Here is a 1,153,433-nt window from a genome sequence, read left to right on the forward strand (position 1 = left end):
ACCTCTGGTCACAGGCCTCCAATCTGAAACTGACCCTCACCACCACCCTCTGGCTTCTTCCATCGTCAATTTGTATCCAATTGGCCAGACACCCTGAAACTGAACCAGCATCCCATGCAGAACCTTGACGAAGGCCTTGCTAAGTACATATAGACAACATCAATCCTCTTGGTCACCTCTTCAAAAATTATCAAATTTGTAAGATACGATTTCCCACACGTAAAGCTATTCTGACTATTCTTAATTAGTCCTTGCCTTTCCAAATCCTGTCTTTCAGAATTGACTCGAGTAACTTCTCCCCATCTCCCTACCATTGATATTAGGCTCAAGGTTCTGTGGTTTTTTTGACACGTCCTTGCAGCTTTTCTAAAATAAAGGGAGTATATTAGCCAGGTTTCTAATATAAATTTACAAAAATCTCTGCCAAAACTCTAGCAATTTCTTCCCTCGCTTTTCCTGACATCCGAGGATAGATTCAGTCAGGCCCCAGTTGATTTTCCCTGAATTAGGAGAAATCCCTTCCACAAAAAATTACAACCACTCAGAGAAAAAAAACATTTCACAGTCTCAGAAAGTGGCCCAGAAGAAAACTCCCCACATTCTCGTATTTCAAGTCAGAAGCAGTCTGGTCATGGAATGACTTGGAAACAAAAATGAAAATGAATAACAAACTTGAAGCATTAGTCAAGCAATAAAACATGTGGAGAGGCCCAGAGGCGAACACATTTCACTGCAAGTTAAGGCAAACCAGGTGTAGATCCTGGAAAACTAAATTAAAACATAAAATGCTGAAAAGAAGCTGGTCAGATAGCACTCATGGAAGGTAGAAGAGAGTCAACATTTTGGGCCATAAACCTACATCTGGCTATTGCCTTCCATGGATGGTGCCTGACCCAATGAGCTTCTCCAGCATTTTGTATGAATCACTAATTTACAGAGAATAAAATATGATAAAGGTGCAATGGCTGTCAAGGTAACAAAGGCATAGATTAGGGTTGCAGAAATAGACTGGTCAAGGCAAGGGTAGAATTCATTGATGTAACTGAGACCAGAGAAAATAAATGACCTCAGTTAAGGTACTCTCTTGATCAGGAACAAACTGATGCTATTAAATTTAAATTATTTTTTGTCTTACAACACGACAACAAGCCCTTTTGGCCCACCAGCCTATGCCACCCAATTGACCTACACCCCAGAGTACATTTTTCAATGGTGGGAGGATACCGGAGCACCTGGCAGAAACGGGGAGAATGTACAAACTCCTTCAGACGGCGTCGGAATCGAACCCCCGTCATTGGCGCTGTATCAGTGTTGCACTCACCGCTACGCTAACCGTGCAACCCTTCATGAGGAGAAAGTGGCTACTTTGAACAATTGTTAGCATTAAGGATTGAAACAGAAGACAGCGTCCTGGATATTGCAAGGGATCACAGCATTTTATGGGAGCTGCTCTGTTCAAGATCAGAAAGTAAATGAAGGCAGCTCAGAACATAACACGAATTTCCCTTTCCCTATCCAACTCGCACTGCCAAGGATGGACAGCCAAGATATTAATAGACCCATCACACCCCAAACACATTCTTTTCTCCCTCCTCCATTGGAGAGAAGTGTGGGTGCATGCACCAATGGGTTTAAAGAGTTTCTTCTCTGCTGCCATCAGTCTCCTGAAAGAACATGACAACAGTGCTCTCGTGCTGCCCTCACTTGGTGCTAATTGATCTTCCTTTTTATTGTGATCCTATACTGTGTAAATTGCTCTTTTTACAAGAGAGTAAAAATGTTAGCGATAACCTATTAGTCTGCTCCCTCCAGATCCTACCACTTACCCTCATACCAGGGGTCATTTACATTGGGCAATTAACCTGGAAACCAAACGTCTTTGGAATATGGGAGGAAAATATAGCACCGAAGGAAACCTACGTGGTGACAAGGAAAAAAGTGAAAACCTCGCATAGAAAGCTCCCAGCAGTTTTATTCACTATGCCACAATACTGACCCAAACTTAATATTGAAAATAGTATTGCTTAGCTGGAAATAGTGAAGATCCAAGTCAGTTTGGAGTCCATGGGGAAAAGTAATCAAAGTGTCAAGGACTGGCGCAGTAAATAATCAAAAGGGCTGTTGGTGCTCTTATAATCTTTAGATCTAAGAACTGGAATGAAAAGGGATATAAATTATACTGCAGCTACATAAACAATTGGATAATTAAAACTTTGAGTGCTTTGATCAATTTTGGGAATTGCAAGTTAGGAAGGAACCTAGAGACAGGACAATAATTTACCAGAATGACATCTAAATTACAAAAAAAAATATTCCATGGAACAAAAAAAATTAATGGGATGACGATCAATATTTTCAGAATGAAAAGTTGTTATTTCTGCCATATGGAATAATCCTGGTCAAGGACAAAGTCTAAGAATCAGAACTGGCCACCCACGTTAAAAAATGCTTCTGATGCAAGCTATTGAAAGCTCTTTCATAAATGCTAATCGATGCTAGGATCATTACCCATGGAAAATAACTCACTATTGTTGATTACCTCCAGTGTGGGTGGGTGTTAGAACAATGAGGCATGTGAGAAAGAATAGGTTACAGTGAAATAACTGGGAGAATGGAATTGACAGCATTGCTTTAGGCCTCAGTATGCTGACCGACCTAGTTTAGTTTTTAGGAGAAATATAAATCCTAATTTTAGATCAGTCTCTATTGCACCAATCCACATTTCCATATCCATATCAGCCATCTCTGAGTGAAATGAACAATTATTCTCTCATTTAGAAGTATATTTGTGCTGTGCCCTCAGGTTTCCTGAGAAGTAACCCAAGCTTACACTTTTCCACTTTCCAATACAAGTTCAGTGCTGCCAAAGATTGCGGCAGGTTCTTGATCAGCAAGTGGGCAGTGGAATGGTTGATGAAATTAAATGTACAGAAATTTGGACGGAAAATAACGGCATTGCTGGAGCCGCAGTCATGGCTGCGCTACTGCTGGTGTGGAAGAGCGGGGAGCGTGATCGGGAGATTATAGGGCTCCCACGGGGTCCTACTGTCCAGTCAACTACCATCAACTCTGCACAGGCTTTGAATGGCTCGTTAAAGGAGTAGATAGTAACTCTGTTTAAAATCCCACGAGTGCAGGGTCTGCGCCCAAGATGGCAATGCCTATATCAGCGGCAGCCACGAGGGATTTCAGACTCGAGGGGAGCAGAGGACGGGAACAGGGCACCAGAAAATGGGGAGACCATCCCACGTCTGAGAAGGAAAACCAGAGAAGACAACCCATGGTATGGTGACCATGGCGGCGGACCAGTGAGGGGGCTCTGGGGCGAAAGACCCAAGCATGCCGTGGGCTGCTGGCAACTGGAGGCGAACAACCCACAGAGGCTGTGGTCGGGAGACCTGCACAGGGCTGTGGACTGCAGGACACTGATTCAAAACTGGCTGAATGGGTAGCAGGAATCAGAAGCGGGATGCGAGGGGGTGCTGAAGGCATTGAGCAGTTCCTGACCATGTTAGAGGCCTGGATCTGGAGCTCGGGTTACCAGTGGTTTGGATTCGGATAGCTGCAGAAGGTGCTGGTGAAAATTCAGTGGTGACTCTAGGGCACACATGTCAAACTCTGGCCCGCGGGCCAAATTTGGCCCGCGTTATAATTATATTTAGCCCGCAAGATCATATCAAAAATGTATTAGAGGTGGCCCGCTGGCTGCCCCGCCAGTATAGCGCATGCACAGTAACCGCTGTGTCCCAGGGTGAGAGAGAGAGAGAAAAATCCTGGTCCTTGAAAAGTAGTGGTGGGTGGTTTTATAAACACGCTGTCGTGTCCCCCCCGCCCACCCCCCCCAACCGCAGCGCAGCCTGGCCGGTGTCAGGGGAAGCCAAGGCCGCTTCCCAGCGCCCGGAACCCCAGTGGCACAGCATTTCTTGGAGCTGCAGATGGAGTCGGGACGCCGGAGGGAAGAATGGGGCTACCCGCCGGGCGATGGGGGCGCCGGCCGCCGGCCGCCCTGCGCCTTCCCACCAGACCAGCGGCGGGTGCCCGGAGTACACGTGGAGAGCGAGGCTGGTCGGGCAGGTAGGGTGGAACCCCCCGCCAATCTTGGGTGTGGCGTGGGCTGGATCGGGATTAGCCGCGCTCACCTGCTCCTCCACCGCTGACCGGGATTCCAGCGCGGTCCTGAGTGCGGAGACTGCCCTGGAAAGGTCCTGGGACATCGGCACGGAAAGAAATGGGGGTCCGGGAGAAACTCAGCAGGTCAAGGGGGTCCAGGAGAAACTCAGCAGGTCAAGGGAGGTCCGGGAGAAACTCAGCAGGTCAAGGGGGGTCCGGGAGAAACTCAGCAGGTCAAGGGAGGTCCGGGAGAAACTCAGCAGGTCAAGGGGGGTCCGGGAGAAACTCAGCAGTCAAAGGGGGATCCGGGAGAAACTCAGCAGGTCAAAGGGGGATCCGGGAGAAACTCAGCAGGTCAAAGGGGGGTCCGAGAGAAACTCAGCAGGTCAAGGGAGGTCCGGGAGAAACTCAGCAGGTCAAGGGGGGTCCGGGAGTAACTCAGCAGTCAAAGGGGGATCCGGGAGAAACTCAGCAGGTCAAAGGGGGATCCGGGAGAAACTCAGCAGGTCAAGGGTGGTCTGGGAGAAACTCAGCAGGTCAAGGGAGGTCCGGGAGAAACTCAGCAGGTCAAGGGGGGTCCGGGAGAAACTCAGCAGTCAAAGGGGGATCTGGGAGAAACTCAGCAGTTCAAAGGGGGATCTGGGAGAAACTCAGCAGTTCAAAGGGGGATCCGGGAGAAACTCAGCAGGTCAAGGGAGGTCCGGGAGAAACTCAACAGGTCAAGGGGGGTCCGGCATAAACTCAGGGGGGCCTGACCTCGCCAGGACCGTTGCCCACTCCCCCTCCCTGCCGCAGGCCGACCCGCGACTCACGGTGACGGGGCCGCTGATCCGCCGAGATGCCGCCCTGCAGCGAGAGCCGATGCCTCCGCACTGTCGTTGTCCAACCCGATCGCCCGCAAACCCCGCCCTCCCGCACACAGGCCTGAGTAAGTATTATGAACTTTTATCTCAGGATAAAACGATCTTCCAATAGTTTCATGTCACAGTGATAAATATATTCCTGGTTAAAAATGGTCCTGCACCTTGATACAAGCTCATTAGGCATAAAACTTGAAAAGTGTGTCAATCAAAGGATATCTGTACCAATGGAAAAAGGGCATGGCAAATAACCCTGCTAGAGTTCATGCCCACAATTAGTCACCCATTGGATTGTTTCAGGAATCATGTTATTCTCCCACATTCTCAATAGCCCTCAGATTTTACTATTCGACAGCACACTAGCAACATTTGACAAATCCTCTATAGAGAAATATTATTTATTGAATATTTTATTTCTCATTTGTTAATGCTTCTGGAAAGAGTTTATCCAAAACTATTATTAAACATTTATTTTAATAAGAAAAAGTTTAACATTACATATGTTGAAAGAAGAGAAAACATGCAGATGTTGTTGAAAATTTTCAATAAATATTTAGTTCGGCCCTCGACTTAGTCCAAGTTTTTAATTTTGGCCCTCCGTGATTTTGAGTTTGACACCCCTGCTCTAGGGGGACTCTCCTTTGCTTTTCTTTCTCTGACTGTAAGAGGAGCTTCAGGCAATTTCTGTTGATGGTGAATCTGTCTGCCTTGCAGCAGGCAAAAACAATTTCATGTGATATGACTCCGTTTTATTACAGTGACAAAATATTGAATCTTGAATCTTGAGATGTTGCATCTGAAATGTAATCAGAATCAAAATTTATTGTCATGAACAAGTCATGAAATTCATTGTTTTGCAGCAGCATCTTAGTGGAAATATTCATATTATAACCACCTTACAACATTAATATAAAAAATATAAAAATAATAGAGCATGAAAAGTAAGGCAGTGCCTTTGGTTCATTGATTATTCAGGAATCTGATGTCAGCGGGGTAGATGCTATCCTTGTGTGATCATCTTTAGGTTCCTGTACCTTTTTCCAATGGTAGCAGAGTGAAGAGGACATGGCCTGGAAGGTGGGGGTCTTTGAGGATAGAGGTTGCTTTCTTAAGATACTGCCTCTTGTGGGTGTCCTTGATGGTGTAGGTCTGGTGCCTGTGATGTCGCAGGCCGAGTTAACAACCCTCTGGAGTTTATTCTTGTCCTGAGAGTTGGCGCCTTCATACCAGGCAGTGAAGCAATCAGCCAGAATGCTCTTCATGGTCACCTGTTGAATTTTACAAATGTCTTCGGTGACATACCAAATCTCTTCAGACACTTCACAAAATATAGCCACTGGTGAGCTTTCTTTGTGATTGCATCAACATGGAGGCTCCATGAAAGATCCTCGGAGATGTTGACATCCAGGAATTTGAAGTTCTTGACCCTCTCCACTACTGAACCCTTAATGAGCATTGGGTTGTGTTCCCCTGACTTCCTTCTGAAGTCCACAATCATCTCTTTGGTTTTGCTGATGTTGAGCGCAAGGTTGTTGTCATTACATCATTCAGTGAGTTGATTGATCTCCCTCCTCTATGCTTCCTCATTGCCGTTTGTGATTCTGCCAACAACTGTGGTATCATCGGCAAACTTGTAGATGGCATTGGAATTGCGCCTGACCACACAATCATGGGTGTAAAACGAGTAGAGCAGTGGGCTAAGCACACATCCTTGGGGTGCACCTGTTTTGATAATCAGTGAGGACAAGATGATGTTTCCAATTCATAGCGAATGTTGTCTTCAGATGAGAAAGTCAAGGATCCAGTCGCAGAGTAGGGTACAGAACCCTAGAGTTTGTAACCTCTTAACCAGCACTGAGGGAATAATAGTATTGATGGTGGGGTAAAAGTGGGAGGTCTAACAGGGTGATTAGTGGTGATCTGGGGAATGCTGAGGAGCAGAGGGATCTAGGTGCACAGGTGCATGCTGCCTTGGAAACTGGTATCAAAGGTCAATAGTGAGATCAAAAAGGCTTTCAGCACATTGGCCTTCAACAGTCAAAGCATGGAGTACAATAGGTGGGAGATCATGTTGCAATCAAATTAGATGTTGGTGAGGCACCATTTGAAGCTTGGTGTTTTGCTTTGGTCACAATGTCGCAGGAAGGATGGAGAGGGTGCAGAGAAGATTTATGAGGATGTTGCCTGGGCTCTGTTGCCTGCATTATCAGGACCGGGTGAGCAAACTAGGGCTTCATTCCTTAGGAGTGCAGGAGGATAAGGAGTGATCTCACAGAGGTGTAGAAAATCATGAGAAGAATAGATCCAATAAACAGAGAATCTTTTGGTCAGAGTAGGGGAATCGGTAACGGGAGTACATGCATTTAAGGTGAGGGGTGAGAGATTTAACAGGAACCTGAGGGGTTATGTTTTTATACAGAAGAAGCTGCTGGAATTATCTGCCAGAATTTACAGCACTTACTGCAGAATCCCACCACCAGGCACATTTTTCCTTCTCCTCCCCTCTCAGCCTTCCACAGGGACTGCTCTCTCTGTTATCCCTTTGTGCACTCAATCCTCCCCACCAATTGTACCGCTCCCCCCAACCCCCGGCATCTTCCCCTTTGCCCGCAGGAGGTGCAACACTTGCATCCACACCTCGTCCCTCACCACAGTCCAGGGCCCTACATAGGCCTTTCATGTGAAGCAACACTTCACATGTGCATCCAGAGGGCTTATTTACAGCATCTAGTGCTCCCTTTGTGGGATTCTCTACATCGGAGAGACCAATCATAGGTTGGTAGATCACTTCACTCTGCACTTCCACTACATTCGCCTCCACAGTGACCTCCCAGTGGCCAACTATTTCAATTACATCACACTCCCACACTCACATGTCTGTTCATGTTCTTATGTACTATCCCACCCAGACCACCCACAGATTGGAGGAACAACCCCTTATTTTCCATCTGGGCACCCTCCAGCCACATGGCATGAACATTGATTTTTATTGTTTTCCATTAAACCTGCTTGCCTTTTCTTTCCCCTCCCCTTTTTCCTGTCTTTACAGTTCTTCCACCCACTCAGCCATTCCCCCTCCCCCTCATTGCTGCTGTCCCCTCTCTTCTTTCTCCACCTATCATCTCCTGGCTTTGCCACCCCTCCCCAATCTTTCATTCAGATGGCTGCCAGCATTTTCTCATACTTTGATGAAGGGCTCTAGCCCGAAACATCAGTTCTGCATCTTTACCTTTGCAACATAAGGGACACTGACCTGCTGAGCTTCTCCAGCATTTTGTGTTTTTACTTGCTGCTGGAGGAGGTGGTGGAGGCAAGTATTGTTGCAGTGTTTCAGAAAAGGTTGGACAGATACATGGATAGAGCCAAAATAAATTCTCACCTTTCCTCTTATCATATCCAGACCTTTTGTCTGTTGGTCTGGACTCCTCCCCCTCCCATTATTTCCCCTTTTCCTTTCCACTCTTTAATCCGATAGTTGCCTGGTCTTTGCCTATACCTTGAAGAAGCACTCAGGCCCAAAACATCGGAACAACATCTTTTGGATGGACCCTGCAAGGCCGGCTGAGTTCCTCTGTATGTTTGTAGCTGCATGGATATGATAGGTTTAAAGAGATATGGGACAAGTGTGGGTGAAACATTTTGATCAGGGTGGATGTTAGGCCAAAGGGTCTGTTTGTGTATGATGTGACCCTCTGACTCTATAAATACAGTGCACAACATAATGTGTACCCCTTGGTCACCCAGCACGTCAAATGAAATTTCATATTCTGAATTTCAAATTGCCTTGTGCTACAATTTTTCCCCAATAGCATGACATCGTAACATCCAAGAGTGAATGATCGTAAAATCTACTCTCATTGTGCTCTGATGGACAGGTCCCAGAATGCTTTGTAATGAGGACTTCAGTGATGACTTTATTTTTCTCATTCAAGCTGCCAAGTGGAGCTGTGTTCCCAGGGTTTTGACACCTTGTAAAGTCATTTTACTGCATTCAGATACATTGAGACAGATGGTGTGAAGAGATGCAGAGGATGATAGAATAGGAACTTGCCAGATTTCGATTTGTGTTCACTACCTTGATGTTCCAGGAAAGAATACAGGAAATTATTTTTACAAGTCTGATTCAAATCTGTACACTGCAGGACACTGTCACCAACTCCAGTGAAAGAATTCTAGCCACGTATTAACACATTTAAAGACATTTTGCACAGAGCACAGCATTGTCTCATGAGAATTTGGCTGTGGGCACCAGTCCAATCATTAGCTGATCTGCACACTATTACCTTTTTATTTATATCTTTAATGCTGATCTCCATTGGTCACTGACCGTGACAGCTGTCACATTTCTCCCTGTGTCACTTTACAGCAGGCCATCATGTTCAGCTACACAGGTGCTTTACTTCACTTCTTAGTGTTTATTTAATAAATTTCAACATGAATGAACTAACCCCATATTATTGAGATGTGGCTAGAATGATTAATGTTACGTTTATACAAATATTTATATTTTTATGTGGTAAACTAGAAGTCAAAGGTTTTCTTCATAATTGGAGCAGAGAATGGGATTTGCAGATCACAGGAGTACCTTTCTTACCTATTGAGTTTTCAGATCTTCTGAAAGGTGTTAAGGTCAGATACAAATAGTTAGCCCCCATTTTCTCCACTCTATTCCCAAATATGGTCACTTCTACTTGCTTGGCCCAGATTTTTTGTTTAATCTCTTGATTGCGAAACTGACCTGATAAGTCTGATTTCTCTGTTCATCATCTATTCCAAACCTGAAAGCCACCTTCACTGGAATCGCATTCTGACTCCTGTTCCACATTCTACACCCTACAGTACCCCTTCATGAACACCTTTATGAGGGTCATTGAAGAAGTGTGGGGATCGGAGTGGTCAGGGGAAAGAGTGTTCAGAAGATGAGGAATGAACTCCAAGGGTTATGGGATTTGTCAGAAATGGGGATTGTACAGGCAGCATGGTTAATGTAACAGTTAGTGCACTGCTGTTTCAATCAGGACCAGGATTCAAATCAGTAGTTTGTACATTCTCCCTGTGTCTGTGTGAGTTTACTCTGGGTATTCTGGTTTCCTCCCATTGTTCAAAATGTACTGGGGGTTGTAGGTCATTTGGGTGTAATTGGGCGGCACAGAAGGGCTTGTTACCGTGCTGTATGTCTAAATTAAAATATACTGGGGGATGGTAGTTCTGGAATTTCCCCCCCCCCCCCCCCACCCCGGTACGTGGTCTTGAGATGTGTAGATGCACAAGTCTTACAGTATAGAATGGCCCTTATCTTCAGCTTCCCCAGTCTCATCTGTTCACCCACCCCTCTTATACTCCCATACAACTATTTCATCCACAGTTATCCCCTTTGTCCATATTTACCCAATATCAGGGCACTGTAAGTGAAAGATAAGAGAGCAAAACTATAGCAGACAAGGCAGGAGGCACAGAAATGTATAGGGAGACCAGATCACTGGCATGTTTCGCTTAATCTCATTTTACAAGAAACTGCCTCAATTCTGTGGAGAATCTCAGTCAAGATGTTTCTAATTTACCATTTAGAAATGAAGAAACGTTTAAATGTTACAACTTACCCTGCAATTCAGTTCACAGAAGAGTTGCTGCAGGGTAGGAGAAGAACTTTCTCTGCCCACAGCAACAATTTCTCTCTGGTTACTCGGAACTACGTGTGCATTCACGATTTTAAGTATTTCTGTCAAATCCACTTGCAGCTTTCTCTACTTTAGTGAGAACAGCCTCTATCCAGTCCATCCACATAATTAAAGTCTCTTTATTCCATATAATATTTCTCCTCTACACCTTTGTAAAGCCTTTACATTTTTCCCAAAGATTGACATGAGAATTGGTTATCGTACAGTCATTGTGGCTAAATCAAATATTCTGTATAATGTTCACCATGACTTCTTTACAGTTGTGCTCTATTACACCTGGCTTCCCGGATGCTTTTTAATCACTGTCTAGGCTTGGTCTGTCATGTTCAATGAATTATTCACCTATAACTCATGATCTCGTATTTCTTGTCCCTCCTTCAGAATTTCCCCCATCTGCTTTCAATTGCCTCTTCTCAGTCATTTAGCAGCACTAAATGCCACCAGCCTCTCTGTATCTCCTTTGTTATATATTCCTCATAGTTCACTGTGTTTCAAGTTTTGCATCAATTAATCAACTAGAGAGAGTGCAAGACTGGATTTCCTATTAGGGAACGAGACAGGACAGGTGACAGACGTATGTGGAGGGAAACATTTTGCGTTGAGTGATCATAATGCTATTAGTTTCAAGTTAATTATGGAGAAGGATAGGTCTGTTCCTTGCGTTGATATTGTAAACTGGAGAAAAGCCAATTTTGAGAAAATGAGAAAGATTCTAGAAAGTGTGGATTGGGGTGTTATTTTCTGGCAAGGATATTTTTGGTAAGTGGAAGGCATTCAAAGGCGAAATGTTGAGAGCACAGAGTTTATATGTTCCTGTTAAGAATAAAGGCAATGTTGACAGGAATAAAAAACTGTAGTTTTCGAGGGATATTGGCCATCTGATTCAGAAGAAGAGAGAGGTGTATAACTGGTATAAGCAACTCAGAGAAAATGAGTTACTGAACGCAAGAAAAGAATTAAGATGGAAATTAGGAGGGCCAAATTAAGAAATTAGGTTGCTTTGGCAGACAATGTGAAGGAAAAGCCAAAGTGTATTGACATGTTAGGAGCAAGAGAAAAGTATGGGACAAAATTGGTCCCTTTGAAAATCAGAATGATCAGCTATGCATGGAGGAGCCAGAAGAGATGGGAGAGATCTTAAACGGGTTTTTCACATCAGTATTTATTCAGGAAACTGACACAGGGTCTAGGGAAGTAAGAAAAACAAGCTGTGAGGTCATGGAACCCATACAGATTAAAGAAAAGGAAGTGCTTAAAGTCTTAAAGCAAATAAGGGTGGATAAATTCCAAGGGTCTGACAAGATATTCCCTCGGACCTTGAGGGAGGCTAGTGTAGAAATTGCAGAGGCCCCGCAGAAATATTTAAAATGTCCTTAGCCACAGGTGAGGTGCCAGAGGATTAGAGGGTAGCTCATTTTGTTCCGTTGTTTAATAAAGGTCCCAAAAGTAACCTAGGATATTATAGGCTGATGAGCCTGACGTCAAAAGAGATCAGAAAGCAAGTATTTGGATGGCCAAGGATTGATTACAGATAGTTGACATGGCCTTCTGCATGGTAGGTCAGGTTTATTCAAACTTACAGAGTTATCAGGAAAGGTTGTGAAGGAAATGCTGTGGATGGACTTTAGTAAAGCCTTTGACAAGGTTCCCTATGGGAGGTTAGTCAGGAAGTTCAGATGCTTAGAACTCCTGCTGAGGTGGTATACTCAATTCAACACTGGCATACAGAAGAAGCCAGAGAGTGGTAGTGGATGATTCCTTCTCTAACATAGAAACATAGAAGATAGGAGCAGGAGCAGGTCATTAGGCGCCTCGAGCCTGCTCCGCCATTCAATGAGATCATGGCTGATCTTAAAGTTCAGTACCCCATCCCCGCCCTCTCTCCGTAACCTCTAATTCCCTTATACTGAAGAAATATATCTAATTCCCTCTTAAATATATTCAATGAACCTGCCTCTACTGCCCTCTGTGGCAATGAATTCCACAGATTCACCTTTTGTAAATCCATGTTGACTCCGTCCGATCCCTTCTCTGCTAGTCATATGCTCCGCTATTACATCCTTAATAATGGATTCCATCATTTTACCCACTACTGATGTAAGGCTCACTGGCCTATAATTCCCCACTTTTTCTCTACCCCACTTTTTAAATAGTGGGGTAACATGAGCTACCCTCCAATCCATGGGTATTGATCCTGAGTCTATCAAGTTCTGGAAAATAATTCTTAAAGCATCTGCTATCTGAATGTCCACTTCTTTAAGTACCCTAGGATGTAGATTATCAGGCCCTTGGGATTTATCTGCCTTCAATCCCATCAATTTCCCCAAGACCATGTCCTTAGAGATACTGATTTCTTTCAGTTCCTCCCTTGCATTAGTCTCTATGTTTCCCAACATCCTTGGGAGGTTATTTGTATCCTCTCTTGTGAAAACAGAACTAAAGTAAGAATTTAGTTGGTCTGCCATTTCCTTATTCCCCATTATATATTCCCCTGATTCCAACTGCAAAGGACCTACTCTGGATTTCACCAAGCTTTTCCTCTTGACATATTTATAAAAGCTTTTGCAGTCGGTTTTTATATTTGCCGCAAGCTTACTTTCGTAATTTATTTTTGCTCTCTTGATTAATCCCTTTGTCCTCCTTTGCTGCATCTTGAACTGCTCCCAGTCTTCGGTTGTGGTACTTTTTTTGGCCAATTGATATGCTCTCTCTTTGGACCTAATGCCATCTCTAATTTCCCTTGTTATCCACGGTTAAGTCACCTTTTTTGGTTTATTTTTATGCCAAACCGGTATAAACGATTTCTGCAATTCTTCCATTAGATCTGTGAATGCTTTCCATTGTCTATCCGCTGTCAACCCCCCTCATAAACACCACCCAATCAATCTTACTCAAATCCCGTCTCATACCATCATAATTCCCTTTATTTAAATTCAGGACCTTAGACTCGGTTTTAATTTCATCACTCTCCATGTCGAGTGAGAATTCAATCATATTGTGATCGCTCCTACCCAAAGGGCCTCGTACAACAAGATTGCTGATTAGCCCCTTTTCATTGCATAATACCCAGTCTAAAATGGCCTGCTCCCCAGTTGGTTCCTCAACATATTGGTCTAGATAACCGTCCCGTAAACATTCAAGGAATTCCTCCTCCTCAGTATTTTTACTAATTGGCTAGTCCAATCTATATGTAAATTAAAGTCTCCCATGATGACAGCTGTTCCCTTATTGCATGCTCCTCTAATTTCTCTTTTTATGCCTTCCCTCACCTCTACATTACTATTTGGAGGCCTATATACCACCCCCACAAATGTTTTCCGCCCCTTGCTATTCCTCAGTTCTACCCATATAGTTTCCGCATCTTCCGAGTTAATATCCTTCCTGTCAATTGTGTCGGTTCCTTCTCTCATCATCAAAGCAACCCCACCCCCTTTTCTTTCTTGCTGATCCCTCCTGAATATTGCATAAACTGGAGGCCTGTGACAAGTAGTATGGCTCAGAGATCAGTGCTGGGACCATTGTTGTTTGTCATCAATCTCAATGATCTGTATGATAATCTGGTAAATTGGATCAGCAAGTTTACAGATGACACAAAGATTGGAGTTGTTGTGGGCAGCGAGGAGGGCTTTCAAAGCTTGCAGAGGGATCTGAATCAGATAGAAAAATAGACTGAAAAATGGCAGATGGATTTTAATGCAGACAAATGTGAGGTGTTGCCTTTTGGAAGGACAAACCAAGGAAGGACATACATAGTAAATGGTAGGGCACTGAAGTGTGCAGTGGAACAGAGATATCTGGGAATACAGATACATAATTCCCTGAAAGTGGTGTCACAGGTAGATAGGGTTGTAAGGAGAGTTTTTGGCATATTGGCCTTCGTAAATCAAAGTACTATGTAAATGAGTTGGGATGTTGTGATAAAGTTGTACAAAACATTGGTGAGGCCAAATATGGAGTATTGTGTGCAGTTTGAGTTATGTAATTACAGAAAAGATATCAATAAGATAGAAAAAGTGCAGAGGTTTACTAGGATGTTGCCAGGATTTCAGGAACTTGAGTTATAGGGAACATTTAAACAGGTTAGGACATTATTTCTTGGAGAGTAGAAGAATAAGGGGAGATTTGATAAAATTATAAGAGGTATGGACAGAATAAATGTAGGTAGACTTTTTTCCAGAGGGTAGGTGTGATAAAAAGCAGAGGACATGGATTAAGGGTGAACTTCTTCACACAGTGCATAGTCAGAGTGCGGAACGAGCTGCCAGCTGAAATGGTGAATGTGGGCTCAATTTTAACATTTAAGAAAAATTTGGATAGGTTCATGGATAGTAGGGGCAAAGAATGCTATCGACTGGGTGTAGGTCAATGGCACTAAGCAAAATAATAGTTCAGCACAGACTAGAAATGATGAAGGGCCTTTTTATATTTTTAAATTGTGTTCCGTGCACCTAACCCAAGCCCCTGTTAAGGAAAGCAGTGTTCCTAGCTCTGACAGCTAGGGATATTCATTGTATTCTCTCCAGTCAAAAAGGCAAACTTATATTCATCTAGATTTTCTTGTATAACTTTCATTCATGCTGATGGCTCAACATTGGGCTCACCAAGTGCTAGTTCTCACACTCCTATTAAAACACGAGATCACTGGTGTTCACCTGCTCCCATAAACACATTGGGGCTCTGGACCTGGTTCTCTATTCACACACATGATGTCCCTGGTCTCGGTCTCCCATTCACATGCACAAGGGTCATAGAGCCATAGAACAATCTACTTTTACAGTCTGTGCCAAACTTTTTTTTTTGCCTAGTCCCATTGACCTGCACCTAGTCCATAGCCCTCCAAACTCCTCCCATCCCTGTACCTGTACAAATTCTTCTTAAATATTAAAATTGAGCCTGCTTTCACAACTTTAGCTGGAAACTTGTTCCACACTCCCACCACTCTCTGTGTAAATAAGTTGCCCCTCATGTTCCCCTTAAACCTTTCCTCTTTCACTCTTAACCCATGTCTTCTGGCTTGTATCTCACCTACCTTTAGTGGAAAAACCCTATCTACATTTACTCTGTCTATCCCCCTCATAATTTTCATACTGTACCTCTATCAAAACTCCCCTCATTCTTCTATGCTCCAGGGAATAAAGTCCTAACCTGTTAAAACTTTTCCTTGTAACTCAGTTCCTGAAGTTCGGGCAACATCCTAGTAAATTTTCTCTCCACTCTTTCTAGCTTACTGATATCTTTCCTGTAGTTAGGACACCAAAACTGGATAATAATACTCCAAACCTGGCCTCACTAAAACCTTATACAACTTTACCATGACATTGCAACTCCTATATGCAATACTTTGATTTATGAAGGCCAATATGCTAAAAGTTCTCTTTACAACTTTATGAACCTGTGATGCCATTTTCAGGGAATTAGCTATATGTATTCCCAGATCCCTTTGTTCTTGGTTTGCACTTCCAAAATGCAACACCTCATATGTGTCTGCATTAAATTCCATCTGCCATCTTTCACCCCATTTTTTCAATTGGCCCAGATCCTCTGCAAGCTTTGAAAATCTTCTTCATTGTACACAACATCTCCAAACTTAGTGTCATCTGCAAACTTGCTGATCCAGGTTACCGCATAATCATCCAGATCATTGATATAGATCACAAATAATAATGGTCCCAGCACCAATCCCTGAGGCACACCACTAGTCACAAGCCCCCACTCTGAGAAGTAATCATCCACCACTAACTCTCTGGCTTCTCCCATCCAGCCATTGTCAAATCCAGTTCACTACTTCACCATGAATATCTAGTGTTTGAACCTTACTGACTAACCTCCCCTATGGAACCTTCTCAGAGGTCTTACTAAAGTCCATGTAGACAACATCCATAGCCTTTCCTTCATAAACTTTTCTGGTAACCTCTTCAAAAAACTCTTTCAGATTGGTTAAACTAACTTACCACTCCCTGGTTCCAGTACTCCCATTCACAAACATGAGGACCTTGGTCGCAGTACTTCCATTCACACATGCTAGGGTTCTGGTCCTGGTTCTCCCCTACCTGGTTCCCTCAATACTTTTAAACTTACTGTGGCCTTGTTTCCCACATTCTCTTGAAACTCGCCTGGTTCTGTTTCCAGCACTCCCTTGACATACATCAAGTGTCCATTTCCCATTAAACTTGCCAAGTTCACTGGAACATTTATTTTATTATAATGTAAGCAAAAAAAGGTGAAATAAATATGTGTTAATGAATAAACTGGAATAACATCCAATATTCTGGAAAATTTCCTTGTCCAGCAATGCAGAAGTCCTGAACATGACTGATTAACAGAGCTTTACTGAACTCTGTTGTCTGATACTTCACTAATTTTCTATCCATGTTATAACAGCCCCTTTGATTCTTTGGCCATCAGTCTTGATGAAAGGCTGAGTAAATGACACCTTATCAAATTGTTCTCTTTCATGATAACTTACACTCTGTTCTCCAGTCCAATTGTAATCTTCCCACAGATCAATTTACAAATGTGCTGGAGAAACTCAACAGGTCATGTAATCTATAGGAAATAAAGGATAAATGACGTTTTGGGCCTGAGAAAACCTGACGCAGATCCCAGGCCTGAAACATTGGTTATCCTTTACTTCATGTCGATGCAGCGTGGCCTGCTGAGTTTCTCCAGGATGTTTGTGTATTGCACTCAAGCCCAGAATCTGCAAATTTTCTTGTTTAACTTCTCACAGCTCTCAAGACTTTCATAGAAAGGGACTAGGATACAGTAGCCATTAATACTCAACTCCCTTTGCCACCAGCTGCATGGTTGAAATTCTGGCACAATTTACTTACCAACACTTAAAAAGATAAGAATTAAAGGTTGCATATAACAGTAAAACAACTTGTATCTCTCTTTTTCTTCAATGATCACTGCCATGTCAATATTAAGATTGTTGAAACAGCAAATGCTTCCTGTAACACACCTTCAACACACCTTCTTTCTATCACACATTTTTCTCACACTTTTCTATCACACTGCATTCATTGGCTCAAAATGAAACAAGAGTAAATTAAGTAGTAAATGTTCAAAATACAAACAGGAAAGCAGCTAAAAATTCCATTCAGCAATTCTAGAGAAAATATACCACCCAGAACAACCAAAGAAACCATGCCAGCTCAATTTTGAATGGCTCTGGTTCAAAAGTCAGGAAAGAAAAGAAAGGTGCAGAGGCATTTTTGGCTGAATGTCGACGTACTCAATGTTGCCAGGGATTCCTTTCAAGAGATGGAACATGGCATTCTGGACAGCACAGCCATGGGCAACAGATTCAACAATGAACGTGCATTCTCTCTCAAATCCTATTTTATTTTTGAATGATGCATTAAAGTAGCATAGGTTAGTTACAATCAAGGACAATAAGGGAAAGAAAATCCAGCAGTGGATGAATAATTGAAGCAGTGGAGGCTACCTCAGTAAATATATTTAAGACAAGTAAAAAACACAGAATACTGGAGAGCAGGTCAAACAGAGCCCTTTTTGTAGGAAAGGAGAAAATATATAACCGACATTTCAGGTTTGAGCCCTTCATCAAGGAATAAAAGAGTATTGGTGGGCATCCGAACCAAAGGATGGGGGTGGGTGGAAGGTGGGGGTGGAAAAGGCAGGAGATGATTGGTGGAGAAGGGAGGGAGGAGACAACAGCGATCAGGGGGGCGGAGGGATAGCTGGGTGGGCAGAGGGGGAAGGGATGGGAGAACTGGAAAAACTGAAAAGTGGAGGGGAAAGAAAAGGCAAGGTAGTTAGCAGAAAGCAGAGAAGCCGATGTTAATGCCATCTGGCTGGAGAGTGCCCAAACAGAAAATAAGATGTTGTTCCTCCAATCTATGGGTGGTCAGGGTGGGACAGTGCATAAGGCCATAGACAGGCATGTGAGTGTGGGAGTTTGACCCAGAATTGAAATGGTTGGCTACTGGGAGGTCTTTGTTGTGGTGGAGGGGGCAGAGGTGCTCAGCAAAGCGATCTGCAAATCTGTGACCATTCTCTTCGATGTAGAGAAGGCCACAAAGGGGGCACCAGATGCAGTAAATCAGTCCTGTGGTTACACAAGTGAAGTGTTGCTTCACTTGAAATGCCCATTTGGGGCCCTAGACCCTAGTGAGGGAGGGGGTGTGGGTGCAAATGTTGCATCTCCTGCGGACATAGGGGAAGGTGCTGGAGGTGGGGGGCGGGGGGTGGATGAGTGCATGAGAGAATCACAGAAAGAGTGGTTCCTGTGAAAGGCTGTGAGGGGAGGAGAAGGAAAAATGTGTCCGGTGGTGGGATCCTGTAGTAAGTGCCAGAAATTCTGATAGATAATGCGTTGGATGCAGAGGTTGGTGGGGTGGTAGGTGAAGATTAGTCTGGGGGCAGATTGGGCCAGGGCAGATGAGCAGAAAATGGAGGAGATATAGGTGAGGGCTGAGTTTATGGAGGTCGATGAGTTGAACTTTGATTATCTATTTTAACTTTGCTACATAGAGGTCATTATTTGACCAGATGAATTTCTCCAGCATTTTGAGCTTTTAATTCAACCACAGTGTCTACAGATTTTCATGATTTACTTATTTAAGACAAGGTTCCATAAATTTTGACATACTAGGGGTGTGATGCACTGCAGAGTGAACAAATAAGCTCAAACTACAAAGGCTGTACTGCATACAGGCTTTAATTCGCTTAAAACTTGCACACAAGGCTCAGTATCCCTTCTGGTTCCATGTGCTCTACTCCTACCCAAGCACCAGAGTGAGCCTTTATATGGGGCTAGTGATTGGCAGGGAGTAGGTGGAGCCAGTCTCCCAGGTTACCTCCTTGTAGGTACAGTGGGTTGCCCTGTGCAGTTGGCAGGCAGGAATGCAGACAGGCGCAGGCAGTCACAGACAGTCCAGTAGTTATATCACGACATTCACCCCCTGCCTAAAATGAGTCCCGGTGGGGAGAAAAACAATGTTCATCATTATCTTCATGCTGACTGTCCACTAAATACAGAGAATTTAGGGAGAGAAAAACATATTTACAGATTTACAAATTCAGGCAATCTGGTGGTTGCCTTTGCCTTGGGGACCATTGGAGGACAGGCTCCTGGTCAATGGTCGGTGGGGACAGGGCTGCCTGAAGGTTCCCTGGGTCAGGGGTAGTCAGGGTGGCCGTCGGTGTGGGCAGGGTGGTGCATGTCAGTGAGGGGGTGTAGTTTTGTGGTGGGTGCACGGGAAGCGGCGTCCTGTGGTTAATCATGGGCATGGGGAGGATATTGGCTCCGGGAAGGTTCTGGAGATGCCAGGGTACCTGGGATGGGCTCCCACCGGTGCCAGATCCCGTCAAGATGGTATCCTCATGCACATTGGGGTACACCACATAGGCATAATGTGGGTTGGCATGGAGGAGGTGCACCTGCTAGACCAGGGGGTTGCATTTGTGAGTCCTCGTGTGTCTATGGAGGAGGACTGGACCCAGAAATGTCAGCCATGCTGGCAGTGAGATTCCCGTTACCAATTTCCTGGGGAGGGAAAAGAGGCATTCATAAGGGGTCTGGTTGGTAGCTGTACATAAGAGCGACCATATGCCATGGAGGGCCTCAGGAAGGGCAACCATCCTTTCACCTAAGTGCCAGGAGGACTGCCTTCCAGTTAACCCCATTCTCACATTCTTCCTGCTCGTTGCTCCTGGGATTGTAGCTAGTCATGCGACTAGATGCATTGCCTTGTATCACCAGGTACTGGTGCAGTTCCTCATTCATGAAGCTAGACCCCCCTGCACTATGGATAAATGGAGGGTATCCAAACATGGTAAAAACCTGCACCAGTGCCTTGATAACAGAGGCAGTGAAGATATTAGGGCAAGGGATGGTTAACGGAAAATAGGAGTATTCATTTATAACGAAGAGAAAATAGACATTCTTGTCTGTCGAAGGTAGTGTCCGCTTAAAGTCGATGCTGAGCTGTTCGAAAGGCTGAGTGGCCTTTATTACTTGGGTCTGTGCTGAGAGGAAGAAGTTTGGTTTGCACTCCGCACAGACCCGGTAGGATTCAATCATTGTCTAGTCTTCCTGGACAGTTGAAGGGAGATTCTGGGATTTCATGAAATGGTACAGGCACGTGACGCCCAGGTGGCAAAGGATGTCGTGCAGTGCCTGATGTAGTCAGATCATCAACTGGTACACCCAGCTGAATGCCTACCACTATTCTGTATTGCCGACATGGTCAACAAGATAGTCCAATGCAGGGCTTTCTCCACCATTGACCTAAAGTTGACCTACCATCAGCTCCCCACCCATGCCCGGGATAAGCCCTATACCACCTTAGAAGGTGCCTTTACCAGTTCTGCTGGGTCCCTTTCGTGATCACAAATGGTGTCTCCATGTTCCACAGAGAGATGGATTGTATGTTAGACAGACGTAATCTGAGAGCGACCTTCCCATACCTGGACAATGTCACCATCTGCAGCCATGACTAGCAGGACCATGATACTAATCTGGAGAAGTTCCTCTGGATGGCAGAGGCACTAAATCTCACCAACAATGGGGAGAAGTGAATGTTCAGCACCACCTGTCTCACCATCCTTGGGTGCATCGAGTAACATGGTGTCATCGGTCCCGACCCTGAATGCATGCGCCCTCTGATGGAACTTCCCCTTCCCTACACACTCAAGGCCCTGCACAGGTGCCTTGGGCTGTTTTCCTACTATTCCCAGTGAGTCTCCAGGTTCTCAGATAAGGTCTGCCTACTGGCCCAAGCCACAACCTTTCCCCTCCCCATTGAGGCTCAAGTGGGCTTTGCCCACAGCAGAAAAAATATTGCCAATGCCACGATGAATACCGTTGACAAAAGCACCCCATTCCAGGTAGAGTGCATTGCCTCTAACGTTACCATCGCAGCCACCCTCATCCAAGAGGGCAGACCCATGGCCTTTTTCTCCCGAACCCTCCACGACTCAGGGCTTTGCCAATCCTCCATCGAAAAGGAGGCCCAGGCGATCGTGGAAGCAGTCTGCCACTGGTGCCATCACCTGGCAGGCAGGAAGTTCAGCCTCCTCACAGACCAGCACGCAGTGGCATTCATGTTCAGGCAAGATCAAAAACAAGATCGATGATCATCCTCACTTTACTGCCCCCTTTGATCACCAGGACCTGGGCTCATCAGGAGCAAGTGTTGGGTTCTATTACCCCTTCCGCCAAAAGCTGTTGCACCTCAGCTTTGATAAAGCCCCTGTCGGCTACAAAGTAACGCATGCTCATGGTCACAATAGGCTTACAGTCTGGCATCAGGTGGTTGAAGAGGGAAGGGAGGGGGTACCCAGTCTGACAGTTTGCAGGTGGGGCAGGAGCGCTCTCTAGGTTTGGCATTGTGGATGGTGAATAAGGGGTCTGGGCCACCGAAAGCTAGAGTGACACGAGATGGCACTGGAAATCTAGTCCCAGGATAACCGGGGCACAGAGCTCTGGCATGACCAGGAGCCTGATCCCTTTGTGCGTTTCACCTCCCATAATCAAATTTACAGAACAGCACCCCAGCGCTGTGATGGAGTGGTTCTGGGACAGAAAAGCAATGGAAAAGTTCGCTGGGTGTACTTTGAGCGACAGCGTACAGACCACATGTGAATGCACAAAGCTTTCAGTACTACCGCTATCGACAGACATTTTATTATTTTCCCGTTGATAGCGATGTCCATCATTGAGCACCTGAGTTAATAAGGTTGTTGTATGACAACATGGTGGACCTTAGGACCAACACTGGGTATGAATTGCTGCTCCAAGCTGACAATGGACAGTATGGCTAGTAGGTGCAGGAATCTTCTTCTGGTATGTAGCGTGTGCCAACATGGAGTGTAACGAGTGTGCTGTCCAGGGCTGTTTGTGCATGCACATGCTGATTGTGTTGTCGGGTCGGCAGGGTAGAAATGACGTGTTCGGAGCAGGCGTAAGATAGCGGCACCCATGTGGAGCACATGGCAGCAGCTTGGTTCGATGGCCGAGCCGGAAGTGACATCACCAGTGCGGGCAGAAGTGAAGGAAGGAGCAATGGTGCTGCCCGATAATCACACGTGGATGCACCTGAAGAGTCAAAGGGGGCTTCTGACTGGTCGCAGAGGGCCACAGTGCTCTCAGCGGGTTTGGAGATGCACGATTTGGCAAAGTGGCCTTTCCTACTGCATTGGGAGCAATGAGAGTTCCTCATGGGGCAGCTCTTTCAGGAGTGTCTGTGGACCCACACCAGATCCCGCAGTACTTACAGTGGCAGTATGCATCAGTGTCCACAATCGCTTCTCCACAGTTGGGCCCCTCAACAGTGGGAGTCGTCTGCATCAGCCAGGCCGGTGGAGGTGGCAGGCGAGCATCAAAGGCTTCTGCATGGTGGGCTGCAGCTTCCAGAGAATGGACCACATCAATGACCCTCGCAATGGAAGCTTTGCTTTCTTCCAGTAATCTCTGTTGGGTCACCCTCGATTGCAGGCCTCACACACACGCATCCCGGTTGCGTTGCACCACTTCACCAACAGTCACCCAATCTCGGTCATGCACGGACGTGCCAGTTCACCCAGTGCCCAAAGGTCTACTATCTCACCTGGTTGTTGTAGCCTGATGCTAAACAGGTACCTGGAGTAGAGTATGTTCATTGGAGGCTGGTAGATGTTTTCCAGGATGGCCATCGCTGGTTCATACTCAGTACAATCACAGATCGCCTGGAATGTGAATGGGCCCAATTTCGTGCACAGTACTGTGAGTCTCTTTTAGTCTGAGTTGATGATCTCAGCCTGAGTGCGGATGATTGCCCCGATCGCATGCTTCCAGATCTCAAAGTGGGCTAGAGCTTCTAGGCATTGGGGGTCGATATCCAGCTTTTCTATGCTGAGAAATTTCTCCATGGTTCTTTTAAATTTCAGCTAATTAAATTGTGATGCACTGTAGTGCAAACTAGGAATGCTGTACTACATACAGACTTTAATTAGCTTAAAACCTGCACACAAATGTCAGTATCCCTTCTGGCTCCATGTGCCCTACTCCTATCCAAGGGCCGGCGTGAACCTTTATATGGAGCCGGTGATTGGCAGGGAGTGGGTGGAGCCAGTCTCCCAGGTTACCTCCCTGTAGGTACAGTGGGTTCCCCCTTGCAGTAGGCAGGTAGGAATGCATACAAGCATAGGCAGTCACAGACAATCCAGTGGTTGTGCACCACAAGGGGAATTAAGGGACATGAGGAAAATTCAGATAGATGGAGATGAGCCATGATCATCAGACCAGCCATGATCTTATTGAATGGCGGAGCAGACTTGACAGGCTGGATGGTCTCCTCCTGCTCCTATTTCTTATGAATAATGAAATAAAGAAATGCATCAAATTAGAAGCTCAAATATTTAAAGCGGCCAAGAGTACTAGAAACTGGAAGATTGGGAAAAGTTTGAAAACTATGAAAACAAGAAAGAAAGAGAAAGTAGATTATGAAAGCAAACTAGCACAAAATATACAAAGAGGTAGTAAAAGCTTTCTAATTTTATCAAATGGAAAAGGTTGGCCAAGTGGATGTCGGTCCATTGGAAGATATGAAGGGTAATGTTGAAATGGTCAAGGCTGGAAGATATTTCAAACTTGCCCAACAGTGATAGGAGGTTCAAGTTCAAGTTTACGATCAAGTTATTTATCATCTGATTGTACAAGTACAACCCAATGAAGCAGCATTCTCGAGTTCTCGGTGCCACATACTGCAAACACATATACAGACATACGATATAAATGCACAGCACATATATAAAAATATTAAAATAAATGAACAGATATATACAGTTAAATAAATAAATGGATAGGTCAACAGATAAAATTAATGGATAGTTGAGTAATGGAGGGTTTGCATAAGCAGTCGATCAGTCGTCCAGAAGTCTCACTGCCTGTAGGAAGAACCTTGATGCATTGCTATCAAGAAAGAGGTGGGTTTAAAGGTAGCTAAGTCCCCTGATCCTGATGGAATGCATCCCAGGGTCTCAAATAAATTGCAGTTACAGTAGATACATTCACCAAAATTCCCTTGACTCTGAGCAGGTCCCAGTGGATTGGAAGGCAGCAAATGTCACTTGAACCTGAAAGGCCTGTACTTTTGTCTCCTTTGCTGTTTTGCAACTTAAAATTTTAACTCTATTTGTTTTTCCACAAATCTGACATGCTGAGTACCTCCAGCATTTTTTGTTTTTATTTTAGACTTCCCACACCTGCAGTTTGTTTTTTAAAACTTACATTTGCTTGTGCTTTTAGTGAACTTTCCACAACCTCAGGATATCCCACATCATTTTATTGTCAATTAGTCTTTTTTTAAAGTCGTCACCCTATACACTATAGCACTGAGGTTATTCTGCTTGCTGTATCTCTGGATGCCACTCAAATGAAGAATGTGGGTAAGAAGCAATAACAAAGGTGATAAAGGTCATTATTAAGGCCACCGTAGTTCTACTGTCATGTCAGAACTAGAACAGACCTCTGCCCAATGAATTCATAACATGCTTTATCCAATGATAATAGCACAGAGTGTGTTCTGTTAGTCTATCCACATAAGTCAATATAATGTACAGCTGCAAATATTCCAAGGGCAGATACCATATACTTGTATACTCGTGCAACAGTTGAGTTCTTTGGACCAATTTTTTGGGTGAAATATGAGACGGGGGTGTCGACCTTTACACGGGTCGTACTTTAGACCACAGTAAGTACCTACGTCACTCAAGGTGTCAAGAGCTCGGATGGCCGGAACCAGGTGTTAAGACCGCGTTTGGGGTGTTGGTAGCTCAGATGGGTGGGCAGCTGGGGCGAGTGTCTGCGGGCGTGGCAACAGGAGCTCGGATGGGCAGGCAGCTGGGGCGAGAATATGCGGACAGGGAATGGGAAGATGGTCGATGAGAGGGTTCATGGCTGGGCCATGGGGAGGTTGGATGGGCAGGCAGTCAGGACGTCGGATGGGAGGGCGGACAAGACCAAAAATAAAGGGGTCGGCATTTACATGAGTCATAAGAAAAATGTGTGATTTTTTTGGCCAAAATGGTAGAGGTTGACTATTACATGGGATCAACTATTACATGAGTATAAATGATTACAGCTTGTCAAGCCAATTATAACCTTACATGCTGAAGATTAGATCACTGATGCGAAAGAACTTTTGGGCAGGGATGCAGATGTAATAGACAACTCATCAAAAAATAACCTGATTCAGAACATAAGCCTTCATGTGCATTGTATCTCAAAATCATATTTCCTTTCTTTGCTGGTAATCTACTTTTTCTCTGCATGCATCATTGGGTTTTCTTATGTAGTATTTTCCTGGACAACAATAATAACCCTAACCCTAACCTTATCCTATGAATTCTAACAGACTTAAAAAGGGATAACTTCTCACCAGGAAATAATAAGATTAGTTACCTGGTGAGAAGTTATCCTACTGTACAGATTACTTCCTTTAATTGAGCGAATCTAGTAAGGGACCATGCACTTCCTCTCATAAGCGAGCAGTACCTGCATTAGAAAATGCCAGTGCCTTATTAATAGCGAGGAATTGAAATTCAGGTAAAGAATGTGTCAGGGATGCTGTTAACCATAAGAGAATGACACTTCCTTCATAGCACTGCCTCCACTTTATCATCTCTGTCATCTAAGTGCTGTAGTCAATCAGTTCCTTAGATCTTGTATTTCTCTGTTTCTTCATTTTGAGGAAATATTCTACCCACCATCCTCCTAGTTTGGACATCTTTATTGGGTGGCACAGCAAGGAGGCTGGTCTCTAGTGAGCTGAACAATATGCTTGTTCTTTCAAATGTCCAACCTAATCAGCAAGCACATTGATTCGGATTTTATTCTGGTGCTCTTCGATCCAATCTGTTGCCTTGGCAACTCGAAACATCGGCCAATATTGGAAAATGTAGCCAGGATCCTGGAAAAGCCATCCAATGTGCTTACTATCTACCCAGAACAGATCTTGAACATTGTAATTTTGGAATGTAAGGGCTGTGGCTCTCCCGGATTGAGTGTTATTCATGCTGACGGACCCAGAATGGCACATGTGGTGGACCTTGAACCCTTGGAAAGCAATCAACATTATAGGAGCTTTGTCGATGGGTTCTGTGTTGCTATGGCTTAGTGCCAGCTTTCCCATAGCAGGGTGTGTGCCTCCGCAGAGCCTTGCTGACGTGTTGGACACATCAGCGCTCCACAGGATGATTCACTCTTGTCATATTTCCCCTGGCAGTTTGGGAGGATCCTGAAGCGTGAAAAATGCAGATTTGTAGTTATTTTAAGAACCTCAGGCCGAGCTATCACAGAATGGGTTACCCTTCCAGCTGAGACACAATATGATGGCAACAACACAGTAACATTTTTTTCTGGGCCATCACGGGCATTGCATGCATTGGTCTGCATGTAGAAAACCTCTCTGAGCTACATACTTCTGAGTATGCATCTGCCATATACTTTCCTTTCTGTATATATGCAATAACGAAAGAAATATTTCCCATTTGAGGCCAGTTATCTGTCAATACCTTCGTGCTATTAGTAGGACTTGCCGTATGTAGGTCAGTTATTACATTCTTTAAAAACATAGAAACACAAATATACAGTCACTACAAAAGGAACTGTCTTTCAAATAGTTCAAAGAAGGCAAAATGATTTAGTGTGTCTAAAGGTGGCAAAATATATGAAATAAATCCATTTGTTTGTTTATCGTTTTCACTCTCAACTGCAATCCTATTATTTTTAGTTTTATTCAGAGAATGTTAGGTTGGAGTATAAATTAACAGATGGGATTGCTGATGGGCCAATATGGCAACAAATGAGCCTAATATTTGCATTAAAAATTCAATCCACCAAAAGATAATCTTCTTAAAGTTTGGAGTTAACAATAAAATGAACTTTATATAAATCTGCTTTGATCTAATTAAACACAGGTTTGAAGTAATGAAGAGTTTATTCCACTTCTCTTCAATGATGAGAATGTACAAAATAGGTACAGGGGGAAACCAATTGTGTCTCAAGTCTCTGACATCATTTAATAAGATCATGGCTTATTGTAATCTCAATTCCAAATTTTGCCATTCTTGTTAATTTTTTACCCCTCGGTTATCAAGAATCTATGGCTTCTGCCTTTAAAATATTCTGAAACTGCGACCACTGCCGCTTGGGGAAAAGAGTTCAAACACACACAAATTCTGGGTGAGTGAAAAAAAAATGCCTCACTTCTGTGCTGTGAGTGAATGGTGGAAATTCTAAGAGAGTATGATTCTCTGAATATTTTGTGTTGTCTAAGTTATCCTATTTACATAACAAACTTATCAGGCTTAAGAAGGGAATTTTAAAAACATTGACTGAGAAATATGAAAGTGGAGGAGCCTGAACTGAATGACTAGGACTAATTAGGATTTCATTCTCTTGGATGTTGGAGTGCAAAAGATATTGTGGTATCAAAAAAAATCTTCACTTGAAGTAAAAACAAAAATTCTAATCAAAATAAAAAGACATATATAGTTCAGAATTCTTTACCTGATCCATAATAGCTTTCTTTGGTTTGCATGAAATCCAAGTTGGAATGTAGAAATATCCCGATGGACTTCATTCACGGAGTATGTCTCAGCATCCTAGAAAAGGGTTGGTGTTATATTGGACAAATGTGTTTGCCAAAGCCTCTTTCTTGGAGATCTAGATGAAATAGTTGATGCTGATCGAGCATGTTAGAATGATAGAACAGGAGATGACCCTACAGGATGGTGACCATGGAAGCAATTCAGCAAGGGGCTCAGCAGCTGAGGGAACCACACAGACGGAAGGCAACTTTGTGGTCAGGGCACCCATGAGAGCTGTAGGGTGCTGGAGATTGGTTAACAGGGAACAGGTATCAGAACTGGGATTCAAGAGGATGTGAGGGCGAGAAGGTCTTCCAAAGGGACTCCGGCACTGAAGGCTTCCTGACCATGACAGCAGTTTGGATCTGGAGCTTGGTTGCTGATGGGTCGAACAGGATTCTGTGGGGTTGCAGAGGCTTCGGGAGCACTGGGGACAAGTCAACAAATGCTCGGTGAATCTGAAGGGACTCTCTTTTGCTTCCCTTTCCCTTTTACTGTAAGAGGTGCTGGGCAACACTAATGACGAACCTTTGCCTACCTTACAGCACGCAGAAGGTAATTTTATGTATTACATGGCAATAAAGGAATCTTGATACAATGTCTTGATTTTCCTCAAAATGCCTTTCTCCTTGGAGTAGGTATGGAGCTATGGACAGTATAAAATATGTTCATGAATCAAATCTGCCATAAAGTTATACAGCATATGGATTTCTCCTCACAAAACAAAGTACTTTTAAGACTGTCTCAAAGACTGCTCTGCCACATATACAGGAAGTCAAGAATTGATGGCTAACTCCTTCCTCTACTTTCCATTATCTCTGGTGGTTAGACATATAACAAACATGTTGATTGTAATTGATTGTAATGGTAATTTTCAGATTTAGTGGCTAAATGGCAATGACATGGAATAATCCCCCATGCATTACACAATTTATATATTTTTGTGCCATTAAAATCAACTGGAAAAAAGCCATAAAGTTTGGTGGGTGAACTGCTTTGCCAATGTTAATCCTTGTGGACCAGATAAGAAAATTACTCAGTTGCTTTGGCATAAAGATGAATCATTGAAATTTGTTTTCCAAAGCAATCAATACAGAACATGAACTGCAGCAGTGGGAATGACAAAACTCAGCCTAATCCTGTCACCGCTCATTTTCTTTCCAACGGGACTCTGTGGGAATAGAACTAAGTAATTCAGGATTCACGCTGCTAAAAGTAGTTATCGACTCTTGCTCAATGAAGCTGCAACCTGAATATACAGAAGCATGGGTAGTAGAGATGATTCCTTGTGGTTCTAATGAGCCAGTTCAATCCTGATTGATTTTGCATGTTCTCCCTGTGGCCATATAGGTTTTCCCTGGGTGCTCCAACTTCTTCCCACATGCGAAAGATGTATGTATTGGTAAGTTAATTAATTATGTAGATGAGTGGTAGAATCTGAGAGGAATTGATGGAAATGCGAGGACAATAAAATTAGACCAATTCCATGGGCCAAAGAGCTTGTTCCCGATCAGTATAACTCCATATCTTGTTGTTATTGAATTACAGTTGAACATTGTAACCAACATAGTGCTTCAGATCATTAAGAAACATTTGTTGTGCATTTGCTACACTGTTTTTCCCTAATTCAATCCGACTTTGCTGAGTGATGAGCGAATCTACAAATTCACACCTGACATCACCATCGATGTCTGTAACAATGACAAGTGCAGAAAGGAAATAGAGGGAGGGCTTGGTGCGATGACTGAAACCTTTCCCTCAATGTCAGTAAAACCACAAAGCTTGTTATAGACTTCTGGAAGAGGGGCAGAGCTCACTCCCAGGCTACATCAAGAGTGCTGAGGTGGAGATAGTAGACAGCTTTAAGTTTGTGGGTGTAAATATCTCCAGTGACTTGTCCTGGTTCATCCATGTCAAATCAATAGTCAAAGAAGTCCACCAGTGCCTCTATTTCCTCAGAGGCCAGAGGTAATTTGGGATGTCACCCGCAATCCTAAACAATTTCTACACGTGCACCATTGAAAGTATCCTGTCAGGGCACATCATTGCATGGTGTGGGAACAGCTCGATCCAGGACGATGAGAAACTGCAGAGAACTGTGAACGCAGTTCGGGCTATCACATATGCATCCTCCCCTCCATCAACTCCATCTGTACCTCCTGCTGCCTTGGAAAAGCAGCCAACATATTGAAAGACTCATCCCAGCCCAACCACACTCACTTCATCCCCTTCTGTCAGGAAGAATTCACAAGTGTGAGATCATGCAGGATCAGATTCAAGGACAACTTCTTTCGTGCCATTTCCAACTCCCGAATAAATCTCACAAGAGCAAAACTCTGTTGCATTTGCTCTATACCAGCTGATCGCACGTTGTAACTCTGCACTTCTGTCCCGCTGTACTATGTATGTTGTTCGTGAAATGTCTAGTTGGATTGCTCGCAAAATAAATTGTATCATGGCATCTTACTGCATGTAATAATAAACAAACATGGAGATCTAAAATGAGGCACATTAGAGTATCTGGAGTTAATAGTATAACTGTTATAGGCAAAGATTTATTCATTCACCAGATTGAATTTAATTTTTATAGTATATTTAAATAATTATGATTTGAATATGCATAATAAAAAATTCTCACAATCTTATTTTAAATGTAAATTGAGATGTATTTAATAAGAGTGTTCTGGGTTTTCTAATTGGATCATTTATTGTTATATTAATTTATTAGCAAATTGAATTATCTGCATAAACACATGGATATTGTTCTCTTTATTTTATTAATGGTAGGTTGTAAATTAATTCCATTGAACTTGGATATTTAATTAACTATCCAGAATGAAAAACTATTGAAAAGTACATAGCTAAGGTGATATTACTGCAGCCTTATCTACCAGTCCAAGGCATTTAGATTCAGTGTTTTAATAGGGCATATATATTCTGTAGGATACAGCAGATTTTTAGAGTAAAAATTACCATAGTAGTTTCTTAATTAATATGGAATTCTGAAGTTGTAAATTCACTTTCACATTGGGAGTTTTTTAGAATAGTATTCACTACCTTGGAACTCTGAAGACAACAAACCAAATGCAACTTCAAAGAAAATGGAAAAAGATCACTATAGGTGAATATGTGAAATATGAACAGCAATCGTCATTCAGATTTTTGGCTACTCCACAATTCAAAGATATCTGTTGTTTAACTATTTCTTATATCATTTCATTCCCTAAAATTCAAAGCCTGAATAAACATAGTAACTCAACTTCCACAACCTTCTTTAGTAGATAGTTCAAATTATGCACTGCCCTCTGGGTGAAGAAGTTTCTTCTCATCTCAGTCCCCGATCACCAATCTCTTATTTTGTATCAGCAACCTTTGATTTTACTCAGAAAAACTGGAGGAAATATTTTTGCATTTACCCTCAAAATCCATGAATTTCGCACATTTTGGTGAGATTATCTCTCATTCATCCATACTCCAGAGGGTTTAAGTCCAACCCACTTATTGCTTCGTTGAAGTTTATTCGCCATCCCAGGAATCAGTTTTGTTTCATTCTTTCGTTCATAGGTACATCATTTCTAAGGTAGTGAGACCAGATCCATGTGCAATATAGATCTATGTTTAGTTTTGCCAGGCTGTTGTGTCAATGGAACAGTGCAACTCTACTCTTGTAATTAAATTCTCTTGCATCCAATGTTAAAATATTGTTTGCTTTCCTCTGTGCTTGTTCTGCCTGCATAAGTTTCAAAGATTTGTGTTCAAGATCACCAGATCCCCCTCAGCACTTACACCTTTTAATCTCTCACGATTTACAAAATGCAAAAATCACCAACATCAACACGGTGGCACCTCAAGGCTATGGGGTTCAGTACCCTGAACTATTCCCTAAATAGTCATCACGGAATAGTGAAATTTGTTTCAAATGCAATCTATAAATTCACTGACAACACCACTGTTGTTGGCTAAATGACAGGAAGTCAGAATGCAGGATGGAGATCAAGAATCTGGCCAGGTCGTATCAGAATAACAATTTTGCTCTCAACGTTACTAAAGCAAAGAGCTCTTTATTGATTTTAGGAAGGGAAGCTGATGTGCTCATTTACATTGATGGGACAGAGGTGGAAAATGTTAATAACTTAAAGTTCCTGGAAGTCCACATATCTCTCTCCTGGAGACAGCACATCAAGCAAAAATGAAGAAGGCAACCAACACCTCTACTTCCTAAAAATGCTGAGGTAATTTGGCGTATCAAACCTCCGCAGGTGCACTGTGGAAAATATATTGGCTGCTTGCAGCACTGTCGGGTTTGGTAATTTCAGTGCGAACAAATGCAAAAGGCTGCAGAAGGTAGCAAAGTGATGGGAAATTTAATCAATCAAAAAGAAATGAGAGAGCAATAGCACAGGATGGCGAAAGGGTGAATGGAAATCAACAAGCAACCAAAAGAGCAGAAAATAACTTGAAGAAGAAATTGAATCTGAAGTCAGTAAAAAATGTGAAAAGTCAAAGCTTAAGGCTCCATATCTGAATACATACAAGATTTGTAATGAGATACGTGAGTTGGTGGCACAAATAGAATTAAATGAGTTTGATATAACAGGTACTGCGGGGAAGTGGTAGCAGGGAACTTGATATTTCAAGTTATTCAATGTTACAAAAGATTAGACAAAAAAGGGAAAGGAAATGGAGTGTCTTTATTAATCAAGAACGGGATCAATGTGGTGGTGAGTGTGTTGTAGATGTTGCATGTTGTGATCTGGAACTAGTTTGGATGGAGAATGCCAGGGGAACAAGGACACAGGTGGCAGTGGTCTATAGGTCCCTGAGAGCACTGTCACCATAGGACTGAGCATAAATGGGGAAATGTCAGAAGACTCTAAATATCATGGATAATTTAAATGTGTATATTTGATTGGATTATTTAAACTATTGTGGAATAGGAATTTGTGGAATACATCAGAGATTATTTCTTCGAGAAATATATTACAGAACCTAGCCAGGAACAGGCATTTTAGCTTAGGTCATGTATAATAAAGTACAACTAATAAGAGATTATTTCATTAAGGATCTTTTAGGGAATAGTGGGAAGTGGGAGATATGGTGGTGGTACACTTTTGGCTATGATAGGTTGTTGCAGCATGCAATGGACAAAGCCAATCTCATAACCAGCAGATCAGTTTGAAGCTTTGTATTCCTGCCACATCTGGTCATGAATGGTGGAGGACAATTAAATATTTAACTGTAGGAGGAGACTCCATGAACACCCCCACTTTCAACAATGGTGGAGCCCACCATGTGAATACTAAAAACAAGGCTGAAACATTTGCAATCTATGGATGATATGAGACCAGCTGAACTCCTCCAGCATATCTGCATTTTTACTATATTTGCAACCCAGTCCAGATAGATGCCAAATAAATAATTCATCTCAGCTTCCTCCAAAGATCTTCGACATCACCGAAGCTAGTCTTCAAGCAATTTGAATCTCTTCACATGATATTAGAAAATAGCTAAAAGCATTGTATATAGCAAAGACTGTTGGACTAGGAAAAACCACATGTAGCCATGAGACTACTGGCTATAGGAGCAGAAGTAGGCCATTTGGCCTATCGAGTCAACTCCGCCATTCCATCATGAGCTGATCCATTCTCCCACTCAGTTCCACGCCCCTGCCTCCTCCCCATAATTTTTCATATTCTGACTATACCTAACAATCTCATCCTTAAATACACCCAGGACTTGGCCTCCACAGAGTCCTGTGGCAGCAAATTCCAAAGGTTCAGCACTCTCTGGCTAAAGAAATTCCTCCACATCTCTGCATGGGTTTGTAAAGGGAAAGTCATGTTTGACAAAGCTTGTTGAATTTTTTGAGGAGGTGACAAAACTAGTGGGTGAAGGTAGGGCGGTTGATGTGATCTATTTGGATTTTAGTAAGGCTTTTGATAAGGTTCCACATGGAAGGTTAATAAGGAAGGTTCACTCACTAGGGATTAGTAGAGAGATGGTGACATGGGTTCAGAGATGATTGGAAGATAGATAGCAGAGAGTCATGGTGGACAGGTTGGAAGCCTGTGACAAGCGGGGTGCCTCAGGGATTGGTGCTGGGTCCCTTGTTGTTTATCATTTATATTAATGATTTGGAGGAGGGTGCAGTTAACTGGGTAAGCAAATATACAGATGATACGAAAATAGGGGGAGTGGTGGATAGTGAGGAAGGTTTTCTTGGATTACAGAAGGATTTGGTTTGTTTGGAAGAGTGGGCTGAAAGATGGCAGATGGAATTTAATGTAGACAAGTGTGAGGTGCTGAATTTCAGTAAACCTAACCAGAATAGGATATATGAAGTTAAGGGGAGGGCACAGAGGGACCTGGGGGTTATGGTACAGTGTTCATTGAAGGTGAATTCCCATGTCGACAGGGTGGTTAAGAAGGCTTATGTTATGCTGGACTTCATAAATCATAGTATAGAGTATAGGAGCTGGGAAGTGGTGCTGCGGCTGTTTAAGGCATTGGTGAGGCCAGGTTTGGAGTACTGTGCTCAGGTCTGGTCTCCAAATTATAGAAAGGATGTGGATAAGGTAGAGAGGGTGCAAAGAAGATTTACAAGGATGTTGCCTGGCTTACAGCATTTGGATTACAGGGAAAGATTAAGGAGACTGGGATTTTATTCATTGGAATGTGGATGGCTGAGAGGGGATTTGATAGAGGTATATAAAATTATGAAAGGAATAGATAGACTAGACGTAAATAGTCTCTTTCCCCGGAGGGCAGGGGAGGTTGGAACAAGAGGGCATGAGTTAAGGGTAAGGGGGCGAAACTTTAGGAGAAATATTAGAGGATACTTTTCCACTCAGCGAGTGGTGGCAGAATGGAATGATCTTTCAAAGGAGATAGTTGCGGCAGGGTCCCTTCTGTCATTTAAGAGAAGCTTTGATGTGGACATGGATGAGAGGGGGTTGGAGGGATATGGGTGGAGAGTGGGAGGGGGGAGCTAATGGCAATAAACTTGACTTGACTTGGGACGACTTCTGATCCAAATGTAATTAACAGGGAGTTGTTCGAGTGAACTGGCGCGGACTCGAAGAGCCGACATGGCCTGTTTACGCGCTGTAAACGGTTATATGATTATATGGTTATATGGTTAAGTGGGCACCTTTTAATCCTGAGATTGTCCCTTCTTGTCCTTCTTGTCCTTCTTGTCCTAGACACCCCCACCATGCCACTTCTACTCTGCCCAGGCCTTTCAACCTTTTGAAATGCTTCCATGAGATCCTTGCTCATTCTTCTGAATTCCAAGGAGTACAGTCCAAGTTCAGTGGCACTGAAGTCCTACTCTCCAGAATTAGCTGCAGTTCCAGGAAAATGTTTTAGTGTTACACAACACGAACCCCAACCAGGTGCAGAATTGCACAGACATAGACACAAAAAAGATGGAAATGACAAAATTCTTTCAAGTTTCATTAATTAACTCACCAATAACCTGTGCACTAGGATTACTTGGAAACAGATCTCATCATAATCTTTGATGACACTTAAATCTAAAGATGAATTCCAGAAAAAGAGATAAAAGTGACTGTCCTTGACATCATTTGACTGAATGTGGCATCAAGGAATGCTTCTGGCCAAGGATTTCTAGGAGTTAGGCCCAGTGAAAGACTCAGACAAAATTCAGGATTGAATCTGAGCAAAGTGGGAAATTATTATTGTCATATTTCATGATAGATATAATGAATTTTTACTTATGCACCATGAAAGGCAATTGCCATAGTTACCAATTGCAAGTTTAGCCTGATAACAGCAACCTATTGAAATATGAAACAAGAGTTTGGTCACCTGGATTTCTCCAGGTTTGTAAGATGCAAACATAAACGACTGTTTCCAGCTTTCAATGTGCGTAGATCCCAGGACATTGATTGCTTGCTGTATCACATTTAAAATTCCTTAATTTATGGCCTTGCTATTTCAAGATTTTAATGAATTATATTTTCTCCATATTCAATCCATAGTTTAAAAAAAAACACTTTTTTTCACCTCTAAACTGCCACCAGCAGAGCAGGTAACCATATAAAGTGAAATAATGAATGAACGATTTTGACAACTTCAGTAAAATTTGCACCAGGAAGTTTAATTTTGAAGTCAAATACAACATTAGCAAAAGGTTTCAGGTAATAAAAGGATTACTCAGCAATTTTATTTATGAATACCATTATTTAATTGGATTGGATGTGAATTTTATTATGCTTATCAAGATTAGACAATGCAGTGCTGGGAAATCAATTATTTAGTTTTTTCATTGTTACAAATGAAAGCAGCAGACAATTTTTAATCAGCTTTTGCCCACAGGTTAAGTTTAATAGAGGGCTTCCTCAGTGCAGCTCAACAGTAAGTCTTAACCCCCCAACCTAAGAAGAACATCTCTGACTACACATGTGTGACATTTCCATTTCCCACACCATCTGTCCTTATAGCATTTGCAGGTTAGATTGGCCAAATAGTGCTAATTTACGAGCAGATTGTGTTGTGGTCTTGCCACTACTGGGAACTGGAAAGACACTGTCCAAACTCATTTTTCACTTAGGACCCTTAACAGCAACTGGAAAGAGGAATCTTTGATCCCATCTGTTTGATTTGGACTAAAAGCCAAGTCCCAGAGGTGAAATGATGGTGTTCTAATAAATGTCACCATCTCTTTCAGTAACTCAACAGGATCCAATCCTTATGCTTAGATTTATAATTAGGACTGGAGCTCCATATCAAATTGATAAACCAAAATGCCCTGAGCTGAATGATCCAGTTTTCATTTGATAATAAATGAATTTAATGTAAGTCCAAAAAAATGAGATATTATGTTATAGATATATAGAATAGTTTTTGCTGTGTTTGTAGGTCAAGGGATAAAGACTGAAGGCTATATTATGGGCACAAAATAATTTGATTCAAAAGGGTTGAGGCCTAGATTCCCCTGATATTGAGTTTCAGGCTCCATTTCCATTATGTCAGGTAGAACTTGGAGACAAACTATGAGTCATAATTGTTAGACCCGTCACTCAGACCAAGTACAAGTGCGGAGCCTGATCTGCTGGACCATAGTATGAGATGATTTGTGACTGAAGGATAATGGCTAGGGAAAGTTGATGCCCATTAAACATTGAATTCATATGAAAGGGGAAAGTAGTGACCCAGGAAAATAAAGCCATAGGAAATCAAAGACAGGTAAGGAAAGAGGCTGAGCCAGAGAAAAGTAGAGCTTAAGAGGTGAATGATCTGGACAATCAAAGACAGGAGAAGAGGAACAGATGTGGCTCTATTTGTGTTAATTACATTTGGATCAGAAGTCGTTCCAAGTCAAGTCAAGTTTATTGTCATCTGGTTGTACCAGTGCAACCCAACAAAACAGCATTCTCCAGTCCTCAGTGCAAAAACATGCAGACATAACACACATACAAATAATACATATGCAGGACCAGTATTGTATCTATAAGAATAAATAAATAAATGTTTTATTTTGTACCGATGAGAATCTCGCATAGTTAGTGTGAGCAGTTCCTTTGGTCATTCAGCATTCTCACTGCCCATGGGAAGAGGCTGTTCCTCAGCCTGGTGGTGCTGGCTCTGATCCTCCTGTATCTCTTCCATGACAGGAGGAGCTGATAGATGCTGTGTAGAGGGTGGAAAGGGTCCACAATGATTTTGCCAGCCTTCTTCAGACAATGATCCCAGTAGATCACGCTGATGGGGAGGGGAGGGAGATTCCAGTGATCCTCTCTGCTGCTGTTATGGTCCTCAGGGTTGACCTCCAATTCATTTCTCTGCAGCAACCATACCACACTGTGATGCAGTCAGCCAGAACGCTCTCAGTAGAGCTCCTATACAAGGTTGATATAATGGTGGCCAGTAGCCTTGCTTACTTCAGTATTCTAAGGAAATGCAGTCGCTGTTGCACCTTCCTAACAAGTGATGAGATGTTGAGTGTCCTTGATAGGTCACTAGTTAAGTGAACTCCATTCTCTGTACTACAGAGTTGTTGATGTGTAATGGAGGCTGGTCATTCCTTGTCCTCCTGAAGCTCACGATCATCTCCTTCATCTTGTCCACATTGAATCTAAGGTTTTTACTCTCACACCATTTCACAAAACTTTCCACCACTTCTCTGTAGTTCAACTCATCATTGTTGATTGTAAAACTGCAGAACCGAACCCACTCTCTCTCTCTCTCTCTCTCTCTCTCTCTCTCTCTCTCTCTCTCTCTCTCTCTCTCTCTCTCTCTCTCGTTATCTGCAATATCTGCAAATTTGAAGGCATTGTTGGAGCTGTATCAGTCATTGTGATGCAGTCATTGGTCAATAGCATGAACAGGAGCACACAGCCCTGAGATGCACCAGGACTCAGTGTGACGGTGATCAGTATTCTACTACCGACACAGAGAGACTGTCGTCTTTCTGTTAGGAAGTTTAGGATCCAGTTACAGTGAAGGGTGTTGACTGCCTGCTAGGACAGCTTCTATGCCAGCCTCTGGGGAATTATTGTGTTAAATGCCGAGTTGAAGTTGATGAACATCATTCTCCAGGAGGGCAAGGATGGAGTTGAGTGACAAAGCTATAGCATCATCTGTGGAACAGTTTAAATGGATCCAGCATCCCTTGGAGGTGTACTTTGATGCATTTCATCACCATACGCTCGAAGCATTTCATAATGGTGGAGGTCAGTGATGCAGGGTGGTAGTCTTTGAACCTTGTTAATGTTGCCCTCTTGGGTACCAGGCTGATGGTGGCTGTCTTAAACCCTGTGGGAACAATGGACTGCTGCAGTGCGGTGTTGAAAATGTTTGTGAAGACCTCCATCAATTGGTTTGCGCAATCCTTCAGTAACTGACTAGGTATGTTGTCTGGTCCCGCCGCCTTGTGTGGGTTCACCCTGCATAGGGGTCTCCTCACCTCAGCCAAGGCAATGCAGGGGGGGGGGGGGGATGTGCCCATTCATCAGGAGGACACAAAGCTTTCTTTGGCATTATCCTGTTCTTCTCATCAAACCATGGATAGAAGGAGTTCAGTCTGTCTGGAATGGAAACATCGTTGTCCTTAATTCGCAAAGTTTGCCTATGATCCGTAATAATCTTGATCCCTTGCCATGTGCGCCCCGTGTCGTCAGTGTTGCACAGCTGTCTGTGGATCTTCTGTGTGTAACCTCGCTTTGCCTTCTGGATTGCATGGGAGAGTTCAGTCCTGGCTGATCTTAGTGCCATCCTACGCCTGGTCCTGAAGGCAGCATCACAAGCTCTGAGAAGGGTCCCAATCTTTGCATCCACCCATGGTTTCTGGTTAGCCCTGGTTGTGTAGCATTTGATCTAGGTGACATCCTCAATACACTTGCTGTTGTAGCCAGTCACTGAGCTCATGTACTCCTCTATGCTTACATGACCATTGTAGATGGCTGCCTCCCTGAAACAGCTCGATGATCAGATAAGAAAAAATGAAAGTCAGTTCATAAGTTCAGACAAAACCTGAAACAAAATGGAATTCAAAGTGAACCACTTGGTATTAACACCCAGGGTAAACCAATCATAACAATAAAAATATTTAAAACCAATATATAGGTCTGACATTGTTGCATACATTATGTTTATCACTATATTGAGTTATTACAAGTAACTAAGAATGTAGTTATGCTGTGACAGATTATGTTGTGTTTGCATTGTATATAGATATGTTTTTGGGAGATAAATTGAGGCAGATTTTTTTAGTGTAGGTCACATACAAACACTTTAAAACAGATCATATTTAAAATATTGGAGCTCTGCTCATGCTAGACATGTTGGTGCATGGTGCCTTTCCAAAAGCTTTGGAAAGTGCCCAAGAGACTTCACTAATGGATTGTTGTTTACAAAAAGGTAACAGATGAAATAACTTGTTGGAGCCACAGATTCACAGATTGTCTGGAGGGGAACTTGTGGTTTTGCAAGCAGAGAGGCTTTCTCTCTGAGTGAGAGAGAGAGAGAGAGAGAGAGAGAGAGAAAGAGAGAGAGAGAGAGAGAGAGAGAGAGAGAGAGAGAGAGAGGGGGGTTTGGTTCTGCAGTTTTACAGTCAGCAGCAGCAGCTGGGACTGGAACAGGACAAGCTGGCAAGCTTGTGGTAAAACCCCATTTGGAATATGGGTTGTGATTTCTTAGTTCAGCCTGGTCAAAGCCCTTGTGGTTCATACAAGAGGAGAGGACTGGCTGTCTAATGTTTCACTTGAAATAAGAGAAACAAGAATGAACTCTGTTATGACCTGAAAGAAAGTGGTTATCTGGCAAGACATTGAAGTGGCTGGTTAAAAAGGAATTAGTTGTGGGTGTCCAGCGAACAACAAATCTCTTTGTGAAAACCGAGAAGAACTTGTCTGAGCTGTAACCATTTACCTTTCAAGCACCAAAGCCTGGTGAACTTTATAAATGTTAAATTCTGTGCACAGTATAAAAATTTCCTACAACCAGTGAACTTAGAGGAGTGAGAAGTGAGATTGGACTGTGAACCAAAGAAATTTTCTGAACTTACACACACATTACATCCACGTGCGCTTAGAATTAGAAAGGGGATAAGTTACGTTAATTAAGTCAAGTTAAAGAGTGATTCTATTTTCATGTTTAAAGATAATTAAAAGCAACTTTTGATTAAATAACCATTTGTCTTGATGCATGTCTATTGCTGCTGCGTTTTGGGGTCCTCTGGGCTCGTAACAATGCATATTTTATTATTTACCTATTTTTCCGTGAATTTACTTGTATACAATTGACTTATTAATGTAATCGTCATTTATTATGTATGCTCAAATGTTAAACTCAATAAAAATATTTTAAAAGAAAGAATCATTGTGAAGATTTTCCTTTTATTTCAAACCTACAGGTTTTTTTTATTTTTAATCATGGTTGGGGTCTGAAAGAGGAGTAAAATGTATGCAATGACCCTGAAACCTCGTTTTAGAATGGGATTCCTTCTCCTTTACTCTCTACCTGTGTATTCTGCATCTTTTGCATTGGGGACTGAAGAATGTGGTTCCATTGGATTGCACGAGCAATCAGATGATAATAAACTTGACATGGCTTGATTTGACTTCACTTGATTATTACAGGACAATTTCCTGTTAACCATACTGCTCTATTGCTAAAAAAAGCCCACAAAAGTGCTTATGAATACTCATGACTTTGCTTTTTGTTGATTACTTAGCCTATGCAGTGTTTATTTTTTATTATTGTTATTCAGGAAGCCTTTATGTTGATTGCTACATTAGTGTGTTTTGTAGGAACCAGGAGATCAGCATCTTAACTTGCTCCAAAATTCAGCTAAAGATAAGCAGCCTTGAGCAAACCAGAGCAAGCTTCTGATTGAGTGAATGCAGAGAAGATTTACAAGGATGATGCGGAGATTTGATGAACTGAGTTTCCAGGAAAAGCTAAACATACTGGGACTTTATTCCCTGGAGTGTTGAAGAATGAGGGGAGATTTGAGGGAGGTAAATAAAATTATGAGGGGTATGGAGTAAATGGTAGGCTTTTTCCAGGTAGGTGAGAAACAAAGGACATGGGTTAAGAGTGAAAGGGGAAAAGTTTAGTGGGAACATAAGTGGGAACTTCTTCACATAGGGAGTGGTGGGTATGTGGAATGAGCTGCCATCTGAAGTCATAAATGTGGACTTGATTTTGACATTTAAGGAAAATTTGGATAGGTACATGGATGGGTGGAGTATAGAGGACTATGGTCCAGGTACAGGTCAATGGGACGAGGCAGAATAATAGTTCAGCATGGACAATATGGACAAGAGGCCTGTTTCTGTCCTGTAGTGCTCTAGGTTTTCAGCTTTAAAAAGGCAAGCATAGTAAAAGCCCAACAGGAAAGTCATAAGGATTTTTTTGCACTATTGAATCCTTGTGCCAAAATGTGGGATTTACATTTCCATTGCCTTTATATTTGGTTAAAATTTCCATCCCCAGTGAATGATGGCATGTTGTTTTTACCATATTTAACATGGTAGCAATGCCCCATTAAGGCAGATGCTCCTGCAGTCATTTTGGAAGGAATCAGAACACCATTGTGTCACACTGAATGTGGAGGAATCAAAGTATCAAGAGAACAGTGATGCCTCAGGATAACAAGGATGAAGCTCTGTAGTTGTCACAGCTTCACTTATGTATCAGTTCCACCTTGAGGAAAGGTATGATTTTTTTTTAGTCTGTCATACAGAAGCAATTTGATGTTGTTCAGGGAATAGCCAAGCAGATGACGTCAACAAATAAGAAAGAAGTTCAGCATATTTAAGAACCATCATGATAAAGAACACCTTTTCTAAATTTCCTTTTAACATTATTTGCCTCAGAGAATAACTTTTCCTGGCTTGCCACATGACTAAAATCATGCATTTTAAAATTAGGATTTAGCCTACTTCTGAATCTTCCTGTCAAGATCACATTCATTATAATTTACTATTTTAATATTTTCTCTATAATTGAAATCTGGTCTTACTATCAAACATCAAGGGAAGGATTAACCAAGTTATTTCATTGCCACCCTCAATTCAGGAGAAGAACTGTGACCCCTAATTTGCATCTCAAAAAAGAGATGTCATCAATTGAGTAGGAAGATGGCCAAAGCGGTGAACTACCACCATCAGGGGTTAAATGAAAATAAAATATAAACCTTAAAAAAAACTTATTTTAAATTTGATTCTATTCTACTAATATAAGGAGGAACAATATAATTTGAAAAAATTATTACAGTACTTCATAGAAGTTAATATTTAAAATAAACCACAAAATTAAATATCTGAGCAGACATGTTTAACCAACAACTTTTTTTGGAGGCCATTTCGTTGATGATTTCACTTTCATTGTCTTGGCCGAGATTAAATGGCCGGGATTTAAAAAAAAATATTATATATATATTTGTATACATCAGAAGCTTTTGGCTTCATCCAATGCAGCAACTGCATTATGTTTCCTAATTTTTCCAGACAACGTTTCGCGATGAATTGCTGCTCCGTGCAACAAAAAAAGTTATTCAGTACTCAAAGAGTTAAAATGAAATGCTACCTTGGACTTAAAAAGTGGATAACCTCCAACTGTTATAACAGCTGATAATTGTATTTCACCGACATTCTGAAGTGAAATATATGATTATGGGAGCTGAAAGATGGATATATACATTCATGAAGAAAATCAGGTTGAAAAAAAACATACAGCTGTTTCCATATTAGTTTTTTTTCAGATTCCTAACAGTGAATTCAGGAAATTTCACACAGTGCGAATAATGCACGATTACTTTCCCATGATTGATTAGCTGGAGCAAACCCAACATGGCTTCTGTTTTGTTTTTTGCCAAATACCTCTTGAGGCTAATGTAATGAGTATGAAAGCGCCAAGAAAATGTTATCCACACAAGTTGTTAGTTAAAGAAATATATTAAGGCTCTAAGATATTTAATTTAGATGCTGTTTTACTTTAACTTCAATGAATTAATGGAATTTTTTTAATAAGATTGAATCTCAGCATTTTATTAGCGGAATATTAACTGTTATAAAATCATTACTAGTTGAAAAATCCTTTGAGCATTTTGTCTCTACAAGTCAATTTTATTTATTTATTCATATAAAGTTTCAAGAAGCATCTGGCACAACTTAGGCAACACACATCAACATTTTCTTCAAAGCAGCATTCGTTTTTTTTATATCAAGAAGATTTTAGTTGAAAAAAAGACAGCTATTTCCTGTTGGCTTCTGCTAACCTTTAAGAAGAGGAGCTATGGATTTACAAGTACTGGCAATCTACAAAAATAAATCTTCCTAAACAACAGAAATTACACTCTAATTAATCTCAAGATCTGGCTAAACTTATTTGCAGTAATCAGTTATTACAAAGGAACACAACAACTAATCTTGGGAATAAGGTGAACAATAATATGTCATATTCACCATTGTGAGAGCACCTAACTATCTATCTTAGACATTCTAAAGTATTACCACAGATGAGAGCAAGATCCAGGGTGTCACCATTACCTAAAAATAGAGTCAAACAATCATACAGTACAGAAACAGGCTCTTCAGCCCATCGTGCTTTATCTATTAGGTCTTCAGTCGTCAATGCCTTGGCGATTCAAGTAGTTATCGACATGCTTTTGAAATTTATAAGCATCTGTCTCCATCAGGAACAGCTGTTACTCCTCCTCCATCAGACTCATCAACAGCAAACTCAATCAGGAACTTATTCAAGGACTCTTACTTTTGCATTTTATTGATTTTATTTTCTATCTCTGTATTGCACCATCAGTTTGTTTAAATTTCTTTATTTGTTTACATGTGTATGTTGAGTCAGTATTTTTTGCACTGCCAAGAAGTGGTAATCCTGCCTCGCCCACCAGAAAAAGAATCTCAGGGTTGTATGTGATGTCATGCATGTGCTCTGACAATAAATCTGAAAATCTGAAATCTGAATAATTTCCTCAGGCGGTGCATTCCAGACTCCAACCACAATCTTCTTGAAAAATAATCCTCTCAAGTTCCCTCTAAACATTTTACCTCTCACCTTGAATTCAACCGACCAACCACATAAATAAGGTGACTCAAAGACCATGTCAAAAACTGGGTATCCCGTGCTGAATTATTCATCTCTTGCTATCCACTTATCTAGATAAGTGCAGCTTCAACAACTCTCTAGAAGTTTGAAATTATTCAGGAAGAACAGTGCACTTGATTGGACTTTTGTTTCATTCTAAACATTCATTCCTTGACCAACTAGCACATATATCTGCAATGAGTAACATTTATGGTATGCACAGCAGTTACATTCCTGGACTACTCTGACAACACGTAATCCTTACCATCGAAAAACACAAGACTTTAAGTTCGTGAAAACACCACTATCTGCAGGTTCCCCTTAAAGTATTAAACCTTTCTGTCTTGGAAAGTATGACTGGTCCTCTGTAGGATGTAAATCCAGCTAACTTCTCCAAAAGCATTCTTGGATCACTTTCAGCGGAAGGACTTCAGCAATTCAAAATGGCAGCTCAGCAGCACCAGGGTAATGGTCATATAAAACAATGGGGCAGATATTCTGCTGAGCTGTGGCAGGGTTATTTGGGATTGCAGTTAAATTGCCAGCCCTGGACATTGGTAGGGGTAGGGGGTGCAGGTCAACATTGTAATCAGGAACTGAGCCCAAGGCAGGGTATCATAAACATGACTTCTCCCATGAAGTAAGGGATAAATCTTCTATATCTGTAGACTCTCCAAGATGCATACTGTTGAAAATATGGACATTCTAATCACACCCTTTCAGTTTGGCCATGGTGGTCATTAACCTGATGATAATTCCTATGATGCAGGTATTTAAACATGCTAATTACCTGGAACTTATTGCGATTAAACCCCCTTTCTCTCATTTTTAATGCTACCCGAACTAATATCGATCCATCTCTCACCATGCCCATTATGTGGCAGTTTATTTTGTTCTCCACACGGATGGTGAGAAGCTCACAGATCTTAGAATCACTCCAGTGGGCAGACATTGTGGTTGTTGGATGCTGTAAACTGACTCTTGGCTGTCCGATGCTGATAACTGAATGATTGTTTACTTCAAATGATCAAATATCGCACTGAAATGTTGCGCACATTACGCATCATCAAATGTAATCGCCACATCCAATTAATTAGCTGAATTGGTCCCAGAGTTCCAGGAATTTTACTAGGTAAAAAGACAGGACTGAAATGACACCCCTATTCCATTTCCATGCTTTTTACACGGCACATGTTCTGTAAAAAAGGAGTCTGGTTCTGTGGCTAAGAAGGGAAGGGAGGAGAAGTCGCAAACTATAGTGATAGGGGATTCCATAGTTGGGGGACAGATAAGAGGTTCTATGGAAGAGATTCTGTACCCCGAATGGTATATTGCCTCCCAGGTGCTAGGATCCAAGATATCTTAGATAGAGTTCACAGCATTCTCAGGATGCAGGGTGAGCAGCTAGATGTTATGGCCCAGGTACAGAAAATGATGTGAATAGGAAGGGTGAGAAGGTCCTGCAAGGAGAGTTCAGGGAATTAGATGCTAGGTTGAAGGACAGAACCTCCAGGATAGTGATCTCAGGATTGCTATCCAAGCCACGTGCTGGTGGGGTTAGAAATAAGAGGATAATACAGCTTTACACCTGGCTGAAGACATGGTGTAGATGGGAGGGCTTCAGGTTTCTGGATCATTGGGCTCTCTTCCAGGGAAGGTGGGGCCTGCTCTGACAGGCCAGTTTGCATCTGAACTGAAAGGGGACTAATATCCTTGTGGTGTTTACTAGTGCTGCTCCAGTGGGTTTAAACTAGATTTGCAGGGGGAGGGGAACCAGAGAGTCAGAGTAGATAGAGGAGTGGAAGAGGGAAAAGATGATGTGAAAATTTCATGCACCATTAGAAGCCAATGGGTTGAACATGGTGGAATTGTTCTCAGGTGCATCTATTTCAATGCAAGGAATATTGTAGGAAAAGCAGTTGCGCTTAGAGTGTGGATTGGCATCTGCAATTATGACATTGTGGCCATCAGCGCAACTTGGTTGTAGGAGGAGAAGGACTGGCAGCTCAATGATCCAGACTTCAATGACTTTAGACGCAATAGAACATGGTGGGGTGAAAGGGGAGGAAAGGCATTGCTCATCAAGGAAAATATCACAGTTGTGCTCAAGCAAAGACCAAAGGGCTCATCTACTGAGGCTATATGGGTGGAGCTGAGGAATGGAAAATGTATAACCACTCTCATGGGGTTATATTATAGTCCGTCCAATAGTCAATGAGATTTGGAAGAGCAAATCTGTAGAGAGAAAGTATACAGCTGCAGGAAACATAAAGTTGTGATAATAGAGATTTTAACTATCCACATATTGACTGGTACTGCCATACAATAAAAGGGTTGGATGGCTTGGAGTTTGTCAAATGCATTCAGGAAAGTTTTCTAAATCAATATATTGAGGTACCAACTAGAGAGAGTGCAGTACTAGATCTCATATTAGGGAACAAGACAGGACAGGTGACAGAAATATGTGTAGGGGAACATTTTGAGTTCATTGATCATGATCCCATTAGTTTCAAGTTTATTAATGAGGAGGATTGGTCTGGGCTTCAGATTGAGAATCTAAATTAGAGAAAGGCCAATTTTGAGGAAATGAGAAAGGATCTAGAATGCATGGATTGGAATATGTTATTTGCCTGCAAGGTAAGAGGAGGATTTTCAAATGTAAAATTTTGCGAATACAGAGTTTATATGCTCCTGTCAGGATCAAAGGCAAGGTTAGAGAGTATAGGGAACCTTGGTTTGTGAGGGATATTGGGGATCTGGTTCAGAAGAAGAGAGAGGTGAATAACAGGTATAGGCAACATGGAGCAAATGAGATACTTGAGGGGTATAAAAGACCTAAAGAAAGAGATTAGGAAGGCTGAAAAGAGACATGAGGTTACTTTGGCAGACAATGAGAAGGAAAATCTTATGGGTTTCTACAGGTACATTAAGAGCAAAAGGATAGTAAGGGGCAAAATTGGTTCCCTTGAAGATCAAAATGATCAGCTTTGTACAGAGCCAAAAAGATAGGTGAGATCTTAAATTTTCTTTTCATCAATATTCACTCAGGAAACAGGCACAGAGTTGTGGGAATTAAGGAAAACAAGTAGTGAGGTCATGGAACCTATGTGGATTAAAGAGGAGGAAAAGCTTACTGTCTTAAAGCATATAAGGGTAGATAAATCCCCAGGGCCTGATAAGATATTCCCTTGGATCTTGTGGGAGGCTAGTGTAGAAATTGCAGGGGCTCTGGCAGAAATATTTAAAATGTCCTTAGCCATGGATGTGATGCCAGAGGATTGGAGGGTAGCTCACATTGTTCCATTGTTTTAAAAAGGCTCCAAAAGTAATCCTGGAAATAATAGGCCGGTAAGCTTGACATCAGTGGTAGGTAAGTATAAAATCTTCGAAGCTTTATTGATTCACATGTTTTGGGAGTGCCCTAATTTAGAAGAATTTTAGAAAAATATTTTCCAAACTTTATCAGCGATTCTTAAGATCAGATTAGGACCATGCCCTTTAATAGCTTTATTTGGTTTTTCCCAAGAAGAGGTTATATCCTTGACTTCAACCCAAAAGAGAATCTTAGCCTTTACCTCGCTGATAGCGAGACGAGCAATTCTGATCAAATGGAAAGATAACTTTTCACCCACTCATATTCAATGGTTACATGATATCATGTCTTACCCAAGTTTGGAAATGTTTGAAATTGATAAGATGTGGGGCCCATTCATGGATTCTTATCACAACTTGTAGATTTTAAGGTGTATGGATGCTGGTATCTGGTATCTGAAAGTCATTATTCGATTCATATCTATATAATTTATACAAGTCAACCTGTTTAGAGGGAGGGTTTAGATTATTAGGGATTTTTTCTCTTTCCCTTTTATTTTTTTCTTTTTATTAGTAGAGTTGTAAAAAAGAACTTTTGGCATATTCACCTTCATAAATCAGGAGCGGGGGTGGGATGTTATGGTAAAGTTGTATAAGACATTGGTGAGGCCAAATTTGGAATACTGTGTGCAGTTATGATCACTTAACTACAGGAAAATTATCAATAAGATGGAAAGAGTGCGAAGAAGATTTACCAGGATATTCCCCGGATTTCAGTAATGGATTTACAGGGAAAGGTTAAACAGGTTAAGACTTTATTCCCTGGACCATAGGAGCTTTGATAGAGGTATTTAAAATTATGAGGGGAATAGAAAGAGTAAATGTAGGTAGGCTTTTTCCAGTGAGGGTGGGCGAGATATAAACCAGAGGACATGGGTTAAGGGTGAAAGGGGTAAAGTTTATGGGGAACATGAGGGGGAACTTCTTCACACAGAGAGTGGTGGGAATGTGGAACGAATTCCAACTGAAGTCATGAATCCAGGCTCAAATTTAACACTTAAAAACAATTTGGACAGGTACATGGATGGGAGAGGCATGGAGGGCTATGGGCTGGGTGTAGATCAGTGGGACTTGGAAATAAAATGGTTTGGCACAGACTAAAAGGGCCAAGGTGGCCTGTTTCTGTGCTGTAATTGTTCAATGGTTCTAACTCTTTAGGTCCAAAGTGATGCTGGGAAGTTGGCTGGGTTTCAATTGGTTCATACCTGCCATCTATTTTCTCTTCCTTGCATAAAATTTATGACGTTAAAGTCTTGGATTTCAGAAGAATCAGGATTTCAGAGATCGTCTGGGAAAGTGGACAAAGCCAATGGTTTTACAGAATGGTGTAAATAATTCTTGCAATGCATGGTTAATTTTTGCTCCTATTTCTTAAATTTTACCCACTTATCATAACATCACTAAATGAGTGCTGTCAGCTTTATTCATTGTTTTGCTTTGCTTTTTAATAACTGATCTTATGTTCTGATTGGGACCATATTTTGTGGGATATACAGACACATAGTTCTGTAGCATTTGCTCTGTATTGAATTCTCTGCTTAGATGATTTCTCACTGAGATCACAGAATTGTGTCATCACCTCTTTAACATTTTTAATATTGGCTGTTGACTGCTCCAGCGGTCCTGGCCTTCCATCTGGATTTCTCAATTTCTCAATTTAAAAAATAAATTACATGCTAAAGAATACATTCTTTAAAAAAAAAATCAAACCATTATTGGCAATATTGCAGAAGTCATTACCTTCTGCGCTGGGGATGATTAAAGCACAAAGCTATTGCTTTAATCATCTCCTTGCCCTCTACGCCAACATAGAACATGTTGGCTCCTACAATGTAGCTATAATTATGTCAAATTCCCAACATTGATTATTGAGTTAAAAAAAATCTAGTTAGCATTCATTTATTTCTTTACATTTTCCTTTCTTATATCTTCTTTCTTCTTTTACTGTTTTTGGATATAGTTTCAATTTCTGCAGTGAATTAACTGGCTCTTTCTTTTCTCAATGTTTTTGAATTTATATTTGCATTCATTTTTTTCATATATTGTTCCAATACCCTTATTCCTTTGTAATACAATATTATAATATAATTTAAATGAAATCAAATGGAATGAATTCTTCAGAAGTTTTCAAGAAAATTAGAACTGTTTAATAACAAGAAGTTTACCTTATTCATTATCTGGTCACCTACTCTCAGTTAGTCTTGGACTCTGGTTAAATTACAGGGATTATTTTACAAGGTTTCACCAGCCAGGAATTGCTTTCTTGCAATGTCAGTTTTCTACCCTTCAAACAAAAAATGTTAAAAGCCTCAGGGAGCACACGCCCAAATTCTGATAGTGAGCATTTGGCAGCCATGCAAATCTACAGTAGAATTTTGTGGTATTTGCTCATATATTAAATAAAATTGCAACAATCTTTTGCTTACATGGGTGCCTAGCTCGTAAGTCTGGATCCATTTTTGATTGCTGACTGGATGAGTGTGAATGATCCTTTTTTGTGCTTTTGCTTTATAGAGATCAATGTGAAATCTGTTAACATTGGGGATTGAACCATGTGGTATTTTTAACACACATTGTCAAGATCAATCAATGCAGCTGAGGTATAGTGGTTAGTTGTAGAATAAAGCTTTCTGTGTTCTCTGTCCTGACAATGTGCCTTAAGCCCAGCTTCAGAAAAATACAAGAGTAACAGAGACACATTTTTCAGTTTCAGAACCAGGCATCTCAAGATCCTTCTGAAGGGCTTTGAAAATATAATTGTAGTGAAGAGGAAGGTTTAATTGTCTATCAAGCATAAAAATGGAAACATGTTCCAGGTTTACAGCTAAGGAAACAGTTGTGCAAAGCTAATATTTTCAGCACCTTCAGGAATTAGTATTGAGAATTTATTGTCGTATACATAAGTACAATGTGCAGATGCACCAAAATGTTTCCTTGCTGCAGCCAAACAGGTGCATAAAATACACCAACGACAAAGGCATATATTAAATTAATATAATATGACAAGTGACAAGAGAGAAAAAGAGATAAAAGGAGAGATAGATAAATATTCACAGCTCCAATAAGTGCAAGAAATAAAAACAGATCTCTTGGTGGTCCCAGACTAGTTAGTTTATGGTTATGATTATGGTATTGGAAGGAGGTTCAAGAACCTGAGAGCTGTTGAATAATGTCTGTCCTTGAGCCAAGAGGTGCTGGAGTTCGTGCTTTTGTACTTTCTGCTTGAAGATGGCAGTGAGAAGAGATGGTGACCATGGAGAATGGGGGTCCTTTATGATCTAGGCTGTCTTTCTGATGCAATGTCTCATGAAGGCTTAATTTTAAATTTAGAATATCACATGGTCACAGACCCTTCGGCTCATGAGCCCACACTGCCCTGCCTTGTTATCAATCAACTTACTTACCCGTACATCTTTAGAACATGGAAGAAAACTGGAGCTTCCAGAGGAACCCAGGGGGATACTCCGTACATTATAACACGGATTTGAACCTGGATCGCTGGTGCTGGAATAACACTAGGCTATCCATGCCACCCTCAGCTGGATAAATAAGAGTTTTTGATCATTTCCTGTTCAAAATCATTGAATTGCAGGCATCAGGTGCAGACACGATTTACTGGAGGTGCCACTTGTGTTTGAAGGGCTTTCTATTTTGCACTGCCAAAGCTCACAGAGGAAGAATACATATTTCAGTCCAATTGAGGATCACGCAATTAGAGACAAGCATGAGTCAACAGTGTGGGAAGCAAGGAAGAAATGATAAAATCTAAGAAGGAAGAGCTTTTATTCCCACCATCATCAGAAAAACAGTGTTTGTTTGCATTTAATTTAGCACCTGTTTTAAATTCAAAGCTTAAGTTTTGGCATCACAATTACAAGTGCAAATCTGTAACCTGTACTAAAAATTGGTTTTAGACTCAATATATTAAAGGACACATCCATTCTGCTGACATTGTACTAACTCTATGAGAGAGGATCAATCCAACCAATACTGAAACGTCAGGGATTGTAATGCATAGTCCTATAAATCAGCATTTCCTTCTGCTTGAATGGACCACCCATTCATGCAAGATTATGCCTTGATTGTTTAGTTACAATACTCTGCATTTTTGTCTTATGTAATGCTATACCCTATTTTGTTGTTACATTGTGTTTCTATCCCTATCCTTGCATTATGATGTTGAGATTGACTTGTCTGGATAGCACATAAAAAAGTTATTTTACTATATCCCTGTTCACATACAATAACGAATTCAATTTAATTAATGGTATCATATAGTGGAGAAACCAACCTTCTGCCAACCATTGAGTACCAGATCTTGGCCATAGCTGTCTATGTGTTGGCAATTCTAGATTTGTTTTAAATGTTGTGAAAGTACCTGCCTTCATTGTCTAATCAGAAAGTGCACTCCAGGTACCAGCCACCTTCCGGGTGAAAATGTTTTTCCCCGGATCTTATCTAAATGCCTTATCCCTTGTCCTAAATCTATTCCTTCTTGTTTGAGAAACCTCCTCGATGAGAAAGTGTTATCTCCGCTCATCGTTGGTGGCTATCTCTTGAAATAATGTGGAAATTATGCTGGGACATTAAATCTCAGACTTCTGCACACGTTCTGTCAGACATTGAAGTCCAAAGCTCACTGAGTGTCAGATGGTGCTACATTTTTCAATAAATTCATTATTACACTAGGATACCACCTCTCTGATCCTGGCATATAATTGGAAATTTTTGATTTCAATGGGAATAGCACAACTGCTGATTTGGAGGGAAAAAAATATCTTATTTAAGATTATCTCCATTAATGCTTTATGTGTTTTTTTTATATATCAACTTGCAGATGCACTATCAAGAATATCTTGCCAGGGTACATCATTGTACAGGAGCTACTCTGCCCAAGGCCACAAGAATCTGTCACGTTCTGAAAACAGCTCAGACAATCAGCCAGACAACCCCTCACTCTTATCATCTAGATCTACACCTCCAGCTACCTCAGAAAAGCAGTCACATGACACATTCCACTCTGGTTACATACTCTTCTAAACAAACCTCACATCAAGGTTTCCCTTGTTCCATTCAAACGGCTCTCTCTCTCTCTCTCTCTCTCTCTCTCTCTCTCGCTCTCTCTCTCTCTCTCTCTCTCTCTCTGTAACTCTATATTATTATTCTACAGCACTTATTCATGAATAGTATGCAAAACAAAACCTCAGTATACATGACAACAAACATAAGATTAAAGCATAAACTTAATTCAATTGGAAGAGTTTTTTAAAGTCTCTGAAGTGGCAGAAGTCTCTGTCCCTGGACTGAGTGAGCATGACAGGCAGTGAACCTGGCCAACAACTTGAAGCAGTTGGTCAGCTGACCAAATCCAGCAAGGTTCTTTCCAATTAGAGAACCCTCTTGACTCAGCAAATTTGCCTTAGGATTCAAAAAATTACCATTGTCACTCCATTGTCTAAGATAGGTATGAAAGGTAATCATTGAAAATGAATCTTAAGTTTAGTTATGGGAAATAACCGCTGCAATCGTGTCTGCCTGTCCCGCATCGGACTTGTCAGCCACAAACGAGCCTGCAGCTGACGTGGACTTTTTTACCCCCTCCATAAATCTTCGTCCGCGAAGCCAAGCCAAAGAAAGAAAAATTACAAGAGAAAGAATATCAGAACTTTTAGGCAAATATTACCTGGTGAATGAGAGTTGGTGTTAACTTGTAAAGGATAAGGCATGTCTCAGACAACTGGTTGAATATTTAAAGGATGTAACAAACATGGGGTTTAGTAGGTGTTGTTCACACAAATTCCAGTAAGCATTTGGCAAGGTTCTACAAACTGTAAGTGTGCAAGGAACTAGAGATAAACTGCTCAGTTTAAGTGATTAAGTGCGGAGCAATGGCTTTCTGCTACAATTAATAGTAGACACGTTCTCATGTTACAATTACTTTTTTTATGCTGGGATCCCAGATTGTTTTCAGTATTTATAAACTTAGTGGTGTGCCATGCTAGAGGAGGATTCTTCTGAGAGATGGAGCAGAAAATATTCACCAGGACTGCACATCTTAAGTTATAAAGAGAGACGAGGTAACCTGAGTCTGCTTTCTCTAAAGAGAAGTCCGAGGGGTGACTTTATAGAGATTTATAAAATCTTTTCCCAGAGTAGGGAAATCTAAAATTAGAAGGAAAAGGTTTAAGGTGAGAGAGGAAAGAGAGGGGACCTGAGTGGCATTTTTGTTTTACGCAGACAATGGTGGATTTATGGAATGAGCTGTAAGAGGAACTGGTAGAGGTGGGTAAAATTACAAAGCCGAAAAGACATTTGGATAGCTACATGGAGAGGAAAGGCTTGAAGGAATATGGGGCAAATGGAACTAGTCCAGGAAGCCGCCTTGTACAAGATGAGCTGTAGGGTTGTATGACCCTATGAATCCTCACCATGGTTCTAATTCATGGATGATTTTGGAATATACTTCATCACACAAAGTAGGATGGAAATCTCAAACATTCTTCAAAGAACTCAGTGAATTGCTAAATATTCATTAGTCACGACTATTAAAGGTTATAGTTCTAGGGCAGGTTGATTGGGTTATGATATAAATCAAATGAGTAGGGCATACTGCTGTACTCGTGTTCTTAAATTTGTGGTTAGTTGATGGATATTTTGGCACCTGGAAGGAAAGTTATAGGTTGTTATTAAACTGTTTAATCCAAGGGTAAGGCTGCATATGGTATATATGATTGGCTTCGATGAAAGCTGTCAAAGACAGTCAATATGTGTGGGTGTGTGTTGGGATTTGTTCAGCAACATGATAAGTGGTGGCAACTATGGGGAGCCAAGACACCACAGGGGTGAAAAGAAGAGAATATAATATAAAATTAAATGAAACCTCGATTCAGGAGTCAAAAACAGAAGTATGGCTGCAGAGAAGATCAATATAATTGCACAAAGATGATCTGCCAGGGAAGGCAAATGGGTAAAATTGGTGGTATAATATGTCATTGGCTGGAAATAAAACAATGCCTGATCATTTTGAATGGTTAAAAGGAGACTCAAACTTCTTTCCCCAAAATGAATTCTCAGCACTACATTTACACTGAGTGTATAAAAATGTTTGAGAACTTAGGTTAAAATATAGTTAGTAATAAACAAGAAACATATGCAGCAAGGTTAGTAGAGTTGTTGAGGAATTGGCAACGGAAAAGAAAGCATGGATTAATAGACAACTAGGTGGGTTCCAGAGAGAAAGTATATATATCAAGAAGGTGGGTGGTGAATATTGTGGACCTGAGTTAGCTGTTTCCTCAGATTGTTTACATGGTGTTATGAAAATGAATTCCAAATCTACTACCAAGTTAGATAGTGAGAAAATCCACATGACAATGGAACAAAGGAATAAAGCAATTCATTGGTGATATTATTAAAATAGATGGAGTTGTGGCTCCCCCAATGGGTAGTTTTCCATATCGCTCAATTAATTTATCCAATGAGGAGCACTATTTTATGGGACAAAAAGTTTGAAGCTTTTACTTATGACAGATCTGGATCAACTAATCGGAAGCATACCATCAGTAGAAATATTACAATTAATTTATGTCTTCCCCTATTTAGAAAGGAATGTTAATATTTATTTCCTGACTACTTTCCAGTGATTTCTGCTGACTGATTAAGACATTTTTAAAATAATAATGTAATTAAATCAAAATTCGGACAAGATAGAGATGTAATATTATTACTGAATGATGCAGTGGTTCAAGAGTTTTGCTGCTTCCTCCCAGCTCCATGGATATGGATTTGATCCTGTCCTCACTTGCTATCTATGTGAAAGTGCATTCGCCCTGTGATTATGTGGATTTCTGCCAGATGCTTTGGTTTTTGTCCACATCCCAGAGATGAGCTGCTAGGTTAATTTGTTAAAAGTTATCCCTTATCAGAAGTAAGTGGCAGAATAATTAAAGAGGAGTTAAGTATGTGACAGTGGATAAATGCAAGGCTACAAAAAATGAGTAGAGGAGGAATGGAATTAGACCATAAAAAATAAGAGCAGAAGTAGGTCTTTCAGCTCGTCGATTCCACTCTGCCATTCCGTCATGATCTGATCCATTCTCCCACTCAGCCCCACTCCCCTGCCTTCTCCCCATATCCTTTGATACCCTGACTTATTCAGATACCTATCAATCTCTGCCTTAAATACACCTAACAGCCTGGCCTCCACAGACTCCCATGATAGCAAATCCCAGAGGTTCTCCACTCTCTGGCTAAAGAAATTCCTCCGGATCTCTATTTCAAATGGGCGCCCTTCAATTCTAAAGTTGTGCCCTCTTGTCCTTGACTCCCCAACCATGGGAAACTACTTTGCTACATCTAATCTGTCCAGGCCCTTCAATGTTTAAATGAGCTCCCCCCCCCCACCTCTCATTCTACTGAACTCAAAGAAGTAAAGACCAAGAGCTGTCAAACATTCCTCATATGTAAAATCCCTTCATTCCAGGAATCATTCTTGAGAATCTTCTCAGCACCCCCCTCCAGTGCCAACTCATCCTTTCTTAAATAAGGAGCAAAAATGTACTCCTTACGCCATGTGAGGCCTCACTAGTGCCTATCAGATCCCTGCTCTTGTGTCCTATTTCTCTAGAAATGAGCACCCACATTGCATTTGCCTTCTTCACCACTGAGTCAACATGGAGGTCCTTAGGGTACCCTGCATGAGAATTCCCAAGCCCCTTTGCCCCTCCAAATTTTGAATTTTCTCCCCATCCAAATAATAGTCTGCAATTTTGTTCCTTCTTTAAAAATGCTTGACCATACACTTTCCAACCATATATTACATTTGCCCCTTCTTTGTCCATTCTCCTAATCTGCCTAAGTCTCTCTTTAGTATGTCCATTTCCTCATCTCTACCTGCCCCTCCACCTATCTTTGTATCATCTACAAAGCTCAGCCACAAAATAATTTATTGTGCAATCCTAATAATTAAAATACAATGTAAAAAGAAATGGGCTTAACACTGGCCTCTGCAGAATGTCTCTGGAAACCATAAGCCAACCAGAATAGGATCCCTTTATTCCCACAGCTAATGCTCTACCAATGCTAGTATCTTTCCTGTAATTTCATGGGATTTCATTGTTTTTTTCAGCCTCATGTGTGGCCCCTTGTCGAAGGCTTTTTGAAAATCCAAATATATAATCTACTACATGTCCTTTGTCTAGCCTGGTTGTGGTTTCCTCAAAAAAATTCAGTCAGTTTATCAGGCAAGGTTTCCCCTTTAGGAAACCCTGCTGACTTTGGCCTTTCTTGTCATGCACCTCCAGGTACTCTGTAACCTTATCCTTGACAATTGATTCCAACACCTTCAATATCTTGTTTGATGGTTCTGCTAGGATGTGCTAGGCCAAATTGTCTCCTACAGTTTTGTAGAAAGACCTTTCCTGCATAAATTACTAATTTGCCATATGAAATGAGTAACCTTAATGTAGCATTCTTCAATTCACACTATTAATGCCCCTTATCTTTCTTGCAAAAGAAGAAGAAAGTATTTAAGGAATGATTTTAATGTCTATTATAAAAAATCTGGAATGAAAATGTAAGAATAACATTTTTAGAAAGACTGACAAGAATAAAAAAGGAAACATTTATTCAGCTTATTTCCAAGATTGAAACCATGCAGAGAAAATTTACAAGGATGTTCTCAGGACCTGAAGAGCTGAGTTATAGGGGAAAATTAAATAGGTTAGGACTTTATTCCCTGGAACATCGGAGAATGAGGGGAGATTTGATAGGTATTCAAAATTATGAGGGGTATAGATAGGGTAAATGCAAACGGGCTAACTGAGGTTGGGTGAGACAAGAACTAGTGGACAGGGGTTAAGGTTGAAAAGTGAAATGTTTAAGGGGAACATTGGGAGGAACCTCTTCATTCGGGGGTGGAATGAGCTACCAGCAGAGGTGGTGGAAGCCATTTTCAATTTCAGCATTTAAGAGAAGATTGGATAGGTACACTTGGAAGACTACACAAAAGAGTCTGGAAAAACAACCAACTGAAAAACCTCACAAAGATAAGCGTATACAGAGCCGTTGTCATACCCACACTCCTGTTCGGCTCCGAATCATGGGTCCTCTACCGGCACCACCTACGGCTCCTAGAACGCTTCCACCAGCGATGTCTCTGCTCCATCCTCAACATCCATTGGAGCGCTTACACCCCTAACGTCGAAGTACTCGAGATGGCAGAGGTCGACAGCATCGAGTCCACGCTGCTGAAGGTCCAGCTGCGCTGGATGGGTCACGTCTCCAGAATGGAGGACCATCGCCTTCCCAAGATCGTGTTATATGGCGAGCTCTCCACTGGCCACCGTGACAGAGGTGCACCAAAGAAAAGGTACAAGGACTGCCTAAAGAAATCTCTTGGTGCCTGCCACATTGACCACAGCCAGTGGGCTGATAACGCCTCAAACCGTGCATCTTGGCGCCTCACAGTTTGGCGGGCAGCAACCTCCTTTGAAGAAGACCGCAGAGCCCACCTCACTGACAAAAGGCAAAGGAGGAAAAACCGAACACCCAACCCCAACCCACCAATTTTCCCTTGCAACCGCTGCAATCGTGTCTGCCTGTCCCGCATCGGACTTGTCAGCCACAAACGAGCCTGCAGCTGACGTGGACTTTTTACCCCCTCCATAAATCTTCGTCCGCGAAGCTAAGCCAAAGAAGAAAGAAAGAAGAAGAAGGATAGGTACATGGATGGAAGGAGCATGAAGGGGTATTGTCTGGGTGCAGATCGATGGTTCTAGGCAGAATAAATAGTTCAGTATGAACTAGATGGGCCAAATGACCTGTTTCTGCACTGTTGTGTATGAAAGGAGCCATTTAAAGAAGAGCAAGAAAGATTGAGAAAAGGGCATTATGATGGATTGCTAGACATCTAAACAGACATTATTTTGTAAACTCAGGAAATTGTAGTTGGACAGATGAGATAGATCATGGAGAAAAGGATAGGAAATTGGAATAGTATAGATGAATACTTGATCATTAGCATGGACTGGATGGGCTGAAGAGACTGTTTCTGTGTTGTATGACACTAACATTTCAAAGTAATGAACCTAAATTGAATATCCCAAAAAGACATAAGATACAGGATGCAGAGTTGAGCGGAGAGTTTACAGATGGAGTTCAATCTGGATAAATGTGAAGTGATGCACATTGGAAGATCAATGTTAAAGGCAGAGTGTGTAGTTAATGGCAGCATTCTTAATGGTGTAGAGAAACAGAGAGATCTTGGGGTTCAAGTCAATAGATCCCAATGCGGACATTTACAGGAGGGAGATAGATCAGCTCGTTGAATGGTGTAACGATAACAACTTTGCGCTCAACATCAGCAAAACCAAGGAGACAATTGTGGACTTCAGGAGGAAGTCAGGGGAACATTAACCCTAACCCAGTCCTCATTGAGGGCTCAGTAGTGGAGAGGGTCAAAAACTTCAAATTTCAGGGTGTTAAAATCTCTGAGCATCTGTCCTGGAGACTCCATGTTGATGTAATCACAAAGAAGGTTCGCCAGCAGCTATACTTTGTGAGGTGTCTGAGGAGCTTCATTATGTCAACAAAAACTCCCGAAAACTTCTACAGGTATATCATGGAGAGCATTGTGGCTGGTTGCATCACTGCCTGGTATGGAGGCACCAATTCTCAGGAGAAGAATAAACTCCAGAGGGTTGTTAATTCGGCCTGTGACATCACAAGCACTAGATTTCATTCCATTGAGGACATCTACATGAGGCAGTGTCTAAAAAGAGCAGCCTCTATCCTCAAAGACCTCCACCAGCCAGGCCATGCCCTCTTCACTCTGCTACCATCGGGGAAAAGGTACAGAAACCTAAAGATGATCATTCAATGGCACAAGGGCAGCTTCTTCCCCACTTCCATCAGATTCCTGAATAATCAATGAACCAAAGACACTGCCTTACTTTTTGTGCACTATTTGTAAAGGTTAAAACCTTTTGTTTTTTGATTCTTAGTTAATTTTGTGCCTGTCTCTTTATGAGAACTATTGTTTTTAGAGTTATCTTAGTGACTATGTTGTAATATCCACCCAGACTAACAACTTGTTCATTATTCAACCAGATATGAAGGAAGCGTGAGAATGAGAAATGTTTCTTCGAATTTTTTTTTTGCATCTCTTTAAATACCTTTTTGTGTATCTCTTTAAAAGCTTTTTGTATACTTTTCATATCTTCATTATACAGTAAATACTTTGTTATTCATTGTTATGAAAGTCTTACTGCGAAGCTATGCAAATTGTTTATCTGTTTTATCAACGAATTAAAACTTCATAAAATAGCAGTCACAGAGTTGGATTTATTGGATTAAAGAGATTGAAATTCGGAATATTGTAGCTCACACCTTGGAAGATGATACCTTGAAATTAGGATATATTAGAATAAGGAAAGTGTTGTCTATACTACTATTTTAATTTTTTTATAGTAAATGTTGTAAGATGGTTATAATATGAAAGTTTTCACTATGATGCTGCAATAAAACATCGAATTTCATGATTTGTTCATGACAATAGATTCTGATTCTGATTCCTTAAGATGCTGCGCAAGTTGATAGGATGGTCTGCAGGCCTTGGGGAAATCTGTGATTTGTCCATGAAATTAGAAGGTGGTAGCCTAGTCACGAGTTGAGTCGATTCATGGACTCACAAGCTATCTGTGGCTTCAGTGGCTTGGTTGAGACTGTGCTTCAAGGAGATATGGAACTTGTAAGGGTGCAGCCCCTGCTCACATACTTGATGTTCTGATTTCAGCCCCATGCTCCTGATCTTTGGACACCCAGTACAGAGGAGGGAGGATCGATGAGGGTTGTCCTCGTTGGTCTGGTGCAAGGCATGACCAAGATGACCATACATGGGTCCAGGGACCGAAGAGTTGAGGGTTCAGCTCAGGCCGACTGTAGCGCTTCTGAGGACTCTTCTGTGTGTCTATGTATCGCTGAAGAAGGAGCATTCAATGCTTACAGGCAATTTGGAGGTTGTCCAGGAACAGTTGGCTCCCCAAGGGTTTGATGTTTAAATTTGTAACTTATGTTTTGCGTGAATAGCTTGAATTGTAGATTAATATAGTACTTGTAACCTTTGGATTAAGAATAATAAAGAGGAGGTATTTATTTACTGCCAAAAAGGCAAATAAAATGGTGTGCTGGCCTTCATCAGTCAGAGATTGAGTTCAAGAGCCATGAGGTAATGGCAAAAAATGACAGAGCTCCCATTGGCATAGACCCAAGAAGAGTGGAAACAGAGCGCATCTTTAATCGGCCAGTACGCGGTCCTAATGCTGACAACTCCGTACTGGCCGATTAAAGAAGCCAACCTTGTTTTATTTTAAAATCCTCCAACCTGTGCTTAAGATGGCAGTGCCTATACTCAGCAGCAGCCACAGGGAGGGTTGCAAACTCCAGGAGAGCAGTGGACTGGTACAGGACACCAGAAATGATCCCCCGTGCCCCTGTTCAAAAGAAGAAGCAGAGGAGATGACCCTACCCACTCTGGCTGCTGGCAACTTGTGGTTGAAGAGCCCACATAGATTGCTGGAGGCAAGCTCCCATGATTTGAGAGAGTTCTGAGTGTAAGAAAGGCTCCCAAAAGGCCTTGGGCACTGAAGTCTTCCAGATCTTATGAGATATGGAACTGGAGCTCGGGTTGCTGATGAATTGAACAGGTGTCTATGTGGCTGCAGAGGCTATGGGAGCAAATCCACAGTCACTTGGTGACTCTGAAGGGACTCTCTTTTGTTTCTCTTTCTCTCTTACTGTAGGAGCACTGAGCAACACTAATCGCAATTCTTCTGCCTTACAGCAGGCAGAGGCAATTTTGTGTAATATTATATGTTCTGTACCATTACATGACAATAAAGAATATTGAATCTTGAATCTTATTGCTCTATAAAACTGGTAAGACCACACTTGGAGTATCGTGTTCATCTCATTACAGCAAGGATGTAGACGTTTTAGAGAGAGTGCAGAGATATACCAAGATGTTTCGCAGATTAGAGAACATGTCTTATGAAGCAAGGTTGACAGAGCTATGGCTTTTCTCTTAGGAACAACGAAGAATGAGAGGTGACTTAATAGATGTATATAAGATTACGAAGGACATAGATAGGGTGACAATAGTAAATATCAGAGGACTTTTTTTTCCAAGTTCTATGGAGGAAATTTTAGTTGAGATCCCAGATGTAAGTTTTTTCCACAAAATCCAGTGGATGCCTGGTGGTGGAGGCTTGTACAATAGGGACATTTTAAAAACTCTCAGATAGGCACATGGATGCATGAAAAAGAAAGGGTTTAGGAGTGAGACAGAGAAGGATTAGATTGCTGTGGAGGAGGTTTACATAGGTCAGAACAACATCGTGGGCTGAAAGGCATGTTCTATGCTGTAATGTTCAATATACTCCATGGACATTGCAATTAATTAATTCAAAAGTTTCTTGGATGTTGCTGACAACTAGGCATCTTGATATTGGCTGATATGATAGCCAGGGAATCAGCTCTAACTGCACTTAGTTCACCATGCACTTTGGTCAGGACTCCCAAGGCAACACTTGTTGGAGCTATCATTGATGAGAATAAAAACAGGATTTAATTTAGGAATAGTGTAAATGGGTGGTCAATGTCAGCGTCCAAATCAACTCCCATATGGTAATGTTTTAAAGAAAGAATCCTACCATCAGTACTCTTCATGTGGTTAAAATAACAATGGTATGATGAAACTCTCTTGTGTTCAAATTCAATGTTTTTTTTCTCCAGAAACACATTTACTTGTCTGAATGCATTAATTCTCAGTAACCTCAGTTGGGAATTCATCCAATTATTTTTGTTTCATTCTTTAAACTGTTTGTTACCAATCTATAACTACCACTGAGCCCAAATGCATGGGGAAACATGGGCAGTAACTGAATTTTTTTTTAATTGTAATTGTTTAATGTACAGGTAAACAGTTCCATCTTATTTTTAAAGCTGTGATACCATTCTCTAAAGATATCTTGTTTACCCTGCTCCGAGGAATTTTTGTCTAAGTGCTTTAACCAGAGCATTCTCACATTATGTTCAACTATCGTCAGTTCAACTCCTTCAAATTATTTGGCTCATTTGTTGTTCCATGCCAGACACATTAAGTCAGTTCGACTAATTTTGTTAGTCAGCTAGGGAAGCACAAGCAGTTACAAATAATTTCCATCTTGAATGTCAAAACCTGTGTAGTCAACAACCCACCTCAGCCCAAAAATAATTTAGGAATAGAGCTTGATCAATAGTTGTCATTGTTTCTGACTGAGTTGATTGAGTTGATTAGTTATCACTTCCTCATTCTTCCTTAGAATGTGTGTTTTGGGATAATGCAAGGCTTTAAGAAAACTTTGCAAAAAGTGAATAGAAAACAAGTGTTATGGTGAATTATACATATTTTTTCAGAAATATTAATGTTATGACTTGGTCTTCAATATGAATGTTATTAAATGACTTCTGGAAATGGTTCAGACATTTCAAAGAAACATAGAAACATAGAAGATAGGAGCAGGAGTAGGTCATTCGACCCTTCGAGCCTGCTCCGCCATTCAACGAGATCATGGCTGATCTTAAAACTCAGTACCCCGTCCCCGCCTTCTCTCCGTAACCTTTAATACCCTTATACTGAAGAAATAGATCTAATTCCCTCTTAAATATATTTAATGAACCTGCCTCTACTGCCCTCTGTGGCAATGAATTCCACAGATTCACCACCCTCTGGGTAAAGAAATTCCTCTTCATCTCGGTCCTAAATGGTTTGCCTATTATCCTCAAACCATGGCCCCGGGTTCTGGATTTTCCCATCATTGGAAACATCCCATCTGCATCCACTCTGTCCAGTCCTGCCAAAATTTTATTCGTCTCTATGAGATCCCCTCTCAATCTTCTAAACTCCAGCGAGTACAATCCCAATTTGTGCAATCTTTCCTCATAAGTCATTCCTGCCATTCCAGGTATCAGCCTGGTGAATCGCCTCTGCACTCCCTCCATTGCAAGAACATCCTTCCTTAGATAAGGTGACCAAAACTGCACACAATACTCCAGGTAGGGTCTCACCAAGGCCCTGTACAGCTGCAGTAAGGTATCCTTGTTCCTATACTCAAACCCTCTTAATATGAAGGCCAACATACCATTTGCCTTTTTAACCGCCTGCTGTACCTGCATGCTTGCCTTCAGAGACTGGTGTACAAGTACCCCTAGGTCTCTCTGCACTTTCCCATCTCTTAATCTATTGCCATTCAAATAGTAATCTGCCCTCCGGTTTGTATTACCAAAGTGGATAACCTCACATTTATCCACATTGTAGTGCATTTGCCATGTATCTGCCCAGTTCCTCAATTTATCCAAATCACACTGGAGCTTCCTGACCCTCTCTTCCGTGCACACAACCCCTCCTAGCTTAGTGTCATCTGCAAATTTGGAAATATTACATCCAATCCCCTCATCCAGATCATTAATGTAAATTGTGAACAGCTGGGATCCCAGTACAGATCCCTGTGGCACCCCACTGGTCACCGCCTGCCACTCAGAAAATGAGCCATTTATCCCAACTCTCTGTCTTCTACCTGCCAGCCAGTTCTCAATCCACATCAATACTTTTCCCCCAATCCCATGAGCCTTGATTTTGGAAGCCAGTCGTTTATGCGGGACCTTATCGAAGGCCTTTTGGAAGTCCAGGTACACCACATCCACTGGCTCTCCCCCATCTATTTTACCTGTCACCATCTCAAAGAATTCCAATAGATTTGTCAAGCACGATTTACCTTTTGTAAATCCATGTTGACTCCGTCTGATCCCTTCTCTGATAGTCGTATGCTCCGCTATTACATCCTTAATAATGGATTCCATCATTTTGCCTACTACTGATGTAAGGCTCACCAGCTTATAATTCCCTGCCCCCCTTTTTAAATAGTGGGGTAACATTAGCTACCCTCCAATCCATGGGTACTGATCCTGAGTCTATCAAGTTCTGGAAAATAATTCTTAAAGCATCTGCTATCTGAATGGCCACTTCCTTACGTACCCTAGGATGTAGATTATCAGGCCCTTGGGATTTATCTGCCTTCAATCCCATCAATTTCCCCAAGACCATGTCCTTAGAGATACTGATTTCTTTCAGTTCCTCCCTTGCATTAGTCTCTATGTTTCCCAACATCCTTGGGAGGTTATTTGTATCCTCTCTTATAAAAACAGAACTAAAGTAAGAATTTAATTGGTCTGCCATTTCCTTATTCCTCATTATATATTCCCCTGATTCCGACTGCAAAGGATCTACTCTGGATTTCACCAATCTTTTCCTCTTTAGACACATCATGCACAGTTTGATTGCTTAAGGTTTCACGTCTTTTCTGCTTTTAAGGTCAAAATAAAATGAAAGGAAACACCAAATGACTGTAGATGTTGAATATCTGAAATAAAATCAGAAAATCCTGGATATATTGCCAGATAAAACAGCTCTTGGGGAGAGATGGGACAAGTGAGGGCTTCAGGACAGGCATGTGTTAATAAAGGACCAGTAAGATCTAAAATTAATTGAATTTGGGCTAATTTAAGACTGTTCAAATTGCAATCATCGCTCAGCATTAATTGGCAAAAATCAATCTTGTTATAAAAGGGAAACCTGGTCTCAGAAGTTGATAAAATTTACAGAGATGCAGTACCATACCAGTTATTCTGATTAGGGTTAAAAAAAAATCAGAACAGAGGTGAAGAAACATCTAATCTAAGCATAAAAGCAATGGTACAACTATTGCATCCATTATTGTTGTGGCTCCAATTATCAATTGGAGTGGAAAAAAATATTTTTTGCAAATCAAATACCTCATTGATATCCATGACTAAATGAGAAGTACAATCCCCTTTGAATCACATGAGAATAACATTTAACATTCAGAGAAGTCGGACAAAAATCATCTCAAACCCAAGACAATGGTGAAAGAGTTTCTCATCTTCAGCTGTCTTCCCTCCATCATCTCGTGAGAAAAGGAAATGTTCCCTTCACAACGCCTCAGAAAGTCAAATGGTATGCATCTGCAGGCAGCAACATGGTCAATCGGATGATAAAATGGTGAGTGATATACAAGTTCCAAGCAATGACCATTTCCAATAAGGTACAGCCCAACAACCTCCCTTTAATATTTAATGGCATTATAATTACCGTTGACAGCTTCTTCAGATTATCATTCAGAGTCTGAGTAACCTGAGGCAAGAGACTCAAAAACTACAAGAGTCTGAAGGGCTATTCTCCAAGAGTTTGGATGAAACCAGCTCCAATTACATTGTAGACACTCAAAACCAATTTGTTTGACTGTTACTCAATCCACTAACTGACATGCGCATTTTCTTTCACAGTACCACATATAAATCTTATATCACCATCTATAAAATGTAGTGTAATAACTCACCAAATTCCTCTCTTCTAACACCAGGAAGGAGAAAGTTTATAAGCGTTCTTCAAAGTTGCATACAATCCTCATGTAGAAATGTATCTTTTCATTGTGATTCTGTCTAAATCCTGGGTGTTTCTTCACCAGAAAGACTCCAGCACTTCAAGAAGACAGTTCACCACCACCTTTTCAAGGATACTCACATTCTGAATAATGAAATTAAGAAATAATTCACACTATCCATTTTCCAAAATTACTGGCTACTTTCTTCCTTCCTCATCAAACCCCCTGACTCAAACCTCCCAGTTATAAAATTTCACAAATAGCCTTGATCCCAAACCCTCTGATCCCTAATGATCTGTATATCTTTTGCATCCAGAGAAAACCTACAATTGACCGCTTGGTGAAGGGCTCAAGCCTGAAATGTTGGTTATGTATCTTTATCTTTGCTATATAAAGTACACTGTTTGTCTTGCTGAGCCTTGTGTTTTTACTTCATTCACAGTGTCTGCAGTCTTTCATATTTTAAAACCCATAATGTGACAATAAAATTGTTCAAACTCCACACTGAGAGCACAATGGTCAGGATTGAACCTGGGTTGCTAGAACTGTGAGGTAGCCATTCTACTCAATCTCCAGGTATGCAACTGACACACAACACCAGGAGCTTCCAGGTGAATCTCCACTCCAACCTTACAGTGGTGCAGCTACTTTATAGTTCCATAACCTAGGGTCAATCCTGACCATTGTTGCTGTCAGTGTGGATATTACATGTTCCTCTGGGTCCTCCAGTTTATTCCCACATGCAAAGGTTGTGCAGATTAATAGGCCTATGATGTTGTGCCAACCTATGAAAACCTATTCTACAACAAACTAATTTTTCCCGACCTCACACCTATAACTCTCTACTGGGGCAATATAAGCCAATGTAAACTGCCCATTGAATGCAGGTGAGTGTTGTGGAAGTAGTAGAATCTTGGAAAGTTGATGGAAAGTTAGAGAGAATAAAATGGGATTAGTGGCTTTATAAGGCACTGGTGAGGTCTCCCTTGGAATATGGGGTATAGTTTGGCTCCTTATTAATGTGCTGCCATTGGAGAGGGTTCAGAGAAGATTTACAAGAATATTTCTTGGAATGAAATGATTAGCGTATGAGACCATATGAAAGTTTGACAGCTCTTGGACTGTAGTCCTTGGAGTTCAGAAGAATGAGGTGGGAATCCCACAGAAACATTTCATATGTTAAAAGGCCGAGATAGAGTAGATGCAGCAAAGTTGATGAGTCAGGGACAAGAGGGGACAACTCGAGGACTGAAGGGCTCCGATTTAAAACAGAGATGCGGAGGAATTCCTTTAGCCGGAAAGTGGTGAATCTCTGGAATTGGCTGCCATGGGCAGCTGTGAAAATCAGTTCTTTGGTTATATTTAAAGAGAAGATTGATTGGTATCTGAATAGTCAGGGTATCAAAGGTTATGGGGATAAGGCAGGGGAGAGGGGCTGAGTGGGAGTCTGGAACCTTAGAACTATAGAACACTACAGCATAGAAACAGGCCCCTTCGCACTTCCAGTCTTTGCCAAACCATTTTTCTGCCTATTCCCACTGGCCTACACCCAGGCCATAGCCCTCCATGTCTCATCTATGTACCTGTCCAAATTGTTCTTAAATATTAAAATTGAGCCTGCTTTCATGACTTCAGCTGGCAGCTCATTTCACACTTTCACACTCCCACCACTCTCTGTATGTGAAGAAATTCCCCCCCTCATGTTTTCCCTAAACTTAAGCCTTTTCACTTTTAAACCGTTTCATCTGGTTTGTATCACCTACCCTCAGTGGAAAAAGCCTACCTACATTTATGTCAATCCCCCTCATAAATTTAAATACCTCTATCAAATCTCCCCTCATTCTTCTATGCTCAAGGGAAGAACCCTTTCCCTGTAACTCAGTTCCTGAAGTCCAGGCAACATCCTAGTAAATCTTCTCTGCACTTTCTAGCTTATTGATATTTTTCCTGTAGTTAGGTAATCAAAACTGAACACAATACTCCAATTTGGACTCACCAACTTCTTATACAATTTTACCATAACATCCTAACCCTGATACTCAATACTTTTATTTGTGAATGTCAATATGTAATGTCAATATTATATCCCAATCTACCTGTGATTCCACTTTCATGGAATTATGTATCAGTATTCCCATATCCCTCTGTTCTACCACACTCCTCAGTGTCCTACCATTAACCGTGTATGTTCTTTCTTCACTCTTGTCTGCATTCAATTCCATCTGCCATTTTGCAGCCCAGTTTTCTAGCTTATCCAGATCCCTCTGCAAGCTTTCAAAACCTTCTTTGCTGTCCACAATGTCTCCAATCAGTATCATCTGCAAACTTGCTGATCCAACTTATCACATTATTATCCGGATCATTAATATAGAGGACAAACAACAATGGTCCCAGCCCTGATCCATGAGGCACACCACTAGTCACAGGCCTCCAGGCTAAGAAACAATCATCCACTACCACTCTCTGGCTTCTCCCATCCAGCCATTGTCAAATCCAGTTCAGTACTTCACCATGAATACCAAACATCAGAACCTTCCTGACTAACCTCCCATGTGGAACCTTGGCAAAGGCTTTACTAAAGTTCATGTAGACAACATCCACAGCCTTTCCTTCATCAACCTTCCTGGCAACTTCCTCGAAAAACTCAGATTGTTGAAACAGTAGCTGCAGTAATTTATCCACCCTACTCGGTGTTTTTCTCAGTACTAAATGGAATCAAAGCTCTTTATTCCTCTCAGACACAACGCTGAATTCTTCATCCTACCAAATACCACCCAGCCAAACGCCTGTGACCTTTTCATTGGCTCTCTGCTACACAGGTGATCTCGACGTTCTCACTCTTCTCCTCTGAATCTGAAATCCATCATATTCAGTCCTCTGAACTAACCCATGCATGCACGCTATTACTCCTGCACATCAATTCAGTGAACTCAGATTCTCAAACTTGCCGGGCAGTTGGCATGGTGCCATATACCATCTCTGCCACTGAACACTTGTACTTGCAGTATGCATAAGGCTGGTGGTCTGTATAAATGGTGATAAATAAATATCCAATAGATATCTGTGATATCTGTCTCTGACGATAACGTCAGAACAAACTTCAACAGGGTAAACCCTCACAAGGCATCAGGCTGTGATGATGTATCTGGCAGGGAACTGAAAATCTGCACCAACCAATTAGCCGAATTGTTCACGGAAATTTTCAACCTCTCATTGCTGCAGTCAATGGTTCCCGAATGCTTTAAAAGGGCATCGATCATCCCGGTAACCAAGAAGAGCAGAGTGAGCTGCCTCAACATCTATCTCCCAGTAGCACTAACTTCTACTATGATGAAATGCTTTGAGAGGAAGATCATGGCCAGTATTAGCACATAACTAAGCAAAGGTCTGGGCCCACTGCAATTTGCCTATCATCACAATTGCTCCACAGCAGACGCAATATCCCTGGCTCACCATTCAACTCTGGATCACCTTGAAAATGGCAACTCATTGAATGCAGCTCAGACTTCAATGCCATTATTCCTTCAATGCTGGTCAAGAAGCTACAAACTCTGGACCTTTGCACCCCACTCTGCAACTGCTTAGCCCACTGCTCTTCTTGCAATAGATGCATGAGAGTGTGGCCAGGCATAATTCTAATGCTATCTACAAATTTGGCAATGACACTACAGTTGCTGGCAGAATCACAAATGGCAATGAGGAGGCGTACAGGAGGGAGATAACTCAGCTCATTGAGTGGTGTGACATCAACAACCTTGTGCAAAACCAAGGAGATGATTGTGAACTTCAGGAAGAAGTCAGGGGAACAGGACCCAGTCCTTATCAAGGGGTCAGTACTGGAGAGAGTCAAGAACTTCAAATTCCTGGGTGTCAACATCTCCGAGGATCTGTCCTGGAGCCTCCATGTTGATGCAATCACCAAGAAGCTTCACCAGCGACTATACTTTGGGAGGTGTTTGAGGAGATTCGGTATGTCACCGAAGACTCTTGAGAACTTCTATAGCAAGGAGAGCTTTCTGACTGGTTGCATCACTGCCTGGTATGGAGGCACCACATCTGAGGACAAGAAAAAATTCCAGAAAGTTGTTAACTCAGCCTGTGACATCACAGGCACCAGACTTCACTCATCGAGGACATCGACAAGAGTTGGTGTCTTGAAAAAAGCAGCCTCTATCTTCAAAGACCCCCACCACCCAGGCCATGCCCTCTTTACTCTGCTATCATCAAGGAAAGTGTACAGGTGCCTAAAGACAAGCCCACAGCAGCACATCAGATTCCTGAAAAATCAATGAACCAAAGACAATGCCTTACCGTGGTGCTACCACTATGTGTACTGTAAGGGCTGGTCCACCCCTGAACCTATGACTCCTCCCTCCCAGATATCCCCATAAAGTCTGTTATGCCTGAACCTTTCCCTCAGTACCTGCCTTAGAACCGGGCCAGCAACATGCAAGCTGTGTTGACGTTTTAAGGTGATTAAAGCCTATTAATCACAATTCTCTGTCTGATTGTGGTTGATTGGTAGTACAATTTAATCACCTTAATTTTAGACCATGGACAAATGGATAATACAGGTGGATAGATTAAACACTGACCCTAAGGATCCAGAGGCTTTGCCTAAATTTACCAGTGCACTGCCTCAACGCATTCATGAGGCACAATGCTGTGCAGAGTGAAGAAGACAAGGGGGAAGTGCTCTTTTCTCAGGTCGGCCACTGAGTTTTCCAAGCGATAAGAGACTTTGCTTCTTTCTCTGAAGAAAGCAGTACCAGGGCCCAGCGAACATCATATACTCATAATTCTGCCTGGGCAGCCGAAATCAAGTGCCGGGTGAGTCAATTGATGAATACATGTGAGCACTGTGGCAGTTGGGGTGAGCCTGCGACTTCTGAGAAGTCTCTGCGGCTTCCCACTGTAGAGCGTGTCGAAAGAACCAAAGACTTGTTGATCCAAACCAAGGCTTTTATTAACTAGCATATCACAAGTAGGTCGACCAATCCAGAATGACCTGGTCTGGCTAGGAGCAATTCTTTAAGACCTGCCAGTAGGTGTGGCTACGCTCTCAGCCAATCACAGTCATCCTACACTACCATCTGTACATATGTACATCTACACATTGGTGATAGAATCTGTACTATCACATTCACCCCTTCTTTGAAAACTGACCCCGGGGTGGATGAAGGTTAGGAGCTGTACTGGTCAGGGGGCCTGACCATCCGGCGTGACTGCTGTGGTGCCGGGATTGGGGTCGCTGGAGTCATGTCACCGGCAGGCTCGTAGGGTGCGGCCACTGCTTCGCTCAATTCCCCAACGGTGTTGTCGACAGTCTGGCCTGAGCTAGTGGGGTGGTGCTGGTCCCTCTGTTCAAGCACATGATCTGGGGGAGAAGGAATAGGGGAAGGTTGAGTTAAAGGCACGCTGCGCCTGATCCGGCTTGGGCTAGGTCCCTTACAGAGACTGTATCCTCCTGCCCATCCAGGTACTCAACGTAGTCATAATGTGGGATTGCGTGGAGCAGAGTCACTCGGTCAACCAAGGGGTCATTCTTTGAGTACTGGACGTGGCTTCGTAAGAGGACCGGACCGGGAATCATGAGCCACGGTGGAATGGTCATTCTCGATTCAGATTTCTTCGGGAAAGAGAACATCCTTTCATGGGGGGTGGCATTGGTCATGGTGCATAGGAGGGAGCAGATGGAGTGTAGGGCACTAGTGAGTACATCCTGCCAGCGAGAGGTGGGGAGACTTTTGGACCGGAGGGCAAGCGTAACCACTTTCCAGATGGTGGCATTCTCTCTTTCGACTTGCCCATTACCACGTGGGTTATAGCTGGTGGTCCTGCTTGAAGCAATATCACGCTCCAGAAGCTCAGCGCTCATAAACGAGGACCTCTTGTCACTGTGGATGTAACTGGGGTACCTGAAGATAGCGAAGATGCTGTGCAGGGCCTATATGACTGAGGAGGCAGTCATGTCCGAGCAGGGCACAGCAAACGGGAAGCGGGAGTACTCATCGATGGCCATAAGGATGTAGGTCTTACGGTTGGTCGATGGTAGGCGCCTCTTGAAGTCTATGCTGAGATGTTCAAAGGGGCGGGTGGCTTTGATGTCGTGGGTGTTCTCTGGACAGAAGAAGTGGGGCTTGCACTCAGCGCACACCAGGCAGGCTTGGGTCATGGAGTGAATCTCCTCGACCATGTTGGGCAGGTTGTGAGCTTTGACAAAGTGCGCAAGCCTAGTGACCCCTGGATGACAGAGCTCCTCGTTGAGTCTCTGCAGTCTGTCCAGTTGTAGGTTGGTGCAAGTCCCCCTGGAGAGCGCATCTGGCGGGTCGTTGAGTTTACCAGGCCGATACAGTATGTCATAATTAAAGGTGGAGAGCACGATGCTCCACCTGGCGATTTTGTCACTCTTGATCTTACCTCGCTGGGTACTGCTAAACATGAAGGAGACCCCACATTGGTTGGTCAGCAGTGTAAAGCACCTGCCAGTGAGGTAGTGTCTCCAACGACGTATTGCTTTGACTATGGCCTCAGCTTCCTTCTCGACAGAGGAGTGTCGGCTCTCCGGACCCTGAAGAGTTCTGGAGAAGAAGGCTACCGGCCGGACGGCCTGGTTCAAAGTGGCTGCCAGTGCAAAGCCAGACCTATCGCTCGCGACTTGGAATGGAATGGACTTGTCGATGGCGTGCAGCATTGCAGCAGCAATGTCTGATTTGATGTAGCTGAAGGCCGCTCTGGCTTCGGTTGACGGGGGAAGGAGGTGGTCATAATGAGTGGCTGTGCCTTGTCGGCATAGTGTGGAACCCATTGGGGATAGTAGGAGAAAAAACCCAGGCAGCATCTGAGTGCCTTCTGGGTGTGGGGTGGGGGGGGGGGGGGAAAGTCCATGAGGGGCCGCAAGCGGTCATGGTTCGGCATGACCACCCCGTTCTCCACCACACAACCTAGAATTGCGAGCCGAGTGGTCTGGAAGACATACTTGTCGAAATTGTAGGTCAGTTTCAGCCAAATTGCAGTGTGAAAAAATTTCTCAAGGTTGGCATCGTGATCCTCCGTGTCATGGCCACAGATGGTGATATTGTCCAGATACGGGAAAGTAGCAGTCAGCCCATTCTGGTCCACCATCCGATCCATTTCCTGCTGGAAGACCGCGACGCCATTTTTGACCCCAAAGGGTACCCTGAGGAATTGATACAGCCGTCCATTCGCTTTGAAGGCCATGAAAGGTCGGTCTTCTCGGCGGATCAGGAACTGATGATAGGCCGAACATGTTGGAAATGGCAATGGTGGAAAATACATGGTATTGGGCAATCTGATTCACCACATCCGTGATCCGTGGAAGGGGGTACACATCCAGAAGCATGAAGCGGTTGATTGTCTAGCTGTAGTCAACCACCATCCATGGCTCCTCCACGTTTTTAACAACCACCACCATGGTCCTCCAGGGACTCGAGCTAGGTTCGATAATGCCGTCGTCCAGCAGTCTGTGCACCTCGCTTGTGATAAATATCCTGTGTTCATAACTATATGTCGGCTTTTGGTGGCCACAGGCTTCCAGCCAGGGGTGAGGTTTGTGAAAAGCACTGGTGGAGGGTGGAGAGACTACAGGTGAGGACCCGGAGTGCGGGGGTGGGTGGCTCGGGCTGTCGCTGGCAGGAGGCTTCTGGGGTTGAGTGGTTACAGATAGAGAGTGGAGCGTGAGGCCCCCCAAAGTGCAGGGAAATGGTTTGAAACTGGTACTGAAATTCCAGTCCCACCAGTGCAGGGGTGCACAATTGGGGAAGGACTAATAGTTTGAAGTCTGTGAACGTGAAGCCCTGGACTTTCAGGGTGGCCACGCAATACCCCTTTACCCCAGCTGAGTGCGATCTGGTCGCCAATGAAATCCTCTGTGCAGTGGGGAGAATAGCCAGTCTGCAATGGTGGGCCAAGTCTGGACAGATAAAACTGTCAGTTGACCCCGAGTCAAATAAGCAATTGGTATAGTGTCCTTGCACTTTAATCAGTTCCATTGCTTTTGTGAGAGGTTGGGGGATGTTCTGGTCGAGGGTTACTGATGCAGAGACTTGTAGTGGGGACAGTGGAGTCCTGCGTGATGACGTCACGCAAACAGTTGGGCCTGAAGAGACAGCATCAAGGAATTGGTGATGCTGCCTACAGCCTGCTGGGGGTGTCGGTCAGCCAATGGTAAGTGTTGGGGGTTGCTGCTTGCTGTCGGTGGTGGGGCGGTCAGTCGGGCAGTCGGCTGTGGCGGGTCCCTGGTCGGCAGCATCGGGTCCCCGGTCGGCAGCGTCGGTGGGTACCGGGTCGGTAGTGTCGGTCACAGCTGCGGGTACCTGTTCAGCTGCCTTGGTGGTGGCGGGTCCCTGGTCGGCAGTGGTGGTGGGTCCCTGGTCGGCAACGGCGGCAGCCATTGAGGTCAAGTCTGGGGCCTGGTCGAATGTTGCTTCATGAGGGAGGGTGAACATCATTGCAGCGAGGGTGGGTTGTACCTTCCCCGCTCGGCGTCTGCCAAGTGACGTCAGGCACTGCTGCGCGGTGGAGTCCTCGCTCTCATTGGACAAGAGCTCTGAGGAAGAAGTGTTTGAATGGGAGGGTGGCGATTAGGCTTTACACAAGGCACTGTGTTTGATGGTGGCCATTTTGGATCTGCAGACTACAGCAAAGTGGTCCTTTTAAGGCACTTATGGCACCTGGCTTTTCTCACCAGGCACTAGGACCTGCTGTGCTTGTTCCTTCCGCAGAAATAACACTTTGGGGTTGCATCAGGCAGTGTAGCAGCAGCCGTCAGATCATCTGTGTGCCGGGGGTTAGTAGGGTAGAGGGAGGTCATCCTACTCACATCAGACTGTGGGATCCAGCCCTGAGAGTACACGTCCATACTTAAGACCGCAGCCTCCATCGTTTTCTCCCCTGTGCTCTAGTAGGCGCTGCCTCACCTCATTCGATCGAACCTCGGCCACATAGGCATCCTGAATTAGATCATCTGTGGTCTCCGCAGCAGTTCTGTCTGTGCAGGCACAGTCCCTGCCTATTGCCCTTAGTGCCTGAATAAAAGCTCTACAGGACTCACTGGGCTGTTGCCTCCTTGTTGCAAGTGTGTTCCCTGTTCAGCGGTCACTCGTAGAGCCCTTTCAGCACCATCATGGCTGCAGCATAAGTGGTCGCGTCCTGGACACTTTGGCAGATTCTCGGGGACACCACAGTCATCAATATTAGTAGTCGATAGCTGTCCTCTATCACGGCAGGGTCAGAGCTGTAAGTATGTTTCAAAGCATCTCACCCAGTGTTTAAAGAATTGGGTGAGAGGATAGCCACATCTACTGGAAGGTCTTAAAGGATTGCCCTTAGCCAGACCAGGTCATTCTGGACTGGTCGACCTACTTGTTGATCCAAACCAAGGCTTTTATTAACTAAAAGACTGGAGCATATCACAAGTAGGTCAACCAGTCCAGAATGACCTGGCCTGGCTAGGAGCAATCCTTTAAGACCTGCCAGTAGGTGTGGGTACGCTCTCAGCCAATTCTTTAAGCACACGGTGAGATTCTTCGAAACATACGTCGCCAGATTAGCTCTGACTACGTCAGACAGAGGTTCCTAGAAAAGGGCAATCGGAGCCTGCAGTGGACTTGGCTAAATCGTTGGAGACAGCGCAACAAAGCACTAAAGCATTCTCTTGGAGCAACATGGACGCTGCCATCTTGGGACGCAGGATCCCACTTCTCTGTCACTGCTATTGAGCACCAGAAGTGCTACTTCTGTGGGCATGGGAGCACCATGGAAGAGCTGCCCAGCCCTAAGTGCCACATGCTCCGCTTGCAGGAAGAGAGGGCACTACGCAAAAGTGTGCCGTTCCCAAACTTCCCCCAGCAGCACCGCGCGTGGCCGACAGTCGTTGCCATATTGGAACACCCCACTTCCAGCTCCACCACAGACATCACTTCCGGTGGCCGGGGATGGATCAATGGGGTCCTGGGGACGACAAGCTAGGGCAGCACCACTTTCAGTGACACTGGACAGCACCACATGCACGACATGGGGACGGCCATCTTGGTGAGCGCCCCCATACCAACACAGTAGCAACTCGGACAGTGACCACACGCTCCCCTCCATCATCCTCAATCAAAACAGCCTGCACCAACTGGCCAAAGCCATGATGAACATCAAGTTAAATGCCCACCCTGCCAACTGTTTATGTGACACCGAAAGCACCAAAAGCTTCGGCCACCTGGGTACTGGACATCAATACACCGTCATAGAATGTAAAGTCTCCTTAGCCTCCCAATCCCACTCAGCTGAGATCAGCTGCTACTGCACCATGACACTTACGGTACAGGGCACCGAGTACAGGAATTATAAACTCCTGATCGTGCCACACCTCTGCATACTGGGACTGGACTTCCAGTGTCAACTGCAGAGCATCCGCATGCAGTTCTACGACCCCCCCCCCCCCAACCACCCCTTATAGTGGTGCAACACCAAACCCCTGAACCTGCCAACTCCCCTGAACACAACATGTGGCTTCTCTACTCTACAGGTCCCACCACCACGCCTGTTCAAGAACCTTACCCCTGACTGCAAGCCGGTAGGAGCACTAGGAACAGACGATACAGCCCTGGGGACAGAACATTCATTAAAACTGTCAAATAACTCCAAGCAAAGGGGGCATAGAGCCCAGCACCAGCCCATGGAGAGCCCGAATAGTGGTGATAGATCAGAGAGAAACAACGCATGGTCATTGTCTACAGTCAGACCTAAAACCTACTAGATATAACCATATAATAATTACAGCACAGAAACAGGCCAATTTGGCCCTTCTAGTCTTCACTGACCCAGCACTTTGCCCATATCCCTCCATCCCCCTCCCATCCATATACCTAAATGATAAAATTGACCCTGCCTCCACCACCTTTTCCGGAAGCCCATTCCACACAGTAACCACTCTGAGTAAAGAAGTTCCCCTTTATGTTACTCCTAAACCTTTACCCATCAACTCACAACCCATGACCTCTTGTATCCATCTCTCCTACTCTCAATGGGAAAAGCCTTTCGACATCAACTCTATCTATCCCTCTCATTATCTTAAACACCTCTATCAAATCCCCTCTCAGCCTTCTACATTCCAAGGAATAAAGACCTAATTTGCTCAATCTCTCCTTGTATTCCAGATGCTGAAACCCAGGCAACATTTTTGTAAATCTTCTCTGCACTCTCTCTATCTTGTTAATATCCTCCTATAAATCGGTGACAAGAACTGCACACAGTACTCTAAATTTGGCCTCACCAATGCCTTGTACAGTTTCATCATTACTTCCCAACTCCTATATTCTAAGCACTGATTTATATAGGCAATCATACTAAAGGCCTTCTTCACCACCCTATCCACATGCACTCCTACCTTCAGGGAACAATGCACCGTTATTCCTAGATCTTTCTGCTGCACTGCATTCTTCAGTGCCCTCTCATTTACCACACATGTCTTGCTTTATTCTTTCCAAAATGAAGCACCTCACACTTATCAGCATTAAACTCCATCTGCCATCTTTCTGCCCACTCCTCTCAGCAGTTTAAATCCCTCTGCAATCTTTGAAAACCCTCTTCATCATCCACAGTTCCCCCTATTTTAGTATCATCTGCATATTTACTAATCCAATTTACCACCCCATCCTCCAGATCATTAATATATATGACAAACAGCAATGGTCCCAATACCGAACCCTGAGGTACACTGTTTGTCACCGGCCTCCATCCTGAGAAACAATTATCTACTATTACACTTTGGCACCTTCCTTCCAGCCACTTTTGAATCCATTTGACTATCTCCAAATTAATACCCAAGGACCTAGCCTTCTTAACTAGCCTCCCATGCGGAACCTTATCTAAGGCCTTACTGGAGTCCATATAGACAACATCCACTGCTCTACCCTTATCAACATTCTTAGTCACTTCTTCAAAAAATTCAACAAGATTGGTCAGATACGACCTTCCATGCACAAATCCATGTTGAGTATCCCTGATAAGACCCTGTCCCTCCGTAGACTTATATATAATACCTCTAAGAACGCTTTCCATCAATTTACAGTCATCAAACTTACAGGCCAATAATTGCTAGGCTTGCTCCTTGAACCCTTTTTAAACAAAAGAACCACATGCGCAATACGCCAGTCCTCTGGCACTATATCCGTCTCTAATGACATTTGAAAAATCACTGCCAGAGCCTCCGCTATTTCCTCACTAACTTCTCTCAAGGTCCTGGGGAAAATCTTGTCAGGATCTGGAGACTTATCCACCTTTATATGTTTTAAAAGCTCCAATACTACCTCCTTCTTAATCACTGTAGTCTCCATATTTACCCCCTTTGCTTCCTTTACCCTGCACAGTTCAATATCCTGTCCACTTCCCCACATCACCAAAATGGTCAACGAGATTGCCCAGTTCCAGGTTTTCATAACCATCATCTTCAAGACGGCTTACCTCCAGATACCTATATGGCCGGAGGACAGCCCATAAACTACCTATGAAGTGGATGGCTGCTCTGTCACTTCCTACCCATCCCTTTCAGAGTCTCTAATGGGGTCTCTGTCTTCCAGAGGGAGATAGACCACATAGTCGATGACTATGGACTCAAGGTCACATTCCCCTACCTGGACAACGTGACCATCTATGGCCACAACCAGCAGGACCATGACTCAATCTCCACAAGTTTTTCCAGGTGGCCAAAAGCCTCCACCTGGTCTTTAGCTCAGCACAGCTAGCCATCCTGGGCTGCATGGTGGTCAATGGCATCATCTGGCAAGACCCGGACCGTATGCGCTCCCTGTTGGAAATCCCAAGGCCCTGAAAAGGTACTTGGCTTCTTTTCCTATTATGCCTAGTGGGTCACCAATTATGCAGACAAAGCCCACCCCAAGGTGAAATCGGCCATACTCCCCCCATCAGCAGAAGCCCAAATGGCATTCACACGCATCAAGGGCGACATTGCCAAGGCAGCGATGCACGCTGTAGATGAATCCATCCTCTTCTATGTGGAGAGTGATGCATCTGACTTCACCCTGGCCACCACGCTCAACCAGGTGGGCAGGCCCGTGACATTCTTTTCCAGAATCCTCCAGGACCCTGAGCTCCAGCACTCAGCCATCGAGAAAGAGGTTCAAGCCATAGTGGAAGCTGTGTGCTATTGGAGGCACTACCGTGCTGGAAAACGATTCACCCTGCTGACTGACCAATGTGCAGTGGCTTTTATATTTAACGACAAACAGAGGGAAAATATTAAGAACAACAAGATCCTGAGGTGGGGAATTGAGCTATCCACCTACAACTACAAGATCAACAAGCCTCCCGATGCCCAGACCTCCCAGGGGACATGCACCAACATGCAGCTGTATCGCCTCCAAGTCCTCAACACAACCTCTACTACCTTTGGAATCACCAGGCTCTACCACTTTGTTAGAGCCTGCAACCTCCCCTACTCAATCAAGACATCAGGGAGTTCACACACAACTGTCCAGCCTGTGCCAAGTGCAAACTCCAGTTCTACCGACCGGACAAAACCCACCTTATCAAAGCCACCCGCCCCTTTGAGTGGCTGAGCATGGATTTTAAGGGACCTCTCCTGTCCACCAACAGGAATATATATTTTCTAAACATCGTGGACGAATACTTCCATTTCCTGTTTGCCATCCCCTGCTTGGAGAAGAACACGGCCACGGTTATAAAGGCGCTATACAGCATCTTCATTCTGTTTGGGTACCCCTGCTATAACCATAGCAACCAGGGGTCTTCCATTATGGGCATAGCCATGAGTAGGACCTTGGGCTATAAGACACGGGGGAACAGGCTGATAGAGAGGGAAAATGCCACCTTTTGGAGGGCAGTTCTCTTAGCCCTTATATTGAAAAGACTACCTACCTCCCAGTGGCAAGATGCTCTCCCTGATGTGCTGCATGCCACCAGGTCCCTTCTCTGTATGGCCACGAACGCAACACCGCATAAAAGACTCTTTTTCTTCCCCAGGAAATTGGCATCTGGAACTACACTATCATCCTGGCTGACAAACCCTGGGCCTGTGCTGCTCTGAAGGCACATCATACAGCACAAATCCTGTGGCTCCTCCCTCCCAGATATCCCCATAAATGCTGTTACACTCAAACCCCTCCGTCAGTACCTGCCTTGGAACCGGGCCAGCAACATGCAAGCTGTGCTGACAGTTTCAGGTGATTAAAGTCTATTAATCACGATTCTGTGTGATTGATTGGTAGTACACTTACTTTATCGTGCACTTTTAAAAAATTTATTGTTGTAAGGTGGTTTATATGAATGCGCTTTGATGCTGCCACAACACTCCAAATTTTGACAATAAATGACAATAAATTCTGATTCTGAAAAATCAAGATAGATGGCTAGATCTTTACCAAACATATTATATTTAGCTTGAACCAGTGACAGCTTGGCTGAAAAAAAGCCAGAGCTTCCAATTGCTCACAGGCTCGTTCTAACACTGCTCCCACAGCACTGACGGACGCATCTGTGCTAAGAGAGAGCGAGGCAATGGGCTTTTGATGGACAAGCTTTGTGGCATTTGCAACCACAGTCTTCACATAGTTGAAAGTACAAATGGCATCGTTTCCCAAACTCAATGGTCTTTTAGAAACATACTCGTCAGATCCTTTTAACTGTTCGGTAAAGAAACTGTGGCATTCGGCAGGAAACATGTAGAAATTCAGAAAAAAAACCATAACTGGCCAAATGTAGCAGGTGCAGGAAAATCTCTAATTTATTGCACTTTCTTTTCATTGGGCAAGATACCATGGTGCGTAACTTAATATCCCAAAAATATAAGATCAGCAGCCCTAAAACACATTTATTCTGATTGATCACAATGCCAAATTCATCAAGCCTCTGGAACAGTGATTTTAGATGGCGCTTGTACTGCTCTTCATCCACACTCGTGACAAGAATATCATCGATATAGACAAATACAAAATTGAGGCTGGAGGACACATGGTCCATAAACCGCTGGAATGTCTGAGCTGCATTGCGCAGACCAAATCGCATTCGCAGAAACCCAAGTGTGCCAAAGGGGGAAGTTACTGCTGTTTTGGCAACATCAGAAGGCTCTATTGCAATTGATATTAAACACAATATTGCTGTGGAAGTTCACTGAGAAGTCTTGTAAATTGGGAATGCTGTATCAGTCAGGCACAGAGGAATTGTTCAGGGCACAATAATAGCTACAAGGCTGCCAATCCCCTGGAGAATTTTCTTGGAACCATATGCAAAGAATGACACCCAGAAGCTGTCAGATCTGTAAACTCTTGCACGTGATTGAATTCCACTTTCGTGATTTTAAGACAGTCCAGTAGTAATAAACAAACCCGTGCTGGAACCGGAGGACCTCAAGTCTCTATTTAGTGGGTTACTGCATGTTTAATGTCTGTATGGCCAGGCGTGGCGGCGCGCTCCTGTAGTCCAGCTACTCGGAAGCTGAGGCTGTCGGATCGCTTAAGATCAGGAGTTCTAGACTGCTGCGGCCTGTGTTGAGCGGGTGTCCCTCACTCAGTTAGGCATCGATATGGTGACAGCTACAGGTCATCACCAACTTGTATAAAGAGGGCCGGCTTAAGCCAGATAAAAGCCCTGTGCCAACGAGACTGATGGTGTCCACAGATAGAGCTGCAGCGCTACCTGCTCAATACAGTGAGACTCGGTCTCTTTAAAAAAAAATTTTTTTTTAATTTAAATGTATGGTGATACAATGGGGTCACTAGGCCAGGTTGGAGGCTCATTAGATGGGTGACAACATTGGAAGGATGGCAAATCCAGCTCACTTGCATGCAAGTGCTGCAGTCCATGACACCACCGTTTTTTAATCCACCAGTAATGAAAACTTTAACAGGAAATCCACTCTCAAAATGGAAATTGCCACATTTGCAACCATGAAAACTCTCCGAAAAGGTTTGTTGAGGAATCCCATTGGGTGCTCAAAGCCTGGACCTGCGTAGTTAGTGTTCCCACTTGCTGCTCCAATTCAGTTATCTTCAGTTGATAAGGTGCTGGCGATTCACAAGATGCAGTAAGCAGTTGCTCCAGCTCCGTTTGCTTCTGCTGACTAGGGGAAGTAGCCATTGCTTCTAACTTCATTACAGAGGTCGTGGACATAACAAAGACAGCATGATCTGTCAACCCATTGAGGATGGATGATCAAAAGACACTCACTTAATGTCCTTGAACTCAACAAGTCACATAATAGCAGCCTTAAGGATTTCATATGGGAGCTTATCATCCCGAATCAATTCAAATATTCTCCAGTTCACAGGCTATCTGATCTAAAAGAAGAGCCACAAGTAAAGTGAATTTCGTCTTCTGACTTGTCACACTGAGGGCAGAGAAACGTGCCTCAAGGATCATAAACCATGCTGGTGCATTATTAATAAAAAGGAGGGGTACCTCTAGCTGACTTCGCTGACTGATCCTGTAAGGGGTTTCTCAACTCTTTCCATTTTAACCTCGAAGGTGCTATGAACCCATGGGGTCACCACTTAAAGAATACACTCACTCGGTTTTTTTTAATCACAAAATGGATTCGACGCTCTTTATTCCTCTCAAACACAACACTGAATTCTTCATCCCGCCAAACACCACCCACCCAAACCTCTCTGACTTTTTCATTGGCTCTCCACCTCATGGTGGTCTTGATGCTCTCCTCCTCCTGCATCTATGATCCATCTTACGGAAGCAGCACTCTGAACTAATCCGCACATGCACACTATTACTCCTGCGTGTCACCTTGGCTGCATCATCAGTGGTGACCAACACTGCTTCAGACATGTTAAGTACGCGACCGTAACAAAACACGACCTACCAAACACAAAGCCAAGGTGGCTATCCAGAAGTAAAATTAAGGAGATACAATTTAATTTCTTCATATTTATGTTTTAGGTGTCATAAGGATTTAGGTTCTTTTTTACATTCTACTTGGCTATGTGAAACAGTAAAACCTTTTTGGAATAGACTTAAGGAACTTTTGGAAGCTATTTTGAAAGTGAAATTTTCATTAGATCCTTTAGTATTTTTGTTGGGTAATATTAAGAGGTTAAGTTTAGAATTAGGATTAAATAGATTCCAAATTGCATTTTTGAGATTGGCATTAGCTGTAGCTAGAAAATGTTTGGCAATTACTTGGAAAAATTAGACTGATTTGAGTATTCAGAGATGACAGATGGAGTTGAGGTCTTGTATTCTGCTGGAGAAGATAACAGAAATTTTGCTTGATAATTTTTATTTAATCGTAAAACTTGGGGCCCTTATTTGGATTATATGGGTTTGACTTTTTGAACCCCTTGGCCCACAGTAGTGGTGTTACTCCAATCCATGGTAATTAATTGAATAGTTAATCGCCTCTTCTTTTTTTCCTTTTTCTTTGGGGTGGGTTAGTGGGGGGTGGGGGTTGGGTGGGTGGGATAAGCGGGTGGGGGTTGAAGGGGGTTAGTTTATTAGAAATATCATGTATGTATTTTAAAATAGCTTTTATGTTTTATTAATTAATTGTATATTTCAATATACACATCATGATTAATAAATAAAATATTCAAAAAAAGGATTAGATGCAGCTGAGAGCATTTCCACCACATACAACCCATTGATTTCTAATGTTCACATCATCTTTTCCCTCCTCCTCTCTTCTATCTGGTGCCCATCCCCCAGAGCAGCACTAGCAAACCTTCCCACAAGGATATTAGTCCTCCTCCATTTGACATGCAAACCATCCCATCAGAACAGGTCCCACCTTCCCTGGAAGAGAGCGTAATGATCCAGAAACCTGAAGCACTCCCTCCTGCACTAGTCTTTAGCCACGTTAAACTGCATTATCCTCCTATTTCTAACCTCACTAGCACATGGTATGGATTTCCCTGGATGTCCTATCCTTCAACCTAGCACCTAACTCCCTGAAATATCCTTGCAGGACCTACTCACCATTCCTACCCACATCATTGGTCCCTACATGGACCATGATCTGGCTGCTCATCCTCCCTCCTGAGAATACCATGAACTTGATCTGTGATATCGCCTGTTTCCATGCCATAAACTGTTATATGATTATAGGATGCTGAGAGTTTGACCTGGTTATTTTTGTCTCCAAAGATAACATTTCTGGCCCTTGATTGTATGAATAAGAATCAAAACCAAAATTTATTGTCATGAACAAGTCACAATTTCTTTTTGTGGCAGCAGCATTTATATAAACCACCTTATAAAAACAAATAAAAATAGTTCAGAAAAAGTCAAGGTAAGGCAGGGCCTTTGGTTCATTGATCGTTCAGGAATCCGATAGCAGCGGGGATGAAGCTCTCCTTGTGCCATTGAGTGCTCATCTTTAGGCTTTTGTACCTTTTTCCCAATGGTAGCAGAGTGAAGAGGACATAGCTTGGGTGGTAGAGGTCCTTGAGGATAGAGGCTACTTTTTTAAGACACTGCCTCTTTTGGGTGTCCTTGATAGAGTGCAGCATGGTGCCCACAATGTTGCAGGCTGAGCTAACAATCCTCTGGAGTTTTTTTATTGTCCTGAGCATCGGAACCTCCATACCAGACAGGATGATCTCCACGATACACCTGCAGAAGTTTTCAAGAGTCTTTTGTGACATACTGAATCTCCTCAAACACCTCACATTGGAGAGCCGTCTTCGTGATTGCAAATCGAGATCACTAATGTGACTGTATATATAAACTCTGAATTTAAAAGTCTATCTTAGTTTCTTTCTGTTTCCCAATGCTTACATTCCCCTCCATTTTTTGGGACTAATTAATTTCTAATATCTGGTTAATCTTGTTTAATTCTTAGAAATTCTTGACCAAAAATGCATGGGCAGATTAATTCTTCAATTGAATCATATGCACTCAATTTTGAACAGGGATTCATCAACAATTTTGTAATAGAATCATACTCTGTAATGCAGTTAAAGCTCTATATGTGTCCTGTATTAAAAAGAGGGGAAATTTATGAATTCATGAGCACAGCAAGAAGGCTCATCTACTGTAACACAAATCCTAAATTCTCATAAGTATTATCAGCATTAATCTAACTATGTGGTCACGTGAACCCTCATATTCCACCTTACTTATTTTTATTACTATGCTCCACATAAAGTCCTGTGAGTGACCAGGATGTTAAGTGGAATTTAGATTAGAAAATGGGTAGCTAATAGATACAATACCGTATACTGCAGCAAAAAAACAACTTGCTGGAGGGATCTGGCAGTTCGAGAAACAGCATCAGAGGGAAATGGAGAGTTCTCCTTCAAATCAAGACCCTTCATCAAGACTGACTGGCAAAGCCAGAAGAAAAGAGGGGGAGATGTGGTGAAACAGGGCCAGTAGATATTGAGGAGGAGTTAAGGATAATGGACAGAAGGAGCCAAGTGGAGAGACAGGCAGTGGAGTTTGGAGAAAGAAGCCAGTCAGTGATTGGTGGCAGTCAAACCGAGAGAGAAAAAAAGAGATGAGTAAAGCTATGAGGAAGGGAAGTGGTTTGGAAGGAAAGAGGTATTGGGACATAGGTAAGGTTACTGAAACTGGAAAATTTGATGTTCATACTATTGGGTTGTAGACTTCCAGGCAGAATCTGAGGTGCTGATCCTCAAGTCTGCATTGGGCCTCACTTAGCAGTGAAGAAAGCTGAGGATGGACAGGTTGATTTGGGAGTGGGGAGAGGAGCTGAAATGGCAGGCAAATGAGAGCACAGGATGCCAGTTGCAAAGAAAGTGCAGGCGCTCTGCAAGTCAATCATTTGGACACGCTTGGTCTTGTCAATGTAGAAGAGGATGGAGGAGATGAATGTGAACGTTTGCATCACCTGGAAGGGCTAGTTGGATTCCTGAATGGTGGTGAAATAGGTGAAAGAACAACCCCCTGCCAATATACAATATACAGTTACATCAAAGAGAAGCTGGAGGGATTCATTGGGTCAAGGAATATCCATGATGCTCCTATAGAAGCTGTTTGACCTGCTGAGGCCCTCCAGCTTCCCCTTGTCAAAATCAGAATTTATTGTCGTGAACACGTCATGAAATTCATTGCTTTGCAGCAGGATCAAAGTGCAAACATTTCTATAAACCACCTTACCAAATATATAAAAATAGTGCAAAAAGAAAAGCACTGTCTGTGGTTCAATGTTCATTCAGGAATCTGACAGCAGAGGGAAACTGTCCTTGTGTCACTGCTCAAGATTCCAGCTTCTGCAGTTTCTTTTTTGTCTCATTATACCATTGGCTCTCCCTCGATTACAACCAATTCACTTGATGTATTTATCTCCAGAGTGCACTTCAGGGATACTGAAACACCCTTTTTATGGAACTTAAATCAAGGGTGTTGCACATTATCCGTGCATGTCACAACTTTAATATCTTGATTAAAGAGAGCAAGGTATTTCCTGAATTTGCAGAAAGTTCTGATGAAAGGCTTTTGAGCTAAATCATTAACATTAACTCAATCAAGAATTTGTTCTCACAAAAGCAACATAATCTGCTTGCTAGAAATCTAAAACAAAATCAGAAAATGCTTTGAGTATTCAACATACCAAAAAACAGTTGAGGAGAGGGAAAAACGAAGTGAACAATTCAAATTGATGCCCTGTGTGGGCACGCCATTAGCAGGCGAACTGGCCCCGCATGTCATGCACGTGGTGGGGCAGCCAGCCAAAATGGCGTCATCGGGGTTTTTTTCCTGACATCGGCACCAGGCTTAGAAGCCCGTGCTCTGCAGCTCATGTGATGTCCTGACGGTGTCAGGGCCCACTGCGCGGTTCTCAGCCAGGTCCAGGCTGGGAGCATAAGAACAACAAGGCAGGCCTCAATAAATCAATTTTGCTCACTGAACTCAACCTGTTTGGTTGTGGAGTTATTCAGTTAGCAGAGTAGCCGTCGCTACATTGGTGACCCCGACAAGTTCAAACGCCTTTGAACCCAACATGAATGACTCTTCAATCAATGCTATAGCCATCAAGCTTCCTGACTTCAGGGTTCAGGAGCATGAGACCCTTGTTCAGCCACGCAGAGGCTCAGTTTCACCTCTGCCAGATTTCATCAGATACGACCAAGTTTTATCATGTGGTCGCCGCCCTGGACCAGGCCACCGCCAAACGAGTGCTGCACCTCATTCAGCACACTCCCGCAGAAGATAATTATGGGACCATCAAGCAGGTGCTCACTGACTCCCTCGGCCTCTCCAGGCATCAGCATGCAGCTTGGATGCTTCACCTCGACACCTTGGGAGACAGAACTCCAATCGCATTGATGGATGAGATGCTCGCACTCATAGGCGATCACACCAACTGCCCACTCTTCAAGCGCATCTTCCTCGACCATATGCCCGAAGACATCTGGTTGTTACTGTCCCAGGAGAGCTTTGATGATCCCAGGAAGGTCACTCAAAAAGCTATGGCTTGAACGATTCCCAGAGGGCTCAGCAGTCCAACTGGTTATGAATCCTGGGCATGACCACGCCAAGCCTTCCTCTAGTTCCTCTAGAGCTGTGGAAGAACACTCAGCCCCTGCAGGGGCCTCAAAGAGCATAGCCAGAAGCAAGCCATCCACTTCAGGCCTCTGCTTCTTCCACCAGCACTGGGGAGCCAAGGCTCGGAAATGCCGTTGGCCCTGCTCGTTCCAGGGAAACGATCAGGCCGGCTGCTGTTAATGGCTGCGGCAGCTGGCCAAGAACACAGCTTTCTCTACCTCCGAGATGCAATCAGCAGCTGATGCTTCTTCATTGACACCGGGGCCCAGATCAGCGTCATCCCGGATCCGGCCCCGAGGACCTCCACTCTGTGAAGCCAACTTAATGGAGATCCGAACATATGGTAACAAGACCGTCCACTTCCAGCTCGGCCAGCAGAAGTTCTTGTGGAGGTTCACCATTCCAACCCCCTGAACCTCCATCCTGGGTGCCGATTTTGCCCATGGGCTCCTGGTCGACCCCCGAGATAGATGACTTGTTGATGCCCGTACCTTCCAATCCGTTTGCCTCAATGCCTCCTGCACAGAGCAGCCGCAGATGGCCACGGTCAGCGCACCCAACGATGAGTTCCAGTGCATCCTGGATGAGTTCCCATTTCTCCTCAAGCCACAGTTCTCTGCCTCACCATGCCACAGGGTGTTTCATTATATTCCCACCCAAGGCCCGCCTGTCCATGCCAAGGCATGCCGGCTCCCGCCAGATAAGCTCCAGATAGTGAAAGAGGAGTTCTCACATCTGCAGGAGCTAGGGATCATTCGACGCTCCGGGCCTCACCACTCCACCTGGTCCCAAAATCTTCCAGTGGCTGGCACCTCTGTGGAGATTATCGACGGCTTAACAACACGACAGTACCTGACCATTACCCGATCCCTCACAGTCAGGACTTTATGGCCAACCTGCATGGCGCGAGGGTGTTCTCCAAGGTCGACCTGGTGCGCGGATATCATCAAATCTCGATGCACCCCGAGGACATCCCCAAAATGGCCATCATCACCCGCTTCAGCTTGTTCGAATTTCTATGAATGCCTTTTGGGCTCAAGAATGCAGTCCAGACCTTCCAGCACCTCATGGATACGGTGGGCAGAGATTTGAACTTTGTGTTCATTTATCTGGATGATATTCTTGATGCCAGCAGAGACCAGGCAACACACAAGTCTCACCTGCGCACCCTCTTTTCGCGACTGGCCGACCTCGGCCTAATGATCAACCCAGCCAAATGCCAGTTGGGGAAAGAGCCCATGAAGTTCCTGGGCCATACCATCACGGCCGAAGGAGCTACACCAGCTGCTACGAAGGTCACTGCAATTAGAGAGTTTCCATGCCCGGAGAGCCTCAAGGGGCTGCAAGAGTTTGTGGGTATGGTCAACTTCTACAACCGATTTATTCCAGGCAATGAACGCATTATGCAGCCGCTCTTCGCCCTCATCGCAGCCAAGGTCAAGACACTCGCCTGGACTCCAGAGGCCAACAGGGTATTCGAAGCCATGAAGGGTGCCCTCACGAAGGCTACCCTCATGAAGGCTACCCTGCTCATCCACCCACACACCGACTTTCATATGGCGCTCTCCGTCAATGTCTCCGCCACCGCTATCGGTACTGTTCTGGAGCAGCAGGTTAACGGACAGCAGAAACCACTGGCATTCTTCAGCCAACCTCTTCATCTACCAGAGTGCAAGTATAGTGCTTTTGACCATGAGTTGCTGGGCATGTATCTGGCAGTGTGTCATTTTCACTATTTCTTGGAGGGGAGGCCTTTCACCATTTTTACCGACCACCAACCCCTCACTCAGGCGCTCGCTATGGCTAGAGTTCCCTGGTCGGCCCGCCAACAGCGTCATCTTTCCTTTGTGTCGGAGTTCACCACCGACATTCGGGACAAGGCAGGGAAAGACAATGTGGTCGTCAACGCGCTCTCCCGACGGGCCATTTGTTTGCTGACACCCAGGTTAGACTATGACCAGCTTGACCAGGACCAGAAGTCTGACGAAGAGACACAGACCTTCGGGACCGCCATCACGGGCCTACAGTTCCAGGACCTCCTGACTCCTCTCGGTGACGATACCGTCCTGTGTTATGTCTCCATGGGTACCCCATAACCAGTGGTTCCCCAGCAGTGGCGCAGGCAAATCTTCCACCATATCCATGACTTTTCCAACCTTCCATCAGGTCCACAGTCCGTATGGTGGCAGAATGTTTTGTCTGACATGGGCTTCGAAAGCAGATTGCAGACTGGGCCAGGATCTGCACCTATTGCCAGCTTTCCAAGGTACACAAGCGCACCAGAGCACCCGTGCAGGATTTCGAACACGTCTGAGAATGGTTCAGCGACATACATGTGGACATTGTCGGCCCCTTACCCATTTCCCGAGGTAACCGTTACCTTTTCACAGTGGTAGACTGCACCACTCACTGGCCCGAGGTAATTTTGATGCCAGATGCCTCCACAGACTCCTGCACTCGAGCACTTTTGACCAGTTTGGGTTGCCCAGTTCGGTGTCCCAACCCACCTCACCAGCGACTGAGACACTTAGTTTTCCTCCACACTCTGAGCACAGCTTGCCAACAAGCTGGGAATCGAGCTGCTTCACACAACGGCCTATCACCCACAGGCCAATGGATTGGTCAAGTGATTGCACTGCCACCTTAAGTCGGCACTTATGGCCCGCCTCACCGGCCCCGACTGGGTGGATGAGCTGCCTTGGGTACTCCTGGGCATCCACTCAACATCCAAAGAAGATCTGCAGGCGTCATCAGCCGAGCTGATCTATGATGCACCGCTAGCCCTGCTCGGTGAGTTTATCAATGCACCTCACAGCCCTCAACAGTCACCACACAGTTTCCTTCCCCGCCTCAGGGCCCAGTTGGATTCCTTCACATCCCCACCACCGCCCAAACAAGGCACACGGGCTTCCTACATCACCAGCGAGCTGTATTCCGCAGAATATGTTTTTATCAGGCGAGGCCGTTCCACAGCACCTCTTCAAAAACTGTACGAAGGGCTGTACTGAGTCATCCAGCATTCAGGATCCACCTTCACACTGGATATCGGTGGTAAGAGGGAACCGTTTACTGTGGTCAGATTAAAGCAAGCACGCCTCGACCCCAATGAGCCAGTGGTCGTGGCCCAGCCCAGGAAGTGAGGCCGCCCAGAAAAGAAGGACATTGGTGCCAGTTCTGGGGGAGGGGGGCTGTGTGGCGGCACGCCATTAGGCAGCCGAACCGGCCCAACATGTCACGCACGTGGCGGGGCAGCTGGCCAAAATAGTCCCGACGGCACCAGGCTTAGAAGCCCGCATTCTACGGCCCACATGATGCCCTGACGGCGTCAGGGCCCATGGTGCGGTTCTCAGCCAGGTCCAGGCTGGGAGGATAAGTGCAGCCAGGTAGACCTCAATAAATCAGTTTTGCTCTCTGAACTCAACCAGATTGGTTGTGGAGTTATTCAGTAAGCAGAGTAGCCTTCACTACAGCCCTTCCATTGGATTTTTCTTTAGAGCACAACCTGCTGTCCTTTTTCAGTTATCAGAAGCTACACGAGCTTGAAAACACAAACTTCCAGATGCCAGGATAGTTTCTTGCCTGCTATCATCAGACACAAACACATCTCTTATTGATAGAGATTAATTGTATTTTTTTCTATACCCTTCATTTTGACTTTGTTACATAAAACCATAAGAACAGAAGAGCAAAATGAGGCCATTCACCCCATTGTCTGCTCTGCTATTCAAATCATGGTTAATCTATTTTTCTTCTCAATCCCATTCTCCTGACTTCTCCCCATATCTTTGACACCCTTACTAATCATGAACCTGGGTGAAGAAATCTCTCCTCACTTCTGTTCTAAAGGGACATCCATTTATTCCTCGACTCTCCCACTACTGGAAACATTTTCTCCATGTTACTCTATCTAGGTTTCAGTAAGATCATGAGACATAGGAGCAGAAATAGGGTGTTACTCCCATTGAGATGATCTATTTCCCCACTCAGCCCCACTCCTTCTCCTTATCCCCATAATCTTTGATGCCCTGGCTAGTCATGAACCTACTGCCTTAAATACACCCAGTGACCTGGCCTCCACAACCACCTGTGGCAATCTCCACAGATTGACCACCCTCTGGCTGAAGAAATTCCTATACATCTCCATTTTAAGCAGACACCCTTCAATCCTGAAGTTGAAATTCTAGACTCTCCCACCATGGGAAATAACTTTTCAACATCTACTCTGTCCACACCTTTCAACATTTGAATTGCTGCTGTGAGATCCACCTTCAAAACGAAATCCAACAAAATCAGGCCAAGAGCTGTCAAATGCTCCTCATATGAGAGCCCTTTCATTTTGGAATTAGCTTAGTGAACCTCTTTTGAACCCGCTCCAATGTCAACACATCCTTTCTGAAAGGAGGAGCCCAAAATTGATCACAATGTTCCAAGTGGGGTCTCACCAGTGCCTTACAAAGTCTCAACATCTCATCCCTGCTCTTATATTCTATTCCTCTTAAAATGGAGGCCAACATTGCATTTGCCTTCTTTACCACCAACTCAACATACAAGTTTACCTTAAGGATATCCTGCACGAGAACTCCCAGCCCCCTTTGCATCCAAGTATTTTCAATTTTCTCCCCATTTAAATATTAGTCTGCTCATTTATTTTTTTCTACTAAAGTGCACGACCGTACACATTCTCACATATTTCATTTGCCACTTCTTTAATCTGTATAAGTCCTTCTGCAGCCTCCACGTTTCCTCTACACTACTTGCTCCTCCACCTACCTCCCCCTCATCGTTTTAAACTCCAGCAAGTACAGGCCCAGGGTCATCAAGCACTCCTCATACATTAACTCTCTCATCCCCACATCATTATCATAAACATCCTCTAGATCCTTTCCAATGCCAACAAATCCTTTCTTACAAATAGGACCCAAAACTTCTCGCAAAGCTCCAAAAGTTGCCTGACCAACATATTATAAAGTCTCAGCATTGCATCCTTGCTTTTATATCCTGGTCCTCCCAAAGTGAATGCTAACCTTGCATTTGCCTTCCTTACTACCGACCGACTCAACCTGCAAGCTAATCCTTAGCAAATCCCAATACTCTATGCCTACCTTACTCTACATTAATTTACAGTAACAGTACACCTGACTCTTCTGTTTTAGGTTTGCACTACTTGCTGCACCAAAGTATGGGTGGATTTGTCTGGATAACTTGCAAAATAAAGCTTTTCATGGTACCTTAGTAAACATCAAAATGAACAATTCAATTCAATTAAACCCCATTCCCTGTTTATTACACTATTCACATCCTATACATATTATTTTCAACCCTGCTTTGTGACTGCAGTTAGAAAAATACTGTGCAGTTTATTCAAGCTACTCAGGTTTCCATGGTCAGTAAATTTAACACACTAAATTCAGATCTCCTGAATTCATGGCATCAGGTCAAATATTGGCATGGAAACCACATCTTGATCATCTTCAGCATCTTTCCATTTGTTGGTCAGAAATTATGGCATTTGCTAAATGAAACAACCTGTACTGGAGGAAGTGCAGCCTTGGAGCTGTGAGACAGACCCTGATGCTTTATGTGCAGATCCTGCAAAATTATAAGCCTCAAAATGAACTGTTTCCACACACCAATGGTTACCAGCAATATTTTGCATTAAAAATTATTTTGAAGAGTTGAGGTGCACATGTTGCACTCCTCACATGTTGCTCTGTAGTCCAGCTGTACAACCACAGCTGGATCCCTAACTCAACAACTGAAATAGTTATCTACCACTGTTTCCAGTGGTCCGCAGCTCTCCCAGTCACCTTCTGTGAAAAAGGAAGTGTAATTGGATAGGGTTGAGAGGATTAATGTGTGAAGAGCATTTGATGGCTCCTGGCTTGCACTCGCTAGAGTTTTGAAGGCTGAGGGAGGATCTCACTGAAACCCACTGAATATTGAAAGGACTAGATAGAGTGGATGAAGAAGATGCCTCTAGTAGTGAGAGAGTCTAGAACCAAAGGGCCCACCCTCAGAATAAAAGGACAGAAGGTGAAGAATCTGTGGAAGTCATGGTCATAGACAGCTGTGGAGGCCAGAAGGTGCAGAATCTGTGAAAGTCATTGTCATAGATGGCTGTGGAGGCCAAGTCATTGCGTATAATTAAAGCAGAGAGTGATAGATTCTTGATTAGTAAGCATGAAAAAAGGTTACAATGAGAAGGCAAGAGAATGGGGTTGAGAGGAAAAATTCATCAGCCATGGTTTGAATGGAAAATCAGATTTGATGAGCCAAATAGCCTAATTCTACTCCAACACTGAAGAGCCAGTTAATGAAGTAGACGAAGGTGGCATAATCAAACAATAATCATGGCTTTTATTAGCAGAAACTAATGGTACAATAATGAAAGACAATAGGTGCATACAGTTATACTCAAGGGGAGTGTCTTAAGTGGTAGAGATAATACACGTCCAATGTCAGTAAAGCAGAGCTAAACAGAGTGGGAGACTGACGGCTCAACATAGATTCACCACAGTCTCCCCCGGCAGAAGAAGGGTTAAAAACAAAGGGACAGCTGCCAAGTAGAATTCAAGCAGGCAAGCAAACAAATCTACTGCAAGCGTAATACAACAATAAAATAAATGGCATTGAGAATTCACTGACATAGCCAAAACAAGCCTAGTAACTAGCAGGGCCATCAGAATATAATGAGATGTTTATGAATACTGAAGCCTCTCGGGTTGTTTACGGATGCCTTGGGAACTGGCGGTGTTGATACGGTTCCCTGGTCTGTAGTGTGAGAAGGCCAGACTTCTGGATCCACTGCAGAATCACCAGCGTGAGGTAGTGGGGCCTCAGCATGGCCAACTGAATGCTTACTAGGGGTCACAGGCTGGGGTGCTGAGTCCAACCTCTCGGGATCACTCTGAGTAGGAGTGTGCAGAAGGGGTGAACCAGGCAGGGCCAGATCTCTTAGGGGTACAGTGTCCATGCTCCCATCTGGAAATTTAACATGGGCATAATTCACTGAAGAGGTAATGGGCTTCTCTTCCAGGAAAAACAAGGACTGGTTTGATGAAAACAACCAGGAAATCCAGGAGCTGCTGGCAAAGAAGTGATCTGCCCACCAGGCTCACATTGCAAAGCCTTCCTGGCCAGAGAAAAAACGAGCCTTCCGTCTCACATGCAGCCACCTTCAGCGCAAACTCCGGGAGATCCAAAATGAGTGGTGGACTAGCCTCGCCAAACGAACCCAGCTTAGCGCCGACATTGGCGACTTCAGGGGTTTTTATGAGACAATAAAGGTGGTGTACGGCCCCTCATCCCAAGTCCAAAGCCCTCTGCACAGCTCAGATGGTGAAGTCCTCCTCAGCGACAAGATCTCCATCCTCAATCGATGGTCAGAACACTTCCAATCCCTTTTCAGTGCCAACCGCTCAGTCCAAGAATCTGCCCTGCTCCAGCTCCCTCAACAACCCTTGAGGCTAGAGCTGGATGAGGTCCTTACCCGAAAAGAGACATATAAGGCAATTGAACAACTTAAAAGTGACAAAGCAGCAGGTATGGATGGAATCCCCCCCCCCCCCCAGAGGTCTGGAAGGCTGGCAGCAAAACTCTGCATACCAAACTGCATGAGTTTTTCATGCTCTGCTGGGACCAAGAAAAGCTGCCTCAGGACCTTCGTGATGCCATCATCATCACCCTGTACAAAAACAAAGTCGAGAAATCAGACTGCTCAAACTACAGGGGAATCACGCTCCTCTCCAATGCAGGCAAAATCTTCACTAGGATTCTGCTTAATAGACTAATGCCTAGTGTCGCCGAAAATGTCCTCCCAGAATCATAGTGTGGCTTTCGCGCAAACAGAGGAACTTCTGACATGGTCTTTGCCCTCAGACAGCTCCAAGAAAAGTGCAGAGAACAAAACAAAGGACTCTACATCACCTTTGTTGACCTCACCAAAGCCTTTGACACCGTGAGCAGGAAAGGGCTTTGGCAAATACTAGAGCACCTCGGATGCCCCCCCCAAGATCCTCAACATGGTTATCCAACTGCACGAAAACCAACAAGGTCGGGTCAGATACAGCAATGAGCTCTCCGAACCCTCCTCCATTGACAACGGTGTGAAGCAAGGCTGCGTCCTCGCACCAACCCTCTTTACTATCTTCTTCAGCATGATGCTGAAATAAGCCAATAAAGACCTCAACAATGAAGATGGCGTTTACATCCAGTACCGCACGGATGGCAATCTCTTCAATCTGAGGCGCCTGCAAGCTAACACCAAGACACAAGAGCAACTTGTCCGTGAACTACTCTTTGCAGACGATACCGCTTTAGTTGCCCATTCAGAACCAGCTCTCCAGCACGTGACGTCCTGTTTTGCAGAAACTGCCAAAATGTTTGGCCTGGAAGTCAGCCTGAAGAAAACTGAGGTCCTCCATCAGCCAGCTCCCCACCATGACCACCAGCCCCCCCACATCTCCATCGGGCACACTGAACTCAAAACAGTCAACCAGTTTACCTAACTCAGCTGCACCATTTCATCTGATGCAAGGATCAACAAAGAGATAGACAACAGACTCACCAAGGCAAATAGCGCCTTTGGAAGACTACACAAAAGAGTCTGGAAAAACAACCACCTGAAGAAACACACAAAGATCAGCGTGTACAGAGCCGTTGTCATACCCATGCTCCTGTTCGGCTCCGAATCATGGGTCCTCTACCGGCATCACCTACGGCTCCTAGAACACTTCCATCAGCGCTGTCTCCGCTCCATCCTCAACACCCAACCCCAACCAACCAATTTTCCCTTCCAACCGCTGCAACCGTGCCTGCCTGTCCTGCATCGGACTTGTCAGTCACCAACGAGCCTGCAGCAGACGTGGACATATCCCTCCATAAATCTTCGTCCGCGAAGCCAAGCCAAAGAATTGGGGTTAGTATACAATAGCTGGTCGAGAGGGTCCATTTTACACATCCGAGTGTGTCTCTTCAGCAGTATAGTTCCAGGCTCAGATAGACAAGCTGGCCAGTCCATCACAGTCCCTGATTTCCTTGAAAAAGTAACCATATATTCATGAGGTGTTTCATTTGTTGCAGTACACAGTAGAGACTGAATAGAATGTAACACCTTGTGCAGCACCTCCTGCCACCGAGTAATAGAGTAACCATGTGTCTTTAACGCGAGGTTAACAGTCTTCCAGACTGTGGCATTAGCCCTTTCAACCTGCCCATTGCCCTGGGGGTTGTAGCTCATGGTGCGGCTGGTGACAATCCCCTTGCGTAACAGCTCTGCGCTCATAAATGCTGAGCCTCTGTCTGTATGAATGTAAATGGGAAAAACAAAAACACTGAAAATACTGTCAAATACCTTAATGACAGACGCCGTTGTGACATCGGGGCAGGGTATCGCGAAGGGAAATCTTGAATATTCATCGATTACAGTAAGGAAAAATACATTTTTGTTGTTAGAAGGCCCTTTCAAATCTAAGCTGACCTAAGCCCTTAAAAGGTGTATGGGATTCTTTCAAGGTCGGGTTGCCTTGATGAGAGTGGCCTCTGGAGCTTTAAAATACTGCAATTTGCATTCTACGCAAACAGGACAGCTTTTAGTCATTTTTCTGACTTCTTCCAGGGAGTAAGGAAGGTTGTTAGCCCTTATGTAGTGGAAGAATATCGTGACTCCTGGGTGGCACAGTCTGCTATGGATCTCTTTTAGCCTCTCCAGCTGAGCACCAGCAGCAGATCGTGACAATGCGTCAGAGGGATCATTTAACTTGCCAGGTCTGTACAGGATCTCATAATTGTAAGCTGAGAGTTCTATTCGCCAGCGTGCTATCTTATCGTTTTTAATTTTACTTTTGTGTTTAGTACTAAACATGTAGGCTACAGATTTCTGATCAGTGATCAGGGTAAATTTTCTGTTAGCTAGAAAGTGTCTCCAGTAGCGAACAGCTTCAATGATAGCCTGGGCTTATTTTTCAATGGCCGGATATTTAAGTTCAGGTCCACGAAACGTGCGGGAGAAGAATGCCACAGGTCTGCCCCTTTGATTAAGGGTTCCTGCTAAAGCACAATCTGAGGCATCAGTTTCCACTTGGAATGGGACATCCTCATTAATGGACGAGAGTGCAGCTTTGGCAATATCAGCTTTAATTCTCTCAAAAGCTTTCAGAGCTGTTCGAGAGAGGGCGTGCTTTCGTAGCATAATCATGTATCCATTTGCAGTAGTAGGAAAAGAATCCCATACACCTTTTGAGGGGTTTTGCTGAGTCTGGGAGTGGGAACTTCTAAAGGGGAGCCATTTTTTCCAGATCGGGGTGGATTTCGCCCTCTCGAACAATGTAGCCCAGAATGGGTAGTTCTGTTGCATTGAAAACATATTTGCCCTCGTTGAATGTAAGGTTGAGTTCTTTAGCTGTTGCTAGGAATTTTTTAAAGTTGTTATCATGTTCAGTCTGGGTCTTCCCACAGATAATATTATCCAGATAAGGGAACGTACCCTGCAACTCATACATTCTAACTATCTTATCCATCTCCCTCTGAAATACTGACACACTGTTAGTGACTCCAGAAGATTCCCTTTTAAACTGGTATAACCCCCCCCACCATCAGCCTCAAAGGCCATATAGGGTCGTTCACTTTTTTTAAATGGGGATTTGGTGGTAAGCTGCCTTAAGGTTGATAGTCGAGTACACTCTGTATTGTTCTATCTGATTAACCATTTCATTGATGCGTGGCAGAGGGTAGGCTTCCAAGTTAGTATAACGGTTGATTGTCTGGCTGTAGTCAATAGCCAGTTGTTTCTTAGTGTGATTTTTCACAACTACCACCTGGGCTCACCACGGACTTCTGCTGGGCTCAATCACCCCCTCTTTAAGCAGTCTCCGGGTCTCAGTTAATAAACTCGCGATCCTCTTTGCTGTAAGAACGGCTCTTAGAGGCAATAGGTCGACACTTGAGAGACAGATTACTAAACAGGGAGGGAGCTTTGATCTTTAGTGTGGACAGACCGCAGTAACCAGTGCGGGGGATGGGAAGTGGGACATCCTCATTAATGGCAATATCAGCACCAAAGTTGTGGCCCATCGAAATTTAACACTACATTTTTCATTTGAGATTGAATATCCAACCCCAGTAACACAGGAGTGCAGAAATCAGGCATTACAAAGAGCCAAACATCAGCAAGACAATGTCCCTGCAAGTTCAAAGTAACTTTACAGTTATCCCGTACAGTTTTTTTAAGTTCACTACAAGCCATTGATATCTTTCGTTTCGCTGGATATCTCCGCAAATCTAAGGCTTTGGCGACCTTCTCGTGGATGTAGCTGTCAGTGCTTCCTGAGTCTATTAAGCAATCGACAGTTTCACCATTCACCTCCCCCTTCATAGTCGACTGTTCCAGTCTGTAACAAGCCCCCAGGCTTTACAGTCAATTGAGCTATGACAGGGAAACTTTGTGTTGATCTCACCTCACCGTCACTTGAAGTCGATTCAGCGGGCTCGTTCTGAATATTCCTCCCTTTCTTAATGCACCTTCAGGTGGCCAATTGCCCCACATGTAAAGCCGCATATTTTGGCAATATGCAGCTGTGGGGAGGCCACGTGAATGTGCAGGAGGTGCCCTTGAGGTGAGCTATGTAACCCTCCTCCAAGAGGGATAATCAGCGCAGCTCAGTGGCTCCCCCAGCCACCTGAATGCAGCTGGTTGAAAGCAGCTGTTAAAGGGTCAAGCTGCTGACGTGGCAGTGACGTCATCAGCCTGAGACACCTGGCGCGAATCTTGAAGCACATTGTGCAGGCAGGCTAGAGCAGATTCAGTCGATTTGTTTTAGCAGTGAAGGAAAACAATGCATTTGAGCAATGGCTTCAAAAAAGGCTTGTAACCAGTCTGATGAAGAGGTAAGACTGCTTCTAGACCATCTGACTCAGGAATCCTAGGAAAGGGAGCTCACTGGGACAGTTAGGGATGGTCCCACTTTTGAGTGGCTGTCCGGAGAGCTCGCAGCACAAGCGCAGTAAAAACCAGATGGTCACGAAGCTGAAGAGCATGAGGAAGAAATTCCATGCAGTCCTGGACTACAACAGGAGGAGTGGCAATGGGCTCAAGGAGTGGCAGTACTTCAACCAGTGCCACACTCTCTGGGGGGGCTACCTGCTCAGCTACTCCCTTGAATGTAGCCAGCGCTCTGGAGAGCCCTGATTCCCGAGAGCTCATCCCCGAGGGATCTCAGGGTTCACCCAGCGGCAATGGAGGAGGCATGCCGGTCCAGGAGGAGGAGGCCGCCATCGAGGACCCGGCAGCCACGGATTTGGATTCCCCCGAGAGAGGAAGCGCAGAGGTCACTGTCCCTGGAAGAGGTGAGGCGGCACTCTCAACAGAGAACACAAGTACAGTAGCATCTGAGGTTGTGTTTATGGAGAAGCACCCAAGTCCAATGCTGATGCACTTTTCCTGTTTCCACCCACAGCCTCTAGTCCCAGACGCAAGCACCAGCGACTGCCAAGGGTCAGGTTTTCGCGAAGGAGTTGCAGACGATGATGTTGGGACTTGACAGGGAGGACAATGGGAGAGACCACCAGCGTGCAGAGGAGATGCTGGATCATGAGAGAGTCATACTCGCCAACCTGAGGGAGGATGAGGAAGGAACGTGCTGCTCCAAAGTGGAGAAGCATGCCCAGTCGATGTCTGAGTTTGCAGCTTCCCTGCGGGGACTGAGCGCTGCAATGGACAGGCAGTCAGTCATCTGCAACAGATTGGTCACGTGATTAGAGGCCTCCCCATCAGCCTCATCTCATGTACCTGGCCCCTCCACCCACCATGCCATTTCATTCCACACCAGTGCATCACAGTAGTGGATGCTTTGGTATGACTGACATGCTGGGGTCCGGGACAGGTTCCTCATTTCCCACCCCCCCCCCCAACTCGTTCCTCTCAATGCTGGAATGAGGTTTGTGTCGGGCTAAACATCCTTAATGCTGCCAACTCACTGTTCACTTTTGTTGTTCATGAAGCCCCTCATAAGTGCAATGTTATGTGCAGGATATAAACATTCAACAGTGAGATGCTCTGGTGCCGGGTGGTGGTGTTTGTTGTATTTACTGTTTTAGTGTTGGTTCTGCGGTATTCAAGTGTGGAGTGGATTTGCACTGTTATTTGTCCATTCCAAGGTTTACTTCAAGTTAAAGTTAATGTTGCACGATCTACTTCAGATATTTATGAAACAGTGTGATTTCTCAAAGAACGTCTTTTATTAAATTTTTGACAAGTCCACGTCATGTTTCATTAATATGCACCCGTTCATTCGTGAGAGCACTTAACATGCCAGGCAGCAGGCTGATGTCACCGCATTGGGTGGGGACGGTGGAAGGGGGTACAAGTTGTGGTAAATGGGGTGCTGGGTAGCAGGGATATACCCTTACAGGATGATCATGATGGCAGAACGGATGGCCTGGTGCCTATGGGTCTGTGATCAGCACAATCTGCGCTACCATCTGCTTCAACCAATGTCCACTCTGAAGGGAAGTCTTCCTTGTTAATCTCACATATATTGTGCAGTACACAGCAGGCAAACACAACATCTGGGACTAAGGCAGTAGAAATATCTAAATGCTTGGACGGGCACCGCCAGCGGCCTTTTAGATGGCCAAATGCATGTTCCACCACTATCCTGGCTGAATTAAGGGCCTTGTTAAATCTTCACTGATCCGGATCCAGTACTCGGTGCTGTGTGAACCCCTTCATCAGCCAGCTTCGTAGGGGGTATGCTGCATCACCCACAAGATGCACTGGAACCTCCACTCCTTCAACATCCTTGGACACCTGCAGGTACAACAATGCAGAAATGTAGTTAATTCATGCACCTGAACGTTGATGCAACAAGCATGCATAACATATTGAAACACGGAGCTTTGAAGGGTGAACACTCACATCACGTGGGAAATGGTATCCGCCCTGGTCCTCTGCTTTTCTATACTGAGGAGAGTTGGCAAGCACTCGGGCATCATGCATGCAGCCCCAAACACAGCTGAGAAGCTATACCATAAATGGAAATTACAGTGAAGTTATAGTCATTTGAAATGTGATGTGATAAAGATCAATAGAGGCTTAACTCACCAGAATCTGTGGTCGACCACCACTTGCAGAACCACCGAATGCCACCCTTTGCGATTGTAGTAGGCTGCAGCATCTACACTGGGTGCGATAATGGGAATGTGTGATCCATCAATGGCACCAGCACACATTGGGTATCCCCTTTGCGCAAAGCCATCAATGGTCTCCTGGAGATGTGTTCCACTTGGCAGGGAGATGAAACATTTACCGAGGAACTTCCTCAAGGTGGCAGTCATCTCCTGCACCACCATGCACACGGTACTGACAGCTATTCCAAAGATGGTTCTGATGGATCGATACTCACAAGGGGTGGGCTACCACCACAAGGCCATGGCTAATTGAAGTCCGGGATCCAATGGTCGCTGCAAGTCTGGTCTAGGCACCTTCAGGTGAGGTTCTATGAGTTCCAGCACAAAGTGAAAGGTGCCACGCAACATACGAAAGCATCTGCTCCACTCAGCATCATCAAATTTAGTGAGGACATTTCTCCAGAACTCAGCACCCTGGGGTAATTTAAACCTCCAGAGAGACCGACGCGTCACCATAGCTAATTGACTGACCAGCAGCATTCGCCTTTGTCTGCGGCACTTATGCTCCAAGCGCCTTTCGACCACTAACTTCTTGCCCTCAACCTTTGCAGGAATCTTCTCCTGATTGCACTTATGCGATTTTCAGATCTCAAGGACGATCGAAGAGCTTCATCAGCACAAATAGCCTTAGCAAGGATCTGCCGTATCTCGTTCTGAACACTCAGAAATGCTGAAATCATCATCATTCTGTCTCCTGCCTGCACAGGGTCGGCCATTGTCCTGTGTTCCTTCTTGTTGTGCACAAAATGAAATCACATCAGTGGGCGGGATCACAGCTGACACTGGGCAGGAGCCGGAATGTGCTCAGAGCCACATCCGGAGCAGCTGTGTCCTTCAGGTGGCCAGCGTTGCGCTTTAAATGCTGCCACCTGAACGGCAATTCAAAGGGGCACATCTGCTTCTTCAGGTGCATTTTCAGTGTAGAATGCACCTGAAAAAGCCTATAGGTGTCTTCCATTCCTGCACCTCCAAGATGAATTTTCTTGGCGCTTCTCTTCTTCTTATCAATGGGAGTATTTTTCACTCTACATGCTCTAGCGAAGTGGCCATTTTTCCCACAGTAGCTGCAGGTAGCAAATCAAGCCGGGCACTTCTATCTGGGGTGCCAGCTCTTATCACAGAAGTAGCATTTGCCAGGGGTTTGCTCCTTTTTCCCCTTCGGGGTTCCAGCACTCCTAGATGTTTCCCTTTCGGTTTCCAGCATTTCACTGGACCGTATGGCTCTTCTCAGCATTTTGGCTAGAGTAACTGCCTGGTCATAGGTCAGGGATTCCATCTCTAGTAGCCTCTGACGGATGTAACTGCAGTCGATTCCGTTGACAAAAGCATCCAGCTTCAAGGCAATGTGGTGTTGTTGCACATTGACTGCCCTGACATCACATTCGCTTGCCAGTGAGTCGAGGGCCAGCGCATAGGCAGCATCACTTTCCCTGCGTTTCTGGCATCTAGTCAGCAACTGGTGTTGAGCAAGTACCACGTATCGAGGCGCCAGATAGTAAGCGGTCAGTTGTTCCTGGGCTATAGCCAGAGCTGTAGCACCTTGTGTTACAGCAAAAGGGACCTCACCCATTAGGGAATTCAGGTGGCCCCACCATATCACTTCATCGACCACGTTGTTTTGAACCATGTAGTAATTGAAACAAGCAATCCAGTGGTTGAAGATTTCTTTAGCCCTCGGGGCAGACGGGTCGATTATCAGCCGCTCTGGTTTGAATGCTGCATCCATTTCTGCTAATAAAATTGAAGTGCCAGTTAATGAAGTAGACAAAGGCGGCGTAGTCAAACAATAATCATGGGTTTTATTAGCAGAAACTAATGGTACAATAATGAAAGACAATGGGAAGGGTCTTAAGTGGTAGAGATAATACACATCCAATGTCAGAAAAGCAGAACTAGGCAGAGCTCAACATAGATTTACCACACACATCCTATGGTCTTATGGAACACTTAAAATTGAAAGTGTAAACTGTTGACTCCCACCTCTTGCTAGGCTCTATTTATACTGGCTTTTATCTCCTGATGCCAAAGTTACCTGCAAGCTCTTTCCTGGTCGCTGATGAGAAAGTCCCTGTACTAGGGTGTTCCTCCTGTACCCCTTAGCCCCCCCACCCCCTCCCTCTCTCTCTCTCTCTCTCTCTCTCTCTCTCTCTCTCTCTCTCTCTCTCTCTTTCCTGTAGAGTATCCAGTCTGTGTTCTTGCAGTCTGGATGTTTGTAGGGAGTGTTTACAGTGGTGCACAGCAATTTGTCAGTTCAACTGAACATAATCTCATCAGGAACCTCAGGCAGTGTTTTAGTATAAAACATGGTAACATTATTTCAAACATCTTTTTAGCCCAATGGTTCTCAAGATTATTCATTCCATTTACCTACCACTTTAAGTAATCCCTATGCCACCGGTGCTCTGTGATTAGTGAGGGATTGCTTAAGGTGGGATGTAAGTGGGAAGGGAACGTTGAGAATCACTGCTCTCGACCCAATTGTTACTGAAGTAATTCGCTTGAGAAAAATTGCCATTGGCCCATTTCCTTTGGAGTTATGAATCCGTGCACATAATGAGTCAATTGGGTACGATTAAAACAGTGGTTTACAACCTTTTTCTTTCCACCCACATCCCACCTTTAGCAATCCCTTACTAATCACAGAGCACCTATGGCATAGGGAATACTTAAAGTGGTATGTGAATGGAAAGAAAAAGGTTGAGAACCACTGTTTAGCCAGTGTCACCCAAATGCATAAAGTACAGTGATAGTTTAGTGCACCAGAAATACAAAAAGCTCTATTTCTAGCCATTAATTACTCCGATTTTTCAATTTTATTTAAAGTGGTAATAGTGAGTAATCAGTTTAATTATGTCTTAACAATGATTTGAAAGCAAAATCCATTTGTGAAAATTGCATCAGCACAGTCTGATATGGCAGCAGGTTCAGGATTTCCACAATTAACTGCGGAAGTGCAGATGGTAAAAGCTATACCCAGTGATAACAGGGAGTTCTGTCATAACCTCTGGTTTGTTTTCCACAGAAAATGTTAACTGTACTTTTCTTTCAGCTTTCACATTTCAAATTCCTAAAAAGAAAAGAAAAAGTCATCGTGAGGAAAGTATCCAAATTGACTTCCTGCGATTATTTCTCTCTGTTTCCGCCTCATAGGCATCAGAAACCAGAATCTCTTTCTCACAGATGTACATGATTAGCATTGACCTTTTCTTATTGTCAGGAAACCACAAGTGAGACAATTAGCTGACTACAAAATTAACTGGTGTGCGTTTGAAAATTGACATACAATTAAATAAAGAAAGGTTCTTCTCCTCCCTCTGCTTGACTATACCGAGTAATCACTTTTTAAAGTTTATAGAGTGCAAATCAAAGTCTAGAACAGGTGTGTAATCTAAATGCTTTCTCATTTTCACCACACTTCTCTCCTTTAATTTCTTTCTGACTTTTATACCACACTCTTACTGCTACAATTCTCTGCTTAAACACTTTTTTTGTGCTTTCACTCTTCCATGTGCACATGTGCATGCCCACAACACAATGACTGGTCAGCCACAAACGAGCCTGCAGCTGACGTGGACTTTTTACCCCCTCCATAAATCTTCGTCCGCGAAGCCAAGCCAAAGAAAGAAAAATTACATGCACAGGAATGCAAGGCATTGAGACACACACACACACACACACACACACACACACACACACACACACACACACACACACACACACACACACACACACACACACACACACACACACACACACACACACACACACACACACACACACACACACACAAATTATTCAAATCTCACACTACCAGAATTAATCTTCCTTGACTGAAGGAAAAGGTACTGTTAAAATTGTAACAGTGTATGCCATTGGTTGTAAATACTGTTGCAAAGGTATGTTGGTGGAGCAGATATATATTGAGCCACAAATAGAGGAAACGATCAATTAATCTGTTCTAGAAAGTTTCAATTTTTTTTATTTTTAGCTTCAGAATTTAACCTCATTCAAAGACAGTGTCAAGAGGCAGGGTTGTAAGTCACTCATTGTGAATTGCCTTTCACTGTCTGGTTATTATAACTACCTAACTCAGTGCAAAACTCTGGCCCTTCAAAATCTCCATGATGAATATCCATTTAATGAGGTTGGATTCAATTAGAATCACTGGAGGATTGTAAATGTGTTCAATAAGCCTTTACAATAAATAAAAAGAAAGAAAATTAAGAAATTATAAATTATTTGCACACAAAATGTAAAAGTGATATTGAGGTACTGTAATTGTTCTGAACAAGAATAATTTTCATAGTTAAATCCATATTTTAAATGGATGAAAGAAGGAAAACAAACTGATGAGTTTTGTCATGTAATTTATCTTTATTTTGATGATGTTCAGAGGAAAACTCACAAATTAGCGCTTATATCAGGTGCTGTTCCACATTCCAATCATTTTTACATGTTGCAGGTCAACCATAAATAGCAGAATGGGGTTGAAGGGCTGAATGGCTCCATTTTTGTAAGGTAACTTTGAAAAAGACTGATGTAGAATGTAGGAGAAAATATTAGTACTCTATTTGTTTCAACCACCGTCACATTTGGAAGTTACACACATTTACAGACAGCAATAAAATATCAAACCTAACAGTGCAAAACCTCAGATGTTTTCCCCTTTGTGTAAGGTACCCTTTGTTGCATGAATTGTGAGGAGTGAGCTTCAAAGTTTAATTTTTTTTGGAATCAGTGATGTGAGGCAACTTGCTAAGAATGTGATAGCTTTCCAATTGTATAATGGGGAGGGATTTATAACATTGTTCTTAAGAATGATTTCCACTCGTTGAAACCACAATTCAATGAGTGATAGAGGATAATCAAGATTAATTGTGTAGACACTGAATAAGCAAATGCTGCAAGGTAGACAGAGGTATGAACCAAAAGAAGGCTTTCATTGCACAAGTTACATATTTTGCTTCAGATTTTGTTTTAATGAGCTAAAATCCCCTGACTCTGTTTTTAAAGCCATTGCCGCCATGAAAAAGGCAGCTTTTCATTCCAGATACCCAAGTGACATGAATGATTAATGGTATAATCTTGTAGATTACAATAGTCCAAGGCAGTTAACTGCCATTTTGTAATCTCTGAGGGCTAGTATTTCTTAGATACAATACAACAGCTGCAGATCCAATAATACCATTACTATGCTTGCTGCACCAGTTGTGGTATTCATATGTGCAGCGTGTTTTAATTCCTCAATGATGCATTTAATTGGCTTCCCTACTTATGCCATACAAAGGATTTTGTACTACCATTAAAGGTCTCCCAAGATTTTACAATTCCCTGATTACAAAGGAGCTTTTTTTGATTTAAGAAAAACTGATAACGATTTTGTAATTCGCCGTTTTTGTGTTGGTGTGAAATTGAGGTAATAATGTTGAGGGTCATATGGAAAGCTCTTATATACTTGAATGTGATAATACTTGTAAAGCAAACATGAGATGGAGATACTCAGCTAACATTCCACATATGGAATTTAAATTCTTATTTTAGTGCTGTGTGGAGATAAACAAACAAATAATGTTGACATTTTTACATTATAATATCACAGGTTATTTTCAGTAATATATCCAGTCTCAGCAATCTTGAACTATAATGAGGAAAGATCCTAATTTTGAACACAACTCTGTGATTCCTGATAGAAAGTAAATATGATAATAATTTGCCCTAATGTTCCACAGTCCATATAAAAACACTGAAAAACATTTTTTTTTTCAAAAATTTGCTTCCTGAAAAAAAAATAGGGATTATTATAGACAACTTCAAGATGAACACAAAGATCATTTTAGATTTTCTGTATCACGTATGAATTTGGAGAAACATTAAATTAACTTTTATTGAATTTAGCATGTTTAGTGGCATAATGATGCTAACACATTGCATCAGCATTTGAGGTCTCTTGCTTCAGTATCCAATAATAATAAGCCTGCATTGATGGATTCCAATTGCTCTGATACCACTTTTCTATGGTCGCAATGTCCTGGTGAAACCTGTCACCATGTTTGTCATTGACTCCATCAAGTTCAGCAGGGAAAAAGTCCAAGAGCGAATGCAGAAAATCATTTTTCAATAACATGTTGCAGTTCAAAGTCTTGTATGCTTGTCACATGTTTGAAATCAACTGGATGTTGTTTGATGCTCTGTAGTTGCCAAGAAAATTCTCAACAACATCTTTAAATGCTTCATGTTTCTGGTGGCTTCAGATTCTGGTAAACTGTTGTCATGCAGCACTGGTCTCATGGCTGAAAGCAGATTGCGGAATTCAATAGATTTCTTATTTCTAGCAGAAAAAAAATACATCAATCAGACAGAAGTAACTCCATTATATGATCCCTCTGTTCTTGCCACATCATTGGTATTGTGAATGGCATTGACTTCTGAGTACCTCTGAGCCAAGCTCTCAGGTTGACTGTACATGTTGAACAACAAGTGTGAGGAGCCCAGGGTTTGTCAACAATTTTACAACCAAAGTAGAGCTCCTAGATTTTCTTCATAAGTGCAGTCATGCTGTGTCTTTGAGCCTTATACGTATACTCGCCACAAATGTAACATAATGTACTACAGCTGTTGAGACATTGATGAGATATTTCTGTTGCATTGAATGTTCCTGAAGACAATAAATGTTATTGTTAAATACACTGCAATTGTCTGTAGAAAAAATACATCAGCATGCATTCAATGTGTTTCAATGTAATGCACATCATCTGCATATGTGAGCTGCTTTTATATTTTGACTAAGCTTGCCCAGGTATAAGACAACATTTGCATAGCACCTGTACTGAGTGCTTGCCCAAGCATGCTTGGACTGACCAAAACTGCTTGCTTTGTAGGAAATATGCTGGTAGACAAAATATGACAGGGAATCACAAAAATATGTTCTATCTTTAAAAAGTATGTGATATGAATTTTTAAGGTGATTTTTGTGATCAGCAGCCCAATATCCATAAAATAAAATGCAGAGTGTTCAGGAAGCAAAATCTTTGTTGTCCAGTGAAATATTTCAAGTTGCTTTTGAAGGGTAAATAAAAAATGTGTTTGGTTCAGACCTGATGCTTGAACAATCTGAGTGTAAAAGGAGGAAATTCCAGAATAGGGCCTTGGGAACTGAAGGCTTATCAAACAATTATATGGTCAAAATTTGGGTATGGAAAGGAATGCCAGGATTGACGTATAGATTGCTCAGAGGACTGTGGAGATGAAGTAGATTACAGAAAAGAATGTTCATAGAAGATGCTTGATAAAGTTCATATTTACATTTGTACAATTCTATTTGATATAAACTGCTCAATAACATTGGCCGACTATTGTTTTTCATTTACAGTTGTAGCAAAAAAATGCCGGCATCTCATCAAATCTCTTGAATGTTAGAAATATTGCTGCTAGATTAAGCAAAATCCTATTCTCATTCAATAGAGTTGGATAGTCCATGAACAGTATGAGAAAATGTCATCTCAGAAATTTCAGGGATATAGATAGGTTAAGATCATGAATGAATTTGGATCAAGTGAGACAACAATAAAGTTTAGGAGCTGCTTAACTGCGAGCCAATATTGGTCACAAATGATGAATGAAAGAAACCAAAGAATCTTTAAATTATCTTTGATACAAATAAATTACCACTTTGCACATATCTCACACTTGCAATGTCAATCCAGTGTCACATTCATCCAAAGCTCTTGAATGAAGGAGAACCTTTCTAGAGCAGATGATTTATATCATTTGGCTCAAACACTACATGGGGTCTAAACATATCTAGTTGATCTTAGATTATTTGGTGCTGAGATCAGTCAGGTGCTTTTGAACAATTATTAACTCCATTTAAATGTTTAGTGAGCAGTAATTATTCCCTTCATAGTCTTTAAACATTTACATATGCAAATATTGGAAGAAAATTCTGAGTTTGTGTATGAATTGAATTGATATTATTGTCATGTTATCAAAATACAGCAATAAACTATATTTTGCATGCTATCCAGGCAAATCAATCCATACATAAGTGCATACTGAAATAAAAGTGTAAAGTATTGCAAACAGAGAAAATAAGTTTAAACAATGCAAAGTTCCAATGAGGTAGGTTTGCGAGATCAGGAGATAATCTTTTTTTTTTCAAATTAGATGCCATGCAAGAGTCTGATAACAATGGGAAAGAAGTTATCCTTGAATCTAGTGGTTTTGAAACTCTTATATTTTCTGCTCAATGGGAGAGGAGAGAAGAGAGTATGATTTGGTTTGTGATGGCCCCTTTCCTATGTTGGCTACTTTCACAAGCCAGCAAGTGCAGACAGTCATATCAGGATGTTAGTTGTGTGATTGCCTGAGCAGGGTTCACAATTCTTTGCAATTTCTTGCTTTCCTGGGCAGAGCAGTTCCCACAACAAGCTAGTAATGCATCCATATAACCATAACAATATAACAATTACAGCACAGAAACAGGCCATCTCTGCCCTTCTAGTCCACACCGAATTAAGTACTCTCCTCTAGTCCCACCTACCTGGACCCAGCCCATAACCCTCCATTCCTCTCCCATCCATATACCTATCCAATTTTTCCTTAAATGACAAAATGGGCCCTGCCTCCAATACTTCTCCCAGAAGCTCTTTCCATACACCCACTACTCTCTGAGTGAAGAAGTTCCCCCTCATGTTACTTTTTAACTTTTGCCCCTTAACTCTTAACATGACTTCTTGTTTCAATCTCTCCTACCTTCAAGGGAAAAAGCCTATCCACATCAACTCTATCTATCCCCCTCATAATCTTAAATACCTTATCAAATCCCCCCCTCAACCTTCTACATAGCAAGGAATAAATCCAGGTAACATTTTTGTAAATCTTCTCTGCACTCTCTCTACCTTGTTGATATCCTTCCTATAATTTGGTGACCAGAACTGCACACAGTATTCCAAATTTGGCCGCACCATTGCCTTGAACAGTCTCAACATCACCTCCCAATTCCTGTGTTCTATGCTTTGATTTAAAAGGCCAGTATACTAAAAGCCTTCTTCACCACCCTATCCACATGAGATTCTACCTTCAGGGAACAATGAATGATTATTCCTAGATCTTACTGCTCCACTGCATTCTTCAATGCCCTCCAATTTACTACATATGTTCTGTTTTGATTATTCCTTCCAAAATGAAGTACTTCACATTTCTCAGCATTAAGCTCCATCTGCCATCTTTCAGCCCACTCTTCTAAGCAGTGCAAATCCTTTTGCAATCTTTGAAAACCTTCATCATTATCCACAATTCCACCTATTTTAGTATCATCCACTTATTTACTTATCTAATTTACCACCCCATCATCCAGATCATTAATGTAAATGACAAACAACAAGGGACCCAATACAGAATCCTGAGGCACACTGCTTGTTACCAGCCACCAGCCTGACAAACAGTTATCCACTATGACTCTCTGGCACCTCCCTTTCAGCTACTGTTATATCCATTTGACTATCTCAAAGTTAATACCTAGCACTTGAATCTTCCAAACTCACCTTCCATACGGAACCTTATCGAAGGCCTTACTGAAGTTCCTATAGACAAGATCCACTGGTTTCCTTTCATCAACATTCCTAGTCACCTTTTCAGAACATTCAACAAAATTGGTCAAACATGACCTTCGACGCACAAACCTGTGTTGAGTATCAGATCCTATCTCTCCAGATATTATCTATGCTAATTTCTGAGAAATTAGCTGGTGCGCTTTCTTAACATGATGTCAATTTGGTTGGACCAAAACAAATTCTTGGTGATATCTACACTTAAGAACTGAAAACACTTGACCATCTTCTCCTCACCACCATTGTATTTAGCCCTGCTTTCTGGTCAATGACAAGCTCCTTCATTTTCCTGATTTTGAAGGAGAGATTTATGATGCGTCACCAGCCCACTAAGCTCTCCATTTTCTTCCTGTACTCCATTTCATCATTGTTTGAAATTCAGCCAGCCATGGTGGTGTCTTGTAAATGGAGTGAGAGCAGAATTTGGCCACACAGTCTTGAGTAGAAAAAGGAGTGTTTAAGTGGAGAATTAAATAGGCTTCCTGATAGACACATGAATTGAATATGTATAAGCATCAGAGATTTATGGCATCATGTTCAGAGCAGACATCATTGATCAAAGGGTCTGTTCCTGTCCTGTTCTATGTATGCAGTTGCAGAGGAGGATGCTGCGTCCTATAGGTTCAGCAGTTTGGTGATGAGTTTGGTTGGAGCAACAGTGTTAAAGGTGAAACCATAGTCAACATAGAGTGGTCTTAAATAGGAGTCCTTGTTATTCAGATGTTCCAAGCATGAATGTACGCCCAGGGAGATGGTATCTTCTAAGGACCTGTTGTGACAATAGTTAAATTGTAGTGGATTGAAGCTGACTGACCAATTGAAGTTAATTGAAGCACCTAATAAAGATGGATATCAGAGCCACCAGTAGCTGTAAGGTACTTTATCTTATTTCCCTTCAAACCAAACTGGGCCGTAATTTAAACATGGCTGGATCTTGAATTCCAGCTCATGGTTTTATCACAGTGGCCTCAGGGTAAAGGAATCCTTGGAGGTTGGCAGCCAAGCTGTTTTAAAGGAAATATGTAAGATAATAATGTATATGATATGTATAATAATATTATTGATGCAAATGCATCAAACTGTCTTGGTGGCTAGTGCTTTAGAATTATAAATAAATGAGATTTATTGAAGTTAATTTAGTTGGTGTTTGCTACCTAATTTGCAAACATAGTAAAAAGATTTCTTTTGATCGCAATTGTAAAATTGCAATCATGCTTTTCTGCTCTGCTTATAATGTTGCTAAGCAGAGAAAATCTTATCCAGTATTAGTCTGGCAATACTAGATTTGTTTTGGTTGATTAAATTGAGGAGTTTTGCCAAGATCATTAATTGGAATGATGTTTGGATTAAACCTCTACTCAGCATCAAGACATTGGATTAGGTATTTTCTTTCAAATTTCTTCCAACCTGTGATATTTTTGATATACAATATAAATGTGGCTTCTGCTGCTGTCGCAAATAGGGTTTCCATGGCACTTTAGTACTATTAGAATTGGGGAAGTAGCAGATCCAATATTTCTTTAAAAAGACCCTTTCTTGAATTTTGATAACAAAATCTAACATCTGGTCACCAATATTATTGATCTTAATAAAACTTTCAAGAGATATAAACCAAATGACATTTATTTGTCCTATTCTGTAAAGAAAATCTTTAACTTTTTGAGATGCTATTAAATAATTTTATGGGATACTATGAGCTCAGCAGAAATAAAATTGATGGCAAAGAAATTGCTTTGCATTCTTCTGAAAAGTTAGTGCCGTGCATTTGAAAGTAGCCCTTACCCAGGGGAGAGCAATATTATATACATTCCTTCAAGCCTTTGTACCCATCAGTTAATTGTTGCCAATTACTTTTCAACAGGATTTTCATTTGCCCTAGCACATTTTACCCAGCAAAACCTTTGTCAAGGGACTAACTCCAGCAGACAAATTAATTTTCATTTTTAACCTCAATGGTTTAAAAAATGGTGGTTCTTCTTTACTCATGGAACTACCAGTTTTTACTATGCTTCTCTTAAAACCGTGTGACAATAAGGATCAACAAAGAAACTGCACTCTTAACCTCCATTAAGATCCATCACCTACTGGAGCTTCATACGTACGCTCACAAGCATGACAATGATTTTGCCTGTGGAAATCAAGGTCACTGTTATTTTAAGCCCCCTGATATCAAGATCTTTCCAATTTGATGCTGCTAATCTCTACCATATCTCTTAGTTTGCTAAATTGGAGTGGTCACTTAAGCTCTGTCCGTCTCAAAGAACTTCATCCACAATCATGGATCCCAGAAATCACCGGGGTAGTATAATTTTTTTTTTGAATATTTGATTTTTGATTTTTCAAAGACTCATGCAAATCCAATAAACTGAGTTTCACATTCTTTCTGAGTAATATGATTTACAGAGTCCTTATTACCCCCTCCTTACACCCTCCCCTCCCTATCCCTTAAATTATACAAATCCCAAAATATAAAAGTACAAAAATACAGACATACAAAAACCACCAAAATATAGACAAAGAAAATTATCCTCCTCAAAGCTAGAGGACCTCGGATATGAAATAAAAACAGATAGGGGCAAAAACACATGTCATCTGCACCACATTCCTCATTTCATATCCTTAATCCTTTACCTGCTGGGATTAGGTAGTACTATTCTAACAGAGATCTCCCAGATGAGACAGGACAATGAAGATTTTTCTTCCTGAGCATTTTTGGGTATATTTTATGGATTTTGGATGGATGATCATGAAAATCGCCTTCGAATTTTCCTATCGTGTACCTTTTTTTCGTATTACATATTTTGTGATTTCCTGTCATATTTTAAGTCTACTAGTATATTACCCACAAAGCAAGCGGTTTTGTTCAGTCCAAGCATGCCTGAGCATGCACTCATTGTAGGTGCTATGCAAATAGCCTGGGCATGCTTAGTCAGTATAGAAGCATTCAGGCTATAAAAGCAGCTCACATATACAGATGCTGTGCATTACATTGATTATAGATTGAACACATATTGATACACATGTTCTTCAGTCAATAGCATAGTGAGTGCATTTAACAATAGCAGTTATTGTCTTCAGGAAGATTCAATACAGCAGAAATGTCTCATCAATGTCACAACAGCTGCAATACATTCTGTTACATTTGTGGCAAATATATGCTTAAAGTTTAAAGACACAACATGACTGCACTTATGAAGAAAGCCTATAAGCTCTACTTCGGTTGTAAAATTGGTGACCAAGACAACCCCTGGACTCCTTCACATTTGTTGTGGAACATGTGCAGTCAACCTGAGATCTTGCCTCCAAACCCCTGACATCCATGTACTTACCCAATCTCCTCTTAAATGACAGAATTTGCCTTGCTGCAACAAACTCTTCCGGGAGGTCATTCCACTCAGCCAGCACTCTCTTGAGTGAAGAAGCTTCCTCTCATGTTACTTGTAAAGTTTAGCTCCCTAAGCCTTAACTTATGACTCCTCATTCCAATCTCCCCTACCCTCAAGGGGAAGAGCCTATTCATATCTACTCTATCTATTCCCCTCATAATTTTATATACCTCTATCAAATCCCCTCTCAACCTTCTACGCTCCAATGAATAAAGACCCAGTCTGCTCAATCTTACTCTGTATTCTAGATACTGCAATTCAGGCAACATTTTAGTAAATCTTCTCTGTACCCTCTCTACCTCTCTGCACTCCTATAATTTGGAGACCAGAACTGCACACAATATTCCAAACTTGGCCTCACCAATGCCTTGAATGGTTTCAACATCACCTCCCAGCCCCTATATTCTATGCTATGATTTATAAAGGCCAGGATACCAAAAGTCTTCTTCACCACCCTATCTCCATGAGACTCCACCTTCAAAGAATGATGAACCATTATTCCAAGATCTCTCTGTTCCTCTGCATTCCTCAATGCCCTCCCCTTCACTGCATATATCCTGTTCAGATTATTCTTCCCAAAATGACGCACTTCACACTTATCTACACTAAACTCCATCTGCCACCTTTCAGCCCACTCTTCTAAACAGTCCAAATCCTTCTGCAGTCCATGAAAACCCTCCTCACTATCCACAACTCCCCCTATTTTTGTATCATCCACATATTTACTCACCCAATTTACCTCCCCATCATCCAAATCATTAATGTAAATGGTGAACAACAAAGGACCAAACACCGATCCTATGTGATACAGCATAGCTGAAATTATTTTTGTGTTCAGCTTGATGCTGTCTATAAAAATCCCCAATTTTTCTTTTCTGGAAGCAAACACTGACAATTATGAGGTATTGTACCTCGGTAAGTCATACCGTGTAGGACATATATAGTAAATGGCAGGGTCCTGGAGAGCACTGTAGAACAGACGGCCCAAGGAATACAGGTCAGAGTGCCCTAAAAATGGCAACTCAGATGGACAAGTGAAGAAGGCTTTTGGCATGCTTGTTTTCATTGGGTAAGATATTCAGTACTATGTGCATTTGGGATTTGAGATTCAGCTGAACAAGGCATTGGTGAAACCACTCTCGGTGTACAATGAGCAGCTCCAGACAGCCAGTCATAGGAAGGATAGAAATAAGTTGAAAGAGGTGCAGAGCAAATTCACCAGATGTCACTGGAATTATAGGAAGAGAGGCTTGATCTTTATTCCCTAGAATATGGGTACTGAGGTTCATAAAATTATGAGGAGCATGGAACGCAGTCTTTTTTCAGGAAAGAAAACTCTAAAATCAAAGGGCATTGGTTGAAGATGAGAGGGGTGAAATTTAAGAAAGGTCTGAGGGATAATGTTTCCTCCCAGAGAATGGTCTCTCCTTGAAAAAGTTGTCAGAGAAAGCTGTAGAACTGGGTACAACTTTGACATTCAAAAGGCATTTGGACTGACATAAGGAGAGGAAGGGTGGAGGATTTGAACCAAGCAGGAGCAAATGGGACTAGCCAGGAATACCAACTTAGTAGGCATGGAAAAGTTGAGCCAAAGAGTCTGTTCTGTGCTATACAATTACATGACTCTGCACTGTAATCATGTCTTCCCCAGGTAATGTCCTTTCATAAGTGCAATTTCTCTCATTTCTTGGTCATAATTTTTCATCATTTTCTGCTTCATCCATTTATTAAGCAAAAAGGCCCCTCAGTAGTTGCATGTCCTGTTTTGTTGTATGTCACGATTCCAGCAGCTGTAATAAGTTGAGTTACCTCACTGAATTCAACATACAAAAATACAGTAAAACCCCTGGTATCTAGAAGTCAAGAAATCGGCAGCCTCAAACAACTGCCAAAAAAAAAACCAGAGGAAAGTAAATAAAAATGTTTTTTTTAATGATAAAATAATAAGAAAAAAAATGCATTTAAAATTGTAAAAGTAAATGTTCTCTGAAGTAATACATAAACCTTTGGTGAAGATGGAAGCAAATATTCAGCCAGCGTTGTGCCTTGGTCATACTTTGCTCATAGCAGCAGTTTGAATACTGACTCTGGATCAGAAGGCTGAGTTTTTGCGAATCCCATTTGGTCTACAGATATTCCAGCGGTTTATGGACCACGTACTCGCTGGCCTCAATTATGTGTTTGTTTACATTAACGATATTCTGGTCGCAAGTGTGGATGAAGAGGAACACAAGCACCACCTTATCTCATTGTCTGAAGCTTGATAAGTTTGGCATTGTGATCAATTCCAGTGAATATGTTTTTGGTGCTGTCCATCTTATATTTTTGGGATATAGAGTCACGCAACGTGGCATTTTGCCGAAGAATCAAACTTGAGAGAGATTAGAAAATTTCCTTCACCTGTTATGTTTGGTCAGTTGTGATGTATTTTTAGGCATGATGAATTTTTAATTGCCAATTCCTGCCAAATGCTAAAACATCTTTATTACCCCTTACTGAACTACTAAAAGGATCCGATAAGTCCGTGTCGCAAAGACCATTAACTTTGGGAGTTGATGCTGTGCATCCTGTCAATTTTGTGAAGACTGAACTTGCGAATGCCACCATTTTATACATCAAAATCCCAGCGCTTTGCTCTCTCTCATACCACAGATGTATTTCTCAGTGCTGTGGGAGCAGTGTTAGAACAACAAACAATTGGAACCTCTTGCATTTCTTTCACCCAAGCTGTCACCAGCTCAGGCAAAGTAAAATACATTTGATCAAGAACGCTTGGCCATCTATCTCGCAGTGAAACATTTCCGCTTTTTATTGGAAGGTCATCCTTTCACCACTTATCCAGATAACCAGCCTCTTACACATACTGCGAGCACAAACACACATCTCTACTCACCCAGAGAGATTTGGCACTTGGACTTCATTTTACAATTTTCATCGGGCATATGGTCCATCCAAGGTAAAGTGAATGTTGTGGCCGACACCCTATCCACGTGCAACATTGACACCTTACATACAACAACTGCCATCGATTTCACCACCATAGCTCATTCTCTGCACACTGATCCCAATCTTATCCAGAATCGCCGGATCAACTCTGGTCTCCATCTTCAAGATGTGGCACTGAATGAATCGTAAAGCGGGTGAAACATTAGTCTGCAATTTTTCCACAGGAAGGCCTAGGCCTTTTGTGCTGGTGGCTATGAGGTGGGAGATTTTTGAGTCTCTTCACAATCTATTGGACAGAACATTTTACCTGGCCTTATGTTAAATGGGATGTTGGATTATGGGCAAGGACCTGCTTGTCGTGACATCGCTCTAAAGTCTCCAGACACACAAAATCCAAGCTGGGTGATTTTGTGGTTCCGGATTCCCATTTCCAGCTTGTGCACCGAGAATTGGTAGACCCACTTCTGCCATCTCAGGGATATACTTATCTGCTCACATGTGAAGACTGGACTACCAGGTGGCAGGAGGCCATTCCTAACACTGACATCTCTGCGGATTCCATCTTTCAGTTTTCTGGTCACTATTACAATGGATAGAGGGACTCATTTCGAGTCAGCGTTGATCCAAACTCTCACTGATCATTTGGGCACTACCCATATTTGCACTATGGCTTACCATCCACAGGCCGATGACCTCATTGAATGTTTCCATGGACAACTAAAGGCAGCATTAACAGCAGGTGGTGATTCATCTACATGGAACGAACGTTTTCCCATGGTTCTTGGAATGCATACGGCTGTTAAGGCAGATTTTGGATAATCAGCGGCAGGGCTAGTACATGGCACTGCGTTAACCTTGCCAGGCGAGTTTGTGAATCCAAGTACAAGCACAGTGCTCAATGATCCAGCTCATTAGATGATCGTCTTCAAGAAAACATAAGATTACTCTGACCTATTCCTACCTGGCAGGCATCATCTGCGGTGTATGTGCCAAATGATTTACAACACTGTACTCAAGTTCCTCCAGCATGATGCTGTTCACAAACCACTTCAGCCTGTTCACAATGGTCCTTCTCAGGTGTTACGATACCACCTGATGACTTTTGTGATCAACGGGAATGGAAAATCTGACGTGGCTTCCATTGATAGTTGAAGCCATGTCCTGCATCGGAGCCAGAGTCAAAGGACCAGTTGCATCACCTGTCATGCGCTATTGTACGAGGTGGGGGCGAACTGTCAGCCCCTAGACCATTATATAAAGGGACAGTTCCAATCAGTTGCCTCCTTGCATGGCTCGGAGGTTGAGTGGGGAACTGTCGCAGTCGTGTGCTTACTTCATTGGGGTGGTGCCAGCCACTGCTGATGACGTCAGCGATGCAATGCGGAGGAATAATAGTGCACATGTGTAGGTGTGTTAAGCATCAGTATACGGGTGATGAATCTCAGAGGCAGGAGGAGGAGAGTGAGAGTGTTAGGATCACCTGTGGCAGACAGCCAATGAGAAGATCAGGAGTTTAGTGGGGTGGAGTTTGGGGAGTTGAAGAATGCAATAATAAAAGAGTCAACTTCATGGTGGGCTGAAAGAAATGAGTGACTGTATTCTTTATTTGTTTGGAAGCTGCAATGAATCAGTCCAGTTACAGAATAAAGTTGTTTGAATAAAATGGCGTCACCGAGGATGAAGAGCTGGTTGAAGCTATTGGCCATTGGAGTGAGTCTCTTAAAGTGACCTCTTATCCCTGCTTAGTAAGAGTCGCTCCAATCAGAGGCTTTAGCTGTAAACTTGGGGGAGAGGGGTTAATTATTTATAATGGTATTGTTTGTATTTCGGGTGGTTCTGTGGAGGGAGAGAATCTGCAGATGCAGTGATGGTTAAATGTGACTAAAAATGTGACTGAAAATAAAGTATTTTAAGGTTTATATATTCATGCAAGTGAAATTTGTTCAGTGTAAGTACAGGATTGTACTTTTGTCTTTTAAACTGTTGATTTTTAAAACATGTGTAAAAGTTAAGCATTGTGAGCGTAAATCTCAAGCAATTGGAAAATACACTTATCCGGCATCTAGCAATCCCCATAGGTGTGGTATACTCGGGGTTTTATTGTATGACAATGCTATTCTGAGAATTTCAAATATAGGTCTTAATGTTGATGAAACTTTGAAAAGCAGCATTGAAAGATGATTGGTGCTGTTTATATTTCATTTAAAAATAGTGAAACAAATTTTGGAATTTTAGCTAAAATTAAAATATTTGTTACTTCAGGTTCCCATCAACATGAACAGTGTGAGTCTCAAAATAACAATGCATACATTGCAGATTAAATGTATTCCTTTAAGGCACAGAAATCCACAAGGAAAAGTAGACAATGGAAATGAAGAATCGTATTAAATCACAGGAAGGGGCTTATACATTTTAAGGTCAAGATGTAAAATGATAATAGATTATAAGAACCATGAAAGCAAACTGTAAGAACCTTCATAGGCGGTACACAAAGTGCTGGAGAAACTCAAGCAGGCAAACAGCATCCATGGAAAGTAAAAGGCAGTTGACATTTGGGGCCTAATTCTTCTTCAGGAGTGTCCAATATCAGTCAGATACCCAAATAAGAAGGCAGGGAGGAGGGGAAGGGGAGAAGCACAGACTAGAAAGTGATAGGTAGATACAGGTGGAAGGGGTGAAGAAGAAAAAGGAACCGAGGGAGAGGCGGCAGAGAACTGAGAAAAATGGCTCTGACAGGAGAAAGAAGGGAAAAGGTGGGGAGCTGGAGGGATGAGGGAGAGAGAGATTGGTGAGGGGTTAACAGAAATTGGACGTTAATGCTATCTGTTTGGAGAATGACGAGATGAAATACAATTTGTTGTTCCTCCAATTTACAAGGGTCCTCAATTTGGCAGTACAAAGCCATGGGCTGTCATGTCAGTATGGTAATGAGGTGTGGAAGTGAAGTGCTTAGCCATGGGAAGTATCTTGCTGTTGTAGCAGGCAAAGCAAACTAAGCGTTCCCCCAAACTTTCATTAGGGTCCCTCACAGCCAGAAGAAAAGACATGGGGATAAAGGAACTACTAGATGTATTAAAAAACTTGTTTATGACCATTAACATTACAAAGACCTCTCACATCAGCTGGATGTATTAGACTGCCAAGTACCAGAGAAGTTGGTGAGCTAGAAAATCAAAAAGGCAGCAGATGCTGAATATCTAAAATAAAATCAGACAATGCTGGAAATACTCAGCAAGTGACATTTTTCACGTGACATACAAGTGGGAAGAGAAACCAAGTTATTTCTGTTCCATTTCTAGATATTAAAGGATATGGTGATTGTGCTGGATATTTAGGAATGGCAGAGCACGTTCAAAGGGTCAGATAGACTATTTCTACTTCTAATTTCTATATTACGTAACACTGTTATCTACCCAACAAAAATTGCCCAGCTATGCCCTGCCCTCAAAAAGGACAAATGCGGTTTGGCTCATTATCAACCCATCAGTATATTTTCATCAAATGAATTGGTTCATAGAACATACTGTAGAAAATTACAGCACAGTGCAGGCCCTTTGGCACATGATGTTGTGCCAACCTATATATAGCTACCAAAAATAACCTAAACCCTCCCTAACTCATGACCTTCATTTTTTAATGTCACCCATGTGCCTGTCAAAGGATCTCCTAAATGCCCCTCTTGCTCTATCTTCTACTACCACCCCTGGAAATGCATTCCAGGCACCCACAACACTGTATAAAAAGCTTACTCGTGACGTCTTCCCATGCTTCCCTCCCTTCACTTTGTGCAGATGACCTCTGATTTTTGCTGCTCCTACTGGAAAAAGGAACTGGCTTTCTATCTTATCTAGGCCTCTCATATCTTGAATCACCTGTTACGAGCCCAAAGGACCCCAAAACCCAGCAGCAACAGACAAGTGGCTTTCAAAACAAAAGTTATTTTTAATCAACTTCAAACTTGAAAATCGAATCAAACATTAACTTAACTCTATACTTAACTAACCCAAATTAACCCCCTTCTAATTCTAAGCGCACGTGTATGCAATGTGTGTGTAAATTCAAGAAAAGTTCTTTGGTTTACAGTTCAATCTCACTTCTCCTTCTTCCAAGTTCTCTGGTTGCAGGCAATCACCATAAATTTAACATGTATAAAGTTCACCAGGCTTGGTGCTTGAAAGGTAAATGTAAATGTTTACCGCTCAGGAAGGTTCTTGTAGGGTTTGCAGAGAGAGATATTTGTTGCTCCAGGATTTCCACAACTGAGGTACCACCACTCGTCACCTCAGGGTCTCGCTGATGAAACTTGCCCCATCAGGGTCTTCTAGATGGTAACCTCTTTCTTCAAGCTACCACAGAGTTCCATTCCTTCCTCTATTTCAAGAGAAACATCAGACAGATAGCACTTCCAGCCATCTACTGCTCTGGAACTTGCTTTCAACAGTTTCAAACAGTTTTCCCTGGATTGTACTTTTCAGTTACTTGTCAGTGTCCCACACACTGACTGACGGGCTGAGCTGTTAAATCAACTCTCTCTCTCTTCCAACTGCAATTCCAAAGAGAGCATGTGACTCATGTTTTGCAAAACCCCCACCTTCTCCAGCGAACAGGAGTTCTTCCTTCTGCTCCCCTAGTACTGATAGACAGCAGGACTCCAGCAAGACAATGGTCAAGCATTTTATGACATCAGTTCAATTAACACCTATTTGTGCCTACATTCTCCAGAGATCCTGCAATGTGAATTCTTCAGTCTTTTAAATAAGATCTGTTTTACAATGTGTGTATATATGTGACCTACTCTAAATCTTATAAATTCTCCCCAAATATTAATATTGTTACACATCTCTCATTCCTCTCCATTCCAATGAGAAAACCCCTGGCTTTACCAACCTTGCTGATAGGCTCTATCAATAATTCCAAAGCCATAGACAATAGGCTTTATTATACTTTAGCTTGTAGCTGACCTGGTTCCATGGACATGACTGAGGTCAGGGAGAGGGAGGTCGACCTTTATTACAGGGTCACAAAGGGAGGAGTTACCAGAGAATGAGTCACCAGTGGGGGATGGGCCAGCTGCTCATTGACAGTCACATATTTGTATCACCATACTTGCCTTATTTTCCAATCCAGGCAATATCCTCTGCACTCTCTCCATAGCTTCCACATCCTCCCTGTAATAAGATGACTAGAACTGAACACAATATTCTGTGTGGACTCACCAGAGATTCATAGAGCTGCAACATTACCTCACGACTCCAGAACTCAATACCCTGATTAATGAAGCCCAGCATACCATAGGCCTTCTTAACTATAGTTTCAACCTGAGTGGCATCCTTGAGAAATCAATGGATTTGGTCCCCAAGGTCTTTCTGTTCATCCACACTGTTAAGTATCCTACCATTAATCATGTACTCTGCCTTTAATATTGACCTTCCAAAATGCATCACCTCACACTTAACCGGTTGAATTCTATGTGTCATTTTCCACGCAACTCTCCAGCCTGTCTTTTTCTTTGGCTTGGCTTTGCGGACAAAGATTTATGGAGGGGTAATGTCCACGTCAGCTGCAGGCTCGTTTGTGGCTGACAAGACCGATGCGGGACAGGCAGACACGGTTGCAGCGGTTGCAAGGGAAAATTGGTTGGTTGGGGTTGGGTGTTGGGTTTTTCCTCCTTTGTATTTTGACAGTGAGGTGGGCTCTGCGGTCTTCTTCAAAGGAGGTTGCTGCCCGCCGAACTGTGAGGCGCCAAGATGCATGGTTTGAGGCGTTATCAGCCCACTGGCGATGGTCAATGTGGCAGGCACCAAGAGCTTTATTTAGGCAGTCCTTGTACCTCTTCTTTGGTGTACCTCTGTCTTGGTGGCCAGTGGAGAGCTCGCCATATAACACGATCTTGGGAAGGCGATGGTCCTCCATTCTGGAGACGTGACCTACCCAGCGCAGTTTGATCTTCAGCAGCGTGGATTCGATGCAGCCTGTCTATATCCTGTTGTAACCTATAAAAACCTTCAACACAATAAACAACTCCTCCAACTTTTGTATCATCTGAAAACTTACTGACCCATCCCTCTACTTTTATGAGAATCACTAAGAACAGGGGTCCCAGAACAGGAGAACTCCACTAGCCAATGACCTCCAGACAGAATACTTCCAGTCCAGTACTACTCTCTGCTTTCTGCAGGCAAGCCAATTCTGAATTCACACAGCCAAGGTTCCATGGATCCCATGCCTCATGACTTTCTGAACGAGTCTCCCATGGGGAACTTTGTCAAATGCCTTATGAAAATCCATATACACCACATCTACCATCCTACCTTCATCAATTTCTTTTGGAACCTCCTGGAAAAAAAACTCCATTCAACTCATGAGGCACGATTTTTCTCTATAAAGCCATGCTGATTATCCCTGAGAAGACTTCTCTAAATGCTCATAAATATTGTCCTTAAGAATATTTTCCAATAGCTTGCCCACCACTTGATGGAAGACTCATCAAAGCTCAGGTCAACTTGTCTTCAAAGATCATCATAGACTTTTGTCCTGGTTTGAACAAAACCTTTGTACTGTATTCCAGAGGTCATGTGCTTACCCTCAATGTCAAGGCAGTGCTTGACTAAATGTGAAATCAAGGAGACAATAAAATTGGTCAATCCCAACAACCAGGGCAATGCTCCAGGAATTCCATAGTGTCTTATGGCCAAATATCTTCAGCTGCTAATATGATGTTAACATTAGAAGAGGAGGCGTTTACAGATGACTGAAAAGGTTCAGCTCCCGAGATAATAAAACATTTGTACCCTATCTGGTCAAGTACTAAAAATAGCATTTGACCTCACTGGCTTTTTGTCAAACTGAAAAAGAAATTCATTATGGTTAAAAAAAGTAATTATTTTTAATTACAACATTTGTGAGGTTTCCCTTGTATCTAAATAAAAATGTCAGTGACTGATCACAGAGCAATTCAATATTAGCCTGGCAGCATATGTGTGCCATTCTTGCTCGTATAAACCCAGAACCAGCAAGGGATCGCATACACATCAGTAATCCATTCTTGGCCATCTGTTATTTTATATAATATACATAGTACACTAACCCTTTCACGAAATGCAAAGGCTTTAGTGAGATGTCGTCTATGAATGGATTGTCATTTTAAGCACACTGCACAGGTGAGCAGATGGTGATGGTAATTTATAACAGAAAAAACGGATGATGTTGGAGAATGAAAACCGCAGGTTTAATCTATTGCAGATTCTGACAGTGGGTAAAGGTTTAGATTTTTTTTCTCTATAACGATATATAAGCCTACCACATTTATTATAGGCATTGTGCAATATGTAGTTTGCAACATTATAAAGATATAGTTTTGTTAGCTTTTCACACGGCTACATATATTATTTATTTTCTAGATGAACTTTTTAACATGATGATCAATTTATTTGAAACAACAGTAAAATAAAGAGTGTTAATTCCAAAGCAAATCCATTACCTTTGGATGAACGTTACCAATAATAAGTAAATGTACTGTTCCTTTTTAATTAAAAGTTCCCACCTGTAAAGAATCTCTGTTTCAACCTTCCACGGGAAGATAATTTATTGAGGTTGAATATGGTTGCATTAATTAAAAATAAGAAAATTTGACAAAAGAATAATAGAAATTGAAACTTGACCTTGGACACTCGCTTTAAAAATAGTGTAGTAGGGATTGAAAATTGCACTCAGTTTCCAAATTCAATGGAACAAACACCATAAACAAACACACTACACTGTTTTCTTTCAGAGTTTTACTGTAGAGTACTGGGTATAGGACTCCACTCTCCGGACAGTGGCATAAAGCACAAAAACTGGCACTTTAGCTCATCAAATCTATGCTGAACATCAATCAGAATCAGAATTTATTGTCATGAACAAGTCACAAAATTCGGTGCTACTACTGCACCAATGATCCCGGTTCGAATCCACCACTGTTTGAAAAAAAGTTTATCAATTTTCCCCATGACCTTTTCTTCTGGCTGCTCTGGTTTCATCCCAGGTTCCAAAGACATTCGGGGCTAGTAGGTTAATTGGTCACAGGGTTGTATTTGGGTGATGCAGTGTAAATGTTCATATTATAACCATCTTAAAACATTACTATATAAAAAAAATACAAAAAGTTAGGCAGTGTCTATGGTTCATTAGTTATTCAGGAATCTGATGGCAGCGGGGAAGAAGCTTTCCTTGTGCAGTTGATCACTCATCTTTATCCTCCTGTACCTTTTTCCCAATGGCAGCAGAGTGAAGAGGGCATGGCCTGCATGGTGAGGGTCTTGGAGGACAGAGGCTGAAAAACATCCACTTGCACTGATTCCTTTTTATGCTTCCCACGTTCACATTTACTCCTGTAATGGAGGATTAAAACCATGTACCCAGATGCTTTTTGCTTATGTGGAACTGACGACACTGGGTCCACACGCAGGTCACCTTACTTTCAGAACTAGCAGATGTGACTTATCTGAAGATACACTTTGAAATGGAATTCTACTGTGAGGCCCAGGGAAAGCAGTTGTCAAATGCAACACTGAAATTGACGAATTGGTCACAACCTGTCTTGCTCGAGAAGTTTTAATAAGTCTTTGTATCTACGAGATAAACCAGGAAATTATAACATCCTGGTTCCATAATAATTAATCTTCTAAATTGTAGAATGTAATGTTCAGTTTTGATTTTGACTGACAAATATTAGAAGGAGTAGGTGCATGATTAATTGTTTTTGGGGTATATAAGCCTGTGGTCCTGCTGCTGAAGTTTAGATTCTCCGAGGGGTGGGAACACCCCTTGTCAAGAAGGAAGAACAGCCAGAGTCCGAGCAACGTCCCGGTCGGGGGAGGTGGAGAGGCTGCTACCGGCGCCCTGACAACCTACTACAAGTGTGCAGTCGTTGCCTCGCTTCGGCAGTTGGGACCAGTCCAAGCGTTGATAAGTATAGTTGGGAAGGGCTTGCATATTGTAGTGTGAAATCAGCTTTTGAATTAGTAATAAACATTTGTATAAACTGAACTGCTCTCGGTGTGTGTGTCTATTTTCTTTCGGTAGCTCAAACACTGTGACCAATCTAAAATGAACAAAATGAGAGGTATAAGTTTACCCAAGACAATTGGCGCTGCGAGCAGGGTTGGTCTCAAGATGTTTCGCCGAAAGAAAGAGGTGAGCCCTGAGCAGTTCTTGATTCCTGGATGGACTTCCAAAGACGATGGGTTTGGCATGTTGGCCAATACCCTGTCTTTGTTGGGACCACCCATTAGTTGGGATGAGAAGTTAGACTCATCAAGTGCACCTCTGGGAGAGCGGGTTGCCACTCTCCTTCGAGAAAGTAAATTTCCTGATAAAAAGGGAACGCTGACGAATGGTTTTTGGTTGCTGGCCACAGCATTACGCCACTCCGTTCAGCGTGAAGCAGAATTAATTCAAAGAGAAGTAGAATCTCAGTACAAAAGAAAGCAATTAGAGGAGGAGCTAGAAGTCCTGCGACAATGCTGTTCCATGATGAGCGAGATTGTTCGCACCAGTCAGGACAGAGCCAAAGAATGGGAAGATAAGCATGTCCAAATGATTTGCCGTAATATTAAACTCCGGCAGCAGCTCTGTGAAGATAAGGAAAGGCATGGAGTAGAACCTGATCCATATCATATTCATGCCATGATAAGGAATGGTGACGATCCTGATGTAATTGAGGATTGGGATGGGAATATCTGGAATGACAATGGTAATAATGCAGATACTCCTCAGCATGTGTCTAACATACTACCCTCTCCATCTGCTGTTCATGCCCGCCCTATAAGGCAGCAGATTTCCCAAACAGACAGAAGGGGGGATGATGTAAGGGTAGAGATGGAAGGGATAGATATCCCGGTTTCCCATGTGGACCCAGGGGAAAATACCCAAACCCCTGCTTATGCTCTATGGCCTACTCCCTCTGTTGGATGGCCTCCACCTCCTCCCCTAGACTGGGTGGAGGACCCTGTGAGCCAAAGTGGGAACAGGGGTCGGAAGGAGTCAATGATCCGTGATTTCTCTGTAAAAGAGCTGGCTGCCATTGGAGATCGATTTAGGCAAAAAGCAGGGGAACATCATCCCCAGCTGCTGAGTCCTCCTGGCCCAGCTGTGCTTTCTGCTCCCACTGCTGCTTCTATCGAGCTGGCTTCTCCTGCTCCAGTTACTCATGATGAGGTAAAACAATGGGTTAAACAGGCTCTTAAAGATAACAATAGCATGTGGTCCTGGAAGCCCCCGAACCCTTCTGAAGCCTGATGGTGTGGGCAGGATTCCCGTGTCTACTCCATCGAGACACGGCGCACACACGGGGATCCGCGGCCCTACATACCGTTAACAATCCACTGGGGTGGGGGTAATGATCGCCAATACTTGGCTTTGGTCGACACCGGTGCAGAGCACTCGGTGATTCCTGGTAATCCCGACCTCTGGACTGGACCGGCCTTTCGAATAGAGGGGTTGGGAGGAGCGGTCACCCTGGCAAAGGAAATAAAAGTCTGTGCCATGGTGGGTGATGGCCCTTCCCCTGTCTGGTTACATGCCCTGGTGGCTGCTACTGACGAGTGTATCCTGGGTATTAATATGTTGGCCGGTACGGCCCTTAATACTAGCCAAGGGGGATTTGCATTTGGAATTCGGACTATTACAAAAAAACTAGTAGTGGGTCAGGCTAAGTGGGATCCTGTGATGGTGCCAGCCCCCATGAAACCAGTGTGCATTCCACAATATCGTCTCCCTGGGGGGCAGGAAGAGATTACTGCCACCATCGATGCTCTGCAAGAAGAAGGGGTAGTGAGGCCCGCAATGTCGCCCTTTAATAGCCCTGTTTGGCCGGTCCAGAAGCCGGACGGCTCCTGGAGAATGACAGTTGATTATCGATTTTTGAACAAACATGCCCCACCACTTGCCTCAGCAGTTCCGGACATCGTCGCCCTTATTGAAAACATTGCTAATGGGAACTCAGGAACATGGTATGCTGTCATTGATCTCGCTAACGCCTTCTTCAGTATTCTTATAGCTGAGGTCTCACAGGATCAGTTCGCCTTTACCTGGAAGGGGCGCCAGTATACCTTCACCCACCTTCCAGTATCGCCTTCCCTCTCAATTCACCATTATATTGATGATGTGGCCTCCTGGAGCCTCTGGCAGAAACAAGAGGGTCGCCGAGTCCCACTGGGATTCTGGTCACGTACCATGCCCGAGGCTGCCGCTCGTTATTCTGTTTTTGAACAACAGTTACGAGCCTGCTGGGCCCTGCTAGAGACTGAAAGAATGACAGGTGATGCAGATGTTCAATTGCGACCTGCACTAACTATAATGAATTGGGTCCTGGCTAATGATGCTAATCTAAAGATCGGGCGGGCTCAGCAGTCTTCTATTGTTAAACGGAAGTGGTATATTCAGAGTCGTGCGACCAGAGGGCCTGAAGGGGTGGGCCGCGTACACGAACAGGTGGCTTACCATCCCAGGTCAGAAACTCACTTATCGGAGGAGGGGGATGGTGGCTCCAGTCAGTATGCTGAGTTGAAGGCAGTCACTTTACCACTAGATCCCCATGATCACCCTCTTCGCCTGTTTACTGATTCCTGGGCTTTGGCTAATGGACTTGTGGTATGGATGCCTGATTTGCAAAAGAACAACTGGATGATACATGACCGCCCAGTATGGGGCAAAGAGTTGTGGCAGCTGTTGTGGGATGCTTCCCACCATCATGAGATAACCGTTTATCACGTTGATGCCCATACCAATATGGCGACTAACATGGCTCAACATAATGCAGTAGCAGATCAGCTTGCCACTATCAGCTGTGCTGATACCGTCCCCCTGGCTCGATGGGCACATGAACAGAGTGGTCATTTGGGGGAGAAGGGATCAGCTATGTGGTCCCGTACACATGCTTTATCCATCCATAAGGATGATGTCCGCATGGTCGTATGTACATGCCCAGAATGTCAGCTTGTGAAGTTCCATACCGTTCCACCTGGTCCGCATTGCCGAATAAAACGGGGTGCTCACTCAGCTGCAGTCTGGCAAATTGATTACATAGGCCCCATGCTAGACTGTATGGGTAAATATTACATCCTAGTAATGGTTGACACCTTTTCGGGCCTGGTTTTTACTTTTCCCACCAAGACGGCTGACCAATCTAGCACTATCCAAGGACTAAACCATTTGATTTATCGTTATGATGTTCCAGAGGAGATTCACTCTGATAATGGCTCGCACTTCTCCGGGAAAGCAATCTGTGATTGGGCAAATGACAACGGTATTTTATGGGTCCACCATATTCCTTATTACCCGCAGGCTGCCGGGTTAGTTGAACAAATGAACGGCTTACTGAAGGAACAAATTCGTTTGGAAACATCACTGGGGACCCAGAAGGGATGGTGCCATGTGCTGCAGCAGGCAGTCGACAATTTGAATCATCGCCCTTTAAAAGGAGGTACACCTTTCCACCGACTTCTTCACGCTCCTGAATTACAGCCTATTCCAGAGGAAAAACAGTCATTGCCCCCCATCCCCGAACTAGAGAATGTTGGACAAAAGGTGTGGGTGGCACCACCAGGTAGTGGCCCTCCTGTAAAAGGGGAAATAGTGACACCTGCCCAGGGTAACACTCAGTGGGTAGCTATTGAGGGACAGGATGATTTAGTCTGTTTAAACACTGAACGCTTATGGTATCGTGAGTGACATGTGTCAGGCTTCTTTGTTCCAGGTTCTCCATTTTACACTCCTGGTGATCTGGCTTAACAGCTGCTTTGATGCCAGCAATTGGATTTGTAATGTCGAGGACGTTCCAAGGGAGTTCCCCGTGGGAAACACGGTCCGATGCATTACACCAAGGAAGTCCTCGGTCACCAGCCTCAAGTGCAGCTTATATAAATGTTATTGTTCAGCATGTTTCAAAATCTGTTCGTGAGCTCCAGTACCTGGGTATTGTGGCCAACAAGGATAATTTGAGCCTTGGTTGGAATCCTTTCTCATGGCTAACTGCTACATTTGGGGGAGTGGGCCACACTATCCTCCGTTGGTTGCTCGCGTCATTGCTTATCTTTGTAATTGTTGTTTTGATTTCTCTTTTTTCGCTCCCTCTGTACTCAAATACTGGTTAGGCCTCGCAAATGACAGATTGTGACCAAGGGGTGGAATGTAATGGAGGATTAAAACCATGTACCCAGATGCTTTTTGCTTATGTGGAACTGACGACACTGGGTCCACACGCAGGTCACCTTACTTTCAGAACTAGCAGATGTGACTTATCTGAAGATACACTTTGAAATGGAATTCCACTGTGAGGCCCAGGGAAAGCAGTTGTCAAATGCAACACTCTGAAATTGACGAATTGGTCACAACCTGTCTTGCTCGAGAAGTTTTAATAAGTCTTTGTATCTACGAGATAAACCAGGAAATTATAACATCCTGGTTCCATAATAATTAATCTTCTAAATTGTAGAATGTAATGTTCAGTTTTGATTTTGACTGACAAATATTAGAAGGAGTAGGTGCATGATTAATTGTTTTTGGGGTATATAAGCCTGTGGTCCTGCTGCTGAAGTTTAGATTCTCCGAGGGGTGGGAACACCCCTTGTCAAGAAGGAAGAACAGCCAGAGTCCGAGCAACGTCCCGGTCGGGGGAGGTGGAGAGGCTGCTACCGGCGCCCTGACAACCTACTACAAGTGTGCAGTCGTTGCCTCGCTTCGGCAGTTGGGACCAGTCCAAGCGTTGATAAGTATAGTTGGGAAGGGCTTGCATATTGTAGTGTGAAATCAGCTTTTGAATTAGTAATAAACATTTGTATAAACTGAACTGCTCTCGGTGTGTGTGTCTATTTTCTTTCGGTAGCTCAAACACTGTGACCAATCTAAAATGAACAAAATGAGAGGTATAAGTTTACCCAAGACAACTCCCTTCATTTTTTATCCGGGAACCTATACTCTTCGACCCTCTAGATGACAGAACCATCTTTCGTCCACATTTAACCTGTAAATTTCATGAATAGGAGTAAATAAGTAATATTTTTGTAAAATATGAGATTGAGGGATACCAGATGTGAATAGAGAAGGTGATTTTAATTGTACCATCAATTGGTCTGATTTCAAATTTTTATTTTCATACGGCTACTTTTTCATATGCATGGATTCTATCTTTCTGGTAAAAATCTACTTATCCATCAGTAAAAGCAGTGTCCAAAGTAATTGTTAACTCTGCTTTGTACTGTAGTAATTGAAGACAGAGCAAAATAATGTGAATGCTGAAATATAAAAACAGGTATACCCTGCTTTACAAATACTCGCTTTACGAAAATTTCCTTTTACAAAGAAACCTGTGCTCACTATCCAAAAGAATTTGAATGGGTTTTCACTTTTACTAAACAGCCTTCAATAGTAGTGAATATATCTTCACTTTATGCCATTTCAGTTTACGAAAGGTTTCACAGGAACACTCTAGTTCCGTAAAGCGGTGTATACCTGTATACACAGACAATGCTAAAAGTCCTCACCAGTTGAGGCAGAACAGCAGAACAAAACAATGAGTTAACATTTTGGTGCAATGGCCTTTCCCCAGAACATAGAAAAAAATAGATGAAAATTTAAGGAAGCAAAAAGATGGAAATGGGAAGGTGGTGGGGGGGGGGGGGGGTAGTGGGATGAAGAGGGAAGGACAAAGGATGAAAGCAAAGGTATTTGAGACAGTGGAAGGTCAGCAAGATCAAGGGAAAAAGGGATATTGGAGCAAGGCTAAACTCCAGAGAGAATAAAAGTGGGAATAGCAAAAGTGCAAATAGTAGTTTTCCAGAAAAATAGGGTGGGTGCTTATCATCAGAAATTGCTGACCTTGAAAGTCTTACAAATGTCCAAGTGATGAGGTGTTGTACCAAAAATTTGGTGTTGCAATGTTTTCTTGCTCTTTGCATTTAAAGAATGCATGCTGACATCTGCTGGATCATTCAATAACTACAAATATAGTCGGAAGGATATTCAGCTCAAGTTTTTCACGCCAACAAAGATGCCCCCTAACACTAATCTCATTTGCCTACATTTTGGCTCATGTCCCATTAAACGTTGGTGAAGCAGTTGTGCAACGCTACTGCTGCACCAATGATCCCGGTTCGAATCCACCACTGTGAAAAAAGTTTATCAATTTTCCCCATGACCTTTTTTTCTGGCTGCTCTGGTTTCATCCCAGGTTCCAAAGACATTCGGGGCTAGTAGGTTAATTGGTCACAGGGTTGTTTTTGGGTGTTGCAGGCTCATGGGCTGTATCTCTACATTTTAAAAATTAAATCGTTCCTATCTAGGCATCTGTCTAAATGTTTTTAAAAATGTTGTAATTGTATTTGCCCCTGCCACTTATTCTTCAGCCTATATGTTTTAATTTTATTGTTTATAATGTAGCCTTGTGATGAATAAACAGATGGCAAGAAGAGAAATTTTAGGTTAAGTACTTATTCATGAATTAATCAAAAATCAGAATGAGTTCAATGGGCTAGTTGGGCTATTACTGTTCTATTTTTCTACTCCTAATGATGTGAAAATTAGTAACATAATTCACATTTACCATGCTAAAGTGTCTCAATTACCTAAGCATTTACAAAAATTACTGGAAGATTATTTTTCCACAAGCTGGAAAAATATTGCATAAGTTCAAGGCCTACAGAACAAACAAACACTAGGCTGAATTCAGCAGGAAGATAGAGGATTGAGAAGTTTTTAAAAACTTAAAAGAAGGTGAGTAAAAGCTCACAAGGAGGGAAAAGATTAAGTATGAAAGTAGACTAGCAAATAATATTAAAGAGGATTCAAGTATTTTTCTTTTCTTTGGCTTGGCTTCGCGGACGAAGATTTATGGAGGGGGTAAAAAAGTCCACGTCAGCTGCAGGCTCGTTTGTGGCTGACCAGTCCGATGCGGGACAGGCAGACACGATTGCAGCGGTTGCAAGGGAAAATTGGTTGGTTGGGGTTGGGTGTTGGGTTTTTCCTCCTTTGCCTTTTGTCAGTGAGGTGGGCTCTGCGGTCTTCTTCAAAGGAGGCTGCTGCCCGCCAAACTGTGAGGCGCCAAGATGCACGGTTTGAGGCGTTATCAGCCCACTGGCGGTGGTCAATGTGGCAGGCACCAAGAGATTTCTTTAGGCAGTCCTTGTACCTTTTCTTTGGTGCACCTCTGTCACGGTGGCCAGTGGAGAGCTCGCCATATAATACGATCTTGGGAAGGCAATGGTCCTCCATTCTGGAGACGTGACCCATCCAGCGCAGCTGGATCTTCAGCAGCGTGGACTCGATGCTGTCGACCTCTGCCATCTCGAGTACCTCGACGTTTATTATTAAAAGTGAGTTGAGAGGGGTGAAAGGATCACTAGAAAATGATGGCAGAGAAATAATAATTGGAGACAAAGAAACTGAAGAGAAACTAAATGAGTATTGTGGTAACCACTGTAATGTATAATTATCTGGTCAAGCATACCTATTGGCTGGTTGTACCTGTAGCCCCTCCCCACAGGCTCCTGTATAAAGCTAACTGTTCCACAGCCCCCTGCAACTCAGTGCAGGGCAACCGAACAGCAGGGATATGCTATTTTTTCAAGTGAATTAAAATCTATTGGTTTCTCCACAATAGTTCTCCTGAGTGATTGATGGTGCATCAAGTATTTTGCATCAATCTTCACTGTGGAAGATGCTAGCAGTGTGCCAGATGTTGAAGGGTGTCAGGGAGGGGAAGTGAGTGCAGTTACTATTTCAAGGGAGAAGGTGCTCAGAAAGCTGAATGGTCCAAGAATGGATAAAACTCCCAACCAGATGGATTGCACCCTTGGGTTGTGAAAGAGAGCTAGGAGTAGAAATTGTGGAGGCATAGTCCTGGAGGACTGGAAAATCACAAATGTCTCCCCACTATTCAAGAAGGGAGGAAGGCACCATAAAGGAAATTACAGACTGATTAGAGAGATATTAGAGTTGATTGTAAACGATGAGGTTACAGAATACTTGGAGGCACATGACTGGATAGGCCAAAGCCAGCATGATTTTGTGAAGGGAAAATCCTGCTTGACAAACCTATTGGAATTCTTTAAAGAAGTGACAAGTAGGCTGGAGAAGGGAGATGCACTGGATGCTGTGTATTTGGATTTTTAGTCGGCACTTGACAAAATGCCACCCATGAGGCTACTTACATACTAGCATGGGGAGAGCATTGGCTGATTGGCAGGAAGAGGGTTGGAATTCAAGGATCATATCTGATTGGCTGCCAGTTGCCGGTGGTGTTCTCAGGGGTTGGTCTCTTTTTGCATTGTGTATTAATGATTTGGATTATGGAATGAGTGGCTTTGTGGTCAAGTTTGCAGATGATGAAATGGCGGGTGGGGGAGAAGACAGTGTGGAGAAAACATGAAGGCCGCAGAAGGACTTCGATTAGTAGAATGGGCAAGAAGTGGGAAATGAAATATAATGTCAGAAAGTATACGGTCATGCACTTTGGTAGAAAAAAAAGCAATTTGGAAGACTATTTTTTTTAAATGGGGAGAAAATGGAAAATACTCAGATGCAAAGGTAACTGGGAGTCCTCATGTACAATAGCCTGAAGGTAAACTTGCACGTTGAGGCAGTGGTGAAGAAGTCAAATGCAATGCTGAAATTGAGGCTTTATAAGGCACTTGTAAGATCTCACTTGGAGTATTATGATCAGTTTTTGGCTTTAAATTTAAGGAAGGATGTGGTGACATTAGAGAGCATTCAGAGGAGGTTCACAAAGATGATTCCAGGAATAGGAGAATGAGGGAGTGGGTGGGGGGGGGGGGAGAGTGGAATTGAAACAATTCATATGTTGAAAGGTGTGGACAGAGTAGATGTAGTACTTTCCCATGGCAGAAGAGTCGAGGACAAGAGGGCACAACTTCAGGATTGAAGGGCATCCATTTAAAACAGAAATGTGTAGGAATTTCTTCAGCCAAAGGGTGATAAATCTGTGGACTTGTTGCCACAGGCGAACGAGGAGTCCAAGTCATTGGGGTGCATTAAAGAAAGAGGTTCTTGATAAGCCAGGTAATCAAAAGTTATGGGGAGAAGCCATTGGAGCAGAAATAGAGTATTTAGCCCCTCAGCAATGGGACTGAGTGTGGAAATGGATCAGCTCATGAATGAATGTAGGGTAGGCCCGAGGGGCTGAATAGTCTATTTCTGCTCCAATGTCTTGCGGATAGAAAATAAGTAAATCAAGAAGTTGTTGTCATGAGGAGTTAGAAATGAATCTGTAGCACTTTGTGTACCACGTAGCAGTATCAAATATTTGCACTCCAACTCTGAAATTCATTCCATTTTATTCAGGAGGCAGAATTCAAAGTGCTTAAATAGGTGCCCAAATGGAAATACTTTTCTCAGAACATAGAACCACAGAGTAATAGAGTCATACAGCATGGAAAAAGGGCTTTCAGCCTAACTTGCCCAGACCAACCAATACGCCTCAACCACCTCCTCCTGCAGTCCTTTTCAGATACTCACCAACTTTTGTGTAAAAAGGTCACACTTTTGGTTCCTGTTACATCTTATCCCACTCACCTTAAACACGTGTCCTCTGTGGGCTGATGCCCCTACTCTAGAAAAAGGCAAAGTTCACCCAATCAATTCCACTCATGATTTTGTATTCATCTCTGAATTCACTACTTGTCCTCCTGCACACCAAGAAATAAAGCCCTAACTTGCTCAACCTCTCCCTATTGCTCAGGCCAAATCCAGCCAACATCTGTGTAAATCTTCTCTGCACCCTCTCCAGCTTGACAATTTTCCTGCATTATTAACCCCATGCTCAACTCGCTTTACACCAACAACAGTGTGGCTCGGTATGACAATAATACCTTCTACAAATTTGCCGATAATACTACGGTAGTGGGTTGTAAAAAGAAAGTTGATGAGCCAGCATACAGGTGACAGATTGAAAACTTGGCTGAGTGGTGCTCCAACAACAACCTTGCACTCAGTGTCACCAAAACTAAGGAACTAATTGTTAACTTCAGAAAGGGAAAACCTGAGGTACACAATCCAGTGATTATCATGGGATCCGAGGTGGCGATGGTGAGAAGATTTAAGTTCTTGTGAGTCACTATCTTAGAGGATCTTTCCTCAACCCAACACACTAATGGCATTCCAAATAAAGCACATCAGGGCCTCTACTTCCTCAGGAGTTTACAGAGGTTTAGTATGACACCAGAAACCCTGGCAAATTTCTCCTGATGTGCAGTGGAAAGTGTATTGACCGGCTATATCAGGTCTGGTATGGTGACACCAACACCCAGGAATGTAAAGCCCTCCAAAAGGTATTGGACACAGTCCAGGAAATCATAGGAAAACCCCTCCACACTATCAAGAACATCTAGAGGGAACGCTGATGTCGGTGACGAGCAGTAATCATCATGGTCTGTTCTTGCTGCTACCATCAGGCTATAGCCATGCGAAGGAATTAGACAGACGTGTTTTGGTTGAGCTCACCATGAAGAGTACTAAATAGATGGTCAAAACTTGAAAAATCAATACAGGTACACAATCCTTTAGCCAGAACCCTTGGGGGACAGTGTGTTCCGAATTTCGGATTTTCCCATATTTCAGAAAGCCAGATTTAAGCCCACCTGAATTGTGCTGCCATATCCACCCCCATCTCCTTCCAGTCACACTGCCATCTCCCCCCCCCATGCTCGCCTGCCCAACTCGCGCTGTTGGTCTCTCCCGTCACCTGCCCAACTCGCGCTGCTGGTCTCTCACCCGCCCAACTCGCGCTGCCAGTGTCTCCCCCTCGCCCGCCCGACTCGCACTGCTGTCCCTCTCCCCACTTGCTGGATTTTGAAGCTTTCCAGAATTTAGATGTTCGGATAAAGGATTGTGTACCTGTATTTACTTCATCAAAAATGGATAAAAGTAGCATGAAGAAGCCTAGAAAGCCGAGAACAAAGATTGAAGAAGCTCCTATTCAACCGGGAATATCAGGTGAATGTTTGAAAGGGAGCAGTGCAAAAATTGGGAATGGGACTGGCAGAACCAGGTAAAACTGGGGAGTCAGGTCAAGAATTGAGCATCATTCTGGAAAAAATGGAGATTTTAAGTAACCAATTCAATGGTGATGAGAGATATGACAGAGAAAATGACCCAAATAAAAGAGATTGTTGAACACTTAATGGAGAGAATGGGTCAAGCAGAGCTTGAATTATCAAAAATGCATGAAAAACTCGAGACTTTAGGAAAAAAAAAGCCAAAGAATGGGAATCAGATAAACAAGGACTGCTTCACAAAATTGACCATATGGAGAACTTCAGTCAGTGAAATAATATCAGAATTATTGGACTAAAGGAAGGAATTGAGGGAAGAGACCTGGTGAACCTTTTTTTTTCAAAAATGGATCCCACAAGTGTTAGAAAACAAATTTGGAGAAAAACTGCATATCGAGAGAGCTCAACAAACACTCGGACCCAGAAGAACCAGTGATCAAAGACTGGTGAGACTTTTATGCTACCGAGAATGGTAGCATATGATTACTCTAAGCAGAATAATGGCCCGCCCGAGGTTGATCATGAAAAGGTACTATTTTTTTCAAGATTTCAGCCCGACCTTGACTAAACAAAGAAAAGAATTTGAAGATGTGAAAAGACAACTACATATTTAAAAACTTGAAATACTCAATAATATATCCCATGACCTTGCAGTTTGAAGTAGCAGAAGGGAATGGGTGATTTTTCAAGAATGAGGTGGAAGACATTCGGCATAGTTTATAAAGATAAAAGATCAAGGTTACCAAGGGAAAAGATTGTGAAAATATTTATAATGGAACTAGGTAAAGTTGTACTTTTTTAAATTTATACTAATCCATCTGCATTTATTGTTCAAAAGTAAAGTGTATAGAAATGCTCAAGGTGAGCTCAGTAAAAGGAAAAAAAATCTGAGAAAAGTGGTAGCAGGATAGAGACTCCCATCTAAGGGGGAAAATAGCACCTGGGGAGGAGTAGCAAAAAGAGATGGTGCTAAAGGGAGGGGTTCTTCTTCCTCAAGAGATTCCGTGGGCTTTTGGGGCTCTATGTATGCGTCAACATCGGGGCAGGGACATTGTGTGTTTTTCTTAAAGGGGAAGGATCACTATTATTTAAAGAATCAAAAAGATTTTATTGTTTAAAAAATATTGTTTTAAAGAGGAATATAGATAGAACAATAAAATTTATTAGTTTTAATGTTAATGAAGGGAAAATGGGTTTTGGCATACCTAAAAAATTAAAGGCAGATATAGTCTTTTTACAATAAACACATCTTACCAAATTGGAACATGTAAAATTAAAAAGAGGATGGGTGGGGAAAGTAACATTGTCTTCATTTTCATCAAAAACACGAGGTGTAGTGATTTAATTAATAAAAATATACCAATAATAATAGAAGAGACTTAAACCAATCAAGCTGGAAGATTTGTAATGGCACATTACAAAATTTATGCGGGGGAAGAAAAAAATATATTGATTGGAAGAAATTTCAGGTCCAATAACAACATTATCATTTCTGAAGGATTTAAATTTAATTAATATATGGAGGAAGCTCAACCCCTTAGAAAGAGACTACTCATTCTATTCAAGGATACATGATTTACATACAAGGATTGAATTATTTTTAATGTCTGTCCAGCTACAAAGTAGAGTGGTAAAAACAGAATGTTTTGCAAGACTTTTATCAGACTACTCATTGTTAATGTTAACTATTATGATAATGGAAAAGCAAGAAAGTGTGTATAGATGGCACCTTAATACTACATTATTAAAGAGGAAGGATTTTTGTGAATTTATTAAGAGGCAGATAGAAATATATTGTGAAAACAGTCTTCCTTCTACTTACAACAGTTTTCTAATATGGGATACTTTATCCGAGAATATAAATTATTTCCTAAACTAAAAATCTTAAGGGAGAATATGCAAGAGAAGGTCAAGAGAAGGATATAACAAAATTTGAAAAAGAATATCATGTACACAAGAAAAATATAGATTACAGAACAATGAGTTTAATATAATACAATATAAACATATAGAACAGAAAAAATTATATTAAAAACAAAACAAAAATATTATGAACTAGGAGAATGGGTGCATAAATCATTATCTTGACAGGTTAAAGCAGAGGAGTCATCCAGAATGATAAGTGCAATAGAAACAGAAACAAAAACTATAACATGCAATCAAAAAGAAATCAATAAAATGTTTAGACAATACTATATGAAACTATGTAAATCAGAATTAGTAGGAGATGAAAACAAAATGGAAGTATTTTTAACAAATGTTGAACTTCCTAAACTAGAAGAGAGAGAAAAAAAAATGTCTTAGATGCAACTTTTCCAAGGGAAGAAATAGAGAAAGCTCTGGGTACTTTACAAGCTAAGAAGTCCTGGGGGAGGATGGGTTCCCTCCTGTGTTCTATAGACAATTTAAAGATTTGTTGATGTCTCTGTTGATGAATGTGTTGGATCAGGTGGTGGAGACCCAAATCCTCCTGGAAACCTTTTCAAATGCTATAATTACAGTTCTACTGAAGAAAGGAAGAGACCCATTAGAAACTTAATCATACAGACCAATATCATTTCTAAATGCAGATTATAAAATTCTAACAAAGGAACTAATCAACAGATTGGGTGAGTATTTACTAAAATTAATACATCCACATCAGGCAGGACTTGTTAAAGGAAGACATTCTTCAAATAGTCTAAATAGATTATTCAATATAATACATATAGCAAATCAAGGTTGAATCCAAATATAACTATTTCTTTAGATGCAGAAAAGGCATTTCACCAACTAGTCTTTCTTATATAAAATATAGTGTAGCGGGGTTGCTACTGCTACAGCCAAGTTAATAGCTCACAGGGCTATACTCAAAACTTGCAGAGGAAAGAAGACACACACTCTGATAGAGTGTATTCATCACTGAGTTTATTCAGGGGTAGCTCTGCCTTTTATAGTGAGCTTGGCCGCGTCACCACCGGAACATGGCTTGAGAAGGCTGGCCACCAATTGTTCGGTTCCAGCATCCAGGCACTGATTGGGCTCCCTGCGATCTGCCGGTGGTGGTTGGCCAGTTTCACCATTCCATTGGCGGCCTATGGAAATGGACACCTCAGCCCATGCGAGGTCGTCGGTCACCGCATTTGACGACCATCTCCGGTGCTGGCCCAAGGTGCAGACAGCGGGCTGCTACATGACCCCCTCCCCCAGAACCAGTGATCAGGGCAGAGTTCTTAGGAGGCTGACCCCTAAGCCGTGGGGTCGGATGGGTGATGGGCTGGTCAGAGTCTAAGTAGGCCAGTTTCAACCAGTTGATGGTAAATGTCTCTTTTCTGCCACTAATATCCAGAACAAAGGTGGAGCCATTGTTTCTTATGAGACAGTATGGCCACCTCTGGAGAGGTGGCTGGTGTGCCCCGTGCCAAACAAATATGTATTAACAATTGGCCAAGTCATCAGGGATGTATGTACGTGCGGGGTTGGCCATGGAGTCTGGGTTTGGTGGGGGCCAGGGTGCCTAGGTGCTCACGAAACCAGGAGATTGTGGTCACGGTGGGGGGGCTCACTTAAGTCCTCAGAGGTCATTATAAATTTGCCCGGTATGACCAGGGGTGCACTGTAGACCAACTCAGTGGAGGATGGTTCGAGATCCTTCTTGGGTGTGGCTTGAATTCCCAACAGGACCCAGGGAAGCTCGTCAGCCCAGTTAGGTCCAGTCAGCCTTGCCATTAAAGACACCTTGAGGGGTCTGTGGAACATCTCCACCAACCCGTTGGCCTATGGGTGATATGCCATGCTGTGGTTGAGTTGGGTCCCCAGGACATAGGCTAAGGCAGTCTACAGACTAGAAGTGAATTGGGCTCCCCTGTCTGAAGTGAGGTGTTTTGGGGACCCCCAAATGCACTACCCAAGTGTTGAGTAGGGCCTCTGGGCATGCCTCTGTGGAAGCCCCCAATAGTGGCACCGCCTCAGGTCATCTGGTCACACAGTCGACCAGTGTGAGGAGGCAGCGTGCACCTTTGGACACAGGTAGGGGGCCCTACAATGTCCACATGTACATGGCTGAACCGACAAAGTGAGGGCTCAAATATCTGTGTGGGTCCTTGGTGTGGGTCTGAATTTTGGACAACTGGCAATGTACAAGTCCTGGCCCATGGCATGACCTCTTTGTGGAAGCCATGCCAGACGCATGGCTCACCACCATCTTAACAGTAGTCCTGATAGTGAACCAAGTTAAGGACAGAGTTGAACACTCACCTCCTCCATGCAACTGGAACAACAGGGCAAGGTTTACCCATTGAGGTGTCGCAGAACAGCATGCGATTGCCAGGAGTGATCTGGATGTCCTCCAGGTGTAAGCCGGTGAGAGCTGTCCTGTATGCTGAAATGTCAAGGTCTGCCTGCTGTGCTTCTGCCAGGGCCATATAGTCAATGCCAGGGTTAGGGTCATGCACTGCCAAGATAGCCGGCCAGGATAGGGTGTCGGCCACTACATTGGATTTGCCGGCTATATGTCTGTAGTAAATTCAGAGGTGCAGGATAGGTGCCGCTGTTGCCTGGCTGACCACAGGTCGGACACCATACGGAAGGCGAACACAAGGCTTTGTGGTCCGTGTGAATTTTGATCTTCCTGCCCTCCAGGAAGTATTGAAAGTGCCAAATTGCCAGGTATAAGGCACTGTACTTGAGCTCTGATGGCCTGAGATGTTTACTGAAAAAGGCCAGCGGTTGCCAACGTCCATCAACAAGCTGCCCAAGTATACCCCCGACCACTGTGCTGGAGATGTCTATGGTGAGGGCAGTTGAGGTGTCTGTCCTAGGGTGCACAAGGAAGGCGGCATTGGCTAGGGCATTCTTGGTGGCCTGGAAGGCCTCGGTGGCCTCTTGGGTCCATTGTAAGTCTTTATTGGGCCCTGCCATGAGGGGAAAGAGTGGCCTCATGATGCATGGTGCTGCAGGTATGAACTGGTAATAGAAGTTGGCCATACCTGCAAACTCCTGTAGCCCTTTCACTGTTGAAAGTGTGGAGAGCCTCCACGTTCACTGGCAATGGTTTGGTCCCTTGATAATCAATCCGACGGTACAGGAAGTCGATAGTCTCTTGGCTAATTGACACTTGTCCAGGTTGATTGTGAGGCCAAATTTGCTCAGCCTGGAGAACAGTTGCCGTAAGTGGGCGGCGTGCTCGGAACAAGTGTTGCTGGCAATTAGAATGTCATCGAGGTAGATGAATTCAAAGGGCAGATCCTGGACCACTGCATTCATCAACCTCTGCATAGGCTGAGCTGCGTTTTTTAACCTGAAGGGCATGCAGAGGAATTCAAACATTCCAAAGGGGTTTAATATGGCTATCTTTGGGATGTCACATGGATGAACCGGGATCTGGTGATATCCCCTGATGAGGTCCACCTTTGAGAATATCTGTGTCCCCTGTAAGTTCACAATAAAGTCTTGAATATGGGGCACAGGATATCTGTCTGGAATGGTGGCCTCATTGAGGCAGTAGTATTCACCGCATGGTCTCCAACCACCTGCTGACTTGTGGACCATGTGGAGGGGTGAAGCCCAGGGGCTATCAGAGTGCCACGTGATGCCCAGTTCCTCCATTTTTAAAAATTTGTCCCTAGCCAAATTAAGTTTTTTCAGGGGGGAGGTGGCACGTCTGGCATGGAGGGGAAGGCCCTCAGTCATGATCTGGTGCCTCACTCTATGTTTGGGTTCTGCCGAATAGAAGTGAAGCATGGTGATAGTGGAAAAATCTGTCAGGATCTTGATGAACGAACTTGTTGGTGGCAGTACTCACCGAGTGCAGATGGGGGTTGATGAGCTTGATGCCGTTCAGGGAAAGCGATTGGAATGTCCAGGTGTGTACCAGTTGACGCCCTTTGATGTCCACCAGGATAGAGTGGGCCCTCAGGAAGTCAGCAACCTAAAAGTGGTTGCTGAACGGCTGCCACGGTGAACTTCCAGGTGAACTGGTGGTCCCCACAGCGGAGGGGCATCAAACAGGTGCTGAAAGTTCAAATACTGGAGCCGTTTGCTGCTCGGAGTTCTCGGCCCAGAAGCAGGGCAGTTTCAACGCTACAGCATTGATTTCAGGTTGTTGCTCCATCATCGGGTCCAAAACACCAAAACATCATTGGATCGGTCACCATTGTAGTGGGGTCGCTACTGCTACAGCTAGGTTATAGCTCACGGTTATACCTCCTGGGCTGTAGCTCAAAACCTGGAAAGGAAAGAAGACACGCACACTGGTAGAGTGTATTTGACACTGAGTTTATTCGGGGCAGCCCTACCATTAATAGTGAGCTCGACCACGTCATCACTGGGGTGTGGCTTGAGCGGGCCGGCCACCAATTGGTCGGTTCCAGCATCCGGGCCCTAATTGGGCCCTCTGCGATCTGCTGGCGATGGTTGGCCAGTTTCATTGTTCCACTGGCAGCCCATGGAAACAGGCATCTCAGCCCATGTGAGGACTTGTCGGTTGCCATGTTCGATAGTTATTTCTGGAGTTGGCCCAAGGCGTGGGTTGTGGGCCTCTACAGTAGGAAAAATTTGGTATTGATAGAAAATTTATATATTGGATAAAAACCTTTTATAATAAGCTACAAGCTAAAATTATAAATAACAACCAAATGTCATCTTGTAGCAGCCCGCTAACTGGGATACAATTTGGAACACAAAATGGCTGGCAAATGTAGCAACCGAGCAGACCCTGCGGGGGCCAATGACCTTCATCCCTGTTAACAACCTGCATGGTGGGAAACAATGAATGATGGCGGGAACGCCAACCAATCCGAGGCCAGCGCTTCTGTCGTCAGCAGCAAGGAGAGAATGTAAGCAGAGCAGCCAGTGCAATAAATCAGTTTTTGACTTCGTCTTCTTGGATGCATGTCCTTTTTTCCACTCTTCGCAGTAGCGTGCACACAACAATCTATTTTTCTCTTGAGTAGATCAAGTAGACAGCAGTGTCCTCTATCTCCAACATTATTCATACTAGTTATTGAACCTCTGGCAGAAATGATAAGAAGAGATCCGAATATTAAGGGCTTCAAAGTTGGACAGGAAGAACATATAATTAGTTTATTTGCTGATTATGTGCTTATATATCTAACTCAGTTGAATCATTGATAAGATTACAAACAATATTAGAAAAATATGGAAGAATATCAGGTCATAAAATAAATATGGATAAATGTAAAATAATGCCATTGCAAAACTTTGATTATGGATGGTAGAAGATTTAAATGGAAGAAGGATGAAATTAAATAGCTATGAATAAAAACATGATAATTTACAAAATATATAAAATTTCAATTATCCCCCTCTATTAGAAAAAATGATTTACAGAAATGTAGAGATCTGCCGATTACATTAATGGAAAGGGTAAATTGTATGAAAATGAAGTGTAATGCCAAGACTACAGTATCTCTTTCAATTATTGCCTATTGCACTAACAAAAAAAAATTTGAATGATCACATTCAAATAAGGAAATTCCTATGGAATAACAAAGTACCAAGAATTGCACTGGAAAAGTTAACATGGGACTATAAATTGGGAGGACTTAGACTTACAGATTTTAAAAAGTATTACTATCAGCCCAAGCAAAATTTCTATCATCTTTCTTTGAAGAAAACAATGCCCCCTCATGGATTCAAATGGGACTGAATGCAATAAAAGAGGAGACAATGAAGGACTTTATTTATGTGGAAAGTTAAGTCAACAACAAAAAACCAGACAATCCTATGTTAATACACACAATTAGAATACGGCATGAAATAAATGCAAGTATCAAGGAAAAAGCAGGTATATGATGGAGGACACCATTATGTAAAAATGTATTCTTTCTTTCTCTTTTCTTTGGCTTGTCTTCGCAGATGAAGATTTATGGAGGGGTATGTCCACGTCTGCTGCAGGCTCGGTGACTGACAAGTCTGATGTGGGACAGGCAGGCACGGTTGCAGCGGTTGCAATGGAAAATTGGTTGGTTGGGGTTGGGTGTTGGGTTTTCCTCCTTTGTCTTTTGTCAGTGAGGTGGGCTCTGCAGTCTTCTTCAAAGGAGGTTGCTGTCCGCCGAACTGTGAGGCGCCAAGATGCACGGTTGGAGGTGATATCAGTCCACTGGCGGTGGTCAATGTGGCAGGCACCAAGAGATTTCTTTAAGCAGTCCTTGTACCTCTTCTTTGGTGCACCTCTGTCTCAGTGGCCAGTGGAGAGCTCGCCATAGAACATGATCTTGGGAAGGCGATGGCCATCCATTCTGGAGATGTGACCCACCCAGCGCAGTTGGGTCTTCAGCAGCATGGATTCGATGCTTGCAGACTCTGCCAGCTCGAGTACTTCAATGTTGGTGATGAAGTCATTCCAATGAATGTTGAGGATGGAGTGGAGACAGCGCTGATTGAAGCGTTCTAGGAGCTGGTAGAGGACCCATGATTCGGAGCCGAACAGGAGCGTGGGTATGACAACGGCTCTGTACACGCTGATCTTTGTGTGTTTCTTCAGGTGGTTGCTTTTCCAGACTCTTTTGTGAAGTCTTCCAAAGGCGCTATTTGCCTTGGCGAGTCTGTTGTCTATCTCTTTGTCGATCCTTGCATCAGATGAAATGGTGCAGCCGAGGTAGGTAAACTGGTTGACTGTTTTGAGTTCAGTGTACTACTGCCTATAAATCTGGGTAAGAAAATATTGAATTCATGGTATGACAAAGGAATAAGTTATGTTGATGATTGTTATCTCTTATGTCTTTTGAACAATTAAGAAATAAGTATGAAGTAGCTAATGGGACATACTTTTGCTTTCTCCAGTTTAGATCATTCTTAAGAGAAAGATGGGGACGAAACTTGGCCCCACCTGATATCAGTGAGATGGAACAAATGATTTGGCTGGGGAACACAGCTAAATTTATATCTAAGATGTATTTTGCTCTCCAAAATGAAAATGCAAAACCAGGTTTACAGAGATCAAGAGAGAGAGATGGGAGTCTGATTGAGGATTGGCAATAATGGGAAAATGCTGCTCTATTTGGATAACATGACCTCAATTATAAATGCAAGATATGGATTTGTACAATATAATTTTCTACACCAATTATACTTTACACCACAGAAATTACATAAATCAAATTGGAAATATCAGAGATGTGATTTCGATGTGGAATAGAAATAGAAACGCTTGTACCTGCTACGTGGTCATGTATGAAGGTGAGATCTTTTTGGCAGGATATTACTGAAATACTAACAAGGATAACAGGGGTGGCCTTCACAGATGACCCAGAGCTTCATCTTTTGGGAATTTTATTGAAATAAGTAATAAACTAACTAAATTCCAAATTTCATTTGTTAGGACTCGAAAGGCCAACATGGCCTGTTTCCGCTCCGTAAATGGTTATATGGTTATATGGTTAAAATAGCTTTAATTGTGGCTAAGAAATGTATTGCAATTACTTGGAAATCTGATTCCCCTCTACAGATAGCACAACGGAAGACAGAGATGAACAGTATACCTATGGAGAAAAAAAATCACATATAATCTAAAGAATAAATATGATGTATTTATGAAAATATGGCAACCATATTTGGACTATATAGGGGCCCAAGTATAATCATTAAAAAGGTACTACTATTATAAATATATAAGCGACTTCCCCAATGAAGAGTTTCAATTTTTTTTTAAACCCAACTGCAAGCCGTAATGGTGTATGGATTTATACTATGAAGGTGGTGGGAGAGAAGGGGTTTTTGTGTTTTTTGTAAGAAAAAGTTACATATTTATATCTTTATATCTTGAAAATGGAAAATTTGGTATGTATATTTATGGAAAAGAAACAAAAATAAAATATTCAAAAAAAATTGAAGAGTGATAGGCGCCACAAGACTCACACTATCTGGTTCAGGAATAGTTGCTACCTCTCCACCATCAGACTCTTCAATAATAACTCAATCAGGGACTCATTTAAGAACTCTTGTGCATTTTATTGATTTTTTAAATTCTCTCTGTATTGCACATTTAACATTTACCAGCTACCTGTCTTCTGGCGTCTCAAAAATTGCAGGTAGGGCATTTGTAATTTTTTCTCCAGCTTCCCTCAATCTCCTTGTATATCAGGTCCATGGGATTTATCAAATTTCATATGAATCAGGACCTTCAGTTCTTCCTCAATTGTCATACTGACTGTTCTCAAGACACTACCATTGACATATTTACTACAACATAGCGTCTGCAGAATTTCATGTTTCACTGCCATTGACTGCCCCAGTTCCCTAGTCCTCATGCCTTTCTCCACAGTTAAAACACAAAAGTACGTACTGAAGAACTTGCCCATCTCCTATGGCTGCACACAGAGTTGACTACATTGATTTTTGAGGGGACCCATTTTTAAAAAAATTGGTAACACTTTTTCCCTTCTGTACAAAAAAAATACTTGGGATTATCCATAATGTTATCTGCCTGAAGCATCCCTTGTCCACTATTTGCCCTCCTGATTTCCTTTTTCACCTTGCTTTTCAATTCTCCAAACTCCTCCATGTATACACTTGATCCCAGCTGCTTATATCTGCCCTATGTTTCCTTCTTACTCTTGACCTTTGCCTGAAATTCAGTCATAATCAAAGCTTCCTTAACCAGGCTTCCTTGTGCATGCAAGTCTGACCCTTCATTCCAACAGGAACGTTTTGGACTCTTGTCACCACACTTTTAAACATTCCATTTTCCTAACGATCCTCTTCCTTCAAACAACTATTAATTTAACTTTGAAGGTCTTATACCTTCAAAATTAGCCTTGCCCCAATACTGAATTTTAACTTGGGGTCCTGCTCTGTCTACCTCCATAACTATCTTAAAATTCATAGAATAATTGTCGTTGATCCACAAAAGCTCATCCATGAATACTTCATCCACTTGTGCTTCCCAATTTTTCAAGACTGGATTAAGCTTTCCCCTCTCCTTCAGGATCTCTGAGAGGAATTTCCTCAGGGAGTACAAAGTTTCTTTCGGGCCCATTTCCTTCCTCTATTATTCATCTTCTTTTTATCCAATATCATTTTATGCCTGTAAGGCCAAAAATGGTATGGAAGATGAGTGAGGGGTGGAATGGAGCTCCCTGTTGATTTTCTACATTTTCTCCTATACTCCTTCCATGATAAATATAAATAAATATAAATAAAATAGAAGGATCAAAGAGAAGAAAGAACATTTGTTTTGAACATCTTTGTGTATGTGAAAATACAAAAAACGAGGAAGAATTCACATTGAAACCTCCTTTTATATTCCAAAGCAGATCTGATCTCCAGAAGACATAATTATTAGTACAGTAAAAAGAAAAAAAGATAGATAGGCTTAGTATTTACTTTTAAAAAGAGCTTTCCTTTTTTTTGTGAAAAATTTGAATCACAGCATGAAAATTGATTGTTCTGGCAATGTTTGATTCAATATTTAGCTTGGCCATATCTACAAGAGGTTCCTCAGACATTTTAGACCTTAAATAAATCTTAATCAGCTTGAATTTGCTAAATTACCTCTCTGTAGAAGCCACTGTTGCTGGAATTGTTAATAGTATTCTTAAGCTAACACACACATTTTGAAACAGGTCACCAAGTCTGTTAACAAGTTCAACCAATCTAATGGCTTTTAACTGTGCATTTACAAAATTAGCTTTATGTACCGAGGGTAAATGTTGCATTTCATTTCCAAAATCATCACCGTTAAGGTCAGCAGGATATTTTTCTGATAAAGATAAAGCTTTTCTCTTCACATCACTTTCAGACATAGTGAGATATTTCCACAAGAAATCTTTTTTTCTGCCAACTGCTTAACAGCTTTGAAGTGGACAGTTAATCCTACTATAACACTATCTACCAAAACGTAAAACACACACTTTCTGAAGTAGGCCTCTTCTGGCATTTCTCGTGTCGTTCATTTCTTCCAAGTTAGCATCAGGTGTGCTGTCATCATGCGGCCTTATCCTCTTACGCCACATCTAGGGGAGAGTTTTATTTCTATCTTTAGGTTTGATGCAACAAATTTGGCTTCATTCCACAAGGATTTAGTCAGATCTGTAAGGAGAGTTTCTATGTTTGCTACTTCAGCATCCAGTGTGGCATCTCTAGCTTGGATGACCTTGTTGCAAATATCCATGCCAGTTAATATTTTGTACTATACAGCTGACATTAACACACAGGCAAATGATGTCATGTATAATAAAATTCCATGGACTTTATTTCTTGTTTTGGCCGTCAAATTTAGTTCAAAGAGGTCTTCCAGTGCTAATTTAATGCCAGGCAAGTGAGCCACAAAAGGGTTTATGCATTCAACATGATATGACCATCTTGTTTCAGATACACCATGAAGAGAGCAACCAATACGGTTTTGTAGCCATTTCCACAGCTTAGGACTGGAACTGAACAGGTGGTATACAGTTTGAATTGTTCTAAAATTATTGCTTCATGTATGCATTCAACAGCATTACTTCCACATAATTTGAGTGTGTGACAACCGCAAGGTGATAAAATTGCTGTTGAGGATTGTTCTTGTATTTTTGCTCGTGCGCCATTGTATTTTCCAACCATATTGCCCCACTGCAATCACTGAGAAGAATAATATGTTCTTTCAATGTATCAGTTATCAACTGAGCAATTTCTTCCCCTCTTTCGGTGCTACAATCTGCAAATGAGAAATCTTTCTTGAATTTTGTACTGTGTTTCTTTTAAAAGTACATATCTCAAAAGAAATGTTGTTTGTTCAATATGGGAGGAATCTGGTGTGAAATCTACTCTAACAGCAAAATACTTTGCAGATTGCCTCTCAAGCAAAATGTGTTGTTTCACAAGATTCGAACTTTCTGCAATAAATTCATTTTGTGAGTCAGGGGACAGGTAATGATCATGAAGCTGCTCATTCCTTTTCTGTGACTCCTCTACACTTAGCACATATTCCTGAAGGATGGGGGTCCCACCTGGAAAGCAATTCAATTAGTCCTAAAAAGTTTCCATTCTTTGAATCACCAAATCAATGGGATGAACCAGTAAATGCCAGACCACATTCTCCTAAGAATACAACATCGATGATGCACTTTAAAAGATTGTACCATTTCACAGCTTCAGTTTTGATTCATGCTTCTAAGAAGCTGTCAAATCCTATTCCAGATAGCAGACGCCTTTCTTGTTCTTGTCAAGCTACGTAACATTCTCTGTGACCATTGACTTTTTCACATTTTGGGATCCTGTAGAAAAGTTTTTGCAACTTCCCATTAGAATCCCAGCCTTCACCAGATACCAGTGCAGGCTTAGACACAGACATTCTAATCTCGTGTCAAAATAATCAACGTGGAAAGCAAAAAAGCTTGTTTCTATTGACTCCAGACAAGTCAGTCTCTTTCATGTAGTTTGACTTCACTGTTTTCTAAAAATTTCCATCTGGGCACCCTCCTGACAGATGGCATGAACATTGACTTCACTGCTTTCTAAAATCTCTATCACACCAAATGTAGTTCGCCATTGATGCTTTGAAATTTCAGTGTGCTTTCTGGGAAATCATGACTGCAAGTGTCTTTTAAGAATGTTTTAGGCAGAGGGATGTGACCATTGATAACAATTTTCTATTTCCTTTTGAGATGGAAACTCAGTTATGATACATCCAATGCCAGGGCCAACATTATAATTACTCCTCTCATCTTGCAAATTCACTTTCACGTGTGCTTGTATGTCTGTTTCTTTCTGTTTTTCATTTTCATTTTCTGCATCTGCCCCTTCTTCAAAATCCTGTGCAAATCAACTGCTCCTTGTTTGGGGATGAGGTTTCAATCAGTTTCTTCTTGCTCCAATTCTATAGGTGAGTTCAAATTTTTTTTTGAAGCTGCACTTAATCCAAATTGAAAGAGCATTTGTTGGCCCCTTTTTCCATTTTCCTCTCATTCTTTCTGGTATTTTCTTTTCTGGGCTCCTGATTTGTGATAATAGATTTTGGAAAATTTATATTTTTATGTCTGAAAAAAGGAAAAATAAAGACAAAAAATATATACTAATGATTTAGTAGTAGTGTTACAGAGTTTTGTGGTTTTGTGTTGAAAAGTGACCGTTTGCCTTAGAGAACCAAGATGAAGGTGGAATGCTGACAGAGTGGGAGACGGACTGAGCATGTGCAGAAAATGATCTAAAAATGTCTGGACTTGGACGATAAACCACCACTGGGTGGTGCTGTGGAGTGGAAGAAGTCCCAGAGCATGAATCATGGTCTGGAGGACAGTTTAGAATGTTGGGATTTCAAAAAGGATGAATATTCCGAAGACAGCCAGAAGGATCCGGACCACGCCAGTTGTTCCTCTCTCTGCAAGCAACACAAGACCACTTCGAATTTTGTGCTCTCTCTCTCTCAAAGATCTTTTGGCTTCAGTTTACCAAATCGAAGTTTTGTGTGTTTTGTGTTTGTTTTGTGTCTTAGTTTTTCTGTGGGCTGGTTGGAAATATAACTTAGACTTTAATTAAATATGTTATATTTAGGCTGGGGAATTTATTAGTTTTACACTGTTATAGAAATTTGCATAGTAACCAGTGGGCATTGTTATAAAGGGGGGGATTTTGAATTAAAGTTTGAAGGTGAATTTTTGTTAATTGTTCATCTTTACCACTGTGTGATATGCCTCTTTGTGGTTGCTGGTTTGATCTTGTAACAGTAGTGGTAGAAGTAATGGTAGCAGTGGTAGTGGACTAGTAGTGGTGCTATAGATAGACTACAATTCCCAGAAGTCTATCGAACCTGCACGGGACATCATAATGTCATAACGTGGCATTTTAAAAGAATATGCGTATGACTCAAGTAAATGAGTTCTAATTTACCTGCAACTGTGTGTGTGTGTGTGTGTGTGTGTGTGTGTGTGTGTGTGTGTGTGTGTGTGTGTGTGTGTGTGTGTGTGTGTGTGTGTGTGTGTGTGTGTGTGTGTGTGTGTGTGGTTATTTCGCATTCATCAGCCACTACAGCACTTTCAGTGGCTACGATTGGTGACCCCAATGGATCAAAAATGAGCTTTTGGACCATATGGATACTGTAGTCGTTGCTGTTAAGCTTCTGCCCTTCTGAATGGAGAAACCAGAGCTGTGGTTTTGACAAGCTGATGCACAATTTCACCTCAGGAAGATCGGGGTGGACGCGACTCAGTATTATCAACTCGTCAGTGCTTCGGACCAAGCTATTGCCAAGCAAGTCGGTGACATCCTGCGCGATCCACTAGAGCCTGGAGAGCGCATGTATGACACTCTAAAAGCACTCCTTCTATAAATTTATGGCATGTCCTGCAGAGAGAAGGCCGCCACACTGTTACACATGGAGGAGTTGGGTGAATGCACCCCATCCGAAGTAATGGACAACATGCTGTGCCTGGCATCTGGCCAATGGCCAGATATGTTATTCAACAGCTCTTCCTGAAGAGGGTGCCAGAAGACATTAGACTTATTATTGCAGAGTTATTTCAAAGACCCCAGGGCAGTAACTGCAGAAGCAGACATCCTGTGGCTGGCAAAAAAACACATCAAAAGGTCTTTGAACAATACCACTGCATCACAGCTGTCCGCACCCAGCTCCTCCATTGTTGACACAACCTCCCAAGCCAATGCTCTCAACACACCAGCTCCTATAATGAGACAACATCTCAAGTCAGACAGACAGCCTGTCGACACTTCCATCTGGTGTTTTACCACTGGTTTTGGGGCGTCCAAGCACGTAGGATACTGTGCATTCTCAGGAAAGACTGCTATTAACGGTGACTGAAAATCTACAAGCCTTCAGTATGTTTGGGATCACCTATCTCAATGCAAGTTTTTGATGAACACAGGATCAGAGGTTAGTGTTTTTACCAACCGGTTTTGATACATGTTATCCTACCCCTAACTTCCAACTCACAGTAGTCAATAGTTCCAACATACCCATGTATGGCACCAGAAAAATGTTCAGATCGAGGGGAACATTTATACATGGTCTTTTATTATAGTGGCAATGTCACAACTGCTACTCAGGGCAAATTTCCTTTGAGCTCATTCATTCATGGTAAATTTAAAAGCCCTGCGTAAGGCTGTTGATAATTTCTCCAGACTTCTAGAAGAGTTTCCCAAAATTACAACTGTAGTTTTTGTAGAGGTTAAAACCTTGTGTTTCCGATTTATGGTTGTTTTTTTTTGTACTTTCCCTTTAGCGATTAATTGTTTTGTAGAGTTACCATAGTTACTACGATTACATAGTAACTATGACCAGGAAGAGACGTGAGCTCTTGAGAAACATTTCTTTGAATTTATCATAATTATTAATCATTTCTTACTTTAATTCATTTATATTTGTTTGAAGTTGAGTATCGTTATCATTTACAATATGCTTTATTTTACTCATAGTTATGAAGTGCGAAGCTATGAAAATTTTTATTCGGTTTTATCAACGGAAAATTTGAACTATTTACAGGTACAGTTACAAAATTTGGTTAATTTGGATGAATAAGATACAATTCGGAATATCGAGACTGACTTCTCTTGGAAGGTGACTTATTCTGAGATTGGGAAATATTAGAAGCTGGGAAGTGTCACCTACAGTTTTCGACCCCCACCATGAAACATGGAGAAACTCACCATATTTCTGCCAAGGGTCCTCCAGAGAAATTGCAATTAGCTAAACAAGAATTCCACAAAATGGAAGAGCTGGGGATAATTCACACGTCCAACAGTCCATAGGCATCTCCAATACATATAGTCCAAAAACACACTGGAGGGTGGAGACCTGGTGGAGATTAGAGATGGCTCAGTGATGCCATTATACCGATTGCTACCCTATTCCCCATATTCAAGATTTTTCAGTGAATCTGCATGGAGCGAAAATCTTTTGAAAAGAGGACTTGGTGTGTGGATATCACCAGGTGCTAATGGAACCAGATGACATCCCGAAAACGGCAATAATTACCCCTTTTGGATTGTTTGATTTTTACGTATGGGTTAAAAAAAATGCAGCTCAGACCTTTCAGCAAGTTATGGATGCAGTAAGGCACGGCATGGCCAACGCCTTCATTTAACTAGATGACATATTAGTCGCCAGCAAAACTAAAGAAGAGCAGATTGAACATCTACGTACACTCCTTAGACGTCCGTGAGAATTTGGACATCCATCAGATCAACCTGCTCTTCAGACAGATCTGTTTGGCATGGTCTGAAGAAAGAAGTCATGCAAAATCTTGTGCAGCTTGTCAAAAAGTCAAACTCCATTGGCATACGAAAGCACCGCTACAACCCTTCTCACTGGTAACTCACCACTTCGACCATGTCCATGTGGACATTGTGGGTCCAATTCCAGTTTTGATCAATAGGTGATCAATAGGTTATGAGATGGCCTAAGGCCATGATAGTTGCTTCTATGGACTCTTGTATGAGCATTCCTTAATTCCTGGGTGGCTGGCTTTGGCCTACCAGTGCAAGTCACTTCTGACAGAGGACCTCAATTTACATCTTCATTATGGATGGCCTTATCTCAGCTGCTCAACTCTATGCTTCACCATACAAGTACCTATCACCCGCAGTCCAATAGGATAGTTGAATGATTCCATCGTCTCCTCAAATCAGCCTTAATAGCCTGTTTGGATGGTCCCAACTGGGCAGATGAATTACCATGGGTGTTGCTCGGCTATAGATAACTCCAAAAGATCTTCACACTTCATCTGCGGAGCTTATATACGGCGCCCTTTTGGTGGTCCAAGGGGAATTTGTTCCACATGGATCCAGTAAAGATGAAAATCCCAAAGAGCTGCTGAAGAGACTCAGGGATATCAAAGCACAAACCCCCTGTACCACCATCATCACATGGCAAGCATGTGTCTTTTGTACCACATGAACTGAAGGACTGTGAATACGTGTTCGTATGTAGAGAAACTCATGAACAGCCCTTGCACAGGATGATAAGATGAATGAGGTCAACCTGCATCTTGGACATTGCTGGGCAGCCTCTCTCATTCACAATTGACAGGCTCAAGTCTGCTCATGTTGACAAAACTGCCCCTATTCAACAGCCAGCAGTCTGACCCAGGGTTGACCTCGCAAAAATTCACCAGGTGATAGCGTCATTTCTGGGGGTGGGGGGGTGGGCGGGCGGATCAAACAGCGGTGCTATAGATAGACAACAACTTCTAGAAGCCTAGGGAACCGGCACGGGACGTCATAATGTCATGACATGGTTCAGTGTTTTAAAAGAATACGTGTATGGCTCCAGTAAATTAGTTCTGATTTACCTGCAACTGTGTGAATCATTATTTCGCGTTCATCAGCCACCACTGTGTTTTCAGTGGCTACACTGTTATAAAAATAATCTTTGCTCAGTTGACATATTGGTTATCAGTTATCCAATTAAAAGAACCAGTAAATTGTGGCCAATTATTTTGTATTAATCAAGAAATAAAAAGTTCAGTGGTGACATAAACAGCTCTTCTTTTGTTCTTCTGAACAATGAAAAACATATCAGCACTAACGTGGACTACATGAAGTGTGATGTAATGGAATAACTTTGTTAAGAATTGTGTGTGAGCTTTACATCTTCTTTATCAGATTCTCACCAACAGCTGCAGATTAGTTCTTGTGCTGGCATCAAGTGCCCCACTCATCACGACTTTGTGCTCCGCCGACATACTTCCCCTCATCGTGAATGCTCGGTCCAGCACTCTTGCATGCGCACAAACAGAAACATGGCCAGCTCTCTGAAATGAAAAGGCAAGTGCCTTTTCTCCCCCTTAATTTGTGCTCCATTTGGGGGTGTACGGCCTGCACCGCCCCAAATGGTGGACAAATTAATGTTCGGCTTGAGGTGGCACTGGATGGAGGACAGAGGGCTCAAAAGCCAAACTCTCGGGGCTAAAACAAGACATCTGGCATATGGGGACACTTTGGTTGGGGGTGGGGGGTGTAGGGGTTGATTTGCCCGAAACTTTGCACATATAAAAGCACAAATACCAAATTCTAATAAAAAGTATTTTTATTAATCAACAATACACAATTAGCACACAGCTGCAAGGCTCATAGATGTCCACAGCACTGGAGCGAGTTCTCAGCAAGGTACCCAGACCAGAAAAATCTACATTAGGCAGGGCCGGTGCCAGACTATTTTGCACTCTAGGCAAAACTTTTTGTTTTACACACCTTTAAGTCTATATTCCTTTTAAAGTTACTTGGCAGTCCCGTCATGTTAGGACAATAGTTTGCTCACAGTCAGAAAAATAAACAAAAAAAAAACATTCAAGCTGCTCATTAAGTATTTTTATAATCAGTGCTCCTTCTCTGAGAGCCATGCTGGTCAGGGTTTGTCTGGAATCCACACTGGTCAGGGTCTGGTTAGGAGCCACGCTGGTCAGGATCTGGTTGGGAGCCACGCTGGTCGAGATGTGGGATCCGCTCTGGTCAGGGTCTGGTTGGGAGCCACGCTGGTCAGGGTTTGTCTGGGAGCCACGCTGGTTGGGGTCTAGGATCCACACTGGTCAGCATCTGGTTGAGAGTCATGCTGGTCAGGGTCTGGTTGGAAGCCATGCTGGTCAGGGTCTGGGATCCATGCTGGTCAGAGTCTGGTTGAGAGCCATACTGGTCAAGGTCTGGTTGGGAGCCATGCTGGGCAGGGTCTGGTTGGGAGCCACGCTGGTCGAGGTCTGGGATCCGCTCTGGTCAGGGTCTGGTTGGGAGCCATGCTGGTCAGGGTTTGTCTGGGAGCCACGCTGGTCGGGGTCTAGGATCCACACTGGTCAGCGTCTGGTTGAGAGCCATGCTGGTCAGGGTCTGGTTGGGAGCCATGCTGGTCGGGGTCTGGGATCCACGCTGGTCAGAATCTGGTTGAGCGCCACGCTGGTCAGGGTCTGGTTGGGAGCCACGCTGGTCAGGGACTGGTTGGGTGCCACGCTGGTCAGGGTCTGGGATCCACGCTGGTCAGGGTCTGGTTGGGAGCCACGCTTCTACTGGTTGGTCTGACAATGTCTGCCACTACTCACCCCCCAACCCCCGACAGCGCTTGCTGCGTGGCGCCTTCTGCATGAGATCTCGCTCCCCCGGCCCTATTCTCAGATCTTGGCTATGGTACACCACTGGCTTCCCTCCCCCACCCCACCTCACCAACCCCCCCCCCCCGCACCTTCCTCCTGTTCTGGCCCTCCTCCCCTCCCCCCACCTTCCTCCTGTTCTGGCCCTCTCTCCCCTCTAATCTGGCCTACCTTCAAATTCCACTCCGCTGCCACACAGACAAAGCAGTACTCCAATCGATGCCAAGTCGATGACTGAAACATTGTACCCATTGTCATTCGCGCCAGAAGTAGGCGCCTGCACATTAGCTGCGCTAACTTTCTGGACCCACTGCACATGTGCCTGCTGGTTGGCCTGGGATACGGGGAGCAGGCTGCTGCTGTGAGGGAAAGAGGGAAGGTGAATCATTCAGGTCTCCGTCTTCCCAATTTTGCCCGAAATTTCCCCAGTCCCCTTTTGGACCCAGGACATGATGAAACCCCTGCAGCTCCCCTCTCATAGGTGCAGCTCTACCTTGTGGGACCCTCTACATATTTCCAGTGGAAACTTTCCTGAGCACATTTGACAAATTTGACCCTGTCCAACTGTTTCATTTTTGACTTTCCTAATCAATACTGTATTTGTAAAGTTAAAATACTGACTATGGCAACTTATTTGACCTACAGCTGGAGGCATCGCCTGGTACATTTGCTCCTCTAATTGCCATTGACTATTTAGGGGCGTGACTTAGCCATCCCTTTCTTATTCCTCTGCATTATCCATTTAGCCTCACCAGCCAACCTGTCTAACGAACCTCTGACTATTTCATTCACATCCAACTTAGCCAATAACTCAGCACTCCTTCCTCTTTTACCCCCACCTACCTTTCCTAAATCACATTTGGAATATTGAGCTGAGATAAGGTTGTAACTATGTACTTTTTCCTAAAAATGCATTTTGATAGAGGAAATAAACGGTCAGAGTAATATTTGGATGGGGAGAAAATTCAGAAGTACAAAGGGACTTGGGGGTCCTTGTGTTGGATAACCTGAAAGTCAACCATCAGGTTGGATCGGCGGTAAAGAAGGCAAATGTTGGCATTCAAAAGGGATTGTGTATAAGAATAAAGAGGTGCTGATGAGACTCTATGGGGCACTGGTGAGACCTCATTTTGAGTAGTGTGTGCAGTTTTGGGCCCCATTTCTTAGAAAGGATATAGCAAGGTTGGAGAGGGTACAGAGGAGGTCTACCAGAATGATTCAAGGAATGAGAATGATAACATATGAGGAGCGCTTAGCGGCTCTTGGACTCAATTCATTAGAATATAGAAGAATGAGAGGGGACCTCAGAAACATATTGAATAATGAATGGATTGGACAGAGTAGATGTAAATAAGATGTTTTCCCCTGTTGGGTGATTCCAGGACAAGAGGGCACAATCTTAGAATGAAAAAGTACTAATTTACAACAGAGATGAGGAGAAATTTCTTGAGCCAGAGGGTAGTGGATTTGTGGAATTCGTTGCCACATGCAGCTGTGGAGGCAGGATCTTTGGGGGAATTCAAAGGGGCAATTGATAGGAATCTAATTAGTCAGGTTGAGAGGGGACTTGATAGAAGTATTTAAGATTATGAAAGTGATAGACAGAGTGGATGTGGATAGACTATTTCCGTTAAGAGGAGGAAAGATTGAAACAAGAGGACATGAGTTAAGAATTAAGGGGCAGAGGTTTAGAGGTAACATGAGGGGGAACTTCTTTACTCAGAGAGTGGTAGCCGTGTGGAATGAGCTTCCGGGAGAAATAGTGGCGGCGAAGTCAATTGTATTATTTAAGAAAAGGTTGGGCAGGTATGTGGATGAGAAGAAGATGGAGGGTTATGGGCATTGTGCAGGGAGGTGGGACTAGAGAGAGGTGTTTGGTTCGGTGCGGATTAGAAGGGCCTAATGGCCTGTTTCCGTGCTGTAATTGTTATGTATCATGGGATATGGGGACAAGGCCGGAACTTGGAACTAGATGCGAGAACAGTTTAGCTCAAGGAGGTTTCACGGAGCAGACTCGATGGGCCAAATGGCCAGCTTCTGTTCCTTTTTCTTGTGATCGTGTGAAAAGTGGCATACCTCTTCCTTCAAAGTAGAGTAGCAGTTGGTTGCTAAATGAAAGTTTATGATTCCTATAAGCCTCAGTTGTGTTTATTTTATTTATATAACACATTTAAAACAACTCACGTTGACCAAAGTGCTGTACAAATCATAAATTATATGTTAACGATTTTAAATGGAGTATAAAACGGACACTCGAGGTTCAGAATTGTACATACAACGTGGTAGCAATCAACAATCACCTCAAAACACTTGCGAGTAACATTACAACTTCAACCTTGATTTAAAAGAATTAAAGGAAGGGGCTGATTTGATGGAGGGAGGAAGGCACGAAAGCACGATCTCTCCTGAGTTTGCGATTTGAGCGTGGAACAACCAAGTGCCCTAAATTGGCCGATTTGAGGGGTCTTGGAGTAGGGAGATAAGAGATCGGTGATGGAGGAGGGGGGCTGGTCCATTAATGACTTTGTAAACAAACTGGAGAACTTTAAAATCTATTCTGAGACGTACTGCCAGCCAGTGAAGGGAGGCAAGAATAGGGGTGATATGGTCCTTCTTCTTGGCTCCTGTCAGAAGCCTTCCTGCACCATTCTGCACAAGTTGCAGATGGGATAATAATGTCTGACTAATTCCCGTAAACAGAGTAGTCTAAAAAGGAAAAAAAATGAGGCCATGGATAACTTTCTCGAGGTCTTTCAGCAACAGGAATGATTTGATTTTGCAGAGCTGGGGGAAAAAAACTGGCTTTTACTGCTGCATTGACTTGTTCGTCAAACTTGAGTAGAATTTTGGTGGAGTTGGGGGTGGGGACCAGCGTGGATCCCAGATTTGCCTTCGTTTAGCTGCAAGAAGTTTCGCACCATCCAGCACTTTATGTCTTCAGATGGTCATAGAGGCTGGTTATCTTTGTTTAATCATTGGGCTTCAGGGGGAGATGGAGCCAAGTATCATCACTGTAGCAGTGGAAGGAGATGCCGTGCTTTTGGATGATATGGCTGAGAAGAGAATGGGGCCCAGAATAGACGCTTGTGGGACCCTGCAGGAAAGGGTAGCAGAGGAGGATGAAAATTTACCCATGTTGACTGAGAAAGTCTGATCATTAAGATAAGATTTAAACCAGTTCAGTGCCATTCCACTGACACTGACCCTCTGCCAGAGGTGATCCACTGTATCAAAGGTTGCGCTAAGGTCCAGGAGAATTAGAATGGCAAAGCTCCCTGAGTATGTGGCAAGGTCATTGTATACTCTTAGTAAGGCTGACTCTGTACTATGGTGGGCCTTATAACCTGACTGGAATCTTTTGGATATGTTATTTTCATATAGGTAGGGTAACAGTTGACTAAGAACAATTTTTTTCAAGGACCTTTGACAGGAGGTAGTGATGGCAGTGTTAAAAAAGATAAAGGTGGACAAATGTCTGGGTCCGGACAATGTATTCCCAAGGACACTCAGGGAGACTAGTGTACAGATAGTGGGGCCATTAACAGAGATATTTAGGATGTCACTGGTCACGGGGGTAGTGCCAGAGCATTGGAGGGTGGCTCATGTTGTTCCACTGTTTAAGAAAGGGTCCAAATGTAAGCCTGGAAATTATAGACCTGTGAGTCTGATGTTTGTGGTGGGTAAGTTGATGGAAAGTGTTCTGAGGGATGGCATTTACAAATATTTGGAAGAACAGGGATTGATAGGTAGTAGTCAGCATGGTTTTGTCAGGGGTAGATCATGCTAAACAAACCTTATAGAGTTTTTCGAGGGGGTTACAAAAAAGATTAATTAAGGGAAGGCCGTGGATGTTGTCTATTTAGACTTTAGTAAAGCTTTTGACAAAGTTCCCCACAGGAGGTTAGGAAAAAAGGTGGAGACATTAGGTATAAATAAGGAGGTAGTGAAATAGATTCAGCAATGGTTGGATGGGAGGTGTCAGAGAGTACTGGTAGAAAATTGTTTGTCCAATTGGAGGCCGGTGACTAGTGGATTTCCTCAGGGATCAGTCCTGGGTCCACTATTGTTTGTTATATATATTAACGATCTGGAAGAAGGGGTGGTAAACATAGAAACATAGAAGATAGGAGCAGGAGTAGGTCATTCGACCCTTCGAGCCTGCTCCGCCATTCAACGAGATCATGGCTGATCTTAAAGTTCAGTACCCCGTCCCCGCCTTCTCTCCATAACCTTTAATACCCTTATACTGAAGAAATATATCTAATTCCCTCTTAAATATATTTAATGAACCTGCCTCTACTGCCCTCTGTGGCAATAAATTCCACAGATTCATCACCCTCTGGGTAAAGAAAATCCTCCTCATCTCACTCCTAAATGGTTTGCCTATTATCCTCAAACCATGGCCCTGGGTTCTGGATTTTCCCATCATTGGAAACATCCCATCTGCATCCATTCTGTCCAGTCCTGCCAGAATTTTATAGATCTCTATGAGATCCCCTCTCAATCTTCTAAACTCCAGCGAGTACAATCCCAATTTGCGCAATATTTCCTCATAAGTCATTCCTGCCATTCCAGGTATCAGCCTGGTGAATCGCCTCTGCACTCCTTCCATTGCAAGAACATCCTTCCTTAGATAAGGTGACCAAAACTGCACACAATACTCCAGGTGTGGTCTCACCAAGGCCCTGTACAGCTGCAGTAAGGTATCCTTGTTCCTATACTCAAACCCTCTTGATATGAAGGACAACATACCATTTGCCTTTTTAACCGCCTGCTGTACCTGCATGCTCACCTTCAGAGACTGATGTACAAGTACCCCTAGGTCTCTCTGCACTTCCCCATCTCTTCATGCCATTCAAATAGTAATCTGCCCTCCGGTTTGTATTACCAAAGTGGATAACCTCACATTTATCCACATTGTAGTGCATTTGCCATGTATCTGCTCATTCCCTCAATTTATCCAAATCACACTGGAGCTTCCTGACCCCCTCTTCCGTGCACACAACCCTTCCTAGCTTAGTGTCATCTGCAAATTTGGAAATATTACATCCAATCCCCTCATCCAGATCATTAATGTAAATTGTGAACAGCTGGGGTCCCAGTACAGATTCCTGTGGCACCCCACTGGTCACCGCCTGCCATTCAGAAAACGAGCCATTTATCCCAACTCTCTGTCTTCTACCTGCCAGCCAGTTCTCAATCCACATCAATACTTTGTCCCCAATCCCATGAGCCTTGATTTTGGAAGCCAGTCGTTTATGCGGGACCTTATCGAAGGCCTTTTGGAAGTCCAGGTACACCACATCCACTGGCTCTCCCCCATCTATTTTACCTGTCACCATCTCAAAGAATTCCAATAGATTTGTCAAGCACGATTTACCTTTTGTATATCCATGTTGACTCCGTCCGATCCCTTCTCTGCTAGTCATATGCTCCGCTATTACATCCTTAATAATGGATTCCATCATTTTGCCCACTACTGATGTAAGGCTCACAGGCCGATAATTCCCCGCTTTTTCTCTACCCCCCTTTTTAAATAGTGGGGTAACATTAGCTACCCTCCAATCCATGGGTACTGATCCTGAGTCTATCGAGTTCTGGTAAATTGGATAAGTAAGTTTGCAGATGATACAAAGATTGGTGGTATTGTGGACAGTGAGGAAGATTACTGTAGCTTAAAAAGAGATAAAGGAAAGCTAGAGGAGTGAGTTGAGAAATGGCTGATGGAATTTAATACAGATAAGTGTGAAGCGTTGCATTTTGGAAAGGCAAATCTAAATATGTCATATACATTGAATGGTAGACAATTGAGGAGTGCAGAGCAACAAAGGGATTTAGGAGTTATGGTAAATAGTACCCTCAAAGTTGATACTCAGGTAGATAGAGTGGTGAAGAAGGCATTTGGAATGTTGGCCTTCATAAATCGAAGTACTGAATTCAAAAGTTGGGATGTTATGATGAAATTGTACAAAGCATTGGTGAGGCCAAGTTTGGAATACTGTGTGCAGTTTTGGTCACCGAATTATAGGAAGGATATAAACAAAATAGAGAGAGTGCAGAACAGGTTCACGAGAATGTTGACAGGATGTCAGGGTTTGAGTTACAGAGAAAGGTTGAGCAGCCTGGGGCTTTTTTCTCTGGAGCGTAGAAGATTGAGGGGGGATTTGATGGAGGTGTTCAAGATTTTAAAAGGGACAGAGAGAGTCAACATGGATAGGCTTTTTCAATTAAGAGTGGGGGATATTCAAAGCAGAGGCCACGCTTTGAGATTGCAGGGGGAAATTATAAGGGGAAAATGAGGGGAAATCTCTTCACGCAAAGGGTGGTTGGGATGTGGAATAAGCTTCCGGCAGAAGTGGTTGAAGCAAGCACGTTATTTACATTTAAGGAAAGACTGGGTAATTACATGCAGGGGAGAGGATTGGAGGGGTATGGACCAGGTGCTGGTCAGTGGGACTAAGAGAGTGGGAATTTGTTCCAGCATGGACTAGTAGGCCAAACTGGCCTGTTCTGTGCTGTATATGGTGATATGGTTATAAGTTTAGAAACAGGTCTGTAATTTTTGTGTGTGGTGGGGTCTAGGTTGGGTTTTATCAGGAGGGGCTGGACCACAGCATGCTTGAAACAAATTGAAACTGTCCCAGTGACCAAGGAAATGTTAATAATAGAAAAGATGCTAAGACCAGCTGAATCAGGAGGGGTGTAAGGATAATGTCAAGGGGGCAGGTTGTCAGCTTCATAGTGAACACAATCTTTCCAAGGGCAGGTGGTGTGAAACAGACCAACTTCAAAATGTAATTTGCTGTTATATTAATGACAAAATGGAATATTTGCTGTCATCAACAATTCTAGGCATGAAAACAGTCCCTGATATTCACCTTGTTATACAATGGAGAAAATATTTCAGATTTATTGTCAAAGAACATACATGGCATCACCTATAACCCTGAGATTATTTTTTTCCTGCGGGTGAGGCAGAATTACCACTTATTGGCACTGCAAATACTGTACACCACATATACATGTAAACAAATAAAGATGTGAAAACAATTTCTGTAATACAGAGAGAAAAAAATCAATAAAGTGCACAAGAATCCTTAAATGAATCCCTAATTGAGTTTATTATCAAGGAGTTTGCTGATGAAGGGGTAGCAGTTGTTCCTGAACCTGGTGGTGTGAATCTTGTGGTACCTATATCACTTTCCAGATGGCAACAACGAGAACAGGGCATGTGTTGGGTGATGTGGATCCTTGATGATGGCTGCTGATCTCCAACAGCACTATTCCAGATAGATGTTCTTGATGGTAGGGAATGTTTTATGTTATGTCCTGGGCTGTGTCCACTTCTTTTTGCAGTGCTTTACAGTCAAAGGTATTGGTTTCCCCATACAAGACCATAATGAAACTGATAAGGACACTTTCCACCACATATCTGTAGAAATTTGCCGGGGTTTCTGGTGTCGTACCAAACCTCTGCAAACTCCTGAGGAAGTTGAGGCACTGAATGTGCTTTCTTCATGATGCCATTACACGTTTCCTGGTGCAAATGATGACTGATTTGTGCCCCAGGCAATGAAAGAATTAGAAAATTAAACTGCTTTAATTTTCTTCTGCCAGCATTATTGGCTAAAATTATCTATTACAGTTCATCTACGCACCCAAGGCAGGTGTTCTAGTGATAAACAAACAAATAGAGTGAATTGTTAACATGCAGATGAAATAATAGTTTCTTTCTTTTGAAGCTAATTTATTTCTCATGTGATCATAGATTGGGAAACCCATTCTGTGAAAGGGCTAGATGGATTGGAGTTTATAAAACATGTGCAGGAGAGATTTCTTTACAGCAATACATAGATATACCAACTAGAGTTGGCAGTGTTGGATCAACTGTTGGAAATGAGATAGGTCAGTTGACGGAGGTATGTGTTGGGGAGCACTTTGGGTCCAGTGATCATAATGCCATTAGCTTCAATGTAATTATGGAAAGGGATAGGTCAGGGCCTAGGGTTGAGGTTATTGATTGGAGAAAAGCTAGATGTGAGGAGATGGAAAAGGATTTACAAGGAGTAGATTGGGACTATTTGTTTTGTGGGCAGGATGTAGTAGAGAAACTTATCTTTTAAAGGTAAGATTTTGGGGGTACAAAATTTTTATGTTCCTGTTAGGTTGAAAGGTAGGGTCAAAAGTTCGAAAGAGCCATGGTTTTCAAGGAATATTGGAAACTTGGTTTGAAAAAAGAAGGAGACCTACAATAAACAAGGAATAAAGGAGATGTTCAGAAAATAAATTGAATCTTAAGAAAGAAATTAGAAAAGCTAAAAGAAGGTATGAGGTGGCTATAGCAAAAAGGGTGAAAATAAATCCAAAGGGTTTTTACAAATAAGTTAATACAGGAACACAATCCTTTATCCGAACATCTAAAATCCAGAAAGTTCCAAAATCCGGCAAGCGGGAAGACACTGGCAGCGCGAGTCAGACGGGTGAAGGGGAGAGACCGGCAGAACGAGTTGGATGGGCGAGGAGGGGGAGACCGGCAGTGCGAGTTGGGCAGGCAAGGGGGAGGCAAGAGACCGGCAGACCGAGTCAGGAGTGCGAGAGACCAGCAGCGCAAGAGACCGGCAGCGCAAGTTGGGCAGATGGGAGACTGGCAGCATGAATTGGGTGGGCGGAGGACGGGCAGCACGAGTTGGGCAGGCGAGAGCAGGGGAGACGACAGCGTGACTGGAAGGGGGTGGGGATGGATATGGCAGCACAATTAGGGTGGGTTTAAATCTGTATTTCTGAAATCCGGAAAAATCTGAAATTCGGGACACACTGTCCCCCAAGGGTTCCGGATAAAGGATTGTGTACCTGCAGTAAAAGGAGAGAGAGGGATAAAATTGGTCCCTTAGAGAATCAGAATGGACAACTTTGTGTGGAGCCAAAAGAGATGAGGGAGATCTTGAACAATTTCTTTTCTTTGGGATTCACTAAGAAAAAGTGAATCTAAGTATATTGAACTGTGCAGGGTAAAGGAAGCAATGAGGGTAATTATGGAAATTGTAGTGATTAAGAAAGAGAAAGTTTTGGAGATTTTGAAGCATATAAAGGTGGGTAAATCTCCAGGTCCCAACGGGATTTTCCCCAGGACTTTGAGAGAAGTTAATGAGGAAATAGCAGAAGCACTGACAGTGATTTTTCAAATGTCATTAGAGATGAGTATAGTGCTGGAGGATTGGCGTGTTGCGCATGTGGTTCCTTTGTTTGAAAAGGGTTCGAGGAGCAAGCCTAGAAATTGTCGGCCTGTAGGTTTGACATCTGTGGTAGGTAAATTAATGGAAAGCGTTCTTAGTATATATAAGTTTCTGGAGAGACAGGGTCTGATCAGGAACACTCAACTCGGATTTGTGCGTGGAAGGTCGTGTTTGACCAATCTTGTTGAATTTTTTGAAGAGGTGACTAGGAATGTTGATGAGGGTTGTTACAGGGTATATTATATTTTATATTATGTATAAATGTTTTTAAAAGAGATAGCTTGTGGGAGGTTTAGTGTAGGTCACCACAAACAGAGTAACACTTCACATCTTAAGCCAGTCATGCAGGCACCAGTGGCTTTGCAAAAGACAATGGGACTGTTTGGAAAGGAATTTTCAAAAGCAGGTGCAAATGGAAGAGTATGGGCACAAGTGCTGATAAGATTGCATTTGGAGCCCTGCAAGGTGTTGTTTTTTTTATGGGGGTGGGGGGGAGAGGGGGAGAGAGAGAGAGAGAGAGAGAGAGAGAGAGAGAGAGAATTCAGTTGGAGAGTTCTGCAGTCATGGCAAGCTGACAGCTTGTTGAAACTCCATTTTGAAGACGGGTTATGAGTTCTGAGTTCAGCCTGTCGAAAAACCTTTGTGATCCTTACAAAAGGAAATGGCTGACGAGAGTGTTTCTCCTGAAAAAAGGGAAACGAGGAACTCTGTGGTGACCTGGAAGAAGAGGCTATCGCTTGGATAGTCTCTAATCCTTTCATTGCCTGGTGCACAAATCAGTCATCATTTGCACCAGGAAACGCGTAATGGCATCGTGAAGAAAGCACATCAGTGTCTCAACTTCCTCAGGAGTTTGCGGAGGTTTGATATGATTTTGGAAACCCTGATAAGGAAAGTTTCTTTGGAAAGTAGCTGATCTTAGGAAATCAGTTTGTGTGTGTCCAATGAGCAACAAATCTCTCTCTGAAACCAACAAGAACCTTCCTGAGTGGTAATCATTTACCTTGAAGCAGCAAAACCTGGTGAAAATTCATAAATGTTAAATTCTGTGCACAGTTTAAGAATTGCTGGATACCAGTGAATTGGACGAGTGAGAAATGAGATTGGATTGTGAATCAAAGAACTTTCCTGAACATATAGACATAACATATACGTGCGCTTAGAATGTCTATGGCATATCAATTTTAATAACAGACTCTCAATCATGGATTCTTCCCTGAAACCTGGAAGATTTGAGTTAGATCAAGACGCCACCCGAGCTGGAGAAACTTTTCTCCACTAGCTCCAGTGTTTAGAAGCATACATACGAGTGAGCAATGTTGTGCAGGATGCTGTGAAGATGGACCATCTTGTGGCTCTCCTTGGAGAAGTATCTCACTCCGTGGTTAGGGAGACAGGCATGTACCAGAATCCATTGAATCTCCTCAGAACCTATTATGATATGCCACAAAATACTTTGTTTGTAAGACATCAACTTCACACTCGAAGACAACAAGCCAGAGTGAGCGAAGATGCATTCATGCTTGCACTAAAAGGGCTATCCAGAGCCTGTGCCTGTGTTGCTGTCAAGGCCGAAACCCACTGAGAATCCTTAATGTTGGATGCTTTCATAAGTGGATTGGAGTCAGGGTACATCAGACAACGCTTACTAAAGACCCCAGGCCTAACCTAATGCCACTCTACAACAATTGAAGACCCTTAGGACTGCGCTACAAAGCACTAAAGTCCTTGAGAAGGAAAGAGGTGCTGAAGCGGCACCCCCAAAGCCCACCCACTGTGATGATCCACTGCTGAGCACCACAAAACTGCAGTGTAGAGGCCGTAACAGAAGTTGTTACTTCTGTGGATTGGTGCTGCATATACGCTCACAGTGCCCTGCTTGACGAGCCGATTGTCCCAACTGTGGAAAGCTAGGCCACTGGGCCAGAGCCTGCTGGGCATGAGAGTCCTCATTTAGCTCACGCCATGAGTTGAAGAGAGGGAAGAAGAAGCGCACAAGCGCTGCTAACAGTCACTGTGAGACTGCTGTTGTTTGGGAGAGCCAACGATTCATCTAACACTCTTCTTCCAAAATTGTGAATGGAACTGCCAGTGACGAGGCGAGCTCTGAGAGATCACCGCTGTGGGGAGACCCTGTTCTGCCGTCGATGACGATAAAACAAGATTATCCCCACAGGCTGAAGCATTCCACGATGAAGGTGAAGGTAAATGGGGAGCCCATTGACTGTTTGATTCGGGCAGTACCAACAGCTCCCTGAATATTAACCTGTATCCATCCAAGCACAAAATTTCTATGGCTTGTTCTGGACTAAAACGAGACATTAGAAATTGCTGCAGAATAATCTAGAAAGTACAGGGAAACCAATACAAAGATTTCAAATTACACGTGCTACCCAGTCTCTGCGCTCCAATGATATTAGGGCGAGATTTCCAGTGCCAAATGAAAAGTATTGTACTGGCATTTATCAGCGCACTACCATTGATCACGGTACCCCAGGGGGCTGTTGGTGTGTAGTCACCATTAAGATTAAACCTTCACGTCTTTTTTTACCAATTGTAAGCCTATAGCTATAAAGAGTAGGCACCATAGCAAAGAGGATAAACTATTAAGAATGAGGTTAGTCGTTTATTAAGAGAAAAAAATCAAACCCAGTAGAAGTCCTTGTAGTGCACAAGTAGCAGTCATCAAAAATGGTGAGAAACATAGAATGGTCATGGACTACAGCCAAACTATATACAGGTTTATGCAACTGGATGCTTATTCCCTGCCACGTATCTCAGACATGGTAAACCAGATTGCACAACACAAAATATACTCCACAATTGATTTGAAATCAGCCTACTATCAGGTGCTCATTCACAAGCAGCTTACTGCATTTGAGGCAGACAGCAAACTATTACAATTTAAAAGGGTCCCTTTTGGAGTTACCAATGATGTTTAAGTTTTCCAAAGAGAAATGGATTAGGTAGTAGATGCTCACAACTTTCAAGCTACCTCCCCTTATCTGGACTATGTGTGGCAAGGACTTAAATGTTCACAATCGTAACTTAGTGGCCAAGGATCAAAGTAGCCAAGGATCTGAACTTAACCCTTAACAATGACAATCCTGGCTATACAAGGATACATTGTGAGTAGAGGTGAAATAAACCCTGACCCAGAGAGAATGGAGCTGCCCCCACCTGCGACACAAAAGTCCCTCAAGCGCTGCCTGGGTTTTTTTCTCCTATTATGCTCATTGGGTGCCAAATTACACAGATCAAGCGCAGCCACTGTTTAAAACAACTAGTTTTTCCCTGTCTGAAGAAGCCTTCCATGCTTTTGAACACATCAAACAGGATATGGCCAAGACAGCAATGTCAACAATTGATGAGGATTTACCATTCCAAGTGGAATCTGACATGTCCGATTGGGCTTTAGCAGCAACACTAAATCAAGCTGGTAGACCTGTGGCCTTCTCTCGGACATTACGTGAGCCGGAGGTCAGACAATCCTCTATCAAAAAGGAAGCGCGAGTCATTGTAGAATCCATTCGCCATTGGAGACACTTTTTAGCTGGAAACAAATTCACATGACTGACTCATCAAAAATCTGTTGCCTATGTGTTCAACACTAAATTGAAGAGCAAGATTAAAAACAATAAGATCATGCATTGGCAAATTGAGCTTTCTACCTATGATTACAATAAACTATCGCCCGAGAAAGTTTAATGACCTTCCGGAAGCTCTTTCTCGCATGACCTGTGCAAGTCTGCAGCTGGACCATTTGAAAGGCCTTCATGATGAATTATGTCACCCAGGGGTCACTAGATTTTGTCATTATCTGCCATACTCACTAGAAGACATCAAAAAATTGATTAGCGAGTGTCCAGTCTCTGCGAAGTGTAAACCATGCTATTACAAACCTCCCACTTCTACGCTGATTAAGGCGTCTAGACCTTTCGAGCGCTTCAGCGTGGATTTTAAAGGACCACTACCTTCAAACAATAAGAATGTTTTCTTCCTTAACATCATTGATGAATTCTCTCATTTTCCCTTCGCTATACCACATGCTGATGTTTCTGTGAGTACTGTTACTAAATGTCTCGATATGATTTTCAGTATTTTCGGTTATCCTAACTTCATTCATAGTGACAGAGAGTCGGCTTTCATGAGTATAAAGCTCAGGCAATACCTTCTTGATAGGGGAATCGCTACTAGTCATACTACAAGCTATAACCCGCGAGCTAATGGTCAGGTGGAATGTGGTAATGATACAATCTGGAAAGCTATCACTCTTGCACTGAAGTCGAAAGGTCTCCCCACCAGCCGCTGGCCAGATGTTCTGCCAGGGGCATTACATTCCATTCGCACAATGCTTGTACAGCTACCAATGAAACTCCTCACCAGCATGTTTTTACTTTCCCTAGAAAATCAAAGATTGGATTGACTTTGCCAACTTGTCTATCTGATCCCGGAAAAGTTTTATTAGGAAAACAGGTCAGACTCAGAAAATCTGAGCATTTTGAACTGCTTCATGCTAACCCTAAGTATGCTCATGTTGATTTTCCTGATAGGAGAGTGGAGACCATTTCCCTTAGTGACCTGGCTTCTTCTGGTCGGTGGTCTGCAAGCCCTTCCATTATTCTAACACCCACACTCCCCTCCCCACCACAAGAAAATCAGTTACTTGATCCATTGCCGATGTGAAAAAAATGGCTGAAGATGATTAAACTAACACTGCTCTGCGAAGGGTGATGGAATGCAAAATATGTAGATTAGAGCTTGAAAATAGACAGCACTAACTAGTGGGCCCCTTTCTTATCAGAAACCTCAAGGATGAAGGAAACTGGTTCGGACTGGCACAGTGACCTAGGGTACCCCATAGTCACCATTGCGCTTGCTTAATAAAGATGTGAATATTAACTTAGACGCCCCTAAGGATGAGACTGCCTAATTAACATAACATGTGATGTATGATGAGGGAGGGACTGTGTGGTATCTGCAGGGATGGAAGGGAAAAGGGGAAGGTTGTAAGGTATTGAAATTCTAATTGAAGGTGTGGTGATGTTGAGTGTGGGAATGTACAAAAGAGTGATGATTCTGGACCTCTGGGGTGTCTTGGGACTAAGAGACACCTGGCTCTGCAGACCCCAAGTAAAGCTGAACCTGTTCTCCAAGACTTTGTCTCCAGAGTAGTGACTGTGAACACTTTATATTTCACTCAAGGAACAATACTCTCTGCTTGAGAATGTTGCCTCCCGCTCTCCACTCCCTTCCACAGCTGGTGCGAAAAGTCCTTTGTTAGGAGATAAAGTTCCGCTCCCACCAGTGCCTTTCCAAATTTGTTTGTATTTCTAAACCTCCCCAGAGACTGTGTTATGACCATTTCTAGTTGCAGACATAATTATGAAGGCTACTAACTGTTATCTCTGTAGCCCGTTTTCTGGTCTGTGTTCCAATTAATTCTGGTTTTCTGTTATCCTGCTGGAACCTTTTACCTCTGAAATTTTTTACCTGCTTGATTTTCCATCTTTTGCTTTGGTCAGTATAAGTTTTTATTAAAATTGGTCAATTGGTGAATGTGATGATGTAATGAGGGTGGTGTATTATACTGACTGCTTCTAATTTATGGAGTTGCTTGCTATTGGCTATGGCTATGAGCTGCTCCACCCAACTGGTATAACACATGGAGATGCTGACCAGTATAGAGCCTGTTAATAAAAGCCCTGTATAAAACTTGTCTTAGGCCCGAGTCAGGTTCTCCTTGCTTGAGCCAGGCCACAGCACAGCAGAATGCCACTAACGTTGGGTGTGTGGTAGGAGGGTCGGGTAAAGCTGACGGTCCTCTAGAGGAAGCGGACACAATAGAAGGGAATCTGGGGCTGAGCTAGGAAAGCTCCAATGGCATGGCCTGACCCAGAGGCGGGGTGTCTGTTCAAGGCAGGCATTCTGGCAGGCGGTAGGAAGCAAGATGTCGGAGACCAAATTGAGAGGCAAGAGGGGGTCCTCATCCAATTGCCAAGCCAGGACAGAGGTGGAGCTGGCAGCAGCAGTGAAAGTTCTGACCCCACCAGGTGGAGAGTCAGCACCAGGCCACGGAGGTTAGACCATTCCATACCCCAGCCTCCACTCCCAGCAGCTGCTCTCCCATCCTGTCAGCAATTGGGAAGAAGGGAGCAGAGGGTGGGACTGAGAGAAGCAGATAGGTGGGTCCTCTGGCCTCCCCTGCTGCAGGAGGCAGCTTTGCATTAGGTAGCTTTCAATATCGTGCACTCAGTTGTGGATATTGCAATGCAGCAACCTGCAGTGACAGCAACGTTCTCAAAGAGAAAACTTCAGAAACATGAGCAGGAGTCGTCCATCCGGCCCAAACCTGCTCCCAACTTTCAGTGAGATCACAGCTGATATCAATATGGACCCAGCTCCAGCTTTTCCCTGTAATTCTCCTACGATGCAAAAATCTATCTTAAATATATTTAATGAGGCAACCTCCACTACTTCCTTGAGCAGATATCCACAAAAAAAATCAGTCAGGATTTTGAAAATATCTGGGATATATCTATGAACTTTATTATTATTGAAACTAATACAAATTAGCAATTTTAAAAACTACATACATGAATATTATGTACATGTAGCGACTACTTCGGCAGAGCTACTAAATCAACATGCATACACAGAGTTAGTCAATGCAAGATTGTTTATTTGAGTTTGCCATGCTTCTTTTATATCCCTCCTGTCCCGGGCTCCACGGGATGGGAGGTGGTGACGTCACTATGTGTTTGCCCCAAATCCGCGGGGCTGGCAGGCTTAAAGTAAACACGGTGGGAAACCTGCGCCCTCTAGAAAGAAGAAGCATATCAATCCAGTGTGCCATTATTCGGCACGCATACGTGGTCCATTACCCAGGTAAGTGCATAGCGGTCCAGCCCACGGTTCCACGTGTTCACTGGTGAGCCATACTGGTGTTGGATTGCGATACCGTGCTGTGTGCCCACTCGGCCCGCTACACTACAACCCCCCACCCCCCCCCCCCTCCACAGAATCATCACCAGACACCAATGAACTAGCTGCATGCACTTTAGGCGGACTCCCTTGTCGTCTGGGCTGGGGGCAAAGAGTGGATGAAGTAGGATCCACATGTGCAGGCTTAAGTCTATCTACACTAAACAATTGAGAATGCCCCCCAATCTCCAAAGTATACACAACTCCGTCCCTCTTAATCATACGGTCATTGCAACAGTGTTCCTGGGACCTGTTTGTGCACAAACATAAAGTCAGCATCAAGGAGAGGTGGGGGCACATGTCAGTTAGGGGTTCAATCCCAGTTGTTTGGAATAGATTTGCTAACTGCGACACCACATTGAAGTTGCTGAAGGACGTCCACGTCAGAGTGAACATCCCCTGGAACCAGGAGGACTGAATTATAGACCATCTCCGAAAATGATGCAGGCATGCCTTCCTTGGGAGCGGTGCACACTCCCAGTAGAGCCCACGGTAACTCATCAATTCAATTGGACCTGATAAGTTAGGCTTTTAGTGCAGACTTGAGTTGTCGGTGGAAACGTTCCACAAAGCCATTGGACTGCGTGCAGTACGCTGTTGTGTACCACAAAAGCAAGGGCAGTCTATAATGCTTAAGTGAATTGTGCTCCGTGATCTGAAGTGATGTGTGTTAGGACACCACATCTCAAGATTCAATTAACAATGAATACTCTGGCATGTTTCAATGATGCTGGATGGCCACGGGATGGCCTCTGGCCAGTGTGTGAATTGATCTATGACCATCAGGATGTATCTCATGTTTTGAAATACTGTCAATGGTCCGACCAGGTCAACATGCACATGTTCCAAATGCCGGTGTACTGCCGGGAAAGTTTGGAGAGGTGCCTTTGTGTGCCGCTGTATTTTTGAATCTGGTAGGAGGTACAACATCTTTTTTAAGTCCATGCAATACGTACTTGCTCATCATGAGCTTGATGGTTGTTCTGATGGATGGATGAGATAAGCGTGAACTTGGTCAAAAAGACGTTGCCTCCAAGATGCCGGAATCACTGGTCTAGGGTAGCCTAAAGACATGTTGCAAAGTAGAATTGGACCACCTAGTTGTGGTGCCACCCGCTATACGTCCAGGTCAGTAATGGCAGTACTGTATGCCTGAACTTCGGGGTCCATGGCCTGTGCATTGGCCAATTCAGGAATACAATGTACTGTTGGTCTGGATAGCATGTCAACGAGACATGACACACATCCGTCTTGAATTCAGAAATGTATGACGAGTGAAGCTGAAGGCAAAATTCAGAAATGTATGACAAGTGATACTGAAGGCAAAAATGGGTGGCTTATGGTCCATAAAAGCAGTGAAATGCCAACCCTCCAAAACAGATCAGTAGTGTCTCGTGGCTAGATACAATGCCAATAGCTCTCAATCAAATGTGCTGTATTTTATCTCTGATGGCTGCAGGTGTCAGCTAAAGAAAGCCAGGGGTTGGCAATGGCCATTGACGTACTATTCAAAAACTGTGCTCACCGCTGTATCTGAGGTGTCAGTGGTGAGTGCCAGGGCAGCGCAGGGATTAGGATGTGTGAGCATTGCTGCATTGGCCAGTGTTTTTGGCAGTTGTAAGCGCAAGCTCGGCCTCTGTGGTCCAAAGAACTTCCTTGCACTTCATGGTGAGGAGCTGAAACAGTGGTTGAAGAATGTCAGCAGCTGCTGGAATGAACCGGTGATAGAAATTCTGCAACCCCCTAACTGTGGTAGGCTTTGGAAAAGCACTGACTGCGTCCACTTTGCTGGATAAGGGAAATGATCATGTTCCCCCATGAAATCGATGGTTGACTTGCCAAATTGTTATTTGCTAAGGTTGATGGTAAATCTGAATGCTTTCAGCTGTTGGAACGAGGCATAAGTGCAGGTGGTGATCTTGCTCATTTTGACTGGCGATGAGGATGCCATCTTAGTAGATGTCAGCGAACTCTAAATACCTGCCCAAGTGTCCATAAGCTGCTGGAATGTTTGTGCGGCATTCTTTAACCCAAATGGCATCCTAAGGAATTCAAATAGCCTGAAAGGAGTAATAATTGTTGTTTTGGGAATGTTATCCTCATGATGGAGATGGAGGAGGAGGAGGACGATGACAGTTCCTGAACAGCTTGTTGGAACTGAAACAGAAGCTCCAGAGTGGCGGATGGCTGGAAGTGCTATCTGTCTGATGTTTCTCTTGGAATAAGTGGAACAGAAAGGAACTCTGTGGTGACATGAAAGAATAGGGTTATCATCTGGAGAACTCTGATTGGGGCAAGTTCCATCAGCAAGACATTGAGGTGACTAATGGCAGTACCTAAGTTGTGGAAATCCTGGAACAACACATCTCTCTCTGCAAACCTACGAAGAACCTTCCTGAGCAGTAATCATTTACCTTTCAAGCACCAAAGCCTGGTGAGCTTTCTAAACATTAAATTCTGTGCACAGCTTGCAACCAATGAACTTGGAAGAATGAGGTGAGATTGAATTGTGAACCAAAGGACTTTTCTTAAATTTACCCACACATTACATACATGTGCACTTAGAATTAGAAAGGGTTTAAGTTGGGTAGTTAAGTTAATAGTGATAAGTTAAAGTTTGATTCTGTTTTCATGTTTAAAGATAATTAAAAACAATTTTTGTTTAAATAACTACTTGTCATGGTGAATATCTATTGCTGATAGGTTTTTAGGTTCTTTGGGCTCATAACAATACCAAAAAATATGTTTGGAAAGTGGTGGCATTAACTAATTTTCTCTGCTTCATGTCAACCAGAAAGTCATGGAATCTTAATAAATCTGCACCCAACATGGGCTGCACAATGGAAGCCAAAACACAATCCCAATGGAATGTTGCTTCTCCTATCCTAATTACAACACGTCGTGTGCCAAAGCTGGGAATAGAAGTCTCATTTGCAGCTTGAAGAGTAAGGTGTCGCTTATGTGTCTTCTCAAAATATGTCGGCAGGAGCAAGCTGACCTCTGTGCCTGTCTACGAGAAACACGGTTACCAGCGGTATCTTGAAGATACATGAGGCCAATACTTGTGCCAGCTGCTGAGGCAACTAATGGTAGCTGGCTCTGTCATTGCGTCCATAACTGTAGATTCAAGCTTTTGCTGAATCTTGTGGTCGGGATTACCAATTGTACCGACTACTTCGGCAGAGCTACTAAATCAACACGCGTACACAGGGCGAGTCAACCAAAGACTGTTTATTTGAGTTTGCTATGCTTCTCTTATATCCCTCCCATCCCAGGCTCTACGGGATGGGGTGGTGATGTCACTCTATGTTTGTCGTCAATCCATTACCCAGGTAAGTGCATAACAGTCTGACCCACAGCTCCACGTGTTAGCTAGTGAGCCGCACCAGTGACGATTCGTGATACCGCGCTGTGTGCCTGCTCAGCCCACTACAATAGCCACTGCATAGATATAATTAATATTTATTTTTTTAAATTATAAATTATGCATGTAAGAGTAAAAACATAATATTTTTGCATGTCTTGCAACTCTCAAACATCTGTTTAACAATATGTGGCTCTCAAATTAAGTAAGTTTGGCCACCCCTGCCATAGGGCTTTTTTTTTAATAAAAGGTTCATCTCATATATCTACTTCAGATTTATGCATAAAACACCCCCAATCCCAAAATACTCACTCCTGCACACAATATAATTTAGCCATATATTTCTGGAAAGAGAATGAAAGGCTATATCAACTACATCCAGCATTGAGCTTCATCAACTATATGAAGTTTCACCAGTCTGTTACTACGTCACTGTTTACACTTACAAATTTCTTGCAATCTTCAAACATGAAAATAAAGTTCTATTTCCCAAGCCCAACTCAATGCTGCACATCAAAAACACTATCCATCATACACTAAAATCAGGAAACCCCATTCTTCAATCCATCATTCTGCTTTGTTTCTTCATTAATTTCAATGATGCTGAGCTCAAGAGAAACGAGTCTTCTGCAAGACCTTTGTTGGCAGAGCAATGTGAAGATGTAGCTCATGTGAAAATCAACTCACTTAGAATCACTTGTTTTATTGAAAGCTCTGCACTCATTTCTGCAGACATCAAATTTTATGTGGATTTGTTTCTGCCAACCAGATATCAACATTGTTTTTTTATCCATATTATAGTATCCTACTATGGCTGGCCCCATGTTGAAACTATGAGATTAATTTGTAGCTACTTGACCAATTTATCAGCATCAGATTTATGCATCTGGAAATTTAACAGCTGTTTTAACATTAAACACCCATTTTCATCCACTGATGAACCCATCTGAAATTTGAACAAGATCAGAAGCAAAGTTGCTCACCATTGTCAATAATAAGATTTTATGGATTACAACTTCATCTAGTGGCAGCCAAGGTGCAGTTTATAAAATCTTACAACTTGCATTATGAGTGATGCACACCTTCCTTGGTGAAAAACAGGTAACATCTCAAGTCACCAGATTTACTGATAGTTTGGCATTACATACACAATTATGGTGCCCTCCATAATGTTGAGACAGACACTTTTTCCTTTATTTGCTCATGCTCCAGTTTTAAATTTGTAATCAAACAAATCACATGACATTAAAATGCACATTCCAGATTTTATTCAAGGTTATTTGTATACATTTTGATTTGACTATGCTGAAGTGGCAGCACTATATATTTTATAGTCCCCTCATTTCAGGGCACCATAACGTTTGGAATATTTGGCTTCATCGGTGTTTGTGAGTATTCAGGTTTGTTTAATTGCCTCATTGGTGCTGATACAAGAGAGCTAGGCTTGAATCTAAGCGTTTGTTCACCTTTGGAGCCTGTATTTGGCATTTTTGATCTAGAATTGTGTCAAAGAACCCATTGTGACTTCTTTGGTATTCCAAGGAAGATCTCCACTGCTGATGACTGAAGAATTCTAATTATGAAGAAAAATCCCAAACGCTTGACCGACAGATCAGAAACACTCTTCAGGAGGCAAGTTTGGATGTGTCAATGACCACTGTCCAAAGAAGACTTCATGAATAGAAATAGAGGCAACACTGCAAGATGCAAACCATGGCAAAGCCTTTAAGTTTTGGATCTTGTGCAGTTCTTTCACGTCTTCACACTTTGATTTTGCCATCACTCTGATACAGATTAATCTTGGTCTCATCTGTCCACAAGACTTTTTTTCCAGAATTCTGGAGGCACTTTTAAATACTTCTTGGCAAACATAATCTGGCCAACTAGTGGTTTGCATCTTGCAGTGTAGCCTCTGTATTTCGTTTCATAAAGTATTTGATGGACAGTAGCCATTGACATAATCCCACCTGCCTCTTGAAGAATGTTTCTAATGTGTCAGATAGGGAGCTTGGGGATTTTTCTTCATTATGATGAGAATGCAGGAGAATGGGGTTGAGAGGAAAATGAGACATTATACAAATTGCAGATTCGATAGACTAAATGGCCCAATTCTGTTCCTATGTCCTATGGTCTAATAGTAGTGTTAAGAGGCTTCTAAATATGAAGGGAAGAGGGATATGTATCATGTGCATCAGAGTTTTAGATTGACTTGGAATCATGCTCTCCATACAGACACATGGGTCAAAAGGAGAAATTTCTTTAACCAAGAAGTCTGTATGTTTTTGGATGCCCATCGAATATATGAGGTAGAAATCAAATTTTTTTTTGACAGAGATCACGTGATATGGAAATAGGCTAGTAGAGGTCAAGAGGTGTAGATAAAACCATGATCTTACTGAATGGCAAAATGTAACATCCAGGACTATACTCAAAATAATGGTCTATTCACAAAAATTAATGTTCACTGTATTCTGCCAGAAACAAGCGATCTAATTTGAAGTCTACTACAACTGTCCTAAAGTGATGCCATCTTTAAGTGAAAGCAACAATCAAGATTTATAAGGCCCTCTCCTTGTTGTTGTCTGGAGATTGGACTACTGGAATGACTCTTATATTTTGTTGGTTGACTGGGCATGGAAAGGATTGAATGGGAGAAGTACTACTTTGAAGTGAAATTTTGTGGCAAGAGAACCCATGAATTTTCAAAGAAAAAATATCCAGCATCTTTCAATGTCCTGAAATGCTTTACATTTAAAGAAGCAAATCTGAAAAATTGATATTAGAATTGGCAAGTGATTAAAAACAGTAATTGTAAGTAAATTGTCATGTTTTAAACATTAATAGTATATAATCCAGTGGAATACACTTCACCTTTAAATGTGAATTCACTTCCTCTAACAATGTAATTTTAAAATCTCATCTATATGCTTTGTCATTCCACACACTGTAACCTCTCCTGATCTACAACTCAAATGTTTGGATTTCCCCCCCCCCCCCCCCAATTTCTGCAACTTCAACACTCCCCATTTCCCTTGCCTTTAACTGATACCAATGTATTACACAACTAAATAACTTGAAACTTTATTAGTGATTGTAATCAAGTAATTTTCCATGGCACCAATTGCATCATTTTCACTCATGATATTGAGACTCCATCCAAATTGTAAAATCCCAAGTTGGGAGCTGCAAAACATTAAAAATTAACTGTTGAAATTGAAAAAAGTTTGGCACAGTAAGTCTTAATTGAAGGAATTTAAGTTTATGTAATGATTTGTTTTTACATGTGTTTTCATGAAACAAAACTTCAAATTCATTTTCATTGGGGCAAGTTAAAAGAAATTCAATATTTTGGACCACATAGAAGATTGTTTAAAGATGATTGCTTCAAGTCCTCAAGTTTTAGGACCACATTGACTCTTTGATGCAGTCCTCATTCACAATTGAAGGCAGACTGCTTGTTGTTCATGACATGGAAGTCAAATTCCTTTTTATTTTTTGTCTTCTAACAGTGTTTTCTTGCTGATAATGCATGCAGTTGTCTAAAATAATGTACTATTTTCCCTTTGGATTGACAGAAATTAATAACAGCTCCAAAATTTACTGTACAATTTAGTGAATTTGAACACATGAGGCTTCAATGCTTAGCAATGTGAATAATTATACAATCGGTGAGGTTGATTGAGGGTGAGATGTTGGACAAATTCCCCAGGCCTCTTAGAACAGAAGTAGCCATGACTTCATTATCAATACCACCCTTGACAACTTAGCATTCTCTCCAAACAAAACTGTCATGTAAGACGAGATCAGCGTCCTCAAGTCTCTCGCAAGAGCAAAGGTGGTCAGAATTGTCAATGTGCACGTTAGTGGCAAATCTGTGCATTTTAACATCTTTATGAAGAAATTCAAAGGCAAAGAGGCACTTAACAGTTTTATCAGAACAGAAGTTTTAGGGTAGCCAAATAAAAATTTGAACTGGACTTGGTGTAAAAGGTTATATAAATAAGATTTTCAATTAAGGTAACACCAATTTACAAAAATGTTGCCTGGGTTTCAGCATCTGGAATACAAGGAGAGGTTGAGCAAATTAGGTCTTTATTCCTTGGGACATAGAAGGCCGAGAGGGAATTTGATAGAGGTGTTTAAGATAATGTGAGATAGAGTTGATGTGGAAAGGCTTTTCCCATTGAGAGTAGGAGAGATGGATACAAGAGGTCATGGGTTGAGAGTTGACGGGTAAAGGTTTAGGAGTAACACGAGGGGGAACTTCTTTACTCAGAGAGTGGTTACTGTGTGGAATAGGCTTCCGGGAAAGGTGGTGGAGGCGGGGTCAATTTTGTCATTTAAGAAAGAGTAGGATAAGTATATGGATGGGAGGGGGATGGAGGGGTATGGGCAGAGTGCTGGTAAGTGGGATTAGAGGAGGGTACTTGGATCCATGTGGACGAGAAGGGCCAAATTGACCTGTTTCCGTGCTGTAATTGTTATTGTTAAATCCATCCTTAACACAGTTTCTGTTGATATTAAAAAAAAATCACAGTTGCCACTCTTAGGTAAACATTATTTTAATTATTCGACACTATTAGCATTAGAATTGACAGACAGCAAATGCAATCATTTTCATATTTTATAAATTTAGAGGATCACCAAAATTGGAATCCGTTTGAAGATCTGAAAAGTATCACCATATATAGGTTGGCTCATTACAACAAGGCTAAGTGCACAACTCTACCTTCCAGGTGAATTCCAAGGAGACTTCCAGGATCATTTTTTTCATTTGCCAGAAAATAATTAAACCAGTTCACTACATTCAAGAATAATCCACAAAATATTTGAACTGAACAATGATTTAATTGCATATCTGGAAAAGAACCAAGAGTCATGGTGTTGATGATATTGCAAGGATCCTGAAAATATAATGTTGGCCGAGTATGGTCCTATTAATGCATACCCAGTTTTTTTTTTTCTTTCATTCACTTAATGGCTTTCTCCTTTCTTTCCAGCAATCTAGAAAATAATTTAAAAAAAAAAGTGAAAATTGTGACCCAGCAATGTCATCAACAACTAAATGTTCAAGAGAAGTCACAAAAAAGTGAAAACGGAATTCTAATGAATCACAGAGTTGAAATGTAATTATTTTTTCTCAAATAGGTTGATAATTTTGTCATATTTTTCTGTCAAAATTTGCAAACCTGCACTAACCTAGGAGATTGAAGGAAGTGCTCATCAGCAGCTGGTTGTCACCTTTTATGATTTTTCACACTCACATTTGCCATATATTAAAATATCAACTTTCATCCATCATGTCTTATTTGGACTTCAGCAAGCCACTTGGTCACCTCTTCAAAACCCTTAAATTTGTGAGACATGGTCTCCCACACTCAAAGCCATGCTGACGATCCCTATTCATTTCTTGCCTTTCTAAATGCATGTAGATCCTGTCTCTCAGAATTACTTCCAGAAACCTAGCCACAAACTGATGTTAAGCTCACCAGCCCTTATTAAATAATGGAACAACATTGACAATCCTCCAGTAATGAGAGTTTGAGATTTACAGAATGCACAGTACTCACTTAAAATAGATAAAATTTCTGCCAGTTCTCCAACAATGCCTTAAGATACACATGGTAAAGTCCAGGAGATTTATCTACTTTTTTTGTACTCAAGAATGCCAACACTTCTCCTTCATAACATCTATATGCTTCAGGACATTTCTGTTCTCTTCCCTGAACTCACTTGCTTCCCTGTCCTTCTGCATGGCAAATACAGACAAGAGGTCTTTACAACCTTGCCCAAGTTCCATGGCTCTACACATTGATTACCTCTTCAAATCAGAATTACTAGATGAGAAAGAAATAGAAGAATTTTTGCTGAATGTGAAACTTCCAAAGCTGGAAGAGAGAAAGGATAGAATTAGATACTCCACAAAGGAAGAAATTGACAAGGCCCTGGGCACCCTACAAGCCAATAAATCTCCAGGAGAGGATTGATTTCCACCTGAGTTTTATAGACAATTCAAATAAATTATTAATGCCCCTTTTAATGGATGTCCTGGACCAAGCTGTGGAAACACAAATGCTCCCAGTCATTCTCAACCACAATTATTAGTGTTACCACAAAAATATGGACCAACAAAAAAACTTCATTATACAGTCTAACATCACTTAAATGTTGATTATAAGAATCTAGAAAAAGGAATGGCTAATATTACTTGCCAAAATTGATACATATGAACAAACCAGGATTTGTTAAAGAAAGGCATTCCTCAAATAGTCTGGGAAGATTATTTCATATAATACACAAAGCTAAATCTGAATAAAGTCCAAGTATTACAGTCTCCCTAGATGCAGAAAGAGCATTTGACAATTTGGAATGGCCCTTTTTATTTAAAACACTGGAAAAATTTGATAAAGGTAAAACATTCGCAAACTGGATAAAAATTTAATACCAAAAACCATAAGCTAAAATAATAAAAAATAATCAGATGATTCAGCAGTGTTTCACTTGAATAGATTGAGTAGACAGGGATGCCCCCCGTCCCCAACACTTTTTATTTTAACAATTTTGAACGGCTGGCAGAGATAATAAGAAGGGATTCGGATAAAGGGCTTCAAAGTTGGACAAGGAAAACACAAAATCAGTCTATTTGCTAATGACGTGCTATTGTACCTATCAGAATCAGCTAAATCTTTGAAAAAATTACAAGCAACTCTAGAAAAATGAGGCTATAAAATAAATATGGATAAAAGCGAGATAATGACATTAACCAATTTTGAATATGAAAGATAGCAAAAAGTAAATTTAAGTAGAAGACAGATGGAATAAAATATCTTAAAATAGCACCTGACAATAACTTGCAAAATCTGTACAAAATAAATCATCTTCCTCTTCTTAGGAAGATAGAAGGAGGGCTACAGAAATGGAGCAACTTACCGATTACTTTGATGGGAAGGGTTAACTATGTCAAAATGAAAGGGATGCCAAGATTGCAATACCTTTCTCAATCGATGCCTATTATATTACCTAAAAAACTTTAAGCTACTTAACAACCATATTAGACAGTTCCTATGGAATAATAAAGTACCAAGAATTGCATTCAAAAAACTGACATGGGACTATCGGCTGGGAGAATTTAAGACTTCCAGATTTTATTTATTTATTTATTTAAATTACCTAGCTAAGCAGGCTAGATTTCTCACAGCCTTCTTCAAATGTGAATGTACTCAATGGAGGGGCAAGCAAAGGACTTGGAGTTTCAAATCACTAAAGAAAAAGAAAGATAACCCCATTCTACTACACATGATTAGAACATGGCAAGAAACTTATGAATGTATAGAAAAAATGTAGAGATATTAATAAAAGCACCACTGTGTAAAAATGTGTTATTGCCTATGAACATAGGCTATAGAATATTAAATTCATGGGATGACAAAGGTACAAGATATATCAAGGACTGGAAGGAACTCATGTCCTTTTAACAATTAAAACATAAATAGGAGTGGCCAATGAGACCTTCTTCTGTTTTCTCCAACTTAGATCATTAAGAGAAAGATGGGGACTAACATTGACCCCACCTGAAATGTGCCCACCTACCCTCTCCCTTGTTAACCTTTTGCTTTGGATTTGAATAACTGTTTCATGCACACAATGAAATAAATGTTCTGTGCCCACATATTTTGAGATGGTCAGCCCCAAGTACTTTCAGCTTGATTTAGTTGAAAGGAGGCAACTGGCAGATGCAATCTTGTACATCAATCACCTGTTGCAGATGCTAAAATTGAAATATCTACCCATGCAACTTACCCGTCTGAAGTCCAACATATTTGTGGTTTGCACAGGGGTTCCGATAAATGCAAGATAGTTAATTCTTGTGGTGTCCTCATCGCCTTGGTTGGATTTGATAAAAAGCTACAAAACAGGGTAAAAGACAGCAGATTTAACTGTAGTGCACAAACAGTTCATCTTCTGCAGTATTTAGACACGCATTCATCTTCACATACTTAAATCACAATTCCTCTCAGTAGTTTCTGAACCATTTGTACAAGTAACCTATACTGATATTCAATTCCTGTTTAAAATCAGCACATCTCAGCATGCAATGGAATTTAATTTTAATTATCTTTTTTAGGAAAAAGGGCAAGGAAAAAAGATACAAGCATGGCAAGATACAACCAGCAACTTTTCTATAAAATTTCTAAAAATACAAAACTTACTCCGATTAACATACATTATGACACAAAAAGCCATTTGGGTCTTTAAGACTTTTCTGCCATTTATTAAGACTGTGGCTATTCTATCTAGTTTCCATTTTCTTTCACTATCTCCATATCCCTCAATTCCCTTGTTGTCGCTTACTCTATCAGTCTTGAGTGAATTCAATAAGTGATCTTCCATAATCCTCTGGTGGTACAAGGAGAGTGACAAATTCCAAAATTCATCTTTGTAAAGAAATTTCTCTCACAATCAGTCTTAAACATACAACCCTCTGTTTTGAGATTGTGACTCCCAGCCAAGAAATTTGGAAACGTCAATAAGATTACCTCTCATTCAAAATTCTAAACTCTAGAGCTTGACCTATTCAATTCTTCCTAAAATTGCTATCCCAGAAACCAGTTGAGTGAATCCTCATCATGTACCCTTTATAGAAACTATTCTTTCTAGGAAGAGATACCCAATGTGGTTTCATTAATGTCATATGTAATTGCAGTTAAAAAGCACCCTCTTAAATAACTGCTCCTTTCTCATGCCATGTCCGTGCCAGGTTCCTTGAGCACCAGCATTTCCCAATCTGTTGCTACTTTGAATATTGGTTTTTTTTTTTGTTTTATGTGTTGAAGGGAATGGTCATGTTACTTTTCACATTTAAATCTACATGACACATGCTTGCCATTGGGTTGTCTGCATTTCTTCGCACCCTACCAAAACAACACCCCCAAAGCCTTTTTACATCCAGCTCTGAATTCACAATTCTATCTAATTTTGTATCATCAACAAACTTGGAAATAAGTTATTGTGTTCCTTCAGCCAAATGATTTGAGACAGATTGTCCAGCTGGGTCCTCCCACTGCTCTTTGTTGTCCTTTTTATAGCCTGACGACATGAGCAAATCATATTTATTCCACTTTCTGATTTTTAACTTTTAAGCAAATCTCAATGTATGCCTGTATATTAACCCAATTCCAAGTACTCTCATGCCCTGTGTGGAATGACAGTGAGAGTCTCATGAAAATATAAATACATTATATTTGTTTTTCTCTCGTTATCTTTCTTACTAGTTAATGCTCAAACTAGCCAAAAGGTTCAGAGGTTTACAACTCTGCAGGATGCAAATTGCCAAAACTTAGTCATTAAGTTGCTGCACAGTTTACTTCATACATATAACAGCTCACTCAACTGATTTATAACCAACTTGCTGAATTCACATTTTCAGGCTGCCGCAGAGCACTAAGCACAGCAATCAATTCCTTGAAGAATATGATGCTAATCAAACTGTCTGCACAAAAACAATTTAAAATCAGAGCTTCTGGAGATTATTTTTAACTTCAAATTCTAGTTTTCCTCTCTGTCTCTCTCAATCCCGTATTCTGTGCAATTAATTGAAATCTGATTCATCTTCCTAATTCATTCAATGTTATTTGGATGAAGTCCAAGACATTGATCAACTCCACTTATTAAGATTGAGTGCACTTGCTATATTGTTCAAACTAACCAACTCTGGTTAAGATCTGGCCTACATTTTGTGATGCACACCATTTTATTCCTACTGGAATATTTAGAGCTCTGAACAATTGCCAAACGTGCATCAATTTTGGTCTTAAGAAAAAATATTGTTCAGTTAAAGTCATTAGAAACATCCTCTCATGGCGAGAGAATTAAGTGACTGCATTTTCAATGATAGACTAGAGGGTAAAGATGCACAGATCCATGAAAAAGATGACAAGGTATACAGACAGGGTGGTGAAAAAGGCATTTGAAAAAGGCCACTGGTTTGGGCCTTGAGTACAGGAGCATGGAGCACTCTTAAGATGTTAATGAAAGTGTGTTTGGGGATTGTGTGCCCATTTAGAAACCCAGCCATAAGAGAATTATTGTGCCGGAAAGGGTGCACTCATGAGCAATTTGCCAGAGCTCATGGGGATAAGGGGGCATGCTTGAATTGTAGGGAAAAAAATGGGACCAAAATAAGATTTATAAAGTCATAAGGGGCAGAGCCTTTTTCTCTCCCAGAGTACTGGTATCGAAAACTAGAGGGCATAGACTTGAGGTGAGAGGCAAAATTTAAAAAGGACTTTAAGGGTACCTTCATGACAAAGAGGGTGGGGGGGGGGATATATGGAACAAGTAGAGTAAGTGGCAGAGCCAGTGATAATTTAACACAAATAAAACACTTAGATAGGTACATCAATAGGAATGGTTTAAATGGATATGGGCCAAATGGAACTAGCTTGGCTGGCAAGGACGAGATGGGGTAAAGAGACTGTTTTCATGCTGTAGAACTTGAGGATTCAATGAATCAAAAATCTCCAATGTTAGAACTCACTGTTACACTGTTAATATTTTGAAATTTGACATAGCGCAGAGGAACAACTCCATCTTCTTTAACATCATCTGGTGTTAACTCCAAGGTTTGGGTTGGTTCACTTCTTTCCGCATCATCAAAATCAAACGAACGTGGCAGATTAGTGAATATTTTTACAAACCGTGGTCCACGGCCTGTGAACACAAAAATACCAAATGCTTATGTTATGACTAATTACTGGCATGAGGAAAGACTTATTTAAATTTTTTACAAATGTAAAATTGCTGGAGTTATTCAATGCTGAATGCATTGGGAAGAATGGGAAGTGTTCACTCAAGCTCATTCACCTTTGGAAACATGCAAATGGTATCAAAATGAAATCCAAAATACCAGAGTTCTAAGCCTCACAATTTGATTAAAATGAATGTTGTTGAATTGCTTTTAAAATATTAGTGACGAAGAAAATGTTTAATTGCTTCACCTCACGATAATTGGTTCAATTCCTCAATCCTTGAACCAATAGCCCAGATAACTGAATTCAGATGCAGAAAATGGTTTCATTCGTGCTTCTAGATTTCACGAAAAATTAATCTTATGTGAGAGAAATAACTTCAATCCAGAATTGAAGCTAACACAATCTTTTGGCACATGAAGAGATCAGTCACTCTTTTTGACAGTCAAGAGGTTTTTTTTTTAAAGTTGTGAATAAAAGCAAAACAGAGTTAGATGGGATAAAACACAAAAGTCTATAGATGCAGTGATTGAAGTAAAAAACAATGCTGTAGAAACTCAGCAGGTCAAACAATTTACTTTATATAGCAAAGATAAAGATATGTAACCAATGTTTTGAGCTTGAGCCCTTTATCAAGGTATCAACAAAATGTTATGGTCATTGAGCTTGAGAGCAGCAGGAATGACAGATGGAGAGCCGCGAGAAAGAAACCCACAGAATTCCCCTTGGAGAGCAGAGGTGAACTAGCAAAGATACATAAGCAATGGAGCCCTTCAATGTGGTATTCCAATGTCAAGGAATAATAACTATTTCAAGGCAGCTTTTTGAAATATTTCTGGTTTCAATACATTGTTATGAACAGGTCACACAATTATATTTTGCCACATTGATTCCCACATGAGAATAAATTCAGTTTGTAGGTGGAAGAATGTGACTTGAATGTTCTCTGCAACTGAATTAAAATGTCTTGGAGGTGCTTTTACCATTGTTATCAGACTTCCCTTTTCATCATCTCCAAAGTCCGCAAAGAGTTTATATACCAATGTCCTCAGGAGGCAAGTTTTAAAAGAAACAAAACCCAGCAGTTAATGGAAATCAGGTTAGTACAGCCCTTTATGTCTTCAGTGCTGGTAGAATATTTAACTTAATTCATTTTTGACAGTGTGCGCTTTTTTTTTTAAAGAGAGAAGGTGGTGTTCATCTGTAAACAGGCCCAAAACTGGATCAAGACTCCCATGCTGGGATTAAAAAAATAAATTTACTGAAGTTGTTGATTGAGGGAAGCACTTTTTTTTTTTTTTAAAAACATTGTTAATATTTCCTAATATTGCTGGAATTGCTGAGATGTGATCTGCAGGTCATCAGCACCATAATGGCAATGTTGCAAGTACCCATCACTTTCAATGTGCCAAGAGCAATCTGCCTCCTCAATGTCAAATGAAGTGAATTGAATGGGCATTGACAGTAATTACCAATGGAGCATCAAGAGATCACGATTCTAGAATGACTGAAACCAACAGCTTATCTGCATAAAGAAAAACAGAAGGGGAAAAAACAGAGCTGGATTCAATAAAGAACCAGATATTTTGGGGTGACAATATTGCTGAGGAAACTTTGAAAACAGCAAGTTTAGTGTTACCCCTGCATGCATACACATCACATCAAATCACAATAGCACAATTAAAAAGGAAATCAATAATAGAGGTCAGAATCTATACAATACAATAAGGGAACAATCTGAATATTATCACTCACCATTCTCAGGAGCTTGAAGCCTCATTGAATAAAGCTTGACTGGTTGGTTAAATGCTATTGTCACAAGAAGCTATTTTAAAAAAAAGTCATTTAATTGTGTGAGATTCCAAAATAGAAGCACTTTCAGCAAATTGCCTGCCAATATTTATCCCAATTGAGCCCCGACTATTTAACTATTCCCTCCCATCTCCCTCACATTCACCTGCCTGAATATTACCCCCATTTGCATGGTACATTAATATATTTAATCTGTACTATTGTAGTTGTTTTTTTAAATTAAGTACCTGTTTGGCAACAGCAAGTTAAGCACATTTGTGTACAAGGACAATAAACTTATAATTATTATGCATCTATCGCATTCACCTCAATCTGCTTCATAGAATTTTTATATTTAACCAGTCCGTGCATGCAAATCTTTCCTAAAATTGGGTTTTCATGGCCAAGTTAATTTTTTTTCGTCTCTAGTTGTGCAATATTAACTTAATCTTATAACACTAAAAGTTCTGATTTGTAATCCAAATGGTATTTAACTTTCAAATCACCTGTAAATTATTGCTCATCAATTTGAGTCTTAAGTAAGGCATTCAATGGCACCCCCTCCTTAAAAACCATATTCACCAATTACAATAATCATCACAGCTCTCTTGCACGCAAAAGGAATATGTAACCTTGCTCTTTTCGCCACTTACATTCCAAATATTTGCAAAGAACAGTATAAATTTTTTAAAAATCAGATCAGCAATTTGGCTAATTTAGGCTGACACCAGATCAGTCAATGGAGTGTTCTACTTTGGTGGGACTAACTCCACCATTAATTACATTTCTGGGCTCAATTCCAGATCGACTCCATCTCAGATGGTGTAAAATCCACCCCATGCAAACAAGCACAAAGCAGGCCAAATTTGCTCTGCAATGCATAAAAATTGTGCTCTTGGCTTATGATCATGATCACTTCTGGAAATGATCCCCCAAGAAAGGGCTAATGTACTGACAGATAGGCTGGTTATGATCCCTACATTCAGAAGTACCAATATTTGGAATACATAGACCAATCCAAACTGACATTTCCCAACAAATTTGGTTCACTATTTTTCTGGGAAAAACAGATCACCATTTCTTCAATAATCTGATCTTTATCATCAACCTGATAGAATTTGGATGTTTCTTCACAAATAAAAGTACAGATATGCACCGCTTAACATCTATGATACATTCTGTGAAATTTGGTGTTAAGTGGCATGGATGTTATACAAACACCATATATACTTAGCCAAGCTATATGGGATACTGTAGTGTACAGTACTTGTAAACTTTTTATTTGCAAGTAGGGATCAACGTGGGGACCAACACAGGGCTCTGGGGAGAGAGCGGGGAACAGACACGGTACTGTGGGGAGAGGGTAGGGCATTGGATCAGTGTGGGGACTGACACGGGGTTGTGGGGAAAGAGCGGGACAGTGGGATCAGTGTGGGGACTGACAAAGGGGTGTGGGGAGAGGGCAGGGCAGTGATTGCTCGCAGTAACTATATAATTATGAGACAACCATCGTGTATGCAGTCTGACGTTGCCTGAAAGGACATTAAGCAGTGCATTCCTGTACATTTAAAACAATTGCCTTTTCACAGAAAGGAGCAGGTTATATTTCTTTATGGAAAGTTTTCACAACAAAATTAAATCAAAAGTATACAAAATATGAATTTGAAATCTACACAAGACACCACAATCCAAGAATACAGTGTTAACTTTTTAATTATAAAATATTATAATAAAAATAATATTGAACTCCATACTTGTTCATCACAATCAGATTCCAAATACGATAGGTCTTTTTGCAGGCAGTTATCAAATCCATATTCATCACTTTCATTAAGACATTCACACCCAGCTTTATTTATAAATGGCATCAGGTCCATCTGAAAAGCAAAATATTTAAAAAAAGTCTATTTCACAAAGCAAATATTGCCAATTTATTTTATGAGGTAATGTTCATCACAATATCAAATGTACACAGGGAAAGTTAGATTGGTCAACAGGATGGCCAGGAGACACAGATGGGAAAAATGAAATAGGGCAAGATAGGATGGGAGTATTTTATTTAAAAAATAGACAGACAAATCATTCATTTATTTTCTCTTTGAAGTTTACCAAAATATATATTCATTCCAGACAGGAAGATGAGGAATCCAGAACAGAAAAATCTCATTAAATTTTAACAGCACAGTTAAACCTTGTACATGATTGATTCTAATCCAAGGATATCAAGGAAGGGAAGTGAGTGCAGTGGATAAGGTGCTCAAAAAGCTGAATGGTCTAACAGTAGATTAGCCTCCCATACCTGATGGATTGCACCCTCAGGTTTTGAAACAAGTTAACTGTAGATTGCAAAGACGCTGGCTATGATCTTTCAGGAATCAATAGATTCTGGCACGGTCCCAGAAGGCTGGAAAATCGTAAATTTCACTCCACCATTTAAGAAGGGAAGGAAGCAGCAGAAAGGAAATTATAGACCAGTTAGCCTGACATCAGTGGTCAGGAAGGTGTTGGAGTTGATTTTCAAGGATGAAATTACAGAGTACTTGGAGGCATATTACACGACAGGTCAAAGCCAGCATGATTTCCTGAAGGGAAAAATCTTGCTTGACAAACGTATTGGAATTCTTTGAAGTAACAAGCAGGTTAGATAAAAGAGCCAGTGGATGTTATTTCTTTTGAATTATCACAAGGTCTTTGACAAGGTGCTGCACACGAGGCTACTTAACAAGATAGCATGGTATTGCAAGGAACCTGCTTGCATGGGTAGAGCATTGATTAGCATGAAGTAGAGAGTCAGATACAGGGATCATCATTCTGGTTCAATGCCAGTTGCTAGTGGTGTTCCACAGGAGTCGATGTTAGGGGTGTTTCTTTTCTATTGTATATCAATGATTTAGATTATGGAATGAATGGCTTTGTGGCCAAGTTTGCAGTTGATATGAAGATAGTGTTGAGAAAACAGGGAGGCTGCAGAAGTAAGGAGACATTACCAAAATGGGCTGAGAAGTGGCAAATTTAAAAAGAAAATGTTGGAATGTGTACATTATGTACTTTGGTGGAAGAAATAAACAGGCAGACTTTTTTTTAAATGGAGAGAAAAATTAACATTCCCAGATGCGAAGTAACCTGGGAGTCCTCGTACAGAACACCCTGAAGGTAAACTTGAAGGTTGAGTCGGTGGTAAGAAGGCAAATGCAATACTGGCACTCATTTCAAGGGGAATGGAATACAAGATCAGGGATGTGTTGAGATTTTATAAGGCACTGGTGAGGCCTCACTTGGAGTATTGTGAGCAATTTTTGTTCTTCATTTAAGGAAAAATAATGTTGACATTAGAGAGGGCTTAAAGGAGTTCATCAGCAGGATTCAGGAATGGAACAGTTATCATGAGGAACATTTGACATTTAAGAGAAGATCTCATTGAAACATTTTGAATGTTAAAAGGCTTGGACAGAGTAGATATAGAAAAGTTGTTTCCCATGGTGGGAGAGTCCAGGACAAAAAAGCACAACTTCAGGATTGAAGGGTCCCCAGTTAGATCAGAGATGCAGAATAATTTCTCTAGCCAGAAGGTGGTGAATCTGTGGAATTTGTTGCTACAGGCAATTGTGGAGGCCAAGTCATTGGGTATATTGAAGGGAGAGATTGGTAGGTTCTTGATTAGCCAGGGCAAAGGCAATGGGGAGAAGGCTGGGCATTGGGGCTGAGTGGGAAGATGAATCAGCTCATAATTGAATGGTTGGGGCATACTTATTGGGCTGAACAGCCTATTTCTGCTCCTATGACATACGGTCTAACTAGAGGTGCTTGCCTCAATTCTGTGACAGCACTCTAAAATTGGAGAAACATTCGAGAGACTGAAGCAGATTGGTTCATGCAATGATAGAGCAAAGGAGGAAGGCATTTGGCCAATTGAGCCAATTACAAACTCAGTCAGTGTCTATGGCCCAGGTTTGGGAGACAACTGAATACTTTCCTGAACAAGCTCCTGAATTCATATGGAGAAAATAACATAATTGCATGATAATTATGACTTTTTTTTTAAATTAAGATGTGGTCGCCATATTTGAAATGTATGAGTTTAGTAATATTTTTAATTGTTGCATGTGTTTCTTATGATTTTTTTGTATGCTTCCCTTGCGGGGTTTGTGGAGGATGGGTGAAGGGGGGTGGTTTAGTTGTAGTTGTTCATTTTTATATTTATGGACTTTGTACAAGTTTTTTCTTGAAAAATTTAAATAAAGTTTAAAAAAACAAGCTCCTGAATTCAATAGCTGAAACTGACTAGTACATCAGGGATCCATAATGAGTTTAGGATCATGAAATCATACACAAAAGTAAACAATTCCTGTAAGAGTCAAACAATCAGTTCCACCTTTCTCTTTTCTCCATAAACTTTCATTTCCCCATATTACTTAAAAGAACAATACCAGCTTCTTTGTTCTCACATTGGTTATCAAACAGACTTGGGGATGATTTCCCAGAGCATGCACAATCGCCATCCTGAGCTCTCAGCTGCATTCCATTTCAACTTCCCTATCCTGATGTTTGTCCTGGGCCTTCTCCACTGTTGGAGGCCCAAAGCAAACAAAAGGATCATCTCATATTCAGTTGTGTCAACTGCAGCACAATGAACTAAATTTCAGGTCCCCTCTCTCCTTTCCTGTACCCTTTTCACTCTGTCCCCCCTCTCCCCCATCCTTTTACGTCCCTGTGCCAAACCCCACCTATTATCATGCCTCCTTCTCTTTGCTTCCACTACCCCCATCCCCATCTGCCCACTGGATTCTTCCACTCTTCTTCCTCTCCTGCAACCCCTCAATCCCACCCTCTCCCCCACCCCAACAGTGTCATTTGGTTTCTCTTGAAATTACCATTCTCACTTTCTCCATTTATTCAATTCCTACATTGCTTGCCTTTGTCATCCAATCCCCACTCCACCCTGAATGATTGGTCTTCCTCCATCCAATCCATTTGTTTTTCTCGTCTCTCTATCTGGTATCTGCCAGTCCTCTGCCTCTGTCAATTATTTTCCACCTTTGTCTGGTTTGTCAATGTACAGAACCCTAACCTCCCCCCACCACCATCATATATTTACACTAATTTCTATGCTAACTTTCCTCAGTCTTGAAGAGTTTCAGCTTGAAACATCAAACATTTTTTTCCTTCCACTCGACCCATTGAGTTAGTCCAACAAATTGTATTTAACTTCAGGCTCTAGCATCTGCAATCTCTTGGGTATCGGCAGTACATTGAGTATTGGAGCATAATGAAGAGGGAAGTAAGGAGGACTAAAATAGGTGGCTTTGGCAGACAGAGTAAGCAAGAATCCAAGCAGATCCTTAGACGGAATGTAATGATGGAGAGTACAGAGAAGATTTACCAGGATGATTCCTGGAACGTTTATCAGCTCTTGGACTGTATTCATTTAAGTACAGAAGAATGAGAGGGGATCTCATCGAAACATTTCAAATGCTGAAAGGACTGGAAAGAGTAGATTGAATAAGATGTTTCCCTTGGTGGGTGAATCCAGGACAAGAAGGTACCCATTTAAAATAGAAATTAGGAGAAATTTATTGAGCCAGAGGATCATGGATTTGTGGAATTTGTTGCCACATACAGCTGTGGAGGCCCGATCATTGGGGATGTTTAAGGAGATTGATAGATATTTAATTAGTCAGGGTATCAAGGGATATGGGGAAAAGGCCAGAAATTGGAACAAGATGGGAAAACTGTTTAGCTCAAGGTGGAGTTGTGGAGCAGACTCGATGGGCAAATGGCCTACTTCAGTTCCTTTATCTTGTATACTAAGAACAAGAAAATCACATTGGAAAGAATAGGTCCGTTAAGGATCACAAGGGCATCTATGTGTAGAGGCAGAAGAAATAGGTAAGCTCTAAAATGAATATTTTACGAATGCATTTATTGTTAAATAGGATAAACAGGAGTAGGAGAGAGAGTAAACTAAAGATAACCTAAGGAATGTCTGCATCAGTAATGAAGAGGCATTGGCAGCCTTAGATCATATCCAGTTTGATAATTCTCCAGACCTAGTCTAGGTATATCTCAGAACATTGTGGGAAGGCAAGATGAAAATTGTTAGGGTCTTGACTGACATTTTTAACTCCTCATTGAGGAGAGAAGTTCTAGAGCAGGGGTGTCAAACTCAAATTCACGGAGAGCCAAAATTAAAAACTTGGACTAAGTCGAGGACCGAACTAAATATTTATTGAAAATTTTCAACAACATCTGCATGTTTTCTCTTCTTTCAACATATGTAATGTTAAACTTTTTCTTATTAAAATAAATGTTTAATAATAGTTTTGGATAAACACTTTCATTGTCATTGTCATTGGCCCATTTCCTTTAGCGTTCTGAAACCGTGCACGTGACGAGTCAATGAGGGATGATTAAAGCAGTGGTCTTCAAACTTTTTCTTTCCACCCACAGACCACCTTAAGCAATCCCTTACTAATCACAGAGCACCAATGGCACAGGGACGCGAGTGGAAAGAAAAAGGTTGAGAACTGTTGTATTGTGGTAACTCCACATCTGATTAGGTTAATTGTTAGGCAAGTGGTCAGAGAAGGACCCCTCCCCACCCCAAGAAAGGCTTAAATCACAGGAACAAAATAAGCTTCCATCTCACTGCTCCCAATCTTACACACAGTCCTGATGTGTAATGTGGGGTGGCAGCTCCACGTTCACCCGAGTTCAGGTGCTGTCTGTGTGGAGTTTGTACGCTCTCCCCTTGTCTTGGACCAACAGGTCGGTCGCCTGACGAAGGCACACGAACCCCCCGTTGAAACGCCGGCATCCGGGGCGGTGGAGGAATTGGCTGAGAAGAGTGCGTTGCTCCCACCCCCCTCCCATGGTTGGAGAGGGATTAAACTGCGATCTCACGGCGCCGGGCTCATCTCCCACAAAAGGAGCGGGAGGCAGGGTCCGCCACGCACAGAGCGAGGGGGAAGGCATTGCCAACGAGACGTTCGGTCCGGCGTCGCCGCTGAAGCGCAGACCCAGCGAGGATGGTCCCCAACTCCAGCCGCGTCTGTGTGTCCGGGAGCCGGGCGGGCTGAGTGCGGCGCTCCGATCCCCGGGATTCGGGACTCTGAGATCCCTCCACACTTCCGGCGTCTTCATTTTCACCTTCAGTGTGCATGCGCTATACTGGCGCGGCGGCCAGCGGGCCAACTCTAATATATACTTAATATGATCTTGTGGGCCAAATATGATCTTGCGGGCCAGAGTTTGACATGTGTGTTCTAGAGGATGGCAAACATGTTTAAAAAGGATAACCTTGGTAACAAAGACCTGTTGATCTGACACTTGTGTTTGGAAAATTGCTGGAGAGGATTCTGAGATGAAATCAATCAACATTTGAAGGGCCAAGGGAAAATTCAGAAGAGCCAGTATGATTTGTGCACGGGAAATAGTGCCTCGAACTATAGAAAACTATTTCAAAGTGGTAACAAAGGTAGACGTTTGCAGAGAATTTAATGAAGTGTTTGATAAGGTCCCACATGGTAGATTGATAGGAAGGTTAGGCCACATAGGATCAGAAGCCAACTGGATTTAAAAAATTGTCTCAGTGATCAGAATGAGAGTGGTTTTAGAGAGCAGCTTTTTCAATCTGGAGAACAGTAACCAGAGGATAGCCTGAAACTGAAAGTTCAGTTCTTACACCCTTGCTTTTGTAACATACCTAAATAATTTGAACAAGGATGCTTGTGCACAAAAATACACGTTGCAGGGAACAGTTAAAATTACTTGGGCTTGCAAGGAGATCTAGATCAGATGGTAAATTGGGCTAAGGATTGGCAGATGCAGTTCAATTCTGAATGCTACATTTGGGTAAAATGACACAGGGCTGGACTTGCTGAGGAACCAAGGGGTTCAACTACATAGCTCTTTAAAGATAGCAGCACAAATATGGTAATGTACAGAAGAAATTGATGAAGCTGTTGCCAGAATGAGGGGAGTCATCATGAAAGATGATGTTTTCCATAGAGTGCAAGAAGTGGAAAGTGATCTTATTGACATCTGCAAATCAGAGACATCAGGTGATGACAATCTGTTTCTTAGAGTGGGAAAATCTAACACAAAAAGGCATGACAACAAGGCGAGGGGGAGGGATTTGAAAGGGCCATAGATACTACAGTATAAAAACAGGCCCTTCTAGTCTGTGCTGAACTATTATTCATAGTGACCTGCACCAAGTCCATACCCTCCATACACCTCCCATCCATGTACCTGTCCAACAATTTTGTTAAATGTGAAAATTGAGCCTGCATTCACCACTTCAGCTGGCAGCTCGTTCCACGCTCCTATTACTCTATGGGAATAAGTTTCCCCCAAGTTTTCACCCTAAACTTTTCCCTGTTCAACCTTAACCTGTCCCTTCTGCGTTATATTTCACATACTCTCAATGGAAAAAGCATACTTGCATTTACTCTATTTATACCTCCTAATTAAATCTCCCTATTAAATCTCCCCCATTCTTCTGTGCTTCAGGAAATAAAGTCCTAACCCAGTGGTTCTCAACCTTTTTCTTTCTACTCATATTTCTTTCTTTGGCTTGGCTTCGCGGACGAAGATTTATGGAGGGGGTAAATGTCCACGTCAGCTGCAGGCTCGTTTGTGGCTGACAAGTCCGATGCGGGACAGGCAGACACGGTTGCAGGGGAAAATTGGTGGGTTGGGGTTGGGTGTTGGGTTTTTCCTCCTTTGCCTTTTGTCAGTGAGGTGTGCTCTGCGGTCTTCTTCAAAGGAGGTTGCTGCCCGCCGAACCGTGAGGCGCCAAGATGCACGGTTTGAGGCGATATCAGCCCACTGGCGGTGGTCAATGTGGCAGGCACCAAGAGATTTCTTTAGGCAGTCCTTGTACCTTATCTTTGGTGCACCTCTGTCACGGTGGCCAGTGGAGAGCTCGCCATATAACACGATCTTGGGAAGGCGATGGTCCTCCATTCTGGAGACGTGACCCACCCAGCGCAGCTGGATCTTCAGCAGCGTGGACTCGATGCTGTCGACCTCTGCCATCTCGAGTACTTCGACGTTAGGGATGAAAGCGCTCCAATGAATGTTTAAGTATTCCCTATGCCATAGGTGCTGTGATTAGTAAGGCATTGCTTAAGGTGGTATGTGGGTGGAAAGGAAAGTTTGAAAACCACTGTTTTAATCGTATCTAATTGACTAATTATGTGCATGGTTTCATCACTCAAGAAAAGGGGCCAAAAAACAGTCTTTCTCAAGCAAAATATTTCAGTAACAATTGGGTCTAGAGCAGTGATTCTCAACCTTCTCTTCCCACTCATAAACCAGCTTAAGCAATCCCTTACTCACTTATGGCAAAGGGATTTCTTAAAGTGGAAAGAAAAAGGTTGAGAACCACTGTCCTAACCATTTAATATTTTCCTGTCACTCAATTCTTGAAGTCCCAGTAACATCCTAGTAAATCTACTTTGCATTCTTTCAATCTTATTGATACATTTCCTCCAGCTTGGTGAGCAAAACTGCACACATTCCAAATTTGGTCTCACCAATGTTTTATACAACTTTAACATAACATCCCAACTCCTATACTCAATACTTTGATTTATGAAGGCCAAAAGCTCTCTTTACAACCCTATCCACCTGTGACATCACTTTCAGGTCATTGTAAATCTTATTCCCATGTTCCTCTGTTCTACCACACTTCTCAGTGCCCTAGCATTCACTGTCTATGTCCTTCCAAAATGCAACATTTCACACTTATCTGCATTAAGTTCCATCTGCCATTTTACCAGGTGGTCTAATCCCTCTACAAGCTTTGAAAACCTTCTTTGCTGTCCGCAACACCTTCAATCTTAGGGTCATCTGCAAACTTGCTGATCCAATTTACCTCATTATCATCCAGATCATAGATTATAGATGACAAACGCCAATCCCTTAGGCACACCATTAATCACAGGCCTCTAGTCTGAGAAGCATCATCCACCACTACTCTCTGGCTTCTCCAGCCCAGCCATTGTCGAATCCAGTTCACTACTTCACCATCAATACCTAGCGTCTGAATCTTCCTGACTAACCTTCCATGAGGGACCTTGTCAAAGGCCTTATTAAAATCCATGAATAGAAATAATTGTGATTCTAATCTCTTAGAACACCTTCCAATAATTTACCTATTACAGACATCAGGCTCACTGGCTATAATTTCCACGGTTACTTTTGGAGCCTTGTCAAAGGTCTTACAAAAGTGCATGTAAACAACATCCACAGCCTTTCATTCATTGATATTCCTGGTAACCTGCTCAAAAAACTATGATCAGTTAAACATGTCCTACCATGCACAAAGTCATGTTGACTATCTATAAACAGTCCCTGGGTATCCAAATACAGTTTTATACACAGAGGGGAGTTTTTGCACTCAAGAGGATGGAACAAGCTGCCAGACAAGTTGAAGACAAATGTACATTAGCTTTCTTTAAAAAAAATTGGATAATTTCATTGATTTTGGTGGGGGGGGGGGGGGGGCGGGGGAAGGTGGGTGGAGATTGGAGAAGTATGGCTAAATGTGGGCCACAATGTTCAGCGTGGACAAACTGGGCCTATGGGGCTGTGTTTGTGCTACAGAACACTACGACTTATTTTGCATATGGGTAACACTTCTTGATATAGAAGTAGTAGATCTCGGTGACTGGGTGGGTATTCAATGGGTGCTTTAGCTCCCAAAAGGACATGCTGATCGGTAGGTTCATTGGCTACTACAAATTACCCCTACTGTAGAGGTGAGTGGTAGAATCTAAGGAGTATTAATGAGAATGCATGAAGAGCAAAAGAAACCATCTTTAATCTCACCAACACTTATTTAGACAAACTCCATATCCCACAATATCCTTAATATCCAAACATCTACTCATCTGTTTTAAAAAGACTACAAACGGGCACCCTCTGCTCTCTTGGATACAGAATTACAATGATTCACTATGTATTTAAAAAGTTATCTATTCTAAGATTGTGACCAATAGTTTTGAATAACCATAGCTGTGAGAAAAATCATCTGATCCTGTCACATTTGCAATAATTTAATAAGCAAACAGCATAGATCCAGTGTGTTTTCTATCTCCCAAATCGGTCATTTCCTTAATCAATGCGGTGAACTTTCATTATACTCCTATTGAAATTTAACCTTCCTCAGGTAGAGACAATTATTTTTAAACCTCAGTATTCACACACTTCATTTAAAGACAGCACATTTTTGCTTGTAACAAAGGTTTTTTTTTTAAATCTTTGACAGTTTTACAGGATTGAAAAGTTCTGAAGTGGCTTGGTCTGAACAAGAAATGTTCTTTAAAAAATTGAATAAAGTGAAATTAGATTTATCAGATAAATGTTTTAGATGTGAAGAGATAAGAACCTTTTTACACTCTAATTGGTAATGTTCTAAATAAGGTCATTTTGAGCGAACTTAGGAAGCTTTTTAGAACAAATTACTGGCATTGTATTTCCATAAAGTCCAGACATTTTTCTTGGGGAATATAGAAGGAACAAGACTCAAGTTAAAATCATAATTTTATCAAGTGAAATTTATCAAAATAGCATTAGTGGTGGCAAATAAATGTATTGCAGTGACTTGGAAATATGATGCACATTTAGGTATGGAAAGATGAAATGCAGAAATTCAAAGTTATATTCCTTTAGAGAAAATTATAATTTAAGAAATAAATTTCCTACCTTTTTACAAATTTGGAGCCCATATATGTAAATTTAGGGATGAATATTTAAAAATATTCTGGCTCTTAAGCCTTATATTAATCACTTTCCCCAAAAATGGTTGTACAAATAGTGAAGGACCCCAGTGATTGCCTCATGCAATCCAGCATTTTTTTTTTTAATTTTTCCATATTTTATAATTATATATCAGATTTGAGATCTTTAACTTTTAAACAATTAAAAAGACAAATAGAGTCTGCAAAGATTATATTATTTTGTATCAGTTAAAATTGTATTTAAAAAAGAAATTGGGAATAGATTTGAGGCTTCCAAAACAATAGGAACATAGGAAGTAGGAACAGGAGTAGGCCAAATATGGCCCATCGAGCCTGCTCCGCCATTCAATACGATCATGGCTGATCTAATTTATGTCCTAACTCCACCTACCTGCCTTCTCCCCATATCCCCTAATTCCTAAATGTCAATTTGAAGATAATAACAGATACATTTATAGTCAAGAAATTATTACTCGAATGTATATAAAATTACAGGAAACTACAAGGAAAGAAGATTTATACAAATCAATAATGCAATGGGAGAAAGATTTAAACAAACAAATTCAAGAGGAAATGTGGTGAAAATTGTGTCAAGAAAGTTTTACGAATACAGTTAATGCCAGATACTAAATAGTTCAATATACTTTTCTCCATCAATTATATTATAATCCACAAAAATTAAATGGACTTAATTCTAATGAGTATTTTCGATGTACAAATAGGGACCTTTTTAATATGCGATATGGTCTTGTGAAAAAGTGGAAAGGTTTTGGAACAATTGAATGTTTTAGTAGGACAAATTATGAAGATAAATATACAAAAGGATCCAGGAATATGTTTACTTGGGAGTCTATATGAAAAGAATATAAAGTTGAAATTGGATAAATGTCGAGAAATGTTTAAATATAGCAATAGCGACTGCGAAGAAATGTAGAGCAATAAGATGGAAAACTGAAAATGTAGTATCATTAAGTAGATGGCACAGTGAAATGCAAAATTAACAGTTTAAGGAATAGAGTTGAAAATTTTTTAAATATTTGGAAACCATTTATGGATTTTATGAATAAATTTCCTTCCACCTTACCCAACCCACTCAATTAGATGAGAATAACAATCAATTATGCTAACTATATATATGTAGTAAAAGATGTTCTTTCCTTTTCCTTCTTTCTTTTGGGAGGGGGCTGGGGAGAAAAAATTAAGTCCTTTTTATTGTTTCACTATGCATGACTAAACGATGAATGTTATATTATAACCTCAATGTTATATTGAATCATTTTCAAAAACTATATTACATTGATATCTTATTCTACTTTTTTTTCAGTGGGAGGGGATATAAGGAAGGAGGGAGAGGAGGGCAAGGATGGGGCAAAACCATAATGTAATCATTGTAATTTTAAATTTAAGTATAGGTATTGTCTTATCTATGTAAAAAAAATTATTAGTGACATGTATGGAAAATTTTTAATTAAAAATATTCACAAAAAAGAAATGTTCTTTAATTTCTCCACATAATTGAGTTACCATCCACTCTACCTTTCCAAAGATCAGAGAATGCATTCCAGATGATGACCAAACTATCAGCAGACAAAAGATCCAATGGCAATCTTTCAAAGGGCAAGCCAATTATCCACAGTGCCCAACCTAATATTTATCCTTTAGTTAATACAAGGAAAAATATTTTTTGGATGATTATACAATTCCTTGAGAGAGCTCATTGTGAATAACTTACAGCCACACAGCAGTGAGTGTACTTTAAAAGTAATTAAAGTACTTGTTCACCCATACAGGTGGTCTTGGTATTACAGCTGTTCACGTTATTGAAATCTACCCTTACAAAAGTCACAAACTGCTTCCTACAAATTCAAGATGTGGAATAAAATTCGCTCATGGAAGGTATATGAAAAAAGTCAACAAAATTGTTTTCCACTGGTGTTTCTTGATGTACATGCAGCTGGGTACAGCTTGATGTGATTTAAAAAAAAATCACAAGAAATCAAAAACTCAAACCTCCATCTGGTCCCCAAAATGTAAGGGATCACCTGACAAACACTTCAGAATGCTACGAAGCTACACAAACTGAATGCAAATATAAATCTGTCTTCTAAATAATGCATATTTTACTGCTGAATAGATTTTACATACATATCCTCTTGGAATGTCCAAATCTTCAATTCCAGGATCATTTTCTAGATGTTGCTTAATTTTCTCTTCTAATCCATTGGCATCTGCTCCATGAAGTTGATCAATTTTCACTTTATTTCGGAAGAACAAAAAAGATGGTGTTGCTGTGATGTTATTGGCTGCTGCGGTTTGCTGAAATATTAAATTTTAAGACCAGTTAAAATAATGTGCAATGCACCAAATTTAAGAATCAATTTTTGAGACTAAAACTAAAATTTGTACTGCAGGAGAAATGAGGGTCAGTGGGACAGGACTTTAATGTTGAAGAAATAAGAAAACTTTAACGAATCAAAATAATTTGATACTCAAATTTCTAACTCCAACTGGATTTCCATGTTCTGGAATATACAGTAGTTTTGCACACCTCAAACACCACCATCACTTCTGGAACTTTCAAAGCATGATGTTTCTAACAGTTCTGTCAATTGAGCTCCACCCAAACCACTCATTTCAGTACTCAGAGGTCATTAAAAATATACAATTATGCATACTTACATGAACCACATAAGGCACTATGTCACATTGAACCAAGTTTCTCCACTGTTTTCTCCAACTTCAACAACACACACACACCTCAGATCTTTAACAATAAATTTAAAATGGTCTTAATTGTACAAGAGATTGGTGAGGCCAAAGTTGGAGTATTCGGTGCAGCTTTGCTCACTTAACAACAGGAAAGATAGCAATAAAATTGAAAGAGTGCAGATAAGATACTCTTGGTTGCTGTTGGGAACTTGAGTAACTGAGTTACAGGGAAAGATTAGAGTGAAAGATGAAAGTCTGCAGACACTGATTGGAGTAAAACCACTAATGCTGCAGAACTCAGCGGGTGTCACAACATTCATAGGAGGTAAAGATATACAGACACTTTTCCTTTATTTACCCATGTGTTCCAGTTTTAAATTTTAATTAAACAATTCAAATGTGATTAAAGTGCACACTCAATATTTTATTCAAAGTTATTTGTATTTTAGTTTGGCCTCATATTTTAGTTTGGCCTTATATATACTCCCCTCATTTCAGGGCACCATAATATTTGGGATATACCAATGGTATGTATATTAAAGTTGTCATGTTAAGTACTTTGTTGCATATCCCTTGTATACAATGACTGCTTGAAGTCTGTGATTCATAAATAGCACCAGGTGCTAAATATCTTCTCTGGTGATACTGTCAAGCTTCTACTGCAGCCCCTGCTTGTTACAGTGGATTGTCCCCTCACGCTTTCTCTTCAGCATATGGAAGGCATGCTCAATTGGATTTAGATCAGATGACTGACTTGACTATTCATTAATTTTCTAGTGTTTAGCTTTAAAAAAACTCCTTTGTTGCTTTAGCAGTACGTTTGGAATCATTGTTTTGCTGTAGGATGAAGCACCATCCAATGAGTTACGATGCATTGCTCAAACATGAACAGATAAGTGATTTGTCTTCACGTCAGAATTCAATTTGTTACTGCCACCAGCAGTAACATCATCAATGAAGACAAGGCCCCGGCCCCGGCCCCTGTTTCAGATGAGGTTGTTTGCTTTGGATCTTGGGCAGTTCCTTCACATCTCCACACTGCTTTTTCCATCACTCTGATACAGGTTCATCTTGGTCTCATCTATTCACATGAACTTTTTCCAGAATTCTGCAGACTCTTAATACTTCTTGGCAAACTGAAATATGGCCATCCTCTTTCGGAGGCTATCTAGTGGTTTTTATCTTGTAGCGTGGCCTCTGCATTTCTGTCATGAAGTCTTCTGCAGACAGTAGTCATTGACACGTCCATACATGCCTCCTGAACAGTGCTTCTGATCTGTCAGACAGGTATTTGGGATTTTTTTTTTTTTTTTTTTAAATTAACTGTGGCATGTTATACCGAGGACCAGAGAACTTGTGCAATGGCTTGTACTTGTGCAATCAGAGGACAATAAGCTTGACTTGAATAATTTTGTCATCAGCAGTGGAGATCTTCCTTGGTCTTCCACTCCCTTTGCGATGACTGAGCTCACCAGTACACTCTTTATTCTTAATGATGCTCTGAAAAATTAATCTAAGGTTTTGGTGATTTCTATGTTTTTTCCCCCTTGTTCTTCAGCCTCAATGGCTTCTTTGACTTTCATTGGCACAACTCTGGTCCTCGCTGATCACGCCAAAGGTGATCAAAAACTTTGAAGGAAGCCTAGCTCTCTTATACCTGTACCAATTAAGCAATTAAACATACCTGAGTAATTTCAAACACTTGTGAAGCCAAACATTGTGGTGCCATGAAATGGGAGAACTATGTAATAAAAAGTGCTGTAATTTCTACATCATCAAACCAAAATATATACAAATAATCTTGAATAAAAACTGGAATGTGCACTTTAATAACATGAATTGTTTGATTACAAATTTAAAAATGGGGAGCACAGGGGCAAATAAAGGTAAAATGTGTATTTGTCTCAAAAATTAAGGATGCTCACTGTATTACCAATATTTCAAGCTTGAGCCTAACTTCAAGGGACGAGTAAAAATAGGTAAGCGCCTGAATTAACAGCTGGGAAGGGAAGAATGGGAAGGGGAGGAGTACTGTGCTACAATGGAGAGAAAAAAGGTGAGAATTCACTTGGGGAGGGGACAGGTTGTTTTGGACTCAAAGCAGAGCTGAGGGAAAGATACATAGGGAAAGTGGAGAGAGACCGCATGATTACATTTTGAGTAAAGAAGCAATTTTATAACTTGAAGTAAACATTAAACTCCCAAATTTAATTAACTGCCTCAAGCTTTGAGGTGGAGTTACAAGGGCTAAGATGGTTTCCAGAGGATGAGAAAATTTTCACTGCCCATTTGTTTTCTATGACAATGAGCGATTTTGCAAAGGCCTCTGAGAAGATCAAGATGCTCATCCTCTGCTACATTAACCACAAATCAAAGTTGGATGCACATTCATAAAACTAATTGAATTTGCATTGTTTTGTATATGGCTTAAAGCACTGATGGGTTTCTGCAATACTCTTACAAAAAGCCACATACTCATTAGAACAATGAAGAAATATATAAAGGATTAACCTGAATTTATACATACAAAGGAATGAGATCAAATGAAGTGAGATGAAGGAAAAACATGCAGCTTAAGAAACACAACTGGGAAATGTGTTTGTGTATAACTATTCTATTATGAAACCTGATTAACAGCTTTTAAGGTAACTTTTATGTTAACTTTCTTTTATTTTAATCTTACAAACTTTTAAATGTTAAATAATAGAAGACACGCATTGAAGGCGAGGGGGGGAAGCTCAAAAGGTTATGTCGAATTCCTGTGCTGCACTATTTTCTGTCCTATGTAAACTTTTAAGATGAAAACTGTGGAAAACAGTAGTAAATGCACAATGAGACCAAAAAGTAAAGATTGGAATAAACAGAGCAGGTATTTCAGGATATCTGAAGATTCATCATGAGTGGCAAGAGGTTACAATTTTGAAGTCAGGGGTGGGGTGTGGAGTGGAAAGAGAGAAATCTTTATTTGGACGTTATCTCAATGATCTGGTAAAGAGAAGGTCTGGAGGCACACTGGAAGGATTATAATTAAAGTTTGAAGCACCTAAATTTCTCAGTTCACAAAATACCAATGAGCATTTTCAATTCACCTACCTGACATTGATGCACATCAACTTCCAGAAAAACAGCATGTGGGTATTTGGAACTCATTGCACTGAAAGCTGGAGCTATTCGTACACAAGGTCCACATCTTTAAAAGTAAATTAAAAATAGATAATTGTCAGGCCATTGTTAGGAAATGAGCATAGTTTTAATCAGTGATTTGTAACCCTCAGTGAATTTTGAAATGACCTGCAGTAATGAAAGAAATAGTTTCATATATTATGTGCCTTGATATCCATCTGCAAGAAACAATCCACAAAATCTAGTTTTTATTTCTTCGTCCATACCTTAAAATTTGAGTCACAATGACTCTCAAGTCTATTCCTCTCCCAAAAAGGCTAGTAAAATTCCTTCAAAAACTGATTTCCAAAATCATCCAATACATATTCCTGTGCATTCATGTCCTTGAAATAGATTCTCAGAATAATTTATCCTAAAATATGGACTCCATTTCACTGGATTGAAAAAGCTATTTTATTGTTAGCAGTGATTGGCAACTTTTTTTCCCCCAGAATCATAAGACCTTGTATTCCTTGACGTACTGCAGACCACCTATAGCAAACCTACAGACTACTTGTGGGTAGAGGGAGGGTTAGGTTCCTTCCTTGACCATAGATAGGATTTGTGTTTTGTTTTGGAGGGACATTTTTGAGAATTATTTTTTTTTGTCAAGTTTACAATCCTGTAAATCAACCACATTACTCAGCTGTTATTCTTCTCTTTCTTCATTTAATAGATGCCTTAATTGCATTCCTCTTGCCTTGATATTGTCAATGGACCAAGCATTAAGTGGAAACATTATATCAGAGTTGATGACAAAGGTTTAAGTTGAGGAGCAAGAAGAAATGGGAGGGGGATTCCAGAACAAGCCCAGGCAGTTGAATGCAAAACTGCTAATGTTGGCATGATTAAATTCAGGCATTTATTACGATTAAATTCTGGCATTTATAATTTTTATTTTAAAAAGGATCGGAAAACAACAATGAAAAAAAGAAATTGGGATATTGCTCAAACCTGATACCAGGAGCAATGGATGAAGAGGACTTCAAATAATCTTTTGGCATTTCACGTCTCTTCCAGACCCTTCACGATTAATCAATTCTCCAGCTCTTTAACCACTGCAATAAAAATATTTTTGTGGAAGTTCTGTCAACTCTCAATGTGGACAAGATGAAGGAGATGATCGTGGACTTCATGAGGATCAGGAACAACTACCTTCCACCACACATCAACACTCTGAAACAGAGATTGGAGAGCATCAAGTTCCTTGGACTTCACTTATCTGGTGACATATCATAGATACTCAACATCTCCTCAATTGTCAGAAAGGTGTGAACAGCTACTGCACTTCCTGAAAAGTCTGAGGCAGCCAAGGCTACCAGCCACCATTTAACACTATCAAGAGCATCCTGGCTGACTGAATCGCAGTGTGGTACAATTGTTAGAGAGAAATAGATTGGTAGTCAATCCACAGAACCATAAGAGTAGCAGAGAGAATCAATGGAATCTCCTTTCACCCACCACACACCGCCCCCCCATGTGACCCATTGGATCATTGTCTGAAGATGGCATTCAAACTCATTGAGATCTCTTCCATCCTGCACCAACATCTTTCAGCTGCTCCCATCGAGGAAGAGATGGAGGAGTATCAGAGCCAGGACCACCAGGCTGAAGAACAGCTTCTTTCCAAGGGCAGCAAGACTTCTGAACAACCAAAGGAACTGCTCACGCTAACCATCAGCACTCACATATTCATGGAACAATGTCTATTTGTACTGATGAATACTTAACCTGCATAGGTATTGTTTGTCTGTGTGTATGTTATATCTGTTTGGATGTGTGTAGCGTACATGGAGGACCGGAGAATGCTGTTTCGTTGGGTTGTTATTATACAATCAGATAACAATAAACTTGAATTCTGCTTCTGCTATCTTGGCAGACAGTTTCAAATCATAACGACTCTGCATAAAAAGATGTTTTTCATCACATCTCCCTGTATTTTTAATAAAATGAGAATAGTGGAAACGCTAAAGCTAAACATAATTTGTAGTGAAACAAATTCAACACCTTTCATTCGAGCCCATCAAAATCTTGATTAAATTTCCTCCACCTCTTTACTCCCACACCACAGCCTTTTTAGTCCAACCTTGAAGATAGATCTTTTCTCCTCAGAAAAATGGATGGCCCAATAAATTGATAACAAATTTTGTTTAGATGAATGCAAAGGATGTTTGCAATCATAGGGAAAAATACAACCATATAACAATTACAGCACAGAAACAGGCCGATTTGGCCCTTCTAGTCCACATGGATCCAAGTACCCTCCTCTAATCTCACTGACCAGCACTCTGCCCATATCCCTCCATCCCCCTTCCATCCATATACTTATCCAACTCTTTCTTAAATGACAAAATTGACCCCACCTCCACCACCTTTCCCAGAAGCCCATTCCACACAATAACCACTCTGAGTAAAGAAGTTCCCCCTCATGTTACTCCTAAACCTTTACCCATCAACTCTCAACCCATGACCTCTTGTATCCATCTCTCCTACTCTCATGGGAAAAGCCTTTCCACATCAACTCTATCTCACATTATCTTAAACACCTCTATCAAATTGCCTCTCGGCCTTCTATGTTCCAAGGAATAAAGACCTAATTTGCTCAATCTTTCCTTGTATTCCAGATACTGAAATCCAGGGAACATTTTTGTAAATCTTCTCTGCACTCTCTCTATCTTGTTAATATCCTTCCTATAAATTGGTGACCAGAACTGCACACAGTACTCTAAATTTGGACTCACCAATGCCTTGTACAGTTTCATCATTACTCCCCAACTCCTATATTCTATGCACTGATTTATATAGGCAAGCATATTAAAGACCTTCTTCACCACCCTATCCACATGGGCTCCTACCTTCAGGGAACAATGCACCGTTATTCCTAGATCTTTCTGCTGCACTGCATTCTTCAGTGCCCTCTCATTTACCACACATGTCTTGCTTTATTCTTTCCAAAATGAAGCACCTCACACTTATCAGCATTAAACTCCATCTGCCATCTTTCTGCCCACTCCTCTAAGCAGTTTAAGTCCCTCTGCATTCTTTGAAAACCCTCTTCATCATCCTATTTTAGTATCATCTGCATATTTACTAATCCAATTTACCACCCCATCCTCCAGATGATTAATAATATATGACAAATAGCAACAGTCCCAATACCGAACCCTGAGGTACACTGCTTGTCACCGGCCTCCATCCTGACAAACAATTATCTACTATTACTCTCTGGCACCTTCCTTCCAGCCACTTTTGAATCCATTTGACTATCTCCAAATTAATATCCAAGGACCTAGCCTTTTTAACTAGCCTCCCATGCGGAACCTTATCGAAGGCCTTACTGAAGTCCATATAGACAACACCCACTCCTCTACCCTCATCAACATTCCTAGTCACCTCTTCAAAAAATTCAAGATTGGTCAAACACGACTTTCCACGCACAAATCCGTGTTGAGCGTCCCTGATCAGACCCTGTTCCTCCATATACTTAGTATATATATATATATATATATATATATACATACACACACATACTATCTCTAAGAATGCTTTCCATCAATTTACCTACCACAGGCGTCAAACTTACAGGCCGATAATTGCTAGGCTTGCTCCTCGAACCCTTATTAAACAAAGGAACCACATGCGCAACATACCAATCCTAATCAATACTAATCAGTCTCTAATGACATTTAAAAAATCACTGCCAGAACCTCCGCTATTTCCTCACCAACATTTCTCAAGGTCCTTGGGAAAATCCTGTCAGGACCTGGAGACTTATCCACCTTTATATGTTTCAAAAGCTCCAGTACTACCTCTTTCTTGATCACTATAGTCTCCATATTTACCCCCTTTGCTTCCTTTACCCTGCACAGTTCAATATCCTGCTCCTCAGTAAATACTGAGGAAAAAAAGTTGTTCAAGACCTCCCCCATCTCTTTTGGTTCCACACACATTTATCCTTTCTGATTCTCTATTGGATCAATTTTATCACTTTCCTTTTGCTATTTACATATTTGTAGAAACCCTTTGGATTTATTTTCACCCTGCTTGCTATAGCTACCTCATACCTTCATTGAGCTTTTCTAATTTATTTCTTAAGATTCTTTTTACATTCAATATAGTACCCAAACATCTTTTTTCCCTGTTTCTTACATTTATTGTAGTACTCCCTCTTTTTTTGAACCCAGTTTCCAATATCCCTTGAGAACTATGGCTCTCTCAAACTTTTGACCTTGCCTTTCAACCTCACAGGGATATAAAGATTTTGCACTCTTAAAACCTCTCCTTTAAAAGACCCTCCATTTCTCTATTACATCCTTCCCAGAAAACAAACTGTCCCAATCCATCCCTTGTAAATCCTTTCGTATTTCCTTAAACCTAGATTTTCCCCACTCAAAAACCTCAACTTTGGGCCCAGACCTACCCTTTTCCATAATTACTTTGAAGCTGATAGCACCATGATCACTGGACCCGAAGTGCTCCCCCACACATCCCTCTATCACCTGACCCATCTCATTCCCCAACAGTAAATCTAAACACAGCTTCCTCTCTAGTTGGTACTTCCACGTATTGATGTAAAAAGCTATCCTGCACACATTTTACAAACTCCAACCCATCCAGCCCTTTCACAGAATGGGTTTCCCAATCAATATGCGGAAAATTAAAATCCCCCTCAATCACTACCTGATGCTTATTACAAATATCTGCTATCTCCCTACTAATTGGTTCCTCTAATTCGCTTTCCCCATTCGGTGGTCCATAATACATGGATAGGAGGGGACTAGAGGGGTATGGACCAGGTGCTGGTCAGTGGGACTAGGAGGGTGGGGATTTGCTACGGCATGGACTAGTAGGGCCGAACTGGCCTGTTCTATGCTGTAAGTGGTTATATGGTTATTATTATTATAATACACCCCTACAAATGTAACTTCCCCTTTCCCATTCCTCCCTGGACGAGCCTTCTATTCTATCACATCTAAGCACTGCTGTAATATTTTCTCTAACACCCCCCCCCCCCCACCCTGGTTCTATCACACCTAAAGCAACTAAATCCAGGAATATTTAGCTGCTAGTCACATCCCTCCTGTAACCATGTTTCACTAATCGCTACCACATCATACTTCCAAGTGTCAATCCATACCTTCTGCTCATCCACCTTCCTTACAATGCTCCTAGCATTAAAATATATGCATTTCCCACTTTTTACTTCCTGTATGCCCCTATCTTTACCAACAGCTCCTTTGTGATCTTTTGCAATCAACCTCTGTCCATCTTCATATAGAGCATCCCCCTTTTCTATCCCCTCTCAAACACTGTCTACAAGCTTGATTGCACTCTAACCTTCTCCTTGCTGTTCTCCTTCATTTGGTTCCCTCCCCCAGCCATTCTAGTTTAAAGTCTCCCGAGTAACCCTAGCAAACATCCCTGCCAGAATCCTGGTCCCCCGGGGTTCAAATGCAACCCACCCTTTTTGTACAGGTCACACCTACCCCAAAAATGGTCCAAGTGATTCACAAACTTGAATCCCTGCCCTTTGCTCCAGCCCTTCAGCCACATGTTCATCCTCCCATCTCATTCTATTTCTGCTCTCTCTGTAGCGTGGCACAGGCAGTAATCCCGGGATTACTCCCTTTGCAGTCCTCCTTTTTAACTCTCTACTAACTCCCTGTACTCACTTTTCAGGACCTCTTCTCTATTCCTCCCTATGTTGTTGGTATCTACATGTACCACGACTTCTGTCTTATTTCCCTCCCCCTTTAGGATGTCCTGGACTCGAGCAGCAACATCTCAGACCCTGGCACCAGGGAGGCAAACCACCAACCGGTTCTCCTTGCTCTGTCCACAGAATCCCCTGTCTGTACTCCTGACTATCCCTATGACTATTGCCCTCCTCTTCCTTTCCCTACCCTCTGAGCCTCAGAGGCCGACCCAGTGCCAGAGGCACAGCCACTGACGCTTTTCCTAGCTGGGCTGTTTCCCAACAGTACCCAAAGAGGAGTACCTGTTGTTGAGGGCCACAGCCATATAACTAAAAAAAAATACAAATATTGTATTTGTCACCATGAAATCAAACAAGGAATTCAAAAGAAATGTATTTATCCAAAACAGACTCAATTACAGCCACGAAGAGTGGCTGATGCAAATACTAAAGATGAGGCTAATGAGATGAGCAGGTGTTTTGAAAGAGCTCTCCACAAAAAGTATTAAAAAGATGGTTAAAAGCTCAAAAAACAGAATTTTATTGTCAAAAATAAAACAAGTACTGAACAACCGAGGCAACCGAAAACAAAAACTGAACAGCTCAGTGGAAGCCTGATAAGGAGCTTTAGGAGTCAGCCCAAGATAATAGCCTCCATCCTGAACACGTTGGAAACTTTATGCAGTTGTTTTACGAGTATGGAATCAGTGATGAGGTATACATCAGAGAAGGTCATGGAAATTAAATAAGTTGTGGAAGACTCAAGTGAAAAAAATGACTAATTCAGAGGCTGAGTCAGACAAAACAAAAGACAGGCTGAACAGACTGGAAGAAAAAAGCAAAAATATGGAACACAGAAAAGAAAGGACTGATAGACAAGATCAACCATATGGAAAATTTTAGCAAATGCAACAATGCAAGAATCACTGGACCAAGAGAAGAAATAGAGGGAAAAGACAGGGAGTTGGATCCCACAAACGCTGGGACAAAATAAGTTAAATGCAAAGCTCCAAATTGAAAAGGCTCACTGGACCCTCAGACCCAGAAGAACCGGCGAACAATGACCATGACCAGTCCTGGTAAGATTTAAGTTACCGGAAGAGAGATGCGATCTTGGAAGCAGCATATGAATATAAAAAATATAATGGCCCATTAGTGGTGGACAATGCAAAAATCATGTTTTTTTCCAGGACTTTAGCCCTGCCTTGTTCAAACAAAGAAAGAAATTTGATGAGGTTCGAAGGTAGATGTCTCAGAAGGTAATTGACAAATTTTCAAGAATAAAGTGGAAGAATTTTTAAGTTAGTTATGAAAAGATTAAAGCCACCAGCTGAAAGGCCTGAAAAGATGATTTCAAAACAGGACCAACTGAAAGACATATCTTTTAATTTATAGTAATACCACTGAGCCATCTTGCTTTCACTTTTAAAAGAAAAAATATTGATTTATTTGGAGAGCCCTGAAAAGACAGAAAGGTGGTAAAGAAAGCAGCAAGGTGGGAACTCTGACTTGAGTAGGGGAAGATGCTGCCAGAAGAGGAGTGATTTTAAATTATGGCACCAAAGAGAGGGTTTATTCCTCTTTGGAAGAATAAACGTCACTGTCAGAGCTACGAATGTGCATGTTTCTTAAAGAAGAAAGGTATATGTTGGAAATGTCTTTTAATAGAGAAATCTTAAGACAGCATTTTGAAAGTTGGGAAGATATTATTGTTATACAAGATTTATGTGAAAAATGGTATGGATAAAACAAGTTTATTAGACTTAATATTTAAGGGATAAATGGGAAACTAAAGAGGAAGAGGGTCTTGGCTGACTTAAAGAAATTAAAAGTGGATATCATCTTTTTGTAGGAAACACATCTTACCAAATTAAAGAGGTTGGGTTATTTAGTGAGAAAGGAAAAGGTTTATTCCAATATAAAGGTGTACGACCTGAAATTTTCCCGTGTACCTATTTCTTAATTTATCATATTCCATAATTAAATGTGTCAAAATAGGTAAATAATAAATACATCATAACTTGGAATTCCATTTATAAATAAATTGGTCCAATTTTATATCAAAAATGTACTATGCTCTCCAGAGTGAAAATGCAAAACCAGGGTGCAGAGGTCAAGGGAAGATGGTGTCGGACTTGGGTGTGGTGATTTCAGAAAGCTGGTCAGATTGGTGTAAGGACAGCATGACATCAATTATAAATGCAAGATATGGACTAGTTCATGCAAGTTTTAGATGAGGGACTGAGACAGGAGCTTTCCTACATGCCTCCTGGTGTGCTTGTAAGTGAGGCCTTTTTGGCAAAAAAAAAGACAGAAAAATTAACCAGGATAACAGGAGTGACCTTCAAGGGTAATCCAGAGCTATATCCATTAGGTAATTTCATGAAAATAAGTGTAAATTGACCAAATATCAAATCTCATCTATAAAAATAGCACAGGCAGTAGCAAAAAAATGTATCGCTATCTCTTGGAAGTCTGACCACCTCTACTTATAGCATGATGAACTGCAGAAATGAACAGCTGTACACCTATGTATGAGAAAAAAAATCAATTTAAAAAACAAAAGGTCTGGCAGCTATACCTTGACCACAAAAGGGCCCAGATGCAGTAATAAAAAGGAAAAAAGGGTATACAAGTAACTATTACATTGTAGCGGGCCGCCAAAAGCGCCATGCCCAAAGTGGCGACCCGATACCAGGAGCCCGCGGCCTACACAGCCGGCCAAAACAGGCTACTTGCTTTGAAATTGGCACTCGATTCAGTAACATGCAGCTGCAGCACCCCATTCCAATGGTCTGTCTTGCAGCAGCAAATCAGGTGGAGCTAGGGAAACAGCTATACCCAGGGATGAGAGGGGCTCAATGATTGGCTGCTTCCTTCGTAGCACAAAATGACCAATCCCAGGAAGCTAATAGTAATGCCACCAGTCAGGTGGCATGATGACATCAGAGATGGGGTTCTGAGCCCTTGATAAGCAGAGCTGCCAGCACAAAAATCAGTGTTGAATTCACTCCCATAGTGTGTCTCTTCTTTGAGTGTAACCTCTCTAACAGTAGCAGCCACTAAAATATATACAAAAACTTCTCCCCAACTGTACTCTACATATTTAAATATAGAAGCTCTGGCGGTAAACAGATCTGTATGTATGGAAGGGGAGGGAGGAGCTGTTTGCTTTGGTTTGTTGTGTTTATGAGAAAAGTTTAATATATTGTACATTTAAAATGTTACAATGTATAATTTTTGAAATAAACAAAAAGTTCAAAAAAGAGGCTCAACCAAGCACAAGTGAGAAAAGGGTTAGCTGCATTTATGCAAAGAAAAACAGGTTTGAGCAGAGCACAGCTACCAGAATAGATTGGTTGGGTCAGCTATCGGGGAGGTCCTGTGCAATATCATGTGAAACCTTCCATCATTAATGTTGCAAATCTCTGCACTCTCTCCAACACATTCACCTCCTGTCTAAAATGTGCTGATAAACAGCTGGCAGTCATGGTAAACAAGTGCTATATAGGTTCGACATAACCTCCCCGTGCCTTTCCTGTGAAATACAAAATCCCAGATCTTTATGCATATGTACACCTAATTCCTTAGCCTTATTTAATTATCAGAAGTGTGCCAGAACTGAGACATGTAATCAATATTGTTCTTTATTATTCAGTCTGCCAAAAAGTTATTTGCGATGCAAGGCATCATTTTTCACTTACCTATCAATTCTGCTGTCTGCAACTATTATGAAAACGACTAAGGATTCAAAATACATGATTTAATTGCAAAAGGTTGGCTGGAGAGAAAGGCTTCAAGTTTGTGACATGAATCAAAGAGAAAGATTCTGGTTTCCAGAAGACTTTAATTGAATGAGTATGCTGAAGAAATCAGGAGGGTAAAAAGAGGGCAGGTCAAGACAGAATAAAGGAGAACCCAAGAGATTCTACGGTCAAAGGGGTGGTTAATGAGAGAACTAGTAAGACCGAGATACAGGAGATGGGTGCGATCATGGAAGCCAAGGAACTGAAGAGAGTAGCAAGATGCTGAACTACAATGGAGATCTTGGCAGCTTTGAGGCATAAAGTCGGCAAAATCCCCAGGGCCCGATGAAATGTCAGAAGAAAGCAATTGCAGGAGTGCCTGTTTACATATTTACATCACTTTGTCCTCATGTGAAGTGCTAGAAGAGTGGAGGATGACTCATGTTGACCTGTTATTTTAGAAGCGCAGCAAGAAGCAGCAATGAAACTTCAGGGTAGTGACCTTCACTACAATTGTTGGCAAATTACTGAAAGGGATTCTGACACAATCTTTCAGCATTTGGATTGTAAGGGAATGATTGGTGGTAGTCAGCATGGGATACAACATTGTGTGGCAGATCATGTCTCATGAATCTGATCAATTTTTGAAGAGGTGACAGAGGATTGACGAAGGCAGGTCAGTGGACATCTTGTACATGGATTTTTAGCAAAGCCTTTGATGTAGCCTGAAAGATTAAATCACGTGTTATCCAGTGAGCTGGCCCACTGGATTCAAAACTAACTTGTTTTGTGGGAAGAGGCAGAGCGCAATCATGGAACAACAGAAAGATATCCTTATCTCAGTGAGGCTGGATTAATTTTTTTAATTTTATTCTTAATTTAGAGGTATAGCACAGAAAAAAGCCCTTTCCAGCTCAGGAAACTCAAATACACCCATAAGACCAATTAACCAACTGTCACTTTATGTCTTTGGAATGTGGGAGGAAAACCTGAGCACCCAGTGCAAAACGTACAAAACCCAATATACAAACTCCTTTCATACAGCACTGGATTCCAACCCAAATCGCTGGCAGTGTAATAGCATTGTCCAAACCATTACACTAACTGTACTGCCCTATACTAACCTTGTGATTTGGATGTTTCTCTGATTGGAGGCTATCCAATCCAGGGATAGGGACGTAGGGGCTATCCAGGGGACAAAATGTGCTGTAGCCAAGTTTGCGGATGACACCAAATTGAGTGGAAGAGCAAATTGTAATGAGGATGTGGAGAGTCTGCAGAGGGATATAGTCAAGCTGGATGAGTGGGCAAAGGTCTGGCAGATGGAGTACAATGTTAGTAAGTGTGAGGTTATCCACTTTGGCAAGAAAAATAAAAAAGCTGAATGTTATTTAAAGGGTGAAAAACTACAGCATGCTGTTGTGCAGAGGGACTTGGGAGTGCTTCTGCATGAATTGCAAAAAGTTAGGTTGCAGGTGCAGCAGGTTATTAAGAAGGCAAATGGAATGATGGCCTTCATCGATAGAGGAATTGAATTCAGGAGTAGGGAGGTAATGTTGCAACTGTATAAGGTACTGGTGAGACCGCACCTGGAGTACTATGTCCAGTTCTGGTCTCCATATTTGAGGAAGGATATACTGGCTTTGGAGACGGTCCAGAGGAGGTTTACTAGGTTGATCCCTGGGATGAAGGGGTTGACTTATGATGAAAGATTAAATCATCTAGGATTGTATTCGCTGGAGTTCAGAAGAATGGGAGGAGATCTTATAGAAACATATAGGATTATGAAGGGTATGGATAGGATAGATGTAGGAAGGTTTTTTGAGCTGGCCGGGAAAACTAAAACGAGAGGACACAGTCTCAAGATTTGGGGGAGTATATTTAGGACAGAGATGAGGAAAAAGAGTTTTTCCCAGAGAGTAGTGAATGTTTGGAATTCTCTAACCTGGGAAGTGGTTGAGGCTGTCTCATTAAACATTTAAAATTTGGTTAGATAATTTTTTTTTTTTTTTTTTTAAACACAATAGAGGAATTAGGGGATATGGGGAGAAGGCAGGAAGGTGGAGTTAGGTCATAAATTAGATCAGCCATGATCATATTGAATGGCAGAGCAGGCTCAATGGGCCATTTTTGTCCTACGTCCCCACCGTCCCACCTCCCCCCGTCCCTGTTCAGCAGTTGAGATTTAATTTCTTGCAGGTTCTTTTGCTTAGGCTCCAAGAGTCTCCTTGCCACTGAACATGAGTCGTTGACCTGGACAGCCAATATGGCATCGCCAGGATGTTCCTTAGGTTCAGCAGGTTTAGAAACACATTCGTATTTTTCCTGTGGGACTTCACCATGAGTTGCTTCGCGCTCCACACAGCTCTTTCAGCCAATCCGTTTCACTAAGGATACTCCAGGCTGCTAGTGATGTGGTTGAAATCACTTGTTGCAAAGTGTTTGAATTTCTCACTGGTGAACTGGGTGCCATTGTCCAATAGCAGAGCGTGGGATGCCCATGCACTGAAAAGAGACTTTTTAACTTGATAATGACTACTGACACAGTGAAAGGCCAATCTCAAACCATCCAGAGTATGAATCAACAAGAACCAAATACTGTTGATTGTGCCATTCGAAGATGTCTGTTGCCACGATTGACCGGGGAGGTCCAGCACCACGTGAAGCTTCAGCGGCTCTTTCTGTTGGTGTGGTCTGGTGCTATTGCACATCGAGCAAGCTTGTACCTCCTGGTCAATGTTCTCAGTCATCCCTGGCCAAAAAATAAGCATCTCTAGCCCTGTGTTTGGTTGCTTCTGCACTTGTGTGCCAGTTGTGCAGGATGTTGACATAAATGTTATGCAGTGAACTCGGAACTACCGCTCTCAGGCCTTTCATTATGATTCTATTATCGATGAGTAATTTGTCGCAGAATGGGAAGTAGGGTTGCACATCAGGTGGGAGGTTGCAACTGCTTGTGAAGCCAGCCGCCTTTGATAAAAGTGCTTAGGGTGCTCAAAGTTGCATCTTCGGCCGTATGCTGTCTCAGTTCATCCAACCCGGAGGAGGAGATGTGCATTGCTGTCATTATATCAGACGTGTCCTCTTCCTCAGCTTGTTGGATCAGACATTTTCTGGGAGCACAAGATAGAGCATCAGCTCAGTGCATTTCTTTTCCACACTTGTAAACTAAAGTCAGGTTGTATTTCTGAAGCCTGAATACCATTTTCTGTAATCGTGCAGGGGCTGCATGGATTGTTTTTTTTTTTCAGAATTGTGACCAGAGGTAAGTGGTCTGTCTCTATGGTTACTGGTTTGCCATAAATGTTATCATTGAATTTTGAGCAGGTGAAAAAGACTGCCAACAAATCCTCCTCTATTTGGGCATATCTTGTCTCCATGGTGGTGAGTGACCTGGATGCCTAGGCCACTGGTTTTCCATGCTGCACTTAGACACGACAGGTGGGCATGACATATGCCTTTTTAGTGCACCGGTTTTGTTGTTGCTGCTGCCAGGACCAAACCACATCTTTATGCGTCAACTACCTTAGCAGGGCGAGAAGATCACTGGTATTCGGAATGAATTAGCTCAGTTGTTGACCATGCCCAGGAAACATTATATAGTACTGAAACATCTGTCAGAACTGACATCTCACTAATTGCTCTAGTCTTTCAAGGGTCTGCCTCCAGTCCTTCTCCTATGAAAACTTGGTCTACATAACCAAGCTGGTTATGAGCCAAAAACTACACTTACAGGGGTTGAACTTAAGATTAAAATTTCGGGCTTTGTCGTCTAACGTTTTTAAAAAATTTGCGTCATGTAGGTGGCTTTTTTAAAAATTTGCGTCATGTAGGTGGCTTTTTTAAAAATTTGCGTCATGTAGGTGGCTTTTTTAAAAATTTGCGTCATGTAGGTGGCTTTTTTAAAAATTTGCGTCATGTAGGTGGCTTTTTTAAAAATTTGCGTCATGTAGGTGGCTTTTTTAAAAATTTGCGTCATGTAGGTGGCTTTTTTAAAAATTTGCGTCATGTAGGTGGCTTTTTTAAAAATTTGCGTCATGTAGGTGGCTTTTTTAAAAATTTGCGTCATGTAGGTGGCTTTTTTAAAAATTTGCGTCATGTAGGTGGCTTTTTTAAAAATTTGCGTCATGTAGGTGGCTTTTTTAAAAATTTGCGTCATGTAGGTGGCTTTTTTTAAAATTTGCGTCATGTAGGTGGCTTTTTTTTAAAATTTGCGTCATGTAGGTGGCTTTTTTAAAAATTTGCGTCATGTAGGTGGCTTTTTTTAAAATTTGCGTCATGTAGGTGGCTTTTTATAAAATTTGCGTCATGTAGGTGGCTTTTTTTAAAATTTGCGTCATGTAGGTGGCTTTTTTTAAAATTTGCGTCATGTAGGTGGCTTTTTTTAAAATTTGCGTCATGTAGGTGGCTTTTTTTAAAATTTGCGTCATGTAGGTGGCTTTTTTTAAAATTTGCGTCATGTAGGTGGCTTTTTTTAAAATTTGCGTCATGTAGGTGGCTTTTTTTTAAATTTGCGTCATGTAGGTGGCTTTTTTAAAAATTTGCGTCATGTAGGTGGCTTTTTTTAAAATTTGCGTCATGTAGGTGGCTTTTTTTAAAATTTGCGTCATGTAGGTGGCTTTTTTAAAAATTTGCGTCATGTAGGTGGCTTTTTTAAAATTTGCGTCATGTAGGTGGCTTTTTAAAAAATTTGCGTCATGTAGGTGGCTTTTTTTAAAATTTGCATCATGTAGGTGGCTTTTTTTAAAATTTGCATCATGTAGGTGGCTTTTTTTAAAATTTGCATCATGTAGGTGGCTTTTTTTAAAATTTGCGTCATGTAGGTGGCTTTTTTTAAAATTTGCGTCATGTAGGTGGCTTTTTTAAAAATTTGCGTCATGTAGGTGGCTTTTTTTAAAATTTGCGTCATGTAGGTGGTTTTTTTTAAAATTTGCGTCATTTTGGTGGCTTTTTTTAAAATTTGCGTCATGTAGGTGGCTTTTTTAAAAATTTGCGTCATGTAGGTGGCTTTTTAAAAAATTTGCGTCATGTAGGTGGCTTTTTAAAAAATTTGCGTCATGTAGGTGGCTTTTTAAAAATTTGCGTCATGTAGGTGGCTTTTTTTAAAAATTTGCGTCATGTAGGTGGCTTTTTTTAAAAATTTGCGTCATGTAGGTGGCTTTTTTTAAAAATTTGCGTCATGTAGGTGGCTTTTTAAAAAATTTGTGTCATGTAGGTGGCTTTTTTTAAAATTTGCGTCATGTAGGTGGCTTTTTTTAAAATTTGCGTCATGTAGGTGGCTTTTTTTTTAAATTTGCGTCATGTAGGTGGCTTTTTTTTTTTTAAATTTGCGTCATGTAGGTGGCAAAGACTTGGAAGAACAAGTATGTCATCAACAATGATGGCACAGGGATACCTGCAAAGATTTGCTCTACTGATCTTTGAAATACTTCACTGACTGAATGGATTCCAAATGGCATTCACAGGAATCTGTATTGGCCAAAATTCGTGCTGAATTTGGTCAACAGTGATGACCTGTATTCAAGTTTGATTTGCCAGAAGGAAGTCTTTGCATCTAAAAATGAAAAAAATGGTTGCTTCAGCCATCTGCATGACAACTTCCTCCACAATAAGCATTGGATGGTGTGGTCATTTTAAAGCTTTATTGAGGTCTCGTGTCGATGCAGATCTGGATCTCTTGTCTGTCTTTTTTCTTAGCAGCCACCAGGGAGTACACCCACTCAGTGGGCTCAAAGACTGGGGTAATCTTGCCCAGGTCCTGCATCCTGTCCAGCTCGGCCTTAACCCTGATCTTCACTGTTATCAGTATATGGCATGCCTGACAAACCACAGGCCTCACTTCTGGGTCTATCCACATGGAGTATGTCACTGGCAGTTTTCCTAATTCTTCCATAAAAAGGTCACTGCACTCAGAAAATATTCTGTGCATCAGATCACCTTCAGCCAGACTCATCTCGTGTACCTCTCTGCTGAACGAAACAAGACCCATGCCCAGCACAGGCAGGTCGTTTTCTTGGACTACGATAAAAGTTATATGTGCAGCTGTCCTTGAACATAGCACCACAGTTCCACTAAGGCATCGGTTCTAATTTTGATGCCCCCAATACGCCACTAGACTTGTGGACTTGGAGCACCGTATCACCGGTTCGGACTTCCTCAGTAGGTTGAACATTCTTCGTGACATGTCTTTGCACTTGGCTCCAATGTCAACTTTCATGTCTGTTGCTTTACATTGATCTTCATTGTTACAAATGCATAGTTATTCCTTCAGATTCTTGATGGGTCTCCTGCCTTAGTGGCATGGGCAGAGAAATGGTCTATAGAATTTAATCCTGGAAATGTGAGGTGATACATTTTTGGGAGGACCAACCACCTAAGACAACATCAGTGAAGGCCAAGAATCAAAGCAGCACTGAGAAACAAGAGATGCATTGGTGTCTGTTTGCAACTCTTATTTGAGAACAGCACAGTGGTTAATATGGCAGATAGGCTGCCTTCCTTCATTAAATGGGGCACAGAATTTAAGATTTCAAACATGTCAGTTATGAGGTGAGATGGGATAGAACATGAAACATTCAGCACAAGATCAAGCCTTTAGCTCACATCTATGTGGCATGCTGCCAGTCTGATCAACCATACCTGCCTGAACATGGTCTATATCCCTCAAATTCCTGTTTGTGGCAAGGCCCTTCTAAATGCCTCTTGAACACTGCCATTGTATCTGCTTCTACCACTTCTCCTTGCATCACATCCCAGACACCTACTACAATGCAGAAAAAATGGCTCACACACCTTACCCCAACTTTCCCCATCTCACTTTAAACTAGGCTCTTTGGTAATGAGCAGAGGAAAAGACCATCTACCCTTACTAAGGCCTTTTATGATTTTATAAAGTTCCATTAGGTTGCCCCAAGCTTTCTAAAGCTCCAAAGAAAGTAAATGAAGTTTGTACAACCTCTCTGTTTAGCTAGTATTCTCTAACCCTGGCAACATCCAGATGAATGTCTTCCACATCCTCTCCAAAGACTCCACAACCTTCCAATAGTGTGGGAACCAGAACTGCCAACAGCACTCCAAATGTGGCTTAACCCAATTTTTAACCAAGCTGCAACATAGCTTGCCAACTTTTACATTCAGTGCTTCCAATCAATGAGGGCAAGCATCTCATACACCTTCTTTAGCACCCTGCTCACTTCTATTGCCATTTTCAAAGAGCTATGGACTTCTACCCCAAGATCCTTCTGTACATCAATGCTCCCAAGTATTCTGCCATTTATTAGATGCGGTGAGGATCCTGCCATTTACTTGATAGGCCTGGTTTGCTTTCCTTATTCCAATAAACCAAGTAATGTCCTGATTGAGGTATACAAAATGACAAGGGGACAAATAGGAAAATATATTGAGCAATTTTCCCCCTATGACTGGAGAGCAAAAGTTTAAGGGTAAGAGTACAGGATTTAGAAAAGATTTGATGAATATTTTTCAAAACAAGGAGTTATCAAAACATGAAATACACTACCTGTTCAAACTAAAAGCATGTATTCCCACAGTACTTAAATAATTAGGTGAGCCCTTGAAATGTAACAACATAAAATGCTGTGTGTCAGGTGCTTAGAAATGGTATTATTGCAGAACAGAACTTGATTAGGTAGGCCAAAATTACTTTCTCTGCTATACATCATTCTGGTTACTCCAATTTGCCTACATTTAGTCCATATACTTCTAGGCCATTCCTATCCACATACCTGTCAAAATGTAATTTGAACATATTAATTGCACCTACATCAATTCTAAATAGAGACAATCCTCGAGTGAAAAGGTTCCTTTTAAATTTCTCCTTCTCATCCTAACCCTAGGCCCCATATTTGTATAATCATCTGCCTTGGATAAAAGATTGTGTGCATTCACTTGGTCCATGCCCCTTATTTCTATTTCTCAACACTCTCAGCCTCCAATGCTCCAGGAAATAAAGGCCAATCGATCTATTCTCTCCATATATTCAAGACCTCCATTCCCAGCAACATCTTGGTGAATCTCCTCTGGATCCCTTCCAACTAATATATGTCCTTCCTATAATTAGATGACCAGAACTGCACACAGTAGTCCAAGTATGGTCTCACTAAAAATTTATACAGCTGTATCATGTTTTAAATTTTACACTCAATAACAAAAAGACAAGCTGCCAAACATCTTCATGGCCGTTTTCACCCACACTGCATTTTCAATGAACTGTGCATCTGTACTGCTAGTCAAAACACAGAAATGGTGGAGGAACTCAATCTGACAGTGTCCAGAGATGTAAAGACATATTACCGACATTTTGGCCCAAGCCCTTCTTCTTGCCTTCTCTCTTCTACGACACTCTCCAGAGCTCCAGCATTTACTATGCAAGTTTTTCCCCTGGTTTGACTGACCAAAAAGTTCCATTTGCTATTCCTTGGTCCAATTTCCCAACTGATCCAAGTCTTGCTGTATCTTTCTTACTGTCCAGTACACCATTTTGAGAAGTTGTTGCAATGTTAATCTTTGACTGCAGTTGGATAGAGAAAAATCAGGCATGGAAAGTCCTGCCTAGTTGAAAGATGAAGATCTACTAGAGGTCAATGGTGGTCAGTAATGTCTAACAGTGCAGACAAGTTCTTAAAGTATGGTTGATCATAATCAAGTCAGATAGAATGCAATTTGTGACCCTTCAAATGTTCCATTTCCAAGTTAGATGGATAAAGATAGGAGAAAAAAAAATCAGAAATAGAAAAGTAGCTTCAAAGCAAATCAGATTAGAGAAGGTAGATTTGTAAAGAAAAAAAAGACATAAAAAAAGAGGGAGCCATCATATTTGCTAACACCAAGAACCAAAACAGGAAGTTGATTGGTCAGTAATTTATCATTAAATAATACAGTAAAGGAAGTGACCTTTCAACTAATCATTGTTATATTGGCTCTTTAGTGAATTCAGATCTTACCCCATAAACTATATTTTCCCTCCTGAAATTATTCAATTTAACTTTCAACATTACTATTGAATTTGTTACCAACACTTCTCCACATTACACCAAATCACCCTGCAAAAAAAACCTGTTTCCTTTGACCACCTCAAACTTCTTTGCCAATCACTTCCATCTGTGATCTTTCATGACAAATCCATCTGCTACTGAAAACTCTTAGACATGACTTGTTTACTCTCTTGAAATCCCTCAATTTTCTGAATATTCCTCATCATGATTCAAGTCAATAAGTGTCATTTCAGCATTTCTTTTCTGCATGCACTGAAACCCATCAAAATGGGATACCCTGGTGGGAACACAATATTCACGTCGTCGTAGTCCAACTTACTTTGCTTAAGAATGGACAGTATTCTCCCAATCAACTTGCCTTAAAATAATTATTTCTTCACACTCAAAAATGACCCTAGTCAGATAAGCCCTACTCTTCCTTAAATAGATATTATCAATTTTAAATTTTTAATCCCAACGTAATTCATTGACCTTGATCACAGAAGAGTCTACATTGAAAAAGGAATTATTCCAGTTTTAGTAATGATTACAAAGAAATGTAACTGTTTTACACTATACAGAGGCAGAATTTTGTAATAAACATACCCTTTTTTAATTTGTCCACTTATTTACCAAAATGAATGCCTAGTTTTAGTCAAATGTTGCGAAATATTTTGCTTTTATTCCCACACTGAGTTGAATTATCTTGCAGACATTTCACAACTAGCCCTATTCCCCCCCCCCTACCCCAATAAGTAACAATCTTGCTAGTTTTTGAAGCAGCTTTCTTACTTTAATCAATTTACCAATATTAGTGCCCTCACCAACATAACTGGTTTGATCTAGAAAGTAGATGGCTGACTTTCTTCCACCCCCTTCCTTCTGCCCTTTAAATGCGCACCACAAAGGACCCGGTTTCAGTTTCAAAACCACGACTGTGACACCCTCCGTCCCTTAGCATTAACCCCACCACCACCACCACCAACTGGAGGGCATAACTTCCAAAGGAGGGTCGCCGCCGGCCCCTCACTGGAAGGCTCAAAGTCGGCTTCGGCCGCAAAGCCTGGGCCTCGAGCAGGAAGTCCGCCCCTCCCTGCGCCACAGGCCGCAGCCACAGCTCACCCTTTCATCGTGAACTTCACCACCGATAACCTGCAGCCGGCACTCGTCAGTTCGGGCTGGAACTCGGCGTCCGACGCCAACACTTTCACCCTCATCGTCGCCCAACGAGGCTCAGCAGGAATTGACCCAAGGCGGCTGCCACTCCGGGCCTCGATTAAAACCCACCCAATTTCAAAATGGAAAAAAACGCGCTTCGGCCGGTGACACACGGCCGCAGAAAATCACCAGCCACGGCGAAAGCCAATGGGATTCCTCCTCCCGCCCCCCCCTCCCTTCGCCCATTGGCTCAGGAGACCAGGCGACGTCGGATTCGACCGCGGCCGTGGCCAAATCCTTCCTGGGAGTGGTGGAGCCCGTTGTCAATCAGAGGAAGCGCAAGGCTTCGGGCGCGACCTCCTGGCGCCCGCACAGGTGGTTTGGGCTAGAGCAGAGTAGAGTAGAGCAGAGTTTTGTTATAAAGATTCGGGCTTGGACAGCTTCAACGCACATTCTCATTCCAATTTCTTATAAAATTAAGAAAGAAAAGTGATGAGACAAAAGGCTGGTCATCAGTTGACAGCCTGTCTGGGGTCAATATGTTTTCAAGGATCAGGGCATTGCAGATGAAGAGCATTAAAAAAAATAGGAGGAAAATACCTGCACTAATTGGAAATCTGCTTTGGAAAGGCGAGAGTTGAGAAAAAATCTTGAAATGATAGAAAGTGGTAGTAGACGGGAAGGGGGTGAGGGGAGATGGGGAGGGGGGGTGAGGGGAGATGGGGAGGGGGGGTGAGGGGAGATGGGGAGGGGGGGTGAGGGGAGATGGGGAGGGGGGGTGAGGGGAGATGGGGAGGGGGGGTGAGGGGAGATGGGGAGGGGGGTGAGGGGAGGGGGGGGTGAGGGGAGGGGGGGGGGAGGGGGGTGGGGGGAGGGGGGGTGGGGGGAGGGGGGGTGGGGGGAGGGGGGAGGGGGGGTGGGGGGAGGGGGGGTGGGGGGAGGGGGGGTGAGGGGAGGGGGGGTGAGGGGAGGGGAAGGGAAGGGGGTTGAGGGGAGGGGAAGGGGGGAGGGGGTAAGGGAGGAGGGGAGGGGAAGGGGGAGGGGGTAAGGGAGGAGGGGAGGGGAAGGGAGGAGGGGGTAAGGGAGGAGGGGGTAAGGGAGGAGGGGGTAAGGGAGGAGGGGAGGGGGGAAGGAAGGAGGGGAGGGGGAGAGGGGAGGGGGGTGAGGGGAGGGGGGTTGGGGGAGGGGAAGGGGGGAGGGGGTAAGGGAGGAGGGGAGGGGGTAAGGGAGGAGGGGAGGGGGAGGGGGGTGAGGGGAGGGGGGGGTGAGGGGGAGGGGAGGGGAAGGGGGTTGAGGGGAGGGGAAGGGGGGAGGGAGGAGGGGAGGGGGGAAGGAAGGAAAGGAGGGGAGGGGGAGGGAGGGGAGGGGAAGGGGGTTGAGGGGAGGGGAAGGGGGAGGGGGGAAGGAAGGAAAGGAGGGGAGGGAGGAGGGGGGGGGGGAGGGGAGGGGGGAAGGGGGTAGAACAGATGCTGCTATCTTCTCCATTTTATAAATGTCCATAATAATTTCCTTCCATGGGTTTAAAGTTGTGATAACCATTTCCTTTTTACTAGCCACCAGCAGTATATTCATTAAATATTTTCAACCATTCTTGAGGTATATACCCAAAATACATGGTATTTTCCTATTTAAAAAATGTCTTGTAAGGCATTGTGTATCCCACTCCAATAATCTTTGATAATAGGACAGTCCCAAAAAATATGGTAATGATTTGCATTTTGATTTCCACAATTTCTCCAACAGGGAGGTTACTATCATAATGGGATTTCTGAGAGGGTGTAATAAAGTATCATATCAGGTTTTTTCTACGCATCTTCCTCCATTTCTGTGAACTGGTACACTTCTATTGATACCTCCATATTATTTTCCATTTTTCTCAGATATAGTTATCCCTCTTTCCTTTCCCATTTTGTTTTAATGTATAAAGTCAACCTTTACATGCACTTGAAATTATTTTACTACCATTATCTGAATTATATGCTTTTCTAAACAGTTCTTTAAAACATGTACTTGCCTTGATTACATTTTTAACTCTCCTATTAATATAAAGTGGCATCTGAAAATAACAATAAAAGTCTTGTTTTTCTAATGAATGTTTCTCGTCAAACATTTCAAAACTGAATATTCTTCCTTCTTTCATTATATTACAAAGAGCTATCCAGTCACAAAATCTCATATCCAATTTATTCAGTGTGAAATCAGAGTCATACTCACACCATTTAAGAATCCTTGAACTGAGATTAAGAAAGGAATTGGGTTCCATCTTATAATATCTTCCTTAATTTATATCTCTTTCTTTGGCTTGGCTTCATGGACGAAGATTGATGGAGGGGGTAAATGTCCACGTCAGCTGCAGGCTCGATTGTGGCTGACAAGTCCGATGTGGGACAGGCAGACACGGTTGCAGGGGAAAATTGGTTGGTTGGGGTTGGGTGTTGGGTTTTTTCTCCTTAATTTATATATAGATATATATAGATAGGCAAATAATTGCAATCCAATAATTTTGCTAAATCTTTTGGCATAATGATGCCCAAATACTTAATAGACTGTTTTCCATGCCCAGAGATGTCTACTTTCAATTTCTCTTGGTGGGCTCTAGTTATATGAGAGTAATTGGGTTTTATCTATATTAATCATGTATCCTGATAACTGACCATATCATTCAAAGGATTGCATCAGTTTAGGTAAAGAGTGTGTTGGTTGCCCTAAATATACCAAAATGTCATCCGCATCACAGGCCAATTTATGCTCTGTTCCTTTAATAGTAATTCCCCTGATATCCTCATACTACGTGATGTATTGAGCTAATGGTTCCAAATATAAAATAGCTGTTGATTTTAATCTTAGTAGTGGATTGTCATATAGTGTCTGTATAGTTTTAATAATTGTATCATGTAAACCAAGTCTAAAGAAAATTCCACTTAACTGAATCAAATGCCTTTTCAGCGTCCACACTAATAACTATGGCTTTATTTTTTTTTGTATATGATCCATAATGTGAAGTGCCCTTCATATATTGTCTTGTGTTTGACATTGTTTTATAAAACCTGTCTGATCATTATGTATCAATGAAGGTAAAAACTCTTCTAATCATTTAGCCATAATGGAGGTAAATAATTTATAATCTACATTAAGAACAGATAGTGTTCCATTTTATCCTTGCCTTCTTTTGGTATAGCTATAATTATTCTGTCAGCAGGCAACGTTCTATTTTGATCTTTGCTAAAAATGGATAACTGTAAAGAATTCTAGAAGGTGTCAATCTGAGTAATTCTTCCCCCGGAACATTGTTGTATAGAGTTTCATAAAACATTTTAAAAGCCTCTTGAATTTCACTTAGCTTATTTTTTTTAATCACTTTTGTTCTTGGATCCTTAATGCTATGAATTGTATTTTCTGCTATCTTTTTTCTCCGTTTCCATGCCAATATTTTCATAGATTTTAATCCACTTTCTTAGTGTATCTGTTTCAGAAACATTAAATTTTTCCTGATTTATTGTGTAACCAGACTATTAATTTCATTCCTAATTTTTTTTAAATTTGTTGTTTTTTTCAGTTCCTTAATTTTATTCTGCAATTCCTCTAATGTTTTATTCCTTATTTTTTCTCATATGAAGCTATTGCTATGATTTTCCCTCTTAAGACAGTCTTCAGAGTATCCAATAAAATAGGAGGTAAAACCTCTCCATTATCATTAAATTTGAAATAAAGATCAATTTCTTTTTAATTTGTTCCTTAAAATAGGGATCATTGCATAGATTTTAATTTAGTTTCCAAATAGTATTCTTTGGTTGGAGGTCAAAATCAACAGATAAGTATATAGGTGCATGGTCATTTATATCTATTATCCCAATTTCACAGGTGTTTATTTTGTCTTTATCTTTTCCAAATATTATGAACTAGTCTATTCTTGTCTATAAAGAATGGGAGTGGGGAAGAGTAATGAGAGTAATCTATTACAGGCACCCATTTTAGTAAAATGGGATTATCTGTAAGGGATAGTATGGACAGGAGGAACTGAATGGTCACAGTTAAAGTTTAACATTTCACACAAGCGCAGCACAAGTCACAGCCCAGCGATAATTCAATACATTGGAAAAATTAAGGGAAGGCTTGTCACAGTCTGTTTCAGAATTCAATACATTTGCAAAGACATTGAGATCTTGCAAAGCCTGAACCATTCTGACTGCTGAAGAGAAAGCAGCTTTTTGAAGTCATTCTTGTGGCCAGCCATTTTTGTGGAATTCAGAGCAAAGCATGCTCTGACAATGCCTTTTTGGTGGATTGTCCTGTGCCAGGATGGTCTTTTTGGGAAGCAAAGTGCTTCATTTTGATTGTGACTAACAGTGGAGGTCACTTGGAGAGACTGCTTCATTCAGTGGGACTAGCAGTGAAGTTAGTGCCAGGGTCTTGGAAATTTCAAGGAGGGCAACCAATTCAAGTCTTGCCTGTAAAAGAACCAGGAGTGTTGTAACCACAGCTCGTGTGGATGGAAATTTCTTCAAAGGCAATGCAAGCAGAATTCATGAATCTGTAGCAGCCACAACTCCAGACTCCCCAACAGTTCAACATTAATTCTGGGCATCAAATTTCAAAGGCCCCCCCCCACACACACACACACACACACACACACACACACACACACACACACACACACACACACTCACTCACTATACCTGCGCATAGCAGGGGATAGAGTTAGTGCTAAGGATAGTTTCAAAGTTAATACTATAACAGTGGTTCTCAACCACTAGCTGCTACTCGCCTCATCCATTGGGGAGCAGTGACTCGGACCCTGAGATGGTCTTAGCATCCACCACCTTAGAAAGCGACATCCCCCATGCACTCAGGTGGTCAGTGATGGACATCGCTGTCAATGGAAAGGAAACAAAATGCCTGTTCGATAGTGGTAGTACTGAGAGCTTCGTGCACCCGAACGTGACCTGGACTTTAAAATTCTAAATAAATCCCATTAACTAAAAAATGAATATAGGGAGTTAAATAGGGAGCTGAAAAGGACTGCAAAAGGGGTAATCTCTGGATTACTTCCTGTGCCAGCAATAGTGAGGGCAAGAATAGTATTAGGAGGAGAATGAATGCATGGCTAAAGGGGTGGAGTAAGGGGCAGGAATTTGAGTTCTTGGATCTCTGGAATTTATTTTGGGGTAGATGGGTCCTGTACTGAATGGACAGGTTGCATCTGAATCCCAGGGGGACCGGGATCCCAGTGGGGGCATTTGCTAAGGTTACTAAAGAGGATTTAAACTAGTGTGGTTGGGGGAAAGGGGTCCATATAAAGGAGAATAGCAAAGAGGTTTGTCCGCAGATAGAGAAGGCTTGTAGACAAAGTTTGGGTTGGAAAGACAGGTGATCGAGAATAAAAAGGATCAGTGCCGTGATGGAGGGGGGATGATGGTAATAAATAATAGTTTTTCGTAAAGATGGGGACAGGCAGAAGGTAAGATGTGGAAAATCTCTGAACTGCATTTACTTTAATGTGTTGTAAGGAAGGTGGACAAGCTGAAAGTGTGGATAGACACTTGGCAGTATGACATGGTGGTGATTAGTGAGACGTGGTTGCAGGAGGGTTGTGACTGGCAGCTCAATATTCTGGGATTTCACTGCTTTCGGTGTGATAGAATTGGAGGGGTCAGGGGGTGTGGCATAGCTTGTCAGGGAAGATACTACAGCTGTGCTGATGTGAGATAGATTGGAGGGCTCGTCAAGGGAGGCGGTATGGGAGGAATTAAAAATGGAAAAGGAGATGTTACAATAATAGGGGTGTATTATAGACCACCTTGTGGGGAATGAGAAATAGAGGAGCAAATGTGTAAGAAAATAGCTGATATTTGTTATAAGCACAGGGTTGAATGAGTGGGGGATTTTAATTTTCCTAATATAGATTTGAAACACATTCTGTGAAGGGGCTGCATGGATTAGAATTAGTAAAATGTGTGCAGGATAGTTTTTTTGCAGCAATATGTTGAGGTACCCACTAGACAAGGGGAAATGTTGTATGTATTGTTGGGGAATGAGATAGGGCAGATGACTGAGGTGTGTGTTGGGGAGCACTTTGGATCCAGTGATCATGATGCCATTAGCTTCAATATAATTATGGAAAGGGATAGGTCTGGTCCGACGATTAAGTAGGGGAAAGCCAGATTTGATTAAATGAAAAGGGATTTGCAAAGAGTGGTTTTGGGCTGATTTGTTTTATCGGAAGGAGATAGAGGAGAATTGGAGGGCATTTAAAGGTGAGATTTTGAGGGTGCAGAATCTTTATGTTCCTGTTAGGATAAAGGCAGAGCCAAATGTTTGAGAGAGCCATGGTTTTCAAGGGAGATTAGAAAGCTGGTTTGAAAGGGAGGCCTTCATTAAATATAAGAAACAAGGTATAATTGAGATGCTTGAAAAATACATGGATTGTAAACAGAAGCTTAAAAAAGAAATTAGGGAAGCAAAAAGAAGATATGAGGTGGCTATAGTGAACAGCGTGAAAGTAAATCCAAAGAATTTTTACAAATGTGTAAATAGCAAAAGGAGAGTGAAGGATAAAATTGGTTGCTTAGAGAATCAGAGCAGATAACTGTGTGTGGAACTGAATGAGTTGGGGGAGATATTGAATGAGTTCTTCTCTTTGGTATTTACTAGGGAAAAGGATATGGAATCATGTAGGATAAAAGAAGGAAAAGGGGTGATTATGGAAAATGTAGGGATTGGGAAAGAGGGGGAGTTGGAACTTTTGAGGCATATAAAGGTGGATAAGTCTCCGGGTCCCAACGGGATTTTCCCCAGGAGGGAAGTCAGGGAGGAAATAGCGGAGGCTCTAAGAGTGATTTTTCAACAGTCACTGGAGGGGGACATGGTGCCACAGGATAGGCGTATTGCAAATATGATTCCTATGCTTATAAAGGGCTCCATGTGTAGGCTCAGCAATTATAGGCCAGTAAGTTTGAAGTTGGTGGTCGTTAAACTAATGGAAAGTACTCTTAGAGATAATATGTATAAGTATCTAGGGAGTCAGGGACTGATCAGGGACATCCAACATAGGTTTGTCATATTTAATAAAATCTTGTTGAAGGAAGGTTGATGAGGGTAGAGCAGTAGATGTTGTCTATATGGATTTCAGTAAGGCCTTCGATAAGATTCCACATGGAAGGTTGGTAAGGAAGGTTCAGATGCTTTGTATTAATGTTGAGATAGTCAGATGGGTTCAATGGTGGCTAGAAGGTAGATGCCAGAGAGTCATGGTGGATAACTGTCTGTCAAGATGGAGGCCAGTGATGAACCGTGTGCCTCAGAGATCGGTGTTGGGTCTCTTGGTTGTCATTTACGTTAACGATTTGGATAATGGAGTGGTGAATTGGGTTAGTAAATATGTGGATGATACAAAAATAGGGGGAGTTGTGGATAGTGAAGACGGTTTTTAGAGACTGCAGAAGGATTTGGACTGCTTAGAAGAGTGGGCTGAAAGATGGCAGATGGAGTTTAATACCGTCCGGTAAATGTGAAGTGCTTCATTTGGGAAGAATAATCAAAACAGGACATATGCAGTGAAGGGGAGGGTGTTGAAGGATGCACAGGAACAGAGAGATCTAGGAATAACGGTTCATCGTTCTTTGAAACTGGAAGATCATGTGGATAGAGTGGTAAAGAATGCTTTTAGTATGCCGTCTTTATAAATCAAAGCATAGAATATAGGATCTTCGACATGATGTTAAGATTATTCAAGGCATTGGTGAGAGCGAATTTGGAATACTGTGTGCAGTTCTGCTCCCCAAATTATAGGAAGGATATCAATAAGGTAGAGAGGCAGAGAAGATTTACTAAAATATTGCCTGGATTGCAATATCTAGAATACAAAGAAAGATTGATTAGACTGGGTCTTTATTCATTGGAACGAAGAAGGTTGAGGGCAGATTTGATAGAGGTATATAAAATTATGAGGGGGATAGATAAAGTAGGCATGAATAGGCTCTTCCCCTTGAGGGTAGGTGAGATTGGAATGAGGGGTCATAAGTAAAGGGTAAGGGGGAAAAAGTTTAGAAGTAACATGAGAGGGAGCTTCTTCACTCAGAGAGTGGTGGATGAGTGGAATGGCCTTCCGGAAGAGGTGGTCAATTTTGTCATTTAAGAAAAGGTCGGATAAGTGCATGGATGTGAAGAGATTGGAGGGTTATGGGCAGGGAGCAGGTAAGTGGGACTAGAGGAGTTCACTTAAATCAGTACAGACTAGAGGGGCCGAGATTGGCCGGTTTCCGTTCTGTAATTGTTATATGGTTATATGATAATTTCTTCACCACATCTGAAAATTGATCTGATAAATCTGATTTCAACCAATTCAATTTTTGTGGTGTAAGATATAACTGATGTAGGAAATTATACTGAACTAATCTATAATCTTACATTTGGCCATTCAGATTTGAAACTATGCCAGTTAAATCTTATTTTCCCAATACATTTTCTGCATTTTACCATGCATGCACACAAGGAACAATTTACTTTACCCAACTACCTTACCAACCTGCTTGTTTTTGGCATATGGAAGGTAACCAGAGCACTTGGAGGATATGACAGAAATTAAAAAAAAAGAAGCTTTTAGATAGACACATGACTATGCAGGGAATGAGGGAAATGAATCATGTACAGGCAGAAGAGATTTAATTTAATCTGTCATAGTTTTCACTGCAGGCATCATGTTCAAAACAAATATTGTCAGTTGTCAGATTAGTTCCTGGGCTTTAATGTTCTATGTTCTGTGATACAAGAGCTGTGTGGCAGCAGCTCATCTGGCTTTGCAATTGGTGACAAAGATTGTAATTGTAGCTTTCTGAGAAGTTAGTCCCCAAACTGCAAGTATCTACCAGATAATCGAATAGGTTCATGGTTATTTTACTAATGATTTTTAGTTAATTTTGAATTTAAACTCTTTAGCTGCTCTAGTGATAGCCAAGTGAAACCAGAAAGTCTGCAGATGCTGTGATTGCAGTTAATACTCAAAAATGCTGGAGAAACTCACCAGGGCACACTGCGGGACCTACTGAGTTTCTCCAGCACTTTTGTGTAAAAAAAAATAGTGATATCCAATCAGTCTCTCCATGTCAATGATGTATTCCTCCACGACCATTATGCCATGAAATAGAAACAAAACTGATGTGAAAACACTTAAGAACTCAGGAACGAGGAGCAAGATGAGATCACTTGATTCTTCAAACATACGCACCACTTAAAATTATTGTGGTGGTTTGATTATAACTTCAATTTTACATTCTTTGGGTGAATTTATCAAAAAATAATGGTTTGCTTATTCAACCATTTGTAGCATTTGTACCCACACTCCTGTTCGGCTCCGAATCATGGGTCCTCTACCGGCATCACCTACGGCTCCTAGAACGCTTCCACCAGCGTTGTCTCCGCTCCATCCTCAACATTCATTGGAGCGCTTTCATCCCTAACGTCGAAGTACTCGAGATAGCAGAGGTCGACAGCATCGAGTCCACGCTGCTGAAGATCCAGATGCGCTGGGTGGGTCACGTCTCCAAAATGGAGGACCATCGCCTTCCCAAGATCGTGTTATATGGCGAGCTCTCCACTGGCCACCATGACAGAGGTGCACCAAAGAAAAGGTACAAGGACTGCCTAAAGAAATCTCTTGGTGCCTGCCAAATTGACCACCGCCAGTGGGCTGATATCGCCTCAAACCGTGCATCTTGGCGCCTCACAGTTTGGCGGGCAGCAACCTCCTTTGAAGAAGACCGCAGAGCCCACCTCACTGACAAAAAGCAAAGGAGGAAAAACCCAACACCCAACCCCAACCAACCAATTTTCCCCTGCAACCGCTGCAACCGTGTCTGCCTGTCCCGCATCGGACTTGACAGCCACAAACGAGCCTGCAGCTGACGTGGACATTTACCCCCTCCATAAATCTTCGTCCGCGAAGCCAAGCCAAAGAAGAATATAAAAAAGAAGATGGAAGGCAAGTATTGGGCAGTGAGGGGATGGGAAACATTGAAATTGGAGGCTGTGTGACGGATATACCATGATGAAGCACTCAAGCCCAAAACATCGGTTATGTATCTTTATCTTTGCTCTATAAAGTACTCTGACCAGCTGAGTTTCTCCAGCATTGTGTTCCTCTGTATTAGGAAGTATTCCAGAGACTGGAAACCTTAAAGAATGCAACAAATTTTCTTTTAAAATAAAATTTTAGACAAGATTCCGATTTGGAAGTATACAATCAACCCTTGGATATAAAAATTAAAACACTGAAATGAATTAGAATGCCAAATGTAGTTTTTGCTTTGAAGAATACAATTAACGACACTCAAATAATTGAAGAATCCATGATACATTTAATTTTTTTTTCAGTGTTGAAGGCATTATTCCTGTGGAGGTTTGTACTTGTATCAATGGTGGTGGTCGAGTCAGCAGCTGAAGATTTGCTCTGTGAGAATGATTTTTAATTAAAAAAATTCCAGTACTGCTGCAAATTCTTGAACAATTTTGTGCAAAAGTAATTATCCCAATTAAAATTACAGGAAACAAATATCAATGTGACTGTAGCGGGTAATAATTAGGATATCACAAATTTTCACTTCAGTCTTGTCTACATTTTTTTTGAATATTTTATTTTTGATTTTTTTTTCAAAAATATACACAATAAATATTCAGTATCACAATATATTAAACTTTTTCTTACAAACATCAGCAAACAACAAAACAAAACAGTCCCTCCCTCCCTTCCCCTTTCCATACATACAGATTCGCACACTGTCAGAGCTTACATATTTTTTAAATATATAGAATATAATTGGGGAAATCACTTTTGGATATGTATAATAGTAGCATTTTTAGCCCTTTTTTAAAACTGTATTTGGGCCCCTATATTGACCAGGTATTGTTGCCAGATCTTTATAAAAGTGTCATATTTATTCTTTAAATTAAATGATTTTTTTCCCCCATAGCTGTTCATTTCCGCAGTAGAGGGGAATCACACTTTGAAGTGATTGCAATATATTTTTTTGCTACCGCCAGTGGTATTTTTATAAATGAGATTTGATATTTATTCAATGTGCTTCTTATTTCCACAAAATTACCTAGTAGATATAACTCTGGGTCACCTATGATTCCACTCCTGTTATACTGGTTAATTTTTCTGTGATGTCTTACCAAAATGGCCTCACCTTTGCGCATGACCACGTAGCATGTAGAAACGTTCCTGTCTCATTCCCACATCTGAAACACATCTCTGATATTTCTGCTTTTGATCTATGTGACTTCTGTGGGATAAGATATAATTGGTGTAAAAAAATTATATTGAACCAATACATATCTTGCATTTATAACTGATGTCATGTTGTCCTTACACCAATCTGACCAGCTTCTTTCTGAAATCACCACCCCCCAACTCTGACTCCCATCTTTCCCCTAACCACTGTAACCTTGGTTTTGCACTTTCGCTCTGCAATGTTCATTTCGTTTCACTAATTTCAGGTGGGGTCAATGTTGGCCCCCATTTTTCTCTTAAAAATGATCTAAGCTGGAGAAAATAAAAGAATGCCCCATTGGCCTTGCTGTATTTGTGTTTTAGTTGTTCAAAGGAGTTCCTTCAGTATAGCAGTCTTTAAGATATATTATGCCTTTTTCATACCACAAATTTAATATTCTATTGCCTATGTTCATAAGCAGTATCACATTATACAATGTTGCTTTAATTGCTATCCATACTTTTTTCCAATACATTCATTAATTTCTTGCCACATTCTGATCATATATATTAGCATGGGATTATCTGTCTTCTAGAGATTTGACACTCCATTTATAGATAAATTCCTTTGCTTCCCCCTCCCCTATTGAGTGCATTCCCCTCTGATTCTGAGAAGGGAGGCAGAGTGACTTCCACAAAGAATGCTACGAGAAATATAGCATTTGCAGCTAGGTAGTATTTTTTTGAAAGCTGGAAGACTAATTCCTCCCAGCCCATAGTCCCATGTCATTTTATCCATTGTGATTCTTCGTACCTTATTATTCCATAGGAACTGACTAATATGATTGTTTAATAACTTAAAGAAATTGTTAGATAATGGAATAGGCAGCAATTGAAAAATATACAGCAGTCTTGGCATTGTTACAGGCCCAGAAGACCACAAAACCCAGCAAAAATAGAAATTCACCAAGACAAATGATTACTGAAACAAAAGTTACTTTTAATTTCCTTTAAACATGAAAACAGGATCAAACTCTAACTTATTACTATTATCTTCACCTAACTTTACCCCCTTCTAATTCTAAGCGCACGTTTATGTAATGTGTGTGTATGCTCAGAAAAGTTCTTTGATTCACAGTCCAATCTCATTTCTTACTCCTCCAAGTTTACTGGTATCAGGCAATTCTGATACTGTGCACAGAATTTAACATTTATGAATCTTCACCAGGTTTTAGTGCTTGACAGGTAAATGGTTATCACTCAGGAAGTTTCTTGCCGGTTTTCAGAGAGAGAAAGATTTGTCAATCGTTGGACACAAACTGATTCCTTCCGATCAGCCACTTCAGTGTCTTGCTGAAAAACTTGCCTCATCAGGGTTTCCCAGATAATAATCTATTTCCTCCAGATCACCACAGAATTCCTTTTTGTTTCCCTTATTTCAGGTGAAACATTATACAGCCAGCCATCTCCTCTTGTATGGACCACAAGGGCTTTGACCAGGCTGAACTAAGAACTCAAAACCCATCTTCAAAATGGGGTTTTTCCACAAGCTTTCCAGCTTGTCCTGTTCCAGTCCCAGCTGCTGCTGCTGACTGGAGAAATGTAGAACTCAATTCTCTCTCAGAGAAAACCACATGACCCTCTTAGAACAGCAAACTGCATTCAGACAGACTGCAGCACTGGACCTAATCTTCTTAGTCTTTTCATCTATTGCTTTCCAAAACAATAATCCATTACACCACAGTATATCCAATTAACACCAACTTGTGAAATCCTTCAGCAAAGCAGTTTCCATTGACCTTGCAAAGGTACTGGGAGGCTGGATTGACTGGCTTGAGCCGAACTCTGGCACTTTAAATGAGATCTGTATTGTGAAGTATTTGTGTTTGTTTGTGACCAACACTAACTGCCCCCCCCCCCACAATTGATCTCCTTTAAAACATATCTATATTAAATATAATATCTTTCACAGTATTACTTTCACTTTGACTCAATTAGAGTAATTGGTAAGTCTCTCCCTTTCTGTCTTCCCCAAAAGAGGAACATAATTTAGTTTATTCTTCCATTTAAATTTACTTTGTTTTTAGTGTCTTCCATATTCAAAATTTGTTAATGGCATTATCTCACTTTTATCCATATTTATTTTATAGACTGATATTCTTTCATATTTTTCTAGTGTTCCTTGCAATTTTTCCAAAGATTTAGCCAGATCTGATAGGTATAGTAGCACATCATCAGCAAATAGACTAATTTTGTGTTCTTCTTATCCAACCTTGAGGCCTTATATCCAGATCCTTCCAAATTTTCTCCACCAGTGGTTAAATTGCAAAAAATAAAAAGTGCTGGGGACGGGGGCGGGGGGGGGGGGGGGAGAATTTCTTATCTACTTTATCTCCTCAAGGGAAACACCACTGACATTTATTGGTTATAATTTTAGCTTGTGGTTTATGATATAGTTTTTATACAGTTTATAAATGTTCTGCCTCTGCCAAATTTTTCAAGTGTTTTAAATAGAGAGGACCACTCCAAATGGTCAAATGTTTTTCCGTGTCCAGGGAAACTTTAATACTTGGATTCTGTTTAAATTTAAAAATGTGTTTTATATAAAATAATCTTCCTTGACTATTTGAAAAATGTCTTCCTTTAACAAATCCCATCTGTTCTGTATGTATCAATTTTGGTAGACAGTTTTTGGTATGTTGCTTTTTGTGATTTTATTTAATACCTGATTTAGATCTTCCCAAAACTTTTCCACTTTCTCACATGCCCAAATTGCATGTACTGTTGTTTCCGTTTCCTTTTTACAGCGAAAACATCTGTCTGATACTGTTGGGTCCCATTTATTTAACTTTTGGGGTGTGGTGTATAGCCTGTGTAACCAATTATATTGTATCATGCGTAACCTCGTGTTTATTGTATTTCTCATAGTTCCAGAGCATAGCTTTTCCCATGTTTCATTCTTTATCTTTATGTTTAGATCTTGTTCCCATTTTTGTTTGGGTTTATAGCTTGTTTCCTTGTTCTCTTTCTCTTGCAGTTTGATGTACATGTTTGTTATAAATCTTTTAATTATCATTGTGTCTGTAATCACATATTCAAAATTACTTCCTTCTGGTAACCTCAGCCTGCTTCCCAATTTGTCCTTCAAGTAAGTTTTCAGTTGGTGGTATGTAAACATTGTACCATGAGTTATACCATATTTGTACTTCATTTGTTCAAAAGATAATAATTTATTTCCCGAAAAACAATTTTCTATTCTTTTGATCCCTTTAAAACCAGAGATCTTTTTTTCTAAGTAATATAAGAAGTAAAGAACTTTGACTCAATTTGGATGGAGCACAAAAAAGATTTATTATGATAGCCTTAGCTGTAGTAAAAAATATATATAATGTCAACCTGGAAATTTGAAGATAGCCTGAGAATACAGCAATGGTACATAGAAATTAATAAATGTATTCCATTGGAAAAAATAACATAATTTAAGAAATAACATTACAGTATTCGAACAAATTTGGGAACCGTACATGGAACCCAACAGAGAAGTCCTACCGTGGACCTCCACTGCCTAAAATGACAGAAGGAGAAGAAGACGAAATGAACTGACCCAGTATGGAAAAGTAGAAGACACAAATTTCTTGTTTATTTTCATTGTGTGATGACATTGTTTAATGGGTTTGATGTATTGTATATGTTGAACGTTGAGTGAATGGGGAGGGGGGGTGAAGGAGGGAGGGAAGGGAGGGGGGAAAAGGGGAGAAAAAAACACCATGTATATACAAGAGGGAAATATTTGTGTGTATTTTGGTCATAGTGTGAAAAATTAAAAAATTTAAAAATTTTGGTAGACATTGTCCTAATCTATTAGCCAACGCTAATGTCGGTATTTCACAGACATTGGTCTATATGACAATGTTTTTAATGGGTCCTTGTTTTTGGTAATACTATAATAATCGTGGTTGATAATTATTCCAGGAGGCTCTATGTTCCTACTGCTTGATCCAGAACATCCATTAATAGCGGCATTAATAATTCTTTTTTTGACATTACTGTAAAACTTAGGTGGGAATCCATCCTCCCTCAGTGAATTATTAGCCTGTAGGGTACCCAGGGCTTTTTCAATTTTTTCTCTTGTAAAGGGAGTGTCTAGTTCTATCTTTTCTCTTCTACTTTTGGAAATTCAATATTCGACAATAAATCTTCCATTTCATTCTCATCTCCTAGTAATTCTGATTTGTATAATTTTGTGTAATATTGTCCAAAGATGTCATTGATTTCCTTTTGTTCACATGCTGGAGTGTCTGTTTCTGTTTTTATAGCATTTATCATTTTTGATAACTCCTTTGCTTTAATTTCCCAAGATATAATTTTATGTGCCGATTCATCTAACTCATAATATTATTGTTTAGTTTTTAATAAAGCTTTTTCAATATGTTTGTATTGTATAATATCTTACTTTTTTATTCTCCAGTAGTCTATATTTTTCTTGTAGTCCTGTTTTTTGATATATATTTTAAAATTTTATAGTATCTTTTTCCAAACTGTTTACTTCTGCCATTTATTCTCTCTTAATATTCTTTATTTAGGATATAATCTGTCTCCTCAAATATGTTTTAAGTGTGTCCCATATCAAAAAACTATTATTGGTAGACAGCTGATTTGTTTCAAAAAGTATTTCTATCTGTCTCTTTATAAACTCCCAGAAATCTGTTTTTTTAAATCGCGTGGATTTGAGATGGCATCTGTATATATTTTCTTGCATTTCCATTATTGTAATAGTTAGGTGAGAGATCTGACAGAAGCTTCGGGAAGTATACTGTTTTTATCACTCAACTTTTTAATTGCGCAGACATTAACAATAAATCAATCCTTGTATGTGAATTGTGTACCCTTTAGTAAAAGGAGTAGTCTCTCTCAGTGGGATTTAATTGTCTCCAAATATTAATAAGATTTAGATCCTTCATATACAAGTTTGTGGTTTTTGCCGCTTTTGCCCTCGTTACTGTTCTTGCAGATTTATCTCGTATTGGGTCCAAGCAAAAATTAAAATCTTATCTGATCAATATATTTTGACTTCCCCTTCCTGTAGAATTTAGAGACTGTGAATGAAGACAGAGAACATGGTTTCAGAGAAGAAAAAAAGTCAAAAAATATACAGTTATTTACAAATTTACAGATTTAAGCGGTCCGGGGGTCTGGAGATCCTGGTGGAGTGCCTTAGCACCAGGGGGCCTTGGACTCCTTGGGTCTCCTGATCCCCTTGTCAAGGAGGAGAGGCGGGCTGGCTCTCAGGCTCAACGGTGGAGAGGAATGCACTTTCCTCCTGAACCGGATCCCCTCAGACCCTGTCTGGGAGTGGTGAGAATGAGCTCCGTGGCTCACAGGGCACCTGAGGCAAAGGACCGACTGTTCCGGCGGGTGCCAGGTCCTTAATGGAGATGGTGTCCTCCCTGTCATGCGGTTACTCCACGTAGGAATATGTGGGATATGCGTGGATCAGTTTCACCCTTTCTATCCGGGGATCGGTCTTGCTTCTCCTCACATGCTTCCTGAGAAGGACTGGACCAGGAGTGGTGAGCCAGGTTGGGACGGTAGATCCCGACGCTGACCTTCTATTGAAATTGAATAGGAGCTCATGAGGAGTAGCGTTGGTTGTGGTACATAGTAGTGACTGGATGGAATGGAGTGCCAGAGGGAGGACTTCCTGCCAGTGTGGGGGAGAGTTCCCTTAAAATCAACACTGAGCGGTTCGAAAGGCCTGGATGACTTGATCAGGTGCACCTTTGTGGGGTGGTAGAAGTGCAGCTTGCATTCCCCGCAGACCTGGCAAGACCTGGTCATTTCCATTTCATCTTCCACAGAGTAGGACAGATTGCATGCCTTGACAAAATAAGCCATGTAGGTAACCCCTGGATGGCAGAGCACATTATGCAGAGACTGCAGTTCGCTGGTGTGTGCAGAGGCACAATTCCTCTGGATAAGGCACCTGGAAGGTCATTAAGGGCAATGTCATAATTGTAGATGGAGAGCTCGATCCTCCAACTAGCAATCTTGTCATTTTTGATTTTTTCACCCTTGACATTATTAAACATGAATGTGACTGAGCTCTGGTCAGTCAGGAGCGTAATTTCCTACCAGACATGTAGTGTCTCCAGTTCCTCATAAGCTTCTACAATAGGTTGAGCCTCATTTTCCACAGATGGGTTCTTGAGGTTGTGGCCTTGTAATGTCCAAGAAAAAAATGCAACCGGCCTGCCCACCTTCTTGATGGTCGTGCCCATGGCTATGTCCGAAGTGTCACTTTCCACTTGGAAAGGTACATTTTCATGGCGGCTTTTGCAATGTGATTTTGGAGGTGGTTAAAAGCCGTTTGGGCTTTAGCCGAGAGGGGGAAATCAGTGACTTTTAAGAGAGGGCGAACCTTATCAGAGTGTTGCGGGATCCACTGGGCATAATATGAGAAAAACCCCAGGCAGCTCCTCAAAGCCTACCACCTTCCCCTGTCTTGGAGGTCCCTGTGACTGTTGCACTCATACCCTTCCCAAGTCTTCGGTACCCTCAATCTCCACCCTTTTCAACCTCTGTGGGTCAGACGCTGCCAAATAGTGAGAGAATGGTTATCTCCCCTTGACCTGTTATAGTACACTGAGCCCCTCCTGCAAGGTGTGGGTGGGAGTCATTGTGCAGATTTGCTGCTTTAACAGACTATTAATGCACTCGATCAGATCTGATGCCTGAGGCTGATGCAACTGTCACGAGATTCCAGATTCTGTGGCCCAGTCTTGGACCTTTGCACCAGTGAAATGGGAGTCTTGATCAGATTGCACCTCCCAGTGCAGCCTGTACTTGGTTGAGAGGTGGTGTTGTCCCTGATAGTGTTGTCCTGGTTGGCATGGTCACAGGGTACCACCACCAGGACTCCCAAATACATATCTACCATGGTAAGGACACATTGTTTTTCATTTTGGTGCTGGAGTGGCCTGATGTTGTCCATCTGTCAGATCTCCTCTGCCTCAGTGAATGTGACATGGGGGACCTGTGGGCCACCTCTGGGGTTTGACTTCCTACAGGTTGGGCAGTTGGCAACCACTGTTTTGGCCTGGTCATGGTTTTGTGTAACCCTTTGGCCCACTGTCCATCTCTGAATCTCAACTACTCCCAGGTTCCCACACTTGCGTGTGCCCAGGCCACCAGAACATTGAAGTTGGTTTGCACTGGGTGGGCTTTTGCAGAGCATATCTCTATGGCTTAGTCTACAGCCACATTGTGGGCAGCCTCTTCTGTGTCCCAGGAGGTGTGGGAGCCTACATGGTGACTGTGATCACTTAGTGTTGTACTTCGCCCCAGATAAATTCCCAGAGTGGGCAGCCATGAATCTCCCATCCCATCTCATGCCACTGTGGCATCCATACCACCACGATTGGCCACATTCTAGGAGTCAATATAAATGTGGATAGGCCTGGTGGCTTCTCTGAGAGTCAGAGCTACAGCTACTAGTTCAGCCAACTAGTTGGATCCCCTGCTCCTTCTTGCATGAGAGACTTGCACGTGGTAGGATGAAGTTGTGATAGTACAGACCTATCACCAATGTATATAGTTACAATATCTAGAGTATGTAATGACTGTGCTTACAGCGATTGGCTGAGAGCTTAGCCACACCTACTGTCTGGGCCTTAAAGGGTTGTGTCCCTAGCCAGGTCGGATCATTCCGGACTGGTCGGCCACCTGTGAAGAGCTCCTGTCTTTTGCTAATAAAAGCCTTGGTTTGGATCAACAAGTCTTTGGTTCTTTCGACGAGCTCTACAGAAGTACTGTGGCTTTCCAGTGCGGTTTATCACTCTTCCAGCAACTGGAGCCATCGGTGAACCAAGCCTGCCCCTAGTCTTCAGAGATCAGGTCATAAAATGGTTTGCCCAATGTAATGGGAAGGGGAGGATGGTGCAGGTTTCAGGATCAGGGCCTCCCAGATCCACTACGACATACCATTGCTTCTCCTCCTGCTCCGCTATGCCTTCAACCAGTATACTCTATTGGGCACTGAACCATGAGGTGGCAGAGGGGGGGGGGGGGGGTGAATGTTTGTTCAACTGCCGGTTATCAATGGAGTCAGCTCATTCCCTCTGATCCTGTCTCAACACAATCCCCGATATACCAGTTTCGTTTGACATTGGAAGACCATTAGGAATGACCTCCTTATGAGTGGATGATTGTCATCTGCGGATTTCATCTAGCACATTGTGGGGAGGTGAGGCCTAAGTTTGATGGCTTGCTGGCTGTCTGGTGCTTGGTGGTATAGCAGCAACTGCCGTTAAAAAGGGGTGTAATGGGTGGCAGCCTCTGCGAGGGTCCTGTTCTGGGGTTGATAGCCGAGCAACCCTATGAACCACTACATTTCTCCCTCTGTGGTGGGGACTACCACAACAAGAATTTTATTCTTTACAGCAGGTGGGATCTCCCTCTGACCCAACTGCCTTTTGATCCCCAGGAAAAGAACCATTTGACTGGGGCTCTGCACTTTGTCAGGATTGATGGACCACCCTCGCACCCGCAAAGAGGTAGTTAGCATGTCAGAGGCTTGTGCCACTGCCTCCTTGGATCGCCTCTGTAGGAGCACACCATCGATGGACACGTGAGGGTGGTTTAATATTTTGTAGCTCCCTGGATAACAACCAGTGGCACACTGTGGGAATGTGGAGGTAGCCTTGGGATAGTCAGAAAAAGGTATACTGGCACCCCTCCCAGATCCACTACGACATACCATTGCTTCTCCTCCTGCTCCGCTATGCCTTCAACCAGTATACTCTATTGGGCACTGAACCATGAGGTGGCAGAGGGGGGGGGTGAATGTTTGTTCAACTGCCGGTTATCAATGGGCATGCGCCACGTGCCATTCTTTTTACACACAGGCCATTTCAGGGTGTTGTATGACCCATAGCAGAAAGGCGGCTATGGTCTTTCCGATAGCTTTGGTGCCTTCAGGTACTCAGTATTGCCGAGTGCTAACTACCTTGGATGGGAGTGAGACCACTATTGGTGCCCACTTGACAGTCCCAACCAGGTATGCAATGCTGCCGGATTTCACCGGAGCGCTGCTCCAGCACCTCATGGGGTGGCTCTGGCACCTCCTTGTCGCCATTTTTGGTAAGCACCTAAAATATTTGCACTGCACCCCTGCTCCCAACCAGTGTGGTGGCACAAGCCACCCCAAAAGTGAATTTTCCCTTGTTGGTTCATAGGGACTAACCATTAAGTATGTTTATCACCAGGATGCTTCAACCAAGATAAATATTGCTTGGAGTGTCTCGGGGCTGATAGCCATTCAGAGTGTAACCTCCCTAGTGGAAATGGTGGATCCACCTAATCCTACACACACACTCAGACAAGACACATGCGATACATTTGCATTGGATGTAACAGCTGTACAAGCAATCGCTACACACCAATATATACAGAATATAGTAGAAAGACGCAACAACTGTTCCTATCTTTCCTCAATCCAGTGCAGGTATTGCACCTCAATTAATTATGAGAGAGAGAAAGAAGTTACAAACAATTGTTTCATACGTGTGCATTACAATAAGCTCTCCAACCCATTACTGGCACACGCTTTGTCATTGACTCTCCGGTGTCATCTGGCTCGTGACCTGGATTGGAATTTAGGTTTGTCTTTGGGGGAAAAAGAGACCCAGCAGCTCCATGTATTAACCTTTATATTCCCAGCCTGCCAGTGGGGTCAGCTCGGGTATGCCCGAAATAGGGCAGGTGATTAAATGAGCCAGTGGAGAGGTGTGTATTCCATCAAAGGGTCCAATGGCAAGGTATGTGCCACTGTGGGTGGCCTTGACCTTAATTGACAGGTGTGGTGGCTTCTGACCAGGTTCCTGCTGGTGGGAGATCACATGACCCTCCATATAACACTGGGCACAATTCAAATGTTATCTACAAATATGCTGATGACACCATGGTTATAGGCACTGTACAGGAGTGAGATAGATCAGCTCATTGAATGGTGTAACAGCAATCTTACACTCACATCAGCAAAACTCAGGAAATGATTGTAGACTTCAGCAAAGGAAAATTAGGAGAACATGAGCAAGTCCTCATCAAGGGGTCAGCGATGAAAAGGGTGAAGAACCATATTCTTGGATGTCAACATCTCTGACCATCTGTCCTGGTGCCCTCATGTCGATGGAATTATGATGAAGGCTTGCTAGTGGCTATACTTTGTGAGGAGTTGGAGGAATGTACGTCACCAAAGACTTGCAAATTTCTACGGGTGTACCGCGGAGAGCATTCTGACTGGTTGCATCACTGTCTGGTATGGAGGTCAAGACAGGAAAAGACTATAGAGAGTTGTGAATTCGGCCAGTGCCATCATGGGCATCAGTCGTCACTCCATCGAGGACATCTCCATCAAGGAGATCTTAAGAAAGTAGCCTCCACCCTCAAGGGCCCCCCACCACCCAGGCTGTGCCCTCTTCACAGTGCTACTCTCAGGAAGGAGGTACAGGAGTTTCAAGGCAAACACCCAGCAGCACATAAACAGCTTCTTCCTGTCTGCCATCAGATTTCTGAATGGACAATGAACCACAGACACGACTTCACTTTCTTTTCTTTTGCACTAATAGATTTATTTTTTAAATGTAATTTATATCAATATTTGGACCTATAACGCCGTCACAAAACAACACAATTTGAAGCATGTTCATGACAATACATGGTGGTGGGCCGCAGTTGGCCAGAACCAGGCATACACAAGGTAAAGACTTCCACATAGCCACATAGTAAAGACTTCCACATAGCCAGGCTGGCTGTGGCTGCAGCAACTCTGAGTAAGGCCTTGGGAGGCCGGTGCAGGCTTATATCCTGGAGGGTGATTGACACCCAACCGGGATCCATTCAGGCCGACTGATTGGCAGCCTGCAGGAACAGAGGTTGCTCTCTGCAGTAGGCCGGTGGTGCACCACCACATTCAACCCCTTCTGTAAAATTGTCCCGGGGTGGGGGGGGGGGGGGGGTGGCAGTAGCAAGGAATCGTACCCACTATGTACATACAATTTGTACAGGTTGAGACGATTCGGCGGCTGCCGGGGTCTCTGTGACCGTTGTAGGACTGGCTTCTGGTCACTGGTTAGAGGGGAAGTGGGGGAGCTGGTGACAGGGGTGGCCAGGGGTGCCGGGGTCGATGTATGCAGGTCGTATTGGATGGGAGGGGGGGGCGGGTTCGTCTCTTTAGGTTGAAGCGGGCCCCTGGTGGTCAAGGAGGCCCTGCGTGCCCCATAGCTGCCTGGGGACGGGGATGTATGCCCGGTCAGCGTCGTCCTAGGTTGGAGGGTGGCGTGGTGTGATGGGTACTCCTGCTGGTGCCAGGTCCCTGGTTGAGACAGTGTCCTCCCTGCCACTGCTGAACCTAACGTAAGCATAGTTATGGTGTGCATGAAGGAGGAAAACCTGCTCTACCAGGGCTTCGGCCTTGTGTGTCGGCCTTATCACTATCTGCGGACGTGACCAGCTTACGCAGAAGCACCGGTCCAGGGGGCTGAGACATCCTGGGAGTGACATTCCAGTCACTGACCTCCTGGGGAATGAGAACAGACGTGCGTGAGGGTTCTCATTGGTAGCTGTGCACAGCAGTGACCAAATGGCATGGAGCGCCTCGGGCAGGGAGTCCTGCTAGTACTCCTGAGAGCCAGGAGGACTGCCTTTCAGACCACCCCATTCTCGCGTTCCACTTGCCCGTTGCCTCTCGGGTTATAGCTTGTTGTGTGACTGGTCACGATGCTGTTCGCCATCAGGTACTGGCGCAGTTCGTTGCTCATGAAACTAGACCCTTGGTCACTGTGAATGAAGGCGAGGTAGCCAAACATGGTGAAAATCTGCCCCAATGCCCTGATGATGGTGACCGTGGAGGTGTCCGGACAAGGGATGGCAAAAGGGAAGTGTGAGTACCATGAGGAAGTAGATGTTTTGGTTCGTGGAAGTTAGGGCCTTTTGAAGTCCACGCCGAGACGCTCAAAAGGCCGAGTAGCCTTTACAACGTGGACCTGGGGGCGAGGTGGAAGAAGCGGGGTTTACACTCCGCACAGACCCGACAGGCCTCGGTCGTGTCCCTGACGTCCCTGATGGTGTACGGTAGATTTCGGGACTTAATGAAATGGTACAACTGGGTGATGCCCGGATGGTAGAGGGACTCATGCAATGCCTGCAACCTGTCGTCATGCATAGACGCGCAAGTGCGAGAGAGGGCATCAGGGGAGTCGTTAAACTTTCCAGGTTGGTACAGGATGTCGTAGCTGTAGGTTGCCAGCTCGACTCTCCAGTACAGGATCTTGTCGTTCTTGATCTTGCTCTTGTGGGTGGTGTTAAACATGAACGCCATGGCCTGCTGGTCTATGAGGAGCATGAATCTCCTGCCTGCCAGGTAGTGGTGCCAGTGGCGGACCGTTTCCACAATTGCGTGGGCATCCTTTTCAATGGCAGAGTGCCCTAGCTCGGAGCCTGGAGGGTCCTGGAGAAGAAGGTGATGAGGCACCCCCTTTAGTTGAGGGTAGCAGCGAGGGCCACCACAGAGGCATCACTCTCCACCTGGAAGGGGGAGTCCTCATCCACAGCCTGCATCGTGGCGTCCGTGATGTCTTGCCTGATGCGGGTGACGGCTGCCTGCACCTCAGGTGGGAGGGGAAAAGTTGTGGCTTGGGCCAGTGGGCAGACCTTGTCCGAGAAGCGAGGGACCCACTGTGAGTAATAAGAGAATAGGCCCAGGCACCTGTGGAGGGCCTTTAGCATGGGGGGAGGGTAACTCCATTAATGGGCGCATCCTTTCTGGATCTGGGCCGACGACTCCATGGGCCATGATGTACCCCAGGATGGCGAGGCGGGTGGTGCTGAACACACACTTCTCCTTGTTGTAAGTGAGGTTCAGCTCTGCGGCCGTCTGGAGGAATTTTTCCAGGTTAGCATCGTGGTGCTGTTGGTCACGTCCGCAGATAGTGATAATATCCGGATATGGAAACGTTGTCTTCAGCTTGTGCCAGTCTACCATGCGATCCATCTCCCGCTGGAAGACGAAGACCCCGTTCGTGACCCCAAAAGGAACCTGGCGGAACTGGTACAGGTGCCCGTCTGCCTCAAAGACGGTGTAGGGCTTGTCCTTCGTGTGGATAGGGATTTGGTGATACGCCGACTTCAGGTCAATCGTGGAGAAAACCCAATAGCGGGCTATCTCATTGACCATGTCGGCGATCCTTGGCAGGGGGTAGGCATCCAGCTGGGTGTAACAATTAATGGTCTGGCTGTAATCCACGACCATCCTCGGCTTACTTCCCCCTTTGACCACCAGGACTTGGGCTCTCCAAGGGCTGTTACTGGGATCTATAACATTTTCCACCAGGAGTCGCCACACCTCCGCCTTGATGAAGTCCCTGTCTGCAACGCAATAGCGCCTACTTCTGGTGGTAATCAGCTTGCAGCCTAGCGCAAGATGTGGAAAGAGTGCCGGTGGGGTGATGCACAGTGTGGAGAGGCTGCAGGTTGGCTGGGGCAGGTAGGTTGGTGTGCTGTGCAATGTGAGTGGAGGTTGGGGCCCCCCCAAAGGCAAGGGTGACACTCTGCAGGTGGCACTGGAAATCCAGGCCCAGGAGGAGTGGTGCACAGAGTTTGGGCATGACCAAGAGCCTGAATCCTGTGCAAGTCTCCCCTCCCACCGTTATATCGACTGAGCAGAGTCCAAGGGTTCCAACAGTCTTATCCTTGGCTGCGAGGACGATCGAGCAGGTGGTGCGGTGGACCTTTAACCTTAGGGAGTGGGCCACACTCAGGTGAAAGAAGCTCTCAGTTCTGCCATTCTCCAACAAGCACTTTGTTACCTACCCATTGACTCACACGCTCATCATCGAGCGCCCGACATCATGGGGGATGTCCCTGGTCAGCGTGGTGACGGCCAGGACCGTCTCAGAGTTAGAGTTGTCGCTATCTGGAGGGATGGGGAGTGCCAGTAAGGTGGCCTGGTCATCGCCCATGTTAACATCGGTCGTGAGGTGCAGCATGTGGTAGCCGATGGCATCTGGAGGCGTGGGGAGCGTCGGTAGGGCAGCCTTGTCATTTCCCGTGCTGACCACATTGCCATTGGTCGCTGGGTGCAGCGTGTGGCAGCTGATGGCACACGGAAGCTTGGGGAGCATCGGTAGTGTGGCCTGGTCATTGCCCGTGTTGACCACATCGTTCTCAATGTCGTTGGGGGCCCTCCGTGTCGGGCGCTGCCTGGCCCAAGATGGCGGTGGCACGTGGTGTGCTGCAGCGTGGCTAGCCTCCTTCTCCAGCTGTGTCCGCAGCGCTGGGGGAAGTGACGTCATCAAGGCCGGCGGCAGTGACATCGTTACGTCAGCCGGAAGTGACGTCACGTCGTGAACCGGTAGTGACATCACTGTAGTTCTCAGGGAGCAGCGCTGGTGAGGGCAGGGGTTGGTGCAGATGCTCTGGGCACATGCTGTGACAGTTGGTGGCAGGGCTGGATGTTGCACGGTCGAAGTCGGGGAAGGGGGAAGTCGTTATGGGGACAATGGTGCAGCCCGGCACGCGCACGTGGGGGGGGGGGGTCTGCGGGGGAGGTCATAGAGGGCCACTGAGCTGCCGGCAGGTTGAGAGAGGCACACTTTTGCAAAGTGGCCTTTCTTGCCACATCAGGAACAACACTGGTTCCTAGCTGGGCAGTTTTGGTGCGACCGTTGACCTGACCCACACCAGGACCCACAGTACTTACAGGGGTGCTGGGTGCCTGCTGCAGCGATGTTCTCCTCCCTAGCTCGGCCTGGAGCTGCAGCTGCAGTGTGAGAGGGCCATGAGGGAGCCTGGGGGAACCTGAAATCGAAGGTTTCGATGTGCAGAACTGCTGCTTCCAGGGTTTGGACCACTTCCACAGTCCTGTTTAGGGCATAGATGTTGTCTTCCAGCAGCTTCTGCCGGATGGCCCTCGAGCATAGCCCTCAGACGAAGGCATCCTGGATCAGCCTTTCGACCTCCTCTACACCTACCCCGGGTTAAGCCAGACACGGTTGGGCCAACTCTCGCAAGACTCAGCCGTCTCTCCGAGTTGCTAGGCTCGGGTGTGGAGAAGGTACCTTCCACAGACCACATTCTTGGGGGGGCTTGTACAAGTTCTCGAGAGTGTCCATTGCGCTGTTGTACGTGGAGCAGCCTTTGGTTACCTGGAAGGTGCGGGGACCCAGCTTTGACCGGAGTAGGACTAACTTCTTCCCATCAGAGTCCAGGATGTTGTCCTCGTGTCCCTCGATGATTGCCTCGACCGCGTGCTGCCAGATCTTGAAACGTGTCTGGGTTTCCGGGTGGCATGGGTCGACCTCGAGGCTCCCTGCGCACAGTTTTTCCATAGCAGTCGTGGGAAAATTTTGTGGATTAAATTGTGGTGCACTGTTAGCTAGAATCAGACACTGTCGGACTCTGGCTTTACCTTACTCTTAATTTAGTCTATGTGTAGTCTGTGTTCTTTGAATGAAGTGATAGGAGAAGGTATTCGGTTCAACAGTCAATTTATTACACAGCACAAGAATAAAACTTAACAGAGCTCTGGGTCACTCATTAGTTCATAGGTCACCTGCACAGTGAGCTACTCCCCAAGACTGACCCCTATTGTCCAGTTGGTTCAGTTTATATAGGTCAACCTTATCATACAGAACAAAAGTTGGCTTCCTTTGCTAGATTTCATTATCATACAGAACAAAAGTTGTCTTCCTTTGCTAGATCTTTTTGCATAAGGGTTATCACAAGTCATCTCCTGTTTTGCAGATATCTGGGGTGTAGCGCTCCCATCTTAATCCTCCAGGCCAGACTATCCTGTTGTGTTGATCAGAAATTAATTCATCCCCAGATATTTCTAATCACCATTCTGTTCTTGTCTGGCCAATTTCTGCTGTTCTCTTTAACACCTCCTCATGCCTTAATCTTCCTCCTAGACTGGTTTTCCATTCCCTTTGTTTCTTGCAGGCCATTCTTTGTTCTGGTCTGGCCTGTGTCTCCTGTGCTACTCACCACCTCCTTCAATTTGAGCATTCCTCCTAAATCGTTTTATGCATTTCCTCTCCCTGTATTTGGGAGCAGACCATTTTGCTCAGCCAACTTTGCTCCATGCTGTGATTGCCACTTAATCACATTCCTCTTTTTCCCTGAACCAAGCAGTAAATATAAACTTATTAATTAATCATTTCTTTCATAATGTTTTAACCCCTAGATTCCAACAGTCCCCCTTTTGGTCTCATGAAAATGAGACCAACCACCAGTTAACTTATGGGACCAAGACCTCATGAGTTTTTGCAAGGACCGGCATCTCCGACCCCTTGTTAAACTTAACCTCACAAACTTGGCCATTATGAACACACTTCAGTCCAGTGGGGGCCCCCAACACAGTGTTCAGAAACGTCAGTCCAATCCGCAAAGTACTGTTTCAGTTCGTTATGGGCCTCCCAGGCTGACCACAAACCCTTTGTACAGTTGTTTCCTTCTCCAGATGCTTCAAGGGCTAGGAACAACATCACCCATAGTCCCCACATAGTATTCATCCCAGCTCCCTTCATTGTTTTGATGCCAATAAATGGATTATACCGTCAACCACTGATACACAGTCACTGTAGTCCAATAGTCTCTTTAAAAAGGGATGTTAAGTGTTCTTAGTCCGTGGTTTCTTCACAGAGTCCCAGTCATCTCCGTTCGAATCTGTTCCAGTGTCCGTGTCGGTGGGTCCGTGGCTGTTCAGATTCCAATGATACCACGTCTCGCTTTTTCCCTGTAGTCGAACCGCGTGGGACGTTCTCTCCACCGCTCTGTAGGGTCCTGTCCACCTGGGCTCCGACCACTTTCTTTTGATGACCTTTAGCAGAACCCACTCCGCGACTGAAGGTATCGGTGTTTCCCCTTCTCTGTTGGGACTTGTGACCTGTTGTGAAAAATCTGACACCAGAGCCGTTAGTTTTTCATAATAAAGTTTGCATCCCATTGAACTTACCTCATTCTTCGTAGTCTGAATTCCGGCTCCTGGTCCTGGAAACTGGTGCCCTGTTTGTAGTTCATATGGAGTAAATCCTGTCACAGAACTTACCGAACTCCTTATTGACATTAATGCCAGGGGCAACGCATCCACCCAATTTAGTTTGGTCCGTGCCTGTACTTTCCCGATCTTACCTTTTATTGTTTGGTTCATCCTCACCACTTTCCCTTGGGATTGTGGATGGTACACCATTCCAAAGGCATGTTTCAGTCCCAACATTGCTTCTACCTCCTGTAGATCTTTATTCTTAAAATGACTTCCATTATCGGACCTAATTTTTCTAGGAAATCCGTGTCTCGGAATATACTGGTTGATCAGGAATTTACTTACCGTCCTTGCATCTTCTCTTTTGGCAGAGATTGCCTCCGGCCACCCTGTGAACACATCTACTGCTACTAAGAGGTATCGATAGCCACTTACCCTCTCAATCATGTCCGTATAATCAAGTACAATTTCCTGCCCTGGTAACTTAGGTAACGGGAACTGTCCTTCATGTGGCTTTACAGTCGCCTTGACATTGAAAGTTATACATACCTCACACTCTCTAATATGGTTCTCCACCATCGCCGGCAGGAAGGGGTGCCACCAATGTATCAAGTACCTTATCATCTGCTTCTTTCCACAGTGTGTTAGCCCATGCGCCTCCTCGAGGAGGGGTTTCATGAGTCCAGATGGTAAAACTGGCCTCCCGTCTATCGATCTCCATAATCCTTGATCCTTGGTTGCCCCCCTTTCCTCCCATACCATCCTTTCCTGAGGTGATGCCTTTGCTTGTTCCTGTATTATTACTTCTACCCTACACGGTGGTAATAAGTCATGTGCTGTTCTGTCTGCCTGTATCATAATAAACTGAGGGCCGTATCCTGCTGCCCTTTTAGTGGCCATGTCCGCTTCCTGATTTCCCCGAGCCACCATCGTATCTGTTCTATCATGTCCTTTACATTTAAGAACTGCTAATGCCCTTGGTTTCAGGAGAGCCTCAACCAGTTTCCTAACGTCCTTCTCGTGTTTAATTGGGGTCATTGCTGCTGTTAAAAACCCACTTCTAATCCATTGACTAAGTTCAACCTGTATTGTCCCTACCACATATGCCGAGTCTGTATATATATTGACCTCCTTCCCTTCTGTCCATTCTAATGCTGCTATCATTCCCTGTAGTTCTGCGAGTTGTGCTGACTCCTTTCCTCTCACTGTCCCTGTAATGATTTCTTCAAATCCTCCTGTAGTTTTTCGTACCACCGCTTAGGCAGCTTTCAATCCATCTGTGGGGTGTCTGTAACAGCACCCATCTGTAAACAAGGTTTCATCTGGTTCAGCCTGTAAGTCAGGTCTTATTTTAATATCCTTCACTACCCTCTTCTCACAACAGTGTGGTTCTCCCTCTCCCATATTGTCTGCCATGTTAATGCCTTCATGGGTAAATGTAACATTTGGAGCATTCAGGATCTTTTCTAGTCTCGTCTGCCTTAGTGAAGTCATTGTAAATGCTGTCGAGCTCACAAATGCTACAATGCTATGTGTTGTTAATACCGTCAGGCCATGTCCCATTACTATGTGTGCCACCTTTTGTAAAATCTTTGCTACTCCCGCTGCATGTCTCGTACATGGTGGGTGTCTGTCTTCCGTTGGGTCTAGTGTGATACTCACATACATGAGCACACATCTTCCACCCCCTTTTTTTCTGAAAAAGAACACCATCAATTGTGTGTGCTTTTTCAGAAACATCCAAAAAGAAAGGTAGTTTATAATTTGGAATCGCCAAATCTGTAGCTGTTGTAAGAGCTTGCTTCAATAGAATAAAACTCATCTCAGCCTGTGCAGTCCAATCAAGTGTAGTTCCCAGATTCCTCGTCCCCTGCTCATTCACCAAAGTTCGCAGTGGATGTGTCAACTCACCGTACGATGGGATAAACTGCCTACTATAACCTGACAAACCCAAAAACGAAAGCATCTCTTTTACTGTCTTTGGTTTTGGATGATGTAGTATCGCTGTTCGATGTGTAGGGGAAATCCCTGTGCCTTTCGCTGAGACCATTCTCCCTAAAAAGGTGACCACCTGTTTGCAGCATTGCAGCTTTGAGCGAGAGACTTTAAAGCCTGCCTTGAACAGCTGCACTAGCAGGAGACAGGTGGCCTCCAAACAGGAAGTATGATCAGGTGCTGCTAATAGGATGTCATCTACATACTGGATCAGAACTACCCCACCTGGCAGTGCTAGCCCCCCCAGCTGTTCTTTCAACACCTGATTGAAAATCCCTGGAGATAAGATAAAGCCCTGCGGAAGCCTAGTATACCGCAACTTTCTACCTCTATACGTGAACGAAAACACATCTCTTAATGGTTCTGCCAGCGGCAAGCAAAAGAAAGCATCCGCTAAATCTATGCAAGAGAACCACTTGTAGTTGGGGGTTAAAGCAGTCATGGCAGTATATGGGTTTGGTGCTGGAACTGTGGGTGTTCTCACAATACCATTGATGCGCCTTAAGTCATGGGCCATCCGATATTTGCCCGTGTCTTGTTTAGGAACAGGTAAAATGGGTGTATTCCAACTAGAACGCGAATGTTCCAACACCACTGAATACATAAGGCCATCCATGGTCTCTGCCAAACCTTCCTCAGCTTCAGGTTTGTGGGGATACTGCATCTGCCAAATAGGGGTGTAATCTGACAGTTCGAAGGTTATGGGATCAACCTACTGACAAAAACCCACATCTGCTGATCCCACTGACCACAGGTTCTCAGGGAGAGAATCTAGCATAGGGGCCAAGTCGGGGTGATCCATCTTCTCTCTACAATGAAAGCGTTCAATCTGTCTATGCTCAAGGAGGACTTGATCATATGTCGGAGACAAAATTCTGTATGCCTGACCAGATGAGGAGAACTGCACTGTCGGTATTTGGGTGTTAGACCAGTCACTAAGGAACATCAAGTTCCGACACATCGGTCCCAAATCTTTTGCCTGGTGAGTAGTGCCAATTGCAAGGGTGACATGAGGAATGGCCTCACCTGCCATCTCATACCATTCCAGCTGTTCAGATGTCAGTCCTACCATAGCGGCCACTCCCTCCTTTCCTACCACTATGTAGTCTGAATTAATTTCCCATAGCATGCCCTCTACCTCTTCATAAAAGGCATGCTGATACATTTCATCCCCATCCCTATTGAAAAAGAGGGTCATATGGGGAGGGTCCGAGGGAGGGGTATACGGGTGTAACGTCTGGATCCACGGCTTCCATTGATTATAAAGCTTTAGCAGCCCTCCCTTCTGTGGGTCCTCTGGTTCCAGCAGCCCCCAGTAAATGTCAGCCCATTGTCCCTCAGACGCGGATCCTCCAGCTGCCGCCAACAACATCTGAGAACTGGAATGCAGTGTAGTTACTGAACAGTTCATAGAATATCCATTTGGAAAGGTGACCTCTATTCCGCTGGGTCCACAAAGGATTGATGCTCCGCACTTGACCAACAGGTCTCTGCCCAAGAGATTTGTAGGGCACCTGGCTGACAAAATGTATTGATGTGTAAAAGTCTGTCCCGCCACAGAAGTGACTAGTGGTGTAGAAAACGGCAGATTTTCTGGTGTACCCGAGAACCCTATCAGCTGGACGCTAGAGGATGATGTTTTATCTTGAAATTCAGTGCCAGTGAGTGTTGAAAATCTGGCTCCCGTATCCACTAAAAAGGATACTTCCATGTCCATAACTTTAATCTGCAGGAAAGGGTCTGCCAACCTAGCCTGCTCGTGGGTGCTCGGGCTCCGTCACTGTGGGCAATATTGCTCCTCCTCTGTCAGCAAAGGGAATTGTCTCTTTGGAGCTAAAGCCACATGGGGTGCCTGATGTACCGGGGGTGGCACTGACGATCTCTGGGGCTGGACCCAATGCTCATTTTGTGGTGGTCCATATCCCCTTCCCCCAGTGTCCCGAGGATCCCAAGCCAGGGGGCAGTCTCTCTTCCAGTGTCCTGGCTGACCGCATACAAAACATACGGCTGGTTGCATTCGTGGAGCACCCCGACCTCTCCCTCTTACTCAGAATCCCCCCATTGGACCTCCCATTCTGGCCACATAGGTGGGACCCGGTGCCCAATATGGGGCCGGGTGCCAACTCATATTATTCCCTTGTGGTGGCTGCGGTGGCTGCTGAATCATCTGGTTCACACCCTTTGAGGAAATCTTTTTTGCCTCGTTTGCCTTTTTCCTAGCCTCTTCCAATTGAAGCTTAAGGAGTTGCACTTGTGCAGACTCCATAATTTGTTTGTCCTCCTTTTGCTTAGCCCTGTAACGTTTCATGTGATGGGTCAAATGTTTTTCCCATTGCTCACTCGAGCAGCCAGGAATATCAGGGTTATTCTCTAATGCTTCCCAAACTACAGCTGGCAGTCCACTTGTTACTGCAGCCCTAAAGAGTGTAGTCTGCAAGGGGTCTGTGGCTGGGTGTAGTCCCGCTTTATCAGTCCAACTCTCCCTACACTGACTCAAAAAGGTCGAGATCTCCTCATCCTCTGACTCCTTTTGTCTATTGTGAGGAGTGGGGGTGGTGTGATCCTCTGACATTCCTACCGAGAAGGCATTCTCAAGTGTCTGTTCTTGCTCTCTCTCATTTGTTTTTTCCAGTCGCATACTAGTTTCCCTTACTTTACATACATTCTGTATTTCCTTTGTTAACTCCTTCATTTCCTCCACCCTTTCCTGCAAAACTCTCTTAAGTCTCTCCTTCGCCTCCTGGAGTTCGTGACCTGCTAACTCAGTGACATTCACTATTCCCTCACTTATCTGCATCACTGGCATCTGGGGAATAGGATAAGGTGGTGGCAATGTCTCTGGTAACTTTGGATATAGCGGGGCTGACGGCTTAACCTCCCCTGTTTTCTCCTTAGTGTTATGGGATCCTTTTTTAATATCCTGTTGAAGGTTCGCTTCCACAGCCATGCAAGCCAATGTCATATTGTGTAAATCTGCCCTTCTCTGTTCCTCTGTTGTTTAAACCTTCTTCTATTCCATATAGATCCTTGTCCTTTTGCCTCATGTTCCTGTACCTCCTTGGCTGCTTCCCTCTCTGCTTCTCCTAAGTACAGTACCAGCCAGATCTTTTCAAACCCTAGCGATACCTTCCCCTGACTCTGCAGCTCTTTCCATATCTGTTCATACCGTGCTATAGCCTGTACCTCCTCTCCCTTCGGTAATCCTCCCAGTAATTGATTCCTTGTTTTTTCCCACTGTCGGTTTACAGATGGGGGAACCCCTCTGTCTCCCCCGAGCTCTTGCCCTACATCCCTATTTACTCCTTCCATCTCCGTTCTGATCTTTAACCCTTTAGACTTCGTACTTCACTGGGTCTCTCCCCGGTAGGATTTTGACACCCTGCAATCTACTTCGTCCCTTCCCACGTTATTATAAACACCAGCGGCACACTGTACACAATCCTTAAACAAATACTTATTATAAACTATTATGATACACTAGACGATTCTTAAACAGATACTTATCCACTATAGAAACAAATAACTATAACACAATACACCTTATACAGATACTGATTATACACTACTATGGTATACGATCCTTAATCAAATACTTATTACACACTATAAAAACAAATAACTATCACAATGCACCTTATACAGATACTTATACACTACTATGGTACACGATCCTTAATCAAATACTTATTACACACTACAGAAACAAATAACCATCACCATACACCTTATTCTAATTGGCCAAGTGTCTAAACCTATCTCTCGAGATCGCTACGAGGGGACTCCAACCCCGTTGTACTAGGAGGACTCCAACCCCCTTTCTACTAGGAGGACTCCAACCCCCTTTTTACTACAGGGGACTCCAACCCCATTCTACTAGGAGGACTCCAACCCCCTTTTACTACAGGGGACTCCAACCCTGTTCTACTAGGAGGACTCCAACCCCCTTCTACTACAGGGGACTCCAACCCCGTTCTACTAGGGGGACTCCAACCCCCTTTTGTTTTATTCTTTGGCTTTAACGAGGGCTTTTGCAGAGTAGTGACAACACACAATTTATCTTTGCCAATAGCAGAACTTCGTTAAAACAGGCGTCTGCTTACCTCCCTTTGTAGGATGGTCACTTGTTGTTATCACCACACCACAATCGACCGGTGTTTCGTAACTTTTTCTTCCGTCACTTCTCCATCTTCATCACGTCGGGGTCACCAAATTGTCGGACTCTGGCTTTACCTTACTCTTAATTTAGTCTATGTGTAGTCTGAGTCCAGCGTGTTCTTTGAATGAAGTGATAGGAGAAGGTATTCGGTTCAACAGTCAATTTATTACACAGCACAAGAATAAAACTTAACAGAGCTCTGGGTCACTCATTAGTTCATAGGTCACCTGCACAGTGAGCTACTCCCCAAGACTGACCCCTATTGTCCAGTTGGTTCAGTTTATATAGGTCAACCTTATCATACAGAACAAAAGTTGGCTTCCTTTGCTAGATTTCATTATCATACAGAACAAAAGTTGTCTTCCTTTGCTAGATCTTTTTGCATAAGGGTTATCACAAGTCATCTCCTGTTTTGCAGATATCTGGGGTGTAGCGCTCCCATCTTAATCCTCCAGGCCAGACTATCCTGTTGTGTTGATCAGAAATTAATTCATCCCCAGATATTTCTAATCACCATTCTGTTCTTGTCTGGCCAATTTCTGCTGTTCTCTTTAACACCTCCTCATGCCTTAATCTTCCTCCTAGACTGGTTTTCCATTCCCTTTGTTTCTTGCAGGCCATTCTTTGTTCTGGTCTGGCCTGTGTCTCCTGTGCTACTCACCACCTCCTTCAATTTGAGCATTCCTCCTAAATCGTTTTATGCATTTCCTCTCCCTGTATTTGGGAGCAGACCATTTTGCTCAGCCAACTTTGCTCCATGCTGTGATTGCCACTTAATCACATTCCTCTTTTTCCCTGAACCAAGCAGTAAATATAAACTTATTAATTAATCATTTCTTTCATAATGTTTTAACCCCTAGATTCCAACAACACAAACAAAGATAAAGACTGTATAACAGGCTTTAATCCACAAAGACTTCCACAGAGCCAGGCTGGCTGTGGCTGCAGCAACTCTGAGTGAGGCCTCAGGAGGCTGGCGCAGGCTTCTATCCCAGAGGGTGATTGACACCCGACCGGGTGGGGCTTGATTCATTCAGGCTGATTGATTGACAGCCGGCCAGGTGTTGTCCTGTCCCCTTACACTCCTGCAGGTAGAGAGGTTGCCCCCTGCAGTTGGCTGGTGGTACACTCCTGCAGGTAGAGAGGTTGCCCCCTGCAGTAGGTCAGTGGTACACTCCTGCAGGTAGAGAGGTTGCCCCTGCAGTAGGCCGGTAGTACACTCCTGCAGGTAGAGAGGTTGCCCCTACAGTAGGCCGGTGGTGTACCACCACAATTGTGATGAAGGACATGGAGGAATGACATTGAAATGTGATATTGGTAATGATCATCAGAGCCATACTTCTGCAATGCAGCAGTGATCTTGAAGAATGAAGGGTACCTGACTTCTGGTGAGGCAAAACTTTTTTTTTAAAATTTAGAAATACAGTAGGATAACAGGCCATTTTGGACCATGAGCCCATGCCACCCAATTAAACTGCAACCCCCCCCCCCCCCGGTAAGTTTTGAAAGATGGGAGGAAACCAGAGCATCCAGAGGAAAACCACGCAGACACAGGGAGAACGTACAAACTCTTACAATCAGTGCAGGATTCGAACCCCTGAAAACAAAACCTTTTCTTTTTTGCTATTATATTTGTGGATTCAAATTACTTGCAAATTATTCACAAACAGTGATTGCAAAATCTTCTGATCATTCAGTACTTTAGTCTTTTGACAGATCAGATTTGGAGAGAAGACTCAAATGGTATGCTGGAAGTTAATAATTTTAAATGCTTAATTCTTTAATTGACATGAATCTCGTTATGCAGATAAGAATGAAATTATACTGTCAAACAAGATAAATGAAAAAAAAAGCCAAAACAAAAGAGTTTGGTGTTGTTTGATAATTTCTCATTATAGGAATAAGTATAGAGATAAACATTTGACAGTATTAATCAAGATCTGTTTTGATCAACATAAGACAAATGGGTTACATTTTGATCAACTTAAGAGAAAATTACATTTTCTTTGGTGATTAGTTACATTTTCAAGATAAAAATTAACTAGGTTTGTACAACTGCTTAACTTCTCCAGCTCAGGAAAATATAACTGAAAAGGAATTAATTGTCCCTGGTCTTGCACTAGCCACACCACCAACCAAAAAATATATCCCAGCCACACTTTTCCCACCTGCCTGCATTTGTCCCTGTCTTTATCTGTCCAAGGACAGCTCTCTCAAAAGGAGGTGGGGAGCTGGAGGAAACAAGACAGAGGTGTAAAGAAGGAAAGAGCCAAGGGAGGTGGGGGGGAGGGGGGGGGTTTAATGGAAATTGGAGAAGTCGTTATTGATGCTGTTGTTTGAAGACTGTCAAGATGGATGATAAGGTGCTGTCCCTCCAGTTTGTGGGTGGCCTCAATATGATTGATATGTCAGTGTGGCAACAGTGTGTGAAATTAAAATGGTTGGTTACTGGGAGCTCATTGATGTTTCAGTGGACTGAGTGAAGATGCTCAACTAAATGATCTCCCACTTTACATCCATTTTCCCTGATGTAGAGGAGGCCCCATTCAGAGCACTGGATGCAGCAAATGACCGCTACAGATGTACAAGTGAAGTGAGCTTCCATGACTCCATTGTCCACACCCAAATCACCTATGTTTATCCTAAGTTCATTCACCTTACCTGACGAACCTCTGGCATTAAAGAAGACTCAATTTATGCCAACAATCCTTTCTCACTCCCTGCCTATTAAACATTTCTTATCACTCTCCACACCATTTTGTAACCTCTCACCTGCCACTGTCCTGCATCGGATCCAACCCCCCTGTCAATGTACTGGTAGTTTAAACCAGCCTATGCCTCTCTATGATATGGGTTCCTCTCTGGTTAAAGTGCAATCCATCTCTCTTGAAAAGGTCGTCTCTCCCCAATAGAAAATCTAATGATCCAAAAACCTGAATTCCTGCCCCCTGCACCAGTTCTCAGCCAACAATTCATCTTTCTTTTTCTGAGCTCACTCACACATATTACCGGTAGTAATCCAGAAATCACTGCACTTGAACATGTAGAAGGAATTAAATACATTTTTCTATTTAAATTAGTTCTCAAAACAGGATCGATCAATTATCTGAATTTATCTGTAGTTATGATTATGTTTTTATGATCAATGATGAAATGATGTTCCCCTAAAATGCAATTTTATTTAACTGTTCCATTTCTTAGTGGCCAAAAGTTCAGTAGGACTGTGGTTTAAAGAATAACACAAACTATTACATAATGAGTGCAGGATCCGAGGGAAGCACAAAATATAACTATTGCTAGTTGGTATTCAACACAGTTGGTGACCTGACATTTCATAATTAAGTTATTATTTAAAAACATAAAAGTCTGCAGACAATGGTTGAAGTAAAAACACGAAGCAGGATAAATTCAGCAGGTCAAACAGTGTACTTTAAAGATACATAACTGACGTTTCGGCTTCAAGGTATGGAAAAATGTTGGCAGGCGCCTGAACAAAAAAGGTTAAAGGGTGAGGGAGAAGCATGGTCACAAAGACAGGAAGTAATAGGTAGAGAAAGGAGGGAGGGCACAGCAGTAAGCAAGGGAAAGAGGGATGGCTAGGTGTAGAGCGCGTCGAAAGAACCAAAGGCTTGTTGATCCAAACCAAGGCTTTTATTAACTAAAAGACTGGAGCATATCACAAGTAGGTCGACCAGTCCATAATGACCTGGTCTGGCTAGGAGCAATCCTTTAAGACCTGCCAGTAGATGTGGCTACACTCTCAGCCAATCACAGTCATCCTACACTACAATCTGTACATATACATATTGGTGATAGAATCTGTACTATCACACTAGGTGAATAGAGAGGGAAAGGGTGGAAAGCAGAGAGAAATAAGACAGGAGGAAGGGAGGAAACTAAAAGAGAAAGGAGAGAAACCAGAGAAGTTGATGTTAATGCCATCCAGCTGGAGAATGCCCAGATGTAAAATCAGGTGTTCTTCCTCCAATTTATGGGTGGTCTTGGTGGGATAGTATATGAGGCCATGGAAAGAAGTGATTAAGGGAGTGGGATGCAGAACTGAAATGGTTGGCTACTGGGAGCTTTCTGTCACTGGTGTAGACAGAGTGAAGGTGCCTAGCAAAGTGTCTTCCACTCTGCACCCAGTCTCTCTGATGTAGAGAAGGCCACAAAGGGAGCACCAGATGCAGTAAATCAATCCTGCAGACACACAAGTGAAGTGTTATTTCACTTGAAAGGTCAGTTTTGGGTCCTAGACTTTGATGAGGAAAGAAGTGTGGGTGCAAATGTGGCACCTCCTGTGGCCACAGGGGAAGGTGCTGGGGTTGAGGTGAGGGTGATTGATAGTGAGCGATGAGTGCACAAGGGATTCATGGATGGAGCAGTCCCTATGCAAGGCAGTGAGGGCAGGAGAGGGGAAGATGTGTCTGGTAGTTGAATCCTGTTATGTGACATAATTTCTGGAGGATAATGTGTTGAATGCGGAGGCTGGTAGTGGCAGGACCAGGCGAATCCCGTGTTTGTTTGGTCTTGGGGCAGAGGGGGGCCATTGCAGATGAGTGGGAAATGGAGGAGATGCGGTTGAGGGCTGAGTTGATGATGGTGGAGGGGAAGTCATGTTTGTGGGAGAAGGCAGACATTTTAGATGATCTGCATTGGAAGACCTCATCTTGGGAACTGATTAAAATTTTTTAAATTTAGACATACAGTGCGACAACAGGTCATTTTGGCCCATGAGTCCATACCGCCAAATTACACCCAATTAACCTATACCCCCAGTACGTTTTGAATGGTGGAAACTGGAGCCCCTGGCGAAAACCTATGCAGACGCAAGGAGAATGTACAAATTCCTTACAGACAGCAGGGTATTCAAACCTCGGTCCCAATCGCTGGTTCTATAAAGGCATTGCTGCAGATGGGATGGAGAAATTGCAAGAAGGGAATAGAATCCTTGTAGGAGAAAGGGTGTGAGAAAGTGTTGTTGATGTAGTTGTGAGAGTTGGTGGGTTTATAAAATGTGGTGGTGGAAAGCTTGTCTCCCGAAATGGAGACAGAGAGATCCAGAAAGGGGAAAGTGTTGTTGGAGATGGACTAGGTGAGTTTGAGATTGGGGTGGAAGTTGGCAGCAAAGTGAATGAAGTTGATGATCTCATTGCAGGTGTATGAGGCAGCCTCGATGTAGTCATTAAGATAGTGGAGGAAGAGTTGAGGGGCCTTACCTGTGCAGGCTTGCAGTTTTGGGTTGCTCCACAAACAGGCAGGCATAGCTTGGACCCATGGGGTACCCATGGCTACTCCTTTGATTTGAAGGAAGTCAGATGAGTCAAAGAAGAAATTGTTTAGAGTGAGGACAAGATCTGCCAGGTGGAGGAGGGTGTTGGTAGAAAGTGACTGGTCAGGTCTCTTGTCCAGAAAGAAGCAAAATCTTTTGAGACCTTCTGTATGGGGGGATGGAGCTATAAAAGGATTGGACATCCATGGTAAAAATGAGGTGGTCCACTTCACGATTTGAAGTGATTAAAAAGATGGAGAGCATGTGAGGTATCATGGGTGTCGGAGGGGAGGGTTTGGACCAGGGGAGAAAAGATAGTCAAGGTAAGACGAAACTAGTTCAGTGGGGCAAGAGCAAACAGAAACAATGGGTCTACCTGGATGATTGAGCTAGAACTGGACAATGTGGGGATGGGAGACAATGAGGTTGTAGGCTGTGGGTGGGAGGTGACCAGAGGTAACGAGGTTGGAGATGGTGTTGAAGACAGTGACTAGATGAGCTGTGGTGGGATCCTGCAGAAGGGGTAAGTAGGAGGAGTTGTCTGAGAGCAAGGCAGAGGTCAGCATGGTAGTCTACAACAGCACGACCCTTGCCTGCAGGTTTGATGGTGAGGTTGGAATTGTTGCAGAGGGAGTGAAGGGCAGAGTGTTCAGAGCATTTAAGATTAGAATAAGGAAAGGGAATGGTGAAGTTGAGATGATTGATGTCTCAATGGCAATTGGAAATAAAAAGATCTAGAGCGGTCAGCTGGCCAGGATGAGGTGTTCAAGAGGAGGAAGAAGGCTTAAAGTAGGAAAAGGGCTCTTAGGTGGGTGGTAGAGAGTCATGGAAATGGAAGTAGGCCTGGAGACTTGAGGCGATGGAAGAAGAGCTTAGCATCGAGGTGTGCGCAGAACTCATTAAGGTGTGGGCAGAGGGCACTCACCCCTGTTATTGACAATAGAGCTAGAGGACATCCCACCAAGAATGTATAGATGGAGATTAAACTCCATGCTACTTAAAAGACAGGATTTTAGAGAATTAATTGAACGACAAATTAAAATGTACTTTGAAATAAATACGGAATCAGTAAAAGATAAGTTTATACTATGGGACGCAATGAAAGCGTTCATCAGAGGGCAAATAATAAGTTATGTAACTAAGATGAAGAAGGACTACAATCAGGAAACAGAACAGTTGGAAAGGGAAATAACAAATCCAGAAAAATAATTAGCAATAAAGGAAGGTACAACTAAAAGAAGAGAATTGGCAGACAAAAAAATAAAATATGAAACACTACAAACATATAAGGTGGAGAAGAACATAATGAAGACAAAACAGAAATATTATGAGCTAGGAGAAAAAACGCACAAAATTCTAGCGTGGCAGCTTAAGACAGAACAAACTAAAAGAATAGTATTGGCGTTAAGGAAAAAGGACAAACAAATTACATATAATCCAACTGAGATCATTGAAAACTTCAGGGAATTCTACGAACAACTATATCAAACTGAAAATGAAGGGAAAGAAGACAAAATAGATGAATTTCTAACTAAAATTGAACTACCGAAATTACAAACAGAAGAGCAAAATAAATTAATAAAATCATTTGAAATAGAAGAATTACAGGAGATATTAAAAAAACTACCGAACAATAAAACACCAGGAGAGGATGGACTCCCAATAGAATTCTATAAAACATTTAAAGACTTATTAATTCCTCCCCTCCTGGAAGTAATCAACCAGATTGATAAAACACAAAATATACCAGATTCATGCAAAACAGCAATAATTACAATAATACCAAAGACAGGGAAAGATCCACTAGCACCAGCATCATAGAGACCAATATCTCTACTTAACACAGATTATAAGATAATAGCTAAACTATTAGCAAACAGATTGGCCAACTATGTACCAAAAATAGTAAATCTAGACCAAACTGGATTTATTAAAAAAAGACGAACAACGGACAATATCTGTAAATTTATTAACTTAATTCATGCAGTAGAAGGAAATAAAACTCCAACAGTAGCGGTTGCTTTAGACGCAGAGAAGGCCTTTGACAGAGTAGAATGGAATTATTTATTCAAAGTACTACAAAAATTCAGCCTACCAGAGAAATATATTAATTGGATTAAAGCATTATGTAAGGGGCCATTGGCGAAAGTGACAGTAAATGGATATATATCAAAACAATTTAACTTAAGCAGATCAACAAGGCATCTTGTTGATCTCCCTCACTGTTCGCATTAGCTATAGAACCACTAGCAGAACTGATAAGAACAGAAAATAAAATAAGAGGGATAAAAATAAAAGAGAAGGAATATAAAATCAGTCTATTTGCAGATGACGTTATAATATACTTAACAGAACCAGAAATATCAATAAAAGAATTACATAGGAAATTGAAGGAATATGGAGAAGTATCGGGGTACAAGATCAACGCAAATAAAAGTGAAGCAATGCCAATGAATAATGCGGATTTCACAAAGTTTAAGAAAGAATCACCATTTAGATGGCAAACACAAGCAATGCAATACCTAGGTATACAACTAAATAAAAATCTTGGCCATCTATATAAATTAAATTATCATCCATTAATGAAAAAATTACAAGACGACTTAGAGTATTGGAAAGACTTACCACTAACACTGATAGGAAAGATAAACTGTATTAAAATGAACATCTTCCCAAGGATACAATACCTATTTCAGTCATTACCAATTCACCTAACAGAGAAATTCTTTAAGGAGCTAAAGAAAATAATAAGGAAATTCTTATGGAAAGGGGGGAAACCGAGGATAGCACTAGATAAATTAATAAAATGGTACAAACAAGGAGGCTTACAACTACCAAACTTTAAGAATTATTATAGAGCCGCACAATTAAGATACCTATCAGATTTTTATCAAACAAGGGAAAAACATATACTATATAAATGGGATGAAAAATTGGTGCAACTTAGGAATTCACTGGTATTGCATCATCTGCTCAACATTTGGAAGAAGATTCACGTAGAAAGGAATAAAACAAATTACCAACTACGAAAACTAAAATTGACGCAAAATCAACTAATCCCTTTCACAATACATAACCTTTCCTTCAGAGAATGGGAGAGAAAAGGAATCAAAAGAATAGAAAATTGTTTTTCGGGAAATAAATTATTATCCTTTGAACAAATGAAGGATAAATATAATATAACTCACGATACAATGTTTGCATACCACCAAGTGAAAACCTACTTGAAGGATAAATTGGGAAACAGTCTGAGGTTACCAGAAGGAAGCAATTTTGAATATGTGATTACAGACACAATGATAATTAAAAAAATTATAACAAACATGTACATCAAACTGCAAGAAAAGGAGAACGAGGAAACAAACGGTAAACCTAAACAAAAATGGGAACAAGATCTAAACATAAAGATAAATAATGAAACATGGGAAAAGCTATGCTCCGGAACTATGAGAAATACAATAAACACGAGGTTACGCATGATACAATATAACTGGATACACAGGCTATACATCACACCTCAAAAGTTAAATAAATGGGACCCAACAGTATCAGACAGATGTTTTCGCTGTAAAAAGGAAACGGGAACAACAATTCATGCAATTTGGACATGTGAGAAAGTGAAAAAATTTTGGGAAGATCTAAACCAGATATTAAATAAAATCACAAAAAGCAATATACCAAAAAACCCAGAGATCTTCCTCCTAAGTAATATAAGAAATAAAGAATTTGGACTCGATTTGGATGGAGCACAAAAAAGATTTGTTATGATAGCCTTAGCTGTAGCAAAAAAATGTATTATGTCAACCTGGAAATTAGAAGACAACTTGAGAATACAACAATGGTACATAGAAATGAATAAATATATTCCATTAGAAAAAAATAACATATAATTTAAGAAATAACATCACAATATTCAAACAAATAAGGGAGCCATACATGAAATACAATAGAGAAATCCTACCATGGACTTCAACCACCTAAAATGACAGAAGGAGAAGACAACGAAAAGAACTGACTCAGTAAAATTTCTTGTTTATTTTTATTAAGTGACAACATTGTTTAGTGGTTTAATGTATCTTGTAGATTGAACTTCAAATGAATGGGAAGGGGGGTGATGGAGGGAGGGAAGGGAGGGGGGAAAAGGGGGAGAAAATGACAATATATATTCAAGAGAAAAAATGTCTGTATGTATTTTGGTCAATATGGTTTATAGTGTGAAAAATTAAAAAATTAAAAAAAAAATGTGTGGGCAGAGGAGGATGAAGGTAAAGCCTCTACTGAGGACTGAGCGCTCCATCTCAGAGAGGAGAAGGTCAGAGGGGATGGCAAAAAACAAGCGGGGGCCAGAATGGGAATCTGAGGTTGAGGGTGTTGGGAGGAAGTGGAGGATTATGGAGGTCATAGAGATGGAAGATAGGGAAGGTCAGAGGGGGAGGATTGGGGAGGTCAGGGTGGTGAGGTGGGGAGGTCAGAGGGTGAGAGGGAGTTTAGGGGGAGTCACTAGAAAGGGGAGATTAGATGGTATGAGAGTTTTGGGTTTGGGAAGAAGAGGGGAGCTCAGAGTAGATATGGGGGTAGCGTACAGAGAGGTGTAGGGAGATAGGTAAGGGAAATGGGTGGTGGGAAAGGCCAGTAGTATCTAGCTGCGAGGTTGAGGCCATGGTAGGTGTCTATGTCGGGAGCTACATGGTGTGAATCAACGTGGGAAGCTCCAGCCCAAGGGCGGCCATGGTCCAAGTGAAACTTGGTGGTCAAAACATCTGGACCTCCTGCATAAAGGAGGCTGGGGTCCACACTGGATTTGGTAGCTAAAGTGTCAGGAGCTCCTGTAAGTGGGTAGCTGGGGCCAGGTTTGGAGTTGGCAGTCAATGCATTGGGAGCTTTGGGATCCCTAAGGATGAGTGTGTTCTGTGGAAAAGCAGTCACTGTCCCAGTTAAAGGTGCCCCAGTGGAAACTGCACAAATATCTCCTATCCCAGGACATTGTATGGCCATTTAACTGGGATGCCAGTGGAAAAGGGGCTACGTCGTTGAGAGCTCTGGTGACTGGGTGGATGGGGCCAGGGCTGCAGTCAGCAGTCAATGCACGGGGATCTCTGGTGAGTAGGCAGCTGGAGCTAGAGTTGGAGTCGGCAGTCAATGTATTTGGAGGTCTTGTGAGTAGATGGTTTGGGGCAGGGTTTGAGTCAGTGGGCAAGGTATCAGGAGCTTCGGTAAATGGCGGAAAGGGCCCAGTCTAGGGTAGTCATCTGAAGCTATGGGAGGTCCAACAGGTGGGCAGCCAGGGCACTGGCTGGAGTTGATGGTGGAGATGTTGAGAACTCCAGAGGGCAGTCGGCCGGGGCCGAGATGGCAACCCACTTTGAGAGTTACAGAGGCTGCAGTCTCTAGGGAGGTGAGCTTGTGATCCTTGATGAATGTATGGGTATCAAGTTGGTGGTTGAACACACGGATTTGGCATTGAATGAAGTACAGGAGGGGTCCACTACGGGACATGGCCATGGAGGTCTGGAGCTGTGGTAGGGAGAGGGCAATGTCGTAGTGATAGATAACATAGTTCAGTTATTGACTACAATGCCTTGGATGATAATATAGATTGGTTATCGACTGTAATGTCTGGCATGTTGCACACAACTATGAGGGAGTAAAAAACAGTAATAGTGGAATAAAGACTGAGCATACTTGAACTCAACCTAAGCGTTGACTTTGTTTGACATCAGGATTCAACATTGGTGACAAGGATGAACTGAGATTCTTGATATTTAGCTGCACAGGAGAAAATATGGCATTTGGAGGAATTGAAGCCACAGGAATTAAAGGTTTGTCTCCATTAGACCAAAATGGAGAAGCAGAGTTAGTGCTCACTGGGTGGCTTGGTACGAAGTGTTTGATTCATATGCCGATAGCATATTTGTTGATGGGGCAATGTCGGCAGAGCTTACACGGAGGGCTCTACTCTTGTCTACTGCTGGGGCTGCAATGCAGATTTTCAAGACGCTGGCTGACATGGGGAACAAAGCTGATTATAACAGGGCTGTTGACACCTTGAAAAAGTATTTTGTTGTGGAATCAAATGCCACATTCCAACATCATATCTTTCAAGAGATTAAACAGAGTGACATGGAAAGCATTGCTCTATTAGTCACACGACTCAGGAAGGCAGATGAAGGTTGCAATTATGGAGCAGATTTGGAAAACCAGATTCGAGATCAGGTGGTACAAAGTTGTACATCAAACCATTTGAGACATAAGTTGTTGGAGAAAGGTGCAACACTCATACTGGCAGAAACAGTGACAATAGCAGCAGCATTTGAAGTAGTGGAAACTCAGTTTCAAACGATGAAATTGGATGGTTCCCCAGTTGGACATGATGGCGCATATTCTGGTCAAGTTCATATTTACTGCCGCAAGCAAAGGACAGGAACATGGTAAGCACATTAGTTATTCGGAATGTGGTTGTGAATGTTATCAATGTGGCAATATTGGACATTTTGGCAAGGATTTGTGCTGTCCGGCCATTTTGTCAAGACATGCAGAACCCCAACCCAGGCAATAGGTGAACCTGGACATACAAATAATTGTGGAGGAATAAGGGGGATGAGAGGTGGATGTAGGCCGAAGGGTAGACAAAATGTACGTCATGTTGAAAATGGCTCGTGAATGTACATGTGATGATGATCAGAAGAAACAAACTGAGACAAAATATGCTTTTGCCATTAACAATAAACATGCAAATGCAAAGGTGCCAGTAGTGATTGGAGGTGTGAAGGTTGACATCATGGTGGACAGTAGGAGTGACACCAACAATCATAAACAAAGTATTGTGGGAGGAACTGAAAAAGAAAAAGTTAAAATGTACAATATGTAAGATAAAGTTGTTTCCATACACCTCTTTGAAGCCGCTTCAAACAATTAGATGCTTTACAGCAGAGGTGCAGGTGGATGTCCAGAGTAATCTTACACCACCAATCATGATGGCAGAGTTTGTTGTCATAGAGGAATGAGGGGAACCTCTACTGAGTAGGGAGACGGTGCAGGCAATGGTTGTATTACGTATAGGCCTGAATGTGAACTCAGTGCAATCCTATATTGATCTGAAGGAGGAATTCCGGTCAGTTTTTGAAGGATTTGGAAAACTAAGGGACAGGCAGATCAAACAAAAAATAGATCCAGAGGTCAGGTCAGTAGCACAAACCCATGAGAAGGACACCATTTGGGCTGAAGGAGAAAGTAGAAGCAAAAATACACAAACCTATCCAACAAGACATAACTGAACCAATGGAGGAACCAACACCTTGGGTCAGCCAGTCGTTGTAGCCCCGAAACCCAGAGATGTATTAATATGAGGAGAGCAAACAAAGCAGTAGTGAGGGTAAGGCATCCCATTCCTACAGTGGAGGAAGTTCTACAGGAACTAATGACAAGCAAAGTCTTCTCAAAGTTGGATTTGAAATGGGGTTTCCATCAGCTAGAACTAGAGCCAGAGTCAAGGAAAACACATTACATTCGTCACACATTGTGGATTGTTTAGATACAAGAGGTTACTATTTGCTGTAAATGCTGCTCCAGAGATCTATCAACATGAAATCCACAAAGTGATCCAAAGAGTTCCAGGCACAGCTAATGTCTCAGATGATATAATAGTCCATGGTGCCACACGTGAAGAACATGATGAAAGACTTAGACAGACATTAGCCTAGTTGAGATATGCTGGATTGACAGTGAATGCAGACAAATGTTTGCTGGGTGTTCATGGGTCACAAGCTGACTAGTGAAGGTATCAATCCAACCAAAACTAAAATCAAGGCAGTTGCAGAGGTTCGAGAACCAAGGAATGCAACAGAAGCGAGGAGCTTCCTGGGCCTAGTGAACTTTTGTGCCAGGTTCATACTAAATCTAGCAACTATTGTAGAACCACTGAGGAGGCCAACACAGAAAAATGCTCATTTTGTGTACGGACCTGACCAAAGGAAGGCATTTCAGAAATTGAAAAGGAGCCTGATAAGTGCACGCACATTGGGATATTTTGATCCAAAGGCTCAGACATAACTCATATCTGATGCCAGTCCAGTGGGAATAGAAGCAGTCCAAGTTCAGAAGCAAGGGGAAATTGCATATGCGAGCAAGTCACTTACTGATGTTGAAAGACATTATTTACAGACTGAGAAGTTGGCCCTGGGACTCGTACAGGCCTGCGAACATTTCCATGCTTATCTATGTGGCATAGAGTTCCAGCTCTTCACTGTCCACTGACCACTGGAAGCCATTTATTCTCCGAGATCAAAGAATTGATCTCTAGAATTGCTAGAATTGAAAGATGGATCCTGAGACTACAACAATATCACTACAGGGTGATTTACATAGCAGCGAAAAACAATATTGCTGATTCACTATCAAGGTTGCTGAAAGACGATGGGGTAAAGATCTCAACGCTGGAGATGGAGGCTGAATCATTCATGAGAGTTGTTGTGGTGAATGCTACACCTTGGGCAGTACAAACTAGGGAGATCGAGGAGGAACCGTGCATGGACCCAGAACTGATGGACATTAGGGATCGGATCAACAACGGTGACTGGAACTGTGCTGGTACACCACCGGCCTACTGCAGGGGGCAACCTCTGTACCTGCAGGAGTGTACCGCTGGCCTGCTGCAGGGGGAAACCTGTTTTTTTTTCTTTTTTTTCCAAATTTTATTTAAAAGATTTTTTTAAAAAACAAAATACAATTAAATAACAGAAAGAAATTTTTAGACCCAGCCATTCAGCCAGCTCCCTTAAGGGGAGACAAATACAAAAATAAAACAGAATATATAGAATATACAGAATATTTCAAAGTATTTTCAAATTCATATATTCCAAATAAGAAGACCACATATTAACAAAGAAGGAATAATTATCATGCAAGTTACATGTAATTTTTTCCAATGGAATACAAGCTCTCAATTCATTATGCCAAGGTACTATATTAATCTCTACATTATCTTTCCAAGTACTAGCTACACATTTTCGTGCTACAGATAACGCTAAATGTACAAATGCAATTTGAAATTTATCCAACCCCAATCCCTTCAAAGAAACCATATAACCCCCCAAAAAAATCAACTGGTCTAGTGGTAATTTAATCTTAAATAATTTTCCCAAGACCAATCTAATTCCTTCCCAAAATGGTTGTACTTTAACACAAGACCAAACAGTATGCAAAAAAATTCCAGTACATAGTCCACATCGAAAACAAGAATCCAAATTGCTCAACCCATACTTTTTCAATTTCTCTGGAGTCAAATATAACTGATGTAAACAATTATAATTAACCATTCTATATCTTACATTCGTCAATTTAGTTACACAGTTGTGACACATAACCTCCAAATTGTCTTCAGGAAAAATATGTTAAATCACTTTCCCATTTAAGCCGAGATTTCTCCCATTCCGGTTTATCCATACTATCTTGTAACAATTGATACATATCTGAAATATAACCTTTCTTTGGTACAGAGGAAATCAAAGACTCAAATTTCGTCAACATAGGTAAATTCATCTCTTTACCATAATTATCTTTTATCAAAGCTCTGAGTTGATAGTACACAAATAAAGAATTTACAGATATATCAAATTTATCCCTCAATTGGTTAAAGCAATCTTGAACTATCTTTATACCCTTAGAATTCCATCTCTTTAAATGATAATTAAACATTGAAAAGGAAATAAGTTGATTATGGTATAACGGAGTTTGAATTGATAGTTTACTCTTCGACCCTAAAACCATATTTCTTTTACCCCATATCTTTAACAGTGTTTTAATACCGGCATATCACATTCCCGCAATAAATTCATATTCCATTTAAATATGAAATGATGTACCTCAACTTCAGAAATATAAGCCATTTCCACTTTCGCCCAACTTGGTCCATATCCATCAATCTACTAACAAATTTCAACTGAGCTGCTTCATAATAATTTTGAAAATGAGGTAATTGAAGACCACCCAATGCATCTTTCCACGTAAAGCTACTTGTGCTAATTTCCTCTTCCATAAAAATTCCCGTACCATGCTATTCAAATCCTGAAAGAAACTCTTTGAAAGTAAACAAGGTATTGACTGAAACAAATATTGGATTCGAGGAAAAATACTCATTTTAATACAATTCACTTGACCAATTAGTGTTAACGGAAGATCTTTCCATTGAATCAAATCCATTTTAATCCTTTTTAATAAAGGAACATAATTTAATTTATATAAAGATATTTACTGTTACTCCCAAACATTTAATTCTATCTGACCATTTCAATTTTATAATATTTTTATATTCCGAATAGTCTCCTTCCCCAACTGGTAATATTTCACTCTTATCTAGATCCAGATAACTCCCCAAATTTCAGCAAGCAATCTTGCAAATATTTCAAAGACTGCTCCGGTTTTGTCAAATAGACCAACACATCGTCCGCAAATAAATTAATCTTACCATAACCACCCACTAGTGGCAGATGACTATCAGGTCTTAATGTCATCCACCCCCTCCCCCCAATCAGACTTCCACAAAATAATTATTCAGACATATTCAACCCAGCGATTCCAATCCCAATGATTGTTCTGGGTCTTCAATATCAAGACTTTGCGTCAATTCAATCTTCTTTCCATTCTTTCCATTTACCCTCCTTTTAGGCAATGATAATGGCAACTGACCATTTCCTCACAAATCTGGCAACGAATTAGTAAAAATTAATGCATCATGATCATTTTCAAAAAATTGAGACTGAAAATTTCCATAAAAAACTTTAAGTACAGCCGGGTAACGAAAGGCAAACTTATAACCTTTTCACAACAACACTTCTTTAGCTGAATTAAATTCTCAGTGCCTTCTAATAATTTCTTGACTCAAATCTGCATAGAAGAACACTCTGTTATTTTGAACCATCATTGGAGTCTGATTTTGCCGTGCCTTCTCCACCACAACTCGTAATATAATTTCTCTATCTTGATATTTCAAACAACTAATCAAAACTGCCCTCGATGGTTGACGTGGAAATGGTTTTTACCTCAATGCTCTATGCGCTCGATCCAACTCTAAACCATCCGGAAAAAATTCCTTGCCTAGTACCTCAGGAATCCATTTCTTAAAAAACTTTACTGGATCTGAACCTTCCATATCTTCTGGGAGACCTACTATTTTTACATTATTTCTTTGACCTTCTAATGAGTCAATCTTCTTCAGTAATTCCTTCTTCTGAATTCCCCCAATCCACAAAAGAATCCTCCACTTTTTCCATTTTTTCTCTATTACAATCCACTTGGTTCTTACATTCGAAAAAAGCTTTTCAAATTAAAAAAAAATTATCCTGTACAGTGTCCACTGTTTTTATACATCTACTAATGTTATCTTTAATTACAGTCATATCTTTCTTCATAGAGGTAATCTCTTCACACATAGTAGTTTTCACTTCCATAAATCCTTGATTTATCAGAGTAGATATCTGCATTGACATGTTTTCCATTTGATGAGCAATCCCTTCCAATATTGTACAGGTTCCACCACTTCCCCTTGAGGCCTATCTTCTCTGGCCCCAGTCTCCACATATTCTTCCTGTGTTGATTCCAATAACGCTGGGCTCTCCTCTTCTGACACAATGTTTCCTCTTCCAGTGCGGCTGCGGGTCTGGATACCCGTCGACAGCGTGCCGACCTCATCAGTCCACCGTTTTTCGGGTTCCCCCACAGCCCACACTTTCTCTAGTAAATCTCGAACTCACGATGCACCGCACACGCCCGGAAGGATCATCGACCGCGCAGGTGTGACTTCTGACACTACACTGCAGGCCCCTAGACCACCAGGCATTACTGTGGGCTCACGCATCTGTCCCCGCTCAGCCGATCTGCCCGCGTGCCCGGGCTCACAGGAGCATGAGTCAGGGCTGACCGAGCTCATCACAGAACCGGTGCCATCTTGTGGACGCGCGATTGGCGCCGGTGTAATACTCAGCCGAGCAGGGGTCCTTTGAGGCTTGGGAACTCCAGTCAACGACTCCATGGCTTCAACTTGGTAGGTAGACCTCAATTCTTCAATACTTTTATAGGGTAATTTCTTCTGAAACGGAGTTTTTGATTTCTTCACGTTTGTACCCATTTGAATCCTCCACTATTCCAAAGTCTGTAAATACTATTTTTAACAACTTTTACAGGTTTTAAAATCAGGTATTTATGTCTAACTGGGGTAAGGTAGAATTGCACATCTTCCCTCTATGCCATCTTGCCACACCGCTTCTCGGGGGAAACCTCTCTACCTGCAGTAGTGTAAGGGGGTCAGGACAACACCTGGCCGGCTGTCAAACAGTTGACCTGAATGGATCAAGCCTCACCCGGTCGGGTGTCAATCACCCTCTGGCCTCCAAAGTCTCACTCAAGAGTTACTGCAGCAACAGCCAGCCTGGCTCCGTGGAAGTCTTTGTTGATTAAAGTCTGTAGTATAGTCTTTACCTTGTGTGTGTCTGGTTCTGTCTAACAGGACACTACAGGAACAGCTGTCAAAACAAAATCTATGTGGCCATCAGAGATGAACTGTGCACGGGGAAACGGATTTGTCATTTCACAGAAATTAAGAGGGAGGATGGTAGCACTGCTCATGAGCAACATTTGGGAGTTGTTGGGACAAAACAAAATCTCTGTACAAAAGTTTGGTGGTCAGGAATGGAAATAAATGTGAGATCATTCATGGGTTTCAGGTGTCAAGCAGACGTAACCCACCTGAACCAATACGAAGCACACTGCTACCAGCAGGACCATGGGAGGATATTGCAGTCGACTTCTTGGGCCCGTTCCCAACTGGAGAGTTGATTATGGTGGTTGTCGACTATTACAGCAGATATTATGAATATGACATAATGAAATCAACTACAGCAGAAAAGACTATCGCAGCACTGATGGAGATCTTTGCCAGACACGGCTTACCAGTGACTTTGTATTCAGACAATGGACCTCAATTAATTTCAGAGATATTCTGAGAATTTGTGAGAACCAATGGTGTATACCACCAAAGTGGCCACAGACCAATGGAGAAGTTAAATGTCAGAATCAGTCACTGGAGAAAAGAATGAGAATGGCTCAAGCAGAAGGCAAGGTCTGGAAAGAAACATTTTTGACTTACGTAGCAACATAGAGAGCGACAACACATAGCATCATAGGAAAAAAGTCCAGCAGAACTATTGTTCGGAAGAAAGATCAGAACCGAAATAGCACTGGTGGTTGACATTGTGAATGACCAAGAAGTGGAAGAGCGTGATGCTGAAAGAAAAGGGGTAACAAAACTCTATGCGGACATGGAAAGGAATGCCAGACCTTCAGATGTAATACCAGGGGATGAGGTACTGGTGAGGAAAGAAAGTCAGAATAAAATGGACACACCGTTTATTCCCCAACCATATATTGTGCGGTCCAGAGAACGAAATCAGGTGACGGTCCAGTCACCAGAAGTTGTTACTTATGACAGAAACGCATCACTTGTGAAAAAGTATTATCGATGCAACGCTCCAGTGGTGTCAACACCAGTCGGAACTGCGAGAGAGCAGAGCTGAGCTGACCAGCTTGATGGACCTGGAATGCACCAGCTGGAAGGAGAAACTACTGGAAACCAGCATCAAGGTGGTAGACAAACTGAGCAGGACAGACAATGCCAGGAGATAGACCGCAACGTCTGTGACAAGCACCCAGGAGATTTCAAAACTTCATGATGTAGTAGCGTGGAGAACTTTGTATTTTATGGTTTGGAAATCTGTGTTTTGTAAATCATCCAGAAAAATATGTGATTTGGAAATTGAAGTTGATATTGGCATCAAAAATCATCAGTTTCCATAGTTGACTGTTTTAAAAGTAGTTTAAACATCATTCATTTATTTGATGATCTTTTTTATTTGATAAGGGAAGGATGTCATAGTGATAGATATTAGAGTTTGGTTATCGACTATAATGCCTTGCATGATAATATAGATTGGTTATCGACTGTAATGGCTGGCATATTGCACACAATTATGAGGGAGTAAAAAAAAAGGAATGGTGGTATAAAGACTGAGCATATTTGAACTCAACCTAAGAGTGTTGACTTTGTTTAACCTCAGGATTCAACAGGCAGGTTGCCACTGATTCTCCGCATCGAGGCGAGGGTGGTGTGCCTCAATGCTGGAGAAACTCAGCAGGTCAAACAATGCACCTTATCGAGCAAAGAGAATGATACATAACTAGTGTTTTGGACTTGAGCCCTTCATTAGGGCATAATCAGGCCCTTCATACCTTGATGAAGGGCTCAAAATTGAAATGTTGGTTACAGTGTGTATCTTTGTCTTTGCTCTATAAAGTACATTGTTTGACATGCTGAGTTTTCCAGCATTGTGTTTTTGCTTCAACCACTGTGTCTGCAGAGTTTTGTGCTTTATTTACATTATTTATTTTGTTGACGACAACTAAAACGATAGTTGTTTCACTTTGTATTCAGATAAATGGAAAGGGGATCAGTCTTGAGGCCTTGGGTAGGTAGCAATTGAAACTTCCAACATTTGAAGTGTGATTCATTGTTAAGAGGATATCCTCCATGTCGCGGGTTTGTGGGCAGCAGTAGTAGACCTCTTCTTCCTCCTCCTGGACACCTCCTCCTGGCCAGTTGCCTGCTTTGGACCGTTTTAATCTCCAACTGCCACCGGGACATCAACCATCTCAACTTCACTACTCCCCTCTCCTACTCCAACCTCCTCAGAACGCTCCACCCTCCACTCTCTCCGCAACAACCTTAACCATGCTATCAAACCCACAGACATGGGTGGTGCTGTTGTAGTCTGGCGCACTGACCTCTACCTGGTTGAGGCCAGTCGACAGCTGTCAGACACTTCCTCCTATCAACCCCTCTCACAGGACCCCACCATCACCCATCAAGCCACTTCTCCAACACCATCTCTCACTTAATCGACTCTAGGCACTTCCCCACCATGGCCACCAACCTCATTGTCTCTCATCCTTGCACCAGCCGTTTCTACCTTCTACCTAAGGTACATAAAACCAACAATCCAGTTAGACCCATTGTCTCTGTTTGCTCTTGCCCCACGGAACTAATTTCATCCTACCTTGACTCCAACTTTTCTCCCCTAGTTCAATCCCTCCTCACCTCACACATCCTCCACCTCCTCCAAGACGTCAGAGTCCCCGAACTGCACCACCCCATCTTCATCAGGGTGGCCTCATGCACCCACGATGAGCTTGTCAATTTCATCAATTTCACGGCCAATTTACATCTGGACCTCAAACTCACCTGGTCCATCTCCGATTATACTCTTCCCTTTTCTGAATCTCACTGTCTCCATCTCAGGACATCTATTACAAACCCTCTAACTCCCACAACTACCTGGACTACTCGTCCTCACACCCTGTCTCCTGCAAGGACTCCATCCCCTTCTCTCAATTTCTCCGTCTCCGTCGCATCTGCTCCCAAGATGAGGTCTTCCAGTCTAGAGCTTCTGAAATGTCTGCCTTCCACAAACGTGGCTTTCCCTCCACCACTATTAATTCCGCCCACACCCACATCTTCTCCATTCCCTGGTCATTTGCCCTAGCCCCCCCACCCTAGAAACAATAAACACAGAATCCCCCTAGTCCTCACCAACTTCCCCACCAGCCTCTGCATCCAACACATTATCTTCCGGATTTTCTGGCACTTACTACAGGACCCCACCACCAGACACAGTTTTCCTTCTCCTTTCCTTTCAATCTTCCATAGGGACTGCTCCGTCCGTGACTTTCTTGTGCCCTCTTCCCTCCCTAGCCATCGCTCCCCCAGCAACTTCCACTGTGGTCGTAGGAGGTGTAATACTTGCACCAACACCTCCTCCTTCACCATGGTCTGGGGTCCCAAACAGACCTTTCAGGTGAAGCAATACTTCACTTGTGCCTCCAAAGAACTCATTTACTGCATCTGGTGCACCCTTCTCTACATCGAAGAGGCCAATTGCAGATTAGGAGATCGCTTCACCCAGCACCTCCTCTCTGTCTGCAAAAAAGCGACCTGCTCATAGTCCACCATTTCAATTCTAAGTCACACTCTCAATCTCAAATCTGTCCATGGTCTTTCACACTATCCCACTCTGACCACCTGCAGATTGGAGGAACAATACCTCATTTTTCGTCTGGGCACTCTACAACCCCAGGGCATGAAAACTGTATTCCACTAATCAGCTTGCCTTCCCCCCACCCCCCCACCACTTTCACTAGTTATTCCAGTTCCTATTTCCTTTCTCTCACCACCTAGCCGAGAGAGTTCCCCCTCCTTAACTAGTTATTCCAGTTACTACTTCATCTCTCCACCCAGCCTGGAGTTCTCCCCACCACCACCACCCCCTCCCGAATCATCTCCCACCCTCACCACCCCCCTTCCCCATCACCGCCCACCCTCACTACCCCCTCCCCATCATCTCCCACCCTCACCACCCCCCTCCCCATCACCTCCCACCCTCACCACCCCTCCCATCCTGACCACCCCCTCCCCATCATCTCTCACCCTCACCAACTCCCTCCCCATCATCTCTCACCCTCACCAACCCCCTCCCCATTATTTCCCACCCTCACCACCCCATCTCCCACCCTCACCTCCCCATCATCTCCCACCCTCACCACCTCCCCTCACCAACCCCCGTCCCCATCACCTCCCACCCTCACCACCTCCCCTCACCAACCCCCCATCCCCATCACCTCCCACCCTCACCACCCCCTCCCCATGACCTCCCACCCTCACCACCCCCTCCCCATCACCTCCCACCCTCACCATCACCTCCCCCCCCCCTTTGGTTTGGACACCCCACACCTTGAGGAAGGGCTCAGGCCCGAAACGTCAGTGATATCTCTTCACCCTTGCTGCACCTGCTGAGTGGTGCAGTAACATGAGGTTGCTGCAGGGGGAGCTGTGGGCGGAGTCAGTCCTCAGACTGGGACTGGCCTGCGGCAGGCAACGCTGTTCCGCGGAGTGCCGCTGATCCCGTGTGGGCGTCGGAAGATGGAGTGAGATAGAAGGGAAGCAGCAAGAGGGAGGGGAGGTGAGTGAATACGACAGTCAGCGAGTGATTATCCCAGCAGAATGAGGGAACTCGGAGTGACTCCTCTGTCAGAGTTCTCTCATGCGTGCCATGTTCAGTGTGATTTTGGAAATGCCGACGGTGGGAGCAGGGCCTTTCTTGGCTCCCATGACAGGAATTCGCATGGCTGGGATCTGCTAGAAGTGCATTGCTTAATATTTTGCGCTAGCCTGTCCTTGATGACTGCTAGTAACTGGAATTTACTCAAATTTGCACGTCGTCAGCGCGGATTTATTTGCTCGTTCAGGATACAAATGAAAAAGAATGCATTCAAAACTCATCTCTTTGCCACTTCGCTTCGTAAGTTGGTCTGGCGTTCTGCTATTGCCGGTAGACCCTCTGTCTGAAAGCCCCAGGCCTTTTCCAAAGACCCAAGAGCAAATTGTATAATTCCTTTTTAATATCACAGGTGTTTCAGAGGAGCCACAGCTGGGGAAGCAGAAGCTTGCTCAGGGTGCGTTTCTTTCCCCAAGGAAGAAAGAGACGAATCATCTCAGAAAGGGAAAGTGCCAAGGGAACTTGACACTTCCAGATATTCATGGGGTCAACACGGAATATTTTTGGAAGTGAAGGACAGAAAACTGGATATAATGGGAATCTGAAATAAATACAGAATGCGGTTCAAACAGCAATGTAGGCAGCATCTCTGGAAAAAGAACTGGAGCTAGTATTTCAGGTTTTTGAAAGATTATGGGGGTGGAGTTGAGAACTGCATTTTGGAAGGACGAACCAGAAGGCTGAGAATAGGGTTATTGGTTGGTTACTTAAGAGTGTGGATGGGGTCCAAATGCACCCATCCCTCAATGTTACTGCACACGTTGATAGGATAGTTAAGACCTATGGGATGTTGGGCTTCATTAAAAGGGGAATTGAGTTCAAGAGAGGTCATGTTGCAACTGTCCAAATCTCTGGTGCGACCGGACTTGAGTATTGTGGTCACCTCATTACAAGAAGGATGTGGAAGTTATGGAGAGGGTGCAGAGGAGACTTTCTTAAGAGGCAAGGTTAACTGAGTTGGGATTTTTTTTTTCCTTTGGCATATAGAAGGACGAAAGGAGACTGAATAATGGTCTACAAGATTATGAGATGCCGAGGTAGGGTGAACAGCCAGTGACTGTTTCCCAGGGCAGGAATAGCAAACACCAGAGGATGTGTACCAAGTGATGGGAGGGAAGTTGAGGGGAGACATCAGGGGTAATTTTTTTATGCAGAGAGTTGTGGGTGCCTGGAATGCCTTCCTAGGAATGGTGGTGGAGGCTGAAACATTAGGGGCATTAAAAAGACTCCAAGACATGCACATGGATGGAATATATGGGTTGGCACAACATCGAGGGCCAAAGGGCCTGTACTGCTGTGTTCTATGTTCAGAGATGTTTGCTGTGACTCCAAGGAAGGAATTGTAATGTTAAAATTGAGATTATTTTGCTGGAACTGGGCTATAGTTTATAAGGTGAATACTTGTGCTGTGATGTAATAAAACATGGATAAGAATTTTAGCATTCGAGGAAGGAAAAGAGAATGGAGTTGGGTGATGATGTGTTGGTGAAAATTGCTGTATAGTTGGAGATACCTGTTCTTGATCCAAAGCTCATTTTGGAGTTGCTTCATTTGGACTGATTGCAAGAAGAGAACAGAATTAGTGACTTGGGGACAAGATGAGATAGGATTGTTGGAAACAGCCTTTTTTTTTGTTGGATTACATTTGTTGAGTACAAATTGATAAATATTCTGATAATTTAGAAACAGTGACATTTGGTGATTTAGAGTTGGGAGAGATAAGCAAGCCTTGGTAGATGTGGGAATAAAGATTCCCTTGAATGGCTGCCTATGATAGGGGTCTGCCATTTTTATTGAGATGGGAAGATATTTTTTCTCAGTATCAGAAGCTGATACTGTGCCAGAATGTACTAAATCTTTGGAAGTCTCGAATGGAATGGGGCATGGAAGCTCATTCGCTGAGTATATTTAAGATTGAGACGAACATGTTTGAATGTTAATAGAATCAAGGGTTGTGATATTTGTGCAGGAAAATGGTGATGAGGTAAAATTACCTCATTAGGAGCTAAAATTGATCAAGATGTTGGTAATGATTTCTTCACCTCACCATGATTTTTGCTTTGTAATTGCAGGAGAGGAAATGAGTTTGGGATAAATTGTTTAAATCATTATCAACTTTAATCCATAAATATTTAATTCCATTATATGACCACTTAAATCCAGCAGATTCTTTACACTGAATATAATCTCCTTTAACCAAAGACATAATTTCACTTTTGTCCCAATTAACTTTATATTTCACCATATTCTTCTCATCTTGTATATAATTGATGGAAAGAACTTATAGGATCTGTAATACCAAAACATAGTCAGCAATAAATTAATTTTGTATTCCTCTTGTCTGACTTTTATCGCCTTAAAATTAGAATCTTGTCTTATTAACTTTGCTAAAGGTTCAATTGCTAAAACAAACAAAGCAGGAAATAAAGGGCATCCTTGTCACTTGATCTAGTTTATGGAAAAGTAAAAGAAATTTGTCCATTAGTCACATACACAGCAGAGGGATTTTATATAAAGTTTTACCCCAATTAATAAATATAGATCCAATACCAAATTTTCATAACACCTTAAGTAAATAATTCCATTTTAATTTATCAAAGGCTTTCTCAGCATCTAAAGTTACTGCTACTGCTATATCACCCTTGTTTTGAGGCATCTGTCATAAACTAATCAATCTAGCAACTTGATCAGCTGAATGGTGCTCTTTAACAAAACCAGTTTGATCCATGTGATTTAAATTTGGTAAATGTCTAACCATTCTATTTGCTGAAGCTTTAGCTATAATTTAGTAACAATATTGACCTATATGATTCAGTTTTCAACAAATTTTTATCTTTCTTTGGCATAACAGTATTAATTGCTTTTCAAAAAGACTCTGGTAGAGAATGAGTAGCCTGAGAATACAGCAATGATACATAGAAATGAATAAATGTATTCCATTGGAAAAAATAACATATAATTTAAGAAATAACATCACAGTATTCGAACAAATTTGGGAACCGAACATGGAACACAACGGAGAAATCGTACCTCTATAAAAGGAGGTATCAATAAATCTTTAAATTTCTTATAAAATCCATCCTCTCCTGGTGACATAACACTTTGCAAAGAATTAAGAGCTTCAATAATCTCTTAACATAAATGGAGCATCTAAATCTTTCTGTTCTTGTGGATTCAAAACAGGTAAATTAATCTTAAATAAAAATTTATCAATTTTAATATTGTCTGTATAAAACTGAGATCTATATACGTTAAAATAATAATCTTTAAAATAATCATTTATTTCTTGGGGTTTATGTAATCTTATTAGTATTCTTTTTAATAGTATAAATTGTCCTTGAAGTTTGTTCTGCCTTCAATTGCCAAGCCAAAACTTTGTGCTCTTTGCCCCAATTCCTAATACTTTTGGTTTAGTTTTCTCAATTATTTTTTTAGTTCTATAAGTCTCCATTGAATTATAATAAAAATTTTTCTTTATTATATTTTCCCTTTTTTTTCTCGGAAGCATTTTTCTGCAAATCTTTTTCCAAATTTTCTATTTCTTTCTTCAAACAATCTAATTCTTTAACAATCCTTTTTAATTTTCGCTGAATAACTTATTAGCTGACCTCAAATAAGCTTTCAAAGGATCCCATAAAATAAATTTATTATTTACAGAATTATTCCTGATAAATTCACAAAAATCTACTCTTTTCAACAATGTAGAATTAAATCTCCACCTAAAACAATTTTTCCTTTTCAGAAATTTTACACGACATCAAAAGTGATGAATGATCAGATAAAATCCTAGCTTTATATTCTGCATGCATAACTCTTACTTGTAACTGTGCCAACGTTAAAAACTTATCTATTCTCGAATAAGAGTTATACCTGTAAGAATAAAAAAAAATCCTTTTCCTTTGGATTCTACCAAATCTCTATCAAATTTTAATCCTTTATCAAAGTCAAGATTTTTTATGGAGTTTGCCTTTCCAGTTAGTGGTTTCTGATATTTATTCAAAATTGGATCAAGACAACGATTAAAATCTCCTCCAATTAAAATCTTTTTGTGTGCCTCAACAAGATGTATAAAAGAATCATGAATAAATCTCTCAACATCCACATTATATCTAGACATAAGTGTCTGCATCTCTGAATAAATTTAACAATTTACCAAAGCAAATCTCCCATCAGGATCCATAAGCACAGGCTGAATCTTATTAATCAAAATAGCAACTCCTCTTGCTTTAGAATTGAACAAAGAAGCCACCACTTGATCAACCCAATCTCTTTTTAATTTTTTTTATTTTTCACACTATGAACCATACTGACCAAAATACACACAAACATTTCCCTCTTGAATATACACAGTCATTTTCTCACCTTCCCCCCCTACCTTCCCTCCCTCCTTCCCACCCCCTCCCCACCCACTCAATGTTCAACCTATATGATACATTAAACCCATTAAACAATGTCATCACACAATGAAAATAAACAAGAAATTTGTGTCTTCTACTTTTACACACTGGGTCAGTTCATTTCGTCTTCTTCTCCTTCTGTCATTTTAGGTGGTGGAGGTCTGCGGTACGATTTCTCCGTTGTTTTCCATGTACGGTTCCCAAATTTGTTCGAATACTGTGATGTTATTTCTTAAATTATATGTTATTTTTTTCCAATGGAATACATTTATTCATTTCTATGTACCATTGCTGTATTCTCAGGCTATCTTCTAATTTCCAGGTTGATATAATACATTTTTTTGCTACAGCTAAGGCTATCATAACAAATCTTTTTTGTGCTCCATCCAAATCGAGTCCAAGTTCTTTACTTCTTATATTACTTAGAAGAAAGATCTCTGGATTTTTTGATATGTTGCTTTTTGTGATTTTATTTAATACCTGATTTAGATCTTCCAAAAACTTTTCCACTTTCTCACATGCCCAAATTGCATGTACTGTTGTTCCCGTTTCCTCCTTACAGTGAAAACATCTGTCTGATACTGTTGGGTCCCATTTATTTAACTTTTGGGGTGTGGTATATAGCCTGTGTAACCAATTATATTGTATCATGCGTAACCTCGTGTTTATTGTATTTCTCATAGTTCGGAGCATAGCTTTTCCCATGTTTCATTCTTTATGTTTAGATCTTGTTCCCATTTTTGTTTGGGTTTGCAGCTTGTTTTCTCATTCTCTTTCTCTTGCAGTTTGATGTACATGTTTGTTATAAATCTTTTAATTATCATTGTGTCTGTAATCACATATTCAAAATTGCTTCCTTCTGGTAACCTCAGCCTGCTTCCCAATTTGTCCTTTAAGTTGGTTTTCAGTTGGTGGTATGTAAACATTGAGTTATACCATATTTGTACTTCATTTGTTCAAAAGATAATAATTTATTTCCCAAAAAACAATTTTCTATTCTTTTGATCCCTTTTCTCTCCCATTCTCTAAAGGAAAGGTAATTTTTGATGTTCTTTTTCTGTTAAAAAAATTGAAAGTTGATATTGCTTTTTAACAAGAAACACATTTAATATATGCCAAAACATTTTTTCTCTTAATTTTATAATTAAGCACATTTATATTAAAGGTTACAAATTTGAATTGATTTTTATCCATCATTACTTAGGTCCAAACACCAGAGAACTCTCACCACCCATCCCGCTGGACCCCAACTCCATAAAACATTCATTTAAACTTGACATTTCTAGACCAAAGAAAAAAAGAAACCCGCCCCCCCCCCCCCACAAAAAAGGATCAGTACTAATTCCCACTACCGTGCAGGAAGTGGCCTTCGCCACAAGTTGGTACTTGGCTACGGAAGGGGAAGGCAAAAAATATGCCACCACTGGACAGAATATAGATTAATCAAACAGCTCATTTAAACGTATGATAAGCTTCTTCAAGAACTTTATTCGCTTGATCCTTATCAGTCACCACCATCTCTTGTTGTTCTGTCATCTGTTCAATTTTCTCTCTCTCAAATCGACCTGTCAAATTTTTCTGAGAAGTCTGGCTCTGAGCATCCATACATTGATTTTACTAAGATTTGGAAGAGAATTTGCAAACTCCAAAGTTTCATCTTCATATGTAAAGAAATGTGATTGATTTTCTCCAGAAAACACTTCAAGTATGGCTGGGTATAAAGGGAGAATTTATATCCCTTTTTCCAAAGAACAGATTTTGCAGGATTAAATTCCTTTCTTCTTTTCACAACTGACAAACTTAAATCCGGATTAAAGAAAACCTTGTTATTTGCCACCAGCAATGGACCTTGATGCTTTTGAGTATTTTGAACCACCAATCTTAATATCATTTCTATATCTTGATAATGCAAACATCTAATCAAAATCGACTGTAGCATTTGTCCCGGAAATGTTTTTTTTTCTCTTGGCTCTATGTTCTCTATCCAGCTCAAGTCCATTTGGAAAGTTCTCAGGACACAGAATTTTTGGAATCCATTTTTGAAAAAATTGTACTGGTCTAGGGCCTTCACAATCTTGACATTATTCCTGTGACTATAATGTACTCGAGATGGCAGAGGTCGACAGCATCGAGTCCACGCTGCTGAAGATCCAGCTGCGCTGGGTGGGTCATGTCTCCAGAAGGAGGACCATCGCCTTCCCAAGATCGTGTTATATGGCGAGCTCTCCACTGGCCACCGTGACAGAGGTGCACCAAAGAAAAGGTACAAGGACTGCCTAAAGAAATCTCTTGGTGCCTGCCACATTGACCACCGCCAGTGGGCTGATATCGCCTCAAACCGTGCATCTTGGCGCCTCACAGTTTGGCGGGCAGCAACCTCCTTTGAAGAAGACCGCAGAGCCCACCTCACTGACAAAAGGCAAAGGAGGAAAAACCCAACACCCAACCCCAACCAACCAATTTTCCCCTGCAGCCGCTGCAACCGTGTCTGCCTGTCCCGCATTGGACTGGTCAGCCACAAACGAGCCTGCAGCTGACGTGGACTTTTACCCCCTCCATAAATCTTCGTCCACGAAGCCAAGCCAAAGAAAATAATTTTTTTAATTCCTCAATCTTCTGTAAAAGATCTTCCCTTTGAACATCCCAAGCCATAAAAGAATCTTCCATTTTATTGACTGTATCTTTACATTGTTCTACTTCATAATGATAATCTTGAATATCATCTTCAATTTTTATCAACAACTTCAGTATATTTTGTCATTTCTTTTTTAATATTTTTATTTCATTTTTGACATATTGAAATTGTGCTTTGACATCAGATCTTGGAGATAAAAATTGTTTTTTCATTTCCTTGAATTAGAATAAAAACTTGCTGTTGAACTTCGATACCTTTAATTTTAGCTTCAGGATACTTAAAGTACATTGCTTGAATTCCTGGGATCAATTGGGCTTCTTTTTCAAGTTCTCTCCTAGACCCTCCAATTCTTCTCTCCCTGTGTCTTGTTCATCATCTCTTTTTTCCCCTCTGAGTCACCTGTTGATTCAATACCTATTTGAATCACTGGATGTAAATGTGTTTGATCAGCGATGCTAATAACCCAGCGACTTGGTTAATTCTGCTGTTCCCCAAAGAGAAATAGGCTGTTCATTTGTGTGAACCTTCGCGCATGCGCAGTTGTTCCTGCTATGTCTGGAGTTTGATGGTCTTCTTCTGCACTGGCTCCCTGGAGAGGTGGCGCTGGAGTCGCATTAATTCTTGCTGTCGTAGCGCGAGTGACTCTAGGAGAGAGAGAAACTTGAGCCTGAAGATCCATCATCAAGGTTTCCCCAACTTCTTCAGCATACTGTTCAGTTTAGCAGTCGTTTTCTTCGTTACTTGTGATTTTCCTTTTCTTGCAGCCGTTGAATGTCGATTAATAATCATAAAGGTCTTAAATTTAAGAAAAATTTAAAAATTGTATTTTTAGTCAGGTTTTCATTAATTCTACCAGGAGAGCCATATTTCCATGTCTCCAACCTACTCCACCATGCCACGCCCCCAACAAAGACCTTCTTGAGCGATAACATTTTAAGTTGAAACACCAGAGCCTCGTGAAGATCATAAATGTTAAATTCTGTGCAGAATATGGAAGATTGCCTGATACCAGTGAACTTGGAGAAGTGAAAAGTGAATGATTGGACAGGGAAACAAAGAACTTTCCTGAACACATACCCATGCGTTTAAGTTGATATTAGTAAGTTAAATATTGATCTCATTATTACGTATGAAGAAAATTAAAAACATTTTTATCTACGTAATCATTGTCTTGGTGAATTTCTATTGCTGCTAGTTTTTGGAGTCCTCTGGGCTTGTGACAAGATTCTGAGGTTACATTGCTCCAGGGTCAAAATTACTAAGGTTTTCAAAGGGTGGCACTGTGGCATGGTTCATTGCTCTTGCGTCACTGCTCCAGAAACCAAGGGTTAAGCCTAATGCTTTTTGTGTGGCATTTGCATGGGTCTCCCTGTGACTGTGACTTTCCTTGATGTTTTCTCACTGATGTGTGGGTTGATTGGTTACACAATTCATACCTGTGAACAGATGGTATTATCTAGGAAGAGTTGATGGGAATGTTAAACAAGAACATCTGCAGTTGCTGGGATTGAGTGCAATACACAAAAGTACTGGAGAAACAGCAGCCACACAGCATCCATAGGAAGTAAAAGGCGATCAATGTTTTGGGCCTGAGCCTTTCACCAGGAATCTGCTAAAACTGGTGTTGCCATTTTTGTGCCACCCATAAGTCTCTTTGTTCTCCAACACTCAATAGGGCCCTGCCATTTACTTTGCAGGTCCTGTCCTGGTTTGTCTTAAAATACAACACCTTCCATTTGTCAGAATTAAATTCCATTTATCACCCCTTGACACACCTTCCTAACTTATTTAGATCCTGTTGTAAACCTGAAATTCCTTCCTCATATGTCCACTACACCACTCATTTTGCAAATTTATTCATCATGTTCACTACATTGTTCTCCAAATTATTGATGTATAATAGGAATGGCTGGACCCAAAACTGACCCTTGTGACATACCACTGGTAACAGCTCTCAAATCAGAAAAAAACAACCCTCGACTACTACACTCTGCTTCATTCCGAATTGCATCTACTAGATTCAAGGACAGTTTCTTTTCTGTTATAATTGGACTTCTCTGATTGCACTTTACCCTTGAAATAATGTTGCTCTTAATCAGAATATCTCTCTCTGTAACTCCACTTTCTGCACTCTTATTCTGCTGTACTTGTGTATGGATAGACTTGCTGGATAGCACATGAAGCAAACCTTTTCACTGTACCTCAGTGCATGTGACAATAAATGTAAACTTGAAACTTCCACTAAGATAGTTTTGAATCTCGTAACATTCTGTAGCTTAGGGTACACGTTTAGTGGGGGGTGGCACAGGTAGTAGTAGTTAGTGCAATGCTTTTACAGTGTCCGGGGTTCAAATACAGTGCTGTGTGTCAGCAGTTTGTAACTTGTCCCTTTGTCTGCATGGGATTCCTCCAGGTGCTCCAGTTTCCTCTGTAGGTCATTTGGGTGTAATTGGGCTCGTGGGCCAAAAGGACTTGTTGCCTGTTTTATGTCTAAATTAAATTAATCAGAACTCTTTCTTTTATCTGAATAAATCTTTTAAATATTTTGTCCACTGTTAAATGACATTTGCTAAAAGTCTTGATTAAAGTCTTTGCATCTGCATCAAACACACTTCGTCTTTGTTATCAGACCTGTTAACTATCCTTAATCTTTGCCTTTCTAAATTGAAATATGCAATTAAAATCGATTCTAATGTACAAAAAAAGTTTATTTCTGTAGGTTTTGGGATAAATGCTCATAACACTAACCAGGCTGTTCCTGATCCTGCCGCTGCTCCTCTTGACTGATGTATTTATCATGCAATTTTTTTCCCAAATGAATGTTTTAATTATTTCATCAATTGATGAATAATCAGTTCAGCCTATTATTGTAATTTTATTTTCCTTTATGGAAAACTTCTCCAATCTGGACTTTCATTTATTTTTGTGGTGTCAACTGTGATTCACTTCTTGGCACTGCTGTCACAAAATGAAAAGATGCTGGATTGAAGTCCTGCTTTCAAAACCTGGGCACAAAAATCTCAATGAGTGCCGCACTGTTGGGTTACAACACTTCGTGTGATGAGTTAAAGCAAGGCCTTGTCTGCTCTCTTAGATCCACATAAAATAATTATTTTTTTCATAAAAGAGCAGGGGATGTATTTCTTGTGTCGTGACAGAAATTTTTCAATCAAGATCTCGAGATAAAGGATCAGAAGTAGGCTCATTGTGTCTGCTCCATCATTTTAATCATGATCTGATCCACCCACCCACTCAGCCCCACTCCCTGGCTTTCTCCCTGTAACCTTTAATGCACTGACTAATCAAATTCCTGTCAATCTCTGTCTTAAATACACCCAACGACCTCGCTTCTTCAGTTGCCTGTGGCAGCAAGTTCCCCAATTCCCGAATCTTTGACTAAAGAAATTTTTCTGCATCTCTGTTTTAAATGGAAACCCTTTTATCCTGAAGTTGTGCCCTCTTGTCCCAGAATCCCCTGCCTTGGGAATCATCCTTGCCCAATCTACTCTGTCCAGTCCTTTGAACATTTGAAATGCCCTTACATTCTTCTGTACTCCAACGAGTACAGATCCAAGGGTTGACAATCATTTCTCATGTTCATCCTTTCATTCCTGGTACTGTATTGTTCTGGTAAATCTTCTCTGAATCCTCTCCAATGCTTGCATGTCTTTTCTCAAATCTTTTTTTCTTCTTTGGCTTGGCTTCGCGGACGAAGATTTATGGAGGGGTATGTCCACGTCTGCTGCAGGCTCGTTGGTGACTGACAAGTCCGATGCGGGACAGGCAGGCACGGTTGCAACGGTTGCAAGGGAAAATTGGTGGGTTGGGGTTGGGTGTTGGGTTTTTCCTCCTTTGTCTTTTGTCAATGAGGTGGGCTCTGTGGTCTTCTTCAAAGGAGGTTGCTGCCCGCCGAACTGTGAGGCGCCATGATGCACGGTTTGAGGCGATATCAGCCCACTGGCGGTGGTCAATGTGGCAGGCACGAAGAGATTTCTTTAAGCAGTCCTTGTACCTCTTCTTTGGTGCACCTCTGTCTCGGTGGCCAGTGGAGAGCTCGCCATATAACACGATCTTGGGAAGGCGATGGTCCTCCATTCTGGAGACGTGACCCACCCAGTGCAGTTGGGTCTTCAGCAGCATGGATTCGATGCTTGCGGACTCTGCCAGCTCGAGTACTTCGATGTTGGTGATGGAGTCACTCCATGAATGTTGAGGATGGAGTGGAGACAGCGCTGATGGAAGTGTTCTAGGAGCCATAGGTGATGGCGGTAGAGGACCCATGATTCGGAGCCGAACAGGAGCGTGGGTATGACAACGGCTCTGTACACGGTGATCTTTAAAACTGTACACAGTACTTCAAATTAGGTCTCACCAGTGCTTAATCGAGTCTCAACATTATATCCCTGCTCTTGTATGCTATTCCTCCAGAAGTAAATGCCAACATTGCATTTGCTCCCTTCAACCTGGATGTCAACCTTTAGAGTACCTCAGAATTTTGAATTTTCTGCCCATCTATTTCTTCGACCAAAGTACGTGACTGGACACTTTCCAACATTGTATTTCATTTGCCACTTCTATGCCCATTCTCCTAATCTATTAAAAAAAAATTCTCTGCAGTCTTTCGATATCCTCAGCACCACCTCCCCATCACCTATTTTGATATCATCTGCAAATTTAACCACAAATCCATCTATTCCATAATTCAAATTATTTGCACTGGCGTCACTAGGAGGGCGAGGACCAAATGACTCTCTAAAATTTATGTGCAGTGTTTCAGCAGAAATTTATTCATTTTTATAAAAAAACCCTGCAGTATGTTATAACAACAAACATTTTTTGAAAGCCAGACTTGCATGTGTTAATATACCTATAAGGCTAAAACTCTATTAATTTACTTTTTGAAACCACCTGATGCGCTCCAGTCAGAGCTATTGTAGCCACATTGTAATCAAATGAAGACACACAGACTGTAGTGAGGTGAAGCTCTGAGATTTATTAGGGCTTGGGCCCAACTTTTATATCTGCACTGTTCCCGCATAACAATGCCATTCTTCTTTGTGTGCTGTCCTTGTCTTTTGGCTGCGCAGCAAGGCCAGTGCTTTTTGGGTGATTTTCTTTGGATTGTTATGGTAATATCAGATTGATATTTAAAATTCTGAACTTTCATTTTATTTCTGTAGAAAAAAATATCATTTACTTAAGTGTTGATAAGTCCCTTATTGCCATTGTTTACTAATTCACAGAATTTAAAAGTGTAATGAAGCCCTTTAGACTGATTCCCTATAGTATGAGTGTGGAATCCAGATTGATTCACAAAATTCACTGATGATACCATGTCAGGTGGGTTGTGTAAATAAAAAAAAAATGTCAGCAGACAGGAGGTAGATTGAAAACTTAGCTGAATGGTGTACTAACAACAATCTCATACTCAATGTCCCCAAAAGCAACTGAGCTGATTATTAACTTCACGAAGGGAAAACGAGAGGTGGAAGATCCATTGATTATTAGGGGATCAGGGAGAAGGTGAGTAATTCTTGTGAGTTACTCTCTCGGATGAACTTTCCTGGATTCAGCACACTAATAGCATCTTGAAGAAAACAAGTCAGCACATCAACTTCCTCATGAGCTTGTGGAGGTTTGGTATGTCATTGGAAACCCTGGCAACTTTCTACAGCTGTGTGGTGGAAAGTGTGCTGACCGGCTGCATCATGGTCTGGCATGGGGACACCAATACCCCTGAGCAGAAAGCCCTGCAACAGGTAGTGGACACAGCCCAGGATATTAGACAAAGCCCTCTACACCATCAAGAACATCTGCAAGGAACACAGCTGAGGGAGAGCAGCAGCAATCATTAAAGATCCACACCACCCAGGAGGTGCTCTTTTCTTGTTGCTGTTATCAGGAAAGAGGCACAGGAGCCACAAGACTCACACACCACCAGGTTCAGGAACAGCCTCTACCCCTCCACCATCAGACTTCTCAACAACAAATTCAATCAAAGAGTCATTTAGACTCATCCAGAGACTGGTTCTTTGCTTGATCCTTGAAGAAGGGCTCAGGCCCGAAATGTCGGCAATATATCTTTATCTCTAATGGACACTACAAGACTAGCTGAGTTCCTCCAGCATTTCAGTATGTTTTTATGACAATCACATTGTCTGCAGACTTTCGTGTTTCACGCATTTGACATTTTTGCACTTTATTGATTCAAAAGAAAAAATTCTCTCTGTACTGTGCATTCAGTTTCTATACATCAGTGGTTCTCAACCTTTTTCTTTCCACTCACATCCCACCTTAAGCAATCCTTTACTAATTATGGAGCACCTATTGCTTAGAGAATGCTTGAAGTGGGATGTGAGTGGAAAGGAGGTTGAGAACTGAGTTAAATCCTTACTTATTTTCTTGAGCATACTTTTTTGCACTACCGATAGTGGTAATTCTGCCTCTCCCATAGGAAAAATAGTCTCAGCATTGGATGTGATATCATGTATGTACTTTAACAATAAATCTGAACTTGAAAATTGATCCTGGACTCAAAACAGCTCTTTAGTCAGGAAGGCACAGTAGCGCATGTACGTCCTAAGGAGTTGAGGAGGCCTCATCTTAGCAACTTTTAACAGGAGCACATTTGAGTGTCCAGTCTGTCTGCATCATTGTGTTGTATGGCATGTGCAAAGCATCAGACTGGAGTCAATACAGGGGACCTTCAAGTAAAACACCAAAAATTAGGATACACCATGGTTGAAGTAAAAGCATAATGCTAGAGAAACTCAGCAGGTCAAACGGTGACCTTTGTATTGCAAAGGTAAAAATACATAACTGACATTTTGGGGTTGAGTCCTTTATCAAGGTATTTACCTGTTTGACTTGCTGAGTTTCTCCAGCGTTGTGTTATTACAGAGGATCATCAAAATGGTCGAGAAGACCACTGGGGACTCCCTTACTGGCTCAAATAATTATTGAGGACCCTTTCCATTCAGCACACAGTATCTTTGACCACTAGCATCAAGAGGAAGTACAGCAGCATAAAAATCAGGATTGTCAGGCCGTGAAATCTCACAGTAGCCTGTTTAAGCATGCAGAGCCATGGAGTGAAATATGTCATTGAAAATTCATTTTCTGCATTCAAACATGGACATCTTCCCTGCTGATCTTGATATAGACAGTAACGAACATGGCAAAAAGTTTCATCAGGACATTGCAATATCAGGGCAACTGCTGGCTGATTATTGTTGGACATTGACACGAGAGGCATCAGATGCTGAGTAAAAAAAATTGTTGTCCACTGTTATCGATTGGCTTGCATTGAGAATATTCCTACACTCCTTTGAAGTGTTTTCAAGTAAGCATTTTTTACTCGCTTCCTCTTGTAGCCAGTGGTGATGACTAGGATGTTGCCAAGAGTGTGTGGTATTTGAATATATTCATCACCTGGGTTTTTTGTGATGTGACCGTAATTTTCCACATATTTAATTTTTTTCAATATTTAGGCCTTTCTGGCCCATGAGCCCATGCTGCCCAATGAACCTACAACACCCATATTTTGAAGGGAGGAGGGAAACCCATGCAGACATCATGGGGAGACTGGACAAACTCCTGACATACAGCACTGGATTCAACATTGCATTGTAATAAGATTGCTCTAATTGTCTCGCCCAACTTTTCAGCCCAAATGTTAGGCCTTGCTACTTTAAAATGTTAAGAGCCCAGAGGACCACAAAACCCAGCAGCAATTGATATTCACCAAGACAAATGGTTACTTAAACAAAAGTTGCTTTTAATTATCTTTAAACATGAAAACAGGATCAAACTTTAACTTATTACTATTACCTTGACTTAAGTGCACGTGTATATAATGTGTGTGTGTGTAAGTTTAGAAAAGTTCTTCGGTTCACAGTCCAATCTCACTTATCGTTCCTCCAAGTTCACTGATTGCAGGCAATTCGTATACTGTGCACAGAATTTAACATTTATGAATTTCACCAGGCTTTGGTGCTTGAATGGTTACAGCTCAGGAAGGTTCTTGTCAGTTTTCAGAGAGAGATTTGTTGTTCGCTGGATACAAACATTCTGTCTAATCAGCCATGCCAGTGTCTTGCTGAAGAAATTTGCCCCATCAAGATTTTCCAGATGATAACCTCTTTCTTTCAGGCCACCACAAAGTTCCTTTTTTTTTTTTCCCTTATTTCAAGTGAAACATTATGCAGCCAGTCCTCTCCTCTTGTGTGGAGCAAAAGGGCTTTGACCAGGCTGAACTAAGCACTCACAACCCATCTTCAAAATGGGGTTTTTCCACAAGCTTGCCAGCTTGTCCTGTTCCAGTTCTAGCTGTTGCTGCTGAACTGTAAAACTAAATTCTCTCTCTCTCTCTCCCTCTCAGAGAAAAACCTGTTTGACTCTGCTTGCAAAACTACATGATCCTCTTAGAACAGCAAGCTGCGCTCAGACAGCCTGCGGCTCTGGAACTAATCCTCCAATTCTTTCATCTGTTGCTCTTCAAAACAATGCATTAGTGAAGTCCCTTGGGCACTCTTCAAAGTTTTTGTAAAGGCACTCAGAGCCAGCCTGTCTAACTTGAGTAGAGCTCCAGTATTTTAAATGAGATCTGTTTAGATGTTTGTATGAGACCTGCACTAAAAAGAAAACTGCCACAATTTATCTCCTTCAAAACATATCTATATACAATATAAAGCACAATTTAATCTGTCACAATATCAACAAGAACCATTTTCTTCATGACTCTCTCTTTCCCCTGCAACTGAAAGTGATGTAACATATTTCACTTCCCAGCATCCAGGGACCGAAACAACTCTTCCAAGTGTTCCAGGTTGATCCATTGCATTTGGTACTCATGAGGTGCCTCAACATTGGAAAAACCAAGAATAGACCAGGCAACTGTTTTGTAGAATATCTGTATTCTGATTGCAATGATTATCCTGAGCTTCTGGTTTCATGTCAGTTGAACTCGTTCCCACACCCACACCAACCAGTCTATAGTTTCCTTTCTCCCTTGTTATGGAAAGGCCAAATGGAAATTTGAAGAACAACATTTTATTTTCTGTTTGGGTAGCTGTGGTATGGATTTTTAATTTTTCAATTTTGGGCACCCACCTCTGTTCTTCTCCACACACTCGCATGTCCACTTGGCTTTCCTCTCCCTTTGCTGAAATGTTTGTTCACTTAAATAGGTGGTGCTTGATCTGACTAGTATTTCTGTCGTTAGAATTTTTTTAAATTTTTTTTTATTTTTCACACCATAAACCACAATGACCATGATACATACATTTTCCTTTTCAAATATATACAGTGCCATTTTCTTCCCACCCCCCTCCCTCCCTACCTCCCCCCCCATCCATTTAAAGTACAAAATCTAAGATACATTAAACCAGTCAAACAATGTTGTCATTCAATAAAAATAAACAAGAAATTCCACTGAGTCAATTCTTTTCATTTCCTTCTCTTTTCGTTAATTTAGGCAGTGAATGTCCCTGGTAGGTTTTCTCTATTGTGTTTCATGTAAGGCTCCCATATTTGTTCAAATATTTCAATATTATTTCTTAAACTATATGTTATTTTTTCTAATGGAATACATTTATTCATTTCTATATACCATTGTTGTATTTTCAAATTATCTTCCAATTTCCAGGTTGACATAATACATTTTTTTGCTACGGCTAGAGCTATCTTAACAAATCTTTTTTGTGCACCATCCAAATCAATTCCAAATTCTTTGTTTTTTATTTTACTTAGGAGGAAGATCTCTGGATTCTTTGGTATATTGTTTTCTGTTATTTTATTTAATATTTGGTTTAGATCGTCCCAAAGTTTTTCTACTTTCTCACATGTCCAGATTGCATGAATTGTTGTTCCCATTTCTCTTTTACATCGAAAACATCTGTCAGATGTTGGGTCCCATTTATTGAACTTTTGAGGTGTAATGTATAGCCTGTGTATCCAGTTATATTGTATCATACGTAACCTCGTATTTATTGTATTTCTCATCGTTCCAGAACATAACTTCTCCCATGTTTCCTTTTTTATCTTTATATTTAAATCTTGTTCCCATTTTTGTTTAGTTTTACCATTTGTTTCCTCATTCTCCTTTTCTTGCAGTTTAATATACATATTTGTTATAAATCTTTTGATTATCATTGTATCTGTAATCACATATTCAAAGTTACTTCCCTCTGGTAACCTCAGACTGCTTCCTAATTTGTCCTTCAAGTAGGATCTCAATTGGTAATATGCCAGCACTGTATCTTGAGTTATATTGTATTTATCTTTCATTTGTTCAAAGGATAATAATCTATTTCCTGAAAAACAATTTTCTATTCTTTTGATCCCTTTTTTCTCCCATTCTCTCAAGGAAAGGTTATCTATTGTAAAAGGGAGTAACTTATTTTGCATTAATATTAGTTTTGGTAATTGGTAATTCATTTTATTCCTTTCTACATGAATCTTTTTCCAAATATTGAGTAGATGATGTAATACTGGAGAACTCCTACGTTGTACCAATTTTTCATCCCATTTATATAATATGTGTTCAGGTATCTTTTCCCCTATTTTATCTAATTCTAATGTAGTCCAATCTGGCTTTTCCCTTGTTTGATAAAAATCTGATAGGTATCTTAATTGTGCGGCTCTATAATAATTTTTAAAGTTTGGCAGTTGTAAGCCTCCTTGTTTATACCATTCTGTTAATTTATCTAGTGCTATCCTCGGTTTCTCCCCTTTCCATAAAAATTTCCTTATTATTTTCTTTCACTCCTTGAAGAATTTATCTGTCAAGTGTATTGGCAATGCCTGAAATAGGTATAATATCCTTGGGAAAATGTTCATTTTAATACAGTTTGTCCTTCCTATTAGTGTTAATGGTAAATCTTTCCAATGCTCTAAATCATCCTGTAATTTTTTCATTAGTGGATAATAATTTAGTTTATATAGATGGCCGAGATTTTTATTTATTTGTATACCTAGGTATCTTATTGCTTGCATATGCCATCTGAATGGTGATTCCTTCTTAAATTTTGAGAAATCCGCATTATTCATTGGCATTGCTTCACTTTTATTTACGTTAATCTTGTAACCCGACACTTCTCCATATTCCTTCAATTTCTTATATAATTCTTTTATTGATAGTTCTGGTTCTGTTAAGTATACTATAACATCATCCGCAAATAAACTGATTTTATATTCCTTGTCTTTTATTTTTATCCCTTTTATATTATTTTCTGTTCTTATCAATTCTGCTAGTGGTTCTATAGCTAACGCGAACAATAAGGGTGATAGTGGGCATCCCTGCCGTGTTGACCTGCTTAAGTTAAATTGCTTTGATATATATCCATTTATTGTCACTTTCGCCAATGGCCCCTTATATAATGCTTTAATCCAATTAATATACTTCTCTGGTAAACTGAATTTTTGCAATACTTTGAATAAATAATTCCATTCTACTCTGTCAAAGGCCTTCTCTGCATCCAAAGCAACTGCTACTGTTGGCGCTTTACTCCCTTCTACTGCATGAATTAAGTTAATCAATTTACAAATATTGTCTGTTGTGCATCTTTTTTTAATAAATCCAGTTTGGTCTAGATTTACCATTTTAGGTACATACTCTGCTAATCCGTTTGCTAATAGTTTAGCTATTATCTTATAATCTGTGTTAAGTAATGATATTAGTCTATATGACGCTGGTGTTAGTGGATCTTTCCCTTGCTTTAGTATTACTGTAATTATTGCTGTTTTACATGAATCTTGTAAGCTTTGTGTTTTATCAATCTGGTTGATTACTTCCAGGAGGGGAGGAATTAATAAATCTTTAAATGTTTTATAGAATTCTATTGGGAATCCATCCTCTCCTGGTGTTTCATTATTTGGTAATTTTTTAATTATCTCTTGTATTTCTACTATTTCAAATGGTTCTGTTAATTTATTTTGTTCCTCTATTTGTAATTTTGGTAGTTCAATTTTAGTTAAAAATTCATCTATTTTCCCTTCTTTCCCTTCGTTTTCAATTTGGTATAATTGTTCATAGAATTCTCTAAAGTTTTCCTTGATCTCCGTTGGATTATATGTGATTTGTTTGTCTTTTTTCCTTGATGCCAATACCATTTTCTTAGCTTGTTCTGTCTTAAGCTGCCATGCTAAAATTTGGTGCGTTTTTTCCCCTAGTTCATAATATTTCTGTTTTGTCTTCATTATGTTCTTCTCCACCTTATATGTTTGTAGTGTTTCATATTTTATTTTTTTATCTGCCAATTCTCTTCTTTTAGTTGTATCTTCCTTCATTGCTAATTCTTTTTCTATATTTACTATTTCCCTTTCCAACTGCTCTGTTTCCTGATTATAGTCCTTCTTCATCTTGGTTACATAACTTATTATTTGCCCTCTAATGAACGCTTTCATTGCATCCCATAGTATAAACTTATCTTTCACTGATTCCGTATTTATTTCAAAATACATTTTAATTTGTCTTTCAATGAATTCTCTAAAATCCTGCCTTTTAAGTAGCATGGAGTTTAATCTCCATCTATACATTCTTGGAGGGATGTCCTCTAACTCTATTGTCAATATCAAGGGTGAATGGCCGATAATATTCTAGCTTTATATTCTGTTTTTCTTACTCTATCTTGCATACGAGCTGATAACAAAAATAGGTCTATTCTTGAGTATGTTTTATGTCTAGCCGAGTAATATGAATATTCCTCTTCATTTGGGTGTTGTTTCCTCCATATATCCAAACGTTGCATTTCTTCCATCGATTTAATTATAAATTTGGTTACTTTGTTCTTTCAGTTAATTTTTTTTCCCAGTTTTGTCCATATTTGAATCCAAATTCAGGTTGAAATCCCCTCCTATTAATATGTTCCCTTGCGTATCTGCTATCTTCAAAAAAATATCTTGGATAAACTTTTGATCTTCTTCGTTAGGTGAATATACATTGAGTAGATTCCAAAACTCCGAATATATCTGACATTTTATCATTACATATCTCCCTGCTGGATCTATTATTTCCTCTTCTATTTTAATTGGCACATTTTTACTAATTAATATGGCTACTCCTCTTGCTTTTATAACATAACAATTTACAGCACGGAAACAGGCCATTAGGCCCTTCTAGTCCGCACCGAACCAAACACCCCTCTCTAGTCCCACCTCCCTGCACAATGCCCATAACCTTCCATCTTCTTCTCATCCATATACCTGTCCAACCTTTTCTTAAATAATACAATTGACTCCGCCGCCACTATTTCTCCCGGAAGCTCATTCCACACGTCTACCACTCTCTGAGTAAAGAAGTTCCCCCTCATATTACCTCTAAACCTTTGCCCCTTAATTCTTAACTCATGTCCTCTTGTTTTAATCTTTCCTTCTCTTAACGGAAATAGTCTATCCACATCCACTCTGTCTATCCCTTTCATAATCTTAAATATTTCTATCAAATCCCCTCTCAACCTTCTACGCTCCAAAGAATAAAGACCTAATCTGTCCAATCTCTCCCTATACTCCAGATGCTTAAACCCAGGTAACATTCTGGTATTATACGACGCTGCTGTTACATGTCCTACCCAATCTCTCTTTAATTTCTTGTGCTCCAATTCAGTTAAATGTGTTTCTTGCACAAATGCTATATCAACTTTTTCTTTTTTCAGTAAATTTAGCAGTTTCTTCCTTTTAATTTGGTTATGTATTCCGTTAATATTTAAAGTCATATAGTTCAGTGTAGCCATTTCATACTTTGTTTATCTTCCCTTTCCGTTTCTCCATCATCACCTTTCCTTCTTATCCATTTCTGCTTTCTTGTTTTGAACACTTTATAAGACAATATTTCTAAAACATCAAACATTTTCCTTATTCTCCTATTTAAAACTTCTTTAACCCCATTCTCCCCTCCCCCTCTCGTTAGAATTCTTTGAGTGAACTGAAAATGTACACTGAACACGTGAACTGAATCTGTGAATGAAGGTGTACCCTCATGAGTTCTGCCCAAATCCTCATTGATCTTATTTTGACTTTTTTGTTGAGTTCTTATTTGAATTTTGTGGTCTGATTTGGATTCAGCAAAATTTAAATGTTAGTTGCCCACTCTCCCAAGGATAAGGCAGAAACTAGTTCTGTCCAAGATAAATGCATTGACACTTCATTTAAAACAAATCAAACCTCTTTTGTGGTATTGCTGAACAATTTCACATCTTATGTGATGATAATCTTTAGTCTGCTATGAGCAACTAAGGGTTGCACTGACTGCTCTATTAAGCTTGTCCTTGCCTCTAGGTGTTTCATAACATAAAGGCGAACTAGGTTTTAGTCTAAAAATGTACCATACATTATATTCCCATTGCAAATCAACTGACCTCAGTATATTGGGTCGTCATGTTTCTAATTGAAGTATGTGATAGGAAAGCAGATCTGAATTTATGCTGAAAGGATTGTTTTATCCCTTAAAAACAATGCTTTCTACGTAAAGGTGTGTAATTTATGATAGGTCAGAGAAGGATTAGATAAAATAGTTGTAAAGAAATAATTTAAGATCTCTTTACTGCCCAAAAAAGGTAATAATTAAGCAGTGATTGTTTTGGTTGATTGTTGATGTGTATAAACTATTGCAGATTGTTGGAATTATGTGGACTTGTGCAAAACCCTTCTGAAATTAACGACACAGCTGAATTTGCAGAAATTTAACACCATTATTGATCTTATTATATTGATGACAAAGTTCTGTTGATTACACTTATCATCAGGGTTCACAACTTGAATTTTTTGATGATTCTATGTTACAGTTGATTTCCATTTCCAAACCCTTGTAGCTGCTGCTACAAAAAAAAACACACACACTCACAATGTGGGAAGTTGAGCTCTGACATTTATTGAGGCTGGAAAGGCTCCTTTTATACAGTTGGAGTTCCCACCATTTGTTTGATTGGCTGACATCGGCTGCATGAATAACAATAGCAGGCGGGAACATTCTTGAATGTGAAAACCCTTCTTCCCTCGTCTGTTATTGATCTGTTAGCTGGGCAGCTTGGCCAGCACCATTTTGGGCTGCTGGTCTTGCACTGCTCCAGCTTTCAACCGTGCCGGTTCGCTGTGTTAAGGGACATGTTACAGTGTGTTATGCTGCTGTTTACTCCCGCGTGTACCACACAATATGCCAGCTCAATCTTTGCAATGGCAGGCTGCCACACCCTAATATTTGAAGAATTGAGGCCTGAAATGCAATAAAACTCTTTGATCATGTTTTTTAAATTGCTCTCACAAAGATGCTGTGTATTCTATACTTCACAGGAGGATTGGAATGAGAATGACATTTCTTGGATGCAGTTGGGCACCATGAGCAGTCAGTTATTGTTTTAGGAGAATTGGGAGCTCTGTGTATTGGTTGTAAAATGTGGGGAAATGGAATGAAAGTAACTTTTCCTCCAAACTACTTTGTATGTAGTGTCATTAATATTTATAAAATTCATTTTTGCATCAAAATCTTTTGCTTTAAAGAAGGCTGTCATGAAAAAAAATGCTGCAAATTTAATGACATTTAAAGATGCAATGAGTGCCTTCAGGGCAATGGATGAAATTGTTTATTGAATTTATCCTCCCCAGAAGGATGAAGTGAATATGGTGAAGGAAATATGTACGGTGAAGCAGACTCAACAAAGCTGGTGTGGGGAAGCAGAAGAGTGGCTTCATGAATGTCTGGAGTCCAAAGACTGGGTCATATTCAAGGACTTAGTGTCATATCTGGATGAATATATCATTGTTGTTACTGACTTGGAGAAAATCTGTGGATAACTGTGCTCCTGCTAAGACTTTCTGCGTGTATCCAAACCAGAAGCCATGGATGAATCAAAAGATTCACAACTTATTGAAAATCAGATCTATACGTTTGGTCTGTTGCGTTCAGGTCAGATGAATCAGAAATGTAAAGGAAGAGAGGGTAGAACCTCTGAAGGCCTTTATTGACATTTCTGGACTAAACTGGAGTCTCAGACGCATAGTAGTCGTGGCAAGACTCACACAACATCACATCTTTTGAGGTAAAACAAGGTTGCATCATTAATTGAGAAATTTCTCTTCCAAGTGAGCTCAAAATGCCTTCTTTCGCTTAGTAATGGAAAATAATAATGCACTGTCATGAGCTCCCACAGTCCACTTTGAATCTATGCTCCCAGTTTTTTAAAGTTAACATGTAAAGAATCTTCAGGAGGAAAAATCCTTGGAAAATGTCCAGCTGAAACAGTGTTCCTGGCCGTGCCCTTAAAACCCTTGTGCTACTAAATGGAGTTTTTACAGACATTTGCAAACCTGTCACTGCTGTGGTCTGAGGTCCCCTCTTGCTTCAGAAGGACATCCATTGTACTGATGTCCAAGAAGAGCAAGGTTCTATGCCTGGACAACTATTGCCCGGTGGCACTGATGTAGACCATAATGAAGGGCTTTGACAAGTAATAGGTAAAATTAACGACTGTATCAGGAAGGACTTGGACTCCATTCAACTCCTCTCTCGTCACCACAGATAAACAATGGATGCCACCTTGCTGGTTTTCACTGTGATAGAACATGAGGACTACAAGAACACGAATGTTGAGCTATTGTTCAATGTCCACTGCTTGGCATTTCAGACCATTTCCAGCAAAATGTTATCAAACTGAGATCTGTAGCTCTGTTTGTACATATGCAACTTGATCCTTGAATTCCACATCAGTAACCAAATATCTTTCTTTCTAATTTGATCCCACACCTGTCTCCATTTTGCTCAATCCTTGATGAAGGGCTCAAGCCCAAAACATTGGTTATGTATCTTTATCTTTGCTATATAAAGTAAATTGTTTGACCTGTCAAGTTTCTCCAGCATTGTGTTTTTACTTCGGTCATGATGTCTGTAGACTAACAATAATAACCACAATAGAATAGATTAAAACGACCACAATATGCCAAAACAAAAAAAATATATAAAATATTCACAGTTACAAGAAAAAAAATGACTTTTCAATAGTAAACAGATTTTTTTGTAGGTCCCAGATTAATTTATGGTTGGGATATTATGGGAGGGTTAAAATGCCTGACAGCTGTGGGATAAAAATGGTTCTTGAATTTGAAGGTGCTGGACTTCAGGCTTTTGTACCTTTGGCAGTGAGAAGAGGATGCAACTAGTGTGATGTGGATCCTTTATGATGTTGGCTGCCTTCTTGAGGCAGCGCCTTATCTTAATCTCTTCAATTAATGGGAGGTCCGTGCCTGTAATGGACTTGGCGAGTTTTGGCACTCTCTGAAGCCTTCTGCATTCCTGAACACTTGTGTTTTCAAACCGTGATGCAACCTGTCAGTGCACTTTCCACAGTGCATCTATACAAGTTTGATACAGTAGTCGATTGTACACCAAATTTTCTCAGGTTTCGAGGAAACTAGAGACATTAGTTTGCCTAGATTGTTGCTTCAATGTGTTGGCTCCAGGAGAGGTCCTCCAATATGTGGACTTGCAGACCCGCTCCACCGCCATCCCTCATTGAAGACAGCGACACGATCATTTAGCCTCTCCTTCTTAAAGTTCACAATAAGCTATTGCTGACACTGAAGCAAGATTGTTGCTCTGGCACCACCCAACCAGATTCTTGATCTTCATCCTGTATTTCCAATAATTCAGCTGAAAATAGTTCTACACTGACCTGCGCAACCTCCTTCAACGCACCCCTACAGCCGACAAGCTTGTCATCCTTGGCGACTTCAACGCTCGCGTCGGCAAAGACTCAGAAACCTGGCCAGGAATCCTGGGCAAGCATGGTGTCGGCAAGTGCAACGACAATGGGTGCCTCCTGTTGGAGCTCTGCGCAGAACAGCGGCTTGTCATTACAAACACCCTTTTTCAGCAGAGGGACAGCCTGAAGACTACCTGGATGCATCCCCGATCCAAACACTGGCACCTCCTGGACTACGTCCTGGTGTGAGAAAGAGACTGAGATGTGCTCCACACCAGGGTCATGCCCAGCGCGGAATGCCACACTGACCACCGGCTGGTTCGCTGCAAGCTCAACCTTCACTTCAAGCCAAAGCCCAGGAACAGTAAAGCCCCCAGAAAGAGGTTCAATGTTGGAAACCTGCAGTCAGACGAAGTGAGAGGAAACTTCCAGGCAAACCTCAAAGCAAAGCTCGAGGATGCAATCCGCCTCACGGACTCGTCCCCTGAAACCCTCTGGGATCAGCTGAAGACTACCATACTGCAATCCACTGAAGAGGATTTGGGCTTCTCCTCCAGGAAAAACAAGGACTGGTTCGACGAAAACTGCCAGGAAATCCAGGAGCTGCTGGCAAAGAAGCGAGCTGCCCACCAGGCTCACCTTACAAAGCCATCCTGTCCAGAGAAGAAACAAGCCTTCCGTCGCGCATGCAGCCATCTTCAGCGCAAACTCCGGGAGATCCAAAATGAGTGGTGGACTAGCCTCGCCAAGCGAACCCAGCTCAGCGCGGACATTGGCGACTTCAGGGGTTTTTACGAGGCTCTAAAGTCTGTGTACGGCCCCTCACCCCAAGTCCAAAGCCCGCTGCGCAGCTTAGACGGCAAAGTCCTCCTCAGCGACAAGATCTCCATCCTCAACCGATGGTCAGAACACTTCCAATCCCTTTTCAGTGCCAACCGCTCAGTCCAAGATTCCGCCCTGCTCCAGCTCCCTCAACAGCCCCTAAGGCTCCTCACCCGGGAAGAGACATATAAGGCAATTGAACAACTGAAAAGTGGCAAAGCAGCAGGTATGGATGGAATCCCCCCGGAGGTCTGGAAGGCTGGCGGCAAAACTCTGCATGTCAAACTGCATGAGTTTTTCAAGCTTTGTTGGGACCAAGGAAAACTGCCTCAGGACCTTCGTGATGCCATCATCATCACCCTGTACAAAAACAAAGGCGAGAAATCAGACTGCTCAAACTACAGGGGAATCACGCTGCTCTCCATTGCAGGCAAAATCTTCACTAGGATTCTCCTAAATAGAATAATACCTAGTGTCGCCGAGAATGTTCTCCCAGAATCTCAGTGCGGCTTTCGCGCAAACAGAGGAACTACTGACATGGTCTTTGCCCTCAGACAGCTCCAAGAAAAGTGCAGAGAACAAAACAAAGGACTTTACATCACCTTTGTTGACCTCAGCAAATTCTTCGACACCGTGAGCAGGAAAGGGCTTTGGCAAATACTAGAGTGCATCGGATGCCCCCCAAAGTTCCTCAACATGGTTATCCAACTGTACGAAAACCAACAAGGTCGGGTAAGATACAGCAATGAGCTCTCTGAACCCTTCTCCATTAACAATGGCGTGAAGCAAGGCTGCGTTCTTGCACCAACCCTCTTTTCAATCTTCTTCAGCATGATGCTGAATCAAGCCATGAAAGACCTCAACAATGAAGACGCTGTTTACATCCGGTACTGCACAGATGGCAGTCTCTTCAATCTGAGGCGCCAGCAAGCTCACACCAAGACACAAGAACAACTTGTCCGTGAACTACTCTTTGCAGACGATGCCGCTTTAGTTGCCCATTCAGAGCCAGCTCTTCAGCGCTTGACGTCCTGTTTTGCGGAAACTGCCAAAATGTTTGGCCTGGAAGTCAGCCTGAAGAAAACTGAGGTCCTCCATCAGCCAGCTCCCCACCATGACTACCAGCCCTCCCACATCTCCATCGGGCACACAAAACTCAAAACGGTCAACCAGTTTACCTATCTCGGCTGCACCATTTCATCAGATGCAAGGATTGACAACGAGATAGACAACAGATTCGCCAAGGCAAATAGCGCCTTTGGAAGACTACACAAAAGAGTCTGGAAAAACAACCAACTGAAAAACCTCACAAAGTGTATACAGAGCCGTTGTCATACTCACACTCCTGTTCGGCTCCGAATCATGGGTCCTCTACCGGCATCTCCTACGGCTCCTAGAACGCTTCCACCAGCGTTGTCTCCTCTCCATCCTCAACATTCATTGGAGCGACTTCATCCCTAACATCGAAGTACTCAAGATGGCAGAGGCCGACAGCATCAAATCCACGCTGCTGAAGATCCAAATGCACTGGGTAGGTCACGTCTCCTGAATGGAGGACCATCACCTTCCCAAGATCGTGTTATATGGCGAGCTCTCCACTGGCCACCGTGACAGAGGTGCACTAAAGAAGAGGTACAAGGACTGCCTAAAGAAATCTCTTGGTGCCTGCCACATTGACCACCGCCAATGGGCTGATATCGCCTCAAACCGTGCATCTTGGCGCCTCACAGTTCGGCGGGTAGCAACCTTCTTTGAAGAAGACTGCAGAGCCCACTTCACTGACAAAAGACAAAGGAGGAAAAACCCAACACCCAACCCCAACCAACCAATTTTCCCCTGCAACCGTATCTGCCTGTCCCGCATCAGACTTGTCAGCCGCAAACGAGCCTGCAGCTGACGTGGACATTTTACCCCCTCCATAAATCTTCGTCCGCGAAGCCAAGCCAAAGAAAGAAGGAAGAATTGTGGTTAATGTATCTTGCATACCTGTTTGGCTACAGCAAATAAGAATTTGCACATTGCTCCTGTGTATATGACAATAAACTCCTTTTTTCTCCAAAAATAGACTTTATTCACTATAAATTATTTACAAAAAGGAACAAAGTTTGAAATCTCTTTGTACCCTCTGTGTTGAGTCCATACATTCCCATCATTCTACATTCTTGCATATACTGTTTACACCATTGCAACCACTGTGGCACCTTGTTAGTACTCTTCCCTCTGTGTCTCATCTCCTCAATGACTGGTGACTTGAAGGACTCTCATCTGTGGTCCTTCCCCACAGTGCCCTCATATTTTCTGCGCCAAGGCTCAGTGTGTACCTTAGCACGTACTCCTGTAGTCTGGAATGTGCCAATTGGCAGCATTCCCTCACTGACATCGCTGTGTGCTGAAAGACCTGCAAGTTTCAGGCAGGCCAAAGGGAATTTTCACAACTTGAAAGTCATCCCACAATTCTGGATGTCTTTCTCTGTGTGCATCCCTGGGAACAGCTGTCACATTGCTGCTGGGAATGAACTGTGACAAGGACCCTTGCATTATTGTTCACACACTATTACCAAGTCTACATTCTGCAAAGAGGTGGGCAACTGCCTCCAATCCATTGCAGACATCTCAGGGACTGTGTGTTGTGTGGGTGATCTTCCTAATTTACAGGGAGGATTTGACCAGGTGGGCTCCTCTCACTGCCAGTCAGGCTAGTCCTGGTGCTTATTTGTGAGCACTGGCGATGAGTTAGTTTGCCATTGACCTGGGTGATCTGCTCGGTGAAGCATCCCACAGTATCTATCGAGTCCTCGCTCTGTGCAGGAAGTTTCTTGCTGACTACTGTCTGATGGACTTGTGGTCTAAGGTGTTTAACTGTAAAAAAAAAAATTTCCACGAAGGATAGATAGTGTAGCAAAGTCCAGTTGATTGGGACATTGCATGGCATTGGGGGCCATTCCCACAGGGACAGGTCCACCCTTTGCCACACTTGGGACAGGAGGAACTTTGGCATATAGCAGTTCTTGGTGCCCTCATACTCTGGTTCCATGCACAGTCTGATGCAGCCTCACACAAACGATGATCCTCAGGATGAGGGCCATGTTGGGTATGCCCTTAGCCCCGTTGTCTGCCGACTTGTACAGGACCATTTACATCTTGATTTAAAAAAAATGGCGGTGCTGCTGCTGCTGTGTACCTGGGAGAGTGTGGAGCAGAGACACATCCCTGCCCCACAGGGTCTAACTGCCCGATCCAAGTGCAAGTGGCTCTGTACAAACTATAAAAGGCTTGTTAAAGGAGCCGACGGTGTTTTTAATTAAATTGCTGCAACCTCTGGTCTCAAAGTTCAGATTATTGTCAGAATACATGCATGACATCACAAACAACCCTGAGATTCTTTTTCCATTGGGCCAGGTGGAACCTCTACTTATTGGTAGTGCAAAACAAAACTATACTCAAGAAAAGATACATATACAAAAGAGCAAAATAAAAACTAAATGCAATACAAAAAAAATCAATAATGAATCACACATAAAGTAAGAGTCCTTAAATTAGTCTCTGTTTGTTGTTTAGGAGTCTGATTGTGGAAGGGTAGCAACTATTGAACCTGATGGTAAAGTCTTGTGACACCTGCTACTTCTTTCCTGATGGCAGCAATGAGAAAGAGCATGTTCTGAGCAGCGTGGATCTTTAATGACTGCTGCTCCTCTCTGACGGCAACACTTCATGTTGTTTTTCTCTATGGTGGGGAGAGTTTAGCTTGTGATATACTTGCCTCTGGAGATATTCGTGCACCCGTGCCAGGCTGATGCAGCTGGTCAGTACTGTGGTGGATTATATTATATTGTATATAAATATGTGTTAAAGGAGATAGATTGTGGGGTTTTTAGTTAGGTCACACACAGATACAAACACTTCAAAACAGATATCATTTAAAATGCCAGAGCTCTGCTCAAGCCAGACAGTCCAGGCTCCGAGTGCCTTTGCAAAAACTTTGAAGAATGCCCATAAGGACTTCACAAGTAGGTGTTAATTGGACATGCTGTGGAGTAATAGATTATTGTTTTGGAAAGCAACAGATGAACAGACTCGAAGATTAGGTCTGGTGCTGCAGTCTGTCTGAATGCAGTTTGCTGTTCTAAGAGGGTCATGTGGTTTTATATGTGTGAGAGAGAGAGAATTTATTCAGTTCTATAGTTCAGCAGCAAGGACTGGAACATGACAAGCTGGTGGGAAAAATCTCATTTTGAAGATGGGTTGTGAGTTCTGAGTTCAGTCTGGTCAAAACCCTTGTGGTCCATACAAGAGGAGAAGACTGGCTGCATAATGTTTCACTTGAAATAAGGGAAACAAAAATGAATTCTACGGATGAATTCTTGAATATGTTCCAGTCCACTGATTCAAAGCAGTCCTGCAGATGCTCCTCTGCCTCCCTTGACCATACCTTCTTCGTTTTCACCACTGGTGCTGTAGTCTTCAGTCTCTGCTTGAACATCGGGAGTATAAATACAGCCAGGTAATCAGACTTGCTGAAGTGTGATTGTGGTGTGGCTCAGTATATGTTTTGCATGGTGGTGTAGCAATGGTCGAGCACGTTGATTCCCTTGGTCACACATGTGATGTGTTGGTTGTAGTTTGTCAGAGACGACTTCAGATTTGCCTGATTGATCGGGAAGAGATCCGGATGTTCTGTCTCATGGCTGTTTATCACAGTGCTCAGTTCCTCCAGTGGCAGCCTGACATTAGCCTGAGGCGGAATGTACAATGCGACCAGCAAGATGGCGGTAAACTCACTCAGCAGGTAGAATGGGTGACACTTGATTGCCAGATGTTCCAGGTCAGGGGAGGAGGACTGGGAGATGTCCGTCATCTTTGTGCACCATGATGAATTGATGACGACACAAATGCCACCTTCCCTGGTTTTTCCAGATCAGTGTGATGGAAGGTGTAGCCCTTGGGCTGCAGCGCCATCATACCAGGTCATACCAAACCTCTGCAAACTCCTGGACATTGATACAGTATATACAGGTTGTTCATGGGTGAAATTTGTGGAACTTGAAACCTGGCACTTATTAGAGTGCCGAGACTCAAAGTAAGATATTGGATGTGATCCAAGACTGAAAACATTTTAGGCATAACTCTCAAAATCTTACTCATGAAAGCCAAGCCCCTGTGATTGAGATGTTGGATGGGATTGAAGATTTCCCTCTTCAGATTTTTTTAAAGTAATGCCAGAGTTGTTTTGGTTTAACCAGACGTGAGTGACAGCACTTTAGCTGTATGAACTAATTCCATGCTGGTCCAGTACAAATTCAGTTTTCATTTTGTCTTTGTTTCTGGCTCAGACATGTGAATTCAGTTGCGCTTTAATTCTCTGTATTTAAGTTTACCTGCCTTCCTATTTCTTTTGCAACTATTTATCTTCAGAATAGAATAATTCAAGTACTTAATTAAATTATACATAAACATACTGCAAGTTGTATCTGAAGAGGCCAAAAATAAAAATCTGCTGGAAAGTTGATGGCTCATGAGCAATTTTACATTAGGATTAGGATAAATCTGCCCCTGTTAGGAACTCATTTTGCACTGTTAAATATTTTAATTAACCCTGCCACCACTGTTCCCTCTAAGCTGTGCGCGCGCACACACACACGCACACACACACACACACACACACACACACACACACACACACACACACACACACACACACACACACACACACACACATTTTGCAACCAGCACACAAAGAAAATTAAACTGCTCACAAACTAAACAAAGCAGTTCAAAGTACTGTAACGAATAAAATCTTAACTAAATACGTTACTTTGTAGAATGCAGACATACTTGTATTATATTAAACATACCAATATAGTTTTATTAGCCTTGGGTGATAGGCTGTGTCAAAATTATCTTGTTGTATTTCTCCAATTAAAGATTTAAAATTATTTTCTATTGCATTTGCAAGATTATCAATTTTAGCCATTTTCTTCTTAAAGGCCTTGCCTTTAAATTTGTCTTCTTCTGTAGTTGTATCTTCATCTTCACTTATAAGATCACTAGAATCCTCTTCCATACCAGAAAAATCATCTTCTTGCAGACCTGGAGCATTGGACTGGCCTTTTAAAAGGGATGAAAATTTTTTTTCCTTTTAACTTTTTCATCTGTAGCATGCATGTGTGACTCCTCGCGCACATGCTGTGTGGAAGTTGTTTTTGGGATGGCGCCATCATTGTGGAGAGCTGCAGGGATGGCTCAGTGAGATGGTCCATCTCCAGGTCTGTCTCCAGCAGATCAAAGAAGAACTCTGACTGCCAGCTTCTTTGAAGAGATAGGCTCAGGTTCTTTTTCTCTCTTCAGTTCACATTTTTCCTTCAGTGTAGTTTTCAGCTTTTTTTCTTTTTTCGGCGACATTGTAGTTAAAGTTATTAGTAGTTTTAAAAGACTTTAAATTAACTTTAATAGTTAAAAACTTAATTTAATTATCACTTTTTAAAATTAAAATCCCCAGGTGCTGTAAGGGAGCGCTGCGGTCCCTACGCCATCACTTGACTTTCCCGTGTCAAAATGATCTTGAAACAATTTCAAATTTACATTTGCACAAGCATTCAGTGCGCACACACTTTTGTCGCAGGAAAAAGTTTGTACAACATAAGAGTTTTGCGCACACAGACTACTAAAAATTAGCGGGAACATTGGCTGCCACTGCCCTGCACATCCTCTTCCCTTTGAATAACTACTTGTGGGGGTTCAAGTCTGTTTGCAAATAAGATATTACTAATGCGCCCTGATTTAACGTTAATTTGGATATAACGTGATGAGTCATTGGACCCATTAATGTCCACGTTCCATTCTTTGAGATAGGATGTTAAGCAAGCCCATTTTAAAAGATGCAGTACCAGGGATGCAGCAGATGTTTCAAAGTGGCACGTCTAAATGATTAAGATAAGTACAATAATGTTTATCTTGGGGAATTCATCGCATTTTGCAGGGGGGTGGTAGTGTGTGTTGCTGAGAACGGTGGGGGGGGGGTGGGGGGGGTTTCTGCCGTGATCAATAAATGTATATATTGTACACAGAAGTAAAACCCCAATTTAGCACAACCTCACTTTTTCACGGTGCAATTTTTTGTTTTGGATCCCAACTATTATGTTCCACTGTTGTTCATGTGTGACAAAATATTTTGAATGTAGTATATAATCTCATTTGATTTCATGCAAGGCTAAGATTACCAGTAATCTGTTAATTTAGTCAAATGACAAGAAAATTTACATTTATCTATAGTCTTGGTAAAAGTGATATGTTCTAATTTTGTACTTTGTTTCCATCTTTTGTGTTTTAGGATCATTTATTTTTATAATAAGCTGCTGTCTTTTTGTTGAAAAGTCAGTGTCTCTTTTGATTATGGCAGTAGAAGTTAAACTTGATTTACTTTTCATTGTATCCCTGAAGCTTTTGTTCAACATGAAGTAGTAGCAGAGGTAACGTTTGACCCAACATGAAACATTTGATTCTCAAAAGTGACGTTTCATTGAACGTGCCTCGCCACCAATAGCTCCAAGTATTGATTTGCCTTGTGCAGAATGATGCAGACAAATCAGTTCCAGAAATTGTTGGTTTTGTTCTCAGTTAACCAGAAGCTTGGATATTCAAGCTCAGTTGGAGCAGAGTGGGTAATATCTCTGACTTGATCATGTATTCCTTTGCTTGCAAGAACATGTGGAAAATATTTATAAAATCTCGGTATTTTTCATCTGTCAAAGAGAAATGGCCAGTGTCCGACAGGTAGATCAGCATCTCATTCTTATTTATGGCAATGTGTTAAATGTCACTAAGGATCTTGGCTCATAAAATACTTGACTATAAAATTCTAATTCTTCAGTGGAGCATTTCTGAGAAGTCAAAAAATGAATATTCTTTCATGATCTTCGTGGTACTCTTGTTTAATTTGCACAATTTCTAAAACAGACTGGTAAAACAACAAATTTCATCGTGGTTTGAGATTATGTAACTATATGAAGTAGGATGTTGTCCAGTGTAATAGTTGCAGTGATAACTTGTGTGAAATTTTCTGTATTTTGATGAGAAAAAAATTCTCTTGCAATTGGGTGGTAATTTTTATATGATGTTTATAAATGCTGTGTTGAATTGATAATAGTGCATTATTCGGGAAATTAACACATTGATGATTTGTTTGGGTATTTGGGGAAAACATATTTTGCAGGCAAATTTTGCCTGTTCTTAGCTGTGGGAATTTTCATAATTGCTGAGGTTAAAACAAAATAAAATGAAACAGAAAATAAATCTGGAGTCCATTTTCCGATGTCAAAAAAAGTTAGTTTTATTTAGGCAAGTTCAAAAATAAAGTAATTTAAAATATTTTTAATGTTAGGCTGTTTTTTGTTTTCGTGGCGTTGTATTACACAGAAAAGGTCCCTTCATCCCAACTTGTCCATGCCAACCAAGATATTAATGCAAAGTAATATCATTTGCCGGTATTTGGCCATTCTCCCTCTCAATCGTTCCTGTCCATATACCTGTCCAAATGTTTTTGAGAAGATTGTCAATGTACCTGCGTCTATTACTTCATGCAGTTGTTCCATATTCCAGCATTGTGCCTCTGGAAAACATATCCCTCAGGTCCTCTTTAAATATTTACTTTCTCATCTTAAATTTGTACCTTCTAGTTTGCCCTGGGAAAAAGATTTATTATCTTTGTGCCACTTAATTTTATAAACTCCGCATCTGGAATGAGCTGCCAGAGGAAAAAGTAGAAATGGGCATTATAACAACATTCAAATAACATTTACACTGATTTGTGGATGGGAGAGGCTGAGGGATATGGACCAAATATAGATAAAAGGGATTAGCCCAGACTGCTAATTTGGGTCGGCGTGAACTAATGGGTCAAAGGGCCTGTTTCATATTGTATGCCTCTGACTTTGACTCTTGGTTACCTCCTCAAAAAAAATGGAAATTCGTGGGATAGAATATTAGAATGAACTGCCAGACAAACTCTTAGAAGGAGTTACTGTCATAAAATTCAAAATGTAAAATGTCTTCACAAAATGTTCAAGAATACACCTGGTCAGACCCTGAGATTTATTCACCTTTATTGCCCTTAAGACTGCAAATACCTCTTTTTATTATGTGGATATGTTTCACTATTCTCTTCCATAAATTTCCTTGCTTCCATGATCTTCATGGAAAATATAGGTGAGAAATGTCAGCCTAAGACCGTGCTCATCTTCTGTCGCTCTAAGACCACCTTAATCGAGACCTATTCTCTTACTAACTAGTCCGTAGAGGTTTGATAGATAATTCTCCTCAGACTTGTAGAGATGTTGGTGAGTCTTCTTCACGGTTGCCTTTACAAGCTGTCTCCAGGAGAGGTCTTCCGATTATATGGACTTGTATACATAATACAGCAAGAAAAACACAGTGCAGACATGCTTTTACAAAATCAGTTAGCACCGAGCAAAGGCAGCATAATTTTGTTTGTATGACGTTCTTTCAGGAGTCTGTTAACTAACAGTAATTTCCTAGTAATGCATTGCTGGTCTTTTGGTACCTAGGTCCCTTTTAGATTCTTTTTTATAAAATGGTATATTTCCTTTAGTACAAATTTTAATGAATTATTTAAGCAGTATTTTGTAACCCATTCATATATTTGTAAACAGGTTAACAACCTGCAAGTATTTTCTTACACTTTGCATCAAATCTCATCGCATAGATCTGGAAACAAGACCTACAGCAGGAATGTTTAATGAAGAAAGCTGTTTGTATTAGAAATAATGTTATCAAGGAGCGCAGAATCAGAATTTATTGTTATGAACGTGACAAAATTTGATGTTTTTGCGGCACATTACAGATGCAAATATTGTTATAAATTGCATTAAAAAAAATAAATTAGTGCAAAAGTAGAGAAAATGAGGTTGTGTCTGTTGTTCTTTGTCCATTCAGAAATCTAATGCCAGAGGAGAAGAAGCTGGTTTTATACTGCTGGGTATTCATTTTAAGGCTTCTGTACCTCATTGTGAAAGGTCCTTGAGTATCGAGGCTGCTTTCTTAAGACACCACTTCTTGTAGATGGAATGAAGACTGATGTCCATGATGTCACTGACCGAGTTCACAACTCTCTGTAGTCTTTTCCTGTCCTGTGCAAGTGGTATGTGGGTGGAAAGAAAAAGATTGAAATCATTGTTTTAATCGTACCTAATTGACTTGTTATGTGCATGGTTTCATAACTCCAAAGGAAATGGGCCAATGACAATTTTCTCAAGCAAAATATTTCAGTAACATTTGGGTCTAGAGCAGTGATTCCCAACCTTCCCTTCGCACTCACATACCACCTTAAGCAATCCCTTACTCATCACAGAGCACCGATGGCATAAGGATTACTTCAATTGGTATGAGAGTGGAAAGAAAAAGGTTGAGAACCACTGAACAAGACAACTGAAACACACACATCAGGTTGAGGTGTTCCAGAGCTGAGTGGAGAGCCTCTAACATTGTATTTGCAGTAGGCCCAGATCTTTATTCAGGTTCGAGTCGATTCTGGCCATGACTAACGTCCCAAAGCATGTCAACACAGTAGTTGTGAGGGCTACTGGGTGTGATGGTCATTGAGGCAGCTTGCTCTGCTCTTCTTGGGCACCAAATTGATTGATTCTCTTTTGAAGCAAGAAGGAACCCCCGACTGATGGGAAAAGCTTTTGGGTGGAGAATTGAAAAAATCAGAATAAATTACTCTGAGCACAATGTATTTGCAGCTCCTAGTAATGATTATAGGTAACTTTGACTTGTTTTGCCCTGCACCAGAGGCATTGAGTCATGGGATGAAATTGTGCAAGGCAAAGGAGGAAACATTAAAATAAGAAACGAAGTTTTGTTTGCAGTAATTAAACTTGATATTCAAAAAAATCACCTCAATTTGAGTGTTACCATTGTTTTGAAATCTCTCCGTGACCCTTGTACATCTGTAGCTTTGTGCATTCCAATATGTTTGTGAGATCTTTGCACTTTTCTCATTCTGATCTCTTATAAATCTTGCCTCGATATTGGTGGCAATGTTTTCAATTATTTTGGCTAAAACTCTGGATTTGTCTCCTATTTTGAAGATTTCTTATATGATCAAGCTTTAGGTCAGCAATCCTAACATTGAATATGGTGCGCTTGTGAAATTTTGTTTGATATACAGTAATTGTATGAAAATTCCCAGGATATTTCCCCACATTAATTGTGCAATATAAAATCAAATTTTGCTTTACACGGTCATGCACTTAAATAAGTAGTTTGGGATGCAAATGATCATGTAGCAATTTTTATTATCAATAGATTTTGTATTATGCATGATACAAATTCTTATTTATATTAGACCTTAAGATATAGCAGCAGAGGTAGGCCATTTGGACCATTGAATATACTCTGCCGTTCCAACATGAGTTGATCCCACTCACTCCCCTGCCTTCTCTTCATAATCTTTGATGTCCTGACTATTTAGATGCCAATCAATGTCTGCCTTAAATACACCCTATAACTTGACTTTCACAGCCACTCATGACAGCAAATTCCAGAGGTTCACCATTCTCTGGCACAAGAAATTCTGCATCTCTGTTTTAAATGGGTACCTTTCAGTCCTGAAGTTGTGCCCTCTTGTCCTGGACTTCCCTGCCAAGGGGAACAACTTTGCCACATCTACTCTGTCCAGGCCTTTCACCATTCAAAAAGCTTTTATGAAGTCCCCTTTCATTCTTCTGAACCCCAAGGAGTACAGCCCAAAAGCCGTCAAACATTTCTCAAATGCTAATCCCTTCATTTATTTTCTGAAAATTATTGCTGCCACTGGAGGGGCTTTTAGCTCTCAACGATCTAAAGCTTGCTGTACAGCCATGAGGACACAATGTTCCATGCCTGAGGCATAATCATTGACTGGAAGAGTGTTGGATTGATATGAGCAGTAGAAATTCATGCCAACAATTGGGCAGTGATGTGAATAGTTGCAAATAGGCAGTTGTGATGCTGTACATTGAATTTGGTGCATTTTTGCAGTTTAAGGAATAATGATGATCAGTTTCTGGCTAATCAAAGACTAACAGCTCTAATAAGATAAACAAGTGCTATAATCTGAAAGTGTATTGCAACTGCAGTACAGCTCCGATTATCCAAAATCAGGTTCAGGTTATGCGAAATCTTCAGTTATATAAAATTTTTTGGACCCAGAAGTGACGTCTGTTCAGCTCCGTTTTTGAAGCTGAAAAAACAACATGGTTAGTATAGTTCATGTTAAGTAATTCCTATGCTATAAATCCTCTGTGATAAGTAAGGGATTACTTAAGGTGTTATGTGAGTGGGAAGGGAAGGTTGAGAACCATTGTTCTAGACCCAGTTGTTACTGAAGTATTTTGCTTGAGAAAGACTGTCATTGGCTCATTTCCTTTGGAGTTATGAAACAGTGCACATAATGCGTCAATTGGCACTATTTTCTTTCCACCCACATACCACCTTAAGCAATCTCTTATTCATCACAGAGCACCTGTGGCATAGGAAACACTTAATGTGGTATGTGAGTGGAAAGAAAAGGGTTGAGAACCACTGGTATAGCAGTTAGTGCATCGCTGTTATAGCATTAGAGACCTGGGTTTAAATATGGCACTGTCGGTCAGGAGTTTGTACATTCTCCCCATGTTGTCTTTTTTGTTTCATTTAGATTTACATGGGATTGAGTAGATGGAGGGAAACTTTTCTTGTTAGAGGTGGTTATAACCAGAGGAAGTTTTTTTTTCCACCTTGAGGATGGTCGAATCTGAAACAAACTACATGAGAGTGGTGTTAGCAGGTATTTTCATTAGGTTGAAATGGGATGGGATGGAAGCTGTGGCCAAGTGTTGGACAATGAGATTACGACCTGATGGTTAGTACTGACATAGTGGGCTGATGGGCCTGTTTCCATGCCCAATGATGTCAAGTCACCTTTATTTACCGTTTCTATCATGCTTGCACGGTAAAGATGAGATAGTGTTTTTGTAAATTTAATAATTCAAAGCTATATGCTTTACATATGTAAATTCATAAATATACGTGATATTTTCCATTTTCTCCCATCCCTCCTCGCTCTCCTCCCCCCAAAATTAACCCCCTCAAAAAAAGGGTGTCATCAGATTATTATTGAATTTTTACTGACTCAATAAATAATATGTATAATATTCAGTAACACCCAACATCCAACCCCAACCAACCAATTTTCCCCTGCAACTGCTGCAACCGTGTCTGCCTGTCCCACATCGGACTTGTCAGCCACAAACGAGCCTGCAGCTGACGTGGACATTTACCCCTCCATAAATCTTCGTCCGCGAAGCCAAGCCAAAGAAAAGAAACATACATTATACTATGAACTTTATATATGGTTCCCAGATTTTTTTTTAATTGTCCAAAACTATGTCTTAAATTATAGGCAAGTTTTTCTAATGGAATACAGCTATCTATTTCAATACATCAGTGTTGTATTTTCAAAGATGTTTCCATTTTTCAAGTTGTCACTATGCACTTTTTTGCTGCTGCTAAAGCAATTATAATAAATTATTTTTGAGATCTATCCAATTTTAACTGTTTTTATCACTTATATTACTTAATAGAAAAATATTTGGATTTTAAGGTATTTTTTGTTATTTAATTTAATATTAGATTCAATTTCTTGTTCACAACGGAAGCATTTATCTGATAATGTGGGATTCCATTCTTTTAATTTTGAGGTGCAAGATATAATCCATGTAACAAATTATTTTGTATTTATCATTATACCATTACATAGTTCAGACCAAGTTTTTAATCTGTATATCTGTATTTTTTATCTGTATATTTAAATCCTCTTCCCATCATTGTTTTGATTTATGCTTTTCTTTATCATTTTTATTATTTTGTAATTTAATATACATATTTGTAATAAATTTTTAACTATTAATGTGTTAACTATTAACTGTTGAATTATATATTCAAAAACAGCTTGACTCAGGTAGCCTTAAACCTGTTCTATCTACTCCTTTAAATATGTTTTTAATTGATAATGTTAGAGTCCAGTGGACCCCAAAAACCAGCTGCACAGGGTTCCTTAAACAAAAGTAGCTTTTAATTACAATTGAACAGGAAAACAGAATTAAACTTTAACTTATTACTTAACCTACATAACTACTTAATCCCCCCTCTAAAACTAAGTGCATGTGTGTGTAATGTATATTTAAGATTAGAAAAGTTCTTTGGATCACAGTCCAATCTCACTGGTTGCAGGCAATTCTTGTACTGTGCACAGAAGCTAGCATTAACAAAGTTCACCAGTCTTTGGTGCTTAACAGGCAAATGGTTACCACTCAGGAGGGTTCTTGCTGGTTTTCAGAGAGAGATTCCTTTTCCAGGACATTCAGTCTTGCTGACGAAACTTGCCCACTTCAGGGTTCTCCAGATGATCCTCTTTCTTCCAGGTCACCTTTCATACTGCCAGTCTTCTCCTTTGACCAGGCAGCCTTCAAGAGTTTGCCAGCTTGTCCTTCTTGAATTGATTTCTATCTCCTCTCTCTGTTTCACACCCTGCCTCTCTGAGAGCAAAAACTCTTCTCCTCTGCCTGCAAAGATCACATGCTCTCCCAGGCATGCTGCAGTTGATACTTTGTTGCCTCCTGCAAAAAGCATTCTGCAAATGTCCTGCAAATATTCTGTTTTAAAATGTGTGTGTGCAAGCTGCTCTAACAATTCCTTCTAAACCTCCTCTAGATACTCTGCCACAATAATAAGAAAATATTGTATCATTCGATATTTCATATTTATCTTTCAATTGATCAAATGTCATTAAAATAATATCCAAAAAACAATCTTATATTCTTTTAATTCCTTTATTGTCCATTCTTTAAAAAAAATATTGTTCATTATAAAAGGAATTAATTGAATTTGCTTAAACAACATATTTGGTAGTTGGTGGTTTACCATCCCTCTTTCTAAATATATATTACACCATATTTATAATATGCAATGTAATATTGGTGTATTTTAATCCTTACTAATTTCTCATTCCATTTAGAAATTAAATGTTCAGACACATTCTCTTCTAATTTATATGTCTATCCTGAGCCAAGCTGGTTTTCCCCCAAGTTGATAGAAGTTTGACAAAAATTTTAATTGAGTTACCTGATAGTAGTTTTTAAAATTTATTAGCTGCACCCCATACCCCCCACCCCTTGCTTATATGACCATGTTAACTTGTCCAAAGCCACTCTTGATTTCTTAACCTTGTATAGAAATTTTCTTATTAACTTATTCAGTTTTTGAAAAAAAAGTTCTTGATAAGGAAATGGGTAATGATTGAAAAAAATACTGTAATCTCAGAAATATGTTCATTTTTATACAGTTTACTCTCTCTATCAGAATTATAGGTCAGTCTTTCCATTTTTCTTGATTGTCTTGGATCTTTTTTTAATTGTAATTGATAGTTTAATTTAAATTATTGTCTCTTCTAATATCTAGATAACACATTGTCTATGTCTGCCATTTAAAAGGAGATTCCTGTTTATAATGTGTATAATCAACTGTGTTCATTGGCATTACTTCACTTTTACAGTGTTAACTTTATATCCTGATTCTGCACCATAATCTTTCAATTTAGAATTTAACGTCTTTATTGACTTTTTGGGTTGTGAGTTAGTGTTTCTTCAGGACAGTGCAGCATATTTACATAAAAATGTTAGAATAGAAGTTAAACACATTAAGACTTATACAGTAACAGTCTATGGTACCCTCTCCCCAAATGTTCTGGGATTTCAGGAGTGTGATGGCTTGGGGAGAAAAGCTGTTGCCCAATCTGGACGTAAGGGCCCAAGTGCTACGGTACTTCTTACCAGATGGTAGAAGGGAGAACAGTTTACTTGAGGGATGTGTGGAATCCTTCACAATGTTTATTGCCTTTAGCCTGCATCAAGTGTTGTAAATTTCCTTCATGGTGGGAAGAGAGCCCCCAATGATCTTTTCGGCTGACTTCACTATCCTTTGCAGGGCCTTGCAGTCCGAGGAGATGCAGGTTCCAAATCAGGTGGCGATACAATTGCACAGGGTGCTCTTGATACGTCCTCTGTAGAATGTAGAGAGGATGGAGGGTGGGAGATGAACTTTCCTCAGCCTTTGCAGGAAGTAGAGGCATTGCTGGGTTTTCTTGGTTATGGAGCTTGTGCTAAGGGAGCATGTGAGGTTTTCTGCCAAGTGCGCTCCAAGGAACTTGATACTTTTGATGACCTCAACGATGGAGCCAGCAATGATTGTGGGGTGTGGTGTTTCCCCACCCCCCCGGGCCTCTTGAAGTCAACAGCATGTTTTCTGTTTTTTTTTAAATATTCAGACATACATTGTTGGCTATTAGCCACTGCACCTCATATCTGTACACTGACTTGTCATTCTTACTGATCAGGCCACCACGGTTGTGTTGTCAGGGAACTTGATGTGGTTTGAGCTGTGTTCTGTTTATATGCACTACTTTTTAAACCTGAACAGTGGGAGGGTGACAGTAATAGAGAAGGCATATTTGGAGAAGAAGGATGGTGATTATTGAAGTGTGATGTAGAGCAATCCAGAGACTAGTTTAAGTGGAAAAGAGAGATTTGAATTCAAGACTTTGAGACATATTGTCCTTTTCAGCCCTTGAGGCATTTATGTCCTCTCCATGTTAGAAGTAACATCCTTCATCTTCATTTTATTGATTGTTTATGGTTCATCCTGCCTGATTTTGATGAAATGATTGACACTTCCAGACTGTTATTTTGAAAACTCTTGAGACCCACTTCCCATTCACAATATGTAGTATTTTATGAGTCGTACGTCAAACCAGTTTCTGATTAATTATCACACCCACATACTATCCATTCAGTCCACCACTGACACACAACTTGTATCATCTATTGGATGCACTGCAGCAACTTCAATTGCAAAACCCTATGCCATTTTAACACATCATGCTTGTGGTTAAATTCTATTATGCTGAGGACAGATGTGGAACTGGATAGGGTGACAGAAGCCTGAAATTAGAGAGTGCAATAATCATACTATAGTGTTGTGGGCTTCGCAGGCAGAATATGATACACTGTTCAAGTTTACATTTGGCTCACCTGAGCAATGGATGAGGCCAAGGACAGGGATATCTGTGTGGAAAAGGGAACTAAAGTGGCTAGCGACTGGGAGTTCTAGCAGGTAAGTGAGCATCGAGTTCCAGTGCTTGACAAACTAGTCGCTCATCTGCACAGGGTGGTCTCATTGATGGAGAGGAACCTATAATCAATTAACACCAAATGCAATAGACTAGATTGGAGGAGGTACTGGTGAAGGTCTGTTTCTGGCCTTGGAGGTGAGGGCTGAGGTGTCATAATCTGCTTCATACTTCCTGTGGTCTCAGTGAGAATTTCCTGTAGTGGCAAGGGGCTGGGGATGGAAAGATGGGTGGACAGGAAGAATGAACCAGGGAGCTGCGGAGCAAATGGTCCTGACAAAAAGTGGAAAGAAAAACATGGATGGAAGTAGGATCACATTGAAGTTGTCAGAAGTGGTGATGCATGATGTGATTGATGCGGAGGCTGGTGGGTGAAAAGTGAAGACAGAGGGAACTTTGTTCTGTTTTGGGGGTAGTGGGATGAGAGGGGAAGCATGTGATATGGAGGGCATTGGTGGGGTGCTTATCAGTAACAGAAGGGGGAGTTTTTGTTCTTGAAGAAAGAGGATATATCTGATGTCTGGCAACGGAAGGCTTCATTCCTGGGAATAGATGAAATGGAGGAGAAAGGGATAGGAGAGATGATGTGAAGGTGTGTAATCTCGGCAGCTGTGGGAATTGATGGGTTAGAAATATATGTTTATATTTAATTTGTTTCCTGAGTTGTAGACTGAGAGGGTCATAAAGGTGAGGGAGAGAAATTGAAAATGGTCCAAGTGAATTTTTCAAGCAGGTTGGAAGTTGGCAGTGAAGTTGAAATTGTTGAGTTCTACACTGGTACAAGAGACAGTCTTAATGCAATTGTTATTATGGAGGAGAGAGAGTTGGAGAATGGAGCCAGAGTAAGTTTAGTATAGGGACTATTCTACATAGCTGATCAAAAATCATGTGTAGCTGGGACCCATGTGTGTTCTGATAGCTCATACATGGGTTCCACTCTGGATTTGGAGAAAATTGAAGGAATTGAAAGAAAAGTTATTTCGCATAAGAACAAGTTCAACCAAGAGGAGGAAAGTATTAGTAGAGGGGAGTTGATCAGATCTGTATTCAAGAAAGAAACTGAGGATTTTGAGATCTTCTTGAGGGAGAATGGATGTGTCTTGGGATTGTACAATTATGGAAAAGATGAAGCAGTGGAGGCCAGGGAAATGGAAGTTTTTAAAAGGGTGTCCTCCAATCTACTTCACTGCATTTGATGCTCTTGTGGCTCTTTTCTACATTGGTAAGACCAAACTCGATTTGGGTCACTGTTTTGTCAAGCACCAGTGCTCTTTGCATGTTAGCTGGAATTCCTGGTTACCAGACCTTTTAATTCTCCTTCCTATTCTCTCACAGACATGTCTGTTCCACTGTTTTTGCAGCTCATTCTGGTACCCTATACTTACTTTTCACTCAATCATCCCGACCCATTGCAGTGCTCTCTTCTATGATTTTCCCTACTGCACCTCTACCATCTATTCAGAATCACATTAGCTCTTAGCCCCTTTGCCCTCTCTCCTCCCAATTTCATGCTTGCTGTTCTCCTTTGCTCTGAGAAAGAGTCCCGACCCGAAACATGAACCCCATTTCGTGTTTGACACTGCCTGACATGCTTCTCCTTGCTTATGAAAGTAAAATGTACTCAAAGCATAACAATGAGCTGAAGAGGAAAGATTATTTCATTATTTTGTAGATAGTATAATTGCTGAGAATGCTGGTATAACATACTGTAAATCATTTTAAAAGTGGTAGCTTTTGAATGATGTTGCAATTGCAAATAGAATGAAAAAGGATCACAACATAGCAACTTGACAGTTCATAATCTGACAGTCTTGAAGGAAGGCATTAGAGGGGCTAGTTTAAAAATAGTGTGTGCATGTATATTACAAGATCAAAACATCATTGACAAGGTCACCATTTATTGTCCATCCTTAGTTGCCCTTGTATTGACTGGTTTGTTGGACCATTTTGGAGGGCAAATAGCTTGTTTGTGATAAATGCATGGTGTGTATTTTGTAGATTTAATGCAGAAATAATTGTTTTTCATAGGTTACTGGAATATGTTGTCTAGCATGTTTTGAGTTTAACCAACCAGTGAAATTCTGAAGTTCTGAGAATCTTTTATTTTACGGTGTAATAATTAATATATATTTTTTGTCTGTTACGTTTGTATGCTTCTAAAATTTGTCTTATTTGAAACAGGCCAAAAGTAAAAATGGCTGGAAATAGCCTGGTGTTGCCTATCGTGCTGTGGGGTCCTAAAGCTCCAACGCATTGCATTTCAACTTTACTGGTGATGGATGATTTCACAACCATTGTTACAGGATGCCATGATGGGCAAATTTGTCTTTGGGATTTAACTCCAAAAATAGAGGTTAGTTCATAATATTCAGAATGATAAAATCATAGAATATTTCATGATTAAAAGCTTCTGCAATTTTAATCCTTCAGCCTAGTTCCACTGAGCTATATGAGGATGTATAAAAGAGCAGAGATTCACTCGGATTTAAGACTTGTCCTTCTGTTCATAAAATGTTTTGACAAAATTGAGTAAAATTTTATTTTAATCAAGAATGATTTTGGAATCAAGAAAGACATTTACTCTCTACAATTTTTTGTGGCACTTTTTTCCTGCAAATCTGCCCCTCCCTCTTAACGATTTTACTATTCTCTCCAGTCTTTTTATCTTTCTCATGCTACCGTTGAGCAGGGAGTACATGAAAAGACTGTAAGGCAGTGGTTCTCAACCTTTTTTTCTACTCAGATACCACATTAAGTAATCCCTTTCTTTCCTCATGTGTTGTTATTTTTCAAAATTATTTTAAAATGAGCATAAGGGAAGAAGCAAAAAAGGTTGCAAAATTAGTAAGAGACAAAAAAGGGAGTTGGGTTCAGCTGAAAAAACTGGAGACCACATTAGAAATAGGCTTGTCCTAATTTTTTTAAGGTGAATAGTTTCGGTTGATGATTCTCCTTTTATTGGAAAAGTCAGGCATACAGTGAAGTGTAAGTTTTTTTTGAGGTGAAGCAGTGTGCCATAGACAGTTTAATTTCATATCTGCACTCAGTACAACTTATTTGCATTTTCATCTGGATATAAGTAATGGTTTCTCTTCATTATTAATTGAATTAAGGATAACTAGATGCACACTCTGAAGGAGCACAAGGGTTAATTTTCAATCCTTCATGATGCGAGTAAATTTTTACACCTAATTTTCTTACTGGACAAATGCCTCAAATTTCCCGACTGCACAACCCTCCATTTTTCTGAGTTCTATGTCCCTATCTAACAGACTTTTAGACTATTGGGTCAGTATATAGTCTCTGAGTTATCATTAGTATCAGATAACTCTACCAATTTATTTTGTTCGTAATGTTTTCAAGGGAGAAGGTACTTTTTTTTTGTTAAAGTTATTAATTTTGTTAAAATTTTCTTCTTTCATCCAAGAAACTTGCAGGAAGTCATGTAATGCCTTAAGTTTTGTAAGTTGTTTATTTCCTTGAAAAGTAGTTCTTTAGTCTGAGAGTCAATTACAGATGGTCAAAACCTGACGTTAAACTGAAGGAATTTGTTGTAGAAATTATGGAATAACTAAGTTTATGCAGTGTGTGTATATCCACAGATCATTCCCAGGGCTCTGTTGTTTGGCCATACATCATCGATCACTTGCCTTTCCAAAGCTAATGCCAGCAGTGACAAACAGTACGTTGCTAGTGCATCTGAAAGTGGGTGAGTAAATGGGAGAATTGGATCTTCTGGTTAAACTTACAAATTGTGCTACCAGTTTTAACTTTGAAATGGGACTACTTGATGATCGAGGAAGTATTTACATTGAACCAAAAAGTCAGAGCTTTGTCCATAAAATTAAAACGAGAAACCTCAGTTTTCAAAGTGCTCCAAGGAGCAATAACAGAGTTTGGAGGAAAATTCAATTTGTTGTTTTAGTTTGAAAACTCAAAAGTTCACTGAGGCATTCCTCTTAACACATTGTAAAGCTGAGAAGGTATCTTTGCTGATGTATCATTTCAAATTTGCTGCAGTGCTCAGTCTTTATTAATAACTTTTTCTGAAAGAAGCGCTTGCAACAAAGTACATTTCCAATGAAATAGCATGCTTTGTGTTGTAAGAGAAAAATACAAATTTACAGAGCTTGTCTATCTAAAAGATATTTTCAAAACCCATATTCAGAAGATTTGTCTGCGTCTAGCTATTAATTTTTTAAAATTTAGTCATGCAGCATTTTCAGGCCGTTTCAGCCCATGATTCTGTGCTGCCCAAAACTAACCTACATCTTCCAGAATGGTGGGAGGAAATTGGAGTCCCTGGGGAAAATTACGCAAACACGGGGAGAATGTACCAACTCCGAACAGACTGCGCGGATTCGATTTTCAATAATTTGAGGATGAAGTGAACAGAGAACAGAAATCCATGATACTGAATGAATGAAATGAGATTGTATAGTTTGGACCTGTATAAACTTACTCCATGATCTATCCAACCCTGCCTTCCCTTGCAGTCCTCTATGTTCTTGCATATACCTATCTAAGTGTCTTTTAAATCTCCCAATTGTATCAGCCGCAACCACTATCCCTGGTAGTGCATTTCAGGTACCCACCACACTCTGTCTTTAGAAAAAAAAATCTACCTCTCTGATATCATGCCTGGACTTTCCTCCAATTTACTTAGTATTGCCTATTGCTGTCTTGGGGAAAAAGGTGCTGGCTGTCAATTCTATCTATGCCCCTCATAATCTTGTGCACTTCTATTAGGTTGCTTCTCTTCCTCTCTTGCTTGAAGCCATCATTAAAGGTGAAATAGTGAAACTTTTGGAACGTAAGGGTTCAATCAGGCAGACGCAGCATGGTTTTAGAAAGGGAAGATCTTGTTTGACAAACTTGTTAGGATTCTTTGAGGATATAATGGGTGCAGTGGATAGAGGGGAACAGGTTGATGTTGTATATTTGGATTTGCAGAAAGCATTTGATAAGGTGCCGCACAAGAGACTTATCAGTAAGTTACAGGAAAGTGGAGTCCGGGGAAGTATATTGGCCTGGATTGAAAATTGGTTGTCTGACAGGAGGCAGAGAGTTGGGATAAATGGGAGATTTTCAGGTTGGCAGAGAGTGGTAAGTGGGGTGCCGCAGGGGTCAGTGTTAGGCCCACAACTGTTCATCATTTACATTGATGACTTGGAGGAGGGGACAAAATGTGGTGTAGCCAAGTTTGTGAATGACACCAAATTGAGTGGAAGAGCAAATTGTAATGAGGATGTGGAGAGTCTGCAGAGGGATAAAGTTAAGCTGGATGAGTGGGCAAAGGTCTGGCAGATGAAGTACAATGTTAGTAAGTGTGAGATTATCCACTTTGGCAAGAAAAATAAAAGAGCTGAATATTATTTAAAGGGTGAAAAACTACAGCATGCTGTTGTGCAGAGGGACTTGGGAGTGCTTGTGCATGAATCGCAAAAAGTTAGGTTGCAGGTGCAGCAGGTTATTAAGAAGGCAAATGGAATGTTGGCCTTTATCACTAGAGGAATTGAATTCAGGAGTAGGGAGGTAATGTTGCAACTGTATAAGGTACTGGTGAGACCGCACCTGGAGTACTGTGTCCAGTTCTGGTCTCTGTACTTGAGGAAGGATATACTGGCTTTGGAGACGGTCCAGAGGAGGTTTACTAGGTTGATCCCTGGGATGAAGGGGTTGACTTATGAAGAAAGATTAAATCGTCTAGGATTGTATTCGCTGGAGTTCAGGAGAATGAGAGGAGATCTTATAGAAACATATAGGATTATGAAGGGTATGGATAGGATAGATGTAGGAAGGTTTTTTGAGCTGGCCGGGGAAACTAAAACGAGAGGACACAGTCTCAAGATTCGGGTGAGTATATTTAGGACAGAGATGAGGAAAAATAGCTTTTCCCAGAGAGTGGTGAATGTTTGGAATTCTCTAACCAGGGAAGTGGTTGAGGCTGCCTCATTAAACATATTTAAAATTCAGTTAGATAAATTTTTACATGATAGAGGAATTAGGGGATATGGGGAGAAGGCAGGTAGGTGGAGTTAGGTCATAAATTAGATCAGCCATGATTGTATTGAATGGCGGAGCAGGCTTGATGGGCCATTTTTGGCCTACTTCTGTTCCTACTTCCTATGTTCCAAAGGATGTATACTGTTTTAGATGCTGTTGAGGGGGAATGACCTACCAGGGACAAGTCGAGATGGTCATATCTCTGGCACAGAGGCAGGCCCCTACTCAGAAGGGTAGGGGGGAGAAGAGAAGAGCGATGGTGATTGGGGGCTAGTTAGTTAGACAGGTTCTGTGGACAGGATCAAGGCTCCTGAATGTTATATTGCCTCCCGGGTGTCAGGGTCTTGGATGTCTCCGATTGAGATCATGGTATTCTGGAGGGGGAGGGGGAGCAGTCAGATGTCATAGGGACCAATGACATAGATAGAAGTAGGGATGAAATCCTGAAGAAGGAAAGAAGTTGAAAAGCATGAACTCAGGGTGATAATCTCAAAATTGCTGTCTGTGCCACGCGCCAGAGAGGGTAGGAAAAGGGGGTATGGCTGAAGAGATGGTGCGAGGGGTAGGGGTTCAGATTTCTGGATCATTGGGATCTCTTCTGGGGAAGATCTGATTTGTACAAAAGGGATGGATTGTACCTGAACTGGAGGGGGACCAATATCCTGGTGGGCAGGTTTGCTAGAGCTGTTGGGGAGGGTTTAAATTCTTTTGGCAGAGAGGTGGTAATCATAATGTGAGGGAAGAGATTAGGGTAGAAGATCAAAAGAATGATGTAATGTACTCTGAGTTGGTGAGAAATTTCAGGGAGGTGAGAAAACATAAAAGTAGCCAGTTAGAGGGGTTGAAATGTGTCTATTGCAACACTAGGAGTATTAGGAATAAAGGGGATGATCTTAGAGCTTGTATCAGTATGTGGAACTACGAGTTTGTGGCAGTTAACTTGGCTGGAAGAAGGGCAAGATTGACTGATGCAGTTACCTGGGTTTAGGTGTTTTAAAAAGAATAGAATAGGAGGTAGAAAAAGGTGGAGGGAGTAGCATTATTGGCCAGATATAGATAGTATCATGACTTTTGAAAGGGATGACGCTGCAGACAGAATGTCCACTGAGTCGGTGTGGGTCGAAGTCAGAAATAGGAAGGGAGCTATCACTGAGTAGTCTTTTGGCCTCCAAATAGCCCCCAAAACCCCGAGGAGCAGATAACCAGGCAGATTTTGAAATGGTGCAGGAAATACAGGGTTGCATTGTGGGTGATTTCAATTTCCCTAATATTGACTGGCACCTACTGACTGCAAGAGGGATAGATGGGGCTGAATTTGTCAGGTATGTACAAGAAGGATTCTTGACATGGTATGTGGACCAGCAACTAGAGGAGAGGCCACACTGGATCTGGTTCTGGGGAGTGAATCTAGTCAGGTGGTGGACCTCTCGGTGGGAGAGCATTTAGGTGAGATTGACCATAACTCCTTTAGCTTCAACATAGTTATGGAAAAGGATCAAAGCCAGTGGTTCTCAACCTTTTTCTTTCCACTTACATACCACTTTAAGTATTCCCTATGCCATAGGTGCTCTGTGATTAATAAGGGATTGCTTAAGGTGGTATGTGGTTGGAAAGAAAAAGTTTGAAAACCACTGTTTTAATCTTACCTAATTGACTTATTATGTGCACAGTTTCACAACTCCAAAGGAAATGGGCCAATTATAGTGAATTGTGAGAGAGCGGTTGTACAGACTGGAGATGCACATTGTTAGCTCGAGTATCACAGCAGAATATTTATTCAAATTTAGAGCGCTCGACTATTAGGCCAGCAGTCAAACTGCGAGTAAGTCCTCCCGCTTGTGTCACGCTGACGCAAGTGTGCACACCAACTTCCATTCTGGAGCAGAAGAGACAGATGCGTGTCGCTATCTTTGTCACAACTGCCCTGCTGACCACGCGTAACAAACGGGGCCGGTTCATCATAGCATCTTTGTGTGTCACTACACAATGACAATATTTCTCAAGCAAAATATTTCAGTAACAATTGGGACTAGAGCAGTAGTTCTCAATCTTTCCTTTCCACTCACAGTCCACCTTAAGCAATCCCTTACTAATCACAGAGCACCAATGGCATAGGGATTACTTAAAGTGGTATGTGAGTGGAAAGAAAAAGGGTTGAGAATTATTGATCTAGTCAGTTGAACTGGGGAAGGGCTAATTATGAAGGGATGAGGCAGAAACTAGCAAGAATAAATTGAAAACAGATGTTTAAGGTTGAAAGCACAGAGTAATGTGGAGGAGGTTTAAAACCACATGCAGGGTTCAAGATAGGTTTGTCCCATTGAGACAAGGAAAAGATGGTAGGAAAAGGGATCTGCGGCTGATGAAACAGGTCAGGCAACTTGTCAAGAGGAAGAAGGAAGCATATATTAGATATAGGAAGCAGGAAACAGGAAGAGCTCATGAGAAGTATATGGTTGCCAGGAAGGAGCTTAAGAAAGGACTTAGGAGAGATCGAAGGGGGCATTAGAAGGCCTTAACATGTAAAATCAAGGAGGTTCCCAAGGTGTTCTGTGCATATATGACGAGAAGAAGCATGATGAGAATGAAGGTGGAGCTGCTAAAAGATAAGGGAGACAACTTGCCTGGAGGGAGAGGAGGTTGGAGAGATCCTAAATGAATACTTTGTGTCAGTATTCACAAGAGAAAAAGACCTTGATCACAGTGAGATTAAAATTGAATGGGCCTCTGTGCTGGACAATGTAGAGATTAAGGAAGAGGAAGTGTTGGATCTTCTTTAAAAACATCAAGATGCCGGACGCATTATACCCCAGGTTGCTGTGAGAAGTGAGGGAAGAGATAGCTGGACCAGAGGCTTTGATCTTTGAATCATCTTTGGCTGCAGGGGAGGTGCTGTAAGATTGGAGAATGGCAAATGTTAGTTCTGTAGCGGCGGCTACACTGCTCCTGCAATAACACACACAACCAGACAGGTTGAGCTCAGTGAACAGACTAGTTTATTGCAGGCTGCTGGGCTGCACTTATACTCCCAGACTGAATCTGGGTGAGAACTGTGCTTGTGGGCGCTGACGTCACCCGGGCATCTGGGGACGGGCATCATGTGGTCCCCAAATGCGGGTTTCTGAGTCCTGAGCTGGAAGGAAGGGAAACCCCGATGGCGCCATTTTGGCCGGTTGCCCCGCCGCGTGGCTTACAAGCGGGGCCGGTTCACCTGACTTGTTGTGAGCCGCCACAGTTCCTTTGTTTAAAAAAGGTAACGAGAATCTTGGGAATTATAGACTGGTGAGTTTTACGCCAGTGGTGTGCACATTACTGGAAATTATTCTTAAGGATTGAATCTGTGAGCATTTGGAGAAGTACAGTCTATTCAAGGATAGTTAGCATAGCTTTGACAAGATAGTGCCTCACAAGTATAATAAATTTTTTTGAGTTGGTAATTAAAGAAATGATGAGAATAGGGTGGTAGGTGTGGTCTTCAAGGATTTTAGTAAGGCATTTGACAAGGTCCCCCACGAGAAACTCATCCAGAAAGTCATGAGGCATGGTATCAATGGAACCTTAGCTGTAACCTTATCTGTTCTGGGACCCCTGCTCTTCATGATTTTTATAAGTGACCTGGATGAAGAGGCAGAAGGATGGGTCAGTAAATTTGTGGATGACATGAAGGATGGAGGAGTTCTGGATAGATAATGGACGGTTACGAGAGGATCAAGACAGGATAGTTTGTTTTTTCTTTGTGTGAAGATGTTGTTTTATGGTTTTATTGTATTATATATTTTTAATATTTATTGGTTGTGGAGGGGGGTGGGGAGGGGGTAGGGAGGGAAGTGGGGAGAAAAGGGGGAAAATGTCACTGTGTATATTTAATGAGAAACATCTGTACATATTTTGGTTGATATGGTTCATAGTGTGATAAATAAAAAAAATTATAAATAAAAAAAGACAGGATACAGAGTTTGGCAGATAGATTTCAATCCGGTTAAGTGTGAGGTGATGTATTTTGAAAGGACAAACCAAAGGGCTGAGTACAGTGTTAATGGTCGGTTACTAAAGAGTGTGGATTTAGGGTCCAAATCCATACATCTCTCATAGTTAAGAAGGCCTATGGGATGCTTGGTGTAATTTATAGGGGGATTAAATTCAGGAGTTGCCAGGTCATGTTACAACTCTACAAATCTTTGCTAAGACCACACTTAGAGAATTGTGTTCAGTTCTGGTCACCTCATTATAGGAAGGATGTGGAAACTATGGAGAGGATGTAGAGGAGATTTACCAGGAATTTGCCTGGATTATAAAATAAGTCTTCTGAGGAAGGATGGCAGAGCTAGGACTTTTCTCTTTGGAGTGTAGAAGGATAAGAGGAGACTTGTTAGAGGTCTACAAGATTATGAGAGGCAAAGATTAGGTGGACACCCAGCACCTGTTTCCCAGGGCATGATCATCAAACACAAGAGGACATATGTACAAAGTTAAGGGAGGAAGTTTAGGGGAGACATCAGGGGTACATTTCATTTTTTGCACAGTGTCGTGGGTGCCTGGAATACCTTGCCGGGATGGTGGTGGAAGCTGAAACATTGGGGGCATTTAAGAGACTTTTAGACAGACACATGGTGAAAAAAACAATAGAGGGATTATGGAGTAGGGCGGGTGAGCACAATAAGGCCATTTTGGCCCATGAGTCCGTGCCACCCCCAGTACATACTTTTGGGGTGAAAAGGCTGCCCACTGTAGAACATTACAGCACAGAAATAGGCCTCTTCGGCCCTTCTTGTCCGTGCCGAACCATTTTGTTGCCTAGTCCCATTGACCTGCACTCAGTCCATAGTCCTACATACCTCTCTCCCATCCATGTACCTGTCCAAATTCCTCTTAAATGTTAAAGTTGAGCATGCATTTATCACTTCAGCTGGAAGATCATTCCACTTTCACACTCTCTGTGTGAAGAAGTTCCCCCTTGTGTTTCCCCTAAACTTTTCCCCTTTCACTCTTAACACGTGTCCTCTGGTTTGTATCTCACCTACCCTCAGTGGAAAAAAACCTATCTACATTTACTCTGTCTATCCCCCTCATAATTTTAAATACCTCTATAAAATCTCCCCTCATTCTTCGACACTCTAGGGAATAAAGTCGTAACCTGTTTAACCGTTCCTGTAACTCAGTTTCTGAAGTTCAGGCAACATCCTAGTAAATCTTCTCTCCACTCTTTCAATCTTATTGATATCTTTCCTGTAGTGAGGTGACCAAAATTGCACACAATACTCCAAATGTGGCTGCACTAATGCCTTATCCAACTTTACCATAATATTCCAAATCCTGTACGCAATACTTGGATTTATGAAGGCTAAGTGGCCAAAAGCTCTCTTTACAACCCTATCCACATATGACATCACTTTCATGGAATTATGTATCGTTATTCCCAGATCCCTTCTATGATGAGTTGACCAGAACTGAATGTAATAATCCAAGTGTGGTTGACCAGAGTTTTGTAGAGCTGCAATATTACCTCTGGGCTTTTGAATTCAGTCCCTTGACTCCTGAAGACAAACACATCATATGCCTTCTTAACCACCCTATCAACTTGTACGGAAACTTTGAGGGATCTTTTGGCTTGGACCCCAAGATCACTCTGTTCTTCTGCAATGCTAAGGATTCTGTCAGTAAACTTGTGCTCTGCTTTCAAATTGTATAATTTCACACTTTGTTATAATAAAATGCAATAGAAGTTTTTAATGCATTTTCAAGTTTGTAATTATAAAATCAGTTCATAAACCATGTACTTCAGTGGCTCATTAGGAAGCAGTCTGTTCAGTCCCCATTTCTTTTGTAAAGTAAGCAAGAAAATCTGCAGATGCTGGGGACTAGTGCTGGAGAAACTTAATAGGTCACGCAGCATCGATTGAAAGTTAAAGAAGTTGCCATTTTCTGCTCTTTCCCTGAAAACTTGAAAATTATTTTTATTACTTTCAGGTTCATTCATACATGTAGCTTCCAGAGGATGCCAATTTCAAGTTTGATTCATAGAACCATTAGTGAAAATCAATGTTGCAGAATGATGGAAATCACTAACTGATGACCTTCATTCATCCTGCACATATGAACCAACCCATTTGTCAATATTGTGTTGAGTGCATCTCCATCCACAAATAAGTATGAATGCATTAATTGGCATCTTGGAACCAAAATTTATATTGTCACCCTGAACATAAATGTTCCTATTATTGCATAAAGTTTGCTCCCTTTGACTGTTGACACCTCGGATAACTAACATCCTATGGAAATCTGCTGCATTTACATTTGTTCCTTCTGCATGTGTTAAAGTATGTTTAATTAAATTGCATCAACATTATCACATTATTCATTAAAAAAATTTTCTTGCAGAGAGATGTGTCTTTGGGACGTGAATGATGGAAGATGCATCGAATTTACTAAATTGGCATGCACTCATACCGGCATACAAGTGAGTAGAGTTGAAATTGCTGGGATTCTACAACACATTTACTTAAAATAAATCTTGAATATGAAGAACCTGTGTCCTATTTATTTATATTGTGAAGCAGAAATTGTTCTCATGATGAAATATTGTTTGCAATACTCTTGTTTCAAATTTGGAAGCAGTACATATAAGTGGCTTGGAGATGTGACTTTTTAATTTATATATAATTTTTAGCATGTTTATAGGTATCATTTGAATACTTTCTAATAGATCGTATAAAGAGATGTTGCTTTTGTAAATTTTAAAAAAAGTTAAAAAAAAATTCCTGCCCAATGTAGTTTTATGCATTTAAAGAAAGCAGGAATCTTGTAATAAGACATGTGGATAGAGGGGGAAAGAGTTAAACCACTGTAGGAATATCAGAACAGATAAATTTTTGATTTGGCAACAAAGCAATAATGCAGCTAATCAGTAGTATATGGATATGGAAAGTTCTAAAGGGATGATGGGGTCAGTTGGTTAAATGAACATTGACAGTAAAATCTAGTTTTTATTCTTCTTCGTATATATCTGGCAGAATTTGAATTTAAACTAAGACATGGTCAAAGAATGGAAATAGTGGAGGGGAAAGAGGATGTGATGGAGGGGTAAAATTGTGTACATGTGGAAATTAGTTTCACTGGTGTGAATAACATTTCCAAAAGCAACTTATGGAGAAGAAACCTGAATAGCAATTAATTCCAATAACCAACTTCAGAATAAGAAGGCATATCACATTACAAAGACCACCATTACTATATTCTCCAACATATGTTATTCTAAAACACCTTGTAGTCATGTATTGCTTCCTTAAAAAAAAAGTGAATGTGGGATATTTGGTGAGCAGTTTGATTAGAGATGACTTTTTAGGTTCAAGAACAGTGGAGCCCCCAGAAAGAGGTTCAATGTTGGAAACTTGCAGTCAGACGAAGTGAGAGGAAACGTCCAGGCAAACCTCCAAGCAAAGCTCGAGGATGCAAAATGCCTCACGGATACGTCTCCTGAAACCCTCTGGGATCAGCTGAAAACGGCCATACTGCAATCCACTGAAGAGGTACCGGGCTTCTCCTCCAGGAAAAACAAGGACTGGTTTGACGAAAACAACCAGGAAATCCAGGAGCTGCTGGCAAAAAAGCGATCTGTCCACCAGGCTCACCTTGCAAAGCCTTCCTGGCCAGAGAAAAAACGAACCACCCGTCTCGCTTGCAGCCTCTTCAGCGCAAACTCCGGGAGATCCAAAATGAGTGGTGGACTAGCTTCGCCAAATGAACCCAGCTTAGTGCAGACATTGGTGACTTCAGGGGTTTTTATGAGACACTAAAGGCTGTGTATGGCCTCTCACCCAAAGTCCAAAGCCCGCTGCGCAGCTCAGATGGCGAAGTCCTCCTCAGTGACAAGATCTCCATCCTCAGTCGTTGGTCAGAACATGTCCAATCCCTTTTCAGTGCCAACCGCTCAGTCCAAGAATCCACCCTGCTCCAGCTCCCTCAACAACCCTTGAGGCTAGAGCTGGATGAGGTCCTTACCCGGGAAGAGACATATAAGGCAATTGAACAACTGAAAAGTGGCAAAGCAGCAAGTATGGATGGAATCCCCCCAGAGGTCTGGAAGGCTGGCGGCAAAGCTCTGCATACCAAACTGCATGAGTTTTTCATGCTCTGCTGGGACCAAGGAAAGCTGCCTCAGGACCTTCATGATGCCATCATCATCACCCTGTACAAAAACAAAGGCGAGAAATCAGACTGCTCAAACTACAGGGGAATCACGCTGCTCTCCATTGCAAAATCTTTGCTAGGATTCTCCTTAATAGACTAATACCTAGTGTCGCCGAAAATGTCCTCCCAGAATCACAGTGTGGCTTTCGCGCATACAGAGGAACTACTGACATGGTCTTTGCCCTCAGACAGCTCCAAGAAAAGCGCAGAGAACAAAACAAAGGACTCTACATCACCTTTGTTGACCTCACCAAAGCCTTTGACACCGTGAGCAAGAAAGTGCTTTGGCAAATACTAGAGCGCCTCGGATGCCCCCCCAAGTTCCTCAACATGGTTATCCAACTGCACGAAAACCAACAAGGTCGGGTCAGATACAGCAATGAGTTCTCCCAACCCTTCTCCATTGACAATGGCGTGAAGCAAGGCTGCGTCCTCGCACCAACCCTCTTTACTATATTCTTCAGCATGATGCTGAACCAAGCCATGAAAGACCTCAACAATAAAGACGCTGTTTACATCCGGTACCGCACGGATGGCAGTCTTTTCAATCTGAGGTGCCTGCAAGCTCACACCAAGACACAAGAGCAACTTGTCCATGAACTACTCTTTGCAGACGATGCTGCTTTAATTGCCCATTCAGAGCCATCTCTCCAGCGCATGACGTCCTGTTTTGCGGAAACTGCCAAAATGTTTGGCCTGGAAGTTAGCCTGAAGAAAACTGAGGTCCTCCATCAGCCAGCTCCCCATCATGACTATCAGCCCCCCCACATCTCCATCGGCCACACAGAACTCAAAACGGTCAACCAGTTTACCTACCTTTGCTGCACCATTTCATCTGATTCATGGATCGACAACGAGATAGACAACAGACGCCAAGGCAAATAGCTCCTTTGGAAGACTACACAAACGAGTCTGGAAAAATAACCACCTGAAGAAACACACAAAGATCAGCATGTACAGAGCCGGTGTCATACCCATGCTCCTGTTCGCCTCCGAATCATGGGTCCTCTACCGGCATCACCTACGGCTCCTAGAATGCTTCCGTCAGCGCTGTCTCTGCTCCATCCTCAACATTCATTGGAGTGACTTCATCACCAACATCGAAGTACTTGAGCTGGCAGAGTCCGCAAGCATCGAATCCACGCTGCTGAAGACCCAACTGCGCTGGGTGGGTCACGTCTCCAGAATGGAGGTCCATCGCCTTCCCAAGATCGTGTTATGTAGCGAGCTTTCCATTGGCCACCGAGACAGAGGTGCACCAAAGAAGAGGTACAAGGACTGCTTAATGAAATCTCTTGGTGCCTGCCACATTGACCACCGCCAGTGGGCTGATATCACCTCCAACCGTGCATCTTGGCGCCTCACAGTTCGGCGGGCAGCAACCTCCTTTGAAGAAGACCGCAGAGCCCACCTCACTGACAAAAGACAAAGGAGGATAAACCCAAAACCCAACCCTAACCAACCAATTTTCCCTTGCAACCGCTGCAACCGTGCCTGCCTGTCCCGCATCGGACTTGTCAGTCACCAACGAGCCTGCAGCTGTCGTGAACATACCCCTCCATAAATCTTCGTGCACGAAGCCAAGCCAAAGAAAAAAGAGTCATGTATTGCTTCCTTAAAAAAAAAAGTGAAAGTGGGATATTTGGTGAGCAGTTTGATTAGAGATGACAGGGCCTTCAAAGAGGGTGTTAAAGCGAGGATGAATGTTGGAAAGTTCGAGATGTAAATTCTAAATATTAGAATCCACTTCTCTGTGACCATGACCATCAAAAGTAGTTCAAAGGTCACAGACAATTCCCAAAATCTAGTACTGTAGGCGCTCTGTTCATTAATAACACCCCCACCATGATAACCCTCACTGAGACTCCACAAGCTTACATACTCAGCCTTTACAATGCTCCTTGCACATTCATGACCGCATGGTCAAATTCTCCCATAACTCCATTTTCAAGTTTGCATATGACACTACTACTGGAAGCTAGGTCTAAAATAATAACGTGATGGAGTACAAAAAAGAGATGGCGAACTGAGTAGCACAGTGTCAGGACAGCAGACGATGCCCCAAACGACGGGAGCTAGTCATCAAGTTCAGGAAGCAGGATGGAGTATATTGTCTGTATCAATAGTGCTGAGATGTGGATGGCTGAAAGCTTCAAGTTTCCAGGCATAATATGGCCTGACTACCACAACTGAAAAACCATAGTGAAGCCTATGAGGAAGTGGAGGTGAAGGAAATTTGGCCTTCTTCCAATGTGTCAACAGTTTTAATAGATGCACTGTAGGTATCTGGAATCATTACAGTATGGTATGGGGATTGCTGTGAGATATAAATGCAATTCAGGCCATTGTGCAAATGACCCAAACAACCAAACTCTTTAGATTTTGTCAATAAGACAATTATTTCAAAGGATGCCAGCACCACATCCTGAGAGGATGGTTAGGTCTGTGGTGTGGTATAGCAAATGGTGTGAAACTGATTAAATAACTTCATACTTAGAAATGCATGATAGTTACAATAAGATTGACATGTGAAAGCATTGGTAAAGTTGTTTTTACAAAATAGAATTTGGAATATTAGTTTTAAACTTGGCTATTTGTGTATTTATTGAAAAATAGTTCTATCAGTTCCACGTTGGAACTCAACGTGAAGGCAGACTGCTTTGTTATGGACATTACCCAGAAATCCTTGTTGTTGACGCCACTAGTCTGGAGGTCCTTTATTCCTTGGTGTCCAAGATTTCTCCTGATTGGATTAGTTCACTGAGCATTATATGTTCACTGAGAACACAAGGTAAACAATTCATTTATTTCCTCTAGCCCATTTCTATATAGTCTGTATGTGATCACAAATAAATATTAAGTAATGATAAGGTTCTAAATTATTACAATAATATTCTTGAGTTCCACATTACACAAAACGCGTGCCATTTATGGTGGGTTATAAACTTATGATGAAACTTGAACATTAAATGCTACTTTTTAGTTTGTCTAATTTCATGAACTGTTAACCTGAAGGCGTTGTCGACAGCTATTTATAAAATTGTTTATTTTAGCATTATTCTGTTGCTTTTAACTAATTGGACAGGCAGATTTTGGATAAAAATGCACAAAATTGAATAATGTTGATGATTATCCAAAACTAGATTCTTCTTTCTTGTCTGTTAATGGGACACCAAGCATTAATCAACTGTAGTGGAAAAAAATATTTGTCCGTACACACACTATACCCAAGGTACAGATAACTCTAAAGAAGAGCGCAAGTCTGTTAACATGGGTTTGAACTATGTTCTTTGTACTGAGGTTGTAGGTTAATTGGACGGCATGGGCTTGTGGGGCGAAAAAATGGCCTGTTACTGTGTTTTATTTTAAAAAAAATCTGGTTATTTGAAAGTGCTCAGCTGCAAAGTGCTTCTCATAGTTGAGCCTGTTCATTATTTGTGCATTTGGGCATTGTAGAACAGATAAAACATGTCGCTCTGCCCTTGGAGGCACACTGATACCTGAAGGGGTTCTTCATTGACTTAAGTTGAGCTGCATACATTTCCGCAGGCATTGTAGAACAGATAAAACATGTCGCTCTGCCCTTGGAGGCACACTGATACCTGAAGGGGTTCTTCATTGACTTAAGTTGAGCTGCATACATTTCCGCAGCCTTATCTTTAAAGGCCCATTCATTTGCAAGGGTTGTTGACCTTCACTGAAAGCTAAGTTAAGATTAAGGTTTTCCATTTTTGCTTAATCTTGGAAATGCGTATGAATAAAAATATCTTTATAATTTTTGAGACCTAATCTATACCATTCCTTAAAACCTGCATCTTGCAAAGAAGGTTGAAAAGATAGTTATCTATAATAGGACTGGCTAGAGAGAAACTATTATAGCCAAAAAATTCCTAAATTATGTCCATATTCTCAACCTATTTCTCATTATCAGATTATCTGTCAATTTAGAAAAGGAAAAGGGTAAAGAGGAACCTAAAATTGCCAACATAGATGAATTTTTTGAGAAATTTAGCCAGTTTAAATTTAATGACTCTTTTGTTCCTGTTTATTGCTTAAGAGTTTTTCAAAACATTTCACTTGGTTGCTGATAGCAGTCCGCACGTCTGCCTGTGCACCCAAGCAATTTCTAGATTTTGTCTTGATTGACAAAAGGGCACTAAATCCAGACTCGCATAAATATGTCATCGCGAATGGGATGAGCACAGTTAATGTTTTTTCACAAAGTCTTAGAAATATGTCCATTGCCGAACACCAATATTGTTCCAAAGTTTTGCTTTCAAACTGCATTTCAAGAACACAATTTGTGAGCAGTTCAATAAGATCTTCCTTCAGCTCTTCATCATTCGACATATTATCCAAATTGAAGGAGTATGGATTTATAATCCATTCTTCAGAAGTTTCCAGTTCTCCCCCTCCAAAATATCCATTAAATGACTTTGATAGTATTTCCAAATGATCCACAATTTCTTCGCACACACTTGGAATTAGGGACTAATCGTCATCAACCATTTCTTAGAGATGGAAAATTTGAAAGATTCCCTCTTTGAACTCGTCGACACCAAAGATGTAACTTTTCTTTGAAAGCAATTAACTTTTCGCAGCATTTCAATATGTTTGTTTTTCCCTTGAATAGACGCAGGTCATTCATACGAGTGAAAATGGATGAATTTTTGTGATTCCATTTCTCCGGATCATAGTCACGTTCCTTCAGAAAAGCTTTGACTTCTTCTCACAGTTCGAAGAAGCACGTTAAAGCTCTCCCACGTGACAGCCAGCGGACTTCCGTGTGGAAAGTGGAAAACCAAAACTGAATGCTCATTTCCAAAATCTTCACAAAGCGACTTGAAGAGGCGGAGGTTCAGAACACGACCCCTAATACAGTTGATGGTCTTCACAGAAGTGTCAGGGACCTTTTTCAACTTTGGAGGCAATGTTTTTGATGCCAAAGCATGTAGATGAAGAAAACACTGGGCACCTTGCAAGTGCAGAATCTCTTGTTTCATCAGTGCAAAAAAAAACTGATTTATTTCCTAGCATAGCAGAGGCACCGTCGGTACACACAGAACCAATAATTTGGATATCTAAATCATATTTCGCAAAGAAGTCCTTCACACGCTGGAAGACATCTTTTCCTTTTGTGGTTGTTTTCCGATCTTCACAGAACAGGAAATCTTCCATTATGACACCATCATGGACATACCTCACTAATGCGATGAGTTGACTGCAATTTGCAACATCAGTTGTTTCGTCCAACTGGAGAGAGATTTTCAAGGGACTAGCCCTGATATCTGCGATAACTTGGTCCAAAATGTCCAAGCTCAAATCACCAATTTGGCTCTGAATAACATTATTTGATAATGGCACTAATTTAAGCTTGTTTGAGGCTTCTTTTCCCAGAACAATTGTTGCCATTTCTAATGCACACGGTTTTATCACCTCTTCTGCAATTGTATGGGGCTTCTTGGATTTGGCTACTTTATACACCATGTGGTATGAAGCCATCAGCAGTGGTTTGTCAGCAGATATAAAATCTAATTTTGGAAGGGTTGCATGAGAATCAAAGCGGGCCCTTTTAGACTTCAATGATCCAACATCATGGCCTGAAACATCTGCTTCACCGTGCTGGTTGTTGAAGTGTTCCTGCAGCTTAGATGGCTTCAAATTTGCGTTTGAAAAGACATCACCACAAAGCATGCACTGGGGTTTTTGCAGATCCTCAGTTGTTCTGGTGCAAGTGAGACCAAACTGCACATAATCATAATTCCATTTCCTTTGACATAATGAAGGGTTAATTAATAATTTACATAACACAAATAAATAATAAGAAATAAAAATCAAATGTAATGCACTACCAAACACAAAACAAGAAATTTGGCCCCCATTTTATATGTCCCGATTAAAAAAAATTTTTATAGGGCGATGCCATTTAAAAGAAAACAGTGCGTCGAAACGCGCTAAAATTCATAGAGAATCTCATTCTATTGAATAGAGAAAAAAGAGGACATCCCCATCTTTAATTTGGACTTTAAAAAAATCAATATTTTTATCTTGAATATATAAGACAGTACCCTTAATATAAACAAAAAAACTGAAATGTTATCTCGCACCCCCTGGAATGCTATCTTAGGAAACCCTGATCTATAGGAAACAAACTATCACCAATATTTTGGGGTTGAGCCCTTTGTAAAGGTATAAGTGAAAAGCAGAGAGGTGCCTGAATAAAAATGTTGTGGGGGGGGGGGGCGGTGTGTGAGACAGGAAAGGAGAGAGGAAGAGGCAGGGGGAGGAGTACAGACCGGTAAGTGGTCGTAGTTGGATATAGATGGGAGGGTAGAAAAGAGAGACAGAAAAGCATAGAGGGATATCTTGCCTGTTAGCTTGTGCTACTCCCCCTTCCTCTTCCTCTCCTCTCTCTCTCTCTCATTCATGCCAATTTATCTACAATAATGGAAGTTGTGATCTTGGATTTATTTTCCAGTCAATTTCTTTTCGAAGAGCAAGATTTAAATGTATAACATGATGGTAGATGTGCAAGAAGATGCTATAATCCTGTTGGACAAGCTATATGTGTATTCATATTTTAGTTTATGAATACATGAATGAAGGTGGCACCCCCCAGATGTTAGTTGTATCATGTCATAATGTTCTCATTACTAATTTGATGATTATGTAACATTTTGTTATTTTCTATTCTCAGAAGACACTGTAATTGGAGTTTCAGTAACTGGAATCTTAAAGGTGTGGATTATTACTGCTGAAATCAATCGAATACAGGTATGATTTCAAGGATAGGGCACAGTTCCTTTGGCCTAATTCGTCCATGCCGATGAAGTGGGTATTCTGAGCTAGTCCCATTTGTCCATATCCTTGTAAGCCCTTCCTTTCCATAAATCTCTCCAAACGTCTTTCGAATATCAACATTCAATAAATTCTACATTTATCCTGGCTGCTCGTTCCAGATGAGGACCACCCTCTGAGTGAGTCAATTTGCAAATTAATACAATTTTCAAGTTTTATTTGGATCAGATCTTTAATATTAAATACATAAGAGTCGAAGCTATCATGAAGAATTGTGAAGTCAAGGCAGCTTGAGCTCTGAGGTTCCAAATGATTTCTGAATTCCTAACATTAATCTATTTATAATTAACCATTATTCAATTTTCAATTACTATATTTTATTTGAGAACCTCTGATTGCTTTTGTTAAGTGGATTTTTTCAGTATTTTCTTCACAGCTTTTTCCCTGATAGTTTGTCCAAACGATCACGTGTAACTTAATATCCCAATGCTTATTGTATGATGTATTGTGTACTGTTGATTTGAATTTGAAACAAATTACAATTTAAAGTTTATAATTTTGATATTTAGCCTTGAATTAATTGTGTAGTGGCTCACCGGAGGCTTAATCGAACTTTCTCGGGAGGTTCTGCGTAACGTCATGACATCATTTGGAATGCATGGAATCTTTAAAAAGCCGCGTGTGCCTGTTTGAGTTAACAACTTTTACTGAACTTTGACTTGACTACGTCTGATCATTTTCTCATCCTTCATTTCGCGTTGTGATACAATTGCTACAGTGATGACCCCAATGGGGCCAAACAGATTTTGGACCCAACATGGACAATGCAGTGCTTTTGCTTAAACTGCCTATCTTTTGGGCCACTCAACCTGAAGTTTGGTTCAGGCAGGCTGAGGTACATTTCCACATTTGCAAGATGGAAGTGGTCTCCACTAAGTACTATCATGTGATAAGCACCCTTGACCAGAACACAGCCAGTCGAGAATTGGATTTTCTTTTTGACCCACCAGCTCTCAGCAAGTACAAAGCCTTAACAGCCCTCCTTCTCCAGATTTATAGTCTCTTACGACATGAGCAAGCTGCATGGCTCCTCCATATTGATGGTCTGGGGGACCACACCCCTTCAGAGTTAATGAACAACATGTTGGCACTGGCAGATGACCATAGGCCTTGCTTGCTCTTCAATCAGTTGTTTTTAGAGCATATGCCAGAAGACATCTGCCTCATGTTGGCTGATGAGGACTTTGTTAACCCTTGAACAGTGTCCGCCCATGCAGACATTCTGTGGTGAGCGAAATAGCAGGTGCTGCATCACACCCAAAGGCCCAGGCTCCATGAGCACCAGTGACGGGGGCGTACGTTCCCTCAGACAAGCATGACTCTGTAATGATATCTATTGGAGACGGCTGGCTACCATAACAACCTACACTACATCTGGGACAAATTCTGCTATTTTCTAGTCGACACGGGTGTGGAGGTTAGTATCTCTCCTTTGAGCTTCGACACCTGTACCAGGAGCGTGGGTCCGGCGCTTACTGCGGTGAATAACTCTTCGATTCATACTTAAGTCACATGGACTGTACTCCTGAAATTCAGCGACAATAAGTTCACATGGAAGTTCATTCTTGCTGCTGCGTCTTGGCTGTTGCTGGGTGCCAACTTCCTCAGAGTCCACTCACTGATGGTGGACTTAAAAGGGTGTCAGTTGGTGAACACCACAACATTTCAGACTTTCCGCCTTGGAATAGCCAAGCTACCCGCCCCCGCACCTAGACGCCGTGGAGTACTTGAACCTTGAGGAGTTTCTGGACATTGTCGCACTGGAGAACTGGGGAGTGACATCGAAACATGGTGTTGCACACCACATCCTCACCCAAGGACTCCTTTACATGACTGAGCCCAACGCTTGCGGCTTGCAAAACAAGAGTTCCACAAAATGGAGGAACTTGGAACCATTTGCAGGTCTGATAGCCCGTGGAGTTTCCTGCTACATATGGCTCAAAGCCACGGGAGGCTGGAGACCTTTGTGGGGTTTCAGGCATCTCAATAAAACGCTATCACTGCAGTCTGCTACCCTGTGCCTGTATACAGGACTTTACAGCTAATCTTCACAGGTCTAGGATATTTTTAAAAATTGACTTGGTGTGTCGGTGCCACCAAATATCTGCAAACTCAGAGGATGTGCCCAAAACTGCCATCATAAACACCATTCGATCTCTTCAAATTTTTGATAATGCCATTTGGGCTCAAAAATGCTGCACAAACATTCTAGCGACTGATGGAAGCAGTGGGATATTGCATGGACTTCCTTTTCATATACTTTGATGACATACTTGAGGCCAGCCTCCCACAAAGAGCACCTGCAGCATCTGTCAAGAGCAAATTCGGGCAGTCCTCTATTGAGTTCTTAGGACATCAGATCTGTAGCCGTGGTGTCGTTCCATTGCCTAGCAAGGTGGAAGCCATCCTCAAATTCGCGAGGCCCGATACCATCAAAAGATTCCAGGAATTTGTGGGGATGGTCAATTTCTATTGTCGCTTTCTACAGTCTGCAGCTCATATGATGAAACCCCTCTTCAACCTCTTGTCCAGTGATGCAAAAGAACTTGAGTGGACAAAGGAGATAACTAGCATTCCAGCAGACCAAAGACGCCCAAGTGAAGGCAACATTGCTGATCCATCCACAAATGGATGCACCAACCACCTTGACGATAGACGCATCTGATGCCACAGTAGGTGGGGTCTTGGAACAGTACAGAAATGGACAATAGAAGCCTCTAGCAATTTTAGTAGGCATCTCCGCCTTCCAGAAATGAAATACAGCACATACTGTAGGGAACTGTTGGTGCTGTACTTAGCGGTCAGGCACTTCTGCTATTTTTTGGAAGGCAGGAACTTCATGGTTTTTACTGACCACAAACTGATAATGTTTGCCTTTGTGAAGGCATCAGATCCCTGGGAATAAGAACGGCCCCAAAGAGGATCTCAATTCCTCATCGGTAGAGTTGGTTTATGGAGCCCTGCTCATTGTACCTGAGGCGTTCGTGCCCGCAGAAGCAGACAGGAGATGCCACCGACTGAAGTCTTAAGGCAGATTTCAGGAGCGGCTTGAAAAATTGGCCCCAGTTCCCATGTCAAGGCATGAAAGAATGACACCCTTCATCCCAAAGGAACTCCAGGACTTTGAGTTTGTATTTGTGCTTAGAGGTGCACACGGCCCACCCTTACAGAGGCCATATGAGGGCCTCTTCATAGTGCTATGAAACAATCGTACAACTTGTGTACTGGACATTGGGGGGGCATCTAGATTCATTTATGATTGACTGGCTAAAGCCCGTTCATCTCGACCTTGATTGGCCCTTGCCATAATCCCCAATACAAAGGTGCGGACGACCGACCAAAACAGTGGACCAGAGATTTAGCCTCCTTTCGCCAGTCCTTTGGGTGGCCATGTAGCAGCTTACCGGAGGCTTAGTTGAACAGTCTCGGGAGGTTCCAAGTCACAATGCGATGATATAATTTGGAATGTGTGGGGTTTTATAAAGCTGTGTGTGACTGTTTGAGTAAATGACTTTTACTGACCATTTTCTTGTTCTTCATTTCTCACTGCGACACATTTGCTAACTGTTATGAGCCCAGAGGACCCCAAAACCCAGCAGCAAAAGATATTCACCAAGACAAATGGTTACTTTAACAAAAGTTGCTTTTAATTATCTTTAAACATTAAAACAGAATCACACTTTAACTTATTTCTATTGACTTAACGAACCTAACTTAACCCCCCTCCTAATTCTAAACACACGTGTATGTAATGTGTGTGTAAGTTCAGAAAAGTTCTTTGGTTCACAGTCCAATCTCACTTCTCATTCCTCCAAGTTCACTGGTTGCAGGAAATTCTTATACTGTGCACAGAATTTAACATTATTAAAGTTCACCAAGCTTTGGTGCTTGATGAGGCCTCTGACGGGGTGGGGCCTGCTCACATGGCGGACTTGACTTGGGTGTTGTCCTTGGTGGTGACCTCAAAAAACTGTTGACGGAGTCTATGGCTTCTTCAAACAGTAGGGAACATCCAAATGCACTGCAACTTTGCAGGGGTTGCTGAACTCAGCGTCGGCCAAAAGGAGCCTGATGTTCTCTGACATCTGTTCGAGAGGCAAGGCTTGTGGTTTTCCACCAGCGTGAGCGTCTTATCCATGAGGGCAGAGGGGGTTCTTTCGCCTAGACTATCCAAGTGAAGGAGTCTGGCTGCTCGCTCATGCCATGAGAGGCCGTAAGTGCTATTGAGGTGGTTTTTCAGGGCCATGTATTTACTTTTTTCTGGTGGCGCTTGAATGAGATCATTGACTCGTGAGGTAGCTTCCTGGTCGAATGAGCTGACGACTGTAAGGTAAAACATCATGAGATGGGAATGTGTAGGGAGTTACCCTGTACAGGGCAGTAACAAGAAGGGGGGGTGTCCTTGTACTCCTGTTAGGTAAAACATCATGAGATGGGAATGTACAGGGCTGTAACAAGATGTAAATGCATCCTTGTACTTACAAGATAAGAGAGACATTGATGGATTGAGAGGCAGGAAGCTAGCAGGGAAAGGATAGCAACAGTTTTAGTCATTGGACAAGTAATGATATGATGATGTTCTAAGCATGTATCCAAGGGTATAAAAAATCACCATTTTGCTGATAACGGCAGAATGCATTCTCCGACTAACTTTGTTAGTCGCAAGTGTTACAATCCGGTAATAAAGAACAAAGAACCCTGATTTCGACTCAGCCTGGTGTTTGTCTCACTCATTCATGAACAAAGCAGACCTAACACGACGTAGAAGTATCTTGGCGATTCAGAGGTTAACTATTTGATCTGGAACTGGGCCTCCTCTTGGCTGAACGAAGTGCGGGGCCAGTTAATCCAGACAGTCGGCAGCTTCAATACAACGACACCTACAGCCGGATTCATTGTTTCGAGTCTTCAAGATGTGGAGACTCGTTGGGATCACCAATGTAGCGTGTTGTGAGTGGGCGCAGTGAAGAGACTGAGACAACAGGCTGTGAGCTCTGATATCATAACTGCTTTTATTTGAATTGCACGCTGCATCCTTTAAGCCTTACTCTGTTCTGCCCCCAATGTCCCGACGCTTATGTCCCGATGATGCAAGTGTGTACGTGACCTTCCAGTGTGGACTGGAAGAGATAGTTCCAGGATGCTATCCTAACCGTGGCTGTCCTGCCGACTGCATGTGATAAGTGGGGCTGGTTCGCCATTACGAGAACGTGCATCGCCACAGTATCTTTCATATCCTTGATTTATTTCAAATGTTGGAGGAATTATCTCATGTACAGCTCTTGTTAATTGATAGTCTAAATTGAGATAAATGTTAATTTGAACTTCAGGGGTTTCTTTTGAATCTATTTGAGCAGCCAGTTGCAGATTGATAGTTGTGCAATCTGAAAGTTTATGGTTTTGAGATTCACTGGTCGTTCAGACAATATTGAAATCTCACATTGATAAAATGGTGAAGCCCAAATTAGGTTTTGCACACACAGCATTTAAACTTGAGCAAAAGTGCTATGAATTGAACTAAGCTGAAAAAAATCTGAGGACAAAATGACATTGAGGATTGATTAGGCTTAAGTGGTCAAGTAGTTTGATAAAGGTTTTTTATTGATGATGTGAATTTGGATTTGATGCACTTTACTGGAAACTCACAAGGACAAATTGATAAGTAAAATTTAGTTCACCACACAATGCATGCATAACATTTTTGAGCAAGCTAGAGATTGTTTATCTTGGAGAATGGGTGCTTGACAATTGGAAAAATTGACTAGATTAAAAAAAAAAGAGATTTAAACAAAGACCCTCCAGAAAAAATGATGATCTTCAGCATAATGAAGGAGTATTGGGATAATTTGTCTGTGTGTTTTTGAGAAATAAATGGACACATAATGAATATAAAAGTTTTATGAGTCCTAAAGAACATTTTAACACCAGAAAGCATCAAGAAATGATTTGTCCAAACACATTGAGTTGACAATACTTCTCACCAAAGGTACATGTAGACATTTAGAAATAAATTACTTAATTGATATTGGAGCACAACAAATTTTGAATGAGAATTATATAAGAAAATTATATGAGAACATAAAGATCAGCTCCATGAGGAGCTGAGTTTTCTGGAGAGGCATTTTTGAGACCACGTAGAAACATTAGGTTTGGTGCTCCTTCATGGTATCATCCATAGTTGAATTAGGGACCAGTGGGCATGAGATTAAATTTACTATGTACTCTCCACTCTTTTCTGATTCTTAAGAACAGGTATTTATATTTTATAGATCATTCTTGTATTTTCTTGATATATTTATGCATTTGTAATGTGTTATTTCTGAATTGATTTTTGGCAGTAATTAGAGTAAAAAATGTTTTTTCTTATTTATAGGATACTGAACCAATCTTTGAAGAGGAATCCAAACCTATTTACAGTCTAAATTGCCAGAGCATTTCATTTTGTGCATATACACAGCGTTCTCTGCTTGTGGTTTGCTCCAAATATTGGAGGGTAAGATATTTCGTAGTCTGCCTGTAATTTTTGCGATTTAAATTAAAAATTAAAATTAAAATTTAATTTTTAAATTTTTTAAATACATACAGCTCAATAACAGGCCATTTCAGCTCATGAGTCCGTGCCACCCAATTTACACCCAATTGACCTACGTTTAGGTAGGTCCGGTACGTTTTGAAGGGTGGGAGGAAACCGGAGCCCCCTGGGGAAAATCCACACAGACATGGGGAGAACATACAATCTCCTTTCAGACAGCGTGGAATTCAAACCCCGGTTCTGATTGCTGGTACTGTAACAGCGTTGCACTAACTCCAATGCAAACTGTGCCGGCCAACGAATAAGAAGTTTTGAGATCAAAATTTTAAATACAATTATCAATCAGTTTACATACAAGTTTACTTTTGAAATTCCCACAAAATGCAAGTGATCCTGTTCCCTTTAAATACTTTTCATATGTGTATTGCATCTTTGATGCCATTCTTTTGTGTTTTCATTTGGTGTGTGGCTTCAAGCCACACTATCGAAGCAAACTATTTTTTATGCCCTCCTTCATGCTCAGCAGCTTTCAATACTGTTCTGAAATTTAACTGTGAAACTTCCTTCTTCAAATTCTACTTTTCCACAGTTTCCAAGCTCGTTAATGGTTCTTGATTTAACTGTTTTTACTCTCCCTCCTCACTCTCCACCAGGTTTTTAAACAGCCTTCTATGTCCCAATGCACACCAACATTTTGGAATATGTTGCCACATTAGAACAGAAATGTGGAGGAATTTCTTGAGACAGAGGGTAGTAAATGTGTTGAATTTGTGGCCACGGTCCAATGTGCAGCCCAAGTCACTGGGTGTATTTAAGGCAGATGCTAATAGCTTCTTGGTTATGGGGAGAAGGCTGTGAGGAAAATGGATCAGCTCAATTTGGTTAGATAAATTTTTACATGATAGAGGAATTGGGGGATATGGGGAGAAGGCAGGTAGGTGGAGTTAGGTCATAAATTCGATCAGCCATGATTGTATTGAATGGCGGAGCAGGCTCGATGGGCCATTTTTGGCCTACTCCTATTCCTACGTTCCATGATTAAATGGGACAGATTTCAAAGGCTGTATTTCTGCTCCTACATCTTACGGTCTTATTTAGTGAATATTTTGCATAATTTTCTTTCTACACTGATGTTGAACACCTCACAATTTTCCATATTGTCACCCACATTCTCACTCAATTAATTACCTTGTCCCTTGAAGCCTCTTTGCAAGCTTTTCACCCAAAAGAATTAGTTGGAGAAGTTTAATTTTGTATCATCAGCAAAGTTGAGAATGTGACTGTGATCCTCTTGGTCAAACTGTTGAAGTAGATAGTGTGTATCTGAGGCAAGGATTAGAACACGTGATGCCCTTTCTCCACAGTCTGCTAACCTGAGAAACACCACTTTTTATGTTTATTTGTTGAGCAATCTTCAGATGATTTCAATACCAACCTTCTTGGTTTACCCTTTTCTCAGAGATGTATTTATAGTCTAGCATTTTCCTTTCATAAATTAGTGTTGTCTCTGCTCAATCCTATTTTTCTTTTCTGTGTGCTGTGTTCAGTTATTACACCTTTTTTAAAAAAAAATCAGCCTTTTCTATAGTACAGTGAAACCCCATTATAGTGCTATCATTGGGGTTCATAAAATCTCCATGAAAAAAGTGGGGTCGTACTAAATCGAGGTTTCACTGTATTTCCCTGTTTAATTTGCATACATTTCTCCTTTACTTGGAGCATCCCAGTTATTCTGTATGCATTTTAAATCAATCCAGGAGCCTGACGTCCCTGCTCCTGCTGGGAGCCTGATGCCCAAGACCAACGACTCATTGCGTTATATTCGAATTTGCGTTAAATCAAGGTGTGTTAAATCATTTATAGCCTGAATACTCCTGAGGTTTTCTGATCTTGGAAGCTAAGTAGGCTCAGTCCTGGTCAGTACTGGGAGAGGAAACTGCCTAGGAACACCAGGTGCTGTAGGTTTCTGTAAGGGGTACTAGACAAAGTGGCGACTCTCTGCCTGTCTTAGGCTAGACAAAAGAGTTAAAGAATTTTATTTATGTTCCATTCTAAATGTATTATTACATGACAATAATGGAACCCTTTTCCTTTGTCTTTGGTGATGCTAAGCTCTAATTTTCCAATCATCTTGTTGAAAAATCTGGGAAATAGATCATCAGATTGAGCTTTTGGTCTCAAGCTATTAATGCATTTTGTTTTGAACTAATGCTAATTTCCTTCAATTCTTTAATTTTTTTTTTGTATTTGTGAGACTTTTTTCTGTGTTCCATGAAAATGAATAAAAATCATTTTTGAATTTCTCTGCTGTTTCCTTATCTTGCTTTGTAACTTCTGCCTCTATGTCTGAAGCCACCAAAAATGCTGTGATTGTAGTAAAAACACAGAAATGCTGGAGGACCTCAGCAGGTCAGTTATTATCTTCATCTCCTGTGGATGCTCGTTGTCCAGCACTTATGTTTTTTTACTTCTGTTTGCCCTTGCTAATCTTTTCCTTATTGCATACCAAAAAAAATCAGAGACGTGTTTGTATTTTAAAAATTTGATTCATTCTTTTCTTTAATTTTCCCATGGTTATCAATTTCTCATTAAAATTCTGTGTCGAATTTACACAGAACAAGTATCCTTGGTCCAAACATGCTAATTATAATATTTTAATTTCTGGAGTTTTAGTTCAGAGATAAGTGTGGGATGATTTAGGTATTCTTTGAAATTGTGTCATAGGATCTTTTGAGTCAACCTGAGAAACCAGATAGTGCTTTTGATTAATGTTGCATGTTGAGAATATTTCCAGCCTTGTAGCACTCCTTCACTATTGCTGAATACCAAGATCTCAATATAGAGTGGGACTTAAATCTCCCTCTCTTCCCTATCCCTCTGTCTTCTTTCTTCCAGCTCTCCACCCCTTTCCCTCTCCATTTGGAGTCATTTTCCCTCCCCCCCCCCCCCCCCCTCATTTGCTGGTGTGCTCTCCCTCCCTTATCCACCTATGACCTCCTGCCTGTGGGCCAGTGCTCTTCCCCTTGCCCCTCCCTCCACCATTTTGTTCGGGCGCCTGCCTATTATTATGCTCATACCTGGGCTCAAGCCTGAAACGTTCATTATGTATCATTATCTTTGCTATCAAAAGTAAACTGACCTGCTGAGTTTCTCCAGCATTGTGTTTTTACTTGAATCTGTAACCTTCTTTCCTGAGAGGCAAGGTTGCCAGCAACTGGACTAGATCTTACAGATGCTATGTATTTGGTATTTTAAATAAAGTTCTGGTTAAAATTAGTTGGAATATTTATTTTAAATCTTTAATTATCCCCTGGAATTTGCTGTTAAAGGGTGATAATATTTTTCAATTACATAATCCAATTTCTTTCCTGTGCCTTCCAGGTGTTTGATGCTGGAGATTTTTCCTTGTTATGCTCAGTATCCAGTGAGGGTGACCAATCTTGGACTGGGGGTGAATTTGTGGATGCTGATAAGGTTGTTATTTGGACTGAAGATGGGAGAAGCTTTATATACCGTCTACCTTTAAGGTACTTGTCTTGAATTTCAAACTTTTGAAAAACATTGACAAGAATTGAATGAACTTGATTGCTATTTCGTGTTCTATTTTTTACTAATTCGACAGAAATTCATTTTCTGTTGCTAGTAAATGTGCCTGCCTCCAGAGTTTTCTTCTGGTCACTTGTGTATGTAATTGCTAATCTGTTATTTGTTCCACCCAAATGGCCAAAGGTGAATTTGTACCTGTTAGATTTTAACATGCATCTCCCTGATACTTATGCCTGTAGTTAATCGCATGATATATTGATTTTTAGAAAATATTAATATTCTAATTTGTGGCAAAGGAAAATAAATTCACTCTAGTTAGAGGGAAGGAAATGAGTTGGACATGATTCTAGTTTTCTCTGAGTTCTGAGAAAAGATATCAATGTTGAAGAACAATGTTTTTATGAATAAATAAAACTGTACCTTGTTAATTTGAATTTCTGTGTTTTTTTTTGAATGACCAATGAATCTTATATTTTCAGAGCTTTAAAAATGTGTTCTGATTGTAGTATATAGTACCATGTAGAATGTGTTTCCAGGAATAAACATGCCAAATGTGATCACTATACATGAAGAAGTGTTTCTGACATGATTGCTGTGCTGGGAGCCTGACAAGAATCTGGAACATCGAACAATGCAGCACTGGGATATGACAATATGTTGGCCATGATAATAAATTAAACTAATCCCATCTGCCTGCATATGATCAGTATCGTTTCATTCCCTTTATGTTCATGTACCTGTCAAATTGCTTCTGAAACAACACAAACATAACTTTTTCCACTATCACCCCAGTAGTGCAGCTGCTCTGTGCTACAATTAAAAACAAAACTCCTCACATGTCTCTTTTAAACTTTTGTCTTCTCACTTTGAAGCTGGGTTCTCTAGTATTTGACATTTCCACCTGGGCTGTGGGAAAGGAGGGGAAACTCTAACTTTCCACCTATGCCTCCTTATTCGGCCTTCCCTACGCATCTGCGAAAATCCTCTACAGGATGAACCCACACAAAACATCAGGCAACATACCTGGTGGGGTGCTGAAGGACTGTGCATCCCAGGTGACATAGGTCCCTCTGACATCTTCATCTCACTGCAGTAGTCCACTGTCCTCGTAGGTTTCAAAGCAGCCACCCTGGTGCCCAAGGAAGGGATGGTAATTGGATCAAATTAGCACCACCCAGTGGTACTGATATCTACTTTGAAGGGGTGGTGATGGAATGCAACATTTCAGCGACATTGGATCCTTCAGTTTGCCTACTGTACAAACTGGTCCACAGATGATGCAATAGCCTTGACCCTCCACTTTGTCCTGACCCAGCTGGAGAATGATGCCTCATTGACTTCAGCTCTGCATTTAGCATGACAATACCTCAGATGCTGATAGATAAACTTTCCTCACTCGGATTCAACACCCTCTTTGCAACTGGATTCTGCACCTCTTGACAGAAAGACCACAGCCAGTTCATGCTGCTGACTCAAGGCTGAATTGCAAGGTTTAGCTCTAACAGAATCATCAAATTCGCAGATGACACATCAGTAGTCGGCCCTCTCAGCAACAATGATGAGACATATTATGGAGAGGAGTTTGAAAGGTTCGTAAAATGGAATAAACAACAACCTGAGTCTGAAAATGGACAAGACAAAGAAGGGATTGTGGACTTCAGGAGTATGAAGGTCACCCATTCTCCACTGCACATCAATGGTTCCATCATGGAAAAAGTTTAGAGCACAATGTTCCTTGCGGATGACCTATCCTGGACTCAGGCCACCTCCTCATTATTCAGGAAGGTGCAGCAATGCCTACAGTTCTTAAGGAGGCTGAGCAGGGCAAGGCTCAGACCCCCATCTTGAAATCTTTTACAGAAGCACAATTAAGAGTATCTTGTCTGGCTGCATCAATGTGTGGTAGCTGCAAGGCATCAGACTGGAAGAGGATCATTAAAGTATCCGAGAGGATTTTGTGGGTCTCCCTAAGCTCGTAGATGACAAGTACTTGGAGTATTGTCTAAGATAGCTCAAGGAACTATAGAAGGCCCTTACCATTCAGCACACAGTATCTTCAACCCATCACCATCAAAAAGAATGCACAGGAGCATCAAAATCAGGGCAGCCAGGCTGGGGAATAGATTCTTCCTGCAGGCTGTAAGACTGATAAACAGTGTCCTATATCTGTGGCAATCATCTGAAATATTTATACATATTTATTTTTATTATTTATGTAATCTTACATACTATATATTTGTTTTTGTGTGTGTTCCATGGTCTGGAAAGATGCTGTTTTGTCAGGTTGTATATGTACAATCAGGTAATAATAAATTTGAATGAACAATTGATACGAGTCCTGAGGACCCCAAAACCCAGCAGCAATAGATATGCACCACGCAAAAAGGTTACTTAAACAAATGTTGCTTTTAATTATCTTTGAACATGAAAATAGAATCAAACTTTAACTTATCTCTATTGACTTATTTAACCTACTTAATCCCCTTCTAATTCTAAGCACACGTGTATGTAACGTGTGTCCATAAGTTCAGCAAAGTTCTTTGGTTCACAGTCCAATTTCACTGGTTGCATGAAATTCTTGTACTGTGCACAGAAATTAACATTAATAAAGTTCACCAGGCTTTAGTGCTTAACAGGTAAATGGTTACCACTCATAAGGGTTCTTGTTGGTTTTCAGAGAGAGAGATTTTCTTGTTTCAGCCACTCCAGTGTTTTGCTCCCTTCATGGTTCTCCAGATGATAATCACTTTCTTTCAGGTCACTACAGGGTTCCTTTCTGTTTCTCCTATTCCAAGGGAAACACTGGACACCCAGTCCTCTCCTTTGACCAGGCCGTCTTCCAAAGCTTGCCAGCTTGTCCCTCTGGAACTGATGTCTGGGTGTCTCCTCTCTCCCTCTCACTCTCTCTCTCTCTCTGAGAGCAAAACCTGTTTTTTTTTCTCCTCTCTGCCTGCAAAAATCTGTCCTTCCAGACAATAAATTCTGTTTTCCAGACAAAGCTGTCACTCCATGTTGTTACATTTGTTGTCTTTTGCAGACAACAGTCCATCATGAGTCTGAGCTCTCTTGCAAAAGGCCCTGCAAAAATTCTGTGTTTTAAAGTGTTTGTGTGTGATCTGCTCTAACACACCTTTTCCAATTTATCTCCCAAACACCTCTATATACTCTGTCACACAATGCTCCAGAGAATATCATCCAAGTTTGTCCAACCTATTAATTACAAATGCTCTCTAATCTAGGGGACAATTGGTGGGGAGGGAGGAGTGGACAAGGGAATCACAAAGGGAGCTATCCCTGTGAAAGGGGGAGAGGTGATGAGAGGGGAATTTGTGCCTAGTAGTGGGATCACGTAGAAGGTGGTAGAAATGGCAGAGGACAATGTGTCGAATGTGGAGGCTGGTGGGGTGGTAAGCGAGGACAAGGAATTCTGTCCTTGTTGCACGTGGGGGCAGAGGGGGCCAGGGCAGATGTATAGGTAATGGAGGATATGTGGGTGAGTGCCAAGTTGATAGTAGTAGAGGGAAAGCCATGTTGTTTGAGGGAGGACATCTCTGATGATCTGGGATGGAAATCCTCATCCGGGATGGAAATCCTCATCCTGGGTACAGATGTGATGGAGATGGAGGAATTGAAAGAATGGAATTGATCCTTTCAGGGGGGCAGGGTGGGAAGAGGTGTAGGTGAGATAGCTGTGGGAGTTGGTGGGTTTATAAAAGATGTGTGTTGAGAATTTGTCTCCTGAGATGGAGACCGAGATATCGAGGAAAAGGAGAGTGTTGCTCGAGATGGACCAAGTGAATTTGAGGTTGGGGTGGAAGTTGGCCCAAAGAGATGAAGTCAACTTGCTCATCATGTATACATGAGGCAGCACCAAAGTAATCATCGATGTACCGGAGGAAGAGTTGAGGGGCTTTGTCTGTATAGGCTTGTAGCATGGATTGCTTCATGTCCCCAACAAAAATGCACGCATAGCGGGAGCCCATGTGGGTACCTATGGCTACCCCTTTAACCTGGAGAAAGTGCCATGAGTCAAAGGAGAGATTATTAAGTGAGGACAAGTTCTGCCAGTTGGAGGAGGTTGGTGATGGAGGGAGACTGGTTGGGTCTTTGGTCCAGAAAGAAACGTAGGGCTTTGAGACCTTCAGTATGGGGTATGATGGTGTTTTGGGATTTGATATCCATGGTAAATATGAAGCAATCTAGTTCAGGAAGCTGGAAGTTGTTGAAGTGATGGAGGGCGTGTGGTGTCCTGGATGTAGGCGGGGAGGGACTGGACCAGGGGAGACAAAACAGAGTCGAGATAAGCGGAGACCAATTTGGAGGAGCAGGAGCACGCGGACACGATTGATATTTCTGGTCAGTGAGACTGGGCAATTGACTGAAGAGCCAGCATCCGTAAATATATTACCATAGTTTCAAGAAAGTTATCGAACATTATTATGATTTGGGGCAAAGCTACTTTTGACATTAGATAAAAATTTGCAAAGGTCAATGGGAAGAGATTGTTTGTAGATAAAGGAACATCTGAAAGTGGAAGGCTTTTAATGTGAGATGGGGAGAGTTCAGGACCAACATTTTTTTCTTAGACTCTGTTCAGGAAAAAGGAGAGACATGTCGGGTACAGGCGTCTGGCATTGTGAATCCCTTGAGGAATATTGGAAGATATTTAAGAGGGAAATCAGGATGGTAAAATGGTGATATGAGAAAGAGCAAAAGGGTAAATGGGGAGAAAATAGGCCTCTTTAAGGATGAATGTGGTGAGCCATGGAAGATGAGAAAGGTTTGAAATTAATATTTCTCATTCATATTTGGTTGTGAGAAGGTCCTGGAAACTAGGAAAGTGAGGAAGAGACCTGAAACTGCTTTGCAAATTGAGGTGCTGGTGTCTTGAGGCATATAAATAAGGGATCAATCTGTGGGGAATGACCAAGGACATTGTGGGAAGTCACAGAAAAGTTGATAGGCTCTGGCAGAGATGTGTGTTATCATTCACCATGGGTGAAGTTTGGAGGGTGCCTAATACTTTTCCTTCAATTAAGAATGGTGAGAAGGACAAGGGTTATTTTGTCTGATAAGAACCCTGTAACTATTGGTGTGGCGCAGGTAACTGTGCTGGATTTGGATTTATTCTATTTTTCATCTACATTAATATACAGTAGGTGGCATAATTTATAAGTTTGTGGGTGACACCAAAATTTGTGTTTCAGTTGCCAGCGAAGAAGATTCAATATGAAAGGGATAGACAGAGTGGATGTGGATAGACTATTTCCGTTAAGAGGAGGAAAGATTAAAACAAGAGGACGTGAGTTAAGAATTAAGGGGCAGAGGTTTAGAGGTAACATGAGGGGGAACTTCTTTACTCAGAGAGTGGTAGCCGTGTGGAATGAGCTTCCGGGAGAAATAGTGGCGGTGGAGTCAATTGTATTATTTAAGAAAAGGTTGGACAGGTATATGGATGAGAAGAAGATGGAGGGTTATGGGCATTGTGCAGGGAGGTGGGACTAGAGAGGGGTGTTTGGTTCGGTGTGGACTAGAAGGGCCTAATGGCCTGTTTCCGTGCTGTAATTGTTATGTTATTATATGTTATGTTAATATTATTTTATTGTCATGTAATAAAACAGAAAATGTGATATTAGATAAAATTTACTTTAGAGATTCACCATCAGCAAAAATTCCCCAGTACCCCTTACAGTCAGAAAAAGGGAAGCAAAAGAGAGTCACCCGAGGGTCACTGAATGTTCATGGCTTCACCTCCAAAGCTCCCACAGCCTCCACAACCTTCAGTCCAAACCATCAGCAACCCAAAATTCCAGAATCACAGCTCTGACATGATCAAGTAGTCTCTCACACCCTCTTGCATTCTGGTTCTGATATCTGGTATCCTTTCAGACAGTCTCAAGCCATTCTCCAGCATTGCGCAGCCTGGTGTGAGTCCCTTGTCTGCAGTTGCCCATAGCTTTTGTGGGTTCCTAGCCTTGGATCACCAACAGCCTGTGTGTTCTTTAGCTTTAGAGCCATCACTGGTCACTGTTCCGTGGGTTGGGGGGGAGTGGGGGGGGGGGTGGCCTCCCTGTTTTTTTGTGCCCCGTTTTCTGATGCCCTGTTTCACTCCTCTGGTTCTCTGGAGTTTCAAACCTCGAGGCCACTGCCGATCATTGGCACTGCCATCTTGGGCCTAGACCTTGTGGTCGTGAGAATTTAGATTCAACCACCTTTAAGGCCATTTAAAGCCTTATAGAGTTGATGGCAGTCTAACTGGGTGGGTTGAATCCTGCGGGGGAGCTCTGAGATTTTGCTTCCCGCTCTCCTTGGGTCCTCACTCGTGGCAGAGATGCTCATATAGCAGCTCTGGGTTTTATTTTGTTATTTTTTTCTCAATCTGTTTGCCTCTGCTTCGGGGCATTTAAATTATAATGTTGGAGGGTTGGGATCAGTGTGTCCGAACAGAGTGGTTATGAAAACAGATGTAAAGCCTGCAGACAGACAGAAGGTGGAGCATGATGGGACCCATATTCTGAGTTGCATCGATTTCAATGCAAGGAGTATTGTCATAAAGGGTGGTAAGGAGGCCCTCAACAGTGAGAGCATTGAATGCAAGCATGGGACATGTTACAGCTGTGAAGACATGATGAGACTTAGCTAAAGGAAGAATGTCCTTTAATTAGACACTAAATATAATTGAATAGTAATCAAATGTTCGCAAGGATGTTGCTGGCACTGAGCAGTTGGAGTTGTAAGGAGAGATTGGATAGGCTTGGGTGTGTACCTTGGAGTGACCTTGGAGATGTATAAAATCATAAGGGAAGATGAATGGTCACAGTTTTTTTTTCCTAGGAAAGGGGAGTCTGTAATTAGAGGGTACAGATTTAATGTGAGAGGGGAACAATTTAAAGGGTACAGAAAAGATTACAGAGCATGGTGGGAAATTGGAAAGAGATACTGATGAAATGATTTGAAAAAACATTTAAGCAAGTAGATGGATAGGAAAGATTTAGAGGGATATGGGCTCAACACATGGAAGTAGGACGAGCTCAGGTTGCCACCTTGGTCATCATAGATGAGTTGAACTAAATGGTCTGTGCTGCACTTCTGTATGACTCTCTCCCTGGTTCAAGAAGAGCAGCCCCAGGGGCTACAGAAAATGAAGAGGAGCTAATGATATCTCATTTTAAATTATGGAATATTATTTCTTGGCTATCACTATTAGAAATAGATGAATCATCTTATGTTTTTGCTTGGGTCTAATATGCCTCTGCATTAGTTATTGATGTAGTACCATTTTGAAACGATTTAGCTGTGATCTTCTTGGTCTTAGAAATTCCAATACATTATGTGGTGTTTTTACTTGCATTGTGAAAGTTTAAAATGCAGACCATGCTGCAAAATGCATTATGGCTATGTATGAGAAACAGTCATTTTCCATTATTTTTGTTCCTCAACAGTTGTTTACCAGCAAGTGAATCATTCCGCAGCAATGTTGGCAAAGCTGCAGAGAATTCCATTCCTCCTCTACTGTTTAATGTTTCGGACAGGAAGGATAAATCTGTAAGCAATACTTTTTTATTCAGCAAATAGAGTAAAGTAGCGACATTATTATTTTGTGCAATATTTTAATTTCCTTGATTTTTTTTCAGTACATAAGTTAAGGTAATTCATGGTGGGAATGAAATGCTTCCAGGTTTGACGTCCATTTACAAATTAAGTTTGTTAAATTATTGCACTATGGATTTAATGAGAATCTTTCAGGTTTTCGTGAGAGTGGAGATTTTCATGTCATCAGCTTTGCCTTGATTAGATTCTAATTTCCCAATGTTTAGGCTGCTTTTCAGTAAGGTCTTGTACCATTATTGCATTGTTTTAAATGAATTATACTTTATGCAGGTGTTTCTGGAATGCGCCTAATGTAAGCTTTTGTGCACTTTGATGAACTGCTTCACTTATTTGGAAAGTTAATTTTCAATGACTTGTTACTACTGTATTGCAAAGAAGTTACTTTCAGTAAGCCTCGTTTGAAAATAAAAAAAATTCCTTTCAATTATGTGCTCATCCCTTGATAATATAAATGTGTCAAATTTATTTGCCTAGATTTTTCAATTAAAAGTTGCAGTTTTATAGGTACTTCAATTATATCTCTCTTCTCTTGGTTGGAAAGTTGGCATTGTACCTTAATGACATTGTGCCAATGAAAAGAACCAAGAATTAGTGTTAAATTGAGGAAAAATCCCAAAATATTACAGCATTGCCTTGACAATTGTTTATATTAATTATCAGTTTTGTGCTTTTAAAACAAGCTATTTTAGTCATGAGAAAGGCACTTTAGAAGTCCATTTGGCCTATTGTGTCTTTGTCACATCTTGTCACATCTTGAATGAGTAAATATTGCCTTGTTCTTTCCTCCAGAGTGCTGGAAATTATTTTCTCAATTGGTGATCCAGTTGTCTTTTGAAAGTCTTGATTGGCAATTTCTGCTCATTATATTTGAAACGTCTTTAGTTTAGTTGAGGTTATTTATATAGCACATTTAAAACAACTCACATTAACCAAAGTGCAGTACAGATCATAAATTACATCTTATCTTTGGCAGTATAAAACGGGCACCTGAGGTTCTGAATTGTTCATTCAACATGGTAACAATCGACAATCACTTCAAAATACTTGCGAGTAAAAATACAACTTCAGCCTGGAGTTAAAAGAATTAAAGGAAGGGGCTGATTTGATGGAGGGAGAAATGTTGTTCCACAGTTTGGGGGTTGCGATAGCGAAGGCGCAATCTCACCTGAGTTTGTGATTTGAGCCCTAAGTGCCCTAAATTGGCCGAGATCAGTGATGTAGGAGGGGGGCTAGTCCATTAATGGCTTTGTAAACAAACTGGAGAACTTTAAAATCTATTCTGAGCTGTACTGTCAGCCAGTGAAGGGAGGGGAGAATAAGGGTGATACGGTCTCTCTTCCTGGCTCCTGTCAGGAGCCTTGCTGCAGCATTCTGAACCAGTTGCAGATGAGATAATGATGACTGACTAATACATGTATAAAGAGAATCAGAGTAGCCTAAATGGGAGAAAATGAGGACATGGATAACCTTCTCAAGATCTTTCAGTGCCAGGAATGATTTGATTTTGGCAATAGTGCAGATCTGAACTAGATTTTACTACTGCATTCACTTGTTCATCAAACTTGAAGGTGGAATTGAATATAGCCCCAAGGGATTTGACATGCAGTTTAATGAGGGTGGTAAGTGACCAAGGGTATTGGTGATAATTTAGGTGGAACTGGGGTGAGGGGGCAGGGTGGTAAATAGGATGATCTCAGATTTGCCTTCGTTGAGCTACAGGAAGTCTTGAGCCATCCAGACAATCATTAACAGTTTTCTGTCTAAAACATTTTTTAAACCAACCATTTGTATCTTAATATCTTGAATTGTTTATTAATGTCAGGTAAACTCAGATACAGTGACAAACTTTGTAATGCATTTGTCTGGGCAAGTTAACTCAAAATTAGGTACAATTGGTCAGGCAAAATAAAACATTACAGAGACAAGTACAGTTAAAACCATGCAAAGTATGCACTGAAGTGGTTTCTGAGAATGACATTGTGATTTTTGATCGGTTCAAGGGTTTGATACCAGAGGGAAAGAAGCTTTCCTTGAAATTAATGGTACAATCAGGGTGGGATAGTTCCTTTATTATATTAGCTGTTTTTCTGAGGTTGCAGGAAGTGTAGACTGAACCAATGGAGGGCATGCTGATTTGCAGTATTGACTTGAGCTGTTTTCACAACACTACAATTCTGTGCAGTCTTGGGTAGAGCAGTTCCCATACTAAGTTGTGATGCATCTGGTCAGGATACTTTTTTATGGTGCATTTATATATTAATAAAAAATATTGGAGAGGCATTGCAGACACAGTTTCTTTTATCCTGCTGTGGAAGTAAAAGCACTGATGTGCTTTCTTGGCCATAGCATCAATGTAGTTGGACCAGGACAAGAAAGTGATATTTACATCTAGAAATGAGCTCTCTACTATCTTGGTGCCATTGGAACAGATGCATCCCACTTCATGAAGTTGATGACTAGTTCTCAGGAAGGATGATTGATGTCTGTAACGATGACAGTGGGTATAAGTGTGCCTGAAGCTATCATTTCACTGACCTGTTAAAAGCAAACAAAGAATGCATTGAGCTCATCAGAGAGGGTGACATTTCCTGTGATTATGCTTCAATTTACATTGTAGCCTATGTTTGCATGCAATTCTTGTCATAATCGATAAGTGTTTGTGAGGCTCATCTAGGACTTGGAACATATGCCAATGGGAAGAACTTCTCTCTGTTTGTCTTACCTAAATCCATGATGCCCATGAAACAAAATCTCTCCTCAATCAACTTTCCTTCTCTGAGATCAACCTTGCCTCTTCCATTTTAACCTTGTGATTGAAATTTGCCATTCCAGAAAACCTCTTTGAAAATCTTTCCAAATCCCTTCAGACTGATATCATTCCTGAAGTGTTGTGATTAGAAATTGACATATCTTCCTAGTTTACCTGAATCAAAGTTCAAAATAATATCTCACAGATATGATAAATTCTCACCTAGTCCCCCTCCCCCATTGTTTGAATTCTCAGGCTTTCCAATATCTCCTGTTTTTGCCTTTTCTGATTTTTCCCTGAAGGACTCAGACCTGAAATGCCGACAGTATTTCTTTGTCTCCGACAGATGCTGAAAAGACCAGTTCCTCCAGCATTTTGGTGTGTTTTACTACAATCACCGCGTCTGCAGCCTATCATGCTTCACTCATGATTTTTTTGGATATGCAAATGGGGATTTTTCACATATTGATATAGACTGGTTTATTTTCATGAGGAAAATAATGATGGAGAAATGCTGAAGTAATTGGCAAACATCTCCTGAGGTGTGAAATGACCATGCTGCATTGGTAGACCCTGACATTTTTTGTTTTAATATGATCTGTGAAATGCCCACTGATTTGCCACGGTTTGGAGAAAAAATGTGAATGTTAAATAATCTGCTGGTAAAATTATTTGTTTATTATTTCATTGGTGATCTATATTAAAAGCAGCAATATTCCCAACGTGAGTTGCACAAATTAGATGAGAGGTAGTTTTCTTTGTCAAGACTAGTATTTCTGCAGTCTTCACGGTGAACCAGCAGAGGATGCTGTGGTATCACCAGGAATATACATTGTATTTCAGAAACATGACATTTGCCATTTTAATATTGATCTCAAACCATCTTCTCCATAACTATAATCTCAATCTACTGAGGTAAAAATAAAGATTAAACTGCAAATAGCACAAAGTCATTCAGAAAATACTAATTTAGAAAAATTTAGCAAATATACCAGAAAAAAAATTAGCAAAGAAAATAAATTCTTGCAGCATCTTTTGGTTATCTGGCATGAAAATTTTCCTTTCTATGTATTCCCTTTTGTTTAGCAACTTGTTCTCAGTAATACCTCAATTAATTTGATTAGCTTCTCAGAACAAAATAATGTTTTTTTCCCTAAATCAACTGAGCAGATTACTTTCCTTTTATTGATTATGTAAATTTGTTGATAATCATAAATGAGAGTTATATAGCACAGGACAGGCTCTATCATCCAACTTGTCCATGCTAACGTTGTTAGCATTGTGCGCTTGTCCTATTTGCCTGATTTAGTCCATATCCTTCTCATTTCTTCCTATCCAAATCTCTTATGAATATTGTCTCTCCATTTTTCTCTGGCAGCCCATTCCAGGTAAGGACCTTTTTTAAGAAAGGAGGGGCAGAAAAATTATGGAATGAATGGCTGAATGTCTTCCTCATGCTCTTATTTTCCATATTTCTAACCTCTGACAAAGCAGTCGCTCTGGTCCCTTTTAAATCTCTCTCCTCTAACCTTAAACCTATAGCCTTCTGACTGTAGAATCATCCACCCTGGGACTGATCATCACTTTATCCATGTTTCTCACGATTTTATTAGCCTCTATAGGATCACCCCTGATCCTCCTACATTGTAAGGAATAAAGATTCTAGAACCTCTTCCTTGAACCAAAGCCTGGCAACTTGTTGGTAATTTCCTTTGCACCCTTTCTAACTTAATGATGTCCATTCTATAACTGGGTGACTGGAACTGCATATAGTGTCCCAAGTGTAGTATACAGTTGAATCCAGAGGTCCCAACTTTTGCACTCAATATCTTGCCTTATGCTAAACACCGTTTTCACTGTCTTGTTCACGAGTTGCCACATTCATAAAGAATGCCCCTGTATCTCTAGTTGTTAAATTCAATTTGCTACTCCTTGGACCACCTAACCAACTGATCTAGATAACTTGGATATCTTTCCTCATTGTTCACTACACCACCAATTTTGGTGTCATTTGCAAATTTCTTAACCTTGTAAACAATACTGTTGACCAATCATTAATATGTTTAACAAACAGCGGATCGAGTTCCAACACTTCACTCCAGCCCTCTGACACCTTTCAGTATTCTAAGTTTGAATCCAGTTAGCTAACTGCTGGCATGGAGAATCTTGTCAAAAGCTTTGAAGTCCACTGACCTCTCCTCATCAGTCCTCTTTGTTATCTCTTCAGGAAGCTCTGTCAGATTTGTGAGACATGATTTGCCGTATTGATTCTCTCCTAGTCATAACTGACTATCCAAATGCTGATAGATGTGTCCCTCCAGCAATTTTCTGACCACCCATGTCAAGCTCACCTGCTGATAGTTCCTTGATGATGTTTCAGAGATTATATAAATATTTCACCAAAGGACTCTGCAATTTCTTTCTAGCTTTTCACAAAGTGCAAAGGTACACTTCCTCAGACCTTGGGGATTTGTCCACCTTAATATGCTACAAAGTTTCCAATACCTGTATGGTCCAGGAGATCACAGCTCATTTCCTTCAATTCCCCTGATCTTCTCCATAGTAAAGATGTGAAAAATATTCATTAAAAATTCTGTGACACCACATGTTGATCTTTAATAGGACCAATTTTCTCCTGAGCCACCCTTTTAATCTTCATTTACCTGTGCAATCCTGCCTGCTTGCTGCATTCCACGTCCTTTTCCCTGTGATTTCCATTTTATACTCTCCAAGGAATTTTTTTTTGATCTGATATATGTCTCCTTTTTACTGACCAAAGCCTCAATTTCCCTCAGTCATTCAGGTTTCCTTTACAAGCCTACATCGAAAACGACTTTGGTGTTGCCTCATACACTCATGATGAGCTCGTTGACTTGATCCACTTTGCTGCCAACTTCCACCCTGGCTCAAATTAACTTGATCTGTCTCTTGCAACATTCACCCTTTCCTTGATCTCTGTCTCTATCTTGGGAGACAAACTTGTTGACAGACATCTTCTACAAACCCATAGCTACCTCAACAACACTTCTTTGTATCCTTGTAAAGATTCCATTTTATTCTCTCCATTCCTCCATTACATCTGCTCCCAGGATGAGGACTTCCATGTCAGATCATTAGAGATGCCCTCTTTCTTCAAATAATGTGAGTTTCCCTCTCAACTCTATCCATTTTGACCTCACCTGGATATCTTCCATTTCCTGCACATCTGCCATGGTCCACTCCGTCCCCAATCGCAACAAGGACTGGATTCCCCTTATTCTTGCCTCCCATCCCACCAGCCTCTGCATCTAACATATTCCCCACCATTTCCACCACCTTCGACATGATCATACTGATAGCACACTTTTCACTCTCCTCTCCTCTACACCTTCCACAGGAACTGCTCACTCCATGACTCTCTTGTCCACTCATCCCTACCAATTGTCCCTTTGGTATCTACTCCTGTGACTGCAGGAGATACTCCACTTGTTCCTACACATCTTTCTTCATTATGATTCAGGGCCCCAAGCAGTCCTTCCATGTGAGCAACATTTAGCTTGTGAATCTGCAGTGTCCATGTACTACATTCAATGCTTCCGTTGTGGTTTCTGCATTGGAGAGACTGGGTGCAAACAGGGAGATTGCTTTGTTGAGCACCTCTGCTCTATACGCTGCAATAGGATGGATCTCCCAGTGGCCACCCATTTCAATTCCCCATCCCATTCTCTTGCTGACATGTCTGTCCATGGTCTCAAGCACTGCCAGGCTGAGACCAGCTATAATTTGGATGAACAACACCTCATCTTCTGACTGGCACCCTCCAACCGGATGGCATGAATATCAACTTCTCTGGCTTTCATTAAACTACCCCCATCTCCTGGCACCTTTCCCCAGCTCGCTCGCTCGCGCACGCACGCACGCACGCACGCACGCACGCACGCACGCACGCACGCACGCACGCACGCACGCACGCACGCACGCACGTCTCCTTTTAAAGAGCTGAAATCAAATCTCACCTTTCCTCATATTCAATTAATACCTTTTGTTGAAACGGACTCCACCCCCAGCGAGCACTGACTTTATTCTGAGCTTTCTTGTTCTTTGCTTATTCCTTGAGGAAGGTCTCAGGCCCAAAATGTCGGCAATATATCTTTATCCTCTGTGGACACTACAAGATTCTCCAGCATTTCAGTGGGTTTTTACAAACCCGATCCTTGTCCAACATGCCAAAGGAAGGGGTTGTGCCTGATCTCTTGATATCTCACCTTTAAAAGCCTCCCACTTTCCATTCCCCTCCTCTACCTTTCTCTTCCTGAACCTGCCTGTTTTTGTTCATACCATGATGAAGGGTCAGGCCCGAAATATTGGTTACCCTTTAGTTCCTGTAGATGCTGATTTTCTCCAACACCTGTACATGCAAACATTCTCTCCTTTTCAACTTCTCCGTTCCTGATTAATTGTTGCAAAGTCAGCCTTGTCCCTATTTTGCACATTAACTTGTGGGCGAGACCCATCTTTCTCCAAAGCTATTTTAAAACTAATGGAGTTTTGGTAATTGATTTTGTTACTTCAGTTATTTACCTTATTCCTAAGAGGAGGTCCAGTATTGCATGCTTTTTAGTTAAGCTCAATATGTTTAAGATTTGTTATGAGTACAGAGGACCCCAAAATCCAGCAGTAATAGAAATTCACCAAGGCAAATGTTTACTTAAACAAAAGTTACTTTTAATTTTCTTTAAACATAAAAACAGGATCAAAGTTTTAACTTGTTACTATTAATGTGTATATAATGTGAGTGTAAGTTCTGAAAAGTTCTTTGATTCACAGTCCAATCACATTTCTCACTCCAAGTTCACTGGTATCAGGTAATTCTTATACTGTGCACAGAATTTAACATTTATGAATTTTCACCAGGCTTTAGTGTTTAAAGGTAAATGGTTACTGCTCAGGAAGGTTTTCATTGGTTTCAGAGAGATTTGTTGCTCATTGGACACACACAAACTGATTTCCTTTGATCAAAATTTCATTGTCTTGCCAAAAAAACTTGCCCCATTTGTGTTTTCCAAATAATAAACTCTTCTTCCAGGTCACGGCAGAGTTCCTCTTGTTTCCTTTATTTCAGGAGAAACAGTCTAGCCAGCCATTTCCTCTTGTAAGGACTACAAGGGTTTTCAACAGGCTGAACTCAGAACTCACAACCTGTCTTCAAAATGGGGTTTTAACAAGCCTGCCAGCTTGCTACGTTGCAGCCTCATAAAAGCCATTGCAGAACTAAGTTCTCTCTTTTTCTAAAAAAAGAGAATCCTGTTTGGACTTTTCTCTCTCTCTGCTTGCAAAACCATGTGACTCCCCTTAGAACAGCAAACTGCAACTAGATAGATTGCTGGCATTGGAATCAGTTTTCTGAGGCTGGCCATCTGTTGCTTTAAAGACAATGGTCCATTTACTCCACAGCATCAGTCCAATTAACACCAACTTGTGAAGTCTCTATTCTGCAAAGTTTCTGCAAAGTCACTGTGAACATGAAGTCTCTCTTTCAGCAAATCTCTTGCATTTTAAATAAGATGTATTTTTGTGAAATGTTAAAGTCTTCTTGTGAAGTGACCAACACTAAACCCCCCCAGTCTATCTCTTTTAAAGTCATATTAATGTATAATATAAAATATAATGTACCCTGTAACATGAAGCTTTCTTGGAGGCACTTGACCAGTTCCATCTGTCCAAGTCCTTTGCATTAGGGATACCCCATTCAACATCTGGCAAGTTAAAATCTCCCAGTAATAATTTTCCATTCTTCCAGTTATTTTCAGTTTCTCTACACATCCGTTCTGCTTCCTGTTGTCAAAAGTGGTGGGGGCTGGTGGGTGGTGGGGATGGGTCCAAGATACATCCCCATCAGTGATCTTTTCCTTATTTCAGCAATTTGCCCATGTATCCTCACTGAATGATTCCATCAAAAATCTACTCACTCAACACTGCTGTTACCTTTACCTCAAAAAAAGGCAAGTGCCCCCCCCCACTTTTCTTGCCTGTAGTAATTGTACCCTGGAATGTTTAGCTGACAGTCTTATCCTTTTCTCAGCTGTTTTGCTGTGATGAAATAACTCCGTCTCTCAAGTTAATCCATGCCCTGAGTTCATTTGCCTTACCTGTCAAACCTCTTTTATTGAAATAAATAAAGTTCAAACAATCAGCTTTTCTTCTCTCTTTGCTGTCCTCCTGTCTCCCCTGTCCAATAAACCTGCTCTTTTTGAATTTGGTATCAGCACCTATCCTGCCTCATCTCTGGCCATCAGCCCCTCACCTCTGCCAATCTTTTTTTAAAATATTTTTTTTATTTATCACACTGTGATCCATATCAACCAAAATATGTACAAACGTTTCTCATTAAGTTTACACAGTGGCATTTTCTCCCCTTTTTTCCCCCTTTCCCTCCTTCCCCTCTTCCCATCCCCCTCCAAAATCCATAAATATTCAACATATACAGTACAATAAAGCCATAAAACAATATCTTCACACAAAGGAAAATAAACAAGAAAAATGTCATCTATTTGTTACACACTGAATCAAATTGTTTTGTCTTCTTATCATTTTCATTTTAGGTGATGGAGATCCTAGGCAAGCTCTCTCACTTATGTTCCATGTATGGTTCCCAAATTTGTTCAAACAATGTGACTTTATTTTTTAAATTATATGTTATTTCTTCCAATGGAATACATTTATTCATTTCCAAGTACCATTGCTGTATTCTCATGCTCTCTTCCATTTTCCAAGTTAACATTATACATTTTTTTGCTACTGCTAAGGCTATCATAATGAATTTTTTTTGTGCTTTATCCAATTTGAGGCCTTATTTTTTATTTCTTATGTTACTTAAAAGAAAGATCTCTGGATTTTTTGGTTTGTAATTTTATTTAATATCTGATTTAGTTCTTCCCAAAACGTATTCACTTTCGTACATGCCCAAATTGCATGTACTGTTGTTCCCATTTCCTTCTTACAGTGAAAAGATCTATCTGATAATGTTGAATCCCAATCTTTTAATTTTTGAGGAGTGATATATACCCTGTGTAACCAATTTACTGTATCATGGGTCTTCTTCTTCTTTGGCTTGGCTTCGCGGACGAAGATTTATGGAGGGGGTAAAAAGTCCACGTCAGCTGCAGGCTCGTTTGTTGCTGACAAGTCCGATGCGGGACAGGCAGACACGGTTGCAGCGGTTGCAGGGGAAAATTGGTTGGTTGGGGTTGGGTGTTGGGTTTTTCCCCCTTTGCCTTTTGTCAGTGAGGTGGGCTCTGCGGTCTTCTTCAAAGGAGGTTGCTGCCCGCCAAACTGAGGCGCCAAGATGCACGGTTTGAAACGTTATCAGCCCACTGGCGGTGGTCAATGTGGCAGGCACCAAGAGATTTCTTTAGGCAGTCCTTGTACCTTTTCTTTGGTGCACCTCTGTCACGGTGGCCAGTGGAGAGCTCGCCATATAACACGATCTTGGGAAGGCGATGGTCCTCCATTCTGGAGACGTGACCCATCCAGCGCAGCTGGATCTTCAGCAGCGTGGACTCGATGCTGTCGACCTCTGCCATCTCGAGTACTTCGACGTTAGGGATGAAAGCGCTCCAATGGATGTTGAGGATGGAGCGGAGACAACGCTGGTGGAAGCGTTCTAGGAGCCGTAGGTGGTGCCGGTAGAGGACCCATGATTCGGAGCCGAACAGGAGTGTGGGTATGACAACGGCTCTGTATACGCTTATCTTTGTGAGGTTTTTCAGTTGGTTGTTTTTCCAGACTCTTTTGTGTAGTCTTCCAAAGGCGCTATTTGCTTTGGCGAGTCTGTTGTCTATCTCATTGTTGATCCTTTCATCTGATGAAATGGTGCAGCCGAGATAGGTAAACTGGTTGACCGTTTTGAGTTTTGTGTGCCCGATGGAGATGTGGGGGGGCTGGTAGTCATGGTGGGGAGCTGGCTGATGGAGGACCTCAGTTTTCTTCAGGCTGACTTCCAGGCCAAACATTTTGGCAGTTTCCGCAAAGCAGGACGTCAAGCGCTGAAGAGCTGGCTCTGAATGGGCAACTAAAGCGGCATCGTCTGCAAAGAGTAGTTCACGGACAAGTTTCTCTTGTGTCTTGGTGTGAGCTTGCAGGCGCCTCAGATTGAAGAGACTGCCATACGTGCGGTACCGGATGTAAACAGCGTCTTCATTTTTGGGGTCTTTCATGGCTTGGTTCAGCATCATGCTGAAGAAGATTGAAAAGAGGGTTGGTGCGAGAACACAGCCTTGCTTCACGCCATTGTTAATGGAGAAGGGATCAGAGAACTCATTGCTGTATCTGACCCGACCTTGTTGGTTTTCGTGCAGTTGGATAATCATGTTGAGGAACTTTGGGGGACATCCGATGCGCTCTAGTATTTGCTATCTATTAATATCAATCATATTTGTATCTATCCACATACTAGCAATACATTTTTTTGCTACAGATAAAGCTAAATATACAAAAGCAAGCTGAAACTTATCTAATCCTAAGCCTTTCAAAGGTTGCAAACTACCCAATAAAAATACTGTTGGATCTAAAACTATTTTAATCTTATACAAATATTCTAAAAATGATTGAATTTTCTTCCAAACGGCATGAAAAAAAGTTCCAACCGTATCACCACATCTAAAACACAAGTCTGATTCATTAAAACCATACTTTTTAAATTTTTCAAGTGTTAAATATAATTGATGTAAAAGATTATAGTTAATCATTGCATAACGGGTATTTATCAATCTAGTTACACTATTATAACAAATATCTAACCAATCATCTTCTGAAAAAATAAAACCAATATCCGCTTCCCATTTACTTTTAGATCTATCCCAACCCTTTTTATCCATACCATCCTGTAATATTTGATACATGGATGAAATATAACCCTTCACTGGCACCTTCATAAGAAAAGTCTCAAATTTAGTAATTTCAAGTAAAATCATATCTCTACCAAACATACATCTTACCAAAGATCGAATTTGATAACATAGAAACAAAGAGTTCCTATCAATACCAAAACTGTCCCTCATCTGATTAAAAGATAAAAATTTACCCTCTTTAAAATAATCTCCCAAATTTTTCACACCTTTAAATCTCCAATGCAATAAACGTCGATTATGTATTGAAAAAGGAATAAGTTGGTTATTATACAACAGTGTCAAAGGCGATAATTGACCCCTCGAGCCTGCCGTTTTATTTTTCTTTATCCATAACTTCATTAAATGTTTTAGTATAGGCACATTATATTGTAACAAATTTATATTCCATCAAAACAAAAATAGATGTATTTCAAATTCAGAAATATTTGCCATCTCAATTTTGGCCCAACTAGGAGGCCGTACCAAATCCATCAATGAACTAATAAAGTTTAAGTTGGGCTGCTTTATAATAATTTTGAAAATGTGGTAAACATAATCCCCTAACTCATATTTCCAGAGCTACTCTCGAAAATTTACCTCTCCATAAAAACATCCTAACCATTTTATTCAAATCTCGAAAAAAAATATTATCAAGTAAATACGGAATAGATTGAAACAAATATTGTATACGCGGAAAGATATTCATCTTAATTGTATTTATGCTACCCATTAAATTATTAGGTAAATCTTTCCATTTGATCAAATCAGTTTTAATTTTTTTCATTAACAACATAATTTAATCTATATAAAGATTGATAATTAACATTCAAAATTATACCCAAATATTTAATTCGATCAGTCCATTTCAAATTAATAATATTCTCATAAACTGAATAATCTCCTTCACTAATCGGTAATATTTCACTTTTTTCCCCAATTAACTTTATATCCAGAAAGACATCCATATTGTATTAAACACTCCTTCAAGTACAAAAGTGACTGAGATGGGTTTATTAAATACACCAATACGCCATCAGCAAATAAATTAATTTTATACTCCTCGTCTAAAACTTTCATACCTTGTATCTGTGTATTTTGTCTTATCAATTGTGCTAAAGGTTCAAACACTAACGCAGTAGGATGGTGTTTAACCTCCATCTATATGTTCTTGGTGGGATGTCCTCCATTTCTATTGGTAATAACAGGGGTAAATGATCTGATAGTAGTCTAGCTTTATACTCAATTTTCTTCATTCTTCCTTTAATATGGGCCGACCACAAAAACATATCATAACATATTTTTTGTGCCTACTCGAAGAATATGAATATTTCTTCTCTCTTGGGTGCTGCTACCTCCATGTATCCATAAGTTACATTTCCTGCATTGATTTTACCATATATTTGGCTACTTTATTCTTTTTGCTTGTCTTTTGTCCAGTTTTATCCAACATTGGATCCAAATTAAGGTTAAAATCACCTCCTATCAATATATTTCCTTGTATGACTGCAATCTTCAAAAAAATATCCTGCATAAACTTTTGATCCTCGTTAGGCGCATATATATTGAGCAAATTCCAAAATTCTGAGTATATCTGATACTTTATCATTACAGACCTCCCTGCTGGATCTATTATTTCCTCCTCTATTTTAATTGGTATATTTTTTGTTAACTAATATGGCTACACCTCTAGCTTTTGAATTATAGGATGCTGCCGCTATGTGTCCTACCCAGTCTCTCTTTAATTTGTTATGTTCCACTTCATTAGATGCGTTTCCTGCACAAATGCTATATCTATTTTTTCTTTCTTCAATAAATTTAGTAGCCTCTTCCTTTTAATTTGGTTATGTATTCCATTAATGTTTATAGTCATATAGTTCAACGTGGCAATCTTATATCTTGCTTACACCTATTTTCAATCTCCTCGCCACCTCCATCCCCCTTTTTCCCATTTTGATCTCTTAGTTTTCCCTTATTAAACTCAATGTATGACAGCATATTTAAAACATAAAATACCCCAACAGTCCCCACACCCAATAACACCTTAACCCCAAATGCTCCCCCCCTCTCTGAGTTGCTCCTTGTCCCTTGCCGGGCAAACACAACTCCCCTTTCCATTTGGATTGCAATCTTGCTCGCAGGCGTCAAGTGATTTTGCAGTGACGGTTATTCTCTCTCCCTCCAGTCCTCCCCAGAAACACTTTTTTTTACACATTTAACAAAGCTCTTTTTCCCTCCTTCCTTCCCTTCTGTTTTCCCTCTTTAGTTCTTTACATATACATTGTTTTTACATCTTTATATATACTTTATCGCCGTTCTTCATTCTTGTTACATCTCTTCATCTCTTCTTCTGTCCTGCAAACGTTCTGCGAATTCTTATGCTACCTCCGGATCTGAGAACAGTCTGTTTTGCTCCCCAGGTATAAATATTTTAAGCACAGCTGGATGTCTTAACATGAATTTGTAACCTTTTTTCCATAAAATCGTTTTCGCTGTATTAAACTCCTTCCTCCTCTTTAAGAGTTCAAAACTTATGTCTGGATAAAAAAATATATTTTGACCCTTGTATTCCAATGGCTTATTATCTTCTCTAACTTTATTCCTTGCCCGTTCCAGTATATTTTCTCTTATCGTATATCTCAAAAAATTTACCAAGATGCATCTTTGTTTTTGATGTGTCTGCGGTTTCAGAGCAAGTGCTCTGTGTGCCCTTTCTATTTCCATTTCTTCCTGCATTTCTGTCATTCCCAGGACCTTGGGATCCATCCTTTTATAAATTCCTTCATGTCTGTGCCTTCTTCACCCTCCTTCAGGCCCACTATTTTAATGTTGTTTTGCCTACTATAATTTTCTAACATATCAATTTTCTTTTGTCTCTTTAATTTTTTTTTATCACTTTCTTCCAATTTTTCTCTTGTAATTTACTTCCATTTCTATAGTCGTTTCCTGCTCTTCCACATTCTCTACTCTTTTCCCTATTTCTGTCATGACCAGCTCTCAGCTTTGCATTTTATTTTGTGCTCTTTTCATTTTCCTTTTAATTGCACTAAATTCTAATGATAACCATTCTTTTAGTGATCTCATTTGTTCTTTAAAAAAAGCTTTATCTATATTCTGTCCATCTGTTTTACCTTCTATTTCTCTGTGAAGATCTTGGTCTTCTTCTGTGTCTGTACCTGTGTTGTTTTCTTCTTCTCTTTGTGTCTGTTTCTCTTCTGTTTTTCCTGATGACATGCTTGTATCTCTTTCCCGGGCCTCCTCTTGCTGGGCCTCTTGCTGTTGGTCCTCCCCTCCTGGGCTGCTCATCTGTTGGGGCTCCTGTCGTTGATCCTCGTCGGTCACCTCTCTGTCTTTCTCCCTCGTCTGTTTCCTCGCTCGCTCCTCAGCCACCTTTCTCTTCCTCCAGTTGAGCGCCCTGGTATCGTGCGTCCCTCAGCTGGTTGCACTTTGGCTGCCCGCTCCTCTGCTGAGCCCCCTCCCGTTGCTGTCTTCTTTTTCCTTTGATTGTTCAGTTGCGCACTTTTCCGAGAGACATTTTTGAAGTCCACCGGCCGGGGTGTCGCGACTTCACAGGGCCGGCACTAACCTCGGGGATTGGGCACTCCTCGCCACCACAGCTCCCTGTTCCTTTGTGCAGGTAAGACCTTCTTCTTTCTTCGGCGACTTTTCTACTTTTTTTTCGGTTGTTTTTACTTTCTTCTTCTTGGTTGTCATCTTCTTTCTCTTCTCTGTAACTTTATCTTCTATTTCTTATACTTTATTTTTGTTGTGCTTTGTCTTTTCCTAACTTTTTTCCTATTTTTCTGGATAGGGCTCGTTTTCCCGACCGGCCATACTCCATCAAGTCACTCCCTGGAAAATTCCAAATTTTTGGCCAAAAATAGGGTATTGACTTTTACATGGGATTGACTTTTATATAAGTATATACAATCATTATATGTTTTATCGTCTCCAGTTTTTTTTTGATAGTTTTTGTCTAAAAGCAAATAAAATTAATTCCCACACTATAAATTCCAATACATATTCAGGAATGTTTAAGGCAGTGGTTTTCAACCTTTTTCTTTCTACTCACATACTACCTTAAGTAATTCCTATGCCATAGGTGCTCTGTGATTAGTAAGGGATTACTTAAGATGCTATGTGAGTATGGAAAAAAAAGTTGAGAACCATTGCTCTAGACTCAATTGTTACTGAAATATTTTGCTTGAGAAAAATTGTCATTGGCCCATTTCCTTTGGAGTTCTGAAACCGTGCACAAATAAGTTAATTCGATACAATTAAAACAGGGGTTGTCAAACTTTTTCTTTCCACTCATACCACCTTTAAGTTATGCCTTACAAATCACAGGGCATAGGGAATACTTTAAAAGTGGTATGTGAGTGGGAAAGAAAGTTTGAAAACCACTAGTTCAAGGAACAGTGACATTACAGAAGTTTGTTGTTGCTTTGTTCTCAATTTATACCAGTGTAGGTTGTTGGCAAAATTCATCAAAGGAGAGTTGATGGACATGCAGAAAATGAGTTGCAGGGAAATAAGTTGGAGTAAAACTAATGGGATTTCTCCAACTTGCACGGACCCATGGAGGTGAATGGTTTCCTTTGTCCTGATTATTTCGTTGCATTTGAGGCCAGCAGAGAGATTTAGAGAAGTTGTAGCATGAACTAAATGAATGTCAGCAAATGGAAATGGCATCACCCTTGGTTAGGCAGTTAAATAAATGATTGCAGGCTATCATGATGCTGTAATACTGTGGGCTTGATAATCTTAATACTTCACAAAAGGGCTTGCTCAAACTACTCTTCAATTCAGTGGCTTGATAGGCCCTTTGTGAGGGCAGTAAAAGTCAATCACATTATATTGGTCACCACAGCATCAAGGGCTAAAGGGCCTGAACTAAGAACATATTTTCTTTGTTGAGTTTATTGTCATTTGCATTGTACAAGGTACTTATGCACTGAAATTATTGCTGCTAAAAGGACTTGGAATTTGCAATTTCATGGTTAGCATTTCATAGAAATGGAGAAGATTTCAAATACAATTGAATTTTCATTATGTTCAGGGAAAAAAAAAACCTGTAGGATCTTTAGTCTTTCTTCTTAGCAAATGTTTTCCACTCTTAATAGCCACGGTGTCAACCTACTCTGCACCTTCCTTCAATATTGTAACAAGAACTCTACCTAGTCTTCTTGCTTTGGCCTTGATAATTCTATGTATGATTCTGTCAAAAGCTCACTGCACTTCTATTCTTTACCTCCATACTCTTTTATCCATCTTATGAAACTGTCTTGCTGCTTTTAGGAATCTGTGTCTTCAACTGGTATCATCAAGTAAGTTATGTAGTCCCTCGCTGTAATGAACATTCCCAGTTCTATCACCTTGCAGTTTATCTGGATTGAGTTCATTTTGCCATTTCTCTTCACTTCTGATTAAGCAATCTTTTCTGGCAAAGTAAATTTTGGTTTCTCAATCACGGGGAATTATTGTATCATCTGCAATCTTTTGGAGCCACTCCATTTATTGTGCAAACCTAAATAATCAATGTATAATATATGAAACAGGCCTGAGAGAGAATAAAATGGGCAAAGTCTATTTCTGTCAGCTGAAAACTGTGACAGGAGGCATAGATTTCAATTGATACAATGATTAAAGTGGAGATGAGGAAAAATGGCTTTCACCCAAGGGTTGGTAAAGGCCGAGAATCAAGTGCTTGAAAGGGGCAATGAGAGCAGAAATTCTCATCACGTTTAAAGAAAATGTATGGGCATGTTTTTGAGTCATGTGGAACAGCACTGATAACTCTATTCCAGACACAAAAGCACTTAAATTTGCTTTCTGCAATTGAGACAAAATTCATTCCAGATTTATTAAATTAATTGTAACCCATGAATTGAGAAAGATGAGATTAGAAGTCATGTATTTATATCATCAGTCCTGCATCATTGATTTATTGACTTGACAAAATGTTAACATTCTCATTATAGATACTGTCCTTTGGTTGCATTTTTATAACAAAACCAAAATCTTTGCAAGTTAAAAACATTCCATTGTACTTTTTGAGGAAAACGTATAAATCTCACTTCTACTAATGTCTTGAGTCAGATGATCTGCTTATTTCATTGCTTTTTGTGTAACCTTCATCTGATCACTATCTGCGATCTAATTTTCTATACTGTTGACTTCCAGTCTTTTGTTCTCTACTTCCTGCCAGCCAACTGCATGCACATTGGTGTTAATGAAAAAATATCCTAAAAATATATGTACTGAAGTAATTAGGATGTGAACCATTACAGCATGTTGTATTCTTACACTGAAAGTGAAATATTCCAGTTTAGGATCTTCATTGAATCAAAAACAGTCTTTGATTACAACTTTTATTTTTCCTTAAAAATCCAACAATTATGCTTAAGAAATCAAAAAAAAAATTATCAAAACATGGGGTGAGTCTAGACAAGTGGGACAAGTGTTACCATTTAAAAAAAATCCTTGCAGATGGTGTTTCATGATGCTATTTTAATGTGAGGTGCAGTATGTTGCCTGTCAGCTGTGCAATTTTCAATTTTCTTTAATTAGATAACAGGCTCTTCTGAAGTGAACTGGAAGGAAGCAATCCAGCTAAGTTATTTGGATGTCATGCAAAACTGAACATGTGGACTCTGGAATTGGATTTCAATTTTAAATAAACTGAAGGCTGCAGTGTCATGTATTTTACTTTCTCTTAGCATTGTATTGCTTTTCAGGAAACAATGAATTATGTTAATGATTTCATTAAGTGGGAATTGAAGGTATAATGAATGTCATTGAATCAATAAGACCACACGTACATTTTCCTTAAATTTCAGGATAGCTTTCTGTGTAGCAAACAGTTGGTTACTCAGAAGTTGATGCAAGATGTTTATGTGGAAACTTGGAAATCACAGGAAAATGAAATGCTTGCTTTTGGTGTAAAATATATATGTTATCAAGCACAGAGGAATTTGTTCAACACCAGAAATATTTTATTTTAAAGTGTTTGGATGAATTTACTTTTTTTTAATGGGGTTGGTTAAAGACCACATTTCTCAGTCTTAAAGCATAAGGACAAACATTGGAATTGCATGGATTAAAATTAATCACTTAAATAATCCAATATAAATATTTTGTGTTTATTATGTGAGTTTTAATTTTTTTTTTCTTTTTACTAATTTATGTTGTGGTATTGTAGTAATTTGCAGAATGTGATTACAGCATTAATTTTATAATATTAACCTTTTATAAACTACCACAATGAATCAGTTAACATTATTTTGTTCTGTTAATCCATTTATACAATTCATTTTTATCTCAATGTTTCCTAATACCATTACTTTATATTTGGAACATTAATTATCTTTAATTTCTTTTGCTTTCTTTCTCCACCATTTGTGTACCCCCTGGCAGAATATCCAGCAGATAGAATACGGGTATATGGGGGAGGCAATTGTCCACCTTCCTCATAAGTGTTACCCCGACCCTGTAAAGGCCTGGGAACTCTACAGACCGCAACTGTTATCTTGCACTCGGCTTTTTGAGGCACCAGTAAGAATCCTCAAACGTTCTCTCCATCTGTATTTGTGTGTCTCTGTCTAGTCATTTGACATTAGATGACTAAAGTAATAATTGTTGATCTCTAATGTGGGCTGATGGCATGCTACTTATTTTTTGATGCAAGTGGTATGAAAAGTATAAAATGTAAAGCAAACTATTTGCCTGAAACTTCTGATTGATTAATTTCTGATTTTCATTTTAAGAACAAGTAAAAACCTGATCTTGGAAATTACTTTGATAAAATATTGGGATATTCGAAAATGTTTTGATCATGTATAGGAGTTTTTCATCATTGTGATGGACATTGAAATGATCAATACTGCTGTGCTCTCCGTTTGGGTCTTCCTGTAAAAGTTTCATTCAGGCATTCAATGATGGAACCGATTGCTTGTGAAAGGTAATTAATTGTAGTTTGTAAAATCTGAGCAGTGAATCATTATACCACATTTCCTTGCAACATGGAAAGAGGCCATCAGTTCTATGCCAGTTTATCTCCACCAGCTGTAATTTACATCACCTAATTAATTTCATAGCATGTCTTTGGGATGTGGGAGAAAACCAAAATAATTGGGGAAATATAAGATTTTTCAGTTTAAAATATCCGATCCCCAGTACCTGCATCAGTCAAGTCTCTGCATCTGCAACATCATAATTCCACCAACTGATCCATTTATTTCTCTTATTCCTAATACTTGCCTTGAAATAAACACATTTTAATCCTTTCAACTGATGATGTTTGTACTTCATCCACTCCCTGACCCCACAATATCACTAAAATCAGCCTCTCCACCATCTGCTTTATTCTTTGCCTATCATTCTGGTTCCTATTTCCCTCTGCCAAACTAATTTAAACCTTCCCCAACAGGATCTTTGTCCCCTTCCAGTTCACATGTAACCCATCCTTTTTGTGCAGATCATGAAACCCTGCCTTATGCAGGTATAGCCATGCAATCATCTCCCATAGCATCTTCTTCTTACCCTCTCTTGCACATGGCACAGGAAGCAATCCTGATAATGTCTTTCAGCTTCCTAACTAGCTCTCTGTATTCTCTCTTTAGGACCTTTTTTCATACCTGTGTCATTGAAGAAACCAATTCAGGCCAATTAAACCTGTGCTGCCAAATTACAAGCAAATTAATCAAGAGTCCCAAATGTTTTGAAAGGTGGGTGGAAACTGAAGTACCTGGGAAAAACTCACACAGACATGGGGAGAGCGTACAAATTCATTATAGACATCACTGGATTCGAACCTAGGTTGCTGGCGCTGTAACTGCACCACATTAACTGCTACGCTAACCATGCCACCCCATATAATTCATGACTTCTAGCTGATGAACCTTCCTTTTCAGGCTGCCATGTGCCTGATCCAAGACATCCCTAACTCTGGCACTTTGGAGGGAACAAGCCATCCAGCTGTCTCTTTCATGTCCATCTCCTAACAATTTAATTCCCTGTCACAACCGGTCTTTTTTCCCTCCTTCCCCTTTGAACCTCGGCAATGCTCAGTGCCAGAGATCTATCTCGTCACTGCGGCTTTGCCTGGTAGGTTGCCCCCTGACTCCCCCACCAACAATATCCAAAGTAGTAAACTTATTTTTGAGGGGAACGGCCACAGGGACACCCTGCAGTAGCTGCCTGCTTGCTTTTGCTTTCTTGACTTGCTACTTGCTTCTTGCAACTTCGGTATGACTGCCTCCCTATAGCTCTTATCTATGAACCCATGCTCCCGTACGAGCTGAAGGTCATTGAGCTGCAGCTCCAGTACCTGAAGACTATATATAAACAGATGCAACTCAATGAACCTCGCGCAGATGTAGCTATCAGGGAGATGGCAAGTTTCCCAGAATTCCCTTATCTTAAGATGTTTTGGGGCAGCATGGTTGGCGTAGCGGTTAGTGCCATGCCTTTACAGTGCCAGCAATTGGTACTGGGGTTCGAATACTCTGCTGTCTGTAAGGTGTTTGTAAATTCTCCCTGTGTCTGTGTGGGTTTTCCCCGGGGGCTCTGCTTTCCTCCCACCGTTCAAAAATGTACAGGGTGTTCAGGTCAGTCGGGTGTAATTGCGCAGCACGGGCTCGTGGGCTGAAATGGCCCGTTACCATGCTGCAAGTCTAAAATTTAAATTAAAAAAAAATTATAACTCTTCACTAACCCTGTAATCATTCTGACTATTCTACTCGGCACTAATACAAGGTCAAATAAAAAATAATTATAAACTCTTAATAGAGTCTTACCTTTGTCTCTGCCTCTTCTCACTTGAGCCAAAGCCTCAACTCACCACTCTAAACTCTGGCTTAGTCAGACAATGGCCGCTCCACATATGCCACTCATCTTCTTAAACTGGCCTGCTTTGTACAATTGCTGCAACTCCTGTTTGATAGAAAAGTCGGTCAGAAATTTGGTGTTCATTATATCCAATCTATAAAGTGTGTTCCTACATCTTTAGTGCAATCTGAAACTTTTCACAGAACTTCCTTATTTCATTACTGCTACTTCAAGATTCAATTTATTGTTATGTAATAAAGGCAGTGCAATATTACACAACATTTGTTTTCATCTGCCGTAAGGCAGACAGATACGCCATCGGCAGATATTGCCTAAAGAGCCTCTTACAGTCAGAAAAAGAGTAGCAAAGAGCATCCCCTCAGAGTCACTGTGTGTCCATGGATTTGCCTCCAGCGCTGCTGCAGCCCCAGCAACCACACAGAGACCTCTCCAGACCATCAGCAGCCCGAGTTCCAAATCTGAACCTCTGACATGACAAGGAACCCTTCAGCACCATCCGCATCCTCTCTCTAGCAGTCTGCAGTCTGGTGTGCATCTCTTGACTGCAGTTGCCAGTAGCCCACAGCCTACATGGGTTCCTTGCCTCGAGTTGCCAAGAGTCCAGCCTTGGAACCCTTCACTGGTCCACCGCGGTGGTCACTGTCCCGTGGGCCATCTCTGCTTCTCCTTCTCAAAAGGGGGATGGTCTTGTTTTCTGGTGCCCTGCGCCAGTCTTCTGCTTCCCCGAAGTCTGTAACCCCTCATGGCTGCGGCCAATCATAGATGCTGTCATCGTAGGCACAGACCCCATGGTTGCAGTATTTTTAAATAATATCACTGTTGGCTCCATTGACAGGTGGTTTAAAGCCTGTATGGAGCTGACGGTAATCGGAGTGGGTAGTTGGACCACGTAGGAGCGCTGTGACTCCACTCCTTGCTCTCCTTCGGTCCACACCAGTGATCAGTGAAAAGATTATTTCACAATGCAGAGATGTAGAGAAATATAATTAAAGCAGTTGTATAAAAAAGTAATTTTGAATAGATGTCATTTCAGTGATGAAAGGAACATTTTTTTTCAAGGATGTAGCTTAACAATTAATCAAGCTTTCAAATAATATCTCGAGGTATATGGCTTGTTGTTGCATCCTAATGCTGGTGGAAGTAATTATAGATATAAGTAGGTAAAATTAAGTTGCCTGGCACCAATTACTCAAGATTTTTCCACCGTCCATCTTTCTACTTTGTTCCCAAACAAATTGCATTGCATCCTTGTCCTCAAATTGATGTTTAAACAGTCAGGTATTTTAATGATTTGGAAATTTAGCAATGCATTACCACAATGATCGAAGCAAAAAAAAAGTTCTAATGTTTTTTCTTGTGTCAATTGGAACTTGGATAGCTTCATATGTTAAATTTGTCAGCTATTACAAATAATTTATCTATTGGGCCAAGTGTACAGTGGGGTTGAATGGTAAAATGGATCAGCTCATCATTAAATGACTGGGCTGAATAGCCTATTCCGCTCCTGTGTCTTCTAGTCTTAGATATTGTATATTCCTTTGACTTCATCAGAAATTAATCTGTTGTGGTCTCAATGTAAACAAATAGTAATCAATTTATTCAATTTCTTTGCGACATTTTGATACCACTTGTGTCTTTTGGTAATGTCGGTGTGTTTTAATACTGGCTTAAGGCTGTACTAACCAGTTGCAACAAACCTTGTTCGTTGAAGTATTTAACAAAATATTTGGATTGCTCTTTGCACAAAGCTTGCTTAATTGTTTCTATCCATATGCAATGTATATACAGAGGCTAATTTGCATTAAACGCGCTTTTTGCTCACATTCTTAGCTGAAGACTGCTAATGGGGTTGAACTTAAGCTTTTAAAATCAATTTTGTCCTTTAAAGGTAAAGCCTGTATTTCAAGTGTGGAAATCAGGAGAGAAGAAAAAAGTATCTTTTTGTTCTTAGGATTTCGGTGATGTTGTTAAACCGGGAACAGTTCAGATTATTGGAATGACAATGGATATGAAGTTGGAAATTATAGATTTTTTTTCTCATCAAAATGAAAGAATGGTGATAAATGTGGTTTAACTACATTACTACACTCTGAAATACCTGTTTGGTTTTCCAGAGTGCATGATTGTGTTTGAGTGAAGTATCTGCATTGCTTTGTCCCCAGTGATGTTGTATGCCAAAGCCACACTGTTTATGATGGGGGAGTTGAATGTGGAAGGCAGAGGTTCCAATCACATGAATAGGGTGCTGTTGAAAAATGAGAGTTGGTGAGGCTTTGCATTCATTTCCACAGCACTGTATGTGACCTTTAAATTGGATGTTATATAAGCCCTGTATAATTTTACATAATTGAGGATCTTTGAAAAGAGCTGAATATGCAAGAATGATCAGACCCATTTAAACCTTTGTGTCATTACCTGACAATTATTTACCTTTTTGCTAAGTTCATAGATTTGACATTGTGTTACTTACAATTTCAACTGATTGGTACAGCCCATAGGCAGCAGTAACCATTATTTGTAGTCAATATTTTCCTGACTGGTTCTGTGCTTTCCTTCACTTGTGTTGTTATTGTGATACATGTAACAAATATACTTGTCTAAATGCATGGAGTCATAATTGTTTTTAAAAAAAAAACGTTTGAAGATGCAGACAAAGTTTGAAACACCATGGAAGGAGTCCAAAGGGATAGATTAGATGAGACCTAGTGTGAGCTAGCCGACTGGATACAAAAATTAGCCTGATGGTGAGAATCTGTGGGTGGTGGTGGAGGGTTGCTTATCAAATTGGAGGACCAGCAGCGCTCACGTTTACTGTAATGAAATCCTTGGGAGGTTGGTTTTCATGGCCAGAATTAATTTGTACCAAGGAAAAGACCTGTACCCACAGCAATGTTTGCCACCACAATCATTCCACAGCAGATGCAATCTCACTGACTCTCAACTCAGCCCTGCATTATTTGGACAACAGCAATATCTGCATCAGGTTGATTTACGTTAATTACTGCTCAGGTTTCAACACCATTATCCCCTCAGTTCTGGTCAGCAAGCTTCAAAACCTGGACTTTTGCCACTGGAGCCTTAACTTACTTTTCGGAAGACCACAGACAATCGGTAACAACATCTCCTCGCTGACAAGCAACACAGGCACACCTCAAAGATGTGTGCTCTAGTCTATCTAGAGTACACCCATAACTGTGTGACTGGGCATAATTCAAATCCCATCTACCTATTTGCCGATGATATCATGGTTGTCGACAGAATCACAGATGGAAGTGAGAAAGCATACAGTTGTGAGGATAAATCAGCAAGTTGAGTAATGTCAAAATAACAACCTTGCACTCAACATTAGCAAAACTGAGGAACTAATTATGGACTTCAGGAAGGAGAAACCAGGAGAACTTAAATCCTCATTGAGGGGTCAATAGTGGAGAGGGTATAGAACTTCAAATTCCTCAGTGTTCACATCTCTGAAGATCTATTCTGGGGCAATCAATGTCCATGCAATTATGAGGAAGGTTCACCATTGGCAATATTTCATTTGGAGTTTAAGGAGATTTGAAACGTCTCCAATGACACTTGCAAATTTCTACAGATCTACCATGGAGAACATTCTCACTGGTGGCAATGCACAGGCCAGGAAAAGGCTGCAGAGGGTTGTAAACTCTGCTAGCACCATCATGGGCATTAGTCTTCATTCTATTAAGGACATCTTTAAGAGGCATTTGCTCAAGAAAGCAGTCTCTAACATCAAGGACCTACCTCACCACTGAGGCCATGCCTTTTTCTCACTGTTACCATCAGAAAGGAAGTACAGGAGCCTGAAGATGCACACCAAATGTTACAAAAAAACAGCTTCTTCCCCTCTGTTATCAGATTTCTGAATAGAAAATGAACCTATGAACACCACCTCACTTTTCCTTTTTTTTGCAATAAATCTGGTATTTATGGAATTGTAATTTATAGCAATTTTGCACCTGCAAAACAAAAAAATTCATGACACATGTTTATAACAATAAATCTGATTCTGATTCTGGACTGTGACTGGTGTGTCCCTTGGGGATTGTTGCTGGCTCTTTTATTCAAAATACTCAGCAATACGGATGATTTTGTGATTATGAATTTGTAAAGTTACAATGACAGAAAAACTGGTGGTAAAATGGACAGTGAGAAAGGTTATCCAAGATTATGACAGGATCCAGATCATATGGAGAATTGGCCAAAGAATAGCAGATGGAATTTAAGTTGGACAAGGGCAATGTGTTGCATGTTGGGAAGCTAAATTTGTGTGGGGTGTACTAAGTATGTGCTTCAGTAGTGCTCTAGAGATTGTTATAGAACAGGGTGACTTGAGGTATATCAAACATGGAACAGTACAGCAGAGTGTGGGCTTTTTGACTGCTGAACTCAATCCACCGACAAATGAAGCCTCAATTACCATGAGCTGACTTAATTAACTATCCTATCAAACAGCACAGCAACTTTGAGAAATTTATGGAATTGGACCCCAGGTTCTCTCTGTTCTTCCACATCGTTAAGTATCCTACTATTAACCATGTATCTGCCTTCAATTTGACCTCTCAAAATGCATCATCTTACACTTACTGTATCTTTCCCCCCCCCCCCCCCCACCTTCCAAATCTGGCATTTACCTCTGACCAGTGAATTCTGTTAAAAGCAAATCACTATTTTATTAACAAATGATGATTTAAAGGTTTAAATTTTATTTGGATGTTTTAAAATAAACCGCTCTTGGCTCCTGTAACAGGCTGTTTAAAGCCTGTACAGAGCCGACAGCAGTCAGTCCTGTTGGATGGACCCTGCAGAAAAGTGCTGAGACTTCACAAATAACCCATGGGGCGTGCGTGATATTGCGTCTGAGCCAGCAGGAAGATTTTTCATTCAGACATATAGCACGGTACAGGCCATTTCAGCCCATGAGTCTGCACCACCCAATTTACACCCAATTAACCTACACCCCCAGTATGTTTTGAATGGTGGGAGGAAACGCAAGCCCCCGGGGAAACCCATGCAGACATGGGAAGAACATACCAACTCCTTACAGACAGCGCGAGATTCGAACCAAAGTCCTGATCGCTGGCACTGTAACCGCTACGCCAACCATGCTGTCCTGTGCCCAAGATGACAGCAGTTTTGCTGTTTCTTCATCAAGGTAAGAATTTTAGACCTGTTGTATAGGATGACCCAATTTTAAGGTGAAAATTTTAAATTTCGTCCTAAACAACGGCATATATTGTAGCTGGATGGAACTCCTGCCACTTTTCCACCCAACTCTACATCCTGTTTCAATCTTTTGTAACTTACAACAACCTTCAACACTATCCACAACACCTCCAACTTTCATATCATTCACAAGCTCAATGACCCATCCCTCTACTACTTGTCCAGGTCATTTCTAAAAACTACAAAGAGCAGGAGTCCCAGAATTCCATTTGTACCCGACCTCCAGGCAGAATGCTTTCTGTCCACTAATGCTTCAGGCAAGCCAAATTTGAATCAACACAACCAAGGTTCCATGGATTCCATGTCTCATGACTTTCTAAACATTGGTGACCTTTTACAAATACACCACATTTCCTGCCCTACTTTAATCATTTTCTCTTGTAACCTCCTCAAAAAATGCTAAATTAGGTTTGTGAGGCATGGCCTTCCCCTCACAAAACCTTGAGAACACTGTACTTTTCTAAATGCTTGTAAATTCTGTTCTCAAGAATCATCTCTAATAGTTAACCTATCACTGATGTGAGACCACTGGTCTATAATTCCAAGGATTCTCCCAATAACCTTTTCTAAATAAGGGGACCACATTTGCCATTCTCCAATCCTTCAGCACCTCCCCTGTGCCATCTACAGTGCTGTGTTTTTAAAATTAAAAAAAGGAAAGGTAACAATGTTAAAAATAATTGTTTCAATGGAAGAGAACAGCCATAGTTCAACCCCAGTCCTTTATTAATTTTTCTGGATGTGCGCATCACTGCCAAGATCGACATTTATTGCTCATCTCCAACTGCTCTCAAGATGATGCAATTGGGCAAGGAGTTCCAGCAGTAAGAACCTTTTTCTTGCAGTCTTGAGCAGAGCTGTTCCTCTTCCAAGTTGTGATGAATCTCTCTTGGGTACTTTCTGTGGTGCATCCGTATAAACTGGGATGAGTGAGACCTTGGAGATGTGTCCAATTTCCTCAGGCTTCTGTGAAAGAAGATTCTCTGGTGCACTTTCTTGGTTATATCATTCATGTGGTTGGACCAGGACATGTCGTTGGTGATATTTACTCCTCAGAAAATGAAGCTCTCCATCTCATCACCAATAATCTAACCCCAGCGCTTGCTCCTCTCTGAGTCATGAAGTCAGAGAGGTAGTTATGCTGATTAGAAATGTATGTTCCACTGATCATTGGGGGATCAGAGATGAAGAGGGTTAGCAAATTTAAATTCCGGAGAGTCACTATCTGGGAAGATCTTTCCTGGACCCATTTTACTAATGCCATTGTGAAGAAAGTATGCCAGTGCCTCTACTTCCTCAGGGATTTGCGGTGGTTTGATGCGACATTGGAAACCTTGACAAACTTCTACAGATGTGTATTGGAAAGTGTGCTCTCTTCTCATCATTGAGAATATTTGACATGGAACGTTGGAGAGCAGCATCAATCATTAAGAATCATGACCACCCAGGACATGTTCTATTTTTGCTGTTGCCATCAGGAAAGAGGTACAGATGCCACAGGACTTGTACTTCCATGTTCAGGAATGGTTGCTATCCCTCAACCATCAGATTCCTAAACAACAAACTCAATCAGAGACTCATTTAAGGACTCATTATTTATTACAGAATATTTATTTTCTGTAGTTGCACAGTCAGTTTGGGTACATTTCTTTATTTTGTTTGCATTTCTCTGAGTACTGAGTATAGTTAAAGATAATAAGAAATTCTACTTGCCGCACTGGAAAAAGAATCTCAGGGTTGTATGTCATGTCACGTATGTACTCTGACAATGACTGACACAATGCCTGCAGACTCTCTCGCCTTCTTATGCTTTGTCTCATTGTTGCTTGAGATCTGGCCTATGACAATGGTGTCATCTGCAAATTTGTTTAAAGCTGAACAGTGACTGAAGTAAAAAAATTTACAAGGTTTTAAAATTTTATTTGCATGCTTTTGGAATTTCTGGTGTTTATTGCCAGCTTTTTCATTCAATTTATTATTTTTAACTTCTTGGGTATTTGGAAAGCTTTTTTTGCTGTAAAGGTTAGTGTTTTTGTGCACATTAAATTAATTTTTTGCAACTTATCGGTCCAAAAGTAACATTATTTGCTTCAGCATCTGGAATTTCAGTTACATCATACAAGACGTGATTAATCCCTTGCTAACTTTCCTTTCGTATGCTGGTTTCTAATGGCCAGGAATGTAGTCACTTTCCTGGATTTTAAAAAAAAAATTACCTTGCTGTATTCAAGCCTTTTAACATGTTGGCATTTTTTCAGCTCATCTGGATGGCCTGTGCCTTCTGTTAAAAGATTGGTATGTTAAGTCATGGGTACAAGCATTTTTTTTAAACTTGTTAAACTGACGAAAATATATTTAAAAAAAAAAGATTTCTGTGTCTTGACGTTATTGAACTGGGCACCTCTCACTGGATACCTTGATTGAGCTTGGCTTTTTATGGTTTTGACTATCCTGGTGCTCGATTACAACATTTGCATGAGGTAACATGGGACATGAGTGATGGTCAGGCTACAGACATGAACCACTCCGGTTGTCCTGAGAACTTTTCCACTATTTTCTTAATCCTGATGATAGTGACATCTAGAAACTGTTTAAAATAACAATTACGAACATAAAAATGTAATTACTCAGGTTAAATCCACATTTAATTAAGATTGAATGCTAATTAAAATAACGTTAAGATTGGTAACCCTATTTATGCATGTATGTTATGAACTACTATTGATCTTGGTGTAGAGTCCAGTGTGAAGCTAGTTAGTGTTCTTTTACGGACCCACTCGTGAGACATCAGCACAATTTGACATGGTAAACTCCTGCATGATATTATTTACACTTCAATGCCATTAATTTGTCAACCAGATTATTTAAGAAGAACCCATTTCACAATGTGAGGAATAATGTGACAAATAAACTTCACTGACAAGAAGTTTATCAAATGTATTGCTTAATATTTCTTGTTACTTTAGAATTTTATTTTAATGCATTGATTCATGCCACAAAAAGTAAAATTTAATATTTTAGCATTCAATCATTGCGACATCAGTAATATTTCTTTGGTATTTAATTAAAAGCAAATCAGAGAGATATTTTAAATTGTCTATATTTAAAAAAAAATCTGTCAACTTTTTTTAGTGAACCTATATCAAAACCCCACAGAAGTTAAAGCAGAATCAGGATAGATATCCTAATCTGACAATATTAAACATTGTACTCTGTTGCAAAAACATATCCAACCATATTTATTCATCTTGTTTGAAAATCATTTCTTACCCAATTTCAATTTGAATCTTAACATAATATCTGCATTAAATGAATTGAAAAGTCAGAAAAAATGTTCTGCATCTTTGTTCTCAGTCTTGTACATTTAAATCTGTAACCAAATAAGTGAGAGTTAATTTGTGTTCATTCTGTTAGCTCTATATATTTCTTTGTTCATTTGTGTTATTAACGCTGAGTTCTATCTGAATTTTGTTGTACAAGGCAGGAATCTTATCTAGGGGAAGGATGGGGGAAAACAACACAACTATTTCTTCAATTAAAATTCTGGAAAGACAGAAAATTTAACAATTTTTATTATAGCCATGCTAACTTAAAACTAGAATTGGCCAAAATATAGTTAGGTTCTGTACCTTTTTGAAATAATGTCTTAAATCCTTTTCAGAGCTTTTCATGCTCTCTTCTTTAAACTAACCATTCCTGTATGTACAAAGCTTTGCATATTTTCATGTTGTTATTTTGAATTTAACGTAATATGTCCCAGGGTACTTCATAGAACTGACTTTTGTTTTTTTTCGCATGACAGCTTCTCATCTGTCCTCCCATCACACGATTCTTCTATGGTCGTAGGGAACCTTTCCAAAAATTGCTCATTCAGGGAGATTCATCAGGGAGACTCTTGATTTGGTGTATTCCTGAAACAATCGACTTAATTCAGAAAGATGCTGTTCAAGGTAAATGTGCTCTCATTGTCTGGGAAGATGAACAAATGCTTATTGCGGTAGTTTTTAAATTTCTGTAGCGTGTTTTAAAATTTGGTTCATTGATTTATCAATGCCCCATTGCTGCCGATGGAAGAATGACAAGGGATTTCAGCTGCAAAGTTTTTTTTTAGAATCTGGTGTTTTGTTTGAGCAGAGGTGGATGAGGAGAGACTTTGTAGAGATTTATTCATTTGTGGAATCGAGGGTGATGGGAATGGAGCAGGAAAGCAATAAGCCGTGATCTTGTCAAGTAGGTTTCTTCTGCTGCTATTCTTTGCGTCTTTGTGATGTTTTCCGCTGTACAGTCTGGGCATCAAGTTCTTCGGATCTGCTTCCCATATTAAAATATTTTTTTCTGAAAAGTAGGTAGAAAAATATTGTTCCATGCATTTGGTGCACTATGTATGGAACATGAGTTTTACAATAATTTTAGGTGAATTTATTGTCAATAAACAGTCTTTCCTTTTTGGTTTGGATAATTTTGTACCTTAAAATCAAAGAAACTTTCACCCTTCACCTCTTCAAGTTTGTTCTGGATTTTTGTAGAGCAGTTGACTATCCTGTTAAAAGACTATATTTTTTTTTTGCCCCAACCATACCACTTGACTTGTTTCCTTTAAGCATAATTGGGCTTTAAAAATATTGCTACTCAATTTTAACCTAAATCCATTATGTACTCCTTATCACTCAGATTTTGGCAAAGACTAATGCAGGTACTCATTAAGTTTTCTTTATCCACAGATACTGTCTGATCTTCACATCTCCAATATTCTTGTCTTCATTTACAGTTTAAGTTATAATTGTGGTTGATGCTCACAGTTTTAACATGTCCCCATTTTTAATTCTCTAACTGGTCTTGTAAACCTATTGATAAACCAAATAAATCTCTTCTGCATCTTCTCCATAGCTTCCACATCCTTCCTATAATGAGGGACCTTGGCAGCGATAGTGATCTGGTCAAAGGGTACATCTGAAAGCTGGGTTTCAGTTAAAAACTTCAGGTGTCTAGTTAAATACATGTGTTTCAAGATTCTATGATTTTTTTTCAAGCAAGTCTCTTCTCAGGACCATGGCGCTATTTGCTGAAAACTTTGATTTTAATTGCTTTTAACTCTTGTATTAAAAAGGGTCAATAAGGACACTGGCCTTTTTAGATCAATTTTCAACATTATCCCGATGTATCTTTATAATAGTATCTATGGATAACTTGTAAGTTCACCAAGAGAAACTGGATGATTTACTTGACTTGAGTTTTTCCTGTTCAAATTTTATGGAATAGGGTCAAACTATTTAGTTCATATAAATAGGAATTTGGCCATTTTACCCATCATCTGCTTGTCTTTGGAATCATGGCTGATTTGTATTCTTCCTTTCATCCCTATTTTCCTGCCTTCTCCCCATAACCTTTGATACCCTTACTAATCAAGAACCTATTGATCTCTGCTTTAAATAAACCCAATGACAGCATCCACAGCTATCTGGGGCAACAGATTCCCCACCCTCTAGTTGAAGGTATTTCTCCCTGTCTCTTTTCTGAGAGTTGTCCTTTTATTCTGAAGCTGTGCCCTTGATCCTAGACTGTCCCACAACCGGAAACATCTCCACCTCCTCTTTCAATATTAGATTCCTTTCAATAAGATTCCGTCTTATGCTTCTGAACCTGAATGAATCCAGGGCCATCAAATGCTCCTGTACATTCACCCTCTCATCCCTGTGTTATAATAAAACAAACAGCAGAACAATGAAGCATACAGCAATTTCTTTATTTTGCCTTGATTACACTTGCGGGAGAAGGGGTACAAATAAAGAGTTCAGTAACTTGTTTTCTGAGCTCCAACTCAAAGCATGTTTGGTCCCAACTCAGAGTGGCAGGAGATCTGCATGAGATCCTTACAAGTTTCACATGAGTTTTACACATTTGGCAATTTTGAGTTTACAATAACATGTTGCTCTGTGGTGTCTGCAACGACTGGGAAATGTCATCTTTATTCAAGGTGCATTGACATTCTTGTGAAGTTGTTACTATCTCACCACAGCAAAGAGAAAATCATGTTTAGGCAGCCATTATATTCCCACCATCTTAAAGGCAGCTAATATGTATTTTCTCACCTAATTCATTAACCCTTTGTTAAGCATATTCATTAAACTTATTCTTCCACACCTGGGACCATTCTTGTAAACCTTCTCAAGACTCTTTCTTCCTTGGTCATGGGCCCAAAACTGCTCAAATACTTGAAATGTGGTTTGATCAATGGTTTACAAAGTCTAATCTGAACCCCAAGGGTTCAGGATAAAGGATTGTACCGACCCATGAAGAACAGCATTCACCTTGTCAGTCTCTTTAAAGTCCCCATTCACACTAGCTCTCACTCTAGTTCCTGCTCTGGAAATTAAACTACAAACTTAGCTCTAAATTTGACAGTCTCTTTTAAAAGTTTCCATTCTGGCTCCTTTCTTTCTTCCTTGAGCTGGGTAATATAAACCCATTCATACTTTTCTGAATTCAGCACTTTGAAATAAAATATCACAGCTTTAGATTTTTTCTCTCAAGAAATATTTATTTACTGTCTTGCAAAATGAAGATGATGAGCATGTAAAAAAAAAGTTGAATCATTTTCCAGCTAACTAGTTTACTGCACCTTGTGCATTAATGGATTGAATTGCATTTTGTTTCAGAGTTGAAAGTGACCACTTCTTCATGCTTGCAAGATACATTTGATCATCTACTTCCAAGGCCAGCTGGAATTATAGACCAGTTGAGTGCCCAGCCTGGCAAGGAGGAGCCTTTGAAAGTGACAGCCAGTGTTTACATTCCGTCTCATGGGCGCCTGGTATGTGGTCGGGAAGATGGCAGTATTGTTATTGTCCCAGCCACCCAAACCGCAATTGTCCAGTTACTGCAAGGAGAACACATGCTAAGAAGAGGTAAATATTATAAGTACCATGACTGTATATTTCAGCATATAAGTCAACTGGCAGATAGGTTGAGCCCTTTTTTTTAAGCCTCATTTTAATGGTTTTATGGTATATCTGGCGTTATAAGTCAACCTCCATTTTTCAGGTTGTCTGAGCCTCCCAGGAAAACCCAAAATTTAAAAAAAACACCCCAATTGCAAGTAACCAAGCTGTAAATTAATAAGTAAAAAAAAACTTCAGCCTACTGGGCATGAGCAGTGATGGCCCATGGAGCTGGAGCAGGAACCTTGGCCTACCAGGCAGGAGTGACGAGGTCAGGGTCCCGAAAAGGAGTGATTATGACGGCGCCCAGCGGTTGGGAGGTGACGGGGAGTGGCGGTGCTGGCATTGGGAAAGTGCTTCCAAAATTGACTGATACGCCGAATCAACATCAATCTTTTTTTTTCCTCAAAAGTATATCTGGCGTATAAGTCAACCCCCATTTTATGAGTGATTTTTGAGGGTTTTATGACTTGAAATATACGCTGAAATATAAGGTAATTTCATGCTGTCACATCATCTCTTGTAATAGATTTTTAAACCAAGGTATTAGATTGTTTTATTGAAATGATTTTCCACTGACTTGAATTCTAATTTACTGACAAACCGATATGATATTAAGTAAAGATTTTGAAATTCTACAGTTCACTTGAGTTCAGCAAATGACTGTACTAGCTTGGGCTCTGAATGGAAATGTCAGCATTTATTTGTATAACTGCTGACAATTTCTTGACTATCAGCAACTTTGGGATTTTTACTCGAAAGCAGAAGTTCGGATGTGTTTTAAGATTTTTTTCCCCCCAAAAATGCAATGATATTGGACTTTGAGATAACAGGACAGATAGTAAATGCATGATTAAAAAGAGATTTTTAAAAGGATCCTAAGAGGATGATAAAGCAATGGGGAGCCCCGAGAGAGAGGACAAAGTTCGAAGGAAGGATCGATAACAATTCTAGCATTCATAAGAAACAAGATGGTAAGAAACCAAAATCATACAAGAGTTATTTTGCCTGAACTGTGATGCCAAGAAGCATGCAAAGGTTGTTTGGATGGAATGTTTTTGGAGATAGAAATGTATCCACATGTAGGAGTTATTTTCTTCTGCGCTGTGTGCCAAAGAACCTTAATTAATGTGGCCAAAGTGATTTGAAAACCAATGGTGTGTGCAATCTCTGAAGGCTAAGTTTGGTGAATAGGTGCTGGGTTCGGTTAACAATTTCAGAAGGACTTCAGGAACATAAGCAAGATGACCCAGATGATTGTTTGTTCTGATCCAGTTAGCTTCAGGTTATGCTTGCACTTTAAAATTAGTTTGATGTAAATAGTTGGAATTTATCTAGGTTATTTTTTCCAAAGTATTTTGAAAAATCTCAGCAAAAAATTTAATACATCTTATTGTTGGATGATGTGCAAGCCCAAGTAATACTCATCCCCGAGCTTTTCCTACAGCTGCACTTGGAGCATCTTTGCTGGGACCATTACACTGAGATTAGATGATAGTTTAGTGTCATATACACATTCAGTGTCCAGATGCATCAGGATTCTTACTTTCTATAGCCAACAACTACAATAGTATAAATTGAATTACCACAATATGCCAAGGCAAAAAATGAGATAAATGTTTCATATATAAATAAAATGAATAAATGTGAGATAATAAATAAATATTCACAGTTGCAGTAATGCAAGAAAAAAAGCAATGTTTCAATAGTGCAGACAGATCTTTTGTTAATCTCAGTGTAGTTTATGGTTAGAGTTGGGAGGTGTCGGGAGTTAGCTGTTGGAAACAAAACTGTTTTTGAATCTAGAGGTGAGGGACTTCAGACTTTTGTACCTTCATCCTGAAAACAGTTGGGGACCAGATTGTGATGAGGGTGAGGGGGACTCTTTATGAATGTAATCATCATATGAAACAGGGTAAGTTGTGGGTGACAACTCTGGCTTGAACCATCCTGAGCCCATCTGACATCTCTTATAATAGATTAAAAATTTCAAATAGATTTAAATAATTAGCATTATTAGATATGAATTGAAAATGTTTTTAAAATACTAAAAATGAATTGAAAGTCAAGGATAATGAAAAGTTGAGAATAAAGAACTCAAATACATCTAGTCCATTTAAAGAAATAGTGATAACATCAGGCACAGGATAAAGTTAAGAGCCTTAACCTTGAGTGCATCTGGCCTCTTGGCTCAGGGATTTTGCATTCAGTATGTTTCAGATTTCAAGTGTTGCATTGCACAAACATGAAAATTTGAGACAAACTGAGCTACAAAGAGGACATAGCATTTGGTCCCAATAAATTGGAGTTGTGCTTTCCTTTCAAAGTGATGTTTCAAAGCTTGGACATTATTTTAAAGAACAGAGGACTCTTCTCCAGAATCCCAGCTGATGTATAATTCCCAACATCTGATTTTCTGATAATTTTATCAGTCAATCCTCTTTTCAGATTGGCTCTGATGTTTCCATGCATTGCAGTCATGATTGGAAAGAAAAGGTACTGGATTATCTATTCAAGAAAGCTGGATTTGGAAGGATAGACTTTACTGGGCAAGAGGGACAGATTTCTTTTACTATGAAACATTATTGAAACAGTTTGCTTTTTTAATCACTACTTTCTGGTTATTTTGCCTTTGAATTGTTTTTATTAAATCAAGGTTAAATATTTTCCCAAAGTCATCTAAAACAACATATTTCATGAAAGGAACAGAGAATTGAATGGCATTTGTAAGCAGACTAGAGAAATGGATTTTTATGGTTGAAATATGTGGTGTAACTCTCTGAGACGATGGATTAATCATATGTTTGATTCTATTCTTATTTTTCTGTAATTTTCATCTCCTCTGTAATTTTCATCTCCTCTGTAATTTTCATCTCCTCTGTAAATTTAACTCAAGTGTATTTAAGCATTTTTCTGAATAAATTGAAATTTCTTCAGGTTGGCCACCCCACCGAACTCTTCGTGGCCATCGAGGCAAGGTGACGTGCCTATTGTATCCACATCAGGTCTCGACGCGGTACGATCACTGCTACTTGGTGTCAGGTGGAGTCGATTTCTCTGTCATCATCTGGGACATCAATTCAGGGGAAATGAAGCATACTTTTTGTGTCCATGGTGGAGAGATCACCCAGTTGGTCGTTCCACCTGAAAATTGCAGTGTAAGTTCTTTGTAAAGGCATTAAGACCCAGTTTATTTTAAGTTAATGTTGAATGCTTATTTGATTGTATTACTTCTTATTTAACTATGAAAATATTTTTTCTTAATTATTTGTGCTTCAAAAACATACTTTTATCTTACAAATTTAATCCATCAGTGGAGAACTTAATATATTCTGTATATTTTGATATACAGTAAAACTGATTATTTGAAATGGTCGGGACCTGGCCGATGTCAGATAAACAGTTTTTTTGGAGCAATGGTCATTTTTTAAAAAAACAGCCCAGTAGCAACAGAAAATCACTTCCATCAATGTTTAACCAACAACAAACAAGAAGGGAAGGCATTTTAATCATAAAAATGATGTTTAATTCTCATCAAATATGATGGCCACAACACTGCCGCTGATCACTGAGACCTTCCAACCGCTGCCTCCGCTGATCCCTGACACATCCCCACTTCTGCCGCTGATCCCTGGGGAGGGTTTCTGGGCCAGAGGATCACTCATTAACAAGTCAGTGGGATCCTATCTTCCTGGTCACTGGAGCTTCTGATGCCTGAGTCCCGATTCTGAATTCTCCAGGAGGCCTATGGCACATGCACATCAAGGAGTCTGGTGTGTGTGTGCAGTAGTAGGCCAAGGGGAGGGTTTGGATTTGTGTTGGGAGCTCTGGAGCTGAGGAGGGAGGGAAGGAAGGGAATGCCACTGAGCCCGAGGTCCCGCTGCTGTCCAGGAGGCTGCTCTCCTTGAAGGTGCTGGGACAAGGGATTCTTCTGACTGCTTGTGGCTGGGAGACAGTGGCATGCAGTTTGAGAGGGAGAGTTGGAGAGAAAGTCAATAGGGGAATGTAAAGGAGAAATGGAAAGAGAGAGAGGAAGGGGACAATGAGGACAATGTTGAATTTATAATCTTACATCAACCATATTTTTGAGCGCTGCTCAGTTTTGCAAAATACCTTTCCCCTGTCAACCACTCTTGAAAGCAGACAATAGAATAAATTTCCAAGGAAAAGCACTGAAGTGGACTGTATTGGTAATTAGTAAATTATTCCAAGTGAGAATAAAGAATGTTTTGTTGTAATTGAGAAATATCAAAAGGAATATGAATGTTCACAGAAAATACTTTGGAACTTAAACTCGGAAGAAAGTCACCCAGATTCTGAAATGGAAGATGGGCTTGATATGATGTGCAATGAAAGGCAAATTTGTTACTTGCAAAATTTTTTCAAATGAAAAGATTCAATAGTTCATTGGAGGTAAAATAATGAAAAAATTCAAGAGGTTACACATTGCAAGGAGTTGTTCTCGTGATCTTACTCGACTGGTTTTATCTCGCAAAGTGTAATTTTGGATGATGTGTAGCTCTAATAAAATATTTCTTAGTTACTACCACTGTAATCCAACCTTTGTTTGCCTTTCCAAACTGAGTCCATTATGTTAATTCCTTGGGGACTCCTTCGAGACACTTCCTTTTCCTTAACCCACTTTAATTTGCCAACTGCCATGGCATGCCCATGGCAGATGCCATCTCCCTAGCCCTAAACTCTACCCTGGAACATCTGGATTGCAAGGATGTCAAATATTTATTGACTGTAGCTCCACCGTCAGCACCAGAGTCCAAAATAAATTTGGAGTCCTTGACCTCATCGCTTCACTCTGCAAACTACGATTGGTGTTGACATCTTCTCCACAATTTGCTTTCTTTTGAATATTTTATTTTTGTTTTTTTCCATAAATATACATACCGTATATTCCGGTGTATAAATCAAGCCGTGAAACCCAAAAAACTCAAAAAAGGAGGTCAACTTATACGCCGGAAATGCCTTTAAATTCAGCTCAAAATCCAATCTGCGCTGATTCTGCGTATAAGTCGACCCAAAAAACAAAAAAAAGCAATTGCGACAGATTTTCATTGAGATTTTTTTGAAAACAACACAATTATTAGCACCCTTCAAAATCACTATCATTGTCTGAAAACACCAACACATTTAGAACCATTCAAAATCACTCTCATTATCGTCGTCTGAAGCAAAGATGGCAGCAAGCACATCCATAATCTCATTGTTTAAACATTCATCATATGGGTCAAGTCTGTATCTGATGAGGCAGTTTCAGTTTCGTCGTCAGTGTCCCACAAGAAATCATTTTCCGTGCCATCAATTGCACACGAGATATCACACTTTTTAAAATGATTTTATCACCGTTTCTATTTCAACTTTGTCCCATGCCTTAAGCATGAAATTACACACATATCAAGTGATGCAGCACACATTGCCCTGCCTTTTGTAAACGGCTTTTCTGCACTCGACACCATGTATTCTCATGCACATGGTCTTTGAATGGCTTGTTCAAGCAGATGCCAAGAAGTTGCACTATAGATGTCAAACCACCCTGGATAACCACCATGTAGCCATGTAGGTAATATGTAGCGCTAATCTACTTTTAGTGTTCTCAGTTAAGTGACTACGAAATATATCCCAGACCAGCAAACTCCGTTTTTTTGTATAAACCACCTGGCCACCTGTTCCACACATAGTCTATCCATAGTTTTACACCATTTTCATTCATCCTTTTTCTTTTTTTAAATTTTCTATTTCATTTGCATCAATACATGTATAGTATTTATCCATATCATAATAATAATAAAAATCAATGATGCAAAAAGAATACATTTTTTTCACATTTTCTCCCCCACCTTTCCCCTCCCCAAAAAAGTAGGAAAGTAAAAGGAAAAAAAAGTCTGTCTAACAAACATAAGTTTTAACTAATTATTTGCAATTTACATAACAATTTTAAACCATGAAATAATTAGGGCAGGTTGGGTGACAAAGTGAGGAAGTGGTAGATGCTGTGGTCGTAGTCGAAAAGTCATAGCAATAAAATCCATGTTGAGTTTCCAAATCTTATCAAATTTTTCTGGTTGGCTTCATAAATTGTATGTTATTTTCTCTGATGGTGTACAATTTAATAATTCTGTCACCATCTATTCAACCCCACAGAAACTTTATCTGATAAATATCAAACCTCAATTGAAAAATATTTCCCAATAAAAATATTCTGGGATCCTTCAAAATCTGTGTATTCAAAACTCGTCCAAATAAAATACGTATATTGTTCCAGAACTTACCTACTTTTTCACATTGCCAGACTACATATAAAATGTTGATCAGAGTAATTTGAATTAATTCCATGTAATTTATATGGAATATAATATAATTGATGTAAAAAAATTAAATCTTTTTCCCATCTCAGTTGAGATTTAAATAAATCCTTTTTCTGGATAGACTCTTGCAATTTTATATACATATTAGTAATAAATCTTTCAATAAACGTATCTTTTATTAAATATTCAAATGGACTCTGTTCAGGTAATTTAAAATTCCTCCCTAACTTTCTTTTTAAATATGATTAAAGTGATAATAGGAAAAAATAGTTTTATTTGGTCTATTATATTTATCCTTCAGTTGGGCAAAAGTAAAAAAAAATCCCAGAAAATCCCTTATCCTTTTTATTCCACAATTATACCAAACATCAAAATGGAGATTATTAACCATAAAAGGAATGAAAGGATTTTGGTTTAATATAATTTTAGCCAACTGGTAATTCTTCATTCCACTTTCTACATGTACTCCATTCCATATCTTAAGCATATCTCTCAGAATTGGTGCATCTAATTATGTTAAAAAGACTACCTAGATTATTTGAGGAATGTTTTCCTTTAACAAATCCCACCTGATCTGTATGTATTAATTTTGGTAGATATTGCCCCAATCTATATCTAGCACCTTCGCCAATATCTTATAATCAGCATTCAGAAGTGATACGTCAATATGATTAAGTTTTTAATGGGTCTATATCTTTCTTTGGTCGCACTGTAATTATATCATTTGAGAAAGATTCCAGGAGAGTCTGTGTCCCAACCACCTGGTCCATTACATTCATCATAAGAGGCATTAGCAAGTCTTTAAATTGTCTATAGAACTCAGGAGAAAACCCATCCACCCCCGGAGACTTATTAGCTTGTAAAGTACCCAAAGCTTTCTCAATTTCTTATGAAAGGGGCATCTAAATCGACCCTTTCTCTTTCTTCTAATTTTTGAAGTTCAATATTTGCTAAAAATTCACTCATCTAATCATTCTGATTTATATAATTTTGTTTAAAAATGTTATTTATTCCTTTTTGATTATGTTATATCAGCCTCTGTTTTCATTGCATTTATTATCCTAGATGACTCTACCGCCTTGACCTGCCAAGATAGAACTTTGTGTGCCCATTCTCCTAATTCATAATATTTTTAGTTTTTAATACAGTTTATTCCATTTGTTATGTCTCAGTTTTATTTTCTCTGATAGTCTATATTTTTCTTATAACCACGTTCATTGATATTCTTTTTTCATTTTTGTTATATCTTTCTTCAAACCATCCAACACTTACGTATTCAGATTTGTTGTATCAGAAATAATTTGTCCTCTTAGGTAAGCTTTAAGCATATCCCATATTATAAAGCTATTATCAGTAGAAGAAAGGCAAGTTTCACATAATAGTTCAATCTGTCTCTTAATATCCTTCTCAACGGTGTTGTATTGAGATGCCATCTATGCACACTTTCTTATTTGTTCGTTATCCCAATAGTTAAAGTCTGATGAAGTCTCACCAAATATTCCATTTTTACCTCTCTGCTTTTTAACTGGGCAGACGTTAAAAACAATTCAATCCTTGTATGTGAATCATACACCCTTGAATGGAATCAGTGGTCTCTTTCTCCAGGGTTAAGTTGCCTCCATGTATCAATTAAATTTAAATCCATCATAAATGATAGTGTTGTTTTGTAGCTTTTACCCGAGTTAACATTCTTGCTAATTTATCCAATATTGGATCTAAACAGGTTTATAAAAATATACCCTTCATAAAAGCTTCATTGTCATCATTTAGTGCATAAATGGTTATAAACATCAATGATTCTGCATGAATTTTACAATGTAGCATTATAAATCTTCCAGTTTGGTCAGTCAATATCTCTTATATTATTATTGGTATATTTTTATGAATTAAAATATCTAATCGAGCCAAATGAAGACGACATTACTTGTCCCACCCATCCTCTTTTTAATTTAGCATATCCTGATTTGCTGTGTTTCTTTAAGAAAAGCTACATCTGCCTTTAATTTATTTTAGGTATGCCAAAACTGCTTCCTTTTCACCATCCCATTTATCCCCATTAACATTAAGACTGATAAATTTTAACGTTCTATCCATAACAATTTTTAAACAAATATTGTTTAACAGTGAAATAATAGTGATCTTTGCCCTTTAAAAATACACGTACAATATCCCTGTGTGATGGTGACATGAACTGGAAACCCCGTAAGCTCATGAATAAAGCCCACAGAATCCTTCGAGGAAGAAGAACCCCTCCCTTTTGTGGCATCTTTTATAGATGCTCTTCTCCCGGCACTATTCTCTCTCTTAAACTGGAGTCTCCACCTGCTACTACTTTTCCCAAGTTTTCTCTCTTTCCTGAGCTCTCTGTGAACATTTCAATAAAATTTCATTTTCAACAATAAATACCAGACGGTTTAAAAATACAACTTTTACTTAGTAATATCTTAAACCCTCTTCACAGTCTTCTTTGGTAACTTTATTATTTTCATAATCCTCACAAGAAGTCTACCTTGTTCTTTTTCTTGAAAAATCACTGATTACCTTCTGCTATTTCAACCCTCAGAGTCATGGGGTATATCATTGAGTATTTCAAGATTTTAGAATGAAATTTTATTTTTACATCATCAAGTTTATCCATTTGCTTTCATTTATCTAAACTCGCAGCTTCTCATGAACCTAGCCCGGACTGCATCAACATTAGTGACTGAGTGCTCTGGAGAAGTCTGTTTTTTTTGTCATCTTCTGTCATCCATTGAATTTGACAGTTGTAGATAGCCTTAGCTAATGTCAACTCACTATCAGGCAGTAGCACCTTTCTCATATTGTTATATTAATACCACAAACTAGTCTATATCTAATAAGCTCCTCATAGAGAACTCCAAAACTGTAGCTTTTCACTTTGATTCTTAAATCACTGATATGTGAGTCAGTCGTCTCACCAGCTTTCTGATTTTGTAATTGGACTTGTGTCTTTCCATAGAAATGTTGGTTTGAGGGTTTAACATCTCTCTAAATTTTCTCTTGAGGCATCAGATCCTCTGAATTCCCCAGGAACGATGATTGGTCCACTCTCGCCGAGATCTCTCACTTTTCCAGTGTACACAAAAGACCATTCATGTTCAATGGCCTTCTGTCTCACTAGATTGAGGAGAATGTATTCTTGAGTATGGGCTAGCTTGTCAGAGTGTGCCACTGCAACAAAAATGTCATATTCTTGTTCAAAGTGTTATGAGCCCAAAGGACCTCAAAACCCAGCAGCAAAAGATATTCACCAAGACCAATGGTTACTTAAACAAAAGTTGCTTTTAATTATCTTAAAACATGAAAACAGAATCAAACTTTAACTTATTACTATTAACTTCCCCTTATAATTCTAAGTGCAAATGTATGTAATGTGTATGAAAGTTCAGAAAATTTCTTTGATTCAAAGTCTAATCTCACTTCTCACTCCTCCAAGTTCACTGGTTGCAGGCAATTCTAATACTGTGCACAGAATTTAACATTTATGAATTTCACCAGGCTTTGGCGCTTGAAAAGTAAGTGGTTACCACTCAGGAAGGTTCTTGTCAGTTTTCAGAGAGAAATTTGTTGCTCATTGGACACCCACAACTGATTCCTTCTGATCTGTCACTTCAGTATCTTGCCAAAGAAACTTGCCCCATCAGCGTTTTCCAGATGATAATCTCTTTCTTTCTGGTCACCACAGAGTTCCTTTTTGTTTCCCTTATTTCAAGTGAAACATTATGCAGCCAGTCATCTCTTCTTGTATGGACCACAAGGGCGTTGACCAGACTAAACTAAGAATTCATAACCCATCTTCAAAATGGGGTTTTTCCACCAGTTTGCCAGCTTGTCCTGTTCCAGTCCTATCTGCTGCTGCTGAACTGTAGAACTGTATTCTCTCTCTCTCTCTCACTCACTCACTCAGCAAAAACTACATGACTATCTTAGAACAGCCGGAGCTCGGCTCTGGACCTAATCTTCTGAGTTGGTTCATCAGTTGCTTTCCAAAAAAAAATCCATTACTCCACAGCATGTCCAATCAATTAACACCTACTTGTGAAGTGCTTATAGGCATTCTTCAAAGTTTGGGAAAAGACACTCTGAACCTGAACTGTCTGGCTTGAGCAGAGCTCTGGTGTTTTAAATGAGATCTGTTTTGAAGTGTTTGAATGTGACCTACACTAAAAAAAACCTGCCACAATTTATCTCCTTTTAAAACATATTTATATTCAATATAAAATATAACATAATCTGTCAAAAAAGATCTGCCAGTCTTCGGTGATGTTATTGTCAAATACAAGTGGTTTGGGTCTCCAGAATCCATCCTCTGTTTAGCTGTGCTGTTGTGGCTGGCTAAGTTGTCATCGCTCAAAAAAAAACAAATCCTGGAAGAAAAACATGAACCTTGAAAAGTCATGGATATTCGACTTCTGATTGGCCCTTTGAAAATGGGCAAGGGTGAAATTATTACCGGAAACAAGGAGATGGCAGAGGAATTTAACAAATACTTTGCAACTGTCTTCACCAAGGAGGATATAGGTTATAGTCAGTTAGGGGGTAGTGGTCATGAGGTACCAAGAGACTTGGGGAACTTTACTGGGGAGGTAGGGGATCTAATGGATATCCGGATCCAGAAGCAGGAGGTTATGAGTAAATTGTTGGGACTGAGGGCTGATAAATCCCCAGGGCCTGATGGGCTGCATCCTAGGGTGCTTAAAGAGGTGGCTATGGAAATTGTGGAGGCACTGGTTGACATTTTCCAAAGTTCCATAGATTCCGGGGAGGTCCCTGAGGATTAGAGAGTGGCTGATGTGGTGCTGCTTTTTAAGAAAGGAGGGAGGGAGAAAACGGGAAATTATAGACCGGTTAGCCTGACATCAGTGGTGGGGAAGATATTGGAGTCCATCATAAAAGGAGAAATAGCAGAACACTTAGTCAGTAAAAATAGTATAAGGGCTAGTCAGCATGGATTCCTTAAGGATAAGTCATGCTTGACTAACCTTCTGGAATTTTTTGAGGATGTGACAAAGAGGGTGGACTTGGGAGAGCCAGTGGATGTGGTGTATTTGGACTTCCAGAAGGCCTTTGATAAGGTACTGCACGGGAGTCTAGTGGGAAAGATCAGGAAGCATGGTATTGGAGGTAAGGTGCTGACATGGATAGGAAATTGGTTAAGAGATAGGAAACAAAGGGTTGGAGTAAATGGGTCTTTTTCAGAATGGCAGGATGTGACGAGTGGAGTGCCTCAGGGATCGGTGTTGGGTCCTCAGTTGTTTGTAATTTATGTTAATGATTTGGATGAGGGGATTATAAATAACATGAGCAAATTTGCAGATGACACTAAACTGGGTGGCGGTGTGAGGAGGATGTAAGGGAAATGCAGAGGGACTTGGACAGGCTGGAGGAGTGGGCGGCTAAATGGAAGATGAATTTCAATGTGAACAAATGTGAGGTTATTCATTTTGGGGGAAGTAATAGGAAAGCTGAGTATTATTTAAATGGAGACAAGCTTGGGAGTGGGGAAGTGCAAATGGATCTGGGTGTACTTGTTCACCGGTCACTGAAAGCTAGCATGCAGGTTCAGAAAGCTGTGAAGAAGGCAAATGGAATGTTGGCTTTCATAAAGAGGGGATTGGAGTATAGGAACAGAGACGCCCTTCTGCAGTTATACAGGGCCCTGGTGAGACCCCACCTGGAGCATTGCGTCCAGTTCTGGTCTCCAAACTTGAGGAAGGACTTACTAGCTATAGAGGGTGTGCAGCGCAGATTTACAAGGTTAGTTCCAGGGATGGCAGGGTTGTCATATGCAGCAAGGCTAGAAAAACTGGACTTGTATCCATTGGAGTTTAGAAGGATGAGGGGGGACATGATTGAGGTATACAAAATCATCAGGGGGATAGACAAGGTGAAGTCTGATTACTTGTTCCCAATGATGGGGGAGACGAGGACTAGAGGGCATAGTTTAAGAATACAGGGTAGGCCCTTTAGGACGGAGATGAGAAAGCATTTTTTTACCCAGAGAAGTGTGAATCTGTGGAATGCTCTGCCACAGAGGGTGGTAGAGGCGGATTCGCTGACTATGTTCAAAAGAGAGTTAGATAAGACTCTTGTGGGTAACGGAGTTTAGGGTTATGGGGATAAGGCTGGAAAGGGGTACTGATGGTAATGATCAGCCATGATCTAAAATGGCGGTGCTGGCCCGACGGGCCAAATGGCCTACTCCAGCTCCTATTGTCTATTGATACCATGTTGCGAGTTCAGATAAATGAAAGCAAGTGGATTAATTTCAAACCTAGTTTATTAACTATATACATCGATGATGCAAAGTAACAGAACATGGCCAGTGTGTCAACATAAAAAATCCCATGGGACATCAATAAACCGGATATACAGGATATGACTGATCTACCATAATCTCTGGGACATTTGGCTTCACAGGTGTTTGTGTGTACTCAAGTATGATTAATTGCTTCATTGATGCAGGTATACGAGATCTAGGCTTGCTTCTATGCTTTTGATCACCTTTGGAGTCTGAAGTTGCCAGTTTTCAACTTGAGGACAAGAGTTGTGCCAGTGAGAGACAAATAAGTCATTATGAGGCTGAAAAGCAAGAATAAAACAGTAAGAAATGTTGTCCAATCCTTAGGATTACCAAAATTTATTGTTCGGAACATCATTCAGAAGAAAGAGCTCAATGATTGCAAAGAATCTGATAGGCCAAAGAGGACTTCCACTGCTGATGACAGAGGAATTCTTATCATAATGAACAGCTCTCTGACAGATCAGAAACGTTCTTCAGGAGGCAGCTGTTGACGTGTCAATGACTACTGTCTGTAGAAGATTTCATGAACAAAAAAAAACAGAAGCTGCACTGCAAGATGCAAACCACCAGTTAGCCACAGAAACAGAGTAGCCAGATTACAATTTTCTAAGAAGTATTTAAAAGACCCTGCAGTATTCTGGATAAAGGTCTTGTGGGCAGATGAGTCCAAGATTAACCTGTATCAGAGTGATATCAACAGTAAAGTTCGGAGGCATAAAGGAACTGCCCAAGATCCAAAGCATACCACCTCATCTGTGGCCATGGTACTGGGCGTGTTATGGCCTCGGGATGGGGCACTTATCTTCATTCATGATGTAACTGCTGATAGCAATAGCAAAATGAATTCTAAAGTGTATAGAATAAATGCGTCCAAACTCAATGGACAGTGCTTCATCCCACAGCAGGTCAATTATCCTAAACGTACTGCAAAAGCAACAAAGGAGGTTTTCAAAGCTAAAACTGGAAAATTCTTGAATGGTCAAGTCAGTCACCTGATCAAAATCCAATTCATTATGGCATCCATATACTGAAGAGAAAACTTAAGGGGACAAGCCCTGGAAACAAGCAGGAGCTGAAGATGGCTGCAATAGAGGCCTGGCAAAGCATCACCAGAGATGACATTCAGTACTTGGAAATGTCTGTGATCACAGATTTCAAGAAGTTATTGCATGCAAGGGATATGCAACAAAGTACTAAACGTGACTAATATACATATCATTACTATATCCCAAATATTCTTCTTTGGCTTGGCTTTGCGGACGAAGATTTATGGAGGGGGTAAATGTCCACGTCAGCTGCAGGCTCGTTTGTAGCTGACAAGTCCGATGCGGGTCAGGCAGACACGGTTGCAGGGGAAAATTGGTTGGTTGGGGTTGGGTGTTGGGTTTTTCCTCCTTTGCCTTTTGTCAGTGAGGTGGGCTCTGCGGTCTTCTTCAAAGGAGGTTGCTGCCCGCCAAACTGTGAGGCGCCAAGATGCACGGTTTGAGGCGATATCAGCCCACTGGCGGTGGTCAATGTGGCAGGCACCAAGAGATTTCTTTAGGCAGTCCTTGTACCTTTTCTTTGGTGCACCTCTGTCACAGTGGCCAGTGGAGAGCTCGCCATATAACACGATCTTGAAGGCGATGGTCCTCCATTCTGGAGACGTGACCCACCCAGCTCAGCTGGATCTTCAGCAACATGGACTCGATGCTGTCGACCTCTGCCATCTCGAGTACTTCGACGTTAGGGATGAAAGCGCTCCATTGAATGTTGAGGATGGAGCGGAGACAACGCTGGTGGAAGCGTTCTAGGAGCCGTAGGTGATGCCGGTAGAGGACCCATGATTCGGAGCCGAACCGGAGTGTGGGTATGACAACGGCTCTGTATACGCTTATCTTTGTGAGGTTTTTCAGTTGGTTGTTTTTCCAGACTCTTTTGTGTAGTCTTCCAAAGGCGCTATTTGCCTTGGCAAGTCTGTTGTCTATCTCGTTGTCGATCCTTGCATCTGATGAAATGGTGCAGCCGAGATAGGTAAACTGGTTGACAGTTTTGAGTTTTGTGTGCCTGATGGAGATGTGGGGGGGCTGGTAGTCATGGTGGGGTGCTGGCTAATGGAGGACCTCAGTTTTCTTCAGACTGACTTCCAGGCCAAACATTTTGGCAGTTTCTGCAAAACAGGACGTCAAGCGCTGAAGAGCTGGCTCTGAATGGGCAACTAAAGCGGCATCGTCTGCAAAGAGTAGTTCACGGACAAGTTTCTCTTGTGTCTTGGTGTGAGCTTGCAGGCGCCTCAGATTGAAGAGACTGCCATCCGTGCGGTACCGGATGTAAACAGCGTCTTCATTGTTGAGGTCTTTCATGGCTTTGGTTCAGCATCATGCTGAAGAAGATTGAAAAGAGGGTTGGTGCGAGAACACAGCCTTGCTTCACGCCATTGTTAATGGAGAAGGGTTCAGAGAGCTCATTGCTGTATCTGACCCGACCTTGTTGGTTTTCGTGCAGTTGGATAATCAAGTTGAGGAACTTTGGGGGGCATCCGATGCGCTCTAGTATTTGCCAAAGCCCTTTCCTGCTCACGGTGTCGAAGGCTTTGGTGAGGTCATCAAAGGTGATGTGGAGTCCTTTGTTTTGTTCTCTGCACTTTTCTTGGAGCTGTCTGAGGGCAAAGACCATGTCAGTAGTTCCTCTGTTTCCGCGAAAGCCGCACTGTGATTCTGGGAGAATATTCCAAATATTACGGTGCCATGAAATAAGGGATTGATGTGTAAAAAGTGCTGTAATTTCTACATGGTCGAACCAAAATGTCTACAAATAACCTTAAATAAAATATGGAGTATGCACTTTGATCACATGTGAATTGTTTGATTACAAATTTAAAATCGGAGAACGGGAAAATAAAGGAAAAAAGTGTCTTGTTCGCAAACATTTTGGAGAGCCCTGTAGTTGATGGTACTTCTTCACTCCACGGTGCTTGCGAACCAGCACTTCCACTGATCTATCTTAAAGGTCTATAGTTGCATTATCTTTATCATTGCCACATTTACTCTTTCTGTCACTGTTCATCTGGCAATTCACCTTGCTTTGTTTCTGCTGCAGACTTCCCATACTTTTAGGCTGTTTCCTCATTTCTCCCAGTGTTATGTTAGTTCCTACGTTAACTTATATTAAGCGATCGCACATTCTCAGCAAAATCATTCATTTTAGAAATCTTCCAATTTGTGCAATTACCTCGACTACACCTCTTCGCACCATGTCCTGCATGAGGATGCTGTTCCTTTCTCTCATTTCTTCCGTCTCCATTGGAACTGCTGCAAGATGTCCTCCTTTTTCAAAAAACACGCTTCCCCTTTACCGCCATCAACTCCTCCAAAATCCACACATCTTCCTTGTTCCCCTCTGCTCCTGGATGCAACAAGGAAATGATTTCTTTTGTCCTCACCTACCACCCCACCAGCCTCTGCATCTAACATAATTATCCTCTCCAATTTTTGTCACCAACAACATGATCTCACCATCAAATACATCTTCCCCCCTGTTCCTTCTGCACAGACTGTTGGCCAACCATTTCAATTCTGTGCCACACTCCTGCATCAACATGTCTTTATGGCCTCGTGCACTGCCAAACCAAGGCCACCCATAAAATGGAGGAGCAACACCCAATATTCAGTCTGGGCACTCTCCAAATTACTGTTGTCCAGTTTATGTTAGGCCCCTCCCCTGTCTTCTTCTCCATCATATCTCTGTGTCCATTCCTCTAGCTCTCCATTCCCTTCCCTCTCAATTCAAATAGGTATCCACTCCCCCATCACCATAGCTTTTCTTCTCTTGTGCCATCCCATCTATGACCTCTTGCCCAGTCCCCCCCCACCATTTTATTCAGACACTAGCCTACTTTTTGCTCAAACCTTGATGAAGGGCTCAAGCCTGAAACTTTGTTTCTGTATCCTTATCTTTGCTCCATAAAGAGCAGTGCGTGACTTGCTGAGTTTCTCCAGCATTTTTGTGTCAACTACAATGACTTCAATTTAGCCCACATTGTTGATGGCTCTGATTTCATGGCACATTTCAAGTTCCGTTCACCAAGTAAATACTTGCATGGCTTATTTCTTAAACCTGCTCAGCTCTCCCACAGTCTGAATCAAAGATTTGACGTGTTCAACTATTTTTTTTATATCTATATCCATTGTGATTAAAATGCACAGACTTATATTTGCATCAGGAAAAATCTTATTGGTGACTTAATTCTTTTCTAACGTAAATAGCTTCTGTTATGAGATGTTGGCACATTAGCAATGGATTATTTTTCTCAACTGCATTAACTTCTTGTCCTCAGCAAAATTATCATAGATACATAGAAAACTTTAAAGCACAGAGGATTCAAGCTATCATGTTCAGCGCAGTCATTGTGGTCTGAAGGGCCTGTTCCTGTACTGTTCTGTTCAGTATTTGATTGTCTGGTCAGCTGAAAGAGGTTACTCATTGTAACATTCACTGCTCCTCAAATATACATCCATGTCAGTTTTAAAAGTGATGGAGGTGTTCGTCTCTGATCCCGCTGATTTTTGTGAATGGGTTCATTTTTTCCTTTTCTGATTTCTCTGATGTAGACAGTAGTTACTGTTATCCATTGCTAATCAGACAAAGATAAAATAATTTCTGTCATTAAGGATCCTCTCGTAGCTTTAAGCCAACATTCACTGCATTTGTGCTGAGGATAAATTTGAATGCCATATGTTAATGCATAACAAAACAAAGGACTCTACATCACTTTTGTTGACCTCACCAAAGCCTTCGACACCGTGAGCAGGAAAGGGCTTTGGCAAATACTAGAGCGCATCGGATGTCCCCCAAAGTTCCTCAACATGATTATCCAACTGCACGAAAACCAACAAGGTCGGGTCAGATACAGCAATGAGCTCTCTGAACCGTCTCCATTAACAATGGCGTGAAGCAAGGCTGTGTTCTGGCACCAACCCTCTTTTCAATCTTCTTCAGCATGATGCTGAACCAAGCCATGAAAGACCCCAACAATGAAGACGCTGTTTACATCCGGTACCGCACGGATGGCAGTCTCTTCAATCTGAGGCGCCTGCAAGCTCACACCAAGACACAAGAGAAACTTGCCCGTGAACTACTCTTTGCAGACGATGCCGCTTTAGTTGCCCATTCAGAGCCAGCTCTTCAGCGCTTGACGTCCTGCTTTGCGGAAACTGCCAAAATGTTTGGCCTGGAAGTCAGCCAGAAGAAAACTGAGGTCCTCCATCAGCCAGCTCCCCACCATGATTACCAGCCCCCCCACATCTCCATCGGGCACACAAAACTCAAAACGGTCAACCAGTTTACCTATCTCGGCTGCACCATTTCATCAGATGCAAGTATCGACAATGAGATAGACAACAGACTCGCCAAGGCAAATAGCGCCTTTGGAAGACTACACAAAAGAGTCTGGAAAAACAACCAACTGAAAAACCTCACAAAGATAAGCGTATACAGAGCCGTTGTCATACCCACACTCCTGTTCGTCTCCGAATCATGGGTCCTCTACCGGCACCACCTACGGCTCCTAGAACGCTTCCACCAGCGTTGTCTCCGCTCCATCCTCAACATCCATTGGAGCGCTTACATCCCTAACGTCGAAGTACTCGAGATGGCAGAGGTCGACAGCATCGAGTCCACGCTGCTGAAGATCCAGCTGAGCTGGATGGGTCACGTCTCCAGAATGGAGGACCATCGCCTTCCCAAGATCGTGTTATATGGCGAGCTCTCCACTGGCCACCGTGACAGATGTGCAATAAAGAAAAGGTACAAGGACTGCCTAAAGAAATCTCTTGGTGCCTGCCACATTGACCACCGCCAGTGGGCTGATATCGCCTCAAACCGTGCATCTTGGCGCCTCACAGTTTGGCGGGCAGCAACCTCCTTTGAAGAAGACCGCAGAGCCTACCTCACTGACAAAAGGCAAAGGAGGAAAAACCCAACACCCAACCCCAACCAACCAATTTTCCCCTGCAACTGCTGCAATCGTATCTGCCTGTCCCGCATCGGACTTGTCAGCCACAAACGAGCCTGCAGCTGACGTGGACTTTTTACCCCCTCCATAAATCTTCGTCCGCGAAGCCAAGCCAAAGAAGAACTGCATTGAACTGTATAGATGCCACTTCAAGTTGTGTCACAGAGATTGAAATTTGAAAATAGTTTTCTCCATGTCTTTTGCTCAATTAACCTGCCTCAAACTCTGAAACTCTTCACCTCAATGTCACACTCACCATTTATAAAGCTTCTATTTAAAGAATTTCTTTTTACTTCAGATCTCAAAACCGAGCCTACTCGTACTCGGTATAATTATTTTTCTCACTCTTACTGCATTAATTAATTTCTTCTCTTGGCATCAAATGGAATTCTTGGTGTTCTTGAGAGGTTATCTTTATACTATTTGTGAAAAATATTACATTTAAACATTTGAATTCGTAGGAACTTTTGAAGCTTTCTGTCCATTGGAACAGCTTATACTTCAATTGACTTTGTCAGCTGCTGTTTTACAGACTGCACACCAAGCGTTTATTGAACAGTGCTTGACTTGTGCCAAAATTGCTTCTGGAGGTCTAGATTCACTGACAGCTTGACAATATATTTCAATTTGTATTGATTTTTTTTTAAATGTTATGACCATTTGTTCTGCCCTGGAATACTATGTGGAATGTGCACTTGAACTTTCTGGGCCATTATTTTGCCCCTGACCCCTCTTGGAAAAAAAAGGCCAGAGTTACTGGTCTCTGCTGATAGACTTGGGAGATGGGTGCATAAAAGGTGGATATATCTGTTATTATATTTTTTGACCAGTTTTATTTAAATGACAAAGAGGTATCCTTGGGTATCTATAAATGGAGTCATAATGAAAAATTTCTTTTGGATGTAAACCTGATTTTAACTAGGAAGATTGGAGCATTTCATGCTTTGTTTGGAAGAACAATAGGATTCTGATACATGCAAAAGAAGAGTACTTGACATTGGTAGATTAAGAAAAGATAGAGGTTTGAATTTTAATAACTTAGGCTTTTATGCAACTTTTATGTGCATCAGAGTTGGTTGGCTGAGGAAGTCCAGTGTTTCGATCTGTTTTATTCCATATTTTTATATATTCAGTATAAATTTACAAATCTATTTTTATAATGGAACTAATGGATTTTTTTGTTGTTGTAACTGTACCGCTGTATGAATGCTCAAGCTAAACTGCTCATAGAAGAGCCCTTCTTGCAGTATCAGCTGTAATGTGGCACTTAAACTATATTTATACTTTTCAAGCGACGATGAGACTACAGTTTTTTTTTGGACTCCTATATCTATGAATGAAAAATATGAAAGTTTTAATCCAACTGAGAAAGCTCCTTCTGTCCTATCTTCAGTCAAGACCCAAGGGTTTTGCCAAATACGGTGAATTTTCCTTCTTCCCAGTCAACATAATTTCAATTAAAAAAAAATTCATTGCAGTGTGGAATCAGTCTATTCAAAATTCTTGTATTTTCCACATTGCAATAGTCTGTATTCTTTGAAGAGTAATTTATTGGAGAATGTCGTGACAAGCTGAGCTCATGGAAGGCTGATACGAATGCTGGCCTTTCGATTTATTAGTATCGCAGGATGCACTCTGTCCAAACATGCTGATTTGCTAATTTTCAGCAGCGTTCTTCTTTGAAATATATTTGGTGTGCATGAAGTATGGATCGAGGAAGCTGAGAGTAGCGTTGATATTTATGGACTAAAAGGATGGGGATGACAAAAGTCAATTCAGAGGAAATAGGCCTGTGGGAGAATATAAAGGCAAGATTATGAAGCAATTCAAATGTAGATAAGAACATTAAATGTGAGTGACAGCAGATTAGCAACGTTTACAAAATGACTGGTGGCACTTAGTGCAGATACAATACAGGAAACAGAAGTTTTGATGTTGATACATGTGTGTCATTGTCCCAGAGAGTATCTGAATGTTGCGCAGCTGTAGTATTTCCATATTGTGCCAATCCACATTTTTTTTTTGGCTGCCTTTTTGTAAGCCCTTGAAAATAGTTTTGATCAGTCAATGAACTAGTATTTTACAAGTTGAAGCTAAATTGAATGGATTTGTAATTGTGTCTTTTTTAAGATGATGAAAATGCCTCCAAACCAAATTTGGTTATCATATTAAAAAAAGTATATATTTTCTTTTTCATTTTTCTTTGGATATAGTCTCGAGTTCAGTATTGTATCTGTTCGGTGGCCAGTGATCATTCAGTGGGTCTTCTCAGCCTTCGAGACAAGAAATGTATAATGTTGGCATCAAGACACTTATTTCCCATTCAAGTTATCAAGTGGCGGCCTTCTGATGATTACCTGGTGGTGGGATGTTCAGATGGATCAGTGTACGTCTGGCAGATGGACACAGGTGAGTTCATTTTCTCATTTTGGATAGCAACAACCACTTTTCTTTCTCCTTTTTATACATGATAAGAATTGATAACAGATAAGAGTTTTAAATTATCATTATTATTGTATTTATCTGTCAACTTTGTGGCAGATATAGAATTTCACTTGCATTGAATGGAAAAAAAATGGAGGAATTATGGTTGAATTTTTGGAATAATCCATATTTGGATGCCATATTTCTGTGACCATGTTGTCACGATAGACTTTAGATTTAAGTACACTTATGAACAATTTAAAACTTCCTATCCCCACCTCTGTCAGAATTCTGACTCCCTCCATCTTTGATTCATTTGCTACTGAATCTTTCAACTGTGTTCAGTATTTCCAAACTTGATTATTTCTGGGTGGTCTCTCCAATAAATATGTTTTCCCCAATACTGGTTGGAATTTTTTTTCAATTCTACGATTATCAATTTTTCCAAATATCTTCCAATAAGTTTTGAGATAACAAATTAAAATTAGACATATGGCACAGTAACATGGCCCCATGCCACCCAGTTAACCGACAACTCCTGATATGTTTGATATGTTTGAAACAGTGGAAGGAAACTGGAGGCCTCAGAGGAAACCCATGTAGACACAGGGAGAACGTATAAACTTACAGACAGTGCAGGATTCGAATCCCGGTCCCGAATACTGGCTCTGTAACAGTGTTGCGCTAACACCCATGCAAACTGTGTTTCCCCACACAGTTGAACAATTCAACTTTTTGCTTTGGAGGTTATGTTAAACTTTGTTACTCATGTCCAGTTGGTGACAGCTTTTGTTCATTGAGAACTCCTGCTTACTAATCTTTATAATTTGAGCAAAGACTCAATTTTGAAAGGATCACCATTGTTATGGAATCCTGCCACAGTTTTGTGCTTTCTTCAAAGTTCAAATTGACATCAGTTACAACCCTGGGATTCTTCTTTTCTGCTGGCAGGCAAAATTTCTACTTATTGGTAACTGTAACAATAATGCAAGAGTCCTTTAATGAGTCTCTGAGTTTGTTGTTTAGAGTCTGATGGTGGAGGGGTAGCAACTGTTCTTGAACCTGGTAGTGTGAATTTTGTGGCACCTATACTTATCTCCCAATGGTGGCAGCGAGAACAGAGCATGTCCTGGATGGTGTGGATTCTTGATGATTGTTGCTGCTCCAGACAGCAGTATTGCATGCAAATTTTCTTAATGTGGCGAGAATTTTGCTTGTAATATACTGGGCTGTGTCTACTACCTTTTGCAGGGATTTCTGCTCAGATGTAGTGGTGCCCCCATACAAGGCTCTGATGCAGCCAGTCAGCACACTTTCCTCCACTCATTTTTAGAAGTTTGCCAAGGTTTTTGATGTCCTACCAAAGCTCCCCACACACCTGAGGAAGTCGAGGTGCTGATATGCTTTCTTCACAACGGCATTAATATGAAGGGAATGGTCCTCCGAGATCGTGACTCCCAGGAATTTAAATTTGGTATCCCTTTCTATCTCTGATTTCCCCCCTCAGTGATCACTGGATTGTACATCTCTAGTTTTCCCTTCCTAAAGTCAACAATCAGCCCTTTGGTTTTGGTGACATTGAGTGCAAGGTTGTTGTTGGTATACCATTCATTCATGTTTTCACTCCTGTAGGCTGACTCATCAGCCATTTATTTCAACCCAGGACTGTGGTATCGTCAGCAAACTTGTAGATTGTGTTGTTGTACCGAGACACAATCATATTGTAGTGGGTTCTCCTGAACTTATGATGATTATGGAGAAGACGTTCTTGTCAATCAGAATTTATTGCCATGAACAAGTCATGAAATTCGGTGTTTTTGTGGCAGCATCTTAGAGCAAATATTCATATTATAGTCATCTTACAACATCACTATAAACAAATAACAATAAAGTAAGGCAGTGTCTTTGCTTCATTGATTATTCAGGAATCTGAGGACAGTGGGGAAAAAGCTGTCCTTGAGCCGCTGAATGCTTGTCTTTAGGCTTCTGTACTTCTTTCCCAATGGTAGTAGAGTGACGAGGGCATGGCCGAGGTGGTGGGGGTCTTTGAGGATAGAGGCTTTTTTTTTAAGACTCTGTTTCATGCAGATTGTCACTGATTGTAGTCTGATCCATTCACACAGTGGAGTATCGAGGCCCATGTGTTGGAGTTTGCTGAGGGATGATGATATTGAATGCTGAACTATAGTTGATAAAGAACATCGTGATGTCTGTTTCTTAGCTCTCTAGATGTTCCTAGGTTTGGTGTAGCGCCAGTGAGATGGCATCTACCTTAGGCCACGGTAGGCAAACTGTGTCTGAGAAACTTGCATTTATCTGATTCTGGAGTCGTGATATGACAGATTTAACTGTTTTGTGTTCAGCTGCCAAGACCCAAAACTTGAGACTGACCTTGCTGAACAACTTTGCCTCTTGATCTCTATTTTCTCCTTCAAGGCACTCCTTAAATCTTACTCATTGAGCAAGGTTTTGGTTAATGGGCATAATATGTACCTTGGGAGTCAACTTTGGTTTATTATCCCTTTCTCAATATTTTGTAATGTTATAAATACTTTATTAATGAATGATGTCTTGGAGACAAAATATTTTTTTTCCAATTTTCAATTGAGGCTGAATGGTCAAGTTGTCCAGGGGTATTCATTGTGATGGGGAATATGACTGGGGATAGGTGTTACTAAGACATTTGTGTCAGTCAGCTTGGAATTTACATTTTAAATTCCATTTCTGTTCATTTAAGTCTTTAAGTTGTTACCTATGGGTATACTTGTAGAATCTTACTTTTCTAGGCCAGTGGTTCTCAACCTTTTTCTTTTCACTCACGTACCACTTCACGTAATCCCTATGCCATCGGTGCTCTGTGATTGTAAGGGGTTGCTTAAGGTGGTATGTGAGTGGGAAGGGAAGGTTGAGAATCACTGCTCTCGATCCAATTGTTACTGAAATATTTTGAATGAGAAAAATTGTCATTGGTCCATTTCCTTTGGAGTTATGAAACCAAGTGCATGAGTCAATTAGGTATAATTAAAACAGTGGTTTTCAAACTTTTTCTTTCCACCCACATACCAACTTAAGCAATTCCTTACCAGTCATAGAGCACTTATCACACAGAGAATACTTAAAGTAGTATGTGAGTGGAAAGAAAAAGGTTGATAACCACTTTTCTAGGTCATTAGTTCATTTATAGTTTAGCTAAACTGTTACAAACTGCACAATAAAATAAGTTGAAACTCCCAAGTGTTGAATGAGTGATGTAATGAAATGCACATCCCCTACAAGTATTGCATTTTATGTATTACGTGTATTTTGCTATGAAAACGCCAAAGGCAGTGGTAGGTGCCTCAATTTATGTATCCACTGTACCTATCACATTTAGTTGATTTAAGGGCAGTAAATAAAAGTCTCATCACTTCAGCAAACCTCTCCCACAAACTTAACTCCCAGAATCAGCAGGGAGTAAATAGCATTTGTAATGTTCAGGATTTGTGGCCTTTTCCAGAAAATATCCACACCAAAGGCAAGGTTTTACTCTGTAATGTTTTAGCAAACATTAAACTGGACAGAAATGGGCAGAATGGTTATCATAGTGTAACTCTGTTATAGCGCCAATAGACTGGGGTTCGAATTGGCATTGTTTTTAAGGAGTTTGTACCTTTTCCCCACAATGGTTTCCTCCGGATGCTCCAGTTTGCTCCCATACTTCAAAACGGAGCAGGGGTCGTTGGTCAATTTAAAAAAAATTAAATTGTGGAACATTACACAATGGAAAACAAAAGTCTGCCAAACTGGAGGAACAAACAGTGCTAGAGGAGAAAGACAGTTCACTTTTCTGGCTGAAAGCCTTTATTCGGGAATAATAACTACCCAAATAAAAAGGTGGGTAGGAGTGAAGAAAGAGTACAGGCTAGTTGGTGATTGGAGAACATGGGTGGGATGGGGAAAATTGAAAGGAGCTTGGAGGTGTTCGTAGGAACAGTATGTTGCAAACAATATATTGCATTGTTTTTAGCCAAATTAGCATGACTTGTGGGCAAGTCGTTAATTGCATGAGCAGGTGTTTTGGGGATCAGTTGTCAGTGAGGAATTGGGGAATTTGTATCCAATTTTTGCAGAGAGAAAAGTTAATTGATAATTTTGAAGTCTTTATTGAAGGGTATTGTAATATGATTGAATTTTATTATATAAACATTGAAAGTAATTTAGTTCAATCTGAAATCAAGTTTATTATCATCTGACTGTACAAATACCACCAGATGAAACAGTGTTTTTGTAGACCATAGTGCACACAGCACTAATAATCACATGTACACATAAATGTATAAAATAAATATTTTGGAATAATTTACTTGGTATAGGATACCACTTATCAATCTCACAGCCTGGCAGTCCTGTTCAAGTTATTAATTGTAAGCAAAATATACAATAAAGGTAGAAACTGTAAGTTGACTACTGTAGATTTGGAAGCTACATTGTAGAGGATCTGTAAACAAGAATATTCCTTCAAAATTTTTTTTTAAAAAGTGCATGTATTGCAACAAACTAACACACAAAAAACCAACAAAAAATGGTCCACCCATGGCTGCCAAGTGAAGTTAAAAGCCATATGAGATTAAAGGAAAAGGTTGTTATAATACGATGAAAAAACAATGTAAGATTGAGGATTGGGAGGATGCTTCCCCTGACTAAGAAATCCAGAACTTGATATCACAGCTCAGACTAAGAGGTTGACCATCCATGACTGAGATTTTTTAAAAAAAGGATGTTGGGCCAGAGACCCTATTTTCCCACTGTAAAATTTAAACTTTAAATTTCTTCAGTGAGAGCAGAGAGAATCTTTGTAATGTGGCACCCAAGAGGTCTATGGAGGTAAAACATGAAAGTCTACAGTCAATGTGGTTGTAGTAAAAACATAAAGAGTTGGAGGAACTCAGCAGGTCTTGCAGCATCCATAGGAGATAAAGATATATAACTGACGTTTCATTCCTGAGGCCTTTGTCAAGGTATATTTTTCACTTGTATAGTGAGGGCACTTAGAAGTATGGAGACAGGAGAGATTTCAGATGCTCAAATCTGGAGCAAATAAAAAAAATATTGGAAGAAATGGGTGGATTTTAAGTTAAGGATGATTGTGGAGGCTGTTTTGGAAAATTAGAACCAGTTAAGTTTTATCCTTGCCCATTGCAGGTAGACAGGAAGTGAGAGAACAGATGTACAGAGACAGTTGTGGGTCTGACAATAGCAGAAAGAAAGCCACAGGTAAGGAAGAAGGAAAGGATCTTGGAGGCAGCTGGTTGACATGAGAGCATATTTGACACAGACAGAGGCACTGGGAGAAAGGAATGGATAGATTGGAGGAAGTGTAGTTAATAGGTTTGGAAGTTTACATTTAAATTTGAACATACAACATGGTACCCAATTACATCTTATTGACCCACTACAACATTTGGTATGTTTTGAAAGGGTGGGAGGAAACTGGAGCACCTGAAAGAAACCCACACAGACACGGAGAGAACGTATAAACAACTTCTAGGCGTCGCTGGATTTGAACCTGGATCGCTAGTCGCTAACCGTGCCGCCCTGTGTAATTTTATGGGTTTGAAATGAATGTTTGTCACGAGCTGTTCCATTTGAGATCCAGAAAGGGAGCAGGAAAATTGGAGATGGACTATTTGAAGGTTGAAATTGGCAAATAAAATGAGTTTTAACATTAAGAGTTTGTACGAGGTAATGAAACAGCACCAGTGCAGGTTCAATGTATTGTCAACATACAAAACTGTGATTATGTTAAAAACAAGCAGGCCTATTTTAAATTGCAAGCAAGGGTGGGAAAACAAAGGGAATCTGCTGAGGCAGAGAGAAACTGGATTGCAGATATTGGTGCTGGCTTAGAGAAGTTAAAGGTTTATTAATGGAAGGTAATTTATCTGGGAAAGGTGTAGAGGGAGAATAGTGGAGAGAAAGTAAACTGCTGGATCTGTGTGATGAAGATTGCTATTTGTGAGATCTTGCTCCATGCAGCTTGGATTCTGTTATTATGTACCTCTCCAGTTAATCGATTTAGCATTTGAAATATGTTGGCATGAAAAACATTGCTTAAATCCTGTGTTGTTTGATGGATAATTTCAAACATTTATCATGCCTTCAGTAAAGAAACTTCTTTTAAAATTGATTCTAAATTAAAAAAGGAATTTGCATTTGTTGACTATTTTTCAAATTGGTGAACTGGTTCAGAGCCAATTAATACTTTTCATTTGCACTAACTTCCCGTTGAACTTTCATCTCCTGTTGTCAGTGCTGTGGTGCATTTTGTTTGTAACTTTCGGGTACTTCATCTTTTATCCAAAATCCTTGGAACCAGATAATTTTAGGAATTTTGGATTTTTTTTGGATAATAGAATAATAATAACAGCGGTACTTTTAAAGTAATTGCACTGTTTCTAATTTGCGCTAAACAAAGACACACTCCAACTAGAAGGGTCTTTGGTTGGAGGAGGCTCGCGGCGGCACTGGATGGGGGGGGGGTGGTTTGCAGTAGTGTTGGACAGGGGCGGGTGAGATAAAGATAGACCATAAAATCATTAGAATGTTTTAAATTTTTAAGTAAAAAACATGCAGTAAAACTTCAAGCATAAACTGGCTCAAATGAAGCTAAACACCTGAAAATATACTGTGCATGCAGTAAAAGCACATTATAACTATGTTGTCAGAGTTGTTCTGGTGATCATCTCCAGGTTGGAGTCTTTTTAAAGACTTCTTCCAGAGTCAACTGTTTCATTAAAAGAGGTTTCTGTCAAAGCAGCTGCTTTAATTGAATAAACTGCCATAATCTCATGGTGACCAATAACTGAATGTTTTTCCATGCCACCAATTAACTGATCACACATTTTAAACATATCGTCAATAGGAATTTTTTCACCTTTGTTCACATTGCCAATTTCCTCATACTTATAATTTAACACCATTTCAGCAATTTTTCCATCACTCAAGGAATGCACAACAGGGGCATTATTGTCAATGTTTAGCACTTCTTCTGCTTGTTTAATTTCAATTGTCACGAATTAACAACCCTCTTAATTTTGTTAGGGATTAGAGAGACTTTGTTAGTACTAACAAAGGAACAGCAATAGAAAATTACAGCCAATGGTAAATTCAAAATAATAGTTTTTATTAAACTATAATAACATGACATTTCTTACTTTTCTCTAACTTAAAGTCTAACTTTAACCCCACTATGCGCAAATGTAAATAAATATGCGTGGGTGTGTATTAAAGTCCCAAACTTTGAAAGATCCATTTTAAAACTTCAGCATCATTTTGGTCTTGCTGGAAGCTCTTAAATTTTCATTCAGAAATAATAGTGTTTTAAACATCCTATCTTCAGGCCTCTTTAAAATCACAATTCTTTGATGAACTGTCCTTCAGAGAGATTCTTCAAACATGAGTGACCATCATCTGGGCACAAATGAGAAGTGGTCTTACTGCTTTGAAAGTCACTAATGTTGTATCTCTTGTGAATAGGATTGTACAAGAACTGTCTTTCCAGGAGGTCAAATCTTCTTCTCTTGAATGAAGACTTAGGAATCTGTTTTCCAAATGATGAAATTGCCCTCAGTCAGAAGTAGGCTTCACTTTTGAAATCTACTTATTCTGTGTTCCCCTTTTATTAGGAGTAACACATAACAGCATCTATTCTGGTTACTGCAGTTCAACCCTGTCTTCCACAAGGTTCCAACTCCTGTGTGTGTCACACAGGGTCTTGACTTCTATAAACAGATCCAAAAATGTGTCAGTTTGATAATGTATTTCTCCAAATTATGTAACATTACCTCATCAACTAGGTCAGTCCCAATTCTTGGAAACCACCTGACCATGTACTGGAATCCTTAACAGTTTCATCTCTGAAAAACTTCTGGTCTGACCTCATCTCTGTTCAAGAGGCTTAATTGCTTTTAAGAACCACACCTGATACTTGAGTTTCAATTAAGAACACGTCTGGAAAGCAGAGCCATAATGGAACAGAAGTGTCAATTCTGAGAATGAACTCTAGTACAATGGTTCTCTGTATATGTACTGTGACTTGTGTGTGTAACCAACCCTCAACTAACCTAAGGCATATAAGAAATATAGCTTAGCCTTAAACTAAAGATTAATATTAACACAGAACTGTTGCACAATCAAATCAGTCAGAGGCATGTGCTCACTTCTTCGTTGTTGAACCCACTCAGACAGCACACAGTCAATATCTGTTTTTTTTTGCTCTTTGCAATATTTTCCTATTTTTATATTAATCTCTGGTCATCACTCACTGTAAAACTTCAGCTTCTCTTTCTGCTCCTTTAAGTGTTATATGTTGGTAGTTCCCACACCATAATCTTCAGCAAGACACCACACCGATACACCATGATCAAGCTTCTGCAATAACTCTACTTTCTGGGCTATCGATAATGACAGATACTTCCTTTTCTGCTTCTCAGCATTACCCATAGGGGACTCTGCAGCTCTTTTTGACATTTTCACAGTCTTCAAAGCCCGTGAGCAGCAGAGGCACGTGATGACGAGCCGTCTATGATGAATCTGGCATCTGTGTATGGCGAATCGGAGACGCTGGACTCTTTTTTTCTGCTGGCACTAATAAAATAAGGATTCCCTAGAGTTCCACTAATTATTGATGTGGACCGCCATGAGATATTCAAGCATGTCATAGCCAGGCCAAAGAAGAAGAAAGAAATAAAGAAGTGAACCGGTGTGGACTCGAAAGGCCAATATGGCCTGTTTCCGCTCCGTAAATGGTTATATGGTTATGAGTTGAGTGTGGGTTGCTTTGGGTCATGTTTGGTGCCAAATGCGAGCTTTAGTGAGCAGATGACATCCATCGAAAAATTGTTGTTTTAGGAGGTTTTCAGTTTTCAGAATTTCGGATAAAAGATTAAGCATCTGTAGTGGATTCTTCCTGTTCTTTGATTTTTGCTTGCCAGATCGGAAATTTCTTTGTTTTACTGTTCTTGTTGCTCTTGTCAAATACATGATCCAAAACTATCCACATGCATTATGTGGTGCTCTTAAATATTTTAGTGGTCTTCAATCATACTTTTGTTCTCTTAGGTAAAAGCACTTGCATCTTCTATAACACTGATGTTTCGCTTTTCTTCATTAACAGAGAACTAAGTATGCAAGATTATTTACTCTCAATGTGAAGGAAGAAAACCTCAACTATGTTTTAATTCTCTTGTGTATTTCTTTTGTTTGTCAGAATAATTCCTCTTTTGAATTGGCATAATTAATTATTTGTTGAGTTGATTGATTTTTGCACAAGCATGCACACAGACACATGCACACACACAAACGTACACAACAGACACAGAGTCACACGTACAGATGCAGAGCTGCACGCACACATACTCATGTACACACTCACTCTCTCTCTCTCTCTCTCTCTCACTCACTCGAGAAGAAACATAATGGATAATGGCTTATGATTTATGTCTCACAATGGATGACAGTGAGCAATGGGTATACCACAAATGGAGCACAAATTGAATCTCAGGATACTTTTAATGTACCTGCCAAGGTATATTTTCAAAAAAGTAACATGTAAATTTTAAACGAAATGGATCTGTATATTTTAATAAAATTTGGGTTATAAGTTGAAGGTATGCAAGTGGAAAAAGTAGTTTTGGGATTACTGACTCTCAATAGCTTATATATCAAAAAATTAAATTAAGATTCTATCTGATGTAGCAATCATGATTTAAGATGTTCTATTTATGTGTTAGGAATCCAGCATGTTTCCATTCTTTAATATACAGGGAAAAATATTTGAAATCATTCTGATCAGAGAAGGTGCAATGTGGGTAACTAATCTCAGATGAAATGTGACAATACAGTTGGTTTACAAGAAATCTTCAGCTGTTGGGGTTGAGTACACCCACAAAAGTGCTGGAGAAACTCAGCAGGTCATGCAGCACCCATAAGATGCAAAAAGGCAATCAACATTTCTGGGTTGAATCATTTTCTTTTACTAATACATGTAATATGATTATTGACATAATGAAACCATCAATGTAAGGCAAATTATTTTTAATATTAAAAGTGTCAGGGCTGTCCAAGGGTTCTCACTTCATATCATTTGACTGGATGATCTTTTGCCTTCCCAGTGTCTCCAAGGATTTCCCAATCCCACATGTGCCTATTATTTCTAAATGGTGCTTTCACAATGTTCAAGTTTTTGGGCATATTGGAACTGGCTTTCATGGTGACTTATTCAGTCTTGTTCATCACTGCTACTTGCAGGTTCTTCTTTGTTTTCTGTGGCTGGATCACTTTTTTTCGAGGAGTAATTACTTGCCCTTCCTAGGCCCACGGTCTTACTATGGGACATTTGTGCTGCCAGCACCATTGCAAACAATCAGGGTAACCCACCTGTGCCATGGCAAAGCACCATGATAACTCCTCTGTGCCGTGGCAAAGCACCATGATAACTCCTCTGTGCTGTGACAAAGCACCATGATAACTCCTCTGTGCTGTGACAAAGCACCATGATAATTCCTCTGTGCTGTGACAAAGCACCATGATAACTCCTCTGTGCTGTGACAAAGCACCATGATAACTCCTCTGTGCTGTTACAAAGCACCATGATAACTCCTCTGTGCCATGACAAAGCATCAAGATAATCCCTTTGACTGCCTTTTGCTTTGTATGGGGACTGTGTAACCTGCTGAGTTTCTCCAGCATTTTTGTGACAATAAAGTAGAGTAATTTTGAAAGAAAATACAAAAGTCTGCAGACACCATGGTTGAAGTTAAAAACACAAAGCTGGAGAAACTCAAGAGGTCAAACAGTGAACCTCGTATAGCAAGGTAAAAATACTTAAACTGATGTTTTGTATTTTTATCTTTGCTATATAAAGGCCACAGTTTGACCTGCTGAGTTTCTACGGCATTGTGTTTTACGTGAATTGTTGAGTTGATTTTTAAACATTTAATTACTGGAATTAAACGAGGATGGAGAGACAAAAGAGAGTAACTGAAATGAACAGCAGTTGCAAGAGGTGGTGCCTTTCTTTACCTTCAGGTAGTAAACATTTTCAAACTAGTAAACTATAACTATTAAATGTGTGATGGTGGATTAGATAGAAATAGTCATGCATGTTAAAACCAGAGAACAATCACAGTACAGAAGCAGGCCCTTTGGCTCATGTAGTCCGTGCCGAACTTTTATTCTGTCTCATCTCATTGACCTGCACCCAGACCATAGCACTCCATACACCTCCCTTTCATGTTTGGAGCTTGTGATTGTGGATAAAAATGTGATTACTGCCAATCACATCTACACTATGAACTTATTTTCCGATGCCCTGCAAATTGCACTTCCGTAACTCAAGGTGATAGTTTTCCTCTTTGGAACATAGGCAAATGGAATTGGGTGCCTGCTTGCTTATATTCTGGTTGTCTGTTGATTCAACAATGCTGTCTGCTGCAACACTGCCTTCTACTAGAGAATACTGTGTCCCATAGGAATCTTTCTGCCCCTGTTGGCAGAAGCCGCTGCTGCTAATCCCCCAAAGCTGGTGATCCTGGCAGTGTTGATATGTTGACAACCAGACTGCTGGAACTGTTCAGAAGCTTGTAAATGCTTTATTTTTTCCTACATTTTACAAAGGTTCCAATTATCATTTTGGATTCAGAACATAAAGCTGCATTGATTTTCCTAGAATTTTTTTTATTTTTAATTGACAATTTGTATTTGCAGTGAGTTTGTAGTCTCCTGGTGGCGTGCAGATTGGCAGGGCAGCTCTGAAGCTTAGAATGTTCCCATTGTTTGCCACTCCACTCATACTGAGCCTAACAAACTTGTAATTGACATTATATAAACAAGTTGTAGTTAATTCCACACCCAATTCCCACACCAATTGTCTGTCCATGGCCTCATGCACTGCCAAACCAAGGCTACCAACAAATTGGAGGAAAAACATCTCATATTACATATGACCACTCTCCATCCAGGTAGCATTAACATCAAATTGGTAAAAATACAGAGGAGGAGGAATTCCTTGAATGTTTACGAGACGGTTATCTAGACCAATATGTCGAGGAACCAACTCGGGAGCAGGCCATTTTAGATTGGGTATTATGCAATGATAAGGGGCTAATCAGCAATCTTGTGCGAGGCCCTTTGGGTAGGAGCGATCACAATATGATTGAATTCTCACTCGACATGGAGAGTGATGAAATTAAAACTGAGACTAAGGTCCTGAATTTAAATAAAGGGAATTATGATGGTATGAGACGGGAGTTGAGTAAGATTGATTGGGTGGTGTTTATAGGGGAGTTGACTGTGGATAGACAATGGAAAGCATTCACAGATCTAATGGAGAAATTGCAAAAATCGTTTATACCAGTTTGGCATAAAAATAAACCAAAAAAGGTGACTCAACCGTGGATAACAAGGGAAATTAGAGACAGCATTGGGTCCAAAGAGAGAGCATATCAATTGGCCAAAAAAAGTACCGCAACCGAAGACTGGGAGCAGTTCAAGATGCAGCAAAGGAGGACAAAGGGATTAATCAAGAGGGCAAAAATAAATTACGAAAGTAAGCTTGCGGCAAATATAAAAACCGACTGCAAAAGCTTTTATAAATATGTCAAGAGGAAAAGATTGGTGAAATACAGAGTAGGTCCTTTGCAGACGGAATCAGGGGAATATATAATGGGGAATAAGGAAATGGCAGACCAATTAAATTCTTACTTTAGTTCTGTTTTTACAAGAGAGGATACAAATAACTTCCCAAGGATGTTGGGAAACATAGAGACTAATGCAAGGGAGGAATTGAAAGAAATCAGTACCTCTAAGGACATGGTCTTGGGGAAATTGATGGGATTGAAGGCAGATAAATCCCAAGGGCCTGATAATCTACATCCTAGGGTACTCAAGGAAGTGGCAGATGCTTTAAGAATTATTTTCCAGAACTCGATAGACTCAGGATCAGTACCCATGGATTGGAGGGTAGCTAATGTTACCCCTCTATTAAAAAGGGGGGTAGAGAAAAAGCGGGGAATTATTGGCCTGTGAGCCTTACATCAGTAGTGGGCAAAATGATGGAATCCATTATTAAGGATGTAATAGCGGAGCATATTACTATCAGAGAAGGGATCGGACGGAGTCAACATGGATTTACAAAAGGTAAATCGTGCTTGACAAATCTATTGGAATTCTTTGAGATGGTGACAGGTAAAATAGATGGGAGAGAGCCAGTGGATGTGGTGTATCTGGACTTCCAAAAGGCCTTTGATAAGGTCCCGCATAAACGACTGGCTTCCAAAATCAAGGCTCATGGGATTGGGGGCAAAGTATTGATGTGGATTGAGAACTGGCTGGCAGGTGGAAGACAGAGAGTTGGGATAAATGGCTCATTTTCTGAGTGGCAGGAGGTGAACAGTGGGGTACCACAGGGATCTGTACTGGGACCCCAGCTGTTCACAATTTACATTGATGATCTGGATGAGGGGATTGGATGTAATATCTCCAAATTTGCAGATGACACTAAGCTAGGAGGGGTTGTGTGCACGGAAGAGGGGGTCAGGAAGCTCCAGTGTTATTTGGATAAATTGAGGGACTGGGCAGATACATGGCAAATGCACTACAATGTGGATAAATGTGAGGTTATCCACTTTGGTAATACAAACCGGAGGGCAGATTACTATTTGAATGGCAATAGATTAAGAGATGGGGAAGTGCAGAGAGACCTAGGGGTACTTGTACACCGGTCTCTGAAGGTGAGCATGCAGGTACAGCAGGCGGTTAAAAAGGCAAATGGTATGTTGGCCTTCATATCAAGAGGGTTTGAGTATAGGAACAAGGATACCTTACTGCAGCTGTACAGGGCCTTGGTGAGACCCCACCTGGAGTATTGTGTGCAGTTTTGGTCACCTTATCTAAGGAAGGATGTTCTTGCAATGGAGGGAGCGTAGAGGCGATTCACCAGGCTGATACCTGGAATGGCAGGAATGACTTATGAGGAAAGATTGTGCAAATTGGGATTGTACTCCCTGGAGTTTAGAAGATTGAGAGGGGATCTCATAGAGACATATAAAATTCTGGCAGGACTGGACAGAGTGGATGCAGATGGGATGTTTCCAATGATGGGAAAATCCAGAAGCCGTGGCCATGGTTTGAGGATAATAGGCAAACCATTTAGGACCGAGATGAGGAGGAATTTCTATACCCAGAGGGTGGTGAATCTGTGGAATTCATTGCCACAGAGGGTAGTGGAGGCAGGTTCATTAAATATATTTAAGAGGGAATTAGATATATTTCTTCAGTATAAGGGTATTAAAGGTTACAGAGAGAAGGTGGGGACGGGGTACTGAACTTTAAGATCAGCCATTATCTCATTGAATGGCGGAGCAGGCTCGAAGGGTCGAATGACCTACTCCTGCTCCTATCTTCTATGTTTCTATGACCTCTCATTCTATTTCTATTCAGAAATCTATCACCTCCCAATTACTTCTCAGTTTTTTTTTCTCTTCTGCCTTCCCACCTATATTCACCAGTGTTGGTCTGTGCCCCCGAGATAAAGATTTTTATTAAGCAGAGATAAGGATGCACTTTAATAAAGTCACCCTAACGACGAGCAGCATCAACCAGCTCTTCAATCTGGATGATACCATTTTATTCAAATACAACTTTATTTAAACAGTTCTAGGAGCAAAACATGACCAAGGCACTCCGATGGCTGAAAATTTGTTACCATCTTCAAAGGTTTATGAGTTACTTCAGAGAGCATTTAATTTTACAATTTTAAACTTTTATTTACATTTTTATTTATTTTAAGTTTATATATTTTCCTCTTTTTTTATTTTTTTTTTGCCAGTTACTTGAGGTCACCAATTCTTTGAATTATGGATAACAGGATAATTATACTGTTGCATAATTGTAGGGGGGGAGGGTCCAGATATTGGAGACTGAAAGATAAGATTTGCTTGGGAATTCCAGCATCTTTGGGTTGTTAATGTCCTGCAAATTTAATGTGGGACTGCATCATTGTAGATGACTGGGAAACCAAGAGGGATGAACTTGCTCGCTGAGAAGGCCATTCAGGGTGGGGCAACCGTTTTGGGCCAGTAATTCTGTCTACTCAGTTGGATCTTGGTAATTGTCTGGTATCTGGCCTGCTAATAAGATTCTTCATATTGGTAGAATACAGCAATAGTGTATGACCAGCACTCTCTTGTCATCAGATGATCAAGAACAAGACAATGAACACTCCCAATAGGAGGGTCCAGCCACAACCAAGTTCACGTGATATTTTTCCTACTATTAATATTATGGAATCATTATTGACAAGACACTGAAGATGAATATTGTGTTTGCAAGCGGCTCTGAGGCTGGGTTTCCTGTGGCAAGTATCCTACCTCCTGATACTTCAAGCTCCATCACAATATCAGAAATATGATGGGAAATCCAGCTTTAACAGCACTCAAGTAGTTTGACACCAATCAGAACTAAGTAGTTGCTGGATAAGTACTTTATTCTCCACTGTAATCCTTCATTCCCTCAACATTCATTGACTACAAATATTCCATTTTTGCAATGCATTGCAGTTACTCACTCAGCTTTTGTATCAGCTTCCATGCAGCCTGTAACCTTTTGCAAAAACCAGGATAAGGGTTTAACTGAAATATATTGATGTTCCTTTATCATGGCTTGCTTTAAATCCTGGAACTATCTATCCAACAACATTGTGGGCACACTTTCACAGGAATGGCTGGACTGGTTCAGGAAGTTGATTATCTGTCAACTTTTGAGAGCAATAATAATTGCTGGTCTTTTCAGTGAGGTCTGAATCCTGAAATGAAATAATGCAATTTTCTAAAAAAATATGGATGAGGGTAAAAAAGATATTCATGAATGAAGTGAGGTAAGCCAGACAAAATGGTACCCTATAGCAGAGAGCATCCAAAGCTGGAGGGGGTTAGGTTTGTGATAAAGTGCAGCAGATTGAGGGGATCTGAGGAGGATGTTTTCCGCTCAGAGGGTGGTTTAAATCTGGAGCACACTGGTCGATAAGACAGTGGAGGCAAGTACTCATATCATTTAGTAAATGCCTAGATGTGCACTAGAATTGTCAGGGCATAGAAAGCAATGTATGAAATGCTGGTAAACGGGATTAAGCTGTAATTTTCAAACTTGCTTTCCACTTACATACCACTTAAAGTAATCCATATGCCATAGGTGCTCTATAATTAGTAAGGGATTACTTAAGGTGGTACTTTAGTGGGTGGGGGGGGGGGAAATAAAAGGTTGAGACCCAATTGCTACTGAAATATTTTAGTTGAGAAAAAATTGTCATTGGCCCCTTTCCTTTGGAGTTATGAAACTGCACATAATGAGTCAATTAAGTACGATTAAAACAACGGTTTTCAAACTTTTCTTTCCACTCATATCATCTTAAGTAATCCTTTACTAATCACAGAGCACCTATGGCATAGGGATTACTTAATGTGGTATGTGAGTGGAAAGAAAAACACTGGTCTAGATGGTCATGCGTGAAGGGCCTGTTTCTGTCTTCTGTGGCTCTTTGACTCTTAACTTTGAGCTTGATCAGGAATACAGGTACTCTTGATGCTGTAAATGTGTTCAAGAATAGAAAATGGAGGCCATTCATTTCAATGCATCATCATTCTTCATAATTCTATGTGTGCACATGTTGGAAATCAATGTTTCAAATGACATTAGTTATATTGGCTGCTATAGAAGGTTGGGAGAGAATGGAGGTTTGAAGGGCATCATGGTCAACTGAGTGTGTCATCAACTTGAGCCACTTAAGAGCTTTCAGTCCAATTTTCTGATCATCAGATGCTCATTGCTTTCAGCGTTTTGATTTAGTTGAGCAGTCAAGTATTTGTTGCCATGCAAGTCAGCTAATGAATTGGAAATGAGGGAATGCCTTCTGCTCAAATTAAAGTCAATTTATTCAATAAACATTTGGTTTTAAGTTTCCAGTATTTTTGAGTGAAATCTTGTGAGGGAAATTTTATCTGAAATTATATGCATAAAATTGATCTGTCATTGAAGGTTGAATAACAAGGGAATTATCTAATCTTCATTTGTGATAGCCAAAGTGTTGTCACTTGACGCAAATTCTTGCAACTGATCGTTTGGAAATAGGTTACTTTGGAGCGGCTCACTCCGCAGTATGGCCATCGAACATTGCGATTGAGCAAGCAGCACACGGGACGGGAGCCCCAATCCCAGAGGCCGCGGTAATAGTGGCTGAATCAACCAATCACCGTCAACAGATTGCAGGGGGTCCAATCTGAGCCTGTGGATCTGAGGTGGCCAATTGACAGCCAGCTCCATTCAAGCCAGGTGGTGATGTGGTTGCTGCCTATAAAAGGCAGAGCTGTATCTCAATAAACTCAGTGTCAACTACACTCCCTTTGTGTGAGAGTCTTCGTTCTATAACCTTGAGCTACAACTATGCCATATCTTGAGCTATAACTGTAGCGACTCACTACAGTGGTGACCCCGATTGGTCCAAATGGCACTTTAGACTCAATGATGAATGATCAACCTGCAATCAATACGGTATTGTTGAAGCTACTGGACTTCTGTATGTCACAGCCACGGGTGTGATTCCAGCAGGCTGAGGCGCAATTCACCCTTCACCGGATCTCTGCTGCCGACACGAACTACTGCGATTTAGTCAGCATCGTCGATCAGGACACTGCAGCCCACATCATCGACTTCCTCCAGCAGCCTCTGGAGCAAGGCAAGTATGTGGCCATCAAGGAGCTATTAACCCATTCTTTCAGGATTTCGAAGTGTAGGTGAGCAGCCCAACTGCTGCACATAGACTGTTTGGGGACAGGGCCTCTTCCGCCCTCATGAACGACATGCTCGTTCTCAATGATGGCCACACCTCTTGCCTGCTGTTCCAGCAGATCTTCCTGCTCATCACAGGAAGACCCCATGAAGGTGGCTGCCTGAGCAGACGTGATATGGGCGGCGTAGAGGGATGCTTGTGCTACACTCGAATAGGTGACGACACCTCGCCACCAATGCCCAGCCAGTAAGCCCACTGACCGACTGACCACCCAAACGACAAACATCACCGGTGAGCAGTACTGTTTCTATCATCAACAGTGGGGTTCTGAGGCCCAACGATACCGCTCTCTCTACACATTCCAGGGAAAAGCCAAGGCTGGCTGTCGTTAATGGCTGCAATGACCGGCCAATTGCATAGCCTCCTCCGCATCCAAGACTCCCTGTGGGGCTGATATTTCCTGGTGGGCACAGTACAGCGTCCTTCCCCTGTCCAGCCTTGAGGCACATAGCGGTAAGGTGGGCCGGAGCTTTGAGCAGCAGACAGCTCCAACATTCAGACATTTGGCTCCTGTACAATCCCCCTTCGCTTTGTGACAGAAAATTCACTTGGAAGTTCACGGTGGCGGCCGTACATCAATCGTTGTACCGGTGCTGATTTCCTAAGGTCCAACTCGTTACTGGTGGACATTAAGGGGCATCGACTGATACACATCTGAACTTTTCAACCCTCTCGCTCAAGGGCACTGAACTTACTTACCCCCGCCTGCACTTGGTAAGTACTGCTGACGATGAATTTGCTCGGGTCTTAGCAGAATATGCCTTCATCACTATGCCTTATTTCAACTCGGCAGAGCCTAAACCCGGGGTAAGTCACCAGATCATTATTGAGGGCCCTCCCCTTCATTCCAGGGCATGACGTCATCCCCCGAGAAACTCAACCTGGCAAGAGAAGAGTTTAGAAAGAAGGAGGAACTTGACATTGTGTGGCACTCCAATAACCCATGGGCCTCCCCCTTCCATATAGTACCAAAGGCAGCAGGAGTTTCGAGGCCGTGCGGAAACTACCACTGTCTTAATGAGGCCACCACACCTGACAAGTATCCTGTGTACTGTATCCAGGACTTCACTGCTCACCTTCAAGGGGCACGGATATTCTCTTAGGTGGACCATTTTCATCAGATCCCAGTCCGCCCTGATGACATTCTAAAAAGCAGCCATTATAACCCCCTTTGGATTGTTTGAATTCCTCCGCATTCCATTTGACTGAAAAACGTGGCTCAGACTTTTGGGAGATTGATGGACGCAGAGGCTTGGGATCTGCACTTCTCCTTCATATATCTTGATGATATTTTAATGGCCAGCCACACCTGTATCAAGCACGCTGCTCACTTAAGACTATTATTCTCCAGGCTAAGTGAGTTTGACTAACCATCAATTGGGCCAAGTGCCAGTTTGTCCGAGAGATGATTGATTTCTTGGGCCATCACATTGACCAATATGAGGCCAGGCCATTGCCCATAAAAATGGATGCCATTTGATCCTTCCCCAGACTATCGACTGTCAAGGGCCAGCAAGAATTCGCAGGTATGGTCAATTTTTATCATCATTTTATACTGGCAGTGGCCTGCATCATCAGTCCTTTGATCCCCCTCATGGCGGGGCCCAGGAAGGACATTCAATGGACACAGGAGGCGTGCAAGGCTTTCCAAGCAACTAAAGACACCCTAGCCAATGCCACCCTCCTTGTACACCCGAGGACAGCCGCTCCGACCGTCATCACGGTAGACAGCTTCAGTACAGTGGTTGGAGGTGTACTTGAGCAACGGGTTTATGGACAGTGAACACCTCAGGCCACCAGAGCTCAAGTACAGTGCCTTTGAAAAGGATCTTTTAGCATTATACCTGGCAATTCGGCATTTCCGTTACTTCCTGAAGAGCAGGAAGTTCACAATCTACACAGACCACAAGTCACTCACCTTTGCTTTCAGCAAGGTTTCAGACCCGTGGTCAGCCAGGCACCAGTGGTACCTGTCTTATATATCTGAATTCTCAACTGACCTGGAACATATCGCTGGCAAGTCCAATGTGGTAGCTGATACTCTATCTCGTCCAGCTATTCTAGTGGTGCATGACCCAACCCCAGGCATCTACCATGTGACCCTGGCTGAAGCACAGAAAGCAGACTCTGACATGCCAGCGCACTGGACAGCACTCAACTGCCTCCAACTAGAGGACATCCAGATCACCCCAGGTAACTGTGCTCTGCTCTGTGGTACCTCAACTGGCAAACCACTTCCCATCATTCCGGTCGCATGGAGGAGGTGAGTTTTCGATTCGGTCCACAATTTGGCTCACAGTTCAAATGGTGACCAATAGGTATGTCTGGCACGACCTCTGTAAAGAGTCACTCAGTGGGCCAAAGCATGTATTCAGCGCCAGGCATCTCAGGTCCAGACCCACATTAAGGTCCCTCCACAGTCCTTCGAACCAGCACGCCGTTGGTTCAGCCAAGTGCACATAGACATTGTGGGCCCCCTTCCGATATCCAGAGGAGCACATTATCTGTTGACCATGGTAAACAGGCTGACCAGATGGCCAGAGGTGGTGCCACTGACTGAAATCTCAACAGAGGCATGTGCACGGGCATTACTGAACACCTGGGTGGCACGTTTTGGGGTTCCCGAATACAACATCCATCAGAGGAGCCCAATTCACTTCCAGCCTATGTACCGCCTTAGCAAATGTCCTGGGGACCCAACTCTGCCATACCACAGCATACCACCTGCAGGCCAATGGGTTGGTGGAAAGGTTCCACAGGCACCTGAAGACAGCTCTTATGGCCCAACTCACTGGACCAAACTGGGCCCACAAACTCCCTTGGGTCCTCCGAGGCATTCTCTGCTGAGTTGTCTATGGCGTACCTCTCGTCATCCCAGGTGAATTTGTGGCTGTTTCCAAAGATATGGGGGAGTTCCCGGCCACCACTTTGTCTCGACTGCATGAGCACCTGGGCACACTGGCCCTAGTTCAGCCCAGAGCGCATGGCCAAGCCAGCACCTTTGTTCGACAAAACTTTGCAGACTGTCACTATCTATTTGTCCGATGCGAGGCTCACCGGCCACCTCTCCTTATGAAGGGCCATACCACATCGTCACACACAATGGTTCCACCTGCGTGTTGGACATTGACAGCGGGGAGGAGACCTTCAAGGTAGACTGGCTGAATCCAGCCCATTTGGACTTTAACTCACCCGACCCCACAGCTCAGAGGCCGGCCTCTAAAAGACAGCATTCAGCTTGCCGGTTCTGGGGCTGGGGGGGCGGGAGGGGAGGGGTTCATGTAGCGGCCTCTGGGCCAATACAGGAAATGGCTGTTGAATGCAGTGATTGTGCAAGTTGCCTGTGGGTTGGAGACCCACTCCTGTAGGTCACGGTAATAGTGGCCGAATCAACCACTCGCCGTTAGCAGATTGCAGGGTGTCCATTCCGGGCCTGTGGATTCGAGGAGGCCAAACTGCAGCCAGCTCTGGTCAAGCCATGGTGACGCAGCTGGCTGCCTATAAAAGTCAGAGTTGCATCTCAATAAACTGCACTCTCTTCGTGTGAGAGTCTTCTTTCTATAACCTTGAGCTATAACCACACCAGACCTCGAGCTATAACTGGAGCAACTCACTACAACTTAATATTTGATACTAGTTCGTGTTAGAGTTAAAAATATCTGTCATTATCAAGTATCTCCTATGTTAAAACAAAAATGGTTCCAAATTTGCTGGAGAAATACTTTTCATTGTTATAGTGTTATTGACGTGTAAATTTACAGCAGCTTTGGAGCAAAGATGTATTATCCACTTACTTTGTGCAAGTGGATATGGCAGTGTAGTGGTTAAAGTGCAGGTCTAGTATCATCGCCTTCCCAAGATCGTGTTATATGGCGAGCTCTCCACTGGCCACCGAGACAGAGGTGCACCAAAGAAGAGGTACAAGGACTGACTAAAGAAATCTCTTGGTGCCTGCCACATTGACCACCGCCAGTGGGCTGATATCGCCTCAAACCGTGCATCTTGGCACCTCACAGTTCGGCAGGCAGCAATCTCCTTTGAAGAAGACCGCAGAGCCCACCTCACTGACAAAAGACAAAGGAGGAAAAACCTAACACCCAACCCCAACCAACCAATTTTCCCTTGCAACCGCTACAACCGTGTCTGCCTGTCCCGCATCGGACTTGTCAGCCACAAACGAGCCTGCAGCTGACGTGGACATTACCCCTCCATAAATCTTCGTCAGCGAAGCCAAGCCAAAAAAGAAAGAAGTATCCAGAGACCTGATCCCATCCTGGTGAATTTAAATAACCATGGAATTCAAAATTCTTTATCAGAAATATTGACAAATAAGATACTGGCAGGTATTATTAAACAAAATGGTGATCAGCTGTGCTTATGCAATCTGACCGATGAAAGAAACCAGACTCACAGAAATGAGGGTAACTTAAAAATTAGGAGTCAGCCCAAAAGGTGACATGGTTAGTGCCCACATCCTGTGAATAAATAAAGATTTTGTCATTAATTTGTGAAAAAGCTTGTTGTTAACCTTTCCCAATCTGCATGAAATTGCTGAGCTTGCACATTTTAACTGACTTTTTAAATTGTTGACAAAATATGACTGAAATTTAGATAAGATGAAGTAGAAAATAAAACTTGAACTTTACACATATTTAATTTAATATAGTTGTATTTTGAGGTAATGTTTGATCTATTAGTTTACACACATTATAGTATGTAAAATAAAGAGTGCAGCATGTGAACGATGAAGATAAAAGCTTCAGAGTGTAAAGGCAACAGTTCTGTTGGTAAAACTGTAAAGCTATACCATTGGCTGAGTGTGTTTTCTGCAAAATATTATTTCTAGGCTGTTTTATCGCAAGAATCTGACACTTCTGTCAGATCACCGATTGGCAATGATTGTGTTAGGTTATGCTACAAATCTTCCCAAACAATGACGGGATAGCCTGCTGAGTTTGTACTCTGTTCAAAATGATTACTTCCAATTTGCATTGATCAGAAATATGCCACACTCTAGGTGGAGTCTTACCATAGCTCCATATGACACTCACCACTCCTTTTGATTTTTGTCTGGTGATGCAGTAATTAATAGCAGAAATTCATGTTTGCTATTCTTTTTGTTGAAGGATGCTTGTCAATCTCTGTTGCCTAAAAACATGACTAAAGTTAGATACATGGTTTTGTTCCTTCGAGTTGAGTATTAATTTGGATAATTAGTGTTTTTGGGGATTTTTCTTTTAACCTGTTTTTGTCTCCTCAACCATGAGGGAATAATAAATTGGCTTATCCTCTATTCTAAACATGACATTGAATTCACATACTATGATTGAATTGACATTTCAGTCCTTTCTCTTTCTCTCACTAATTTTCATTAGTTACCGAGACCCACTGTTCTGTTTTTATGCAGATTCTTAATCCTGTCATTCTTGCTTTGACTTAGCAAGTGAACCCTTACAAATTACAAATCCATATATTAGTAAATCCAGGAATTAGGGGAGATGTGGAGAAGGCAGGTAGGTGGAGTTAGGCCATAAATTAGATCAGTCATGATCGTATTGAATGGCAGAGGAGGCTCGATGGGCCATTTTTGGCCTACTGGTCCTACTTCCTATGTTCCTATGTTATATTTAAAATAACATAGAGGAGTACAGCACAGGATTAGGCCCTTCAACCCACATGTTTGTGCTGAACATGATGTCCAAATAAAACTAAAACACTGCTGCTGGCATTTAATAGCTGTCCTTCCACCCCTTCATATTCACATATCCATCTGCAGTACCCCTCATGATTTTGTAAACTTTAATGAAGTCACTCTTCAGCCTTGTGATCTCCAGGATAAACAGCTCAAGTTCGTCCAATGCCCTCCATAACTTGAATCCTAAAAACCATGTGACATCATGGTGAACCTCTCCTGTAACCTTTCCGAAGTCCCCACATCCTTTCTATAATGGGGGGACCAGAATTGCACACAGTGTTCCAAATGCAGCCAAACCAAAGTTTTGTATAGCTGTAACATGATATCTTTACTTTTATACTCAATGCCCTTCCCAATAAAGGCAAGCATGCCATATGCTTTCTTTATCTATTTGTATGGCCACTTTGAGAAGCTATGGACCAACCACCGTAATTGTCCCCCACCCCTCCAGCACATCAAAAAAGGGCAGATGTATTCAGTTATAACAATGAATTCTTGCCCTTGCTCATTTATTAAGCATTTGTTGTTGGACATTAGAGGAATTGAGATACAGGGTCAATATAGCTTTAAGCTTTGCTTTGATGTTATTGAATGGCAGAACCTGAATGCCCTATTCTTGCTTCTGGTTTCATAAGAAATCATATCATTTTTTCAATTCAAGTTTGTCACAAACAGTGCAAATATTGGACACGTAACTGATTTCCATCTGAACCTAGAAATCATTTATAAGAAACACATACTTGAGTATGCAGTATATTTCAGAAAATTGGAGAGTGGGATGAAATGATGCCATGAATAAAAGATTTTTTTTGTGTTCGTGTCAAAAAATTTAATCTTGGATGAAATAATAGATGTAACATTTGTTAGGTAATGTTCACAAATTGCTGTTAATAATGCCAGTCATCTTTGCATTTGTTTTCTCTGGACTTAACCATTCCAGTGTATTTCTTTTTTATATCGTGAAGGTCAACTAAAATTCTGTCCACATCCTAACTTGCACCAAATCTCATTCACTGATAACTGACCTATACTTGCTCTCAATGAAGCAGAATTTCAGTTTTAACGATTTTCATCCTTGTTTCAAATCCTTCCCTGCTTTTGCCCTTGCCTAGCCCTGAAATCTCATTCAGCCCTGCGAAGCATCAGAATCCTAATTCAGGCATTTTACTCATTCTCCATCATTGTGCCTTCAGCTCCCAAAGCACTGATGTCTGCAGTTCTTTCCTTTTATCTGCTTGGCTCTCAGACTGAAAATGAGCAAACCATTGCAACAGCAAGAAATATAAATTAGAGCATGGTAAATTAGAACATCTGTGAATAGAGCCACATACACTTCTCATTTTGGGTTCATGTTCTTTTGCCAGATACTGTGCAAATGGAGATTGCTCTGCTAATAAGTAGCATATTGATTTTTTAATTTAACATTACGATACTACTGTCATGGTGAGTCAACAGTCAACTGATACAATGATTAGTTATCAGCTGAATCATTTGAAAAGAAAGAATGCAAATTTTGCAAATGTCAGCTGACAACGGGGACCTTCACAGAAGCTCAATAAGACTGTTTTTGATATATTTTGTGATAAAATATGTTGTATTTGTATTGTATATAGATATGTTTTTGGGAGATCAATTGGGACAGGTTTCTTAGTGTAGGTCACATACAAACACTTTAAAACAGATCTTATTTAAAATACTGGATCTCTGCTCATGCTAAACTGGCTGACGCCAAGAAGGAAATATTAGATCTCGCCCACAGTACACCTTTGGGTGGTCATCTTGGAGTAAAGAAAACCATGAATAAGATTTTGAAGCAATTTTTCTGACCTGGTTTGAGGAAGGATGTTGTAAACTGGTCACGTTTGTCAGGTTGTGGGGAAACTAACCAGGGTCCTCCAGTGGCTCCATTACAATCTATTCCTGTTGGGGAACCTTTCACTAGGGTTATTGTAGATTGTGTAGGTCCCCTGCTGAAAACTAAGTCTGGTAACCAGAACTTATTAACAATTATGTGTGCAGCGTCGAGATTTCCAGAGGCTATACCACTGAGAAATATTAAAGCCAAAACGGTGATAAAGGCTCTGGAAAGATTTTTCACAGTGATTGGACTACCGAAAGAGATCCAGTGTGATCAAGGATCTAACTTTATGTCTGGGTTGTTTCAACAGTTAGTTTATGAGTTGGGGAATATAAAAGATCAATTCATCTGCGTACCATCCTGAAACGCAGAGAGCTTTGGAAAGATTTCATTCTACTCTTAAAAATATGATGAGAGTTCACTGTATGGAGAATGGAAAAGATTGGGATGAAGATATTCATTTATTGTTGTTTGCAGCAAGGAAGGCTGTGCAGGAGTCATTAGGTTTCAACCCCTTTGAAATTGTGTTTGGATATCAAGTTAGAGGACCTTAATGTTTTAAAAAAAAATTAGTTAAGATTTTAATAAAATATTACAAAGAAAGAAAGAACAAAGATACAAAAATACAGATATATAAAAAAGAAAAGAAAAAAATACAAAATATGAAAAATAATGGTAATATCCCCCCACCCCCCCTCCCTCCCTCTACTATCTTAACTTTCTCCCCCACCCCTCGGAGCCTTAAAAAATTCTACATTTAAAATTAATTAATCATCGTGCCAACTCTTTACATAATGTTTACTTAAGATCAATAGCCATACAATCCAAATATAAACTCCACATTTTAACAAAAAAAGAAGACCTTTAATGTTGATAAAAGAACAGTGGGTTAACGAGGATGTACAGTTGAATTTGCTACATTATGTTTCTAAAGTTAAGGATAGGTGACAAAAAGTGTGGACTTTGGCTCCAGAGAATTTGGAAATGGCTCAGGGTAAAATAAAGCGTTTATTTGACAGTAAAGCTCAGGTGAGGAATTTTAAAACAGGAAGTAAAGTTTTGATTTTGATTCCAACACATGACAACCCTTTGAAAGCTAGATTTTCTGGACCAGACACAATTAAATCAAAACTGAATGATGTTGACTATGTTGTTAACACTCCAGATAGACGGTATAAAACTCAAGTTTGTCACATAAATATGTTGAAACCTTATTATGAGGATAATGGTAGGTTAAGTAATAAGTTTAATTCTGTTTTCTTGTTCATTTATAATTAGAAACTACTTTTGTTTAAGTAACCCTGTGTTGTGGTGCATATCTATTGCTGCTGCTTTTTGGGGTCCACTGGACTCCGTAACACTGAAACCAATAAGAATGAGCGTAGATGGTAAATTTTGTGCACAGTATAAGAATTGCCTGCAATCGGTGAACTTGGAGGAATGAGAAATGAGATTGGATTATGAATCAAAGAATTTTTCTAAACTTATACGCACATTACATGCGCTTAGAATTAGAAGGGGGTTAAGTTCGGTTAGTTAATAGTGACAAGTTAAATTGTGATTCTGTTTTCATGTTTACGGATAATTAAAAGCAACATTTGTCTCGGTGAATATCTGTTGCTGCTGGGTTTTGGGGTCCTCTGGGCTCGAAACAATTTTAATAAACATTTTATTCATATTAAAAGGATCCATGAAAAAAACATAGATAATTATTGGGAGAAGGTGGGGTTTAAGTACTTAATTCACTCCCTCATTTTCCTTCCAACCCATGTTCTTTATTGGCATTAGTCATGACCTTTTTCTGAAAGAAAGTGACTATTTTTAACATTCCTTTATGAAACCTGGAAAATATCACAAGTAGCAGGCAGAGTAAATTAGCTTAAGGGGAAGGAGGCCAATCTGGAGGAGAGAGCTGAGGGACTAGGCATGAGCAAAACTGGAGAATGGGAAATACTCTGACTTACTGTCAAGGTCTGGATTATTGGTCTTAAACACCATTGGCTTAGGTTGAAAATCCTTTGATTTATCCATGCCTTTTGGTTGGGGTATTCATGGTACGTGCATGAGGGTACACACTCATCCACACAGGTCCTGATGAGGTTGGTGGCAGCCGTGGCATATTCATTCAAGTTTGAAGATGACTCCTTGAATATTGTCCAGTTCACTGATTCAAAGCAGTCTTGCCGGCACTTCTCCACCTCCCTCAACCACATGTTCACTATCATCACTGCTGCTGTAGTCCCTTTTCTCTGTTGAACACCGGGAGTAAAAGAACAGTCAGGTGATCAGACTTAGTGAAGTGTGGGCATGATATGACTTGGTAGCCGTTCTTGATGGTGGTATAACAAATGTCATGTATGTTGGCTCCTCTGATTGCATAGGTAATATGTTGGTGATAGTTTGTTAGAAACTTCTTCAGGGTGGCCGAGTTGAAGCCCCTACATTGATTGGGAAGGCATTGGGGTGTGTTGTCTCATGGCTGCTGAATACAGTGTTCAGCTTATTATCCCATGAGAATCTCGGCACCATATACTGCCTCGATCCACTGTTGTGGTCGTGGAGGTAACAATGAGAAGAAGCTGTGACAAGGGTGAAAGAGCTCACATGAATTTGGCAGCTTTCTTGAGGCGGAACCTTGTGTGGATAATAGATTGGTGATCATGATGGACTTGGCTCTGCTGGCCAAATTCTGCAGCCTTCTGCATTCCTGGGCATTTAACTTTCCATACCAAGCCATGATTCAACCAATCATTTTTGTTTCCACAGTAGAAGTTTGATAGAGTATTCAACCATATGCTCAATCATCCCAAACTTCTAAGAAAGTAGAAATGTTGAATGTCATTTTCTTGATTGCCTTGATATGCTGGCCTGAGGTGAGGCATCCCGGCTTGCACATGATCCATTCCCTCTCTCCCCTGTTTGCTTGCCTGTTCATGCACCAGTCTAAATGCCTCTAAATTTCCATTCCAGAGCAAGGAGTCTGACCATCAACCCTTTCTATGTCTCTCATAATTTTACAAATTTCTTTCAAGACTTCCCTCAGGTCTGACACTCTCCCAAAAAAAAACAACCACCTCATCTCTTCCCGCTCGTAATCTCTAATCAATGCAACATTCTGGTGAACCTCGTCTGCACCCTCTCCAAATACTCCACATCCTTCCTATAATGCAGCAACCAGAAATGCACACAATGCTCCAAAGGTGGCCTAACCAGAGCTTTGTAGCTTCCTGACATGTGAAATGGAGTGTGATATTTTGTACATCTCGTGTTTTTATTTGACCATTATGTATTTTGGTGCTAAACGGAGTGAAAAAATAAAGCAAATTCATTCAAATTAGATATTTAAATTTCTTCATAATTTAAGAATGTGAAAATTAAAAGTATCTTTGGGTAAGGAAAGGGAACTAGAAAGAAGTATCATCTTTCATGAGCAGCACCTAATCAGCATTCAATTATCTTCTGCACTTGTTTGCATCACCCCAGGATTTTGAAAGTGTTAATTGCCATTGCAAATACTCCATGGCGACTTTTTCTTTTGTCTATTCAGGTGCTTTAGATCGCTGTGTTATGGGTATAACTGCCATCGAAATTCTGAATGCCTGCGATGAAGCTGTTCCAGCTATTGTGGACACCTTGAGTCACCCAGCAGTAAATCTGAAACAAGCCATGACGCGACGGAGCCTCACAGCTTTGAAACATATGGCGCACCATAAGTTGCAGACACTTGCCACCAATCTTTTGGCCTCTGAAGCTGCTGATAAGGTATTACAGAATGTCTCTTGCATTTGAATGTTACAAAACTCAATTTAAAAAAAAATGGATTCAATGCCAATTTTAATAAATTTGGCTGTAATTTTTCATTGTGATGAAACCGAACGAGGTCCTTCAACCTCCTGGTCTATGCCAGCTCAAGGAGATATTTTGAAAGGAAAAGTAAGATATTTTTATAGAAAATAATTGAATTAATTCTCATATCTACATTGCACTGCACAACACAAAATTGTATGAATCAGAAAATTACTTCAAGCTTGGAAAATAAAATTTAATATTCTAGAAAAAGTGGAAAGATTCTTCAGAGTTTCACAATTTTGGGATTCTGGGAATGATGTGTATTAATCAAACATAGACCATTACAGCACATTACAGGCTCTTTAGCCCAAAACATTGTGTTGACCTTACTAAATCTATTCCACAGCAATCTCACTTTTCCCTACCTCACACCCATAACCCTCTATTTTTATTACATCCATGGGCCAAATCTAGGGGACTTTTGAATGTCATTTTTGGATCAATCTCTAGCAATGGCACCCACCACTTTTAGAGTAATCAAAATGAATGAAATCACCCCTAAACTTTCCTTCCATCACGTTTAAACCTATGTAGTCTGGTATTTGTTATTGCCGCCCAAGGAAAAAGGTTCTGGTTATCAGCTCTATCTCAGCCTCTCATGATCTTGTGTATATGAAGTGGTGCAATCAATTTGGATTTTAACCAAATTAATATTTGGAGGAAGAGTTGAATATATTTTGATATATTCAGATCATTATTTAAAACAAAAGAGCATCAATATGCATAAGCCTTAACTATGTGTGATGCTTGCATAAGTCACGTTTTCTTGTATCACATTCCTCTGTGTAATTATAATACTTTAAATAAGGATCAAACAAACATCAATTTAAATAATTTTTTTTAAAAAATATGGTACAAATGTATTCAGTTTGAATAGTGGGCATATAAATTGGTCTGAAACTGGTAAAAGGCTGAGGAAAGGCTCGAGCCCAAAATGATTGCATTTCACTTCTGATGGATGCGTCTTGATCTGCTGAGTCTCTCCTGTACCTTTGTGCATAAATTGGTGCATTGCACATGAATTTTCAAAGGACAGTCAACAGACTTGTAATACTGCGATTATGTGTCTAACAGCATTTATCTCTGTAACGTGGGTGATCTACTTGATATTGCTCTTTAACTTGTGCATTATTTGTAGTGTTCCCATTGCAAGTCCCACTTTTATTTTTTTGCTTTGAATTTTTAATAGTTCTTTTTAAAGTGCAATTTAGAGGTAATAGCATTTGAAATGACAAATATGAATCGGGCTTCTGTACATAAAAATATATGGCCCGTTGATGTGTGATTGCAGCTGAAATAATGTTTATTATTTCTCTGGTGACAATTATAAGAACAAAGGATTAATCACTGATTAGGCACTCTGCAATGCTCCTTTACAGAAATTAAAGCAAGTATTAAAAGCTCATATCTGAAAAATGATAGTAGGATAATACCTTGTTATTGAGAGGGGACTTCCTGTATCAGGAGTTTATCAGCAATGAGGCTTTTTAAAAATAGTTAACAAAAATAATTTACAGGAAGCTCGCTGATTACTAGCATATGAGTCGGATTTGCAGCATCTCAGAGAATCATCTTAGGAATTCAAAGGAATGAAAAATTTGCTAGGATCTTGAGGTTTGATAGCATTTTTTCATTGAAGCAAAGGTATTTTTAAATGTCATATATAATTGGTTCAAATTGTTTTTTCATTGAATGTTGAGTACTGTTTCAATTGCCTTTCTATTCAGGCCATTTCCTATTTTCTTGAAGAATTCACACTTTTTATTTTCATATGGCTAATGTTGCCAAAATATATTTTAATTTAATGTATGCAAACATTGCATTTAGTTAGTGAATTTAAAACTTGTATGTTCAAATGCCTTTGGAGTTTTAAATTAACATTGAATACTTTAGAGCCTGGGCTGTGGTTTTCAAATGGTGATAGAAAAAAAACTGTGACATTCTTTATCAAAAATCAGGAATTTTTTTTCTTAAAACGACATGCAGGTAGTTTAACCAACAATATTGGAAAATGAGCCTGTGCAAAGGAGTTTCATTGAGAGAGCATTTTTGGAAACAGTGATCGCAACACCTCATGTTTTAAGATAATTATGAATAAGGATTATGCATGAGTTTGTTGGAATGTCACCAAACTGGGGAAAGGCAAATTATGTCAGTTTTAGACAGGAGCAGAGGAGTTGATGAGAAGGAGCTGTTATCAGGCATCTACATTTGACATGTAAGGGTACGTGTGGATCTCAGTGGTTAAGAACCAGACCAAGATCGAGGTACAAAGCACAAGTTTATTTTGGGGATGCAAATGGGACAACAGGGTCAAAATACTAAATGAACCTACACACACACGCAATATTGCAAGGGGTAAATATACAATTTGCATAACGTGGGAGAAACTGACAGAAACTGTGGAAAATACTTAAGTATACATACAATCAACAATCAGAATCAAGGTGATACTACATGCCCCCATCCCTTGACTGGTACGGACACGGCTCAAGCTACCTAACCTCGGGATTCACCCCAACTCAATGCAAAATGTGATACATGCCACGAAAGGACAAAAGAGGCACAACAAAGGGGCACATGGTCCTTTATAGTTCTGCAGTTGGTATTAGGGGGGCCAATCACTCGGGGCAGGCAGGGCCCCATTGGCTGCTTTGGCCAATGGCTTGAAACCAAGTGCAGGGGCTCAGCAGGGTGATTCATCTGGGCCAATTGGGTGAAGGTCAGGGCAACGTCCAGGCAGGTTGTCTGGTAAATTTGGTAATTTAGATGGGTCAATCGCAAGGGTCACCTTGATGGCTTGAAGTGAGTCTTGACCTTGATTGGCATGCAATGTGTCCTCTGAATAGGAATGCAGCAGTGCCACCATGTGGTGGCTGCCTGTGTGAGTTGCTTCAGGACCAGCTGATTGGAGTCCAGGACTGGTATGTTCCATTGAAGAGGAAGGACAGCATTGGGAAGGTTAAAGAATATTGGATGACAAGCGAGATTGTTAATTTGGTCTAAATGAAAATGAAGCATATGTAATTTTGTTTTATAGGCAAAATTCAGAAAGGGCCCTTGAGGAATGTAAGTTGGCATTTGGAATGTTAAAAGGGGCCATGGAGTGCCCTTGGTGAGTAGTGTTAAAGAGAATCCTGAGGAACTTTATGCTTGCATTAAAATCAAGAAGATAATGATGGAGAAGAAAGGACCACTCAAGGACAAAGAAGGAAATTTCTGCCTGGAATCGAGAGGTGAATGAGGGACTAAATGAATACTTTACATCAGTAGAACAGAAAATTACATCATTCTACAAGCCACTTGGCCCTTGATGTTGTGTCAAAGTATATAAATCTTAAACATCTTAATCTTCCCTATCTCACACCCAGGACTCTTTTTTTGGCATCCACCTGCCTGTCTAAGACTTCTAAATGTCCCTAGTGTACCAGCCTCCACCAGCCCTGTTAATGCATTTCAGGTGAGCACCTTCGCTCAGTCTACATTAATGATGAGGATCTCCCAGTGGCCAATTATTGCAATTCTGTACCCTTCTCCTGCGCTGACATGTCTGTCCACGGCCTTGTTCACTGCCAAACCTGAGTCACTCATAAATTGGATGAACAGCATCTCATATTCCATCTAGGCACTCTTCAACCATATGACGTTAACATTGACTTCACCAGTTTCTGCTTGACCACTTCCTGTTCTCCCACTCTTTTCTATCCCTCTCTTTCCTTTCCTCCAGCTCTCCACCTTCTTCTCTTTCCCTTCAGAGAACTATACCCCTTCTACCTGTTTTGTAGGCTCTTGCTGCTGGCCCTACTTCCCACCCCCCAACATTTTATTCTGCTGCCTGCCTACATCTTAATCTTTGCCTTTTAAAGTACACTGTGTGGCCTGCTGAGTTTCTCCAGTTTTATGTTATAACTTTTAATTCATTCCAGCCACCCAGCACTGTGTGTGTGTGTCCGCGTGTGTGTCCGTGTGTGTGTCCGTGTGTCCTTTTGTGTGTGTCCTTCCTTCCGGATACACTCACCAGTCCAGGTTACATCCTGCTAAATCTTTTCCAAACCCTCCACATTTAATTAGATGGACTTGGAGGGCTATTAGAGCAGCGTAGAGAATTCTAATCATTTAGGGAATTTAGAGGTCAAGAAGAGATGGGTCTTTTAAGTTGGTTAGGCCAATTAGACTTCGGAACAGAATTAGGTCATACACCCTATTCCACTATTCATATCGTGGCTGATGTCTTTGAACAGTAAAGCCTGTAGTTCTGATTGTAGAGCAATACACAAAAGTGCTGGAGAAAATCTGCAGCTCATTTAGCATCCATAGGAAGCAAAGGTATACAGGTAGTCTCTGACTTATGATCGTAATTTGGACCGAAGGATCGGTGGTATTTTGGAATGGACGCAAGTTGGAATTTAGCCTGTGCGTGTGGAGTACCGAAGTCTTAAAGCAAACTTTTCAATCACTTTTTTCGTTGTAGTTTTTTTTTGTATATGACAAACTATAACAGGGATACAGGACATGCAAGAGCCAAAATGTGCATACTTACCTTGTTAGTCGGCGTTCCAGGGTTCATAGGCTGGGCACAGCCATCTTGATTCCTATGCGTGTGCGTGGAGTTCTATTTGTGCATGTGCAATGGGTTTGCATATTGGAGTTCGGTTGGCCCATGTGCGAGAGTCAAGAGTGAAAATTCAATATCATCAGGGTGCTTAAATCATGCATGGGCCGACCAAATTCCAATACATGAAGGCACCATGCATGGGCCGACCAAACTCCAATACATGAGAGCACCATGCATGGGCCGACCAAACTCCAATATGTGAACCCATGTGCCAACCCATGACTCATGCATGCGCACAGGAATCAAGATAACTGCGCCCAGCCTACAGACCCCGGAACACCGATTAACAAGGTAAGCATGCAGATTTTTGCTCTTACATGCCCTGTATTCTTGTAAATGTTTGTCAAATACAACATAAAATGCATACATTTTGTATTTTAAAAAAATTGGTCTTCTGTGCGGATGGATACACAGGAGGGAAGAAGGGGCGGAGAAAGAGCACATGCCAACAGCATGTGGGTGGAGGACAGAAGAGAAAAAAAAGCTGAGAAGTGATGTGGAGGGGTAGCACTCTGAATGGCTAGGGAAGGATGTAGGAAGCTGGAGGAAAGGGGAGGGGGGGAAGGAGAGAGAGTAAGGGCTGAACAGAAACCAGAGAAGTCAACGTGTACGCCATCTGGTTGGAGAGTACCCAGAGGGAATATTTGGTGGTGTTCTTCCAATTTGCAGATGGCCTCTGTTTGGCAGTGCATGAGGCCATGGACAGACATGTTGGTGTGGGAGATAGATGTGGTTGACCACTGGGAGGTCCTCCTTCTTGCAGTGGACAGGTTGACGTTGCTCAAGAAAATGGATCTCCCATTCTTTGTGCAGTCTTTCTGATATGAAGGAAGCCACAACGGGAGCACCAGATGCAGCAGATGACCCCTGCAGATTCACAAGTAAAATGTTGCTTCACTTGAAAGAACTGTTTTTGGACTTCAAATGGTGGTGAGGGGTGAGGTGTGGGTGCAAGTGTAGTATTTTCTGTGGTCAAGCAGGCAGTTAATGGGAAAGGATGAGTGGACGAGGAAGTCACGGAGGGAGCCTCCGGTCCCTGTGGAAAGTGGAGAGGGGAAGATGTATCTGGTGATGGGATCACATTGCAAGTGGCGGAAATTGTGGAGGATAATATGTTGGCTGTGGAAGCTGATGGGGTGGAAGGTGTGGACAAGGAATCCTGTCCTTGTTGTGCTTTGGGGTGGAGGGAGCCAAGGTAAATTTGTGCGAATAGGAGAGATGCTGGTCAGGGGTAAATTGATTGCAGTAGAGGGAAGGTACATTCTTTTTGAAGGAAAAGGACATCGTGGATGTTTTGGAATGGAAGACTTCATCCCGGGAGCTGATGCAATGGAGACAGAAGAATTGAGGGGTAGTATAGAATCCTTACAGGATACAGGTTGTGAAGAAGTGTTGTTGAGTAAATGTAGAAGTTTGTGAGTTTATAGAAAATGCCTGTCAAGAGTTTGTTTTCCAAGATGGAGGCAGAGAGATTGAGAAAGGGGAGATTGCCAGAAAAGATCCAAGTGAATTTGATGTCAGTGAAAGTTAGCAGCAGAGGGTAAAGTTTCTTTCTCAGCAATAGACCAAACCAGTTCACCTCCTGGCAGAACTGGTCGTATCCTCATTAACTTCTCCTTTCACACATCTCACCTTCTCCAATTCAGAGGAGTAGCCAGGGTACTCAAATGGGTTCAAGCTATTTCTACCTTTTTGTTGGCTAGGTGGAGCATTCCATACCACAAGCCTACACAGGCAAGGCTTGTCCATTCTTCCTGCTATATTAATGGCTACATTGTTGATGCCTCATGATGAGCTCATCAAATTTATCCCTTTGATGTCTATGATGACCTCAAATTTACTTTTGAGTGAATAAGGTGACTTATTGGATGTCAACAAGATTTTAAGATCCTCAGGGTGACAGGAGCAAATACCAGAAGACATCTGCATAAGGTGAGGGGAGGAAATGTAAGGGGAGGCGTCAGGGTAATTTTTTTTTAATGGAGAGTAGTGTGTGCCTGGAATGTACATCCGAGGAAATCTCTGCACACTCTTCTAAGCTTCCATGTTCTTCTTGTAATGAGGTGACTCGATCTGAACACAGCATTCCAAATGTAGACTAACTAGAGTTTGATAGAGCTTCAGAGTTGCATCATGGCTCTTGAACTCAATCCCCCGACTCATGAATACCAAAAGCCTTTTTAATTACCGTCAAACTCCTTGGCAACCTTGAGAGATCTATGGATTTGGACCTCAAGGTCCCTCTGTTCTTCCACACTGTTAAGAATCCTGTCAATAACGGCATACTCCAACTTCTAGTTTGACATTCCAAGTGTATCAGTTCACACTTATCCCGGTTGAACTCCATCTGTCATTTCAATACCCAACACTGCATCCTGAATATATCCTGTTGTAACCTACGATAATCTTTTACACTATCTACAATACTTTCAATTTGCATGTCATCTGCAAACTCACTGACCCATCCTTGCATTTTCTCATCCAGGACATTGATGGCTTGGTTGGCATAGTAGTTAGCACATTGCCTTTATAGTGCCAGCGATCAAAGCCAGGATTCAAATCCTGTGCTGTATGTAAGGAGGTTGTGCATTCTCCCCCGTGTCTGCCTTGGTTGGTTTTCCCTGGGAGGTCTAGTTTTCTCCCACTGTTTGAAATGTTCAGGGGGATCATGATCAAAATCAAGAATCAATTTATTGTCATGTAATGAAACAGTGTTATATTACACAGAATTGATTTTACCTCCTGTAAAGCAGGCAGATTTGCAATCGGCAGAAATTGCCTGAAGTGCCTCTTACAGTCAAAAAGAAACAAGAGACTCCCCTCCCAGTCACCTTGCGCCAATGGATTTGTCTCCAGCACTCCTGCAGCCTCCACAGCCACACAGAGCCCAGTCCAAACCATTGGCAACCCAATCAGGAACCCTTCAGTGCCCCCCCTCACATCCCGGTTCTGATGGCTGGTACCCCTTCAGCCAGTTTCGAGCCAGTCTCCAGCAGTCCGCAACCCAGCGCGAGCTCTCGACAGCAGTCTCCAGCAGCCCACAGCCTCCATGGGTTCCTCACCTCGAGTCGCCAGCAGCCTGCCACATGTGAGGGTCTTTCAGCCTCAGAGGCTCTTGGCTACCGTGGTCGTCTCCTCTGCTTCTCGTTCTCAGATTGGGGGGTGGTCTCCCCGTTTTCTGGTGCCCTGTGCCAATCTGCTCCTCTGTAGTCTGTAACCCCTTGTGGTTGCTGCCGATCAGAGGCTCCACCAACTTGGGTGCAGATCTTTCAGACACGGGATTTTAAATAAAGCTACTGTCAATTTTTTTTAGTGGGTCGTTCAAATCCTGTGCAGAGCTGACTGCAGTCGACTCGGCGGTTGGATGACGCGGGGGTTATGTTTCTCCTCGCTCTCCGTGGGTGTGCACTAGCAACAGCATTGAGAGTCTGGGGGTGAATTGGCCCCCATTACTGCACTGTATGTCTCAATGTAAAATTAAAATAAAGTCGTAAAGAGCTGTGTCCCAGAGCAGATCCTTGTGGAACTCCAGAAGTCACTGACCTCCAGGCACAACATGTTCCCTTTACTACTACCCTCTGCTTTTTGCATGCAAGCCAAATCTGAATCCACACAACCAAGATTCCATAGATCAGCACCTTGTTATAAAAATCTATACCCTACTTAAATCAATTTTTTTGTTACATCCTCAAAAAACTTAATTAGGTTCGTGAGACACTTGAGGACGTTTTTTTTAGCAGATTTGGAAAGACGGACAATTAGCATGGCTTTGTGCAGGGCAGGTAATACCTTGCAAATCTTATTTTTGTTGATGAAGATAGTTGCTAATAGTAGGGCAGAGGATGTTGTCTGCATGGACTTTAACAAGGCATTTGACCATGTACTTTATGGTAGGCTGATCCAGAAGGTAAAGATGCATTGGATCTACAGTGAATTGATAGTTTGGATTTGGAATTAGCTTGCCCAAAGAAGGCAGAAGAGAGTGGTTAAAGGGTTATTATTCTTGCTGAAGCTCATGATCAGTGGCGTTCTGTAGGGATCAATGTTGCCTGGAAGAAAAAATGTAGGTGGATTAGTTAGTTAGTAAATTTAAAAATGACGCAAAAATTGGTAGAGTTGTGAACATTATGTTGAGCAATGGAAAAATGTTGCGATCAATTCAGAGCTGGGCAGAAAAATGACAGATGGGGTTTAATCCTGTTACGTCTGAGGTGTTGCCCTTTGAGAAGTTAAATATAATTAGTGACAGGACTCTTGACAGTTTTAATGTTTATAGGAATCTGGGTTCCAAGCCCTTAGCTTCCTGAAAGTAGCCACACAAACAGATAGGGTGGTAAAGAGGGCAAATGGTTTGCTTGCCTTCATTGACCATGGAATTGACCATAAGACTAACAAAGTCACGTAGCAGCTGCATGGAAGTGTTGCAGTGTTTCATGCAATTCTAGTCACCCTATTACAGGAAGGGCATGGAGCTTTGAAAAGGGTACAGAAGAGATATACATGGATGCCACCTGGATAAGAGGGCATGAACTGCAAGGAGAGTTTGGACAAACTTGGGGTGTTTTCTCTGAAGCATTCGCAACTGAGGGAAAACCTTATTGAAGTTTATAAAATTATCATAGACATTGATAAAACAGACAGAATATTTTTCCCAGGGTTTAAATGGTTTTAAAATGTTGGTGGATGTGGTGGGGAGGTGGAGTTGAGTGGAAATATGCATTTCTATGGCTTGAGTATTTTTACATAGTGGTGAGTGTTGGGACTAGGCTGCCAGGAGTTGGAAGCAGAGTCAATATGTTTAAGGCACTTCTCGATTGCCACGTGAATGTGCGGGGAATCATTTGACATCCTGTTCGTCCCAGACATTGTGGGCCGAAGGGGCTGTTCCCATGCTGTACTGTTCTTTGTTCTATCTTGATGCCTTTATCTTATATTGCCTGTAATTCATGGTTTAAATATATGAATTTGAATTAATTTAACATTCTGAGAACTTACCTGTTTGTACAGAAGTAGTGTGCTATACTTTTTGATGGAGTTACATGAATTGAGAGGAACCCTGGCCTCTTGATTCTTTGTCCACGCCCTTTACTTCTGGCTATGAATGTTGGACACTGAAATCAATCATAATGACCACACAACTAAATTCTCACTGAAGTTAGGCAACTTCAAATTTAAAGCTCACTGATCTGTATGATAACATTTCATGTGATGCTTTGGGACTATTCCAATTGCCACATGGTTTTCTTTGTAAAAATAAGCTTCAATTGGGCAACTCTTCTGGCTTGATAACATGTTTATTGACCTGAAAGAAAATACAGTAGCTTTTTGAACACTGGCATTTAAGCCCGTCTTTCCTCTTGTTTGTCTTGCATGCATTTAATTCTTTTAAAAATTCAAGAAGACTGAAGTAATTTTCAATTGGATGTGCAACAACTTAGTTTCTGAGATTCAGTTGACCTTGTGTTTGTTTAATCCATGTATTATGCTTTATTTAAATCTTGTAATAAGCCCAGGGGGCTCCAAAAGAAACACCACCAGCAACAGAAATTCACCAATGGTCACTTAAACAAAAATGTTTTTAATTTTCTTCATACATAATAATAAGATCATTATTTAACTTCTTCTTCTTCTTTGGCTTGGCTTCGCGGACGAAGATTTATGGAGGGGTAATGTCCACGTCAGCTGCAGGCTCGTTGGTGGCTGACAAGTCTGATGCGAGACAGGCAGACACGGTTGGAGCGGTTGCAAGGGAAAATTGGTTGGTTGGGGTTGGGTGTTGGGTTTTTCCTCCTTTGTCTTTAGTCAGTGAGGTGGGCTCTGCAGTCTTCTTCAAAGGAGGTTGCTGCCCGCTGAACTGTGAAGCGCCAAGATGCACGGTTTGAGGCGATTTCAGCCCACTGGTGGTGGTCAACGTGGCGGGCACCAAGAGCTTTCTTTAGGCAGTCCTTGTACCTCTTATTAATTTAACCACCCCTTCTAATTCTAAGCGAATGTGTACATAATGTATATGTGTTCAGGAAAGTTCTTTGTTTCACTGTTCAATCATTCACTTTTCATTCATCCAAATTCACTGGTATCAGGCAATTTTCCATACTGTGCTCAGAATTTAACATTTATTATCTTCACCAGGCTCTGGTGCTTTACCTTATTACCGCTCAGGATGGTTCTTGTTGGTTTCATAGAGATATTTATTGTTCATTGGACACACACAAACTGATCTCCTTCAATCAGGCTCTTCAGTGTCTTGCCGAAGAAACTTACCTCCTCGTAGGTTTTTCCAAAAGGTAACCTCCTCTTCCAGGTTACCACAAAATTCTTCTTTTGAAGAATCAAAATAACCAGCCAAAGCTTCTTGTAATTGACAACAAGGGTTGAGAATAGGCTGAACTTGGAACTCAAAACCAGTCTTCAAATGGTGTCTTGCAGCAGGTCTGCAAAACTTGCAGCCATCCACACCAACTGCTGGAGTGAAACTGACCTTCTCTCTCCCTCTCTCTCCCCCCAACCCCCAAAAGAATGGTTTTCTCTCTCTCACAGTTTGCAAAACCCCATGGCCCCTCCTAGAACAGCAGACTTCAAGCAGAAATTTGAATTACTGGCACCAGTTTAGCATTAAAAGGTTAATCAGTTTCTGACTCTGGACATCTGTTAAAATATGCTGTTTCTTTAAAGACAATAGTCTATTTCAATTCTCTCTTCTTTGGCTTGGCTTCGCGGACGAAGATTTATGGAGGGGGTAAATGTCCACGTCAGCTGCAGGCTCGTTTGTGGCTGACAAGTCCGATACGGGACAGGCAGACACGGTTGCAGGGGAAAATTGGTTGGTTGGGGTTGGGTGTTGGGTTTTTCCTCCTTTGCCTTTTGTCAGTGAGGTGGGCTCTGCGATCTTCTTCAAAGGAGGTTGCTGCCCGCCAAACTGTGAGGCGCCAAGATGCACGGTTTGAGGCGATATCAGCCCACTGGTGGTGGTCAATGTGGCAGGCACCAAGAGATTTCTTTAGGCAGTCCTTGTACCTTTTCTTTGGTGCACCTCTGTCACGGTGGCCAGTGGAGAGCTCGCCATATAACACGATCTTGGGAAGGCGATGGTCCTCCATTCTGGAGACGTGACCCACCCAGCGCAGCTGGATCTTCAGCAGCGTGGACTCGATGCTGTCGACCTCTGCCATCTCGAGTACTTCGATGTTAGGGATGAAAGCGCTCCAATGGATGTTGAGGATGGAGCGGAGACAACGCTGGTGGAAGCATTCAAGGAGCCGTAGGTGATGCCGGTAGAGGACCCATGATTCGGAGCCGAACAGGAGTGTGGGTATGACAACGGCTCTGTATACGCTTATCTTTGTGAGGTTTTCAGTTGGTTGTTTTTCCAGACTCTTTTGTGTAGTCTTCCAAAGGCACTATTTGCCTTGGTGAGTCTGTTGTCTATCTCGTTGTCGATCCTTGCATCTAATGAAATGGTGCAGCCGAGATAGGTAAACTGGTTGACCGTTTTGAGTTTTGTGTGCTCGATGGAGATGTGGGGGGGCTGGTAGTCATGGTGGGGAGCTGGCTGATGGAGGACCTCAATTTTCTTCAGGCTGACTTCCAGGCCAAACATTTTGGCAGTTTCCGCAAAACAGGACGTCAAGCGCTGAAGATCTGGCTCTGAATGGGCAACTAAAGCGGCATCGTCTGCAAAGAGTAGTTCACGGACAAGTTTCTCTTGTGTCTTGGTGTGAGCTTGCAGGTGCCTCAGATTGAAGAGACTGCCATCTGTGCAGTACCGGATGTAAACAGCGTCTTCATTGTTGAGGTCTTTCATGGCTTGGTTCAGCATCATGCTGAAGAAGATTGAAAAGAGGGTTGGTGCGAGAACACAGCCTTGCTTCACGCCATTGTTAATGGAGAAGGGTTCAGAGAGCTCATTGCTGTATCTGACCCGACCTTGTTGGTTTTCGTGCAGTTGGATAATCATGTTGAGGAACTTTGGGGGGCATCCGATGCGCTCTAGTATTTGCCCAAGCCCTTTCCTGCTCACGGTGTCGAAGGCTTTGGTGAGGTCAACAAAGGTGATGTAGAGTCCTTTGTTTTGTTCTCTGCACTTTTCTTGGAGCTGTCTGAGGGCAAAGACCATGTCAGTAGTTCCTCTGTTTGCGCGAAAGCCGCACTGTGATTCTGGGAGAATATTCTCGGCAACACTAGGTATTATTCTATTTAGGAGAATCTTAGCGAAGATTTTGCCTGCAATGGAGAGCAGCGTGATTCCCCTGTAGTTTGAGCAGTCTGATTTCTCGCCTTTGTTTTTGTACAGGGTGATGATGGTGGCATCACAAAGGTCCTGAGGCAGTTTTCCTTGGTCCCAACAAAGCTTGAAAAACTCATGCAGTTTGACATGCAGAGTTTTGCCGCCAGTCTTCCAGACCTCTGGGGGGGATTCCATCCTTACCTGCTGCTTTGCCACTTTTCAGTTGTTTTCAGTTGTTCGATTGCCTTATATGTCTCATCCTGGGTGAGGACCTCATCCAGCTCTAGCCTTCGGGGCTGTTGAGGGAGCTGGAGCGGTTGGCACTGAAAAGAGATTGGAAGTGTTCTGACCATCGGTTGAGGATGGAGATCTTGTCGCTGAGGAGGACTTTGCCGTCTGAGCTGCGCAGCGGGCTTTGGACTTGGGGTGAGGGGCCTTACACAGCCTTTAGAGCCTCGTAGAAACCCCTGAAGTCGCCAATGTCTGCGCTGAGCTGGGTTCGCTTGGCGAAGCTAGTCCACCATCATTTTGGATCTCCCGGAGTTTGCGCTGAAGATGGCTGCATGCGCGACGGAATGCTTGTTTCTTCTCTGGACAGGACGGCTTTGTAAGGTGAGCCTGGTGGGCAGCTCGCTTCTTTGCCAGCAGCTCCTGGATTTCCTGGCTGTTTTCGTCGAACCAGTCCTTGTTTTTCCTGGAGGAGAAGCCCAGTACCTCTTCAGTGGATTGCAGTATGGTAGTCTTCAACTGATGCCAGAGGGTTTCAGGGGACGGGTCCGTGAGGCGGATTGCATCGTCGAGCTTAGCTTTGAGGTTTGCCTGGAAGTTTCCTCTCGCTTCGTCTGACTGCAGGTTTTCAACATTGAACCTCTTTCTGGGGGCTTTACTGTTGCTGGGCTTTGGCTTGAAGTGAAGGTTGAGCTTGCAGCGAACCAGCCGGTGGTCAGTGTGGCATTCCGCGCTGCGCATGACCCTGGTGTGGAGCACATCTCGTTTGTCACTTTCTCGCACCAGGATGTAGTCCAGGAGGTGCCAGTGTTTGGATCGGGGATGCATCCAGGTAGTCTTAAGGCTGTCCCTCTGCTGAAAAGGGGTGTTTGTAATGACAAGCCGCTGTTCTGCGCAGAGCTCCAACAGGAGGCGCCCATTGTCGTTGCACTTGCCGACGCCGTGCTTGCCCAGGATTCCTGGCCAGGTTTCTGAGTCTTTGCCGACGCGAGCGTTGAAGTCGCCAAGGATGACAACCTTGTTGGCTGTAGGGGTGCGTTGGATGAGGTTGCGCAGGTCAGTGTAGAACTTGTCCTTTTCTGCTGGTTCCGCCTGGAGGGTTGGAGCACAGACACTGATGAGGGTGATGCGACGCTTGTTTTGAAGGGGGAGTCGCATGGACATGATTCGGTCCGAGTGGCCTGTCGGAAGGTTTTCGAGTTTGGAGGCAATGAAGTTCTTGACCATGAAGCCTACAACAGATAGGCGTCGTTCATCCAAAGGCTTGCCAGACCAGTAGAGTGTGTAGCCCGCGCCACGTTCTTGGAGGCTGCCTACATCTGCCAGGCGGACTTCACTGAGAGCGGCTATGTCGATGTCAAGTCTGAGGAGTTCATGTGCAATGAGGGCAGACCGACGTTCAGGTCGGTGGCTGTCAGCCTTGTCTAGCATGGTTCTGATGTTCCAGCATGCTAGCTTGAGTTTGTGAGCATCTTTTGAGGGGGAGGACGTGGAGGGGGAGGACGTGGAGGGGGAGGACGTGGAGGGGGAGGACGTGGAGGGGGAGGACGTGGAGGGGGAGGACGTGGAGGGGGAGGACGTGGAGGGGGAGGACGTGGAGGGGGAGGACGTGGAGGGGGAGGACGTGGAGGGGGAGGACGTGGAGGGGGAGGACCCTGTCCTCGGGCCTGCACAAAGGAGCTTTTAGGTGGAGTGCAGTGTGCGCAGTACTGGCCCCACCCTTTACACCCATGGTTCGTGTGCCGTGGCCAAGCAAGCTGGGACGTGGCAGCGAGGTCCTTGGGTCGTAGGTTTTATATCTACAACGTCCAATTAACACCTACTTGTGAAGTCTTCACAGGCACTCTTGGTTTCTGTAAAGTCAGTGGCAGAGATGAAGGCTCCTCTGCAGAGATTTTGGCATTCCAAATTAGATGTTTGTTTGTGAAGTGTGACCTAAACTAACTCCTACAATCTATACCTTTTAAAATCCATTTTATCATAATCTTATTAATCCATTCCATAACAATCTCAGTGCTTTGGGTGGTCAAGACTGGGAAAATTACCCTAGAGTTCCCTTGGGTACCAAAGCATTTGGGGGGTAATATTGATTTTCAGCATAAAACTGTTACGAGCTCAAAGGACCCCAAAACCAAGCAGCAATAGACATTCACCAAGACGAGTGGTTTTTAAAGCAAAAGTTATTTTTAATCAACTTCAAACATGAAAATAGAATCAAACTTTAACTTAACTCTGAACCAAATGAACCCCCTTCTAATTCTAAGTGCACGTGTATGCAATGTGTGTGTAAGTTCAGAAAAGTTCTTAGGTTCACAGTTCAATCTCACTTCTTTTTCTAAGTTCTCTGGATGCAGGAAATTCTTATACTGTGCACAAAATTTAATATGTATAAAGTTCACCAGGCTTTGGTGCTTGAAAGGAATCTCAGGAAGATTGTTGTAGGGTTTGCAGAGAGAGATTTGTTGTTCCAGGATTTCCACAACTGAGGTACCACCATTAGACACCTCAAGGTCTCGCTGATGAAACTTGCCCCATCAGGGTTTTTCAAATGGTAACCTCTTCCTCTAGGCCACCACAAAGATCCACTCTGTCTACTTATTCCAAGAGAAAGATCAGTCAGATAGCACTTCTAGCCATTCACTGCTTTGGAACTTTTCGTCAGTTCTTCCTGGATTGCTGTTCAGATGCTTTTCAGTGTCCCACACACTGACTGAGAGAGCTTGTGTCCTTTATCTCTCTCTCTCTCTCTCTCTCTCTCTCTCTCTCTTCCCCCCCCCCCCCCACAACTGAGACTCCAGTGAAAAAGCATGTGGCTCATGTGACTTGCAAAGCCCCCATCTTCTCCAACAAACAACAGGAGTTCTTCCTTCTGCTCAAGTTGTTAGATAAACAAAACCCAGGAGTGACCTTTCTGTGAGCACTTTGCAGAAAGGATACTTGTAGTCAGCCTGACTCCAGCAAGACAATGGTCCAGCATTTTATGAGCTATTAGCTCATTCTATTAGCACCTGCTTGTGAAATGTGCATAATATTTTCCAGAGATCCTGCAATGTGAATTCATCATTCTTTCAAATAAGATCCGTTTTAAAATGTGTGTATGTATGTATGTGACCTACTCTAAATCTTACAAATTCCTCAAAATATTATAACCATGACAAAAGATGAATGAAATTTGTGTGGTTATGATACATCGAACCCTACAGTACAGTACAGGCTCTTTGGCACTCAATGTTGTGCTGACCCATATATTCCCTAAAAAAAATACTAAACTCACCTCTATTTTTCTTTTATCTATGTGCCTAAGAGTCTCTTAAATGTCTCTAATGTTTCAGCCTCCACCACTATCTCTGGATGTTGACCCCAGACTTCCCACCTTTAACTTTGTACATATGTCTCTGGTGTTTGCTATTCCTGCTCTGCCCGAGGAAACAGGTATTGGCAGTCTACTCTTATCTATGACTCTCATAATCTTATAGACCTCTATCAAGTCTTCTGTCATCCTTCTATGCTCCAAAGTGAAAAGTCTCAGCTCTGCCAATCTTGCCTCATATGACTTGTTTTCCAATCCAGGCAACATCCTAGTAAATCTCCTCTGCACCCTCTCCATAGCTTCCATATCCTTGCTATAATGAGGTGAGCAGATCTGAACACAATGCTCTAAGTGTGATCTAACCCCCTATTAATGAAGCCCAGCATCCCATAGACCTTCTTAACTATCCTATCAACCTGTGTGGTGATCTTGAGGGATGTATGGATTTGAACCCCAAGGTCCCTCTGTTCATTCACACTCTTAAGTAACTGATCATTAATCTTGTAACCCAGCCTTCTGATTTGTCCTTCCAAACTGCATCTCCTCAGACTTATCAAGATTGAACACCACTTGCAACTTTTCTGCCCAACTCTGAACGCTGTCTATAACCTCATGTAACCGTCGACAACCTTCAGCTCCATCCACAACTCCTCCAACCTTCATGTCTTCTGCATACTTACTGACCCACCCTTCTTCCTCTTCATCCAGGTCATTTATAAATATCACGAAGAGCAGGGATCCGAGAAAAGATCCTTGCGGCACTCCTCTAGTCACTGACCTCTAGGCAGAATAGTTTCCTTCCACTACTACTCTCTGCTTTCTTCCTGCTGCCAATATTTTATCTGCATAGCCAAGGTTCCACTGATCTCATGACTTTCTGGATTAGTCTCTCATAGGGGACCTTGTCACATGCTTTGATAAAATCCATGTGACCACATCTACATCAATTTCTTTTGTTACCTCCTCAAAAAACTCAATTAGGCTTGTGAGGCATGCCCTTCCCTTCACAAAGCTATGCTGACTATCCTTGAGTAGACTGCACTTCTCCAAATGCTCAAAGACTTATTCTCAAGAATCCTCTCAATAGCTTGCACACCACTGACGAAAGACTCACTGGACTATAATTCCAAGGATACTCCAAAATGCAATTTTTAAACATTTGCCATTCTCCAATCTTCCGGAACCTCGCAAAAGATCTTAGCTATGATCCCAGCTAGTTCTTCTCTCTCTTCCCACATCAACCTTAGATATATCACATCCGTCCCCAGGGACTTAGCAATTTTGATATTTTAAACAAGATTCATCACTTCCTCTTCCTTGATCAGCACACAAGCTTGTTCTATTTTATCCTCACCCTGATCAAGGTGAATACTGAAGCAAAGTATTCATTTTGGATCTCACCAACTTTTCCGCCTCCAGGCACATGTTGAATCCTTTATTCTTTAGTGGCCCCACCCTCATCCTCATTATCCTTCTAATCCTCACATATGCCTTGGGGTTCTTCTTAATCCTACATGTCAAGGCATTCTCATGTCCCCTTTGAGCTCACTTCAAGTCCTTTCTTTTTTTTAATTTTTAAAAAAATTTTCACACTATGAACCATACTAACCAAAATACACACAAGCATTTCTTAAGCTTCTTCCTGGCTACAATATATTTCTCATGAACCCTTCTTGTATCCTGCATCCTATATATCTAACCTATAGTATGCTTTCTTCTTCCTCTTGACTAGTTGCCTCACCTGTTTCGTCAGCCAGATTTCCCTTTTCCTATCATCTTTTCCTTGTCCCAGAGGGACAAACATATCCTGAACCCAGCTGAAGTGGTCCCTAAACTTTTTCCACACTACTTCTGTGCTTTCACCTTTGAACATGTTTCCGATTTACTCTCACTAATTTTTGCCTCATCCCTTCATAATTAGCCCTTCCCCAGTTAAGCACTTTCCCATTTTGTCTGTTTTTGTCCTTTTCCATAGCAATGCTGAAGCTAAGGGAGTTGTGGTCACTCTCACCAAAATGATTCCCCACCAAGAGGTCTGCCACCTGACCAGGTTCATTACCCAGAACTAGATCTGTGTCAAGAATCCTTCTTGAACACACCTGACAAATTCAGCCTAATCTATCCCTCTTGCAGTCAGGAGGTACCAGTCAATATTAGGGAAGTTGAAATCACCCATAACTACAACCCTGCACCATTCCAAAATCTGACTGGTTATCTGCTATTTGTGGGCCTATAGACTACTCCCAGCATGGTGATGGCTCCCTTTCTATTTCTGACATCTACCCACACCGACACAATGGGTTCTCCCTCTGCAGCGTTCTCTTTCTATAGCCATGACACTATCTCTGATCTGTAATGCTGCTCCCACCTCCCCCCTTTGCATACCTCCCATCCTATTCCTGATAATACACCTAAACCCTGGTACCTGCATCAGCCAATCCTGTCCTTCATCCAGCCAAGTTTCAGTCACCGCCACAACGTCGTAGTTCCATATTCTGAACCATGCTCTAAGTTCATCCCCTTTATTCCTAATACTCCTAATTTTGAAATAGACACATGTTTTGTCCCTGCCTGCCCTTCTTCACCAATTCAGAGCACATAGCATCATGCTTTTGTCCTTCTACCCTAATCTCTGCACTTGCGTTCTGATTTCCATCCCCATGACAAACGTTTAAACTCTCCCCAACAGGCCTAGCAAGCCTGCCTGCCAATATATAGGTCCATTTCCAGTTCAGATGCAGCTTGTCTTTTTTTATCCTTTTCCCCAGAAGAGAACCCAATGATCCAAAAATCTGAATCCCTGCTCAATGCAACAGCTCTTCAGCCACATATTCGTCTGCCACAACTTCCTGTTCCTACCCTTTCAGGCATGTCACATAGAAGCAATCCTGAGATTACCTCCCTTGAGGTCCTGCTTTTTACTTCTTTCCTAACTCCCTATATTCCTTCTTCAGGATCTCATCCCTACTCCTATCTCTTGTCATTGGTCCCCATATGGACCACAGCATCTGGCTGCTCACCCTCCTCCTCCACAATGCTATAAACTCAATCAGAGACATCCCTAGCCTTGGCACCAGGGAGGAAACATATCACCCAGGAGCCTTGATTTCATTTACCAAACCTCCTATCTGCTCTCCTAACCAATGAGTTCCCAACTGCCATATTCTCTTCTCTCCACCCTTTCCTTTTGAGCCTCTGTGCCAGAGATGTGACCATCACGACTTGTTCCTGGTATATTGGTTGTTGAGAAGAATGGTCACAGGGGTGCTCTGCACTGTCTATTTATTCCCCTTCCCTCTCCTGATAGTCTCTTGACTTTTGGAGGTGACTGTCTCCCAAAAGCTCCTCTCTATCACTGTCTCTGCCTCCTTTAAAAAAAAACAATTTAAGATTTTCAAAATACATAAGAAATAATCCATAGAAATAATAGCAAAATAAACTTTAAAAAAAAAACAAACCCACCCCTCCCCCTAACCTCAGCAAGCCCCACAACGGGAGCAAAAAAATAACCAATTAATTAATTACATACATAGATTGTGTGATATCACAAACTTGTAATAAAAAGATTTAACATATTTCTAAACTCACACATTCCAAATAGGGTGACCACACCTGGACAAAAAAAGAATAATTATCATGCAAATTATATGTTATTTTCTCCATATAAATGCAAGACCTCAATTCATTATGCCAATGAGCTATATTTACCTCTACATTCTTTGGCTTGCCTTCGCGGACGAAGATTTATGGAGGGGTAAATGTTCACGTCAACTGCAGGCTCGTTTGTGGCTGACAAGTCCGATGCGGGACAGGCTTTCACAATACATTTCCGTGCTACCGCCAATGCGAAACGAACAAAAGCCATCTGAAACTTGTCAAACCCAAAACCAGTATACAGTATAAAAACCAGCATACAGTATAAAACCCAGATACAGTATAACCCAGCAAAAAAATTTCTGGGTCTAATGTCAATTTAATCTTAAATAATTTTTCAAAAAATGTTCTAATTTTTTCCCCAAAATGGTTGAACTTTATCACAAAGCCAATCTACGTGTAAAAATATTCCAATATGTAATCCACATCTAAAACATAAATCTGAATTACTAAATCCATATCTTTTCAATTTCTCAGGAGTCAAAAATAGCTGATGTAAAAAATTATAATTAACTAAACTGTATTTAGTAATTTAGTCACCCCATAACTTCCCAATCCTCCTGAGGAATATCATAAGATAAATCTTCCCATTTATTTCCAGATTTATTTAAATTTGGTTTATTCATACTATCTTGTAACAAAGCGTATATATCAGAAATAAAACCCTTTTTAGTGCATGTGAAATCAAAAACTCAAACTTTGTTAATTCAGGTCACTTCATTTCTCTTCCAAAATTATCCCTTATCAAAGCTTGGACTTGATAATACACAAATAAAGAATTAAATGGAATTCTAAATTTTTCCCAAGTCGATTAAAAGTAAGAAACTGTCCTTCTTCAAAACAATCCTCGATCACCTTTATACCCTCAGAGTCCCAAGTCTTTAAATACATATTATTCATTGAGAAAGAAATAACCCTATTTTGATATAATGGAGTTTGGGTCGAAATCTTACCCCTCGAACCTTTAATAAAATTCCAAATCCCTAATAAATGTTTTTAAAAAGGTATATTATATCCCTGTAATAAACAAGAATTCCACTTAAATATAAATTGATGAACCCGAAACTCAGAAATACAAGCTAGCTCGACTTCAGACCAACTAGGAGGTTGTGTAGTATCTAACATCCTATTAACAAATTTTAATTGTGCAGCCTCATAATAATTTTGAAAATGAGGTAATTGAACTCCTCCTAAAGCAAAACTGTCTCTACCTCCTGAATGATCCTGAGTTCATCCAGCTCCATTTGCTTAACATGATCTCCTAGGATCTGCAGCTGGATACACCTCTTCCAGGTGTGGTCATCAGGGACAATTGTGCTGTCCCAGATTTCCCACATCCTGTAATTGGAGCATTCCACTGCCCTAGCTGCTGTCTCCATTAACTCTTCCTAATTGAAATTCAAAGATCTTACCTCAGTGGATTAAAGCTTGTCCTCAGCCTCTAAAGCCTCATGAGGCAAAGCTTCTTAAGTCCCACTCCTACCCTAAGCCCCCCCCCCACACACACACTCACACACACACACACACACACACACACACACACACACACACACACACACACACACACACACACACACAATGGCCACTCTGCTTGTTATCCCTTTTTTAATTTGTCACTGTTACTAGCCCAAAGGACCCCAAAACCTAGCAGAAATAGATATTCACCACGACAAATGGTTACTTAAACAAAAGTTGTTTTTAATTATCTTTAAACATGAAAATAGAATCAAACTTTAACTTATCACTATTAACTTAATTTACCTATCTTAACCCCCTTCTAATTCTAAGTGCATGTGTATGTATAGTTCTTTGGTTCACAGTTCAATCTCACTTCTCATTCTTCCACATTCTCTGGTTGATGGAGGACCTCAGTTTTCTTCAGGCTGACTTCCAGGCCAAACATTTTGGCAGTTTCCGCAAAACAGCACGTCATGCGCTGGAGAGCTGGCTTTGAATGGGCAACTAAAGCGGCATCGTCTGCAAAGAGTAGTTCATGGACAAGTTGCTCTTGTGTCTTGGTATGAGCTTGCAGGCGCCTCAGATTGAAGAGACTGCCATCCGTGCGGTACCGGATGTAAACAGTATCTTCATTGTTGAGGTCTTTCATGGCTTGTTTCAGCATCATGCTGAAGAAGATAGTAAAGAGGGTTGGTGCGAGGACGCAGCCTTGCTTCACGCCGTTGTCAATGGAGAAGGGTTCGGAGAGCTCATTGCTGTATCTGACCCGACCTTGTTGGTTTTTGTGCAGTTGGATAACCATGTTGAGGAACTTGGAGAGGCATCCGAGGCGCTCTAGTATTTGTCAAAGCCCTTTCCTGCTCACGGTGTCAAAGGCTTTGGTGAGGTCAACAAAGGTGATGTAGAGTCCTTTGTTTTGTTCTCTGCACTTTTCTTGGAGCTGTCTGAGGGCAAAGACCATGTCAGTAGTTCCTCTGTTTGCGCGAAAGCCACACTGTGATTCAGGGAGGACATTTTCGGTGACACTTGGTATTAGTCTATTAAGGAGAATCCTAGCGAAGATTTTGCCTGCAATGGAGAGCAGCGTGATTCCCCTGTAGTTGGAGCAGTCTGATTTCTCGCCTTTGTTTTTGTACAGGGTGATGATGGCATCACGAAGGTCCTGAGGCAGCTTTCCTTGGTCCCAGCAGAGCATGAAAAACTCATGCAGTTTGGTATGCAGAGCTTTGCCGCCAGCCTTCCAGACCTCTGGGGGGATTCCATCCATACCTGCTGCTTTGCCACTTTTCAGTTGTTCAATTGCCTTATATGTCTCTTCCTGGGTAAGGACCTCATCCAGCTCTAGCCTCAAGGGTTGTTGAGGGAGCTGGAGCAGGGCGGATTATTGGACTGAGCGGTTGGCACTGAAAAGGGATTGGAAGTGTTCTCACCATCGATTGAGGATGGAAATCTTTTTGCTGAGGAAGCCTTCGGCGCCTTAGCTGCGCAGAGGGCTTTGGACTTGGGGTGAGGGGCCGTACACCGCCTTGAGTGTCTCATAAAAAACCCTGAAGTCTCCAATGTCGGCGCTAAGCTGGGTTCGTTTGGCGAGGCTAGTCCACCACTCATTTTGGATCTCCCGGAGTTTGCGCTGAAGGTGGCTGCATGCGAGACGGAAGGCTCGTTTTTTCTCTGGCCAGAAAGGCTTTGCAAGGTGAGCCTGGTGGACAGATCGCTTCTTTGCCAGCAGCTCCTGGATTTCCTGGTTGTTTTCGTCAAACCAGTCCTTGTTTTTCCTGGAAGAGAAGCCCAGTACTCTTCCTCGCACCAGAACGTAGTCCAGGAGGTGCCAGTGTTTGGATTGGGGATGCATCCAGGTAGTCTTCAGGATGTCTCTCTGCTGGAAAAAGGTGTAAGTAATGACAAGCCGCTGTTCTGCGCAGAGTTCCATCAGGAGGCACCCGTTGTCATTGCACTTGCTGACACCATGCTTGAGGCTTGCCAGACCAGTAGAGTGTGTAGCCTGCACTGTGTTCTTGGAGGCTGCCTACATCTGTAAGGCGGAGAGCGGCTATGCCTCGGGCCCCCCAGGCAGCCATATCATTTACTAATCAAGGAATTGACAAGAGCAGGAAAGAAGCTGTAATTGTTTTCAAGATCATGTATCCTCTGCCAACAGAAGGAATGAAGAAGTAGAGTAGGTGACCCAGATGAGATGGGTCTTTTAATTTTTTGCTAGTTTTCCCAAGGCAGCAGGAGGTATAGTCAAAGCTGATGAATGGGAGGTTGGTATGGTTGAAAAACTGCACAATGTTTGGGGCAAAAATATTTACAGATAATTTATTTTACTAATGAGTGATCCACTGAATAATCTGATTTAATCAGGAAAGAAACAGTCCTTGACTTGTTTTTTTTAAATTTAAAAAAAATTTTTCACACTATGAAACATACTGACCAAAATACACAGTGTCATTTTCTCCCCTTTTCCCCCCTCCCCTCCCTCCCTCCCTCCTTCACCCCCCTCCCCTCCCTCCCTCCCTCCTTCAACACCCCTCCCCACCCACTCAATGTTCAACATATATGATACATCAAACTCATCAATGTCATCACAAAATGAAAATTACTTGTTGAGGTTCAAGTTTTCAAATTTGTGAATCTTCTTCCTGATGGAAGGGTGATGTGTTATTTCTTGAATTTTTCTCAGTTTGATTCTTCATTAAGATTATTGTGACTTTTAATGGATGAAGTCCATGGTGAGATACAGAGAGCATCTCTTGGGAACTGGATGGATACATTGGAGAAGGGCCCTGATAATTACTTTCTTTATGGGCAGAAAGATTCATCTTTCTGAAAGGCGGTCATAAATACAGCTTCCCTGACTTGACTGCCTTAACATATTGTTCTCTTCTGAAACATAGGAGATGAGGATGTTAGATTGTGTGAAATTCCTCTCTCTCAAGCCTTAAGGATTCCTTTATTATCATGTACATAATACAAAAAAAATTCCTTTATTTCCCTGTAAAGACACAGAAACTCTTCTAGTACAGAGCCCCTCCCGAGCTACCAAGAAGTTCAAGAGAAGCAAAAGAGAATTCCTCAGAGGCATCAGGAATCCATGTATCCTACCCCCACCTCTGACACCACTGCCTTCTGCAATCCCATAAGATCTGTAGTCCTCCATTCCATTGGTGAACATAAGCTCCAGGCATGCAAGTCACTTATCTTGGCCCCGGTTCCATAGACCCAATATGATTAAGAAACTGTCAGTGCCCAAGTTCCTTTGGGAGCCCTGTTTTGCCATTCCCGGTCCTGATATTTGGCTCTCACGAGCCAGTTTCCAGCAGCTTGTTGCTGGAAACTGAATGGGAGTCCTTCACTTGTCTGCTGCTATGGTCTCCTACTCAGTAGGTCCTTTAGTTGGGCTTTTTAAAAATTTGGCGAGTGGGTATTCTCTGGCTCTGGTACCTTGTGCCGGTGTGCTACTATCCTGGACCCTGGAACGCTTGACTGGTCTGCCAAGTATAGGCGCCACCACCTTGGACACAGACCTCCTTGAGTTCTCTGATTTAAAACTATTCCACGGATGGTTTAAACCTCTACAGGACTGTCAGAAGGGATGTCTAGGTGATAGGACTCCATGAAGGAGTCCTGGAAGATGTGTGTCTGCTCTCCTTATCCTGGGTCTATACCCATGGAAACACCACTGTTACTGCAGCTACAACAGTGCTGTCATTTTTTTTCTTGCAATTCCTGTAATTTTAAAGTTTTGACTTATTTAATGGGATTAAGAGGGCTCATGTCAAGGTTATTCAAAGTTGAGAACTTCAAGTTCCTTTTTATTTTTTGTACTGAAGTACAGTGAGGAAGTTTGTTTAGCACACAATCCAGCAAGGCAACCCATACATACTAAAGCAATGAAACGCAATACAGAGTACACAATGACAAAGAGAGATCACCTTGTGCAGAGCAAAGGGAACATTATTTTACAGGTGTGAGGAGGATCATTCATGAGTTAGATAACAGCAGGAAAGAAAATGCTTTTAAATCTGGTGATAGGTGCCTCATTCATGGATCCTCTCCCCAACAATGACAGTGAGAAGAAATTATGGTCAGGGTGGATAACTTGTTGGTGGCTTTACCAAGGAAGCAGCAAGTCTAAAGGAAGCAGTGGGAGGGGGCGGTGTAGTACTTGATGATGTAAGCCGTGGTCGCCACTCTCATCAGTTTCTTGCAGTTTTGAGCGATATCAGTTCCAGATACTTTCAGTCATGCATCTGTAGAAGTTGTGGAGGGACATAAGTGTAACAATCCACAAGTTTCTGAGGAAGCAGAAGTACTGGCACACTTCCTTATTCATATGTTGACAGGGTTAAACCACAAGTCATTGGAGATGTTTATATCAAAGAATTTAAAGCTCTCAACTACTTCCATCCTGGCACTGTGGATTTGGACAGAGGGGTGAGCACTACCCTTCTGCTGAGTCTGTAATCAGCTATTTGTCCTGCTGACATTGACAGAGACGTTGTTGTCACGCTGCCAAGCCACTTATCCCTCTCTCTCCCTTCTATTTTCCAACTCACTTTTTGAGATCTGGCCTCTGGCAGTTGTGTCATCTGTGAATTTAAAAATGGAATTGTCGTGCTTTTTGCCACATTCATGGGTGTACACGGATTGTAGGGGGAAGAATATGGGATCTTGCAGGGAAATACTGATGATGGCAGGTCTTGTTACCAATTCTCACTAGTTGCACTCTGCACAGCCAGTTTTAGAAGGGAGTATTGAGGCCAGGTCTGGGATCCCCTTATTGAAGACATAACTGTAGTCAATGAATAGTAGTCTGATTGGTGTTAGTCATTTGTGTAGGGTCAGGGAGATTGTGATCTGTTGCGACAGTACGAACATTGAAGTGTCTCTTGAAGCATGATGTTAGATCCACTGGGTGATTGTCGTTTAGGTGCATTGTAATGTTTTTATTCGGCCTCCTTTAAAGCAGATGAGAACGTGCTTATAACAGGGAGTGGTTGAAGATATCTGTAAATACTACCAACAGTTGGTCTGTGCCATCCCACAAGACACGTCCTGGGACTTCGTGGTAGAAGTTTTCCACAGGTTTGCTCATAAGATTGTGATTCTGACATCTGTGATGACTGTGGGTGCAGGTGCAAGTTTTAATAAGATCTTCCTGGCCAGCTGAATTAGAGTGTGGTATAGTTGCTGCAGAGAAATGGTTTGGAGAATCAATGCACAGGACCATTAGAATGGTAGAGAGGATCACTGGAGTCTCCACCCTTCGCTTCCCCCCCCATATCGACATGATCTACTGGGATCATTGTCTGAAGAGGACATGTAAAATCATTGACCCGTACCACCCAGCACACATCATCTTTCAGCTGCTCCCTTTGGAAAAGAGATCCAGGAGGATCAGAGCCAGCACCACCAGGCTGAGAAACAGCTTCCTCCCACGAGCAGTGAGAATGCTTAATGACCAAAGCTACAGCTCACACCACCATCCAAGATTCTCATATTATGAAACAATATTTAACTATTTATTTCTATAAATGAATACTTGTCCTGCATATGTATTATTTGTCTGGTTGTGTGTCTGCATGCTTCGCACCAAGGACAGAGAACACTGTATTGTCAGGTTGTACTTGTGCAATCAGATGACAGTAAACTAAACATGACTTTATTTTGTTGTGATGCTGCTTGCTCACTAGCCTCCTGTTCAAAGTGAGTATGGAGTGCATTGAACTTGACTTGAACACCTCAGTCCTGGCGTTCTTTTATGAGTGGACCTTGCAGTTCAGCAGTGGTTTGTGGTTAGTTATCAAATATAATCACTTCAAAACCAAGTGCCCTAAATTGGCCGAGATCAGTGACGAAGGAGGGGGCTAGTCCATTAATGGCTTTGTAAACAAACTGGAGAACTTTAAAATCTATTCTGAGCTGTACTGGCAGCCAGTGAAGGGAGGGGAGAATAAGGGTGATATGGTCTCTCTTCCTGGCTGCAGCATTCTGAAGCAGTTGCAGATGGGATAATGATGTCTGACTAATTCCTGTATAAAGAGAATCAGAGTAGCCTAAATGGGAGAAAATGAGGACATGGATAACTTTCTCAAGATCTTTCAGTGCCAGGAATGATTTGATTTTGGCAATAGTGCAGATCTGGAAAAAACTAGATTTTAGTGGATGAGGAGAGTCTTGTGCCATAATCCTGGAGAGGAGTCAGAGGAGGAGGAGATCAATATGTTCAAGGTAAAGTGGGTGCACATTATGTCACCCCAACCGCCATGCTCTATTGTAATTAGGTGTTTATGTTATCGAGGTAAGGAAAAGATACCAATGGCATCGTGAAGAAAGCCTCTACTTCCTCAGGAGTTTGCGGAGGAGCTAGTGGAGTTGTTCAAGTGACTTGAAGGGCCGACATGGCCTGTTTCCGTGCTGTAAACGGTTATATGGTTATATGGTATCGTTCTCCTTGGCACACATTCCTCCATGCACTTGCAGATGAAGTCACTGACAGTGGTATATTTGTTAAGGTTGGTTGTTAAATCCTTGACTGTGGACCAGTCTACCGACTCAAGTAGTCACCTCTGAATTTTTCATCAATCAAGTGATGTGCAACTTTTACCACTGCGTCCTCGCACCTCAGCTTCTGCTAATAAGTGGGTTGGAGAAGTGTAGCCTGGTGGCCTGATTTGACAAAGTGTGGGTGGAGGATGAGGGTTTTGAGGCCTTTAAGTTGCAATTGTTGAGGTCCAAAGCTATGATGAACATGGTTTCAGGATGCTATGTTTCTGAGCTGTTGGTGGCAGTCATTAGCTCATCTGGACCGAGCTTCACGTTTCCCCTGGGCTGGGATGTACAACTGGTGTCAATGTTGCTGATGTTGATTCTTATGGCAGATGGTAGGGGCAGCACTTCACTGTGAGGCTTTCAAGGTATGGTGTGCAGGAGGCTGACAGGACCTACACATGGGACCGTGTTAATGAAGAAGTGGGTACCTCTAGCTCTTGCTTTTACTGAGGACGCTGTGCAGTCCAACTGGAGGATTGAGAAATTCTCTAGTTGTAAAACAGTGAGAGGGGTGGGGAAATGTGAGTCATGTCTCAACAAACCAGAGCGCACAACAGTCCCTCTGCTCAATTTGAGAATGTCGTTTAAAGTTCATCTAACTTAGCTTAACATCAACACCTCTACTTCCAATGAGATTTTTCTTTAATGGGGAAAGCTCACCTCACCTGACCATCAGTTGGTGCTACTTTTTCAGTTTGTTCTTCCAGAAAATGCATGCTAGCCACCTTGATCTTTGAACTGGTCACCTCCTGATGATCACATCTCACTTTGTGCCAAAGTGCCTGATTTCCTGAGATATGTCTGTGGCTTTTAAGATTTTCTATTGTTGCCTATCCGATAATAAAAGAGTTAAAGTTTGATGCCTGCATTAAATGGCAAAGGGAATGGAGACCAGATGCTGCTGTATAGACACCAATAAAGTTGACTGTCAGTACGTTTATATGTGTGTGTGTGTGTGAGAGACACACATACACACACAGTATTGTTACAGAGTTCTGTGTTGTGTATTGGCATATGTGTTGTATGGTTTTGTGTTAAAAAGTTAAAGTTTGCCTTTAAGAGCCAAAGTGAAGGTGGACTGCTGAGAGAGTGGGAGACCGACTAAGCATGTGCAGAAAATGATCTAAAAATTTCTGGACTTGGACGATAAACCACCACTGGGTGGTGCTGTCGAGTGGAAGAAAGCCCAGAGCATGCATGAGTCATGGTCTGGAGGTCAGTTTAGAATGTTGGGATTTCAAAAAAAGATGAACATTCCGAAGGCAGCCAGAAGGATCCAGATCAAGTCAGTAGTTCCTCTATCTGCAAGCACACTTCGAATTTTGTGCGCTCGCTCTCTCTCTCTCTCTCTCTCTCTCTCTCTCTCTCTCTTTCTCTCTCTCTCTCTCTCTCTTTCTCTCTCTCTCTCTCTCTCTCTCTCTCTCTCTCACAAAGATCTTTTGGCTTCAATTTACCAAACAAACTGAATTTTGTTTATGAACTTTGCTTCGGTTGAGATCGAAGTTTTGTGAGTCTTTTGTGTTTTGTGTCTAAGTTTTTCTGTGGGCTGGTTGGAAATATAACTGATTTAGGCTGGGGAATTTATTCGTTTTACACTGTTATAGAAATTTGTATAGTAACCAGTGGGCATTGTTATAAAGGGGGGGGGATTTTGAATTAAAGTTTGAAGGTGAATTTTTGTTAATAAAGTAATTGTTCATCTTTACCCCTGTGTGATAGGCCTTCTTTGTGGTTGCTGGTTTGATCTTGTAACTGTATGTTTACGATTATCCGAAATGCTTGGGAATGGATATTTTTCGGATAACTGAGAAATTGCTTTAAGCAGCCTAGTAACATTAGCAGAATACTTGTATCAGCAGTTAAATAACCAGAAAGAAAAACAACAGAAGGATTTTCAAGCATGAAATAATGTTTGATTCTTACCAAAAAATATGATCTGTTTCAAAAATAAGATAAATGACACACACACACACACACACACACACACACACACACACACACACACACACACACACACACACACACACACACACACACACACACACACACACACATCATCCCCCAAACTCTGATTATCCAAAATTGTTTCTCTGAAATCCTCATTTATCCAATTTCCCCCCCCATGCTCCGGAGCTGAACTGACCTCACAGGTTGAAAAAAAAATCTCTCGACATTAAATTAAAATTAAGATTTTCCTCATTTCAGGTAACTCTCTCCCCTCTCTCTTTCCATTTCTTCTTTACCTTCCCCTATTGACTTTTCTCTCCCTCTAAAACTGCGTGCCACTGTCTCCCAGCCACAAGCAGTTGGAAGAATCCCTTGTCCTGGTGTCATCAAGGAGAGCAGCCTCCCGGGCAGGAGCAGGTCTTTGGGCTCAGTAGTGTTCCCTCCCCTTTCCTCCTCGGCACATCAGGACTCCCGTCACTGACTCCAAACCTTTCCCTCGGCCTACTACCACACATGCACATGAACACTGACTCCCTGGACCTCCGGTGACTGGGAAGACAGGAGCAATCCAACTCACCTGTAAGTGTTCCACTAGCCTAAGAAGCCTCCCCAGCGATCAACGACAGTGGTGGGGATGGGTCGGAGATCAGCAGCGGAGTTTGGGAGGTCTCTGTGATTGGCAGCAGCATTGCGGCCAGTATTTTTTTGGAGATAATTTAACATTATTTTAATGCTTAAAAAGCCTTCCATTTTTGTTGTTTAAACAAAGGATATCCAATCCTTCTCAAACTCCTTCATTGCAACTCACTCCCCACTGCCTCTCTCTTGTACTCTTGCTTTTCCACCACTGGACTTTTTACTACAATATCTGCTTATTTGTTTCCATGACCATTTCTGGCAGTGGATTTCACCTGTAAAACTGAAACTCCTTGTTAGTTATGTTGTCATTTATCTTAAATATAAAGATGTATCTAAATGTCTTTTGAGTATTTCTGATTTAAAAGCGTAGAAAATTATTCATATTGGAAAAAAAATGTAATAACTTACCAGTGAATTAATTGGTTTCATTGCCTCCACAAACAAAGGCCAATTCTCACATTTTGTATTTTTTAAATCTTTGATGTATAATATATTAAATTCAATTGTTTTTTACATGTGATCTTAAATCATCCATGTTCTGGAAACCTGAGCCAAATGAAAAGTGTATTTTTTTTAAAGAGGAAATACAGTTCCTGTAATTTATGAAATTCTTTAATGTAATGTTTTTAAATCCAATCTTTCCTCCAGTTTATTTCTGTTAAGATGGATTGTAAAAGGATGGACATTTATATTACCCATGTGTAAAACAAAATCCTGCCATCATGAAGGATTTCACATTTTCTCTACTTATGATTGGTCTGGAGGGAGTGCAGAGGAGATTTCACAAAATATTACCTGGGATAGCTTTACTTTTCTTGTGGCTGATGAAGTCATAGATTGGGTAGAGGGTGAGAAATGTTTTCCTGATCATGAAGACTGAAAACAAAAGCGGACAGGTTTAAGGTGAGGATTGGGAGGTTTAGAGGAGAAGTGAGAAATTTCATTTCATCCACGTGGTTGGAATTTGGAACATAATGCTGAAAAGGCTCTTGGTTTGTGACAGGTATAGTCACATTTAACTTGTATCTGGATGAGCGTGATTCATTAAGGCATAGAAAACTACAGACCAAGTGCTTTGAAATGAGATGAATATAGATGGATACTTAATGATTGATGAAGACCGAAGGGCCTATTTCTGAGCTGATGACTATGAAGCTGTGAGAAAACAAAAATCAGTGCAGTTGCACAAATAAATTGACAATGATTAATAACAGTAAGTGAAACATTACTTTCTTTTTCTTTTTGACCCTTGGAGGTAAGCTTAAGGGAGGAAATGTTAGAATGATGTTACAAGTTTGTTGCTGCAACTATATTCATCAACATTTAATCCACTGTTTGCAATGACAATCAACCATCCAATCAAATGAATCCTATATTATTTCATTTTTTATTTGAAAATCATACAGTATAGAAACATCATTCAGCTAGAGTCCCAGGTTTAAACCTGATGCTGGGTGATCTCTGTGTGGGATATTTCATATTTGCTGTTGAAAAAAATACTTACAATAATAATGCTCACTTCCTTTGAAAATATGCAGGTGTTTGGAGCCTATATTGTTTTCCGTGGATTGGACTAACTGCCACAATCTCAGTTTCAGTCTGTGCCTCTCATTCATTATTTATGTCATTTCTCACAATTCCCCATGGATAAGCACCTCATGGCTAAAACCCAAAAGTGGCTTTCAGTGTTGCAGAGGTTAATCAGGCATTACAAATAATTTGTTCCTCTACATTACAAATCGTCTGTATGACCAGTTGTTTGCATCACATGGTTTTTTTGTGAGAATACAGTGGAACCCTGTTATCATGCGATGGTTTGGGTCCAAAAAATCAGATCTGGAAAAAAAGCAGGGTTGTGCCAAATTGGGGTTTCACTACTGTGTTCAATTTATGCACACATCGATCGCAGAAACCACCCCACCACGCCCCTCTGTGGTAGCACTCCCCTCCCCCCGTTGGCGGCAGCACTCACCCGCCTCTGTTCACAGCAGCACTCACCCCCCCACCCCCACTCTTGTTCGTGGCAGCACTCTCCACCCCCCACTGCCTTGTTCACGGCAGCACTTATCCCCCCACCCAACCCCCTTCATCAATGCAATGAATTCCCCACCAAAATAAACATTACTGTACTTATCTTAATCATTTAGACGCCACTTCTAAACATCCACTGCACCATGGGGTGGCTATCCCTGGTACTGCATCTTTTAAAATGGGCTCGCTTAATGGGCAATCTCAAAGAATGGAACGTGGGCATTAAGGGGTCCAATGACACATCGCGTTATATCGGAAATCGTGTTAAATCGGGGTTCCACTGTATCAGTTTTTTTTAAATATTGGGCAAGTGGATTCAATTCCATTTCATTTTTAGAAGGATTGGCAGGGCATAATCATTGTGAGAAATTCAGTCATGTATGTCAAGTTCTTCAAAACAAAATCTGCTCAGTTTTTTCAGGAATAGATTAAAAACACATGTCTATGGTTTGAAGATCTTTATCATAAAATATTCCTGCTTTGTTGTGTGAAAGTAAAAATAGGGGAAGTACTGAAAAATCTATTGCTTGACTTGACTGTAAAAGCCTTAACTTTGGTTTCCTACCAATTTGATGCTCCAAAATCCATATCATTGCTGCAAATATTGGTCATCTTTGACATTTAACGTTTCGAATGCAAGTGCAAAATTTGATTTTCCTTGAAGTAGCTTGCATAGTCTGATTTCAAAAGTAAATTCAGGTTCAGATTTATTGTCAGAGTGCATACATGACATCATATTAAACTCTGAGATTCTTTTTCCTGCGGGCAAAGCAGAATTACCACTTATTGGCAGTGCAAAAATAACTGATTCAATGTACACGTAAACAATTAAAGAAATGTAATCAACAGGATAGAAAATACAGGATAGAAAATATCAATAAAGTGCAAAAATAAGAGTCCTTAAGTAATCCCTGATTGAATTTGTTGTTGATAAGGAGGGGTAGCAGCTGTTCTTGAACCAGGTTGAGCGAGTCTGGTGGGACCTATACCCCTTTCCTGATGGTAACAGCGAGAAGAGAACGTGTGCTGGGTGGTGTGGATCCTTGATGATTGCTGCTGCTCTCCGACGGCAGCGTTCCTGTCGATGTTGGGGAGGGTTTGACCCATGATGTCCTGGGCTGTGCCCATTACCTTTTTCAATGCTTCTTACTCGGAGGCATTGGGGTCCCTATACCAGACTGTGATGCAACCGGTCAGCACATTTTCCACCACAAACTGTAGAAATTTGCCAGGATTTCCGATGTTGTGCAAAGGACCACATATTAACTGGATCCTTAGGATCAGTTGTTGATAGATATGGAACCATTGATATGGTTCCAATACAATTATTTTGACATTTACGTTACTTTTGTTAATATATTAGCTTAAAAGACTGTAATTTGCTTTGAGAAAATTTTGCTTATGTTAGTGTGAATAGCTTTGCTTCGAGGCTTCAATTTATTATCTACAAATTTCTGTGCTCACTTCTTTTTTTTTTTGGCTTTTTCTTTAGGGGGCGTTACCAAAGTATTCTCACAATGCACTTATGGTGCAAGCTATGAAGACCAATCTGATAGATCCGGATATTCATATATTATTTTTTGATGTGGAAGCACTGATCATCCAGCTGCTAACAGAAGAAGCATCCAGGCCTAATCCCACTCTCGTTTCTCCAGAGAGCCTCCAGAAGGCACAAGGCAGCACAGACAAAAGCAGCTCCTTCTTAACTGGAAAGAGAGCAGCAGTCCTGTTCCAACAGGTGAAGGAAACCATCAAAGAGAATATTAAGGAACATTTGCTGGATGATGATGATGAAGAAGATGATGACACAAAAAGGCAGAAGAGGGAAGAAGGTGACTCGGACCACAAGGGGAATAAGTCAAAGCCACTCACATTGTTGGAATATAACTTAACAATGGACACTGCCAAATTATTCATGTCTTGCCTTCATGCTTGGGGTTTGAATGAAGTATTGGATGAAGTTTGCCTCGTGCGGCTTGGCATGTTAAAACCTCACTGCCCTGTATCTTTTGGTTTGCTGACAAGGGGAGGACATATGTCACTGATGCTTCCTGGTTTTAAACAGACTGTATCCAAGACACTAGATGGTGCTATTGAAACAGGAAAAAAACAGATTCTAGGAAACAGCACATACAATGTATCCCGGGCAGTCACAACCCAACACCTGCTCTCTCTTATTTCCTTAGCCAATACATTGATGAGTATGACCAATGCTACTTTCATCGGGGAACATATGAAAAAACTGCCACAAAGGTAGGAATTATTCTTTGTACTTATGATTTTAAAGAAAAAAAATCAACATATCTGATTTCACAATGAATATTGATGCAGAACTACTGTGGTGTAAACATAGAACCATAGAACGTTACAGTACATAAAATAGGTCATTCGGCCCCTCTAGTCTGTGCCGACCACCATCTCTCTTGTCCCACTGACCTGGGTCTATACCATTACCTTCCAGTCCTCTCAAATCCATGTACTTATCCAATTTACTCTTAAAACACACATTCAAGCCTGCATTCACCACATCAGATGGCAGCTCATTCCATACTTCCATCACCCTCTCAGTAAAAAAAAACTTCCCTCTAATGTTTCCCCTAAACCTCTCTCCCTTCATCTTAAAGCTATGACTTCTCGTATTTATCACCCCAATAATAGTGGAAAAAGCCTATTTGCATCCACTTTGTTGATACATCTCATAATCTTATAAACCTCTATCAAATCTCCCCTCATTCTTCTTCTCTCAAAGGAATAAAGTCCGAACCTGTCCAATCTTTCCCTGTAACTCAACCCCTGAAGACCCTGAAACATTCTAGTAAATCTCTGCACTCTTTCAATCTTATTGATACCCTTCCTGTAGTTAGGCACCCAGAACTGCACATAGCCTTTCCATCATCTATCTTCCTGGTAACCTCCTCAAAAAAAACTCTACAAGATTTGTTAAACATGATGAATATCCTTAATCAACTCATGACTATCCAAATACCTACATATCCTGTCTCTCAGAATACCTTCCAATAATTTACCTAGTATTGATGTCAGGCTCACTGGTTTATTTTTGGTGCCTTTTTTAAAGAATTGGACAACATGAACTACCATCTAATCCTCTGGCATCTCATCTGTGGCTAAGGACATTTTGAATTTATCATCCAGGGCCCCTGAAATTTCTACATTAGTCTCCCTCAAGGTCTGTGGGAATATCATATCTGGCTCAAGTGATTTATCTATCTTTATTCACTGTAAGGCAGCAAACACCTCTTTCATATAAATCTCCATCTGTTCCATGACTTTTCTGTTTGTTTCCCTTCCTTCCTTATTCACGCTGTCATTTTCCTGAATAAATACTGATGGGAAAAAAAGAACTATTTAAGATCTGCCCCATTTCTTGAGGCTGCACACATAGTTGTCCACTCTGATCCTCTAAGGGACTAATTTTGTCCCTTACTATCTTTTTACTCTTAATATACTTATAGAATATATGATTACACTATGAATGGGAGACCCCTTGTGCTATTTTCTCCCAAAAGAAACACCTTGTCAACATGCATCTGGATATTATATCTTTTAACCAAGCCTCCCCTCACTTTTTAAAAAGATTTTGAGCAAAATAATAATTCTTCTAAATAGACTCAGATTCCGAGAGTTATAAATCATAGAAACAGACTCTTCTGCCCAACTTATCCATGCTGAACATGTTACCTACCTAAACCAATCTCATTTGCCTGTGTTTGGTCCACATCCCTCCAAATTGTTTTTTACAAACATTACTGTAACAGCCTCTATTTCCTCCTCTGGAGGCTTGATTCACAAATCTACCCATTTTCTAAAGAATGATGAGACACAGAACTAGATGCAAAAAATAAAATTACCAGTTCACTTGAAAGCAGCCACCAAAGGCAATGATGGTGCAACCAAAAAAAAAACTTTAAAACTGAAATGAGGGAAACTGTTGTGCAACTTTGAAACTCTCTTGCATAAATTTAAGTTAGACGTACAGTACAGTAACAGGCCATTTCGGCCCATGAGTTGGTGCTGCCCAATTACACCCCATTAACCTACACCCCTGGTACGTTTCGAATAATGGAAGAAACTGAGTCCTTGGGGAAAACCCACTCAGACACAGACCAATGGGATTTGAACCCCGGTCCCAATTGCTGGCGCTGTAAAGGCATTACACGAATCGCTACACCTACTGTGAGAATATTTATCTTTTCATTATTTTGAAGGCTGAAGGAGGTAGAAGAATAGATTGGTGAATGTTTACCCCAAATAAACAGGAACAACCCAAGCAGCTGTGATCTTTTTAAATTGCGCAGTCAGTTACGGTGGCTGAATGGAGTCCCATCCCCATCTTATACATCCATATATCAATTGATTCTTTACCTTCTTAACGCTTGCTGCATTTGAAAGAGCTTACTGTTTGTCTGCAGGAAATATTGGGACTTTTGGAAGCTGGCCCTTTCCTTAGCTTTCCACAATTGTACTTCTTTAGCTTCCAGAGTCAGAGCTGTAAAACATTAAAACAGGCCCTTTGGCCCACCATGTCATGTTTTTCTTTATTAATCCCACTTGTCTGCATTAGTTTTGTATCTATCTTCTACTCCCGTCTATCCCAGGACATATACTGGATCTCCTTAGGATGTGGAAAGGAACATTTCAGGTTGGAGATTCTTCATCAGGTTGTCCTGTTGAACATTTTTTACCTTTTCTGATTTTTATTTGAGACTTCCAACATCTAAAGCTTTTTTTTGTCTCAGTGTGTTGTTTATTCACTCACTTTGCCCTTAAATCTCTGAAGGTGCTCCAAGACGCTTTTGTTCTCCTTCCATTCTATTTTCAAAAATATTTTAACAATCTGTTATGAGCTTTTATATTTTGCATGAAATTTCAGTCAACCACAGCTTTATCTATTCCTGGCTTCCAGTTTCCCCTGATAAAGTATGGAAAGTGTTCTTTTTATGTTAACATTGTATAAGTTTTGTTTTTTTTAATTATTAACGTTCTGTATTTCTGGACAGGAACTTGAAAGTTTATCTCAATTAGAATCAGAAAAATGATACTTCAATAAAAAAGAAATGAAAGTCAGAATTTAGTATCTTGCTCCCAAAACATCTCACAAGCTTATTAAGGATAAGAGGATAATCAGGGAAAGAGAAGAGCTTATGAAGGGATTAGAATATCATCTTATAGTTGAAGATAGAGAACATAAACAAGATCTTAAATTAATGCATCTCATCTCTATTAATTTTGGATAAGGACATTGTTCTAAGAATTCATGGAGGGAGATGGTGAAATTCTAGATCATGTTATCATTAAAAAGGAAATGGTATTGGATGGGCTTAAAGGCCCTGTGATAAAATTTTTAATATTTTTGATGGCCACAGGTGAGATTCCAGATGACTGGAAGATGGAATAGATGACACTTTCCAAGTTCTAATATTTCCCAATTTCAAAACGTCATCTTCACAGAAACATAAGTGATGATATTCAGAATTACTATCTTATTAATTCAATAAATCAAACTTAGTAATTTCAGCTGTAAGTAACTTTAATTTATCGAGATAATGAATAAACATTTTGTGTAACTTCACATTGAGATTTTCATCACGATGAGTAACAAAACATACTGTATAATAATAACAAATATGAACTTTAAACAAATATAAAATAAATAAACAAAATAACATGAAATAAGATGAATTCAAAGAAAAGTATCTTGAGAGCTTACATCTCTGTCATGATTCTTCGAAGAATGAGAAAGCAAGTTTTCCATATATCTAGAAATTATGACATATGATGTCATAGTAACTATGGTAATACTACAAACAATTATTTTCCTTAAAGGGATAGGCAAAAAGTTAACAAATATCATGGACGATTGAGTAGAATGAATAGTCTCTCTTTATGGGGTTGAGCTTCCTCCTGAAGTTGATCAGATTTAAATCTTTAATAAATGATAATGTTGCCTTTTCAGTCTTCGCCCTCATTACCGTTCTTGCTGATTTATCCATTATCGGATCTAGACATAAATTAAAATCCCCTCCACCCCCAACCAATATATTTTGTCGACCTTCTGCTGCTTTTAAAAAGATATCCTTCATAAAGGCTTCATTCTCATAATTTGCAGCGTAAATATTCATTAATGTCCAGGACAATGCATAAATTTTACAATGTGCCATTACAAACCTTCTGGCTTGGTCAATCAATACATCTTCTACTATTACTGATATATTTTTGTTAATTGAAATTGCACTTCTCTCACCCTTGAAGCAAAAGAAGAAGATATTACTTGCCCCTCCCATCCTCTTTTTAATTTAGCATGTTCAATTTAGTAAGGTGTGTATCCTACAGGAAAACTACATCCGCTTTTAGTTTTTTTAAGTGTGCCAAGACCCTTTTATTTTTACCCGTTCCATTTAGCCTATTATCATTTAGACTAAGAAATGTTAACATTCTAACCATACCAATTTTAAACAAATATTGTTCAGCAATAAAACCTTTTGGATTATTCAAATAATAGTGATCTTTTCCCCTTTAAAAAACATGTGGTGCCCCTTCTCTGTCGATGACATAAACAAGAAATCTCGGAAGCCTATGATAAAAGCCTGCGGAATCTTCTGAGGAAGAAGAAACCCACCCTTTAGTGCCATCTTGTAAAACTGCTCCTCTCCCAGCAACATTATGCCACTTAGACTGGAGTATTTACCCTGATACTATTTTTTTTAACAAGTTCTTGTTCTTTCTTGAACTCTCCTTGCAAATTTCCATAACATTTAACAAAACATGCAAGACAGTTTATATAAAAAAAAACAATTTTTACTTCGTCCCATTGTAAACATTCTTCTTAATCTTCTTGTTTAATATCTTTATTCTTTTCAAAATCTTCTTAAAAATTCTTCCACTTCTTCCTTAGTCTTGATAAAACGTCGATTACCATCTGTTGTTTTAACCCTTAGAGTAGCAGAATATATTATTGAATATTTTTACGTTCTTTTTTTTACGTTGACGAACTCCTCTCTTTGTTTAATCAAAGTTGGGCTAAAGCCTTGAAAGAATAACATCTTTCTGCTGTCGATCTCAAGTGGGCCATTGTGTTGCTTGGAGTAATCAAATGCTCCTCCCAAAACTGCATCCCGTTCCCAGTAACTTAACAGAACTGGCTGTGGTCATGGCTTGTCAAAACTTCTGGGTCCAGGGGTCCACTGAGGCCTTTCTATCGGCGGATCTAATTTTCAAAGAAACTCACCATGTCTCTCCCTTCGGTCCCTTGCTTCACACCAACAATCCGAACATTGTTGTGTCTGCTGAAATTCTTCATGCGGTTGATCTTATCCAGCATAGCTTATTTATCCAAGTCCCACTTCGCGTCTCCTTCTGCTTTTTTTGCATTTTAACCAAGTCAGCTTCCACTTGGCCCATTCATTCTATAAAATCATCAATTGACTCTTTAAATTCAGTCATCTTCTTTGACATATCTCTCATTGCGGTTTCAACACCCGTAAAATGATTGCCCAAAGTCTTCATCTTATGCTGCCTTGGCTTCTTAGAGTTCATTCACAGTGGAAAAATATTCTGAATTTTAAACTTTTAAACTGCCTTTTTAAAACTCTTCATAGAGAGCTCATCCGAGACGCGTCTGTCTAGCTCCTTCGCATGGCCACATCCCCAGTTGTTTTTAGGATTTAACAGTATTTAAATTCATTCACATTCAATAAGGATGTTGCCTGGATTGGAGACCTTGTTTTTTGAAGCATGGTTGGCAAAACAAGGTCTTTTTCGTTTGGAGCGACAAAGGATGAGAGGTGACTTAATTGAGGTATATAAGATATGAGGGGCTTAGATAGTGTGGGCTGTCAACACCTTTTTCCTGGAGCGAAAATATCAAATACCAGAGGACATCTGTTTAAGGTGAGTGGAGGAAAGTTTAGGAGAGATGTCAGAGGTAAGGTTGTTTTTACACATTCCTGGAAGTGGAAGCTGGTACATTCAAAAGACTTAGATTAGCACATGGATGAAAGAAAAATAGAGGTTCATGTGTGTGAGGGAGGGAAAATTAGATTGTTGTGGAGTAGGTTTTGAGGTCAGCATAACATGGGCTGAAGGGCCTTGTCTGTTCTGTAATATTCCATATTCTAAAGAACAAAAGAGAATGATGTTCAAGCCTATCCATGTTTGCCTTTGAAGCATTGTGAGAAGTTTTATAAAAATGAAATGTAACCTTGCTTAACACTATTGCATTTAGCAGATTCCCACCTGCTTCAAAAGGACCTCCATTAACATTGGTACCCAAGATGAGCAAGGCGACTGGCCTCAATAATTGTCAGCTGGTGGTACATGCATCTACCATGATGAAGTGCTCTGAAAGGTTGGATATGGAGCAAATCAACTCCTGTTTCAGGAAGGACACATCATGAGGAGTTTGAGGGGATTTGGTATGTCACCAAAAACTCTTGCAAATGAATACATGTGTGCCATGGAAAACATGTCTGCTATGGAGGTGCCAATGCATAGAAATGGAAAAGACGACAGAGAATTGTGAACTCAGCCTTTGCAATCATAGGCATTAGTCTTCACTCCATTAAGGATATCTACAAGAGGCAGTGTCTCAAGGAAGCAGCCTCTAACACCAAGGACTCTCACCACCGAAACCATGCCCTCTTCATTCTACTACCATGAGGAAAGAGGTACAGGAGCCTGAAGATGAACACCCATCAGTACAAAACAGCTTCTTCCCCTCTGCCATCAGATTTCTGAATGGACAATGAGCCATGAACACCATCACAATTTTCTCTTCTTTTTCACTATTTTATTTTCTGGAAATGTAATTTTTAGCAATTTTGTACATGTAATGCACTGCAAAACAACAAATTTTGTATCTGGCACAATATCTCAAAAATAAAATAAATATCGGTGATGTGTTTTTTTTTAAACTTCAATGTATAACCATGGATGCATTTTACTTCAGAAATGTTAAGAAATATTTTCTGATTTATTATCTTCTTGTAATTAAGTTGTAACCATCAGTCTGTGGTTACTTAGAGATTTGTTGATGAAACGGGGAGACAGTGAAACTGACAACATCTGATTGATGGGATCGAGCTTCAAATCCTGAACCTCAAGGAATTCTGTCCTGTTCTGAAAGGCATGTAATTAATATTTGGTTTTTATTCCTTGCAGACCACAGAAACCAAGCACCCTGGAGATGACTAAAGGGAAATCTTCCCCTCCAGTCTTCACTGCTATTCAGGGGCAGATCAAACAAGGTAATTGCAAAGCAAAGCTTGGGAAGAAACACTCTATTAGAGTGACAGGGAGAAGACTAAATGCTTTGTGTGAAGTAAATCCACTTCATTCTTTTACATTGCAGATTTTTAAAAAATTTGCAGAATTGAGCAATGAGATAAAAACTTTCAGTGTTTCAAATAGGAAGTGCAGGAGGTAATAATGGAATGTGACCTGTTTTCACAGATGCTTTTGTAAATTTAGTTGAGTATTTAGAATTCAATTTGCTTTTGTAATCCAAGTACAGGTGAATTTTCATGAGCAGAAAATACTGTATGACAGTTTTGTTGAAAAATAGTGTTTTCTGATTGTTTAAATTATCTTTGTACGGTATATGATCTGTTGATCTGCAGTTAATTGTCATAAATGCTTGTAATGAAAGTAAATTGCCAGGAACAAGTTGGTACTTGATGGGGTAATGCCATATTACAGATCAGGCATCAGTATCTAAAAAAACTACTTATGTAAAAAAAAAACCTATGACCATTTTCCGAAGGAAAATACATGTCATTTTTTGTCATTAATTACAGCGCTGTATTGAAAAATAATATAAATCTCATCTGTCCTTAATTATCCATCAATTATCTATTTATTTCTTTATTTCAGGTCTTTCTGATAGGATTCCCTCTGCTAATTTATCTCTTTTATTAGTTGTGTTATTAGTTTGAAGCCCATTGTGGAGCTGATTCCATCTTTAAATCAAACTCTGTGATCGAATCTCCCAAAATCTACTGGACCAGTGTTGTAGAATGGATTGAATACTCTACCATTTTCGGAATACAGTTACAAGCAACTTCTTGTGCAATAAACCTTATCCTCAGTACTGCATACCATGCCAGAATTGCCCTATTGAGATTGACAGGAAGATTAACTGTGCACCTTGGAGATCACTTGCTTTTTGTCAGCTTGACCAGTGATTTGTCAGAGGTAACCCAAGAAATGTATTTGAGCACACTGAAGAAAAAAACAAATTAACTTGAGAAGATGGCATTATACAAGTCTTGCAATGAATAATCACATAAATCATTCCAATAGTTATATAAATTCACTGTAGTAAGTCGCTACATTATTTTGTGGCCTGCAAGTTCATTGAAAGAACAAACATCAAGAGCACAAGTAAATGGAAGATTAAACACATGATTAAACGTCATGATCAGATCAAAAAACAAAATTGGCTGCATGAATGTCAGAATAATGTTTTCCCTCTTTTCCTTCACAAAGTAGCCATTTTCAAAATTTCTTGGGAAACCTACTGGAATTCACTGCTGATTGCTATTAATGGCTTGTGAGTTTAGATTATAGGCTGGAGCACTTTATATGGCTTTTCCATCTTGTGGAATCAGGATAATTTTCTGTATTTTTTTTCTGCTTTTAAAATAGTAATGTATTCTTCGGAGATGGAGAGATGGGGAAGTGCAGAGAGACCTAGGGGTACTTGTACACCGGTCTCTGAAGGCGAGCATGCAGGTACAGCAGGCGGTTAAAAAGGCAAATGGTATGTTGGCCTTCATATCAAGAGGGTTTGAGTATAGGAACAAGGATACCTTACTGCAGCTGTACAGGGCCTTGGTGAGACCCCACCTGGAGTATTGTGTGCAGTTTTGGTCACCTTATCTAAGGAAGGATGCTCTTGCAATGGAGGGAGTGCAGAGGCGATTCACCAGGCTGATACCTGGAATGGCAGGAATGACTTATGAGGAAAGATTGCGCAAATTGGGATTGTACTCGCTGGAGTTTAGAAGATTGAGAGGGGATCTCATAGAGACCTATAAAATTTTGGCAGGAGTGGACAGAATGGATGCAGATGGGATGTTTCCAAGGATGGGAAAATCCAGAACCCGGGGCCATGGTTTGAGGATAATAGGCAAACCATTTAGGACCGAGATGAGGAAGAATTTCTTGACCCAGAGGGTGGTGAATCTGTGGAATTCATTGCCACAGAGGGCAGTAGAGGCAGGTTCATTAAATATATTTAAGAGGGAATTAGATCTCTTTCTTCAGTATAAGGGTATTAAAGGTTACGGAGAGAAGGCGGGGACGGGGTACTGAACTTTAAGATCAGCCATGATCTCGTTGAATGGCGGAGCAGGCTCGAACGGTCGAATGACCTACTCCTGCTCCTATCTTCTATGTTTCTATGTGATGCAAGGCTTGATATAAATGAAGGATTCAATTGAGTATGATACCAAGCAAACAAGAAAAAAAAAATATAGGTTGAATCAAAGATTTCCATATTGGAGATGAAAGAATGTGTTCAATGTTAATGATAGGAAATGAAAGTTGCAACCTTTTTTTGTACAGTGATTTCCAGATATTTTCAGTGGATTTAACCTTGCAACACAGTTGTGATGGGATGCTAATTATTCCAATAGTTTCATTTTGCGGAGCATTTTTAATTGCTTTCTTACGGATGATTAGAGAATATTTGACAACCAACTTTTCCTTGCAGTTGGGGGCCATGAAATATGTCACTCATTCCAGAATACCCATCTTCTCAGTTAATGGGCAGTCATTCTTAGTTCATCTCTGCATTAGCTTGGGTCCAAATTTGGATCAAAGCTGCATTGAATGTCAGAGAATACATTTGTGAGGGATTTTCTTTTTCAGTTTGACTCGAAATCTCTGTCAATGACTTCATCTTCCTGACTTGAATGAAAATTGTCCTGCTTCTGAACAGGGCAAACATGAACAGTTTTCCAAATTGTTAGGTCAATAATTGTCACAAGTGTAGGATATAAGAGGAGGTTCCAGCACAATTCCATTAAACAGAGGAAATTGATGTGTGATATGAAGTTGGATGTGGTTGTGCTCTTAAAATCTGACTAACTGACTGAAACATTTGCAAACATTTTCAAACTCTCACTGCTATGGTCTGAGATTCTCTCCTGCTTCAAAGGGACCTCCATTAGCATTGGTACCCAAGACGAGCAAGGCGACCGTCCTCAATAATTGTCAGCTGGTGGCACATGCATCTACCATGATGAAATGCTCTGAAAGGTTGGATATGGAGCAAATCAACTCCTGTTTCAGGAAGGACACATCATGAGGAGTTTGAGGAGATTTGGTATGTCACCAAAAACTCTTGCAAATGAATACATGTGTGCCATGGAAAGCATGTCTGCTATGGAGGTACCAATGCATAGAACAGGAAAAGAAGACAGAGAATTGTGAACTCAGCCATCGCAATCATAGGCATTAGTCTTCACTCCATTAAGGATATCTACAAGAGGCAGTGTCTCAAGGAAGCAGCCTCGAACAACAAGGACTCTCACCATCGAGACCATGCCCTCTTCACACTGCTACCATGAGGAAAGAGGTACAGGAGCCTGAAGATGAACACCCATCAGTACAAAACAGCTTCTTCCCCTCTGCCATCAGATTTCTGAAAGGACAATGAGCCATGAACACCATCACAATTTTCTCTTCTTTTTCACTATTTTATTTTCTTGAAATGTAATTTTTAGGAATTTTGTACATGTAAGGCACTGCAAACCAACAAATTTTGTGACACATGTTTATGACAATAAATTCTGATTCCAATATTCTGATTTTGATTCTGAAAAGTATGCTAAATGGTTGCATCATGGCCTGGTTTGGAAATTTGAGTGCTCTGGAACGTAGAAAGTAACAAACGTAGTCAAGTCTATTACAGGTTCAATCTTTCCATCCATTGAAGACATCTGTGTGAAATGCTGCCTCAAGGAGGTAGACAACATTATAAAGGACTCCTATCGGCCTGGTCACAAACTCCTCATTGAGGAAGAAGACAATGCTATTTCACTTGAATCCTATGGAATTTAATGGTGAGAAAAAAAGTGGAAATAAAGATTTGAAAAACAAGTTCTTCATTTGCCCTTCCTTTTGCATTTTCAAAAAAATAGTGATTAATTTTGGTCTCCCAGCATAAAAGTGCAGCTGGGAAGTGTTACTGTCTTTGGTTTGCTTGTTTGCTGATTTTTATAGAATGTGATTTCAAAATTATTGAAAATGATTACCATTCAGGATGATTGAAGATTATGTATTCAACTACTTTTGTTATTTTCTGAAGTCACTGGCTGATTTTTACAACAAAAACACCATTACCTTTGAAAGTACTATTTGAGCTCCACCATATTCTTCAAGATTTTCAGTAACATTCTGCTTCGTTGTTGTCTTTCTTTGACAGGAAGGATGCCAATGAAGATAGTATTGAGTTTTATTTATTCCTCGAGAATGAACCACCTCATTTACCTTTTCATTCTGTAGACATTTTTGTCCTGTGCTTTGACACCTGGGAATGCAAACTTTAAAGAGGAATTATCAAAAATTGTAGAAAAAATGAAATGGGAATGAAATAACGCTGGGTTCCAATTTTGAAGGGAAATGCTATATATTTAACTCGCTCTAAATTCAAGAGCCTAAAAGTTGATTTTAAACATGGTCTTCTTCAGATGTGAATGTTGAAAATGAGCGAACTACATAATTTGTAGTTGATGAAAAGGTGGATTTCAATTGGCAAAACTATTACCAGTCATTGATTGTGGAATAGAATATGAATAGAAGAATGGTTCATTTGCAGGACTGCTTTAAATCGGTGGACTGGAACATATTAAAGAACTCGTTCATAGACTTGAATGAATATGCAACAGGTGTTACCGACTTCATCATGACCTGTGTGGATGAGCATGTGCCCATGTACCAGGAGTTCCCCAACCATAAGCCTTGGATGAATCAGATAATTTGCAACCTGGTGGGGCAAGAACAAGGGTGTTTAAGGCTGGGGATCGGGATCTTTACAAGAAGACCAAACACGACCTGCGGAAGGCCATCTTTGAAGCAAAGTGGGAATTCCAGAGGAATCTAGAGACAGACAGATACACGCCAGCTATGGCAGGAAATACAGGGTATTACAGCCTACAAAGTAGGGTGAACACTGTTGATACTTCTTTACCTGATGAGCTGAACACCTTCTCTGCCCGCTTTGAGAAGAAGAACCAAATGGTGTCTTCTAGATTCCTTGAAAAGGTTGAGGACCCTGTAATATCTGTCTCTGAGGGTGATACCAGAGCATCAAGCAAGAGGGTGAACCCTCACAAGGCATCAGGCCATAACGATGTACCTGGCGGGGTACTGAAAATCTGCGCCAACCAATTAGCTGGTGTGTTCACGGACATTTTCAACCTCTCATTGCTGCAGTCAGAAGTTCACACCTACTTCAAAACGGTATCAATCATCTTGTTACCCAAGAAAAGCAGTGTGAGCTGCCTCAATCACAACCATCCAGTAGCACTAACTTCTACTGTGATAAAATGTTTTGAGAGGCTGGTCATAGCTAAAATTAACATGTACCTAAGCAAATATCTGGAGCCATTGCAATTGGCTTATCATCTCAATTGCTCCTCAGCAGATGCAATATTGCAGGCTCTCCACTCAGCTCTGGATCACCTCTAAAACAGCAGTTCATACATACAGCTGCTCTTCATCGACTTCAGCTTGGCCTTCAATACCACTATTCTTTCAGTGCTGGTCAAGAAGCTACAAATTCTAAACCTCTGTACCCCACTCTGCAACTGGATCCTTGACTTTCTCATTGGAAAACCACAGTCAGTACGAATTGGAAACAACGTCTCCTCTCTTCACAGGCACACCCCAAGGATGTGTGCTTAGCTTACTGCTGTACTCATTACACACCCATGAATATGTGGCCAGACACATTTCCAATGCTATCTACAAGTTTGCCGATGACACCACAGTTGTCGGCAGAATCACAAATGGCAATGAGAAAGCGTCCAGGAGGGAGATAGATCAGCTTGTTGAATAGTGTAACAGCAACAACCTTGCACTCAACATCAGCAAAACCAAGGAGATGATTGTGGACTTCAGGAAGAAGTTAGGGGAACACGACCCAGTCTTCATCAAGGGCGCAGTAGTGGAGAGGGCCAAGAACCTCAAATTACTGGGTGTCAACATCTCCAAGGATCTGTCCTGGAGCCTCCATTTTGATGCAATCATAAAGAAGGCTCGCCAGTGGCGACACTTTGTGAGGTGTCTGAGAAGATTTGGTTTGTCACTGAAGACCCTCGTAAACTTCTACAGGTGTACCATGGAGAGCATTCTGGCTGGCTGCATCACTGCCTGGTATGGAGGCACCAACTCTCAGGACAAGAATAAACTCCAGAGGGTTGTTGACTCGGCCTGCAACGTCACAGACACCAGACTTCACTCCATCAAGGAGTGTCTTAAAAAGCAGTCTCTATCCTCAAAGACCATCACCCAGGCCATGCCCTCTTCACTCTGCTATCATCGGAGGAAAGGTACAGGATCCCTAAAGATGAGCATTCAATGGCACAAGGACAGCTTCTTACCCACTGCCATCAGATTCCTGAATAATCAGTGAACCAAAGACACTGCCTTACTTTTTGTGCACTATTATTTTTACTTTTTTATAGTAATGTTTTAAGATGGTTATAATATGAATGTTTGCTCTATGATGCTGCCACAAAAACACCTAATTTCATGGCTTGTTCATCACAATAAATTCTGATTCTGATTCTGAACTGGTTTTGAACATTGTGATTAAACTGACAAAAAAAAATAAGACTTAAACACCAAAATGATACTGTTTAGTCAAAAGCCCATGGAGGTTTGAAATAGAGGGGAACATGGATTTGCTGTACTAAATTCTACTGACAGATGAATTCTGGAAAGAAATAAGAAATATCATGAAGGAAAAAATCAAAGGAAAATATTCCCAAGACCAGAAAAAACTAGGTGAGATGACTTTTAAAATAAGAAATCTCAATTGTAGTAGTCAAACATTGTTAAAGCTATAGATCTTTGAGAAATTCATAAAACAATTCAGAATTGTTAGGTTGGAAATAATAGGAAATAACATTCCCAGAAATATTAACAAATAAAAGAGGAAAATAGAAAAGAAAAAAAAATGAGACACCTTCTTGGAGATCAAAAATAACTTTATTTATTCGTTCAAAAAACAAATAATATATGACATATACAGCAATTAAACATGTACATGAACATTTTTTTTATATATATAAAAATAAAAGAAAAGAACCCCCCCTCCCTTCAGCCAACTCTCCTAAGGAGAGCCATAAAAAAAGAAAAAAGAAAGAATATTTTAAAAAAGTTAAATATACATATTAAAATCTAATCAATATAAATTGAAATGTAAATTATCTGAGTATAACAACCACTTATTAAGAAAAAAATATAATTATCATGTGAAACATACGTAATTTTTTCGATTAAACGATATTTCATCTCATTTTGCCATCTATTAATATCAATCATATTTGTATCTTTCCACATACTAGCAATACATTTTTTCACTATGGATAAAGCTAAATATACAAAAGCAAGCTGAAACATATCTAATCCCAAGCCTTTCAGAGGTTTAAACTACCCAATAAAAATACTGTTGGATCTAAAACTATTTTAATCTTATACAGATATTCCAAAAACGATTGAATTTTCTTCCAAAAAGATTGTATATATATATACATGACCAAACAGCATGAAAAAAATTCCAACCGTATCACCACATCTAAAGCACAAATCTGATTCATTAAAACCATATATTTTTTTTAATTTTTCAGGTGTCAAATATAATTGATGTAAAAAATTGTAATTAATCATTGCATAACGTGCATTTATCAATCTAGTTATCAGATATCTAACCAATCCTCTTCAGAAAACGTAAAACCAAAATCCGCTTCCCATTTAAGTTTAGGTCTATCCCAACCATTTTTATCTATATCATCCTGTAATATTTGATACATAAATGAAATATAACCCTTCTCTGGTACCTTCATAAGAGAAGTCTCAAATTTAGTCATTTTAGGTAAAATCATATCTCTATCAAACATACATTTTACCAAAGATTGAATTTGATAATAAAGAATTCCTATCAATACCAAAATCTTCCCTCATCTGATTAAAAGATAAAAACTTACCCACTTTAAAACAATCTCCCAAATTTTTCACACCCTTAAATCTCCAATGCAATAAACTTTGATTATGTATACAATATTTGTTTCAATCCATTCTGTATTTACTTGATAAAATTTTTTTTCGAGATTTAAATAAAATGGTTAGGGAGTTTTTATGGAGGGGTAAATTTTTGAGAGTAGCTTTGAATAAATTAACTTGGTAATATGAGTTAGGAGGGGGACTATGTTTACCACATTTTCAAAATTATAATGAGACAGCCCAACTTAAATTTATTAGTTAATTGATGGATTTGGTACGGCGTCCTAGTTGGGCTAAAATTGAGATGGCAAGTATTTCTGAATTTGAAATACATCAGTTTTTGTCTAGGTGGAATATAAATTTGTTACAACAATATAATGTGCCCATATTAAAACATTTAATGAAGTTAAGGATAAAGAAAAATAAAATGATAGGTTCTAGGGGTAAATTATTGGCTTTGACTCTGTTGTATAATAATCAACTTAGATCAAAAATTTCTATTGTCACTTTTTTTTGCATGAGAATAAATGTGAATATTTATTGATCTATTTTGTACTTATTGTCCTTTTAATTCAATTAAATATGCTATTGTTGTTTTCAGTTTTTGTAGTTTTTTAAAAACAAAACAAAGTACCTGTTCAGCTGCAGCAAGTATGTATTTCTGTGCATATGTACACAATATCATATGCATGACAATAAATCCATTATCATTGAAGAAATTATGGAAAAATGTGTGGCAAAAATGAACAATTATAAAAAATGTGTTGAAATTCTCTCTGATGGAGATTTCAAAATGAACAGATTGTTTGAAGATTTTGAAGAATGCTGAAGTGTGTACGACTGCCCCGAGTCCACATCGAAGTAAAGTCCTCCTTATGATTCGGCAAAGAATTCTCATCGAATGCGAAATTACAGGTGAAGATCAAGGATCAGGAAAGTTAGAGGATCTTGAGATCATATTACTTTTCTGTGAGTTAAGTTATAAATGTTGTATTGCTCTATGGGATAATTAAAGAACAAGTACTCTTCATTTTAAAGGAAGAAACACTACATTGTGTTTGTTCAACACTGACTCATGCTTACTGGACTTTGTGCCTTATTGCATAATGAAATGGTTTGGACTTTTAATGTGATCCATTCAGATAGGACATATGGTAGTTTGTTTTTGAAGAAACAAATGCCAACTCATGACCTCCAAATCTTCATGTTGACCTCTGGAGGAGAGCCAGCTTAACCATAAAACCCTTTGCTTTTGTAATGTTAATTATCAGTTCATTCCACAGATGGCCCATTTCTATCAAATTTCGTTTTCTTCAGTGATTTGGTTTTGTCTAATTAGAAATAATTAAACTATTCACAATATATTCTCTTTTACATTCTGTGCCATCCTTCTCTTCGTAAAAAAAAAAGCAAAAAGCTCCTTATTTGAATGCCATTCAGACAGATGTACCAGACCAGAAGTGAGAATCCAAAAACACAATGTTTGATGTAAACACAATTTTAGTATTTTTATTTTGCAATTAATGAACTAGATGTCTACAAATTGCTGAAAAATAATGAAATCTTGTCTCCTCTTCCATCTTTGAAACAACTCTTATAAAAGTTAGCTTGTTTCTTACTGATCTGATCATTCGAAGAAAATATCCTACCTTTTAAATAGCTTGAAAAATGTCAATATCACAGCCATATTCTGCAGTTCACCTTGTTATAAATATTGATCATATTGATCATATTTGCTGATATTGCATTAAATTGAATAATATATTCTGCAGAAAATAAATGCTGCATTCATTGTGTGGAAGAATCGTTAGCAATTTTTGTGGCATTTTCTGTGATTCATCATGAGTTATAGTGCTGTGATAGAAGACAGTTTTAAGGAATAAACATCTCCATTGACTTCTCTTGGTCTACCCATATTGATGCAAAGGGCAAGAAGGTGTTCTAGTGCTTCTACTTCCTCAGAAGCTTTAGGAAATTTGGCGTGTCACCTGAATCCCTTAATACCTACTGCAAATGTTCTACTGAGAGCATCCTGTCAGGGTGCATCCCTGCATGGTACAGGAATTACTCAAGCCCAAGATCGCAAGAAGCTGCAGAGGGTTCTGTATATTAGAATGTAAGAAATACATTCAACCCTGCTCTGTCATTTAATAAGATCATGGCTGATCTGGCCATGGACTCCGCTTCACCAATCTGACTTATCCCATAACCCTTGATTCCCCTGTATGCAAAAATCTATTTATATTTTTGTGTTAAATATATTTAATGAGGCGGCCTCTGTTGCATCCTTAGGCAAAAAAAAAAAATCACATATCCTCTATATCTCTGCTATAAGTCTATTTCTTGAATCTATGTTCCATAGTTTTGGTCTCACATGCCAGTGGAAACAACTTTCCTGCTTCTATCTTGCATAATCCTTTCAGAATTTTACATTTCCATATGTTCCCTTTTCATTCTTCTAAACTCCATCAAGTATAATACCAGGTCAGTTAGTTTCTCTCACAGGCTAACAACTTCATCTCTGGAATCAACCTGGTGAACTTTCTCTGAACTACCTCCAAACCCAGTATATCCTTTCTTAAGTAAGGAGACTAGAAATGGACTTAATACTCCAGGTGTGGTCTTACTATTACCCTGTACAGTTGTGGCAGAGCTTCCCTACTTTTAAATTAAATCCCTTCAGCAATGAAGGCAAACATTCCATTTTCCTTCTTGATCACCTGTTGTGCCTGCAAACCATCTTTTTGTTATTAAGACTCAAGACCCTCTGCACAGTAAGATGTTTTGATATTTGTGATGTGATCTATTTTTTATGGAGGGGTAATGATGACCTCATTTACTAATATTGCACTCTGCTAGATGGTTCCCATTCACTTTCACCTATCTCTCTGCAGACACTGTGACCTCCATGCAATTTTTGCACTTAATTTAGTGCCATCAGCAAACTTATATACATTGCACTTGGTCCCCACCTCCAAATCATTTATGCATATTGTGAGCACTTACAACCAAGCACTGACCCCTGCATTTTTCCATTAACCACTGATTACCAACCAGAGAAACACCCATTAATCACAACTCTCTGCCTTCTACTTGTTAACCCACCTTCGATCTGTGCTGATTAATGTCCTCTAACATCATGGATCCTGGTTGTATTAGGCCATCACCTATCTTTTCTTTCTCTGTTGACTATATTTATAATTTTCACTCTCTTGGGAAAACAGCCAACATGTTAAACGACTCATTATAGTCCAGCCATAGTCGAATACTTTCTCCTTTTAATGGATAACCTATTTTGGAATTTACACCCCTCCTACAAAATTCTCCCAACAGTAATGTCCTTCCCTTAAAAAAAAACAGATGGAATCCAGATTGATGGAGCAAAATGAATGGAATGGATGATTGGAGGGTTTCTTTAAACAATATGTAAATACAATATGGATTGGTTTGTACTGGAGTCTGTCCAGGTGATTGAAGTTTCAGTTGGGGAGCATTTTGGAAACCATGACCATAATTCCTTAAGGTTCAACATTGTCATGGATAAGTATAAGACTGGGTCTTGGGAGAAAGGCTAATTTTGGAGAAGCACTAGAACACCTTCTTGACCATCAACATGGGTGGACCAAGAGAAGTCAATGGAGATGTTTACTCCTTAAAACTGTCTACTATCACAGTACTATAACTCATCATGAGTCACAGAAAATGCCACAAAAATTGATAACTATTGGACAGGAACTGAAGAATGTAAATTTGGACCGGCTGTTTTTGGGCAAATCCACACCTGATATTAGAGTCTTATAGGCCAGTGAATTGATGTTCAAGACCATCCTTTGCCTGAGAGTATGAAAGATAAGGATGGCAAAGTTTTGGAACTTTGGATTACAGGAGATATTGTAAAGTTATGGAAGAAGAAAAATAAGAATTATGTAAAAATTAGGAAGCTGAATTCAGAAAAAGGCCTTGAAGAAAATGAGGGAAACAGGAAGCAACTGAAACAAAAAATAAGAAGGGCTAAAAAGGACCATAAATTTTCCAGGAGGATATAATTTAGGAAAAGCCCAAGACATTGTATGAGGCTAAATATTAATGTTTTAAGTTTATTTGTCACTTGATACTTGGTATAGAAACAAAGGCATTCTTTTGCTAGTAGTCTAACAGGTTAACTTTAACATTAATAAAAGTGCTTAAAGTAAAAGAATAAGAGGAGAGTTTCATAGTTACCATGGGGAATAATCAAAGAGTACAAAGCAAGGTTGAAGCGGTCAACCAGTTTACCTATCTCGGCTGCACCATTTCATTGGATGCAAGGATCGACAACGAGATAGACAACAGACTCGCCAAGGCAAATAGCGCCTTTGGAAGACTGCACAAAAGAGTCTGGAAAAACAACCAACTGAAAAACCTCACAAAGATTAGCGTATACAGAGCCGTTGTCATACCCTGTTCGGCTCCGAATCATGGGTCCTTTACCGGCATCACCTACGGCTCCTAGAACGCTTCCACCAGCGTTGTCTCCACTCCATCCTCAACATTCATTGGAGCGACTTCATCTCCAACATCGAAGTACTCGAGATGGCAGAGGCCGACAGCATCGAATCCACGCTGCTGAAGATCCAACTGCGCTGGGTAGGTCACGTCTCCAGAATGGAGGACCATCGCCTTCCCAAGATCGTGTTATATGGCGAGCTCTCCACTGGCCACTGAGACAGAGGTGTACTGAAGAAGAGGTACAAGGACTGCTTAAAGAAATCTCTTGGTGCCTGCCCCATTGACCACCGCCAGTGGGCTGATCTCGCCTCAAACTGTGCATCTTGGCGCCTCACAGTTCGGCGGGCAGCAACCTCCTTTGAAGAAGACCGCAGAGCCCACCTCACTGACAAAAGGCAAATGAAGAAAAACCCAACAGCCAACCCCAACCAACCAATTTTCCCCTGCAGCCGCTGCAATCGTGTCTGCCTGTCCCGCATCGGACTTGTCAGCCACAAACGAGCCTGCAGCTGACGTGGACTTTTACCCCCTCCATAAATCTTCGTCCGTGAAGCCAAGTCAAAGAAAAAAACAAAGCAAGGGCAGCATGTTTGCATTGTTGTCGAGTTTATTTAGGAGCCTGATGACTGCAGGGAAGAAACTATCTTTTGGTGTTGGTGTGTGATTTCACACTTTTGAAATCCCTTATGTGCATCTGGGTTTTGATGGCTCCTTCGGTATGCTGGTTGCCTTTTCAAGGCAGTGGGAGGTGTAGATGGATTCCAGGCAGGTGAAGGAAGTTTGCATTAAGTTTTGATCTGCATTCACCACCATTTGCAGCTTTTTTTGATCTTGATTAGAATTGCTTACAAGCATACTATGATAAACCCAGATTTGAATGGATAATGTATTCTCACGAAGAACAAATCAATCTTCAGGGAAAGGATAGGACCACTCAAAGATGGGCTTTTATGTGAGCAATCAGAGGAAGTGAATGCACTGGAATTCACCAAAGAGAGGAAATGAATGATGACGAGTTCAAGCAGGGTATTTTGATATTCCATGACACATTCCTGTTGAGGGTCTCCCGAAAAATGTTGATGGATATGTCTGCAGGGCCTATTCCAGGATATGTGTGGAGATTGTTGAGGCCTTGACAGATCTTTGCATTTTCTTTAGCCACAGGTGATAAGAAGGTTAAAGTAATGGTGGCCGGAGGCCTTGCCCATTTTAGACTTCTCAGGAAATGCAGTCACTGTTGTGCCTTCCAGACAAGTGAGGAAATGTTGAGTGTCCATGACAGGTCACTAGTTAAGTGAATCCAAGGAACGTGGCGCTCTTTACTGACTCTACTACAGGTTTGTTGATGTGTAGTGGAGGATGGTCGTTCCTGGTCCTCTTGAAGCCCATGATCATCTTCATCTTGTCCATGTTGAGACTCAAGTTGTTTCTCTTGCACCATTTCATGAGATTTTCCTCCTCTTCTCTGTAGTGCAACTCACCATTGTTGCTGATGAGGCCAACTACTGTTGTGCCATTTGCAAATTTGATGACAGTGTTGGAACTGGGTCTGGCGATGCAGTTGTGGGTCAGTACTGTGAACAGAAGTGGGCTTAGCACCTCACTGACAAAAGACAAAGGAGGTGTGCCAGTGCTCAGCCTGACGGTGATTGCGCTACCAACCCAGACAGACTGTGGTCATTCTGCTCGGAAGACCAGGATCCAGTCATAGAGTGGCTGACAGCCAGGATGGCTTCTCCACCAGCTTCTGGGGAATAATCGTATTAAATGTCGAGCTGAAGTCAAAGAACAACAGCCTGGCATATATGGTGTGGTTCTCCAGGTGGGCCAGGATGGACTGGATTGGCAAATTGAAAAGGGTTCAGTGTCTCTGGGAGGCATGCTTTGATGAATTTAATCACCAGACATTCAAAGCATTTCATAATGGTGGAGGACAGTGCCACATGATGGTAGTCATTGAGGCCTGTTATTGTCCCCTACTTGAGTACCGGGATGATGGTGGCTGTCTCGAACCCTGTGGGAATGATGGACTGCTGAGTGAGGTGTTGAAGATATCCATGAAGGACTCTGTCAATTGGTCTGCACAGTCATTCAGTACCCGACCAGGTACATTGTGTGGACCTGGTGCCTTGTGTGGGTTCACCTCAGATAGGATTCTCCTCTTCTCGGCTGCGGTTATGCAGGGGGTCCATTGATCAGGGGAACATGGAACCTTCTTTGGTGTCATCCTGTTCTTCTCATCAAACCATGCATAGATGTTCACTCTGTCCAGAAGGGAGGTGTTATTGTCTTTGACTTGCAACTGTCCTAGTTTACTTTGCCAGTGGTCTGTCTGCGAGGGCTAGCAGGATGGATATGTACACACCAGGAACGTTCTCTCCTCTGGCGGTCAAGTTCACATGCTGCTGAAACTGCGCTAATACTGTTTTCAGGTCGCCATGGTTGAAATCACTAGCAAAAATCATGGTACCATCTGGGTGGGAAGTCTGGGCTTCACAGATGGCCCTGTAAAATTCCTTCATGGCTTTACTCTCATTAGCCAAAGTTGGAACATAGACTGTGGCAATCAATGTGGCCGAGAATTCACTGGGCTGGTAGAATGGTCTGCATTTCACCAGGAAATACTCTTCACAACAGAGATATTGGTGCAACAGTTCTCGTTGATGTGAATGCACAGTTTCCCCTCCTTGACTTTTGCCAGAAGCATCATCTCTGTCTGCCCTGAAGGAGATAAGACTATTCAGCTGGATTGCTGAGTCTGGAATGGTGAGTTATTGGTCATTGGTATGTCCATGTTGTTTTTTTTTAAAACTTTATTTATTTGTTCAAAAAACAAATAATATATGACGTATGTCCATGTTGTTGATGGTAATGAATTCAATGATGATAATGTCTTGTTAATGGTTAATCCCTCTTTGAACACGTTCATTGCCAATATTTATGTGGCATCAAGATTATTGACTGTCTAGCAGCCAATCCTTGAGTGTTGTCAGGTCAAGACAACAATAAATCTGTGAATACAATTCAACATTGTTCGATCACCAGAGAACATTCTCTCTTCTGATCTTGTGGTTTGCAATGGTTGTCCTCCCACAACTTTTAACTTCTTGCGTGCTGGATGTGACTCCAGCAGCAGTAAACTTTTCTGTTCTCATTGACTTCCAATTTAATTATGTTTCATTGTACTGTCTCTGAGTTAAATTGAGTCGTTTTCACCTGAAATTCTAATTTTAATTCATACATGTATTAAGGCCAACTTGAATTCTGGATTCTTGGTTGAAGTATGAAGGAGTGGCATAGGATGTGGATATAATGTATGTCTTTATAACATATTTCAGAAAACAACTATCTTCTGAGGTGAAATCAATGAATAAAAAGTTTGGGATGAGCTGTTGTTTTCCTGATCAGTAAAACAATGGTCATCTTAAGAAAAGAAAACATTGATTTTTATTTTTAACTGAAATAAAGTATGTGTGCAGCAGTGGAATTCTTCACAGAAATCTGCTGAATTATGCAAGGGATTGAGAGTTGTGATTTATGTAGAGTTAGATACCATAGTACAAGGTGCTTAAAGAAATCTCTTGGTGCCTGCCACATTGACCACCGCCAGTGGGCTGATATAGTCTCCAACCGTGCATCTTGGCGCCTCACAGTTCGACGGGCAGCAACCTCCTTTGAAGAAGACTGCAGAGCCCACCTCACTGACAAAAGACAAAGGAGGAAAAACCCAAATCCCAACCCCAACCCACCAATTTTCCCTTGCAACCGCTGCAACCGTGTCTGCCTGTCCCACATTGGACTTGTCAGTCACCAAAGGGCCTGCAGCAGACGTGGACACATCCCTCCATAAATCTTCGTCCGCGAAGCCAAGCCAAAGAAGAGAAGATACCATAGTGAATCAATGGATCCTATTCTTAAATTTTATAATAGTTTGCGTCATTACATCTTGTGATTCTCTCGAAAAGTATTTTAATTTTGATCACAATTGTTGCATTCATTCATAATCCCCTTAGCGCCTGTGAGTTTCTCACCATTTTTCAAGGCATTGATTGTATTACCTTGTAATGTGATCAATGTAAAACTGGTAATATATATTTCTTACCTACTCAGCACTCATTTAATACATTTCAGTTCCCCTTTTATATTGTTGTGTAATATAATTCATTTTCTTTGACAATGAATAACTTAATACTTGATTGAATTTGTTTATCTTACTGTTTAAGGACAGTTGGCTCTGTTAAATTTCAAGGAAGTCATGTGGAGTCCTTTTTAATCATAATGTCACTTGATTCTCAAATCAGATGTCAGCTTGATCAACTTGGATAGTATCCAAAAGCAACATGAAAATTGATTTGACAATTGGACTGCAAATTTGTAATATCTCTTTTGTTTCAGTCCACAGTGGAAATAAAGCCACTCAATTTGTTTCGTGACTTCAAAACTGTTCACTTTTAAGTGTTTTAAAATATCTTGTCCAAGGCTGTGATTGTTATACGGGAGATGATATAGGAGTTGGGAGGTGATGTTTGAAACCTTTAATTTAAAAAAAATAGTGGGTTTTTTTTTAGTGCATAATTTATTTCTGACATGAAGTAAAAGTGCCCAGACATAATCTGCTAAAATTCCCCTGAAGATGTATTTTCTATTTTGTGTTCAGTATGTATTGTGTCCTTTGAAAAATTCTTGCAGCTGCTTTCTTTAAATAAAAATCTAATGGACACTTGCTCCTGAATTTCACCAAATCCTTTTCCATTTAAAATCAGACGCATTATCTTGCATATTATTTCTTTTCATTCTTTGGCTTGGCTTCGCGGACGAATATTATCTGAAAATTAATAATTATTTTCTCATTCTACTCTTGTCTAAACAGGAGTAATTCTTAACATAACATAACATAACAATTACAGCACAGGAACAGGCCATTAGGCCCCTCTAGTCCGCACCGAACCAAACACCCCTCTCTAGTCCCACCTCCCTGCACAATGCCCATAACCCTCCATCTTCTTCTCATCCATAGACCTGTCCAACCTTTTCTTAAATAATACAATTGACTCCGCCGCCACTATTTCTCCCGGAAGCTCATTCCACACGGCTACCACTCTCTGAGTAAAGAAGTTCCCCCTCATGTTACCTCTAAACCTCTGCCCCTTAATTCTTAACTCATGTCCTCTTGTTTTAATCTTTCCTCCTCTTAACAGAAATAGTCTATCCACATCCACTCTGTCTATCCCTTTCATAATCTTAAATACTTCTATCAAATCCCCTCTCAACCTTCTACGCTCCAAAGAATAAAGACCCAATCTGTCCAATCTCTCCCTATACTCTAGATGCTTAAACCCAGGTAACATTCTGGTGAACCTTCTCTGCACTCTCTCCACTCTGTTTATATCCTTCCTATAATTAGGCGACCAGAACTGCACACAGAACTCCAAATTAGGCCGCACCAACGTCTTATACAATCTCAACATCACCTCCCAACTCCTATATTCCATGCAATGATTGATAAAGGCCAGCCTACTAAAAGCTTGTTCTCTACAGTTTTCTTTGAACATTATAAAAACTATTCATCTTCCTCAATTTCATCCACCTTTTTGTAATTTGCTATGACGATGTGCTGCACCAAAGTTTTTAGTTCAGCTTTATGGAGGTTTTTATTGTTGGTGTTCTATTTATTGAATCAAATGACAAAGCAAGGGCTTGTACTACAGAGTAGTGAAGGAAAGATAGTTAGCTTTTTATGGCCTTGGCTAAGATGTTAGTCAACTGTTCTATGGATTAATTATAGAAGTTGATTTTATTTTTAAATGTGGAAATTGCACACTTTATAGGACAATGTCATTTACATTAACTGTGGGTAATTCATTTCTCATGAAATCGCAGATTTATATTTTAATTTAAAAGGCATCATTTTTAGTGTTTGAATTGTATTCAATGTGATTTGTTTAATTTCATTAAATTTCATGGTAATTGATTATTCTCTCTTTTATTCAAATATACATTTTTACATTATAGAAATTAGTATTTTTGAGAAAATTTTAGTATATTTGAGAAAATACTTTTAACTTTTCCTGCTTTCTGGTTGCTAAAATTACTCTTTTATTGTTGATTTTTTTTATAAGCAAATACAGTCGTCAGTTCATTAAACACAAAAAGCAACTGAAATTTAGAACTAGATATTCTGGAAGATGCACACAGGAAATAGCAGTAGTGGGCTAAAAAGCCCCTTGAGCCTGCCACCCCATTCAGTGAGGTCACAGTTAACCCAATCTGTGATCTTAACTCCATTTTCTGTCCCAATTTCCATAATCTTTGATTTCCCAGTAATGCAAAAATCTATTGCAGCACGTAATATGACTAGTGATTTCGCATCCATAGCTCTCTGGGGTAGAGTATTGGAATGATTCACAACAGTCTGAGGGAAGGAGTTCTTCATGCCATTCCTAAGTACCAAGGGATTATATTCCCTTATTCTCATTCACCCACCGCATAAAAGTCCTCATTGCATTTACTGACAAGCCCATGTAGAATCTTGCATATTTCAATGACATCCTCTTTCTTCTGAACCCCTGAGTTCAGGCCCAATTTCTGCTCAGTCTTCCTCATCTAGATTACTGGATCATTGTTGTGCAGCTCCTCACAAATATATCTCTGAATAAATAAGATCATAGAAACATAGAAACATAGGAGATAGGAGCAGGAGTAGGTCATTCGACCCTTCGAGCCTGCTCCGCCATTCAACGAGATCATGGCTGATCTTAAAGTTCAGTACCCCGTCCCCGCCTTCTCTCCGTAACCCCTAATTCCCTTATACTGAAGAAATACATCTAATTCCCTCTTAAATATATTTAATGAACCTGCCTCTACTGCCCTCTGTGGCAATGAATTCCACAGATTCACCACCCTCTGGGTCAAGAAATTCCTCCTCATCTCGGTCCTAAATGGTTTGCCTATTATCCTCAAACCATGGCCCCGGGTTCTGGATTTTCCCATCATTGGAAACATCCCATCTGCATCCATTCTGTCCAGTCCTGCCAGAATTTTATAGGTCTCTATGAGATCCCCTCTCAATCTTCTAAACTCCAGCGAGTACAATCCCAATTTGCGCAATCTTTCCTCATAAGTCATTCCTGCCATTCCAGGTATCAGCCTGGTGAATCGTCTCTGCACTCCCTCCATTGCAAGAACATCCTTCCTTAGATAAGGTGACCAAAACTGCACACAATACTCCAGGTGTGGTCTCACCAAGGACCTGTACAGCTGCAGTAAGGTATCCTTGTTCCTATACTCAAACCCTCTTGATATGAAGGCCAACATACCATTTGCCTTTTTAACTGCCTGCTGTACCTGCATGCTCGCCTTCAGAGACTGATGTACAAGTACCCCTAGGTCTCTCTGCACTTCCCCATCTCTTAATCTATTGCCATTCAAATAGTAATCTGCCCTCCGGTTTGTATTACCAAAGTGGATAACCTCACATTTATCCACATTGTAGTGCATTTGCCATATATCTGCCCAGTCCCTCAATTTATCCAAATCACACTGGAGCTTCCTGACCCCCTCTTCCGTGCACACAACCCCTCCTAGCTTAGTGTCATCTGCAAATTTGGAGATATTACATCCAATCCCCTAATCCAGATCATCAATGTAAATTGTGAACAGTTGGGGTTCCAGTACAGATCCCTGTGGTACCCCACTGGTCACCGCCTGCCACTCAGAAAATGAGCCATTTATCCCAACTCTCTGTCTTCTACCTGCCAGCCAGTTCTCAATCCACATCAATACTTTGCCCCCAATCCCATGAGCCTTGATTTTGGAAGCCAGTCGTTTATGCGGGACCTTATCGAAGGCCTTTTGGAAGTCCAGGTACACCACATCCACTGGCTCTCCCCCATCTATTTTACCTGTCACCATCTCAAAGAATTCCAATAGATTTGTCAAGCACGATTTTCCTTTTGTAAATCCATGTTGACTCCGTCCGATCCCTTCTATGCTAGTCATATGCTCCGCTATTACATCCTTAATAATGGATTCCATCATTTTGCCCACTACTGATGTAAGGCTCACCGGCTGATAATTCCCCGCTTTTTCTCTACCCCACCTTTTTAAATAGTGGGGTAACATGAGCTACCCTCCAATCCATGGGTACTGATTCTGAGTCTATCGAGTTCTGGAAAATAATTCTTAAAGCATCTGCTATCTGAATGGCCACTTCCTTGAGTACCCTAGGATGTAGATTATCAGGCCCTTGGGATTTATCTGCCTTCAATCCCATCAATTTCCCCAAGACCATGTCCTTAGAGATACTGGTTTCTTTCAGTTCCTCCCTTGCATTAGTCTCTATGTTTCCCAACATCCTTTGGAGGTTATTTGTATCCTCTCTTGTAAAAACAGAACTAAAGTAAGAATTTAATTGGTCTGCCATTTCCTTATTCCCCATTATATATTCCCCTGATTCTGACTGCAAAGGACCTACTCTGGATTTCACCAATCTTTTCCTCTTGACATATTTATAAAAGCTTTTGCAGTCGGTTTTTATATTTGCCGCAAGCTTACTTTCGTAATTTATTTTTGCTCTCTTGATTAATCCCTTTGTCCTCCTTTGCTGCATCTTGAACTGTTCCCAGTCTTCGGTTGCAGTACTTTTTTTGGCCAATTGATATGCTCTCTCTTTGGACCCAATGCTGTCTCTAATTTCCCTTGTTATCCACGGTTGAGTCACCTTTTTTGGTTTATTTTTATGCCAAACTGGTATAAACGATTTTTGCAATTTCTCCATTAGATCTGTGAATGCTTTCCATTGTCTATCCACAGTCAACTCCCCTATAAACACCACCCAATCAATCTTACTCAACTCCCGTCTCATACCATCATAATTCCCTTTTTTTAAATTCAGGACCTTAGTCTCGTTTTTAATTTCATCACTCTCCATGTCGAGTGAGAATTCGATCATATTGTGATCGCTCCTACCCAAAGGGCCTTGCACAACAAGATTGCTGATTAGCCCCTTATCATTGCATAATACCCAATCTAAAATGGCCTCCTCCCGATCAAAACTATACCTTTTCTGCACTGTGTGTGGAGCAGACAATATGGGTTCAAGGACTGTTCCTTTGCTGTTCTATGTTCTATCTAGTTTCCTCAAAGCTCCATATAGTTGTGACAAGTTTTTCTTACTCTTCTACGCCATTCCCCATTGCAAAAACATTCTTTGTTTTGTTTGCTTCCTTAATGATTTGCTCTACTGCATGCTTTCCTTCTGTTTTTTTTCTTGTTTAAGGACACCCAGATCTGTCAGAATACGGATCTTTTATAGCCACAAACCATTGAATGATATTCTGCTGTTGAACTCTTTCTTCCAAGAGAAATGACATTATTTATTTCCCCTCCATTATGTTCTATCTGTCATTTCCTTTCCCACTCATTTAACCTGCCTTGATGCTTTTGTGTCCTTTGCCAAACTTGCACATGCTTTGTGACAGGAGATAAGTAATTTGGCCCACTGGCAGTGTCCTCAGTTGTTTCTGGTCTAAAGCTTTACAATTTTCTCCCTAAATTTTCCCCCTTTTTTCTTTAATGGATTTCCTAAAAGTTAACTTCTTAGATTTTTTTTTCATTACTTGGAATAATATCTACTTTGTATGTTCTAATAAATATTGCTTGATTTACTTTTCTGTTTAATTTTGGAGATAGAAGCTAAGAAAGGAGTAAGTCCCTTCAAACCAAAGATGTGAACATCATTGTTCACCAGAGAAAGGGATATACTGTAGAGGCTGAAGAGTTAAAGGAGGAGTGTGCTAATATTCTGCAGCATCTTTGTACGGTGGAACCCCGATTAATGTGCCCCAATTTAACGTGAATCCAGATATAACGTGATGAGCCGTTGGATATTTTTTTTCTCTTTTCGGAAGTGAATTTTTTTCAAAATGAAATGCACCATTAGAAAATAAAAAGCTTTTTCTATGAAAGATAAGCTTCACACACTTGATGCGATCAAGAATAAAAGTCAAATCGAAGTTGCACAAGTCCTTGGCATACCTGAATCAACACTTTGAGGCTGGAAATCTCAGGAAGATAAGATGCGTGCCTCACTTTGGAAAGTCAAGGAAGAGGCGGGACTAAAGTCCAAATGCATGAAGTCAGCCATGATGATTCCCTATACGAGTGATTTGTTTAAGCATGCTCAAAAGGCCTACCAATTTCTCAAAGCTCAAACCAACAAGTTTGACCAGCTGATTAATGGAGAAACCTCACAGTTCAAAGCTAGTAATGGATGGCTATACCAGTTTAATTGCCGTCATGGGATTTTTCAAGAGTTAGCGTTTGGAGAAATTCGCTCAGTCGACAGTGCCGCTGCCAGTGATACCAGGCAGAACTAAAAACTCTCTTAGAAGAAGGTGGCTATGTCAAAGAGCAAGTGTACAACTGTGACAAAACAGGCCTCTGCTACAAGATGATCCCAGACCACACGCTGTCTTGCAAAGATGACGCCCATTGACGTGAGGGGTTCAAACAACACAAAGATCATGTGACATTGTTGTCTTGTATTAAACATGACTGGAACACATCAGTTAAAACCTCTCATGATTAGCAAATTTCACTTGCCCTGCTATTTCCATCATGTCAACGTGAAGTTGTTAGTGTTCAAATATATAGAGAGCAGCAATGCTTCAATGACCAGCATCATCTTTGAGGATTGGTTTTACGAAACTTTTGTCCCTGCTGTCCGTGCTCGTTTGCACTCGCAAAAGCAAGAACTCAAAGCTCTTTTGCTTGACAACTGTTCCACCCACCCACCAGCTGCCAGCTGAGTAAGCTGCAACGGAAAGATCTGAATTCCTTGCCTCTCAAAGAACACTACATCTAAGATTCAGCCCCTAGATCAGGGGATCATCTCCATGTTCAAGCAAAATTATAGGGATGAATTAATTTGTAGAATTTTAGACAAATCAACAATTCTGGAAGACTATCTGTAAAACATGAACATTAAGGAAGTTTGCCACTAAGGTGAGGAAAGCTGGGCAGCAGTCAGCTCCTCCACAATCCACCTAGGAAGATGATAATAATGAGCAAGAATTTTATGTCTTCACAGATGAAGAGGTGCATAAGGCAGAGAGGAGGTTTGAAATTAGCAGAGAGGATTTACACCAGTGGCACTCTGCTAATGATGAATGCTAACATGTGAGCACCTGACAGATTCCAAAATTGTCCGTAGCATTACTATAGCACCAGATCCCGAACCACAGGAGGATGATAATGAGGAGACTCCATCCCCAAAAGTGTCTGAAGCCATTGAGTACCTTGAAGGTAACTGAAGTTGGCTCGAGACCCCGAATGTGGACCACTTAAAAATCCTCCAGCTTAGAAGCATTTTGGATTTCACTCGCAGCCAGTGACCTGCTGCGTTCAATCAACGAACACGTCATCACCTTTTAAGAAATAAAATGATGATTATAAGAAATTAAGAGAAGATTCCAAATACAGGTATTGTACATGTGTTCTATATATTTTTGAAACCGCTGTTTTTCATGAACCCCAATTTATTGCAACCCAGATTTTTTTGCAATGCGAGTTTTTGGGTCCCAAGTATTGCGTTATAACAGGGATCCACTTAATCAGGAGGGAGGAAAGGTTAGATATATTAGAGCACATTAGGGTGGATAAAGCTCCAGGCTGCAATAAGATCTGTACCAGAATGTTGAAGGAAGCAAAGAAATAAATTGTTAGGGTTCTGATGGAGATATTTTTTCTTCTGTGTGAGTCATGGGTTAAGTACCAGAAGAGTGGAAGGTAGCTAATGTTGCTCCCTTGTTCAAAAAAGTAGTTGGGTTCAGCCTAGCCAGTAAACTTTGAATCAGTGGAAAGGAAGTTGTTGGAAAAGATTGGCGGACAGAATTTTTATTTACTCAAAAAAAATCTGGACTAATTCAGAAGAGTTGGCTCATGGTTTTGTGCAGAGAAGATCATGATTCCTAAGTCTTGAGTTTTTTGAGAAAACTTATCAAGGTAGAACATGGTTTACATGTTGCTGCATGTACAAACTAGTCCAGATGGTTAGTGTTGGCAAACTGGACCCAAAATTAGGCTGGGAGGCAAAGAATGGTGGTGGATAGGTATTTTTGTGACTAGTCTGTAGCACCACAGGTTGGTGTTAAGACATTTGTAATATAGATAAATGACAGATAAAAAATATAGGTGATATGATTTGGAGATTTGCAAATGTGAACAATGATGGAGCCTGAATAGTGAACAAAATTATTTAAGGGTACAACAGAATATTGATCAGGTAAGGCAGAACTGTGGTGGATGGAAGTCAATCCTAACAAGTGTGAGGTAATGTAATTAGGCATGCCAAATTAAGGTAGGGACCTTAGAAGCATTGAGAGCCCAAGGGATGCTAATCTATGGGTCCCTGAAAATCATGTCACAGCTGGATAGGGTTGTGAAAAAGGCATGTGGTATGCTTGTCTTCATAGGCCAAGATTTTGTAATGTAATGTTGCAGCTGTATGAAACATTGGTCAGACAGCACTTGAAGAATTGCATACAGTTCTAGCCTAACACTGTAGCAAGTATGTGGTGGCAAAAAGAGTGCATAGGAGATTTTTTTTAGGATGCTCACTAGATTGCAGGGCTGTAGTTGGCGGCACTGCCGAAGCTGCTGTAATGGCAGTGCTGCCACTCGTGTGGACCCGCAGGGAGCAAAGAGCAGAGATATAGCACTCCTGCAGGATCCAACCAGCCAGTCAACTGCCGTCAGCTTCACAGAGACTTTAAATGGCCTGTTAAAAGGAGTTAATGGTAGTTTTATTTAAAATCTTGCAACCGCGGGGTCTGCTCCACCTCTGATGGGCGGCAGCCATGAGGTGTTAGGAACATAGGAACATAGGAAGTAGGAACAGGAGTAGGCCAAAAATGGCCCATTGAGCGTGCTCCGCCATTCAATACGATCATGGCTGATCTAATTTATGACCTAACTCCACCTACCTGCCTTCTCCCCATATCCCATAATTCCTCTATCATGTAAAAATTTATCTAACTGAATTTTAAATATGTTTAATGAGGCAGCCTCAACCAGTTCCCTGGTTAGAGAATTCCAAACATTCACTACTCTCTGGGAAAAACTATTTTTCCTCATCTCTGTCCTAAATCTACTCCCCCGAATCTTGAGACTGTGTCCTCTCATTTTAGTTTCCCCAGCCAGTTCAAAAAACCTTCCTACATCTATCCTATCCATACCCTTCATAATCTTATATATTTCTATAAGATCTCTTCTCATTCTTCTGAACTCGAGCGAATACAATCCTAGACGATTTAATCTTTCATCATAAGTCAACCCCTTCATCCCAGGGATCAACCTAGTAAACCTCCTCTGGTCCGTCTCCAAAGCCAGTATATCCTTCCTCAAATATGGAGACTAGAACTGGACACAGTACTCCAGGAGCGGTCTCACCAGTAACTTATACAGTTGCAACATTACCTCCCTACTCCTGAATTCAATTCCTCTAGCAATGAAGGCCAACATTCCATTTGCCTTCTTAATAACCTGCTGCACCTGCAACCTAACTTTTTGCAATTCATGCAGAAGCACTCCCAAGTCCCTCTGCACAACAGCATGCTGTAGTTTTTCACCTTTAAATAATATTCAGCTCTTTTATTTTTCTTGCCAAAGTGGATAACCTCACACTTACTAACATTGTACTCCTTCTGCCAGACCTTTTTCCACTCATCCAGCTTAATGATATCCCTCTGCAGACTCTCCACGTCCACATTACAATTAGCTCTTCCACTCAATTTGGTGTCATCCGCAAACTTGGCTACACCACATTTTGTCCCCTCCTCCAAGTCATCAATGTAAATGATGAACAGTTGTGGGCCTAACACTGACCCCTGCGGCACCCCACTTACCACTCTCTGCCAACCTGAAAAACTCCCATTTATCCCGACTCTGCCTCCTGTAAGACCACCAATTTTCAATCCAGGCCAGTATACTTCCCCAGATTCCACTTTCCTATCTCATTGCACAACACTAGATCCAGGAGAGCATTTTCTCTTGTGGGTTCCTTGACATGCTGCTCAAGAAAGCTATCGCGGATGCATTCTATGAAGTCCTCTTCCAGACTCCCACGACCAACTTGATTTTCCCAATCTATGTGGAAGTGAATGATTCACTTATCTCTCTATTTATTTCCTGTGCCACTAAACTATTGTTATTTGGTGGGCGATAGATAACACCCACCAATAATTTTTTCCCTTTGTTATTCTTTATCTCTACCCAAATGGACTCAACATTATGCTCTTTCGATCTTATATCATTTCTCACTACTGCCTGGAGCTCATCTTTGATTAAGAGTACAACTCCACCTCCCTTACCATCCTGTCTATCTCACTGCACCACCTGATACCCTTGAAAGTTTAATTAGGGTGTTGCAGACTCTAGGGGTGTGGAGGATTGGCGCAGGACACCAGGAAATGGAGAGACCATCCACTGTCTGAGAAACAGAGGAGACAATCCATAGAACCATTGGTCCACCATTGCGGTGGACCAGTGAGGGGGCTCTGCGGCGGGGCTGCTGGCAACTTGAGGTGAGGATCCTAAGGTGCCTGTGGGCTGTTGGAGACTGCTGTCAGGAGACTGGTGTTGGGAGACTCATGCTGGGCTGTGGACTGTTGGAGACTGGCTTGAAACTGTTTGAAGGAGTACCAGGTGTCGAAACTGGGATGCGAGGGGATGCTGAAGGGTTCCTGACCATGACAGAGGTTTGTATCTGGAGCTCGATTGCCAGCGGTTTGGACTGGACTCTGTGTGGCTGTGGAGGCTGCGGAAGTGCTGGAGGCATAATCTACGGACACTCGGGGACTCTCTTTTGCTTCTCTTTCTCTGACTGTAAGAGGCGCTTCAGGCAATTTCTGCCAATGGTGAATCTCACTGCCTTAGAGTAAGCAAAAGCAATTTCATGTAATATGACTCTATTTTATAATAATGGCAATAAATTGAAACTTGAATCTATAGTATGATGGAATTATGCTATTATTAATCTTTAGGAAAATTATATATATTTCTTGGAAAAGGCTTTGTGGGTGGAAAGATTCACACAGACATTTACACACAAAAATCATTTTTAAAGTCAAAATATCTCCTAATCCTTTGGTTGAAGCTGTGTAAACATCTGTAAAACTGAAGTGATTGTTCATTGAACCATTGAAGACGATGATGCTTATTCAGAGAAGGACCTGTGTACAAACAGCTGTTCTGCTGGTTGGTCTGGGCAGATAGCCTGGAAGCATTTTTCGTTAACTTTTTGAAAAGTTAGAACTTCAATTACTCAGAGAGAGACACTGTACAATCTGAATAAACAAGCTACAGGCCATCTATCACATTTCATGCTTTTAGGGAAATGAAACAGAAACATCAGTGATGCATGCCATGTGATTACAATGGCAGGAAGCCATCTTTAATATTGCTCAGTTTCATTTGAAATACAGAGACATCTTCAGTAAGAGAGAGGTCTTGTTGTGGTGTTCTCTTTATCATAGAAGATACACAAAATCAGTGGCAATGAAGAACAGCCACTTCAAACTGTCTCTTTGTCAAAAGAGAGCAGTTCTATCATATCCATTTTAAAGGTCACTTGTGATTAACCTAATTCTGGGTAAAAGAAAGCAAAATTATTCTTGTTTCTGGATCATTCCTGAGTTTGTGAAATCCATCATGTGAAACACAGATTCCGAAACCTCCATGCAAAACAGGAGAATTTGTGGAAAAAGTCATTCGTATGAAGAAATATTGCTCTGAAAGCAAGTCTAAAAAGAATTTGTGAGCTTGAAAACTTTTGAATGGCAGTTTTAAACACAAAATATTTCTGAGATTGAATTTTAAAATGATCTGTTCAGAATTATGTCTGAACTTTAATGTTATGGGTTTTGCCCCACGCGCGTGCGCGCACACACACAGTTTGTGCATTGTGGGGTTAAGTTTAGAGCTAAATAAGATTTTATATTAATAGTTATTAATAAATAAATGTTTTGAAGATACCATTGTCTTGGTCAATTTCTATTGCTTCTGGTCTATGTTTTAACAATAGTTATAAAGATAGATTGCACAGGTTGGGTTTATCCTCAATGAGATGTAGGAGGCTAAGCGGTGACCTTCAAGAGGTTCAGAAAATCATGAAGGAGGTATTTTCTTTCTCAGGTGAGTCAAGAACTAGAGTGTACAGGCTTAAGGTGAGAGGTGAGAAGTTCAAAAGAGGTCTAAAGGGCAAGTTTTTTCCACGTAGAGTATCGTGAAAATCTGGAACAAGCTACTGCAGGAGATGGTGGAGGGAAAAACAATTATACAGTGCTTAAGGAGTGATTGGGCAGGCACTTAGATCAGAGTGGCCTTGATGGGTGGGGGGGGGGTGTTGTGGAAAGGGGCGAAATACAGGCCACTGGGGATCAATGGGATTATTACGGATAGGCCTCATGGTCAGAATGGGCAGTGTGGGCTGAGGGAATTCATTTCTGTGGTGTATGCCTCTTTGATTATTAAGTAAGGTAAAATTACTGCATAAATCCAAAGACTGAAATGTGCTTCAAAGCCCATAATTGTTGTTCCAAGCACATTAATGTCAGATTTATTTGAAACTTTGTCAAATACTCATGCTGGATTGTGTCTGATGTTCTGGGACCCAAACATCGTTTTAACCCTCCATGTTATAAAAATAGAGAATCTTCAGTTGTGTGCACTAACAGCAAGAATCCAAATGAAATTAAAAAAAACAATGGATCCTTTTCAATATTGTATTTGATGAATACATACTTCCATGTTGATATTGAGGTCAGATGCTTGATTAGAGAAAATGGTAAACACTTTCCTGCCTTTGACGAACTTTGAGGAAGGAAATCATCCATTTTAGTGTGCAAGTAAGATATGAAATATCCAAAGAAAGAAGTTTTTATACAATATTTTGGCTTTTTATTTCCCTTGCTACAAATAGTGCATGAACAATTGCATATAGTTCAGAATATTCAATTCAGTGCTTAAATAAATGTCACTAAAATCTCATCCTATGCAAGCCAGTATCTACAAATAATGTAATCTGAGAATAAAATGTGATTGCATTATGTACATATGTAGTCTTTTTTTTCAAAAGTATTCTAATAATCCCTTAATAGCACTGAAAGTAGTGTATGTAGTTTTCAACAGTTGGAGCAGCAAATGAAAGGAGTGGAATTGTTAATTGGAATCGAAAAGAATTAAAAATTGTAATGACGACACAACTCTGATTACAAAATTACAAAGCTGTAATTACTAGATAGCAGAAGAAAAAAAATGAAGTATTTAGGTGTTTTTGCAAAGCACGTAGTTTTCAAACAGCTTGTACTAGTAAATGCCCAATATATTTTTCAGAGCCCCAAAGAAAAGCAACACATTTTAAGGATGACTTTTGAATTTTTGTTATGTGGAGATCCTATGATTAAAAGTAAATCACAAAAATCTGTAGACACCGTGGTTGAAGTAAAAAACAGGTCAACAGGTCAAACCGTGTCTTTTATGCACCAAAGTTGGAAATTGCGACATGCTACAAGCCTACACAGGCTAGGCCCCACAACTCTTCCTCTGGTATATTGATGACGACATTGGAGCGACCTCATGCATCTGCGGAGAGCTCATCAACTTCATCCACTTCGCATCTATCTTCCGCCCTGATCTCAAACTTACCTGCTCCATCTCCGATAACACTCTCCACTTCCTGAAACTCTCTGCCTCCATCTTTGTAGACAAGCTTTGCACTGATCTGTGCGACAAACCCTCTAACTCTCACAACTACCTTGACTACACCTCCTCACACCTTGACCCCTGCAAGGATTCCATCCCCTTCTCTCAAATTCTCCGTCTCCGCCGCATCTGTTCTCAAGATGAGGTCTCCCAGTCCAGATCTTCCGAAATGTCAGCCTTCTTCCACAGATGTGGCTTCCCCTCCATCGCCATCAACTCCACACTCACCTGCATTTCCTCCATTTCCTGCTCATCTGTCCTGACCCCCTGTGCCCCTAGACGGAACAAACATAGAATCCCCCTCATCCTCACATACCACCCTACTAGCCTCTGCATCCAACTCATTATCTGCTGGAATTTCTGGTACTTAATACTGGATCCCTTCACCAGACTAACATGACAGTCCATGGCCTTTTGCCCCCTCCTTCCCTGACCACCTGCAGATTGGAGGAACAACACTTGATCTTCCGTCGGGGCACCCTCAGCCAGATGGCATGAACATTGATTTCTCTGGTTTCTATTAAATACGTGCCTTTTCTGTCCCCTCTCTCTTTCCTGTCTTTCCATTTCTCCCTCCCTTCCACCATACCTGCCCAGCCAGCCCTCCTGCCCCTCATTCCTGCTGTCTCCTACCTCCCCTCATCCACCTAGCATTTCCTGACTTTTCCACCACCCCATTCCCCCCTACACTTTTGTTCTGATGCCGACCAGCATTCTCTCATGCCTTGCTGAAGGGCTCAAGTCCAAAACGTTGGTTATAACTTTCCAACTTCGCTGCACAAAAAACACAGTTTGACCATCATTTTGTGTTTTTCACTGTGGTTAAAAGTATTTGGGATATTACTCAATGCAAATTTTGAACAACCTTGGATAAAATTATTATAGCTTTACCATTTCATTTTTCCATTCTTACTAATGATATTTTTATTTTGTCCTCGTAAAAATTACTCTGCTTCTTTTCTCTTTTTTCTGTCTTCCTTTTCCTCTCCAAGCTGCTGTTACTACCAATGAGGCTGACTGCTCTGGCACGGTTTTACATCGCTGCCCTTCAGTCAATGAAGGTATTCTCCCTCTATAATACCATAATCAACTTTATTTTAATTTCTGTAGTTATTTTCAATGCAGCAGCATCCACTTACAGGTAAGTGAGTTCATGTAGGAGGAAATTTGCTCGGTGTACTTGCAGTAGGATAAGTTGTGATGAACATATTTTTCTTATTTTAGGGCATTGTTGTATTTTTGCATTCAAATTTTGTGCACAAAAATTAAACAATTATGCTAATTCTGATCTGGTTGGATAATATATGTCTGAAGAACAGTTTCTGATACTGGAATCTTTATATACATTCTCCAAAGTTACCATAAATATAAAAGGGAAATATGTCTATCAGCCAATAAAAATACATTTCTCAAAAACAGCATGTAGCTTTCATCTGATGTGATGTCATAAAATTTCATTCCTGTCTCATCAGAAAGGGTAATCTGCATACGAAATATGTGATTTAATTTGGCAATTGGAAAGAAATGTTTGCATAACACTAAATTGCTTTTTAAAAGGTCTAAATTTTGAAAGATTGTTGCATGGGGGTAGAGGGGAGAGCGACTAAATTACACCAGAAAATGGATAGTTGTGTTTCTTAAATGTACTTTTCAAAGTGATTTGAATAAAATTTTCAGCGGATAGAATTGCTCTTGAAATTAGAGCTACAGAACCATAGAAGGGTCTGCTTCTGCAGCACCAAAGGAGGCCCTTCGACCCATCTAGACCATGCTCAATTACTTATTCCACTTCCTCCCATTGAACTTGCACCCATAGCATCAGAAAAATATTTGAAATATCAGAACATTTTTGGATTCCCATTTACTCATACAGAATTGTTATGGACGTGAAATCTTGCAAACATTTGGCCTAATAAAATGTGTCATTGTAATCATTGATACATATTGGTGCAAAATTGAACATATGGTAGCTGAATAATATTTCAAACCATTGAATGTCTCGTCAAAATTATGCATTTACTTTCTTTGTAATTTATCAAACGTCATTAGCCACATTAGCAAGACTCCTATGGTATGATTTGATATGATTTTCTATTATCAGTGGATGTCATAATTTTAGACTGATCTTAGATTTGTGTATTGTCGTCGGTCGCTACAGGATCTCTGCTGTTAGTTTGTGTTGATCGTTTTCTAGTTAAGGTTCTAAAATAGTTCTGAAGTCCATTCTGTAATTGACATATTTCATTAAAAGTGAATAATTCGTTCTTAAAAATGCTGTGGCTTTAAATAAATTACTAAGTTGTGTTTTAAACCTTTTTCTCAAGATAGTTCAATGTTAAAGGTGACCAAGGCAGACCAAGCTGAATGTTTTAATACCTTATTCTGATGAAAATGTGTGTCAGACAAATAACCTTGTAATTTAGATTAATAGTCATGTGTGTTATTTCCATCATAAACAATGCATTTGATTTGTTTCCTTAGGCTGGAGTCAACTTGCAGCCATGCATTGTGTCATGCTTCCTGATCACCTTGGACAGAACAACTTCAGACCTCCACTTCTGGAGATGTTGGCCCGGAGGTGGCAAGATCGATGTTTAGAGGTAAGTAATAATTTAAAGATGTTTTGAACTGATTGTGCAAAGTCAATTAATCAGAATCAGAATTTATTGTCAAGACAAGTCATGAAATTCAGTGTTTCGCAGCAGCGTCAGAGTGAAAGTGTACACATTATAACCATCTTACAACATTACTATACAAAAATAACATTAATAATGCACGAAGAGTAAGGCAGTGTTCAGGAATCTGATGGCAGTGGGGAAGTAGCTGTCCTTGTGCCGTTGAATGCTCGTCTTCAAACTCCAGTTCTTTTTCCCAATGGCAGCAGAATGAAGAGGGCATGACCTGACACAAACACCGCCTTCCCTGGTTTTTCTAGATGCTTCCAAACATTCTGCTGCAGAAATGCTTTGATTAATGTTGTTTAGTTGTTTTGTCTTCTGATGGTTTTCTTGAGAATTAAGACATGAATAAATTTAAAGTTCACTTACAGATTGTTCGGTATGCCTGATATTCATTTCTCTGAGGCTTAATCTTGACAGGCTTGGACCATTTCTAACCATCACTACCTATGATTCCCATATCCTGCTCTTGCATGAGTCTGATGCAAAGGATCCATATCAATAGCTCTGTGCATTCTCAAGTACAGCGGCAAGGTCTGAATAGTACATGGGTCCTTGGGTTGCACTTTGTTATCAATGAAGTTAACAGTCTTTAAATGTCTGTGATACTGCTACTTCCTTGCTGCTCAGACCTTGATGCATTATGGCATCATTTTGACCAAGCGCTGAAGATACCCAGAGGAACTGATATCAAGGTCTTTGACTTTCTACATGGTCAGAGTAGAAGGCGATTTTGGCTGAAGGTGTACTTGCCTCCAAATGCAAAATAGTTCTATACCTCAGAATATTTTCCAATGATTTCTCTGCTCCTGGTGTGGAATTCATTGCTTATTTCAACTTCTTTTCTTGAATCAAGGTGCACTCATCTGGCACCTTGTCTGAGCAGTGAGGATTTCAAAATCTTTGTCAGGTTTCTTGCAATCCTCTACCCTGTCTCCCTCAGTAGCTTGGGACATCTGATCAGGCCATGTGGATTTATTCACTTGAAAGCTCACCAAAATATCTAATCAGATCACTTTATCAATGGTAATTTAAAAAAATCAATTTCACCTTCTCTGCTCATCTTCAACGACACCCCCCTTTCAATAGTGAATACAAATGAGAAGTTTTCTTTTAAAACTTCATTCGCAGGATGCCCCTTTGATCCCTAATGGGACTAACCATATTCCTGATCACTCTCTCACTCTTGATATATTTCTAAAATGCTTTGAGATTTTCCTTAATTTTGGTTACCAATTCTGTTTCATGCACCCCTCGCAACCCCCACCCCCCCCCCCCCAACTCCTTTCACTTTTCTGTCTACCTTTTTTAGTTTCTCTATATTTGAAATAAGCACTTTTTTTAATGCTATGTTTTATCCCTTGAATTTGAGACTTCCTTGGATTTATTGACCATTCCTTTCAGCCTCACTGTTTAATTTTTCAATGACTCCTACTGGTTGCTTGTGGCTACAACTGGCTATTCCCACTTTGCATTATTGCTTCAAAATAAGGTAAATGAACTATATGTAGAAGTTAATCTTATCCCCAGTTGAAATTGGCTCTTATAATTCAAGACTGAGAATAATTGGTACCCTTAATTGCATTTACGTCAGTAATTTCAAGAGTTTAAAAGCATGCTGATATAAGAGCGGATGGCATGGTTTATGAAGTGATTAGCACAACACCTTTATAGCACCATCTGATTGAATCCTGCGCTGTCTGAAAGGAGTTGTACATTCTCCCGTGAATTTATTTTACCTTGGTGGCTCCGTGGCACAGTGGATAGCGCATTGGACGTCTAGTAGATTGAAGATGTTCAAAGGTTCCGGGTTCGAGTCCCAGCTGAGTTGTTAGCTTTGGGGAGCATGGTAGGTGTCGCGGTTAGCACAATGCCTTTGTAGCACCAGTGATCAGGACTTGGGTTGGAATCCTGTGCTGTCGGTAGGAGCTTGTACATTCTCCCTGTGTCTGTGTGGATTTTCCCCAGACGCTCCGGTTTCATCTTCCCATTCAAAACATATTAGGGGTGTAGGTTAATTGGGTGTAAATTAGGGTCATGGACTCATGGGCTGAAATGGCCTGTTACCATGCTGTATGTTGTAGAGGCTGTTACTGCTTGAGAGGTTATGCTCAAAGAAGAGACACACGCTACAGGAGTGAATTCAACACTGGTTTATTGTGGTGGCAGCTCTGCTTATAAAGGGCTCAGAAGCTCATCTCTGACTGGTGGCATTATGATCTGCTTCCTGGGATTGGTTGTTTAGTGCTCTCTGGGGATCAGCCAATCAGTGAGGCCCTCTCATCTCTGCGTGTGGCTGCTTCCCTAGCTCCACCCAATTGGTTGCCACTGGCAAGTCCATCGGAGTGGGGTGCTGCAGCCGCGTGCTGCTGAGTTGGGCGCAGACTTCAAAGAGCTTATCCCATCTTGACCGGATGTGTAGACCGAACTCCCTGTGTCGGGTTGCTTCTTCGGGCATGGCGTGTTCGGGCGGCCCTGCTACATGACCCACCCCCCAGAATTGGCACAAGGCGAGGCCTTGTGCTTGGGAGGCTTGCCCCTTCGGCGTGGGGGAGGGCCATGGATTGGGTGGTCAGAGTCAAGGAATGCCGGTTTGAGCCAGTCCAGGGTGAAAGTCTCGTTTCTCCCCCCAATATCCAAAAGACATGTTGACCTGTTGTGTCATGTAACTTTGTAAGGGCCTTCGTAAGGTCTCTTTAGTGGGGTCTGTGTGTCCCGTGTCTGGTAAATACATATTTACAAGTGTCAAGTTCTTTTGGTATAATCTCGTTCATGAGCCGTGCTGCTTTGGCTGTATCGGGGCAAGTGTGTCCAAGTGGTCCCGCAGGCAGGACAAGGCAGTTACAGGGAAAGCGTTCCCATTGTCTTTGGCAGCCATGAATTCCCCCAGAATCACTGATAGTGCACCGTTCACCATTTCGGCTGGAAACCTCTAAGTCCTCTTTAGAGGCGGCCCGAAACCCCAGGACTACCCACTTGAGTTCATCCATCCAGTTAGGGCCATTGGAATCGCTCCACCAAACCATTGGCCTGAGGATAGTAAGCCGTGGTATGGTGTAGCTGAGTACCCAGGACGTTAGGGGCATTAGATCTGAGGCTGAAGGTAAATTGGGAGCCCCTATCCAAGGTTATATGCTCTTGAACCTCAAACCTTGCCACCCAGTTGTGTAGGAGGGCCCTGGTGCAGATTTCCTTTGAGCTCTTTGGCAAAGGGTTGGCTGCCGGCCATCTAGTCGACCTGTCTACTCGGGTCAGTAAGTAGCGTGTGCCTCTGGATATTGGTAGCGGACCCACCAGATCTAAGTGGATGTGGCTGAAACGGCGTCATGGTGGTTGAAATGACTGTGGAGGGGCTTTAGTGTGGGTGTGGATTTTCAAGGTCTGGCACTGTGTGCAATTCCTGGCTCACTGGCTGACCTCTTTGTGGAGGCCATTCCAGACAAATCAACTAGCAACCACTTTGATGGTCATTCTGATGGCGGGGAATGCCAGGTGGTGTATGGTCTCAAAAATGCACCTCCTTCAGGTAGTGAGAATGATGGGACGAGGCTTACCCATAGATGTATTGCACAGGACATTCTGCTCCCCAGGGTCATGCTGTACGTCCTCCAACTCGAGGTCGGTAAAGTCCTTATCCGCTACCTGTGCTTCAGCTCTAGCCTTATAGCCAATGCTAGATGTTGAGGTGTGTGCTGCCTTTAATGTGGGACATGACAGGGCATCGGCCATCATGTTGGATTTTCCTGCAATATGCTGAATGCCAGTTGAAAATTCTGAAATATTTGAAATGTTCCTTTGTTGTCTGGCTGACCACGGGTTGGAAACCTTAGAGAAGGCAAAGGTGAGAAGCTTGTGGTCTGAAAATTTGGAATTTCCTGCCTTCAAGGAAGTATCTAAAATATCTGATTGGCAGATACAATGCCAGGAATTCTCTATCAACAGCACTATATTTCAGTTCAGGCACCTGCAAATGTCTACTGAAAAATGCAAGGGGTTGCCAGTGTCCACTCACCCACTGTTCCAAAACTCCCCTTACTGCTGTGTCAGAAGCGACTACTGTGAGAGCGGTGGTGGCATCAGCTTTAGGGTGTATCAGGAGGGCAGCATTAGCCAGGGCATCTTTTGTTGCCTGGAACTAATCAGATGCCTCTTGGTTCTATGAAATCACCTTCGTACCAGTCATAAGGGAGAATAAAGGTTTCATGGTGGGAGCCGCTCCTGGCAGGAATCAGCAGTAAAAATTCACTCTGCTGGCAAACTCTTGTAGTCCCCTTACTTGGGTAATGCACGAATGGCCTCTACCTTGTTGGGTAGTGGTTTAGTCCCGTGGCAGTCAATCCTGTGACCTAAAAAGTCAATTGAGTCTTCACTGAACTGGCATTTTGCTGGATTAATTGTCAGGCCAAACTCACTCAACCTGAGACACAACTGTCTAATGTGAGTGGCATGTTCAGCACGGTCACAGCTTGCAATCAAAATGTTATCAAGGTAAATGAACACAAACTTCTCAAAGCATCCATAAGTCTTTGAAAGGTCTGTGAGGCGTTTTTAGGCCGAAGGACATTTTGAGGGATTCGAAAAGAGTTCTGCAGAGGAGGACAAAAGGATTAATTAGGAAAGGTAAAAGGGATTATGAGAGGAAGCTGGCAGGGAACATAAAAAATGACTGTAAAAGCTTTTATAGATATGTTAAGAGAAAGAGGTTAGTTAAGACAAATGTGGGTCTGTTGCGGACAGAAATGGGTGAGTTTATCATGGGGAACAAGGGTATGGCAGACTGTTTGAATGACTATTTTAGTTTTGTCTTCATCAAGGAAGACATAACTAATCTACAGGAAATTATTGAGGATTGGGGATCTATTGTGATGGAGAGACTAAAGGAAATAATTGTAAGTCGAGAAGTTGTATTAGTTAAATTGCAGGGATTAAATGTGGATAAATCCCCGGGGCTGGATAGTCTGCATCAGAGAGTGCTGAAGGAAGTAGCCCAGGAAATAGTGGATGCGTTGGTGATAATGTTTCAAACCTCTTTGGATACTGGATTAGTTCCTGAGGATTGGAAGGTGGCCAACATAACCCCACTCTTTAAGATGGGAGGGAGAGAGAAATCGGGAAACTACAGACCAGTTAGCCTGACATCGGTAGTAGGGAAGGTGCTAGAATCAGTTATTAAAGATGCAATTGCAGTACATTTGGAAAGTAGTGGTATCATCGCACAGAGCCAGCATGGTTTTGTGAAGGGGAAATCATGTCTGACAAATCTAATTGAATTTTTTGAGGATGTAACCAGTAGAGTGGATAGGGGAGAACCAGTGGATGTGGCATAGCTGGACTTTAGTAAGTCATTTGATAAGGTTCCGCACAGAAGACTAGCATATAAACATAAAGAGGATGGTGTACGAAGTATGGTATTAAGGTGGATAGAAAATTGGTTGAGGGACAGGAAGCAAAAAGTAGAAATAAATGGGTTCTTTTCAGAATGCAGCCAGTGACGAGTGGGCTACCGCAGGGCTCAGTGCTGGGGCTGCAGTTGTTTACGATATATATCAATGACTTAGATGTGGGAATAGATAGCAGTATCTCGAAATTTGCAGACAGTTCGAAGTTGGGTGGCAGAGTTAGCTGTGTGGAGGATGCTAGGAGAGTGAAGGGTGATTTGAACAAGTTAGACGAGTGGGCCAGAATGTGGCAGATGCAGTATAATGTGGATAAATGCGAGGTTATCCACTTTGAAGGTAAGAACAGGAAAGAGGATTCTTATTTAAATGGTATCTGTTTAGGAAAAAGGGAGATGCAGCGAGACTTGGGTGTTGCTGTGCATCAGTTGTTGAAAGTGGGCGTGCAGGTGCAGCAGACGGTGAAGAGGGCGAATGGTATGTTGCCATTCATAGCGAGAGGATTTGAGTCCAGGAGTAGGGAAATTCTGCTGCAGCTGTACAGGCCTTTGGTGAGACCACACCTGGAGTACTGCATGCAGTTTTGGTCGCCTTATCTGAGGAAGGATATCCTTGCCTTGGAGGGGGAGCAGAGAAGGTTCACTAGGCTGATACCGGGGATGGAAAGACTTGCATATGAAGAAAGGTTGGATAGACTATACTTGTATTCTTTGGAATTTAGAAGATTGAGGGGGAATCTTTTAGAAACATAAAATTCTTAAGGGTTTAGACAGACTAGATGCAGGAAGGTTGTTTCCAGTGCTGGGAAAAACCAGAACCAGGGGCCATAGTTTAAGGATAAGGGATAAGTTTTTTAGGACTGAGATGAGGAAAAAATTCTTCTCTCAGAGAGTGGTAAATGTGTGGAATTCTTTGCCACAGGAAGTAGTTGAGGCTGGTTCCCTGTCAATATTTAAGTGTCGGTTAGATTTGGCCCTTGTGACCAAGGGGATTAGGGGGTATGGGGGGAAGGCAGGAACCGGGTACTGATCAGCCATGATCATAATGAATGGCAGTGTAGGGCCAAATGGCCTACTCCTACAACATATTTTCTATGTTTCAAATGGTGTTATAATTGCAGACTTTGTGATATCCTCAGAGTGGATGGAGATCTGATGATAGCCACGGATTGAGTCAATTTTGGAATATATCTGTGCCCCTTGTAGGTTTGCGAAAAGTCCTGAAAATGGGGGACATGATATCTATCTAGCATGATGGCTTCATTTAGCCAGCGGTAGTCCCTGCATAGACTCCAACCCCCTGATGCCTTAGGGACCATGTGGAGGGGGGAGGCCCAGAGGTCGTTGGATTAGCAGACAATTCTGAGCTCCTTCATTTAAAAAAAAACCTCCTCCTTGGCGAGGTTGAGTTTATCTGTTGGGAGGTGGCATTAAATGGGGGGGCCTTTAGTGAGGATCTGATGCCTTGCTGCATGTTCAGACTCAGTGGAGTTAAAGTGTGGCATCGTGATGGAGGGGAACTCGGCTGGAATCATGGCAAATTCATTGCTTGGACTTGCCAGCGAGTGTAGGTGGGGAGTGGTCAGTTTGGTGCGTTCCAGTGCAAGGGTCTCAAAGGTCTTTGTGTGTACTAGCCGGTGGCCCTTGATATTGACTAGGAAGGAATTGACCCTTAGGGTCTGCCCCGAGGAGAGGCTGGAGGACGTCTACAAAATCATATCACCAAGTGGCGGTTGCCGAAATGGAGGGGGATAGTAAGGGTGCTATAGGTCTGTATTGAAGAGTTATTGATAGCCAGTTACCTGCGCCCTGCCTTCTGGTGGTGTGCATTGGAGGTAGAGGAAGGGAGGACACTGATCTTGGCCCCGGTGTTGACCTGGAAGCGTCGGCCTGACACTGTATCCCTGATATTGAGAAGGCTGTTGTGTAGGCCAGCCGCCGCAGCCACTATCGATAATCGGTGTTGACATTTCCTGCGAACCTGCAGGGTGATTGGCATTGGCAGGCCTCACAATCCTATCGCTGATGGTAGAATCAATATGGCTCACCAGGGTTTGCAGGCTTGGAGGAAGACTTGCTGGTTGGTCTGTCGAATGGCCTCCTGGTTGGCCAATATTGATGAGAAGAGGCCATGCGGATGTCCCTTCTTGTCACCCAGAGCCAGTTGGCTCTGGCGGCTACCTTCCTGGGGTCCGCAAAGTCCTCCGGTTATGAGTAGACAGATGTCCTCAGGTAATCGCTCCAGGAAATTTGCTTGAATAGAGCACAAAGGGTATGACCATCATTTAAACCGAGCATGTTCCTCATGAGGACAGATGAGGCCCTGTCCCCCAAACTCCGTGAGTAGCAGACCCATGCCATGAAAGCCTAAAAGCTTGGGTTAGCAGCTCCTCGATGGCCTGAAACTTCCCTAGTTCAGCGGTTTCTGGAGGAAGTCAGTAATGTGTGCTGCCATGTCCTGCTTGAGAGTGCTGACCACATAGTAGAAGCAGGTGTCATCAGCGGTGATGGCAAACTGCACCTCAGCTTGCTGGAATCACACCCATGGCTGTGATGTCTAGAAGCTGGACAGCTTCATCAAGACTGTGTTGATTGCAGACTGGTCGCTTATTCTTCAGATCCACGATGCCAGTTGGAGCATTAAGGGGTTATCACTGTAGCGGCTGCTACTGCTGGAGAGCTTACGCTCGAAGGAGAGACACACACTATGGAGTGAATTCAACACTGATATATTGTGCTGGCAACTCTCCTTATAAGAGCTTAGAAGTCTATTGTGACATCATTATGCCACCTGACTGATGACATTACGATCTGTTTCCTGGGATTGGATGTTTAGTGCTATCCAAGGAGTGGCCAATCAGCAGGTCCCTCTCATCCCCAGGTGTTACTGCTTCCCTAGTCCCACCCATTTAGCTGCCGCTGACCAGCTCATCAGAATGGGGCACTTCAGTCACATGCTGATGATTTGAGCGCTGACTTCGAAGTGCATAGCCTGTCTCGGCCGACTCTATAGGCCGCAGGCCTCCGGTGTCAGGTCGCCGCTTCGAGCCAGGTACATTTGGCGGCCCACTACAATGTCTAATTTTAATTTTTAAATTTAAATTTAGGACACCAAAAAAAAAACACTTTTTCTCAAATTTTGATGAATTGCAGTCAGAAAATTGAAAATATCTGATTTTCAATATTAAAGTATTTGCAGATTCAGAAGTCTATTTTTCTACGTAATATGGGGTGTAATTTCAAGTTTGGTTTACTTGAAAAATACTTTGCTGGCTATCACAGTTTTAGAGCATTTTATTGAGGTTGGTAAATCGTATTTTGTACCTGCGGTTGATAAATGGTAGCCTCGACATCACAACTGTGCTGAAATAGTAAAAATATTACTTTGTTTAAATACACTTGTTTGAAAAAAAAAAGACAACATGAGGGTTGAATGAAGACCACCAAACATTACACATCTAAACGTTGGCAATTCCTGGGGTCACACAAACTGTGTGATTCTATATTGTTTACAATGTAACATTGCAACAAAAGTTCTGCTTCTATTAATTGAACTGCTCATCTTAACAATGATTTTAATTTTGAAATTTTTGCCTTTCATTTTTATTTAGTTTGTATCATCCATAATTTCACACTAAAATTTATACATTTCACCAATCTTTTCTTCAATAGGTGAGAGAAGCTGCTCAAGCTTTACTGTTAGCAGAGCTTCGCAGAATTGGCAAAGAAGGAAGAAAGGAAACGATAGATATTTGGGCACCATACCTGCCACAATATGTTGATAATGTTCTATCACGTAAGTGCCTTTTTGGTTTCTTATAACTGGATAGATTGTGAAGGCAGCATTTTATAAGCAGTGATTCCTAATCTGGGTTTGGCTCATTGTCAGTGAGAAGGCTGAACTTATACGAACCATCCGAGACTCTCAAATGTGGAAAGCAAGATCTAATTATTTATTTATTTGTATTGATGAGATACTTGACCTGCATATGTATTATTTGTCTATGTTTGTTATGTCTGTTTGTGTGTCCATATGTTTTGCATCAAGCAACGGAGAATGCTTTTTCATTGGGTTGTACTCATACAATCACATGTCAAGAAACTTGTTATCCTTCCAAGTTTCCTATCTTGGTGAGGGTTTGAAGATGACCGAGATTTCAGCAGTTTTACATTGATGTAATTCTGTAAGAAAGTTCGAAACTAAGTATAAATATGTAAAGAACAAAATACTTGGCATGCTAGCTGCCCTCAACAGGTCTTGAAGAGAAAAAAAGTGTTTGACAGATTGTAGCATTTCAAATAAGCTAACTGAAGAACAGTACATACTGATTTTGTCCATAACAATGTATCTCATGTATGGATGATGCAGAAAAAGTTGTTATCTGACCCTGGGAATGTACTCATGTGTAACAATATTAATATTTGGGGAGAATTTATAAGATTTAGAGTAGGTCACATACATACACACATTTTAAAACAGATCTTATTTGAAAGACTGAAGAATTCACATTACAAGATCTCTGGAGAATGTAAGCACCTTTCACAAGTAGGTGTTAATTGAACTGACTTTATAAAATGCTTGACCATTGTCTTGCTGGAGTCCTGCTGTCTGTCAGTACCCTTTCTGCATCGTGCTCACAGAAAGGTCAATTCTGGATTGTTTACCGAAGATGACAACTTGAGAAGAAGAAAGAACTCCTGTTGTTTGCTGGAGAAGGTGGGGTTTTGCAAGACATGAGTTACATGCTCTCTTTGGAATTTCAGTTGGGAAAGAGAGAGAGTCAGCTCAGTCAGTCAGTCAGTGTGTGGGACACTGACAAGTAACTGAAAAGTGCAATCCAGAGAAAACTGTTTGAAACTGTTGAAAGCAAGTTCCAGAGCAGTAGATGGCTGGAAGTGCTATCTGACTAATGTTTCTCTTGAAATAGAGGAAGGAATGGAACTCTGTGGTAGCTTGAAGAAAGAGGTTACCATCTAGAAGACCCTGATGGGGCAAGTTTCATCAGCAAGTCCCTGAGGTGACTAGTGGTGGTACCTCAGTTGTGGAAATCCTGGAACAACAAATCTCTCTTTCTGCAAACCCTACAAGAACCTTCCTGAGCGGTAAACAGTTACCTTTCAAGCACCAAAGCCTGGTGAACTTTATACATGTTAAATTCTGTGCATAGTATGGTGATTGTCTACAACCAGAGAACTTGGAAGAAGGAGAAATGAGATTGAACTGTGAACCAAAGAACTTTTCTTGAATTTACACACACATTACATAAATGTGCGCTTAGAATTAGAAGGGGGTAATTTGGGTTAGTATCGAGTATAGTATAAGAATAGAGTTAAGTTAAAGTTTGATTCTATTTTCATGTTTGAAGTTGATTAAAAATAACTTTTGTTTTAAAAACCACTGGTCTTGGTGAATGTCTATTGCTGCTGGATTTTGGTGTCCTTTGGGATTGTAACACATGGTAGTCCCTTTTAAACCTTTCAGGGCTTGAATATTCTTAGCAGGAGAGAACTGGGGAATTCACTGCATGTTTCCACCTATGGTATTGAAAATAAGTGGTCATGGCATCACCAGCTGTTTCTTAAGTGGTTGTGATTTCTTGGTTTAAAGCATTGCATTTAAATAGTTGTATGCTTTGATCATTGTTCTGAAATTAAATGATCACAACTCTGCCACCAGTTAGTACCAAGAACATTATAATACAGAAACCCATTTAGTCCATATCAAACAATATTTCTGCAGAGTCCCATCGACTTCCACCCGGACCATAGTCTCCTACACACTTTGATCCATGTAACTATCCAGTGTTAAATGTTGAAATCAAAGCTGCATCCACCACTTCCGCTGGCAACTCGTTCCCCACTCACTACCCTCTGAGTGACGGCATTCCCCCTTGTTTCCCTTAAATATTTCACTTTTCACTCTTAACCCATGTCCTTTCGTTCTTGACTCACTCAACCTCAGTGGACAAAGCCTGCTGCATTTACCCAATCTCTATCCCTCATAATTTTGTATACCTCTGTCAAATCTCAAATCCTACCTCCCCCTACCCCTCTTATGTTCCAGGAAATAAAGTCCAAACCTATTGCTGTTGAACAGTTGGAAGAACTGCATCTGTGCAAATAATGTGAATGCTACAGAACATTCTGTTTCTATTAATTCCCATTCGAAAGTGCCACATTTGAAAACTGAATGAAGGCTTAAATTGTGATTTTATGTGATCTTCCCGTGCTTGCAACTATTGTTAACTATTGGGCATTAAAAGGGCTGCTTAGGCTATCATAATAAATCTTTTTTGTGCTCCATCCAAATCGAGTCCAAGTTATTTACTTCTTATATTGCTTAGAAGAAAGATCTCTGGATTTTTTGATATGTTGCTTTTTGTGATTTTATTTAATATCTGATTTAGATCTTCCAAAAATTTTTCCACTTTCTCACATGCCCAAATTGCATGTACTGTTGTTCCCGTTTCCTTCTTACAGCGAAAACATCTATCTGATACTGTTGGGTCCCATTTATTTAACTTTTGGGGGTGATGTATAGCCTATGCAACCAATTATATTGTATTATGTGTAACCTCGTGTTTATTGTATTTCTCATAGTTCCGGAGCATAGCTTTTCCCATGTTTCATTCTTTATCTTTATGTTTAGATCTTGTTCCCACTTATTGTTTGGGTTTACAGCTTATTTCCTCGTTCTCTTTCTCTTGCAGTTTGATGTACATGTTTGTTATAAATCTTTTAATTATCATTGTGTCTGTAATCACATATTCAAAATTGCTTCCTCTGGTAACCTCAGCCTACTTCCCAATTTGTCCTTCAAGTTGGTTTTCGGTTGGTGGTATGCAAACATTGTACCGTGAGTTATACCATATTTGCACTTCATTTGTTCAAAGGATAATAATTTATTTCCCAAAAAACAATTTTCTATTCTTTTGATCCCTTTTCTCTCCCATTCTCTAAAGGAAAGGTTATCTATTGTGAAGGGGATTAGTTGATTTTGCGTCAATATTAATTTTGGTAGTTGATCATTTGTTTCTTTCCTTTCTACGTGTATTATGTCAACCTGGAAATCAGAAGATAGCCTGAAAATACAGCAATGGTACATAGAAATAAATAAATGTATTCTATTGGAAAAAATAACATATAATTTAAGAAATAACATCACAGTATTCAAACAAATTTGGGAACCGTACATGGAACACAACAGAGAAGTCCTACCACGGACCTCCACTGCCTAAAATGACAGAAGGAGAAGAAGACGAAATGAACTGACCCAGTATGTAAAAGTAGAAGACACAAATTTCTTGTTTATTTTCATTGTGTGATGACATTGTTTAATGGGTTTAATGTATCATATAGGTTGAACGTTGAGTGGGTGGGGAGGGGGTGTGAAGGAGGGAGGGAAAGGAGGGGGAAAAGGGGAGATTCAAAGAGGGAAATATTTATGTGTATTTTGGTCAATATGGTTCATAGTGTGAAAAATAAAAAAATTAAGAAAAAGGGCTGCTTAGTAAGTAGTCCAAGTATTTCTGTTAACTATTCTAGGATAGGTTTGGAAAGCATTTAACATATTTTTTTTTCTTTAGACGGATGCAAATTTCTGGGTTTATATGACTCACATCATGTAATTTTTATTAATTTTTTTTTAATGGTTGATGAGCACCCCCCAAAGCACCTTTGAGCAACCTGTTGAGAAATATATGTTTGAAGCATTCATGGTGAGGCTTGGCAGTGTTCTTGGAGACTGTGAACTTTTCATTCAGTTTTGGTCATTTTTTTAATTTTTTTTATTTTTCACACTGTGAACCATATCAACCAAAATATGTACAAATGTTTCTCATTAAATATACACAGTGGCATTTTCTCCCTTTTTTCCTCCTTTCCCTCTCTCCCCTCTTCCCACGCCCCTCCAAAACTCATAAATATTCAACATATACAATACAATAAAACCATAAATCAATATCTTCACATAAAGGAAAATAAACAAGAAAAATGCTTCATCTATTTGTTACACACTGAATGAAGTCGTTTTGTTATTTTAGGGGGTGGAAGTCCGAGGCAAGCTCTCTCTCTTATGTTCCATGTATGGTTCCCAAATTTGTTCTAACTATGTGACTTTATTTTTTAAACTATATGATATTTTTTCCAATGGAATACATTTATTCATTTCCATGTACCATTGCTGTATTCTCAGGCTCTCTTCCATTTTTCAAGTTGACATTATACAATTTTTTCCTGCAGCTAAGGCTATCATAATGAATCTTTTTTGCGTTTTACCAATTTGAGGCCTAATTCTTTACTTCTTATGTTACTTAAAAGAAAGATCTTTAATATCTGATTTTGCTCTACCCTAAACGTTTTCACTTTCGTACATGCCCAAATTGCATGTACTGTTCCCATTTCCTTCTTACAGAGAAAACATCTATCTGATAATGTTGAATCCCATTCTTTTAATTTTTGAGGAGTGATATATATCCTGTGTAACCAATTATATTGTATCATGCGTAACTTGTGTTACAATATTCTTCATAGTTCCAGAACATAACTTTTCTCACACTACATTTTTTATCCTTATGTTTAAATCCTTTTCCCACTTCTGTTTAGGTTTATAGTTTATTTCATCATTTTCCTTATCTTGCATCTTAATGTACATGTTCGTTACAAATCTTTTAATTATCATTGTGTCTGTAATCACATATTCAAAGCTGCTTCCTTCAGGTAATCTCAATCTGTTTCCCAATTTATCCTTTAAGATTTCAGTTGATGATATGCAAACATTGTACCATAAGTTATTCCTTATTTGTACTTCAACTGTTGAAATGTTAATAAATTATTACCCAAAAAAAATTTTCTATTCTTTTGAATCCTTTTCTCTCCCATTCTCTATTGTAAAAGGGATTAGTGGGTTTTGCGACAATAATAATTTTGGTATTTGGTAATTGTTTTTTTTCCTTTCTAAGTGGATTTTCTTCCATGTATTAAGTAAATGATGCAATACTGGTGAGCTTTTATATTGCACCAACTTTTCATCCCACTTATAAACTATACCTTCTCCCCTATTTTATCTAGTTTTATCTTAGTCCAGTCTGGTTTTTCCCTTGTCTGGTAAAAATCTGATAAATACCTTAATTGTGTGGCTCTATAATAATTTCTAAAGTTTGGTAACTGCAAACCACCTTGGTATACCTCTGTTAATTTATCTAACGCTACCCTTGTTTTCCTTCTTTTCCACAAGAATTTCCTCATTATTCTCTATAGTTCATTAATTTTTTTTTTCTGTTGTTCTAAGTCTTCCTGCAATTTCTTTATTAGTGGCTGATAATTTAGTTTGTACAAGTGGCTTAAGTTATTAACTAATCTGATACCTAGGTATCAGATTGCTTGTGCTTGCCATTTAATTGGTGATTCTTTTTTTAAATTCTGTATAATGCACATTACTCATTGGCATCACTTTATTTTTATTTGCGTTGATCTTGTACCCCGATATTTCTCCATATTCCTTCAATTTCTTAAAATTCTTTTATTGATATCTCTCGTTCTGTTGGGCATACCATGATATCATCTGCAAATAAGCTAATTTTATACTCCTTTTCCTTTATTTTTATCCCTTTTATTTTATTTTCTATTCCTATCAGTCCTGCCAAAAGTTCTATTGCTAAGGCGAACAATGAGGGGATAATGGACTTCCCTGTCTAGTTGACCTACTTAATTTAAATTGATTTGATACATATCCATTTACTGCTACCTGTGCCAACGGTCCATTATACAATGCTTTAATCCAATTTATATATTTTTCTGGTAGATTGAACTTCTGTAATACTTTAAATAGGTAGTTCTACTCTACTCTGTCAAAGGCTTTTTCTGCGTCTAAAACAACAACCACTATTGGTTTCTTATTTCCTTCAACTGCATGAATTAGATTAATAAGTTTACAGACATTATCCGCTGTTTGTCTTTTCTTAATAAATCCAGTTTGATCTTGTATTACTATTTTTGGTACACAATCGGCCAATCTGTTTGCTAATAATTTCGCTATTATCTGAGTTAAGTAGAGATATTGAACGATAGGATGCTGGTGTTAATGGATCCTTCCCCGTCTTTGGTATTACTGTAATTATTGCTATCTTACATGAATCTGGCAAGTTTTGTGTTTCTTCTACCTGGTTCATTACTTCTAGGAGAGGAGGAATTAATAACTCTCTAAATGTTTTATTAAATTCTATTGGAAATCCAACCTCTCCTGGTGTTTTATTGTTTGGAAGCTTTTTTTTTAATATATCCTGTACTTCCTCTGTTTCAAATAGTTTTATTAGTTTGTTTTGTTCCTCTTGCAATTTCGGCAGTTCAATTTTAGCTAAAAACTCCTCTATCATCTTTCCCCTCATTCTCAGTTTGGTATAATTGTTCATAAAATTCCTTAAAGTTTTCATTAATCTCTGATGGGTTATATGTAATTTGTTTGTCCTTTTTCCTTGATGACAATACATTTTTTTTAGCTTGTTCTGTTTTTAGTTGCCAGGCTAATATTTTTTGTGTTTTTTCTCCCAGTTCGTAATTCTTTTGCTTTGTTTTCATTATGTTCTTCTCCACCTTATATGTTTGTAATATTATGTATTTTATTCTTTTGTCTGACAATTCTCTCTTTTTCATTATATCATCCCTTTTTACTAGTTCCTTTTCTCTACTTACTATCTCCCTTTCCAACTGCTCTCTTTCCTGATTGTAGTCCTTTTTCATCTTAGTTACATAACTTATTATTTGTCTCTAATGAAGGCTTTCATTGCAACCTATATTATAAATTTGTCTTTCACTGACTGTGTTTATTTCAAAATATGTTTCAATTTGGCGTTCAATAAACTCTCTAAATTCCTGCCTTTTAAGTAGCATGGTGTTTGACCTCCATCTATATGTTCTTGGTGGGATATCCTCCAGTTCTATTGCTAATAACAGGGATGAATGATCTGATAATAGTCTAGCTTTATACTCAGTTTTCCTAACTCTCCCTTGAATATGGGCCGACAACAAAAACATATCAATTCTTGAGTATGTTTTATGCCGACTCGATTAATATGAATATACCTTCTCTCTTGGGTGTGGCCTCCTCCATATATCCATAAGTTTAATTTCCTGCATTGATTTAACCATAAATTTGGCTACTTTATTCTTTTTGGTTGTCTTTTTTCCAGTTTTATCCAACATTGGATCTAAATTAAGGTTGAAATCCCCTCCTATCAATATATTTCCTTGTGTGTCCGCAATCTTCAAAAAAATATCCTGCATAAACTTTTGATCCTCCTTGTTAGGCGCATTATATATTGAGCAAATTCCAAAATTCTGAGTATATCTGACATTTTATCATTACATACCTCACTGCTGGATCTATTATTTCCTCCTCTATTTTGATTGGTACATTTTTGTTAACTAATATGGCTACACCTCTAGCTTTTGAATTATGTGATGCTGCCGCTACGTGTCCTACCCAGTCTCTCTTTAATTTGTTATGGTCCACTTCAGTTAGATGCATTTCCTGCACAAATGCTCTATCTACTTTTTCTTTTTTCAGTAAATTTAGTAGCCTCTTCCTTTTAATTTGGTTATGTATTCCATTAATGTTTATAGTCATATAGTTTAATGTGGCCATCTTGTATCTTGCTTACACTTCTTTTCCACTTCCTCACCACCTCCATCCCCCTTTTTCCCATTTTGATTTCTTAGTTTTCCTTTATTAAACTCAATGTACGACAACACATTTAAAACATAAAATACTCCAAATATTCCCACACCCAATAATACTTTAATTCCAAATGCTCCCCACCCCTCTCTGGGTTGCCCCTTATCCTTTGCCGGGCAACCACAACTCCCCATTCCATTTGGATTGCGATCCTGCTCACAAGCGTCAACTGATTTTGCAGTGATGATTATTCCCTCTCCCCCTAGCCCCCCCAGAAAATACTTTTTATTTACACACATATATCAAAGCTCTCTCGTTTTTCCCCCTTCCTTCTTTCCCTTCTTTTTTCCTTCTTTAGTTCTTTACATATACATTGTTTTTACATCTTTACATATACTTTATCGCCATTCTTCATTCTTGTTACATCTCTTCATCTCTCCTTCTGTCCTGCAAATGTTCTGCAAATTCTTGTGCTTCCTCTGGATCTGAGAACAGTCTGTTTTGCTCTCCCGGGTATAAATACTTTAAGCACGGCTGGATGTCTTAACATGAATTTGTAACCTTTTTTCCATAAAATCATTTTCGCTGTATTAAACTCCTTCCTCCTCTTTAAGAGTTCAAAAATTATGTCTGAGTAAAAAAATATTTTTTGACCTTTTTATTCCAATGGCTTATTATTTTCTCTAATTTTATTCCTTGCCCGCTCCAGTAAATTTTCTCTTGTTGTATATCTCAAAAATTTTACTAAGATGGATCTTGGTTTTTGATGTGTCTGAAGTTTCGGAGCTTGTGCTCTGTGTGCCCTTTCTATTTCCATTTCTTCCTGCATTTCTGTCGTTCCCAGGACCTTTGGGATCCATCTTTTTATAAATTCCTTCATGTCTGTGCCGCCTTCACCCTCCTTCAGGCCCACTATTTTAATGTTGTTTTGCCTACTATAATTTTCCAACATATCAATTTTCTGAAATAGCAACTCGTGTGTCTCTTTAATTTTTTTGTCATTTTCTTCCTATTTTTCTCTTAAGTCATTTACTTCCATTTCTACAACCGTTTTCCACTCTTCTACATTCTCTACTCTTTTCCCTATTTCTGTCATGACCATTTCTAAACTTTGCATTTTATCTTCTGCTCTTTTCCTTTTTCTTTTAATTGCACTAAATTCTCAGGATAACCATTCTTTCAAAGGTCTCTTCAAAAAAGGCTTTATCTATATTCTGTCCATCAGCTTTACCTTCTATTTCTCTGTGAAGATCTTGGTCTTTTTCTTCCTCTTCTGTGTCTGTACCTGTGTTTGTGTCTTCTTCTCTTCTTTGTATCAGTTTCTCTTCCGTTTTTCCTGATGAGCTGCTTATATCTCTTTGTCAGGCCTCCTCTTGATGGGTCTCTTGCTGTTGGTCTTCCCCTCCTGGGCTACCCGTCTGTCGGGCCTCCTGCCATTGATCCTCTTGTCGGTCACCCCTCCGTCTTTCTCCCTCATCTGTTTCCTCGCTCCCTCCCCTGCCGCCTTCCTCATCCTGAGTGCCTTGGTGTCAGGTGTCCTTTAGCTGGTCACACTGTGGCTGCCCGCTCCTTTGCTGAGCCCCCCTACTGTTGGTGTTTTCTTTCTCCTTTGATTGCGCACTGCGCACTTTTTGGATCCGAGAGCCATTTTTGAAGTCCACCGGTTGAGAGGTCGTGACTCTGCAGGGCAGGCACAAACCTCGGGGATCAGGCGCTCCTCACCACCACAGCTCTCTGTTCCTTCGTGCAGGTAAGGCCTTCTTCTTTCTTCTCCAGTAAATTTGCTTTTTTTTTTGGTTGTTTTTCTTTTCTCCTTCTTGGGTGCCATCTTCTTTCTCTTCTCTGTAACTTTATCTTATATTTCTTATACTTTTTTTGTTGAGCTTTGTCTTTTCCTAACTTTTTTCCTTTTTTTCTGGAGAGGGCTGGTTTTACCCGACCGGCCACTACTCCATCATGTGACTCCTCCCAGTTCTGGTCATCTTGAGACAAGAACCTTCAAGATCCTTAAGCCTTTGAAGATTTACCAAGGGACTGGTCTGAGTCAGAGTGGAAAGGCATTTTGGCGAATAGGGTGTGAAGTGGTGGTGCAGGAGTTGAAGTAAGTAAGGGCCACTCTACTCGAGGGAAAAAAAAGATTCAGCAGATAGGCACAGGTTAGGCAAGTTTTAAGAATCATTCTTTTTTCCTCATCATAGGTGATGGGAATGGGAGTCTCCAAGAGGTGCATCCAGGTTCAGGTCCTTTCAAACTGAGTTAAGGATTTAGAGCTGAAGTTGGATGAAGTCTGGATCATTCGGAAGGCTAAGGGGGTGATGGAGAAGAGTTGCAGGGATTCTATGACACCTTGGAGGGAGGAGGAAGGTAACTGGGTAACAGTCAGGAAAGGCAAGTGGAACAGGCATGCAGTGCAGGGCACCGCTGTGGTCATTCTCCTCAATAACATTTTGCTTTCCTGGTTCCATGGTCTGAGATACCTCAGATTAAGTTCATGACATTCTCAGGAGGGAGGGTGAGCATCCAGATGTGATGCATGTAAGGAACAATGACGTGGGTAGGAAGGGTGATGAGATCCTGCAAGGAGAGTTCAGGGAGTTAGGCACTAGGTGGAAGGACAGGATCTCTAGGGTTGTGATGTCAGGATTGCTATCCATGCCATGAGCTAGTGAGTGAGAAATAGGAAAATAATACAACTTAATATGTGGCTAAAGACAAGGTGCAGGAGGGAAGGTAACACCTGTTGCGATGGGACAGTTTGAATCTGAACTGGAATGGGACTAACTTTCTTGAGGAAAGATTTGCTCTGGCAGAACTATTTAAAATGTCCTTAGCCATGGGTGTGCTGCCGGAGGATTGGAGGGCAGCTCTTGTTCATTTGTTTAAAAAAGGCTCCAAAATTAACCCTGGAAATTATAGGCTAGTGAGCATGACGTCACTAGTAGGTAAATTATTGAAAGGTGTTATTAGAGACTGGATATACAAATATTTGAATAGATCAACATGATCTTTGTGCATGGTAGTTCATTTTTAATCAATCTGAGAGAGTTTTTCAAGGAGGCTACCATGAAAGTTGACGAAGGAAAGGCTCTTGATGTTGTCTACATGGAATTTCGTAAGGCCCTTGACAAGGTCCCATATGGGAGTTTAGTTAGTAAGGTTCAGACACTCAGTATTTTTGATGGGGTAGTAAGCTAGATGCGACAATGGCTGGACGGAAGAAGCTAGAGAATAGTGGTTGATGATTGCTTCACAGACTGGAGGCCTGTGACTCAGGAGGTGGTGCTGGGACCATTGTTATTTATTATCCTTATCAAAAATCAGATGACACAAAGATTTTCAAAGCTTGCAAAGAGATCTGGACCAGCCAGAAAAAATGGGCTGAAAAGTGGTAGATGAAGATTTAATGAAAACGAATTTAAGGTGTTGCATTTTGGGAGATAAACCAAGAAAAGACATACACATTAAATGGTCAGGCACTGAGGAATGTGGTAGAACAGAGGGATTTTAGAATACAGGTTCAGATTTAATGTCAGAGTATATACATTGACGTCACATACAACTCTGAGGTTCTTTTTCCTGCGGGCAAGGCAGATTACCATTTACTGCGAGTGCAAAGAAAAACTACACAACATATACATGTAAACAAATTTCTTTCTTTGGCTTGGCTTCGCGGACGAAGATTTATGGAGGGGGTAAAAAGTCCACGTCAGCTGCAGGCTCGTTTGTGGCTGACAAGTCCGATGCGGGACAGGCAGACACGGTTGCAGCGGTTGCAGGGGAAAATTGGTTGGTTGGGGTTGGGTGTTGGGTTTTTCCTCCTTTGCCTTTTGTCAGTGAGGTGGGCTCTGCGGTCTTCTTCAAAGGAGGTTGCTGCCCGCCAAACTGTGAGGCGCCAAGATGCACGGTTTGAGGCGTTATCAGCCCACTGGCGGTGGTCAATGTGGCAGGCACCAAGAGATTTCTTTAGGCAGTCCTTGTACCTTTTCTTTGGTGCACCTCTGTCACGGTGGCCAGTGGAGAGCTCGCCATATAACACGATCTTGGGAAGGCAATGGTCCTCCATTCTGGAGACGTGACCCATCCAGCGCAGCTGGATCTTCAGCAGCTTCCACCTAGTGCCTAACTCCCTGAACAAATAAAGAACTGTAAAAAGATAACAAAAGTAAACAAACTGGCTATGTATTACAGAGAGGATAACAAAAATCAATAAAGTGCAAAAATAAGAGTCCTTAATTTATTGTTGAAGAGCTGTCCTGAGCCTGGTGATGTGAGTCTTGTGGCACCTATACCTCTTCCTGCTGGTAGGAGCAAGAATAGAGCATGTGCTGGGTGGTATGAATCCTTGATTGCTGCTGCTCTCTGCCATCAGATATTGTCAATGGTGGGGAGGGTTTTGCCTGTGATGTCCTGGGCTGTGTCCAATACTTTCTGGAGGGCTTTACGCTCAGGGGTATTAGGGTTCCCATACATAATTCCCTGAAAGTAGTGTCACAGGTAGATAGTATTGTAAAGAGAGCTTTTGGCCTTCATAAATAATTGGGTGTTGGAGTTGAGATGTGATGGTAAAGTTGTATTAAACATTGGTGAGGCCAAATTTGGAATGTTTGCAATTTTGGTCACCTAACTACAGAAACTATATCAATAATATTGAAAGTCTGCAGAGAAGATTTTACTCAGATGTTACCCGGACTGAGTTACAGGGAAGGATTAAACAGGTTAGGACTCTATTCTGTGAAGCCTAGAAGAATGAGGGGTGATTTGATAAAGGTGTTTAAAATTATGAGGGGAATAGACAGATTAAATATAGATAGGCTTTTTCCACTGAGGGTAGGTGTCTTACAAACCAGAGGACATGGGTTAAGGGTGAAAGGGGAAATGTTTAAGGGGTACATTAGGGGAAACATCTTTGCACAGAGATTGGTGGGACTGTGGTGAATGCAGGCTCAATTTTAACATTAAAGAAGAATTTGGACAGGTACATGGATGGGAGAGGTATGGAGGGCTATGGACTGGGTGCAGGTCAGTGGGACAAGGCACACAAATGGTTTGGCACAGACTAGAAGTGCCAAAGGGGCCTATTTCTGTGCTGTGATGTTTAATTGTTCTATGGATCATGGGGCAGATTCCTTGGGCAAAATAACTGTTTTGAGTTGTACATGGATGTGCTATTCATGATGAATTGTTGTTCAGCTCACTATCCTTTGTCAAAGTCTGGCCCTTCCACCAGCACACTTTTCGTATTTTGTTGAAGGAACAACTTCAGCCAGTGGAGAGTTTTTAATCCATGAATTTACATTTTTCAATGTTTCTTTGATGTCATTCTGGATGCAGTACTCTCATAATATCTTGAGCAGTCATTGTCACCACTGAAGTTGTGTTCTTTCCTCCATGTTCGGACCAAAGTTTCTGTGAGGTTTTTATTGAAGAGAACATAAGCATTATTGACCAGTTTAGTGAATAAGTCCTGATTCATGGTGTAGCTGAAGACTGCCTTTCCATTAATTTAATAATTAGAACAGGCTAATGTGGTGATAATTAGCTTTATCGGATTGTGGACATAATGCATTTGGATAATCCTCCATGCTAATTTGATGCCAGAATTTCAGCATAGAACATTGTGCATCAACCACAGTAACACTGGAGTACCGCCAAACTGCTGGGATAATGTTGGGCTCTGCTGCCTTCTGCATATCTCGAAAAGATGAAAAGTCAGAATTTTTGTACATTGAAAAGATAATTGGATGGCTTCTGCATCACTGTGCCATGTTAAAATGATGAAAAATGAATTTCATCTTTACTATGCTCATCAATTATTTGCCTTGAGTTGTTCCAAATTGGTTTGAACAGTTCATTGAATGAATCTTTTGAGATGTGGTTATTGTGTGGAAGGATTGCCAAATATTTTCCACAAAATGTAGTTCCGCAAATAAATAAGATTAATGTGCAAATAATTTTAATCTGTGATGATTGAATAAGGAATATATCAAATCTCTTGTTGGCTGAAGCCAAGTAGCCTCCTTTTAACATTTGAAGGTATTACTCTTGCCAAATCGAGCACTACCATTATCGTGGGGGTAGTAGATGACTGGGAACTATTGACTAGAAACTTTATTTAACTGAGCTTATAAATACTGAGACAATAAGGTTGGTTAACATTTGTTTTTTTTTTGTTGCAGGAGCATTACAGTTCCAAAAGTTGCTAGAAATTACATTAAAAATAAAGGTTCAAAAGAGAAAAAGTGAGATTGTATCTGTGGTTCATTGTCCATTCAGAAATCTGATGGTGGAGGGGAAAAAGCTGTTTTTGTACTGTTGGGTGTTCATCTTCTGGCTCCTGTACCTTCTTCCTGATGGTAGCAGTTTAAAGAGGGCATGGCTTAGGTTGTGAGAGTCCTTGAGGACAGAGGTTACTTTCTTGAGATGCTTGCTCTTGAGGATGTCCTCAATGGAATGAAGACATGCCTATAATAACCGAGTTCACACCTCTCTGTAATCTTTTCCTGTCCTGTGCATTGGCACCTCCATATCAGACAGTCATGCAACCAGTCAGAATGCTCTCTATGGTACATCTATAGAAATTTGCAAGAGTCTTTAGTGACATACCAAATCTCCTCAAACTCCTAATGAATTATCGCTGCTGGTGAGTCTTCTTTGTGATTGCAGCTACATGGAAGCCCCAGGATTGATCTTCAGAAATGCTGACACCCATGAATTTGCAATTCTTTCCCTTGCCATGAGGTCTGGTTTGTGTTCTCCTGGCTTCCCCATCCTGAAATCCACAACCAGTTCCATAGTTTTAGTAAACTTGAGTGGAAGGTAAGAAGCTTAAGACTAATTTGGGCAAAGTAAGTCAGTTGATTAACAAACGATTCACTACCCTAAGTATGAATATTTCTACCTCTTGCTTCTTGTATCTACACATACAATGTAAGTCCTCTCCAAGACTAACAGTTTGTAACACTTGTGACTTCCAAAATCATATATTAGCCTGAACAGAATTATATCTTTAACTATGTTAGATCAAAATATTTTGTCCATCAAGTCTTGAGGGACCAATTTCTCAATACATAGTTGAGCAGTTCAAGAAGCTGGCTCACTTCTGTCATCTTAAGGACATGAATGGACTTCAGGCCTTCCCAAAACTGTACTTGCAGTCAGGGTGTTCATGCTGACTTGTAATCACATTTGTTCCACAATATTTGTATGTTCCACATCTGATGAAAAATGTAGGACAATGAACAATTCACATTCATTTAAATGACCAGATCAGGCTGACTGTATGGCATTAGCCTGGAATGGAATTGGTCTGGAGTATAATTTTCAGACTTGAATATGACAGTTGTACCATTTAGAAAAAGCTGAGGTGGATCTGATTTATTTCCCTTTGAATTTCTGCCACTCAGTTGATTAATTGAAGGAAAATTTAGGATACTGTTTGTCATTGGACTATCAGAGCATGGAAATATTGATTCCAAGGCATGAAAACACAATTCAGCCTGGCCTGCTTCATTCCTTCAGAATATGTAAAATAATACATGGAGACTGTATACTACTAATCCACTTCTACAAAATCTAATTCTCTTCTACATTTTCTATGGGGAACAATCTAAAGTAATGTAAAAGACTGCATAAGTGCAATGAGATTGAACTGCTTGTTTGTGATGGTTCTATACTTGAGATGTGTAAAAGATACTGGTATTCTTTAATTTTTATCAGTTTTAAAAGATGCAAGGATTTTTACCTTCAGGAACTGATTTGACATGATCACTTTCTGAAGTATTCACTTGGCATCAGTTGGGCCAAATACAGTCTCTCACCTGGGCCTTGTGTTCCTAACTGATCTGATAACTTAATTTAAAGTGATCTAATCAATTAATATTTTTGATCATCTGATAAAAGGGACAAAAGCACACTTTAGGTTAAAGGATTCCAGTATTTTTCCAATCAGGAATGCACTAATCTCTACCATTTACCATGGGCGCTTACTACCTTGACACTCCTGTCCCATGGCACAAGAATTGGCTGTATTATTCAAGACGAGCTATTTTCAAGGCACTGAAAAGATAATCATTACATTCACTGACTTATTCTTTGCTAGGATTGTGAAATGAATTGTAAGACTTGAGTTTTAATGTTTTCAGACCCCTGAGGAATTTCAGGATAATCTGTAGTAAATCATGAAACTCTGTCGACACTGTGGTTAAAATAAAACACAAAATGCTGGAGAAGCTCAGCAAGTCAAACACTGTCTTTTATTTTGCAAAGGCAAAGATGCAGAACTGATGTTTCAGACTTGAGTCCTTCATCAAGTGTGAAAATATGCCGGCAAGCGTCCGAACAAGAGTAGGAGGGAGGAGGGTGGGAGGTAAGGCAGGAGATGATAGGTGGAGAAAGGAGGGAGGGAACAGCAGCAATAAGGAGTAGGGAGGAGGGTAGGGCTGTGTGGGTGAAAGAACTGGAAGAACAAGAAAAGGGGGACGGAAAAGAAAAGGCAAGCAGGTTTAATGGAAAACAGTAAAGTCAATGTTCGTGTCATGTGGTTGGAGGGTGCGCAGATGGAAAATAAGGTGTTGTTTCTCCAATCTGCAGGTGGTCAGGATAGGACAGTACATGAGGCCGTGGACAGACAGGTGAGAGTGGGATTGTGACACGGAATTTAAATGGTTGGCCACTGGGAGGTCGCTGTGGTTGCGAATGGACTGGAGGTGGCAGAGTGAAGTGATCTCTCAATCTGCAACCGGTCTCTTTGATGTAGTGAATGCCACAAAGGGTGCACTATATGCAGTAAATAAGTCCTCTGAATGTACGTGAAGCATTGCTTCATGTGAAAGGCCTGTTTGGGGCCCTGGACTGTAGTGAGGGTGGAGGTGTGGGCACAAGTGTTGCACCTCCTATGGGCACAGGGGAAGGTGATGGGTGGGAAGGGATGAATGCACGAGGGAATCACGGAGGAAGCAGTCCTTGCGCAAGGTTGAGAGTGAAGGAGATGGAAAAATGTGTCTGGTGGTGGGGTCCTGTAGCAAGTGCTGGAAATTCCAGCAGATGATGTTTTGGATGCAGAGGCTGGTGGGGTAGTAGGTGAGGATGAGGGGGATTCTAAATTTGTTGCATCTGGGGACAGAGGGGGCCAAGGCAGATGAGCAGAAAATGGAGGAGATGCGGGTGAGTGCTGAGTTGACGGTGGTGGAGGGGAAGCCATATCTGTTGAAGTAGGCAGATGATTTGGAAGATCTGGACTGGAAGGCCTCATCTTGGGAACAGATGTGGTTGGGATGGAGAAATTGAGAGAATGGGATGGAATCCTTGCAGGAGTCAGGGTATGAAGAAGTGCAATCCAGGCAGTTGAGGGAGGATAATCTGTTGTCAAATGTCCTTGAATCATGCATTATTTTACATTTGGCTGCATTAAATTTTACCTACCACAGTAATGCCTCTTTTCCCCTTTGTATACCCTGCCTAATTTATAGTGTCATTTTTGAATACCCACTTTCCCTTTCCATTGCTCCATTTAGCACAATGCTATGTTTAAAATCGAGCATTTGGCTTACGTTTCTGACTCCTGATCACTTATGTAAATTGGAAAAGTAATTGCCTCAGCTCTGATCCCTCCCTGATGCACACAATTTAGTTTTCCTATCCTCTCAAATTAATTCCCTAACAACCACTTATTTCCTGCAGCAAAGTGAATCCTCTTTTCTTTTTCAATCTTTTTATTATTATTATAATTTATAAACACATACAGTTCAAAGAGATATAAAAAATACATAGTAAGTAATGAATTAATACAGAGATATTAAACAATAATATTACAGAATAAAAATATATCATAAAAAAATTTTAGATCAATTTAGGGTGTGAACTATCTCTAAAAAAAAGATATAATTAATAACAATATATGAAAAAAGAGAAAAAAAAACCCCCAAAAAGAAGAAAAAACAAATCTGAATTAAAAAAACTTAAAAAAAACCTTTTAAAAAAACCTACAGATATAGCTAAACCACGCCGATCACTCCGATCTCATCTTACAGCCCAATTATCATACATAATCATAGAAAGAAAACAGAGCCAGATCAACTCACCACAAATGAAAATATTGAATAAATGGTCGCCAGGTTAACTCAAACTTAGAAGGGGATTCATAGACAGAGTTTCTAATTTTCTCTAAATTTAAACATAGTATAGTTTGGGTAAACCATTGAAAAACAGTGGGAGGATTAACCTCTTTCCAATTCAATAGTATAGATCTTCTAGCCATTAGTGTAAGAAAAGCAATCATACGATCCGCAGGAAGAGATAAATAAGTCAAATCTATCATAGGTAATCCAAAAATTGCTGTAATGGGATGTGGTTGTAAATCAATATTCAAAACAGTAGATATAATAGAAAAAATTTCCTTCCGATAATTCTGTAAAGAGGGACAGGACCAAAACATATGTGTAAGGGAAGCTATTTCCAATTGACATTTATCACATATAGGATCGATATGAGAATAAAAGCGATGGAGTTTATCTTTAGACATATGAGCTCTATGAACAACTTTAAACTGTATTAGTGAATGTTTTGCACATAGAGAAGAAGAGTTTACCAGTCGCAGAATTTTATTCCAATTTTCATTGGAAATATGAAGGTTGAGTTCTCTTTCCCAATCATTTTTAAACTTTTCAAAAGTCCCAGAATTTATTTTTGTAATTATATTATATAATTTAGATATCACACCTTTTGGAGGGAATTTTGTATATAGTATATCCTCTAAAACAGTCGTAGTCTCCCGATTGGGAAAAGAGGGTAAAGTCGAAACTAAGAAACTTCTAATCTGCAAATATCGAAAGAAATGAGATCGAGGTAAATCATATTTCATGGATAATTGTTCAAATGACATGAAAGAGTTATCCAAGAATAAATCCGAAAAGCATGTTATACCTTTAACTTTCCAGAGTAAATAAGCTTGATCAATTAAAGAGGGATGAAAAAGGAAATTTAGTACAATTGGAGTTTCCAAGATAAAATGACTTAGGCCAAAAAATCTCCGAAATTGAAACCATATACGTAGTGTATGTTTAGCCATTGGATTATCAATTTGTTCATATAATTTAGTAAGAGTAAAAGGGAGAGCAGCTCCCAAAATAGAGCTAATTGAAAAATTTGGTATCGGTTTAATTTCTAAATTTACCCAATGGGGATTTAGAGATAATTCTGAATAATTCAACCAATACCTTAAGTAACTAATATTAATTGCCCAGTAATAAATTCTAAAGTTGGGTAATGCCAACCCTCCCTCTGGTTTAGATTTCTGTAAATATTTTTTCCCCAATCTAGGATTCTTGTTTTGCCAGATATACGAGGACAATTTAGAATCGACCTTATCAAAAAAAGATTTAGGAACAAAAATAGGTATAGCTTGGAATATATATAAAAATTTAGGTAAGATCATCATCTTAATAGCATTAATTCGGCCTATCATGGATAGGGATAATGGTGACCAATTGGTAAGTAAACTGCCGATCAGGTCCAATAGAGGGAAAAAATTAGTCCTAAACAAATCTTTGTTTTTTAGTAATCTTAATCCCTAAATATATAAAATGGTCTCTAGCTATTTTAAAAGGCAAGCTATCATAAATAGGAACCCATCCATTAAAAGGGAATAATTCACTTTTATTTAAGTTCAGTTTATATTCCGAAAAATTACTAAATTGGGCTTATAAAGATAAAACTGCAGGAATAGAATTTTCAGGATTGGAAATATATAACAATAAATCATCTGCATATAGTGATACTTTATGAATATCCCTGCAATGAATAATACCAGTAATATTGCGTGCTTCTCTGATAGCAATTGCCAAAGGTTCTAAAGCTAAGTTAAATATAGTGAATCCTCAAAGCTTTAAGTTTAATTGAATTCTTGTTTGAATCTTTTGAAATTAAAGTCAAAGGACTGGCAGGAGATCACTTTTGTTTATTTATTTGTCAAAGAAGTGAATCAGGTTAGTTTGCTATTGCTTATTACTCTACAGATGGTTCTCAGTAATGTTCCAGATAATGGGGTTGATTTGTACTGATCGCCAACCAGCTGTTTCAATGCAAATTGGATAGGTAGTTGCAATGCATGTGCCAACACAAAGCAATACAGGAATCAGTTGAATGTCAGATGCCAGCATATCTGATCTCATACTCCATGGATTCCATGCACAAAGCTCAACTGTGTTGACTTGAATATTGAAGGAACTTGAATCTGGCTGTCCAGATTTGGCTGACTCAGTCCATTCAGGTTCATTTAAATGGGTTTGCCTAACTTTATTCAAGCAATAAATTAATTTGTAATTTAATTAAATTGCATGGTAGAAGGCCCTTTAAATTTAGATGCACATGAAACCTTTGCCCCCCAATTACACCCAACCCCATGCATTTTGGAGTGTGGGAGGATACCAGAGCACCTGGAGAAAACTCCTGTAGGACACGGGGAGAATGCATAAACTCCTGAAAGACAGTACTGGATACATACATGGTCTGCTGGCACTGTAGTAGCATTGAGCTAACCATTATGCCAACCATAGTACCCCAATTAAATGTTTTCAAGTAAATTTACAATTTTTACCACCTTCTAATGTTTTAAAATTTTTATCTATTTAAATTTCAAAATTCACAAAATTACAGTCTTGACAGCAGCAAGCTGTATCAAAATGTTTCGCCATCTATTGTCTGAAGGCTAGTTGCAACAAGCAGACTTTTCTCTATCCTGGGAATGCAGTTGAATGCCAGGATAGAACATTGATGATTAGTTACCATAATTTGTTATGTTACCATAGTTACATTGATAATTATCCAAACCATAGTTGATTTTTGATTCACTTTCTTGGTCTCTCTTTGCCATTTTAGATGCACATTTGGTTTGTGCTCCAATTGGCAGGAGGATCAAATAGTTCTGGAATATCAGTCATGTGTACTGTGTTTATGCCCTTGGGTGTATCTTGTACTTTATCTGTTTCTTGGAGGCAGGGATAGAACATAGACAGCAATGTATAAGCTGTTTATCCCATGATGTTGTGCTGACTGATGTAAACCTACTTCACATCAACTACTGCCCTCCTTCTCTCACAGCCAACAACCCTCCATTTTTCATACATTGTGTCTAAGAGTTTCTGTGTTATAAAAATTCAAAACTTCCTCTGACATCTTCACAAAACATTCCTCCACTCACCTTAAATTGATATCCTTTGGTACTAGTTATGCTGCCATAGGGTAAAGGAACTGGCTGTCCACCATAATCTTTACACCTCCATTATGTTGCCTCTCATTCTCCATTAACTCTATTAGAAAATCTCTAACCAGCTTCCTCAACCTTTCTTTATATCATGTTCTCTAATCCAGGCCACCTCCTGATAAATCTCCTCTACTGGTTCTGAAAATTCCACATTCTTCCCATAATGAGGTGACCAGAATAGAACACAATACTCTGTGTGGTCTAACTAGGATTTTATAGAGCACAGCATTACCTTGTGGCTCTTGACCTCAATTCCCTGACCATTAAAGGCCAGCACACCATATGCCTTCTATCAAGATGCGCAGGAACTTTGGGGATATATGGACTTGGAACCTATGATTTCTCTGTTCCTCTACACTGCGAAGAATCATGGCATTAACCTTGTATCACTTCACACATTTCCAATCTAAACGCTGATCTGCCATTTGTGCATCCAACACTGGATGCTGTCTGTATTGTGTTGTAATCTACAACACTATCCACAGCACCTCCATGATGGTTGGGTGCCTGCCTACATTTTTTCATACCTTGATGAAGGGCTCAAGCATTTGGTTTATCTATCTTTATCTTTGCTAAACAATGTACAGAACAGTCTTTGATCTGCTGAGTTTCTCCAGCAATATGTTTTTTGCCATTATTATTATCCCTTACTACATAAACCCCTTCCTATTTTATCAGCTCATATCCTTGTCCCTGACAATGTTAAAGGACAGGGAGTGCGGTCACTATGCCTGAAATACTTGACCACCAAGAGGTCTGTCATCGGATTAGGTTCATTGCCTAGTACTAGATATAGAATGGACTCTCTATTTGTCAGCCCATCCATGTGCTGTGTTTGGATTCCTGCTTGGATGCACCTCATAGATTCTGCTCCATCTGACCATTTTCCACCAAGGAGGCTGGTCAATATTTGTGAAGTTGGAGTCATCTATGACAACAACCATGTTATTTTAACATCTTTCCAAAATCTATTGCTCCTCAGTAACTTGGAATCTATTTGGGAGCCTATTGAAATGGCCCAATAGAGTGATTATTCTCTTACTTTTTCTGGCCTCCATGCACACTGCCGCACTAGACAATTGCTCCGTGATGTCCTGAAGCTGTAATGCTATCCCTGATTAGCAATGGCATACCCTTGCTCCTATTCCCTCCCTCCCCATCCCTTTGAAGCACTTAAACCAAATAACCATTTACGGAGCGGAAACAGGCCATGATGGCCTTTCGAGTCCGCACCGATTCACTAGAACAACTCCACTAGCTCAAACCTCCTGCTCTCCACCAATAACCCTCCAACCCTCTCACCTCCATGTATACAACCAACCTTCTTTTAAATGACAGGAGGGACCCTGACGCAACTATCTCATTCGGAATATCATTCCATTCTGCCACCACTCGCTAAGTGAACAAGCCACCTCTTATATTTCTCCTGAAGTGTTCCCTCCTTACCCTTAACTCATGGCCTCTTGTCCCAACCTCCCCTGCCCTCAGGGAAAAGAGTCTGTTTATGTCTAGTCTATCTATTCCTTTCATAATTTTAAATACCTCTATCAAGCCCCCGCTCAGTCATCTACGTTCCAATGAACAAGGTCCCAGTCTCCTTAATCTCTCCCTGTAATCCAGATGCTGTAACATCCTTGTAAATCTCTGCACCCTCTCCACCTGTGATTTCTATTATTTGGAGATCAGAACTGAGCACAGTACTCCAAACCTGGCCTCACCAATGCCTTAAACAGCTGCAGCATCATCTCCTAGCTCCTACACTCTATAGTATGATTTATGAAGGCCAGCGTACCATATGCCTTCCAAACCACCCTGTCTACATGGGAATCCACCTTCAGTGAACTCTGCACCTTAACCCCCAGGTCCCTCTGCTCATCTGCATGCCTCAATGCCCTCCCCTTAACTGTTTATGTCCTATTCTGGTTATTTTTACCGAAATGCAACACCTCACACTTGTCTAGATTGAATTCCATCTGCCATCTTTCAGCCCACTCTTCCAAACAAACCAAATACTTCTGTAATCCAAGAAAATCTACCTCACAATCCACCGCTCCCCCTATTTTCGTATCATCCGCACATTTGCTTACCCAGTTAACCACCCTCCTCTAAATCATGAATATAAATGATAAACATCAAGGGACCCAGCACTGATCTCTGAGGCACCCCGCTTATCACAGGCTTCCAACCTGACATACAGTTGTAACCATGACACTCTGCTGTCTATCTCCCAGCCACCTCTGAACCCATGTCACAATCTCTCTACTAATTCCTAGTGACTGAACCTTCCTTATTAACCTTCCATGCAGAACCTTATCAAAAGCCTTACTAAAATCCAAATAGATCACATCAACTGCTCTACCTTCATCCACCTTTGTTTGTTACTTCCTCAAAAAACTCAACAAGGTTCATCAAACATAACTCTCCTTTTACAAACCCATACTGGGTGCCCCTAATCAATCCCTGCCTATCCAGATATGCGTATATACTATCTTGAAGAATACCCTCCATAACCTTCCCTGGCCGATAATTACTTGGCCTACACCTACTGCCTTTTTTGAACAACAGAACTACATTTGCGACCCTCCAATCGTGTGGTACCATCCCCACTTCCAGTGATCTTTGAAAAATCACTGTCAGTGCCCCTACTATTTGTTCGCTGACCTCCCTTAAAGTCCTGGGAAAAATCCCATCAGGACCAGGAGACTTATCTGCCTTAATTGACCCTGAACATCAGCAGCCCATCCTGGCCTATTGATAACTAAGTATCAGAAATACGGAAGAAGTCAGAAAATTTTGACTGCTTGGGGATTGGGTTGGTTCAGATTTTCTGGATTCTTGGGCATATTTTTAAAATTCAAATTTAAAGAGTAATGTTACAGTGCCAGAGGACCCCAAAACCCAGCAGCAATAGAAATTTACCAAGATAAATGGTTACTTATAGAAAAGTAATTTTTAATATTCTTTAAACATAAAAAAGGATCAAACATTAACTTATTACTATTAACTTAACCACCTACTAATTCTAAGCGCACATATATTCAATGTGTACAAGTTCAGAAAAGTTCTTTGATTCACAGTCCAATCTCACTTCTCAATCCTCCAAGTTCACTGGTATCAAGCAATTCTTATACTGTGCACTGAATTTAACATTTATGAATATTCATCAAGCTTTTGTGCTTAAAGGTAATTGGTTACTGCTCAATAAGGTTCTTGTTGGTTTTAAAGCGAGATTTGTTGCTTGCTGGAAACACACAAACCAATTCCCTCCAATCAGCCACTTCAGTGTCTTGCTGAAGAAGCTTTCCCCATCAGAATTTTTCAAATTACAACCTCTTCTTCTGCAGGTCACCATAGAGTTTTTTTTTGTTTCCCTTAATTCAAGTGAAACACTCAGCCAGCCACTTCCTCTTGTATGGACCACAAGGGTTTTCAACAGGCTAAACACAGAACTTAAAATCTATCTTCAAAATGGGGTTTCAGCAAGCTTCCAGCTTGCCATGACTGCAGAAGCTAGTTCTCCTTTTCTGCTCTTAGAGAAAGCCTTTTTGGTCTCCTCTCTCTTTCTGCTCTCCACATGACCTTCTTAGAACAGCAAACTGCAACCAGACAGATTGTGGCACTGGGCCCAATCTTCTGAGTCCGTTCATCTATTGCTTTCAAAACAATAATCCATTACTCCACAGCATGTCAAATTAACATTGACTTGTGAAGTCTCTATAGGCATTCTTCAAAGTTTTTGCAAAAGCACTCTGAGCCTGGACTGTCTGGTTTGAGCAGAACTCTGGTATCTGGTATTTTAAATGAGATCTGTTTTGTGCAGTGTTTGTGTTTGTTTGTGACCTACACTAAAACCCCTACAATCTGTCTCCTTCCAAATCATATCTATATACAATATAAAATATGATATAATCTGTCAGAGTAATAAAGAAGAGATGAAAAGTAAATTTTGTTGGGTTATACATTAGCAAGAACAAGATGCTTTCTTTATCAAGAATAGCAGTTTTAAAGAAAAATCAAGTTAATATTTCACAAAAATGCACCAGTGGTGCCCTTGCACGTGCAACACACACACACACACACACACACACACACACACACACACCCTCTCTCACTCTCTCTACCCCTCTCTCACAAAATGCCTGGAATCTTGGGTGGTCAGGATTTCTGGTATCTGCATTGTTGGACTTCCACTGTAACCACAATATTTTGAGTCCATGTACTGACCCTCTACTCTGTTAACAGCCCTTATTCTCAATTCTTCTTGGATTATGTCAATTTCAGTGCATCCATATTTATGTTCTGATTCCTTATCCACTACCTGTCCTTCTTCACAGTCCATTACATCTACTTTTCCACCAACTGCTCTGTCATCTAACTGAGAATTTTGGTTCCCATCCCCATGCCGAGCTAGGAACTTGGGAGGAAGCCGAGCTGGATTATCCATTCGGGATTTCTAGTTGAACATTGAGAATGGAGATGTTGGGGGATCTATTTAATTAACTACAACTGTGCCATGAGGGTAAGGCATAACTGGTTCATCAGGGGAAGGGAGGTCCAGATTCTGTACTCCTGTATGCTTTTAAATATATTCAATAGGGCAGCCTATTGTGTCTTTGGACAGATAATTCGACAGATACACTAGTTTCTGGGAAAAGGAGTTTCTTCTTATCTTTCTCCTAAATATACTCCCCTCATTCTAGTCTCACCTTCCAGTGGAAATTCCCCTCTCATCACCCTTTTATTTGGCATCTGCCCCATTCTTGCTAATTCCTGATGCAGGGTTTTCAGCCTGAAATCTTCACTATATATTGCTTTCCACCTGCTGAATTCCTCTCGCACTTGAAGACCCTCTTGTTTAAGAATGAAAATAACTATCATATCTATCACTTTCATAAGTTTGTGTTGCTACAAGGTCATTCTTGTGAATTCCAGTAACACAATCCCTCCTGACAGGCTAGTTCCATCATCTTTAGAATCAACCTGCTCAACCTCCTCTGTCTTTAAAGCCAGTGTATCTTTTCTCAAGTTCTTTGGCTTGGCTTCGCGAAGGAAGATTTATGGAGGGCTATGTTCACGTCTGCTGTAGGCTCGTTGGTGACTGACAAGTCCGATGAGGGACAGGCAGGCACGGTTGCAGCGATTGCAAGGGAAAATTGGTTGGTTGGGGTTGGGTGTTGGGTTTTTCCCCCTTTGTCTTTTGTCAGTGAGGTGGGCTCTGCAGTCTTCTTCAAAGGAGGTTGCTGCCTGCCGAACTGTGAGGCGCCAAGATGCACGGTTGGAGGTGATATCAGCCCACTGGCGGTGGTCAATGTGGCAGGCACCAAGAGATTTCTTTAAGCAGTCCATGTACCTCTGTCTCGGTGGCCAGTGGAGAGCTCACCATATAACACGATCTTGGGAAGGCGATGGTCCTCCATTCTGGAGACGTGACCCACCCAGCGCATTTGAGTCTTCAGCAGCGTGGATTCGATGCTTGAGGACTCTGCCAGCTTGAGTACTTCGATGTTGGTGATGAAGTCACTCCAATGAATGTTGAGGATGGAGCGGAGACAGCGCTGATGGAAGCTTTCTAGGAGCCGTAGGTGATGCCGGTAGAGGACCCATGATTCTGAGCCGAACAGGAGCGTGGGTATGACAACGGCTCTGTACACGCTGATCTTTGTGTGTTTCTTCAGGTGGTTGCTTTTCCAGACTCTTTTGTGTAGTCTTCCAAAGGCGCTATTTGCCTTGGCGAGTCTGTTGTTTATCTCGTTGTCGATCCTTGCATCAGATGAAATAGTGCAGCCGAGGTTGACCGTTTTGAGTTCTGTGTGCCCGATGGAGATGTGGGGATGCTGGTAGTCATGGTGGGGAGCTGGCTGATGGAGGACCTCAGTTTTCTTCAGACTGACTTCCAGGCCAAACATTTTGGCAGTTTCCGCAAAACAGGACGTCATGCACTGGAGAGCTAGCTCTGAATGGGCAACTAAAGCGGCGTCGTCTGCAAAGAGTAGTTCATGGACAAGTTGCTCTTGTGTCTTGGTGTGAGATTTCAGGTGCCTCAGATTGAAAAGACTGCCATCCGTGCGGTACAGGATGTAAACAGCGTCTTCATTGTTGAGGTCTTTCATGGCTTGTTTCAGCATCATGCTGAAGAAGATAGTAAAGAGGGTTGGTGCGAGGACGCAGCCTTGCTTCACGCCATTGTCAATAGGGAAGGGTTCGGAGAGCTCATTGCTGCATCTGACCTGACCTTGATGATTTTTGTGCAGTTGGATAACCATATTGAGGAACTTGGGGGGGCATCCGAGGTGCTCTAGTATTTGCCAAAGCCCTTTCCTGCTCACGGTGTCGAAGGCTTTGGTGAGGTCAACAAAGATGATGTAGAGTCCTTTGTTCTTTGCACTTTTCTTGGAGCTGTCTGAGGGCAAAGACCATGTCAGTAGTTCCTCTGTTTGCACGAAAGCCACACTGTGATTCTGGGAGGACATTTTTGGCGACACTAGGTATTAGTCTATTAAGGAGAATCCTAGTGAAGATTTTGCCTGCAATGGAGAGCAGCGTAATTCCCCTGTAGTTTGAGCAGTCTGATTTCTCGCCTTTGTTTTTGTACAGGGTGATGATGATGGCATCACGAAGGTCCTGAGGCAGCTTTCCTTGGTCCCAGCAGAGCATGAAAAACTCATGCAGTTTGGTATGCAGAGCTTTGCCGCCAGCCTTCCAGACCTCTGGAGGGATTCCATCCATACCTGCTGCTTTGCCACTTTTCAGTTGTTCAATTGCCTTATATGTGTCTTTCCGGGTAAGGACCTCATCCAGCTCTAGACTCAAGGGCTGTTGAGGGAGCTGGAGCAGGGCGGATTCTTGGACTGAGCGGTTGGCACTGAAAAGAGATTGGAAGTGTTTTGACCATCGATTGAGGATGGAGATCTTGTCGCTGAGGAGGACTTCGCCGTCTGAGCTGCGCAGAAGGCTTTGGACTTGGGGTGAGGCGCCGTACACAGCCTTTAACAGACTAGAACAAAACTCAAGAGCAGCCTTACCAGAACCGTACACAATTACAGCAAAACTTTGCTGCTCTTAAATTCACTCCCTCCAGCCATGAAGATCCAACATGTTATTTGCCTTCTTGATTACCTGTAGAACCTGTAAACCACTATATGATTCATGCACAAGCACTCAACTCCTTCTGCACAACAGCATGCTGCAATCTTTCACCGTTTAGTTGTCTTATCTTCTATTTTTCCTCCCAATGTTGATGATTTCAAATTTATCAACATTGTACTCCATTGGCCAGACTCTTACGTGTAACCTATACAGACTCTCTGAACAATTTGATTTTCCACTCATTTTACTGTCATTAACAAAGATTTAAAAACAATACTTGGTTTCCTCTGCTAAGTTAATGAATGTTGTGAACAACTGCATGCCCGGGATCAACTCCTGTGGCACACAGCTGAATACTGATTATTAAGCAGAGAAGCATCCTTTTGACCCAACTCTCTGCTTCCATAGCCCTTTTCGCATAGAAACAGTGGACTTTCAGATATTGAAAGCAGAATATGTGTGCACATTTATCACTTACTGAGGCCAGCCATAATGTAATACAAGGCACAAGGTGAATAAAGCAACAGCAAATACAATAAAATCCCACTGCTAAATTGTACTGAAAATTTTGAATTAATGTCAAATGTAGATCATACTATGATCGCTATTTCCCAGATGGTCTCTGACTATTACATCATTTACTCTACCGATCTCATTGCACAACACATGTCATAAATTTGTGAGTTGAATGCTATGAATGATGTTCAAACTTGACTTTTTTCATTGTACATGGCAGCAATTTCTTTTTTTTTCCTTTTCCTGATTGTGGCCTGGCACACGCTTTTTATTTATTTTGAAATATTGTGTTGCATTCTTTCAGTGTTTATAAATCTGGTTTTATTTCATGAAATTACAATATTTTGTAAAAACTGCAAAGCAGGCAACCAAATGTGTTTCAGCCAAGATTCTGCACAAATATATGGGTCAAATTATATTGGATACCACAGCAGATCTGAAAGGATCTGTTAGTGTTTAGCTGCCAAAATTCAATTAATATATGTGGACTTCAAGTTTATTTTCATATGTATCAAGGTGCAATGATAGAATTTGTTTTGCCAGAAGTTTGCCTGGACATCTCATTCAAAGCTGGATACATAGCATAGCAATGAGACAACGCAGAAATGCAGAATCACAGAGACAAAACAGTTTTAGGATGGAACAAAAACGACATAGTTTACTTTTGTGAGGTCTATTCAGGCATTGACAATATCAGGAAAGAAGCTGTCCTTGAATCTGGTAGTGCGTGGCTTCATACACGTGAAGCTTCTTCCTAACGGGAAAGGATGTGAAGATGGTGTTGGGGTGGTATGAATCCTTTAATATGTTGGCTTCTTTTTCAAGCCAGAGGGAGGTGTACATGGAGTCAATGGAGGGGGCATGCACGATGGCCTGAGTTCACAACAGTCTGCAGTTTCTTATCTTGGTTGGAGCTGATCCCTTAACACGCAGTGATGCATCCTGACAATGGTGTAGAAGTTGTTAAGGAATGCAAGTGACATGATAAATTTCCTCAGGCTTCTGAAGAAATACAGGTATGCGCCACTTAACATCCATGATACGTTCTGTGAGTCCCTGAGATGGGGCTGTGGGGTGAGAGTGGGGCAGTGGGATCAGTGTGGCTATACAATTTCTAAATTGCTGTGGACTTGCTTGTGGTAACTGAATAATTATGGGACCATGGAGACTGCCCGAACGGATGTTAAGTGCTGCATACCTGTAGAGGCCCTGGTGCATTATGTCGAGATGGCTGGACCATATCAAGTCACTGGAGATGTTTATTCCAAGAAATTTGAAGTTATCTACTACTATTTCCACCTCGTCACCATTCAGACACTGGAGAATGGCCAGGACATTGTGTGAAATATACCTGCCCATCTGCTCACTTGCTGCATCTTTAAATCTGTTGTAGGATCCATGAGGGTTTTTAAAAATAATTATTTGCAACCTATAACCATAGAATCATAGAACATTACAGGACAGAAACTGGCTCCTTCAGCCCTTCTAGTCAGTGCAGGTCCCACTGACCTGCACCAAGTTCATAGCCCTCCACACCTCTCCCATCTGTACCTATCTAAATACTTATATGTTAAAATTGAGTCCGCATTCGCCACTAGTCTCCCTCATGGACAGACCCTGGTGATATATCTACCCTTATTTGCTTTAAGACAGCAAGCACTTACTTTTTAATCTATATAGATTCCAGGACCTCGCTGTTTGTTTTCCTTACTTCCCACAACTCTGTGCCCATTTCCTGAGTGAATACTTTTTTGTCTCCTTACAAAGCTGACCACTCTGATTTTCAAGGGTCCAAATTTGTCCCTTACTATCCTTTTGCTGTTAATATTACCTGTCGAAACACTTAGGATTTTTCTTCACATTGTCTGCCAAAACAACCTTCTGTGTTCTTTGAGCTTTCCTGATTTATTTCATGAGGTTTTTCTTGCATTTTTAAAATATTCCTCAAGTACCTTATTTGCTTCATGTTGCCTGGACCTGCTATACACATCTCTCTTCTTCCAACCAGATCGCAGAACTGGAAGATCAATGCTCTGGGCTTCCATTGCTTTGGATACAATAGAAAGGTGGGGGGTGATGAAAGGAGTGGTATTGTTCGTCAGGGAAAATATCACAGCTGTGCTCAGGCAGAACAGCCTTCTAATCTTGCCTTTAATCCTACAGAACATACAAACTCTATACTCTCAAAATTACATCTTTGAAGGTCCTCCACTTACCATGCACATCCTTGCCTGAGAACAACCTATCCCAATCTTCGCATTCTAGATCTTTTCTTGTTTCCTCAAAATTAGCCTTTCTCCACTTTAGAATTTCAACCCGAGGTCCAGATCTATCCTTCTCCATAATTAACTTGAATCTAATGGCATTATGAATACTGGACCCAAAATGTTCCCCTACACATACTTCTGTCACCTGCCCTGTCTCATTCCCTAAAAAGAGATCCCAATATTGCATTCTCTCTAGTTTGGTACCTCTAGATATTGATTTAGAAAACTTTCCTGAACACATTTGACAAATTCCAAGCCATTCAGCCCTTTTACATTATGGGAGTCCCAGTCAACATGTGGAAAATTAAAATCTCCTACTATCACAACTTTGTTTCTTGCAGCTGACTGCTCTCTCTCTACAGATTTGCCCTCCAATTTTCTCTGACTATGGGCAGTTTATAATACAACCCCATGAGTGTGGTTATACCTTTCCCATTCCTTAGCTCCACCCATATAGTCTCAGTAGACAAGCTCTTGGTTCTGTTCTGCCTGAGCACAGCTGTGATATTTTCCCTGATGAGCAATGCCATTCCTTTCATTTTCCCCCACCTCCACCTTTCTATTGTGTCTAAAGCAATGGAAGCCCAGAGCATTGAGCTTCCAGTTCTGCCCCTCCTGCAACTAAGTTTCATTGATTGCCACAATGTCACAATTCCACGTGCCAATGCCTTTCTTCCAGTACATCTTTGCATTGAAATAGATGCACCGATAACATTTCCAGCACATACAACCAGTTGACTTCTAATGGTGCATGCAATTTTCACATCATTTTTTCCTTCCTCCACTTCTCTATCTGGTCTGGCACTCTGGTTCCCATCCTCCTACAAATCTAGTTTAAACCTGTTGAAGCAGCACTAGCAAACCTTCCTGCAAGGATATTAGTCCCCCTCCAGTTCAGATGCAAACTGCCCCGTTGGAATAGGTCCCACCTTCTCTGAAAGAGAGCGCAATGATCTAGAAATCTGAACCCCTCCTTCCGATATGTGTTAAGCTGCATTGTCCTCCTATTTCTAATGTCACTAGTACATGGCACAGGTAGCAATCCTGAGATCACAACCCTGGAGTTTCTGTTCTTCAACCCTGTGCCCAACTCCCTGTACTCTCCATGCAAAACCTTCTCACCCTTCCAACCCATGTCATTGGTCCCGACACTGACCACAACATCTGGCTGCTCACCCTCCCTCCTGAGAATGCTGTGAACTTAATCTGAAAAATCTCGGACCCTGGCACCAGGGAGGCAACATCCCATTTGGGATACTTGATCTCTTCCACAGAACTTGTCATCTGTCTCCCAACTATGAAACCTGGAGATTATGAGAAAAAAAAAGTTTACAAGCGCTTTTGAAATATCTTTGAACATCAGAAAAATGAAAAAATCTTTTTCTAAAAGACTTGCAGTTTATGCCACTGATAAAAGTTTTCTGTTGAAGATATCCTCAGTCCTGTCTTTACTAAAAAATATTGAAGTTACTATGTGATGTAATCACTGCCATGGTGATACCAAATAGAAATTTAACGATCAGCACCTCCCATTCCTCCAGGTAATAATCCAGAACCACGGCACTGTTAGCGTAGCGGTTAATGTAATGCCTTTGCAACACCAGAGAATCGGACTGGGGTTTGAATCCCATACTGTCTATGAGGAGTTTTTATGTTCTCCCTGTCTCTGCGTGGGTTTTCCCTGGGGGCTCTGGTTTTTTCCCACCGTTTGAAATGTAATGGGATTGTTGAGTAATTGTGTATAAATTGGTAGGCACAGACTTGTAGGCTGTAATGGCCTGTTACCAAGCTGTATGTCTAATTTTTTTAAAATTAAATTTTAAAAATTTAACCCAAACATTGTAATCTCCAATTTGAGGTGCCCATCAATGCCTTTCATCATGTTTCTTTCTGACTCCTTCTGATCCATCCAAGTACTTTCTCACACCCCCATTCCAACCATCCTCCCCCTCCAGTCTCTCTTTATGCAGTTTCTTTTCCTTCCTAAACCTAGTTTCATTGGTCTATCATCCACATGCTTAACTCACTGTGTCCCCTGTCTCCTTTTTTTGGCTTTTGATTAAAATTGTTTCACTCATAATGTTTTTTTTTCCACCATGAAATAATGAGGTGCTCACTGCAGTCAATTTTTTTTGGTCTTCATCAACTAGATACATTTTCTTCTCCTGAAATAAGAGTTGCAGTAATTAGAGGATGAGAGCATTAATATCAAATGCTCTTTGATAACCAAGTTTTGATGTCCAAGCAGATGGAGATTGGACCACCTATTTATGCTCTCATTCTCTAATTGCCACAATCAATCTCTCATCTCAGAAGAAATAATTAGAGTAAATGAAGACTGAAAATAATAATGGATTGCAGTGAACACCTCATTTTCAACAGTAGGCAGCAAACACCTCATCCTTTACATGAAAATCATGAAATATTACAGAAATGACCATGATTATCCAGAAAGCTGGCCAGTGTACATATTTTAGCTTTTTCATATGTAATTATAAAAAAATTAAATTGACTAATTATGAAAAGGAAATTATAAAATTGGAAATAGTTCAAAAAGGATTCATGAGGATATGGCCAGGACTAGAGGATTTTCAATCTAGGGAGAGGTTGGATGGAGGAACTTTTTTCCCTTTGGAGCTTCAGAGGTTGAGGGGTGACCTCTGGGAAGAATACAAAATCATGAGGGATATAGATGAAATGAATTGTTAGATTCCTCTCCTCGGTAGGAGAATCTAAAATTAGAAGGCATAGGTTTAAGATGATAAGAACAATTTAAAGGGACTTGGGGGGGTAACTTTTTCACACAGAGGGTGGTATGCTTATGGAACTAGCTTCCAGTAGAGGCGAGTACAATATTTAAGATATTTTGACAGGTGCATGGATGGAAAGAGTAAGACAGGGTTGGCACTGAAATGTGGTAAAAACAAAATTTAGTTTGTGCCTGTATCTTTAAACCAGTATTGTGTGTGACAGATTATATCATATTTTACATTGTATATAAATATGTTTTTGAAGGAGATAGATTGTGGAAGTTGTGTAGATCACAAACACGTCACAAAACAGATCTAATTTAAAATGCAAGAGCTTTGTTCGAACCTGACACTCCGGGCCTAGTGCCTTTGTAAAGACAATAAAAAACTGCTTTGCTAAAGTTTTTCATAAGGAGGTGCAAATTGAAGAACTTGAGCTCAAGAGACTTCACAAATAGGCATTAATTGGACATACTGTGGAGTAATGGATTATTGTTCTGAAAGCAACAGATGAATGGGCTAAGAAGTTTGGGTCCGGTGCTGCAACCTGTCACGATGCAGTTTGCTGTTTTTAAGATCATGTGGTTTTGCAAGTAGAGAGAGGGGAGAGACCAAAAAGTCTTTCTCTAAGAGAGAGAGAGAGAGCTGGTTTCTGCAGTCAAGGCAAGCTGGCAGCTTGTTGAAACTTTGTTTTGAAGATGGGTTGTGAGTTCTGAGTTCAGCCTGTGGAAAACCCTTGTGGTCCATGCAAGAGGAAATGACTGGCTAGAGTATTTCACCTGAAATAAGGAAAACAAAATGAACTGAAGAAGAAGAGGTCATCATTTGGAAAATCCTGATGGAGCAAGTTTCTTCAGCAAGACACTGAAATGACTGATAGAAGTAAATCAGTTTGTGTGTATCCAACGAGCAACAAATCTCTCTCTGAAACCGACAAGAACCTTCCTGAGCAGTAACCATTTAAGGACCAGAGCTTGGTGAAAATTCATAAATGTTAACTTCTTTGTACAATATAAGAATTACCTGATACTAGTGAATATGGAGGAGTGAGAAGTGAGATTGGGCTGTGAATCAAATAACTTTTCAGAACTTGTACACATTACATACATGTGCACTTAGAATTGGAAGGGGGTTACGTTAATAGTAATAAGTTAAAGTTTGATCCTGTTTTTATGTTTAAAGAAAATTAAAACTACCTTTTTAAGTAACCATTTGTCTTAGTGAATTTCTATTGCTGCTGGGTTTTCGGGTCCTCTGTGCCTGTAACATGTGGTTTAAGTTAGCTTTGAGATGCCTCTGCAATTTACTCTCCTCATTTTTTTTATATTATGGAGGACATCTTGCAAATAATAAGCAGTTGACTTTTCCAAAATCATATATCAGATAAATAAATACATGAAACATTCCCAAATAAGTATTTGACATCATGATTTGATGGATATTTGCACCATAACATTTTGCATGTTTTTTTTTCAAAAGAACGACCCAATGCAATTTTACCAGTGTGATTCAGAGAAATTATGGGAATTCATATTTTAAAGCCTTCCTTTTTTTTACATCATTGCAACTCCTTACCTTGTGCATTTGATTTAGATAAAATAGGACAATTCTTTTGAAGAAGAAAAGAAAATGGCACTGCATGAATTGCGTACAGCTAATTTAGTACAGTATTCATTTCATGAAATATTTTCCAAGTATTGGTCAGTTGGAGGAATGACTAGAAGCTGAAAGCAGTTCTGTAGAATAACTTCCATAGCAATGCTTTATGGTCAGTATTTTATTTCTGCTGAAGTGATGTTGGCTTGGGTCATAAGGTCACTAAATTCAATTTTATATTCTGAAGCAGTCAAACTATCATCAGACCACCAAACCAATGATTTAAAAAGAGATGATTCAGTTTATGTTTGCGATAGAAATGTTTTACTGTTGAAAATTTTGTATAACATTCGAGTTGCATCTTGATAGCATCATTGCTTTATCTTGGTACGTTATTCATTTCCTGTTCTCCAGACAAATCTGTCAATTATTTCTTATAAAGGTCAGCATGTACTGTGGCGGGTGACAAAATGCCATTTTGTTTGCATTAAATGTTGTAATCACTTGGCTCACCTACACTAAGAGTGTCATTGTTCATTTTACAACTTTTTATTTTGGGCAAATGAAACTACATCACTTCTGTACTCCAATGTTCAAATAACATTTATCCAGCAATTATAGTTTTTGCTGCAAAAGGAAAATATGTCAGATGGCAGTCCCGTGTTGATAGGACTAACCCAAAGGCGACCTTATTTCTGCCTATTTGTCAAACACGTGTCCATGCAAAATGTCATTCATCATTTGATTAGTCTTTGTCAAATGATGATGTATTGAAGTTTATTATTTGATGCAACTAGCATTACAAAACAAATGTTAAACCATTTCTTCTTTTTGTCAGTACCCATAGAAACTCTGAAAACAAAGGAGGTCGATTTTCTTGCACAATCAAAATTAGGATAGCAGCTGAAGTGATAGTTTTAAGGCATGGCATTGTCCCAGTTTGTTCATTCAACTGTACAATATTGCAATGATGGACATAGTCTAAAGTCTTTAAAACTTTATTTCCAAATGACTTGTGCTACAATGGGACTTGCATTATTTCATATTTTTTTGGTGTAAATAAGCAACCAAATTCCTTTGTTTCTTGCTATGACAATACTTGCAGCAAACTTAAAAACACAGTATCAAACTAAAGGGTTCTGGTAAAATTGTTGTAACTCTTGTCCATATGACAGTTGATATTTGATGAAATGGCTTGGATAAAATCAGGGGCCTCCAAATTTTGACCCCTCATGGAAACCTTGATCCCTCATCGATCCCCAGACATGTACAAGTAAATAAATAAATGGATCATAATAATTAAGTAGATATGCAGTTTCCATATGCATTAGTGAGGGAGACCCAACTTTCCACATACATCAGTGAGGGAAACTGCCTATCAAGCCCTGTGAGACTGTTGTTCTGTATCCCCTGCCCTTTGTGAATATCTCTCATGAAATATAGGAACACAAAAAAGAAAAGCTGTTTACTGTCGTTGTGGAAAACAAGAGAAGTATACAAAATATTGAATATAATGCTGGAATTCAACATAAAAGTGTTCAAATTTACTGAAATAAGTGGAAATACAACATGATCAATGCATATGTTGCATGAGTCTCCACTGGCTGTCTCTGGACTAGTTGGCGTCATTGGACAAAAATGACGGACCGGGATACTCAGCCTAGCATTGTCACAACCCAGATGATTTTTGTACTTGAAAATAAAGCTAAGGCTAAGCTAAAATGTTTTAAAATGTTACAAGACTACAATACTAATGATGAATAATATAGTTAATACATTTAAGGAGTATTTAAAAGAAATAGAGCATATGAGTAAAGAAAATACATCCATTCATCCTTGTGGAAACAGGTATTACTGTGGTCCATTGTCTCGTGATTCCAACTAATAATAAATTATTATAACAATATTATATCATTATGTTTCAGTAAACAGAATATAAAATAAATAGACTAAAAACTAATTATATGTAAATCAGGAAAGTGTATCAGCAAGTTGTATTTTTATTTCTTACACAAATGTCAGCTTTTGATCCCAAAAGTTCAATTGACCCCCGCCCTCCCCCCCCAGTGATTATTGACCCCCTTTGATTGCCTGGCCTTTATCAACCCTTTGAATGGTCCCATTGACCCCCCCCCCCCCCCCCATGGGTCGATATCATCCACTTTAAAGACCTCTGGAATAATGATATTACTGGGCAGAGCTCTAGAACACACATATCAAACTCTGGCCCGCGGGCCAAATTTGGCCCGCAATATAATTATATTTGGCCCTCAAGATCATGTTAAATATATATTAGAGTTGGCCCGCTGGCCGCCGTGCAAGTATAGCGCATGCACAGCAGCAGGCACCACCATAGTAGTTTTTAGCACTTCCACAGCAGGCACAGCAGTACACCGATATAGTTAACGGGAAAGTTAATTAGATATTCACAGCGGCGCCGATACAACGGACCCGCCGCCTAGCTTCAACGGACCCGCCACCTAGCTCCAACGGACCCGCCGCCTAGCTCCAACGGACCCGCCGCCTAGCTCCAACGGACCCGCCGCCTAGCTCCAACGGACCCGCCGCCTAGCTCCAACGGACCCGCCGCCTAGCTCCAACGGACCCGCCGCCTAGCTCCAGGTGGCTGGACGTGGTGGGTCACCTCCGCGTCTCCTTGAGATTCATCTGTGGGTGGGTGCTGCTGGGCATCGGACTTTCCGCTGGGGTGGACGAGTTCCACCGCTCTCACGGTATTCCCGGTGAGATGGCGAGACCAGCGGGGACTCCTTGGGTTGTTGGCGGCAGTTGCGGAGGTGGGGGCGGAGGAGGGAGAGGGGGCGGGGGGGGGGATGCCACTCGGGTTTGCTGGCTGGGCTGAGGAGGGCTCCCTGCAGACCTCCGCTCCCTGGCATGCTTCTCGGCAACGTGCGATCCTTGGCTTAAAGGCTAGAGAAAAATATTATTTATTGAATATTTTATTTCTTATTTGTTAATGCTTCTTATGGAAAGAGTTTAACCAAAACTATTATTAAACATTTATTTTAATAAGAAAAAGTTTAACATTACATATGTTGAGAGAAAACATGCAGATGTTGTTGAAAATTTTCAATAAATATTTAGTTCGGCCCTCGACTTAGTCCAAGTTTTTAATTTTGGCCCTCGGTGAATTTGAGTTTGACACCCCTGCTCTAGAACTTAACAAAGTTCTAATTTGGGTTTTTGGCTAATTTTACATATCTCTACATATTAGAGGATTCAGTTCAGGAGAAAATTTTGTGGTAATGAACAAAAAAATGGACATTTCTCATACTGTTGTGAAAATATTTACATTTGTGGTCAGTAAATGTTTTTGAGAATGGTGGTTGTATGATGCATTCAAGAATTTGTGTTGGTCTAAACTAATTTTGCATCTATATAAATAATTTAGATCATGCTCTAGAAGAATTACTTTGAGGTCTGGTAACATAAATTTTGATGGAGATATGGACAGAAAATGAAGTCAGACAAAATCCACCCAGAAATATTGGTGGATGAGCAGCAGATTCAGGAACAAACTCTTCATTCAATTTGGAAGGGTTGTGATGGGATACACTCCTTGAATGTTAAATTTTGAATAAACTGAGGTGCACTATATTTGAAATGGTATTTATGCAGCGTGTGTACCGTCTCCAGCAAAAACAATTCTCGCGTATTAAGAATGCATGGATTGGCTAAGTTTAACTGAGTACACCCCGGTTAGTAGGCATATTGGAACAATGAGAGATTTGTGTTACTAAAATGGTAAAGCATAATTTATGGCATGTTTTCTTCTATTTGAAATATTTTGTAGATTTGAGCATCACATGTTCTGCCTTAGGTTGGTGGGGGGGTGGGGGGGGGGTGGAGGGGAGTTCCATGAGAAGAGGAAGAGTGATTTCAAGAAGGCTCTGAATTTAAAACTCAACAGATAATGGAAGTGAATTTAGGTTTTTTCTTCCAGTTTAATTTAGAGATACAGCAGGGTAATGAGCCCTTCCAACTCATGAGCCCATGACGCCCAAATACACCCATGCGAATAATTAATCAACTAACTCCAAATGTCTTTGGAAGGCAGGAGGCTGCTGTAAAGGCAGCGCTGCCGTTGGTGTGGACCCAGGAGATCAGAGACACAGCACTGCTCTGATGGGCTTAACTGTCCAATCTAAATGCCGACAGCTCCATAGAAGCTTTAAACAGCCTGTTAAAGGAGCTGATGGTCTTTTATTTTAAAATCCTGCAACCATGGGGTTTGTGCCTAAGATGACGACATTTGTGCTCAGCAGCGGTCGTGAGGTTTGCAGACGCCAGGGGTGCAGTGTACCAGTGCACAGCATCAGAAAAGGGGAAAACCACCTGTTGAGAAGGAGAAGCGAAGGCCCTACAGAATGGTGACCATTAGGGCGGGCCAGTGAGGAGCACAGCGGCTGAAGAACTCTAAAGGGAAGTTGACCACAATGGTGGACCAGCGAGGGGCTCAACAGGTGAAGGGCCCCACAAGACAGTGACTACAGCAGCAAACCAGCGAAGGGCTCAGCGATTGAGGGACCTACAGGCTGCGGGTGATGTGGTTGGGGACCCACATGGGATATAGGCTGATGGAGACTGTCTCATGGGAACTAGGTATTGGAGCCAGGTTTTGAGAGGGTGCTGAGGGCAAGAAGGCCTCCTGAAGGGCTAGGGTGTTGAAGGCTTCCTGATGATGTCGGAGTTTTGGATCTGGAGCTCAGGTTGCATTGAATTGAACAGGAGTCTGTGCAGCTGCTGAGGGTGTGGGAGCGCTGGTGAATCCATGGTCACTCAGTGACTCTGAAGGGACTCTGTACTGCTTCTTTTTCTTAATGTAAGGGGCGCTGGGTGACACTAATGGGTACTCTTTGCCTTACAGCAGGCAGAAGGTAATTTTATGAAATATTTACATCTTCTGTACTATTGCCACATTATTGCATAAAGGAATCTTGAAACTGGAGCACCTGGAGGAAACCCATGCAGACACAGGGAGAACCTATTTTCTATTGAAAATGAAGAAAATAATTTAAAAAAAAACCCTGAATTTGGAATTAATTGAAAAATATAACCTGTGTAGATATTCCTGGTTGTTAAGTTTGATTATTATCATCTGCCTGTATATGTACAATCCGACGGAACAATTTCTGGACCATGGTGCATCTGCATACACGCACAATACACAGTACATAATAATCACAAATTTACATAAAGAGATCATTTAAATAAATATGTAAATACCGATTACACAACACTTTATTAATCACCCAGCTTGCAGGAAGAAGCTGTTTCCCAGCCTGTCAGTCCTGATCTGGATGGTCCTGTTCCACCACCTTGTTGGTAGTGGGTCGCAGTTATTATGTTCTGGATGGAAAGGACCCTCAATAATTATTTGAGCTCTATTTAAACAACGCTCCCAGTAAATATCATCAATGGAGTAAAGAAAGAATTCAGTGATCTTGACCTTTTTGAATATTCTCTGTATTGTCTTCTGGTCCGATGCTTTGCAGCTTTCCCAAAAAGATGATTGACAAAGAAGCATGGTTTGTTTCCCTTTTTAAATAATTTCTGCATCTTTTAAATGGTTCCTATACCTGAGCCACATTATTGAATTTGTTAATGAATGGTGCTATCAATTCCTATTCATATAGATTCCACGAAATGGTCAGTGTATTGCCATACTGTAAATCCCTCGTCTGCTTCTATGTGAAATTGTTTTCAGGTTAGCTTTGATATTTATTTATTAAATGGCACATCAGTAAGCAAATTGAATGGGTTACTGCTTTGTAAATTCCAGTAAATAGATTCCTATTTAGAAAAGTATGTCTGTGCCACTGGATTTAAGAACTGACCGCATCTGCCAAGTATTGCACTGAAATGGAACCAGGAGCCAGGCTGCTCATTTTCTTATTTGATGTGTTTTTTTTTTCCTTGTAAGTTTACCCAGTAATGGAATTGATTCTGAAAATTTAGCAGGAAATATATAAATATCTTTATTGTGGTCACCTTTGGAGGGAGGCTTACATTTTTTTTTGCCATTAAAATAAGATTACTGGCTTCATAGGGAAAAATATCATTCAATTCTCAAGCATTGAAAATGCCATAAATAAAATTGACCTTTGTTCCTGTAACAACATCACAAAATTCTAAAATAGAGTGGAATTTTTTTTAAAATAACTGATAATAAAATATGATAGGGTATGAAGAAAAAGTTGCAAAAGTTTGTCCAAAGAGTGGCATATTATTGGAAGCAGAGGGATTGTGAAGAGGTCAAGGTGTGATTGTGAAATTGAACTAATTGCGATGAATATGAAGTGAATGTACAAACAACCAGAATTATTAATTTGGCAACGATAGCATATTTAGAAGGGCAAATTTACAGAAGCGTTTAAATATAATGCAGTTAAACAGGAAAATCTTCAGACGCTGTGATTGCAGTGTCTGGTAGTGGGATCATGTTGTGGATGGTGGAAATTGCAAGGATAATATGGTGGATGCAAAGTCTAGTGACGTGGTAGGTGAGGGCAAGCAGAATCCTATCTTTGTTGCGTCTTGGGGCAGAAAATGGCCAAGGCGGATGTATGGAAAGTAGAGATGATAGAGATAAAGAATGATTTGATGAAAGTAGAGGGGAAGCAGCATTTTTTGAAGAAGGGCATCTTGGATGTTCTGGAATGGAGGATCACATCCTGGGAGCGTATGCAACAGAAGCAGAGGAATTGAGATAAAGGAAATTAAACGAATTAATTTTTTTCTTGGCCCATTATGTGGATCCAGTTATGTGGGTTCTCAGTTGCCCGAGGAAGTTATGAGGTGACAATGTGTGACCCATACTTATTCTGGAAATGGGGGGAGGTATTTGATTAATTTGTAAAGTGGTGCAATTCTTCCATCATTTCTGCTGAACATTCAAAGAGATAAAGTTAAGATTGACAATGCCCATTGGAGTGATCCTTCTGTTGTGTTTTTCAATGAGGTTTTGCAAACATCCTTGAATATCTTCCTATATCCACCTGGGAATCTCTTGACAGCTGGGAATAGAACATCTGTTTCTGACATCTTGGGTTCAGCTTGCAATGGTATAGCCTGTCTTTCTTAACTGAGTGTGTTCAGGTCCTCTATTTTGGGAATGTGGACCTGGGAAAGCACAATAAATTTGTTAACATCCTTCCAGTTATTTTTTAAGTCTTTGCAGAGGAAACATTGATATCCCAGTATTCCTGTTGTTGAATGAGCCTGCTGTAATCTCTAAGCATTTGGAGAAGTGTCAGAAACATGCAGGAGGAGATACTCAGTAGACCATAAGCTCATTGTTTTGTCTGAGTTTGGATCTTCAAATGCTCTTTAGCAGAACACTGCTGGCACATTGAAAGCAAAAATGAATCTCATCTGCCTTCGCTGAATATTGGCTGACAAGATGTGGGAAGTAGGCCATATTTTTCAGGATCTCACCAACAAACTTTCATATCAGAAGACAGTGTGGTACAGTAGGGGCAAGTTGGTCGAAGACCTTTTGTTTTGTGCATTTTGAGGTAAGGCACATCCTTTTGTCAGCTTCAGTGGACTTTAAATTCCCTTTGGGCACAATGTAAGCTTTGACTGCATTGCAGCTCAGTGAGGTTGATCTTGCTTCTGTATTCTCAAAAATAGATATCACTAAAAGCAATGCTTACTGCGCAATTACATTAGCACAGTAGATTAAATAAATAGAAAAGGACTATGGCAAATACTTTCAATATTTATATGTACTTTGAACATCAAAGCATAGAATACTTTACAAATGGTAAATCGCTGGAAGACTCAGACACTAATTGTTAATGACCTTTGGTTAATTACACAACAATAATTGAATTTCAAGAATATATTACGAGGAAACATTGCAAAACCTAATTTTGTTATCCTGTATAATTAGAATTTTAATAGTTGATTTAATTAAAGGTATTTATTATTAGGAAAGCATGCAGGAGACTGGATGCTGAAATCTGGTCAAACACAATCAACTGGAGGAATCAGCGGGAGAAAAGAATGGGCATACTTTCAAGTCAAAACTCTAGATCAAGACTGAGGAAAGGTAGTGTTGAAGCAGTGTAAAGAGGATAGGGTAGGAGGCGTGAGGCAAGGGGTTCACCTGGGATTGGCGAGCCAGGCAGAAATGAAGCATGATGAACAGGCAGAAGGCTGTCAAATGCCAGTCAAAGTGGGGGGGGGAGGAGAGGCAAGAAAAGCAAATGGATCAGGTAAAGGAAGATGAGTGATACAGATTAGAGTTGGTGATCAGAAGACAAAGCGTGGCAGTGCTGGAATCTGAAGAAAAGGTGAGACTAGATGGAACAGAGGGAGGGGTGGGAATGGAGAGAGCAGGACAATCCAGTGGGAAGATGGGACTGGATAGGGTGGAACCAGAAAAAGGATGGGAGTGAGTGCAGTTTAGTGGAGATCATTCGGAAAGGGGACAAAATTAATGGCAATGGGGAGAGGAGAACGGTGGCACAGTTGGTGTAGTGGTTAAATGCTGTTTCAGCGCCAGCAATTAGGACTGGAGTTCAAATCCTGCGCTGACTGTAAGGAGTTTATATGTTCTCCCTGTGTCTATGTGGGTTTTCCCTGGGGGCTCTGGTTTCCTCCCACCCTTCAAAATGTACTGGGAGTGTAGGTCAATTGGGTGGCACTGGTTCATAGGCCGAAAGGGCCTGTTACCATGGTGTATGACTGCATTAAAAAAAATTAAAGAAGAGAAAGTGAATAGGGGTTCATTACCTGAAATTAGTAAATGATTCTTTCATGCCATTAGACTGTTAGAAATTTAAGAGTTATTCTTCTATTTTGCATTTGGCCTCAATCTGACAGTGGAGAAGAACCAAGACAGACAAGTCAGTGCATAGACAGGAAGAGAAGTTAAAATGGCACGCATTTTAGAAGTTAAAAGCTCGGGATGGCCGATGTTGACAGAGCATAGATGCTCAGAGAAATGGTTCTGAAGTTTGTGTTTGGCCTTGATGATGCAAGGGAGACTGCGTTAGGAGCACTGAATGTAGTCGATGAGTTTAGAGGAGGCCCTCGTGAATCTTTGCCTCATGTGGAAAAGCTGTTTGAGAGCTAGATTATTATGAGGGAGGAGATATAAGGGCAAGTGTTAAGCTTCTTGCAGTTGCAGGGAAAATGCTAGGGTAATGGAGAGGTGGGTGGAGAGGGATGAGGTGACAAGGAAATTGTGAACAGAATGATCCCTGCAGAAGACTAAAAGGGGTGGGGAGGGGTAGATTTGTCAGGTGATGAGCATTCATTGCTGCTAGTGGAAATGAGAGAGGATAATGCACTGACTGTGGAGGCTGGCGGGGTGAAAAGTGAAGAGAAAGGAACCCCTGTCCCTGTTCCATTTAGAGGGTAGGAGTAAGAGTGGTACTCCGAGATCTGAAGGTATTGCGGAAAATGGCTATTGGCCACTGTTAGAGGGGAAGCTATGTTACATGAAAAGGGGAACATTTATTTATCTTAAAGCGACACAGGGTGACTAGAGAAAAAAGAGTTTAGATAGGGGAATCCAGATCATGGAGTTACAGTTTTAGACTTGGGTCTTTGAAGAGTGAAGATGAGAAACTCAGATGAGTGCACAGGTATAAAATATAAACTTTGCCACAATTATCACTTATGGTGATAGAATTAAAGGTCAAAGAAGGGGTGAAGATCCAGAATATTGTATTCTAGGATGTTGTCTGCGATGGTATATTTCAGTTATCGTAATGGACTGAATTTGTTTCAGCACAAGAGAATCAGGAGGGACCTAAAAATGGTAAATAAAATAATAAGGGCTCAGATAAAGTGGAAAGTTGGAAATTTTACAGCAAAATTATACAAAACCTGAGGGCATAGGTTTAGATCAAGGGTAAAGAGGTTACAGCGTTAAGGAGCCCTGTGACCTAGCTCATCAATGCAGACCAAGTTGGCATTCTGGGTTTGTCTCATTTACCAGCACTTGGCCAAAGATTCTTTTTATCCTTCTATTGATCTAAATGACTTTTTGAATGGCCAACTTTTGCACGCTTCAAAAGTTCCCTCTGGAAACTCGTTCCAGGTGCAGGTCACCCTCTGAATGGAAAAAAATTTCCCTTGCGTCTTTTAACTTTCTCACTCCTCACCTTCAACCTATGCCCTCTAGTTCTCGATTAGTCTACTCTGGGAGAAAAGGCTTTGACTATTCATTTTATCCATACCACTCAAAATATCATAAACCTCAAAGATCACTTCTCAGCCTCCAGGGAAAAGAAAAGCAGCCTATGTAATCTCTACTGATATCTCAAGCCTCCCAGTTCTGACATCTGGATGCATCTCCTGTGCACCCTTCCAATTTGTTTATGTCTTTCCATCACTGGGCAACAATAATTGCACAACACTTTAAGTTAAAATGTAAGGCCTCATTCTTTTGTAATAATTACTCTGCCCAATGAACACAAGTATGCCAAACATCTTCATCCCCTTGTCCACCTGAGTTGTCACTTTCATGGAACTATGCACCTGTACCCCAAGGTTCTTTTGTTCACAACACTCTCTAAGGTCCTACCTTTCACTGTATCATTCATACCCTGGTTTGATTTATCAATGCTCAACACCTCACACTTGTCAAGAGTTAAATTTTGTTTACCACTCCTTGCTCCACTTTCTCATCTGACCTAAATCTTTTTCAAAATTGTTACATATACCAAGATGCAATGATAGAGATGGTTTTGCAACCAAACCAACAAACATCTCATAAATAGTGAAACAGTTAAGAGACGACAAAAATACAAAAGTAGAGTGTTGAGAGACAGTAGAGGCAACAAAATGTATTGTTTTGGGATTCATTCAGGAGCCTGATAATGGAAGAAAGAAACTATTCTTTAATCTGGTATGCATGATCTCTTAATTATGAATTTTCTTCCTGAAGGGAGTGGGGTAAGAGATTGTGGCTGGAGTGGGGTAAGAGATTGTGGCTGGGGTGGGATGTGTTTTTTAATGTGTTGGCTGCCTTTCCAAAGCAGCAGGAGTTATATATGGAATCTTTTGAGGGGAGAGGTGTGTTTGATGGCATGAATCATGTTCAAATTCATCTGCAGTTTCTTGCCTTCTTAGATGGAATAGTTCCTGTACCAAGCAGTGATGTACCATGATAGAATACTTTCAGTGGTGCACCTATAGAAGTTCTGAACTTGCACATCCTTCCTTGCTGTCCACTACGCCACCATGTTTAGTGACATCTGCAAATTATTTTTATTACAAGTTACTAATGTAGATAAGGAGATGTGAAGAATAACCTTTTCAGTGCGTGATTGGAATCTGCAATACACGACTTAAAAGGGTGGTGGATGCATGTACAGCGTCTCCATAATGTTTTGGCCAAGGTACTTTTTTTTTTCTCCTTGATTTGCCTCTGTACTCCACAGTTTTAATTTGTCATCAAACAATGCACATGTAATTAAAGTGCACATTCCAGATTTATTCAAGGATATTTGTATACATTTTGGTTTGACCATGTGGAAATTACAGCACTTTTTAATACATGGTCCCCTCATTTCAGGGCACCATAATGTTTGGGATATTTGGCTTCAAAGGTGTTTGTGAGTGCTAATGTATGTTTAATAAGAGACCTAGGTTTTCTTCTCAGTTTTTGATCACCTTTGGAGTTGACATTGTTCAACACGAGGACCAGAGTTGTGCCAAAGAAAGTCAAACAAGCCATGATGAGGCTGAAAAACAAGAATAAAACAGTAAGAGACATCGCCTAAACCTTATGATTTCCAAAATCATCTGTTTGGTGTCTTGTCTTTGGCTTGGCTTCGCGGACGAAGATTTATGGAGGGGGTAAATGTCCACGTCAGCTGCAGGCTCGTTTGTGGCTGACAAGTCCGATGCGAGACAGGCAGACACAGTTGCAGCGGTTGCAGGGGAAAATTGGTTGGTTGGGGTTGGGTGTTGGGTTTTCCCTCCTTTGTCTTTTGTCAGTGAGGTGGGCTCTGCGGTCTTCTTCAAAGGAGGTTGCTGCCCGCCAAACTGTGAGGCGCCAAGATGCACGGTTTGAGGCGATATCAGCCCACTGGCGGTGGTCAATGTGGCAGGCACCAAGAGATTTCTTTAGGCAGTCCTTGTACCTTTTCTTTGGTGCACCTCTGTCACGGTGGCCAGTGGAGAGCTCGCCATATAACACGATCTTGGGAAGGCGATGGTCCTCCATTCTGGAGACGTGACCCACCCAGCGCAGTTTGGTGTATCTTAACAAGAAAGAGCGCCCTGGTGAGCTCAGTCATCACAAAGCGACTGGTAAGTCAAGGACGATCTCCACTGCTGATGACAGAATTCTCATCATTAAGAAAGAAAAATCCTCAAATGTATGTCTGACAGAGCAGAAACACTCTTCAGGAGGCAGGTGTGGATATGTCAATGACTTCTGTCCGTAGAAGACTTCATGAACAGGAATACAGAGGCAACACTGCAGGATGCAAACCATAGCAAAAGTGGTATGTTTTTGATCTTGGGAAGATCCTTTATGCCTCCACACTTTGCTCTTGCCATCACTCTGATTCAGGTTAATCTTGGTTTCATCAGTCCACAAGACATTTTTACAGAATTCTGCAGACTCTTTTAAATACTTCTTGGCAAACTGCAACCTGGCTATTTTTTCAGTAGTTTGCATCTTGCAGTGCAGCTTCTATATTTCTGTTCATGAAGTCTTCTGCGGACAGTAGGGTTTCCAAAAAGGACGTGCAGGGTTGGCATCAGAACAATTTTAATAGGGGACATTAGGTATGGGGGGGTGGGGTACACGCTAATGTTTGAAAACTCTCTCAGTGGATTGGAGGAGGGGGGGGCAGTGATGGGGTGTGAATGCCTAACCTGCTGTTTTGTGTGGAAATGGTTTGTTTTTAGGTACAGCAGGCAAGCAAGTCTGGACACAGTGTGGTGCAACAATACATGTGCCTTATTAAAACAGTACACAGTAAAAAGGGCTCTGGGGCAGTCCCAGAGCAAACACAGTTAATTGGCTCCAATGCCTACACACAGGTTAAGCTAAACAAGTTGAAATACAAGCAGCTTCACACACAAGAACACACAAGCTACTAGCTCATATCCAACCTTGAAATCCAAACCAGGGGAAGGGTCTAAGTGACAAAAGAGTGTGCATGAAATCTTACCCAGCTCGGGAGTAATGACCCGTGGGCAGGGGTTTCTGAGTCCTGATGAGGTGCTCCAACTGGCTACCTAAAGGGAAGAATCACAGCTTCTAACCCAGTGGTTCTCAACCTTTTACTTTCCACTCACATACCACCTAAAGTAATCCATATGCTCTGTGATGAATAAGGGATTGCTCTAGGTGGTATGTGAGTGGGTAGGGAAGGTTGAGAAACACTACTCTAGATCCAATTGTTACTGAAATATTTGCTTGAGAAAAATTGTAATTGGCCCATTTACTTTGGTGTTACGAAACTGTGCAATTAGGTATGATTAAAACAATGGTTTTCAAACTTGTATTGTGTGGTGACGCTAGTGACGCTACAGGCCAACTGCGCAGGAACCAACCAACCCCAGTAAACTAACCCCACTGCTCATGCGCCACCTAGCCCCGATATCAATCTATAACGCATGCTCCAGCCGGCACTCGCACATGCGTGCAAGAAGAAGCACAGCCACGCACGGCCTATGGACCCTGTGACACCGCGTTTAACCCCTTTCCTACCCTTTCTGCCCCTACACCCCCAAATGGGGGACAAATTAATGTCTGCTTCTAGGTAGCACTGGACGGAGGACAGAGTGCTCAAAAGCTGGGCCGTCAGGCCTAAAACCGGATGTCTGGCCACTCTAGCAGAGAGTCGTCACTGACATATCCACATCTGCTTCCTAAAGAGTGTTTCTGATCTGTCGGATACAAGTTTGGGGATTTTTCTTCATTATTTGTTCCGGCATGGATTAGTAGGGCCAAACTGGCCTGTACTGTGCTGTATATGGTTATATGATGAGAATTCTTCTGTCATCAGCAGTGGAGATCTTTCTTGAGCTCACCAGTTTGCTCTTTCTTCTCAATGATGTTGTAGACAGTTGACTTTGGTAGTCATAAGGATTGGGCGATGTTTTACTTATTAGCCTCATAATGGCTAATTTTACTTTCATTGGCACAACTCTGGTCTTCATGTTGAAAAATGCCAACCTCAGACTCCAAAGGTGATCAAAAGCTTAGAAGCAAGTCTCGTGCTCTTATACCTGCACAAATGAAGCAATTAAAAGTATCTGAGTACTCACAAACACCTGTGAAGCCAAACGTCCCAAACATTATGGTGCCCTGAGATAAAGTAATTATGTATAAAAAATGCTGTTATTTTGAAATGGGCAAATCAAAATATATACAAATAAACATGAATAAAATCTGGAATATGCACTTTAATGATGTGAATTGTTTGATTACAAATTTAAAACTGTGGATCACAGAGGCAAATACAGAAGAAAAGTATGGTGTCCCAAACATTAGGAGGGCACTGCATTGTCACAGCCTTTAAGAAAATGAGAACCTGAGGTACAGAAGGCAATGCACAACAGTGCTGGAGAAACTCAGCAAGTCACATTGTATCCATAGGAACTCATAGGCAATCAACATTTTGGGCCTGACCCCTTCATTTGACATCTGGAAAAAACATGTAGATGCCTGAATAAAGTGGTGGGGGGTGCGGGTGGAAACGAAAGGAAAGGAGAGCGGAAGGGGCAGGAGGAGGAGCACAGGCTAACCGGTAGACATAATAGGTGGATACACATAGGAGGGTAGAAGAGAAAGAAGCTGAGAGGTAGTGGGAGAGAAGACAGAGGACCTAAAAGTGTAACCATCTGATAGGAGAAGAAAAGGAAGGAGATAATTGCTGGAGGAAAGGAGATAGGTAGGGAAAAAGAGGGACTGTCGTTCATCGACATCTGCTCAATACCACAGCCTTGAGCAAACTCATTCCGAAACTTTTGGACCTCGGCCTCAGCGCCTCCCTCTGCAATTGGATCCATGCCTTCCTGTCTTATAGACAGCATTCAATGAAGATAGGTAACATCTCCTTCATGGTTACACTCAACACCAGTGTTCCTCAAGGATGTGCACTTGGTTCCTTATACTCCCTATACACCCATGACTTTACAACTAAATACCATTCCAACTCCACCGCTGTAGTGGGCTGGCTTTTAAATAACAATGAGACAGGATACAGAAAAGAGATTTAAAAAAAAATCTTGACATCAATAAGATGAAGGAGATGATCATTGACTTTAGGAGCAGGAACATAGCCCACACCCCTATCCAGATTAATGGTGCTGAAGTAGATAGCTTCAAACTTTTGGGGATGAATATCTACAAGAACTGAAATGGGAAAAGTACATTGATGTGAGGATCCAGAAAGCGTACTAAAACCTCATCTTTCCTAGAACATGCAGGAAGTTCTGCATGACACTTAACAACTTTAACAGGTGCACCAATAAAAGCGTACAAGCTGGAATAGGAGCTGCTCTGCTCTAGATCAGAAGAAACTACAGAAGGTGGTGGCAACTGACCTCCCTCCATGGACTTCCATCTACATGGTAACATACTGAAGTTCACAACATACCCCTCTCCTCTCCCTTCTCTGATCAAGGAAACGGCTTCAAAGTGTAATGGAGGAAAAGTGTGAAAGCATGCACCAACAGGCTAAAATCACGCTAATTCACCTTTCTTTTCATTGTAAGTATCTCTGTAAATTGTGTTCTTTACACAGCTGTAAGGATGGTTAAAGATCACCTATTAGTCTGTTGTCAAATGAACAAAATTTAGTTGTCCTTTTTATCTGAGTGTAGGGCCAAAGAGATATCATCTGCTGGGGATCTGTTGCAACTACAGATGAATTGTAGTGGATTGGGGTTGTCTGGAAAGCTAGAGTTGATGTGGGTCATGACCAGCCTCTTGCAGCACTTCATGATGATGGATGTCAGAGCTACGGGGCAGTAGTTATTATGGTACATTATCTTGTTTTTCCATGGCAGTGGAATGATAGTGGTCTTCTTAATGCAGGTGATTGATGCTCACTGTGAACTTGGAGGGCTGAAGGCCCATTTCTCTGCTGTATAACAGTCCCTTAAGAGGAAAGATTGCACTTTAATATGGTAATTTCAACAATATGTTCACAAAAACAAGATTTCACAATACCATCATTTAAAAGGTTATCTTTAAAGAGAGAGTATTTCTTTTATCTGTATACAGGTTGATCACTGGCATTGATGCATAGACAAATGCATGAAATTTGTTTCAGAATACATGGTCAGAAAGAATTCTATTCAACGAAGCAGAAATGGCATTCTCAGCTGCACAAGTTTAGAGTTATCCCTGCGCTTGACACTTTTCATTGTGCCCCAGATTTCCAATGAAAAGCTCAAAAATGAAAGTATCGTGAAGTGCCATACTGATCAATATAAAGGCATCTTTGTGTCTTTAAAACTGTTGAATCTTCTTTTAAAACATATTGATTGAAGGGAATTTGTGTTTGTGAGCTGAAAATGCCAGTGGCTTTATGATATTTCTGGAGGGCAGAGCTATTTTAGAAGGCTTTAGGAGGCTCTAAGGGGCACAAATGCATTTGGAGGCATCCTTCCAAAATATATATGTTTTTCAATTTGTTATATTTATTCTTTTATACTTGTCGCCAATTTTATTACATGAAACATTGGCCTTGGACTCGTGGAGAAATAATTACTTTCACTCTTGGGAAGTTGCCCAATAGAAATTATCAATGTTTGCATGAAAGCAACTTTAATAAATTGATTGCCCTGAGAAGAGGATTGCTTACTTGTTTTTTCCTTGGATAAAAATAACCTTCAGGCTTAAATAAACAAGAAAAAAATGACTTGATTGAATTTCCAGAATCTATTTATATTAACCCTGTCTGCTCAGGGAAAAAAATGAAAAACAATATTCTAAAACGAGTTGCCATTTGTTGAGTAGTAAACAAATCCTGTGCCATGGTCATCTTGTGTATGATCCATGTTATGAGAGTAATAGGTTAATGTTGACAATCAACTCTTTAGAAATCCAATTCCTGTTAAAAAACAATTCCTAGTATCCATCACACATTTGATTAGTTGTGTGGCCCTTGTTCTAAGTATTTCATTTAATTCCAAAGAGCAGCTTATTGTGTTATATTTATTTTATTTAGCCTCCTTTAGCTAATTCAATATGTCACCAAGTCACAAGTGCTTGGTGATACTCAAGCACTTAACATATAAATTTGGCCATGACAGTCAGTATAGCACAGAGATGAGGAAAACTCTCCAAAGATTTTATTTCACCCCAGTTGAACACACACAAACGAAACCAAGCTGAAAATGAGAATGAGTAGAGTAAATTTCAGATGTAAGCATAGCTTCACTGATGATATAGTAACATGATTATTACCTTAGCAAAGCATTTTCCTTTTTATTGAATTCTCGAATGAAAACATAGGTGTCACAAGACTTGCATCACCAGCTGCTCCCCCTCCACCATCAGACTCCTCAACGACAAACTCAAGCAGGGACTCATTTAAGGTCTCTTACTTGTGCACTTCATTGATTTTTTTTTCCCCTATTCTCTCTGTATTGCACAATTAGGTTGTTTACTTTCATCATCTGTTTACAAGTTATTTTATTTGTTTACATGTATACACTGTGTCCATTTTTTTTTGCACTACCAATAAGTCGTAATTCTGCCTTGCCTGCAGGATAAAAAAGAATCTCTGGGTTGTATGTGATTTCATGCATGTACTCTGACAATAAACCTGAAATCTGGAATGGATGTTATGATAGGATGAAGAACCCCAACATGTTAGGAATTCTGAAGAACTTGCTTTCATGTGAATTCTGGGTGGATGACAGAATTGTTAGATAACAGAGTGGATGGAAAAAACTTTTACACATTCATGCATAGATGGCTGCAATACTTCACTACTTCATTAGCTGAACACCTCTGCTTGCTTTGAGAAGAACCAAACAATGTCTGAATTAGAATCCCTGAAAAGGCAGAGGACCCTGTAATATCTGTCTCTGAGGGCAACATCAGAACATCATTCAAGAGGGTGAACCCTCGCAAGATGTCAGGCTTGGATGGCGTACTTAGCAGGCTACTGAAAATCTGCACCATCCAATTAACCGGAGTGTTCATGGACATTTTCAACCTCTTGTGGCAGCCAGAGATTCCCATAAGCTTCAAAAGGGCATCAATTGTTCCGGTACCCAAGAAGAGGAATGTGAGCTGCCTCAATGAGTACTGCACAGAAGCACTAATTTAAACTGTGAAAGGCTGGTCATGGCCAGAATTAACATGTACCTAAGTAAAGATCTCGACCCCCACTGCAATTTGCCTATCGTCACAATCGCTCCACAGCAGATGCAATATCGCTGGCTCTCCACTCAGCTCTGGATCACCTCAAAAACTGCAATTCATACATACAGCTGCTCTCCATTGACTACAGATCAGCCTGCATTACCATTATTCCCTCTGTACTGATCAAGAAGCTAAATTCTCCGGACCTCTGTACTCCACTCTGCAACTGAATCCTTGACTCTCTCATTGGAAGACAGTCAGTACGAATTGGAAACAACATCTCCTCCTCCTGCTAATTATACAGCCATGGCTATGTGGCCAGGTACAATTCCAATGCCATCTACAAGTTCGCCAAGGACATCACAGTTGTCGGCAGAATCACAAACCGCAATGGGGAAGAATACAGGAGGGAGATAGATCAGCCAAAGAAATGATTGTGGACTTCAGGAGGAAGTCAGAGGAACATGACCCAGTGCGCATCGAGGGCTCAGTAGTGGAGAAGGTCAAGAACTTCAAATTTCTGGGTGTCAACATCTCTGAGGATCTGTCCTGGAGCCATCACATTGATGCAATCACAAAGAAGGCTCACCAGCAGCTATACTTTGTGAAATGTCACCAAAGACTCTCATAAACTTCTACAGGCGTACCATGGAGAGCATTCTGGCTGGTTGCATCACTGCCTGGTACGGAGGGACCAACTCCCAGGACAAGACTAAACTCCAGAGGGTTGTTAACTCAGCCTGCGACATCACAAGCACAAGACCACTCCATTGAAAATATCTACATGAGGCGGTGTCTTAAAAAAAGCAGCCTCTATCCTCAAAGATCCCCATGATCCAGGCCATGCCCTCTTTACTCTGCTACTATTGGGAAAAAGATACAGGGCCCTAAAGACGAGCACTCAGTGGCACAAGGACAGCTTCCCCGCTGACATCAGTTTCCTGAATAATCAATGAATCAAAGACACTACCTTACTCTTTGTGTACACATGGTTATTATTTTTTTTATAATAATGTTGTAAGATGGTTATAATATATGTTTTCACTATTGTGCTTCAGCAAAACACCGAGTTTCATGATTTGTTCATAATAATAAATCTTGATCCTGATTCCAATTCATTAGATCTTGCTGTTGTTGACAGTTGACAAGGTTAGTATTATACTAGTCATCCAGAATTACTCTTGACAGGTTGGTAGTTATGTCCTTGCCTGACTTCAGCCTGTGTGGTGGTGAAGTGAAAGGAAAAATATACTTTTGCATAAATGATCCCCATGTGGCGGCTCACCATTAGGCAGGCGAACCGCAGGTCACGCGTGCGGAAGGGCAGCCGGCCAAAATGGCGCCGTCGGGGGTTTCTCCCAGACCTTGGCACAAGGCTCAGAAGCCCGCGCTCTGCAGCCCATGTGATGCCCCGGCGACGTCAGGGCCCCCGGCACAGTTTTCAGTCAGGTCCGGGCTGGGAGCATAAGACCAGCCAGGCTGACTTGAATAAACGAGTTTTTGCTCACTGAACTCAACCTGTTTGGTTGCGAGATCATTCAGTAGCAGAGTAGCTGCCGCTACACCCAAAGCTTTTAATCTATGATGATTCTTATTTGTTTTTCCACAGTTTAGGACTTTCCTTTATTAGTTTTGTAGCTCAGTGATAGTTTTCTATGAAAATGTAAATAAGTAATATCTTCTTCTTTGGCTTGGCTTCGCGGACGAAGATTAATGGAGGGGTAATGTCCACGTCAGCTGCAGGCTCATTTGTGGCTGACGAGTCCGATGCGGGACAGGCAGACACGGTTGCAGCGGTTGCAAGGGAAAATTGGTTGGTTGGGGTTGGGTGTTGGGTTTTTCCTCCTTGGTCTTTTGCCAGTGAGGTGGGCTCTGCGGTCTTCTTCAAAGGAGGTTGCTGCCCGCCGAACTGTGAGGCGCCAAGATGCACGGTTTGAGGCGATATCAGCCCACTGGCGGTGGTCAATGTGGTGGGCACCAAGAGATTTCTTTAGGCAGTCCTTGTACCTCTTCTTTGGTGCACCTCTGTCTCGGTGGCCAGTGGAGAGCTCGCCATATAACACGATCTTGGGAAGGCGATGGTCCTCCATTCTGGAGACGTGACCTACCCAGCGCAGTTGGATCTTCAGCAGCGTGGATTCGATGCTGTCGTTAAATAAGTAATATAAAAATCCATGAATGACATTGTCCATTTTTATTATGTGGAGCAACCAAGCATTTTTGTGTTTAAAGCAAAAATACCAAATTGCTATTAAGAAATCCCACATTTTATGGGCTATTTTCACAAGAATTCACAAAGATCAAGTATTATGCCTAGTTTTTAATGACTTACAAAAGAAGATAATTTTTTGATTGTTAAATCCCTTAAATAAAAAATATACTTTATTCACTTTGAAGGAGTTAAGTGAATCAATTCATCCATCCACTGTTCAGTATCACTCAAATGCATGCCATGTAAACATTGGTAATCACGAATGAGCAGAAAAATTGAAACAGCTTTGCGTGATGTCTATGATGAGCTTATTTGAACAGCAGGGCACAGATTCCCATCAGGCTCCACCTTCAAGGCCTTGACTACAGTGGACTCTCAATCTATGCATACTCCGTTTTGTCTGAGTTTGTGTGCTCTTCTGCATGCAGGCAGCCAGACTGGCACTGCCTAAAGTAACTGGGGAGTCGTCCATTGATCAATTGAAATAGTGTGGAATGAATTAATGTAAGCCAGTCAGTCTGTGTATCAAAACACCATTGGAATCTCGGGCAGAACTGATCAGTTACAGCACGCTCAATTTACTGGAGGGCTAAATCACATTTATAATAGAGATATTTTGATTTTTTTTTTCCTTGTGTTTTGAGGGTTTGTAAGAATAATCTATTTCTTCACTTTATCTTTTGAAAATGGAGTCAGATATTAAATTAATGTCTTCAGTCAGCATATATCATTCCATAAATTCAAGTAGTCAGTTAATATTGCACAGCATTTGGAATGTTTAACTTGTTAAAAGCTCCATCTTAATTGTGGAGCAGGAAACAGATATTAAGAATATAAAAACATTCCAAATCTGTTCACAAGATCTCAAGACAAAGGAACAAAAGCAGGCCACTAGGCCCATCGAGTTTGTTCCGTAAATCTACACTAAGCTACTCTACACTAGTTCCAATTTCTGTCCTTTTCCCCATATCCCTTGATGCCCTCACTAATGAGATACTTGTCTATTTCTTGTTTAAATATTCTCAGTGATCTGGCTTCCACTGCTGTTTGTGGCAGTGAGTTCCACAGATCCATGACCCTCTGGCTAAAGAAGTTCTTCCTAATCTCTGTTTTATATAGATAACCTCTAATTTTTAGACTATGATCCCTTTTCATCAATTCACCCACCAAGGGAAACATCTTACCCGCCTCCACCCTATCTAAACTTTTCAAAATATGAAATGCCTCTATGACATCTCCTCTCATTCTCCTATACTCCAATGAATATAACCCAAGAGCTGCCAAATGCTCCTTGTACATTAGCTCTTGCATTCCGAGAATCATTCCAGTAAATCTCCTCTGCACCCTCTAAGATAGGGGACCCAAAACTGCACATAGTACTCCAAATGAGGTCTCACCAGTGCCCCATCGAGCCTCATCAACATTTCTTTATTCTTATACACTACTCCTCTTGAAATGAATGCCATCATAGCATTCGCTTTCTTCACTACCAATTTCACGTGGTCATTAAGTTTTAGGTTTCCCTGCAATAGGACACCCAGGTCCCTTTGCAGATCCGAGGTCTGAATTTTCACCCCATCCAAATAGTATTCTGCCTGATTATTTCCATTGCCAAAATGTACAACTGTACATTTCTCGATGTTAAATCTCATTGCCATAATTTTGCCCAGTCTCCTAATCTGTCTATGTCCTTCTGCAACTTTATGGTTTCTACTACACTTCCTACTCCGCCACCTATCTTGGTGTCATCCGCATATTTGGCCACAAAACAATTCATACCACAATCCAAATTATTAATATAAATTGTAAACAGCAGCGGCCCCAAGACCGACCCCTGCGGAACACCACTAGTTACAGGCAGCCATCCAGAACGGGAACCTTTAATTTCAACCCTGCTTCTTGTCTATCAGCCACTTTTCTATTCAGTTTAATAACTTTCCTGCAATTCCATGGGCCCTCATCTTAATTAGCAGCCTAATATGCAGCACCTTATCGAAAGTTTATTGAAAATCTAAATAGGTAAAACCACAGCCTCTCCTTTGTCTATCTTACTTGAGATTTCTTCATTTAAAAGAAAAGTATTGATTTTTTTGATGGATGATTTCTGGACTTCTTCACAGTGGTTTATAATATTTTGGATCAAATCTAAGCATCTGAAACAGTATTTTAATCAGCCCTTTGTTGAAAAATATGGCCTAATGGACCATATCCAACTGAACAAGCCAACATCATCAAGACCTCTTCTTCGCTGGAAATATGGATCTGGGTGGGAACAAAGGACTAAAGGGCCATGGCCAGTATTAGGGGCCTGAAAGGGGATTTAAGGGCAAGTCAGCAGGTGGTGAGATGGCTAGACAAAAATTTCATGCTTATCAAAGGGGTTAGGGACTCTATTGTGGTCTGAGCAAATTCGGTGATAAATGGTGCAGTGCACAAAATGTAAAAGCAATCCAATTTATGGGCAGTTGCGATTCCGTAAATCTAAAATGTGAAATGATTTCAGATTTACCAGTACATTTCAGATTCATTGTTAGAGTACATACATGACATCAGATACAACCCTGAGATTCATTTTCCTTCAGGCAAGGCAGAATTAACAAAAAAAAACTGTGCACAGCATACTCATGTAAACAAATTAAAAAATGTAAACAACTGTGCAATACAGAGAGAAAAAAAAAAGATGAAATGCAAGAGTCCAAAAATGAGTCCCTGACTGAGTTTATTGTTGAGGAGTCTGATGGGGAAGGGGGAGCAGCTGTTCCTGAACCTGGTGGTATTAGTCTTGTGGCACCTCGACCTCTTTCCTGCTGGTAGCCAAAAGAACAGAGCATGTTCTGGATGGTGTGGGTCCTTGACGATTGCTGCTTTCAAGGCTTAAATTTTAGATTGTGAGGTGTACATTGTCCCCTTTAATTTTGTATGAAAATTAGTGGCAACATCTGTCCTCTTTATGACTTATGATAAAAACATCCCTGACTTGATCACATTTTTTTCCCCATTTTATAAGAAGTAGGAATAGTATTATTGCCATTCATCTGTTAGAATCTGGTTCACCATTCAAGGGGGTCATTCAAAATCTTATACCTTCATTTCACCATTCCCATGACCCTTCATTCTTTCATCCATCCATCCATCCATTACAATGTTTTAGAATCCTGCATGAAGAGTTTGTTCCATTGGACCTAATTGAACACTCCTTGTGATGACCCTTTGACGTTTTGTTCTTGAAATCCCAGTGCAGAGAACCATTTTCCCACCATTAACCTGATAATCCCAGCAACAATTTTATGTGTCAAATATTACATTTAATTTGAACCTGTTAAGCCTCTTGAAGTCAATTCAGTGAACTTTCAAGGAAGCTACACAAGAGTGAAGTTATACGCTAACATCTGGTGTAGTTTCATCTCACTTGTATATAATTTCAATTCTTCTGCTCAAGTTGCAAAGTAATCGACCCTAAAATATGAGGTTTTTTTTTTCAATATTGCTTGCTATCCCTTCATCTTAACTTTGTGATGCAATTGCAGGGATATCCAAATTCCTCTGAATGCCAACATTTTCTAGATGCTCAATTTATAAGAAAAAAATTTTTTTTTCTGCAAAAATGACTGACTTTGCAATACCTCACGTTCTTTCTGATGTAATCCTGCCCTATTTAACTTTTATTGCTGCTTCTCACATGCAATTCAGTGTGTAGTTTGCTTTGCTTTGATCCAAGTGTTGAATTAACTGAAATACAAATTAATCTTAAAATTCTATTATGTCGCTCTTATTCAGGGTCCTTTCTACAAGGCCATTGACATTGGTTTGCATATGGAAGGAAGTTTGAATGTATGTCATGAACTCATCTTTGACATTATTACAGCAAGTTTATTTCAAGATTCATCATTCCTTTCATTGTCATGTAATAGTGCAGAACACATTGTAACACAAAATTGCCACCTTCCTGCTGTAAGGTAGATGAAGAATCTGGTGCCCCTTAAAATAAGTGAGAAATAGAAGCTTCCCTTCAGAATCGCTGAGTGTCTGTGGATTCGCCTCCTGCAGGCACTGCAGCTGCACAGGCTTCTGTTCAAGTTATAGGCCACCTGAGCCTTGGATCCAAACATCTGACATGATAAGGAAGCCTTCAGTGCCTGAGGACCTTTGGGAGTCCCTCTTGCCCTCAGTACCCTCAAATCCTGGCTCCAATACCTGGTTCCTGTGAGCCAGTCTCCAGCAGCCTGCACCCCGTGCGGGAGCCATGACCGTAGAGTCATTTTCACTGTTTCTCCTTCTCAGCAGGTAGTGGTGGGGACGAGGGATGTCTTCAGATCCTTTCTTGAACTGATTCTGGATTCTGTATATTTATTTTCTAAGCTAAGATCCTTTACTCCTATTTTTGTCTCATTATTCTCTAATTAGGAATCCCCAGTACTTTTGAATTTTTTTGTCCAGTGCACTAGAATGTTAAGTTCCAACAACAGAATAGTACAATCTCTTTAAGCAATGTCCCTAACTCTTAGACATTTGTTTTCTCGCCTCTCATTTCAGATGCCACCTGTACCATGGTCATGTCAGTTTGATGACCATATAACTATCTCCAGGCTTTAATCATATTTTACCCAATGGCAAGGTCGACGTAATTATTCAAAGTGGGCATAGGCCAAGTCTTCTCCCAGTATAGTTTGTTTGATTCACAATCACATCCTCCTTCCCTTTGCACAAACCAGATCTTGTACTGTGAACTAATCTGAGTGCTGTGACTGCCTCCTTCATCCAACTAAATGGCCAGACATTTCTTCTGCTCCCTGATGTCCACATTGTCTGTTCACAGATATCTTTGAACTCGTTTAACTTCGTGATATTTAAACTCTATGATTGTCTACATCTGATTGCAATAGTTTGTGGAAAATGTGGTAAAATGATAAGTTTTCTATTAAATATTCTTTAAAATAAAGATGAGCAGAAACATGCATTTGCAGAAATTAATTTTGTAATAACCACACGAGGGCACACAAAATGAAATATAGATTTTGGAGTCCAGTTATTAATATTGGATCCTAATATAGATGCATGGTAAATTCAGATTTGTCCTCAATTTGCTGCAAGTGGTGACCTGCACTTAATCGCAAGACATTTCACGGAAAGAAAAGCAAACAAAGAATTGCAGGAGATACATGATCAGGTGGGATATAAGTAATTTGAAGCAAAATTGAGAGGGTATGCCGAATCTCCTAAGAATCCTGAGAAAGTAAAGGCATTTCTTCATGTTTGCCTTGGTATGTGGACTCCAGGAGAGGACTTTTGAAATACTCCTAGGATCCTGAGGTTCTTACTCCCTCCGCCTACCTCACATTAATGGAGAGAGTTGTTTGGTCTTTCGCCCTCTCCTTCCGAAAATCAACAATAAGCTCCTTGTACCTGGTGACGTTGAGAGCAAGATTGTTGTTCGAGCACCACCCAACAGAGTCTTGATCGCCATTTTGTATTCTGACTTCTCATTTCCAGTAATTCAGCCAACAATTGTGGATGCCACAAAGATCAAATAGTTTATAACCAAGGCTAACCTGAAACCATGGTTTGATGCAGAGGTCCGGGGACTTCTTAAAGTTACTGATGCTGCTTTCAGGACAGGAGACAAGATGGCATGAAGATTAGCTGGGACTGAATTCTCCTGTGCAATTCAGAAGGCAAAGAGTGGGTACTCACAGAAGATCCATTGACAACTGTGCAATACTAGTGATAAGAGGTGGATGTGGAAAGGGATCAAAACCTTAACAGATCACAAGACAACCTTGCGAATTTAAAAAAAAGACATTTCCCATCTTGTCAGACTGAACATCTATAAATAGTTTGATGGGAAGAACAGGCTGATGTCCCTCCAGTGAATAGATTCCTTGCAGAGCTGCAGCAGAGGTGAGGTAAACCCACACAAGGCAGTTGGACCAGGCAACATACCTCCTCGGGTTCTGAAGGATTGTTCAGACCAACTGACGGAGGTCTTTATGGACATCTTCAACACCTCACTGTAGCAGTCGATTATCTCTGTGGATTTCAAGACTGCCACCATCATCCAAGTACTAAAGAGGATGAAAGTAACAGACCTCAAAGACAACCACCCCATGGCACCGACCTCCACCATTATTAAATGCTTCGAGCATCTGGTGGTGGACGCTTCCAAGCGTCAGCTTGATATTTTTTATGATCATTCTCCAGAGGCTTATCGAGAAGCTGTCCTTGCTGGGTCTCAAAATCCCTCTTTGTAACTGGGTTCTGAATTTCCTAATGGAAAGACTATGGTCTGCCTGGGTCGGTAGCAGAACATCAAGCACAGTTATGCTGAGCACTGGTGCACCTCAGGGCTGTGTGCACAGCCCACTCCTGTTCATGCTACTGACCCAGGACTTCAAAGCCAGATCCAGCTCCAACAGAGTCATCAAGTTGCAGATGACACGATAGTAATTGATCTCATCAGCAACAATGATGAGTTGCACTACAGACAAGAAGTGGAAAGTCAACTGATATGGTTTGCGAATTACAACTTGGTTAAGATGAGGGAGATTCTTGTGGACTTCAGGAGGGCCAGGAATGACTACCTTTCATTACACATTAATAACTCGGTTGTGGAGAGTACCGAGTTCCTCAGAGTCCACCTAACAAGTGACCTGTCGTGGGCACACATCTCCTCACTTGTCAAGAAGGCACAACAGTGATTGCACTTCCTGAGAAGATTGAAGTGGGCAAGGCTACTAGCCACCATCATGTCAACCTTTTACAGCAGCTCACTCGAGAGCATCCTCACTAGTGTGGTACGGTTGCTATAAATAAGAGGATTGGAAGTCGATCCACAGGACTTCAAAAATGGCACTAGGCGCGAATCATTGAGGACCTCTTCCATCCTGCACACGGCATCTTTCAGCTGCTCCTGTCGGGGAAGGAGCCAGCATCGCCAGGCTTCTCCCACAAACAGTGAGAATGCTGAACAATTAAATAAACTGCTTACACTAATCATCTGAGAAGCTACTATTTATTAAACAATATTTATTTAACCAGAGAACATTGAGAGTGGGGGAGATTCAAACAAGAGGACATCGATTGAGATTGAAGGGGGGAAATGTTTAGGGGAAGTATGAGGGGGAATTTCTTCATTCAGAGGATGGTGGGAATGTGGAATGAGCTTCCAGCCAAAGTGGTAGATGAGGGTTTTATTTTAATATTTAATGAAAATGGATATTTAATGGATAGGCATATTGTCGAGAGAGGTATGGAAGATTATGGGCCGGGTGCGGGTCATTGGAACTAGGTGGGAGATTTTCAGCATGGACTAGAAGGGTCGAACTGGTCTGATGCTGTGCTCTTATTGTTATATGGTGATTTTATTTAACCCTGAGCCCACCCAAAAATGGAAATGGAGCAAATTAATATCAGTCTGCTGTTCTTTGGAGTATTTTATTTGCTTTTTTATCTACAGTCCTTAATTGATCTGGCTACAGTAGGTACCCTTTTTAAAGTGATACCTCAAGCTGAGTATAATCCACCTTTAATACACCTCAGCTACCTGTACAAATGAGATGGAGACAGATTAGAGGGTTATTTCAGACCTATCTTTTATCTGCCAAGCGAGAGAGTATCAGAGGAAAAGGGGGCATGTGTAAAAGAGCGTACCATCTTGCAGGGTCCGACTGGGAAGGAAATGTGATGTTCTGCCTCTTTTGCTTTGGGAAGCAGGCTTGCTGTGCAAAAATAATCACTGACCTGGCATTTCTTCTGTTCTATGTGAATAAGCAAGCCAGCTTCGTGTATACTGCAATAATGTGTTTTTTTTTAGTGTAAAATAAGCAGAAATTGCAACGCTCAACTAATAAGAATACCAATGTTTTTGATTCCCATCACATTCAGTGGAAAGTATTCACTATTGAGAGTGGTGTGAGGATGGCACTTGATCTGCTTTCAATGTCTCTATCTGTACTTTGACTGCTCCAATTCATTATTTTATGTCAAACTATCCATTCCATCCACCATCCCGCACCCACTACAGTGGTTTCCTCCCCATCTTCTCTCCACTTCTCCCCTAATTTATCCAGTATGTTGTCACCTCTTGGCCTCTCCCCAGACTTTGCAGCGCACCTTTTTTTTTCAAGCTTGTGATGACCCCTTTTCAGTTTTGTCTAAAGAAAGAGTCCTGATCTGAAACATTGATCGACCATTTCTCTCCATGGCTGTTGCCTCACCTGTTGAGTCTTTTCAGCTTCTCTCTTGTTTGCTAGATTCCAGCATCTGCTCTTTGTGCTTTTTTTTTTCCCAGAAGTTTTCAATGGTTGGATGTCAAACCTCTTCTTTGATCAATGTAACATCATTGCAACTTATAGCTTAATTTTCCCATTCTCTTATGCTGGATGTTTATGCATTGACTACCAAGTGAATTGAAATCCATGATTATAAATGTTTTGGGTTTCTTTACAGCTGGTGTGGTAACAGAAGCGATTCAAGCTGTTGGAGGAAGTTCTGATTCACAAGGGACAGATACCAAAGTTCAAGAAGAAGAACCTGACCTAGCAGATGATGACATTAGTGCAGGTGAGTGATTCCGTTTTCAGATCTGTGATGTGTTTGTTAAAAAAATATCTATTTATATTTAAATATAACTTAATTGGATAATTGATACACATGAAAGACAGCGCTGCATCTCAATCATCAAGCAATAGAAAATGTTTTCTCAAATTCTACTGTGCAAATAAATAATTCCCGTCTTGAAACATGTAACATTTGTGGATATTTTATTGTAGTTCAGTTGACAGGAGGATCATGTCATAATTTCTCAGCTTAATTGATGTAGCTTTTATGATTTTTATTAAGCGTTAACTATAATTGTCTGCAAATGTCAATGATTTCATTCTGTTCCAAGCATATTTTCTGCTCAAGCTCTTCTGCTTCTGACCTTTCAAATTTTTTTATGATGAATGAAAATTAATAATTAAGAAAATCTAATTATTGAATGTAGCTTTGTTTAATATTGGAGACAGTGGTACAGATTGCTATATTAAGATAGGTGACAGATTTGTACTTTGACATACTGAGGACTTTGAGAGTTTTTTTGAAGCATCAATGTTATTTTAACCACTAATAATCAAAATTTCAAGCTTTCCAAGATTTTGATCAGAAAAAGAGTTAATTGAAATTGAAAACTATAACCAAACAAATATAAACTTCCTGTGTATTCAAAGATTGAGCTGGATCTTTGATATGTTATTCTAGTTTCTTAGTTGGCAACTAAATATTTATAATTTGAATAAGCTTCTTTGTATTACTTCTGGTTAGTCAAAGCAAGACTGTTTATTTGGGCTTTACATACTTCTTTTATATCCCTCACATCCCGGACTCCACAGGATGGGGTGGTGAGTTTGCCACCGATCCGCGGGGCTGGCAGGTTTAAATTAGACACAGTGGGCGTCCCGTGCAGGAGGCAGAGCAAACCAACGTGCTATTACTCAGCACGCAGCACCGTGCGCGTGCAGTCCATTGACTGGGTGAATACCCAGCAGTCTGGTCTATGGCTCCACATACCTGCTGAAGTACTGCGCCAGCGACGGTTTGCGATACCGCGCTGTGCGCCCACTCGGCCCACTACATGGCTGCAACCATCTCAGTAGACCAGTATTTTAAGTTGTTTTTAATTAAATGAGAACATGTAACTTTATATTGTGCTCGTCAATGAGAACTTTGGAAATGCTTTCTCAAAGTTGAACTTGAAAGCTGTTACAATTTTTGTTGAAGCAGAAATGAACTAATGTCAAGAAGGGCAAATTTAACAATGTTTATCTCGGATCTATTAAGAATGGATGAAGTGTCAATATTTTTCTTCTGCAGTTGGCTGCAATGTTTAGCAATTTAACATTGCTTCATTTATTTTCAGTTGCACTGAATTTTATCTCCCGTCCACTATGAACTTATATAAGGTGCACATTTTTCCATTTGTGGAGCAACATGTGTTGGAAGCTAAAACCAAAAAAAGGATTTCTGCAAACAAGGTGCCAATAAATGAAAATAAATAATATTTAGTTAAAATTACAAAATAATTTTGGTGTTGTGCAGTGAAGGACCATGCATGTAATCTAATCTACAATGTATTGTATGTGAGTTTATTGTCATACACAAGTACAATTTACAGATACACCAAAATTCTCACTTGCTGCAGTCTAACGCAAACACAAGTTACACCAACTACAATTACATTACCACAATATGTTAAGTCAGAAAAAGATGATAAATATCAAAAGATAGATAAATGTTCACAGTTAAGGTTAGTTTAAGAAGAAAAGTGATTTGCAGTAGTGTAAACAGATTTTTCAGTGGCCCCACAGTAGTTTATGGTTAGCATTAGCATGGTATCAGAGGTTCAAAACTTTTGCTGTTGTAAAGAAAACTATTCTTGAGCCTAGAGGTACTGGACATCAGGCGTCTATATCTTCTGCCTCAAGGAAGCAGCACAAAGAGGTTGCTACCCGGTTGATGGGGGGTCCTTTGTGATCTTGGCTGCCCTCTTTAGGCAATGCCTCACATAAGTGTTTTCAATGGATGGGAGGTCAGTACCCTTGATGGATTTGGCTATGTTTGCTGTTTTCTCCAGCCTTCTATGCTCTTGGGCACCCAAGTTTCAAACCAAGCTGTGATGCAACCAGTATACTTTCCACAGTACATCTGCAGATGTTTGATCGAGAATTCAATGACATGCCAAATCTTCTCATACTTCTTAGAAAGTCGAGGCATTGGTGTGCCTTCATCACGGTGGTCTTGATGTACTGGCTCCAGGAGAAATCCTCCAACATGTGGTTTCCCAGTAACTTGAAGGAACTAACTCTCCCCAATACTATTTCTTGGCATTAGGTGACAGAATAAAGAAGAATTTCAGGGAAATAGTCAGAATTTAAAATCGAAAACTGATGGTCTTATAAGACAGGGGTGCACATGTTCATTGCAGATAGAGATAGATGATTTGAATCACCTGAGGGCTGCAAATGTTGATATCTCAAACTTTATGATAGGTTACTCTACCTTCATTGCAGAGGAAGAGGTATTTCAAAATAATCATTATATGACATTACTCCTTGTTCCTGTGGCGACCCGCAATTGCGGAGATCGGGCCGGCACATCGCGTGGCAGCAGATGCGGACAGAGATTGCTAAAGCGACTCCCAGGACAACAAACCGGTGGAGGTAGAAGCTGGGGCAGTATCAGACCAACAGCCCTAAAATGGCATTGGTCAAGATGCCCATCTAACTCATCAGAAACAGGCTAGAGAAGAAGGGAATTCTTGTATGGACGTTCCTGACCGCTATTGTTATTCACACGGCTGACTCAGTCAATCAGCAAAAACGGTGGGAACTTTCCAACCCTAATAAAGAGAGTGATCTTAACCTGTGAGTGTGTGTGTTTCTTTGTAGCGGTCGACTACATTCCAAAAATAATAGAGGTTGATTTTTTTTTCTGATTGACAACAAAGGTAGTACTTCCAAGTTTGTTGACTGCTTTAAAGGCCAGTTATATAATTTCTTGCAGTTTCATTACTTTAGGTTTTGGATACAGTGCAAACTTTGATAGTTTGTAAAATATCAGTGTAATTTAGTTTTTGTAGTTGCATTTATATTGAAGTTGTTATCTGCAATGATTTATGATGCAAATGAAATAATAAAAATGTTTATTTCTGTCTTTTCTCTAAATATTGTTATTCTGTTTCATTATAAGTTATAGTTTTGCAGTTTATGAAAAGATCTGTAATATTTTGTATCATTATCTTTTATTCAATGTAGATGATATGTAATGTGTGACTAAAAGAAAGTGCCTGTAGTTTATTATGAGAGCATTCCCATAGAGTTTATGGTCATGGGAAATGATGGACTTTTTTATACACTTCATATTCATGTGTGTGTGTGTATAGTTGCATTCAGGCCATATTTTTTAAGAGAAGATATTTAATAATTAATTTCATGAAAATCTTAAGATAAAATTACTCATGTGATGTACAGCTGTGTGGATTTATTGTTAATTTCATAGTTTATTGTTAATTAATTTCAATTTTAAACCTTTTAACTAATCAATTTCTCAGTTAATGCAAGAGAAGCAAAAAAGAGCTATATATTCAACAGGCTTGGGCAAATTGGTAAAAGTAAGTTAATATTGTACTTTGTACAATGCTAATGTGTAGGGTTAGACAACTTTCCCCTGTACCTTTTTCAGAACTAAAGAATGGTCTGCATTTGAAATGTTAGCTTGTATGTTATTTCCACAGGGATTAAGTGACTGGCTGAGCAGCCAGTATTTCCTATTGGTTTAGATTTCTGGTGTGTGTTTTGCTTTTTGTTAAAAGACAATACGATATTTTGATTATTCAGGTTCAACCACATGGAAGGTAGAGAGCTTTGTTGCAATAATTAATAGCACTGTTAAAATAAAAATAAGCCCTTGATTCTGCTTTAACTTCATAGAACTTGGCTTTATTCCATGTCGCTGAACTATTTTATGACAGGAGAATATATGGTAAAAAGGAATGAACCATTGAGCAGTTCAAATCCATTCTCTTATTCTTTTAACAACACAATGCTGGAGAAACCTTCCATGTCGTCTCTCCAGCACTGTGTTTCTACTTCAATCATGGTGTCTGCAGACTTTTGTGTTTTACTCTTATTCTTTTGGATATGTTTGCTTGTCTTTGCTCTAGACTTTGAAAATTAAGTAAATTGCTGGAAGATCTCAATGGGTCAAACAGCAGCTTTTGAGGCAAAAGGATGACTGACATTTTTAGTCCAAGCACCAGAATGATCAAAATATCAATCATCTGTTAACTTACACAGATGCTGCTTGATTTGCTGAGTCATTCCAGCTTTGTTTTATGCTCCATATTCCAGCATCTGCAAAGCTTGTGCCTCCATTGTACATTAAAATTGTTGAAACATAGATGGAGTAGGACTCAAGCTTGTTCAACATTTCAGCAAGGCTCTGGCTAATTAAAAAAAAAATAATCTGAGTGCTGATGGCAGAGCCAGCATTTATGATCCTGCCCTAAACATGCTTTAATGAAATGTGGTGAGCCATCTTCTTGAAACCCTTCAGTGCTGTTGGGGAAGGAGTTCCAGCTTCTAAACAGTGATGAAGGAACAATGATGAATCCAATCTTATTTGCATTACAACTGGGAGGGGGCTGTGCAATTGGTGGTGATCCCATGCACCCACTACCCAAGCACTTTTAAATAAACATTGAATATTAAAGTACAGCACAGACCCTTCGGCTCAAGATGTGCCATTCGATAGAAACTTTTTCAATAGACGAAACCTTCCACCCATAATTCACTATATTGCTTGTGCCCATATGCCTGCCTCAGAGTATTTTAAATCTCCCTATTATACCAATTTCCACCACTACTCCTGGCAATGCATTCCAGGTTGGGGGGTGCTGGTGGAGTAGCCAAGGTGTATAGCATTTTGTTGAGTGTACATACTGCTGTCACTATGTGGTGGTGATGGGGGAAATTGAATGTTTAGAGTGGCTGATGGGGTTCTAATAAAGCAAGCTACTTTATTCTTGATAGTGTAAATAATATTTATACTACATAGGTGCAACCTACTACACAGGTGTATCTAATGACCACCACCTACAAGCACATCGTGCTCTACCCTGATAAATAATGGACAGTAAGTATATCCAGTTTCTGAACTGCACTTGAAGTTTCCTGTCAAAGGTAGCTCCATGGACATTGATATTGGGAGAATTGGCAATGCTAATGCCATTGACTACCATAGATATATGATTAGATACACCATGTAAAAGAAGGCACCTTTCTGGCACAAATATTTTTAGTGCTATCAGCCCACATCTGAATTCATGGGCTGCTTCATTTACTGAATTGCAAAAGTAATTAAACTTTCTGGATTCATCAGTGGACATCCCCACTTCTGATGGAAGTAAGATAATTGATGAAACTGCTGAAGCTGGTTAGGCTTGCGACACTGCCCAGGAACTCCTGCAGTAATGTCTTATAGCTGGGATGATTGACCTACAATTACTACAGTTATTTTCCTTTGTGTGAGGTATGACTCCAACAATGAGAACATCTTCCCTTGGGTACCATTTTTAACTAACCAGATCCATGATAATTTTGAAAATATTTTTAAAAAAGTCCCCAATTCCACTCTCCTGTTTTAACTATTTTGATTACAGAACCTTGCTTTAAAATAACTGCATGGATCTCTTTCCACTTTGAAGACTCAAGGCAGTACAAAATAAATATAGTGATGTATTGGGTAGGCATTCATATTAATCTAAATAATATCTACTATATCTTCGAAGTAAATATATCTGACCAAGATAAGGTCCCGCATAGAGGACAAGTGTGGAAGGTTAGATCACATGAGATCCAATTGGACTCTAAACTCCTTTTGAAGAGACAGTCGAGGGTAGTAATGGAGGATTGCTTTTCGGAAAAGAGCCTGTGACCAGTAGTGTGCTACAGAAATTGGTGCTGAGTCCATTGTCCCATCGCATCCATATCCTCTGTCTTTGGCATGATAGTCATGTCCTCCACCTTGAAGACTGACACAAAATAATCATTTAAAGTTTCAGCCTTTTCCTCATTATCCAATATCAATTCTCCTTTCTTATCCTCCAAGGAACCTACATTCACTGTAGCCACACTTTTCCATTTTATATAATTATAAAAGCTTTTACTCTCCGTTTTTATATTTTGTGCTAATCCTTTGTTCACTGGACAACAATTATTTCGCTTCCTGAACACATACCTTTTTTAATATTTTATTTAAGAATTTGAAAACCACATTTACAATTAGTAATGAATAAATTGAAAAAAATAATACATCTATTGTGTGTGTGTGCGCGCGCGATATGTATGTTAAAGTTCCTTTATCTCTCCCTTCCCACCTCCCACTCCCCACCCACCCATCCAACCTTAACAAAAAAAAAAGAAAAAGATAAGAATACCAAAAAAAATCTCATTTCACATAATACCAGAGTTAAGGGTTACCAGTGCGTCGAACTTTCAGAGCCCTTCAAATTTTTAAACCGACACATTGTAAGTCAGCGCTTGTTATGAGCCCAGAGGACCCATAAACCCAGCAGCAATAGATATTCACCAAGACAAATAGTTACTTTAACAAAGGTTGCTTTTAATGATCTTTAAACATGAAAATAGAACCAAACTTTAACTTATCTCTATTGACTTTCTTAACCTAATTTAATCCCCTTCTAATTCTAAGTTCATGTGTATGTAATGTGTGTGTAAGTTCAGAAAAGTTCTTTGGTTCACAGTCCAATCTCACTTCTCATACCTCCAAGTTCACTGGTTGCAGGCAATTCTTATTCTGTGCACAGAATTTAACATTTATGAATTTTCACCAGACTTTGGTGCTTGAAAGGTAAATGGTTATCACTCAGGAAGGTTTTTGTTGATTTTCAGAGATAGATTTATTGTTCCAGGACATCAACAATAGATGTACTTCCATCAGTCACCTCAGTGTCTTGCTGATGAAACTTGCCCCCCATCAGGGTTCTCCAGGTGATAACCTCTTTCTTTCAGGTCACCACAGAGTTCCTTTTTGTTTCTCTTATTCCAAGTGAAACATTGGACAGCCAGACCTCTCCTCTTGCATGAACCACAAGGGCTTTGACCAAGCCGTCTTCCAAGCTACTTCTGCTGGCTGTAACACTGTACAAGTGATCTCTCTGTCTGTCTGTCTGTCTGTCTGTCTGTCTCTCTCTCTCTCTCACACATACTCACACACACACACACACACACACACACACACACACACACACACACACACACACACACACACAGAAAACCCGTTTGACTCTATTTGCTTGCAAAACCAAATGACCCTCTTACAACAGCAAGCTCTCTTCCAGACAATATGTGGCTCCACAAGCTCTTTCATTTGTTGCCTTTTTGTAAAGAACAATCCATTAGTGAAGTCACTTGAGCACTCTTCAAAGCTCTTGCAAAAAGTCTGAGGCCCCAGTATGCATGGGCAGAGCTCCAGTATTTCAAATGAGGTCTGTTTTAAAGTGTTTGTATGTAACATATTCTAACAAACCTTTCCCAATTTATCTCCCAAAAACATCTCTATATACTCTGTCACAGGCTCCATATTTTCAAAAAGAAATTATATCTATTACACAAATTATGTTATTTTCTCATGTGGAATACAAGAGCGCCAATGGCATGCCATCTCTCCATTCCTAAATCTGTATTTGATTTCCAAGGAATGGCAATGCACTTTCTAGAAACAACTAAAGCCACAAACTAATCTATACCATACGTTAATAATTTTCATCATACTATCTTTACATAATTCTTTCCAATCATTTTCATCTATTTGTCTACCTAAATAAACATCCCAACTTATTCTTTATGTATTCCTAATGTAGGTGCCATTTTTTGAAGTAATTTATATGTCTCTGAAATAAATTTATTCATAACACCCTTAATTATTAATACATCTAATTCATTTTGTTTAGGTAATTTCAAATTATGACATAACATCAATCAAAAAGGCTTTAACTTGATAATAACAGAAAAAATATATTATTTGGGTCATTAGATTTTTACTTCATTCATTGAAAAGTAATAAATTTACCAGCTTCAAAACAATTTTTTTAAATCCCCAATTGATTCCAAATTCTCAAAAAATGATTATCCATAGAAAAAGGAAGAAGTCTATTATAATATAAAGGCATTCTTTGAAAAATTAGACCTTTTCTAATTTAGATCTCATAATCTACATTATTCCATAATTCAATCAAATGTCTCAAAATAGGTGTATCTCTGGTTCATGTTAAAAATTTAGAATTCCTATTTTACTCAATTCTATTTTAGCCCAAGTTAAGGATTTCTTTAAATCAAACAATTGATTAATAAATTTCAATTGGGCTGCTTTATAATAATTCTTAAAATGAGCAAGGTGTCAATCTCCTAATTCAAATTTCGAAGTTAATTTTTCTAAACAAGGACATCTTTCCTTTCCATAAAAAAATTCCTAATACCTGAATTTAAATCCTTAAAAACGTTTTGAGGTATTCTACATCATGTCCCTTTTTTTTAAGATATAACCTATTTACCAAATTAGATCCAGCTGCTGCAGGCAGACAAAACCACGAAGTGCAACATGTCATTGAAAATTCATTTTCTGCATTTGCTCAATGCGTTGCCAGTCTACACTGGCCAAATCCTCACTCATAGCCTTGTAATTTCCCTTGCTTAGGCACAATACACTGGTTTTAGTCCGAATTATTGCATCCTTCGTTTGTATGAGAAACACAATCATTCTGTGGTCGCTCTTTCCAAGAGGATGCCTAAAGATAAGATTACTAATTTTACCTGTCTCATTGCACAGGACCAGATCCACTATAGCATGTTCCCTTGTGGGTCCAGTAATATGCTGTTCAAGAAAGCTAACCTGGATGCATTCTATGAAGTCCTCTTCAAGAGCCCCTCAACCAATCTGATTCATCCAGTCATTATGTATGTTAAAGTCACCATGATAACTGCTGTTCCATCCTTGCATGCCTCCGATATTTCTAAACTGGTGAGGCCACACCTGTAATATTTTGCGCAGTTCTGGTCTCTATATTTGAGAAAATATGTACTGGCTTTGGAGATGATGCAGAGGAAGTTCACTGTTGATTCTGGAGATGAGGGATTTAGCCGAAGAGGTTGAGTCATCTGGGACTATACTCGTTGGCATTCAGAAGAATGATAGGAGATTTTATAGAAATATTAAAATATGAAAGGGATAAATAAATACAGACTGACAGATAGATAAAACCAGAACTAAGAGACCTATCCTTAAGATTCTGGGAAGTAGATTTATGACAGGGCTGAGGAGTACCTGTGGAACTAGTGAATCTGTGGAATTCTCCGCCCAAGAAAGTAGAAGAAGCTGCCTCATAAAATAGATTTGAGACACATGTTTTTTAAAATAGATTTAAGACAGATGTTTTTCCATAGTAATGAAATTGAGGGCTATGGAGAAAGGGAAGATAGGGGAATCTGAGTCCACAACCAGATCAGCCATGATCGCATTGAATAATGGAGCAGGCTCAATGGGCCAGATGATCTACTCCTGTTCCAATTTTTTTTTAATGTCTACAAGTTTGGTGCTAAGGTTTAATTTTATTACTGTATTGAAATACTTAAGTGTTATTGTACTTTGCAAAATCATTGTAGAATGTGGGATTTTTAAAATATTGACAAGATGGCATAGTTGACATTCCACAAAAGCATGCATATTTATCGTGATGTACATTTTGCAGTGATATATTTTGCTAAAAATGCTCAAATTTTTATGCATCAAAGTAGCAGGATTCAATGAGCACATTTTTGAGATTTAATTTATTATTGTGAGGACCGACTTCTTTTTGTGAACTTGATTGAATGTGGACAAATATGAGCTGTTCATGAGTAGTATTTATGAAATCAATACTTGTTGTAAGGCCTGTCACAGAGAGCAGTGTACAAAAACCAAGCTGTGTGTCAAATAGCCGAATACTCCCACAGCTCTGTTTTGTAGTGTGGAGTTCTGTTGAGTTTGGCTACCTTAACTCATTTGAACTTTTGAATTTGGGTAGTGTGTATGTCAAATTCTTCAGTTATCTTAGGAGATTTTTAAAAAAAATAGCCTAAATCCAATTCAACAACAGATGATTGGTATGATCTGAAAAAATAATTCACTCACTCATGCAATCTTTTGCCAAAAGAATGAATTTCAGATTAAAAGAAGCCATTTTTTGTTGATTCAGAGATGTTGCCCCATGAGTTCAAATGCCACCTAAGAAATGAGCTGATTATGGATAGTGGATTCTGTGTGCCATTCTCAATGTGCTAAGTAGACTTTGTTTATAGAAACTTCTATTTATAAACATTTTTCTCTTCTTTCTTGGTCAAAATCAGCTAATTATTAGCACCAAAAATAATATTTTGGCTCATTCATCTCTGCCTTTTGTGGAACCAAGCTGTATAAATTGCTGTCACATTATAATCTTCAAAAACATCAGCCTTGAAGCAGACTGAGGACTTGGAAGAGGCAACATAATCTCTTTCCAAGCTCAGCTTCAGCAATTGTATTTTTATTTATTGAGGTGTAGATCAAGTTGCAAGTGGGCCTCATCAGATGTTTAATTTTTGCTCGATTTGGCTATAATAGCTGATGGTTGAATCAATATCTCTCGATGAAGATCGGAGTTAATGTTTTTTCATTTTTATCTTCCCATCAAAAGTTTATACCGTGAAGCTACATTCCTAGAGTTTCAGATTTTTTTTAACTGAAACTAAAATTTGGTTTCATTTTCTCATCACTATTTCTTTCTCTTTTAGCCGAGGCTTTGTCTGGCCATCAGATTTTTTTTGTCCTCGCCCTCTTTTGTACGTTAGCTTCATGTTCCTCGATCTCTGTGCATTCCTACCATTTATCTACTCTTGTCTGTACAAGAAGCTTCTTCTTCTTTCATCCAAATCAAAGTTGATTCAGATTTTAGGTTTAGATTTATTACCAGAGTACAGGCATAACATCATATACAACCCTGAGGTTTTTTTCCTGCAGGCAAGGCAGAATTACCACTTATTGGTAGTGGGGGAAAAAACTATACACAATGTACACATGTAAACAAACTGCAATACAGAAAAAAAAACACAATAAAGTACAAAAGTAAGAGTCCTCAAATGAGTCCCTGATTGATTTTATTGTTGAGGTGTCTGATGGTGGAGGGATAGCAGCTGTCCCTGAACCTGGTGGTGCGAGTCTTGTGGCACCAGTACCCTTTCCTGATGGTAGCTGGGAGAACAGAGATGATCTCTTTCATATGAGATGATAAATTAGCCCGATCATTCCTCTTAAGTAGATGAAAAAATTTAAGCCATTGTTTTGAAGGAGAGATGGAAAGGCATTCCTAGATTCCTGGATTAAGTATCACCTCTGATCTTCATCAATCAAAGCAGGCTAGCTCATCTTATCATCTGTAATATTTGTGAGAACTTTCTGATGGCAAAATAAAATTTCATATCCAACATTTGAGCTTCTACTGACATTTCTGACTGTAAATTCAATTTGGTTTTTAAGTTCATGTTTTTTTTTAATGCAGATCTTACTACTGTCCTTTATAACACCCATTTCCCCAATGAATTTACACTCCCACACCGAACTCTTTCTGCCACTCCTACCAAGTTCTGTAACCCCAGGGTTGAATTGAAGCCTGTGCACCTGACATTTCTTCAAGCTTTGATCAAGCTGAGTCTAAATTCACCAAAATAATATTTCTGTGAAGTTGGAAGCATTTGTTACAGTTTATCACCTATGGTAAGACAACAAAATTCATGTTTTTTTTCCTGTAGCTTTACATTTTAAATCTTGTTCTTCCTTGATGAATATTTGTTGTAGAACTTGTGCGACTTTAGTTATATGTGCCTCCTGTTCTCATGTACACGCTTTGAATTAAAATAGAAATAATAAATCTCAATATACTTTATGTGTAAATGCTAAACTCTGTCATACTGGTGTTAAATCAGAAGAGCAGGAAATCTCTTATATACTGGTGTGTACAGGGACACCAATGTGATTTAATGTTTTCAACTAATGTTCTGAGAGCTAATGTTGATAGTTCTAAGAAGTAATTAAATTCAAATTACAAGGTTCTTTGATCATTGTGAGACAGGTTCACATGAGTGCTGCTTATAGAAATGCAGGTTGACAAAGTCTGAATCATGCTCTTGGGCTTGTCTAAGCTCCTTAAATGGAACCCAGCGGGATCTTTGTCGATGCCTGACTTCTTTGGTGCAATCGTTGTATCCAGCAGTGGTTTACAGATCTGTTTGCTTGAATCGACAGATGGTCTCATCTGTTACTTTCAGTCCTTGCAAACCACTGCAGAATGGCTTGTTCACAGCTAGGGGAAGGAAGGTTATGCATAGATGCACCTGCTACTTGGGCTTGCAACCAGTCAGTTTTCTTTTCAAGAAGTACAAGGCAGTTAGTTGAGTTTGGACAAAGCAGAATAAATTATTGTAGTTCATGGCCACAGCTGTTTTGATGCCCTTGTACATTGAGTGATTTGCATCTTTTTGAATGAAATTTTGGTGTAATGTTGTTCAATTAATATTGAGCGCTGAAAGTATTGCTCTTCTCAAGTGTTTGATATTATATTCAAACGTGTCATAAGATATACCACACATTTTGAATTGATGAAAATGTATGAAACTATCAGCATATGTGGCATTGAGCTTTGACATTTTATTCTATTAAAACTTGTGAAACAGGATGGTTACTGGAGAAAAATGCTAACAAAATGAAATATATTATTACTCAATTGTTATAAGATTTCTAAAATCATATTGTAGCGGCCCGCAGACAGGCCCACAAAATGGATGATGAACTCGGGGGGCGGTGACACCGGCTGTTGTCCCAGATGACCTCCTGCATGGCAGGAAGATGGGAATTGGTGGGAACGCTGGCTAATCCCAGACCAGCGCTCCCATGACGCAGGTCCATGATGTCAACACCTGGGGCCCATATAAACTGGGGCCAGTGCAATGAATTAGTCTCGACTTCAAGGCTTTGGTGTGCTTGTCATTCTTCACCATGCCCACGGAGTGCAAATGCGACAATATACGTATTTTAAACAAATAGGTTGTGTGATGCTTGATTATTTTGATATTGCATTGAAACTTTATTTTGTATGTTGTACTTGAAAATGTGAACCTGTTTAAACCACACAAACATCGTGCATCAGTTTCACGATACGGAAATTAAAGAAAATTATTTTGTCAGGGTTGTTCTAATATAGAAGCCTCATAGTAAGTTGATGGCATATTTTTGCACCGATTTACTTGGACAACAATATTTCAATCATCTTTTAAATACACAAATGGATTTTAATGTACAGTCAAATTCCCAGTATCATGAATTCAAACAACCAGAAACCCCAAGCAAGCAGAATAGATAAATAAATAGACAGAAAGATATAAAAATAAATAAATAGATTGATAGATGAAAAAACAATAAATAAAAATTTGAATATAAAATTTGCATAAGTAAATGTTCTCCAAAGCAACACACAGTCCCTTGGTGAAGTTGGGAGCAAACATTCAGCCATCAGCTGTTTGAATAAAGTTTAAATAAAGTTTTGTTTGAATAAAATGGTGTCACCCAGCATGAACAGTCGGCCTATGCCGCTCACCGCTGGGGCAACTCTGCCACAGTCTCTCCCTTTCTCTGCCTTGTAAGTCATTTTCTTTATTAGTATTTTATTAAGTGTATTAGTAATGCTTTATCTGTAAACTTGGGGAAAGGGGAGTTAATCATGATGGTGGTGTGGTTGGCGTAGCAGTTAGCACAATACTACAACAGTGTTTGAATTTAAATTTGAATTTAAATCACTGAAATTGCTTGATCAAAGTGAACTTTACATAAGGACTACAATACTGACTTTTTTAAATTACTGCACATTTTGCAATTTTTAAAAAACTTTTAACATTATTCTTAATGCAAGTATATTAGGCATTGTAAGAGTGTGTCTCAGGCAACCGAAAAATTCATATATTTGGCATCCACAATCCCCATAGGTGCCTGATATCAGGGATTTTACTGTACTATGTAATTATGCTAAAGATCTCAACATTAGAGAAGTATTCAGTTGCTTTGTATGACATTTTTTATTAAATTAAAGTTCCTCAGTCTTCGGTATTTTGAAGCCCAATTACCTTGAAAGTCTAAAAATTGTACCTATTCATTTAAAAGTATGTCCAGAACAGGAGAGGCAAGGTGAGTTAGAGATTCCTTTTAGACTAGACTGCATTTTTACTAGGAAAGTAAAATTATGTTTACACATTTATTTGTTCTTTGTCAAAAGTGCAATATTTAAACAATTGAACACTTGGTAGTCTAGAGTCATTGCAGCATAGAGTTATATGGGCCATTGAGACCATACCAGCCCTCTATGGCAAACTAGCTGGTTCCATTCTATGCTCTGTCCTGTTATCCCTGAAAATTTAGTTCCCTTATCCAGTTTTCTTTTGAAATTGTTTTGTCTGTTGCCACCATTCTTCTAAGCAGCAAATTTTGATTATTAATACTCACTGCTTTTCCTTGCTCGCATTTCTCTTGCCCAAGAGCTTAAATCTTTGTATCATCAACTAATGGGAATACCTTTTCTTTGTCCACCTTGACCAAATATTCAATCTTCTTGTCTCGTACACCTCTGTCAGATTGTACATCAAGTACTATTGCTTTAAGGAAACCAATCCCAGGTTCTCTAACCTAACCTTGAAGTTAACATTTCCAGAATTTTTCTCATGACCATGCTCTGTAGGATCTTCACAATCTTCCTAAAGTGTGTTGCGCTTCATTTTATATCAGAGCTGAATGCAGAACCCTACTTATGGACAGACCTTAATAAAGGGTCACCATAACTTTGAGTCAAGATCCCTTCCACTTTGTCACTCTAGTAATGTATCCTTTCACTTTCAAAATCCTCGTGAACTCCCAGCTCCCACAGATTTGGCATTCTCTTTCAAGCGGTGGCTTTGAGTCTACATTGCTTCTCCTATCTCTTCTGCTAAAATGCTTCACCTCACATTCTTCTGTCTAAATTCTATCTCTTATCTGTCCATACTGTCATCCCATCTACATCATCTGATGTTGTTAACCCTGCTTTTTTTTACACCAGAAAGTTCAGATAATTAGCATATTTTCAAATAAGGATTCAGACTCCCAAGATGATCTATCTAATTTTATTCATAAGATACTTCAAATGTTGAAGATTTATTTGCTAGGGTGCTATTGTTGTTGAAACTGGGTAAATTGAGTGCCTGGAGGGACAGGGTAGCGTGTTTATAGTGATATGCGTGCAAATTAAACTGTTCAGTTGTTCACCATTTTTCTTCCCATTTCTCTTCACTGTCAATCATGGTTGTCTTATTTTTTTTATAATTTTTTATTTTTCACACTATGAACCTTATTAACCAAAATACACACAAACATTTCCCTCTTGAATATACACAGTGTCATTTTCTCCCCCTTTCCCCCTCCTTCCCTCCCTCCTTCCCACCCCCCTCCCTACCCATTAAATGCTCAATATATACAATACAATAGACCCATTAAGCAATGTCATCACACAATGAAAATAAACAAGAAAATTGTGTCATCTACTGTTACACACTGAGTCAGTTCATTTTGTCTTCTTCTCATTCTATCATTTTAGGGGGTGGAGGTCCATGGTAGGCCCTCTCTGTTGTGTTCCATGTACGGTTCCCAAATCTGTTCAAATAATGTGAGTTTATTTTTTAAATTATATGTTATTTTTTCTAATGGAATACATTTATTCATTTCTATGTACCATTGCTGTACATCCAGTTTGAGGCCTAATTCTTTACTTCTTATATTACTTAGAAGAAAGATCTCTGGATTTTTTGATATGTTGCTTTTTGTGATTTTATTTAATACCTGATTTAGATCTTCCCAAAACTTTTCCACTTTCTCACATGCCCAAATTACATGTACTGATGTTCCCGTTTCCTTCTTACAGCGAAAACATCTGTCTGATACTGTTGGGTCCCATTTATTTAACTTTTGGGACGTGATGTATAGCCTGTGTAACCAATTATATTGTATCATGCGTAACCTCGTGTTTATTGTATTTCTCATCGTTCCGGAGCATAGCTTATGTGATTACAGACACAATGATAATTAAAAGATTTATAACAAAGATGTACATCAAGCTGCAAGAGAAAGAGAATGACCTGTAAACCCAAACAAAAGTGGGAACAAGATCTAAACATAAAGATAAAAAATGGTTGTCTTATTAAAGCCATAAACAGTTGACAATGATAATGAACTGTCGTCGTTGCAGCCTAATCCAAAATTTCCACTTCTACACAAAAGCCAATAGTTTCCTTGCTTTTTTTTATATTTGCTGCACCTCTCCCCAGCCACTTTCACTAATTCCTCTGAGTTGATGGTAAACATTTTAATGGCAATAAATAGCAGGCAAATATGTTTATGAGGTTGTATTTGATCTAAGAGTGGCCTTATTGCAGGATGACAGCACGTAGCTAGCTGATTCCTGGTGCACAAGTATATAGAACATAGAAATTTACACTGCTGTACGTACCTTTCAGACCACAGTCTTCTGACAAGCTAATAACCTACTCCACCAACTGCCTTAATCTTGAAAAAATGAATTCATACCATGTACAAACATTACATGTATGAAACAAAGTCACGGAACTCAAAGTTGGTCTATATAATTGTCAAAAGTGGAGGTCCTTGGGAAAACATCTGCCTCTCCTGCTGTAGGTAGTGCAGAATATTTTTTTCAGTTTGTCTTGAGTCATTTTAATCTAAACAGACACAGCACTTCAGTTCCATGAAGCTGAGGTTTTGTTTACTGGTCTTACAAGTGATACTTTAAAAATTCTGAATAGAGCTTATCAGCTTTCTCTGTTACTTTATCACAATATTGATTGAGTTGATCACATACAATAGCCTTTTACAAGTCCTTACTGGCTCTCTTTGAATCAAACCCTTCTAAATTCTTGTTAACCATAGAAGATTACAGCACTGAAACAGGCCCTTCAAGTTTGTACCAAACTATTATTCTGCAAGACCCACTGATCTACATCCATATCCTCCATACCCCATCCATGAATATGTCCAGATTTTTCTCATTCACCACTTCAGCTAGCATCTTTCCACACTCCCACTACTCTCTGAGTGAAGAAGTTCTTCGAATGCTCCTCTTAAATCTTTCCCCTTTCATCCTCTGGTTTGTATCTCACCTATCTCAATGAAAAAAGTCTACTTTCAATGACTATATCTATTGCCCTTGGTGGTAAACCACTGTAATGTATAATTATCTGGTCAAGCATACCTATTGGCCAGTTGTACCTGTGGCCCATCCCCACAGGCTCCTGTATAAAGGTGACTGCAACTTAGTGCAGGACTACCGAAAGTAGGGTTATGCTATGTTCTCAAGTGAATTAAAGCCTATTGGTTTCTCCACAGTAGTCTCCTGAGTGATTGATGGTGTATTGCCCTCAAAACTTTGTATACCTTTATCAAATCTCCCTTTATTCTTCTACGACCTGTGGAATAAAGTCCTAACATGTTTAACCTTTCCCTTTAACTCAGTTCCTGACCCATGCCCAATAAATTTTCTCTCCACTCTTTTAATCTCATTGATATTTTTCCTGTAGTTGTTTGTCTAAAACTGCACACAATACTCCAAATCTGGCCTCACCAATGTCTTGTACAATTTTAGAATAGCATCCCAACTCTTCTACTCAATACTTTGATTTATGAAGGCCAATATGCCAAAAGCTCTTTTTACGACCCTATCTACCTGTGATGCCACTTTCAGGGAATTATCTTTCTATATTCCCAGATTCCTCTGCTTTACCTCACTTCTCAGTGCCCTACCATTTACCGTATATGTCCTACTGTGGTTTGTCCTTTCAAAATGCAACACCTCACACTTGTTTATATTAAAATCAATCTGCCATTTTTTACAGTTATCCAGATACCTCTGCAAGCTTTGAAACCTTTCCTCTCAGTCCACTCCTCCTCCAGACATTGTGTCATCTTTGTGAACTGATAGTCTCTAGATCTATGCCCATCACTGGCATTAAACTGATAATCCTATTTTCACTGGCTCTGTCCATATGCCCTGTCTTGATTAATGGTGTCACATTTGACACTTTCTAATACTCTAGCTCTTATGCCACAGTACCTAAAATGATGATAGAGGCAGAAACCTTATGATTCATACAAAAAAAATGACTTGCAGGCTCGGGACGGGTGTTTGTCCTGAATTTAGCTGAGTTGCTCTTTCCTATTTCACTCTGACCCAATAGGTTATATGGCCTTCTGTTCAATAAATTAATAAAAATTTTTTCTCATTTTTTCTCATCATCCAAGAGTTCCAGCTTTAGCTCCTTGTCCTCTGCCCTCTTCCCCCATTACTTCTCACCCTTTTTCTGTTCCTTGTACTCCCTCATGTAACCATCTGATAGAGTGTTGCTCCCCAGCCCCCAACATTTTTATTCAGAAGAGTACCTGGCTTTCATCATGATTGAAGATAGGTTCAGTTTGAAAAATTGACTTCCTTTTGCTTTTTATGGATGTTGTGTGACCTATTGAGTTTACCCAGCAATTTTGTGTACAGATATTTCTCAATTTACGACCGTGCTCCTTTCTGACCAATCAGTCCCATCTCAAAATTGACGTTAGTCAGAAATTCACTGTATCTGTTTTATCGTTTGTCAAATATGACATGGGGGGGCCACCAAAGCCAGCTCTCGCGAGAGGTTTGCTAACTCTGCCATAGGTGCTATTTTAGAATAAAGAACAAACCAGCACAGTATAGGCCCTTTGTCCTTGATTTTGTGCCAACCTATATATTCCTTCCAAAAAAAAGGACTAAACCCTCCCTACCCTATAACCCTCTATTTTTCTTTCATCCTTCTGTCTGTCTAAGAATCTCTTAAGCGCCCCTCAATGTTTCATTCTCTACTACCATCCCCGACAAGGTATTTCAGGCACCCACAACTCTCTGCGTAAAAAACAAAAATGATCTTACCCCTGATGTCTCCCCTAAACTTCACTTCCTTAACTTTGTACTTGTTCTCTGGTGTTTGCTGATCCTGCCCTGTGAAACAGGTGCTGACTGTCCAACCTATCTATGCCTCTCATAATCTCTGTTAAGTCTCCTCTCATCCAGTCCAAAGTGAAAAATCCTAGCTCTGCTAACCTTGCCTCGTAAGTCTTGTTTCCCAATTTAGGCAGCATCTTTGAAAATCACCTCTGTACTCTCTCCAGATCTTCCACATCCTTCCTATAATGAGGTGACCAGAACTGAACGCTATACTCTTAAGTGTGGTTTTACCAGAGATTTGTCGAGTTGCAACATGACCTCTCTACTCGTCAATTCAATCCCCAATTAATGAATCCCAGCATCCCATAGGCCTTTTTAACTCTCCTATCAACCTGTGCAGTGACCTCTGTTCATCCATACTCTTAAGTAAACAACTATTAACCTTATATTCAGCCTTCTGGTTTGTCCCTCTATAATTCATCACCTCACACTTATCTGGATTGAAATCCATGTGCCACTTTTCTGCCCAACTCTGCATCTTGCCCATATCCTCTTGTAACCTTTGACAACCTTCAGCTCCATCCACAACCCCTCCAACCTTCATGTCATCTGAAAACTTACTGACCCATCTATCTGTCTCTTTATCCAGGTCACAAAAAGTAGGAGTCCCAAAACAGATCTTTGTGGCACTCCTCTAGTCACTGACCTCCAGCAGAATACTTTCCTTCCTCTACTACTCTCTGCTTTCTTCCTCCAAATCATTTTTTTATTCACATAAATAAGGCACCTACTCTCACCCCAAAAGTGTATTTTTTATACTTGTTTTTTTTTCTCTTTTAAAAAAATTTTTACGGTTTTTTTCAGTCATATGTACGGATGGTCGTGAGTTGCTTAGGTGGAAAGTCTGGGACTACCTTCACTCCATGAGATGCAGCTTTCTTGTTTTTCCTTTTAATAGTAATGTAAAACACCTGGGCCTAAAGCATCATCTGCTTTAAAATATTGTTATTTTACAGTTTCTCCTGTTAACATTTTGGTTCCATTTTACCAAGGAGCAGTTTTTGTCTTATCTCATTGCTTTGGAATCTACTGTAAACCTCTCTTGACTGGATAAACCTTGCATTTCAATGAACACTCCTACCCAAGGTTTCTCCAAAAGACCATCAGTTTGGTCCCCAGCATCATGTTCAATAAAGTCTTTTTTCAAGCTGGTCTAAGAAAATAGCCAATCATGAAGTGATTGTTACTTGTCACTTTTGCCATACCTAAATGTTGTTCTGATCTTGCTGCATGCAGGCATGAGTTGCTTCATTGGCTGAGGAGTTATGAATGGAATTATGCATTATGGAAACATCAAATTACATTCCAGCTTCCGACCATATGATGGAAGGAAGCTTATTTATGAAGTAGTGGATGCTTGGGCCGAGGAAACTGCCATAGAGGAACTCCTTCAGTGATATATCAGCACTGAAAGTTTGACTTTCAACCATAACAATCATTTTCCTTTTGTGCAAAGTACGACTTTAACCATTTTCTGCTTGGTGCTTCTGATTTCAGTTTTACCAGGGAGTCTTGATGCCACACCTTGTCAAATGTGCACTGAAGTCAAGGGCAGTCACTTTCAGCTTACCTCTTTAATTCAGCCCTTTAATTCATGATTGGAATCAGGCTTGGAACCAAGATCTCATCAAACACAAAATGGCCATCTGTGGCTAGGTTATTGCTGAGTAAGTTACACATATAAACTGAATGATAGCTTCTGTCATTTTGATGATGGTTAAAAGTAGATTGATTGGGTCACAGATGCCTGGATTGTATTTGTCTTTCTTTTTGTGAGTGGGATGTAGTTGAGCAATTTTCCAAATTGCTGATTTATTCCCAGGTTGGTAACCATAATGGAATGGTTTGGAAAGAGATGCAAGTTGTTCTGGAGCACAGATCTCAGTGCTTCACTTGAAATGCTGCATGGTCATTCCTTCCTCATTTGTTCATGAGGAAGGAATCAAATTGTTCCCATACCGTTTTTTATGAGTGGGAGGGTGGAGAATTCTCAGGAGAATGCATGGATCCCCAGCTATAGTCACCCACTTGTCCATGCTGTTTCTTGTCTCAATCTGCCCATATGACCATTCCAGTGGCTGGCTCCAGTTGCCCATCTAACCACACATGGTCTAGGTTCATGCTTGATTTTACTTCTTTTCCCATGCGGCTGTAAGAAATGTAGTTCTGTCACTACATGGAGAAAGTATGTTTCTCAGTTTTTCCTGAGGACTGCAACTTCCAAACTACTCTTTGAGATTAACAGTCCTCCATCCAGTTGAAGGTGTATGTTGCAGGTGGCTTTCAGAAGATGGCTTCCTCTCCTATATTTCATCTGATGTTATGCGATCTCTTCACATCAAGAGTGGATATTGAGGACTCTCCAAGTTATTCCCTTGTGATAGTATGTCACTATTTTGCTATCACTGTAATATCTTTTGTGCTGTTTTGAGAACTTTGTTGGGTTGACACTGTACAGGATAATGGCATTCTGAATCTAATTGGGAGACAATAAAGCCATAAAATATTGTCAGCAATCACCCAGTAAAATTGACTACAGCATAACTAAGTGAGAATTTCTTTACAATTTAAATTTTGCAATGTAACTGGCTAACATTTATGAATGAACTAAGGCCATTATAAGTACATCACTAAGAGCTTTACAACTAATTAAATTACATTTCATCTTGGAATTTGCAAAGAAGAAAAGTGAAACTTGTGTCACTTTGCGAAAGCCCATCTTAAATCAAATGAGACAAACTAGAGTAAACTGACGATGGCCTTTGTTTAGAAATGTGAAAAGATCAGTGGAAAACAATTTCGGGATAAAACGTGCTCAACTTGTCAATCACCATGGATAAATGAGGGAGTAGAGGGGAACATTAAAAAAAAGAAAGCATCCAGGAGAGCAAATATTCACAGAGATCTTGATAACTGAGGGAGATGCAAAGAACAGGCTGAATATAGAGATGGTAACGTTATCAAAAGAATTTTAAAAGGAAATTTGTGAAGAAGCCTCCAGGTATATCTGACATATTATTCAGAAACTAGTCCACTTAGATTGAAAACAAGTCAGGAGAAGAACGCTTGGGAATTGTCAACAATGAGGCTAGCATCTGTTTTGAAGAAATTACTAGATTATAATTAAGTATTATTTGCTGTTGATCAGGGCAATGAAGACCTAGATTTTTTTTGAAATTTTGAGATATGGAATTAGGAGATATATCTCAGAATATCATGTAAATAAACTTAAAAGAAGCATTTATTAATGTCCCTCAACAAAGATTGTAAGATAACAAAGATTATAAGATAAATTATAAAGAAGTGGGCAGGCATAATGAAGAAGAGCAGTGCAGTCGACAGTGAAACTTCTGTAACATAGCTGTAATGAAGCAGGTTTAATCCTGACTGTTGGTGCTCCCACTCTGAACTTTGCATATTCTCCCTATGAGACCATGAATATCCTCTGTGTGCTCAAGTTTCCTCCTTATTCCTAAGGATGCACGACATAGTAGGTGAGAGGTAAAATTGGATTTAGTTGAGAGGAATGTGGAAGGATAAAATGGAAGCAGTTGAAATGGGTGTTTGGTGGTCAGTACAGACTCAATAGTGCTTTAGAGCTTTTTACACTCAATAGACAGGATGAGGTTACTGTTTTCCACTACCTTCGTCTTTTCACCATAAATATAGATAGCTGGAATGATGGCAGAGAAGCACATGTTCAAGTCTGCCATTGATTCACAGATGGACAGCAAAGTTAGCTATGCTGATGGAAGCTTGACATTGCACAGATGTTAATAATTTATGGGGACAAATGGTAGCAAATGGATTTCATTGTTGGCATATTTAAGGTGATCTTTTGTCGACTTGAAATGAGGGGAACAGAGAACTTTCAGGCAGTTTAAAACTTAAAATAGTTGGAATCCTAACTCAGAGTCAGGATTCAAATTTGATAATCGAAAGGTTTTACAGGACAAGTTTGCAATGTCCAATGTTACAATTTATTATTGTATCAGTATTTAACATTTATTAATGCACAGTTTCTGGTACATGATCTAATTCAGCAGTGAAATGTGCTCAAATGGTTAACTGGTCTTTTCAAATGTTGGTAGTTTTGAATTGTAATCATGGATAGTATGGCAGATTATATCATATTTTATATTGTATATAGATATGTTTTTGAAGGAGATAGATTATGGGAGCAGTGTAGGTCACGAACAAACAAATACTTTACAAAACAGATCTCATTGAAAATGAAGGCAGGCATGCAGGCACTGAGAGCCTTTGCAAAGACAGTAAAACAAGGAGGCTGCTTTGCAAAAGAATTTCAAAAGCAGGTGTAAATGAATTATGCTTTAAAAGCAACAGATGAATGGACTCAGAAGTTTGAGTCCAGTGCCACAATCTGTCTGGATGCAGTTTGGTCTTCTAAGAAGGTCATGTGGTTCGGCAAGCACAGAGAGAGAGAGAGAGGAGAGAGCAAACAGGTTTTTTCTAGGAGAGAGAGGGAGAACTGGATTCTGCAAGCTGTCAGCTTATTGAAATTCCATTTTGAAGATGGATTGTGAGTTCTGTGTTTAGACTGTTGAAAACCTTTGTGGTCCATACAAGAGGAAATGGCTGGCTAGAGTGTTTCACCTGAAATAAGGGAAAGAAAAGGATCTCTGTGGTGACCTGCAGAAGAAGAGATCATCCTTTGGAAAATCCTGATGGGGCAAGTTTCTTCGGCAAGGTACTGAAGTGGCTGATCAGAGGGTATCAGTTTCTGTGTGTCCAACAAGCAACAAATGTCTCTTTGAAACCGACAAGAACCTTCCTGAGCAGAAACCATTTAAGTACCAGAGCTTGGTGAAAATTCATAAATGTTACATTCTGTGCACAGTATAAGAATTGTCAGATTCTTGTCAGAACTTGGAAAAGTGAGATTGGACTGTGAATCAAAGAACTTCTCTGAACTTGTACACATTACATACACATGCGCTTAGAATTAGAAGGGGATTAAGTTAGGTTAAGTTAATAGTAATAAGTTAAAGTTTGATCCTATTTTTATGTTTAAAGAAGATTAAAAACAACTTTAGTTTAAGTAACTATTTGTCTTGGTAAATTTCTTTTGCTGCTGGGTTTTGGTGTCGTCTGGGCCTGTAACATTAAGTTAGAGAGAAAGGGTGTATTTGATATGATTGTTCAGATTTGGTCCATTCTTAAATTGTAAATTTGTCTCTAAATGATTATATATTCCCAGTTTAAATTCTTCTCATTTTAACGATGAAGCCTGCCTTGTAAAAACAGCTTTTTCTGAGATTTCAGCACTTCCTCCAGGGAGAATACTGAGGTGAAGGGGTGGGTGGTTAGTTTTTTTTAATATATACACATATTTTGTTCACATATATTCTTCTTTATATGTATATTATTATTAATGAATGTAATTGTGGTTTTAAACTTTTAAAATAAAGTATTAAAAAAAAATACCGAGGAAAACTCTTAAGTGTTTACGAAATCAAATTCTCAATTAGTGTAAATGGATAAAGTTATGATCTCAGAAGCCAATAGAAGAATTCCAATTTTACTGTGGCTGAAATGATTGACAAGTCATGATTACATGTATTTTGTTTCAGGTATACCATGCATGGATGTTCCTTGCAACAAAAACATAAATTAAATAGATAATTCTAAATATTGATTGTATGTAATGTTAAGAACTAACAGAATTTAAAACTACTCATTAGCTGTTAATTCAGAGCAATGTGCGTGTTCATTCGTATTTTAATGTTCACAAACATTACTTTGACTGAAAACTGAACCTAGCTGTCCAAACCAGTCCTGAACAGAATTAAATGGTGGTTGATGAATTAGACATTAATTTTTTTTATACCATTGAGTGTAGAAATATCTTTTAGAAACATGTCAGTTTTATCAATTGCTATTATAATTGTACAGAGAAAACCAAAACAAATTTGAATTCTTTTTCACAAAGTTGCAATTTTTATTTAAAAAATATGTTCAGAAGCTCACAACTTTGTCACACCTTTAATGACTTGAATTAATGTTGATTTTCCTCATGCTTACAACTTGAAATGTATATTTGAATTAAAATAAACCAATAAATATGTTTTTGCGTGTTCGACACTGTTCACTGCTTAATTTCTTGATAGATCTACTTCTTGGTTTTCAGCATTGATGTACATTTCTCACTATGCTGTGCTACAATTAAGATTTGGGGAAGGATATACTGGCTTCGGAGGTAGTCTAGAGGAGGTTCACCAGGTTGATTCCACAGATGAGTGATTAGCCTATGAGGAGAGATTGAGGTGTCTGGGACCATACTCACTGTAATTTAGAAGAATGAGAGGAGATCTTACAGAAACATTTAAAATTTTGAAAGCCATAGATAAGATAGAGGTGGGTAAGTTGTTTCCATTGGTGGGAGAGACTAGAATGAGGGGACATAACCTCAGGATTTCAGACAGAGATGAGAAGGAACTGCTCTTTCTAGAGGGTGGTGAATCTATGGAATTCGCTACCCATTGAAGCCTCAGAAAATACATTTAAGGCAAGGTTGAATAGATTTTTACAAAGTAGGGGAATTAAGGGACAAGGGGAAAAGGCAGGTAGGTGGAGATGAACCTGTCATCAGATCAGGCATGATCTCATTGAATGGTGGGGCAGGCTTGATGGACTTGATGGCCTACTCCTGCTCCTATTTCTTGTTCTTATGTTCTTCAAGGTTTTTGTAGAAAAGTATCTGGCCCTGTTCCACAAAGTTCTAACAAGTACTGGACCTCTTTGCTCCAGAGTTACAGTATATAATAGTGAATCCTGTTTATTGTCATAATTGAGCAAGGAAGCATTAAAGGTCATTTTTCTAATTATCTTATTAATTAGTATCTTGTAATCTGGAAAACTTTGCCATCAATCAGTGAAAGTTAAATCAATTGGAAATTCAATGCTGGAGCGCTGCTCTAGTAGCCAGTGCTACAAGTAACTAGCGCTTGTGAACACAAGCATGTCAGAGTCATATGGCATGGAAACAGGCCTTTAGGCCCACCTGTCGATAAATCTGTATCTGTATGAATCTCATCTTCCATCATTTTGTCCAAGCCTTCTTTGCTTAGGCAATTAAACTCTTCATCTGACCACTCCTTATCTGCTGTCAGTGACTACTTCCACACTCGCTCAGGCACTGAAGGCACTCACCACCTAGTGAAAATTGTCCCCCTCAGATCCCACTGAATGTGTTTGTTCTTAACTGAACTCAATCTACTTCCAGCGTCATGCAGGGTTTCCTGCAGTCTACCCTATCTGTACCCTCATTATTTTATATACCCTAATCTCCTTTTCACCTCTTCCACCCCAGGGAAAACAAATTTTGCCTCTGCTTATGACTGAAAACACACCATCTCAGGGAACATCCTGGTGAATCTCTCCTAGTCTATAACTAGAAAGCAACCTGGGTGGAAGGTTACTTCAAATATTACCATTCTTGTTATTTATTGACATGGAGTCACAGGTCAGAACTGCACAAGCTGGAAATGTACTCGCAATATAATTGTCATAAGGCTGATGCTTTTCATTTCTGCAAACCTTTTGTACTTTCAATTGATCCTGTAATACAATGCGAGTCGAACTGATTCCCATAAATGTGCAGAGTTCCCAACATAAAGAACTTGGCCCCTGGGACTGGGTGGATAATGAGGCAAAATGATAGTGTTCAAGAATATTTTCAGCAAATTTGTGATAGTTTGGTGAAGAACTGAGATATCATTCCTTTAGGATTTCACAAGAGCGAATGTGGTTGTGAAATGCAGTTAAAGAAGTTGGGTCTTCTCAAAAATCACTAAATTTACATGATCATTTTACAATCGTTTCTAATCTCTATTTACTACAAATTTACTGCATCCAGTGCTCCCAATGTGACCTCTTTGACTTTGAGGAGATTGATTGCAGACTGGGAGATTATTTCATTGAAGACTTTTAGTCTGTCTGCTGCAACAGCGAGGACCTCCCAGTGGCCAACCATTTTAATTGCACATACCATTCCAAAATTTATATGTCTGTCCGTGGCCTTGTCCACTGCCAAACTGAGCCCACCTAAAAGTTGGAAGAACAACATCTTGTATTTCATCTTGACAATCTCCAACAAGATGGCATTCTCCAATTTCTATTAAACCCCTCCCTGTTTTTTCCTACTGCACTTTCTCCCTTTCTCCTGCTCCCCAACCTCTTCCCCTCCTTCTCCAATTAAAGAGCCATCCTTCTTGACCCTCTGTCTCCTCTCTCTATCATTTCTCAGCTTCTTTCTCTTTCCCTTTTAGCTGGATTCATGTATTACTACCTCTTACCTGTTAGCCTGTGTTTCTCCCCATTCTCCTCCTTTCCTCTCTTTCTCTCCCGTCTTCCCACTTTTTAAATCAGGCACCTACTTGTTTTTCTTCATTCCTAACGAAGGGCTCAAGTCCCAAACAATGACAGCTTTTTACTTTCTCTGATTGCTGCATAACCTGGTGACTTTCTCCAGCACTTTTATGTATTACATGAGCCCCCAGAATCTTCAAATTTCTAGTTTACTTCTTAAAGCTCACCTATCTATTTCACCACCCCTTAAAAACAATCCTTAAAACTTGTTTACTTCTACTAACATTGGTTTGTCATCCAATTTTGTCTGATTACATGGAGTAAAATTATTTTGAGTGATTTCAATGGATTTAAATTTTAGAAGCAGAGTACATTATAAAATCACATTTATACTCTGATTTTGATACACATTAGGATATTTTTCTCTGCAGGTATTAAATAGTTTGCAGAATTCTGAGCAATGTACATTTAGCAGAAGACTAACCAGTAATTTCTGCAAAAATCAGCACTCTAAAGACTATGTGGTGTAAGCAGAAACTGAAAAAGGCCACTTAACCAAATAGATCCATGTCTTGCACCTCTTTATAAAATTGTACTTGAATTATTATTGAATTATTGTTACAAAAATGTGGCTGAGACTATCGTTGTGTGAGTGGCTATTTGGTTTTTAATTATGAAAATCAACAGTCTTCATTGATCTTTGAGATTCATTTCCTTAATCTTAAACTTGCATCCTAAGCAGCCACTGTCATCACTGCATTAGGGAAACCGATTCTTTCAGTAACATGGCAAATAAAAATTGGAGCTGTGAAGTGAAATGAAACTTCCCTAAAGACAGATTAAAATGTTCCTGTTTTATTGTCTTATTTCTGGATACACTTAGATTTAGATCTGAATTGATTATATTAAATAGAGGGACAATACTGAAGGTAGGAATGTCTATTTGAATTATAGAGTTGTTAAATAATTCTGTATTGAATGGGAAGCATTCAGGCAACAAAGAGCACATTGTATATTCTGCATTTATTCCCAATTGGTTAAATAAGTAAATGATCAATAAGTTTATTAATCTCAATGCTACTTGGCTGAATAAGTATAACAATCTTAATACTGTCAATTTTGTCTGGCTTCTTTCTGGAGAATGAGGAATCTGTTTGCTCTGTCATCTTATGGTCATATAAGAGAATCATTTTCAGTCACAGTTTGACAATGTAAGACAGGCTAACAGTATTCTCTGTTAATTATGCTTTTGCGCGCACAGAGGACCCTAAAACCCAGCAGCAATAGATATTCACCAAGACAAATAGTTACTTAAACAGAAGTTGCTTTTAATTATCTTTAAACATGAAAACAGAATCACACTTTAACTTTTCACTATTGACTTAACTAACCTAACTTCACCCCCTTCTAATTCTAAGCACACGTGTATGTAATGTGTGTGTGTAAGTTCAGAAAATTTTTTTGGTTCACAGTCCAATCTCACTTCTCATTCCTCCAAGTTCACTGGTTGAAGGCAATTCTTATACCGTGCACAGAATTGAACATTTATGAATTTTCACCAGGCTTTGGTGCTTGAAAGGTAAATGGTTACCACTCAGGGAGGTTCTTGTCATTTTTCGCAGAGAGATCAGTTGTACGATGGACACCCAACCACTTCAGTGTCTTTCCGAAGAAACTTGTCCCCTCAGGGATCTCCAGACGATGACCTCTTTCTTTCAGGTCACCACAGAGTTCCTTTTTGATTTCTTATTCCAAGTGAAACATTAGACAGCCAGTCCTCTCCTCTTGCATGAACCATATGGGCTTTGACCAGGCTGAACTAAACACTCACAACCCATCTTCCAAATGGGGTTTTCCTCAAGCTTGCCAGCTTGTCCTGTTCCAGTCCCAGCTGCTGTTGCTGACTGCAAAATGTTAGAACTGATCTCTGAGTCTGTCTCTCTTTCTGACTGAGAGAAAGCCTGTTTGACTCTCTCTGCTTACAAAACCACATGACCCTCTTAGAACAGCAAGTTCCCCTCCATACAGAAGGCGGCTCTGACAAGCTCTTTCATCTGTTGCCTTTTTGTAAACAACAATCCATTAGTGAAGTCTCTTGGGCACTTTCAAAAACTTTTGCAAAGGCTCTGATGCCCTGACATGCCTAGCATTAGCAGAGCTCTAGTATTTTAAATAAGATCTGTTTTAAAGTGTTTGTATGTGACCTACACTAACAAACCTGGCCCCAATTTATCTCCCAAAGATGTATCTATATTCTATCACAATGCATAAATCATCCAAGATAGATGCATAAAATCTAGAACTCCAGATGTGCTTTCCTGCTACTTGCTTCATAATAACTTAATTTGCTGCTTGGTTCATTCAGTCAAATTCATTGAATAGCATTTGATTATAATCCTTATGACAGATATAAACTATCGTAAATCCTCCAAAGACTCAAGATTTATCCTTGACTGCAATGTGTGACAGAGAATATAGATATGTTTTGGGAGATAAACTGGGGAAAGGTTTGTTAGTGTAGGACACATTCAAACACTTTAAAACAGATCTTATTTGAAATTCTGGAGCTCTGCTAATGCTAGACATATCTGCCCCACAGTCTTTGTAAGAGCTTTGGAGAGTGCACAAAAGAATTCACTAATGGATTGTTGTTTACAAAAAGGCAACACATGGAAGAGCTTGTTGGAGCCGCCTTCTGTATGGAGGGGAACTTGCTATTCTAAGAGGGTCGTGTGGTTTTGCAAGCAGAGAGAGTCAAACAGGCTTTCTCTCAGACAGAAAGAGAGACAGACTCAGAGATCAGTTCTAAAGTTTTACAGTCAGCAACAGCAGCTGGGACTGGAACAGGACAAGCTGGCAAGCTTGAGGAAAACCCCATTTGGAAGATGGGTTGTGAGTTCTTAGTTCAGCCTTGTCAAAGCCCTCCAAGCTCCTCCTCCGACTCCCAGCCAAACCTAGTAGGCCCAAGCCCCGGTAAGCCCCCGACTTTAATAGCTTACCTTCTCCTCACTTTCAGCAAGCTCCTCCTCCTCTGACTCACAGCCCGATTCTCTTCAAACTCCTCCTCCGACTCACAGGCGAACCAAGTAGGCCCAAGCCCCGGTAAGCCCCCAACTTTAATAGCTTACCTTCTCACTTTCAGCAAGCTCCTCCTCCTCTGATTCACAGCCCGACTCTCTCCAAGCTCCTCCTCCGACTCCCAGCCAAACCTAGTAGGCCCAAGCCCCGGTAAGCCCCCGACTTTAATAGCTTACCTTCTCCTCACTTTCAGCAAGCTCCTCCTCCTCTGACTCACAGCCTGACTCTCTCCAAGCTCCTCCTCCGACTCCCAGGCGAACCAAGTAGCTATACTTTGTGAAGTGCTTGAGGAGATTATGTACGTCACCAAAGACTCTCAAAAACTTCTACAGGTGTACCACGGAGAGCATACTGGCTGGTTGCATCACTGTCTGGCATGGAGGCGCCAAATCTCAGGACAAGAAAAAACTCTTGGGGGTTGTTAACTCGGCCTATGACATCATAGGCAACAGACTCCACTCCATCGAGGACATCTGCATGAGCCAGTGTCTTAAAAAAACAACCCCTATCCTCAAGGACCCCCACTACCCAGGCCATGCCCTCTTCAATCTGCTACCATCAGGAAAAAGATACAGGAGCCCTAAAGATGAACACTCAGTGGCACAAGGTCAGCTTCTTCCCCGCTGCCATCATATTCCTGAATAATCAATGAACCAAAGACACTGCCTTACTTTTCATGCAGTACTATTTTTATTTTTAATGTAATTGTTGTAAGATGGTTATAATATGAATGTTTGCACTATAATTCTGCTGCAAAACACCGAATTTCATGACTTGTTCACGACAATAAATTCTGATCTGATTTTGACTTGCATGCCTTTACGATACAAATTGAGATGAAGAAGAATTTCTGTGGGCAGCTGAATTTGGGGAGGGTGTTTCACTGCAGTCATTGCTCTGGCGAGGTCACAATCAGTGATACTCTTTGGCTGGTTCATTCATTTCTATTGGTTTCATGCTCCTGGATATAATGAATTCACACAACAATTTGCAGAGTGTTTTGAGTCAAAGCACGGCTGTTCTGAAGGTGCCAGTTCTGGTCAGCAGAACATTTGTAAAACTAGGTTTTTGATCTTTAGAATTAGTGGTTAGAATTTCACTCACAAAGAACTGTGAGAAATAAACTCACGTTTTGAAATAGAGTCACAATTGTTATTTAGTTCCTTTCTGATCCAAAGCAGTTTTGCCAATTGAATTGAAAATTTGTGATGGATGTCTACAGTCACAAGCAAATGATATGCAATTAACCTTGTTAAATTGCTCTCTTGCTTGCACATTACTACAACACCACTATCACATTTTGTTTCTAAAAAGTTAAGGTAGTGAAATGGATGCCATTGGTAAAATTTAAACTGATGTACACTGGGATACTTTGACCTTTAACCTGAAATTACATGATGCATGCTCAGTTTTTTTTCAGTAGCGACTCACATGGAAAGTATTAAGAAGAGGAGAAGGAGTTTGTGTTGTGGAGTGAGGTGGGGGGAGGGTGGGAGGTGGTGATATATCATTGGTATTTGCTTAGCCTTCATGTAAAAAATAATCTAAACCTGAGGAATGTCATAGTATTGAGTTTGATTTTGCATTTTCTTTAGGCTTTTTAAGAAAACTTTATTTATTCGTTCAAAAAACAAATAATATATGACATATACAGCAATTAAACTTAACATGAACAATTTTTTTATATATATATATAAAAAAAGATCCCCCCCACCCCCTTCAGCCAACTCTCCTAAGGAGAGCCAGAAAAAAGGAAGAATATTTAAAAAAAGTTAAATATACATATTAAAATCTAATCAATATTAATTGAAATGTAAATATTCCGAGTATAACAACCACTTATTAATAAAAAATATAATTATCATGAGAAACATAGGTAATTTTTTCCATTATTAAACGATATTTCATCTCATTTTGCCATCTATTAATATCAATCATATTTGTATCTTTCCACGTACTAGCAATACATTTTTTTCACTACGGATAAAGCTGAAAGCTGAAATTTATCTAATCCCAAGCCTTTCAGAAGTTGCAAACTACCCAATAAAAATACTGTTGGATCTAAAGCTATTGTAATCTTATACAGATATTCTAAAAATGATTGAATTTTCTTCCAAAAAGATTGTATATATATATACATACATGACCAAACAGCATGAAAAAAAGTTCCAACTGTATCACCACATCTAAAACACAAATCTGATTCATTAAAACCATATTTTTTTAATATTTCATGTGTCAAATATAATTGATGTAAAAAATTGTAATTAATCATTGCATAACGTGCATTTATCAATCTAGTTACACTATCATAACAAATATCTAACCAATCCTCTTCAGAAAAAGTAAAACCAATATCCGCTTCCTATTTAATTTTAGATCTATCCCAACCCTTTTTATCCATACCATCCTGTAATATTTGATTCATAAATGAAATATAACCCTTCTCTGGTACCTTCATCTAAAAGATAAAAACTTACCCTCTTTAAAACAATCTCCCAAAATTTCCACACCTTTAAATCTCCAATGCAATAAACTTTGATTATGTATTGAAAAAGAAATAAGTTGATTATTATACAATGGAGTCAAAGCCAATAATTTACCCCGAGAACCTATCATTTTATTTTTCTTTATCCTTAACTTCATTAAATGTTTTAATATAGGCACATTATATTGCTGTAACAAATTCATATTCCACCTAAACAAAAATTGATGTATTTCAAATTCAGAAATACTTGCCATCTCAATTTTAGCCCAACTAGGAGGCCGTACCAAATCCATCAATGAACTAATAAATTTAAGTTGGGCTAATAAATTTCAATTGGTTAGATATTTGTTATGATAGTGTAACTAGATTGATAATAATTTTGAAAATGTGGTAAACGTAAACCCCCTAAATCATATTTCCAAGTTAATTTACTCAAAGCTACTCTTGAAAATTTACCCCTCCATAAAAACTCCCTAACCATTTTATTTAAATCTCGAAAAAAAAATTTATCAAGTAAATACGGAATAGATTGAAACAAATATTGTATACGCGGAAAGATATTCGTCTTAATTGTATTTATCCTTCCCATTAAATTAATAGGTAAATCTTTCCATTGAATCAAATCAGTTTTAATTTTTTTCATTAACAGAACATAATTTAATTTATATGAAGATTGATAATTAACATTCAAAATTATACCCAGATATTTAATTTGATCAGTCCACTTCAAATTAATAATATTCTTATAAACTGAATAATCTCCTTCACTTACTGGTAATATTTCACTTTTTTCCCAATTAACTTTATATCCAGAAAGACATCCATATTGTATTAAACATTCCTTCAAATGCAAAAGTGACTGAGCTGTATTTGTTAAATACACCAATACGTCAACAGCAAATAAATTAATTTTAAACTCCTCATCTAAAACTTTCATACCTTGTATCTGTGTATTTTGTCTTATCAACTGTACTAAAAGTTCAATCACTAACGCAAACAAAGCTGGTGATAAAGGACAACCTTGATGAGTTGATCGAGTTAACTTAAAAGATTCTGAAATCAAACCATTCATCAATACTCTAGCTACCGGTTTATTGTATAGAGCTCTAATCCAACCAATAAAAGAAGGACCAAACTTAAATTTCTCCAAAATTTTGAACAAAAAATTCCATTCAACCCTATCAAATGCTTTTTCACCATCGGATGATCTAAAGATTGTCGAAATCTATTAATCAAACTAATCACTCGCAAAATATTATCTGAAGCATATCTATTCTTTATAAAACCTGTTTGATCAATATGTATGAACTTTGGTAAAAATTTAGCCAATCTATTCGCTAATACTTTAACTATTATTTTATAATCTACATTTAAGAATGAAATTGGTCTATATGAAGATACCTTCAAAGGATCTCTATCTTTTTTTAGGAATTACTGTAATTAAAGCACTAGAACAAGACTCAGGTAAATCATAATATTCTCCAACTTGACATAATACATCCCAAACACTGTAGATAAATCAGTATAAAAAATTTTACAAAATTCAACTGAAAATCCATCATCACCAGGCGATTTACCATTTGGCATTTGCAGCATAGCCATTTTAATTTCTGAATCAGTAAATGGTTCTTCTAACTCCTGTATATCTGCATCCTCTAATATTGGTAAATTCAACTGTGATAAAAAAAATCAATCAATCCAGTTTCCTGTTTTCCCTCAGATGTATGTAACTTTTTATAAAATGAATAAAATTCAACATTAATCTCACGAGGTTTATAAGTAATAAGAGAATTCTGTCTAACAGCATTAATAGTCCTCGATATCTGTTCTTTCTTTAATCGCCACGCCAATACCTTGTGTGCTTTCTCTCCCCATTCGTAGTACTGTTGTTTAGTCCTATTAATCACACATTCAAATTTATAAGATTGCAAGGTATTTTATTTCAATTTCAACCTAGATAATTCTATTTTCTGATCTTCTGTAGCATCTTTCTGAAATTTCTTTTCTAACTCATCAATCTGTTTCTCTCATTCAAGACTCTAATTTAATCGATTCTTTTTTATTTTAGAAGTATAACTAATTATTTGTCCTTCAAATAGGCTTTTATAGCATCCCATAATACAAATGTACTTTGAATAGATTTAGAATTTTCTTTCAAAAACAATTAATTTAATTTTTTTAAAAATCAATAATTTCTGTATTTTTTAACAACATTGTATTAAATCTCCAACGATAAGCTATTTGAATTTTCTCAGAAGTTTCATATGTAAAATATAACAGAGAATGATCTGAAATCACCCTACTTTTATATTCCGCCTGTTGTATTTTCCCTTGTAAATGTGCCGATACTAAAAAGAAATCAATCCTTGAAAACGATTCATGTCTAGATGAATAAAAGTAAAAATCTTTCTCTGTCAGATTAAGACGTCTCAAAATATCTACTAAATTAGGATCTTTCCTCACTCTTGGACCTGGATTGCCATCTTGGATTTTTTAAATTTTATTTGGAGATTTATCTAATAAAGGTTCCAAAACACAATTAAAATCACCACCAACTAAAGTATTATCATTAGCTTGACCCAAGCATAAAAATGCATCCGAAATAAATACTTCATCATCTGCATTTGTAGCATAAATATTAAGTAAAGTCCAAAATTCACTAAAAATCTTACAATTCAATTTAAGAATACATCCTGCCTTTTCCTCCATTGATTGTAATTCAAAAAATAAATTTTTATGTATCAAAATTGCTACACCTTAGCTCTAGAATTAAATGAAAAAGAATATACATGCCCAACCCAGTCCCTTTTTAATTTCACGCTTTCCTTCACATTCAAATGTGTTTCTTGTAAAAAGGCAATATCAATTTTCATACGCCAAGACTCGCTTACGTTTAATTTAACTATTTAATCCTCGAACATTAAAAGTAGCAAACCTCAACTTCGACATATCTACTATTATTACTAAATACCAATAATATTTTTATATAAACCTCAAATCATCGTATATAGGACCTCCAATAAAAAAAATCACAAATTAAAAACTAAGAAAAAAAATTCCCCCCCCAAAAAAAAACTACCAAAGCGTAGTAATTCCCTAAATAAAAATTGGGTGTGGATCACCCACCAGTGGGTGATGTCTAGTAAAGAACAGTGCAAATCTCCCCCTCCCCATCCAAACAATCAGTAACATCCAAGTATCATAATAACAAAAGAAAAAATAAAATAAGAAAATTCTTCTTTTCATCCAAAAGACTCCAGTCTCGAAGATCCCATTTCGGAAGGAGGTGGACTCTTTCCATTCCCATTTTTCCCATTTCTGCCATTTATTCCGTTTCCAGAACCACCAAATTTTTCTTTAGGTGATAATGGTGAGCTACGTCTTTGTTCTCTTATATCCGGCAATGAGTCAGCAAAAATCATTGCTTCACAATCAGTTTCAAAAAACCGAAATTGAGATAGTCTCCGTAAAAGGCCTTCAACACTGCAGGGTAATGAAAAGTAGACTTATAACCTTTACGCCACAAAGCTTCTTTAACTGGATTAAATCGACATCGACGTTGAATGACATCTTGACTCAGATCAGGATAAAAAAAGACTACTATTCTGAATCAATAATGGGGTTTGTCGTTGTCTCGCATTTTGTACTGCAAGTCGAAGTATTGCTTCTCTATCCAAATAACTCAGACATCGAATTATTACTGGTCTCAGGGGTTGACCAGCTGAGGGTATTCTTCTTAAAGCTCTATGGGCTCTTTCCAGTGCCAATCCCCCAGAGAAAAATTCTTGCCCTAATATTTGCGGAATCCAGTCTTTAAAGAAACGAAGAGGCTCTTGTCCTATACCTTCTGGCAAACCAACAATTTTCACATTATTCCTTCTGCTTTGATTTTCCAAATAATCTATTTTTTCTTTCTAGCTCCTTCTCATAATCTCCTAATTTGATGACTGATTTTTCCACCTTCAACACTTTTTCTGTGTTAGAAGTGACTTGATGTTTACAGTCTAAAAAAGCAGTCTGAATTTTTTAAAATTCTTCAAAAGATGCATCCACACATGTCTTAACCATATTTAATTCTGAACTTATACCAGCATTCATTTGAACCATCTCATTCATTAGAGATGTAAACATGGGTTGAATAACTGCATTTAATTCCATACATTGTGAATCCGTAAATCTCAGCTCTGCTCTCTCTGACATGGTGGCAGAACAAGGTAACTGCAACTCCTGCTGCAATTCAACAAAAGGCATTTTAAAAGATTTACTGCAGGTCTGGACTCCCAGCGACGGCATCCCGACTTCTTCAGGGAGTCGCCGCTGGTCTCCCCCCACATCTTGTTGTCTTCTCATCCACTCGCGAAGAAAAACGACTTCTTCAGATTGTAATGCTGCCTGATGCATTTCCTTTTCAGCCTCCACAGGCGATCCTTGGGATTTAGGCAATTAAGAAATTGAGCCTGGGGCTGTTTCAAGTTGTCTAGGCCCAAAATCTTCAGCACTTCAAAAATGTATTTTCCTTTGAACTTGATATTTAGTCTTTTTTATCATAAGTGGCCATAATAATTCCTTAATACTTTAAACTAAAATTTTAAAAGTTTAAACTTGGAAACAAAGGGTTAAAAAGCCGGTATTTAAAAGTCTGGCCAGAGAGGTCGAGATTGGACATCTAGACTCTATGCCATCTTGCCACGCCCCCTCTTTGTTTAGGCTTTTGATGGGTATCAACAGTTCAGCACTGACTACGGATCCTTATTATTAATATGAGATGTTATTATAAGATTGGGGGAAGAGGTACTTTGTTGTGATACTAGCAAATTTCTGCATCCATTCAACCTGTAGTTTAATTGGAATTGCATGAAACAGATTTTGGGGTGCTGATCTTCGATTGTGGACCAGTAACAGTCCTTGTGTTACTGCAACACGAGTCACTCAAAATGTGTAAAGGTGTGGCAAATCATGTAGAGCTTTGAAGATTCCGTTCCTTCACCCCATGCACCTCCAAACTTCATCTGTCCTCCTATCCTTCTCTACATCAAATGAAAAAAATTAGACTTAGTCCTGATGAAGATTTTTGGTGTGAAATATCAACCATTCTTTTTCTCTCACTGATTCTGTTGGATCTGCTGAAGTCTTCAAGCAGGTTGTGTTTGGCTTGATGATGCGAGGAAATTTCAAGTTGTAGATTAAAATACCCTCGAGCTCATTAGTTTGAATTTTACCCATGGCATCTATCTTCATGTTTTTATTCAAAAGTTCCAAATGCATATTGAAGTTGCACGTGATGGTTTTTTTGGTCTTAAATATCCAAGACGCCAACATTGAGTCAGACCTTTCGGACAAAGTGATGCTTAAACTTTTTTTAAGCTTGACTGTAGAGGCTCAATTTTGTTGGCTCTCATTGCTCTTGGCCCCACTGGAATGATTTGAGTGATGTCGGGGACTATGGTGCATTGAGACAGTTCCAAAGTTCAGATTTATTGGCAGAGCACATGCAGGACAAAACATACGGCCCTGACATTCTTTTTCCTGCAGAATTTTCGACTTAATGGTAGTGCAAAAAAACTGTACTTAAGAAAAGATACATACAGAAGAGAGAAATGTAAACAAACAGAGTAGTGCCAACAAATTGTACAATCCAGAAAATAAAGATTCAATAATAAATAATGTGCACAGTAAGAATCCTTAAATAAGTCTCTGATTGTATCTGTTGTTTAGGAGACTGATGATGGAGGAGTAGCAAATGTTCCTGGACCTGGTAATTGGAGTTTTGTGGCACTTACACCTTTTTTTCTGATGATAGCAGCGAGAACAGAGTATGTGCTAGGTTGTTGGATCCTTGGCGATTGCTGCTGCCGTCCAACAGCAGAGTTCCATGTAGATTTTCTCGATGATGGTTTTGCCGGTGATGTGCTGGGTTGTGTCTTTTGCAGGGCTTTCTGCTCAGAGGTAATTGTGGCTTTCATTGGTGCCCCATATCAGGTAGTGTTGCAGCTGGTCAGAACACTTTCCATTACACATCGGTGGAAGTTTGTCAAGGTTTTCATTGTCATAGTAAACCTCCACAAACTCCTGAGTAAGCAGAGACGCTGATGTGTTTCCTTCCTGATGAAATTAGTGCGTAGGGTCCAGGAAATGTCCTCCGAGATGGTGACTACTAGGAATCTATCCAGCAAATATCCATGAAACTTTGTAAGCTGTAAGAAATTTTCCATACTTTAACATATTTTAATAATGTATTTTAACTAATTATATTTTCTATTATATTTATTTTTGATTAATGATAAATGTCAGTTTTGAATATAATGTTAGCTTGTTGGGAACCTTGCTGTATGGTTACCAGCTGTAGCCTTCTGCATTCCTGCAACGTCAAATTCCCAAACCAGTCTGGAATGTAACCTGTTTGTATACTTTCCATAGTGCACCTTGTAGAGCTCATCAAAAGAACCAAAGACTTGTTGATCCAAACCAAGACTTTTATTAGCAAAAGACAGGAGCTCTTCACAGGTGGCCGACCAGTCCGGAATGATCCGACCTGGCTTGGGACACAACCCTTTAAGGCCCAGAGAGTAGGTGTGGCTTAGCTCTCAGCCAATCGCTGTAAGCACAGTCTAGATACTGTAACTATATACATTGGTGATAGATCTGTACTATCACATTCACCCCTTCTTGGAGAACTGACCCTGGAAAAAAAAACAAAAAAAACGAGGGAGAGAATGAAAGGAAGGGGTAGGTTAAGGACGAGCGGTCAGGGGGTCTGACCATCCGGCGTGACCGCTGTGGTGCCGGGATTGGGGTCGCTGGAGTGGTGTCGCCAGCGGGCTCATTGGGTGCGACCACTCCTTCGCTCAAATCCCCAGTCGTGTTGTCGGCAGGGTGGCCTGGGTCGTCGGGGAGCTGTTGGTCTTTCTGTTGCGGCACGGGGCCTGGGGAATAAAGAGTTGGGGAAGGTTGGATTGGGGGGTTTGCTGGGTCTACCGCGTCCTGAGCTAGGTCCCGCACCGAAACAGTGTCCTCCCGCCCGTCTGGGAACAACGTAGGCGTAAGGTGGGTTCGCATGGAGTAGAGTCACTCGGTCGACCAAGGGGTCATTCTTTGAGTGCTGGACGTGGCGTCGCAAAAGAACGGGGCCAGGGACGGTGAGCCATGCCGGTACAGTGGTTCCTGATTCGGATTTCCTCGGGAAAAAGAACATCCTTTCATGGGGGGTGGCATTGTAGCGGTACATAGGAGGGAGCAGATGGAGTGTAAGGCACTAGTGAGAACCTCCTGCCAGTGAGAGGTGGGGAGACCTTTAGACCGGAGAGACAGTGTAACCGCTCTCCATATGGTGGCATTCTCCCTCTTGACCTGGCCGTTACCGCGTGGGTTATAGCTCATGGTCCTTCTTGAAGCGATACCACACTCCAGAAGGTACTGTTGCAGCTCTGCGCTCATGAATGAGGACCCCCTATCACTGTGGATGGAATTGGGGTACCCAAAAATGGCGAAAATACTGTGAAGGGCCTGTATCACTGAGGTGGCAGTGGTGTCTGAGCAGGGCACAGCGAACGGGAAGCGGGAGTACTCGTCGATGGCCGTAAGGATGTAGTTATTACGGTTTGTCGACGGTAGGGGCCCCTTAAAATCTACGCTAAGACGCTTGAAGGGGCGGGTGGCTTTGATAACATGGGAGTTATCCGGACGGAAGAAGTGGGGCTTTCATTCAGCACACACCGAACAGGCTCGGGTCATGGAGCGGATCTCCTCGACTGTGTAGGGTAGGTTGCGTGCCTTCACAAAGTGGGCAAACCTAGTGACCCCTGGATGACAGAGCGCCTCATGGAGTTTCTGTAGTCTGTCCATCTGTATGCTGGCTCATGTCCCCCTGGATAGCGCGTCAGGCAGGTCGTTGAGCTTACCAGGCCGGTACAGGATATCATAGTTAAAGGTGGAGAGTTCGATTCTCCATCTGGTGATTTTGTCGTTTTTTTTAATCTTACCTTGCTGGGTGTTGCTGAACATGAAGGAGACCGCGCGTTGATCAGTTAACAGTGTAAAGCACCTCCCAGCGAGGTAATGTCTCCAACGACGCACCGCTTCAACTATGGCCTGGGCCTCCTTCTTGATCGAGGAGTGTCTACTCTCTGGACCCTGGAGGGTTCTGGAGAAGAAGGCTACAGGCCGACTGGCCTGGTTCAAGGTGGCTGCCAGGGCGAAGTCGGATGCATCGCTCTCGACTTGAAATGGGACAGACTCATCAATCGCGTGCAATGTCGCAGCGGCGATGTCGGATTTGATTCGATCGAAAGCCGCTCTGGCTTTGGTCGACAGGGGAAAGGAGGTGGTCTTGATAAGAGGACACGCCTTGTCGGCATAGTGTGGAACCCATTGGGCGTAATACGAGAAAAGGCCCAGGCAGCGTTTGAGTGCTTTCTGGGTTTGAGGGGGGGGGGGGGTAAGTCCATTAGGGGACGCATGCGGTCAGGATCTGGCATGACTATCCCGTTCTCCACCACGCAACCTAGAATCGCGAGTCATGTGGTCCAGAAGACACATTTGTCCAAATTGTAAGTCAGGTTCAGTCGACCAACATCCGTAGCTTTTCCCCGTTTTTGACAACCACCACCTGGGCTCTCCAGGGACTCGAACTGGGTTCGATGATGCCCTCATCCAGCAATCTACGCACCTCACTCCTAATGAATTGCCTGTTTCGTAACTATATTGCCGACTTTTGGTGGCCACAGGCTTCCAGCCAGGGGTGAGGTTTGCAAAGAGTGTTGGCGGGGCAATCCGGAGTATGGAAAGGCTGCAGGATTGGGCCCGGGGCACGGGGGCGGGTTGCTCGGGTGCTTCGGGGGTGGGGTGATGGCAGACCGAGAGGGGGGTGTGGGGTCCCCCAAAGTGTAGGGACACCGTTCGGAACTGACACTGAAAGTCTAATCCCAGCAACACTGGGGCGTACAATTGGGGAAGGATGAATAATTTGAAGTGGGTGACCGTTACGCCCTGTACTTCCAGCGTGGCGATGCAATACCCCTTTATCCCGGTCGAGTGCGACCTTTTCGTTAATGAGATCCTCTGGGTGGTGGGGATAATGTCAAGTCCCCAACGGAGGGCCAGATCTGGCTGGATAAAACTGTCAGTTGACCCAGAGTCAAATAAGCAATTGGTGTAGTGTCCATGCACTTTAATCAGTTCCATTGCTCTGGTGAGGGGATGAGAGCATTGCTGGTTTAGTGTTATTGAAGCAGCCACTGATCCAGTTGACAGGGGAGTTGCGCATGATGACGTCATGCAACGGGATGACGTCATAGACGTAGTCAACGCTGGAGGAGCAGGTTGGAGGACCTCCCAGAAGTGCTGTTGTGGCGGCGTCGGCGGATGAAAGGTAAATAGTGGGGTTTGTAGTTGCTTGCGGTGGGTAGGTCGTCGGTCGTGGCGGTCAGGCCCCGGCTGTCATCAGCGATGGATGCTAGGGTGAGTACCTGGTTGGCCGCGGCGGGTCCCCAGTCAGTCGAGGTGGCCGCATCGGCGGCGGCGTGGGCAGCGGCAGACGGGGAGCGGGCAGCAGCAGCAGTAGAGTTGGCCGCGGGGGTGGCCGTGGCGGCAGCGGCGGCAGCGGTAACGTCGGCCCTGGGGTGGCCGTGGCGGCAGCGGCGGCAGCGGTAATGTCGGCCCCGGGGGTGGCCGTGGCGGCGGCGGCGGCAGCGGTAACGTTGGCCCCGGGGTGTCCGTGGTGGCAGCGGCGGCAGCGGTAACGTCGGCCCCGGGGTGTCCGTGGTGGCAGCGGCGGAAGCGGTAACGTCGGCCCCGGGGTGACCGTGGCGGCAGCGGTAACGTCGGCCCCGGGAATGGCCGTGGCGGCGGCGGCAGCAGCGTAGCCACAGTCGGGACCGAGGCCGGGTTGAGTGTTCCGAGAGGCAGGCCAACACCATGGTTGCGAGGGTGGGCTGCTCCATCCGGGTTCGGCGTCTCCGTGACGTCAGGCGTTGCCATGCAGGGGAGTCCTCGCTCTCATTGGACGAGAGCTCTGGGGAAGAAGAGTTTGAATGGGATAGTCGCGATTGGGCTTCACACGAGGCACTGTGTTTGCCGGCGTCCATTTTAGACCTACAGACTGCAGCAAAGTGGCCCTTTTTAAGGTACTTCTGGCACCTGGCTTTTCTTGCTGGGCACTGGGACCTGCTGTGCTTGTCCCTCCCGCAGAAATAACATTTTGGGTTTGCACGTGGCAGTGTAGCAGCAGCCGACAGGCCGTCAGTATCTCGGGAGATGGTAGGGTAGTAGGACACTCTACTCGCATCAGAACGTGGGGTCCAGTCCCTAGAGAACTCGTTGGACTTTAAGGCTGCATCCTCCATTGTGATTGCAATCCGGGCCACGTCCTCTAGTTTTTCTACCCCTTGCTCGAGCAAGCGCAGCCTCACTTCGTTCGATCGGAGCCCAGCCACATAGGCATCCCGGACGAGATCGTTTGTGATCTCGGCAGCAGTTTTGTCCACACAGTTACAGTCCTTGCCCAGCGCCTTTAATACTTGTAAATATGCCCTGCTGGACTCGCCGGGCTGTTGCTTCCTCGACGCAAGCACAAGCCGCATGAACTCTGTTCACTGGTTGATCATACAGTTCTTTCAGTACCTTTATGGCTGTGGTGTAAGTGGTCTCATCCTGGATGTTCTCGTAGACTCTCATGGACACCATAGACAGCAATGCTGTTAGACGCTGGTTATCCTCCTCTACCTGAATGAATCTCAGGAAGTTTTCAAAGTTCAGCAGCCAGAACATAAAGGCTTTGAAGGCTGTAGCTGACTGTGGGTTGATATCAAGTTTTTCTGGCCGAGTCAGACGCTCCATCCCTTTCAAAAAAAATTCTTTTTTCTTTTTGCTAATAAAATTGTAGAGCTCGTCGAAAGAACCAAAGACTTGTTGATCCAAACCAAGGCTTCTATTAGCAAAAGACAGGAGCTCTTCACAGGTGGCCAACCAGTCCGGAATGATCCGACCTGGCTAGGGACACAACCCTTTAAGGCCCAGACAGTAGGCGTGGCTTAGGTCTCAGCCAATCGCTGTAAGCACAGTCTAAATACTGTAACTATATACATTGATGATAGATCTGTACTATCACACACCTGTAGAAATTTGATAAAGTATTTGACACCAAGTCAAATCTCCTCAGACTCCTTAGAAAGTAGAAGTGTTGCTGTGCCTTCTTCATGGTTGCCATCATGTGCTGGCTGCAGGAGAGGTCTTTTTAAATATGTACTCCCAATAATAAAAATTTTAATCCTCTCCTCATCTGTTCCAATAATGTGGTCCCTTGGCCGCTCTTTCCTAAAATCAACAATTCCGTCCTTGATCTTGGTGATGTTGAGAGCAAGGTTGTTGTTCTGGCCCAACCAGATTCTTGATCTCCATCTGTTTTCTGACTCATAATTTCCATTTGTTTGGCCAACCATTCTGGTGTTGTCAGTCAATTTGTAGATTGAGTTGGAGCCAAACTTGGCTTCATAGTTGTGAGTGTAGAGGGTACACTTAAACTGATTTATCTGCATATTAAAACTTGCTTCATCGCTTTTTTATAGTTTTAAACTTTTCTTCTGAAACAATTTCGAACAATGTTACAATTGATTGGCACTCCATCTACTGTCTTCAACATTCATTCCTTCCCCTGTCCTGCAAGGTGGATGTGAAGAAATTTGATCTTGGGTTGTTTTAACCACAACTAATTGATTGCTAAGGGAAAGGAAGCTTGAGGGATAGTGCTAGACAGTTTTGGCCTTGGTGCTTCATCAAGGTATGAACAAAAAGCAGACAGGAGCCTGAATTAAAAAAAAAACAAAACAGGAGGGGGTAGTGCTGGACAGTTTTGACCTTAGTTCTTCATCAAGTTATGAACAAAAGCAGGCAGGTGCCTGAATTTTAAAAGAAAACACCAAATAGGAGGAGGAGGAGGAGGGCAGGGGGAGGAGCACAGACCAAGAGGCAATAGATAGACATTGAAAGGAGGTTAGGAGAGAAAAGCTGAAAATTGATTGGGGATGAGGTAGCTCTGTGAATGCAGACCTGGAGGAAAAGAGACAGAAGGATAGAGAAAGAGAGAGACATAATGGTGGGGAGGCCTAATGGAAACCAAAGTAAAAAAATATCAATCTTAATGCCATCTGCTTGGAAGGTTCTCATTTGGAAAATGAGTTGTTCCTCTAATTTGTGGGTAGTCTGAGTTTAGCAGTGCTTAAGACCCTGGACAGAACTGTCAATCTGGAAATGGGGTGGGGAATTGGAATGGATGGCCTCTGGGTGATCTCCATTATTACAGCAGACAGAGTGAAGTTGCTCAATAAAGCGATCTCCCAGACTGCATCCAGTCTCTCTGATGTAGAGGAAGCTACAAAAGGCAGGATTGGATCATAGACAGTAGACAATAGGTGCTGGAGTAGGCATTTTGGCCCATCAAGCCAGCATCGCCATTCATTCAGATCATGGCTGATCTTCCACTATCAGTACCCTGTCTCTGCCTTTGCTCGATAAATCTTAATTCCCCTGGCCACAAAAACCTTATCTAACTCCCTCTTGAACTTATCCAGAGAACCCACCACCTCTACCATTCTCTGGGGTAAAGCATTCCACAGACCATCAACTCTCTGGGTAAAATATTTTTTTTCACATCTCTGTATTCTTAAACTATGCCCTCTAGTCCTAGTCTCCCCAACATCGGGAACATATAATCAGTTTCTATCGTGTCCAATCCCTTAATAATCTTATATACCTCAATCATATCGTCCCTCATCCTTCTAAATTCCAACGTATACAACCCCAGTTTATCCAACCTTTCGACATACGTTAATCCCGTCATCCCGGGAACTAACCTTGTGAGTCTACACTGCACTGCCTCAATAGCGAGAATGTCCTTCCTCAAATTAGGAGACCAGAACTGTACACAATACTCCAGGTGTGGCCTCACCATGGCCCCGTACAACTGCAGAAGGACATCTTTACTCTTATACTCTATTACCCTTTTTATGAAGGCTAACATGCCATTTGCCTTACAGCTTGTTGAGCCTGCATGCTAGCTTTTAGTGACTGATGTACAAGTACACCTTGATCATGTTGCACTTACCCACTCCCTAACTTGACTTGATTTAAATAAGAATCTGCTTTCCTGTTCCTGCCACCAAAGTAGATAACCTCACATTTATCCACATTAAACTGCTTCTTCCATGCATCTGCCCTGTCATCTAAGGCTGTCCAAGGCTCCCTGCATTTTCCTGACATCCTCCTCATACTTCACACTGCCACCCAGATTTGTGTCATCTGCAAATATGCTAATGTTATTTATAATCCCCTTATCTAAATATATGATATATGTGGGACCCAACTGTCACATCCTGCCATCCCGAAAGCGACCTGTTAATTCCAACTCTGTTTCCTGTCTGTCAACCAATTTTCTATCCATGTCAGGACCCTATCCCCAATACCATGCTCTCTGATTTTGCCTAGGAATCTCCTGTGCGGGACCTTACCAGAAGTCTTCTGAAAGTCCAAGTACATCACATCTACTGGCTCTCCCATGTCCACCCTCCTTGTCAGATCCTTGAAAAATTTCAGAAGATTAGTCAAGCATGATTTTCCCTTCAGAAATCCATGGTGACTTGTAATGAGGCTATTATTTCTGTCTATTCTTTTTATAATAGATTCTAATATCTTCCCCACTACTCTCATCAGGATAACCGGTCTGTAATTGCCCTTTTACTCCCTCCCTCCCTCCCTTAAAAAGCAGCACAACATTAGCCACCTTCCAATCCACAGGCATCTCTCCTGAATCTATAGAACATTGGAAAATGTCGACCAATGCGTCCACAATTTCAAGAGCAACCTCCCTAAGCCCCCTGGGATGAAGACTTGTCAGCCTTCAGTCCATTCAATTTACTCAAGACCACATGCTTTCGAATCTGGATTTCCATCAATTCCTCCATTACCGTTGGAATTTATATCCCTTCAATACCGCAGGACCTCTTCCCCCCCATCTGATCTTTACCTGTATCTTTCATATCCAAAGAATCTGTTATACTCGTCAGCCATTTCCTTGCTTCCTGCAATAATTTCACCTGTTTCTGTTTTTTTATGGCCCAATTTTGGTCCTAACTACTTTTTTTCCTTTTTACATATCTAAAGAACCTTTAACTATCCCACTTTTATATTTTATTGACTAGTTTACTCTTTTACCTCATTTTTTCCTCCCGTATAGCTTTCTTAGTTATCTTCTATTGCTCTTTGAAGTTTTCCCAATCCTCTAGCTTCCCACTTCTTTCTGCTATATTATACTTCCTCTCCTTGGTCTTGATACTGTTCTTGACTTCCTTTGTCGGCCATGGTTGCCCTTTGCTCGCCTTGGAACCTTTCTTCCTCTTTGGAATGAACTGGTCCTGTACCTTCTGAAAATTGCCCAGAAATAACTGCCATTTTTGTTCCACAGTTCTCTTCCATTATATTTTGGCTAGATCCTCCCGCCTGGCTGCACAATCCCCTTTATTCAACTGTAATACTGATACTTCCAACTTTCATTCTTTCTCCCTTTCAAATTGCAAATTAAAACTTACTATATTATGGTCATTATTACCTAATGGCTCCCCTACTTCAAGGTCCCTTATCAAATCCGCATTGTTACACAACACTAAATCCAGAATTGTCTTCCCCCTGGTATGCTCCATCACGAGCTGCTCTAAGAATGTATCCCGAAGACATTCTATAAATTCATTTTCTTGCAATCTCGCACCAGTTAGATTTTCCCAGTCGACATAACAACTTTATCATTACCATTTTGACATGCCAATCTTAACACCTGAGTTATTCTGCATCCTATATCCAAGCTACTGTTTGACGGCCTGTATATGACTCCTATTATGGTCCTCTTGCCCTTGCAATATCTCAACTCTATCCAAACAGACTCTACTCCACCTGCTTTTATGCAGTACATGACTGCTGAGTATTCACAATTAAAGTGTTGCTTCACTTGGAAGCACTAGGTGGGGCCCTGAATGGTGGTGTGGGTGCAAGTGTAGCATTTCCTGCAGTCATAGGGGTGGGTACCAAGGGTACTAAGTGGAAGAGGGAGTCATGGAGGAAGTGGTCCCTGCACAAGGATGAGAGAGGAAGATGTGTCTGAATAGACATGGGTAGGAGAGAAAAGCTGAAAATTGATTGTGAATGCTGAACTGGAGGAAAGGGGACACAGAAATTGCAGAGGATGATATGTTAGATGTGGAAGCTGATGGTTAAGGACAAGAGGGGATCCCATCCTTGTGTCTGGGGGCAGAGGGGGCTCGCATGGAAGACCTCATCCTGGGAGTAAATGCACCAGAGATGGAGGAATTGCAAGAAAGGATTAGAAACCTTCCTTGGGTCAGGGTGGGAAGAGATATAGACGAGGTAACTGTAAGAGTTGGTGGGTTTGTTGAATCCAGAGAAAGAGATAGGTAGATTGAGAAAGGGAAGAGTGTTGCAAGAGAAAATTCAATTTCAAATCCTTGCCCTATCCTCATGTTGACACGTCTATCCATGGTCTCATTCACAGCCAAACACAGACCGGCAAATTGGAGGAACAACACCTCACATTCCGTCTGGTCACTCACCAACCAAATGGATTTAACATCTCTTAGCCCCACCCCCGCATATCTATCTCTTTCCTTAGCTCTCTGACTCTGGCTCTGCACTTTCACGATCAATACTCAGCTTTTTTTTCTCCTGCTCTATTAGCCCTGTCCACCTATGCCATTTGGCCTGTACTTTTCCCCCTGGCCTTTGTTCCTTCCTACCTTCTCCTCTTTATTCAGGCGGATGTCTGCTTTTTTCTCATACTTTGACAAAGTGTTCAGGCCCGAAATGTTGGTTATATATCTTTGCTTCCTATAGTTGCTGCGGATCCCGCTGAATTTCTCTAGCTCTTTTGTGTATTTACCTGATTACTTCAAGGCAAGGCACATCGTGCTCCCAAAACAGGACTGTCATCTGCGCTTCTTTACAGAAAGAAATATCTTGAAGGCTTGAAAAATGCTTCAAAGATGTTGACAAAGTCTTTGTGGAAAAAGACATCTTTGCCGACTCATGGAAATCCCTTATTCTCATCCCTGCTCAAACTGGAAAAGAAATATCCAGGGAAGGGCAGCAACACCTCAAGACTCTACTCAGGGGAAAAATGCTAAATTAAGTTCAACGTCTGCCTGCACTTGATCCATATCACACCATTCCCTACATATTTATGTCTCTAAATGCTGAACGCCAAACTATCTGCCCTCCTCTGCCCCAATATAAAGTGTAACTCCCCTACCATTGAACAGCACATAAGACTTGTCAGCCACTCTTTGGCACAGAGAAGTCGAGATGAAGCAAAATACCCTTGAACCTGAGGGTTTGCTCAAGAAGGGTGGATGAATCTGGGGAACTTTCAATGATGTTCTCAGATATTAACCTCACAAAATATAGGAATGAGGAGTCTTAAAATGAGGATTGTCCTAGATATTTTACCGTTGTATAACATTCTGATTAAGGAGCACAAAGATTAAATTTTGATCTAGTTTATTTGATTTTGAAGTACAGCTATTTATATTGGAGAGCAAGACGAGATAAGAAATGCATGTTCAAATATACGTGTACTGACATCACTATCAATCAGGTCTATTAAAATGTCTTGGGATTGATTTCACACTACAGTGGGGGAGGTCACGTTCATGGAAAGCTCACTGCACTTAAAGAATATTGATTTAAAATTGTTTGGACATGTTCTTTTTAAGGCATGTCTCTGTAGTTTTTTTTTACATTCAAGTTAGATCAGCACATGTTACATTTGGAAACAGTCATTTCTGACTCAAATAAACTGAGCCACACCAAATTCATCTGAAGTTACATCATTAAGGGTGAGGTGGATACTGTAATGTTCTATACTGAAATTCTAATTGACCCACTTCTTGCTTTATTTGTGGATTTACGTGCATGCCCAGCAGCATAGTTAAAAATCTGATAGTACACTAGTGAAACATTGAGTAAAGAGTTTGGATGGACTTTGCATCAGGCCTTCGGCTTTACACCTTCAGATTTACAGTAAGGCTGGTGTATGAACTGCTATCCCAGTGAATTGAAACACTTGCCAACTCTAGACCATGACGTGATGAAGAATTCACACCTGAAATGTCCACAATTCTTTTAAGAACCACTGAGCTCCTCCAGTAGATTCCAGCATATTCTCGTCAAGTCAAGTTTATTGTCATCTGATAGTACAAGTACAACCTGACAAAACAGCGTTCTCCAGTCATCGGTTCAAAACATGCAGTTACACAATCATGGATAGTACATAATAAAGACAAACAATCCAGATGCAGGACAAGTATTTTATATATAAAGATAGTTAAGTATTGTTTGGTGCAAATGCGAGCCTCGATGGTTAATGTGATCAGTTCCTTTGGTTGTTCAGCGTTCTCACTGCCCGTGGGAAGAAACTGTTCCTCAGCCTGGTGGCGCTGGCTCTGATACTCCTGCATCTCTTCCCTGATGGGAGCAGCTGAAAGCTGCTGTGAGGGTGGAAAGGGTCATCAATGCTTTTGTGCGCCCTCTTCAGCCAATGATCCCGATAGATCACATCAATGGGGATGGGGGAAGGGAAACTCCAGTGATCCTCTCTGCCACTCTTATGGTCGGGTGGATTGACCTCTGTTCCATTTCTCTGCAGCAACCGTACTACACTATGATGCAACCATCCAAGACGATCTCGATAGAGCTCCTATAGAAAGTTAACATAATGGTAGACGGTAGCCTTGCCCACTTAAGTCTTCTCAGAAAGTGCAGTCGCTGTTGCGGCTTCCTGACAAGTGAGGAATGTCCACGATAGATCACTGGTTAAGTGAACTCCAAGGAACTTGGTGCTCTCCACTCTCTCTACTACAGAGTTGTTGATGTGCAGTGCAGGGTAGTCATTCTTTGTCCTCCTGAAGACCACGATCATCTCCTCCATCTTGTCCACATTGAGACTCAGGTTGTTACTGTCGCACCATTTCACGAGATTTTCCATCTCTTTGTAATGCCACTCATCGTCATTGCTGATGAGGGCAACTACTGTTGTGTAATCTGCAAACTTGATGACACTGTTTGAGCTGGATCTGGCATGCAGCCGTAGGAGAGTAGCTTGAACAGGAATGGGCTTAGTACAAAGCCCTGAGGTGTGTTAGTGCTCAGTGTGAGGGTGCTCGATATTCTGCTACTGACCTGGACAGACTGGTCTCGACATTAGGAAGTACAGAGAGGGGTACTGAGACCCAGCAAGAACAGCTTTTCTACCAGCCTCTGGAGAATGATCGTATTCCTCAGAATGCCGATCGGCAGTCACTGAACAGCAGTCTGGCATGTGAGACATCGCTCTCTAGATCCACCATTAAGCAATAAGGCTATAGCATCGTCAGTGGAACGGTTTCTTCTGTAGGCAAATGGTAATGGGACCTGCTTTGATGCATTCCATGACCAGACACTTGAAGCATTTCATAACGGTGGAGGTCAGTGCTACAGGCCAGTAGTCATTGAGGGCTGTTATTGTCATTCTCTTAATGGTGGCTGTCTTGAACTTTGTGGAAATAATGGACTGCTGCAGTGAGGTGTTGAAGATGTCCATGAACACCACCGTCATTTGGTCTGTGTAGTCCTTCAGTACCCGACCAGGTATGTTGTGTCGTCCTGCTACCTTGTGTGGGTTCACCTTGGATAGGGTTCTCCTTACCTTGGCCGCAGCTATGCATGGGGCCATTCATCAAGGGGATATGGAGTTTTATTTGGCATCAACCTGTTCTTCTCATCAAACCATTCATAGATGATGTTTGTCTGACCAGAAGGGAGGTGTCGTCTGTTGTCTCATTGGAAAAAAAAAGCACTTGTTTTTCTTGGAACATAGAACAGTATGGCACAGGAACAATGTCTGGACAGAACAAGATGCTAAATTAAGTTTCAGCATATTTGTCATGAAGTGCCTAGTACAGTGAGAAGGATTTTGCTGCAAACAGACTGGCAGGTAATCTCGTAAAATCTATACAGTTGAAGAAAGAACACAATTTGCAGCGCATAGGATTACAAGGAAAAGGAAGATCATTTAGCACCAAGCAAGGGCATCATGAAAGCACTTTTAAGGGGCTCATTCAGGAGCCTGATGGGTGCAGGAAAGAAACCATATTGATGTGTGCCTTCACACTCTAAGCCCTTTTATGCATGGGAGGAGGGAGAGGGAAGTGCATCCAGGGAGTGATGCGGGTTGGCAATGTTGGCTGCCTTTTCCAGGCAGTGGGAGATGTAGATAAAGTCCATGGAGGAGAGGGAAGTTTTTATTATGTTTCGACCTGCATTCACTACCTTCTGCAGCTGTTTTCAATCTTGAGCAGAGCAATTTCCATGCCATACTGTGATGCTTCCAGTCAGTATGCTTTTGATGGTGCATCTCTAGAAGTTGTTTAAGGACAGACCAGGACATGCCAATCTTGCTTAGTCTGCCAAGTAAGAAGAAACATTGTTGTGATGGTCAAGAAAGCCCACGGATGTGGTTGTTTCAGGTCATGTCATTAAAGGAATTTATTCCCTAGAATGAAGCTTTCTACTTTTTATGACCACAGTGCCATTAATAAGGATAGAGACATTGACTGTAGCTCTTCTGAAGTAAATGATCATCTCCATAGTTTTATTGATATTGAGAGAGAGGTTGTCTTGGCACCAGCCATTAGATTTTCAGTCTTTTTTCTGTATTCTTTCTTATCATTAGTCGATACCCAGTCCACTGCTGTGATGATGTTGACAAATTTGCAGATGGAGTTGGAACAATATTTATTTGTACAGTTGTGGGTGTAGGAGAGGACTGAGTACACGTAGTTCAAGAGCACTTGTGTTGAATGTGATTCTGAAGAGGAAGTTGTCACCTCCTTCACTGATTAGATGGGCATCATCATTTTCTTTGGCTATTCCCCCCCTTTAGGACTCTGTTGAAAGTTTATGGATCCCATTTCCTGTGAAGCAGTCAAGTTTAGTCGGTTTCTTCTGTGCTTCTCTCCTACTGACAACATAAAAAAAACCCATAAAACATATTTATGTAACGTGGGGTGAAAAGGAAACATGGTTTTTACTTGTGCATACAACTATCATTTGTGATTCCAGACCAAACTGACAAATGGGAGATCATTCTTATCTTGGAAAGAAGAAAACATGAACGTACATTGTACAAAAGGATGTGAAAAAAGATTCTTATTGCGCAATGCTTTATATACAATGAGTCATTCAATAACTTTAAACATCAACTTAAGGATGTGAAAACTTCACTAAAATAATTTTTAAAAATAATTCTTATAAAATGAAAATTTTGGTGAGATCCTTGAGCTTCATGATCCTGTGTATGCTTTTTGATATCAGGCTTCACATTGGATAGTGAAAGTCGAAGGTCACCTCTCGTGGCGATATCAAGTCTGTCCCTGCATTTTGTCAAGGAAAATATTGAATCAATCTTCAACCAAGTTTGTTGAGGGAAGGATGATGAAGAATATTTCCGACTATTCCCATCATTTTGAAAATTTATTTGTCAGATCATTCTTAACCCTAAAATCTTTTCTAAATCGATTGAGCATACAGCGTGCAATTATCTCTTTCTTATAATCAATCAACTTCTCTTGAATTTTTGCATCAATGTTGGTGGGTTGGTCGTAAAATGGATCTAGTATCCAATATGGGATATTGAAGTTTAACAGGTCATTAAATCTTTCCTGCAGTTAAGTGTCTGTTTGCTTTTGGTGTTTCACATAAACAGTAATGTCATCATTCTTCATTGCCTCTGCATTTGTGTTCAGATTTTGAAATTGTAAAGTTTCCCAATGTCCAATAGACTTTGATCTTTTTAAGGAAAGAAACAATGGTTTCCTTACTATCAACAAGGTTATTCTGTTTACCCTGTAAGGTCTTCTTAACAAATTGAGTTTGTCAAAGGTATCTGCCAGATAAAATATTTCCGTCTTTGCATCAACGCATTTTCTCCATGCGTGCTATGAGAAAGAAACAAAACAGTCGTGACCCCGAGAGCAACAAAATGACAAGGCAATTTCCATTGGACAGCCACCTCACCTCAGTATTCAACAGCAGTGGTTGAGATGTTCATCATTTTCTTCACACAGCTGCAGGATTGTATGGTCTTGAAGGGGATGTGACTATATCAAATTTACAATCTTTCTGATAATTGAAGGTGAAACATTTAAGTTTTTAGCCACCAAGTGTTCCCTATGAATATATTACATTTTTCAGGTGTCCGATGAAACCTCTGTCTTGACCAACTGTTGAAATTGAACCATCAGTTGCACAGGCAACTATGTTCTCATATCTTCTCATTTATGTAATTCTTAACTTGTTTGAAAATAGTCAGTCCCTGAGTGTATGTTTTAAACCTTCTAGTAAACAACATCTCTTTTATCAGCTTGTTTCCATTCCAGAATCTGGAATAAACTATGAGAAGTGGATTTGTCTAATTGTGATGTTAAGAGAATTTCTTGGATTGTAACCATCTAGAAACAGCAGAATTATTCAAAGGGATTGCCTGAATGGTTTTTTTGGCATTTAAGATCATGACGTCAGATATCATTATGGATACTGAGGGCAAAATAAGCGACTCTGTGAGGTTATGAGCATTTTCACGTTTAGTTATCTGTTACTTATGTTGTATGATGCAAGAGGGTCTGTGATGTTTCAGTAATTATCTGTTTGCCTTCTCAATCATCTCAAAGGGTTTATCTTTCTTCTCTTTATGTACAGTCTCTAAATGTTGTTTGAGCTTGCTTTCATTTCAAATATATTAAAACAAATCAAACACATGGGCAACTAAGGGTTTTGCAGAGATGTAATGAAACCATACGATAAGTGTTCCATTGAATACTACCAACACTTCTTTTTTGCTGAAGAAATCATGGGTCAAATTATTTCTGAAAGGGTTAACTCAAAAGTAGGCTTAACTTTTATGGAAAATACCAAACAATAAAAGCTAGCAGAAGGAAACATGCATTCACTACCCATCACAAAAACTTGAAAATGGCATGAAATATGAAGCAAAACTTTTTGGTCTGCATGCCCATTTCCTAGAATTGAAGACAATAAAACAACAGAGGAAAACAATGTGGAAGGCAATTCACAGCTAAAGCTGATTCGATGTCAGTCACACACAATCATGTTGAAGCAAGGAATACTCTGAAAATATTGTTAATTTTTTGCATTTGTTTAGGTCATTGTAGGCTTTCTCCAAATGCCTCCAACCTTGAAAAATCATGCATTTCTTGGCAACTATACAGCAAAGCCTACTAGCAGTCCTTTCCTTCCCCAAGAGATGTTTAATCTGTTCCATGTCCCCAATAAACCTTGAGCCCTGCTTGTTAAGGATTTCAGTCAGTTGCCCCACCCACTCCCTCTACTTATATCTGCTATGGCTCCCGGGGGGGTGGGGGGGAGAAGTTTAGCACCCCTTGATAGTGGTTGTATTAGACAGGAAGTCAAAAATACAGTTGCAGACAAGGAGCTGAGGCCTGTATCCTGAACTTTGGGAATAGGTTCGCTGGAGTGTGCTTTAGGGTCAAGTGCAGAGGTAGGAAGATGGCATCTGCTATCGAATTGTTTGGCTGGTTGGCAAATTGAAATGGGTCAAGGCTGAGAGGCTAGAGTTGATGTGAACCATGACCTACCTCTCAATGCACTTTATGCTGGTAGATTTTTTTTTTAATTTAAATTTAGACATTCAGCACGGTAGCAGGGCCTTCTGGCCCACGACTTGTGCCACCCAATCACACCCAATTGACGTACAACCCATGGTATGCTTTGAAGGGTGGAAGGAAACTGGAACCCCCGGGGAAAACCCATGCAGACTCGGGGAGAACATACAAACTCCTTGCAAACAGCACAGGATTTGATCTCTGGTCCCAATCGCAGGCGGTGTAACAACATTGCGCTAACCGCTATGTTAACTTTGCTGCCCAAATGTCAAAGCCTCTAACCAATCGTCATTTAGACCCATTATTAAGCTTTTCTTTTGTACTTTGGTGATGGTGGCCTACTTGAAGCAAGTGGGAACTGTGGCCCTTTGCAGGGAGTGACTAAAGGTAACTGAATATGCCTGCCAGTTGATCTGAGCAGGGTTTCAGGACACATTTTGGGAGTATGTATGGGTTAATTGCTGTAAGGCCACCCCGATTTCAACAGCAGTTATAGTGTTGATGTGGATTTTATCTCTGTTGGCATCTTTTTGAAGCTAGCATAGAACATGTTTAACTCATTGGGGAGTGTTGCACTATTTTATTCTGTGGTGCTGGACTTTGCTTTGTATTCCATGATAGCATGCATTTCCTGCCATAGTCATCATGTGACTGTGATGTTTTCTTGGGATTTGGTGTGGTACCATCTCTTAGCTTCTCCAATAGCCTTGCAGAGATCGTGTTTGGATGTTATGCAGAAGTTCAGGTTTCTTGACTACAATGCCTCTACTCTGGCCTTCTTAGTTCATGCATAGTTTTCAATTGGGAATTACCTCTATCATCTTCTTGGTCTCACAGTTTTCCACACACTTACTGATGCAGGTGGTGATGTCAGTGTATTTATTAAGGGTATTTGCAGACTCCTTGAACATGAACCACTCTGCATACTCAAAGTCATGTATCTCCAAGGGGTGAAAGAAACTGGGTAAGTGTCTGAGGGGGTGGAAGGGTGCATGGTGAAGGAAGAGTAGACCATGGAATCATGGGGAGACTGATCCCTGTGAAATGTGGATTTGGGTAGATGTTGCCTCTATATTTTGAACCTCTGTATTAACTGGTTTGAAATTTATATAATTCTGACTGGGCTATAAATTGCTATTAAGTTAACAATTAATTTATTGGTTCCCATTATAATTGTGTATAAATGATGATGCAACTTCAAGCAAAGACAAGATTCACAATAAAATTTCCATTGACTTTTCTGTCATGTTGTGTTGCTCCATTAATATGTTAAAAAAATAGCATTATGCAAAGTGGCTCGCTATTAGTGTGCATCGAGTGGTGTAAGACTACTTCTTCTTTCGCTTGGCTTCGCGGATGAAGATTTATGGAGGGGGTAAAAAGTCCACGTCTGCTGCAGGCTCGTTGGTGACTGACAAGTCCGATGCGGGACAGGCAGACACGGTTGCAACGATTGCAAGGGAAAATTGGTGGGTTGGGGTTGGGTGTTGGGTTTTTCCTCCTTTGTCTTTTGTCAGTGAGGTGGGCTCTGTGGTCTTCTTCAAAGGAGGTTGCTGCCCGCCGAACTGTGAGGCGCCAAGATGCACGGTTTGAGGCGATATCAGCCCACTGGTGGTGGTCAATGTGGCAGGCACCAAGAGATTTTTTTAAGCAGTCCTTGTACCTCTTCTTTGGTGCACCTCTGTCACAGTGGCCAGTGGAGAGCTCACCATATAACACGATCTTGAGAAGGCGATGGTCCTCCATTCTGGAGACGTGACCCACCCAGCGCAGTTGGGTCTTCAGCAGCGTGGATTCGATTGAGTGGTGTAAGACTACTATGTTATATATAAGTACAGTATCCCGTATCCAAAATTCTTGGGACCAGACGTTCTTTGCTTTTTTTTAGTTTTCAGAACAATGGAACAAAGCAGCACAGTAACCATATAAACCATATAACCATATACGGAGCATACTTAGTGTGCTCAGTGGTTAAACAACAATAACAAATAACAACAGGGTTTTTGAGCACCAACATGATTCCACAAATGGAAAATTCACATGAAATAATGTTTAGTACTTACCAAAAAAAAACTTGATCTCTGCTTACAAAAGAAGGTAAATGCAGCACCAAACTCTAGAAATTCTCCTCAGTGGCTTTTTCAAATATTTCCTCTAGTGTCATCTGCCTCATTAACATTGTTTTTTGTCTATAACCGCCTCTGGTGCCCAACACCTCCCCACAGCCTCCGCCAGACCTGACACCTCTCCACCGCCGCCGATCTTCGACACCTCCCTACAGCCACTGCTAGTCCCAACACTTCCCCACCACCGCTGCTGGTCCCTGACACCTCCCCAGCACTGCCACCAGTCCCAACACCTCTCCACCACTGCTGCTGCTGGTCCTCGACACCTCCCCACAACTGCTGCCAGTCCCAACATCTCCCCACTGCTGCTGCTGGTCTCCTACACCTCCCCAGCATTACCACCCAGTCCCGACACCTCTCCACCACCGACACTGGTCTGGTCCTCGACACCTCCCCACAGCCGCCGCCAGTCCCCACTCCTCCCCATTGTTGCTGCCGGTTCCCAACTCCAGTTCTTGTTCCTGCCTGGGAGCCCGAGTGACTTCTTCAATGCGATGGCACTGCACACGATCTTGAAAATGGCATAGCCATCACCGACTCTGGCTGCAGCTGATGCCGAAGACTTGGACCCAGCTCCGTTTGGCATCTTCCCAGCGAGATGTAAAGATTTTGGGGTTTTTTTTTACTGTTATTGCATCAAACTGGCACTAACTGGATCTTTTTGGTTTTCGGAACTTCGGATACGAGGTACTCGACTGTGCAAGCCAAAATTTAAATCACTTCACAACCTAATTCAAGTGCGAGTATTCTGTCAGATACTTCTAGATCTAACAATGAACAATTGCAAGTGGAAATTCTGATTTCTTCAAATTTTGACTCTTCTTAAAATGTCTATTTTTTTAACTTTCTGTTGTTTCTTTGCTTTCTCACTCTGTCTGATATGTTTTCTTTGTCTTTCTAATCTTGATTTAAGACTATAAATTTCTTATCAGTCTATGCACTATTAATTCTCAAATACTTCAGAATCAGAATTTATTGTCATGAACAAGTCATGAAATTTGTTTTTTTGTTGCAGCGTCATAGTGCAAACGTCCATATTATAATCATCTTACTATAAAATAAAATTCTAATAATAATAGTACATGAAAAGTAAGTCAGCATCTTTGGTTCATTGATTATTCAAGAATCTGATGGCAGTGGGGAAGAAGCTGTCCTTGTGCCATTGAGTGCTTGTCTTTTGGCTCTTATACCTTTTTCCTGATGGCATCACCTACGGCTCCTAGAACGCTTCCACCAGCGTTGTCTCCACTCCATCCTCAACATTCATTGGAGCGCCTTCATCCCTAACGTCGAAGTACTCGAGATGGCAGAGGTCGACAGCATCGAGTCCACGCTGCTGAAGATCCAGATGCACTGGGTGGGTCACATCTCCAGAATGGAGGACCATCGCCTTCCCAAGATCGTCTTATATGGCAAACTCGCCACTGGCCACCGTGACAGAGGTGCCCCAAAGAAGAGGTACAAGGACTGCCTAAAGAAATCTCTTGGTGCCTGCCACATTGACCACCGCCAGTGGGCTGATATCGCCTCAAACCGTACATCTTGGCGCCTCACAGTTCGGCGGGCAGCAACCTCCTTTGAAGAAGTCCGCAGAGCCCACCTCACTGACAAAAGACAAAGGAGGAAAAACCCAACCCCAACCAACCAATTTTCCGCTGCAACCGTGTCTGCCTGTCCCGCATCAGACTTGTCAGCCACAAACGAGCCTGCAGCTGACGTGGACATATTACCCCCTCCATAAATCTTCGTCCGCGAAGCCAAGCCAAAGAAGAAAGAAAGAACGGTAAAGAGGGCTTGGTTGGTTAATAGCTCAGCCTCTTTGAGGTTCCGGAAGGATGATTTCCATTGCTGCAGTTTTATCAGTGCAAAATTTCAGCAACTTGTTTGCAATTTTTTAAATTGAGCAAAGGTAAAATCAGATGCCATTGGATGTGTTGCTTCAGCAGATTATGTGGCCCATTATATTCTTCACAGCAAACCTGGTTGAACAGCAATAAATTATTTAAGATTGCTCTTGGTATAATTGGAAAATTTTAATAATTAAGCAAGTATTTCCATTAGAATTTCATTGAACATGTTCTTAATAATTCCTTAAAAAATGCATGCTCCTCAGAATTTTAGTTGAATTGGTTCTGCAGAGTTCGTTTTAATATTGAGGATTTATTTGTTTCAACATAGCAATGTTGTATTGTTCCCACTTATATGATGTATTAATAATATGAAACTGCAGTTAATTTTGGTCGCAAAAATATTAATGTTAGGTTATGGAAAATTTATATAGTGCTATTCACATTCCATTACAGTTCAAAAACACCGAGTTCTGTCAGACCTTCAATTCTCACAGAAGTGCAGTCAGCCAAAATTTCCTGAATTTTTTACGACTGAATGGGAGGCCATTTGCATCATCAGATTAATGCTGGGTCCCCCTAAAGTCCCATTTTCATTTTACATCCATGAAGCCTTGCAGCTTGTTTTCACTTGCATGTTCATCGATTTCCTTTCATTGTTTATCTACACTGAGAGGTCGATTACCCATGGAACCATGTACTCTGGGATGAAACCAGAGTACATGGTCACGTGGAAAATGTACAAACCATGCAGATAGCATGTGAAAACAGAATCACCCTGGAGTTGTAAAGCAGCAGAACGAATTAGTGCAAAACTGGGCTATGCCCAGCATATTCTCATTCCAAATTGGCTTTCTTTGTCAGAATCGCCATCTTCCTTTGTTGATTTCATGACCAGGGCTATCGCTATTTATAGAAACTTATCCAGCCTCTTCCTTACATATATATATTTGAAGGATTTGGAAGAACCCAGATTTGGTAAAGGGTTGGGTTAGAAGATGTAAAGAGAGCAAGACAATGCATAGAATTGAATATCTAAAATTTTGCTGGACCATGATCCGAGGAAATTCTCAACAGAGGTTGGTAAACAAAATCATAGTCTTTTTCCCTCTTTATGTTAAGATATTTTGAGCAGAGTTTTGTGTGGGATTTTGAAGTTGTATCTGAAGACAGCTGGAGCTGTGGTGAGGATGAGTATTGTTAGGGGGTGGAGCTCTACACCCATTACTGTCGGAAATGATATGAAGTTATAAGCTCAACTTTGAGCAGGTAGACTGTTGAGTGGAGGGGTAGTTAAGATTGTGGAAGGAAGGACAGGCAGGGTGTGAGCACTCGAGGGCAGCTAGGCTGAAGTATCTTTATTTCAGTGCAAGGAGTATTATGGAGATAAGGCAGATGAACTTGTTACCTAGAGTGGTACTTTGATGTTCAAGTCATTACAAAGACAATGGAAAGAAGAGTAGAATTGTCTACTAAAGTATTCAGAGCGAGGCAAAAGAGGTGGGGTATAGCACTACTGATCAGAGAGAATATCACAGCTACATCTGGACAGAATATCTTGGAGGCCAATCAGCATGGCAATATGGGTGGAGATCAGAATTATGAAAGGTGCAATCACTATAATGGGGTTATTCTCTGGACCAGTCAGTCACAACCTTTTTTTGGCTATGGCCCCCTGAGGACTCTGCTCAAAGTTTATCAGCCCCTTCACTGTGAAGTTGTCAAATTTAGTTGGTTTCTCTTACCAACTACATAAAAATATTTTATGATGTCAATCCTTGGCTCCTCTTAAATGTGCTGTGGCCCCCATTAAGAACGACCTCCAAATAACCAATGGGATATGGAGGAATAGATACATAGCCAGATTAAGGGCAGATGTAAAAGCAACAAGTGATTTGTAGTGGGAGATTTTAATTTCCTGTATTGATTGGGAACTACCATCATGCCAAAGGCTTAGATGGGGTAGAATTTGTTAGGTGCATTCAGGAGGGTTTCTTTAAACAGTTTGTTAATACTGAACCTCTGTGGAAAGTGCTAATTTGGGGAAAGGCAAATTACAGCTGTATCAAGCAGGAGAGCAGATGAGCAGCTATTATTGGGTGAATTGGTGTCTGCATGTGGGAGCTGGTCAGAATTCAGGACTAATATGTTCCTATGAGAGAGATAAACAAGAATGTTAAAGATAGGGAATCAAGACAATGTCTAATCAAAAGGAAGTGGAAGCATATGTAAGATTTACGTAAGAACAAACAGTGCCTACTAGAATCCCTGAAAAGGCTGAGGACCCTTTCTCTCTTGAGGGCAATGTCAGAACATCATTCAAGAGGATGAACCCTTGCAAGGCATCAGGCCTTGAGGGTGTACCTGGCAGGCTACTGAAAATCTCCAGCAACCAACTAGCCGGAGTGTTCATGGACATTTTCAACCTCTCATTGTGGCAGTCAGGTTCAAAAGGGCATCAATCATCCTGGAACCCAAGGAGAGTAGCATGGGCTGCCTCAATGATTACCACCCAGTAGCACTAACTTCTACTGTGATGAAATGGTTTGAGAGGCTGGTCGTGGCCACAGTTTACACGTAGCACTGCAATTTGCCTATCGTCACAATACTCCACAGCAGATGCAATATCGCTGGCTCTCCACTCAACTCTGGATCACCTCGAAAACAGCAAATCATACAAATGCTTGCTCTTCATCAACTACAGCTTGGCCTTTACCATTATTCGCTCAGTGCTGGTCAAGAAGCTACAAATTCTAGGCCACTGTACCCCCCTCTGCAAGTAGATCCTTGTCTTTCTCATTGGAAGACCACAGTCATTGGAAACGATGTCTCCTCCTCACTGATCAGCAACACCGATGCATCCCAAGGATGTGTGCTTAGCCCTTTCCTCTACTCGTTATACACTCATGACTGTGTGACCAGGCACAATTCCAATGCCATCTACAAATTTGCCAATGACATCACAGTTGTTGGCAGAATCACAAACAGCAATGAGGAAGCGTACAGGAGGGAGATAGATCAACTTGTAGAATGGTGTAATGACAACAACCTTATGCTCAACATTAGCAAAACCAAGGAGATGCTTGTGGACTTAAGGAGGAAGACAACCCAGTCTTCATTGAGGGTTCAGTTGTGGAGAGGGTCAAGAACTTCAAATTCCTGGGTGTCAACATATCTGAAGAACTGTTCTGGAGCCTCCACATTGATGCAATCACAAAGAAAGCTCACCAGCAGCTATACTTTGTGGAGTGCTTGAGGAGATAATCTATGTCACTGAAGACTCACAAAAATCTCACCAATGTATTGAGAGCATTCTGGATGGTTGCATCACTGCCTAGAATGGAGGTGCCAACTCTCAGGACAAGAATAAACTCGAGAGGGTTGTTAACTCATCCTGCGACATCACAAACACTAGACTTCACTCCATCGAGGACATCTACATGGGGCAATGTCTTAAAAAAGTAGCCTCTATCCTCAAAGAGCCCCACCACCCAGGCCATGTTTTCTTCACTCAGGGAAAAGGTACAGGAGCCTAAAGATGAGCACTCAGCGGGACAGGGACAGCTTGTTCCCCGCTGCCATCACTTTCCTGAATAATCAATGAACCAAAGACACTGCCTTACTTTTCATCCACTGTTATTGTTAGAATTATTTTTTATAGTAATGTTGTAATATTTATGGTTATATTCTGATTCTGATTTAGAAGCTGAAATCGCACAGGATCTGTGAGACATATAAAGGAAGCAGGGGATAACTTAAATAAGGAATTGGGTTAATAAGGGTCAGGAAAAGTCCTTGATGACTGTGATATTTGACAAGACGGTAACTGGGGAGAAGAATGGGTTACTTGAGGACAAAGGAGGAAATTTATGCCTGGAACTAGAGGATGTGGGTAAGGTACTAAATGAAAACTTTGCATCAGCATTCACCATAAGGAAGGACATAGAGGATAGTGGGGTCAGGGATGGATATGCACAGGCATGTTGATATTAGGAAGGAGGAGATGCTGGGTCTCCTGAAGGTGGATTAATCTCCAGGCCTTGATGGGATCTATCCTAGGGTATTAAGAGCTGCAAGAAGATTGTGGATTGTTGAAGAGAGGCAAGAAGATTTTTGAAGGGAGGCAATGCAGATTCAACAGATTGCAAGAAAATTATTAAGAAGATTGCTGAGGCCTTGACAGGGATCTTTGTATCCTCTTTAGCCGTGGATGAGTTCCCAGAGGACTGAGAGCAGCAAATGAATTTTATCTGAAAATATTTCTAACAATGCAGCAGTCCACTAGTGTTGCTCTAATTTTTTAAAATGTTACATTTTAGACGTTCAGCATGGTAACAGGCCCTTTCAGCCCACGAGCTCGTGGTGCCCAATTACACCCAAATTACTTATAACCCTGGTACACTTTTGAAGCTATCTAATTATCTGGCCATGCTTTCTGAAACCAGAATCTTCTATTCTGAAGGTGAATACTGTTTCTGAGCAAAACTGCTGATTTACAAATTTTCATCAACAATCTTACTTTATGACTATTCCTTCTGTGTTGATAACCCTGAGGGAATGTGTTGTTTAGAGGAGATTTATTGTTTGTGTTGCTTATTCAAAGTGAAACATAAAATGGAAAGACAGATTCTGAAAACAAATTCAATTGTAATTTTACCATCTTTCTAGATCCTCATGAATATGTGTTTTCTCCTCTTAATTTTAAATGTCAATCCATTCTTCCATACTTCCTGAAAATAAAGAAGAATAATTCAACCCCAGACTTGCATGTGGTTCTTGTTCTAAGATGGATGTACAAGCAATCCTCTTAATGGGTAGGAATTAGTAGTCCTTTGGTACTTCCTCAAGTCACAAGTCACAGAGGGCATTGTATGTCATTGGTCCATGGTACATAATTGAACCAGCCCACTCAAGACAGTGTTCCTTGAATTAACTTGTATTTTTGTGTTGCATTTGAAGTCTTCAACTTCAAAATAGTTGATGTTAGGAAGAATTATATGAACCTCTTGATAATGTGCCACACAATAGACTTAGTCACTTGAAGTGTGAATATGTGGCATATTTTCAAAGTCTGACAAAGCAGAAAACTTAGAAACGTAGATTGAGAAAAAGCAAGATGAGATAAAATATAGATACGTTCCATTTTGGAAGGGAGACATTGCAGATTCAACAGATTGCAGGACAGCTTGGCTGCCCATGTATACAACCTTTGAAGATGGCAGAACAAATTGACAAGGTTGTTAAGAGATCTTTTACTTAACATATAGAGACAAATTGAAATTTGTTTTCAAAAGCTAGTCATGGCCTTTTGGGGGCTGCAGAAAAAATGTTTGAGTTATGAGTTATTTGGGGAAATAGAGATTAAATTTCAAATGTCAAACATTTTGAAGTATTCAGAGCATAGTCCCTCAGGAAGGAGGGTCAATAACTTGGGGGGAAACTTCAGATTTTACATCAATTCCAATGAAACATGAGGGTTCGTGTTTTAAAGTTCACTAACATGTTAATGTGTGGGCTATACTACCCGGAAAAATGTTTGACAAAGGTTCAACAGCAACTTCAAAACTGAATTGGGTATGTACTTGGCAAGATAACAGTTGGGAGAGAGCAGGTGTGTGTGACAGCATTACATTCAGCTGCAACAATTTGGTGCAGAATGTGGGAATATCCCAATTTAAACAAAGAAGCTGCAAACATTGACATGAATGGTTTCACTCATGTTTATGTCATTCATTTCTGTTACTCCCCCAACATACATTTATTTAACAATTTTAATCTACACAAAACTAAGTTGTACAAGTTTTCAGATTTTAATAATGTCAGCCTATAAAGAACTGAATGAGATTTTGTGTATTTTTTGAACTACACTTCACAATCCTGTACCGTAGAAATAAATCTTGTAATATTAGAGATTATTTTGACTCATGACCTTAAACAGAATACTACATAGTACTACATAGTATGGGAACAGATGCTGTTCTTAAACCTATTCTAATTGTCTCAATGTGTAGCCCTTACTTGTTATTTACTATGTTTAATTAATATCTAACAGATAATGAAAATATGTACAACATTCTTTCTCAATTTCATGTACTAGATTTACAAGTAAACAGTAAATTTTAGATCTCCCATTATTAATAAAAAAAATAAGATTGATGCGCAGTTAAATCTAGCTTACCGTGCTGTTACACTTTTGATAAATAGATTAGCTGAGATTCAATAGACCTATCACAACACATAATGGCTCTTCATGGCAATTAAACTGTCTTTTCTCATGTCTATGTGTGTGCATGCGCCCTTTCACAACCTTCAACTTGATTCTCAGTGATTCAAAATTAACTTAAGTCTTGTTTGCTGACAGCTTAAAGCTTAATTGACTGAAAGCCAAATAGACTTGAGTTCTATATTCAGCACTAAGGCTATTGATAAGCCATGTGCAAATTGTGTGGGTTGAAAGAACAGCAGTTCCCATTCCTTTTCTCGTATGCAGTGCACATCACATCGTGGCTGTGCAGTCAAAATTGCTTGGTTGAGCCTTTTATCACATGGAGTTAACTCTCTGGAGTCCTCAAATAATGATTCTGTACTGAGCGACTGAGTATTTTAAGCTCTGTACAGTTCTGATAATGGATTAACAAATCTAATTGCAAAACATTTGGCAAAAATCCTTTCTATTTTGTTACTTATGTTGTAAGTATTAAGTTGTTTAGTGAGAATCCTTTTCATTTCATTGCATATGCTAAATAACAAATTTAAAATAAAATTTATTTCATTCTTGAAAACTAAAGGTGCTGATAAACCATGCCTTAGAACAGGATACATGCGTCTCCAATGAATATAGTTTATATATTATACAGTGAATATGTTTCATCGAGTTAGTATTCAGAACTAGGTCTCAGATTATTAAATGTAAATGCATCTGAAGCATGGATATTCTTCCATATTTCATTGATCTAGACATGAGTATCTTTGTGTTGAACAAGATTTTGTAAATTAAAATGCAACTTTATGAAATTCTTTGAAAGAACATGTGATTTGATGCAATATGATGAAGCATTGCATGCACATCGTTTTAAAATGACCTACAAGCTTGTTGTCAAGACAACAATCTTAGAAGAAAAATAAAATACCAATGTAAATCTAGCAACCAACGACTAGACACCTAAATTGCAATTTAACAAAAAAATATTGTTATCCAGTAATTAAAGAGGTGAGATTTAAGAACCCAAGGTTGTTATCACAGATATTAATCTCAACTACATGACATTTTTGAACTACGTGCCAAGTTCTGTGATTTAAACAATGGTTTCAGAAAGGATGTTAATGATTTAATAACATTAAAAGGCATTTTATAAATCAAATAAATAGTTCACAGTAACTTTGCAGATTTGAAATAGAAATACAGATGACTAGAAAAAATATTGATCTTAATTTTCTGTGGGAGTTTGGTCCCAAGAGAGCAGTAAGGTTTAAAAATATTAACTACGACCATCATGTTCAGATCTGTCTTGTGATGTAAAGGTTCCCTTCAATGTCTTTGTAAGCATATATAAAATAGTGATCAGTGCTAAAGATGATTTAGATTTTAAGTAGTTACATAATTTTTACATTAAAATGTTGTATTTATTACTGCTAATTAACTTGTGCTATTTCTTTAGCTATGACTTTGAGGACAATTATGTTTTAACATATGCATTGCATGCACACACTTCATTAAAAACTACAGTTGCAAAAGACTAAAACAAATGTTTTATTTGGTTACAGCTTACATATTTTCCTCTAAATTCATATTTTAATGTTTCTGTTATTACAATGCATGTACAGTATAATTCCAATGATCCTAAATGGTTTGGACCAGGCCTTTGTCAGATAAACTTTTTCCAGATAACTGGTCATTTTTTAAAAAAATAGCCCAGTAGCAACAGAAAATCACTTTAAACAACAACAAACAACAAGGGAAGGCTTTTTAAGCATTAAAATAACGTTTAATTCTTACCAATAAAATGCTGGCCACAACACTGCTGCCAATCACTGAGGACTCCTAATTGCCACCACTGATCCCTGATATTCCCCCACCACTGCTGCTGATCCCGGGGAGGCTTCCCAGGCTAGTGGAACATTCACTGGTGTGTCGGTGGGTAACTGTCTCTATGGTTACTGGAGTTCCCAATGCCCAAATCCCGACTCCGAATCCTCCCCTAGGCCTACTGCACACCCACACCAGCTCGCACACACACACACACACCGTGGAGCTGGTGTGTGTGTGTGTGTGTGTGTGTGTGTGTGTGTGTGTGGTAGTAGGCTGAGGGGAGGGGTCAGAGTCGGCATTGGGAGCTCTGGGGTGCTAAGAAGGGGAAGAGAGGGAACGCCACTGAGCCAAAGGTCCCTATCCTGACTGGGAGGATGCACTCGTTGATGATGCCAGGACAAGGGATTCTTCTATCAATACGAGAGGTAAAGAATAAATGGAAAGAGAGAGGGGAGGGAGTTACCTGAAACGAGGACATTCATCGTTCTAATTTCATGTTGAGTGAATTTTTTTCAATCTGTGAGGTCAGTTTGGTGCTGAAAAAATTAAGATAAATGAGGATTTCTGATTTGTTTCGGATATCCTCATTTATCTGATTTTTAAAAAAAATTTGGATAAATGAGAATTTCAGAGAATCCAATTTTGGATAATCGGAATTGTACTGAATCGTATTTTAAATTGGAATCATTTAAGATGAATAACTTACTTTTATTTATTATTATGAAGTTTAATAAAAAGCCTTTAATAGTCATAGCTCCTTCTGGTCTATTGGACTGTTTCTCTAAGTGCATCACACGTTTCTGGAACATTTAAATATCGGTAAAATCCCATGGTTTAAACACTATATAAAATACCTTGAAAATAGAATCATAGAGTTATTCTTTTCTTTGGCTTGGCTTCGCGGAAGAAGATTTATGGAGGGGTAATGTCCACGTCTGCTGCAGGCTCGTTTGTGGCTGACAAGTCCGATGCGGGACAGGCAGACACGGTTGCAGCGGTTTCAAGGGAAAATTGGTGGGTTGGGGTTGGGTGTTGGGTTTTTCCTCCTTTGTCTTTTGACAGTGAGGTGGGCTCTGCGGTCTTCTTCAAAGGGGGTTGCTACCCGCCGAACTGTGAGGCGCCAAGATGCACGGTTTGAGGCGAGATCAGCCCACTGGCAGTGGTCAATGGGGCAGGCACCAAGAGATTTGTTTAGGCAGTCCTTGTACCTCTTCTTGTGTGCACCTCTGACTCGGTGGCCAGTTGAGAGCTCGCCATAGAACACAATCTTGGGAAGGCAATGGTCCTCCATTCTGGAGACGTGACCCACCCAGCGCAGTTGGGTCTTCAGCAGCGTGGATTCAATGCTTGCGGACTTTGCCAGCTCCAGTACTTCGATGTTGGAGATGAAGTCACTCCAATGAATGTTGAGGATGGAGCGGAGACAACGCTGGTGGAAATGTTCTAGGAGCCGTAGGTGATGCCGGTAGAGGACCCATGATTCGGAGCCGAACAGGAGTGTGGATATGACAACGGTACTGCACAGGAAAAAGCTGTTTGGCTTGTCATTTGCACTGGTTGTCTGTCAGTCCCATTCTCTTGTTTTTACCCGACAATCCTGCAAATTATTACCTTGCAAGTGCTTACTAATTCTCATTTAAAGACATTGATTCTGCCTTTGAATTCTAATGCTCTCAGATTAAAAATGATTCTTTAAATTCCTCTTTTATCAGATATTCAAAATCTGCATCTTTAGTGTTTGAAGCGTCTGCTTCCACCTTTACTCTATTTACCTTAAATGAACAAATCACCAACCTTCTTTGTTTAAATTGGGATATTCCCACATTCTGCACCAAATTGTTGCAGCTGAAATCCTTTATTGCTAAGAATGTACTCGTAAATCTTTGCTGCATTCTATCTTTGTTGAAGGGCAGTGATTAGAATTTGTTGCAATGCTGTCATTGTGATCTAACTATTATTTTTTATAGGTCAGTGTAATGTCTCTGCCTCTATTTATGAATCCCAGGATATCATAAGTTTTACAAACCCCCTCATATCATTCCCTTTCCATTTCCTAAAATGTATGTTCATGTAAATCCATATCCTTCCATTCCACCATAGTGTGTAAATTTGTAATTGAATCTATCATTTAATCTATCTGCTTTCTACCAAAATGACATTTTGTACTTCCTTGTATTAAATTTCAACTGCAACTTCATGGTCTTTTCTGTCAGTCTTTGTGGCTTGTAGTCATTTTAAACATCATAATTCAAAAATGTGGGCATCAGTTGCAAGTTTCTGATTGCCCCTGAACAGAGTGACTATCAAGGCTATTTAGAATAAATTTAAGGATAAAGGGATAAGCCATTTAGGACCAAGATGAAGAGAAATTTCTTTACTCACAAGACAGGTAAAATGTTTTGTAATCAGTTTGATTGATACTCTTCTACCAGGATGAGATAGATGATGACTTAAAGGAAAACAAAATATTTGACTCACTTTCCTCCAATCAACCTATTTCACCCATTTATTACTTAGAGTGTGCTTAACAAGCCGGTTTTAAAGCTGGACAGCTTGGAACTTCATACTTGGTGCCATTGGTCACTCTGAGGGGATCCTGCACAAGGGTAGTCAATACCAAATTCAGAGTACATAGATGACATCACATACAACCCTGCAATTCCTACCAGCCAGGCGCATTATCTACTTATCTGTATTGCAAACTGTACTTAAGAAAAAAATAAGTATACAAAAGAGAGTAATGTAAATAAAGAAAGAAATGTAAACAAACTTTCTTGACACAGAGCATGACCTGCGTGGGTGGATCCTTGATGATTGCTGCTGCTCATTGATAGCAGCATTCCATGTAGATTTTCTCAATGGTGGGGAGAGTTTTGCCTGAGTCCACTATCTTTTGAAGGGCTTTCCCCTCAAAGGAATTGGTGCCTTCATACCAGGCTGTGTTGCAGCCAGTCAGCACACTTTCTTCTACACACCTGAAGAAATTTGCCAGTTTCCAATGTCATCCCAAACCTCTGCAAACCCCTGAGGTAGTAGAGACATTGATGTGCTTTCTTCATGCTGACACTAATATGTTGGGTCCAGAAAAGATCCTCTGATATATTGACTCCCAGGAATTTAAATTTGCTCACCCTCCACCTCTAATTCTCTCAACGATCACTGGATCACGCACCTCTGATTTTCCTTCAGCTCCTTATTTGTGGTGACATTGAGCGCAAGGTTGTTAGTGCACCATTCAGCCAAGTTTTCAATATCCTTCTTGTATTATGGTATGGTCAGCAATTTTGTAAATGATGTTGTTGTACTGAGCCACATAGGTGAAAAGTGGGTAGAGCAGGGGTCTAGGTAAACAGCCTGGTAGTGATGGAGATTGTGGAGGTGATGTTCTTGCCAATCTACACTGATTGGGGTCTTGAGGTGAGAAACATTTTCAGGTTTCCACCCCCTTGACTCACAGGCCACATTCCCACCCCCCCCTCCCCACACATATACACACACACACACATACACACACACACACACACACACATACACACCTCACTTGTTATTAGATCTACTGCAAATTTATAAAAACAACTAATCTAACACTATAAACAAACATATGTATTTCACAAGCGTTGAGTACAATGTCCCAATTTCTGCCGAGGAATGGGTTAAGCTTTAAAGCATCTAAGGAATTTTTGGAACTGAATGGAGATTGGGACGAGTTTGGGTAAATGCAGTTGGAGAAGCTGGGGGATTTTGATGCTCATGGTTGTCATGTAGCAGGTTTGGTGGCTTGGGGAGGGCGGATTTGCTGGCATTCTGGAGGCTTAGCAGAGGTGAAAAACACAAAATGAATTGGGTGGCCAAGGTGGAAGGTTGGGGTGGGCCATTTCTTGTTTACTGACGACATCGTGCACCTCCACAAGTGCCTGTGGTAATCGACATTGGGAGGGATATAAACACCGGTGGAAATCACTGATGAGAACTTTAGAAGAAAATAGAAATTTCTCCATTTGATCAATATATGCTGTAAGGCAATGGAGAAGGAGGACAACATGCCCAAGAAACAGTGTTTTGTATCCCATCAGAGAGCACTGTCCTAACTTCTTTGCTGTTAGGTTCAAAAACAATGAATTTTGGGTAAATCTGGCATGACAACATCCATGTCTTCCAATCCTGATGCAGCATATTGACCTGAAACCTCAACCATTACTTTCCCTCCATGGATGCTGCCTGACCTGCTGAGTTTCTCCTGCACTTAGTTTCTGTTCCAGATTCCAAAATCTGCAGACTCTCTCTCAATTTCTTCCACATTTTCTGTTTCAGAATTTTCTGTGAAAGTTAGTTGCTCCAAAATTTGTCTGTGCACAAAAAGCACAGAATTAATAAATCTAAAATGTTATTTTTGTCTTTAAAATGTTCATGATGTTAACTCCTGCTTGGAGTTAGCAGTGTGTACTTTAAATAGTTACTTTTCTCTTGGAGTTTTGTCAAGTTGGTTATGCAAAATCAGCCAAAAGGAAAAATCATGCTCGCTTAAACCTATCGGGCCTGTGGGCAAGAGAGCAATTTTTTGCTGTATTGGCATGACTTATTTCTCCTTCTGTTGGTTGATTGAGTGTTTATCCTCACAGTCAAGGACATAGTGATATGATGTGCACACTTCAAGAATGGATTGCTTCTCCCATTTAAAAAGCCTTCAGCTTCCTTCCTCAGTTATCTCAAATAAAGTGTGATGTGCAATGGTAGAAAGGTGGTGATTAAACATTTCTGTGGGTTTATAAAGTGGGAATATTTATAAAATATATTCAACTGGTTAGCTAAAATAACTATTTTATTGTGCACTAGTGCATTGTCATATTTGAGTACTTACTTCTATCTTTCAAAATTTGACAAGTGTGTTATCCTTCGATGGATTTTGTTCATATTTATCTTTTCTTTCTTTTTAAATGTTTTATTAGTTTTACATAAATAAACATATATGTACAAAACATTTATGGAATGCACAATAAAAATTACGAATTACATAGCTCAGCAAAATATAAAGTTACATAGAGCACATCCATAATACAAAAGTACATCTAAAAATTTTATCACAGATAACTGTGTCTCTAAACCCCATCCCCCTGCCAACATTGTATGACTAACAAAAATGTACCATCATTCCTGTAGTAAAGGAGCAAACTGCTGAAATTCAGGATTTATATTTTGCCTCGAGATTGTGGAAATAATTCAAGAGTAGTCCCCACAACATTTGAAACTTTATATTTGAGTTATTACTTGAGTAACAAATCTTTTCTAAATTTAATCAGGACATAATGTCCCTCAACCATCGAACGTGAGTGGGTGGGGCAGCATCCTTCCATTTAAGTAATATCGCATGTCTGGCCAAAAGCGAGGCAAAAGACAGACGACATAATTTGATGGGAGTTAAAAGAACATCATCCTCTCCAGATGTACCAAAAATTGCATCCAAGGGATTAGGTTCTCAATTTATTTTTAAATCTCTTTCATTCACTGCTGATATTTACTCTTAAGGACTTTTTTGACAGTTTTGAATCAATTATTATGTAATATATATGGCAAAACAAGAAACCTAGATTGAATAAAAGGTATCTTCTGAACATTAGAAATAAAGGGGGATTAGCCCTTCCTAATTTTTGTTTTTACTACTGGGCTATAAACATAAGAAATATGTTACTTTTGTTGGATTGTGAAAAGACAGACGAATATCCTAATTGCATTGAGATGGAGTTGAAGTCCCTCAGAAGTACCTCCCTATGGCATCATCTTTACCTATCTCTATTCAAAAATTGACTAAAAGAACTTAATAATGACTCATAGATTGATGATCTGGAATTAATTCAGAAAATTTTTTGGACTTATAGGATTTATAGTTACAAGTCCTATTATATCGAATTATTTATTTCAACCCACTATTTTAGATGCAGGTTTTCAAGGATGGAATTTTTTTTTTAGGTATTAATAATTTTAAAGATCTTGTTATGCAACAACATTTTATATCTCTTCAACAATTGTGGATGCTATTTAACCGATCAAATAGGCATTATTTCAGAAACTATCAAATTCGACATATTGTTCACTCTAAGCTTTTAACACTTCCTACTCTTCCTGACCCAAATTTCATCGATGAACTCTTCGAGTTACAATTTACATGACACCTGCTTTATATTATAAACTATTGAATCTGAAAGCAATTTCTTTAAGTGGAATTAAAACTGAATGGAAAGATGATCTGAATATCTCTTTCTCAGAGGAAGAATGGACTTCAATTTTGGGCCTGATTTACCATATACAATAACCTTATAACGGAAACAGGCCATTATGGTTCTTCTAGTCTAATTCATCATTGTGTGCTAGGTATAGTCTTATTCAATTCAATGTCCTACATTGTACATTTCTCCAAAGGCAAATGTAAAATATTCGATGCCTCTTCGTTGCATGTTTTGGACTTGCCCTAATTTCCAAAAATATTGGACTGACATTTTTGGAACTTGTTCAACCATATTTAGGATCACTTTAGATCCATGTCTAGTAATTGCATTATTTAGTTTTTCTAAAGATATTATCTTCTAGATCTACATTAACGATTAAGAATAAAGTTTGAAACATATCCCTCCAGTATTTTTCAAGGCTAGGACACGTCCAGAAGCCTCTCCTCTCTTATATTTATCACAACAATAATTTGCATCTGAATAGATATGAGATCATTTAACTTTAGACATATGGACCCCATGAACAACTTTAAATTGAAACAAACAATAGTGGGCACATAAAGACGTGGTATTCACCATCTTAAAAAATGAATCCCTAACCTCGTCCGATAATGAAAGGCCTAAATCCTGTTCCCAGGCATTTTTAATTTTAACTAGATGGGCATGTCTCAACCCCATCAACTTATCACAAATAATGGATATTAAAACTTTGCCAGAAAATTGTAAACTAAAATTACATCAACAAACTTCACATCAGGTGCCACAGGGAAATCAGATAGCTGAGATTGAAGAAAATGCTTGATTTGCAAATATCTGAAAAAAATTAGTATTTGGTAAATTGAACTTTTAAGAAAGCTGTTCAAATGATGCAAAACTGTTATCAATAAAAAGATCTTTGATATGTTCAATTCTCAATCTGTGCCATTCATGAAAAGCTAAATCATTCAAAGAAGGTTGAAAAAGATGATTGTGTAGTGCTCACTCACCTGGATTGGGGGGGGGGGGGGGGGCGGCGCGGCGCTGCCGGCCAGGTCATGGTGCACTGGGGAGTTGAGTACTCACCTACAAGATTTCGTCTTTACTTTAAGACATGTACCCTTCAGGTGAGTTGTGAGCACAGGGCGATGTCGTTTCTGGTCCCACTTGTCTGGGTCAGAAGGGATTTAAAAGAGGAGGGAAATTTGAATAAAAAGTCTTTGCTGTGTCTGGTGAATTGATTTAGTAGCTCTACTGGAACAGTCGCTACAATTGATGACCTCGACTGCAAGATTCAGATGAAGCTTGAATCAAAGTAATCGTAGATGCAACAAAAGCAGCACATGCCACAGCTGCAGTTAACACCATAGGCGTTCTCCTGCCCTCTTTCTTGGCCCACCAGCCTCAAGTATGGCTGCACCAGGCTGAGACCCAGTTCCACCTTCATGGGACAACTGCTGAAGCCATGAAGTTTTGGCAAGTTGTTGGGGCACTGGACTCTGCTACAGCAGCTAAAGCAAGTGAATTTAGTGGTCACCCTCGGTGGAAAACCAATACACCAGGTTCTGGCATTTCCTCTTGGACACCCTGGAATTAACCAGGCACGAACGGGGCATACAGCTTTTGAATATGGAAGGGCTAAAATCCATCCAATTTAATGAATGAAATGCTCAGGCTAGCAGATGGTTATTCCAATTGCTTTCTTTTTGAGACCTTATTCCTGGCAAAGTTCCCGGGTCATGTCTCCATACCAATTTCAAACATTGATTTCAGCTGTCCCTGTGACGTGGCCTGGGAGGCTGACAGGCTCTACCGCACGCCAAGGCAAGAGTCTTCCCACATACAGCCCATGTTCTCAGCAAAGACATCTCCCGTGCCCTGCGCACCCCCCCGTAGCTAGGGACGAACGTACTGACAGGTGCCGAGAATGGTATTTTTACCACCACCAGTGGGAACAAAATGCCCGTAGATGCGTGCCCCCATGTGGCTACCATGACAGAAGTTGCAGGCCTAAAAAGTTGATGGGAAATGACAAAGCCAGCTGCCCAGTAGTGGCTTTAACAGCTGGCACGAGTATTAGCCTCCTCTATCTTCATGATGACAGTTATAAGCGCAAATTTCTTGAGGTGAATTGCAAGCGTTGGGTGATTTCACTTCCGGTCCTGGATTTAAAAGAGGAGGCAAATTTGAATAAAGAGTCTATGCTGACTAACCACTGTGTCTGGTGAATTGATTTAGTAGCTCTCCTGGAGTAGTTGCTACAATTGGATAAAATAGGAAAGAGAAAAAACATGAAATCTCAAGTGTTTTCTGAACTGCACCCACACTCTCACAGTGTTCCTGACAATAGGATTGTCGATTGATTTATTTAAAGAGAAACAAAGTGATGATCCAAGAAATGTAGAAATAGAGAAGTTGTTTTTAGCAGAATTCATCTCCATTACTATCCATACTGGACGGTCCACTCAATTATGAAAATGTAACCAAAACATAAGATTATGTATATTGACCGCCCAATAATAAAATCTGAAATTAGGTAGCAGCATGCCTCCGTTCTTTTTAAAATTTTGAAGATAAACTCTGTTTAAATGAGGGCGCTTACCCTTCTAAATATAAGATGATATAGCCGAATCAAGTAAAACAGAAAATGATTTGGGATTAAAAATTAGTATAGATTGAAAAAGATATAAAAAATTTGGTAAGATATTCATTTTGATAGAATTAATACGACCATCCAGAGATATAGAAAGGGGCGACCATTGTGTTAAGGACTGTTTCACACGCTTTAATAAAGTAAGGAAATTTTCTTTAAAAACATACTTATGATTCTTTGTAACCATAATACAAGCATAGACGTATGGCAGCCATAGCACATGACCTGTGTGCCACTTGAAGGGGGGCACTATTGTCCTCGCCTTGCCCACCCAATATCGAATTACCAAGTCCAACATAGAATCTCCATTTGACAAAAGAACATTCAAAGTATGGGCCTGCTGTTCTCTAATGACACTGTCACGTTTTGCTCTCTGATGAAAATCAAGTCAGTGTCTTGTGTCAACAAGTTGAACTGATTTTTAAACAGATGATTAAGAGACTGGTCTTATTGTAAAGCTAATTCTAGATATGAATAGATCAACAAGCACATGTTAATGTTAAATCACAAATCATTATCACAGTATTAAGCCAAACTCCCAATCAAAATTTTGTACCAGGAAGTTGCACCACAGTTTTATATTTGCATGAATATATATCCTGCGGCGCTCAGAACAGCGGAGCTCTTTGAGCAGTAGCAGTCATCCATCTGATAGCTCGTCTCTGGTGCCCCTGGCCTTTCCCAAGCACTGGCAAGATAGTTCATCGAGAAGCACAGCAGCGCCAGGAGAACCAGCAACATCAGTGCCGCCGGGCCAACTTCAGCATCACCACTGAGAGTGACGCCTCTGCCGTCTGTGCTCCATCTGCCCCCACTGTTTCTGACCTCCAGTAATTTACCATGGTTTGGAAGGTCGGATTGGTAAGGAGAGATTTGTTTGCCCGTCAGAAATCAGGGGATGTGTAAGGACCGATCAGCTTCAGTTTCGTGTGGAATTTTAGCAAATCCCTTATGAGCGCCCCTTTTGTCCATCCCAGTGAAGGGAGTTCACCATCACAATCCTCTCTGGTGTGCTGCTGGTTATGGAGGGGCTGGGGGCTATCACGTGTGTGTCCCATCGCAGAGCTCAGCTTTAGTTTCAGTGATGGTCACATCTCAGCTGCCCCTTGCTCCCTGCCTGAGAGCCGCCCCATAATCGTCAAGCTCGGCCTATGTATGTGTGTCCTGGCGGTCACTGGCATCGCCACCTCCCCTCCCATCAACAAGGGCTCGGCATTTCCATGGTGTCATGTGAATGTGAGCAGACTGCCTGCAGTTCTGGGATAGTGGAGGGGGGGTTGTCACTTCTTCCGCTGTTGACACTCTCATTTCTAGTCTTTGTGAGTGTGAGCGCCAGTGGCTGATTTTCATGGGAGCTACCTGTTATTATAAAAAAGCTTTTTTTTAATATCAATAAGTAGTAATCTACACTTGAGCAAAGCAATGTTTAAAAATGTATTTTCACATGCTCAAGTATTCCATGCACAGCAATGAGTCATCTTGTGAGTGAACAGATGGTTAAAATGCATTCCTAAGAACATTAAAAAAAGTTGAATTTAGAATTCAAAGTATTATGTCCGTGATTTTTAATTTTTGAATTGAAATGTTCACGTACCCCTGGGCACGGGTAAACTGGGCAATGCCCATCTTCATTACCCATAATCCCCCATGCAGCTGGAACCGCTCTGTTAGCGCCAGGGAAACACAGAGTGGTTCCAGCTGCGTGGGGGATTATGGGTAAGGACGACAGCCATTTTGCTTGCAGAGGCTGCAGATTCCAACCGGGAATAGCAGGTAATAAACTCAAGGCTTGGGTCGTTTCAACGCGGGCTGGAGTGTCCCACGTCTTGGCGACTAGGAATAATAAACCTCAACGTGGTGTGGCATGGTTCGCAATGGAGGGTTCTTTTAGTGCGGGGGGGAGAGAGAGGAGGAGGAGGAGGGAGAAGAGTGGGCATTTCCCTTACTAAAGTTCAACCTAGGGGTCCGGGTGGGAGTTTATTTAATGGTTCACCTAATAAAATACAATGCAACGTGTGTAATTTACAAGGATATGTCGGACTGGAAGGTTGGTGTAATGGTTAGTGCCAACCCAAATTGTGCATGAAAATTACTCATCTGTCAACTTTGTGTGTGATTCTTTTTTTAAGTGGGGACCAATTTCAAAGCTTGCTATAGGTGCTATTTTATGTGGATTCACCACTGAAGATCAAGTACATTGATTTTCCACAATCTTAAAAAGAAGATTAGTATACATTGATGCAGGTGTATTTAAAGGGAAAAGTTCACTTTTATGCAGGTTTATTCTATATCCTGAAAATGTTCTATATTGGGGAAGTAGTGACAACATAGAAGGTAAGGATGTGTCAGGGTTGATATAAAAACCAGGAGATCATCTGCATAAAGGGAAAATTTATGTTCAGTTCCCTTCCTACAAATTCCTGAAATATCCTCACACTCTCAAAATGCAATTGCCAAAAACTCTAGGGCCAAATGAAAAAGTAATGGACTTCGAGGACACTCTTGACAGGTTCCTCATTTGAGATTGAAAGGTTGTGACTGTTGAAAGTTGTGAGAATTGAAGCTGTCGGGCATGAATGCAGTAATTTAATCCATGTAATAAAACATGGTCCAAAATTGAATTTTTCTGAGATTATAAATAAATACATCCACACGACCCGATCAAATGCTTTCTCTGCATCTAAAGAAAGAACACATTCAGGAATCGCACTGAAAAGTAAGTACAATATCCAATAAGCAACGTGTATTAAGATAAGAGTCACAGATCTTAATAAAACCAGTCTGATTTTCAGAAATGATTGATGGTGAAATATTCTCCAATCTATGGTTCAAAATTTTAGCCAAAATCTTAACATCAATATTTTATAAAGAAATTAGCCTGTAGCCTGGGAGATTGCCCTGCTTATACAAATCAGATAATACATAACCTAAATGAGATGAAAAAAAATGAGAAAATTATTTAAATAAAACTCCATAGGAAACCCATCAGCTCTTGGAAATTTTCCAGAATGCAATGAAGAAATAGCGGCAGCTATTCCCTCTTGCAATATAGGCTCATCTAATCTTGTTTGGTTATCTGAAGAAAGTATGGGAATATTTAAGTGATCTAGGAAACTCTTCATCGAACTGTGAATTCAGAAATATAAAACCGGGAATAAAAATTCTTATTGGCATCATTTATCTCAGAATAATCTATAGTAATGTTACTATCATCCATTTGAATCTTTGTAACTTGCCACTTGGCTTCAAAACCTCAACTGATTTGCTAAAACCTTACCAGATTATTCACCATGAAAATAAAACTGGCTCTTCAAAAGTTGGCATTCAATCAGATACGTTGAAAGGAGATCAAATTTAGTTTGAAGTTCAACTTGCTTTATATATAACTCAAGATTTTTAACTTGAGCGTATTTTTGATCTATTTGTTTAATTTGATTAATTACAGTATAACTTCGATTATCCAAAATCAGATTCTTCGAAATCCACAATTATCTGATTTTTTTTTAAATTGGATAAACGAGGATATCCGAAATCCTCATTTATCCAAATTTTTTTTGGAGCCGAACTGACCAGGGATGTCATGCTCCCAACAGCAGCAGCAGCAGACCTTGAACTCCCGGCGCCATAAGCAGCAGACCTCGGATTCCCGGTAACGGCAGCAGGGACCTCAAGCTCCTGGGCAGTAGTGGGACCCTCAGGCTTCTGACATGAGAGGGGCCTTGGTGGGGAGATGTCAGTGATTGGCATTGATCGGCAAATCAAATTGAAAAGCTAGTGTCTTTTTATTTGACGGAGGCCAGGATGGGTCAGTGGCATGATCTGATATTAGTATACTCTGATAATTACAAGAGCAAGTCAGTGGAATCAGTTGATTATCAATAAGAAAATAATCAATTTGCAAAAAAGTGTGATGAACATATGGAAAGAAAGAATCTCTCCTATTTAGATAAAGAAATTGGAAAAAAATGATTGAATGAGGCAGATTTACTCATTGTGGTAGGGTTAGGAGGTGAACAATCCAAAGCAGGGTCATACCAACAATTAAAATCCCCACCAAGCACCAGAAAGTATAATCTCAAATCTGGCAGGGAAGAAAAAAAAACATACAAAAAACCCGATATCATCTACGTTAGGGGCATAAACATTTGCAAAAACTACCATTTTATTATACAATTTCCCTGAAACAATGATAAAATTACCATTTGTATCTGATACAACACTTTGATGATTAAAAGGAATATTTTGATTAATAAGAATTGAAAGGCCACCCCCCCCCCCCCAGCTTTAACCTGGAAGAAAGAATGAAAGTGCTGTCCTCTCCACCTTATTATAAGATGAGAGTTATTACAATTACGAATATGCATTTCTTGTAAAAATACAATGGAGGCTTTAAGTCTGTGAAAACAATTTCTTATTGTTAATCAAATGGTTTAAACTTTTTACGTTACAACTAAGGAAATTCATAAAATTATCCATATTTTTTATTAATAATTTAAGCTGATTAACACAAATTCCACGTGTCAGCCTTGATTTGAAAATTTGAAACTAGTAATAGATTGAAAGTGAACCTTACAAGCCCAAGGTCAGAACTTGTACAAATTCCTAAAGCCATGACAACCTTCCTCCATCAGCCCAAAGCCTGACAGCTGCTAAAGACGCCAACAGCGCGTTCTTCAAAACAATAATTTTCACCCAAACAAAAAATCCTGCTGGACAACCTTAAGCAATCCCTATCTGATTAGTAAGAATTTGCTTAACGTGGCATGACTACCAGCCCCCCCACATCTCCATCGGACACACAAAACTCAAAACGGTCAACAAGTTTACCTATCTCGGCTGCACCATTTCATCAGATGCAAGGATCGACAACGAGATAGACAACAGACTTGCCAAGGCAAATAGCGCCTTTGGAAGACTACACAAAAGAGTCTGGAAAAACAACCAACTGAAAAACCTCACAAAGATAAGCCTACACAGAGCCATTGTCATACCCACACTCCTATTCGGCTCCGAATCATGGGTCCTCTACCGGCATCACCTACGGCTCCTAGAACGCTTCCACCAGCGTTGCCTCCGCTCCATCCTCAACATTCATTGGAGCGACTTCATCCCTAACATCGAAGTACTCGAGATGGCAGAGGCCGACAGCATCGAATCCACGCTGTTGAAGATCCAACTGCGCTGGGTAGGTCACGTCTCCAGGATGGAGGACCATCGCCTTCCCAAGATCGTGTTATATGGCGAGCTCTCCACTGGCCATCGTGTCAGAGGTGCACCAAAGAAGAGGTACAAGGACTGCCTAAAGAAATCTCTTGGTGCCTGCCACATTGACCACCGCCAGTGGGCTGATCTCGCCTCAAACCGTGCATCTTGGCGCCTCACAGTTTGGCGGGCAGCAACCTCCTTTGAAGAAGACCGCAGAGCCCAACTCACTGACAAAAGACAAAGGAGGAAAAACCCAACACCCAACCCCAACCCACCAATTTTCCCCTGCAACCGCTGCAACCGTGTCTGCCTGTCCCGCATCGGACTTGTCAGCCACAAACGAGCCTGCAGCTGGCGTGGACATTTACCCCCCTCCATAAATCTTCGTCCGCGAAGCCAAGCCAAAGAAAGCAGTAGTTTTCAAACTTTTTCTTTCCACCCATATACCGCTTTAAGCCATCACAGAGCGACACTGTGTTATCTCTAGCTTCATTCTTATTAATGGAAATATAATTCAGCACTTCCATTCAATACTTAATTATGCTGAGAATACAACCATAAAAGAAGATATCTTTCACAATTTCTCATACAGTTTTGAAAATTGTATAATACAGTAAAAATTCGAACCATTATCATTGAGACAGAAATTAATATAGAATTCTCGGTATTCTTCTAGTAAAAATTTGATAGCTCAAAGAATTTTTTACAAAGAAAAATACTTACATGACAATAGCCCATGTTGTCAAAGCAAAGAAAGCCAATCAGTCTTTATCCAACAAATACTATATAACATGTATTAGAAATCTTAAAAATAGTAATAGTCAATCAGCTTCTCACTGGACACAATGTAGTAGGAAGATCATCTAGGTAGATCCAAGCCTCTTCAACTGAGGGCAGCCACTTCTTATGACTATTGGCAAGTATAGCACGGAGACGTGCTTGAAACCATGCTTATGCAACTCCGACATTATTTCTCTGTTTTCGGCGCACTGCTTCGAAACTTCAGAATAGTAATCCTGAAGGGTTTCCCTCTTTGATGAGCTTCACGAATCAGTGAATCCTTTATTTGATAGCGATGTAGCTGAAGAATGATCAAGTGTGGACTCTGCTCCGGAGGCAGCTTAGGTATTAATGAGCGATGAGCTCTATCAATCAAAAACTATTCAAAGCAACTCCGAAAAAAATTTATACGTTTCCCACTTTCAGTAGATTCAGCCAAACCCAGATAACATATAATTTGTTGTCTGCTCCTCCTTATAGGTCATCGACTTTCACCATTAGCCTCGAATTGCTTTGTGGACTCACTCGCACAAGTTGTTCAATTCAAGCTCCAAAGATGATAAACGTTTACTGTGTTCCTCAGTTGATCTCCAGACTTGGTCAAGTTTAGTACCAATCTGACTTAAGATATCTTTAAAATCATCAACTAATGTCTGGGCTGATTCTGTAGCTCAGAAATAGCCTCCATAGTCAGATTAGTTGCCACTTCTTTTTTCTTCCCTGATTTACCACTTCTTCTGGCCATTTTAATAGAAGTATAGGTAAATGAAAGGAACTGTGTATAATATGAAACACTTTGGTTGTAAAATAAAGAACCAAGTAGGTGTAAAAAGTGTAAAGTATGGAGAAGCAACTGACTGCTGCTGTTACACCATGCTGCAGCCAACCGGAAGTCTATTTCTCTCTTTTCTGCAAAAAAAAATCAATGCAAAGAACAAGGTAAATTGACAGATTTGAAGCCAAGCATATTTCTACCAGCTGTGTAATTAGTTACCCAGATTTTATTGAGTTTGAGCACAGACATTTTTTAAGTATTGATTTGTTTTGGGACCTCTGTGCAAATTAGCAAATCCCACTCTTTTTGGTTGAGTATTAGATGCATTCTGCCACTGGCCTCTCGATGGAACATACGCTTTCTGCAATTCTCTATTCTCAGATTGTGCAACAGGTTGGGCCTGGTGTATGATCTCCACAGCCATCTTATTTTTCTATTTCTATTGACATAGAAGGTGGTCAGTCAAATCAAAGCTGGCAATCAGAGTAATTCCATCTTCCCATTCCCTCACTTATTTGCATGTAACTTAGTCTGTCTCGCAATCCCTTCAATTTCACCTTGAATCTTGCACCACCCACCCTCACGAGAGGAAATTTACATTAATCCATTAACCTAGTGACAAGTTTAACACGAAAGTCTGGAGATGCTGGAGAAACTCAGTAGGTCTCGCCATGTACTTTATGCAGCAAAGATATTTAACCAATGTTTCGAGCCTGAGCCCTTCGTCAAGTAGGCATCTTAAATAAAGTGGAGGGGGGAGGGCCAGGGGAAGGAGCACAAGCCCACTGGTAGGAGGCTATAAGTGGATATGAATGGGTGGGCAGAAGAAAAAAAAAACTGAGAAGTGATAGAAGGAGGGAATAGCTCTATGAATGGAGAAGGAAGGGGGTGGAGAGCTGCAGGAAAAGAGACAGATAGGGAAAGATAGGGAGAGAGAGATGGGGGTAATGGAAAATGGAGAAGTTGATGTTAATGCCATCTGGTTGGAGAGTTCCCAGACTGAAAATTAGATGTGGTTCCTCCATTTTGTAGGTGGCCTCAGTTTGGCAGTGCATGAGAGTAATGGTTGTCCACTCATCCCTTGCCACTAATTACCTACTTGGTAACTGCTCCCTCCGTGACTCCCTCCTCCATTCATCCCTTCCCACCAATCACCCGTTTGGTACCTACCCCTGTGACTGAAGGAGTGTAATTTAAATATTATATCCAAATATAAAGCAAACACTGACAAGTTTTAACATACATAAAATGGGTGTCTGCATTCCTTTAATCTCCTCTCCAACCATCCTCAAACTTTCTTCTTCCCCAGCACGGCCTTCGCGCCACCCCCCTTTCCTACCTGTTGGCTCATCAACACTCATGTCATCATAACTCCATGCTCTGACGACTCATGCATGTTATCAATGGCGGCTACCTGCTCGTTACCAACGGCAGCTGGCTTGCACAAGCACACTACCTCCCAGATGCGTCACTCTGAGCGAACTAGCGCACAAGGGCCAGGTGCTTACGCAATCGCGACAGTCCCCCTTTAGCCTCTGAGTCATGTAAGGAGGTGACTGACTGGATCTGCCTTGCTAAAAAACAGTCTTGTGGGCAGACAGTCCGTCCAGTCCAGTCAGGTATTCCCAGGCAGGTGTTGAAGGACACAACAGGGTTCAGATGTCTCTCTGGTGTTGGTAGTGCCTAAGCAAATGGCGCATAGATATATGCAGGCTTTTAACAATCAGTGTAAACAGAGTCATCATTCCCATCCTGCCAGATAATAAAATATTTAGGATGCCATTCCATGAGGTCTTAGAGGCCGTTGTATACCAGCTGGAGGGCCGCCAAACTGAAGACCTAACATGTGCAGTGTTGCAAGTCATGCAGAACACAAACCATAGTAGATAAACATCAGGTAAGATGCCCGCATATGCTCCCGAAGACGGTGGACATGATATCACTTAAAGCTACGAGATTCTTTTCCTGTAGGCGAGGCAGAATTATCACATTGGTGGTGCATAAATAAACTGTACACAACTTATACCTGTAAACAAATAAAGAACAGTAAACATAACAAATGCAAACAAGCTCACTGTGCAATACAGAGAGAATTTTAAAAAATCTATGAAGTGCACAAGAGTCCTTAAATGAGTCCCTGATGAAGTTTGTTGTTGAGGAGTCTGAGTGTGAAGGGGTAGCAGCTGTTCCTGAATCTGGTGGTGCGAGTCTTGTGGCACCAAAACCTCTTTCCTGATGGCAGCAGCGAGAACAGAGTGTGTGCTGGATGGTGTAGATCCTTGATGATTGATGCTTCTCTCTGTCAGCAGTGTTCATTGTAGATGTTGTCTATAGTGGGGGAGGGTTTTCCATGTGATGTCCTAGGCTACGTCCACTACCTTTTCCAGGTATCGGTGTCGCCATTACCAGACCGTGATGCAGCCAGTCAGCACACTTTCCATCACACATCTATAGAAATTTGCCAGGGTTTCTTGCGTCATACCAAACCTCCTCAAGCTCCTGAGGAAGTAGAGACGCTGATGTGCATTCTTCACGTTGCCATTTGTGTTGGATCCAGGATAGATCCTCCAAGATAATGACTCCCAATAACTTATTGCTCATCCTCTCCACCTCTGGATTTATTACTCTGGTTTTCCCTTCTTGAAGTCAACAATCAGCTCTTTAGTTTTGGTAACATTTTGGTAACATGGTGCACCATTCAACCAAATTTTCAATCTCCCTCCTGCATGCTGACTTATGACCTTTATACAAACCACTACTGTGGTATCGTCGGCAAATTTGGAGATGCTGTTATTGTCAGACAGAGCTACACAGTCATAGGTGTAAAGGACTCCTAGTCATAGGTGTAAAGGACTCCTAGTTGGGGGAAACCCTGATCAATTTCATGGAGACAGACTTATGTACAGCTGTTTTGATAAAGTCTGTGATAGTCTTGGTGTAATTATTCACATCCTCAGCTGAGTCTTTGAACACCTCCCAATCCTCTGACTATAGGAAGTCCTGTAATCATTCTTCACCCTCCTGTGACCACCTTCTAGCTGTCCTGATCTTTGGAGCCTCTCTTTTTATGCTTTGTCTGTATGAAAGCAGAAGGAGAACAGCCAAGTTATCCAACTTGCCAAAATGCGATTTCACGAAAAAACGGTAGGCCTTCCTTATCTTGGTGTAGCAGTTATTAAGTCAATCTGGTACAGCAGGTTACATGCCGGTGGTAGTTAGGCAGGGTTTTCTTGATGCAGGCTTAGTTAAAGGCACTGACTAAGATTTTTAGTGTGTCGGGCTGGGCTGTCTCTTGTTTACTGACCACATGAAGCACCATTAGTACCTATATGTAATTGGCATCAGGAGGGATATAAACCCCATGGAGAATCACTGATAAGAACTTTCAGGGAAAATAGAAGGGTCTGCATTTAATTGAGATTTGCTCCAAGACAGTAGAGCAGGAGGTCGACATAACTCTAGTGTCTGTGCACCACCCAGTATTAACGAAAAAGCGCACACCCCCCAATCTCCCTTTTCCAGAATCTGAGTTCCAATCCGCTCTATGAATGATTAAACCATTTGGTCAGTTAGCAGTGTCTGGTGTGTTCTCTAATAGCTAGATCTTTTCTTATCTGCCTCTGATAAAGTAGCCTTGCCCTCAGATCATCAATTTATTCTCCAGTGACTGGACATTTGCCAGTAATATGGTTGGTAGGGGAGGTCTCAGACTCTTGTGCTTCAGTCTTGTTTGGATCCCGGTCTTATACTAGTTTTCCAACCTCGACCTCAGTGGTAACCTATACCTTTAGGGCCTCTGGCTCCTGACTCAGCCATTACCCTGGAGATTTGAGGGTTGTTAACTGTGTTCAGCAGCTTGTCAGTCTTGAAAAACCTGCATGCAGTTGATGGTAACAAAAGCAGCTGGGAAGGGGAATATTTAACAGGGGTTCTGCAGCCCATAGGAAGTCACCATCAGGTGCTGGAGCCATTTCTTTACCACAGAATCTTCGCAGAGATGTTGGTGATGGGGGTGGCCTCCTGCCATCTTGTAGTGCGGTCCTTGCACTTAAGTTAATAATTGAATCCTCTTGATAGAGGTAGCAGTCCAATCAAATCCAAGTGTGAAACAAGCATCTAGTACAGAAAAGTTTCCAAGCCTGGATTTTGTGTGTCTCAAGACTTTCAAATGCTGACATAGCAAGCATGTCCTTGCCCATAATCCTGCATTCCGCTTAACATGAGGCCAAGTGAAGCGATCAATAATCAACCTTACCGATGCTTTTCTGTCTGGTTGGGATATGTTATGAAGGGCTATGAAAACCTCCTGCTGCATGGTTGGGTAAAAAAGCCCTTGGTCGACCTGTGGAAAGTCACAGGTTTGTGTGTCACATGAGTCATCTAGTTGCCTGTCATTTAGGCGCAGACCTGTGTGTCAGTATCAAATGATCATTGTTGTGCGATTGAGTTCTGTCACCAAGATTGTCGTCAGCTAGAAGCTCTGCAATGCAAGACTCTTGGGATGCTGCATTCGCTCTAAAGTAGCAGCCTTCAAGGAATCGCATGGGTCGTCTTCACTTGGATTAATCAGAACATCTCCCCCCTCGCAAGCAACGCTCTCTGGGAAGCGTGCAATGAGTAAATCAAATTTAGTCTTCTGGCTTGTAATATTAAGCGAGGAGAAATGTGCCTCGAGGATGGAGAATCAAATGTGAGCATTGGTCATAAAAAGGTTGAAAACTTTCAGTTTAACCTCCCCATCTGCTCCTGCATCCATTTTATCTATTTTCACCAGAAAATGTTGTGAACCAGCAGGGTTACCACTTGTAGGAGTGTAATTTAAATATTATATCTAAAAATAAAGGAAACTCAAGTTTTAACATCCATAAAATGGGCATCTGCCTTCCTTTATTCTCCTCTCCAAACATTCTCAATAGTCCCAAGCATGCCCATCGCACCACCCCCCTTTCATACTTATTGGTTCATCCATACGCATGTCATCACAACTCCTCGCTCTGACTGCTTGTGCCTTTTACCAACAGAAGCCAGCTGCGCATTACCAAAGGCAGCCGGCTTGTACACCACCTCGCATGCAATTCACTCCGAGCGAACATCTCATGGTGCCAGGCCCAGGTAGTTATGCGACCGTGACAATACCACATAAAATGCCTCACTTGCCCCCACAACACCACCCTCACCACCTTTTGGGACCACAAACGGTCCTTCCAAGTGCAACAACACATCACTTGAATCAACTGGAATCTGAAGGGATCACCTGCTGCATCTGGTGGTCCTGTTGTGGTCTCTCTACATCATAGTGACTGGGCACAGACTGGGAAAATGTCCCTGTTATTGCAGCTCTGCCAAACATTTTAATTTCTGGTTTGTTTTGGGCTATGCACATTACTCTAAAGTGAAACAATAAAGTCACTGTGATTGCAGTTAAAAAAAAACAAAAATTCTGGAGGAACTCAGCAGGTCACACAGCGTCCATAGGAAGTAAAGATATATAACCAACATTTCAGGCTGGTACACTTTTTCGAGGACTGACAAAGTATGGTCAGTCCTTGAAGAAGAGTGATAAACTATGGTCAGAATGACAAAATCATGGCTCTTGAACCTTTGCCATTTTTCAGGACATTGCTATTAATGCTGGGACTATCTGGACCAGCAAATTTGGCCTTCTGGCAAAAATAAAGTTCAGGGGAATTGTTAATGTGAGCAGTCTGGTTAACTGGCTCTGCACAGGAGAACCCAGGTATATATCTTTTAAAGGTTAAAATATACATTCTTATTTGAAGTAATTTCCTTTTTGTGCTATCTTAGTATGCTTTGTTTCTCTGCACCTTGCTGTTTTTCCTCTAATCCACTCGCATTATCTTGAAGTTTGCTGAGGTATACATGAAGGCTAAGTGTCCAGTCCAGTAAATCAAACAGTTATTTATTCATTCTTTCAGTTGGAGACAATAGTTTTGAAAACTGGATTAGAACCCAGACACTACAAATGAAGAAACTACTGTTCAGATTGCCAGTTCCATCTTGGGTTAACTCTGGCATTCTCTGTTTTGTAATGCAAGACTTGTTGACATTCGTTGTAGGTGATTGCTTTTTCAAACTGCCCATTTTTCAGTTTGCAGCTCCAAATATATGGTATATTAACCTTCCAGATGATACACCAGCTGCTGTAAACAATTCCGTACTAGGCAGCAGCTCATCGCCATTTTTATGACATCCAATCTTTACAAAGGTTACATCTCACATCTTCTATCCTATAACCTCTAGGCCCCTCCCCCAGTTTTTTTCCTTATTTATTTATTTATGTAATATCATTCCCTTAAATTTTGATAAAGAATCAAAATATTGGCTGATCATTTCTGCCCATGGATGTTGTCTGACTTGCTGAGATCAGAGAGCAATTCTTCACTCAAATAATTCCGGGATCTGCAGCTTTTGTGTTTTGCAGAGATTTTAACTTTTTAATTTGTATTCCTTATCCTTCTAGTTTCCTGCAACAGAAATAACATCAAGATCAACTTGTATTTTGAATTAAAAGCAGAAATTGCTCTAAACACGCTTTCTATGGATGCAACCCAGGTCATTCAAATATTTTCTGTGATTGTTTCAGATTTCCCATATCTGCATTTTATTTCAGTTTTACCCGGTGTTGAAGTAAAGGAATTTATTTCTCTTCCATATTATTAAAACAGGCTTATGCTTTAAATAACATTGTGTACAATGAAAAATTCTACATAACTGCTTGGTATATTGAAAGAGCGAGATGGTTGAAATCTTCCCAATTCATTCGGACAAAAACTTGGGATTTTTTTTGGCTCAAAGTACTCAAACATCAATCTGAAAATTGCTGAGAGTTTTGCATTGTGACTGCAAAGGACATTTGTAATGCCCATCTGAAATTGTGGCACAGGCCGTAGCAACCAGCGCAACACCTTTCTAGAGCCATCAACCGATGCACAAAAAAGATTTGTTAAGATAGCTCTAGCCGTAGCAAAAAAATGTATTATGTCAACCTGGAAATCGGAAGATAATTTGAAAATACAACAATGGTATATAGAAATGAATAAATGTATTCCATTAGAAAAAATAACATATAGTTTAAGAAATAATATTGAAATATTTGAACAAATATGGGAGCCTTACATGAAACACAATAGCGAAAACCTACCGGGGACATTCACTACCTAAATTAACGAAAGGAGAAGGAAATGAAAAGAATTGACTCAGTGGAAATTCTTGTTTATTTTTATTGAATGACAATGTTGTTTGACTGGTTTAATGTATCCTAGATTTTGTACTTTAAATGGATGGGAAGGGGGAGGTAGGGAGGGTGGGATGGGAGGAAGGAGGGGGGGGGAGAAAATGGCACTGTATATATTTGAAAAGGAAAAAGTATGTATCATGGTTAATGTGGTTTATGGTGTGAAAAATAAAAAAATTTAAAAAAAAAAGAAACTGGGGTTCAAATCCCGAGCTGTCTGTAAAGAGTTTATACATTCTCCCTGTGTCTGCATGGATTTTCTTCGGGGGCTCCAGTTTCCTCCCACCATTCAAAATGTACTTAATTGGGTCTAAATTGGGCAGCACAGACTCGTGGGCCAAAATGGCCTGTTACCTTGCTATATGTCTAAATTTATAATTAAAATTTAAATCTAAAAACTGGACATTGCTTCCATTGTTAAGGTCATATTTTGCATATTGGCAAATATAGTGATTAGCTTGTGGTGGTGCTTTCCTTTGAACTATTTCTCTCTTCCATTCATCAATCATTTAAAGAGAAAAAATCCAGCACATCGACTTTGCATTAATGAAATAATGCTCAGTGTGAGATTGTGTGACTTCAAATATTGTTTCTGAAAGACCACAGACATAGAAGCAGAAATAGACTATTTAGCCCTCTGAATCTGCCCTGCCATTTAATCATGAGCTGATCCATTTTACCACTCAGCCCCACTGCCCGTTTTTCACCCCTTAACATTTGATGCCCTAGATAATCAAGAACGTATTAATCTCTGCTTTGGATAGATTCAATGACTGGACCTCTACAACTGCCTGTGGCAACAAATTCCACAGATTTACCACCCTCTGGCTGAAGAAATTCCTCCACATCTCTGTTCTAAGCAAAAACCCTTACTAAACCCAGAAGTTGTGCTCTCTTATCTTAGACATGTGAAGCAACCTTTCTACATCTACTCTGTCCACGTCTTTCAACATTCAAAATGCTTTGATAAGTGTCCCTTCATTCTCCTAAAATCTGAGTACAGGCAAGAACTATCAAATGCAGCTCATATGATAACCCTTTCATTACTGGAATCATCCCTGTGAACTTCCTCTGAACCCTGTCCAACATCAGCACATAATTTCTTAAATGAGGAGCCCAAAACTGCCCAGAATACTCCAAGTGAGGTCTCACCAGTGCCTTATAAAGCCTCAACATCATATCCTTCCTCTTGTATTCTATTCCTCTTGTATTTTATTCCATTTATCATAAATGCCATCATTGCATTTGCCTTCTTCATCACCAACTCAACATGCAAGTTTATCTCTGGGCTTTCTTGTACTCGGTCCCTTTGCATCTGGGCATTTTCAATTATCTGCCTGGTTTTTTTTTCTACCAAAGTGCATGAACATACACTTTCCAACATTGTATTTCATTTTGCATTTCTCTGCCCTTACTCCTTATCTGTCTAAGTCCTTCTGCAGCATCCTCGTTTTCTCAACACTACCTGCTCCTCCACCTACCTTCGTATCATCTGCAAATTTGGCAACAAATTCATAATCCAAATCATTGACTTACCACATAAAAAGAAGTGGCCCAAACACTAGCAAATGGTAGCCAACCAGAATATGATTCCTGTATTCCAACCCCATGCTTCTAACCAATCAACCAATGATTTACCATGCTAGTATGTTTCCTGTAATACCATGGGCTCTTATCTTAAGTACCCCATCTGCAGCACCTTGCAAAATACCTTCTGAAATTTCAAATACGTATCATCCACTGCATCTCCTTTATCTAGCTTGTTGTCGCTTTTTCAAAGAATTCCAATAGATTTGTCAAGCAAGATTTCCCCTAAAAGAAACCATGCTGGTTTTGTCTTATCTTGTCATGTACCTCCAAGTACTCCATAACCTTATCCTTGACAATCGCCTCCAACATCTTCGCAATCACTGATGTCAAGCTTACTGGGCTATAATTTACTTTCTCTCATCCTTCTTGAAAAGTGGAGTGACATTTGCAATTTCCCAGTCCTCCAGGACAATACCAGAATCTACTGATTCCTGAAAGATCATTACAAATGCCTCCAAAATGTCTACCACTTCTTATTTCATAATCTGAGGATGATATCCATCTGGTCCAGCAGACCTCCACCCTTAGACCATTCAGCTTTCTGAGCAACTTTTCCCTTGAAGTAGTAACTGCCCTCACTTCTCTTCCTTGATACTCTGACATCTGGCATACTGCTAGCATCTTCCACAGTGAAAACCAATGGAAACTACTCCTTTAGTTCCTCTGCCATCTCCTTGTCTCCCATTATTATTTCTCTAGTATCATTTTTTTTATTTGTCCTCTATCTACCTTCACTTCTTTTTTTACTCTATTGTCTCGAAGAAGCTTTTTGTATCCTCTTCGATTTTATTTACTTGCCTACGTGCATACTTCATTTTTTCCCTCCTTATGAGATTTTAGTGACTTTCTGCAAGTTTTTAACAACTTCCCAATCCTTTATCTTCCCACTAATTTTGCTTCCTTATATGTCCTCTTTTTTTTTTGCATTTTGCTCTGTGATTAGTAAGGGATTGCCTAAGGTGGTATGTGGGTGGAAAGAAAAAGTTTGAAAATTAATGTTTTAATCGTAAAACCAACAAGGTTGGGTCAGATACAGCAATGAGCTCTCTGAACCCTTCTCCTTTAACAATGGTGTGAAGTAAGGCTGCGTTCTCGCACCAACCCTCTTTTCAATCTTCTTCAGCATGATGCTGAACCAAGCCATGAAAGACCTCAACAATGAAGACGCTATTTACATCCAGTACCGCACGGATGGCAGTCTCTTCAATCTGAGGCGCCTGCAAGCTCATACCAAGACACAAGAGCAACTTGTCCATGAACTACTCTTTGCAGACGATGCCGCTTTAGTTGCCCATTCAGAGCCAGCTCTTCAGCGCTTGACGTCCTGTTTTGCGGTAACTGCCAAAATGTTTGGCCTGGAGGTCAGCCTGAAGAAAACTGAGGTCCTCCATCAGCCAGCTCCCCACCATGACTACCAGCCCCCCCACATCTCCATCGGGCACACAAAACTCAAAACAGTCAACCAGTTTACCTATCTCGGCTGCACCATTTCATCAGATGCAAGGATCGACAACGAGATAGACAACAGACTCGCCAAGGCAAATAGCGCCTTTGGAAGACTACACAAAAGAGTCTGGAAAAACAACCAACTGAAAAACCTCACAAAGATAAGCGTATACAGAGCCGTTGTCATACCCACACTCCTGTTCGGCTCCGAATCATGGGTCCTCTACCGGCATCACCTACGGCTCCTAGAACGCTTCCACCAGCGTTGTCTCCGCTCCATCCTCAACATTCATTGGAGCGACTTCATCCCTCACATCGAAGTACTCAAGATGGCAGAGGCCGACAGCATCGAATCCACGCTGTTGAAGATCCAACTGCGCCGGGTAGGTCACGTCTCCAGAATGGAGGACCATCGCCTTCCCAAGATCGTGTTATATGGCAAACTCTCCATTGGCCACCGAGACAGAGGTGCACCAAAAAAGAGGTACAAGGACTGCCTAAAGAAATCTCTTGGTGCCTGCCTCATTGACCACCGCCAGTGGGCTGATCTCGCCTCAAATCGTGCATCTTGGTGCCTCACCGTTCGGCGGGCAGAAACCTCCTTTGAAGAAGACCGCAGAGCCCACCTCACTGACAAAAGACAAAGGAGGAAAAACCCAACACCCAACCCCAACCAACCAATTTTCCCTTGCAACCGCTGCAACCGTGTCTGCCTGTCCCACATCGGACTTGTCAGCCATAAACGAGCCTGCAGCTGACGTGGACATTTACCCCTCGGTAAATCTTCGTCCGCGAAGCCAAGCCAAAAGAAAAAATTGATTAGTTATGCACTTTGTTTCATTTCTCCAAAGGAAATGGACCAATGATAATTTTTCTCAAGCAAAATATTTCAGTAACAATTGAGTCTAGAGCAGTGATGCTCAACCTTCCCTTCCCACTCCCATCCCACCATAAGCAACCCCCTACTAATTACAGAGCACCAATGGCATAGGGATTACTTAAGGTGGTAAGTGAGTGGAAAGAAAAATGTTGAGAACCACTGTGCTCTCTAATCACCTCTTGTGCATAACATAACATTTAATCCAATATAGTCGATCCCTCAGTGGGCTGATCAACAAGCTGCTCTAAAAACCCATCTTGTGATTCTCTCTCTTGAGATCCAATTGTAACCTGTTTTCCTCTATCTACTTAAATTTCATAAGATTACTCTTTTGACACGCTTTTTGTTGTCCACATCCTGGCTATTGTTTGGAGGTCTGTATATAACTACCAACAGTGTATTTTTACCCTTGCCATTTCTTAACTCAACCCACAATAATTCTATATCTAAATCTTGCCAAATTTGTTGACATTGAATATATTTAAATCTTGTTCCCACCTTTCTCTTGACTTAAATAAACCTAATTTAGTTTTTTTTTTCTCGTAACATGCTATTGATATAAACTTTTTAACCATTCCAACAACAACTAACTGTAAGATATATTATATATTAATATTATAATTTTTTGCATTAGTTATATATTGTGGCTCAGAAACTGAAGAGATGGAAATTGAACTCATCGGATCAATGTTTTAGGTATTGGACTTTTATTCATTCTGCATGGTCTTGTTCAAAAGTTAAACCTTTTTGGATTTCTATTGCTAACTTTTTACAACAGGTTATAGGTGTTGTTTTTCTGTGGAATTCTGAATTATTGTTGATGGGAAATTTTGAAAATATAACTCCTAAATTATCTTTATTATATTTTCAATTGAAATTTGTTAAACTAGCTTTGGCTATAGTTACATGGAAATCAGATGCTTCATTGATATTAGGAAGATGGCATACAGAGGTTCAAAATTGTATTACATTAGAAAAAATTACATATAATTTGAGGTGTAACTACTCTGTATTTTTACAGACTTGGAGCCCATATGCTCAAACATTGGGTTTGAAATTATAAATAATTCCTGAATCCTCCAGACCAGAGAAGTCTTCCCTTAAAAATAAGCAATGTTTTTTAGTGAAATTTTTTTGGGGATCTTTGAGCGTCTTCTGAAGCAATTCAATTCAATATATAATTATGTTTATTATATACATTAGTAATCTAATTTTTTTAAGGTTGGGGTTGGGAGGGAGGGATTGGTTGGCATTTAGATTTTTTTTCTGTAGTTTTTTTTCTCTTTTTCTCATTTCTTTTATATAAATCAAAAGGGATTTAATTAAGTTTTATAACATTGAGATATGTGATTTCATTAATTGTTATATATCTGTTGACTTTAAATAAAATATTCAAAAATTTTTATATCTTTTGATTGTGTCCTTGTTGCATTGCAACTTATCCCACTGGCTGCAAATTTGCCTTATCTACCTGTCTTTCCACACAAACTCCTTACCAACTGTCCCTACTTGTAAACCAACTGCCTGTCCCTTTGTCTCTACACTTTGGTTCCCAACCCCCTGTGAGTCTCCAATGACTATGGCTCTACCTGATCACCCTTCCCTTCTGAAGCTCAGAGATGACCACAGTGCTATTGCCCAGCTGCTGCCTGATTTAGAGAGCTCATCTCCCTCGGCAGTATCCAAAGGGTGTTGCTGAGGGGAATGGCCAAAGGGCATGTCTGTTCACTTTCCCTCTCCTGACTATTACCCAGTTACCTTCCTCCTTTCTCCCAGGTGTCATTGCATCCCTGTAACTCTTGACTATCACCCCCTCAGCCTCTTGAATCATCCAGAGTTCATCCAGCTCCAATTCTAATTTCCTAATAGTCTGTAAGGATCTTCAGTTGGGTGCACTTCTCAATGATGAAGTTATCAGGAATACTTTTAGCTTCCCTGAGTATCAACATTCTGCAAGAGGAGCATGTCCCTGTCCTGGCTGCCATTCCCACTGTATATTCAAGAGGAAATTGTAAGAAAAACCTTGCCTCAACTCTTTCACCTCCACCTCATCCTCTGCTCACTGAACACAGTCTCTTGAACCCAAGCCTCAAATTCCCCCTCCAACACTGGGCCACTCACACACTGGGCATTCTGCTTGAGCTTACCCTCCTTTTATTGGCTTTAGCTAATTAGCCAATAGAGATATTTAAATAAGCACTTACCTCTCCCACTGGTTTTTTAAAGCATTCTCTTCTCATTCACAATCCCACTCTCACACTTCCTAATGATCAGAACATAGATTGTAACTCTACTCTAAGCCTCCATCCTGATACAAATTATCTGCCTGCTTGTCTCGTCTGCACTTCCTCGGGCTACCGAGCTGATGCAAAGCAAGTGTGTGTGTGTCTTCACCATCCCCCCCTTCTCCCTTGCCACCGGCGGCGGCTAAGAAAAAAATAACAAGGTAGGAGACAGGGAGCTAGAATCAGCTCGGCACTAACTCTTCGCTCTCATTCTCACACACCGATCTGTTTGGGCGCTATTATTAATTTGGTGAAAACAAAAAAATTACTACCTCAGTGCTCGCTCCATTTTGGTCATCAATACAGGGCTTCTTTGACATTGTTCAAATTCAAGTTCATTGTCATATGTTCCAAGATGCAGTGACAGTTTTTTTTTGCAAGCAGTCCAGCTAAGCATCTGATACATAATACAAGAAGTTAAAACCCAGTCCAGAAGTGCAGTGTTTCAGAGCAAGATCAGTTGGAGCAGAACAAGGACATCATTATCGAACTATTTTTGAGATTCATTTAGGAGCTTGTTAATAGCAGGCGAGAAACTTCAATCTGGTGATGTGTGATCTCACATTTATGAATTTTCTTCTTGTTGGGAGGTGGTGTAGCCAGAGGGGGGGATGAGTCTTTTAACATGCTGTCCACTTTTTCAAGGTAGCGGAATGTTGATGGAGGGGAGGGGCTATGTATGATGCTCTGAGCCATGTCCACAATCCTCTACAGTTTCTTGCTGTCTTAAGCAGAGCATTTTGAATACAATCCAGTGATGTACCGGACAAGAGACTTTAAATGGGGTATCTATAGAAGTTGTCGATATGCAGGTGACATGCAAAATTTCCTCAGACGTCTGTGAAAAAAGAGGTGCTGGTGCACTTTCTTGGCTATTGTACTGATATGGATGGACAGGTCAAGTCTTTTGCCTTTGTCTTTGTTTGTACAGGCTTTAAAAATCTTGAGTTTTATCAGATCTATCTTATGATGTTATTACAGCTCATTGTGTAGGTGTCACTGTATCCTTTGGATGTGAATATTGGATGTGATGGCGTCAATGCCAATCAAACATATAGCTACAGTTGATTATTTTTCTCATATTAATATATCTTTACCTATGCAATTAATTCATCATTCTTCTTAGAAAGAACAGTACTATGGTGTACTTATGTAGATGATAATACATCCTCATAAACATGCCACAGAATTTTAAATTTTAATTAGACATACAGCACTGCAACAGGTCAGTTCGTCCCTACAAGTCCGTGCTGCCCAAATTACACCGCATTAATCTAGGGTGGGAGAAAACCGGAGCCCCCAGGAAAACCCACGCATGCAGAGGAGTACAAACTCCTTACAGACAGTGCGGAATTCAAACCCAGGTCCAGTCCCAATTGCTGGCTCTGTAAAGGCAGCACTACACCAACCGTGCCCCCACTCCTCTCCACTACTTTTGTACCTACGATATTAATGTATCTTGTCTAGTTTTGCTTCTGATCCATTATGATCCCAAGTTGTTGATAGTGGAAGACATTCAAATGGTTGTGCTGTTAAAAGAAGGAAAGAGATGACTAGATGTTATCTGTCTAAGGACTTCTGAAATTACCATTACTCCAAACCAAAAAGTCCTGCATGGACTTAGAAAGCTAATCATAAGTTTGGGAATGGAGCCAAACATCAATTAAATATTAATATTCCTTCACTTGACCTTATGACGGAAGTAAGTTTATTGGTGAAGTTTATTGAAGAAACTGATGATGATTTGGTGTGAAAACAGTTCACTGGAGAACTCTGAAAGTGACGTTCGGTCTCTGACAATTATAGCCATATTCATCTGTGTAAGGTATAACTCAAAACCCCGAAAAATTTCTTCTTGACTACAAGAAATTTGCTGGGAATTTATGGCACCAGGTCAAGATGACACCAGAATCTGAATTATTCATCTACTTACCGATAATACTCTTGATGATTTGTTTTATCATCTTACTAATATATGGGAGGAGGTTCATAGCGTGGCAATTGGCCAGGTTATATTTAAACTTTCTTGTGGAACAAGTAAATAGAACTTATTCCACATTTTTAAAAGATAGCACTTATCCCGAATGGCTCTGAAATATTGGCTTAATTTGTGTATTTTTGAGTTGGTGCAAGTCTGAACTGATTTTTTTTTTCCATGCCATAGATAGACATTGGAACAAATTCATGTTTCATGTATAATTGTCCCACAATATTTTTGTAACATTGATACGTTTGGAGCAGTATCCAGAATCCGATGCATCTTTATTATAAGAATACAGTATTAAGTCTCTTTACAAATAATTCTCTTCAGATACTTTTGTTATGAGCAGTGAGATCATACAGCATGGTATTGGTATGTTTTCAAGCAATATTAGCCTTTGCGTGTGCCCTCACAGATGTGCCCTATTGCTATTATTACTTCAAAGTAATTTGAGGGGTTGTAATCATTTATATCTTAGCAGGAAACATTGTTATAACAGGCAAGATAAGTTAAAAACAAACATGATCCTTGCTGTCATCGTTGGATATAACAAAAATGTACATTTTATGTTCTTGAATTTCTCACTAGAAAGGAAGTTATTCATAACTTAAAAAATGCTATTTTTAAAATAAAGTAATTTATATAATGATATACATTCATGTATAAAATTATCACAGAAAATAGAGATTTTACTATATCCACTGGTTCAATGGCCCTTGAGAGCTAACTGGAATTATTTGTAGGAAATTTGCCATCTTTTTCTGGTCTGACCTGTATGTGACTCTAAACCAACCAATATAGCCTTCTAAAATGGCCTTGCAGCCACATAGTTCAGGTAGGAATTAGATGTAGATAGTAAATATTAGCACTCAATTTGCTAAACTGTCAAAAATATTCTGATTCCTTAAGCTGATTCTGATCCCTTGTGCCCCAGTGATCTCGCCTCAGCAACTTCTAGGCTAGAGTATAGAAGAAATTCACCACTTCTCTGCAAGGACTTTCTGCATTCAGTTTTAAATGACTACCCTTAATCTTGTTAAATTCCCTTTTTGGGAATCTTCCACTAGTGGAGGCATCTCAGCATTATTTCAACAAAATGATAGATTATCTGTACATTATGTACAAAATTCTGGTCTATTTAAGTAAGTTATGATAAGGCACTTCAGAATAATAATTGGAATTGGAAGCGTTTACATTGATTTGGAGAAATAAAATCTGTTTGAGTTTTCCAAGATTGTAAGTGGCAGAATACACTAGGGGAGCTAATAAAGTAGTGCATTTGGTCTTTCAGAAGGCCTTCAATTAATGATAAAAGATCATGAAGCAAAATTCGTCCACAGGAAAGATTGGGGTGAAATGCTGGCATGGATAGAGGGTTGATTAATGGATATAAAATAGAATAGGAATAAGGCGGGCAGTGACTAATGGGGCATTGCAGAGGTGAGTGCTGGAGACCCAGCTGTTTCCATTCCTTATCTAAGCTTTGAGTGACCGGGTCCAAATACAATACATTGAAGTTTGCTGATAATGCAAAGTTAAGTGGAAGAGTGTGGTCTCTCAGGGATATGCAGGGATGCTTCGGGGGAATTTTGACAGGTTAAGTAAGGATATGATAGATGGAATATAATGTGTAAAAATTATATTATAACATCCAAATGCACTTTGTTAGAAAAAATAAAAATGGGAAATATGTTTCAAATGGTGAGAGACGGAACGATGTTGGTGTCCAAATGTCCTGGGAATCTTTACAGACAATTCACTGCAAGTTGAAATACTGATTCAAAAAAGCATTAGGAAGGGATGTTCGTTTTTTTTAAAAATTGCAAGACAATCTGAGTCCACGAATTGGGATATCTTGTTCAAATTATATCAGCCCTGCTGAGACAACCTGGTAAATAAAGTTTGATCTTGAGCAGATTGATGGGAGGCTAAGGTGGGTGTGTTTGTTTTCCCTGCAAGGAGATATTAAGCAGTTGGGCCTTTATTTTTTTTTAATTTGTAAGAGTGAAAGATGGTCATGAAATAATTCCGATATTTGATAGGGTAGATGCAAGGAAAATGTTCCTCTGGCTCAATTATTTAGAACCAGAGATCAAAATAAGGAGTCACCCTTGCAGGATGAAGGCATTTCCTCACCCAAATACTCATAAGGGAATATTGAAACTTTGTAATTCTCTATTCAAGAATGCTATGAAGACATTTGATAATATTTTTTTTTGACATAAAAGATCATGAGGTTAGCAAAGGAGAATGTTACTGAAACAGAAGGTCATCCATGAGCATTGAATGACAGTGCAGGTAAGAGAGGCAGAATGGCTGTATCCAGCTTTTTTTAAATTGTATCCTTATAGTCTTGTCTGAATGGGACCATGTATTTTGGTTTCCATCTCTTTCATGTACAATTCTTTCTTTTCTCTAAACGATAATGGAGCCACCCAATTTCCATTGTTTGTGTAAATTAGTCTTCAGTCTCCTCCTCTTCCATTTTGGTCCTTTTGATGCAAATCCTGGAAATCACATTGAGGAAGAGCAAAGATAATGGAGTTCTCTGTACCATATTTGCTATGAATATAAATTGACATTACAAATAATATAGTTCTGTTTAAAGTGGTTTATTGTAAGTTAAGCAAGAACTGGTTGTTAAGATAGTAATCTACTGAGCAAGGTGGAAATTAATGCTTACTTTGCAGTTCATCCCCTGCAACCATGTCTGCCTGTCCCGCATTGGACTTGTCAGCCTCAAACGAGCCTGCAGCTGACATGGACATTTACCCCCTCCATAAATCTTCATCCGCGAAGCCAAGCCAAAGAAGAACAATACAGACAAAATATTTATGAAAGTCAAGTGCCGTAGATTAAATTTTCAATTAAAATATGTTGAGAGTATATTGTATTGTTTTCATCTTTCTGATCTCCAATAATTCTATGAACTGACTGCATTCTAGTTAATATTTTTGTAAATAATCACTGTACATAAGAGTAGCAGAGTATGTAATACAACTCCCGTATCTCTTACCACAATTCGTGTGCTTTACCTTGAGATAGATTACCACCTAGGATGCAACCTGACACAACTCAAGTTATGACCAGCCTTTATAAGATTAAAGTTCAATTCTCCTTTGAGAATATTAACAATGACTATAAACTATGCAATTTCTGAAGACGGAATCTTATTACAATAAACTTACATTTCTGGCATAGAATGGAATTTTGTAATACAGATTGGTATTATTTTCATGATCTTCCTTAAAATGTATGAGTACTGAAAAGGCATATTTGTGGTGGAGTTATAGTGGATCATTGATAGCCTGCACAAGGTGGATTTTGAAATATAATCTAAAAAAAACAAGGGTATATTACATACCTCATGTTTCCATTTAGAAGCTTTTTCTTCTTTTTCTTTTCAGATGTATATTTTTTTTTCTTATTTCTTAATATTTTTAGAGAAAGAACAAATCTTAATGGATAATAAATTTAGTAGTAAGGATGTTTTTAAGATCAGTGTCTGTTGGCATCCATGGCACTTTTTGAGAGACATGAAAATAAAGACTCAGCACCACTTTACCCGTGATGCCCTTACCAACAAATAGTCAACTCTGTTAATGTTATTAGAAGGTAGATCTAGGGGAGTTTTCAATTGTGATAATCATTGGGCTTGATCGAGCAGCAAGAGCAGGTCATTATGTTTCCATCGTTATTTTTATTTTAGATTTCAAATAGCTGCAGATATTAACATTTTTTAATCTGGACACTTCCCTGAATTTTTCATTCTAATTCATGCAAGGTCCCAGATTTGACTGCAAACCAAAGGAGGGGCGTAGTCTTCATATAAAGAGAAAATCTACAAATGTTAGTCCTTGGGCATCTTTAATTTGTGGTTCAGTAAATGCTTACACGGTACCACAGTACTTACGGAAGTCATTAAGTACACTTATGGCTGAGATTAATGAAGATGGGGATGGTTTGTAAATGTGATCAAGTAGCTGTATGGAATTTTCCCTTGCATTACATGCCTGAGATATTAATCCAAGTAGAATAATTGTCTATCTTGGAATTTTGATGTGAATGTAGATAGTTGAAACAAATCAAAATAATTTTGTAAAATCTAATTGGACTGCACCCAGACTATCATCATTGATTGTAGTATTGATGAACAGTATGGACATTGTGCATTGAAAGGCATTTTTTTCTATGCTGCTGCAACTCTGTCTTTAAATCATACTTGAGATGGCCAACACCTGCTCCTACATCTAAGATGTGTGCTCTGCAATTGATGGATAACTGTGGGTGGCAAGTGCACTCAGTAAAATTTGGCAAATTATGTTGTAAACCAAGACAATCGATGGAAGCGATGGAAGTGGGATTGCTTCAGTCTGAGGTATGGTATTCTTTGTATGCTTATGTAGAAATAATTATTTTACTTGCTTTATTCTCCAAATTGTCCATTTAAGTCAAAGTAGATATGCTTTTGCAAGTAGAGGATACTCAAATCTGGGTAGAACAGTTCTCCAGTGTTCTATTATGTTTTCCATCATGAAACTTGGCTATTAAAGATTAATTTGGTCAGTGCTTCATCATAGAATCTATGATCAAGCATGTCCATAGGAGAAATTGTAGTCAATAGGAAGTATTGGAAATGTGTAGATGAATCAGCATCTGGCCAAGAAACTTGGGCCTGAATTTTGGATGGCTAGTCAATACTGATTTTCATACATTCCCAACTATTTTTCAAAGTTGTAATTTGACTTTTTTTTTGTTCATTCAAGATACTATCAGAGTTTTAGCAATGGCAAAATAAAGAAAATGTGGCTGGCTGTAATTATTTTACTCACTCTGACTTCACCATTGAAAGGAGACACTTTGAATGATCCTCAACCTTCATGCCATTTTAGATTTTTGTTTCCTGTAAATGCACAAATACTTTGACAGCTCTATTTCAGAAACTGAGATTCTGGTGTGGGATTAAATTCAGCATATTGAAATAGTTATTTCAGGGTTTTAATTTTCTTGCTGTGATTGGGTGATCAACTGTCTTGTCAAGAAAATAGATCTTTCTGTCACTTGTACGATGATTAAATGGAAAGAACTCAGAGTTATAACAATCTGTTCAACATCAGTTCAACTATTTTTCTATAGTTGGTATTGCCTTTTTTATGAATCTCATAGTCATTGAGATAATAGGTAACAATATGGAGCAATTTATGAAAGTTCCATCTGAATTAAATGATTTTTCACTGAAAAATATTTTTAAAACTAAAAAGGGAACATCAATTGAATGATATACACACTAAAATAAAAAAATTCTACTTGCATTTTTAATCATTGCAACAGGACAAATCTCAAAAAAAACCTTGGCATCTTTTCTTTCATATTACAAGGTTTTGATTTTAAAATATTGCAACAATTATGATTCTGAAGCTTGATGTGAGTTACTTCCTGAATTAGACTTGCGTATTCATCATGAAACATGGGGGAAATCTCACCACTTGTAGATAACATTTTAATCCCTAAATTAAACAACATTCTCTTTTTCTATTTGGAAGTTTATCCTGTTCCAAGATGTGTTGATTGTTTAAAGATGGGACAGGGCTTAGCTGTTGACGATCAAGGATTCTTGCTTTTTCTCTTGCTTACTGTTGCAGGCTTCCTATTGACCTCGAAAATATGCAGTACTTGAATTGAACAAAGAGTGAGATTATGTAAGATAGGCCAAGATTGCAAGCTACCCTATCACAAATGGCTGTTTGGACATGTTAGGTAAAATTGTATTTTAGTTAGACTTCAAATTTACTAAAATGGAAAAGGAAGCTTTTTTTAATTGAAGACTTTATAAAAACATTTTGCACAATGGTGATCTGAAATACAAAAAATGCAAGAGGGTTAGGCAACATCTGTAAATTACATTAAAATGTTGGTGTTTCTCTCCACAGATGCTGCCTGATCTGCTAAATAATTAAAGGCAGAAAATGTTGGAAATTGTCAGTAGGTCAGGCATCATTTGCAGAGTGAAATAATTAATGTTTCAAATTAATAATCTTCCTCATTTTCTCTTTTAGTTATCAGATATGCCTTTTTCTAAATGCTCATTTACAATTGATACAAAAGTTTAAAAGCTAATATTTATATATTCTGCAGGACCTTTAACTCAATTTTGCCACACTTTCAATATAGCAAAGTAGATATAAGTTGCTCTCTTGAATACAAAATGTGTATTCTAGCATCAAGTTAAAATTAATAAGTAATATTTTATGTTTGAAATTCAAGCTTGTAAGGATTCTTCAACAATGCATAATAAAGCCTTTCACTAATTTGTACAGTGTGTATTGGTAACATTAGGGAAGTAGATTTTTCACCTTTTAGTAGATTTATGCAAAACAATTATTTAATACTGGAAATTATAAAAAAAAGTCATGCACAACTTTTATTTCCAAATGTCCTCAGTGGTCAATATTTTTAACATGTTTCCAACTTTTGGATTATTTGTGTAATAGTGCATACTTATTGGAATTAAATTATACAGTGACACAAATGTTCATTTGTATTGATGGATGTCATGTGACCTGTCAAGTATTTGAGCCCTTAAACCTCTATGTGATTGATTGGTGAATGACTTTGTTGTGTATTGATGTGGCAGCATTTTTTAAATTTTCCTATGTTTGTTGCTGCAAATTGTAACCCAAATTGTTAATGTAGTTGCATTAAAAACAAAAAACAAAATATTGTAAAACTTAAATTGTACCTAATTTATTTTTTTGCATTAGCATCTTAAACCTGAAATGCATATCAAATTATTAAAATTATTTGATAGGTCAAATAACAGATAATAATGTCTATTAATAATTATCTCCTAATCTAATCTGTCACATGAGATTTAAGTTTTTTGCTTAAAAACATTTGAAAACATTGTACTTCAACATTTTAAATATGGTCTTGTCAAAAATTTTTAAATTTAAACTCGTTAAATAAATTCAAAGCAGTTACTTCTCTATTCATTGTGGTTCACCTATGACTTGAATGAATGCACATGGCTTTACTTTTTCCCTCCTGAACATGCTAGCCATTGCTCGGGCTGAGAGCGCTGAGGTCAGGGCCTTGCCTATTGATCGGTATTCCTGCATCTCCACTCTAGCATCTGCTTCATTGGCTCCTTTCAGCCCTGCTCCAGTACATTAGAATAGAAATCCATAACCAGACTGTGCTCATCCAAGCAGGGGAAGAAACTAAATTAAATGCTATAAAACAATCTTGGTGTGGAGTTTGCACCAATTCATCTTGATCTGAGATGTCATGCCGGCTCACTGTCCAAGTACCTGGCTAAAGGCTGCAGCTGTAGAAAATATGAGGAGCTAGGATCATTCATTTGTCAGCTAAGCAGCACAGGATCCCTAACCATTGCTTCTGCAGAGGTCAGCTGACAGAGCAATCAGAGTGAGGTCGGGTGTGCTCAGTCATTCTGTAAGTTGTAGGTTTTTGGGTTTTTTTTGCCCTCATGGTAGTGCCCACATTCATTTTAACGAGAAATAATGGGTTGCTGAACATTGCAGATCTATATAACAAGGTCACAGGGAAGACAATATTTCAAAAAACTGGGATTCGTTATATCATGTGTTTTTTTTTGTTCTGCAAATTGTAATCTTGAATATGTACATGTGTTGAAAAGGTTCTGAATTAAATTTCGGTAAAGCTTCCCTCGATGGCATTTTAACTCAGTTAATTTCCAGAGATGCGGCTAAAGTAATTTTGGAGTATGTCTTCTATTCTTCATTTTGATTCACAGTTTCTGCTCTGTATAGTTTGCACAGCTTCCTTCAATGCATTTCTCACTTAATAGCAATGATACAATTTGAAGTGTTATTGGCTTTCTCTTTCAGCCATTTCACATCATTTCCTGAAATGGATCTCATCCCACACAGTCAAACTGCTGTCCTTTTGAAATGTCTGACCATATTAATTCTCAGATACTGTTTTTCTTCATAATTGCTATATGTGCAATAATCTGGTTACCAGAATAAAGTATCCACTGCACAATTATTCTTTTAAAATAGAATATTAATAATGGTTTTATAGCTGGAGCAGTTGATTGTTTATTTACTGATCAATGAAATAATAAATAGCTAAATGCTTTCAAGTGCAAGCTTTAAATTTATTATCATGAATTAAGTCCATGATGGGTCTATTAAATTTTTCAAGAGGTATCTTTGGATAATAGAGTCTGGATTGGCAAATTTTAGTGTCTTTGACCTTTCAATATCTTCTGGCCTCTGGTGTCAAATTCAATTTGAAGAACGCACATAACACAAGGTTTGTCTTAGAATTAAATACTAAATTCAGAAAGAAAAAGCCTAGAGAACCTGGAAATTTTAGCATTGGTGCTTGGAGCTATTAGGAAATCTGAACTATTTCATATCCTAGTAAGAGCAAATAATGACATGCTATCTGACTAACATCTAAAAATGCATTTGCGTGCTGGCATTTGAGCTGCTGAGCTAATGGATCACGCTCAATAATATTGCACTTCAAAATACAATTGGCTTCCTACAGCATTCAATTAAATTCAGTATCTTAGAGACGTTAATATACTTCCAGTCTGCATAAATTCATTCTATTTATATTTCACCAGGCAAGTTCAGACAAATTCAAATTTGATTAATGTGGAATTAGGATGTTATTTTCATTGAGCAGACTTTTGGAGTTGGAATTAATCATAATATAAATAATATTTTCAAGTTAATATGAGCAGAATCTTATATTTACAGTTGGGACTCTTCTTGGACAGCCAAAGTTAGTGACATCAGTTTAGTTATAGAGTTATTTAAGGGTGATCCATAAGCAAAGCATTTGGGAATGGTCTTGATGTTACTGTGCTAAACCTTTCAATCACCTTATAATATATGAAGAGCAGGCCATTCATTACAGGTATGCTCTTAATTATTCTAAAGCTTTTATTTTTGTGTTTAACAGCGATTGTAAAATAATTATGATAGTTGTTAAGATGTATAGATAATAATTTGTCACTATTTGTAATGGATTTATCAAATCTTGCAATCTTAATTTTCTGGTCCCAAAATTCACTGCTGAGCATGGCAATCTTTGGCAGGTGCAACATTACAAGGAGAAACAATGCCTTCACAAATATATAATTGTAATGGGACCTTGCATAAGGGTAAAATATGAAGCTTCTTTGTGAGTGATTTTTCCATTCTCTATTTTATTGCATACCTTTCCCATAAACATTTTATGATATTGGACATATTTATAGTCACCTTTCCACTTCTTAACTACTCTCTTCCTACCTTGACCACCTCTTCCTCTCACCCCAACTACTTCCTATGTGGACTCAGTACTGCACAAAGTATTTAACCTGGGAGATCCAGAACCTAGAACAATACAGTGCCTTCAACCCACAATGTTGTGCCATCCCGTATAAACCTCCTCCATGATCAATCTCACTCTTCCCTCTCTCACAGATTTTCTTGCATCCATGTGTCCATCCATTTCACCCAAAGTTCTGTTACATAAAGAGTTGCTGTAATTTTGATCTATGGCACTGGTGATATATTTTCCAAGTCATAAAAATATAGCAGGTGATTGAATGGTGAAAGTACTTAACAAGTTAGTCAGCATCTGTGAAGAGAGGAACAGTTAACATTTCAGGTCAATGACAGAATTGACAAAAGTTAGAAATGAAACTTTTTGAAAAGGAGGAGGAGGAGTAATGGGGAGAACAAGTAGGATGACTGAGATGGGATGGAGACGAGGTGTTGAATGAGAAGATGTGCACTCCTTCAGCTTGTTACAGTAGCTAGCGAGGGGACTGAACTGAAACCTTGAGCAGAAATTGTAGCAGGCAGATGATGCGCAGTCTCTCCAAATTGTTGACTCAACCAAAACTGGATGACAAACAAACAGACTTGACTTGGAGATGGTGGACACACTGAGAGAGGGATTCATTTACTGCATGCAAAATCAGAACTTCTGAAATAAAAAAAAATAAAGGAAAGACTCAGTAAGTCAGGATACACTTGTAGAGACGGGAACTTGCTGAAGCCTACAGTTGAATGTCCTCTCCAGACCTGTGCATAATCTGAAATTATGTTTCAGGAAAACATGGTGGCATTAGAGAATATCTGTTGAAATGGAAGAACATATCAATACAGAACAAGTTTTTTTCAAGTGAGCTTTTGCACATTTGACTTTGGAATAAAGGTACAGAGAGTGTTGGTATACATTATGTATTTTGGTTTGTATTTTAGGCTGTTTGCCTGGCTTTCTTGCGCACATGAAGAAATCATCATCTTCATTTGAGGAACGGCGTAAACAGGCTACAGCCATCGTCCTTCTGGGTGTTATTGGAGCCGAATTTGGTGCTGAAATTGAACCGCCAAAATTGCCAACAAGGACTCGCAGCACCCATCAGGTTCCAGATGGCTTTGGACTGACCAGTGGAGGTTCCAATTACTCTCTGGCAAGACATACCTGTAAGTATTCAGTTTTCATGCAAGTCTTTTCGATGGGATTTGCTAATTTTATATTGCTGGTGTGACTGGAGCACAGTCTATTTAATGTAAAAAACTCCTTTTGAGGATGAGAATCTTGCACTTGTTCCATGAAAATTATGTTACTTAGCCCTTCTAATAGCTCTGCTGATTCATTTAAATATTCAAACTGCTGCAAGGCACTAGATACATTTAAGCCTCATACCATAAAATACAATCACTGTGTCATACAGATAAATTTAGCAGCTATTTTGATTGCATTTTTCAACCAATAGTAATTATGAGATGACAATAAATTAATTTGATACTGATGGTGATAAATATTGCAAAAATAATACAACAGGTTCTTGAAAATCCACATGTATACAATTTCTCTATTTCACTAATTCATTGGAAAATAAATACCCAAGTTTTGCAATGCACACAAGAATCTTGAGCCAAAATTTGAACCTACAGCCTTTAAAAAGAAGTGAGTATTTAGGTTAAGTTGCTGCTTGGAAAATACACATTCCAGCGCCAGAATACAGTACTTAACACATTTTGCTTTGAATAATGTGAATGATAGAAATATATCATGCCCCACCATGTCTTCCAGCATTGTAATTAATTGAGTATGAAGAGGAACTCTCCATTTTGAGTTTGATGATTGTCTATTTGCACTCTGCATTTGCTGGCATGAGAATAATCTAAAAACGTAACTAAAGGTAGTATCTCATTGGCAGAGATGTCGCCGCAACTGATCAGTCGTGGCAACTCGTGGCGTTCTCACCAAGGCTACGCCAGGGTGACTCTCCATCAGTCACGGCGACTAATGTTGTCCGCGACTGGGGAGACGTCTCAGCGACCTCTCTGCGGTGTTGTCGTGACCTCTCCTCAGTCTCCTTGGTCTCCAGCAGGTCACGGCCACGTCGCGGAGAGGTTGCAGTGACGCCACAGAGAGATCACGGCAACGCCGCGGAGACGTCTCCCCAGTCGCGGACAACATTAGTCGCCGCGGCTGATGGATACGTCGCTGAGATCTGCTGGAGACTGGAAAAAGTCTCCAGAAAAATCGAACATGTACGATTTTCCGGCGACTCCCCGAAGACCTGGCTGGTCTCCAGGAGACTTCGCGGTCTCCACAACCAGCGGAGACTCGAGTCACCAGCAGGTCTCCACCTAGTCTCCAGGCCAGTGAGATAGGCCCTTTAGCTGCTTTGATTTCTTTCTTTCTTGTGTATATTTGTTTGATATGGTGTAGCAAAATGCATATACAGGTACTCCCCAACTTGTGACCTAGGCGACTCACATCTATCCACGCATATGATCAAATTTTTTTTAAGAAAAATATAATATTTATCAAATTACGGTGAAAATCTGGCCTATCTATGGTAGCCACCCTCTCGCTAGAGCTGGCCTTGATGGCTGCCATGTTGAGATATTTCTCCACATTTTAACTCCAATGTGCCCCAATTTTTATGTTTCTGTCATTCAACATTCTGATGGTCAGACAGATTTTTAGAGGCCAATAGAGTCTGCAGGGTGCTTAGTATCTGCAGGAACAGAGAGAATGAGAAGGGTTCAGAGATAGAGAACGGAGGAAATCTATCGTTTTACTCTTCAGTATCAAAGGTAGGGCAATTCCAAGATATGACCAGTCATCCAGAATGGAACACAGACATATGTGGTCGAAGTATGGAAAAACAGAAATCAGTGGATGGTGCAAGGAGTGGGTGCTTGCATGTCTAACTCTTTTCCTTTAAGTTGCTGCTTAATGTTAGATTTCTCTGGAGTTGATTATTTATTATCTTTATGAGCTGTTGAGCCAAAGTTAATCTATCCTTGAGTACAACAGGCTGTGCAAAATAAAACAAAATTGAAGAGCATAGTATTGTAATATTATGGAGTTACAGTGTTATCAAATTGCAGAGAAAAAAATATCAGGGTAATGGCAGCATCATTTTACTTTTGAGAAATCTATTCAATATTCTTATAGCATTGGGGCAGAAACTGTCCATGACCTGGCTATAGCTTAATTTCAACAATAATCTGCAGAATTTACATGTGACACCATTTTGCACTTAAAATCATGATTATTTTTTTATCCAAATTATTCTTCAATAATTATAAATAGTATAGAGAAGAGCAATGGATTTATTTTTATCATATTCTAAATCATGGATGCCAGCATGCTTGATGATAATGAAACTAACACTCTATGGAAATGATTTGCCCAAACACCTTCAGACATTAGTTGTTGTTGGAACTTGTGCAACTGCAGAACACATTTATTCTGTTCATAAACTCCTTAAACTGCAATTGTAAATCAAGATAATGACTGAAAATTATTTTTTGCAGTTACTTGTCCATTTTAGTTGTTGCATACAATATCTTTAACAGTAATTAATTACGTTCTGAGGCACTCAAGAGTAATGCATAAAAGCAGTACATTGCGAAAACAGATCATTTCTATTTCATCGTCCTTCCTTTGCAGAAAATGACTATTTAATAACTATTAAATTCTATTATAGCTACAATTATTCAACAAACATTTATCTAATTAGGAATATGATTGTTGTGATTGGTGAAAGGAAAACAATTGTTCTTTGGTTTATTGTTGCTTTGGATTAGTCAAAATACCAACTCTTGACTTCCCTCAGTGTGAAAGTGATCAATGCCCTGATCTATGGAATTTTCTCCTCAGTCCCCCATGACCTTTAATTGCCTGACCAATTATAATTTGACTCCATATTGTAAATGTAAAAATACAAGAAAATTAAGGAGAACTATTTGGAAGATTTTTTTTACTGCCTTGTGTGAGTTAAAACAATTATTACCTGCTCTTTATTTTTAAATTTAAATTTAGACCAAAGCATAATAATTGGCCCTTACAGCCCTCAAACTCTTACTGGCCAATTACTCAACAACTCCCATTTGTTTTGGAGGGTGGGGGGAATGGATGGAAACTAGAGCACCTGGAGGAAATCCTCGCAGACATGTGGAGAATTCACAAATTCCTTACAGACTGCACCAGGTCGCTAACAACTACACTAACCCAAAAGGATCTCTAAAGTGCTCTAAAGGATTGAATTTATAATTTTACAACAGGAAATATTTTGTTCCCCATATTTGGTCCAGATTGAGTATTATATACGCAAAACATTATATGCTTTATTCAATTGTCATACATCAAGATGTACGCTGGTTGTGCAACACAGGCTTGTGGGCAGAAGGGCCTGTAAATGTGCTGTAATTCTAAAATTTTTTAAAATATATCTTTGAGTTGGTGATACTAGTAATGATGCATTTCTGAATGCTTCAAAGCAATCCTTTTTTGTAGAGGTCATTAGATTATAGAATCATCATGGGAGAAAGGCTGCTTAGCCGAGCAATTCTGTCACATTTCTATACAAATATAATCCAATTTTTCATCTTCCCTTGCCCTTTCCTCTGTGTCCTTAATTTTATAATTTAAAAAAAAATTAAGAGAGCAATGGAGCATTGCACTTATGTGGGAAGATTAGATAGCGTGGGTTTATTTTCTTGGAGCCGAGGAAGAATCTGATTGAGGTATACAAAAATTATGAATGCCATAGGGGGGGGAGGTTATAAGAAACCTTCTCCCATTATGTAAGTGTTACAAGTTAGAAAAAAATGATTTAAACTTATGAGTGGTTTGGAGGATATCTGATGAACACATTTTTCAGCCAAAGTGTGTTGAAATCTGGGATACTTCAGTGGATAATGGAATTGGGTACATGGAGCAAAGTGCAGTACAACATAAAAACGGGCCTTTTGATGCCCAAGTTGACAGAAACTCTGCTGGCTACACATGGCATATATTCCCTCTGTTCCCTGCATATTAAAATGGCTGTGCAAGAAAGATAAGGTAGGAAAGAAGGTGAATTGTAAACTTGGCTTCGTTTAGATTAAAAATAAGGAGGTCATATTGCAGCTATTAAAAAAAAACATTGATTAGACTGCATTTGGAATACTATGTGTGTTTGGAATACTAAGTGGAGGCTATCGAAAGGGTACAGAAGAGGTTTACCAGGAGGCTGCCTAGTTTAGAGGGTATATATTTTTGGGGAGAGATTGGTTGTTTCCTCTGTCATGCAAGAGACTAAGGGGAGACCTTGATAGAGGAGTATAAAATTGTAAGAAGCATTGATAGGTTAGGCAGTCAGAATCTTTAACCCAGGGCAAATGTATTTCACAATAGAGGACGTGCTTTAAGGTGGGAGGGAGGAAGTTTAAGTGAGATGTGAGGGGCAAATACTTTGCACAGAGTGTGGTGGAAGCAGATGCAATAGTAGCATTAAAAAGGCTTCTAGCTAGACATATAACACTGTCGATCTGTGCGATACTGTGTGATCCTTGTTCTTGCATTTTCCGACATTGTTTCATCTGCCAGATGTCTGACATTCCATCAACTTAAGAAGTCTATTGTAATCCTAATTACGATTCAGTGCATTTACAAGTTTTCTTTTGTCTTTGAATCATGACATTTTTAAGTCAATACTTTGAATAAATCATTCTGATATAAAATGAGGACACTTTGGCCATCCCAGCACATGCCAACTGTCTATAAGAGCAATTCAGGCGGTCTCAATCCCTCGCTCTTTCCCTGTGACCTTGCAATAGTTGCCACCTGAAAGGAACAAAACTGTCATCATCATTCTTTCAGAAAGTTAATTCCAGGACAATGAGAATAGGGGAGTTTATTGTCATATGCATGTGCAATGTACAAATGCACCAAAATTATTTCTTGCTGTAGCTACACAGGAATGTAACACATGCCAACAACAGCATAAATTAAATCATCATACTATGCCATGAGACAGAAATAGAGATAATGCATGTAAAATTATATATAAATAAATATGGATACCATATATTTCAGCGTATAAGTCGAGTCGTGAAACCAAAAAAAATTTCTCAAAAGGGTGGAGGGGGGGAGAGGAGTCGACTTATTCGCCAGATATACTTTAAATTCACTGAAAAAAAAACAGATTGCCATCAATTTGGCATATAAGTCAATGCTGAAGCACCTCCCCACTGTCGGCGCTGCCGCTCAATTTTTACATGATAGAGGAATTAGGGGATATGGGGAGAAGACAGGTAGGTGGAGTTAGGTCATAAATTAGATCAGCTATGATCTTATTGAATGGCGGAGCAGGCTCGATGGGCCATTTTTGGCCTACTCCTGTTCCTACTTCCTATGTATCTCCCACCACTGAGCGGTGCCATAACCACTCCTACCTGGAACCCTGAGGCTCCGTCGCCACTCTTCCTGGTCTGCTGGGAGCACAATGTCAGCACTCCAGCTCCGTGGGCCATCACTGTTGCTGTCTGATAGGCCAAGGTTTTTTTCTTACTTACATAATTACTTTGTTATTTGCGATTAGGGAGTTAAAAAAATTTTTTGGGTTGTTCCTGGGAGGGACGGACAGTTCAAAAAATGGGAGTTGACTTATACGCCGGATATTCCATAAAACCCTTAAAATTAGACTGAAAAATAAGGTCAACATATGCTGGTCGACATATTCCCCAAAATATACGATAGTGGCAGTTAGTGAAAAAAGTGATATTGTAGCATTCACACTACGTAAGCATGGAGAAGAATAACATGTACACCAAAGCCATGGAAAACGAGACTGGTTTATTGCTCTGGCCATCATGCTTATATGGGCCCCAGATGTTGATGTCAGGGCCCCGCGTCATCAGAGCGCCAGCCTGGGATTGGCCAGCATTCCCGCCAGAGTTCTCCATCTTCCCACCATGCAGGAGGTCACCTGGGACGATGGCTGGTGTCACCCCCAGGTCTATGTGGTCACCACTTTCATTGTCCATTTTGTGGGCCAATCCGCGTCTCCTTGCGCGGATCGCTACAATAACATTTCAGTAATACGGACAAATCTTTGGTGTTCCTGGAGTAGGTTCTGGCTAGGGGTTTGAGTAGATTGGAGAGTTCAAGAGCCTGACCACTGTTTTAAAAAAAATATTCTTGAACCAAGAGATGCTGGACATCAAGCTTCTGTGCCTTACGCCCAAACATAATAGCGTAAAGCGATTGCAGCCATTGTGATGAGGATCCTTTATGATGGCTGCTTTCTTGAGGCAGCTGCTTTTATTTTGACCTTTCTTACAATGGGAACAGTTTATCCATGTGGTCCGGGTCTGTCCTAATTTATAACAAGCCTACAAAACCATCTCTCAGTCTTTTCTTTCATGAGAACAGTCACAACTTTTCTACTGCATCCATTTAACTGGTCCAATTATTCCACTAAAATCTTTTCCAAACCTTCTCATCCTTCCAGAAGGGCAATAATGAGATTGGGTGAAATGTTAGGCACCAAACCAATGAGGCATGGATTCAAAGGTCCTTCGTTTTGTTGACCTTCAGTCATGAAATCCAGGTTCTTGTATATTTTTTAATCACTTTCTCAATCTGAGTTCAAACACTCGTTTTTAATAAACCCAGGTTTGCCTTTAAAATTGGATGTTCTTCATATTATTGGCATCACAATTTTTGGGTGTACCCACACATCCCACAAGACAGTTTATATCCTTTAGTAGCTACCACTATTTACCATGATCATTTGTAAATTTTGAAATGTTTGTAGGTTCGGTGTAATGACACCGCGATAGTATTGTGCCACCCACTAGTTTCAGTCATTCTCCCCATTAGCACAGCTTTCATTTTGCAACTGTTATACTCTTGTGTTGTTGCACTACAACTGCCTTCCTTTTACTGCTTTGATGTTCCTTTGTTCAGACTCTCTCTTATTAATCCATCAACTAAATGACCCTGCTCATAGCCTATCCCTGTTGAAACACTGACCATTCCTCAGAGGTATTTTCCCTTTCCTATCCTTCTCCTCCTACTTTATCTGCAACTTTACGGTAACTTGTTTTCTCTCCCAGTTTTCTTACAAATGATCTTTGACTGAAAATATCAACTGTTTCTCTCTCTTTAAATGCTGCCTAATCTATTGATTGTTTCTAATATTTTCTCTCTTTTTTAACTTCTTCTTTGTATTATTAAAGAAAGATGAATTCGCCAGTTTCACAATAGTAACCTTTTGATCCAACATGTTGATAATGTAATGGTTGGATTTCACTTATACACTTATAGCCACCTTCACCATACAGACAAATTCAGTTCAATTCAGACATTTTTTTGCATTTAATCTGGGAATTTCCCTTTGCACTGTTTGCTCAAAAGTTTATATTTATTTTTGTAATTATACTAAATTTATTTTGGAAAGATTATAGCACAACTGAGTCTCCATTATTTGAAGACCATGATGCAGAAAAACAAACTGAAGGTGGCAGAAGTGTCTGAGAATATTTCAAAATGAAGTTATTAATTAATAGTTCATGACAAATTCCAAGTCCACAGCAGATTCACCTGCTTCATCCCTTCAGGATGTTAAACAATTGCTTCTCTAACCTAATTATGATCTAACTACAAAATGAATGGAATATAGAAATAGACTATTCAGTCCTTCAAAAATGTTCATTTAATTACAAGATGAATTAGATCCATATTCTTACTGAATAAAAGTTGACAATTTCAGTCTTGAAAATTGCAATTAGCTGGAACATCCATAACCTTTTGAGAAGCAGAATTCTTTCACTTTATTGTTCATAAATGATTGTGAATGACCTGTTTTTATTTTTAGGACTGTTATTCCACTGTCAAAGTAATGTATTCTGATGTTACGCTTACTGCTGCAATGCAGTTAATTGGACTCTTGGAGACTTGTTGGAATTTTTCAACTTTTCTGAAAACCTACTTGTTGCCAAATCCTACTGTCATCTGTGCTGTGAGAGATCTTCTTGGCAAAATAGTAATAATGAAAGATAAATTACCCTAAATTTGTGTCTTATGGTTATGTACTTTATGTGTGGAACAGATTTAATTTCATTGCCAATATTTTACCCAAAATTTGAACATTTCATTCATTTAATAGAACAATTCCTAACAAGCACCTGAAGTGGTATAATTAAAGCAAAAATCTTTTTTTTTCCATTTACCGGCATTAAGAATCTTTGATTAAAATAGAATCTGGCAGTCTCAGGATAAATTGTACTCCTTTTATATGTGGCAGCTGGCTTGAAACCGGAAATCACTCCAGCACATTTAAAACACACTACTTATCTGTTGCCGGAAGCAATCTTCTGAAAAGATAAAGTGACAGTTATCAAGCTTTATGGTGACTTTTGTACTGTGTGCAATATATTATGCATTGCTGCATTATAATACATTTGCTCATAATTGCAACCCACTGTTCACTTTATGACTGGGCCTTTAAAATGTCCATTAAGTTTACATTCAGTTTGCGACAGAGTGCTAGAGTTAAATGAAAAAAACTAATCTCACCCACTGATGCTCTTCCCCAGGAAAATTCACTGAGCTAATATCCTGCATTAAAAAAGGAGGAAGTAAACTGAAGTATGTGCGTGTAAGTGCAACCTGTAGCAAAACAAGCTCCTTTAAATACTTGCCAATGTGGAAATGGAGAAGAATTGCACATATTTTATTGATAACCTCAAACACAACCCATTGGTCTTCAATTTCAGATGGTAGACCTGATGTATTAGCATTTCTTCCAATAAATGGAAAGCTATTTAATTAAATAGTGCCTTCAGATATGGCAGCAATAAATTGACAGGTATTTTCTTTTTCTTTCTGGTGAAGAAATAAAATGATGACACTTATTAAAATGACATTTTTTTGTGGTCTCATACAAGAAATGTAAGCAATAGAAAAAACAATGCTGTATTTTTTTTCCATTGGCAAACATATAGTGACTTTCTATTAGCATACATTCTGGGCTAATGTATGCATAAAATGAATGAGAATAAACAGCATGAAATTGGGACAGTCAACCTAGTAATCCATGTTGGCATATATGCCCTATTTGCACCTCCACAATTCTCATTTAACTCAATTAGTGAAATCTTGAATTAGCCTCCCTCATACTTTTTAACTTCTTATGGTACTGAGTTCTATATTTTTCTAATTTTCTTTGTAAACAAAATTCTAAATGTCTTTCTAAATGATTTCTATTCCTCAATTTTTTTTTTCTCTTCCTTGCTGTCTTAGAGATTCTGATTCAGATGAATGGGTAAACCAGATTAGTGTAGCAGCAGGACACAAGCGCCCACCCTGCTGCAACTTTCCTTTGCAGTGGAGCTTCTTCTTGGTGAACTGAGTAAAAGCAATGATAATTTGAAATTGAACATTTTTTGTAAGGACCATCACTGTCAGAGTTGGCATATAAGGACTTTACCTCGCTATTAGTAGAGGTGACGGTGAGTTGGATGTGGAAGAACCACAGTACAATATTGACATTTTCAAAAAATTTTGAAGATGCTGAAAATCCAAACTAAAATAAGAAAACTCTGCAAACACTCATCAAGTTGAGCAACATCTCAGAGTCAGAATGGAAACAGGCCCTTTGATGCTTTTTGTCCATGCCTCCAAAGCTAATCCCATTATTAGTTAATAGAATTTTCACTACAGAATTCCCTCCATCCCTTTCTCCTTCACTGTAGACTCAAAAAAATCAAACCTTTTGAACTATTTTTTTCTTTTGATGGGTATTTGCCCATTTCCCATTTGCCTGAGCTCGGCCATATCCCTCTAAATCCTTCCTATCTGTCTCAATGTCTTTTAAACATAACAATCGTCCTCTCTTTCCCTGGCAGCTTATTTTGTATACCCACTAACCTCTCTGTGAAAAAGGTGCCCCCAGATCCTTTTTGTATTTTCCCCCTCTCACTATAAATTTATGTCCTATAATTTTAAATCACCTACTCCAGAGAACAAGGGAGGCTATGGTGTTTTCATTATCTATGCCCCTCACTTTTATAAATGTCTCCCCTGAGCCTCCTTTGACTCTAGAAAGCAAGATCCATCCTATCCAGTTTCTCCTTATAATTCAAGTCTACTAGTTTCAGCAACATTCGCATCAATCTTTTCTGCACCTTTTCTAGCTTAATTATATTATTCTTGTAGTTCAGTGACCAATCTGCACTCAGTACTCATCAATGTCCTGTACAATCGTATTATGACCTCCCTTCTCCTGTGCTCAATGCCCTGACTGATGAAGGCAAGCACTGCAAATGCTGCCTTCTATACTGTTGACCTACGATACCCCTTTCATGGAACAATATGCTTGTAACCTGGAGACTCTTTGTTCTACAGCACTCCCCAGGGCTCTATTGTTCACTTTGAAAGACCAACATCTTGCACTTATGAGTTCAATTCCATCTGCCATTCCTAGCCCTAGTTTCCTAGTTGATCTAAATCCTGTTGTAATCTTAGATAACCTTAATTTTCCACTATAAAATTAATTTTGATATCATCCACAAATTTACTAACCAATCCTAACTGTTGTCATCCAAGTCATTACGAACAACAACAACAGTGGACCCCACACTGATCTCTATAGCACACAACATGTCACATGCCTCCAATTTAAGCAACAACTCTCCACTACTATTGTCTTTCTCCTATCATTAAGGCAATTCTGTATCCAGTTGGCCAGCTCACCCTGGATCCCATGTTACCTGACCTTTTGGACCAATCTTCTCTGCAAGACCTTGCCAAAATCCACCTTCTACAGCCCTGCTCTCATCAATTTTCTTGGTTATCCCCTTAAAAAAAAATCAGTCAAGTTGTGAGACACAATTTCCCATTTACAGAGACATGCTGATTACCTCTTACAAGTAGATCTGACTGTCAAAGTCCCCTGTGGTGATGTACACAACTGACATTAAGCTCACAGCCCTGGCTTATCCTTTCAACCTTTTGAACTATTTTTTTCTTTTGATGATCTCATGAGTTTTCCTGTATTTTCTGCATTATTGCAACCAAGATAGTGCAGAACTTTCAGAGCTTCAGTGTTGCTGTCTCTGTGGAATTTGTATGTACTCCAAAGGGTCGTTCCCAAATACTTTGATTTTTCTGTCCTAACTTAGTCATGCTCATTGTTGGATGAATTGCAACATTAAATTACCCCAAAATCGTTGAGTGATGGAGAATTGAGGGATGGCATTTTCTGGTCATGTATAAGAGAATGAGCTTGAGGGAACTAAGTGGTGAAGTGAGATTGACTGGATTGCTCTGATGCCAGCATGGATTCAAAATGGCTTCTTTCTATATATTGAGTTGTAGAGATCCCTACAATGTTATTTGTTCTAGTATTTTGAGTTATCATTCTCTTGGTCAAGATGCCATTTGACTTGGATGTGGATGTGCAGGTGGTGGTTTAACAATACATCTGCTGCAGCTGTTCTTAGTTGAAGGGCAATGGGTTAAAGAGGTGTTCTTGGAGGAGCCATGGAAAAGTACCAGTTTGGGAATGATGACTGCTATGGGCACAGTGCATCAACGGTAGATGGAGAGAGTGAGTCTAATCAATTGGATATAGTTGGGAAGGTAGCTGGGAGTGATCAGCTACCCTCAGGTATGTTCTTCTGAACTTAAAAGCCTTTGCCATAAATCAAAAATAAGGGGAATAAGGTGCTAGTGCAATACTGATACATGATTGATAGAATTGAAACCAAGTGTCATCTGTAACATCCCCTCTTCCCACTTTTGACCTTCTTTGGAGAAGAGAACATTAACAAAAAAGGTGAAAAAGCTTGGGCTTGAGAGTGCTCTTCTTGAGATATACCAGGGCTCAGCTAAAGGAATACAATGATCATAATCTTTTTCCTTGAGTGTAATTCAAAGACATGACAAGTTTTCACTTTGACCTCATTTATTAGAATTCTTTGCTGTTTGGAGAAATTTGTTTTGATGTCAGTTATACTTCTTTTATCCATCCTTGAAACAAAGTTTTTACAATGGCTCAAATGACCCACCCTTGATAGACTCCCTACGAAGCATTAGTGGTACTTCTCAGTGGCACTGTTTTTTATCATAGAATCAACACTTTTCTATCATTTGAATGTTAAAGCAGAAGTTGGCTTGGTTGAGTTTTACTTTTCATGGATGAAATCCCATCTGGGTAATTTACTACTACCAAGTCGATACCAGTATTGTTAGCTCTACTGATTCTGGTTAGGGTGAGACTTGGCTAGTTCTCGAACTCATGTAATATCTTATGAGAAATTGCTGGTGTCATTTCATTTTCATAGAAAAAACAAAGGCATTGTATTCATCCCTTAAAGTCAAATGCTCCAAGGTGCCTTTAAGCAGCTGTGATCAACTACTGTGTAAGTGATGGATTAGTGCAGTGGTTCTCAACCTTTTTCTTTCCACTCACATATCACTTTAAGTATTCCTTCTGCCATAGGTGCTCTGTGATTAGTAAGGGATTGCTTAAGGTGGTATGTGGATGGAAAGAAAAGATCGAATACCACTGTTTTAATTGTATCGACTTGACTCATTATGTGCACAGTTTCATAACTCCAAAGGAAATGGGCCAAATGACAATATTTCTCAAGCAAAATATTTCAGTAACAATTGGGCCTAGAGCAGTGGTTCTCACCCTTCCTTTCCCACTCACCTACCACCTTAAGCAATCCCTTACTAATCACAGAGCACTGATGACATATTTAAAGTGAGTGGAAAGAAAAAGGATGAGAACCACTGGATTAGAGAAGTATAGCATTCAAAAAGAATGCAAAAAAAAAGCTTTAAAAAGTAACATCAAAATTATATGATGAAATGAAAATGATCAGAAAATTGGATGGGAATGTATTGAAAAAGTTTATGAACTAACAAAATGTGGTGAAAACCTGGGTCTTTCTCTTTGATCCTATCCCCCCACCACCCCTACCTCCTCCCACCCCGGCAAAAAAAAATGCTGAATCTGGAGTTTTGAAATGTTTAAGCTTTTTTTCTGTACCTAATAATTTCACAGATTTTATCAATATTCCATAACTGCTGTTTTGGATTTTTTCTTTAGTTCAACATCTAAGAGCTTGAATATGAAGTCATTAAAATTGAGGATTAATAACATAGTTTAAAACTTATCCACTTTATCTCAGCTAATCCTTGTCAATTATAATTAAACAACACTAGATCGTAAATGGACTCTGCATTAAGTTAATATACTATATGTACTTAACTGTGCTCCTGGTTTTGGATCTAACACAGTTTTTTTTAGAATGTGATTATCATGCCAGCTGCTTGTAATGGATCCAAATCAAATGACTTTAAGAACTTCAACCCAGTAATTAGATTCAGGAGACAAAATGCACCTTAATTTGATGCAGTTCAACAGTGATTTAGTATATAGCACCGTTAAGTTGGTCATTTGATTTGATGCACAGTGGAGCAAGTTTTACTTGTTCTTCAGTGCTCAGTACCTTTGTTAATGCTGATGGTAGATGTATTCTCCAGCAGTAAAATTCTTTCACTCAAGCACAAGAGTAGTTTATGAACCTGATTTAATGGGAAGGATTCACTCACAGAGAAGACTTAAAAAGCAGATATTACCTCATAAAGGAGAGGTGTTATTTGACAGGAAGTGGAAGGGAAATAGTGTTAAAGATCTGCAATGTAATAGCTAAGAGTGAAATTGATATAATGTTGTGATTTTTGGACACAGTTTTGGAGTCCTTGTCTTGTGTTGTAGGCATAGAGTGATTAAACATAGAAACATAGAAGATAGGAGCAGGAGTAGTCATTAGAATTAAATATATTCAGTAACATCAACAAATTTTTCACAGAGTGTTTGTCATATCAGTTTATTTATCTTCACTATTTAACTCAATAATCTTCTTCTCTTTGGCTTGGCTTCGCGGACGAAGATTTATGGAGGGGGGTAAAAGTCCACGTCAGCTGCAGGCTCGTTTGTGGCTGACAAGTCCGATGCGGGACAGGCAGACACGGTTGCAGCGGCTGCAGGGGAAAATTGGTTGGTTGGGGTTGGGTGTTGGGTTTTTCCTCCTTTGCCTTTTGTCAGTGAGGTGGGCTCTGCGGTCTTCTTCAAAGGAGGTTGCTGCCCGCCGAACTGTGAGGCGCCAAGATGCACGGTTTGAGGCGATATCAGCCCACTGGCGGTGGTCAATGTGGCAGGCACCAAGAGATTTCTTTAGGCAGTCCTTGTACCTTTTCTTTGGTGCACCTCTGTCACGGTGGCCAGTGGAGAGCTCGCCATATAACACGATCTTGGGAAGGCGATGGTCCTCCATTCTGGAGACGTGACCCACCCAGCGCAGCTGGATCTTCAGCAGCGTGGACTCAATGCTGTCGACCTCTGCCATCTCGAGTACTTCGACGTTAGGGATGAAAGTGCTCCAATGGATGTTGAGGATGGAGCGGAGACAACACTGGTGGAAGCGTTCTAGGAGCCGTAGGTGATGCCGGTAGAGGACCCATGATTCGGAGCCGAACAGGAGTGTGGGTATGACAACGGCTCTGTATACGTTTATCTTTGTGAGGTTTTTCAGTTGGTTGTTTTTCCAGACTCTTTTGTGTAGTCTTCCAAAGCCACTATTTGCCTTGGCGAGTCTGTTGTCTATCTCATTGTCGATCCTTGCATCTGATGAAATGGTGCAGCCGAGATAGGTAAACTGGTTGACTGTTTTGAGTTTTGTGTGCCCGATGGATGAAGCCAAGAGGCCTAACAAGTTTCTCTAATCCTTTTATTAGTCAATAGTATTACCACTACAGAATTCCCTCCATCCCTTTCTCCTTCACTGTGGACTTGAAAGCATCAGGAATTACTTCACCATGTTTTGAGGGCAACTTGGAATGGACAATAAACTTGACATGCAGAAGTGGATCGTTTTTATGAATGCATGGAACATAAACTACATCCATTGATAAGCCTTTAAAAGAGTTATGAAGGCTTTGCTGTTTCTGATCATCATATTTTTGCTATCGTATTATGTCTGGCACTTGTACAGTGTTGTTTAGCTCCAGGTAGTTCTCCAAATCTGATTGTGATCCCATTCACTATTCACTATTAGCAGTAGTTAAGCAGGACTGAAAGCTCCCTAAGCACCAACAACATTTTAAAAATGCTATTTCATGAAAATAATTTAAGCAACCTATTATCATGGGATTCAAATACCAGAACTATTGCACCTAAATTAATATGTTCATTTACAAATAGAACTTGATATTTGTGAATTCCAGACACTTGTAGATACTTCAGTTTATAGTCTTTAAAGAATGTGCTTGAAAATTTACAATTCTTGTCGGACCAAATACTGTCAAAATAATGAAGTTTTCTCTTCAAGGAAAACAAATAAACTTCTAATCGCCCTCATCATATTGAACATAGCTAACTTGAGTTGTGTTCTCATTTACATTCATTTAAATAAACTCCATGAATTCCAGTCATGATACAAGAAAAATATAAAACCAGTGAAAATCAGATGCTAAATATAATCACCACAAAAATATTATTTTCTAATTACAAGTTATAAATTTGAACTTCTTATTGTGCTTGCAATAGTTTACTGCAATGAAATTCTCAGCTTTCCTTTGCACTCCAATTGACACTGACAAAATCCTATAGAAATGCACATGCTGACCCCATTGACTCGCAACATTAATCTTTGCTGACCTTACAAATGGTTCATGAGCTATTTAATTATAAAATGATGCCACCCATTGAGGTTCTCATTACTGATGCACCAGATGACATCTTCAATGTGGGTCACAAACCTTTTTGTTGGAAAATAACATCCATCTAAAAGAGAACCACTTAAAAAGCTAGCCTGTGTTAAAAAATTGTTTAGTTAAATTTCAGACAGCAGTTAATTTTTTTTCTCCTTCAAGTATTTAATCTGGTGTGTTTAATAGTTGATATTTCTTACAGAATGGCTCTTGCAGTTTTAAGAATATGCTTAATGATTACAATTGTATATCTGATGTAAAGCAAGCTTGAATCAGCCTTCAGAAAAAGGCTTCTGCAAATCATTGAAAAATATTAGAGCATAATGTTCATTGCAGTTCACATGAAATTGCTGTAATATTACCTGCTAACAACGAATTCAATTATTTATTTTTTAAAAGTGTTCTTTCACTTCATTTTGCTTTTTAAAACTAATCGACTAATCCTTTAACCATGGTAAGTGATCTTGTTGGTCATCCTTTAGGGAACGAGATGCAATTTGTTGTTCTGTCCATCTGTGCCTGTGCAGGGTAAAATGACTGAGCCCACTTAACTCAAGAGACAAGAGGAGGTTCCCAGCTTTTATAAGTATGTGAAATCCCTTGAGAATAGCCGACTATATTTTCAAAATTGCAATTAGTTTTAAAATGAAAAATAGCACTGCTGTGTCACTGGAACTCCTGATTAATATCATTAGAAGGTAAATAGTTGAAGGCCATTTTTAGTTTTGCATCTTAATTTTCGATGTGAACTGTTGCATCAATATTGAGAGTTTAACAATACCTCTTCACTTGGCTTGCATGAAAACATTCTGTTATCTATCAGATACAATGAAAGGATCGTGGAGATTTTACCTTTCACTTTACTAAATTTTTGATTTGACGTCACTCTTTGGGAAAATGTTGGACAGAGATTAGGAAAACTGAGAAGTGGAGATTTAGACACAATATAGCATTAATAGAGATTTTGATCCAGGTCATTTGTTTCAATAACCAAAGATATTATGGAATACAAAAGAGACCAATCAAGAGTATGCATTGAGAAATATTCTGTACCAAACAATAGATAACTTAACCCAAAGCAAACATTTAATATCATTGGATTTGTATTAATCTTATAATGAAGTAAAACCTTACAAACATTACCAAATTCCACTATGCTACGTAATATATATATTAAGAAATCATGAAGAAATCAACATTTTTTTTTCATCTCACATAAACTAATTCAGAGGTTGTGATCAGCTGACATATTACATTGTTATATGAGCAAGAGAACTGTTCTTTATAAGTTTAGACTTAAATAAAACATATAACCATTTACAGCACAGAAACAGGCCAGTTTTGCCTGACTAGTCCATGCTGAACAATTTCTCCTACCTAGTCCCACTGGCCTGCATTCAGCCCATAACCCTCCATAACTCTCCCATCCATATACCTATTCAACTTTTTCTTTAATATTAACATCGATCTCGCTTCTACGACCACTGCAGGAAGTTCATTCCACACCCCCACCACCCTCTGCGTGAAGAAATTCCCCCTCGTGTTTCCCCTAAATTTTTCCCCTTTTACTCTCAATCCACTCTCAATGGTAAAAAAATCTATCCACATTGACGTCTATGCTCCAGGGAATAAAATCCCAGCCCTGCTCAACCTTTCCCTATAACTCAAACCCTGAAACGCAAGCAACATTTTCTTAAACCTCCTCTGCATTCTCTGTTTATATCCTTCCTGTAATTCGGCGACTGAAACTGCACACAGTATTCCAAATTTGGCCACACCAATGCTTTATACAACTTCAACATAACATCCCAACTCTTGTATTCAATACTCTGATTTATGAAAGCCAACATACCAAATGCCTTCTACACCACCTCCACGTGATTCAACTTTTAGAGAATTATGTGCCATGACTCCTAAATCCCTTCGTTCCACTGCTCTCCTCAGTGGTCTACCATTTAACCTGTTTTGCTTAGTCCTACCAAAATGTAGCACCTCACATTTATCAGTATTAAACTCCATCTGCCATCTTCCAGCCCACTCTTTCTAACTGTCTTATATCACCCTATAAGTTTTGATAATCTTTCTCACTGTCCACAACACTGCCAACCTTTGTATCATCAGTAAATTTACTAATCCAATTTGCCACCCTATTATCTAGATCGTTAATATATATGACAAACAGCAGTGGACCCAGCACCAATCCCTGAGGCACTCCACAATTCACCGACCTCTAATTCGACAAACGGATTTCCATCACTACTCTCTGCCATCTCCCATCCAACCATTGTTGAATCCATTTCACTACTTCATTATTAATACCTAATGCTTCCATCTTTCTTACAAACCTCTTATGGGGAACTTTGTCAAAAGCCTTACTAAAGTCCAAACAGACAACATCCATCAACCTTTTTAACAACCTCCTCGAAAAACTTTATAAGATTTGTTTAACATGATGTGCTCCATACAAAACCACGCTGACTACTCTGAATCTATCCTTGTCCTTCTAAATAGTTGTATATACCATCTTTAAGAACACTTTCCTTTAATTTACCCACCACTGATGTCAGACTTACAGGCCTATAATTACCAGGTTTACTTTTGGATCCTTTTCTGAACAGCGGAAAAACGAGAGCCACCCTCCAGTCCTTGGCACCTCCCCCATGGCCAGTGACATTTTAAATATTTCCGTCAACACTCCCACTATTTGTACACTAACCTCCCTCAGGTTCCTAGGGAATATTTTATCAGGACCTGGAGATTTATCCACCTTGATCTCTTTTAATATATCCAACGCTATCTCCTCATTAATCCTTGTATTATCCATGACCTCCCTACCATATTTCTTCTCTTCATCTGGCTCAATATTCTTCTCCTTAGTGAATATGAGGGAAAAAAAAATCATTTAAAATTTCTCCCATCTCCTCTGATTTCTCATGGAGACTATCCCCTTAATCTTCAAGGGCCCCAATTTTATCCCTCACTATTCTTTTACTTTTAATGTATCTTATAAGTAAGATCAAGTAAGACTTCAGAAACTGTCCATATCCTGACATTTCTGTCAATGAGAGCATTCATTTGCCATTTTCTAATGCAACAATTTACAGGTTGTTAAAGTGCACATTCCAAATTTTATTAAAGGTTATTTGTAAATATTTTGGTTTGACCATGAAGAAATTACAGTACTTTTTATACATAGTTCTCTCATTTCATGGCACCATAATGTTTGGGACATTTGATTTCACAGATGTTTGTGACTACTTGGGTATATTTAATTGCTTCATTTGTGTAGGTATAAGAGAGCTAGGCTTGCTTCTAAGAATTTGATAATCTTTGGAGTCTGTAGTTGCCATTTTTCTACTTGAGGATCAGAGTTGTGCCAATGAAAGTCAAAGAAGCTATTATGAGGCTGAAAAACAAGAATAAAACATCACCCAAACCTTAGGATGACCAAAATCAGGTGTTTGGAACATCATAAAGATGAAAGAACATACTGGTGAGCTCAGTAATCGCAAAGGGTCTGCTGGGCCAAGGAAGACCTCAACTGCTGATGACCGAAGAATTCTCATCATAATGAAGAAAAATCCCCAAACACATGTCCGACAGATCAGAAACACTCTCTGAGGCAGGTGTAGATGTGTAAATGAAAACTGTCTACAGAAGTCTTCATGAACAGAAATACAGAGGCTACTCTGCAAGATGCAAACCACTAGTTTGCCACAGAAATATGATGACCAGATTACAGTTTTCCATAGAACTATAGAAAGTACAGCACAGAAACAGCCCCTTCAACCTTTTTAGACGGTATTGAACCATTTTTTTGCCTAGTCACACAGACCTGCACCAGTCCATAGCCCTCCGTCCCTCTCGCATCCATGTACCTATCCAAATTCTTCTTAAATGTTAAAATTAAGCCCACATTACTACCTCAGCTGATAGCTTGTTCCACACTCCCTGTGGAACTCTCTTTCTTTGTGAAGAAGTTCCTTCATTGTTCTTCTCTGTGTGAACATTTTCCCCCTAAACTTTTCCCCTTTCTCTCTTAACCTATGTCCTCTATTTTGTGTCTCACCTACCCTCAATGGGAAAGGCCTATCTGCATTTACTCTGTCTATCCCCCTCATAATTTTAAATACCTCAATCAAATCTCCCTTCATTCTTATACGCTCCAGAGAATACAGTCCTAACCTGTTTAATCTTTCCTGTAACTCAGTTCCTGAAGTCCGGGGAATGTCCTAGTAAATCTTCTCTGCATTATTTCTATCTTATTGATATATTTCCTGTAGTTAGGGACCCAAACTGCACACAATACTCCAAATTTGGCCTCGCCAATGTCTTTATCATAACATCCCAACTCCTATGCTCAATACTTTGATTTATTAAGGCCAATTGCCAAAAGTTCTCTTTGCAACCCTATCCACCTGATATGCCACTTCAGGGAATTATGTATTTGTATTCCCATATCCCTCTATTCTACCGCATTCCTCAGTGCCCTACCATTTACCATGCATGTCCTTTCTTCTTGGTTTGTCCTTCCAAAATGGAATACCTCACACTTTCCTGCATTAAATTCCATCTGCTATTTTTCAGTCCATTTTTCCAGCTGGTCCAGATCCCTCTGCAAACTTTTAAAACCTTCTTTGTTGCCCACAATGCCTCCAATCTTAGTGTAATATGCAAACTTGCTGATCCAAATTACAACATTATCATCCAAATTATTGGTATTAATGACAAACAGTAATAGTCTCAGCACCGATCCCTGAATCACACCACCAGTCACAGGCCTCCAGTCTCAATCATCCACCACTAATATCTGGCTTCTCCCGTGCAGCCATTGTTGAATCCAATTCACTACTTCACCATGCAAACCTAGCTTCTAAACCAGGGGTAGCCAACCCCTTAATCTTCAAATTCTAATCTAGACGCACAGCACAGCAACAGGCCATCTCTCCCCACAAGTCCATGCCACCCAATTAACCCACACCCCTTGTACATACTTGTGGGCCAAAATGACCTGCCACCATGCCGCATGGCCAAACCAAAAATCAAAATTAAAAGGTTGCAACCTCAGTCTAAACCTTTCTGACTACCTCCCATGTGGGACCTGTCAATGGCCTTACTAAAGACCACATAGATAACATCCACAGCCTTTCCTTTGCCAACTTTCCTGGTAACCTTCTTAAAATCTATAAGTTAGTTCCCCAAAAATTTTTCCCCTTTAGACGACAAACAACAATGGTCCCAGCATCGATTCCTGAGGCACACCACTGGTCTGAGGAGGCTAAGCCTCCAGTCTGAGAACCAATCATCCACCACTACTCTCTTGCTGCTTTGGTCAAGCCATTGTCAAATCCAGTTCACTACTTAAATTTTAAATTTAGATGTTCAGCACGGTAAAAGGCTATTTCAGCCCACGAGTCTGTTCCACATAATTTATATCAAATTAACCTATACCACCGGTACATTTTAACGGTGGGAGGAAACCAGAGCCTCTGGGGAATACCCACACAGACACAGGGAGAACATACTAACTCCTTACAGACAGCACAGGATTTGAATCCTGGTCCTGATTGCTGGAAATGTAAAGGCATTGCACTAACCACTACGCCAACCATGCCTCCTTGAATACCTAGGTATTCATCATGAATACCAAGTGTCTGAATCTTCCTGGCTAACCTCCCATGTGGGACCATGTAGACAACGTCCACAGCCTTTCCTTCCTCAACTGTCCTTGTACAAGAACTCTACAAGATTGGTTAAACAAGACCTACCACGCACAAAGTCATGTTGACTATCCCTAATAAGTTTCTGACTATCCAAATAATTGTATATCCAATCTTTTAGATCATCTTCCAATAATTTACCGAGTACTGGTGTTAGGCTCACTGGCCTATAATTTCCAGGGTTAATTTTGGAGCTTTTTTAAATAATAGAACAACTTGAGCTACCCTCCAATCCGCTGGCACCACACCCGTGGCTAGGGACACAAATTCTGCCAGAGCCCCTGAATTTTCTTCACTAGCCTCCTTCAAGGTCCAATGGAATATCTTGTTAGGCCCTGGAGATTTATCCACTCTTGTTTGCTTTAAGAGACCAAGCACGTCCTCTGCTTTAATCTGTATAGATTTCATGCCTCACTGTTTGTTTTCCATACTTCCCACAACTGTGTGAATACTGTTGAAAAAAAATTAAGATCTCTCCCATCTCTTTTGGCTCCACACAAAGCCAACCACTCTGATCGTCAAGGGGACCAATTTTGTCCCTTACTCTTTATATATTTGTAGAAACCCTTCGGATTTGCCAAGAAGTATTTAAAAGAGCCTGCAGAATTTTGGAAAAAGGTCTTATGGACAGATGAGACCGAGATTAACCTGTATTAGACTGATGACAAGCTCAAAGTTTGGAGGCACAAAAGAACTGTCTAAGATCCAAAGCATACTACCTCATCTGTGAAACATTGGTTGTGGGAGTGTTAATGGCCTGGGCATGTATGGCTGTTACATGTCCTGGCACACTTTATCTTCATTGATGATGTAACTGCTAATAGAAGTAGCAAAATTAATTCTGAGGTGTATAGAAACATCTTACCTGCACAAGTTTGAGTAAATGCATCCAAAATCATTGGACACCACTTCATCCTACAGCAAGACAATGATCTTAAACACACTGCTAAAGCAACAAAGAAGTTGTTCAAAACTAAAAATTGGAAAATTCTTGAATGACCTCCAGTCACCTGATTTAAATCCAATTTAGCATGCTTCCATATGCTGAAGAGAAACCTTAAGTGGACAAGATCCTAAAAAAAGCGGAGCTGGAGATGGCTGGAGTAGAGGCCTGGCAGAGCATCACCAGAGAAGATACTCTGCATCTGGTGATGTCTATCAATCACAGACTTCAAGCAAGGGATATGCAACAAAGTACTAAATATGACTAATATACATACCATTATTTTGTCCCAAATATTATGGTCCTCTGAAATGAGGGGACTATGTATAAAAAGTGATGTCATTTCTACATGATCAAAGCAAATGGTATACAAACACCCTTTATTAAAATATGGAAACTGTACTTTAATTATGTGGTTTGTTTGACACAAATTTAAAATAGTGGAGCACTGGGGAAAGAAATGCATCTTTGTTTCAAACATTATAGAGGACACTGTAGTTCATGAAAGTGGCATTAAAGGTCAACAGGGATGAAGAAGGTGTTTAACACACTAACCTTCATTGCTCATGACATTTAGTATGAGGGCTGAGATATCAGATTATAACTATACAAGATTTTGCTGAGTCCACATATTTGGTTGCCCAACTATAGCAAAGATATCACTTAGAAACATGGATCGCTACAGTGCAATGAAACAGGCCATTTGGCCCTTCTAGTCTGTGCCAACTATTTTCTGCTAGTCCCATTGACCTGCTCCCATTCCATAATGCTCCAGACCTCTCCAATTCATGTATCTAATTTATTCTTAAAACATAAGATTGAGCCAGCATTCACCACATCAGATGGCAGCTTATTCCACACTCCCACCATTCTCTGAGTGAAGAACTTTCCCATAATGTTCCCCCTAAACCTTTCTCCTTTCAGCTTAAAACTTTGACTTCTTGCATTTATCTCTTCTAACCTAAATGGAAAATGCCTACTCATATCTATTCTGTCCATACTCTCATAAGCTTGCAAGCCTCTATTAAATCTCCCCTCATTCTTCTTCGCTCCAAGGAATAAAGTCCTAACCTGTTCAATCTTTTCCTGTAACTCAACCCCTGAAGACCCCGAAACATTCTAGTAAATCTCTGCACTCTTTCAATCTTATTGATATCCTTCCTGTAGTTAGGCACCCAGAACTGCACACAATATTCTAAATTTTGCCTCACCAATGTATTCTCTTCTTTGGCTTGGCTTCGCGGACAAAGATTTATGGAGGGGGTAAATGTCCAAGTCAGCTGCAGGCTCGGTGTGGCTGACAAGTCCGATGCGGGACAGGCAGACACGGTTGCAGCGGTTGCAGGGGAAAATTGGTTGGTTGGGGTTGGGTGTTGGGTTTTTCCTCCTTTGCCTTTTGTCAGTGAGGTGGGCTCTGCGGTCTTCTTCAAAGGAGGTTGCTGCCCGCCAAACTGTGAGGCGCCAAGATGCACGGTTTGAGGCGATATCAGCCCACTGGCGGTGGTCAATGTGGCAGGCACCAAGAGATTTCTTTAGGCAGTCCTTGTACCTTTTCTTTGGTGCACCTCTGTCACGGTGGCCAGTGGAGAGCTCGCCATAAAACACGATCTTGGGAAGGCGATGGTCCTCCATTCTGGAGACATGACCCACCCAGCGCAGCTGGATCTTCAGCAGCGTGGACTCGATGCTGTCGACCTCTGCCATCTCGAGTACTTCGACGTTAGGGATGAAAGCGCTCCAATGAATGTTGAGGATGGAGCGGAGACAACGCTGGTGGAAGCGTTCTAGGAGCCGTAGGTGATGCCGGTAGAGGACCCATGATTCGGAGCCGAACTGGAATGTGGGTATGACAACGGCTCTGTATACGCTTATCTTTGTGAGGTTTTTCAGTTGGTTGTTTTTCCTGACTCTTTTGTGTAGTCTTTCAAAGGCGCTACTTGCCTTGGCGAGTCTGTTGTCTATCTCGTTGTCGATCCTTGCATCTGATGAAATGGTGCAGCCGAGATAGGTAAACTGGTTGACCGTTTTGAGTTTTGTGAGCCCGATGGAGATGTGGGGGGGCTGGTAGTCATGGTGGGGAGCTGGCTGATGGAGGACCTCCGTTTTCTTCAGGCTGACTTCCAGGCCAAACATTTTGGCAGTTTCCGCAAAACAGGACGTCAAGCGCTGAAGAGCTGGCTCTGAATGGGCAACTAAAGCGGCATCGTCTGCAAAGAGTAGTTCACGGACAAGTTTCTCTTGTGTCTTGGTGTGAGCTTGCAGGCGCCTCAGATTGAAGAGACTGCCATCCGTGCGGTACCGGATGTAAACAGCGTCTTCATTGTTGAGGTCTTTCATGGCTTGGTTCAGCATCATGCTGAAAAAAATTGAAGAGGGTTGGTGCGAGAACACAGCCTTGCTTCACGCCATTATTAATGGAGAAGGGTTCAGAGAGCTCATTGCTGTATCTGTATTATCATTGCTGTACCAATGTATTAAACAACTTCAACATAACATCCCAACTCCTATAGTCAATACTTTGATCTATGAAGGCCAATATGCCAAAAACTCTTTACAACTCTATCCCCTGTGACACCACGTTCAGTGAATTATGTATCTGTATTCCCATATCTTTCTATTCTACTGCACTCCTCAGTGCCTTTCCATTTCTTATGTATGTCCTTCCTTGGTTTTCCCTTCCAAATTGCAACACCTCACACTTGTCTTCATTAAACTCCATCTGTCATTGTCCCAGTTGGTCCAGATCGATCTGCAAGCTTTAACAATCTTCCTCGCTGTCCACAGTGATTCCTATCTTTGTGTCATCAGCAAACTTGCTGATCTAATTTACCACATTAGCATCTAGATCACTGATATAGACAACAAACAACAATGGTCCCCCACTAGTCACAGGCCTCTAGTCTGAGAAGCAACCATCCACTACCTCTCTCTGTTTTCTCCCACACAGCCAATTTTGAATCCAGTTTACAACCTCCCCATGGATACCTAGTGTCTGAACCTTCTGAACTAACCTCCCATGTGGGACCTTGTCAAAGGCTTTACTAAAGTCCATGTAAACAACATCCACAGCCTGTCCTTAATCAACCCATGGATGTTCAAATACTTATGTATCTTATCTCAGAGCACTTTCCAACTGACCTCAGGATCACCAGCCTATAATTACCTGGTTTATTTTTGGAGCCTTTTTAAACAATGGGCGCTACCCTCAATCCTTTGGCACCTCACCCATGGCTAGAGACATTTTGAATATATCTGCCAGGGTCTCTGCAATTTCTACACTAGTCTCCCTAGAGATCTAAGGGTATAACATGTCAGGCCCAGGGACTTATCGACCTTTATTTGCTGCAAGACAGCAAGCACCTCCTCCTTCTTAATCTCCATATGTCCCATGACACTTCTGTTAGTTTCCCTTTCTTCCTTATGCACTATTCCAATTTCCTGAGTAAATACTGATGCAAAAAAAACCTTCAAGATCACCCCTATTACGTGAGGCTCCACACATAGTTGACTACTATGACCCTCTAGGGGACCAATTTTGTTCCTTACTATCGATTTACTCCTAATATACTTGTAGAAACCCTTTGGATTTACCTTCACATCTGTCAAAGCAACCTCATTGTCTTCTTTTTGCCTTTCTGATTTCTTTCTTGAGTATTTTCTTGCATTTTCTGTACTCTTCAGGTACCTCATTAGCTCCTTGTTGCCTAAACTTGCCTAAACTCCCTCTTCTTCTTAACCAGATCACTAATATCCCTTGAAAACCAGGGTTCCCTCTGACTAGAAACATTGCCTTTAATCCTAATGTTTGTTCAAATTATTGCTATCATAGTTTTGTAATTAGCAAATGTGCTGACAATAACAATTTACTTTTCGAAATCCCACAACACATTTAAATTGGCAGTGTAAAACAGTATTATGCATTTGTTACAAAGGAAAGGTATCAGGACTCTTTTTTTAATTGAGTTGTTCCCTGCCAATTAATTTTGTGATCAGCAAACATCTATGCAAAGAATATTTTTTTACTGAATCTAATTTATGCCCTTCTCGGTATCTTCTGTGTAAAATATGGATGCGTTATTGACATATTCTCCCTGTACATCTTTATCTTTGAAATTCATAAAGCAGAGAAACTTCATTTTAAATGAGGAGCTCTCTCCATGAGAAGAGAAAGAAAAACAAAAGTGCTTCAGCTGTAAATAGGCAACCACCCTATCATAAAGAACCAAAATAATAGATAATGTTTATTTGGAAGATGTAAGTACTAAACATGAAGTATTTTGAATTCTTGTTTCCCATGTATCTCAATGTAGGGTAGCATCTTTAATGTTTCTTCTGGATATTGGCCTGATCAAAAATGTTGGTTTATGTTAGAGTTGTTCAATTTCTGCACTCTCAAAATTTTGCCTTTGAAGGCCATCCACTTACTTTTTTTTTCCAATTTTATTTAAAGATTAAAAAAAATAACATAACATAACATCATCAAAAATTAATTTTACAGGATAAACCTGTAAAGGGGAGCCAAAAATATAAATTATATATATTAAAAAATTATATATGTTGAGAACAATTCAAAGTATATCTAAATGCATATATTTCAAATACGGAGACCATTTATTAACAAAAAGGAATAATTATCATGTAAATTATAAGTAATTTTTTCCATAACAATACAAGGTTTTAATTCATTATGCCAACGTAGTATATTAATCTCTATATTGTCTTCCCAAGTTCTCGCAATACATTTACACGCTACTGATAACACCAAACGTACAAAAGCAATTTGAATTTTATCCAAACCTAATCCCCTCAACGAAATCAAATTATCCAACAAAAAAAATCGTTGGATCCAATGGTAATGTAAAGTTATACATTTTTTCCAAAACTACTTTAATTCCTTGCCAAAATGGTTGAACTTTAATACAAGTCCAAACAGCATGTAGAAAAGTTCCAATACATGAATCACATCTAAAACATAAATCTGAATCACTAAACCCATATTTTTTTCAGTTTCTCCGTTGTCAAATATAGTTGATGTAAAAAAATTATAATTAACCATTCCATATTTTACATTTGTCAATTTGATTACATTGTCCTGACCCATAGCCATCCAATCATCTTCAGGAAGAATAAACACTAAATAACTCGCCCATTTAAGTTTAGATTTTTCCCAATCCGGTTTATCCATATTATCTTGTAACAAAATGTACATAACTGAAATATAACCCTTCTTTGGTACAGAGGAAATCAAAGACTCAAATCTCAAAGATCTTTCCACTTAATCAAATCTGCTTTAATCCGTTTTAATATAGGCACATAATTCAACTGATATAATGACTGATAATTAATCTCGACAAACACACTTAAATATTTAATTTTATTTGTCCACTTTAATTTTGTAATAATTTTAAATTCTAAATAATCTCCTATTCCAACTGGTAAAATTTTGCTTTTATCCCAATTAACTTTATGTCCTGACAATTCTCCAAATTTCGACAAACATTCTTGTAACTGCTTCAACGACCGTTCCGGTTCCATCAAATATATCAATACATCATCTGCAAATAAATTAATCTTATATTCTTCATTCATAGCTTTCATCCCTCTAATTTTATTATTTTGCCTAATAGTCTGAGCTAAAGGTTCAATAGCCAATGTAAATAAGGCAGGTGACAATGGGCAGCCCTGCTGAGTTGAACAAGTCAACCTAAATGGTAAAGAAATCTGACCATTTGTCACACCTTAGCAATTGGGTTCATATATAAAGCTTTAACCCAACCAATAAAAAAGGGCTGAATTTAAATTTTTCTAACACCTTAAATAAAACAAATCCCACTCAACCCTATCAAAAGCCTTTTCTGCATCTGATTTCAGTATGCATTGACCAAAATAATTAATCGAAGAATATAAAACCTGTTTGATCGGTATGTATCAACTTAGGTAGGTACATAGCAAGTCTATTATCTAGTACCTTGGCTATAATTTTATAATCTACATTTAATAAAGAAATAGGTCTATATAAAGACACTTTTAATGGATCTCTGTCTTTTTTTGGAATAACAGTTATTAAAGCACTTGAATGAGATTCCGGCAACTTCTGTTCTTCAGTAACTTGTTTTAACTCATCTCCAAATACAGTAAATAAATCATCTTTAAAAAACTTATAAAATTCCACAGGAAATCCATCATCCCCTGGGGACTTTCTATTTGGCATTTCCTGTATAGCTTCCTTAATTTCAAAATCTTAAACAGACATTCCAATTCCTGGATATATTTCTCATCTAATACCGGTAACCTCAATTTAGATAAATAAGATCCAATAGAACCTTTATCCTACTTCCCCTCAGAAGTATATAATTTTTGATAAAATGAATAAAACTGATTATTAATTTCCTGAGGCTTATAGGTAATTATTGAATTCTTTTTAATGGCATTAATAGTTCGAGATGCCTGTTCAGCTTTCAATTGCCAAGCAAGTACCTTATGAGCTCTTTCTCCCAACTCATAATAAAGTTGTTTAGTTCAATTAATTAAATGCCCAAACTGATAAGTTTGTAAAGTATTATAGCGTAATTTCAATTTCACTAATGCAGCTTTTTTGTCTTCAGTCACATCCTTCTGAAAATCTTTCTCCAACTCAGCAATCTGATTTTCCAACATTAAACTTTCTGCCATAAATTGTTTCTTAACTTTCATAGAATAACTAATAAGCTGTCCCCTCAAATAAGCTTTTAACGCATCCCATACTACAAAATGACTATCCACAGAATTAATATTCTCAGTCAAGAATAAAGAGATATGTTCTTTAACAAAAGAGTAACAAATTTTGTTTTTTTTTTCAATAACATTGCATTAAACCTCCATCTCTATGATGAACATACCACTTCTTAACTTTCACAAGAAAAAAATAATGATGATTGGTCAGATAGAACTCTACTTTTATATTCAGCTTGTAATACTCTACCCTGTAGGTGTGCTGACACCAAAAAAAATATAAATCCTAGAAAATGAATTGAGATGAATAAAAAGAAAAATCTTTCTCTGTAGGATTAACCTTTCTCCAAATATCTACCAGATTTAAATCTTTCATCAACTCTTTGATCTGTGTTGCTATCTTTGATTTCCTTATACTCTTCGGGTTTCTATCCAATAAAGGTTCCAAAACACAATTAAAAATCTCCCCCAACTAAAATATTTTCATTAGCTTGAGTTAACAATAAAAAAGCTTCTAAAATAAACCAATCATCATCTACATAAAGATTAAGCAAAGTCCAAGATTCAGCAAAGATTTTACAATTCACCCGCAAAACTCTACCTACATTTCCCTCTGAAGATTCCAATTCAAATGATAAATTTTTATGAATCTAAATCGCCACCCCTCTTGCTTTAGAATTAAAAGAAAAAAAACACATGTCCAACCCAATCCCTTTTCAATTTCGAATGTTCCTTTTCGGTCAAATGTGTTTCTTGTAAAAAGGCAATATCAATTTTCATTTTTTTTAAATACCCTCTTTCGCTTAATTGGATTATTTAATCACTGAACATTAAAAGTTGCAAAATTCAAAGTAGACATTTTTACTAACTACTAATATATTTACACTCTATAAAATAACGCTCCCCTTTATAATTCTTACAAAAGCACCAAAAAACCCCACAAAACCCACCCTTCAATAATTTTTTTTTAATTAAAAAAACCTAAAAAAATAAAAACCGCCCAAAAGGTAATAATGCCCTAAAAATCTGGGTGTGGTAAACCCACTGGTGTTAGATGACAGTGAAAGCTTTCAGTGTCATCCACCCCCCCCCCCGCCAGCCAGATACATATTCATTATGTAATTAAGAACAATTAAATATAGTAAATATATTCAACCCAATGATTCCAAGCCCAATGATTGTTCCAGATCTTAAATGTCAAGAAGACTTTGTGTCAGCTCTTCTTTCTTTCCATTCTTACCATTCTTTCCAAACCCATTCCCATTTCCATTTCCACTCCTCTTAGGAGACGATGGTGAAGACCACCCATTTCTTCACAATTCTGGCAATGAATTAGCAAAAACCAAGGCATCATGATCGTTCTCAAAAAATTGAGATTGAAAGTTTCCATAAAAATTCTTCAAAATTGCAGAATAACGAAAAGCAAACTTATAGCCCTTTTGCCATAAGACATCTTTAGCCGAATTAAATTCCCGTCATCTTCTAATAACCTCTTGACTCAAATCGACAAAAAAAAACACTCTTGTTTTGAATCATAAATGGGGATTGACTCTGCATGATTTCTGTACCGCCATTCGTAGAATCACTTCTCTATCTTGATATTTCAAACAACAAATCAATACTGCCCTCAGTGTTTGTCCTGGAAGTGTTTTTTTTCCTCAATGCTCTATGGGCATCCAGTTCCAAACCTTCAGGAAAAAGTTCTTTACCCAGTACCTCTGAGATCAAAAGTTTAAAAAATCTTATTGGATTAGTAGTCCTCTGGAAGACTAACTATTTTCATATTATTTCTCCGGCTTTGCTTTTCCAAAGAATCAATCTTCTTTAATAAATCCCTTCTTTGAATCCCCCAATCTGCAAAAGAATCTTCCACTTTTTCCATTTTTTCTCTATTACGTTCCTCTTGATTTTGACATTCAGAAAAAGCTGCTTCAATTTAAAAAAAAATATCTTGTACAATATCAACAGATTTTATACATCTGTTAATATCACTCTTAACTACAGTCATTTCTTGTTTCATAGTTGAAATTTCTTCACACAAAGTATTCATTTTTATTTTCACATCCGTAAATCCTTAGGTTATTTGAGTTGACATTTGTTTGACATACTATCCATTTGAAAAGCAATCCCTTCCAAAACAGTGAACACTGAGTCCAATCCAGATTCCATAGCCACATTTTGAGGTCTATCTTCTGTAAGTACAGGCTCCTCCTCCTAGGCAAATTCCAATAAGGTAAGTTCCTCTTCACCTTCAGTCACCATAGGTCCTCTAACTGTGCGGCTGCGAGTTTGGACACCCGATGCCGGCACCCCGCCCTCGTCGGGGCACCGGCACTCAGGCTCCCCCACGGCCCACACTTTTTCCAAAAGGTCCTGGACCCAACGCTACACTGCCCGACCCCGGGCCACCCAGCAATGGCACGGGCTCATGGGCCCCTTTGTCAGTCGGGCCGCCCGCGCGCACGGCTTCACGTGCACGCGGATCAGCTATGACCGAACTCACCTATGTACCGGCGCCATCTTGCAACTGCAGGATCAGCGCCGAGGTCAAATTGAACGGGCAGGAGTTCTCTGAGGTTTGGAGACTCCCAACAATAACTCCGTGGATTCATCTGTGCAGGTAGGCCTCAGATCATCTATACTTTTATATGGTAATTTCTTCTGAAGTTGAGTTTTAGATTTCTTCACATTGGTAGCCATGATGGATCACTGTTATTCAAAAAACTAAAAATATTATTTTTAACCACTTTTATACTTTTTAAAGTCGGTTATTTAATAATCCAGCAGGGGAATGGTGGAATGCACGTCTTTCTTCTACACCATCTTGCCACGCCCCCCGCCATCCACTTACTTACAAACCCTTGCCAGAAAACAACCTATCCAAATCCACTCTTCCTAGATCCTTTCTCATTTCCACAAAATTTGCTTTCTTCCAATTTAGAATCTCAAAATGGCATTATGGTCACTGGACCTAAAATGTTTGCCTACACCTGACCTGTCTTGTTCCTTAATAGGAGATAAGTACTACATCCTCTCTCATTGATACCTCTATATATTGATTTAGAAAAAATTTCCTGAATACATTTCATAAGGTCCAAGCATCCAGACCTTTCTCCCTGGAGCACAGGAGGCTGAAGTAACAGCTTATTAATGTTTATGAAATCATGAGGGGCATAGATAAGGTACATACAGTAGATCGTCTTTTTCTCAGAGGGGAGTCTAAAAGTAGAGGGCATAGATTTGAGATGAAACAAGGAAGGTGTTTTTTTTTCCATACAGGCAATTGTTATATTTCAAGCTGCCAGAGGTGTTGGGAGAATGGGTACAAAAGCAACATTTAAAATAAATTTAGAAAGTCAAATCGATAACACAACTTGGTAGGACAAGTTGATCGAAAAGGCCTGTTTCCATGCTGTTAAATTCAATGATCTATACTATGGATCCAAAATGTGCATGATCATGGGAGTTGCTGAACCACAGAATGAAGGATGACTGAGTTTCAACTCAGTACAAGGCACCTTTGCCTGTGGCTTGCAATGGAATAGGTAATTCCAGAATTTGAATACATCATCACTCCACTAGATGCTTGTAAAATATATTTTACATTTATATGCTCGTGCCTAGTGGAGAGATGATGTATTCTGAACCATTTCCTATCAATACTGCCACAAACAGATGCAACTATTCCAGTTACTTTGGGAAAGACATTAAAAATAGTTTTCACTTTGATTCTCTTATAACTTGCTACAACCCCAGTATGTAACTCATGTTTGTCAAGACATGGCCACATTAATGTTTCTACCAAGCTTCTGTTTGCAATAGGTTTTGAACTCTTCCAAACATGGCACAGTCTATACCCTTCTGCTGTGAATACTTCTTCTAAGTGATGTAATAGAGCATTGAAGGATATTATTTTGAAGATTAATGATGATGTCTTAAGAGATAGCTTCAATAACTTTTTTTGATATTAAGGAAATAAGGGATATGTTAAGTACAGGAAAGTTGGGCAAAACTACAATATCAGCTATATTTATTGAATGGTAGAGTCTGCACAAAGAAACATATGACCTGCTTCTGCCTGTTTTTAGATCCCAACACAATATAATGGGAGCTAAAATGTGGTTGAGGTGCCACTAGACTCGCCCCACCAGTTTAAAGAACAGCTGCTGCCCCTCGACCATCAGACTCCTCAACAACAAATCAATCAGGGACTCTTTCACACTTTATTGATTTTTTTCCCTCTCTGTATTGCTTAGTCAGTTTATTTACATTTCTTTTTAAAATATTTCTATTTGATTTTTCAGTAATGATAAGTTTGTATTCTGCCTCCCTGACAGGAAAAAAAATCTCATGGCTGTATGTGATGTCTTCTCTGACAATAAATCTGAAATCTGTTGTTGAAAGAAACCTGAAAATCTCCTTTTTTAAAATTCTGAAGCCATGAGACTGTCAGTGGGGTTTTGTGTATATTCATAATCACTTGGGAAAGTTGCTCTAGCACGTGATAGAGGTGGTTTGTATTTTCCATTATTCTTTATCGTCAGTCAGTCCCAGATCATCTCGCAGAGGAAATAGTCAAGTTTTACAATGATTGGCTAATTAGATTAGAGCTGTTAAAAGCCTAATGCATGTTTTAGCAGCTGCAACATTGCAGAAGAAGCAATTTGTGTGGCTCTTAGAAGGTGAATCCCATAAAATATATACCATCTTCTACTAGAGTAATTGAAAGTGAGAGCCACACACCATGTTGGAACATAAATAAGCAACTAAAACTTTGAAATTTGCTGCATGCCAATGTTTGTTCAAATTATTGCTATCATAGTTTTGTAATTAGCAAAGGTGCTGTTAATAACATTTTACTCTTCAAAATCCCTGAACACATTTAAATGGGCAATGTAAAACATCATTATGCATTTGTTACAAAGGAAAGGTATCAGGGCTTTTTTTTAATTGAGTTGGTCCCTGCCCAATGAATTTTGAGATCAGCAAACATCTATGCATAGAATTTTCTTTTTGTGAATCTAATTTATTCCCTTCTCAGTATCTTCTGTGTAAAATATGGATGCATTAATGACATGTTCTCCCTATACATCTTTATCTTTGAAATTCATAAAGCAGAGAAACTTTATTTTAAATGAGAAGCTCTCTCAATGAGAAGAGAAAAGAAAACAAAAAATGCTTCTTTTTCCTTCAACAAAAAATTCATGGCTACCAATGCATAGGCAACCACCCAATCATAAAGAAACACAATAATAGATAATGTTTATTTGGAAGATGTATTTTGAATTCTTGTTTCTCATGTAACTCAATGTAGGGTGGGATCTTTAATGTTTCTTCTGGATAATGGCCTGATCAAAAATGTTGGTTTATGTTAGAATTGTTCAATTTCTCAGGCTGATTGTAGCCCTTAAAGTGTCAGTTCCAGGAAGGAGAATTGACAAGTGTGCACCATGTGAGGGATCATCTTGCAGGGAGAGACTGATTTTGCAGGTTTAAAAAAACATAGAGTTGCTGGTCTGATGTGGAGAATAAGAAGATGAAGGACATTAAATTGGAAAGCACATCAAAATATCATTTACCTTGGAGAAAATAACAGAAAAACAAGTAAAACAGAGACATTATCAAGAAAAAAGAGGTGGAGTGGATTAGAAGAGTTGATGTTATTATGCAAGAAAGTCAATAAATTTTGATGAGGTTATGTTAAAGTGGAACTGCAGAGAAAGGTTATTTGAATCTTTGATTATGTTTCACCATTCAATATTGCAACCGATATGTCACAATTCTATCTTCATAAACTTCTTGCTTTGTTTTCCTTGCATCTCAAAATGTTTCTCTTTCTTTCTTGAGTACATTCAACAGAGTAGCCATAAGAGTTGAATAACTAAAAATCCTCTATGAAGATTAATTGAAATTATATGTTTACACAAAGTCCAAATAGAGCAAATTCTAAAATAATTTTTCATGTAATAATTGCACAATTTAATGCTGCTAGTTTCCATTGGAATCTAATGGATTTTCTTACTTAAAAATACTAAAATTATTGACATATAATCATGATTTTGCTGTTGTATCCCCTCTGTTCTGCAGAGATTTTGAGTTCATGAATTGATGTGTTGTAATCTTCGTACCCAGCTTCTAGATTGTGATACCATTCATGTTTACATTCATGTTAATCTTTAATTAATGCACTAAGTTAAATTTCACACGTGATTTAAACTAATACTGAGTACTGATGCACACCATCTTCAACAACCAAGCTGCCAACTGTGAATTTAGATTAGCAGAACTGCTGCATGTCCTGTTCCAGATAATGGGCTCAAAGGTTAAGAGCAAAGAATCTCAACAGCTCCAATCAGCAGTGCTTTTCCTGAGCTAATTACCTCTTTACCGTGCTGACTGTAATGTGACATGTTTATTGCCTTAACTAACAATCATTAGCTTAGTTGATGTTTTGTCAATATTAATTCATTCATTTAAGTCAAGTCAAAGCTTAAACAAAGATGTCTTCACAGAAATGAGCAACAGAATAAGGTCTGTTTGTTTTGACCCCTTCATGCATAGAGAAAAATTAAGGTTGTAATGTTTTCAAAATAAACATATTTCTCAATCTGTAAAGATTAAAGTTTTGAAACTATAAATCAGTTTTGGGTTTCTGCCCTCATATTGTCCATTGCTGGACTTCAAACATAACTGGATATTTATTATTTTCAATGGCCAATAACTGGATATTTATTATTTTCAATGGCCAATAACTGGATATTTATTATTTTCAACGACCAATAAAAACAACCTTTGTCATTTATTAACAGTGTAATTATTGTTGTAAATATTAAATGCTGAACATTACAATACAAGCTTGGCAATCAAACTACAGTGCAATAAGAGTTCAATTTTTTTGCCTGCTAAATTTCTATTAATAGGAAATAATTTGCATCTCATATTATTTTTGAACATGATTACAGTTGAAAAAACCATGTGGGGGAGAAACTGGCAGCAAGACCTGAATACCATTAGTTTCCAATCAACATGAGGGTAAAAAATAATGTTAATCAGAGAGATTTAGATTCCTCCAGCAAATTTTGAAATTAGTGGTGGCAACAGCCTTTTCTGTTAATATTTTCCTTCACATGTGGCTTTTGCTCAGTATTGAGTAGATGACAGAAAAATAGGTTCACCCTATCTTTCTCATAGATTCATAGTTGTACAGCGTAGAAACAAACCCTTTAAGCCCACCTAGTCTGGACCAATTATCAATCATCTGATTACACTGATCCATTGCAAATCCCACTTTATTCTTCCCACATTTCATTATGGTTCAAGACTCCTTTATTGACTCATACTCAAATACACAAAATTTATTTTCTTTAATTTGCCCTGTACACCACTAATGCAGTGCCAGAATCAAGACGAGAAAGAGAGAGACAAAAGTGAGTCCCATCAAAGACATCGTGTCCACCTCCTTTGATGCTACCGCCTCCTGTGCTCCAATGACCTCTGTAGCAGCATGGCTTCCTGTTCAGTCCAGTGGTGAACTCGGTGGATCCAATATTTCCTCTTAGATTCTGTCACTCACCTGCACATTAGAGATTTACATGAACAATTAACCTACAAACCCACAACTTTTAGAATGTGGGAGGAACCTTTATTGGAGTACAGAGGTCAGAAATGAAGCCAAGTTTCTGGAGCTGTGAGGAAGTAGTTCCAATAACGGCTCCACAGGTGGAGTGCATAAGAACTTTCTAATTCATACAGCTGAAGTAGTTTTTAAAAAAAAATGAATTTAAATTTCTGGGGGAATTTGGTGCATCAGCATTCATTAACCCTCTCATCATTTTAATACAGTCAAGCATGGGTTCTGTGCAATTGTAACAAATTGATAAATTAAAGAAGGAGAATTGCAACAGATGTTCTCAATGAAAAATTTAATTTATTGAGCTCTATTTTGCAACTCTTGTATGTTGGGCTACTCAATCTGTTCAAAGTTTCCTTCCAATGTGATAACTTTTATAGTCTGAATTTGTGCTCCTCTGCTTTGCAGTTTGTACTGTTCATAACTAAAATGTGATGAAGGGTCTTTTAGTTTCTGTCTGATTTAATGTAAGTAATTTGGGACTATCATGAGCATTTTTTAACAAATTTTCACCTTGGTTCTTTCACAACTAATTCCTCCTCTCTATGTCCTGGTGTTCTGGCTTTGCCGAGATTTATTATTCCTACTTCTATTAACCTCTCTATCCTTTCTCCTCAAGATCCCAGTAGCTAGTATCAAAGATACTTTCTCAGAACATTAAACAGCACAATGTAGGAAACTGGTTCTTCAGCCCACCTATAAATGCTGACCAATCCCATCTCTCTGCATAAGGTATCCTTCTAATCTCTGCCTATTCATGAGTCCTAAATGTCTCTTAAATATTGCTATTCTATCTGCTTCTGCCACCTCCCCTGGCAGTGTTTTCCATGCATCTCCTCCTGTTTGCAGGGTAAAAAAGACTTTTCATCTTAAAATTATGCCCTTACTACCCTGGAAAATGATTCTATCTGCCATACTGACTTTCCTTACCTTTGTGATCTCAGAGAAACATCCTTCCTCTTTCTAATTGTTTAAGGCACAAACAAATGCCAAGATTGTTCTTTAATCAAATACCCCTTGCTGAATTTTTGCAAATGTCTCTTGTTTTCTTGCAGGCCAGGTAATAATGGCTGACAAGGAGTGGGCTGGGTAATGCCATTGGGGCGGGGAGTTATGCATTTCATCAGTGCAAAATTAATTGATGATAATTACCACATTGATAATCTTGGTTTCACTCGCTGAAAAATCAAACCCTGACTACCGGTAATTTCTGTGCAATTCTCAGCTTTTGAGGATTGTGGAGTTTCAATTGCATCCAATAGAGCTGGTATATGAATGAGATAAGCTGCCCAAACAGTTCATTCTTGAAGTAGATTGTTATCATGGATGGATAAGGAAATCTCTGTTGCAAAAAAATCCACTGTTGACATCATTCTTGATTCACACGTGTATTCTTCAGAATTGTAGTCTGTCTGAAATTGGCAGTTTCCAGTTTCCATGGTTTCATGAAATAGTTTCTGTCTGATTTAATGTAAGTAATTTGGGACCATCATGAGCATTTTTTAACAAGTACCTGTTTGAGTGCATTTTGCAAATTATGAAGACAACTCACTATAAAATATTTACTGCAGCAAATAAAAATTAAGAAGAAATTTGCATTATTTCAAACCTTGTGGAAATTCCACAGTGATGATTGGAAACATTTTCCTGGCCAGAATTGCTAATGTAGAATCACAGAAGAAGTTTTATCAAATTATTTACCTTTAATACCCTTATACTGAAGAAATATATCTAATTCCCTCTTAAATATATTTAATGAACCTGCCTCCCCTGCCCTCTGTGGCAATGAATTCCACAGATTCACCACTCCTTCGAGAATGCATGCAGAACTTGCCTTGAGGACAAAAAGGGATGGAGGAAGAACCGTGATGCAGCAACACCAAATGCAGAACAGAATTTCCCTTGCATCCACTGCGGATGGGCCTGCCTGTCCCGCATTGCCCTAGTCAACCACCAACAAGCCTGCAGCAGACGTGGACAGCACCCTTCCTAAATCTTTGTTCACGGAGCCAAGCCATGACAAATAGTACCAACCAAACTTAATTATGAGGTATTAACCTCAAGGAGTTACAACATTGAATTAAATGCATATGAATCTGCGAAACTAACAAGCAATAAACAAAGCTAAGCACTCCCACAACTAACAGGTCAGATCAAAGTCCTGATACATCCATCTCGGTGTTGGACAGCTAACAATTCTATTTACATTGTGAAACCAATAAACACCTAAGAGCATCAGATAATGCAAAGTCTATGGGAGAAGCTAATGTCATTGTGTACCGTCCTGATGACTTGAACTGCAGTACTATTAGCCAACCAGTTAAAACACTGGTGAATATCATACACAAAAAATATAAATGCTGAAAATCTAAAATAAGTCCTAAAAATACCAGAAATATTCAGCAGGCCTAGCTGGATCTGTGGAAGAGAAAATAAGCTTATGCTTCAGGTTAGAGACCCATCTTGTGTATGCACTCACACAATTAAGACTCAGAGATGAGATGCTTTCTCATCCTTTACCTCTATTCAACTAACCTGGCTACTGACACACAGGGTTTTACATATATATGGAAGGGTGACATGAAGTGGGTGTCATGATATCCAGCAGAGGGCGGGCTTATACCCAACACTCTTCACCCTCCCCATACAGTAAATGCTGACTGGGTCTCTTCAAGCTAATAAGATTACATCGAGCCCAGGAGTACAACTGAGAATTAGAATACGTCTCATGAGTAATTATAATTATAAACGGGAAAATATTTAATAATAGGGCACATCATCCTTAAAGTGTTCAGGTGGTCTTCTTTCTCTTTTGGACCATCTTGGCATGGTTTGCTGTGCCGGTCTTTGCTTGGGACCCATAGATAGTCGGGTTGGCGGTCGAGTCAGCGGCGACTGCCTGCCTTCGCTGACCTTCCATGGCGACTGCCCCTCTTCGCTGCCTTCCTGGCTGCATGTCTCAGTTACTGAACTTCTCACTGGAAACCTCGGCTCCACAACCATCATCCACCCCCCCCCCCCCACCCCACTGCACTCGGCCTGAGGGGTGGGATGGTTGGGGCAGGCCACAGCCGTTCTGGTTCTACCTCCTCCAGTTCATGAAGCAGTTTGTGGATGTTAATATCAATTAATACTCATAATTGGTCAATGTGTCTCTTCCACAATCTGTTACAATCTGTCCCCCACTAGAACAGAGTATGAGCATGGGCTCAATTTTTGTAAGATTACTCCTACCACCCTTGGTAGGACTCTCTCGCCCACTTCCAATGTTGTAGGGGAGGTCTGTTTCAATGCTGCTTTTTGCAATCAGAGACCTAGATCTGAATGAACTGTGGACAGCCTTGTCTGCAGGTTGCAGTCAAACACTAGTTCTGCTGGAATGCGTTTTGTGGTAGAATGCGGCATGTTTCTGTATTCCAATAGGAAATCTGCGATTTTATGTGTCCAGGAGGAATTTAGAAGTTTCATGGTTTTCATTGCTTTTTTGAATGTTTGTACAAAATGTTCTGCCTCCCCATTAGTACTTGGGTGATAGGATGTGGACAAAATATTTCTGATATTGTGGTCGTGCTTAAATTTTTTTTAATGTTCTGATGTAAATTGGGGCCCATTGTCCGTAACTAATTCATGAGGCAATCTGTAAGTGGTAAAGATAGCTCGTAGACAGTCAATTGTGGGATCTGCTTTAGTGTTTTTCAGCTGTGAAACTACTGGCCATTTGGAGTGTGCGTCCACGACCATGAGGAAAGTCTCACCTATGAATGGTCCAGTGAAGTCTACATGAATCCGATGCCAGGGTTTGGATGGCCATTTCCATGGGTTTGCTTTGGCTTGCGGCATTTCTGGTTGCATTGACTGACATACTTTGCATTTTTTTACTGTTGTTTCAATGACTCTGTCTATGGAGGGTCACCAGACATGCATCCGGGCCAATGCCTTCATTCATACTATTCCTGGATGGTTGTGTAGTCTGATAACATGGTAGTTTGCCATTTGGCTGGAATAATTATACAGGTACCCCATAGTAAACATCCTTCTTTGACTGATAGTTCATGGTGGTATTTGGGGTGAGGTTTTAGATCTTCTGGAATGACTTCAGATTCAGGCCACCCATTAAGGGTGAAGTATAGGATCTTAATGTTGCCTCTTTCCTTTGTGATCATCTGGGCTGTAATGGGCAGTTGTTGAAGTTGTTCATGGTTGATGGCTACTGCCTCTGCTGTCCATTTCATAATTTCTTCTTATTGTTCTGCCTCAGGTAGTGGCATGTGTAATAAGGCATCTGCATGGCTGTTGAGTGTTCCTGGTTTATGTTTTATAACATAGTTATACACCGCTAGTAGTATAGCCTATCTTTGAAATCTGGCCGCAGCTAATACTGATATACCTTTGTGTGGCCCCAGGATTAAACTAAGAGGCTTGTTGTCTGTGATCAAGGCGAATATTTTTCCGTAAAGATATTGGTGGAATTTTTTAACACTAAAAATTTTTACCAATCTTTCTTTTTCTAGTTCGCTTGTGGTTAATGTTCGGCAAGCATACACTATTGGTTGCTCACCTTTTTCTGTGATTTGGGATAGTACCGCTCATAGTCCCACTGGTGATGTATCCACGGCTAGTGCAACTTCTTTACTAGGGTCATAGCGGATCAGCACCTTATTTGTTGACGTTAGTATTTCCTTTAGTTGATCAACTGTGTTTTTAGTTTCTGTGTTCCAATACCATGTTTGATCTTTTTTGAGTAATTGGTTCAGCGGGCTGCATAGTGTAGACATATTAGGGATATGTTTCCAGTAGTGATTAACAAGTCCTAGGAAGGACTGTAATTCCAATTTGTTGGTTGGGTACGGGGCCTTGCAGACAGCTGCTGTTCCTGCTGGATTCATTCGCACCCCCTCATTGTTGATTGTAAACCCAAGGTACGTTACTGAGGGATGCATTCCTAATTTGTCCTTTTTTAATCGTATATTAGCCTGTTGTAGACTGGTTAAAACCTTTTCAAGGTTTTGTAAGTGTTCACTGTCATTTCAGCCCGTGATGATGATGTCATCTAGGTAACATCCAACGGAGAGTCTATGCAATTTGTCCGTTGTTGGTTGAAAAATCCCAGGTGTTGCTGATATTCCGTGAGGCCCGTGTGTATAATAGGTGAACAGTCCCAGACGGGAATTGATTGTCACATATTCTCTCAATTTTTTTTTTGTCCAATTCTATCTGTTGATATGCTTGTGACAAATCTAGTTTTGTGAATTTTTGCTCTCCGTTTAGTGCTTGGAACAATTCTTCTGCCTTGGGCAATGGGTGTTCGGGTATTTTGAGCGATGGATTAATGGTGATTTTGTAATCGCCGCAAATGCAAATTTCACTGTTTGCTTTACGTACGGGTACGATGGGCGCTGCCCAATCGCTGTATTGTATTGGTTCTAATATGCCTTCGTGTTTTAGTCTGTTTAATTCAGCCTGTTTTTCCTTTCATAGCAAATGGGACTGTACTAGCTTTGAAGAATTTTGGTTCTGCATTATCTTTTAATTGCAGTTTGGCTTGAACACCTTTCATTTTCCCCAATTCTTGTTGGAAAACTACTGTGTGGTTGTTGAGGATTTGGTCGAGTTCTGGCTGGGAGGTGTCCATGTAGTTTACATTTAGTATTGAACCAATTTCCAGTCAGTGTAGGCGAATGTGTTATAGCCAGTTTCTTCCGAAGAGTGCTGGTCCCTGGGTATCTACGATGTGGAGAGAGAGTGTTTTTGGTTGCTGTTGTTTGTATTGTACTTGGTCCGTACTTTTTCCAAACACTTTGATTCTGTCTCCTGTAACAGATCTTGAGTTATTTCAGTTGTTTTTACTTGGAGGCACGGTAGCAAGCATTCCTTTACATGTAATAGCATTAGGGACACCTTTGCCCCTATGTCTAACTCCATCTTCAGGGGGTGTCCATTTATTTTTAGCTGTATAAAGATTGCTGTCTTTCCTTCATTTATTCCTCAGATCTGTAATATCTCAGGAACTGAAATTTCAGGAGCTTGAAGGTCTGCCTTTGGGCTATAATCATCATCGCTGCTAGGTTGCCTCTCTCTCTGCAATTGTTTTGACTTTAGCTGCCTGTTTATTTGCAGGCCACCTGCGCTTTAGAAGTGGACATTTAGCTTTGATATGTCCTTCTGTTTTGTAATGCTCGCATTTCGAATTTTTGAAGAAACAGTTTTCTGGTTGGTAGTTGTATTTCCCACAATGAAAACATTGTTGGCAGGAAGACCCCCCCCCCCCCCCCCCACCCACCCCAACCTGTAAGTCTGGTTGTCCCACATCCAAGTTTTTATCTCCCATTTCAGAGCTGCATGCAGTTCTGTATGCAATCTGTAATTTAATGTCTTGATCCATTCCTAATAATTTTTGCCTTGGTTGGAGATTTGCCAACCCCATCACTAATCTGTCTCACAGTGCCTGATTTAGAAACCGCTCAAAATGACAGCGCTCTGCCAGTTTGCGTAACGATGCCAGGTATTCACTTACTGTTTCTGCTGGTCCTTGTCTCCTTTCATAGAATCATTGCCTTTCTGCCATCACTGGTGGTTTGTGGCTTAAATGGTTCCTTAGAGCTGTGCATAATTCGTTGAATATCTTCATCTCTGGATTCTCCGGGGACAGCAAGATCTAAAGGAGTTTGAATGTTTTTTCTGCCCATTATAGTGAGGATGAGGGCACATTTGTGGTTTACTGAACCTTCCACAATATTGTGGGCTACACAGTAGTAGTTAAACTGTTCCAAGTAGTTATCCCAACTTTCTTCTACTTCGTTGAATTCCCCGAACTTCCCCTCTGTGCCATCTTGGCGGGCTTTCACCTTGATCTTTTGGTGGAAATTTGTTGGTGTTGTTAGGTAGTCATTTTCTACCTTTCTTCTGTTGTTTTCTTTCTCAGGGTTGGTGCTTGGAATATGTGTAGGGCTTGTTTCATTCCTCATTGCCACTAATGTGTATGCACTCATACAATTAAGACTCAGAGACATGATGCTTTCTCATCCTTCTATTAGACTGACCTGGCTTCTGACACACAGGGTGCTCTATATATATATATATATATATATATATGTATAGAAGGGTGACATCATGTAGTGGATGTCATGATGTCCAGCAGAAGGTGGGCTTATACCCAACACTTCCAACTGAATATCTGCCAGCATTTCCTGTTTTTAAAATACGACATGGTTATCTAGAGGACAATATAAAGACGTACCCTGTTCACGAAAAACATGACAAATTCAATCCAGCTAATTGTCATTCTATCAGTCTACTTTCATTCATCAGCAAAGTGGTGGAAAGTGCCATCAACATTATGAACATGAGACCAATGATCTGCTCATAGTTGCTCAGTTTGGAATTTGCAGGACTACTTAGCTCCAGACTTAATTACAGACTTGATCCAACACAGTGCTCAAGGAAAACCTGATGTTAATAGATTTCAAATGGAAAACAGTTGAAGGATATATCACTGTTCCTTTTAATTGAACTGTGTCTAAACTCTGGAACCTATACCAAAAAATAATGTGGAAGTATCTTGACCATAAAGTCTGCAGCTATTCAAGGTGGTTCCCTACTACTTTCCACAGAGATAAGTAGCGCCCAGAAAAGTAACTCATTATGATCCCACATAATGTGCATTCAGCTTTTTTTTTAATAAGTTGCAATTCCTTGAAATGCCGAGCTTCTGGCAAACTCCCAATGGATTTGCAGTGCACAGCCACTGCTGACAAACCTATTGGAATTCTTTGAGGAGATGACAAGCAGACTGGATAAGTTAGTGGATGTTGTGTATTTGGATTTTCAGAAGGCATTTGGCAAGGTGCTGCATGTGAGGCTACTTAACAAGATAAGAGCCATGTTATGATAGGAAACATACTAGTGTGGGTAGAACATTGACTGATTGGCAGGAAACAATGTGCTATACAAGGATCATATTGTGATTGGCTGCCAGTTGCTCGTGTTTTTCTACAGGGGTCAGTGTTGGGGCCGTTCTTTTCATGTTGTATATTAATAATTTGGATTGTGGGAATAATGGCTTTGTAACTAAGTTTGCAATCATCACGAAGAGAGGTGGAGGAGCAGGTATCGTTGAGGAAACACGGAGGCTGAAGAAGGACTTTGACAGAATGGCAGAGAAGTGGCAAATTAAATATAATGTTGGAAAATGTCTGGTCATAAACTTTGGTAGGGAAAATATAAATGAGCAGACTATTTTTAAAATGGGGAAAAAAATTGAAAATGTGCCGATGTAAATGGACTTGGGTAGGATAGCCTGAAGATCAGTTTGTAGTTTGATTCGATTCGATGGTGAAGAAGCCAAATGCAATGCTGGCGGTCATTTAAAGAGGAATAGAATATACTGTAAGAGCAGGGATGTGATGTTGAGGCTCTAATAGGCACAAGTGAGACCTCATTTAAAGAGGAATAGAATATACTGTAAGAGCAGGGATGTGATGTTGAGGCTCTATAAGGCACAGGTGAGACCTCAGTTGGAGTATTGTGAGTAGTTTTGGGCTCTCATTTAAGAAAGGATGTGCTGATGTTGGAGGAGGTTCAAAGGAGGTTTACTGGGATGATTCCGGGAATGAAAGGGTTATCACATGAAGAGAGTTTGACATATCTTAGCCTGTATTCATTAGAATTTAGAAGAATTGAGGAGGGGGAGGGGGAATCTCATTGAAACATTATGAATGTTGAAAGGTGTGCTAGAGTAGATATAGAAAGTTTGTTTCCCATGGTAGGAGAGTCACAGACGAGAGGGCTCAAATTCAGGACTAAAGGGCATCAGCTTAGAACAGACTTGTTCAGGAGTTTCTTCTGTATAACTTGTTGCCAAAAGCAGGTGTGGAGGCCAAATCATTGGGTGTATTTAAGGCAGAGATTAATAGGTTCTTGATTAGCCAGGGCATCGACGGTTATGGCAAGAAAACCAGGCAGTGGGGCTGAATGCAAAAAATAATCAACTCATGATTGAATGGCAGGGCAGATTTGAAGGGCTGAATAGTCTATATCTGCTCCTATGTCATATGGTCTATTGTCTTATTTTTAGATTGAATACCCACACCCAGTTAATTTCTGGTCATGCCTTAATGCATTTGTTGTTTTGAAGGCTGATTGATTTCATTCCAAATAATATCATGTGTTTGTTTTTCATTTATGGAAGTTAATGGAGATGTGTTATTGGTTGCAGATAACTGATGAACTGTGATGGAAAAAAATAATTTTAATGTGATGTTTGAGTCTCTAATTATCCAGATTAATTTGCATCTTAATGCCACAAAGAACTAATTTGATGTCCTCTTTTTGCACACTGTTGTCTCATGTATTTCAAATGCTGGACACATGAATCTTAGGTACCCTGTCATAATTATTTAAAAGACAAATTTCTTGGTACTAGAAATATTGATGGTGTTTCCAAGACCTGTGGAATGATATTACATTTATTTATGAAGTAAACCTGGATGACTGTGTGCCTTTCCAATATTGAACCTTCCTTAAATCTATCCATTTTTGTTGATACATCACTGTCTTTTTTTCATTCTTATTTAATTAGGCTACTTGTCTACTTCAAGATGAATATCCTTGCTGTACAAATGTCCTTTCCATGCATGGAAAGAAAATTACTCAACCTAAATCTGGCTGGTTCCTTTCAAAACTGCCATTCACTAATTTTGTATGTGAGCTTTAGAATCTAATGACATACAAACAAATGTTCACACAAGCATTGTTTTGCAAATTATCATCATGACATTAGTTTGACATAAATGAAACTATTGCCTTTTTCATGCCTTTAGTTTGCAAAGCAGTAGTTAGTTTGTCCCGCTATATATAATTTATATTATGTGTCTAGATAATTATGTAGAATAGATTGATGTAAGGCCATAATTAACCATATTCTTGTCTGTTAGCAATGGCCAAAAGGTTTCAGACAAATACTAGAATAAGCTGCCAACATTCTCCTGAGACGACTCTCCTTCCTGAACTTTGAGCATGGCAGAAGAATAGCTGTGTTCGTGGGGTCTGTAGCTCATGACCTAAAGATGCTCTTTCTTTCTGTTTGGGTGACTGATACTTAGTCAATGATACCATGTGTCTAAATTTATGAGGATAGCAAACAGCATCTGGAGCCTTTGGCAACACTTTCAAATATTTTCAAGGAAAAAAAAATGTACTCCGTAATCTTGTAAGCTATTTTTTTCAGTCTGTGATTTGAGCGATGTCTTTGCTGGTGTAATATTTTACCAAAATATTTTGCATCCATTTTATTTTCAAATGTATTTGAAATTAATTAATCAAGTTTCATATATGTATGAATGATTTCATAATTAACTATGGTAAATGGAAATAGCATCTTGAAATGTGACATATATGACATTCTGTTTTCAAAAATAGTTTTCCACCCCTTGCCCAAACTGCAAGATACCAAGCCATAGAAAGCTATATCTTCTTTTATTTGCTTGAAACATTATTTACTGTTGTTATTTCAGATTCCAGGCATTTGTAGTTTCTTGGTCATCTTTATTTCCTTATTTTGTTCTTGCAACTAAAGTTATTTCATTCAAAAAAATGAAAGCATATTTCCAAGCCTCAGTGCAAAAACATGCAACTTATCTTGATAAAAATTAAAAATGCATAATATATTTCTTTAGAATGTTTACGTTGAGTGCAAATCCACTTCACAATACAAAGAGGGAAATATTACGTTGTCCTTTGACCTCACACCACACAGCAAGGAGGTTGAGTTTTGTGACCCTTTATGTTCCTAATCAACTCTCAGAGAAATCATGCAAAATTAAGGGATTAAAAAGAACAATTCGAGGGTAAAAGAGAATTCTGGGAAATTCATCTGAATTCTGCCAACAATTAATTAATACGAGCTCTATACTGATCATTTAACACATAATTTCACTTGAGAAAAATATAATTATATCAGCTCTGGAAATAATTTGCATTTGTATTTTGACATAATTTAATTCAAATAGACTGGCCAGACATCCCACTATGGGGAACATCCCACTAAGGGGAACATCCCACTATGGGGAACATCCCACTATAGTGTACATTCCACTATGGTGAACATCCCACTATGGTGTACATCCCACTATGGTGTACCTCCCACTATGGGGAACATCCGACTATGGGGTACATCCCACAAAGGTGTACATCCCACTATGGGGTACATCCCACAATGGTGTAAATCCCATTATGGGGTACCTCCCACTATGGTGTACCTCCCACTATGGGGTACCTCCCACTATGGGGGACATCCCACTATGGTGTACATCCCACTATGGGGAACATCCCACTATGGTGTACATCCCACTATGGTGTACCTCCCACTATGGTGTACCTCCCACTATGGGGGACATCCCACTATGGGGGACATCCCACTATGGTGTACATCCCACTATGGTGTACCTCCCACTATGAGGAACATCCCATTATGGGGAACATCTCATAATGGGGAATATCCACTATGGTGTACATCCCATTATGGTTTACCTCCTACTGTGGGGAACATCCCACTATGGGGAACATCCCACTATGGGGTACATCCCACTATGGTGTACATCCCACTATGGGGTACCTCCCACTATGGGGTACCTCCCACTATGGGGTACATCCCACTATGGGGAACATCCCACTATGGGGAACATCCCACTATGGCGAACATCCCACTATGGTGTACATCCCACTATGGGGTACATACCACTATGGGGTACTTCCCACTATGGGGAACATCCACTATGGGGTACATCCCACTATGGGGAACATCCCACTATGGGGAACATCCCACTATGGCGAACATCCCACTATGGTGTACATCCCACTATGGGGTACATACCACTATGGGGTACTTCCCACTAAGGGGAACATCCCACTATGGGGAACATCCCACTATAGTGTACATTCCACTATGGTGAACATCCCACTATGGTGTACATCCCACTATGGTGTACCTCCCACTATGGGGAACATCCGACTATGGGGTACATCCCACAAAGGTGTACATCCCACTATGGGGTACATCCCACAATGGTGTAAATCCCATTATGGGGTACCTCCCACTATGGTGTACCTCCCACTATGGGGTACCTCCCACTATGGGGGACATCCCACTATGGTGTACATCCCACTATGGGGAACATCCCACTATGGTGTACATCCCACTATGGTGTACCTCCCACTATGGTGTACCTCCCACTATGGGGGACATCCCACTATGGGGGACATCCCACTATGGTGTACATCCCACTATGGTGTACCTCCCACTATGAGGAACATCCCATTATGGGGAACATCCCATAATGGGGAATATCCACTATGGTGTACATCCCATTATGGTTTACCTCCTACTGTGGGGAACATCCCACTATGGGGAACATCCCACTATGGGGAACATCCCACTATGGGGTACATCCCACTATGGTGTACATCCCACTATGGGGTACCTCCCACTATGGGGTACCTCCCACTATGGGGTACATCCCACTATGGGGAACATCCCACTATGGGGAACATCCCACTATGGCGAACATCCCACTATGGTGTACATCCCACTATGGGGTACATACCACTATGGGGTACTTCCCACTATGGGGAACATCCACTATGGGGTACATCCCACTATGGGGAACATCCCACTATGATGTACATCCCACTATGGGGTACATCCCACTATGGGGTACATCCCACTATGGGGAACATCCCACTATGGGGAACATCCCACTATGGGGTACATCCCACTATGGGGTACATCCCACTAAGGGGTACATCCCACTATGAGGAACATCTCACTATGGTGTACATCCCACTATGGGGAACATCCCACTATGGGGTACATCCCAAAATGGGGTACATACCACTATGGGGTACATCCCACTATGAGGAACATCCCACTATGGTGTACATCCCACTATGGTGTACATCCCACTATGGGGTACTTCCCACTATGGTGTACATCCCACTATGGGGTACATCCCACTATGGGGAACATCCCACTATGGTGTACATCCCACTATGGGGAACATCCCACTATGGTGTACATCCCACTTTGGGGTACATCCCACTATGGGGTACATCCCACTATGGGGAACATCCCACTATGGTGTACCTCCCATTATGGGGAACATCCCACTATGGGGTACATCCCACTTTGGGGAACATCCCACTATGGTGTACCTCCCACTATGGTGTACCTCCCACTATGGGGTACATCCCACTATGGGGAACATCCCACTATGGTGTACCTCCCACTATGGGGAACATCCCACTATGATGTACCTCCCACTATGGGGAACGTCCCACTATGGGCTACTTCCCACTATGGGGTACTTCCCACTATGGTGTACATCCCACTATGGGGTACATCCCACTATGGGGAACATCCCACTATGGTGTACATCCCACTATGGGGAACATCCCACTATGGTGTACATCCCACTTTGGGGTACATCCCACTATGGGGTACATCCCACTATGGGGAACATCCCACTATGGTGTACCTCCCACTATGGGGAACATCCCACTATGGGGTACATCCCACTTTGGGGAACATCCCACTATGGTGTAACTCCCACTATGGTGTACCTCCCACTATGGGGTACATCCCACTATGGGGAACATCCCACTATGGTGTACCTCCCACTATGGTGTACCTCCCACTATGGGGAACATCCCACTATGATGTACCTCCCACTATGGGGAACGTCCCACTATGGGCTACTTCCCACTATGGGGTACTTCCCACTATGGTGTACATCCCACTATGGGGTACATCCCACTATGGGGAACATCCCACTATGGTGTACATCCCACTATGGGGAACATCCCACTATGGTGTACATCCCACTGTGGGGAACATCCCACTATGGGGTAAATCCCACTATGAAATCCCTTAAAAAGCCTTAAAAAACATTGGCGACTTATGACATCAATGAAAATAGACTTCATATCTCCCACTCGCTAAGGAGGCCAAAAATGGGTAAAGCCTAACCAAAGATTACAAAGCCTGCATGGATTTCCAGATTCAGATTTCAGAGTTATTGTCAGAGTACATACATCACATCACATACAACCCTGAGATTCTTTTCCTATGGGCGTGGCAGAATTACCACTAATTGGTAGTGCAAAAAAAACTATTCACAACACACCCATGTAAACAATAAACAGATAATGAATCTAAACAAACTGACTGTACAATACAGAGAGAATTTTTAAAAATCAATAAAGTGCTAAAGTAAGAGTCCTTAACTGAGTTTGTTGTTGAGGAGTCTGATAATGGAGGGGTAGCACCTGCTTCTAAACCTGGTGGTGCAAATTTTGTGGCACCTATACCTCTTTCCTGATGGCAGCAGTAAGAACAGAGCATAAGCTGGGTGATGTAGATCCTTGATTGCTTTTGTTCTCTGACGGAGCATTCGCTGTTATTTTTCTCAATTGTGGGGAGGGTTTTGCCTGTGATATCCTGGGCTGAGTCCACTACCTTTTGGAGGGCTTTACGCTTAGGGTCATTGATGTCCCCATACCAAACTGTGGTGCAGCCGGTTAGCATATTTTCCACCAAACATCTGTAGAAGTTTGCCAGGGTTTCTGGTGTCATACCAAACCTCCACAAAATGCTGAGGAAATAGAGACACTGATTTACTTTCTTCACAATGCCATTAGTGTGTTGGGTCCAAGAAAGATCCTCCAAGATAGTGACTCCCAAGAACTTAAATTGGTTCACCCATTTCCACCTCTGATTCCCCCAATAATCACTGGTTTTCCCTTCCTGAATTCAACAGTCAGCTCCTGGATTTTGGTGACGTTGAGTGCAAGGTTGTTGTTATTCAGCCACGTTTTCAATCTCCCTCCTGTATGATGACTCAGAATAGTGGTGTTATTGGGGTGTAAAATAAAAATAAAATTACACACAGCCTGAGGTCCAACCCCTCTCAGTTCACAAACAATTTCATTCCAACAGCTATCAGGCTCTTGAACCTCTCCTGACTGCACTAACGCATAAACTGCTCTGGAAACATCAAATGATCTGTCTTCTCTACTGAAATGTCACTATTTTTCCTACACTAGTTACAACAATGAATATTTATCTATCCTTTTATATTTATTGTCTCTTTTACTGTCTCATGTCATACCATGGTAAATTAACATACTACAGCAAGTCAGAATTTCGGTACCACATTCACAGCAGAGCAACCTTGAAGTGGAATAAAGTATTTGCAGACTTTCTTAAATATCAATTCATCAATTAAACTTTAATCTAGGGTTTGGCTTGGTAACACTCAAGATACCCTGAAGGTATGGAATGTTATGCTGTTGCAGTAGTTTCCCACTCTATACACTGACTTCTGTTTTCCTTACCAGGCAAGGCGTTGACATTCCTGCTGCTACAGCCATCAAGCACTAAGCTTCCAGCACATAGTACAATTCGCAGAACTGCCATTGATTTGATTGGCCGTGGCTTTACCGTATGGGAGCCCTATATGGATGTGTCGGCTGTGTTGATGGGACTTCTCGAGCTCTGTACTGATGCTGAAAAACATCTTTCTAAGTAGGTAGAAAATTAAAAGAATGTAAGCCTGAATCAATTTGAAAAGTGTTGGGATGATTACAGTGGTTTTGTTCCATGCTTATCAAAAATAACTTCCCTCCTTCATTAATCAGCTATGTGTCTTGCCATCAGTGTACAAGGATACTCAATAGAAGCTGTATAGGATGAATGAGAAATCATTTGAGGGTGTCCACATTCTATTTCAGGCAACATGATGCACAACAAAGTTCAACAATTTGCAGAAAAATGTCTTAAGTGCTTCACAGAAATGTAGTAAGAGAAATTTGAAATTAATCCATAAATTAAAGTATTGAAGATAACCGAACACTTTTCTGTGAAACACCTTTAAATGGCTTTTATGGTGAGATATAAATACAAAATGTTGTTGTAAATAACAACATGTGGAGATTGCAAATGCCTGAAATGTGAATTTTCCGGTTAACTGGGACTCATTCTTACAATGCTTAACTAATGCACCTGCATTAAGAATATACCATTTAAAAGACAAAAGACAGTGTAAAATATCAAGTGATTTGAAAAAAAAGCAGTACTGTATTATTTAATTATGTAAAGTTCACTTTAATCAAGTATTTCCCATAACTTACAAAATGTAAATGTAAATTTGAACCCTGGCTGTTGGTGATGTAATATAGTTGCCCTAGCTGTGATGCTAACTTAACGCCATCAGAATTAACCCCCTTCCCAAAGTATCCAGATAAAGTCTTACTAATGCTAATTAAAATAAAGACTCTTACTAGGAAGGGATAGGGATATACTTTGGGAGTTTCGCCTCAGCGGTGAGCAGCATCGTCCTGGTGTCCCAATCAGACCCTCAGCACAACCCGACTCACTTCAATGCAAGTGTCTTGTTCAGGCATTCAGCAGAACCTGACTTACTTCCACCCAAATGTCCTGGTCAGGCCCTCGGTGCACCTTCCTTTAAATTCAAACCCCATTCGCCCGCGCTATACTAGCACTGCACTAGCCACTACACTAACTGTGTCATCATAATTAATTCCCCCTCCCCCAAGTTTACAAATCAAGCTTTGCTAATATACTTAATACACTAATAAAGAAAAAAAGACACTTACAAGGCAGGGATAGAGAGATACTTTGGGAGAGTCACTTCAGCGGCATTCAGCACCACCAGCTCTTCACCCTGGGTGAGATCATTTTATTTGAGCACAACATTATTGAAACTTTATTCAAACATCTGGTCTGGGTGGGGCATGGCTGGGGTGCACCATGTTGCTTTGGAGCACATTTACTTTACCAATTTTAAACTTTAATTCAAAACTTTATTTATTCATAATTTTTTTTAAATACATTGATTCACTTTATTTTTTTATTTTGCCATTTGTTGAGTTTGAGTTGATTGAATGCTAGATAAGGGGGATTTTTACTGTATCTCTATTTGTGTCCTTAGATCTATTACTGAACATGTTAAGAATTTTATTCACATTCTTCTTGTTTTGAATTGTGGCTGTGAACCGTATATTCATTCCTTTTCTTTCCTGAACTCCATATTATCTTTATCAAGCCTGATCATTTGGCATCTTTACATTTCTTTGGAATTCTTCTGCAGGTTTACACATTGTTTATGAAAGGAAAGATAAGAAAAGGATCCTAGTGCAATTTTCTAGGGAACATTATTGACAATATTCCACCAATATTAAGATAAATGTTACATTTGTTCAAGTGTTAGCATTGTACATTCTCTGCATAAGTATTGTCCATGATGTATTAGCGTAGTAATTCTGCTTCTGGGAATAAGCCCATGGCTCAGAATTTCATAACATTTACTGTATGCAATTGAGAATGAATTTCTACTCCCACATCTGAATTCAGTTTATGTAAAACTTAAATTAATATCATCTAACTATCAGAACAACCATTATGATATTTCCTTCTACACTTTGGTTTCATTTTTGTGAGAAGGTTTGGTTGTTTTGAAGGTTCCTCATATCACTGGAGTTAACTGCTGTTATTGACTGAAATAATTACATTAATGCCCACAGTTGTAATTACAAGGTCATCCTGGGTTAATGGAAGCAAATAGTGATGTTAATTAACCTAAGTCACAATGCCATATTTTGCAGTTCTTAAAAGTTGATCGTCACTGCTGTCAACAGCATATGGTGTTTCAAATGAGGTAACAATTTAGGGTAGAGAAAATTCATACTAATGGATAGATTTTGAACTGGTTTAAAATCTGATGGCAGTATTAAATGATAATTTTGTTATTATTGATATGTAGAAATATCTTTATAATGATGGTTATATCTTCATAATTTATGTATTGTTTTCCGTTATAAGGAGAAGAGTTATAAAGGTATATATCTGACAAAGCCCCCCAAGTTACCCTTTACTTCGTCTGGATACTGCGTTACCTGCTGAGTTTCTCCATCATGTTTGTGTATTGCACCTGATCCCAGCATCTGCAGACTTTCTTGTTTAACTTTTGAGGTACCATATTGTGCTCTCAGTACCCTGACCAATGAAAGCAAATGTGCCAGTCTCCTTTTTCACAAGTAAACCTGAGTTACCAGTTTAATGGATCTATGCACCTGTACCCCTAGCTTCTCTATTGTATCACAAAATCCAGGGTCTTACTGTAGCAAGTGGTGCAGTGAATAAAGCAGAACAGAAGTTATCTGTGAGCTGACCCAACAAAACTTTTTAATGGAATCTTTGTAGAAGTTTAACTCATTACTGTTGGCATGCTATCACAATCACCCATCCTCTGAAGTCACATGCCTCCCAGAGTTCTTTGTGCCCCCCCCCCCCTAACCATCAGGAATTCCTGCTCCTACAGGGGTCCACAACTACAGGCGCCGGTTCGATATTAGAGTGATGTGGTTTGCCACACTATCCTACTTTGACTTGCTACACTTCAAATAACTTCCCAATGATCTAGATTCTGTAATAAACTTGGATATTCTTTGTTACTTTCCAATTGTGATGTCATCTACAAATTAAATAGATTGTTATCCAAATTGTTCACATGGGTAACAAACAACAGTGTACCCAGTGCTCACCCCTGCAGCACCACACTATATTTTTTAAGAGATTACCAAGGGTATCAATTAGGATAGGGAGCTACCATACAGCATAAACAATTTCCACCTCAATGATCTAATCATTCTCCTTGGTCACCAAATTTGTGGGACACGTTTTCTTGGATATAAAGCCATGTTGACCAAATGCAGGTACATTCTGACCCTTAGAATTCCCTCCAGCAACTTTTCCACTCAGGCCCATAGGTTTCTCATTCCCTGGCTTGTTCTTGCTGCCCTTTTTAAATAATGTGCAACATTAGACACCCTCCAGTCTTCTGGCACTTCACCAGAGGCCAAAGATGATGTAAATATCTCTGCAAGAACCTCTACAATTTCTTCCCCATCTTTTCCGCAAGGTATAATTCACTTGATCAGACCCTGGAGATTTGTTGAAATATTGGACTGTTTAATTTGATTTAATTGTCCAATAGTTATCTTTAAACAATGGACCTCAAAAAGATGAATTCAAAACTGATTCAATAATAAATTGAACCATTTTTTTTATCAATAAGGTAATTTGTTAAGGGATTTGTCATTTGGAAACTGTGCATTAGCATATGTCTCAGTGTATTACAAACTGGCCTTTTTGTCAGGATATTAATATCATGGGTTTGTAATATCCCAATATGACATTATCACCCTGCTATTTGCAGAAGCTGAAGTGCAAATGTCACCCACGAGTAATCATTATCCAGTCAGCAACCTGAGAGAGGATGTGAGCTTTGAATTGCTGAGTGATTGCATCACTCAGTGCAGATATAGTACATAAATGATTCTGACTTGTTGTGACCCTTTCTAATATAGTTATATTGAGAGTGTAATCTTTCATTGTTTATTAGAAAGAGGCTAATGCAAGGCAACACAGCGGGCCTAGCACAGCTTGAGTTAGACATGAGATGTTCTTACTCATTGAAAATTAGATTTCATCCATACATTTTTTTTGCTCTCAGCCCAGCAGCAAGCTTGTTGGTAATTCATATTTCTATAATTTTCAATAGATAGCAACTATTTTGTTTCAAATTTAGTCCTTTTTTTAAGATGTTTTACCAATAACGCATACTTCAAGAACTTGCATTGTTATTTAGCAGTTTCTTATAGCTGTCCCTATTCCATCCTCCTTTGATTGCAGAAGTTGCTTAAATGGTTTTGTAGCAGTATATAATGCAATATTATGACAATAATAATTTTCAGTGCAATTGTTAAATCACAGAACAACAAGGAGTTCAAAATAGAGTTCATACCAATGTAGATTTTCTCATGAATGTTTATTTTATCCACTATTTAGGTGAATTGCTCTGAGCAGTTTAATGCCAACAAGCAATGTTAGGTTGATCCAAGAGAATAGCCTTATCTGATTTTGAAGTAATTTTGAAGTCATGTAATACTTCTATACATCTGTTCAAAATGAAAAACAGCATTAATATTGTCATGTGAAGTTGGTCAAGCTTGGGCTCAAAATACATCCAAGAACAAAAAAATCTTCCATTATCTTTGTAATTCAAAGTGGAGAAGAAGGTAAATTTTCCTGATAACAACAGTATCTCAGCAGGATTTTGTTTGAGAAGTGTGATAAAGCAATAATGAAAATTCAACTGCGAAACTGAACAGAGCATAATTAGATTTTTACAAATGATATTTTCCTGAATGTTGGTCATGGGCAGTTTCATTTCTTTCGAAGTAGCAAAGAGAATTGAACATTGCACAATAATTTGTAAACATCCTCTTCTGATCAGCTTGGTTAGTGTAACAGTTAGTGCAACATTATAACAACGCCAGCAACTCAAGTTTGAATGCAGCACGCTCTAGAAGGAGATTGTGCGTTCTCCTTCTGTCTGCAAGGGTTTTCTCGGGATGCTCCAGTTTCCTACCACTCTTTAAAAATGTACAGGGATTGTAGATTCATTGGTATATTTCTGGATCAAGGCCTTGTGGACCAAAAGTATCTTCTGATGGAAGAAAGAGAATTGATAAAGTTGCTGAAGATGGTTGCACCCAGGACGATCAGGAATTTGTGTAGTGGTGTGGCAGGGCTTAAAATGAGAGGCAGGCTTCTCAGGTGAAGTTATAAAACTTTCCTTCACGTGTACAGGAGCTTAATTCATCCATGAGGTTTGCGTTTCTGAGTCATCAAGGTTTCAAGGAATATGTTAGAAAGGTAGATAATTAAACTTGCAGAACAGTTCAGCCATGACCTAATTACATGATAGTATGGACTGAACAGCCTTCTCCTGTATTTGCAGAACCTAGTACTGACATCAGGCTCAATGGCGTATAATTTCCTGGGTTACTTTTGGAGCCTTTTTTAAACAATGGCCCAATGTGAGCTAACCTCCAATCCTCTGGCACCATATCTGAGGCTAAGGGTATTTTCAATATTTCTGCCAGAGTCCCTGCAATCTCTGCACTAGCCTACGTCAAGGTCTGAGGGAATATCTTGTCAGGCCCTGGGCATTTTTCCACCCTTATTTGCTTAAAGAGAGCAAGCACTTCCTCCTCTTTAATCTGTATAGGTTCCATGACCTCACTGCTTCTTTTCCTTTCTTCCCACAACTCTGTAGTCTTTTCTTGAGTGAATACTGATAAAAAAAAAACATTTAAGATCACCCCCAGCTCTTTTGGCTCCACACAAAGCTGACCACTCTGATCTTCCAGGCCACCAACTTTATCCCTTAATATACCTGTAGAAAACCTTAAGATTTTCCTTCACGTTGTCTACCAAAGCAACCTCATGAGTTCTTTTTTCCCTTCCTGATTTCTCTCTTGAGGTTTTTCTTGCATTTTTCATACTCCTCAAGTACCTTATTTGCTCCATGTTTCCTATAACTGCTATACACCTCTCTCTTCTTCTGAACCAATATCCCTTGAAAACCAAAGTTCTAACTTTGCCTTTGATCGTGACAGGAACACACGAACTCTGTACTCTCAAAATTTCTCCTTTGAAGGTCCTTGCAATCCTTGCTGGAAAACAACATCCCAATCCACACATCCTTTCTCATTTCCTTAAAGTTGGCCTTTCTCAATTTAGAATCTGGCGCGAGGCCCAGATCTATCCTTCTCCATAATTAACTTGAAATTAATGGCATAATGATCACTGGATCCAAAATATTACCCTACACATACTTCTGTCACTGTCCTATCTTATTCCCCAAAAGGAGATCCAGTATTGCACTCTCTCTAATTGGTACCTCTATATATTGATTTAGAAATCTTTCCTGAACACAACTGACAAACTCCAAGCCTTACAACCATTTTACAGTGTTGTGGAAAGTTAAAATCTCCTACTATATCAACTTTCTGTTTCCTGCAGCTCTCTGTTATCTCTCTACAGATTCGCCTCTCCAATTCTCGCTGATTATTTGGAGGTCTATAATACAATCCCATGAGTGTGGTCATATCTTTTCTGTTCCTCAGCTCCACCATATAGCCTCAGTATAGATCAGCCCTCTGGTCTGTCCTATTTGACCACAGCTGTGATATTTTCCAGGACCTGCTAGAAACATTCAGTATATTACATGGTATTCACGAAGCAAATAAAGTTTTAGCATCAGCATCATTCATCACAAGTTCTAACGAAAGGCCATTGGCACAATTCCCTTCACTCTCCATTGATACTGACTAACCTGCTGAGTATTTCCAACACTGTCTGCAGTGAACCTGGATTAATGCTTCTTTTCGATCACCCCAAGGCAGTCTCTCAAATACAATTACAATGAACATCCTTCTTGCATGTGAGTGTTCCCTTTTCCACTAACACTGCCAACTATCTTGTGGTTTCCTTGAGAGAGATTGCTTACATTTGCAATGGCATCAATTTAAAAAGGAGGCTTGGATCTATATATGCTACAAACTGGTTTAAGTCAATAAACAGTGGAGACTTCAGTTCCAGCAGTCCGGGCTGGATTGAAACTTAGATCCAATAGATGACAATCCTATTGCAAATATCATTGATTTCTTTCATAAGGCAATTTATTTTGAAGTTGACAGTATACCATATTTACTTATTTTATGGTCTGGCATTGCTATAAATTATCACAAACCAGTGCTCTCTCTCGAACTGTAAAACTTACTGCATTAGTTATATCATTCCTGCAAACATTGAAAATGCCTTCTGCAAATACAGGAGAAGGCTGTTCAGTCCATACTATCATGTAATTAGGTCATGGCTGAACTGTTCTGCAAGTTTAATTATCTACCTTTCTACCATATTCCTTGAAACTTGATGACTCAGAAACACAAACCTCATGGATGAATTAAGTTCCTGTACACGTGAAGGAAAGTTTTATAACTTCACCTGAGAAGCCTGCCTCTCATTTTAAGCCCTTCAACACCACTACAAAAATTCCTTGAAGGTGTTCTAAGAGATCGGATATACAATTATTTGGATAGCCAGGGACTAATTAGGGATGATCAATATGGCTTTGTGCATGGTAGATTCTGTTTAACCCATCTTATAAAGGTTTTCAAGAAGGTTACTAGAAAAGTTGGCAAAGGAAAGGTTGTGGATGTTTACATGGATTTTAGTAAGGCCTTTGGCAATGCTCCGCATTTGAGGTTAGTTAGGAAGGTTCAAACGCTGGGTATTCATGGTGAAGTAGTGAACTGGATTCAACAATGGCTGGACGGGAGAACCAAGAGAGTAGTGGTGGATAATTGCTTCTCAGATTGGAGGCCTGTGACTAGTGGTGTGCCTTGGGGATCAGTACTGGGACCATTATTCTTTGTCATTTATATCTGTGATCAAGATGATAATGTGCTAAATTGGATCAGCAAGTTTTCAGATGACACCAAGATTGGAGGTGTTGTGGACACCAAAGAATGTTTTCAAAGCTTGTAGAGGGAACTGAAAATTGGCAGATGGAATTTAATGCAGGCAAGTATGAAGTGTTGCATTTTGGAAGGACAAACCAAGAAAGGACATACACAGTAAATGGTAGGGCACTGAGGAGCGTGGTAGACAGATAGATCTGGGAATACAGATACATAATTCCCTGAAAGGGGCATCACAGATGGATAGGGTTGTAAAGCGGGCCTTTGGGATATTGGCCTTTACTTACAGTAAAACTCCAATTACCCGAAATCGGATTCTCCAAAATCCTCAGTTATCCAATTTTTTTTTAAAAATTTTTAAAAAATGACCGGTTCTCAGGAAAAAAAACATTTATCCGAAATAGGCCTGGTCCAGACCATTTTGAATCATTGGAGTTGTACTGTATTGAGTTCAGGATGTGGGATGTTTTATTAAAGTTGTATAAAATATCGATGATCCCAAGTTTGGAGTATAGTTTGCAGTTTTGATCACCTAACTATAGGAAAGATATCAATAAGATAGAAAGAATCCAGAGAAAATTTACTAGGATGTTGCCTGGACTTCAGGAGCTAAGTTACAAGGAAAGGTTAAACAGGTTAGGTCTTTGTTTCCTAGAGCGTAGAAGATTGAGGGGAGATTTGATAGAGGTATTTAAAATTATGAGGGGGATAGACAGAGTAAATGTAGAGAGGCTTTTTCCACTAAAGGTAGGTGGGTTAAGGGTGAAAGGGGAAAGGTTTAGGGGGAACTTCACACAGAGAATTGGTGGAACAAGCTTCCAGCTGAAGTGGTGAATGCAGGCTCAATTTTAATATTTAAGAAGAATTTGGACAGGTACATGGATGGGAGAGGCGTGAAAGGCAATGGGCTGTGAGCAGGTCAGTGGGACTGGGAAATGAAATGGTTCAGCACAGATTAGAGGGGCTGAGGAGGTCTGTTTCTCAGTGTAATTTGGTCCTGTTAATATTATTGTTTTATGTACTAACCTGGCATTGAGGAAAAAGAACATGAGACCAAAATGGAAGTGTTCCTTCATGTCTATTCATCTTCATTCTCTTCAACTGATAATATTTTCTTCAAAAGACACTTCTGCCATGTATAAATTAAGTGTGTATAATTTATAACGAGTGTCTGAAAAAAGCATTGTAAAGCTAGAATTTACCTTTTCTTTTAAACTTTTAAGCATCTGACTTTCTCTGCTGTAAATGAGCAAACCCGGTCCAGCACGTGGAACAGATAGCAACAGTCTTATAATTCATACCTTGCAATCATTAGTTTTCATTTTCAGTGTGATGAGGGTTGGAAGTATACTTTCTTTCTTATATTATTGGGATTCATTGAAGGGCCCCAATCTTTGTTAGAAAGGCACAGATCTTTTAATAAACCTCTGACATGTTGTATTTCAGAGGCGAATGCAAATTTGCTTTCCCCTTGTGTGAAAAGGGGTCAAGGAAGGCTCAAAAACTATTCTTCAGATTTCCGATTTCAGATTTATTGTCAGAGTACATACATGACATTACATACAACCCTGAGATTATTTTTCCTGTGGCCAAGGCAGAATGACCACTTATTGATCGTGCAAAAAAACTGTACTCAACGTACCCATGTAAACAAACAAAGAACTGTAAACAGATAACAATGTAAACAAACTGTGCAATGCAGGGAGAATTTTTTAAAAATCAATAAAGTGCACAAGTAAGAGTGCTTAAATGAGTCCCTGATTGAGTTTGTTGTTGAGGAGTCTGAGGGTGGAGCAGTAACAGCTGTTCCTGAACCTGGTGATGTGAGTCTGGTGCCACCTATTTCTTTCTTTGGCTTGGCTTTGCGGACGAAGATTTATGAAGGGGTATGTCCACATCTGCTGCAGGCTCGTTGGTGACTGACAAGTCCGATGCGGGAGAGGCAGGCATGGTTGCAGCGGTTGCAGGGGAAAATTGGTTGGTTGGGGTTGGGTGTTGGGTTTTTCCTCCTTTGTCTTTTGTCAGTGAGGTGGGCTCTGCGGTCTTCTTCCAAGGAGGTTGCAGCCCGCCGAACTGTGAGGCGCCAAGATGCATGGTTGGAGGCGATATCAGCCCACTGTCGTGGGTCAATGTGGCAGGCACCAAGAGATTTCTTTAAGCAGTCCTTGTACCTCTTCCTTGGTGCACCTCTGTCTCGGTGGCCAGTGGAGAGCTCGCCATAGAACACGATCTTGAGAAGGCGATGGTCCTCCATTCTGGAGACGTGACCCACCCAGCGCAGTTGGGTCTTCAGCAGCGTGGATTCGATGCTTGCGGACTCTGCCAGCTCGAGTACTTCGATGTTGGTGATGAAGTCATTCCAATGAATGTTGAGGATGGAGCGGAGACAGCGCTGATGGAAGCATTCTAGGAGCTGTAGGTGATGCCGGTAGAGGACCCATGATTCGGAGCCGAACAGGAGCGTGGGTATGACAACGGCTCTGTACACGCTGATCTTTGTGTGTTTCTTCAGGTGGTTTTTTTTCCAGAATCTTTTGTGTAGTCTTCCAAAGGCGCTATTTGCCTTGGCGAGTCTGTTGTCTATCTCTTTGTCGATCCTTGCAGCAGATGAAATGGTGCAGCCGAGGTAGGTAAACTGGTTGACTGTTTTGAGTTCAGTGTGCCCGATGGAGATGTGGGGGGGCTGGTGGTCATGGTGGGGAACTGGCTGATGGAGGACCTCAGTTTTCTTCAGGCTGACTTCCAGGCCAAACATTTTGGCAGTTTCCGCAAAACAGGACGTCAAGCGCTGGAGAGCTGGCTCTGAATGGGCAACTAAAGCGGCATCGTCTGCAAAGAGTAGTTCACGGACAAGTTGCTCTTGTGTCTTGGCGTGTGCTTGCAGGCGCCTCAGATTGAAGAGACTGCCATCCGTGCGGTACCGGTTGTTGAGGTCTTTATGGCTTGTTTCAGCATCATGCTGAAGAAGGTTGGTGCGAGGACGCAGCCTTGCTTCATGCCATTGTCAATGGAGAAGGGTTCGGAGAGCTCATTGCTGTATCTGATCCGACCTTGTTGGTTTTCGTGCAGTTGGATAACCATGTTGAGGAACTTGGGGGGGGCATCCGAGGTGCTCTAGTATTTGGCAAAGCCCTTTCCTGCTCACGGTGTCAAAGGCTTTGGTGAGGTCAACAAAGATGACCTATACCTATTTCCTGATTCCAGTAGTGAGAACGGAGGGTGTGCTTGTGGTGTGGATCCTTGATGATTGCTGATGCTCTCCAACAACAGCGTTCACTGTAGATGTTCTTGATGGTGGGGCAGGTGTTGCCTGTGATGTCCTGGGCTGTGTCCACTACCTTATGGAGGGCTTTACGCTCATGGGCATTGGTGCCCCCATACCAGGCAGTGATGAAGCCATCAGCACACTTTCCACCACACATCTGTGGAAATTTGCCAGGGTTTCTAGTGACTTACCAAACTTTGGCAAACTCCTGTGAAAGTAGAGGTGCTGACGTGCTTTCTTCACAATACTATTAGTGTGTTGGGTCCAGAAAAGATCCTCTGAGATAGTGACTCCCAAGAAGCTAAATTTTCTTCCCCCTGTCAATATCTGATTCCCAATGATCACTGGATTATTCATCTCTGGTTTTCCCTTCCTGAAGTCAACAATCAGATTCTTGGTTTTGGTGCCATTGAGGGCAAGATTGTTGTTGGTGCACCATTCAGCCAAGTTTTCAAACTCTCTCCTAAGTGCTGAACCTAATGGTGTGAGTCTTGTGGCACTTTTACCACTTACTTGATGCCCTTTCTTAATATAACCCGCCACTGTGATATCGTCAGAAAATTTGGAGATGCTGTTATTGTCATACCGAGCCACACAGTTATAGGTGTAAAGTGAGTGGAGTAGGGGCTAAGAATGCAGCCCTGTAGTGCTCTGGTACTGATGGAGATTGTGGAGGAGATGTTCTTACCAATCCTCACTTATTCTGGCCTGGAGGTGAGGAAATCCATGATCCAATTACACAGTGGGGTGTTGTGTTCCAGGTCTTGGATTTGCTGATCAATTTTGAGGGGATAATGGTGTTAAATGCCAAGCTGTTGTCAATAAAGAGCATCCTGTTGAATGCATCTTTGCTGTCCAGGTGTTCCAGGGCTTTGTGTAGAGCCAGTGAGGTGGCATCCACAGTAGACCTGTTGCTACAATAGGTGAACTGGATCATCAATATTTTAATGTAAATATTATTATCCACGAGTAAATGTTCCACTATCAAAATTAAAATTGTTTCTGTGCCAAAAGAAACTGTTGTTGAATATAGTTAAGTCATTTCTTGTTTCTTAAAATTAATATTTGAGTAATTCTCTTTAATTATTTCCATGGAGTGTAAACATTTCTTGTGCTCCAAAAGATGACAACCTTCGATATACATAGCACAAAAAAACAGAGATGTAATTGTTCATACCCATCTATGGTTTGAAAATGGCAACTATTCACTTAAAGATCAGTTTATTTGATTGCAATGTAATTGGAATATCTAATAGAAATTAAAAAATAAGCCACAGCAAAGTTTAAGAATTTGTCACAGGTAGTGTTTGAAATCAGATCATATCATTTACTAATTCTTGGAGTGTTTATGAAGTAGAATAGATAAAACCAAGTTCTCATCCACAATTTTTTTGAGTTAATGATTGTGTCTAATTGTTTGTTCATGTATTTATTAATGCTTGTGTGCAAGTGTCCCTCTGATTAACAGATCTTGAAAAACATCTTCATTCAAAATTTTTGGGACATTTCATTTATCTTGTCAGCAGCTGATTAAATTTTTACTCTATCAACTCATACCAATTCATTGATACTTGCGTGAAATCTTATCAGCAACTCTTAATTGAGAGTCATTCTTTGTCTTGGATTTTTCCTTTAGATTGACCCTTTCACAATTCATTGATATCCAAATACTATCATGTTAATGATAAATCTAAACCAAATATATTTCCTTTCTATTAGTTGATAGTGTAGTTAACATGAGTTGACCAGCAATTCCACCAATATAGAATCTTTCTTCATTATCTAGCCAACTACTTCAACTGAACACCAATTGCTACACTGACATCCATGGCCTTATGCTCTGCCAGGCTGAGGCTACTTGTAAATTGGATGAACAACACTTTATATTCCATCTCACCAGACTCCAACCAGACAGCATCAATCTCGAGTTCTCCAATTTCCATTAACCCCTCCCCCACTCTTTCTCCCTAATCCCTCTGAATCCCTTCCTCCAGCTCCCCCAGCCCCTTCCCTTTCTGCATTCAGAGAACTATGTTTCTCAGTCCTCTGCCCCCTCTACTTGTTGCCTCTCGTTTAAGAAATGTGGCCCAGATGATGTATAATTTTGCCAAAAACTAAGAATTTAGTAGATATTGATCCAGTCTCAATAATGCAGTAAAACTTCAGTAAAACACAAGTAAAACTAAAATCTATAGACACAGTGGTTGAAATAAAACACACACAAATCTGGAGAAACTCAGCAGGTCAAACAGTATTCTTTTTATAGCAATGGTTAAAAATACATAGCCAATGTTTCAGGCTTGAGCCCTTCATCAAGGTATGGAAAAACGTCGGCAGGCATCCGAGCAAAAGAGTAAGGGGGGGGGGGGGAAGATGTGTTTGCAAAGGTAGGAGGTGATAGGTGGAGAAGGGAGGCAGGGGATAGCAGCGAGCAAGGGGAGAAGGGATGGCTAGGTGAAGGGAGGGGGAAGGGAGGGAGGAGAACAGGAAAGTTGGGGGAGGAGGGAGGGGGAAGAGGAGAGCAGGTAAAGACCTCCTAGAGGCCAGCCATTTCAGTTCTATGTTACACTCCCATACTCACATATCTGTCCATGGCCTTATATTCTATCCCACCAAGATCCCTCGTAAATAGCAGGAACAACACCTGATTTTCCATCTGGGCACTCTGCAACCAAAATGCATTAACATTGACTTTTCTGGGGTCTGCTAACCTGCTCTCCTCTTCCCCCTCCCTCCTTCCCTCCCCCTTTCCAGTTCTCCTCCTTCCCTTCCCCCTCCTTTCACCTAGCCATCCCTCCTCCACTTGATCGCTGCTGTCTCCTCCCTCTCTTCACCACCCATCGCCATTGCGACCACACCTCCCCCCCCCTACTCATTTGCTCGGACGCCTGCCGACATTTTTCCATACCTTGATAAAGGACTCAAGCATGAAACATCAGTTATGTATTTTTTACCAATATAAAGAACACTGTTTGACGTGCCGAGTTTCTCCAGCTTTGTCAAGTATATGGCACCTATGGAGATTGGTAGATGCAGGATAAGTGTATTTTCCAGTTGCTTGAAACTTACTCGTACAATGCCTAATTAATACACTTGCATTAAGAATAAACTGTTTCAAAGACAAAAGACAAAAATAATATACTGTACTTAAACTGAATAAACTTCTCTTGAATGAATATATATATATAAGCTTTAAAGCATTTAACTTTATTTTCAGTCATATTCTTTGAAAACATTTAATCGTCCCTGCATCTGCAGGTTCCATACCCTCCATGGAGCTGTTCAAAAGATGAACAACAACATTATAGATAATTAACCCCTCTTCCCCCAAGTTAACAGATAAAGCCTCTGACCAGGGTGACTCTTACAAAGCAGAGATAAGGAAACACTTTAAAAAAGAGTCATCCCAATGGTGAGTGGCATCAACCAGCTCTTCATCCTGGCCGACGCCATTGCTGTTTCACACAACTTTATTCAAACAGCTGCTACAAGCAAAGCTCGACCAAGGCCCTCCACTGGCTGAATATTTGTTCCCGTCTTTACTAAAGGTTTATGTGTTTACTTGAAAGAACATTTACAATTTTAAACAATGTATTTTTTACTTGTTATTTTTTTTTAAATTTTCTGATTTATTTTCCTCAATTTTTTCTGCCAGTTGCTTGAGGCTGCTGGTTGCATGAATTCCAGATACCATGAATTTTACTGTATTTGATTCTACTGAATTGAAAATACAGCAAGCAGGAAGTTAATTTGCAGTGTACTATCTTTGCTTAAGTTAACTGAAATTACATCTCAAGATGATAGCAAAGTGAAATGCTGTGCAATTTCAACTATTCTCATTCAAATATGCTCATGACCCAAAAGCAACTTAGAAACACTGAGTCGCGGCCACAAATCAATATTAAGGATAAAGCTCAAGAATTTTGACCAAACTCTGTCTCTTTTTTTCTTCTGGACCTATTCAAAACATGAACCAATCATGGCCTTGAGCATTGTTTCTTTTATTCTATATTCTATAAGATTTAAGATTTTATCAAGTGCTTGATATAAAATTAATGAAAGAAAGAAAAAATGCTTTTGGAACAGCCCTAATGTTGTCTACACAGATTATGCTCACCTTGAAGATCAGTTTGTTGCCTCTGAGACAGGTATTTTGCATTTAAGGTGTTTGTTCAATTGCTTTACATTTTTCCAGAAGCTATCAGTTAAGGTTGAGTGCCCACATCTGATTCCTACTGCTGATTCCTATAGGTCATGTAATTCTCAGCACAATGTTTCTTGTGGTATTAAGGCCAAGCCAAACAAATATCTGGATTCTAAAAATTCATCACACTTAATGTTCAGCCTGGAGATCAATGCAATCTTTGTCTTAAGAGTCAATTTTTGTACACCTGTGCATTTCACGAGAAAAAGTCATTTGAATTCAGCGTCAACCATCAATGTGTAGTCTTTTTGTTTTGATGCATGCAAAGTTAATATTTCATAAGGTTTTGCCTTTTCCATTTATCTTAACTTGGTGAAATATAAAATAATATTAATATGGGTTGTATATCTAGATGGCTGGAGAAATAAAGATAAATATCTTGCAAATCTCTGTGAACAGAAAACTCAGTTTAATTACTAATTTCAGCTAACTTAGCTTTTGAATACAAAAAAAAATATATACCTGGCTGTGCTCAGTAATTCCTACTTTATTTTGTATTAGATTTAGATGCAGGAATATTTCATTTTCCACCATTCCCAACCCCCATTCCTAACACTCAAATTGCTGCATTTTTGACCTGTCAAAATAACCTGCTGCACAATATTTCAGTAGTAGTTTGCTGGGTTGCTATAGTGTGGAAGGTCATTCTATAATTGTATGATACATTTTCAATCAATATTATTGGGTGAGAGAGATTATTGGGCCACATATCAAAGTGAAGTTTTTTTTAAAAAACGGTTTCACAAATGGGCATTCATGTATTGGCATGTACTGCTAAGTTCATACTGAAAGGTTTAATCCTCTAAATGTTTTAAAATTGTATAGAAGTCATGTTGAAATTTTACTAAAGTCTAGGGAAGGATGTGGAAAATAACATCATAAGGCTAGAATTCAAAATTAACAGTTTCGTATCACATATATACACACCCTGAATTTTTGAAGTGGTATTGCACACACTGAAATGTTAAAATCATTACTAATGATCTTATCACTTAAAAAGAGATCATTATGTCTTTAATGAACTGTGGCTGCACAGAAATATTGCACACATTCTGTGATTGCAAAACAGTGCAATCATTCAACATGTGGAATGGTGATCAAGATAGAAATTATACCAGTAGCATTGTGTTGGTTCCAAGTAATTTTGTGAATTTGAGGCATCTAAGTCTAAGAGGCATAACAAGTTCACATATTCCTGACATCATCAAATAAGTTATGCTGAACATCATAATGACCAGACACCAATACCAACATGAATCATTAACTATTTGGTTTTGCGTTCCTTGAAAATCAGTATCATGAAGAGGCATTTTGTCATTGATGAAATGAAGAAGGCATACTCAAGCCTATGTCAATCTTCTGTTTCAGTTTAAGTTCATTACAATTCATTGTTCACTTGATTTTCAAATTGATGGGTTGATAAAGCTTAAAATTGGATATTGAGGTTATAACAATCAATTTCAGTTCAACCAATAAACTTGCTTTCTGCAACCTGTTTTACTTGACTGAAGGTAACAATGAGAAGCAGTGATCATTTGTGAATATATAATTACAGTATGTAATTCGATTGCCATGAAAACTATATTGTTACAGGTTTAGCATCTTAATAGTTTTTGTTTCAATTATTGCATTAATTGATTACATAATTTTATGTACAAATATGCCAAAATATATAATTTAGAATAATAATTTACATAGTTGTAAAATCAGATCAGATAAAGGGCCATTGGAGTCTTTCCTGCTTTTGTCAACTTTCCAAGATTTAATTTCCATTATTCTCCTTTAGCAATTTGTCTGCTTTATATTGCTGCTTCCCAGATTGTGTTTTTTGTCTCCAACCAACATTGCTTCTGCTGTTGAATTATGTTCAGTACTCCTGGTTCACTGTTTACAGGTTTATCTATTCTTTCTCTGGGTTTAGAGGTTTCATCCTCTTGTCACTGTTCATTTTCTGTTTTTGAAATGCTGTTCCAACAACATTCTACAAATCTGAAACATTTGCAGCCTTGCCAGTGGAGTTTTCCAGCTTCTTTCCCTGCACCATATTTTTACAAACTGGTTAGGCTCCAGTATTAAGTTGCTGTTCAGATTTGTCCTTTATTTGCTTCAGATCTTAAATATTATACTAGAGAGGAATGTAGCACAATTCCCCAGTGCTCTTTGGTACAGAATTGGGATGTGTTGTTGTGTATTCTATTTTTATTATATAATTTTAGAATCGGTGCATAATTGTATTCACTTCAAGTCAACAAAGGAATTGAGACAGATGATGGACTCTGATCAAAAATAGTTTTATTTCTGGTTTGTTGATGTAATAGGATAAATAAATAGGATAATTAACCTGAATTCATTCTCCATTGTCAGATACTCTAATTGATAGCTAAATAGAGCAGAATAATCTGGCATGAAGTGTCAAATGATGAAGTCCATTCTAACTTGAAATAAATTGCAGAAATTTGATAACTAAAGCTCAACTTAAGGGTATTTGATAATTGAAAAACTGCAATCAGTGAATGCTAGACCATGGAATTACATTATGGTTCCAAAGGCCTTTAATTTTACATTTTATGCTTGGACTAAATGACATGTTTCAAAAGCCCTGGACTGGAATGCAAGTTGTCTGTATAAATGCAAAAAATCCTAAATTAGTTCCCACATTCAATTCTCATATTTTAACAAAAGCCTACTTAATCCAACAAATAGTTGGCATAATTTAATTTAACTCCTGTTGTACAGATCAAAACCATTATATTAAGATTCTTGGTCTTCCAAATTTTGTTGTCCAGCTTTAGCTGCAGATTGAAACCATCTTAATGCATCCTTTTCCTACCCAAAATAGATGATCTGTGTATTATTCTACCAGCAAGGTTCTAGGGTGAATTACTGTAACAGTAAAACTAAATCTTGTCACATTAACATTAAAGTCAAATAAGTTCATTTAATGCATAGTTGCATCATTGACTTATAATTTATAATTTGCATTTGGCACAAATCAAATTTCAAGTGGAGCAGAAAGCACAAAGCTTTTGATCCCATTGCAAATGTCAGAATCTACCTGCAGATGATCTTCATTTATCAACCCTTAAAGAATGTGCAGCTTTAGTAATTTATTTTAATACTGTTGACATGTACCTGGTTCACAGGGCTTATCATTTAGCTTGCAAACAAAAATGTTCAGTAAGTGATGAGTTATTTAAGTGGAAATAATTTTTCACACCCTTATCCAACAAACAAAAATATAACAATTTTGTTTGCAGAGAATCTGAAAAGTCTTAGTGTTCTGGACCTCAACCAGGACTGAAACAATTGATTGGTCTTTTATCATAAATTGTCTTGGTAGCCATCAGTCTATTCCAGGCAGGTCTGGCACTTTTACCCCAGTTACAATATGAATTGCCATCAATTCACTGAACCTTAGAACACAAAGAACACAAAGCTGGAGAAACTCAGCATGTCAAACAGTGTATTTTATATACTAAAGATACATAACCAACGTTTCAGGCTTGAGCCCTTCATCAAAGTATGGAAAATGTTGGCACACATCTGAACTGGAAGGTAAGGGGGTAGGGATGGGGGGGAGAGCATGGTCCCAAAGGCAGGGGGTAATAGATGAAGAAGGGAGGGAGGGAACAGCAGCAAGCAGGGGAAGGAGGGATGGCTAAGTGTCTAGAGAGTGAAGTGGATGGAGAGCTGAGGGAAAGAATTCAAGGGGAAGGGAAGGAAAGGGAGGGAGAATAGAGAGTATGTTAGCAGAAACGGGAGACGTTGATGTTATTGCCATCCATTTAATATTCCCAATATTCCGATACACAAACAATTAAGCTACTGATTTGTGCACACCTACCACTGACGTGGACTGGATATCAGATACAGGTAGGGGTAGTCAGCAACAGTGTGTCCCAGTCTCACTGAGGTCCAATGCCACACAGATGCAGTTTAATATTCCAAAACACCATTGATATCAATGGAGTTCCTCAGCCTGTAGACTAGGAGTCAAAAGAGAAAGCAATTTTTTGTTGTTCAGTTACTTTGCTTTGGAAAAATGTAAATAGTTTTTAATGTAGGAATCTGTCAGTCATTTTGGCAGTGACATCTCTCTACTATGATGTTTGGGCTTTCCCATAAATAGATCTCCACATTTAATCCCGTTAAATACTGATGGACCAGCATTATTATGGTCAATTGTGAATGGATCATGACCTAATTTGTGTTCAACCAACCTACTATTTATTTTTGCTTTGAAACTCATTAGTGTTTGAGTTTGAGAAGGGCTAATTCTTTTGTGGCAGGTAAAAAAGCAGTTAAAATACACAACAATCAAGCCATGCATTTACCCCTAGATGGCGCTTTAGTAACTGCTTTGAAAAAATGACCATCAGATTGAATAATTAAAGTTTAATTTTCCCACTCTCGATCCCCTGAGTCCTCACATTACTAATTCCAGTATGAATTGGTAGAATGGGTCTCTGAATATTTGTAGAATTTTGTTCTTCAGGGGAATGAACTTTAAGTGCTGAAGGTTTCATGCACTTTGTTTTTCAGGGAAAAGGGGCCCCTGATATTTTGAAAGCCTGCAGGGTGAATTGATTTGTGAACATGAGTCTTAAATTTTAGCTTCCAAAAATATATATAACAATTTTGCATTTTTATGCAGAATATAAACTGGATTTTTAGAAATAGTTATGAAAGCACTTATTTAATTTCTAGAAAAATAGCTTTCCTTTTGAATAATCTAGAAAAACATTACTCTTTTGCACTGTTAGATAATTAATTATGAGCACCTGACATCCAAGGACAATGAGAAATGGACAGGAATGGTCTGATTTTGTTTTAAAGGGATGGGTGTTGTAAAAATGCCAGGATTAAAATTATTTCATCAGGATTTATGAAACGTTCAAATCTTCTGAGCAATGGAATTAATTTTCATTAATGATTTGAGCTTTTTCATAGATTAGCTCATTAGATTAGTTGCTATGTTTTATGAATGTGTGCACTGTAGCTAATTATTAGCTCCCATTAGCCATTTGCACTCATTTTGTCCCTGGCAGTATTTTGAATTTAAGTAATCTTTAATGCCATGCAGCAGGCAGTTAAAGGCAGATCATTCAAAAGTGTGACCATGGCCTGGGACTAAATGAGATTCTATGGATTAATCCAGTGGTTCTCAACCTTTTTCTTTCCACTCACGTACCACCTTAAGCAATCCCTTACTAATCACAGAGCACCTATAGCATAGGGAATACTTAAAGTGAGTGGTATGTGAGTGGAAAGAAAAAGGTTAAGAACCACTGCATTAATCGTTACAAATCAGTGATGCTGTCATGATGGTTTGAACTATTTTCTGTTCAATCAAGTTACAATATATTTGTAGACATTACAAACCAAAATTAACAATTAACAGCTAAGTAATATGTTTAATGCATGAGAATGGACACTTAATAAGTTGAACATGTTGGGTAGAAATTTGGTTACAAACCTACTTTATTAGCATCTAATTATTCAATATACTAGTGATAATGAGTTTATTGTCATTGTACAATATACATATGCATTGAAGCTCTTATTTCCAAATGGGTATTTTGTAAAAAGAACAAAAACTACTAAAAACAAATATAATAGTATAGTTAATTGAATTTAAAACACTACAAAAAAAAGGGTAGGTAATAAACAATCAGTTCTCCCAATGCAAAAAAGGGCAGAGGAATAGTGGAGACAGTCCTTTATGGTGTCTGTTTGAAGAAGTTTTGATTAGTGTCAATAGCTGTTGGAAATAAACTTGTTGAACCTGCAGGTGCGAGTCTTCATGCTTCTGCATCTTCTGCCTGAAAGCTGCAGTGAGAAAAGGTTGGTGAAGTCTTATATGATATTGAGGCAGCCACCTAACATAAATGCATTCAATGGATGTGAGATGGGAGTCTATGATGGACCTGGATATGTTTGTTACCTTCCGGAGCCTTCTGTGTTCCTGGGCAAATAAATTCCCAAACCAGGCCATCTGTGAATTTACTTCCCCCATGCATTTTATCACAGTAAACATCAGGGCCACCAGTCAAGAGTCATTGAGGCAAGCCACCTTGTTCTTTTTGAGCACAGGAATAAGGGAAATCCTCTTGAAGCAGATGGGGATCTCAGACTGCAGTAGTGAAAGGTTGATGTCCACAAAAATCGCAGTCATTTGATTTGCACATTGAACTGGGCGCATTCTGACACTCGCCATAAGCTGGAGTGACACAACTCACCACAGATGTAAAGTTAGAAAAATAGATCCAGGGCACCAAGCTTTAATGGGTGTTAATCTTTGCTTATTCAAATTGGGAACCTCATGTAGTTTTTGAAGACCACTTTTCAAAATTATTCTGTTCTGAGCTCAGCCTGATGAAGACCTCTTCGCTCCAAACATCCCAACCCCTGATTTTAAAGAAACATTTTTAAACATTCATCTAAAAGGTTCTTTAAAATATATTTGACTAGACATTGCCTTGGAATTTGTATGATGTTGTACTGAATGGCTCAAATGCCCCTTCTTTTCAGTGACACCTCCCCCAATTGCACCCCTTTCTTTTCTCATTATGTATCTTTTTCTCAGTCACATTTCTTCCTCCCAATTTGTTCATAAAGGCAAATAAGTAGCCCATCAGTACAAATTTCCTGGTAAAGTGCATACATCAATTTGTAATTCTAGGAAGAGAGTATTAATTTCCATAGGTTCTATTCTTCTTTGGCTTGGCTTCGCGGACGAAGATTTATGGAGGGGGTAAAAAGTCCACGTCAGCTGCAGGCTCGTTTGTGGCTGACAAGTCCGATGTGGGACAGGCAGACACGGTTGCAGCGGTTGCAGGGGAAAATTGGTTGGTTAGGGTTGGGTGTTGGGTTTTTCCTCCTTTGCCTTTTGTCAGTGAGGTGGGCTCTGCGGTCTTCTTCAAAGGAGGTTGCCGCCCGCCAAACTGTGAGGCGCTAAGATGCACGGTTTGAGGCATTATCAGCCCACTGGCGGTAGTCAATGTGGCAGGCACCAAGAGATTTCTTTAGGCAGTCCTTGTACCTTTTCTTTGGTGCACCTCTGTCACGGTGGCCAGTGGAGAGCTCGCCATATAACACGATCTTGGGAAGGCGATGGTCCTCCATTCTGGAGACGTGACCCATCCAGCGCAGCTGGATCTTCAGCAGCGTGGACTCGATGCTGTCGACCTCTGCCATCTCGACTACTTCGACGTTAGGGATGAAAGCACTCCAATGGATGTTGAGGATGGAGCGGAGACAACGCTGGTGGAAGCGTTCTAGGAGCCGTAGGTGGTGCCGGTAGAAGACCCATGATTCGGAGCCGAACAGAACCTATTTCCATAGGTTCTATAATGTTTATGAAAATACTTTTTTAGTTATTTGCCAGGTTTAGCCAATGTTTTTGAATTGTAATATCTGAAATAACTTGTCATGGAATGAGAAAGATGAAATAATAATTGCTTGAATGATTTTCAACATTTGTTTACAAAATCTAGAATAGCTAATCAGTTCAATGTGTACTTTGCATCTCTTTGAGCTGCTGTGGTACTCCCATATGCTGTTGAGCAGGACTTTCTAGGATGAGAAACAGAGATGATGAGGTCCAACATGGGGAATAACTTGGACAGTTTGCAGTAATTTGTATACTCATCCATTTTCTGTCCTCGATCTATCAGGCTGTAAGGATTGTGAGTTTGAAAAATGTACTCATGTTAGGGCTTTAATTTATTTTGCTCATTCAGCTATAATATACATTTAAAATGCTAGGTAAACGTATTAAAGCCCTCATCCAATGCTCAAAGTCTTTTATGGTTATAATCAGAAATCACTGCCTGAAAGTGTTGCTGATGCAGATTCTATAATGGCTTTCTAAATGAAATCAGATATATGTTTGAAGGTTAAAAACAAAGTAGACTGGAATGATACTGATGAGATGCTCTGCAAAGAGCTGGCACAGATTCAACAGGCCAACTTGCCTTCTCCTGAGCGATATCAGTTGAATTATTTTTGCTCCCTATTTGTTTGTACTGTGCAATTTGTGAAAAACAATCGGTGCAGTGGGAACTGGTGCCACCTGATAAAATTAACAGAATTTTGCAAAATTTGGTGTGCTGAAGTTAATATGTGAGTGGGATGTCAAGTCACCACTGGAATATATATCCCAGAAATCTATGTCTCAAGAACACAGCCAACCTTATCAACAACCTCCATCGTCCTTGTCACAACCTCTTTTCACTGATACCTCGGGCAGAAGGTACTGAGCTTGAAGATCAGCACTTCTAGGTTCAAGAAAAGTTGCTTTCCGAGAGTGATCAGTAATCAGGGGCCACAAAAAGTCTGTCTTTATTATTGCTGTCACTCTTTTGCATGAGGATATTTATGATTTCTCAATTTTTTTTTGTGCATTTATTGTCTCTTTTTAATTCAATCAAGTATTTAGTATGCAGTTGTTATATGGTTATTGTTTTATTTTACAAAGGGTCTGTTCGGCTACAGAAAGTCTGTATTTCAGTGTACATGTACAATGTGCAATATACATGACAAAATGCTCAATATTTTTATCAAGTTACTGTGAGCATCAAATCCGATGCAGATTCTTGAGGTTTAATCTTTCTACCAGCAAAAATATATTTAGAGTTTTGAAAAGTTTCATAATAATTTTGACAATGCAAAGAGTGCAAGAAGTGATAATGTTTATCAGGTTTGAGAATATATTGGTGAAGTTGCAAAGTAAATTGATGATTGACCTTTTAATTTACTCAATAATTTACTGTTACCTTCATTAAAGCCCTTTCAACAATTTTTTTGTTGTTGCTATTCCTGAAGGTTATTAGTGCCAGTGCTCAGACTGGAATGTTATTGAGGACACATTAGAATAGTTTATTGCTGTTTTTATTTAATTAAATAAATAGCCAGAAAATATACAGAGAGAAGAATCCTGAATCTTTCCTTTAGTGTAATGAAATTTCAGATGCAACTTATTTGTATAATTTATTTAAATTTGCTTTGAAATTAAACTGATACTCAATTTTGTAGTATTTTTGTGTTCTTTAAAATATTTTTGCTTTCGAAAATGTTGGTATTGAAATTCCATTCTATTTGTGGCAAAATGCAAAATGCAGCAATGAAATAGTTCCATTCATTGCATGGAGAATCAATGATTTATACTTGTAAAAATGAACAGTAACAAAACAAATTGCTCTTTTAGGAATCTGAAGATGAAAATTCTGAAAAATTATTCAGTTTAAAAAATGTACAAAGCAGATTATTTGGAAACAGGGGCTCTTGACAAGATGAGAGCCCATGGAATTACAGGAAAGATACAAGCATGGGTTGAACATTGGCTGACCAGCAGGAAACAGAGTGGGAAAAAAAGGGATCCTATTCTGGTTGATTACCAGTGGTGTTCTCCAGGGACTGATGTTGGGGCCACTTCTTTTTATGTTATATCCTAATGATTTGAATTGCAGAATAAATAGATTTGTGGCTAAGTTCGTACATGATATAAAGATGGGCAGGTAGTGCTGAGGAAACGGAGGGGCTGCAGAGAGACTTAGATGAGGAGAATGGGAAAAAATGTGGTAAATGAAATAGAGTGTTGGAAAGTGTATGATCATGCACTTTGGTGGAAGGAAAAAAAGAGCAGAATGGGGATAAAATTCAAAATTCGGAGGTGCAAAAAGACTTGGGAGTTTTTGTGGAGCAGTTAGCTTAGTGGTTAGTGCAACGCTGTCGATGGGAACTGGGGTTTGAATCCCGCACTCTCTGTAAGAAATTTGTACATTTTCTCTGTGTCTGCAAGGGATTTCTGTATTCACTCTGATCTGGGAGCATCCAGCAGGCCTGCAACCTCTATCCTCAAAAGAGAAGTCAAGGATATCAAGTGCAGTACATCTTTTGTAGGTTCTGCTCTAAGACCCCCGCTGACCTTTTCAAGCATTGCAAGGTATCTAAATCTAGGAAATTCCCTATTCAACAAAATGCTGTAGGGGTATCTTCAGCAATTTACTTTCTGAAGGGCAATTTACAGTGGCAATGTATGGTGCCTTTGTCTTCATGGCATTGATGTGTAAATAAAATCAATAACAATTGTAGATCACAGATTTATTTCTGAGTGATGCAGTGCAGATGGCCATTCAGTCCATGTTGCATCTACTTCAGGTGACTCCTAATGCTTCTGCTCTTTTTCAACTATAGATCTAATTTTTAAAGGTTCACCAATTTCAAGCAATGAATTCCAGACCATAAAATCTTGTAACATAAGAAGATTTTTCTTCTATCCTTCTGGTTATTTTGCAAATTATTTCAAGTCATTAGCTCATTATTTCCAAACATTACCTCTGGATTCAGAATTGTCATTATTTTTATTAAAACTCCTCACAGACTATCATAACTTTAAGAAGTATTGAATTTCAAACTTATTTTCACTTCTGGCAATGTTATTAGTAGTATGGTTTGTAAGTTTGCAGGTGATTCACTTGACAAGTGTAAGGTATGGTACTTTAGTTAAACCAGGACAGGTCTTACACAGTAAAAAGAAGGCCCCTGGAGAATATTCCATGCTGTAAAACTCTGGGATTCACAATTTGCCTTTGAAGATTTTAGCAAGTAAATATGGAACAGTACAGCACAGTACAGGCCTTTCAGCCCTTAGTGTTATGCTGAGCTATATAAACTGATTCCTCATCATTCTCACTCTTTCCTCCCTCACATCCCCATAACCCACCACTTTTCTTGCATCCATGTGCCTACTGAAGAATCTTTTAAATGTTCCTCTTCTGTCAGCCTCTGGACCAATCCCAGCAGTGCACACCACGTAGGCACCACTTTTTGTGTTGAAAAACCTGTCTCTGACATCTCAACTAAACCTTCCTCTACTCCTCTTAAACTGATGTCCTCTGGTAATGGTCATTGTAGCCATAGGAAAAAGGTGCTAGATGTCTACTTTATCTATACCTGTCATAATCTTTTATGTCTCTATTAAGTCATCCTCTGCCATGAAAAAAAGAAAAGCCCTTGTTTACTCAACCTTTCCTCATAAGACAGGTTCTCTAATCCAGGCAGTATCATGGTATATCTCCTCTGCCCCTCTGAAATATCTAAACCCTGGAACATCAAACAGCCAATAATCCCCTTGTAACAGCCAAGTCTGTAATGGCTAGAACATTGTGATTCCACATGCTGATCCATGCTCTGGGTTCAGCTCTGTTATACTCAATACTTGAATAATGTAGATGTGGAGAAGATGTTTCCTATGATGGGGAAGTCTGGTACCCCAGATGGCATAGCCTTAAATACAAAAATGTCCCTTTAGAACAGAGATGAGGATAAGTTTCTTTACCCAAAGAGTAGTGAATTTGTGGCACTCGTAGCTGTGGACTGCTGTGGATGACAAGTCTTTGGGGATATTTAAGGCTCGTTTAAGTGTAACCTGTCCCTTTTGTACATGTCATTCCTTCCCTAGAAGAGATCCCATTCACCACAAATCTGAAAGCCTGCCCTGATGCACCAGCTATGCATTTGTTTCCCATATTCTTGTCTTCACTGGCTTTTTACCAAGTGACTTGGGTAAAAGATAGCTCTATTGACCCCATTTTAGAACACTTCTTGTGAGGCTAATCTCACCATCTGGGATTTAGATTACGGACAGTGGAAGAACAGTGGTATAGGTTCCAGTCAGCATGGAACATAACATGAAAGGGAACATGCAGGTAATCGTAGTTAGGAAATAGTAATAACTATATTGGTTTTTGATGGTCTTATGACATATACAATAGGACAAATAGCAGCCTTTCATGTTCTATCGTGAATAATTGGGCAGCAAGTGAAAGCCTTAATATAGGAATACATGTACTTTTCCACTGAAAATAAAACTTTTCACTTCGCCGTGAATCTGTTTTTAATTTTGTGCTTTGGAATTCTATACATGGGAATTTCTCTCTCGGCCTCCCTGATTTCTTATCTCTTTCCTCATTTGATCTCGTCACCTCAGGTTCCCCTAGTAGAACAATAGAACACTACAGCACAAAAAAACAGGCCATTCAGGTCTTCTAGTCTGTGCCGAAACATCATTCCACTAGTCTCATTGACCTGCACCCTCCAGACCTCTCCCATCCATGTATCTATCCAACTTCTTATTAAAACTTGAGAGTGTTTGCATTTACAACATCAGATGGCAGCTCGTTCCACACCCCCTCCAGTCTCTGAGTGAAGACATTCCCCTAATGTTTCCCCTAAACCTTTTCCCTTTCACCTTAAAGCCATGTCCTCTTGTATTTGTCTCTCCTAATCTAAGTGGAATTTCTACACTAGTCTCCTTCAAGGTCCAAGGGTATAATATGTCAGGCCCAGGGATTAATCTACCTTTATTCACTGTTAGGGGAAAGCACCTCCTCCCCTTTGACCTCTGTATGCTTCATGATACTACTGCTTGTTTCCCTTCCTTCCTTATACCCTATGCCAGTTTTTTGAGTAAATATTGATCCCAAAAAAAACTGTTTATTAATCTCCCCCATCTCGTGAGGCTCCACACATAGGTCCCTTACTCTTAATATGCTTGTTGAAACCCTTGTTTAAACCATTATCTGCCAAAGCAATCTCATATCTTCTTTTTGCCTTTCTGATTTCCTTCTTAAATATTTTTACATTTTCTATACTCTTCTAGTGCCTCATTTGCTCCTTGTTGCCGATACCTTCTATACACCGCTCTCATCTTCTTAACAAGATCGCCAATATCCCTAGAAAACCAAGGTTCCCTATGCCTGTTAACTTTGCCTTTAATCCTAATAGGAACATACAAACACTGCACTCCCAAAGTTTTACCTTTGATCGCCTTCCATTTACTGAACACATCCTTGTCAGAAAACAATTGATCCCAATCCACTCTTCCTAGACCCTCTCTCATTTGCACAGAATTGGCCTTTCTCCAATGTAGAATCTCAACTCGAGGACCAGACCTATCCTTCTCCATAATTAACTTGAAACTAATGACATTATGGTCACTGGACTCAAAATGTTCACCTACACATACTTCTGTCACCTGACCTATCTGGTTCCCTAATAGGAGATCAAGTATTGTATCCTCTCTCATTAGTACCTCTATATATTGATTTTAAAAACTTTCCTGAACATATTTGACAAACTCCAAGCTACAGGCCCTTTTACGGTGTGAGAGTCCCAGTCGATATTTGGGAAGTTAATCACAACTTTCTGCTTCTTGCATCGATCTGCTAACTCTCTACAGATTTGCTCCTCCAATTCTCTCTGACTATTTGGCAGTCTATAATACAATCCTAAGGGTGTGGTCACACCTTTCCCGTTCCTCTGCTCCGACCCCTCTGTACTGTCCTGTCTAAGCACAGTTGTGATATTTTCCCTGACTGGAAATGCCTCTCCTCCCCATTTCAACCCTCCCCACTATCATGCCTGAAACAACAGAACCCCGGTACATTGAGCTGCCAGTCCTGCCCCTTCTGCAACCAAATCTCACAATAGCAATATGCCAATCCACACCCTAAGATTGTCTGCCTTACTGATAATTATCCTTGCATTGAAATAACTACATCTAAGAATATTTCTATTATGTACGAACTTTCGATTTCCTTCTATACATGCAGTCCTCGCATGATCTTGTTCCTCTTCCACTTCACAATCTGGTCTAACACTCTGGAACCCATCCCCCTGCCAATTTGGTTAAACCCCCCCCCCCCACCCCCACCCCGGACTAGCACTAGCAAACCTACTCAAAATATTGTTATACCCCCTCCAGTTCAGGTGTAAACTGTCCTATTGGAACAGGTCACACCAGTATCCAGTCTCCACCTATCCTTTTGATCTCTCCCTTCTCCAGCTTCTTTTCCTGCTGTTGAAATAACATTGAAGTTTGAGGGGCAGCACAACGAGTTAGCTGGAAGTCAAGCAGCAGAGAGCCCTTCCCCTTTTAAGAGATTTTGTCTTGGCATCATCAGAAGAAATATCAGACTTCTGTCAGCTTTGTCAAGGCCCCCTTGGGTTATCTGAAGGTGCACTTCAAGGTCATGTCCATGGCTATGAGATAGAATGCAAAGCAAACACAGAAAATGCTGGAAACTCAACAGCTCATGATGCAAATCATAATTGTCTTTTCTCTCCCCTGCAACCGCTGCAACCGTGTCTGCCTGTCCCGCATCGGACTTGTCAGCCACAATCGAGCCTGCAGCTGACGTGGACATTTACCCCCTCCATAAATCTTCGTCCGCGAAGCCAAGCCAAAGAATCAGAAAAATTAGGAGTTGGTGAAGAGATGCACATAATTAATAGCATACCTAATCACAGTACATCCCATGGTCAAATATTTACTGTACCATTTATAATGTAGGAAACTTGGTAATTTCCCATGAATAGGAACATGATCATGGCTAGAAAGGTTGCTATCTTCATATATGTTTGTTGCGTGATTAAGTACATGGGGATAGCCAAGGCTAATGCAGAGCACCATATAAATATGTAAATTATGAGCTAGTAAGCTCCCAAATTCTGCCCAACTATTAAAAAGATCACAGCTGCTCTGATTATAACCTGAACATCACATTCCTTCTTAACTCTTAGTCATCAACAACTTATCTAACTTAAAAATAATCAAAATTCAAAATAAACATCTACTTCCTATTAAGGAAGAGCCTTCTAAAGATTCACAATCCATGGACAAAATATTAATTTCACCTGTTTTAAATGGGCAACCCTTAACTTTAGAACAGTGACGACTTGCTCTGGATTCCTCCCCATACCACCCTCCCCAACCATAAGTAGAAACACCCTCTCTATATCCTTTCAATCATGACTCTTTAGACTAGTATATATTCATTCTAAACTTCAAGGATAAAAGCAATCTCTCTCCATAAGACTATCAAGTAAACAAGTCCAAAGCCCTCTGCGCAGCTCAGATGGCGAAGTCCTCCTCAGCGACAAGATCTCCATCCTCAATCGATGGTCAGAACACTTCCAATCCCTTTTCAGTGCCAACCGCTCAGTCCAAGAATCCGCCCTGCTCCAGCTCCCTCAACAACCCTTGAGTCTAGAACTGGATGAGGTCCTTCATATAAGGCAATTGAACAACTGAAAAGTGGCAAAGCAGCAGGTATGGATGGAATCCCCCCCCCAGAGGTCTGGGAGGCTGGCGGCAAAGCTCTGCAAACCAAACTGCATGAGTTTTTCATGCTCTGCTGGGATCAAGGAAAGCTGCCTCAGGACCTTTGTGATGCCATCATCATCACCCTGTACAAAAACAAAGGCGAGAAATCAGACTGCTCAAACTACAGGGGAATCACTCTGCTCTCCATTGCAGGCAAAATCCTCGCGAGGATTCTCCTTCATAGACTAATACCTAGTGTCGCCGAAAATGTCCTCCCAGAATCACAGTGTGGCTTTTGTGCAAACAGAGGAACTACTGACATGGTCTTTGCCCTCAGACAGCTCCAAGAAAAGTGCAGAGAACAAAACAAAGGACTCTACATCACCTTTGTTGACCTCACCAAAGCCTTCGACACCGTGAGCAGGAAAGGGCTTTGGCAAATACTAGAGCGCCTCGGATGCCCCCCCAAGTTCCTCAACATGGTTATCCAACTGCACGAAAACCAACAAGGTCGGGTCAGATACAGCAATGAGTTCTCCGGACCCTTCTCCATTGACAACAGCGTGAAGCAAGGCTGCATCCTCGCACCAACCCTCTTCACTATCTTCTTCAGCATGATGCTGAAACAAGCCAATAAAGACCTCAACAATGAAGATGCTGTTTACATCTGGTACCGCATGGATGGCAGTCTCTTCAATCTGAGGCGCCTGCAAGCACACACCAAGACGCAAGAGCAATTTGTCCGTGAACTACTCTTTGCAGACGATGCCGCTTTAGTTGCCCATTCAGAGAGCCAGCTCTCCAGCGCATGACTTCCTGTTTTGCGGAAACTGCCAAAATGTTTGGCCTGGAAATCAGCCTGAAGAAAACTGAGGTCCTCCATCAGCCAGCTCCCCACCATGACTACCAGCCCCGCCACATCTCCATCGGGCACACAGAACTCAAAACGGTCAACCAGTTTACCTACCTCGGCTGCACCATTTCATCTGATGCAAAGATTGACAAAGAGATAGACAACAGACTCGCCAAGGCAAATAGCACCTTTGGAAGACTACACAAAAGAGTCTGGAAAAATAATCACCTGAAGAAACACACAAAGATCAGCGTGTAGAGAGCCGTTGTCATACCAACACTCCTATTCGGCTCCGAATCATGGGTCCTCTACCGGCATCACCTACGGCTCCTAGAACGCTTCTATCAGCGCTGTCTCCGCTCCATCCTCAACATTTATTGGAATGACTTAATCATCAACATCGAAGTACTCGAGCTGGCAGAGTCCGCAAGCGTCGAATCCATGCTGCTGAAGACCCAACTGCGCTAGGTCCTCCAGAATGGAGGACCATCGCCTTCCCAAGATCGTGCTCTATGGTGAGCTCTCCACTGGTCACCGAGACAGAGGTACACCAAAGAAGAGGTACAAGGACTGCTTAAAGAAATCTCTTGGTGCCTGCCCCATTGACCACCGCCAGTGGGCTGATATCACCTCCAACCATGCATCTTGGCGCCTCACAGTTCGGCGGGCAGAAACCTCCTTTGAAGAAGACCGCGGAGCCCACCTCACTGACAAAAGACAAAGGAGGAAAAACCTAACACCCAACCCCAACCCACCCATTTTCCCTTGCAACCGCTGCAACCGTGTCTGCCTGTCCCGCATCGGACTTGTCAGCCACCAACGAGCCTGCAGCTGACGTGGACATACTCCTCCATAAATCTTCGTCCGCGAAGCCAAGCCAAAGAAAAGAAAGAAATATTTGAATTGCTTCCAATACATTTACTTCCTTCCTTAAATAAAGTGAAGTTATCAATACCTTTACCACTGTATTCCTGACGCAGTCAAGCTGGTATTTTAAATAAATAGTATTTTTATATTTAGTACATACTAAAACAAAGTAGCGACACTGCTGGACTTGTTGTAACACCAACACTGTTGCTGATGAGGAGCCAGGAGCAGAGATTCAGCACTGCTCCTTTGGGACCTACTGCCTGCATCAAATTCCTGCTCTGTACAGATTTTAAACTATCCAAGGAGCCAATTTATAAAAAATCCTGCAGCCAGTGAGGTATTTTCCCGAAATGACCTTGCCTGTGCTGGGTAGTAGACCACAAGGGGTTACAAATTCTGGGGGAGCAGTGGACTGAATAGAGTACCAGAAATGGGGAGATCACCATCTCCACCCCCTCCACCCTTGTTGAGAAGGAGTAGCATAAGAGACAACCCTACGAGGAAGGTTACCATGGCAGGAGACCAGGGAGGGGCTCAGTCGCTCAAGGAGCTGCACATGCTGCGGGCGTTTAGGGACGCGGTTGAAGTATCCACACAGGCTGTGGATTGCTGAGATGGGCTCATGGGAACCAGGCATCAGAACTGGGATTCAAGAGGATGCTGAAGACAAGAAGGGCTCCTGAAGGGCCTCGGGGGCTTAAGGTTTCATGATCATTTGGAGGTTTGGACCTGGAGCTCAGGCTGCTAATGGTTTAAGCAGGAATCTATGGGAACACAGGAGGTGAATCCATGGACACTCTGTCTCTGAAGCGACTCTCTTTTGCTTCTCTTTCCCCATTGTAAGGGGCGCCTCATGGCAACTCTTTGTTTGCCTTATGGCAAACTCTATATTATGTATATTACACTTTAATGTATTATTATGTGACAAAAAGAAGGAACCTTAAACCTTGAAGTACTTTTGTATTCAATTTCTCCTGCATACACAATACTATTCTGTTAACAAACCTCATCATTTGCTTTTATCTTTAACCAATCAGATCATGTTTCTATTTCTTTGGCTTGGCTTCGCGGGCGAAGATTTATGGAGGGGGTAAAAAGTCCACGTCAGCTGCAGGCTCGTTTGTGGCTGACAAGTCCGATGCGGGACAGGCAGACACGGTTGCAGCGGTTGCAGGGGAAAATTGGTTGGTTGGGGTTGGGTGTTGGGTTTTTCCTCCTTTTCCTTTTGTCAGTGAGGTGGGCTCTGCGGTCTTCTTCAAAGGAGGTTGCTGCCCGCCAAACTGTGAGGCGCCAAGATGCACGGTTTGAGGCGTTATCAGCCCACTGGCGGTGGTCAATGTGGCAGGCACCAAGAGATTTCTTTAGGCAGTCCTTGTACCTTTTCTTTGGTGCACCTCTGTCACGGTGGCCAGTGGAGAGCTCGCCATATAACACGATCTTGGGAAGGCGATGGTCCTCCATTCTGGAGACGTGACCCATCCTGTTCGGCTCTGAATGTTTCTATTAGTTTCCTCCTAAATGGACAATTTCACATTTAACCCACATTATATCCTATTTGACCAATCTTTGCCCACCCATTTAGCCTACTCAACGAGCCTGCAGCTGACGTGGACATTACCCCTCCATAAATCTTCGTCCGCGAAGCCAAGCCAAAGAAAGATCCCTTTGTGTCCTTCCTCTGTTTCATTCATAACTATCTGAATCAGAATCAGAATTTATTGTCATAAGCATGGGTCACAAATTCATTGTTTTGCAACAGCAGTTCTAATTTTTGTCTATTTTATTTCAAATATTTAGACCATACATGTAGTCAAATACAAAATTAAAAAATACAAATGCATAAGTAGACAAATGTATCAAATGTATTCTGCATGATGATTGTAACACAAACCCTTCAAACCCCCCCAAAAAAATACCTCAAAAAAAAAGAGTCTGAGAAGAAAAAAAGAAAGAAATATAGAGTGATAAAATAAAAAAGGTATCTGGAAAGCATCGTTCACTCCATGGGCTTCAATTCATTTTTTAACTAGTTTTCTTCTTTGGAGAAGGTTAACGTGGACTCGACAACTGGAAGAAACTCAACTAAAGATTTACACCTGAGATCTGTAAATAAGGTCTCCATAGGTGCAGAAGTATGTCATACTTATTTCTTAGGTTGTAAGTAATTTGCTCAAAGGGTACACAGCTGTGCACTTCTGCATTCCAGTGTGCCATACCTCGATGGGAGTCAGACTTCCAAGTAACTGCAATACACTTTCTGGCCACTGCCAATACAATTTTAACAAATTCAACTTGATATTTAGATCATTTCAATTTTGATATTATCCCCATTATATTTCCAAGTTCTAGCAATTCTAGGTTTTGTGGAAATGGAATTCCAATAATCTATTCTAAAAGATTTCTGAAGTCCACCCAAAAAGGTCTCACTTCAGAACATGACCAAGTCGAGTGTAAGTTCCTATTTCCTCACCACATCCAAAACATTTAACTGATAAGTCTGACTTTAACTTTCTATGGAGTGAAATATAACTGATGCAAAAAATATTATTGTACTAATCTTTATCTTACATTTATTATTTTATTTATTATGAAATTATTACCGAGCGACCCAGGAGAGCTTTTTTTGAGGAGCAAACCTGCAAAATAGAACTAGAAAAAGTAGGAGAGAGAATAGCAGAAAAATGTATAACAGGCTTATCCTTTTTTCCATTGATAATAAGATTTTTAGAGACTTGGTATCGTAAAGTGAGCAGGGGCCACTTATGTCATTTGAAGAATTAAAAAATAAATATGGCATCCTTAACAACACAATCTTCTGCTATTTTCATTTAAGAGCGTACATAAGGGAAAAATTGGGGCCAACAATATTTTTATTAAAGCGTAGTGATGTGGAAACTCTGATTCGAAATGGAAACACAAAGAAATTCATTTTGGCAATGTATTTCATACTTCAAACGGAAGTCCCTAAACAGGGGGTACATAAGTCTAAACAGAGATAGGAATCAGACTTAATGTAAGTATTGATGAGCAAAACTGGTCTGATTTATACAAGGATAGTATGACAAATACAGCATTACTATTAATGTCATCAACAAATTTATCAATGGACAAAAAAATAAAATACGAAACACTACAAACATATAAGGTGGAGAAGAACATAATGAAGATAAAGCAGAAGTATTATGAGCTAGGAGAAAAAAAAAAGCACAAAATACTAGCTTGGCAGCTTAAAACAGAACAAGCTAAAAGAACAGGGTATTGGTATCAAGGAAAAAGGACAAACAAATTACATATAACCCAACAGAGATCAATGAAAACTTCAAGGAATTCTACGAGCAATTATACCGAACTGAGAACGAAGGGAAAGAAGACAAAATAGATGAGTTTCCAGCTAAAATTGAACTACTGAAATTGCAAGAGGAGCAAAACAAATTGATAAAACCATCTGAAATAGTGGAAATACAGGATATATTAAAAAATCTACCGAACAATAGAATGCCTGGAGAGGACTGTCATGATAATGAATATGAGATGTACCGGAAGTCACGAGGTATGAGAGAGAAATAAGAACACAAGCAGGAGAACAAAGGAAATGGGAGAATAAAGCCACTGAGAAGTTTACCTGAGAAACTTGTGTTTAATGTTTTATTAACTTCACATTTCGGGCCACAAATGTGACATTGGCGACGAGGATGAAAGAAGCTTGAAGAAAATTAAAGACTAAACAAGATTACAGAGGTTTACAGACAACTTCAAGGTAATAAGAATTTTCTCTGTGACTCAGTACTTTTAGGGCTGGAATATTTCCTCATGGCTGGTGCAGACAGTGACTTTCTAACACATAGTGGAATTGCTCATTTTGACCCAACGGGTGATGCAAGCACTGTAAGTGTGAAGTGGAAGGCATGGCTGGAAGAATTTGAATCCTACGCCGACAGTCGTGGCCTATTTCTAGATACCGGTACAGTTGAACAAAAAGCGCAGAGAAGGGCGTTACTTCTTTTCACTGCAGGACCCGCAGTTCGGGAAACATTTAAGACACTTTTGAATACTGGAAGAAAGGATGAGTACCAGAAAGTGGTAGATGCATTAAATGCACACTATGTAGTGACACCGAATGCTACATTTCAACGCCATTTGTTTTGGAGAACGAGACAAGAAGATGGCCAGACAATTGCTCAGTACGTGACGAGACTACGCAAGTTAGCTGTTGGATGCAATTATATGGCAGCTGATTTGGACAACCAATTATTGGATCAAGTCGTACAGCACTGCAGATCAGATAAACTCAGAAGATGTCTACTGGAAAGAGGGAGTGAGTTGGAACTCACTGATGCTTTAACCATTGCTGCTGCATTAGAGGCTGTTGAAGGGCAATTTCATACCATGACCCTGAAAGACAACTCAAGCCAGCAAATTAAGAGGCTCTCACATCGCCATAATCAGCCAAGATATACGCCGATACAGGACGTGGAGTGTTATCGATGTGGAAACAGAGGTCACTTTGGAAAAGACCCATATGGCCCGGCCAAAGGCAAAGTTTGCAGAAAGTGTAGAGGTAAGGACCACTTTGCAAAGAAGTGCAAAAGCAAGTCCAATGCAGACCAGAAGAGGAAGAGTACAACTTCCAAAGGCAAAGCCTGGGGGAAAGGAAAGTATCCTGGAAAGAAAGATACCATTCGCCAGATAGACGGTGACGATGATGATACCCAGGAGGAACAGAGATGTTACCAATTTACGTTGAATGAAGTACGTCATGAGAAGGTCCCAGAGATCATTGGTGGAGTGACAGTTCAGGTCATTGTAGACTCAGGCAGTCTCAGTAATGTGATTGATCGACATTTATGGGAGAAGTTGAAAAGGAAAAAGATCATCTGTACCTCAAAGAAGTGTTCCAAGAAACTGTATCCATACACAGCAACCAAGCCATTGCAGACCATTGGATGTTTTACTGCAACTGTTGAAGCTGGAGATAAGTACACCGAAGCAGAGTTTATGGTCATAGAAGAGAGGGGAGAACCATTGCTGAGTAGAAGCACAGCGCAAGACCTGGCAATACTTCATATTGGAGCTTGTGTCAATTCAATTCAGTCATACGAGGATATGAAGCAAGAATTCCCCGCAGTCTTCCAAGGAGTAGGAAAGCTGAAAGGTCGACAATTGAAGCTAGCGGTAGATGAAACGGTCAAACCCAAGGCACAACCAATGCGCCGAACTCCGTTTGAACTTCGTGGGAAAGTCGAAGCCAAAATTAAAGAATTGATGGAACAAGACATTATTGAACCGGTGGAACATTCGACACAATGGGTCAGTCCCGTAGTGATTGTGCCCAAACCAAAGGGTGACATAAGACTATGTGTTGACATGAGAATGGCCAATGAAGCTATAATTAGAGAACGACACCCTATACCAACGGTGGAGGAAATACTTCAAGAACTACCTACCAGCAAGGTATTCTCAAAAATTGATCTGAAATGGGGCTATCATCAATTAGAGCTGGATCCAGGTTCCCGAGATGTGACAACATTTGTGACTCACTGTGGATTGTATCGTTAAAAGATACTATCATTTGGAATTAATGCAGCTTCGGAGATCTACCAGTATGAAATCCATCGAGTGATTCAAGGCATTCCTGGAGTTGCCAACATTTCTGACGACATCATAGTCCATGCACCAACGAAGGAAGAGCATGACAAATGGTTGAGGCGTGTATTATCTAGACTACAGGAGGCAGGCCTTACCGTGAATGGAAACAAGTGCCAGTTCGGTGTGTCAGAAATGGACTTCATGGGACACAGACTTACACGGGAAGGACTAAACCCTGCAGAGGCCAAGGTGAAAGCTATTGCAGATGCACGTGCACCTCAGAACGCAACAGAGGTGAGGAGTTTCCTGGGATTAGTCAATTTTTGTGCAAAGTTCATTCCTAATTTCGCTACAGTGGCAGAACCACTAAGGAAACTAACCAGAAAAGGTGTACCATTTCATTTTGGATCTGAGCAGAAGAAAGCATTCACAGCGCTGAAGCAAAGCCTGACAGATGCAAAAACTCTTGGATATTACGATCCGGCAGCATCAACCAAAGTCATAGCGGATGCCAGCCCGGTTGGTTTAGGAGCCGTGTTGGTCCAGATGCATGATGGAGGACCAAGAATCATTGCCTATGCCAGCAGATCGTTATCAGATGTGGAAATAAGATACTCTCAGACAGAAAGAAGCACTCGGACTTGTATGGGCCTGTGAGAGGTTCCATGCATATTTATACGCCATTGAATTTGAACTCATCACAGATCATAAGCCATTAGAGGTGATCTATGCACCTAGATCCAAACCATGTGCCAGAATAGAGAGATGGGTACTCAGACTACAACCCTACAAATATAAAGTAATCCACATTGCAGGGAAAGCAAACATTGCAGATCCGCTATCCAGATTGGTGAAGGATGGTGGTCCACAATCCAAGTCAGAATTGGGAACAGAAACAGAGAGCTTTGTACGCTTCATAGCTATTCAACTACGAAGGAAGTCAAGAGAGAATCCAAACGTGATCCAGAACTCAGGGAAGAAAGAGAATGCATACAGAGTGGACAATGGGACAAGTGTACTCACAAGGCTTACATTCCCATTAGAGATGAACTTTGTTGCATCGGACAGTGTGTATTAAGAGGTTGCAGATTGGTGATACCGCAAAGATTGAGACCGAAGATCGTATCCTTAGCGCATGAAGGACACCTAGGTATTGTTGGTACCAAGCAAAACCTCAGAACCAAGGTATGGTGGCCAGGTTGTGATAAAGACGCCGAGAAATTTGTTAAAACTTGTCACGGATGTCAAATCACAAGTAGGAGTAATCCGCCAGAACCGATCCGGAGTACGCAACTTCCGACAGGACCATGGATCAACATAGCTGTTGATTTTCTTGGACCTTTACCGACGGGTGAATCAATTATGGTAGTGATAGATTACTACAGCAGATACTATAAGTACGTGGTGTTGAAGTCCACAACCACTGAAAAAACAATACAAGCATTAGCAGAGATATTCGCAAGATATGGATTACCTGTTACATTATACTCTGACAATGGTCCACAATTCATTTCAGAGACATTTGCGGAATACACAGGTATCCACCATCATAAAGTAACTCCGAAATGGCCGCAAGCCAATGGAGAAGTAGAGAGACAAAATCAGTCCATTGAAAAACGATTGAGGATTGCACACGCAGAAGGACAAAATTGGCGAGAAGCATTGCTATCTTATGTGGCTGTCTATCGAGCAACGCCTCATGCAACCACTGGAAAAAGTCCTGCAGAAGCATTTTTTGGGAGAAAAATCCGCACAAAAATGCCAGAAATAAAGGAAATCCGAGACGACCAGGAGATGAGGGACCACGATGCTGAAAAGAAAGGTGCAGCAAAGCTGTACACAGATTCGAAACGCGGAGCCAAGTACTCAGACATCATGCCAGGAGATAATGTTCTAGTGAAGCATGAAACTGGTGGTAAGCTAGACACACCTTATTACCATCAACCCTATACTGTTGTATCCAGAAGTGGCAGTATGGTGACAGTCAAGTCTCCGACTGGAGTCCTGTATAAGAGAAATGTATCAGGTGTAAAAAGGTACCAGTCCAGAGATATATCGAGTGAAGAGGTTGAAAGGCCAATACGAGATGCTGAAACTGAGAGACCTGATGATGTTCCAGAGGCAGTTACCAGCACTCCTGATGAAGTGACTAGAGCGCCAGAAACACCTGAAGCCGTGGCGAGCAGTATTTCCGACGCTAAGAGTGAACAACCGAGAAGTGACGACAATATCGCAGGCAGGCCGAAACGAAACCGGAAAGCGCCCAAACGATACGAAGACTTTGTGCCATAGTTTTGATAAGAACTTTGGGACAGTATTTAATCTTATATCATAAAGTGCATGTATGAATGCTGTAGGAAGTAAACTTTATGTAGTTGAGTTATAGTATTACCATTAGTTACGATGTTTGTATGTTTCCGAGGGATATTGGTAAGCGAAGGTAAAGTTTATTTCTGATTAAAGGAGGGATGTCATGATAATGAATATGTATGAGATGTACCGGAAGTCACGTGGTAAGAGAGAGAGATAAGAACACAAGCAGGAGAACAAAGGAAACGGGAGAATAAAGCCACTGAGAAGTTTACCTGATAAACTTGTGTTTAATGTTTTATTAACTTCACATTTTGGGCCACGAATGTGACAAGGACGGACTCCCAATTGAATTCTATAAAACTTTTAAAGACTTATTAATTCCTCCTCTCCTGGAAGTAATGAACCAGATAGAAGAAACACAAAACATGCCAGATTCATGTAAAACAGCAATAATTACAGTAATACCAAAGACGGGAAAGATCCACTAACACCAGCATCGTATAGATCAATATCTCTACTTAACTCAGATTATAAGATAATAGCAAAACTATTAGCAAACAAATTGGCCGACTATGCACCAAAAATAATAAAACTAGATCAAACTGGATTTATTCAGAAAAGACGAACAACGGACAATGTTTGTAAGTTCATTAACTTAATCCATGCAGTATAAGGAAATAAGACGCCAACAGTGACGGTTACTTCAGATGCAGAGAAAGCCTTTGACAGGGTAGAATGGAATTATTTATTCAAAGTACTACAGAGGTTCAACCTACCAGAAAAATATATTAATTGAATTAAAGCATTATATAAGGGACCATTGGCGAATGTGACAGTAAATGGATATATATATCGAACCAATTTAAATTAAGCAGGTCAACTAGGCAGGGATGTCCACTATCTCCCTCACTGTTCACTTTAGCTATAGAATCCTTGGCAGAACTGATAAGATCAGAAAATAAAATAAAAGGGATAAAAATAAAAGAGAAGGAATATAAAATCAATCTATTTGCAGATGACATCATAGTATACTTAACAGAACCAGAATTATCAATAAAAGAATTACATAAGAAATTGAAGGAATATGGAGAAATATCGGGGTACAAGATCAACGCAAATAAAAGTGAAGTGATGCCAATGAATAATGTGGAATTTCACAAAGTTTAAGAAAGAATCACCATTTAAATGGCAAGCACAAACAATCCGATGCCTAGGTATTAGACTAGATAATAATCTAGGCCATCTATACAAATTAAATTATCAGCCATTAATGAAGAAATTACAAGATGACTTAGAAGACTGGAAAGATTTACCACTAACACTGATAGGAAGAGTAAATTGCATTAAAATGAATATCTTCCCAAGGATACAATACCTATTTCAATAATTACCAATTCCCTTAACAGAGAAATTCTTCAATGAGCTAAAGAAAATAATAAGGAAATTCTTATGGAAAGGGGGGAAACTGAGGATAGTGCTAGATAAATTAACAGAATGGTACAATCAAGGGGGCTTAGAGTTACCAAACTTTAAGAATTATTATAGAGCAGCACAATTAAGATACCTATCAACAAGGGAAAAACCAGATTGGACCAGGTTAGAGCTAGATAAAATAGGGGAGAAGATACCTGAACATACACTTTATAAGTGGGATGAAAAGCTGGTGCAACATAAAAGTTCACCAGTACTGTACCATCTGCTCAACATTTGGAAGAAGATTCACATAGAAAGGAAAAAATCAAATTACCAACTACCAAAATTATTATTGACACAAAATCAACTAACCCCTTTCACAATAGTTAACCTTTCCTTTAGAGAATGGGAGAGAAAAGGGATCAAAAGAATAGAAAATTGTTTTTTGGGAAATAATTTATTATCTTTTGAACAAATGAAATATGGTATAACTCAGGGTCAATGTTTGCATACCACCAACTGAAAACCTACTTAAAGGACAAATTGGAAAGCAGGCTGAGGTTACCAGAAGGAAGCAGCTTTGAATATGTGATTACAGACACAATGATAATTAAAAGATTTATAACAAGCATGTACATCAAGCTGTAAGAGAAAGAGAATGATGAAACAAACTGTAAACCCAAACAAAAGTGGGAACAAGATCTAAACATAAAGATAAAAAATGAAAAATGGGAAAAGCTATGTTCTGGAACTATGAGAAATACAATAAACACGAGGTTACACATGATACAATATAATTGGTTACATAGGCTATATATCACGCCCCAAAAGTTAAATAAATGGGACCCAACAGTATCAGATAAATGTTTTTGCTGTAAGAAGGAAACGGGAACAACAGTACATGCAATTTGGACATGTGAGAAAGTGGAAAAGTTTTGGGAAGATCTAAGTCAGGTATTAAATAAAATCACAAAAAGCAACATACCACAAAATCCAGAGATCTTTCTTCTCAGTAATATAAGAAGTAAAGAATTAGGACTTAAGTTGGATGAAGCACAAAAAATATTTATTATGATAGCCTTAGCTGTAGCAAAAAAATGTATAATGTCCACCTGGAAATCAGAAGAGAGCCTGAGAGTACAGCAATGGTACATAGAAATGAATAAATGTATTCCACTGGAAAAAATAACATAATTTAAAAAATAAAGTCACAGTATTCGAACAAAATTGGGAACCGTACATGGAATACAACAGAGAGGGCCTACCATGGACCTCCACCCTCTAAAATGACAGAATGAGAAGAAGACAAAATGAACTGTTGAAGTGTGTAAAAGTAGATGACACAAATTTCTTGTTTATTTTCATTGTGTGATGACATTGTTTAATGGGTTTAATGTATCATATATGTTGAACGTTGAGTGGGTCGGGAGGGGGGTGGGAAGGAGGGAGGGAAGGGATGGGGGAAAAGGGGAGAAAATGACACTGTGTATATTCAAGAGGGAAATGTTCGTGTGTATTTTGGTCAATATGGTTCATAGTGTGAAAAATTAAAAATTAAAAAAGAAAACAAGTTTATCAGCAATACCTGTTATGCCTTCATCCAAGTTATTTAAATACATTGAGACCTATTAGTGATCCCTTCTTCGCACTACTCATGGCATCTTGTTAACAAGAAAACATCTTGTTTATGTCTGTTTGAATTTTTTTCTAATAGTGAATCACAATAGCAAAATTAAATCTTCAAGCTATGAAATAAATGGCTTGTGCTAACAAGAAAAATAATTTTGCAAATTGGTTTCATAACTGAACAATCAAAATGACTTAGATATGAAAACTAACACAGGCCTAACAATTTAAGCACAACATATTCCTGTATTAGCAGAATTATAAAAGATATCCTTAAAATTGTGAAGGGCTAAGTAAAGTTCAAAGTGGAAGATTGATAGATAATTTCATTCATTCCATTCAAATAAATAAGAGCCTTGAATAGGGCAGTGAGTTCAATAGATGGAAAAAAGTATGGGTAATGGTAAATAGAGGGAGAATGCAGGAGAAGTTATTGAAGTCTCCAGAATAAAGAATAAGACAAGTTTAGAAAGAGATAACAATTTAATCTCTGGCAAATGGAGACAAATGCAAGAAGAAAGTTGGTTAATGCTGGATGGTAAGTGTATTTAAATTCACACAATATCTGAAACTGCATAAAGTGCAGTTAGAAATTGCCAGGCACGGTGTTCTGGACATAAGAGTCGTGCTGAAGGGGAGGCTAAATATCCAAGGACACACATCCTATCAAAAAGACAGACAGGTGAGCAGAGGGGCTGAGGTGGCTTTGTTGATTAAAAAATGAAATCAAATTTTGAGCAAGGAGGGGCATAGAATCTAAGATGTAGAATCCTTATGGGTAGTTGAGAAAGTGCAAGGGTAAAATGATCCTAATGGGAGTTATATACAGACCATCATACAGGATGTGTGTACAAATTACAGCATCAGTAAGAAAGGCAATGTCACAGTGCTCATGAGAGACTTAAATATGCAGCTAATCAGAGAAAATCAGGTTCACAAGAGAGGTATTTATAGAATGCCAACAAGATGGCTTTTTAGAGCAGCTTGTGGTCAAGCCCACTGGGGAATAGGCAATTCTGGGTTTGGTGCTGTCCAATGAACCAGATTTAATTTGGGAGCTTAAAATAAAGAATATGTTATGATTGATTCATACCTCAGTTTGAGAGGGAGAAGCTAAAATCATATGTGTCAGTATTACAGTTAAGTAAAGGTAACTACAGAGGCATGAGAAAGGAGCAGACCACAGATGATTAGGGACTCTAGCATGATGACAGTAGAGGAGTGATGGAAGGAGTTTCTAGAAATAATCCAGAAGGTGCATCCCAAAGAAGCAGTATTCTGTTAATAAGGGAAGTCAAAGATGACATAAAAGCAAAAGAGGGGTCATACAGTATTGCAAAAATAAGTGGGAAGTGAGATGATTTGGTAGCTTTAAAAACCAGTAGAAGGCAAATAAGAAAGCAATAAATGGAGAAAAATGAAATATAAAGTTAATTTAATATACAAAAGCACTGGAGAAGCTCAGCAGGTCATGCAATGTTTTTTTTATATAGCAAAGATACATAACCAACGTTTCGGGCCTGAGTTCTTTTTCAAGGTATGAGCAAAAAGCAGGCAAATACCTGAAAAAAATGATGGAGACAGGGGCAGCAGGAGGAGCATTAGCTCCCATGAAAGAGGACATTGGTGGATATATTTGGGAAGGCACAAGAGATGCATGGCTCTGGAAGCAAATCTGTGTGAGTACATGGTCGTGGAGCAGTGGGTATAGACGACACTTTCCAGATTCTAGTATTTCCTAATTTCAAAACGTGTCATCTTCAAGGAAACATGGGGACGATATTCCAAATTACTATCTTATTAATCCAATGTAGATGTGCAGCTTCATGTAGCTTTAATTCATTGATAATAATGGATAAACATTTTGCATAACCTCGCATTAAGATTTTCCTAATGATGAATAAACAAAGCATATACTGTATTTAAAGATATAATGAGATACAATTTTAAAGAGATATACAAGAAGCAATAAGACAAATTCAAAGAAAATTATCTTGAGCACACGTTCCCTTCATAGTTTGTCGAAGAATGAGGTGCAAGCTCCTAGTCTGCACGGATATTACATTAAAGTCACTAGGGTAACACTACAAACAATAGACTTCTTAAAAAGAGAAGCACAAAATTAACTAAGAATCAAAAACACAAGGTTTTATCCTTTACAGTGGGGATTGCCGACCGAGCAGTGAGAGATTCTCACAGAATTCTCTTCAAAGAGAATTCAGGATAGACATTGCTCGAAGAGACTTTGCAGTGGAGCAGTTGAATGGAGTTACGAAAGTTTTCAGATGTTGTGATTGTAGTTCAATACACACAATGCTGGAGAAACTCAGCAGGTCATGATGCATTCTATATGTAGCAAAGGTCCACAACCATTAATTCAGATATGAATCTTCATCAGGGTGTGAGCAAAATGCAGACAGACACTAAAATAGAATTGTGGAGGGAGGGGCAGGGGGAGGAGCACAGGCCCACAGGCAAGAGGGCATAGGTGGATATGGGAGGAACCGCAGAAGTGATACATGGCTGTGGAAGCGAATATCCAAAAGTTTTTTTTTTCCAAATATGTAAAGAGTAAAAGAGAGGCAGGAGAAATATTTGTACGTTGGAACATGATGTTGGAGAATTGGTAATGGGGGGGGGGGGGGGGCTAAGAAATGGTAGATTAAATGAATAGATATTTTGCATCTGTCTTCACTGAAAGACACTGACAACTTGCTAGAAATTCAAGAAACTCAGAGGGCAGATGTGAGTGCTATTGCTTTATCAAGGAAAAGGTGCTTGGAAAGGTGAAGGATCTGAAGGTGGATAATTCACCTGGACTGGATGTAAAACACAGGATTCTGTTGACCATGGTTAAGTGAAAAAACACAAATGCTGGAGAAACTCAGCAGGTCAAACAGTGCCTTTAGGTAGCAAAGGTAAAGATACATCACCAATGTTTTGGGCTTGAGCCCTTCATCAAGGTGTGGGGGACCATGAGAGATGTTCAAACAAAAGGGGGAAGGGGGGGTAGTGAACGTGGGAGATGATAGGTGGGGTGGAAAGGACTGCAGGAAGTGGGGGAGGAGTCTAGGCTAGGAAGAGAGAGAGAGAGGAAGTGGGAATTAGTTAAATGGGGGGAGGGGGAAAAAAGCAAGGAGTGCCCAGATGAAAAATGAGGTGTTGTTCCTCCAATCTGCAGTGATCAGGATGGGGTAGTGTGAAAGGCCATGGACAGACATCTGAGCTTGAGAGTGTGATTCAGAATTGAAATGGTTGGCTACAGGGAGGTCGCTTTTGATGCGGATGGAGAGGAGGTGCTGGGTGAAGCGATCTCCTAATCTGTGACCGGTCTCTCTGATGTAGAGAAGGCCAATAGTAATTCAATAATAATCTTTCACAAATCATTGGAATCAGGAATAGTTCCAGAGGATTGGAAAATTGCAATCGTTATTCCACTCTTTATGTTCAAAGTTCAGATTTCAAGTTCTTTAAGAAGACTGAGAGGCAAAAGTCAAGAAATTAGAGGCCGTAAACAATTTTACCTTGCGCCCTTATACACTTCCAACCCCATGAAGAAGACCTCAAGGCTGTCCAGTTCTTCCTTAATTACAGATCTATCCAGTCCCCTCAACTTTACAGCCTTTTATAAATTACTAAATCTCACAGTTACCTTGAGTACACCTCTTCTAACCCTGTCTTTTATAAGGGGGGCATGGCAAGATGGTGTAGGAAGAAAAGATGTGGAAACACCTCTCCCCAACTGAATAACGAATCTGCCTCATCTGATCCCATAATGAAGTCTTCCATTCCAGGATGTTGTCCTTCTGCAGAAAATGTGGTTTCCCCTCAAATACAATTAACTCAGCATCCACCTGCATATGCTCTATTTCCTGCACATCTGCTGTAGCTGTTCCTCCTCTCCCCACTCAGGCACAATGACAGAGTTCCCCCATTCTTATTAACCACCCACCAGCCTCCACATCCAATCATTTTCCACAATTTCTGCCATTTACAACAGGATCTGCTACCTGATGCAGCTTCCCCTCCCATCCCCTCTCTGCCTTCCGTCACAATCGCTCCCTCTACTCTTCCCTTGTCCACTCATCCTTTCCCACCAATCATCTCTTGGTACCTATGCATGTGACCGCAAGAAGTGCTACACTTGCGCTTCCTCCCTCATCAGCATTCAGGGCCTTAAACAAGCTGACCAAGTGAAGCTTGTCTTCATCTGTAAATCTGCAGGGGTAATTTACTGCATCTGGTGTTCCCGATCCAGCTTCTTCCTCATTGAGGAGATTGGATGTAGACTGGGAAATCATTTCATTGAGCACCTTCACTCTATCATCTGGAACTGCAAGGACTTCCTAGTGGCCAACCACTTCAATTCCACACCCTATTGCCACACTGACAAGTCTATGCTTGGCCTCGTGTACTGCCAAGTTGATGCTACCCACAAATTGGAGGAACAACATCTTGTATTCTGTCTCGCCAAAACCAATCAGATGGTGTAAATATTGACTTTTTGAATTTATCCAACTCCTTCCCATTGTTTCTCTCTCTTCCTTGTCCCTCTTGTCTCCCTTCCTCCAGCTCACTACCCCCTTCCTTTCCTTCTCCAATCAGAAAGCCTCCTTTCTTAGCCCTCTGCCCTTTCTCCCTATAATTTCACAACCCCATTTTCTTCTACCCTCCCATCTGTATCTTCCTAATTTTCAACACTCGAAGAAGAGCTCAGACCCAAAATATCAATAGCATGTTACTTTCTATGGATGCTGCATGATCTACTGAGTTTCTCCAGCACTTTTATGTAAACCATGGGAACAAATTATAGGTAAAGTTGCCTAACTTCAGTAGTTGGTATGAATCTAGAGTTCATTAATTTATGAAGGAGTTTGGGGGTACTTGAAAGCATAAGAAAAATAGGCTGAAATCAGCATGGTTTTTTTCAGGACAGATCTAGCCTAACAAATCTTTTGAAATTTTTTGAGGACATACAAGCAGGATAGACACAGCAAAGTAAGTGGATTTTGTTCACTTGCATTTTCAGAAGGCCTTTGACAAGAAACCACACATGAGGCCACGAAGCAAGATTGGAGTCTATGGTATTAAGGAAAGGTATTAGCATGAATAGCAGATTGGCTGACTGGCAGAAGGTAAAGAGTACAACCTTTTCTAGCTGGCTGTTGGTGACTAGTGGTGTTCTCTAGGGTTTGGTGTAGGGTCTGCTACTTTTCATGTTGAATATTAATGATTTAGCTGACAGAATTGATTCCTTTGAGAAAATATGGATGTTATGAAGAAGATGGAAGGGCAGATAGTGTTGAGGAAGCAGAAAGTCTGCAGAGAGACTTGGATAGGTTGTAAAAATGGGCAAGAAGTGGCAAAAGGAATACAGTGTTGGTGTATGGTCATGCATTTTGGCAGAAGGAATGAAGGCATAGACTATTTCCTAAATGGGGGAGAATTCAGAAATTGAAGCTCTAGTGGGTTCCACTGCATGATTCCCCAAAGGTTAACTTACAGGTTGTCAGTAATAAGTAAGAAATATGCAATGTGATCATTGACTTCAAGAGTACTAGAATATAAAGCAAAGATATAATGCTGAGGCTTTACAAGGCATTCGTCAGACTATATTTAAAGTATTGGTAAGTGGTTTTAGGCCCCCTTATCTAAGGAAGGATGTGCTGATGTTGCGTAGGGTCCAGAAGAGGTTTGCGTGAATGGTCCTCAAAATGAAAGGATTAACATAGGAGCGTTTGCTAGTCTTTGGCCTGTACTCGCTGGAGTTTAGAAGGATGGGTGGGGGGGGTGGTATTGAATAGGCTGAATAGAGTGGATGTGAAAAAGAGGTTTCCATTGGTTGGAGAGTCCAGGACCAGAAGGCACAGGCTCAGGCATCCTTTTAGAACAGAGAAGGAGAAATTGCTTCAGCCAGCAGGTGGTGAAAATGTCCAATTTGTTGCCACAGATGGCTCTGGGTATTTAAAGCAGAGGTTGATAGGTTCTTGTTTATTAAGAGTGTCAAAGGTTGCAGAAAGAAGGCAGGAGAATAGAATTTGCCTCGAAAATAAGTCAGGAATTATTAAAATGACAGAGAAACTCAATGGGCTGAATGGCCTAATTTTGCTCCTATGTCTAATGGTCTAAAATACCTACTTTTTAAAATTGAATAGAATTAGATTGAATTAGATTAACCCTTATTCAATTACTCCCTTGCAACTAACTATTCCTTCCCCACCTCAGTTCAAGAAATGTTTCAAACCTTTATGGTAGTAAAATAATTGTGGATAAAATCACAAGGCTGATAACAGAGGATAAGGAAATAATCGAGAGGACCATTGCTGAAACTACTTCCACTTAAGGTGAGAGGACTAAGGGGAGATTGAATAGAACCTCATTTTAAAACAATATAGAGGATTGAATAAGGAAAACATTATTTTCCTAGTTACAAAATTATTGATGAGGGATTTAGAGCAACCATTGTGCAAAATGCTTGAATTTAATAGTTGAGTTGCTAAGGAAACAATTGCCTGTTGTATCCATTCCCATCATCAAAAAAAATCTTTATACATTACTTTGTCTAAATGGCTTCCAGTTTCTTGTGCGTACCTCAAATTACACCAAGTCCATTCTCTTCTTTTTTTTCTCTTTGGCTTGGCTTCGCGGACGAAGATTTATGGAGGGGTAAATGTCCATGTCAGCTGCAGGCTCGTTTGTGGCTGACAAGTCCGATGCAGGACAGGCAGACACGGTTGCAGCGGTTGCAGGGGAAAATTGGTTGGTTGGTGTTGGGTTTTTCCTCCTTTGTCTTTTGTCAGTAAGGTGGGCTCTGCGGTCTTCTTCAAAGGAGGTTGCTGCCCGCTGAACTGTGAGGCGCCAAGATGCACGGTCCATTAAGCTAAGGATAAAAACCCTCATTCAGCATCCCATTACTTCTCTTACCAGACCTCTCCTCACTTGACAAATAAGCAAACTACGCCTACTACCACCTTCTCTGATGAAGACTTCATACTTTTCTCTGTTTTTTCATCTCCTCTCCTTTGAACTTTTAGCTGAATCACTTGTCCCCACAGCTTCTCTCTTACCACTATTCAGGGACGTTATCAGCACTTCTAGATCTGGCAAAGATTTACCTGCACCTTGGCTTCTGTATTCGGCAATGTCAAGAAGGCCCTAACCTATCGCATTCTACCTAGGTAGTCTACTCCCATACCTCTTGTATTCCTATATCTCCCTCTGATCCACGTAGGATCTCTGACCACCCCTGCCCAGCCCCTCGTTTGTTCCCCTGGTTTCATCAGTTTTTTCCCCATCCTTCACTGAGTCCATCTACCTATTATCCATTATCTGGCTGCAAATATCAGATTCCAGCATCTGCAACACAGTGTCTTGATTTATCGCCTTCTCTCTCTAACTTTCTCCAATCTCTCCCCATCACCTTGCTCCATTTTCCCTTTTTTTTCCTTTTTCTCCTTCTCCTTATCTATCTCTACCATGACCTATGCCTCACAGCTCCACCCCTCCCCCCATGATTCCATATGCCCATCTCCTCCCTCTTTACCTGGTTCTACCTCCTATCTGGCAGCCCTTGCATCGGCCATCTCCTCTCTCCACTCTCAGTTCTGATGCAGCTTCTTGACCTGAAATGTCATCCATCCCTCTGCAGATACTGCTTGTTGTGTGCGGATTTACTTCATTAGATGCTACAGCACCTAATAGCCTGAATATGCTTGGGATTGTCTGATTTCAGAAGGTAAACAGGCACAGGTCTGCTCAGTACTTGGAGTGGAGACCACCTAGGAACACTAGGTGCTGTAGGTTTCTGTGATGGGTGCTGGACAGAGGTGACTCTCTTTCTGCTTTACAGTAGTCAAAGTTAAAGTATTTCATGTATGTTACATTCTAAATATAGTATTACGTGACAATAATGGAACCTTTACCTTTAGTTTGTTCAGTTTGCTTTAGATTACAACATCTGCATTATCCTGTAACTCTCATATGCAAGACACATCTACAGTCACTACTGCCACCAGTTTTTGCACTTTTTGTTTGTGTTCAATTAACCCTCTCCACCAACTCTGCCTCCAGTTACGTTCCATATGTCAAAGTACATGATTATTTCCATTATCAAATTTACTTGGAAAAATAAATTGTATTTGTTTAGTCACGTCCATTTCTTTAAATTAAAAAGAAATCCATAATCTTAACTATATAAACTATCAGTACATACAGATTCAGCGCCTATCTCAACTTTGTTCATTCATTTGTGTTCTCAAGGTAATCGTGATATGTGGACTGTCATTGTTCACCCTACTTGCCCATTTGATTGAAATAAGATTCATTCTTGTGGCAAGCTTTACAATTTCCTCCTTCAGTCTTTCATTTTTACAATGTTTTAAAGAATAATATTACTTATTAACCCTATTTCTCCTCAGCTTTTGTGATACTTGTAATATGTGAATAATGGTCACTCACAATAACCAACGAGTTTATTCTTCCGATTCTATCATTAAAGCTTTGGCACCCATATTTGGAAGTCCTGGGCTAAATATTGCTTAAATTGCTAAATAACCATTGGCACAACTACATCATAACATTTTCATCAGTCGAGCCTCACAAGCCGAATAGAGTTTTTTGGGACATGACAAAAGAAATTGATTAAGCTAGGGTGGTAGATGTGCACATATATTTTAGTGAAGCATTTGACAAGATACTCCATGAGGCATGGTATCCATGGAACTTTGGCTGTGTGGATTCAGAATTGACTTGTCTGTAAAAAGCAGAGGATAGTAATAGATGGAATGCATTTTTCTTGAAGTTCAGTGATTGGTGGAGTTCTATGGGGATCTGTTCTGGGAACCCTGCTCTTTGTGATTTTTAGGAATGACCTGGACAAAGGTTGGAGGTGTTGTGGATTATTGAAGGTTGTCATAGGTTACAACAGGATATGGACAGGATGCAAAGTTGGGTTGAAAAGTGGTAGATGGAGTTCAATCTAGGAAGTTTGAGTAGATTTATATAGTTTGGCACAATATTGTGAACTTACAACTGTGCTGTAAGGTTCAATATTCTAATATTGGCCACAAGGAGTTTTTATTGATGAAATACTAGGTTTTGCAGTTCATGAAGAACTCTAGGTTCAGTTGTGAAACTGCAGTTTGCTGATGGAAGTAATTTGTCAGTCTTAAATCTTAGCATTGATGGAGATAGAAATGAATTCCACTCTCCTTGAGCAGAGAACATCTAGAGCATTCAGTAGCAATTGTAAGCTGCAAAACGTGAATTCTAGACTCAATTAATTCCCATTATTCAAAAAAATCTGCTGGTAAAGAAGTTGAAAGTGATGTTCCTCTTCCCTTCCACAGTTAAGCCAATTCAGTCTTGGCTGTCAGGCTAGGTCACTGCCTGCAGTAAGCAAGCCATCTGTCACTGGTAACCCAGAAAATGCTTGCTTCAGGTTTCTTGGACAGGTTAAGTTGGAATTTTGCTTCTAGTGGAATTTTTTAGTTACGTTTTCAAAAACTCATCCAATCTCCCCCAACACATTTGCCTCCATTCTCTTGCTCTTGATTAAGACTACAAAACCTAACACCGATCTAAATAAACATTGCAAACTCACTTCAAGATTTAAAACTCCAATTTTTGTGTACATTTTATGCAATGTACTTTTTATTCACTGACTCCTCAACAAACAGACAAAGAATGATCCATTGGTTAAGTCTAGCACAGATTGAGCCACTGCTTTGCCGAGCACCAACCCACTGTCCTCAAGCACCAGTTGGTGCTCCCATTTGTCCGCTATTTGAATTACCTTCCCCATTTCCAGACTGACGTGTCTGTCTTCTGCCTCCTATATTGTCAGGGTGAGGCCAAGTGCAAATTTGAAGAGCGGCATCTCACATGGAGCCTGTAGATGCTGGAACCCAGAGCACCAAAAAAAATCAACAAGCTGGAGGGTTGAGCAGCATCAGTGCAAGAAAGAAAATGATCAATTTTTGGGCCAGGTCCCTTTATCATGATGAATCTCGTATTCCACCTGCGTGCTCTACAAATAGCATGAACATTGAATTCTCCAGTTTCAAGTAACCCACTGCCCCTCGGTCCATTTCTCTCCCATTCTCTTATTTTCAGCCTTCTCACCCTCCCCCCTCTAGCCAAGTTCTTCTCCCCTACCTCACCTTCTCCCCCCTCTCTCTCTCTCTCTCTCTCTCTCTCTCTCACACACACACACACACACACACACACACACACACACACACACATCAACTTTGTGTGTTATTTGAAGTGTGTGTTACACACACTGAAGAACACGATGAAAAGCAACATCATGCAAAATATTTATTGTGAGGTGCAGATCAGGTTTGATCATTGATTTACAGGATGATCCAATGGCATAAAATGCATACAAGCATGAAGTGAGCAATTGCATTTCTTGATTAGTGTATTTTCTCAAAATAAGATGCCAAAAAAAACCAGAATTGGAAACAATATTCCGTAATCTGGCTTGACAAATTATTCAGTTTTTGTGCAGCACACATCTAATTTAAAAGCCTTGTATGCCATATGCCTTTACATTGAGCTTGTTTTCTATTTTTATTCCTGTTCTCCTTTTAATGTTTCAGATAGATTTATATTATTTTAGGTTTCCTTTCAGTTTGTGATCAATGCACAAAGGAACAAAATGTCTTCCTTACAATGTGCTGTTTCATTTCAAGCTTCCCCTAATATTATGACTCACTGGAGGGCCTGCTGCTGCAGCTGATTGGTGGGAGACAGAACATCAAAGGGATTTTAAAAAGAAAGAGAAAACATCCTGCAGGGGAGTCCTAATTGCTAAGGGTCTAGTGTGTTACTTTACACGGAGGGAGAAGAGAGAATGCCTTCATTAGGCCTCTTGGGTAGCGATGATTCTGTCCAATCTTTGGTCCACTGGGCAGGTGGTATTAATGCCTCTGCCCTATAATCCCTGAGCTCCTTGCAAGAGGATGACTCTAAAATATTTGGTTTCAGTCACAGTAAAAAGAGCTTGTGATGCATGTCAGAAAATGACATGGTTGGCAAATTATAAGGTTTTGTCAACAATTTATATTAGCACTAAAACTTTCAGGTTGCAGTTTGGAATCAGTATTTGTAATTGAATTGCTCTCTGATGAAAATCCACTTTTAAACTAACACTTAATATTTATATTAAACAAAACAATCGCCACATTAAATTGCTCGATGAAGTTCTATCAGAATCTATCCTCCTGTATTTCACTATTAGCTATTCTAAAATACACTTGAAGGAATGAAAAATCTCAACCTATACTTAACGTGTTATTTTCGTAGAATACACATTTTATTTCTAATTTGGGCATTATAATGGACTAACAGGCAGACTTTCAAGGGTTAACAAGGCTCAGGTGTTAATCCCCAGGTGTTTTCATGCTTGAATGCCGACTTCCACCCTTAGTCCTCTTGACTCGTAATCCAGTGTAAGTAATTCACTTTGGCAAGACATTAGCAGTTCATGCTGTCAATAGTGAAAAGCAGCCAAAGATCTAGAATGATTGGCTTTGTGGCTAAATTGATTTTTGGTTTAATAGACAGCGTATTTTTTTCTTTACATTTGTAATAGATATCTTATGTTTTTATTTTAATAGAATACTTAATTTTAAAAAAATAATTCCACTATATTCTCTTTAAGAATTATTATTGAAACCTTTTGCTTTGTGTTATATGAAAGGAATATTAAGAAGGTGTGCAGTTTGTCAAAACCCATACTGCAATTCTGCATATATATGAATTTTTGACAGTCTGCAGGCACACATGACCATTGCTGATTACATTGACACAGGCAGGATTCCAGTGCATCACCTCTTGAGAAGGGCAGAATAAGATTGTTGATGCAAAGCTGTATCTTGCAAGGATAACTAATCTCAAAATCTCTTCTCTTTGGCTTGGCTTCGCGGACGAAGATTTATGGAGGGGGTAAAAGTCCACGTCAGCTGCAGGCTCGTTTGTGGCTTTCAAGTCCGATGCGGGACAGGCAGACACGGTTGCAGCGGCTGCAGGGGAAAATTGGTTGGTTGGGGTTGGGTGTTGGTTTTTCCTCCTTTGCCTTTTGTCAAAATAAAGACAGAAATATTGGGAAAGCACTGAAGGGCTGATAAATACACAAATTGGAAAAGATTTTTAGTGTAATATACAGAAGTGCTGGAGAAACTCAGCAGGAGGAAGCAAACGGTAACCAACGTTTTGGGTCTGAGCCCTTCGTCAAGGTGTGAGCAAAAAAGAAGTGGGTGGGGGAGAGGAGAAGAGGGAAGAAAGAGCATAGGGTGGAGCAAGGCCGACAGGCAGTAGGTGGATATGAGTGGGAGGGCAGAATTGAAAAATGATGAGGGGATAGGGAGAGAGGTTAGCTCTCTGAATGGAGCATGAAGGAGGTGAGGTGCTGGAGGGAAAGAGACAGTGAGAGACAGGGGAGGGGCCTAACTGGAGAAGTTGATGTTAATGCCATTTGGTTGGAGAGTACCAAGAGGGAATATATTTTAGGTATTGTTCCTCCAATTTACACAAAAGTGCTGGATAAACTCAGTGGGTCATGTAATGTCTATAGGAAGCAAAGGTTAACCAACGTTTCAGGCCTGGGCGTTTCATTGAGGTATGCAATAAAGCAAGTTGGGTGCCTCAATATCCACATGAAAGTGCAAGAGATACTCAGCAGGTCATTCAGCACCTACAGAAAGCAAAGTGTAACTAATTTGAACAAAAGTGCTGGAGAAACTGGGGAACAAGTTTGTAGTCAGTTTTGTAGGCACAGAAATGTAGGGAATCAAGAAACTGGTGATGATTTTGAATGTTATTTCATCTGACACCTTCACAAACAGCTTTCTGTCTGGCTCCATTTTGTAAGCTTGAGTGGCAGCACATATTTTGCACTATGGCGTCAGTGGGTTTCAAAAATTAAGTAAAAATAAATTGTTCATTGATATGATTCAGGCTTCGCTGGCAATGGAATTGCCCATTCCTAATTAACCTTGAGTAACTGACATTGAACCAATTTCTTCCACTATCGCAAACCTTCTGGTAAAGGTATGCACATGGTACTCTTAAGCATGCAGTTCCACAGATTAGACCCAGTGATAAACAAGGAATCAGATGTATAATGCTATGAGGCATAGGTCGGGTGGACACCCAACATCTTCTTTAACCCAGGACAGCAATGTAAATGCCAGAGGATATCCATTTGTTGCTGGAGGAAAGTTTAAGGGTGACATTAGATGCAGTTTTTTTAACAGAGAGTAAATGCCTGGAATGCATTCCCAGGGCTGGTGACAGAGGCTGAAATAATAGGGATATTTAAATGTGTAGATTGACACATGGATCTAAGTAAAATGGAAGGTTATGGGCTACGATGGAGTGAAGGGTTAGATCTCTGATCAAGTGACTCTAAATGGTTTAATTGGGGTATATACCAGCACATACTTTCTTTGCCTGTGCAATATGTTAAAAATGGAGAGACTTCATGAATCGAGTAAGAGAAAATGAATCAAAATGATGACACGTCTTTGATGAGCCTTTATCAATTCCTTGAAGTCACTCTGCTTTATCATGTTGTCTCTTTACCTCTTCCTAGTTTCTCTCTTTTTCTTTATTTCTCATTCACCTCGCATTCACTTTCATTCTGAGCAATGCATATCCAGATTGATTCTCACTTGCAAATCTCCACCATTTCTGCTTCACTTTTTTGAGTTCTTGTTGAGGAGGATCTATGTATGATCCATCTGTGATCCTGGTTGGGACGTGCAGAGGCTACAGCTGAACAACATCATTGCCCTACACGACTTATTTTTCAATTGCATTTGTTCCTTTATTATCTTTAAATCTAATTTCGCTGGGTCACATCAGTTCAAAGCCCAGTCAATTATCACTTCCTAAGATAAGTATTTTTTATCCTTGACTGCTTCTTGTCCTTTTGGTAAGTGATCAAAACTGTACCATACCTTGCCTGTGCCATGTGCCCTCATGCAATGCAGCTTAAATAGAGCACAACAGTCAGGAATTTGATCAGTGGGAGAATTGGTGAGGGAATGATTCCATTCAAAAATTTGCTTTTACATTTAGAATTTAACCATTTAGCTATTCCCTTTCCCAATTATTGAGAAGGATTATTGAGAAGGATGATTGAAAAGGGTGTTTGAGAAGGATGATTGAGAAGGATGTTTGAGAAGGATGATTGAGAAGGATGTTTGAGAAAGATTATTGAGAAGGATGTTTGAGAAGGATGATTGAGAAGGATGTTTGAGAAGGATGATTGAGAAGGACGATTGAGAAGGATGTTTGAGAATGATTATTGAGAAGGATGTTTGAGAAGGATGATTGAGAAGGATGTTTGAGAACGATGATTGAGAAGGACGATTGAGAAGAATGTTTGAGAAGGATTATTGAGAAGGATGTTTGAGAAGGATGATTGAGAAGGATGTTTGAGAAGGATGTGGTTTATAAGCTAAATTTTCTGGATCAAAAATGTTTGACAAAATGCACTGTGGGAATTGTAACAATATGAATATTTGGGGAGAATTTATAAGATTTAGAGTAGGTCACATACATACACACATTTTAAAATAGATCTTATTTGAAAGACTGAAGAATTCACATTGCAGTATCCTCTTGGAGAATGGAAGCACCTTTCACAAGTAGGTGTTAATTGAACAGAAAATGCTTGACCATTGTCTTGCTGGAGTCCTGCTGTCTATCAGTACCCTTTCTGCAAAATGCTCATGGAAAGGTCACTCCTGGATTTTGTTGATCTAACAACAGATGGGAGCAGAAGGAAGAACTCCTGTTGTTTTGCTCAGGAAGGTGAAGGTTTTCCAAGACATGAATCACATGCAGTTGGAAGAGAGAGTTGAGTTAACAGCTCAGTCAGTCAGTCAGTGTGTGGGATATTGACAAGTAACTGAAAAGTACAATCCAGGGAAAACTGTTTGAAACTGATGAAAGCAAGTTCCAGAGCAGTAGATGGCTGGAAGTGCTATCTGTCTGATGTTTCTCTTGAAATAGAGGAAGGAATGGAACTCTGGTAGCTTGAAGAAAGAGGTTACCATCTAGAAGACCCTTATGGGGCAAGTTTCATCAGCGAGACCCTGAGGTGACTAGTGGTGGTACCTCAGTTGTGGAAATCCTGGAGCAACAAATATCTCTCTCTGCAAACCCTACAAGACCCTTCCTGAGCGGTAAACATTTACATTTACCTTTCAAGCACCAAGCCTGGTGAAATTTATACATGTTAAATTTATGGTGATTGCCTGCAACCAGAGAACTTGGAAGAAGGAGAAGTGAGATTGAACTGTGAACCAAAGAACTTCTTGAATTTACACACACATTGGGCTCGGAACAGTATTTAAATGTATTTCCTCCAATTGGAAAATTGAACATTTTTAATGTACTGATTTATAAATTAAACACATTTATCCAAAAGAGTAAATGTTTTTAAAGTGAAAATTTAACAACATTGTTAAAGCGCTAGTGATCAGGGCCGGGGTTTGAATTCCATGCTGTCTGTAAGGAGTTTGTACATTCTCCCCATGTCTGTGTGGGTTTTCCCTGGGGATTCCAGTTTCCTCTCACCATTCGAAATGTACCAGGAGATGTAGGTTATTTGGGTGTAATTGGGGGCACAGGCCCATGGGCCGAAAGGGCCTGTTACTGTGCTGTATGCCTAAATTTACATTTAAATTGAGGGATACCTCATTAATTATATGCTATTATGCTGGTTAATTTTAAGTAAAGATTCTGCTGGGTAACAAATAAATTCATCAGAAAATAGTAGCAGGATCAGGGTACTCAGTTACCAATAGTCTTTCAAAAATGTATTTACCTCCTCTTTAAATACCACTACTGATCCAACATCTCAGACCCTTCAGGATAGGGAATTCCAGAGTATTGTCACCCTCCACAAGAAATTATTGGTACACATTTCAGTTTTAAATGTATGCACCTTGCAACTGTATATATCGTTCAAGTTCCTAACACTAGTGAGGGGTCTCAACTTCTATCCTGCCAGGTCTCCTGAGGATCTCGTATATTTCAAAAAGGTTCTCTTCATTCTCTTCAACTCCAGTGAAGAGAGATCTCATTTCTTCAGTTACTCACATTAAAATAACCATCTCATCCTAGGAATTAGCCTCATGGATCCCTTTTGGACTGCTTCCAATGTTAATAGTAGAGCAAAATTACGGAGCATACTCCAAATATGGCCCAAAAACAAGAAAATTCTGGAGGAACTCAGCAGGTCTCACACCATCCAGAGGAGATAAGGATATAATATCAAATGTTTCGGGCCTAAGCCCTTCTTCAAAGTGTGAGCAAATAGCAGGCAGACGTATGAATAAAAAAGCAAGGGAGAAGGGAAGAAAGGTCAGGGAGAGGAGTGCAGACCAAAAGACAAAAGAAGGCAATTGGACATGGATAGGGTGATACTATGAAGCAAAGCTGGAGGAAGGAAGACAGTGAGAAAAGGAAAGGGAGAGAGAGAGAGATACAGAGCTAGAAGAAGGGAGAAATAAATAGGGATAGGGTAAGAGAGACAGGGGTTGGTGGTGGGGGGGGAGGTGGGGGTGGTATACCAGAAGTTGGACAAGTTGTTGTAAATACCATCCGGTTGGAGGGTGCCCAGATAGAATATGAGGTGTTGTTCCTCCAGTTTAAGGGTGAACTCAGTCTGGTAGTGCATGAGACCATGGACAGACATGTCAGCATGGGAATGGGGCAGGAAATTTAAATGGATTGTCATTGGGAGATCCCTGCTTTTGTGGCAGACAAAATTAAGGTGCAAAATGAAGCGATCTCCCAGTCTGCATCGGGTCTCTCCAATGAAGAAGAGATTTCTGTCTTCATCTTGGGAGACAAAGTCCTGAGAGGCATGTTTTACAAATCTGCTAACTCCTACAGCTACCCTGATGACATCGCTTCACACCTTGTCCCCTATAAGGATTCCATTGCTTTCTTCCAATTCCTCCGTCTTTGAAGCACCTGCTCCCAGGACGAGGTCATTTGTGTAAGATGTGCTCCTTCAAAAATCGTGGATTCCTCTCTACGACCATCAACTCGCCCTTCACCTGCATATCATCCATTTCCCGCACATCTGCCCTAGCCCCCTTCACTCTCAAACAAATAAGGACAGGATTCTCCTTGTCCTCACTGACCATTCCACTAGCCTCCACATCCAACATTTAATCCTGCGCCACCTACTATATGATCCCACTGCCAGACACAACTTCCCCTCTCCTCCTCTCTCTGCCTTATTCCCTCCATCACTCCCTTGTCCATTCTTCCTTTGCCACCAATTGCTTCCTTACCACCTATCCCTGTTACCTGAGGAAGTGCTACACTTGCACCCACACCTCCTCCTTCACCATCATTCGGCCCCAAACAGTTAAGCAACACTGCACTTATGGATCTGCAGGAGTCATCAACTGCATCTAGAGCTGCTGTTGTGATCTCCTCTATATCAGAAAGACTGGATGCAAAGAGGGAGATGCTTCGTTCAACTCTGTAGCTCTGTGCACCACAATAGCAGAGATCTCCCAGTGACAATCCCTTTGAATTCCCCTACCCATTCTCATGCCAACAAGTTGGTCCATGGTCTTATGCACAAAGAGACTGAGTCCATCCCCAAATTGGTAGAAGAACACCTTGTATTCCATCTGAGCACCCTCCAATAGGATGGCATTAACATCAACCCCCAGTTTCCAATAGCCCTCCCCCACCCCATTCCTTATCCTTTTGTCTCCTTTTCTCTAGCTCTGTCTTTCTCTCTCTCTTTCCCTTTCCCTCTGTCTCCTTTTCTTCAGATCTGCCTTCACAGAGCTATCCCCTCCCCCGATCAATTCTCACCTTTCTTCTCCTGTCCTATGATCACCTTTTGCCTGTCGACCTGTGCTCTCACCCCAGCCTTTTTATTCAGGCACCTGCCTGCTTTTTGCTGAAATCTTGAAGTGCTCAAGCCTGAAACGTTAGTTATATATCTTTACCTTCTATGGACACTGCAAGACCTGCTGAATTCCTCCATCATTTTTGGTTTGTATTTTTACTACAATCACAGCATCTGCAGATTTTGTGTTTTGTTCCAAGTATGGCCTTGCCTGTACCCTGAAAAATTAAAAGTAAATATCCCTAATTTTAAATTCCAAGCCTCTTGAATGAAAGACCAAAATGCGATTTGCCTTCCTAACCACTGGCAGCACTTGCCCTGCTAACATTTTTGATTCATGCTCAAGAGCACCTGGATCCATACATCACTTACAGTCCTTCTCCATTTATATCAGGGTCTGCTTTTAACTTCCTCTTATCAGGGACTGACTGCACTCTTCTTTTTCCAAGTTTTTGGCAAATTACTTTTGGGTCGCTATTAGATAGGTGAACAGCTTTGACTGGTTATCTGAATAGGTGGTACATGGCAGCAGAGGTTAACTCATTGCTTGGGAGATTTGAGCTAAGGGGTTTTCATAAATGAATTGGTTTTGTTGACATGCAAAGTACTTTTGCTGACCACAACATGAATAGTGTGCAGTGTTTGGAGTTTGTGGAGCATCAACAATGCACTTGAGCAGAGATGCCACATTTCATCTCCAAATCAGTTCATATTTATATCATGCAGAATGTATTTAAATTTTATCTTGTCTTGGAAAAGTGGCTAGGGCGAAAGTATTTTAATGAAAAACTTGCTGTGAGTTAATTTAAACTTTATAGGCTTTGTAAGCACAAAAGCAACAATAAATATATGCCTATTGTATTTTATATTTATTTTTCTCTGCAGTATGTATTTGAACTTAATTTACACTTTTTGTGAGTGTGTTTCACATACAGTACAACTCCGATTATCTGAAATCATATTCTCCGAAATCCTCAGTTGTCCGAATTTTTTTTCGGAGCTGTATTGATCAGGGACAGCGGGCTGCTGTTGGCAGCAGGGACCTCGGGCTCCTGGTGGCAGCTGGGACCTCGAGCTCCTGGCATCAGTGGGGCCTTGGTGGGGAGGAGTCGGTGATTGGTAGAGACCAGCATTTTTGGTGAGAATTAAACATTATTTTAGTGCTTTAAAGGCCTTCCCTTGTTCTTTGTTGTTGCTTAAACACTGTTACAAATGATTTGCTGTTGCTACTAGGCTATTTTTTTTAAATGACCAGTCTCTGAAAAAGCCATATATCTGACGTAGGCCCAGACCCAACCATTTCGGATAATTGGAGCTGTACTATGTTTGTTTTCTTGCAAACAAATGCATCTGTACATTGTTTTCATGCATATGACAATAAACTCCCATCTAATTCTGCCTTGCCTGCAGGAAAAAGAATCAGGTTTATATGTGATGTCATGTATGTACTCTGACAATAAATCTAAAATATGAGATCATTATTAGAGGCTCATCCACATCTGGAATGAGTTGCCAGAGGATACTATAGAAATAGGTGCGATTTTGAAATTCAATAGATATTTGGACAGAAATAGGAAAGGTGTGAATCAAATGTATGCAAATAGGACTAACATGGTCAACATGGATGAGTTGGACTGAAAGACAGATTCTGTGTTACATAGCTCCTTTTAAACTGCAAAGCTGCGGTATTCCCATAGATATAATCAGTCTTAGGAAGCTGGCTTGCGTGTTCACACAGAACTCAAAAAAGCCATCTCCATGAGTCAAACACACTCCACCACTGAGACTAACCCACACCCCCCCCCCCCCAACTCCCATTCCACATGTGATTCTTTCACACAGTGCTCAAAAGGCAGATAAAACCTGGCTTTAAAGTTTTGTGAGAAAGAGGCTTAAACACTAACTTTCAACAGATAAATTGGTAAAAAGCTCATACCAAGTAAATAGGAATGTAAACTGAAAAATAAAGTTTCAATAGGGATGGAAGGGAAAATTATATGTTATAGCTACAATATTTGCAAGTTGGTGGAGATCAGTATAATCCATAACATCATCGAGGAGGAAACCATTCAGGAGTATGATAAGCAATGTAATAGAGGAAGGGGCAAGAGTAATCCACCACATTAATGACCCCCACACTTGACCCCAGCAATGACAAATTTTCTTTTTTAATTCTTGATGTTAGGGGAGGTGCTTGAGGATTGGAGAATGGTAAAAAAAAATAATATGGAAAATCCTGGGAATTATAGACCAGTGATTCTGACATCGGTGGTGTATAAATGTATTGGAGAGGATTCTTAAGGATAAGATCAATGAACATTTGGAGAAGTACAGACTACTCAAGGATAGTCAGCATGGCTTTGTGAAGGTAAGGTTGTACCTTACAAGCCTAATTGAAATTTTTAAGGAGGTAACAAAAGAAAACTGATGAGGGTAGGGCAATAGGTGTAGTTTATATGTTTTTTAGCAAAGCATCTGACAAGGTCTCCCATGAGAAACTCGTTCAGAAAGTCATGAGGCATTGGATCCATGGAACCTTGGCTTTGCAGAAAAAAAATTGGCCTCCAGGTAGAAAGCAAAGGGTAGTATTGGAAGGAAAGTATTCTGTTTGAAGGTCAGTGTCTAGTGAAGTGCCTCAAGGATCTGTTCTGGGACCCCTGCTCTTTGTGATTTTTATCAGACCTGGATGAAGAGGCAGAAGGATGCGTCAGCAAGTTTGTGAATGATATGAAGTTTGGATGAGTTATGAATGGAGCTGAAGTTTGTCGTAGGTTACAAGAGGATATGGATAGGATGCAGAGTTGGGCGGAGGAGTGATAGATGGAGTTCAATCCAGATAAGAGTGAGGTGATGCATTTTGGGAGGATAAACCAGAAGGCTTAGTACAGGATTAATGGTTGGTCATTAAAACTGTGGATGAACAGAAGGACCTTGGGATCCAAATCCATGCATCCCTCAAGATCACCATACAGGTTCATAGGATAGTTAAGAAGGCCTACGGGATGCTGGGCTTCATTAATCAGGGGATTGAGTTAAAGAGTAGAGGGATCATGTTCCCACTCTACAAATCTCTGTATGGTGTTCAGTTTTGGTCATCTCATTACAGGAAGGATGTGGAAGCTTTGGCGAGAGTATAGAGGAGATTTACCAGGATGTTAAATGGAAAATAAGTCTTACGAGCAATGTTAGCAGACTTGGGACTTTTCTCTCTGGAGCATAGAAGGATGAGAGGAGACAATAGATGACTACAAGATTATGTGAGCCATAGATAGGGTGGGCATCCAGTGCCTGTTTCACAGCGCAGGAATAGCAAACACCAGAGAGCATGTATACAAAGTGAAGGGATGGAAGTTTAGGGGAGAAAAAAGTCTTTTATGTTGAGTTGTGAGTGCCTGGATTGCCTTGCCAGGGATGGTGGTGGAGGCTGAAACTGCGGGGCATTTAAAAGACTCTTAGACAGGCACATGGATTGAAGCAAAATAGAGGGGATTGAAGCAAAATAGAGGATTATGGAGTAGGGAGGGTTTAGTTCTTTTTTTTAAGGAATATATGGGTTGGCACAACATCAAGGGCTGAAGGGCCTGTACTATGCTGTAATGTTCTATGTGAAGAGCTTGCAGGAAGAGATAGAGCATGTAAGAGGAATAGTGGGATAGCAAGTAGGATTAAATTGAGGGAAAATGGAAGCAAGCCAATTGGGGGCTTTTTAATCTTGATGCAGAAGTACAGGATCCTTACAGACATTGCAGGATTCAAACCCCAGTCCCAATCGCTGGCGCAGTATCAGCGTTGCACTAACCACTATGCTAACTTTATCAATTGCCTTTTGGAAGTGTAAACACTTGTGTAAACTCTGATCTGAGTAGAAAAAATAAATTTACAGGGATGTGATTGAAAGGTTATAAAGATGAGAAAATGTTTAATCCACGGTGCATGGATTTTAAAAGTTGGAAGAATGAAAAAGGAAGAAAGGTAACTCCAAAATAAAGGATGATGTTTGGGCAAAGTTGAGACAGACCTTGCCTTAGAAGATGAGAAAGAAGAATTAGTTTGAGTGGTATGGAATAACAAAGAGAGGGGGAAAAAAATCTCAATTGTATATAACCAAGGGGAAAAATCAAGTGGAAAAAGTTAAAACAGTTAATGTTGTGAGAGAAAAACATATTAATTAGATAATGGGTTGAGAAAATCTCCCTAACATGATGGCCTGCATCTGAAGGTACTAAAATACATTACTGGATTAATTTCAATTGCATTGATTGTCACCTTACAAAGTTGACCTGGAAAAGTTGCAGCAGGTTTGAAAATAGCACCTATAATAATATTTTTTGAGAAATTCATTTGAATTCTTTGCAGATGTAACTCACAGATAGATCAAATTGTACGTGTTTGCATTTCCAAAAAGCATTTGATAAGGTTCCACATTACAAGATCACTATTCAAAGAAATCTGAAAGGGCTCAAGTCAGTCTATAACAATGGATAGAAGATTAGCAGAAATAGAAGGCTGGGAATAAAAAGCCTATTTTGAAATAAGCAAGCTCTCATTTCTAGAGATTTAAGTATTTTCATCTAATTAAGCGACTTTGATGAAAGGAAGCAAACTTAATGTATTGACGTTTGCAAATAATACAAGAATTGACTAAGTATTTACCTCACACTTATTTGGATTAAATGCTATTTTCTATTTTCCTGCACAACTTATTTTATCTTTATCTTTTGGGAGATTTTTTTTTTCCTTCCATGTCAACCATATTCAATTTATGTAACATTTGCAAACTCATTTACAGTTCAGTCTAAATTAGTAATATGTCTTTTTTTTTCTTTGGCTTGGCTTCGCGGACGAAGATTTATGGAGGGGGTAAAAGTCCACGTCAGCTGCAGGCTCGTTTGTGGCTGACAAGTCCGATGCGGGACAGGCAGACACGGTTGCAGCGGCTGCAGGGGAAAATTGGTTGGTTGGGGTTGGGTGTTGGGTTTTTCCTCCTTTGCCTTTTGTCAGTGAGGTGGGCTCTGCGGTCTTCTTCAAAGGAGGTTGCTGCCCGCCAAACTGTGAGGCGCCAAGATGCACGGTTTGAGGCGTTATCAGCCCACTGGCGGTGGTCAATGTGGCAGGCACCAAGAGATTTCTTTAGGCAGTCCTTGTACCTTTTCTTTGGTGCACCTCTGTCACGGTGGCCAGTGGGGAGCTCGCCATATAACACGATCTTGGGAAGGCGATGGTCCTCCATTCTGGAGACGTGACCCATCCAGCGCAGCTGGATCTTCAGCAGCGTGGACTCGATGCTGTCGACCTCTGCCATCTCGAGTACTTCGACGTTAGGGATGAAAGCGCTCCAATGGATGTTGAGGATGGAGCGGAGACAACGCTGGTGGAAGCGTTCTAGGAGCCATAGGTGGTGGCGGTAGAGGACCCATGATTCGGAGCCGAACAGGAGTGTGGGTATGACAACGGCTCTGTATACGCTTATCTTTGTGAGGTTTTTCAGTTGGTTGTTTTTGCAGACTCTTTTGTGTAGTCTTCCAAAGGCGCTATTTGCCTTGGCGAGTCTGTTGTCTATCTCATTGTCGATCCTTGCATCTGATGAAATGGTGCAGCCAAGATAGGTAAACTGGTTGACCGTTTTGAGTTTTGTGTGCCCGATGGAGATGTGGGGGGGCTGGTAGTCATGGTGGGGAGCTGGCTGATGGAGGACCTCAGTTTTCTTCAGGCTGACTTCCAGGCCAAACATTTTGGCAGTTTCCGCAAAGCAGGACGTCAAGCGCTGAAGAGCTGGCTCTGAATGGGCAACTAAAGCGGCATCGTCTGCAAAGAGTAGTTCACGGACAAGTTTCTCTTGTGTCTTGGTGTGAGCTTGTAGGCGCCTCAGATTGAAGAGACTGCCATCCGTGCGGTACCGGATGTAAACAGCGTCTTCATTGTTGGGGTCTTTCATGGCTTGGTTCAGCATCATGCTGAAGAAGATTGAAAAGAGGGTTGGTGCGAGAACACAGCCTTGCTTCACGCCATTGTTAATGGAGAAGGGTTCAGAGAGCTCATTGCTGTATCTGACCCGACCTTGTTGGTTTTCGTGCAGTTGGATAACCATGTTGAGGAACTTTGCAGTCAGACGAAGCAAGAGGAAACTTCCAGGCAAACCTCAAAGCAAAGCTCGACGATGCAACCCGCATCACGGACCCGTCCCCTGAAACCCTCTGGGATCAGTTGAAGACTACCATACTGCAATCCACTGAAGAGGTACTGGGCTTCTCCTCTAGGAAAAACAAGGACTGGTTTGACGAAAACAGCCAGGAAATCCAGGAGCTGCTGGCAAAGAAGCGAGCTGCCCACCAGGCTCACCTTACAAAGCCGTCCTGTCCAGAGAAGAAACAAGCCTTCCGTTGCGCATGCAGCCATCTCCAGCGCAAACTCCGGGAGATCCAAAATGAGTGGTGGACTAGCCTCGCCAAACGAACCCAGCTCAGCACGGACATTGGCGACTTCAGGGGTTTCTACGAGGCTCTAAAGGCTGTGTACGGCCCCTCACCCCAAGTCCAAAGCCCGCTGCGCAGCTCAGACGGCAAAGTCCTCCTCAGCGACAAGATCTCCATCCTCAACCGATGGTCAGAACACTTCCAATCTCTTTTCAGTGCCAACCGCTCAGTCCAAGATTCCGCCCTGCTCCAGCTCCCTCAACAGCCCCTAAGGCTAGAGCTGGATGAGGTTCTCACCCTGGATGAGACATATAAGGCAATCGAACAACTGAAAAGTGGCAAAGCAGCAGGTATGGATGGAATCCCCCCAGAGGTCTGGAAGGCTGGCGGCAAAACTCTGCATGCCAAACTGCATGAGTTTTTCAAGCTTTGTTGGGACCAAGGAAAACTGCCTCAGGATCTTCGTGATGCCACCATCATCACCCTGTACAAAAACAAAGGCGAGAAATCAGACTGCTCAAACTACAGGGGAATCATGTTGCTCTCCATTGCAGGCAAAATCTTCGCTAGGATTCTACTAAATAGAATAATACCTAGTGTCGCCAAGAATATTCTCCCAGAATCACAGTGCGGCTTTCGCGCAAACAGAGGAACTACTGACATGGTCTTTGCCCTCAGACAGCTCCAAGAAAAGTGCAGAGAACAAAACAAAGGACTCTACATCACCTTTGTTGACCTCACCAAAGCCTTCGACACCGTGAGCAGGAAAGGGCTTTGGCAAATACTAGAGCGCATCGGATGTCCCCCAAAGTTAGTAATATGTAGAACAGAAGTTAGTGGACAAATATTGAAACTCAGAGAACCCCATGGAAACACCCTTCTGAACCCAAAATCATCTCTTTATCATTGCTTTCTCTTTCTTGCTACTGAGCGACTCGTTCTTTAATCCCCTGTACTCTTACACAGCATGTCAAGTAGGACCTTATCAAAAGCTTTTCTGGAATCCAAATAACTTCTACTGAATGTGCTCTCCTCATTGGCAGACAACAAAATATAGTTAACTGTGTCAAAGATTACCTTCCTGTAGCAGATCCCTGTTAACTGCTTTGATTAATTAATGTATTTTCTAATGAAGGTTTATACTGTTATTCAACTACCCTAAACACATTGCCTCAACCACCAGCATGTCATTACTGCAGATTATACCTTTGACAAAATACGCTGCAGTTACATGCTGAGGCTGTTTCTATTAACACCATCCAAATCTGCAATCTCGACCACCAAGGTGTTGCGACCTAGACCAGCAGCTATAGAATTCAGCAAGACTGGTATCTTCAAAATAATATTTTTTTAATAATAACTATTAATAATATCAAATCTTATTTAACTCTAAACTTAAACCCAAGCCCACTATGCGCAAATCTGTCTGTGTGTGGGGGGGTGGGGGGAGAGGTGGGGGCTAAACCCAAACCATTACAGTTCTGGCATAATTCTGAAGAGAAATTTAAAGTTCAGTCTCAGAAATCTTTTGTGTTGAAACTCAAGAGTCTTTAAAACTGCTGTTCAAATTTCTCAAGCTCACGATTTCTTGTAGATTTGCTTTCAGAAAATATTTCTTCATAGGAATTACTTTTTCCACAAATCCCCCTTTCTTGCATGAAAGTTTCAGAAAGGGCAAGGGTTAAATTAAGTGACTATTGCAAATGGACATGTAGAACTGCCCTTTTTTGACAAAGAGACAGTGAAGTGGCTTTCCTTCATTGTCATTGAGTTTGTGTATAGCGAGAACATCACAACAGGATCTCTCTCACTAAAGATGTATTTCTCTGCATTTCTCTAACTTCAGATGAAACTGGTGCAACATTAAAGATTTCTCCTTGAAGAGTCTTTAATCACATGATATGACATCACTGTTGATTTTGTTTGAAGTTTCTCTCTTCCAAAAGTTAACAAGAAAATGCTCCCAGGCTGTCTGCTCAGCTAACAAATACTTGGCTTTCGTGTGTACACAGCTGTTTCTCTGAATAAACATCATTGTCTTCAACATTTCAATGGACAATCGCTCCTGGTTTTGTGACTGTTCACACAGCTTACACTGAACAATGAAAAGTGTCTTTATGTGTGTCCCTGTTCAACCCACAGTGTCTTTTCTAAAAAATATATAATTTTCCTAATAGCAGATTTTGGTCACAAAGGGCAACAGGTAGTTGGCAATCCCACTTGTAAGTTTCTGTCCACGCTGCACACTATCTGACTTGGAAATCGAGTTTGTTTATTTATCATCTGATAGCACAAGTACAACCCAATGAAACAGGAGTGTTCGGTGCAAAAGAATGCAAACAAGCAGCCAGACACACCTTCAGAAAAGTGATACATATGTAGACAAGTACACATACATTTCAGTGTATGTCGAGTCATAAAACCCCCAAAAAATCTCTCAAAACATGGGGGTCAACCTGATATACTTTTCAGACCTTAAATTTAGTTCAAAATCCAATCCGCGCTGATCCGGCGTGTAAGTTGACCCTTGAAAAACTGATTCAGCATACGACTATTTAAAAACAAAAAAAAGACCCGATTGCAACAGATTTTCATTGAGTTTTTTATTGAAAACCACAACACAATTAGCACCCTTCAAAATCGCTATCATTGTCTGAAAACAATAACACATTTAGAACCCTTCAAAATCACTCTCGCTATCTCCATCTGAAGCATAGATGGCAGAAAGCACATCCATACTCTCAATGTCTGTTCAATCATATGGGTCCAACTCTTTATCTGATGAGGCGATTTCAGCTTCGTCATCAGTGTCCCACAATAAATCATCTTCCATGCCATCAATTGCACAAGAGATACCGCACTTTTTAAATGAATTTAATCAATCTCTATTTTAACTTTGTCGCATGCCTTGAGCAAAAAGTTACACAGCATGTCAAGTGATGCAGCATTCATTGTCCTGTCTTCTGTAAATGACTTCTCTGCACTCGACATCCTTGTATTCCATTTCTCACACACATGGTCTTTGAATGGCTTGTTCAACCAGACATTGAGAGGTTGCAATATAGACGGCAAACCACCCAGGATAACTGCCATGTAAGTATTATGTAGTGCTAATCTACTTAGATATGAAGCATATCCCAGACCAGCAAACTCTGTCTGCCTGTTCCATACATTATCTATCCATAGTTTTACACCATTTTCATCCATCCGTACTTTTTCATGAAAATGTACAAAAATACCTGCAGGGAATTTCATTTTTGGTTTAATTTTGCATTTGAAGATTACCATGGGTCTTAATTTCATCCCATCCACCATGCACGATAACACCACAGTAAACATACTCCTTTCGTGATCTGTAATTCTGCTTTGCACAGTTTTAACACTTTTCCATTCCACTGTTCTATGCCCATCATGTCGAAATTCATGGGGAGTTCGTCCATTTTTCTGATATTTGTCAATGCAAACTGGTGTTTCTGCCAGTTCCATATAATAAACTGGTGAAAACTTACAACTTTATGATCAAGATCAGATCTTTTGGTAGTTTCTATGCAATTTTTGTTTTTGGCATAATATCAGATTTTTCCTGTTCATGAAGCGATTAAAATCATCATTAAGATCTGGGTGCAACTTGGCCCACTGCAGCACAAATGTTATGATTATGTAGAAATCTTGCCTCTATTCACATACCCATTCTGCAACGTGATTTTCCAACTCTGGCCAATGAGTGATTCCTTTTCTCCAAGAACATGGCTTTTGGTATTTTTCTTAGTCTCTTCTTTCTTCCTCCAATCTCTTACCAACTTCTCATATACATTAAATTTTCTTGCAGCAGTGCAGTTGTTGGTTTTCTTGGCCATTTCTATCACTTTCAACTTAAAGCTCACTTCATATTTTCGTCGCTTACTGTGTTGTGCGATGGACCCTCCATGATAGCAATCACCTCCAGTCAACGCCCAGCAGATAATCCACATGATCGATGAGAGTCGACGTATTCGCCGGTCAAAGGCCCATCTCAGACACCACGAGCTTTGGAGGGGATTGACTTATATGCCGGTCAATGGGGCCCTCCAGCAGCTAGAAAATTGGGATCAACTTATACACCAGATATACCATAAAACCCTTTAAAATAAGGCTGAAAAAGGGTGGAGGTTTGATTTATACACCAGTCAACTTGTACATCAAAATATACGGTATATAAGAATAAATAAATATTGTTCATTGAATTGTAGCGTCTCGAAGGATTAGTGTGAACAATTCATTGGTTGTTCAGCAGTCTCACTGCCTGTGGGAAGAAGCGGTGAGAAGAATATACAGCTCGTTCAGAAACTCTGGAGTTCCTCTTCAACACTTTGAAGGAGTACCTTACCAGAAGGACTGCAATATTCACAAACTTTTCCATGGGAATGTACAAAAGGGTAAAGAATTTTGGTTTTGCCAGTGATTTCCAAATCCTGAGAAACTAATTATCCTGAAAAGTGCTTTGTCCATTTCTTTTTTAACAATTATTCAACGTTAGCCGCCCTCTGATCTGACCATTTCAGTTGACAGAGATAATTGAAAGATGATGGCCAGAGTTTTTCCAATTTTCTTCTTTGCTCTCTGTAACAGTGTTGAATATATTTCGAATGCAGAGAGCGTAGTGTTTAATACAACGTTATTACAGTGCCATCACCCAGGTTCAAATCTGGCACTGCTGTAAGGAGTTTCTTCATGTGTCTTCCTCTGTCTGTGTGCGTTTCCTCTGGGTGTTCCCGTTTTCTTCCACATTTCAAAGATGAACAAGTTATGTGTGGTAGGTCATGTTTAAAAAATCTTGTAGAGTTTTTTGAGGAAGTTACCAAGAAGTTTGATGAAGGAAAGGCTGTGGATGTTTATATGAACTTTAGTAAGGAATTTGACATAGTTCCACATGGGAGGATGGTTCAGAAGGTTAGGACACTAGGTATACATAGAGAAGTTGCAAACTGGATTCGAAATTGGCTGTGTGGGAGAAAACAGAGGATGGTAGTGCATAGTTCCTTCTCAGATTGGTGGCCTGTGTGCGTCAGGAATCTGTGTTGGGACTATTATTGCTTGTTATCTATATAAATGACCTAGATGATAATGTGGTGAATTGGATCAGCATATTTGCTGATAACACAAAGATAGGAGGCGTAGTGGACTGTGAGGAAAATTTTCAAAGCTTGAAGAAGGATCTGAACCAGCTGGGAAATTGGGCCATTAAATGGCTGATAGAATTTAATGCAGATAAATGTGAGATGTTGCACTTTGGAAGAGTGAATCAGGGTAGGACGTACACAGTAAATGGTAAGCCATTGAGGAGTGCGGACAAGCAAAAAGATCTAGGAGATCAAATACATTGTTCCCTGAAGGTGGCATCACATGTGGACAGGGTTATAAAGAAAGCTTTTGGCATCTTAGCCTTTATAAATCAAAGTATTGAGTATAAAAGTTGGGATGTTTTGTTGAAGTTATTCAAGTCATTGATGAGGCCACACTTAGAATATTGTGTGCAGTTCTGGTCACCCAACAGCAGGAAAGATATCAATAAGTCTGAAAGAGTGCAGAGAAGATTTACTAAGATGTTGCTGAGTCTTCAGGAGTTGAGTTAGCAGGTGAGGATTATACTCCTTGGAATGAAGAAGAATGAGGTGAGATTTGATAGAGCTTTATAAGATTATGAGGGGTATTGATTGAGTAGATATGAGTAGGATGTTTCCACTTTGATTGTGGGAGGTAAATATGAAAGGTCATAGCTTTAGGCTGAAAGGGGAGAAGTACAAGGGAAACGTTAGGGGAACATTTTTCAGTCAGAGAATGGTAGGAGTGTGGAATGAGCTACCATCTGATGTAATGAATGCAGATTCAATCTTGAGTTTTAAAAATATGATGAATACATGGATAGGAGTGGTCTGGAGGGTTATGGAATGAGAGCAGGTCAGTGTGACTAGCTAGTTTAATTGATTGGCACAAACCAGAAAGGTTGAATAGTCTGTTTTTCTGTGCTGTAATGTTCTATGGTTCTATGAGTTAGTAGGTTATTGTTCACATGCATGTATCTGGGCAGCACAGTCTCATGGGCTGGAATGGCCTTTTAGCACCATGTATCTCTAAATTAAATTAAAAACTGAACATGCTGGAAATAATCATCAAATCAGGCAGCATCTTTGGAAAATAAATAGTTAATAGTTCAAGTGTCTCTTGCTCTGATCGCCATTGACTGCATTTAATTTTTTTGCTTTGTGGCATTTTCAAACATTTTAATTTTTTTTTGTTTATCTCATCCAGTATTATGAATACTTCTTCCTCCACTACCCATCAGCATTGTCACCCTTGTTTGTATATATAGTTAGAGTAAGCCTTTTCACACCACAGTGTAAAATGAAGATTCTTGGGAAATTTTCCTGGGAACCCTCCCATAAACTTGCGGTGTGAAAAGGTCGGCCCGGGAATTTTAAACGAGTCCGGGGTAGGGCCACGGCCCCGGAAAATTTTCGCAGAACTCCTTCTCCTTGCAATGTGAAAAGGCAAATGGCCAAGCAGGGGAAGCCTCGTGATGTCAGCACTTGTGTGCTGCGTCACATAGGCAATTAAAATTTAAATGAGAAGATACCTACTTCCTGAAACAGCGAGCCGCTTTGGCACGTCGTGATGGCAGCACAATTCAAAATGAATGGCTGTCCTCGTTAACCATAATGCTTCCCGCAGCTGGATGTCACAGAGCGATTCCAGCTGCGTGAGGGATTATGGGAAATAAAGTTGGCCATTCATCCAGCATTGTGCCACCATCGCAATTTGCCGGGGTGGAGAAGGGCACGGGCCAGGGGGGGCGGGTGTGGGGGTGGGGTGGGAGTGAGCAAGCAGCTGGGCGTGAAGACGAGTGACTGACGGACCGGGGGAGGGGGGGACATACTCTTACTCTGGTGAGCGCCTAACGCGTAATCAGAGGGCAAATTCCCGGGAATTTGGACAGTGGTGTGAAAGACCTTGTAGGTCCTGAATTCCCAGGAATTTCACCAGGACAAAGTAGGGTCACCAGTCGCCTGCAGCTAATGTATTTAATAAGGACCCTGTCCACAATTTCTATCCAGTCATTGGTTATCAGTACTTTTTTTGGTTCCTTGTCGTCCCTACTCTCTCCTTGACTGCCCTATTGTTTTTTTATATACTTGAGAAGCTAAACATCTGTAGATATTATTTTGATGGTAGTGGGGGGGGGGGTATATTGAAGTATTGATGATTTTAATTATTTTAAAGCATTTTGTTAATCTTGACTCTAACGTCAGGAAGGTGAGATCTGCTCAGAAGTGCGGAATTTGATCTGAAGACAAATGCTATAATGTATTGGGAAGTACAATGTAAAGTGATTATTTTTCATTAGATTATCTATAGAATGCTAGTTTGGAAGAAGGTGCAATGGAGACTATCTGGTGGCTTTTTCTCAATGGCTTTCTAAAATAATTTGTGATTTTTTTAATTAAAAAATGTGATGCATTATTCAAGTATAATTTAATCAGGAAGTTGTGCAATGCAAGAATGAATTCTTAGTGTCAGCAGTACTCTAGATTTTAAACCCACTCTATTGAGCATTATCACGTTATTTTATTGCATCAGAGCAGAAGCTTTCCACTTGGCTTTCAACTCAGTCACCCCACCAATTTTATAGCCCTTCTTGTTATTAAAAAAAAAAATCCTACTCATTTAGCACTCAGAGGAATAACTTCTGTACTAGAAACATTGAACTTTTCTTCTAAATGTGCCAATCAACCAGACTGGCAGTGAGAATGAGATGTTTCTTCATCCTTTGTCTCCAACAATGAGTAATATTCATGAGGTGTCTGTTTTCTGGTTATTGGACAGAAAGAAAAGAGTAGCAATAAACAAATATTTTGAATGTTGGCAAGCTGTTCTGTATGTTCTACAACAGGGATAAAAGCTAGAGCTCTGACTAAAATGTCATATTTCCAAGTTTTCTGATTAAACAAAGCTAGGTGAGATTGTGTGTGGAGAAGAGAATATAAAGAGACTTTAAGGCTATATAGGCAAGTTCAGTGAGCAGGCAAGGACAGGCAAATGCAATGTTATGTGGAAAAATATGGAGTTATCCACTTTGGCAGTCAAGACAAAGGCAAAGAGATTGGTTAGTATTGATGAACGTGCAAGTATAACAAATGATGAGGAAAATAAATAATATATTGACCTTTACTACAAGGGAATTTGACTACAGAACTTAAAATGTCTTCCTATATTCTCTTTTTCTTTGGCTTGGCTTCGCGGACGAAGATTTATGGAGGGGGTAAAAGTCCACGTCAGCTGCAGGCTCGTTTGTGGCTGACAAGTCCGATGCGGGACAGGCAGACACGGTTGCAGCGGCTGCAGGGGAAAATTGGTTGGTTGGGGTTGGGTGTTGGGTTTTTCCTCCTTTGCCTTTTGTCAGTGAGGTGGTCTCTGCGGTCTTCTTCAAAGGAGGTTGCTGCCCGCCAAACTGTGAGGCGCCAAGATGCACGGTTTGAGGCGATATCAGCCCACTGGCGGTGGTCAATGTGGCAAGCACCAAGAGATTTCTTTAGGCAGTCCTTGTACCTTTTCTTTGGTGCACCTCTGTCACGGTGGCCAGTGGAAAACTCGCCATATAACACGATCTTGGGAAGGCGATGGTCCTCCATTCTGGAGACGTGACCCACCCAGCGCAGCTGGATCTTCAGCAGCGTGGACTCGATGCTGTCGACCTCTGCCATCTCGAGTACTTCGACGTTAGGGATGAAAGCGCTCCAATGGATGTTGAGGATGGAGCGGAGACAACGCTGGTGGAAGCGTTCTAGGAGCCGTAGGTGATGCCGGTAGAGGACCCATGATTCGGAGCCGAACAGGAGTGTGGGTATGACAACGGCTCTGTATACGCACCATTTCATCAGATGCAAGGATCGACAATGAGATAGACAACAGACTCGCCAAGGCAAATAGCGCCTTTGGAAGACTACACAAAAGAGTCTGGAAAAACAACCAACTGAAAAACCTCACAAAGATAAGCGTATACAGAGCCGTTGTCATACCCACACTCCTTCCTATATTAGGACCATGTAAAATCGCACTTTAGGTATCATGTACACTTTTGGCCTCCGTATGTAAAGAAGGATATACTTGTAAAATACTGGACTGGTTCCAAGTATGCCTTGTGAGGAGTGATTTAGGAGAACAGACCTGTTTTCACTTGAGTTTAGAATAAGACTAAATTGTATTGAAATCTAAAAAGTGCTTGTCAGAGGACCCTGCATTCAGACTAAGATGAGGAATTCAAAACCAGTAGTCACTATCTCACAATAAGGAGTAGCCACTTAGGACGAAGCTGAGAAATTATGTCTTCAAACTGAGGGTGCTGAATATCTGGAACTTTCTCCTATGGACTGCTGTCCTTTCAAAACAGACCATGATAAGTTTCAAGATATTCGTATTGTGTGTGTTCTTATCGCATAAAGTTAAGCGTAATAGTCTTAATGAATATAGAGCATAGAACACGACAGCACACCATACAAGATTTTTTAAAAATAAATAAATTGTGAAAAAAAGAGAAAAAGTGAGGCAGTGTTCATAGTTCATTGTCCGTTCAGAAATCTTATGGCGGAGGGGAAGAAGCTGTTTTTGAAGAGTGTGTGTCTTTTCCTGAGCCTCCTTCCTGATGGTAGCATGGGAAAAGGGCATAACTGGGTTGTTAGAGTCCTTGAGGATAGATGTTGCCTTATTGAAGCACTACCTCTTAAAGATGTTACTAATGGAGGGAAGACTAATGCCCATGATAGCAATGGCCAAGTTTACAACCTTCTGTTGTCTATTCCTGTCCTGTCCATTTGCAACTCTATACCAGACAGTGATACAACCAGATTGCTCTCCATGTTACAGCTATAGAAATTTGAAAAAGTGTTTGTTGATATACCAAATCTCCTCAAACTCCTAAAGAAATATAGTCGCTGGCGTTCCTTCTTCATAATTGCTTTGACGTGATGGTGCCAGGGTAGGTCTTCAGAGACATTGGCACCAGAAATCTGACATTTCTTGCCCTCTCCACTGCTGATCCCTTAATGAGGACCTATTAAAACTGCTCACAATCTTTCTGATGGGACTCTCTCTAAATTTTGCAAGATGTTTCTGTGGCATTCACTTCCACATCCTTGTTTAGTACAGTCATGAATGTGACATCACTTGGAACAGTCAGGAAAAGAATTCAAAAATATTTTCAGAAGGATGAATTTGACATTCAAACTTAACATTCTTGGAAATTTTCTAAATGGCTTATTTTTAATTTAGAAACCTCAATGCACTGCCCTATTTGTCTAATTTGATTGTAGAGAAAAATACCTGATTTGCAGTGACTCCTCAATGTATTTGTGGAAAATCTACCTACAAAATGAAGTCTATTGTTGGGAGGGAAATATGTATTTCATGAATATAATCTTAAGATGTTCTGATGAGATGAAGTCATCCTTAATAATTTTCCTTTTGTTGCTGATCTGAAGTATCTGTAAAATTAACAGCCTCATTTGAAAGATAAATTCATTTGTGAAGGCAGCTGTAATAGTTAATGCTGTAATTTATTTTAATGTGATATATTGATGAATATATATGGAAGGTCCCCAATGAACTTTTGGAATTCAAATTTATTCCACTCGAGAGGATGACCTGTAAGTCATGAGTGCAAAGTCATGTGAAATACCAAGGTCTTCCTCTCAAATGCCGTCAATGTTGCATGCTGCTGTGCACTTTATATCTAATTCTGCTTGAGCTTGAAGTTTTATAAATAAGAAGGAACAAGCCAAGACCTTTTAATTTTAGCCTCATCAAAATCTTAATCTTTTGGCCTATTACCACACGGCCCCACCCTGATTCTCATAACTTTTGCAACTTTCTTTTCACACTCCTATCCATCATCATTTGTTGTTCCTTGTGGCTCCTGCACAATCAACATTATCCTTGATGTTGCTGTGATAATCAAGGCTGAGTGCTTTTGGCAAGTGGTTTTTCATGTAATTAAGTAACAATGATGTTATCTTTTTTAAATCTTTTTGCCAATGTTCCTACCTATTAACCTGGTTTACACTGGAGAGCTTCTGTCCCACTGTGTAATTGGATCATGGATTTCCTCACCTCCAAACCACAATCAGTGAAGAAACTTCTCCACAACCTTCATCAGTACCAGAGCAGTAGAGGACTGTGTTCTTAGCCCACTGCTCTACTCACTTTACACCTAAGACTGTGTGGCTCAGTACAACAATAAAACCATCTACAAATTTGCCAACAATATCACAATAGTGGGTTGTGTAAAGAAAAGAAATGTTTCAGCATACAACATAGAGATTGAAAACTTGGCTGAATGGTGCACTAACAACAACCTTGCACTCAATGTCACTAAAACTAAGGAGCTATTTGTTGACTTTAGGAAAGAAAAGCCAAAGATATACAATACAGTGATCAGTGGGGGATCAGAGGTAGAGAGGGTGAGCAAATTTAGCTTCTTGGGAGTCACTATCTCGGAGGATCTTTCCTAGACCCAACACACCAATGGCATCATGAAGAAAGTACATCAGTACCTCTACTTTCTCAGGAGTTTGTGGAGGTTTGGTACGACACCAGAAAACATGGAATATTTCTATGGAGGTGTGGTGGAAAGTGTGCTGACTGGCTGCATCATGGTCTGGTATGTATAGCCCTCCAAAAGGTAGTAGACACAGCCCAGGACATCACAGGCAAAACCCTTCCCACTATTGAGTATGTCTACAGCACACATGTCAAACTCTGGACCGCAGGCCAAATTTGGCCCGCGATATAATTATATTTGGCCCGCAAGATCATTTCAAAAATGTATTAGAGGTGGCCCGCCCTGCAGCGAGAGCCGATGCTGTTTTTTGGTAATGTCACCCCCACCATCCTCCCCCTTCATTGCACGTCCTTCCCCATTGTAACACGAGAAATTGTAACACGAGAAGTCTGTCAATGTCATCAGCCGGCAAGCCGGTTGTAAGGCTCCCCGCACAACCAGTCACTTCTCCCACCTGTCGAGTGGTGCGACGGATGGGCGAGCGCCTGTAATTTCCAGTCGGCGCGACGGACATGGCAGGCTGCGCACGGCCCCCGGGCAGCGCGAGCCCCACGCGACTGTCACCGGACGGCCCTTCCACAGCGCGAGCACACTTCTCCCGGTCGCCACGGCCTTCAGCGCTTGCACCTGCGCGGACCCCAGGGACGGCTGGTTTGGCCCTGCACGTGAAGAGAGAGATGGTGGCTGTCCGCAAAGGCTGATCGGCAGCGCGCTGGGCCTGAGTGGGTGGGTAAGCAGGGGTGGGCAGAGGGTGTAGGTGAGGAGTAATGGGCAGGGGAAGTTATGGTGGTGCGAGGGGCAGTTAGAGGGAGGGATGAGTAGAAGGAGGGGTGGATAGGGAAGAAGTAAAAGGGGAGGGACAGGGCAAGTAGGGGAGAGACGGGTAGAGGGAGGAACAGGTTGAGGGGAGAGGCAGTAGAGGGGCATGTATAGGATGGGGTGGGTAGAGGCAGAGCGAGTGGAGTGAGGGGTGAGTAGAGGTTGGGTAAAGGACTGGTCAGGTAGAGGGATAGTGGGTCGAGGGTGAATAGAGGCCTAGAGCCTGAGGAGTGAGCAGGAAATGCTGAGTCCTGATGCAGGCCAAAATGGACACAGCCTGTGAATGCTGACTACATCTCCACAGGGACCAAATATGTTTCCCTCAGGTCAAGCAAAGGGTGAACTTGAGCTACCTACTCCTGACCTGTAACATTATCCTCCTAAAATTATATCCTAAAGTTTAACATTACATATGTTGAAAGAAGAGAAAACATCCAGATGTTGTTGAAAATTTTCAATAAATATTTAGTTCGGCCCTCGACTTAGTCCAAGTTTTTAATTTTGGCCCTCCGTGAATTTGAGTTTGACAACCCTGGTCTACAGGGAACACTGGTGTCGGAGGGCAGCAGCAATCATCAAAAACCAAAACCACCTAGCACATGCTTTGCCATCAGGAAAGAGATAAAGGTTCCACAAGACTCACACCACCAGATTCAGGAACAGCTGATACTCCTCCACAGTCAGACTCCTCAACAACAAAGTCAATCAGAGACTTATTTGAGGACTCTTACTTGTTCACATCATTGATTTTTTTGTTTACTCTGTATTGCACAATCTATTTGTTTACATTCATTACCTGTTTACAGTTCTTGTATTTGTTTATATGTTTACACTGTGAACAGTTTTTATTTGCATGATCAATTAGTGGTAATTCTACCATGCCCACAGGAAAAAGGAATCTCAAGGTTGTATATACTCGGACAATAAATCTGAAATCTGAATAGTGTTTGAAGCCAATCCCACATCAATGTAGAATTTTAATAGGTGTTTCATGTTTCTCTTTTTGAAGTCATGTAGTGCAAGAAATTGCCCCTTCGACCCACTACGTTTATGCTGACCTTTTTGCCCATCTGCACTAATCCCATTTTCCTGTTTTAGGATATATACTTCTATGCTTTCCCTATTTAAGTGTCTCTCAAACTGCCTTTTAAACATAGTAATGGTAGACAATAGGTGTTGGAATAAGCCAATTGGCCCGTTGAGCCAGCACCGCAATTTATCAGATCATGGCTGATCTTTCTCTTTCAATAACCACTCCCAGCCTTATCCCCATAACCCTTGGCTCCCCTGCCCACAACGATTTATGGCGTCACTTCCAGATATCAACCACTCTCTGTATAAAATAAAATCCTCTTAAATCCCATTTTAAACTCACTCCTTCCTCTCACCTTTAACCTATATCCTCTTGTTTTCATTCTACTCCAAGATGGATTTTACTCCTACCATGAGAAATTGAATATCAACCTTAACAATTCCCTTGATAATCTTCAATCAGGCCGACTTCAGGGAGAACAAGCCCAATCTTTTCCTATAAGCAAGTCCTTAATCCAAAATACCATGGGATGGATCATCCACTGTTGAGTCCACTGTTGGTGTAAAATACCCCACCTTACTTTCTCAAATCCAACAAAATCGATTGAGTTGGAGACAGCTCAGGTGGCTGTTCCACAAAGCAGAGCATCGATGACTGATGACTCAGTCTCAGGTAATGGATCCCAAAGCCCAGCTTTCAGATTACTGTGATAACATTTTGGTTGCTTGGTGCTGCTAAGGTCTCTTTAAATGGCTCTGATAATCAAATGGATTTAAATATCTTTAAAATAAATTCTTATTTTCCAGTATTTTAATATACTTTTAAAAAGTTAAAGTAAAATAAAGGAAGTCAAACCATTTTGCTTTCCAATCAATTTTGATGACTCATTCAAATGAAAGGGATCACATCATATATATCTGCCTGCTTGATGCAAGTTGTTGTCTGCCCTTGAAGTCAGAGGCTGACATCTGACCTTCCACTGTGATAACTGCTTTGAAAAATGCAAAGGTGTGGAAATCAGAGATAAGGTCATCCTTGCACCACTGAGGGTAGGTGAGATACAAACCAGAGGACATGGGTTAAGGGTGAAAGGGGAAAAGGTTAGGGGGAACATGACGGGGAACTTCTTCACACAGAGAGTGCTAGGAGTGTGGAATGAGCTTCCAGCTGAAGTGGTAAATCTGGGCTCAATTGTAACATTTAAGAAGAATTTGGACAGGTACATGGATGGGAGAGGTATGGAAGGCTATTGGTCGGGTGCAGGTCAGTGAGACTATGAAAACAAATGGCTCGACACAGACTAGAGGGGCCAAGATGTTCTATTTCTGTGCTGTAATTGTTCTATGGTTCCCCACATAAATGCAGGCAAAGTGTAACATTTTCACCCGATATCAAAATCGCAAAAGCAAAATGTGTAAACACTAGAAATGCAAAACAAAAATACAAATTGTAGAAAATAGTCACATGAAATGGCAACAGAGAAGAGAAAAACACAATTTGCTTTACACAAAAAAAATGATAGTCAAAGCAGTAAAACAAAATCTTAACGAACACAAAAAATGGCCTCCTAGCAAGAGGTACGTCCCTGCTGGCATGGTGTCCCTTTACCTAAAATTTGGATGCCACCATGTCTGCAGTGAGGTATTCTTTGGCTAGGCTTCACGGATGAAGATTTATGGAGGGGGTAAATGTCCACGTCAGCTGCAGGCTCGATTGTGGCTGACAAGTCCGATGCGGGATAGGCAGACACGGTTGCAGCGGTTGCAGGGGAAAATTGGTTGGTTGGGGTTGGGTATTGGGTTTTTCCTCCTTTGTCTTTTGTCAGTGAGGTGGGCTCTGCAGTCTTCTTCAAAGGAGGTTGCTGCCCGCCAAACTGTGAGGCGCCAAGATGCACGGTTTAAGGCGATATCAGCCCACTGGCGGTGGTCAATGTGGCAGGCACCAAGAGATTTCTTTAGGCAGTCCTTGTACCTCTTCTTTGGTGCACCTCTGTCACGGTGGCCAGTGGAAAGCTCGCCATATAACACGATCTTGGGAAGGCGATGGTCCTCCATTCTGGAGACGTGACCCACCCAGCGCAGCTGGATCTTCAGCAGCGTGGACTCGATGCTGTCGGCCTCTGCCATCTCGAGTACTTCGATGTTAGGGATGAAGGCGCTCCAATGAATGTTGAGGATGGAGCGGAGACAACACTGGTGGAAGCGTTCTAGGAGCCGTAGGTGATGCCGGTAGAGGACCCATGTTTCGGAGCCGAACTGGAGTGTGGGTTTTACTCCATCCACGATCCCGAAATGACAGCATTCTTTCTCTCTCCACAAATGCTGCCTTATCTGAGCATTTCTTACATTTACTATTTTAACATATATATTTGAGTTCATCTTTAATAAACTATGAAATATGTTGGTGTCTCATAAGGTCATGAGAGGCATTAGATTTTTTTTCCCTTTGGGACTGTACAAGGACATCTTTTAAATTGGTTTCTGAAACTTCATTTATGAAGCTGTAGACAATTATGTGGCCCAAACAGGACCAAAATTCTGGTTACAACACTTGGCATAAATCCCAGGAAAATTTACAGAAATGCAAAATAAAAATTTCACCCCCAAGACTGACAGTATCCAAGTTCCCTCCAAGTCAAGTATCATCCTGACATGGAAATATATGATCATCCCATTATCATCTCCAGTTCCAAATCCTGGAACTCCCTACTCACACCGCGTTTGGACTACTGCCACGAGAATGACAGTAGTAGCTTGAGATCACTTTCACAAGAGTTATTCTGGATTTCCGATAATTGTCGTTCCAACAAGATCCCTATCTTTAAAAAATGAATGCAATTATCTCCAGCAGACATCAGCATTCTTGGTTCTTTTTCTGAGATCTAACTTCATGTTTTTCATAAAGACCAGAAGACCATAAAATATAGGAGAAGTAGGCCATTCAGTCCATCAAGCCCAGTCCATCATGAGCTGATCCATTCTCCCACTCAGCTCCACTCCCGCACTTTCTCTATTAATTTAGCATCAGTCAAATTAAAAAGTATTACTTTGTCTTAGTATATAATTTAAAAAATATTCAACTTGACTGGCATATGGTTGAAATGTTGATCATAAAATTATTGAGCTATAGAGCATGGAAATAGGCTTTTTGGCCCAATTCATTCCTGCCAACCAAGTTGCCATCTGAGCCAGCTTCATTTGCCTGCACTTGGTCTACTTCCATGTAAACCATTCCAATCTATGGACATATCTAAATGTCTTTTAAAGGTTGTAATTGTTCCTCTAGCAGCATGTTCTATATACACTCCACCTTCTGTGCGAAAAGATGCCCTCAGGACCCTTCTAAATCTTTTGCCCCTCATTTTAAAGTAGACTCTTTAGTTTTAGACTATCCCACCCTGAAGAAAAGGCTGTGACTATTCACTTTATTTAATCTTTTTGTTACTTCTGCTGACCATTATGAGGTGACTCCCTCAGCCTCCTATATTCCAGCCAAAAAAAAGTCAGCCTATCCTGCATCTTATTATACCTCAAACACTCCAGATCTGGTAACATCTTGGTGAATCTTTTATTTATTTTGTACCCTATCCAGCATAATGACATCTTCCAGTAACAAAACAGCCAGAACTGCACACAGTATTACAAATGCTCTTACCTCAAGGTGATAAAGACCATGATAACTCGTTCGATTTGACGATAAATAACTGTTGAAAATTAAGTCTGATTCAGAAATAATCCCATTATAAAAATAGGCCAGATTCACTTATCGAAAGGAAACTAGAATATTTTAAGTTTAATCATTTTTATCTTGATATGAGCCCCATCTATTCTGACCTAAAAAATCCTTGCAGCTTTTTCAATTTGGATATCCTTGGCTTATTGTTCTCCTGTGCCACAAGTTTGTAAGATTCAATGTATCAGGGGTCTTCTCGGAGTAAAATGTCCAATTTTAGTAACTCGGCATTGTTTGGATTGCTGCTTCAGTGCACCGTAATGACTGAAGTACAGAATGAACTAGGCTTAGGGGTTCAATGCATAATAGTTAGCCGTCATAAAGCTAACTGCAAGGTTCTAGCAGTTGGGGTGCGCCTGTATTGATCATCTGTGAGGAAAAGACGTTATTTCCAATTCGTACTGGCTTGTCTTTCGATGAGAAAGTCAAGGATCCAGTTGCAGAGGTGGGTACAGAGGCCAAGAATTTGTAGCTTCTTGACCAGCTCTGAGGGAATAATGGTATTGAAGGCCGAACTGTTGTCGATGAATAACAGCCATATGCATGAATTACTGTGTTTGAAGTAATCCAGAGCTGTAAATCTGAAATAATAGAAAGCAGAAAATGCTGTTAACTCACACCAGGCCACGTCGTCATCATGGCTATCCCTCATAGTCAAGGATAAGGGCCTTCGCTCCGTTAATCCACAGAGCGAAGACATTTGTGTGTGTTTTTGTTTAACATGTAGTTCATATTGCACTCCAAGAAGCACACGATACTTCACAAATCAACCAATTCCAATGGCACGAAAACTATGACGATTGGAGCTGCTGGATTTGTTGAAGCCTTCGTCCACCTTCTCAGCCATTGAGTTCAGAGTAACTTCATTCGCCTGTTCCACCATTGATGACTTGGTTGGATTGTTATTTATCAGGAACCTCATCCTCGACCTTACCGCATGGGTGACCCTTCCAGGAGCTTAGCTCCAAACGGCATTGCTCTTGGGGATCTCCGGACCACACATTGCAGCAAGGTAACAATCCATGAAGACTAGGCCAGGTAGCATCTTTGGAAATAGAATCAGAATCAGAAATAGAATTAAAGTCAACATGTCAGGTTGAACTAATGAAAGGTCTTTGACCTGAAACTTTAACTCTGTTTCTATCAATGGTGCTTGACAGACTGAGCATTTTAAACTTTTTTCTGTTTTACGTTTTTTTAATCTCTGGGTAAAATTCTTTTCATGTTTATTTATCACATAATTTCCCTATTTTTGTAGAACGAACATGGCAGCACAGTACAGGCCTTTCTGCCCATGATGTTGTGCCGACCGACAGTTAGATGTTCTTCCATTCTAATTCCGCCACATACCTTTCCTTGCCTGAGATTCAGCCAATGAAGTAATCTTTGCCCAAAAATAAGTGCACACATTGTGTAATCTAGCACCTTATTTAATGCACATTTTTTGTATTTTGAAACAAAACATCCTCTGGAAAGCTGCTGGATTTTGTTCTTTGTGTTACTGTGTCTCCTGAGCACACATCTGTGAAATTGAAAAATCTTGAGATATGAACCTGCAATTTGTGTCTTCTTTTCTTTACTCTTTACCTTCTGAACTCAACAGCATGGGAAATTATCTGTTTAAAGTGAATTATTTTTGAATGAAAAATTATCTTTGTAAATACCCTAAAGATTGAGGCTTGCTGTGTGTGCAAAATGCTAAGTAACAAATATATTACCATATAGCCTCTAGGAATCCAATGCAATTTTCTGGGTGATAACTTGTATAACAATTGAAAGTTCTTTTTCTTGTTAATTTGTAACTAGATTAAAAATGATACATTACATCCTGTAAGCTTACAGTACAGGAGAAAGGCAATAGTGAAGACTTTGGAATAGCAGATGTATTATGAAGTGTGCATCTTGCCCTTTTGCTGGCCTGCTGCGCTGTTCCCTTTGTGCTTGATTTACCATGTACACAATAAAATGCATACAGCTGCCTTGCTTCTGTCTACGATGTTAAGCATGCTTCACAAGAGAGCTTTTATGTTGAGCTCGTGGCTTTTTTTATTTCAATTCACATTTATTGACTAGAAAAACAGCAGGCTGTGTTCATCAGTTTATGTGCATTGACTGAAACGAATTTCAGCACCCTGGCCTGTCACAGCATTTGGGATAATCCCCCTAGAATCCGCTGCATTAAGCATGCTGTGTGGAACTGTCTACGTATGTGGCTAATCAGAGTTTTGCCAACGTCCTTCAAGAATGATGAGGACTCTCTTTATCTCTGTGGTATTTAAAAGAATATATAGTGGAAAATGCCCTCTTAATTTTTTTTTTCTAGTTGTACATTATAAATTTATGAAAACTGCTGTAATTCTAAACTACAGAATTTATTGTATCAAATTTTATAAAGGTTCATCTAAGCACTGCATGTTTACTTCATTTTAAGATGCAAGACCAAAAATGATAGCTCACTCTACGTTCCATACAATAGTTTCCTTCAGCTCATCAATTCTTTGACTGCGCTGCAGATTGCTAGGCTGGATACAGGTTATTTGTTATGGGAATGATCACTTTCTTTGACTGTTATGAACTTTTAAAATGCTCCTAAACATGACTAAAATATAATTTCATCATTTATGATGTTAATGGTGATATTCTTTCACATAGAATTGCAAACTGGAGTTGTTCTTGTACATAAGAGATCTCCTGCTCTGTTGGTCACAATTTTCTGAAGTTTTATAAGTACTGGCGGGCTGTAGCAAGCGTTATTACCAGGAGGTACAATTGACCTTAATGTATTTTAGAAATGAGAATGGATGAGGGAGGGTTTCGTTTTTAGGTGGAATTTCTTGTCCGATCGCTCTCCCTTGCAATCTTTGATAAGATATGTGAACAGTTATCAGCCGAGCTCAACTAAGAGAACCATTGTAATCAAGAAAATGACAGGCTTGGAAACTTGAGAGTCAACGTGGACTGTTTTCAGAAAAGATTCCTGAAGAATTTTGGAGAATTGTATTTTATTGTCTGAATTAATTAGTCAATATTTAATGATGGTCCTTCAACTTGAAAAATATTTCTGCATATTTCATTATTTAACAACCTGAGACTTTAATGCAAGAAAAATCTGAAGCTTATAATATTATATAGAAATGAATGACCTGAAAAGCCTTAAATTATCCACTCATTTTGCTGACTGACTAAAACATTTGCTATCGTGATTGAGATGATTCACTAGACCATAAGAACATAAGAACAGAAATAGGTTATTCAGCCCATTGAGTCTACTCATTATTCAATCATGACCCGATCTATTTTCCCACTCAGCCCCAATAACACTCTCCCAATAACCTTTGATTCCCTGCCTTAAATGCACCCAGCAATTTGGCCTCCACAATCGGTTGTGGAAAAATCCAGACCTGCATCACATCACTCTTATCAAAAGTCATTCCAATGATTAAAAAAAAGACTACTAATTCAACGTCATTGAAGGATTATAGAATGGTGGATTGGAGAAGACAAGGGCTGGAGAGGTTAAGGAGACATTGGGGTCAAACAGCATGGAACATACCCTCCAACTCAACTTGTCCATGCCAACCAAGTTGGCATTCTGGGTGAGTCCAATTTGCCTGCATTCTGACAATATCCTTTGAAGTCTATCCTATTCATAAATCTGTCTAAATGTGGCTTTTGAATATTAACATTACACCTGCTTCTAAAATTTCCTCAGATACTTGTTCAAGGTACAAAGGGAAAAAGTTGCCCCTCAGGTTCATCTTAAATCTCTTCCCTAAAACCTAAAGCTGATGCCCCTAATTCTAATTCTACCCTACGAAATCACTGTGCGTGTGAATTTTTTTCATGGCCCTTATAATTTTATAAATGTCTATAAGGTTACCCTTCAGCCTCCTAGCTCTGAGGAATAGAATCTCAACCAATCAAACCATTCCTCATTACACAAGCACTTTTTCCCCAACAACATCCTGGTATTTCTCTTGTGAAGCCCATCCAATTTATTAATGTCCTTCGAGCTGGACGACCAGAACTGCACACTGCACTTTAAGCAGGGTTTCACTAACTCCATTTATAGGTAAATCAGGCCCCCAACATTTGAGCTCCATTCTCCATCCAGTGAAAGCAACCATACCAACTGCAGCCTTCACAACCTTGCCCACCTGAGTTGCCACTTTCAAGGATTTATGCATAAGTTGAATTATGATGTTGTGGCCATTACAAAAAATTAGCTGATGTGAGGTGAGGATTGCCTGATGCAGGTACCAGGGTTTATAAAAGAGGGAACATTTGCCTGGAAGTGGAAGAGATTGGGGAGATCCTGAATGAATACTTTGCTTCAGTGTTCACCAGAGAAAAGGGTGAAGGTGAGGTCAGAATAGAACAACTTGATGTGCTGGACCATGTTGAGATTTAGAAAGAGGAAGTACTGGATCTTAAAAGTATTAGGATTGATAAGACCCCAGGAGTGGACGAGATGTACCCCAGGTTGCTACGGGAAAGGAAGGAAGAGATTGCTGGGGTAATGGTGATAATTTTGCATCCTCCTTGGCCACAGGGGAGGTTCCAGAGGATTGGAGAATGGCAAATGTGGTTCCCAAGTTTAAAAATGTAATAGGGAGAATCCTGGGAATTAAAGACCAATGAGTCAGTGGTGGGCAAATTATTGGAGAGGGTTCTTAAGGCCAGATTTAAGAGCATTTAGAGAAATACAGTCTCAGGGATAGACAGCATGGCTTAGTGAGGGAAAGGTCATGCCTCATAAACTTCATTGAGTTTTTTGAGGAGGTAACAAAAGAAATTGATGAAGGTTGGGTGAAGATGTGGTGTATTTGGATAAGGTATTTGGAGACAATCATTCAGAAAGTCATGAGCCATGGGATCCATGGCAGTGTGGATTCTTTCTTGGCTTGCATGTAGAAAGCAGAGAATAGCAGTTTATGAAAAGTATACTGCCTGGGGGTAAGTGATCAGCGTAGTTCCACTGAGATCTGTTCTGGAACCCTTACACTTTGTGATTTTTAAAAATGACCTGGACAAAGAAGTAGAGGGATGGGTCAGTAAGTTTGTAAATGATTTGAAGATGATTAAGGCCTTTCAGGTCATTCATTTCTATATAATATTATAAGCTTCAAATTTTTCTTGCATTAAAGTCTCAGGTTGTTAAATAATGAAATATGCAGAAATATTTTTCAAGTTGAAGGACCATCATCAGAGGTGTTGTGGATAGTGTTATAAGGTTGCTGAAGGTTACAACAGAATTAGACAGGTTGCATAGTTGAGTGGAAATGTGGCAAAGGGAGTTCAATCCAGATAAGTGTCAGGTGATGCATTTTGGAAGGTCAAACTTGAATGGTTTAATGGTAGGATATTTTTAAAGTGTGGAAGAACAGAGGGACCTGATGTCCAGGTCCATAGATCTCTCAAGATTGTTATGCAGATTGATAGGATAGTTAAAAAGGTCTATGGCATGCTGGGTTTTATTGGTCGGGGGATTGAGTTCAGGAGTCGTGAGGTAATGTTGTAGCTCCATAAACCTCTGGTGAGACAACACAGAATATTTTCAGTTTAGGTCACCTGATTACAGGAAGTATGTAGAAGCTATGTAGAGGGTGCAGAAGAGATTTACGAGGATGTTGCCTGGATTAGAAAATATATCTTATGAGGCAAGGTTAGCAGAGCTTTTGTCTTTTAAGGGAGGCATAGATACAGTAGATAGCCAGTACCTTTTTTCCAGGGCAGGAGTCGCAAACACCGGAGGATATCTACAAAGTGATGGGAGGAAAGTTTAGGGGAGACATCATGGGTAAGATTTTTACACTGAGAGTTGTGGCTGCTTGGAATGCATTACTAGGAGTGGCGATGGAAGCTGGAACAGTAGGGGCATTTAAGAGACTCTTTGACAGACCTGAATGAAAGAAAAATAGAGGGCAGTGAGATAGGGAAGGTTTAGATTTTTGGGGGGAGGTAGAGTATATATAAGTTGGCACAACATCATAAGCCCAGGGGCCTGTACTGTGTTGTTATGTTCTATTTTCCATGTCTCTCTATTTTAGAGTGCAAGCTCTCTCTAGGACCCTACCATGCAGCATACAAGTTCTACCCAAAACCTTTGATTTACTAGTGTTGCAACATTTAGAAGTTGAATTTTCTTGGGTGCGCATCCTTTCATTTCATGTTTTTTTCTGAGAATCTTCTATTAAATGTCATTCATTGGGACCATTGGTTAAATAAGGCTCAAAGTATTATGGAGAACCTTTTCCATTCAGCACATAGTATTTTTGACTCACTTCCATCAGGAAATTGGTGCAGGACCATCATCTGCCAGGTTGGGAAATAGCTTCTTACTGCAAGCTGTGAGATTGATGAACAATATTTTGTAACCAAGTAAATTATCCCAAAATATATATATATATATATATATTTATTTTTATGTATTTATGTGCTGTATGGGTGTGTGTGTGTACGCGTGTGCACTGTGATCTAGAAAAACATTGTTTCATCTGGTTGAATGTGTATTGTCAGATAATAATAAAAAACTTGAATTTTAGCTCGTGTTATGAGCCCAGAGGTCCGCAAAACCCAGCAGCAATTGAAATTCACCAAGACAAATGGTTACTTAAACAAAAGTTGCTTTTAATTATCTTTAAACATGAAAACAGGATCAAACTCTAACTTATCACTATTAACTTAACTTAACCCCCTTCTAATTCTAAGCGCATGTGTATGTAATGTATGTGTAAGTTCAGAAAAGTTCTTTGGTTCACTGTCCAATCTCACTTCTCATTCCTCCAAGTTCACTGCTTGCAGGCAATTCTTATACTATGCATAGAATTTAACATTTATAAAGTTCACCAGGCTTTGGTGCTTGAAAGATAAATGGTTACCACTCAGCAAGGTTCTTGTCAGTTTTCAGAGAGAGATTTGTTGCTCATTGGTCACCCACAACTGATTCCTTCCCATCAGCTACTTCAGTGTCTTGCCGAAGAAACTTGCCCCATCAGGGTTTTCCAGATGATAACCTCTTTCTTTCAGGTCACCACAGAGTTCTTTTTTTTTCTCCCTTATTTCAAGTGAAACATTATACAGTCAGACATCTCCTCTTGTATGGACTACAAGGGCTTTGACATGGCTGAACTAAGAACTCACAACCCATCTTGCCAGCTTGTTCTGTTCTATTCGCAGCTACTTCTGCTGGCTGTAATACTGTACAAGTGATCTCTGTCTGTCTCTCTCTCTCTCTCTCTCTCTCTCTCTCTCTCAGAGAAAACCACATGACCCTCTGAGAACAGCAAACTGCACTCAGACTGCGGCACTGGATCCAATCATGCGAGTTCGTTCATATGTTGCTTTCCAAAACAATAATCCATTACTCCACAGCATCTCCTCATAGGCATTCTTCAAAGTTTTTGCAAAGGCACCTGGAACCTAGACTGTTTGGCTTGAGCAGAGCTCCAGCATTTTAAATGAGATCTGTTTTGAAGTGTTTGTATATGACCTAATTTATGATATAATTTATCTCCTTTAAAATATATGTATATATAATATAAAATATAACATAATCTATCACACAAGCTTGAAAAAGATTTGGTTGAAAACCACTATCTTAGAAACTAGAGCTGTAACATAATTTGCATGGTCAACTATTGTGATATTGAATGCACTACAGGTGCTTATACCTTTATCTGTAATTCTGAAAACGAAACATTTTTTTATTGCATATACAGTATATTTTCAGGTGTTTAGCTTAGTTTGAGCCAGTTTAAGTTTGAAGTTTTACTGTATCTCTTACTTAAAAATGCAGGGATTATCATCCAGCAGAATTTAAGCAACTGTGCTGAAAGGGTATTTGACAATGGGAGTGGTTCAGGGAGAGAGCAACAGCGAGACTCGAGAGGGCAAGTGAGCAGGGAGAGAGCGGCAACATGGCTCAGGTGGGCGAACGGGGAGAGAGCGGCAGCACAACTCAAGCGGGCAAGTGGGGAAAGAGTAGTCTATTTTTATCTCACCTCATTTAACACCCTCCCATCCAACGCCACCGCGAACCCCCTCCCCCCATTACCTAAAAGTACTGCCATTTTAATATTATTCCATTATCCAAACAATTATGAAATCCAAAAAGTGTCTGGTCCCAAGGATATCACATAAAAGATTAAGCACATGTACTTGGATGGGATTGGAGATTCAATCATACCTCTCAATTGAACAAATGCTTGAAGAGGTATCATTCTATGATTCTATCCTGTTGCCAAAACATTATCTTCATTGACCAAATCTGCAAAACACCCTCCACCTCCATCAGATTCATTACCTCTATATTTTTGGACGGGATCTACTTCTCTATAATACTTTTTATCCTACAGTCAAGCTACCCTTGCTGATTTCAAGATGCATGGAAATGCTAACTATGTATGCTGTGGTATCTAGAACTAAAACTCTTCATTCTACAGCCTGTAGTTTAACCCACCCAAAACTACCCTCATTTCAACTGATATTAAGACCAGTATTTCTTACACAAGTAGATATCAGAAATACATTGTTCAATAGTTGAACCAAATCCATTAATGCTGCATAAAATTAAGACAAAATGCCAATATTTTTTTCGTAGTGTTTGCATTTCATTCAAATTTAAAATGAAGAGCCCATTTTTCTGCACTTGAGCTGATACCAATGAATTACGTACATCCTAAGCGTTGCATTTTGAAATGTCACTGAAGGGAAATTATTAAAGCACAATCCAACTTCAAAAAGAAAATATCAATGAAGACTAATATCACATCCAGTCTGTATCGTTCTTTCAAAATGAATTTAATGCATATGAATTATTTGAAGTGGCTACTTACATTTTAAAAGACAACTAGAAATCATGTCAAGACAAAAATCCAAACAATGAAAGTGCAATAAAAAGTAAAATCAGTAGGTTAAGCAAGATTTATTAAGGATGTACAGCATCATGGCAATTCAGGTCTTAAAAAATAATCTCTTTTAAAATAAACAAGAAATATTTGACCTGTAATAGAATGCTGGATCAATCTTGATTTTAATCGTAGATTGTTACAAGTTAGAAATTTGCCAATTAATTTCTGTCTTTGGTTTTCTCCATGTGAGCCAATTAGTTCAGCAACACTCTCCTCCGTCTTTAAATAATCCTCTGTTTTAAGCAACTAATTCCTCTTCTAAATAATTTATTGCCTGTGCCTGTACTTCCACAATTCAACCACCCTCTGTGCAAAGGATATTTTATCTCCCTTTCAGTTCTTTTTGAGATTGTTTTGAATGTGTTACGTCTTAAAAAATGGACATGTTATTTTCTTTGATAGATTGATCAAAAATGACTGTTGGAAACTGGAGCTGGTTGTGGACAGGATGAACAAAGGATTTAGCTGCGCAAAAAATATTGGGTTGATATTAAATTGCTGTCAATGGATGTGTTTAGCGCAAATACAAATTAAGATTTCTATTGTGTTTACTGTGCATGTGATCAGAACAAAATCTGCAGGTAATGAAAATGCCTTCTGTGGTTCTATGTGGCATTTAAACAATTCGATGCTGATCACTTTGTAATCAATAGCTGGAATTGGATGGAGCGTGCTGCCCATGTGCAGTGAACTGTTTGATGCTGCAGAATTGAGCAAAGCTTTTGTGAGATGTACAACAACAGTGATCCATGGTTTAAACTGAACTCCTTGCTGTAGGAGCAATCCGGTCACTGCAGTGATGAAATATGGCTGTCCTATGCATCTCTTCCTCCTGGTTAGGCAGCAGGTTGGAGTTGAGCCTCGACAGATTTGCAATAGTAGCAGCAAGGAGTGGGGATGAAGGCTGCCTCTCATAGCATTGCCAACCTGCTGAAAAAAGAAGACATGAGCAATGACACCCTTGGGATATTCTACTCTGTCACATGCTCTTCATGGAATGCGCTGAGAATCAGGAGTCCCCGTATTTCTTCCCCTGTTATTCTATCCTATGAAGGTTGGCAGGCTATTTGGCTATGAAAGGAATCACACCTCAAATATCACACCCATCACAACTCAATGGATGGCAGAGATTATTATTAAATTTCTCTTCACTTTAAAGTCCCAAGATACTTGAAGCAAGTGCATAAGAATTATATAAACTGTTACTCTAAATATTCAACTGTCCTATGAACCTCATCTTGAGTAAGAGCCCACATGTTTCAGTCCCATAAAATTGGTCATGGCCTGACTTTTATTGGTCAGAAATTAGCTTTTTTCCCCAGCAGCTATTTGGAGAGAGAAAGAGATGGAGACTCTATGATTCTTAATTTGTGTTATCTCAGCTTCCATCCAATTGGGGTTTAACCCTTTCTGGTCTAACCGATCTGTAACCATTGGCAGCCTTGCTCACCAAAGCCAAGCATCAATATGGTCATCAACTTACTATTGAACGATCCCAGCCTGAGATAGCAATCCTGACTGCTGCCATTCTCATCACCAGTGTCATGAGACTCAACGGGCAAGATGATGCAAAGTTAGAAGAATTTATTACCATCCATAGTGATGGTCAATCTCTCCAGCTCAACATCAGCTCCATTGACCACTATCTCTCTGGACTGGCACCTTGGAATTAGCTTCAAATTCCAGCCTCTACACCAGTGGTTTTCAAACTTTTTCTTTCCACTTACATGCCATAGGTGCTCTGTGATTAGGATTAGTAAGGAATTATTTAAAGTGGAATGTGAATGGGGAAAAAGGGTTACAAACCACTTCTCTAGACGCAATTATTACTGAAATATTTGGCTTGAGAAAAATTGTCATCGGCCCAAACAGTGCATATAACAAATCAATTAGGTACAATTAAAACAGTAGTTTTCAAACTCCTCCTTTCCACTCAAAAAACCTCCTTAAGTAATCCCGTACTAATCGCAGAGCACCTATGGCATAGGGATTTCTTAAGGTGGCACGTGAGTGGAAAGAAAAAGTTTGAAAACCACTGCTCTACATAACCACATGCTGACTTCATGCACTCTGGAGAAACTTGAGCTCCTTTTCTGCCTGATAGTCCATTTTCACCCATTATCACATGGGTGGAAATCTGTAATAGCAAGGATTTCATCACAAATGTAACAGTTTAAAATGGTAGTAAAAATATTGATGTTTTTAATTCCAAAACTGCATTAAACCTTGAATGTCAAAATAAGAATGCAAATACAGCTTTTGTAGTAATTCATCTGAAAGATGGCATGTTCTTTAATGTAACATTCCATTAGTCCAGTGGTTCCCAACCTTTTACTTTCCACTCACATACCACTTTAAGTATTCCCTATGCCATAAGTGCTCTGTGATTAGTAAGGGATTGCTTAAGGTGGTATGTGGGTGGAAAGAAAAAGGTTGAAAACCACTGTTTTAATCATTCCAAATTGATTTGTTATGTGCACAGTTTCATAACTCCAAAGGAAATGGGCCAAGGACAATTTTTCTCAAGCAAAATATTTCAATAATAATTGGGTCGAGAGCAGTGATTCTCAACCTTCCCTTCCTACTCACATACCACCTTAAGCAATCACTTACTAATCACAGAACACTTATGGCATAGGGAATACTTAAAGTGGTATGTGAGTGGAAAGTAAAAGGTTGGGAACCACTGCATTAGTCCATTGTTATCCACTTCCAAGAATCCTGTTTTTTCAATAGACAATAGACAATAGGAGCTGGAGTAGGCCCTTCGGCCCGTCGAGCCGGCACCGCTATTTTACAGATCATGGCTGATCACTACCATCAGTACCCCTTTCCAGCCTTATCCCCATAACCCTTAACTCCTTTGCCCACTAGAGTCTTATCTAACTCTCTTTTGAACATAATCAGCGAATCTGCCTCTACCACCCTCTGTGGCAGAGCATTCCACAGATTCACACTTCTCTGGGTAAAAAAATGTTTTCTCATCTCCGTCCTAAAGGGCCTACCCTGTATTCTTAAACTATGCCCTCTAGTCCTCGTCTCCCCCATCATTGGGAACAAGTAATCCGACTTCACCCTGTCTATCCCCCTGATAATTTTGTATACCTCAATCATGTCCCCCCTCATCCTTCTAAACTCCATCGGCTACAAGTCCAGTTTTTCTAGCCTTTCAGCATATGTCAACCCCGCCATCCCTGAACTAACCTTGTAAATCTGCGCTGCACACCCTCTATAGCTAGTATGTCCTTCCTCAAAATTGGAGACCAGAACTGGACGCAATACTCCTGGTGGGGTCTCACCAGGGCCCTGTACAACTGCAGAAGGGCGTCTCTGTTCTTATACTCCAATCCCCTCTTTATGAAAGCCATCATGCTATTTGCCTTCTTCACAGCTTTCTGAACCTGCATGCTAGTCTTCAGTGACCGGTGAACAAGTACTCCCAGATCCATTTGTTCCTCCCCACTCCCTAGCTTGTCTCCATTTAAATAATACTCAGCTTTCCTATTATTGCCCCCAAAATGGATAACCTCACATTTGCTTACATTGAACGTCATCTTCCATTCAGCAGCCCACTCCCCCAACCTGTCCAAGTCCCTCTGCATTTTCCTGACATCCTCCTCGCACCCCACACCGCCACCCAGTTTTGTGTCATCTGCAAATTTGCTCAAGTTATTAATAATCCCCTGATCCAAATCATTTACATAAATTGCAAACAACTGAGGACCCAATACCGATCCCTGCGGCACTCCACTCGTCACATCCTGCCATCCTGAAAAAGACCCACTTACCCCAACCCTTTGTTTCCTATTTCTTAACCAATTTCCTATCCATGTCAGCACCTTACCTCCAATACCATGCTCCCTGATCTTGCCCACTAGTCTCCCGTGTGGTACCTTACCAAAGGCCTTCTGGAAGTCCAAATACACCACATCCACTGGCTCTCCCAAGTCCACCCTCTTTGTCACATCCTCGAAAAATTCCAGAAGGTTAGTCAAGCATGACTTACCCTTAAGGAATCCAAGCTGACTAGCCCTTATACTATTATTTCTGCCTAAGTGTTCTGCTACTACTCCTTTTATGATAGACTCCAATATCTTCCCCACCACCGATGTCAGACTGACCGGTCTATAATTTCCCGTTTTCTCCCTCCCTCCCTTCTTAAAAATCGACACCACATCAGCCACTCTCCAATCCTCAGGGACCTTCCCCAAATCTATGGAACTTTGGAAAATGTCGACCAGTGCTTCCACAATTTCCATAGCAACTTCTTTAAGCACCCTGGGGTGCAGCCCATCAGGCCCTCGGGATTTATCAGCCCTCAGTCCCAACAATTTACTCACAACCTCCTGTTTCTGGATCCGGATATCCATTAGATCCCCTACTTCCCCAGGAAAGTTCCCCAAGTCTCTTGATACCACATGACCACTACCCCCTAACTGACCATAACCTACATCCTCCTTGGTGAAGACAGTTGCAAAGTATTTATTAAATTCCTCAGCCATCTCCTTGTTTCCGGTAATAATTTCACCCTTTTCCATTCTTAATGGACCAATTTTAGACCGAACCAATTTCTTCCTCTTCACATATTTAAAAAAGCTTTTGCTATCCTCCATTATATTATTTGCTAATTTCCTCTCGTACTCCATTTTCCCCTCTCTTATGACTTTCTTAGTTACCCTCTGATGCTCTTTGAAGGTTTCCCAATCCTCTAACTTCCCACTCCGCTTCGCTATCCTATACTTACTCCCTTTGCATTTGATATTACACTTGATTTCATTAGTTAGCCACGGCTGCCATTTGCATCTCCTAGAGCCTTTCCTCCGTTTTGGAATAAATTTGTCCTGAAACCTGTGAAAAATGTCCAAAAATACCTGCCATTTTTCCCCAGTTGTCCTCCCAGCTAGTGTATCTTTCCATTTTATTTTGGCTAGCTCCTCCCTCATAGCTGCATAATCCCCTTTATTTAACTGCAGTACAGATGCTTCCGACTTCCTTTCTTTTTCCCTTTCTAATTGCAGCTCAAAAGTAACCATACCATGGTCACTATTCCCTAATGGCTCCCCTACATCGAGGTCACTTATTAACTCTGCGTCACTGCACAGCACCAAGTCCAGAATCGACTTCCCCCTGGTAGGTTCTTCCACTAGCTGCTCCAAGAAAGTATCTCGTAGACATTCAATAAACTCAGTCTCTTGTGCTCCTGCCCCCGTCTGATTATCCCAGTCCACTTTCATGTTAAAGTTCCCCATAACTACTGTATTGCTACCACCTTGACATGCCACTCTTAATTCCTGATTTATACTTCTACTGATATCTAAGCTACTTTTCGGAGGCCTGTAAATGACCCCCATTATGGTACTCATGCCTTTACAATTTCTTAATTCTATCCAAACAGACTCTACCCCACCTGTTTCAATGTCTTTCCTTTCAAACGCCTGAATTTCATTTCTTACCAACAGAGCTACCCCACCTCCTCTTCCTAACTTTCTGTCTTTTCTATAGGACGTGTACCCGGGAACATTTATTTCCCAATCCTGCCCTTCCCGCAGCCATGTCTCCGTTACTCCGACAATATCATAACCTCCCATTGAGATCACCAGGCTCCACAGGAAAAGAACCTGCTCCTTTTCTCATCAGGGTTTGCCACCAAGAAGAGGCTGCTCAGGAGCAGGGAGGTTATGATGCATCTGTACAGGATGTTTGTGAGACTGTCAATGTATCATGCACAGTTTTGGTCACCTAGTTCTAGGAAAGATATGAATTGGAAAGAGTGCAGAAAAGATCTGCCGGGACTCAGTTGGTTGAGGAGGTGGGGGGGGTTGTTGGCTTGAATTATAAAGAGAGCCTGGATAGATTGGGGCTGTTCGCCCTGGAGCATAGAAAGCAAAGAGGGTCCTGATTTGTTTAAAATATCATTTGGGGCTAGATAAGATGAATAATCATGGCCTTTTAACCCATTGTAAAGGAATGTAAAACTAGAGGGTTTAGATTTAAGGTGAGAGGAAAAAAGATTTGAAAGAGACCTGAAGGGCACCGTGCTTGCTCAGAGGCTGGTGGATAGGTGGAATGAGCTGGTGGAGGAAGTTGTAGAAGCAGGGACAATTGTGGCTTTCAAAAGACATTTGGACAGGTGCGTGGATAGGAAAGGTTTAGAAGGATATGGGCCAAATGCAGGCAAATGGACAAGATGGGCTGAAGGGCCAATTCTCTCCTGTGGAACTCAATGACTCTATAAGTGTGCAGCACTCATGATGTGAAATGCTAAATGGCTTACAACTTGAAAGAATCGTGGCAACTAAATCATCTTAACATGTTTAATTTCATTTTCATTTTAAATCTTTTTTGTCAGGAATCCTGATAACTTGGCATCTGGTTCACTGGGTGCTAACATCCATGCTCCTTTTGACACCCCAGCATCCCGTTCCTATTCTCCCTTTCATTCTTGCGCTCGTGGTTCATGCATCCTTTTGGTGCACTGGCACTTGGATTTCCTTGCTTCGGTTAATTTATCCGGTCGACTGTTCTCATGCCCTGTTTGAAACATGAGTGTTCTGGTTCCTGCATTCCTTTTGACAATCCGGGTTTTGATGTTTAACTGATATTTAATAACTAATATTGTTTGGAATTTGAAATATTGTTTCATGTCTTTGCCATTCTCATATAATTTTTTTTTAAGTATGACAGCTGACTGAGTTGGGGACACAGCTGAACTGGTTGGCTGTGTTTTTGTGGTTGGACATTGATTTCTCATCCACATGCAAAAACGTTACAGTAATTGGACAAGTCCAATTAAATGGCTTGGAATGGGGTGAACCTGCAAGGAGTGACTGCAGGTGACTGTGTGTGCTGTGAAATATTGTTTGAAATAATTATCATTCAGGTCAGTTGCATACAGTTACAATTCTCGTTTTCATTGAAAGCTATATCATCATTTGAAATTATCTCTTCTCTTTGGCTTGGCTTCGCGGACGAAGATTTATGGAGGGGTAATGTCCATGTCAGCTGCAGGCTCGTTTGTGGCTGACAAGTCCAATGCGGGACAGTCAGACACGGTTGCAGCGGTTGAAAGGGAAAATTGGTTGGTTGGGGTTGGGTGTTGGGTTTTTCCTCCTTTGTCTTTTTTCAGTGAGGTGGGCTCTGCGGTTTTCTTCAAAGGAGGTTGCTGCCCGCCGAACTGTGAGGTGCCAAGATGCACGGTTTGAGGCGATATCAGCCCACTGGTGGTGGTCAATGTGGCAGGCACCAAGAGATTTCTTTAGGCAGTCCTTGTACCTCTTCTTTGGTGCACCTCTGTCACGGTGGCCAGTGGAGAGCTCGCCATATAACACAATCTTGGGAAGGCGATGGACCTCCATTCTGGAGACGTGACCTGCCCAGCGCAGTTGGATCTTTAGCAGCGTGGATTCGATGCTGTCGGCCTCTGCCATCTCGAGTACTTCGAAGTTAGGGATGAAGTCGCTCCAATGAATGTTGAGGATGGAGCGGAGACAACGCTGGTGGAAGCGTTCTAGGAGCCGTAGGTGATGCCGGTAGAGGACCCATGATTTGAGCCAAACAGGAGTGTGGGTATGACAACGGCTCTGTATACGCTAATCTTTGTGAGGTTTTTCAGTTGGTTGTTTTTCCAGACTCTTTTGTGTAGTCTTCCAAAGGCGCTATTTGCCTTGGCGAGTCTGTTGTCTATCTTGTTGTCGATCCTTGCATCCGATGAAATGGTGCAGCCGAGATAGGTAAACTGGTTGACCATTTTGAGTTTTGTGTGCCCGATGGAGATGTGGTGGGGCTGGTAGTCATGGTGGGGAGCTGGCTGATGGAGGACCTCAGTTTTCTTCAGGCTGACTTCCAGGCCAAACATTTTGGCAGTTTCCGCAAAACAGGACGTCAAGCACTGAAGAGCTGGCTTTTAGAACTATATAACAACTATGTAGACCAGTCGCTCGGCACCCGCTGCAATCACGTTGCAGCCACCGTTTTCACAGTAGCGGTCTGCACATGTGCGAGTTCCGGATTGGCAGACTAGAGTTCAATTGAGTCTAGATGTGCTATGGCCACCATGTACAGAGCTTGCACTTACTTGTAAATAGTTATTGTTATAACCTCTCCTCTCGAGTCGAATCGTTATTACCACATTGACAAACAATAACACTGAGAGAATGTAGCTTGATATTATTAATGATACGTTCCATATAAACCCATACACCATATTCTTTCTGTGTTATTCAACTCGTTTCATCTTGATTTACTTAGAAGCTTAATATGAAAGCACCACTTTCCTTCAGTCATCTCCTTTTCTTGTTTGGGTGGCACGGTTGGGATTTGGGCGGCACAGTTGCCATAGTGTTTAGCATGACTCCTTTTCAGTGCCAGCGATTGGATGAGACCTGGGTTCAAATCCCGTACTATCTGTAAAGAGTTTGTACATTCTCCCTGTGTCTGCATGGGTTTTCTCCGGGGGCTCCGGTTTTATTCCACCCTTCAAAAACATATCAGGGTGTAGGTTAATGTGGTGTAAATTGGACGGGACGGACTCGTAGGGTTGAAATGGCCCATTACTGTGCTGTATGTCAAAATTAAATTTTTTTTTTAAATGATCTCCTTCATTCACATAATCCACTAATACATTCCATAGTCCCACAAAGCTTAGTGATTCTCCAGAGTCTCTGTCCTATCGTAGAAATTTGATATTATATGTTTACCCTGTTTTAAACTTTAAACCTATTTTCTGGCCATCTTTTTGTAATCTTTAAAATGTAAACCCATCAGTCTACAACGTTAAGTTATTCATATTTCTGTTAGTTCTGACAAAATCAAGATTATAATGGATCTGAATCTTTGAAAAGCAGCCAGCACTTTTTGGCACATGTAGCGCAAGGAAACAAGGATCAGTTTCATCTCTGCTTCTCATGCAAACCTCTGAGTATAAGGATTGAAAGCAGGAGCAGATTATTATGCCCTTCAAACCTGTTTCAATTTTCAGAAAGATTGTCGCTGATCTTTTACCTCAGCACCACTTTCCTTCAGTAATCCCATTTTCTTGATTCGCTTAACATATAATGATACATTGATCTAAGCTTTAAATTCAACAAGAAAATAAAGAAACTGAACTAAAGAAAAGATATTCTTAACAGTGATTCTACTTCATCTCCTCTAAACACTTTTAATCCTGTTCACTGAACTTCCCCTAATTAACTATGAGTTAATTTTCATTAATAGAGTCAACCACCCCGCACCACCCCCTCCATTTTATATGAGGGTTGCATGCTGATAAAATGGTCCAAATCATAATTTGTCATAATGTGAAGTTAAATTATTTGCATGTTTACCAAGAAAAACAACTCAAAGAAAAAAAGTTATTTACAGTGGCCTCCATAAAGTTTGGGACAAAAGCAGATTTTTTTTGCTCCTGTGCTCCACACTTTTAAATTTATAATCAAACAATTCACGTGTAATTAAAGAGGACATTCCAGATTTTATTCAAGGTTATTTGTATACATTTTGATTTGACCGTGTAGAAATTGCAGCACATTTTTATACATAGTGCCCTCATTTCAGTGCACTATAATGTTTTGGACATTTGGCTTCACAAGCGTTTGTGATTACTCAGGTGTACTTAATCCTTTGTTGATGCAGGCATAAGAGACCTTGGCTTGCTTCTAAGCTTTTGATCAACTTTGAAGTCTGTAGTTGCCATTTTTCAACATGAGGACCAGAGTTGTGACAATGAAAATGAAAGAAACCATTCTCAGGCTGAAAAACTTAAGGGACAAGTCCCTGAAACAAGCAAGAACTGAAGATGGCTGAAGGAGAGGCCTGGCAGAACATCACCAGAGAAGATACTCTGCACCTGGTGATGTCTGTGAATCACAGACTTCAAGCAGTCATTGCATACAAGGGATATGGAACAAAGTACTCAACATGACTACTTTAATATACATATCATTGCAATTTCCCAACTATTATGAGACCTTGAAATGAGGGGTCTAATTTCTACATGGTAAAACCAAAGTGTACAGAAAATCTATTAAAAAAAAATCTGGAATGTGCACTTTAGTCACATGTGATTGTTTGATTTCAATTTAAAACTGTGGAGCACAGAGGCAAATAAAGGGGGGAAAAAAAGTGTCTTTGTCCCAAACATTATGGTGGGCACTGTCTTTACTTTTTGCACATATACTTCATGAGACAAAATTTAATTCCATATCTCAAAATCTTGGGTGGTACTTTGTGAATTCTGTGAGGGAATTACCCTAACCTCAATGATACTGGGCCATTTGTAGTAAAACACGAAGGTCTGCAGATGCTGTGATTTGTAGTTAAAAGTAGAAATGCTAGAGGAACTCAGCTGGTCTCTCAGTGTCCATAGGAGATGCAGATATATTACCAACATTTCGGGCCTGAGCCCTTCATCAAGGTATGAGTAAAAAGCAGGCAGTACCTGAATTAAAAGACGGGAGGAACATAGACCAACGGGCAAAAGGTGTTAATTGGATATGACTATGCAGACAGAAGAAAAGAAAGTGGGAATTGATCGAGGGAGGGGTGGTTTGGCTCTGTGAGTGCAGAGCTTGGCAAAAAGAGGCAGAGGAAGAAGGGGACAGAGAGAGACAGAGAGAGACAGAGCTAGAGGACAGGAGATAGAGAGATTGATGGGGGATGGGGGGGGCTAACAGAAACCAGAGAAGTTGATGTTAATGCCATCTGGTTGGAGGATGCCCAGATGGAATATGAGGTGTTGTTCCTCCAATTTGCGGGTGGTCTTAGTCTGGCAGTGCATAAGACAATGGGCTGACATTTTGAAAAGAGATTGGGGCTGGGAATGGGTGGCCATTAGGAGATGGCCCTTATTGCTGTAGATGTAGCAATATCTGAGATGAGGTGGTCAAAGAAGCGATCTTCCAGACTGCATCCAGTCTTTCCAATGTAGAGGAGCACTGGATACAACAGATACAACAGATGACTCATCAGATTCATGTGAAATGTGCTTCACTTGGAAAGACTGTTTGGGGCACCAAATGCAAGTTAGTGCCTCCTGTGGTCAAAGCGGTAAATGTCAAGGGGGCGATTGGTGGGGAGGAGAGAGTCAGGGAGGGAGCGGTCCCAGAGGAAGGTGGAGAGGAGAGGAGATCAGAATTTATTGTCATGGAATTCAGTGTTTTGCGGCAGCGACATAATGCAAACATTCATATTATAACCATCTTATGAAGTTAATTTTTAAAAAAATTAAAATAATAGTGCATCAAAAGTAAGGCAGTGTCTTTGGTTCATTGATTATTCAAGAATCTGATGGCAGTGATGAAGAAGCTGACCTTGTGCCACTGAGTGCTCATCTTTAGGCTCCTGAACCTTTTTCCTGATGGTAGCAGAGTGAAGAGGGAATGGCCTGGATGATGGGGGTCTTTGAGGATAGAGGTTGCTTTTTTAAGACACTGCCTCATGTAGATGTCCTCGATGGAGAGAAGTCTGGTGCCTGTGATGTCGCAGGCTGAATTAACAACCCTCTGGAGATTATTCTTGTCCTGAGAGTTGGCGCCTCCATACCAGACAGTGATGTAACCAGCCAGATTGCTCTCCACAGTACATCTGTAAAAGTTTACAAGACATTTCCGTAACATACTGAATTTCCTCAGTCACCTCACAAAGTATAACTGCTGGCGAGCCTTCTTTGTGATTGCATCAACATGGAGGATCCAGGACAGATCCTCGGAGATGTTGACTCCCAAGAATTTGAAGTTCTTGACCCTCTCCACAACTGAACCCTCAATGAGGACTGGGTCATCTTCCTCCTAAAGTGCTCAATGACTTCCTTGGATTTGCTGACATTGAGCGCACAGTTGTTGTCGTTACACCGTTCAACGAGCTAATTCCTGGAATAGTACACTTTCTCATTGCAATTTGTGATTTTACCACAATTGTGGTGTCATCAGCAAACTTGTAGATGGAATTGGAATTGTACCTGGCCACATAGTCATGGCTGTATAACAAGTAGAGCAATGGGCTAAGCACGCATCCTTGGGGTGTGTCTGTGTTAATGACAGTGAAGAGGAGATGTTGTTTCCTATTCGTACTGACTGTGGTCTTCCAAAGAGAAAATCAAGGATCCAGTTGCAGAGTGGGGTACAGAGGCCTAGAGTTTGTAACTTCTTGACCAGCACTGAGAAAATAATGGTATTGAAGGCCGAGCTGTAGTTGATGAAAAGCAGATGTATGTATGAATTGCTGTTTCCAGGCGATCCAGAGCTGAGTGGAGAGCCAGTGATATTGCATCTGCTGTGGAACAATTGTGATTTTAGGCAAATTGCAGTGGGTCCAGATCTTTACTTAGGTACGTGTTAATTCTGGCCATGACCAGCCTCTCAATGCATTTCATCACAGTAGAAGTTAGTGCTGATGGACGGTAGTTATTGAGGCAGCCCACGCTACTCTTCTTGGGTTCTGGGGTCTGTGAACACTCCAGCTAGTTGGTTGGTACAGATTTTAAGTACCCTACCCTAAGTATCAGGCCTAATGCTTTGTATAGGTTCACCCTCTTGAATATTGTTCTTAAGTCGCCCTCTGAGACAGATATCACAGGATCCTCATAGATGCAGTTCTGACTACCACACATCATTGGAAAGATGTGATAGCAATGGAGAAGGTGCAGAAGGGATTCATTAGAATGTTGTTTCAATGCAAAGAGAGACTGGAGAGGCTAGATTCTTATTTCCTGGAATAGAGGTGGATAACAGGAGGCATAATTGAGGTATATAAAATTGAGGGGTATGGATAGGGTAGATGGCAATATATTTTTCCCTATATCAAAGGTAGATAAAACTTAAGCATATGGATTTTGAGGCAAACGGTAAAAGATTTAGAGGTGAAATGAGGGACCTTTTTCACCAGGAGAATGGTAATTATCTCTATACACTCCTTGAAAAATTAATGTAAGTAGAGGGGCTGTTAGCATTTAACATGTGTCTTAACAACATTTAAGTCACATAAGCATAGCAGGTTATGGGCCAAGCGCTGGAAGATGGGAGTAATATGGATGGGTGGGCCAAATGGCCTGTTATCATGGTGTTTACATCTCTGTATGCAAACATTTCTGTTAAATAATTCTTCGTATCAACATAAATGGTCGTAAAAATAAACAATATGGACAACCACATAAATCAGCATAGAATTCTGAAAACACAAAAATTCTAGAACAAAGTAAAGCTACAGCAACTTTTACTTCAAGGATACCGCCATTCATATGTCTTTATTGTTTTTAAAGATAATTGAAAAACTTTAACATTTCTTAATGAATCCAGAATAAAATACTTCAACTGCTGTCAAAATAACAAAATATGCAGTAGATGCCATCAGCCCTGCTTTGTCCTTACTTGAATTCTATCAATTTTGTTTTCTAATTCTGTTAAGTGGCTTCAAACATTTGACCAGATAATATATGTACCAAAGAATTGTATATTTTCAAAAGATCAATTATTAATATTATAGATTATTGTCATATATGTAAGTACTTTTTTTTTAATTTAGGCATACAGCATGATAACAGGACCTTACAGCCCATGAGCCTGTGCTGTCTAATTACGCACAATTAACCTACAACCCCTGATATGTTTTGAACGGTGAGACGAAACTGGAGAACCTGGAGGAAACCCACGTAGACACAGGGAGAATGTACAAACTCCTTACAGACAGTGGGGGATTCGAACCCAAGTCCTGATTGCTGGCGCTATACAGCATTGCGCTAACTTGCGCTAACCATGCCACCAGATCGCTGATATTCTTGTTTGTACATGATTGCAAAATTATATTTAGTCTCATGTTCAAGCTACCAGTAGATTTTAAATTGTTACATGTTGGATAATTACACAATAAGATCTTTCATTTTAAAAGCGATTTGCTCTGACTGAAAGAAAAGCAGGGTTTTTTCCAGTATAAATGTCCTACAGAATAAAAATAATTTCACATTAGAGCATGGTAAAAATAATAGAGCAAAGATACAAATCATTTTGAAATTTAACCTGAGATTCACTGCAGTAACCAAAACATTTTGGAATGAACTGTTGTGGTTAAATAATTAAAGGGCATTGTTTCTGTACTCGCTCCAATAGTAAAATTTGCATTGAGAACAAGATATAAAGTTATATTTCACTATTTTAGTCAATTATGTCAAAATGCATTCATTGTTGCAAACATGAAGAAATATCAATTTTCATTTTGTCTTTTGAAATAATTAAGTAATTACAAGAACCTAAGAAGCAAGCATTCTGTTTTTGCAGGGGAAATGGTCCATGATAATTTATTCTGTTATGAACAAACTTCACTAACCTATCCAAGATATTTCTACAATGGTGTATGTCACTGGTTTTGTAGCAAATCCTAAAAGCAACTTCAAAGACACAATTTTTTTTAAAAATATTGAATAGTGGGATCGGTTTTTAAACTTGCTACCACTGTTTAACTGTTAAACTGTTTAGAAATTATATCCTTCATTTAAACACTGAGCCAGGTTCTAAAAGGTTAAATCCATTGAAACATAATGACTTGTGCTGGGCCTGAGAATATAGTGTTTCCTCAACCTTGTCTAAATCATATTAAATGTAACCTGATATTGTTTAAACATATCGTGGAAGCACTCAGTGACTTAGATACTATTAAAAGTAAGATAGGCTGAGTCAGATTCAAGTGTTTCGAACCACTGATGTCAGTGCTTCATTAGCAATGTCCTTGGCAGTCCCTTGGGGTTAAGGATGATTTGCTTCCACTCTGAGTTTTGTGAGTCTGAGTTGATTATTGAGGCCAATATCAGAACTAAGTGCTGGTCCAAACATGGGGTGGGAACAGATAGGCCAGTAGAACCATAGAGCCCTACACCACAGAAACAGGCCCTTCAGCCTATCTATTGCATGCCAAACTTATTCTGCCAAGAACCATCGACATGCTCCCAGACCACAGCCGTCCATATCCCTCCCATCTATGACCCTATTCCAATTTCTCTTGAATGATGAAATCAAACCTACACCCACCTCTTCTGCTGGCAACTCATTCCACATACTCACCAGCCTTTGAAAAAAATTCCTCCAAATGTTTTCCTGAAATATTTCACCTTTTATTTTTAACCCATGTCCTCTAGTTCTTATCTTACCCAAACCTCAGTAGAAAAAGCCGGCTTACATTTACCCTATTTATACCCCCTCATAATTTTCTATTACTCTTTCAAATCTCCCCTCATTTTCCAAGCCCAAACCCCACAACTCAGCTCTTCAATTGCCTGAAACATCCTAGTAAATAATCTCTGCATTCTTTCAAATTTATTGATATATTTCTTGTAGGTTGGTAACCAAATTGACACACAAAATCCAAATTTGGTCTCACTAATGTCTTATAGAATTTCAGCCTAACATACCAACTCCTGTACGCAATATTTTGATTTATGAAGGCCAGTGTGCCAAAAGCACTCTTTACGATCCCATCTTTGGGTTTGAGCCCACAAAGTTCAACACCACACACTTATCTGTATTGAATCCCATCTGCCATTTTTCCATTTGGTTCAGATCTCAATGCAAGCTTTGAAAGCCTTCTCCGCTTTCCTCTACTCCCCAATCTTAGTCTTATCTGCAAATTTGCTGATTTATTTACCACATTATCATTCAGATTATTGATAGAGATGACAAACAACAGGGGACCCAGCACCAATCCTTGAGGCATACCACGAGTCACCGAGAAGCAATCATCCACTACCTCTCTCTGACTTCTCCCACAAAATCAATGTCTAATCCAATTTACTGTCTCACCCTGCATACTAAGCCATTGAACCTTCTTGACCAACCTCCCATGCAGGACCTTCTCAAAGACTTTACTCAGTCATTGAAAGCAAATCCACTGCCTTTCCTCCAAGCTTCTTGGTAACCTCCTTGAAAACTCTAAGATTCTAACAGTTTGGAGAAACCGAGATCTTGGGGTCCAGGTTCATATATTCTTCAAAAATTGGCATGCAAGTTGATAGGGTGGCTAAGGAGGCATATGGTGTGTTAACCTTCATGAGTTGGGGAATGAGTTATGATATAATGTTGTAGCTCCATAAAACTCTGGTTTGATTACATTTGGAGTATTATGTTCATTCTGGTCATATCAGTATTGGAAGGATGTAGATGCTTTGGAGGGGGTGCAGAGGAGATTTACCAGATGTTACCTGGATTGAAGAACATGTCATATGAAGCAAGGTAAACAGAGGTTTTTCTCTTTGGACTTAATCGAGGTATTTAAGATTTTGAGGGGCCGAGATAGGGGGGGGACAGCCAGCAGTTTTTTTTTTCCTGGAGTGACAACAGCAGATACCAAAGGACAACTGTTTCAGCTCAGTGGAGGAAAGTTTAGTAGTGGAGAGGTCAGAGGTAAGTTTTTTTTATTCAGAAAGTGGTAGGTGCCAGGAATGAATTGCCAGGGGTGCTGGTGGAGGCAGGTACAATATTGACATTCAAAAGGCTCTTAAATATGCACTTAGGTGCAAGAAAAATGGAGAGTTATAGGTGTGAGGTAGGGAAAAATTAGGTTGCTATGGAGTAGGTTTACAAGGTAAGTACAACAATCACGGGCTGAAGAGTCTGTACTGTGCTGTAATGTTCTAAGTACTAAGATTGGTTAGTCATAACCTCCATGCATAAAGATGTCAATCACTACCTATCCAAAAACTTGTGAATCTGATCTCTTAGAATACCATATAACCATATAACCACTTACAGCACAGAACAGGCCAGTTCAGCCCTACTAGTCCATGCTGTAGCAAATCCCCACCCTCCTAGTCCCACTGACCAGCACCCAGTCCATACCCCTCTAGTCCCCTCCTATCCATGTAACAATCCAGTCTTTCCTTAAATGTAACCAATGATCCCGCCTCGACCACGTCTGCCGGAAGCTCATTCCACATCCCCACCACCCTCTGCGTAAAGAAATTTCCCCTCATGTTCCCCTTATAATTTTCCCCCTTCAATCTTAAACCATGTCCTCTAGTTTGAATCTCCCCCTTTCTTAATTGAAAAAGCCTATCCACATTTACTCTGTCTGTCCCTTTTAAAATCTTAAACACCTCTATCAAGTCCCCTCTCAATCTTCTACGCTCCAGAGAAAAAAGCCCCAGTCTGCACAACCTTTCCCTGTAACTCAGACCCTGAAATCCTGTCAACATTCTCGTGAACCTTCTCTGCACTCTCTCTATTTTGTTTATATCTTTCCTATAATTTGGTGACCAAAACTGTACACAGTACTCCAAATTTGGCCTCACCAATGCCTTGTACAATTTCATCATAACCTCCCTACTCTTGAATTCAATACTCCGATTTATGAAGGCCAACATTCCAAATGCCTTCTTCACCACACCATCGACCTGAGTATCAGCCTCGAGGGTACTATTTACCATAACTCCTAAATCCCTTTGTTGCTCTGCACTCCTCAATTGTCTACCATTCAATGTATATGACCTATTTAAATTTGCCTTTCCAAAATGTAGCACCTTACATTTATCTGTATTAAATTCCATCAGCCATTTCTCAGCCCACACCTCCAGCCTTCCTAAATCACCTTTTAATCTACGGTAATCTACCTCACTGTTCACAACACCACCAATCTTTGTGTCATCCGCAAACTTGCTTATCCAATTCTCCACCCCTACATATATATAACAAATAATAGTGGACCCAGGACCGAACCCTGAGGAACTCCACTAGTCACCGCCCTCCAATTGGACAAACAATTTTCTACCACTACTCTCTGACACCTTCCATCCAACCACTGCTGAATCCATTTCACTACCTCCTTATTTATACCTAATGCCTCCACCTTTTTTCCTAACCTCCTATGGGGAACTTTGTCAAAAGCTTTACTAAAGTCCAAATAGACAACATCCACAGCTTTCCCTTCATCAACCTTTTTTGTAACCCCCTCGAAGAACTCAATCAGGTTTGTCAAGCATGATCTACCCCTGACAAAACCATGCTGATTATTCCCTATCAATCCTTGTACCTCCAAAAATTTGTAAATAGCATCCCTCAGAACACTTTCCATCAACTTGCCCACCACAGACATCAGACTTACAGGCCTATAATTCCCAGGTTTGCATTTGGACCCTTTCTTAAACAGAGGAACTACATGCGCCACCCTTCAATCCTTTGGTACCACCCCCGTGGCCAGTGACATCCTAAATATCTCTGTTAATGGCCCCACTAACTGTCCACTAGCCTCCCTGAGTGTCCTAGGGAATATTTTGTCCGGTCCGGGAGATTTATCCACCTTTATCTTTTTTAACACAGCCATCACTACCTCCTCGGTTATCCTTATATGCTTCATGACCTCCCCACTATTTTTCTTTACTTCAACTGGTTCAACATTTTGTTCCCTACTGAATACCGAGGCAAAGAAATCATTCAAAATTTCCCCCATTTCCTCAGACTTCTCACTCAGCCTACCCTCGCTATCTACAAGGGGTCCAATTTTATCTCTCACTAATCTTTTACTTTTAATGTACTTATAGAAACCCTTTGGATTTATTTCTACTCTGTCAGTCAAAGCCTCTTCATGCCTTTTTTTGGCCTTTCTAATTTCTTTCTTAAGATTCCTTCTACACTCCTTGTAGTCCTCCTTCAACTTCTCAGCTCCATGCTCTTTATACCTCTTGTACACCTCCCTTTTTCTCCTAACCAAATTTCCAATATTCCTCGAAAACCAAGCCTCCCTATGACTTCCAGCCTTTCCTTTGATCCAGACTGGGACATAACTACTCTGTACCCTCAAAATTTCTTTTTTGAATATCCTCCATTTTTCATTAACATCCTTACCTGAAAATATCCTGTCCCACTCAATACTCCCCAAATCCCTTCTTATTCCTACGAAATTTGCTCTTTTCCAATCCAGAACCTCAACTTTAGGCCTCTCCTTGCTCTTCCTTAAAACTACCCCAAAACTAACAGAATTATGGTCACTAGAACCAATTGGTTCTCCAACATTAATGTCCGCTACCTGATCTAGCTCGTTCCCTAACAGGAGATCCAGTATTACACCATCCCGAGTCGGTTCTTCTACTAACTGATTTAGAAAACAATCCTGAACACATTTAACGAACTCCATCCCATCCAGCCCTCTAACCGTATGGGTAACCCAATCAATGTGTGGGAAGTTAAAATCTCCCATGATCACTACCCTATGATTTTTACACATATACATTATCTCCCTACAAATTTGTTCCTCTAATTCCCTTGGCCCATTTGGTGGTCTGTAATACACCCCTATTAGCACCCCCTTGCCTCCTCCACCCCTCAATTCCACCCAAACAGCCTCACTGGTCGATCCCTCCATATCATCCTGCAACCTCACGGCAGTAATGTCCTCCCTAACAAGCAGAGCAACTCCTCCTCCTTTTTTACCCCCTGATCTATCACATCTAAAACAAATGTATCCCGGAACATTAAGTTGCCAGTCCTGCCCCTCCTGTAGCCAGGTCTCACTAATTGCCATAATATCGTGACCCCAAGTATCTATCCATGCTCTCAGCTCATCTACCTTGTTCACTATGCTTCTTGCATTAAAATATATGCATCTCAGAGAATGACCCTCACATATATTCTCTTTTTTACATTCTACCCTAATCTCCATCCTACCTTTCTTATCTTTTTTTATTCCTAGCTAGGTGGCCATACTCCCTGGACACTGCTCTAACCCTCTGTTCCCCATCCCCCTTAAAGTTGGTTCCAAGGTGTCTGATAGAATCCAAGGAGGAGCAATCCTTCCACTTTTGGTGCAGGATTTCTTGTGTACTCTTTTCCCCATTTAATCCAAAGTTGTGCTAATACATTAAATGCAGTGATGAATTTCATTTAATCAAGAGATGGCTTCTGAGGTCTGGGAAGGGTCCCCTTCTGAACTGTTATTGCCAAAGAGGAATGAAGAGCAGTCGATCAAAGTTACTGCAAACTCAAACTTGACAACTGAGGGTTTGGGAGGTCTCGGTACTGCAGTGTAGTCACCGTAATTGAACAGCTTCTCATTACTTCTGAAGATTAACTCCACCTCTACAGTCAATTTCATGATAGCAAGGTGAAAATTGCAGAGAAAGCTTATGTGTTATTGCAATACTGGCCCAAAAGTCTAGACTATTAAACTGGAGATGTAACTTCACGGGAGTTTATCAATTTAAACTCCCCTAATTAAATAAATGTGGAAAATGCTGTTAACAATGACCATGAAGCTCTCGGTTTGACACAAAGCCTCCAGGAAGGAAACCTCCTATCTTTACATAACTGAACCTATGTGACTGAAGAGACTCAGCAATGTGGTGACTTTAAACTGTTTTCTCAATGCCTGACAAGCCAAGCATTGAGCATTGCCAGAGCAGCAGGAGACAGTGGCCAGATCCATGAATGAGTGGTGAGCTGCCCAGGTTTGCCATTGAGAGAATGCTACTTTTGCCAAACATGCATTCTCCATGGGGCAGATAACTCCAACTGATGGATGATGCTATTGCAGTAAATGGCTTTCTACATTCCTGAATAGATGATTTTTGAATGATAATCAAGTCCTGCTGACTGATATAACACAAGTCTTGTTAGCTGTAACTTTATTTGTACATTTTAGTTGACTTGCTAGTGTAGAGGCATTCCAGGAAAACTCTTGACTTTGCCAGGATCGTCATCCTCTCCCGCTGGACGCCATCAAGAGAACACAAGCCAGGAATAGTAAAAATAAATGCCCACAAAACTATTGCAACCTCATGAAACTTGTTTGAAACTACTGTATGTAATGCCCAGGAGAATTCACAAAGCAAGGGTTTGCAAGTGCTGAACAAGTTTGGAGATCTCAATTACTGAGAGAGGCAATGCCTGGATCACTGGTATGCAGGACTGTCCACAATGCAAGTTACCACTCATTCTCTAAGCTCCACGAAGCCAGTATAGCAGGGATAGATTCTGCCTGTATTTATATGTGCAGAAAATTGTATAATAAGCTCATCAGCTTGTGCTGCATTACAAAAAAACCCAGAGTCATGTGGAGCTCTTGCATAAAATGGGAGTTTCAACCAGCAGGTGAAAATTTTGACAAACACATCTGAGGGAAGTAACTCTATGAAAATGATCGGAATTCAGGAATTGAGAACTTGACCTCAGAACTCGAAATAAAATTAAACACATCATTCAAAGTTTTTGAAGCAAGCCCTCCAATAGGTCGTCACATCTCAATTGCATGTGCCTAGCTATGGTTAAAAAAAAGAATGATGAACATCTGCAGTAAAGATAAAATTAAGTTGCATCTTTGAACAAACATTTGGCTAACTGGGAGGGCAAGTAGCAAAATGCTTGTTCAAAGATCCAGCTTTAAGCACATGTTAAAGGAGAGGAGTGAAAGGCAGAGATTTGGAGACAGATCATCAAAACTGAAGCATTTAAAATAAAGTTCCACAGTCCCAGAAATGAATGAATGCTAGATCTTAGAGGGATACAGAAATAAGGAGAGGTGAGACCATTGAAGAAATTCAAATTCAAAGCAGGAATTTTTAATTTGAGACATTGATTAAACAGTGTCTGATGAAGGACAATCACTCGGCATAATAGAAGTGCAGGTCAAGGACAGCAGAATTGTAGATGATCTGAATGTTGTGGAGATTGGAGGATGCAAAGCTGGTACAAATGCATTGGAATGGTTAAAGTTGAGAAATTAAAAGCCAAGGCTAAGCATTTCAGTAGATGCGCAGAGTTGGACAATGTTACAAAGGTCTTATGCCAATTCATAGCCTGAGTTATCCTTGGGTTAAAGGCAGCCTTAAACAAATACCAAATAAAGGAACGGATTGAATGGTAGGGAAGCAAATACCAAATAAAGGAACGGATTGAATGGTAAGGGAACAGAGTTTCTGATGAGAACAAAAAAATAACATCCTTTGTCTTTCCAGCCTTGAGTTAGTGAAAATTTCAAGTCATGCTGTAATACATATCAAATAATTTACTGGGATTGGAAAGGTTGAGTAAGGAGTTACTGAGTAGAAGATCAGTGTGCAAGTAGAAACTGATAGTGTTTCAGATAATTAACTCCATATATATATAACTTTTAGAAACAGAGGAATGATATGGGAGCAGAAAGAGTTCATTTGTGCTGCAGTCTTGAATTATTTTCTGAATTTTGATTGCCTTTCCATTGCAATTTAGGAGACATTTAAAAGTTGGTCACCTTGATCTGAACATTTGATTTTAAATGCATAGTTTGTGATGGAATGCTAAGATGTTGCACTTTTTAGTTTGTTTTCAAATTACGAGCGAGTCAATCATTTTAGTCAAAACTGAAAAAAACTCTTATATTTTTAAATATGATAAATAATAGCTCATTGGCACCTCATTCTGACTACACACAAACTTTTCTTGCCCATTTTTAAATACTGACATATAAATTGTTAGAACATTTTCAGATATATTAGAAGAACATTTATGGATGAGGTAGGCTTTGTGGATGAGATGAGGTGGGCAGCACGATTAGCGCAGTAGAGTGGCAGAATTAGCATAGTGGTTTAGTGCAAAGCTATAACAGCACAAGCGAACATGGTTTGTATCTGGCACTGTAAGGAGTTGGTACATTCTCCCCGTGTATATGTGCATTTCCTCTGTGTTCTCCAGTTTCCACCCACCATTCTAAATGTACAAGGTTCTAGGTCAATTGGGTAGCATGGGCATATGGGCCAAAAAGACCTGTTTCTGTGCTGTATGTCTAAATTTAACTTTAACATTTATGGCAATCTGGTTGTTGCATATTCATTGTTATTGATACTAGCTCCAGAGTGACTGAAACCTGTTATTTTAATCCTCCTTTCCATTCCCACTTTTGACTTCTGTCTTTGTCCTCTTGCATTGTTCCAATGTTGCCAAATCAAACCTCAAGGAACATCATCTCATGCTTCATTTCACCCCTCAAGACGCAACATTGTTTTCAGCTATTTCAGACAACCTATTCCAGATTTCATTAAAACTGACAACTGACAAAAGGTTATCAATCTGCAATGTCATCTCCGATATTCCCTCTTCACAGACGCTGTTAGGCCTTTAAGTTGTTTTCAGTGTTCTCTTTTATTTTGTTATGTCTGGTAACTGCAGTGTTTTGTATCCCAGAATTCAAACATTGTTAGGTTTAGAATCTCATCTATTATTATTCGCCTTCCTCTAAATCTTCACCAAACAGACGAGTGCAGTTAACAAGCCCACACAATCTTCACACAGCTGGCACTATCACTAGCTGTGTCCTTCAGTTTATCCTAGTCTCCACCATGTCAAATACATCTTATTTGTTCTGTTTACCCCGTCCTCTGCAAGATAAACTAACTTTGATTTCCAATCTTTTCTAGTTCTGATGAAAGTTCATCAATCTGAACCATTCACTTTCTTTACATTCCCACATATGTTACTTGACCTATTGAATACCTACAGAATTTGTTTCATTCAATCCTATTTCTTAATTTAATTAATTTCAATACCTAGTTCTTATAGTGAGATTCAAACTCATCTCTTCAGATAAATCAGCCCAGGCTTCTCATTACTAGTAAGCCAACCATAATCCCAGTGTGTCATATTATTTATCTTTTCTATCTGGAAAGATAAAAATGGAATCAGATGAATAGGATCCTATCAAGCTGGATAGCAGTGAAAAGATGTTAAGAAGTATTTGTGTGATCAATATTGTTAATGGATTCACACGGTTATTTTAACATTGTCATAATTACATCAGATCTCAATTTGTGACTTCATGCCTGATCTTGGTTTTGTGTCACTGTGCACCCCGGGTGCAATATTTGGTCCCTTGGATGAGTGTGTTAATCATTCCACTAATTAAATCAGTTTTTATTAAACTTGAAAGAATTTTAAATCTTTTATGTGTTTTTAAACTGCATCATAAGCAGGATTAAATTATTGACAATATTATCTTAAGAAAAAAAAATCATTCTGCATTTAATGTAAATTTTTTAAACATTCAGGTTCCAAGAGTTCACCTGGATGTTCACCAGTCGCATACATTAATAATGAGTTGCTCTTTTGTTAAGCAGATATGTTGTATATCATTTGACTTTGCAAGTGAAACAGGAGCCCCAGAATCCTAATTGTTATAGAACACTAATGTTCAAAGTTTGAATGATTCCATCGAAATGGTATAATAAAGTGACAATCTTTTCAGACAGTATTATCAATGCTTTTGTTCTCTCTTCCTTCTTGTTTAGCATTACAGTGGGACTACCACTCAACCCAGCAGCTGACTCTGCCCGCTCAGCACGTCACGCTCTTTCACTCATTGCCACTGCCAGGCCGCCGGCCTTCATTACTACTATTGCACGTGAGGTGAGACATTGTGCTATGCCCTAGCAATCTATAATTGTCAAACAGTAGCTACATTCTCGTTTTAGAGGCAACTCTTCAAGATTGTCTTGGAGAATCATGTTTAATTTATTTTACCTAAAATTTGTTTGGTTGATGAAAAATTATTTACTTTAATTCTAATGTTATTTTCAACACCAGATAGAATGTAAAAATAAATCACATTTATACTTGATTATACTCACACTGATATCTTGGATTTATACTTTGCATTTGTCTTTAATATTGGAATAAAGAAAATTAATCACCAATGGAAACAAATAAGAGTACAACATTTGAAATAGAAGTATTATATTCATAATACTTCTGAATATTAAAGTGTTAAAAACAGAAGATTCTTTTTGCATGGAAGAATAAGAATTTATTGTCAAATGTTGCAAAATGTGTTGCTTTGTGACAGTATCGCTGCACTAACATTTCTAAAAACCAAACTCAAAATAAATAAAAATGGTGCAAGAAAAAGAAGACAAAGTGGGATAGTATCTGGAGTTCATTGTTCATTCGGAAATTTGATGGCAGAGGGAAGAAGCTATCATTATGCTGCTGACTGCTCGTCTTCAGGCTCCTGTACCTTTTTCCTGATGGCAGTAGAGTGAAGTAGGCATGGCCTGGACGATTGGAGTCCTTGAGGATAGAAGCTGCTTTCATAAGACACTGCCTCTTATAGGTGTCTGCGATGGAGTGAAGACTGATACCCGTAATGTTGCTCACTGAGTTAACACCCTTCGGTGTTTTTTCCTATCCTGAGCGTTGGCACCTCCATACCAGACAGTGATGCAACCAGACAGAATGCTCTTCATTGTATACCTGTAGAAGATATCAAATCTTTGGCAACATTCCAAATCTCAAACTCCTCACAAAATATAGCTCCCGGTGTGCCTGCTCTATGATTGTATTGAGATGGAGGATTCAGCAGGAAGTCAGAGATCATGGAAAGTACAGCCTGGAAAGAGAAACCCTACAGCCCAACTCGTCCATAAAAAACCAAGTTGGTTTCACACAAAGCAAAACAAACAAGAAAAAAGCGTAATCTATTAATTACCCACAGAATCCCGTTGTTTTGTCTTCTTATCATTTTCATTCTCATTTTAGGGATGGAGGTCACAAGCCCTTTCTGCTATGTTCCATGTACGGTTCCCAAACCTGCTCAAACATTGTGCCCTTATTTTTTTAAATTGTATGTTTTTTTTTTCCCAATGGAACATCTCCATGCACACCCATGCTCTCCCCCATTTTCCAAGCCAACTGCAAACATCCCTTTGCCATTTCCAAGGCCATCTTTTGACTGAAAGAAGCACTTCATTTAACTTTCTGCTAATGTATCTCTGTTTTATGTCTGAATTAAGTGAATTTTGTGTAATATTGCACTTTATAACATGATAATTGAATTTTGATGAAGATCTACTGGGACCAATGCCTGAAGAGGGCACACAAAATCAGTGAACTGGTGCAGACTCGAAAGGCCAACATGGCCTGTTTCCGCTCCGTAAATGGTTATATGGTTATATGGTCTATGTGAGCTGGGCCCATTTGTCTGCATTTGGCTCACATCCCTCTAAACCTTTCCTATTCACGGATCTGTTTAAAGGTGATGTAAACCAGCCATTCTCAATGGGGGTGACAGCACATTTAAGGTCGGATACAGACTGAAAGATTTTTTTTTAGGTTTTTTATGTAGTTGGTAAGAGAGAAGTACGAAAGAAATGGACTAAACTTGACTGCTTCACAGGGAAAGGAGCCCATAAACTTTGAACAGAGTCCTAAGGGGGCCATATCCAAAAAAGGATTGAGAATGACTGATGTAAACCAAAATTTACAAAGTTATATGGAGAAAATGCCTCCTGGATAAACTATTCCATCCATCTGACCTCTGGGGCACACTCTCTCATCCCACTGTATTGCTATACATTTATTCTTACCCGAAAACTGGAAGAGAGTTGCTTTGTATTGTGCTAAATGCCTTTAAAAGTTGTCAGAGACATCTCAGGCATAGACAGTCAATAAATGTCTACACTTTGGTCTACTTACAATGCCGGAAAACCCCTGTACCTTCTGCCAGCTCCTCTGGGCTGAAGGAAAGCAGATGAATTTGGACCTTGCATGATTTCCCTAGTGGTGAGCAGAAAACCATGTGAGATGGCAAAGATCAATGATAATGAGTTTATTTCATATATTAAACAATGTATCAATGCACCAAAATTCCTACTTGTTGCAACCAAACAGGTACCTTTTAAAACAAAACCACTACAACTACCATAGTATACTTACAAATTAAATAGAGACAATAAATACAAAAGATAGATAAATGATAAATATTATAAATGTTAGATACAGGTTAGTTCGATATAATTTTTATATTAACTATATCTTACTCAATAAAAGCTAAGGAAATTGAAATCAGATTTATCTGATCAGTGTTTTAGATGTGGTCAAGAGATAGGTACTTTTTTACATTCCACAATCTTACTCCAAAGTGAGACCTTTTTGGTCAAGTTTGGTGATTTATTTAGAATTAAATTTCCACAAATTCCAATGTTATTTTTATTAGGTATTATTGCGGGGATAAGACCAAAACTGAAATCTATCAAAAGCAATTTTTAAAGATTGCCTTAGCAGTAGCAAGAAAATGTACAGCAGTATCATGGAAGGTTGGAATACAGAAATGCATAGCTGAGTATTTAAGAAATGAGGGAATTAATTTATAGACCTTTTCCTTCAACCTCGAACTTTGTTAACCTCCTTGGTGAGGGGGAACTTAATGGAACTAGGTTTCTATTCTAGTTTCTTAATTTACTTTTCTTATGTTTCCTTACTTATTTAATTTTTTTTCTTCTTTCTCTTTTTTTTCTTTTGAGGTTAATTTAGTGGGGAGAGGGGGTTTATATCATCATTTAATAGATTTGATATTAATATTTGATTGTTATATTTTATACTTGGATATTAGTACATGTATGGAAAACTTTTAAAAAATTTTTTAAAAGATAGATAAATATTCACAGCTATCCTATTGCAAAAAAAGTGATCTTCCAATAGTTCAGACAGCACTTTTTTTGGGGGGGGCAGAATGTGATTTGTGTACCTTTTAAGGGGTGGTTCAAGAGCCTGACAGCTGTTAAGATAGCCTGGACTGATTGACTATGAATTTGCCCTCCAAGGGTAGGAATCAAGCGAATTCAGGTAATGTAAATGTTGTCGGTCCCTTCTCAGAGAGGGTGATGAATGATGCTTAGTCATAGCTAATCTGTTTGGAAGAGGTGTCATTTGTAGATGAAGAAGGGCAGAAGAGAGATAACCATAAAATGGCACATTTTTGGTGTGAAAATATTACATATCAGAATACAGTAATGCTTTTTGGTGAAATAACCAATTAAAATAAAAGAGGTGAATTTTTTATTTGACCCCTCTGTAGGTTCATAGGCACACAGCTTTGGCAGCCAATACTCAGTCCCAGCCAAATGTACACACCAGCACTTTGGCTCGTGCAAAAGGTGAAATTCTCCGAGTGATTGAGATACTGATTGAAAAAATGCCTATGGATGTTGCAGATCTTCTTGTAGAGGTAAGTGGAGGAAATTGAAAATTTGTTATTTTCAATGGTACAGTGTATCTTATCAATTGAATGATGTTCAAAAAATATTACTCCTCTGCTTTTTGGTGATCACTGGGGGTACAAAGAAATGCGCATACAGTGTGCTGATAATACTGAACGTTATATGGAAATTTGTGTACTGAGTCTATCGGCAAACATTTACTGGGATAACTAATTCATCCTTGAAGTGTATGAAATTTCTTGATGGTTTTGAGGCTCCAAGCATCAAGATTTCTTATTTGAGTCTTGCAAGAGGGAACATGAAATGAGATTAAAGATACACAGGAAAAAGACAATAATATTTGAAGAGTTTACTTTGGGAATCATTTATTTACATTTACTTTTCTAGGTTATGGACATTATCATGTACTGCCTTGAGGGATCTTTAGTCAAAAAAAAGGGACTTCAAGAATGTTTCCCATCAATTTGCAGGTAATTTAAGTACAGCATTTCTATAAATGGTGTGAAACGTACCTCTAATTTCCACTTTAACTACCTGCTGTCTCCATCCCAGTCCTGTAACTCAACTTCCCCTTTTGCCTCTAATTTGGATACCCAAAGACTACAACCCAGCAGGCAGTGGAGGAAATAGTTACAAATGATGAAGATGCATGGTCACACAAGTTCACAGTTATTGCCACCAGCTTGGACTGTCATTGGGTGCATTTTCCAAGATAACGTACAAGTGGTAAACACGGTTGGAAAGCATGAATGGCACTGATACTGAAGTAGGGCACGTGAGTACTGTTCCAGAGGACCCAGCTCTGAACTTCTATGGGACAAGAAAAAGAAAAATCTTGATGAGGAAAAAATTTCTGATTTATTTTAATGGTTTGCATTTAGCACGGTAACAGGCCCTTTCGGCCCATGAGCCCATGCTATTCAATTACACCCAATTGACCTACAACCCCAGTATGTTTTGAATGGTGTGATTAAACCACAGCACCCAGAGGAAACACGCACAGTCATGGGGAGAACTTACAAACTGCACTGGATTCGAACTCCAGTGGCTGGTGCTGTAAAACCGTAGCAATAACTATGCCGCCCTGCCCTGTATTCTGCCAAAGAGCCTCCATTCTTTGTTAGCAGAAGTTCTGAAAGGCATGAAGTCCCTCCTTTGTAACAAGTAAGTGGTAGCCAACACATCAATTATTGTACACTCATTATTGACATACCATCTAACTGATTTTAACAGTTTCCATCACAGAACAGGCAGCAGCCACCTAATGTTAGAGTGCTGCAGTGAAACTTTAGACAACAGCCAGAACAATGTAAACACAGCATTGCTGAGTCTTGCAGAAGTCCAGCACTCTATCTTCAAAAAGGGGATTGTTACTGGTTCCATGCTGCTCTTATTTATCGGGAAGAGGATATTTGTGCTTCCACTCTTGACTCCTTGTCATGCAGCCAGCTTGAACTGCTGCCATCCTTGCTATTATAGTGGAGTGAACAACTGGATTTATCTGGATCAGAGATGCTAAATGTTTTTTTTTATTCCATGCGCTGATTGGATGTTACAGTTGGAACTCCAGTGCAGCTGGCAATAAAAAATACATCCAATTTCCATTCTCTCCATCAACTAATCTCTGGCAAGTGAGAATGAAAATGGTTTGCTCTCCTTGAATAAACAACTTTCAGAACATCTCTGTAACAGTGAATGTCACAGTGTACAAGGTATTTTACATATCTATATCTCTAGAAGAAATGGGATACGATAAATTTAGTTGTTTAGCCATCTTGATAGCCATAGGTAATGCAAACTTTGCTGTTCTCTGAAGTTGCCATCAGAGTTTGCAGTGAGTATTCCTTGGTAGAATGCAATCTTTCTGAACATTGTTTCTCAGAGTTTCATCTTTGACAGTCATTCTCAGAATTCAACAGTCATGGCTCCTCTTTGAGCAGACTTTACTCTTCTGCATGGTCATTGTTTTATTCTCCTCAGGTGAGTGATGTACTGTTACATGGAAGAAACCAGTTTACGCAGAAGTCTTGAAATTAGCAATCAGTTTTCAAGTATCTGCCGCAACTCTCTATGTAAATGCTTACACTTTAAAGCAACTATGAAAGCTAAAATAAATTGTAGAACGGAAATAACTCCACAGAAAAAACAACTAGCTGTAAGTTCTGTATACTTCCTTTAAAACAACATCCGGAGGAGTTCCTGCCTTCTTGTGAACATGCCATGAGCATCAAGAATATGAGAGGGTATTAGCCAAAGTGTCAAACTCAAGTCAATCTGGCTGCTCTGCAGGCTTCCGCCAGATGTTCTCTGCCTGTATGTTAATGCCTTCACCAATACAGTGTCTGGTGCAACTCATCCAATAAATGTTTTGTATATGCAATGTAAACTATATTGAGCCCTGAGAACAACCATTTCATCAAAGAGTGGGAAACAATACCAATATTATGTCACATACATCCTAAAACAAGTTTTATTTTTAATACGTTCACAAGATGGACATCACTGGCATTTGTTGTCCATTCCCAGAAGGAGCAGTTAAAAATAATGTTCTTTTGGTAGTCAGTTCTAGAGTCACATTTAGACCATTAAGGATGGCATTTTTCCAAATTAGTTAAGTAGGTCACTAGAATTTTTTTCCAATGTTTAGTTCTAAATTTATTTAATTACTTGAATTTTCCAGTGTCATGATAGGTTCCAATGCATGTTTATGGATTAATAATCCAGAGCTCAAGATACCAGACCAATCAGTTAACCATTTATGCTACAGCACCATGGTGCAGACTTTTCTGGTGATAATTCTGTAATGTCAGTTGAGAAAGATCAGTCATGTGGTCAGAGACTGTGACATCTCTTGGTGCCTAAATAAAGAAGAAAAGAGAAAATAACTGGGAAATTGATTTGTTAGGTTGCTTTAGTAGTGAGATTTTTAGATCATTAGTGGTTTCCAAGAAATCACACTGAAATTCCAAGGAAGTATTATGGATGTATTGCATTTAGTTGCACATGAAAAAGTCATTGATAGAACCAGGGTGGTCTGTTTGCTACATTTTGTATCAATCTCAACTTTAAAACATAGAACAATACAGCACAGGAACAGGGCTTTTGGTCTACATCTCTTTAGCTGCTTTTCCACTGGAACCTTGTTCCGGGAATTGACAGCCAATTTACTGGTTAAGGGTCCATTGGAAAAGGAAAACAATCAGCATACTGGTGTCAAATCACGTAAAATCACACTGAGGATTGACAGCCTCAAACCCTACTCATATCCCTGGCATCATCTGACACCAGCATGCCGATTAAACCAGTGGAAAAAGGACAAGTTGCATCCCTGGACTATTGTTGAAGGTAAACTCTCCTATTCCTGGGGATGACTTGTAATCAGTGGGAAAGCAGTTTGTGTCCCAGATAAAAGTGGCCCAGTGGAAAGAGCAAAAGCAGCTTCTTTAACCAGGACACTGCATGGCCAATTAACTGGGATGCCAGTGGAAAAGGGGCTTGTGCTGAGCACAGAGCTCAATTTAAACTAAAATTCTGCTCCTTGCACATAATACATAACCCTCCATTCCTGCTTATTCGTGTTTATTTCAAGCAAACAAATTTTGTTCAAACTCAATTGCGCTTTAATATTTGATTTCAAAAGGATACCATGGCTAATTGACATGAAGTATCTTCTGAAATGGTATTGCATCAGCAACATTGAAAACTGAGATGAACATAAATTAGTTTGGAAGCTTCTCTTTGCATTCTATGTTTTATTAATTGCCTTTTTAATAGAGTGGTATGTCAGCTCTTCAGTAAGTCCTTGGCAAATTAACAAATAATTGCTAAAGATCACTAAAAGAAAATTTGACTTCTGAAATATTTGCTATTGATACAGAATGGCAAGTAATTTAATAATTTTGTGGTGTGTTTTTTTTATTTGAATGTTGCTGCTTTGAGCATATTGGTAAATGTTTTTGTTGTTCTCCATGCATTTCAGGTTTTACATGGTGAGTTACTGTGAGAGGAGCAACAGGATCGCAGTTGGAGCTCGACATGGCTCAATGGCTTTGTATGATATTCGCACTGGAAAATGCCAGGTAAATAAATCATTGTGTCTTCTTCTCCATGAACTCTGAAAGAGAATGAAGATCTGAATTTGCACTGCAGCTTACAACTTCTATCGAGGGATAATGTTGTATATCAGGTAATCTGATCAATAATGTAAAGACCTTTCCAGCCACCCTCTTTTGCCATAAACTGTGACCAAAGTAGCTACAGGAGGAGTACCTGCTGTATTTGGTGAACTATTTGTCATTAGTGCTATCCACCCTTTAGTTATCAGGAATCGGATATTTTGTCACTGATTTGATTTGGAGTATTGAAGGTTTTTTTCCTACTCCTAATGAAATTTAATTAACCTTTGAAATGCATGGAATGCCTGATGCCTGTTTTATTAGTGATACTTGATGGATGTGGAACATTATGGCACTGCCATGCTCCCACCTTGTATTGACTACCTTTATTTCCTGGCAAACAAGAAAATATGCAGATGCTGGGGTCTAGTGCAGTACACAAAGTGTTAGAGAAACTCAAAGGTTCTCACAACTTCCATAGAAAGTAAAAGACAGTCAACCTTATTGGATGAGCCCTCCATCAAGAGTGCCAAAAATCAGCAGACACCTGAATAAGGTGTGGGTGAAGAGGAAGGAGAAGGGGGAGGAACACAGGCTAACAGGTAAAATTAAGTACCTATTACCTATTAGGTAAATTAAACACACTTAATTCAGTTTCCTATCTTGTTCATAACGATGAAATGAAAATTCCTCTTTCAATGCCATTCGCCATAATATTCAGAAAACTTCTAATGTAGTAGTTATCATGAATTTGTTTTGGGGACCACAGAGAGCCTGGTATAGCAAATAGAGAAGCATCCTTTCAATGTGTCCCTGGTTTGTCAACTGTATAGTGAGAAAAATAATTATAATAACTTTGCATTATGTAATACATGCTTGCTTCTGGGATACAATGTCTGAAAAGAGATGCAAATTCTATTTCACAACTTTCGTCTTGATGCAGATTTGAATTTAAAAATTAAACTGAATTTATCAGAATCTATGTCTATGAAAGATGAGGCAGGTTCACAGGCATCTGAAATTGAAATTTTTCTAATTTATGCCCCAGGCAAACAGATGTTTAGTATATCCATGCATGAAAGTATATATTTTCTTTCACCTTTCTATTGATTTCTCCTGGAACTTCCTAAGAACACTGGTGGACTATTTCATTAATATTTTTGACTGAAGTATTAAACTTCTGAGTGAATGATACAGACTGCTGGGGAATACTACTTAATTAACTTATTTTGGGGAAGATTAAAGTTCCTGTCCGAAATAAGATTAAAAGGAGAATGTCGCAGTGGCTAAAGTAATAGGGTTAGCTTTTGGTGTCTCGCTAAAAGGGCACAATTGCTTTTAAGCTATAGTTACCTTCTCAGTTCTGTTTGACACTGATATTCAATGATAAGAGCAAGCAGTATTAAGTTATGATCCTCATTTAGCATTGCTCTGTAGTTGGTGGGGGGAAGATGGCAGCGTGAGCAGAATTAAATCAGGTCAAGTTTATTATCATCTGATTGCACAAGTAACGAAACAATGTTCTCCGGTCCCTGGTGCAAAAACACGTAGATGCACAACCAGACATAACATACATATAGATCAACAGTACATATGCAGGACAAGTATTTACATATACAAATAAATAAATATTGTTTTATAAATATGAGTGCCTTGGATGGTTAATGTGAGCAGTTCCTTTGGTCATTCAGCATTTTCACTGCCCGTGGGAAGAAGCTATTCCTTAGCCCAGTGGTGCTAGCTCTGATAGTCCTGTATCTCTTTCCTGATGGGAGCAACTGGTAATCCTGGTAGATCATATTGATGGGGGGGGGAGGGAGGAGACTCCAGTGATCCTCTCTGCTGCTTTATGGTCCTGTGGATTGACCTCCGATCCATTTCTCTGCAGCAACCTTACTACACTGTGATGTCCATCAGTGATGCTTGCAGATGTGGTTGGATCTGTGTAATTGCACATGCTTTTCAAGTATATATAATTTTAAGGTTGGTCACTCTGACCCTCAATTGGCCCTTCAATGGAAATATTTCTGAAGTTGCAGAAAAGAATCTCTATAGTAAGTTCAAATGATTCAAAACTTGAAGTTACAAAATAAAATTGGAATGGGGTAACTCAAAGAGTGCAGATAAGATGGGAGAAAGAATCAATGAAAAGTTGAGGGAATTTTAAAGTAACACCACAAGCCAAGGAACGGACAAGGCTTGGCAAATATCAGCACGAATCTCTGAATGAGGCTGCAAGAACTTCAGGCAGAAGAAAAGGAATTTTTTTTTTACTTCTGGTCCAAGTAAGTGATATTAGTTACTATTTGGAAAATAGTTATTTAAACAGAGAAATGATGGGACTTAAAATGACAGTGTATCTTTCATACTCTGGGTTGAAGTCTTCTGTTCTACAATTTTCTGTGTATTTTGGATATTCAAAAACTGAGATGATCTTAAAATATATTGGATGAGAAAATAGACAGATGTGTGGCAGTAAATAAGGTGGATTCGTTAAAATGCACAATAAGCTTGAAAAATGCTATTGGCTCCATAGGGATGAATTATTTCAATTCACCTAAAGAGGTGATGGACAGGGCCAATTGCTGCCTAAAACTATATTGTTTATTTTGTTGCCTGCACTGTGGCAAAACTTGCCAGTTCGTCCACCTGTCCTTGATTTAGTTGATTCACTGAGGAACCTTATCATATGATTTTGAAATCCTTTCAGAATCCATTGTCTGCTATGACCCCTGGTCGTTTGTTCTGTTTGCTGTCCTGTTGCTTCATGAACCTTTGCTAGGATTGCATTCTGCTAACACAATGGTTTGTTTTGTTTAAATTATTTTTAACATTTAACAATGTGGTTTTTACAGTAATGCAGTCGTTTGTTGTTGACTTTAACGCGTAAAAAAATGGCAAATATTTGGTGATAAGAGAGCAACTCAGTCCAATTCATCCATTTACTTTTTATCTGACTTGCCTTGTGCAGTGTTATACATGCATTGATTCTCTTTGATCTTTACCTCAACACAATATTGACTAACCCACAACTATGCAGTTTCTATAGTGGAGTATGATCCCTGAAGGAGTAATGCACACTCAGACCTTTCAGAGGCTTTGTATTCAAACTAAGATTCCCAAATGCTCACTCCTCACAACGAGTACATTTTAGTAAACTTGAGTTGCAGAATATTGAGGCATCTATGTTATACAATGTCAGGTAGCTTTTTTTCATGACAAGAATACTCGCTTGCAAATGTTCAAGGCAACAAGAACAGGTTAAGAGAAAGGGCAAAGAATTTATCACAGCAAAAGAGAGGCAAGGAAGGTTTAAAAGTGCAGGAGAGGAAGACAGGTGTTTAAAGCATCAAGAGAGAGAGAGAAGGCCAGGAATTTAAAATGGTGGCTAAATGTCAGTGAGTGTTGTAGCATTTATTTTTCTTCCTTTGGATTATAGGCTAAAATATAATAAAAGGTTAGAAGTAGGTAAATAAAATCAATAACCAGATGATTAACTGGATTAAAATCACTGCAAGTCAATAGATGAACATTTTAAGAAACTAAATGAACAAATAGAACATAAATTAGGGTTTACACAAAAAACATATTTGCTTTGTAGGATTTACAGGAGATGTTTTCACTGGATTAAGCAGAATAGATCTATTTGGTGAGTTTCAGAACAAGAGACAATGGACACAAACAAGATGGGTCTTTGTAGGAAAGGTGAAATGTGGTTGCCATCACCCGCATCGAGACAGAAAGCTAGAGTGCATGATCTTACTTTAAGGCTTCAGCAATTAAATGTGAGGTGAAGAGGAATTTTTGCTTAAAAATTCTCGGTCCTAGATGACTGTCTCAGAAAGCGTACTCGAGACTAAGATGGATAGACTTTTACACTATAGGGAATCAAGAGTGATGGAGATCAGGAAAAGGGTGGATTTGGGGTCAGAGATCAGATGAGCCACAGTGTTTTATTCGTAGTGTATCCATACCGAGCAACATGATCTACTTCTGCATTTCTTCCATCTTTCCTGATGAGCCTTTTCAGTTTTTAATCATTACTGGTCTTACATTGGGTATAGCAGAAACTATATTAATACATACAAAATGGTTTATCACTCCACTTTCAATTAAATCAACATACCATCGTGCCAGCTCCAAAGAGTTTACACCGCATCATTTCTTGAATGACCATATATTTGGAAAAGAAAAATTCAAATCTGAAAGAGTAAAGTTGTGAACTTAAAATAAATACATGAATTGACAACTGTCCTAATCAATACATGTTTCCATTCTCATGAACCATGTACACAGAAAGAATGACATGAAAAGGGAAACAATTTATGACCTTTCAAGAAGAGATTAGTTTCTTGAACTGAAAGCTTACTAACCTATTAGATTTTCACAAGTTTTTTTTTAACTAGTAGTGAGAGAAGTGGCAGATTGAAAATTTTAATTTGGGGAATTTCAGAGAGTGTGTCAAAGAGACTGAAGATGTTCCTGCCAGATGGAGCCAGTACTGGCTTGCAAGATCTTATTGAACTTTTGGTGAAATAAGTAAAATGCTTAGTGAGTCCATGAAGTGTACTTCACTTTCGTTTGCAGAAGAATATATTCTTAAAGAATTCCCTGCTTTACTCATTGACCTTTCCAGTAATGATTACTGTTACTGAGGAATCAAATATGTCATACAGTCCAGTGGGAAAGGCCATGATTTATCCTCTCAGTGATTTCTGTGTGAACTAGTTTATTGCTCTTCCCCCAAACCCCTGCTTTCTGAGGTTTTGCCATTCCAAACCCTGGCCACAGGTTTTGAAATCCCCACATGAAAATATGATGAAAAAACACACAAATGCTGAAGAAACTCAGCAGGTCAAACAGTGCCTTTATGTTGCAAACGTGAAGATACATCAAGCCCAGAACGTTGGTGATGTATCTTTGCTACGTAAAGGCACTGTTTGACCTGCTGAGTTTCTCCAGCATTTGTGTGTTTCTTCACAACCACGGTGTCAACAGAATCCTTTGTTTTACCATAGAAATAATGATGGTCAGCTCTGAATGCCCATTCAGAGCCAGCTCTTCAGCGCTTGACGTCCTGCTTTGCGGAAACTGCCAAAATGTTTGGCCTGGAAGTCAGCCTGAAGAAAACTGAGGTCCTCCATCAGCCAGCTCCCCACCATGACTACCAGCACCCCCACATCTCCATCGGGCACACAAAACTCAAAACGGTCAACCAGTTTACCTATCTCGGCTGCACCATTTCATCAGATGCAAGGATCGACAATGAGATAGACAACAGACTCGCCAAGGCAAATAGCACCTTTGGAAGACTACACAAAAGAGTCTGGAAAACAACCAACTGAAAAACCTCACAAAGATAAGCGTATACAGAGCCGTTGTCATACCCACACTCCTGTTCGGCTCCGAATCATGGGTCCTCTACCGGCATCACCTACGGCTCCTAGAACGCTTCCACCAGCGTTGTCTCCGCTCCATCCTCAACATCCATTGGAGCGCTTTCATCCCTAACGTCGAAGTACTCGAGATGGCAGAGGTCGACAGCATCGAGTCCACGCTGCTGAAGATCCAGCTGCGCTGGGTGGGTCACGTCTCCAGAATGGAGGACCATCGCCTTCCCAAGATCGTGTTATATGGCGAGCTCTCCACTGGCCACCATGACAGAGGTGCACCAAAGAAAAGGTACAAGGACTGCCTTAAGAAATCTCTTGGTGCCTGCCACATTGACCACCACCAGTGGGCTGATATCGCCTCAAACCGTGCATCTTGGCGCCTCACAGTTTGGCGGGCAGCAACCTCCTTTGAAGAAGACTGCAGAGCCCACCTCACTGACAAAAGGCAAAGGAGGAAAAACCCAACACCCAACCCCAACCAACCAATTTTCCCCTGCAGCCGCTGCAACCGTGTCTGCCTGTCCCGCATCGGACTTGTCAGCCACAAACGAGCCTGCAGCTGACGTGGACTTTTACCCCCTCCATAAATCTTCGTCCGTGAAGCCAAGCCAAAGAATGATGGTCAGCATTATTATGGAAATAAATTAAACAGCATGTTCAGTTAACTGAACATGTGGAACTCAGGATTCAGTTGTCGAAGTTGCAATATTTTCCATAACTGTTCTATTCCAGTATCTCAGAGATATTCAATTTTGATATCCATGAAAATGTGTGAATATGCAGTGCTTTACTCAATAGTAAACATATCTGAAAAAGTTTGTTCATTGAAGTTAATGCAAATTTTTCAGTAGATGTCCCTCCAAGGTGACTGAAATACATGCTACCTTGCACTAAACATGTACCTTTATAAATATGAACTTTAGAAATAAGGACATTTTTTTTATTATACCTTTCTATACCTCTGTCTCAGTTGTGCATTTTTTACTCTTTATTTTGCATCTGTTTGTGATTTACATTGACAATGCTGTAAAACTCCTGCTACCCGGCACCAATGGGGATTGGTAGATGTTGATAAGTGAATTTTCTGGTTGCTGAAGAAATAGCGACAAAGTGCACCAATTTTAAACCTCTGGATTTTTTACCTATTTCTGCTATTTTTTGGTCAGTTGCTTGAATTCTGAATAACAGGGGTTTCACTGTATTTGCATTTCTCACTTTTGAATCAGCATGGTTCAATATGATTCTTGGGTCTCATTTAATAAGGAGATGTGCAGTTGCTCTCCTTGATCTCACTAATCCTAGATCCTGGATTTTCAGTCATGAGTACTGAATATAATTAATTTATGCTGCAATGAAAACCCCAATGGAGTGGCAACTGGTGACCCCAAAAAGTAAGCTGTCGATCAGGTTTCTGGATATCTCTGGTTCATTGCATCCACCCTCTCAAGCCCTGTAAGCATTAAGCAAGTTTCAATTACATATCTTATTCTCCTCAATGCAAGAGAATGCAGACCTAGTCTATTCAATATCTCACCAACCCTTGGAACAAATCTAATAAATCTTGGCTGCACTCTTTCTATTCAAGTATATCCTTATTTAAGTAAGGGTACCAAAACTGTACACAGTACTGTAGGCGTGGACTCATCAGGGCTCTATCTGATCATAGAAAGGTATATTTAAATTTATTTATTTCACATTACACCTAATACAGTGAGGAGGGTTCTTCTCTGAGCAATCTAACAAGTTATGACTAATACCAACATTTCTGTGTAAAGAGCACAATTTGCAGAGTATAGGGTTACAACGGAAAGAAAGATTAATTAGTACCAAGCAAGCGCAGCATGATAGTTCATTCGGGATCATTAGGAGCCTGATGGCTAAGGGGAAGAAATTGTCTTTGCACCTGTTGGTACAAGTTTTCACACTTTGAACTTTCTCCCTGATGATTGGAGGGAAAAAAGAGTGTGTCTGTGGTGTGATGGGTGCTTCAGTACTGTGGGTGCTTTTCCTGGGGAGCAGGAAATGTAGATAGAGTCCTTAAGGAGAGGAGAGTTTGTGTTATGTTCTGAGCTGCATTCAGTACCTTCTGCAGCTGCTTCCAATCTTGAGCCGAGTACCTTCCATACCACTTTGTAAAGCATCCAACAAGTATGCTTTCAATGGTGCATCTACAGAAGATGTTGAAGGACTTAGTTTTCTGAGAAAGTGTTGTATTCTATCTTGTCATTATTTGATACCTATCCCACTACCGTGGTGTTGCGGGTGAATTTGAAGATAAAGTTGGAACATTATTTGACTGTTCAATCATACGTGTACAGTAAGTAAAGGTAAAGGTTCCATTATTGTCACGTAATACTACATTTAGAATATAACATACATGAGATTCTTTAACTTTTGTTATTCTAATAACTTTAAGGCAGGCAGAGAGTCATCACTTCGTCCAGCACGTGATGTTCGTAGGCAGTCTCCCCTCCAAGTACTGACCAGTCCTGAGCCTGCTTAGCTTCTGAGATCAGACAAACCCAGGCATTTTCAGGCTATTAGGTACAGTAGCGGGCTGAATACACATCCTTGAGGCCATTTGAGTGTGATCATGGAAAAGATATCACCATAATGTGCACTGATTGTAGGCAGGAAGCCAAGGAGCCAGTTGCAGAGGGGAGCTCTGAGACCTGGATTCCAAAATTTGGGAATGATTTTTGTGAGGAATAAAGTATTGAGCTATGGTTAATTTAATATCTGCCAAAAACCTTTTCCGCAATCCTTTTCTGCAATAGCTTAGAATTCATACTTACTTGTCGACTTTGCTGAAGTTGCTCCACAACTTGGCTAAAAATTATTAGTAGGGAACAGTATTGTGAGGTCAAAAATCTGAGTAGCTATCCTTGAATATGGTAAAAGTACAGATAACTATTTGAATGGCAATAGATTAAGAGATGGGGAAGTGCAGAGAGACCTAGGGGTACTTTTACACCAGTCTCTGAAGGAGAGCATGCAGGTACAGCAGGCGGTTAAAAAGGCAAATGGTATGTTGGCCTTCATATCAAGAGGGTTTGAATATAGGAACAAGGATACCTTACTGCAGCTGTACAGGGCCTTGGTGAGACCCCACCTGGAGTATTGTGTGCACTTTTGGTCACCTTTTCTATGGAAGGATGTTCTTGCAATGGAGGGAGTGCAGAGGCGATTCACCAGGCTGATACCTGGAATGGCAGGAATGACTTATGAGGAAAGATTGCACAAATTGGGATTGTACTCGCTGGAGTTTAGAAGATTGAGAGGGGATCTCATAGAGACCTATAAAATTCTGGCAGGACTGGACAGAATGGATGCAGATGGGATGTTTCCAATGACGGGAAAATCCAGAACCCGGGGCCATGGTTTGAGGATAATAGGCAAACCATTTAGGAGTGAGATGAGGAGGAATTTCTTGACCCAGAGGGTGGTGAATCTGTGGAATTCATTACCACAGAGGGCAGTAGAGGCAGGTTCATTAAATCTATTTAAGAGGGAATTAGATCTATTTCTTCAGTATAAGGGTATTAAAGGTTATAGAGAAGGCGGGGACGGGGTACTGAACTTTAAGATCAGCCATGATCTCGTTGAACCTACTCCTGCTCCTATCTTCTATGTTTCTATGTCACGCAGTGTCCATATGAGGTAGAGATATATACTTGACATTTCAGTGGGGCCCTTCTTCAAGGTATGGGCAAAAAGCAGGCAGGCACCTGAATAAAAAGGCTGGGGGAAGAGGGAAGAATTTCCTCTGGCAGTTGTGGCCATAACTGGGCTAATCCTGAGCACTGCCAGCAGCCTTTCATTTAACAAACCAGGACAACTGCAATATGCTAATGCACTCCTCCTGGAGTTTTACTGTGACAATGCAAATGTTCTAGTCTCAGACTAGAAAAGACACCTGCTCAAACCATGCTAAATTAATTGGGTGGAAAGTACAATAGGCCTAACCAAATGCAGGGGCAGAATTGGGGTGCTATCAAATTGTTCTATCAGTGCAGCTCGCTAGTTATCATGGAAGAAGCCTTAGATGAAACAGGCATCAAAAAAGGTTGTTAGGACACGTGCTCATTCTACAGGTGAGCAATGTAATTTACATCTTTTGCTAAGACACCTTGATTATTTTACAGAATAGAATTTAAGAAATAGGAACAGGAACTCCACCATTAAGTATGTTTGATAATAAATTTGTATCTAAGGAAACAATTAAATTTGAGTTTTCATTGTTGAATAATAATATAAACTCCAGTTTTTATCTGGTAGGAAATGTCAGTAAAACCTGTAAAACCATAATTTGGTGCTCAAATATGTTGAGCTGAGAAATGAAAATAAGAAATGATTCAGTAATAGATTGATAATAGAATATTGAAGATTCACTACGAATATTGACTTCTAATAGCAAGCAATGCATTTGGATGACAAAATATATGTTCCTATAATTTTTCTTTTTCATAATGCTAAGCATCGCATTTAGCTAATCATTTCATTGAATAAATAATTCATTTTCAAGATAGAGTCTCTAAAATAAGTGCACTTGTAGAATGTAAGGTGCGCCTCTATTTTACAGTGATGAAACAGGCATCAAAAAAGGTTGTTAGGACACGTGCTCATTCTAAGTTGGATGTGCAATGTGGATCAGACAGCTTAGTAGGTGTCCAGAATACAAGCCTGAAACCGGCTTTGATATTTTTTCAATAGAGGCTCAGTGGAAGCACACAACTCCTCAATGAGACTATCGCCCAAAGGTAAATGTAAAATTTTGATTTAGTTAATGTGGTCCCAAACTTAAACCTTCAGGAGCTGGTAGTCACTGCTCAATCATGTCAGCCGATCTTGTTATCAGTTCATGTGAGTTGTCTTCATTATAATAGTAGCTTCTTGCACCTTACTAGTCCTTTCTTATAACTAGCAGGTCAATTCACTGAAGGTTATCTCAGTGGACATGTACAGCATGTGCTAAGCTGGGATCATGTGCCAATCAGGCTCGATCCAATTCTGAGGTACAATCAACAGGTTTAAATATCCATCTTTGCCATCCAAGCATCCTTTCATTGTTAATACTGTGCTGAGTTACAGAGTTTTACAGTGTAGAAAAATTCCAAGTTAATGCCAATCAAGTTAGTCCCATTTACCAATGATCAGCCCATAATCCCTTTAAACCTTGCCTATCCATGTACCTGTCTAAATATCTTTTAAAGATTACAATTTTACTTGCCTCTACTACTGCATCTGGCACCTTGTTCCATATATCCACTTGCCTCTGTTAAAAAAGGTGCCCAATAGATCACATGTAAATATTTCCCCTCTCACCTTAAATATGTTGTTTTTTATTTTTATACTCCCCCACTCTGGGAAAAAGTGCAGACTCACCCACATCTTGCATGGTTGCAACATGACATCCCTGCACTTCTACACAAAACCCTGACTGATGAAGGCAAGTATGCTGAATACCTTCTTCACCACCCAGTCCACCTGTGTCACCACTTTTGAGCAGTTATTCATTTAGTGTAAGAAATTAGCTGTATTATTCACACAAGTGATTCAAATGTATAAAGATATCATTAATAGAAAAAGTCTTTACTTAATGTAGAAAGAACCAGGGATCATTTTAATGATCAATTGTCAATATAATTTATTTAAACCACTATGGTCATTTTTTTTTAAGTTGCAAAATTCCATTGCTACGTCATGCTCTTTTGTGCAATGCTGGGCATTGGTTATGACTTTGTATATTAATTGAGATTTCCATTAATTTGTTTATGAATGTTTTGGAAATAGGAAACGTTTACATAGGTAGGATGACATTAAAAAAACTTACTACAAATAGAAACTGCTTAAATTTTAACAAATAAAACATTTAACTTTTAATTCCTGTTTTAAATGGCTTTCATTACACACTGTGTGATATAATAGATATATACTAAAGTTAATTGCCAATAAAACTTCAAAATGCCTTTGTCATTTATACTATGTTCCAGAGAAAATAAATATAAATATACACAGCCCAATTCTCTAATTTTTCAGTAATGACATCTGATACCAGGATTGAAGGTTGTCTTTCAAAAGCATTAATAGCATAAATGATTAATGGTGCAAGAGCTCCCAGTGCAGGTAAAAGAAACAGATCATCATTTTGCAGTTATAGGTTTCCTGCAGTCCGCTTGTAAGAGTCTAACAAATGTCCACAGATTTTTCAGTTTGCTCCAAATATCTTCACCATTTAAGAAGATTTATCATTTTGTTTTCAACTAGAGGTGTTGTGAACTAAAGCTAGAAAGCTCGATTGGCATCGTAAGTCAAGAGAGTCCCTGAAAATAATTGGATGAGACATTTGTATTTCAGAGTGATGTATATTATTTGTGGTTATAACTCTGTTATATTTTAATATTCAAATTCATGCAAAGACTATAAATAAAAATATTTTTAAGTACAAAAATAAACCGTGTTATCATAGGAGAGCCTTTTCAAACCAAATTATTCCCGGTGGCACTTATTCATGGCAAACTATCTTGTTATCTTTCATAGGGATAGCCATCCATTATGATTGTGGAAGGCTAAATTCATTGTTTTCTGCTCCATCACTAACACTATCTTTAGCTGTTCTGTCTTTAATATAATTTGAAATCACAATGTTATCCATCCTCAATTCTTGGGAAACAAAAATTCACATCAGGTGACTCCCTGTTGTCTAAAGATAACTTATTTTGTAAGCATTTTAACTGTGATAAAAATATACATAAGGAATATCAACTTAATTTAAAATTAGAAGATCTCCTCTTGGAGTTGTGGTATTAAACTAAGATATAACGTTTTCTCTTTAACTGAAACTAACATATTAGGAGAAGTGGTTGGCCACTTGCCGCGATGAACATGCCCTGCAATTCAATTGATCTACTCGTAACCTCAGCTGCACATGACTTCAACGCTTGATAACATTTAACTGCCTAGCTGATCTAGATGCTTCTGCTTTAAAAAATATTTCACCAAGCTCTGAGGAAATGAATTTCAGAAACTTTCACTTCTCACAACTTTGAGAGAAAAAAAAATCCACTCATCTTGTTTTTAAATGACACCCATTTTTAAACAATTACTTCCAGTTCTCTTCGATAAGCACATAGATATAAGAAAGACAGAGGGTTATGGGAGTGAGGTAGGGAAAAAAATTAGATTTTAGTTTGCTCAAAAATTCTGGATAAACTCTTTTGAAGTAGCAAAAGTAAAGAAACATAATCAACGTTTTGGGCCTGAGTCCTTCATCAAGGAATGAGCAGAAAGCAGGTAGGTGTCTGAATAAAATGATGGGGAGGGGACAGTCAGTAGAACTAGCCTATCTATTCTGTATAACTCTCAAGGCAACAAGTTTATATTAAAGAAAAGCTCTTACAGACTTCAAATTAATGAAAATGAAAACATTGGTCTGCATTTTGCTGAACATGTTTGCTGCAGAGGTGTATACTCGTCACATATTGTTCTTATCCTTATCTGGAAGGCTGAATTTGCTGACAAACAAGTCAGAGCAGAACAGCTGTCAGGCCTTGCACAGATAGGCATCATCACGTAGAATTTTTAAAACGTAAATTATTTTTCAATTACCTTTCTTAATGATTATAAAATCTTCATTCAAATGCATGAGTTCACAGATACTACAAGTGTTCTAACTCTGTGATAGGATTTTCAAATAGATTTTAGTTCAGGCTCAGATGCTGTATGGCAGAGCATGAATGTTAATTTTCCAGCAAGAATTTTTTTCCAAATGATAAGGATTTCCATTTTTGGATCCACATAGATTCAGGATCCACATTTTCTGAAATTTATTTAAGCATATAATGATGTCACTTACCAACAGCTTCTCAGCTTCAGAAAAGAATAAAGAGAAAAAGGGGATTTATTTTTTTTCAATGTAGCTTCCTTATGTCAATGTAAAAAAATCAACCTTCACAAATGAGATGTACCAGTTTTCAGGAAGTTCTTGACAGGATTCTGAAATAGTTTATTAAAATAGATCCATATTAAAATCATAGGTGTCAAGCTGCAAGGTTATATTTCTATATGTATCAGGTGATTTCCCCTTGAAGAAAACATTGAAGAATTATTTGTTATGGTAAATAGAAAGAAGCCATTCCCACTGGCAGGTGGTTTGAGGACTAGAGGGGACAGATTTAAGGGGAAAAGAACATGAAAGGAGCAAGTTTTTACTGCAGAGAATAGTTATGACTTGGATGTCTTTTAAAAAAGAATTATTTGCAGGCCTATGAAAAAAGCAAGGGAATAGGAATACATAGATTTCTACACAAGGAGCCAATATGGAGTCTAGGTTGCCTGAACTCATTAAAAACATCAAAATAGTCTGAATGACTACTTTCCATGGCATTGTGATTTTAAATATACTTACTTAGCCTTTACACACTGCCCTGTAAAATGGGGATTCCCAGGAAAATTTTCCAGAAAGCCTTCCATGAACGGTGAAAATGTCGGCCCGGGAAAAGGCCGCAGACCCGGGTAATTTCCCCTCTGCAGTCTGAATTGGTAAATGGCCGAGCAGGGGAAGCATCAGGATATCAGCACTTACATGCTGTGTCACCGCTTGCGTGCCTGCGTCATAGTGTCGTCATTTCAGTATTTAGCTTGTCAACCACAATTTGCCTTCAGTAAATTAGTTCATTCTGCTATTTTCCTCTTGCATTTCTAAAGACCAGTACATTCAAATTCCAAAATGTAAAATTTCACAAAATTGGTTCCAAGCCTAATATAACATAAAGGTTCAACTGTGCCGACGCTTGTTACCTTAAATTATAAAGTTCTGACTTAAGCAGCAATATTTTTTATAATTATGATTGTAAAGAATTTTGGTCACCTGGTCATATTTGCCCAAAATTTAAGAATGTGTGCTGTGAAAGAAGCAGTTCAGCATCATTCACTTTGCTGTCCTTCAACAAGAGCTTACTCAGTAGGTTGCACAAAAGCTTTCAGACCGTCAGTGCCTATTTTCTATTTAAATTGCTTTCTCTTGGTCTTAACCAACTTGTTAATTGGTGTGTGTGTGTGTGTGTGTGTGTGTGTGTGTGTGTGTGTGTGTGTGTGTGTGTGTGTGTGTGTGTGTGTGTGTGTGTGTGTGTGTGTGTGTGCGCGCGCGCACGCAATGACGGGGAGGGCAAATTACAGGGATTTTGGACCACGGTGTGAAAAGCCTGAGAGGTTCTGCCTTCCTAGGAATTTCACGCAGGTCCAAGCAGACTCACCATTTGCCCACGGTGTGAAAAGGCCTACTACTTCTTTCCTTTAAAACAAAGTTTCTGGAATTTGAAATTGAAATATCTGGCTTTAGCAAATTCCTGTATTTCTAGATCTCTTTACTTCATTCATGTTTTTAAATACTAATTATGATAATTATTTTTAGAATAAAGAAAAATATGGCCCAATCTGGCATCTTAACTGTGTAGGAATGTGCTATCCTCCACTGGTAGTATTTTGCTTTGGGCTAGTCACCTCTTCAGCAATCTCAATCACCAAAATAGCTAGAAGGGAAGGAAATTTGTAATGGTTTGTGTAAATTAAAATATTAATGCATAATTACTTTCTGCAATATCTTAAGGTTTCTTAAGCTATGGAAATTTGCCATTAAAATACAATTGTGGCCTTATTTATAAGTAGCATCATTCTTAATAATTGTCATCCAATTAATATGACAAAACAATTGTACCACACTACATTGTGTGAGATGTAAGATATTGGAGTTAATTATGCCTTTCAGTTTCACCTTTATCTGAGTTAATAATAAATGCTTTAGTATCAATATGTAGTAATTGAGTTGTTTCTGATGACATCCACCTTCGAGCACTTATTTTGCTGTTCTAAAGTAGGCAGTATCACCATATCGATTTCGCAACATCTCATGAGTACTATCGATATCTTTTTATAAATTACTTGAGATACTTGCTACTTCTTCCTCGGTCTGAAGAAATCTTTGTCCCAATAAGAGATGCATTTGAATGTGACTGCATTCAAAAGAATAATTATTTCCAGGCATTATTCCAATAATCTGTTATCATATAGCCATGTTCAATGCCAGTTAACTAGATTCACCTGTGTAGATTGTCCATCTTTTCCCTTTTTATATGAAGGTCCATGAAAATAATTTTCTCTTCAGATGGCAGTATTTAATTTCTGTGACTTCAATGACTGTTACACCAACAACTTTTAATTGTATTACATAGAAATGAAACATTAGTTAAAACTGTAGGACTTATCTGTTTGCATTTTAAGCATTTTATAACTCTCAGGGTATTTCTAGATGGATTTATGTTGATGCATTGTTCATTATTCACAAGTGTACATTACTGATGTGTTATTCAAAGGGACAGAGTTATACAATGCAGAAAAAATTTGTCTATACCGACAAGATCCCTACCTGAGCTAGTCTTGTTTGTCTGCATTTGGCACATCTCCTTCAAAACCTTTCTTTCCCATGTACAAAACATCTGATTCCGGGCATCCTTCAACCAGATGGGATTAACATTGACTTCTCTGGTATCCATTATCCCATTGTCTCTTTATTTCCCTATCCCAATGTCAACTTTCCCTTCCCTACCTCTCTGCCCCTCTCTCTTTCTCTCCCTCCCTCTCACTCTCTCATTCTCTCTGTCTCCTTTCCTGCTGCTCTGCATTCCCCCTCACCTTTCCTCTCTTGTCCTATCATGTCCAGTTATCGCCTTTTACCTGTTGGCCTGTGGTCCTCCTCCATAGCGAGCCTCCCTGCCTTTTGCTCAAAGCTTAATGAAGGGCCTAGGCCCGAAACATTGGTTATATATTACCATATAACAGCACTGAAACAGCCAATTTGGCCCTTCTAGTCTGCACTGATCCAAGTACCCTCCTCTAATCCCACTTACCAGCACTCTGCCCATACCCCTCCATCCCCCTCCCATCCATATACTTATCCAACTCTTTCTTAAATGACAAAATTGACCCTGCCTCCACCATCTTTCCCAGAAGCCCATTCCACACAGTAACCACTCTCTGAGTAAAGAGGTTCCCTCTCATGTTACTCCTAAACCTTTGCCCATCACTTTTCAACCCATGACCTCTTGTATCCATCTCTCCTACTCTCAATGGGAAAAGCCTTTCCACATCAACTCTATCTATCCCTCTCATTATCTTAAACACCTCTATCAAATCCCCTCTCAGCCTTCTACGTTCCAAGGAATAAAGACCTAATTTGCTCAATCTTTCCTTGTATTCCAGATGCTGAAACCCAGGCAACATTTTTGAAAATCTTCTGTGCACTCTCTCTATCTTGTTAATAACCTTCCTATAAATCAGTGACCAGAACTGCGCACAGTACTCTAAATTTGGCCTCACCAAATATCTTTAGCTCTTGTGGACACTGTAAAACCTGCTGAGTTCCTCCAGCATTTTTGTGTTTTTACTACAATCACAGCAAATGCAGATTTTCATGTTTCACTTCCGTTCAGTTGCTCCACTGCAAAATCTCTTTGAGGGATGCCTATCCTGAAGAGGTTCTCCTCCTCTTTTCAAAGGGAGTTCTGTGAAAGCCTCTCTCACTGCTCCACCTCTGCACTCCCAGCTGCTCTCAAGCTCTATGACCATATACTCAACAAGATTGGCTTCCATGGCCTCGTGCCTTTCCTAGCTACTTGCTTCTGTGCCATCTTGTGCCACTTGGCTTCCAACTCTGTTTCCAGGCCTCCCAATTTTCCCCTCACAAGGATCTCACGTACTTACGCTGCATTGACTGTTGCTCTCTTTGCTTCTCTTTGCGCAAATACCAGTAGACTCTCACTCTCACACTACCATAGCTCCAAACCTCACTTGCCAAAACCTGCCTCTCATTGTCTCCATCTCAGGTGACAAACTCTTGACAGACATCTTCTACAATCCCTCCAAATCCCACAGATACCTCAAATAAACCCTTTTATGCTCTCAGGATTCATGCCGACATCTCTATCCATGGTCTCATGTACTGCCAGACAAAGATCACATGATAATTGGAGGAGCAATACCTCATATTCCATCTGGGCACCAATCAATCAGATGGCGTTAACATCGACCTCTTTGGTTTCTGTTAGCCACCCTGCCGTCTCTCTCTTTCCCTATCCCTATGTTTCCTTTCTTCCAGCTCTGCATTCACGGAGCCACCTCCCGCCCCCACTAATTCTCACCTTTCCTCTCCATGTCCATGTCCAAATATTGCCTTTTGTCTGTTGGCCTGTGCTCCTCCTTCATGTGCCTGTCTGCTTTTTACCCATACCTTGAAAAAAAGTTGGTATTATATATCTTTACCTCCCATGGACACTGCAAGACCTGCTGAGTTTCTCCAGCATTTTTGTGTTTTTACTTATCATGTACTTGTCTAAATATCTTTTAAATTTTTTCATTATATTGCCTCTACTTCTTTTGGCAATGTTCCACATACCGACCAGCATCCATTGTCCAAAAGGCATCTCTGGTTCCATTCCCATCTCTCCATTTGTAATTAGAGAATTTTTTCAGTGGTTTTTCTACCCCTTCACACCCCAAAAACACTTTCCCAGCTTCTGTACACAACTGCCCCTCATTTGCACATTGAGGTTTCTCAGTTCTGCCTCACCGCTGTCTCTTTCTCTTTCTTCATTGGATGAGCGGAAGTTCAATCAATTAATGACTGAAACGACCAAAGCTATTGTCTTCAGTGTCTAACATTCATTTTGTTTCCCAGCCATCATTTCCATCCATCTTCTTGGCTGCTTTCTCTGGTATCCAATTTGACCTGGAGCTGAGTTTGTGATTCCATAATCCTCTCTATCACCAAATTTACATATTCTGTCTCCATGGGATCGATGGTCACTGCCCCCAACTCATCTCATCCAAGTCTTCTGCTGAAATCTTCATTCAGGTCTTCACTACCTCCACGTTTGACCTTGTAATAGCCAGTTTGCACACAATTAAAGAATACACTCACTCGTTTCTCTTCAGATACAACACTGCATTCTTCAACTCCCCAAACACCACCTAGCCGAACCTCCCTGACCTTCTTATTAGCTCACTGCCACATGGATGATCCTGACGCTCTCACTCTCCTCCTCCTGTATCCAAGATCCATCACTTAACAAACCCGTGCATGTGCGCTATTACTCCCTCATGTCGTTTCGGTTATAAGCAGCAATCGGTTCCACTCCCAACGCAGGTAAGTTTGTGACCGTGACAGTCTTCTGTAATTTAAGCTTTGTGGCTCATGTCGCGACATAGACAATGTTTAATTGGCCCCAAGTCCCTGTGCTCATTAACTGCTAGTCTATCAATGCTATGATTTTAACATTTTCAATCGTTTTAAAATCCCTCCATAGTCCAATTCTTCTTACCTATCATTCTTTCCATTCTGTAGTTCACAGAAATCTCAGAACTGTCCTGCGTTCCTCTGTTACACATCCCTGATTTTTGTTGCTTCATTTTAATTGGCAGTACCTAGCTGACAAGGATCCAAGCACTGAAATTCTCTCTTCAAACCTCTCCTCCAGTGCAACTTGTCTCACTTCTTTTATGACACCCTTTAAAAGTGATAATTTTTTTTCAAAATTTTATCCCGCTCTCATATTTTGTTTAAAAACAGTTGCCATTTGTAACAGTAACCAGGAATATTATAAATGTAAATTGTTTTTTATTTCTGCAGACCATCCCAGAATTATTTTAACTGATAGTAGAACATTTGATTGCCAGATTACTTTGGTACATTGAAAAATTCACAGGAAAGCATTTTTAAAAAGCATGTGTACAAATGAATGATTGTTGGATCTGCACATTCAAATAAATAACATTTTTATGCTCACAGCAGAGAAGTGAGCAAATAACAAATTAAAACTATTTGTTTATTAAGGTAATAAAATAATTACTATCAGATTTTAAAATAATAATATAAATCAGAAGATGGTCCATTTTAATCTTTTTATTTAATAAAACAGCTGAAATTGGGTTTTTTTAAGAAAACATTCATTTACTGATAATTTACAGAGTTGCTTCAAATGTCTGACAACAAACTTTCAAATTGTTGGAAATATATTGTACTTTGCAGGGAACAGTAAAATCTAATTAATGTCAGAGCAGTTTATCTGAGGACATTATAAGTAATAACTTAATTTATTTAAAATATAATTTTGAAGTTATTGAAATGCTTTATATACTTATTGGAGGCATTAAAGTTGGAAATTATTTTAAGCTAGCTATTCATTTTAGTGCTAATAAAACTAAAAACAAGTAGCCTTTCTTTTTTTGGGTTTCTTCAGTACTTAGATGGTGCATTATGGGAAATAGAGCTGGGGCAGCCTTGTTCCCATTGCTGTATTGATTTGCCCTTCAGCTGTTTGCACATTGAAGAGAACCAAGGGCCCTGTTGTTGATTATCTACACAATGTCTCTGTGTGCATTATTGACCAGGTTGCAGCTACTGCCCTGTGGCTCATGGTGTTCCACACTGTTGCCATGGTGACAATAATAAAACATTGCATCCCCCTGCATCCTGTCTCGGCTGCCACCTGATTTTTCTTCCTGGCACAGTCTGAAAATTTCCAGAGTGTTGATTGGAAATTTATTTTTCTTGAAGTGAGAGTATGTAAACTTGTAAAATGTTGAATTATGTAGCCTATGGAATCAGAATTCTGCTGGACAAATGACATTTTAAAATAAAGGTTACTTGATTTTAAATATTTGAAAGGATGCCATGCTCTTTGAGAACATGGTCTTAGATGTACTGGAGTTTTTTTTTTCATTAAATATTGAACATATTAGGGTTCATTTATAATTATAATGTGGACTTTAATAAACCAAATCAGGTATAACATTTATTATGAAAATACATATTACATTCCTGATTGTACTTATTCAAGAGGAATTGCATACAATATTTGCATACAATATTGCATACATATTGTTCAGGTAAATCCCAACTGCCAGAGTGAAAATGAGCCAGATTTCACTTTGAAAGTAACAGTGGAAATTGATTTGTAAATTATATAAGTTGCGTGTGTGCACTTAAATGAGTTCCTTTCCAAGATGTGATACTTGCCCAAAATGCTGTCTGTTATGGTTTGCCTATTCAATATGGCATTGAGGTCCTGTACTTATTCTCAAATCTAGTATGCATCTATTAAATAGGATATGTTAAATTGCCCATTCCAATGACAGCTCTTTTCTAATAAGGTAGTGCCAAGAAACTACAAGCAAACTGACAGGTAATGTTTATTTATATATATGTGTGTGTGTGTGTGTGTGTGTGTGTGTGTGTGTGTGTGATTTTACTTAGACTTTATTTTTCTTTACCTCACTCACTTCATCTGATCTGACATTAAATTCATTATTTTTGATCACATTTCTTCATTCAGACTATGCTGTTCATTATTCTTTTAATTTAGCTAAAGAAGATGTAGCCAGTTGTACTGTTCTCTGGTGCACAGTAGATGGCTTTGTTTTTAACAATAATTCACATTCTATTCCTGTGGATAAGCATAAGTTATGGAATGCTGTTGTCATTCTTAACTGATGGAGACCAGGCACTTTAAGTCTCCTTTTCTCCTGTCTCCTACTCATAATCTCTGCTGATAGGGAATGCACAGGGCTGACCAGCTTCATGTCATTTCCCTCATTTTCCTGAATGGAACTGCACTTGAATACAGTGAGTTCTTTGCTGTAACTTGTTGCTTGGAAAGGCCCTCTTCAGAAGGAAAGATAATGAAAAACAGGATTATAGACACCTGTTCACTTTCTCTGACCAAGACAGACATCCCTAATGTGTTGTATCAATGTTATTATGAATACATTTTAACATCTTTTCCTCTCAGTTTCTGACCTCACTATTAATGGGTCAAAATCAACATAGTAATGCCAACAACAGTGAGTCTTCACAATGCTCTTTCACCTCTCTGGGTTCTTATGGCAAAAGGCATTGTTGGCGTTTCTATCCTTCACCATTTTCCCATTATAGCCTACAACCAGAGAGCAAGATTAAAAACAGATAATGCTGGAAATGCTCAGCAGGCCAGACAGCATCTGTGCAAATGAAGCTGAGCTAACGTTTCAGGTGGAAGAGCATTCATCAAGTCTGGCAAAGAGATAAAGGAACCTTGTTAAGCAGCGGGGTGGGGGGGTGGGTGGATGCGAAGCAGAAAGATATGCCCAGCAAGTCCTCCACTTCCAAAAGGCAAAAAACAGTAAAAAGAAAAATTAAGGAGGTAAAAGAACAAATAAACTGAGCCAATATCAAAATGGACTAGAGGTAAAGTTAGCTGAAGTGCATGTGCTGGTCACTAAATTTTTCCCAGTATGAGGGTGGTTAATAGAATTTGGATGGAGTTGAAGATGATATGGGAAGATTTAAAAATGGGGTTTGTGTTGAATTACTGTAAAATGGGTAATTTATGGCTAGTGTGGACTTGATTGGCTTGGGGACTGTTTCTTTGTCAAACCCCTCTGTGATTCAATCTTCAATGTCTTCCCTTTTCTTTTTCATATATTGCCTGTCATAGATGGGAACAGGAATGTGCATGGCACACAGGTTCATTGTTCTTTTACTGCTTCACAGACATGCTGATACCTTCAGGCCTTTTGTCTAATTATTTTGTGGGCAATGACTGACACCAATAGACAATAGGTGCAGGAGTAGGCCATTTGGCCCATCTATCTAACTCTTTCTTGAAAGCATCCAGAGAATTGGCCTCCACTGCCTTCTGAGGCAGAGAGTTCCACAGATCCACAACTCTCTGGGTGAAAACATTTTTCCTCAACTCCATTCTAAATCGCCTACCCCTTATTATTAAACTTTGACCTCTGGTTCTAGACTCCCCCAAAATCTGGAACATGTTTCCTATCTCTAGCATGTCCAATCCCTTAATAATCTTACATGTTTCAATCAGAACCCCTCTCATCCTTCCAAATTCCAGAGTATACAAGCCTAGTTGCTCCATTCTTTCAACATATGACAGTTCCGTCATCCCAGAATTAACTGTGTGAATCTACGCTGTACTCCCTTTATAGCAAGAATGTACTTCTCAAATTTGGAGACCAAAATTGCACACAATGTTCCAGATGTGGTACCGCCAGGACCCTGTACAACTGCAGAAGGACTCTTTGCTCTTATACACAACTCCCCTTGTTATGAAGGCCAACATGCCATTAGCTTTCTTCACTGCCTGCTGTTCCTGTATGTTTACTTTCAGTGACTGATGAACAAGAACATCTAGATCTTGTTGTACTTACCTTTTTCCTAACATGACACCATTCAGATGCTGTTCTTGCCACCAAAGTGGATAACCTCATATTTATCCACATTAAACTGCATCTGCCATGCATCTGCCCACTCACCCAACCTGTCCAAGTCACCCTACATTCTCCTAACATCCTCCTCACATTTCACATTGCCACCTATTTTTGTGTCATCTGCAAATTTACTAATGTTACTTTTAATCCTTTCATCTAAATCATTAATGTATATTATAAATAGCTGCGGTCCCAGCACCAAGCCTTGTGACATCTGTTAGGTCTGCTTTGTTCATGAATGAGTGAGACAAACACCAGACTGAGTCGAAATCAGGGTTCTTTGTTCTTTATTACCGGATTGTAACACTTGCGACTAACAATGTTAGTCGGAGAATGCATTCTGCCGTTATCAGCAAAATGGTGATTTTTTATACCCTTGGATACGTGCTTAGAACATCATCATATCATTACTTGTCCAATGACTAAAACTGTTGCTATCCTTTCCCTGCTAGCTTCCTGCCTCTCAATCCATCAATGTCTCTCTTATCTTGTAAGTACAAGGATGCATTCACATCTTGTTACAGCCCCGCACAGGGTAACTCCTTACACATTCCCATCTCATGATGTATTCTAATTTTGCCCACCAATCTCCAATGTGGAACCTTATCAAAGGCTTTCTGAAAGTCCAGGAACAATATATTAATTGGCTCTCCCTTGTCCATTTTTATAGTTACATTCTCAAAAAAATTTCAGAAGATTAGTCAAGCATGATTTCCCCTTCTTAAATCCATGCTGACTTGGACCAATCCTGTTACTGCTATCCAAATGTGCTGCTATTTCATCTTTTATAATCAACTCCAGCATCTTCCCCACCACTGATGTTTCTCTCACTCCTTTCTTAAGAAGTGGGATAACATTAGCTACACTCCAATCCACAGGATCTGATCCTGAATCTATAGAACATTGGAAAATGATTACCAATGCATCTATAATTTTTTAGAGCCACCTCCTTAAGTACCTTAGGATGTAGACCATCAGGCCCTGGGTATTTATCAGTCTACTCCACACCATTTTCTGTGAATTCCCTTCAGTTCCTCCGTTACCCTAGGGCCTCTGTCTCTATTACATCTTGGAGATTGTTTGTGTCTTCCCTAGTGAAGACAGATCCAAAGTACCTATTCAACTCATTTGTTCCCCATAATAATTTCACCCATTTCTGTCTTCAAGGGCCCAACTTTGATCTTAACTAATTTTTTCTTCTTCACATTCCTAAAGAAGCTTTTACTGTCCTCCTTTATATTTTTGTCTTCATACCTCAGCTTTTCTCCCTGTATTGCCTTTTTAGTTATCCTCTGTTGCTCTTTAAAAGTTTCCCAATCCTCTCACCTCCCGCTTATCTTTGCTATGTTATACTTCTCTTTTATTTTTATATTGCCCTTGACTTCCCTTGTCAGCCACGGTCACCCGTTACTTCCCTTCGAATCTTCCTCCCTCGTTGGAATGAACTGATCCTGCACCTTCTGTGTTACTCCCAGAAATACCTGCCATTGTTGTTCCACTCTCATCCCTGCTGGGGTCTCTTTCCTGTCAACTTAGACCAGCTCCTCCCTCATGGCTCCATAGTTCCCTTGGTTCAACTGAAATATAGACACTTCTGATTTTCCCTTCTCCCTCTCAAATGGTAGATGAAAACTTATCATATTATGGTCACTGCCTCCTAATGGCTCCTTTACTTCGAGTTCCTTTATCAAATCCAGTTCATTTCACAACACTAAATCCAGAATTGCCTTCTCCCTGGTAAACTCTAGTATAAGCTGCTGTAAGAATCCATCTCAGAGGCACTCCACAAACTCCCTTTCTCGACCTGATTTTCACAGTCTACCTGCATGTTGAAATCCCCATAGCATTATCTTTGCAACATGCCAGTAGGAGAAAATCTAACTATCTACCTGTGACATTAACTGCATGACCCCTTCCCTGCAGCCACCACTACAAACATCCAGGCATTGCTATTGAACAGCAGCAATACAAAATCAGCCAATTTAATACAATGGTTATAAGAGTGGATCAAAGCATGACCTATAGTCAGTGACTCACATCCTTTCCACCAAGGTCAATACTGTCCAGGATTAAGCACACCCATTCATCATCTTCAGCACTTAAATAAAGAGAAGTATTATTCTTTTACTACTGTGTCTAAATCCTGGAGCAACTCACTCTCCAACATTCTGGGTATGCCATTAGAAAAAGGTGATTCCAGAACTTGGCTCAGAACCATGTTGAGATAGGAAATAAATGCTGCTATTGATAGTAATATCTGCATTGAAATGTTGTTTTATGTAACAACTATGTATCAGACAAAATTTCTTTGAGCTCTCTAATTGTAGCACCACGCTTCAACAACTGCTTGGTCCATTCCCTCAACTTCGACTGTCACCAGGCATACTTTATATTTTCAATAGCTTGATTTTTGGTCGGAAAGAACTCCAGCATGTCCAGCTTTGAATGCCAGAATCTTGTCCTGCTGTGATTAGATATGAGGCATTGCACAAATCCCATGGCACACTCACAGGACTACAATGTTGTCCTCATTGATCCCTGGAAATACCACAATATCAGATTATTTTAGCTCTTATGTTTTTGCTGCTAGTGCAATTCTGTTGAGTTGATGTTAGCTTCTGCATTTCCTTGTATAACAACATTGGCTTTGCTAAAGAAAGAAACTTTAAATTAGTTGTAAAATGCTTTGACATCTTAAAAACGTAATGTAAATAACTTTGTTGTTGCTAGTCTCCTGAGGCTTGCCCATCTTGGATGGAATAAAAATCCTTGCCTTTAGTTTTAAATTGCTATGATTATGTTCCATCCTATCTCTGTGCTTTTTTGTTCCATTCTCATATCTTAATCAATATCCTTAGTTGTCCAGCCTAGACGTTGCTGTCTATTCCACCATTTACTTCTATAGAAATGTAATAGCATAATGGCCTTATTAGTCAACTGGTAATCCAGAGGATTGAACTGGTAACCCAGAGAAAAGATTTCATATCCCTCCACTGGAGAAGGTTCAGGGAAGATTTATTAGAATGATACCGGGAATGAAAGGGTTAGCATATGCAGAACATTTTGTTGGTTCTTGGATTGTACTCATTGGAGTACAGAAAGATGAAGGGGGACCTCATAGTGACATTTTGAATGCAGAAAAGCCTGGACAGAGTAGATGTGGCAAGGTTGTTTCCCATGGCCGGGGAGTCTCAGACAAGAAGACACAACTTAAAGCAGAGATGTAGAGAAATTTCTTTATTGAGTCTGTGGATCCTGTTGCCACAGGCAGCTGTGGAGCAGAGGTGTATTTAAATCAGAGTGTTATGAACCCAGAGGACTCCAAAACCCAATAGCAAAAGAAATTCACCCAGACAATGGATACTTAAACAAAAGTTGCTTTTAATTTTCTTTAAACATAATAACAGGATCAATTTTTAACTCATTAATATTAACTTAATTTAACCAAACTTAACCCCCTTCTAATTCTAAGCTCATGTGTATGTAATGTATATATCCTTCACTGTCCAATCATTCACTTTTCACTTCTCCAAGTTTACCAGTATCAGGCAATTCTCATTCTGTGCACAGAATTCAACATTTATAATTTCCACTAGGCTCTGGTGCTTAAAGTAAAATGGTTTCTGCTCAGGAAGGTTCTTGTTGGTTTCAGAGAGAAATTTGTTGCTCGTTGGACACACACAAACTGACTTTCTCCAATCAGTCATTTCAGTGTCTTGCCGAAGAAACCTGCCCCATCAAGGGTTTTCCAAATGATAACCTCTTCTTCCCGGTTACCACAGAGTTCCTCTTGTTTCCCTTATTTCAAGAGAAATACTGTAGCCAGCCATTCATTTCCTCTTGTAAGGACTACAATGGTTTTGAACAGGCTGAACTCAGAACTCACAACCCATCTTCAAAATGGGGTTTTTCAACAAGCCTGCCAGCTTGCCATCTTGCTCTACTTCTATTCCTATATATTGTGATCGTGCTGTGATCTTGTGACCATATTGGCCAGGGATTTTAAATTCATTTGATTAAATCAATTAAGTAGAACTGAAATAAAAAGTTAACAATTCAAGCAAACACTGAATTGTAGCAAGCACTTGAGAACCACAAAAGTTGCAGATGTCAGAATCTTGGAGCAGACAAACAATTGCTGGGGGAGCTCAGTAGGTCAGACAACATCCATGAGCAAAAATGGCCAGTTAATGCTTACTGTCAAAACCTTTTTTTTAATAATGACTAAGATAAAAAGGTAAAATTACATCTATATGGAGGAAAGAAACCAGGGGAGGTCCCCAGAGGGTGATAAGACAAAAGGTCAAAGATGTGGAGAGACAGGTAGAGGGAGAAACCATTGGGAAGAGTGGCAATGTTGGGGGGGGTTCCAATCTACTGCATTGTACTACACAGGTGTACCCGTGTCAGCTTCTCTACATTGCTGAGACCAAATGCAGATTGGGTGACCAGATCGGTGAACACCAATGCTGATTTGTGGGTCTAAACATGAGCTTTCTGTAATCAATTATTTCAATTTCCCCCAACAATTGCTACAATGACATGTCTGTCCCATTATCAGGAAGAGGCTAAGCATAAACTTGAGGAATAATAAATCACATTCCTCCTGGATAACCTTGAACCTAAGAGCATGACCACTGAGTATTCTAATTTTAGGTAATCACCATCTCTATCCGATTCCACTGTTTCCATCTCTTTACCTACTCCTGTATTGAATTTTTTTTTCTTTCTAACTTTTCTTTCCCCATCTCTAATGGTTCCTCTCTTCACCTGTCTCTTGTTGAAGATGATCATGTTTGTTCAATGTAATTACATGAGATTAGGCCACCTTCTGGTGTATCTCTTAAGTGAATGTGTGTTATCTTAGAGTCTAGAAGACAGTATGAATGATTTTTCAAACCATTCAATAGTGGGAGCCATTGGAGCTTGCTGTGAATTGTCCTTCAATTAAATGTGCTTTGGAGTAAAGAATTATGGATTATAATGATGAATAGCATTCTATTGTATAAGTGCTATGAAAAATTTGCAATGATACATCCTGGTGTATTATCTATATACTGTTGGTCCTACCATTTGTTGCCTTTGCTCTGTACCATCTAATCTCTCTTTATAACTCTCCACACCTTATTCACTATACCATGTCTTAAATACCAGGCTGCACTGCTCATAAAACAAACTTCATCACAGCACCTCAGTGCATGTGATAAACTTGAACTTGATGTCACGGCTAAATTTTTTCCTTTTGCGTTTTTTTTTTCATTTTTGTTGTACCATGCCATGTTAAATTGTTCTAGTCAATGCAATTTTGAGAATGTTTAATCCATTTTGCATCCATTTTTCTGCAAAATAGATAAAATTGAACCTAAGAGGGTCAAGAGTAGGTCATCTAGTCTTTCGAGTTGTTATGCCTTAAAATCATTGTTGATATTTTTCCCCATTTTTCTGCGCCATCCTCATATCCCTTGATTCCTCTATTATTCATAAATCACTGTTTTTAGTTAATTTACTGATCAAATCTGCACAGCTCTCCAGCAAAAAAATTTCACATCCTTAGTGAAAAACCTTTTTCCTCACTGCCCTCAATTGATAGCCCTTTATTGTCAGACTGTGGCTTGTAGTTTTCCATCGTGCAAATAGTGAAATAAAATTATCAATTAACCAAAATTCAAAATTAGGTAAGAGAATGCACTCTTTATGTGACTTGCTATCTTGTTAACAAAATACATAGTCCACTTCCTATTTTCTAGCCAACAATCCTCTCTCAGTAAGTAGGATAGCATTAATATAGACTCTCTGGCCACCACCCTACCTGCCTCTGCATTCAACACATCCTCCTCCGCCATTTCCGCCACCTACTATGTGATCCCACCACTAGACACATATTCCCCTTTCCACCTTCTGCAAGGACCGCTCCCTCCGTGACTCTCTTGTCCACTCCTCCCTCTCCACCAATTGTCTCCTTGGAACCTAACCCTGTGACCACAAGAGATGCTCCACACCTCTTCCCTCAGCACCATTCGGGACCCCAAACAGTCTTTCCAAGTAAAGCAACATTTCACTTGTGAATCTGCAAGGGTCATCTACTAAATCTGGTCATTGTGGTCTCCTCAACATCAGAGAGACTGGATGCAGACTGGGAGATCACTTTATTGGGCACCTCAGCTCTGGCCACCCATTTCAATTCTCCATCCCATTCCTTTGCTGACATGTCTGTCCATGGTATCATGTACCGCCAGACTGAGACCACCCATAAATTGGAAGAACCACACTTCATCTCCGACTGGGCATTCTTCAACCAGATTGCATTAGTATCAACTTCTCTGGCTTTTGTTAAACCCCACACTTGTTTCCCCCGTAGTCTGTCTATTCCCTGTCTCCTTTCTCAAAGACATGATAGACTATTATCATATCCAAGTAACACCTTTTGTTGGTGTGGATTCCTCCCTCATTGTTTGAAATCTGAGACTTTCTGATATATTCTGATTCTGCCTTTTCCAATTTTTCCTTGAAGGGCTCAGGCCCAAAGCTTTATCAAAATATCTTTGTCTCCTATAGATGCTGAATAGACCATCTGAATATCTATAGCATTTTGATGTTAACACAATCATATCACCATCCCAACAAAACTAATAATCAAATCAAGAAGCTGGGAATCTGCCCCTTTGCAGCTAGATCCTCGATGTCCTCATTGGCAGACCCCAATGAGTATGGATTAGCCACATCACTTTGGTGACCATGAACATGGGCACCTCCTCTATTCTTCGTACACTCATCATAGCGTAAACAAATACAGTATTTGCCAAATAACAGGAAATGATGAATAGATTATGGAATGGAACTCAAGAATTTGTTGGTGCCAGAACAACAATCTTGCTCTCAAAGTCTCATATTGTGATCATTTTAAATTATGCTATTGCTCTTGCTGTATCATACTATTGTGTCTTGGTGTGTCTTTCATACCTGTGTAGCTCCAGCAAGTAAGGATTTGGGTGAAGCTGTACATTGTATTTGTGTACATGATAGTAGACGCTCATACTCACATCATATAAATCCACACAACGTTACTGCACGACTTCCTCATGGCCCTGCGACCTTCAATTGTTTCATCAGTGATCTTCCTACCATTTATCAGGCAAAATAAGGGGATGATTCCTGGTGATTTAACAATGTTTAGGTCCATTTGAAATGCCTCCAAAATCTTCCAAGCCTGCATGCAGCAAACCTTGAACAACGTACAAGCATGGGCTGAAAAGTGATATTTATATTCCTGTCTCAAAAATCCCAGACTATAACCATTGACAAGAAACATTTAAAACCACACAATCGCTGAGACTCCTACCTTCAATTTTTTATGGTGAACACTGACCAGAAACACAACTGGATCACCCACATAAATTCTGTGGCTGGATATCTTGTAGCAAGTCTCAGGAAACGATTAACAAGACATAAACCAAAAGTAGGAAGAGATACTCTCCATTCAAAACAGACTGTTTGATTGACACTTCATACACCATCTAAACATTTATTTGCTTCACAACTAACTTACTAGTGCTGTGCATCCAATCAACAAAATTCACTTAATTTACTTGCTTAGACATGCCAGCAGAAGTTTAAATTCAGTAGGTTCTTGAGAACCTCATTATCTGCAGGTTTACCTCCAAGATGGACAATTTCCAACTTTGAAATAAATTGATGTTGCCTCCTTGTCACAGAGTTCAGTAGCATTATGGGAATACCTTCTGCAGAACAAATATAATGTTCCATGAAGCTGACTCTCCACCACCTCCTCGGGGCAATTAGAGTCAGACAACAAATGCTGGCCTTTCCAGCAATTCTTGCAGAGTGGAAAAATGAAGGTTAAAATGACCAAAAAAACACAAAGAGCACAAAATTTAGTTAACTGGATCAAGTTCAGAAGTGAGAAGCAGCAACTGATTTAAACCTAACCCTAACCATAATGAACTAGATAGAGTAATAGAGGTGGAGGATTCAAGAGAAATAGATGACAACTTAAAAGGAAATAAATTGTAAGGCCAGGAGGTTTGGAGTCTAGAGGCACTAATATGATTGCTTTTGCATTGGGTCACCATGGCCTGTGAACCAAATGGCCGCTATCCATAGCCCTTGGTATGTGGGAATTTCAATCTCCATGTCCCAGCCATTTTTTAATGTACCAGTGATGCATTTAAACAAAATATTGTTGGAATTGTAATGTAGCCAAGAGCATCTTTATGTTAATCCTAAAGTATAGCTGAGGTCAATATATAAAAAAAGCCATATATACAAAAACTTAATCGATCTGAAAAGAAAATGGCAGCACTGCCAGATCTGTTGGGCAGCACTACTATTGGTGTGGACCCAGGAGAGTGGAGACTGCACTGCTCTGCAAGGTCATACTGCCTAGTCATGATGCTAGTGCCCCGTGAAGACTAAAACAGCCTGTTAGAGGAATCATCGGTGTTTTTTTATGACATCCTGCAAGCAAGGAGATCTGTGCCCAAGGTGAGAGTGCCTCTGCTAGTGAACAATGAGGGGATTACAGACGCTGGGGAGCAGAAACAGAGGGGAACATCCACTTTCCCACTTCTCCCCGACCCCCATTGAAAAGGAGATGACCCTACAGGGAAGATCGTGGCAGCAGACCAGTGACGGGCTCAGCAGCTGTAGGACCCACCCAGGAAGCAGGCTGCTGGCATTTGCAGTCAAAGGACTCACACAAGCTGCTGGAACGGGGAATCTAGAGGGTGCTGAAGGGCAAGAAGGAGTTCCTGAAAGTCCTTGGGTGTTTGAAAAGCTTCCTGATTGTATCAGAGGTTTTGACCTCAAACTCAGGTTGCCAGTGGATTGATCAGGGATCTATGAGACTAGAGGCTGTGGGAGCACTAAAGGCGAATCCATGGCACAGTGCTTCTGAAGTGACTCTCTTTTGCTTCTCTTTCACTTATTATTGAGGGTGCTGGGCAATGCTCAAGGTTGGCCTTCAGAGCAGAAAAAAGTTGAAATATATCGTGTATATTACATTTTTTTGCATTATTACATAATAAAAGGAACATTTGAACCTTTTTAATTTCAAATTTTATGCTCTGTTTTACATGAATTATTTCAATGTCTTTCACTTTATTTTAGCATTTTAAATAAAGTTACCTCCCACCCTTGAATGGAAAACTAGCTTTGAAATTCATTTAGTCAATAATCAGAATGCTTCCACAGACACACCTCAGGTGCAATCACGTCATTCTATAGCCCATTTCACACTTGCAACTTGTCCCAGGAATGTCATTTCATGTCGGGGATAGATGGCCTCGACCCCTACTGCAATCCCGAGCATCTCCGGCTGCTGATTAGCTTAGTGAGAATTTCATTCTAGGACAGAAATGACACGTTTTTTGCATGAGTGCAGGAACGTGAAGGAAAGAAAAGATTAAAATGAAAGAATAAATTTTGCCATGGGAAAGTCGCAGCGGGAGAGAGAGAGAAAGAGGAAAGTGCTAGTATTAAATAGCAATAGCGGACAATTTATAAACAGCATGAAAAAGGTGGTAACACTATCGCACACAATTTATAAAGACTGTGGAAAAAAGCAATGGCGGACCTGCCCTCCTAGAATTCTGTGTGGCAGAGAAACCCCTCCATGCATACAGCCCTTTCTCTGCCACACAAAATTCTGGGAGGGCAGGTCCACCATTGTTTTTTTCCCATGGACTTTACAAATTGTGCGTGATAACATTACCAACTTTCCCACTCTGTTTAAAAATTGTCTGCTATTGCTATTCATAGCTACCATTTTCCCACAGTTCCTTATAAAGGTTTATATAGGTTGGCACAACAACAGGGGCTGAAAGGCTCATACTGTACATAAAACTTAATTATGCTATAATTAGGCATGATTAATTTTTTTTAAATATAAGATCATAATACATTGATTTAGCGCAGGTCCACCATTGCTCAATGTGTCATGTCATCATCAATAGAAGGTTAAACACTCCCATCCCCGGGGATGGCTCGTGGTGAGTATGAAAGTGTGCAGTGTCCCAGATAAGAGTGGCCAAATGTGAACAACAAACCAGGACACTGAATGGTCGATTTACTGGGATGCAAGTGTAAAAAGGGCTTTTAAGAATCAGTTTTCCACTTCTTAGAGAAAATACAGCAAAAAAATGTTATGCATGGGACAGATTAGTACCTTTGTTTGATTGAAAATGCTCTGACAGTTGCAGGATCCTCAGTATTCCCTACATGAAGAAGGAACCTTGATCCTATGGAAATAAGAACGGTCTGAACCAAGCCATCTGTTTCAACTTTGATCAGACTCTGTGAACTGTGATTCACCAGGTGCAAATTACCAGGCTAGTTCTGTATGAAGTGAAAGATACTAAATGAAGTGTTTCATCATCTGAAGCCATAGATGCAACCAGTTGTCTTTTCTTTTGTGGAGATGAAGTGGGTTTTGTTAAATTTATGAATGTATGGTCCTACTGGGCCTGTCACATTTGTCTGAAACAAATGGCCATGGTTAAGCCTACAACAATTATTAATCTGTGCAATTCCACATGGATGAGACTTTTTTCTTTATTTCCAGAGGCTATTTTATCTTAAAGATGCCATTAGTGACAGTGCAGAAGTTATGTCTCTGCTTGTGTAAAATACACAGCAATATATGTGGTTTTCATTTTCTCTCCCATGTAAAGTTTCCTAATTCCTCACAGAGAAATTGTGACAAATCGTTATGAAATAATCAATATCTGGGAATGCTTAACAGTGCATTTTTCTCAGAAAGGCGATGTCATGAATTGCAAGATCAAAGCTGCGAGACATTAAAAATATTCTAAACATTTCTAGCAACTGCCTTCTTCAAATCAGTCAGACTTGTATTTCTTTTATACAAAAGCAATCTCATTCTATTTTCATTACTTTTTTGATGTTGCATCTTGTTCAACTGGATGCTTTATTAATCTGCAATGATAGATTATTTGTAGATTCATTCATCATTATCAAACCAGTGTTACATGAAGTACAGGAATGATGCAATTAGCATATTTTTTGAAGATTTGTTTTACTCATGAAAGTATTAAGTGTCTTTAATTGTTAGTGGTACAAATATGGAAAAGCACTAATTCACAGCTTTTCTTGCTCTGAAGGCAAGTAGTGAATAAACTTAATTTGCACTGAATCACAAAAAGTTCTTTAGATTATAAAGAATCAATGTTGGTTAATAATCCATCACATAATATCAAATGGACGGTACAATTTATTTTAGAAGAAATGTTTGGAACCATATCTCCCAAGATGCCTAGCAAGTCCAGTGTACCTGCCCACGTCATAGGGAGGCCATTTAACCAGTACTGACATTGAGCAAAATTGACCTAGTCCTGAATCAACACTGAAAAACTTATGATCTATCAGAAATTGTTGAATAGAAGTTATAGACTTTGTTGAATACAGGAGTATTGAAGCAGGATGATGTCCAACAACTACTTTGTGAGTTAATTGCTTTGTCAGTCAACTCAAGAATTTGAAGAATTTTCAAAGTGGCTAAAAATCATTCAAATTCACAAGGAATATTACTTAAGGTCTTCACCGATGAGAAACAAAATTATTTTGAAAGTTAACTTTAAGAGTTAAGGCAGCTGAAATTACACAGCCACCTCTTACAATGTTAAGTGAGAGGAACTTCCTGATACTTTCTGCATGAATTGACCTTGTATATAATATTGCAAATAGCCATTAATGTAACTTTCAGCTAAGCCCTTTTCAGCAGTTATTTTCCCTCAGTGATAATGTTGGACACTTTTATAAGCTGTTCATGAATCAGAATCAGAATTTATTTGTCATTAAATTCAGTCTCATCGTGTAGACATTCTATTATAACCATCTTACAACATTGCCTTACTTTTTGAGCATTTAAAAAAATATATAGTAGTGTCTTTGGTTCATTGATTATTTAGGAATCTGATGGCAGCGGGGAAGAAGCTATCCTTGTGCATTGAGGCTCCTGTACATTTTTCTCTGATGGTAGCAGAGGACATGGCCTGGATGGTGAGGGTCTTTGAGGATAGGAGCCTTTTTTTTAAGACACCACCTCATGTAGATATCCAACATCCGACTAAAATCCTGGTGCTGGTTCTTTCTCAGCTTTTCTCTGGATTTTGCAATCAGCGGCTAGCTGTCCTTGCTCCTTGCTGACCTGCAAAAAATGTCCATGCTGCCAAGATATAAAGCTACACACTCAACCCATCTCATACCTCAGTGGCAAAGCATAGCTTTGCATATTTCATGATGTGAATGATCCATGAGGTCTGGCATAATGAACTGGCAAAGCCGACGAAAGTAATGAGATATTCAAAAGTATTCCTAGCCTATTGCTAATATTCACTACTATTTTAATGTTGGAATAATTAAAGAGAAAGAATAATAAACAAAACCCTGGATGTTATATGTAAGTCCAGAGTGCACCTAGACTGCTGAAGGCCATTGAAAACATTTATATATATTAAAGCAAAGCAAATCAAATATTTCTGTCCCTGACTGCTGTTATTCTCTGTTCAAATGAATTATAACTCTTGGTTTGTTTATGCATAAAATAGTCTTTTTCATCTCACCCTTCATTTTCTATTAACATCTTGAAAGATTGTCTCTTGATATTCCAAAGTCTTTCAACCATCGACAAAGTGTTTTCACCATTTAAAAAGCACAAGTCAGAAAAATAAATAATGAAATGTTCTCCACTTGCCAAGTCTGGTTCAGTTCTAACAATATTCAAGCAGCTTAAAACCACTTGCATGAAAATAGAGCTTTGTTATCACACCATCCACTCTCTCTAAATGTTCAGTGGCAGTTTATACCATCTGAAAATGCACCTCATTTACTTACAACTACTTCTCCGACAGGACCTCGCAAACCAATATACTCTATCGCTAAAAACCTAGATGCACATGGAAACACCACAGATGAATAAACCCTTCCTTGTCATCTTTGTTTGGAAATATACTACCATTCCTCATTGCCCCGGCTTTACATTCTGGAACTGCAGTCCCAAAAGCATTTTGGGAATACTTTCATCAAGAAAGTTGCAACAGTTCAGCACCACCTTTTTGAGGATCATTTGGGATAGGCAATAAATACTGATCAGTGTAAATGTTGTTCCTAACTTAATCTGTGAAATTTTAATTAACATAACACATGTTGGTGTAATCTCTAAGTTCTACCAATGTTTATAATTAAAAATTCACCAAGGAAGAGTACATGAGCAGTTTATGCTTGAATTGCTTAATGCGACAAAGATTCAAATATGTATTGTATTGATGAAATTGGAGTCTGCAAGTGGGAGTCAGGCGAGAGTGGCTTCTGGAGATATTATCTAAACATTTAAAGCTCAACACCATTTCCACCTCAGCATTGTTGATGCAGACAAGATGTCAATTCTACCCCACCTGCTGAAGTATATAACCATTCATTTGCTTTCAATGAAGAAGAAGTTGTTTTCTTAACAATACGCCACTAGATTCTCCATCAACTGGTTACAGGAATGTGGTGCCAGGCAAGATGGAAAAAGTAGATATGGGTTTTCAAACTGCCACCCTCAACTCACATCCCCCCTTAAGCAATCCCTATACCATAAGTGTTTTGTGATTAGTAAAGGATTACTTAAGGGGGGATGTGAGTGGAAAGAAAAAGGTTTGAAAAAACAGTGTTTTAATCGTACCTCATTGACTCGTTATGTGCACGATTTCATAACTCCAAAGGAAACGGGCCAATGACAATGTTTCTCAAGCAAAATATTTCAGTAACAATTGGGTCTAGAACAGTGGTTCTCAATCTTCCCTTCCCACTCACATTCCACCTTAATCAAACCCTTACCAATCACAGACCACCCATAGCATAGGGATTGCTTAAGGTGGAACATGAGTTTGGGGGCAGTTTGAACACCACTGTTTTAGACAGACATGTAAACAGGGAGAGAATGGTGGGTTATGGACTGTGTGCAGCAGATGAGATTAATTTAATTCAGCGGCATGATCAGCATAGATGTTGGCTGAATGGCCTTTTCCTGTGGTATAGTTTTAAATGCTCTATTTTCACATACCCTACACAGGAGCTATATCATTTTTAGACTTTAGTGGGGAGAAGATACCTTAAATTAAAAACTACTTTAAAGTTTTAGTAATTGTCCAAGGAACAATATGTTGACCACATTTTAAAAAATATTTTATATTTGATTTTCAAAGACTCGTATAGATTCAGACAACAATGCACTTTCTTTCAACACTTACATATAACATCCAGGGTCCATTTTTTCCCTCCCTACCCTTTCCCCTCCCCCCCCCCCCGTCCCAATGCAACCGGTAATAAAGTTATATAAATTTTACAAATACAAAAAAAAACCACAAATACCAGTGAGGTCAACAACCCTTGCAAAAACTGAAGAAAAACAATGAAAAAATACACAGATATAATTTCACCCCCTTCAGAATAAAGGAAGTAAAGCAATCCATCAAGCAAGGAAACGATTGGGATCAAAGAAGTGGGACGTGGCACAGGCGACGTGCTCTTGTTTTTTTGTCCCTTACCCCTTTTTATTTAAGTACCTGGGGAGTTTTCTTCAGTTAGATAATTATTGATCATTTTACAGTCTTTAAGTCCCCATGTGGCAGTGTAACAGATTTTGATAAAGATAATGCCGCAAATATTTGCCAGCTAGCTAAAATAAGATTCCATCCCGATGATGGACTGAGATGAGGCACTTTTATGTGATAAAGATAATTGATGGCTTGCAGTGAATTGGAAAGTGAGTGCCATAATACCTGCTGTAAATCTAGGATTCAAATCCATGTTGAGCGATTTGTTGATCTCACAAAATATGATCAGTAATGTCCAGCAAGCGTTTGCAGTCTAAATACATTTATTGATGGTGTGGATTTCTAAACAATGGTGTGTAATCTGGTTTGACATAATAGCTTCCTAAATTGAATAGTCATTTTGTTAATTGTGTTGCTAACATGGTTCTGCTATTTATTTCTTTGGGCTCCTAATTGTATTAGATTTTCCGTGCTTAATATTTTTACAATGTGGAATACGTTGAATTTTCAACATCAGAGAGAAATCATAGAACTGATGTAAATGATAATTGGATATTGACGCTATTAAGGAGTTCTGCTACTGAGATCCTGTGACAATGAAGAAACTTGAAAGTCAGAGTGGAGTGTGAGATGGAGGAGTGGCATTCTCATGTGTCTGCATCTTTCGTGCTACATATTAAAATCTTGGCATATAGTTGCAGAACCTCTTGTGGATGGTGCACATTTTAGGCACAATTCCACAGTAATTTAGTACATTAATGTTTCAAATTGTGGCTGGTTAAACAGGTTGCCATGCCATGAATGGCACCAAGCTCTTTGAATGCATGATATATGCTATCGAAACCAATCAAAATAACACATCCCTTCCCAACAACCTCAATGCCATGCCTTCTATGCTCGCTTCCAGCTGGAGGGCAGTAAGCCAACAGTACACACCACATCAACCACAGCTACACAAAAGCAGAGCAGATTTGATGGGCCAAATTCTTTTCCAATATTTTGTGAAATGAGCACTGCTGCAGTCGTCAAACCGGCCTTACTGAGAGTGAAGCCGTGGAAAGCAACTGGCCCAGAACAAGTCCCTGGACATGTGAACCTGAGCAGACCAGCTCGTGGGAATATTTATAGACTTGTCCAAACAGCAGGAAGTAGTACCCACCTGCTTTAAGATGGCCATTATCATACCGGAGTCAAAGAAAAACATAATAATGGGCTTTATTGACAACTGCCCCATGGCTGTGAACTTCTTCACCATCATGAAGTGCTTCAAGAGGGTTATCATGGCTCATATTAACTTAAGCCTCGCAGCTAGCCTCCATATAACCATTTACGGAGCGGAAACAGGCCATGTTGGCCTTTCGAGTCCGCACCGGCTCACTGATTTTGTGCGCCCTCTTCAGGCATTGGTCCCGGTAGATCTTCATCAAAATTCAATTATCATGTTATAAAGTGCAATATTACACAAAATTCACTTAATTCAGACATAAAACAGAGATACATTAGCAGAAAGTTAAATGAAGTGCTTCTTTCAGTCAAAAGATGGCCTTGGAAATGGCAAAGGGACGTTTGGAGTTGACTTGGAAAATGGGGGAGAGCATGGGTGTGCAGCGGTGATGCATGGAGATGAGTGGATGTGTTCCATTGGAAAAAAAAACAATTTAAAAAATAAGGGCACAATGTTTGAGCAGGTTTGCGACCCACGTCGATCTGCTCTCCGCTGCAACAGATCCATAGCAGATGCTACCTCGTTAGCCCTATACTCATCCCTGGAATATCTGGATAGCAAGAACATTTATGACCCAAACTCTGAGATCTTAGCTTCAGCAGCTCCCCTCCCTCCTCCCCCTGCCCCCGCAAATAGATGCACAAACATACAATCGATGCGAATTGGTGACAGCACCTCCTCCACTAAAGCCCTTAACACCAGTGCATCTACCTAATCAGGCCTCCACTGCACTCCCTGTATATCCATGACTGTGTAGCAAAACAATACTCAACCTCCACCTCGAAATTCATGGGTGAAACCACTGTCCCGGCTGGATGTCAAACAACAATGAATCAGAATATAGAAGGGAGATAGAGAGACTGATGGCTTGATACAGGGACAACAACCTCTCCCTCAGTGTCAGCAAGAAAATTGGGGGGGAGGGGTTGGGAGAAGGAGGGAAGGGGAGAGACTATAACCATCATGTAACAAATGAAATTTTCCTCAGTTTAAACATTTATTTTATTGTATAATGATTTATTAGTTACGTGCATCGAAAAAAAAATTAAAATAAGCAAGAAAAAGGAGGTAGACTTCCAGAATAAGGGTGGAACTCTCTTCCCTTCTGAACCAATAGTGTTGAGATGGAGATAGTAGATAGCTTTAAGTTCTTTGGGGTAAACATCTCTGAAAATCTTCACTGATGCGACCACATCACTTCAATGGCTATTGTGGAACACCAGCACCTCTACTACCTCAGGCCTGAAGAAATTTAGCATGCCACTTGCATCTGTCAACAGCTTCTACAGATGCACCATCAAAGGCATCCTGTCAATTTGAATCATCATGTGGTATGGGAATTGCTCCTCACAAGATAACAGGAAACTGAAGAGAGTTGTGAATGCAGCTCAGACCATCACACAACCCTCCCCCCTCCTTCTCCATTGACTCCATCTACTCTTTTCACTGCTGTGTAAAACAGGCCAATGTACTAAAAGACTTATCCCACCCTGGCCACTCTTTCTTCTCCCTCTTCCCATCGGGTAGAATGTTCATGAGTGTGAGAGTACACACCACCAGCTTTCATATACTTCTCTACCTTTATCAGACTCCTAAACAAACCTCAGATAAGTAAAATAATGTTGCTTTTGCTCTGTTCTATCTGATATCTATCTGTAATGCTACGCTTTGGAATGTGTTCTACCTAATGTGCTATGAAAAGGTTGACTAGCTGAACTGCATGCAAAAGGAATTCTCTCACTGAACCTCAGTACACTTGACAAAGAACTTGAAGTCATCATAACATCTAATTGTTGACGTTGACTGAAAATGACCAGGCAATCTGAAAATGTCTCCATTGATTAGACAATCAGTTCCCACTCAATAAAAAAAAATCTGCAGTGGAACTAAATTGGGTTTGAATATCAGGACTACTCCAATATATTATTTTGTCAATCAAATATTCAAATAATTTTTTTCTGATTAAATGATGCTTCACTATATTTACAGACTCTTGTATAGCTGTAAACCTGCTACTTTGGATGTAGGTTTCAATTAATATGTTCATTGAGCAATTGTTTCTGAAACCAAAAAGAAATGTTGATTGCTTAATTTACAAAAATCAACTAGTATCTAGGATCAAGATTCCACTGCAAGATTCATGTACACTCGATAAACCAAAATCTTTTCTGCAATGGCACATAAAGAGGTGCTATTACACAGCACTACTATCATGACAAGAAAGAAAAGTGTTCCTTCGGAGAAGAGTGATCATGGATCCTACCACCTCCTGTGCCCCTATAACTCTGTAGCTGTAAGACCTCTTACACTGTCCTGGGCTGTACTCAAGACATCCAAATCGTACCTTCTCAACCCCCAAAAGATGAGGAAGTCATTAGCGTCCAAGGCTCCATGGGAGCCCATCGGTAACTTCACGAATCTTAGATTCAATTCCTGATTCCCAGAAGCCAAGCACCTGCAACATGATGTGAGAGGCTTGCCTGCCGAGCTGGACCGTAATCTCCTACACTGTGGAATCCTTTACAAGCCTCTCCTTCATGTCAGGGTGGGGGTTGTGTTCTCCCACTCTGATGCCCTACCCTGACTTCTTGCTGCCTGCCACCCTCGACATCTGGGCTGCCAAATGCAAAAGCAGCCATTTTGGATCCAGTCATCCAAGGACATTGATGAAAAAGCTACTGCTGATCCCATTCTGTAGGCTGCTTGTACCTGCTCCAGTCCGTTGAATGGGACTCAGGCAGAAGGACCACGCAGAGGACAACTGAATGTCCATAGCCCCACTCCCTGCTTTTCCCCAGTCCACACCAGCCACTTCAGCAACACCATCATCTTGATGATTCAGAACAAGTCAAGTTTGTGTACAGAACACAAATTATATCTGGCTTAATATTGAGTACATTCAATCGTTTCAACTCTTGATGATTATAAATGGCAGGGATTCCAAAGTGGAATTGCAAATTAGAAAAATGTACCACATTCCCAAAAAGTATAGTAACAAGGCATAAGAATAACTTCCGGTACCATTATAAATGCTTGCCTTTGCCATGTACTGAACACTCTCAATCCCAGGATATTACAAATTTATTTGATAATAATTTTGAATCATGTGTACAAAATTTCCTCTTTTTGCAAATATGAAAACATGAAATTCCTCCATATCTCACATGTTTGAACAAAGACAGAAGCAAACAACTGCTTTACCAGTGAGCAGTTCAAATTCTTATAGATGAGAAATAAATTTGACTTCATCCCTTCACATGGAATTAGCAGTGCCAGCAAGATAGCTTATTATATAGCTTCAGCTAAAATTTACTTGAAATATTATCCCTATTCCAGTATTGTTAAATATGAACACAGGCGAAAGAAAAATAAAAATTATTTCCAGCAATACAAATGATTGGGTCATGGTAAAACATAGAGACTTAGCAGCTACAGATACATAGTGCCATGTATGTGGCGACACAGGGAGAAAGAGTGGTGAAAAAGGCAGTTAACATGCTTTCATTTTTGAGTACAGTAGCAAAGATTTTATATTACAAGACATTCACCATTCACAAAATCACCCTTGAATGAAATATATCAAGCGGGGAAAAGTGCACAAAAGATATACAAAAATTTTACTAGGACTGACCAGCTTGAATTAAAAGGAGAACCTGGATGGGCTAGAACTTTTCTTCCTGGAGTGCAAGAGGCTAAGAGGGGATTCTAATTGATGTTTATAAAATCGTGAGTCGTATAAAGTCTTTTTGCCAGGGTAGGTGAGAGAATATGGATTTAAAGTAAGAGGGGAATGATTTAAAAGGGGCACCTTTTCCACACAGAAAGTGATGGCTGAATGAACTGCCAAAGTTGGGTACATTTGTTTAAAAGGGTATTTAGGCAGATGCATGGATAGGCGAGGTTTAAAAGGATAAGGGCCAAATGCAGGCAAATGGAACTAGCTTGGTACACAACTTTGTTAGCATCAATAGGTTTTTCTGTTTGGAAGCTATAAAATTCTATGACTGTCAGTTATAAAGCAAAAGGGTTTTGTGTGAACTTTCAATGAAGATTCTCACAAACTTCCTCCTACAAAAAAGATATATAAATTGAGATCATTAAGATTGATCTATACTTGCTGGAATTTTGCAAATAATGGAAGATATTCGCATTGAGCTAAATTGTGAAGGAGAACAGTGTGGTTATTGAAAGGCTTTTCTTTCAGGCTGGAAAACCCTGAATTGAGGTGATAATCTCAAGAAAAGAGGTGGGCATCTGGGATTAATTAACATGAAAGGAAGTTTGAAGAAGAGACTCAGAGACCTCCAGATGCTATGTTTTTGCATATCTTCAAATCTGATGTTTGGATACTAAGAGGATTCAAGGAGCATTGTTAGAATTAGGCACAAAATTGTTCTACAAGGACAAAATCACCCTTAATCCTACTAATGGTGGAAGAGGATCAAAAGACGATTAGATCTATAGCTACAATCTTCTCCAGTAATTGAATGAGACTAAATTATGAATTAAAACTTTTTTCTAAAAATTAAACAGAATTATGCATAAATAATTATCGTATTTCTATTTCATCCATTTCAAGGCTTAGTTCGAAAGATCGATGTAACATCTTATGTCTCATCTGAGCATATATTTCTCAGTCTCTTGTTAAAATAATTATTACCCTCCGAGATGGCCAGGTAACTCTTGCAAGAAAAGTACAAGCAGAGATAATAATCATGACATGGTAATCAAGCTCGAAAGCAATCATTTCCAGACTATCGTGACATTTTGGCACAACTCTAAGTTTGTCACAATCATGGTCAGTTGCAGTGAGGCTATGGGAATTCCTTCAATATGCAACACCAATCAAGGTTTAACTCAAGAATATCCCTACATTTTTCAGAATGAGCAATTAAAGGGTATGCAGTTACAGCCGCATCAGGGTTACTTCTTTGAGCACAATTTAGTGCATTAACTCTGTAAATAAGAATGTATTTCAATTATGCTAGTATCTTAAGACTTTACAACAGTACCAAATAAAAGGAGATATTAATCGGAAATCATAATATTTCTCAGTAAAATAACAGCCTGGTGCCATTCCCACTTCACTGTCTTGCAGGATCATTTTAAAGTCTGCTACATCAATGTGTCATTGCGGCTGAAATATTGCTCGTCTTCTTTTAGAGTCCATTTTGGATATCCTGTTGTCGTGGGCTAGTTTACAACTGCTGCCCAGAGCCACAGTGAGTGTGCTCCCTAAGAAGATGAAGAGTTGTTCTCTTGAAGCAGTGTACCTGAATTGACCTCCCAAATGAATGGGTAGACCAAAGTGTAATAAACACTTTGCTGTACCACCATAATTTCAACTCCCAAATGGTGCTGACCTCATTCAGAGATCCCAAATTACTTAAATCTTCTTTAGCCAGCCTGAGTGGAACTCTGCAAAAATAAATAAGTAGGCAAGTTACTGTTCCAGCTGAAGAAAAACAAATCCCTATGTGATAAATGTCTCTTGTAGGTGAGCAAACTACTCATGGATAGTATCTTTCTCACCTCAGAGCAGACCAGTTATGTTAATATAAAATGACTAAGCACTGGTGTGGAGGATCCTTTATATCTGAAGAAGTGTGAGTTACTCAAGGATTACATCCTAGTGTCCACTGAGTAAGCAGTCTGCTCTCGAAATGGCATTGTGCTGCTCTTGAGTGACATCTATCTGTTCTAAAAAGTCATTAAGCTGGTCCTTTGAAGCTCAAGCAGTTTGTGTGTGACAGAGACCAGATCTGCAGCTGAATGAGAGACTGCAGAGTGAAAGAAAGACTTTGTGTGACATCCCATTGTGCATTCGCAGCAGTTATCATTTTGTACGTTGGGAAGGGTGCAAGATTGCTTCCAAGGCCTTGAAATGAAATGAAGAGCACATAATATCATAGCTGGAGATCTTAAACCCCTGGCTTCACACAACCTTCTGATGAATATTGAAATGGACTCTTTAGTGTGCTTTGTTAGCACATACCGTATTGGATGGCATATAAGACCCACATTTTCCCCCAAAAACTGGCTCAAAAATACCCCCTGGGTCTTAACTGAGAAGTTGAAATTGAGCAGGTCGCCCAGCTTCAAGAACCCCATGGAAGTGCTGTAGCTTTCCAGAGCCACCACCACCACTCACTTCGCCTGGTGAGAAGGCCGATCACAGAGGCCCCCACCAGCAGTGCAAGACCATGCTTTCCGGTGTTGCCGCCACCGTGGCTAACTTCTCCCAGTAAGAAGACTGACCACGGCAGCCCCCACCAGCAGTGCAAGACTGTCCAGATCTTCTGCTTCCGCTAACACCATGGTGGCTCCCGCCAGCAGTGCAAGACGTACAGAAGCAACTCGTTTGCTAACTTACCCATAAATACACTAAAAAAAATTATCCCTGCTGAAATGGGGGGCTTATATGCCCGTGGGTCTTATATGCAGTCAAATACAATAACTATCATCGAGGCTCTTACAACAAGATCTCAGACTAGCTCTGCATTGCATAGGCAAGTTCAATTAGTTGATGCATGGCACAGATACTTACAGCATCTGAGCAAATTGGCACTCTTTCAAACACATTGGCTGCATTTGTTGTACACAAGAATGCAAGTTAATATCAGATGCAGTTAATATAAAATATCTTTTGCCCACAACTCCGAGAATCTGTTCTGGAGCTTCAATGTTGATCCAATCACAAAGAAGGCTCGCCAGCGGCTATACTTCGTGAGGTGTCTAAGGAGATTTGATATGTCACCGAAGACTCTCATAAACTTCTACAGATGTACCATGGAGAGCATTCTGACTGGTATGGAGGCACCAACTCACAGGACAAGAATAAATTCCAGAGGGTTGCTGCAACATCACATGTTGCTGCGACTTCACTCCATTGAGGACATCCACATGAGGCAGTGCCTTAAAAAAAGATGGCTCTATCTTCAAAGACCCCACCACCCAGGCCATACCCTTTCCATTCTGCTACCATAAGGAAAAAGGTGCAGGAGCCTAAAGTCGAGCTCTCAACGGCACAAAGACAGCTTCTTTCCTGCTGCCATCAGATTAATGAATAATCAATGAACCACTGCCTTACTTTTTGTGCACTATTTTTTTATATATAGTAATGTTTGCAGTATGATGCTGCCATAAAACACTGAATTTCATGACTTGTTCATGACAATAAATTTTGATTCTGATTCTGATAAATTGCCCACATCAGGAATGGTATGTGTTTCCTTTCTGTAAGTTAGCATGCTTTCAATTCTTTCCTTATATTAGCATGTTTTTTCCCATTTAAAAATTGTATGTTCTTACATTTTAAAACATTTCTTTAAAGGGGCCTGCTTGATAGATTGAGTGCTGATGTGACAATTATCAATGAAGCATCTGAAACCCAGCCTGGAGCTACTGAGAATACTGTTTATGTTGATAGCTCTGCAAATTGAACCTATCAATGCAGAAGTTATAAGTTACCATGCAAAGACAGATGTTATGGATGCGATGGGTGGTGATGACCTGGATGTAACAGTTATCAATAAAGAGGTGGTACGAAGAAAACTGGAGGGTTTAAAGATGGATAAGTCCCCTGGTCCTGATGGAATGCATCCTAGAGTACTGAAAGAAATGGGAGGTTATAGTAGAGGCTTTGGTGATAATTTGCCAAATGTCTCTGGACACTGGGCAGGTCCCGGTGGATTGGAAGATGGCAAAAGTCACACCACTATTCAAAAAAAGATGTAGACAAGAACAGGGAAATATAGGCCAGTTAATTGGAAAATGCTTAAAGCAATCATTAAAGAAGAAATAGCAAGACCTCTGGAGTGAAATGGATCCATCAGGCAGATGCAGCATGGATTCAGCAAAGAAGGTTCACCAAGTTGATTGCAGAGATGAGGGGGTTAGCCTATGAGGAGAGATTGAGTCTATATTCACTGGAATTTAGAAGAATGAGAGGGGATCTTATAGAAATGTATAAAATTATGAAAGGCATGGAAAAGACAGAAGTAGGTTAGTTGTTTCCATAGGTAGGGAGACTAGATCTAGAGGACATAACTTCAAGATTCAGGGTGGTAGATTTAGTTCAGAGATGAGGAGGAACTACTTTTCCCAGTGGTGAATCTGGAATTCACTGCCCATTGAAGCAGTGGAAAAAAAGTCATTAAGCTGGTCCTTTGAAGCTCAAGCAGTTTGTGTGTGACAGAGACCAGATCTGCAGCTGAATGAGAGACTGCAGAGTGAAAGAAAGACTTTGTGTGACATCCCATTGTGTATTCGCAGCAGTTATCATTTTGTACATTTGGAAGGGTGCAAGATTGCTTCCAAGGCCTTGAAATGAAATGAAGAGCACATAATATCATAGCTGGAGATCTTAAACCCCTGGCTTCACACAACCTTCTGATGAATATTGAAATGGACTCTTTAGTGTGCTTTGTTAGCACATACCATATTGGATGGCATATAAGACCCACATTTTCCCCCAAAAATTGGCTCAAAAATACCCCCTGGGTCTTAACTGAGAAGTTGAAATTGAGCAGGTCGCCCAGCTTCAAGAACCCCATGGAAGAGCTGTGGCTTTCCAGAGCCACCACCACCATTCACTTCGCCAAGAAAATATATTTAAGACAAGGTTTGGATAGGTTTTTACAGAGTTGGGGAATTAAGAAATATGGGGAAAAGGCAGGTAGGTGATCAGATCAGCCATGATCTCATTGAATGGTGTAACAGGCTCGATGGGCCAGATGGCTGACCGCTTCTTCTATTTCTTATGTTCTTATGGTAAGAAAAGCAGAAGAATGAGAATAAGCAAAGAATTAATCAGGAGTTAGACAGATCAGTGCAAGTCGAAGAAATTATTAAAAGGCAACAACTAGAAAGAAAACCCAGAAGCGACAGAAATGGTTTCAAATATCCAATTTGAGATCTTGAAGTAATGATCGGTGTAACTTTAGACATCAATATGTTAAGAAAATCCTCATAGATGTGTTCTTTGTTGCCATTTGTTTTTGCTTGTGAAATGTCAGTTGTGCAATTTTACTTTCACAAAATAGACAACACTGAAAACCTATGTATAAATATGGTTAGAGTGCAAAAGGGTTAAGTCCTATGAGGTGAAGAAAAATACATTCCGTTGTGACACAGTCATCATTAATACCTGATGAACGAAGATATTGACAGGGTTTTACGACCATGAAAATAGAAAACAGACAAAATGTCAATCAAGGTGCAGACCGAAGAAAATATATAATCTACAACAATTGCCTTCCTCCATATTTCAAAATTAGTTGTATGAAGACTTCCCTCTAGTTTCCACCACTTCAAGATGTGATACTTTTAACAGTGCACAGTTCAGACTTACATGGACAATTAGAGGAATTTCAAATTGATTGGTTTCATCTATTGTCAATGTTAGGCTTCAGTTTCACAGCCAACAATAATTTAAAATACTGTTCATCCACTGACAAGCGTTGTTCATTTCCTCTCTGCTGTAATTGAATTTTTTGGTTCAGATGGGGGTGGGTGAGAGGAAAGAGGTTGACTGCATATACTTGTGGGTTTGGATTTAATCTCCTTAAAGTCTAAATTTGACTATTTTTCATGAACTTGAACCATGTTTAATAGGTGATTAAAACTAAAACAAAAGAAAAATGAAGCAAAGGACAAATTTGGACGAAGCCATGGGCAGGAAGCAAAGAAAATGGAATTGAGAGAAACTGGAGCTGAGCAGTGAAGAGCTATAGTGTTGATTGTGGACGATAATGTGGTCTCTCACTCTGGAATCTGGTGGGAATGAGGATTGCAGAGAGACGTGACCTCTCTGGTTGGAGCCTAGTTGGAAATCACCTCACCTGCCAGTCAAAGGTTAGATCTGCCCGTAGGTGAAGCTGACACACAATTGGACCTCACAGGTCATGTGGACGGGTCTTGCATTAGAAAAAGCTGAGCACATGCAGTCTCTGCCCTCTCTCTTTTTGTTTTCTGCTTCTGCATGGAGACCATCACTGAACTCCAGGCTGCAGGCCACGGGCAGCTCCGGAGGGCTGAATGAAATGCACCCATTCCAGATCCAGAGCCATGAACAATGCTGCAGACCAGATTCATTTGATATACTTGTTAGTGATAATTAATATACTGTTTGTTAGTGTGCTGTGCCTACTAAAGATAGCGAGAGTTGATGGTACTGTGTGTTTAACCCTCACATTTCTAATCGGAGTTGAGAATATTTAGTAGTGATTTATTCGCACCCGATATGTATTTATTTGTGAATTATTCTGGGTTGGTCTGTGTGAGTGTGTGGTCTTTTGTGAATTCCCCTGTGTGTAAATAAACCCCACTGTTTGTTGATAACATGTCTTCAGTCTTGATTCTCTTTGAACCCATTGAACCTATTCTTGAACACAACATTTGGCATTGCAAGCATGGTTCCAAGGAGTTTCAACTGGACCCTGCGGTGGTGATAATTTTGCACAACATGGTTCCCATGGTTCCATAAATACAATATTTAAAAATAAATACTGTATATAATCCAAGTAATCATCAAATTTTTGGACCAAAAAAGGGAGGGGTCGACAGTAACACGGGTCAAACTTTTGACAGTAACATGGGTCATTAAGTACCTGCGCCATTCAAGGCTTCAGGAGCTCAGATGGCTGAGACTGGGTAACAAATCCGCATTCGGGGCTTCAGGAGCTCCTATGGGCTGATGGGTTGGGCAAGGTCCGCTATCAGGGCATTGGGAGCTTTGATGAGAGGGCGACCAGGGTGAGGATCCGCTGTCGGTGCATCAGGTGCTCGGATGGGCAGGTATTTGGAGCCAAAAATAGGAGGGTCGATTTTTACATGAATCATACAAAAGCACCCGAATTTTGGGCCAAAAAGGGGGGTCAACTATTACACAATATCGATGATTACATGAGTATATACAGTAATTAGTGCAAAGAAGAGGAAGTGAGGTAGTGTCTATAGGTTTATTGTTCTTTCAGAAATCTAATGGCAATGGAAAGAAGCTGTTTTTGTCATGTTGGATATTGCATCTTCAGGCTCCTTTATCTCCTACCTGATGGTAGCAGTGAGAAAAGCCTGAGAGGTGAGTGTGTCTGATGAAAGATGCTCTCTGTAGTCTTTTCCTGTTCTGTGCCTTGGCACCTCCATACCAGACAATGAATCAGATTGCTCTCCATGGTACATGTGTAGAAAATCTTTTGTGACATGCTAAATCTCCTCAAACTCCTCAAGAAATATAGCTGTTGGTGAGCTTTTTTTATGATTGCTTCGACATGATAGCGCCTGGATAGAGCTTCAGAAATTTTGACACCTAGGAATTTGAAGTCCTTTACCCTCTCCATTGCTGACCCCTCAACGAGGACTGGTTTGTATTCTCCTGGTTTCCCCTTCCTGAAGTCCACAATCAATTCCTTATTTTTGCTCACATTGAGTGCAAAGTTGTTACATCACTCAACTAGCTAATTTACCTCACTCCTGTATGCCTCTTCATTGCATCTGTGATTCTGTCGTCAACCGTCAAATTTGTAGATGACACTTCAATTCATATAGATTGAACTTTGAATAAATGGAAAGGGGGGGTGAGGGAGGGAGGGAAGGAAGGGGGGGGGGGAGAAAGGGGAGAAAATGACCCTATATATTCAAGAGAAAAATGTCTGTATATATTTTGGTCAGTATGGTTCATAGTGTGAAAAATAAAAAATTCTGCCTAGCTATACAATCCTGGCTGTAAAAATGAGTAGATCAGTGGGCAAAGCACGCATCTTTCAGGTGCACCTGTGTTCATTGTCAGTAAGGAGGAGACGTTGTTACTGATTCACACTGACTGTGGTCTTCCGATAAGGAAATCAAGAATCCAATTGCAAAGGGAGGTACAGCAGCCCAGATGTTGAAGCTTGCTGATCAGTACTGAGAGTATGATGGTGTTGAAAGCTGAGCTGTAATCAATGAAAAGCAGCCTGATATGGGTATTGATGTTGTCCAGGTGATCCAGGGCTAAGTGGAGATCCAGTGAGATGCCATCTGCTGTGGAACAGTTGTGGCAGTAGTCAAATTGCCCTTCAACCCACTGTGCCCAAGCCAACCATCAAATACTTATCGACACTAATCCCTTTTACCAGCACTTGTTCAATAGCCTTTTGTGCCTTGGTGATTCATTTTTGACAAGATGCTTATTAAATATTGTGAGAGTATTGGCCTGAAAGATGAAGAAATATCATCCACAGAGCCCCTCTAAATGTCTTACCCCTTGCCCTAAACGTAATCCCTGCTAAAAATCTGAGGTAAAAAAAAGTCCAAAATTGAGCATTTTGTTTTGGCTTAGCTTTCATATTGTTTTCATTTCTAAGGTTCATTTTGATTCTTGGGCAGACTTGTAGCTGGAATACAAAAGTTGCTAAAATTAAAATTTTTCTTTAAACAAATATTCTGGCAACAATTAAAAATGATATTCTGATACAGTGTATTAATGATTATTGTATCTACAATGTACAAATGCACTGAAATTCTTACTTGCTGTGAGTTAACAGGTACTTTGCAAAAATAAATAACTACAATCATAGACTTAATTGAATTAGAAGGAGAAAATAAATAGAATAGATAGAGAATATATATTCACAGTTATCCAGTGCAAAAACAATGACTTAGCAACAATGCAGACATTTTGAGTTGTCAGATCAGACTCTGAAGACCGGTTGAAGTTCCCAATAGTTGTTGGAACAACTACGTTCTTGAAGGTTCCAGAGGTGCTGGTCTTCAGGCTTCTGTACCTCCGGCCAAACTGGCAGTGAGAAAAGGTTGTGACCAGGGTAATGGGGGTCCTTTATGATATTGGCTGTCGTATGAGGTCAAAGCCTGTGGTGGACTGGCTATGTTTGCTACCTTCTGGAGGTCAGGATAAAGGTCATGTAGTCAGTTTACAACTGTCATTTCTTTCACAGTCTACTTTAAATCTTATGTAAATATGTGAGAGAAAAGATTCAATTCAACAAATTTTTCAGAGTTATCTCTGTCCACACACTTGGCAAAAGTGCAATGCACAAGATAAACAAACCTTCAGGGTTCGGGGTGCATCTTAAATTAGCTGTACGTTGTTTTATTTACGAACATCTATTTAATAGAAAGTATCATTTAGATGGCAAGACATATCTAATGAAAGCAGACTTTTGCTTTTTGTAATGTTGTGATTGTATTTCGATGTTACCTCTCTTTCCTTGCTATGTACTAGTTTCTGTCTTTTACATTATCTAGCTGCATAGTCTATTGCCGATCCTCATTTTCATCAGGAAATCAATAATTTTCTCAGTGTTTGGTTGTCTATACCGATGATTTGTCAGTTGTTTTTAGCACTGCATCAGGCATTCTAGAAGCCTTCTCTTCAATAAATGAAATTAAGCCATGAGATGTAATATGGCATCTGCTAATCAGTAATTAAGAACATAAAGGGTCTATAGATCCTTATTGATAGTACAAAATAAGTTAAGGTCTCCAAAGTTGTGTGCTATGCAGTAGAAATCTGTCAAGATCCTGGTCACTGGTTTGATAAACTCAGCCTAATGAACAAGAATGTTAATAATTAGTTCACCTGCAGCTTTGCAGATAGACTTTGCACACTTTGACGTCTTTGCAAGTTTGCTAGCTTGTCTATCCGATATCTTTGAGAAAAGAATTTGGCTCTGGCCATTTTTGCCTTGTTACATTCACTGAGGTCTGCCTGGTAACCAGATAATTGGCCACGCTCATTCTTTCTCAGTTAATGTTTAAAGGTCGCTGTAACAGAGACTGTATTGGCATCTGTGAATTTATTGATTAGCGGTTGTCAAGGCTTGCTGATTAGGCATTGGGTATACTGGTATAGGACATTACTCTGTAGAAGAGAAGATTGTATAATTTGTTCCAGGGCCAGTGAGAAATTGCTTTGGTAAGCTAAAGGTGGCTGAGCCAGTAAGTGCCTTGCAAAGTGTGCTGTTGAGGCCAGGAAGGTTCTTGTCTGTTCAAAGGGAGGTGACTTCATGATGTCATACACAGTGTATAAAACATTTTTGTCAGTTTCTTCTGTTCACCATATCCTGATTTTGATACCCTCCTCAGCACACTCATTTATAAGCCCCTCCATTCCTGTGGGGGTTTTTTCCATGCTCACTTTATTTTTTTCTTCTTCATTCTGCAACACCAAGAATCAAATTGCAGCAATGCAAGTAGCTTTTATTTCAAATGTGAATTTCCACGATTATGTTGGACAGAACCAAGTGCTGGTAAATGGGAATTTTACAGGTGGTAAATACACAAAAATGCTGGAGGAGCTCAGCAGGTCCCGCAGTGTCTATAGGAGGCAAACATATATAACCAACGATTTGGGACCTTCATCTTTAATCATCATAAGATATTCCAAATAATTCTTTGTTTGAATTTTTTTTAAACTGACCATTTTTCTTTTAGAATGAATTATTTGGTTTATAATTTTTTTTGTTTCATGTTAAATATTGTAAACCGTGTAAACTTTTCAAACCATTTCAAATCTGAGGAAATCTCTTGCAGCTTTATAATGTTAATTTTTCCAGCGTCTTATCAAAATTCTTTTATCTCACACTATCCAAGTAAATCCATGTTGCTCTACTAATGACATGTCAAAATAGTATCGATCATGGGCTAACAGGTATATAAAACAGAAATACTACAAGGAACTGAAATCAAAAGGAAGATACAGGAAATGCTCAAGAGTTGATGAAATATTAATTCTGTTTCTTTCTACCTCGATGAACCTGACATATTGAACATTTTATTTGTGGGTTAACAAATACTTTCATGTGTTTGATTTTTAAAAATTGCACGTCTTTTTTTTATTTTGACAGCCTTTTCTACCATCAGTCCTACTGACAGGTCTCTGTCCTTCAACTTAACCTTAAGTCAAGTGCTTTACATTAAACTGTATTTGCTGCAGTATTTGTCTACGCTCTCTAATCTTTCTGTCTTCCTGCAGTTTCTTGCATTTAATTTTCTTGTTATATGATATCTGAGATCTGTGTTTAAAGAAGGGAAGCATTGGCACAATTATCTCAGATGAAACGTCTGTCTGCCCATTAAGAGCCATCTATTTTTTCAATCCGAACATTTTTTTCACCCAAAATATCACTCATGCTGATGTTACTTCTTGCAGAAAATTTGTTTATCCACACATTTAAGAATTTTAACAATTACTTTCTTAAAGAAATACAGTAAAATCCCAAGTATCCAGCACCTATGAGGATTACTAGATGCTGGATAAGTAAATTTTCCAGTTGCTTGAGATTGCGTGTTGCATGAAAAACAGCAAAGTGGACCAATTTTAAACTTCTGTATTTTTTACCTACTGTATATATTTTCAATTTTATTTTTGCCAGTTGCTTGAATTCCGGATAAGAGGAGTTTTACTATATTCAGTTCCTTGCTCCCAATCTGTAATCCAATAAGATCCCCAACTCCCTTTACTCTGGGTAGTTAATTAATGGGAACAGTATTGTTTCCTTCAGATACGTTGAAGGAATCATCTTTGTGCGTCATTATTTGGATCCCTCTGTCCTCAACAATTCGATTATGTAGACTTATCAAACAACACTGATGCTCTCTCAGCAGATCCAGGTGTGACCATGGCTGCTGATCTTTCATTCATCACTCGAACTCCAGATAGCCTATTCGTCTTCTATTCAATTTCGAGCCAATCAGAAGAAAAGTAAATGATCTATAATGGGCAAGTTTGACAGGATTGGCTGGGCCTTTGCTGCAGATAATTATTGTAATTGGAATTTAGATGGGAGCAATGCCTTGTAAGCACTTTGTGTAGATATTTTTTTTCTTTTGCGATCCCTTGTCACCACTAATGGTTTGGAAATATAGAATGCTGAGTGAACATGTTTAAAAATTTCAGGAGAAATACATGAAAATAGACCTGCATAGATCAACAGTGTAGCTTTAAGTGATCTTCAGAAGCCAGCAAAATATAATAAAAATCATCCTAAAATTGAGCATTTGCTTCCATCACTTAAATTCCACTTTTTAGTCCTGCAATGTACTATTGAATGCAAGTCAGTGAATCCGAGCCTCTTGGATAAGGTTTCATTTTACATATCTTAGAAAATACTGTGTTTTGAAGATTGAGCCAATGCTATCACCATTATAATTGAGTTTCACCTGCTAAAATGTGTTGTATTTATCAATCTTTAAAAAATTTACAACAGAAATCAATGACACCAGATTTCAGAAATGAAATGCAATGAACATCTAATATATAGTAGGTTTCGCAGCTTTTCCTCAAAAGCTGTAATAATGCATTATGTTTGGACAATCTCAAATTAAAGTACGTGAAGATAACTCCTAATAAATTGTTCAGGAAAACACTGTAATACAGTACATTCTTAAAGAGGGGATACAGGAAACTTGGTATCCTGGCAACCCAGATAATAAGGTTGGATTTATCAAAGGCAAATCATATTTAACAAATTCAATAATTTTTTTTAGGTTAGACAGATAAGGTAGGATACTTAAGGGCAAAGTTAACGTGGGGCAGTCAGACTTGCAGGGATTATTGAATAAAGTAGAGTGCACAATATTGGGAGTAATATTCTAGCACGAATTTTAATGGACAGAAAACCAAGAAAAAAGAATAACTAACTCATTTTCAGGTTGGGAGAATGTGACTGGCTTAGCGCTGCAGCAATCGGTAGCAAGGCTCCATTCTTTTTCACAATCTGTATCGATGATTTGCACGAGAAACATTGGATGTAATCAGGTTTGCTCATCATCTGAATTTAAAGTGGATGCATTTTGATGATGATTTGGCAGATAAAATGCAATGTTGAAAACTGTAAGGTACATTTTAGTAGAAAAAAACCCTGGATTATTTTTATCGAGGATTAAAAGATGGTGTTCATAGGGACCTGGTTGTTCTTGAATACAAATGCATACAAGCTAATCTGTGAAGGAGACAAGAGAACTATCAGTCCACATTACAAGATCTTTTGAGTATAAGGATAGAGATTCCTTTTCCCAATTATTTCAGGTCTTGGTGAAGGATCCAGCTGCAAAGTGGGGTGCTTACTGGGGATGAATGTACTGTAGGTTTTGCACTAGTCTGTCCTTAGTGTCCATGTGTTCCAGGCCAAGTGGAGGGCCAGGGATATTGCGTCTGCCCTGGACCTGTTTGGAAGGTGGGACAATTGAAGTAGATCAAGGCTGGCTGGTAGGCTAGAGTTAACATGACCCATGACTAGTCTCTCAAACCGCTGGATGACAGTGGTTAGCCACATTTAGACAGTTATTATACTTATCTTCTGTACATGTATGATGGTGGTCTCCATGAAACAAGTGGGAACTACAGCCTGTTGCAGAGATTAGAAATATCTATGAGTATACTCACCAGCTGATCTGCTCAGGTTCTCATAAAGTCCCTAGACTCCATTGGGGCTAGTTGCTTTCTGTGAGTTCACTCTCCAGAAAATTGATCTGACTTCAGCAGAAGTGACTCTGGATGCAATAAAGTAGTTGCAGTGAATGTTGCTCCCTTGCTGACTCCCTGTTTGAAGCGAACATAGAATGCATTAAGATCATCTGGAAGTGTTGCATTATTGCATCTAATGCGGCCAAGCTCTGCCTTGTATTCCATGATGAAATGTAGGACCTGCCAATTCACCAAGTGACCATGGGACTCAAGCCTAATGTAGTACTGCCTTTTGGCTTCCCTGGTAATCTTGCAAAGATCTTACTTTGATTTTTTTTGTATAGAGACAGGTATCCTGACTTGAATGCCTCTAAATGGACCTTCAGTAGTGAGTTGACTTTGCATTTCATCATACTTTCCAATTGAAGATTACCCATTTCATCCTTTTAGTCACACCATTTTCCAGACATTTACTAAAGTAATCACTAATGGTATATCCATCCAAGTTCATTGCTGAGTTCTAGAATACGGACCAGTCTATTGACTTGAAGCAGTTCCTCAAATGCTCTTGAGGTCAACTTGGTTGAAGACCTTAGCTATAATGAACACAGCCTCAGGATAAAGGATGCAGAGTCAATAGAATCATCCATGTACCGGAAAAAGAGTCAAGGGAATAGTCCCGAATAGAAAAGAAAGGCTGTTCCATTTATCCAATTAAAAGGCAGGCCGAAGTGAGTGTCCATAGCTAGACCTTTGATTGAAAAAAATGTGATAACCAGTTGTCTGGGTCAGTTCCCCTCCACTTATCAACTTGTTTTCTCCCTTTTCCAATTCTGAAGAAGTGTCTCATACCTGAAATGTTAACTGTTTCTCTTTCTACAGATTTTGCTTCATGAATGCTGCTGGAAAATTAAAATCTAAATATGAATATGCCCAATGTTTTTAATTACTATCTTCATAAACCGGCTTCGGGCGCATTATTACCTGCAAATCAGCATGGAAAAATGGGGTTTAAAATTCCTATTTAACATGTGTTAAATAGAATCTGAACACAGTATATCAATGCATGTTATTTATTCAAAGAATTTTAAACAAAGATGCCAGGCAGGAGATGATTGTACACAGGCCATTTGGAGAAAATGCAATGTCTCTACAATTCTAGAGGGAACCATTGTAGCATTATTTTAGTGGAAGGGCAAATCTCAAAGCATTGTAATGATCTACAACATCCTTCATGATCAATCTATCCAGAAAGGTCAGGCAGATATTGCATAATCTACCTCATCCTCTAGCCACACACTGAAACTTACCGGGGCATTTTTTGTTTGTGATTTGTGTACTCTTAAGGTTTCAAAGTTCATTGCATTTTCAGTCACAGTGCATTGGAAATAATCAGTAACCTTTGCAGTGGAAGTGATGGGCTTTCTTTGGCATGGCATTGCTGTTTCACTGTAGGCCTGGCAGAGAATAACAGATTCTTCTTTTCTAATTTATTTGATAACAATGCCATCTCAAGCATTACATCATTAAAATGCAGCCATGATCGATGTTAGTCATTCTGCTTAAGATTAGGTACCGTGTTCAATGTGGAAGCATGGAGTAAAGTAATTTAACAAAAATTAAGAATAAGTGGAGGATGAAGTTAGATCAGGTGATGTTAACTATTGCTCAGGTGTTTGAAAATAAATTAATTCTGTTTTCATTTGTGTTTATTTTGCAACAATCATGTTAGAGCATGGAAAATGGAACATTACAGAGAAGTATGAGCCCTTCAGCCCATGATGTGCTGACATACTCCACAACAATCTAACCCTTCTGTCCCTCACACTCCAAACCCCCTCCATTTTTCTTACATCCATATGCCTACCTAATAGTCTTTCAAATGTCTCCATTTTACCAACCTCTACCAACAGCCCTAGCAATGCATTCCAGGCAGCCACTAACTCTCTGTTTAAAAAAAAAATACCTCTGACACCTTCTGTAAACTTTCCTTTTCTTACCTTAAACAGGTGTCCTCTGGTATTGGCCATTGATTCCCTGGGAAAAAGATGCTGGCTGTCCACCATATTGATAATCTTATAATCCTGTATACCTCTTTGTTGTCTCTCATCTTCCATCGTTCCAAAGAGAAAACTCCCAGCTCCTTCAACCTTTCCACGTAATGTGTGTTATCTAATCCAAACAGCATCCTGCTAGAATCTCAGATTTAGATTTATTGACAGATACATAAATGACATCACATACATCCCTGATAAATTCCTGCAGACGAGGCAGAATTACCACTTATTGGCAGTGCAAAACAAACTGACTCAACATAAACATGTAAACAAACTGATTGTGCAACACAGAGAAGAAAAATCAATAAAGTGCAAAAGTAAGAATTTGTAGCGGCTGTGTAGCAGACCAAGTGGGTTCTCAACGTGATAATGCGAACCGCCACCGTCAGTGCAGTGCACGGACTTACCTAAGGGCTGGCATGCTAGCAGTACTGAGTGCCAAGGGACAGCACGTTGATCAGCTGGGTCCCCTGCTGAAAGGCACGGGACGTTAACAAGTCTCAATTTAAACCTGCTGGTCCCGTTGTCCAGCAGCGGTCCCTTAACAAGGTCCCACCTTGTTCTGTGGAGCCCGGGACAGGCAGGGAATAAAAGCCGCTTGTAAAGCTTCAATAAACCAGTCTTGAGTTGACTACTCAGGCGTGTGTATTTCTTTAGTAGCTCAACCGTAATAGCCACTACAAGTTCTGAAATAAATCCCTGATTGAGTTTGTTGTTGAGGAGGTTGATAGTGGAGGGGTAGCAGCTGTTCCTAAACCTGATGGTGGGAGTCTTGTGGCACCTATACCTCTTTCCTAATGGCGAGAATAGAGCATGTGCCAGGTGGTGAGGATCCTTGATGATTGCTGTTGCTCTCCAACGGCAGTGTCCCCTGTAGATGTTCTCGATGGTCAGGTGGAATTTGCCTATGATGCTCTGGGCTGTGTCCACTACCCTTTGCAGGGCTTTTCGCTCGTGGGCATTGGAGTCCCTATACCAGACCATGATACAGCTGGTCAGCACACTATCCACCACACATCTGTGGAAATTTCCAAGGGTTTCTGATAGTTATGCCAAACCTTCGCAAACTCCTGAGGAAATAGAAGCACTGATGTGCTTTCTTCAATATATCATTTGTGTGTTGAGTCCAGGAAAGATCCTCCAAGAGAGTAACTCTCAAGAACTTAAAATTTGCTCACCCTCTCCACCTCTGATACTGGATCATACACCTCTGATTTTTCCTTTCTGAAGTCAACAGTCAGCTCCTTGGTTTTGGTGACATTGAGTGTGAAGTTGTTGGCGCACCGTTCAGCCAAGTTTTCAATCTCCCAACAGTAAACTGTATACTGACTCATCACCCCCTTTTATACAACCCACTACTGTGGTATTGTCAGCGAACTTGTAGATGGTGTTGTTATCATATCTCCTCTGAACCATCTCTAAAGCTATAACTAAACAAGTGGTTCTCAACCTTTTTCTTTCTCCTCACATACCACTTTAAGTATTCCCTATGCCATAGATCACACATGTCAAACTCTGGCCCGCGGGCCAAATTTGGCCTGCGATATAATTATATTTGGCCCGCAAGATCATTTCAAAAATGTATTAGAGGTGGCCTGCCCTGCAGTGAGAGCCGATGCTGTTTTTTGGTAATGTCACCCCCAGCATCCTCTCCCTTCATTGCACATTCTTCCCCACCCCCTAACTATCCCCTCCCCCCTAAAACCACCCCCCTTAAAAGATGGCCAGAATATTCTCAAAAAGGAATCCAGAATGGTAAAGTTCCACAAACCTTCTGCTGGGAATCTTAACAACACGCGGGCATCAGATCCACGGGACGTGGAGGGAGCAAGAGTGTTGCAGGTTGACCGTGCAAACTTTGAGATTGGGGAAAACAAAATTGTAACACGAGAAGTCTGTCGATGTCATCAGCCGGCAAGCCAGTTGGAAGGCTCCCCGCACAACCAGTCACTTCTCCCACCTGTCGAGCGGTGCGGCGGATTGGCAAGCGCCTGTGATTTCCTGTCGGCGCGACAGACATGGCAGGCTGCGCACGGCCCCTGTTGTTCCGCAAAGGCTGATCGGCAGCTCGCTGGGCCTGAGTGGGTGGGTAAGCAGGGGTGGGCAGAGGGTGTAGGTGAGGAGTAATGGGCAGGGGAAGTTATGGTGGTGCGAGGGGCAATTAGAGGGAGGGATGAGTAGAAGGAGGGGTGGATAGAGAAGAGGTAAAAGGGGAGGGGCAGGGCGAGTAGGGGAGGGGTGATTAGAGGGTGAGAGACGGGTAGAGGGAGGAACAGGTTGAGGGGAGAGGCAGTAGAGGGGCGTGTATAGGATGGGGTGGGTAGAGGCAGAGCGAGTGGAGTGAGGGGTGAGTAGAGGTTGGGTAAAGGACTGGTCAGGTAGAGGGATGGTGCGTTGAGGATGAATAGAGGCCTAAATCCTGAGGAGTGAGCAGGAAATGCTGAGTCCTGATGCAGGCCAAAATGGACACAGCCTGTGAATGCTGACTACATCTCCACAGGGACCAAATATGTTTCCCTTAGGTCAAGCAAAGGGTGAACTTGAGCTACCTACTCCTGACCTGTAACATTATCCTCCTAAAGTTATATCCTAAAGTTTAACATTACATATGTTGAAAGAAGAGAAAACATGCAGATGTTGTTGAAAATTTTCAATAAATATTTAGTTCGGCCCTCGCCTTAGTCCAAGTTTTTAATTTTGGCCCTCCGTGAATTTGAGTTTGACACCCCTGCCGTAGATGCTCTATGATTGTTAAGGGATTGCTTAAGGTGGTATGGGGGTGGAAAGAAAATGATTGAAAACCACTGTTTTAATCATACCTAATTGACGTGTTATGTGCAAGGTTTCAGAACTCCAAAGGAAATGGGCCAATGACAATTTTTCTCAAGCAAAATATTTCAGTAACCATTGGGTCCAGAGCAGCGATTCTCAACCTTCCCTTCCCACTCACAATCACACCTTAAGCAATCCCTTACTAATCACAGAGCTCCAATGGCATAGGGATTATTGAAAGTGGTATGTGAGTGGAAAGAAAAAGGTTGAGAACCACTGTTAAAGTGAACTTATCTTTGTGGAAAAGAATTCTCATTGAACTCAAAGGATTTTCAATTTTCTTTATTGATGAGCCAAATTTAAAACAATCGAACTCACAGTATGTCAAGGTACTCTGATCAAAACCTGCTTCCCATTTTGATTAATTTTCTGCTAAGTTAGCAGTTTAATAAAGTGGTAGTTTATGTGGATACCAGAATTGCAAAAGTTCACCACCTTATAATAAAGGTGTGCTGCAGTCCAAATAGAGCAGGGTTCTCATACATTCCCAGATTCATAGGCTTGATGCAGACAGAACTGGATCTTTCCTATTACTGTATCTGATCTGAACCACAATGGTACTCCCTCAGATATCATGAAATTGGGAATAAACTCATTTTTAGCACACCTTGTTTCATCACAATAATAATTTGCATAATAAATAAATCAGTAAATCAGAAAAATCATTTTTTCATTCTATCTGGCAATGTTCCAAAGTAAAACCTTTCTGGATAGAGGTGAAAATATTCTTGGAAAAAATATTAACGGTAAGACACCCACTTGACCCGATGTTATTTTTGTTGGGTAATATTAAAATGATTAGTCTTAAATTAAGATTAACTATGTATCAAATTGAATTTTTTTGATTAGCTTTAGCTATTTCTAGGAAATGTGTAGCCATTACTTGGAAATCAGATGTAGATTTAGGAATGCAGAGATGTCCTGCTGAGTTACGATCTTGTATTCCACATGAAAAAAAATAACTTCTAGTTTATGTGATAAATATCATTTCTTTTTCAAAATATGGAGCCCATATTTACAATATGTTGGTTTGAAAATTTAGAGCTCTCAATGACTCATTCCAGTGGTGATTTTGAGCTCCACAGTTATTGAATTGAAGTTATATATGTATTTTTGACATTCTCTTTTTTTCTTCTTCCTTTTTTGCTCTTTTTTGTTTTTCCTCTTTTTTAATTAGGGGTGTAGGGGTGGAAGGGGGGGTGGGGAGGGAGGGAGGGCTAAGATATATATATTCCTCACATGTATCATTTTTTCAATTTATTATTAATAATTGTAATTGTGGTTTTAAAAACATAAAATATAAAAAAGTAAATAAGAAAAATATCAAATTTTGAAAGCATTCAACAAGATGGGCAGCATTCATGGAAAAAGGAATGGAAGTGAAACCCTCTTTCAGAAGTCTTAATCTTGATGTTTGGATCAAAAGTGGATACGCTTAATCCAAATCAGATGCTAATCAATGATGATCAATCCTGTATCTTGATTAGAGCAGAGATGGTGTTGTCACTGTGGATAAAATCTGGGCCTGTGTTTAAGGTAGTTATTCCCAGGCAATGTTTTTTTGTGCAGATTACCCCAAGACTGAGTTTGATTCATTCCCTCCTATCAACCACTGCTGCAGCTTCATTATCAGAGGAGTTCTGAAAAGAGAAATGTTGTCATATAAAAGAGCTGGATTCCTGAATTAATGTTAAGCCCATTATAGTTAGGTTCAGGAACTCACCGAAGAATTGTTCAAATTCAAGTTTGGAAGTACATGTCTTCTTTGGCTTGGCTTCGCGGACGAAGATTTATGGAGGGGGTAAAAGTCCACGTCAGCTGCAGGCTCGTTTGTGGCTGACAAGTCCGATGCGGGACAGGCAGACACGGTTGCAGTGGTTGCAAGGCAAAATTGGTTGGTTGCGGTTGGGTGTTGGGTTTTTCCTCCTTTGCCTTTTGTCAGTGAGGTGGGCTCTGCGGTCTTCTTCAAAGGAGGTTGCTGCCCGCCAAACTGTGAGGCGCCAAGATGCACGGTTTGAGGCGATATCAGCCCAGTGGCGGTGGTCAATGTGGCAGGCACCAAGAGATTTCTTTAGGCAGTCCTTGTACCTTTTCTTTGGTGCACCTCTGTCACGGTGGCCAGTGGAGAGCTCGCCATATAACACGATCTTGGGAAGGCGATGGTCCTCCATTCTGGAGACGTGACCCATCCAGCGCAGCTGGATCTTCAGCAGCGTGGACTCGATGCTGTCGACCTCTGCCATCTCGAGTACTTCGACGTTAGGGATGAAAGCGCTCCAATGGATGTTGAGGATGGAGCGGAGACAACGCTGGTGGAAGCGTTCTAGGAGCCGTAGGTGGTGCCGGTAGAGGACCCATGATTCGGAGCCGAACAGGAGTGTGGGTATGACAACGGCTCTGTATACGCTTATCTTTGTGAGGTTTTTCAGTTGGTTGTTTTTCCAGACTCTTTTGTGTAGTCTTCCAAAGGCGCTATTTGCCTTGGCGAGTCTGTTGTCTATCTCATTGTCGATCCTTGCATCTGATGAAATGGTGCAGCCGAGATAGGTAAACTGGTTGACCGTTTTGAGTTTTGTGTGCCCGATGGAGATGTGTACATGTACAACCAGATGAAACAGTATTTCTCCTGTCCACAGTGCATACACATATTCACACACAATACACAGCACTTAATAATCACATATACACATAAAGATGTAATTTAAAATAAAAATATAATTATTTTGGGGTGATTCACTCGGTTACAGGAATCTGTTCATCAGTCTCACAGCCTGAGAGAAGAAGCTACTTTCCAGACTGGGAAATAAAGAGGTACTCTGGAACCGTGATAAGTCATCCTTTAAATGCACCCCAAGAAGCATTGTGATGTCCACTCTCGCCATGACAGACTCATTGATGTGTGATAGAGAGTGGTCGACTTTCATTCTCCTTTGTTTTATTCAGATCTTATTAGAATAGGTGGCATTTTAGAAATCTGTTGATGCAAAATTAATTAGAGTTTATGAAAGGGAGATAAATATTTTGTATGTGAGGTTATTGTAGGATGTGGGGACTAGCAGGAAAAGAAGATTGAACTGCCATAGGTTACTTAATTTAATTGAGCAGATATAATGCACTAAATGCCAGATTTATGTTTCTTAGCAGTGATTAGCTTCTTATGTTTAAGATCACTGAAGAAAAAGTTAAGTTCTACCAAATGAGCACTTCCACAGGAACTCCTGAAGTTCTTTGCAACCAAGTGTTAATGCCTTTTATTGCATATACATATTCTGTAGGGAAAATCCCACAGATTTTAACAATTCATTAAAAATAGATATTCTGGGTGAGATGCTTAACAGGAAACTATAGAATTTTCTACCTTCCCTTTCAAATAGTATTAACAAAAATTGCTGAGCAGTTAGATGGACCTTCATCAATTTTATTTTAACCTGGTCTTTCAGTGAGATAGTTAGGCTCTACACTTACTTGTGTGACATTTTCATCCCATCACGATCCAATCCTTGACCCAGATTTTGTCTTGGATCACTGGCATGTTCTTCCTTCCTTGTGGTATTTAACATACAGCAACTACACTCTTGAGCCAAGAGCAAATAGACCTTAATAATTTAGCTGCAATGTATGGATGATGCATAAATTTGTGATATCAGATGCTCCAACAATTGTTGATTTGTTATCATCAATGGATTTGAGGATGAACTTTGTACTCAACATCCACAAGACAAAGAATTGTGCTACAAATGGGCGATACTATCCTGCAACAATCAAAGTTCATGGCCAGTGCCTGGCTCACTTCCTGCCTAATGGAAACCATATTTTGACTGAAATGTACATTGATGAAAAATTCACTATTTCCTTCAATGTGTCAGCACAACTGATTGAGAAATAAGGAGTTTACATTTCAAAATCTCAGACTTAGCACAAAACACCTGGCAGTTGTGATTTCTGCAATCCAATATGCCTCTGAGGCTTGGACTACCAACAGGAGGCGACTCAACGCACTTGAAAGATACTACAAATCGTACTCTGCAAAACACTTCAAATTCACTGACATTTCCAGCAAGGAGAATCTAATCACGCTTTGCCAGATAAATGGGTAGGCCATATTATTCTTGTGCTTAATACCAGAATCCCAAAAACAAACACTCTATTCTAAGCTATGTCATGGAAAAAGATTATTAGATGTACAGAAAAATATTGAAGGATTTGCTATAAGCCACTTTGAAGAAGGGCAACATTTGTAGAGTCTTCGGAATCTCAGAACCCATGATTGCTCAAAGTGGAGACAGACCTTTTGGGAAGATATTGAGAACCTTTAATCTATTCATCAAGGCCTCATAGAAGCTCAGTGAAAATGGTAGAAGGAGTGTACCAAGTCCAAACTACACATTCATTTGTTCCATCAGGCATCTCCTGTCCTCTCTGAAGATTGCTGTTCCACATGGGTCCATCAGTCATCTCAGGATCTGCAAAGACAATAGAAGTGTTTCTTCTTGATCCTTAAATGCTGCCTACGAAGTAAACAAATCCCTCTGGGATTATAACATAAGTGTACATGCCCTGATAAATTAAGGTGAAAATGGTATCAATTATTCTTTGTACAAATTCATGTAAATCAGCCACAGTACGTTCAGGACTTATGGAAATATCCATAAGAGGCAGATTCTTCCAAACAAAGTAAAAGGCTCGAGTGAAGAAGCAGAAACTAGGGCTTCAGAATATTTTCATTCTTTTGCTGCATTACATATACTTGGAAATGGTCATTTTTCATTCCAGTAATGGTCATTTAAGATAGCTGCATTTTCCAGAGATTATTGTATTTGTTTTATAGAAGAAACTAATCATAACCCCAGTTCTGGACATTACATTATCTTAAAGTTCCAATTGTTCCTGCTCCATGACCATCAAAAACCATCATTTGCTGAAAGAAAATATATGGTATAATATTCACACATTGTTCTCTACTCTTTGTCTTTGAATTCTGTTCAAATTTTTATTTTGTGGATATTGTTTTATGATAAGTTCATTGAAAACTTTGCCCAGTACCTTTGGTTGGTAAATGTATTGGTTTAACATTTAATCATTATTGAGTATCTAAAAATAAATAAATACCATAAATTGAATATTTCTGAATATGTGAAGACTGTTATAAGGTCCAGTGAATAGTGTCTATGAAATTATATTTAATCAACTGCATATCCAAATCTAATGGAGAGCAAAAAATCCACAAACTGTCAATTTAAAATGTGATCAATTCTCCAGTTAATACAAATGCAATTAACAGGCATTAATAATGTGGAAATTAAAACTTTATTCAAGAGGGTGTTGTCTCAGCAGACAGACTCTGTGTAATGCTTTATCCTGATAATGAAGTAACTGTGTAGATTTGTTGGCATTTGCTGCCAGATATAATGGGCTGTCCCTGAATAATAAGGTTGGAAGCACTGGGTTTTGTGCTTTTAAGCAAAGAATACAATTAAATAAGGCAAATTATCCAATACAATACCTTCAATCTGGAACAATATAACTCTTTTTATTTACATCCATTGCCTGGTGAAATTAAAGTACATTAGGGCATAACTGTTCCATCTCCATGAAGTCACTGTTATATCAGGCCATCATATGGTAAGGTAAGTAATTTACAATTTATGCACTGAAAGTGCTTTCATAGTTTTTGTGAGTACAGCTTTTCAACAAATATTAGCCAATTCACTCAGAATAGTTTGCATTGGCTGCAAAAAGCAGTTCTATGGAATGTGTTGGTATAATACTGTTACTCTTGGTTGAATGTATGTTTGAATGCGTTTGCAAGCAAATGCCTAAGAAGGGGGATGGGTAAGGTCAGTCAAGATCGTTGTGGTAAATAAATAGGTAATTTCACTGTCCATCATTTTGGTAACTGTATGTTGAGTTTATACTAGATTCTTAATTGGAGAAAAATTATATTACAATGAAGTGAAATTAAGTATGATATATCACTGGACCAGTAATCCAGAAGCCTGCATTTTGTAGAGCAGCCAAATTGATGTGAAATTTGATTGCTGTGTGCTTTGATTTTTATTCTGAAATGCATCGCAGCTAATCCAAGTTTAAAACATGAAACCACTGGATTATTGGCACATAGGATGCTTTGACATAGGGAGTTGCTGAGTCAAAAAACTTAGCAGCTCTTATGGAAAAATAGCATATTGATGATGTTGAGATATTATCATTCATGGCATACAAAGTACTTATGCAGTCGAAATCAACAGTAAGCTTCTTCATCTTGGTGATGTGGGGAGCAAAATTGTTGTTCTCGCACAACCCAACCAGATTCTCCATCTCTCTCCTGTATTCTGACTCATCATTTTCAGTTATTTGGTCAGTGAAGTTTCGGATTGAGTTGGAGCTGAATTTGGCTACACAGTCGTGGTGTGCAAGGAAAAGAATAGGGGACTAATCGTGATGGGCATAGAGGAGGAGGTGATGTTTGGGATCGGATACGACTCAGACAAAAATGTAGGTGGACTGATTCGTAAAAGTTTGTGGTGCCTCAAATATTGGTGAAGTTATGGATAGTGAGGAATAGGTCGTGGATAAGTCGTTGAAGGAGACAACAGTATATATTCCATTTGGAAATATGAGTAGCAAATATTGCAGATGGAGTTTAATCTAGACAAGTGTGAGGTGATGCACTTTGGAACGACAAGCCAGAGTGAACTTGTCTGGTGAATGGAAGGGCTCAGCAAGGCTTACAAGTGCAGTTTTCCTGAATGTGACAAATGAGGTGGACAGTGTGCTAAAAGTGATTTGCAGGCTTGCTTTCATTGGGCCGTGTATTGTGTACAAAAGTTGGTATCTCATAATACAGCGATTAAAAAGAGTTGATGAAACTAGACTTGATGTACTGTGTGCACATCAAGTCACTCAGCTACAGGAAGAATACCAATAAATTAAAAGGGGTGCCAAGGAGGTTGCTGGTACTGGAAGGCCTGAGTTATGGGGAAACATTGAACAGGCTAGGTCTTTATCCTTGAGAATAAGAGGCTCATGGGTGATCTTATTAAGGTTTATAAGATCATGAGGGACAGAGATAAAGTGAATGCTCGCAGTCATTTTTCAGGGTAGACAATTCTATAACTAGAGAGTATAGGTTGAAGGTGAGAGGGAAGATATTTAAAAGGGGCCTGAGGCACATCAGGTGGTGGTCTTTATCTGGAGTGAAAGAGTGATTGGAGTTGGGTTACTGACAACATTTAAGTTTCTTGATGAATACTTGAATTAACTAGACATAAGTGGCTATTGGCCAAGTGCTGGGAAATGGGATTCATGAAGAAGGGTGCCCATTGGTCAATTTAGACGTTAAACTGAATAGATTATTGCCATTGTGTGCGATTTTATGTCTCCATAACAGATTGTAGCGTAGGCTACAATGAAGAAATCACAGCCACCATGTCGGTTGTCTCCAATGACTGTTTATAGAGCTCGTCGAAAAAATCAAAGACTTGTTGATCCAAACCAAGGCTTTTATTAGCAAAAGACAGGAGCTCTTCACAGGTGGCCGACCAGTCCAGAATGATCCGACCTGGCTAGGGACACAACCCTTTAAGGCCCAGACAGTAGGCGTGGCTAAGCTCTCAGCCAATCGCTGTAAGCACAGTCTAGATACTGTAACTATATACACTATATACATTGGTGTTAGATCTGTACTATCACACTGTTTTATTCAAATCCAGCATGCGCCCCTTTAAGGGCAGCATGAGCATGGCCACTACATGCGCGATGATGTCATAACAGCTGCCCAAGGCACGCGCTGGGCTGTGAGCACGAGGCAGGGAGAAACCCCTGATGGCGCCATCTTCTCCTGGCTTCCCCGCCACGTGGCGGTACAAGCGGGGCTGGTTCACCATGAGAGGGTGCACACCACACAAACCCCCCCCACCCCCAGGACTGGTGTATGCATCCCGCCGCTTGGGCGGGTGGCCCGGCGTTTGGGTATGGCTGTTTGCACCGGCTGTGAAAGGTCCAAGTTTGCTGCCTTTAGGCGGTCCACAGTGAACAATTCATTTCTCTCCCCAATGTCCAAAGTAAAAGTCTTGCCGGACCACTGGAGGACCTTGTACAGGCCCTCATACGGACGCTGCAAAGGTGCAGTGTGCGGTTCGCGCCAAACAAAATCGAAGTACGCCAAGTCCAGCTTCTTGGAAAGATGGGTCGGTCGTGCGCCGTGATTCGTGGACGGTTGGGGTGCCAGCAAAGAGAGCATGCTATGGAGATTCAGGTTTGGGTGCTCGGACATGGAACTGGGTTCTGGGCCAAAGAACTCACCAGGCAATGAGAGTAGCGCACTGTATATGAGCTCTGCAGATGACGCCTGTAGGTCCTCCTTGGGTGCTGTCCTATTGCCAAGGAGGACCCAGGGTAGTTCGTCTGCCCAACCTGGACCTGTGAGGTGAGTCATGAGGGCTGATTTGAGGTGGCGATGGAATCTCTCCACCAAGCCGTTTCCTTGCGGGTGGTAGGCTGTGGTGGGGTGCAGTTTGACCCCAAGAAGGTTCATCAGTTGGGCCCAGAGCGCAGAGGTGAACTGGGTGCCTCTGTCACTGGTGATGTGCACCGGAACTTCGAACCTTCGATCCAGTGGCTGACCAAAGCCCTGGCGCACGTCTCGGCAGAAGCCTCCTTAATAGGGATGGCTTCTGGCCATCTCGTGGTCCAGTCAACTACTGTGAGCAGGTAGCATGCCTCCCTGGACACCGGCAGGAGGCCCATGATGTCAGCGTATATATGCTGGAATTTCTTTAACGTCGGGTTGAACTGTTGCACCGAAGCCTGCGTATGCTGATGTACCTTGGAGGCCTGGCATTGAGTGCAGCTCCTTGCTATCTTGACCACCTTTTTCTTGAGCCCATGCCATATGAGCCCGTGCCATATGAACCGCTCCACCACCATTCACACCGATGCCTTCACCGAGGGGTGTGATAAGTTGTGGACCATGCTGAAGGCCCACGACCTCCACTGCGTTGAGACCACCGAGCATGGTGAACCGGTGCAAATGTCACAGAGCAGCATGTCCGGGCTGTTTGGCAACTGAATGTCCTGAAGCCTGAGCCCCAAAATGGTGGTCTGGAAGGCCTGCGTCTCCACGTCTTCCCTCTGCGCCAGCGCCAGTTGGGTGTAGTCGAGGCCAGGAGCCAGGGTGTTGATTGCCGGCTAGGAGAGCGCATCCGCCACGACGTTGTCTCTACCGGCTCTGTGTCGGATGTCGGTAGTGAACTCTGACACATAAGAGAGATCGCATTGCTGGCGTGTTGACCATGGATCCTTGTCCATCGCAAGAGCCTGCATGAGGGGCTTGTGGTCGGTGAATGCCGTGAATGGTCTGCCCTCCAGGAAGTACCAAATACTTTAGCTCCAGTGGGTGAAGGTGCCAGCTAAAGAAGGCCAGAGGGCACCACTGTCCATGAACCCAATGCTTGAGCAGACCCCCAACAGCCGAGGCTGAGGCATCTACTGAGAGCGCGGTGTGTGTCTCCGGGTGTGGGTGAACTAGTAAGGTGGCGCTGGCTAGAGCATCGTTCGTTGCCTCGAAAGTACCCTCTGCCTCTTCCGACCAGACCAGGACTTTACTTTTAGCGGCAATCAATGATGTGGGTAGCGCCAGGGATAAACCGATGATAAAAATTTACCAAACCTATAAATTCTTGCAGGCCCTTGAGGGTGTTGGGTTTGGGAAACAGCCGGATGGCCGTGACTTTTTCTGGCGCTGGGGCAGTCCCCGTAGCCGAGATGGTGTGCCCCAGGAACTGCAGCGTCTGATTGCCGACCTGGCACTTCGCCACGTTGACTATGAGGCCAAATTCAGCCAGGCGGCTAAACAGGATGCAGAGATGGGCCTTGTGCTCCTCATGGTTACAACTGGAGATAAGAATATCATCGAGGTAAATAAACACAAATTCCAGGTCCGTGCCTACTGCGTCCATGAGGCGCTGAAAGGTCTGGGCCACGTTCTTAAGCCCGAAGGGCATGTGCAAGAATTCGAAGAGGCCGAACGGGGTGATGATCACCATCTTCCTAATGTACTCAGGGTGGACTGGGATTTAATGATATCCCCGCAACAGGTCGACCTTTGAGAAAACTCTAGCACCATGGAGGTTGGCCGTAATGTCCTGAATGTAGGGTATTGGGTACCTGTCAGGTGTGGTCACATCATTCAAGCGCCGATAATCTCCGCAGGGTCTCCAGCCCTCAGAGGATTTGGGGACCATGTGAAGTGGGGATGCCCAGGGGCTGTCCAAGCAGTGAACGATGCCCAACTCATGCATGCGCGAGTACTCCTCTTTGGCTAGCTGCAGCTTCTTGGGCAGAAGATGCCGGGCCTTGGCATGCAGCAGGGGGCTTTGTGTGGAAATGTGGTGGTATACCCTGTGCTGGGGTAAGGCAGCATTGAACCGTGGCGGCAGGATGGCGGGGAACTCATCAAGTATCCTGGAGTACTCATCCCTGGGAGCGGCGATGGGGTCTGCAAGCATCCGTGGCCTCCAGGCAAACCAAGTGGAATGTGCGGGCATTGACTAGTCTTTTGCCCTTATGTCGACCAATAGGCTGTGCGCCCTGAGGAAGTCGGCCCCCAACAACGCGGTGCCTACTAAGGCCAGCACAAACCTCCAGTGGAATTTCTCCTTCCCGATTTGGATCTGCGCCCTACATGTGCCGAAGGTTTTGATGGCGGGACCATTGGCTGCCTGCAGGGTGGGACCACGAGGTCGGATGCGCATCTCGAGGGCAGTTGGGGGCAAGTCACTCAGCTCCGCTCCAGTGTCCACCAGGAAACGCCGGCCGGTGGACTTATCGGTTACATGCAAGAGGCTGTTCACGTGGCCAGCCGTCACAGCCATCAACGGTGGCTGGCCAGGTCGTTTCCCTGGAAATTACACAGTTGCCTGCACTTAAGAGCTTGTGCCCCCCAGCTTTGATGGTGAAAGCACCAGGTGGGATTGTGCCTCTCTGGCTTGTGTTTGGTGGGGGGGGGGTGGGTGCAGGGGCTGTGGCCGGCTGGTCCCTGAACGAGTGACTTGGCTGAGGGCGGCCTCGTTCTCCCTCTTGGTGCACCAGAGGGTGTCCGCTCGGGCTGCGACTCGCCATGGGTCTGTGAAGTCCTCATCCGCCAGCAGGAGCTGGAGGTCCTCGGGCATCTGCTCCAGGAAGATCTGGTGGAATAAGAAGCAGGGTTTGTGGTCCTCAGCCAGCATCAGGATCTCGTTCATGATGGCTGATTGTGTCTGGTCTCCCAACCCGTCCAGATGTAGGAGTCTGGAGGCACACTGTTGAGGGGAGAGACCGAATGTGCCCATGAGGAGGACCGGGTATTTACCCTCAGCTGGAGGGTTGTGGATGAGGTCGTCCACCCTGGCCGCGGTTTCCTTGTCCAGCACGCTCATGATGTGGTAAAACATTGCAGCATCTGCAGATATGTTTCTGAGGCAAAACTGCACCTCCGCCTGCCCGAACCACGTACACAGGCGATGGGTCCAGGAGTGGGGCAGTTTGATGGCAACGGTGTTGATTTCCGTTGGGTCCATGTTGTGAGACCAGAAAGACGTCTGGGCTCTTCGGGGTCACCAATGTAGTGCAGGCTACAACCAAGAAACATACAGCCACCACGTTAGTTGTCTCCAACGACTGTTTTATTCAAATCCAGCATGCACCCCTTTAAGGGCAGCATGAGCTCAGCCACCGCGTGCGTGGTTACATCATAATGGCTGCCCAAGGCGCGTGCTTGTCTGTGAGCACGAGGCAGGGAGAAATCCCTGATGGTGCCATCTTCTCCTGGCTTCCCCACCATGTGGTGGTAGAAGCGGGGCCAGTTCGCCACGAGAGAGTGCGCCGCCACAAGATGACCTTTTTTAATTGAAGATTCATGAATGCATACTCAGAGAGTAATCCTATCTCATAGATGGGTTAGATGATGTGCTGCGTGGTCTTTTATGTTGTCAAATTCTATGGATTCTGTAAGGAACAATGCAATAGTCTAAGATTGCAGGATACTGAGTACTAAACATCTAACAGACAACATAGCTTGATGACCAGTGGTAAATTGTTAAGTATTTGATGCCAAATGAACTTTCACAAAAATAAACAGAAATATATATTTTTTAAAGAAATCTCAAATTGTCCCTTTTCACTAAATTTATTGACATCCAAAGAGTGATGAAAAACCAATGATGCAAGAGTGGTGATTTGTAAGGGGACTCCTGCTAGTGGGATCCATGTGTAGGAATTGTTGACAGATTTCACTCTATTTGACAGGCTACATCTGTCGAGTTAAATTTTTCACCAGTATGTCTGTTTAAAAAAAAGGAGGTTGTTTCGTCTTCCAAACTGTCATGAATGCAGGAAGCAAAAATGTGATGCTGTGAGGGAATCTCAGCAGGGGAACTCTTAACAAATGAGAGACAGATATTGACAGACAGTCTGCAGTTTTTGTGATGAATGTATTTCATACACTGCTGCTCAAGGTCACTTGACGCTTAAAGCATTTGCACAGCATCAAAACATTCTCATTTTTTTAACATGGTGGTGAGCTCAAAAATCAACTGGGAGGCTCTGCTTCCAACGAAAAATATTTTTTTTTAGAAGAAATAAGCATCTTTCCTTTTTTTAATAACTTTTTTTAAAATGTAATATTTACATAGCCGGTTTATTATTTTCTTTCCTAATTTCATGAATCTGCTGACTCCTTCTGGAAAATAATACATGTCAGCCATCTTCCCGTACCATGCCTAAGTGACCATTCAAAATAGGCATTGATTATCAAGACCAAAAAACAAATTACTGGAGGAACTCAATGGGTCGATCAGCATCTGTGGTTGGGTGGGGGGGAGGGGGGAGAAATTGTTAACATTTCAGATTGAGACTCTAGATCAGAACTGTGAGTGGAGAAGGATGTTAGCCAATCTGAAGAAGAAAGGGGGAGGAGTGAGGCTGTGATCCGTGGATAGACCATTCAGTGAAGGGTGATGGACAGAAGTCAGGTGGGAAAGGGAAAGGGTGAATGTTCAGACAGCTGGAGGGGGTGTAGCGTATAGCGTAAATAAAAAGCTCATACTCAACTGGAGGGAGAACTAATGCTTTTATTAGCTTACAATATAGGTTGGGTTCATGAGCAGGCTTCAGAGAGGTTCAAGGTTTAGGCGGGAAACTAGGGGGAGGGGCTGGGAAGCAGGACCAATCGTCTGTACAGGACACTTCTAGTGAATCCCAGTTCACTACAGGATGATAAGCAGCCTCGCAAAGGCTAAACGTGATGGAATTGACTACCTAAGACAGAATAGCAAACAATTATAGGAGAAGTGAAGGGCTGATGGAGGGGATACAATAGGTGAAGGGTGTAGGTTGAAGGTAGATGGAATCAGGAGTGAGAGATAAAGATATGTGATGGAGGACTGAAGGGATGAATATGGAAAAGTAAACAAAAAATGGGAAGACCAGTGAGAGAGAGAGAGAGAGAGAGAGAGAGCAACACTTTCAGATTACCTGAAATTGGGATAGGTATATGTTCTTTCTCACTCGCAATCCTGATGCAGGGTTCTTAGTCTTTAAATGTCGATAATTCTTTCCCTCCTCACAAATACTCCTTGAACTACTGAAAAATGTGCTTTTTGCTTCAGATTCCACCATCTGTTGTCTCTTGTGTATCCAATCTTCTTTCTTCTCTTCTTCTTTGGCTTGGCTTCGCGGACGAAGATTTATGGAGGGGGTAAAAGTCCACGTCAGCTGCAGGCTTGTTTGTGGCTGACAAGTCCGATGCGGGACAGGCAGACACGGTTGCAGCGGCTGCAGGGGAAAATTGGTTGGTTGGGGTTGGGTGTTGGGTTTTTCCTCCTTTGCCTTTTGTCAGGAAACTACCTTCTTATTCTTGAGCATCATATTCTTTTCCTGAGGTTTGAGGATAACTTCTTTTCACTTCAGTTTTGTTAGGACTGAGGTTGTTGTATAAAACACGTACTTTTTCTAAATGGTATCTAGATAAGATCAGTGATGGAAACTCTGACTCATTTTATTTCCGTCCTGTGTCATTATCATGTTAAAATTAAGAGCATTTATGGAAATATTCTTGTGTTGTAGATGAAGCTACTTTTCAAATATTAATTTAACACTACAGCAATTGCTGTTTTTGCTATTTCCCTTCCAAGCCACATGGCATTCTGATTTGAAAATATATTGCTGCTCCTTCACCAAATAGTATACATGACAGCCACTGTGTATTGGTAATGGAATGGATGAATGTTTAAGGATACCCTCAGTGCCAGTCAAGCAGGCTGCTTTTGTCCTGATAATATTGGGCTTTGAGAGTTTCACTTGGAGCTAACTTGTGCAAGCAAATTCAGCATATTCCATTACATGTTATGCCTCGTAGATGGTGGAAATTTAGGGTACCAGGAGCCAAGTCTCTCTACCCTTGTTCTGTTTGCAGAGAAGTGGGGTGAGAGCAGAAATGCATTAACTGATGAGCTGCATACAGTTTTCTTGTCCTCACTTGCAGAGAGGTTCATTTACTAGGGATATCGTTCAGAAAAGGTTTACTTTGTTAAATTCTGTAATAATCAGATTTAATTATAAGAAAAGATTGTGGTTTGGTTCAATGATCATTTTATTTTAGAATATCAAAAGGTTACTCATTATACACCCATGACTGTGTGGCCAGACACAATTCCAACGCTATCTACAAGTTTGCTGATGACACCACAGTTGTCAGCAGAATCACAAATGGCAGTGAGGAACCATACAGGAGGGAGATAGATCAGCTCATTGAATAGTGTAATGACAACAACCTTGCGCTCAATGCTAGCAAAGCCAAAGAGATGATTGTGGACTTCAGGAGGAAGTCAGGGGAACATGACCCAGTCCTCATCAAAGGCTCATTAGTGGAGAGGGTCAAGAACTCCAAATTCCTGGGTGTCAACATCTCCAAGGATCTGACCTGAAGCCTCCACGTTGATGCAATCACCAAGAAGGCTCACCGGCGGCTATACTTTGTGAGGTATCTGAAGAGATTCGGTATGACACTGAAGACTTCTACAGGTGTACCATGGACAGCATTCTGGCTGGTTGCATCACTGCCTGGTATGGAGGTGCCAACTCTCAGGACAAGAAAAAACTCCAGAGGGTTGTTAACTTGGCCTGTGACATCACAAGCACCAGACTTCACTCCATCGAGGACATCGACATCTGGCGGTGTCTTAAAAAAGCAGCCTCTATCTTCAAATACCCCCACCACCCAGGCCATGCCCTCTTCACACTGCTACCATTGGGAAAAAGGTACAGGAGCCTAAAGACGCCCTCAGCAGCATAAGGTCAATTTTTTCCCCACTGCCATCACATTCCTGAATAATCAATGAACCAAAGACACTGCCTTACTTTTCATGCACTGTTATTTTTATTTTTTTATAGTAATGTTGTAAGATGAACATTTACACTATGGTACTTCAGCAAAATACTTATTATCAGTACTTGTTCATGACAATAAATTCTGATTATGATTTTATTGACACATAAATTTGAGGAATCTTGGCAAGGTAGATAGTGAGAGGATATTTCTCTTCATTGTAAAATCAAGAACCAAGGATCATGGTTTCAGAATAAGGTATCACCCACTTAAAGCCAAGAATAAAGATTTTTTTTCTCTATAATGGTCTTGAATCTAATATTCCTTTCCATAACCAAATAGATTCAAAGTCTAGGAATACAGATTTTTTTTTGTCTAAGGGAAAGTTGTGGATTATGAACACCAGACAACAAAGGAAACTGAGAGCAGATCAGATAAGCTACAATCTTAATGGACTAGTAGAGAAGTCTGTGGGGGCCATTTAGCCTCTATTCCTAGTCATGTTTCTTACATTCCTAGAAACGTATCCAATTAATTACAGTAAGCCAAGGTTCTCGTATTTTCATTCCCTTATTTTATATTAATTTGATTTGTGTCATTCTTAATTACCGGAAGGGTCTAGAGCAGGGGTTGTCAACCTTTTAATTTTTAATTTAGACCTACAGCACAGTAACAGGCCATTTCGGCCCATGATTCTGTGGCGCCCAATTAACCTACACCCCCAGTATGTACTCGTGGGCTGAAATGGCCTGTTACCGTGCTGTACGTCTAAATTAAAAATGAAAAGGTTGGCCACCCCTGAGTAATGCTCTGAAATCTGTTGTGTGTAACTGTTACAAGCTCAATCATGGTCGATATAATGAGTGCATATTAGAAAAAGCAATTGAGAAGAAATGTATTCCCCTCCGTACTCTGCTATTTTTTTTATCACTTGGTCCAAACACAAAATTGTAAAGAAATGACAACTATTATTTTCCATAATAATTATTGGGGATTTATTAATTGTTCTCATAACTATAATTAATATTACATCACACAAAAAATAGTCTTGCATTCCACAGGATATGAGGCTATTCTTTGAAGGTATAAAAAGTGGATTAAGGCTTGCATAACAAAATTTCATTAAATATTTTATTAAATAATTTTATTTTTCCAAAATGTGTTTGAGTCTTAGTAAATTGAGTGAAACGATTTCACATTTTTATTTTCTGATAATTATACTGAAGCACATTAACTCTCCCTCTTTGAAAAAAGACAAATGTTTACACAGATTTACAAAGCATTTTCGATTGTATTGCCTTGTTTTATGTACAAAGTCACATATCTCAGTAATTTTTCTTTTCTATTTTCTTGTTCATTCACGGCCACAGATTATTCAAGGCCACGGTGGGCCAATAACTGCAGTATCCTTTGCTCCTGATGGACGGTATCTAGCCACATATTGTAATGCTGACAGTCACATCTCTTTCTGGCAGGTATGTCAATACTTTCCATTTGCTTGTATATTCGGAGAATTTCTTGGCGTTAAAATCAAGAGGATAATAAGAGAGGAGATGTTTTACGTAATAGGCAACATGACCAAATTCCCTCAAAATTACTGACAAAGTAAAATTCATCAATAACAATTATTTTTAAGCAAAGTTATTGCATAAATTTGTTTTGATATTCTGAGGATAATTATTTATAAATAAAAGTTATTTATTTGATTGGTTTTCATAATATAAATTATTAACTGCTCTCCACTGTGGAGCAGAAGCACAGCTTGCTGGACACATTCTTTTTCAAAGTTGTACGAGCCCTGTCTTAATCATCTGTGGCTCAAACCCAATGGATTTGGTGATTTATGTTAATAACATACTTTGAAACAAACATCTATTTTTGCAAAGTTAGTTGGCAAACTTTATGCACAAAAAGTTACCAATGACCATCAGTGGTACGTGAAAATGCAATTTACGCTTCATTCATTGTCCCATTTCTTTGGCTAAAAGCATATTTGATCAGGATATTTACTACTTCCATTTAAGGCAAACTACTGGAGGAACTCAGCTGATCAGGCAGCAGGGATAAAGGAATTGTTGAGATTATGGGTAGAGACCCTGCATCAGGCCAATTCCTTTCCCTCCCTACAGATGATGCTCAACCAGCTGAGTTCTTCCTCACTTGGTTATTTTGCACAGCTTCTGCAGTTTCTTTTGGGAATCAATTGCATTGACCTGATAAGCTGTTTCTTAACAAATCTCACACCGTTCTTTTCAAGAAAAGACACTGTTCCTGATTGCAAGTTATTTTGAGGAGAGGAGCCTAGAAATTGTATCACCAACTTTTAATGAAATTAAAGCAGTGCTGAGGGACATCCACCCAATATTTGTAAAAATCTTAATGATCTTCAAATGCAAGGCTCACACAACAGCATTAACATCTTTCCTGTGTAACACCTCACCAAATCAGTTATTTTAATAAAAGCATAGACTTAATAATGACAGGAAACTACTAGAGTTTTAACTGCCCTCTATGCCAAATCATAAAATTATTTCAAGACTGTTATATTAGAACTTTATGAGAATAAAACTGGCAACGCTTCATAATTTGACTATTTTTAAGCACAGCAAAGTTGTTCCAAACTAGATCATTCTGACAACACTGTCCTCATTGATAGATGTGCCCAGTGTCTAAATTGAAAGAATAGTCCAACTGATTAGTTCAACCACAGGGTGACTTAGTTGTCCTCACAGAATCTTAGTATCAGCCAATGTCTCAAACTCACCCGTCATAATCTCCAAATCCCAACACCACACCCATTTAAGAAGCCAGCGGAACTCTGCACTGGTAGTGCTGGTATTTTGGTAGATAAAATTAAATGGCCACAATTACATAATTCAAATGTATCTCTTACATAATTCAAATGTAAGTCTCCTGGAAAAATTCACCCCCAGGATAGTTTACTGGACTGTGCAGATCATCTTGGTGCTGTGATAGATCCATGGACCGTGCCTAATTTGCTATTTCAATTGGCCTCCACATTTCTGTTAGTAGATTGGGTTTAGCTGTAATACCCTGCACAGATGAATAGCAATAACTTCAGAAAGATTTAAAAGATACAGAAGGCAAATTATTTTTGATTCATATAAATGCAGGAGAGGTTGTTTAATAAATTGTGTATTAATTAAAAATTGTACTTTAAATTAAAATTGTTTTCCCAAGATTCCAGTTCTCAGTAGTGATCATTATTGAAATTTCACCATAAAATTTACACCTTCTTTCAGTTTATCTTTAATTGATGAATCACTTCTCATCACTTGTTTCTTGTTCGTCTGCTCATTGTCTGAGCCAACAAATAAAGTTGAGAAATGTTGATGGATTCACAAGGTAGATGATTTAATAAAAGACATAAAACCTGAGACCATTTTCTCAGAATTAATGATAAGAGACAATTTAAATTGGGGTGAGTGTTGGTTAGAATATTTGCTCTTTTGACTTGACAATCAGACTCTAATCTTCTTTTTGCCCTCTTCTAATTGTCCTCCATATTAATCTTTGGATATGTTTATGAAGGCATAAAGAGTTCCTGTCGTCTCTTGTAGAGCAGATTCCCATGCATTTAAAATGTGACCTCAGGCTATATTCTATTCCATTATTAATATTAAAAAAACATAGTAGCATTAGTTATATTAAAGCATTGATGACTCCACATGAATTAAAACAATTCTGAATATGTAATTGATGTATTTCATCTGCTCCTGGAGAACATAATTTATAGACAGTGCCATGATCCTGAAGATACCACAAATGAAAGTTTCTCTTTAACCTCTGGAAACCCCAGTTTTAATGTGGCCCTGTTCTTGCCAATTATTTTGAGAAGTTACATACGAGTTTCATTGTTTTAATTTCCTATCCGTCTACAGTACTGTTACTAGAATACAAGAAATATAAGATATAGGAGGTGTATGCTATCATGCCCATCAATTAGTATAGGTTAGTGCAATAAGGGTTCAAATCTGCTGCTGTCTGTAAGGAATTTGAATGTTCTCCTGGTGTCTGCATGGGTTTCCTCTGGGTGCTCTGGTTTCCACCCACCCTTCAAAATGTATGGGGGTTGTTAGTTAATTGTGTTATTTGGACAGCATGTACTTGTGGGCCAGCAGGGCCTGTTACCGTGCTGTATATCTACATTTAAAGAAATATTTTAAGAATATCATAGCTGAGCTGATCATGGACTCGTACCATTTACTAAACTGTTCCCTACAACCCTTCATCCCCCTTTTCTAAAATTTATCTATTTATCATAAATACAGTTAATTAGTCTCTCTCTACTGCTTCCTTGGGCAGACAATTCCACGGATTCACTTCTCTGCAAGAAACAATTACTCCTTATCAGAGTCTCAACTCTACTCCCCTGAATGTTGACACTATTTTCATCTCATCTGTGAGTGGGAACAATTTCCCTTCTTCTACCTTATCTAGTCATTTCATAATGTTAGATATTCACATAAGATCTCCCTCATCTTTCTAAACTTCAATGACTAGTTTCAGACTACTCAAAATCTCCTCATAAGATAACTCCTTCATTGCTCAAATCAAACCTGGTGAACCTCTTCTTCACTGCCTCCAGAGACAGTACTGTATATCTTTTCTCAAGAAGGCCTCAACTGCACACAGATGCAGCCTTACCAGATCCCTCTACAGTTGCAGCAGAAACCTCCTGCTTTTAATTAAATCCAACAATGAAAGCCAACATCCCATTTGTCTTGTTGATTACTGAAAAATTTTTGTGACCCTACCCTTCCAGATGTATGCTGCAATTTTCTCTATTTAATTTTTGTGATCCTACCCTTCCAGATGTATGCTGCAATTTTCTCTATTTAATTTTTGTGATCCTACCCTTCCAGATGTATGCTCCAATTTTCTCTATTTATTTTTTGTGATCCTACCCTTCCAGATGTATGCTGCAATTTTCTCTATTTAATTAAGTCTGTTCTTTTTTTCCAACATAGTCCTTCATCTTCCAGACCCTTTCCTAGTCACTTAACCTATCTATATCTCTCTACAGATTATCTGCATCCTCCACGTAATTTCCTTTTCTGATCAATTTAGAGTCTTTGGTAAATATAGATATACCACACCTAATGTCCTCCCTCCTCCAAGTATTTCATGTATATCGTGAACAATTGTAAGCCTAGCACTAATTGTTTGGCACCGCACCAACCACGAATTGCCAACCAGAGAAACACCCGTTTATCCCAACACTGCCTTTTATTTGTTAATCTCTTTTCTATCCATGCTAATACATTCCCCGAATGCTCTGCATCATTCTGCATGTCTTTTGTGAGACACCTTATCAAACTAGGCAGTTGGACAATAATATGAAAACAGTTTAGTAATTGAGGTATTTTATAAATGGTGAAAAGGAATCTCTGCAAGTTAACATTTAGATACAATTTAGATGCAACAAGCAATTAGCAAGACAATTAGTATGTTGCCCTTTAATGAAGGAGGATTTGAGTACAAGAGTACAGAAGTCTTAATGTGACAGCAACAAAAAGGTAATGACAGAGACAAATACATGCTAGCTATGGCAGGGAATGCAGGCCATTACATCCTACAAAGCAAGGGTGAACACCATAGATGACTGTGATGCTTCATTACCCGATGAGCTGAGCACCTTCTATGCCCGCTTTGAGAAGGAAAACTCAGCAGTGTCCATGAGAATCCCTGCAAAGGCTGAGGATCCTTTGATATCTGTCACCAAGACTGAAGTCAGAACATAATTCAAGAGGGTTATCCCTTGCAAAGCATCAGGCCCTGATAGCGAACTAGGTAAAATACTGAAAGCCTGTGCCAACCAACGAGCCAGAGTGTTCATGGATATTTTCAAAATCTCATTCCTGCAGTTGGAGGTTCCCAGCTGCTTCAAAAGATCATCCAAGAAGAGCGGAGTGAGTGGCCTCACCCAGTAGCACCTCACATCTACTCTGATGAAATACTTTGAAAGGTTGGTCATGGCCAGAATTAACACATACCTAAGTAAGGGCTGGACCCAGTGAAATTTGCCTACCGTCACAATCACTCCACAGCAGACACAATATCACTGGCTTTCCACTCTCCTGAATGAACCATGTACCGAGTAAGCAAAAAACTAATGACAGCTGCTATTCATCAGCTACAGCTCACCCTTCAACATCATTATTCGCTTAGTCCTGGTCAACAAGCTCCAAACACTAGGCCTCTGCACCCATCCTCTAAAACTGGATCCTTGACTTCCTCATTGGAAGACCACAGCCAGTACGAATTGGAAACAACATCTCCTCCTCACTGATAGTCTACAGAGGCACACTTCAAGGATGTGTGCTTAGCCCATTGCTCTATTCACTCTACACACATGACTGTGTGGTTAGGCACAATTCAAATGCCATCTACAAATTTACCAATGATACCATGGTTGTCGCCAGAACCACAGACAGCAATGAGGAAACATACACGAGGGAGATAGATCAGCTTGTTGAGTGGTATCACAACAACAACCTTGCACTCAGCTTTAGCAAACCATGAAGATGATTGTGGACTTCACGAGAAAGTCAGAAGAACACAATCAGTCCTCATCGAGGGGTCAGCAGTGGAGAGAGTCAAGAATTTCAAATTCCTGGCTGTCAACATCTCCGAGGATCTGTCCTGGAGCTTCCATGCCGAGACAATCATGAAGAAGGCTAGCCAGCATCTATATGAGGAGTTTGAGGAGATTCAGTAGACTTTTGAAAACTTCTACAGGTGTACTGTGGAGACCATTCTGGCTGGGTGCATCACTGTCTGGTGCAGAGGTACCAATGCTCAGAACAAGAAAAAACTCCAGAGAGTCATTAACACAGCCTGCGACATCACGGGCACCAGTCTTTGCTCCATCGAGGACGCCTACACGAGGCGGTGTCTTAAGAAAGCTACTTCTATTCTCAAAGAACCCCACGACCTCTTCATTCTACTATTGGGAAAAGGTATAGGAGCTTGAAGAACACTCAGCAGCATCAGGACAGCTTCTCTGCCATCAGATTCCTGGATGAACAATACAGACATTGTCTTACTTTGATTTTGTGGTGACCCATTTACCAGCAAGTGAACTGGCTCCAAAAATTGACCTGCATCCAACACAGGTTTTGATCTGAGCTGATGACATAACTGATGACATCACTTCCTGTCCATGTGACAGAAACAATTATGTATGCCCAGCATGCAAGCTTGGAGGTGCCAGTCTTGCACTTGACAAAGTGTATGCTGATTCCACAAGGTGTATGCTGATGTCTATAAGTAGCTTAGTATAGAATACTTTGATCATTTTTAAATTTTTCTTGCACTATTTTTATTTGTTTTGTAAGTTGGTTTATATAAATATTTGTAATGTGATGCTGCTACAAAACAATAAATTTTGTGACATGTTCATGACAGTGAATTTTGATTCTGATAAAATAGGATCTTGATAAGATTGCTACTGTCTACAGGTCTGGCTTCCCTGCACAAGGAAGACTATACTATTGATATAGAGAGAAATAGATTGTTTCCTGGTATAGTGGGTCTGAGATCTAAGGGGAGATTGAGCAGACTAAGCCTAAACTTGAGTTTCTTAAATTAGCCTTGTGTTCAATTTCTTGTCTCTCAGAAAATCAGAAAGCTGCAAATGCTGAAAATGTAGAACATAAGCAGAAAAGGTAGAAACTCAACAGCAGGCAACATCCATAAAAAACAGAAACAGTAACATTTCAGCCTTCTAGAGAAATGGGAAATGGTGAAAATAAGTTGGTTTTAAGTTGCATAGTAGAGGAGCAATAATTCAAACAAATTGAATGTGAAGTCCTGGTCTTCCTTCGTGAAAAGTTTTCCCAATCATCAGACTTGCTGATAAGCTGTTTCCTTTGATCTTCTAATTCCTCATTTAATCATATCTCCTATTTGTTTGTTGTAGTTTAAAGGGATATATATTTGTTGTAAACTATTCGCTGGTAATTCTTTGAATGTAATCCACTGATTGTCCGCTGAAAATCCTCTTTCTACTATTGCCCAATCCAGAAAATTAGCCTCAAATACATAGTAACAGCTCATTCAAATTATTAAAAGAGGCTCGGCTTTCTAGAAATTGAGCCACAAGCCTTTTCCCCTTTGAGAAATACTTAGTGTAGTTGATATTGTGAAATAATTTGAAGAATCTTTGTAAAGAATGGGTGATTAAAATGTAGTAATTTTTCAGACTGTGTGACATTTTTGGTTATGTACTCAATGCTACCTGCACATCACTCTCGAACAGATCACTGGAATAATCATTTTGCATAGTTTATTAATGTTTTGATTAGCATATTTTTATTCACTCCTTTCTAACTTTATAGATGAACACTTCATTGTTGGGAAGCATTGGCATGTTGAATTCTGCCCCTCAACTTCGATGCATGAAAACCTATCAGGTGCCTCCTGTTCATCCTGCTTCTCCGGGTTCACAGAATGCACTGAAACTGGCACGTCTGATCTGGACCTCCAATCGCAATGTCATTCTCATGGCACATGATGGGAAAGAGCATCGATTTATGGTTTGAAGCCACCATCGTAATCACATTAAACAATAAACAACTAAAATATGTATGTTGTTTGCAATGCTGGTTAATGTTTACATGAAATTCCTTATATGTAGATTTGTTTCATGGAGTCTATAATTTGTAATGTCAACATTCTGTGGGTTTTTGTGAACATGTGAAATAGCTGCTCAATATTTGCACCAAGGCGTTCTTTGCATATTCCAGTAGTCAATCATTTAAGAATCGTGTTTTAAGGTTTGCACATCATTTCCACCTTTTTGTGATTCTAAGTCTAATACTGCAATGGAAGTTTCAACATTGCTGTTGCTCTCTTGAAACACATCCCATACATCTTATTAAAACTTGGTCTCTCCTTAAGGGGCAATGGAAGATAAGAAAGGCTAAAGTTAGGGGAGTTTTCCTCATCAGGGGTAGTTGAAGTGAGAAAATATCTCTGTAATGTAATATGATGCCATTACTTTGGACACTTTTTTTTAGCTCAAGATTTTAATTAAGCAAAGACATGGGACAAACAGTTCAGTCAGAAATGAGCATGCTTCCAAAATAGTTTATATCATGTTTAAGCACAAATGACACAAGCAAATACTGTTATAAAGCTTGAAGTTTCATATAAGAAGGATGCAAGCAGGTATTCTTGAGTGGTTAGAGCAGAAAGAAAGTTAATAATTCTGCATTTAGTAATTCTTTCTTTGGTCAAGGATATTTTGCTATGGACAATTGGTAAGCAAGATAAGAATTTTCTACACTTGTGATGACTGGTAAATGGATTGTTTCATCCAGTCTTTCACTTTGAGATCCTCCTGCAACATGTTCCTCTACTTACAATGTTACTTTCAACTTGCTTCACTGATAAAGTTGATAATTTGAGTTTCACCACTATCGACTGCTGAGAACAGTTTTGCATGTGTTTCACCACATCATGAGCTGTATCATTCCACTTGCAATGTGTCTTCTCAGAGTTCTTTATGGAGAAACAGCTTTAAATGAAATGAGCTATAGCCAACCTTGAAGAAAATCTCCTCAGCAGCGGAGCACAGAATTGAAAAAGTTCTGTTATGTAGTGTATGATAATATATGGAAATTAAAATTTGAACCAATTCTCTTACTTGATAGTAGAATTCATTATTAGTTCTAATTTTAATCATGAGTCCGTTATGAATATAGTTACTGTAGCTTTTACTTTAATTCTCCTTATCAAAACCTTCATAATTTTAAATAATTTTACAAAATCACCCTTTGAATTTTTTTCTCGTGAAATGAATCCTAGATATTCGTACACAAACTTTCTCATTCTTGGAGTAATTTAACAATTCATTCTTCCAGTGTCTTTGCATCCCAAATTGGGATGCAAAGATCCCTGACTGTGGACAAACCTGTGATTTGTACAAGAATTATATTATTTAGTATAATGTGGCTTTATTTATAAAACAAATCTCATTTTTTACAGCATTGTCCTTAAAACTAATGTTTTTTTTTCAAACTGATAGAGCAAATTTTAAAAAAAGTTTATGCTTAAATATTCAATATGTCTTTTGCTTGTGCATCTTCTCTTTACAAAATTATCAATTTTATAAATGTTGATTTTGTTCATCTCACCCATTCACTGTTCCCTTCCAAACTATTTATAGATTAATCATGAATCTTAAAATACAAGTAAGATGTTTCAAATGGCAAATAATGTCATAATTGAAATTTGTGTCATTTGGTGGCTTAGTTACAATTGACTTCCTTTTCCTTGGTTAAAGAAGAGAAAATTCCCACTTCTGAATATTGCCAGTGAGCCTATGTTCATAATGTAAGATCAGATCAGGACCTATTTTGTCTTGGACTAAGATGACATGAGGCAAAATAGGCTGGTGATGGTCACAAACTCAAATAGATTTTCAAGAATCACAAGAGTATATAGCTCATTAAAGCCTCTGGAATCCAGCATTTTAAAAAATATTATTTGAAATGGAAGGAAAAATATGTTTTTAAAAAGTTAAATACTGCTTTACATTAATTTATGAAAATACAATGTTTACAAATCAGAAATTATAAAATGCATCAATTTTTATGTCATCTGGGTGCCTAGTTTCCCCAAGTCCTAATAATGGAAATCAAATCATATTTGATTTTATTTGCTTTATACTTTCTAAATACTATGGTTATCTTTGAAAGAGAGTGGCCTGTTAAAGTTTTAAGTAGTCAAATGTGTCTAATTACTGCCCCTTTAAGTGGGGTATTTTTTAAGTGTGTGTTACACTAAGATGATGTAGCCAGCAAGATAACATTTAAATAATCTCCATTCTCTTTGACAGCCTTGTAAGTTAATACCTTTTGACAAATACGTGGCCTGGCCTGACAACCTATATGGCATTTTCTTGCAATGTTTTCTGATCAGCTGATTAAATGTTTGTATTGCATCTGCAGATACTTGGGGATCCTAAGCTTTGACTGTTATTAACCTTTTCCCAAGATCTCAGTATAGATAAATATGATGCCTTCCCCTGGGTAAGAAAGTTTCTCTCCATCAGTGATGATGAAAAGGATGTTATAAAAAAGCTCAGAAGTTTCTGATATGCAAGTTACCCAGCTAATTCAAAAACAAGTAGCAAAGGAGGCATAAATTGTACAGATTTCACCTCTGAGCCTTTTTGAATTGTTCAGGAGGATAGCGGGCAGATAAATTTTGTGGCAAAATCTTCATGATGAATTATTACTTTAAAAAGTCATCACCTATCTGCATTAACTCTCAAATGAATGGATGATAAATAAAGGTGGCTGGGTTGAAAAAGTTACCACTTAAAATAGCGTAGGAGTGAAAACTACATCATGCAGAATTATCTTGGTTTTTTTCTTTGTTTTTTAAAAGACAATTTATAAATGTAATTCTTGCTGGAAAAAGTACATTTTTGAGGAAACAACATTCTGTTCTGCAGTCCTCTGAAATTGATTGAGTTGATAGATTTGGCTTATATAAGAATTATCTGTTTTATGTTGCTTTACAATGAGGAGCTGATCTGCAGTACAATGAACACATTAAGCAATTTACGTTGAATGAGCGTTTTTATTGTAGATAAAATCTACAATATTGTAGATTGTGCAATCAGAGAGGTCCAAAGTCAGAATTTGGGTCCACATTGTCTTTTAATCATCCAAGTGTTCTCAAATGCTCTAAACCCAGTAACAGTGTAAATTCTAGTATTTGCCGATGAAGAGGCAGAACTGAATTAAAGATTCCAGTAGTTTGAATTCAGAGTAAATCAGGATTCTGTGAAAAAATCATTTTATCATAATCTTATAGAATCTTCAACTGCATTTGACATATTTCTGTAATTTTAATTTCTCCATTGATTACATTGTAAATTGAGAAACTGTTATGTCCTGAACTAAATAACTGCTCATACACAGTATTTGCCACCTACTATCTCTTTCGAGGTAAATACACAGTTTCTTCCAGATCAAAATTAAAAATAGCCTGAGCAGTATTAGAGTTTATTCCTACCAATATGATTTGTGAATCATCACATACAATTTGCAATGGTTTCACTTTGAAGTTATCTTCCAAAATACTGGAATATTTCTGAACTTGCCGGACTGTTCGTGGACATTTTCAACCTCTCATTGCTGCAGTCGGAGGTTTTCACCTGCCCTTCAAAAGGTCATCAATCATCCCGGTGCCCAAGAAGAGCAGACTGAGCTGCCTCAATGACTATAACCCAGTAGCACTAACTTCTACTGTGATGAAATGCCTTGAGAGGCTGGTCATGGGCAGAATTAACATGTACCTTCATCAAAGATCTGGACCCACTGCAGAGCAGACGCAATATCAGTGGCCCTCCACTCAGCTCTCGATGATCTTGAAAACAGCAACTCATACATACAGCTGCTCTTCATCAGCTACAGCTCAACCTTCAACACCATTATTCCCTCAGTGCTGGTCAAGAAACTACAAATTCTGGGCCTCTGAACCCCACTCTGCAACTAGATCCTTGACTTACTCATCAGAAGACCACAGTCAGTAGGAAATGGAAACAATGTTTCCTCCTCTGTTTATCAACACAAATGCACCTCAAAGATGTGTGCTTATCTCTACGCATTATAGACCTATGACTGTGTGGCCAGGCACCATTACAATGCTCTTTACAAATTTGCCAATAACACCACAGTTGTCGGCAGAATCACAAACGGCAATGAGGAAGCATACAAGAGGGATATAGATCAGCTCATTGAGTGGTGTCATGTCAACAACCTTGCACTTAGATTAGCAAAACCAAGGAGATGATTGTGGACTTCAGAAGAAAGTCAGGTGAACACGTCCCAGTACTCCTCGAGAGCTAAGTAGTAAGTAGTTGGGAGGGTCAAGAACTTCAAATTCTTGGGTGTCAACATCTCCGAGGATCTGTCCTGGAGCCTCCATGTTGATGCAATCACCAAGAAGGATCTGTCCTGGAGCCTCCATGTTGATGCAATCACCAAGAAGGATCTGTCTTGGAGCCTCCATGTTGATGCAATCACCAAGAAGGCTCCACAGCAGCTGTACTTTGTGAGGTGTTTGAGGAGATTTGGTATGTTACGAAAAACTCGAAAATTTCTACACGTGTACTATGGAGAGCATTCTGGCTGATTGCATCACTGTCTGGTATGGAGGCACCAACTCTCAGGACAAGAAAATACTTCAGAGGGTTGAACAACACCAGACTTCATCAAGGATGTCTATGTGAGGTTGTATCCTAAAAAAGCAGCCTCTATCCTCAAAGACCCCCACCACCCAGACCATGCCCTCTTCACTCTGCTACCATCAGGAAAAGAGTACAGGAGTCTAAAGACGAGCACTCAGTGGCACATGGACCCTGCTGCCATCAGATTCCGTTCCTGAATAATCAGTGAGCCAAAGACACTGCCTTATTTTTTTGTGCACTATTTTATTGTTGTAAGGCGATGCATATGAATGTTTGCACTATTATGCTACCCCAAAACACCGAATTTCATGACTTGTTCATGACTATAAATGCTGGTTCTAATTCTGGGGTAGATACATTTTTGTTTGCATTCAGATATGCTTCATTTCTTATTTTTGTTTGCATTCAGATATGCTTCATTTCTTATATTTATTTTGATTACATTTATTGTAATCATTAAAATGAAGATAGCAGTCACCATGCTTCTTGCAGAGAATTGTTAGATTTTCCAGCAAAGCAGAAGACATTTTGATCTTCAGTGCCTTGCTTAAGGGGCTGTACCTTTAATTGAATTCCCATTTCATTTTTTTTTAATTCATGCAGTTTCACTCCAAGGATGTTTTGAATTGTGTGTAGGCCATTTTCATGCTCTCTGAAGTTTCATATTAAATTGTCCTAACCCTTTTGCATGCTCTATGATTAGCTTAAATATATACAATGTATATTTGATTCAAGAATTAAGAAGAGAAAGAAAGTGATCAGAACATCCAGGAAGCAATTTGTATTGGCTGATGTCATACTTAAACAGTCAAATGCCCTGGTAACTAATAACACCAAAGGGAATAAAACCAGGTCAAATTAGATAAAATTATAAAACTTAGTGGGTTACAAAGGCAATATTCCAATTAAACTTTATTCTTTTTCATTCCAATAGATTAGAATATGGAATTACCCAAGTTCAAGTTTATTATTCAAGATTCAATTTTAATAATGTCCTGCATGAAATTCCTTTTTGCCTGCTGCAAGACAGTCAGATTCGCCGCTGGCAAAAATTGCCTAATTTGCCTCTTACATTTCTTACAGACAGACCTACAGTCAGAGAAAGAGAAGCAAAAGAGCACCCCCCCCCACCCCCCCCAGAGTCACCGAGTGTCTATAGATTTGTCTCCAGCGGTTCTGCAGCCACCCAGAATCCAGACCAAACACAAGCTCCAGATTTGAACATCTTTGGCACCCTCTGCAACCCCTCACATCCCGGTTTCGATACCTGATACTCCATTTCGAGCCAGTCTCCAGCAGTCTGCAGACCGCCGCGAGTGTCCCAATTGCAGTGTCCCAACAGCCTGCAGCTTCCATGGGTTTCTCGCCTCAAGTTGCTAGCAGCCCGCTGCCCCTCAGCCACAGAGCCTCCTCACTGGTCCACCTCTGTGGTCACAGTCCTGAGGGCCGTCTCTTCCGCTTCTCCTTCTCAGATAGGGGATGATCTTCCCGACCTGAGGTGCCCTGCTCCAGTCCTCCGCTTCCCCGGCGTCTGCAGCCCCTCATGACCTGCTGCTAATTAATAGGAGCTTCCATCTTGGGTGCAGACCTGAGGTTGCGGGATCTCAAATAAAACCATCGTGGGTTCCCTTCATCAGGTCGCTCTAAGCCCATAAGGAGCCGACGGCAGTCAACTGGGCGGATGCTCCCCGCAGGTCCACACCAGTGGCAGTGCCGCCACTACAGCGGCTCTGGCAGTGCCCCCATCTTTCAAAAAAATCATCCAATTGTACAAGAACAACCCGACAAAACAGCTTTCTCTGGTCCTTGGAGCAAAAACGTGCAAATATACAACCAGACATAACACACATACAGGACATAGATAAAAATAAATGAATATTGTTTAATAAATGGAAGAGTCTCAGAGTCTTGCATTTAATCAGTATTGATGAACCCCAGACAAATCATTTACTCTCCAGAATTACATTAATAATAAAACTATTGGGTAAACTTAAAAAGGACGATTTTTTTTTAAAATATCCAATTATTTTCCATTGCCACCTATTCTGATAATCTGAAAAAACATTTTCATTTCAGGCAAAACTTGGATATGAATGTCAATTAATTGGAACTCAATTTATGGATAATTTGATATTGTAGCTTTTGGGGTCAACAGCGCTTCTTTGAAGTGTAATCCTGAGTTTAAAAAAAAGCAGCCGAGCTTGACAACAAAACATTGCACAGTAATTTAATCCAGATTGATTCATTTCAAAGTGATGGTGTTTCCCGTTTTGGTGGACTCATATTGTTGACTTCATGCATTGCACAATTTAGTCAATTCCATGTCTGGATTAGTCCTTTGTATACTTAATGTGGGATTATCTGGCTAAGTCTTTACTTCTCATTTGGTGGTAAAACAAAAAAAGCAACATTTGTAGAATTCGACTGAATATGCTTGTGTTTGCTGTGTAAATGTAATTACTTTGCAACATATCCTAACTTTTTTTTTGTTTCTATAACAAAAGCCATGTGTCTAATTAAAAGAGAATTATAGTTCAATAAATTGCTTGTTATTTTTCTAATTTATCAATGAGAGTGATTTCAGATATCACAGGTTTTCTTTGTGCAAGTTGGTATGTTTTACATCAATCAAAACTTCCATATTAAGTCATCAGACATCTTTGTGGATGAATGCAGTGCCCGTGATATAATGGAACTGGCCAATACAGATCTAAAAGCTTACAAGTTCATTCCTGTGCGACTCAAGCCTCTATTTATAGTATGCGCAATAGAAGAGAAGAAAGGAATTGATATAGCAGGAGTCTTAACGCAACAACACTTTGCTTTCTACTTCCAGTCGCCCTCAAGATAACTTGTTCAAACCTGGCAAATGTGTGACCTGGGAAAACTTGAACATGAATGCCAGCTGATTGCCATGTGAGTTCTGGGAGTGTTATCACCCCAATGTTACAGGTTTTGGAAATAAGTGTTCCTTAAAAATATTATGATTATGAGTGATGTTTACAAAACAGATATTGACCAATGAATTTGACATTTAGATTCGAACTAGGATTATGATGTTGTTCCAATCCTAGTGTACATTTACTGCAGTGATCTTCGCCTTATGTTGTAAGATTAAATCAGCAATGCATTTGGATTGATAAATCTGGAAGAATATCTCGATAACTTCATTGAGATAAGAAGGTTTGGGTATAAATGTTGGCCAAACCTCCCGGAAAATGATTTTGCAAATAATGCTATCTTCATGGAAGACTAATCCTGATCAAGGGATTCATTTTTAAATGGCAGCCGCAATGTTGGTAACTCTCCATCAGCTTTGCACAGAAAATACAAAAATGACACATTATGTTTCCATCAATAGTAAAGCAAGGAAATACATGATTGAGAGTTTTCAGCATTTTTATTATTTAATTAATAATTTATTTAGTAACACTTTCATGATTTCAAAACAAATTTCTTGCTCAGATAATCATCGACAATGATATATTGTGTGGCTGGATCATTAAAGACCAAGTAGTTTGCTTAAAGAGATTTCTCACTGAGTTCAAACATACATTGTCTATGTATTTTATATCTGATTGCCAGATTTGATAATAAGCAGTACCAGTATCCAGGAAATAGCCTGCCTTCTAATGCTTAAATTTTTCAAAATTTGTAATTATCCAACCCTTAATTTTGCTGCATCAACTAGTCCCTCCTTTCTCCTTACTGATGTTTTTAATGCATGCCAACAAGCCATCATCCCCAACTACCATTTTGTCATCAAATCTTTCTTTCTAGACTACACCCATACAAGACTTTGATCAGGCTGAATTTGAAATACAATGGGCAATTCTGATCATCTTGCTGAAGGAAGGATGTAATTAAATTGAAATGGATGCAAAAAGGTTCACAAGGACAGGAGGGCTTGTGTACATGGAGAGCCTGGATAAGCTGATTTTTTTCCCCCCTGGAATGTAGGGGTGACCTCATGGAGATATACAAAATGATGAGGGGAATAGATAAGGTGAATACCAGTCTTCTCCCCTGAATAGGAGAATCCAAAACTAAATGGCAGAGGGTTAAGGTAAGCAGGGGATGATTTAAAAAGGACTCAAGGGCAACTTTTTCATTAAAAAGGTGATGGGTATATGGAACAAGCTGACCAAGGAAGTGATAGACCTGGATACAATTATGACACTTAAAAGACAATTGGACAGATTTGTGGATAGGACTAGAAAAATGAAAAAGAGATACAAAGGATAGGTGGTTAATAAATATTCACACATCCTATCTTTTATATTTATTATCTGCTTTTAACTTAATATATACTTTTTGAACATACATGTAGTCAATTACAAAATTAAAAATTACAAATATCAATCCAGTATTTACTCCATGATGGTTATTCCCCAATCCCCACCCACCCAAGAAAAAAAGCCTAAAGAAAGGAGTAGATTTAAAGAAAAAACAAGTAAAGGAGAAAAGATAAAGAAAAAGAAAAGAAGGAAAGGAAAGCAGAATGGATCACTGAAAAGTGCCGCACACTCCATTGATCCATGTTCTATTTCATTTTCTTTGGAGAACATCAACAAAGGTCTAGGCAGAACACAATGAAAGATTTACAAAAATTGTAAATATGGATGCCAAACTTGTAAAGATATGTCATGCTTATTAAGTTATACAGGTAATTTTCTCAAGGAGAATACAACTATGTATTTTTGCATTCTAATATGCCATACCTCATTGTGAATCAGACTTCCATGCAACTGCTATGCATTTTCTAGCACTGCCAACACAACATTAACAAATTCTGTTTGATACTTTAATTGAGGTCTTATCCCTGTAATATTACCCAGGAAGAATAATTCTGGGTTTTGTGGAAATTAAGAAATTTCCTAAATCGACCCAAAGAGGTCTCAGTTCAGAACATAACCAGGTTGAATGTAAAAAAGTTCCTACCTCTTCGCCACATCTAAAACATCAGTCTAATAAGTCTGAATTTATTTAATTTCTGTGGTGTGAGATATAATTGATGCAAAAAATTATATTGTACTAATCTATATCTTATATTTTATCATATTAGTCATGCTATCCCGACATATTCCTTTACAAGACCAGATTTCAAAAATTTGACTGACCATTATACAAGGTTTAAGCCTATTATGAGTCAGGGGAGTTTTGTTCCAATATGACAATTTATTTTGTACCAAATATTGATTAAATGTTTTAGCAAAGGGATTTCTCTCACCAGTTAATAATTTCACATCCCATTTATATATAAGGTCCTCTGCCATTCTCTCTTCTATTTTATCCAATTCTATTTTCACCCATGTAGGTTTATCTACATGAAATTAAGAAATCTCCTTTGAGTCGCTTGATAATAATTCTTAAAATTAGGGAGTTGTAAGCTTCCCAGTTCATATTTCAAGTTAATTTCTCTATAGAGGCCCCTGACATCTTACCTTTCCAAATAAATTTTCTGGCATATTTATTCAACTCATGAAAGAATCTTTAAGATAATGGTATGGGCAGTGATTGAAAGAGATATTGTACTCTTGGAAATATATTCATTTTAATACAATTGACTCTTCCCATTAGTGTTATGGGTAAGGCTGTCCATCTGTTTAAATCTTCTTCAATCTTTTTGAGTAAAGGTAAGGAATTAAATTTGTACAATTTTTTAAGTAATTATCCATATGTACTCCTAAGTATTTTATCCCATTTGCCGACCATTTAAATAGGGTCTCTGACACTGAGTATAGTCTCCTCCTGTAAGAAGCATAATTTCAGTCTTATCCCAATTTATTTTATAACCCAAAACTTTCCCATAATCTTCCAGTTTTGAGTATAATTTCTGTAACAAGTTTGCTGGTTCTGTAAAATATATCAATATATCAGCAAATAAATTGATTTTATATTCCTCCTGGTTAATGCTAAATCCTTTCATGTCCAGATCTTGATGAATTACTTCTGCAAGGGGTTCTTTAGCTAAAATGATAAGAACTTGAGATAGCGGACATCCATGTCTACTATATCTTGAAAACTGAAAAGATGTAAAATTTGTCCACTTTAGCTTTCAGATCATTGTATAATGCCTTGATTCAATTGGCAAAAATTTGACCTAGTCTAAATTTTTCCAGCACATTAGATAAAAAATTTCATTCCAATCTATCAAATATTTTTTTTTTCTGCATCCATTGCACAGCAACATTCAGATCACCCCTCTTTTGTATCATATGAATTATACTTAACAGCCTTTTTACATTATAACAAGAACTAAATAGAAGTATTATGAATTGGGTCAAAGAGTCCTTTCTTGGCAGTTGAAAGCAGAACAGGTCTCAAGAATGATTAAAGCAATAAAAACAGATGCGAATGTGATGAGTTATAAACCTCAAGAAATTAATTTACTCTAAATTATATCAATCAGAAACTCAAGGAAATGTTAATAAAACAGAAGAATCTATCACAAATAAGACTAATAAGATTAAATTTGGAAGAACAGATAGAACTAAATGCTCCCTTTACTCAGCAAGAGGTTTGGGAAGTGTTGAGTTCATTTGAAAGAAAGAAATCTCTGGGAAAGTATAGTTTCCCTCCTGAATTTTAAAAAGATTTTAAAGAGTTTTTGATTCCTATTTTTATGGAAGTGTTAGATCAAGCATCTGAAATACTTACGCTCCTGGAAACATTTTTAATAGCCATTATTACACTGTTACCAAAAAAAGATAGGGACTCGTTGAAAGCGTCAACTTATAGACCTATTTCATTAATAAATTCAGATTATAACATCATTTCCAAAATTGATAAATATGGACCAAACAGGCTTTTGTCAAACTTTATCCTCTCCTGGGACTTTAGGTATCCATTCTGGAAGAAAAAAAAACCAAATAGGATCTTGACCTTCAGTGCCTTCCTTGAGTCCAACAATATTAATGTTGTTTCTTCTAAAATGTTCTCGTGCTTCCACATTTTATCTTTCTTGACAGCCCACACATCTGTATCCATCTCTTCTTTTCCCACTCTTTCTTTTACATCTTCCACTTCTTCTACAGTCTTAATTTTTTTTCATCCATTTTACCCATACACAAAGTTGCAATTTATTTACAGCGGTATAATATTTTTTTCATTCGTTTATTTGTGTTCTTCAATTCTTTCATTAAATCATCAAGTGTGCACTTCCCTTTTTTTGATTCTGTTGACTTTTTACCTTTAGGAGGCATTTCTTGTTCTTCAGTGTTGTGACTGTCACTGTCTATTTCTGTTCTGTCCTCCAAGTTGTGTTGTAGAGGCTGGTATCTCCAGGGCCTGATAAAGGCACCAGTTATGCCGGCTGCCACTGAAGGTTCTTCTGTATCAACACCAGTGCCTCTGGCCACCCCAATGGGCAAACCACTCACACAGAGGGGGTAGCCGATCGAACTCCAGCCCCAGGCTTCCACTGTGTAAGAGGCCTCTGTTCCCAATCTTCTGTTTTGTTCGTTGGACTCCTGAGGTTCCTGCAACTTTTTAAAAATCTTTCTTTGGCGACATTCTTAAAACATTTAAGTATTATTTTTCTTCATATTAGACTTTTAAAACTTAGCTTCAATAACTCTTTTTAATCAAATTCTCAGGAGAGTTGGGCTCTGGTTTCCTGTTTCTACCACATCGCGTGACACCCTGCCAGCCTGGTTTTTAATTGAAATCTTGCATTTGTGGGGTCCATGCCTAAGATGGCGGCTCCTGTGCTTGGCAGGTGCCACAGGGGTTGCAGTCTTTGGGGGAAGCACCAGGCCGACACAGGGCACCTGAAATGGGGAGAACACCCCCGTTGAGAAGGGAAAGCATAGGAGACCACCCTACAGGACCATGGCCATGGCAGCAGACCAGCAAGAAGCTCAGTAGCTGAAGGACCCAGACAGGCTGTGGGCTGCTTCAGTTTGGCTCATGGGAACCATGCATCGCAACTGGGATTTGAGAGGGTGCTGAGGGTAAGAAGAGCTCTCAAAGGCTCCCAGGGTTTGGATCTGGAGCTCGGGTGGCCAATGGATCAAGCAGGTTTGTGCAGCTGCAGAAGATGTGGGAGTATTGGAGGCAAGTCCAGCATCTCTGAAAGAACTCTCTTTTGCTTCTTTTTCTCTTATTGTAAGGTGATCAGGACAATGCCAATGACGACTCTGTCTACTTTACGGCAGGCAAAATAAAATTTCATGTAATATTACATTTTCTGTATTATCACATGGCAATAAAGAAATCTTCAATCTTATGAGAAAATGAAGCTGCAATGTTATAAATTTAAATTTCCATTGTCAGAGAAGAGGTTCTGCTCTAATTATCAGACCCGGAACTCAGTGGACCAGCCATGTTATATCTGTGGTGGACCAAATCAAATGAGGGATTAATTTTAATGGCAAATCCATTGAGAGGTTTGAAAAATACATCTCATGGGGAAGTCATGTATTCTTTGGTTGAGTGAACTTTGTCAGTTTATGTGAACGTGGTCTTCTTGAATCGACAGAGGATGAGAGGTGAGATGATAGAGGCGTACAAGATGATGAAAAGCATTGATTGTGTGGATGGCCGGAGGCTTTTTTTTCCCAGGGCTGTAATGGATAACAAAAGTGGGGACAGTTGTAAGGGGTTTGGGAATAAGCAAAAGGGGGATTTCAGAGATTGGTTCTTCACATGGAGAGTGGTGATGCAGGCAGGTACAATTGGATAGTTTAAGATAGGTACATGGAACAGAGAAAAATGGAGGGTTATACAGAAGGGAAATTCCATGTAGTTGGGAGAGTAGGTTATTAGGTTAACACAACTCTATGGACTGAAGGGCCTGTATTGTGCTGTAGATTTCTATGTTCTGTGTCAAATGTTTTCTGATATCCATGTTTAACATCATATATTGTCTAGTTTGCACCGAGCCTCATTATTATTGGCATAAAAACAATGTATCAATATTTGCATCAAGCAAACAGACCATTCATCCCAACAGACCCCAGCTTCTACTTAGGATCCTCCTGAATTTCCTCCCACCCTTCTCGTAGCCTCATTGACAAATGTTTTAACTTTAAAGAATGAAATACTTTCAAGAATTCAGCAGAAGTTTCATCATGTTTTGTGTCTACCTGAGATCTGATATTTCCTTCGTTTGGAATCCTCAATGCCTGCCTATCAAATCATTTTGAAGTCTTAGAAACTCAGTCTAATATGTTTAAAGAAAAAAACCATATCTGTACAACTTTTGTTCATCAAAACAATTTCTCAGTTCTGGTATAATTCTAGCAAATTATTTTCACACCTACTCTACCGTCTTTTAATGCAATGACCTGCATTGCTACTTTTACAGATTTGCATGCCATACTCTCAGAACCTTCTAATCGTGTAGACATGAACCAATAAAATCATTTTTAGCCTCTATTTTGTGCAGTAAACCAATGTTTTCTCTGGGAAGACTAATTGAGATCCCAGACAAGAATAAAATTTGCCAAAAGATTATTTAAAACAGCATTAAGGTGGTTTGCACACAGAATCACGTTCAATCTCATTACCATCTGTGCAAAAATGCAGTGACAGAAATTGTTTTGCAAGCTGACCAATTTTCTTTGGCTTGGCTTCGCGGACGAAGATTTATGGAGGGGGTAAAAAGTCCACGTCAGCTGCAGGCTCGTTTGTGGCTGACCAGTCCGATGCGGGACAGGCAGACACGATTGCAGCGGTTGCAAGGGAAAATTGGTTGGTTGGGGTTGGGTGTTGGGTTTTTCCTCCTTTGCCTTTTGTCAGTGAGGTGGGCTCTGCGGTCTTCTTCAAAGGAGGCTGCTGCCCGCCAAACTGTGAGGCGCCAAGATGCACGGTTTGAGGCGTTATCAGCCCACTGGCGGTGGTCAATGTGGCAGGCACCAAGAGATTTCTTTAGGCAGTCCTTGTACCTTTTCTTTGGTGCACCTCTGTCACGGTGGCCAGTGGAGAGCTCGCCATATAATACGATCTTGGGAAGGCGATGGTCCTCCATTCTGGAGACGTGACCCATCCAGCGCAGCTGGATCTTCAGCAGCGTGGACTCGATGCTGTCGACCTCTGCCATCTCGAGTACCTCGACGTTAGGGGTGTGAGCGCTCCAATGGATGTTGAGGATGGAGCGGAGACAACGCTGGTGGAAGCGTTCTAGGAGCCGTAGGTGGTGCCGGTAGAGGACCCATGATTCGGAGCCGAACAGGAGTGTGGGTATGACAACGGCTCTGTATACGCTTATCTTTGTGAGGTTTTTCAGTTGGTTGTTTTTCCAGACTCTTTTGTGTAGTCTTCCAAAGGCGCTATTTGCCTTGGCGAGTCTGTTGTCTATCTCATTGTCGATCCTTGCATCTGATGAAATGGTGCAGCCGAGATAGGTAAACTGGTTGACCGTTTTGAGTTTTGTGTGCCCGATGGAGATGTGGGGGGGCTGGTAGTCATGGTGGGGAGCTGGCTGATGGAGGACCTCAGTTTTCTTCAGGCTGACTTCCAGGCCAAACATTTTGGCAGTTTCCGCAAAGCAGGACGTCAAGCGCTGAAGAGCTGGCTCTGAATGGGCAACTAAAGCGGCATCATCTGCAAAGAGTAGTTCACGGACAAGTTTCTCTTGTGTCTTGGTGTGAGCTTGCAGGCGCCTCAGATTGAAGAGACTGCCATCCGTGCGGTACCGGATGTAAACAGCGTCTTCATTGTTGGGGTCTTTCATGGCTTGGTTCAGCATCATGCTGAAGAAGATTGAAAAGAGGGTTGGTGCGAGAACACAGCCTTGCTTCACGCCATTGTTAATGGAGAAGGGTAATGGCGGCGGCCCCGATCCGGGCAGGAGCAAGGGGGAGGCGGCGGCCCCAGTCCGGGCACAGGGAGAGCAGCGGCGGCCCCGGCCCCGGTCCGGGCGAAGGGTAGACGGCGGCGGCCCCGATACGGGCAGGAGCAAGGGGGAGACGGCGGCCCCGGCCTCGGTCGAGTGAGGCAGACGGAGGCCCCGGTCCGGACAGGGAGTGGGAGGCGGCGGCCCCAGTCCGGGCACAGGGAGAGCAGCAGCGGCCCCGGCCCCGGCCCCGGTCCGGGCGAAGGGTAGACGGCGGCGGCCCCGATACGGGCAGGAGCAAGGGGGAGACGGCGGCCCCGGCCTCGGTCGAAGCTGACCAATAGACATATATAAAACAACAAGCAAAACACATTACAAAAGTTATAGAGAGATATCAGTTGGTACTGAGCAAAGTCAACATAATTTTACTGTTCTGAAGTGCAATCAGGAAAAAAAACACATCCTTGAATCTGGTGGTACATGATCACATAACCATGAATCTTCTTCCTGTCAAGGTTCAGTGGGTGGGGGAGGGGTTGAAGAGAGTGTGGCCAGGGTGAGAATAGTCTTTTAATGTGTTGGCTGCTTGTCCAAGGCATTGAGAATTATAGATCGAGGGGAGGAGTATTTGTGTGATGGCCTTAGCCACATTAGCAATCCTCTGTAGTTTTTTTTGTAGTCTGGGGGTAGAGCTGTTTGATAGGATGATTTCATTGGTGCACATGTAGAAATTGTAAAGGAATGCTAGTGGCATGCCAAATGTCCTGAGGAAGCAGAGGCACTGGTACACCACCATTGCACGATGTGGGTGGACTAGGATAAGTCATTGGAGATATTTATCCCTTTGAAACTTAAAGCTGTCTCCTATTTTGACCTCAATTCTGCTGATGTGAACATGGAAGTGAACTCTGCTCCTTCTCCAAAAGTCTATAATAGGGAGCTTGATCTTGTTGACATTGAGAAAGAGGTTGTGTCCTGTCACCAAGCCATAAGTCCTTCTACCTCTTATGTATTCCACTTTGTTGTTAGAGATCCTGGTATGATGGTGGTATCATCTGCAAATTTATAGATGAAGTTGGAGCTGTGTTTGGTTACACAGATATAGGTGTACAGGGAGTATAGTAGAGGATTGACAGACTTTTTTGTGATGCACCATTGTTGAGGATGATGGCTTGTGGAATAGAAAACAATTGATCCAATTGTAGAGAGGCGTGCTGAGACCAAGGTCACCTAGCTTGGGGATTATTTTGGTACTGTTGTGTTAAAAGCAGAGCTGTAATCCGTAAAAAGTAATCTGACCTAAGTATCTTTGTCCAGGTGTTACATAGCTGAGTGCAGGACCAGAGAGACACTGTTCAGTGGTATAGAGTTCAGAGTGGGTCAAGGATGGCAGATAGGCTATTGTTGATATAAGCCATGACCAACCACACTTACAGTAGATAAGATTATTCTGTTCCTGCTGTGATTATACAATAAAACAGTTGCTGAATTGTTGCTGCCCACCAATCAGCCCTAAAAGCTTCTTTCCCGTGGTAGGCAGATTGTTCCACATAAAGAATGGCTTCAAGATAGAGGGAGAGATGTTGTACACAGAGAGACACTGATGCATAAGAGAGATCAAGAGGTATGTTTTGTGCAATAGAGGTCTGCCAGCACCACAATTAAAAGAGCTTAGCAAAGGTGGCCAGGATAATATTGGCAAGGAACAAGAAACGCTGAGCAAAATGTCAATGTCTGAATAAATGTCATGTCTGACTTGATATTTCAAGGTGAGCTCACTGTGTGTGTGTGTGTGTGTGTGTGTGTGTGTGTGTGTGTGTGTGTGTGTGTGTGTGTGTGTGTGTGTGTGTGTGTAACTGGTAGCACAGATATGGAAGATCAAATGAATATGGTGTATTGGATTTTTAAAACCTTTTGATGAGGTTACTGTAAAATTACAACACATATGATTCAGGGAATTGTGTTTTTACTGCTATTCTATGCATGCATTCAAGTTGGCATGCAAAACAAACATTCACACTGTAATTTGGTATACATGACAATAAATTTGGACTTGAAATGGATGGGAGGGGTAAGTAATATACTTCAAAAGCATGGGAACAGGTCCTTCACCCCAAACTGTCCATGTCAACCAAGCTAAAGGATATTTTGTATAATATTGCATTCTCTCTATTATTACATGACAATAAAGGAATCTTGAATCTTAATCCCATTTGCTGCATTCAGACCATCAATCTAAACCTTTACTGTCATTGTGCCTGTCTAAATGTATTTTTAACATTACAGTTGCCCACACTTCTACCACTACGTCTGGCAGCTTGTTCCATATATCTACCATTTTTTCTGTGAAGAAGGTGCCCCTCAAGTCCCCTTAAATCTTTCCCCTTTCACTTTAAATCTATACCCCTGGTTTTAGATTCCCTTACTCAGAGAAAAAGGTTGTGACTATTTCCCTAATGTTTGGAATTGGGTGTTGGCAGCAAGGGCAGAAATTTATTGCCCATCCCTTGTGAAGGTGGTGGTCAGCAGTCTTTTCGATCCACTGCAGACCCTCTGATGAAGGTCCAGAAATCAAGCAACTAGCAACTAGCAACCAGCAAAAAAAATTTAGAGGAAATAAATAAATAAATAGAATTTTCACTTTCAAATTAATTTAAGTTTAGACATACAGCACAGTAACAGGCCATTTCGGCCCACAAGTCCGTACCGCCCAATTTACACCCCATTAACCTACACTACAGGAATGTTTTGAGCAATGGGAAGAGCCCTTTCTCCCTCCCCCCAGAGGAAACCCATACAGACATGGGAAGAATGTTCAAACTCCATACAGATAATGAGGGAATCGAACCCCAGTCCAGTCCCAATCACTTGTGCTAAAAAGGCATTGCACTAACTGCTATTGCCACCCCTGGATTTTTTTTTTAATTTAGACGTTCAGCATTATAACAGGTCATTTTGGCCCACAAGTCTGTACCACCTAATTTAACCCATTACCTATACCTCAGTACATTTTGAACAGTGGGAAGAAACCAGAACCTCCAGACATGGGGAGAATGTACAAACTCCTTTATGTACCGAGCAGGATTTGAGCCTCAGGCTGGTCTTGATTGCAGGTGCTGTAAGGCATTGTGTGCTACACTGTTAAATAAATAAGAATAAATAAAAATTAAAATAAAAGTTTAAAATTGTAAAAGTCAATGTTCTCCAAAGCAGCACACAACCCTTTGTTGAAGATGGGAGCAAACATTCAGTCATTGGGGTGCCCCAGTCATGCCCCGCCCGCAGCAGCTGTTTGAATAAAGTTGTGTTTGAATAAAATGGCAGCCCCCAGGATGAAGAGCCACAGAGGGGAGGTTAATTACGATGGTGACATGGTTAGTTTAGCAGTTACTGCAACACTTAAAGTGCCAATTACCTAGGTTTTAATTTAAATGTTGTAAGTTACAGAAATTATTAAAGTGAACTTTACATAATTAAGGACTACAATACTGATTTTTTTCAAATTTCATTTTGCTTTTTAAACTGTTTATGCCTAGTGCAGGTGTATTAGGCTCTGTAAGAATGTGCCTCAAGCAACTGGAAAAGTGATTCGTTGTGAGGGGAGGGAAATGATGGGAAAAAAAAAGCAACTGGAAAAGTGAAGGGGGAGTCACGTGATGGAGTAGTGGCTGGCAGGGGAATACCAGCCCTCTCCAGAAAAGAAGAAATAAAGTGAAGAAAATACAAAGTTCAAGAAATACAAAATATAACAAATAAAAGATAAAGTTGCAGAAAAAAGAAGGAAAATGGCATCCAAGAAGGAAAAAGTAAAAACAACGGTCAAAAAAAAGAAGAAAAGATGCCGGAAGAGAAAGGAGAAGGCCTTACCTGCATGAAGAAACATGGAGTCGTCATGGAGAAGAGAGCCCATTCTAACTCCAGCCCTCTCCAGAAAAGTCGGGAAAAACAAAGGAAAACACAAAGGCACAGAAATAAAAGTTACAGAAAAGTGAGTATAAAGGTGGAAAGAAGATGGCGACAAAAAAAGAAAAATCGAAAGCAACAGTAAAAAGAGAGGAAGAGAAGACAAAGGAGGAAAAAGGTGAAGGCCTTACCTGTCTGAAGAGGCCCGCTGCGGAGAGAGAAACCCGCTCCCTCAGGTCGGTAAATAATGGACTACAAAAATGGCTCACAGAGCCGAGTAAAAGTGCGTAACCGCATGCGCAATGCGAATGAAAAAAAACACACCGACGGGAAGGGGGACCAGCTGGGGAGTCGATCTCCACAGCCGGCAACGACAGCTGCAGAACACCTGCAGCAAGAAGAGACCACAGAAGACAATAGAAACAAGAAAGAAGAGGAGGAAAGGGCACCAAAGAAACAGCAGATGGCCAACCCAGAGGAAGAAGAAGAGGAAGAGGAAGAGTACTGTGAAATAGAAGAAGAAAAGAAAGGCAAGATAAAGGATATACTTTCTCTTATTAAAGGATACATGGAGTCATTTAAAGAATGGCAAACACAGGAATTTAAGGATTTAAGAAAAAGAATAAACAACACAGAAGAGAAAATAAATAAAATAGAGATGACCTTAACAGAAATGGGAAAGAAAATGGACAAGATGGAAGAGCGGGCAGTAGCAGCAGAAATGGAGGTAGAAGACTTAAAAAAGAAATTGGAGGAATCTAATAAAAAAACTAAAGATACACAAGAACTACTAGCTCAAAAAATAGATACAATGGAAAATTATAACAGAAGAAATAACATAAAGATAGTGGGCCTTAAGGAAGATGAAGAAGGCAAGAATATGAGGGAGTTTATAAAAGAGTGGATCCCTAAGACCCTAGGATGTCCAGAACTACAGCAAGAAATGGAAATAGAAAGGGCACATAGAGTATTGGCCTCTAAACCACAACCACAACAAAAACCAAGATCTATTGTAGTAAAATTCCTAAGATATACTACAAGAGAAAAGGTACTGGAGAAGACAATGGAAAAAGTAAGAGAGGGCAACAAACCACTGGAGTATAAAGGGCAAAAAATCTTCATTTATCCAGATATAAGTTTTGAACTCCTAAAGAAGAGAAAAGAGTTCAATACAGCAAAGGCGATTTTATGGAAGAAAGGGTATAAATTTATACTAAAGCATCCAGCGGTATTGAAAATATTCATTCTAGGACAACAAAACAGACTATTCTCGGATCCAGAAGAAGCACGAAAATTTGCAGAACAATTACAAAAATAGACAGAGGGAGGAAGACGGGTAATGAGAGTTAAAATGATCACGATGGATATGTATGTGGGTAAAGACAAAAATAGACTGAGGGATGAAGACGGGTAATGAGAGTAAAAATGATCACGATTGTTATGTATGCGGGTAAAGAGGTATAAGAGTGAATAGAGACAATGTGCATACGTGAATGTATCTGTACTTAGAGGAAAATATAGATAGTATAGACAAGAATTAATAAGGGAAGGTAATGGAATAGAGAGAATAAGGAGGGAATTAAAAGAGTGACCTTTGTGACATATGAAAAGTGAAATCTTTTCTGGGGGAGGCGGGGTGGGGGTAAATAGCGGTCACTGCAAAATCAGTTGACGCTTGCGAGTGGATTCGCAAATCCAAATGGAGAGGGGAGATATGGTTGTCCGACAAGGGATAAAGGACAACTCAGGAGGGGAAGGGGAGATTGGGGATAAATAAGATAGAAATAGGAGAATAAGGAAAATGTTGGATGTTGTAGGAATGTTGTCTTATAAAGAGTTGAAAATAAGAAAACAGAAATGGAAAAGGAGGAAAGGTAATGATGGAAAAACGGAAAGAGAAGATAAACAAAATATAAAAGGGCTACGCTGAACTATATGACTTTAAATATTAATGGAATACATAACCAAATTAAAAGGAAGAAACTACTAAACTTAAATGAATAAATGTATTCCATTAGAAAAAATAACATATAAGTTAAGAAATAATATTGAAATATTCAAACAAGTATAGGAGCCTTACATTAAATACAATAGCAAAAACCTACCGGGGACAAACATTACCTACGTTGATGGAAGGAGAAGGAAAGAAAAGAATGGACTCAGTAGAATTTCTGGTGTATTTTTGTTGAATGACAACATTGTCTGACTGGCTTAATGCAACCTAGATTGTATACCTAAAATGGATGAGAGGTGGGGGTGGGGGGTGGCTTGGGAGGAGGGGGGGAGAAAAAGTCACTGTATATGTGTGAAAAAGAAATAGTGTATATCATGGCTAATGTGATTTATGGTGTGAAAAATAAATAAATAAATAAATAAAAGAAGCAGTAATAAAGCATTCTGAAAACTAACTGTCAAAAAAAAAAAGAAGAGAGCCCATTCTCTGAGGTTGGTGACGGCCCCGCAGAGTCGCAACCCCCCCAACCGCTGGACTGCAAAAATGGCTCTCTGAGCCAAACAAAGTGCGGAACTGCACATGCGTGAGGAGTCGAGCATGCACAGTGCGCTTACTAAGGAGAAGGAGAACATCGACGTGAGGGGGTTTCAGCCGAGAAGCGGGCAAACACAACGCGACCATCTGAGGGATGCCCAACACCAGGGCTTTCGGCTGGAAAAAGAGGAAAGCGACAGGAAAGGGAGTGAAAGGAAAGAAGAGCAGCAGCAGGAGGCCCAACAGATGAGTAGCCCAGAAGAAGAGGGCCAACAGCAAGAAGCCCAGCAAAGTGAGACAAGCAACTCATCAGGAAAGTCAGAAGAGACACAGAAATTGAAGGAAGAGAAGAAGTAGACACAAACACAGATACAGACACAGAAGAAGAGGAAGAAGAAGACCAAGATCTGTACAGAGAAATAGAAGGTAAAACAGATGGACAGAATATAGATAAAGTTTTTTTTCCAGAACAAATTAGAGTATTAAAAGAATAGTTGACATTAGAATTTAGTGAAATGAAAAGAAAAATAAAAAGTACAGAAGATAAAGTGAATAGATTAGAGCTGGTCATGAGAGAAATAGGGCAAAGAGTAGAGAATGTGGATGAACGAGAAACGGCTGTAGAAATGGAAGAAAATTGGAAGAAAGTGATAAAAAAGTTAAAGAGTCACAAGAGTTGTGAGCTCAGAAAATTGATATGTCGGAAAATTACAGTAGGCGAAACAACATAAAATTAGTGGGCCTAAAGGAAGATGAAGAAGGCACATATATGAAGGAATTTATAAAAGAATGGATCCCAAAGGTCCTGGGAACGACAGAAATGCAGGAAGAAATGGAAATAGAAAGGGCACACAGAACACTAGCTCCGAAACCACAGACACATCAAAAACCAAGATCCGTTTTAATAAAACAAGAGAAAATATACTGGAGCAGGCAGGGAATAAAATTAGAGAAGACAATAAACAATTGGAATACAAAGGTCAAAAAATATTTTTTTACCCAGACATAAGTTTTGAACTCTTAAAGAAGTGGAAGGAGTTTAATATAGCAAAATCGATCCTATGGAAAAAAGGTTATAAATTTATGTTAAGTCATCCAGCTGTGCTTAAAATATTTATCCCTGGGGAACAAAACAGACTGTTCTCGGATCCAGATGAAGCATGAGAATTTGCAGAACACCTGCAGGACAGAAGGAGAGATGAAGAGTTGTAACAAGAATGAAGAACGGCGATAGAATATATATATCAAGATGTAAAAGTAATGTACATGTAAGAACTAAAGAAGGGAAAGAAAACAGAAGAAAGGAATTAAGGGGGAAAAAAAGAGGGTGAACTTTGTTATATGTAAAAAAAGTGTTTTCTGGGGTGTTGGGTGGGAGAGAATAACCGTCACTGTGAAATCAGTTGATGCTTGCGAGTGGGTTCACAATCGAAATGCAGAGGGGAGTTGTGATTGCCTGGCAAAGGACAAGGGGCAACTCAGAGAGGGGGGGACACATTTGGGGTTAAGGGAATATTGGATGTGGGAGTTGTTGAAGTATTTTATGTTTTAAATGCGTTGTCATACATTGAGTTTAAAAAGGGAAAACTGAGAGATGAAAATGGGGAAAAGGGGGATGGTGGTGGTGAGGAAACGGAAATGAGTTGTAAACAGGATATGAGATGGCCATGGCCATGTTGAACTATATGACTATAAACATTAATGGAATACATAACCAAATTAAATGGAAGAGGCTATTAAATTTACTGAAAAAAAAGAAAAAAATAGAGATAGCATTTGTGCAGGAAATGCATCTAACTGAAGTGGAACATAATAAATTAAAGAGAGACTGGGTAGGACACGTAGTGGCAGCATCATATAATTCAAAAGCTAGAGGTGTAGCTAAATAAATAAATAAAAATGTACCAATCAAAATAGATGAGGAAATAATAGATTCAGGGAGGTATGTAATGATAGATATATTCAGAATTCTGGAATTTGATCAATATATATGCACCTAATGAAGAGGATCAAAAGTTTATGCAAGATATTTTTTTGAAGATTGCAGATACACGAGAAAATATATTGATAGGATGGGATTTTAACCTTAATTTGGATCCAATGTTGGATAAAACTGGACAAAAGACAAGCAAAAAGAATAAAGTGGCCACATTTATGGTTAAATCAATGCAGGAAATGAAACATATGGATATATGGAGGAAGAAGCACCCAAGTCAGCATAAAAACATACTCAAGGAATGATATGTTTTTGTTGTCGGCCCATATTCAAGGGAGAGTTAGGAAAACTGAATATAAAGCTAAACTACTATCAGATCATTCAACCCTGTTATTAGCAATAGAACTGGAGGACATCCCACCAAGAACATATAGATGGAGGTTAAACTTCATGCTACTTAAAAGGCAGGAATTTAGAAAGTTTATTGAACGCCAAATTAAAACGTACTTTGAAATAAATACAGAATCAGTGAAAGACAAATTTATGTTTTGGGATGCAATGAATGCTTTTATTAGAGGGCAGATAATAAGTTATGTAACTAAGATGAAAAAGGACTACCTTTGGGAAATAGAATGGTTGGAAAGGGAGATAGTAAGTACAGAAAAGGAACTTTAATCTAATTCATGCAGTTCAAGGAAATAAGAAGCCAACAGTGGCTGTTGCTTTAGATGCAGAAAAAGCCTTTGACAGGGTAGAATGGAATTATTTATTCAAAGTATTACAGAATCTACCAGAAAAATATATTAATTGGATTAAAGCATTGTATAATGGACCATTGGTGAAGGTAACAGTAAATGGATATGTATCGAACCAATTTAAATTAAGTAGGTCAACTAGGCAGGGATGTCGATTATCTCCCTCACTGTTCGCTTTAGCAATAGAACCATTGGCAGAACTGATAAGAACAGAAAATAAAATAAAAGGGATAAAAATAAAGGAGTATAAAATCAGTTTATTTGCAGATGACATCATAGTATACTTAACAGAACCGGAAATATCAATAAAAGAAATTGAAGGAGTATGGAGAAATATCGATCAACACAAATAAAAGTGAAGTGATGTCAATGAGTAATGCAGATTATACAGAATTTTAAAAAGAATCACCTTTTAAATGGCAAATACAAGCAATCCAATACCTAGGTATTAGGTTAGATAATAATTTAAGCCACTTGTACAAATTAAATTATCAGCCACTAATAAAGAAATAGCAGGGAGACTTAGAACATTGGAAGGAATTACTGCTAACGTTGATAGGGAGGGTAAATTGCATTAAAATGAATATCTTCCCAAGGATACAATGCTTATTTCAATTGTTACCAATTCTCTTAACAGAGAAATTCTCTAATAAACTAAAGAGAATAATAAGGAAATTTTTTGTGGAAAAAGGGGAAACCAAGGATAGCGTTAGATAAATTAACAGAGAGGTACAACCAAGATGGTTTGCAGTTACCAAACTTTAAAAATTATTATAGAGCAGCACAATTAAGGTATTTATCAGATTTTTATCAGACAAGGGAAAAATCAGATTGGGCTAAGATAGAGCTAGATAAAATATGGGAAAAGGTACCGGAACATATACTTTATAAGTGGGATGAAAATCTCACCAGTATTGCATCATTTACTCAATATATGGAAGAAGATTCACTTAGAAAGGAAAATAAAACAAATTACCAAATACCAAAATTATTATTGATGCAAAATCAGCTAATCCCTTTGACAATAGATAACCTTTCCTTTAGAGAATGGAAGAGAAAAGGAATTAAAAGAATAGAAAATTGATTTTTTGGGAAATAATTTGTTAACATTTGAACAAATGAAGTACAAATATGGAATAACTCATGGTACAATGTTTGCATACCATCAACTGAAAGCTTACTTAAAGGATAAATTGGGAAACAGACTGAGATTACCAGAAGGAAGCAGCTTTGAATATGTGATTACAGACACAATGATAATTAAAAGATTTATAACGAACATGTATATTAAGCTGCAAGATAAGGAAAATGATGAAATAAGCTATAAACCTAAATAAAAGTGGGAAAAGGATTTAAACATAAAGATAAAAAATGAAACATGGGAAAAGTTATGTTCTGGAACTATAAAGAATATAATAAACACAAGGTTACGCATGATACAGCATAATTGGTTACACAGGGTATATATCACACCCCAAAAGTTAAAAAACATGGGATCCAACATTATCAGATAGATGTTTTCACTGTAAGAAGGAAATGGGAACAACATTACATGCAATTTGGACATGTGAGAAAGTGAAAAAGTTTTGGGAAGATCTAAATCAGATATTAAATAAAATCACAAAAAATAACATAACAAAAAATCCAGAGATCTTTCTTCTAACTAATATAAGAAGTAAGGAATTAGGCCTCAAACTGGATGAAGTGCAAAAAAGATTTAATATGATAGTCTTGACTGTAACAAAAAAATGTATAATGTCAACTTGGAAATTGGAAGAGAGCCTGAGAATACAGCAATGGTACATGGAAATGAATAAATGTATTCCATTGGCAAAAATAACATATAATTTAAAAAAGAAAGTCACATTATTTGAACAAATTTGGGAACTGTACATGGAACATAACAGAGAGGGCTAGCCTCGGACCTCCACCGCTTAAAATGATAAGACAAAATTACTTGATCCAGTGTGTGAAAGTAGATGTCACATTTTTCTTCTTTATTTTTCATTGTGTGATGACATTGTTTAATGGTTTTATTGTATATGTTGAATGTTTATTGGTTTTGGAGGGGGATGGGAAGGGGGAAGGGAAGGTAGGGGGAAAAAAGGTGGAGAAAATGCCACTGTGTATATTTAAGAGGGAAATGTTTCTATGTATTTTGGTTGATATGGTTCACAGTGTGAAAAATAAAAAAATTATATAAAAAAAGCAACTGGAAAAGTTGCATATCTGGCATTCACGATCCCTGTAGGTGCCGGATACCAAGGATTTTACTGTACTTCCACTGCCCTGTTGACCAGGGACTTTCAGAATTAAAACTCAGTGGCAATGTAGGATCGGTAGTATTTATTTTCCATGTCAGGTTCATGTGTGACTTGAATGGAAATTGTTCATGGTTATGTTCCTGTGTGTCCACTGACTTTGTCCTTCATGATAATAGAGCCTTCAGGTTTGAGAGGTGCAGTCAGGATAAGTAACTGAACACCCTGCAGCAAGGGGAATGAATATGGATGAATTAGGTGCCAATGAAACAACCTGCCTAGCACTAGTTAAATATCAGTTTTTTTGAGAGATGTTGCCACTGCACTCATCCATCCAGGTCAAGAGAATATATCCTATCATGCTCCTGATTTGTTCCTTGTAGAGTGCGTATCATTCAGAAGATGAAGCATTCCACACATGACAACATTCTAAACTATTCTATTGTATTGATGTGGTTGGTCAGGTTGAATGATTGGTCAGTGATGATCTTAGCGTATTCTTCTTCTTTGGCTTGGCTTCGTGGACGAAGATTAATGGAGGGGTAATGTCCACGTCAGCTGCAGGCTCATTTGTGGCTGACAAGTCCGATGCGGGACAGGCAGACACGGTTGCAGCGGTTGCAAGGGAAAATTGGTTGGTTGGGGTTGGGTGTTGGGTTTTTCCTCCTTTGTCTTTTGTTAGTGAGGTGGGCTCTGCGGTCTTCTTCAAAGGAGGTTGCTGCCCGCCGAACTGTGAGGCGCCAAGATGCACGGTTTGAGACTATATCAGCCCACTGGCGGTGGTCAATGTGGCAGATTTCTTTAGGCAGTCCTTGTACCTCTTCTTTGGTGCACCTCTGTCTCGGTGGCCAGTGGAGAGCTCGCCATATAACACGATCTTGGGAAGGCGATGGTCCTCCATTCTGGAGACGTGACCTACCCAGCGCAGTTGGATCTTCAGCAGCATGGATTCGATGCTGTCGGCCTCTGCCATCTCGAGTACTTCAATGTTGGTGATGAAGTCACTCCAATGAATGTTGAGGATGGAGCAGAGACAACGCTGGTGGAAGCGTTCTAGGAGCCATAGGTGATGCCGGTAGAGGACCCATGATTCGGAGCCAAACAGGAGTGTGGGTATGACAACGGCTCTGTATACGCTAATCTTTGTGAGGTTTTTCAGTTGGTTGTTTTTCCAGACTCTTTTGTGTAGTCTTCCAAAGGCGCTATTTGCCTTGGCGAGTCTGTTGTCTATCTCATTGTCGATCCTTGCATCCGATGAAATGGTGTAGCCGAGATTAGCGTATTAATGGTGGGAGAATGGCATTGACGATGCTACAGAATATCAAGTAGATAGATTCTCTTTTCTTGGAGATAGTTGTAGCTTGGCTTACTTGCAGTGTTGAAGTTACTTGCTATTTATCAGCCCATGCCTAAAGGAATTTGTATATTTTGCTGTAAATTGACAGCGACTGCTTCATTTGGTGAGGAGCTGCAAATGGAAGTGGACATTGCACAATTATGTGTGAGGATTGCCACTTTTGAACAAATAATGGAAAGAAGATGACACAGCTGAGAATGTTCTCGATGCATTCTCTGTTGAATGTAATGAGGATGGAGGCTGCAAGATGGACTTTCCTCAACCTCAATAGAATGTAAAGGCACTGTTGAGCCTTCTTGGCAATGGTTCTGGTGTTGGGGGACCAGGAGAGATTCCAAGGAATTTGGTGCTCTTGACACTACCTCGATGGTGGAGCTTTCAATGGTCAGTGAAGAGTGATACCCCTGGGCTCTTCTGAAGTCAACCACAATCTCCTTTGTTTTATCGACGTAGGTTATTGACTCTGCACCAGTCTGTTAATGTTTGCACCTCCTCTCTGTAAGTTCTTGCTTATGAGCCACACTACAGTTGTGTTGTCAGCGAATTTAATGATGCAATTAGAACTGTATCTTACTGCACAGTCATGGGTCAGCAGGGTAAACAGCAGTGGGCTGAGCACACAGCCCTGGGGAGACCCTGTGCTTAATGTGATGGTGTTGGACATGCTGTTTCCGATCCGGACTGACTGAGGTCTTCCAGTCAGGAAGTCGAGGATCCAGTTACAGAGGAAGGTATCTAGGCCTAGCAGGTTCAGCTTCCTAATCAGGTGCTGCAGTGTGATTGTGTTGACTGCTGAGCTGAAGTCTATGAACAGCATTCAAACATTCGAGTCTTTATTTTCCAGCTGGGTGAGGGATAAGTGGAGCGTGGTGGCAATGGCATCATCTGTAGATCCATTGGGACGGTACGCAAACTGCAGGGGGTCCAATGAGAGGGGAAGCAGAGTCTTGATTTGCTCCTTGCCTCTCAAAGCATCTCATGACTATGGACATGAGTACAATAGGACGGTACTCACTGAGGGCTTCTGAGGGCTTCTCTTGCTCAGGTATAATAGTGGCCACCTTGAAGCACATTAGAATGATGGTGCTGGTCAGGGAGATATTGAAGATGTCTGTGAGTACCTCAGCTAGTTGGTCCGCAAATCCTCTGAACATGCTGTTAGTGACGTCATCTGGTCCCACAGCCTTATGAGGGTTGAGCTTGAGCAGCATCCTTCTCACTTCAGCCCCGGAGCCCCTGTGAGATGCAGTGCCTGTACATATGGGGGAGGTGTGGACTTCCTCGCCTCCATGTCATTTTTCACCTTGAAGCACAGGTAGAAGTCATTCAAAGTGTCGAGAGGGAGGCATCCCCGGCACAGGTGGAGCTTTAAGGTTGGTGACGGCACGCATGCCCTCCCATATGCGCCGTCTGTCACCGCTGTCCCGGAAGTGACTGTGAATCCTCCGGGCATGAGCCCTCTTTGCCTCCCTGATGGCCTTGGACAGCTTGGCTCACGCATTGGCCAAGACTGCCTTTTTGCCTGCTCTGAAGGCAGAGTAACGGTTCTTCAACAGTGCCTGTACCTCTGCAGTCATCCATGGCTTCTGATTTGGGCAAATAGTGATGATCTTGAGCTCAGTGACATCACTGTTGCACTTGCTAATATAGCTGATATTCTCATTGACATTTGGGTAGTCTATAATACAACTCTATGAGGGTGGTCATACCTTTCCTGTTCCTCAGCTCCACCCATATAGCCTCGGTAGACGAGCCCTCTTGTCTGTCCTGCCTGAGCTCAGGTGTGATATTTTCTCTGATGAGCAATGCCACTCCTTCCTTTTCATTAACCCCCCCCCCCCCCACATCTATCACGACTAAAGCAATGGAAGCCCAGAACATTGAGCTGCCAGTCGTGCAATCAAATTTCACTAATAGCCACAGTCATAATTCCATGTGCCAATCCACATTCTAAGCACATCTGCCTTTCCTACAATTCTTCTTGCATGAAATAGATGCAATCGAGAACATTGACTTCTGATGGTGCATGCAACTTTCACATCATCTTTTCCTTCCTCTACTGCTCTACTCTGGCACTCTGGTTCCCATCCCCTTGGAAATCTAGTTTAAACCCCCTGGAGCAGCACTAGCAAACTTTCCTGCAAAGATATTAGTCCCCCTCCAGTCCAAATGCAAACCATCCTGTCAGAAAAGATCCCACCCTTGCTGGAAAAGAGTCCAATGAACCAGAAACCTGAAGCCCTCCCGCCTACACCATGTCTTTAGCAGTGTGTTAAGCTGCATTATCCTCCTATTTCTTACCTCACTAGCACATGGTATGGGAAGCAATCCTGAGATCATAACCCTGGAGGTCCTGTGCTTCAACCTAGTGCCTAACTCCCTGAACACTTTTTGCAGAACCTCCTCACTCTTCCCATCCACACCACTGGTTCCGACGTGAACCACGACATCTGGCTGCTCACCCTCCCTCCTGAAAATGTCATGAATCTTGATCTGAGATGTCTTGGACCCTGGCACCAGGGAGGCAACATACCATCCAGGATACTTGATCTCTTCCACAGAATTTCTTATCTGTCCCCCTAACTATGGAATCCCCTATCACTGCAGCTCACCCCTTCTCCTCCCTTCCCTTCTTAGCCACAGGTCCAGACTCTGTGCCAGAGACCTGATCACCATGGCTGACCATGGTAGGTCATTTCCCACCCCCACCCCCCCAACAATATCCAAAATAGTACACTTGTTATTGAGGTGAATGACCACTGAGGTGCCCTGCACTGCCTGCCTGTTCTCTTTCCCTTTCCTGACTGTCACCCATTTACCCTCCTCCTACATCCTAGGTGTGATGGTGTCCCTGTAACTCCTGTGTATCACCCTCTCTGCCTCCCAAATGATCTGGAGTTCACCCAACTCCACTTCCAAATCCCTAACTCAGTTTGTCAGGAGCTGTAGCTGGATGCACTTCTTGCAGAGGAAGTTGTCAGGGATCCTGATGGCTTCCCTGATGTCCCACATTCTGCAAGAGGAGCAGTCCCCTGTCTATGACTAGAGGAAAAAAAAATGATATATAAGACCTGTCCTTACCAATGCCTATCTGCTGAATCCTTTTTGTTCCTCGAATAGGGTGGCTCTTTCTTACTTCAACTCTTGCACCATCACCTCAGCCTCTTCTTGCTGAAGCCATTCCACTCCAACAGTTGACTTCTCATAATCTCAACCCTTTTCCTTTGCATGAATTATCCATGGTCTTCAGTGTGACTAGCGACCCTTTGTCAGATGTGGACCAGTAGTGGAGGACAGAGCAGATAATGGATGTGGACACGAGTTTGACCAGGGATTTGTTGGAGGTGAGGGAAGGTTGGGTCAGACAAAGTGTTAGATGCTGAGTTTCATAAGGGTGAGTGGCTTTGAGGTGATAGATTGTTAGGGTAGTGGGAAAGTTTATTCACTGGGATGGATGAATGGAAACTCAGAATGGAACCAGTCAAGTCAGTGTGGGTGGTGGGAGTGAGGTAGCTGATTAGAAATAAGTGAGTGCATCATCAGCGTTGCAACTGGTCTGAGTTTGAAATGTACCAATCAGAAACCATAAACCTATCTGAACCAAGTTCCTAGCACCAGATGCTGTTGAGTCAATGAGCTGTTTAACATACAGGTCCTCTGGCCTTTTGCACCTATACTGACCATCATGCCTATCTATACAAATCCTACTTGCCTGCATCAATATCCTTTTATGCCTTGTTTATTGAAGTACCTATCCAGATGCCTCTTAAATGTTGTTTCCAGCCTACACCATATCCCTGGTAGCTCATTCCAGTCGCCAACTACACTTTATGTGAAAATTGTACTCCTCAAATTGTCTTTAAATGTCCATTGTAGTTTATATGCCTCCTTCATGTCACCTCTCAACCTCCTTTGCTGCAGGGAAAAGGAACCTAGCCTATTCAATCTCTCCTTATAACTCAAGCCTTCCAATCCTTGATAATCTTTTCAGCATTCTCACTTGCTGAATTACATCTTTTTTGTAGTGTGGTGACCAGAATCTCAGAAAAATTCTCTGCGTAGCCCAACCAATATTTTGTCCAACTGTTATGCCGCGTTCCAACTCTTACATGCAGTGCTTCAGCCAACGGAGGGAAGCTTGCCATACTGTATGTGCTCTGCACTGCCCTGTTTCCCTGTGTTGCCACTTTCAAGGGACTATGTTTTTGTACCCCAAGGTTTCTCTGTTCAGCTTCACCTTCCAGGGCCCTCCCATTCATCTGGATCTGCTCAGACTGATCCCCTTTGAATGAAGTTGATAGAAAGCTCACAAGTGTAATGATGGTCAATTTTAACTTGAGTTATCTGTGTGGCCTTTGAGCTGGCAGATCAGTAGTTGGGGTGGAAAGTGGTCAAGCAAAAGTTCATGGGGTTCACTGCTTGATTGTCGGCAACTAACTCTGTAGGCCATGTAATAGAAAATTCAGAAGTAAAATCCAGGGTACCAGAGGACTTCTGCAGATTCTACCAAGTGTAATGCGTCAGATGCAAGGAGGGCTGGAGGAAAATTACAGACTTCACAGAACTCACAGCAAACTCCTTCTTTTCCATTTGATGATTTTAATTGCATAGTGAACAAAAGGATAATGATACAGCATCCAATTTGTTGCTATGGCTCCTTTCAGATGTGATTTGAGAGCTGTTATAATAATTGTGGAGATTTCCCCAATCACTTATCTATATTCCTTTCCAGTCTCCTTTATTGCTTTTCACAACTCACATTCTCATCTACATTTGTGTCACGTGATTGGGCAAAAATCTGGCAAATGGAGTATAATGTGAGAAAATGCAAAATTATCCATTTTGCCAGGAAAGAAGGAAGCGCCTTATCAAATTGGTGAGAAGTTTCAGAGCTCTGAATTGCATAAGAATTGTGTTCTAGTTCATGATTGGCAAAATGATACATGTACAGCAATTAGTTGCTGTTCATTATGAAGGGAATTGAATTTAAAAAATAGGAAGATCATGCTTCTATCATCGATTTCCTAGGATATTGATGAGATCACATCTGGAATACTATGTGGAGTGCTGGCCTCCTTATTTAAGGAAGGCTGTAAATGTACTGGAAACAGGTCAGGGAACATGTAGTTGATTAATATTTGGAATAACAGGGTTGTCTTTTAAGAAAGGCAGGATGACTAGGCTTGCATTCATTTGAGGTTGGAAAAGAGAGAGGGTCCTTGACTGAAATATGAGATCTTGAACAGTCTTATCAGGGAGAATCTGAAACGAGGAGGTCACTTAAACATGAGTGCTCTCAGAGGGTTATGTATCTTTATGTATCTTTATGTATCTTTGGAATTCTCTTCTTCAAAAGTCAATGGCAGCAGATTCTATGAATCTTTTTAAAGGCAGTAGAGAATAAATTCTGATGAGCAGATGAATAGTTACCAAGAGTAGTGGAGATGGCAGAATTGACGCTAGAGTTATTTTATTGAATAGTGAAGGGACAAAGTGTCCTGTACCTTCTCTGATAGGTGCTCCTTTGTATTGTGCAAGAAGGCATTTCTTGTTGAACACTTTATTTTTCCGTATCCTGCATGAATATTGGGGCACTGTCCATCATGGGCTCCAGCTGGTAGATCTTCTCTTAAATTTATCCACTTAGCTGTTCAACCTGGGAAAGCCACTGTCAAATGAAGAGAAAGAAATTACCATTTCAAAACCACCCGCTGTTGATTCTAATTAATAATCTGCCTTGGTCTCGTGTTCAGACTTCCACAACAGTATACTATTACCAACCAAGCAAAACCTTCTTTATACCTCCCTCTGAAAACTTGTGTCCTGTAACTTTTGCACATTAATTCCATCCTCAAAATTGACCAACTTGAAAATTAAGATAAAAGCATTTTTTAAAAATCTTCCAGTTCTATTTGATTTCTTAAAAATGACCAGAACATTTTATTTACATATCTCAGAAAGGATTCAGAGATCTTATGAAAACACAGGTTCCAGCATGCAAAACATCTCACCTTGGTTTAATCAGAGTTTTGAAGTGAACAGGATGGAAAAGCCCTGGATTAATTCTCACTCTGGCCTGAGATGGGGAACCTCAGCTAGGGCAGAAGTAGGAGAGCTGTAGTTCATTTCGGAGCCTCCTATGTAATCTATACCATGATCTGTACTGAAACATGAGTACTAGCTGAGGACACAGGAGCATCGGTGCAATGCCCAGCCTTTGACTGCTTCCACCATGTGTGAAGGCTATTTCTGCACGCAGCCAGCACATTTTCTGTTGTAATCCAGTACTGGTTAGCACCTGCCAAAAAAGGGATAAAATGGAAAGAAAATTATAGAAGGAAAACATTGTACAGTTTTTGTAAGGCTTGTTACAGATTAAGCACTCAATGTAAGTGTCCATATAAAAATAATCAAGACTGATGTTCACACACAATGGTTTGTTTATGAAACTGCAATGCATCCATTGTTTAACAATCAACAATCAATCTGAAACTTAAATCTGTGAAACGAACCATGCCCTTTTTTATATTTATTGTGAAGCAATTTGATCCAGTGAATTTACTGACTTTATTTAAAGTGCTGCAATTTTATATGCATGCAGTACCTGTCCAATACTTCTTAAACTCAAATCAGAGCATCTACTCAGCTTTGTCAAAAGATCTTTCAAAATAAAATCTATCTGCTTCATTCTCCAATCAAAATTATTAAATCCAGTCCAAATAAATTGAAAAGAATTCCAGATTTTTTTTTGAGCAAGAGTTCCCCTGGGAACAGTTCAAGTGGTTTTCTGCCCTCCCCTCCTCCACTCAAGAATGATGGTTAATTCCTGCATTTTGATTTTTGGTCTCTAACCCCTATGTCCACTGCAGATTAAATGCTCGGACAGAGGCTGGGGGATGGGAAGGGGAGGATATGAGGGATAATATGGACCTTTGGAAAAATAAGCAGATGTGACCTATGTGCGCTTCATTTTGCAGTTCATCATGTCACTGTGAGTTCGGTATAGGCTGCATGGAGCATGTGCAAGGCTGTGACCTCGGGTGACTTTGTCCAACCTGCAGTGACAGCTCGCATCTTTTACAGCACCCTGCCATAATAAACTGCTGTCCTTTCAGCACTGCTCCATCTCTGCAATTCCATTTCTTCAATCAAATACATCCAACATTCAACTCATTTCTTGAACTCTGGTCATATTGTGAGCGTATTGAAATGAGGGTTAAAAATAAGCTACTTCCATTAAATGCAGGAGGTTTATTGAAGAATATTTTAATATTATTTTATATTAACAAACTGTTTTCATTATTTTATCCAAGAGCTCTGTGAGCCTATATTAAATCATAGCAATTTATTTTAGAAAAAAATTTGAATATATCTATGGAAATCTCCTTGTTATAAAACAACTACTTCATTTTTTGCTGTCTGTGAATTAAATGCTGGTCATGACTCCCTCAAACTACATAATTGATCACATTGCAATATAAATTCATATCATAGCTAACCATAAGGTTAAACCTGTGCAAATGCGTGTTAGCCTGCAATTAAATTTTGTTTATTTGTTAGTATAAGAGCTTCAGTGAATAGATGTTCCAGCCTCTTGTTATTGGGTCACTCATAATAATTGGAGTTAGAAGGAGTTCTATGCTGATAGAATAAAAACCGGCCCATCTGGATTGAACTTTCATCTTTCACCTCTTCAGTTCACAGACATGCCTGGCGTAGAAAATCAATACTGCAGAGCCAGGAGGGAAATATTTTTAGGTTCTAACTAGAAATGCATTTTGACAAGGCTAATCCAAGCAACAAAGACAGAGGGAAAAGGGAGGCTCATTCTTAAAGCTTGACACTTCAAGGTTTCGTCGTGGTAAGGAAGGAGAAAGAGTCAATAAGTACAGACACTGGAGGTCAACTGTACAACAAAGAATGTCAAAAATTCAGCAACTGCAATGGGAAGCAGATTTTCATTGTGCTTGTTCTCAAGAACCTAAAATATAATCCCTTTGGACTTTTTTTAAAATGTATCCTTAACCTTACCATCATAAATCTATTATTTTCTGGAACTATATATCCCTGAGTGATCCCACAATATTTTCTCTTGCCACTATGCAGAAACTGTCCCCTTCCTTTAATCCTCTGATCTGTAGATGGATGTGTTCTTTGCTGCAAACAACTGACTCAATTACAATTTTCATATTCAATATTTATGTCATCCAACATGACAGACTTGAACTTCAGCAGTAATTTCAACTAAACAGCAACTTCCTTTTAGTGAAACAATCAAAGCATAAAATAATTGTGCAAAAATGTGAATAGAATAGAATGTAAAAAAAAATGGGGAAATTGATTCTTGCTCTTGAGAGGGTAATTGCTCTTTTGGAAAAAGGATTTGGAAAATAATGATACCGGGAATTTTACATTCTGCCTGTCTATATCTATTGGTTTTGATTGGTGATGCTGTAAAGTATGTCTCATGTTATAGATCCTTCACTATCTTGTCATATCTTTTTATTTAACTTATGATCGACTGAATTCACAAATGCTGCATGAGTAATTTGGATTGCTTCAAGCATCCATCCTGGAGAATTTTCAGTATTTCCTTTCCATCAAAAGCAAATGATGACTTATTAGAATGTATGATTGCATTTGAGATGTCTGTAGATCGCTTCTCAGACAAATAAATAAATGCAAGGATACTGCAATTCAGAAAATCAAAACAACTCTCTACCCATTGCAATTAATGTAGAATTGCAGGAAAATTAAGGTACAGTTTGATTTGAATGGTGACATGTTATTTACACGTGGTCAGAATAACACAAACGGTTATATCAACACAGAGGTTGAATTTTCTGCTCCCATCACCTCGTCTGGTGTCTCTTACTCCGTCTCTCTCTGTTTGAAAAAAGTGACAAATCTGCAGTTCATTTCTCTTGTCCAGGCTTTGAAGGGCCAGTGCTTCCTGCACCAGGACCTTTTGTGGTGTAGATCTGATGAATACTGCTGGTAATGCTACAGCCTAAAAGGCTTCTCAGGAATCTATGCTTTAAGTCTTCCGATGAATGAAATGTCAGCAGCAAAAAAACAACCTTGTTTGTGAACTTGTGTATCTAAAAAAAATCAATAGGAATAATTATATTTATAATTATTCAATATCAATAGGAATAATCCTACTTCCAGTCTGTCCTTTAATATCGCCCATGATTAAAGTTGTCAAAGCATTGCAATCACTATCTGTAGGAACCTTTGAACTGAGGTGTCCAGCCAATGGTCGCCGAGAAAAAGGGAAGGCATAACCTCAAAGTTCATCTCTCCTCTTCATCAATATAGATATAATGAGCTGAGCTTACAACTAGCAAGTATGAAGCCCTAACCTCATTTTTTTTTACCTTTCTCATTAGAAGCCTCGAACCTATGGAGTATTTCCAGTGTTCTCTTGGTTTTGCTCTTACAGCAATTGCTGTCTTTTAGTTTCATTTTCCAGCTGTTGTTTTGAAAGCCTGCTGATTCTACTTAGTTAAGCACAACAAAATCCAAACATTATATTTCATATTAATTGATACCCATGTATCAAAATCACACTTGTCTTGGATTTATATCAAGCAATTTTTGCTACATTTACACTGCTAAGATTTTATATGGGTCCATTGGACACATCCAGTGCGAAATTGTGCGTCAGTTATTTATGAATCACATGTTGAATTGATGGTATAATTCCTGTGCTGTGATGCTTCAAAAAAAAACATGTTTAGCAATGGTTACCAAAACTGCAGGCTATCATAAAAGGGAACTGGTAATACTTGATTACACTGGGTGGGTAAAAGAACTCCCCCATGACCTCGAGACTTCACAAGAAAATCTACTGCAATTCCAATCCCATAACTGAAATTTTCATTCTGTAGGCTTCAAATTAAGGTGTTTCTTTCAATCCCAACTGCTTTTGGAAGGAATTTTTAGATTCTGCAGTTCAGCCCTTAAACTTCTCTTCAATGGCATGGATTTCCTGTTGCAATTTTCCCACAATCAACATAACCAGTGCGAAAGATCAGAGTTTTAAATGCAAATTGTGTTCAACACATCTCAAGATTGTGTTAGAAACTGCCCCATGCCCCCCAAATAAAACAAACACAAAAATAATTAATCAGCATTTAGCAAAATAAAATTAACAGCTGAAAGAACATAGTGAGTCAGGGAGCATCTGTCGAACATCAACATGTTTCCTACCTTCTGCAAATTGATCCACACTGAATTGACACGACTTCCATACTTGAATCATCTGGGATCCTTGCTCCAGCAAGTACATTTTTGGTTTGCAAAGACATTAAATCTATGCATATTGAAATAAGTATTTTTCTGCTTTAGGGTCCTGACCTGAAACATTGATTGGCAATGACTACATATGGATGCTGCCTGACCCACTGAGTTTCACCAAGCAGCTCATCGTTTTCTCAAGATTCCAGCCTTTGCCATTTTTGTGTTTCTCCTTTTGACAGTAATTGCTGTTCAGAAACACAATGGGAACTCAGAGATGGATTAATCTGAGATCTGCAATGGTTTTGAGGTTTGAAGGTGGGATCCAATCTTACTAAAAGATGAGCAAGAGATAATTGATTTGGAGCAGGGATGGAATGAGCTGTGCATTAGAGGAAGCCAAAGCATCATTTTTCTCATTTGGAAATTTTCTTCAGTAGTACTCCCAACACCACAACCTGCTTCCCATCTGATTTTTTTAATATATTGTTACTTATTGCTTTTTAAGCACTTTGGATTAGAGTTGACTGTCACAACATTAATGCATTAATTCTTTCTTCAAGGTGCATTAAAACTTTCAATTATTTCATACTCAAGAGACACAATTCCCTGTTGCCCTGCAGGCCTAACAATGCTGATGTTAATACTGAATGAGTCATTGGAGACAAAGCACAGGATATGTGCACTGAGGCTTCAGTAGGTAATAGTGTTTGGTGGAAAAGAGAAATATAAATTGGCCTGGGCTGGTCAGAGAAGAGATGCCAAGGATAAGAAGGCCATGAACTTATTGTACAATTTGATTAATGTCAATGAAGTCACTTTCCTCTAGAGAATAAAATGACTGGGCTTGTGAATTACGTATGATTGAAGAAATTAGAGAAAATTCCTGGTAACCATTAGAAAATCTAAAGATCATTTGTCCTTCGATGCTATTTTGTTTGTTTTCTGTCTGATAATGCTGAAAGACAGCATAAACTTTTAATCCTGCATTAATTGGATGTTGCACTAACTTCTTTTTAAAAAAATTAGACTAATAGCACGGTAATAGGCTGTGGTGCGCTGTCGGTCAGAAGCAAACGCACAAAACCAAAAGACTGTATTCGAGGTAAACCTCCACAGAGCCAGCTATGACGAGAGCTGCTGTAAACTTTGAGAGTGACTTCAAAGGGCCGGCTCAGGCTTATATCCTGGAGGGTGATTGACACCCAACCGGGTGGGGCTTGGTCAGCTGATTGACAGTTGGCCAGGTGTTGTCTTTTCCCCATGCTCTTCTGCAGGTACAGAGGTTGCCCCCTGCAGTAGGCTAACGCTATACCACCACACAGGCCCTTGTAGCCCATGACCCTGTGCCCCCCCCCCCCACCCAATATACCAATGAACCTACATCCCCGGTACATTTTTGAAGGGTAGAAGGAAACCAGAGCACCTGGAGGACCATGCAGACACAGGGGAAGTGTGAAAAATCCTTAAGACAGGCACAGATTCAAACTTCAGTCACAGTCACAGTCATAGGATTGCACTAACCGCTATTCTTGCCATGCTGCCATTAGTTTTTTTAAAGGTAAATAATTAGTCTGACACTCTTCAATGAAGTGGGTCAGGTAGTTAAGAAATTAATTATATGTCCATAATAACTCTGGGAGAACAGTGGTCCAATCTTGCCAGTTGAGAAAGTTGATAGAGTCACGTTCTTAGGAATAAATATTTCCAATGTCCGGACCTGGAACAAGCACATTGATATAATGGTCAAGAAAGTGCACCTCTACTTTCTTTGAAGACTAAAAAAGTTCAGCATATCCCCTAGTCCCTCAACAATTTTGACAGATGCATCTCCAAAAGCATACTAGTTGGATGCATCACCCCATGGTATGGGACTTGCTCTTCTCAGGATCGGAAGTAGCTACAGAAGGTAATGAATCTAGTTCAGAACACAGTGAAAACTTTCCTACCCTCCACTGACTCCATCTATACCTCCTGCTGCTGAGGAAAGGCAACCAACATACTGAAAACGCTAAAGCACCAAGACACACCCATTAGAGAGAAGACGTGATTGAGAAAACAAGCTTAAAAACTTTTTTTGCAGACACCAGGGAATGAAGCCCACAGCAGTATTATCTTGATGCTCTTGTTTGCTCCCAATTGACATTCCTTTTCATTGTAATCCTATGCTCTCTAAATTGTGCATTATACACGGCTGCATGAATGTTGGAATTCACCTGGTTAGTCTGATCACAGATGAACCCTTCTCAGTGTATTAGGTGTTTTAGAACATAGAACATTACAGAACAGTACAGGCCCTATGACCCTCGAGGTTGTGCCAACCCATATATTCCTAAAGAAAGTACTGAACCCTCCTTTCCCTGTGACCCTCCACTTTTCCTTCATCCATGTGTCTGAGAGTCTCTTAAATACCCCTAATATTTCAGCCTTCACCACCATACCTAGCAAGGCATTCCACGCACCCATAACTCTGTGTAAAAAACTTACCCCTGATGTCTTCCTTGAACTTTCCTCCCTTCACTTTGGTGTTTGCTATTCCTGCCCTAGGAAACTGGCAGTCTAACTTATCTATGCCTCTCATAATCTTGTAGACCTCTAATAAGTCTCTTCTCATTCTTCTATGCTCCAAAGAGAAAAGTCCCAGCTCTGCTAACCTTGCCTCATAACACTTGTTTTCTAATCCAGGTAACATCCTGGTAAAACTCCTTTGTACCTTCTCCATAGGTCCACATCTTTCCTAAAATGAGGTGACCAGAACTAAATACAATACTCCAAATGTGGTCTTACCAGAGATTTGTAGAGTTGCAACATGATCTCTCTACTCCTAAACTCAATCCCCCTTTAAATGAAGCCCAGCATCCCATAGGCGTTCTTAACTATTTTATCAACCTGTGCAGTGACCTTGAGGGATGTATCAATTTGAACCCCAAGGTCCCTCTGTTCATCCACACTCTTAAGTAAACAACCATTAACCCTGTACTCAGCCTTTTGGTTTGTCATGGCAGACCTTATCAAATGCCTTACTAAAATCTATGTCGACCACATCTACCACCCTACCCTCATCAATTTATTTTGTTACCTCCTCAAAAATTCTCAATTAGGCTCATGAGACATGACCTTCCCTTCACAACGCCATGCTGACTATCCTTGAGTAGTCTGAACTTCTCCAAATGCTCATAGATCCTATCCTTAGGAATCTTCTCCCATAGTTTTCACACCACTGAGGTAAGACTCAATGGTCTATGATTCCCAGGATTCTTCCTATTACCTTTTTTAAACAAGGGGACTACATTTGTCATTTTCCAATCCTCCGGTATCTCCCCAGCAGCCAAAGAGGTCTCAAGGATCATAGCTACTGCCCCAGCTATCTCTTCTCTTACTTCCTAAAGCAAGCTGGGGTATATTGCATCCGGCCCTGGGAACTTATCAATCTTTATGTTTTTAAGAAGATCCAACACTTCCTCTTCCTTATTCTTCACATTGTTCAGCACACAAACCTGTTCTATTCTGACCTCATCCCGATCAAGGTCCTTTTCTCTTGTGAATACTGAAAAAAAAGTATTCATTTAAGACCTCTCCATCCTCCTCCACCTCCAGGCACACATTGTGACAAATAAATTTAAATTTAAAAATGGCCTAGTCATATTTCATGTCATGACCAGTCGTTCTTATATAAATCTCCATATTATTAGCAAAAAAATAAATTTCACCCTTTGATTAAGTATCATTTGATTTGTGTTAATTCACTGTCTGCAGAAGCTGGTATATCAGAACTGCATTATTCATTAAACAGAATGGATGCCTATCAAAATATGCCAGAAGAGATATCAAAATCAGTTGGGGTTTTTTTTGCCTCATGTTTTGGAGCCAGTTTTGAGCGTATCAGTGCAGTAATCGTACCTGAAACTGCTCTGTAGCAGTAAAATTATCGTTTTTATACTTATTAAACAAGTTTGTAAAGGTTTAATGGTGCATTGTAACCTATCAGGTGTTGACAGTAAATCAATTTCTTTGTATGTTTCTACCTTCTCCCAATTTAATGTTACTAGCGAGGAATTTTAGTGATTGGTGCTTATTATGGAATTGACATAGACCCTTAAGTTACCTTAATACTGCTGCAATGAAGATACATTTAGATGCAGACAGAGCTGAACAAACATTTCCTTTATTCAAGGCATCAATTAAAAAGCAACTACAGTATTAGTGTCAGGTCATAACAATGTATTAGAGTTTTACAACATGATACAAAAAGTCTACCTCCTTTTTAAAGGCAAGCCAGTGAATAGTGCTCCTCCAGCTAAAACTTTACAATTAGTTGAACTATTTACATATATGAAATGATGCATTTATTGAATAAGAAAAATTGTAGATTTTGAGAATCTAAAATGAAAACAGAAATGCTGGAAATACGTAAGTCTGAGGGAAGAGACATCTCTTCCCGGAGATGTGGCGTAGACCTGTTGAATATTTTCAGCAAATTCGTTATTTATTGTTCAGTTAGATAATTGGTCAGTAGTTGATTGATTGAACTTATAATGAGTGTGTAACTCAGGAATTCTGAAGTTTCCAATCCAGGGACTGAACGAGTCACTCTGTTAAGTCACCTCTCCTTCAAGCCACGAATCATGCACCTTATTATAAATCTCTTTTATAACATGACTTGTAAATACTGGAAAATCATCACTAGTCTTCACCTCAATACCTTGATCTTTCTGGGCTTTGGGCTCTCAATCATCTTTGGTTTCAAGTACCACATAAATGCACCAATCATCCTTATGAACATGTAGGTATCGTCAATTAACTTTGCTGTGCTGTTCTTTGTTACAAACACCTCCTTCATTTGTCTATGGCTCAACAACAGTTCAGCCTGAGCTTCCTCATTTTCCCCATACTTTGTGCCTTTCATCATCTCTTATGGTTGCTCTTCTTCTCTCCCATTTGTCTTTTCAAATTTGAAGTATATTATCTACAGCAGTTAGCTCACAGATTCTCAGTTTGAGAATGTTTATGGATGGAACATAGGGTGGGTCTGGAACCTGTGTGGAAAAAAAAACTGCAAGGTAATACTGTTCAAACCTGTTGTCCAGAAAGTTTAGTCATCATCTTCTTCACTGTCTGGACTAAGTAACACCAAACTATGTCATATTCAATTGCAATGGAGCAAAGTGACAGACTATGCTGATATAAACTGTGGGCCACTATCTGAAACTAATTCCTCATCAAAGCCTTGGTTTATAAAGAATGACTTTACCATCTTTAGAAGGGCTGTGTGACGCAAATGGCAAAACCTCTAAACACTTTGAGTGGCAAGTATTTGAGTCCAAGTTGAACTAAATCAAGATACAGCCTTCGATAGAGAACTACATTGGTAGGTCAGGCAGCATCTTTGAAAAATGAAGTTTCAGATCCTACACCTTTCATTAGAACTGGTGAAGAGGAAACTTAAGTTTGTTTTCAGTTCAAGTTCATTGCCATGTGATTAGAATAGATTTCAGATTTATTGTCAGAGTGCATACATGACATCACTTACAACCCTGGGATGTTCGTCCCTACAGGCGAGCTAAAATTACCACTTATTGGTAGCGCAAAAAAAAACTGTTTTACAATGTACACATGTAAACAAACTGCATGTGCAATACAGAGAGGGGAAAAAATCAATAAAGTGCAAAGGTAAGAATCCTTAAATGAGTCCCTGATTAAGTTTATTTTTGAGGAATCTGATGGTGGAGGGGTATCAGTTCCTGAAACTGATGGTGTGGCACCTATACCTCTTTCCTCATGGTAGCAGCGAGAACAGAGCGTGTGCTGGGCGGTGTGGATCCTTGATGATTGCTGCTGTTTGTCAATGGCACTGTTCCCTGTAGATACTCTTGATGGTGGGAAGGGTTTTGTTTGTGATGTCCTGGGCTGTGTCCACTACCTTTTGCAGGGCTTTACGCTCAGGGGTATTGATGTCCCCTGACACCAATACCCCTGGTGTTGCAGCCGGTCAGCTCACTTTCCACCACACATCTGTAGAAATTTGCTAGGGTTTCCATTGTCACACCAAACCTCCGCAAACTCCTGAGGAAGTAGAGGCACTGATGACATGTTTTCTTCATGATGCCATTAGTGTATTGGGTCAAGAAAGTTCCTCCGAGATAGTGACTCCCAACATCTTAAATTTGCTCGTGTACTGAGGTTTTGACCGATAGTTCTTTTTGCATGCAATCCAGCCAGTAAACATAGTATTGCAATAAATAAGTAAAAGAATTTAAATATAGAACAGAGTTCAGCAATATAAAATACTATATTATGTGTAGAGTTACAGAGTAAAATCAGTCAGAATAGAGCAAATTATTTTACTGCTGTTAAAATTTTTCATGTTTATTTTGATATTATACTTGGTATTATGAGAAACATTCTTTCATGGGCAGTCTAGCAGGTCCACTTTAACGTGTATACGGCTATATGAAATAGAAGAGCACTGTTACAGAGTATAGTATTACAGTGATCCAATCAATTGGCCACAAGGAAGGGCAGTATGATATCACTGTGCTTAGATTTATTCAGGGACCTGATGTTTGCAAGGTAGAAATTGTCTTTAACCCTGTTGGTCCACAATGTAAAACCCTTGAGCATTCAACAATAGATGAGACGGGGGGCAGACATGTCCAGATAGGAAAAATGAGAGGAATTGGCTGGCAACCAGAAGCTCTAGCTTGTATTTCTAGGAGTGCAGTTTAACATTGTAGTTTTTAAAACTGCCATCACCAGAATTAATAACTTCTATCTACACATTTTCAACAATAGTTTATCTGTAACATTGGTTAACTAGGAACTTTTGAAATGAATTAATTCCAAAAATAATTATTGAAACCTCTTCCTCGATCTGCAGGCTTATTTCACTGGAGGTGAGGGGTCAAGAACCAAACACAATTGGTAGGAGTTGTCTGAAATAATTACAGGTTGATTAACTACATATAACGGAAGCATCAGAGAATCACAAAGCCTCAGGTGGTTACAGCATAGAATGAGGTCATTCAAACCTCAAGTCACTTCTCCTTCCTCCTACTAAAATATAGCAACTCACATTTCTCACCATTAAAAGTCATCTACCGCTTAATTACCCTCTTTACAAGCCTTTCTATTTCTTTGTGGGTCTATGACTATCTTTCCCATAGCTCTCTGTGTCTTCTAGTCTTGTGATATCAGTGAATCAGGAAACTGTCCTACCCTGATTACATGAAAAGCAGCATTCATTTCTTGACAAAGGGCTCGAGCCTTAAACATTGGATGTAGATCTTTGCTTCCTCTGGATGCTGAATGACCTACTGTGTTTCTCCTGCAGTTTTGTATATCGCACTGCAATCGCAGTGTCTGCAGACTTTTCCTGTTTAATGTAATTTCATCCTGATGTGTGGCCTTGGCAATCTCCATTCCTGCAGCAAAGTTTGTGAATGCATCCTCATTGAGGCAAGCAGAACTGAATCTCCATGGCAGCATTCTGTTTAAATGTATGTTTAAATTATAGTAATAGTGTAACTTCCCTCCATCCAAAAAACAAATCTTTCTCTTCCACCATGTTTTTTATTACTTTGTCCATTTCCAAGCTCCAGCAGTTAATTTGACTACACCTCCCCACCCTATCATCTTTAAGAATCCATTCCTTTCTCTCAATTCCTCCACCTCCATTGCATCTGCTCCCAGGACGAGGGGCTCCATTACAGAACCTTTGAGAGCTCCTCCTTCTTAAAAATATGTAGCTTTCCCTCTACTGCCATTAACTCGCCCCTTACCCACATCTCTATTTCCTGTACATCTGCCTTGGCCCTCTCTGCCCTGAGACACAGCAGAACTTCCCTTGAGACAGGATTCCCCTTGTCCTCACCTACTGCACCGCAGGCCTCCACACACAACATATTATTCCTCGCAATTTCCTCCACCTGCAATGTGATCTGACTGCCAGACACTTCTTCTGCCAAGACTGCTCCCTTCGGGACTCCTTCTCAACTCATAATTTCCCACTAATTGTCCCCTTGGTACCTAGCTCTGTTACTGCAAAGAACGCTACAATTGCACCCACACCTCCTCACTCACCACCATTTGGGGGCCCAACCAGTCCTTCCAAGTGAAGCAACACTTTGTGTGAATCTGTAGGGGTCATCTACTAAACCAAGGTGCTCCTATATCCACCTTTCACCTCTTACCTCTACTCCTCCAATTGCTTCTTCCCATCTCCTCTCCTCTCTTCCACCCTTCTCCCACCTTTTTGTTCAGGCACTTCCCTGCTTTTTTCTCATACCTTGACGAAGAGCTCAGGCCCAAAACATTTGTTAACCTTTACCTCCTATAGCTGCTGTGTCACCTGCTGAGTTTCTCTTGCACTTTTGTGTATTCCACTACAATCCCATTACTGCAGACTTTCCTGTTCCAACTCAAACCCCAACAGACCCTTTTATTCCAAACAACAGCTTTATCAAGTACCTTTAGAAGTCCATATATACCAGATCAAATCTAATATTTCAGAAAATAATTCCATCAAATTAGTCAGACTTGATTTTACGTTAACAAATCAATGCTGGTTTCTACGAATCAATTCACACTTGGCTACGTGACTGTTCATTCTGTCCCTGATAATTGCTTGTGAAACTATCACCAGGTTAAACTGACTGGTGAAAATCACACTCCTGTCGAAATTACTTTCAAAAATCATAATGCACAAGAAAAATATCATTGCTGAGTTTATCTTTGCACAGCTTGTACAGTTTCCATTCTTCTTCTTGCCAGTGCCAAGGCACAGAGGGATCTATTCCAGTTAACTGGGATCAGTATAGATAGGCATCACATAGAAAACAGATGAGATGGCTTGGACACGCCTGTTTCTAGGCATATAATTCTATGTCATTTAGGGTAAACAGTTCAGGAGAAGATAAAGAGTCCAAACTTGCTTTTGTCTTTTGGAACAAAGAGGAATTGTGAAATAGTATTGATGTAGAGAACATATGGAATATTGTGGAAAAAGGAACTGTTTGAGGTTATCATCATAAGGTAGTCACTGGGAACTCAGAAGAAATTTAAATCCCAAAAATGGATGAGAATATGGAATTTGTTACCCCTACAGATTTGTTGAAAAATCATGTAGAGCACACATGTCAAACTCTGGCCCGTGGGCCATAATTATATTTGGCCTGCAAAATCAATTCAAAAATGCATTAGAGGTGGCCCGCCCTGCAGCGAGAGCCGATGCTGTTTTTTGGTAATGTCACCCCCACCATCCTCCCCCTTCATTGCACATCCTTCCCCATTGTAACACGAGAAATTGTAACACGAGAAGTCTGTCGATGTCATCAGCCGGCAAGCCAGTGGGAAGGCTCCCCGCACAACCAGTCACTTCTCCCACCTGTCGAGCGGTGCGGCGGATGGGCGAGCGCCTGTGATTTCCTGTCGGTGCGACGGACATGGCAGGCTGCGCACGGCCCCCAGGCAGCGCGAGCCCTGCGCGACTGGCACCGGACGGCCCTTCCACAGCGCGAGCGTACTTCTCCCGGTCGCCACGGCCTTCAGCGCTTGCACCCGCGCGGACCCCAGGGACGGCTGGTTCGGCCCTGCACATGAAGAGAGAGATGGTGGCTGTCCGCAAAGGCTGATCGGCAGCGCGCTGGGCCTGAGTGGGTGGGTAAGCAGGGGTGGGCAGAGGGTGTAGGTGAGGAGTAATGGGCAGGGGAAGTTATGGTGGTGCGAGGGGCAGTTAGAGGGAGGGATGAGTAGAAGGAGGGGTGGATAGGGAAGAGGTAAAAGGGGAGGGGCAGGGCGAGTAGGGGAGGGGTGATTAGAGGGTGAGAGACGGGTAGAGGGAGGAACAGGTTGAGGGGAGAGGCAGTAGAGGGGCGTGTATAGGATGGGGTGGGTAGAGGCAGAGCGAGTGGAGTGAGGGGTGAGTAGAGGTTGGGTAAAGGACTGGTCAGGTAGAGGGATGGTGGGTCGAGGGTGAATAGAGGCCTAGAGCCTGAGGAGTGAGCAGGAAATGCTGAGTCCTGATGCAGGCCAAAATGGACACAGCCTGTGAATGCTGACTACATCTCCACAGGGACCAAATATGTTTCCCTCAGGTCAAGCAAAGGGTGAACTTGAGCTACCTACTCCTGACCTGTAACATTATCCTCCTAAAGTTATATCCTAAAGTTTAACATTACATATGTTGAAAGAAGAGAAAACATGCAGATGTTGTTGAAAATTTTCAATAAATATTTAGTTCGGCCCTCGCCTTAGTCCAAGTTTTTAATTTTGGCCCTCCGTGAATTAGAGATTGGTCAAGCATTTGAAAGCATAAGGAGCAGAGGGTTTTCCAGGTAGATTTAGAGGAAAAAAAATTAATTTAGGATTGAGTAAAGCATAAACACTAATGTGAACTGATTGGCCTAAATGTCCTACAAATGTCACTATTCCTAGTTTTGACAGCAATTACTCGGCCTTTTCACATATTGCCAAATTCCTCTTCTCTATCCCATTTCAAATATCTCCTCTCTTTACGAATTGAGTTGCCCACTCAGCGTAAGCCTATAACATACTCAGCATGTCCAAATGTACGATCGTTAGAGAAGAAAATGGATTACCTGAGGCTGCATCTGAACCAGAGAGAACTGCAAGGTTGTTGTGCTCCAGTGATTACAGAAATGTGGCTCCAGGACTCCATTCTAGATTGAGTGATCCAGCCAGATGTCCTTAACTCCTTCAGGACAATCAGAGATGCTGCTATTTCTGGGAAGAATTGAAGAGGGGATCTCTGTATTTACATCGTTGAGAATTGGTGCAAAAATGTCTCTCTTGGAAAGACTTTCTGTTCAGCAGAAATAGAGTACCTGATGGTGAAAATCCAGACCTTTCTATCGACCCAGGGAATTCACAGCCTGCAGTTTGTATTCAGCCTTTGGCAAATGCGGGTGAAGCAATTAATGAGCTTTTTGGTGCCATCAGTGAAGCTCATACATCTCTTCCTGATGGACGCATGATTGTAGATGATGACTTCAACCACACCAACCTGAAATCCATTCTACGATGGTTTCAACAGCATGTAAACTTCATCACCAGAGGAGAGAATACCCTAGATCGAGTTTACACAAAATGTTCCTAGTGCATTCAAGGCTACCCATCACCTCCACCTTGGATATTCAGACCACATATCCATCTGCTAACCCCAGCATAGAGACCACTGGTAAAACAAATAAAGCCAGTTTGTAGGGAAATCAGGACGTGACTTGGGTGGTGGTGGGGGTGGGGGGTGCAGTGTGTGATGGGAGGGGGAAATGCTACAGGACTGCTTTGAGACCATGGAGTGGGGCAGTGGCCACCTACAACATGTAATGTAAACATCAATGAATGCACGGGCTCGGTGATTGGCTACATTAGCAAGTACATTTTGGATGTCACTGAAATCTATTGCTACTCAGTAAGAGTTTACGGAAACCATGGTTGGATACAGAGGTCTGGGACCTTCTCAGAGCTTGGGATGCAGCCTTCAGTGCAGGAGGCAAGATGGCATGAAGATCCCTAGACAGCTGTGTGACATGAGGCACATGAGGCAAGGTATCAAAACAGTAACAGATCACAAGACAACCTTACGAGTCAACGTGAATGACACCTACCTTCCATCTTCTATACATAGTTTGACAAGAATAACAGGCTGACGCCAAAGAAAGCTTCATCTCCTGATGAAGAAAGACCCCTTGCATAGCTACATCCATGGTGAAGAAAATCCTATCCAAGGTGAGCCCACACAAGGCAGTGGGATCAGACAACATACCTGGTTGGGTTTTGAAGGACTATGCAGATCAACTGATGGAGGTCTTTATGGACATCTTCAACACATCATTGCAGCAGTCCATTATCCCTGCGAGTTTCTAGGCAGCTACTATCATCCCATTATCAGAGAGGGAAACTGTGACAGGCCTCAATGACTACCGTCTCGTGGCACTGTCCTCCACCATTATGAAATGCTTTGAGTGTCTCATGGGGGATCTTGTCAAATGCCTTAGTAAAATCCACATACATCACATCTACCACCCTACCTTCATCACTTTTGTTACACCTCAAAAAGCTTACTTAGGCTCATGAGCCACAACCTTCCCCTCACAAGTCCACACTGACTATCCTTGAAAAGACTTTACTTTTCTAAATGCTCATAAATTCTCTCTTAAGAATCCTCTCAATAATTTGCACATCACAGACTCACTGTTCTATAATTCCAGAATTCTCCCTATTATTTTTTTTAAACAAGGGAACCATATTGGCCATCATCCAATCCTCTGACACCTCCCCTGTGGCTAAGGAAGATGCAAAGATTATTGCCAATGCCCCAAAAATCCTTCCCTTCCCATTACGCTGGGTTATATCTCATCTGGTCCCTGGAACCTATCAGTCTTAATGTTTTAAAGAAGATCCAGCATTTCCTCTTTCTTAATCTCAATATGGTCCAGCATACAAGCTTCTTCACCTTGACCAAGGTCATTTTCTCTGGTGAATACTGAAACAAAGTATTCATTTATGACTTCCCCAACCTCCTCTGCCTCCAGGCACATGTTGCCTCTTTTATCCTTAAGCAGGCCTATCTTCATCTTCATTTGGTCATCCTTCTGTTCTTCATGAATGCTAAGCGAGAAGAACCACATTTTATCTTTCAATTAGGCACTTGGCCACCTTTTAAAATGAACCTTAAATCCTTCACCTTCAGGTCCACTCCTCTCATATTATTTCCTATCATCATGTTCCTGTTTCTTTCTTACCCCATTTCTTTGAAATGCCTTCACTAAAGGTCAGCACTTTAGCTCTTTATGACCTGACCTGTGTTAACCTATCTCTGTATCTAAACTACACTCCATCCTTCCCTCTACCACCCTCCTCCCCCAGCTCTGCCCTAAAAATGAACATCTGTCCACACTTCTCCCAGGTCCGAGACATCGACTGGTTGCTCTTTTCACAGCTGCTGCTTGACTGCATGTTCTTTCAGCATTCCTCTTTTTTTGTTTCAGGTTCCAACATCTGCAGTTTCATTTGTCTTTCATCATAGTTTACTGATGAGACTAAATAAGGTGGGATGAGTATGGAGGAAGTAGAAAAGAGACTTAAGGAGAATATAGACAAACTATATGTCAGTGGGAAAGAACATGGCAAATGGATATAATGTGGAAACATAAAGTATCCACTTTATTACACAAAACATAAAAGCAGAGGTTTTTATTCTCTGTAGTCAGAGACTGGATAATGTAGATGACCAAAAAGGACCTAAATGCCTTATGTCACTGAAAACTAACGTGCAAGTGCAGCAAATGATTAGGAAGGCAAAGGTAATGCTGGAGGTAGAGAACGTAGGGATGAGATGAAGACATATTTCTTCACTCAGGAGGTTGGGAATTTCTAGGCTCCAGAGCTCCATGGAGGTTTCGACATTGAGCTCATTCAGAAGAGACCATTGAATTTCTGGTCTCAGAGGTAGAAGATCAGTCATGATCTTGATGAATGATGGAGCGGAACCGAAGGACCGATGACTGACTCTGTAGCGGCCTGCGTATGGAGGCGCGGACCGGCTCACAAAATGGTTGACAAACATGGCGACCGCGCAGACCTGGAGGTGACACCGGCTGTCATCCCAGCTGACTTCCCACACAGTGGGATGACAGGGAACTGTGGTGGCCAATCCCAGGCCAGCGCTCCGATGACACGGGGCTCTGATGTCAGTGCCTGGGGCTCATATAAATGCGAAGGCTAGTGTAATAAACCAGTTCCACATGTCTTCAGAATGTTCATGCACTTCCAATTGTGGCATTTGGAATTTCATTTGTTCTGATTTCAGCTCTTTGACCCAATTTCCATCTCTGAACTTTTCCCTTTTTTCTGTCTCTCTTCCTTTAAGATGTCAAAAATCTGACATCTTTAACCAAGCATTTGCTCATGAAATCTCCTTTTGTGGCTGTATGTAATTTTAAAAAATTAAGTGGTCTTTTGTGAAGCTCACTGAAACATTTTGCATGATAATTGGAAGATGTTATTATTCTTGGTTACAGGTGTAAATTCACAAGGTAACTAGCAAAAAGCAAAAGACAGACAGCAAATTACCTATATTTGCCTAGAATTTGGGCAAAGATATATGTACATATATATATATATATATATATATATATATATATATACTTCAACCTCCTTTGAAGAAGACCGCAGAGCCCACCTCACTGACAAAAGGCAAAGGAGGAAAAACCCAACACCCAACCCCAACCAACCAATTTTCCCCTGCAACCCCTGCAACCGTGTCTGCCTGTCCCGCATCGGACTTGTCAGCCACAAACGAGCCTGCAGCTGACGTGGACATTTACCCCCTCCATAAATCTTCGTCTGCAAAGCCAAGCCAAAGAAAGAAGAAGAGATTTCAAACTCCCCAGGAAAAAAATGCCATTATATAAATAGAATGTTTATTTATTTGAACTAAGTTATATTCTAACAGAAAATAAATTAAGGTTCAGGTCTACATTTCATATAATTGTTTAATGTGCCAGTTAACATTAGAAAATGCCATTAAATTACTACCAAGATTAGCTTTGGGACTTTGGATCACCACACAACAGACATTCAACATTTGTAACATCTACAATACATCCTTTGGTTTCTATTTAATAATTTGCCTTTAATAAGAACATAATGTTGCAAAATAGTTGTAAGGTTAAATTTGTCTTTATTTATTTAACATTTCAATCAAATTTCAACCAAAATCCTGTAGCCAACCAGGTTTGCAATTTTTAATTTTTCATTCAATTAATAATAGATAAATAGTAAATTCAAACTATAAGACCTTTATTTTTCATTCTTTCTTTTATACAATTTGGACCAATGACAGTAACAGTGTGCTGAGGGTTTGACATAATCCCACCACTGACCTCTGGGAGCTCAAAGCCCACGGGATTCTGTGATGTCGGAGTGGATAAAGCATGAAATCCAAGCTCTTCTATGGTTCCAAACTCTTGATTCAGCAAATGATGCCCTAACCTGTGCTTCAACATGGGGCAGAGTTCCAAGAGGGTCAGAGTTTTGCAGGCAAGAGAGTTCCTGTGTAAAGGTCTATCACTTGGATTTTACGTGGAATTGCTGGTCTTGATGTTAACTGCCTACACCACCCATCCTCATGATTGATCCAGGTTCTTGTTTTAATAAAAGCCCTAATTTTCCTGGCATGCCTTAAACAGCGCAGCTCCCTCAATAACAACATGGTTCATGTGGAAAATATACTCAAGATATTTCACAGATAGAAAACATATGTATTATATGTAATATCAACCTGTAGATAAATGGTTTGGAAACAGAATTCTGGACAATTCTTCCAGAGGCATGAGTTTGAATTCCATATTGACAGCAGTGAAATTCAAAATGAAGTACTTAAATCAATATAGAAGTTTAATAAATTTCTTTCCTTTTTATTTCAGGATCAGGGAGGAGTTGATTCCACTCTAGTTTTCAACTTCTGAGACAGTTAAAGAGACCAATCAGAGAAACACAGCTTTTTTTTTCAAAGATGTGACTGGAGGTGGCTAAGGGGGAAGGTTGTGGTGAGATAATGTGATGGTCTACACATTCTTTTGCTTATGCAGGGCTCCCAAATTCAGCTCCTATACTTTGAGTGGTCGTGGGCCAAAGATTTGCATTCCTACAAGGTGGGTTTGAGCATATCCTTGAATCTTTTTCCTCTGTCTGCTTGGTAATCTCTTCCTTAGAGAGACTCTTCACTAATTTTTCCTTGGAAGATGTTGGCTCATGTTTTTCTTCCAGTTTAACCTTGCAGAAGAAGGTTTAGCCTTGTTCTTTAAACTACCCAATTCCTGAATCAGGATGTCATAAAAAAAGATATCTGAGTTACTAATAACCTTCCTATTATCCTTACCAAATCTGTCTAGAAGTGATTCCAGACACAATAATATGGTTGGTTCTTAATTGCGTCCTTAATTCAGGAGGTATTGAGAGATGAACAATGGCTGCCAGTGTTGCATCCCATGAACAAATAAAAGGATTATAACGCTGGAAGTATAATTTATTTTTAAGGATCATTTCGTAACTGATTGGTTCTGGTCCTGCAACGCTGCCTGATTCTCTCTCAGTTTCTGTCATATCAACTTAGAAATATGTTGCTATTTCTTCACTTACACATGTTCTAAATCCTGGACTCCGTGTCCTAAATCCTGGTGAGAGTATCTTGGACAAGAGGACTACAGCTATTCTACAAGTGGATCACCACAATATTCAGAAGAGCAATAAAGGGTCAACACTAAATCCTGGCTTTGCCACTGAAGTCAAAATACTGAAAAAAAAATAAGAACGGAGGTAAAACACTGATGTGTGCTGAGACAGTGAATGTTGTTGTTAGGTACCTATGCCTGCGTGTGACTGCATGGATTAAACATAATTGGATATATAAAGTCACATGCACTTTTGGAATTCTAGATATATAACGCAGAGAACGCAGAGAGAAAAAGAAAGGGTTTATATTCTAGCGTGACCTGATATGACACATAAAACAAAGTAGATGAAAATAAAGAAGTGTTTTCATAGTCACAAGGGGAAAAGTCTTCAAATGAGACTTTGGCAAACATATTAGATGGCTAATTAGCACACTGTAACTTATCTTGGAATGTTACTAGCCCTCACATCCATCCAGGAGCAGAGAGGATTCTTTGATACTTAATGGATTAGTGGCATATAATTCCATTTTTGCAGATATGAAATATTTTCTAATCATAGATCTTATTACTAATGGAATCCATAAGTTCAGCTTGTGGGCATGACAGCTTTGTACGAAATTTTAATCCAGAGAAGTATATTTCTTCTTTCTTTGGCTTGGAGGGGTATGTCCACATCTGCTGCAGGCTCATTGGTGACTGACAAATCCGATGTGGGACAGGCAGGCACGGTTGCAGCGGTTGCAAGGGAAAATTGGTTGGTTGGGATTGGGTGTTGGGTTTTTCCTCCTTTGTCTTTTGTCAGTGAGGTGGGCTCTGCAGTCTTCTTCAAAGGAGGTTGCTGCCCGCCGAACTGTGAGGCGCCAAGATGCACGGTTGGAGGCGATATCAGCCCACTGGCGGTGGTCAATGTGGCAGGCACCAAGAGATTTCTTTAAGTAGTCCTTGTACCTCTTCTTTGGTGCACCTCTGTCTCGGTGGCCAGTGGAGAGCTCGCCATAGAACACGATCTTGGGAAGGTGATGGTCCTCCATTCTGGAAACATTACCCACCCAGCGCAATTGGGTCTTCAGCAGCATGGATTCGATGCTTGCGGACTCTGCCAGCTCGAGTACTTCAATGTTGGCGATGAAGTCATTCCAATGAATGTTGAGGATGGAGCAGAGGCAGCGCTGATGGAAGCGTTCTAGGAGCCATAGGTGATGCCGGTAGAGGACCCATGATTCGGAGCCAAACAGGAGCGTGGGTATGACAACGGCTCTGTACATGCTGATCTTTGTGTGTTTCTTCAGGTGGTTGTTTTTCCAGACTCTTTTGTGTAGTCTTCCAAAGGCGCTATTTGCCTTGGCGAAGTTTGTTGTCTATCTCTTTGTCGATCCTTGCATCAGATGAAATGGTGCAGCCGAGGTAGGTAAACTGGTTGACTGTTTTGAGTTCTGTGTGCCCGATGGAGATGTGGGGGGGCTGGTAGTCATGGTGGGGAGCTGGCTGATAGAGGACCTCAGGCTGACTTCCAGGCCAAACATTTTGGCAGCTTCCACAAAACAGGACGACATGCGCTGGAGAGCTGGCTCTGAATGGGCAACTAAAGTGGCATCGTCTGCAAAGAGTAGTTCATGGACAAGTTGCTCTTGTGTCTTGGTGTGAGCTTGCAGGCGCCTCAGATTGAAGAGACTGCCATCCATGTGGTACCGGATGTAAACAGCGTCTTCATTGTTGAGGTCTTTATTGGCTTGTTTCAGCATCATGTTGAAGAAGATAGTAAAGAGGGTTGGTGCGAGGACGCAGCCTTGCTTCACGCCGTTGTCAATGGAGAAGGGTCCGGAGAGCTCATTGCTGTATCTGACCTGACCTTGTTGGTTTTCGTGCAGTTGGATAACCATGTTGAGGAACTTGTGGGGGCATCTGAGGCGCTCTAGTATTTGCCAAAGCCTTTTCCTGCTCACAGTGTCGAAGGCTTTGGTGAGGTCAACAAAGGTGATGTAGAGTCCTTTGTTTTGTTCTCTGCACTTTTCTTGGAGCTGTCTGAGGGCAAAGAGAAGTATATATAGCTAAGCAAAGCTATAACACTCCAAAGTTAGACCAGTAAATGGTCTAAATGGTGGCTAGTCAACTGAAAAAATAAAGGAGATAAAAGGCAAGAAAGCAAAAAGAACTCAAATTGTCCTGGATTTTGCAAGGAATGTTATAGCAATACATGGCTGGTATGTGAGAAAGAGTAGGTGTGAAACAGATTGGAAAATGATTTCCACCAAGAATGCTTAATAATTTGGATATTACAAATTCTTGGAGTGGACAGTTGAGATGTAAGAGTATGTGGTGCACTGTTAGACAGAATCAGACACACACAAGATAAAGACTGAACAACAGGCTTTAATCCACAAAAACCTCCACAGAGCCAGGCTGGCTGTGGCTGCAGCAACTCAGTGTGAGGCCCCGGGAGGCCAGCACAGGCTTATATCCTGGAGGGTGATTGACACCCGACAGGGTGGGGCTTGATCCATTTAGGCCGACTGATTGGCAGCCGGCCAGGTGTTGTCCTGTCCCCTTACACTTCTGCAGGTACAGAGGTTGCCCCCTGCAGTAGGTTGGTGGTGTACCACCACAGAGTTACATGATCATGTTTAATGTAACAGTTAAAAATAATGTATCTGGGGACAAACAAGTTGAATTCTGTGAAAGAAACATCCACAAGATGTACAGATACCTATGCAATGATATCGATTCAATGATTGTCGGACATTTCAGGTATTACATTTCGAACCACCAAATTTTATGCTGTTGATGTGTAAAGATGCTATACTGAAGTTAGCTGTAAGCACTTCACTTAAGATGCAGAGACCTGAACTTGAGTTTATGAACAGTCTATATAAGATTGAGAGAGTCAGAAATACTGATGAGCACGAAAGCAACTAGAGTCCAGAAGATCAGCCTATTATTACAACAGAGCTTGTATTTTTTTCATGCAAGAAGCCTGATAGGTAAGTCAGTTGAGATCAGAACAAAAATTCTGATATTACTGCTACTACAGAAGCATAATTGATGAATGGGCAGGACTGAGAACTCAATTATGAGGGTCACAGATGTTACAGGTGTGATAGAGGTGGTGGTAGAGGAAAGGGAGGAGGCGTATTATTAATTAGAAAGAACATCAGAACAATACCTCAAGTCAAGTCAAGTCACCTTTATTTATCGTTCATGCCATGTTCACATGGTAAAGATGAGATAACGTTTCTCCAGGACCACGGAGCATATTTACATAAATTTAAGTTAGAATAGAAATATTAAGACATATACAGTAGAGATCTATGGTACACTATCCACATATGTTCTGGGAATTCAGGAACCTGATGGTTTAGGGGAAAAAGCTGTTGCCCAATCTGGATGTAATGACCTGAGTGCTATGGTACCTCCTACCAGATGACAAAAGGGAAAACAGTTTACGTGAAGGGTGTGTGGTGTCTTTCACAATGTTTATTACCTTTTGCCTGTATCAAGTTCTGTAGATGACCTTTATGGTAGGAAGAGAGCCCCCAATGATCTTTTCCATTGACTCCACTACCCTCTGCAAGGTCTTGTGGTCAGAGGTGGTACTGCTTCCAAACCAGGCAATGGTGCGGTTGCACAGGATGCTCTCAATACATCTTCTGTAGAATATAGTGAGGATGGAAGGTGGGAGATGAACTTTCCTCAACCTTCGTAGGATGCAGAGGCACTGCTGGGCTTTCTTGGCTATGGAGCTGGTGAGATTCTCTACCAAGTGCACTCCAAGGAGCTTGATACTCTTGGTGACCTCAATGGTCAAGTTGTCAATGGTCAGTGGAGCGTGGTCATCCAAGCCCTCCTGAAGTTGACAACCATCTATTTTGTTTTATTAACGTTCAAATACAAGCTGTTGGCTCTGCACTAGTCCATTAGCGACTACACCTCACCTCTGTATGCTAACTCCTCATTCTTACTAATAAGGCCCACCACGGTCATGTCGTCAGCGAACTTGATGATGTGGTTCGAGCTATGTTTAGCTCCACAGTTGTGGGTCAGCAGAGTGAAGAGCAGTGGATGTAGCCCTTAGAGAGAATATTCCAGAGGAGTGCCCAGTGAGACTATATGGGTAAGTTAGAAATAAGATGGAGGTGATCACTTTGATGGGATTAGACCAACAGCCCTAGATTGCATTCTTGGGTTGTAATAGTTGGTGATTTTAAATTGACTGGGATTAAAAGGGATGGAATTTGTTGTGTGTCCAGGAATGTTTTCTCAAGTAATGTGTAGGTTGCCCTACTGGAGATGAAGTTGAGCACTTTCAGATTTGTGACCATAATTGTATGTTTTCTAAAATAGTGAGCAAAAGAGATAGGACTGGTCCACAAGCTGAAGTCTAAAATTGGAGAAAAGCTAATTATGATGGCTTTGGACAGGAATTTGCTAGAGTTGATTGGGAGAGATGATAGAGTAATCTGGAAGGTGTGATCGCATGGGATTCAGATTGGGTTAGCCACCTCAATACAACTTGGTTCAGAGAAAAGAGTCAGAAGGTAGTAATGGGGGTGTGTATGATTTTTTTAGATTGGAAACCTGTGACCAGTGGTATGTCACAGGGATGAATAAGAGAACAGAGGTGGCATGATTAGTTGGATTGTGATGACATCATATTTGGTGTTGTGGCAGACAGTGAGGGGCATTGTCCAAGGTTATTCAGGTTAACTGAGAAAGTGGACAACAGAATCACAGATGAAATTTAACTCAGAGAAGTGCAAAATGATGCATTTTGGGAAATTAAACCAGACCAGTTCTTACACAATAAATCACAGCACCACTGGGTGTGTGGTAGGATAGAGAGGCCACAGGGCTACATGTATATAATTCTCTGGAAGTGCTGACACAGATAAATAAAGATGTGAAGAAAATGTTCAGCATGCTTGCCTTAATCGAATGGGCACTGAATGCAAGAGTTGGGATGCATGTTACATCTCTAGAGGACATTGGTGAGACTTCACTGAGAATATTGGACAGCAGGGTAGTGCAAGTGTTAAATGTAACACCGTGACACTTCTGCTGTGGATTTACTCTGGGTGCTCCCATGATTCAAGGACATATGGGTTAATAGGTTAATTGGTCCCATATGTAATTCGATGGAGCAGGCTCATTGGGATAGACAGGACCATTACCATGCTCTAATTGGTCACATGAGTGTAATTGGATGGAGCAGGCTCATTGAGATAGACAGGACTATTACCATGCTCTATCTTTAAATGGGGTTCTGAATACAAAGGCAGGGAGGTTATGCTTCAAATTTATGAAACATTGGTCAGACTTCTGCTGTTGTGGTTATCAAAGTATAGAAAGAGATTCATCAGGATGTTGGAGACGCACAAGCAACTGCAAATGCTTGGATCTGAAGATAAGCAGAAAGTTTCTGGATGAACTCAACGGGTCAAGCAGCATCTCTCGGAGAAAAAGAATGGTCGATTTTTTTGAACCAAAATCCAAGACAGGTTAAATGTACTCGAGAAGCCAGTGCTAAGGGTGGGATAGGGACCCTGTCTGGAATTATTGAACAAGGTAGAACTGAAACATGATGGTCTGGCATCCGCCAATCCTCTGTCAGGTTCTACCTCTTCGTGATTCACCATTCCCTGTCGCACCCCTCCCACTCGTCAACTGAAACTTCAAAGGGCAAAATAGCTTTTGTTGAATGTGGTATCAGGGGACATATAAAAAAAAACCCTAATATGTTGGCTTGAGGTGCACATCAACCATGATGGAAGTGGAATGTGGAACAAGCTTAAGGGGGGCTTCAGGATTTCAAATGGATCTGTGGAATTTGCTCAGGAGAGGTTTCACTTTCACAAAAGCTGACAGGCATGGTGTTTGAAAATTGAAAAAAGAGGATTTTTTAATGAGGAATATGATATATAATCATTAGAAAGTTACTGTACTCACAAGGGTCTAATGTTCAAAGTAATTATGTGACAGGTAGAGGTATGATTCTGAAATAGTTATGATAAATCAAATTCTTTTCATCAAAGAAATTAAAGAAATAATTTAAAATTTCATACTCCGTCTAGTGTTCTGATCTATAACGATGTGGATTTCCTGTGTAGAAATGAAATGGATTCATTTATGGTTCTACGTGAACAAAATGAAGTCATTAAATTAAGTGCCAACCTTGCATTCTTTGACAGGGAATAAAATTTTTTTTTCAAAAGTGCCTAGTAATCTCTAATTATTATATGGATTCAAATGATTTGTGGTTTCCACATAGAATGATAACTATTCATTTTCAAAGCCCTTGTTGTACCAAGCCTGCAAACTAAGCACTCTTTTCAGGATTTCCTTGAAGAAGTTGATAGGTATTGAGACTTGCTGCTAAGCTGATAACAATACAGAATTAGAATCAGAATCAGGAATTATTGTCATGAACAAATTTGATGTTTTGTGGAAGCATCATAGTGAAAGCGTCCATATTATCTTCTGTATACATACTATCTTATGACATTACTATATAAAAAAATAAAGTAAAATAATAATAACATTAAGAGTGCACGAAAAGTAAGGCAGTGTCTTTGGTTCGATTATTTTTCAGGAATCTGATGGCAGTGGGGAAGAAGGTGTCCTTGTGCCGCTGAGTGCTCGTTTTTATGCTCCTGTACCTTTTCCCTGATGGTAACAGATGGCCTGGGTGGTGGGGGCCTTTGAGGATAGAGGATGCATTTTTAAGACACTACCTCATGTAAATGTCCTCGATGGAGTGAAGTCTGGTGCCTGTGATGTCGCAGGCCGAGTTAACAACTCTCTGGAGTTTATTTTTGTCCTTAGCAATCAGCCAGAATGCTCTCCACAGTATATCTGTAGAACTTTACAAGAGTCTTTGGTAACATACCAAATCGCCTCAGTTCCCTCACAAAGTATAGCCACTGGTGAGATTTATTTGTGATTGCTGACAACCTGGAATTTGAAGTTCTTGATCCTCTTCACTACTGAGCCCCCTCACTCGCTTTTCAAGTCCACAATCATTTCCTTGGGTTTTGCTGACGTTGAGCGGCAGGTTGTTGCCATTACACCATTCAACGAGCTGATCGATCTCCCTTCTATACTCCTCCTCATTGCTCTTTGTGATTCTGCCGACAACTGTGGTGTCATCATCGGCAAACTTGTATAATGAGTAGAGCAGTGGGCTAAGCCCACATCCTTGGTTGTGAATCATCCTTGTGAAACTCCTCTGAACTTTCTCCAACATCCACATATCCTGTCTGAAATGAGAAGCCCAGAACTGCTCACAATACTCTTAAGTGAGGTCTCATCAGTCCCTTATAAAATCTTAACATCATATCACTGCCTTTATATTCTATCTCTCTTGAAACGAATGGCAGCATGGCATTTGCCTTCTTCACCATTGACTCAACATGTGCCAGGAAGGCAATTTTAATTTTTGAATGCTTTACCATTCCTCCCCAAACATCACAGAACGTCTAATTCCATAACATCACATCTAACCATATAATGATATAACAATTATAGTACAGAAACAGGCCATCTCAGCCCCTCTAGTCCATACCGATCTAAGTGAACTCCTCTTGTCCCACCTACCTGCATTTTCACTATAACCCTCCAATCCCCTCTCACCAAATGCAAACTTTGGAAGAGTTGAGGAAGAAGTGCCATGAAAGAAAAAAAAACATGGAGGCACATCAGAGGAAAAGGTTTGCACAAATGTGCTGGAGAAACGCTGCAAAACAGGCAGCATTCTTTATGTAGCAATGAAAAAGATAAATAACCAAAGTACAAGCAAAAAGCAAGCATGCTCCTGAATAAAATGGTGTGTGGGGGGGGGGGGGGGGGATGAGCACAAGGCCACAGGCAAGAGGTCAGAAAGGATCAGGGTGGGAGGGCATGAAAACAAAGCAGAGAAGTGATAGGGGAGGAGTTATCTCTCTGAATGGAGAAGGTAGGTGGGAATAGGGGGATATGGAGGGTTGGGGAAGTCAGAGGGTGGTGATGGCAGGTACGGGAGGTAAGAATATTGATAATAGCGGGAGCATTAAGAGATCAAGACCGGACCGAGGTTTGAGTTGCATGCTGAGTGTTAGGAGTTTGTATGTTCTCCTCATATCTGTGTGGGTTTTCTCCGGGGCTCCAGTTTCCTCCCACCATTGAAAACATACTGGGGGTGTATATTAATGGGGTGTAAGTTGTGCAGCATGGACTCATGGGCCAAAATGTCCTGTTACTGTGCTGAATGTATGTCTAATTTTTTTTTAAAGGTCATGATTGACCATTTCTACCCAGTATAGCCTGCTGAGTTCCTCAACATGTCTGCTCAACATTCCAGAACCTTCAGCTTTTGTGCTTCTCTGAGGAAAGGACAGGATGGGAAACAATGAATGAGTAATTTAGCTGAAGTGGAATATTTAATGTTCATAGCATAAGGTTGAGTAGTGTATGCACAACTCTTTCTTATATGCTGGGCAATGTGATATTTTCCCTCTAAGATATGTTGAATCTCAGGATGGTCATGGAGAAGGGATATGTTGAAAAGGGAGGGGGATTGAGAATTCAAGTGGTATACAACAAACAGGAAGGTCAGGATTAGCTCTTCAGACTGAGCCCAGGTGCTCATGTGGTAACCATGTCGCTCATTTTCTTCTACATTGAGTTCTTCAACCATTTTTATATGTGCATCAATTACTGAAAAAATAATTTCAACATTTGTACTTAATTAATGAGGAAGATTAATGAGCCAGCAGGTTCCTTTCTGTTCAGCAGGCCTCTGCACTCTAGTATCACAACCTTTGCTTCAAACAAGCCTCCTCTGTTGTCCATCTGAAATGGTGCCTGTTCCACTGACTCTCTCCTTCATTTCCTCTGGGGTGTGTTGTGGGTTGATCTGACTTGGGTTTTAACCTCGCACCATCTCCATCTGTTAGAAGTGGCAGGTCTTTGGCAACTGAAGGCATAGATAATGTTATACGACATAGAAACAGGCCTCTCAGCCCAACATGCTCATGCTGACTAAACTGCCTCACTTATCTTCAGCCCATTGCCCTCTAAACCTTTCCTATCCAGGAAATGCCTTTTAAATGTTTTAAATGTGCCCAGCTTCACCACTTGCTCATGCAGCTAATTCCACGCACCTACCACCATCTGTGTGATAAACATCTCGAAGTTCTCTTTAAAGTTTCCCCCGCTCCTTTTATCTTCTATAGTTTTTGACTCCCTTCCCTAAGAAAATGATTGTGATTATCACAATCATGGAGTCATACAGCATGGAAACAGTCTTGGCCCAACTTGCCCATGCCATTCAAAATGTCCCACTCATGCTAATCCCACAAGACTGCTCTTAGCCCTTATCCTTCTATACACATCCTCTCCATATATATGTCCAATCTTTTCTTCAACATTGCAACAGCCAAAGCCACCTCTTCATCACCCTCTGTGTAAAACAGAACATAGAACAATACTGCATAGAACAGGCCCTTTGGCTCACAGTGTTATGCTGACCTATATAAAGCTACTCAGCAATCTAAACCTTCCCTACCTCACATCTACAACCTATTTTTCTTCAGCGTGCCTGACAGAGAGTCTTTTAAATATCCCTATTTTACTAGCCTCCACTTTTTCCATAGATGAAAGTCAGTATCCAAATGTTTTCTAAGCTACATTATCTACAAAGATCAAGGATATCTGAGCATGTACACACCTAGGTCTTTTTGTTTCTCAATATTCCAAAGGACCTCATTGTGTCCAGCCTCATTAGTACTTCAAAAATGCATCACCTCACATTTATCATGTAAAGCTCTATCTATTACTTCTCAACACCTCTCCAACACATCAATAAAAACATATAGCTCAACATTACTGTCCAGACTGTCAATAATAATGTCATTCTTGTTTTACTCCATGGAAACTCTGACCAAGGTTTTAATAAATAAGTGAAGCATCATTTCCTCTTGAAGTAAAAGTTAATGTTAATTCGAATGTTTGTTTGACTTTCATACTGGACATACATGCAGACACACAAGCAACTTTACCCTTTAACCTAAGTTGGGCTGTGATATTTTTGGGGTTGACCAAATTCAAAAGATAGGTTGAGATTTATTTTGGAATCAACACTAATTTTGATTACTGCTTTGTAAATCAGCATTCCTGTCATTCAAGAGGCATTAAAAAGCTTGTCAGTAAAACCAATCCTAAAAAGCACAGAACTTAGTGTAAGTTCCTTTGTCAAGTCCCTCTTTATCCATAAATGTTTAAATCTGAAGCTATCAAGCCATCATTTATGCACATTAGGGCACAGCATAAATTCAGTTAGTTGCATCAAAGCTTTTCAATTTTTAATGTGGCATTTATGATTTTCCATTAAAATATTCAAAGATGTAAAACAGTGCAAGGGCCTTAAAAAGATTTATTTTAAGTAGTTGATGTCAACAAAAGCAAAAAAAAAATCCGCGAGCAACAAAAACTCTCGGACCATTAAAACATATTCTCCTCTCCAATAATTACGTAATGTATGCATTAAAAATCTGAAGAAATAACAGCTATGAGCAATAACTGATTAATAATAGATTAAACAGTTGTATTTATAGATCAAAGCATGGTTTGGCTGGAAAACTAAACTTAAAATAGAAAATAGTCAAGTTGGAAATGCACAATCTGTCACGCAGCATCCACGCTGAAGGGAACCAATTCAACTGTATAGATTTCCCTGAGATATATTCTCCATTCTGTGTGAAGTATTTAGCATTATCCCACCAAAGGGTCAGAAAATGTGGGGTTCATCTTCAAATGTGGAAGTTAAGAACTTCCTGGCAAGTTTTGTAGGGGTTTTGTCAATAATACTCTACCATCCACATGGAGCCAACTTCCTGTCATTGTCAAACATTTAATTTGGAGAATCTCCTCAGCATCCCCTTTCATTTCATTGGTGTGAAACAGCAATGAAGGGCCTATCTAACTTAAATATGCTTAAATTTCTTTGAGTTTGGCGTCACGCATCTCAGATACAGGCTCTTTGACAACAAAGCATTATATTCTTCTCACATCCTTATTAACTCTCCCCCGATTCTACCACTAGCCTACGCAGTGGGGGAAATAGAGTGATCAATTTATCTACCATCGTAGATAACAAACAATAATGGACATGGCACCAACCATGTGGCACAACACTGGTCACAGCCCTATCAAAAAAAAACCTTCACAGCCACCCTCTGATTTTATCCACTAAGCCAATTTTGAATCCAACTGGTCAGCTCTCCTTGGTTGCTATATGTCAAGCCAAGGTAACTTCAGTCAAGTTTATTATTATCTGAATGCACAAGTACAACCCAATGAAACAGCATTTATTTGGTCCTCGGTGAAAACATGCAGTTTTGTAAATATGAAAGTCTCATATGGTTAGTGTGACCAGTTCCTTTGGTCATTCAGCATTCTCACTGCACATGGGAAGAAGCAGTTCTCATCCTGGTGGCTCTGATACTCCTGTACTTCTTTACAATGGGAGTAGCTGAAAGATGCTGTGTGTGGAACATACAAACTCCTTATAGACAGCGCAGGATTTGATCCCTGGTCCCGATTGCTGGCGCTGTAAAGGCATTGCGCTAACTGTCATACCTCCTATAATAGATTATAGTTTTCCCTGAAGATGGGGAGTGTTTTATTCTATCTGTCCATGACATTTAATTCATTTGTTTATGTGGAGCATTAAGTTTATTTGGACCCATTTATGCCTCTAACCATTTAGAAACTGCTCTGATTCAGGAGTTGTTGGGCAGAGAGCTTACATGGTAAAAGGGGAATGTAGGGTACTGACCTCCAATCCTTATGGTTATTTAAGTAGAAAGATAATTTTTGGGCACTATCGGTAGCCCTAATAATGACGCAGACAGAAGACTGAGGGGAACAATAGGCTTTATTGAGCTAGAGACTGCTGGCCCGGGTCCAGGATAGGAAAATGAGTGGGAAGGAGAGGGGACTTCACCTTTATGGCCCGGGGTCAAATGGGCAGGACTAAGGGAAGAGCTAAGGCAGGGAGACCCCCGGAGGGCAGGGCAGCCAGTGCATACAATCATATTACCACAATAATGCAATGTGGTGAACATTTGCACAAATGCTCATCCCTTTATGTTATAGGATGTACCGTGTATCCATCCTTGTAAAAGGCAGTGTTTCCACTTCTATGCCCAGGACCGCTCAATTCTATCCTAAACCAGATGACCTCACAACTGATTAAACTAAAATCCATTGTGACTACCTTTGCCTATCTAGTAAAGCTACATAATTATCAGCTTTTGTCTGCATAATTAATAATTTTCATTATGTTTGTCTCATGAATCCTCTGGACATGCACTTCCCTCTCCCAACATTAAGCTTGTTAATAATTAGAATCAGAATCAGAATATATTGTCCTGAAAATTTGTCTCAAAATTTGTTGTTTTGCGGGAGGATTACAGGTGCAAAATTCCCATAAGAGACACTTTAAAAAATAAATAAATTAATGCAAATGAAGAGAAAAAAATGAGGTCATGCCTGGGGTTCATTGTCCATCCAGAACTCTGAGGGCGGAGGGAAAGAAGCTGTTTTTGTGCTATTGGGTATTCATCTTCAGGCTTCTGTATTTTCTTCCTGATGGTAGCAATGAAAAGAAGGCATGGGTCCTTGATGATAGAGGCTACTTTTTTGAGACACAGATTCTTGTATGTATCCTTAATGGAGTGATAGTAATACCCATGATGGCACTGGCCAAGTTGACAGCTCTCTGTAGCTGCTTCCTGTCCTGTGTATTGGTTCCTCCATACCAGACAGAGATGCAACCAGCCAGCATCCTCTCCATGGTACACCTCTAGATATTTGCATGGGTGTTTGGTGACTTGCCAAATCTCCTCAAATTCCTAACAAAGTATGGCTGTTGGCAAGCCTTTTTCATGATTGGATTGGCATGAAGTCTCGAGGATAGATATTCAGAGATGTTGACACCCAGGAATTTAAAGTTCTTTACCCTTCAATGAGGACTAATTATGAATAGATGAGAGACAGAGATTTGTGGAGATGCCACAAATAACAATGAGTCAATTATAGTATGTGTTCTTCATTTCTATCCTTTGTCAATTACCCATCAGGCAATCTTCGAACTAGGTTAATGGTTTTCCTTCTGGTTTCTACATTTTACTTTATTTTCCATCATTCTTTATAAAACACCCAAGTTTCAAAATATTAGTGTTAGTATCATTCAGATAATCTATATAATTTCTGATTTACTTTTTTTCTAAATTCTATATTTTGACTTTTTACTTCAGGAGTACATGACAAGAAAGTCTGAATTTAAATTTTTAAATAGTAGGAGCCGATTCCAGCCATTGAAACTCGTGCTGCCATGACACCCAATTAACCTCCCAAACCCATACATTTTTGAGGGGTGGGAGGGAACTGAAGTACCTCGGGAAAACTCGCACAGGTCTCAAGGAGAATGTGCAAACTCCTAACCCTAACCCTCACACTGTAATAATCAGGGTTAGATAATTGGGATTAGATTGTATTGGAGTTTTGATCCGCTGTTTCTTTCATCATAAATATATTTCCTTTTGATTATTAATGCAAAGTAAATAAGCAAGAAGCTGTATAACACCCTGGCTTAGAACGCGATCACTTATCCTTCAAGTCTGGTAGATCTGAATCCTGGAATTCCTTTTTCAAAAGCATTGTGGGAGTACTCCAGTGATTCAAAAAGGCAGTTCACTGCCACCTTCTGATGGGTAATTGGGGATGGGCAAAAATTCTGGCTTTGCCAGAAACACCCTGATGCCAAAAATCGATATAGCTAAACAAAAACTAAGGTAAATTGGTGCAATTGTGCCCAGATGTTGCATAATATTTATGCTTGCTGATTGGAATGGATGTTTCTTTCTTCTCTTGCTCATGTATAACTCAATCTTATACTGCACATCCAGAACTAGGAATGATAAGAAAGAGATTCTATTTTCTTGGCAATGGTTTATTAGCTTGGGTTCAAAACACTGAAATATGGAAGTTACCTTTGCTTTGTGCTCAGACACAATAGGAAGTGTTCATAGGTCACAAGAAGACAGAGATCAGGAACAATGAAAGCCTTCCTTTATATTCTCCAGTGAATGTATATTTGTCCTGGTCTACCTCCATGTCACTTTCACCCTTTAAGCCTCAAGAGCAAGGTTGCCAAATTAGTGACAACTTTCTGTGCTTCAATGCTATGCAGTCATCCACTGTCATCAGGCAGTTGACTTTTGACCTTCTCCGTGGGGCTGTATTCCAATTGGGCCTCTCAGAGGTGAAAGGATATTGCTTCCGAATGATGTTCCAGCACATTGTGTCACCCATTTCTTTGAGCGTATTTCGTGCTGTTAAAACATGAAAAGGAATCAGCGTGTGGATTTTCTTTCTTTTTATTGTTAGAAACAGTAGTGAATTACTGACCCATGTAGGCCTTCAGAAGAAAAACTGCCATTTAAAAAAAAACACCGGGCAACTTCTTTGTGATCTAGTGATGCAACAGAAGGCTGACAAAAGCACTTTTACGGTCATAATCAGTATCCAGTAGGAGAAGCCAGCTGTAGATTACATCTCAAGGTGATAGCCACCTCTGACCTTTATGCAGTCCTTGTGCCCACTGCCCATCCATCATATGGTCACTTGACAGCAACCTCTTTAACCATTTTACAGTCAGCGAACATTATCTATTGATTTCATTGATTGTTGTCTGCATCTGCTAGGGTCTCTGGGAGACTATCTCTGGTCCCCAGCATTCCCGACATGGATTTTCTTCTTTCCTTGTTATCAGAGCTCAGGCTTGTCAGCAACAGGGAACAGAGCCCATGGAAACCCAAGAGAGAACTAGGTCTGCCAGATGGTGTAGGAGACAACTGAAAATTCTCTCTCTCTCTCTCTCCCCTCTGTCTGTCTGTCTGCCTCTCTCTCTCTCTCTCTCTCTCTCTCTCTCTCTCTCACTCCCTCTCTCCCTCTGTCATGTTAAGGATGTATTTTAAAAGTTGAAAATGGCTCCCTGTGTCTGCTTATTGTGAAATCAATTTTCTTCAATATTTCAATGATGCTTTTTGGCAAAATTCTAACTGAGGAGGAAATGTCAATATCAGTCATTAGAAATGAAAAATGTGATGCTTTTCGCCTTCATCTGCTAATAAAGCTAACTCTCAGTTCTGCTTCCGTAAGTACTGAGCACCCTTCACTAGCCTACCCAAATGGTCATCCTTCACAAGTGAAACTAAATCGTAATTGGTAACTGACTGGCTAAAGTGACATCATAATTGCGTCTAAAGTCACTATCAACTGAATTTCCTCCATGTGCACACACATGCACGCACATGCACACACACACACGCGCACAAGCACGCACACACATACACACGTACATGTTCACACAAATATACCTGAACCAAAGCACTGCAATAAAACACAAATGCTCACACACTGAGGCACACATACATAAAAATACTTGTAAGCAAAACCACTCAATCTCTCTCTCTAACTTTTTCCCATTACATTCCTCTCCGCAGCTCTATCAAGTGAGTCTGAATGTTATCCCTCAAATGCTGTCCTGTTAAGATTAATCCATTTAGTGTTTGCATGGGTGAATTTTGGTTTTATACAAATTTTCAATCATAAAACATAAAATCAGAAATTTCAATTTCCCTCCTACAAATTCATTAGTCTATCATTATTTCATTTTGTCCTCTGGAAGAACAGCCCTATATTTCCAATGTTGTCCTATGTTGATGGCTGAGGTTTGGATGTTTGGATGTGAGGGAAAGGGGTGTTGGGAATTGGGGTAGGTGTTTCTTGGGACAATGGAATTAGGAGAAACTGATCAAGATCAAAATGTTGTAGGTGGGCTCCCAACTACAATTCCATTGAATTATCAATGAAGTTGTGAATGTAACAGGCACATGGAAAGCCATTTTGATGAAGAAATGGAAAGCAAGAAAAGTTCCTTCAGCCCAGCTCTATGTCACATCTTTCCTTCTCCAAACACAAACCTAAGGGCCTCCCACAACATATCAGATGAATTACCTTCATGAGGTGTTTGTGCACTAAGGAGCATCACCGTCACCGCGTGATGTCCTTGGGGCATCTGCTAAGTTCATGGCCACATCTTTAATCTTTTTTGTACTTTATAAGCCTGGTGAGGATTCAAGGAAAAACCTAAAGAGTTTGACTTTTACTGAATCTTTTGGGTTAATCGGGAGAGTGTGGGGTAAAAAGTGTGGTCAGAAGTCTTGGTTGCCAGAAAGTAGTTTCTTTGTTCAGTGACATACATTCCAGCCTTGCAGCATTTAATTTAGCGCCTCTGGTTTAATACAGGTTTGGTCAGCTTAATACTGTGACTCTTGTTTTACTTCTCGAAGCTTTTTTTTAAATCAGTTTTGCAAAATCTCTTTTGTCCTTCTCCCATGCTTTCTCTCGACTATCATCTACATCATTCCCAGTTGCAAGCACTCTTACTCCTCAGTCATTTACCTTCAATCACTCCCTCAGCATTCTTTACCACCTACCCTCTTTACCACCTACCCTCTTTACCACCTACCCTCTTTTGACTCACAATGCCTCCTATCTTTCAGCTGGAGATTTTTTTTAGAAAGAAAGCATGGGTACAGTCCATTTCAGCCCACAAGCCCGTGCCACCCAATTACACCTATTTGACCTACAACCCCTAGTGCGCTTCTCTCTCAGTCTTCTTTATTGAGTTTTATAGAACAAACTTACATTGCATAGAGAACACAAGGTTTACCAAAGATGAAGAATATAAGTACATTTCCAAAAATAAAACAATAGTGATAGACCCCTTCCCCAGACAATGTTGTCGGAATGAGAAAAAAAAACAAAGAACTCTAATCCCTTACTAAAAAAAACCTGGGATGGTTTGACATAAAATAATTCTGCTGAATCTATATCCGTTACTAACTGAAGGAAAAACCATGTACATAAATAAATACATTCAATTATAAAGACAAACAGATTAAATGAGCACAAAATAAGTTCATAAAAGGACTCCAATTTTTATGAAAATTAGTGTTAGTGTACAACACGGAACACCTGATCTTTTCTAAATTAAGGCAAGACATGACATGACATAACCTCTGAGTCCTAGTGGGTGGAACAGAATCTTTCCATCGACGTAGGATAGCTCTTCATGCCATAAGAGTTGTAAATAGCATGACTTGATGATCAGATTAAGAAAATAGCTGAGAAATATCATCTATCCCTCCAAACAAAGTTGCTAAAGGATTAGGTTCAAGATTAACATGTAATGTTTTGACAAAACACAAAAAAAAACTCCCTCCAATAAGGATCAAGAGCTCGACAAGGCCATGTTAAAGAATGATATTATTGGACGTTCTACTTCAGATTGGAGTCACCTTGTGAGTGGTGAGAGGAAACTGGAGCCTCCTGGGAAAACCCACACAGACACGGGGAGAACGTATAACCTCTTTACAGACAGAGCAGGATTTGAACCCTGGTTCTGACCCACTGGTGCTGTAAAGATGTTGCTCTAACCACTACGCCAATGGCGTCACCCCAATGTATGAATGAAATACACAACTCTTAAACAAGTGAAGACATTATTAAAAGCTCTCCTGAGAAGAAATTGACTATGTGGAACAGTTTCGGAGATTTGGCTGATTCATTTGGGACTTAGATTAATTTATGCTAAGTACAAGGATTAAGGTTAAACAGACATCAACAGTAACCAGGTCACATTTCAGTGACAGTTGGTAAGTTGAAGTCCATGAAACACAAGCTTTCACTTGTATTTCCAAGGCAGCCGATCCAGCCATTGCTAAAGAAAATGACCTCAGGAAAAGGACCAAATCCTTTGAAAATATTTCATAATTTATTGCTAAAAAAAATCAGGATTTCTCTCAGTTCTCTTTTTTACTACTTTATTTTTTATTATAAAAAATTAACAATTATAACATTTCAATAAAAATATACATATATATTAAATTTTGTATAAAGCAAAAATAAGCACACATACAAAAACCCTAATTCTCCCCCCTTCTGTGATTTTCCTCCCCCCCCCCCCCCCCCACCTTAATTAAATACCTTTTCATACACCATCAGAGCTCACAGTTTAAATTAACCTCAGGATTCAGGGAGAGATCATTTTCGAATTTAACAGCATTATTAGAGTTGGGCACCAACATTGTTCAAAAATGGTCGCCATATTTTAAGAGAGTTCCTTAAAGTCCGCATCGGACTTGTCAGCCACAAACGAGCTTGCAGCTGACGTGGACATTTACCCCCTCCATAAATCTTCGTCCGCGAAGCCAAGCCAAAGAAGAAAAAAGAATGTTATTTTTTTCATTGGTGTACAACTATCCATCATACCCCGCCAAGGTAACTAGAGAGTGTGACCTGCGTTATTGCAATATATCTTTTGGCCACTGCTAGTGCAATTTTAACAAATGAAATTTGAAACTCTAAGATCATTACTTATGTCTATAAAATTGCCTAACAAATAGTGTTCTGGAATGCCTGCGAAGGTCACCCTTGTAGTTCTTTTTAATACTTCAGAAATTTCTTGCCAGAAAGGTATAACCTTCACTCATGATCAAGTTGGATGAAAGAATGCTCCTTCCTCTATTTCACATCTATTACACAATTCTGATATTTCTGGATTAGATTTGTGCATCTTATGTGGAGGGGGATACAGCTCATGTAAAAAACATTATATTGAACCAACCCATATCTCGCATTAATAGTTGAAGTTACACTATCCACATACCATTCAGACCAGGATTGTTCTGATATTGCAACACCTAAATCAGACTTCCACCTTGATCTCTGCAGACAAGGTTTAACACTTTCTACATTCTGGTAATAAATTTGGGCATATTACCCATCCAAAGCATTCGTTCCATTGCACAAACTCCCGGAGTTGGTACCTATCCCCATTATTCCCTCAAGAAAGCTCACAGTTGAAGAAAACATAGAAATGTTCCATTAGATACACCATAGATCTGTCTCATTTGTTCAATTAACATCAAAACACCATTTTTATAACAGTCCGCTATACAGTGTATCACCTTTTGTAACCATATGTTTAGAATTCTGTTACCCATATTCATAGGTAACAATACATTGTTACATAACAGAGCACTTAGCAAAATACCCAATTTTCATTAGTTTCCTGCCATATTTTCACCATATGTACCAAGATAGGGTAACTTTCCTTCCTTTTTATTGATTTAATCCTCCATTTATAAGTAAAGTCTTTAGCTGTTGCTTCATTCATAGAATGTAGCTGCATATGAACCCAGTTTGCTGAATTCCCTTCAAAAAAGGATGCTAAAAATCTTGCTTGTGAAGCCCTCCTAATTTATAATCCCAGGTTAGTTTTACCAATGCAATTCTGGGCACTTTGTTATTCCATAGGAATTGTCTTACTTGATTGTTTAACAGTTTGAAAAAATTCTCAGTTAAAGCTGTAGGTAGTGATTGGAACAAGTATTGAAGACTCGGCATCACTTTAATCTTTATACAACTCACCCTTCCCATTAGTATTATTGGCAAATCCTTCCATTTTTGTAAGCCCTGTTCTATTTCACTAAGCAGAGGAACATAATTAAGCTTATACAGATTTTGTAAATTGTTGTCTGTTACTCCTCCCAAATATTTAAACCCACCTGATTTCTATTTAAACCAACTACCTCTGTTATATCTTTCATAATCATGATTTGTTAAGGGCATTATTTCACTTTTGTCCATATTAACCTTCTAACCAGACACTCTACCATATTTTTTGAGAGTCTCCTGTAACTTTCCCAAGGACCCTTCCAGATCTGACAAATATCATCTGCAAATAAACTAATTTTACGCTCATCTTGTCTGACAATGAAGTCCTTAATCTCAGAATCTCTTCTAATAATTTCAGCCAGAGGTTCAATTGCCATTGTAAACAATGCTCGAGACAGAGGCATCCTTGCCTACTCAATCTACTCAAAGGGAATATTGTTGACATTTGACTATTCATAATTATCTTTGCCTGTGGTCTGTGATATAACACCTTAATCCAATTGATAAATCCCCTTCCTATACCAAATTTCTCCAAAGTTTAAACAAAAGCAGCCATTTTAATCAATTGAATGCCTTTTTGGCATCCAGAGAAATTATGATACTTGAATTACACCCCAGTTTTGTCATATGTATTATTAAACAGTCTAGCTAGACTATTCGCTGAATGACTACCCTTTACAAATCCCAATTGGTCCGGATGTATTAATTTCAGTAGAAATTTCCCCAGCCTATTGGCTAATGCCTTTGCTACAATTTTGTATTCAGCAATAAGAAAAAAAATTGGCCTATATGACAATATTTTAATGGATCTCTATTCATTTTGGATAATATAATTATCGCTGTTGAAAAAGATTCCAGAAATGTCTGTGTCTCCACTGCTCAATCCAATCCATCCATTATTAGTGGCATGAACATATCTTTAAACTCATTCTCTTCCGGAGACTTGTTGGCCTGCAACATACTCAATGCTTTCTCAATCTCTTCCTTCATAAAAACGGAATTCAGGTCATTTCTATCATTTTCACCCAAACTAGGAAGTTCAATCCCTTCTAAGAACTCATGTATTTCTTTTTCTTCCCCTACTAAATCTGATTTATAAAGCTCAGTGTAATATTTCTTTCTGATTATTAGTAACTACATTGGCATCCTTCTGTATTGCATTTATCACCCTTGTTGACTCTTTTGCGTTTAATTGCCATGCCAGCACCTTATGAGCTTGTTCCCCCAATCCATAATATTTCTGCCTAATCTTAAGTATTGTTCTTTTTCCACTTTGTATGTTTGTAATGGGGTGTGAGCGCTCCAATGGATGTTGAGGATGGAGCGGAGACAACGCTGGTGGAAGCGTTCTAGGAGCCGTAGGTGGTGCCGGTAGAGGACCCATGATTCGGAGCCGAACAGGAGTGTGGGTATGACAACGGCTCTGTATACGCTTATCTTTGTGAGGTTTTTCAGTTGGTTGTTTTTCCAGACTCTTTTGTGTAGTCTTCCAAAGGCGCTATTTGCCTTGGCGAGTCTGTTGTCTATCTCATTGTCGATCCTTGCATCTGATGAAATGGTGCAGCCGAGATAGGTAAACTGGTTGACCGTTTTGAGCTTTGTGTGCCCGATGGAGATGTGGGGGGGCTGGTAGTCATGGTGGGGAGCTGGCTGATGGAGGACCTCAGTTTTCTTCAGGCTGACTTCCAGGCCAAACATTTTGGCAGTTTCCGCAAAGCAGGACGTCAAGCGCTGAAGAGCTGGCTCTGAATGGGCAACTAAAGCGGCATCATCTGCAAAGAGTAGTTCACGGACAAGTTTCTCTTGTGTCTTGGTGTGAGCTTGCAGGCGCCTCAGATTGAAGAGACTGCCATCCGTGCGGTACCGGATGTAAACAGCGTCTTCATTGTTGGGGTCTTTCATGGCTTGGTTCAGCATCATGCTGAAGAAGATTGAAAAGAGGGTTGGTGCGAGAACACAGCCTTGCTTCACGCCATTGTTAATGGAGAAGGGTTCAGAGAGCTCATTGCTGTATCTGACCCGACCTTGTTGGTTTTCGTGCAGTTGGATAATCATGTTGAGGAACTTTGGGGGACATCCGATGCGCTCTAGTATTTGCCAAAGCCCTTTCCTGCTCACGGTGTCGAAGGCTTTGGTGAGGTCAACAAAGGTGATGTAGAGTCCTTTGTTTTGTTCTCTGCACTTTTCTTGGAGCTGTCTGAGGGCAAAGACCATGTCAGTGGTTCCTCTGTTTACGCGAAAGCCGCACTGTGATTCTGGGAGAATATTCTCAGCGACACTAGGTATTATTCTATTTAGTAGAATCCTAGCGAAGATTTTGCCTGCAATGGAGAGCAACGTGATTCCCCTGTAGACCCCAAACGTCGAGGTACTCGAGATGGCAGAGGTCGACAGCATCGAGTCCACGCTGCTGAAGATCCAGCTGCGCTGGATGGGTCACGTCTCCAGAATGGAGGACCATCGCCTTCCCAAGATCGTATTATATGGCGAGCTCTCCACTGGCCACCGTGACAGAGGTGCACCAAAGAAAAGGTACAAGGACTGCCTAAAGAAATCTGCCTGCCACATTGACCACCGCCAGTGGGCTGATAACGCCTCAAACCGTGCATCTTGGCGCCTCACAGTTTGGCGGGCAGCAGCCTCCTTTGAAGAAGACCGCAGAGCCCACCTCACTGACAAAAGGCAAAGGAGGAAAAACCCAACACCCAACCCCAACCAACCAATTTTCCCTTGCAACCGCTGCAATCGTGTCTGCCTGTCCCACATCGGACTGGTCAGCCACAAACGAGCCTGCAGCTGACGTGGACTTTTTACCCCCTCCATAAATCTTCGTCCGCGAAGCCAAAGAAAAAAATGTTTGTAATATATTATTTTGTTTTCCATTGTTCTAGAAACGGTCCATCATGGCCCCTCTAGTCTGTACCTATTTAAGTGAACTCCACTAGTTCCACCTACCCACTCCTTGTCCATAACGCTCCAATCCCTTCCCATCCATGCACTCATCCAACCTTCTTATAAATGACAAAATTGACCCTGCTGCAACCATCTTTTCTAGAAGGTCATTCCACTCAGCCACACTTTCTGTGAAGAAGTTTCCCCTCATATTAGCTCCAAACCTTTGCCCCCATCCCTTAACTTATGATGCCTCGATCCAATCTCACCTACCCTCAAGGGGAAGAGTCTTATCACATCTACTCTATCTAACCCCCTCATAATTTTAAATACCTCTATCAAATCCCCCCTCAACCTTCTACACTCCAATGAATAAAGACACAGTCTACTCAATCTTTCTTTATATTCTAGACACTGCAATCCCAGCAACGTTTTAGTAAATCTCCTCTGCACCCTTTCCACCTTATTGATATCCTTCTTATAATTTGGGGACCACATGGAAGGTTAGTTAGGAAGGTGCAGTCTTTAGGTATAAATTTTGAGATAGTCAAATGGATTGAACATTGGCTGAAAGGGAGAGGCCAGAGAGTGGTAGTGGATAATTGTCTGTCAGGTTGGAGGCCGGTGACCAGTGGTGTGCCTCAAGGATCTGTATTGGGCCCATTGTTGTTCGTTATATACATTAATGATCTAGATGATGGGGTGGTGAATTGGATTAGTAAATATGCAGACGATACTAAGATAGGTGGAATAGTGGATAATGAAGAAGGTTTTCAAGGATTGCAGAGGGATTTGGGCTGCTTAGAAAAGTGGGCTGAAAAATGGCAGATGGAACTTAATGCTGATAAGTGTGAGGTGCTTCATTTTGGTAAAAAGAATCAGAACAGGACATATGTGGTAAATGGGAGAGCATTGATGAATACAGAAGAGCAGAAAGATTTAGGAGTAACGGTACATCGTTCCCTGAAGGTAGAAACTCACGTGAATAGGGTGGTGAAGAAGGCTTTTAGTATGCTGGCCTTTATCAATCATTGCATGGAATATAGGAGTTGGGAGGTGATGTTGAGATTGTATAAGACGTTGGTGCGGCCTAATTTGGAGTTCTGTGTGCAGTTCTGGTCGCCTAATTATAGGAAGGATATAAACAGAGTGGAGAGAGTGCAGAGAAGGTTTACCAGAATGTTACCTGGGTTTAAGCATCTAGAGTATAGGGAGAGATTGGACAGATTAGGTCTTTATTCTTTGGAGCGTAGAAGGTTGAGAGGGGATTTGATAGAAGTATTTAAGATTATGAAAGGGATAGACAAAGTGGATGTGGATAGACTATTTCCGTTAAGAGGAGGAACGATTAAAACAAGAGGACATGAGTTAAGAATTAAGGGGCAGAGGTTTAGAGGTAACATGAGGGGGAACTTTTTTACTCAGAGAGTGGTAGCCGTGTGGAATGAGCTTCCGGGAGAAATAGTGGCGGCGGAGTCAATTGTATTATTTAAGAAAAGGTTGGACAGGTATATGGATGAGAAGAAGATGGAGGGTTATGGGCATTGTGCAGGGAGGTGGGACTAGAGAGGGGTGTTTGGTTCGGTGTGGACTAGAAGGGCCTAATGGCCTGTTTCCGTGCTGTAATTGTTATGTTATGTTATGTTATGTTAGAAATGCACATAGTATTCTGAATTTGACCTCACTAATGCCTTGAACAGTCTCAACATCACCTCCCTGCTTCCTATATTCTATGCTTCAATTTATAAAGGCCAGCATACCAAAAGCCTTCTTTACCACCCTATTCCACATGAGAATCCACTTTCAGAGAACGATGAACCGTTATTCCAAGATCCCTTGTTCCTCTGTATTCCTCAATGCCTCCCTTTCACTGCATATGTTTTGTTTTGATTATTCTTCCCAAAATAAAGCATCTGAAACTCCATCTGCCATCTTTCAGCCCACTCATCTCAGCAGTCCAAATTCTTCTGCAGTCCCTGAAAACTAACTTCACTAATCACAACACCCCCAACATCCTCATATTTACTAAAGCAATTTACCACACCATCATCCAAATCATTAATGTAAATGACAAACAACAAAGGACCCAACACTGATCCCTGAGGCACCGCTTGTAACCTGACAGACAGTTATCCTCCATGACTCTCTGACGTCTATCTTCTAACCACCATTGAATCCATCTGACTAACTCAACATTAATACCTAGTGCCTGAACCTTCCTTATCAACCTTCCATCTGGAACCTTTTTGAAGCCCTTACTGAAATCCATATATACTACATCTACTGATCTACCCTCATTGACCTCCCTCGACACCTCCTCAAAAAATTTAACAAGATTTGTCAAACATGACCTTCCCCTCACAAACCCATGTTGGGTGTCCCTGATCAGTCCATGCACCTCTAGATACTTATACATATTATCCCTAAGAATGCTCTCATTTAGTTTACCCATCCCTGACGTCAAACTTACTGGCCAATAATTGCTGGGCCTACACCTGGAGCACCTTTTAAACAGAAGAAGCATGTTTGCGACATGCCAATCTTGTGGCACCATGCCTCCCTCCAGTGACTGTTTAAAAATCACTGTCAGAGCCTCCGCTATTTCCTTCCTGACTTCCCTCAAGGTCCGGGGGAAAATCCTGTTGGGATCCAGAGACTTCTCCACCTTCATATACCTCAAAAGTCCCAACACCCCTCTTTCCTAATCCCTATGTTTTTCATAATTACCCCTTTTGCCTCACTTATTCTACACAATTCCATATCCTTATCTGATGAGAAGAACTCATTTAATATCTCTCCCATCTCATTAGTCTCCACACACATTACTCCGCTCTGATTCTCTAATTGACCAATTTTATACTTCACTCTCCTTTTGCTATTCACATATTTGTAAAAACCCTTTGGATTTACTTTCACCCTGCTCGCTATAGCCACATCGTACCTTCTTTTTGCTATCCTAATTTCTTTCTTAACCTTCTTTTTACAATCTTTTATTTTCCAAGTATCTCCTCCATACCTTGTATCCGGTATTTAATGTAGGCCTCCTTTTTATCTCGAACCAACTTTCTAATCTCCCTTGAAAACCACAGCTCTCTCGAACCTTTGGCCCTGCCTTTTATTCTAACAGGAACATAAAGATTCTGCACCCTCAAAATCTCACCTTTAAATGACCTCCAATTCTCCCCTACCTCCTTCCCATAAAATAAATCATCCCAAACCACTCCTTGCAAATCCCTTCTCATTTCATCAAATCTGGCTTTTCCCCTACTCAATCATCATCAGACCAGACCTATCCCTTTCCATAATTATATTGAAACTACTGGTACCATGATCACTGGATCAAAAGTGCTCCCCAACACACACGTCAGTCACCTGCCCTAACTCATTCCCCAACAGTAGGTTCAACACTGTCCCTTCTCTAGTGGGTACCTCAACATATTGTTGAAAAAAACTATCCTGAACACATTTGTCCTGGGTAAACTTGTACCTCTCACTTTGTTCATTTTAGATTGGTCACAGTGTTTGAGCTACCGAAAGAAAACAGAGACACATCCTGAGAGCACTTCAGTTTATACAATCTTTATTACAAAATCTAAAGCTGATTTCAAACTACAATATGCAAGCCCTTCCCAATTATACTTATCAACGCCTGGACTGGTCCCAATTGCCGAAGCGAGGCAACGACCACACACTTGTAGTAGGTTGTTGGGGCGCCGGTAGCAGCTTCTCCACCTCCCCCGACCGGGATGTTGGTTGGACTCTAGAAGTTCTTCTTCTTGCTGAGAGATGTTGCCACCCCTCAGACAGCCTGAAACTTCAGCAGCGGGACCACGGCTTATATTACCCATTCTAGCTTATTACTTTGTATACAATGATTTACTTAGCTTCAAGGTCTCGCCTGACAGTCTGTGACCAACAATCCCATCAATCTCAAACAGCAACCGGCTAACAAGCAGGAAGATTAAACGTTCTTGGTACCAGATGTCTTTTTGTCAGATAACTGCATCTCTAGGCCCCATGGTGGAATTTAGCTTCTGTCTGCTGATTCTCACATTATTCTCAAAGTAGGTTACTGATACTCAGCCTTGCATAAGCAAAAGCATGGTCTTAATCCTCCATTACATTCCACCCCTTGGTCGCAGTCTGTCACTTACGAGACCTAACAAGCATTTGAGTACAGAAGGAGCGATAAAGAGAAACCAAAACTACAATAATCACAAAAATAAGCAATAATGCGAGGAACCAACGGAGAATATTTGGCCCGATTCCCCCAAATGTACCAGTTAACCACGAAAAATGATTCCAACCAAGGCTCAAACTATCCTTGTGGCCCACAATACCCAGATGCTGAAGCTCACGAACAAATTTTGAAACATGCTGAACAATATCAGAAATATTAGTGGATATATCGGGCCATGTCCCCCACGGGCAATTCCCTCGGAACGTCCTCAACATTACAAATCCAATTGCTGCCATCAAAGCAGCTGTTAAGCCAGATCAGCAGGAGCACAAGACAGAGGATCTGGAACAAAGAAGCCTGACACATGTCACTCACGATGCCGTAAGCATTCAGTATTTAAACAAACTAAACCAACCTGTCCCTCAATAGCTACCCACCGAGTGCTACCCTGGGCAGGTGTCACTATTTCCCCTTTGACAGGAGAGCCACTACCTGGTGGTGTCACCCATACCTTTTGTCTGGCATTCTCTAGCTAGGGAAAGGGGGGGCAATGACTGTTTTTCCTCTGGAATAGGCTATAGTTCAGAAGCATGAAGAAGTCGGAGGAAAGGTGTACCTCCCTTTAAAGGGTGATGATTCAAATTGTTGACTGCCTGCTGCAGCACATGGCACCACACCTTCAGGATCCCCAGTGGTGTTAATAAACGAATTTGTTCCTTCAGTAAGCCATTCATTCGTTCAACTAACCCGGCAGCCTGTGGGTAATAAGGAATATGGTGGACCCATGAGATACTGTTGTCAGTTGCCAAATCACAGATTGCCTTCCTGGAGAAGTGCGAGCCATTATCAGACTGAATCTCCTCTGGTACATCATAATGAGAAATTAAATGGTTTAGTCCTTGGATTGTGCTAGCTTGGTCAGCCGTCTTGGTGGGAAAAGCAAAAACCAGGCCCGAAAAGGTGTCAACCATTACTAGGACGTAACATTTACCCATACAGTCTGGCATGGGGCCTATGTAATCAATTTGCCAGTCCGCAGCCGAGTGAGCTCCTCTTCTTATTTGGCCATGCGGACCAGGAGGAATGGTACGGGACTTCACAAGCTGGCATGCTGGGCACGCATATGTCCATGCAGACATCATCCTGATGGATGGGTAAGGCATGTGTACGGGCCCACATAGCTGATCCTTTCTCCCCCAAATGGCCACTCTGTTCACGAGCCCATCGAGCCAGGGGGACGTTATCGGCGCAGCTGATGGTGGCAAGCTGATCTGCTACTGCATTATGTTGTGCCATGTTCATCATCGCATTGGTATGGGTGTCAACATGGTTATGTCGCGATGGTGGGAAGCATCCCACAACAGCTGCCACAACTCTTTGCCCCATACTGGGCGGTCATGTATCAGCCAGTCGTTCTTTTGCCAATCAGGCATCCATTAGCCACAGCCCAGGAATCGGTAAACAGGCAAAGAGGGTGATCATGGGGGTCTAGTGGTAAAGTGACCGCCTTCAACTCAGCATACTGGCTGGAGCCACCATCCCCCTCCTCCAATGTGAGTTCCCGACCTGGGATAGTAAGCCACCGCCTTCCACTTCTGTTTTCCTTGCACCCACCGGCGGCTACCATCAGTAAACCAGGAGTCTTCTTGTTCTGCTTCCTGTGCCATCTCTTCCGTGGCCCCTTGGATCATCACATCATCAATATAATGGTGAATTGAGAGAGAAGGCGATACTGGCACTGCCTCCAAATCACGGGCAATTAGACTGTGGCAAATAGTGGGAGAGAGGGAGGTGGGTGAAGGTATACTGGCACCCCTTCCAGGAAAAGGCAAACTGATCCTGTGAGACCTCAGCTATAAGAATACTGAAGAAAGCATTAGCGAGATCAGTGACACCATACCATGTTCCCGAGTTCCCAATAGCAATGTTTTCAATAAGGGTAACAATGTCCGGAACTGCCGAAGCAAGTGGTGGAGCATGTTTGTTCAAAAAGCGATAATCAACTGTCATTCTCCAGGAGCCATCCGGTTTCTGGACCGGCCAAACAGGGCTATTAAAGGGCAACGTTGCGGGCCTCACTACCCCTTCTTGCAAAGCATCGATGGTGTCAGTAATCTCTTCCTGCCATCCAGGGAGGCGATATTGTGGAATGCATACTGGTTTCGGCGGGGGGGAAGGCACCATCACAGGATCCCACTTAGCCCGACCCACCACTAGTCTTTTTGTAATTGTCCGAATTCCAAATGCATATCCCCCTTGGCCACTATTAAGGGCCGTACCAGCCAACATATTGATACTGAGGATACACTCATCAGTGGCAGCCACCAGGGCATGTAACCATACAGGGGAAGGGCCATCATACACCATGGCGCGGACTTTTATTTCCTTCACCAGGGTGATCGCTCCTCCCATCCCCTCTATTCAAAATGTCGGTCCAGTCCAGAGGTCGGGGTTACCAGGAATCACCGAGTGCTCCACACCGGTATCGACCAAAGCCAAATATTGGTGGTCATTACCCCCACCCCAATGGATTATTAACGGTATGTCAGGCTCCGGGTCCCTGTGTATCCATCGTATCTCAATGGAGTAGACACGGGAATCCCGCCCGCACCCTCATGCCTTAGTAGGGTTCGGGGGCTTCCAACCACATTCTACTATAATCCATAAGAGCCTTTTTAACCAATTGTTGTATCTCATCACGGGTAACTGGAGCAAGAGAAGCTGGCTGGATAGGAGCAACAGTGGGAGCAGAAGGCACAGCTGGGCCAGAAGGACTCAACAGCTGGGGATGATGTTCCCCTGCCTTCCTCTTATAGAGGGCATAAAGGACTGTGGTAGGTTTCCCATCAATATCACTTTTAGGTACACCTAACTTTAACAAGGTTAGAAAAAGGTCCTTTCTTGTCGGTCCGTTATTAGTAGCAGCCCCTCTCCTTTCATCCTGCTTGTCTGATTTAACTTGGGTTGTACGTGAGTGGATTTTACCTCCCAACTCTAATTCTCTAAGCCCAGATAAGGCGTGCACCGCCTCAGACACAGGGTGCCCAATTAGCGGACTAGTTACAGACAGAACCAGTCCCCGTACAGTGGGTTGGGTGGAACGAACCAATCGGGTATGCATTCCGGCCGTGAACATCTCTTTGTCAGGGCTCCCCCCCATGTACCCACTGCCTCAAATGCCCTGCATACAAAGCAGAGGCCAGGGCCTGCTGACAAATTACTGTTATACCTTCCTCTGGGGTGCCCCAATTGTTCTATAAATGTAAATCCCAATCGACTGGTGATGGGTATACTCGTAGCAGGGCATCCCCTAGAGTGGCAAATAAATAATCCACCCCTCTCATTTTTCCATGTAGCTCAGCAGTGAGCCGGATATCAGTCGTCAACGTTCCTAATCCCAACAATTCCTCAGGGGTTAAATATACATTACCCCCTCCTTGCTCCCAAACACGCAGGAGCCAGGCTGCCAGAGTTTCTCCCGCCTTTTGCCTAAATCGATCTCCAATGGCGGCCAGTTCTTTTATAGAGAAGTCACGGATCATTGACGGCTCTTGACCTCTGCTCCCACCTTCGCCCACAGGGTCCTTTGCCCAGTGGACGGGACGAGGCCTAGGCCATCCCATAGAGGGGGGGGGGTATTGAGAATAAGCAGGCGTTTGGGTACCTTCCCATGAGTCCGCTTGGGAGGCTGGGGCATCTATGCCTTCAATCTCTACCACTATATCACACCCCTCTCTGTCTCCTTCTGTTTGGGAAGTCCACTGCCTTACGGGGCGGGCATGAACAGCGGATGGAGAGGGGAGTACATCAGGCACATGCGAGGGGGATCTGCATTATTACCATTATCATCATACCAGATATTCCCGTCCCAATCATCAATTACATCAGGATCGTCGCCATTCCTTATCATGGCATGAATACAATGTGGATCGGGTTCTACCACTTGCTTTTCCTTATCTGCACAGACCTGCTGCCGGAGTTTAATTTTACGGCAGATCATTTGGACATGCTTATCCTCCCATTCTTTTGCTCGGTCCTGACTGGTGCGAACAATCATGCTCATCATGGAACAGCGTTGTCGCATGGCTTCTATCTCCTCCTCTAGTTGCTCTCTCTTGTGCTGGGATTCTACTTCTCACTGAACTAATTCTGCTTCACGCTGAATGGCACGGCATAAAGCTGTGGCCAGCAGCCAAATACCGTCCGTCAGTGTTTCCTTTTTAATAGGAAATTTACTTTCTCAAAGGAGAGTGGCAACCCGCTCTCCCAGAGGCGCACTTGATAGATCTAACCTCTCATCCCAAAGAATGGGTGGTCCCAACAAAGACAGGGTATTGGCCAACATGCCAAACCCATCATCTTTGTAAGTCCATCCTGGAGTCAAGATTGCTCAGGGCTCACCTCTTTCTTTCGGCGAAACATCTCGAGACCAATCCTGCCGACTACGCCAATTGTCCTGGGTAAACTTGTACCTCTCACTTTGTTCATTTTAGATTGGTCACAGTGTTTGAGCTACCGAAATAAAACAGAGACACACGGCGAGAGAACTTCAGTTTATACAAATCTTTATTACAAAATCTTAAGCTGATTTCAAACTACAATATGCAAGCCCTTCCCAATTATACTTATCAACGCCTGGACTGGTCCCAACTGCCGAAGCGAGGCAATGACTGCACACTTATAGTAGGTTGTCGGGGCGCCGGTAGCAGCTTCTCCACCTCCCCCGACCGGGATGTTGGTTGGACTCTAGAAGTTCTTCTTCTTGCTGAGAGATGTTGCCACCCCTCAGACAGCCTGAAACTTCAGCAGCGGGACCACGGCTTATATTACCCATTCTAGCTTATCACTTTGAATATAATAATTTACTTAGCGTCAAGGTCTCACCTGACAGTCTGCGACCAACAATCCCATCAATCTCAAACAGCAACCGGCTAACAAGCAGGAAGATTAAACGTTCTTGGTACCAGATGTCTTTTTGTCAGATAACTGCATCTCTAGGCCCCATGGTGGAATTTAGCTTCTGTCTGCTGATTCTCACATTATTCTCAAAGTAGGTTACTGATACTCAGCCTTGCATAAGCAAAAGCATGGTCTAAATCCTCCATTACAACATTTTACAAATTCTAATCCATCCAACTCCTTCAGGGAATACGACTTCCAATCTACATTAGGAAAATTAAAATCCCCTATTAACACAATCCTGTGCTTATTACAAATCTCAGCTATTTCCTTACACACTTGCTCCTCTATTACTTGCTCCGCACTTGGTGGTCTATAATACAACCCTATAACTGTAACCTCACCTTTTCCATTTTTTAATTCCACCCATACCACCTCCTTTTACGAGCCCTACAATCTATTTCGCATCAGCACAGCTGTAGTATTTTCCCTGACAAGCAATGCCACACCCCCCTTACCCCTCCAATTCTATCACATTTGAAGCAGCGAAATCCTGGAATATTTAGCTGCTAGTCACATCCCTCCTGCAACCACGTCTCACTGATCACCACCATACCATTCTGCCAAGTGTCTATCCAAACCTTCAGCTCATCCTCCTTCCTTACAATACTTCTAGCATTAAATTAAATGCATTTCAGAGATTTCCCACATCTTACCTTCTGCTTATCCTTATCTTTATGGACAACTCTATTAGTTATTACCATCATCCCCTCCCCCCCCCCATCATGACACTGATAATTTTCCTCCTTGATCATCTGCTTTTCCTCCCCCAAACTTTGTCTACAAGCTTTCTCTCTTTGTTGACAAACCTTCTCTTTGAAGATCTCCTTCAGATAAAGCCTCCTTAGTTGCCCTAGCAAATGCCCCCGCCAGGATCCTGGTCCCTCTGGGATTCAGATGTAACCCATCCATTCGGTACATGTCCCACCTCCCACGAAATAGGTCTCAGTGATCCAAGAACTCAAATCCCTGCCCTTTCTCCATCTCTTTAGCCACGCATTCATCCTCCACCTGATTTTATTCTTGCCCTCACTATCATGTGGCACAGGAAGTAATCCAGAAATTACTCCCTTTGCAGTCCTTCTTTTTAGCTCCTTACCTAAATTCCTATACTCATTTTTTAGGACCACTTCACTCTTCCTCCCTATGTTGTTGGTACCAACGATCTCTCAATAAAGCCTTTCATTGTATCCCATAATAAAAAGCTGTTATCCTTTGATCCAAAATTTGTTTCACAAAAGATTTCTATTTGTCACCTAATTAATTGTTTAAAATTCTCCTCCTTTAACATTATGGGGTTCAAACAACATCTGCAAACACCTTCCTATTTCTCCATTATTGAAATAGTCAGCATGAGAAGTAGGTGTTCAGAAAATAACCTTGATAAATATTCTGACTTCACCCTATCTTTTGGTCCAGACAGTAAAAATAAATTGATTCTTGTATGTGAATCATGTATCCTTGAGTAGAATGAATAGTCTCTCCCTGTTGAATTAAACTACATCCAAATATCAGTCAAATTTAGGTCATTCATATAAGACAATGTTACTTTAGCAGCCTTAGCCCTAATTACTGTTATTTCAGATTTATCTAATATCAGATCCAGACAGAAATTAAAATTTCCTTCTATCAAAATATTTTGTTTCCCTCACCAGCTTTCAAAAATATATCCTTCGTCATCGTAGTTTGACCCATAAATATTCATAAGCATCCATGATTCAGAATAAATCTTACAATTTACCATCACATATCTACCTGCTTGATCTTCTGATATATTCTCTACAATAACCGGAACATTCTCATTTATTAAAATCGCAACCCCTCTTGCCTAGAATTAAATGAAGAAGAGAAAATCTGTCCCATCCATCCTCTTTTTAAATTCTCATGTTCTTCCTTAGTAAGATGTGGTTCCTGTAAAAAGACCACATCTGCCTTTAACTCTTTCAAGTGAGTCAAAACCTTCTTTCTCTTGATCTCCCAGTTAAACCGTTAATGTTAAAACTTATAAACTTTAATATCTTATCCATATTGATTTACAGACAAATATTGCTCAGTAATACAGACACAGTAAATAATTAAACAATCTCATGATCTCTTCCCTTTTGAAAAAAAGTGCAAAGCCCCTGCTCTGATGGTGACGTAAAAAAGAAACCCTGGAAGCAACGAAAGTCCCACCCTAAAGTGCCATATTTAAAACACACTTCTCTCCTGATGCTATTACCCTCCTTAGACCAGTGTCTCCAACCTGCTATTACTTAATTCAACATTCAACATTTCCCTGAGCTCTCCGCGATGTATCAATAAGAAAAGTTAACATTACCTAATAAATATCAGATGACTCAAGAAAAATATCTTTACAGTCCACAAAAATACAATCTTCACAAAGTTCTCTTCCAAAATCATTTTTTCTTCTTAAAGTCCACAAAAAAAATCTTTTGCCTCTTGCTCTGTCTTGAAAAACCACTGTTTGCCTTCTGAACCCTCCATCCATAAAATCACTGGGTAAAGCATGGAATATTCCTCACTTGGAGCTGCTGCTTGACCTGTTCGACTTATTTTGTTTCTGAACGACTGCTGGGCTGAAATCTTGGAAAACCATGATCTCTTGTCCATCCCATTTCAGCGAGGCATTATTCATTTTAGAGTACTCAAATGCTGCTCTTAAGATCGCTTCCCAACCCCTGAAGCTCTTCAGCCTCACAAGGACCGGTCAAGGAAGGATATCCTCATTTCTTATAGGTCCGAAGGTTCGATGGGCTCTATCAATTCATACTTCTCTGCCAAGTGACTCAACATGAAGCACATCAGGAATCCAGGATTCAAAGAATTTAACTACATCTCTTCCTTCATCACCTTCTTTTAGACCAATTATTTGCACATTATTTGGTATGCTAAAGTTCTCCATATGATCAATCTTATCAAGGAACATTGTTTATCGATCACCCACTGTTTTGCTTGGTCATGCAGTTCTTCCAATGTGCTTTCCTGTCTCTTTCAGCATTGTTCATTCATTCCATTAAATTGACTCACCAACGTTTTTGATCAAGTCCGCTAAATCTTTCATCACTCCTTCAACTTTTGCAAACCGCGTTCCTAAGGCTTCCATCCCAGATAGGATTGCCTGTAATTCAATTCTCCAGCAGAAGTTCCTGAAGTTGGGGAAGCTGAGGCAGCTTCCTTTGGACTATCAGTTAATGTCACAGGCAAATTGGGAGCTTCTTTCATCTTTGGTTTTGATTTTTTCCAGTCATCTTTGTTAGTTATCAATATAAGTAATCTTTTGTAAAAGAAAAACTCAGAAAAAGTACTTATGAGACGTCTTTTAAAAACTCTTCATGGAGAGCTCAGCCAAATCAGTCTCATCATAGAGCCATGCCTCCCTCTCAGTTCTGATAAATAACTGTGTTGCTAACTTTAGTCTTTTTCCTTTGTGATTCCATTGCCCAACCCATTTTAATTGCCTCTGACTCTCAGTTGGCCTGAAGCAACACCATGACAAATGTGCTAAATCTGGGCACGGATAGTTGCCTGAAAATTGACTTAATTATATTCATGATACCTGAAAAATAAAATAAACGTTGGTATATAAGTCATTTGAAGACTTGCACTGGCACCCTATTTGCTTCTATTTTGTGGAATTCAGTCCGAAAAAATATCCTTTGGTTTCAAATACATTTAGTTTTTCTCCTATCATCTTTAGCTCAATATAAAAAAAATCCAACTTTCAGAACTGTATTTACTCCACTAACCCTGCTGTTTTACAGTTTTAATGCTTCAAGTAAAATTTAGTACAATTGAATTGAATTTTTCATAATGGTCATGTGTACAGAGATGCAGTGATGCAGTGAAAAACTTTGTTTTGTGCGCTAATGAGAAGCAAGACAACCCAGACACAAGTACAACAAATAGAGCCAAATAAAACAGAATGGAGAATATAACTTTCCAGATAAACAGAGTTAAAATAGAGCAAGGTTTTTAATGAGGTAGGTTTTGTGAGATCAAGACATCATGCTTTACATATGAAAGGCCCATTCATGAGTTTGATAACAGTGGGAAAGAAGCTGTTTTTGAATCAGATGGCAGGTGTTTTCAAACTCATGTATCTTCTGCTCAATGGGAGAGAGAAGAGAGCACAACCAGGATGAGATGAATCCTTTAATACATTTTCTTTTCTGAGGTAGCGGTGCAGTGGGTACTCATTGAAAGGGAAGCTGATTTGCATGAAGGCATATGCTACACTCATGCTCTGTTATTCATGTCCTAACATTATGCATCTATTTTGTGGAATTCAGTCCGAAAAAATATCCTTTGATTGGGTTTCAAATACATTTAGTTTTTCTCCTTTTATCTTTTGCTCAATATTTTAAAAAATCCAATTTTCAGAACTGTATTTACTCCATTAACCCTGCTATGTTTTACAGTTTTAATGCTTCAAGTAAAATTTAGTACAATTGAATTGAATTTTTCATTATTGTCATGTGTACAGACATGCAGTATACTTTAATATTTGAATAGGCCAGTAACATTTTTTTTCTGACTGGTTCTGACACCACGTTCCCATTGATACATTTAAGATTCATACAATGAGTACATGTCCTGCCACTCCTCAATGGAAACAGAAAATTGTTTTCAGTATGTTGAGGAAGTTCAGCAGAGAGAAGGGGAATTAGCTTCTCAGGTGGATTATTTGTCAATCTGCTCGGATAATTTAGTTATTCCTCATTCTTCACTTTGTCAGAGAAAAGAGCTTCCATTTTTTTCATATTTTCTTGGCAGATATTTCCTCAGTCTTCTGATATCTTCACAGCAATTTTTTTGTATTTTATCTCTATTCAAGCAGAATATACAGGCAACGATGTATAATCTTTGCATCAGATCAAGATTTCATTCAAGATACACTAGATGTTCTCTCTCTCTCTCTCTCTCTCTCTCTCTCTCTCTCTCTCTTTCTCTCTCACACACACACTTTCTCTCTCTCTCTCTCTCTCTCTCTCTCTTTCTCTCTCACACACACACTTTCTCTCTCTCTCTCTCTCTCTCTCTCTCTCTCTCCCACTCTCTTGTATTCTGTCTCATCATTGTTTGAGATCTGGCCTATGGTGGTGTGATCTGCGAACTTGTAGATGGAGTTAAGGCAGTATTTGTACTCACAGTACAGAGTTTTCAAAGAGTTAAGTATGCGGCTTCATGCACAGCCTTGTGGGGAACCCGGTTGAGGTTTATTGTGGGAGGGATGTTGGCCCAATCCTTGTGTGAACACACCTGAAAACATATAGTACTGCTTTGAAAACTTAAATGTGGATTCCCAAGAGAGAAATGTTTAAAAAAATACAGTAGTGCTTAAGTTATAAAAGAAATTTATTTCTCCCCTTCCAAAATCTGGCACAAAAAAACCCAAGGCACAGTATTTTCCAAGGTAGAATTCATGGGGCAGAGAATTATAGAATGTTCAGTCATGAAGGGACATGACTACATTAGATGGATCAGGTGGTCATTTTTTCTCTCCAAACTCACCAATTTCCTTCGACCAGTCTCATTCACACTGCTCTTTTACCTGTTATCACAAGAGTCAGATAAATAAATTAACAATGAAGAATAGTATGATATTGTCCATGAACATATTTTGTTACTTAGTGTGTTTCTAAAGAAAATCTAAGCTTAATTATAACATACTGTGATCAATAGCCAATTTTCAGCCCCTATTGTTAAAGACATAAATCCTGGGAAGCAGTTTAAATGTGATAGTTTATAATGGCAATAAAGTGAGCTAAGGTTACCGTCTGAGTAGATCTCATAAACCTTCCTGTACATTTTAATTAACAATTTTCTTAAGTGGAGAAAATGTCTCAGATTTAGTTACTCTTTGCGCCATCTCAAGAAAAATCTATATCGCAATGCATTTTCATATAAAATCACACTGCAAATATAATAGTCCTTTCTTTAAACCGACATCCTAACTCAGACTGTTTTGAGCATTTCCCTCAGAGTCCTTCCCAACCTGATTCCTAGTTCTTCATGTCAATCTACCACAAACAGTTTGCACATCGAACATATAAACTCATGCCACTTTCTATCAGCGCCAACCAGGAACCGGCTGCTGGGGGTTGTCCACAGCTGTTTGAATCATCTTGTGTTGCTTTAATTGGGACTGTACAATTTTGAAAATTGTTCTAATTAAAAAATGTAATTTAGAAATCCAGCACAGAAAGAGCCCCTTCCAGTCCTCGAGTCTGTGCTGCCCATTTATACTCAATAACAACCTCTGTATGTTTTTGAAGGGTGGTAGAGCACTTGGAGGACTCTCGAGTACAAACTACTCATAGACAACATTGAATTAAAGTCTGGGTCACTGGTACTGTAACAGCATTGGGCTAACTGCTCTGCTAACCACCACCACCCCCCTACTCCGCCCTGCCCAACAATTTTCGATTATGGAATACATTAAATGTGCAGCTGAAATAATTTCTTTGAAATTTGTCACTTTAATATTTGAATAGGCCAGTTCCATTATTTTTTTCTGACTGGATCTGACACCACGTTCCCATTGATACATTTAAGATTCATACAATGAGTACATGTCCTGCCACTCCTCAATGGAAACAGAAAATTGTTTTCAGTATGTTGAGGAAGTTCAGCAGAGAGAGGGGGAATTAGCTTCTCAGGTGGATTACTTGTCAATCTGCTCGGATAATTTAGTTATTCCTCATCCTTCACTTTGTCACAGAAAAGAGCTTCCATTTTTTTCATATTTTCTTGGCAGATATTTCCTCAGTCCTCTGATATCTTCACAGCATTTTTTTTTGTATTCTATCTCTCTTCAAGCAGAATATACAAGCAACGGTGTATAATCTTTGCATCAGATCAAGGATTTCATTCAAGCTGACCTGAACAGCATTTGGATTACTAGCATTAGCTTTGAGGTAACACAGGTGAAGAAACAAGCATGTGGATGGAATTCAACTAGTTTTGGCCTGTAGTTTCACAACCCATTGGGATGAGATCCCAATGGATTGATGACAACAATTAAGCCAAACTTGAGGAAGACACAAAGGAAGAATGGAGCATTGCCAGCAGTGGAGCTGAATTGTACTGAGAATTCCTAGCATAATGCAAGGAAATACAGATGTGTGACCCTGCAGCAGCCACAGTTGGCAAAGCACTGGAATCTCCAGGCACCTGAATGGGGATTCTGCACCTGGAGATAAAGGGAAGAAACTATGTTCAGCGACATTTTTTTAAACTAATTTTACTTTATTTTGAAGAATACATTGATAATATTGGACAATAAATTATTTCAAAAGGTTTGCTTCTTGAAATAAATTGGTGATTATGATAGACAACTTCAAAATGATGTAAAGATAATTTCAGATTTGCTGTATCACATAGGAAGTTGGAGAAACATTAAACTTTTATTAAATTTAGTATGCTTAATTGCATAATGATGCTGACACATTGCCTTTGTTCAACTGACCTAAAAATGTTTTGCCACTGATTTTTGTTTGTACTCAGCATCTAATATCTCTCATGTCAGTGTCCAACAACGGTCATCCAGCACTGATGGATTCCATTTGCCCTGATACCTCTTTTCCATGTTTGCAATGTCCTGGTGAAACCTTTCCCCATGTTCGTCACTGACTGCACCAAGATCAGCAGGGAAGAAGTTCAAGTGCAAATGCTAAGAATGAAATTTCAATGACATGTTGCATGTCATTGTTTTATATGCTTGAAGAATTAAAATATTACAGAAAATCATAAAACTGGTTATATACAAAAAAACAACATGAAATAGGAACATTTTAAGGTGATTTTTGTGATCACCAGGTCAAAATCCACAAAATACACCCAAACATATTCAGGAAGCAAAATCTTCATTGTCCAGTGTAATATGTGGCTGTTTTAATTATATTGTTTTGAAATGTCTGAATAGGAATTTATTGTCATTAATAAGTCATGAAATTCAATGTTTTGCAGCAAAATCATAGAGCAAACATTCATATGATAATCATCATCCAACATCATTATAAAAAATAAAAAATAAAAATAACAGTGCACAAAAAGAAAGCCAGTGTCTTTGATTCATTGATTATTCAGGAATCTGATGGCAGCGGGGAAGAAGCTGTCCTTGTGCCTTTGAGTGCTCTTCTTCAGGCTCCTGTACCTTTTGCCTGATGGTAGTGGAATAAAGAGGGAATGGCCTGGTGGTGGGGCTCTTTGAGGATAGAGGCTGCTTTTTTGAAGAATTTCTCTTTTAAAGGATTTGAAATAATTATTGTATCCTTGGGAAGACATTCATTTTAATGCAATTTACCTTCCCTATCAACATTAGTGGTAATTCTTTCCAATGTTCTAAGTCTTCCTGTAATTTCTTTATTAATGGCTGATAATTTAATTTTTACAGGTGGCTTAAATTATTATCTAATCCAATACCCAAGTATCGGATTGCTTGTGTTTGCCATTTAAATGGTGATTCTTTTTAAAATTCTGTATAATCAGCATTACTCATTGGCATCACATCACTTTTATTTGCGTTGATCTTGTACCCCGATATTTCTCCATATTCCTTCAATTTCTTATGTAGTTCTTTTATTGATATTTCTGGTTCTGTTAAGTGTACTATGATGTCATCTGCAAATAAACATATTTTATACTCCTTCTCCTTTATTTTTATCCATTTTATTTTATTTTCTGTTCTTATCAGTTCTGCTAATGGTTCTATTGCTAAAGGGAACAGTGAGGGATATAGTGGACATCCCTGCCTAGTTGACCTACTTAATTTAAATTGGTTCGATACATATCCATTTACTGTTACCTTCACCAATGTTTTAATCCAATTTATATATTTTTCTGGTAGATTGAACATCTGTAATACTTTGAATAAATAATTCCATTCTACCCTGTCAAAGACTTTTTCTGCATCTAAAGCAACAGCCACTGTTGGCACCTTATTTCCTTGAACTGCATGAATTAAATTAATAAATTTATAGAAATGATCCGCTGTTCATCTTTTCTTAATAAATCTAGTTTGATCTTGTTTTACTATTTTTGGTACACAGTCGGCCAATCTGTTTGATAATAATTTTGCTATTATCTTATAATCTGAATTAAGTAGAGATATTGGTCTATATGATGCTGGTGTTAGTGGATCCTTCCCGGTCGTTGGTATTACTGTAATTATTGCTGTCTTACATGAATCTGGCAAGTTTTGTGTTTCTTCTATCTGGTTAATTACTTCCAGGAGAGGAGGAATTAGTAGCTCTTTAAATGTTTTATAGAATTCTATTGGGAATCCATCCTTTCCAGGCGTTTTATTGTTCGACGCCTTTTTTAATATATCCTGTACTTCCTCTATTTCAAATGGTTTTATTAGTTTGTTTTGTTCCTCTTCTTGCAATTTCAGCAGTTCAATTTTAGCTAAAAACTCTTCTATTTTATCATCTTTCCCCTCATTCTCAGTTTGGCATAATTGTTCATAAAATTCCTTAAAGATCTCATTAATCTCCATTGGATTATATGTAATTTGTTTGTCCTTTTTCCTTGATGCCAATACAATTCTTTTAGCTTGTTCTGTTTTAAGTTGCCAGGCTAATATTTTGTGTGTTTTTTTCTCCTAGCTCATAATACTTTTGCTTAATTTTCATTATGTTCTTCTCCACCTTGTACGTTTGTAATGCTTTGTTTTTTTTTGTCCGCTAATTCTCTTCTTTTTGTTATATCATCCCTTTTTGCTATTTCCTTTTCTGTACTTACTATCTCCCTTTCCAACTGTTCTTTTTCATCTTAGTTACATAACTTATTATCTGCCCTCTAATGAAGGCTTTCATTGCATCCCATAATGTAAATTTGTCTTTCACTGATTCCATATTTATTTCAAAGTACATTTTAGTTTAGCATTCAATAAATTCTCTAAATTCCTGTCTTTTAAGTAGCATGGAGTTTAATCTCCATCTATATGTTCTTGGTGGGATGTCCTCCAGTTCTATTGCTAATAACAGGGGTGAGTGATCAGATAGCAATCTAGCTTTATATTAAGTTTTCCTAACTCTCCCTTGAATATGGGCCGACAACAAAAACATATCAATCCTTGAGTATGTTTTATGCCTACTTGAATAATAGGAGTATTCCTTCTCCCTTGGGTTCTGCCTCCTCCATATATCCATAAGTTTCATTTCCTGCATTGATTTAACCATAAATGTGGCCACTTTATTCTTTTTGCAAGTCTTTTGTCCAGTTTTATCCAACATTGGATCCAAATTAAGGTTAAAATCCCCTCCTATCAATATATTTCCTTGCATATCTACAATCTTCAAAAAAATATCTTGCATAAACTTTTGATCCTCTTCATTAGGTGCATATATATTGATCAAATTCCAGAATTCTGAATATATCTGACACTTTATCATTACATGCCTCCCTGGATCTATTATTTCCTCCTCTATTTTGATTGGTACATTTTTATTGATTAATATAGCTACACCTCTGGCTTTTGAATGATATGATGCTGCTGCTACGTGCCCTACCCAGTCTCTCCTTAATTTATTATGTTCCACTTCAGTTAGATGCGTTTCCTGCACAAATGCTATGTCTATTTTTAAATTTTTTCAGGTAATTTAATAGCGTTTTTCATTTAATTTGGTTATGTATTCCATTAATATTTATAGTCATATAGTTCAACATGGCCATCTCATATTTTGTTTACACCTCATTTCTCCTTCCTCACCACCACCATCCCCATTTTCATCTCTCAGATTTCCCTTTTTGAACTCAATGTATGACAACACTTCTAAAACATAAAATACTAACTCCCACATCTAAAATTCCTTTAACCCCAAATGTCCCCCCCCCCCTCTGAGTTGCCTTTTGTCCTTTGCCGGGCAACCACAACTCCCCTCTCCATTTGGATTGTGAACCCACTCGCAAGTGTCAACTGATTTCTCAATGACTGTTATTCTCTCCCACCCAATCCCTTCCAGAAAAGATTTTTATCTTCACATATAACAAGGCTCACCCTCTTTTTACCCCCCTTACTTCCTGTCTTCCCTTTTCTTTCCCTTCTTTAGTTCTTACTTATACATTATTTTTACATCTTTATATGTATTTTTTCGTCGTTCTTCGTTCTTGTTACATCTCTTCATCTCTCCTTCTGTTCTGCAGGCATTCTGCAAATTCTTGTGCTTTCTCCGGATCCAAGAGCAGTCTGTTTTGCTCCCCCAGGATAAATATTTTAAGTCCAGCTGGATATCTTAATATAAATTTATAACCTATTTTCCATAGGATTGATTTTGCTGTATTAAGCTCCTTCCTCTTCTTTAAGAGTTCAAAACTTATGTCTGGGTAAAAGAATATTTTTTGACCCTTGTATTCCAATGGTTTATTGTCTTCTCTAATTTTATTCCTTGCCCTTTCCAGTATATTTTCTCTTGTCGTGTATCTCAGAAATTTTACTAAAACGGGTCTTGGTTTTTGTTGTGGCTGTGGTTTCGGAACTAGTGTTCTGTGTGCTCTTTCTATTTCTATTCCTTCCTGTATTTCTGGCATTCCCAGGACCTTTGGAATCCATTCTTTTATAAATTCTTTCATATTTATGCCTTCTTCATCTTCCTTTAGGCCCACTTTTTTAATGTTGTTTTGCCTACTATAGTTTTCCATTATATCAATCTTCTGAGGTAACAACTCTTGACCAGCTCTATTCTACTCACTTTTTCTTCTGTACTTTTCATTTCACTAAATTCTAATGTCAACCATTCTTTTAATGCTCTCATTTGTTCTTGAAATTTTTAAAAATCTATATACTGTTCATCTATTTTACCTTCTCTTTCTTTGTACAGATCTTGGTCTTCTTCTTCTTCTATGTCGGCGCCTGTGTTTGTGTCTTCTACTTCTCTTCCTTGTATCTGTGTCTCTTCTGACTTTCTTGTTGAGTTGCTTGCCTCACTTTGCTGGGCTTCTTCTTGCTTGGCTTCTTGCTCTTGGTCCTCTTCTTCTGGGTTAGTCATCTGTTGGGCCTCCTGTTGCTGTTCTTCTTTCCTTTCACTCCCTTTCCTGTCGCTTTCCTCTTCTTCCAGCTGAAAGCCCTGGTGTCGGGCATCCCACAGCTGGTCGCGCTCTGTTTGCTTGCTCCTCAGCTGGGCCCACCACCCGTCGGTGTTCTCTTTTTCCTTAGTGTGTGCATTGTCGTGCATGAGCAATTGCGTGCTTTTGTTTGGCTCAGAGAGCCATTTTTGCAGTCCAGCAGTCAGGAGGTCGTGGCTCTGCAGGGTCGTCACCAACCTTGGGGAGCGGGCTCATATCTCCACGACAGCTCTCTGTTTCTTCATGCAGGTAAAGCCTTCTCCTTTCTCTTACGGCGTCTTTTCTTCTTTTTTTCCTGTTGTTTTTACTTTTTCCTTCTTGGGTGCCATTTTCTTTCTTTTCTCCACAACTTTATCTTTTATTTGTTATGTTTTGTGTTTCTTGAACTTTGTATTTTCTTCACTTTATTTCTTCTTTTCTGGAGAGGGCTGGTATTCTCCTATCGGCCACTACTCCATCACGTGACTCCTTGAAGCTGCTTTTTAAAGACACTGCCTCATGTTGATGTCCTCAATGGGGTGAAGACTGATGCCTGTGATGTCACAGGACGAGTTAACAACCATCTGAAGTTTATTCTTGTCCTGAGAGCTGACTCCAAAGCAATAGAGTGACAAAATATAGGCTTTATTACACTTTAGACTTGTAGCTGGTCCAATTCCTAGTGCTCAACTGAGGACAGGGAGAAAGAGGTCGACTTTTATTCCAGGGGAGGACCGAGTAACCAATGGGGGACAGACCAGCTAGCCATTAGCATCCTGTGCCTTTAGGCAGGGGCTTAATCTGATCCACTCGCTGTACTTTGCCGCCCAGCACTGCTAGCCCGCGATGTGTCAAATAAGTCTGTGAACTAACGGTGGCAGTTCACAATACTGTGCTGTGCGCCCGCTACAGGGTATTTATTTTGCAACTTATATGTAGTTTCCTCTAAAGGGATACAGCTTTGGGTTTCTGCATTCCATCTTCCCATATCTATATATAAGTCTGATTTCTAAGTCACTGCAATACATTTTCTAGCTACTGCCAATGCTATTTTAACAAATTTAATTTAATATGTTGACAATTTTAGTTTGGGTCTGGTTCCCAATAGAAATACATCTGGATTTAATGGAAATAGTGTACCTGTAATTTGTTCTAAAAAGTTTTGTAAGTTCACCCAAAAAGGTTTTATCTTAGGACATGACCAAGTTGAAGGCAAAAAAGAGCCTATCTCTTCATTGCACCTATTCAGTTTCTGTGGTGTTAAATATAGCTGATGTAAAAAATTATACTGAACTAATCTATATCTTACATTAATATCATACTCTCCTGACAAAGACCTAATTATCTTTGCTCATCAATTGTAATATTCAGATCCAACTCCCATTTCTGTCAAGATTTATGCACTCCCTGTTTAATAGTTCCTTTTATGCAATAAAAATATATTGCAGAAGTTTTTTTTTGGTATTTCCTCTCCCTAATAAGAGTTTTCACTTTGCTACAAATTGGTAATCACATTTCTAAACCTAACTTTTCCCTTAAATATTCTCTCAATTGGAAATAATGGAAGAAAGTGTTACTAGGTATTCCGTATTTATTCCTCAATTGTTCAAATGACATCAATTTTGAGCCTGTTCATAACAATCTTTGATATTTTTAATGCCTTTACTAAACCAAGTAGTTAAAAATTAATGATCCTTCTGAACAGGTATAAGATGACTTTTAATCAAAGCCATCTTCAATGGTATGTTTCCATTTATTCCAGTTTTGTCCTTTATTTTATTCCAAACAATAATCAAATGTTTCAACAATAGTGACTCTTTACCCAGTTAATAATTTTGAATCCCATTTATATATAAATTCCTCTGCTAATCTCTCTCCTACTTTATTCAACTCTATTTTGACCCAGCCAGTTTTTCGACTTCTTCAAAGAGAGAAGCCTGATAATAATACTGAAAATCCTCCCACGTTAACCTTTCTATAGAAACTCTTGACATTTTACCTTTCTAAATAAATCTCCTTATAAATTTATTTAATTCTTGAAAAAATGTTTCTCATATTATATAATTATATTCAATTAAATGTCATATTTATTGTCAGAGTCTCTTTGTCTTTGGCTTGGCTTCGCAGACGAAGATTTATGGAGGGGGTAAAAAGTCCACGTCAGCTGCAGGCTCCTTTGTGGCTGACAAGTCCGATGCGGGACAGGCAGACACGGTTGCAGCGGTTGCAGGGGAAAATTGGTTGGTTGGGGTTGGGTGTTGGGTTTTTCCTCCTTTGCCTTTTGTCAGTGAGGTGGGCTCTGCGGTCTTCTTCAAAGGAGGTTGCTGCCCGCCAAACTGTGAGGCGCCAAGATGCACGGTTTGAGGCGTTATCAGCCCACTGGCGGTGGTCAATGTGGCAGGCACCAAGAGATTTCTTTAGGCAGTCCTTGTACCTTTTCTTTGGTGCACCTCTGTCACGGTGGCCAGTGGAGAGCTCGCCATATAACACGATCTTGGGAAGGCGATGGTCCTCCATTCTGGAGACGTGACCCATCCAGCGCAGCTGGATCTTCAGCAGCATGGACTCGATGCTGCCGACCTCTGCCATCTCGAGTACTTCGACGTTAGGGATGAAAGCGCTCCAATGGATGTTGAGGATGGAGCGGAGACAACGCTGGTGCAAGCGTTCTAGGAGCCGTAGGTGGTGCCGGTAGAGGACCCATGATTCGGAGCCGAACAGGAGTGTGGGTATGACAACGGCTCTGTATACGCTTATCTTTGTGAGGTTTTTCAGTTGGTTGTTTTTCCAGACTCTTTTGTCACATACAACCTGGGATTCTTTCTCTTGGAGGCAAAGCAGGGTTACCACTTATTGATAATGGTAATCAATGTGTACTCAATGTACACTTGTAAACAACTGAAGAAATGTAAACAAACAGACGGGCAATACCAAGAGAAAAAAAATCAATAAACAACAAAAGAGTTCTTAAATGAGTCCCTGATTGAGTTTATTGTTGAGGAGACTGATGATGGGGCATTAGCAGCTGTTCCTGACCTTGGTAGTGTGAGTCTTGTGGTGCCTATTCCTTGTTCTTGATGGTAGCGCGAGAACCGAGTATCCACTGGGTGATCTGGATATTCAGTGATTGCTGCTGCACTCTGACGGCACCGTTCACTGTGGATATTCTTGATGGTGGATTGGGTTTTGCCTGTAATGTCCTGGTTTGTTTACATTACCTTTTGCAGAGCTTTATGCTCAGGGGTCTCGGCACACTTTCCACCACACATCTGTGGAAATTTGCCAGGGTTTCCCAACTCATACCAAATTTCTTCAAACTCCTGAGGAAGTAATGACTCTGTCATGCTTTCTTCACTATGCCACTAGTGTGTTGGACCCAGGAAAGATCCTCCAAGATAGTGACTCCCAAGAACTTAAATTTGCGCATCCTCTCAACCCCTGATCCCTTAATGATCACTGGTTTGTACACCTCTGTTTTTTCCTTCCTGAAGTCAACAATCAGCTCCTTGTTTTTGGTGACATTAAGTGCATGCTTGTTGTTGACACACCATTCAGCCAAGTTTTCAATCTCTCTCCTGTATGCTGACTCATTGACCATTTTTATATAACGTGGAATAGTCGCAAATTTGTAGGTGGTGCTGTTGTTATACTGAGCCACACAATCATAGGTGTGTATTGAGTAGAGCAGGGGGCTAAGAATGCAGCCCTATGGTGCTCTGCTATTGATAGATAGTGTGGAGGAGCTGTTCTTACCAATCCTCACTGACTGTGGCCTGTAGATTCCATGATCCAATTACACAGTGGGGTGTTGATCCCATATCTTAGAGTTTGCTGATCAATTTTGAGGGGATGATGGCATTGAATGTTGAACTATCATCGATAAAGAGCATCCTGGTGTATGAATCTTTGCTCTTAATATTGATATTCCTTTTTTTCAAACTTTATTTAACATTTTCAAAATATTATAAAACAATACATAAAATAGAAATCAAAATAACCTAAAACTAACCCCAACCCATCCACCCCCCCACCTTCAGCAAAACCCACAAGGGGAGCAGCAAAAAAAAGTACTAAAGCCCCATACAATACCTTAAGATATTACTAAGCCCATACATTTCAAATAAGACATCCACTACTGAACAAAAAATTATAATTATCATACAAATTATATGTTACTTTTTCCATATAAATACAGGATCTCAATTCATTATGCCAGCGAACCATATTCACTTCAACATCATCCTTCCAAGAAATCACCACACATTTACGCACTATAGCCAATGCTGGATGAAGAAAAGCGATCTGAAACTTATCCAACCCCAAATCATTAAATAAACTAGTATAATCTCACAAACATTTTTGGATCTAATAAAAATTTAATCTTAAACAATTTTTGAAGAAATTCTCTATTTTTTTAACCTTATCACAAGACCAAACTGAATGTAAAAAAGTTCCTATACATTGTCCACATCTGAATCACTAAATCCATATTTCTTCAATTTCTCAGGGGTCAGATACAACAGATGCAAAAAATTATAATTAACCATACTGTATCTTACATTAAACAATTTAGTCACTCTGTCATAACACATAATCTTCCATTCTTCCTCATCAATATCAAAAATTAACTCCCCTTCCCACTTACTCTAAGATTTATCTAAATTTGATGTATCCATAGTATCCTGCAACAATGTGTACATATCAGAAATAAAAGCTTTATTTGACGAATGAGAAATCAAAAATTCAAATTTCGTTAACTTGGGAATTTTAATTTCTCTTCCAAAATTATCTTTCACTAAAGCTCTAATTTGATAATACACAAATAAAGAATTCACTAATATTCCAAATTTTCCCTGTCGATTAAAAGAAAGAAATTTACCTTTCTCAAAGCAATCCTCCAACATTTTTATACCTAAAGTCTGCCATTCCTTTAAAAATCTTTTTCATATTCAAGGAAAAAGGAAGGTCTATTTTGATATAATGGAGTTTGAACTAGTATTTTACCTTTTGTGCCTGTAATAAAATTCCTTTTACTCCAAATTTCCAATAAGTGTTTTAAAATTGGCACATTATATTTCTGCAATAAAACAGGATTCCACAAATATAAACTGATGAGGATAAAATTCTGAAATATTAGCTAACTCGACACTAGCCCAACTGGGAGGATACTAAACATCTAGCATATGATTATAAATTTTAATTGAGCAGCTTCATAGTAATTCTGAAAATGAGGTAATTGTAAACCTCCCAAAGCATATTTCCAGGTCAATTTATACAACGCCATTCTAGCTAATTTCCCATTCCATAAAAATTCTCATACAGCCTTATTTAAATCTTGAGAAAAAGATTTCAGAAGTAAACAAGAAATTAATTGAAAAAGATATTGAATATGTGGAAAAATATTAATCTTAATACAATTTACTCATCCTATTAATGACAAAGTTAAGTCTTTCCATTTAATCAAATCTACCTTAATTCTTCTCATTAAAGGAACATAATTTAATTTATACAATGATTGAATTTTTACATCAATCATTATACCCAAATATTTAATTTTGTCAGTCCAATGCAATTTAGTAATTTGCCAAAATTGAGTAAAATCTCCATCTGAAATTGGTTTTATTTCACTTTTATCCTAATTCACTTTATATCCAGACAATACACCATATTGTTCTAAACATCTTTTCAAATGAATTAAAGGTTGTTCCGGGTAAGATAAATTTCTCAAACATAATCTGCAAACAAATTAATCTTATACTCATCATCCACTATGCTTATACCTTTAATATTCTCGATCTGTCTTATCGCTTGAGCTAATGGTTCTATGACCAACACAAATAGAGCTGGTGACAAAGGACAACCTTGACGTGTCGAACGAGATCATTTAAATAATGAAGTGGTTTGACCATTTGGTCATTATTATATCACACCTTAACCCAACCAATAAAAAACGGTCCAAATTTAAACTTCTCCAACACTTTAAATAAAAAATTCCATTCAACTTAATCAAATGCTTTTTCCGCATCAAGTGTGGGTTGCTGACATGATGCATTGATCAAAGAAATTACTCTAAGAATATTGTCAGAAGCATATCTATTCTTAATAAAACCCTCCTGATCTACATGTACTAACTGAGGTAAATATTTAGCAAGTCTATTTGCCAATAATTTCGCTATAATTTTATAATTCAAATTTAATAAAGAATCTACATTCAAAGAATCTCTATTTTTTTTGGTATTACTGTTATTATTGCACTTAAACAAGACTTGGGTAAAGCTTGCTCCTGCATCACTTGTTGAAGAACATTCTTAAATAAAGGAAATAATTCCTCATATAAAACTTTATAAAATTCAGCAGAAAATTCATCATCACCCGGGGACTTCACATTTGGCATTTGTTGTATAAAATCCTTTATCTTAAGATCTGTAAAAGGAGAATCCAATTTTCTCACTCATCTTCCCCTAATGTTTGCAAATTTAAACCAGACCAAAAAAGATTCAATAGAACCATCATCTCAAATCCCCTTAGAAGTATATAATTTCTCATAAAATGATAAAAATTGGTCATTAATTTCCTGAGGTTTATAAGTAACTATAAACTTTTTCTCACAGCATTAATGGTTCTCGAAGCTTGTTCTGCTTTCAATTGCCAAGTTAAAACTTTATGCACTCTATCACCTAACTCATAACAACGTTGTTTAGATCTTTGAATCAAAAGCTCTTAATTATTTGATATGTTTGTAATGTATTATAATGTAATTTTAATTTAGTTATTATCTTCCATACAATTCTTCTGAAATTCCTTTTCCAAACCAGCTATCTACTTTTTCAACTTCTGACTCTCAGCCAAATTTTTTCTTTCTTTTGATGAATAACTAATAATTTGACCTCGTAAAAAAGCCTTCAAAGCATCCCATAAAGTAAAATTACTCACATTGGGCACGTACACATTTAACAATGACTATGGTTCCGCAAACAGTTTACAAATAATCATTAAAATTCAACCAGCTGCTTCTATCAATGATTCAAGTTCAAACAATATTTCCTTGTGAATCAAGATCGCGACTCCACGTGCTTTAGAATGAAAAGAAAATGAAATCACATGACCAACCCAATCTCTCTTCAGTTTTAAATGCTCTTTTTCAGTTAAATATGTTTCCTGCAAAAAAAGCAACATCCACTTTCATCTTTTTAATGTAAGACAAAACACGTTTACGCATGGTGTGGCGTAGATGGCGTAAGAAGAAGTGTAATTCCACCTCTCCCCAGCTGGACTAATAAATGCCCGAATTGAAGATTTTGCACAAAATTTCTTCTAAAGATGTCTGAATATTACAAGAGTACAATGGCTGCTAATAAAAAGAAGTTGAAAGCTCAATTTCAGAAGAAACTTCCATTCAAGAGTACAGAAGAATTAAGGCCTACTTACCAAGTTGAATTCTCGGAGTCGACTAGTTTGGGATTCAAGCCTCAACGCACTCCAGCTCACTTAAGTATTACCCCGGTGCTCTCTTTGCAGTCTCAAGATAGCACCGGGCTTCTGATTTTTTCAATGGATCTTGAAGCACACGTTTGTGACATCAAACGTGCAGTAGAATTGTCGGAGCTTGGAGTGTCGGGCCCGACGCGTGATTCCATGGCTGTGCCAGGCGGCTTGGAGGCTCGGGGCAGCACGTCGGAAAGGTCTGGGCTATCAGCGATGCCAGCCGGCAACGGGCTGAGGATGCTGGCCCCGCGTCAGTTGGCATGCTGGCAAGAAATAAAGTTCAGAAACCGGTAGCAAGCTTGATTGAGCAAGAAGAGAAAACATATTTACAGATGGAAGGTATGCAAGAAGAAGTAATGGTTACTGGTGAAGTTAAAGAAGGTCGGCCTCAAGGAGGGTCAACAGAACCTACTTTTGATGCAGTTTTTATAATTCTTGAAAGTATAACTCAGCAAATGGGTAATATGTCAACTCAGATGTCTACTCAGATGGATCAAGGATTTATGAATATGACTAAAAATGAATATTTGTAATAATATTTGTGATGAGGTTTCCTCTGTGAATAAAGATATGTCTATTGTTAAAGCTGATATTAATAGATGTTTGAATATGGTGGATACAGTTCAAGACAATTTTAAGAAAATTGAAGGGGCATTTCAAGATTATAGAGAACAAGTGGAACGAAATAGAGAAAAAATAGAAAAAGTGGAAGATTCATTTGTTGGATGGGAAATTCAGAAGAGGGAATTATTGAAGAAGATTGACTCTTTGGAAAATCAAAGTCGTCGGAACAATGTGAAGATAGGTATTGAGGGTTCGGATCCAGTAAAAGTTTTCAAAAAATGGATTCCTGATGTATTAGGTATTGATTTTTTTCCGGATGGTCTGGAATTAGATATAGCACACAGGGCTTTAAGAAGTAAACCATATCCTGGTCAATCACCTCGAGCAGTTTTGATTTGCTGTTTGAGATATCAAGATAGGGAGATTATTTTGTGAGATGCGGTGCAAAATGCACGTAGACATCAGTCTCCATTGAATGGTACAAGGTAATAAGGTCTTTTCTTACCCTCATTTGAGTCAGGAGATTATTAAGAGACGTAAAGATTTCAACTCTGCGAAAGAGGTGCTTTGAAGAAAGGGATGTAAGTTTCTTTTCGATATCCTGCTGTGTTGAAGGTTTTCTTTGGTAACTTCCAATCTCAGTTTTTTGAGAATGATCATGATGCTTTAATTTTTGCTAATTTTCTGCCAGACAGGGCTACTGAATGGCATTCATCTCCTTAGAGGAAGACTTTTGATAAGAAGAATGGAAAGGGAGAAATGTCAAAAAACTTGATTGATATTGATGATCCGGATCAAGTTCTGGGATTGAAATAATTGGGAATCTGATATGATTCAGACTTATGATTCTTTGTAAGTCTAACTGGGGGTGGGGGGCGGGGTGGATGACACTGAAGCTTTTGGAAGTCATCACCACCTGTGGTGGGGGGGGGGGGGGTTCTTTCTTTCCACACCCAGTTAATTGGTGAATTACTACTCTTTTGTAGTTTTGGAGTATATTTTTCTTTGTTTGTATTTGTTTATTTCTTTTTTTGAGAAGGGGAGGATTTTTTGTAGTTTATTAATTTAGGGAGCTTTACTTTATTGAGTTTTTTTGGATTTGTAAAATTTTTGTTTTGTTTTTAAAATAATGTCTAATTTGAATTTCGCGACCTTTAATGTTCAGGGTTTAAACAACCCGATTAAGCGTAAAAGTGTTTTGGCTTACATTAAAAAGATGAAAGTGAATGTAGCTTTTTTGCAGGAAACACATTTAATTAATGTTGGTATTCCTGAACAGAAAATACCAAATTTCAGCACATTTACTCCAACAGATATTAATAAAAAATAAAAATTCAAAACAAATGTACAAAAAAATGTTCACATTTAGCAGCATGTTGCAGAAATTCTGTCCACGGCATATGTGCTTTGCAGCAGTAGAGTGGGTCTTAATTAGTTTTGAAACATTCTCTCCCTAGCTATGCCAGTAACTTCTGCTATCTGTTAAAATTTCCTGTACAAATTGAATGATAATGATTTTGAATTTAAATTGGCTTCAAATTATTATGAACAATAATGAGAAAATTATTGCTTAAAAATATAGCCAAGTGCTAATGAGTGTTTGTGGGAGACTTCAGGTCACGATACTTTAAGTATAATTCTCCTCCTGTGCAGAATGATGTTAGGGTTGAGCTAAGCACTAATGTTCTTCACTACTGAAAAAATCTGCTGAAGTTCGTTCTGATGTTGGAGATTAACTTTGGCTTAATTGGATGAGAAGCAACAACAATGAAACTGAGCCTCAGGAAGAAATTCAAAGCGAGAAGGGTAATTGGCAAATTAAAATCCATATCCTTTTTGCTTATTATTAGTAACTATTGGATCTCTTCACCCTGGTTGTCCATTAATGGACGTTTTAGTTTATGCACTTCGATATTGGAGACTTTTGCTTGCATTAAGAATGAGCTGCTTGCTTATTTCTCAGTATTTAACTCAAGTAAATGTTCTCAGAGGATGATGGCTATTATATGGAATGAATGGTCAGAAGAAGTGACAGTGGGAGGAACAATTGCAATGCTTTATGGATGTGAATGATTTTTGATTTGTACTAAATGCAAGACCAATGGGATTAAGTCAGGAAGGTACTGGGTTGGCATAAAGGATTTGGGCTGAATGGCCTGTTTCCTTGCTGCATAGCTCTATGACTCTATGTTTGAGTCTTCCTTCATTTACCCTGATATTTAAATCTATTTTTCAAACATATATTTCCTTTCATCAAATCATAGAAAATAGAACATTACAGTACAGGCCGATCAGCCCGCAACGTTGCGTCAACTTCAATGTACCTACTGAAAAAAACTAAACCTTCCCCACCTCATATGCAGCCATATAGCTGTCTAAGAATCTTTTATATGTTCCTATGATAGCAGACTCCACCACTGCCCCAGGCAATTCATTCCAGCAAAAAATCTACCCATTACATCTTTCCTAAACTTTTCTCCACTCACATTGTACAGATGTCCTCTGGTTTTTGGTACTCTCTTCCTGGCAAAGAGATGCTGGCTGTCCACCCTATCTATATATCTCATAATCTTGTTAATCTCTATTAAGTCACATCTCATCCTTTGATACTCCAAAGAAAAAACTCTAGCTCCGCTAACCTTGTTTCATAAGTCATATGCTCCAACCAGGCAACATCCTGGTAGATCTTCTCTGCAACCTTTCCATAGATTCCACATCCTTCTTGTAATGAGGTGACCAGAACTATACACAATATTCCAAGTGTGGTTGTATTGGAGGATTTAAACCATGCTTTTTGCTTCAGATTTAAATCATGTTTTTTTTTACTTTTGTAGCTTTTGCTTCTACAAGGCTGAGAACCTGCTTGTTTTTTAGAATCAGCAGACATAAGCTAAATTCCACCGAGGGACCAGAGATGCTGTTATCTGACGAAAGGACATCTGTGTACCAAGAACATTTAATCTTCCTGCCTGTTTTGGTCACAGACTGTCAGAGGCCTAGCCTTGATGCAATGTTTTAGTCACAGACTGTCAGAGGCCTAGCCTTGATGCAAGATAAACCATTGAATTCAAAGTGGTAGGCTGAAAGTTGTGTTATTCGATAGAAGCCTAGGCATGCTAGCTTGCTTGCTTATCTTTCTTTCTGTGCTGGGAATAGGTGCTTGAATAAGCAGTTTTTGGGTAATTTAAGCCATGGTCCCGCTGCTGAAGTTTGAGACTCTCCGAGAGGTGGCAACATCTCTCAGCAAGAAGAAGAACTTCTAGAGTCCAGCCAACGTCTCGGTCGGGGGAGCTGCTACCGGCACCCCGACAACCTACTACAAGTGTGCAGTCTCGCTTCGGCAGTTGGGACCAGTCCAGGCGTTGATAAGTATAATTGGAAAGGGCTTGCATATTGTAGTTTGGTATCAGCTTTAGAATTTGTAATAAAGATTTGTATAAACTGAAGTGCTCTCGGCGTGTGTGTCTATTTTCTTTTGGTAGCTCAAATACTGTGACCAATCTAAAATGAACAAAGTGAGAGGTACAAGTTTACCCAGGACAGTGGTCTAACGAGATTTTTATAGAGCTGCAACATCACTCGTAATATTATTATTATTATTTTCTGAGTGACTTGGCACTTTGTTCTCAATGATCAATTCCATTTTTTGTGGCAAATGATGTCACGCTGACTGATCCACCCTTTCCTATTTTGATTCTCTTGCTTCTTTCAAGAATAGTAGTGTTAAATTTGCTAGCTCCAAACAGTTGAAATGTTTCAGAGTCCGAAGACCTCGGGAAAATCAACATTAGTCATTAGCTTTCTGTGCAGATTCCACTTAGAACATTGAGATTCAATCTGTCTGGTCCAAGGGAGTCGATTCATTAATAATATTTTTAATTGATTAAATTTCTTAGACCCCCCAACTGGGTCATTCCTCAATTGTTCTGTTATTTCTCTTTATTAATATTAATTACCTTAAATGCCCATTGGTTATTAAAATCAACTGAAGTTTGTTGTCATCTGATTGCACAAGTACAACCCAATGAGATGGCGTTCTCTGGGCCTCAGTGCAAAACAGGCAGACACACTATCAGATATAATACATACGCAAGACAAGTATATCAGCAATACAAATAAAGAAATATTTGTTTTGTACAAATGCAAGTATTGGATGGCTAGTATGAGTAGTTCCTTTGGACGTTCAGCATTTTCTCATTGCTGGTGTGAAGCTTTTCCTGAGCCTGACGGTTCTGGATTTGATCCTCCTGTATCTCTTCCCCGACGGGAGTAGCTGAAAGATGGTGTGGGCAGGGTGAAAGGGGTCTTCAATGATTTTGAACACCTCTTCAGACAATAATTCGGCAAATCACATTGATGGGGGTGGGTTGAGGGGGGAAGAGGGAGAGTCCTCTCTGCCACTCTGTGAATTGACCTCCCATTTATTTCTCTGCACCAAACATAACACAGTGTGATGCAGCTGGCCAGGATGCTCTCACTAGAGCTCCGATAGAAGGTTGACATAATGGTGGCCTGTAAACTTGCCCACTTCAGTCTCCTCAGGAAGTGCAGTCTCTGTTGCACCTTCCTGACAAGTGAGGAGATGTTGAGGGCCCATGATAGGTCACTAGCTAAGTGAACTCGAAGGAACTAGGTGCTCTCCACTCTTTCTTCCATTGATGTGTAGTGGAGGCTGGTCATTCCTGGTCCTCCTGAAGTCCACGATCATCTCCTTTGTCTTGTCCACATTGAGATTCAGGTTGTAACTCTTGCACAATTTCACAAGATTTTCCACTTCTTCACTATAGTGCAACTCATCGTTTTTGCTGATGAGGCCGACTATTGCTGTGTCATCTGAAAATTTAATGACACTGTTGGATCTGGATCTGGCAATGCAGTCATGGGTCAGTAGTGTGAACAGGAGTGTGCTGAGCACACAGCCCCTAGGGCACCAGTTCTCAGCATGACGGTGTTCGTCATTCTACTATCGACCCAAATGGCTGTTGTCTTTGTGATAGGAAGTCCAGGATCCACTTACAGTGAGGGGTGTGGTGTCCCAGTGAGGGTAGCTTCTCCACCAGCCTCTGGAGATTGATCATGTTAAATGCTGAGCTGAAGTCAATGAACAGTAGTCTGGTGTATGAGGTGTTATTCTCCAGGTGGATCAGGATGGAGTGATGGGATAAGGCTAAAGCATCCTCTGTAGAACAGTTTCTTCTATAAGTGAATTGAAATGAGTCCAGCATCTCTGGGAGGTGCACTTTGATGTGCTCTATCACTAGATGCTCAAAGCATTTCATAATGGTGGAGGTCAGTGCCACAGGGTGGTAGTCATTGGGTCTTGTTATTGTCGATCGCTTTAGTACAGGGATCCCTAAAACCCTGCAGGAATGATGGACTGCTGCATTGAGGTTTTGAAGATGTACATAAAGACCTCCATCAATTGGTCTGCACAGTCCTTCAGTACCTAACCAGGTATGTTGTATTGTCCCACCACCTTGTGTGGGTTTACCTTGGATAAGGTTCTCCTCACTTCAGCCACAGTTATATAGGTGGCATGATTATTAGGGGGCAATAGGGCATTCTTTGGTGTCATCCAGTTCTTCTCATCTAATGGTACATAGAAGATGTTCAGTCTGTCTGGAAGGGAGCCGTGATTATCCTTAACTCTCAAGGTTGACTTGTGATCTGTTATAGCCTTGATCCCTTGCCACATGCACCTCGTTTCGCCAGTGTTGCACACCTGTCTGTGGATCTTCTGTACTTATCCCCGCTTTGTCTTCTAGATTGCACGGGAAAGTTAACCCCTGGCTGATCTTAGGGTCATCTTACACCCTGTCCTGAAAGCAGCATCATGAACTTGAGAAGGGCCTGGACCTCTGCACCCAATCATGCTTTCTGGTTTATCCTGGTTGTGAAGCATTTGATCTTGGTAACATCCTCAATATACTTTCTGATGAGGCCTGTCACTGAGCTTGTGTACTCCTCTATATTTACATGACTGTTGTAAGTGCCCACCTACCTGAAACAGCTCCACTCCGTAATCTCAAAGCAATCTTGCAGCACTGCTATGCCCCCCATCTATTCTAATTAAAAATTCTAATCTATTTCTGCAAAATGTATTGCACCTTCTACACTCAGAACTAATATTTCTTTATCTCCTTTAATAATTTCATCAAACTTTGTTTCCAAGGGTTTGCAATTATTTTGCAACTTCCTTCATAATCATTCCTGCCAAATCATTTATAACCTCTCTTTAACCCTTTGGACTCCATGTCCTGTTTTTCTGGGACTGGTTTTATACCAGTTTTATACTGGTTAATACTGATTTTTAACTTTTCATACTGTAGTTTACCCATAGACCCAGTTTGGAGTATATATTTTGAAAGGTTAAAAATGGCCAGAATCTAAATGTCTTGATAACTTACTCACATGATCTATCTTTTCTCTCAATCATTCTGAGTTCCTCCAATCCATTTTCCACAATTCCTCTAATCCTTGGTTTATTATTTGTTGGCAACATAGTTGCCAACATAGGCAACCCCTACTTTTAATTCAATATTTTGCTTAATATCTTTAGTTCATAACAATTTTATATTTCAATACAATAGATATTTGTTGAGATTTTTGAAACTTTTTTGTCTCATTTCAAACCTTTTCATCTATTTATCTGTTTATTTTCACCAATACCCTCCCAAAGCTAGATAATTATCTGTAGTTAGGTTCAGGGCTGATTTCTGACTGAAATATGTCTCTCAAATCATGTAATAAATTCTATCATATTGCAAGTATTTTCCCTTAAAGGATCTTAAATATTTGTTCTTTTGCACAAACTAAGGTTTAAATTTGCCTGCTGCCTGATTGGTTCCAAATGTGGTGTTATAGAAAACAATTGTGAATGTATTCTATGTCTAATCTAATTTTGCTCTGATTTTTTTTCCAGCCTATATGACAATTAAAGTGTTTCATAATTATCACATGCCTTGATGCAATCATATTGCTACTACATGGAGCTTGGAAACAACACCCACCATTCCCTTTATCCATTGTATATCTTATCTCTAGCCCCATTCAGCCCACATCTTATTTTTTCAAAGCCTACCTTATTGCCCAGTCTCTTCCCATGTCATACTTCTTATCATTGCTCTTTTAGTTGTGGTTTCTGTGCAACAATGTTATGGCTATTAATCCAAAACCATTTGTCCCTATTTGTGCCATTATGTTATGAATTTGTTATCAATCTTTGCTTTTGATTTAATTAGGTTTAACTTTAACCTTAATATATTTATTATTTTATTTAACATTTTAATTTTAATTAATGTAATTCAACTTCATTTAATTTTTATTATCTACATTTTTAAATCTTAATTTAGATTTATAGTGTGGTAACAGGTCCTTCCAGCCTACAAGCCTATGCCACCCAAATACACCATTTCACCTACAAACCCTGAACATTTTTGGAGGGTGGGATGTTTGGAGAGTCCTAGTCTAGGCAAGACACAATTCACCCAGGATTCTTACCCTTAATTTGCATGTGAGACCCCATGCTGAAAAATACATCAATTCCTTCTTCTTAAGAAACATGGAACAATAGTTGTTGCGAAATCTTTGCTGGAAGAGTCAAATGAGTTGGTTTAGAGATTTTACGAAGATACAGGAGTAGCAAAGGTCAATGAATGTAGAATGCCACAATCGTTCAAACTGATTTTATTTTTCTTTAATATGAATTCGGGTTTACTTCCCTTCTTTTCTAACATACCTGAGATTGTCACAGAACTGATTAGGTTATTTGAGGTGAACCAGTGCTAGCTGTTCAGACTGCACTGTTCATCACCTATGTGCTGCAAGACAATCAATAACAGCTGCTGATAACTTTATGTATTTATTTGTAAACATTCCAGCTCTTACCTCTTAGCTAATCAGTAATCTCCTGACAACTGAATGTCCTTCACAGATTTCAAAATGTGACCCATTCCTGTGATATGTTTATTTTGGTTCTGTATTTTCTCTCATTCTGATTTTAGGTTCCATACTACAGTCAGAGATGCACTACAACTGGTTGCTAGGAGTTGATGACAATCACAGAGAGCAAATTGGCTTGTGCTGTCCATTTTCTTATTTTTCTTGTGGAAATGTCTTTGCTGAAGGCTAGGTTAGAGGCATTCAAATCAAGTGATCCAGCATACTGCAGAAAATAACATGCACTATCTCTGCAAGACCATCAAGGAAGGCACATACCAAGCTCAATTTCCAGGAGAACATCAGGATCATGCGACAACAATTGCATGCTATCACAGAGTACAAAGAAAAGCTAAGCAGCATAGCATGCAATAGTTCCCCAATGAACTACATAGATTCCAAGCTCGCTTCAATCAGGGAGCCAGCAGGAATGTGATGTCCACAGCAACTACTAAAGGTTCTGTTACACCTGCGGACTGTAAAGACCATAAGACATAGAAGCAGAATTTGGCCATTTGGGCCATTAAATGAGCTTCACCATTTAATCATGGCTGATTTATTTTTCACTCTCAACCCCATTATCCTACCTTCTTGAATAACTTTTGACACCCACTAATCAGGAACTCATCAACCTTCACTTTAAGCATACCCAATGACTTGGCCTTCACGACCATCTGTGGTAATGAATTGCACAGATGGTCACTTCTGCGGAAGTCAGCATAATCTTCTGGTGGGTGAACCCAAGAATAGAGACCGGCCCAGACAAAGTCCTGGGACGTGATCTGAGAGCCTGTGGAGATCAACTGGGGTGGGGGAGGGAGGTCTATCCACAAACATCCCTGCAACAGGCTGCATTCTCTACTTGCTTCAAGCAGGCCACCATCATATCAGTACAAAATAAATGCATAATAACAGGTCTAAATGATAACAGACTGGTACCTTTGCCATCCATCATCATGAAGTGCTTTAAGAGGCTGGTCATGGCTCACATTAACACAAGCCTACCAGTCATTCTTAACCCACTTCAATTTACTCACTGTCCAAACAGATCCATGGCAGATCCCATCTTCCTGGCTCTCCACTTGGCCCTGTAAGACCTGGATGCCTTGGGCTTCTATGTTTGAATGCTGTGCATTGATTGCAGCTCCGCCGTCAATACCATAGTACCTAGCAAACTTATTCCCAAACTTTAGGATTTGGGGCTCAGCACCCTGCTCCCACCCTCTGCAACTGGATCATTGACCGCATCTCCTTCATGACCACACTCAACACTGGCACCTCTTAAGTATGTATTCTCCATTCCCTACAAAACTCCCTCTACACATATGATTGTACAACCAAACACAATTCCAAATCCATCTTCAAATTTGATAATGACATCACAATCATGGGCCAGGTAACAAATAACAATGAGACGGACTACAGGAAAGAGATTGAAAATCCAATAGCATGGTGCCAAGGCAACAACTTCTCTCTCAGCATTATTTGGATGAAAGGGTTAATAACTGGCTTCAGGAAAGGAGCCAGAGTCCACATCCCTGTCTATGTCAATGGCTCTGAATTTGGAAGAATAGATAGCTTCGAGTTCTTAGGAATAAGCATCTCCAATGATCTGACCTGGAACACGGAAGCTGATGTAATAACATATAATCATAACCATATAACAAATTACAGTACAGAAACACGCCATATCAGCCCTTCTAGTCCACACCAATTTACTTGAAACATGACTAGTTCCACCAGCCCACTCCCATGCCCATAATCCTCACATCCATGTACTCATCCAGCCTCCTCTTAAATGACAGAATTGACCCTGCCTCAACTACTTCTTCTGGTAGATCATTCCACTCAACCACCACTTGCTGAGTGAAGAAGCCTCCTCTTATATTACTCCTAAAGTTTTACCCCTAACCCTTAACCCTTGTTCCAATCTCCCCTTCTTTCTTTCTTTGGCTTGGCTTCGCGGACGAAGATTTATGGAGGGGGTAAAAAGTCCACGTCAGCTGCAGGCTCGTTTGTGGCTGACAAGTCCGATGCGGGACAGGCAGACACGGTTGCAGCGGTTGCAGGGGAAAATTGGTTGGTTGGGGTTGGGTGTTGGGTTTTTCCTCCTTTGCCTTTTGTCAGTGAGGTGGGCTCTGCGGTCTTCTTCAAAGGAGGTTGCTGCCCGCCAAACTGTGAGGCGCCAAAATGCACGGTTTGAGGCGTTATCAGCCCACTGGCGGTGGTCAATGTGGCAGGCACCAAGAGATTTCTTTAGGCAGTCCTTGTACATTTTCTTTGGTGCACCTCTGTCACGGTGGCCAGTGGAGAGCTCGCCATATAACACGATCTTGGGAAGGCGATGGTCCTCCATTCTGGAGACGTGACCCATCCAGCATAGCTGGATCTTCAGCAGCGTGGACTCGATGCTGTCGACCTCTGCCATCTCGAGTACTTCGACGTTAGGGATGAAAGCGCTCCAATGGATGTTGAGGATGGAGCGGAGACAATGCTGGTGGAAGCGTTCTAGGAGCCGTAGGTGGTGCCGGTAGAGGACCCATGATTCGGAGCCGAACAGGAGTGTGGGTATGACAACGGCTCTGTATACGCTTATCTTTGTGAGGTTTTTCAGTTGGTTGTTTTTCCAGACTCTTTTGTGTAGTCTTCCAAAGGCGCTATTTGCCTTGGTGAGTCTGTTGTCTATCTCATTGTCCCCTACCCTCAGGGTAAAGAACCTATTCACATCTACTCTATCTATTCCCTTCATAATTTTAAATACCTCTATCAAATCCCCTCTCACCCTTCTATGCTCCATCAAATAAAGTCCCAGTCTACTCAAACTTTCTCCGTATTCAAGATACTGCAATCCAGAAAGCACACCAATTCTTTTACTTTCTTAGAAGACTAAGGAAGTTTGGCATTTCCCCCATGTTCCTCAACAACCTCGACAGATACATCATCAAAAGCATACCTGCTGAATGCATCACAGCGTGGTAGGGAAGCTGCTCTGCTCAAGATCAAACTACAAAAGGTGCTGAATACAGCACAGAATATCATGCAAAATTGCTTCCTTCCATGGACTCCATCTACATCTCCTGCTGCCTAGGAAATAATCCATCAGACTCTGGACACATTCTATATTCTGTCTTCCCATCAAGAAGGTTAAAAGGTTTAATGACAGTTTCTTCCCCACCGTTTTCATGCTCCTGAATGAACCACACAACAGTGCCATCATATTGCCTTTGCTTGGTACTAACTGATATTTTCTTTTACTTGTAACTAAATTGTGCTCTTCCACTTACGTGGTTGAATGAATGTTACAGTTAACCTATTAAACTGCTTGTAGAGCTCGTCGAAAGAACCAAAGACTTGTTGATCCAAACCAAGGCTTTTATTAGCAAAAGACCGGAGCTCTTCACAGGTGGCCGACCAGTCCGGAATGATCTGACCTGGCTAGGGACACAACCCTTTAAGGCCCAGACAATAGGTGTGGCTTAGCTCTCAGCCAATCGCTGTAAGCACAGTCTAGATACAGTAACTATATACACTATGTACATTGGTGATAGATCTGTGCTATCACACTACTCACAGAAGAATCCTTCTCACTGTAATAGGAAGATTGAGACAAGCTTAAATAGCTTACAGCCACACTGTGATCTGGGGATGGTCAAAGCAGATCCTTTGCCAACAGCATATACTATTCTATTGCTGGCTGCAAGAACATAAAATGAGATCTAATGCTCGGCTGAAGCAGCAACATGTTACTAGATGAAAGAGTATGTTGTGACCCAAGGAACTACATTCAAGTGAGCCTGATTTCTGTTGACAGAAACTTCAATAAATGTAAGATTAAGTCGTCAAGCTTTTGTCATCTGATGGTACAAGTACAACCCAAGGAAACAATGTTCTTTGGTCCTCAGTGCAAAAACATGCAGACGCACAACCAGGCATAACACACATACAGAAAAAACATATGCAGGACAAGTATTTATATATATATACAAATAAATGAATAAATAAATATTGTTTTGTACAAATGAGAGTCTTGGATAATTAGTGTGAGCAGTTGCTTTGGTCGTTCAGCATTCTCATTGCCTGTGGGAAAAAGCTGTTCCTCAGCCTGAGGGTACTGGCTCTGATACTCCTATATTCCCCCCCTCCCCTCCCCCCCCCCCCCCACCACCACGAGAGCAGCTGCAAGATGCTGTGTGTACGGTGGAAGGGGTCCTTAGTGATTTTGCATACTTTCTTCAGACAATGATTCTAGTAGGTCACAATGATGGGTGGGGATGGGGGGTGGGGGGAGGTGAGAGACTCCAGTGATCCTCTCTGCCACTCTTATGGTCCTGTGGATTGACCTCTGATCAACTTCCCTGCAGCACTGTACCACACTGTGATGCAGCTGGTCAAGGGCCTCTTGTTGGAGCTCCTAATAGAAAGTTGACATAATGGTGACAGGTAAGTGCAGATGCTGTAGTGCCTTTGTAACAAGTGAGGAGATGTTGAGTGTCCATGATAGGATATTAATTAAATGAACTTCAAGGAACTTGGTGCTCTCCACTCTCTCTACTACAGAGTTGTTGATGTGTAGCAGAGGGTTGTCATTCCTGGTCCTCCTGAAGTCAACGATTATCTCCTTTGTCTTGACAGTGCTCAATGTTTGGCTACTGACCCGACTGACTGTGGTCTTTCCGTTAGGAGGTCCAGGATCCAGTTACAAAGAGGGGCATTGAGTCCCAGTGAGGACAGCCTCTCCACCAACCTTTGGGGGATTAACATATTAAATGATAAGCTAAAGTCAATGAACAGGAGCCTGGCACATGAGGTGTTGTTCTCTAGGTGGGCCAAGACAGAGGGAAATGACAAGGCTAATAGCATTGTCTGTGGAATGGTTTCTTCTGTAGGCTAATTGAAATGAGTCCAGCATCTCTAAGAAGTGTGCTTTGATGCATTCCATCACCAGGCACTCAAAGCTTTTCATAATGATGGAGGTCAATGCCACAGGGTGGAAGTCATTGAGGCCTGCTATTGTCACCTTCTTGAGTACCAGGATGATGGTGGCTGTCTTTAAACCTGCAGGAACAATGGATTGCTGCAGTGAGGTGTTGAAGATGTCAGTGAAGTCCTCCGTCAATTGGTCTGCACAGTCCTTTAGTACATGATCAGGTACGTTGTCTGGATATCTGGAAAGAATTGCTGGTGTTGTATGTAACAGAATGATCTTGATCAACTGGCAAGTTTTGCATAGCAATGGAAGATTGAATTTAATGCTAATTTGGGAGTTCTAATTGAGGCTGAGAATGAGTCACTGATCTACAGGCTTTTATTCACAATGGACAGAGACCTCATCCTGTACCGTGGCTCGGGCTTTCTGGGGAAGGGTCAAGATGTTAGAGGATTTATACAAGGTCAAAAGAGGTAGGGCCACAGGTACAGTCACAGGTCGGGGCATACCCAGGTGATCATGAAATCAGGAATACAATACAGTTCAGCAGTTTACCTCTTGTTTTTTTATTGTCCAGCTGGGAGACATGGGGCATAAAGTCTTACAGGTTAAGCTGGTCCGGTGGCTTGATCTTCCATACTGAACAGCGGAGTACCGGTTGTGGTGTCGTGGCCCAAGGCCACTGTCTCATCCTGATCATCCAGCGCTGTTCTCGCCTGTTGGGGGAATGATGGCTAGGCCGGAATGGCTGAGTTGGATGAAGGGTGCAATAGTATGTATTGCATGTCCATGGAGGAGGGGGGTGGGGGGTGCTGCCTTGTGGGTGTGCTCTTTGGGGGCCCCCACTTGAGGGAGGTCTTGGATGGAGATCATTTTCTCATGCCCATCCAGGTAGGTTGCATATGTGTATTGGGGGTTTGCGTGGAGGAACTGAACCCTTTCAACCAAGGGGCCAGTTTTATGACCCCCCTCGTGTATTTTCGAAGCAGGGCCAGCCTTGGAGAAGTCAGCCAGGAGGGTAGGGTGGTCCCCAACATGGACTTCCTGGGGAAGGAGAACATTCTTTCGGGAGGGGTAGCGTTAGTGGCTGCATATGGCAGAGAACAAGTGGCATGGACACTTGAGACAGGCAGTCCTGGAGTTCAGGGCAAGAAGGATGGCCTTCCACTCAGTGCTCTTCTCTCTCTCTCTCTCTACCTGATCGTTCCATCAGAGGTTGTAACTCATGGTCCTACTGGTGGTGATACCCCTAGCCAGCAGGAATTGGCATGGCTCATTGCTCATAAACGACAACCCCCAGTCTCTGTGGATTTAGGGTGGGTACCCGAACAGAGTGAATAGGTTGTGGAGGGCCCAAATTACTGTGATGGTGGTCATGTCAGGGCAGGGGATGGGCAAAGAGGAACTGCGAATACACATCAATAACCAAGAGGAATTCTGTATTGCGGTTGTGTCTTGGGTAAACTTATACCTCTCATTTTGATCATTTTAGATTGGTCACAGTGTTTGAGCTACCGAAAGAAAATAGACACACACCGAGAGCAGTTCAGTTTATACAAGTCTTTATTACTAAATTTAAAGCTGAATTCACACTACAATGTGCAAGCCCTTCCCAATTATACTTATCAATGCCTGGACTGGTCCCAACTGCCGAAGCGAGGCAACGACTGCACACTTGTAGTAGGTTGTCGGGGCGCCGGTAGCAGCTTCTCCACCTCCCCCAACCGGGATGTTGGCTGGATTCTTGAAGTTCTTCTTCTTGCTGAGAGATGTTGCCACCTCTTGGAGAGTCTCAAACTTCAGCAGTGGGACCATGGCTTATATTACCCAAAAGTTGTTTACTTCAGATCTTATCTCTTTGAACAAATGATTTAATTATCTTCAAGGTCTCCTGACAGTCTGCGACCAACAAGAGAAAACTGCATCTCTGGGCCTCTTGGTGGAAGTTGGATAATGTCTACTGATTCATATGCATCCCTGGGCCCCATAGTGTAAATTTAGGTGTGTCTACTAATTCATATGCAACAAGCAGGTTCTCAGCCTTGCAAAAGCAAAAGCTGCAAAAGTAAGAAACACGGTTTAAATCTTCCATTACAGGTTGGTGGAGGGAAGGGGGCCCTTGAAGGAGCACATGGCTTTTATCAGGTGCGCCCTGTCCAGTTGGTAGAAGTGCGGTTTGCACTCCACACAAACCCTGCAGACTCTGGTCACATCTTTGACATCGCCAATGAGTATGGCTGATTTTGACATTGATAAAGTGAAAAAATCTCGTGTCACAGGGGTGGCAGAGGTCGTGGAGGAGGACTTTGAGGTGATCCACCTGTGTCACCTTCGTGACATGGCGTCTGAGGGATCTTTGAGCTTCCCCGGCTAGTACAGGATGTTGTAATTGGAGGTGGAGAGCTTGATCTTCCACCTCAAAATTTTATCATTCTTTATCTTACCCCGCTGTTTATTGTTGAACATGGACATTCGAGCAGCGCAAAACATCTGTCAGCCAGGTGGTGCCTCCAGTGCTGTTACTGCCTTAACTATCACCTGAGCCTCCTTCTTTATAGAGGAGTGTTGGACTTTAGGGCCCAGGAGGGTGCAGGAGAAAAAGGCAACAGGGCATCTGTCTGATTAAGGGTGGCATCCAGGTAAAAGTGGATGCATCGTTCTCCACCTTGAAAAAGGCAGATTCAACCACTGCACAGTTTGCGGCTTTCATGATATCCTCCATTATGCCGCAAAAGGATGCCTGACTTCATTTGTAAGGGGGAAGGAAATGGACTTGTTAAGGGGGTTGACTTTATCTGCATAATTTGGAGCCCACTGGGAGTAATAATAAAAGAACCTCAGGCACCTTTTCAGGGTTTTGAGACTGTGGGGAAGGGTGAGATCTAGCAGAGGCCAATGACCCCCATTCTCCATGATGCAGTGAATGATCAAGGAAAAATTACTATGATGCCCACCACCCTCTAACTCAGTGCAGGGTCCGCTCTATGATACAAAGGACATTAATTAAATTCTACCAACTTTTTAAGAGTACACATCTTACCAACAGTTTCTCCAGTGCCCTTCCACATTTCCAGGGCCGGAGTGAAGCAGGGTGGTCCCAAGATGGCAAAAAAAGAGAACAAAGATCACATGGCACCTTTATAATGCTGAAAGGTCCAACCCAGGTCATTACAACAACTAATAGCCCAAGGCCAAATACAGGCAGGCTGGAGAGTCCGGTCCAGATCATTTACATGGGTCCAACTGCAAAGTGTGCACTAATGGATGGGGCGGAACCAAAACTTGATTGGCAGTTGAATTATCCTCCAACTAGGTAGGGGGCAGTGCTGACACATGACAGCCACAAACGTTCCCAATACAGAAGGCGGCATTTTTTGCTCTGCCATCCGTTCTATCTCCTGTTGGAAGATGGAAATGCCATGGGTGACACTGAATGGCCCCTGAGGAAGTAATAAAGGAGGCCGTCTGCCTCGAAAGCTGTGTACTGACAATTCTCAAGGCAGATGGGGAGTTGGTGGCAGGAAGATTTCAGGTTTACCGTGGAGAACACACGATACTGGGCAATTTGGTTAACCATATGTGCGATGCAAGAGAGGGATACGCATCCAGCTGCGTGTAGCAATTAATGGTTTGACTATAGTCAATCACCATTCTGCGTTTACCCCCACCCTTCACCACCACTACCTGAGCTCTCCAGGATCTGGTGCTGGCCTCAATAATCCCCTCAACCTGGAGTCATTGTACTTCTACATTTATAAACACCCTATTCTCCTCACTGTATCACTTGGTTTTTGTGGCATCTGGCTTACAGTTAGGGGTAAGTTGGCGAACAGCAGCGGGGGATTGATGAGGAGGGTAGAGAGACTGTGTGTTGTTTGGGACAGCAGGGGAGAGGGGGCGGAGCAGCCGGTTAAAGAATTGCAATTTACTGACCGTGAGGGGTGGGAGAGGGCTGTCATATATCATAGTGACCCTCCTTAAGTGGCACTGGAAGTCTATCCCCTTCAATACCAGCACGCAGAGCTGCGGCATAATGAGGAATTCAAAGTCTCTACATGTCATGCCCCTGCATGGTTAGTGTCACCATAGTGTAGCTGTGGATTTCTGCGGACTGAGCCTTCGAGGCTAGGGTGACATTGTAGGTGACTGATTTTGCCTCAAGTAATGTTGGACAGTGGCTGGATGAATAAAGCTCTCGGTGATCCCACTATCAAAGAGGAATTTAGTCACCTGGAGCGGGCGAGTTGGTGAGGGCTGTTCTGGTCTAGCACAACTGAGGTCTGCGTCGGTCTATGCTGAGTGTCCATCTGGGGGCATGATAGTGTCGCCCACACGGTGGCGTGGGTCTGCCTGGAAGTCGGCGGCATCTAAGATGGCAGTCGTCATGTCACAGTGTGATTGTCCCCAGAAAAAGTCAGTATCCAAGATGGTGGCTACTGTGCCATGCACACGGTGACACTAGGGCTACAGGGCTGCGTAGTGGCCCTTCTTCCTGCATTTGGAGCATTGTGTGTTTTTGAGGGGGTTTTGCCTGCCACAGAAGTAGCACTTCGGGTGCTCCTGGGAGACAGTGGCTGTGGTGGGCTCATTAATTGGGTGTGGTAGTGGACCAATGTTCCAGGATGGCGACTCCCATGTGGGCCCTTTTGCTGAATACATTTCCGCATTGCAGAGGGCGATCTCCAGCTACTTTGCAAGGTCGATCACCCCTTTTAAGTCTAACTTACTCTGCTCGAGTAACCTCTGAAGCACGTAGTCAGACCTCATGCCTGCAACATAGGCATCCCGGATCATCCATATTTTGGGTGGTTGGTACTGCCTGGAATTTGTAAGCCCGCATGAGTCCCCGCAGCGCCTGGAAGCCTGGAGGAACTCATCACTCGATTCACCCGGGTGCTGTCTGTGGGTGGGCAGCATATGACTGGAATATATTTTGTTAACTTTCTCATTGCATTGTCCCTTGAGTATATCCATTGATTATATCCATTGAGTATATGCTTCCATATATGTAGTGGTGTCCTTGATCATGGGAACACTCGGGGGAGCAGAGAAGATGTATTCTGTTTGCGTCGGGGCACGATTCTGGCTGAGTTTTGGAGGAAGACCTTGAAACAGCATAGCGAGAGTTCAAAGCTGTCTGAGACATCAGGCAACTGTTGATCAATCTCCAGCTTGTCAGGTTTCAGGAAGTGGTCTATTATTAGTGATTAAAACAAAAAAAAATGTGAATAAAATTGATGCACAGTAAATAGCTCGAGAGGCATTGGACAGGGACCTCATCCTGTGCCGTGACCTGGACATTCTGGAGAATGGTCAAGATGGTAGAGGCTTTATTCAAGATCAAAAGATGGATGGGCCACTGGTACAGTCACAGGACAAGGTGGAGCCAGGTAATCAGGAATACAGCAGTTCACCACTCTAATACAAACACTAATATAAGGAAATGAGGGACCAAGTCCATTGACCCTAAAGATGACAATAGGTAGTACTAGTAGACAATGTATTGAGGAATACCTATGGGATGCAGGCCTTCATTAACCATCAATATTGTGTACAGTTTTGTCATTCTAGGAAGAACATAAATACAGAAGAGAAGGTGCAGGGGAGATTTACCAAGAGTTGCCTACATTTAGCCCTTTCAGTTATGAGAGTCTGGGGTGGATTAGTTCTCTTTTCCTTGGAGTGACGGAAGCTGTGAGAGAATTGACAGAGCTAAACAAAATAATGACAGGCACAGATAAGGAGGATATTTTTGTTAGTTCAAAACCAGAGACATTTGTTTAAGGTGAGGAATATGAGCATTAGAGATAACCTGGGGAAACACGTCTTTTCACCTAAAGGTGTGGGGGCAAGGGGGTCCAATCTAGAATGCAATACATAATTTTTAAAAAGTATCTGGATGAGTAGCACTTGAATTGCCAAGGTATAGAAAGATAGTCAATAGTCAATCGGTGCAGGAGTAGACCATTTGGCCCTTCAAGCCAGCACCACCATTCACTGTAATCATGGTTGATCATCCACAATCAATACCCCATTGCAGCCTTCTCCCTATATCCCTAACTTTAAGAGCTCATTCAAACTCTTTCTTGAAAGCATCCAGAGAAATGGCCTCCACTGCCTTCTGAGGCAGAGAATTCCATAGATCCACAACTCTCTGGGTGAAAAAGTTTTTTCTCAACTCCATTCTAAATGGCGTACCCCTTATTATTAAACTGGTTCTCGACTCCCCCATCATCAGGAGCATGTTTCCTGCCTCTAGCATGTCCAATCCCTTAATAATCTTAAATGTTTCAATCAGATCCCTTCTCATCCTTCTAAATGCCAGTGTATATAAGCCCAGTCACTCCAATCTTTTAATATATGACAGTCCTGCCATCCCAGGAATTAACCTTGTGAACATACACTGCACTCCCTCAATAGCGAGAATGTCCTTCCTCAAATTAGGAGACCAGAACTGGACACAATACTCCAGATGTGGTCTCACCAGGGCCCTGTACAACTGCAGAAGGACATTTTTACTCCTATAGCCTATTCCCCTTGTTATGAAGGCCAACATGTCATTAGCTTTCTTCACTGCCTGCTGTACCTGCATGTTAACTTTCAGTGACTGATGAACAAGGACACCTAGATCTCGTTGAAGTTCCCCTTTTCCTAACTTAACACCATTCAGATAGTAATCTACCTTCCTGTTCTTTCCACCAAAGTGGATAACGTCACATTTATTTGTACCTGCCATGCATCTGCCCACTCATTCAACCTGTTCAAGTCACCCTACATTCTCATAATATCCTCCTCACATTTCACACTGCCACCCAGCCCTTGTGTCATCTGCAAATTTGCTAATGTTACTTTTAATCCCTTCATCTAAATCATTAATGTATATTGTAAATAGCTGCGGTCCCAGCACCAAGCCTCACAGTACCCCACTAGTCACTGCCTGCCATTCTGAAAGGGACCTGTTAATCCCTATATTGTCCAGGTACACACCACCCACTGGCTCTCCCTTGTGCATTTTCATAGTTACAGTCTCAAAAAATTCCAGAAGATTAGTCAAGCATGATTTCCCCTTTGTAATCCATGCTGACTCAGACCGATTCTGTTACTGCTATCCAAATGTGCCGCTATTTCATCTTTTATAATTGACTCCAGCATCTTCCCCACCACTGATGTCAGGCGAAGTGGTTTGTAATTCCCTGTTTTCTCTCTCCCTCCTTTCTTATAACGTTGGATAACATTAGCTACCCTCCAATCTGCAGAAACTGATCCTGAATCTATGGAACATTGGAAAATGATTACCAATGCATCCACGATTTCTAAAGCCACCTCCTAAATCACCCTTGGATGCAGACCATCAGGCCCTGAGGATTTATCAGCCTTCAGTCCCATCAGTCTATTCAACACCATTTTCTGCCTAATGTGAATTTCCTTCAGTTCCTCCATTACCCTAGCTCCTCTGTCCTCTATTACACCTGAGAGATTGTTATGTCTTCCCTAGTGAAGACAGATCCAAAGTATCTATTCAACTTGTTCATTTCCTCATTCCCCATAATAATTTCACCTGCTTCTGTCTTCAAGGGCCCAACTTTGATTTTAACTAATTTTTTCCTCTTCACATACCTAAAGAAGCTTTTACTGTCCTCCTTTATATTCCTGGTCTGCTTACCTTCGTACCTCATCTTTTCTCCCTGTATTGCCTTTTTAGTTGTTCTCTGTTGCTCTTTAAAAGTTTCCTAATCCTCTGTCTTCCTGCTCACCTTTGCTATGTTATACTTCTCTTTTATTTTTATACTCTCTTTGGCTCCCCTTGTCAACCACGGTCACCCCTTACTTCCCTTCGAATCTTTCTTCCTCTTTGGAATGAGCTGATCCTGCACCTTCTGTATTATTCTCAGAAATACCTGCCATTGTTGTTCCACTCTCATCCCTGCTCGGGTCTCTTTCCAGTCAACTTTGGCCAGCTCCTCCCTCATGGCTCTATAGTCCCCTTTGTTCAACTGTAATAGTGACACTTCCGATTTTCCCTTCTCCCTCTCAAATAGTAGATAAAAACTTAATCATATTATAGTCATTTCCTCCTAATAGATCCTTTACCTCAGGTTCCCTTACTAAAGTACAAGCTGCTCTAAGAATCTATCTCGGAGGTACTCCACAAACTTCCTTTCTTGGGGTTCAGTACCAACTTGATTTTCCCAGTCTACCTGCATGTTGAAATCCCTCATAACAACCGATAGGATTACCTTTGCACCCTATAACCAGACTACTGTTTGGGGGCCTGTGGATAACTCTTATTTTAGGGTCTTTTTGTCCCTACAATTTCTATCCATACTGACTATGCATCTCATGATCCTATGGCACCCCTTGCAAGGGACTAAATTTAATTCCTCACCAACAGAGCCACCCCAGCCCCCTCTATCTTTTTGATAGGACGTATACCCTTGAATATTCATTTCACAGCCCTGGTCCTCTTACAGCCAGTCTCTGTTATTCCTATAACACCATACTTGCCAATTTCCAATTGAGCTCAAGCTCATCCACTTTATTTCTTATACTTTGTGCATTCATATATAATACTTTTAATCCATTACTTCCCTCCCCTTTCACATTGATTCCTTTTGCACTTGGCCATACTCTCCAATCCCTTCCTGAGCTTTTCTTATTCTCTCTTTCCCTTTAACTCCATCCTTATACTTCCAGTTCCTCTCCTCTAATAGCAATTGATCAGTTTTCTCATGTGGAGAGATGGGTCTGTTTTTGTGCTGTGTACCACTCCATGATTCCACAACTTATTGACTGCAATTAGTTCAAATATAGCTCATTGATGTTGACAAAGCGCTTTCAGAGTTTACATGGTAAATGTGATTTTTCTGGCGTTCAATCCATGTCATCCGGAAAGGTTGGTGAACATTTTGAACCGGTGATGGCTGTTCAGCCAATGCTACTCATTATATATTCATAGCAAGACAATCAATGAATATAAAGAAAGTGGTCATCAGCGGAAATATATTGTGATGGATAGGTGAATTCAGAATGTCAGCTGGCTGGGACAGAATGTGGTTTCGAAGGAAATGAACATCTGGAAAAGTGTGAAGTGGGGCACTGTTTTTTTTAAAACTTTATTTATTCGATCAAAATACAGATAATAAGTAACATATATAACAAAAAACTAAACATGAACGATATATTTTATATATATATATAAAAGAAAAAAAAGAGAACCGCCCCCCCCCCTTCAGCTAACTCTCCTAAGGAGAGCTATAAAGAGAAAAAAAAAGAAAAATTAAGCATACATATTAAGATCTAATCAATGTAAATCAAAATGTAAATATTCTAAATATAACAACCATTCATTAATAAAAAAACTATAGTTATCACGTGAAACATTTGTGATTTTTTTCCATTATTAAACAATATTTCATCTCATTATGCCATCTATTAATATCAATCATATTTGTATCTTTCCACGTACTAGCAATACATTTTTTCGCTACAGATAATGCTAAATATACAAAAGCAAGTTGAAATTTATCTAATCCCAGACCTTTCAGAGATTGCAAACTACCCAATAAAAATACTGTTGGATCTAAAGGTATTTTAATCTTATACAGGTATTCCAGAAACAATTGTACTTTCTTCCAAAAAGATTGTATATATATATATTTATATATATGACCAAACCGCATGAAAAAAAAGTTCCAACAGCGTTACCACATCTAAAACACAAATCTGATTCATGAAAACCATAATTTTTTAGCTTTTCAGGTGTTAAATATAATTGATATAAAAAATTATAATTAATCATTGCATAACGTGCATTTATTAGTCTAGTTACACTATCATAACAAATATCTGACCAATCATCCTCGGAAAAAATAAAATCAATTTCTGCTTCCCATTTACCTTTAGATTTATCCCAACCCTTTTTATCCATACCATCCTGTAATATTTATACATAACTGAAATATAACCCTTCTCTGGTACCTTCATAAGAAAAGTCTCAAATTTAGTCATTTCAGGTAAAATCATATCTCTACCAAACACATGCTTTACTAAAGATTGAATTTGATAATAAAGAAACAAAGAATTCTTATCAATACCATAACTGTCCCTCATTTGATCAAAAGATAAAAAATTACCTTCTTTAAAACAATCTCACAAATTTTCCACACCTTTAAATCTCCAATGTAATAAACTTTGATTATGTATTGAGAAAGAAAAAAGTTGATTATTATACAACGGAGTCAAAGCCGACAATTCACCACTAGAACCTATCTTTTCTTTTTCTTTGTCCATAACTTCATTAAATGTTTTAGTATAGGCACATTATGTTGCTGTAACAAATTTACATTCCGTCTAAACAAAAAAAATGATGTCTTTCAAATGTAAAAATATTTGCCATCTCATTTTTGGCCCAACTAGGGGGCCATTCCAAATCCATCAATGAACTAATAAATTTAAGTTGGGCTGCTTAATAATAATTTTGAAAATGTGGTAAACTTAGTCCCTCTAGGTCATATTTCCAAGTTAATTTATTCAAGGCTACTCTTGAAAATTTACCACTCCATAAAAACTCCCTAACCATTTTATTCAAATCTCGAAAAAAAAATATTATCAAGTAAATACGGAATAGATTGAAATAAATATTGTATACGTGGAAAAATATTCATCTTAATTGTATTTATTCTACCCGTGGGGTAGAATGATCATATAAGTTATGAGAAATAGATCAAAATGATCTTGTAGAATGTTTGCAAGAATAAAATATCAGCTAAGCAGCTCGAAAGGTATTATTTCTTGGTCTCTATTATTTAATACTAGTTGGATAGCCAGCGTTGCCAGGGAAATAAAGCTCTTGGACTTGACATTGTTCCTCAGTTTCCTGCTGCCTGCTCCTTGTTTGTCTGGAGGCCTGAGGACTGAGGAAGGCCTGGTGATGCTGCTCTGTTTCCCACTGCCTGTCTCGAGACCTGAACACTGAGATGGGTGTATCATGCTGTTCTGTTTCCTCCTACTTGCTTGTTGGAAGCATCAGCAGTGAGGCAGGTGAGACTGATTTTCCTCTACGGGCTTGTGAAGAACTTCTGCCAATGTTGCTTCTCTTTTTTGGGCCCATCTTGAACTGGGTTTGTCCACTTGTTTTTGTTCTGAATGTACATTGATGCACAGCCCTGGAACTAACTGAGGTGTCCCTGGTGCAAGTTCAATTTTTTTGAATTTTTTAACTTATATGACCATCAAGGTTAAATTCAATGTGGTCATGACATTCAGCATCAAATATTACCCCTAATGAACCTCCTTAGACATTTCTAGAGCACTCCATTTTGATTTGCATGGACAAACAAGCAGACGTACATGCACAAATATATATTAGATGTAAACAATTTTGCATTTGAACAAGAACAGTGTTAGCTAAATGTGTGAAAGGTATGTAGCAAAACTGAACCTGATTTGCCAAATCAAGGTTTGAATGTACTTGGGCTATTGGAGAGGTAAGTGGCAGATGCAAATCAATGTAACAGAGAATGTACAAATTTACAGCACAGTACAGGCCCACAATGTTGTGCCGACCTGATAACCTACTCTATCAACTGCATATAATTTCCTTACTACACAACCCTCCATTTTGCACAGTTCCACATATCTATCTAATAGACTCTTAAACAATCCTATTGCCCCTTACCCCACCACTGTGGCTGGCATCACATTCCATGCACCCAGCTCTCTCTGCGTGAAGAACCTACCTCTTACATCCCCCTTGTACTTATTCCCAAGCAACTTAAATAAAAAAAATGCAAATTCCCTCAAAAGGTGCAAAAAGAAAATCAAAGAATGGATTTTGCCTCACTTGACATGTAGTGCTTGTTGCCTGGCACAGCGAAAAGGACTAAAATGGAAAGAAAATGTTCCACACAGAAACTGAAGAATAAAATGGTCATATGTTGGAAGGAGTCCAATAAAGTGAAAGTATTGCAACAAATCTCAGCTCCAAAGGGTAAAGTGAATCAAATATTAGGTTAGATTTAATGGTCAATATGGAGCGCAAATAGACAGTTAATCCTTGTTAAATAAACAACATTTAGTATATTGCATGCAGTTATGTGCAATGCCAAAATTGCATTGCAGGGCTATCAGGACGAAGCAAAATGATTGAAATGCTTGAGAAATTAAATCTGAGAGAAGCTATTATGCAAAATTCAAATTTTCTCATGAGAAAAAAAAGAAAGGATATGATTACTGATTTTAGGAATCACAAAGCATTAAATTAAATAAAGCGTTAGGGTGGCACTGTCAGCGTAGTGGTCAGCGGAATGCTACTACAGTGCCCATGAACTGCGTTCGAATCTGGGTCCGCATGGGTTTCCTCCAGGTGCTCCTGTTTGCCTTCAAGTTCTAAAGACCTATGGAGTTTGTAGGTTAATTGGTCACATCGGTGTATTTGGGTGGCACAGGCTTGTGGGCCAGAGGGGCCTGTTGCCATGTTGTTCTTCAAATTTAAATTAATTTAAATAATGCAGACAAAAATGCTTTGTTGTATCCTGACAGTGGAGTTAGGAGTCATTGTTTGTGGGTGAACAAGGAAAAGTTCAAAAACAATGTTCATAAATACTCATTAAACAAGTGGCAGAAACGATAAAGAGTTTATACACAAACGCAGAGATTTTTTAATGTAATTGCATTGGCATGAATGGTTTCCAAGACGAGTGGCATGTGGCCTCTCTGGTTCTGAAAATGAGTGAGAAATTAAAAATACATATTACTTTATAACTAAAGCAAATTAATCTTCAGAAATAGTGTATGATTTAAACTCTTTTTTTTTGTTTTCCTTTTTTTAAATTTTTTAAATTTTTCACACTGTGAACCATATCAATCAAAATACATACAAACATTTCCCTCTTAAATTCTTAAATATACACAGTGGCATTTTCTCCCCTTTTTTCTCCCCTACCTTCCCTCCAAACCCATTAAACATTCAACATATGCAATACAATAAAACCATTAAACAATGTCATCACACAATGAAGAATAAACAAGAAAATTGTGTCATCTACTTTTACACACTGGATCAAGTCATTTTTGACTTCTTATCATTTTATCATTTTAGGGGGTGGAGGTCCGAGGCAAGCCCTCTCTGTTATGTTCCATGTATGGTTCCCAAATTTGTTCAAATAATGTGACTTTATTTTTTTTAATTATATGTTATTTTTTCCAATGGAATACATTTATTAATTTCTATGTACCACTGCTGTACTCTTAGGCTCTCTTCTGATTTCCAAGTTGACACTACATATTTTTATTGCTACAGCTAAGGCTATCATAATAAATCTTTTTTGTGCTTCATCCAGTTTGAGGCCTAATTCTTTACTTCTTATACTACTTAGAAGAAAGATCTCTGGATTTTTTGGTATGTTGCTTTTTGTGATTTTATTTAATACCTGATTTAGATCTTCCCAAAACTTTCTCACTTTCTCACATGCCCAAATTGCATGTACTGTTGTTCCCATTTCCTTCTTACAGCGAAAACATCTATCTGATACTGTTGGATCCCATCTATTTAACTTTTGGGGTGTGATATATAACCTGTGTAACCAATTATACTGTATCATACATAACCTTGTGTTTATTATATTCTTCATAGTTCCAGAGCATAACTTTTCCCATGTTTCATTTTTTATCTTTATGCTTAAATCTTTTTCCCACTTTTGTTTGGGTTTATAGCTTATTTCATTATTTTCCTTCTCTTGCAGCTTGATGTACATTATAAATCTTTCAATTATCATTGTGTCTGTAACCACATATTCAAAGCTGCTTCCTTCTGGTAATCTCAGTCTGTTTCCCATTTTATCCTTTCAGTAGGCTTTCAGTTGATGGTATGCAAACATTGTACCATGAGTTATTCCATATTTGTACTTCATTTGTTCAAATGTTAATAAATTATTTCCCAAAAACAATTTTCTATTCTTTTAATTCCTTTTCTCTCCCATTGTAAAAGGGATTAGCTGATTTTGCATCAATAATAATTTTTGTATTTGGTAATTTGTTTTTTTTTCCTTTCTAAGTGAATCTTCTTCCATATATTGAGTAAATGATGCAATACTGGTGAGCTTTTATATTGCACCAGCTTTTCATCCCACTTATAAAGTATATGTTCTGGTACCTTCTCCCCTATTTTATCTAGCTCTGTCTTAGTCCAATCTGATTTTTCCCTTGTCTGATAAAAAAATCTGATAAGTACCTTAATTGGGCTGCTCTATAATAATTTTTAAAGTTTGGGAACTGCAAACCACCTTGATTGTACCTCTCCGTTAATTTATCTAACGCTATCCTCAGTTTCCCCCCTTTCCACAAGAATTTGCTTATTATTCTCTTTAGTTCATTAAAGAATTTATCTGTTAAGGGAATTGATAATGATTGAAATATGTATTGTATCCTTGGGAAGACATTCATTTTAATGCAGTTTACCCTCCCTATCAACGTTAGCGGTCATTCTTTCCAATGTTTTAAGTCTTCCTGCAATTTCTTTATTAGTGGCTGATAATTTAAACTCTTTCAATGAACCATATATTGAACTAAATAGATTTTGTAGCAGAATATATGTAAGCATCAACCTTTAGGCTGTTCCTATGGTTTCTTGTTTTTAACTTTATCAGATTTAAAAAAAGAAACAATCCAATTTATAACCTGGCAACTTTGATTATCTAAGTACTCATAATATGAGAAAGATCCATGCTTCAGGGTGGAATGAAAATAGGGTTAGAGGTCGAGATATTGAAGGTCAGAGGCTGCTACCATGAGGGTTAACAAGCATCCTATCTCCATGAAACTGAAGCTTTTTGATTAATTAACTTGAGGTTCAACAAAGCGTCATAAGAATGGAAACTGTTCTAATAAATGTTATGACGCAAAGCATGAAATCATTTTATCATCTCAAAACCTCCCCAATTGCGTATTTATGAGCATAACAGAAAAATATTGAATTCATTAATCTGACCTGACTGTTCAGGAGAGGAATTTGTATTTAGCATAAAAGCAGAGATTGAAATCAAATACATTTAAAATCTAAATGATTTTGTAAGTTTATTTTTCATTTGAAACTCCATTCGTTTCTAATTGAATTGGAATTAAATAGGTTCCTGATTAACTGTGAATTTGAACCTGGACCTGTTTTGCGGATTTCTAAATTTGAAATTCTGAATGGTGACTTAATATTCTGCTGCAGGGTCTGAGAAGAAAGCTATCACATCAGCCTTGGAGGAACACATACCAGACATAGGTACTGTTACTGACCCAGACATAGGTACTGTTACTGACCCATTCACAGTTTCCCCAAACAGTTTTAAGGAAAAGAAAAACAGAGTCTGGGAATCTGCAGCAGGTTGAAATAGAGTTAAATGAAAGAAGTCTGGTGTTACCCATAATAATTCATCAGAAATCACATCCAATGACTTCACATTTCACAGAATAAACCCACTTTCAGCTCAACCTTGAAAAATTAGTATTTTCTCCAACCTGACAGAATTAGGAATTTAATATCCCTTATGCGCTTTGCCATTTAATATTTTCAGGGATTAACTAGGATGTTTCCAGGTCTTCAAGAGTTGAATTACAGAGAAAGATTAAACAGGTTAGGATTTTATACCTTGGAGTGTAGAAGAATGAGGGGAAATTTAATAGAGGTTTACAAAATTATCAGATGTATAGATAGAGAAAATTCTTTCCACTTAGATTAGGAGAAATAAATGCTAGAGGACATGGCTTTAGGGTGAAAGGGGAAATGTTTAAGGGGAACATTAAGTGGAACATCTTCACTGAGAGAGTGGTGGGAATATGGAACGAGCTGCCATCGGACATGGTAAATGCAGGTTCACTATTACTGACCGCAGAGCCCAGCTCACTGACAAAAGGCAAAGGAGGAAAAACCCAACACCCAACCCCAACCAACCATTTTTCCCCTGCAGCCGCTGCAACCGTGTCTGCCTGTCCCGCATCGGACTTGTCAGCCACAAACGAGCCTGCAGCTGACGTGGACTTTTACCCCCTCCATAAATCTTCGTCCGCGAAGCCAAGCCAAAGAAGAAAGAATTAATTTTTAAGAATAAATTGAATAGATTCATGGATGGAAGCACTCTAGAAGGTTATGGTAAGGGTGCAGGTCAGTGGGACTAGTGGAATGATGTTTCAGCAAGACTAGAAGGGCCAAATAGCCTGTTTTCTGTGCTGCAGGGTTCTATGGTTCTATTGACTTTTCATAATATTTTGAGATCCATTTACGATTTTGCTGCCCAATGCATAATAGGAGTGCTACGTCAAGTTCTAGCATATATCTTGCTGTTTGAAGCTCTTTATAAGATATGTTTACTTTAAATGTGATGTACTTTGAGACATTTGAAAGACAATCCATCATAGCTGCAGTATAAAATCATGTATTCTATCTTTCTGATGCCCGACCCATGTGATAGTAAAATAATGCCCTGTTACTGGCTAAATGACTATGTAGCAGGCCGAGCAGGCACGTAGTGCAGTATTGTGAACCGTCGCCATGATGGCTCACCCAGCGGATGCGTGGAACCGCTGGCTGGGTCGCTGCTCCGTCACCTGAGCAATGAACTGCATGTATGTGGTGCTACGAGCTGATTAATGGCATTGTTATGCCTCTTTCTCGAGGCGCAGGTTACTTTAAACATGCCAGCCCTGCAGACTGGGGGCAAGCACATGGAGGCCAGACCGAGAGGGAGCAAATGAGTCTTTGCTGACTCACCTTGTGTAGGTGCATTCATTTAGCAGCTCAACCAGAGCAGTCGCTACAACTGGTGACCCCAACATGATTAGAACATGCAACCTTCTGATCTTGGCCCGTTACAGTCCAGTATTTTATTTCAAATACCATATATGCCAATATATAGGAGTACTCTGTATAGGACAACCCCAGACTTGCCTCCTAATATGTCAGTTTTGAGCTATACCTGCTGTATATTAGATGACCCCCAAAAATGTGGCACTTATCACTGATCGTTGATGATTGAAGTGATACTGTGAATATATTTTAATAGCAAATTACCCTGTAAAGGTTTTAAGTTTACTAGTGTATTTTAAAATAAACCACCACTGTTCTTTTAAAAGACCACTTAAAGCATGTACAGAGCCAACAGCAGTCGGACTAGGCAGATAGACCCAACAGGGGAGAGCTGAGCCTTCGATGACAACTAACAGGAGACGTACAAGTTTGAGATTATTAATGGATGCCATTGGCTTATGCAGTGAACATTAATGTTTTTCCCAATGCTTTAAAATTGAGAAAGTACCCAGAGGATGGTTTGTCCTGGTGAACAAAAGGTTCCCAGATGTGATGTAATATTTGGAGATGTATTTGGGAGATAAATTGGTAAAATTAGAGTAGGTTACATACATGCACACATTTTAAAACAGATCTTATTTGAAATACTGAAGAATTCATATTCAGTGACTTTAGATAAACTATGGAGAATTCCATGCACATTTCACAAGCAGGTGCTAATTGAAATGATGTCATGAATGAATGGACTGGATTCAGGTAATATGTGTTGAACATTTTTACAAGACTTCTGAACTTTCTGCAAAGTGCTCACTCAAAGGTCATTGAGAGGTTTGTTTACCTAAAACAACAGATGTTGGAAATGAAATAGAAACTCCAGTGTGGAAGTGCTATCTGTTGATGTTTCTCTTGGAATAAGCGGAACAGAAAGGAACTCTGTAGTAGCCTAAAAGAAAGAGGTTAACATCTGGAGAACCCTGATGGGGAAAGTTTCATCAGCGAGACATTGAGGTGACTAATGGTGGTACCTCAGTTTGTGGAAATCCTGGAACGACAAATCTCTCTCTGCAAACCTACGAGAACCTTCCTGAGCGGTAAACATTTACCTTTCGAGCACCAAAGCCTGGTGAACTTTATACATGTTAAATTCTGTGCACAGTATAAGAATTTCCTGTAACCAGAGAACTTGGAAGAATGAGAAGTGAGATTGAACTGTGAACCAAAGAACTTTTCTTAAATTTACACACACATTATTTACACTTGTGCTTAGAATTAGAAGGGGGTTAAGTTGGGTTAGTTAAGTTAAGCGTGATAAGTTAAAGTTTTGTGAGAGATGGGAAAATTGACCTAAAATTATGAACATGGAAGAAACTAAAGTTCATCAGTAAAATGGCTGAAACCAGTTCAAACAGGATAAGTTTGGGGCTTAGGATGCAGGAAAGCAGAGTCAGCACGATTAACATAAGAATCTTCTAGTCTTTGTGACAAGACCATAGGACTAAGATAAGGAATGGTAAGGTACAATAGAATGTAGGAAGTTGAGGTAGTCTGGATCAGATAAGGGTCTCCTAGCCCTGGACAGAAGTACCAAGTCATACATTTCTAATTAACTAACCATACACAGATTTATACATATGAAATTAGCCAACCCTAGATAGAATGAGTCAACTCTGCATATCAAGAGACTGTAGCCCTGAGAATCAGGAAGGTGTGAATAAGGACAATGACATGAAGGGACACCGACAGGATACCCCCCCTGGTTCTCCAAGTATACTCAAATTGCACGTAGGCAGGCAGGATTGCCTAATGCCAAACCTTTCCAGCAGGAGGCAGAAGAATGTAAGGGGGAGGGTATTCCTACACTGAAATCAACTGTATAAAAGTTGGGTGAGCCCCAGTGTCTGTGTGTATTCCCAGGGTAAGGGGAAGCACCCAACTTTGCATTGTTGTAGTAATAAATGTTCTTTGTTCTCAATTTTTGTCTCGAGCAATTTCTTTAAAGGTACTTTAATTCCTAACAAATGGGGGCTCGTCCGGGATCACACTCCCTCCACTGACAGAGTACCCCGACGACGAGAGTAGGTGCACCCCGGCTGATTCAGCTGGACTCACGGGCGACGGGTGGCTGGTCAGTGGAAGAAGCGAGTGATATCCGAGAAGAGGCATTGAGAACAAACGGCGGAAGGACGCGCGCTAGAGCAGTACTGCCAGAACTCGGTAAGAGTATTTTACTTGTTCCTAAGTATGGGAATAGCGGGCAGTAGAGATGAGAGTCCTGACACAGGACGTGACCACCAGATAGCTACGTACAGCCCGCTTGGGATGATGTTATCTGAGTGGGGCACAGGAAAGACCCGCGGTAAAGACAGACTAGCGGGCAGTAGAGATGAGAGTCCTGACACAGGACGTGACCACCAGATAGCTACGTACAGCCCGCTTGGGATGATGTTATCTGAGTGGGGCACAGGAAAGACCCGCGGTAAAGACAAACTGACGACGGTCAGGTATTGTTGTAATGAATGGGTGGGATACCCGGTTAAAGGGAGCTCCGTGTACTGGCCAAAATTCGGATCCGAGGATGAATGGATGTGTGAAGTTTGAACTTATGGCTCTATCAAAACCAGCCAGACAATGTTGAGAGCAGGGAATATGCAGCCTGCTGGCTCAAGGGATCCATTGAACAGCTGGTTTTGAATGAGAAAGAATTCAGGAATAAGAGAGAGGAGGAACCTCTTGTCCCTGAACCACAGGGTTGGGATGTGTTACATTCCCTCCCTCCACCTTATGTTCCTCCTATGCCGGCTCCTATCTTTCCTTCCCCTCCTATGACCTACACTTCTGCACCTTCCCCACCTCCCCCACCACTAGAGAAGAGAGAAGAGAGCAGGAGTGGTATGATAACTTGCTCACAAAGCACTCGATTACCACCTCTGTTGGCAGGAGAGAGAGGTAACTTTAATTCAGAACAGCGTGAGACTCTTCAGGAAGAAAGGGCAGAACCCTTTGATTCATTTCCCAGGGAGCAGGAACCCAGACCTAATAAGCCAGAAACCAATTGGATGAGACCACTGCGGGAAGTTCCCATGGGAGAGGGTCTCGGTTTCGTAAATGTGCCCCTGACCAGTACTGAAGTGTGTAACTTTAAGAAAGAACTGACCTCCCTGATAGAAGATCCCCAGGGATGTGCCGAACAGTTAGACCAATTTTTGGGACCAAATATATATACAATATGGGGGTCTCGACATAGAATCCCCAGCAGGGGAACAATTGGTACTAACAGGTTTTGTTACCAACTCAGCCCCAGACATTAAGAGAAAATTACAAAAGACAGAAAATTGGCATGAGCAGGGAATAACCCAGCTTCTACAGATCACACAAAAAGCATTTGTCCAGACATCTGAGGATAAGCAGAAAGCAAAGGCTAACATTTTGATGCAAGCAGTTAAAGTAATAGTAGATGAGTAACATGGAAAAGGCAGGGACTGTGTGCCAGCTCCTGAATGTTGGGAGAAGTGCAGGGAGTGGGAGAGTAGAGACCAGAGATAATTTCATAAATCACGACTTCCCACTTCAGTCACTGACCAATATTGATTAAAATTCATGCTAAAAATTAAATGTCATAAATGATCGTTTTTCAATACTGTAGAATTAGCGAATTTAACTACCAGTTAATTCCAATTTATGAAATACATTGTATTCAAATGTGATTTTGCACAGGGACTACCTGAGAATAGTGATGTTATAACATTTGCAGGGAGAAATGTTTGCGCAAATAGGGTGAGTTCTATACATCTTAACTTTAAGTGTATGTGAGATAAAGAAAGGATCTGATGTGTAAAGTGGCTGGATCAGCCAGTTGAAGGGGGAGTGTGCATGTCCCTTTAAGTGCACTGTGGCACTTGAAATTGAGGCTTCAGGCTCTTGTCTTGCAGTTAGAGGTATGGAGCCCTATCAACACATTTAATACATTTCTTCTACACATTCAGCAGTCAAGGTCCGTGAGTTTAAAGATCACCCACCTCTGGAGAATAAAGATACCTCTGGGGATTCCTATGGGGATTCCTATAAGTTTAATCATTCATTTCTCTGGTGCATTTTCCTCTGGAGTGAAATTAATGCCTCAGCACAATTTCTCTGTATTGCCGCTGTTATTTAATTCATGATAACTTTCCCCATTCATCAGGTTTATATTTAAATCCGGTAGTGCAGAAGTTACATTGTAAATAATCACGGAGGTAAACCCTGCGCGACTGGATTCAGCTTAATGGAGAAATAAACCTGCGAACTGGTCTATGGTGCTGTGTGAGTACTGCAATAGGTGGAATATGATTTAAATTGGTGGCATAGTTCAGAACAATTGGGTGCATAAGAATAATAATATCATTAAGAACTCACAGATCTTGTACCAGATGCTATTCAGTACATCTTGACTTAAGGACTGGAGAAATTGGCATGTTAGAATGAGATTGGCATGGTACCAATATTTCTTGATTCAATAATGACTCCACAAGCTCCAGGATTCATGCAGCAGAACTTTTAAGTGGAATATAATAGAAACTAGCCTGTACTTAAATTATTGTGTGTGCAATCTTCATAAGAACATCTTTTAACTTTTTTTTGGTGCCTGTTTTACAGACTGTTTTAAATAAGGCCAGCTCCTGTGAGCTGTGGCACAAGGCATTTTACTTAAGGCAGAACTAAAGGTTGAATATGTTTCAAGTTCTCTTGCAGGGGCTCTTGTGCTGCAATGTCTGTTATGTACTCACTCTAACAAATTGGAGGGTTGTGCCCCATACAGACAAGCAGCTCCAACTGCATTTTAATAAGGTCTAACATATTCAAAACCCATGCAAATATGGTTTGTGTTTCATTTTACAATTTTTACACTAACACAAAGGAAAGTCAGATTGTTATTCATTTTATTAAAATCTAGTGATTGGTTATATGTAAAAGCATGGCAAGAGGGATCAACTAAAACCTGCCTGGGATGGTCCCTTCTGTGTACTTTTAATTACAGACACAGCAGTAAGAACAAGAGAGAAAGGCTGGACCCACATTCAAAGAATTAATGACAAAGTGCCATAATGTTACAATTTTATTCGTTTTTTTAATGGTTTATTCAGTTTTGTGTATTTTATTGCTGTTTTCAATGAGCTTTACATTTATCGTGGTTTATTCAGTTTTGTGTATTTTATTGCTGTTTTCAATGAGCTTTACATTTATCGTGGTTTATTCAGTTTTTGTGCATTTTATTGCTGTTTTCAATGAGCTTTACATTTATTGTGGTTTTATTCAGTTCTTCTTGCATTTTATTGCTGTTTTCAATGAGCTTTACATTTATTGTGGTTTTATTCAGTTCTTGCATTTTATTGCAGTTTTCAATGAGCTTTACATTTTTTGTGTTTTATTAAGTTCTTATTGTATTTTAATGAGCTTACATGTATTCTTCATTGTTGTTTACTAATTTCTTTGGAATATTGTTCGTTAATGTTTTAAGACCCCCTGGAATAGGGGCAGCAGAGGTTACAATTCAGCTCCTTTAGAATGTAGACAGGGCATAGATTTAATGTATAGTCATAATGGGATATAAGGGATCCCAATACGGACCAGGGGAATTAAACAGCTTTAGTGGAGTACTCTCGATGTTTTAAGTACTTCTGGAGAAGGGGTAGCAGAGGTTACAGATTGTACTGTTTTACAGGCTAGAGAGGGCATAGAGGCAAGGTATTTAGAATACGGATCAGGGAAACACAGTGGGGATAGGCAGTCACACAGTGAGGCACCTGTGTACACAGACTAACCGCAAAACAAACAATGTACATTTCACACAAAGGGGGAAACTAACAAGCTAACCGCAAAACAAACAGACACTTCACACAACCACGAGACACATAATCCCCCACCTGGCTCTCTCTCTCTGATCATCCCTGAAGGGGAACACCTGTTTTCAGGGAGCTGCTGCTCATCTGGTGCTTATATAACGTGGAAAGGAGCGAAGTAGAGTGCAGGGTGTCAAAATCCTCACAAAGGACATTGGATTGTACATGTAGCAGAGAGAGAGAGAGTTGACACATATGCTAATGTACACAGACAGGCTGCAACTCACAAGTTCAATGAATGTTAGCAGACAAGCTGCAACACACAGTTAAATCACAAGAAACAATCCCCCCCCCAGCTTGGTCTCTTTTCATCACCCCATGAAAGGGAGCACCAGTTTCCAACAACGTGAGCTGCTTGACACTTTAATATCAGGCTCCAAACAGCCTTCGGAGATCGGTGGCCCTAGGGTTCGGGGCTGAAGGGGACATCAGATACTAGCCACAATCAAACGGAACCGCCTGACTACTGCGACTCGTTCGCTGCTGAAGGCAGCGCTTCTCATAGACTGCGACTCGTTCGCTGCTGAAGGCAGCGCTTCTCATAGACTGCGACTCGTTCGCTGCTAAAGGCAGCGCCTCTCACAGACTTCGTCGGGACAACACTTAACAAAGGTCGTGTGCTTCAAAGACACTGCTTCCATATTTCAACGTATGGGATGGACAAGACTCTTTACTGAGAACTGGAGCCTGATACTCCAAACCCTAATAAGCAGCTGGACTCACTCCCCTGACCTTCATGGTGCTCCCCTACCTAAAGACTTTACACAGACATTACAATTCGGTTATTGACCAGCTGGGTAAAACTACACCTTACACTTGAAAGATCAGTGTTACTGATCTAAAAGAAAAGTGAGGAGAGGGGGGGGGGGGGGATCAGTCACACTGACACTAGTAACCAAAGATCAGTAACACTGATCATGGTGAAAGATCAGTATTACTGATCTAAAAGAAAAGTGAGGATTGTGAGAGATGGGAAAATTGACCTAAAATTATGAACATGGAAGAAACTAAAGTTCATCAGTAAAATGGCTGAAACCAGTTCAAACAGGATAAGTTTGGGGCTTAGGATGCAGGAAAGCAGAGTCAGCACGATTAACATAAGAATCTTCTAGTCTTTGTGACAAGACCATAGGACTAAGATAAGGAATGGTAAGGTACAATAGAATGTAGGAAGTTGAGGTAGTCTGGATCAGATAAGGGTCTCCTAGCCCTGGACAGAAGTACCAAGTCATACATTTCTAATTAACTAACCATACACAGATTTATACATATGAAATTAGCCAACCCTAGATAGAATGAGTCAACTCTGCATATCAAGAGACTGTAGCCCTGAGAATCAGGAAGGTGTGAATAAGGACAATGACATGAAGGGACACCGACAGGATACTCCCCCTGGTTCTCCAAGTATACTCAAATTGCACGTAGGCAGGCAGGATTGCCTAATGCCAAACCTTTCCAGCAGGAGGCAGAAGAATGTAAGGGGGAGGGTATTCCTACACTGAAATCAACTGTATAAAAGTTGGGTGAGCCCCAGTGTCTGTGTGTATTCCCAGGGTAAGGGGAAGCACCCAACTTTGCATTGTTGTAGTAATAAATGTTCTTTGTTCTCAATTTTTGTCTCGAGCAATTTCTTTAAAGGTACTTTAATTCCTAACAGTTTGATTCTGTTTTCATGTTTAAAGATAATTTAAAAACAACTTTTGTTTAAGTAACCATTTGTCGTGGTGAATATCTATTGCTGTTGGGTTTTGGGGTCCTTTGGGCTCATAACACAGAATAGAGATGAACGGAAATGGCGCACGTGGTTTTTGTAAATGCCACTTCTGCAACTAAGCTTCCTTTCTTTTCACTGTTGCCATTTGCATGGAGGTGAGCTGTGTTGTCAGCATGAGGAAGGTGGTACACTGTGCCTAGGTCCTGACTGAGACATTTGAGTCAGATCTGGTGGGGTGGGGATAGGATATAGAAGGGGAGGAGAAGTTGGCAGTGGTGTTGCAACTTCACTGCCAAGGTTCATATTTTATACTTGGCAAATAAGATGATCCCTAATTTTGAGGTGACTTTTTTAAATTTCAAGGATTGTCCAATATGCCAGCATATTTATTTGAGTGGGAAAGCAAATTGTGCAGTGTGGGTATAGAGAGACTTCAGAGAGCTATGGATAGGTTTAGTGAGTGGACAAGGGTCTGGCAGATTGAGTACAATGTTGCTAAATATGAGGTTATCCACTTTGGAAGTAAAAGCGAAAGGTTAGTTTATTATTTAAAATGGCAAGCGATTGCTGTGCAGAAGGAGTTGGGAGTGCATGTGCATGAATCACAAAATGTTTCAAGGTACTGGTGAGGCTGCATCTGTAGTACTTCATGCAGTTCTGTTCTCCTTACTTGAGGCTTTGGAGGCAATGCAAAGGAGGTTTACTAGATTCCAGAGATGAGGGGGTTAGCCTATGAGGAGAGATTGAGTTGTCTGTGATTGTACTCCCTGGAATTTTGATGAATGAGAGGGAATCTTATACAGATGTATATACTGGTATCTATGAAAGGGATAGATAAGGTAGAGGTAGGTAAATTGTTTCCATTGATGGGGAAGAAGAGAACTAGGAGTCCTAGTCTCAAGATTAGATAGTAGATTTAGGATGAGGAGGAGGAACTGCTTTTCCCAGAGGGTGGTAAATCTATGGACTTCACTGTCCATTGGAGAATTAGAGACTACCTTGGTAAATATATTTACCACAAAGTTGGATAGATTTTTACATAGTAGGGGAATTAAGGGATGTGTGGAAATACAGCTGGATGGAGATAAGCCTATCATCTATGATCTCATTGAATGGCAGAGCAGACTTGACAGGCCAGATGGCCTACTCCTATTTCTTATGCTCTTATGTTCTTAAATGCCTTGCCAGGTTGGATCATTGTGAGCTGGTGATCGTAAATATATCAGAAATGATAATGCATTCATAGAAGTCTCTACTTCCTCAGGAGTTTGTTGAGGTTTGATGTGACATCAGAAACCCTGGCAAACTTCTACAGCTGTGTAGTGGAAAGTGGCTGCATCACAGTCTGGCATGGGGACACCAATGCACCCAAGCATAAATCTCTGCAAAAAATAGTGTGCATAGCCTAGGACATCACAGGGAAAACCCTCGCCACCATTGAGAATATTTACAGGGAACTCTACCATTGAAGATCAGCAATCTACGCTAATCAGCACATGGTCTGTTCTCACTGCTACCATCAGGAAGGAGGTGCCACAAGACTCACACCACCAGGTTTGGGAACAGCTGCTATCCTTCCATCAACAGTCTCTTGAACAACAAACTCTACCAGAGACTCATTTAAAGACTCTTACTTTTGGACTTTAATTATTTTGTTATTTTACATCTCTGTCTTGCACAATCAGTTGTTTCTATTTATTTATTTGCTTACATGTGTACCTTGGGTACAGTTTTTTTTTGCACAACAAATAATTGGTAATTCTGCCTTGCCCACAGGAAAAAGAATCTCAGATGATGTCATGTATGCACTCTGACAATAAATCTGAAACCTAAAGTTGATTTTTTTTGGTCAGAATCGAATATAAATTTCAGCGTGTTTGGTATAGGTTAAAAGCAACATGCTGATATGAATGAATGAATGAATGTATGAATATACACATGGATGGAAAAGGAAATACTGGTGAGATAAATCCCTCTCCAATGTAAGTACAGTGTTGCTTCTATGATGCATTGACAGCCTTCAAACATGGGATTGGGAAATGCATAGATGTTATATCAAACAGATGAGAAACCAAAATAAATCTAAACATAGATTGCACTTAGAAGTAATATATATGAAGAGAAAAGCATTGCGATTAAATTAAAAATCAACCAGCAATTTTAATTTTATTGTCTACTGGGTGAAAAGGAGAAAGATATACAAATATTCTTGTTCTTGATCATTACTTGGTGACATGAATGAATTCTAGATGCTGGGTGAGGGGAGGTTTGACTCGGATCTATGGATCAGAACACCTCATTTACGCACATTTCCAGTGTAGTCTAATATATGTAAAAAATGATTAATTGGGAATACTACATTAAAAAGCCTGCTGGATCAAGAGTGCAGCAAAACTCAGGGAAAGAAGGGAAACTTTATTATAAAGATTAATATGCTTTCGAGCATCAACATGTCTCCTGCCTTCTGCAAGTTGGTCCATGCTGAATTAACAAAATTTCTGGTCTGAGATCCTAGCTCCAGCAAATGTGTTTTTGGCTTTCAATGAGGTTGACAGCATTGGCAGGAAATAATTCAAAGTTCAGATTTATTGTCAGAGGACACATGCTATCCTGAGATAATTTTTACTGCAGGTCATGCAGAATTTTAACGTATCGATAGGGCAAAAACCTGTACTCAAGAAAATATATGGGTATAAAGAGAGAAATGTAAACCAAAAAAAAAAGAAATATAAACAAACTGTCTGTGCAATACAGGAAATAAATATTCAATAATAAATAATGTGCAATGTAAGAGACCTTAAATAAATCTCTTGAGTTTGTAGTTGAGGAGTCCATGGATGTTGCTGACCAGCAGAACTCCTCCAATATCTCACTGTTTGTTCAAGAATCTACGGTTTTTGTATTTCTCTGGAAATAACTCTTGGGTTTCTCAGTAATTAATTTTTTGTCTATTTTCATGTTCTTTCTTTCTTTTTCCTTTGGCTTGGCTTCGCGGACGAAGATTTATGGAGGGGTAATGTCCACGTCAGCTGCAGGCGCGTTTGTGGCTGACAAGTCCGATGCGGGACAGGTAGACACGGTTGCAGCAGTTACAAGGTTGGTTGGGGTTGGGTGTTGGGTTTTTCCTCCTTTGTCTTTTGTCAGTGAGGTGGGCTCTGCAGTCTTCTTCAAAGGAGGTTGCTGCCCGCCGAACTGTGAGGCGCCAAGATGCACGGTTGGAGGCGAGATCAGCCCACTGGCGGTGGTCAATGGGGAAGGCACCAAGAGCTTTCATTAGGCATATATTTATTTATGTTATAGACATATAAAATCTTGAGGACATAAATAAGATAAACAGTCACAGACTTTTCACCAGAATAGGAGAGTCTAAAACTAAAACTGGCAGCTCGCCCGTACAACAGGCGAACCGGCTCACGGAGTTGCGGGTAAGCCTGCAGCAGATCTGACTGTGAGAGCTCTGGGTACAGGGCAATAAAATTAAGAGAAGGAAGTTACTGACATTACTTAAAAAAGAAAGAATGGATCAGGAGCACCTTGATTGTTTCATACCTATCCACAGCCTGGTGGCTGATGTCATAAAGGCCCCGGGAGTCGCAAGCATCATCGGATTCTGAGGGATTATTAAAGTCAGTTGGTTCAACTCACTTTCGACTCTGCGTGGTTCTTTTGCTCGCTGCATGCCTAGTGCAACTACATTGGTGACCCTGATGGTCCAAACTGCACTTGGACCCAAGCAGCTTTACTAAACCTGCTAACTTTCTGGACCTTGCAGCTGCAGGTCTGGATTGAACAGGCTGAAGCCCGATTCCAGGTCAGGCAAATCATTTCATATGTCACAAAGTATTACTATGTGGTTAGTTCATTCAACCAGGAAGCAACAGGCCGCAACATTGACTTCCTACACCAGCCACTGATTGTGGATAGGTATGAAACAATCAAGGTGCTCCTGATCCATTCTTTCTTTTTTAAGTAATGTCAGTAACTTTTTTCTTTTAATTTTATTGTGGATTCCATTAATATTAATAGTCATATAGATTAGTGTACCAATCTTACTCATCTTTTTGAGTTGTCTTCCACTTCTTTAAACTCTCCATCTCTCTTCTTTTAAAATCACTTTAAATTTATCTTATTCTTTACTGTATTTGACAACACAACTAATAAGAAATGTATAAAAACCATAATTTAATTAAATAATACTATTAAGAAAAACAACAGTGACTTCCCCTTAACTGAGTTGTCTTTGCCGCTTCGAAAAATAACCACAACTCCCTTTTCTATTTGGGTTGCGGTGTTGACCGCAAATGTCAACAGATTTCGCAGTAGATAATTTTTTTCCCCCTTTCCTTTTCTTTTTTTTCCCCAACCCTCCCTAGAGAAAATAATATATATTGGGGTTTTTTTTAACTATAACAAAGCTTTTTATTAACTTTAAACATGTGTATTCAAATTATTAACATTTTAACTTATTTATATACATTATCTTAATAGTCTTTTTAGTATTTCTTTTATTCATCTTCTTGTTGTTTATTTAGTAGTTGGCTTGCAAAGTGATAAGCTTCTTCTGGGTTGGAAAATAATCTGTTTAGTTTACCAGGGATAAATACTTTTAACATTGCTGGATGTCTCAATACAAATTTATAACCCTTTTTCCAAAGTATATTTTTTGCTGAATTAAACTATTTTTGTTTTTTTTGAAAGATCAAAGCTAATGTGTGGATAAAAGAATATTTTTTTCCCTTCATGTTCTAATGGTTCTTTATTTTCTTTCACTTTTTTTTTCTTGCCGGTTCCAGTATATTCTCCTTCATTGTGTATTGTAATAGTTTTACTAGTATGGAGCGTGGTTTTTGATTTGTTTGTGGTTTTGGTGCCAACACTCTATGGGCTCCTTCAATTTTTATCACTTCTTTAAATTCTTCCACTCCCAAGATCTGTGGGATCCATCTTTTTTATAAAACCTTTCATGTCTGTTCCTTCTTCGCCTTCCTTTACGCCCATTATTTTTATGTTATTTCGTCTGTTGGGGTTTTCTATAATATCAATTTTTTGGGCTAGTAAATTGTGTTTTATTAATTTCTTTATCTCTTATCTTCTAACATTTCCTTTAACTCAGTCACCTCCATTTCCATACCCGTCACTGTCTTCCACCTCATCAGTTCTTTTGCTCATATCTGTTATAGTTTTCTCCATTCTTTGTATTTTTAAATCTGTTTCTTGTATAGAGTTTTTAATAATACTGAATTCATTCATTATTGTGTCCATTAGTATTTTTATTTGATAATCAAAATATTCTTTGTCTATCATCTGTTACTGTTTTTTTTATTTTATATTTCTTCTTGTAATCTTTTATCTTTATCTTGATTTTCTTTCTCATTTTCTGTTTCTAGGTTTTGTGCGGCTCTTATTTTTGGTGGTATTTCTTTTATAATTTCTCTGGCTGTCGATTCGGCATCTCATTGTTGGTTTTCATTATTATCGTTTATTTTATAGCATTTATACAAGAATCACATTTAACTAAATTAGAACACTGCAAGTTAAAGAGAGACTGGATTGGTCATGTAGTGACATCATCATACAATTCAAAAGCCAAGGGAGCTGCTCTATTAATTAATAAAAATCTACCAATTAAGATAAATGAAGTAATAACAGACCCAGTGGGTAGATACGTAATGATTAAATGCCAGATTTATTCAGAATTTTGGAACTTGATGAATACTTACGCATCAAAAAAAATGACCAGGAATTTATGCAAAACATATCTTTAAAAATAGCAGACATACAGGGACACATTTTATTAGAGGGAGATTTTAATTTAAACTTAGACCCATTAATAGATAAAACCGTGAAGACAAAGATAAACAATAAAGCAGCTAAATTTACATTAAATTCAATGCATGATATGAAAATAATTGACATATGGAGAAAACAACATGCAAAAGAAAGAGTTATTCATATTACTCAAACAGACACAAAACCTATTCTAGGATTGATATTTTTTTGTTGTCAGCCCAGATACAAGAAAGAGATTGAAAAACCGAATATAAAGCAAAATTATTATCTGACCACTCATGCTTATTAATGACAATAGATTTAGAGAATATTCCACCAAAAACATATAGGTGGAGACTAAACCCTATATTGTTAAAAAGGTAAGATTTCTGAGAATATATTGAACAATAAATCAAAATATATTTTGAAATAAATACAAATTCATTAACAGATACATTTATATTATGGGATGCAATGAAAGCCTTTATTAGAGGACAAATAATTAGTTATACGAGCAAGATTAAAAAAGAATAAAATCGAGAAATAGAACAGTTAGAAAAAGAAATAGTAATTATAGAAAAAGATTTAATGAGAAGTGAAGATACAGAGAAAAAGAGAGAATTGTCAGAAAAAAATTAAAATATAACATATTACAAACATACAAAGTGGAGAAAATATTATGAAAACAAAACAAAGATATTATGAATTAAGAGAGAAACCCCACAAAATATTGGCTTGGCAACTTAAAACAGAACAAGCAAAAAGAACTATATTGGCAACAAGGAAAGAAGACAAACAGATTTCATACAACCTAATAGAGATTAATGAAAATTTTAGAAAATTCTATAAGCAGTTATATAAAACTGAAAATTCAGGGAAAAATGACAAAATAGATGAATTTTTATCAAACATTAAATTACCTCAATTACAATTGGAAGATCAAAATGAACTACTAAAACCACTGACAATTGCAGAAATACAAGATACATTAATGATATTACCAAATAATAAAACACCAGGCGAAGATGGGTTCCCTGCAGAATTTTATAAAATATTTAATAATTTATTAATTCCTCCCTTTTTAGAAGTAAGGAAACAGGTAGAAGAAACCCAGAATTTATAAAACTCATGCAAATCAGCAATAATTATAGTAATCTCAAAAATGGGAAAAGATTCATTATCTCTGGCATTATACAAACCAATAACCTTGCTAAATACAGATTATAAATTATTTGCAAAAATACTAGCAAAAAGATTGACAGATTATATACCAAAATTAGTAAAATTAAACCAGACAGGTCTATGTAAAAAATAGAAGAGCAGCAAATAATGTTTGTAAATTCATTAATTTAATCCACATAGCACAAATAAATAAAACACCAACTATAGCAGTAACTCTAGACACCGAGAAAGTTTTTGACAGGGTAGAATGGAATTAACTATTTCTACAAAAATTCAAATTACCCAAAAAAATTATTAATTAGATTAGAGCATTATATAATGGACCTTTAGCAAAAGTAATAACAAATAGGTATGTTTCAGACCACTTCAAATTGACTGAGTCAACCAGACAGGGATGTCCACTATCACCTTCCCTGTTTGCTTTGACCATAGAACCATTAGCAGAATTGATAAGAAAGGAACCTAAAATAAAAGATGAAGAATTTAAAATTAGCTTATTTGCAGATCACATTATAATATATTTAACAGACCCAAATAAATCAATAGAAAAGCTAAATATAAAATTGAAAGAATATGAAGAAATGTCAGGATACAAAGTTGATACCAATAAAAATGAAGCGATACCAATGAACAACCTTGATTACACAAAATATAAAAATGAATTACCTTTTAAATGGCTATACGCTACCTCGGTATCAAGATAGATAACAATTTAAATCATCTATATAAATTAAACTACCAAACATTATTAAAAAAACACGAGAAGATTTAGAAAAATTTACCAATAACTTTAATAAGAAGAATAAATTGTTTCAAAATGGATATATTTCCATGGATACAATATCTATTTAAACATTACCAATTCCCTTGACAGAGTTTTTTTTAAGAAACTGAACAAATTAATAAGAATTTTTTTATAGATGGGTAAAAAAATCAAGAGTAGGTTTAGAAAAATTAACACAGATGTATAAACAAGGAGGACTACAATTACTAAATTTCAAAAATTATTATAGAGCAGCACAACTAAGAAACTTATCAGAATTTTATCAGTCTGGAGAAAAACCAGACTGGCTCAAGATAGAATTATATAAATTAGAAAAAGTCCCAGAACATGTACTTCATAAATGGGATGAAAAACTGGTACAATTCAACAGCTTACCAATATTGCATCATATACTAAATACATGGAAGAAAGTACATCTAAAATGAAAGATGATAAACTATCAAAAACCCAAAATGCTACTAATGCAAAACCCATTAATTCATTTTACAATAGATAATTAATTTTTTTAGAGAATTGGCGAGAAAAGGAATTAATGAATAAAAGATTGCTTTTTGGGAAGTAATTTATTAACATTCAAGCAATTAAAAGACAAATACGGAATATCACAAAGCACAATACTTTCATATTATCATTTTAAAACATATTTAAAAGAAAAACAGGGAACAAGCTTAAGATTACCTGAAGATGAGCTGCTATGAATACTTAATTACAGACACAGAGATAGCAAAAAAAATTATTACAAATATGTACATAAAATTGCAATACAAGGAAAATGACGAAACAATATATAAACCCCAATAAGGTTGGGAAAAAGATTTAAATATATGAATAAAGAATGAAATATGGGAGAAACTATGCACAGGAACCACGAAGAACACAATAAATACCCGATTTCGTATGACATAATATAATTGGCTACATAGATTATACGTGACACCACAAAAGTAAAAAAAAATAGAATCTAACAATGTCAGACAGATTTTTCCATTGTAAATAAGAAATTGGAACAATATTACATGCAATTTGGACATGTACAAAAGTTTAAAAAATTTGGGAAGATTTTAATTTAATACTAAATAAAATTACAAAGAATAAGATACAGAAATCTTCCTGTTAAACAACATAAAAGATAAAGAATTAGGCTTAATATTAGACAAAACTCAAAAAAGATTTATTATGATTCCACTCGCAGCAGCAAAAAAATGCAGAATGATAACTTGGAAAACAGAAACAACCTTAAAAATACAACAATGGTATATAAAAATAAATAATTGTATTCCATTAGAAAAGATTACCTACAATCTAAGGGACAAATATACTTTATTTGAGCAAATTTGGAAACCATGCATAGAGTATATTAAAAACCACCAATTTCAAACCTCCACCTCTTAAAATAATAAATGACAAATATAAAAAGACTTAAATATAAACTTTAAGATGACAAAACCTCTTTTTCTTATGTATTCTTTTTCTGTTTATGGCAGCTGGCCACTGTGATAGCCTCTTTTACTTATGGCACTGACACTCTGGGCAAAATTTCCTCATAGACACAGGGGCAGAAATTAGCATCTTGCCCCCCCCTCGAGCCATAACACCCATGTTGGGAAGCCAAGACCGATGCTCACCGCTGCCATCAACAGCAGTATTCGCACATACGGTTCATGAACCGTCCCACTGCAGTTTGGTTCCAGCCGTTTCACCTGGTCATTTACGCTGGCAACAGTGTCGCAGTCTTTATTGGGTCCACCTTTTCTCCAGATGCACTGCCTCCTATTGGACCTCAAGGGATGGCGCCTAATGAATGCCAAGACTTTCCAGACCTTCTTGTTTGGCGAAGCCAAGTTACCGGCCTCACACCTGGACTCTGTGATTTTGTCAGGCAATGTATTTGCCAGAGTACTAGTGGAATTCCCGGCCATTATTATGCTGCAGTTCTCCACAGATGCTCCTAAGCATGGTGTACAGCAGTACATTCTCACTTAAGGACCACCGCTTCACGCATGGACACACAGGATCCTGCCCAATAAACTCCACCTCGCAAAGGAGGAGTTCATGAAAATTGAGGAGATGGGGATGGCCCAGCCCTCAGACATGATGCCCAAGTTGGCTGGAGGATGGAGGCCATGTAGCGACTATAGAGGATCCAATGACGCCATCACAGCCGCCCACCACCCAGTGCTCCACATTCAGGACTCTATGGCCAATTTGCATGGAACACGCATCTTCTCCAAGATTGACCTGATCCGCGGGTATCACCAAATTTCCATCCACTCCAGCGAAGTCCCCAAAACGACTCTTATCACCCCATTCAGCCTATTCGAGTTCCTGCGGATGCCTTTTGGACTCAAGAACATGGCATCAATTATCCAGTGGCTCATGGACTCAGTGGGGCGTGGCTTGAATTTCATCTTCATCAACTTAGATGATATCCTGATTGCCAGTCACTCGCACAGAGCATTTGATGCACCTGCGCCAACTCTGGCACCATCTGAGTGAATATGGCCTGGCCATCATCCCCGCGAAGTGCCAGTTCAAGCTGTCAACCATTGATTTCCTTAGGCACCACGCATCGACCGGCATGGAGCGGTTCCTTTGTCAGAGAAATTCGAGACTATACGCCAGTTTGCCAGGCCCAGAACAGTCAAGGGTCTACAGGAGGTCATGGCCATGATCAATTTTTACCACTGTTTCCTAGCATTACCGACTCAAATCATGGAATTCCTGTTCGGCCTGATATCCAGCAAGGTCAAGGAAATCACCTGGGACATGGAGATAGCAGCAGCTTTTCAGCAAGCTAAGGATGCCCTTGCAAACACCACTCTCCTGATATAACCCCAGGTAGATGTACCCATAGCCCTCATAGTTGATGCTTCCAACTCGGCAGTTGGCGACATGATGGAACAACTAATTGAGTGTCAGTGGAAACTATTTGCATTCTTCAGCCAGCACCTTCGACCCCCAGAGCTGAAATATAGTAATTTCGGCAGGGAACTGCTAGCCCTCTACTTCACTATCTGGCATTTTCGGTATTTCTTGAAGAGGTAAAATTTCATGGACTTAACAGTCCACAAACCTCTCATTTTCACATTCCCAAAAGCATTGGATCCATGTTCAGCATGGCACCAATGCCGCGTGTCACACTTCTCGGAGTATACCACCACTATCATATATAGATAGAAAAACAATGTCGTGGCCGACTTGGTGCATTCCCTGTCCCTAGGATTGGACTATGCAGCGCTTGCTGAAGCACAGCAGCAGGACAAATAAATATGGGCCTACCGCGCCACAGTCTTAGGCCTGCAACTTGAGGACATCCCCATCGGCCCAAAAGGCAGCAAGATCCACCGGCCTACCCAAGCCCATCACTCCAGCCTCTTGGAGACATTGTGTTTTCGGCATACTACATGATTTGGCCCACTCATCCATTCGGGCAGAAAGATTTGTTTGGCACAGCTTACACAAGCAGGTCTGGCACTGGGTCAGGACATGCATACACTCTGAAGTCCAAAGGCACATGAAGCCCCCCTTCAACCCTTCCAGCTGGCACACAGGAGGTTTGAGCATGTCCATGTGGTCATTATTTGTCTGCTGCTGGTCTCCCAGTGGCAAGATACCTGCTCATCATGGTCAACAGGTTCACCAGGTGACTAGAAGCCATACCGCTCACTGACACATCCGTGGAGTCCTGCGCCAGCGCCCTCATTGCAAGCTGGGTTGCATGTTTCAGCCCGCCTGCCAACATTACCTCAGAAAGGGTCTCAGAGATCACGTCCAGCCTATGGTCGGTGCTGGCACAGCTACTTGGAAACCAGGTGCACCCACATCATGGCCTACCATCCTCAGTCCAACAACGTGGCAGATTGTTTCCACCAGCACCTGAAGTCGGCCCTAATGGTGTGCCTCCGAGGGCTGGATTGGGTGGATGAGCTCCATTGGGTGCTTCTTAGCATCTGCATGGCTCCCAAATAAGACATAGCCACATTTTCAGCAGATTTTGTATATGGCGCCCCACAGTCGGTTCCAGGCGAGTTCATGCCAGCAGCCTGTGGCAGTGCTCACAACATTCCAGAAGAAGGTAGGAACACTAGCTCCTGTCCCAACCTTGTGCCATGGCCCAAAACCTTCTTTTCTCTCTAAGGACTTCTGGGATTCTGACTACGTCTTCGGCTGCAGGGGCATGCACTAGACTCCACTCCAGCAGCTGTACAAGGGCCCGTACAAAGTAATGCATCAGAATGGAACAACATACATCCTCAATGTGAATGACCATGAGGCCATTGACTGCCTCAAACTGGCACACCTAGACCTGGAAAACCCTGTTTCTGTGCCACTCCCACGTCGACGAGGTTGGCCACTCAAACGGACTAAAGAGGTATTGGCCATGGAGACCAAACCTCCGAAAGCCATGCAACAGGCGAACTGGCTTACAGAGTCATGGGCAAGTCTGTGGCAGATCTGATTATGAGAACTCCAGATGCAGGGCAGCCCACAGCCTGCTGGCTGATGTCATAAAGGTCCCAGGAGTCACAAGTGCCATCAGGTTCCAAGGAATTTAAACACGGGTGAAAGTTCTATTAAAATCAGTTGGTTCAACACACTTTTGACTGTAGTTCTTTTGCAGGGCATAGATTTTAGAGAGGGGCAAAGTTTAAAAGGGACCTGAGAGGCAACCTTTTTACACAAAGGCTGGCGGGGATGTGGAAAATGCTGCCAGAGGAAGGTGCAGGGATAGGTACAATTAAATCATTCATATAACTATATAACCATATAACAATTACAGTACAGAAACAGGCCATCGTGGCCCCTCTAGTCCATACCGATTTAAGTGATCTCCTCTCGTCCCACTTACCTGCACCCTGCCTATAACCCTCCAATCCCCTCACATTCATGCACCTATCCAACTTTTCCTTAAATGACAAAATTGACTGTGCTGTAACTACCTCTTCCAGAAGGTCATTCCACTCAGCCACCACTCTCTGAGTGAAGAAACTCCTTCTCATGTTACTTTTAAATTTTTGCCCATTAACCCTTAACTTATGATCCCTCGTTCCCATCTCACCTACCCTCAAGGGGAAGAGCCTATTCACATCTACTCTGTCTATACCCCTCATAATTTTAACTACATCTATCAAATCCCCCCCTCAACCTTCTATACTCCAATGAATAAAGACACAGTCTACTCAATCCTTCTCCATATTCTAGATACTGCAATCCAGGCAACCTTTTAGTTGGAGATGAGAGGGAGGTACAAGACTATAATGGGAGTCTTAAGCAACATAACAAAATAACATGCATTGATGAGAACTTTGTAAAAACACAGAAATGCTGGAGGAACTCAGCAGGTCTCGCACCATCCATTGGAAGTAAATATATATTACTAACATTTCAGGCCTGAGCCCTTCCACAGGTACAAGTAAAAAAAGAGAGACATGTACCTGTATCTGCATTAAAGCAGCTAGGGAAAACAGAAGAATGGGAGGGAGAGGAGTACTGACCAACAGACAAAATATGATAATTGAATATGATAAGGGGATAGGAGAGAGGAAAGGTGAGAATTGATTGGGTGAGGCGGGATTAGCTCTGTGAATGGAGACAGATGGAAAAAGGGAGAGAAAGAGAGAGAGAGAGAGAGAAAGAAAGAGAGAGAGAGACATCAGACAGACAGACAATCAGACAGAGCTCAAGGAAAGGAGACATTGGGAAGATGCTGGGGGTGTGGGGAGGTGTCATGGAAACTGGAGATCAATGTTAATGCCATCCATTTAGAGGGTGCTCAGACCGAATATGAGGTGCTGTTCCTCCAATTTGTGGATGGCTTCAGTCTGACAATGTATGAGATCCTGTCAGCAAGGGAATAGGGTGTGGAATTGAAACGGGTGGCCACTGGAAGATCCATGCATTTGCGGCGGACAGAGCCGAGTCACTCAACAAAGCCATCTTCCAATCTTTGCCCAGCCTCTCCGATGTAGAGGAGACCACAATGGGAGCACAAGATACAGTAGATGACCCCTTTAGATTCACAAGTGAAGTGTTGCTTCACTTGGACGTATAGTTTGGTTCCCTAAATGGTGGTGAGGGAGAAGGTGTAGGTACAAGTGGAGCATCTCCTCCGGTCACCAGGGTAGATACCAAGGGGGTGATTGGTGGGGAGGGAGGAATGGACAAGAGAATCACGAAAGGAGCAGTCCCTATAGAAGGCAGAGAGATGAAGACAGGGGAATACCTGTCTAGAAGTGGGATCCCATAGTACATGGCCGAAATGTTGGATGCGGGCAGCATCTGCAGACCTCTCTGTTTAAGTGGCAAGATCTATGAAAAACTTCTTGACTTACAACAACCTCCCACCTTTCCACAAATACCTTAACTGTCCGTCAATGCTGTCAGTTTTTCCATGTCCTTCACATTTAAAAGTATGCAAAGTCTACAAGAATGAAATAAACAATTAAACAACAGGATTAATTTTTTAAAAAGATAAAATGACTTGAACCACTTAAAAATATTTTTAAACAGTTAAAAGCATCTTTGGAAACACAAATAATGAAAGAAAAAAAATGGACATTTGTTTGCTTTATTTACTGAGCTGTAATATCTACGAGGAAATAAGTGGCCTCAAGGATCTTGTGCCAGGATAAACCTGGCAAAGAATTGAAGGGCAGATTCCCTTAAATAAATGGTGATGTATACTAGAAAGCTCCTGTTGTTGAACCATATGGAGTTGGAATATTGCCAAAAGAACAGTCATGCAGATAGCCATACTTGTAGGGACTTATGATGGTAAAACAAACAAAATCTGGGAAGAATGTGTTTGAAATGTTCTCATGCTTCACATACTAATACTGGTGACAATATTGGTTTATCAATGGCCGTCAGCCAAGAGTAAAGCTTATTACAATGTAATCTGTAACAAGACTAGCTACTTTGTGCTAAACAGCAAACACATCTGTAAAATAAGACAAAGTGTTATGTTAGGCTACTATTGAAACTATTGATCTAACAGAGTTTATATTGTACTAGAACCCTTTGAGATCGATGTATTGATAGAATAATATATCACTACTGCTATAAATCTTTGCTTCTTTACTATGGTTAACCATTACAGCAACTTTAAGTAATCCTTTTAGTCTGCTATCAGTGAAATTGGTTTGTCTGTTGAATGTCATTCAATCTTGTCTGCAAACTTTTAAGCTACACACAATAAGGATACCTTACACACTTTCAAAATGCACTGTTTTAGTTTAGATGAAGAATTAGTATTAATGTATTTTAATGATGACTTAACTTTCCAATTTGATATTTTGACCATGATAGACTATTTGAACAATGTTATTGCTAATAGCATCCCATTTTTAAAAAATGCTTCCTGCTTTTATGTTAACTGATCAAAAGGAGAGTGGTTTTCCATCTGCACTCTCACCATATACCCTATAGGGACTGATGGCACAGGCTCAATTCACATCTGCTACTTTCTGAAGAATGTGTTAGCGAGCTCCCATTGAGCAAGCAGTAAACAAGTTGAAAAGAATAGGAGGGAAGGCGGAGCCAATTTTAAATAATTCTATTGTGCAGGAACAGGATGGCAGCAACTAAAGTATCATTATTTACTGCTTCACTTACACGCTATTTCCATTATATTCCTGAGTGGCCTGGGTCAAACTATTTAAATGAGAGTTTCTTCCCACATGTTAATCAGGTATAGATTTAAAAAAGCAATGCAATTTTCCAGTGTCAATGGTAAAATTTTCTTTTTTTCAATGTCTTGAATGGTGGGAGGAAACCGGAGCCTCCGGGGATAACCCACGCAGACACTGGGAGAACGTACAAACTCCTTACAGACAGTGTGGGTTTCAAATCCTGGTCCTGATCACTGGCGCTGTAAAGGCATCGGGCTAACCCACTATGCCAACCGTGCTGTCCTCTGCTTCACGCACAATCTTTAAAATGATCACTGCAGAAGATACAACTTTTTTTCTCCAGTTCTTTTTGATTTTTTTGTAATATCCTCGATCTTGATTTTTCTGGCCCATTGGCAAGCACATCTACTTCTTCTCATAACTGTGTCCTCACCAAAATAATTTTTCTGATTTGTTGTAACATTGAAGATAGAATACAATACAGAAATAGTCTCTTTGTCCACCATCTTCTTTCTTTTTCAATATTTTTATTAACATCAAAATTTCACATCCAAAAATACAGAGTGCATATGGACACATATTAAAATTCAAAAGGATACATTACATTTAAATCATATAATTTCATTCAAGATATCCCCTCACATTTTAATCAAACAGATTATATTGTATTGATATTATATTATTTTATTATAAGAAAGGAACATCTAAACCCACTACCAAAAAGGAAGATGTTTTGCCAAAGAAAAGAAAAGAAAAGAAAGACAGAATTCATATCAGAATGATAAATTACCTCATTATTCATCACTTCTACCTGCATAACAAATCAAAGATTATAAAAGTAATTCATAAAGGGTCTCCACAGTGTTTGAAAACTTACATTCAAATGTCAGTGACTATACCAATCTGAAGTAATTCTACCTGCCTGGTCATGATCCAAATCTCTCTATTCCTTGCCTTCTCATGTGTCAAAATTAATCTGAAATGCAGTAAAACTCAGATTATCCAAAATTGGATTATCTGAAATCTTCAGTTATCTGAATTTTTTGGACCCGGAAGTGACGTCTATCCAGAAAAATCAGAAATCCTCATTTATCTGGAAAATTTTGAAGCCAAAATAATATCATTTTGCCTCCGAAAAGTTTTGGAGAAATGAGGATATCCAAAACAATTAGAAATCCTCCATTATCCAAAATGTTTTTTGAGCCAAACTGACGTCACTGGTTGAAAAAAGTTTGGAATTTTGGAAAAACCTCTGAGTAGAATTTTGAGTTTTTGGTGTTGGATTTATCTATTTTGTTTTTTTTTCTTGAGAATTAAACATTATTTCATGCTTAAAAAGCCTTCCCTTAATATTTGTTGTTTAAATACAGTTACAGGTGGGCTGTTTAAAAAAAGACCAGTTATCCAAAAATATAGTTTATCCGAAATAGGCTACAGCACAATATAGGCCCTTTGGCCCTTGATGTTGTGCCAAACCATATATTCCTTTAAAAAAAGTACTAAACCCTCCCTACCTTGTAAGCCTTTATTTTTATTCCATCCATGTGCCTGTCTAAGAGTCTCTTAACTGACCCTAATGCTTTAGCCTCGATCACCATCCTTGGCAAAGGATTCCAGGCACCCACAACTATCTGTGTAAAAAACTTACCCCTGATTCTCCCCTAAACATATCTCCCTTCACTTTGTACATATTGTGTGTCCTCTAGTGTTTGCTATTCCTGCCCTGGGCGAAAGGCACTGGCTGTCCACCCTATCTACACCTCTCATAATCTTGTAGAACTCTATTAAAGTCTTCTCTCATCCTTCTTCACTCCAAAGTGAAAAGTCCCAGCTCTACTAACCTTGCCTTATAAGACTTATTTTCCAATCCAAGCAACTATCTGGTAAATCTCCTATGCATCTACTCCATTGCTTCCATATCCTTCCTGTAATGAGGTGACCAGAAATAAGAACAATATTCTAAGTGTGGTCTTACCAGAGATTTATAGAGCTGCAACATTACCTCACAATTCCTGAACTCAATCCCCCACTTAATGAAAGCCAGCATACATAGGGCTTCTTAACCACCCTATCAACCTGCACAGCGACCTTGAAGAATGTATGGATTTGGACCCCAAGGTACAAATCTGTTCATCCACATTCGTATGTTTTGAATATTTCAAGTTAGTTGATTTCTTGTCTGGCACCTTATTGAAGGTGTTTGAATAATCTAAATCGACCAAATTAAAGATGTTGTCTTTTCCACTCCACTACTTATGAATTGAAAAAAAAAATTCTTAGCACACTTGTAAGATGTGACTTCCCTCTCGTAACTTCATGTATTTTCTTTTTGCCTACTATCATTTTCTTATGATAGAGTTGTCTCTACATGTGATATCCAGCTAAATGAACTCATTTTCTTTCTCTTTCCTCTTCTAAATAGAGGTTAAATTTGCCATATTCCAATATATTTTATAACCAAAATCTATGGAAATTTGAAGGGAGATAATCAATGGGACTAGCATTTCTAAAACACTTTTTTCAAAAAGAATGGACAACACATAAACTATAAATGCTCGAATGTGAAACAAAATCAAATATGTTTAGAGCAGAGCCAGTTCCTGGAAAGAATAAAAGATGGTTAACTTTCTAAGTTGGGTCAGAGCTGAGGAGGACTGGCCTCTTTCTGCATCCAGAAAGGTGCCAGCTGAAATTTACCTCTTCCAAACTTGGTATGCAGGTCCTGGGGATCAATCAGTTTTCGTTTCTACTTATTTCTCTCCAGTATTCCTTTATTAAGAGTTCTTCATTTTATGCAAGTAATTTAGTTTGTCAGTTTATTTGTAAGATGAGATACAAGTTTCTTGTCATGTATACTTAAGTACAATATTCTTTTTCTTCTTTGGCTTGGCTTCGATGACGAAGATTTATGAAGGGGTAATGTCCATGTCAGCTGCAGGCTCGTTTGTGGCTGACAAGTCCGATGCGTTACAGGCAGACATGGTTGCAGCAGTTGCAAGGGAAAATTGGTTGGTTGGGGTTGGGTGTTGGGTTTTTCCTCCTTTCTCTTTTGTCAGTGAGGTGGGCTCTGCGGTCTTCTTCAAAGGAGGTTGCTGCCCGCCAAACTGTGAGGCGCCAAGATGAACGGTTTGAGGCGATATCTTTGGTGCACCTCTGTTACGGTGGCCAGTGGAGAGCTCGCCATATAACACGATCTTGGGAAGGCGATGGTCCTCCATTCTGGAGACGTGACCTACCCAGCGCAGTTGGATCTTCAGCAGCATGAATTCGATGCTCTCAGCCTCTGCCATCTAGAGTACTTCGATGTTGGTGATGAAGTCGCTCCAATGAATGTTGAAGATGGAGCGGAGACAACGCTGGTGGAAGCGTTCTAGGAGCCGTAGGTGATGCCGGTAGAGGACCCATGATTCGGAGCCAAACAGGAATGTGGGTATGACAACGGCTCTGTATACGCTAATCTTTGTGAGGTTTTTCAGTTGGTTGTTTTTCCAGACTCTTTTGTGTAGTCTTCCAAAGGCGCTATTTGCCTTGGCGAGTCTGTTGTCTATCTCGTTGTCGATCCTTGCATCCGATGAAATGGTGCAGCCGAGATAGGTAAACTGGTTGACCGTTTTGAGTTTTGTGTGCCCGATGGAGATGTGGGGGGGCTGGTAGTCATGGTGGGGAGCTGGCTGATGGAGGACCTCAGTTTTCTTCAGGCTGACTTCCAGGCCAAACATTTTGGCAGTTTCCGCAAAACAGGACGTCAAGTGCTGAAGAGCTGGCTCTGAATGGGCAACTAAAGCGGCATCATCTGCAAAGAGTAGTTCACGGACAAGTTGCTCATGTGTCTTGGTGTGAGCTCGCAGGCGCCTCAGATTGAAGAGACTGCCATCCGTGCGGTACCGGATGTAAACAGTATCTTCATTGTTGAGGTCTTTCATGGCTTGTTTCAGCATCATGCTGAAGAAGATTGAAAAAAGTACAATGTACATAATGACAAAACTGCATGATTATTGTTTATTGTATTCTACCCACTGTCTGCAGTTTCTTGTTTATCTAATTCAATAATCATGGTGATTTTTGTCATATGTATATTGTACTTATGTTTATGACAATAAGCCCCCTCGTCAAGGGGCTCAAGCAAGAAATGTTGATTAACCTTTAATTTCTATAGATACTGCATGACCTGCTGAATTTCTCCAGCATTTTTGTGTATTATATTAACCTTGTATAAATTCAATTTCCTGATTCATTTTAAGCCCTGTATTACTGTGATTAATTGGTGGTCAAAATTAAATTTCTGCCAATCTTTATTGCTCCTTGCTATTTCTTATCTCCATCTACACTGTTTCTGCAGTTTGACTTTTTGGGATATTGTTTTTTTTCTTTATTGCCTTGATCACATTCTTCTTTATCACGTCTCCCCCTCCGTTTCCAATTTCTACTAAAAGATAAGAATCCCAGAATGTTTAATTGCTAATTCTGGGCACATTATTTTATCTATCTTATTATAAATGCTTCATGCATCCAGACTAAGAGACTTGAGATTAGTCTTTTTCTGCCATTTTTCCCTGTACTAACACCAATTAAAAATATATACAATGTTTGCATACTTTTACTGAGACATTTTGGTTGTCAGTGTTCTTTTAACTGCCCTGTATTGGCACTTACTCTTTTTCTTTAACTTTCGAAATTTCTCCTCACTGGAAGCCACACTTCTCACATTACTTCTTATTCAAAGACTTATACCACCTTAGTATTTGATTTGTCAAGACAACAGTCCCACCCCAATTCAATTGAAATTCTTGCAAAGTGAAGGAGCTCTGTTTTTTGCCAGCATTGATGTTGGTGTTCTATAAATTCAAGTCCCTTTCTCACAGACAACATTGAACACTGATATTTTTGACCTTACAATAATTTGCACATTGTGCAAGTAGTAATCCAAAGAAGGACCATCTTTCTGGTTCTCCTCTTTAATCTGGGCACTACTGCTTCTGCAGAACTGCCTTCTTTGTCCTCCTTGCTTAAAGCTTCAAATATCTTAAGTGAGTGGTTGGCAGGGAGCTGATTGAAGCAATCAATATATTTTTAACGCCTTTAAGGGTTCTGAAAAAAAACCTCTTGCTTGCAGACATGAGTTCATTGTGTGCCTTTCTATTTGAACCGAACACAAAAGGGAGAATGAACAGAAGCCAGAGAGACTAGGCGGGAGATAAAGGTTCTTGACAGGAGGTCTTATTATCTAGCATGTGCAGAGTATAGTTCTTCAACTGGAAGCTTTGTGGTCACTAATGTCAGAAACATCTGTGCTTTGGCACAAGGATGTTCACTCACATCTCCACCCATGACTTCTGCTTCAGGACAGGGCAGAGAATGGCCTTGACATAGGATGTCAAAATGAATTTATCTTTTTTTAAAATGTTATTTATTCATTCAAAATACAGATAATAAGTAACATATATAACAATAAACTAAACATGAACGTTATATTTTATATATATTTAAAAGAAAAAAAAGAAAGAAAAAGAGAAAAAAAAAAGAACCCCCCCCCCTTTCAGCCAACTCTCCTAAGGAGAACCATAAAGAGAAAAAAAATTAAAGAAAAATTAAGATCTAATCAATGTAAATCAAAATGTAAATATTCTAAATATAACAACCACTTATTAATAAAAAAACTATAGTTATCACATGAAACATATGTGATTTTTTTCCATTATTAAACAATATTTCATCTCATTATGCCATCTATTAATATCAATCATATTCGTATCTTTCTACGTACTAGCAATATATTTTTTCACTACAGATAATGCTAAATATACAAAAGCAAGTTGAAATTTATCTAATCCCAGACCTTTCATAGGTTGCAAACTACCCAATAAAAATACTGTCAGATCTAAAGGTATTTTAATCTTATACAGGTATTCCAGAAACAGTTGTACTAAAATGAACTTATCTTTGAATATTTATGTATCTGGTAACTTTAGATAGGTTTTGAAAATATAAGCAACATTATTGTATTGTATTATATGAAGGAGGTGGAAGTTTCAGAGAGAGTGCAGGATAGTTCCTGGATTGGAGAACACCTTATGTCAAAAGGCTGAATGAGCTAAGGCTTTTTTCTTTGGAGTGCTGGAGGATGAGAGATGACTTAATAAAGGTGTGTAAGGTTATGAGAGGCATAGATAGAGTGGATAGCCAGTTGTTTTTTTGCCAGGATATCACTAGAAGGCATTTATTAAAGTGAATGGAGGAAAGTTAAGGGAAGACGTCAGCAGTAATGTCAGAGAGGGGTGGGTGCCTGGACTGCATTGTGGGGGTGGTGGTAGAAGCTGGTACAAAAGGAACATTTAAAAGACTTTTAGACAGCCACATTGTTTTAAGAAAAATTGAGAGTCATGCAGATGACACGAAGCTGGGTGGTATTGTAAGCTGTGTAGAGGCTGTTAAGAGTGTGCAGGGTGACTTGGACAGGTTGGGTGAGTGGGCAAATGCATGGCAGATGCATTATAATGTGGGTAAGTGTGTGGTTATCCACTTTGGAGGAAAGAATGGGAGGGCTGAGTACTATCTTAATGGTATCCAATTAGGAAAAGGGGAGATGCAAAGAGATCTGGGTGTTGCTGTGCATCAGTCATTAAAAGTGGGCAGGCAGGTGCAGCAAGCAGTAAAAAAGGCGAATGGTATGTTGGCGTTCATATCAAGAGGATTTGAGTTTAGGAGCAGAGAGGTATTGATGCAGTTGTACAGGGCCTTGGTGAGACCTCACCTGGAGTATTGTGTTCAGTTTTGGTCTCCTTATCTGAAGAAGGACATCACTGCCATGGAGAGAGTGCAGAAAAGGTTTACCAGATTGATACCAGGGATGGCGGGACTTGCATATGAAGAAAGGCTAGAACGACTGGGCTTGTACTCGCTGGAGTTTTGATGATTAAGAGGAGATTTAATAGAAACGTTCAAAATTCTTAAGGGATTTGACAGGCTAGATGCAGGAAGATTGTTCCCAATGTTGAGCAATTCTAGTACCAGGGGTCCCAGTTTAAGGATAAAGGGGAAGTCCTTTATGACTGAGATGAGTAAGAATTTTTTCACTCAGAGGGTGCTGAATTTATGGAATTCTCTGCCACAGGAAGTGATTGAGGCCGGTTCCATAGCTATATTTAAGAGAGAGTTAGATTTAGTACTTGTGACTTGGGGGATCAGGGGGTATGGAGAGAGAGCTGGAACAGGGTACTGAGTGGATGATCAGCCATAATCAAAATGAATGGTGGTGTAGGCTTGAAGGGCTAAATGGCCGACTCCTACACCTATTTCATATGTTTCTACCCGGACCGGGGTCTCCGCCTGCTTCGCTCTGCCGAGGCCGGGGCCACCGCCTGCCTCACTCGACCGAGGCCGGGGCCTCCGCCTCCCCCTCGCTTCTGCCCAGACCGGGGCCTCCGCCTGCCACACTCGACCGAGGCCGGGGCCGCCGCCTCCCCTTCGCTTTTGCCTGGATCGGGGCCACCGCCGCCTACCTCAAAAATGAAGACGCTGTTTACATCTGGTACCGCACGAATGGCAGTCTCCTCAATCTGAGGCGCCTGCAAGCTCACACCAAGACACAAGAGCAACTTGTCCGTGAACTACTCTTTGCAGACGATGCTGCTTTAGTTGCCCATTCAGAGCCAGATCTTCAGCGCTTGACGTCCTGTTTTGCGGAAACTGCCAAAATGTTTAGCCTGGAAGTCAGCCTGAAGAAAACTGAGGTCCTCCATCAGCCAACTCCCCACCATGACTACCAGCCCCCCCACATCTCCATCGGGCACACAAAACTCAAAATGGTCAACCAGTTTACCTATCTCGGCTGCACCATTTCATCGGATGCAAGGATCGACAACGAGATAGACAACAGACTCGCCAAGGCAAATAGCGCCTTTGGAAGACTACACAAAAGAGTCTGGAAAAATAACCAACTGAAAAACCTCACAAAGATTAGCGTATACAGAGCCGTTGTCATACTCACACTCCTGTTCGGCTCTGAATCATGGGTCCTCTACCGGCATCATCTACGTCTCCTAGAACACTTCCACCAGCGTTGTCTCCGCTCCATCCTCAACATTCATTGGAGCGACTTCATCCCTAACATTGAAGTACTCGAGATGGCAGAGGCCGAGAGCATCGAATCCACGCTGCTGAAGATTCAACTTCGCTGGGTAGGTCACGTCTCCAGCATGGAGGACCATCGCCTTCCCAAGATTGTGTTATATGGCGAGCTCTCCACTGGCCACCGAGACAGAGGTGCACCAAAGAGGAGGTACAAGGACTGCCTAAGGAAATCTCTTGGTGTCTGCCCCATTGACCACCGCCAGTGGGCTGGTCTCGCCTCAAACCATACATCTTGGCGCCTCACAGTTTGGCGGGCAGCAACCTCCTTTGAAGAAGACCGCAGAGCCCACCTCACTGACAAAAGACAAAGGAGGAAAAACCCAACACCCAACCCCAACCTACCAATTTTCCCTTGCAACCGCTGCAACCGTGTCTGCCTGTCCCGCATCGGACTTGTCAACCACAAACGAGCCTGCAGCTGACGTGGACATTACCCCTCCATAAATCTTCGTCCGCGAAGCCAAGCCAAAGAAAGAAATGTTTCTATGGATGTAAGAGAGGGAAGGGTTAGATTGATGTGAGTACATTTAGTGAAGTCACCACAACAGCATGGGCCAAAGAGCTCGTAAAACTCTGTACTGTTCTAAACATTTTGTTTTGCAATCTACAATCCATTGATACATAAGGTAAAATATTTCTCTCCATTGAAAGAAATGCAGGTGGAGCAAGTATAAGCACTTGCAAAAATTGCAGGCATTGACATGGTGGATAATGCCATTGTTTACACTTTGCATTGAAGTTGGCACATGTCAACTCTGAAATGTGTTTGAACTGGAAGGAATTTCACACAAGACAGACAGCAAATCTTAGAAGTCAGTGTTCTGTATTCTGACAGCAGTCACGTTGCCTTATTTTGCAGCAGTTGTAGGAAATAAGTCTGGTTTCGGGCTACATGGCACAGCACATGACTCCAATTTATAATGCATATACATGTACAGCTTTTATGGTGTAAACAATAAATGTGATCGAAACACTGAGCCAACTGTTCTATTTCCTGAAAATCAAAACAAAATCTGCAGATGCTGGAAATTTACAATAAAAACAGAAAACCTGGAAACACTCAGCAGTTCCAGTCATGTCTATGGGATTCATTGTCCTGGCCTGGTGTAAAGGAAATCTACAAATCCTGTGAGAACAGATCTCAGGTTTTGTTTCTGTGCACAGTAAAACATGAGTATCATGAGTGAGCAACCATTGCCCCTACCTATCAGGTGAAAAAAGGAGGAGGGAGGTAAGAAAGAGAAGAAAGAAGCTGAGAATGAATTAAAAGAAATGAGGCCACAGATATTACATGCTTGGGCTTTAGATGGGGAAATAGTTTGGGGGTGATACTATTATCCTCTATAAAAACAAAAAAATGCTGGAGGAACTCAGCAAGTCTCGTAGCATCCAGAGGAGGTAAAGATATATAACCAATATATAACATATAACATATGTTTCAGTCCTGAGCGCTTCCTCAGTCCCAATTTCCATTCATATTATCACCGACTTTTCCTTAATCCTGTTTGCCATAATCCAAAGCTAAAATTCAATGCAAAATGCACAATTTATTTTTTTTAAGGATACAAAATGAAATTGTTTGTTCTTTTGGTGCCTTTTTTTCTACAATCTTCAGTGTGGCTTAAGGAAGGCACTGCACCTCAATGCAGATGGAAGAATTTACAGGTAGCCTGTGAGGAGGAAAAGGACAAGAGGATTATGAGTATGAAAGTTTATTATCATATACCTAAGTATCATGGACACATGCCTTGCAATTCTTTCTTGATACAACAATAGACATGCAAGATGCACCAACAACAAATTTAAAAAAATTAAATTACCTCAAAATGCCACGAGATGGCTCAGGAGTGAATGAATATTCACAGTTGCGGTTAGTGCAAAAAAATAACATTTCAACGATGCAGACAGATCATTGGTGGTCCCGGAGTAATTTATGGTTTGGGCAGCCTGACAGAAAAATACTGTTTTTTAACCTTGAGATGCTGGACTTCAGACTTCTGCACCTTCTTCCTGAAAGTAGCAACGAGAAGGGATTGTGACCAGGATGAAGGGGATCCTTTATGATGTTGGCTCCCTTCTTGAGTAGCACAGTGCAAAGATGCCTTCAATGGATAGGAAGCCGAAGGCTGCAATGGACTTGACTAGTTTTGCTGTTCTTTGCACCCTTCTGAGTTTCTGAATGCACTTCATCGTTACGTAGAGCAGAGAGATGAAAGAAAATTCAAGCTTCGTTTTTATCTTAAATCTGCCATGATCTTACTGAAAATCATTCTGACATCATCTATCTAGAACATTCTTTGACTTGTTCATGTAAAAATGTCATATGTTGTAGGATTCTCTCCCTTTATTTATTTAGCATGTTGCTCCGAATCATGGGTCCTCTACCGGCATCACCTACGGCTCCTAGAACGCTTCCACCAGCGTTGTCTCCGCTCCATCCTCAACATTCATTGGAGCGCTTTCATCCCCAACGTCGAAGTACTCGAGATGGCAGAGGCCGACAGCATCGAGTCCACGCTGCTGAAGATCCAGCTGCGCTGGGTGGGTCACGTCTCCAGAATGGAGGACCTTCGCCTTCCCAAGATCGTGTTCTATGGCGAGCTCTCCACTGGCCACTGTGACAGAGGTGCACCAAAGAAAAGGTACAAGGACTGCCTAAAGAAATCTCTTGGTGCCTGCCCCATTGACCACCGCCAGTGGGCTGATCTCGCCTCAAACCGTGCATCTTGGCGCCTCACAGTTTGGCGGGCAGCAACCTCCTTTGAAGAAGACCGCAGAGCCCACATCACTGACAAAAAGCAAAGGAGGAAAAACCCAACACCCAACCCCAACCAACCAATTTTCCCCTGCAGCCGCTGCAACCGTGTCTGCCTGTTCCGCATCGGACTTGTCAGCCACAAACGAGCCTGCAGCTGACGTGGACTTTTACCCCCCCCCATAAATCTTCGTCCGCGAAGCCAAGCCAAAGAAGAGATGTTGCTAAAATATGTAATCCTAGAGTTCCATAGATAACTATCTAACTGGTTCCTATCAGTAAGATACCCCTGATAAAGTTGCCTATTGTGCTTGAGTGTCTGGCCTTAATATAAAACCAGTTATACTGATAAGGTTAAGCAGAATGATAAAAGGAGTTAAGCAAGCTTATCAATCCCCCCTCTATATATTTTAACTCCAGCTCCTGTTATTGCTATACATGCATTAACACTGAAACATTTCTGGAAACAATCAATTGCTACCAAATTCTGATAAGCCCTTTCATTCTATTTGATGCTCTGGAACTGAAAACTTTATGAAAGGGCTCAAATCAATCATTTTTGTTAGCCTTTGTATCACTTGCCTATCAAACCAAATACTAAATTGGCTGTGAAACAAACATTATTCTCTCTGACAGGAAGACACAAATGTCAACTTCTACAGGCTGACAGTAGAAATAAGGTTGGCCAGTTTTAACTTTAGAGACCCTCCTGTGATAGGCAAGATTACACCCAAAGCTGATGAGAAGAAAGAGATGTAGATCTCTGAGTTCCAGCCACTACAGCTTCTGTGTTTCACTGGATGGCATTAGTTTGCCAGTAGAGACTGAAGGATTAGTTCCAAATATATCAGACAAGAGATTTTGAATGGAAAGGTAAAAGGACAAAGGCAAAGTGGAAGAGGAGAGCAGGTTAGCAGAAACCAGAAAAGTCGATGTTAATGCCATCTGTTTGGAGAGGGCCCAGATAGAAAATCAGGTGTGGTTAATGCCATCCAGTTGGAGAGTTGTTAATGCCATTTTCCGTCTTGGAACACTCAAACAGATGGCATTAACATCTGCATTCTGCTAACTGGCTCTCCTCTTCCCTCTCCCTTCTTCCCTTTTCCTTTCCAGTTCTTCTTCCTCCCTTCACAGAGCCATCCCTCCCCCCCCCTTGATTGCTGCTGTCCCCTCCCTCCCTTCTCCACCTATTGTCTCCTGCCATTGCTACCACACCTCACCACCCCCCCCCAACATACTCTTTTGCTTGGATGCCTGCTGATATTTTTCCTTACCTTGATAAAGGACGCAAGCCTGAAACATTGGGTATGTATTTTACCTTTGTTATATAAAGGCTACTGTTTGATCTGCTGAATTTCTCCAGCATTGTGTGTTTTTACTTTTAAGGAAGAACATTGTTTTCTGACAAAGATCAAACCTATCTACTCATGGAACAGGTTAAAATTGGTACAGAAAGCTGCAGATGCTGGATGTCGAATCCTGAGGGCAAATAAAGTCAACATTCTTAGGTTGAGTTCAAATATGCTTAGTTTTTATTCAACCATTACTGTTTTTTTACTCTCTCATGGTCCTGTGCAACATGCCAGCCATTATAGTCAATAACCAATCTATTATCCTGCAAGGCATTCTAGTCGATAACTGAACTATATTATTTATCACTATGGCATCCCTCTCTGATCAAATAAAAGGATTATCAAATAAATAAATGATGTTTTGTAGTGGCAGCTACACGGCTCCTGAAAGAACACACACAACCAGACGGGTTGCGCTCAGTGAGCAGACTAGTTTATTGCAGGCTGCTGGGCTGCACTTATACTCCCAGCCCGGACCTGGCTGAGAACAGTGCTGGAGGGTTTTGATGTCACCCGGGCATCACATGGTCCCCCAGCATGGGCTTCTGAGCCCCATGCTGAGAGGAAGGGAAAACCACTGATGGCGCCATTTTGGTCATCTGCCCCGCCGCGTGGCTTACAAGCGGGGCTGGTTCGCCTGCCTAGTGGTGAGCCGCCACAAAGCCCCCACCCAGAACTGGCGCCAATGTCCTTTTTCGCTGGGGAGCCTTGCTTCTTGGGCTGGGCTACAACCACAGGTTCAGTGGGATCGAGCTGCGCTGGCTTCAGCCTGTCCACGGTAAACAGCTCCCGCCTGCCGCCAATATCCAGCATGAACGTAGAGCTGGAATGCTGTACAACCCTCTACAGCCCCTGCCGGTGGGTGGAGCAGGCGGCTGAAGAATGCCAGTGGCTTCCAATGACCATTCACCTGCTGCTCCAGGACGGCACCAAAGGCTGTGGAGAGGCATCGACAGAGAGTGCGATATGCAGGTCATTGTGTGCGGGTGGGCGAGCATGGTGGCCTTCGCGAGGGCATCCTTGGTGGCCTCGAATGCGGGGCAGGCTTCTGGGTTCCAAGCGAGCATTTTGTGCTTGGCTGCATTGAGGGCGAATAGCGGCTGCATGATGCGCGCAGCTCCCGGGATGAAGTGGTTGTAAAAGTTGACCATACCCACAAACTCCTGCAGCCCACTGAGGCTGTCTGGGAGTGGGAACTCCCTGATAGCGGTGACCTTCGCAGCGGCGGGGATGGCTCCTTCAGCTGTGATGGTATGGCCCAAGAACTTCATGGACTCTTTCCCAAACTGGCACTTGTCCGGGTTGATGGTAAGTCGGCCTGCAGGGAGAAAAGGGTGCATAGGTGGGCCTTGTGTTGTGTCTGGTCCTTGCTGGCGACAAGGATGTCGTCCATATAAATAAAGATTAAATCCAAATCCCTGCCCACAGAGTCCATTAGGCACTGGAAGGTCTGAGCGGTGTTCTTGAGGCTGAACGGCATGCGCAGGAATTCGAACAAGCCAAAGGGGGTGATGATAGCCATCTTGGGTATGTCCTCAGGGTCCACCAGGATCTGGTGATATCCACGCACCAGGTCAACCATGGAGAAACCCTTGCACCATGCAGGTTGGCCGTAAAGTCTTGGATGTGAGGGATGGGGTAACTGTCAGGAACTGTTGCCTCGTTGAGCCGTCGATAGTCTCCGCAGGGATGCCAGCCACCGGAGACTTTCGGGACCAGGTTGAGCAGTGAGGCCCATGGGCTGTCGGACCGCCAAATGATCCCCAGTTCCAACAGGTGCAAAAACTCCTCCTTCGTCACCTGGATCTTGTCAAGTGTGCCTTGGCGTGAACCAGTGGGCCCTGGGTGGGAATGTGGTGGAACACCCTGTGGCGTGGAGAGGCAGCGGAGAACTGTGGCTTGAGGAGTGTCGGGAACTCATCCAGGATTCACTGGAACTCATCTCTGGGCATGCTGATCATGGCCATCTGCGCTTGCTCCAAGCAGGAGGCGTCGAGGCAAACAGCCTGGAAGGTACGGGTGTCCACCAGGCACCTACCTCGAATGTCCACCAGAAGCCCATGTGCGAGGATGAAGTCTGCACCCAGGATGGCAGTCAGGAGGGACATGATGGTGAACCTCCATGTGAAATTTTGTTGGTTGATCTGGAAGTGGACTGTCTTGTCTCCATACGTCCGGATTTCTGTTGCTTTGGCCGCATGGAGGGGAGGTCCATGAGGTCGGTTCCTGGACTCGACAGCTGTGGCTGGGATGACACTGAGCTGGGCTCCAGTGTCAATGAGGAACCGCTGGTCGCTGACTGAGTTTCGCAGGTAAAGGAGGCTGTGTGCTTGGCCAGCTACCTCAGCCATTAACGGCGTCCAGCCTGGTCATTTCCCTGGAACAAGCAGGGGTGATGACATTTCCAAGCCTTGGCTCCCAGCGCTGGTGGCTTAATTGTCTCGTATTTGTCTTCGGCGGGTGGGTGCTGAACAAGGTGCAAGACGCATCTGGCGGTGGCCTGGTCCAGGGCAGCGACCACATGGTAGAATTTGGTCATGTCGGATGAAATCTGGCGGAGGTGAAACTGAGTCTCCGCATAGCTGAACCAGGTCTCCAGCTCCTGAACCCAGAATTCAGGCAGTTTCACAGCTATAACGCTGATCCCAGGCTCGCTCATGATGGGTTCAAAGACGTTTGAACCAGTCGGGGTCACCAATTGTCGCGGCAGCTCCACTACTCCTGCAATAACACACACACAACCAAGCGGGTTGCGCTCAATGAGCAGACTAGTTTATTGCAGGCTGCTGGGCTGCACTTATACTCCCAGCCCAGACCTGGCTGAGAACTGTGCTGAAGGGCGCTGACGTCACCTGGGCGTCACATAGTCCCCCAGCGTGGGCTTGTGTGGTCCGTGCTGGGAGGAAGGGAAAACCCCTGACAGCACCACGTGGCTTACAAGCGGGGCCGGTTCGCCTGCCTAGTGGTGAGTCGCCACAGCTTAAACTATTTGTAAAACGGTAAACTTTCAAAATTGATTATTTTCAATACCAATATCAGCTTCAATGTCCAAATCACATATTTTCCAGGATGATTTACAAAACACAGATTTCCAAACCATAAAATACAAAGTTCTCTACACTACTACATCATGAAGTCTTGAAATCTCCTAGGTGGTCTTCGCTGATGTTGTGGTCTATCTCCTGGTATTGTCTGTCCTGCTTCTGGACTGCTGACCGCGATGTCATGCTAAGTTTGTCTACCACCTTGATGCTGGTTTCCAGTAGTTTATTCTTCCAGCTGGTTTATTCCAAGTCTATCAAGCTGATCATCTTGATTCTGTTCTCTCACAGTTTCGGCTGGCATCGACATCACTGGAGTTTTGCAACAATAATATTTTTTCACATGTGATATGTTTCTGTCACCTCATTTCCTTCTCTGGACACTACAATATATGGTTGTGGAATAAATGGTGTGCCCATTTTATTCTGATTTTCTTTCCTCACCAGTACCTCATCCTCTGGTATTACATCTGAAGGTCTGGCATTCCTTTTCATGTCCGCATACAGTTTTGTTGCCCCTTTTCTTTCAGCATTGTGGTCTTCCACTTCCTGGTCATTCACTATATAAACAACCGGTGGTATTTTGGTTCTGATCTCTCTTCCGAACAAGATATCTCCTGGACTTATTCCTGTTGTACTATGTGGTGTTGCTCTGTAAAAGATTTTCTTTCCAGACCTTGCCTTCTTCTTGAGCGATTCTCATTCTTTTCTCCAGTGACTGACTCTGACGTTCAACTTTGGTGTAACCTTGTGGTGGTATACACCAATGGTTCTCATGAATTCTTGGAATATCTCTTATATGAATTGAGGTCCATTGTCTGAATACAAAGTCACTGGTAAGCCGTGTCTGGCGAAGATCTCCATCAGTGCTGCGATAGTCTTTTCTGCTGTTGTTGATTTCATTATGACATATTCATAATATCTGCTGTAATAGTCGACAACCACCATAATCAACTGCTGGTAGCGGTGTGCTTCATATTGGTTTAGGTGGATTAGGTCTGCTTGTCACCTGACATCCATGACATGATATCAGATATTTTTCCACATCTTTTTCCATTCCGGACCACCAAACTTTTGTACGGAAGTTTTGTTTTTTTCCCAACAACTCCCAAATGTCGCTTGTGAGCCGATGCTACCAGCCTCCCTCTTAATTTCTGTGGAATGACAAATCGGTTTCCCCTGAGTTCACATCTTCCAATTGTGCACATTTCATCTCTGATTGCCACATAGGTTTTGTTTTGACAGCTGTTCCAGTCACCGCTGTTGATCTGATCCCTAATGTCCATCAGTTCTGGGTCAAGGCATGATTCCTCCTCGATCTCCCTGGTTTGTACTGCCCGTGATGTAGCATTCATCGCAACAATTCTCACGATCGATTCAGCCTCCATCTCAAGTGTTGAGTGGTTTACTCCATCGTCTTTCAGCAACTTTGATAGTGAATTGGCAATATTGTTTTTTCCTGCTATGTAAATCACCCTGTAGTGATATTGTTGTTGTCTCAGGATCCATCTTTCAGTTCTAGCAAGCAGCTTCGATCTCGGAGAATAAATGGCTTCCGGTGGTCTGTGATCAGTTAAGAGCTGGAATTCTATGCTACATAGATAAGCATGGAAATGTTCACAGACCCATATGAGTCCCACGACCTCCTTCTCTGTCTGTGAGCAATGTCTTTCAAAATCAGTAAGTGACTTGCTCACATATGCAATCACCCTCCATTGTTCCCATTGCTTCTGAACTAGGACTGCTCCTTGTCCCACTGGGCTAGCATCAGCTATAACTTCTGTCTGAGCCTTTGGATCAAAATATCCCAATGTATGTGCACTTATCAGACTTCTTTTCAATTTCTGAAATGCCTTCCTTTGGTTGGGTCCAATCACAAAGTGAGCATTTTTCCTTGTTGGCCTTCTCAATGGTTCTGCAATAGTTGCTAGATTTAGTGTGAACCTTGCACAAAACTTCACTAGGCCCAGGAATCTCCTCACTTCTGTTGCATTCTTTGGTTCTTGAACCTCTGCAAATGCCTGGATTTTTATCTTCATTTGGATTGTGTGGTGCGCTGTTAGACAGAATCAGACACACAACAGGCTTTAATCTACAAAAACCTCCACAGAGCCAGGCTGGCTGTGGCTGCAGCATGAGGCCTCAGGAGGCCGGCAAAGGCTTATATCCCAGAGGGTGATTGACACCCAACCGGGTGGGGCTTGATCCATTCAGGCCAACTGATTGGCAGCCGGCCAGGTGTTGTCCTGTCCCCTTACATTTCTGCAGGTACAGAGGTTTCCCCCTGCAGTAGGCTGGTGGTGTACCACCACAGATTGATACTGTTACAAGCCCAAAGGACCCCAAAACCCAGCAGCAACAGACATTCACCAAGACAAGTATTTACTTAAACAAAAGATTTTAGTCAACTTTAAACATGAAAATAGAATCAAACTTATCTCTATACTTAACTAACCCAAATTTACCCCCTTCTAATTCTAAGCGCATGTGTATGATGTGTGTGTAAATTTAAGAAAAGTTCTTTGGTTCATAGTTCACTCACTTCTCCTTCTTTGGAGTTCTCTGTATGCAGGCAATTCTTATACTGTGCACAGAATTTAACATGTATAAAGTTCACCAGGCTTTGGTGCTCGAAAGGTAAATGTTTACTGCTAGGAAGGTTATTGTAGGGTTTGCAGAGAGAGATGTGTTGTTCCAGAATTTCTACAACTGAGGAACCACCATTAGTCACCTCAATGTCCTGCTGATGAAACTTGCCCCATCAAGTTTCTCCAGATGATAACCTCTTTCTTTCAGGCTACTACAGATTTTGCAGAAAGGTCAGAATCCAACCATCCAGCCTGTCTCCAATTCCAAACGATGGTCTATTCATTTCAATTAGCACCTACTTGTGAAATGTGCATAAAAGTCTCCAAAGATCCTGCAATGTTACTGAATATGAATTCTTCAGTCTTTCAAATAAGATCTGTTTTAAAATGTGTGTATGTATGTAACCTACTCTAATTTTACCAAATTTCTCCCAATATTTATCCCTTACAATACCTTCACTAGTCAGCTTGTGACCCATGAACACCATCTCAGATACACCCAGCAAACATTTGCTGCATTTAATGTCAATCTCTCAACCGGGCTAATGTCTGTCTAAGTCTGTCATCATGTTCCTCATGTGTGGCACAATAGACAATGATATCATCTGAGATGTTAGCTGTGACTGGAACTCTTTGGATCACTTTGTGGATTTCATGTTGATAGATCTCTGGAGCAGCATTTATACCAGATAGCAACTTCTTGTATCTAAACAATCTACAACGTGTGACGAATGTAGTGAATTTTCTTGACTTTGGCTCAAATTCTAGCTGGTGGAACAACCATTTCAAATCCAACTTCAAGAAGACTTTCTCATTGATAGTTCCTGTAGAACTTCATCTTTTTCTTTTTCAGTTCCTCCCACAATACTCTGTCTATGATGTTGGTATCACTCCCACTATCCACCATGATGCCAATCTTCACAGCTACTACTGGCACCTTTGCATTTGCATGTTTATTGTTAATGGCAAAAGCATATCTTATCTCAGTTTGTTTTTTTCTGATCATCTTCATGTGTACATTCACATTCACATGAGTCCTTTTCAACATGACGTACATTTTGTTTACCCCTTGGCCTACATCCGTCTCTCATCCCCTTTCTTCCTCCACAATTATTTATATCTCTAGGTTCACCTCTTGCCTGGGGTGGGGCTCTGCATATCTTGGCAAAATGGTCCTTTCTACCACAGCTTTTGCACACATGACATCTGGCCGGACAGCACTAATCCTTGCCAAAATATCCGATATTGCCACATTGATAACATTTATGACCACATTCCGAATAACTAGTGTGCTTACCATGTTCCTGTCCTTTACTTGCAGTGGTAAGTATCTTATGAACTTGACTAGAAACAGCATCATCACGTCCAGCTGGGGGACCATCCAATTTCATCGTCTGAAACTGACTTTCCACTGCTTCAAATGCTACTGCTATTGTCACTGTTTCTGCCAGTATGAGTGTTGCACCTTTCTCCAACAACTTACGTCTCAAGTGGTTTGATGTACAACTTTGTACCACCTGATCTTGAATCTGGTTTTCCAAATATGCTCCATAATTGCAACCTTTGGCTGCCTTCCTGAGTCTTGTGACTAATTGAGCAATGCTTTCCATGTCCCTCTGGTTGATCTGTCAAAAGATATGACGTTGGAATGTGGCATTTGATTCCACAACAAAATGTTTTTTCAAGGCGTCAACAGCCCTGTTATGATCAGCTTTGTTCCCCGTGTTGACCAGCTTCTTGAAAATCTCTCACACTGAAAATCTCTTGCACTGGAGCCCCAGCCATATACAAGAGTAGAGCCCTCCTACGTGTGAGCTCTGCTGGCATTGCCCTGTCAACAAACAGTTCCAAGCTATCGGCATATGAATCGTACACCTCATACCAAGCGAGCACTAACTATGCTTGCTTTTCCATTCGGGTCTAATAGAGACAAACCCTTTAATTCCTGTGGCTTTCAGTCCTCCAAATGCCATATTTTATCCTGTATAGCTAAATATCAAGAATCTCAGTTCATCCTCATTGCCAATGTTGAATCCTGAGGTCAAATAAAGTTAACGCTCTTAGGTTGAGTTCAAATATGCTCAGTCTTTATTCCGCCATTACTTTTTTTAATGGTCCTGTATCACATGCCAGCCATTACAGTCGATAATCAATCTATATTATCTTGCAAGGGATTATAGTCGATAACCGAACTATATTATTTATCACTATGACACTGGAATCTTGAACAAACAGTGAGAAGTTAGAGGAAGTCAATGGCTCAGACAGTATCCATGAGCAGAAATGGTCATTCAACATTTTAGGGGTCAGGACCAGTTATTGAGACTAAAGTAAGAAGTGGCAATATTAAATAAAGATCACCCTTCCTTACTTTAGCCTTGATACATGGTCCCAACCCAAAAGTTTGACTGACTTTTTCTGCCTGTCTGACCCTCTGAGACTCTCCAGATTCTTACTATATGGTTAGGTTAAAATGAATGACTGCCAGAAAATGTCAGAATATGCTGACAGGGCAATCTGTGAGGAAATTTTGGTTATACACTTATACACTTAGCTGGTTTCCAATAAGGAGACAAGATTAAAATTTCCTGTATTAATATATTCTTATTTCCACATCAACTGTTCAGCCTACAAATTTTAAAAAGTACATTTGATATTTCACCAGATATTTTTATTATCCAGGTTTTAACAAATGAGGTATTCTTCAAGAATACGAGAAAGCAAGAACGAGGATCAGCAGTGGGGTTAATCAGCACCCCATTCTAGTCCATCGTTGAATGAATTCACAATCACTTACTTCATTTGATCCCATATCCATTAATTCCCTTAATATCTAAAAATATATCAAATATTGAATGGCACAGTCCTCTTGATTGGAGAATTCCAAAGATTAACTCATCCATTCAATAATGTATATTATGTTTGCATTTATGCCTTCCTCCTTTGCAAGGTTTCAAGCATAAAAAAAATCTGAGTGATATCCATTCCTATGGTGAAGTGTCTCTGTACATCTTCAGGCACCACTGTGCATTTAGTTTGTCAAATACATGGAGGACACAGAATAAAACTGGAGAATTCTAGGACCATGCAGTAAATCCTTGAGTTCAATTAGCGATTGGTTTTGCTAAGAAATGAACAAGTATGTGCCAATCTTGTGTGAAACTACGTTACTTTGCCACTCCTGACCAGAGCAAACCAAAATAAAGATGGTCAATCTGCTCTTCTACTAACTGCTATTATCTCACGACAACTTGCCCAACTGTAAGCAACCTAACTGTAAGTGGACAGCTAATCCTTCAGCCCAAAACATCTCTGAAATGACACCCATTGGCTTGGAGAAATGGAAGCTTCAAAAAATTTATTGCATCTCTCCACAAGAAAACAGTCAATTTTAAATTATTATAATTGCATTATTGGGGCAGTGCTAGCCTGAAAATGGAGGAAGGAGTCAAAGAAAGTCAGGATGTCAAAGAAAGTCCATTGTAGAATATGCAAATTTATGTGCACATATCAAGAGGAGCTCAACCAAAATGTTGTAGAGTTTATTTATTTAAGAACTCATCACATGCTATCTTTGGAATTTTGAACAGACAGCTAGTTGCAATCCTTAAAGGATGACAGGCTTAAAAAAACAATTATTGCTGACAATAAACATTACATAGATTGCAATGAACAATAGATGTAACTACACCCAAGTAATGTCACCAAAAAATTGGCAGAAAATGGAGGAAACTGGTATTAATGACAAGAAAATAATACACTACTTGTGTATGATTGCACAATATATTTTGTTTCAACAATGGGTAAAGCTAGAACAATGGGCACCTTCAAGTGCTCATAAATAAAACAAGTCAGCGGTGACACTGCTCCAATAGTCAACGAGGATACATCTGTCATGCTCTAACAGAAGTCACATATAAGAATAAAGGGCAGGGAAAAGTCTTTACTAAATGGGTATTTGCTCCAGCTGAACTATTTTCTTAAAATAAACCCACAAAATGACATAACTATAATTTAGTATTGCTTGGGTATCTAATGGCATGTACTGCATCATTATAGGGCCCCATAATCATTCAACCAGACTTGGTTTCCCATGTGATATCACCTTGGTCACCACATTATCAGTTCAGTACTGTAACCCAAAAAGGAAACCAGTTCACCTGCCATCTCTTCCTGATTGAACAGAATAAAGTGAATTAAGTAAATGAACCATAATAAACCAAAACACCAATTTACACCTTCCCTGCTTAGTATTTAACAATCTTGCCTAATGGGCTGATATTTTGGAGTTCAGATTAACAATTGAAGCTGTAGAGCTCTTATTCTGAAAAGCTAACAAGGAGACTGAGTTCACCTTCTTGCTCATGGCACTGCTTAGCATTGAGATAATTTGTTTTGAAAGGGCTGTGTGAGCTATAACCAGTGTTATCAAGAATAAACATTAAAAATTCAGAAACAGTGGGATACTATAATTGTTGCATTGCTTTCCCTAAAGTTTTTAGTTTTAAGAAGTTTTCATTACACTAGATAATTAACCTCTCATTTTTTTTGCTGTTGTTAATGTCACTTTCCATTTGGCTAGATTCAAATAGATCATCTCACGTTTGATTTCAGTTTCAGATATTGTTTGAAGTTCAAAGTCATTGTTAGACTACATCCATGGCATCACATACAACCCTGAGATTCTTTTTCCTGTGGTCCAGGCAGAATTTTTATTTATCAGAGCTGCAAATTGTGCTCAAGAAGAACAACACATATACAAAAGAGAGAAATGTAAATAAATGTAAATAAAGAAAGATATCGAAACAAAATAAATGTGCAAATGTAGAAAAAAATTTCAGTAATAAATTATGTGCAAAAGAAGAATTCTTCAATGAGTCTCTGGTTGAATTTGTTTAGGAGTCTGATGGTGGAGGGGGTCATACCAAACCTCCGCAAACTCCTAAGGAAGTAAAGGTGTTTTCTTTGATGAAATTAGTATGTTGGGGCCAGGAATGGTCCTCCAAAATAGAGATTCCCAAGAATTTAAATTTGGATACCTATTCCACCTCTGATTCCCCAGTATCAATGGTTCGTACACCTTTTGTATTGGCTTCCTAATGTTTTCAGTCAGCTCCATAATTTTGGTGACATTGAGTGAGAGATTGTTGTTACACAGTACAACTCTAATTATCCAAAATGGTCGGGACTGGAGCCAATGTCAGATAAACTTTTTTTTTCAGAGAACTGGTCATTTTTTTTAAAAACAGCCCAATAGCAACATCAAATCATGTGTATCAACGTTTAAATAACAACAAACAACAAGGAAAGGCTTTTAAAGTATTAAAATAATGTTTAATTCTCACAAAAAAAAAGCTGGCTGCCCCCGATCACTGACACATCCCCACCGAGGTCCCACTACTGCCAGGAGCCCGACATCCCCACTCCTGCCTGGGAACCTGATGTCCCTGCTGCTGTTGGGAGCCTAACTTCCCCACTCCTGCCAGGTGCCCGAAGTCCTGGCTCCAGCCAGGAGGCCACTCTCCTTGATAATGCTGGGACAAAGGATTCTTCCATCTGCTTGCTGCTGGGAGACAACGGAACAAACTTTGAGAGGGAGAGTTGGAAAGAAAAGTCAATAGGGGAAGGTAAAGATGAAATGGAAAGATAAAATTAAGGGAGTTAACTGAAACGAGGACAATCTTCATTCTAATTTCATGTCGAGTGATTTTTTTTTCAACCTGTGAGATCAGTGTGGCTCCAGATAAATTTTGGATAAATGAGGATTTTGGAGAATCCGATTTCAGTTAATTGGAGTTGTACTGTACACTACTGTGAGTAGATCAGGCTTCTCCACAGTTTCATTCTCCCTCCACATCGCCCCGTTTTCAGTGGCAGATTGCTCATTAGGCTGAATAGGTTAAAGCCTAGGGGCCAGGAAGATTTGATTGATCGCCCAACAGGCTAATGAAGTGCTGGTATCTGTGTGGAGGACATGATGCATGGGCATTGAAAGTAGACATTGGAGGTGCAGGGCGGTAACAACATGCAGCCGATGAAGCAAATAGAGATCGGTAGCAACTGTTGCCTTGAGAATAAATGTCATTGTCATGGTAGCCGTGGAGACTGTTATTCATCAACAGCTTGGTCCTGGAGCAAGGTGAGTACTGCTGCGCCGTCGGAAATGGGTTGAAGCCACATTCTAGAATGGATGCCTCCGCTGTAGGCAGCGATGGCAGTTGTCTCCGTGATCCCTCAAGACCCATGCGCCACACCACTCTGCGTTTACCGTGCCCTCTGTAAAAATAGTGGGTGATTCTGGCTGGGGCTCAACGGCCCATTGTAGGCCTGACTTGCAGCCATGATATCTCTGTATTACTAGCCGCTGCTTGTGCTATGGATCAGAGTTCAGGGGTGGTGTGTAACAATGGGGAGAAGGTGCAGGGAGCCGGCATCAGAACCTAGTGGCCAACTACTTCCAGAGCAGAAAGCCAAGCTGGCTTGGCAGCAGAG

At 40.5% G+C, this 1,153,433-nt stretch overlaps 2 protein-coding genes and 2 long non-coding RNA genes across 8 annotated transcripts; 2 read left to right on the top strand and 2 right to left on the bottom strand.

The window, feature by feature from the left end:
* Nucleotides 1-182,505: 182,505 nt before the first annotated feature.
* Nucleotides 182,506-227,906, bottom strand: txnl1 (thioredoxin-like 1). Of its 2 annotated transcripts, XM_069923946.1 has the most exons (9): nucleotides 227,673-227,747; nucleotides 209,071-209,174; nucleotides 208,048-208,144; nucleotides 204,391-204,561; nucleotides 192,253-192,375; nucleotides 190,463-190,532; nucleotides 188,497-188,669; nucleotides 185,760-185,864; nucleotides 182,506-182,963 (listed from the first exon to the last, which is right to left on the bottom strand). In XM_069923946.1, the coding sequence occupies exons 2-9, from the start codon at nucleotides 209,118-209,120 to the stop codon at nucleotides 182,934-182,936; spliced, it is 819 nt and encodes a 272-aa protein (XP_069780047.1). In that variant the 5' UTR covers nucleotides 209,121-209,174; nucleotides 227,673-227,747; the 3' UTR covers nucleotides 182,506-182,933. The 2 variants fall into 2 exon arrangements, with proteins under 2 accessions (XP_069780047.1, XP_069780046.1); XM_069923945.1 differs by lacking the exon at nucleotides 209,071-209,174 and having other exon boundaries at nucleotides 227,673-227,906.
* A 56,434-nt stretch (nucleotides 227,907-284,340) lies between these two features.
* On the top strand, nucleotides 284,341-971,300 carry LOC138757131 (WD repeat-containing protein 7). 4 transcript variants are annotated; one of them, XM_069923947.1, is made up of 28 exons: nucleotides 284,341-284,435; nucleotides 329,478-329,649; nucleotides 330,899-331,005; nucleotides 339,681-339,759; nucleotides 344,106-344,280; nucleotides 348,187-348,263; nucleotides 354,721-354,840; nucleotides 358,261-358,406; nucleotides 365,868-365,970; nucleotides 385,066-385,203; nucleotides 396,542-396,689; nucleotides 399,396-399,644; nucleotides 402,615-402,835; nucleotides 420,528-420,723; nucleotides 449,720-449,934; nucleotides 484,175-484,935; nucleotides 491,860-491,945; nucleotides 524,662-524,780; nucleotides 533,926-534,049; nucleotides 598,380-598,493; nucleotides 707,552-707,776; nucleotides 759,766-759,952; nucleotides 877,639-877,756; nucleotides 881,202-881,351; nucleotides 881,731-881,813; nucleotides 885,323-885,422; nucleotides 962,999-963,103; nucleotides 969,992-971,300. In XM_069923947.1, exons 2-28 carry the CDS (start codon nucleotides 329,491-329,493, stop codon nucleotides 970,193-970,195), a joined length of 4,509 nt encoding a protein of 1,502 aa, XP_069780048.1. In that variant the 5' UTR covers nucleotides 284,341-284,435; nucleotides 329,478-329,490; the 3' UTR covers nucleotides 970,196-971,300. The 4 variants fall into 4 exon arrangements, 3 of the variants coding, with proteins under 3 accessions (XP_069780048.1, XP_069780051.1, XP_069780050.1); XM_069923950.1 differs by lacking the exons at nucleotides 962,999-963,103; nucleotides 969,992-971,300 and adding exons at nucleotides 906,056-906,087; nucleotides 914,723-914,824; XM_069923949.1 differs by lacking the exon at nucleotides 385,066-385,203.
* LOC138757132 (uncharacterized) lies at nucleotides 962,900-968,769 on the bottom strand. The gene is made up of 3 exons (XR_011353356.1): nucleotides 968,699-968,769; nucleotides 964,522-964,682; nucleotides 962,900-963,145 (listed from the first exon to the last, which is right to left on the bottom strand). It is a non-coding gene; the product is annotated as an uncharacterized lncRNA (long non-coding RNA).
* A 154,759-nt stretch (nucleotides 971,301-1,126,059) lies between the features above and the next one.
* On the top strand, nucleotides 1,126,060-1,151,759 carry LOC138756093 (uncharacterized). The gene is made up of 3 exons (XR_011352740.1): nucleotides 1,126,060-1,126,176; nucleotides 1,141,347-1,141,468; nucleotides 1,151,556-1,151,759. It is a non-coding gene; the product is annotated as an uncharacterized lncRNA (long non-coding RNA).
* The last annotated feature ends 1,674 nt before the right edge of the window (nucleotides 1,151,760-1,153,433 follow it).

This window comes from Narcine bancroftii, chromosome 3, assembly GCF_036971445.1.
Source record: "Narcine bancroftii isolate sNarBan1 chromosome 3, sNarBan1.hap1, whole genome shotgun sequence".
NCBI lineage: Eukaryota > Metazoa > Chordata > Chondrichthyes > Torpediniformes > Narcinidae > Narcine > Narcine bancroftii.

Coding starts and splice junctions, on each gene's coding strand:
- LOC138757131 (XM_069923947.1), top strand. CDS start 329,491: ATGGCTGGAAATAGCCTGGTGTTGCCTATCGTGCTGTGGGGTCCTAAA. Junction 354,841..358,260: donor TTTGCTCCAAATATTGGAGG/GTAAGATATTTC, acceptor TGTGCCTTCCAG/GTGTTTGATGCTGGAGATTT. Junction 396,690..399,395: donor TCAGAAAGATGCTGTTCAAG/GTAAATGTGCTC, acceptor ATTTTGTTTCAG/AGTTGAAAGTGACCACTTCT.
- txnl1 (XM_069923945.1), bottom strand. CDS start 227,767: ATGAGGGTGAAAGTGTTGGCGTCGGACGCCGAGTTCCAGCCCGAACTG. Junction 192,376..204,390: donor TGGACATTCCAAGAGGATAT/GTATGTAAAATC, acceptor TTTGCTTTTCAG/ATGGACCTGATGCCATTTAT. Junction 188,670..190,462: donor GCTTCAAGCTCCTGAGAATG/GTGAGTGATAAT, acceptor TTGTGTTCACAG/GCCGTGGACCACGGTTTGTA.